General features: G+C 43.4%; 2 protein-coding genes and 2 non-coding genes across 7 annotated transcripts; 3 read left to right on the top strand and 1 right to left on the bottom strand.

Annotated features, from left to right (window-relative positions):
• Positions 1–49,901: 49,901 nt before the first annotated feature.
• On the bottom strand, positions 49,902–535,434 carry LOC126244109 (PH and SEC7 domain-containing protein-like). 3 transcript variants are annotated; one of them, XR_007545375.1, is made up of 2 exons: positions 180,998–181,067; positions 49,902–50,094 (listed from the first exon to the last, which is right to left on the bottom strand). XR_007545375.1 is itself a non-coding variant. In XM_049948211.1 (2 exons), the coding sequence occupies exons 1-2, from the start codon at positions 535,420–535,422 to the stop codon at positions 49,972–49,974; spliced, it is 258 nt and encodes an 85-aa protein (XP_049804168.1). In that variant the 5' UTR covers positions 535,423–535,434; the 3' UTR covers positions 49,902–49,971. The 3 variants fall into 3 exon arrangements, 1 of the variants encoding a protein (XP_049804168.1); XM_049948211.1 differs by lacking the exon at positions 180,998–181,067 and adding an exon at positions 535,288–535,434; XR_007545374.1 differs by lacking the exons at positions 49,902–50,094; positions 180,998–181,067 and adding exons at positions 477,670–477,806; positions 535,288–535,434.
• An 870-nt stretch (positions 535,435–536,304) lies between these two features.
• LOC126244136 (ADP-ribosylation factor-like protein 13B) lies at positions 536,305–761,700 on the top strand. 2 transcript variants are annotated; one of them, XM_049948212.1, is made up of 9 exons: positions 536,305–536,481; positions 602,245–602,315; positions 602,415–602,548; positions 635,590–635,705; positions 663,607–663,783; positions 712,261–712,510; positions 723,343–723,577; positions 740,738–740,911; positions 759,745–761,700. In XM_049948212.1, the coding sequence occupies exons 1-9, from the start codon at positions 536,351–536,353 to the stop codon at positions 759,825–759,827; spliced, it is 1,371 nt and encodes a 456-aa protein (XP_049804169.1). In that variant the 5' UTR covers positions 536,305–536,350; the 3' UTR covers positions 759,828–761,700. The 2 variants fall into 2 exon arrangements, with proteins under 2 accessions (XP_049804169.1, XP_049804170.1); XM_049948213.1 differs by lacking the exon at positions 663,607–663,783.
• Trnat-ugu (transfer RNA threonine (anticodon UGU)) lies at positions 714,431–714,505 on the top strand. The gene has a single exon. It is a non-coding gene; the product is annotated as a tRNA-Thr (tRNA).
• Positions 761,701–959,363: 197,663 nt separating the features above from the next.
• On the top strand, positions 959,364–959,438 carry Trnal-caa (transfer RNA leucine (anticodon CAA)). The gene has a single exon. It is a non-coding gene; the product is annotated as a tRNA-Leu (tRNA).
• Positions 959,439–1,153,433: the final 193,995 nt, after the last annotated feature.

A 1,153,433-nucleotide genomic window follows, 5' to 3' on the forward strand; every position in this document is an offset into this window, starting at 1 on the left:
TACGATACGTGAATGCCATACTCCGACCGATAGTGCAACCATATCGACAACATACTAGCGAGGCATTCGTCTTCATAGACGATGATTCGCGCCCCATCGTGCACGTCTTGTGAATGACTTCCTTCAGCATAACGAAATCGCTTGACTCGAGTGGCCAGCATGTTCTCCAGACATGAAACCTATCGAACATGCCTGGGATGGATTGAAAAGTGCTGTTTATGGACGACGTGACCCACCGACCACTCTGAGGGACCGACGCCGAATCGGCGTTGAGGTGTGGGACAATCAGTGCCTTAATTAACTTGTGGATAATATGCTACGACGAATACAGGCATCCATCAATGCAAAAGGACGTGCTACTGGGTATTAGAGGTACCGGCGTGTACAGCAATCTGGACCAACATATCTGCAGGTCTCGCTGTGTGGTGACACAACATGCAATTTGTGGTTTTCATGAGCAATAACAAGGGCGGAAATGATGTTTATGTTGATCTCTATTCCAATTTTATGTTCAGGTTCCGGAACTCTCGGAACCGAGGTGATGCAAAACTTTTCTTGATGTGTGTACAACGCACAGTGGAAATTGCTCTGGTGTTCCCGAGTTGAACTTTTACGTTACACTTTATCATCCTCACCCCTATGGGACGTAGATGGTTGTTATCTCACAGAGCTTCTTTCCATATAGTAAGTGATTTGTGTACCAAGTTTGCCTGAAACAGATCCAGTGTGTGGAAGGAGATGAGGAACGAACGAACCAACATATCTACAACGATTTTTGCACATACGTGGATAAGATATAGTACGAGATCCTCTGTATTTCTCACACTCGTCGCCACGTACGAAGTAGGTCACGTGGAAAAGATTAGGCAAACTGGTTACCGTTCGACAAAACATTGTTTCATTATTGGGTGTCAAGAATGTAACTCTAATCAACTTCTAAGACCGTCTGGACTATAGGAGCCCATCGGCGTTATCTTCGACATCACAAATGAAATAAGATAGAAAGCGCACGCCCGGCAATCGTAACGTGGACGCCACATTGCTCCTTCAGATGCTGAGCCCTAGCAATTGCGACGTGGAATCGACGAAGTCACTACGGTTCCAGTGGGAATTCGACCACCGCTTTTAATAATCAACTGCCCGCCTCTACGGCAAGCGGTTCCAGAGAAATGGTAACGAAGAGACACACAAAGCGAAAGGACTTGGAGCTAGTAATTTCTCCTTGCGCGAAGAGAATCAACATGTAGTAACAAAAATCATGAGTGATACCTACGTCTTTCTACCATTCGGTCCGTTCACACATGGCGCCACCCAAGGCTAGAAATGCTGGGTGTCTCGTGCGAAGGCGAGGAATCGAGGCGAGCTGTGCGACCTCTGGCTGCAGTTACAACCACGGCGGGCGGCGTGCGCGACTTCTGTGCGGCCAGCCACACGCGATTTCCTACGAGAAACGCTCTCCTTTTCGTCACCTCTCGCAACACACAGCCACTGACGCCGAGGCGAAACTTGTGATCGCGTGAGTCCAAAGACCCACTTCACTACAGCTGCTACGGTTGGTGCGCTAATGTGGATCAAGTTGCTGACAGTGACATCAAAACAACCGTGCTTGTGGAACACACAACTACATACGTAAATTGGTTTCTTTCGTTGATAATCATGTGATAGTTCTAGCTTGTATAAATTTCTCATACATGAGCTACACATTTCATCATTCTTTTTTTTCTATTTTTCTTTAGCGAATAAAATTATGGGTTGTAATTAAATAACTAATCAATCTCCCACAGTATTGCGATCAGGATAGACAACTAGAGACCGAAGTCAAATATTTTCAGAATTCTATCTCTTGAGGGAAAGCGATGTACCAAAAGTGGACAATGCCAATTAGAAAAGACCTTGAGCAACTTAAAGCGAACCGCAACGACACAAGGGAGAAATCAATACAAAATTTTAATCAGAACATCAAATTCTCCCCATTCACTAACAGTAAGTCTCAAGAATGGAAAAAACACCCATTGCCCCATAATAAGAGAAGCCACTAGGCTGAGAAAAAGGTCAACTGGAATAAGAACTGTGTCTCCAGAGCAGACCTGACCTGCATGTAAAACTTAATTACGGAAGATTACGGGTTGCTATTGTTCTCATGATTGTTAATGATCTGAACTGTGGGCAGACTGAAAAACTCAGTTTCTACATCTACATCCGTACACCATAATCTATAACATCATGCATGGTGGAGGGTACATTGTATGACTGCAACTTATTCCCCCCTTTCCTGTTCTACAAGTAAATGGAGCAAAGAAGAAACGAATGTCTATATGCTGAGGGGTATTTTGGTTTGGAACACAGGCACAAGAGATGCTTGAGAATTTTTGAAGAAAGATTTATTGAACGTGGCAAGAAACCTATACATTTCTTTTGCAGACATGGAAAAGGTATTTGATACGTGGCTTGGAGTAAGTTTGCAACTATAATAATGAAAAAGCGAGTGGAATGGAAAACTAGACAACTTATAAATTCGTATTTAAACCAAAAAGCGTCAGTGGAAGTAAGGGGAGAAAGTACTAACTGGACAGAATTAGGAAAAGTAAGACAAGGTTGCTGTTAGTCTCCGCTGTTAGTCTCCTATCCTTTTCAATCTATACTTAGACAATATGATTTCCTACTGCCTACTAGATGACAGGGGGTAAAAACTAGAGGAAGAAGAATGTGGGTTTGGGGTTTGCAGAGAACATAGTTTTTCTAGCAACAGACGAAAAAAAATTACACGATATAATGGATACCATTGAAGCTAAAGAGTTATGGAAAGAAAATCAGTAGAAAGAAAACAAAAGTAAGGACAATAGGAGGAAAGATGTGGGTGAAGATAATGCTGGAAGGAGAAATATTAGGACACGGCGTAAGCATTAAATACCTAGGAAGCAGAACAGAAAATGAGTAGAATAGCAGAACAGAAATTAAAATGAGGACAGCAATGGGGAAAGAGGTACTCTATAAGAAAAGAAGAGTTTTCCATGGTAATATTGACAAAGATTTGAGGAAAAGACTAAAAGATGTTTTGTATGGAAGGTCCTCCTGTATGTTGTTGAAAATTGGGTAACAAGAAATAAAGGTAGAGCAAGGCTGCAGACTTAAGACTGGAGAAAAGAAGCTGGATGGATAGAGTGAAACTTAAGAGATAAATAAGCAGAGTGGAAGAGCAAAAATTGTTACAGAATGCAATAAAAATAATCAAAAGAAACTGGATTTGAGGTATTGAGGAGGAACGACGGGACTAAAAAAATAGTCTTCGAAGAGGATGTCCATTAGCACCATTTTTCGCGCGACAGTCCCGTTTTATTCCAAACTGTCCTTGTGAACCAAACGTTTTTTGGGGATTGCTCAAATGCCCCGCGTTTTTGTGGTTCTGGACGGCTACAGTGTTTTTCGCAACCGAATGTTTGATTTACAATTTACTGCTGAAGCATACAGGATAGGAAACGTCGCTTTTACAACTTGCGTTACAATCTACGATAATTTATTGTTAATGTTTTGCACTGTTAATAGTACCGATTCCTGTTACGCTGTATTTTCTATAGGTTTACGTAGTAAGAATTTGAGTTCCCGTTGTCTTAAGCAGTCTAAAGACATAGCGCATACGTTAAAATTTGAAATTTATGCAACCATTGTTTCCTAATGTCAAAATGAAAATGTAACTTTAACAGCAATATAAAAAATGAGTTTTCTTTTACCACTGATAGTGGAGAAAATTCAGAATGTACGTTGTGCAAATAAAACTTCACTATTGTACACGATGGTAGCTCTTGCATTACGCATCACGTTAAGAGGAAGGGATATCACATGATTCATTTGGTGGAAAATCGTCTGGCAATTCGTGGGTCAGATGGTACTGATCATGTGCTGACTTTCTTCACAAAATCTCAAAAGAAAATACACTTCTTGATAAAATACAAAAAAGTGAAAAGCGCAGTGTTAGTGAGCAGAATAATTGTAAGATGTCATCTGGGATCATGTAAGTCTATGATGCAAAGGCAAATTTCTAAGTCTATTCAATGTTGTCACTGCAACTGGATCCCCTTTTTTTTCCTTAACTGCATCAGGTTTTAATTCCTTAAGTGCATCAGGTTTTTACCTAAATTTTGTAAATGTCCCTTTATTTTAATAAAAATGAAATGGACACCCCATCTTGGAGTGGTGTGCGAAGGAAAGAAACTGCGACAGATTTCAGATCCTGGATGAACTGCTGGACGACAGCTTCTTTGAGAAGGAACTACTGCATCACAGGAAATTGAGACGTAAAGGACATGACACCATCGCAGTAAACTCGTGGTGATGATGTTGATGACGATAAGCTTCCATACGACCCCTCACCTCTCTAATCTTGTCTTCTGGGTCCTCACGCGAGATGTATGTTGATAGCAGTTAAGATCTCTCTGCAGTCTATCGCAAATGCCGGCGGTTCTCTACACTTTCTCAACAGTGTTTCACGAAAAGTATGAATGTATAATATTTGTAAAAGTGATCAAGTAGTAATGTAAACGACAAAAGTCATTACTAAGGCGAAGCACGCACGAGTCGAGCGCGAGAGACGTTCATGCAAGGTACAATGTAAGGGGCGTTGTGGTCGCGCTTGCCATTAACCCTCGTTTAGTACTGTGTGCACAGAAACTGCGAAGGCCCATCTAACTGCTCACTGGTCTGAGTAAAGGATCCAGCCACATGGGCAGCTGCTTGTTTGGATTGCAGCTCCACCACGTTCCGGCAATGCGCCGTCAACGTACGGCTTCCATGACAGGCATCATATTTACACTGTACAACTGACCACTCACTTATAAAGACCTACGATAAAACTGAAATTTGTGGTCAAGTACGACTTACCCATTAAAACAAATAATTCCTTCGTCCTCCGAGCAACCTTAAATTTGCAAACTGCTAGAATACAACACCGGGACTGAAAGCGGTAGATGCGTTGTTCAAAAACAGACATCAAAAGGAGGGGTACCGTGCCAGTTCCGTCCAACTGCCGCGTTAGATGGTCAAAATCCCGAAATGGTTGGAGCGCCCTGCCCATAATGTTCCAAACGTTCTCAAGTGGAGAAAGATCCGGAGACCCTGTTGGCGAAGTAAGGGTTGGTCAAGCACGTAGACGAGCAGTAGAAAATCGAGGAGTGCGGGCGGGTATTATCTTGCTGAAATTAGGTCCAGGATGGCTTGCCGCAAAACGGGGCTTAGAATATCGTCAACGTAACGCCGTGCTGTAAGAGTGCCGCGGATGGTCATCAAATGAGTCCTGTTATGAAATCAAATGGCACCTCAGACCATCACTCCTGGCTGTCGGGCCGTCTCCAGAGGTAGATGGTCACTGTGGCTCAGTTCGACGCGGGGCTCATCAATGCAACCAATTCTACTCCAGTAAAGACATTCCAGGTCGAATGTGCTCGATACCACTGCAAACGAGCTTGTTGGTGTAGCGGTCACTGGTGAGTCGCGCATGCGGCGCCATGAGCTCATCTACCTTTCTGTGAGCTGCTTATTAATGGTCCATGTGGTTACTGAAGCATCAGGTGCACGTCGGATCGCTGATGTAGCTGAATCCGAGGCTGAGTGCCTCTCTGACGATTACTCGGTCCACTCGTTGTGTCGTGTCTCTAGGTCGACCTCTTCTTCTTGACGCTGTGTTGGGCCACGGTTCACCCATTTCTGCCAACGTCGTCGAATAGTGACATCGCTGTCACTCAAATGTAGAGCGATACACGCTGATTATGCGAACTGACTTCTTTGAGTACAACTACAAGTCCTCACTCAAATAATGGTATCTGCGTATATTGTTCACGCGCCTGTTTGCACGGCGTACTTACTGTCCAACTGAGTTCACGGAATTAAATTCCAAAAGACTTTATACCCTGGTATCGACTCGTCCTCTGTTTATGTCTCTGCAGCTGCACGGTGAAATTCCGTTGCAGCGTCACACATTCATCCATTCGCTGCCAAAGTTTACAGTTATACATTTTCCGTCGATACCTGTTTGAATATCAATTTCTGATCAATTTGCGTAACTCCTGCTTGGTGCGTTTTCTTTGCGTTAGAATGTACTTTGTTCCGTATTGCAGACAGGAAGCGCATATGCATTGTCGCTGCACATGTTTAAACACAGTGACTAAACGTACGATGTAATTGTTGTGTGTGATTGGTGTTCATACTACAATTTACCAATGATGAGAAGCTGTGTTCACCCAACTTATTGGGTGAGTGCATGAGCCCGGTGTTTCTAGCGGCGTCAATTCTATTTCTTAGAATTTAAGTTTTAAGTAAATGCGACAGCGTTGTTCGCGTATACTGCGGTGTGCCCTTCGTTTATATTTAAAGTAAGTCAGTATCCAGAGCGATCTTAAGTGGAATGAAAACCTACAACAAATAGTAGAAAAAGGAATTGCCAGGCAGATTCACAGGAAGAGCCTTAAGGAAATGTACCTCATTCACAAAGGAAATAGTTTACAATGCGCTTGTTCGGCCGATTCTTGAGTACTGTTCATCAATCTGGGAGCCTTACCAGTTAGCAGTGATAGACTATATAGAGAACATTCAATGAAGAGTGGCGCGTTTCGATAAGGGATCGTTTAGTCGGCGAGCGTTACTGAGATGTTCCACAAACACAAATGGTAGACATTACAAGAGAGGTGTTGTGCGTCATAGAGAGGTTTACTATTGAAATTTCGAGAGTACTTACGGGGAAGAGTCGGACAACATATTACTCACTCCCAGATACGTCTCGCCAAATGACCACAACGAGAAAATTCGAGAAATTAAAGCTAATACAGAAGCTTAGTGACACTCATTCTTCCCATGCGCCAATCGTGAATGGGAAAAGGAAGGTGGATCAGATGAAGGTATCAGAAGTAACCCCCGCCGCACACCGTTAGGTGGATTGCGGAATAGAGGTATACATCTTTACTACTGAACGTTTTACTTTATTCCATCCGTGCTACCCGATGTATCCTCCACCACACACCACAAGGTGGCTCGAGAGTGCAAAAGTTGATGTAGCCCTACACGTAAACGGTCTACCAGCAAGAACATGACGCAGAACACGTTCCGAAGGGCCACTTACTGAGGGTTAGGCACTGACGATCGTACACCGGACACAGACCTGCAATAGACGCATACAGGACGGAGAGCTCGTGTGAGGCACTGCCTCGAAAGCGGGGCGCCTACTTGAGAACCTGGCACCGCGACGTCGGGAAGAACTACGCGCGCAAACAAGATGCCCCCCCCCCCCACACACACACACACACACACACGCGCGCGCGCGCGCGGGGTGAAGGGGTCGTGCATCTTAAGACGTTCTACCTGCCTCAACGCATTCTTCACAGAATTGTCATCTAATAACTTCAGTAATACAATAACACACTGGTTAAGTAAATAAGTAATCTAAAATTTTTGCTATTAATGTCTCAGTTTTTTTTTATTTATGCGACAGTCATGCATGTGTTTGTTTTTTCTTCACAGAACCAGAGAAGACGAGAATAAATGCATTTCATATGAGGCTTTACAGAAGAACGTTGAAAACTAAATGGATTAACAAGGTTTTCCGTAGAGGTTTTGCCAAGAATCGGCGAGGGAATGCATACGTCGATTACACGTTAACTAGAAGAAGGTGCATATGGTAGGACAACTATTACGACATCAGGTAATAATTTCCATGGTACTAGCGGGAACCGAAGAGTACAACAGGTGTAGGGAATATATCCAAAAGTTAACGGAAGTCGTTGGGCGTAAGTAGTTTTGTCCAAAACATAGAGAAATCGTGACGGGGCACATCGAACCAGAGGAGTGACATAAAAATATGTCACTTGTTATGAGAAATCTTTGTAGCACCTAGCACCAGTGCAGAGGCAAGAGGCGTCCTCTATGTATTGCGAGGGTCCACAGCAGTTGCATTTGACACGACACGTGCACCGACTATGGTGTACTAACAAACGGAGTTTATGTAGAAGACGGACGCTGATTCGCTCGCCAAAAAATGCAAAGATGTTTATAAAATCACTCACAGCTCGTCCACAGCGGGGAAATGTAGCTTCATGCCAAAATAAGGCGACTCCTTATGATATTTATTCACGCTTTTAGTTAAGCGTCAGTATCTGAATCGTCGAATGGTGTCAAATAAAAGCCTGTGTCAGGTTTCCTCGCAGTCATTCATAATTAGTACCTTTTAGGATTTCCAGCCGCACTAAAGATACTGTGTCTGTGACCAGCTTTTAAGACTTCGTCAGCCTCAAACGTATCTCTCCGGTGAAGATCGAGCAGATAAAATCAAAGAACGACTCGCACAGGGCCGTACCAGCAGCCGTTCCTCCTCACGGTGAATGGAACAAGGGGAAAACATAAACGGATATAGCGAGCATTGTAATTAATGTACAGATAAACTACAATACGTGGCGTATTATTTATTTACTAGTCTCGCAAGCATGGGCAGATGTTCTTTGCCCTGCTAGCAACACGTTAGAAATTTAGAAGCACCCCTTGACATCATCGTCAACTCTACATCTACATCTGCATCGACATACATACTCCGCAATCCACCATACGGTGCGTGGCGGAGGGTACCTCGTACCACAACTATCATCTTCTCTCCCTGTTCCATTCCCAAACAGAACGAGGGAAAAATGACTGCCTATATGCCTCTGTACGAACCCTAATCTCTCTTATCTTATCTTTGTGGTCTTTCCGCGAAATGTAAATTGGCGGCAGTAAAATTGTACTGCAGTCAGCCTCAAATTCTGGTTCTCTAAATTTCCTCAGTAACGGTTCACGAAAAGAACGCCTCCTTTCCTCTAGAGACTCCCACCCGAGTTCCTGAAGCATTTCCGTAACATTCGCGTGATGATCAAACCTACCAGTAACAAATCTAACAGCCCGCCTCTGAACTGCTGCTATGTCCTCCCTCAATCCGACCTGATAGGGATCCCAAACGCTCGAGCACTACTCAAGAATAGGTCGTATTAGTGTTCTACAAGCGGTCTCCTTTACAGATGAACCACATCTTCCCAAAATTTTACCAATGAACCGAAGACGACTATCCGCCTTCCCCACAACTGCCATTACATGCTTGTCCCATTTAATATCGCTCTGCAATGTTACGCCCAAATATTTAACCGACGTGACTGTGTAAAGCGCTACATTACTAATGGAGTATTCAAACATTACAGGATTCTTTTTCCTATTCATCTGCATTAATTTACATTTATCTATATTTAGAGTTAGCTGCCATTCTTTACACCAATCACAAATCATGTCCAAGTCATCTTGTATCCTTCTCCATATTCGATTTCTATAAGGAATGTTCACTGTAATCCTACAATTGTGAGCTTAAAATGAACACTAAAGATGCAACTCATACGATTTTCTGTTGAATGTGATGTCCAGTGGTGCATTAAATCTGTACTGGTGTTGCCAGTAGAGCAATGAATGCGAAAGTATGCTGGTGAAAGTAGTACACAGATCAAATAATACGCCACCTGCTGCGGTTTATCTGTACAATAAAAAGTATAGCCTGCCACACACTTCAAACTGATTCGCAGTGTACAGCCGTAGATTTTCAATAACGGCGAATGTGGATAAACAAATGTGCATCGAAGGATGTAGCAGTCTCCGATGGCGGAACAGTAGGCGCTACCGAGAACGCCTCATAGACTGGAAGAAGTGTGGAATGCAGCACGATGGGCACTGGCGCGGAGGTTCCAGGTTCGATGTGTGTGCAGCTCAGCGGCGTCCGCTCGCTATCGTGAGAACGAAAACGAGTAAGCAGTGAAGAGACACGGGTGCCTCCGATCCACACGAGCTGTGAGTAAGCACACGCACAGTGACCTGGTGGGACGCGGCGCCGGTGGTCAGCTGGAGGCAGCGGGCGTGGGTGGAGGCCGGGCGTCGCTGGCGGGCGCGCGTCGGCGCATGCTGGTGTGTGCCGCCTGCCGGTCGCCGCCGCTGCTGCTCGCCCGCTGCCGGCAGACACACTGGCCGCTGCCGCCGCCGCGCTCTACTCTGCTCTGCTCCGCTCCGCCGCCGCCCACGCCGCTATTGATCGCGCAGGCCGGCGCGGCGGTGGCGGCGGCGGTCCCAGCTGGCGAGCCACCCTCTGGCCTACTTCGCGGCCTCGCCCCTACAACTACGCACACGCTTTCTTCCCGGGGGGCGACGTCTCACCCGACCCTACGCTGCCGCCTCTCTTGCACTGTTCGCAATCCCAGTACAATACGGGTCATCCGAATGATACCGTCACCGGCTAAGAAATCACTCACTCACTCACTCAGATACACATCACGCTAATACCGTGTAACTCCGCTCGACAACTGAGTATAGCTCAGTTCCGCGAGAACGGCACACCACAAATTTTTTCAGTTTATTCCACATCCGGCTGTAGCCACTCATTGACCATTAGATCCGCCAGAGCTACCAAACTCCGCATAAGCTGACCGCAACAATTCAGCCGCTGTTTGAAATAATCACTGTCACTTTCTACAGGATTAAACCTACGTTTCTAGCATTTTATAAACTTAGAGAAAGCTTTTGACAATGTTGACTGGAATATTCTCTTTCAAAATCTGAAGGTGGCAGGGGTAAAATACAGACAGCGAAAGGCTATTTACAATTTGTACAGAAACCAGATGGCAGTTACAAGAGTCGACGGACATGAAAGGGAAGCAGTCGTTGGGAAGGGAGCGAGGAGGGTTGTAGCCTATCCCCGATGTTATTCAATCTGAATATTGAGCAAGCAGTAAAGGAAACAAAAGAAAAATTCGGAGTAGGAATTAAAATTTTCGCCGATGACATTGTAATTCTGTCAGAGGCAGCAAAGGACCTGGAAGAGCAGCTGAACGGAATGGACTGTGTCTTGGAAGGAGGATACAAGATTAACATCAACAAAAGCAAAACGAGGATAATGGAATGTAGTCGAATTAAATCGGGTGATGCTGCGGGAATTAGATTAGGAAATGAGACACTTAAAGTAGTAAAGGAGTTTTGCTATTTCGGGAGCAAAATAACTGATGATGGTCGAAGTAGAGAGGATATAAAATGTAGACTGCCAATGGCAAGGAAAGCGTTCCTGAAGAAGAAAAATTTGTTAACATCGAGTATATATTTAAGTGTCAGGAAGTCACTTCTGAAAGTATTTGTATGGAGTGTAGCCATGTATGGAAGTTAAACGTGGACGATAAATAGTTTAGACAAAAAGAGAATAGAAGCTTTCCAAATGTGGTGCTACAGAAGGATGCTGAAGATCAGATGGGTAATCACATAACTAATGAGGAGGTATTGAATAGAATTGAGGAGAAGAGAAATTTGTGGCACAACTTGACTAGAAGAAGGGATCGCCAATTTAGTGTTGGAGGGCAGCGCGGAGGGTAAAAATCGTAGAGGGAGACCAAGAGACGAATACACTAAACAGATTCAGAAGTATGTGGTTTGCAGTAGATATTAGGAGATGAAGAACCTTGCACAGGATAGAGTAGCATGGAGAGCTGCGTCAAACCAGTCTCTGGACTGAGGACCAAAACAACAACAACAACAACAACAACAAGATCGGGTAAGTTAACGAGTCAATTGAAGTTGTATGTAAAATCGCTAAATGGGTCTAGGGCTTCTGACCAATCTGGCGTGGCAGTTGAAGACAGCAAAACGAAAGTAGAAGTTTCAAATTTCGCGTTCAAGAAATGGTTCACGCGGGAGAATCGTACAAACATACCGGCATTTGAATATCGGAGAGACTCCCTTATGGACGACATAGTAATAAGCATCACTGGCATGGGGAAACAACTGAAAAGTTTGAAAGCAAATAAATCAACAGGTCCGGATAGAATCCCAATTGGGTCAGCCCTCTTTCCTCGTGTCTTATCTTCGTCGTCCTTTCGTGCACTATATGTGGGTGGCATCAAAATCGTTGTGCAGTCAGCTTCAAAGGCCGGTTCTCTAAATTTTCTCAGTAGTGTTTCTCAAAAAGCATGTCGCCTTCCCTCCAGGGACCCCCCAATTTGAGTTCCCGAAGCATCTCTGTAACGCTTATGTGTTATCCGAACCTACCGGTAACAAGTCTACCAGAGCGCATGTTTTGGCAATGCGTTTTATGTCATTCCATACATAATTATGTAATATACGAAGTCGCGCGTTTAGTTTTTTTTATGCTCATATACTTTGTTCTTTTCATGGCATTAAAATAGAGTTCACGTCGACACAGAAAAGAATTTTCGACACCTTCTGCTTTTTGCGTTTAATCGAGGTGCAGTAGCCCGAGAAACTGCCAGAGAGTACTGAGAAGAAATTATGCCTCTTAGGGCGGCTCAAAACTGGTTTATGCGATTCAAAGGCGGCAGTTTCGACCTCAAAGACATGCACGATCTATCACGAATTGCTCGATCGGAACCAAACAGTGAACATTTACGTACAACAAATGGAACGACTCAACAACACCATCCAACAAAAGCGACCTGATCGGCGACGTGGCTATCTTCTGCAACTCGAAAACGCCCTCGCATAGCCAAGGAAGCCACTGAAACGCTTGGCTGGGAAGTGCTGTCAGGTCCTCCGCATTTTCCCGACTTGGCGCCTTCGGATTTCCATCTATTCCGATCCCTCTCGAATGCAATGCGTGGCTTTCCTCTCAATAATGACATGAAATCGAAGGCTTGACTGGATGACTTCTTCGCGTGGAAATGATGTATTTCTACCTTAGAGGCATCGAAGAGTTTGTTGAACGTTGGAAAGTAGTTTTGAACAACATATTACTGTGTGGCCGAGCGGCTCTAGGCGCCTCAGTCTGGAACCGCGCGACAGCTACGGTCGCAGGTTCGAATCCTGCCTCGAGCGTGGATGTGTGTGATGTCCTTAGGTTAGTTAGGTTTAAGTAGTTCTAAGTTCTAGGGGACTGATGACCTCAGATGTTAAGTCCCATAGTGCTCAGAGCCATTTGAACCATATATTACTGATTGACTTATTGTTCATTTCTTGTTTATTTTTGTGGAAATCTACACATTAAAAAAACATAGGACCTTATGGGCCAATCTAATACATCTATATATTTACTTTGCAAACAACTCAACGAGAAGAGAGAAGACACTCCCCATTTTACCATTTAGCCTACTAAGATTTCTTACTGTTCCGTATGAGCCTGGAGTTAGGGAAGAATGAGTACTTGAATGTTTATTTACGTGCTGTAATTAATTTAAATCTTGTCTTCAAGATCCCTTTGGGAGCGATACTTAGGATGCTCTAGAATATTTCTAGATTCCTCACTTACTACTTGTTCTTGGAATTTTAGAGGTAGGTTTCTAGGTTTCGCGGTACAGTAGGCGCCTATGCTTCAAGTGCCTGCCAATTCTGATTTTTCAGTCTTTCCGTGACACTATTTCGTGGGTCGAAGGAACCTGAGGCCATTCGTGCTGCCTTGTTCAGTATGTAAGTTCAGTATATTTTCCTCACTTAACAGTTTTGACTGGGAAGCCATTCTCATATGTGCACAGAAGCATAACCCGTCATTATCATGACGTCACATTCATGTAATAATGTAACCGCAGGTGATTCACCGTATTAGTCAAAAGCGTATGTAGTGTAGTAGTTTAATGTTAATTGTAGTATCGTATTACGAACATTTGTCGTCCTGTCTTTGACCTTTAGTTCAATTATGTGGCATATCTAGAACGTGATGCTCGTGGTGTTAGAATAAAATGCTATAAAGTGGAGAAAATGATGAAGACAGACTGGGTTCACTGATAACCAAACAAGTGCGGCATCAAGTAATTTATTTTTCACTTACGCAGAAAGATGGAGTGAAACACAATCAGTAGACAGAGCTGCTTGCATTCCCGATTATACTCTCTGAGTTGCGTAAAACTATCCCGAGGGCTTCGCTGTGGCCGCCGGGTTGAGCACAAAATTAAATCGGTGCAGAAACTCGCTACTACTGATCAGTATGAGGCCGGCTGACAAGATTACGGCAGGGGTCACCTGTCCAGCCACTGCAGCGCTTTCATCCCGATAACGGATTCCGCAAACAGCGTTTCGCTGCCATTAAGGGTATAACCAGCACTAGCTGCTGTCAAAGCGTGCAGCGCGCTGCTCGATACCGTGCGCCATTCATGGCAAGGGGCTGGCACAGAACCAATGAAAATGTTCACTGCTTAATCAAAAGTCTGTTACAAATTAAGGTCTTCCCCCGCCGCTCCCCGCGGTGGCATTTTTCTGCCTGTATGTCAACGCTGATCTCAGGAACTGCTGTAGGGACTTTTATGCGGTCTTCGCTAACAGATTGATTCGTAAATAAGGTTTGTGTATATCATTTACTATCGAAACGTCAGACAATTTGGTTTATTGGGAAGGGTGCTGCTGGGGTAAAGGCCCAAGCAACGTGATCATCAGTCCCTCGATCCAAGAGTGGTGCATCCTGGAGTTGAGACGTCCACCGAGAATGTTTTCTGATCGAGTAGTGAGATTCGTAACAGTAATAGCGAGAATGCTAAATACGAAATGGACATCTTTTGAACTGTCAATAATAGAAACAAGAAGCTGTCCCACTCTGTTCATTCAAGTTAAGAGTGCCCATTATTCAAGAAAGTGCGACACCCAGAACAGAAAATTGGACGCGGCAGAAAAAAAGGTAAAGCCAGAGACGTTGTTCGGTCGTAGATAATTCGTGCTACCCGTGGGAATCCGGAGCGGGGCGCTAGTATCTACACAAAAACTGCAATATACAGCATAACACTGGGGCGCCTAGAGCAGTTTCAACCAAACTTGGTGGAGGATGATGTATAAAACACAACTGTCCAATGCGTAGAGCAATTTAAACCACATCTGGTACGCGTATTACTCACTACATGGGGGTAAGACAATCCTAGCACCCCTCAGTGTGGCGACTGGGAATGTGGTGGCAGATTCCACACGTTTCCTATGTAATGAAAGTTTCCGTTAATATGTAACGGCGGATGGTCAGCTAGTTACTGTAAGTGGGAAGAAGGGGGGCGCCAATATTTCTTTCCGACGGGAGCGGACAACCAAGAAAATGTTTAAGTCATTCAAGGATACAACATACGAACTGGTGACATTTACAAAACCTTAATGGATGTTGCTTGATAATTAGTAACGAAATAACTAGTACCATTTTGAATAATGTGTGACTTACAACAAAACCACAAATTTCTGTTGTAATTAGATTCAGTTATTCAAATAAAATACAGAAATAAACATTGGTGTATCCGATAATAAAAACTAAATCAAATTTCTTGGGTGATTCGGCACCTACAACTGAGCTTTAAAATTCTATACGTAATCAAGTTTTTGCGAATACTGTGATGGAAAATTATAATTATACGAACATACGTGGTACTTATCACTAAACGAAAACTGAACATATCATCGGTTTTCAAAAAACTTATCGACTGGTAACTCATCAAAAATGTCCTCTCTCTCGGTCTCAGTATATTAACCATCGCTCAGCAAAATTAATTTCGCAAACAAACAAATTCATGCGTAATGGGGTTAGAAATACCGAGTGGGTGTTTGTCAAAAATGGCTCTGAGCACTATGGGACTCAACTGCTGCGGTCATTAGTCCCCTAGAACTTAGAACTAGTTAAACCTAACTAACCTAAGGACATCACAAACATCCATGCCCGAGGCAGGATTCGAACCTGCGACCGTAGCGGTCTTGCGGTTCCAGACTGCAGCGCCTTTAACCGCACGGCCACTTCGGCCGGCGGTGTTTGTCAAACAATAACCAGGTGCTTGCTGGACTGTTCTCTATAAATTACAGATATCTGGCAACCAGAGCACATTTCGAACCTGTATCCTGTTTTGCACCTCGTATATTGTCGACTAGTGTCAAATACTTGGCGTCGAAATACGCACAGCTACTTCAAAAGCGAATGTAAATTTAACAACTTTGGTTGTACGTCTGTGCGCTTGTTTGACAAACCCATGGGTAGAAAACAGCCAATTTAACAAACAAGTTTGATCGTTTACAGGGGCCTAAGAGAACTGTAGAGACATATTCCTTGCCAATAAGTGTGATGTGTTAGTCTAACCCTAGGTTAATCTATTCACTGTACATTCGTTGGTATCTTCATATACACCAATGTAATAAATATTATGTTTGCTCGGCAGTGAAATTTAATAACACACTTATTACATGTTGTACATTAACCAAAAAGCAGCACGGAAAGAAGAAAACATCCGTAGTGCTGACAACAGGAAGTTACGAAGCCACGATACCACGTCTGCACGGAGAGCATACAGTTCGAACTTTGCCGAGTGGTCAAGCAGGGTGAATCCAAGATGGAGCGTGGATCAATGAGGAGTGTGTGTGTGTGTGGGGGGGGGGTCATGCTCCACCTTCAAGGAAAATTTTTAGTAGAACCGTTTATATTTTTTCACGTACGACTTTCTGGAAACTGAAGTGTCTCGAAAATGGCAAGAGTTTCTAGTACTTACTACGTTTGACGCATGATACTTTTCAGTTGATTACGTGAGGGCCACCGCACGTGGATAGGCTTGCGATCTCACCGGCAACACTGGACAGGCAAATGCGCCCATTCACAGGCCAATCCACTTGCTCTCACCAAAACAACCGACATGGTTCGTGAGACAATAGGTAGAACAGGCAAAATGTAGGAAGTTGAGGAGGACAGAATAGAATTGAAAAGACTCTCCACTAAGATAAAAAATATGTACTGAGGTCTCTACTGCAGGCGAAAACGATTTAAAGAAACTGCTTTCCATCCATTTACACGATCGTATAGCCACGGTTTGAGGATCAGTGTTGACAATCGTAGTGGCTAGTGAAATACTGACAATTTTAACTGCACACTTATATTTCATATTCTGTAAAATACGACTTTATGAATGTTTTGAGAGTACCTTGCTATTACAGTTATTAAATTAATCGTGGGACCCATCTATTTCTCAGATTTTCGGATGTACGCTTTTCAAAGGCTACATTTTTCTGACTTGCAAATTCTTAGATCTCATGCTAAAGCAAACAAGAGTTATGGTGTTGTCAACAGTGGAATGCGGCAGGCTAGCTAACAGATCTTTTCAACCAGATCATCAGAGAAGGTAGAATACCAACAGACTGGCAACGGAGCATAACTGTACCAAAACAATGGAAGCCCTATTAAGTGTTCCAGTTACTGCCCGATCAGATTACTGACCCACTCGATTAAAGATCCTTGAACGCATTCTGGACAAAAGGATTCGCGAGACAGCTCAAATCACAAGGAACCAAGTCGGATTTGTGAAAAACTGTGGCACAACTGACGCAATCCGTACTGCGCAGCCGCGCGGGGTAGCCGTTCGGTCCGAGGCGCCTTGTCACGGATCACGCGGCTCCCGCATCGGAGATTCGAGTCCTCCCTCGGGCATGGGTGTGTTTGTGATGTCTTTAGTGTAAGTTAGTTTAAGTTAGATTAAGTAGTGTGTAAGCCTAGGGAATGATGACCTTAGCAGTTTGGTCCCACAGAGCTTACCACAAAAAAATGGTTCAAATGGCTCTGAGTACTATGGGACTTAACATCTTAGGTCATCAGTCCCCTAGAACTTAGAACTACTTAAACCTAACTAACCTAAGGACATCACACACATCCATGCCCGAGGCAGGATTCGAACCTGCGACCGTAGCAGTCCCGCTGTTCCGGACTGCAGCGCCTAGAACCGCACGACCACCGCGGCCGGCAGCTTACCACAAATTTCCTATTTCCGTACTGCGCAGCTGCCTGTTAAAAACTATCGCGAAACGAACAAGCTTGCAGCTTGCTTTTCTAGATCTCGAAAACGCTTTTAATCCGGTACCACATGACCTAATCTGGTTAGCGCTTCAAGAACATGGCATCCCAGAGTATCTTATTAACTGGGTACGGTTTCTGTATGTAGAACCGAGGAGCTATGTCCACGCGGCTGCAGGAGCATCGAGTCCATCAAGGCTAGGCCGTATTATCACTGCTCTTTCTTCTTGCGATGGACACTGTCACATTAGCCCTACACATGCCACTGCCATGGACACTACTCCACGCGGATGATGTCACGTTGGCTGCGGGGAACAGGTTTGATCTCCAGCACCAAACACAAGAGTGGACAAGTCGCATCACTCGATTGGGTCACGTTTCGAACAACACTCTCAGGAACCGTTTAGGAGCCGCAGTGATCCAGAAGAAAATACGAGAAAGCCGTCTGCGATGGTGTGGACACGTATTGTGCACAGATGATGATACCGTTGCAAAGGTAGCAACCGCAGTAGAAGTCTTGGGAAAGAGACCCATAGGACGACCTAGACAACGATGGGCCGACACTCCGTACGACGACCTGAAGACTTGGCCACCAGGCGGAAGAAACGCACAGAGTACGAGACAGCGTCTCAGATGGCATTTCTGAAGTCGCTCATTGAAACAGGGCTGTTTGGACGAGCCGCGGTAAGGACTATTGCTTGTTACAGAGTGCTTCAGGCGGCAAAGCGTCACAGATTCCGGTAACATTCCTCCAATATGTGTAATGTTTACAAATAACTTCGCAGGAGCACCGAACGAGGTGGCTCAGTAGTAAGACACAGGACGCGCATTCGGGAGAACAGCGGTTCAAATCCCTGTCTGGGCAACCTGATTTAGATTTTAAATAGCTCAAGACAGACGCCGGTATTATTCCTTTCAAAGGGCATGGCTGAATTCCTTCCCTGTGCTCCATCTGTAATAACGTCATCGACGATATGTTGAGATCTAATCTTCGTTCCCTTTTCCGCGGGAACCTGTTTGGAGCGTGCTCCTTAATACGATGGGACAATCCAACAACATAAAACATCACACCATACGGCAAGCAACGGCCAGCCTTTGTAAGAACTTACAACAATGGCTTGGTAACCAATTTGGCGCAAAACGACTCAAGCCCAGCATTTGCTGGTTGACCTCAGCAGGTGTGGCCGTGCTGAAGATCTTCCACCTGCACTGTGTAGGTGTTGAAAGCTTTTGAGAAGTAGTGGGTCGACATTACTTCAGAGACTGATGCCCCATGGACGAACGATCTTATGACTGCAAGCATGCACATTAAGAAAACACGAGCGTGTTTTTTCAATCGTGGTATTTCTACCAAAAACGATATACGACTTCAGAAGCACTGAAATACAACATGTTGAAACACTAAATTTTGGAAACCACTTGCCTTCTCTCTATCAGAATATACGTAGCCCTGACATGTTTGTTTGTTCCAGTGTAACGGACGTAGTAATACATCAAACGTCAACACAGTACACGCCAATGAAGTCATCGACCTTACCGCGTTATATACTCGTACATAAACGGTTACTCAGGCACGCGTTTTTACTTCACATTATTTATTTATTTGGTGGTGGTGGTGGTGGGGGGGGGGGCGTGTTGTGCCGAAAATAAATTTAAAACAGCTCCATATCTTCAGTACCAACAAAGGTTTTCGGCATGTTTTCCGGACCAGGCAATCACCACCCAAATATTGCCATTGACCTGATCTCCCTTTGTCCCACTTGCAGCTCGCCTGAGGTTTGATTGAAAATGGGTCGGATCTCCTTCGAGATAGAAAATTTAAGTTACTAAAAAAATTAAAAATGTAACAAAGAACTCAACAGTTCCCTCCACAGAGACACAAAATCCACCACAACATACTTTGCTGGCATATTCACGTTGACATATTCTCGCAAATCTGCATTCTATTACGTTTCGAACCACTGGTTTTGTGGTACTACAGAGCACATCCCCTGGTTACTTAAAATGAATTTTTATTCCGGACATCTGCAGTTACTAGTATGTTATCCTTCAGTCAAAAACATCGTCTGCAGTCTGCAGAATCAATATTCTTTGCTATCTGTTATGCTTTAAGTCAACAAATCGTTAGCTAACTTACGTACTAAAATTAGGTGGAGTCATTTAGTTCACCTTCTCGGATGTTTCACATTATATAGGCGAGAAAAAATGCAGAGTATGGGTTGGTTTCGAATCACTGACGATATTTTACTTACATGCAAAAACTAGCACTTGGTGAAAGAGTATGCCTTTTTATGTTTCATCCAGTGTCCCACAATCATCAAATATTAATGTAAAAAAATGCCGTGTGGCTAGGGCCTCCCGTCGGGTAGACCATTCGCCTGGTGCAAGTCTTTCGAGTTGACGCCTACTCGGCGACTTGCGTGTCGATGGGGATGAAATGATGATGATGATAAGGACAATACAACACCCAGTCACGAGCGGAGAAAATCTCCGACCCAGCCGGGAATCGAACCCGAGCTGTTAGGCATGACATGCCGTTGCTCTGTCCACTCAGCTACCAGGGGCGGACATCAAATATTAATAGGTAAGTATAGATACCAAACGCACGAATATGAATGAATGAACGCCCTACCCCTCGAGCGCCCAGAGTACACGCAAACCCGCACAGCAGACGTGGTCTGCGGGCGGCCTGCATCGCGCGCCGATAGTCAGACACCTCCCTCGGTCTGTCTGGAAAACAAGCGGCGGGGGCAGTCGTCCTCAGATGAGGCGAACAGATGTTTCATATAGTGTGTAAAATGCTGGTTGTATACAGCGCCTTGAATGCGTGGAACTTGGCCGTTAACTTAGCGCCACTTATGATGAAATTCCACAAGCAGCATCCACTAGCGATCGAGTTTAGAATTGTTCTGCGCACCTACGTCTCTCTCCGACAGCCTATCAGCATTCAATAGTGTTTTGAGCGCACTGCAGTTAACGTCGCAGCCAGTGCGACATCCAGACATTAGCACAGCGAGTTATGTAGTAAATTTTTATTCCATATGTCACGAGTTGTGATCACTGACGGTGGTGGTAAGCGACAAATTCTACATAAGCATGAGAGAGAGAGAGAGAGAGAAATTTGTAGGATACACGCTTTTTTCAAGGCAAGTCACTTCTATGCACGTACCGCAACTGCCGTTCGGAACCGGCAACAGTGCAGTCCCCGTCCGTGACTCGATCTTCCCGAACGGCCATCGCTCTTGCTCCGGTTTTACGTTCTCTGTTTCACTTCAGCCACTCGGAGAATCACAGTAAGTGAAAACATCAGCAGTAATACCAACTATGAGCGTTGGTGTGTTACCGCTGTGGTAAATAAAACCATCTGCATTATGTTGAAAGGAAACTAACAGTTAAACTAGATGGAAAAAGCATAAAAAACACACAGTTACAAGGTACTTAGGCATACACCTGGACCAGAAACTAAACTTTAATCAAAGTCCCATAACAGATACAGAAAGGGCGTGCAAGATACTGCATCATCTTGCCGGCGTCAACACAGTGAACTACAGATTACCCACGACTATAATACGAACATACCACTGGGAACTCTTCAAGTCAACAACATGTTTTGCTGCCAGCGTGTGGGCACATCGACTCTGCACCGCGGCGGATTCCATGGTAGCGAGGCGCGAGCAGAGAAGTGTGCTACTGCCGCTATCGGCGGCTTTAGGCACCACGTTACTGGAGGCACTGTGCTTGGCGCTAGGGATATAGCCGATAGACGTAATATTAAGTATCGCACGGCAACATATTGGCTGAAACAAGGAAGATCAGCCACAGTCAGAGGCCTCAAAAGAGCTCCAAACCCGCAGAGTAGATTCATGGCATAGAGTGTGGGACACCTCTGAAAAGGCCCGCTGGGGTTTATATGCGTTCTTCCCCAATATGAGGGAGCGACTGAGGATGAAACATGTCAATCCGAGCCGGGACATGGTTCATTCTGTAACTCGCCATAGGCCATATCTCACTCAGTTGTTGCTTGTAATTCTCGGTCTAGAGGCTTTTTGTTATCCTTGGTGCATGAAAGTCGACTAGCGCACTGACACGGTGACATTACACAGTCACTTCAGAGACTGGATTTTGTGGACCGATCTCAGTGACCGTGCACACATAATACGGGCATAATGACTCCACAGACAATTATTAGCGAGACAGATAACGGTAGTAACTGTATCACATAGGATAAGCACTAAATGTATAGTCACCGTGGTGTATCAAAAACTAGTGTTCATAATACATTAATATTAGACTGTAAGAGAAGTGTAGAAATAAGAGGACTGCACACGCTCCTGTGTACAGTAACCCAACGTAGACGTAGAACCGCGCCATCTGTGGGGGAGAGACTTAAATTATGGTTGAGTTACTCGCCCTTGGATGGCGAGTAGTACTAGATCGGGCGGCGAATGCCCGCGACCGAGAGATTCCATGTCTTTCCGAGGCACTCACCCTGGACAGCATCTGTGGTAGCATTCTGTCTATCTAAACTCTTCTGTATCTTCCAAATTCTCTATTTTCTTAATACATAAATTGTTGATTTTAAGTACTTCCGTTTCCTAACTGGTTTTAAGTTTTCAAGTATTTAAAGCTGCAAAACTTTGTTAAAATAAGAAGAGATCAGAAAAAGGCTTCACATTACGTATATGTACAATTTCGTATTGTGAAAACACGACCTATCCTAGAAACTAGATGGCAGTCATTTGTAAAAAGGCAGCAAATCAAATAAAATGAAATAATTACTTCCTTTTCTAAGTTAATGGTATGAAACTATCACCTCCCACTTGCACCTGCAGATAAATCAGTAAAAATGAAACTGCATCTAATCTTCCCGCTAGTGTTACAAACAGCCTGAACAGTTTATAACACCACTTTCAAGTGATTCGATTAAACATCTACATGATGATGCTTCAATTAATAAATTTTAATTTTAAATATCCAAAATGAAACTACTTTTAAACAGTCACAAAAATCAAAGATTTTAAAGACGTCGAGTCTGTCATTTTTCGAGGAAACAAAAAAACTTTATGGTGTTCACATACAGGACGAAAAGGAAGTTTCGCATTCGCAATGAGGATGCTGTCCTGTGTGACTGGTTCAAATGGCTCTGAGCACTATGGGACTTAACATCTGAAATCATCAGTCCCCTAGACTTACAACTACTTAAACCTAACTAACCAACGGACATCACACACATCCATGTCAGAGGCAGGATTCGAACCTGCGACCGTAGCAGCAGCGCGGTTCCGGACTGAAGCCCCTAGAACCGTTCGGCCACAACGGCCGACTCCTGTGTTACTACCACGGGAAGGTAAGTAAAAAGATAAGTAAATGACTACTGCTAGTCTATCAGTGATACGAATATCCTGATTCGTCACCGTAAAGCTGGATGTGTGACACTGAGACATACTTTGTTTCAAACTGTGAACAGGTGTGATGGAGGGTGATGACAAGATCAGCAGCACAGCACAGATTTGACGACCACGTGACTCCAGGTCGCGTATTTGTACAATGGGCGCATCTTGGTACAGCAAGCGAACAGGGGTATTATCTGCGCCAAGCCTAGTTCAAAATCAACCTTACTAGCTAACTTAACAGAGACAAAATCTTGTGCTGTTTCTGTGGGAGGAGCGTGCTTATGACACCAACTAGGCTGACATCCTAGGAGGAGGCAATGCAGTACAGTCTCTGAGGCCACCCTGGAACTAATGTCAAATCACTCGTAGACGTGTGCTGTGGCGACTTCCATGAAGGAAGAGCCTCTGCTTCCTACGGCTGCTCTGCTAGGCACTGAGGTCATTGTCTCCCTAGGAACACGGGGTGTTGCAGAATGAAGGTAAATTCTCCGTGAGTAGCAAAACTCTGACACAGTGGTTCCTCTGTTTTCCCTCATGCTAATCAGATTTCTGTGAGTTTTACCATTACAACTTGTTCAGTGAAATGCATTACCAATACAAGAGGTTCCTGCAAGGGTTCCTGTTTTTGTAAATCATGTGGCGTGCATGGCCAGTTGTTATACCCACCCACCTTGCAGCTCTTGAATCGATTCACGGTCACGATATTGCTGTCCAACCCTGCAAGTAGGAGCGAACCGATGCCTTTTAATCTGCTCTAATCAGACTTGGTATATGAAATACCGACTTTCTACGGACAGCAGCGTCGAAGTGACACACATGCAATCCTTTTACATGACGATAGTATCATTAAAGCGTACTGTTTGCTTACAAACTATACGGAAGAAACAATCTGTACCCGGCTTATCTTAAAACACGTGTTGGACATAAGAATTGTGGCCAATCTACACTGAATCATCAAAGAAACTGGTACATTTCAACGCTGGGCCATCAACAAATCAAAACAACATAGCTACGTTCTAACTAGTGAAACGGAGAAAAGTGTAGTACTTGGCACTGAGCGCTTTCATCTTGACACCGAGACTTTGCTGATATCAGTTCTTTATAGCAAGTATCGTATCGAATGATTCTAGTAATAATTTATTAAATTTTTATATTTACACAAAATTTTGACTCGCTTCAAACAATGTGCGCGAGGACAAGCGCGACTAAGTCAGTGTACGAAAACACTTGCAACGCTTCGACACCTTGCCAACGTTTCGTTTACAGTTCGTTCACTTGTTTTCACGATTCGAACTTTTTCTGTATTATTGCTTAAAACAGTTTAAGCCCAAGAGTTACTGAATCAGCAGACATAATGGCGCCTACCAAAAGTGAAACTCGACAGTATTTTTATGCACTGCGTGAAAATGAAGTAACATGCAAAATGTGTTTCAAAAATTTGAAGCCTTCGTGAAATACTTCAAACGCGAAAGAGAATTTAAGGAAACGCCTCACCACAACAGCAAAGTAATTGACTTGCGTTTTCCTCATCCGTATACGGTAGAAATCCGTAGTGCGTGTAGCTAGTTATTTGTTCGTTCTCTCGTTCGTATTAGTCAACCAGTCAGGCGGCGGCGGCGGCGGCCGGTCGAGACACAAGCAGTAACATGGTAGTACCCGATTTTGTGACATTTTACGAGTTCTTAACCAGGAGCGAATTGTATAGTTTAATCTGTGTGCTTTGGTAGTTTACTTTCTTGTATTTCAGCGTGTTAATTTAATATTTACTAAGCATAGTTATCGCGTTTTCGTTTTTGTCGGAAATAAACTGATTTTGAAACATATTACAAGTTCTTGATCTGGAGCGAGTTATTTAGTCTCATCTGAGTGCTTTGGTAGTTCAGTTTTTGAATTTCTGCGTGTTAATCTCATTTATTAGACACAGTTCTTGAGTTTTCCTCGGTGTCTACAGCAGAGTTCCGTAGCGCTTGTCGGTAGTCCTTGTTTGTCCTTGCAGTCGAGTTTGCCACAGTCTATGGATAGGGGCTGTGATTGCTGTGTGCGGATGCGAATCGAGTTAGTGACACTTCGCTCTGAGTTCCACGCCGTGATGGCTTCGATTACACAGCTTGAAGCTGCAGCGAATGGGCACCACTGTTGTGGGCCGGCCGTGCGGATCCAACGGACGTCCAGCACATACGAGTCTGCCCATCGGTCCGCGCCGGTGGCCAGCCCAGTTACTGCTCGCACTGGCGTTGACCTCTACCCGTGGTCGAGTGGGAGGTTGCCTTGGGACGTAGCAGGCGGCGGAAGACTTCGCAGGGAGCCGCACGTAAGACCATCCTGGTCAGTCTGACAAACAGGTTCCAGGTGCTGTCTGTGGCTGGCACAGTCCCTTTAGCCAGATACAGTCGCCTGTCCTACTTCAATGGAAACCTCTCAGCCTGCTACATCCAGGTAATCACAGAGGGTGGGATTATTAGTAGTTGGGAGCTCCAATAGCAAGCGAGTTATGGGGACCATTAGGGACATGGCAGTCAAGGAGGGAAGAAAGGCAATGTGCATTCCGTGTGCATACCGGGTGGAATCATTCCAGACGTGGAACACGTCCTTCCGGGTGCCATGAAAAGCACAGGGTAAACTGCAGGTGATGGTCCTCGTCGGTACCAATTATGTGTGTCGCTTTGGAGCGGAAGAGATTCTCTTTGGTTACGAGCGGCTAACACAAGTGGTAAAGGCTGCCAGTCTTGCTTGTCAGATGAAAGCAGAGCTCACGATTTGCAACGCAGACGGCAGGTCCGACTGTGAACCTCTGGTAGAGAGCCGAGTGCAGAGTCTAAATCGGAGGCTCAGACGGTTCTGCGACCGCGTAGGCTCCAAATTCCTCGACTTGCGCCATAGAGTGGTTGGGTTTCGAGTTCTGCTAAATAGGTTAGGAGTCCACTACACACAGGAGGCGGCTACATGGGTGGTGGCTACATGGGTAGCACGGGCTGGGTGGCGTGGATTGGGCTGCTTTTTGGGTTAGAAGGTCACAGGGAAATAGAAGAGGGGCTTCAGTCTCAAAGGGTGCAGGTCGAAGAAAAGAAGAACGTAGATCCAGGAACCATCGGTATAACAATTGTAAATTGTCATAGCAGTCTTGGGAAAGAATCAGCGCTCCACGCGCTAATAGAAAGAATGATGCTCAAAGCGTTATAGGCACTGAAAGCTGGCTAAAGCCGGAGATGCGTTCAGCCGAAATTTTTGCGAAGGAACTAATGGCGTTCCGCATGGCTGAACACAGTTGGTTGTAGCGTGTTTGTGGCTGTTAGAAATAGTTTAGCTTGTGGCGAAATTGAAGTACATATTTCCTTTGAGTTAGCAGAGGTCATTGTAGGCAACTGGAATAAAATAATGATTGGATCCTTTTACCGACATCCCAACTCATATAATACAGTTGTTGAATGGGTCAAAGAAAACTTGACTCTAATTTCAAACGCGTACTCGACTCACAAAATTATAGCTGGTGATGACTTCAATTTACCATCCAGATGTTGACTAAAATACGTGTTTAAATCCGGAAGTGCGGATAAAACATCATCCGAAATTATGCTAAACGCCTTCTTTGAAAATTATTTCGAGCAGTTAGTTCATGAGCCCACTCGAAAAGTAAACGGTTGTGAAAACATATTTGACCTCTTAGCAACAAATAATCCTGAGCTCAAAACAGATACAGACATTAGTGAGCACAGGGTTGTCGTAGCAAAACTGAAAATTGTAACTCCCAAATCCTTCAAAAAGCTTTTAAAAATTAACTTGGCACCTTCCTGGGAGGCAACCACCACTCCTTCCAAATTAATAATGTAAGTCAACACCAGATGTGGCTTGAATTCGACGAAATAGTATCAACAGCAAGTGAGAGACTTACGCCAAATAAATGAGCCGGCCGGTGTGGCCGGGCGGTTCTAGGCGCTTCAGTCTGGAACTGCGCGACCGCTAAGGTCACAGGTTCGAATCCTGCCTCGGGCAGGGATGTGTGTGATGTCCTTAGGTTAGTTAGGTTTAAGTAGTTCTAAGTTCTAGGGGACTGATGATCTCAGATGTTAGAAGTCCCACAGAGTTCAGAACCATTTGAACCAAATAAATGACCAACGATGGAGCTGATCCCCCATGGTACGCAACACGGGTCAGAACACTGCTGCAGAAACAACGAAAAAAGAAAGCTAAATTTAAACTTATGTAAAATCTCCAAGATAGATGATCTTTTACAGAAGCTCGAAATTTATGATAACCTCAATGCGAGATGATTTCCACAACAAAACTTTGCCTCGAAACTTGGCAGAAAATCCAAAGATATTATGGTCGTATGTAACGTACGCTACCGGCAAGAAACGATCATTGCCTTCTTCGCGCGGCTGCAATGGAAATACTATTCATGACAGTGCTGCTAAAGCAGAGTTACTAACACAGCCTTCCGAAATTCCTTCAAAAAGAAGACGAAGTAAATACTTCAGAATTCGAATCAAGAACAGCTGCCAAAGCAAGCAACGTAGAAGTGGATATTCTCGGACTAGTGAAGCCTCTAATCTCACTTAATAAAAGCAAGTCATCCGGTCCAGACTGTATACCAATTAGGTTCCCTTCAGAGTATGCTGATGCAATAGCTCCATACTTAACAATCATATACAACAGTCCGCTTCACCAAAGATCTGTATCCAAAGACTGGAAAGATGCACAGGTCACACCAATATTCAAGAAAGGCAATACGAGCAAGCGCTAAATTACAGGCCCATATCATTAAAGTCGATATGTAGCAGGATTTTCGAACGTATGTTGTGTTCGAACATTATAAATTGCCTCGAAGACAACAGTGTATTGACACACAGTCAGCACGGATTTAGAAAACGTCGTTCTTCTGAAACACAACCAGCTATTTATTCACATAAAGTATTGAGTGCTATTGACATGGGATTCGGGTAGTGTTCTGGCCCTCTGCTGTTACTTTTCTACATAAACGATTCAGGAGACAATCTGATCAGCCGTCTTAGGTTGTGTTTGCAGATGATGCTGTCGTTTATCCTCTAGTGAAGTCATCAGAAGATCAAAATCAACTGCAAAACGACTGTGCGAAAATTCGCATCTGACCCTAAATAATGAAAAATATGAGGTCATTCACGTCAGTGCTAAAAGGAATCCGTTAAACTTCGGTTGCACGATAAAGAAGTCAAATCTAAAAGCCGTAAATTCTACAAAATATCTAGGAATTACAATTACGAACAACTTTTACTGGAAACAACAGATATAAAATGTTGTTGGGAAGGCGAACCAAAGACCGATTTATTGGCAGAACAGTTAGCAGATTCAACAGATCTACTAGATTGCCTACACTAGGCTTGTCCGTCCTCTTTTGGAGTACAGTTGCGCGGTGTGGAGTCCATACCAGATAGGATTAACGGAGTACATCGAGCAAGCCAAAAAGAAGAGCGTCACGTTTTGTACTATCGAGAACTAGGGGAGAGAGTGTCACGGAGACACGATACAGGATTTGGGGTAGACATCGTTAAAACGAAGGGTTTTCTCGTTGCAACGGTATCTTCTCACAAAATTTCAATCACCCACTTTCTCCTCTGAATGCGAAAATATTTTCTTGACGCCGACCTACATAGAGAGAAACTATCATCACAATAAAATACGGGAATTCAGAGCCCGCACGGAAAGATACAGGTGTTCGTTTTTTCCGATGATACTAGAGATTGGAATAATACAGAATTATTGTGTACGTGGTTCGACGAACCCTCTGCCAGACACTTCGCAATTCGCAAATCTCCAAGATAGATGATCTTTTACAGAAGCTCCAAATTTATGATAACCTCAATGCGAGATGCTTTCCACAGCAAAACTTTGCCTCGAAACTTATTTGTAGAGTACCCATGTAGATGCAGATGTGCTTAACAAGATAATGAGAGGATGACAGACCTTTAAGTGTTCAAATGATCGAAATGGCTCTGAGCACTATAGGACTTAACATCTGCGATCATCAGTTCCCTAGAACTTAGAACTACTTAAACCTGACTAACCTAAGGACATCACACACATTACGTCCGAGGCAGGATTCGAACCTGCGACCGTAGCGGTCGCGCGGTTCCAGACTGAAGCGCCTAGAACCGCTCGGCCACAACGGCCGGTCTTTAAGTGTTCGTTAATAAGTTATACATACATTGATGAGCCAAAACATTATGACCACGGGTTAATACACTACTGGCCATTAAAATTGCTACACCACGAAGATGACGTGCTATAGACACGAAATTTAACCGACAGGAAGATGATGCTGTGATATGCAAATGATTAGCTTTTCAGAGCATTCACACAAGGTTGGCGCCGGTAGCCGACACCTACAACGTGCTGACATGAGGAAAGTTTCCAACCGATTTCTCATACACAAACAGCAGTTCACCGGCGTTGCCTGGTCAAACGTTGTTGTGATGCCTCGTCTCGGGAGGAGTAATGCGTACCATCACGTATCCGACTTAGATAAACGTCGGATTGTAGCCTATCGCGATTGCGGTTTATCGCATTGCGACATTGCTCCTCGCGTTGGTCGAGATCCAATGACTGTTAGCAGAATATGGAATCGGTGGTTCTGGAGGGTAATACGGAACGCCGTGCTGGATCCCAACGGCCTCGTATCACTAGCACTCGAAATGACAGGCATCTTATCCGCATGGCTATAACGGATCGTGCAGCCACGTCTCGATCCCTGAGTCAACAGATGGGGCCGTTTGCAAGACAACAACCATCTGCACGAACAGTTCGACGACGTTTGCAGCAGCATGGACTATAAGCTCGGAGACCATGACTGCGGTTACCCTTGACGCTGAATCACAGACAGGAGCGCCTGCGATGATGTACTCAACGACGAACCTGGGTGCACGAATTTTTCGGATGAATCCAGGTTCTGTTTACAGCATCACGATGGTCGCATCCGTGTTTGGCGACATCGCGGTGAACGCACATTGGAAGCGTGTATTCGTCATCGCCATACTGGCGTATCACCCGGCATGATGGTATGGGGTGCCATTGGTTACACGTCTCGGTCGTCTCTTGTTCGCATTGACGGCACTTTGAGCAGTGGACGTTACATTTCAGATGTGTTACGACCAGTGGCTCTACCCTTCATTCGATCCCTGCATTTCAGCAGGATAATGCAGAACCGCATGTTGCAGGTCCTGTACGGGCCATTCTGGATACAGAAAATGTTCGACTGCTGCACTGGCCAGTACATTCTCCAGATCTCTCACCAATTGAAAACGTCTGGTCAATGGTGGCCGAGCAACTGGCTCGTCACAATACGCCAGTCACTACTCTTGATGAACCCTGGTATCGTGTTGAAGCTGCATGGGCAGCTGTACCTGTACACGCCATCCAAGCTCTGTTTGACTCAATGCCCAGGCTTGTAAAGGCCGTTTTTACGGCCAGAGGTGGTTGTTCTGGGTACTGATTTCTCAGGATCTATGCACCGAAATTGCGTGAAAACGTAATCAAATGTCAGTTCTAGTATAATATATTTGCACAATGAATACCCGTTTATCATCTGCATTTCTTCTTGGTATAGCAATTTTAATGGCCAGTAGTGTAGCTGGTTTGTTCGCGAGGATTCCGAGAGATTGTTGGTAGGTTTGGGGAGGTATGTGACATTAAATGGGTACACACAGGTCATGTAACTCACGTAAATACCGGGCTGCTGATTTGCTTACGCGATGATGGCACCCGACAGGGACCCAGATGGGTCACATCAGACTAATTTGGTCGCCGAGACATCAACGCGAGTTCATTGTAATGCTCCTCAAACCAGTGTTGCACGGCCCCGGGACACAGACAATTACACTGCTGTAAAATTACACCGCCGTCGAGGACTATATCAAGCATGAAGGGATGCAGGAGGTTTGTAGCTGTCGGCGTGTCTTAGATTACTATCAAAGATCTCATGCAAGCATGATACTGCTCCGACCAGTCTGCATCCGTGGCGTGCTGCACGTTTCGAGCCGCCATTGCCTTCGATACCGACGTTTGTAAAGGCGACCATCGGCCTAGCACGAATGTGATTCACCGGAAGAGCCAATACGTTTCCACTGATCGACGGTCGAATCCCCATGGTCCCGTGCCCACTGCAATCGTAATTGACGATGTCGTTGGGCCTACATGTGAACACGTAGGGGTAGTCTGCTGCAGAGCTCCATGTTCAACAATGCATAATGAACGGCTTGCTCCGAAACACTTGTGCTTGCACCAGCATTGTGCTCTTTCGGCATAGATGCCACAGATCATCATCTACCCTACTTTACCAGTCAGACAAGCCTCCGAACTTGGGGACATCCATCCATTTTGAGCCTAATTGTAGTTTCACTGTATTTCTTCCTCTTTCCGTAGATGATCATGACAATAGCACGGAACATTCGACCAGCTTCACCGTTTTCGAGATACTCGTTCACAGGCTCTGTTTAATAATAATCCGCCCTTTCGCAAAGTCGCTTATGTCGACGGGTTTCTCCATTTGCAGCCCATATCTTAACTAGAGTTATCCCCCATCCGTGTCTGCTCCGTTTACATACTTCTGTGCCCGCAACGCCACCAGACTATATCCATGGTCGCGGTAGGCAGTGGTCATAATGTTTTGGCTTATCAGTGTGCAGGACAACTGGGTGAAAGGCGTATATCAAAAAATGTACTTTTTAGATAGCTGAGTTTCACAAACTACTATATCTAAAGGCTGTATAACGAAGTGCGATATGCCACGATAAGCCCCATTGACCGGGAGAGTTCACATGACCAACTCAGCGACGCTCCTGCCATCCGAGTGTTTATTTTCAAAAGGAAGAACCATGTTCTCGAAGTCAGGTAATGTGCCAGCGAAACGACTGGGTGAGATACTGATTTCGAGTGACTTTGCGAAGAATGAATGTGAAATTTATGTTTAATTTATTTACTTTTGGGTACCACTCAGCTGGTTTCCTGATTATCTGTCAGTCATTTCAAATTCAAATTTTTGAAAATTGTAAGCTGTGATGAAAATAAAAACACCGCCTGTTTGATGGACGCATTATCCTGTTTGAAACTTGTGAAAATAGACTCACTCTCTCTCTCTGTAGCAGTGACATTTGCTGGAAGAGGAAGCCGGCCTAAGTGGCCGAGCGGTTCTAGGCGCTACAGTCTGGAACCGCGCGACTGCTACGGTCGCAGGTTCGAATCCTGCCTCGGGCATGGATGTGTGTGATGTGCTTAGGTTAGTTAGGTTTAAGTAGTTCTAAGTTCTAGGGGACTGATGACCACAGCCGTTAAGTCCCATAGTGCTCAGAGCCATTTGCTGGAAGAGGCAGCACGTCTGCCCCTGTTGTCATTAGCGCCGCGCGCTGTGCGTGTTGTCCCGCTGTGGAGACAGCCGCCTCCCGCCGCTCGTGTGTCCGGCCGGCCTGGTCCCGGCCCGCGCTGCCCGGCTAACATTAGCCTTTTTACGGCGCCCTATTTCAGGAAGTACCGCCGCACCGCCTTAACAATTCACAAGCTCCTCCCAGGGCACATGGTAAGGCGCGCCATGCCACAGCACGACACGACACCAAATACGGCCGTGCAGTTTGCATTACAACGCAATAGGCGAGATACCTTCAAATTATTGGAAGAGACAAATTTGACAGCGTTAATGAGCGTGTCACGAGTACCACAGCTACTTCACGGAGTTTAACTGTAACCACCAACGAGCAGTTTCCTACTCTAATACTTCACCGTTTTACTGTCCCAGTGTACGGTGTATGCCAGACAGGTAACATGAGCCGCTTTACGTCGCGATCCACTTCCTAGAATTACCGCGTGCCACAGTTCCGCCCCCCCCCCCCTTCCACCTCTCCGTGCGAGAAGTATGAGGTTGTATACGGGGTGGTCAGGAGCAGTCTGAAAATCTCGTAAGGATGCTGCAGGGTAGGTTGTGCTGAGATATAACTGTTAAGAAAAACGTTCGATACGTTGCGCCGTTTCCGAGCCAATTGGCACTGAAGCCAATCAGCCCGTTGCACGCAAATTCAGCGTCCCGTCGGAAACAGTGTCATATGTTCTCGTAGCGTAGATGATAGTGCACGAGACTGCCCAGCCTTTGGCTCGGGTTCGACCCTCACTACCGTCCCACGTCCAATTTTTATATTGTTCTCTTCTTCGGTTTTAGGAAACCAAACGAAGAACACGTCTGGCTGCACCGTCTATGGCTGGCCGCTTGAATTTCCGTGCGCAAAGGCCAGATTGGTTAACTTCAGTGCTAATTAACTCGGAAACTGTGCTACGTGCCGAATTTGTTTCTAACAAATTTTTCTCAGCGCAGCGTACCCTCCAACACGCTTACAACCTTTTCAGAGTGTTTCTATCCACCTTGTATACCCCTGTACTACGAATTATTTTATGGGCGCACAGACAGTCGAATTAAATGAGGTAACTTATTCCTAGCTACCTGAGACGATGTGTCAGAGACATCGACACTAAAGTACACTTTCCTAAAATTTCACCATCAGATTTACTTTTTCAACAACAGCAATAAACATTTTTATTTAGAGCCCCATAGTCTTGTTTTCAACTAAATTTTATTGTCCGTCAAGACTAGTGTTATACAGTTGCTTATTCTATTACAAAACCGTATTTGATAGGTCCAATGCAATCCCAGTAACTATGACAAAAAAAAAGCACAACACTTGCTGTGTAAAATGAAGTACTGTCCTTCCTTGACTGGTGTTGTTTTTTATTTGAAATACGTTACGATTGTAACGAACAGATAAGACAATTTTGTAATTAAAAAATCGTATAATCTCATCTGCAGTAATGGCATGTAATACATTTCTGTGATTTCGTTCTTACGAACTAACGAAAATTCCTCATACAGGCAGAAATAAGTGTGACCTGACGAGTGTAGCGAGAACTCGACGGAGACAGAAAAATATTGAAAGCAATAAATGAGGAAACAGATTGATGAGCCTACTATTTACATAGTAGGATACGAGAAAAAAAGAGTCTTCTCAAGATGCAAAGCGGACGCGACAATACATCTCTAGTGTACATCAGCTTAACACCTTTCTTTTCCGTTAACGAGAGAGAGAGAGAGAGAGAGAGAGAGAGAGAGACTTCCTACTTATGACACTGATGATGAATATTTCCTGCAACAGCAACATGTTTTTCTAGGATGCAGTCTCGGGCTCAGAAAAATCTACCGTAATTTCTTCATATCTGAGAAAAGTGAAAGTGTCTTCCGTTCAATATTTCGTAGCAATGAGAAGCGTGTTACTCAGGCTTCTTTCATACTTTAAAACTTTACCAAAGTGTATCATTTTTAAAAGCAGGGAACCATTCAGCCAACTGAAACACTACCGTTTTCACAGTTAAATTCCATCCCGATACAGATTTCTTCTTGGAAGCAGCCTATCACGTCTCCCACATAGGTTGATTGCCACGCTTCTATAGTCTGCTGAGAGAAGCCGCTTCCGGCGGTAGATTCTGTCAGCATCAAACGGCGCTAAGCGCTCCGCGAATCTCGTCTGTTCAGAGATACAAAACCGCAAATATCGATCAACACTACTAATTGGTGAAGTGGTCGCTAGAGCGCACTCACTACTCGGCCGTGCTGCCATCTGCGCAGTGCGACGCTCAACTACGGTTCGAATTCTCGCGCGCAGGAATAGCGCAGTGCTCTCTTAATTGGATTACGACAGCCGGCTCCGAGCGCACGCAGCACATCGCAGTGTTCCAGAATAGCGATAACACAATGGAGCGGCGAACAAAATAATGCAGAGCGGCTGCATGCTACATGCAGTGGCTGCTTGTTTACTGCTAATAGCGCAATCGGGCGCTCAGAGACCACGCAATACAAGCTGAAGGCGCCGGCTGCAAAACACGGCTGTAAAATTAATAATGGCTACCTTCCTTCCTTCCTCCTATAGCTGTTTGTTTCCATTTGATACAACAGGCTAAGCGACAATAAAAGGCAAATTAAATCAATTATATGTGAAAATCACTTTTTATTTACTCCCACGACGCTTTTTGAGGGCTTATAGTCTGATCTTCTGGTGGATCACCGGATTACATTACATTTTGGTTTGCTGAATGCAGCCAGTTGTCCGTTTTTACTTTCATTCCGCTAAAAGTAAGTTATAGTCAGCCCTTTTTAAAGTAGTATAGTCGTAGGATTAGATATTTTAAAGAATAATAGAGAGCCGGCCGTGTGGCCGAGCAGTTCTAGGCGCAACAGTCTGGAACCGCGCGACCGCTACGGTCGCAGGTTCGAATCCTGCCTCTAGCATGGATGTGTGTGACGTCCTTAGGTTAGTTAGGTTTAAATAAGTAGTTCTAAGTTCTAGGGGACTGATGACCTTAGAAGTTAAGTCCCATAGTGCTCAGAGCCATTTGAACAACTGCAAGGAAACTGAAAATTTGAGAATAAAATCTTCACAAGCGACGGACCTTGCTATGGAGGGGGGGGTGGGTCTCAACAATGCCGATAGCCGTACCTTAGGTTCGACCACAACGGAGGGGTATCTGCCAGAAAAACGCATTGGTTCCAGACGAGAGGCAGCTGCTTTTTCATTAGCTGGAGGTGCAGCAGCCTACATGGCCTTGTACCTTGCAACTTACCCAATATGGCCTTGCTGCGCTGGTACAGCGAACGCCTGAAAGTAATGGGAAACTATAACAATCATTTTTCCCCCGTCGGCATGCAGGTCTACTGTATGGCACGCAGAACTGCATCGACACAGTCTTCGGCTAAAGACAGAGACGACCGACGAAGGCGACGACGAACAACAACACAACATCATGAAATTAAGAAAACTTATGAACTTCCTTTCCACACATCAATTCGTTAATTTTTCGGTATGGTGATTTAGGAATTGCTTCATGATTGAGATACACAAAAGCAGATAGTAAAAATGTTACAGTATATCTAGTATGTTTGAGAAGTTCTTAGAGGAGTTCACTGCCATTGTCTCAGCGTTGTCATTGTGTGTGTTCTGCCCATCAGTATATCTAGTATGTTTGAGAAGTTCTTAGAGGAGTTCACTGCCATTGTCTCAGCGTTGTCATTGTGTGTGTTCTGCCCATGTTTTATTTCGTGAACAAAAATTTCGAGTTCTCCTTAGAGGTTCAGTTTGTGACCATTGTTTAGTCTATTGTGTATTATTACACTATTATAGATGTTATCAGAAGCATGTTCTTTGTCCATAATACTTGTACCAATGACAGAGTTATTGGTGGTGGTGTAATTAAACGCATTTACATGTTATTTAAATCTAGTTTGGAAGCTTCTTGCAGTCCGACACACATACTGCAGTGGGCACTCATTGTACTTTACCTTGTAAACGCCAGATTTGGAGAATTTATAAGGGGCATTCAAATGAACCCCGATCACTAGTGTAAAGTAACGGTAACGATTTTACTAACTAAAAAATTTTGTTATACACGTACTCACAAATAGTAGCCACAACTGTAGGCATATTTATCCCATTGCGACACTAACCGGTCAATTCCATCATTGAAGAAGCTAGTAGGCTGCTGTCGTATCCAGGCCTGGACCCAGTCTCACACTTCGTCGTCCGTTGTGAATCGATGTCCGCGAATAGCTTGCTTTAGAGGTCGAAACACATGAAAGTCACACGGTGAAAGGTCGGGACTGTACGGTGGATGTTCCAACGTTTCCCACCGAAACTGCTGCAATGTCGTCTTCACCTTATTAGCCGCGTGTGGGCGGGCATTATCATGCAGGAGGATAACTTCATTGGAAACAAGCCTCGGCGTTTCGACCTGATGACTCGTCTAAGGTTCTGTAAAGCTGCTTGATAACACTGGGTGTTGATGGTGGTTCCCCGTTCCAGGAACTCGACAAGCGGTTGGCTCTTGTGGTCAAAAAACGACATCATGACCTTGCCAGAACTGGTGTGCATAGCCTTTGATTTCTCTAGAGGTGGTGCAGTCGCATGTCTCTACTGCTTGCTCTGACGCTCGCTTTCTGGTTCAAAAGGGTGACACCACGTTTCGTCATCTGTGACAATACGCGACAGAAAGCCGTATTCCTCCTCATGATAACGTTGCAGGTGACTCAAAGACAGCGCCATTCGAGTGTTGCACTGTTCGGCGGTCAGTTGTTGGGAAACCCAATGGCAGAGATTTTTCGAAAGTTCAAGAGTTGATGGATTATTGTGTGGCCGATGCCTACGCTAATACCCAGTAATCCAGGGCTTAACAACTGGCCGGTTTTGAGCGCGAGTACTCGCGTCTACTCAGGCACGTGCTCGCGAGCACGTGCAAGGTCGCGGAGTAGGGAGGCAGGGGAGGGAGGGGAAATGCGCGCACACGTTTGAATAGGGCCGCAGCGTGCCTATTGAATTCGCGCCAGCTGTGTAACGTTTAAAGTGCTACGATCAGCTGTAACAGTCACTTCGCTGGTTAAGAATCATGTCAAGTCGCCGTTGTGTAACCCCAACCATTCTTTCGCAGTTCAACCCCCATTGGGAGGAATTGTATCTGTTTACAGAAAAAGATGGTGTTGCAAAATGTGTAGTATGTCACAAAACGCTGAATTCTTTTAGGAAATTTAATTTGCAGCGACATTATATGTCGTACCACGCGAAAGACTACGGAAGCGGAAAACGTAATGTACCAGATCGTGCACAGGAAGTTATTAAACTTAAAAGGAAGCTATCCGAAGAAGATCTGGACAACGAAGAAAAATCAACTGAGGCAGCTCTCAGAGTGAGTTACAAAATTGCTTTGCTTTTAGCAAAATCCCTACGCCCCTTCACTGATGGCGATTTAATACACGAATATTTGGTAGTTGCTGCGGAACATTTGTGTCCATCTCAAGTTGAACAGTTTCGGATTGTGCCATTATCTAACATGACCATTATACGTCGCGTACAGGACATAGCAGACGACGTCCAGAGCCAGCTTGCAAATATCTGTAAAGATTTTATGGCGTATTCTCTAGCTCTGGACGAAAGTGTTGATATCACTGGAACAGCGCAGCTTGCCATATTTATTAGAGGTGTTATTAGAGATCTTCAGGTGAGGGAGGAACTCCTCGATGTAGGAGCCATGAAGGACACTACACCCGGGTGTGATAATTTAAGTAGTGTTGAAGGAAGTGTTGAAAATATAAGACTGTCGTGGAATTCTTTAGTTTCAGTGTCTACAGACGGTGCACCAGCGATGACGGGGAAAAATCGGGTTTCGTTGCGCTGTTGAAGGAGAAAATGCAAAAAACTGACCTTGCCGAATGAAATAAGGGGCGTTCACTGTGTGATCCACCAGGAAAACTTATGTGCAAAGAGTATCACTCTATAAAATGTGGTGAGTGTTGTTGTTCGTACAATCAATTATACAAGGAAGCATGGACAACAACACAGGCAATTTAAAAGCTTTCTTGAGGATGTAGAAAGCCAGTACGGTAGCCTGCCTTATTACAGTGAGGTCCGCTGGCTTAGTCGTGGCGAATTATTAAATCATTTTTTGCCTATTAGATGAGATAAATATGTTCATGGATATAAATAACATGTGTGTTCCTGAATTGAAAGAGCCTTCATGGAAATGTGATCTCGCGTTCTTAGCAGATTTAATTAGCCATCTGAATGCTTTGAACATTTCACTACTAGGTAAAGATCTGCTAATTACTCATTTCATAGATCGAATACGAGCTTTTAAAATGAAATTGACAATTTGGGTGAGTCAGCTGGAAACAGGAAATCTAGCTCATTTTCCTAAATTATCATCCATGCAAGATGTTCACAAAGACTGTGAACGTTATTCACATAGTTTAGTTGCCCTTAAGGAAGACTTTGGTCAACGCTTTCAAGATCTGACAGCACTAGACATTGATTTTGATCTGTTCTCTCCATATTCAGCGAATATTGAAGAGATTCGTTCTGAGCTGCAACTAGAAATAATTGAGCTGCAGTGTGACAGAGAATACACAGACAAATTTCAGAACAAGAAAAACATTTTGGAATTCTACAGACACTTCCCCCAGGATAGATCTCCTCGTTTGCACAAACTGGCGGCTACAATAATATCAATGTTCGGTTCCACGTATGTTTGTGAACAACTGTTCTCTGCAATGAAACGTAACAAGACGCGCCTGAGAAACGCATAGTCTTATCGAAATTTAAACTGCACGCTGCGCCTACAATGCACAAGAACAATTACTCCGAACATAGACGCAATTGTAAAGGGCAAAAAGTACAAGATAACCGAGAATCCCACACTTCAGGGACACCTTTTATTGTGTAACAGTTCACAAATTAATACGAATGGAGAGGCATACACTAAGCTAATAAAATTATGTGGCACGTGTACACTCTCCTTTGTTTCATTTGTAGCAGTAATAATTCGTGAGTGATATCCCTGCAGGTTGCCGCAGATTTACATTGACTGGCGGCAGCTGTTGTGTGCCCCACGTGACTCTCCCCACTCACCGCTCTGGTCCGGCAGTGGGGGTAGCGTGCTCGCGCTGCTCCGTGCTCGCGCCTTGCTGCTCACAGCTTGCTCCGCGAGCACGTATGTTGTGAAGCCCTGCAGTAATCGATGGATCTCGTCCACGGTGATTCTACCGTTGTCCAAGAGTAAAGCATTAACTTCCGCAACCATTTCCGGTATGGTGACACAATGAGCCTGTCCAGGACGAGAATCGTCTTCCAGTGACTCGCGCCCCCTCAATCGTTTGAGCCATTTCACAACACTTGAACGACTCACATTGTACTTACCGTACACAGCTTTCATCCGTCGATACATTTCACGGTCTCCAACTCCCCCCGCCACCAAAAATCGAATCACTCCTCGTTGTTCCTGCTTACTCGCCTGCCTGTTCGGTAGTGGACGGTAACTCGTGTGACCACCTTCTTTTCGGCGTGAAACCACACTGACGCTATGCAACATCAAACAGTGCGTACGGGTCAGTCTCTCTACCAAAAAATGGCGCCACCATCCTCGCAGTTACGTGGTGCCAATTTACGTGTGAGGCAAAGGCAGACGCAGTGACCAGGTTTCATTTGAATTACCCTCATATTTTTGTCCATTTTTTATGTTGTGCTGCAGTCTACTACAGAATTTATTGCTGGCAGAGAAAACAACTTTTACATTATAAGGTATCAATACATCAGCAATTTCCGTGAAATAGAACGAAAGTAGGGAAAATTACTAAGGTGTTGAGACCATATAATGTAAGCAGTTGCGAAGATGGACAGCCATCAGCTGTATAATGGACTGATGACAATGAAAATTTGTGCAGGACCGAGACTCGAATCCAGATTTCCCTCTTACTGCGAGCGGTCGTCTTACCATTAGGCTATTCTAGCATGCCTCACGGCCAGAACCAAACTTCCAAATGTCTTCAATCACGTGTCTACAAGTTGCACACTTTCAGCTGTGTCGGCGGATGAATACTCTATTGCAGCGCCTGTGCAGTCACAACATTACATCGTACTTCAGAACAACACGGCCACTGCAATATCGTATATGATGTAAGAACTGCTTTCTCCAGCAGCAATAAATTATGTAATATCCTGCCGCACAACGCAAAATACAACAAAAAATTTCTCAAATCAGGTATTTACAATACGAGGTGCAGTGAATGCCCAGTACAGTACGTGGGTCAGACCGTACGAAACTTCCGAACTAGATTTGGAGGACTTATAAATGCATATAGGTACACCACCGCCAATAAATCTGCCAAATCTGCCATTGCTACATACATTAAGAACAATGAACATGCTTGTGACAACATAGGAAACAATAATAGAAGACAGACGAAACAAAGCTCACACACTTAACCTTTACGAAGAACTTGACATTCTTACTCGCTACATAACACATCGACAGAAATGTCGCTTGTTGGTCGCTATCGCTGTGGATAACAAAAAAGAGACAGAGTGTCGTGACTTATGTTAGTGATGTAACCCAGTAACGAATGCTCTTTGACTTATACGGCACTCTATCTCTACAGCTTTACAATTTCTGGATTTTTTATGTTGTTGCGTCGTGTTTGTGTAGTATCTAAAGATGAAAAGGTACTGGGTTTGATAAGGCACAATGAGCCTGTCCACGACGAGAATCGTCTTCCACTGACTCGTCCCCTCTCAGTAGACAGCCAAATAAATGTTCGAATGTGTGTGAATTCCCAAAGGACCAAACTGCTAACGTGTATCATTCATTGCCATTATTAATAGGAACGAAAGGAAAAAAAGAGAGAGAAGGTTTTTTTTCCCAAGAAAGGGCGCGTGTTGCTGACAGCTGCTTATCGTTTACAATACTAACAGTTCTAGTCCTCACTCTCGGTCTCTGCAGACAGAGCATTGAACAGTTAGTTTTGCAGTGGTAAGCCGTTATAAGAAAAACATTGTCCTTAGATCATCGCTTTGTAATTTAAGACATTTTATAATCCGTGTCAAATCTCTGAATGTTACTGAGCTATATTTATTGATAACACAATTATAACTGAATGTGCTGAAAAGCTGGCACGTGTTTCTTGATGGTAAATTTATTCTTAAATGTTACTCCCTTCAGTGAGAAAATAAAAAGAAACGCTTTATTGTCTGATGTTTCTGATGTTCCGACGTGATTACAGTTCACAATTCCGCTCCTTTCTTTATCTACTTTCATATGACTGCACTTCTGTGAAGATGAAATGACATCAATCACGTAAAATGGATTTAATAACAACAAATAGATGCCATCCTTGCAGCTAATCATCTTGATCCAGCAGTATGAGGTAATAACTTGGAGCCTGTCGAAATGCTTGATGCAGTAAGTTTTGTTTGTGACACAGCAAAGAACACTGGACTAATGTTATTCACATTAGAAGGGACTTGGCTGATTAAACGAACAAATAAGGAATTTGGTCCAGACCATTTGCGTGGGAAATAGTGGGTCCTCACCCTCAGGAAAATAGAAATCATCGTGTAAATCCTTTATTGTGGTGGCTAGATTTATGAGGAACTTGTGAATTGGCAGAAGTTGCCGTACAAATTCTGGGCGCACAAGTTGCATCTGCTGCTACAGAGCGTTCATCCAGCACTTTTGGATGGATCCACAGTAAAAAAAATACAACAGAGAGCAGCAAAACTAAGCTACCTCTAATATAACTGAAAGTTGATGAATGGGGCAGAAACACAATACAACCTGTTGACCCGATGGAAAACCCACACTGAAATGTCCAAGCAAAGACAAAATGGAAAGGAAACCAGTAGTCAGCGAGGAATCAGATTCAGGAGAATCTGAGGTAGAGTCGGAACTTCATGGTTCTTCTTCAGCTTATGATGATCAAGAAACTGATTAAGAACACTTTTTTAATTTTTTTACCATAGTACAGTATATGTAAAAATGCTGTCCATAGGCTAGCTACTTAATATAAACTGGGCTATACTTTACTTCAAAAATTACTTTTAAACATAAGTGTTGTTTTCTTTTTTTATTATGCATTACCCCATGAAGTGATCTCGTTAAAGATGTAAAAGGCTACGTTCACAGTGCAATTTATTGTCCCTAAAAACACCCTTAACTCCCAAGCAGCTTTTTCAATTTGGTTACCCAACCACTAAAGAAGCAGTGTTGCAAAACATCTTTCCCAACACAAAATGTCAGCTGAATTTTTTTTTTATAATTCCACTTATAAATCTATAAAATGCATAAATTCCCTGGCATTTATGAATTTTGGGCATTTGCCCCAACTGTCCGCCTGGTTAGCTGAGTGGTAACGTGCTTGCCCATCATGCACCGGGCCCAGGTTCGATTCCCGGTCTGACTGGAGATTTTCTCCGCTCGCGGACTGAGTGTTGCGTTGTCCTCATCATCATTTCATCGTCATCATCGGCACGCAAGTCGCCCAATGTGGCGTTGACTGAAATAAGAATTGCACTGGGCGGCCGAACTTCCCCGGATGGGGCCTCCCGTCCAACAATGCCACACGATTATTTCATTTCATTTGCCGCAACTTACAAATGCCTATACAGTTTACGCCACTAATCCTACATGAACAACTTCTTTTTAGTGTATACGCAGTCCAGGCCGTGCAGTTCCTCCTCCCAGCGGATTACAATACTCGTTATGACTTTGCTTTTGCCATTCCAGCTGAGATTAAGTAGGGTGATGACCATCTGAAACGTGTCCTTTTCTCGGACGAGGCCACATTTCATGTGAACGGTGCTGTCAACAGATACAACGTTAAGATCTGGGGGACCGAGAATCTCCACGCTGTGTCTGAGACCACCAGACAGACCTAAGATGAACGTGTGGTGCGGTCTTACGCACAAAAAAATCATATGACCTTCTTTCTTCAGTGAAACGACAATCACAGTCAACATCTTTCTTGATACGTTGCAGTTATCTGTTGAGCTACTACCGATTCAGGACATTGCGGACTTAATTATTCAACATTCCGGACTTAATTATCCAAAACGATGGTGCGCCACCTCATTGGGGTTAGATTTTCGTGTCTATTTGGATACAACATTTCCGGAACGATGGATCGGTCGTATCACCAGACGTAACACGATGAACCTCCTTTGGGACTGAGTCAAGGGCCAAGTTTACCAAACACAAGTGAACGACACCGCATCATTATGGCGCAGAATTACTGACATCATAACATTCCTCACGAAATGTTTACCAACACCTGGATGGAACTAGAATATCGCCTACATATCCTTCGTGCAACGAAAGCAGCACACGTCGAAATTTATTAACTGAATGTGTGTCCACAAAAACCTGAATATATTACCTGCAATTTGAGATAAAAGATGTGTCATATTTTCTGCCTAATGCACGTTTGTATATTTATGACGTACCTCAGGGTTCTTCTTGCTGAAACATATTGTGAGTAGCTTTATTACTGTTTAAAATTTGTAATCCTAGTGCTGTATTATGTGAACAGGGGCTAATTATATCTCATGTGTAGAGAAATGAAATTCAAAACAGACAACTGGCTACGTCGAGCAAACAAAAACAGGAACCATCTGAAGATCAGGGTATAAGTCCTCGAAAAACGTCGTGGAAAAAAAAACACTGACTGACCTTTCATAAAAACGGTTCAAATGGCTCTGAGCACTATGGGACTTAACATCTGAGGTCATCAGTCCCCTAGAACTTAGAACCATTTAAACCTAACTAACCTAAGGACATCACACACATCCATGCCCGAGGCAGGATTCGAGCCTGCGACCGTGGCGGTCGCGCGCTTCCAGATTCAAGCGCCTCTAACCGCTCAGCCACTCCGGCCAGCTGACCTTTCATAAACAGCCACACTTTTCTAACCGCAGTCCACCTTGGACGACATCTAGCGTAAGCGCTGCCATACACTGCAGTTAGCAGAAATTTGGACAAACTAGACAAATACCTGGAATCTAATGCTTTATCAGAAAGTCTAATATCCAGACTGTTTCGTAAACATGATATTTATAGAGTCCTTGCCTATAGTCTCATTTAAATTAATCGGCTTTACCTCCGTCAGAACCACTCTCCTGCTTTCCGAACTACAAGTGGAATTCAAACTGCGTACGTGAATAGATCAGTTGGCAGAGCATTTGTCCGGAAAAGGCGAAGGTCCAAGCCTCGGCCCAACACACAATTTTAAAGTTTTCAAATTAGTGCACATTCCGCTGCAGAGTGCAAAATTCATTCTGCCAACTGTAATATGTCGCCATATTTGCAAGAGTATTTTTTTGTGCTAATCGCAAGAAAAATATTGTGCGAAGTCAACTAACGGTCAGTAAGCCTGAGCTTCTTTATCGACTACGGCACTTTTCATCGCCGATAGAAGGGAACACTACATAGGCCTAAATACACTCCTGGAAATGGAAAAAAGAACACATTGACACCGGTGTGTCAGACCCACCATACTTGCTCCGGACACTGCGAGAGGGCTGTACAAGCAATGATCACACGCACGGCACAGCGGACACACCAGGAACCGCGGTGTTGGCCGTCGAATGGCGCTAGCTGCGCAGCATTTGTGCACCGCCGCCGTCAGTGTCAGCCAGTTTGCCGTGGCATACGGAGCTCCATCGCACTCTTTAACACTGGTAGCATGCCGCGACAGCGTGGACGTGAACCGTATGTGCCGTTGACGGACTTTGAGCGAGGGCGTATAGTGGGCATGCGGGAGGCCGGGTGGACGTACCGCCGAATTGCTCAACACGTGGGGCGTGAGGTCTCCACAGTACATCGATGTTGTCGCCAGTGGTCGGCGGAAGGTGCACGTGCCCGTCGACCTGGGACCGGACCGCAGCGACGCACGGATGCACGCCAAGACCGTAGGATCCTACGCAGTGCCGTAGGGGACCGCACCGCCACTTCCCAGCAAATTAGGGACACTGTTGCTCCTGGGGTATCGGCGAGGACCATTCGCAACCGTCTCCATGAAGCTGGGCTACGGTCCCGCACACCGTTAGGCCATCTTCCGCTCACGCCCTAACATCGTGCAGCCCGCCTCCAGTGGTGTCGCGACAGGCGTGAATGGAGGGACGAATGGAGACGTGTCGTCTTCAGCGATGAGAGTCGCTTCTGCCTTGGTGCCAATGATGGTCGTATGCGTGTTTGGCGCCGTGCAGGTGAGCGCCACAATCAGGACTGCATACGACCGAGGCACACAGGGCCAACACCCGGCATCATGGTGTGGGGAGCGATCTCCTACACTGGCCGTACACCACTGGTGATCGTCGAGGGGACACTGAATAGTGCACGGTACATCCAAACCGTCATCGAACCCATCGTTCTACCATTCCTAGACCGGCAAGGGATCTTGCTGTTCCAACAGGACAATGCACGTCCGCATGTATCCCGTGCCACCCAACGTGCTCTAGAAGGTGTAAGTCAACTACCCTGGCCAGCAAGATCTCCGGATCTGTCCCCCATTGAGCATGTTTGGGACTGGATGAAGCGTCGTCTCACGCGGTCTGCACGTCCAGCACGAACGCTGGTCCAACTGAGGCGCCAGGTGGAAATGGCATGGCAAGCCGTTCCACAGGACTACATGCAGCATCTCTACGATCGTCTCCATGGGAGAATAGCAGCCTGCATTGCTGCGAAAGGTGGATATACACTGTACTAGTGCCGACATTGTGCATGCTCTGTTGCCTGTGTCTATGTGCCTGTGGTTCTGTCAGTGTGATCATGTGATGTATCTGACCCCAGGAATGTGTCAATAAAGTTTCCCCTTCCTGGGACGATGAATTCACGGTGTTCTTATTTCAATTTCCAGGAGTGTATATCGGTAGGTCGAACACAGTGGTGTCGTTGAGGCTTGGAAGATAGACAAAAAAAGATAATCCTAGCGGATATGCAAAGGGAGAACTATCCTTTAATGCTAGACAACAGTAAATGTGATGCAGAGAGGATTTCGTGATGCGTAAACATTTCTGTGATTCAAGGTTTTGGAGAGTAGAAAGAAATACGAGGGCTATTCGTAAAGTGAAGGCCGATCGGTCGCGAAATGGAAACCACAGTGAAAATCAAAAATGTTTTATTTGCAACAGTTTGCTACACCTGCCAGCTACTTCTCTACAGAGTCGCTGTTCCAACATAGACTTCTGTCGTAGCGTTGTACCAACTTTGTAATACCCGCGTCATAGAAGGCAGCCACCTGTGCTTTCAGACATTTCTCTATGCTGGTCTGCAGTTCGTTGTCTGTGCGAAAATGTTATCTTTATAGTCACCGGTTCATGTGAGCAGAGACGAACATCGGAGAGAACCAACTCCTGGCTGTATGATGGGTGATCAACAGTCCCCATCGAATACTCTGCGGCAGCTTCCTCATTGCTCCTGCAGTGTGTGGTCGAGGAGTGTCATGAAGAAGGAAACACGGACAGATACGTTCTCTGTGGTTGTATGAAATCAGGCGAAATCTCGCAGCGGGAGACATTATTATTCTTGGCATCTTTACGTACTCAGTGTGTGCTCAGAAGTGAACAGAGCGACGTAACGCGATCTATAGGCATACTAGAGACGCTGTTCAACACATCTGTGCAAACCTTCATTGGATTTGCACTGTCGTTTCCACTTCGTGCCCTAACGGACAGTACTTTCCGAATAGCCCTCGCAATATTCTCAGAAGTATTTATGCATCGGGGACTACTGCAATTGACATATAAAATAACAAATCGATTTATTATAATTTCTAAAACCGCACCATTCATTTATAAACACCCTGTACTAGACATATGGCAAAATCAATGATAAAGACTACCAAACAGGTTGAGAAATTGTGAAGTATTTCCTAGCGTGTTAAAGTGACTAAAATTACAATTTTTTTCTGGCCAACACGTGAGACCGTGCATTTACGAGTCATGGGCCTATACCCATCAGATTTATGTAGAACAGGGAGAAGCCATCAAGAGGTAGCGAAAGTTGCCTGAAGGAATACCAGATCATATTACATCCGAGTACTCCGTACATGCTCGGGTGATCACTGATGGAAGGCAGGCACAGATTGGCACAAACATACACTCCTGGAAATTGAAATAAGAACACCGTGAATTCATTGTCCCAGGAAGGGGAAACTTTATTGACACATTCCTGGGGTCAGATACATCACATGATCACACTGACAGAACCACAGGCACATAGACACAGGCAACAGAGCATGCACAATGTCGGCACTAGTACAGTGTATATCCACCTTTCGCAGCAATGCAGGCTGCTATTCTCCCATGGAGACGATCGTAGAGATGCTGGATGTAGTCCTGTGGAACGGCTTGCCATGCCATTTCCACCTGGCGCCTCAGTTGGACCAGCGTTCGTGCTGGACGTGCAGACCGCGTGAGACGACGCTTCATCCAGTCCCTAACATGCTCAATGGGGGACAGATCCGGAGATCTTGCTGGCCAGGGTAGTTGACTTACACCTTCTAGAGCACGTTGGGTGGCACGGGATACATGCGGACGTGCATTGTCCTGTTGGAACAGCAAGTTCCCTTGCCGGTCTAGGAATGGTAGAACGATGGGTTCGATGACGGTTTGGATGTACCGTGCACTATTCAGTGTCCCCTCGACGATCACCAGTGGTGTACGGCCAGTGTAGGAGATCGCTCCCCACACCATGATGCCGGGTGTTGGCCCTGTGTGCCTCGGTCGTATGCAGTCCTGATTGTGGCGCTCCCCTGCACGGCGCCAAACACGCTTACGACCATCATTGGCACCAAGGCAGAAGCGACTCTCATCGCTGAAGACGACACGTCTCCATTCGTCCCTCCATTCACGCCTGTCGCGACACCACTGGAGGCGGGCTGCACGATGTTGGGGCGTGAGCGGAAGACGGCCTAACGGTGTGCGGGACCGTAGCCCAGCTTCATGGAGACGGTTGCGAATGGTCCTCGCCGATACCCCAGGAGCAACAGTGTCCCTAATTTGCTGGGAAGTGGCGGTGCGGTCCCCTACGGCACTGCGTAGGATCCTACGGTCTTGGCGTGCATCCGTGCGTCGCTGCGGTCCGGTCCCAGGTCGACGGGCACGTGCACCTTCCGCCGACCACTGGCGACAACATCGATGTACTGTGGAGACCTCACGCCCCACGTGTTGAGCAATTCGGCGGTACGTCCACCCGGCCTCCCGCATGCCCACTATACGCCCTCGCTCAAAGTCCGTCAACTGCACATACGGTTCACGTCCACGCTGTCGCGGCATGCTACCAGTGTTAAAGACTGCGATGGAGCTCCGTATGCCACGGCAAACTGGCTGACACTGACGGCGGCGGTGCACAAATGCTGCGCAGCTAGCGCCATTCGACGGCCAACACCGCGCTTCCTGGTGTGTCCGCTGTGCCGTGCGTGTGATCATTGCTTGTACAGCCCTCTCGCAGTGTCCGGAGCAAGTATGGTGGGTCTGACACACCGGTGTCAATGTGTTCTTTTTTCCATTTCCAGGAGTGTAAATAGAACGGTCAGAGATAAAGATGGTTGGAGTATACTTCAAAGCATAGTAGAAACCGTGCGTAAGAAAGGTCAGTGACATTCGCAGGAAATGAAACTAAGTGCTGTACTATGAATGACAGATACAAATCTAGCAAGTTTTGCGGTGTCTACTTGCAATCCAATAATCGTACATCGTAAGTCAGTTGAGAGGCACGATTGACAGGATCGTCGATAGACAGCTTGCAACCTCTATGATTTGACCCCTAGCATGCTAAATGCCATTAATGCTGTAATGATGCCAGCAGTGGATGTTTACGCTATATTCTAGCAGTCTGTTTTGAAGTAAATTTGAATTGGTTGTGGTATCGTGTTACATAATGAAGTAGAACAGAAAGTAACGTTTAGTGTTTCTCCGTAACAGGGCTGGAAGTCCACCTACTGTGGGGAAAAGTGGCCTTAATGTAGATAAATTGATAATAAAAAACTATTCATATAAAATAGGAGTACAACGTTATGCAAAATGAATGGTAGTAGTCGCAGTATTTTGTGTGTGTGTGTGTGTGTGTGTGTGTGTGTGTGTGTGTGTGTGTGTGTGTGTGTGTGTGTGTCCTCTGACGATGCTGACCGGTTACAGAGACGTCTGCCGGAGTGGCCGAGCCGCGCTCCTAACTAGCGCCCGCGCCGTAGAGTATTTATGAAGCTCAGCAGGGAGGCAGGACAGGGCGGGCGCCTTTTAGCGACACGCTACGCCTCCCGCTATCAACAGGTCGCCTGTCGCGTGCACGCGTACAATCACGGGCAGGCATCTTCCGCTGCATCTTTTACAGGCCTGTTTGTCCACACCAGCAGTCAATAGGCGTACCCTGCTCCTCCGGAGGGAGGCCGGTTATCGCTTTGTAGTCTCCACAACAAGTCGATTCTGGCAGAGGCAGAATGGCGACTGTACGTTACGCTCCCCTCTTCCAGAGTACCCCTCGGCGTTCCAGCAGAAGGCTGCAGTACTGGAAGGCTGCGCCGCCGCAGCAGCAGCAGCCCGGAACACCAGCGCTGATCCGCCGGCTGATGCTTACCTGGAAACAAGAAAGCCGCCGCCTTAGTACAGGCCAGCCTAACACTTTGCACAGCATTATTGATAAGAAGTTCACATGCCCGTCACAACCAAGCTCAGACATCTGACCTAACCACACCCGTCATTTAACGAAGTGTACAATTTGAATAGGTTCTCGCGCTAAGCAGAATAAAAATATGCGTTAACATAGAGAACCACTTGGATGTTTGTACGAAGGGTGCTCTAAAGCAGAAGGAATAAACCCAAGACAAAAGTGGCCCCAGATATCTTCTAGTAAATAAACACTGATAACAAAACTAAGGTTCCAATTTAGCGATCCAACCTGGTTTCGCATCGGTAGAACTAAGAATCTAAGGCCGGGAGGCTTCTAAATTATATACCCCCGGCAGATATCGTGAATCAGTTTATTTATTAGTGAAACCATACCAAAATCCCTACAGCAGTTCCTGAGACTTGCTTTCACATACACACAGCAAAACGTGGCACAGAAATTGTAAAATGTAGTGAAGAGAAGAATAGTTTCCATTCAATATATCAGTACATTGTTATATACACATCTAAATGTGTATGACATTTCTCTAGGGACTCTCGGTCTAGTTACACTATGTGATCCAAAGTATCCGGACATTCCCAATTTCACAGTCGGTGCATTGTACTCCCATCTACTGCCAGGTACTCCATATCAGCGACCTCAGTAGTCCTTAGACATCGCGAGAGAGCAGAATGGAACGCTCCGCGGAACTCGCGGACTTCGAACGTGGTTAGGTTGTGTCATACGTCTATACGCGAGATTTCCACACTCCTAAACATCCCTAGGTCCACTGTTTTCGATGTGATAGTGAAGTAGAAACGTGAAGGGACACGTACAGCACAAAAGCGTACAGGCCGACCTCGTCTGTTGACTGACAGAGACCGCCGACAGTTGACCAAATGGTCCAAATGGCTCTGAGCACTATGGGACTTAACTGCTGTGGTCATCAGTCACCTAGAACTTAGAACTACTTAAACCTAACTAACCTAAGGACATCACACATATCCATGCCCGAGGCAGGATTCGAACCTGCGACCGTAGCAATCACGCGGTTCCAGACTGTAGCGCCTAGAACCGCACGGCCACTCCAGCCGGCGCCGACAGTTGGAGAGGGTCGTAATGTGTAATAGGTAGACATCTATCCAGACCATCACACAGGAACTCCAAACTTCATCAGGATTCACTACAAGCACTCTGACAGTTAGGCGGGAAGTGATAAACTTTGATTTCATGGTCGAGTTACTGCCCATAAAGCCACACATCACGCCGGTAAACGCCAAACGACGCCTCGCGTGGTGTAATGAGCGTAAACAATGGACGACTGAACAGTGAAAAAACGTTGTGTGGAGTGACGAATCATGGTACACAATGTGGCATACCGATGGCAGGGTGTGGGTATGGCGAATGACCGGTGAACGTCATCTGCCAGCGCATGTAGTGCCAACAGTAAAATTCGGAGGCGGTGGTGTTATGGTGTGGTCGTGTTTTTCATGGAGGGGGCTTGCACCCCTTGTTTTGGGTGGCATTGTTACAGCACAGGCCTACATTGATGTTTTAAGCACCTTCTTGCTTCCCACTGTTGAAGAGCAATTCGGGGATGGCGACTGCATCTTTCAACACGATAGAGCACCTGTTCATAAAGAATGAACTGCCTTCAAGAAGAAACCTTCCAGTACCCGATTGAACGTATGCCTGCGAGAGTGGAAGTTGTCATCAAGGCTGAGGATGGGCCAACACCTTATTGAATTCCAGCATTACCGATGGAGGGCGCCACGAACTTGCGAGTCATTTTCAGCCAGGTGTCCGGATACTTTTGATCACATAGTGTAGTAGCGTTGCTTGTTAATGACGCAAGGATTTCGGGGTGCTTTTCCATCAAATACAACATAGATTTTTTTGTTGTAGATAGATTTGGAATGGTGTCCGTTCAGCCACAAGACTCCTAAGTGCGATTTCTTTACTAGAACAATTAGATGTACTGGCACACAAGCTGCCATTTGTAGGGGAAAATGTGAGGGCTTGCACCAATATAGGAGGCACTCGACTTTTATTTGGTTTCCATTTTTGACATGGCAGTGAGATATGGACTTTTAATGTGAAAACCAACCTAAAAATGAAGGTTCCCGAGCGACCAGCAGCAAAACAAACAGACCAGCGAGAAACTGGTGAGTGTAATGAACGTGGGACAGACATGTAACCAGACGAACGAGTGGTAGGTGGGCCAGTGCAGTGCTGTTTACGGATTCCACGAGACAAGAAAAGACCGAGACGATGCCATTAGTGGAATCTTCGCAGACGACATACGAAAACATTCATGAGTAGCATGGATGTCTCTAGCTCAAGAACGTGACGCATGCAAAGGTCTTAGAGGGGGCTTTATCTACAAGTGGCTGTCAAGTGGAAAATTATGATTATACGCTCCACTACTTGGATGATAGTAACAAAGTCTAGCTGGCGTACTAGCTTCGTTCAGAGCCTCTATCGTTTGCTTAAGTTTTTACAGACCTGAAGCATACATAACAAAGCCATGTGTAAGTCTAAAGTGGTTAATGTAAGCTGTGTTCATGCGTATTCCTTTCTCATCCCAGTTTAACAGTTTTGAAGATCTCTCTAAAATCCGCAGAAAATAGTTTTGGTGAAATGGAGCCCTCTTGCTTCAATTCTGGACTTTCCAGTCTCTTGTTTTCTTCACATTGAAGCTGTAGCAATGTTGTACACATTCGACAAACGTATGTGGATTTTTTTTCCTTCGCTCTCAAGTGCTACCAGTACATATTTCATAGTGACAGGATCAAACGCTGTTACCCAAAACAATGCAGAAGTTGACTTTCGCTGCCCCTTTCTGTACTTCCGTTAGGCTTTACCGTGACTGTTACTGATGTCGAATGAAACAACAAGTCAGAAGTTATTTACTTTCACGACGCATTTCAGAGGTTTAAACTTCCATCATCATGTGAATTGATTTATATGGATTAATACTACACCTGTGTTGTGTCCCCGACTGAGAGATAACCTATAGCACTGTCTAGTAGAAGAAGACAAAAAAAGGAACACTATTTTAGTATGAGACTCAAAGTTTTGTGGAGGTCTTTGTTTGAAAGGATTAGGGAAAATATAATGTCAAAGTAAAAATATCTTCAGTAGACAGAGTCTCGTTTTTCTGTCGTGTTACGTCAATACACCACCAAACTTCGTAAACACTGAAGATCGCGTCTAGAAGACGAACAGAAAAATAAGTTTAAATATCTCCAGTTGTCACAGATTCTTTTGTTCAGGTTTGCATATACTTCGTACACAATATAACGAAAAGGACAGGTTGCTATTCAGCGTAAAGATAACAAGATGAGTTGCAGACAGTCACAACTTAGCTTTCGACCAAAGGCTTCAGTAAAGCAAATATTCATACATTCGTTATCCGAGTTGCCGGACATAGCGATCATATGCGCGTGAGGTGTGCTTGTGTTCGAGCAGGCGTGCGTGTGCGTGCGTCTTTCTGTGTGTGTATATTCAAATGGTTCAATGGTTCAAATGGCTCTGAGCACTATGGGACTTAACATCTGACGTCATCAGTCCCCTAGAACTTAGAACTACTTAAACCTAACTAACCGAAGGACAACACACACATCCATGCCCGAGGCAGAACTCGAACCTGCGACCGTAGCGGTCGCGCGGTTCCAGACTGCAGCGCCTAGAACCGCTCGGCCACAACGGCCGGCTGTGTGTATGTTTTTCCTCCATTTCTGTCCTTTTCTGAAGAACGCTTCGGCCGAAACCTACGTGTGTAATAGTCGTTTTCGTTGTGTCTGTCTGCAGCTCTAAGTGTCGTCCTTACGGTGAATAGCAATCTATTCTTTTCGTTATATTATTGATATTCCAATCTGGAGTTTCCATTGTCAGTTACTTTGTACAGATCCTGATGACTTAAATGTGTACAAAGTACGGCCTACGTTACGTAAAAACGACAAAAAGAGCCTGTGACCACAGGAGACATTTACAAATCCTTTGAGACTTGTTCCACAGTACTTTTTGTTTGCTTATTAAACGTTCTTTGCATATATTAGATTCTTGAGGCCATCAGTGCTACCTTCAGTGTTAAAGTGTGACAGTGTATGGGACACAACACGACTGGCAGTGGAGCCTGTGATCACTGGTTTAATTTTTTACTACTATACTTTCGTTCATCTTTTAGAAGATGACATTTGCTGAAAGAGCGCTTATGTCTTTTAGACAACGCCACAGGCCACCTCAATGAAGTGCACAGAACACAAACTATTGTATTAACCCACACAAATCCACATGACGAGGGAGCTTTAAACCTCTAAACGCTTTATGTAAACTCAGTAGATAAACTGTGAGCGGCAACAGTAAACTTGTTGTTTCATCGATAGCTGTATCCACTTTTAAAACCAGTTCTCTCTTCCTCCAAGATGAATTTGCAACAATTACAGCATTGTTCTAACTATATGATATCGTCATGGTATGCAAACACTCCGCGAGTAACTATGCAAGTTTCGCTTCCACCACCTCTCCGCCTGGTTTTATCATGGCAACTTGTTACTTCCCTGAAGATTTCGTACACAGGTTTGAGCATATCGATGAAAAGTGTTTGATTCCGGATGGGCCGATACCTCTTCACTTCAGGAATGTAGCCAACTAAGCAGAAAATTAGGTCTCGGCTCATCAGGACGGATACTGGCGAGGCGCAGACTGAGGCGTACGTCAGCGCGCTTCGCGTCCCCCACACAGATGGAAGAGAAGCGAGCGGCCAGCAGCAGCGTCCACGCCGAAGATCGACGCTGCTAATGGCGCTTGCAGCTGATTTTGGAAACGCCATCGACCCAGAAGCGTCAGCCGCGCCTCGTTTCCGCTGGTGCGTTCGCAACGATACAGAAGGCTCGTCGGCGAACGTACGGCCTAAGCGCTACTCTCGTGTTCTTCACGCCGCCCGCCTGGTGAAGTTACTTTAGATCTATTGAACTGATGTTTCTGACTGGTTTGGCGCTATCCTCCACGATCTCCTCCCGAGTGTCATTCTCTTCAGTGCTGAAATCCACTTCCACCCAACGTCTTCTTTGAGGTATCCCAATTTCTGTCTTCCCGTACAGTTTTTACCCTCTGGGGCTGCATCTAGTATCATGGAATTTACTCCCAAATGTTGTAACACACTTCGTATCATCTTGATCCTTCCTTTTGAGCTTTCCACATATTCTGTTCCGCGCTGATACTGGCTTATTTTTTGTCGCATTACTCGATTTATATTTTAGCATTTTTCAGCAGCAGTAAGCCTTAAATTCTTAGATCATTTTATAATTTTTTTAGACTCCACGTTTCACTTCCATATAATGCTATGCTACAAACTCAAGTTTTCAGAAATTTCTTTTACAAATTAATGTTTACGTTCGAAACTACGAGACTTCCTTTGGACAAGAATGACCTCTTTATCTACGCTGTCTGCTGCTTATGTCCTCCTTGCTTTCTCCGTCATGTGTGATTTTCTTTCAAGGAAGCCGCATTTATTCACTTGGTCAAGTACGTCAAGCTGAATTTCTATTTCAGTTTATCGCTTATTTCATTTCAGCTGCTCTTCAATACTTTCGTCTTTCCTTCACTTACTCTCAGTCCATATTCTGTGATCAGCATACTGTTGATTCCCTTCAACAGGTTGTGTAAATCTTCCTCATTTTCCCAGAGGACAGCAAAGTCATCAGCTAAGCTGATCATTAAAATCTTCTCATCCTGATTTCATCTTCACTCCTGAACCTTACAACTTGTATAAAATCAGTCATGCGCCTATGCAATTTTCATTTGGATCAGGATCAGGAATAATTCTTACTAAGCGCACAGTACCTCTTGTTTGATAGGCAAATAATTTTTGGAAGTAACGTTAGTAGATCTCTAATGTAGCTGGCTGGAAATAATTTCATTTACAGAGAGATTGTCTTCGAAGAGACTCCCGCAATGCTATGAAATTACAGTTGGTGAATCAACTGTCAAGCGTCGCCAATTACAAGCAAGTGGGACAAACGAAAATTCACGAGCTGTCCACTACATCATGGCGATCAGCGATTAGTGGTTAGTGGTACCGTTCAAATACATCGGCGCGACTGTAGAAATGAACAGATGTTGCGACAGCTACGTTAAATGCAGACGGTAGTTCATTGAGAGGACAGCACACTAAGACAGCCTCGAGATAGCCAGACTAGAGAAACGATTAATTTTGCTGAGGTCGTCGATGCAATCAAGCGGCGTCTTGCATGTGCAATAATACAAAATACCCTTGGAAGCAAATTCAGGAGCATCACTGTAACGACGGATTCTAGTTGTTATGCTAGCTAAAAACTTTCCAACAAGTAATTATCTGACAGGTTTGTTGACTTAGTGACGTTGAGTACTTGCGTACATGTGTAATAGGCTGGGAAAATACCAAACATAATTTTTTATATACTTCACGAGCCCAATTACTGGTCCCACGTAGTAGACAACATGAAGTCTCAGAATGTACGAGGGAAAATATATTTCTAAAATTGTTCTTAAGATATTCGCGAACGGTCAACGAAAAAAAACCATCTGTTACGTAAGGAAAGAATGTAAAGGTTCAGCGTCCCATCGACAAGGGAGTCATTAAAGACAGAGAAGCAGTGCGGGTTGGGGAAGGTTATCGGCCGTGGCTGTTAAAACGAACTGGCCCGCCATTCGCCTTAAGCGACTCAGGAAAACATGTAAAACTCAGTGCCCGCTGGCTGGACGGGAATTCGAACCGCTGTCGCCCCAAATACGAGTCCAGTGTATTACCACTGTACCACCTCGTTCTGACGATCAATTAGGATGTTGGCCGGCCGAAGTGGCCGTGCGGTTAAAGGCGCTGCAGTCTGGAACCGCAAGACCGCTACTGTCGCAGGTTCGAATCCTGCCTCGGGAGTGGATGTTTGTGATGTCCTTAGGTTAGTTAGGTTTAACTAGTTCTAAGTTCTAGGGGACTAATGACCTCAGCAGTTGAGTCCCATAGTGCTCAGAGCCATTTTTGAATTAGGGTGTTGTTAGCAACGAAGCATTTACTGAACGAATTGTGCCGGATGTCATGGTAGAGCTGCGGCAGACAGGTGGCACCTCTTGTGATGCGGTATTTTGTTTCTCCAGACAATAACGACGCACGTAAACATCGGCGCCAGCCACCTGACAGGCGAGACACACACATGAGGTGTGCGGCACAGTGCACAGTTATCGTAATATAAGGTCATGGCGACCACGCGTCAAAAACACACACATTCAGCCATAGAATTACCCAGAGAGGGATGAAGAGACACCGCCAGCCCCTCCGAGCAAAAGCCAGTGCTATGAGAGTTAAGCACGTCCGCCAAGTGACCATAAGATGTGGGAAACAGTAAATTAACAGCGTATTATTTACGAAGCTGGGCCCGTTCTCATCTTCGTAATACCATATTTTGTGGTCTATTGGTGCGAAGTATATAACTGAAAACAGTAACCATCGTAAAACATCCATACGTTGGGATCACAGATCTACTTCAAATTATGTACACCTCCAGAGGCCACTAAAATAACATAACGTGCGAATAGTAAGCAGCACTTCTCCGGCAATTCCGAGAAAATCGCAAAATAAGTTTTACGTGTCTATCATGTAACTGATGTGCCTATGCGTAGGTGCTGGACGTTGAGAGTTCATGGTGGTCTATAGTCCGTCCCCGGTAGCTGAGTGTCAGCGCGACAGAATGTCAATCCTAAGGGCCCGGGTTCGATTCCCAGCTGGGTCGGACATTTTCTCCGCTCAGGGACTGGGTGTTGTGTTGTCCTAATCATCATCATCTGATCCCCATCGATGTGAAAGTGGCCGAAGTGGCATCAAATCAAAAGACTTGCACATGGCGATCGGTCTACCCGACGGGAGGCCTTAGTCACAAGACATTCATTCACTCATTCGAGGAATAAGAATTTCGGTCTCCAGTCTTCACCTTTAAATAGCCGGAAGGGTAGTTCAGCGTGTTCGGTCAGAGGGCTGCTGACCCTCTGTAACAAACAACTGAGTAAAGGAATCAACGATAAACTTGAACGGATGTTTTGTGACGTCCGCCCAGACCAAACGCAACGAACAATACCGAAGAAAGTCAACAAAAAAAAATGTGGTTAGCATTCGAGCTTCATACGACATACGTTTATAAGACGATGGTTTGCCTCCCGCTCAAACTTAATTTTTAACCTATATTGTTTTCATCTCTGGTCATAATTTTCAATTTATATGACTTTTGAGAGGTAACATTTTACAAAAACCCTGTGCATTTGCACGAAGTTTTAGTGATTTTCAGGTTATTTGAGCACTTACTATTTTTAATTAAACTCATTAAAACAAACATATCTATAACCATCGACATGTAAATGAAGAAATGCAGAGAGTTTTCCTGAAAATGCTTGCCTGTCGTTACTTGCGAAATAAGATACCCGGAACTACTTTGCACTTTGTACTAGAGATGGGGGATCCGCTCCTGAACTGATTCATAGAGTTGAATCTTTCAAAGGAGTGAACAATCACTGATTCAGAAAAAAAAACGGTAGCTCCAAACGTTTCCCACAGCAGAGAGAGAGAGAGAGAGAGAGAGAGAGAGAGAGCGCATATCAGTGGGCCTCTGCTGGTCAGAGCACACTACACGCCGCACAACACAGCCAGCGCTGGCCTCTGCCCTGCTTCTACCTTGGCTGCCTGCATTGTGCAGTGCCCCATTGGATTTTGTGTTTCACATATGCCGTGCCGTCTCTGTGCTTCCTCTGCCGCGTGCAGTGTCTGGCGCAGTTTAACTTAGCATCGCACTCCGTCGGCGATCGTTTCAGTCGCACGTCCTGCCCACTGGGCAGTTGATGCGAGCAACAGGACAGGGAGCTTCCTAGCGGAGAACATAGAACTACTTGCAACAACCTGCTCGCAAGAGAACGGACTATTTGTCTCGGAGCGAGTGACTGGTGGCCGTTCACCGCTCCCCCGACCCTCGGAACTCGACCGCTCAACACTCATCCCACCGTTCTCGACTCTAGCCAGAGCGTTGAGCAAAGCAACTCAGGTGTCACTCTGGTCTCTGCGGTCTTAGCTCACGCAGTAATACAGCTCGCGGCTCGACCTGCTTGACTCAGCGCCTCTGCATCAGAGTTCGTCTCTACTGGATATTGTTCTTCGTAGTAATACCGCTATGTATATTACATTATTATGTTATGTATACATCATTTGTTTTTATTTTATTTTTATTTGTTTAAACTGATCAGATTAGGTTCCTGACGACTCCTCTTACTATAGATTTTTATTATGGACACTCGAATTTACGCTTTAATTACGAGCGAACCGATAAACGTATCGCAAAATGTGATACACCAATATTTTCCTTTTTTTATTCTGCGTAAGGCTATATGCAGCACTTCAGTCTTACAGTCAATTTTTTTTTCTTATTCTGGTACGGATTTTGCGATTTTAGGCGTCTTCGGAAGGAAACGTTCACTTTAAAAATATATGGCTTGTGATGTATTTGTACGAGGTTAATGAAATTTTAATACATTATAGCCAAATATATTGTTAATGTAAATCTCAAGTTACAACATTTTCCGATCACCCAAAAAACCACGATAGTGCAAAATAAATCAATAATCAAAAACTTTGTCATATCGTGGAAATTTCAATAAACAACACAAAATTCTTACTCATTATCTGTGTTACTTCAAAATAGGATCAAAAAGATCAAAATACAGGTATAGTACTGGAATAAACCAAGTTTAAAGGGCAGTGTGCCTTCCATTTATTTTCTATTGTGAATGAGTGGTGAGTCATAAAAAAGAGCTAGTTCATTTCAGGGAGTGAACAGTTCTGATCCGATCTCTGAAAAGAACAGTTTTGCCCATCTCTACTTTGTACCTCCACGCTTCCAGCTGCAGACATAAGGGGCAGGCCCCATTTGACAGTTAACCTGCGTAGCGGCCGGCGAGACGTTGCCTAAGTAGCAAGACTGAACAGCATAGGTGCAAATTTTTTTAACACAAAATTTACACTTGTACTGTTGTTGCTGTCATCTTCAGTCCAGAGACTGGTTTGATGCAGCTCTCCATGCTACTCTAGCCTGTGCAAGGTTCTTCATCTCCTAAGATCATCTTCTAAGATAAGTCGTAGGGTCAGTACACCCTCACGTGTCCAACATTTCTATGGAATCCAAACTGGTCTTCCCCAAGGTCGGCTTCTACCAGTTTTTCCATTCGTGTGTATCAGAATTTTGCACCCGTGATTTAGATAGTTCGGTAATTTTCACATCTATCAACACCTGCTTTCTTTGGGATTGGAATTATTATATTCTGCTTGAAGTCCGAGGGTATTTCCCCTGTCTCCTACATCTTGCTCACCAGATGGCAGAGTTTGTCATGGTTGGCTCTCCCAAGGCTATCAGTAGTTCTGATGGAATGTTGTCTACTCCCGTGGCCTTGTTTCGACTTAGGTCTTTCAGTGCTGTGTTATATTCTTCATGCAGTATCATTTCTCTCTTTTCATCTTCATCTACATCCTCTTCTATTTCCATAATATTGCCCTCACGTACATCGCTCTTGTATAGATCCTCTATATACTCCTTCCACCTTTCTGCTTTCCCTTCTGTGCTTAGAACTGGTTTACCATCTGAGCTCTTCATATTCATACAAGTGGTTCTCTTTTCTCCAAAGGTATCTTTAATTTTCCTGTATGCAGTATCTATCTTACTCCTAGTGATATATGCCTCTCAATCTTACATTTGTCCTCTAGCCATCCATGCTTAGCCATTTTGCACTTCCTGTCGATCTCATTTTTGAGACGTTTGTATTCCTTTCTGACTGCTTCATTTACTGCATTTATAGATTTTCTCCTTTCATCAATTAAATTCAGTATCTCTTCTGTTACCCAAGGATTTCTACTAGCCCTCGTCTTTTCACCTACTTGATCCTCTGTTGCCTTCACTACTTCATCTCTCAAATCTACCAATTCTTCTTTCCCCGGTTTTTGTCAGTCGTTTCCTAATGTTCTCTCTGATACTCTCTCTGGTTATTTCAGTTTATCCACGTCACATCTCCATAAATTCCCAACTTTTTTGCAGTGAACACATGGTGTGTCGTGGGCGATCATCATCAGATCTGTGAAGGTATAACGTAACAGGTTTGAGGGAGGGCTTACATGAGTTAACTATATACATTACAATTATTACAGAACCACATACCTGAAACGTGGATTAACATTTATAAAACCATATGGACATCATGGCATATGAGGCAGACCATCATGTAAGCCCTCCCTCAAACCTGTTATGTTATACCTTCACAGATCTGATGATAGCACCTTCAGAGTGTTGAAACCGGTCATCTAATAAACGATTGAAGCGATCGTGGCTTTCAATTATTTTTTGCAGTTTCTTCCGTTTTAATCTACAGTTCATAACCAAGATCAAAATCCACATCTGCCCCTGGAAAGGTCTTACAATTTAAAACCTGTGATTCGTCAATTTCTCCAGGCTTATTTTATGACGAAATAAATCTCGGGTGAACAACCTGGTATGAGAGTGCATAGGACACAGTATTTCGGCAATCGACCGCCGGTCAGTACATCAGCGCACCTGATGATGGCAACGTGGTCGATTGCCGAAATATTGTGTCCTATGCACTCTCATACCAGGCTGTTCACCCGAGATTTATTTCGTGAATTTAAAATCTGGTTCCTAAATCTCTTATTATATAATCTATCTGAAAACTTCCAGTGTCTCCAGGCCTCTTCCACCCCTTCTTTCATGATTCTTGAACCAAGTATTAGCTATGATTAAGTTATGCTCTGTGCAAAATTCTACCAGGCAGCTTCCTCTTTCATTCCTTACCCCCATTCCATATTCACCTACTACTTTTCCTTCTCTTCCTTTTCGTACTATCGAATTCCAGTCCCCCATGACTATTAAATTTTCGTCTACATTCACTATTTGAATAATTTCTTTTATCTCATCATACATTTCTTCAATCCCTTCGTCGTTTGCGGAGCTAGTTGGCATATAAACTTGTACTACTGTGGTAGGCGTGGGCTTCATGTATATCTTGGCTACAATAATGCGTTTACTATGCTGTTCGTAGCAGCGTACCCGCGCTCCTTTTTTTAAACTCATTATTAAACCTACTCCTACTTTTATATTTATAACCCTGTACTCACCTGACCAAAAGTCTTGTTCCTGCTGCCACCGAACTACACTATTTCCGACTGTAACTTTAACCTATCCATTTCCCTTTTTAAATTTTCTAACCTACCTGCGCGATTAAGGGACCTGACATTCCACGCTCCGATCCGTAGAACGCCAGTTTTGTTTCTCCTGATAACGACTTCCTCCTGATTAGTCCCTGCCCGGAGATCCGAATGGGGGACTATTTTACCTCCGGAATATTTTACCCAAGAGGACGCCATCATCATTTAACCGTACAGTAAAGCTGCATGCCCTCGGGAAAAATTACGGCCGTAGGTTCCCCTTGCTTTCAGCCGTTCGCAGTACCAGCACAGCAAGGCCGTTTTGGTTAGTGTTACAAGGCCAGATCAGTCAGTCATCCAGACTGTTGCCCCTGCAACTACTGAAAGGGCTGCTGCCCCTCTTTAGGAACCACACGTTTGTCTGGCCTCTCAACAGATACCCCTCCATTGTGGTTGCACCTACGGTACGGCCATCTGTATCACTGAGGCACGCAAGCCTCTCCACCAACGGCAGGTCCGTGGTTCATGGGTGGGGGGGAGGGGGGGCGGACACTTGTACTACAGAAATCAATGTTTCAGCAGGAGTCACACCGTCGCCACATACACAAGCTTCTTCTTCTTCTTCTTCTTCTTGTTCTGCAGTTGGTCGCAGCGCATATAACATGACACCTGTTCTAGTTGTGAACATTTCACTACGTTATATTTTTTAATTACTATTACAGAGAGATCCAGGCTCTCTCAAAGAACGCGCTGAGCTAGCAAGTGCCGGCTAGCACTTCACCAACGTGAACTCCAATGTCCGGCACCTACGCACTGAGCTGTGCTGGCCCCGGCGTGTACGTTGGTTTAAAACCTTGACCGTTATTCTGCGTTTGGTTTCCCGCGGATATTGCGGTTATGCCGTGCTTCTTCCTCTTTCGTGTGGCAGCAGCGGTGTGTATCGATATTCGCACTTTGTACTATCTTTGGTCTGGTGGTTATAGTTTTCGGCTAGCCGGTGTGCGGACGTCGGTCGATTGGTGTGGATCAGGCCAGGAAATCTCCGCGCGGTACAGTGGGCCACCATCCGGTGAAGTTTATCTGTATTTTGGTTATTTGAAGTTCAAGTGCACCAGCGGAATTTTCTGCCTTGTGGCCGTTAGCGTTCCGATTACCCGCTTCCTCGCCGTGTTCTCGCTGTCCAACACGTGTGTAGTTTTGACAGCTTATGCATACTTGGTTGTGGGCGGCTAAGCCTTTTAAGTTTTGGCTTTGGAGTTCCTTGTGTACTGGTCGGGTGGAAAGCTAGTCGTCTTGTCGATGGGTCCGTTAGCTGTCTCTTGGTTGGGTTGCCGGCGGATCGGATATAGTTGGGCCGACTACTTGTTCCCCTAAGCGAACGTTAATATTTCAAGTGCAGACCGAGCCCCGGAAACTTGTGAGCGCCGCTGGCTGTGCTGTCTTTTATTATTGGTGTTTGATTGTGTATTTTAATGGCTAATGGCCGATGGTTTGAATTTGGATGCTTTTAGTAGGGTTTTAAATGATGGGCCTTCAGCCGCTTTAAAATTGAAAGTTCTTTACTTATAAAGTCTTGCATTGTTTGGGCCTTCAGCCTCATCTAAAAAAATATTTTTTGAATAAAGCTTTGCCGGCCGCGGTGGTCTAGTGGTTCTGGCGCTGCAGTCCGGAACCGCGGGACTGCTACGGTCGCAAGTTCGAATCCTGCCTCGGGCATGGGTGTATGTGATGTCCTTAGGTTAGGTAGGTTTAAGTAGTTCTAAGTTCTAGGGGACTTATGACCTAAGATGTTGAGTCCCATACTGCTCAGAGCCATTTGAACCATTTGAACCAATAAAGCTTTGGGCCTTCTGCCTTTTGAAAATTCATTGTAATTGTGTTTTTCAATCATGGGCTTTCAGTCGTCTTAAAATTAAAATTCCTTATTGTTTGGGCCTTCAGCCTCATTTTTTTTTAATATTTAAGGATAAAGTTTTGGGCCTTCTGCCTTTGAAAATTTATTGCAGTTGTGTTATTAAATAATGGGCCTTCAGCCATTTTAAAATTAAAATTCCTTACTTGTCAAGTCTTAAGATTGTTTGGGCCTTCAGCCTCATTTGAAATATTATTTAAGGATAAAAACTTGCGCATTCTGCCTTTTGAAAATTTATTGTAGTTGTGTTTTAAATCATGGCCTTCAGCCGTTTTAAAAATTAAAGAGGTTGTGCCCTTAAGCCATAAGGTTGTGTGACATATTCAGTCGATAGTTAAGCTTGGAAATTTGTGCTGTAATGTTTGGGCAACTAAATGAAGTTCGAGTGTAGCTGACAGCTGCTCATTTCTGGCCCCTTTCCACAATTCCAACTACCTGTTCTGTCCTGCGGATTTAAGCAGGCGTTTCACGCACAGATACATCAGTTACATTATAGACGCATAAAACTTCTCTTGCAATTTTCTCAGAATTGCCACAGTAGTGCACCGTACACTTGCACATTATGTTATTTTAAAGGCTTACTAAGGGTGTACAAAGTCTGAAATAAATCTGTGATCCCAACGTCGTGGCATCCCCTTGTATGAGTAACCATTCGGAGAGACCTAAAGTTGAATGACAACATACAGCAAACTGTAGGAAAAGATGATGTCAGCTTGAGATTCACTAAAATAATCTCAGGTAAAAGTAATTCGTCTACGATCGATTGTTGAGTGCAGCTCATCAACCTGGGACCTTTACCCTCGCTAGGTTGGACTAGTAGAAGAGACAGATAAAATCCGCCGAATAGTGGCACGTTCCGACGCGGTATCATTTAGTCGGCGCCACAGTATTAAAGAGATGCTCAACAAGCTCCAGGGACTGCTAAGTTTCATGTAGCATCAAATTCCAGCAACCGACACTACAAGAGGCATTGAGTACATCACCGAAATGTCTGTTAGAAAAATTCCGAGACATTCCATTCCGGGAAGTGTTGATGAACTCATTACTTCCTCCCGTACAGATCACGCGGAATGATCACAACTAGAAAGCCCCATAAATTATAGCTAATACGGTGTTTTACCAATAATTGTTCTTTCACCCTCTTTCGTGACTGGTATATGTTCCTCAATCTCCTTGAAGCCTAGAACACTGCAGGGGGAGGGAGTTATGAATGTTACATTGTTACTAAACCATTGTAAATTTTACTACCTCATATTTTATTCAAAATAAGTCACGATTTATGGTTTAGCGCTAGTTAATTACAATAGTGTCTCCATATACAAAAATAAATATAAAAGCTCTGTTCTACACCCTATGCTGACAATAACAGACTGGTGTTAACCGCGTATTTGTACCATCTGTATTCTTAAACTTTACAATGCTTAAGTAATCTGGGGTTAAGTTTGGTACGTTGAGTTTGCAGCTGCGATAAATGGACTGCAGTTAAATTACTTGCGCAAACATATACCCGGCTAGTCACGTCGGATTGATAGCTTGACCTGCTGGCAGGAGCAGCAAGCTGAACGGGTCCCGTGAAGCTTTCCAGGTTTGCGGACACAACTTGGCCTGCTTTAATCTCTTTGCTCCAGTACATACGTACTCTAGTGTCCTGGCTGAGCTGCTTTATTGACTGCGGCGGAGATATGAGCAAACAGACTGGAAGAAGAAGAAGATGTGCACATCTGCCACTGATAGCGACATCGTTGCAGAACTGAGTCAGCACATCCAACTTTAGTGGCAATTATCCGAAAGGACGATCCCTTTTAGCGTTGTGCAGTTGGCTGTAGGAAGCACGAGTGCGGCTCCGTGGCACGGCTGCCCGCTTGCTTCACACGTTTGCACCACACTGAGCCTTCTGGCTGTGAACCTTCTCTATTAAAGGGCAGACACAGAAGGCGCTCTGGTAGCTATGCCATTACTCTATACGTTGGCGGACGACGCTGAAACTATTATCAGTACAACTATTAAGTGCCAAGTGGCATATGCCGTCATCGGGTGAAAATCGACATCGGCTTTCCAAGTGTACTATTTTTTTTTTCTTTTTCGGCAGAGCAGTTGCGCAGTAAACTTCGATAGCATAAAATATTCTAGTCAAGTGGGGTCACAAAAAGTGGGGTATTTCAGCGTCCCCCCCCCCCCCCCCAAAAAAAAAAAACTTTCGTGACAGCAGAACATTTTGGGGAGAAAACAGGACAGACCTGGGAAAAAAGGACTAACGGGCACCGTGTGCTTGGGCGACACGAGAGTGAAGACGGCGCCGTGGCAGAGAGGCGTGGTTGCGCCGCCAGGCCGGCTGGTATCGAGCCGCGGCCGCGGCGAGCCACCTGTGGCGGGGCGGCGGCCGCACGCGTGTCCTGACCGCCACCGCATTGCGTACGCAGGTCGCGCTGTCGCCGTGGCGCGCTGCTCTGCGGTCAAGGGTGTGCGTGCAGCTGCCGCCCGACCCACACCTAGACCTAGGACTGCCGCTGCACGCGACCCGCGGTACGCCGCGCTCTGCACTCCCTTTGTTCCCACTACCGTCTGCGTCCCCAGCACAGGATGACCCCACTCAAGCCACGTACTGAATATTACTTGGAAGCATTTGATCGTCTACTTTTGCTCTGGCAGACTGTACCCACGAAAACGATTCTACCTACTGCACGAGATTTGGTACGTAGGACATCCGCAACTGAGAGGCGCGGTAATTTAGACAGATCCACTTCAGCTGTACTAATTATTTATTCAAATCACGACTGGTTTCGTGCTCTGGCGGCGGACAGTTTCCGCGAACTTGCAGGGTTCGGAGCTCTTGCACTGACTGACCCGACCGCATGTTATGGCTTACCAAATAAAATAATTTCATACACCTGAAGATGGGATTTTAAAATGGCTAAACCGTTTTTGGTTTGAATAAATAATTAGAAGAGGATCGCTCTAAACTATCTACACAAACGAGGATTATAATAATAATAATAATAAGAAGAAGAAGAAGAATAAGAATACCACCTCCATAAGCGAGCTCTTCAACGCACGCCTTTGTGGTGGCGTACTTCTCGGAGCTAAAACAAACACTGTCCGAACAGGCCTCCCAGGCCTATGGGTACCGACCGGCCGCCCTGTCATCCTCACCCCTTAGGCACCACCCGACGCGTATACGGAGGGACATGTGGTCACCACACCACTCTTCTGGCCGTTGTCAGTTTTCGTGACCGGTGTCGCTACTTCTCAATCAAGTAGCTCCTCGACTGGCCTCACAAAGGCCGAGTGCACCCCTGACCCAGCTACAAGCTAGCCGAGCCCGACAGCGCTTAACTTCGGTGATCTGGCCGGAACGGCAAGGCCGTTGGCACTACTCGGAGGCAGGCAGTCCGAATGCTACTGGTGGAAGGGATTTTCACCGCCCATATCTGGCCCACGAAGATAAAAGAGTATGGTCGGCAGAGTCAAAGTTGGCTGTCGAGTGGATAATCAGATTGAAGAGCCGTTGAGTAGGGGACGTGGCCAGGGCGAACGCCAAATGAAACAAAACCAATCGATGCAGTGGCGTCCGAGAGAGTCACAGAGAAACGTCAGGTACCCTCTGGCGAGATGGAGAGGCGAGATCCAACAACATGCGAGAAAAAAACTGCCCAGAAAAGACAGACATCGAAATCTTTAGAAGTGGCCTACGGCCAGGATTGAATATCTAGACTCTAAAGAAAATGTAGAAGAACGCTGTGTGGCTCACCCTCTCCCTTTTATTTTATCATCAAAAACTACAAAAACACAACACTATACTACACACGCACTCATCACAGAACGGCCAAATTTCCGACACAGTTCCCAGATTTCGGAAAGAAAAGAGTGTAAAAGAGAGCCTTTGACATTTAGTGGGCCGGTCTCCTATGGAGCACCCCGCTCAGCAAAGTTATACGATATTTATTTACTCCTCATTACCATCATGTTGTAGTCTTCGTCTCCTTATTAACATGCAAAATACTCATTTCGATATGCCACAATGATAACTAATAATGACAACTCTAACATGCGGACGGGATATGCCTGGCATACGTGACACACGATGTGTTGCAAAGGGTATGCTGAGAATCCGGGCGACGGCCTTTCTTCCGCACTTTGTTACGGACTCGGGCAAACTTTCCAATTCCCCCCCCCCCCCCCGATATAACGTCATTACGACAACTCAAATTACCGTTACTGCACGTCCTACGGAATACTACATCTAAAATAACTTTGCACTAGGACAGGGAAATTGTTTCCTTCTCGCTTCTCCAATGGCACCATTTCTGCAACAAAAAGCACACAGAGGCACAAAATAAACAGGAAAGCACTAGAACTGCAAGCCACAATACGGAAGCACTGCCGTAAAACTGCGGACTACGCAGTAAAAACGATTTTCTCTGGTAATGGAAAACGCGGAAGCACTCTTTTAACCAAACGGTCTGCCAGTAATGTGCTGGCTCCATTACATTTCACTTCGTCTTTGTAACAGGTTTGAAGAAGCAGCGAAGACAAAGGAAATTTCAGGATTATATTTCCATCTCTTCTCGCGACATCGCTTTTAATGTTCAGTCATCACCCAGGTGTATCAACACCACCACAAAACCTGAACCATAAGGAATGCAGTACAAAAATTATATGAAAATCATCTAGCGTACACCTTGAACGGGGAATGGGGGAAAACTGTTATACTTCTAGTGTATGTTAATTATACAAACTTTTGGCGTCGTTAAGTTAATAAATTGCTGTCTCCACTATCATTCAACACTTTAAGAACAACCGCTGAAGGACGAAAAGGCATTGGGCATCAATGCGTGGATAAATACCAGAGCGTCGGAAACTTGGTTGCTTTAAGATAAAAAACCGGCCTGTTTCTGTGGAACGTCGGAACGGGAAATACAAGTACGGAGCCAAAACTTTGCGTGGACAGAGACCAGTGTTGCAGTTGAGGCTCTGTAGCCGATTGGTCACACGTGCGTCTTGCTGAGGCAAAGTTTGCAAAGCCATAGGATTACGGTGCCTGCACAAAAGCGACACGCCACGTCGTGTCGATGGTGGGACAATGAAACTGAATTCCACTAGCCCTCTTCGATACTTGCACACAAGGCCAATCACTCGGGGCCTACAGCTCTGACATGGTACGGTGCCCCTAAATACGTACTTACTTCTTTTTTAACATGTACGTTTTTTTACTTCCACATTACGCGTGAAGATAATATTTAACAAAATTTTATTTCACTGCTTATGCAATGCACTCAGATTTTTGAAACAGACACTAAAGTTACCCGTCACAGTTGACACTAATGCCCTATCACACAGGAAGAGAAATCAATATTTAGACAAGGAAATAGTTTAATGCTACCCCATGTATTGTGTTCCTTCCCCAGTGGCGTTACCTGAGTATCCCTGGCAGAACTGGTACCTTGGCCGCCGTTTGTGTTTGTGACGGGTGGAAAGAAATGAGGAAGAGCAAATGAAAAAGGGCAAGAAGGAGAGCGAAGTAGGAGGGGGTACGGGAAGAAGAAGAAGAAGAAGAAGAAGAAGAAGAAGAAGAAGGTATTGTAGGTCATTAAAATGGGTAGGGGTGGCAGACACTTATGAAAGGATATCGTAAAAAGATTTTCAGATCATATTTATTTTAATAAACCTCTAGCGCCCAATAAAATAAAACTTATTCTCTTTATGAACTATAAATCATTTGGCGATTTCCGTGACGTGATTTTGTCATTTCCGCCGATTTAAATACCATAAGTAACGAGTTTGATGTAACGATAAGCTGCATGATCACAACACACAAACAGTGTTGTTGCTACACTATGAGATCAAAAGTATCCGGACACCCCCAAAAATATACGTTTTTCATCTTAGGTGCATTGTGCTGCTACCTACTGCCAGGTACGTCCTATCAGCGAGCTCAGTAGTCATTATACATGGTGAGAGAGCAGAATGGGGTGCTCCGCGGAACTCACGGACTTCGAATGTGGTGGGGTGACTGGGTGTCACTTGTGTCATACGTCTGTACGCGAGATTTCCACACTCCTAAACATCCCTACGTCCACTGTTTCCGATGTGATAGTGAAGTGGAAACGTGAAGGGACACGTACAGCACAAAAGCGTACAGGTCGACCTCGTCTGTTGACTGACGAGACCGCCGACAGTTGAAGAGGGTCGTGATGTGTAATAGGTGGACATCTATCCAGACCATCACACAGGAATTCCAAACTTCATCAAGATCCACTGCAAATGCTATGACAGTTAGGCGGGAGGTGAGCAAACTTTGATTTCATGGTCGAGCGGCTGGTCATAAGCCATACATCACGCCGGTAAAGGCCAAACGATGCCTCGCTTGGTGTTAGGAGCGTAAGGATAGGACGATTGAACAGTGGAAAAACGTTGTGTGGAGTGACGTATCACGGTACACAATGCGGCGATCCGATGACAGGGTGTGGGTATGGCGAATGCCCAGTGAACGTCATCTGCCAGCGCGTGTAGTATCAACAGCAAAATTCGGAGACGGTGGTGTTATGGTGTGGTCATGTTTTTCATGGAGGGGGCTTGCACCCCTTGTTGTTTTTGGTGGCACTATCACAGCACAGGCTTACATTGATGTTTTAAGCAACTTCTTGCTTCCCACTGTTTAAGAGCAATTTGGGGATAGCGATTGCATCTTTCAACACGATCGAGGAGCCGGCCGGGGTGACAGAGCGTTTCTAGGCGCTACAGACTGGAACCTTGCGACTGCTACGGTCGCAGGTTCAAATCCTGCCTCGGACATGAATGTGTGTGATGTCCTTAGGTTAGTTAGGTTTAAGTAGTTTTAAGTTATAGGGGACTGATGAACTCAGAAGTTAAGTCCCATAGTGCTCAGAGCCATTTGAGCGATCGAGCGCCTGTTTATAATGCACGACCTGTGGCGGAGTGGTTGCAGGACAATAACATTCCGGTAATGGACTGGCCAGCAGAGAGTCCTGACCTGAATCCTATAGAACACCTTTGGGATGTTTTGGAACGCCGACTTCGTGCCAGGCCTCAAAGACCGTCACATCAGTACCTCTCCTCAGTGCAGCATTCCGTGAAGAATGGGCTGCCACTCCCCAAAAATCCTTCCACTCCTGATTGAATGTATGCCCGCGAGAGTGGAAGCTGTCTTCAAGGCTAAGGGTGGGCCAACACCATATTGAATTCCAGCATTACCGATGGAGGGTGCCACGAACTTTCAAGTCATTTTCAGCCAGGTGTCCGGAAAGTTTTGATCACATAGTGTATCTATTTACTCCCGCCACTGAGCTACTATTTGCGCGATCCAGGCCAAAGTGGGCTTCAAGTATTCCCCATGCCACAGGCACCCTCTAGCTACATCCCTAGTGGCCGCAATGTTCTGGCCAGCCAACTTTTATCTTTTAGCTTAAAAGAAAGTCCGTACTTCTAGCGGTGGCGATTTTCAAACCGCACATGTCAACTATATATATGCAAGAGAAGCGGCGAAAATGTAGAAATACTGAAACAAATGCCTTAGAGAAATGGATGTGAACAAAAATATCCGCGCTACAGAAACTATGTTTAATAGATATGGTTGGTGGACCATTACAAACGGAATGACAAATTTTTATAACCTTTTTTTTACGTATACGAATGATTTTCAAAACGGACAATGATATTCGAAAGGATGTACACCTAGCTAGTGTATTGCCAGCATTATTTGGGTTTCTCGCTGAAGTCACGACGACCTAACAAAAATTAGGTAACTGTATTCATATTTCGACGAAAATGTGCAAAGCAAATAAAGTTGTTCGCAGGCGGCAGACAGAACACACCCTAAACACAAACGAAAAGGCAAATGCAACATGTGTTACAATCCATGAAGCCTCAAGACACTAGTGGCCATTGAGAGAACAACCTGTCTGGAGTCTACCAGCCGCGGTGAGTGCCAAGTCACGTATTGCGCGGCACCTCCCACTGGAGGTTCAAGTCCTCCTTCGGACATGGGTTTGTGTGTTTTGTTCTTAGTTAGTTTAAGTAGTATGTAAGTCTAGGGACCGATGACTTCAGCAGTTTGGTCCCTTAAGAATTCACACACATGTGGGACCTACCAACCGTTTTATGACAACACTGCTCTTGTAGAGTGCTAACCAAAGTTCCGGCACACAGGTTTAATCAGTTAGGAAGTTTCAAATCAGCGTACCATCGGTTGTGGAGTGAAGCATCATTTTGAAACAATAGCTAGGCCTATGCTGTGGCTAAGCCACTTCTCCGCAATATTGTTTCTCCCAAGAGCGCTCTTCCTGGAACTGTGAGAATTTCTGTGAGGCTAGGAAAGTAGGAGAGTGGTACTGACGGACGTGAGGCTGTGAGGGCGAGTCGTAAGTCTAGCCTTGACGGCACATTACTCAACAGAACTGCCCGCTTAAAGCAAATCCACGCCTTCTACATAGTCCTACCCCGCCACCAAGTTTCAAAACAACGTGCTCCACACTGAAGACTGTAATGGTACTCGTAATTATTGCAGTAACTTTATACAAGTGGCAGTCAAAGGAAAACGAAACCGATAGAAAAAAAAGTAACTAAACGGTTCACATATGACAAGTATAACGCCAAAACTGTTAACACATTTATCCCACTGTGAGATTAGGTGGTCAGTGCCTTCATGGAAAAATGTATGCGCTTGCCTACCTGTCCGAAGCAAATCTAAGGCCACGTATGTCTTTCGTCATGTCTCCAAAGATAAGAAAATCACATACGGAGAGATCAAGACTCTTTGGGGGATGTGTAAGGGGTTCTCGGCGAAACTACCGCAGCGCAGTCGGAACAACAAGCACACAAGCTCCGGGAAACCCATGATTACCTTTTCCTTGATTGCGAGAACTCGCTTCTCATTTACTTTCTGGAACATGTTGGCAAAATTAACACACAGCGATATGTTGACACTTCAGAAAAACTGAAATGCCCCATTAAGTCGAAACGCCCAAGAATGCTGACGAAAGGCAGCATCCTGTTGCAGGAAAATGCCCGCCGAAGTCGCTGCCAACGTTATTTCACATTTGCTGCAGAAGTCTCGCTGGGAAGCCCTTATACATCCTCCACTAAATAGAAGTGAATTACGTGGGAAGAATCCTTTACTCCGGTGGACGGCGGTTGAAATCCCAGTCTGGCGCTCCAAATTCAGTTCTTCCGTAGTCTTCCTAAATCGCTTAAAGCGAATGCCGGGGTGGTTCCTTTGAAAGGGCATTCCTAGGTTCCTTCCCGATCCTACTCCAGTCCGAGTTTGTGCTCCCACTTCAAAGACCTAGCCGTCGACGTGACGTCTAAACCCGTCCAGGCCATAGCAGCGCCACCTGGCGAGGAATGACTGCTAACCAGACACACGCACGGAGCTTGTAGTATCAGTGACCGTGCTCCCCGTGTGCGGAATGGGGAAGGCGCGCGCGCTCTATCCGAGTGTGATCTAGGACAGCCTGTGATGGCCCAGGGGCTCGGTACGAGCGTTTGGGGAACTGCACGTCTCGCCGAGAGTGCTGTGGTCAGTGTCTTCACCACGTGGCGAAAGGTAAAGTGAAACCACGTTCAGCCGACGTGGGTTTTTTTTGTGTTAGCAGAAGAGCCAACACTGTGTTACGAATGGAGGCCAAAATGCACGCGTTTTAGCTCACGCAGGCTGGCGTGTGGAGGGAAGAACTATACTGACGTGAGGTCTGGAACATTACAAGGAATGAGAATTCAGAAAGCGGACGTAATTAGTTTGATACTTAACTTTAATCCATTAATGATGAACGTCGCTCTTGACGGTACATGATTCACAATATTATCTGTTCAGAATACATTCTTGAAGATAAATATGGCGCCTTGCTAGGTCGTAGCAAATAACGTAGCTGAAGGCTATACTAAACTGTCGTCTCTACAAATGAGAGCGTATGTGTACAGTGAACCATCGCTAGCAAAGTCGGCTGTAGAACTGGGGCGAGTGCTAGGGAGTCTCTCCAGACTAGACCTGCCGTGTGGCGGCGCTCGGTCTGCAATCACTTACAGGGTTATTACAAATGATTGAAGCGATTTCACAGCTCTGCAATAACTTTATTATTTGAGATATTTTCACAATGCTTTGTACACACATACAAAAACTCAAAGTTTTTTTAGGCATTCACAAATGTTCGATATGTGCCCCTTTAGTGATTCGGCAGACATCAAGCCGATAATCAAGTTCCTCCCACACTCGGCGCAGCATGTCCCCATCAATGAGTTCGAAAACATTGTTGATGCGAGCTCGCTGTTCTGGCACGTTTCTTGGTAGAGGAGGTTTAAATACTGAATCTTTCACATCACTATGCGTGAAACTTGCCCGCACGCTTTCAACCGTTTCTTCGCTCACTGCAGGCCGACCCGTTGATTTCCCCTTACAGAGGCATCCAGAAGCTTTAAACTGCGCATACCATCGCCGAATGGAGATAGCAGTTGGTGGATCTTTGTTGAACTTCGTCCTGAAGTGTCGTTGCACTGTTACGACTGACTGATGTGAGTGCATTTCAAGCACGACATACGCTTTCTCGCTCCTGTCGCCATTTTGTCTCACTGCGCTCTCGAGCGCTCTGGCGGCAGAAACCTGAAGTGCGGCTTCAGCCGAACAAAACTCTATGAGTTTTTCTACGTATCTGTAGTGTGTCGTGACCGTATGTCAATGAATGGGGCTACAGTGAATTTATGAAATCGCTTCAATCATTTGTAATAGCCCTGTATATTGGCGACAAGCGGGTCCCACGTATACTAACGGACCGCGGCCGATTTAGAGGCTACCACCTAGCAAGTGTGGTGTCTGGCGGTGACACCACAGGGTTCGGCGGTCACCCCTCATTACCTATGTCGGACGTCGTAGGCCGGGGAGACTGGCAAAACAGGACAGGCGACGAACTGTAGCGGAACTAATATGAGACTTTAATGCTGGGCAGAGTACAGAGTACACATGTGACTCAACACACCGAAAACTCCTAACGATAGGCCTCTGCAGCCGACAACCCATGCATGTGCCAATGATAACACCCCCCACCCCCCCCCCCCACCTAACCCAAAACTACTACTGAAATGGACACGTGACCATCGGCTATGGACGTTGGCGCGGTGGCAAAGCGTTGCATGCCCTTATGAATCCCAACACTCTCTTCATCATGCCAATGGGAGGGCGCGAATCCGTCATCTTCCATCCTTGATGCCTGTACTGCGGGACGGAGACAAGTTGGCGGCGGCTTCATTATGCTCTGGGCAACCTTAACGTGGGCATCCATAGGTCCAGTGCAGCTCGCGGAAGGCACCATGTCGGCCAAGGAGTATCATACACTGGTTCCAGACCACGTACACTCCTGCATAACGTGGTGTTTCCCGATGGCTGTCGCATTTTTCAAGTAAGATAATGCGATATGTCGCAAAGCTAGGCGTGTGATGGAGTGGTTCGACGAACGCAGTGGAAAGCTCCAGTTGATGTGCTGCACACCCAACTCGCCAGATCTGAAACCGGTCGACCACATCTGGGATGTGATTGAACGGGGCGTCAGAGCTCATCGCCGCCCCCCCCCCCCCCCCAATCCCCGGAACTTATGGGAATTAGCTGACTTAAGTGTGCAGATTTGGTGTCAACTCCCTCTAACGACGTAGCAAGGCCTCACTGCTTCCATGACGCGACGCGTCACCGTTGTCATCCGTGCTAAAGATGGACATACCGGCTATTACGTAGGTGGCCATAATGTTCCGAATAATCAGTGTATATGAGAATGCGAGCTTTATCGGCGAATTGGATCAACTAAATCTTTTCAGGCAGGCTAACAGTCAAGTAAGCATAGTTTCGAAGTAAGATTCACGAAGTTTCCTAGTTTAGTTGTAACTGTGAATTATATGTAAACAATAACTGCTGTACACGAACATAATATGCAGTTTTTATTAAAGTCAAACATTCTCATAATGAATGCCTTCAGAGACATAGTGAGGAAATACGCTCAGGTCAAACTAGCTATTTCCGTTATTCGTCATCACCAATTTCGCCTTTCGCTCTTATTTTCCGTCCTTTTGCGAGAATTCCAATGAAGGTGACATTCTCCTGATTTAGTAACACTGCCGTGCAAACACTGGACGGAGTGTCTGTCAGTCGCATGCATTGGTCAGAAACGGATAAGAATCTGTTGTCTTGAGATGAAATACTGCAGCAAGTGACTGTGCGGGCAGCCTACATATAAAGACGATTCTGGAAGCTGGCTGTGTTTCCTCAAGTTCGTGAAACCCACGAACGCAGACGCTCTAGTTTCGAATGTTCTCGGGAACCCGTGAAGGGTATTCGAATAGCAGATTCGATAACAAGGCATCCCGGAATGGGTCGTCTTGCTCGGGACCAGGAGAACTGTTGTCTGCTACGACAGTAAAATTTATCGGATGTACTTTCGACTCCGTTACTGCTGCCCCTTGCTACTGACATTCGGGTAACGACTTTCACACGGATTCGCTTGTAAAAATAACACAGTAACTTGTACCGAAAGAGGCATTTTGAAAGAAAAAATGAAATATCTTGGATACTGTGTATGTGGATAAATACAGTGCCATAGAATTTCACAACGGATTATTCCACATCTGTTACTATAGATGCACTTGAAAATGGAAAGTGTCTGAAACTAGTAATGCAAATAATTTAAAACACAACCTGGTGGAATCACTTCATTTTTCAAATTATTGAGGCTGTGAGGCCAACCCAGAAGAATGTTAAAAATTATTCGATTCATTTTCAAAGTTTATTTACGAGAACGCAAGACAACAAAAATTTTTTTGAAAGCAAGCTCTGATGAAAAGAATAATATTTATTTTCAGCATAATTTGAGTGTTACTTTCTCACCAGTTCTCAGACTCCATGAGCCAATGTGCCATAATTCACGCAGCTCTAACAGTTAAAATACATTCGGTTAAACCTAAACTACTCAATTGTCTTTAACTAGTCAAGTGGAAATAACTGTAGAAAAGTAGCATTTGCATCAGTTGCATGTAATAGCGTTCTCCAGAAAATCTGCTGACGAAAGTAACGCGTAATTTCAACGCAGGAAATTAATTTTAAGAGCGAATGAAAAATGTTTTGAGTTAGTAAACCATACCACTATTCCAGGACTCTCACTCACGGTAATTCGCTGCCGGAAGTGAAACTGGGATTGTACTTATGTAAGTCTTACTGTATGTGCTCCCAGTTCTTTAGGACGAAAAAAATGTTCCTTTTTATGTTGTTGTTGTTCGTGGTGGCGGTGGTCGTCGTCGTCGTCGTCTTCAGTTAGATAACTCATTTGACGCAGCTCTCCAAGCTAGTTCATCCTGTGCAACAACTTTGTCAGTGACTACAGCAACATGCATCCATTTAAACCTGTTTACTATTATCAAGCCCCGCTGAGATGCACCAGCACCGTTTCATTAGCTACGCGATCTATCCATCAGCATTCATCCCTAACACCACATTTAAAAACTCACGTTTCACTTCCATGTAAGGCTACGCTCTGGAAAGACATACTCGTAACATATCACAACTGATATTTACTTCAGACTTCATTTTTCCGGACTTATGTAAAAGAAACAGTCATCGGCATGATACACTCGTCTCGAAATATGAAAGGTTTCACCCAGTTTCTGACACAAGAATGTCCAGTTTCATTTCATTATTCTTGAGCTGCGTGAAACGCAATCTCCCCTGGTGCGGTGCCTCGTACCTGCCCACCAGAAGCATTACGAGAAATTCCTAATCAGGCGCCCAGCCCCAGGCCACCAGAGTAAAGACATGTAGGAAACTGTACCCTAGAGGCACCCAACGCTGCTAACCTCACCCCTAAATGTTCTTGGATGTCTGTTCCATTCCTTTGAGTTAACATGAACGGATTTCTGTATTCTGCCCTTCGTTAGTTGAGCTAGTCGTCTGCCAGGCCTTGCTGGGCTAAAAACTATCCTCCTCATTCACTATTTGTCTGCCATGGGCCTTTTTACGGTAAACGATACAGAAAAGCAAAGTCAGAACTGTCGTAATGCTGGCCCGACAGGCACCTCCTCACTTCAAATCTGACTGCGTTGAGACACGATACGGCGCATTTGAAACGTAACCGCGCGGACGAGGCATGCTTCCATGTCTCCTACCGCCGCCGCCCATCCCCAGTAGCGAGTGTACTCGGCGTACAGAGCACGGAGCATGTCTTGCTGACACTACGTCCAAGACTTATGCAGTTGCGGCCTATAGTTAGCAGTTTGGCTGCTACCAGGAAGAATCACCAGGCAAAAAGGCAGACTGAAGTTAGGCTAATTGCCAGTAAAAATCACTTCGTACGCTCGAAATATGCCTACTAATTCTCTTAAAACATGAATGAATACCATATGAAACGCGTATTTCGATCTTCGTAATAATCCAAGAGACTAATTGGTTTGAAACTAGTCCACAGTGTTAAAATCCAAGTACACACAAGGCTCCTTGCAAAGCTGGCGCCATTACGTAGTGCAGAGAGTTAGCTACCTCTTTAAATTCAGTATATTTCGTGCCGTCGAGGTCTTTCTCTTCCAGAGTAAACCCAACGTCGCTTTGAACGGACAACATATGCGCCTTGTTAATCACTTAAATTTATGACGCAAAAGATTCGAGGGACGTGCTGTGGCAGTGAACACTTTCTCGACAGTTTAATGAGCAGGCCATAACTTTATGGGAGTCCCGAAACTCATATTACTTTACAAAAATTAAAAAAATCACGAAAATTAATTTCCATACCTACAAAAAAGAAGTTTCTCGGTATTCATTCTTGGCAAATAATTGTAAAAGATGTTGTCAGAAGCTTGGCAACAGGTAAGGTGATCAACTTGGACAGTGGACCAGTAAATTTCAGCCAAGCAGTCTCCGTAACTTAACGATCTCCGGTCCATAAAGCCTCCGCCTGAGCTCTTAGGCCACAGGCAAGAGCTGGTAGCGTCACATTATTCCAATACATATTCACAGCGGTTCCATTAGTGATTACAGGCATTATGCCGTTATTGTTGCACACAAGGCCTACGAGTATAGCGGAACCAGGATCTCGGATTTTCGTGGTTCTAAAAAGCGTAGTACGAGAGCAGAAACAATGACTGTTTTAAAAACACTTCATGTCGCATCTGTGAATAACTATTTTATTATTTACTGGCTCGCTTATTTTTACTTGGTACTGATTTTTTTTGGTCTAGTGATGTCCACGAGGAAGTTCAGTCGCTCAGCTTTATTGATCGTTGTTATGTCAGGTCAATTGCAACGACTTGTTCTATCGGTTATTATACTGTGGTTCCAGCACATTCTGATTTTTTCGTTTTCTACAACAGTGACAAACTTGTATCTATGGTATAGAGGAAAGTCTTTCGTTGATTGAGCCTGCTGTATCGACTTCCCGTAAATTACCTTGTGGACCTCGTCATGCCTAATCAGATATTCTCTAGGACCACCTTTTCGCATCACGGTGTAATGTGGGATATGGTGCTTTTCTCATCCACACGTTGTCTGCAGCCGCCATCTAATCCTTGTTCTTTCAGGAATGCTTCCGATCGTCCGCGTTGCTTGACCTCGTATCGCGGCAGTACGTGCCTCAGTTTCTGAGTTATTACTATTATTATTGTGATGCTAGTAGTTAAGTCTAACATAGGAAACTTACACAGAAGGAATTCTCGCTCTACAGTGCTGCGCACGCCTACTTGAAACTTCCTGGCAGGTTAAAAACTACGTGCCAGACCGCAACTCGAACCACGAACCTTTGCCTTTCGTGAACAAATGTTCAACTGACTGAGATATCCAGTTACGCAGTACAACCCGCCTTCACAGATTTACTTCCACCAGTGCCCTCACGTACCTTCCAAATTTCTCAGATAGAATGATTTCGAAACATTCAATCTGGAAATCAACCCTCAGGCTATGGCTCAGTCACTTCTCCGCAATATCCTTCCTTCCACGAGTGCTCGTCCCGCAAGTTACGTAGGAGAACTTCTGTGATAGTAGGAGAGACGTTCTGGCGGAAACAGCGCTGCGACGGCGGATCATGCGTCCTGTCCAATCTGCGAATCTGCCCACAACTTTAAAATTATGAGTATTTTCTTAGATAACAGCTAACTCCTAGGATAATTACTTCTACTATCGTTATCACGGATCCTCACAATACAAGGTCCTAATCCCAACGGATAGCTCTATGTCCGCAATAACAACTTGGAGTCCATTTCAATGTTTTACCGGCTGAAAGCTGATTCCTCGCATTGGATAACCTCTCCTCTTTCCCGCGAAGAACAAGACGCCACAAGCTGGTAGTTGCCCTTGAAGATTTCTAAAGCCAGTCGATGTTGCTTACGTTATTCTGACAAAGGATCAGTTGCAACAGACCTCCCACATGGCGCAATTCCGCTGCGCTTGGCAAGGTCAGGGTGTCACGGATGGAGATGTGTAAGTTTAAGAAAAATGATTGCCTCTAACAAGGACTGATTTACGAAAGACGGCGAGACCCGAGAAGAACAAGACACATGACTGCAGCAGCGCGTCATCGCTTTATTGCGTATGACAGGAAGGACAAGCGACGTGTGTGGGAGAGGTAGCGAAAGTCGCTGAAACTCTTAACTCGGTTTCCACCCTATTCGCACAAGTGGAAATATTCCTTTCACGAACAAAGTGTTTCCTCATAAGTAATCTTGGTGGGACACGGTCCATGGACACGTTAGAGCTGCATCCAATCGACAACTACATAGCGAAAGACTGAGCACAAGCTCGGACTGAACAAGGATGAGGTAGGAATCGTCGCGTCTTTGTTACGTATAACGAATAACTCCGGCATTCACAACAAAAAAGTGAGGGAAATCGCGGAAAATATAAATCAGCGTTGTAACCTTTGCGTCACTTCGCTCGGGCTTCATGGTGACGTATGTCTCAGCTGTAGAGCGTATACACAGCTCACATGCAATTAGTTAAACTGAAGAGGCAACGAGCACTGATCACACGTTACGTCGAGGAATGTGTTTCAGTTTCCGAAGTCGAACTGAAAGCTACATACTAAGGGAAATGACAATTAACATTATTCAGTTTTGTAAAATAGTTTTAGACCAATATTACGAAGATTTAAAAATAGTTTATTCAAATTGTTCAAATGGATCGGAGCACTATGGGACTTAACTTCTGAGGTCATCAGTCCCCTTGAACTTAGAACTACTTAAACCTAACTAACCTAAGGACATCACACACATCCATGCCCGAGGCAGGATTCGAACCTGCGACCGTAGCGGTCGCGCGGCTCCAGACTGTAGCGCCTAGAACCGCTCGGCCAAAAAATAGTATATTCATATATTTATAGGATGTAAAGTAAGCTAATCGGAACAAATATTAGTCACACTCCAAAAGACATCAAGCTAATACCGTGCAACACAGCCTCCTGACTTGAAAATGCCATCAATTACTAACAGGAAATTCATCCCCGCTGAAGTCCTTATTGATGATCAGGCGCCGTACAGCTACCAAAGAGCGGATGCTGACTACTACGTTTCACCCGCTGTTCTACAAATACAACTTTGTGATTTAGCGGGCCAGAGGAGGTGCGATATGGCGCCTAAGAGTGTGCGTCACTCTAAGAACGTACGCGTACGACTGTCGTAAAGCTGCAAGACTCGTACTCGTCATGAAGGTGTAGAAAGAAAAGCAACAGTACGTCACCGGGAATGGTTTATGTTTACAGCGACTTTAAAGATAGGGTCCTAGCCATGGCGCAAAAAACACCCAAAACCTCACGGACCTAGTCCAGCCAGCACTATATCCTGGCCCATTGGACACTCCACGCCTTATAGTACTCTGTGGAGGGGGGAGGGGAGTATCCCAACACGCCAGGCCACACTGCAGATACCCTCCACCTACTGTATTGTTTGAACCGTTGAAGACATGCAGTTGTATGTTCCGCTGCGAGTAACGGCTTTATTCCCGGCACCCAACACCATTACATACTGATAGCTTCGCTCAGAAACTGCTTCAGACGGAACTGCATTCACTGACTACAAAAAATTTCGAAGCTTGTGGTAAGATCTTATGGGACCAAACTGCTCAGGTCATCGGTCCCTATGCGTAACCACTACTTAATCTAACTTAAACTAACTTACGCAAAGGACAACATACACTCCCATGCCCGAGGGAGGACTCGAACCTCCGACGGGGGAGCCACGCGAACCGTGAAACACGCCTTAGACCGCGCGGCTACCCCGCGCTGCTCACTCACAACAACTGTTGTCGGGTCAGAAGCAGATTGTCACTGACAAAAAGTGGCACTCGTCTCCCGTCCCTGTCAGGAAGTTTTTAACATCCCCTTTTTACGCCGTGTTATTTGGCTGCGGGTTGAACAACATTCGTCGTGCCGGCCGGAGTGGCCGAGCGGTTCTAGGCGCTACAGTCTGGAGCCGCGCGCCCTTACGGTCGCAGGTTCGAATCCTGCCTTGGGCATGGATGTGTGTGATGTCCTTAGGTTAGTTAGGTTTAAGTAGTTCTAAGTTCTAGGGGACTAATGACCTCAGAAGCTAAGTCCCATAGTGCTCGGAGCCATTTTTGAACCATTCGTCGTAGGTACACTGAGGAGTCCCCGTTGATACACTAACAAATTGAACAACTTGATTCGCGACGTGATCACGGGCACGTCCTTTCTGCCCTTCTGACATGTCTCCAAGTTCATCCATCTTACAGTGCTGATTAGAAATATCCCACTGCCACATACACTGAGGTGACAAACGTCATGGGATACCTACTAACATCATGTCAGACCACCTTTTGTCCGGTGTAGTGCAGAAACTCGACGTGTCACGGGCACAACAAGTCGTTGGAAGTCCCCTGCAGAAATATTGACCCATGCTGTCTCTATAGACGTCCATAATTGCGGAAGCGTTGTCGATGCACGATTTTGTGACTTCTCGATTATATTCCATACATGTTCGATGGGATTTATATCGGGCAATATGGGTAACCAAATCATTCGCTAGAACTGTCCAGAGTGATCTTCAAACCAATCGAGAGTAACTGTCGCCCGGTGACACGGCACACTGTCATTCATAAAAATTCCATAGTCGTTTGGGAACGTGAAGTCCACGAATAGCTGCAAATGGTCTCCAAGTAGTAGAAAATAATCATTTCCAGTCAATGAGCGGTTCCGTTGGACCAGAGGATCCAGTAAATTCCACGTTAACACAGCCCACACTATTATGAAGCCATCACCAGCTTGACAATTTGGGTCCACGGCTTCGTGAGGTCTGCGCCATACTTGAACCCTATCATCAGCTCTTACCAACTGGAATCGGGACTAATCTGACAAGGTCACGGTTTTTCAGTCGTCTAGGGTCCAACCGTTATTGACACGAGCCCAGGTGAGGCGCTGCAGCCGACGTTGTGCTGTTACCAAAGGCACTCCCACCAGTCGTCTGCTGCCGTATCCCATTAACGTCAAATTTCGCCGCACTGTCCTAACGGACACTTTCGTCGTACGGCCCACATTGATGGTTCAAAAAATGGTTAAAATGGCTCTGAGCACTATGGGACTTAACTTATGAGGTCATCAGTCCCTTAGAACCTAGAACTACTCAAACCTAACTAACCTAAGGACATCACACACATCCATGCCCCAGGCAGGATTCGAACCTGCGACCGTAGCGGTCACGCGCCCACACATTGATTTCTGCGGTTATTTCACGCAGTGTTGCTTGGCTGTTAGCACTGACATCCCTACGCAAAACCCGCTGCTCTCGGTCGTTAAGTGGAGGCCATCGGCCACGGCGTTGTCCGTGGTGAGAGGTAATGTCCGAAGTGTGGTATTCTCGGCACACTCTCGACACAGTAGACCTCGAATACAGAATTTCCGAACTATTTCCGAAATTCAATGTCCCATGCATCTAGGTCCAACTACCAATCCGCGTTCAAAGAGAGAGAATTCCCGCCGTGCGGTCATAATCCCGTAGAAAACCTTTCAGACGACTCACCGAAGTACACCTGACAGCCCTTTTATACTTCGTGTACGCGATACTACCGCCGTCTGTATATTTGATTATCCCTGTTCCATGACTTTTGCCACCTCAATGTACACATCACTTCACTGCCATCACTTAGTCCGCGTTGGTACGTCATATGACCCAGTGTTGCGAGTTGTACATCATTTGATAGAGTTCCAATGTGACCTCGGAGCTCTTAAGAGGGTAGCTAATATTGTCTTCCACTTTCTATAGTACTTCGAATTGTTCTACACGATAGACGAAAAAAGAAATGTATTTTGGATACGGCAAAATTTCCAATCCAGTTTTTCAAAGGAACTAATTTCCCCCCAATGAATACTTGTGTGGAAATACGGCTGTCTGTCTGGGCAGACAATGTTTACGGTAAGTTGATGTTGACAAGTTAGATGATATTTTACATGGTGACAGTTACGTCGCGTTGGTCGCTCTCTATCGCTGACACACACAACTTGCCCGTCGCGCCAGCCCAGTATTGCAATTCTCTGCTTGGCTGCGGCTGTCTGCCCGCCCTGCGCTTCCCCAGAGTTACGGGGCAGATCGGTCACCCGCGCTCCGGGCTGTTTGCCGAACTTTCTGCGTCGCGAAAACTGTGGTATACTCCGCGGAAACTCGGAACGAGCTGCATCCAGAGGGAAAAGAGAAAGAAATACAACGAAAGAAACACCGTAAACTACACTTCTTCGATACTCGTGGTCGTCAAATGAGAGCTGAAACCACGCAGTATTCGCCGACTCGGAACATGGCGTAACCGCGTGCTAGCGGAGCGGCGAATCAAACATCGTATTGAGCAGCAAGCACTATTAACGGAATGGGGGCGGAGCTTGCAAATTTACAAGCATAGCAGTCGCAATGGTATTATTCATATGAGGTTAGAGCGCACGTTCGTTGTCCACATGCTAATTGCTGTTAACGTGACTTTCATGCGAGAGAGTACCTCGTGTACAGGGAAAATAGTTGGTGGTCATACAACCGGTTGGTTTTTACATCTGTGGGGAGGACGGTGGTTTAAATTCTCGTCTGGCAGTCCAGACTTATGTTTCCCATGAGTTCCGTAAATAGCTTACTGTTAATGCGGGGATAGGTCCTTCTGAAAAGCATGGCCGATTTTCTTCCCTACCCTTCCACAATCCCAGCCTGTGTTCCGTCTCTAGTAACTGCGTCGTCGAAGGGATGTTTCACTTGAATCTTAATCCGTTCTTTTCTATTAATGCATACTCAAATCCAAAATGACCATGTCTGTCTAGTACGTGTTCCGCTAATGTCCGATAATTGTGTTTGTACAGTATTTACTTTTTTCAAGTCTAGGCTCTGGCTGCGGAAACCGGAGACGTGAATTGTTCCCAGCCATGCACAACACTTCTGACGTGACAGCCGGTTCGTCTTCTAGACGCCATACAAGTAGGACGCGTTATTTTGTTATTTTAAGAAGCTGTTCACCATATTCTGAACTAGAGGTTAAAGAATAAGTGAATGCGTTCCGAATACAAATACCAACTACCACACTTCTGATTTATATTAATCAAATCCCACATATTATTATTGCAATAGAAACAATCTGCAGCTGAATCTCCAACAGTTTCTTGACGGCTTCGCCATTTTTATGGAGAAAAGAAGATAATCTTGTGACGCTGTTGCAAAGTAAAATCTGAAAGACAAGGAAGGAAGGCACAGGAAAAAAAGCAATAAAGGCAGATAAATAAAAATAGACGTGTTGAACTGGTACGGGGGAAGAAAAGCGATCCGTATTCCTCTGCATCAGCTTAATTTTCTCTTATTTCAGCGTCTTGGTCATTACGCAAGATATATGTCGGACTCGTTTTGGGACGATGACTCACAAGATACTGTGTGTGAGGTTCTCTGCGAGGCACAGCATGTTTCCTGTAACACCACTCGAGTTTGGTTAGTTAAGTCCAATATACTATTCGCAACATGCACTGTATACAACTAGTTAAATGTAATGAAAATAGTGATACAGTAAATGTTGCAAATCGTCTTCGCAGAGTTTAGAGAACGTAACACAGAATCTGCTGATGACAAACTGTGTGATAATACCAGCAATACGGCAGAAGACAGACTGCGAAATGGAAAACAAAGTGCGCTGTTAAGTAGAACAGAGGAAAAGCCATTGATGGTGCCGTTAAATCAACGAAAAACCTACACGTGAAGAAGAAAGGAAACTGTTCTGCTGAAGACAGAATCTTTCCACGCATATTTACAGATGTCATATGTTCACAGAAGGCAGAAGATATCAATCACATGGATTTAACTTCCGTTTATCTTCTACTGACTCTAAATTTTAACGTCATCTTAGGGGCTAATGGTACGACAATCCAACAGTAAGTAATATTTCTTGAGATTACGAGAATAGTGCCCTCAATAAACCAGGGATGTGATGCAACTGCCACGTCTGCTGTCTGGGAATTCTACCTTCCATCGACTCTGGTGCAAAAAATAGTAGGAGAAGAAACTGCAAGGGCTAGTAATCGCATTATCAGGTTCTGTAAAATTAAACAGTCACGCGGCTAAACCCAGGGCACGCAAGCTCCCTTATGGTCCAGCAGCGATAATGGCAGTGTTAGTAGGAGAGAATCCGCAACAAGAATTAGTGCCCTGGCAGCGTAGCACGTCTCTCCGCGCAGATCCGCCTCTAATGAAGCTACCGTTGCCCTGTGTTAGTGATCTTCACTACGGAGACAGGCAGCAGCCGGCCGCGGTGGCCGAGCGGTTCTAGGCGCGTCAGTCCGGAACCGCGCGACTGCGACGGTCACAGGTTCGAATCCTGCCTCGGGCATGGATGTAAGGTTAGTTAGGTTTAAGTAGTTCTAAGTTCTAGGTCCCATAGTGCTCAGAGCCATTTGAACCGTTTGAGCAGGCAGCTGATTCTAACGGTTCATGTGAAGGCAGGTTTGGGGATACACAAAAGCTGGTTGGGATTTATGTAAGAGTTGGAGCTTCCATGCAACTCTTACAACGGGAACCCATTTATTATCCAACGGCAGCAATGGAGATCCTGAGATACTTGATCATAGAAGGGCAGTTCCAATTAATAACTTTCTCTATAGTTTATAAAGTCACAAGTTAGAGGTTCGGACAATAACACACAACCTAGTGTTCAGGAGCTACACGACGTCATCTCAGCAGGCCCATCCCGTTTTAATTGTGGAAACGTAACATTATTACTTGAACAGCATTTAAGTCGAGTCGGTGTCGAACTGCACCACTAAGGCGACGTTCTAACTGGCTATAACAAAAACGACTCACATACAGCCGTGACGTGATAGTACTATCGTCATCGTATAGTTCCTTTTCGCAGGTGCTGTTAAGGAGCCTCTTCCATTTCCTTCTGTCCATGTACAGCCTGCCAGCGAGATCCATAGTCCGACAACCTTGTAGCCGCAAGGTCATCGTTGATCATGTCCATCTTACGAGTCCTGGGTCTTCCTAAAGGACGTTTTCCTTCCATCTCTCTTCCAAATTTATTCAGGCTGTTCTTGTAAGCTCCAACCTAATTACATGCCCGTACCACCTTAACCTGGATGTGATGATTCGGTGTCAAAAAGATGGTTGCTTGATTCCGGCTTTGTTCCTCACCTTTTTCCTTAGCTTATCCATCTTGGTCTTGTGGATGGCAGAGCTAAGAAATTTGATTTCCAGTGTCTGGAGTCTCCATGCAAACGTCACAGTGCTGTGACCTTTTTTATTGCTTTTGATGTCGGAGCATATGGCAAAAATAGTGATGGGTGGGTTTCTTAATTCAAAGAATATTTCATCGAGCTCTATCTCACGCTTATAGTCACGTTCCATATGTTGTTATAACGAGACATTTCCTCTTCAAACCTACATCCTTTCTTTCAGAAGTGCTAGCCCCGCAAGGCACTCATGACAACTTCTTCGAAATTTGGAAGGACGGAAGTAAATATGTGATGCGGGACACGAGTCGTGGAAAGCTCAGTGGGTACAGCACCTGTCTGCGAAAGGCAGAGGTCCCAAGTTCGTGAACCAGTCCGGCAAGCTGTTATAATCTGCCAGGAAGCGTCATACATAAGGAGACCTTATCCAGCGGATAATTTACTTGTCCATGATCAGAAGTGTCTATTGTTTGAGTCGTGCCGTGAGAATGTCAAGAAACACTTTTAGTGTTATGACTCAATAATTCATACTTTACAACACGCGGATTCACGCCTTTCCACGATAAAAAAATTAAAAAAATTTTCCTCACTTTCCTACTGCACAATTTTATTAAAAATCAATAAAGTACGTACACTCACGTTACCCAGCAAATGAATTTCAGGAATTAGGGTCACGCACAACAACATTTACATTTGCAAGGAGGGAACACAATGGCACGTGCATTTCGTGTAACAGAACTATTCACTGTATACTTCAATTCTGAAGCTGGGTCTCAACCTTGGTAATGAAACACGAAGAGGCAAGGAAACATAAGTTTGCAAATCGCTGTAATAAATAATAAGTTCCAAAAAAGGTTTAGATCTTGTTTCATAAGGTGTTATTAACAATGTAATAAATTAAAGCACAAATAAAACGAAATCTGTACCATTTCCCCTGCAGTTTCATTGCAGTTTCATTTTGGACTGTACAGATCATACAACACGATATACTCGTGCACTGACTCAATAAGCAGTTCGTCATTCATATTTTAGATGATAAACGAAATAACAAATTAGAAAACGAAAAATCAGGAAAGAGTGCCCCTTCAAGAACTGACGCTGCTGTTAAGGTACTGTTGGCGCCGGCACGGTCACGCGCCGCCTGAACGCGAACACTTTCCAGCCACATTGAAATAACAATACGTCGGAAGAAGCACGGTCCGGTCACGGCACGGGTTTGTGGCAGTCGACCGTTATTCTTGTCCTTTACACCGCCAACATTTTCATTCAGGCTTTTTGTCAGACAACCGGTGCCTTTCGAGGCTCGAGATTCATGTTTCTGTGGCGACTGGCGCCGAGCGGACGCGTGAATGGGGCAGGATGGGACAATCACGAGAGATCCCCCCCCTCACTGCGACCCTCTACTAAGCCAGCAAGCAGCGGTACCGCGCTCTCCCTCACAATACTCAAGCCCACACTATTTTCGGCATTGATGCGCCTTATTAAAAAAAAAATAGAAATTCGACTATTTTTTCAACTACACAAACGCACTCAAATTACCTCATCCTGCATGCCCCACAGCTGGTCCGGCTAATCACTTTAAGGAGGTTGGCAACAACGCATTGCGACCTATTCCTCTCTGGGTGCAGCGTCGAGCACAGGCTGGAGTATCAGAGCGGCTGTGGTGAACCCTAAGCGCCGTCCAGTTGGCACCATCCCAACTTGTCAGCCCGCCACTTCCTGTCGAAACTAAACTCACAGCGCGGCATCTGCTAGCGATAGTGTCCCCACGTGTCAGTTTTCACATTCCGGGTTCACCCCGGAGACAGACGCCCACCCCGCACAATTCAGGACCACATGTTTCGTGACGTGCTCTGTAGGGCAGCCACCTCCCACTCTGTCAACTTTTGATTGTATTAGGCGCGTGCTGTTTCATCACTCCACGGCTGAAGTAAATGGACGAGGTACGAAAAATGACTGCCGTTCGCGACGCAAACCTTTATCTACATCCATATGCATACATATGGTGTGTGTGACGGAGGTACTTGTGGTACCACTACCTTCTCCCCCTCCTTGTTTCGTTTACTAATCGTACGTTTCAAGATGATAAATCTCGTCCCGTCGAGTCTCTACGATCGCATTTACAAAGCCGCTGCCATAATAAGCCACTCCAACACTGCACACGGAATGATATGACCTCACTCATATTTTCTTATGGTCGTCTTCTGAGAAAAGGCCTTGAGCCTTGTAAGGGGGCTGTGATGTTTTTTTACTTCATTTTGTATACGGGTAAGCAGAACTGTCCGGTTATGGAGGGAGCGAGTTATTAGTTGCCTCTGTAGTAGCCACGTGGAACAGATGTCAAACGGAGTAGCAAGCGTGGGAATCCACGAGAAAGGACGAGACCCAAAGTTAGATCTATCATATGGACTTCAGGAGCTAAACGAGTCGACCGCTTCATAGGAAGTGCGAGAATTACGGAATCATTCCAATTTATAATTAATTTGCAGTGGCACAATGGCATATGCCCTTTCAAGTTATACACAGACAAATCACAAGGCCTTATTCTTTATATCTCTTTCTCTAGTTTCTAAAGCTTAACATGCCGTTTTCCATGGTTGTAAAAGACACCAAAGACACTTGACGCTCTAAGTCAACACATGGTGGTCTTCCAGGAGAGTGATACAAAGGGTAAAAATTTTTCTTCGAATGACCGTTCCAACTGTGTTACAAACAACGTTAGGTAAACAAATGTGATCTACTCATTTCAGTAACACCCAGCGACGTCAAGAACCAAGAAAGTCGGAATATTCCCATATTCAAGAAATGCGCACATGAGAGCAGATGCAGGAATCCTATATTGCGTTTGATGGCAAGGTACAAGGTTGAGGTGGTTTGGCGTTACCTTCCTCCCACTTTTACCGAGCGGAGTGGCGCCTTGGTTAGCACACTGGACTCGCATTCGGGAGGACGACTGTTTAAACCTGTGTCCGCCCATCCAGATTTAGATTTTCCCTGGTTTCCCCAAATCGCTCCAGGCAAATGACGGGATGGTTCCTTTTTATGGCCACGGCCAACTTCCTTCCCCATCCTTGACACAACCCGAGCTTGTGCCCGTCTCTTAATGATTTCGATGTCCACGAGACTTTAAACCCAGTCTGTCTTCCTTCCTTCCTTCCTTCCTTCCTTCCTTCGCTCCCCAAACCAACCACCCAACCAAACTTACTTCCTTCCTCCCACCTGTTATTCAAGTGTCAAGTGTGGATCACTGTGATGAGCGCGTGTACTCGTACGGTGCAGCGTTAGGTTTGTGTTGTTGTGGATGAAGGGAATGGAGAGGATGAACCTCAGCGCCGGCACACAGCAGCGAGGAGGCCGCCGACCTTAGCGTCCCCATCAAACGGACGGATCAGCATCAACAGTGTCACATGCCCTCACTTCTTGATACACTGCGGAGAAGTTTCGAAGTTAACCAAGGACAATGGTGCAAGACTAGTGATCGGAACTTCACCCCACCATGTCCCCTCCCATTGCCGGCCGAATACAGGTAGTGAAAATGTACCACCAGCAGAATTCGAACGGCCTTACCTCCGAGTCTAGCGCCACCGCACAGGCTTGCGTTAACAATGTCGACTACGGATAGGATTACTCCAAGAACAGACACGATCAACTTGCCCCATGTGTTTAAGTTATCAGCACAATTCTTAGCAAGATTTCGTGAAAAATCTTGGTCTTCTATATGCATCTTTATGCATTTACGCTTTACAGACTTACTCTACAGTACTGAAAGAAACGAAGGAACACGTTTCCTCCGAAATTACCAAATACTTTTAGCTAGTTGGGGAAAACACACACACACACACACACACACACACACACACACACACACACGTGATAGAGAACACATCAAATAGTCTGACCACACGATTACTACGCCACAATCGACGGAAGTCTTATCACACACTTTCGTGAAAAGATCATGCAGTATCACCTATAATGAAGGCAAAGTGGAAGTTACGATTGTTCGTAGGATACAGAGAAACTGCAACTTCTCTACGAAGAAGACTGTTTACAAAAAACTTTTATGGCCCATACCAGAGTCCCCATCGGATTCAATCATTCCATTCAACCTAAATGGTTAAGGCACCTGCTCGCAGTAAGACATTTGGGTACGATTTCCAGGCTCTCAAAGTTTCTATCAAGATCGGAATTCGAGCTCGAGTATCCTGCTCACTAGGCAGATGCGCAGACCACTACGCCACCCTGGCACGATAGCTTTGCACAACTACATGGACTACTCTAGCACGCCTCTCCCCTCAATCCAAATTCTCAATCACGCCTCGGCTTACTTCGCATTGCAGTGCCTCTCCAACTGTATTGGAATAGCAGCTCAGCGTCGAACGGAACTGGGGATCCTACCTGAAACAGAGGTATAGGTGCTTTAATCAAATGACACTACGTAATTTCTTAGACTTTCCCAGCGATTGGTGTCATCTCTTGGAATCGGGTGTACTGCCGGTGGTCTGCGTCTTCCCAACACAATATTTCGACGTCGTAACTCGGCGTCTGCATCAGGTGTTTCCTGCGACACTCGATGAAGAAGCCGAGTTACGACGTCGAAATATTGTGTTGGGAAGACGCAGACCACCGGCAGTACACCCGACTCCATGCGATGACAGATGAAACTATCTCGTTCCAAAGACCTTTTCAAGTCTCAAACATCGATGAGGTATACAGGGTGTTACAAAAAGGTAAGGCCAAACTTTCAGGAAACATTCCTCACACACAAATAAAGAAAAGATGTTATGTGGACATGTGTCCGGAAACGCTTAATTTCCATGTTAGAGCTCATTTTAGTTTGTTCTTCCACCTATGCTCAATGGAGCACGTTATCATGATTTCATACGCGATACTCTACCTGTGCTGCTAGAACATGTGCCTTTACAAGTACGACACAACATGTGGTTCATGCACGATGGAGCTCCTGCACATTTCAGTAGAAGTGTTCGTACGCTTCTCAACAACAGATTCGGTGACCGATGGATTGGTAGAGGCGGACCAATTCCATGGCCTCCACGCTCTCCTGACCTCAACCCTCTTGACTTTCATTTATGGGGGCATTTGAAAGCTCTTGTCTACGCAACCCCGGTACCAAATGTAGACTCTTCGTGCTCGTATTGTGGACGGCTGTGATACAATACGCCATCTGCAGGGCTGCATCAGCGCATCAGGGATTCCATGCGACGGAGGGTGGATGCATGTGTCCTCGCTAACGGAGCACATTTTGAAAATTTCCTGTAACAAAGTGTTTGAAGTCACGCTGGTACGTTCTGTTGCTGTGTGTTTCCATTCCATGATTAATGTGATTTGAAGAGAAGTAATAAAATGAGCTCTAACATGGAAAGTAAGCGTTTCCGGACACATGTCCACATAACATCTTTTCTTTATTTGTGTGTGAGGAATGTTTCCTGAAAGTTTGGCCGTACCTTTTTGTAACACCCTGTATACGCAGATTAAAGCCACATCATAGATGTCTGCGACTATAAAAGGTATCTGGAATAATATAGTTTCACTTAAAAAAGTTTCGTTTGTCACGACATAATCCACTGTAACAGCTGATTTTTAATTAAGTTAAGTTTCTAAAACATCCCTAGTCGTGTACTTTAAAGTCATGAAAACGTTAGATGTAAATCTGTTTGTATATTCAGGCAAGCCCTGTGTATTAGAACGCATAGTAACAGGCCAAAATAAATGTAGCAGTTGCAGATTACTTGTCCCGGCTGGAGCAGTGAGATCCGTACTGCAGCAGGGTCTCGGCCCGCCAGGCAGGACTTCCGTGCCGCCTGCGGCGCCGAGGATGACGCAGCCCCGCCGCTGTATTAAGCACAGTAAGCGCGCCGCGGCGCTCATTAAAAACAGCGGACAAGATAAGCGTATTCTGCGAGAACTTTATCGTCGCCGGGTCCAAAGCAGAAACAGTCGAGAACGAGCAGCGTCGCACTGGCCTGGTGGCGTGCGGGCATGCTGCAGGCCGAAGCTGTGAACGGCACAATGCAATACTCGTCGTTATTTCTCTTTCAGGTACGACAACCGACAGTCATGACGGTACCGTTAGACGAAGTACACGACTTAATCCTCATTATCGCGGACGACTGTAAGGCACTTATACTAAACAACAGCGCATCTTTTTTTCTACTGAGATATTATCATCAGATTTGCAACCGGTGAGATCAATTTCACCGTATCCAGAACTAGTAGTCATCAATCCGAACCGCTGATTTTACACGGAACTGTTTTCCTTTATTGTCATATTAAAAAAAATGAGAACAAGCCCTCAATATTTGTCACGGCATAATTAAAAAAAAAAAAAATTGGCTCTGAGCACTATGGGACTTAACATCTATAGTCATCAGTCCCCTAGAACTTAGGACTACTTAAACCTAACTAACCTAAGGACATCACACAACATCCAGTCATCACGAGGCAGAGACAATCCCTGACCCCGCCGGGCGCGGGAAGCGAGAACGCTACCGCACGACCACGAGCTGGGGACGGAGGCATACTTAACTCACGTCTCAATCACTAGTAATAACTGAATATTCATGTCTTAATTTTCTTAAAAAAAAAGAAAAACACACACACACATATATATATACAGGTGGGGGAGAGAGGGGAGAGAAGGGAGGGTGGGGGAGGGGGAGCGGGAGAGAGGGAGGGAGGGGGAGGGGGGGGAGAGAGGGAGAGAGAGAGAGAGAGAGAGAGAGAGAGAGAGAGAGAAGAGGGGGGGGGGGGGGGGGCAGGGGGCTGTAAAAATATAAGAACGGCGCACAATCTAGCAAGGTTCTATAGGATTTCAAACAGGAGTATTTTGAGAAATTTACATATAATGTATAACAGCTGCGGATTTTTCGGACATGTCCGAAAGATGAGATATTATGCATTAATATAACGTAACTGATTATATCTACTGGACGGTTCGCCCCGTTCTGCGGAAGACTATAGTGCGTATTCGGACAATATAAAGACTCGTGAAAGACGCAGGTATGTGTCAGTGGGCTGGAATAACACAAACTTTCTAATCCGCCACATCACTGACTTGAGTTGGTATCTGGGTAATCTTTCACAGGTGCTCACAGTTGCTCACAGTTTTTCCTAAAAAAGCTGCTACTATGTATGTTACCAAAAAGTTATCTGTATCAGTCGCATTTTTATATTTCTACGACGCGTGTAGAGGGTTTTCATTCTCATCTTCAAGGGGATAGAAGTGACTTTCATGTATGTTTCAGCTGAACATAGCCAGTCGTGTGCTTTCGGTTTCTTCCCGCTAGACACTATGTGTATCTAAACGATTTCCACAGAAACTGCACTTGAATAAAACGTACGTACGTACGTACGTGTGTGTGTGTGTGTGTGTGTGTGTGTGTGTGTGTGTGTGTGTGTGTGTGTGTGTGTTTGGTGCTTAAGGACGCTCAACGGCGGGGTGATCAGCGCCCTTACAGACATTAAAAGAAACTAATGTGGAAAAAATTAATAAAATATGATCACACACGCTGAGACAACAGGAAAGGATTGAAAGTGCTATAGCCACGCGGCATTAGCCGAGCGGTCTAAGGCGCTGCAGTCATGGACTGTTCGGCTGGTCCCGGCGGAGGTTCGAGTCCTCCCTCGGGCATGGGGGTGTGTGTGTGTGTGTGTGTGTGTGTGTGTGTGTGTGTGTGTGTGTGTGTTTTTGCTTACGTTAATTTAGGTTAAGTAGTGTGTAAGCTTAGGGACTGATGACCTTAGCAGTTAAGCCCCATAAGATCTCACACACATTTGAGCAAAGTGCTACACAAGAAACGAAAACACAAGTAAAATGAGAAAGGAGCTGAAAGGACGTCACAGGAACGTGTCACTGGCTGGCCACTTACGTAAAATATGGGCGAGCCAGTCTCCCTGTGAACGAATTAAAACCTTTTCCCTAAAACCTTGGTAAAACGCTGGACAATTCACAAAACTTTAAAACTCTAGCCACTTTCAATTATTATCTAAAAGAGATTGCTGATCCGTCAGCAAATCAGCCGCGACTCGCTAGTAGGAAATCAAAACGCAGTCCAATAAAACGTGGCGCACAGTGATCTGTACGCCACAAGCGCCACACATTGGAGGATCCTCTCGCCGGAGCAAGAAGCCCTGCGTCATAGGGCTATGGCCTATGAGAAAACGAGGGAGAAGAACCTCGTCCCGTCTACGTGGCTGGAAGGAAGTACACCACAGCTTTACTAAACAGAGCTTATTGAGAGTCACTTCCACCCACACGTCCTCCGACCGATGCAAGACTCTCGAGCTCAACAGCGAGGTGACAGCATGCAGAGAAAGGCACACTGAAGTACCGGAGGATCAAGACACGCCTCCTTGGCTGCTAGATCTGCCCTTTCGTTCCCCGCAGCTCCGATGTGCCCTGGCACCCAGCAGAAAGACACCTCCTTCCCCAGTCGTTGTAGCTGGAGGAGGGCATCCTGTATAGTCTGGACTACTATATCTGCTGGGTACAAACGTTTCAACGAGTGAAGGGCACTTAGAGAATCGGAACAAACAAGGAATTTAGCACTGGAAGGAGGTCTCATCTGCTCCAGTGTCCGCAAGATCGCATACAATTCTGCATCAAAGACAGTAAACGGTTGAAATAGTCCACCTGTTTCGATCTAACCGTAAAAACGGCTACATAGTTGTCGTGCTCAGATAAAAAGTCAGAAAATACCGCAAGAAAAACGGAAGCAGGAGTACAATCTCCCTCGTCTAAAATCACTCTGAGCCTCTTAAGTAACCAGGGCGGCATGCGGTTAAAACCCTGGATTTGGGGTTCCACTGGCTCCACACCGAGGGACTCCAGCACACGGTGCACGTAGGTCCCAAACGGCAATGTGTGTCGCGGACGGTTGGAAAAACTAGGTTCCAGAGGCAGATGACCTACAGTATGGTGTGCAGGTGAAGTCGGAGCTGTGAGGAACTTACACGCCTGACGCAGCAGGAGGAGCTGCCACAGGATGGTAAGTGAGAGTCCCAGGCCTCAGCAGTGACGCTGGTCTTAAAAGTACTTGTGGCCAGCCAGAGTCCCTCAACCGTGGACAGCGTCAATGATCTGCAAATAAGAAGGTCTCGCAGATCCATACACTGCACACCTGTAGTCCAGCTGCGAACGCACGAAAGCCCTATAAAACTGGAGGAGAGGCGCCCTGTCCGCTCCCCAAGACCTGTGACTTCGGCACTTTAAGATATTCAGTGCTTTCAGGGTTCTGGCTTTCAGGTCTCTCAGGTTTGGCAACCACGACAATTGGGCTTCAAAACGAGGCCCAGAAACCACACCGAATCTCTAAAATTTAGGGTGGTGTCCCTCAAATGCAAGCCGATAAATTAAAAATACGACGAGAACGATTAGAATGAACACACGCGCACTTATCTGCAGAAAACAAACTCGTCATGCAGCCCTGACGGTTCGCTGTTGCAACACTGGAGGAGGAACAGAAAACAGCAAAATCGTCCACAAATAAGGAGTACTGTAAAGGACTCTTTACCATAGACGTGATACTGTTGGTGGCTACGGCAAAGAGAGAGTAACACTTAACTGTCCCGAGGGTCACCATTCGACAGCTCAAAACGATCTGACAGTGAGTCACCAACTCTGGTCCTAAAATACCGCTGAGACAGCAAAGACCAGACGAAGATGAGAAGGTGGCCACGAAAGTCCCAGTGATGCAGTTGAGCTAGAATACAGCGTCGCCAAGTAGTATCGTACGCCTTACTGATGCAGAAGAATAGGCCAAGATGGTGCTCTCTACATGGCTTTAAAATGTGTTTCTTGTAAACACAGGCACGGAGGGCGTGTCTCCCCTAGCAGTTTCACTTCCTCCATATATGTCCTGAACCCATTAATGTTCCACTGTAATATGAGAGCCATTCTATCGTGTGGGTTGCACTTTCACCCAGTCGTTAGGCCAGGGAGAGGAGCCCTTAATGGGCGGGGGCTCAGTCTTGGGGCGAGATGATTACCCAGTCCAACATCAAGCTCCATTAGTTCTACCGACGAGTCAAGAGAGACATCAGAGAGTAGGACGTTGACATCATCGGACTATTAACTTCCAGATTCTGCCGGTGGTGGGCGCTTGGACTTTTGATTTTTTTGCCCTAGGTAGGCTTCGGAGCGAAAACCGCGGCCGTGGTACAAGACCAAAAACCATTGCAGGTGAAGGGAGCTCTACAACGTTAGTGATAACTGACTTGTCTGATGTTTTGGGAGTTGGCTTGAAGGAATTGCAGCGCCCCCAAGTGCACTGGCAAACGCAGGTGCTAGTGCCGACACTAGCAACATCTGTATGGGTAGCAGCATCGGTCTTTTGAACCAGATGTTTAAAGAGCGGACGCAAAGAAGGCAGCGAATGTCGTGGGCTGCATGAGTTTATAGATCTTTTTGGCCTCTCCATATGAGATACGTTTAGTTGTTTTTATTACCTGTATCTTCCTTTCTCCAAGAAAGACACTGCAGTCCCTACTAACATCTTCATGGAGTGCCTTACCACATTTGCCGCAAGTGGCTCCTCCATTACAACCTGAGGTGGTGAGCCCAAAGCGCTGGCATGTAAACCAGCGGGTTAGGAAAATAAGGCTGCTCGCTGAGGTGCAGTAAACCAGCCTTAACATGCTCTGGATTTTGTGCTGCCGAAATTCGGTACAAATTAGTACGATTTCATGAGATCATCATCCACCAGTTTCATTATGTTCTGTACATCAATAATGCATTCCTGGGACCACTCTGCTTTCAATTCTTCTCAGGGAATGTCAACCAGATCCCTGCAAGTCACAGCAGCTATAGTTTAATGTGTTGTGCAGTTCACTTTCTATAGCATACTTCCAGAGGCACTGAGCTTCCTGGATGTTCTTCATTGGTTGGGGTTGGACGTTTCTACCAACAGTGTCCAGTTTCACGAGCGCTTGACAGATTTTAAGCTTCCTGCGATTACCTTTAACCCTTTTTGTACAAGGTGAAACTTTCTCAAAGCTCCCTTCTTTCCGTTTAGTTATAAGAAACACATTCTGGCCAGCAGCATGCATTCCGTTACTCTATACTGACAGAGTCTGTGTAAATCCTAAGTCTGGAGGACTGGCGACACGAGCCCTCTTGTTTGTTTGTTTGGGTGTCTGTCCTACCAGCGGCCCACCCTTTCCGCTAGGAGGAGGAAAAGAAGATTTCGAAGAATCAATGCTGGTTCCACTAGCAGCTACGGACTGTTCCACTTCAACAGGCATGCAGCTCATCAGCATGTAGCACATGTTGAGATTGAAGGTTCTTTTATAGAGGTTTTTACCATCCATAGAGGTTTCTACCATCCTCGCGATCCAGGCGGTCAAACCAAGATCTCCTTTCCCTGTGACACTCAACATTCCACTGCCGCATCATACACTGTTTGTTGAAGCATGCCCAGAGCTTACGGTGATTGGGGACTGGTGGCGCCTACCAGTCCCCAGTTTAGGAACCGGAGGGTCGCCAAGCCCGTACTCAGCAAACGAATGTTGAGCCCCTCAGGGATTGAATAAAACGAAGCAAACAGTTTCAAAAATACGAAGGATCCTTTGCTCGCAGCTCTATCGTGGTTTAAAATTACCATCATTTGGGAAAGATGCAGTCCTGCCTGTTCAGTCAACGAGCTTCTATATATTGTGTTCAAATCATTTGATGACAATTTGCGACGAATTAAAAACCGGTAATATTATTATCTGTGTGATGCGGAGGAGATAAATACACTAAAGGAATTTCGTTGCTTGACCGTCCCAGTGTTCCAATCGTGCCTGGTCTAGGAATTTCGCTTACAGTCTCAGATGGGCAACACCACACTTTTACGATCCCAACAGTGCTTCCCTGATTAGTTGGATGGCTGTTGTCATTTTATCTTAATGAACACTCCAAACAATGCAACAAAACTCTAAAATCGTCCGCGCTAGCGTACTGAATTAGTTTTACTTTACAAATGCATTGCACTTTTCCAGAACCCTTCCAATTGAACTAAGCCTTCTATTCGCCTTTCATACCTAGGAGCCTGCCAGATGCGAATGCGTGGGAATAGGACAGTTGAGGGGATGTGTGGTCCTCTGTGCACCAAGGCGCTAATGACACACCTTTCAATTAACATTTACTACCGAGAATTTTACAATCACTCTGTCTTTTTCCCTGTGCTGTCTACCAGCGGCCGTGCTGAGCCCGCGTTGCACGGAGGCGAAGAATCTGCTGGCGCAGCCCCTGAGGTGGTCTGCGACCCGTCGTGGGAGGGTACAGCGATGACGCGTCTCTGCAGCCTGGTGTGGCTGCTGACGTCTGTCAGAGCCTCAGTGCTGTCGCCGAGTGTAGCTGCGATAGGCTCAACCCCAGAAATATAACGCCCCTGTTGTCGACTGTCATTATGGCGTGCAGGCAGAAGACCCACCAGTGACACAGAGGACAGCCTGATTGATGGTCCCAGCTTACAGCCGGTAAGGCGGTACAGTAATTGTACTGCCTATGAGCAGCGGTACAGGCACCCTGCTCCTGAGTTGAACAGTTCGCAGAAAGCCAGATCGGTTCTTCATTCACGGAAGATCGGTCAGACCCTTATCTTCAGATAGTCACAGGTGTCACCGGCAGGAATACAGCTCGTGGAGCTGAAGTTCCTTCCAGACCTGGACGGCTGCTGACTGGTAGCAGTAGACTCCGAGATGGTGGCATACTTCGTCGTATTCACCGGGTCATCCTGCAACTAGCAGAGCTCGCCTTCCATCGGTATTCGTGATGCCAATTGCAAGGATAGCGAGGGGTTTATAGCAATCGATTACCTTTCTTTGGGCGCAAAAACAACTGAGGTCGTAAGTGCTCATGTCATAACCTTAGAACACGAATAAGTAAAAGAAGCAGAAAGCGACTACACGTTAAGCCCAATCGCCGGAAGGAAAGAGAGCTAAAAACAAGAAATTCCCCTTGGAGAAAGGTGCAGAAAATACACCACAGAAACAGCGGAGGTCCCTATCCAAAGATTAAATGCCCTTCGCCATGTTACTAAGACGGATAAGAGTAAAAAGCGGTCGACAGTCTGCTAAAACGGCCGATAACTCAAGACGGCAAAGATACACTGCAACATATGCAGGAAACAAGGGGCATTCCGTCTGGAAATGGCGAACTGTCAAAGGTTGAAGACAATGGGCACAAAGTGGCGATGGATCATCATTTAACAAATGGCGATAGCTAAAAAGACAGCGCCCTATACGTAATCTACCTAAAATGACGAGAGGACCGAGAGTAGGTCGGCCAAGCCGCTGGGAGAGATTTAATTCCCAGGTGCTTCTTGTTTCCATGAAGAGAGGACCAGGGATGAAGTGGTGATGCCAAAGGGACACCATCTGCCAACGGACGGCAACACAGCAGGCGAAGGTAGGACTGTAGCCTTGGCAGCACCCTCATTTGCCGGTAGACCAACGTGACTAGGAACCCACATGAACATCACAGTAACTTCCTCAACAGCGAACAAGTGGATGCTTTCTTGGACTGTTACACTAAGGGATGGCAGGTAGTGTGAGGTTAAGCTCCCAAGCAGTAGCCAGAGTTCTCAACTCCGAAGAAGGATGTGCCACGTAATGGTGGTCAAGGGAGTCATCGAAAAACAGGGCATAAAAAGCGTAGCCATGCATGGAAGACAAATGGCATGTGTATCTGCTGAGAAGGATATCACACCGGTATGAAAGCAGTAGTTCGGCAGCTTCTGCATAGAGTGTCTTAAGCGGGCAAGTGTAAAAGGCATCAATAGCCAAACATATTCCATAACGGTGGAGTGTGTTAAGATGGCACAAGATGGACAGATATGCAGAGAAATAAACGAAACACCCCAAGTCTAGTTCCGAATGGACAATGGACTGGTGCAGACGGAGGAGGGTAGTCCAATCCGATCGCCTGGAAGTACTGCTTAGGACACACAGGACGATGAGAGACTGGGTACAGCGTGCGGCCAGGTAAGACACGTGGGACGACCAAGAAAGTTTCCCATCAAGTATGAGCCCCACGAATTTCGTAATTCCAGCGAATGGAAGTGTAACAGGCCCACAATGTAAAGGTGGTGGAAGACACCCATTGCGCTGCTAGAAATTCTTACAAACGGTATTGTCAGCGGACAAGCGAAAGACATTGTTGATGCTCCATGAGCAAAGACGATCGAGACATCACTGAAGACGCGGCTCCAGGAGACAAGTCCGTGGAACTGCAATAGACAGCAAAGTCGCCGACGTAAAGGGAGCCAGAGAAACATGGCAGGAGACAGTCCATAAAGGGGTTAATGGTATTAGCAACGAAGACAACGCTCAGAACAGAGCCTTGAGGCATCCCGTCCTCCTGGACGAAAGTGTCTGACAAGACTGAACCCCGAAGTACCTTGAAAACTCCGTCTTTTGAAAATTCCTGACGGAAATGGGACAGGTGGCCTCGGACGTCCCATGTGTATGGAATACACAGGAAACCAGTCCTCCAGCAGGTCTCGTAGGTTTTCTCCAAATCAAAAAAACACGGCGACAGTCTGGGATTTCCGCAGAAAACCGTTCATGAAATAGGTTGACAAAATCACACGTTCCACCACCTTGCAAACACATCTGGTGAGAGAAATGGGGCGGTAGCTAGCAGGAAGGTGATTGTCCTTACCAGGCTTAGGTACGGGTATGACAGTGGTTAGCGTCTGAGAGGCGTTCCGGCTGTCCAAATGCGATTGTGTGTATGAAAGAGAAAGCGCTCGCCCACAAAAGAAAGGTGCTGCAACATCTTAATGTAGACGTCGTCTGGCCCTGGGGTGTATTAGGGGCTAAAGTAAGAGCTCCTTCACAGTAAAGGCGGCATGTAGCATTCACGATTCTGAGAGGAGAAGGATATCGCTCAAGCCGCCTCCACTTGTTTCCGAGGGAGAAATGCGGGGTGATAGCGGGCAGACCTCAAAATCTCCGCGAAATAGCGGCCCAAGGTGTTGGAGATAGCAATAGTGTTCACAAAGACATCATCTGCTATGGTCAGGCCGGAAGTCAGGGAATTGACCTTGGTTCCAGAGAGCCGACAGAGGTTGCCCTCACACGGTGGAAGAGGGAGTGAAACTGTTGAAAAAACTAGTAAATGAAATCCAGCTAGCTTTTTTGCAATCTGAAGAACGCGACGACACTGCATACGCAACTGTTTACAACGCATACAGTTCATAGTTAAAAACTCTGTGAGCACGTTTCCGCGCCCGAATCGCGCCGCAGCATGCCTCAGTCCACCAGGGAACCGGGACATGGCGCAGTAAAGAAGATGTGCGAGGTATGGAACGTTCTGCGGCCGTAAGGATAAAGTTCGTAAGATATTCTACCTGGTCATCACAACTGGGGAAATGTTGTTCATCGAAGGTTACCTGGAGAATGAAAGCCTCAAGTCAGCTTTAGAAACCTGCCAACTGAGTTTACACGCAGATGCGGTAGGAGTCAGCAAACGGATAGCGCACGGGAAATGGTCACTCAGGACGTGGCGGAGAAACTGGATCACACGAGACAAAGGCAAGATGGGCAGTGCAGAATGAGAGGTTCAAATGGGAATAGTTGTTTGTGGAATCTGAAGGAAGCATAGGGTGCTCCAGTGTTACGACAGGTGAGGCTGAGTTGATTGAGAAGACAAGTCAAAGCGAATCTCTTGGACAGATTCTCAAAGAGCCCCAGAGGGCATGTTGTGTTTTCAAGTCACTGAGAAGCAAAAAGGAGTGAGACACCTGACCAATAAGCTGGAGTAAGTCAGCCCTGGTGACAGCAAATGACGAAGGTATGTAGACGTTACAAATAGAAAAGATTAAACGAGGAAGGAAAATGCGGACTGCAACAGCTTGCAGCGGAGTGTTCAACGAGATTTTATGGCTATGAACACCATCCTGGATGAGCAGTAGGACTCGTCCATGAGGAGGAATGCCATCCTCAGGGGAAAGTTCAAAGTGGACTGGAAGCAGTCATGAGGAAACAATTTAGTTTCTTGAAACTAGAAAACAAATGGATGCTGAGATTCCAAGAGCTGCCGTAATTTCTCCTAGTTGGATCTAATGCAATGAACGTTCCATTGGAGAAGAGTCACAACAAGGAATGAGAAGGAGGGAACAAATGAAGAGCAGCCACCTCGGTGGCTGCAGAGTGCCAGACTTCGATAACATACTGATACAGGGCGCATAGGCTAGAGGATCCTGTTCCATGAAATCGACCAAGGTGTCATCATTCTCCCCGAATTGGCCTGCGGATTCAACAGTAGAAAAACGGTAGGCAGTGCGCAGCAACGAAATGGAGTTCAGCCAGGTATGGTATCACGCAGTGAGTCAGGGAAGATTTCTTAGAGCCCTTACGGTTGGCAGACTTAAACGTTTGTTGGCTGAAGGGACGTAAAACTTCTTCGCAGGAGTATTCTTTTTGTCCTTTCAAGCCTGCTGGTTGTGTGGAAGGTGATTTCCCCGCCAGAGGCGAAGATTTGGTGGATTGATGCGCAGTACTGAATCGGAGGTCGCAAGTCTGCGTGACCATGTCCTTCATGGAGCGAGATGTAGCAAGAAAAGTATTATAAATGCCGGATAGTAAAATACAGGGCTCTCGACTACCCAACAACTTGCGAGCGACAGGATACGGTACGTTTTCCTTCATCCAGATCTCTTGGACGGCCCGCTCATTGAGATACATGGAAAAGTCACAGGATGAGGTGGCATCGTCGCCTTTACAGTTGGTACAGCGGAGAGATCTACATCTACATCTATAATCCGCAAGCCACTAACGGTGTGTGGCGGAGGGCAATTTACGTGCCACTGTCATTACTTCCCTTTTCTGTTCCAGTCGCGTATGGTTCGCGGGAAGAACGACTGTCTGAAAGCCTCCGTGAGCGCTCGAATCTCTCTAAGTTTACATTCGTGATCTCCTCGGGAGGTATAAGTAGGGGGAAGCAATATATTCGATACCTCATCCAGAAACGCACCCTCTCGAAACCTGGCGAGCAAGCTACACCGCGATGCAGAGCGCCTCTCTTGCAGAGTCTGCCACTGCTAAACATCTCCGTAACGCTATCACGGTTACCAAATAACCCTGTGACGAAACGCGCCGCTCTTCTTTGGATCTTCTCTATCTCCTCCGTCAACCCGATCTGGTACGGATCCCACAGTGATGAGCAATACTCAAGTATAGGTCGAACGAGTGTTTTGTAAGCCATCTCCTTTGTTGATGGACTACATTTTCTAAGGACTCTCCCAATGAATCTCAACCTGGTACTCGCCTTACCAACAATTAATTTTATATGATCATTCCACTTCAGATCGTTCCGCACGCATACTCCCAGATATTTTACAGAAGTAACTGCTACCAGTGTTTGTTCCGTTATCATATAATCATACAATAAAGGATCCTTCTTTGTATGTATTCGCAATACATTACATTTGTCTATGTTAAGGGTCAGTTGCCACTCCCTGCACCAAGTGCCTATCCGCTGCAGATCTTCCTGCATTTCGCTACAATTTTCTAATGCTGCAACTTCTCTGTATATTACAGCATCATCCGCGAAAAGCCGCATGGAACTTCCGACACTATCTACTAGGTCATTTATATATTGTGAAAAGCAATGGTCCCATAACACTCCCCTGTGGCACGCCAGAGGTTACTTTAACGTCTGTAGACGTCTCTCCATTGATAACAACATGCTGCGTTCTGTTTGCTAAAAACTCTTCAAACCAGCCACACAGCTGGTCTGATATTCCGTAGGCTCTTACTTTGTTTATCAGGCGACAGTGCGGAAATGTATCGAACGCCTTCCGGAAGTCAAGGAAAATGGCATCTACCTGGGACCCTGCATCTAATATTTTCTGGGTCTCATGAACAAATGAAGTGAGTTGGGTCTCACACGATCACTGCTTCCGGAATCCATGTTGATTCCTACAGAGTAGATTCTGAGTTTCCAGAAATGACATGATACGCGAGCAAAAAACATGTTCTAAAATTCTACAACAGATCGACGTCAGAGATCTAGGTCTATAGTTTTGCCCATCTGCTCGACGATCCTTCTTGAAGACTGGGACTACCTGTGCTCTTTTCCAATCATTTGGAACCTTCCGTTTCTCTAGAGACTTGCGGTACACGGTTGTTAGAAGGGGGCAAGTTCTTTCGCGTACTCTGTGTAGAATCGAATTGGTATCCCGTCAGGTCCAGTGGACTTTCCTCTGTTGAGTGATTCCAGTTGCTTTTCTATTCCTTGGACACTTATTTCGATGTCAGCCATTTTTTCGTTTGTGCAAGGATTTAGATAAGGACTGCAGTGCGGTCTTCCTCCGTGAAACAGCTTTGGAAAAAGGTGTTTAGTATTTCAGCTTTACGCGTGTCATCCTCTGTTTGAATGCCATCATCATCCCAGAGTGTCTGGATATGCTGTTTCGAGCCATTTACTGATTTAACGTAAGACCAGAACTTCCTAGGATTTTCTGTCAAGTCGGTACATAGAATTTTACTTTCGAATTCACTGAACGCTTCACGTATAGCCCTCCTTACGCTAACTTTGACATCGTTTAGCTTCTGTTTGTCTGAGAGGTTTTGGTTGCGTTTAAACTTGGAGTGAAGCTCTCTTTGCTTTCGCAGTAGTTTCCTAACTTTGTTGTTGAACCACGGTGGATTTTTCCCGTCCCTCACAGTTTTACTCGGCACGTACCTGTCTAAAACGCATTTTACGATTGCCTTGAACTTTTTCCATAAACACTCAACATTGTCAGTGTCGGAACAGAAAGTTTCGTTTTGATCTGTTAGGTAGTCTGAAATCTGCCTTCTATTACTCTTGCTAAACAGATAAACCTTCCTCCCTTTTTTTATATTCCTATTAACTTCCATATTCAGGGATGCTGCAACGGCCTTATGATCACTGATTCCCTGTTATGCACTTACAGAGTCGAAAAGTTCGGGTCTGTTTGTTATCAGTAGGTCCAAGATGTTATCTCCACGAGTCGGTTCTCTGTTTAATTGCTCGAGGTAATTTTCGGATAGTGCACTCAGTATAATGTCACTCGATGCTCTGTCCCTACACCCATCCTAAACATCTGAGTGTCCCAGTCTCTATCTGGTAAATTGAAATCTCCACCTAAGACTATAACATGCTAAGAAAATTTATGTGAAATGTATCCCAAATTTTCTCTCAGTTGTTCTGCCACTAATGCTGCTGAGTCGGGAGGTCGGTAAAAGGAGCCAACTATTAACCTAGCTCGGTTGTTGAGTGTAACCTCCACCCATAATAATTCACAGGAACTATCCACTTCTACTTCACTACAGGATAAACTACTACTAACAGCGACAAACACGCCACCACCGGTTGTATGCAATCTATCCTTACTAAACACCGTCTGTGCCTTTGTAAAAATTTCGGCAGAATTTATCTCTGGCTTCAGCCAGCTTTCTGTACCTATAACGATTTCAGCTTCGGTGCTTTCTATCACCGCTTGAAGTTCCGGTACTTTACCAATGCAGCTTCGACAGTTTACAATTACAATACCGATTGCTGCTTGGTCCCCGCATGTCCTGACTTTGCCCCGTACCCTTTGATGCTGTTGCCCTTTCTGTACTTGCCCGAGGCCATCTAACCTAAAAAACCGCACAGTCCACGCCACATAACCCCTGCTACCCGTGTAGCCGCTTGCTGCGTGTAGTGGACTCCTGACCTATCCAGCGGAACCCGAAACCCCACCACCCTATGGCGCAATCGCCCTCATGAGCATCTCTTACTACAAGTAACACATTGGGCCGTGTTTTGACAGGATATGCATCGGTAGTCATAACGTTCACACTAGTAGTAATGCTTCGCGTATGTCCAGCCGGCCTTGATCTTCATTGGAAGCACTACTCGATCAAATGTGAGAAAAAGAGTGTCTGTAGGCCTTAAGTTCACATCAACCTTTTTTATTACCCGCTGGACCATAGTGACGCCCTGATCAGAGAGGTAAGATTGGATTTGTCCCTCAGCCAGACCATCAAACAGTCGAACGTTTATGTAACACCAGTTTACGATTGGCCTCAACATAAACAGGATAGCCGTTGTGGAGCGAAGCTGTAAGCAGTTGTTAGGCCTGAAAATCACAATTGATCTTCAGAAGCGGAGTCCCATTACGTAAGCAAGAGCACGATTTCACAGAGCCTGCAACTGCATCAACACCTTTCTGAATAATAAACGGGTTATCCGTAGCAGAGGGCTGACCTACAGTGCTTGACACCCCAAGGAACCGAGGTGCAACTGGGAGAGTCTTTGAATTTTTTTGCCTCATTCCGTTGACATAAAATAGACGTAGAATGAGAAGGTGTTTGGCTCATTGCAAAATTAAACCACATCACTACCACAATCTCTGATAGCGCGCTCCTTCCAATTGGGGGCCCCACAGAGGGCGGCTCACCTGCCCTAGGTGACTGTTCACACCTAAGGTCACATCTCCCAAACTCGTGACAGGGGGACCAATTGGCAATTGGAAAGGTTACAGCCCAAGCAATCACCCCTCTCTGGGCTGGCCTATACCAGGCGGTGAACCCCAGGTGTCGACCCGGGGCTGGGAATTATACGTTACCCAGTCAGCTGCTACGTATCAAACGCATGGGCCAGCCTTCACGAGTGCGTAGGGAGAAAGAAGAAATAGACAGAGACCTCGAACGCTGAAGAAAAGGAAGGAAAGGAGGTGGAGAATGAAGGAAAAAGGAAAAAAACAGACAAGAGGCTGTTCCAAGGCCGAGCTATCGAAATTTCAGAACGCAGTCCGAAAGAATACCAAAGACATGTTCCATAAGGGAGGGAAAAAGAATTACAGAAGGAAAGACATGTCCCACGCAAAGAGAAGAGGTGCTGCAAAGGCTGGAGCCCTCTGATACCCACGCACAAACTCACCAAAGAGTCGTGTGCCTGCTGGGGGTGAGTCTATGACCTGTGGCCCCGTATTGTTGACCGAATGCTAGTCAGCGTCCTTGTCTAGCCTGGGCCTGATGTTTAATTTCAGAGCTTCAGAGAGTTCCTTTATGCACAGTTTGCAGTGTGAATGGTGTTCTTTCGTCGTCTCTAGGTATAGTTACTGCACGCAACCCTGTTACAGAAGGGCACTGTGTCTGTTCTGCAGTGTTGTCTACATGATGAGTGGTTCAAAATTGTTCAAATGGCTCTGAGCACTATGGGACTGAACTGCTGTGGTCATCAGTCCCCTAGAACTTAGAACTACTTAAACCTAACTAACCTAAGGACATCACACACATCCATGCCCGAGGCAGGATTCGAACCTGCGACCGTAGCAGTCGCACGGTTCCTGACTGCGCGCCTAGAACCGCGAGACCACCGCGGCCGGCCATGATGAGTGAGATGTTCTTCAAGTTCTCTCTCGCACAGTCTAAGACAATGAGCTGTCCGCTTGTTTCTACTTCGGCTCTTCCTGAGAACTGACATTGGTTACACCATCGTTGTGTACTCGAAGGAAGTGTCCACTTAGCGTTGTCCCAGTAGGTTTCAACAAAATTTTATCCCTCGTTTAATTACCATTCTGATGTATAACACCTACTGCTGCTTTTGTGTGATCGTTTCATTTCATGCAGCTTCTTGGTATCACCCCTAATACTTATGCAATGTGGAGTGCTTCGGCTATTCTCTACTAATCTCTTAACACGATCTTGTTTTGCGTGTTAACTGGGATTCATTCACGTTTAGAACGAGACATTCACCTCACAAAATGATAATTTGTCCAAGTCGTTCTGCGTCTACTCACGATCGTCCTAGGACGACATTTTTCTATATGCAACAGCATGGTCAACAATCTTATAGAGCTGGTGATACCATATAATACATTGTTCATGTACGCCGACAACCTTAGAGGTCCTATTATGGCTTCTTGACTGCATCAAGCAGAATACTAGTAATACTGTAACCGAAAGTTACAGGTTTGTTCTTCCTAGTTCTCCGCATTAACTTACATTTTTCCATATTTAGAGCTAGCTGCCACTCATCCCATCAACTAGAAATTTTGTCTAAGTCGTCTTGTATCTTCCTACAGTCATACAGCATCGACAGCTTACCATACACCACAGCATCATCAGCAAACAACCGTAAATTGCTGCCCCTGCCGACCAAATCATTTATACAGATAATAGTAGCAGTCGTATCGCAACTTCCCTGGGGCTGCAGAGAAACATTGCGAGAGCCGATATTCTGAGAATTTGAGGCTGAGCTCATTTCGTGCTGGTTAGTTAGCGGATGTTTATATTTCTCCCTTAACGTTTTGACAGTGCTTCCGAAACGTTAAGTCGGATACCCAAACATTTCGGTGAGTCATCAAGGTTCAGCTCCTGACCCTGTCACATCACTTTCAGTTGCCTTATATAGTGTGTGTGTGTGTGTGTGTGTGTTTCTTTCTAAGGTGGAAGGTACACATCTAACTTTTACAGGGATTTGGCCTGAGAAAATTTGGAAATGTGTGGTAAGTTCATGTGGGACCAAACTGCTGAGGTCATCGGTCCCTAAGCTTACACACTACTTAATGTAACGTAAACTAACTACGCTAAGAACAACACACACACCAATGCCCGAAGGAGGAGTCGAATCTCCGACGGGGTGGAGCCGCACGAATCGTGGCAAACCGCCTCAGACCGCGAGGCTACCCCGCGCGACGATTAGTCTTGAGGAAACTCACTCTGCAAGGCAGCAAAGTCTTCGTAGTCCGCGTACGTTTCTCTTCCACTTTCTCACACGATTTTCCTTGTGCAGCCACGGCAGTATCACAAACATATATGAACTGTCTCGTCTCAGCGTTTATAGGCTGGTCGTTTTCATAGAATATAGATATAGATGTTATGTAAAATTGGTTACAGGGCACTGCCTTGGTACAGGCCTTTTTTTTCCCCTGCAGCATCACATAAAAGGGCCTATTTTGAAGCAGACACTCCACTAATTTTGCCGTTCGGAAGTCCTTCGTCACGTTATAAAATTTAAAGGGCAGCTGTTGTTGATTGACAATATTTTACGCACCCGAAAGATCTATAAAAGCGATTCCAGTTATCTGCTTCCCGAGTCGGTTTAATAGATCTCTCGGCTGCTTATGAGAACATCAACCACAACGGCTGCTCGTTAAATTTTGTAACGTGACTAAGGATTTCCGAACGACAAAATGGCCCAATCATCATCATCATCATCATCATCATCATCATGAGGGGATGAATGTGTTTCGGGACCACTATTGTATGTTGATAACAGATTATGCTTGCAAGGGAAAAACTGTTTCAGCGGCATGTTACGCAAAACTCATGGTGATGTTAGGAGAGCTTCCAAAATGAAACGTTGTGGAGAGCTGTCCGAGGGGCAACGGTTCAGCTTATTTTGCACACGACTTAGTGACGCGTTATGCTTCTTTGGCCCATATGATTCTGGATGCCTCCCCCTTACTCTCACGACATGGCACCCTGTGGTTTCTTTCTCTTTACTCGCATGAATGAACGTTTGCCTAGACGACACTGACGGCGAAGTGAATTTCGAAACTGAACGTTTTCTAAACAATCTTAATGCAGACTATTTCAAACATGGTCTCCATCAGTCGTGTCATCCATCGTTGGAGGGAATGTGTCGCAATGGAAGGTGAAGATGTAGCGGAGGACCACCACCACCGAAGTTTCGTAGTCAGCTTGGAATGTCCGCAGCTCGTGGTCGTGCGGTAGCGATCTCGCTTCCCACGCCCGGGTTCCCAGGTTCGATTCCCGGCGGGGTCAGGGATTTTCTCTGCCTCGTGATGACTGGGTGTTGTGTGATGTCAAATGGCTCTGAGCACTATGCGACTTAACTTCTGAGGTCATCAGTCGCCTAGAACTTAGAACTAATTAAACCTAACTAACCTAAGGACATCACACACATCCATGCCCGAGGCAGGATTCGAACCTGCGACCGTAGCGGTCACGCGGTTCCAGACTGAAGCGCCGTTAACCGCACGGCCACACCGGCCGGCCTGTGTGATGTCCTTAGGTTGGTTAGGTTTAAGTAGGTCTAAGTTCTAGGGGACTGATGACCATGGATGTTGAGTCCCATAGTGCTCAGAGCCATTTTGACCCATCAGCTTGGAATTTTAGAAATGACAATTAGAACTTTCTGACTACCTACCGCCGCCTCGTTTTACAATTCTGAGAGCGCTTATCGATATCTCGTAATTGTATCTGCAGTGGTCAAGCATTGGTATAGCAGTATACAAACGTGTGAATACATTTTTAAATATGGAACGTAATACTTCTGCTTTGTGACTATTTAGGGCTGCAAAAGTAACGACTAAACTCTGTACTCTGTGTATTCGTTATTGCTGAGAAACATACCAGATATAAAGTATTAGTTACACGTTACTGAAAGGCACGACGCAAAATTTTTTCATTGTTTGCGTGTCCTGTCTGAGCATAATTGTCTACGAAAATCATATACTCTGTTTTATTTATTCCCTTCTCTTCAAAAAAAAGGTACACCATGCGCTACGCACTGAGTAAAAGGCTTAATTTATCGATTTTGTATGGATCTGATACTCAGGTAACAACCAATGACTAGTCAACGTTTGAAGTCGCTAAGATCTCCTGACCGGCTCTTTCTGCTGCTAATGCCAACACAATACTCCCCACTTCCTTTTATACTGGCGGGTGCGCCTCTGTTGACATTTAGTGGTCAATTCCGCATTACGTAATGGTTTCCGTGTACTTTCTATAAGGTAATGAACTGCCTAGCAGGTCCGGACCGGACACGAAGCTCGTGCCACTAACGAAACAGAACTTCAAATCCCGAGGCGTATTCGTTACACAATTACCAACTCGTGCGATGGTGTACAGTCCTAGTGTGCTGTCGACAGTGCTTATGCGCTGGGTGTAGGATTTCATCCTGAGGGAGGTGCAGCGCCGCGAATCGTCGGAGCGCGCACAGTAAGCTGGGGGCGAGTAGACGGGAGCGCGCCGCCTTTTACGAGGCAGCACGGTTGTGACGCGCCGCGCAGACAGGCAGCTTTACGACCGGCGTCGGACGCCCTCGCTCACCACGAGCCACGCAAAGCGCTGCCCCCCTCCCCGCGCGACCTGTCGACGCTGACGTCTTCACGGCGCTGCGCTGCTAAGCTCGTGTCGTCACTGACGAGCACTTGTCCTCGTGTCGTCACTCGTCTGTGCGGATTCCGCAAACAAAGAAGTCTACTTCACAATTTGTATCGCGTTAGTTCGGACAACAGAAACAACGCACGAAAAAGCGTCATCAGTGCACACAGATCTATCAAAGCCAACCATACAGTACGCACACGCAAAAAGCATACAGACTGCCCAGAAGTCACGGAAGTTAATAGTGAGTCTCTCCTCTGTGAACCCTCGAAACACGTGGAGGTGTGGATTTCAGAGACGTTGGAATTGCACTGGATAGGTACTGATCCATCCATACTGCAGGCTAATCACGATTCTTCTTGTGTAGCTGGTGCTGGTTCATCGAGTGTACACGGATAAATGTTCGTTTGCGTTAAGATCGGGTGGTCAGGAAAGCAAACAGTGGTCGTGAATTCAGTAGAATATTCATCGCACCACCTGCCTGTAACTAAAGAGGGTGACCTGTCGCACTGAGCTGCTGAAACACAACATCCTCGTATGTGTACTCTAATGCCAGAGAGGGACGCAGACGTTCTGCAAGAATGTCCCCATAGCGTGCACACGCAGCCAGACAATGGCGCCACCTCCTGCTTGCACACGACCTTGCTGACACGCAGGACCAGTATCTTCACGAGTCAGGCACCACACGCTCACGCTCTCATCGGCTCGATAAAACAAACCTGGAGTCACAGAACCGTGATACAAACCGCTAATTTTCCACGATCCAGTGACGGCGTTTTACTATTTTAGTAATGAAGAAACTCGACAATGTCTTCAACCCTTCATTCAACTTCTGATAATCGAACTACCTTCAAACACGTTTGTTTACAGTTTGCACAATCTCTCAATGTCATCGTGGTCGTGCTTCCTTCAGCACTGAATTTAGTGAACGTGAAAAAACCCTCGACACTGTTTGTAAAAGCACTGAAGAGGATCTGCACGTGACATGCCATGAGACAGGGGCATCCTTAGGCATATGGCAGTTTCCAACACACTCGACACTGCATCAACAATTAGCTGCCAAGAACATTTATTCCAATGGAATCCACAGAATCAGATCGAAGCTCACTACAAGACTGTGTAAATGGCTGTAAGGAATGCTCAGAAGAAGTCAACTGAGAAAATTCAAAATCCATATACAACGTCGTCGCTTTAAGACATGTCTCTACGAGTCTGAAACTAAGCAGCAATTAACTAGCGATCAGATAGGCGGCGAGTACAAGTCTTGTGTTGAGGGTAGCATACATTAGGAGTCAAGGCAGCGGCGTTACGTCAGTGCTGTACTGGCCCTCTCCTCGAGTACGGCGGTGCTGACTGGGAACGATGGCGCTGCGCTCACTTCCTACTCGTCGACTCGTTTCCTTACTAAAGCGTGAAGGAGTGTGTCATCAGCGGTGAGTTTTGAGTAACAGCTACACTTCTCTCGTTACAATGTTAAATACCCCTGGTACCATTTTGAAGTTTGCGTCTTTTGCCGAAGCTCAGCACAATTTACAAAGATTCATCTCACTAACACACCAATACAGTTGCAATTGTCACGGTATCCTGAAACAGTGTTCAGTAAAACAAGCAGCAGTGCTCATGCCAAGTCAGTAGCTTATGAAACAGCTCACTTATGCTGATGAAAACCCATACTGATTTCCGTTTCATGAGCTATCGATGGACTTTAAAAATTAATAATATTCCATTGAAAAAAAATCTGCATTTACTTGGATATTATTGTTGATAACGAAGTTTTGCATATTAACCATGTGGTAAAACAATCCTATATTTGCGTGCTAATGTTTGCCAGAAACTCATTTCAATATTTTGAACCGTTTATGGCATAAGATGGAAGATATTAAGAGTTATTCCCGCTACATTGTTGCAAACGCCAGGAGGGAGGGAGTGGACAACATACATTCAATTTTCTCGAGATGAGCAATATATATAAGTATATTACTAAGTCTGAAGGAAACTTCAATACGTTAGCTACATTTCGTACCCAGAAAAGTACTACTAAACATGTTGGAACGTGAACTCGTAGCGATTCCTGTTTTTCACTGCAAAAATTTCGTGTGGTTGGTTATTTAATCTCTAATTTCACGATAACTACAACTAGTTCGAAAATATACGCAGATGACATGATACTGACGAACGAGATTATAAGGTATGAAAGAATCAAGCTGTTTGGTGAACAGTTCCTTTCAAATCTTCTGATAAAGACAGCAGAGATTTGGCATGCGCGCACTGTCGTTACGAGTATGGCAAGTCAGCCACCTGTGGGGGGACGGCGGAGATAGTTTTTCGCTCATTTCAGCTGTAATAGCCAGCCGGTGCATGTCCGATACAGGCTGTGCTGCCCCGTTAGACACCGTGGCCGGCCGCGGTGGTCTCGCGGTTCTAGGCACGCAGTCCGGAACCGTGCGACTGCTACGGTCGCAGGTTCGAATCCTGCCTCGGGCATGGATGTGTGTGATGTCCTTAGGTTAGTTAGGTTTAAGTAGTTCTAAGTTCTAGGGGACTGATGACCACAGCAGTTGAGTCCCATAGTGCTCAGAGCCATTTGAACCATTTTTTGAACACCGTGACATAATACGCAAGCTTGTTGCACAATGTTGGAGCTGCAGCGTAGCGCTGAAAGGGAGAAACTAACAGACTCTCGGGATAAGATGGTCTCTAACGGAGGCCTCATACGCTCAATATTTGTTGCATAATAATATTATGTCAATATACTGCGCGGAAGTATGAGGCCAATAATGACACAATATGACTGCGAAACATTTATGACCAACACGCCACAGTTTGAACACTGCCTTCGTTGCGAACACGTCAGCGCTCGACAATGTGGACTCGCAAGTTTCGCGATTCAGTTCCTTGCCTTTCAAAACACACTCAGAAATTATGCAAAACCGACGATATGAGTTTGAAAAGCTTCCAGTGAACATTTCAATGGACAAGAGGCTCATCCGCTGCTGCACAGATTCGTAAACAAAAACAATAGCTAATTATAAATTAAACAAGTGAACAAGTATCTTGTATAAGCTATGTTTTCTTTGTATTTCTGTACTGTAACAACTGCAGCAAACAAAATAAAACAATTATTTACTGATTTCTGTTTAAAAGCTTAGATGATCTTATGTCCGTAGTGTGACAACTGTTCCAAGAAGAAAAAAAAAACCAGCTGATCTTATTTGGCAGTTCTGAAACTACTGCAAGTAAAACATTACTGCATATCTTCATGAGACCATGATTCTCAGATTCATCTGCTACTGAGGACAACGAGGTATCTGGCCTTTCCTAAGCAGTAACTGATTTAATTTTTCAATGAACCCCACAGTGCTTTAATATACACCCTCTAACACACTCCGGTATCTTTTGTGATTTACTTTTTCCAGTTCTTTGCAGAAATTCGTTTGGAACAAACTGAACCTCACTCTGTATCGGCAGGAACTGCCGCTTACTGCGCAGATACTAAGCTTACACGTTACAATACATTGCATAATATACTGAGCGGGCGTCATTATTTTTAAAGCATTGCAGTCACCTTCAATATATTGCGAAAACCGTGATTATAACTCTCAGAAGGTCAATATTATAGCGCAATACTCAGAACTGGACAACAAATATTGAGTGTGTGAGCCGGCCTTTGTGGCCGAGCGGTTCTAGGCGCTTCAGTCCGGAACCGCGCTGCTGCTACGGTCGCAGGTTCGAATCCTGCCTCGGGCATGGATATGTGTGATGTCCTTAGGTTAGTTAGGTTTAAGTAGTTCTAAGTTCTAGGGGACTGATGACCTCAGATGTTATGTCTCATACTGCTTAGAGCCATTTTGAGCGTGTAAGGGCCCTTTAACGAAGCTGTGTGTTGTCAGACTGTGGAGGATGTAAAACGAAAATTCAGTGATGCAGTGTATTCTAGAAGAAGAGAGATTGAAGCCTGGGAAAAGTTCCAGGCTTGCGACACAAAACATACGAACTTTGTCCATCTCCATCATGAGAAACATTCGTACTCTGTCAAACGAAAACAGGACATAGATCAACGCCGTTGTAATGTCCCTGCTACCAAAAAGGGCGCTATTTGTGTTTCAGTGGCACTCATGTGCCGCTGAGATCTTACAAGGAACCCCTTGAATGCAAGGTCGCCAGACGTCATTGGTGTTGACGGCATTCGACGTCCCACATACCGTCTACCATGCAATCGTAATATTGGCTGCTAATGGCAACAGGAGGTGGGACTGGAGGCATCCAACGGCTACGGAGCATAGTTGAACGGCTTAGTCGACGAGTAACTCGCAACAATGCTACAGTGCTAGTAGTGTTGGTATGAAGCAGAGCAATGGCAACGATAAGCAAAGCGTGTTGTACATCAAATAGTGCTACAGAACTGGAACAGGTAAGATAATGAAATTTCAAACAAAACGTCAACACGATGCACAGCAAACTGCGGAATCGGCCCGAAAATTTGTAGATGAGGTAAAGAAACCTATCCCATCGATCAGTAAGGAATTTGTTTTCACCTATAACCAATCGTGATTTGAAGAGGAAATGCGTATTAAACGAATCCTGGAAATTAGAGGTACCAAGAGAGTTGTATCAAGATCAACTAACATCAATGCCTTAAAGGCATTCGTAAACAATTATTCCGACTGTTAATCTGGGTTGTAAATTGGATGGAAACATTTATTGCGCTGCGAGAAGTTGGAGGTGCTCTGCCCCCTACGATTCATTCTCTTGTGCGTGATCTTGCGGGGTCAGTAGGGAATATTTACGTCACAACAAGCAGAAGTGGGAAAATGGGCATAAGAGAACTGCAACTGAGGTATGAACACTGCTTTGGCCAATAGCTGGTCAAAACAACTTTCTTTTGCTTGATTCCTGATTTACGCATGAAAATCTTATTCCTTTAGAGCAAAGAATCCCTACTGAAAAGTGTGTGACATTGCAGTTCACACCACGAGGAACTACTGGACAAATTCAGCCTCTTGATGTTTGTTTTTTACGTGCCTATAAAACATATCGTCGCACTATCTGCAGCTACGCCTTAAAGGATAGACCGTTTCGCATTGGGTTGCATGCCATCACATTCCATCAGTTCTCTACACCCTGTTATGATTCTATACGCATTTTTTAAGACTGGATGCCTATTTCAACGTCTAGCACGGTTTGCAACTCCCAAGGGGTTCACCTTCGATCCTGATGGCGCAAACCTTTGTCATCACTGTGCCGTGTCATTTTTTACTCGGTGTCCTTGGTGCGAATTAACGGTTTGTTTTAATCATTTCTTCAATGTAGACGATGTCCATTTTGTGAAGTCTAATACATACATCCAACAGAAGGTTGATCTCGGCACATCCTGAACACTCATTTTCTGTCGCCATCCTGGTGCACATGGCGAATCATTACCAGCTAATATTTTTCCCTTCATAACTGTCGACACAACACTTTCAAATAAGCCTTACCAAAGATGAACTTTAAACCTCACACTCAAAAGGTTCCTTGTAAGACCATTCAGTATGACTCAAAAAGGGATCCGAAGCACTCATATCGGCAGGAGCTGAAGTTTGATGTGAAGGTATTGTGGAGGCTATACTACCTCTTTCGATAATGGTTAAAAAATGGAGTAATTTCCATCGCAGACGCTATTAAAAAAATTGCTGGTTCCACGAATTACTACTGTTACTAGTGATGAAAGAGCTTCTTTCCAAAATGATACATGGATGGATGATGTGCGCAAAATAACCTATACTACAATGACTATATCCGCTAATAGTGCAACGTGGCGTATGGAGAACACACTACTGTTCATCGCCCCCTTTTCCCGAGGTGGAAAAAAAAACGGTAGATACACTGCAAAACGATTCAGAGAAGAAATCTGAATGGTGCAAAACTAGACAATTGACCCTAAGCAATGGCAAGTATGAGGTCATCCACATGACTGCTACAAGGAATCCGTTAAATTTCGGTTACACCATAAATCAGTCTAATCTAAAGGCGATAAATTCATCTGAATACCTAGGAATTACAATTACGAACATCATAAATTGGAAAGAACACACAGAAAATGTGGGGAAGGCATACCAAAGACTGCGTTTTATTGGCAGAAGACTTAAAACATGCATCAGATCTACTGAAGAGACTGTCTACACTACGCTTGTCCGTCCTCTATTAGAATACTGCTGCGCGGTCTGGGATCCTTACCAGATAGGATTAACGGAGCACACCGAGAAAGTTCAACGAAGAGCAGCACGTTTTGTTCTATCGCGAAATAGGGGCGAGAATGTCACTGACACGATACAGGAATAGGGATGGATACCATTAAAACAAAGGCATTTTTCGTTGCAGCGGGGTCTTCTCACTAAATTTCAGTCACCAACTTTCATCACCTAAAGCGGAAACATTTTTTTCACGCCGACCTACACAGGGAGAAACGATCTTCATAATAAAATACAGGAAATCAGAGCTCGCACGGAAAGTGCGCTCTTCGAGAACGGAATAATAGAGGATTATTGTGAAGCTAGTTTGATGAACCCTCTGCCAGGCACATAAGTGTGATTTGCAGTGTATCCATGTAGATGTAGAAAGTTTTATCGGAGCTTGTTCACCGTTTCGAGTCCTTGCAAATTTCCGAGGTCTCACTGAAGTCAGCACCTTTCATAACAGATAAATGTTCTAACATAAGAGGCAGTTCTTAAACACAATTAGACTTTCTTGCGCCTGTCACTGTCTTAACACTTGGCTCAAACATACTTTTAAGTCTGAGTTTTTAGCATCGCAGCGAGAATAACTCCAGAAGGAGACGCAACCTCGCGTAGAGCACTATTGGTATATTGGTAAGGAGATGCTGGAAAGAAAAAAAGAGTAGAAGAAGAAGAGAGATTTCAGAATATGCGTCAGTAAAAGCTAACCGAGCTTATGCCCCTAAAGCCAGCTGCAGATACTAGTAGTGATCTAGCACGAGAAACTTCATTTGGTAGTTTACCGGTGCTTAAAACTTCTAGAAGACATTTGAGCCCTAATGAATTAGATAGTGATGTCATGGCAAAACTTAAATTAAGATGCACAAGTTACATGGGCGGCCGGCCGAAGTGGCCGAGCGGTTCTAGGCGCTACTGTCTGGAACCCTGCGACAGCTACGGTCGCAGGCTCGAATCCTGCCTCGGGCATGGATGTGTGTGTTGTCCTTAGGTTAGTTAGGTTTAAGTAGTTCTAAGTTCTAGGGGGCTGATGACTTCAGCAGTTAAGTCCCATAGTGCTCAGAGCCATTTGAACCATTTTACATGGGCGGAAGGAATGATGAGGTTAAACTTGTGCCACAGAATCGTAACATTTTTGTGTTGCCCATATCGTGATGATCTAATGCTGAGCACAGACCACTGAGCACAGAGACAATGTTTTCAAAGAGGTTGGTGTTGTGTGTAAACATTTCAGGTGAGCCAAGAACTGTATACGCCTATTATTCTGCTTTTGAAACACGATTGTGAGTAAATATCGCTACAAATTACTGTTCCTTTCTAATTAATTACTCGTCGATCACACGAAAATACATCAGATTAATCGAAACTGTCGAATCCGTAGAAATTCCAGAAATATGCGAGAAGTCTGGACCATTACCTTCTTTGACATGTGTAGCCATGTGCAAACTGTGTGTGTATTCCAGCCTCAAGTGGATCTCGTGAGAGGAACTTCAGTGCTGGAGGTTTGGTTGGCACCGAGCGTCGAAGTCATCTGGAGCGTAATGTTGTGGATGACACTTTATCGGTTCACCGTAACAACAATCCTTTAAATTCTACTGACTTACGTTAACTGATGTCGACACTACTCAGATATTAGCATAAAATTACGATAAAAGGTTATTTAAATTCAATGATCCTTCGCGAAGATCTTCAGAAACCCCTACGTGGAGGACAGTTGTCTCTGAGGTATTTTTTAAGTTCTGATAACGACACAGTTGTAGCGCTACTCGTGAGCGACGTTAAATGACGCCGGGCTGGTTTTTAACTCATGCAGCTACGAACAGGAATTTTACTGCAATCACGATAACTGCGCAAGGTAGAATTCTATGCACAACTTTAATGGAAGGAGAGTAACAACAATATACGAGTATACTACGAAGTCAAGCTCGTCAGTATGTGTACTCATTTTGTCAATGTAACTTGCTTGTACTTAGTAGGACATGTTCTGAGGCATCAAGGGATCACAAATTTAGCATTGGAGGGCAGCGTGGAGAGTAAAAATCGTAGAGGGAGACCAGGAGGTGAATACACTAAGCAGATTCAGAAGGATGTAGGTTGCATTAAGTACCGGGAGATGAAGAAGCTTGCACAGGATAGAGTAGCATGGAGAGCTGCATCAAACCAATCTCAGGACTGAAGACCACAACAACAACTTGCTTGTATAGGCTATAGCGGATTGTGTAGCGCATCCTTCATTTCTGTGATTTTTCGAAGACTGTTGCAATTTTATCTTAATACAATCTAAGGAAAAAAATTCTACACACCACGAAAGAATTATCCGAATGGGGCGGAAATCTGTAGATGCGTTGCACATAAACATACGAACAAATTGCTACAATTTCAGAAAAACTGAAGGACTTCAAGAGAACCAGCTTCGCTAATTGAGCACGTGAATAAAGTGTTGGTCCATCTCTGGCCCTTATGGAAGCAGTTATTCGGCTTGGCATTGATTGACGGAGTTGTTGTATGTCCTCCTGAGGGGTATCACGTAAACGTGTGTCCGACCGGCACGTTAAATCGTCAAAATCCCGAGGTGGTTGGAGTGCCTTGCCGATTACGCTCCAAACGCTCTCTCTTAGGAATGGATCCAGTGATCCCGCCTAGCAAGGCAAGGTACTGTCGACAAGCGCCAAGAAAAGCAGTAGAAATACTCACCGTGTGCGGGCAGATACTGTCTTGCTGAAACGCAAGTCAAGGATGGCTTGCCATCAAGGAAAAAAAAAAAAATGGGGTGCAGAAAATCGTCATAGTACCGCTGTGGTTTTAGGGTGCCGCGGATGAAAACCAAAGGGATCCTTCTATGAAAATAAATGGCATCCCAGGCCAACATTCCTGGTTGTCGGGTCGTATGGCGGGCGACAGTGGAGTTGTCCGGGGCACCTCCAGACACATCTACGCGGTCATCGGGGCTCATTTCGAAGCGGAACCTATTATGAAGACAATTCTACTACAATCAGATTACAGGCCGAAGATGTGTCTGAAGTTGTCCCGGACAGCGGTAGAATACCAACCCGCCTGTCGCCTGCCATACCGCCCGACGAACGGGAATGATGGGCTGGGGTGACACTTATTTTCATGGCAGAATCCCTTTGGTTGTCATCCGCGGCACTCTTACAGCACAGCGCTACGTCGACGATTTGCTACGCCCCCTTTTGTTGCCCATCACGGCAAGACTTCCTGGGCTTACATTTCAACAAGATAATTCCCCACCCGCAAATTGCAAGAGTTTTTACTGCTTGTCTTCGTGCTCGTCAAACCCTACCTCGGCTAGCAACGTCGCCAGATATCTTCCCAACAGTGAACCTCCGGAGCAGAGCCCTCCAACAAGCTCGAGATTTTGAGGAATCACCGCGCCAACTGAATAAAATTTGGCACAACATTCCTCCGGAGGACATCCAGCAACTCTCTCTCTCTCCATGCTGAGCCAAATAATTGCTTCCATAAGAGCCAGAGGAGGACCAGCGCGTTATGGGCTTGCTCAATTTGTGCAGCTCTTCATATTATCTTTACGAAATTGTAATCACTTTTTGTCCCATTCGGATAATTCCTTCGTGGTGTCTCTTATCTTTCGTCGTCGTAAGGTGGATATTTCCCGACCATCCCTGATATTTTGTACCATCACCAGAGAATCATGCTGTGCGATTAAATCTGCGTTTATTGTCCAGAAACATCCACAGTGAATGTGGTAGGGGAGGCGAGGGAGTGGGCGTAACGATGGTGTGGCAGACCGTAACACCTGTTTCCCGACTCCACAAAGGGATGACAGTTTGCTACAAAATAAATTAAGTTGTTGGCGGAAAGATGCAACCATAGAGCATTTTGATACAATTAGCTGGCGTTTAACAGGTTTGTGTTTTGTATTTGGTGTAGAAGTGTTGATGCTATTCACCCACTGTTGAATTCCTTCGAAGGTAGAAATTAAATCTGGGCAATAATCCGACAGAGTGGTAGTTTGGCGTTATAAATCAGCAGTGTATGGATCGTCCCACGCCGGCCGCGGTGGTCTCGCGCTTCTAGGCGCGCAAGTCCGGAACCGTGCGACTGCTACGGTCGCAGGTTCGAATCCTGCCTCGGGCATGGATGTGTGTGATGTCCTTAGGTTAGTTAGGTTTAAGTAGTTCTAAGTTCTAGGGGACTGATGACCACAGCAGTTGAGTCCCATAGTGCTCAGAGCCATTTGAACCATTTTTTGATCGTCCCACCAAGTTCTACAGCAGTCTGCCCGTCTATGCCGTCGCATTGCAACTCCGTAATTCTCATCGGAATACTAAGGTAGCCTTGAGACGTCGTTCATATAAAAACGACAAGGGGTAAATTAATAACAATCTGCACAGACGGTGCATAGAATCTCCGCACCACGCTCAGCTTTGTGAGAACCTGTTGTTATTTACGGGTGTGTCTGTCTTACGCGTACTTCAAGTTGAAAAACTATTCAACATATACTTTTACGCTTTCACTGACAAGGCATCGTAAGTAATAATACTGTAATCATTACAAGAGGATGATTTTTGTCGTCTCTCCAGTATTTATAAGATGAATGACGGTTTTGCATAAGGACGGCTTGACTCTGTAACCGAAGAATTACTTTCTGGATGGCAAGGAATTATCCTGCTAAACTGACTTTATTTTTTGTGTCATTTCATTTGAGTAATCTTTGTCATTCATTTTTTATCAAAACAGATTTTCGTCGTAAGGTTATCACGTAAGTTTGATTTTTATTAGTACAATGCATATTTTAATAGCGATTTCCATTAATTTGTTGAAAATAACAGTAAACATTAATTAGTCATCAACTATATGTTCTCAGGGTCTGACAGTGTTCAGGTAGTTTACCAATCCACACCTGTAGAAACTCACTAGTTCCGAGTTAAAGGGGTCGTCAACCCCGTTTGAAGTGAATTTTCGTACGAAAACGAGTTTTCTTGACTGTTCGACAAGGAGCGAATGATTCGGCGAATGGACTGTTCTGCCCTTTCCCCAAACTTAATCCCATAGCACATTGAATTATACCTCCTGTCTTATACTAGTGAAAGGTACTGGTAGGATCAGCTTCGCCAACTATCTCTTTTCTGATTTGCGAAATCCCAAGAATGACTATGCAAGTAGAGCCTACGTTTGCTTGCTTCGAACAAGCACCAAACACAATATTTCTAATTAGTGGTCCAAATTTATTTTAAGTATTAACAATTTAAACTGATAAAAAGGCGCTACCTCGCCGATCATTTGTTGATTTAATAAAATACCAATCCATATATTGGGTATACAATAATCATAATAAATTTCATTGAAACATCATTAAGGGGAGGTGCAAACTGACTGATTTTAAGGATCTTGACTAGGGGGCGAAACGGCGCTGTGAGACTCTATAGCAACGAATTTAGCGATAGTTAAAATTAATTTCCTCAGTAAAAGTAACCAACACGCAGATGTTAAAACACAGTTACTTGGAATGCTGGCGCGTGTATCTCGACACGTGGAACATTATACTTCGCAACAACTGGACCGACACGTGTGGGGCAAGTCTGCTAAATTACTGGTTACGATTAATTAAGATCTCTCTCTCTCTCTCTCTCTCTCTCTCTCTCTCTCTCTCTCTCTCTCACACACACACACACACACACACACACACACACACACACACACACACCAAGAAAGGTTCCCTACTACACATGTTAGCTCACTGGGTCAGAGCGTGACTCGCTTTAGCAGTCAATTTCAGAGAACAAAGCCCACTTCTGAAATTCCGTACAACTCAGTAATTTTGTAAATAAATTTGCCAAACCTGAGCACATCCACTCCGCGATGAAAGCGAGGTTTCAATTCAAACATGAGAGATGTTTACGTCGAACTGGAGCCTCATGGTTTACAAAGAAACGCACGTGAGGCAGCAGATTACGGGCTACTAATTCCGTGGGAAGGAAACACAAATTGGACAGTAAATTAAATAAAATTTAACACTCGCAATCCACAAAGCACACGATTTGTTCATACATAATACACAAAACTAACTAACTAAAATTGTACATCAAGTGGCGACACCACTCGTCCACGTCATGTTGCAGTTGCACAAAAGGTCTCTATACCGTTCCCTGACTGAAATAATTGGTGCGGCATCATTATCAATGCCACACACCAGAGTGGCTACCGGAAACGCAAACAAACCTAACTCTTACACATTTAAACTTAGCAAGTACAGACACTGCTCAAAGCATCAGTACCAATTGGATCATGTTGTTGTTGTGGTCTTCAGTCCTGAGACTGGTTTGATGCAGCTCTCCATGCTACTCTATCCTGTGCAAGCTTCTTCATCTCCCAGTACCTACTGCAACCTACATCCTTCTGAATCTGCTTAGTGTATTCATCTCTTGGTCTCCCCCTACGATTTTTACCCTCCACGCTGCCCTCCAATATTAAATTGGTGACCCCTTGATGCCTCAGAACATGTCCTACCAAACGATCCCTTCTTCTGGTCAAGTTGTGCCACAAACTCCTCTTCTCCCCAATCCTATTCAGTACCTCCTCATTAGTTATGTGATCTACCCATCTAATCTTCAGCATTCTTCTGTAGCACCACATTTCGAAAGCTTCTATTCTCTTCTTGTCCAAACTATTTACCGTCCATGTTTCACTTCCATACATGGCTACACTCCATACAAATACTTTCAGAAATGACTTCCTGACACTTCAATCTATACTCGATGTTAACAAATTTCTCTTCTTCAGAAACGATTTCCTTGCCATTGCCAGTCTACATTTTATATCCTCTCTACTTCGACCATCATCAGTTATTTTGCTCCCCAAATAGCAAAACTCCTTTACTACTTTAAGTGTCTCATTTCCTAATCTAATTCCCTCAACATCACCAGACTTAATTCGACTACATTCCATTATCCTCGTTTTGCTTTTGTTGCTGTTCATCTTATATCCTCCCTTCAAGACACCATCCATTCCGTTCAACTGCTCTTCCAAGTCCTTTGCTGTCTCTAACAGAATTACACTGTCATCGGCGAACCTCAAAGTTTTTATTTCTTCTCCATGGATTTTAATACCTACTCCGAATTTTTCTTTTGTTTCCTTTACTGCTTGCTCAATATACAGATTGAATAACATCGGGGAGAGGCTACAACCCTGTCTTACTCCCTTCCCAACCACTGCTTCCCTTTCATGTCCCTCGACTCTTATAACTGCCATCTGGTTTCTGTACAAATTGTAAATAGCCTTTCGCTCCCTGTATTTTACCCCTGCCAACTTTAGAATTTGAAAGAGAGTATTCCAGTCAACATTGTCAAAAGCTTTCTCTAAGTCCACAAATGCTAGAAACGTAGGTTTGCGTTTCCTTAATCTTTCTTCTAAGATAAGTCGTAAGGTCAGTATTGCCTCACGTGTTCCAGTACTTCTACGGAATCCAAACTGATCTTCCCCGAGGGCGGCTTCTGTTAGTTTTTCCATTCGTCTGTAAAGAATTCGTGTTAGTATTTTGCAGCTGTGGCTTATTAAACTGATTGTTCGGTAATTCTCACATCTGTCAACACCTGCTTTCTTTGGGATAGGAATTATTATATTCTTCTTGAAGTCCGAGGGTATTTCGCCTGTTTCATGCATCTTGCTCACCAGATGGTAGAGTTTTGTCAGGACTGGCTCTCCCAAGGCTATCAGTAGTTCCAATGGAATGTTGTCTACTCCGGGGGCCTTGTTTCGACTCAGGTCTTTCAGTGCTCTGTCAAACTCTTCACGCAGTATCGTATCTCCCATTTCATCTTCATCTACATCCTCTTCCATTTCCATAATATTGTCCTCAAGTACATCGCCCTTGTATAGACCCTCTATATACTCCTTCCACCTTCCTGCTTTCCCTTCTTTGCTTAGAACTGGGTTTCCATCTGAGCTCTTGATATTCATACAAGTGGTTCTCTTATCTCCAAAGGTCTCTTTAATTTTCCTGTAGGCAGTATCTATCTTACCCCTAGTGAGATAAGCCTCTACATCCTTACATTTGTCCTCTAGCCATCCCTGCTTAGCCATTTTGCACTTCCTGTCGATCTCATTTTTGAGACATTTGTATTCCTTCTTGCCTGCTTCATTTACTGCATTTTTATATTTTCTCCTTTCATCAATTAAATTCAATATTTCTTCTGTTACCCAAGGATTTCTACTAGCCCTCGTCTTTTTACCTACTTGATCCTCTGCTGCCTTCACTACTTCATCCCTCAAAGCTACCCATTCTTCTTCTACTGTATTTCTTTCCCCCATTCCTCTCAATTGTTCCCTTATGCTCTCCCTGAAACTCTGTACAACCTTTGGTTCTTTCAGTTTATCCAGGTCCCATCTCCTTAAATTCCCACCTTTTTGCAGTTTCTTCAGTTTTAATCTACAGGTCATAACCAATAGATTGTGGTCAGAGTCCACATCTGCCCCTGGAAATGTCTTACAATTTAAAACCTGGTTCCTAAATCTCTGTCTTACCATTATATAATCTATCTGATACCTTTTAGTATCTCCAGGGTTCTTCCATGTATACAACCTTCTATCATGATTCTTAAACCAAGTGTTAGCTATGATTAAGTTGTGCTCTGTGCAAAATTCTACCAGGCGGCTTCCTCTTTCATTTCGTAGCCCCAATCCATATTCACCTACTATGTTTCCTTCTCTCCCTTTTCCTACACTCGAATTCCAGTCACCCATGACTATTAAATTTTCGTCTCCCTTCACTACCTGAATAATTTCTTTTATCTCATCATACATTTCTTCAATTTCTTCGTCATCTGCAGAGCTAGTTGGCATATAAACTTGTACTACTGTAGTAGGTGTGGGCTTCGTATCTATCTTGGCCACAATAATGCGTTCACTATGCTGTTTGTAATAGCTTACCCGCATTCCTATTTTCCTATTCATTATTAAACCTACTCCTGCATTACCCCTATTTGACTTTGTGTTTATAACCCTGTAATCACCTGACCTAAAGTCTTGTTCCTCCTGCCACAGAACTTCACTAATTCCCACTATATCTAACTTTAACCTATCCATTTCCCTTTTCAAATTTTCTAACCTATCTGCCCGATTAAGGGATCTGACATTCCACGCTCCGATCCGTAGAACGCCAGTTTTCTTTCTCCTGATAACGACATCCTCTTGAGTAGTCCCCGCCCGGAGATCCGAATGGGGGACTATTTTACCTCCGGAATATTTTACCCAAGAGGACGCCATCATCATTGAATCATACAGTAAAGCTGCATGCCCTCGGGAAAAATTACGGCCGTAGTTTCCCCTTGCTTTCAGCCGTTCGCAGTACCAGCACAGCAAGGCCGTTTTGGTTATTGTTACAAGACCAGATCAGTCAATCATCCAGACTGTTGCCCTTGCAACTACTGAAAAGGCTGCTGCCCCTCTTCAGGAACCACACGTTTGTCTGGCCTCTCAACAGATACCCCTCCGTTGTGGTTGTACTTACGGTACGGCTATCTGTATCGCTGAGGCCCGCAAGCCTCCCCACCAACGGCAAGGTCCATGGTTCATGGGGGGGGGGGGGGGGGGGGGGGAATTGGATCATAGGGACGAGTAATCCTAAGTTCCTAACCTGCCCCGTCGCCGGGGTCCGCACAGTAACCCGGAGGGCTAGCAGTTTCTACCTGTACCAATCCCGCAATGGATACTGCCCAGTGGCCACTAATGCCTCCGCCCAACGTAGCTATATTAAAAGCTCTACACAAAGGTTGGCTAAACTGTACGTAACACTCAAGAAAACCTCCTGACAACTACAGAAACCTGAAATCCCACCTACTGACAAACTGCACATTCATACTAGCAGACGACAGTGGGAACAGGAAATACATGACATTAATAGATGATAATGGATTACACAGATACATACAGAAAATAGTTATGAATTTGAAATTGAAAAATACATTCTTCTTTGGTGTTGAAGCGTCGCTGTAACATCATGCATTCTTGTCCATCTTTCTCTCCGGGCACAGTCATACCAACATCTGAGTCATTAAGGACTGTAGGGAAGCCGAAGGTTCCTTTCCAAGATACATAAAACGGCTCACATGGAGACGTTTTAACATGTGAAATGCAGTGGGGAACCGTACTGCAGCACATCCACACGCACCAGTGATCGTCCAGCAGATGTTAACCGCGCTAGTGGAGAAATGGAGCGCCCTATCACAAGAAGAATGCTTAAGATTGGATGGATAGATCACAAAACTAATGAGGAGGCATTGAATAGAATTGGAGAGAAGAGAAATTTGTGGCACAACTTGACTAGAAAAAGGGATCGGTTGGTAGGGCATAGTCTGAGGCATCAAGGGATCACCAATTTAGTATTGGAGGGCAGCGTGGAGGGAGACCAAGAGATGAATACACTAAACAGATTCAGAAGGATGTAGGTTGCAGTAGGTACTGGGAGATGAAGAACCTTGCACAGGATAGAGTAGCATGGAGAGCTGCATCAAACCAGTCTCTGGACTGAAGACCACAACAACAACAGCACAAGAACTGTTTACCAACATTGAGACCAGCCTGCCTGTGAACATGCTGAAGGGCACGCATTGCAGTCAGTGATAATCACACCCCCTATGAAGAACCATATCCTGCTGTTTGTAACATACAGGGGACCGTCATGAAACGCGGTGACGTCAGCGTAATTATTCTCTTCGAATAACACGTGTCATTTCTGATCGTCTTGTTGCTTATTTCTTTGTCACCTTCTGTGCTTTACTGTAGCAGTTATATTTAGGTTGATCGGTTGGAGGTAAAGGGGACCAGACAGCGAGGTCATCGGTCCCATTGGATTAGGGAAGGATGGGGGAGGAAGTCGGCCGTGCCCTTTCAAGGGAACCATCCCGGCATTTGCCTGAAGCGATTTAGGGAAATCACGGAAAACCTAAACAAGGATGGCCGGACGCGGGTTTGAATCGTCGTCCTCCCGAATGCTAACCACTGCACCACCTCGCTCGGTAGGTATCGTCCAAGTTTCAGTGAGCTATGTTACTTGGCAGTCACACATCATACGAAAGTTTCATTCGTCCGTAAGTTTTGCTTACCAGTGCATTTAAAAATCCATGAATTATGGCTTCATTAAAATAAACTGCGTCATTCTTCAGCTTTTTCCGACGTGCAGTTTGGTTTGTTTATAGCGGTTGCTTAAAGTTTAGCCTTGTGTAAGGTGGTAAGAGCTTCAGTGCATTATTATTCCACTCCCGAAACGATACGTAGACATCATTAAAGCGCAGAACGTTTTTTCTTTATAATGTCACCGGCTTACAAGATGACTGTTGTAGCTTATACTTGCAGCTCTTTTAGAACGTGGTTTGACCAACTGCGGGCTGACATCACACCAGTCTTGACCGTTGATCATCCTATTTCGTAATGATAAATTACGAGGGGCGTTCAATAAATAATGCAATCAATTTTTTTCCAAAAGCACGGTTGTTTTATTTAGGATTCCAATACACCATATTGTTCCCAACTCTTTTGGCACAAAACCCTAGGTTTCAACGTAATCTCCGCTCAATGTGACGGTCTTACGCCACTGGGAGGGGTTGTATGCCCGCTTGGTACCAGTCGACGTCGACGTCGGAGCCAACGTCTTGCTGCATCATTAACCTCCCCATTATCCACGTACTGCATCCTTCATTGGGCCACGCAGATGGAAGTCGGAAGGTGCGAGATCCGTACTGTAGGGTGGATGAGGAAGAATAGTACAATAAAGTTTTGTGAGCTCCTCTCCGGTCCACGGACTTGGGTGAGGCCTTGCGTTCTCTTGGAGAAGGAGAAGTTCGTTTGAATTCTGTCGCGACGAAAACACTGAAGTCGTTTCTTCAATTTGCTGAGGGAACCACAATGTACTGTACAGTTTATCGTTCCATCATTAGCGAGGGCATCAAACAGAATAACCCCTTCAGAGTCCCAGAAACCGTCGCTATTACTTCACCGACAGAGGGTGCAGCTTTTAACTTTGTCTTCGGAGGAGAAGTGTGGCGGTTCAAGGGATGAATCCATGTTTCATCGCCTGTGACAAGTCCGATAAGAAGTTGTCACGATCAGTCTCGAAACTCACAAGCAATTGCACACATATGGTCCTTCGTTGTTGCTTACGGCTTCCATTAGGCGCCGAAGAAACCAGCGGGCGCACGGCTTTGAGTACCCCAACTGATGGACGAGTGTGTCAGCACCACCAACAGAGATGCCCAGTTGTGCAGCGAGGTGTCTGATTGTGGTCCGTCGACCACCTACAGTGTGTCCGCACGTTCCAACACGGCAGAAGTCACAGCTGTGTGCGGCTGGCAGGCACGCGGCGGATCGGACGGGTTTGCGTGACCTTGTTGCGATGATGACAGGCTCCTCGCCCAACGACTCACCGTGCTTTTGTTCACTGCCAGGACTCCGTAGACATTCTGCTATACACTGGTTTTCCGTCTAACGAAACTGAGTGACAGCCGTCTGCTTGGAACGCACCTACGTTACAGACGCACCTATCTATACTTCTTGAAACTATAGGGGCTGAAGTGGGAATACTGCAGGATGTCCCACAACAAATTCCACACGTTTTCAACCGAAACTAGCCGAGAAAAACATGTGTTTCGTTGTTTATTAAACGCCCCTCGTATATGTCATTGGCTTCATCAGTTCTTGATCCGCATAACCTGTGGCCTAAGCCTCCACTGCTTGGCTGTGGGCGGGAGCACCGCGTTACATCTAAAGACGCGACGCCGCGAACGCGAGCCGTCAGCTGCAGGACGCAGCCTTGCGATGTCATCGACCTTGCCCGCTGCTGATAAGAGCCCCCACCACCAGCACTGCTGTCACTGAGAGGCTCGGCCACAAGCGCGCAGTCTCCCGGTGCGGCCTGTCGCTCCCACGCGCGGATTTGCCGTCACTATATCTGATCACTTGTTTCGTCCAGTCTATCGACACAGTTTCCAACTAGGTTTCCTTTCACTACACCTAGCAAGTCCAAGAAAGTCCTCGTTCGTTTTCAAACTGTACACAGCTGTAAGCGGCTCGATCGGTGCGAAACCGAAAGGATCGCGAAACAGAACACTTTACTGAGATTCTGCCAAAGGTGAAGCGCGGAAGCTCGCGACATTAGGCAGGCTCTGCGGCAACTACAGTTGTGTAAGGCAGTACAGATTCAAAAATGGTTCAAATGGCTCTGAGCACTATGCGACTTAACTTCGGAGGTCATCAGTCGCCTAGAACTTAGAACTAATTAAACCTAACTAACCTAAGGACATCACACACATCCATGCCCGAGGCAGGATTCGAAACTGCGACCGTAGCGGTCGCTCGGCTCCAGACTGTAGCGCCTAGAACCGCACGGGCCTACGGCCGGCGTACAGAATAAATACCGTTAGTAGAACGTGCGTAATGAAGATACCTCCATTGCTATATATTCTTTCGCGGCATCTCTGACCGTATGTGGTTCAATGTTAGGATTTTTAGTATTATTTGCTGACGTACACCACTCCGAATATTCACTATTTACCGGGGTAGTCCACAATGCACTTCAATAGTCCCATGCGACTCTTGCGTGGAACTACTGCGGCTTCTGTAGACTTCTCAGTTCAGTGCGGGAGCCACTTCCTCGTCGCTTTTAAACGCCGTTCACAACAGATATTATCTATTATGCATGTTTCATTCAAGTAGTTCCAAAACTGTTACCGTCATCCGTCCAAATGCTAGAACACATCGACCAAATATTTCACATATGAAGACAACTCATGTAGAATGACAGCATTGTGATCCATTTTAATACTGCTCAGTGACATAACTATTCGAAGCCTATGTTGTAGACGTATTGCTAGGAAAAGAAATATCTGTCGCTCAACTTAACCCACAAGTTGTTTTCTCAATTACTGGGTCTAATGGGATAATTTTTCCAAGAAAAAGGAACATATTGCTCTCCACTTGATCAACTTTTTTCTCTTTTTTTTCTTTATTTTCTTTTATTTACAGATATTGTTTAGCATTTATAAACGCTAACGTACCATCAGATGACAGCAGAAAAATTATATTCTGCTTTATCGCGGATTGCGTCTACTTTTGATAAAAATTAAGACCTTTTTCGGAAGGACTTTCACACTAATAGAGCTTTCGCTCATTACAAGTGCCGGAAGAAAGGCCGTGAAAACCTTCTTGGGGCTCATAAGAAAATAAAATATTATTTATGTAAAATGTTTTACTCGCTCAAGAAATATAAGGCGGATTAGTGATTTTAAGGCACTTAAAACTTAAATGTCTTCAAATTACTAAATCGTTTATTTCTCCAGCGAGTAATACATTTCAAATAAAATTCCGTTTCTAAATGAACTTCAAAAAACTTTTCACTACCTCTCTGCTGATATTTGTAACGAGTAAATTCTTTATTATTGTCACGGTCTTTCCGGAAAAAATCTTAATTTGGTATGACAGGTATAAGTTTTTTTTTTTTTTTGTTTTTTTTTTATTCGTGGAAAGACCGTTCGCTCCTGACTGGCGGGAACGGCTGTCCCATTTGACCACCCGTTATAAATGATTCAGCAACTGTAGAGTTGGAGCTACTGGAAATGAAAGAGGACAAACAGCACGGAAACATAAATTTCGCTATCGAATTTTGGAAAAAGCTTTCTAGAAGAAAAATACTCCCTAACGAAAGCCTGAGCTGAACGAAGTACAGTGCCGCAGTTTCAACGAAGATCACGTTGCACAATTGTAAATAAACTGTATCTGCTGAAACAGAGACGCTAACCCTTGTTTTGCAGCCGGCCGCGGTGGTCTCGCGGTTCTAGGCGCGCAGTCCGGAACCGTGCGACTGCTACGGTCGCAGGTTCGAATCCTGCCTCGGGCATGGATGTGTGTGATGTCCTTAGGTTAGTTAGGTTTAAGTAGTTCTAAGTTCTAGGGGACTAATGACCACAGCAGGTGAGTCCCATAGTGCTCAGAGCCATTTTTGAGCCTTGTTTTGCAGTGTTATGACCGTTTAGAGTGACGCACGACTAGTAACGAGCGAGCAGTCGAGCGAACTGCAGGTAGACGCTTAAGGCAACCACAGGAAGTGGCGCCAAGGTAAAGTTGTAGTTAAAATTCACGCCAGATTTCTACCTTCATTCATGTGCAAAATATTATAGACCTGTGAAATCGGATTAATCGTTTTGAAACATACAATATTATAGGGGAATCTACCAGCGGGTTGTACCCAAAGTAGCGCACATGGGAAAGAGATGGAACGGCGTCTCGCACTGGCCTTTTCGCGAACCCTGTTGAGCTGTTGTGGAGTACGGCGCAGTTCACACTGGGGCGATACGCCATGTTGCCATCAAGGTCGCTGGACGCGACGCTTCCATGCGGCACTGGATAAGCGACCCGTTGCACGATGCGACACGCCGTACGAGAAACAGTAAGACAGCGCGAATCGCGATTCTGTTTCTGTTTTCAGTTTCTGTTTCTGAAGAATTTAATGAACAAAGTAAGAGCATATGGACTATCAGACCAATTGTGTGATTGGATTGAAGAGCTCCTAGATAACAGAACGCAGCATGTCATTCTCAATGGATAGAAGTCTTCCGAAGTAAGAGTGATTTCAGGTGAGCAGCAGAGGAGTGTCGTAGGACCGTTGCTATTCACAATATACATAAATGACCTTGTGCATGACATCGGAAGTTCACTGAGGCTTTTTGCGGATGATGCTGTGGTATATCGAGAGGTTGTAACAATGGAAAATTGTACTGAAATGCAGGAGCATCTGCAACGAATTGACGCATGGTGCAATTGAATCTCAATGTAGACAAGTGTAATGTGCTGCGAATACATAGAAAGAAAGATCCCTTATCATTTAGCTACAATATAGCAGGTCAGCAACTGGAAGCGGTTAATTATCTGGGAGTACGCATTAGGAGTGATTTAAAATGGTATAATCATATAAAGTTGATCGTCGGTAAAGCAGATGCCAGACTGAGATTCATTGGAAGAATCCTAAGGAAATGCAATCCGAAAACAAAGGAAGTAGGTTACAGCACGCTTGTTCACCCACTACTTGAATACTGCTCAGCGGTGTGGGATCCGTACCAGATAGTGTTGCTAGAAGAGATAGAGAAGATCCAACGGAGAGCAGCGCGCTTCGTTAAAGGATCATTTAGTAATCGCGAAAGCGTTACGGAGATGATAGATAAACTCCAGTGTAAGACTCTGCAGGAGAGACGCTCAGTAGCTCGGTACGGGCTTTTGTTGAAGTTTCGAGAACATACCTTCACTGAGGAGTCAAGCAGTATATTGCTCCCTCCTATGTATATATCGCGAAGAGACCATGAGGATAAAATCAGAGAAATTAGAGCCCACACAGGGGCATACCGACAATCCTTCTTTCCACGAACAATACGAGACTGGAATAGAAGGGAGAACCGATAGAGGTACTCAAGGTACCCTCCGCCACACACCGTCAGGTGGCTTGCGGAGTATGGACGTAGAGGTAGAGTACGTCATTCTGGCTTACTGTTATTTAAAGCTCAAAAGACTGGACAAGGAATGTAAGTGCTGGGTGTATCCGTACATCGTTGTGAAAATGAAACACTGTGCAGCTGTGGTTTCTCGTGAGCTCTCCCAAGACGAACAGAAATGCCACTAATCCCACAGAATACGTCCACACAGTTTTCGCTATTTTGGAGCATGTAGTATAAGCTACTCTGACAAAGCAGAACACAAATTTTCTACCTGCTATTTCTCTTGCTGAGAAGCTCCACATTACAATAAATAACTTGGTGAAAAGTGTGAGTGACGTTAAAATGCCACCAAGAAAAGTTTATTTTTTGTAAGATCATCTAGTATGGTTCTTTATTCAACGTAGGTACATCAGAAATAATGGCTACAAATTAATAAAGCTAGGATACCATTTCTATAGTTTCGCAGAGTAATATATGATTCGGCTTGGGGAGTATCCAGAAGAAAAGCTGCTGGATTTGGAGACAGATCAGTTACCATCGATGGTACAGCAGTGGGTGGTGAATTCTGCTTACGCGTAGACAATGTGTTGTAATACATGGAAGGAGCCCACGATAAGAAAATCACGACGTGTCCTCCTCGGCTTCATCCGGCTGCTCATTCAGAAGGAACAAGAATTTTGCTTTCTAATCTCTTTTACGCCTGTCACAAAGTTTCCTGAAAGCAGAAAGCACACAGGTAGACCGAAAAAACATCCAGTCTGCATAGTCAGCTGATGAGTCACAGTGTCTTTCCATTTACTATGTTTTTCCATTTGCAGCTTCGGCTGGTATCGGCAGCAAACGAACAAGAGTAACACGAGCCTGCTCCGCATACCGCTACCCGCGACCACAGCGTTTTAGTGGGGCACGTCGTTGCTCGTCGCGGCCAAACGTCAAAATGTGTCACGTATTTACTGCAGACAAATGACGTACGGCTCATTTTCTGGCGTTAAAAACAACTTAGACGTGTTAACCACATTTCTTACACAACAATATATGCCCTAAAACGCACTGAACGTAAACTGGTCAGCGACTACATTTCTACAAAGTTATAAACTTTTCGAAACATGCACTTTGTTTTACTTTACTTCTTATCAAGCCGTGATATCTCTCTAGGAGACTTTTTTCTACCGAATGGTTTCATCAGAATCGAATGAGACAGATTACACGGCGGAGAAAAAGCGCTAATCTAAAAAAGTTCAAATGGCTCTGAGCACTATGGGACTTAACATCTGAGGTTTGCCCGCATCTCGTGGTCGTGCGGTAGCGTTCTAGCTTCCCACGCCCGGGTTCCCGGGTTCGATTCCCGGCGGGGTCAGGGATTTTCTCTGCCTCGTGATGGCTGGGTGTTGTGTGCTGTCCTTAGGTTAGTTAGGTTTAAGTAGTTCTAAGTTCTAGAGGACTTATGACCACAGCAGTTGAGTCCCATAGTGCTCAGAGCCATTTGAATTTGAACCATCTGAGGTCATCATAGACTTAGAACTACTTAAACCTAACTAACCTAAGAACATCACACACATCCATGCCCGAGGCAGGATTCGGACCGGCGACCGTAGCGGTCGCGCGGTTCCGGACTGAAGCGCCTACAACCGCTGTTTTTTAATTTATTTATTCCATAAAAAAGTAACAAAAATGGCTACAATTAAATTACATCGGCCACACCGGCCGGCCTAATCTCAAAACATTTAGTAGCGTATAAGGCGCTTGTTCGCCCGATTCTTGAGTATTGTTCATCTATCTGGGATCCCTATCAGGTAGTGCTGATAGAGGAGATAGAGAAGATCCAACGATGAGAGGAGCGTTTCCAGGCGGGATCGTTTAGCTGGTGAGAGCGCGTTACGGAGATGCTGAACAAACTCCACTGGCAGACGTTACAAGAGATTCGTTGTGCATCATGCTCAGATTTAATAAAGAAACTTCGGGACAGCACTTTTCAGGAGGAGTCAAACAACATATTACTCCCCCCCACATACATCTCGTGTATTGACCACGAGGAGAAAATTTCAGAAATTAGAGCCAACACAGAGGCTTACCGACAATCATTCTTCCCACGCACTATTCGCGAGGGGAACAGGGTCGAGGGATCAGGTAGTGATACCAAAAGTACCCTCCGCCACGCACCATTAGTTGGCTTGCGGAGTATGATGTAGATGAACAGTTCTTTACGCGAAAATTCAAGGTTCTACCGAGAAACTAGCTATATAGGCGAGTGTATAGGCACATCGGATGTCTCGAAATTTCCCTCCCCGTGTATCGTACGACAGCGACCAGCAGTGCACGTTCCGCTGGGCAACACGACAGAGATCGTATCGGTGTGGTTTCGCTGTCGTGTGAACCAGTTAAGTCGCTTCCACTTCGTTTCTGTGCGCTCTGCCTATGCGGTTTGCTTCTGCGTCGTAACGCATGTCGCATCGCATACGGTATCGCCTCAGTGTAACCCACGCCTCAGAGATCGGTTAGAATCTAAAGACGTCCTCGAAGATTTACAATACAGAGGGGCGTCACGAAGATCAGTGTGATTCTGCGTCAGAATCGCTGCAACAGATATGGAGCTTCCCTCTGAAAGAACTACTTCCGAACATCTGGAAGGAACAGCAAAACTTTTTCACATCTGGCGCTGGCAGAAGAGAAGAGACGGTGAGAGATAATGCAGAGGAGGAGGTATGTGGGTATTCAAACAGCGGTTGCGGGCTCGCAGAAGAAAGCGGCGCGCAGCCATACAGGAGCTACCTGTTGGGCCCGGCCCTATTGCGCTCGGTATGGAAAGCCGCCCGCTATAGGCGGATCGCGGGTACAGAAAAGAGCTGCCGCGGAAATTAAACTTCCTCAAGGCGCAGCACGGCTCCTCCCGAGTGGGCAAAGAAGCGCCGCTGCCCGAATTAACTGCAACACGCCGGCAGCCTTGTGGCTCAGGCGAGAGCCAAAGCCATCTCGGCTCCACAGCGCGCCTGCATCAAACAGCGACGGGGATAACACTGAAAGCAATCACTACGCGGCGCTGGAGTAATCTAAACGTCTTCTCTATAGAAGGAAGACTACGGTTTGACGCGTAGTCGACCACGAGACGCAGCACAAGTTCTGATGGGACATAGAAGGGGAAGGAAAATAATCGACCGTGTCCCTTTATGAGGAGCCATCCCGAACTTTACCGTAACAGATGTTTAGTGTCCAAGAAAAACCTAAATCTTTATTTTTCTGAATGAATACACCGCCATCCAACTGTATGTTGTTTATTTAATTAATTACGACCCAGGTTTCGACCTGGGTCGTAATTAAATAAACAACAATACAGTCAAATGGCGGTGTGTTGTTCTTCAAAAATGGTTCAAATGGCTCTGAGCACTATGGGACTTAACATCTGTGGTCACCAGTCCCCTAGAACTTAGAACTACTTAAACCTAACTAACCTAAGGACATCATACACATCCATGCCCGAGGCAGGATTCGAACCTGCGACCGTAGCAGTCGCGCGGTTCCGGACTGAGCGCCTAGAACCGCGGGGCCATCGCGGCCGGCGGTGTGTTGTTCTGAAAATTATTTGTGACTGCTTCTCAGCAACATCAAAAACTGTTTAAAGCTGGATAGTAGCACATAAATTTAAATCTCGCTACACCTTAAAGAGAGTTCACTATTTTGAACACTGCACCACCAAACTCGGTACTTTTTTCACACATAGAGAGAGAGTTGTCGCACAATTGTTACAGAGTTTCATTGTTAGACGCATTGCCGGACAAGGACTTTCCCTAGTTCAACGCGACTTTCATATGTAATTAATAAACTTGAATATAAAAGAAATGTCGAGTTGCGCACTTATTTTCGCAGTTTAAGTAACTGCGATATTTCATATGCGAGGACGGAGTGACGTTACTCGGTGGGCCCGTATTCGGGAAGACACCGGTTCAAATCTCCGCCTGGCCATCCAGATGAAAGTTTTCCGTGATTACATTAAACCATTTGCGGCGAATGACGTGACTGTTCCTTTGAAAGGAAACGGCCGATTTCCAACCCTGTGCTCTAGCTTGCACTCGTGTTTAATGAACTTGCCGTCAACAGTACGGGTATGTAAATCCCAGCCTGTCTTTCGTTTTGGTGTCAAAATTCCAAAGGTGATATATATAACTGTCTTTTGAACTGGGAAAGGTTAACACCACCGTTGCTGTCCTCGACATTTGAAACGGGATATGCATTTTCTACCTTTTTTGTGATAAAGACTACAACAAGGACTTTATGTTTGCATTATTTCGTTTAAAAAATGGAGAGGAGATATTCCACAGAACAGTTGCTCAGCCTTTCAAAAAGCGATAAACGAAGATGGTTTTTAAAAGTTTATTCTAGGGATGCATCGATTAGGAACTACCAAATTTTCATTGATGGCTTCGAAGAAAAAGTAATTTTTCAGTTATTGAGAAATGGAACAACTAGTTAAACATTAGGATAAAACCGTAACATAATAAAAGTATCGGAAGCTCACCAAATGATACTATTATGGTGCCGTTCTTAGTTTCGCACTTCAACGCAATATATTGATACATTACTGCGTCAATAATACTGCGCATCTGCGGGTCGCCTGAGAGTTTTTCTACCGGCCGATTTGTTGCTATACAGAAGATCGTTACGAAACCTTAAGAAGAATTCGAAAGGGATCAAAATGAATAAAGAACTAAGGAAAAAAAGCTGAACTTGGAAAAATAGCGTACCTATACTACGTGAAGGGCGAAAAGTTGGAAATTCTACAGATGGTACTAAGGCGTAGAATTGAAGGCAACCGACGAGCTGGCATATCTTTGACGTCAGGTCTTCGAATGTCATAATTCCTAAGTATACATAACGATTCAGCTACTAGCAAAGGCAAAAGATAGAGCAGCAATAGTCCACAGTATGTGGTGTCATTTTAAAAATGAGATGACCCAGTTACTGTAGGCCACACTGAGCAGGAACTGTGTAACTAGCAAGTTTGAGTGGGGCACAGTTCACAGGTCCACGCGGCAGTGATCAGCAGCTGTGGAGGCCTGCATCGGTCGTTAAACACGGTCCGCACACTACTCTGCCACGTGCTGCGCTGTATCGAAGGTGCCGGGAGGCGGGCGGGCGCGTCTGCTGCGGTGGAACGGGGCAGCTGCTGCGGCTGGCCGCCGGAGAACTTCGCCGCCTCTCGCAGGCGCTGCTCTGTCGACGCCGCTGTCCTGCAGCTGGCTGGCTGGATGTACCATTCACCAGCAAAAAACCACCTCCTGTAGTTACGCCATGGCGCCTACAGTAAGTCCAGAAAGGATGCATCTAGCTGTATATTTATAGTAAAAAAAATGTAGCTTGTGAAAAAGAGGCGAATAAAAAATTTGAAATCCGATAGCGTAGAAAGCACTGCAATAAACCATTTTCATTGAAAAGCTAGGAACACAATACATTCATAGCGATAACAACGTTAAAGAAATACAGGGTGTTACAAAAAGGTACGGCCAAACTTTCAGGAAACATTCCTCACACACAAATAAAGAAAAGATGTTATGTGGACATGTGTCCGGAAACGCTTACTTTCCATGTTAGAACTCATTTTATTACTTCTCTTCAAATCACATTAATCATGGAATGGAAACACACAGCAACAGAACGTACCAGCGTGACTTCAAACACTTTGTTACAGGAAATTTTCAAAATGTGCTCCGTTAGCGAGGACACATGCATCCACCCCCCGTCGCATGGAATCCCTGATGCGCTGATGCAGCCCTGGAGAATGGCGTATTGTATCACAGCCGTACACAATACGAGCACGAAGAGTCTCTACATTTGGTACCGGAGTTGCGTAGACAAGAGCTTTCAAATGCTCCCATAAATGAAAGTCAAGAGCGTTGAGGTCAGGAGAGCGTGGAGGCCATGGAATTGGTCCGCTTCTACCAATCCGTTGGTCACCGAATCTGTTGTTGAGAAGCATACGAACATTTCGACTGAAATGTGCAGGAGCTCCATCGTGCATGAACCACATGTTGTGTCGTACTTGTAAAGGCACATGTTCTAGCAGCACAGGTAGACTATCCAGTACGAAATCATGATAACGTGCTTCATTGAGCGTAGATGGAAGAACAAACTAAAATGAGCTCTAACATGGAAATTAAGCGTTTCCGGACACAGGTCCACATAACATCTTTTCTTTGTTTGTGTGTGAGGAATGTTTCCTGAAAGTTTGGCCGTACCTTTTTGTAACACCCTGTATATTAGACTGGTGTATACGTTCGAAGTGTTTTTCCTTTACATGTTGGTATTCCGGTTGCTATGGACCCGCCAGGACAGCCGAGAACGCTGACGTGCTGCTTCCTGGACTCGGGTAGGCGCGCCGGCCCCGGATCGAATCCGCCCCGCGGATTAACGACGAGGACCGGTGTGCCGGCCTGCCTGGATGTGGTTTTCAGGCGGTTTTCCACATTCCGCTAGGTGAATACTGGGCTTGTACCCACGTTCCGCCTCAGTTACACTACTCGCCGACATCTGAACACGTTTGCACTATTCCATGAATTACATTAGACGCAGACAGCTGGGGTACACTAATTCCGTCCCGAGGGGAGGGGGAGGGGTTACGGGGTGGCGGCAGGAAGGGCATCCGGCCACCCCTTCATCCTAACCTTGCCGAATCCGTTCCTAACAATGCCGACCCTGCGTCAGTGCGGGACATGGCACCAATGAAAGAAAGAAAGAAAGAAAGATTCCGGTTGCTATAGGTTTAGTCATCGACTGTCATTTTTTATTTTTCGACATTTGGAGATGGTGAGTGGAGCTGTAGACACTATAAAATGGAGTGCCACCACGAGAAATCGGAACATTTACGACATATTCTTCTGAGTCAGTTCAATAGAGAGTGACATGGCGTAGGCAGTCAGAAACATTTGCGCCCTTTATGGGGATTATGGCATTGGCCACAGCACGGCAAGAAAACGAGGATCGCTTTAGATATCAGGATATCAGTGACTCTCCACTTTCAGGGAAATCTTCGGGGTTTGATGAAGATCGTTCAAACGTATTAATCCACAATGATCCACGCTATTAACTCGAGAACTGCACGTGTGATGAACTGTGATTATTCCATCCCCCTGTGACATTTGCATGCAATGGGGAAGGTTCGAAAATTGGGTGTATGGGTACGGAATGCTAAAATCACAAAAATCAGCGTGTTGCGAAATGTGCATCACTGCTTGCGCGTCATCAATTGGTTGATGAACAACAACGACCATTCATATCCAGTATCGTTACTGGTGACGAGGAATGGTGTCTTTATGCTGGCATATGGGAAGGAAAGGAATGGTTTAGCCCAAACAAAGCAGCAACTCCCCCAACACAGATCTGCGATCATCCACAAAAGGTAATGTTACGCATCTGGTGGAACAGCGACGGTGTGGTGTATTACGAATTGCTTCACCAAGGTCCATCACTATGACATTTACTGCTAACAACTGAGATGTCTTGCAGATGCAATCTAAGAACAAAAACCAGAAAGCGAGTCCGAAGTAATGCTACTCCACGACAAAGCCCGCTCACATTCTGCTAGACTGACAAAAAATGATACATAGGATTTGGGTAGTGAAGTCATTCCACACCCACATTATTCACCCGACCGCGTGCCCTCAAGTTTTCATCTTTTCCGCTCTCTATCGATCAACCCGCAAGGAATTTTCTTTCCAGAAGAAAATGCGCTTCGAACGTGGCTCAACAAGTTTTTCGCCTCAAAACCACGTGATTTCTACAGTCGCGGAATCGAAAAGTTACCCCAGCGTTGGCAGACTTGTATAAATAGTGAAGGAGAATATATTATTGATGATTAAAGTCACCGTTAAAAAAGTTTCAAATGGCTCCGAGAACTATGGGACTTAACTTACGAGGTCATCAGTCCCTTAGACTTAGAACTACTTAAACCTAACTAACCTAAGGACATCACACACATCCATGCCCGAGGCAGGATTCGAACCTGCGACCATAGCGGCCGCGCGGTTCCGGACTGAAGCGCCTAGAACCGCTCTGCCTCAGCGGCCGGCAAAGTCACTGTTATTCGTATCTGTTGTTTTTATTAACACTTATGGAAAAATACTACGAATTTACGCACCGACCCAATGAAATTTGATACGAAAACTATTACATAAAGTATTCGACAACTCATTTTTCTGTTTTGCTAACATTGTTATCGCTATGAATGTATTGTGTTCCCTGTTTTTTATATAAATGTTTTAATGAGGTGCTTTCCACAGGTACTGGCTCTTCAGATTTTGTATTCTTTTCACGTGCACTCACCTTTTTTTTTAAAAAAAGATAGAGGTAGACGAATACTTTTTGGACTCACTGTAACTAATTTTATGGGCGGTTGTTGTTATATCAGCCCTCATTGTTGTCTCTCTACAAGGAATATGGTGCGACACGTAGAATTAATACATCATCTGCATACGAGCTACCGTAGTTATAAGCTCATCAAACTGAGGCACTTCTTGTATGCGGCGATATCTCTAATAACTACACTCCTGGAAATGGAAAAAAGAACACATTGACACCGGTGTGTCAGACCCACCATACTTGCTCCGGACACTGCGAGAGGGCTGTACAAGCAATGATCACACGCACGGCACAGCGGACACACCAGGAACCGCGGTGTTGGCCGTCGAATGGCGCTAGCTGCGCAGCATTTGTGCAAAATGGCTCTGAGCACTATGGGACTCAACTGCTGAGGTCATTAGTCCCCTAGAACTTAGAACTAGTTAAACCTAACTAACCTAAGGACATCACAAACATCCATGCCCGAGGCAGGATTCGAACCTGCGACCGTAGCGGTCTTGCGGTTCCAGACTGCAGCGCCTTTAACCGCACGGCCACTTCGGCCGGCTAGCATTTGTGCACCGCCGCCGTCAGTGTCAGCCAGTTTGCCGTGGCATACGGAGCTCCATCGCAGTCTTTAACACTGGTAGCATGCCGCGACAGCGTGGACGTGAACCGTATGTGCAGTTGACGGACTTTGAGCGAGGGCGTATAGTGGGCATGCGGGAGGCCGGGTGGACGTACCGCCGAATTGCTCAACACGTGAGGCGTGAGGTCTCCACAGTACATCGATGTTGTCGCCAGTGGTCGGCGGAAGGTGCACGTGCCCGTCGACCTGGGACCGGACCGCAGCGACGCACGGATGCACGCCAAGACCGTAGGATCCTACGCAGTGCCGTAGGGGACCGCACCACCACTTCCCAGCAAATTAGGGACACTGTTGCTCCTGGGGTATCGGCGAGGACCATTCGCAACCGTCTCCATGAAGCTGGGCTACGGTCCCGCACACCGTTAGGCCGTCTTCCGCTCACGCCCCAACATCGTGCAGCCCGCCTCCAGTGGTGTCGCGACAGGCGTGAATGGAGGGACGAATGGAGACGTGTCGTCTTCAGCGATGAGAGTCGCTTCTGCCTTGGTGCCAATGATGGTCGTATGCGTGTTTGGCGCCGTGCAGGTGAGCGCCACAATCAGGACTGCATACGACCGAGGCACACAGGGCCAACACCCGGCATCATGGTGTGGCGAGCGATCTCCTACACTGGCCGTACACCACTGGTGATCGTCGAGGGGACACTGAATAGTGCACGGTACATCCAAACCGTCATCGAACCCATCGTTCTACCATTCCTAGACCGGCAAGGGAACTTGCTGTTCCAACAGGACAATGCACGTCCGCATGTATCCCGTGCCACCCAATGTGCTCTAGAAGGTGTAAGTCAACTACCCTGGCCAGCAAGATCTCCGGATCTGTCCCCCATTGAGCATGTTTGGGACTGGATGAAGCGTCGTCTCACGCGGTCTGCACGTCCAGCACGAACGCTGGTCCAACTGAGGCGCCAGGTGGAAATGGCATGGCAAGCCGTTCCACAGGACTACATCCAGCATCTCTACGATCGTCTCCATGGGAGAATAGCAGCCTGCATTGCTGCGAAAGGTGGATATACACTGTAATAGTGCCGACATTGTGCATGCTCTGTTGCCTGTGTCTATGTGCCTGTGGTTCTGTCAGTGTGATCATGTGATGTATCTGACCCCAGGAATGTGTCAAAGTTTCCCCTTCCTGGGACAATGAATTCACGGTGTTCTTATTTCAATTTCCAGGAGTGTATTTTAAAGTGGCCATTCCGCCTCAAAGAAATTTTGGGTTAGTAACGCTGGTGGGTCGCCTTATAACAACAAATTGTTGGGATATAAACATGTTTTGTGTGGGTAATAGTAAGGAAAAAAGGGAAGATTTTGGTTGAACAGCCCATCGGTGATATCATTATGCATATAGCAGAAGCTATGACAATAGGCGAAAATGGATAGCAGATGGAGGTCTGAATCATAATTGGCTCGGTGAGATAGTTTTCAACTGAGAATAAGCATTGAGTGTAACGACATGGGGGTCTATTATTATTTTATATTCGGTTTACTTTCTATATGCTAGTGGGATTTGCCGGGCGGAGTGGCCGCGCTGTTAGAGGCGCCATGTCACTAATCGTGCGGCCCCTGCCGCCGGAAGTTCGAGTCCTCCCTTCGGCATGGGTGTGAGTGTTGTCCTTAGCGTTAAGTTAGTCTAAGTAGTGTGTAAGTCTAGGGACCGATGACCTCAGCAGTTTGGTCCCTTAGGAATTCACACACATTTGAACATTTTGCTTGTGGGGTTTGGACTGTCCGCGATTTGGTTCTCGGGACCTTGTAGGGTCCGGGATGAGTTTGTTACCAAGACGCGAGGATAAATTTCCCGGTGGTAAGACGTAGCGCGACACCTGAGATCTGGAATTTTCGAACCCTACTTCAACAGGGTGTTTGGAAATGTAAATATTAGAGGCACCGTGAAATTTGAAATGTGGCGTTCAAGTTTTGTTTGTATAAACAGGAATCTATATCAATAGGCTAATTAGGTTTGGTTTTTTATTCTACGATGGAAGAAGTTAATTTCTTAAGTGAAGAGCGAGAAGCAGCGATGAGGAAATTTCAAGCAACAGCAAAAAGTGAAGTGAACAAGTGAAGAAATTCATCTTCATTTCGCCAACATCGCATCATTAAGTAACACTGAGTGGAGTTCTGGTTTATTTACAAAGTAGATAGATAAAAAAATATGGAAACCAATGAAGCAATTCCAACTGTGATGAGTGCAGTGTTTAGCTAAGGTGAACACGGCGTTAACGAGGGTTAGGGTATCGGTTCCCTGATATGTTGTGCTACTGATAAGTGGTTGACGCGCTTAAATGAACGTCTGTCTAATTTTGGTCCATGAATGACTGTGTGGCGATATGACAAGAAATGCAGGATAAAGGGTTTATTACGTCAAGTATAGCACTCACCACTCATTAAGAAAAGTATGTGTTTTAATTATTAACGGTACAGTCGGTGTAGAGCTGGGAATCGCAACTGCCGCGAATCATCCGAGATTTTCGGGCACATCCCACAATGAAGGCAGCGTGAAGGGAAGTGCAGCTAGGCAGAAGGTGGCGACCGGCAGAAGACGGACAGGTGGCGGCGGTTTCGCGCGCTGCCGCGGGCGCGCCCAGCCACCAGCAAGCACATTGCTACATGCAGCAACGCCAGCGCATGCAGATCACCACAGGGGCCGGGCAGCACTGAACTTCTCACGATGCGCTCACCTGCAAGGGGAGGAGTAAGTACACTGACCAGCCCCTACTGCGTCGCAAGCAAACAAACAACCGCCAGTTTCAAGTTGAACGGGACCCTCAATCCTCTGCTACAACATGGGAGCCCCGTTCCTAGTCTCTACAAAAACCGTGAAAAGAAAATAATTTTCTGTGTAAGTCGTTTCACTGTTTCTCAAAATACCTGACTAACATTTCGTAACTCAAGAACAAGCTTCTTTGGGCGATGAAAGTCACTCTTCACACTTTTTTAGGACAGCGAAAACGAGCCAAAGTTGCAATTTTAACTTTTTTTTACTCACTCGATGACTAGTTTCTGATAACGTTATCTGTATGCGCTGTAACTGTTCGTTTGTACATTTATGCATTTTCAAAAATACTATACTATGTTACGATGATCTGAAAACGAGTTCCGGCGCGAAACTAGTCGTCAAATGAATAAAAAACGTGAAATTTTGAAACTTTGGCTGGTTTTTCGTGTATTGATTAACGTAAGTTCCTGACCTACAGCTATTCCAGCATTATAGAGGTTCGTTCATTTATTTCTTTGACATAGGGGAACAAAAGGAAGTCGTTATGTAATAAATGAGGTTTTTCTCTGATAGTCTGTAACGTACCACTTACTGGCCGCCCGTATGTATTAGTCATATTCGCTACTGCAGTCACCTAGTCCAGTTTCCGGCCGCAGATGGGAGGTTTTTTTTTCTGACCTAAAGATAGTGTGCCAGTCTTTCCCTAAGCCTACTGGACGATGGTCGGAGCCGACTAGGTTGATTTTAAGGGCGAGTAGTTCTCTCTTGATGACCTGTGTTCTTCAACATTCGTGACCAAATTCAGAGAGTCGTACCAGGAAGCAGTACCTTATAGAAGTGCTAGAACCGGGAGCAGGAAACAGCCAATGAAAATGCCTACATTCTGCTCCTCATTCGGGTTGGCTGGAAAACGTCAATGTTAAATAAACTGCGTGGAACTGTTTTGAGAACGCGAAGTCAGTCCGCTGGCCTCACGGGCGGAAGCAATGCTCTAAAGTGGTTTTCTGATACTATTTGGGGATCCTGAGTGATCAACCAACCATTTTCCCAGTAGGGAAATTATACAAGAATCAAAAGTGCGTTTCCGCGAGCCGGCTTTGAATTCTTTTACGCACTTTCCTATTTTATGGGCGAGTGCTACTTTGAACAATCCAAGGTAGGTTATCAATGAACCAGTAGGAATTTGCTAAATGTTTTGGCACGTATAAATTTCCAACTGGTGAAGAGAACCCTGCATATGGTTTGCAGGATTGTTATAATTACGAATTGCACCTGTAGGGTGTGCTGTCTTCAAGTTTGTTAACCCTTTGCGCTTTATCAGTGGTTCCCAGCCTGAGATGATAACCTGCTCAAGGGTAAAATGAAATTTGTTCTGCGTTAAAAACCGAATAGGTTCGATTCTGTCTCAGTAATTAAACTATTTTAAAATATAACTTATTATCATCGTAAGTACTGTAAGACACTAATATCGATTGCAAAAGTTCCTTTTGAAGTACTAGCTTTAATACGTGACATGATGCGGTGGAGGTTACAGCTTATGAAACGAATATACGATCATCATCATCTTTCTCACGTATCTACCTCCTAAACACGTACTTTGTGCTTTGTACTGCGTATTTATGAAAATAAAACACGCACTCAATGTACTGAAGAATACTTCATCATTCATTCTAAAAAACACAAGCACAACTGTTTGAAAACAGCACTTGGGAAAGAACAACGTGTATTCATTATTTGTTAATGTGGAAGTAGAGTTTTGACTATGATAGTAATGAAAACCAAATAGAAATGAATGCCCTTGTAGTATAACTTATAATGTGAACTGACTGAGAACAAATATAAAACAGGTTGTTACAAACAAGCAGTAATCAACTGTCTCGCTTACTCACTAGTTCTTGTTTTAATAAAATAGCAACAAAAAATGGATTCATTTGTTTTCCGTCAATATAGAAACCAAAGTTCTGTGGACAAAGAACTTTGGTTTTCATTCTGAAGCTTACGAAAGCGCTAATGCTCGTCATGGTAGAAGGGGATGGAGGCTGCCAGCTAATTTCTGATACCACTCAGGGGTAATGGTCTCTGAAAGGTTCGGAACCACTGCTCGCCCTTGTATAGAATTAGTGCGCGCCTTGGAGATGGGCAACGAACAGATTTACAAAGCGGGCTGCTGCTGTGCCTTCCCTGATGATTCGTGTCACGGAACAGCACGTACGGACTGACATTTGCCGCCTCGCAAACGGTCCCCACATTGAGCGCCGGTAATAAGAGTTACAAACTAAAAGAGATGCTCTATACACTATTGCGCGTCTGTTTTCTTTTTTTTAGTTTCTGTACAGTCGCCTTCTGAAACCGGAAAACGAAACAGTGGGAAATACTTATTTCAAATTGTTACTTCTGACTGCGATAAAAAAGAAGCATAATGAAGGGGGTCACGTGAGTGTGTACGTACCCGATGGTCTGAGGTCTCACACCAGATAACATCACAGAACCGATAGCTAGCTGGATGGTGGTGTTTAAGTGTTCGAGATGGACTTGGCGAGATTTCATAGTAGGTAATAAATTATGCCAGTTTGTGTGAAAATTTGAAAGTGATGTCTCCGTGTGTGTTTTTCCCTTGCTAATATTCAATTTATTTCTGTTATGTGGGGATTATCGACGGACGTTGTTAGAAGCCAAGTGGAGTCTGTGTATTCCAGTTCAGAGCCCAGATCTTGGAATCTTTATCGAATTAGCAAAACTGCGAAAGGATTTGTACGATTGATTTTGGAGTAGCGAAATAACTCCATCTCGTGGGTGAAATCAAATCTGGCGACACTTCTGTTAGGTGCTGTTACATGTGTAACAGCGCAGAGAATTAATCCGTGTCCGGCAATTAATGATCCCGACTAAATCCGCGGAGCAGTATATCGTGTAATTTGTCTCGCGCGCCGCACATCACCAACAATGCATAGATTGCGGCTGCGAGTGTTTTCGTGCGACTTGCACACAAGCTCCACGGCGAGGACGAAAGGCACGTTCAAGTCGTCTGTTTGCCGTGCTGTGAGACAGCTCTCGCATCGTCATCATAAGTTGTCGGTTGTTTTTTTTTCCTGATGTGACTTGGGGCAAACATATTCTTGTATGCCGTCCAGCATTAACTGTTCTTCGATACCCTACAGCAGTGGTGGTCAAACTGCGACCTGTGGCCCGCATACGGGTCGAATTAAATATTCTTTCAGCCCGCGGCCCTCCGCCACATTTTATAATAATATACATCTAGCAACTAACAGCCGAAACCAAAAGAGTCAAATAAAGTTAAGAGGTACTTAAGAGTGTAGCTTCCCACTGCAGTGTCAAACGAAAATACTTACAGAGATAGTAATATTTTAGGACGTACTTAATTTTAGCCGGCCGGCTGGCCGAGCGATTCTAGGCGCTACAGTCTGGAACTGCGCGACCGCTACGGTCGCAAGCTCGAATCCTGCCTCGGGCGTGGGTGTGTGTGATGTCCTTAGGTTAGTTAGGTTTAAGTAGTTCTAAGTTCTAGGCGACTGATGACCTCAGAAGTTAAGTCCCATAGTGCTCAAAGCCATTTTTGAACTTAATTTTGATTCACGTTGCTTAATTTGGTGGCGAGCTAATTAAAGTTGGCCGCTTAGTTCATAGGCAGAGAGGTAAGTGGGCAACCGCTGCGGCGTTAGAGGATGTTTTGTCGTTTGTAGCCCTGCTTTATGTCCTCCATCGCGTAATACAGTACTGCCCCCCCTCCCTCCCCACCCGGCGACCGTGCGCCTGGTGTAAGAAAACACGCCCACCTTAACAAGTAGTCAGTGCCAAATTTCTAGCGCAAAGCGTGGGAAAAATTTCGGTGATGCGATCAATCCGTCCTCGTTTCATTTAGCTGAAAGCATGCGCTTCCTTCCTGAAGTGAGTAAGAGTTCTCAACGTTTCTTAACGAGCAATTGCTGTGTCATTCCAGGCAAAATGCCGACCAACGCCACATACGTCACCTTCTGGCGAAGTGCGTAAGTAGCGGCTTCACTGAAACCACCAGCAACGTCGGCACGCTTGCTCGCTCGAAAACTTGAGAACTTTGCGGGTTACTTTCGCCGTTAATCGCAAAATGCAAGCCTTGTAAATAACACGATATTTATTACGCTTAGTGCCTTCAATTATAAATACACAATATTCAACTGTATACAAAACATTAGGCACCTTTGTTCGAGGGGGGTAGACATCGGAGGCTTCACTTCCAGAACAAGTTCTACTGTATAACGAAACCATCACGATTTAATGCGATGCGACAACGCTAGGTATTGCCAGGAGCCTGTTCTTAAGAAACAACTTCAGAAAAAAGTCTTACAAACAGAAAAAAGTCTACCTTAGACTCACTCCACCTAACCCAATCCAAAAAAGAACGAAAAATCCGTTTACTGCGAAATTGTGCTCAGAATACGGAAAGGGGCTGGCTTTGCGGAGAAGTAAGCAACAATGGGCCTTCCGAGTTAACTGACGCGAGTTTCTGTGCAGTGAGTGTGATCAGATGCTCCCTTTCCTGCTGAGACGAGAGAAAAATCGGTGACTGTATATTTCCGTACAGGCTCATAAACTCATCTTTAATTCCAACTTGGAGGCACTAGGACTGTCTAGAAGCGCTGTTAATTACTTAACCAAAGTTATACGCGAGAAAATTGGAAAATTTCTTCAAACGGTTACCATCTGAAGTATCCAGAAAGCGTCTGACACAGCGCCACACTGCAGACTACTAACAAAGGTCCGAGCATACTAAATAGTTTCTCATATATGTGTTTGGCTCGAAAATGGATGTTTATCAGACAAAAAGGTATGAATGCGCCAGGGAAGCGTGATAGAACCGCTCTCGTTTTATGTATACATAACGATCTGACACGTAGGGTGAGCAACAATCTGCAACTACTTGCTGACGACACTGTAGTGTACGGGAACGTGTCGTCGTTGAGTGAGTACAGAAAGATACAGGGTGAGCTGTTGTAAGTAGCGTGAGTAAAGGGTCGCTATGTGTAAGGTAAATGCTATCTGACATTGAATTCAACGTAAAAGATTGGGTCGCCACCAACTCTAGCCACACGACAAATGAGAGGTTAGGCTGAGTCAGAAATTACTTGTTTTATTCATAAGAAAAACTCATCAAAGAACATTCATTATAAAGTCACTCATGAAGAATGGTATGTAATTACTAATACGATCCCGGCATTGTTAACGTGAATCAAATATTAAAATAAAGCAAAGAGTGCGTGGATACTTTGCATAAGAGCAGCTTGCAGGCCCCCCATGAACCATGGACCTTGCCGTTGCTGGGGAGGCTTGCGTGCCTCAACGTTACAGATGGCCGTACCGTAGGTGCAACCACAACGGAGGGGTATCTGTTGAGAGGCCAGACAAACATGTGGTTCCTGAAGAGGGGCAGCAGCCTTTTCAGTAGTTGCAGGGGCAACAGTCTGGATGATTGACTGATCTGGCCTTGTAACATTAACCAAAACGGCCTTGCTGTGCTGGTACTGCGAACGGCTGAAAGCAAGGGGAAACTACGGCCGTAATTTTTCCCGAGGGCATGCAGCTTTACTGTATGATTAAATGATGATGGCGTCCTCTTGGGTAAAATATTCCGGAGGTAAAATAGTTCCCCATTCGTATCTCCGGGCGGGGACTACTCAAGAGGACGTCGTTATCAGGAGAAAGAAAACTGGCGTTCTACGTATCGGAGCGTGGAATGTCAGATCCCTTAATCGGGCGGTAGGTTAGAAAATTTAAAAAGGGAAATGGATAGGTTAAAGTTAGATATAGTGGGAATTAGCGAAGTTCGGTGGCAGGAGGAACAAGACTTTTGGTCAGTTGAATACAGGGTTATAAATACAAAATCAAATAGGGGTAATGCAGGAGTAGGTTTAATAATGAATAGGAAAATAGGAGTGCGGGTAAGCTACTACAAACAGCATAGTGAACGCATTATTGTGACCAAGGTTGACACGAAGCCCACGCCTACTACAGTAGTGCAAGTTTATATGCCAACTAGCTCTCCAGATGACGAAGAAATTGATGAAATGTATGAAGAGATAAAAGAAATTATTCAGGTAGTGAAGGGAGACGAAAATTTAATAGTCATGGGTGACTGGAATTCAAGAGTAGGAAAAGGGAGAGAAGGAAACATAGTAGGTGAATATGGATTGGGGCTAAGAAATGTAAGAGGAAGGCGCTTGGTAGAATTTTGCACAGAGCATAACTTAATCATAGCTAACACTTGGTTCAAGAATCATAAAAGAAGGTTGTATACATGGAAGAACCCTGGAGATACTAAAAGGTTTTAGATAGATTATATAATGGTAAGACACAGATTTAGGGACAAGGTTTTAAATTGTAAAACAATTCCAGGGGCAGATGTGGACTCTGACCACATTCCACTGGTTATTAACTGTAGATTAAAAATGAAGAAACTGCAAAAAGGTGGGAATTTAAGGAGATGGGACTTGGATAAATTGAAAGAACCAGAGGTTGTACAGAATTTCAGGGAGAGCATAAGGGAACAATTGAGAGGAATGGGGGAAAGAAATACGGTAGAAGAAGAATGGGTAGCTTTGAGGGATGAAATAGTGAAGGCAGCACAGGATCAAGTAGGTAAAAAGACGAGAGCTAGTAGTAGAAACCATTGGGTAACAGAACAAATATCGAATTTAATTGATGAAAGGAGAAAAGACAAAAATGCAGTAAATGAAGCAGGCAAAAAGAAATACAAACGTCTCAAAAATGAGATCGACAGGAAGTGCAAAATGGCTAAGCACAGATGGCTAGGGGACAAATGTAAGGATGTAGAGGCTTATCTCACTAGGAGTAAGATAGATACTGCCTACAGGAAAATTACAGAGACCTTTGGAGAAAACAGAACCACTTGTATGAATATCAAGAGCTCAGATGGAAACCCAGTTCTAAGCAAAGAAGGGAAAGCAGAAAGGTGGAAGGAGTATATAGAGGGTCTATACAAGGGCGATGTACTTGAGGATTATATTATGGAAATAGAAGAGAATGTAGATGAAGATGAAATGGGAGATAGGATACTGCGTGAAGAGTTTGACAGAGCACTGAAAGACCTGAGTCGAAACAAGGCCTCCGGAGTAGACAACATTCCATTATAACTACTGATAGCCTAGGGAGAGCCAGTCCTGACAAAACTCTACCATCTGGTAAGCAAGATGTATGAGACAGGCGAAATTCCCTCAGACTTCAAGAAGAATATAATAATTCCAATCCCAAAGGAACCAGGTGTTGACAGATGTGAAAATTACCGAACTATCAGTTTAATAAGTCACAGCTGCAAAATGCTAACGCGAATTCTTTACAGGTGAATGGAAAAACTGGTAGAAGCCGCCCTCGGGGAAGATCAGTTTGGATTCCGTAGAAATATTGGAACACGTGAGGCAATACTGACCCTAAGACTTTCTAGCCTTTTGTAGACTTAGAGAAAGCTTTTGACAATATTGACTGGAATACTCTCGTTCAAATTCTGAAGGTAGCAGGAGTAAAATACAGGGAGCGAAAGGCTATTTACAATTTATACAGAAACCAGATGGCAGTCGTAAGAGTCGAGGGACATGAAAAGGAAGCAGTGGTTGGGAAGGGAGTGAGACAGGGTTGTAGCCTTTCCTCGATGTTATTCGATCTGTATATTGAGCAAGTACTAAAGGAAACACAAGAAAAGTTCGAAGTAGGTATTAAAATCCATGGAGAAGAAATAAAAACTTTGAGGTTCGCCGATGACAGAGACAGAGACAAAGACAGAGACAGCAAAGGACTTGGAAGAGCAGTTGAACGGAATGGACAGTGTTTTGAAAGGAGGGTATAAGATGAACATTAACAAAAGCAAAACGAGGATAATGGAATGGAGTGATGCCGAGGGAATTAGATTAGGAAATGAGACACTTAAAATAGTAAAAGGAGTTTTACTATTTGGGGAGCAAAATAACTGATGATGGTCGAAGTAGAGAGAATATAAAATGTAGCGTGGCAATGGCAAGGAAAGCGTTTTTGAAGAAGAGAAATTTGTTAACATCGAGTATAGATTAAAGTGCCAGGAAGTCGTTTCTGAAAGTATCTGTATGGAGTGTAGTCATGTATGGAAGTGAAACATGGACGGTAAATAGTTTGGACAAGAAGAGAATAGAAGCTTTCGAAATGTGGTGCTACAGAAGAATGCTGAAGATTAGATGAGTAGATCACATAACTAATGAGGAGGTACTGAATAGGATTAGGGAGAAGAGGAGTTTTTGGCACAACTTGACCAGAAGAAGGGATCGGTTGGTAGGACATGTTCTGAGGCATCAAGGGATCACCAATTTAGTATTGGAGGGCGGCGTGGAGGACAAAAATCGTAGAGGGAGACCAAGAGATGAATACACTAAGCAGATTCAGAAGGATGTAGGCTGCAGTAGGTACTGGGAGATGAAGAAGCTTGCACAGGATAGAGTAGCACGGAGAGCTGCATCAAACCAGTCTCAGGACTGAAGACCACAACAACAACAACAACAACAAAAACAAAAACAACAGCTTGCAGGAACATTCCTGAAAACAAGATCTATTATAAGGCATTTGTTTAAAATAAAAATGGAACAGTAATTATTGGACCTGTGCGCATGGAAACGCTATGGATGGGCTAACAAGAAAAACTACAAGGTAAATGGCGTAGGTAGCGGAGACGTAACATCTGTACACAGGATAAGATTGGAGGCAAAATTATTTATTCCTTAAAACATTGATGTAATGCATCTATAGAACTGCCGTTGCCTGGTAACTAAGTACAATTGCTTGTGAAACGCTATACGTTTCACAACAGACTCATGTGTCCCCGTGGTTCGTACAGACACAATTTCTACGTACCGAGACCAAATTTTAGTAACATCAAACCACGCAGTCGCGAACCATTAACATTTTACGAGGACACATGATAATGGCAGAGGGCCAACAAAATCTAATATTAACCCAGATGGATGGTTTCCACCGGACATAAAGAAATGAGACAAAGAAAATCCAAGAGGCAAAAATTATCAAGGTTAGGAAAAGATTAGAATGTATAAAGGCGCAGTTGCGGGTACACATTCACACTGAACCGAGGGCGCTTCAACATATGCAACACCTTTGTGCTACGTTCTTTTTATGGATCAAAGTCTGCATTATGAATCAAACAAAGTCTGCAAAAGCCTTACATTCCTTGCTGCGACCCAGCAAAACAATCTTTATAAGATGAAACGGGAGGCCAAAACATAACAGCTCCCCTCTTTCTATGACACAATGCGCCACGCGGTTAAGTCAACTCACCCTTCTTTGAAGAGAACTCGGCTGCAGACCCTCGGCGAGCTGGAAGCAGACTGACCGTCTCACACACTCCAACGTCTCCCACGCGACCCCGTGGCCACGAAAACCCAAGGATGAGGCTTCCGCCACCAACCTAACACCGGTAACTTCCACGCAAGGGGAGCAAACCTCTTTGCCTACCTAAAAACTACAATGGTTGGCCATTCTGTATGACTACCCCTGATTCTCTGCAGCAGACTAAACCACCGTATAGCAAAATGAAACACACCCACATTCAGTCACTCACGCATGCCAGACAGTTCTGTATCACTGGAAAGCAAATGAAATGATAATGAAAGGGGACTACAGGACCCTTTCACTGTACAGAATTTCTACCTGGTGTGATGAATGGCAGGTGGAATGTGAAAAAAATGTAACTCAAGGCAGACTAGTAGCAGAAACTAACCCCAAATTATCAAATACAGTATTAGTGGTGTGCAGGCACCCAGATTAAATATCTAGGCTTAGCGTTGCAAGGCGGGGTGAAATGGACCAAGCACGTAAGGTAGGTTGTAGGGAAGGCGAGTGGTCGACTGCGGTTCATTGGGAGAGTTTTACGAAAAAGGTTTAGCTCCTCCACAAAGTTGACCGGGTATAGAATACTTGTGCGATCCACTCGTGAGTACTGCTCAAGTGTTTGGGATTCCTATTAGGTCGGATTAAAGGAAGACATCGATGCAATTCAGCAGCCTGCTGCTAGATTTGTTACCGGTAGGTTCGATTAACACGCGAGTATTACGGAAATGCTCCGTGAACACAAATGGCAATCCCTGGAGGGAAGAAACACAATTGAGAAAGTTTAGAGTACTAGCCTTTGCGATGCCTGCAAAGGATTTACTGCCGCCAACGTAATCTCGCGTAAGGACAGGGAAGAGAAAATACGAGAAATCAGGACTCGTACGGAAGCATATAGACAATAGTTTTTCCCTCGCTCAACACGCACGAGCAATGGAAAGGGCATGTCCGGCAGTGGTACAAGGTACCCTCCTCCAGATATTGTATGGTAGCTTTCGGATTATCTGTATAGCTGTTCAGATCTAAGGTTAAGCGCAAATTGAGACGCGTATAGCACGTGAGACGCGACACGACCCTACAGCGCGACGCGCGCGTTCAGCACATGTCGCGCGGGTCCAGCGCATATTGAGACGCGTACACGTATTTGCACGCGCCGATTAACGACCCCTGCGCAGACAGAAACGAAGCGCGCGCACGCACACTGTAATCTTTCTCAAACCATTTTACAGAAACTATTCAGTGAAAATATTTGATTTTTGCCTTTCTTGTAGCGTTATATGTTAGCTTCTTGGCGAAGTGTCCATCATCTCGCTAATGGTCATACTTACTGTGGTACACACATTTTACGTACGATTCTACGCAAAACTCGAAAAGTTTGCAATTAAAAATACTGGTCGCTATTATTTTGAGTTTGGTGCGCATTACACCATACGTTGCTGCGAATGAAATTTAGCTAACATGTGGAAGTTTTGTTTAGACTTGGGAGAAAGTCTTTATCTGCCTCCGATCTCGAGAAAATGGATCGTATGCAGCGCGCTCACTTCCGATCTCACACCCGCGAGAATGAAATACTCGCGACATCTCTCATATCTCCTAAACCGCTCGAGACATCGAAACGAAAGTTTAGCGAATGACAACACACAAGGTGGAGATTATTTTGCCAATTCGTTAACACACGGAACTTTCTTATCTATGGGGATATATCAGTATTTATACTTTTATTATTTTTCTCTCCAGTGGCTGTGATTTTTTTAAGAGTTATCGACAGCTAGCGAAACAAGAGTTTCTTAGTTTGAACATAAATATGAATTATCTTCCCTTATGTTACTGCAAACCGACGCTATGGGGTTTTTCGTAAGCTATTGAACTCTGTGAAATTACTTTTTAATGAGGCATTCTGTTTCTGGAAATCTGTCGCCAACACGTGAATCCGTTATCTCTTTAACCGGTTACGTCACTTGGAGCAACTACAGGCGGTTCCACTTTTAAATCATCCGCAGCGCAGTACGCAGAGACGTCCAGGAAATGTTAACTTTTCATTAAAAACAGAATGGTAGGTACTGCGTTGTTTCTAGCGTTTTCTACAGTGTATAGCGCAATTATTCCAAAGAAAGTTACATTGTAGTTTATTCAGCCGATAAATAGTTCTCACAACGTCTCATCCATTTTCGCATAAAACATCAGAATCAGTATACGCATTTCTATGTTCCTAGCACTGCACAGCTTAGCTGCTGCGCAAGTGTTTCAAGCTATATTTCTAATAATCGAAAAACTAGAAGCAGAGGCACAGATTTAGTGGTAGAATGCGTTCAGAAGTGTTCTCTCTCACAGTTCCTGGGATCTATTTCTCCAATTTCGAAACGACGCTATGTGTTCCATTAGCGGCAAAGATTTTCCATGAATGAACACGTTCTACTGGAGAAAACACTAATGAACTAATGAAAGCTAGTAACTTAGAATTTAACACAATAAGTGCTCAGCACACACTGCGTAAATCACCACACGCCGCACTACACTGTTAAGAGGGAAGTAAATTGTTAAGTATGCCAGTAAGGTAGTTGTGGCATTCCTCCGGAAAAGCCCACTTTCTCCACCACGAGTGGTGGTTGCTCTTCAAATTACAGACGGTGTTATGTCTATTACAATTATCTCTAGAATGAGATTTTCACTCTGCAGCGGAGTGTGCGCTGATATGAAACTTCCTGGCAGATTAAAACTGTGTGCCCGACCGAGACTCGAACTCGGGACATTTGCTTTTCGCGGGCAAGTGCTCCACCTATCTTCATATCAGCGCACACTCCGCTGCAGAGTGAAAATCTCATTCTGGAAACATCCCCCAGGCTGTGGCTAAGCCATGTCTCCGCAGTATCCTTTCTTTCAGGAGTGCTAGTTCTGCAAGGTTCGCAGGAGAGCTTCTGTAAAGTTTGGAAGGTAGGAGACGAGATACTGGCAGAAGTAAAGCTGTGAGGACCGGGCGTGAGTCGTGCTTCGGTAGCTCAGATGGTAGAGCACTTGCCCGCGAAAGGCAAAGGTCCCGAGTTCGAGTCTCGGTCGGGCACACGGTTTTAACTTGCCAGGAAGTTTCACAATTACCTCTGACGGCACGTTACGTTGGTCCTGAATTTCACTGTTTATTCGGTACCAGGAGCGAATCGAGTGTATTTTTAAAGTCTAGACTCACGGACAACTGAATTTGACACTAGCTGCCATTTTGAACAGAGTACGATCTTCTAGCCCAATCACGCGACTGGCACGTCGTTAGACCTCGTACTACGTGACAGTCGAGCGCAGGATCGATAATAAGTGTGCGATTTCAACGCACCAGGCTGGTTGGTAGTGCGAGATCGTGCTGGCACTATCCATTACGCCAGGAAAGGAAAACAGTTTAAATCGAGACATGATCTTACAAAACATTTCGAAATACCAGGTACTGGATCAACAGGGCTTTCATCAAAATTATATTAATCATTTTCTGTGAGTGTATCGATCACCTAGTGCTAGTGAGAATGAATGAGCAATGTAACGCTAGCTTTTTTCTTTTCTTTTTTTTTTTGCGCATTACGAAATTGCTTCTTTGGCAGAATGTATAAAACTAAACAGTATTGTACATTAGGGACAAATCAAATGAGGCTGTGCTCCTTTAAACAGAATGGCCTTGTGCGAGGGTAAACGGAGGCCATGTTGATATTGGTTTTTCGTTGTTTCCCCAAATTACTCCAGGTAAACGCCGGTATGACTTCTACTACAAGGAAACGATCGTACAGCCCACCCATCCTTGTGAGTATGCACCCGCCTGAATATATGAATTATGTTTCTAGTTCTTAAAACACAATATGATACGTATATCCTCGTAAAAATGGTCCATGGATGAATAAAACTACAATTGCTATTATTAGAAAGTACTGGAACAGCAACTGCACCCGGTCCGAGTATCAGTCTTTGATTAACTGACCGCTTTAAGCCGTGTGAAATAGAGGTGTAGTTGAATGGAATTCCTCTCCGTGTAACCTGAATTACGTTTCCACGAGGATAATGGAATGTAGTCAAATTAAATCGGGTGATGCTGAGGGGATTAGATTAGGAAATGAGACACTGAAAGTAGTAAAGGAGTTTTGCTATTTAGGGAGTAAAATAACTGATGACGGTCGAAGTAGAGAGGATATAAAATGTAGACTGGCAATGGCAAGGAAAGCGTTTCTGAAGAAGAGAAATTTGTTAACATCGAGTATAGATTTAAGTGTCAGGAAGTCGTTTCTGAAAGTATTTGTATGGAGTGTAGCCATGTATGGAAGTGAAACATGGACGATAACCAGTTTGGACAAGAAGAGAATAGAAGCTCCTCGAAATGTGGTGCTACAGAAGAATGCTGAAGATTAGATGGGTAGATCACATATCTAATGAGGAGGTATTGAATAGAATTGGGGAGAAGAGGAGTTTGTGGCACAACTTGACTAGAAGAAGGGATCAGTTGGTAGGACATGTTCTGAGACATCAAGGGATCACCAATATAGTACTGGAGGGCAGCGTGGAGGGTAAAAATCGTAGAGGGAGACCAAGAGATGAATACACTAAGCAGATTCAGAAGGATGTAGGTTGCAGTAGGTACTGGGAGATGAAGAAGCTTGCACAGGATAGAGTAGCATGGAGAGCTGCATCAAACCAGTCTCAGGACTGAAGACCACAACAACAACATATCATTCCTTCCAGTTTTCAGAGACAGCGTTTCTTTTTGGTATTTCTCACGACATACGGTACCATAAGAAGCAAACTTATGTATACAACCACTGTTACAGGGCTGCGCTATTAAGAGTTGTTTCAATCTTTTTCTAGACTACATACTGAGAAAAACGAGCACGGATAATTTATTTTCTTGTGTTGTGGTGTGATGCAATTATACAGTTCAAACAAGTTTCATCGATTCTTTTGTAGTCGTAAAACCTTCTCAAGTTGTCCGTGACAACCGGAATGTGCAAAAGAAGACGGAAAAATTCGTGCAGGATGGAGACGTCTATGGAATGGAAAGGAATGACGCTCGACTAATGATTCTGGACAAACGTCACGACGCCACCTTAAACAAACAGGTTTATCAGGAACGAAATATTACTACACGCATTATGTTCTTAATTTCATCATCGTACAACCGCGATGTTAGTTAAAAAATGTAGGTGCTACATTTTTAATTGTATGAATAATGCATAATGAGCTTCGAAGCAGCAATCTTCTCATGTAAAAATATTATTACTGTGCCAGTAGTCCTCCTGCCAATCTCTATTCTCCATACTTGTGAGATACACTGATGCACCATGAATAACACGTAATCCTCTCAAAATATATCACAGCGAGTGAGACAGAAGTGCATGAATAAAATATCACAGTTACAAAACCCAGTGTCCGCTCTTGTCTAGATTCACTCGTCCGTTCTACACCGAAGGATAAATTCTCTATACTGGACCACACAACTTACACGACAGATGTAACAGGTTTATAATGGCACTCTTTTCGATGGACTGAATTGCAGTAGTTCCGTTGTCGATTATCTATGGCACACAATACTTATTCTTCCTCCAACTGCATATGCACGTGTAAAGTCAAAATTATCCGACCAGATGCTACAAATCGCAAGAGGACGTACAGTCATCCTTTCGAACAAAAGTTTTTAGGTAATACCAGTCCTCTTACAGAAACGGACTTTATCGTTAACAATAATGTTTTCTTCTATATTAAAAAAGAGTAGAAAGTGTGAATATAACACCAAGACTACAAACAGTCTCTAAAAGGGTTTCAACGAACTACCAGAGCATACTGTCATGCAGGTAAAGGGGTGGAGTTCGAATCAGATAAAATGAAGACTTTCTGTTGGGCAGCTTCTAATCCACTGAAGAGCATCTCCAAGGAAACTCTTAAATTTAATGTTTTAGGTTATTTTGTAGTACAACAGCCTTTTGTAACGGTAAATCATTTCAATCTATTGAACTTTAAGCAAAATCTATATCTTTAACCTCCTTCCAATCTCTTTGGGACACACGAAATGTAGCAGATGTAAAAAGGTGACAAGTACAGTGGTGAAACAGGATGTTTCGTCTTTACAGGGTTTCACGATTTGCGACAAACGGTGACTATGTTAATTTAAACAAGCACGATACGCGCCAGACTTGTGCAGTCACTTGCGGAACACGTGGAGCAGGTTTCACAAAATTTTTAAACTGGCTGCTCCGTTACCAGAGAAATTAATATCGAAATGTTCTGTAAAATGGACTGGAACTTTCCCTCCAACAGAGGAAAGAGACAGTCGTTCCACAGATCGAAAACTACGGAACACGTGATGGTTCGCTCTATCTGGAGGAACAAGCAGACGCCAGATGAGCACTGCACTGCACAGCAGACAATGGGCTTTTCTTCTGGTGTTGCGGTATGTGAAACAGAAGCGAAAGTTTGCAGTAAGTCTGTAACTCCACTCGATACGTAACGGGGCCATGCCAGCCGCTTGAGGCACAGCGTGTAGACCAGGCAACACACACACAAGGGGCAGAGAAGCGCGCGACTTGCTGTTACCTCTGAGCCTCTGGCGTGACCAAGGACACCTGCCTGCTTCACTTACACTGTGCCGCAGGTCTTGTCGTGAACAACAGGACAATGGCACACATCAGCTAACGCCAGCCGCCTCACTGTTTAGTGTGGCAAATGGGAAGTGTTGGTAGTTAGGCTGTACGCTGGCGCCAGTTGTCACGCCTACAAGCAATTGCGACTTCTGACTCGCTAATAGTTTGATGGTCGTTAGCCTCTGGGCCGCTGCGCGATAAGTTGAAACTAGTCAACGAGAGCGTTTAATTTTACTGCAAATTTATACACTCACCTTTTCATAACTTACCCAAACATTTATGGTAATCTCTTTGTTCTGAGTGGATTTTAAGCATTAAAACACAGGGCGCATCAACAAAACACCGATAACTTTTTCACGGCCTGTCAGAGGGAAAAGTGACCATATTCAAAATTGGGGTAGCGGGGTCCTCCTTTTCAAACGAACCGTCTAGTCATTACCCTCAAGCGACTAAGGGATACCGGAAAACTATCGGAATGTCCGGACGGGTGTTTTAATCCAACTCTTCCAGTATGTGATTCAATTGGGGTGGCTCTACGACGCATTGGAATTATTCTCGAGATCTACTGATCAAGGATCTTGCAGTGTTACCAACAGCTGTTGTTGTATAGTTGATGTTGGTTTGAGCGCGTAGACAGGAGTATCGGCAGCATCCTTTAAATCCTCGTTTGGTTTTAAAACGGGTTCATGCACGTGGCCACACCATCGTTGGGGATTGACTATGGAGTATATCAGGCCACTTGCGTTCAAAGAGCGGTAAACACATCAATGTAAAGATTATCATAATGTTTGAAACGGGTAACTGAATAAACAAATATTTGCTACCTGAAACTGTGATTATACAACCTCTCCTCAAAAGGGCGGTAATAGTACGTCGCATTGTAATACTGAAATATGGCATATCTACCAGGGTGGGGTACTCATGGATGCTGGTGGTATGTAAAACGTCCACATAAGGTGCACCTGTGATTTGTTCCTTTAACTTACTTGAGACCTTTTGAACATACCCCAGACCTTTGCTGAGCCGTTGTTGACTCGCAGAATCCACAGCTTCATGGACACAATACCATGCTCCCGAGCACGTACTAGCTCGATAGAAGTGAAACCGGGATTCATCGGACCATGGTTGGTTGTTTGGGGAAGGAGACCAGACAGCGTGGTCATCGGTCTCATCGGATTAGGGAAGGATGGGGAAGGAAGTCGGCCGTGCCCTTTCAGAGGAACCATCCCGGCATTTGCCTGGAATGATTTAGGGAAATCACGGAAAACCTAAATCAGGATGGCCGGACGCGGGATTGAACCGTCGTCCTCCCGAATGCGAGTCCAGTGTCTAACCACTGCGCCACCTCGCTCGGTTCATCGGACCATGCTTCAAGGTGCAAATGTTTCTTGGTCCAGTGACAATTTTAGTGGGCAGACGTCAGTCGCTGAGAAGTGTGTCTTTGCTGAAGTCACGCGGTGAATTTGCGCACAATCCCCGTAGAAGTGAGTTCCTGACAACCCACATTCAACTCGGCTGCGACCAGCAGGCCGTAGATTGACCTTTGTGGCTCTGCGGAGGTGGCGTGACGTTTCCGTTCGACACTGGTGGTCGTCTCTTGCGGCGGTCTGCAGGTGTTGAAACATCGTCTCTGCGATGCTGAAGATCGACCCTACACACTCTTGACCTCTGCAAGACGTTTTCTGTTTTATTTCGATGTGCTATCATCCATGCAACACGTACCGATTACCATACCACGTTTCCCAAGTCAGTTAACTTGTGACGTGCTGCCATTTTCACTACACACTTGGTTGCAATAGCGAAAAATCATTAAATGTGATAAAACCTTCCCGTGACTTCTGGGGATGGTTTCAATGAACCACATCTGCCACGGGGCTACCTGTCAGTGTTCAACTCAGTTATCTCTGCTGTCTGGTCTTTACTGTCTTAACACGATTAGAAAGCCTTGGTTACATATCCAGCTCCAACTGGCAGCAACTGAGCTGGAGGTGGTAAATCACGTTGCGTAAATTTAAGATGTAGCTGCTTGTAGGCTCCTGCCGTTGTTGTTTTTTAATGAAATAAATTGGCTAGGAGAGCCATGTACGAATAATTAGTGACCAATCTAACGAAAAGTCCTGCAAAGGACTGCTTGCGAAGTGTTGAGATTGTCACGAAATGTGAGAGAAGGGATTATGTTTCAAATGGCTCTGAGCACTATGGGACTTAACATCTGAGGTCATCAGTTCCCTGGACTTAGAACTACTTAAACCTAACTAACCTAAGGACATCACACACAACCATGCCCGAGGCAGGATTCGAACCTGCGACCGTAGCGATCGCGCGGTTCCACACTGAAGCACCTAGAACCGCTTGGCCACAACAGCCGGCGAGAACGGATTAACAAGTTTTCTATATCAATGTCTTGCAACAGCAAGGGTGGCATTAGCTTTCCCAATCGACTATGAGTGGAGAACCGCGGCTGCAGAAGCCCGTCAGAGAGAGGGCTTCAACCGCGACACAGAAACCACAGCTCAGCTGGCGGCCGGTGCGGAACCTGGAATCCGGCCAGTGCGCGGATGAACGTGACGAGAGGAAACACTAGCGAACTGCGCCAAAGGAAGGCTCAGGTTTACTGCTACTTTTACGCTCTTCCTTACGGGTACAGGAAATATACTGCCTACGCAGCCATACAGGCTTATGCCTGTAGCTCTATGATGCTGTTGCAAACAGTGCAGTTGTATACAAGAACTTGAAATCGGTAGGAAATTGTTACGAAATTCTGAGAGACTTGCAGATGATCAGCGCTTGATGAGCAAACTCTAAGCTGAGAAATGAAAGTATTGTAACGCGCATATTTTGACTAAAAGATCCGATAAATGCGATCGGCGAGCAATCACTGGAATCACTCTAAAAACATCACGTATCAAAGACTTTCTGCTGAAGACATTTACGATCGAACAAACACACAAGCAGATTCCAGTCCCATTTATTGGAATAAATCCAAGAAAGTGTAATTTACGAACGAATTTCGAAATGTGGGTTTCACATAATTATGGTATGACAGTAACTGCTGTTAAATGCAGCACTATACTATTAAGTCACACAGATGCGTGACAATATTTTTCAACCTAATTATCGTGTCTCTGTAACCGACGGTCGGAGCGGTTACCAATCGTTCAGTTCGTCGACGAGAAATCCGTTTTTGGTCACGAGGCTATTCGAGAGCCGCCATGTGAAAGTCCGTATCTTCGGAAAATCTACAACTGCTGCGAATCAATTCCTCAGTTTACGAACTTCCAACACGCTGAGATGCTTAAGGGTCAGCAATACGACAAACAGCCAGAGTAGCAAAACAGCTCTTTCTATTACTTGATTATGACTGGTTTCAGGTTTTTATTCATAACCCACTGTCAAATCATCCATCCAATCAGAATAAATGTTACTCCACATAAAAAAATGGTCACTTGCATTACACTCCTTTGGATAACGACTGTCATGATTTTTGCTGCGTGGAGTCACATTTATTCTGACTGGATGCATTATCTGAAAATACATTATGAAAACAACAGAAACTAGTCATTATCAAGTAATAACAAGAGCTATTTTGGAACTTCGGCTGTTTGTCATATTGAAATATTTCCTCTGTTGGGGTCGATGTCGATAACCTTTCTTCCCGATCAGCACTCCCCCGTGTATGTGACCTTGGTAAAATTGCTGGTACCATTTCACTACAGCTTGACACGATTTGCATTTTGTCCATACGCCGCCAAAATTTTACGGTGAATCTGTGACCAGTTTAGATAGATGCTTTGCCCACAAGAATCGTACTTTGATGTGGTACGGCTAGTAGGTGCATCAATGGCGAGGCAACTGCAAACGTACTCCAGAGTTGCCTCTGCAGGAATCCCATAACACGTACTCTCTTCCGGTAATACACACGTCTTGCTGCACTATAGTCTTAGCGTGGGACGACGACTGTAACTTACTTTTTAATGTCTCCTCGTACCAATGAGAGACATGGCTTAACACTTAGAAACCTCTCGTTCGACCAGTTCTTGAGTACTGCCCATTACTAAGTTGGATTAACGAAAAAGAGAGAAAAGTTTAGGAGACGAGCTTCCGTCACGCATTTTTTCAGTCAGCGTGAAAGAGCCACAGAGACACTCGGCAAACTTCAGTGGCAGACGTGACAAGAATCTTACGTAATGGAAAAAAATATGGGGTCACACAGACTACTTTCAGGAATCTTTCTTTCCATGCACCATTCATAAACGAAATAAAGGGAGGGGGGAGGCGGGCGAAGGGTTTGGTTTACTACATTGTAATATTTATTGGTAATTTTATTGTTCTAGAATGTCAATGTATAAGAGGAAGTGCCGTTGCCTTCGTTGTCGTCCGACCTACCTGCGTTGTGACGAAAAGAAGCAAGCACAAAAAGTGCTGTAAAATGTCTGGATGAAAATAAAACAGTGTCTTGCATAAAGCGAGAATTCCTTTCAGTTTTTTATTGCGAGCACGGAAATTAGAAGACATGCATCATTCACAAGACGATAATCTGTACCACTTTTTCCCCAAGTAAACTTAGAGACGAATGTTGAATACATAACATTGCAAACTAATGTCTTACAATCAATGATGAAATCAGACTGCAAGTTACAGTCCTCTCCATAGAAAATTCTATAGGATACCACACAACAGCGGCCAGTTAAAATGCTAGCCATAGTCTGCAAGAACATACGGAAGTCCTTCAGGTGTACCAGAGCTGTCCTTAGTAAATACACGCCCGTTAGCTTGTGATGCTCTCATACTGTCTACTGAACCACCACACCACGTGATGCGTAAGCGAGGTTCCAACGGACAGTTTCCAGAAATAAGCCTGACTTATGACACTTCCTTCCCTGTGACGGACTGCTAACAGGTTTTTGATGGCTGGACCTTTGGCATTGTCGACGGTAGTTCTCAGTTTACATTGACCCGTGACCTTTTCCCCATACATCGAAGAACACAAAGGTGTGAACATAAAAAAGTGTTAAATTTCTGCAGATGACGTATGTTGGTGACTGACACTCGTTTCTGATTGAGCTCTATGGAAAAGGGAGCTCGTGAGCAGTACGTAGCCACAGGTACTTTTTTTTTTTTTCACCGGTATTAGTGTAAGACAAATTTTTCTAGAGTTACGTAGACGTACTGTATGACGTTTAATGTATAGTTTTGTGTCAGGTGGCGGCATGCGGAATAATTTGTACTAGAAATCGTATAAGGTAAGCTCACTAGACCAAAAATTTGTGACACAGTCCTAATAGCATAGAGTTTCTCGATGACACTGGCAGCAGTTTCGATTCGCAGTTGCTTGAAACGGCTAGATTGTGGATGTACGAGATATCAACGTGCAATTATTTTTATCTTGTACCAGATAATAAAAAATAAAATAAGTACTGCACAAACAATTCTTTTTAGCAGATTTATAAATTTCTTAATCTTATTTCAGTGATAATATATGGTGATCCAGAAAGAACGCCCCTCTTCAACTGTTTACAAAAACTGTATCAACACAGGTATTCATAATTTACAAATTCAGGTGTTAGTGTGTCTTTGGAGTTTGCTGCGGTGTATAGCACTCTCTTCTTTAAGGTCATATAACTCAGACAATTACCGCCTTTATCGGAGCACCAAAGTAGACGAGCTGTGAAGCTCCTACGGAAAGTACTCTCCAGTAGAGGTATACCGGCGACTTCACTGCGCATGTTGCACTCTAGCACCTGGAGGTTAGCAGGGCGATTTTCGAACACTCCGTACTTAAGATACCCTCAGAAGAACAAAACGGGAGCCGTCAGACAGCTTGAACGTGCCGGCCAAACCACATCATGAAATGAAGAGATGAGATGTCCCGGAAACTGCTCGCGTTCGTCCACTGACCGACTGGCGGCACCATGTTGATGCCACGTGATTGAACGGTGACGCTACTGTAGCGCAGGGACGACAAAATTCCGAATCATGGACACACATCGCTCGGAAGCCACAGTACATGTTGCACCATTGTCGCCCCGAAAGAAATATGGACCGACGATCCCAGTTGTTTTGTGAGCCCACACCACGCCGTTAATTCGGGCTTTGTAGTGCCTGTGGACTTGCCTTTGGTTCTCAGTGTCCCAAAAACGGTACTTTTGCTTGTTAACTGCCCTTCACAATAATAAGTGTGCCTCGTCAGTCATCATCAAGCTTGCAACAACTCCCAGATTAGCCGCACACAATTAAAGAAACATATCGCCAAACCGAACACGTGCGATCTTGTCGATGGGCCTTAGGTGTTGCACTACTTGCATCTTGCAGGGCTGTGCATACAAATCTAGTTGTAAAATGCGCCGTACATTGTCATAGCTCATGTTTACAGTCTGAGATCTGGGACGGAACGATCATCCAGAAATTGTTTGAATTAATGGCCGTGCAGGGTCGATGTTGAACCATGTCCGCACACTTCGGGGTAATCCAGGAGAATCGCTATCACACGCTAATCCATTCCTGTGTCACTTACTGTTAGCTATCCAACGCCATATGGTATGGCTGCGATCGTCTAACCTGCGGAAAGCTCGTTGTGGCACTGCTACTGGCATCTCTCCAACGTAAATCTCTACCAGATTGACGGACAGCTCTTGCACACTCCACCTCAAAGTAACTGAATTTCCCACTCCCTTGCATTGCTGATGGCCTTTCACTGACTACTTGCATATGCATCCGCAGTCACAATAGCCAACTGAAAACTGGCATTCTTTCTGATTCAGCCTGTGATAAAAGAAAAAAACAAATTCCACTGAAGATAATTACTGAGATCTTTAAACAATTTTATTGAAAGCAGAAATTGCTAGACCTATAGTATTGTTCTAGCGTAAACAAAAATGCACTTTCTATTAAACTGAGTGGAAAGGATGAATTTTTTTAGATCAATTATGTAACTATTTAATCACATCTAATTTTGTACTGGCGTGCTTAACTGGATAAGTTTCACGTTACATGTCAAAAATAACTTCCCACTAAATACTTAAAATTTCAAAAAATTCGCCATGAAAGTATTTGAAAACTAATAAATGTGATTGAAATTTCTATCCTTGCCACTGAGAAACAAAACACAAATTTGTGTGTGATACGAAAGAGAAATATTGTAATAATAAAGTTGTGTGAGAATGACATGTAATTCTGTATTTATTGTGACGGTAGGCCATGGGTAAAAGTTGAGCCACATCAAAGAGGGCCTTAATCGTAAACTTTACATCAAACATTCCCAATTATCTCGCAAATGCCTTGCCCTGCGGATCTGTTTTAACTACAAGCTTTTGCTTACATTGCCGTATACTTTCACCTATGCGAGTTTTGGCTACTAATTATGACACACTTTGTGCACAATTGTTTCACTTGGTGGCGCAGTGCCTCTAGTAGTCACTTGTGCCTTAATAGGCCGTTCCCCTGTTAGCGTGGAGCAGCGGGCGTGTGGAGACGCATGCGAGTCGCGAGCACGGTGTGCGCGACACGTCACGTGCCGTGACGTCATGAGAGCCGGCGACACTGCGGCCGCGCTGACCTTCTGGCTGCTGCTCTGGCTGTAGCTGACGGTGCGTAATTAGCGTAACGACCCGGTCGCGTGCGGGCGCGTTCCCATCGTACGCCACGCACAAAAACGGTCGTGCGCTTCGTCCGCAAAACCGGGCACTGCGCGCGCGAATGAAACGGGCAGAGATCTTGGGACAGATTTGCGGAATTTATCTCGACGCCCGCCTCTGACATCCGGGCTTACACACCTTAGCTGTGCTAACGCGGCGAGATGTCGAGCTCGATATTTGCAGGACAGCACTTTGACGCCGCCCCACCTTGCTAATTACACTGCAATGTCGCTGTTCGCGTGGTTGACCAAAAGTAAGATAACCAGATGATTTTAATGAAATGTGGGGCATGGAGGTGTAAGCAGCAGAGCATTAAAGCGAAGTGTAGGACATGAAGGTCCGCAATACACTGAGGTGACAACAGACACGGGATACCTTCTAATATCGTGTCGGACCTCCTCCTGCATGACGTAGTGCAGCAACTCGACCTGGCATGGACTCAAAAGTTGTCAGCAGTCCCTTACAGAAATACTGAGCCATGCTGCCTCTATAGACGCACATAAATGCGAAAGTATTGCCAGTGCAGGATTTTGTACACGAACTAACATCTCTATTACGTACCATAAATATTCCATGGGATTCATGTCGGCCGATCTGGGTGGTGAAACCATTCTCTGCAACTATCAGGAATGTTCTTCAAAGCAATCGCGATCAGCTGTGGCTCGATGACATGGAACGTTGTCAACCATAAAAATTCCATCGGTTTCTGGGAACATGAAGTCGACGAATGCCTGCTAATGGGTTCTAAGTAGCCGAAAATAGCCATTTCCAGTCAATGATCGGTTCAGTGGGACCAGAGGACCCAATCCATTCTATGTAAACACAGCCCACAACATGATGCAGCCATTACCAGCTTACACAGTGCGTTGTTGACAACTTGGGTCTATGTCTTCGTGCGGTCTGCGCCATACTCTAAGGCCTACCATCGCCTTATCGGGACTTATCTGACCATGCCAAGGTTTTCCAATCATCTAGAGTCCAACCGATATGGTCAGAATTTCGCCGCACTGTCCTGACAGATACGATCGTCCCACGTCGATTTCTGCGGTTATTTCATGGAGTGTTGCTTGTCTGTTAGCACTGACACCTCTACGCAAACGCCGCTGCTCTCTGTCGTTAAGTGAAAGCCGTCGGCCATTGCGTTGTCCACGGTGAAAGGTAATGTCTGAAATTTGGCATGTTACATCGGGTGGCCCAGTTATTAGTGGCACGAGTCAATTAGCTCCAACTACCATTCCAGCCTGTTAATTCCCGTCGTGCGGCCGTAATCACGTCTGAAACCTTTTCACGTGAACCACCCCGAGAGACAGCTCTACGAATGCACTGCTAGATTTTGAGGTTTCATTATTTTAAGCCTTTTCTTATATCTAGATGCCTGCGGGAATGCTGCTGTCTATGGATAGATACGCATTTATAACTACTAAGCGGATAAAAGCCTGCGCCGATGCGTATGTGCATGGGTATACCATATATGTGAAAGTCCGCAGTAATAATTACTTCGTAGCTACAAGTTAAAGAATAGCGTCAATTTACAATTCTCGTCTACTAATTACATGCGATCTATACCAATAATTATTCTTTTAAGTTATTATTGTTAGCCATTCGTAACGTAGTCAACTTTGGCTTGAATCCGAGTGTCCTGGAGAGAGTAAATGTGCTGCTGACATCCCCAAGGACTAAAGATGGTGGCAAGTCCTTCTTCCTAATGTTCCATCCTTGTCCGGTTTTCGTCATATCCGTGTCGACGTCTACTTGCAGGGAGGAGGACGGGGTCGGGGAAGTCAGGAGTTTTTTATCCCCTCCCCCCCTTCCCACGATTGTTTGGGCTTTTACTAGATGCAATGGAAATTGTCTAGAACCAAAATGTTTTCTTAATATTATTCATTCTTGATTATGACTGAATGTGAAGTGAAAGATGTTTCAGGTGTAAAGAAGTTGATGAAAAACAGCAGAGAAAGATTCACGAAACTATATGAGGCTTCGACTCTTGTAAATCGGAGTAGATGTTATACAGTTTCATAACATTACTAAATATGTATTTGCGCAAAGATTTTGTATGTAGTTGAAAATAGATCACCCAAGGGCAGAATTGAGGTAATTATCTTCCTTTGTCTCGAGTCTCAAAGCCACAATTTGGCATAGAAGGAAAAAATGTAGGAGCAGCGTGGCTTCGTCTGGGCTATTTCGGAACAGAATAGATCAAGAATGAGGTTTTCACTCTGCAGTGGAGTGTGCGCTGATATGAAACTTCCTGGCAGTTAGCTACAGAAAGTAAATTTTCAATTTATTTTGTATAACGCGCGCGCGCGCGCGCACGCGCGCGCGTGTGTGTGTGTGTGTGTGTGTGTGTTATCAATGAAGGCAGTTTGGTAAGCTAGCGCATTCAGTATTTTGTATAATGATCGGTACAAAAACAGTGAATCTGTTAACAAGTATGTAGCACAACACTTACTGTACTGAGAGCTGTAGCACCTTAACATGATTTAACATTTTTGTGAATTAACGTAAATTTGACAGATGAACTACCTGTCTAGCGTGTAACAGTATTCAATATGTAACGACTACTTGTCGCTCGACTTCACCTGACTTCCCAATTTTGCGTAAGTATTCAACAGAAAATTTCATTAAAATCCGTTTAAGTAACTGTTATAAAGTTTTAAATTGCAGGATTTATGAAGAATATGACGGGATAAGTTGTATTAACATGTGACCATCGTTGGTCTCTGCCTTCTTAATCAGTTGATTGAAAGTTATGCTGTCAAGCTTCAGCAGATTCAGGCAGTGTGACAACCTAGCGTCAGAACTTTGGTGTACCGAATGGGTTAAAGTGGTCTACAATATTATAACATACGCGGATGCGAATAAAGGACTTGCACATGTGGATCTCATTTCTGTTATTCCCGCAGACCTCTCTGCTCATATCTTGATACTCTCGTTTGCTGCCAATCAACTCCAAATCATACACTATAGCGAGCTCGGCCTAAACTGAATATTGTAACAGAACAGCGCATTTTTGAAATTTTACACGCAAACCATGCCCGTTTGTGGTCATCAAGATCAGGACAAGGCAACTAAACAGGTCAGTCAATTTACTTTCTTTGGTTGCGCACTCTCACCTTTTGAAGAAAAATTGGAAAAAAATTTAACACATTCAAAAGAACGTGTGGTACGGAAAAAAAGTAACGAAGGAAATAATGCGGCGGTACGAGCCGGTTTATACATGGCTGAAGCGTGGATCATCCCGAAAAAGGACAACAGTGCTGTCCAAGATCCCGAAACGAGATTTCTTCCACCAGTTGTGGGTGGGTAACAATTAGGACAGGAAGAGAGATGACATAAGGGAGTCAATCATAAATTACAGCTTAAATGACAAAATAGAAGAATACCGTTACAACTGCAGCTCTTGTATATGAGGTGAGTCCAGAAAGGAGGTTCTGTTTGGTAATAAAAACAAAACGGGTACAAATACAGGAAAACTACAAATCTTAAACTATCTATCTAGATAGCTCCCACCATTTTGTAGACGCTTGTCATATCGCGGCTTAAGTTGCTGTATACCTCCCTCGTGGAATATTATCATCTGTGTTTTCAACCACGTGGTAACATTTTTTGAAATCATCATCGTCGCTGAATTTTTTACCAGCAAGCGATGTTTCCACGTGCAAACAGAAATCGAACTCGCTAACGGCGAGTCCAGGGCTGCACGGAAGGTGGTCAAAATCGGCTCCAGCCGAAATCCTCCAAGAACTGACGTACTCTGTCCGCAGTGCGAGGTCGGCTGTATTTCATAAGCGTCTAACAGTAAAAATTTGTATTAACAGTTTCATATCGCGGTAAAAAAGAACGCGCTAGTAGAATGTCCTGTCTATCCCGAAACACTGTGCGCATGACTTTTCTAGATGTCATTTGTTTGGCTTTAGTCTTTATTGCTGATGCAACGCGCCTTCATTTCATCGCTTGTCCGTTCGGTTGAGAGGTTTCATACGCGTGCAAAAGTCTCGTCTTCGGCCTTGCTGAGGGAATCACCATCTTTGTTGTAAAATGTCAAAGTAAAATACATTGTTCAGAACCGTTTTTGTGTTGCTCTATAAGAGCTTTTGGCACCCAACGTGAACACCTTTTTCCGAAAACTCGGTTTTTTTCCAAACAATTTCATGAAGAACTGTTTTGAAATTCGTGGAAAGTTCTTAGAACCACAGTATATTGCAAACTTACAGTTTTACTTTACGAGTTCCTCCACTACACGAACCAACACAACATTAACCAAACATAGACAACATTTCGTTCATCATCGTGCACTTCATCACATCCTTCACTGAACCGTCTGACCCCCCTCTTCACCAATGAATCGTTCATCACATTTTCTACGTAAACCTCGCAAATGTATCGATGAACACAGAATGGTTTAGTATTCTTCTAATTCAGAAGAATGTATTACATATTTAATCTCACAAGCAGCGGGATTTTCAATCAACTTCGCCGCTTTAAGGAAGCGCTAACAGCATACGCAACACGCTGTAAACTCAAAATGGTGCCACTCCCTCTTGACTCAAAGCAACAACCGCGCATGCCTCTAACTACGATTCTAGCACAGCCGCACGGTCTAGAGCTATGAGCCTTGACTCCTACGGTGTTCTGTTCTGCAGAGTGGAAACACCAAAGAGAAGATGGCTACATCACCAAGGTCGAAGGCCCTGAAGCATGAAGAAGAATATGAAAGTGATGTATTTTATATAACAGGGGTAGCCACGATGCAGCTCGCGAACCGTATTTGGCTCTTGCCTCGTTCTAGTGCGGGGTTCTTGTAAATTTTGAAATGCTACACGTACGCAAGATTCTTCGCTTTGACTATGCCACAAACGGCAGTTAGCAATCATTTACTCACTTGCGTAGCAAGTAACATATTTGTAGTTTTAGAACCGTGTGAAACTGTCACGTGAGTCCTTTGGGATTCTGTTCAATTCGTGCGTCACATTGGCTGGGATGTCTGTTACGTCGTCAAAGCGTCGACCCTGCATGTGAATTTCTGCACTTTGTCGTTTTGTGGTAGGTTTGTCTTAATAACCTTAAGTCTCGACTTTTCGGGAGAAGACGTGTCCGCGTTTTATATTTCAATCAAGACGCGGCAGGCGTCCACGGGTCGTTTTTGTTCGGGAGTCAAGGTGTGACGGACAAACTTCTTCTAGGGGATGCCTTGAACACTTACTCCATTGTGATCTGTGACAACGACGTTGACACACTACGGACGTATGTCCACTACTTAACACTGTTCAGTCGACTGGATATGCGCGGATTAGCCGAGCGGTCTGAGGCGCAACAGTCATGGACTGTGCGGCTGGTCCCGGCGGAGGTTCGAGTCCTCCCTCGGGCATGGGTGTGTGTGTTTGTCCGTAGGATAATTTAGGCTAAGTAGTGTGTAAGCTTAGGGACTGATGACCTTAGCAGTTAGGTCTCATAAGATTTCACACACATCTGAACATTTTTTCGATTGGATATCCGCTCTTTACAGGTGTTAGTTAAAGCTGCCACCGTAGTTCCCGCGTCGACGTCGCTAACGTGCCACGAATAAAATCAGTCTCCGATCTTTTTGGGCAGACGATGTGCGTCCATGTTAACGCAGAAAACATTTAATAATTTAGGCTGACTTCGTCCGGACTTTAAATGTTACACTACGAAAGAAACGTTACACGGAGGGTGAATTTATAAAGAAGGATATTGCAGAAGATGTGTTTAGATTCTGGAAGAAAACCGCTGACCAAATGTCCGTTGCTAGACCTGTTACTACTGTTCAACTATTAGTCTCCAAACAATGCGTCTCTCTCAGAATCACTTCCGTAAGTTTGCGGTTCGCGAAGTTTAGAGGTCAACTGTTTTCATTAAATGTAAAGGCAAAGTCCGCAGCTCGTGGTTGTGCGGTAGCGTTCTCGCTTCCCGCGCCCGGGTTCCCGGGTTCGATTCCCGGCGGGGTCAGGGATTTTCTCTGCCTCGTGATGACTGGGTGTTGTGTGATATCCTTAGGTTAGTTAGGCTTAAGTAGTTCTAAGTTCTAGGTGACTGATGACCATAGATGTTAAGTCCCATATTGCTCAGAGCCATTTGAACCATTTTGTAAAGGCAAATATCACTAATTTTCTCAGAATTTTGGTCATATTTATGTGACTAATTAACCTCATTCGATACCTCTGCACTTGCTTTTGAACATGATAATAAATTGCTGAGCAAATTACATTCTTAAAATTGAATTCAAGTAACAAATGGTTCAAATGGCTCTGAGCACTATGGGACTTGACTTCTGACGTCATCAGTCCCCTAGAACTTAGAACTACTTAAACCGACATCACACACATCCATGCCCGAGGCAGGATTCGAACCTGCGACCGTAGCGGTCGCGTGATTCCAGACTGTAGCGCCTAGAACCGCTTGGCCACTCCGGCCGGCGAATTCAAGTAACATAATGCCCATCACTAAGCCAATATTTAATATGTTACATTTCATTTGACCGTTGGGTTGCAGTTAGTAAAAGGCACGTCTAAGACATACACCGACAGTCGGTCAAGGAAAACGCGGTTCTGAATTGAAAGCTTTCATGTTTGTTGTAAATGAAATATTTAACCCACTTATCATTACAATTTAAATTTCGAAACGATGATACTTTCTCTTCAAAAACTGATTGAAATTAAGTAATTGGTCTCAATGCTCCTCCTCCTCCTCCTCCTCTCCCCCCCCCCCCACCACCACCACCACCACCACCACCACCACCACCACCACCACCATCAGTTTTCAACCAAAAACTCAATAGAGCTTTATACATCAATCATTTTATACAAATTTGAAAGGTATTCACCAGTCATCAACTAGAAGGATGGTTTCACCACAACATTGCTTTACTATGCACGGTGTAATTTTTGGAGGTGGTATGTAGTCTATAGCCAATTACGGGGGAGGGGGCGAGACAAACACTGTAATGTGGACTCCGAAACTTGGTACAACTACTTGTTTTTCACATTAACTGAGGTGAAATGAAATGTCGTGTGGCGAGGGCCTCCCGGCGAGTAGACCTGATCGCCTGGTGCAAGTCTTTTGAGGTGACGCCACTTCGGTGACTTGCGCGTCGATGAGGATGAAATGACGATGATGGAGACGACACAAAACCCAGTCCCTGAGCACAGAAAATCTCCAACCCCGCCGGGAATCGAACTCGGGTCCCTCGGCATGACAAGCCGGCGCGCTGTCCACTCAGCTACGGTGGTGGACAACAGAGGTGAAAGAAACCTAGGACACGAGACCTTTGGATCTGTAATCTGGCACTTCAAAATCGAGCTACACAGCCACTTCCTGACTAAATATTTACTCACCCACAGAACACTCGAGGTCTCTAAACAGTCCAGACACATGTATCATAGGCTGTTTAACACAATGAGGCGGCGCCGATCGTCGCTAGTGCGATAGTTGTTGGTTGGTTGGTTTGGGGAAGGAGACCAGACAGCGTGGTCATCGGTCTCATCGGATTAGGGAAGGAAGTCGGCCGTGCCCTTTCAGAGGAACCATCCCGGCATTTGCCTGCAGTGATTTAGAGAAATCACGGAAAACCTAAATCAGGATGGCCGGACGCGGGATTGAACCGTCGTCCTCCCGAATGCGAGTCCAGTGTCTGACCACTGCGCCACCTCGCTCGGTTGCGATAGATGTGTAGGAAAGAGTTGCAAACAAGCGTGACCGCAGCATGAAATAGACATTGTAGGGACCCGAGGCAGCTGTCGTTGCTAGAAGCGAGAGGTAAGAGCGTGACGGCGGGTGTTCTTTTTCCACAGCAACGTTTACGTATTTGCCATATAGGTCGTATGTTAGAGATTTGTCACAGATTCCTATTCGTCACCAATTTCTCCACTGCAGCACTCAGACTGCTCCGGTTTTTCGAAAGCAGGGCACGGTGTATCTGTGGCTCGTGGGTCGATCCAGATCACGTTCTTGCAACGATATAAAGTAGCGCCACTTACACGGACCCTGATTCTGATCCTCTTAACTGAGAATAAAGCACACAAGGCAGAGTCTGACGTGTCCCAGATCAATTCTAATTCGAGATTTGTACGTATTAACGTAATGGAGACTTGCACTGAAAAAGTTTGCACTGCTACATCGTGCACAAACTGATGGAAATGCATGCACAAGTAACTAAGGAATATCTCACCAGTGGCCAAATCTAAGTACAGGAAGCACTACCAACACAATGGTCACATATGTACTGCAGTTAGATATTGCTTGTATTTGCTTCATACACTCATCTTCCAGGTCTTTATTACAAGGCACTATTATGCTTTGTCTGATTTTAATATGGACAATTAGCTATCTTTCTCGGCTGAAATGTTTTAAAAAAATTGTTCAAAGATTTAGCTTATTTACTTTCACTGCCTTCATTTCTTAAAAACATAAGTTTTTGACCACGTGACTTTTTCTTTTGTAACACACAGAGTAAGTGTACTTTCATGAGACCGTATCAAAATTGTTTGGAGGCTCTGCCATTATAATTTTTCGTACTTCGTGTAACATAATATGAGTATCAAATGAATTCTACATATACATTACACTGCACAAGCCACGGTATGGTGTATGGTGGAAGGTACAATGTAGAACTACTAGTCATTACGTCTTGTAATCCACTCGCAAATGGATTGAAGGAAAAACGACTGTCTATAGGCGTCTACAAGGGACCTAATTTTTCTTCGGGGTCCTTACGCAAAATGTACGTTTTGCAGTCAACTGCAAATACCCGTTCTCTAAATTTTCTCAAGTGATTCCAACTCAATAACTGCTGTCATTTATAATCATCTTGATATCCTGTTTAACCTCATACTTTCTCAGTTCGATGTTGATAGTTCCTCAGAAGAGCAACAACAAAATTACCCTGAACAGGAAACACTTCAGTTACTTCTGGGTCCCTTACACAGAATTCTGATACAGCATGCGTCGCTGACGAAATTTCGTGACTCTCAATGCCTCTAATTACGACTACTCAGCGACCACTTCAGGATAATATTTGACGAAATTATATACACTTTAAGAGTATACGTTTAACAAAATAAAAACAAAATTAGAACAACATCATTCTTTTCACACAGTTCTCGTAATTCTTTACTTTATTATTCAACATATATTTTAGTAATTGATTATTTCATTAGCTTCTTTTTTCTATCTAGGACATATATAAATTATATTTCATTAGTTTCTTTCGTTATCTAGTAAGAACATACAGTAGCAGAACGACAGTATTGTGTGTTTCAGTAGGCAACATAACAAAAGTAAAGTTCCGCATTCAATAATGATAAACAGAAGCAGTGATGTTCTGGCACAGAGCTGAACAAATAAATGATATTATACATTCAACAGTTATTGCATTTCACCATCCTTTGTCGTAATACAGGGCGCAATTTGAGAACTCGGTTCATTCTAGAGGTAAGTGGGAATATATAGGGATGAAAGTTCCAGGGGAAGATCTGAAAATCGTGGTCGGAACCTGGGAGATTGGAGCTATTTTTAATTTATTTTTGGCACAATGCGTCTTAGTAGATGGAGGCCTTATGAGTGTGCGAGTATCTGAAAGCGTACCTTTATGCAGACATGGTGAAGCCTAACAGCGACTGCGCGAAATTATGGAAAATATGTTTACATGTATGTCCAAAATAGTAGGAGAATGTATATTATTTTTACTCATATTATTTTTTTTTATTTTACAAATTAATGACATTTGAAAACTATTCAAATTCTAGCGACTTCCGCAATTTTTTCTCAAAGTCGTTAATTGTCGCTCACTCACGTACGCGGATAACTCAGTAAGTGATGGGTTGTGGGGGTTTTGTCAAGGCGGGTTTTGGTGTACTACTTTTAAAAATATTGTATTTTCAAATATTGAACTAGTTACTGAAAGGTAATGTTGAAATTGTAAAAAAAAAAATTATCCGTGTGCAGTTAGCGGTTTTTTTTTCTTTAATCAAGTTACTGGTGAAATGATGGAGTATTGCAGCCACTCACACATGGGCGCAGCATCGCTGCTGTCAAAAGACCGGGGAGAGCGCACACGTTTGGTCCAGGGACGCTTACCTGAAAACAAAGAAAGAAAAACATGTCTTCACTTCAGTACACGCAAATACCAGTGTTACATATAACATGACTACCGCTATCGCCTGCACTTACAGAACTCGCAGGCACGACAATACTAGTCAACTAAGCGAAATCCAATTTCCCCTCTTGACATGTACTAACGGCTATGGAAATTAGGAGGCAGGATGGACTACTCGCTTCTAGGCTCTTGTACAGCGTTATCCAATACTGCATCAATAACTGCTACAGAAAATGCCTTCGCGGGGGATATGTAGACGGTTCTAAGCGCTCCAGTCCGGAGCCGCGCTGCTGCTACGGTCGCAGATTTGAATCCTGCCTCGGGCATGGGTGTGTGTGATGTCCTTAGGTTAGTTAGGTTTAAGTAGTTCTAAGTTCTAAGGGACTGATGACCACAGCTATTGAGTCCTATAGTTCTCAGAGCCATTTGAACCATTTTTGATATGTAGACAGGGAGAAACTCTGTTAACACATTTATCTGTAGTTACTTTAGTTAATCTATTGCATTTCGTATGTTAACTATACAGGCAACTTCATGTCGGTTGTTAGTTTATACAGCAGTTTGGGTATGTACTTTCAACGTTTAAAGACTGCGATAGAGGACATTGTCATTTGGTTGTGTATCCAGTGGCGCATTATATCCGCTTCAAAATTTATGACCAGTAGTTTTTTGTAATAATACAATTCCTCTCTGTTATGGTCAGGCACTGCAGTGCAAAATTTCGTTAGAATAAATTTCAGTCTGTGGTTAGAAGAGTGTTTCAATTTTCACAATCACCTCTGGCAACATTTCAGTTTGGGTTACCCATCGCCTTCTTTATCTGCTTCGATACTCGCCCCTCTTGTTTCATACCTTACAATTTTCATTAGTAGCTTATCGTTATTCGTTCTTGTATTGTTCTTTATACACCTTCGGCTGTTTTCCTGAACTTTCCTTTTTAGGCATAGTTGTTATAAATCCTTTTTCATACGAACGTCTTCCTTATCTTCTGTACCCTCTGACTGTTCGAGACTGTAGAGCTGTAGATGCTGTCCTCGTGTTACTTTCCTGCAATAATTGAGTACTGATTGAAGCGAGCATTGCCTCGTCCAGGTTAGGGATCCAGCACCTCAATTGTTGAACTGTACTACAACTTGCCCTGTTTCCCTTAATTTGTGAAAAAATCTCGGAAATATGGCGGGTGTTGAACCTCTTCTATATGGGTACGGGCCGATACAACCTCTCAGCAACAGTGGTTCAAATGGCTCTGAGCTCTTTGGGACTTAACATCTGAGGTCATCAGTCCCCTAGACTTATAACTACTTAAACATAACTAACCTAAAGACATCACACGCATCCATGCCCGAGGCAGGATTCGAACCTGCGACATTGTAGCAGCGTGGTTCCAGACTGAAGCGCCTAGAACCGCTCGTCCACAGCGGCCGGCAACAGAGGGTTCACATTCTTAGTGCTGTGCTAATGAAATTTCAAATGACAGAAGGCAGAAAAACAGCTGAAACTAGAGCGAGAACATGTGTAAAGCAGCATCTGAACACTTTGCCACTGATGACGCGTTTAAAAAAGGCGACACGGTTACGCGTATGTCATGATAAAATTTGTTTGTACACGGACTGACCTGACATAAAACATCAACATATCATCACGCGCAACTGAAGACGGGACGGCAACAAAACTTTATGTTGACATTCTTTCGAAGACATACCCAGCGGGAGAACATCTGGGCGCAGAACTCTAAAATCGTAGGTAAGAGATGACAATGGAACTTTCGTGTTTGAACGTGTCCATGACTACACCGTGTTGGTGTATCAACCAGGGCTGTCCAACGTACACTCTAAGAAAAAAAGCTAAATAAATAAATAAAATAAACGAGGGACTACGAAAATTATCTGAATGGGACGGAAATCGGTATATATGATGTTCATGTAAAGAAAAACAAATGATTATAATTTCAGAAAAACTGGTCAGTTTATTCGAGAGAAAGAGCTGCACAAATTGAGCACGTCAGTAGCGCGATTGTCTACCTCTGGCCCTTATGCAAGCAGATATTCGGCTTGGCACTGACAGAGTAGTTGGATGGCCTCCTGAGGGATAGTGCCAAATTCTGTTCAATTAGTGCGTTAGATCGTCACAAACCAGAGCTGGTTGGATGGCTCTGCCCATTACGCTCCAAACGTTCTCAAATAAGGAGAGACCCGGCCAAGGCACGATGTGGCAAGCATGAAGAAAGCAGTAGAAACTCTCGCCAAGTGCGGAAAAGCATTATCTTGCTGAAGTGTGTGCCCAGGCTGGCTTGTTATGAAGGGCAACATCATCAACGTACCGCTGTGCTGTAATGGTGCCGCAGATAACGAACAGAGAGATCCTGCTATGAAATGAAAAGGCACCCCAGACCACCACACCCGGTTGTCGGGCCGTATGGAGGGCGACAGTCAGGTTGATATCCCACCGCTGTCTCCGCAGCGTCTCCAGACGATCCAATTTTTCTGAAATTGTAATCATCTGTTTGTCTGTACATGACATCACATCTACCGATTTCCGTACCATTCCGATAATGCCTTCGTGTTTTTTTTTTTTTTTTTTTTTTTACTGTTTCTTATAGTCTATTTACGAGAAAAGGTGTACTACGCGCAGCAATGAAAGACGGTTATGACTTTATGAGCAATGGCAGAAAAAAGATCCGAACAGACAGGGACTGTAGTCTAGTGCCACGCCTTATCAACGATATTCAACTAGACAGGAATCGTTGCTGCCGGCGACTGCATGTTCATTGAGCCGTTGTAAAAATTGCTGTTTTGAAGAGCGCGCCGCAGCGCGTAGTGTGAAGCAGAGACACAAGGTGACTTGTCCGTCTTGAGCGTCGGCACATCTGAGGTCTCCACGTGAGTCAAGTGGGCCGCGCCTTATAGCGAGGGGTAGTGGCTTCGCGGTCGACACGAGAACAACAGGAGTCAACCCACGACATCGGTCTGGCCGGTGCGAGCTGCGACGCCGTGAGACGGGAGATCGGCGCGCCTTCCTGCGTCCGTTGAAGCGGCTAGCAGCGAGCGGTTCGGGAGAGCGATTTGGGGGGCTTCGCCAGGTCTTCTCGAGAAATCGCAGTTTATTAGAAGTTAAGTGATTAGTGATACGTTCTGTGATTTATTCTTGTTAAAATCTACTTGTTTTCTTGGTCAGTCTCGTCCCCAGCTTGCTCGTCTGTCTCTCGTCCGCATTTGTTAGGCAGTTAGTGCCTGTCTGTCGTTCGGAGCAGCCTCTGTCATGTTTGTCGGATTTGGTGTGTTAACGAATTTATAACTTCGAGTGTAACGGCCTAATGCCTGAAATTTGTTTTGATCTTGCCTATCATCTTGAGATGCCGTATCTGTGTACTGTAGAGCATGTTAACTTGTTTGGCCAACCTTGTCTAATTTTATATAAGATTGCATTTCATGAGCTTTTATTTAAATTGTAATTTTAGTAGATAAAGTTGCCACGCTTTCACCGAACACTTTTCTTAGAAATTAAAATCAAGTTGCACCTTCGGTGGTAAAGTTAATATTTTAATTTTAGTGTTTTGTACCATTTCCATGCCTCCTACGGGGTGCATAGTTTGTGTGATTGTATGAATTTTTAAAACTTTTAATTTAAAGTAATCTGGTGTGTTGCAGATTTGCACCAGTGTAGTCTTTCAGAGGTTGTTGTGAGGGGTCGTAACTACGTACGTGTCAAAAGGGAGCGGCAAGGTTCTCAGCCCAAAAGCCCATACAGTCAAAAATTTGTTTCTTTCTGCCTCTGAATAAATTGTAACTTGATATTTAGAGGGTGCTTTGTGATTATAATTTTAAATTTGTTTCTTTAAAAAAAATGCTTTAGGCACCATTAAAGTGAATAAATTACCATTTGTTAAAAAGGAATTTGTTTATGATTTCATCAGGTACTCCCTGGCAACTACTTCCATTCTTACATAGTGTGATTAAATGTGTTAATATTCTTGATGAACATTAACAGTAAATAAATTCTTACGAATATTCTTTCAAAATCAATCCACGGTTCATTCATCTCAACCAGTTTCCGAGCGAATACTGCATGTAATGGACATTTTGGATCGGGTATCACGCAAAAGGTTACGGCTCGCAGCGGCACATAAAGCTGCTCTTCTTCAATAGGCCGGACAAAACAGCAGTTGGGCAATAGCTTACTGTGATCCAATGAATCGCAAATTCGACTCTTTTCAGATAATGCAAGACACGGAGTGCACCGACGGTCCAGACAGTCGTTTAATCCGCAGTGTGTAGGGTACAGTTCAGGCCAGAGGTGTATCCGTGACGTTTCGCGAGGAGAAACACTTGTTTGGTAGCGGGGGCCAGAGGACGGTCGCGGGTCGTCCAAACCCGCAGGCGGCCTGTGTGCGATCGCCTCCGCCCCGCGGAGCGTTAAGCGCGCTTCACGGCCGCGCGAGCCGCCAAACAAGGATTTTACGCGCCCTCGCTCCGGCGCACATCCCGATAAACTCGGCCGCCATGGCTCGCGGATTAATTAATTGAGATGCACTTGACGTCAGTGCAGGCTCGTCAGTCCACCTCAGCTGTAGTGGCCCGAGTTCCGAAATCACTGGCGGCCTGCGGGCGACAAACTCTCTCTCTCTCTCTCTCTCTCTCTCTCTCTCTCTCTCTCTCTCTCTCACACACACACACACACACACACACTTAAAAATGTGTCGCACTAAGAAACGGCGACGGGAGTTAAATAACTTGTGTTGAGATGAAGTGACACTGTATCCGCACTGACAGCACAGTCACGCCAGACAAACAATGTTTTGGCAGAATGATCAGTGTGAGAAACCTGCCGCTCCTGTGGTAACACTACGGAGAAATGACTCGCACTTCGACATGTGATTGGACACCGGCGCTCTCTCTCCCTCTCCCTCTGTCTGTTCTGAGGCAAACAGGTGACTTTCTCTGTCCTGGGAGTCACCAAATTCACATCGCAACTCATGTCAGACAATGTGAAAGCACGCTCCAATACTTACTGCTACCCAGTATGACAGTTGCTACTGGTATGTGAACTGCATTTACACATTGAATCTCGCACGTAATTATTACTCACCAAGTTTTGTACCTGTCAACTTCGTCCTCTGGAATCCTCGAAGATTCTTCAACCATTTTGCTGCGTTTACATGTCATCCGACTCCGCAAAATAGAAATGAGCGTACGGCTTGTGGGCCGGGAGTTCCCCATTAGTGGAAGTTCGGCCGCCGAGGGATCAAACTCCGCAAAAAGCGCCAACAAGCCAGTACGTGCCAAGTAGCTATTGTCTTCCTCCAATCACTGTCAATAAAAGCGATCCACCAGAAATGATCCATAGACAAATAAATTACTGAGTATCTACCTTAAATTTCCTGTCAATATTGGCGGTTATGGTAAATCTATGGACCATCGAAGTGCGCATACAGTACGACATGGGAACAGCATCATATATTGATTTTCGGACAAGTTATGTTGTCTGAAGATAATTTCAGTGCATTTTTCACAAGAAATTTATGTACTACTAATGTAAATCCATGTTTACACAGTGTAATTAAATTTTTTGTTTTTGGTCATCAGTCTACTGACTGGTTTGATGCGGCCCGCCACGAATTCCTTTCCTGTGCTAACCTCTTCATCTCAGAGTAGCACTTGCAACCTACGTTCTCAATTATTTGCTTGACGTATTCCAATCTCTGTCTTCCTCTACAGTTTTTGCCCTCTACCGCTCCCTCTAGTACCATGGAAGTCATTCCCTCATGTCTTAGCAGATGTCCTATCATCCTGTCCCTTCTCCTTATCAGTGTTTTCCACATATTCCTTTCCTCTCAGATTCTGCGTAGAACCACCTCATTCCTTACCTTATCAGTCCACCCAATTTTCAACATTCGTCTATAGCACCACATCTCAAATGCTTCGATTCTCTTCTGTTCCGGTTTTCCCACAGTCCATGTTTCACTACCATACAATGCTGTACTCCAGACGTACATCCTCAGAAATTTCTTCCTCAAATTAAGGCCGGCATTTGATATTACTAGACTTCTCTTGGCCAGAAATGCCTTTTTTGCCATAGCGAGTCTGCTTTTGATGTCCTCCTTGCTCCGTCCGTCATTGGTTATTTTACTGCCTAGGTAGCAGAATTCCTTAACTTCATTGACTTCGTGACCATCAATCCTGATGTTAAGTTTCTCGCTGTTCTCACTTCTACTACTTCTCATTACCTTCGTCTTTCTCCGATTTACTCTCAAACCATACTGTGTATTCATTAGACTGTTCATTCCGTTCAGCAGATCATTTAATTCTTCTTCACGTTCACTCAGGATAGCAATGTCATCAGCGAATCGTATCATTGATATCCTTTCACCTTTTATTTTAATTCCACTCCTGAACCTTTCTTTTATTTCCATCATTGCTTCCTCGATGTACAGATTGAAGAGTAGGGGGCGAAAGGCTACAGCCTTGTCTTACACCCTTCTTAATACGAGCACTTCGTTCTTGATCGTCCACTCTTATTATTCCCTCTTGGTTGTTGTACATGTTGTATATGACCCGTCTCTCCCTATAGCTTACCCCTACTTTTTTCAGAATCTCGAACAGCTTGCACCATTTTATATTGTCGAACGCTTTTTCAAGGTCGACAAATCCTATGAAAGTGTCTTGATTTTTCTTTAGCCTTGCTTCCATTATTAGCCGTAACGTCAGAATTGCCTCTCTCGTCCCTTTACTTTTCCTAAAGCCAAACTGATCGTCACCTAGCGCATTCTCAATTTTCTTTTCCACTCTTCTGTATATTGTTCTTGTAAGCAGCTTTGATGCATGAGCTGTTAAGCTGATTGTGCGATAAGTCTCGCACTTGTCAGCTCTTGCCATCTTCGGAATTGTGTGGATGATGCTTTTCCGAAAGTCAGATGGTATGTCGCCAGACTCATATATTCTACACACCAACGTGAATAGTCGTTTTGTTGCCACTTCCCCCAATGATTTTAGAAATTCTGATGGAATGTTATCTATCCCTTCTGCCTTATTTGACCTTAAGTCCTCCAAAGCTCTTTTAAATTCCGATTCTAATACTGGATCCCCTATCTCTTCTAAATCGACTCCCGTTTCTTCTATCACATCAGACAAATCTTCACCCTCATAAAGGCTTTCAATGTATTCTTTCCACCTATCTGCTCTCTCCTCTGCATTTAACAGTGGAATTCCCGTTGCACTCTTAATGGTACCACCGTTGCTTTTAATGTCACCAAAGGTTGTTTTGACTTTCCTGTATGCTGAGTCAGTCCTTCTGACAATCATTTCTTTTTCGATGTCTTCACATTTTTCCTGCAGCCATTTCGTCTTAGCTTCCCTGCACTTCCTATTTATTTCATTCCTCAGCGACTTGTATTTCTGTATTCCTGATTTTCCCGGAACATGTTAGTGCTTCCTCCTTTCATCAATCAACTGAAGTATTTCTTCTGTTACCCATGGTTTCTTCGCAGCTACCTTCTTTGTACCTATGTTTTCCTTCCCAACTTCTGTGATGGCCCTTTTTAGAGATGTCCATTCCTCTTCAACTGTACTGCCTACTGGCCGGCCGCGGTGGTCTCGCGGTTCTAGGCGCGCAGTCCGGAACCGTGCGACTGCTACGGTCGCAGGTTCGAATCCTGCCTCGGGCATGGCTGTGTGTGATGTCCTTAGGTTAGTTAGGTTTAAGTAGTTCTAAGTTCTAGGGGACTGATGACCACAGCAGTTGAGTCCCCTAGTGCTCAGAGCCATTTGAACCATTTTTTGTACTGCCTACTGCGCTATTCCTTATTGCTGTATCTACAGCGTTAGAGAACTTCAAACGTATCTCGTCATTCCTTAGTACTTCCGTATCCCACTTCTTTGCGTATTGATTCTTCCTGACTGATGTCTTGAACTTCAGCCTACTCTTCATCACTATTATATTGTGACCTGAGTCTATATCTGCTCCTGGGTACGCCTTACAATCCAGTATCTGATTTCGGAATCTCTATCTGACCATGATGTAATCTAATTGAAATCTTCCCGTATCTCCCGGCCTTTTCCAAGTATACCTCCTCCTCTTGTGATTCTTGAACAGGGTATTCGCTATTACTAGCTGAAACTTGTTACAGAACTCAATTAGTCTTTCTCCTCTTTCATTCCTTGTCCCAAGCCCATATTCTCCTGTAACCTTTTCTTCTACTCCTTCCCCTACAACTGCATTCCAGTCGCCCATGACTATTAGATTTTCGTCCCCCTTTACATACTGCATTACCCTTTCAATATCCTCATACACTTTCTCTATCTGTTCATCTTCAGCTTGCGACGTCGGCATGTATACCTGAACTATCGTTGTCGGTGTTGGTCTGCTGTCGATTCTGATTAGAACAACCCGGTCACTGAAATGTTCACAGTAACACACCCTCTGCCCTACCTTCCTATTCATAACGAATCCTACACCTGTTATACCATTTTCTGCTGCTGTTGATATTACCCGATACTCATCTGACCAGAAATCCTTGTCTTCCTTCCACTTCACTTCACTGACCCCTACTATATCTAGATTGAGCCTTTGCATTTCCCTTTTCAGATTTTCTAATTTCCCTACCACGCCCAAGCTTCTGACATTCCACGCCCCGACTCGTAGAACGTTATCCTTTCGTTGATTATTCAATCTTTTTCTCATGGTAACCTCCCCCTTGGCAGTACCCTCCCGGAGATCCGAATGGGGGACTATTCCGGAATCTTTTGCCAATGGAGAGATCATCATGACACTTCTTCAGTTACAGGCCACATGTCCTGTGGATACACGTTACGTGTCTTTAATGCAGTGTTTTCCATTGCCTTCTGCATCCTCATGTCGTTGATCATTGCTGATTCTTCCGCCTTTAGGGCCAATTTCCCACCCCTAGGGCAAGAGAGTGCCCTTCGGCCGCCAATGCTGATTATTTATCAAAATTTAGGCAGTGGCGGGGATCGAACCCGGGACCGAAGACGTTTTGATTATGAATCAAAGACGCTACCCCTAGACCACGGGTAATTAATTACAGCTTGAATTGATAATCTAGATTTAGGCTATGCAAACCGAGCGAGGTAGCGCAGTGGTTACCACACTGGACCGACATTTCAGAGGACGACGGATCAAATCCCCGTTCGGCCTTTCAGATTTAAGTTTTGTGTGTTTTCCCTGAATCGTTTACGGCAAATACCGAATAGTTGCTTTGAGAGGGCACTGCCGATTTCCTTCCCCATCCTTCCTTAATCTGAGCGTGTGCTCTGTCTCTAGTGACCTCGGTGTCGACGGGACGTTAAACATTACATTTCCTTTCTTATTTCATGCTATGCAATCTCTAGCACACACGTAATGAAAGAAAAAAATAAAATAAGACGGTCTCGAGATTAAGATAAACAGTAGCGTAGTTTAAGCTCGCGTGGGTACCGTCAAAACATTCTTGCTTGCGAATGGACGATAATTCGAAAAGCCCAGAAGTAGCAAATAATGATCAAAAGATTTATGGCCTGTGACGGAGAACAGTCACAGAGGAACTAGCTACACCAAATGACAGCCAATGTCTCTGTATCTCAATATAGTTTGCTTCCGTAACAAAGCTATTGATTTCACCAGTAACAGATATACCTTACAGGACAAACTGCTAAGTGGAGACCAAGAAACAGACTGCTCTACATTGGGAGTTGTTTTGATGCAGCTCTACGTTCCACACGCTAACCAGTTATCCTCTTCATTTCGACAGAACTGCCACATCCAGCATAATGTCCCGCCTTAAATCCCACCCTTGTGATTCTTTCCTTCTACACTACTGGCCATTGAATTTGCTACACCACGAAGATGACGTGCTACAGACGCGAAATTTAACCGACAGGAACAAGATGCTGTGATATGCAAATCATTAGCTTTTCAGAGCATTCACACAAGGTTGGCGCCGGTGGCGACATCTACAACGTGCTGACTCGAGGAAAGTTTCCAACCGATTTCTCATACACAAACAGCAGTTCACCGGCGTTGCCTGGTGAAACGTTGTTGTGATGCCTCGTGTAAGGAAGATAAATGCGTGCCATCACGTTTACGACTTTGATAAAGGTCGGACTGTAGCCTATCGCGAGTGTGGTTTATCGTATCGCGAGATTGCTGCTCGCGTTGGTCGAGATCCAACGACTGTTAGCAGAATATGGAATCGGTGGGTTCAGGAGGGTAATACGTAACGCCGTGCTGGATCCCAACGGCCTCGTATCACTAGTAATCGAGATTACAGGCATCTTATCCGCATGGCTGTAACAGATTGTGCTGCCACGTCTCGATCCCTGAGTCAACAGATGGGGACGTTTGCAAGACAACAACCTTCTGCACGAACAGTTCGACGACGTTTGCAGCAGCATGGACTATCAGCTCGGAGACCATGGATGCGGTTGCCCTTGACGCTGCATCACAAACAGGAGCGCCTGCGATGGTGTACTTAACGACGAACCTGGGAGAACGAATGGCAAAAGTCATTTTTTCGGATGAATCCAGGTTCTGTTTACAGCATCATGATGGTGGCATCCGTGTTTGGCGACATCGCGGTGAACGCACATTGGAAGCGTGTATTCGTCATCGCCATACTGGCATATCACCTGGCGTGATGGTATGGGGTGTCATTGGTTACACGTATCGGTCACCTCATGTTAGCGTTGACGGGACTTTGAATAGTGGACGTTACATTTCAGATTTGTTACGACCCGTGGCTCTACCCTTCATTCGATTCCTGTGAAACTATACATTTCAGCAGGATAATGCACGACCGCATGTTGCAGGTCGTTTTGGGCCTTTCTGGATGCAGAAAATGTTCGACTGCTGCCCTGGCCAGCACATTCTCCACATCTCTCACCAATTGAAAACGTCTTGTCAATAGCCGGCCGGAGTGGCCGTGCGGTTCTAGGCGCTGCAGTCTGGAGCCGAGCGACCGCTACGGTCGCAGGTTCGAATCCTGCCTCGGTCATGGATGTGTGTGATGTCCTTAGGTTCGTTAGGTTTAATTAGTTCCAAGTTTTGGGCGACTGATCACCTCAGAAGTTAAGTCGCATAGTGCTCAGAACCATTTGAACCATTTTTTCGTCATGTCAATGGTGGCCGAGCAACTGGCTCGTCACAATACGCCAGTCACTACTCTTGATGAACTATGGCATCGTGTTGAAGCTGCATGGGCAGCTGTACCTGTACACGCCATCCAAGCTCTGTTTGACTCAATGCCCAGGCGTATCAAGGCCGTTATTACGGTCAGAGGTGGTTGTTCTGGGTGCTGATTTCTCAGGATCTATGTACCAAAATTGCGTGAAAATGTAATCACATGTCAGTTCTAGTATAATATATTTGTCCAATGAATACCCGTTTATCATCTGCATTTCTTCTTGGTGTAGCAATTTTAATGGCCAGTAGTGTATCATCTCTTCAACTAGTTGTCAGCAATGATTGACGGAATGTGTGTCCAACCATTCCGTCTCCTTTGATTATGTTATTTTTGAAGCACTTTTTCTCGTTGACTCCTTGCACGTCGTCTTCCGTCTTTACTCCGTCAACCCATCTGTGATTTAATAGCATACTGTAGAACCACATATCAGAGATTTCTTATCTTTTCATTTCATTTCCGCTTGCCCCGTTGTCAGTGTTTCCCACCCACAGAGCTTTCCACGGACATACTTCTGACCTCAAGGAGACCCTGTTGCCACCTGCTGGCTCGCTCGGTACGACTTAAACGGCTGCAGTGCTGCCTGATTCGCCCCGCCGCCAGCGCCCAGTGCTTCGCCGGCGCCACGCCGCTGATTGCTTCGCGGAGTCTTATCCCCGCTGCGAGCCGGGGCCGGCCCCTTAATAAGCAGCGCTATCGACCGCGAGTTTACACGAGCAGGCCCGCCGAGATGAAATGCACCCCACCCTCCACCCTTGTCAGCGGAGCGAGAAAAATGGCCGGAGGCGCTGCCAGTCGCGGCGATTTTTCTGCGAGTAAAGTGGAATAAAGAACCGCGCGAGGTGGCCCATTAATCTCGGTTTGCTGGCGCGCCCGGAGAAGAGATGCTTCACCGTTACTGCACCAACAATGGAAATGCAGGTAGCCGCGATAGCGTCTGCTCCACGTAACCTAGATCAACTGGCTAGACTACACATCTAGTCACATTAGTTTGTTTACTGCTTCCTGAAAATCTGAGATCTTCCCCATCTAAAGCATCTGTATTGAATATCCTCTATATCAGCGGTCGTCAAACTTTGTAGCTCAGGAGCCAATACTGGCACTGTAGGGCGACACCTCAGGCCGTATAGGTATGGAAGGAGGGTGGTAAAATGGTCGCTCAACGAGAAATTGGATTTTCACCAAACCATGATTATTGATTGAAGTTTACCACTTCGAATCTACATACCTTATTACAAGGTATTACACCAAATATTTTTAAGTGAAAAAGAAAGTAATGAATAGAAACTACATGCGTTTTGCTAGTGTCTTAAATAGTGACCAATTTTACGGACCTAAGCGTGTACTGTCGCCAGCGCCATCGCAACAGGATCGTATTTTCTTTTCTGATTTCAGACGCATTTTTGTACATCGCCATGCCCTTGTACGAAGGTAATCCCAAAAGTAAGGTCTTCTATTCTTTTATAAGTACATAGACCTGTATATTTCTACAATGGTTTACATCAGTTTACAGCTTGAACATTTAGCTATTTTTCGACATAATCACCATTTCTGTCGACATATTTTTGTAGACGCTGTGGCAGTTTTCATATACTCATGCCATACCAGCTCGCCGCCATGCTGTTCAGAAAGTTATGAATCTCTTCTTTCACCTCATCGTCTGAGCTGAATCGCTGGGACCACAATTAACGCTGAAAGGTACTGTGAGACTCTGAAAAAACTCAAACGGGCAATTCAGAACCGGAGAAGAGGAATCTTGAGCAAGAGCGTACACATTCTCCATGACAACGCTCGCCCACGCATCGCTCGGCAAACCGTTGTTCTCCTGCAACAGTTTCAGTGTACGATAATCACCCACCCACCCTATAGTCCTGACTTGGCGCCCAGTGACTAGCACCTGTTCCCTAAATTAAGAGAACATTTGGCCGGAAAGCGATTCAGCTCCGACGACGAGGTGAAAGAAGAGGTTCATAACATTCTGAACAGCATGGCGGCGAGCTGGTGTGACATGGGTATACAAAAACTTCCACAGCGTCTACAAAGTGCATCGACAGAAATGGTGATTATGTCGAAAAATAGCTAAATGTTCAAGCTGTAAACTGATGTAAACCATTGTAGAATTAAAGAGGTCTATGTACTTATAAAAAAAATAGGAGACCTTACTTTTGGGATTACCCTCGCATCTGAGAGAACACCAAGTACCAGCTGCAGACCGTTTTCAATCGGACTTTTACCTTAGCCCATACATAATAGGACAGAGACGATTTTAACCGATATAACTTTATTAATCCAACATTATCACAAAGGGCTAGAATGGCGGATGACGGCTTTGTTTACAAAAGGGTTTAGAAGTCAGTTTTACCTGTAGTATTACGCGTACTTTTTGAAAATAACTAAATCTTATCGTGGTTAACACTTCGGTCACTTTCCCCGACCGAATGCAATTTTCGGCATTAGTGACGCACAGAAGCAACTTTCAGTCTCAAAGAACTAACAAGGTACTCTATTTTTGACTGAGAAAAGTTGTTTAAACATTGATACAATGAAACTAACAAGAAATCCTGTTGGGGGAACATCCGCAACTGAGCATTATACCAGAGACTGAAAATACCGCTTCAGTTGTAAAGTTCTTTTATTATCACACGACCGGTTTCGGGCTCTTGTAAGCCCATCTTTAGGTGTCGTAACTTGGTGCTGTGGCATCCAGAGAGTCGCGGTGGACGTGTACTAGTGTAATATTTCTGGCTTAGTCAGCCATCTTATTAGGCTCCAAGAAGCTGTTCCCAGAGCAGTGGAGATGCAAGAAGCATATAGATGACGAAATGTGGTGTGAGGTACCTGTGACGTATGTTGGATTCGGCACCATTCCCGTGAGAAAGACCGCCTGCATAATGCTACTGGTCTGTGATTGGCTGCTGTGTTCGGAGCAAGGGCGCCAAAACGTTAAAGTATAGTTATTATTATTAGTCAAACTACTCATTGGAATGACTTCACTTTTTAATATAAATATCTCTCAACAGCTGACTATCAGTCAGTCATTTTAGAATTATTAAAAAAAATTTAAATCAAAAACAAAAGACTGACGAAATTGCAGACGAAGCACTTCGGAAGCGTTCGGGTCACGCCTTTTCTGGTTTGGCCCGCGAAATGTTTCGGGCTGTTCGTCACTCTGGATTAGGCAGTCGAGAAGGACAGAGATGTTGTCTGTCGTAGGGTGTGTTTCCAGTTTTTATTTAAGTTCCTGTTCGTCACTCTGGATTGGGCAGTCGAGATGTACAGTAATGTTGTCTGGGGCAGGATGTGTTTGCCAGTATTCAGTATTAAAAGATTCACTCCGGTAGTCATGAGGCACAGACACGTGCCACAAATAATGTAAAGATACATTTTCGTAAACATTGTGTTTGATCATGTACTTTGCTGTATCAGAAGGTGTTGTATTAAGATCATGTAGTCTTCTCGTGTGGCTATATTAAAATACGCGAGTGGCATCCCAAAGAAGTGATACATTATTTCAGAACAGAACCTCGCTAAAAGTCAGTTCCAGCCTGAAGATACAGAACCTACGACCTGCGTGCTGTTTTCTGCGCTGGGGACATCAACTTGAAGACAGCAGGTTAGTGAACTATAGCAGAACCGTCGCAGTGTACTGCATGCACAGAACAAATGTGCTCAGTGACACGTCATCTGCAGTAATGCAGAGGAGGAGGATCGTTATTAACACCAACAATCAATTCATTCTTCCTTTCTTGCCGTACTAGGCACGGTGTGCTACCTATAGGTACCACCAACTTACGACACTTGAAGATGGGCTTGTAAGAGACCGAAACCGGTCGTGTGATAATAAAAGAACTTTACACCTGGAGCGGTATTTTCAACCTCTGGGCTAACCAGAATAATGTAGGTAATTTACCTTACATCAGATGACTCGAAATCAAAAAAACGGTTTACTAAAAAGTAACAGAACGCGTCTCCTCTGTCAAACTCACTGACAACAATGATGCTATGTACCATCTGATACAATTAATGGGCAACGTACATAAACCAATACACTGCATTAAATAATAACAGAAACTACGTAAGACACCACCACAGATTTCACCGTACGTTGTTAATGTCATTTTTCTTGTAGTCAGTGTGTTGTATCACAGCAGCCTTCCTTTGATTTCTTAATACCTGTTATAAACAGGTACCACATTTCAAGATACCCATCCTTATACCGCGCATTCACGAATCTATGTTTCTTCCGTTCGAAATTTATGCCATAAAGCTGATCGGTAAAGTTGACCACGATCGCGAGGTGTCAGTACTGAGAGACAAACACCCCGCCCACCACCCACCCCTCTTTCAACCCTGCAGTGGCCACGCTAAGCGGCGAAGTTTATCTAGTACACGAGGGAACTCGCCAACGTCAGTTAAAAGTAAAACTTAAAATTTTACTTTAACTGTATTTTTGTTTCTTACTGGGTGAGAAAAGTACACTCTTAAGAAGCTCTTGGCAACGTCCTTGCCGCAGTGGATACACTGGTTCCCGTCAGATCAGCGAAGTTACGCGCTGTCGGGCGTGGCCGACACTTGGATGGGTGACCTTCCAGGTCGCCATCCACTGTTGCCATTTTTCGGGGTGGACTCAGCCTCGTGATGAGAAATTGAGGAGCTACTCGACCGAATAATAGCGGCTCCGGTCAAAGAAAACCATCGCAACGACCGGGAGAGCGGTGTGCTGGCCACACGCCCCTCCTATCCGCAACCTCATCTAAGGATGACACGGCGTTCGGATGGTCCCGATGGGCCACTTGTGGCCTGGAGAGACGGAGTTCTTAAGAAGCTCTTAACATTAGTTGACTGTTTTGGTTTCTGCTGTTAGCTGCTAAAAGCATATTATTGTAAAATACAGCTCAGAACCGTGGGCCGCTCTAATACTTGATTCGGGCCATATTTTGACGACCACTGCTCTATATAATTTTTTTTTTAAATTCATACCTCTGTTAATGCGACACTAAAGATAGTAGTTTATACAGTTTAGAGTGATGATAAATATATAAAAATAATATATAGAAATATACAGAAATCATAGTCAATTTGGGACAAATTAAAAATGAAAATACGGAAGGTGTAATGTAGTATCCTATCCCCCCCTCCACTTACGTAAACTGCAGCTGCAGACAGTCAACACGGGTACGGACAAGGTGGAATGAGCCTTCGTCATGTAGTTGTTTTACGATAACAGCAGCAATAATGCTGCTGCTTTTCGCTAGTGTCGACGCATTAAACGAATACTAACAGCTCCTCTTTCCGCACCAGGGTTGAAGAACACGATTCTGAGGTCCGAATTAACTGGAAGAGGCCGGCGGCTGATTGCGGCACAGATTGGTCAAGTCACAGGTGCGAATGCTGGACGCCATGAGCGATCTCTAAACAGCGCACTAGCTGTACCACAGCAGCTTAACATTCCACGGTCCACCGTTCGAAAAGTACTGCGAACAACTGTGAAGCGGTGTCTGTAGTGCGCTTCCAGGCTGTCATGGATGCAGGTAGCCGTCACATTGAGCAACGTTTTTAACGTCTAACGTAAACATGATACGCCATCCACAAATGTTACCTTCTCATGTGAAATTACAATGTGTGTCTTTTCATGGTTATTCGTTATTTCTCTTCCGCGCGTCCTTAGAAATGTTTTCGCACACTTCCGTTCAAATGGCTCTGAGCACTATGGGACTTAACAGCTATGGTCATCAGTCCACTAGAACTTAGAACTACTTAAACCTAACTAACCTAAGGACAGCACACAACATCCAGTCATCACGAGGCAGAGAAAATCCCTGACCCCGCCGGGAATCGAACCCGGGAACCCGGGCGCGGGAAGCGAGAACGCTACCGCACGACCACGAGCTGCGGACTTTCCCAAACTTTCACTGTCCCACGATTCCTCGCCCTCCCATGCAGCGGAAGTTTAATTGTAAGCACCCTGTACACATACAAGAGTGAGACAGCAGCACGTCTCACCTCCTTTCTTTCAGGGAGGCTGTATCACAAATAGCATATCATGACTACGCAGTTTTCATGTGAGTTTTCACAATAAGCAGTTGACCTCTGTCAGCGTTGGAGGCAACGTCAACGTGTACAATGAAATAAAATGATTCGAGGTAATATTTATTTTTACCAGGCAGTAGCGGTCTTTATTTCACAGCAAACTGTAAGTCATCCTTCTGTACATACTCTCCGAATCGATAAAATTTCTCTTTTTAAATTTATGATTAACCCCATAGCAATTTTCGATAATGGCAGGGGCAATTCTGCTCTCGTTTATGGAAAATTTTCGTAAATTCTCAATAGGCATTAATGCGACCAATGTCACTAAGAGCAGGCAGTGAAGTCTCATGTAGAATCAGCCTCCCATTGTTCATGGCTACTCTTGTGACACTCCGTGCTCTTCGTGTAAGATGGCAAACGTTCCTGAAGAAAGTTTCATTTCATCAGTGGGACACCACAGTTCATATAGTAAAGGCTGGACTAAAAAACATAAAGAAATTAACGCAGTAGTTACAACACTGGACTCGTGTTCGTGATAACACTAACCAGATTTTGCTTTTCGTGGCTTAAATCAGTTAAGGATCACGTCGAAATAGTTTATTTACAAATAACATGACCCACGTCGTACCCATCCTTCCGCAGTTCGAGCTTCCACCCTACGCCCAATGACCTCTCCGTCGACGGTATGGCGAATCTGGAAACACACACACACACAAGCATGCGCGCGCTCGACCAAGAGTCCCACGTACACTGTCGCTGTACGAATCGCGTAGACAGAATTACGATTTGCTCGGAGCCATATAAGCAGCCTGGGTGATCTACAAAGCACTCGTAAAGAGCGCAGCAAAGAGGGGAGCAGCTACTGGGGAGAGAGGGTTCCCGCTATTGTGTCGCCGTGGCTTCTCTCCCCATCCCCGTTGCCGCTGTCCCGCCATAAAGGCGGCGCTAATCCGTGCTGCCTGCTGCCGCGCCGCCGGACTTCCGCTGCCAGCACTTGCTTTCGCCAGCGTCCCCCCCCCCCCCCCCCCGGCCACATCCCGGGCATAACCGCTGTCCGGAGCAAGAGCTTCCTGGCTGCCGCTGCCAACTGTTCATCCTCCCCTGCCGTGTAAGACAGAGAGCACAAAGGTACAGCAGTGTTACGTACGACGTCTACCGTGGTCATAGTGGTCATATTCTATCGCAGCCAGATGTGAAACTGACGAAGATGTCACCAGCGTTCAGTACAATGATTCAGAAGGAAACGTACGGAGCTATTTGAGCACGGACATTAAGTATAAAAGAAAGACAATGATTTAACGTGAACAATGAGCTCGTTAGATACGGTCAGAAACTGGGACTGGAGGAAAAAAATCGCACAGATCCTCCTCACAGGACCAATCCCGTTATTTGCCTTTAGTCAAGTAGAGAAAACAAGGAAAATCCAAATCTGGAAGTCCGTCCGGAGAAATGAACTCTGGTACTCCTGAATACGAGTCTTAATCGTCGGGACACATCGCACGGCATCAAATGGGAAACGGAAGCAAATTTTTAGAGCATATATTATTCTTTTCTCGTCTCCTGCAAAAAAAAAAAAAAAAAAAAAAAAAAAAAAAAAAAAAAAAAAAAACCTAGGCATACAGTATCTGAAGAGTTTTTAAAATCCAACACTACCGTTCCAGGCAAAAAATTCGCTTGGTATATAATGTGCGGCAGATGAACTGTAATGAAAGCATCCTTTTAGTTTCAAAGTTGTTTACCATAGCACACCTTTCAAGAAAGGTTTCATTCTACATTTACCGCCATTAGCTCTTCATTCGGACTCTAGAGAGAACGTGCTCGTTTCGTTTCGATTGAACACCAGCAACTTCCTGGAATTAGCCTCTTTGGAGGGATTCCGTGTTTGGGTGCCTGGACGAGTTTCTAAAATGCGGAAGCAACACCGCTGTTGCACCACCACTGAGAGGTAAAACACCTGCACAGATTGGGAACTCCGCTCGCCGAGCACGTTTTGTACATTTCCCGCCCGTTTTAGCGAGACATGAACAACGGCGATGTAGCTGCACTCTTCATTGCAATGGTTTCCGAAATTCACCAAAACTGTGCCTCGTTTAGTTACAAACTTGAACTTCATTATCTCGGTAGATGAAACGATAGCATAAACTACTTCCTCATTTGGGTATCACTTGCAGAGGAAAAACTTTTGTCAATATACTAAACTGTTCATGAAATATTAACGCTGCTTCCAACTAGAACCCCATGTACGAGGTGCATTCAAGTTCTAAGGCCTCCGATTTTTTTTCTCCGGACTGGAAAGAGATAGAAACAGGTGCATTGTTTTAAAATGAGGCCGCGTTCATTGTCGATACGTCCCAGAGATGGCAGCACCGTACGGCAGATGGAATTTTACCGCCAGCGGCGAGAATGAGAACTGTTTTAAATACTTAAAATGGCGACGTTTTCCTTACTTGAACAGCGTGCAATCATTCGTTTTCTGAATTTGCGTGGTGTGAAACCAATTGAAATTCATCGGCAGTTGAAGGAGACATGTGGTGATGGAGTTATGGATGTGTCGAAAGTGCGTTCGTGGGTACGACAGTTTAATGAACGCAGAACATCGTGTGACAACAAACCGAAACAACCTCGGGCTCGCACAAGCCGGTCTGACGACATGATCGAGAAAGTGGAGATAATTGTTTTGGGGGATCGCCGAATGACTGTTGAACAGATCGCCTCCAGAGTTGGCATTTCTGTGGGTTCTGTGCACAAAATCCTACATGACGACCTGAAAATGCGAAAAGTGTCATCCAGGTGGGTGCCACGAATGCTGACGGACGACCACATGGCTGCCCGTGTGGCATGTTGCCAAGCAATGTTGACGCGCAATGACAGCACGAATGGGACTTTCTTTTCGTCGGTTGTGACAATGGATGAGACGTGGATGCCATTTTTCAATCCAGAAACAAAGCGCCAGTCAGCTCAATGGAAGCGCACAGATTCACCGCCACCAAAACAATTTCGGCTAACCGCCAGTGCTGAAAAAATGGTGTCCACGTTCTGGGACAGCGAGGGCGTAATCCTTACCCACTGCGTTCCAAAGGGCACTACAGTAACAGGTGCATCCTACGAAAATGTTGTGAAGAACAAATTCCTTCCTGCACTGCAACAAAAACGTCCGGGAAGGGCTGCGCATGTGCTGTTTCACCAAGACAACGCACCCGCACATCGAGCTAACGTTACGCAACAGTTTCTTCGTGATAACAACTTTGAAGTGATTCCTCATGCTCCCTACTCACCTGACCTAGCTCCTAGTGACTTTTGGCTTTTTCCAACAATGAAAGACACTCTCCGTGGCCGCACATTCACCAGCCGTGCTGCTATTGCCTCAGCGATTTTCCAGTGGTCAAAACAGACTCCTAAAGAAGCCTTCGCCGCTGCCATGGAATCATGGCGTCAGCGTTGTGAAAAATGTGTACGTCTGCAGGGCGATTACGTCGAGAAGTAACGCCAGTTTCATCGATTTCGGGTGAGTAGTTAATTAGAAAAAAAATCGGAGGCCTTAGAACCTGAATGCACCTCGTACATCACTTGACGTCTTGACCTAACAAACAGCTGTTAATCACTTCACAAGTTCAGTACTGTTATACGGCACCATTGTCAGTGAGCCATCTCAGAACACAACTAGCCCTTCTAGATGAACAGCTTGTATACGCAGAGAACATAGACAGTTCCACGACGGTGTTGTCTTCAGTCCGAAGACACCTTTGCCGTAGCCCTTTATGGTAGCAAATCCTGTGCAAGACTCTTCGCCTCTGCAAAGCTACTGTAATCTGTATTCATTTGAACTTGCATCCTGTAGACAGGCCTATAATCTCCCTCTACAATTGCCCCCTCCCCCAAGATGCGAGCGCGCGCGCACACACACACACACACACACACACACACACACACACACACACACACACACACACACACACACACACAGAAATCACATCTTTTCCTCACGTTGTGCGATAAACCTCCGCAATTCGAGCCAGTAGCTCCACATTATTTATCTAATTTAGACATCTGATCTCAAGCATTCTTCTGTGGTGTCCGCCCCGATAGCTAAGTGGTCAGCGCGACGGACCCGGGTTCGACTCCCGGCTCGGTCGGAGATTTTCTCCGCTCAGCGACTAGATGTTTTGTTGTCCTAATCATCATGATCATCTCACCCCCATCGACACGCATGGCGCCGAAGTCGTATCAACTGAAACGACTTGCACCAGGCAACCGGCCTACCCGACGGGAGACTAGCCACACGGCATCTCATTTCATTTCATTCTTCGGTGGTACCACGTTTCAAAAGCATCTATTCTCTTCTTGTCGTTCAAGTTTCACTTTCGTACGAGGCTACACTCCAGGCAAATACCTTTAGAAAAGCATTCTAACAAATCTAAATCAGATGTTAAAAAAGTTCTCTTCTTCAGAAATATTATTCTTGTTACAAGAAGTCTGCATTTTACACTGGGGTAACGAAAGTCATGGGATACCATTATGCACATTCACAGGACACCGTAGTATCGTGTACACTAGGTATAAAAGGTCAGTGCACTGACGGAGCTTTCATCTGTACTCATGTCATACATGTGAAAAGGTTTCCGACGTGTTCATTGTAGCACGTCGGGTTTAACAGACTCAACGCGGTTTGGTAGTTGGAGCTAGACGCATGGGACACTACATTTCGGACATCGTTAGAGAATACAATATTTCGAGATACACATTGTCAAGAGTGTGCCGAGAATACCAAATTTCAGGCATTACGTCCCACCACGGGTAATGCAGTCGGCGACGCCTTCACTTAACGAACAAGAGCAGCGGCGTTTGCGTAGAGGTATCAGTACTAGCAGATGCGCAACACTGCGTGAAATAACCGCACAAATCAATGAGCGGCGTACGATGAACATATCCATTAGGACAGTGCGGCGAAATTTGGTGTTAATGGCCTTCGGCAACAGTGCCCGTGGCCTTGTCAGATGAGCCCCGATTTCAGTTGGTAAGAGCTGATGGTAGGGTTTCGAGTAAGGCACAGACCTCACGAAGTCATGGACCCAAGTTGTCAACAAGGCACTGTTCAAGCTGGTGGTGGCTCCATAATGGTGCGGACTGTGTTTACATGGAATGTCCTTGTTCCTCTGCTCCAACTAAACCGATCACTGACCGGAAATTGTTATGTTCGGCTACTTGGATACCATTTGCAGCCATTCATGGACTTCATGTTCCCAAATAACGGAGGAATTTTATGGATGACAAAGCGCCATATCACCGGGGCAAAATTGTTCCCACTGGTTTGAGACACATCCCGGACAATTCGAGCGAATGATTTAGCCACCCAGATCGCCCGCCGTGAATCCCTTTGAATATTTGTGGAACGTAATCGAGAGGTCAGTCCGTTCACGAAATCAAGCATCGGCAACACTTTCGCAATTTAGGACCGCTACAGAGATAGCGTGGCTCAATATTTCTGCAGGGCTCTTCCAACGACTTGTTGAGTCCATGCCAGGTCGAGTTGCTGCACTACGCCGGGCAAAACGAGGTCCGACACGACATTAGGAAGTACCCCTTGACTTTTGTCACCCCAATGTATATCCTCTCTACTTCGGCAATAGTCCGTAATTTTTCTGCTCAAATAACAAAACTCACCTACTAGTTTTAGTCTATCATTCCCTAATGCAGTTCCCTTATAAGCGTCTAACTGAAATCGATTACACTCCGTTACCCTCGTTTTACCTGATTCGTGCTTTACAACCACTTCTCGAGACACTGTCCATGCTGTTCGACTTCTCTTGAAAGTTCTTTGTGGTCTGACGTTTGCCGATGACATAATTCTGTCTTAAGATCTTATTTCTTTTCCCTGAACTTAAATCAGCTTCCCAAATTTTTCCTCGGTTCCTCCACAACTAGCTCAAAGTACATCTTGAATAACATCGGCGAGAGACTACAACCGTGTCTCACCCCCTTCTGACATGGGAACTTCCCCATCGCACCCCCCTCAGATTTAGTTATAAGTTGGGACAGTGGATAGGCCTTGAAAAACTGAACACAGATCAATCGAGAAAACAGGAAGAAGTTGTGTGGAACTATGAAAAAAAAAAAGCAAAATATACAAACTGAGTAGTCCATGGGCAACATATGCAACATCAAGGACAGTCTGAGCTCAGGAGCGCCGTGGTCCCGTGGTTAGCGTGAGCAGCTGCGGAACGACAGGTCCTTGGTTCTTCCCAGCCTGTGACCCTCAGCACCGCCACCAGCCACGTCACCACACTCACCACAAGAATAACGTGTGCAGTGATAGTGAACAAGTGCAACAAAAAAGATAAAGTGCTTTCTCTTCTCGCATCAAATAGTGAAGTATAGTAGTATAAAGTGTTTCTTCCTAGTGGAATCAGTGACACAAAGTGCTCCTTAGTGGAAAGTGCCAACTACTCATTATTATTAGATATTTGATTTCCTTTACTTTGTGCCTATAAAATTCTATTGATTAATCACACTATCCCTTCTGCTTCTCTTATGTAATATGACAAAATTTTCTCTCCTCTTCAATTAGGTATATTCTGTAGTATATGTAAAAAAAAAAAAGAAAAAAGTTTCTTCCACTTCTGCTCCACCTATCATGGTGACGTTTCCTTCATACTGTCCCACTAAACAGTGTAACTAGAGGAAAAGATCAAACCAGAATACACAATGTGCCTGTGTCATCACAAGTGCATCACATACAGAAACATAAACTCAAATCAATGCAACGATGCCAAATATAAACTGTTATGCCTGTCCTGCGGTGTCTACACCCCTCAAAAAATAAAAAAAAATAAAAAAAGTAAAAATAAAAAAAAGGGACGACAAATGGCCATGTAAAAGGGTTTAAGGAACAAACAATAAGAGAAAAACGAAAAAGGAAAATATAAAAACGAAAACATATAAAATGACAATAATATTAATCATCACTAGGATAATAGATTAATAGAATAAAATGTCTTTTTTTAAAATGTATCGTTGTTAAAATATTTAAATAAATATTTATGGTTACAAAAAAAAGGTTCAAATCTTCCCTCGAGTGAAAAGTTTAATTTTTTATTTTCAGCCAATTATCAAAGTTCAGGCACTCACACATAATCAACTTCGCTCTCCAAAATTGCAGGACTTCTTCAAATTTCCTTGGACATATGCAGGATTTGACGGTCTACACACGGAAAAATTTGAAAACGTTAAAAGGGAAAACTGTGCGACTGTGAAAGTGTTGCATTCATTTGTTGCAGTTTATGTGACAAACTCTTATGTCTTCATCACTTTTTTGGGAGTGATTATCACATCCACAAGAAAACCTAAATCGGGCAAGGTAGAAGAATCTTTTTACCCATTCGCCAAGTATACAAGTTAGGTGGGTCGACAACATATTCTGTCATGTGACGCACAAGCCGTCACCAGTGTCGTATAGAATATATCAGAAGTGTTTTCCTGTCGAGGAATCGGTTGACCTATGACCTTGCGATCAACCGTTTTCGGTTCCCATTGGAGAGGCGCGTCCTTTCGTCTACTAATCGCACGATTTTGCAGTGCGGTCGCAAAATACAGACACTAAACTTATTACAGTGAACAGAGACGTCAATGAACGAACGGACATCATAACTTTGCGAAAATAAAGAAAGTAAACTTTTCACTCGAAGGATGACTTGAACCAGGAAACTCTCGTTCCAAGCTGCTCACGCTAACCACGGGACCACGGCGCTCCTGAGCTCATACAGTCCTTGATGTTGCCTATCTTGCGCATGGACTACTCAACTTGTATATTTTGCTTATTTTTTTCGTAGTTCCACACAACTTCGTCCTGTTTACTCGATTGATCTGTGTTCAGTTTTTCAAGGTCTATCCACTGTGCCAACTTATAACTAAATCTGAGGGGGTGCGATGGGGAGGTTCCCTTGTGAGTGCTCCCTTTTATGGCCTTACCTTGGGTACGCCTTTGTTAGCTGCTGATTAACAGTGCCGTACAGTTGCCTACATCGCTAGGGATTTCCAGTATCGATACAAACGGATATGTTTCGTATTGTGTCGTCTTTGTAGATCGCCAACACCGTTGGAGGGCAGACCACACCCTTCGCAAACCTAACCCAGGAGGACGCCGTAGTAATTGCAGTATTTAGTGGTACCTTTCACACAAATGACGATTTCTTTCAGAAAGCAGCCCCGCTGACCACATCCACTGATCGTGGCGTCTCTTGACAGTGACGAGCCGCAGCTGCGGTGTTTGGCAACCGCGCGGGCGGCAGTTTGTGCCGGATTTCGCGGTCGGCGCAGTACACAGACCGCGTGTTTGCCCACCACTCAGCCAATGAGCGCTCGCCGACGACCGCCGGCCGCAGCGGTCTCCTGTGCCACACCGAGTTCTGGGCAGTCCCACACTCGGCTGGAGGGCATGCGTGTTCACTTTCTACAAGAGGCTACTCTATACTGCTAGGTGTGCTCCATCTTTAGGCTTACATATTAAGGAGAGAAACCGCTCCAACCTTCTTACCGAGGCAAGCTTCGAACCAAAAGTAGGAGGATGAGCAATAGGTCGTGGCAAAAGTGGGACGCAGACGCCTGGATTCCTCCAGTATATAAGCCCGTAACGCTGCAGGCATATTTAAAGGCTGCATCTTACCACCAGATCAAGTATAAACTGCGAGCTAGAACAGACCGGTGCAAAAATGTGGTACCTGAACGACAGGCCAGCTAATTCACCGAGATGAATTTCCGGAAAATTATTGTGACTGGATAAGAATCAGGCTGAAGGCCTTCAAAATCGAAACAGTCTGTAGCGCCACTGACCGTTTTCCCGCTGGTGAAATACTGAAATGTAGCATTCATTGCTACTGAACATCTGCAGTTTTCTGGTTCCTGAAACGCACAGAACGCAACGTTACGTTACCCACTTCCACCAGACCTCCATGCCAGAGAGATGCTATAAGGGGACAGTAAAATGAAAACGAGCCAGGTGGGAAAAAAGTAAACTATTATCATTTCAAAAGCGATCGCCAGAACTGCAAATACATTGACCGCACTGTGAGACCAGAAAATCCGTAACCTCGCTGAACAATGTTCACGGCCGCTTATGGAACCATGAGTCTACCAAGCCGGGAATCTCTTTGTCCAAAGCAAATCGACAGCCACGAATGTCTTTATTCGGGGCTCCAAAACATTGGAAGTTGCATGGGGAGAGATTGCTACTGTATAGAGGACGTGTACGCGCTTCCCAGCCAAACATCTGCAGCGTAGTCGATACAACCTTGCTAACATGTGGGTGGGGGCCCTGAAGAAAGACATTCGTGGTCGTCAATTTGCTTCGGAACAAGAGGTGCACATCCTGCATCCATACGCAACCGCAAATTTTTTTATGAAAGCACTAAGATTCTTGCCTCACAGTGGTTCGGTTTCATTGACTGCCCGTTATTCTTTACGCTCGTCAAGTATCTCCACCGGAAACTGGTAGCTCTTAGGCATTGCGCTAAATACTGTGGAGAATTTTCTCTGATGAGTAGAATAGATTTATCATATTTATCAAGACAGACTTAAAAGAGGATTTAAAGATAATAGTTTAATTTTACAGTGCCAGAGTGTCCGAAAATGGTAAACTTGTTCAATGCGGTACCTACTAGTGATGGGGAGCTCGTGAATGAGTCGTTCAAATGAACGCTTCACTCCAGTGAAGTGTGAACTAACCACTCAATTTCAATGCACTGGTACTTCAAACTCTTCGCAGATAGCACACTCCACACTTTTTTCTAGTTCACTCACTCTCTTCCCCTCTCCGTCTCCCACTGCATCGGCGCTACGTCACTCATCCTCCCTTCACTTCAGTCCTCCCTCTACTGCCTGTCGACGAATCGCGCGGTGTTTGTTGGGAACGATAGGTTATGAGGGCTTGTGGAAATGAGGGGCGAGGGGAAAGCAGCGTCAGTTGCTTCCTGCAGTGCTGACTTCATTACCCGTGACTATTTGTTCAGTTAAACTTCGCGTCTACGGGTAGCCTACCGTTGGCAGCGCTTGCAGACAAATGAATATTAAAGATACAAACGAGAGGCTGGCTGTGTGAGCACGCACAGACAACATGAAAATAAATGTTTGTTAATAACACTGATAGAGGGATTTTACATGAAATCGTACCAATGACTACAGGTGACAGTTTACGTTTTGAATCTGGAGGGTTATATTCTCAACAAAAATAAAATCTACAGGAAAACTTCTGAATAATTACTTAACGTAGGTATATAGGCTTTGTGACAGTGGTAAACACACTCATTCTATTTTGGATTAAATTTTAAAAGGAACATAAAATTGGACTGCCTTTCGTTGATAGTCCTAGTTTTCAGTCCATGAATACGACAAATAATGTTTCATTTGGCAGATAAAAGCTTTTTGGGCGCTTCATGAGAAAACGTCGAGCAAGATTAAATGTAATGCCTTCTTTATATGTGACAGGCTTCTCTGTTTCTTTCCTTTGTCCCCTTCGACCATGCCCTATTTAACTCAGACGCTATAAGAGCGCAAAACGTTGCGTGCACGTTACCGCATAGTTCGGCAAAATTATGAAGTACTACGAAGCTTTATTGTACGAGCTAGGCGAAGCGAGCGTAGCCGCAGCTGAGCAGCGAACTGGGCAACTTCGCCAGGCTTCCGTACTTCATGAATGAACTACTTCATTTGAACTCTTCACGGCAAAGAGTGAAATGAATGTAGTTCACGGGAATGAACGAGTTCGACCCATCTCTAGTACCTACTTTCTGTATTGTTGGACATACGTAAGCAGTGCAGGTTTGGGGGGAGGGAGGGGGGAGACTAGATACATGATGCTGGTTATGGTCTTTCAGTTCTTCGGTGCAGTGAGCAACATTAAAAAATATGAACGCAGTAACTTTGCACTCCCAAATCTGTACACTACATCATCTCCCAGACAACATGAATTTAAGGCAAGTGAAACGCGAAATTTTTATTCATGTGGCGCTTGCATAGCTAGCCAGCACCAAGAAGCGCTGTAACATTCTCGTCAGAAGGCGTTATTGTAAGCAATTGCACGATAGCAATACATGGATAACGTTTTACAAGATATTTCATAGACAAGTTATGGCTTTACGCTAATTGCAATTTATTATATGTGGCGTAACTGAAATGCCGAGCGGTAGCGTTCTCGCTTCCCACGCCCGGGTTCGATTCCCGGCGGGGTCAGGGATTTTCTCTGCCTCGTGATGACTGGGTGTTGTGTGCTGTCCTTAGGTTAGTTAGGTTTAAGTAGTTCTAAGTTCTAGGGGACTGATGACCATAGATGTTAAGTCCCATAGTGCTCAGAGCCATTTGAAATGCCGACGTATGGTTTAAATATCTTCTATAAAAATGTGGTTACTACGTAAAAGCACACAACCTCTCCTCTGCTCTCCTCTCCCCTCCCCCGCTCACTACCTTCTCCCCGATTCGTTCACATCTGATACGAGATGGAAGCTTTTACACCAAACATTCACTGTCAAAACTGCGCAAATCCAAGACCTCCCTTTCGGTAACTTATTTCGCAAGCTTTTGTCCAATTAAAAGACCGATAACTACTAGAAAATGACTGGAATTCAATCAAATAGTGTAACCCTCTACGCTGTCGAGTTTCTTGGACTAATGACAAACCTTAAGACAGTCATTGCATAGTTTAAGCAGACAACGTACATACTTCCTCTCGTTTCGTTTTACAGAGGTAATATGTCTCACTTATTTGGCCACGCAGCAACACGATACGAAGCTACGGAATGAGCCTGTACGGACCGGAATGACGTGGTAACTTGCAGTTAGTCGACCGCCCACAAGAGCACGGGGCCACTCTACTGCCAGCTGTCTCCGCGGCAGGAGAAGGCGCCACGCCCTCCACTCGACACCTGCGGCAGCCACCTGCAAGAGCAGCAATGGGCGCAAAGCCCAGCAGAGATCGCGTTACGGCGGCGTAACAGCTGCTGCGTTGCACCAACACACTGCGCGAGAGCGTCGCCAGTTGGCGCTGCACTAGTCACGACGTGAGGCAGCGCGACCAATCGCCTCCAGTAGCTCCCCAGCGTCGTGCTGTCCAAACACATCGTGCCCGCTTCGGTGGGAACTGCGACTGTGTTACACGAGGATCATTTAGTGGCATTGTGACACGTTGACTGACTCAGCACGTGACCTGGCAAGCACGCGGGGCAAAACATTAATCACCCATTATGCTAATCCGCGTTAGGACCGCAAACTGCCTCGACAACAGCCTCAATTCGGCAAAGATGAGAATACACAAGTTTCTCTTCTTTATTGCCTGTCCATCCGAAGCCACTCGGCGATGGCTACCTCTCGTAGGGCTACCGAACTGCGGGGACGTTGACTGCTACGTTCCACCTGCTGTGCTAGACATTTTCTTAGAGATTACGATCGGACGATTCCGCGAGCCTCGACATGAGATAGAGCGTTCGTCAGACGAGGAAAGAAGCCTTGCAGCCCTGTGAACACAGCTGTTATAATCCTGGAATCCGAGAGTGCGTAGCATGACACTTCTCGCGTGTTTTTCTTTTGCCTTCGGCTGTGGTGGGCTACAGTGTTAATTTAAAAACCCCCGCTGCTTCTAACTCTTGCGTGTTGGGCAAGCGGGGGTAATGAACGCCCCCTAGCGTTCGCCTGGGGAGCGTCGGCGGCGGCCCGGCGAGCGGCCACTGCTGTGTGCGATGGGCCTTCGACAAGTTGTCTCTGAGAGGTGCTGCGAAGGTGTTTGTTGATGTGTTTTTGGTCGATGTGCTACGAAGAACTGCGATGATAGAGATAGCTGATTACCTCGATTAGCTTGCGGCCGTCGATGTTTGCAAGATGTGTTTCACAGCTAGTGTTACTCTTCTCTGAGAGGAATTCGTTTGACTTTATGCTGTGGTTAGCATAGCTCTAGTTTTTCTTTATTTATGTGGTTGTAAGTGCTGCGCCGATTAGCGTGCTACCTATTATATCTGATGTGCTCATAATAGGTCTCATTTTACTGTGAGCAAGGCTGTCGGTGTTAGTAATAGTCATGAGGAGCGGATTTGATTCCCCCATAAGCATATCCGTGCCCTTGGTTGCAAGTATTTCCTTCAATTGCGTATTAGTAAACAGTAATAGGGTTACGTTGCTCGTGGTTATATGGCAGCGCATCCGCAGTAGAGTGGGCTTATTTCCCTAAACTTTTCCAGTGCGTCGCTAGGTGTTGATGCTCACATTTGTTGTTGTCCCACTAAGTTCGAGTAACTGCTTGTGCTTCAGTGGGTTCCGAGATTGGGTTTACCAGAGGGTCACCGGTTTTTTAAGTTGGGCAGACACTGCGGTGTCCAGCTGGAGATCAAGTCTGTCGTAGTATTAATGTTATTGTGATTGTTTCTCTCTTTTTTACCCTGTCTTTTTTTTCTTTTACATTTCATGTTTAGGGGCCTTAAGACATTTCTAAATTATAGTGGAGCTAATGACAGAAATTATCTTACGTTGGTTAAAGCGGCTCACTTGCTGTATTTAGTAGTTGGTGTCCATGTAAGATGATACTTCAGCATATGAGGCAGACCGAGGTCACATTTAAATACACTGTAAAACACGTATACTGCCATGTCTTGCAGAGCTGTAACTGGTGTGTAGCTTAACTGCTCTAGTTGGTTGATGCTTCTGGTCCCTGACTTTTCGCTAGATAGTGTTTAAAAATCGTATAAGGAATCAATAATAATAATGATGAGCGTATGGCATTGGTGGCCGGGAGACCCCTCGCGGGCCGGTTCGGCCGCCGCTCCACAAGTTCTTTACTGCCACTACGGCGTCTTGCGAGTGAATGAGGATAGAATGATGATGAAAGACACACAACACCCAGTCATCTCCAGGCAGAGAAATATCCTGACCCCGCCGGCGATCGAACCCGAGACCCCGTGCGCGGGAAGCGAGAACGCTACCGCAAGACCACGAATCAATCATACCCCATCACTCAAGAATAGCTCGTGGGACCGAGTAGGGATTTCGGTAAACTTAGCAGTAGAGTCTGCTCTAAATGTTGTGACCCGTAGATGTGCAAGGGGAAGTGCTGTTCTGAACTGTCGTATTTTTTTGTAAACATTAAGTGGAGCCCTTCCACATCAACACTTGAATGGTAAACATTCAAAAAGATCTATCACCTCTGCTTTGGTTAGTAACTACAAAAGAATTCCGCTGAAAATGTAACGATTTATTTTCGCTTGGCTTGTTAATCATTTACAGCTTTCAAAGACGCATTTTAAGCGGCAAATTTAGAATAAAAATTAAATATTTCTCCTGTTACCGTGTTAAAATTTGCTTCTTTTGCCAAAACACAGCGGAGTTTACGCATTCTCACCTCACTAACATGTTGCGCTGACACACTTGCGAGAGAATTCTGAAATAGTGGTTTATTAAGTGAGGAACACATTGTTCGTTCAAAATAAACGTGTAATGTCTTCTTCAGTTATGTTGCTTCCAAATCCATATAATTTCTCGTTTCACCAACTATCTATGACCCTTAAAAATTAAATTCTTTCATTTATAAAGTCTGTAGTTACTGGAGTAACACGGTAGAGTTCTGCATCATAAACATATGGCAAAATACTATCCTCTTTGCACGCCATCATTTGCCAAAATCTCTTTTCAATATCACACATCACCACTTATGAAGTAGGAGGAATGTTGTGGGCATTTCACTCTGGTTTTATCGCTGGCGCGGCGCGATCGCAAATGAGTGTGCTGCAGCACATCAATTTTCTCTAGATTGGCGACTTAGATTGAGACCTCCACCCAAGTCTAAAGCTAAATTTCATACGCAGCAACATATAACGTAATACGCACGAAAAGCAAAATTATAGCTCCCCTATTTTTCACTGCAATCTTTTTCGAATTTCGCGAGTGCCTTTCTTTCACGCACATATCACAATAACTGTGACCATTAACGAAATGGGGGGCATATGTAAAGCTACAAGTAAAACGACAATGAAATTTTTTTACAGTAAAATTTCCGCAAAATCATTTGAGGAAGATTGCAGGATGTGCGCCTCGATTCTGTCATCGCCGACCGGCAGAAAGGTGGCAAATACTGGCAGACTCCCCTAATAAACAAACGAATGAACTCGCCCAGCGCTTTGGACAAAAACTGGTCTCTACGCATCAGCCACCATATCCTGCGCGGACTCTGCGACGTAGAAAAAAGATAACACTGTGTCACACTTTTGATTAGATGTCTGATTTAGCCATCGGCGTACTCGACATCATTTGGAAAAAGAAAAAGATTCCGACTCGTCGGACCACACACTGCTACAGTCCAGTTTTTGTGTTGGTTGGCCATTTAAAGACATGCAGTTGTATGTGGCGCTCGGTTCAGGAGCCTTGTACCAGGTACTCGATTCCAAATGCCCAATTTCTGTCTTATTTGAAACCTATTCTCATTGACACTCGTCTCTAGCACCTGTTCGCCAGGATATTTTACGACCACTGTTCTTTCGCCGTGTTAAGTGACTGCGAGTAGTGTTCATTCGTTGTAGACAGGTTGGGCAGTCCAGTAAATCGGGAGACATATCGTGGACACGTCCAGACACGAAAGCTCATTCTGCCATTCAATCAAGTCTCGAGATCGACTCACATACTAATGGCATATACACAATACTTCATTGCTATGATGCCCATCAGCAATTGTATCCCCTGGTACCAGTTCCACACCATCTACAGTGCTCCAACGCGACCAGTGTCCTCTTTTACTGAGGTGACTAATATTTTATCCCACGGAAAACTCTGGACGCTTTTATCGACGTGCAACAACTATGGATGGTATCCATAGAATACTTCTGACCCGTAGAGGTCGTTGTAGCAAGAATTATTGATCACTGATATCTGCTGCGTCAAAAACGTTCTGTTGTCCTTCAAGGTTGTGCGTATCTTATACGATAGCGGTGGAGCGGGGACTGAATTCCCGTTTGCCCAGCCTGCTTAAACTATCACAGTTAAAAGTGTCATTAGGTAGCCGTTCGTTGACACAACAACCGACTTTTGTTTTACGTATCTAGTTAATAACTTGTGCACAAGGCTCCTTCTGCCATGACGCAACATCCACTCTACTTTCCCAATGAGAATGCCTCGTTATGATACCTACTGCGCAGATCTATCATAATGTACGATCTGGTTGTCCAATGTGGTTGAAGTGTGCCCAGCGGGAAAGCGTAAAATCTGATGACGTGAAGAGAACAATTATTACTGCACTCCCACATCTTATCAGCTCTTCTCATATCACATCGGTTAGAACTTTTTACAAAACTTTAAACATCAGATGCCATAATGTCATGAGTATTAAGATAATTATCTATACGAGTAACTCTAAATAGCAAAATCTCAACTAAAAGTATGACACAAATACAGGTGTTTGACATAGAATGCGGAATGAATATCAAGACGAGCAGTGAAATACGCTTTAACTTTATCATTCGTCTTACTGATAATAGGGTCGCGACATAGATTTTGGGTTACTTGAAAGGATAGCAAAGCTTAATTCATTGTACGTAATATATGACCTTCAGTTACAGTACTGATGAAGTTTTTATTACTATTACTGAAAATATTATTCAACACAAGGTGGTTGCGGCATTTATTGAGTTCACATTTCCAATTGTAGATGCTTACACGCTTTCTTTAATCTCGATATTGTATTTTATCAGCCATATATCGTAATTCACAAATTGACAATTTAAAATCCAATGTCATCTGACGACACTGCCTATGTTTAACCATTCTATGGCTGTAGTTTGGTCCCGTAGCAAAAAGCCCTACTTCTGTTCACATGCATGACTAGAAACCTATTACTTCTAAAGCTAAAAGCACACGATTTTATTGAATACTTCAGTAAACCGGCGGTCCACGCATCTCCTCGCGCCCGCACGCTCGATACGCGACAGCCAACAACACGAGACACTTTGCACTGACTAAACAAAACTGCGAGATGTCGCACAGGTCGATCCCCTATTCAGGAACAAAGTATAATCCACACAAGTACTTTCCAGATGAACAACGATAATAAGCAAGCCAAGCTAACCCGGACAAAGTCGACATTCTCCACATAGTGTCCGCTTGCAGTAGCCATCACTTCGATCCTTCTCAACAGCAAATGAGACGCTGTCTCAACGTTTACAGCCACTGTCAAATTGACACAGTTGTCAGCGGGATTAAGGTCTCCACTGACGTTTCCTTCTCTCACCCTCGTCCAGTTGAGCTACTGTTGTATAGCAAGCGACTTCGCTGACTATGAAACACCAGTTAAACATTTACATACGATTACGATGGACAGGATCGACCCTAAAAATCTTGATTTTCCCCCATATTCAAGAAGAAAGTCATTCCGAACATCCCAGGTCGCCTGCTACTCCATTATTACTACAGCAGAGTTCGCTTTCTGCCTTCATCACTTCACAGCCAGTTGTCAAATTCCAATTAAAGTAATAGAGAGATGGCTTATATGTCAATCCTAGGATGGAATACTACAGTTCTAAACATTCGAGTCTGTTCTATCTTATTACATCAAGACATAGGGAGGAAGTTTTTGCAAGCATCATGTAGTTTCACACAGCGAACATTTTCGGAAAAAGGAAATGTTTCGCAAATTCCCTTCAAGGTAGTCGCATGGAAGATCGCATGTTCCACGTTTGGAATCCGTTTATGCATCACGCTACTGAAGCCGTATCTTATTACGCTCTTCGTGTTAGATACACAAACTCATTCGGCGACTGTCAGAAGAAATAACTTTTTTTTTTCCGGCGGTATCTTCGACGAACAGCAAAATCGCGTATCGCAAACCCTCGGGAAAATAAAATTCTCTTTTATTGTGTAGAGAAAAAAAAAAAGATACTAAAATATACGATGCCATCTTACGATTTTATACGGGCTAGTATAGTGGGTTTATGAAATAACACACACGCTTTTGCTCCCCAAACTCTGCTCACTTTTTGTACTCTGCTTTGTCTTTTGTTGGTGTAATGTAAAGATTCTTTAGCTATATTTGTTGTTCCTATGTGGATACTGTGCGATTTCGCACTTTTAGGAGGGGCGTATCGTGACTAGTGTAATGCGACCCGCTACTATTTCCTTGATCTGACTGACTCGGGCGACAGGAGAGAAGATACACTCATTAAATGAATATTCGCTGCCCAGCTCCGGGCAGAAAATTCGACGCTCGGACGGAGGACAGGTGTCTGCGGCGCCGCAGACAGAGGCCGTGCCAAGTGTTCGGCCGAGTGGACGGCGGAGACGGCCCTCGGGTAATGAGTGCAGTCAGCACAAATCCCTCGTCAGAGAAAAAGTGCAGGGCGGCGAGCGGCAGGTGGCCCTATCGACCAGTTAGCCCGCGGGCCCACTAATTCCTGCTGCCCGACTAATTAGTTTCCAATAATAACTTTCGGCCGCCGAAAAGGTTCCGCACCGGCCCTCGGGGCTTCTGATGGGTTCCGTGGTGAGCGATACCACGCCTCACTGTTCCTGGCTCGCTTACCTATCGCTAATATTGGCAAACTTCGCGTTAACAAGGAACCGGCATTAAGCCCAGCTTCCTTTTTCTTCCCATTGCTGCCAAAGGTGTCATTCTAGTATAGGAAAAAATGGCGGAGAACATAATGTAGCACTAATTCCCTTGACTAAAATACACTACTCGCCATTAAAATTGCTACGCCACGAAGATGACGTGCTACTGACGCGAAAGGAAGAAGATGCTGTTATATGCAAAAGATTAGCTTTTCAGAGCATTCACACAAGGTTGGCGCCTATGGCGACACCTACAACGTGCTGACATGAGGATAGTTTCCAACCGATTTCTCATACACAAACAGCTGTTGACCGGCGTTGCCAGGTGAAACGTCGGTGTGATGCCTCGTTTAAGGAGGAGAAACGCGTACCATCACGTTTCCGACTTTGATAAAGGTCGGATTGTAGCCTATCGCGATTGCGGTTAATCGTATCGCGACATTGTTCCTCGCGTTGGTCGAGATCCAATGACTGTTAGCAGAATATGGAATCGGTGGGTTCAGGAGGGTAATACGGAACGCCGTGCTGGATCCCAACGGCCACGTATCACTAGCACTCGAGATGACAGGCATCTTATCCGCATGGCTGTAACAGATCGTGCTGCCACGTCTCGATCCCTGAGTCAACACATGGGGACGTTTGCAGGACAACAACCATCTGCACAAACAGTTCGACGACGTTTGCAGCAGCATGGACTATCAGCTTGGAGACGATGGCTGCGGTTATCCTTGACGCTGCATCACAGACAGGAGCGCCTGCGATGGTGTGCTTGACGACGAACTTGGGTGCACGAATGGCAAAACGTCATTTTTTTTGGATGAATCCAGGTTCTATTTACAGCATCATGATGGTCGCATCCGTGTTTGGCGACATCGCGGTGAACGCACATTGGAAGCGTGTATTCGTCATCGTCATACTGGCGTATCACCTGGCGTGATGGTATGGGGTGTCATTGGTTACACGTCTCGGTCACCTCATGTTAGCGTTGACGGGACTTTGAACAGTGGACGTTACATTTCAGATCTGTTACGACCCGTGGCTCTACACTTAATTCGATTCCTGTGAAACTATACATTTCAGCAGGATAATGCACGACCGCTTGTTGCAAGTCATGTACAGAAAATGTTCGACTGCTGCCCTGGCCAGCACATTCTCCAGATCTCTCACCAATTGAAAACGTCTGGTCAATGGTGGCCGAGCAACTGGCTCGTCACAATACGCCAGTCACTACTCTTGATGAACTATGGTATCGTGTTGAAGCTGCATGGGTTCAAATGGTTCAAATGGCTCTGAGAACTATGGGACTTAACTTCTGAGGTCATCAGTCCCCTAAAACTTAGAACTACTTAAACCTAACTAACCTAAGGACATCACACACATCCATGCCCGAGGCAGGATTCGAACCTGCGACCGTAGCGGTCGCGCGGCGCCATACTGTAGCGCCTAGAACCGCTCGGCCACTCGGTCCGGCGAAGCTGCATGGGCAACTGTACCTGTACACGCCATCCAAGCTCTGTTTGACTCAATGCCCAGGCGTGTCAAGGCCGTTATTACGGCCAGGGGTGGTTGTTCTGGGTACTATTTCTCAGGATCTATGCACCGAAATTGCGTGAAAATGTAATCACATGTCAGTTCTAGTATATTTGTCCAATGAATACCCTTTTATCATCTGCATTTCTTCTTGGTCTAGCAATTTTAATGGCCAATAGTGTATGTATGCTGATGTGTACTCTTTCGCCTAAACAGACAAGTTAATCTGATTACTAGCTACTGGAATAATGCACTCTGTCGTTCAGATACGCGTTATCTGATCAGCAAACCGATCCTGACGTTTCGTTAAGGAGATGCGAAAATCTTCGGCCGTATCTTAGTTTACAAGGCATCGAATGGTCTTGTCCTTCACTCTCACCAAACTAATGGTGATAGAGCTGGAAAACGACTCTCCGTACGCTTCCGTGTCTGCTCTGCTCTCTCTATCTGAGCATTCAGTGCACTTTACATGTGTACAGAAATTAACAACTTCCACATTCACCTGGATCTGCACGGCTAAACTTCCACCTCTTCACGGTTGGTTTGTCGCCATTCTCGATTTGCCTCCCAATGGAGCCAACGATGTAGAGTGGGAAGCAGCTACGAGTTTCATCAGCAGAATTCATCATAAATACTGCTCCACTTGCATTTTAAGTACTTTCAGTATGTTTAAACCATCTGCTAAGTTATGGCTGCAAATTCTGGGGAGTTAATTCAGTAAATTATCAACACACAACCTTTTGGCCACTTTGCATTCTGGTGCACAAAATCATTACTGCTTTCCGCTGACAAACATCATGCACAGTATAAATTAAAAGTTTTTACGTCGTACTGATTGCAATAATACTTTTATTTACAATTTACTGATTCTAATTTCAGTTACTGCACGGCCATCTTCACATCAAACTCAGTGTCCATGTACATGTAGGCTACAACACCATCGTCTGTACGTGTTCTGGAACAAGCTAAGAGCCAGTCTCTAATACACTGTACGTTATATCAAGAAGATTACTAACTGCCAATCCGAACCAAGAACTTTGTACTTGAATACAGAGTTGGCAAAATCCTCGTTACTAACGAGAACACGGCAGGTGCCATAACCGGATTTCCCAGTGGAAGAGGAACTAAAAATAAGCGAACACGTGTCTCGGCTTATTCGTAGATACTCGACCGTGTGTGAGAAAACAACCGTCAACGTTTTCGAGGTAATCTATAGGCCTTTTAGCACGCAATAAGATCAGCACATCTAGCGGCCTTTCACTTTCGCGTCCCGTGTTCGAAATCCGGTCACTGTTTTCATTTATAGCTCATATCCGTAGGAGGTTACTACACGAATGTTTCTTACCAAGACAAGGGACACACGAGCGTTATATAAACTGTACAATTTTAACTCAGTTTCGCAATAAATGTCATACATTGATTACATATTATACGTGTGTGTATGGTATTTCAGTGTTAAAATCTCTTTTAATTTTATTATTCTTATGTTTCACTCTTAAATTCTTATATTTATTCTTCAGGATGATTTGGTGCATTCATTTGGATAATACCGATCGTAGAAACATCATACACACAGAAATTCCGTGTAGTACGAGTATCGCGCCAAGGCAGGGTAGCCACAGCGACATTTTTTCGTATGAATCTCACATGGGAAAGAAATGTTAATATTGCTGAAGATTTCACGCAGTGGCAATAATTTCGCGGCGAACCACGCACAGCTGACCACATTTCCGAAATTTTTGGCTTGCAATTGATTATGAATCAAGATGCACTAAAGTAATTTCACCAAAAACAATTTCAAACGATTTTCCCATTCATTTACTGTTCTGTTTTTTTAAAATACATTCAGCGGGCATACCATTAGTAGACGAATAAGGCCAACGTTTTTCAACAGACATAGGAAAACATTTGTTTACTTACCTTCTACGGACATGGGTAGATAAAGGAAAACAAAAATAAAAGAAAATACTGTGTTTCGAACGCGGCGCACGAAATTGTGACGCCAGAAAGCTAGCCATTGCGCTACCACATCGGCTGAACTATTTGCTCGGTATAAGGCACAGATTGTAACTCGGAAACTTTAACCGTCTTTTTCTCACAAAGCCCGAATATTTACCGATAAGCCGAGACACGGGTTCGCTTATTCTGGCCCCTCTTCCACTGAGCGAAGTTTCTGAAAAATCGGGTTATGGCACTTGCCGTTTTCTCCTCGTAACACTGGCGAAACGACACTGGGGATTATTGGAGTCTCCACTGAATGCTGCGTCCTTGTGGAGTGCAGATGATTACCATTACAAGGCAGATTTCTCAGTCGTCCACCGAGACAAACAGAAGAATGGGCGCCGCCACTCGGCGCATTAGACAAGTGGTAGCGTGGCGTGGCCGCTTGGCAGAGCTCTCCGCTGGCTCCATTGAGACAGGAGGGCTCGCGTGCTGGTCACTAATTAACGGCGGCCCTCGATGCGACGGGCAGCGAGCGCACTGCTCAGTTAATGACGTCACCGGGCGCGGGACAAGCCGCACACCACCCCAGTAGCAGCGTGCTGACACCGCTCAAACTCCACCCGCCTTACCGCCTTCTATGACTACAACTAACTGTGCACCATAATGGAAAGAGTCGTTATAATTGAACTGACTGTGTTAAGAGTGCTGCAGTGCGGACTGTATACATTGCAGGACGTCAAAACATCGGAGGCATGTTCATTAATCTGTGGGCCCACGCAGTATGCAGAAAAAAGTAATAGTTCCACTTTCAGCCACTAGATGAAAATATGGCGCTATAAGCAACAGAATGAGAAATATTTCCTGTTTTGACGTCAGTATACTGCTTGTCGCTTTACTGCGTATGTTTATTTCTTTTGTGAAGTGACTGTTGGTGTAAACTGTAAGCGGTTGTTTTCCGTACGAAACGCAATGGCTATTGAGAAATAAGACCGTGCAGTGCTGATAAAATTGTTTTATCAGAAAGGCAGCAATAGCAGCGCTACATTGCGCGAATGTCGTCGACACAAACAGCCCCATGTCAATAAATGGGCTAAAGAATATGATCAATAAATCTTAAACATGTGAGTTAGGCGATGCAGCGGGAGAAACTGGTGAATTAGATGGTGCAGCAGGGAGAGGAAGGTGGCCAAACCCCCATGGCAGTTGCGTTCTCGCTTCCCGCGGCTGGGTTCCCGGGTTCGATTCCCGGCGGGGTCAGGGATTTTCTCTGCCTCGTGATGACTGGGTGTTGTGTGATGTCCTTAGGTTAGTTAGGTTTAAGTAGTTCTGGGTTCTATGGGACTGATGACCATAGATGTTAAGTCCCATAGTGCTCAGAGCCATTTTTTGAACCCATGGCAGTTGTTGTTCCTGTAGCTTTAGCCGAGCCTCCCCTGGTCAACAGAAGATTTTACGGTGCAGTTTACATTGGTGTCTCTACAAGATCCAGAATGTGCGCCTAATGAAACCTCATGATACGTTACAACGCTGTGACTTTGTTCGTCGTTTTTTGGCGCGAATGGAAATAGATGGCACGTGACTGGGGAATGTTCTTGGGACGGACGAGGCACATTTTACTTCACACAGTGCCACGAATGACAGAACTGTCGCATATGAGTTCCACCCCACCACATGTTGAACACGACACCCACTGCACTCAGCTGACGTGAATGAGGTGTGGTTTCACAATCTCCTTCGTTCTTGGTCCGCCTTGCTTCGAGAAGATGACGCCTCGCGTGCTTGTTAGGTGTAGGGTGGCATCTGCACGTTATTCGGGCTGTTACTCATCTGAAGGATAGTATAAGACAACCCATATTGGTCTGAGTACATTGGATACGTTGCGAGCAACTGTCGACCATGCCGTGCGAAGGATGCATCATGTTGCCGAGTCGGGAGTCCTTATTAAATCGATGTTGTAACTTGTGACCAAATCCTAATAAATGTGCCAGAACCACTATTATCATGTGTTTCATCTTTCCTCCTCTCTGCCTGTCTACATCACGGGGTCCCGGGTTCGATTCTCGGCCGAGTTGGAATTTTCTCTGCCCGGGGCTGGGTGTTTGTGTTGTCCTCATCATTTCATCATCATCATTCGTGACAGTGGTTAGACTGGATTGTGTAAAAATTGGGACTTTGCACGGGCGCTGATAACCGCGCAGTTGAGAGCCCCCACAAACTAACAACTACCACCACCACCATCCCCCTGTCTGTGCCTGCACCCAAACCACATTCTGGGTATTGGAACTACTACTATTTTTTTTCTTTTTTTCAGCGCACTCTGCAAGCGCACTGATTAACGAACATACCTGCGATGTATACAAGACTAAGGCAGTTGATAAAATAACGGTATCCTTTCATGAAATATCTATATATATTGACGATATTTTTTCAAAGAAAGGTATCGAAAGCCGATATTTTTTATCTTTCTTTTTTTTGCAATTTTCGGTAAATATTTGAAATTGTTCTTTTCAAACAGTATTAGAATATGATCTTAGTTTCAATGTATAAAGGAGTCTTATTACTTTCTGAGCTTTCGTCATGTCCAATCTCTTTGACCGTATGAAGCAAGTATAGAGTATATATGGCACACAGTAGTACTTCGACTGCATGGTGGGGTGGGGGGAGGGGGGTTTGGCAGTATGAACGGAATAACAAGATATGCGATGTGAAGAAATTGCACACCAGTTGTGTCAGAAAACAATTTTTAACGCAGCTTATGTGCTATTTATTCATATCGGCATTCTGCAAAAACGTTTGCTGAAACTGGTGAACTAAATTTTAAATGACAAGATTGGTCTTTGCGGGGGGCAGAGAAGTGTGAGGGGAAATGCTGACCTAATCGGCGCTACCAACAGAAATTGCACCGTTTAACTTCACCGCGCAATTCTGACACCAGGACTGCTAGTTTCCTGGCATTTAAAAAAAAAAAGGGGGGGGGGTAGGGAAGTCGACATGTGACGAAACCGAACGACGAACCCATTGGACACCTTTCATTGTGCCGCTTATATGCAGTTACCAAAGTGGTTATTGCCAAGCACGAACGTGCATCGTTTTCCTTTCAGTTCTTGCTCCCAGAGAGGCTAGCAGGCTGCTAGCTTGTTGATGTACACAATATCTAATAATAAACCAATACTTAAACGTACAGCTCTAAAACTGGCTGTACATTTACAATTTGCAGCCGATTTATTTTTTGGTCTGGCGACATTTCTCTGACGATATCTGGATAGTTTTTTTCCATACCTCGTGGGATGACGATGGTATCTTTTTAAATATCGATTAATAGGATTCCTGATATTTTTAAAAATATATATAGTCCTAATACAGACCGCAATACAGCAACTGGGACACCGTCAGTTTAATTATAACTACCCGGTATAGCAAGTCAGTTAATAAATCTCGGAACTTTGTCCATACATTTTTTCTACGTTTATTTTTTACTTATTTGCACTGTCTCCTACGAAATACTCTCCTCCACAACTGATACAACGCGCCCCGCGCCGTTTGCACTTCCAGAAGCAGTTTTGGTACCCCTCTTGCTGGATCGCACAATGCGCCGTCTGCAAATTTTCGTTTATCTCTTCTATTCTTTCAAATTCAAGCAATGAAAAATTCAGGATGGAACGAAACAATATTACGAAAAGGATAGTTGCTACTCACCATATAGCGGAGATGCTGAGTCGCAGATACGCACAACAAAAAAGACTGTCACAAAATGAACTATCGGCCAACACGGCTTTTGTCGGAAAAAAAACACACACACACACACACACACACACACACACACACACACACACACACACACACGAGCAACTCAGCACACATGACCACAGTGTCTGGCAACTGAAACCAGAATAGCTTCAGCTGCCACAAACTATGGTCACGTGTTACACTTGTTCATGATGAACTAATCCTTCAAAATCTACGAAAACTATCTGCATGGCTTCGACATTTGATCTGACTTGACGAGCTTTTGTTGGCCTTGGAGAACCTTTCCCGATCCACTGTGAAGATTGAACCTTGGTCTCAACATCGTAACCGTAGACCCACGTCCCATCAGCAGTTATTATTCTCTTAAGGAACATCTCGTTCTCATTTGCGCGATCCAAAAGCTCTTCACAGATTGCGAGGCGAAGGTCTTTCTGGCGGAAGCAAGACGCATTCATTCAAAGATGCTGTGTGAGGATTTCATGAGCTGATCCAAGTAAAATGTCTGCAATCTCTCGGACAGTCAGTCTTCCATTAGCACGCAAAATTTCGTTGACGGTCTTGACATGAGCGTCATCGGTAGACGTCGACGGGCGTCCTGAAAGAGGGTCATCTTTAACTTCCGTCCGGCCATTTTCAAACCGAGAGAATCATATCGTAATACCGAGTACGGATTAAGCACTCATAACCGTAGGCTTCCTGCATCATTTGGTGCGTCTCTGAACAGGTTTTCTTCGGTTTCACGCAGAATTTAGTGCATATGCGTTGCTCCTTCAACTCTGCTATCTCGAAATTCGAAAACCGTGCGACACAACGTTCTACTCAATACAGCACTGAACAATAACTACTAACATACATACAACAATGAAACATCCGTCAATTACTCATTAAAAGCAGGCGTGCGCGGGATATAACCGCATTTCGCTCCAACATACCACTGGCGCGAAATTACGAATGTTTCGGAATATTTTGAACAGACTTGGTATTCCCATCTATCGTCGGCCAGCCACTTGCGGTGCGTGGCGAAGGGTAACACTCACCACTCCCCTTTCCTTGTATCTTTAGAGAAAGGAGAATGGAGCGACTGTGGGCATGTCCCTGTATGAAAAATAAGTTCACCTATTTCATTCTCGTGGTCACTTTGCGAGATGTACGTGGAAGGGAATTGAAGGTGACGTGGAAGATCTGATACTGCGAGAATTTGACAAGGTACTGAAAAACCTAAGTCGAAGAAAGGCCCCTAGAGAAGACAGCATTACCTCAGAATTATTATATTTGGGAGCGTTAGCTACGACCGAACTGTTCCAACAGGTATTCAAGATATATAACACAGGCTGACTACCCTCATCAAACTTCAAGAACAATGTAATAATCCACATCCAAAGAAGGCACATGCTCACAGGTGTAACTACTACCGACCCATCATGACACAATTATTTGCAGAAGAATGGAAAACCTACGGGGAGGTTCAGAATGGGTTCCTGACATCTACAGAAAAACGTGAGGTAATACTGACTTTACGACTTATCTTGTAAGATACGTTGAAAAACGGCGCACGTATTTTTACAGCTTTTGCAGATTTAGAGAACGTTTCTGACAATGCTCACAGCAATGTTCTGTTAATTCTCAAAGTAGTAGGGATGACATACAAGCAGCGAAAGGTTATTTACAAAGCAGAAGCTTATTTACAGAACAGAAGCCAGGCTGGAGCTATTCGAGAAAAAAAAAAACCTTGAAATGGAAGCACTACTTGAGAAGGCAATGGGACACGATTGCAGCCTCTACAACCCCCCTCCACCCATATACACACACAAATGTTATTCAATCTGTACATGAGCAAGATATTTGGAAATGGAGTTAAAGTTCAGGGAGAAGAAACAAAATAATTGAGATTTACCGATAACACTTTAACTCTGTCAGAGGCAGCAAAGGCCTTGGAAGTGAACAGAATCTGAAATGTCCAGCAAAGAATGAATATCTATAAAAGTAAAGAAAAGGTAATGGAATACACACTAAATCAGACATTGCTGAGGGTATCAGAATCAATCTGTTTCCAGCAACGTATCGCCAGTAGGAGAATCTAACAGTTAATGAATGTTTTCGCCTATGCATGAAATCACTGAATTATTTTCATTGTGAGCTAATTGCAGACTGGGAGTATTTTTAACACCTTATTACCGGTACTGAATGCCGATTGGTATCGAATCCGCGACCAGAGGCTAAACATAACGACAGGGTCGGATCAGAGTGTCTTCCCTGGAACTACTTCACAGGGATCCCACCGGTATCCAAAGATGCACACAGACGGTCTTCTTTCTCGTCATTACTTCTTTGGTTAAAAGGACGTGCTAAACCTCTAGCGGGGTGGAGGTGGGGGTGAGTTACGCGCGACTGCTGCTAGTTAGTGTGTGTGTCACAAGACGGCATGTGACTTGTTCGACATAACTGTTGTCCAGTCTCTAATGGCACTTATGTCGGCGGGAAATTAAACCACTACGTTCTTGATCAGTCCATATCGTTCTCGTCTGTTACAGACGGCTTAACCATATTTAAGTGCTGTACTCAGCGTGCACTTCGACGATCGCTAGTTCTCAGAAGTGGCAATTATTATGTGCTCTCTATCATGAGACATCCTCCTCTAGCATTACATTTCCTCAACAATAGTTGTCGATATGGTATTATTTTTCGAACTTTGGACAGGTCAAAATTATCGCAATCGCTTTTCGAAAAATTGTCGTGTGATTTTATACACAGTATGTTAAAGGTATGAAAAAGAATTACTCTATACAATTCTGTAGTCTCGATGTTATAATTGATAAGTACTAGTTCAGAATGTACAGTTAAAATTACTTCCTTTTAGAAAAACTTGAAATTACGATTTATTGGCACACTTAAAATTTCTATTGTTAATTATGCAATCACGTACTGTTTACTATGTTTATTTCTGTATTCATTTATGAAATGATAATAGAAATTAATGATGGAACAGAAACTATTAGAAATTCATTTGTCGAGAAAAATTGTAGACCCTTTGGAATTTCCTCAGAATGTGACCGTTGTAAACATGCCTCTGATGTGATCGGACGTATTTTTGTACAAACACTGTAATTTCGACTTTGTTAAAGTGAAAAATCAAAGTACTGTATGATACACTAAAATGTGAGAAAATATATTTACGTAAAAAAATGCTGCAACAACAATCTTCAGATTTCTTTAGTTCAACTTAACCGTGAGGACCTGATGTGACAAACCATTAGACAAGAACAACTGAAGCCAACTCAACATGACAAGCTAAGTAAACTAGAAAATGTATTGTAACCTTAGCTCCTCTCAAACTTTCATAAAAGACATTATGCAATGTGGGCTATAGATGGAAGTAGGAAGGAGGGGGTAGATTACATCTCTCACTGACAATTTTATAAAGTTAATCTGGAAATGTTATGCTGCACCATTTTACAGTTGGGTGCACTGAAGGTAGACGATTCGCGGAGGAAACGTCACCTTTCGAATTACACGCCGCCTTTCCCCCAAAATGCGCATTGGCTTTTGTATTGCTCATACGCTGAATGATGCTTTGTGCGGATCTTCATCATTCGATACTTCTGTGTTTGCCATATAAAGTTGATGGCCCAGTATCGTTAGTCACTATTTTAGTATGCGGTGCGAAAAGTCAGAAAGTTGAAGTGGAAAGGTCGATGCCCTTAGAGATAAACAAGTTCATGTGCATTTCTACGTAATGGTGACACGAAGATAAAAAAAATACCACGTCGAAACAGACACGTGGGAACGAGAGCAGCGAGTTCTTGAGCTTTGGTTGTGCCACAGGCCGCTAGCAGCCGCAGTCCGTAGCAAATCCTGACATCGCGACCTGGCCGGCAGCCAAGTAAACCCATTAGCAGCCGACCGCTGTAAACACGCTCACCCAAACACTCGCAATGTTTCATTAAGAACCGACGAGTTCTACAGACCACATGAAATTCCAATTTTCCAATTCCAGTCTCTCTCTCTCTCTCTCTCTCTCTCTCTCTCTCTCTCTCTCTCTCTCACCCGACGATCAGCGATCAGTCGATCAGTAATGAAATTTTTCCTGGAGTATGCTTCTGCAAACGAAAAGGAACTCCAGAACTGATACAGATCTAAGTACAGATTTTTATTTTCCACAGGCCTCTAGCTGAGAAGGGTGGAAAGGGGAGAAGGGAGAAGCGCGGCCGCGTTAAGGAGAGTTCTCTATTTTAGGAATTAGTAAGAAGGTTATGCTGTTGGAACACAGTTAATTACAAGATAGGGTTGTATGTTCACACACAGATGTATTCTTTTAAGTTGTTTAATGGTTAGTGGGTATCAATACATTACGGTATTCATCACCTGAAAAAAATAAAAACAGAGAGAGAGAGGGGAGGGGGGTGGGGGTGGGAAGCATCATAATGATAGTGTACGTTTGCTGAATCCTGAATTCTTGTTGGTGGAAAATGTATCATTGTATTTTTAAGTTAGCTATGTCCAAGCGGTTCTTTGAATTCTGCAGTATTCACCAACACAGCTGTTACCTAGCTGGAGGATTGCAGTATTTACTCGTACACTGCGGAAAATCAAAATTTTGTGAAGCGTTAATGAATGGCTGTTCCCTTTTTGTGTGTACTGCGCTATCAACTTCACAGCATTCTGTTAGAGGTGACATGTCAGTTACTGTTAGGACGGTATTCTCTTCTGTCCTCGGGTGCAATTCCGAGACTTATGGCAGAGTTTTCTAATCGGAGGGCTTCTATACGTTGCATTTATGTAAGACTAGGTAGACTTGAGTCATGGCGTTTTTTCCGAAAAACTGGTCTGGCGAACGTTTTATATATGGGCTGAGTGATTTTTCCTTGAAATTTCAATTGGATGTGTATCATGAGGTTCCCCCACTTTCTCGATTTGGCTATGACGTTTGAGGTGCGAAGATGACCTTAACGCGTTCAATCGAGTTTGGCTATTTATAGTTAGGTTGGTTGTATGGAAGCCTATAGTTAGTGTGGTTCTTGAATAAGACCATGTGGTTCTTCGAGGGATTAGGCCCAACCAATGATCAGCTCGTCCAGCTTCCTAACAGCGTCAAATAGTCTACTGTGGTTATTTAGCTTACATGTACTCCCGCAGAACTGTAGGCGCTCACGTCTGTATAGCGGGACAATGCTGTCATGTGCAGATTGTATGGCGCTGACGAAAGGACTATTTAACGCATCATATTTGCTATAGGGTAGAAGCCGTCCCTTGATTCTTTATTTATACATTTCAATAAGTAATGCAACACATTCTTCATCTACATGGATACTCTGCAAATCAAATTTAAGTGCCTGGCAGAGAATTCATCGAACCACCTTCACAATTCTCTGTTATTCCAGTCTCGTATAGCGCGCGGAAAGAACGAACACCTATATATTTCCGTGCGAGCTCTGACTCATGGTGATCGTTAATCACTATGTATGTCGGCGTCAACAAAATATTTTCGCACTCGGAGGAGAAAGTTGTTGGCCGGCCGAAGTGGCCGAGCGGTTCTAGGCGCTACAGTCTGGAACCGCGTGTTCGCTACGGTCGCAGGTTCGAATCCTGCCTCGGGCATGGATGTGTGTGATGTCCTTAGGTTAGTTAGGTTTAAGTAGTTCTAAGTTCTAGGGGACTGATGACCTCAGAAGTTAAGTCCCATAGTGCTCAGAGCCATTTGAACAATTTTTTTGGAGAAAGTTGGTGATTGGAATTGCCTGAAAAGATTCCTCCGCAGCGAAAAACGGATTTGTTTTAATGATTTCCAGCCCAAATCCTGTATCATTACAGTGACACTCTCTCCCATATTTCGCAATAACACAAAACGTGCTGCCCTTCTTTGAACTTTTTCTATGTACTCCGTCAATCGTATCTGGTAAGGATCCCACTTCAAGAAGACGGACAAGCGTAGTGTAGTAGGCAGTCTCTTTAGCAGGTCTATTACATCTTCTGAGTACCCCGCCAGGAAAAGTAGGTCTTTTGTTTGCCTTCCCCACAACATTTTCTGTGTGTTCCTTCCAATATAAGCTCTTCGTAATTATAATTCCTAGATATTTAGTTGAATTTACGGCCTTTAGATTTGACTGATTTATCGTGTAACCGAAGTTTAACGGATTCCTTTTAGCCCTCATGTGGATGAACTCATACTTTTCGTTATTAGGCTCATTCGCCAATTTTCGCACCATATAGACATCTTTTCTCAATAGTTTTGCAATTTGTTTTCATCTTCTGATGACTTCAATAGTCGATAACGACAGTCATCTGCAAACAACCTAAAACAGTTGCTCAGATTGTCTCCCAAATCGCTTATATAAAAAAGGAACAGCAAAGGGCCTATTACAATACCTTCTGTTTTACTCGATTACTTTCCATCAATTACTACGAACTGTCACATCTCTGATAGGAAATCACAAATCCAGTCACATAACTGACACGATATTCCATAAGCACGTAATTTCACTATAAGCCGCTTGTGTGGTTCAGTATCAAAAGCCTTCCGGAAATCCAGAGATACGGAACCCAGTTGAAATCCCTTGTCAATAGCACTCAACACTTCGTGCGAGTAAAGAACTAGTTGTGTTTCACAAGAACGATGTTTTATAAATCCGTGTTGAATGTGTGTCAATAGACCGTTTTGTTCGAGATAATTAATAATGTTCAAACGCAATATCAGTTTCAGAATCCTGCTACATATCGACGTTAATGATATGGGCCTGTAACTTAGTGGATTACTCCTACCGCTTTTCTTGAATATTGGTGTGACCTGGGCAACCTTCCAGTCTTTGGGTACGGATGTTTCGTCGAGCGAACGGTTGTACATGATTGTTACGTATGGGGCTAATGCATCAGCATACTCCGAAAGGAACCTAATTGGTATACAGTCTGGACCAGACGACTTGCTTTAATTAAGTGATTTAAGTTACTTCACTATTCGGAGGACATCTACTTCATTGCTACTGATGTTGGCAACTGTTCTTGATTCGAATTTCTGGAATATTGGAAGTAAATATTCGTCGTCTTTGGGGAAGGAATTTCGGAAGGCTCAGAGAAGGCATTGATTGTGTCTTGCCGCTAGCATACTTCACATACGACCAGAATCACTTTGGATTTTCTGCAAGATTTCGAGACAAAGTTTCGTTATGGAATCTATTATAAACATCTCGCATTGAAGTCCGCGCTAAATTTCGAGCTTCTGTAAAAGATCACCAATCTTCGAGATTTTGCATCTATTTAAATTTGGCATGTTTTTTCGTTGTTTCTGAAACAGAGTTTTGACCCGTTTTGTGTACTATGGGGGATCAGCTCCGTCATTTGTTAATTTACTTGGTATAAATCTCTCAATTGCTGCCGATACTATTTCCTTGAATTCAAACCACATCTGGTCTACACTTATACTGTTAATTTGGAATAAGTGGAGATTGTCTCTCACGAAGGCGTCAAGTGAATTTTTATCTGCTTTTATGAATAGGTATATTTTTCGTTTATTTTTGGATGATTTGGGGGTTACAAAATTCACTCTCGTTACGACGACCCTGTGTTCACTAATCCCTGTATCCGTTTTGAGGCTCGTTATTGACTAAGGATTATTTGTTGCTAAGAGGTCAAATGCTCGAAATAATTTTCAGACAATGCATTTAGCACAATTTCGGATGATGTTTTATGGATACCTCCGGAATTAAAAATGTATTTTCGCCAACATATCGAGGGTAAATTGGAGTCACCACTTTCTCTGAAAGCCGGATGGTTTTATTTAGGATTCAAATACACCATATTATTGCCCAGTCTTTTGTGATAAAACCCTATTTTTCAACATAATTTCCGTTCAATGCGACGGCCCTTCGCCACATCACTAGGACGGCCTGTATGCCCGCGTGGTACCACTCTACAGGTAGATGTCGGAGCCATAGTCTTGCTGCATCAATAATTTCCCCATCCTCGACATAGGCCTACTGCTTCCCACAGAATGCACCCTTCATAGGGCCAAACAGATAGAAGTCGGTAGTGGGAGATCTGGACTATAGGGTGGATGAGGAAGAACAGTACAATAAAGTTTTGCGAGCGCCTTTCGTGTGCGCAGACTTGCGTGAGACCTTGCCTTGTCATGGAGAAGTAGAAATTCGTTAGCGTTTTGTCACGACGAAAACGCTGAAGTCGTTTCTTCCGTTTCTTAAGGTTACTATTATACAGTTCATTGCCGATCATTACAGCATTAATGAGGGCATCAAACAGAATAACCCTTTCAGAGTCAGAGACGATCGCCGTAATTTTACCGACTGAGGAAGCGGCTTCGTACTTTCTGCTCGGAGGAAAGTTGATGCGGCACCACTCCATGGATTGCAGTTTGGTTTCCGGCTTCGAAGTGATGAACTCATGTTTCAAGATCATCCTCGTAACGCGCAAGCAATTCCGCACAGATGGTCCTTCGTCTTCTATTAGAGGGCAAAAAACTCAACGGGCACACACCTTCTGTCCAACTGGGCAGCGAGATGTTTGTTTGTGATCCGTCGATCACCTCGGATGAAAATGACCGAACGTTCCGACATTGCTGGAGTGACAGCTGTGTGCGGGAGGATGTACAGGTTTGCGCCACCTTGTTGCCATGATGGCAGACGCCTCGCCCAAAGACACACCGTGCTATTGTTAACTGCCACGTTTTCGTGGACATCCTGCAAGCGTCTATGAATATTTACGATGCTCTGGCTTTCCGCCAGAAGAAACTCGATGACAACTCTTAGCTTAGAACGCAGCTTCATTGCAGACACAGTTTTGAAGGCTACGCAAAAGCGCCGCCACCTACCAGAAGGCCATGAAACAGTAGAGGCTGAAGCGACAATATTGCACGGAGTCCCACAACAAATCTGCATTTTTTTTTCAACCTAAATTGCCCGAGAAAAAAAGGTGTTGTGTTATATATTGATCATTGCGAAATGCGTGACAGTGTGTGTTTTTAATAGTACCGTACAGTAATGTTTCTTCCCATTCAATTCAAGAACGGATGGTAAGAAGAACGCCTCCTAGTGTGCTTTTCTGGCGGCTGTCGTCCGCTTAACTTTATCTGTACAAAATCTAGAACACAGGTAAGCAGCCACGCAAGAATAATCGTAGTATCTGCCCTGGTGAACGCTTCTTGAAGCTTCCTAAGCAGGTGCTCGAGAGAATGCACTGCCTCTTTCACCGAGTGTCTATCAGTGAAGTTTTCTCAACGTGCTTGTATGCTCTGTTACAAGTTGTATAAGCATATCACCATTCAGAAAAAAATTGCATTTTTTACTCTCTATTCATTAGAGAGGAGCGGGGGGGGGGGGGAGGCTGTGTTGTAGAACTTTGGTCTTTCTACACAAATATCCCAGTCAGATGGTAATGGGGCATTAGGGGATTCCAACTGGAAATAACTGACAAGGGAACCTCCCCATCGCACCCCCCTTAGATTTAGTTATAAATTGGCACAGTGGATAGGCCTTGAAAACCTGAACACAGATCAATCGAGAAAACAGGAAGAAGTTGTGTGGAACTATGAAGAAATAAGCAAAATATACAAACTGAGTATTCCATGCGCAAGATAGGCAACATCAAGGAGAACGTGAGCCAAGGAGAGCCGTGGTCCCGTGGTTAGCGTGAGCAGCTACGGAGCGAGAGGTCCTTGGTTCAAGTCTTCCCTCGAGTGAAAAGTTTAATTTTTTATTTTCAGACAATTATCAAAGTTCAGGCACTCACACATAATCAACTTCGCTCTACAAAATTCCAGGACATGTTTAGATTTGCTTGGACATATGCACGATTTGACGGTCTACACACGGAAAAATTTGAAAACGTTAAAAACATATGTTTTGACAGAGCACAGGGAAAACTGTGTGACTGTGAAACTGTTGCATTCATTTGTTGCAGTTTATGTCACAAACTCTTATGTCTTCATCACTTTTTTGGGAGTGATTATCACATCCACAAGAAAACCTAAATCGGGAAAGGTAGAAGAATCTTTTTACCCATTCGTCAAGTGTACAAGTTAGGTGGGTCGACAACATATTCCTGTCATGTGACGCACATGCGGTCACCAGTGTCGTATATAATATTTCAGACGTGTTTTCCTGTGGAGGAATCGGTTGACCTCTGAACTTGCGATCAAATGTTTTCGGATCCCATTGGAGAGGCACGACCTTTCGTCTACTAATCGCACGGTTTTGCGGTGCGGTCGCAAAACACAGTGAACAGAGACGTCAATGAAAAAACGGACAGATCATAACTTTGCGAAAATGAAGATAGTAAAATTTTCACTCGAGGGAAGAATTGAACCAAGGACCTCTCGTTCCTTAGCTGCTCACGCTAACCACGGGACCACGGCGCTGCAGAGCTCATAGCATCCTTGATGTTGCCTATCTTGCTCATGGACTACTCAGTTTGTACATTTTGCTTATTTTTTTCATAGTTCCACAGAACTTCTCCCTGTTTTCTCGATTGATCTGTGTTCAGTTTTTCAAGGTCTATCCACTGTGCCAACTTATAACTAAATCTGAGGAGGGTGCGATGGGGAGGTTCCCTTGTGAGAGGGGATATCCAGTTCCGGTATTCGCCTGGCGGAAAATGGCCAGATAAGAAAACGGCAGGAACGTGATACATACAGCTGAAGACCGTCTCGCAGTGGATGTTATACGGTGGTGGTTGCTGGTGGCGCCGCGGTGAGTGTGTGACGCCAGGCGTTACACGCCAGACATCAGCAGTGCGGCGGCGGTGGCGCGAATGACGGCGGAAGTCACGCGGCTGAGTCACCGGCCGGCGCATTGTGTACACACCTGTGGCGGCCTCACACGACCGGATGTCGCGCCGCTGGCGGGGCTCTGTACGATCTGCGGCAACTACCGACCACTGTCCTCCCTGCAGTGATAAGTAAATAAATCTCTTTCCGCGGAGGCGGAGGATTGGAACTGCACAAGACGCAGTTGAGGATGAATTCACCGTCCAATAACAAAACTCGAGGCGAGGCGGAACACATTTGTGACGGTGACGTAATGGCGCCAGAAGAGGAAAGAACTTAGTACCGAAATACCTAATGAGGTATGAAGCACACGACAGAATGTACGGCGACAATTAAGAGTGGGAGGCACTCGTAGCATTAATAACTTGGGGCGGCGACGGCGTGATCTGCGAGACCTCTACCTCTGTACTCTGCTATGCTGTGCTTTGCTTCTGTGAATCGTTATGGGTTTACAGAAAAAAAATTATCCTGTCGTCATTTCTGTGTCTCGAGTAATTTTCAGATGGTATTCTTGCTGTATAATAAATTAGTGTAAACGATGTAGCATGTTCGCAGTTATATTTGTACCTACTTACTACACAAAACTTTAGCAACGAGACTGAACAACTTTTAGTCATTAGACAGCATCCTACGTAAAATAAAAAGTCGCCGCCGAAATGTGAAATACTTGTGGAATACAGCAAGGCAAAAATGAGCTTATCGTGACACTGCAAGTAAACATTCCTGTAGGCAAGAGGGGCTTCGGTAACACCTCTTCTGTACAACGAGCAAAAAAATTTATATATACGAGCGTAGCTTTCGCTTTCACTTTCACCGTTGGAGTCCTTTCCAACAAAATCTAAGACTCTGACCACATCACACGCGATAGAACTACCAATATTCCGTCAGCCATGATGCATGTTGCCTGCAATAACTGGCGAAACTTAGGTAGTTTCGAGGGATGTGACGCGGAAACTTATCAAGAGGGATTTTAATAATGTAAGACAATATCTACATCTACATTTACACTCCGCAAGCCTCCCAACGGTGTGTGGCGGAGGGCACTTTACGTGCCACTGTCATTACCTCCGTTTTCTGTTCCAGTCGCGTATGGTTCGCGGGAAGAACGACTGTCTGAAAGCCTCCGCGAGTGCTCGAATCTCTCTAATTTTACATTCGTGATCTCCTCGGGAGGTATAAGTACGGGGAAGCAATATATTCGATACCTCATCCAGAAACGCACCCTCTCGAAACCTGGCCAGCAAGCTACACCGCTATGCAGAGCTCCTCTCTTGCAGAGTCTGCCACTTGAGTTTGTTAAACATCTCCGTAACGCTATCACGGTTACCAAATAACCCTGTGACGAAACGCGCCGCTCTTCTTTGGATCTTCTCTATCTCCTCCGTCAACCCGATCTGGTACGGATCCCACACTGATGAGCAATACTCAAGCATAGGTCGAACGAGTGTTTTGTAAGCCACCCCCTTTGTTGGTGGACTACATTTTCTAAGGACTCTCCCAATGAATCTCAACCTGGTACCCGCCTTACCAACAATTAATTTTATATGAACATTCCACTTCAAATCGTTCCGCACGCATACACCCAGATATTTTACAGAAGTAACTGCTACCAGTGTTTGTTCCGCTATCATATAATCATACAATAAAGGATCCTTCTTTCTATGTATTCGCAATACATTACATTTGTCTATGTTAAGGGTCAGTTGCCACTCCCTGCACCAAATGCCCATCCGCTGCAGATATTCCTGCATTTCACTACAATTTTCTAATGCTGCAACTTCTCTGTATACTACAGCATCATCCGCGAAAAGCCGCATGGAACTTCCGACACTATCTACTAGGTCATTTATATATATTGTGAAAAGCAATGGTCCCATAACACTCCCCTGTGGCACGCCAGAGATTACTTTAACGTCTGTAGTCGTCTCTCCATTGATAACAACATGCTGTGTTCTGTTTGCTAAAAACTCTTCAATCCAGCCACACAGCGGGTCTGATATTCCGTAGGCTCTTACTTTGTTTATCAGGCGACAGTGCGGATCTGTATCTAACGCCTTCCGGAAGTCAAGGAGAATAGCATCTACCTGGGAGCCTATTTTCTGGGTCTCATGAACAAATAAAGTGAGTTGGGTCTCACACGATCGCTGTTTCCGGAATCCGTGTTGATTCCTACTGAGTAGATTCTGGGTTTCCAAAAACGACATGACACTCGAGCAAAAAACATGTTCTAAAATTCTACAACAGATCGACGTCTATAGTTTTGCCCATCTGCTCGACGATCCTTCTTGAAGACTGGGACTATCTGTGCTCTTTTCCAATCATTTGGAACCTTCCGTTCCTCTAGAGACTTGCGGTACACGGTTGTTAGAAGGGGGCAAGTTCTTTCGCGTACTCTGTGTAGAATCGAATTGTTATCCCGTCAGGTCCAGTGGACTTTCCTCTGTTGAGTGATTCCAGTTGCTTTTCTATTCCTTGGACACTTGTTTCGATGTCAGCCATTTTTTCGTTTGTGCGAGGATTTAGATAAGTAACTGCAGTGCGGTCTTCCTCCGTGAAACAGCTTTGGAAAAAGGTGTTTAGTATTTCCGCTTTACGCGTGTCATCCTCTGTTTCAATGCCATCATCATCCCGGAGTGTCTGGATATGCTGTTTTGAGCCACTTACTGATTTAACGTAAGACCAGAACTTCCTAGGATTTTCTGTCAAGTCGGTACATAGAATTTTACTTTCGAATTCGCTGAACGCTTCACGCATAGCCCTCTAACTTTGACATCGTTTAGCTTCTGTTTGTCTGAGAGGTTTTGGCTGCGTTTAAACTTGGAGTGAAGCTCTCTTTGCTTTCGCAGTAGTTTCCTAAATTTGTTGTTGAACCACGGTGGATTTTTCCCGTCCCTCACAGTTTTACTCGGCACGTACCTGTCTAAAACGCATTTTACGATTGCCTTGAACTTTTTCCATAAACACTCAACATTGTCAGTGTCGGAACAGAAAGTTTCGTTTTGATCTGTTAGGTAGTCTGAAATCTGCCTTCTATTACTCTTGCTAAACAGATAAATCTTCCTCCCTTTTTTTATATTCCTATTAACTTCCATATTCAGGGATGCTGCAACGGCCTTATGATCACTGATTCCCTGTTATGCACTTACAGAGTCGAAAAGTTCGGGTCTGTTTGTTATCAGTAGGTCCAAGATGTTATCTCCACGAGTCGGTTCTCTGTTTAATTGCTCGAGGTAATTTTCGGATAGTGCACTCAGTATAATGTCACTCGATGCTCTGTCCCTACCACCCGTCCTAAACATCTGAGTGTCCCAGTCTATATCTGGTAAATTGGAATCTCCACCTAAGACTATAACATGCTGAGAAAATTTATGTGAAATGTATTCCAAATTTTCTCTCAGTTGTTCTGCCACTAATGCTGCTGAGTCGGGAGGTCGGTAAAAGGCGCTAACTATTAACCTAGCTCGGTTGTTGAGCGTAACCTCCACCCATAATAATTCACAGGAACTATCCACTTCTACTTCACTACAGGATAAACTACTACTAACAGCGACAAACACGCCACCACCAGTTGTATGCAATCTATCCTTTCTAAACACCGTCTGTGCCTTTGTAAAAATTTCGGCAGAATTTATCTCTGGCTTCAGCCAGCTTTCTGTACCTATAACGATTTCCGCTTCTGTGCTTCCTATCAGCGCTTGAAGTTCTGGTACTTTACCAATGCAGCTTCGACAGTTTACAATTACAATACCGATTGCTGCTTGGTCCCCGCATGTCCTGACTTTGCCCCGTACCCTTTGATGCTGTTGCCCTTTCTGCACTTGCCCGAGGCCATCTAACCTAAAAAACCGCCCAGTCCACGCCACACAACCCCTGCTATCCGTGTAGCCGCTTGCTGCGTATTGTTGACTCCTGACCTATTCAGCGGAACCGGAAACCCCACCACCCTATGGCGCAAGTCGAGGAATCTGCAGCCCACACGGTCGCACAACCGTCTCAGCCTCTGATTCAGACCCTCCACTCGGCTCTGTACCAAAGGTCCGCAGTCAGTCCTGTCGAAGATGGTGCAGATGGTGAGCTCTGCTTTCATTCCGCTTGCAAGACTGGCAGTCTTCACCAAATCAGATAGCCGCCGGAAGCCAGAAAGGATTTCCTCCGATCCACAGCGACACGCATCATTGGTACCGACATGAGCGACCACCTGCAGATGGGTGCCCCCTGTACCCTTCATGGCATCCGGAAGGACCCTTTCCACATCTGGAATGACTCCCCCGGTATGCACACGGAGTGCACATTGGTTTTCTTCCCCTCTCTTGCTGCCATATCCCTAAGGGGCCCCATTACGCGCCTGACGTTGGAGCTCCCAACTACCAGTAAGCCCACCCTCTGCGACCGCCCGGATCTTGCAGACCGAGGGGCAACCTCTGGAACAGGACAAGCAGCCATGTCCGGCCGAAGATCAGTATCAGCCTGAGACAGAGCCTGAAACCGGTTCGTCAGACGAACTGGAGAGGCCTTCCGTTCAGCCCTCCGGAATGTCTTTCGCCCCCTGCCACACCTCGAGACGACCTCCCACTCTACCACAGGTGAGGGATCAGCCTCAATGTGGGCAGTATCCCGGGCAGCCACAGTCGTAGTCCGATCGGGGGATGCATGGGACGAGCTGGCCGTCCCCGACAAACCCCCATCCGGACCCCCACAGTGATGCCCATTGGCAACAGCCTCAAGCTGTGTGACCGAAGCCAACACTGCCTGAAGCTGGGAGCGAAGGGATGCCAACTCATCCTGCGTCCGAACACAGCAGTTGCAGTCCCTACCCAGGCGAAAAACTGTTGTGCAAAGAACGTCTGAACTAATCGACAGAGAGCACAAACAATTCGACACAAAATTTAAACGGTTATTAAAATACAAGAATGCCTAATAGATGCAGTAATGCTGCTACTTGCGCACTGCTGACACACTGCTCGGCGGCGGAAGGAGACTACGCGATTTTACACTATTCAGGTACTAAAACGCGATGCTACAACTCTCAAATACTATAATACGCCCGAAATGTATGAATTAAACAATGCAAGTACCAAGAACACGCAAAGAAATTAAGAATTAAACTATGTAACAAATGAGTGAGCTAGGAGTATACGACTTGCTGCTGCAGCTGCTTATCCAACGGCGGCAGGGAGCAATAGCGTTTCATAATCAAAATTAATGAACTATTACAACGTTTTCTGCAAAAAAAAACGACATAAATCTCAGAAGACTCGAATACTGTAGTTCGTAAATTTATATATGAACCAGGTGGTTACAATTAAACTTTCCCTATTTAACACGTTCCAATACGGAAACTATAAAATTACCAAATATGCAGCAACCAGTCACAAAATAATGTTTTATTTATTCACTTTTGCAAATCGATTCCAACTGATTAACAGCCATCATCGGTGCTTTCAACCAATATGTGCCCTGAGTAGAAACACTGCCTTAAGCAGAGGTCAAACGCCGGCCTGGGTGGCCGAGCGGTTCTAGGCGCTACAGGCTGGAACCGCGCGACCGCTACGGTCGCAGGTTCGAATCCTGCCTCGGTCATGAATGTGTGTGATGTCCTTAGGCTAGTTAGGTTTAAGTAGTTCTAGCAGACTGATGACCTCAGATGTTAAGTCCCATAGTGCTCAGAGCCATTTGAACCAGAGGTCGAACATAAACATGGAGCCCACCATTCAAAATACGGAAACTAGTTACCCTACGAGAACCAAACTTAGTAGCATTAATGTCCACAGTATGGGGTGTACGAAGGGTCTATTACCAAAGCAACAGTAATGATGCAGCAGCACTTCGAGAATATCGTCGGCTGAAAGGATTACGGAAGGGTCCTCTTTCTCCACCTGCTGTGCGGAGCATGAGGAAGTTCGAATCAACTGGAGAATGGAGCGTCGCTCCGGGAAGAGACCGACGACCGGTTACATCACAGGTGGTTGATGAAACCTGCTAGCCAACATCCCAAAGATAATCGGGCACACATGCGGTTCCTCTTCGTCGAAATGTTTTGGCTCAAACTCGTCTAGGGGTTGGACAGCACGTCCTAAATTAGTCACTTGTGACCCTTTGGTTAAATTTTCTAGCTGAGGGCAAGTTTGCGAAATAGAAGTTAACATAACACATAATAACTGTAATAATAATAATATCGGGAACTAAATTAACGACCAATAAATGGTGTGGGCCACAAAGTTGCGATTTTGTTAGAATAATGTTTATTCAGAAAGGAAACTAATACAAAGTGGTCGTATTTAGAGTTACTGTTACACTCGAGCGCATATCCATTTGACACAGTTCGATTATTCACAATCTCATCGCGAATTACTAGTTCGATATTCCACCTCGTTAACTATGCGAAAAGTTAAGAGTTCACACTAGGCGTGCGGCTGCTCACCGCTCAGACTAAGTCCCGCGATACCACATAACGCGACATTTTCTAAGTCGTTTCGCTTCCTAGCTGGCTAAAGACAGACTGTCCGCTTTCGCGTCTCAATCCAAACTGTAGCCTTTGGTGTCTCCAGCCGAACTGTCCGCTTTTGCGTCTGCACCAGCACTGCACCCTTTGGTGTCTAGACAAGAACTGCCCTCCGCCCGTCTTCGACTGCGTATCCCGCGTGCCTAACATCTACGCTCAACTGACTAGCGCAGTTCCGTTTCCTGAAGCCGTCCATCTGATTGGTTACAGCTTATTCTACATTATTTTACATTTTAACATATTTAAATAACCAAAGCTTGAGCACTTTCACGTCCTAAATAAAGTAACAATAATATCCACTGTTAAATTCTTTTACATAAAACCAATACAATTTCCTTCTTAACTTTGAATGTCACGGCCAGTAGCCTTGCACTAATGTGCTTTCTGGTAAATAAATAAAGAACAAAGTAAGTATTATGCACTGAACTTTACAACAAATATTATATTACCTAATGATTGAATAAGGTGTCATGCTGTCATCGTTCACTGTGCTTTGTGTGGAGGAAATGATGATCTGATGCTTAACTGAAAATACTGATAGTTTAAATTTACGATATCTTTTAAACAAATGAAGTTACAGAGTTGATATTTGGAACGTTTGTCATTTTAATGATGCACTTACATACGAAATGTCGATCGTTAAGATCGACCAAAGCTTTCAGATTTTAGCGTTCAAGCCTTTGGTACAAAACTTGTTAATTTCACTTTAACAGTAAGTCCTAAACTATTATAGATATGATCAATATTTCAGTTTTATTGGAATCATCACGATAATTTATGGAGGATGGCAGATTAAAATTACTGTGGCTTCATTCCTTGATTACTACAGAATTAAATAATTCCCATAAATGTTTCCCTTTATCGCCGATCTTAGGTCCGCCATATTTAACACTGCTAAGTCTCCTCGGCCACAAGAGCCTTCTACTGGGTTTCCCTGTGATGTAGGTTCTCGTCTGTCTCACTCGCACACTACAGCGCTTAGGTCTCAATAGACAATAGATGCCTGTGAGTTTCCCCATCTCGTGGTGAATCTGCGCCCTTTGTGTGCATCCGGTCCTGGGCAACAGGGTTCGTTTCACATTTCCTGAAAGCTGACTCTTTCGGCCATATGTTTAAATTAGAGCGCAGTGCTCGTTAACTCACAAATCGCTGTTGCTATGGCAGACAACGCTCCGCGAAATTCCCGACCGTCAGGTAGCGTGCGTAGTGTGTCACGACAGTTTAACATCCCGTGATCCACTGTACGGAAAGTGCTTCAAACCAGTCTCAAATGGTATCCGTACAAGATCCATATCGTACAGCAGCTTGCACCACAGGACGCACAACGAAGTGTTGACTTCTCTCTCCACCTTCTAACAAAGATTGAAGTTGAAGAGGGCTGGCTCTGGACCATCCTATGGACAGATAAAGCCCATTATTCCCTGACGGGTGAGGTGAACACACAGAACTGCCGAGTGTGGGAATCTTCACCTCCAGTCACTTCGCATGAGGTTCCTCTGTATACGTGTCATCGTACGGCTACGTTCTTCATTGGCCCACTCTTTTTTTGAACAGTCTGGCGCTCAAGGACAAAATAAGTGCAGTGTGACTGGCCAGCGTTACTGTGATATGGTTTCGCCAGCGTGTCATATCCGCCCTGCAGGAGAGAGACACACAGAACTCAACAGTTTTCACGCACGATGGGGCCCCACTGCACATCGCTCGTGAAGTTCACCCGCTTCTCCGAAACACATTTGGAAACGATCGCATTATCAGCCGATCGTTTCCAAATACTTGGCCGGCACGATCACCTGATCTCACTCCCACTGATTTCTGGTTGTGGGGCTACGTGAAGGACAGAGTTTACCAGGGGAACATTCACACACGTGCTGATCTGAAGCGCATCATATGAAGAGAAGTAGCCAGCATATCTACGGACATGTTTCCTCCTGCTGTGCAGAATGCAATCCTGCCTTTTCTCGCTTTACTGGGCACTGAGGGGCGCCATATTGAGCCCATTTTGTAGCAGTAATGGTACCGGTATGTAGTGGTATGACGTACCGTAACAGCACATTAAAACCATTTCAATTGGACTGGTTCTACATTACCCTTGGCATTAATACTACGAAGTTTCGCACTCGTACGGTAATTAGTTTCCCTATTACAACGTGTTAAACAGGTATAAAACAATTGTGTTCTCTAACTGTCACAACTAACACAAAAAATTGCCGAACATGGACTGGTGTTAAACTGTGAACGATCATGTACTGTTACAATGGAATTTGCAAACTTATGAATTGTTTCCAACAAAAAGCCAATAAAATGTTATAGTGGACTTATTAGGGACGTGAAACTGGGAGAAGCCTTACTTATCCAGCGATGCTACTGAACTTTCGTTTTCCAGGCACAGAGGAAGAAAACAAGATTGCTGATAAGAAGCCGCATGATTTGGCAGCACGAAACGCACACTTAACCGTAGCATTTTAGCGGCTGGACACCCCTGTAGTGTTTTTTTTTTTTTTAATTTGGCCTTTGAGTGAGTACTCAATGTAGCCATCGGCAACACATAGTAACAATGTACACATAATTGAATAAACAAATACAGAAATGTATATTTACAAGAATAAAAAGCTTAGCTGTTACAGTTTTGTACATAATGTTTCAAAAATTTGAATTGAATTGGAAAGTAATTAAAAGTGTCTTGGCTTACAATTCACACCAATTCTGAAATATCTTCATCAGCAAGACATATTTATAATTTACGTACACCATTAAAACCTACAGATTGTGACCAGTACTCTTGATGAAGTTAACTATCACTTTATATAGACGAACGTCTGTAGTACACAAAAGAGAAGAAGCTGATTGAGGAAGATGGTAGCCCATACTCAGCAATGTCTTCAGAAAGACCAACCGTTCACGGTCAAATTTGGGGCACATAAATAAGATGTGGTTGACATCAGCTTCTGACTCAGGATCACACTCACATGCTGGTGAACTGTAAACGGTGATCCGATGTAGATGTTGTGGGAAAGAGGCATGATTAAAGCGGAGTCTTATGATGGTAGAAATCGTGGATCGGTCCAGATGTGTCCTCATGAACCACGGCTGTGAAGGAATCCGAGGTTGTAGCACTGCGTAATAACTGCCTTTTGTCTGTTGAGAAACGTTCCACATTTCCTGCGATTGTTGTCTTGCGTGATCCTTGACGTAAGTAGTCTGTATAAGGAAGGTGCAGATCCAGGACGATGCCTAAGGCTGCCGCTTCTTTGGCTAATGCGTCAACTTCATCATTATAGAGGATACCAGAGTGGGAAGGTACCCACAACAAATGGATCGTCCGGCCCGTGCGTGTGCTGCGAATATATTCAGATATCACATCCAAGATATAACTGTTGGTTGTTTTGTTCCATCGACTGTACTGAATGTTTTTAAGAACGCTTTGCGAGTCAGATACTATATTGATAGTATCTGACTCGCAAAGCGTTCTTAAAAACATTCAGTACAGTCGATGGAACAAAACAACCAACAGTTATATCTTGGATGTGATATCTGAATATATTTGCAGCACACGCACGGGCCGGACGATCCATTTGTTGTGGGTACCTTCCCACTCTGGTATCCTCTATAATGATGAAGTTGATGCATTAGCCAAAGAAGCGGCAGCCTTGGGGAAGGAAGTGCTAGAGCCAAACTTAAGTGCTTCCAAAACTGCCACTGTCTCCGCCGTAAAAACAGAAGTGCTCGTAGGCAGTTTGAAGGCTTTGCCGATCTGGATCTGAGGGCAGAAAAAAGCGCATCCTGTACACTCTTCTTGCGGAGTTTTGGAGCCATCGGTATATACACAGAGAAAACCCGGCCATTGTGTTTGAACGAGACGATTGAAGCCAACGTTGACATTAGTACTGTCCAGCCAGGTCGTACTTGAATAATGGACTGTGATCTGGGAACAGAGCGTTTGAAGATCATATTCAAAAACAGGTAGATGCGCTGAACGCCGTATAGAATGTATGACAGGTGACCAAGTGTCAAAGCTGGCACAAACGGCTGGCACTTAATTCCTCCTGTGGGATGCAATCCACAGTCGTTAAATGCAGTTTCTACTTTGATAGACAGAACTGTCCATAATGGCCATGCCTTCAATGTAGAATTTGTCCGATAACATTTGGCGCCTAATGCTCAAGGGCATCTCCCCTGCTTCTATTAAAAGGGCGTTGGTGGGCGTCGATCGCATGGCTCCAAGACAGGTACGAATGGCTCTGTATTGAAGAGTATCTAATTTGGGGAGATGAATCTTTGACGCAGTGTGGTAGAATTAGTGCTTGGGAGTGAGAGAGCGGACAGGGCGGGCCAGGCGGGCACCTGCTCCACGCAGTCGCCAGCCCCTTCTATTTTCGTCGCGTCGCCAGACAGGCAGATGTTTTTTCAGCCGGCACATGACGTACGGCTCGGCGCCTACATTACATGCAGACGTCAGCTGGAGATCTCGTCTCTGGTGCAGGATACCGACGTAGGATCCGGGATGGACCAGCTACAGTACCTGTGGTGGCGACATTCGCGGCCAGAGAGGTTTTTTTCGATAAAAATACTACGGTCTGTTAGGACACTTCAGTTAATACGGAAAATTTTCATAAATGTCAACAGAGAGAATACAGAAATTAGTTTAGCACTTTGCATTTTTCTGCATTGTAAATCTTCTTCGCGTTTCAATTCGAGAGTTTTTAAATCGAAAATATGTATTAATTGGAATGATGTACGTCCACTAATCTCTGCAGGAATGTGTGGGTGTACAACATCTGTCCACCGTACTATTTTAAGTACCTATTCCATATCAATACAGCCGGGTCTTCGCTATGTTTAACCCCACATTTTTTTAAACTGGTGGAAACACGTTTATCAACTGCTTCAGAACGCAATTCGCAGTTCAAACAGATAAATCCGTACGTTGCAAATAATGATAGCGTAAAAATCTCCACCCGTGAAAACATTATGATTACTAGACGCACAAAACGTTTCCCATGCAGTCATTAAAAAATCTGGATTCGCTTTCAACAACGTCGACGTAATATTAGAAAGGAAGGAAGGAAGGAAGGAAGAAAGAAAGAAAGAAAGATTACTAACGGTCCTTCAAAGACAAGGTCATTAAAGCACACCATTGCGTTTGACAAGGTTGAAGAAGGAAATCGATGGTGTCATTTTCAACAGAATCATCTCACAATTCAGCTTAATCGATCTTGGGGAAACACAGAAAATTCTAAATCTGGATGGTCGGACGGGAATTTGAATCGCTGTCCTCCTGAATCGAGTGCGGTGTCTTCTAACTGTGACAACTCTTATCAGTTACGTCAGACACTGCATGTATACTCCTTATAGGGACAAACGTAACTATTCATTTACTAGCAGACTTCTTTAAAAACATTCCAGAAAATAGGAGTGCAGCAATTAAGTGATTTACGAACAATAAGTATAGTGCACACATTTTAACTTGGTTGTTTTTAAATGGAGTTGCATAGTACAGGACAAGCAAGTGCCTTAATGGAGAGGAGTAATGCAGGGGAAGTATGTTTCGTAAGAAGTGTTAGCCCTCCCTGTGGATAGATAGCGTTCTTATCGGAGAAGGAGTTGTGGGTAGCACTTGCGATGAACCCAGAATTCCTTCGTCATTCATTCACACACACACACACACACACACACACACACACACACACACACACACACGAAAGGTTGAGAACCACTGCTCTATGGGCTTTTCAGGAAGTAAGTACAATGTACAGTGCACCCATAAGTGTAAACTAAGTAAGCACAAAATCTTTGTTAAATTTTAGGACGCAAATGTAAAATCTTCTGTAAACTACACATAACAAAAAAAATTTATATTTTAATACACAAATGCAAATCTTGCAAGAAGTCAACGCTACCATCAGACAATGAGTTCAGACCGGAAATTCGGAATAGTAAATAAAATCATTTCATCAATACTTGTGACTGATCGCAGTATTTCCAATAGCGTAATTTACGAAAACAGCTGCGGTGTTTTCCTACGAAAATGGATCAAATGACGCACATATTCTTTGTTGCGTCCACGCACGACACGCTCCTAAAACATTTACTGCTGCCATAAACGCTTTCCTGTCTTTTTATGGACCATCAATTTTTTTTCCTGTTTAATACCGCCTCTACAGCAGCCACACCACCTCCAGTTATTATATCGTCTCCACACAGAGACAATGGATATGTCAAGCAAGAATATTAAGAACCGTAAAAGAAGCATAGTACTACAGTGCAATGCAAGAAGCATACAAGACAGACATGTAAAAAAATATACCAAATGAAGAAAGGTAAGAAGGAAGATTAGAGTTTAATGCCCCGTCAACAATGAGGTAATCAGAGATTGAGCATGAGATCGGATTAAAGAAGGAAATCGGGCGTGCCATATCAAATGAACCAACCCGGCATCTGCCTGAAGCGATTTAGGAAAATAACGGAAACTTAATTCGGGATGGAGGAGTCCCGTGTGCTAGCAGATAAGACGGGGGAGGGAGCGAGGGAGAGAAGGAGTAGGGGAAGGGGGGCAACTCACCACCTCGCTATATGGATACACAAGCCACATACACTACTCGATCACAATTATCTCGACACCTTTAATATGTGGCGTGTTCACCCTTCGTGTTTATGACGGCTTAAACATTGTTGGGCACATTTTCAATGAGGTGTCTTAATGCTGGTGGAGGAATGGCGGCACATTCTTCCTCAAGAGCCGAAACGAGAGAAGAAAATAATGTTGGATGCTGGAACCTGGAGCGGACTCGACGTTCTAACTTATCCCACAGGTGTTCCTTTTTGTTCAGATCAGGCCAGTCCATTTCAAGAACGTTACTGTCCACAAACCACTGCCTCACAGAGCGTGCCAAAAATGAGAGGAAGCGTTGTTATTATAATACAGACAATTATCGTCTCCGAACTATGCCTCTACTGTGAGCAGTACTCTAAGCTTCCTTTACATAAGGCAACATACGAGTATTTCAACCGCACTTGGCGGTCATCTTCAGGCCTAATAACACACAAAGAGATATAATCTGAAAAGATCGGTGGTTTAAAATACCATAATAGGCTAAAAATCACACAACGTACCATACAATCGTCAGTTCGCTACATCACAACTTGCCATACTAAATGCCTTGCAAACCTCGCGCACTAACATAGGATCAGGGACCTGCTTGTTGGCGCGCAGGTTTGAGTAGCTTCCACCACTATTACATACATATCCGAGAACTTCCGAATGAGAAAAGCAAAAACAATAATTAATCTAGCAGCTGATTGATTCGCAAAGGGAGGCTCGTTGTATTCAACAATAAAAATATGAACAGTTTAATCTCATGGTGTTGATTTCAGTGAAATCATAAAATAACGCAAGGATCATCAACCATAAACGGTACTGCTACTAAAATAGTAGAGTTCATGAAGAGGTGCAGAAGGTGAGTTAAATAAAACCACAAAGAACAGAAGTCGCACAAAAGTAGTTTTTACAATCGCAGCACTCGACTGCACTCGGCAGATGCCGCCCGTGCTGGTCGATTATGTACTCGGCGACCCTCCGTTGCCAAGATACGGACACTTGCCTCTGACTATCCTTTAGATTTGTACTCGTATAACAGAATTTGAAGGTACGATTTCGCCGTTATTCACTTTCAGTTTCCAGCCAGCTTTCTGTTCCTATTACTTTGTGGGCGCTGATACCTTTATTGAGCAAGACTATTTTTATGACCTTTCCGGTCACGGTGGCCGAGCGGTTCTAGGCGCTTCAGTCCGGAACCGCGCGACTGCTACGGTCGCAGGTTCGAATCCTGCCTCCGGCATGGATATGTGTGATGTCCTTAGGTTAGTTAGGTTTAAGTAGTTCTAAGCTCTAGGCGACTGATGACCTCAGATGTTAAGTCCCATAGTGCTTAGAGCCATTTGAACCATTTTTCTATGACCTTACAGTTCACTACTACCCGGAATTTAAAACACTCAGTAATATTTTCTTTCTGATAGCCAAGACTTAAGTTCTTCTTAGAGAGGAACGTGGATGATCTTTTCTGATTATGGTAGGTAACTCAATACTCACTCTACGGAGGGGTTTCAAAGAATCAAATGGGTCTGAGCACTATGCGACTTAACTTCTGAGGTCATCAGTCGCCTAGAACTTAGGACTAATTGAACCTAACTAACCTAAGGACATCACACGCATCCATGCCCGAGGCAGGATTCGAACCTGCGACCGTAGCGGTCACGCGGTTCCAGACTGAAGCGCATAGAACCGCACGGCCACAACGGCCGGCGGAGGGGTATCACAAAAAGAAAACCCGATGTGTGCGCCACACGCACTCTGCCACCCGTGTAGCTGCCTCCTTTTGTGCTTCCGATTATGCACATACTCTGGTGTCCTAAATTAAAGCAACAAACGGACATGTTGCACGGTTGCTTTTATTTTGCCACAAAAGTGTATAAACAGGTGATAGTAAAGTAGAAACAATGTGAAGAATACAGAACGTGAACAACTGCAACATCCATAACGATAGACAAAAATATTCTTTCTTTTTTCAGCTTAACGGATTTAGACACACATTCCAACAACCGGTTAATATGTTCAGTATGGGATGTGACCTCTTCTAGCAGTAATACAGGCCTGACAATAACGGGGCATGCTACGAATGATGTCATCAGTCTCATGCTGATGCAATAACTCCCATTCTTCCTGCCGAGCAGCGCGCAGTCTTGGAAAGTGGTTGGTGGATGCTGGCGTGATGCAAGCCGTCTCCCTAGAGCATCCCAGGCATGGTATATGGAACCTAAATCGGGAGAGCGAGCAGGCCACGTCATGCGCGCAATATCACCCGTTCCCAAGAAAACATTAACCACCCTGTTCTCTATGAGGTGGAGCTAACGCTCCGCCTCACGGAGAACCGGTGGTTATCGTACATCAATACGAAGTCTGGGTCCACACCACCTCACAACAATCGCAGAAGGTGGTCTCAAGATCTCGTCACGATACCTGACGCAAGTAAAACCTTGCCGATTCACCCGTACAATTTCATAAACAGGGGTTCGAATGGTAAACATAATCCCTGCCCTCACCATTAGAAATCCTCCTCGATATCGGTCTCTTTCCACAATGTTTGCGCCCCTAAATCGTGTTCCACGTTCACTCCAGAAACGAATCCATCGAGAACCACTCTCCAGACTAAATTGTGACTGATCTGTGAAAAGAAAATTGGCCCACTGTTTGAGCATCCAGGTGGAATGTTGACGACTCCACTCTAGACGTTCCCTTCTGGAAGAAGCGTCAGAGATGCACATAAAGTAGGTCTCCCACAATGAAGGCCACTATGTCGAAGCTTTCCATGCACCGTTACCTCGATACAACACGTCCAGTGGGTGCTACGACCTCACACGTCAGTTGCCGAGCAGTACTAAGGCGGTATTGTCGGGCTCTTACAGCTAAATAAAGGTCTTCTGTTCTGAAATCATATATGGTCGGCCTTGCCTTCGTCTTCGAGATACGGTTTCGGTCTCTATAAACTATCGACATACCTGGGAAACAACAAAACGCCGGGCGCGGTGGCCGATCGGTTCTAGGCGCTTCAGTCCGTAACCACGCGGCTGCTACGGTCGCAGGTTCGAATCCTGCCTCGGGCATGGATGTGTGTGATGTCCTCAGGTTAGTTAGGTTTACGTAGTTCTAATTCTACGGGACTGATGAACTCAGATGTTAAGTCCCATAGTCCTTAGAGCTATTTGAACAACAGAACGATTCACATTATGTTATCGGGCCATATCATTCTGTCCTGCTTCCTTTCTGTCTATGGCTTTCCTCCTCAGAGAGTCTTGTAGGTATCTCCTCTGTGCCGTAATGCACCATCTGTGACTAAGTGCACAAAGATTGTGGATGTGGGGCTACCCGGCAAACACTACCTCGTTTCACAGGTGCCCTGACGTCATCGTTGGCATGCTTGTTCGTTGACAGGAATGCCATCTTCCGTGCAGAACACGATCGTACGGACATCTGGTTGACAGTCTGTCTGATTATACCGTAATTAGACACTGGACGGGGAAATGGTTTGTTGCTTTAATTTTCGACACTGGTGTATTTAATGGTTTCGGGTATTTAGCCGAGCTGTTGTTTCCATTTCTACGCACAATACACTGAAGACCGACCCAATCATCGGCTTCAGATGCTGCAACCTCTTATGCGTATTCTTAACTGGATTGCAACCGATATATATGAAACCCGGTCACTAGTGTAAAGTAAAGGTTACGATTTTATTAACTCAAAAATGTAATTATACACAGTACACATACTCAAAAATAGTCACCAAAACTAATCAAAATATCCACGGGTGTGCTGCCGGTCTATAGTGTCCAACGGGCACAATATTTCGGCGATCATACATGTCGCCATCATCAGGTGAACTGACGGACTGAGCTCCTGTGAACGTGCCGGCACGGAGATCCGTACGCTAAGGCTGCTCAGAGGGAACTGGGTTCGGTCGCGGCGGCGGCCTATTTAAATATCCTCCGCCCGCGGCGCGCTCCCTCCGCCGTCCGCGCCCCGCGCCACGGTCGCGCGGTGGAACAGATTGCGACGGCGTCTGAGATGACGTCGGTGTGATGGCTCTGTCCGCCGTGGTCGTCACAACTATACGTTTGCTCGATGTACTCTTGATTAACCCGATCGCTGGTTCCCAAGCCTTGCTAAGATTATAGCCACAGTCGCGGTTTATGAGGTCGTCATTGGTGCGAATTTCGATGGCCTCTCTAACAATGCTGTCCCAGTTTCTCGACGTCTGTACCAGAATCCTCGTGCGGTCATACTCCATGGCGTGATTTTCCGACAAACAATGTTCAGCGACCGCCGACTTGCTCGGATACATCAGTCGAGTGTGCCTCTGGTGTTCACGGCATCGATCCTCGACGGTACGCATCGTCTGACCAATATACGACTTGCCACATTGACACGGAATCTGGTACACGCCGGCCTTCCTCAAACCGAGGTCATCCTTGGCGCTCCCCACCAGTGCACGAGTTTTATTTGGAGGACAAAACACAGTTCCGACCCGGTATTTCTTCAGAATGCGGGCGATTTTCCCCGAGAGTGCGCCTGTGTATGGAATAAATGCAGTGCCTACCTCCTCCCTCGTGACTTCATCCATCTCAACAGGTTGTGCTGCAGTGGTTGGGCGGAGAGCACGTTGAATCTGCCACTCTGAGTACCCATTTTTTCGAAAAACAGTTCTCAGATGTGAGGCATGTCTTGACTTCCACGTATTTTCTTTTTAATGGAGAATACTACAAACAAACGGAGGGAGTCGCCATGGGTAGCCCACTCTCACCGGTGGTAGCGAATTTGTACATGGAGAACTTCGAGGAGGAAGCCCTGTCGTCATCCGTATGGAAACCTACTTGCTTTTTCCGTTACGTGGACGACACGTTCGTCATCTGGCCACATGGTATGGATAAACTCCTTGACTTCCTTACACATCTAAACTCCATACACCCCAACATCAAATTCACTATGGAGACTGAAACGGAGGGTAAATTACCTTTCCTTGACGTCTTGGTCAAGAGAAGGGCTGACGGCACACTAGGTCATGGGGTGTATCGGAAGACTATGCACACTGATCTGTATTTGCCCGCAGACAGCTGCCACCACCCTTCACAGAGGAATGGGGTGCTTAAAACTCTAGTACATAGGGCGCGCACTATCTCTGACGCAGAGAGTCTACCCCAGGAATTAGAACATCTGAGAACTGTTTTTCGAAAAAATGGGTACTCAGAGTGGCAGATTCAACGTGCTCTCCGCCCAACCACTGCAGCACAACCTGTTGAGATGGATGAAGTCACGAGGGAGGAGGTAGGCACTGCATTTATTCCATACACAGGCGCACTCTCGGGGAAAATCGCCCGCATTCTGAAGAAATACCGGGTCGGAACTGTGTTTTGTCCTCCAAATAAAACTCGTGCACTGGTGGGGAGCGCCAAGGATGACCTCGGTTTGAGGAAGGCCGGCGTGTACCAGATTCCGTGTCAATGTGGCAAGTCGTATATTGGTCAGACGATGCGTACCGTCGAGGATCGATGCCGTGAACACCAGAGGCACACTCGACTGATGTATCCGAGCAAGTCGGCGGTCGCTGAACATTGTTTGTCGGAAAATCACGCCATGGAGTATGACCGCACGAGGATTCTGGTACAGACGTCGAGAAACTGGGACAGCGTTGTTAGAGAGGCCATCGAAATTCGCACCAATGACGACCTCATAAACCGCGACTGTGGCTATAATCTTAGCAAGGCTTGGGAACCAGCGATCGGATTAATCAAGAGTACATCGAGCAAACGTATAGTTGTGACGACCACGGCGGACAGAGCCATCACACCGACGTCATCTCAGACGCCGTCGCAATCTGTTCCACCGCGCGACCGTGGCGCGGGGCGCGGACGGCGGAGGGAGCGCGCCGCGGGCGGAGGGTATTTAAATCGGCCGCCGCCGCGACCGAACCCAGTTCCCTCTGAGCAGCCTTAGCGTACGGATCTCCGTGCCGGCACGTTCACAGGAGCTCAGTCCGTCAGTTCACCTGATGATGGCGACACGTATGATCGCCGAAATATTGTGCCCGTTGGACACTATAGACCGGCAGCACACCCGTGGATATTTTGATTATCAAATACGCCGGGAGAAACTCAAGAATCACAGTCACCAAAACTGTTGGCACACTTATCCCATTGCGACACTAGCCGGTCGATCCCATCCCTGAAGACGCTAGTATGTTTCTGTCGGACCCAGGCCTGGACCCAGTCACATACTTCGTCGTCCGTTGTGAATCGATGTCCGCGAATAGCTTGTTTTAGAGATCCAAACACATGAAAGTCATACGGTGAAAGGTCGGGACTGTACGGTGGATGTTCCAGCGTTTCCCACCGAAACTGCTGCAATATCGCCTTCACCGTATTCGCCGTGTGTGGGCGGGCATAATCATGCAGGAGGATAACGCCTTTCGACAATATGCCTCTGCGTTTCGACTTTATGTCTCTTTTAATGTTCTCTAAAGTGGCTTGATAACGCTGTGCGTTGATGGCATTCCCCGTTCCAGGAACTAGACAAGCAGTGGTCCCTTGTGGTAAAAAAAGGACATCACCACCTTACCCGAACTGGTGTGCATGGCCTTTGATTTCTTTGGAGTTGGTGAAGTCGCATGTTTCCACTGCTTGCTCTGACGCTTGTTTTCCGGTTCAAAACGGTGACACCACGTTTCGTCACCTGTGACAATACGCGACAGAAAGTCGTATTCCTCCTTCATGATAACGTTGCAGACGACTCAAAGACAGCGCCATTCGAGTATTGCGTTGTTCGGCGGTCAGTTGGTGTGAACCCACTGCGCACAATTTTTCGAAAGTTCAAGTGTTGATGCATTATGGTGTGGGCGTTGCCCATGCTAATACCCAGTAACCGACGGATCTCGTCCACGGTGATTCTGCTGCTGTCCAAGACTGAAGCATTCACTTCGTCAACCATTTCCGGTGTGATAACACGATGAGCCTATCCAGGACGAGCAGCGTCTTCCAGTAACTTTCGCCCCTCAAGGAATCGTTTGCGCCATTCCACAACACTTTAACGACTCACACTGTATTCACCGTACACAGCCATCACCCATCGATACATTTCACGACCTCCAACTTCCTCCGAGGCCAAAAATCGAATCGCTCCCCGTTGTTTCTGCTTACTCGCCGGCGTGTTCGGTAGTGGACGATAACTTGTGTGACCACTTTCTACTCGGCGTGAAACCAAACTGGCGCTATTCCATATCAAACGGCGTGCGTGTGCACGCGTCAGTCTCTCTACCAATAGATGGCGCCACCATAGTGCAGTTACGTGGTGCCACCTTACGCGTGCAGCAACGGTAGAAGCATTGACCAGGCTTAATTTGAATTTATGTTTTCATTCTTATGGCTATGGCCCCCCGTCGGGCAGACCGTTCGCCGTGTGCCGGTCTTTCAATTTGACGCCACTTCGGCGACCTGTAGTCAATGAGGATGGAAGAAGAAGAATGATGATGATGATGACGATGACAACACAACACCCAGTCTCTGGGCGGAGAAAATTCTCCGACCCAGCCGGGAATCGAACCTGGGCTCAGAGGATTGACAATCCGTCACGCTGACCATTCAGCTACCGGTGGCGGACTTCATTTGAATGAATCTCATACTTCTCATTTTCTAGGTATAGCGGGCTATTAAAGCAACGAGAATCAGTGACTTTTCAGCCAATTACCAAAGAGGCCTGAGGGAGTCCCAATTGGGAGTTCTTGGGAGGGGTTTCTGGTCCCAGGCAAAACCAGCGAAGCCTAGTACACAGAGCAACGTCGATGAATTGCTCGGCACACATACAGTGTTCCCCGTTCGCAGCCGGTGGCGCGAAGCATTTTTGGTGTCGTGTTCGACATTCAGCGCCCAGTACTCCCTTTGATATTCATTTGTTGTTCAGAGCCCGCAGTGTTACTCCATGAAACGCACATTCTCTTGGTGTTTTCCGGTATCGCTGTATGAGATGGCCGGAGAGATCTGAACAAACTAAATTCCGGACAGAAAATCTCGTTAAATTGAAACCTTGTTTTGATAGACTCCTACGATGTCCCAAAAACTTGGGCGTTTGTACCACAATACTGGTCCCATAGTGTTTAATGTTATGATTATATTCGAGACAGTACTCTGCGTTTTGCTGCATTGATTTAGTAGCATCCGGCACCAGAAACACTTGAAAGTTGGTTGCGGTTCAGGCAGCGAGTACGCAAAACGGCCCCTGAAGAAGACGACTGGTTTAGTCCTCTAACTGCTGTTCATAAAAGAGGAACCAATAACTGAGTTGAGCTTCCGGAAGTACACCATTCACCTTTACAAATGATCAACCAGGACAAAAGAACATGAAATCTCACTTGAACTTTTACCAACACCATGTGCCACCTCCATCACCGGAACGGTGTCAGAATGGTTTGAAAATCATTCTACATACATCAGTTTGCTGCCCCTGCGTCTAGTCTCCCTCCATTCTCCCCCCCCCCCTCTCTCTCTCTCTCTCTCTCTCTCTCTCTCTCTCTCTCTCTCTCTCTCTCTCTCCCAACAGTTCAAGTGGCCACAATCCACAGCCATCTAGCGACACACGCTTTCCTTGTACCAAGCTTTCAGCACTCTCCCTGCGCAGCGGTCATGCCATCATGGATGAATGTGGCTAGCAGGAGCTTTCCGATGTCACATTAGGTTCCATCCCCTCTGTCACACGCTACCCGGCGGCAGCTGCTTGTAATTCAGCTGCTCCAATTGTTTATTCTTCAGCGCCTTCGCCCGGGATTCCCCTGTAAGATGCTTTACAACAGGGCGTGTGTTTCGGCGCGGCCTGGAGTCTTCAGGGGTGGCGCCGGCGGCGAGCTGCCGGGCCGCCCTGACAAACGCCCTCTGCGATAAGACGCCTCTGAAATACTGCGAACTTCCGCAGAAAAGCGCCACAACACAGGAACGTGACCGGACTGCCTTGTATTCGCGCTGGAGTACCAAAGCGGCCAGATTCGGTTTCAACAGCACTACGCAGTAGCAGACGTACGAGTTTCGGGGCGGGGAACAACATTAATCTGTACAACTAGTGGCGGAGTGAGAGAGAAAACGAAAACACGGACGGAGGGGATAACATGCAGCGATAAGTGAGCTCTTAGATTAGTCATTCCACACAGCACCCGTACAGGAAGGCTCGCTTACAAGCTTATCTGAGCTGAAACGTTGCACTATGGTAGCTATTTCAACAAGTCACCCAACAATCAACGATCTTGTATCACAAGAGAACAATTCGAACCCAAATAAATTTGGTGCCTCTCTGATACGAAACTGGAAAGACGTCCGATAAAAATGCATTGGTAACATAATGCGTCCAATTAAATTAGTGAACTTTCCGCCAAGCATTTCAGCGCACAGTGCGCTAGGGAGGCGAGCCAGACCCATATCGAATCACCGCACCGGGTCAGCACTACTGAGTCTGCTACATTCGGCAAGCCCGACATTTTTTGCTCTTTCTCAAGCTCATTTGCCATCTACATTTTAACGAAAGTAGTGGTTTATCCCCGCAGAAAACGCTTTCTCGGCTAACGTCACATGATAACACACACACACACACAAACACACACAGAGAGAGAGAGAGAGAGAGAGAGAGAGACGGGACGACGGCACGGGCGCCGGTATCTAATCAGCCAGAGCGGGCCGGTATGCGCTGGCTCACATCGAATGTAGGCGGAACTGGTGTTTTTCGCATTGTACGCCTACTGCGGCAGTGTCGGGGATACTATAAATAGAGTCACATTACTCACTGTCTGCTTCCAACACTTCGTATAAGCAAAGCAATCTACAAGGAAATACTTCTTTTCGAAAATGTATAAAAACGGAGAAATGAGCATGCAGCAGCATCCTGTGAAGTCAGAAGACGTGACGCTTTTTAATAATTCGAGTGCGGAATGAAGAGCAAAGAGGGAATTTCTGAAGGTGTTGCGACGGCTTCAACGTTCGTTCCATGGAGTCCGCTCGTATGGAATTTCGTTTGCCTTCGACTGCCCTCAGTAGCAAGTCGTCTCAGAAGAACTAGATTAGCAGAGCCTACTGCTACGACAATGTTCACAAAATGCACCAAGCTGTGTCATGTGATAGCAAGGACAATCTGTGCCAGACAGGACTACGTGTCTCGACATTAACATAGCTTTTTACACTGACGCCCGGTTGTTGTGGCCGAGCGGTTCTAGGCGCTTCAGTATGTAACCGCGCGACCGCTACGGTCGCAGGTTCGAATCCTGCCTCGGACATGGATGTGTGTGATGTCCTTAGGTTAGTTAGGTTTAGGTAGTTCTAAGTTCTAGGGGACTGATGACCTCAGAAGTTAAGTCCCATAGCGCTCAGAGCCATTTTACACTGACATATTTTGACTTAAATATGTCGTAACAACGTCAGTTTCGCAGGCGGCCGTCTGTATCTCGACATCAAAATACCAGCCGGTAAACTCTTGTTTACCCATATGCGTGTAAAATTGGCTTGCACAATTTGTGTTCAATGTGTGCGCACTTTAATTTGCCCGCTGAATTCCAGTATCGACTGAATGGACAGTCATACAGATGTGTTAAGACTTGAGTGAACTCTGAAATCACTAACAAACTTTGAACAGCAAGAATGACATCTGACTGGATCATATGGAATGAATCTTATTAATAAATATAGCTGAATTAAAAAGTTCTATTTGGCGAAATAGGAAGCAAAAAACTATTCGTTATTTTAGCAACATTGAATGTCGAAGAATTTTCTTAGCAAATGCTACCTCTAATTTAAACAAAGAACATAGTAACCATTTTGGAAGATGTCGTCTGACTAAAGTTGCATAAAGGCACCACAGATTCGCGCCGTCCATCAAGGTGAGTCCACACCAAATGCGCTGCGCTCGCCGCGCATCTTGTGGTTCGATGTGGACTCGCCTTGAGGACTCTGCCCACAGCCCTAGCACTGGAAGTAACACATGTCGCCCGGAATGGAGGGGACCGTGGGGCGGGGGCGGGGGACCCTATTAACACTCTGCCGTCCGGCGACACCACAGTGGCGTCGTCCGTGAAATAGCGGTCAACAGCCGGCGACACCACAGTGGTGTCGTGAGCATAGTGTCGCTCAGTGGCCGGCGACACCACGGTAATGTCGTGAGCATAGTGCACAGTGGCCGGTCACAGCACTTTAGTATCTTTCGCATTCTGTTGTTGTTTTGTTTAGGTGACAATAAGTTACAAACGTCAACAAGTTTTTTGTTTTTATGAGTACTTGTGCCCTTTCATCGTGGCAGACGAAAGAGACGATACGATTATTTACGACGAATGCGTGGAGCAAACCTTTGAGGTTGCTACTACATCGCGTACGTCTCATCATGATCCGGTTGACAGACTTTCCGGTCACATAAAGCAACACCAACTAATAAGCCAACAAATTTCCGCAACTAATAAACGAAAAGGAGGGAACTGCCATGTATGTTCCAAAAACAAAAAAGAGCAACAAAATGTGCAAGTCTTGTGGAAACGCGTTACATCTTGGAGACTGTTTTGCTCCATATCAAATGAAAGAGAAATACTAAGTACGAAAGACAATGCAAATAAACAAATATATGAAACAAACAAATTTTGTATTTATTTACGTATGTGTATCTTCGAAATTTCATGAAAATAGGGGAACAGGGTTGAGAACTCATGAGAACTAACGATGAGATTAGTAAAACGTAACAATTTATAATCTCCCGATAATGTCAAGAACAGCCGGCGACACTCCAAGTAATCCGAATTAGCGCTGTCGGCGCCAAGCGAATAAATTTGTACGAGACGTGCGGACGGCAAAGTGTTAAGCATTCAAATCGCTCAGCCCAGGAGCTGTGCCATCTGCTGATGAAACGCTAGGCGATTAAAAAGCGGCGATGGTTAATACAAATAGAATTACAAAAGGCGAATGACTGCAGTAATTTCTGGAACCCACTATAGTTCCTCTCTAGGCTCGTGTGCTATCACATTCGTAATCCATCAATGGTAACAGAGATAAGCAGGACATCGGAAATATGTTAATCTTCCGTCGGTTCTTGGTAGAACAACATGCTTTTCATTTATTATAAAAAAAGTAATAAATGCAATGTAAAAGAAAGGAAAGCGAGTGCGAAAAAGGAAGTGGTTTTATACTGCTTCTCTCAAACTTGATTGAAACTTGAAGTATACTTTGTGATTTAATGAGCATCGCATCAGAAGATTCTATTACTCGCCCATTTCGCTGCGTACTTCATAGAAAATTGCACTGTTGAACCAAACATGGCGTTTCCGGCACGTGACGCCGTAAGGAAGTACGTAAGCAGAGTAGATAGACACGAATGGGAATCATCAGCGACGGCATGTGCCACAAATGGGCCAAACCACAGACGTACGCGACTTTGACAAAGCGCACGTTGTTATGGCCAGGCGCCAGGGATCGAGCATCTTGGAAATGGCAAACATGGTCGGCTGTTAGCATGCTACTGTTGTGAGTATCGATGGAAAGTGGTTGAAGGACTGTGAAACCACGAGTAGGCGACGACGCGTTGGAAGTCTATGCCTCAATACAGAATGTGGAGGTCGTACGCTTGCCGCTCCGTAAAGAGCGGCAGAGGCAGCGATCTGTGCAGATATGACGACTTATCGCAGTGCTGGTACAGGAACAAGTGTTTAGCAGCAAACCGTTCAACGTGCATTGTTGAACATGAGGCTCAGCAGCAGATGACCTCTACATGTTCCCATGTATATCCAACGACGTCGTCAATTACGATTTTAGTTGGCGCGGGATCACAAACATTGGTCCTTAATCAACTGAAGCGCACCGGTTGGTCGGATGAATCACGTTTCTTGTTACATCAGATCAAAGGCTGCTCGAAACATGTACCGCGCATAAGACGCAGGGTATTATGCTTTCGAGTACATTCACATGTGTTTCCATGGACGTCACCACGACAGCTGCTTGCCATGTGTACATTATTGTGAACTAACCGCATCTCTTCTTGCTTTGCGTCTCCCCCGACGATTACGTGAACTTCCAGCAGGATAGCTGTCTGTGTCACAAGGTCAGAATAATGCTACAATGGTTTGAGAAACAGGACAGTGAACTCACGATGTCTTGGCCACCCAACTCGCCTCATCTGAACCGACGGAACACATGTGGGACGCTGTGTGGCGCCAGTTCCGAGCCCACGAGGCACGGGCCCGTACTTATGGGAAGTGCGTTACCTGTGCGTAGACATCTGGTGCCACCACGTACCTCTGGAAACCTACCACGGAATTGTCTAATCCATGAGACGCACAACTGCATCCGTGATGCGTTCCAAAGGTAGACCAACACGACCTTAAACGTCATGAGTGAAATGCCTCTTTTCTTCTTTGTATCTGGGCAGACGAATATGTGGAAAGTGTTTCGTTTTCATTTAAGCCATATCTTTCGAACGCCTCAATCAGAAATTTACATTCTGTGGCTAACTTGGGAAGAGCATGAATGGGCTTCACATGCGGCTAAATTATGCCAGCTCAGCTTCTGTACCAAAAATTGCAAAGAAAACCGAAGAATGGCTAGTATCTATACAGAAAAAAATATGGAATACAAAAGGGTGAAACGGATATTTTGCGCTTCCCAAAGGGCGTTTTGTAGAAGTTACTGTTAGCTTGGAAGTATCTTTGGAATAAAAGTACTTCAAATTGAAGCTCATTATTGCACAATTTCTTTTCTTTAGACACTTCTGTGTCATCTTTCTGATAAGGCATTTAAAATATTTGATGCAAATACATGATACTGCAACCAGTCCCTTTTTGAAATAGTTATTTATTCGTTCCACGAATCGGTTTTTTGTGTTATTTATCTGCTCATTTGGATCCAAAATTTAGTTTTGTGCTTACTGCGACAGTATGGCCAGGTTTTTTTGTTTTGTTTTTTTGTTTGTTAATATCTATCTGTCTGCTTCCATCGTGATCGCCAGGTGGTATATCACTCACTTTTACAGAATATGTATGCATATACACCGTGATAACGAAACTTTGTCATTGCTTTGTGTGAAGATCTTTATACCAAGTAACAGTTGTATGCCACATGCTGTGTGCTGGCAAAGGCGCACTTTGCTCATAGATATTATTTGTAGACCTACTTAGCTCATAGACAGAATTTGTTTTCATTTTCATGAATTAAAGTCTATGTATCGCAAATACTTTTATAAGAACTGGCGTTAACATCAAAGCCCAAAATTTAATAAATAAAAAATTACTACAAGAACAAACTTAAAATGTTCTCAGATGGATAGATCGCCTACCATATAAGCTGGAGACCCTGGGTTCGAGTCCCGGTCGGGGCACACATTTTCACCTGTCCCCGTTGATAGCTGGGAATACCACTCACGATTCGTCCTCACGGCCTTACTTCCGCCAGTACCTCGTCTCTTACCTTCCAAACCTCCCCAGGCTATGGCTAATCCATGTCTCCGCAATATCCTTTCTACCAGGAGTGCTACTCTTGCAAGTTTCGCAGGAGAGCTTCTGTGAGGTTTTGGTGGTAGGAGACGAGATACTGGCGGAAGTAAAGCTATGAGGACGGTCGTGAGTCGTGCTTGGGTAGCTCAGTCGGTAGAGCACTTGTCCGTGACAGGCAAAGGTGCCGAGTCCGAATCTCGGTCCGGCACACAGTTTTCACGTGCCAGGAAGCTTTAGCCTCACTGCATTCTTAGACTGTTTTTGAACTGTAGGTGTAAGACGGTACAGGCTTTTCTGTGCCAACAGAAAAATCAAAACTCAAGTTTAATAGTGTATGAAAATAAAGTGTGAGCACAACAGAAAGATGGATAAGATAAATGTGAAACCGGTACGGTTGCGCGTCCTCGATACGGTGACACCTTAACATCTGCCGGACAAGGGCGGAGCGGACCTAATATGTTAGTGGTTCAAATGGCTCTGAGCACTATGGGACTCAACTTCTGAGGTCATTAGTCCCCTAGAACTTAGAACTAGTTAAACCTAACTAACCTAAGGACATCACAAACATCCATGCCCGAGGCAGGATTCGAACCTGCGACCGTAGCGGTCTTGCGGTTCCAAACTGCAGCGCCTTTAACCGCACGGCCACTTCGGCCGGCAATATGTTAGTGTTACGTGTATTAGTACGTCATATCACCAACGTATTCTGAATGAAATGAAGTCATCGAAGAATATACGATTTAAGTATAACTCCGTACACATGTGACCAAGAAAATACACGACCTATTGCATGAAAGCCCACGTGGTATACATCAATTTCATCATATTTTTTTACAAGCGACCAATCTATTTTCTGATGAGAAACATACAGTAACTGTCTAGCATGGCTACCGACATCCGTTCTGCAAATGACAACCAGACGGTGGCAGAGCCGCCTTTAGTTCGCAGTTAGTTGCCTCTGTTTCCTCGCTTCCGCCCTTCTTTCAGCACGCTCTTTTGATGACGTCTAAACGATAGAAAGTTCGCTCGCGTGCTGCTTTCGGTAGGCATGTTTACTTAAGATTCTGGACCAAGCCACGATGTCGTGGTCTTCAGTCCGAAGATTGGCTTGATGCCGCTCTCCATGATAGTCTACCCTGCACAAGCGACTCCAACTGCGTGTAGTGTAATTATTGAAACCTTCAACCAACCTTGGCCTTCTTTCACAATGTTTGCCTCACTCCACTTTCCCCCACAATGAAATCGGCATTCCTTGATGCCTTAACTAAATCCCTTCTTTCAATCAAGTTCTTCCAAAGAGCTATTTTTCTCTCCAATTCCATTCAGAGGTCTTCATTAGTTATTCGATCTAATCTTCAGTATTCTTCAGTAGCATCACATTTCAGAAGCTTCTATTCTCTTCTTGTCTTTCCTACCTTTTACCCACATTATACTTCCGAACAACGTTTTTCATTTCAAACAAATACCTTCAGAAAAGTCTTCCTAATACTTTATTCAATTTAGATCTTCATAAGTTCCTCTTTTTCAGAAAGGATTTTATTGCTATTGCCTGTCTGCATTTTATAATTTCCCTACTTCGGTCATCAGTTATTTTGCTGCCCATACAGCAAAACTCACCTACCTCTTTTAATGCCTCACCTTCTTAGCTACTTCCGTCGGCATCCTTTGGTTTAAGGCTGCAGTGCACGACGTTTGTTATAGCTTTGTTGGTGTTCATCTTATAACATCTTCTCAATATACTACTTATTCTGTCAAACTGGTCATCCTGGTCAATTGCCGTCTCTCAAGAATCAGAATGGCTACGGCGAACAATGAAGTTGCTATTTTTTCTCCGTAAGTATCTCCATTTCCAATCTCAACTAATGCTTCCCTTTCATGTCCTTAGACTGCAGTCTGGTTTCTGTACGAGTTGCAAACAATTTCTCGCTCCCTGTCACGACTTATGTATGCAACAATAGCAATACCTTTATTAATACATGCATATTTGCATATTTAGTGTTTTTGGTGACCACACTCTCAATGGAAGCCGAAGAAGTCGTGTTCGGTAGTAATATCTTTGCCCTGCTGCTAATGATGCGGCCACGTAGTTCCATTTCTTTGTTACAGAGTTTCGGGGCAGTCCTTCGGGCTCTCGTTCGCTGCTAAAATTCCGGATAGGACGGTATTTACACCAATCGGTCGACAAACTCTTGGCCTTGTACAGTGTACGAGGACAGGGCTAGGGCGTGGAAAATGGCCACTCAGTTGATTTAAATGTGTAATTCCTCTTGAGTCCATGAAATCGTCAATAACTTTCTAAATGTTTCTTCTGACATTCTAAAAAACTACAATGCTTTGCGTTGGCCTGTCTTAGTTTTCCATCTTTCTGTTGTAACACTTTTAAAGCGTTTCATATGCTTCGGGGAAGCTGCAAAATGAATATTCTAAGCTATTGCCAGTTCGATAGCATTACCGTATAGCCGAACGTAATTCAGTCATACTGGCTAACTATTACCCACGTTATTATCACGTGACTTGAATAATTCATCATTATAAGCAGTTGTTTGTGTACCTGTATAATAGGCGTATCCATGGAATACGTGAACTTCAAATGAACAGATTGATCTTTAAGAATAAAAATACAACAAGAGCCTTTTTTACTGTTTACAGGTACATAAAGCACATAAAATCGTTAGTGATTCATTGTATATGATGACAATGGCTCGCCACAGCCAATATGACTCAGTTAAGTTCGACCAGATGATAATGATAATGCTACAGAAAACAGTCGTTGCGTAAAATAATCTCACTGCAGCTTCTAAGTGGTCGTGCCATTTATTTTTCAAGTTCTTACGATACGTAGTCATATTTGTCTATTACTTGCACAATGCAAACGAAGGTTAATCTTAATCACCGACGACCCCCGCCCTCTAGCTTAACGCGTGCAGCACTACATATCTGGATGACTTCTCTGGCGTAGCGGTAATAAATTGTCTACACAAAGGTTTCTCGTGAATCAAAATCCCCACAGTAGTTCCTGAGATTCGCCCGAAAATACAGACAGTAAGAGCATTGGGCGACTTTAATTTATACATATATAGAAGAAGACACAAAGACAGGTTCACACTCGACACATGGAGATGTGGGTGACTGCCTCATGCATATCATGACTGGTATTTTACTGATAACTGACAGTACTGGAATTTGTTCTGACCGACACGTTACGTACTACGTCTGTTCCAGTAATTGTACATTTAATATTTTTGATATTAATTAATGTTTTGCAGTATGATATGTGTGACAACTCACTTTGAATTTTAATGTTATGTTTTACTATTGAATTTGAGGAACGCAATAACGGAAGAGTGTAATGTTTATATACTGTACTTAGACTTGTCTTGCTTTGATACATACGATACACCTGATAAATTTTTTCATACATGTACTCTTACCTATTAAAACCAAATGTGCTTGAAAATTGGCGTAACGCCCGAAACATGTAGCGCCTCACGGAATATTAAAAGAGCATTAAACGGCGGAGATGGAGTCGTTTACTTCATATGGGAATATAATTTTTAAATAAAAAAGCAAATACTCGCACAGAACACCACACTCAAACAGCCACTGAAACATATGGAATTTATTTGCTTCAGTTACAGACGTTGTACAAAGATATGCAAAAACCGAAAACCCATTACCTTGCCTAATACGCTATAGGAAACTCGTTGGCATTCAAAACAGCTTCCTGTGGTCTCGGAATGGATGAATTCAGGTTCTGTATGGTTTCAAGGAATCTTACAACACTATTGTTGCAAAGTAGTGACAAGGTCAGGTAACGGTTATGGAGCTGGCTAGCGATCACACACTCTTCTCTCTGAAGTAGAGCATAAAAGCTCCATAATACTGAGAACTGGTAACTGGGGTGGCCTGGAGAGACGCGACAATTCATCCTTGCGGTCGCAAAACTAGTCCTGGACGACGCGACGTGAGCTGTGTGAACATGGGCCATGTGGTCTTGGAACACAGCGTAACCACTGGGGAACGAACAGTGCACTATACCATCAGCCAAAATTGACACATAATGCTTGATAGGGATGCGACCTTGCAAATTAACCACAGGGCCAATGGAATATCACGATATGCCCAAATCATTCCGAACCTCCGTCTTGTTTCATTCTTGGGACGTAAAATCGGCTGTTAGAAACAATGTGAAACATGATATATACGACCAAATGACATTCTTCCATTGCTCCACAGTCCAAGCAAGCCCTCGGCACCAAGTTTTCCCGTACGCATCACTTATGAGAGGTTTTAGAATTCAATAACGCCCTGCAATTTCCATCATATGCAGCTCCCGTTGCGTTGTCTGGGCGCTGACAGGGCTCGCTACTACGACATTCATTTCTGCTGTGACTTTTTCAGCTGCCGCCCTCTTTATTTTTCGTCACAATTCTCTTCAATGACCGTCTGTCACAACGGTGCAACCACACTTTAGTCCGCGTTGTGAATTAGCGGATGATGTTTTTCCGCTCTCCCTGAACGGGATATAAACTTTACCGTGCCTCTTGAAACACGAAACACTTCAGCTATCTTGGTTACGGAAGCACCCACCATGCGAGCATCAACAATTTACCCACGTTCTAATTCACTTGTGCACTCACAACTACCCACGACAGACACTTGCAACGTATTGAGGACATTGCACTGATTCCGCTTGCGGTCAAATACAACAGCGTAGCCTGCAGGGTTGGATAGCATCTGCGTTCATGTTCAAGCATGCGTTTCTTGAAGTGTTTCCATGTTTGTATTCAACCTCTGTATATCTCGTTAAGTGTGTGACCTATTCAATCACCAATCTTATTTAGTTATAACTTCCGCGATCCGATGTAACGTCTCTGGCCTGCCGAGCACGTGCTAGTTTACAAAGCTGCAGTACTCGCCTTTAAGTTCTTTACAGGAATTTAGCGCCAGCGGGAGACAATTTTTCTTATTCATGCAAGATTTACGTACTGCACAATTAACCTCGTTGACCGCGAAGGTATAATAAGTTCCGACTTACGAAATGATGAACACAACTTATGACCCATAGGAGCCAAGTCTTCGTCTCTTAAACTCGCTGGGGGCCGTCGACCGATAGCCCGAATTCGCGAGTTCCAAACCACTCCACGAAACGGTCATAACATTCAGGCCTTTCAGCTAACCAAATTCCAAAGCAGAATGTGGAACTTTGACTAGCCTGTTCCCATTCACAAAACTAGTAGCTCTAGAAAGCACTGTTTCCTGTAGTGATCTTTTGAAATTTATTTCCATTCGGTGTGGAAAATATCAGCCATCATGGGGAAATTACTCGCGCCTGAAATCAGCCAAGTATGCCCACTTAGGATGATTAGATAAAGACCGACCTATTACCTCCAGACTGAACACAACCCCTTTCCCGCGGTCACCGGTAACTGACCCCACCTTCCATAATGATGAACATGGAAAGTACACAGGAAATGGTACGTTTAAAATCCGTAAGGGTTTGCCTACAAACTGCTGCAGCCACAGAGATGTGGAGAAGGCGACTGCACGAGGTAGCAGCATTGCCACTAGCGCCACAAACATTTGCGCTAAACTACTGGCGCGGGCGCTCGGCAGACAGACTGAGTCACACGCCCTGCAGAGCAGAGCGGGACTGCTTTATGAGGTCTGGCTGCAACCGAGCAAACAAACAGCTGACCAGGCCACAGCTCTCAGTCTGCTGCTAGCCCGCTTCTCCCACTTCCTGAATCACCGGTCTACTAGTACGGTCAGTCACAAATAACAGCTAAATTTACCTGATGGAATCCATCGTTGGCATTAGCGCTGTAATGTTGGGCATAACATGGAAAAGAGGAAGCGAATAGGTGACTAATCACTGTAAAATACAGTCACAGTTGGCTCACAAACAAGAGTTGCACAATCTGTATAAAAATGGTGAAGATACTCCATGTTATCAACAAACACATACTTCAGAGATGACGAAAGTCAATGCTTTAGACCCCCAATGTCTAATTCCGCTTTGTATTATCGTTGTGAGTAGTTGGTTGGTTGGTTGTTTGAGGTTTAAGGGACCAAACAGCGAGGTCATCAGTCCCTTGTTTCAAATATACTCCATTCTGCTAACGGGACATCTCAGAAAAGTCAGAACAATAAAACGGAAAAAGGGAAAAAACGTAAAGGGCAGTCACGTTGTCATTGGTAAAAACAAATGAGGGAAGTCGGCAAGAGAACGAACCCAACACTATGCTGAAGCAGCATAGGCAAGACCACCTGTGACTTAAAAGGTACAACTGCTAGAATGCAGAAAATACGTATGGGAATAAAAAGACTAACAAAGCCTTAAAAAAGGGTAAAAAGAGTAAAAGGGGAAGAAAAGAGGATTCCGGTCAGGGAGGTGAATCGGGAATCTCTAAACACTGCCTACAGTGGGAGACACCCAAACACTCACCGCCCTGCCCCAACACCAGAGAGATTAAAAACCTTAAAACTGAGAATAAAAACCACTCTCCCGGAGGAAACCGAGAACCAGAGAGACCATCCGGGAATCGTCAGCCAACATCAAAGGTAAAGTGTGGGGGAGTCTGTACTTAGTACGCAGAGCCAAAAGAAGGGGGCATTCAACCAAAATGTGGGCCACTGACTGGAAGGCTCCACAACCACATAGCGGGGGTGGCTCATCACGCAAAAGGAAACCATGGGTCAGCCTGGTATGACCAATGCGGAGACGACACAGTGTGGTCGAGTCCTTTCGGGAGAGGCGAAAGGAAGAACGCCATGGGCCTGGTGTCACCTTAATTGCACGAAGTTTATTAGACAGTGGAGTAGCCTCCCAAGAATTGGCCCATGACTGCGCGAAGTGGGAGTTGATGTGAAGCCGTAAATCCGCTGCAGGAGGGGTTACAGGAAACGGGGGGTAAGTAACTGCTCCCCCAGCCAAACGATCAGCGAGCTCATTTCCCGGGATACCCACATGGCCAGGGACCCAAAGGAAGTCAATGGAACAAGCAGCACGGTGAATATCAGCGAGATGGTCATGGATGGCAGAGACCAAGGGATGGCGCGAAAAACACCGGTCAATAGCAAGAAGGCCACTCATCGAGTCCGTACATAACAAACCGCGGTTGTGTTGGGATTGTTTAATAAAGGTAAGGGCCCGGGAAATTGCCATCAATTCCGCAGTAAACACCCCACATGCAGGTGGCAGCAGATGATTTTCCGTTCCAACAGAGGACGTGAAGGCATACCCAACATGATCAGCAGATTTAGAGCCATCAGTGTAAAAAACAACAGCATCCCGAAACTCCCATAAAATTTTGCGGAAAAAGGAACGAAACACCACCGGGGGGATGGAATCTTTCGGACCGCGGCGGAGATCCATCCGAATTCGAGGCCGAGGAACTAACCAAGGAGGGGTGGAGGGGAGGGAGCGAGGAAGACAGGACAAAGAAGGAAGTTGAAAATCACGGTAAAGAGACGCAAGGCGCAGCCCAACCGGTAAACCCGCCCGAGGGCGGGAGTCGGGTGGGCGACGTCCATGGTCTGGGAACAGGATAGAATAGGAAGGATGAGAGGGAGAAGAACGGATAGTGAGGGCATAAGACACCAGAAGCTGGGACCGCCGAACAGAAAGGGGTGGGATCCCAGCTTCAACCAGGAGACTATCAACAGGGCTAGTAGGGAAGGCACCGGTGGCCAAACGGATACCACGATGGTGGACTGGATCCAGCACGTGCAGTGTGGAAGGAGCAGCTGAACCATAAACTTGACAACCATAGTCCAAACGAGACAGAACTAGAGCACGATAAAGACGGAGGAGGAGAGAACGGTCCGCACCCCAAGAGGAGTGGGCAAGGAAGCGAAGGACATTGAGTTTACGTAAACATCCTACCTTCAGGAGTCTGATATGGGGCAACCAAGTGAGCTTGTTGTCGAAAAGAAGACCCAGGAAACGAAACTGTGAAACCACAGGCAATCGTTGTGCTGCGAGATAGAGCTCTGGATCAGGGTGGACCGTAGTACGGCGACAGAAGTGGACCACCCGCGATTTTAATGGAGAGAATTGAAACCCGTGTGAGAGGGTCCATGCAGAGGCACGCCGTATAGCCACCTGGAGCTGCCGTTCTGCAGATGCCATCGAGGAGGAACTAACCCAAATGCAGAAATCATCCACATACAGGGCAGGGGCGACCAAGGGACCGACAGAGGCCACAAGTCCATTGATAGCAATGAGGAAAAGAAGGACGCTCAAGACAGAACCCTGTGGGATGCCCGTCTCCTGGGTCCGTGGAGAACTAAAAGCAGTACCAACTCTAACTCTGAATGACCGATGGATCAGGAACTGGCGGATAAAATTCGGGAGTGGGCCCCGAAGACCCCACTGATGAAGGGTTAGTAAGATGTGATAGCGCCAGGCCGTGTCATAGGCCTTGCGAAGGTCAAAAAACACTGCAACCAAATGGCGGCGCTGGGAAAAAGCCTGCCGAACTGCGGATTCCAAGCGAAGTAAATGATCGATTGGAGATCGTCCCTCTCGAAAGCCACACTGGTAAGGGGACAATAGACCCCGAGATTCGAGGACCCAAGTGAGCCGACGGGCTACCATCCGTTCAAGTAACTTACAAACAACATTGGTCAAACTAATTGGCCGATAGCTGTCAACAGATAGGGGGTTCTTACCAGGCTTAAGGACAGGAACCACAATGCTATCCCTCCACTGAGAAGGGAAGTCACCCTGGAGCCAGATACGGTTAAACACCCGAAGAAGATGTTGCCGTTGTGGAGCACTGAGATGTTCAAGCAGTTGGTTATGAATGGAATCTGGGCCAGGGGCCGTATCATGAGAAGAAGATAGAGCAGAAAGAAATTCCCATTCAGTAAAAGGTGCGTTATAAGATTCTGACTCACAAGTGGTGAAACATAAGGTGAGAGCTTCAGCCTGCTGTTTGTGATGAAGGAAAGCAGCGGGATAGGAGGCTGACGCCGATGCCACTGCAAAATGGGTCGCAAGATGTTCGGCGATAACTAATGGGTCCGTACAAATGCCATCTGGGAGGTGAAGGCCTGGTAGGGTGGACTGCCGATGGCAACCTTGGAGAGAACGAAGTGTAGCCCATACCCGCGACAGAGGGACAGTGGAACCAAGGGAAGAAACGAATCGTTCCCAACATATCCGCTTGCTCTGTTTGATTAAATAACGGGCTTTAGCGCGAAGGCGTTTAAAAGTATTAAGGCTGGCTACGGATGGGTGCCTCTTGAAGTGTTGCAAAGCTCGACGGCGATCACGGATGGCAATGGCAATGGCCGGACTCCACCACGGGACTTGCCGGTGACGAAATAGTCCAGATGAGCGCGGGACAGCAACGTTAGCAGCGCGAACAATCGCGTCAGACACGTCACGTAGGACGTCATCAATACAACCCGACAAAGAGGGAGAAAACTCGACCTGTGCAGTGTATAGAGGCCAATCGGCGCGGTGGAAAGACCAACGAGGTAACCTGTCCATCGGGGAGCGCGAAGGGAGCGTGAGAATCAACGGGAAATGGTCACTATCACAAAGGTCGTCGTGTGGCGACCAGTGTAATGAAGGGAGGAGAGAGGGAGAAGAAAGAGAAAGATCAATGGCAGAAAAGGTACCATGACCAGCACTGAAATGAGTAGGGGAGCCATCATTAAGAAGGCACAGGTCGTGGTCTGCAATAAATTGGTCTATAAGAAGACCTCGTCTAGATGGAAAGGCACTGCCCCACAAAGGATGATGAGCATTAAAATCCCCAAGGAGGAGGAAGGGAGGAGGAAGTTGCTGAAGAAGGGTGGTTAAGGCAGCAGGTGTAAGAGCCCTGTCAGGAGGGAGATAAAGATTGCAAACGGTGACTGCAGAGTCTAAGTGGACCCTAACAGCAACCGCTTCCAATGTAGTTTGGAGAGGAATCCACGTGCAAGCAATGTCGGTACGGACCAACGTACAAACGCCACCAGAAGCCCGCAAGGGTCCGACCCGATTGCGACAGAAAACACGGAACCCACGGAGGGTCGGTGAGTGAGCATCAGTAAAATGGGATTCCTGGAGAACCACACAAGCTGCAGAGTAGGACGAAAGAAGGGATTTCAATTCCGGAAGGTGTCGATAGTAGCCATTACAATTCCATTGGAGAACCACAGAACGATGGTTTAAATGAGGGCTGAACACGCTAAATCCAGTCATACTGCCGGGTCCCCACCCGTCACAGACAAGGAGGGGGCGACATCCATAAACGACAGGTCAGAATCCGGTTGTGAAGTCGGGGAAGGGACCTCTGGTGACACCAGAGGCTCTTTGTCCCGGGACTTATGTTTCTTCTTCTTTTCAGGCTGAGATCGAGGAGGGCTGTGTGGCATAAAGGAGCCAGCTGCAGCAAGATCAGGAACAGAAAGAGACCGGGCGACCTGGGGGCCGACAGACCGCGGCTCTCGCGGTCGCCGCGCGGCAGCAGACCTTTGACCTGGAAGGTGCCGGGAAGGGGCATCCCGGGAGAGGCGCCCTTGACCGGCAGACGCCGAAGGAGTGGGACACTTCTCCGGCTGGGGAGGGGGAGCAGCACCCAGAGGAGAAGGTGTGGGAGCCGCAGGGGAGGGGGGGAGGAGTGGGGTCCGGGATGGGGGTAAGGAAGGGGGGGGAAGGGGGGAAGATGTAACCAAGGCGTAACTTGATGTCATAGACACAGGGTGCAGTCGTGCATATTTCTTACGGGCCTCTGTGTAGCTTAAACGATCGAGGGACTTATACTCTTGGATCTTTTTTTCTTTCTTATAAACTGGGCAATCTGGTGAACGTGGAGAATGACTACCACGACAATTTACACATACGGGAGGGGGAACACAGGGACTCCCCTCATGGAGTGGACGTCCACAGTCACCACAGAGAGGGTCCTGGGAACAGCGAGAAGACATGTGGCCAAAACGCAAGCACTTAAAACACCGCATAGGAGGTGGGATGTACGGCTTCACATCACAGCGATAGACCATAATCTTAACTTTCTCAGGAAGGGTATCCCCTTCAAAGGCCAGGATAAAGGCACCAGTATCAATACGGTTATCTTTAGGACCCTTCTGAACACGCCGAACAAAGTGAACACCCCGCCGTGCGAGATTGTCCCGAAGTTCCTCATCAGTTTGAAGGATGGTGTCCCTGTGGAAAATCACACCTTGGACCATATTTAGAGACTGGTGAGGGGTAATAGACACAGGAATTGTGCCAAGATGGGTACAGGCACGAAGGGCCGCAGATTGGGCAGCTGAAGTAGTTTTAATCAGCAACGAACCCGACCGCATCTTGCTCAGGGAGTCCACTTCGCCAAACTTGTCTTCAATGTGTTCCACAAAGAATAAAGGCTTGACACTGGTGAAAGTATCTCCATCAGTCCTGGTGCAAACTAGATAACGGGGGAAAGGTTTTGCCCCTAGACGACGGGCCTGACCCTCTTCCCAGGGGGTAGCCATGGAAGGGAAGGCCGAAGGGGCAAGAGAAGCAGCACTTGAGGAATCAGTACCACGCAGAGAGACGGCCGCAGAACGGCCAGAGTTTTGGACCCTTATGCGTTTCATCTGCATAGCGTCCGCCCTGATACCACCCACTCCGATCAGGGGCTCTCCTCACGGGCGCCACCCAGCCACAGCAAGGGCCGTCTGGCACGGCGGCCATTGCCGGGAGTTCCGATGCTCCAGGATGACGAGCAACCACTCCAAGGCATGCATGAGGAGGTCACAGCTCAGGTATCAGAAGTGTGATCCCTGTGTGTTCAGGGGGCTCAACCAAAAGGGTACATAGCGACCCCACCACACGGGCTGGCTACCGTGCTGGCTATGCACCCTAGCATCAGACCACGACGTGAAAGAAAAGGTGGAATGTACTAGGAGGGCGCACGTCGGAGACACTAGGTAAGGTGCTCTTCCCCAAATGGCTCACACTACGGAAGAGAAATTTTTGGAATGGAGGTCAAACCCCAGAGGGGGACCAAGGAATGCCAAAAGGAGGAGACGATGACGCAACAAAGCCGGAGTGTAAAACCAACAGAACCAGGAGGATAGCGGGGCCAACATAAGCAAGGACACCAATAGTGGGAGAGGAGAGGGTGAGGGGAAAGGAGCATGGAGGGGAAAGGAGGGGAAGGGAAAGGAAATGCAGCCCGGGAGAGAAAGAAGGCTGCAATGGCTCGGGGCCCCGTGCTCGCCATGCACGTATCCACAAAAGAGTTGTGGACCCCCTGGGGGGGTTGTGAGTAGTGTAGTCTTTCTTTCTTTCTTTCACTGGTGCCATGTCCCGCACTGACGCAGGGTCGGCATTGTTAGGAAAGGATTTGGCAAGGTTAGTATGAAGGGGTGGCCGAATGCCCTTCCTGCCGCCACCCCGTACCCCCAGGGACGGAATTAGTGTACCGCAGCTGTCTTCGTCTAGTGTAATTCATGGATTAGTGCGAACGTGTTCAGATGTCGGCGAGTCGTGTAACTGAGGCAGAATGTGGGGACCAGCCCGGTATTCACCTAGCGGGATGAGGAAAACCGCCTAAAAACCACATCCAGGCAGGCTGGCTGGCACACCGGCCCTCGTCGTCAATCCGCCGGGCGGATTCGATCCGGGGCCGAGTCCAGGAAGCAGCGCGTTAGCGCTCTCGGCTATCCTGGCGGGTTCGTTGTGAGTAGTGTAGGCTGTTCGTGAAAGAGAGAGACGGGGGGGGGGGGGGGAGAGGAGGAGAGAACCGTAACGCCACAAATACGCCATTAGGATCCTGTTCCCCATATGACACACAACTTCGGCCGCTGTCTGTGTGGAATGTTCCCTGCCCAAAAAAACCCTCACGTTTACAGAATGATTTGAGTCGCATATTTATATGTTTTGTGTCATAGGCACGGCACGCACCACCGCCGGTGTCACAACATAGCGGGCAGTTCCAAGTCATTCAGCGAGAAGATCGCCTTCTACTTGTGTATTTCGCGCCGAATCGTCTGCATCTAGCGAGTCCACACCAGTCCGTCTTCAGTGAACATTCTAGTGGGACAAGAACGGCTTAATATCAAGACTTAGCCTCTGGAATAGCAGTTCAACTTCAGGATCTGCTGCCTGAGCCGATCTGTACAAAGCTGAGCATTCGTCAACAAATGTGTGTGTTCCTGTCACTAATCATTGTCAGTGTTCCAGTGCTTCAGTGTTCTCTTCGTTCTCCTCTAACAGCGTTTCCCTCAGCTTACTATAAACAGTTGAGGGTGCCGAAGAGCAAAATCTCCTCTTGTGGTTATATCAAAAGTACGACAGAACAAGTTGGTACACAGGACTAAAACGATAGACTGATGCGATACTGGGAAACTGCTACTTGTCAACAAAAGATATTTCATAAAGACCACTTGCATGGCCCAAACTTTAATCCCCCGGAAGTGTGTGCGATTCACATCAAGTGGAACCAAGAGGGAGCATCGAGCGTATGTAAAGAAGGGTGGAGCGAATGGCAACTAGTCCGTTAAGTTGGCGACAGATTGATGAAACCCTTTAACTCCTTAACTGACCAACGCTCGTAGAGGACGCCGGACATCTCGCGAAAATCTGCTTACAGGACTTCAAGAATCGCCTTAGGTCAGACACTACTAATAGTCTTCAGCCTCTACGCATCTACGCGCAGAGAAAGTTGGGCAAATAATACCACTAACAAACGTCCGAAAGAAGAGACGCCATATACATACATATATTATTAAGGCGAAGACGGCCAATGATTCCTTCAGTGCAGATGCACACCAGGTTCGAACTTACAGTAATCGGGGAAATGTTGCGAGCAATGAGGATAATGGACAAGGGACATTACATCAGTAAGGTGTGGATAAGTTGAGAATCTGGGTGCGATGGGGGCGTGCTAGGGTAGTCCATGCAGTTGTAATGACCACTGTGTCCGCATGGCTCAGTGGTCAGAGCATCTGTCTTGTAAGCAGGAGACCTGTGTTCAAATCCCGTTCGGCAGAAATTTTCGACTTCCCTCACTGATTTCAATCAATGTTCGATCGCAGCCAATGTCTGTGGTTTTTTGTGTCTAACAAATGTGTACAAGCGATCATTCTTCCCATACTCCACCACTGAATCCAACGGAAACAAATCTTAATATATGATACGATATGAAATTACCCTCTTCTCAGTAGTTGATAGTGATCCGCACAGTTTATATATACACCGTGTGAGGGATATAAGTGCAGATATTTCTGCTGATGACCGAGGACAGTGTACTGAGCAACATTACATCAGGAATACTTCCTTTGCAGACTAATAATTACAGCTATTTGGGGTAGTGTGTTTTTAGGTTGGTTAGAGTACCTCTAAGTACGCGTGGCATAACCAAGTGATAATGTATTTTCTCTCCTGACAGCAGAAGAGTGGACGCAAAACGGGTAGTCTATACCGGCAGCAGTAATCCACCTCACGGCGCAGTTACAACTGCGCAGGAAACATCAAGTAAAAAAACTATGTTTTGTTTTGTTTTAGGGCGCAAAAACAACTAGGGTCATACGTGCCCATGTCAAAACTATATAACACGAAGACAAAGGGAGGAGTTAAAAACGACTACACGTCAATCCCAATCGACGGAAGACAGCTAAAAACAGGAACGTGGAGAAAGGTGTATAAAATACTCCATAGAAAAACGGAGGTCCAGGACTAAAAATTAAATGGCCTTGGACATATTGCTAAGACGGATAAAAAGTAAAACGCGGTTGACAGCCCACACGTCGTTTGCTAAAACGACCGATAACTCAGATGGCAAACACAAACGAGAACGTTAGCGGTTAAAAAAAGGGCATTCCGTCAGGAAATGGCGGACCGTCAAAAGTTGAGCACAAAGTGGTGCGGGAGCACCACTTAATAAATGGCGATGGCTAAAAACACAGTGCCCAATACGCAACCCAGTTAAAACGATCTCCTCGGGGCGAGAGGGCCGAGGACTGTAGCCTTGGCAGCAGAGTCAGCGGCCTCGTTTTCTGCAACACCGGCGTGACCAGGAACCCACACAAAGATCACAGTGGCTCCATCAACAGTGAGCAAGTGACAACTTTCCTGGACCCACTGCACTAAGAGATGGACGGAGTACAGCGCACAACGGCTTTGAAAGGCACAGAGATTCTGAGCAGATGATGCAATTGAAAAGACTCTGTCCCCAGATGTACTGCGTGGCCTGATACAACGCGAAGATTAAATGAAACAACTAGTTCACTGTTACCATTCACCGTTTTATTTATTTACACGACGCGTTTCGAAGGTTTAAACCTCCATCATCGGGTGGATTTACATTAGTTAGTATTACAAGAACACATTGACACCGGTGTGTCAGACCCACCATACTTGCTCCGGACACTGCGAGAGGGCTGTACAAGCAATGATCACACGCACGGCACAGCGGACACACCAGGAACCGCGGTGTTGGCCGTCGAATGGCGCTAGCTGCGCAGCATTTGTGCACCGCCGCCGTCAGTGTCAGCCAGTTTGCCGTGGCATACGGAGCTCCATCGCAGTCTTTAACACTGGTAGCATGCCGTGACAGCGTGGACGTGAACCGTATGTGCAGTTGACGGACTTTGAGCGAGGGCGTATAGTGGGCATGCGGGAGGCCGGGTGGACGTACCGCCGAATTGCTCAACACGTGGGGCGTGAGGTCTCCACAGTACATCGATGTTGTCGCCAGTGGTCGGCGGAAGGTGCACGTGCCCGTCGACCTGGGACCGGACCGCAGCGACGCACGGATGCACGCCAAGACCGTAGGATCCTACGCAGTGCCGTAGGGGACCGCACCGCCACTTCCCAGCAAATTAGGGACACTGTTGCTCCTGGGGTATCGGCGAGGACCATTCGCAACCGTCTCCATGAAACTGGGCTACGGTCCCGCACACCGTTAGGCCGTCTTCCGCTCACGCCCCAACATCGTGCAGCCCGCCTCCAGTGGTGTCGCGACAGGCGTGAATGGAGGGACGAATGGAGACGTGTCGTCTTCAGCGATGAGAGTCGCTTCTGCCTTGGTGCCAATGATGGTCGTATGCGTGTTTGGCGCCGTGCAGGTGAGCGCCACAATCAGGACTGCATACGACCGAGGCACACAGGGCCAACACCCGGCATCATGGTGTGGGGAGCGATCTCCTACACTGGCCGTACACCACTGGTGATCGTCGAGGGGACGCTGAATAGTGCACGGTACATCCAAACCGTCATCGAACCCATCGTTCTACCATTCCTAGACCGGCAAGGGAACTTGCTGTTCCAACAGGACAATGCACGCCCGCATGTATCCCGTGCCACCCAACGTGCTCTAGAAGGTGTAAGTCAACTACCCTGGCCAGCAAGATCTCCGGATCTGTCCCCCATTGAGCATGTTTGGGACTGGATGAAGCGTCGTCTTACGCGGTCTGCACGTCCAGCACGAACGCTGGTCCAACTGAGGCGCCAGGTGGAAATGGCATGGCAAGCCGTTCCACAGGACTACATCCAGCATCTCTACGATCATCTCCATGGGAGAATAGCAGCCTGCATTGCTGCGAAAGGTGGATATACACTGTACTAGTGCCGACATTGTGCATGCTCTGTTGCCTGTGTCTATGTGTCTGTGGTTCTGTCAGTGTGATCATGTGATGTATCTGACCCCAGGAATGTGTCAATAAAGTTTCCCCTTCCTGGGACAATGAATTCACGGTGTTCTTATTTCAATTTCCAGGAGTGTATATATGTGTGTGTGTGTGTGTGTGCACGCGCGCGTGCGCATTTTTAAGAGTGTAGGCAGTTGCTGAAAACAGAGATGATACTATTGTAAATATTGTCATTTTTGTCATTTAAGATGGATTCTGGTTGTTTCACCTGGTGTTTGTATATTTGGAGTGTTTCAAGGATGTCTAGTTTTCTGCCTTTTGGTTGGATGTGTAGGATGCTAATACCTGTGTTGTTAACATGGTGTTTTGTTTCATGCAGGTGGGTAGCTATTGCTGATGCGTGGTATTTTTTGTTTTTTAGTGCTGCCCTGTGTTCCTTGAACCTAATCTCACTCAAATGATCTGCCTGTCTGGCCTATGTAGAAGCAGTCACAGTCCAAACAACGCGAAGAGCTCTGCTGTAATACAGTATGTCACTGTAAGCGCGAAAACTGTTTGTCACAGAGAAAAAACTTACGCACTGCAGTGGGTACATATTTAGATAGCAATTAGCACTATATCTGTACCTATACCCCGACCACCTTGTATATGTATAACATCGTAGAAAGTGGTCAGTGCGGTGGTGGTCGTGTCCTAGTGCGGTGAGACTTTGTCACAACTCTGTCGGTAGCTGGAGGGGACACTTGACGCAGATTCAGAGATGAAGTACAGGGTCACTTGTGCAGTACCTTTCCATGAACAACATCCGCAGTCTTTCATGGTCCGACTATCGATATCTCCGGATCTAAGCCCTACGGGGCATGTCTAGGATGAACAGGAAGAAGAAAAGTAGTCCGTGGGACTCTCCGTGGCCACTAGGCAGCTCCAAATTTGCCTTGTTTCGCACATGATTTTAAAACGCAGTAGCCCCAATGAATGATCGAATGGCGAACTCATCGGGGAGATACGAGAGAGCAGCATACAATCAATATATCCAGCAGGTCCATGCCTTAAGCACTATGATGATCAGTTCAACGTTAGGATTGCTGCCCCCTTCCGTTTATGCGGCAAACCATAGCGTTCACTTCACGGCAACCTCGCATTGCAAAAAATGGTTCAAATGGCTCTGAGCACTATGGGACTCAACTGCTGTGGTCATAAGTCCCCTAGAACTTAGAACTACTTAAACCTAACTAACCTAAGGACAGTACACAACACCCAGCCATCACGAGGCAGAGAAAATCCCTGACCCCGCCGGGAATCGAACCCGGGAACCCGGGCGTGGGAAGCGAGATTGCTACCGCACGACCACGAGATGCGGGCCCTCGCATTGCACGAACTGTGTTAGTCAGGCCATCAATCAAACCGTATCTGTTCCATATCAACGCATTCAGCTCACATAATCAATAGGCGGGGCAGAGCACTAAATAACGGGAATTCGGCAGAGGTCTGGTCAGGCAAACTGTCTGATAATGCCTGCACAAGAAATAAAGAGAGCGCGCGCACACACACACACACACACACACACACACACACACACACACACACACACACACGACGAAAAAAATATTTGAGAAGTCTCATTAAGAACAATGACAGTGCTGGTCCTTCTACGAGCTTTAGAATACAGTAAAACAAGGACATCTTCCATTAAGCCATGCTTCTATGTCTCCACTGATGAAACGCTCCAGCTATTAATCAAGCAACACTTTCTGAGTGGTATCATTTGCAGAAAACACTCATGATATCTTCGAACGCTCGTGAAACATTGGTGACTGGCATGTTATTCGGTAATAAAACCGAAGGCAGGAGGCATAACTCCAGCATTAGAGACAGGAAAACAAACGGAAAACCTATATTCAGATGAACGAACGGGGATTTGAACCCTGCAAACCCCAAACGACAGCTCAGCGTCGTAAACACTGCGCCACATCGGTCGAGGTACCTTACAAAACGCAGTAGTCACGGCTCTCCAGTTCCTGTCTACTGTCATTTAACTCCGAGCGGGTTAACCAAAATAATACGGTACGTGGATTGTATACGCACCAAGTTTAATAGACTCCAGAGATAATACAGTGCTCCCTATATCATCCATGCAATGGTATTTTTAACCCTTGCTGTTGTACTTCCCTATTCCAGCCCAGGTCTCGCAAACCGTTACATTTCAGCGTCCTAGGCTCCATGGCAGATTCCACTAACGTCGTCTGTAACGTACGCTATTTGCAGCAGTGTCCATGAAGAAGAGGTTCATCGTAACGATCGTCTGGGCAGCTCTGCAGTACACACACTAATGTAATCATTTATCGAGTTTAACAGCTCAGCGTTGTTGTCGTTTACCCACATTCAATAGTTGGTTGTGTGCCTCGTTCTTAACTCGGTATTATGCGAAATGGGATGGTTAATGCCCAAAGCCGCAGATTCAGACACCGTTCGCGTTGCCAAGAGCTAGCCATTAACATCTCCGTTCTAGAAGCACATATACATTGCACTAGTTCAATAACACATATATTCAACCATAATAATACATTGTGATACCATCAATTTACTAATACTTCTATGTAACACCACGCCTCTGCGACCAGCAAGTCCTCAATTTACTCTTCAAATTATTTATTTGGGAACTCTGACTGACTTCGTGCGTTGTTCGATGATTATCAACGTTGTGTTCTCGACTGCATGTTGCGCCCAGAAAGATTAAGAAGTGAATGATGAAGTCATAACTAACCCTAAGTGCCGTGTTTATAGTAGCTACTATTTATCGAACTGTTTTGGTCGTAAATACATGGTAATATGTCTTTCAATATGAGTAATTAAAAGTTGTTTCTAAATTTCTGTGTGCATGTACCATGTTACTCCTACCTTACATATTTTTGCAAAATAGTCATAGGGTTTCGTGAGAGAACTGCCTAAAAATTTTCCGTAAAAGATTATGAAATAAATATGTGCGAAGCAGGATAATTCCATTTATCACTATCGGTAAACTACAGTTGCGCCTCAATTTGGTCTGAAAGTCCAACACTGTGATGTTAGTGTATTAACAGCCAAAGCACAGCAGCACCGTTACATATACAGCGTGTGCAAAATTGTTTGTTGTTGTGGTCTTCAGTCCTGAGACTGGTTTGATGCAGCTCTCCATGCTACTCTATCCTGTGCAAGCTTCTTCATCTCCCAGTATCTACTGCAACCTACATCCTTCTGAATCTGCTTAGTGTATTGATCTCTTGGTCTCCCTCTACGATTTTTACCCTCCACGCTGCCCTCCAATGCTAAATTTGTGATCCCTTGATGCCTCAAAACATGTCCTACCAACCGATCCCTTCTTCTAGTCAAGTTGTGCCACAAACTTCTCTTCTCCCCAATCCTATTCAATACCTCCTCATTAGTTACGTGATCTACCCACCTTATCTTCAGCATTCTTCTGTAGCACCACATTTCAAAAGCTTCTATTCTCTTCTTGTCCAAACTGGTTATCGTCCATGTTTCACTTCCATACATGGCTACACTCCATACAAATACTTTCAGAAACGACTTCCTGACACTTAAATCTATACTCGATGTTAACAAATTTCTCTTCTTCAGAAACGATTTCCTTGCCATTGCCAGTCTACTTTTTATATCCTCTCTACTTCGACTATCAATAATCAACAAAATTTGAGGGGCTGTAGAGAGTATCTTGAACAAATTGAGGGCAGCAAACCTTGCACGGAAATGCTGTCCGAAGACGGTACAGAAACAGATTTCTACCTTTTATTGATTGTTGGTAAGCAAAGTAACTACACACAAAAATGAATGTAATATTTCTACACTTCACTTCTGTACAGTATTTCACAGTTTGCATGATACGTGAGTACAGTAGTTGGAGTCACGAACGAACAACACTCTCGGAACTGTAGCGCGCCACAGCCTCCGCAGTACGACTCCGCACCTGGCAGCTCGCCCCCTTAACAGTTAAGCCGTCGGCCCACGGACCTTGCAGTCGAACGTCAACGTTCAACGCGCTGCTGAACGTCCAGAAACGATGTGACTTGCGCATACGGTACGTGGTCCCCAACGTGGTATACGCGATTGCAACGCGCTCCAGCGGTAATTGTCGGCTATATCTTGCTCGTAAATCACAATGTTTACTAAATGGACGGGCTTAAAATTCCTATATTAGCCCTATTAAAATGTAATTTTCTCCCTTGTCCATATGCTAGACAGCAGTTCTATCTGTGGTATTCATAAATAAAAACTTCGATATCCGTGAAAATTTTATATGGCAAAAAGGAAAGTACCATGAGCAGTCAATAAAGACACTGGCTTATAAAATTTCTATTACAAATTGTGCGATACAAATTTACAATATTTCTGCACGCAAGACAAAAATTACTTCACCATTCTCACTTTTTTGTAAAATTGTAAGGTCATTCTTACTTGATCACTGTCCCTACTTAGTAGCAGAATCTCCACAACATTTGAATTACTAAAAAAAGGCAAATTATCTTAGTGCAGGTAGATTACGCCAATGGAACAAACTCACACCTCAAAAGGAGTGCACTTATACTTACATAGCATCGCATATTATACTGTATACTTATATTAAACTAATGAAACAAGCATCAGAACCTATTAAAACGCGAAGGTTAGAAAAAGAAATGTATGCAGGGTGACGCGAACCACAAACACGCAAAGTTATCTAATTACGAATCCGTGATGCTATTCATTGCGCTAAACTGACCATTCATTTTGAGTCCTCACACCTACTTTGTTACTATCTCCTGAAAACTTCAATCGTGCCTATATTACTAACTGAATTTTATTATAACAAATTGTACCAAGAACAATGCGTTTTTAATGGATCGTCAACATGCAGTTGCCCTCAAACGGCATACTCTCATAATACGCAAGTTACTGTAGTTATTTTACTGTGAGCATGACGTTTCTCGTCATTTCATTACAATGAATCATACAATTAACGGCTGTTTTCGAGAGCTCCTTGGACTGCTGGTGCTCAGAAGCGGCATATACACATAGGAGCTTCAACTGAAAGCCAATATGTCGCCTCACAACTCTGCACCGAAGGGAGATGGCGTGTATGTGGCATCTCATTGGTCAACGTTCAAACGCAAGTTCAGAATATCGGACATTCTAGATATTGCTCTGCACGTTCGGAAAGACTCCCCAACGTGCTATTCCACGCTCTGACCTCAGAAACTCGGCACACTCAACGCTCGGATGCACGGTCCGTGTGCCGACGGCTTTACCGAAGAAACGAACATGTTCCCCCCGTGAATAACACCCTGACCCCGTGGAACTATTAGTGAGTGACGGCTGCAGCGCGGACCGGCTGCGATGAAAAGTTCCGAAAGAACGAATACAATAAAGGAACGCAAAACATCTCGATCGCACGTCGCTATCTGCGCGTAGCTGCATATTACAGTGACATGGTGCGAATGGTATTGATTCATTTAAAATTACTGAACTGTTAGCAGCAAGAAGAAAACCACTGTAACACGAACTGAATAGTTTTATCATTGCTACCGGAAAACGATATGAATGGCGAAAACTAGCTTCTCTCTGTTGAATTCTATCCCGTTAAAAATTTAACAGGACCAGCACAAAGTATTATTTTAATAGTTCGTTAACTATGTTGAGCTACTTGCGTTCATATCACTCCTGCACGTTTTCTTAATGACATCTACAACCCAGTTGCACTAGGTTATCATCTCCATCTTTTTCGGGTGGAGAGAGGCGGAGGGGGAGCTCTTTTTGACTGAGGTGAATGAAGTGTTGTTGCAGGACTAACTGACTACAATACCAATATCTTTTTCCTGAAAGCCGAGAATGCTGCTAGGAAGTTTCAGCACAATGGTTGGATCTGGGGTAGTGTTAAGAGTCAGCAGACATCGAATGGGCCGAAAATTGGCTACGTAGGAGGTGTGTGTGTGTGTGTGTGTGTGTGTGTGTGTGTGTGTGTGTGCGCGCGCGCGTGCGTGCGTGCGCGTGCGTGCGTGCGTGCGCGCGCGCGCTATTTGGGACTGGAGGAGGTTGTGTGGATCGTTAAATAAAATTTTTCATTCACTTCACTATTAGTGCGGTATAGCTAAGTCGCTTGGTGAAGTGGACGGTAGTCAGTGTTGCGTTCCATGAGTAATTTGTACGATCAACGGTAATACTGTGGAAAGAGTCACTTTGCAATCATATATAAATATGGCTACATGCTGCCCATTTGCAAGTGCGGATGTGAACTAGTAAATCCTACCAGCACATTTTACATATAATGAAAGAAATTCTTCAACGGAATAAGAGAACTGTCAAGGAGCAACTTTTTTTCAGTTGATTTTCAAATTTATGTTGCCGTCAGACAGATTGTATCATTGGGTAAGACATCCAGAAGCATCCATAATGTGGAAAACTGAATATTATTTTCTTATTATATATATCATTGTTTTGAACTGTAGACGGCTATTTACAACAAATCTCACGAGGGAATTAATATATTGTGTGGCATTAGCCAAAATGCCAAACTTTCGAAACAGACGGCGATCGCTGCTGAGCTTAACATAATGTTCTTACTGCACGTGTTCGAGCAATGAAAATTTTCTTTTCTAAAGATGAGCCACCTATAGAAAATTATCCTATATGACATTATCGAATAAAAATATGCAAAATAAGTTAGCATAATTGATTTTTCTCTCCTCAACATCTGCAATTATTAGAAGTGCAAATGCAGGTGAACGGTGTTGTTTTAGGTGCTCAAAATGTGCTTTTTAAATTTAAAATATCAATATAGGCATCTAAAATTTTTGAAATTTCCACCCTACTTATTATCTCATCCCCATATGTTACATATGACGTTAATGAAATACCCCTAGATGTGCAGAACTGAATATATCGAATGTTTACGAAACTGAGAGTGAGACCATACCATTTGTAGAAAGCAGCTCAATAATACCTGTAAAAACATCATTTACCATTTCTTCTGTTGATGTATGCGTGTTTGGATTGATTACAATACTACTGTCATCTCCAAAAATTCTGCTTGTATACTTGACGGAAGTTCGTTTACATGTAGGAAACAAAAGTTCATGTAAGGTTGAGCCTTGTGGAACCCCATAAGTGATTTCGCCTCAGTCAGAATAATATGCTTTTTGCACTGGCTGAATTTTTATATAAACTTTATGCATGTTTTGATTAGGTATAGCATTATGCATTGGTTGGCTATACCATCAATTCTATAAAACGTCAGTTTATCTAGGAGGGTATTTATTGTAATTCACACAGTCAAATGCCTTAGATCCATCACGGAAAACATTAACTGGTGTTGTTTAGTTATTAGTGGATTTGCTTCGCAGTTTAGCGGACCCGGGAGAAAGAACACCACAAGCATTGTCTCCGGCAAGTGCAGTTATAAAGGTGAGTAGCAGAGAGAGCACGCCGCCGCCCACCAGGCCTCTGGAGCAGGGCTGCTATCGAGTTTCCTCCCCGGGCTTCAGCCAAGTACGGCTGGCGCAACTTGTGACCGCGGCGCCGGGCGGTCGTATTTACACGACCGACAGCGTTATTCACGTCGTTAGCTTGCCATTTTATGGTTTCTCTGGTGTGTGTGTGTGTGTGTGTGTGTGTGTGTGTGTGTGTGTGTGCGCGCCCGCGCTCTCATGTATGTGTGTAGGCGGATACGGGACACCAGATTTCCCAAGGGCGCAGTCACGCGAAAAGAGAACGCCAAGTTTACCGATATGTTGAACAGTCTACGATGCAGATTAACTTATCTGGATCGATAGCAGAAAATTTGTTGTGCAGCATTTCTCTGAACTACCTAAACTGAAAATTTCGAGCTTTCTTTTATTTTCAATTCTTGTTTCTTAAGTTTCTCATTAACTTAATGGAAATCACGAGCGAAAGAATGATACAGATCAAAAACCATTTTATAAGCGGTTGCTATGGAGTAGCAATACCAGATTTTCTACTCAAGAGACAGTATTTCCATCGCTTCTCTGTTAACGTTGTGTGTGTAGGTACGCTGTGCAGTGAGGTTTCCACAGCCTACGCGAAATGCTGCAGAAACACCCTTTTGTAATCGTCAAACGCAACAGAGTGGTATTCAAGTACGGACGGACAAGTGTTTAGTGTGCCGACTATTTTTTAGACAAACTGCAATTTCTTAGCACCCAGTCAATGACTCACAGCCTGACAGTTGGTTTACTTACAACTGGGTCTACGTGGTCGTTGCCAATCATGTCCCTTTTACTTTTACTGATAAATATTTGTGCGGCACGACTGACTACCGGGTTAATGAGTCACAACTGGAATCAAAGGACAGCAAGCTTTTACATGTCATGGAGTGCACAACATATCAAATCTCCAGTTGCCAGTCTTTGCTGCAGGCGAATGACACCGGATTTTACAGCATGCAAATAATACTATTGTAACCATTCCAAAATTGTGGACGAACCATAATATTTATAAGTATGTATATGATAGATTTCTGAAAACAGCAATAAAGATTTTCAACTATCTGAACGCCTTTCTCTCTCCCCCTTTCCCCTACCAAGACACCCAGACTTCAGGCATTCTACTCAGAGTGTTTATTGGGGGCCTGAATACCTGCGACAGAAACTACATACTCGCATTATTCAGGGCGGTGTCGGTAACTGGCCCTAATAATTTTTTTTTAAAGTAAGTTGTGGAAGATGCTTTGTGCCAACCAACACAACGTCGCTAGGGTGAAGTCTGACAGGACATTTAATGAGCCGAATAATTAACAAAAATGACCCTTGGTCACATTTATTGCGCGTTTTATTCTGCTTTACTCTCTGGTTAGTAGCAAATCATCATCCCTAGCAGATATACAACCTGTCATCGTAAGAATTTAATACAGACATGACTAAACCTCATGTTGGCAACCAATGACCTAGTAATGCAACCGCTCCAGTAAAAGGTTCAACAAGTAGTTCCGGGCTCACCCCCCCCCTCTCACCCCCTACCACCGCACCCCCCCCCCCCCCCCCCCACACACACACCGTCGCCTATTCGTTGTCAGTAGTCCTGAGGACAAACAGCGTCTTGAGTGCAAGTGTCATGTTAAGAGTTATTTTATTTCTGAATCTGAAAGATTGTTCCACACTAGATGATAAGATTGTGACGAAAAGGCAATGTTGAGATCTTGCGTGCGCTCCTGCTTCAGCTCAGGTCCTGGGATATCGACGAATACCGCTTCCAAAGTACTGCTGCTACTGTGGCCCGACAAACAGCCTACAGACACAATTCTGGCACCGTGGCTGAATTTTAGTGATGAGATAAAGGACTAGCTTTAACAACCAACTGGTCAGTCGACTGTTATTTTTTTGAGTCTCTTTTTCCAATCGAATGAATGAAACTAGCCTGCTAGTGACGGCAACAAAAGAATTAAAACAATTGACTCATTCGGTTTTAGCTTTACACACGGTTGAGTTATTGATTAATGCTTTTGAATGATAAAAGTCCACGGGGGCAGCCGAATGGAAACAATCGAATCACTCGGTTGTAGATTTACGTATCGGTTGGATTGTTATTCATTCATTCGTTTCGTATGAATCAAGTCTGTCGGAGCAGCTGAATGATAACAGTCGACACAATCTGGTGATGGTGTTTTGCATACTGAGTTATTCATTATTTCTTGTCCGCAGCTCGTGGTCTTGCGGTAGCGTTCTCGCTTTCTGCGCACGGGGTCCCGGGTTCGATTCCCGGCGGGGTCAGGGATTTTCTCTACCTCGTGATGACTGGGTGTTGTGTGTTCTCCATCATAATTTCATCATCATTGACTTGCAAGTCGCCGAAGTGGCGTCAACTAAAAAGGACTTGCAATACGGCGGCCGAACTTCCCCGCATGGGGCCTCCCGGCCAACAATGCCATACGATCATTTCATTTCATTTTTTTCAATTGGAAAGAGTCTTAGGTCGTTCTGTCGGGTGAAGAAGATATTTCATTCAGTCATTCAAGAGAAACCACTGTTTAGTAGTTTTGTTGACCGAGTTATCTACTTATTCTTCTGAGTGAAACCAAATTGAAGTATTTTCATTAGTTGTACTAAAGCAGTGGTATACAATACAAACAGGCGTCCTCTCCCACTGCCCAGTGTACGTGGATACATCTCAACGGGTACACCAAAGTTTGGTCGTGCGGTTCTAGGCGCTGCAGTCCGGAACCGCGGGACTGCTGCGGTCGCAGGTTCGAATCCTGCCTCGGGCATGGATGTGTGTGATGTCCTTAGGTTAGTTAGGTTTAAGTAGTTCTAAGTTCTAGGGGACTGATGACCTAAGATGTTAAGTCCCATAGTGCTCAGAGCCATTTGAACCAAAGTTAAAATAAGCATTATGCATATTCGTTTAATTTTGCACTAAATACACTAATGCTTCCTTTCTTTATTTAAATCTCATGAATACACTGCTACGCCTTATTAAGCTGTTTCAGGTGCAATTAACACGTAACTAATAAAGCTTAGTATCCGCTCATTGGGAGTCCAAAGTTGAGCAAGCATAAAAGTTAGCTTTAGGAATAAGTGAAGACGAAAAAAACACTACTAAATTTTAGCGACTGGATTTGGATTGATTGATTCCGCCGCGTCCCGCACGCTCCACGTCAGCTTCCTGCTGCTGCCGCCAGAGCCAGGGCGACAGCCGACGGTAGGAGGTAGCCAGTCACCGCTAGTGTAGCTCCCGGCAATACTGCGACTGAGCCACCACCTCGCGCGGGCTGTGACCCTGGCAGCAGCAGGAGGAGGCTACGGCGGCAGCGCCACGCGCTTCTTACGGAGACGACCCTGTTATCGCCCCCCGTCGGACAAAGCTGGAAAAACAAGTGAAATCACTCAAACCCAGAGACTCAATGAAAACATTCATTTAACCCACGTTACGTTTCTGTCACTCGTTTGTCTCACAAATTAAATGAAACCACTCAAACGCGGAACGTGAGTGGAAAACGGGGCTATCAACTAGCCAATAGGCTGTTAAAAACAGTTGGTTGTCCCATCACTAGAGTGCAGCGGTTCCCAACTTTTCTTAGACCATTCACTACCCCAGAGTGCAACCGGACATTAGCTAGTACCCTCCCCCACATTATAACCAGCTTTAGCACCTAACGAAACTGTACAATGAAAGAGTTTTCTCAGAACACTTTTATGTTTAAAATAATGAAACATGAATGATATTTAGTATGTGTGTGTGTGTGTGTGTGTGTGTGTGTGTGTGTGTGTGTGTGTGTGAGAGAGAGAGAGAGAGAATGAATGACAGCGTGAGCTGAGCGTGTCAGCAGTGACGATAATGGCGGACCTATCTAGCACGCTAACTCGACTGAGTGAAACGCCAGTCGCTCAAGCCGGCCGATTTGTAATCTTCCTCAAACGATTTTAAAGACAGGACTCAGTAATAAACTCTGATTGTCGCATATTTTACATCTTAATTCGTCAGCTTCATGATGAATTGCTTATCATTTCGTTAACGATCACAGATATTGTGATATTTCGATATTCGGTAAACTACAGCAGGAAATTCTTAAAAATTTTTGCAGTGATAGATAGGGGTCGCTATGCATTTACGTTTGGTGCATGGTAGGTCACATGTTTCTCTGAACTTGGAATGTTATCGCTTTCTGTCTCCGATCTCGGGAAAATGGAATGTATGTAAACTGCTTCACCACAAACGCAAGAGCCAGCAAATTAAATATTCATAAATTCCTCGTATCTCATAAATGGTTTGAGATATCGCATCAAAATTCTGGCAAGTGACAGCACACGAAGAGGAGAGAAATTTGTCATACGATTAATATGCGAAACTTCCATATCGACCACGATATTCAAGCAACTACAGATTTTTTTTCAACTAAATAATGTGATTTCTGAGGACCGTCGCTAGCTGGTGATACGAGAAATGCTATGGTTTTTGCAAAAATGTAACTGAAGTTACACGTCTATTTTTTTCCATGAACTGCTGACCTTTTTTGCCCTCAGTTGCCAGCTTAATCAACATGTTTCAGGATTTTGTCGCAATTTCAACTGCATTAGAATATTAGTGAAATGAATTTGTACTCTGCTGTATTTTGGCAGCTTTTAACACGCCACTAAGAGAAGTTACTTATTACTCAAAATTAATCATAGACCTCCATGATTTCATGTCTCTTTAACTACCTTCTTGGTATGGCTTACAACTCTAGGCGTTCCCTGTGATGTAACTTTGCAATTGCTTCTATTGTGAGCATTGCAACGTCTCAGTCGGATTTAAGCGAGCGCGATACGGAGGAAGCCTGGTTTAAACTATGTCTTTTTAGCGTCAACCAGTTTGTCGACCCGGCAGCGTTAAGTTTTTGGCTTCTACAGCACTACAAGTTCCGTTAGCTTCGACTTATTTATTCATTCTAGGTTCAACCTTATCCCTTTGTATCCATACCAAAAATCCGCTCTCCTGCACTGCACTCTTGTAGCTTTATGCGTCACAACGGCACATTGTCGATTATTATTATCGAGTTCGGAAGAATGTTTTGCAACAGAACATTATCTTCACAGCCGGTGAACGTGTTCTCGGACGACCACTTTTATTGAGAATTTTTTGTTCAGACGTGCTGCACTGTTATTGTTAATGCATCGCAAACACAAAACGCTTGTTCCCAATATCTGATGAATACAGATCACTTCCCGCCAGAAAATACAACTTTACAGAACTGACCAACGTGGACTTACCTGATGCGCGACACCACATGGTAGTGTTACCTCGCAACAGTGTCACTTCCCCTTCCGCTGAGTCACATGTCAAAAGTCGCAGCTAATTATAAACGCACCATTGTCTATTGAGTGGATTAACTTAATGTGAGACAATCGACTGACAAGTCTGTGACAGTTACAGCAATTATATGAATTTTTTCGCTCAGTCTAGAGGTTTGTGAGATTTCATTTACGTATTTTTTCTACTTTTCAACTAATACGTCACCCATGACTGGGGTTGCCACTTTTTTTTTTTTTTTTTTACAGACAAATAACATATCTTATTCCACCGAGAGGTGAATGAAAAGTATATTTCAAATTTATGCACTCATTTAATTAAAAACGAATTTTTCGTACTTTTGGCATCAAATATGGATTTTTGGTTAGTTATAAAAGATTAATAAGTGGTAATACACCATATATTTATGTTTACATAAATAATTACTTTTTATTTAACTTTATTGAAGTTCTGTGTCTTTATCCATCCATAACCGCTAATTCTGTTTCGGTAATGCTGAGACGACATGAACAGAAAGCATCTAAGATACATTTTGTTTTATTTTTTGGTGACTTAATTACTTTTTAAGCATATACTGTCATTTACTTGAATAATTTTTTCCGAAAAAAATCATTCCTTAATTTTATTTGAATTCTTTTAACTAATATCCCACAGCATGAACCACCCATGCATATACCGTATATCGTATTGAATTCATCTTAAGGATCACTTTTTATCCAGTCATATGATTTCCTTCTTTCCCACGACGCCGAGCGTTTCCAGACACAAAGAAGTATCGAAACGGCAACGACAGGCAACAACAGAGTGTAACCAACAGAATCAACAGGAAAGATTGAACAATGGCAAAAGCATCACGTTTCCGCTCTGAACTGAAACCGCTGGACTGGCCGACTGTTTTCACTTGGCTTCACTCGAAAGAAATGGAGGAATAATAAAAGTACGGATACGTATAACCTACAACCGACTCAGTCAACTGTTATCATTCGGTTGTCTCCACAGACTGGTTTCGCTAAAAGAACGAATGAACAGTCCAAGAGATACGTAAAACTATAGCCGAATGCAATAGAATGTTTTCCAACAACTGCCAATTTTTCATATCACTAGGGATGCGATGCTGAGTGCAGTTCTGAAGCGGAGGCCCAGCGTTCACCGGGTTGCAGCACTGGCAGGCGCCAGAGCATCGTCAGACACTGAGCCACAACAGCCGCACCTTGAGCCACAACAGCCGCACCTTAAGGTGAGCTACAGCACTTTCAATGTCCTCGAGTATGTCTGCTACAACGCCGTACATAAGCGTGGCGCTATTATTGGGTGCAAACAGTTTCACACTATGACTAAAATTTTCTTTATACTAGCAATTTCACTAACATTTCATGTTACGCGTGCCTTCCTATGCTCTACGCGAGAGAAAAAGCAACGATTATGAGTGTTACCTGTTGTGCTATATGTAGGCCAGTCCTCTTACTGAGAGGGTACGAAGATGAGAGTTCAACGTCCCGTCAGCAACATGGTAACCAAATACGGAGAGGAAGCTCGGATTAAGGAAGTATGGAAAAGGAAATCGGACATGCCTTGTCAAATGAGCAATCCCGGTACTTGCCTGGAGTGATTTAGATATATCACTCAAAACCTAAATCTGGATGACCGGACGCGGATTTGAACCGTCGTGCCGGCCGGTGTGGCCGTGCGGTTCTAGGCGCGTCAGTCTGGAACCGCGTGAGCGCTACGGTCGCAGGTTCGAATCCTGCCTCGGGCATGGATGTGTGTGATGTCCTTAGGTTAGTTAGGTTTAAGTAGTTCTAAGTTCTAGGGGACTGATGACCTCAGAAGTTAAGTCCCATAGTGCTCAGAGCCATTTGAACCGTCGTCGTCCTGAATGTGACTCCAGTGTACGAATAGCTGCGCCGCCTACCGAAATATTTGGAAACATCAAATAATGGTTGTTAGAAAACTACATTCAAAACTACTTCACAGGCGTATGTCTGTACAACCTTCAATGAATCCATAGACGTTCCAGTCCTTACCCGGTACTCCAACTACTACTGGATGCTCTAATCCGCGCTAGTGAGTGCAGACTTTCTTTGAATGATTCTAAAACTGTCACAGCGGAATCGGGCGGCCTTTAAAAACATCCAGTAATTAAGAGTTCACCTACGTCAGTTACCCGTGTCCAGATAACTTCAAAAACTCAATTCAGATCTCGATACACACAATATTTTTGTCGACTGCAGTGAGCACTCCCTATACTGCGGCGTCTACTCTGTCTCTTCGATATACATTCTGTGTGTCGCTAAATATTTCTGAGCTGCCTACTTCGAATTTCAGCCAGCTTTGGTTCAGAGAATAATTCGAGTGCAACAACTTTCCTGGACAACTAATTCAGGAACTTTGCTACGAATTGTTCGACAATTTAATATTAAAATTTTCACAGCCTCCACCTAATATTACCAAAGAAAAACAATAAAATATAACTAATAATAATAATAGTGTAAGAGAGACAATGGAAAGAAAGCAGATCGGAAAAGATAAGAAAGGGATTCCCCCCCCCCCCCCCCATGAACCATGGACCTTGCCGTTGGTGAGGAGGCTTGCGTGCCTCAGCGATGCAGGACCAGACGGATGGGTAGCTGTTGAGAGGCCAGACAAACGCATGGTTTCTGAAGAGGGGCAGCAGGCATTTCAATAGTTTCAGGGGCAACAGTCTGAATGATTGACAGAACTGACCTTATAACATCAACCAAAACAGCATTGCCGTGCTGGTACTGCGAACAGCTGAAAGCAAGGGGAGACTACAGACATAATTTTTCCCGAGGGCATGCAACTTTACTGTATGGATAAATGACAACGGCCTCCTCATGGGTAAAATATTCCGGGGGTAAAACAAGTCTCCCACTCGGATCTTCGGGCGGGGACTACTCAGGAGGACGTCGTTATCAGGAGAAACAAAACTGACGTTCTACGGATCGGAACGTGGAATGTCAGATCCCTTAATCGGGCAAGTAGGTTAGAAAATTTAAAAAGGGAAATGGACAGGTTAAAGTTAGATATAGTGGGAGTCAGTGAAGTTCGGTGGCAGGAGGAACAAGACTTCTGGTCAGGTGAACAGAAAGTTATAAATACAAAATCAAATAGGGGTTGTGCAGGAGAAGGTTTAACAATGAATAAAAAAATAGCAGCGCGAGGGAACAGCATAGTGAACGCATTATTGCAGCCACGTCCATGCCTACCACAGTTGTACAAGTTTATATGCCAACTAGCTCCGCAAATGATGAAGAGATTGAAGAAATGTATGATGAGACAATAGAAATAATTAAAATAGTTAAAGGAAGCGAAAATTTAATAGTCATGGGGGACTGGAAATCGCTAGAAGGAAAGGAAGAGAGGCAAAAGTAGTAGTTGAATAGGGACTGGGGGAAAGGAATGAAGGAGCGACGTTGTAGAGAGTTTCAGATGGAGTATTAGGGAACGTTCACAAGAACAGGGGAAAGGAATACAGTAGAAGAAGAATGGGTAGCTTTGAGTGATGGAATAGGGAAGGCAGCAGAGGATCAAGTACATATCAAGACGAGGGCTAGTAGAAATTCTTGGGTAACAGTAAAGATATTGAATGTAAATGATGAAAGGAGAAAATATATAAATGCAGTAAATGAAGCAGGCAAAATGGAATACAAACGTCTCAAAAATGATATCGACAGGAAGGGCGAAACGGCTAAGCGGGAATGGCTAGAGGGCAAATGAAAGGTTATAGAAGCATATATCACTAGGGGGAAAGATAGATGCCGCCTACAAAAACATCAAACAGACGTTCAGAGAAAGAGAGCCACCTGTATGAATATTAAGAGCTCAGATGGAAACCCAGTTCTAAGAAAAGAAGGGAAAGCAGAAACGTAGAAGTGGTATACAGAGGGTGATGTACTTGAGGGCAACATTATGGAAATGGAAGAGGACGTAGATGAACATGAGATGGGAGATACGATACTGCGTGAAGAGTTTGACAGAGCACTGAAAGACCTGAGTCGAAACAAGGCCCCGGGAGTAGACAACATTCCATTGGAACTACTGACGGCCTAGGGAGAGCCAGTCATGACAAACCTCTACCATCTGGTGAGCAAGATGTATGAGACAGGTGAAATACCCTCAAACATCAAGAAGAATATAATAATTCCAATCCCAAAGAAAGCAGGTGTTGACAGATGTGAAAATTACCGAACTATCCGTTTAATAAGTCACAGCTGCAAAATACTAACGCGAATTCTATACAGACGAATGGAAAAACTGGTAGCTCGGTGAAGATCAGTTTGGATTCCGCAGAAATGTTGGAACACGTGAGGCAATACTGACCCTACGACTTATCTCAGAAAATAGATTAAGGAAAGGCAAACCTACATTTCTATCATTTGTAGACTTAGAGAAAGCTTTTGACAATGTTGACTGGAATACTCTCTTTCAAATTCTGTAGGTGGCAGGGGTAAAATACAGGGAGCGAAAGGCTATTTACAATTTGTACAGAAACCAGATGGCAGTTATAAGAGTCGAGGGACATGAAAGGGAAGCAGTGGTTGGGAAAGGAGTGAGACAGGGTTGTAGCCTCTCCTCGATGTTATTCGATCTGTGTATTGAGCAAGCAGTAAAGGAAACAAAAGAAAAATTCGGAGTACGTATTAAAGTCCATGGAGAAGAAATAAAAACGTTGAGGTTCGCCGATGACATTGAAATTCCGTCAGAGACAGCAAAGGACTTGGAAGAGCAGTTGAACGGAATGGACAGTGTCTTGAAAGGAGGATATAAGATGAACATCAACAAAAGCAAAACGAGGATAATGGAATGTAGTCGAATTAAGTCGGGTAATGCTGAGGGAATTAAATTAGGAAATGAGACACTTAAGGTAGTAAAGGAGTTTTGCTATTTGGGAAGCAAAATAACTGATGATGGTCGAAGTAGAGAGGATATAAAATGTAGACTGGCAATGGCAAAGGAAAGCGTTTCTGAAGAAGAGAAATTTGTTAACATCCAGTGTAGACTTAAGTGTCAGGAAGTCGTTTCTGAAATTATTTGTATGGAGTGTAGCCATGTATGGAAGTGAAACATGGACGATATCTAGTTTGGACAAGAAGAGAATAGAAGCTTTCGAAATGTGGTGCTACAGAAGAATGCTGAAGATTAGATGGGTAGATCACATAACTAATGAGGAGGTATTGAATAGAATTGGGGAGAAGAGGAGTTTGTAGCACAACTTGACCAGAAGAAGGGATCGGTTGGTAGGGCATGTTCTAAGGCATCAAGGGATCACAAATTTAGCATTGGAGGGCAGCGTGGAGGGTAAAAATCGTAGAGGGAGACGAAGAGATGAATACACTAAGCAGATTCAGAAGGATGTAGGTTGCAGTAAGTACTGGGAGATGAATAAGCTTGCACAGAATAGAGTAGCATGGAGAGCTGCATCAAACCAGTCACAGGACTGAAGACAACAACAACAACAACAATAATCCGGTGAAAAATACTAGTTTTCTAACGACGTTATGCAGTTTGAGTGCCTTACAATCACTGCAGAACCTATACCCGACTGAGGAGATGGTCCAGCTGATACATGGCCAACTGTACTTGCTCCAACAGCGGGGTAAAGAGGTATCCTTCTGCTGGGTGCCTGGTCATGTCGGCATATGGAGCACTGAACAGGCTGATCGGGCTGCCAAGGAGGCCTGCAGAGAGCAGGATGTGGTCCAGTGTCCTATCCCCTTGCAGTCAGTCATCGCTGCACTCCACAGGAAGTGCATGGAGTTGTGGGAGGACGAATGGCTGGCGGTGACGGCCAATAAACTGCGGTTGGTAAAGTCAACCACTCGGCCGTGGCGTTCCTCCTGCCGGTTGCTGAGGCGGGAGGAGGTGGCCCTCACACGTCTTCGGATCGGGCACTGTCCCCTGACGCATAGCTATTTATTACGGCGGGAGGATCCTCCGTTTTGTGATGCCTGTGGTGTGCACATCTCTGTCCGGCACATTTTAACAGACTGCATTTTATACCGTGATGTAAGGGCAGAAGCACAAGTTGATGGGGATCTGCCTTGTGTTTTAGCAAACGATGAGACGTGTGTGTCTAGGGTTTTTAAGTTTTGTGATGTGTCTGGACTCTGGCCTAAACTTTTAGGCTGGAGGTTTTAGTGTATTGCAGAGTGGCTGACTCCTCCCTTTTTTTCCTTGCGGTCAGCCAGCCACTTCCATCTGCTACATTGTTTTAGCTCCCTCTCTCCTTTTCTTCCTGTGTTGTCCATGTTTTACTGCTGACGCCCTGCTTCATCCCACGCTTCGGTGTGGGTGAGCACATATTTTCCAATGATTGTTCCCCGTGTTTTATGTTCCGTTTTATGTAAATGTTCTGAGCCTTTTTTTTTTTCTTGACACCCGTCTCACTAGGATACTGAACGGGCGCTGAAGACCTTGCTGTCGTGCGCCCACAAAACCCCTCTACCACTACTACTACTAGAAGGGCGCCAAGATTCACACTAAAAAAATTGAAAGAAATGTGCACGAAAAAAAAAATTTGAAAGAAATGTGCACGAAAAAAAATAACAGAAAACACACACACAGAGAGAGAGAGAGAGAAAGTTACATCTGAAGGTTAATTTGGAACAATGAAGGCTCTGTCAGCCGCCGTAAACCGGGGCTTCGTTGGTGCTTCACAATTTTCGAAACTTAGACTGTGATAAACTGAGACTAAAGTATTCATTTTTCGCAAGCCAATGTAGAAAGTGCCACAAAAATAAAAAAACCGGCCTCACTCACACGTTTATTTACATACATACACCGACTCCCTAATCTTCCTTTGTGAGAAACCGTGTGTGCCAGACATGTCCGATTCGAAATTCTAGACTCCTAACATTCGCATAATATTCCATTGATTCTGTATTGTGAAAAGTTTTGGATGTTTGAAAACGAATATTTTCAAAAATTTTTTAAGCTGCGACCGTTGTGCACAACCTGTTTCGTAGTAAATCGGCGTTTTAAATTCATAGTTACTGTAAATAACTATCATATCGAGTTACATTCGTTTTCTTTCTTAATAGGAGCGTTTATTGTCCGCGTAAATTAACAATAATGGCAGGTTTGTTAGCGACCATAACCTGGAAAGTTTCAAAGACACAGTAAACTTTCTACCAAGTTTTCCAATTGTAACAGACATCTCGTTTTAGCTGGTAATCACTCCAGTTCTAAAATGCTACTGGAACATTTGTAGGGTATCAGACCCATACATTAAAACACAGGTAACATGCTTAGTTTAAAGTTTATTTGTTTACCGTTGTGTAAGATACTGCATCAGGCTTAATTCACCCCCACTGTGTTGCTGCTCTCACACAGGATTGGTTAATTGCTGTTCGTAAGCGGCTAGAAATCACCTAGACAACTGTTAAGCCGTTGGAAGCAGCTGCGAATGTGTGTGTTGGGAGATACCAGAAATACCGAATGTACCTGAAGTACCATCCTCTCCTACGGATATAATCTTTTCTGCAGAAATTACAGGATCTTTCACAACTAGTCCAATTAACCGTGAGTGGCGTGTCAATAGTACGTGTAGATGTCCTGTATAGGGGAGACACGGATCAGGGAGAATTCAGGATGTCACGCGCATTCCCCTAAACTACTGAGCCGGTGAGACTCACTTCACTAGTTGGAAAACGTGCCTAGTCCCTTATCAATGGGAGGCAAATACAAACGGGTGTACGGGTCTATTAATCGTTGGCAGTAGACGAATAATGGTAACCCTTATGGAAATGGCAGTAAGGGATGGTAAGGAACACCATGTATACAAAATTGTTAAGGCTTTCGTGGCCACTTGTTGACAAACTGCCTATTGGCTTCTGTCTCGGGTTCTTCGGCCGACGTTCATCTAATGATTTTTCTGACGCTTCGCCAGCACGAGTGGCTGGCATTGTCAAAGCTTCACCCTCCATCACCACCGGCAGTGGAGGGTGAAGCTTTGACAATGCCAGCCACTCGTGCTGGCGAAGCGTCAGAAAAATCATTAGATGAACGTCGGCCGAAGAACCCGAGACAGAAGCCAATAGGCAGTTTGTCAACACCATGTATACTCAGTGCGTATGACAGGAGACTTCACTGAACATGTTGGTACTGCAACGGTCGCGGATGGAACAGGGAGTAACCAACTGCAGTATGTGACACTCATTTGGAATAACGGCTGTCGCCTGGGCTGCGAGGTCGTACTTTTAACATTCCAGCGACAGGTAGAGAATGTTCAGAAGACCATCCTTTATCACAGAGTTTCAACGAAGCCCACAATATGCAGCATGGTCTTCGCAAAAGATCGTGGCCCCCAGCTGCTGAGTCGAGAGAAAGACTTGCAAGGTCAGTTGTGCACTACACATCAGAGACTGCTACCTGGGTAGCTCTGTCCGGTGCACAGAAAGTTTCTTTAAATTAGGCGACACACACAAATCTATTTAAATAATTATAGCTGTGGGAGACTCCGGAAGTATCACTGTTAAGATAGAACGAAATGCCCACCTCCCCTCCACCCCTCATCCCCCCACGCGAATATTAAAATCCTAGTGGTTAAGGGCTGAAGTGTTCGCACAAAGTGCCAGAGTCTGAAGCACTCCTAACAAGCAATTAAGCTCACGTAATACAGAAAGCTGGTTAAAACCCGAAGTTGACAGCAGTGAGATTTTGGGATAAAATTTACGCATATATCGAAGGGATAGGCTAATGGGAAATGGTCGCAGAAAACTCAAATCCACCGAGATAGAAATCGAAGCTGCACGCGAAAGTGTCTGGACGAGACTTAGTATCAGAGGTGCCCATAAAATTATAATTTAATTCTTCTATCGAGCATCAGACTTGTCTCGTGATGCAACGAAAAACTATAGAGAAAACCTCAGATCCCTAGAAAATAAGTTTCCCAATCACTGGAAGATTTTAATCGTTCATCAATAATCTGGAATTACTAGAGTTTTGTAAGTTGAGTGACAAGACATGGTGGGAAACATCACTAAATGCCTCCTCTGGAAACTACTTTGGACAAATTGTTGGATCATAGAAATAGGTTGGATCTAATCGCAACAAATAAACCAGGACGCTCTGAGGACTCCTTGTTGACACTGCTATTAGTGACCACGAGGCAGTTGTAACAAAAAATGGCAATTTAAAAAAAGTTGAAATATTTATATGTTCAAAAACCTAAATAAACAGGCAGTAGTATCACATCAACACGAAGAACTTACAGTCAGTCTACTGTATAACACAAAGATAGAGAGATGCTGAATGAAACGAGTTTGGCAGTCGAGAGGGCAAAGCATGAAGGGTTCAATGACTTCAGCAGCATAATAACGTCGAATTATCTCGTACAAAACCCAAAGAAATTCTGATCTTATGCAAAGACTGTTAGTGGCGACACCCAAGTTAGTAACCAGTCACTCACGGACGAGACAGGAAGTTACTGAAGATAACAGCAAAAACAAAAATCTGTAACTCCGTTTTCAAATGTTCCTTTACAAAGAAAACCCGGGAGAACTGTCCCAATTTCATTCTCGTGCCACTGGAAAGATGACTGAAATCAGTACTAGTGTCAATGGTGTTACAGCTGAAATCGTTAAAACTAACAAAGCTCCAGGACCGGATGGAATCCCTATTAGATTTTATACTGAATTTCCCGCTGAGTCGGTCCCTCTTAGCTATAAACTACTGTATATCTCTCGAACGAAAACTCCGCCCATTAGTTAGACGAAAGCAAGTCACACCTCTCTATCAGAGAGACACCAGAAGTGATCCACACAACTACCGTCCAGTATCCCTGAGAACGACTTCTTGTAGGATCTTAGAACATATTCTGAACTAAAACGTAATGACGCAACCCGAACAGAATGACCTCCTCCATGCCAAACAGCATGGGTTACGGAAAAATATATCATGTCAACCCCAATTCGCACTCTTCTCACATGGCGTACTGAAAGCCGTGAGTCAAGGCAGTCGGGTAGATGCTCTATTCCTCGATTTCCGATTTGCATTTTACCCCGTTCAACATCTACGCATATTATCAATAGTACGATCGTATGGGGTATCAAGCGGAATTTGTGACTGGATTTAGGATTTCCTGATAAGGAGGACACACACAGAGTTATCTTTGATGGAAAGTCATCGACAGATGCGGAAGTAACTTCGGATATGCCACAGGGAAGTTATGTTGGGATCCTTCTGTTCATGTTATGTCTTAACAACCAGTATTGATAGTAACCTCATATTATCCGAATACGATGCAGTTATCTATAATGAAGTAATATCTGAAAGAACTGCGCAAAATATGACTACAATATCAGAGAGTCAGAGTTGGAATCGGTCAACTCAAACACATACTTGGATTTAACTATTTTTAGGGATATGAAATGGAAAGATCACATACTCTCAGTCGTAGGTAAGGTAGGTGGCAAACTGCAGTTCATTGGTAGATTGGTTTGGTGATTAAAGGGACGAAACTACGAGGTCATCAGTCCCTCTTACCAAGAACAGGCGAATCAAAAAACCTACACACCAAAGAAGGGCCTAGTGCGCGAAATCCAAGGAAAGAAAACACCAAGGTCTACCGAAGGTCAACGAACCCGACAGAAAGGAACAAGGAAGAAGAGAAGGGGGAAAGGAAGAAAGGCGGGCAAGGTGCCCCGTTCAGGGAGCAGCCAGAGGCCCTCATACGCAGAAAGAGCGAGGGAGGTTCCTTGGTAGAGTAATAGGGGAATGGAGCGAGTTTACAACGGAGACTGTACATAAAACACTCCTGCGACTCGACCTAGAATATTACTCACGTGTGTGGCAACGCTAGCAAAAAGGACTAATGGGGATATTCAATGAGTACAAATAAGAGCAGCGTGAATGGCCATAGGTTAAGTCCGACGCATGGGAGAGAGTCACGCTGACGCGGAAAGAACTGAACTGAACTGGCAGAAACTAGAAGGTAGAGGAAAATTATCTCGTGGAAACCGACTTGCTAGGAATATATTACAAACCCTTACGTATCACTCCCAAAGGGACCGCGAAGATTAGATCAGACTAATTACGCACGCACGCACAGGGATACTAAACTAACGTTTCTTCCCGCAATCCACACTTGAATAGAACGGAAAAAAGCCTAATAACTGGTACAACAGGACGTACCCGTTGCCATGCACTTCACAATGGTTTGCAGAGCATAAATGTAGGTCTATTTACTAATCTCATTAAAACCAAAGTAGTTTACTTATTTACCTATTACATCAGCTTTGCATGTCGTCTGGATAGATTCGTATCGTAAGGAGGAGGTGAGACAATAACAAACGGTAGGGATGCCTTCAGTAGCTGCTGGAATCTGCGAAACGCACAGACGCAGCTCAGAATGACCAGAGCCATTTACCGGATACACAATACGTTATCTGACCCTGCCCACTCCCAGGCCTCTTATCACAGACGCTTCAAATGACAATGTCCCATACTGACGGAGATATATTTCAGCATATATGATACGCTGTATGCATGCAACTACATGCTTGCCAGAAAGCCACAAATCCATACGCTGTGCTAGATACTCAATAGTGTTATGGCTAGCACGCGTGCTTTACACCTTTAGACGAATAAATAATAAATTGGGTAAAAAAAATCTCTGCCAGGCATTTTAGAACTGTAATAGCTAGACACATTTTTAATTACCTAATCTTTGGGATACAGGCTATCTTGTTGAACATTTACAAGTCTGTTTCTGTAACTACAACTTGTTATAATATTGAACAACAAGTAGCACGGGGCACAACGGGTGTTCTTTCAAAATAGCATTAACTGCTTACCATTAATGTAAGCTCAAATTTTAGTAATGTAAACAGGAATATGTGCGCAGGGTCGAATAAACGATTTGATATCAAGGATATCAAAAATTTGAAATCTATTACTCGTATTTTCTAGCATTGCAGCTGGATCAACAACTGACTACCTCACCATGACGGTTTTGTTTATGCAGTTCAAGATGTTCGTAGCCGAATAGGAATGTGTTATTAGCCACGTACACCACATCATCAAAAACCTTCTGGATTCAGAACACCGCTTTATGTAGATACTACAACTGAGATATCGACCGCATGACACACATGCACTGCCCGCCCTAAGTAAAAGAGGATCAAAGGCTTTGCGCCTTCTGATCTTCCAAAATGACAACTACATTCAGTACCAAACATTTATGTGAAAAGTTTCACGAGTCTTAAGCAAGATTAGGCCAGTTTATGAAAATGCAAGGCACAGCCTTCATGTTCATCAGTTGTTAACACGCGTCAAGTTAGTCATACACTTTAAATTAAATTTGGAAATTCGTGGTAAGGTCTCATGGGACCAAACTGCTGAGGTCATCGGTACCTAGGCTTACACACTACTTAATCTAACCTACGCTAAGGAACACACACACACACACACACACACACACACACACACACACACACATGGCCGAGGGAGGACTCGAACCTCCGACGGGGCGAGCCGCGCGAACCGTGGCAAGGCGCCCCAGACAACGCGATTTTGAATTACAGTAGGCTAGTAAATGTTCTAGATGCGTGTGACATCATCTGGGGGGGGGGGGTGAAAGCCTTACGAGAGAATGGCGGGTCAGGAGTCTATTTCTGGCGGCAACAAGTATTGTTTCTAAAATGAGATCAGTGTTAGGTGCAAATTAACCTATTAAGCGAATTATTCATGTATTATTCAAACATGATTGCCAGCTTTCAGACTTAAAATTGAGGTAGAATAGCATACCTTCACTCCAATTTCAAATGTTACAGAACGCGCACACTCCTAAACTGAACATGCCCAACACACTTTTTACACTACTGGCCATTAAAATTGCTACACCAGGAAGATGACGTGCTACAGACGCGACATTTAACCGACAGGAAGAAGATGCTGTGATATGCAAATGATTAGCTTTCCAGAGCATTCACACAAGGTTGGCGCCGGTGGCGACACCTACAACGTGCTGACATGAGGATAGTTTCCAACCGATTTCTCATACACAAACAGCAGTTGACCGGCGTTGCAGGGTGAAACGTTGTTGTGATGCCTCGTGTGAGGAGGAGAAATGCGTACCATCACGTTCCCCACTTTGATAAAAGTCGGATTGTAGCCTATCGCGATTGCGGTTTATCGTATCGTGACATTGCTGCTCGCGTTGCTCGAGATCCAATGACTATTAGCAGAATATGGAATCGGTGGGTTCAGGAGGGTAATACGGAACGCCGTGCTGGATACCAACGGCCTAGTATCACTAGCAGTCGAGATGACAGGCATCTTATCCTCATGGCTGAACCGGATCGTGCAGCCATGTCTCGATCCCTGAGTCAACAGATGGGGACGTTTGCAAGACAACCATCTGCACGAACAGTTCGACGACGTTTTGCAGCAGCATGGACTATCAGCTCGGAGACCACGGTTGCGGTTATCCTTGACGCTGCATCACAGACAGGAGCGCCTGCGATGGTGTACTCAACGACGAACCTGGGTGCACGAATGGCAAAACGTCATTTTTTCGGATAAATCCAGGTTCTGTTCACAGCATCATGATGGTCGCATCCGTGTTTGGCGACATCGCGGTGAACGCACACTGGAAGCGTATATTCGTCATCGCGATACTGGCGTATCACCCGGCGTGATGGTATGGGGTGCCATTGGTTACACGTCTCGGTCACCTCATGTTAGCGTTGACGGCACTTTGAACAGTGGACGTTACATTTCAGATCTGTTACGACCCTAGTCTCTACCCTTCATTCGATCCCTGCGAAACTATACATTTCAGCAGGATAATGCACGACCGCATGTTGCAGGTCCTGTACGTGCCTTTCTGGATACAGAAAATGTTCGACTGCTGCCCTGGCCAGCACATTCTCCAGCTCGCTCACCAACTGGAAACGTCTGGTGAACGGTGCCCGAGCAACTGGCTCGTCACAATACGCCAGTCACTACTCTTAATGAACTGTGGTATCGTGTTGAAGCTGCATGGGCAGCTGTACCTACACGCCATACAAGCTCTGTTGGACTCAATGCCCAGGCGTACCAAGGCCGTTATTACGGCCAGAGGTGGTTGTTCTGGTTACTGATTTCTCAGGATCTATGTACCCAAATTGCGTGATAATGTGATCACATGTCAGTTCTAGTATAATATATTTGTCCAATGAATACCCGTTTGTCATCTGCATTTCTTCTTGGTGTAACAATTTTAATGGCCAGTAATGTAATATTAGTCTAGTTGTAAACCTGAGGCTTTTACTTCGGTGTTTGTCACACATGGGGAGAGCATAGCGTCTCTCTCGTCCAGCCGCTATAAAGAAAGATTACCAAATTATTCAGTTAATATAAAATCAAATCAAAAATCAATACAGGAAGGGAAATTACACATCCGATGTGTCGAAAAACTTAGTAAGCAAATTTCGACTGTAAAATCAATTTTTCTCGGTATTCTGGACCTGCCGATGTGTTGCTAAAGTACAGAACGACTGCACGTCAAGTTTAAAATAACTGTAACACCCACGCGGGACAAATTTAAAAAGTCCCAAGTGGCGTGGATCGTTGAAGAAAAAGAGCAATTCAATTCAAATTGGGTTCGCGGCCGCACCGTCGCGGAGGACGACCATTTTTTTCTCGTGGTGCTACATCTGAACTGCCCGAGCCGCGGAGTCGCCTCTCCCCCACTGCCTAAAAAGCAGTACGATAGGTCAGCGCAGCTTCCTCTGTAAGGTTGGCTGTTGGAGACACACCACCGAGACAATAAAACGGAGACTTGCCCTCAATGGCGTTTGGTTTTTAGATTGCTTCTAAGAATTAGCACAGAAGTTCGCCACAATCTTTGCTTAACATGTACTGGCCCGCGTGATGGCTGAATACGACATGCCCACGTTAGTTGGGTAAGAGCTGCCACACATGCCGCTTCTTCTTCTTCTTCTTCTTCTTCTTCTTCAGTAGCTCTACAGCCCTTGGTGAGCCTTGGCTTCTTCAACCATCTCCCTCCACACTTCTCGGTTATTTGCTGCTCTTTTCCACCCCCGGACTCCCATATTGCTGATATCCATTATTACCTCATCGATCCATCTTCTTCTAGGTCTCCCTGAATGGATCATACCTTTCATCATTTTCTTTGGAATTCTATCCTCTGCCATTCTCTCCAAGTGTCCTAGCCATCGTATTCGCTGTGATTTCACAAATTTTACTATGTCCCTGCCTTGTATTAACTCTTGTAATTCGGCATTGTAGCGTATTCTTCAGCCTTCTTCCTCCCTTATTGGCCCATAGATTTTGCGTAGTATTTTCCGCTCAATGCTTCTTAGAGCGTTTTTATCGTGTTCTGTCAACGTCCATACCTCTGAGCCGTATGTGATAACTGGGCGGACTAGGGAATTATATATTAGTAGTTTAGTTTTTCTTGTAAGAAGGCTATTTTTGAAAAGCTGCATATTTGCAAAGTAAGCTCTGTTTCCTGCTTGTATTCTTTTCCTTATAGCCTTTCCAATACTGTTATCATTCCACACATGCCGCTATTGGTCTTAAAATCTAGTTTTTTCTCACGGTCAACAATATCTCCCATCCTCCTCTCAGGACTCTTTCCCACGAGTTTTGCTATTTAGATCTAACTGGGGGCTTGACGAACCTTTCATTTATCTTTGTTAATTTTCACTTATAAATTGAGTCTTACCGAAAATCCGGCACTATGGAGTGGTGGTGTCCCATTCCGTACAGGATGTCTTGCATTTTATTGTAATTAACGGCTAAATATATTTTACATATATACGGTGTCCGTCATAAAATGTTGTCAAGCACATTGTGTCTGGCGTTTCGGCAAATATCTGTAATTTCAATTTTGGAATGTGTAGCAGGAGTCATCCCAAACAAATACTGCTGATCATATCTTTGTGCTACGCCCAGTATCAATGGAAAGTTTCGTTTATTTCCTGTTACAAACAAAATGATTTTTAAAGCAGAATTTTACGTACCCGTTCGAAAGAGCGGTCTCAGATTAGTCTAGTGGGATATTAGTCGTACAAAAAGATCAACTGGTGCGCTGCCTCCGTTACTTATTTGCAGCTTTCTCCCTGGTCCTTATTTTGCAACTTTTTCTGCCCGGGATTCATGCTGTATGCTCGATCTCCGATGCTACCACGATCAGGGAGATTGGTAGGGGAAGGAGTTGGAGTTAGGGAAGCATGTCTGATAGTCACCATCAATAGTATTCCACTATTTAATCTGGTTACCTCTTTGGCATCATTCTACTGACACAACGTCCCTACCCTTCAATAAATAGTCGTAAGTGTACGTAAATTTAATAACAGCCAAACCAGCAGTAATAGACCTGGCGCTCGCTCTTACGTTTTCCCAGTGTTGTCAATCTACGAAACATATTTTGCCTGCAACTGGAAATAATTGTGTACGTGCCACCCGCGTGGGTGTTACAGTTATTTTAAACTTGACGTGCAGTCGTTCTGTACTTTAGCAACACATCGGCAGGTCCAGAATACCGAGAAAAATTGATTTTACAGTCGAAATTTGCTTACTAAGTTTTTCGACACATCGGATGTGTAATTTCCCTTCCTGTATTGATTTTTGATTGGATTTTATATTAACACATGAGTTCGAGTTAGCGAACATAATTCGTGCTAATATTCCAGAGAACACCAATTCTTTGAAAATGTTGTTTGTAAAGAACTTCGCATTCAGTTAGTTAAATCCTTGGTAGCAGAAAATGATTCCATTCCTGCATATTTAAACTAACAGGTACGCATACAACGTACCTTACTGTATGTTAATGCACTTATTCTAATCCTTCAGGAGAGAGTGTAATGATGTCAGAAGGAAAACGTCCCATATTTCTACAGGTATTGGTTTCCACATACATCATAAAAGGTGATGGTATGAATGAAACGTCTTTAAATATGTATGCCTCAAGTGTCTTACTGCACAGAATAAGTATTCGGCACAGCCGAGGAACCTAGGCAACGTACTGAACTTGGGAAACATTAGACTACGATGGCGATCTAAAGATTTTTCTTTCCTTTTTGATGGATTACCCAAGCTTTGTTAAAATCTGAATCAATATTTGGCCTAAGTGTTTTTGTCTACCACGTACAGTTCCTCTTCATAAACTAGAAAATTAGCACATCAAGTTTAATTTTTCCTTTTGAAAAACTGAATTACCTTTTGTTCCGAAGGTTTTATATAAGAGTAAACACGAAAACACCTCTTTATTGCATAGGAATTGTGTGCGCAATGACATATATGCAGAGTGTCTAAAAATAGTGTCGCCTATTCCTACAGGACGTAGTATTGGTCAACACGAGAAGACAAATTCCTGTAATGAAATGTCTGGAAACAAATACCTGTTGAGGTACGAGCCGTTTTACTTGTGACAAGTAATGTGTAGTACTCCTACGCATAAGAAATGGGCGTAGTAAGTTTCTACAATATTCCCGTGTGGGCCCATGCAACTCATACAGCAATCATGAAGATAATGCAACAGCATCGCTTCAATTTCAGTAGCGCGCGCGCGCACGTGTGTGTGTGTGTGTGTGTGTGTGTGTGTGTGTGTGTGTGTGTGTGTGTGTGAATTGTCGGTAACAGGCTCAAAGGACCACACATTTTACCGAACAGATTAATAGGTGGAAGTGGAATGATCATATAAAATTAATTGTTGGTAAGGCGGGTACCAGGTTGAGATTCATTGGGAGAGTCCTTAGAAAATGTAGTCCATCAACAAAGGAGGTGGCTTACAAAACACTCGTTCGACCTATACTTGAGTATTGCTCATCAGTGTGGGATCCGTACCAGATCGGGTTGACGGAGGAGATAGAGAAGATCCAAAGAAGAGCGGCGCGTTTCGTCACAGGGTTATTTGGTAACCGTGATAGCGTTACGGAGATGTTTAGCAAACTCAAGTGGCAGACTCTGCAAGAGAGGCGCTCTGCATCGCGGTGTAGCTTGCTCGCCAGGTTTCGAGAGGGTGCGTTTCTGGATGAGGTATCGAATATATTGCTTCCCCGTACTTATACCTCCCGAGGAGATCACGAATGTAAACTTAGAGAGATTCGAGCGCTCACGGAGGCTTTCAGACAGTCGTTCTTCCCGCGAACCATACGCGACTGGAACAGAAAAGGGAGGTAATGACAGTGGCACGTAAAGTGCCCTCCGCCACACACCGTTGGGTGGCTTGCGGAGTATAAATGTAGATGTAGGTGTAGATGTAGGTACTGCGAATTACAGATTTTTGCGCGGTGAATTACCAGAGCTATTTGAGAACGTTATCGTTGCTGAAAGACGTCAACTGTGGTATTTGCACGATAGGTCACCACCTCATCTTCTACGGTTCGTGCAACAGTAGCCCACCACAACGTTTCATGGGCGATGGATTGGTCAGATTGAGGTCCGATAGCATGGCTCCCCGATCTTCGGACCTGAATCCGTTGGATTTCTTGCTATAGGGACATTTCAACGCCCTGGCATATGCACGACTTATCGACAATGTGCGGACGTTACAGGAGAGTGTGACCAATGCATGTGACGCAGTCCGAAAGGACACAGGTATATTTCAGAGACTCCGTGATCTATGGTGCCCATAGATTGCGCCATATCTTAATGCTACAAGTATTAGTTCCGGACAGATCATTATAGGAACTTTTCTTCTAGTTTTGAGTAATAATACGTCTTGTACGAACGTGAGACACTCGTTTTAAAACATTCTTTACTTCCTTTCTTTCTTCTCCTTTCGTCTAACATAGCTTTTTCTCTGAAGAACTACTTATTGTACGTTAAGCTGAAGCGACCAACAGTAATCTCCCACCATATTGGTATTCCAGCGGCCCTGACGTCTTTTCATCACTTGATGAAACTGCCCAGCTTATTCCTCACTGACGTTACTCAAATTCTCAAAGAGAAAAATCGGGTAACAATCCCGAAGATTACCAAACAACCTAGCTCCAACTTTTCTAGCGTGCTCAATGCAACAGAAATATAATGTGGGCTATTTTACTGCCTGAGATCTTAGTAACAACATAATTAAATTATACTCAAGTCTGCCTCTCACTCAGTTATTTTTTTACTCAAAGACGGAACTCCACATCTATTGCCACTGTCGGTACCGAAAAACGTGCTTTCTTTCAATTTCGCTTACAGCATGATAAACAAGAAGAATAGCCAAAGACCACGTCATAGCGCTTACGATATATTCTAAGCACTGCTACAGTTTGAATTTCAAACTATTAATTTAGTTAGTGTATGAAATACATGAAATATTTAAGAGCAAAATCACTGACAAGTCCTCATTTTTAGGTACTTGGATATCAATTGAAAAAAAAAAAAAAGCATACGAAAGGTCTTCCTTCATGTCACCATAGCACCATAGGATTCGAGCACATTAAAACCCGCAAGCGAAAGCCACTTTCATTTGAAGAAAAATAGTTTTTCGTCCTTAGTGTGTGATGTTCTCGAGCGAAGTAGCCAAAACAAGTCGAAGGAAACACGTTACTAAAGATGTTGAGGCTAGCTAGAGACTTTTATTGAGCTTGCGAACGCATCAGCAGCGGCGCCTGTGGTCAGAGCACGGAGCCTGATCGATGAGTTCACACACAAAGCTGTTCCACTGACACGCTCTCCCCAGGCCCTGTTCATGCGTTCAAATGCGGCACAGCTGCGCGCCTCGCCGCGCGGGACGGTCGATGCAGACTCGTGTGGGATGACTGGGGGGCGAGCACCTTCTCGAATCTTTCGCCTTGCAATGACACTCCACGTACCAAAGTGTCATCCAGAAACGTCTTACGTCTTTCGCGAATCTCATTTAAAGTAAAACAGACAAGGCACTATCCGTAACGGAAACCACAAATATTTTCGCCTTCTGTTGTTACCTCAATTAAAGTGACCAGATATCACGCTGAGAGACATTTTCGCAGTTCGTTATTTGCCGTAAATTACTTATTGCTGCACTTTTACTCTACGCATGGATGCTAAGGTTCTTTCAGGATTGCTTTTCTTACGGCAATTATACTGTTTTCTCCGAACTATAAAAGCAAAACAAGTAGTAGTAGTAGTAGTAGTAGTAGTAGTAGTAGTAGTAGTATGTGAAATCTTATGGGACTTAACTGCTAAGGTCATTAGTCCCTAACCTAACACACTACTTAACCTAAATTATCCTAAGGACAAACACACACACCCATGTCCGAGGGAGGACTCGAACCTCCGCCGGGACCAGCCGCACAGTCTATGACTGCAGCGCCTTAGACCTCTCGGCTAATCCCTCGCGGCAGCAAAATAAGGTTCACAGATAAAAGTGCACTTATTTACTTCTTCACTCCCCGCAGTTCTTGGCTCAAATGGCTCTGAGCACTATGGGACCTAACATCTGTGGTCATCAGTCCCCTAGAACTTAGATCTACTTAAACCTAACTAACCTAAGGACATCACACACATCCATGCCCGAGGCAGGATTCGAACCTGCGACCGTAGCAGTCGCGCGGTTCCGGACTGAGCGCCTAGAACCGCGAGACCATCGCGGCCGGCCCCGCAGTTCTTCCAGGAGGACATGTATAACGGTTGTTACATACTGTTTAACTCTAGGCTAAAGTCGAACCCGAAATTGTGCAGCGTTCCGACCAGATGATCGCAGATTTCTTCAGATTATTACCACCAGAGATGTTGAAGATTGTCAAGTGTTTTGTTCCAGTATTTTATGAACACTTTCAAATAATTAATACTGGAATGAGATTCTCACTCTGCAGCGGAGTGTGCGTTGATATGGAGCTTCCTGGCAGATTAAAACTGTGTGCCGGACCGAGACTCGAACACAAGTGCTCTACCAGAAGAGCTTCTTGATGACATAGAAGAAATGATCGTCAACGTGCCTATAGCTATTTCGTCGCTACTTCGTGTGACACTCAACTACCAGCGCAGCGTACAGTTTCAAATGATTAGCAAAGAACACAGTAGTTCGTGCGTACAGAAAAGTAGCAGTGTAACATACCGCGTAGGCTACATCGAAAAGGCAAGGCAAATGAACAGCCGAACAAATCTACAGAGAAAGTCTAACGTCCGCCTAAAGCGTCACTGGTGTGTAATACAGCACATGCAGTTCACACAGGATGTCCTGATAATAGCAGATGCAGTTGGTCCGCTTCCTCTCTGATACTGCACTCCACATGAGGACACATGGACATAAAGATACACACGAACAGCATGAGAAACAGCATTTGATAATCGCCTGAATTCTAGTGAGCCCAATATACATACACAGCGGAAGTAACACAAAAGCGAAACCCATTATAAATATATGACGGAAAGAAGACAACACTACAATACACTGATTTATTGGGAAATTACCGGGAGGCGTATCACGTGTCAAAGGACTGCATGCGATACTTTCCGCGTTGTCCCAATTTTTACTTCACCACAAAAATGTGCGCACAGTCTGAAGACAAGCTTCCAACATCGAAACGCATAATTTATAAACAATTAGGGTTCACATAAAAAATGTTGCAAGTATGAGTTGGATGACAATATAATAGCTCTATAGTGGGTTTTGGGACAAAACACAAAAATGTTTATATTTTTTGCATTTTACGATAACTGTGTGCAATTTCATTGTAATACTAAGAATCCTTTGTAACTGTTACGCATCTCAAATCATTCGACAGAGAAAATGTGTGGTTTGTAGAATTACAAAAGCCAACCTTACTTTCGCAACGCGAATTAAAATAAGAGTTTGTATGTTGAGAAGTCTGATTTTCCCAGAAAAGATTGACCAATACTAACGAGTAAACCTACCCAATGGTACACTTCGATTTTGATCAGCTTTGAATATGTTGTGGAGTAGAGCAAAATAATAGACACAGATTTTTTTATACGTGTCCATATGGGATGAAACTCCCTCGAATGAATGCCCTCGAAAAGGTATCAGATATTTAAAAAAAAAAAAAAGCTTCAAACAGAAGTTCTATGGTTTTTAATTTAAGTTGTAGCGGTACATCCAGATGTGTCGATAAAGTCTTTTTTGCATTATCCCTTCTCCTCAGTTATTTTTTCATTTCGACATAGCGAAACGTATAGTATCGTTAACACCAAATTCAATGGAATATGATGAAGTGGTATTCCAAATGCGCGTTTGCCAGAAATATTCTAGAAATTCTTTATATCAAGGTGCATTCAGTATTTTTTGGCGCGAACAGTTCTGTGCCTTTCTCATTGCTGAACAGTTTTACAACAATGTTATAACAATAATGTACAAACTATTTGAAAAATAATTAAATCTGTAAAGGTTGAAACGGAAACAAAAATACGCCAAATGTAAAACACACACACACACACACACAAACCCATGATATTTTATACTCCATAAAATTAAAAGCTAATATACAGAGTGAACCAGTTTCATAATGGGGAATATATCGGGATAAGAGCTGAGATACAGTACAATGTTTTAGACAAAAGTTGTAGGTGGGACAGAGGGTCACGCATTGCGGCTAATGGCCAGGACCTTGAACGTGATTTCCTAGATGATTTTGAGGTTAAAGTGATTTTTTTTTAATGGGAACCCAAATATTGGGTTCAATATTTGAAAATGGCTGCAAGTTTTAGGTCTAAAATGATACTTCATTCAAGATCACGGCAGGGTTCTGTCAGGGTCAAATAAGCACATATCTTTTTCGTTCTAGTACCAACTAACTTGAAATAGGGGAGGGCTACAGCAAAATACGATGTTAGATGCAGGCTGGAAGAGGCATAAGGGGTTATGTATCATTGCCAACAATCATGGTTTTAAAGGTAATTATCGAAAGTCAATCAAAGACTTGAGTTTTGTTTCATGGTAAGCCCTATTTGTAACTTCGGATTTGGAAAGACGAAGCAGAAATTTGAACTTTAAGTTTGCATTACCGTGTATATTGGCAAAAATAAATACATCACAACGCATAAATGTTACTGTGGCATTTGCAAGACAGAAAAAAACATAAATAAAACGTAGATCACTCATTTACAAGTCGGTGAATGAGTCCCATCGCCTCTCAATCCTCGGGATGCCCCTTCCAGTTTATATCTAACATTTTATTTCACTTCATCCCTCCTCTATTTCAAATTAGTCCCTCCTAGAACTAAAAACATGTTTGCTTATTTGACCTCGAAGGAGTTAGCCATGACCTTGAATAATGTATAACTTTATACTTGAAGGTTGCCGCTCTTTTTAAATCTTGAATCAAACATTCGAGTTTCCATTTTTAGAAAATCACCTTAACCTCCAAATCACCTGAAAATCACGTTCAAGGTCATGGCCATTAGTAGCAATGTGTGACCCTCCCTCCCAACTAAAACTGTTATCTAAAACATTTTGCTGTGTCTCATCTCCATTCCGAGTTGGATAAAAAACTGTAGAACTTTTTTTAGAACATATCGGGCGCGTGTACAGCGATAGATATATATTTCTAGCTTTAGCTCTGACAAATGCGTCTTTGGAATACCACTTCATCACACAGGACTGAATTTGTTATTAACGATGCTGTACGTTTTCGTATTAGTGTCGAAATTAAAAAGATAGTGGTTGGGTACGTACTATCATTTCGGCAAGTACAAAAAAAAATGTGTGTCTCTTATTTTGCTGTGCTCTGTAACATATTCAAAGCCGAACAAATCGAAGCGTATCCCTTGGTTTAGCACCCGTGGCCTAGGGGTAACGGCTTCGATTAGTAATCAAAACGTTATCGGTCTCCGGTTCGAAACCCGCCACCGCTTAAATACTGGCAGCCGACGACTTGCGGCATAAGAAGTCACCCTCACTCTCCCAGCGGCCTTCTCGAAGAGGGCGGAGGAGCAGACAGAGGTTCAGAACACTCTTGTCCTCGGGGTGGGAAACTGCCCCTAAAGGCGGAAGAATCAGCAATGATCAACGGCATGAGGATGCAGAAGGCAATGGAAACCACTGCATTAAAGACACATAACTTGTATCCACAGGACATGTGGCCAAAAGTGTCATGATGATCTCGCCATCGGCAAAAGATTCCGGAAATGCCCCCACTCGGATCTCCAGGACGGGATTGCCAAGGGGGAGGTGACTATGAACGAACGAAAGGATAACGTTCTACGAGGCGGGCGTGGAATGTCAGAAGCTTGAAGGTGGTAGGAAAGCTAGAAAATCTGGAAAGGGAAATGGAAAGGCTCACTCTAGATCGAGTACCAGTCAGTGAAGAGAAATGGAAAGAAGACAAGGATTTTTGGTCGGATGCGTATAAGGTAATATCAACAGCAGCATGAAATGGTATAACGGGAGTATAAGCAGCGAGGTAGAGCAAAGAGTATGTTACTGTGAACAGTTCAGTGACAGGGTTGTTCTTATCAGAATCGACAGCAAGCCAGCAGAGACAATCACAGCTCAGGTAAACATGCTGACGTCGTAAGCTGAAGATGAGAGAGAAAGAGAGAGAGAAAGTATAAATGAAAATCTAATAGTCATGGGGCAGTGCAATGCAGCTATAGGGGAAGGGGTAGAACAAAAGGTTACAGGAGAATATGGGCTTTGGACAAGGAATGAGAGATTGGAGAGACTAGTTGGGTTTTGTAATAAAATTCAGCTAGTACAGCGAATATCCTGTTCAAGAACCACAAGAGGATGAGGTATACTTGGAAAAGGGCGGGTGATACAGAAAAATTTCAATTAGACTACATCATGGTCACACAGAGATCCTGAAATCAGATACTGGATTGTAAGGTGTACCAGGAGCAGATATACACTCAGAACACAATGTAGTAGTGATGAAGAGTAGGCTGAAGTTTAAGAGATAAATCAGGAAGAGTCAAGAGATACGCTTGAAGTTCTCTAGGGCTATAGATACAGCAATAAGGAATAGCTCAGCAGGAAGTACAGTTTAAGAGCAATGGACGTCTCTAAGAAGGACAATCATAGAAGTTGGAAAAATAAACAGAGGTATGAAGAAAACATCCGAGAAGAAACCATCGGTAACAGAAGAAATACTTCAGTTGACAGATGAAAGAAGGAAGTGCATAAATGTTCAGGGAAATTCAGGAATACAGAAACAAAAGTAACTTAAGAATGAAATAAATAGGAAATCCAAAGGAATGTGAACAACTCAAAAAAAGATCACTGTCGGAAGTACTGACTCAGCATATAGAAAAGTCAAAACAACTTTCGGTACAATTAAACGTATGGAAACATTAAGAGTGCAATGGGAATTCCACTGTTAAATATAGAGGAGAGAGTGGATAGGTGGAAAGAGTACCTTGAAGGCCTCTATGAGGGGGAAGATTTGTCTAATGTGAGAGAAGAAGACACAGGAGTCGATTTAGAAGAGATAGGTGATGCATTATTGGAATCAGAATTTAAGAGAGCCTTGGAGGACGCAAGAGCAAATAAGGCAGAAGGGATAGATAACATTCCATCAGAACTTCTGAAATCATTCGGGGATGTGGCAACAAAACGACTATTTACATTGGTGTGTAGAATGTATGAGTCTGGCGACGCACCATTTGACTTTCCGAAAAATGCCATCCACACAATTCTGAAGACTGCAAGAGCTGACAAGTGCGAGAATTATCGCACAATCAGCTTGACAGCTCGGGCAACCAAGTTGCTTACAAGCATAATATATAAAAGAATGCAAAAGAAAATTGAGGAAGTGTTAGGTTATGCTCAGTTTGGCTTTAAGAAAGGTAAAGGCACCAGGAAGGCAATTTTGAAATTGCGGTTGATACTGGAAGCAAGACTCAAGAAAAATCAACACATGTTCATAGGATTCGTAGTCCTGGAGAAAGCGTTCCACAATGTCAAGTGAAGCAAGATGTTCGAAACTCTGACACAAATAGGGGTAAGTTATACGGAGAGAATGGTAATATACGATGTGTGCAAGAGCCAAGAGGGAATAATGAGAGTGGACGACCAAGAACGAAGTGCTTGGATTAAAGAGGGTGTAAGACAATGATGTAGTCTTTCACCACTACTGTTCAATCTGGAATGAAATTTTAACTCTGCAGCTGATATGAAACTTCCTGGCAGATTAAAACTGTGTGCCGGACCGAGACTCGTATTCGGGGCCTTTGCCCCTCGCGAGCAAGTGTTCTACCATCTGAGCTGCCCAAGCACGACTCACGAGCTGTCCTCACAGCTTTACTTCCGCCAGTAGAGCACTTGCCCGCGAAAGGCAAAGGTCCTGAGGTTGAGTCTCGGTCCGGCACACAGCTTTAATTTGCCATGAAGTTTCACTGTTCAATCTGTACATCGAAGAAGCAATGCTGGCAATGAAACAAAGATTCAGGAGTGGAATTAAAATTCAAGGTTAAAGCATATCAGTGATACGATACGCTGATGAAATTGCTATCCTGAGTGAAAGTGAAGAAGAATTATATCATCTGCTGAATGGAATGAACAATCTAATGAGTACAGATTATGGACCGAGATTAAATCGAAGAAAGCCTAAAGTAATGAGAAGTTGCAGAAATGAGAACAGTGAGATACTGAACATCAGGACTGATGGTCAAAAGTAGATGAAGCTAAGGAATTCTGCTACCTAGGCAGCAAAATAACCAATAACGGACGGAGCAAGGAGGGCATCGAAAGCAGACTAGCAGTGGCAAAAAGGGCATTCCCGGCCAAGAGAAGTCTACAGGTATCAAATGTAGGCCTTAATTTGAGGAAGAAATTTTTGATAATGTACGCTTGGAGGACAGCATTGTATGGTAGTGAAACATGGACTGTGGGAAAACCGGAACAGAAGAGAATCGAAGCATTTGAGATGTGGTGCTACAGACGAATGTTGAAAATTAGGTGGGCTGATAAGGAATGAGTAAGTTCAGCACTGAATCGGAGAGGAAAGACATAAGTGGAAAACACTGAAAACTAGAAGTGGCAGGATCATGGCAATCTGTTAAGATATTAGCGAATGACTTCCATGGTACTAGAGGGAGCTGTAGAGGGAAAAAGTGCAGAGGGAGACAGAGATTGGAACATATCCTGCAAATAACTGAGTACGTAGGTTGCAAGTGTTACTCTGAGATGAAGAGGTTGGGACAGGAGAGGAATTCGTTGGGGGCCGGATCAAACCAGTCTACATGCTGTATCACAGAAGTACCCGGATCATGCTATATTAGTTGGAGGCGACTTCAACCTACCTAGTATAGACTGGGATGTCTATGGATTCATTACAGGTGGTACAGACAAGCCGTCGTGTGAATTACTTTTGAACACATTATCCGAAAACTGTCTTGAGCAGCTAAATCGACAGCCAACGCGTAATGGAAATATTTTAGATCTGGTAGCCACGAACAGACCAGACCTCATCGACGGTGACAGTGTTGAGACAGGGATTAGTGATCATGATGTTGTCATTACGACTATGGTTACGAAAGTTAAAAAGTCGGTCAAGAAGGCTAGGAGAGTATTCTTACTAGAAAGAGCAGATAAGCAGTTGTTAGCATCCCAATTAGTAAATGAATCGACTTCATTTACTTCCGGTACGATGACGTGGAAAAATTATGGGCAAATTTTAAACACACTGTAAATCACGCAATGGACAAGTATGTGCCGAAAAAGTGGGTTACGGACAGAAAAGACACACCGTGGTTTAACAGAGCAACTCCGAGAATGCTCAGGAAGCAAAGGCAGTTGCACTCGCGGCACAAGAAAGATCCGGAGAATAAGGACAGGCAAAAGTTAGTAGAGATTCGTGCTGCTGTAAAAAGAGCGATCCGCGAAGCATTCAACCACTACCACCGTCATACCTTAGCAAAAGATCTTGCTGAAAAACCCAAGGAAATTCTGGTCTTACGTAAAATCGGTAAGCGGGTCGAAGGCTTCCATCCAGTCACTCACTGATCAGTCTGGCCTGGCAACGGAAGACAGCAAAAGGAAAGCTGACATTTTAAATTTAGCATTTGAGAAATCTTTCACGCAGGAGGATCGTACAAACATGCCGCCGTTTGAGTCTCGTACAGATTCCCGTATGGAGGACATAGTGATGGACACCCCTGGGGTTGTGAAGCAGCTGAATGGGTTGAAAATAAATAAATCGCCAGGTCCCGATGAGATTCCAATTCGGTTTTACAGAGAGTACTCTACTACATTGGCTCCTTAAAAAATGGTTCAAATGGCTCTGAGCACTATGGGACTCAACTGCTGAGGTCATTAGTCCCCTAGAACTTAGAACTAGTTAAACCTAACTAACCTAAGGACATCACAAACATCCATGCCCGAGGCAGGATTCGAACCTGCGAAAATGGCTCCTTACTTAGCTTGCATGTATCGCGAATCTCTTGCCCAACGTAAAGTCCCGAGCGACTGGAAAAAATCGCAGGTGACGCCTGTATATAAGAAGGGTAAAAGGACGGATCCCCAAAATTACAGGCCAATATCCTTAACATCGGTTTGTTGCAGGATTCTCGCACATATTCTCAGTTCGAATATAATGAATTTCCTTGAGACAGAGAAGTTGCTGTCCATGCATCAGCACGGCTTTAGAAAGCATCGCTGCTGCGAAACGCAACTCGCCCTTTTTTTCATATGATATCTTGCGAACCATGGATGAAGGGTATCAGACAGATGCCATATTCCTTGACTTCCGGAAAGCGTTTGACTCGGTGCCCCACTGCAGACTCCTAACTAAGGTACGAGCATATGGGATTGGTTCCCAAGTATGTGAGTGGCTCGAAGACTTCTTAAGTAATAGAACCCAGTACGTTGTCCTCGATGGTGAGTGTTCATCGGAGGTGAGGGTATCGTCTGGAGTGCCCCAGGGAAGTGTGGTAGGTCCGCTGTTGTTTTCTATCTACATAAATGATCTTTTGGATAGGGTGGATAGCAATGTGCGGCTGTTTGCTGATGATGCTGTGGTGTACGGGAAGGTGTCGTCGTTGAGTGACTGTAGGAGGATACAAGATGACTTGGACAGGATTTGTGACTGGTGTAAAGAATGGCAGCTGGCTCTAAATATAGATAAATGTAAATTAATGCAGATGAATAGGAAAAAGAATACCGTAATGTTTGAATACTCAATTAGTAGTGTAGCGCTTGACACAGTCACGTCGATTAAATATTTGGGCGTAACATTGCAGAGCGATATGATGTGGGAGAAGCAGGTAATGGCAGTTGTGGGGAAGGCGGATAGTCGTCTTCGGCTCATTGGTAGAATTTTGGGAAGATGTGGTTCATCTGTGAAGGAGACCGCTTATAAAACACTAATACGACATATTCTTCAGTACTGCTCGAGCGTTTGGGATCCCTATCAGGTCGGATTGAGGGAGGACATAGAAGCAATTCAGAGGCGGCCTGCTAGATTTGTTACTGGTAGGTTTGATCATCACGCGAGTGTTACGGAACTGCTTCTGTAACTCGGTTGGGAGTCTCTAGAGGAAAGGAGGCGTTCTTTTCGTGAATCGCTACTGAGGAAATTTAGAGAACCAGCATTTGAGGCTGACTGCAGTACAATTTTACTGCCGGCAACTTACATTTCGCGGAAAGACCACAAAGATAAGATAAGAGAGATTAGGTCTCGTACAGAGGCATATAGGCAGTCATTTTTCCCTCGTTCTGTTTGGGAGTGGAACAGGGAGAGAAGATGCTAGTAGTGGTACGAGGTACCCTCCGCCACGCACCGTATGGTGGATTGCGGAGTATGTATGTAGATGTAGAAGACTGCTGAAAAAAATTTCCCTGGGTGGGGTGGGGGTGGGGGTGGGGGTGGGGAGGGTAACCTGCACGTTTCAGCGGAACGCAACTGGTATGTAACACAGCACGATAAAAGTAACTTCATTACTGTTCGCAGGATATTTCTCCCTCAATTCTTGATAATAGGCCACCAAATATATGTTTCATTCTTTACTGTATATGTGTTACTGAGCTACATGTCCGCGCATGGCGTTGGCGCCGTCAAGTGCAGGGTTTCGCCGTCCCGTAAGACAAGAGGCGGGGCACCCTGGCGCTCCCGCTCCCGGCCGCCAGTGGCGTAATAACGGGCCTGTCCGCGAGCGGGTAGCGGGTGCGCCAGATTAAGGGCTGGGCTGGGCTGCGGCCTGGTTACAGTTCCAGGACCGGCCTCATATTTCACCGCTCGCAGGAAACGAGCGCCGATCTCGCCCATCGACCGGCCCAGATAGCCGATGGGCTGGATTACTATATTTATCGAGCACTTCATCGGCGCAGTGTGGGTCGCCGTCCCCGAGCATACACTGAGATTCTAACGGGGCAGTAGCGCAACTCCAACACTAAACGGCAAACTGCGCGGCAGCAAAATGATTCAAAAACCGTGTCACTCATTTGTTGCGCAAAAGCAGTGAGCCGTACAATAGTAAATGGCTTATCGCGGACAGTAAGGAGACGTCAGTTTTTACGGTCCACGGTGTTGTCTAAAGAGAGGAGCAGGACACATCAGCTCTACAAGAATCAACATCTTACGAGATTCTGCAGAAGATCACACTGTCTCTTGATTACAATGGCCACTGATTGGTTCCTCTGGTGCGTTATGGCACGTCGACGATATAATGGTATCGTACGGTTGGCTAGGATGTGTTTATTCGAAAGTATTACTTATTTGTGTTATGGATCAGTGTCGATAGGGAGGAGGTAACATCATCAATAGTGGTGGTGGTGGTGGTCGATGAAACAGAAGTAATTCAACCTAAGGCAATAATTTTCTCTCGGCCAATTTTGATTGAAAAAAAAAATGCTGATTTTTTCTATATTTATTTACAATATGCTCCATTAAAATATTTGTAATTTAACATGTACGTATTGTCTGTGTGGAGTGTTGAATAATGTTTGTGTTGCATGATGATGACCACGATCATAGAAGGGAGATGGTGAAACCTGTGCCTGCATATAACCAAGGGGCTGCCAAGCTTAAACTCGCCACCCGATGGAAGGATCAGCATCAACACTGTTACATGCCCTCACTCGTCGGCCAGAGTGGCAAAGCGGTTCTAGGCGCTACAGTCGGGAACCGCACGACAGCCATGGTCGCGGGTACGAATCCTGCCTCGGGCATGGATGTGTGTGATGTCCTTAGGTTAGTTAGGCTTCAGTAGTTCTATGTTCTATGGGACTGATGACCTCAGAAGTTAACTCCCATAGTGCTCAGAGCCATTTGAACCATATTTTGCCCTCACTTCATGAGACGCTGCGAAGAACCTTGGTATTTGAATCAGGACTGAGCCGTAGTAAAGTTAGCTATGAAAAGCGCGCCGCAGCGCGTAGCGTGTAGCAGTTGCCCTCCGTTTTCTGGCGGTGGCGCCTTTGTCGCAGTTGAAGGCTTCGGTGTCTCTCTCTAGCGGGAAGGGGGAAAAGTGAGCTGTTCGCGTGGGTTTAAGAAGTGGCTGTATGGACTCTCGGAGAGAGTTGGCAGTCGGGGCATCAAGGAGTGACTTCTCTGCCGGTGCTACAGGGACAGCACACAGACCGCGGGATCAGCGTAAGCGACGCGAGCAGCGGCTCCGTGGTATGGTTTTTTTTTTTTTTTTTGTGGTTTTAGGGCGCAAAACTGCTATGGTCATTAGCGCCCGGTCCGTGACTGAGGAAATAATAAAAACTGAAAATGGAAAACAGCAAAAATGGGAACGAAACTTAAATAATTGGAGACACTAAAAGCAGAAACAAGGCTTAAAAGTCCACTACAGAGAGGGGTTGATGGTCCCCGATAAAACTTCAAATGACTGACGTCATTTCACTGTCACTAATAAACTGGAGAATGCGGTCGGCTGAGCGCGTGTCATCTGCTAAAATCGACGATAGATCAGGCGATAGCTGGAGACGGGAGCGTAACGGATTAAAATAGGGGCATTCAATTAAAAGGTGTCTTACCGTCCACAGCTGAGAGCAGTGGGGACAGAGTGGGGGAGGATCGCCGCTTAAAAGATGTCGATGGCTAAAAAGACAGTGCCCTATCCGGAGTCTAGCTAAAATCACCTCCTCCCGACGACGCGTTCGGGAGGAAGAGGTCCAAGCGCAAGGAAGGGCTTTCACTTCCCGCAATTTATTTCGGGGAAGTGTTGACCAATGTTCAAGCCATAAGTGAGCAACTTTGCGACATAAACCGCTCTGTAGATCGGTGAAGGGAAGCGACTGAATAGCTGGCCGAGGAAGAGAGACTGCAGCCTTGGCCGCTATATCGGCCGCCTCATTCCCACAGATACCAGCGTGTCCCGGGAGCCAGAGGAACGCCACCGAGACGCCCCCCAGGTGGAGCGAGCGCAGACAGTCCTGAATCCGGTGGACCAGAGGGTGCACAGGATAAAGAGCTTGGAGACTGAGGAGAGAGCTGAGAGAATCCGAGCAGATTACGTACTGTATACACTGATGGCGGCGGATGTAGTGGACAGCCTGGAGAACAGCGAAAAGCTCCGCAGTATAAACCGAACACTGGTCGGGAAGCCGAAAGTGATTTGGGGCGTCGCCAACAATATAGGCACTCCCTACACCCAACGATGTTTTCGAGCCGTCGGTGTAAATAAAGGTGGCGTCCGTCATTTGTGCACATAGAGCAGCAAATGCCCGACGATAAACAAGTGAAGGTGTACCTTCCTTGGGAAATTGACAAAGATCACGGAGCAGACAGATCCGGGGACGGAGCCAAGGCGGTGCTGTACCCCAAGTTGTCAAGAAGGTTTTAGGAAAGTGGAAGGAAAGAATGGAGCAGTTGACGGAAGCGGACTCCCGGGGGTAGTAGGGAGGAGGAGCGGCCTGCATACCCTACATCAAAGGAGGCGTCGAAAAAAAGGTCATGGGCTGGATTAGCAGGCATGGAAGACAGATGGCTAGCGTAACGGCTCAGAAGGACCGCTCGCCGGTTGGACAGCGGAGGTTCAGCAGTCTCAGCATAAAGGCTTTCCACAGGGCTAGTGTAAAAAGCTCCAGACGCTAAACGTAATCCACGGTGGTGGATAGAGTCGAGACGCCGAAGAATAGACGGCCGAGCAGAGGAGTAGACTATGCTTCCATAGTCCAATTTCGAGCGCACTAAGGCGCGATAGAGGCGGAGAAGGACCACTCGGTCCGCTCCCCAGGAGGTACCATTCAGGACACGGAGGGTGTTGAGCGTTCGCAGACAGCGAGCCGAAAGATAGGAAACGTGGGAGGACCAGCACAGTTTTCTGTCAAACATAAGACCCAAGAATTTAGTGACGTCTGAAAACGGAAGGTTGACAGGACCTAGATGTAAGGAGGGCGGAAGAAACTCCTTACGTCGCCAAAAATTAATACAAACGGTCTTACTGGGAGAAAAACGGAAGCCGGTTTCGAGGCTCCAAGAGTGGAGGCGATCGAGACATCCTTGAAGACGGCGTTCAAGAAGGCTGGTCCGTTGAGAGCTGTAGTAGATCGCAAAATCGTCCATAAAGAGGGAGCCCGAGACGTCAGGAAGGAGAAAATCCATAATTGGATTTATAGCGATGGCAAACAGTACAACACTCAGCACGGAGCCCTGGGGTACCCCGTTTTCTTGAGAGAAAGTACGGGAGAGAGTAGTGTTCACCCGCACCCTAAATGTTCGCTCTGCCATAAATTCGCGAAGAAAAAGGGGCAGCCGGCCTCGAAAGCCCCAAGAGAACAGTGTGCGGAGGATGCCTGTCCTCCAACAGGTATCGTATGCTCTCTCCAGATCAAAAAATATTGCTACCGTTTGGCGTTTCCGGAGAAAATTGTTCATGATATAAGTGGAGAGAGCAACAAGATGGTCAACGGCAAAACGATGCTTTCGGAATCCGCATTGGGCAGGTGTTAAAAGATCGCGTGATTCCAGCCACCAAGCTAAACGGTAATTCACCATACGCTCCAAAATCTTACAGACACTACTCGTGAGAGAAATGGGGCGATAGCTAGAGGGGAGATGTTTGTCCTTTCCAGGTTTCGGAATGGGAACGACGATAGCTTCCCGCCATCGTCTGGGAAAGGTACTGTCGGTCCAAATTCGATTATAAAGGCGAAGGAGGTAACGCAGACTATGGGTTGATAAATGCAGCAACATTTGGACATGGATACCATCCGATCCAGGGGCGGAGGAGCGAGAAGAAGAGAGGGCATGTTGGAGTTCCCGCATGGAGAAAACAGTATTGTAGCTTTCGCGATTTTGAGAGGAGAAAGCAAGAGGTCGCACTTCCGCTGCACGTTTCTTCGGGAGAAACGCTGGCGGGTAATGTGAAGAGCTCGAAATCTCAGCAAAGTGCTGACCCAATGAGTTAGAAATTGCGACGGGGTCCACTAAGGTATCATGCGCGACAGTGAGCCCAGAGACCGGGGAGAAACTAGGCGCGCCTGAGAACCGTCGAAGCCGACTCCAAACTTCCGAGGAGGGAGTGAAGGTGTTAAATGAGCTAATAAAGAATTTCCAGCTTGCCTTCTTGCTATCGCGGATGACACGACGGCATCGCGCTCGTAGCTGCTTATAGCGGATACAGTTTGCCAAAGTAGGATGGTGACGGAAAATGCGAAGAGCACGTCGCCGCTCACGGATTGCGTCACGGCATGCCTCGGTCCACCAAGGAACTGGGGGGCGTCGGGGCAATTCGGAGGTGCGTGGTATTGAACGGTCCGCAGCTGTAAGAATAACGTCGGTAAAATGTGTGACCTCATCGTCGACGCTGGGAAAGCGACGGTCATCGAATGTCGCTAGAGACGAAAAAAGTGTCCAATCGGCTTGGGCAAACTTCCAGCGTCGCGGGCGCATATATGGCAGTTGAGGCTGCAGCCTAAGGACACATGGAAAGTGGTCACTCGAGTGTGTATCATCAAGGGCGAACCATTCGAAGCGCCGAGCAAGGGGAACAGTACCGATCGCAAGGTCCAAATGAGATAAATTTGTCGTGGAGGCAGACAAAAACGTGGGGACCCCAGTGTTGAGGCAAACTAGATCCGCTTGGTGGAAGACGTCTAGCAATAGGGAGCCACGTGGACAAGGATGTGGAGATCCCCAAAGCGGGTGGTGGGCATTGAAGTCCCCAACCAGCAAATAGGGGGTTGGAAGCTGACCAAGAAGATGAAGGAGATCAGCTCGTGCCATCGGTGTGGATGATGGAATGTATACAGTACAAAGAGAGAACGTGTATCCAGAAAGGGAAAGACGGACGGCGACAGCTTGGAAGGAACTGTCTAAGGGGATTGGATGATAATGGAGAGTATCATGGAGAAGAATCATGAGTCCTCCATGGGCTGGAGTGCCTTCCACAGAGGGGAGGTCATATCGGACGGACTGAAAATGAGGGAGAACAAAGCGGTCATTAGGACGCAGCTTTGTTTCCTGAAGACAGAAGATGACCGGCGAGTAGGATCGTAAGAGGATCGACAATTCATCCCGATTGGCTCGAATGCCGCGGATATTCCAGTGGATAATGGACATAGGGTGAACAGAAAATGGAGGAATGTGACCAAGGGTGCTGTCAACTCAACGACTGCTCAGAGCTTGCGACCGACAGCATGGAATGGCATTCAGCCGAAGGTAGAAGATCCTGATCCATAGGTTGGTCAGGAGCAGCTCCTGCCACCAGCGATCGGCCGGTTGACCGGCCACCAGCAGTGCGCCTCGGCGACACAGAAGACGGCCGAGGGCGATTTCCGCCAGGTGGCGCTGTGGATGGGGCACGCCTTGGCGGAGAAGGAGAGGAACTGGGTTTCTTTGTAGCCTTCTTGGAAGTATGAGGTTTAGAGGAAGGAGGAACCGATGGTGGTGAAGTTGCCGTACGTAAAAACTCTTCACGAGTATGCTCTTTCTTCGAAGACTTGGTGTCTGACTTTTGGGCTCGAGATTTAGCAGAACCCGACGAAGGGTGAGCCAAAGAGTGGGCAGGCGAAAGTGGTGAAGTTGAACGGGCGATCTTTGCGCTGGCCGATCTGACGACCGTGGCACTAAAGGTGAGGTCGCAAGTCTGCGTGGCCGCCTCCTTTGTTGGCCGAGGAGAAGCAAGGACAGTGCTGTATTTGCCTGTCTGAGGCACGGTGGGCTGTCGACTGGCGAATAATTTCCGAGCAGCAAAGGTCGACACCTTTTCCTTCACTCTTATTTCCTGGATGAGCTTTTCGTCCTTAAAAACTGGGCAATCTCTAGAGGAAGCAGCGTGGTCACCCATACAGTTGATGCAGCGAGGGGATGGAGGTGGACAAGCACCCTCATGGGCATCCCTGCCACACGTAACACATTTGGCCGGATTAGAACAGGACTGGCTGGTGTGATTGAATCGCTGGCACCGATAGCAACGCGTAGGGTTTGGGACGTAAGGACGAACGGAAATTATCTCATAGCCTGCTTTGACTTTCGATGGGAGTTGCACTTTGTCAAATGTCAAAAAGACAGTGCGGGTTGGAATGATGTTCGTGTCAACCCTTTTCATAACCCTATGAACAGCCGTTACGCCCTGGTCTGACAGGTAGTGCTGAATTTCTTCGTCAGACAGTCCATCGAGGGAGCGTGTATAAACGACTCCACGCGAGGAATTTAAGGTACGGTGCGGTTCCACCCGGACAGGGAAAGTGTGTAGGAGTGAGGTACGCAGCAATTTTTGTGCCTGGAGGGCACTGTGTGTTTCTAGCAACAGGGTGCCATTCCGTAATCTGGAACAAGACTTTACAGGACCTGCAATTGCGTCGACACCTTTCTGAATAATGAAAGGGTTGACCGTGGAGAAGTCGTGACCTTCATCAGACCGAGAAACAACAAGGAACTGTGGCAACGATGGAAGAACTGACTGTGGTTGAGACTCAGTGAACTTACGTTTGTGAGCAGACATAGTGGAAGGTGAGGAAACCATTGCGGAAGAATCCCCCATGATTACCGGCGTCTCCGATGGCGCGCTCCTCCCTTGTGGGGGCCCTCTCTGAGGGCACTCCCGCCTTAGGTGATTGTTCACACCTCAGGTCACACCTCCCGACAAACGGACGGAGGGACCAATCGGCACTTTCGGAAGGTATCAGCTCGGATAATCACCCCTCCCTGGGCCTGGCCGTTACCAGGGGGTACGTACGTGTCCTACCTGTCTACCCGGGGCGGGGAATTACGCGTTACCCCGTCACCGGCTACGCATGGAAGTGCGTGGGTCGGCCTTCAGACACGCACAGGGAGGAAGAAAGAGAAAGGGAAAGGAAAAAAGAGGTCTCAAACGCCGCAGCGGAGAAAAGGGTAGAGAGAAGAGGTAAGGAAAAGAGAAGGACAAAGGAAGAACGAAGACTTACAAGTAAGGAAGGCGAAGAATGTGGTACATTTACAAGCGTCCGTCTCCGGACGTAGGCACAAACCATTCCCCCAGAGGGGGAGAAAAGGAAGGAAAGAGCCAGAGGTGAGGGGGGGGGGCGAAGATGGGGGATGGGGAAGGATGCGGAAAGGGAAGGTATGCAGCCCGGAAAGGAAGGAAGGCCACATCAGCTCGGGGTCCCGTGCTCGCTACGCACGTATCCACAAAAGAGTTGTGGATCCCCTGGGGGGGTGGTATGGGGTGTTTAACTGTTCGTCGCGAAACGAATCTTCCTGAGCGTGGGTCCGCAGGGGGCCTGATCTGCAGTTCGGCCGTATGCTGTTGACTGGCGAGGAGGTTCTGAAAATCAGCGCGCCTTCGTCCGTTGAAACGGCTGGCAGCGGGCGGCTCGGCAGAGCATTTGGAGGTGCTGCGTTGGTTCAGTCCTGGGAGTCGTAAGGCAACAGAAGTTGAGTATTGATTATTAACAGGTTTCATGAAGTTTAATTGAATTCAATTTACTTATTCTTGTTAATTGTACCACCCGTATTTTTTGGGGGTTTTCCGCCATTCATTCACGTCTGCCCACCCGCAGGAAGGTGTTAATATTAGAAAGGGTGGTCCGTTTGTCCCTTTTGAGGACGAAAGGGGGAGGGGGGGGGGAGTCAGAGTAAATCTGTGGTTCGGATTGCTTCCATCCCCTCCCAGCTTACCTTCGGGTTTATTCGACTGTTAGCCTCTGCCATGTCTGTGAAAGTCTAAGGCACCAATGACTGTTCTGTTTAAAATACAGGGCACTAAGACCTGATCCATTCTCTCGCCTGCCATTACTAGCATTACTAGACTGACGTATAAAAGGTACTGTAAGGAAGAAGGAAAAAATTCCTTTTGCCTCGTGGTAAGAACTAGTCAATTGCATAACGAATTCCTGCTCGCCTGGAAGCTGTAACTTACGTAAATTTGTGTTTATGTGTATTTGGCTGTAATAAGCAAGGTTGTTAATGTACGCCGTAGTGGATTTTTTTATATTTTTTCTAGTCAGCAAAAACTATTCTGTGTTTTTCCAATTCAATACCTTTTAAAGGTTTTTAATCAACGTGCTTATGTGTTTTATACAGGTAGTTGGTTATTAATGTGTTTTCTTGCCATGCAAAAGTTTGCCATTTCATTACGGGTAGAAATTGTTGCCTTGAAAGGAGAATGTTGTAAAAGTTCGCAAGTCCTACCTGGCGAGCGTGTGTGTTTGCCGTAAGTTAACTGGCAGAAATTTGTAAAATTTGTTTTTATATATTTTGGAAATGTTAATGTTATTAACACTTTCGCTGCGGCATCGGTGCAGGCGCGCAACTCTCCAGTGCGGCCCGGCAATGTGCGAGTGCGGGCCGGTAACACTCTGAAACTGTCATGAAACAGATTCGAAAGCTGTGCTTCCACGCTATCATCACTCTGCAGTTCTTCTGCAGCCTCTAAATGATAATCTCCGTGGTATGACTCGTCCTCACTATACAGAAAATCACTGTCGTCTAGTACAATAAGTAACTGTTCCTCTGTCAATTTAACACATTTCCTGCTCCTTGTCGCATTAGAGGTCCAGGTGTCTGTTCATTAGTCTCCATTACGAACAATATATGTTCGATAACTGACCAAACAAAGGTGTACACGCTTTTATGCTAGCTTAGAAGCTGCAACTAGACTGCGTAATCCGACAGTGAGCGCGGACGCTTATAAGCGTCAGCCGCACTGGCTCGTGGCTTGTTGTGACGCTTATAAGCGTCAGCCGCAGCGAAAGTGTTAACATTACCAAACAGATATTTTTTCGTCACTGTTACTCTTTGATAAATTACATTATCTTCGGCACCTTTCTGGAAAAAAACACAGATTTAAATACCAAAATAGTTAAGACAGTAAAAGGCGCGCCACACTTGTATTATATTTACATATTGTGTAATGGATGGTGTCTTAAAAGACATTATCAGATGAATATCAATAAAAGTAAAACTAGGGTAACAGAATCTACAATTCTATGCCGACGGACTTAAATTAGGAAATGAGGGAGTGAAAGAAGTAGATAATTTTTACTATTTGCGCAGTAAAATAACAAATGATAGACGAAGTTGAGAGGAAATAAAATGCAGATGTAACATCAGGAAAAGCGCGCCTGGAAAAAGAGAAATTTGTTAATATCGACTACTGACTAGCTTTTTCCCCATGGCATTGCTTGCGCTAAGTAGTCGTTCGACGCACACAGCGTGATTCACAAGTCGTGTTCCATAGGACAAATAAGGTGAACCAGAACTCCACCGACAAAACAAAAAAAAAAGCTTAATGAACATGGACTCTAAAACGCACACATTAATAGCTAAGAGCACTTATTCAATAGAGGAGATGAGTTTCACAGTAGCGAAGATGAGGAAGTGCTCAAAGCTCATAAGGTATGACTTCTGAATCACTATGTATATTGCATACATCTCGTCCACCATCTCCCCCCCCCCCCCCCCCCCCCAGGTCTCTTCGTCCACCTCATCCTCACGCTTCTATCTGTCCATATTCTACTCTCCACTCCCTCTGTAGCCGGCCACTGTGGCCGAGCGGTTCTAGGCGCTTCAGTCCGGAACCGCGCTGCTGCTAAGGTCGCAGGTTCGAATCCTGCCTCGGGCATGGATGTGTGAGATGTCCTTAGGTTAGTTAGTTTTAAGTAGCTCTAAGTCTAGGGGACTGATGACCACAGATGTTAAGTCCCATAGTGCTTAGAGCCATTTGAACTTCCCCGTCACTCCATATCCTCGACCCTCTCTTTGACCATCACCTATGCTCCCTCTCTCTCCAACCGTATCTTCCTTCTCCCTCCCTCTGTCCATATCCACCTCCTCCTCTTTCCTATCAATCTCCCGCCAACCAACCTCTCCCCCTCCCCCCTCCCTCTCTCGCCCTCCCATCCGCCCATTTCATTCTCTCTCTCTCTCTCTCTCTCTCTCTCTCTCTCTCTCTACTTCCTGCTACCCACTCTGTCCCCAGCTCCTACTTTCTCCTCTCTCACTACCCATCTCCGACCTCTCTCTGCTCAGCCATGACCATCTGAATACGTAGCCCTTTGAAGCATGCCGAAATTACCCTTACTACACTCTTCCTCCCCTCTCTTTCAGTTCACTACCTGCTCCTCGCCAATTTCTGTGGCCACATCATTTCTCTCTCTCGCGCACTATAAAACCCAGCTCTTCTCTCGGCTGTCATGCACACCCACACTTGTAGCTCCTGTTACAAACAGATTTGAAATGGTGAACGTGCAGCACAGGTACTGATCACATTTGCCCCTTTCCTTCTCTTCGTCTGTTACCTCCACCTCCCTTACTCTTTCCATTTCTTTCTTACCCAATCTCTCTATCCATCTTCTCCTTCCCCATTCTCTTTCCATCTCTGCCCACTCCCTTCTCGTCCTTCAACTCCTCCCTCCACTCTGTCCACCCTCTCCACCCAATCCTCCCACTGCCCTCTGTCCATCTAATGCTGCTGCTGCTGCTCCTCCTCATCATCATCCCTCCCTCTCCGTCCATCTCCTCCTACCCCTATCTACCATCCCGCCCGCCTTTCTCTGTCCATCCACCCCTCTACTCATCGCAACTTTCCCCCTCCCTCTCAGCTGTGCCCATCTGTGTAGGTAGCCTCTGCAAAACAAGTCGATAAAACACGCCGATACTACTACAACAACAAGCAATGACTTTAAAACCATTTTTTGGTCCTTATGTGGAGCCTGTCCTGCAAAGCAGGTCGATAAGGGATGCTGATACTATATCCACACAACACACCTGCTGGGCAGAGCACTCTACACGTCAGGGCTGAAAAAAATTGGTTGAAATTGATCCAGGCATTTGGGAGGAGATCAAGCCCCCCCCCCCCCTCTCTCTCTCTCTCTCTCTCTCTCTCTCTCTCTCTCTCTCTCCACACACACACACACACACACACACACACACACACACACACACACACACACACACACACACACACGCCTTTTCCTTGCAGCTTTTGCTTGCGTGTGTGTTCAGCACATCTATTGCACACGTTTCTTCGTCCCCATCTCTCTGTCCACCACATCCTCCCATCTCTATTTGTTCATCTCCTCCTCCCTCCTCACACTTCACCCATTTCATCCTCCCGCTCTCATTTTTTCACCCGCTCACAACCCCTCAACACCTTCTACCTTCCTACTGCATCTCCTCTTCTCCCTCAGCCCTTCCTCTCTTCTGCCTCTCTGTCCATCTAGTCTTCTCCATTACTGTCCATCTGCTCCCCCTCTCAGTCAAGCACCTTCTTCCCCTCTCCTTGTCCACCTCGTTCTGCCCCATCTCTCCCTGTCCCCCCTCCCATTTTACCGTCCACCTCCTCATCATCATCCTGTCCGCCTCCTCCACCTTCCTACTCTCCTTATTTATTTTCTCCTATACACATCTTCCTGTTCATCTTCTCCTCACCCTCAATCTCTAGCTGTCCCTCCCATTCTCCCTTCACCCAGTCCTGCCCATCCAATCCCTCTCCAAATCCTTGCCTTCCTTTCCCCTTCTCCTTGTCCTTCCCATCCTTCCACCTGTTCCTCACCCCACACACTCCCTATTCATCCCTACTGCCCCCTCTCTTAACATCCCCTCCTCTATTCATATACAGTCCTGCAAAACAGATTGTTGAAGCAAGCCACCACAACATAATGGTCATTTAGGTAGCCTACACATCAGGGGTTTGACGACAGTTTTCTTGCCACTGACCTACACTGAAGCGACAAAAGTCATGGGATAGCGATATACAGATGGCAGTAGTATCACGTATACGAGGTATAAAACAACACTGCATTGGCAGAACCGTCATTTGTACTCAAATGATTCATGTAAAAAGGTTTCCTTGGTGATTGAGGCAGCACGACGCGAATTGGTAGACTTTGAATGGGAAATAGTAACTGGAGTTAGATGCAAAGGACATTCCATTTTGGAAATTGTTACGGGATTCAGTATTCCAAGATCCACAGTGTCAGGAATGTGGCAAGAATACCAAATATCAGGCATTACCTCTCACCACGGACAAGGCAGTGACTGATGGCCTTCATTTACCGATCAACAGTAGTCACTGCTAGCAGACAAGCAAAACAGTGTGAAATAACAGCAGAAATCCATGTGTCACGTACGACTAACGTATCCCTTAGGACAGTGACGCAAATCTGGCGTTAATGGGTTATGACAGCAGATGACCGACGCAATTGCCTTTGCAACAGTACCACGTCGCTTGCAACGCCTCTCCTGGGTTCGTGACCATATCTGTTTGGATCCTAGATGACTGAAAAACCGTGGTCAGGTCAGATGAGTCCCGATTTCAGTTGGTAAGAGCTGACGGTAGGGTTCGAGTGTGGCGCAGATCCCAAGAAGTCATGGACTCAAGCTGTCAACAAGACCCTCTGTAAGCTGGTGATAGCTCCATAATGTTGCGGGCCGTGTTTAAATAGAATGGACTGGGGCCTCTGGTCCAACTGAAACGATCACTGACAGGAAATGGTTATGTTCAGCTACTGGGAGACCACTTGCAGCGATTCATGGACTTGATATTCGAAAACAACGATGTTATGTAACTGGGCCACAATTGTTTGCGATTGGTTTGAGGAATTTTATCGGTAATTCGAGTGAATGATTTGGCCACACCGATTGTCCGATGTGAATCCCATCGAAAATTTATGGGACATAATCGAGAGATCAGCTCATGCACAACATCCTCCACTTGAAATACTTTTGCAACTATGGACGGCTATGGAGGCAGCATGGCTCAATACTTCTGCAGCGGACTTCCAACGAATCGTTCAGTCCATGCCACGTCAAGGTGCTGCACTACACTGGGATGTCTGATAAGATATTAGGAGGTATCCCATGACTTTTGTCACCTCAGTGTATCGGCTGCCATGCAATGCAGGTCGTTAAACCAGGCCGATGATATTCTAACACTATACGTCGTTTTTGCAAGCCAGCCACCAAATCGGGGCTGAAAACTGTTCCGTGCCTGTTTCTCGGCTCCTATTGGAGCCAGGAGGTTGTAAGTCCCGTAATAGTGGTGCTACGGAAGTTTGCTGTTTGTGTTCCAAATTTGGTTGAAATCGATCCAGGTGCTTAGGAGATCCCGAACACACGCACACACACACACAAATTTATATACAGAAATCCAGATGGCTAAGAAGTCTTTGATGATGTGAAGGGTAGCCTTGTAGAGAAATTATGTGTAGGCAATAGTAAACAGTTCGGACAAGGAAAGAATAGGAAGTTTTGGGATGTAGTGGAACAGAAAAACGATGGATAGATCGAATAATTAATGAGGTACTGTACGGATTTAATGAAAAATTGTCGAGAGGGACCATGACTTCGTTACAGTAGGCAGGTGAAGTGGATGGAGGTTGCAGCAATTAACGCAGAGGTGAAGAGGCTTGCACACGACAGATTAGTGTGGAGAGCTGCATTAAAGCGGTCCTTAAGGTGAACGGCACATCAGTACTGACTGTTAACTGTACTCCACTTTCGTATGTGGTAAGACTCATACTTTCCGAGTCTTTGCTGTACTGTCCATACTTTCAGCCGGGTTTTACTAGGAGAAGGAATTTCGTGCCACGTAATACGCCCGTTGCAGAGGGTCGTCTCTTCGCCAATGACGTAACAGTGAATGCATTTTTCGATAGAATGAAATACACAGTGCCCTCAGGCAACGGGCCAACTGGTTCTGGACGAGTCTAATGGTTGTATTGTACTGTATGGAACTGGGGACCCAGAAACGACGGAGAGGCTTCGTCCCCACCGTAGCCCTCAGCGGTTCACAACCCCACAACAGGCTACAGCAGTTCACTCACCCCAACGCCGCCTCACACCGAACCCAGGTTTATTGTGCGGTTCGGCCCCCAGTGGGGGCCTAGGTGTTACCGCCGCCGGATATATATCGATAAGTGAATCTAACGCTTTCATCACAGGTGATGTGTAAGTGTACCTCTTCGCCGCCGACAAGCATCTGTGACCTGTGTGCGCAGTACCGCCGCGCTACGGCATATAAGTCCGCTCTTGGCACCTTGTCATCAATTTTACGCCCCACTCTGAGGATGATCGGAATATACGCGGTCGAAATATCAGTTGAACAAGTAGTATTTGCACGGCTGCATACCCGACATTTAATGGATTATTCACTACGCCGCAAGAAGTTAAAAATGCACGCATTAAGAAGTAGTTGCTCAATTGTAAACCATCCCGGACGTTACTGGAGTCTTAGTGTTCATTCACTTAACAGTAGGGTTGGTACCTTACCTTGTCAGTTACTTCAACTCTATTGACTAGTGCTATTTTAAGGACGGACTTTGATTTCAATACATGTCATCACTGTAATAATGCGGATTTCTTCTTTTACTTTACTAACAGGGAGATGGACCGCGTTTTTACCTTTGATGTAAGTATCTTAATATATATTTACATGTGTGTTTTAGAGGTGCCCGGTGCTTGTGTTACCTGACCTGTGTGGTTCTGAGGCGCGTCGAGACTCTTTTTTTGAAACAGCTGGCCATTCTAATTGTTTTGCCAAACCTGGAGCTTTGTTATCTATTTAGCGCAGCACTGGAGTATAATAAATTGCGTGTTAACGATTGATGTTCAGTTTCCACACTGCTCGGTCCTTCCACTTGCAAAGCAACCATTCAGAGGTGTTCGTGTATAACACAGTATATTACAACTTTGGTTACAGTAACTCCACTTTCAACACTCTTCCCAGACAGAACGTGTACACTGAGTAGTTAACGCACACGGGGCTTCATTTTGTGGAAGGCGCAAATGTGCAACGTACTTAGGTTTTGCGTCCCTGCCGACGCAAAACGTGCGGCGCACAAATTCCTGCTCCGAGGAAAACGCGGCTTCCCCGACAGCCCGGCCTCTCGTGGTCGCGGTGTGGCGTGGCATTTGCCTGCGGCCCCCGTGTTGCGTGCGACGCGCGTCACGACTGCCCTGCCAACCACGAGGCACGCATCGACCCACGGCAAGCCACGCCTAACGCACGCCCCCTCACTGCCTGCCGCGATTGCGTCTGCTCCTTCTCCTCTCGCCTACCCCACGTCTCCTTACATCTCTCCGCATTAATACTCCTAACTGATCCTGAAACACCATGCGTTCCGCCTCGTTTTTCTACGCAGCCTTCTCTCCTCCAAACATATCATTCACCAGATACACAGCTGCTTTTCTAGTTTACGTTCTCTGTGTCTCAGGAAAGTCAAATTAAATGTTGAGCATATCTCGCAAAAAATAATTTGGACTGTTGAGTTGAGACAGGACCTGGGAACAGCTTTAAACGAGGTTAGTATCGCCTGTAAAATAACAAATATTTTGTTATATAAATTTTTTCTTCATTCTTTTTCCGAGAGTCGCAGAATAACGTTTGAGTATACGTTGTCTAATCTTTCAACACTTCAAAACAATCCACTGTAATTAATATACATTAAGTATGCTGCTATAAACAATTTGCGCGTGCTTCTCTCTAACGGCGGGATGGTACTCTTTCTAAAAAAATATTGGACACAAAGTCTTCCTACACGGAAGCGAAAACCGAGTAGGCAGGTATGTACAGGGTGACATAGAAAAACGGGAACATTTCCAAAATCCAATAAAACTAGTAGTGATGAAGGAAAGAAATTGCATTTATGGTAATTGAAACCTACAACTTTGCCATTTTCGAAACATTTATGGTATTTATCATTTTTTTTTAAATTACGTCCTTCAGATGGAGTCCTCGTGTACGACTACATTCGTGAAATCTGCTGTTGAGAATCCTCGTTGAACGCTGCAACATCTCAGCTGGGATACTGTGAATTGCATTCCGAATTCTCTGTTTTGTCTCATCCAGGGTTCTTGGTCGAGTCGTGTAGACTTTGCTCTTGATGTAGCTCCACAAGAAAAAAAATCACGAACGGAAAATCTGGCAATCTAGGGGGGCAGGGAATCGTGAGATCCCACGGTTGCCAAACAATTCTCGCACATATGCCATTGATTGGCGTCCAGTGTGTGATGTCGCTCCGTCCTTATGAAACTAGGCTTCTTGAACGTTTGGAAAGTTGTTCAATGCAGGTTCGTAACATCTTCACGTAACGATCGGCATTGACAGTTATTGTGTTTCCCCGTACATTTGCGAAAAAATACGGTCCGATAATCCCATGTGATGAAACACCACACCATACTGTCACTTTACTGGCTTGTAAAGGGCGCTCATGAATGACATTAGGATTTGTGTGTGCCCAGTTACGGTAGTTCTGTTTATTCACGTAAACGTATGAGATGAAAATGTGCCTCATCTGACATCCACAACTTGTTTAGTAATTCATCGTCATTGCTTATTTTTGTTATCATTTGTTGACAGAATCCTAATCGTAATCGGTAATATTTGTCATTCAATTGTTGCACCATCTGTAGTTTGCACGGATGAAATTTTAAATCGAGATGAAGAATTCTGCGCACACTCTCGCGGGACATTCCGAGCACTGGTGCTTGCTTACGAATTGAACGCCATGGGCTCCGTAAGATAGACAAGAGTACAATATCAATGTTTGCTGGAGAAGACATTTCTTTGTCGTCCTGTTGGTTTCTTCTTGAGGGCAGGTCCGGTCTCTTCAAAGTTATTAACCCAACATTTTATCGCACGTTTCGACGGAACGGCGTCATGACGTACTAAATTATAAAAACGTCGAAACTCCCTCTGCGCCGCTACCAAACTGTCATCGTTTTTATAAAACATTTTTATGAATAACGCACGCTGTTGTCCGTTCCACTGGTCCATGATTACTGAAACGGCGGACTGTTTACTCGCTGTCACGAAGCTGCAGTGCTGCCACCTCCCATAGCTGCCACTACTCATTTCAAACATTCCCGTTATTCTGTGTCACCCTGTATATTTGATTCTTCATCTGTCATTTTGCTTTACATCAGATCGAGGTTATTCATCGAATTACTCCGTTAACATTTTATTAAAAAATTACCACATAATTTCTAACCACGATGGAAAGTGGAAAGCATACGAGATATTACATTATCTCCATTTTCTATGATTACAAAACTGTCTATGAAAATCCTATGCTTCTCGTAAACAAAAAGAACAAAACCGCCCTGTGTTCGGCATACTTTCCAACCTTTGATCGCTTAAGCTGCTGTGACTACACCCACAACCTTCCACTGATCTCCCCGTCCACATCCTATACCTCTGGCAACAGAGTACGCAGAGTAGCAGTGGGCAAGGGGCAACTCATGTTAATTTCGTAGTGAGTGACGAAATGGACTGCTGGAAAAAAAAAAAAGTATTAGCACACCTGGAATCCGACGACGCCATATGCCACCTGAGAGGTAGTATACTCGTTTCAACAGCTCTCACCAACAGATAGCATAATGGCATAGTTAGCAGAGCGCCATGTATGTCTACCCCTTCATAGGGAACGCTCACAGCCACGAGGCTCAGTGTGGTGCAAACGTGGGAAGCAAGCATGCAGCCACGTCACGGAGACGCATCGTGTTTCCTACAGCCAACTGAGCGAGTTTCAATAGGAGCAAATTGTGGCTTCCTCAGTGGCGGGATGCTTCTGTCGGAGAACTGTCACACTAGTTGGACGAGCCGTGTCAGTTGTGCCACGATGATGGTATCAGTGGTCACGTGAACATTTTCACATCCGTAGTCCAGATTGCGGATGGATCGTCACATTGTAAGGACGGCAGTGACTGATCGTACACCTACCACAGCACAGATAAGAGGGCTTGTGAACCCAGACGTGTCAACACAAACTATGTTATCAGTGGGACTGCAGACACGCAAATCTCTAGCCCGTCTTCCACACACGGCGCGTCATCGACGTGGAAGAATCGACTGGTGCCATCAGCCGATCATTTGGAACATGAGACGGTCTTCATCAAAGAAAGCAGATTGTGCCTGCACACAAGTGAAGGTCGTTTGTGCGTACGACGTAGGCTTGGTGTGCGCTGTCTCGTAGACTGTATTCGTCCAAGACACGTTGGTCCCGTCCCATGCCTTATGGTGTGGGGTGCGATAAGCTAAAGCTCTCGTTCACCTTTGGTGTTTATGAAGAGTACGCTAACCAGCGCTCGGTACGTGCAGAATGTTGTTAGACCAGCTCTTTTAACGTGCTTGCAACAGGAAGGTGGTGTGTTGTTACAACAGGATAATGCTCGTCCACATACTGCCCTTGAAACTCAACGTGTTCTACAAGACGTGCAACAACTTCCCTGGCCAGCACCATCTCCGGACTTATCCCACACGTGCTCAACTGGAGATATGATGGGACGAGAAGAGACTCGTCAACCAACAACTCTTACAGAACTACATGAACAGGTCGAGCAGACGTGTCATAATGTATCCCAGAACAGTATTTGTCATCTGTACGATCGACTGGATGCCACAGTCAGCGCCTGCATTGCCTCCCGTGGAGACTTACACCGCATACTAATATGGGCGTTTCAGCATGGGTTGATATCTAGTACCTCAGAACCGCTTCTATTACTGATTTGTAAATATATTTTCATGCATTCCATATGCACTGCTGCAACAATAAATCTTGAGTGAACTGATGACCTCTAAAACGGCGCACTAATTTCTTTTCCGACAGTGTAATTTTGAGACATTTGACCACAAATGGCTCTAGGGAATACCTGCTAGTATTCGATATCCATTAAGTGTTCCGTCTTTTTCAAACTAACGTCTGGCTGTTGTGCCGGGAAGGATACGAGTAGTTCAGATTTCGAAGTCTTTAGAGGGCGACAGTCGCCCTCCCCTGACATCCAATGAGTAGGCCCTCGACAACGTATGCTGTGCAAGCTAGAATACGGCTGGGCTGCGTGATGAGTTCTGTTCAGAGAGAGACGACGCTCCCTAAAAGAATTTATATTCTCGGAAAACTATCGTTGCAGTTTGTTAACGCAATACTTAACACGTCTTCTTTATGCCAACTACAATGAACATTACTGTTACCAACTAACGTCACCAACTACAGACGCAACAAAGTGACGCTATGACTGTGGTGTCATGTTGTGCTGCCCCTTGCTACAGCGCATCGCCCAATCCCCCACTTTTTCACGTGCGCACAATTCTAGTGGCCACCATGCCGCAAAAATGACTTCGTGCAACAAGCAGTGATGTGGTCATAATACACAAAACAAAACTAATGGCATTTTGAGTATTTTTCGTATATGAACTACATTTCAAAACAACAGGTCGGACCAAGAATCGCTAATTCCAACAAGGTCAGCGTTGTTCACAGTGAAGATATGTTTACATTACGTCCACCAACACGAGCACAACGACACGACTATAGAAGTTAGCCCCGCTCAGAATTTGACGTTTGTCATGCAGTATACGTGGTTCTCCATAAAGACACCTAAAGAATTGCCTATTATTTTGGTAGCAGTGTCTACCCACGGTGTCTTTCCAACTGCCCTGCAGCTGTAGAAAATTCTAGTTAGTTTTAATCGTCACTATTTTCATTATATCTGAAAGTTACAATGAACAGTGACTACGTCTGACATATACTGAACAGTCAGAATATAATGACCAACAACATACTATCGATATAAACCCGTCCAGGCTACAGCAGCGCCATCTAACGAGGAATGACTGCTAGTCAGACACGGGCACGGTGCATGTAGTATCAGTGAGTGTGCTTTCCGTGTGTAGAATGGGGAATGCGCGCTACCTATCTCAGTTTAACCGACGGCAGATTGTGATGACCCTGAGGCTCGGCACGACCATTTCCGAAACTGCACGACTAGTCGGATGTTCGGGGACTGCTGTGGTGAGTGTCTTCAACACGTGGCGAAACCAAGGTGAAACCACGTCCAGACGTCGTGGGGTTGCGAGGCCACGACACATGTCGGACGCCGTAGGCTGGGCAGCATCGTAAAGCAGGACAGGCGGCGAACTGTGGCAGAACTAACATCCGAGTTTACTTCTGGGCAGAGTACAAGCATGTCTGAACGCACAGTGCACTGAACACTCCTGACGGTGGGCCTCCGCATCCGACGATCCCCGCAAGTGCCAATGTTAACACCACGACATCGGCAACTACGACTGAAATGGAAACGTGACCAACGGCACTGGACTTGGGCGCAGTGGCACAGCGTTGCATGGTCTGATTAATCCCGATACCTCCATCATCATGCCGATTGGGGAGGAGGAGGGGGCAATCGTCGTCTTCCAAGGGAATGGCTCCTCGACAAGAGGAGATAAGTTGGCGGAGGCTCCATTATGCTTTGAAACATTCATGTGTGCATCCATGGGTTCAGTGCAGCCTCGTGCAAGGCACCTTGGCGGCCAAGAAATATCGTACACTAGTTGCAGACCGCGTAAAACCCTTCACAATGGTCATGTTTCCAGACGGCAGGGGAATTTTTAAACAAGATAATGCGCCATTTGACAAGGCCAGGAGTGTGATGGAATGGAGGAAAATAATGGCGAGTTCCAATTTGTGCTGGTCCCCCAATTCGCCAGATCTAAACCCGATCGAACACATCCGCGATGTGACTGAACGTGGCGTCAGAGCTTATCGGCCCCCTCCCCGGAATTTACGGGACTTGCGTGTTGAACTGTGGCACCTACTCCCTCTAGCGACCTGCCAAGGTCTCATTGCTTCCATGCCACGACGCGTTGCTGCTGTTATCCGTGTCAAAGGTGGACATAGGCCATTAGGTAGGTGGTCATAATGTTCTGGTTCATCAGTGTATGTATGTATGTATGTATACTGTACTTGAACTTACTTTCCTCAAAAGAAATTGTATTTTGAAACACTCGGTATGCTTCTTCACTACATGTTTGATTTTAACTAATTTTTAATCTACGGACCATAACTTTGGCAATGTTTCCCGTGGGTTCTAAAAATGTTGCCGACCTCTGCTCTGTACCATGGGAATAACAGGGTCCTTCATTCCGATTGCTGCGCCGACAAGCAGTCATCGGATCGGATACAGGTATACCACATTAAACGTAGATTTTTATCTGCATTTTTGCCTATATGCAATTTTAATTTTAAGTACAGTGATATCTGTTAACAGTACGCGATAGCAGTAATGCGTTAGCATCTTGTGTCGTGTTTGTCGAGAAGCGAATCGTCAGCTGAGGTCAAAAGAGCTGTGACGTTTCACTTCACAGGAAGTGTGCAACAAGTTCGTATTCATTAGAAACAAACTGAGAAATTCAGATCGCTAAGGGAAAGAAAAGCGTATTGTTGACATTCAGCGTGCTCTGCAAGTTAGTGAAGCCACTGAGAGAACTGTTCGTGACAGTTCGGAATGATTTCGAGAAACTGTTCACTGCTCCACTGACTCAAGCATGTTTAGTGACCAAATCTCGGACGGAGGCGATGGAAAGAAAGGAAAAAAATGCTAAGCCATTGGATTGAGCACCACAACCAACAGCCCATGCCTCTCTCCGGAGCAGCTATTCAAGCTAAAGCCAAGAGCATGTGTGCAGATTTAACCAAAGGGCGATACAGCACATTTCGCGGCGAGCTCATGCTGGTTTGACTGCTTCGAGCAGCGTTTTGGCTTCCAGAAAATTAAAATGACAGGAGAGGCAACAGCGGCATACTAAGTTGGAGCTGAGAAATTTAAACAGAGGTTTAAAGGAATTGTGGCAGAAAAACTATGCTGCGAGGCAGGTTTTCTACTTTGATGAAGTGGGCTATTTCAGAAACGAATGCCTAGCCGTACGTCATCTCTATTCAAGAAAAAATCACCTGGATTTAAGGCTGCCCAGGACCGATGCAACATTCTTTTCCGAGGAAACGCTGCAGCGAACTGCAAAATTAAAACCCCTTATTATCTACCACTATCAGAATCCTACGTCACTAAAGAGTTGGAGATGGAATAACAGCTTCGCTGAATTATTGTATATTTCGGTGCTAAATTTATAAGTGTATAAAAACAGCATTAAAATTAGTTTCGCTAAAATGATAGTTTTTTGGTAAAAATACTAAGAAACACTACTATTTTAAACGTAATGTGTGAGTAAACGAGACCGTTACCCCATATTTTACATATACATTGAAGTTCGATTTAAGCGAATTCGGTATATGCGCGGCGATCCGCAGAACGTAACTATCGCGCATAACGAGCACCCGAATTTCGACTCCAATTAGTCACAGTGATCTAGCCGATCATATCGTTCTCAATTCCTTCAGCTTCCCTTCCCAGCTCCCTTTTCACCACACTTACTTCACCAATCTGCGACCACAAACAGCTCCCTCATCTCCGTTGTAACACCATCTGTATCATTGTTACCACTGTTTCAGACGGAATTTCATCCAATAGAATAAACTTTTACTGAATTTGAAAAAAAGTTACTCCTTTTTTGTTCTAAAATTTTATTTTTATGTTTTATACTGTTACTGCCCCTACCCGACCCCTTCCTCTAAGAAGGTAGAAGGATTTTTTTTTCGAGTAAAACACGTTTTTATCTATCAAGAGCGTTTTGACTTCGTGGGATGCGTATCTTCAGTCCTCTCCCAGAAGCTACAGTCGCGGTCCAGAGGGGCTGACCAAGTAGCTCTCATGTGCGTAGTGGCAATGCGAAGTGGCAAAAAATGTGTTCAAATGTGTGTTAAATCTTATGGTACTTAACTGCTAAGGTCATCAGTCTCTAAGCTTAGACACTACTTAACCTAAATTGTCATAAGGACAAACACACATACCCATGCCCGAGGGAGGACTCGAACCTCCGCCGGGACCAGCCGCACAGTCCATGACTGCAGCGCCGTAGACCGCGAAGTGGCATCCACGAGTTTCGCTGTGAAGCTCTTGCCAATGGAAACAAGGTTTTGATTAAGGGAACGAACCTGTAAGGTGTTGTTAAACAGAGTGAACAATGTTCTTGTAGAAACTGTTGACATTCGAGTGACTGTGGAGTCTCGTCTTTTCACCTATTAACCTGAGACTTTTTCTCCTGGGAGTTTAAGATTGACTAACTGAAACCAGTGGGTAGCCAAGTTGAGACGATAATCGACTTAGCTTCTGGTACAGCGGTCAGAGCGGTTGGTTTTTCTTATGCAACCGAATAGCGACAGGACTGAAATCAATCCAAAGTGCAAGAAGCTAGCGAGTCAAAGTGATCTGGAGATCCTTGATTAAGCAATTTTTATGGAGTCGGATCTGGGTAAGTCAATAAAATGACTTAACTGCGACAGTGTGGGAACTACTTGACGCTTTTGCGTGCGCTGCGTATCATCCGGACCATTAACGACTGCAGCAAGCGTTCTCCCACGACAGCACTTACAACGACCGCGCAACAGACAGTTTAATTTTATGCGGCAAATACTATTTTTCTGTGTCACCTCTTGGCTTACGTATCTCAGATGCTATCTGAGGGACGGGCTCGCAGAGTGCCCGAAGTACGCGAGGAGCTTTAATAAAAACGCTCGTGTCATTGCCAGAAATACTGCAGCAACGCGTCACTCGGTGCCTAGCTTAGCTTCTCACCGAGTGGTCCAGCAGAGTAGGACGAGAGCCCCGCAGATGGCAGGAGGAGAGACGGCTGCGTCACGGGCGCGCTACGGTCGGCCTCTAATAACTCGGCGCCTTGTTTTGTCAGCAACCGCCAGTCAGCCGGCAGGCGCCGCGGCATAGGACGCTGCGCGTACGCTTGCTGGACACACAACACCGGCCTTCTCTGGCAATATTTGAGGGAATTTACACAAGGCGACAGGTGAGGCTGTGTTACTGCTCCGATATATGCGGTTGTAGTTCCCGTTAACAGATCACTGCAACATTCAGAACAATACATTTTGAACTTTTCATGCACATTTCTGTCACAAGTGAAAGTTACGAAACGTGAGAGACAAAAATCATAAAAATCGGCGGCAATTGAAGCGCTGACCTTCGGAATACAAAGCTAGCACGCAACTAAACGGAGAAGTCGTAAACGGAAAAGCAGTACAGAAATCTTTGTAGACTAGCACCGAAGTAACAGCTCGTGCCGCCTCAAAACAGCAGATGCAGCCCCCTACGTGCTCTGGTTTTTCCTACTCCAGCAGATCCACCAAAACTGCCGCACACTGCTCCTATAACTACGAGTATGCCCCTCCATGTCACGTAAAGCAACTGGAGAAATTATATTTGGTAGAATCACTTTTACTTTTGCACCCAGGATCATGTTCACGACAACATCTTTTTTTGTAACCGTTGGGAAAACCACACAAAAGTTACTATTTGTCAAGGATACATTGATTAATTTAGTTACTTATCCTTACTTATTCACGGTCGCTCACCGAGGAAATTAATATGGACCGTATGCTTTTACACCCCAATCACTGAAACAAGTTACAAATAATAGTTTTTACTTTTGAAGTACCCACTGTATTGCCGCGATATTTTTCCCCACCGGTGAACAACCAATCTCATCTGCAATTTCTTTCTTAAGAAATCTATGCCACTTACTTAACTGTTACAAATTTACTACTTTAAACTAACCCCGCTCACTTAAACAATCAATAATCATATGGTAATAAAAATTTTTAGTCCTAATGATAAAAAAGTAACAACTTTAGTAAGTCAGAATCGTCTCTTCTGGGCGTCCGCGAGAAAATGTTCAGCTGCAGCATTTAAGTAGCCAGTTTCCATTCGTTACACAATGCCTCGTAGACATGAGTGCCCTGAAGCCCCTTCTAACACCATGCACTTATAAATCGGACATTATAATAGATCATGGTCAGGTGTACTAACTGTTCCACAAACCGCTTACATAGCATACAATATTTTTCATTCAATACATCCCTTCCGAATCAGAACAGTACCCGATCGTCACGTCGCAAACAATGACGACGATACAAGAACGTGGGCATAGGAGCGGTAATTTTTCGTCCTGTGACCTCACCATCGCGCGAAATATTTTTGGAATTTCATAGCCAGGATTTAAAAGAAATATCTTTCACCGCAGACGAACCTAAGTCGCACTTTATCGTCCACACTCATGTTGTTAGCGATGAAGTAACCAGACGACCAGCCAGATACCAAGGAAAGGATCAACCATGGGTAGGTTCGTGTTATATAATATTTATTCGATTTGACTAATGCAGCGCTATCACTTGGTTTGGGGGCTATTGCTGTGCATCTTGTCTTTAATACAGCCCGACAAAAAGGAGTCGCATGTGTTCAGATCCGGAGAAAATGGCGGCCAATCGAGGGTCATGCCAGGGGTCTCTGGGTACGCCAGAGCCAGAATGTCGTCCCCCAAAGTGATCCTCCAGGACATCAAACACTCTCCTGCTTCGATGGGGTCGAGTTCCGTCTTGCATGAACCACATCTTGTAGAAACCCGGGTCACTTTGGATAATGGGGATGAAATAATCTTCCAAAACCCTTACGAATCTTTCGGGAGTCACCGTGCCATCAAGGAATATAGCACCGATTAGTCCGTGACTGGACACTGCACACCACACTGAGGGTGAAGAGACTTCTCGATCGCGAAACGCTGATTCTCAGTCCCCCAAATGCACCAATTTTGCTTATCGATGATCCCATTCAAATGAAAGTGGGCTTCGTGGCTAAACCAAACCAACAAGCGCATACTAATTTCCAACATTCCCCGCCGACAACCGTTCAGTTTGAACGTCCTAACGCAAACCGTTGAGAAGTTATGACGATTTTTCTTTCATATAGTTCAGTAACTGTCACTCAGTATGTCTCGAGTTTAACTAACTTTGATAATGTGGCAGGCAGTCCAGGCTTTTAATTTAACAACTGACAAAGTTAATATCACAGGCACGTAAAAACAGGAAGAACTATCATAACTGCAAAGTCAGTGAACAATTACGGAAACTCACCCAGTAACTTCGTAAAAAGGCGCCATGAACTCACCTGGAAGAGAGAAATAAATCAAATTAATTCGTGTGTTTTACACAAATATTCTGTTATTTTTGAAGACTTCAAACAAGAAACTTGAAACGTTTCACATGATATGTAAGGCTGGTATCACTCGCACATCACATAGTCACCCGTTGAGGATGAAGAGACTTCTCGATCGCGAAATGAGGATTCTCGGTCCCCCAAATGACCCAGTTTTGCTTACTGAAGAACCTGTCCAAATGGAAGTGCGCTTCATCGCTTAACCATACCAACATGTGCATACTAATTCCCGTCACGGCCCGCGGCCAACCGTGCATTTTGAACGTCCTCACACAAACCATTCAGAAGTTATGACGATTTTATTTCATATAGTTCAATAATTGTCACACTGTATTTCTTCGATTAAAGAGCTACAAGATAATTACCCATTATCGAAACCATTTAGAACTCATATACCGCCGGACATCGACAAGGACAAAATCATCTGCCATGACAGAACTTATGACGAAGGGCTTTTTTCCAAGGATGTGTGTTACAATTGCTCTCAGATTTTTAGCAACATGTCACTTCTCGAAAGTTATATTTGCGACAGCCATTTCCACAACGTCGCTGTATAATAGAACTCCCCAAGTCACACCAGTTACTTTTTGATGTACTACTGATGTACTATGGTCAAAGGCCCTGAAGGTAAACGATAAAAGTATTAGTTATTGTATTAATGCTTTCCATTTTAAGAAATTGTCGAAAATTACATGGACGAAAGTTCGCACAGACATACAAATAATTTTTTTTAGTGATGTCACTTAAAACGAGTGAAAAGACTCGCTACCGTTACTACTCTGCAGTACGGCATTGGTCGTAAAATGTGTTAATGGATATAGGTCGTGACCCTGGAGATGGAGAAGGAGAAAAAGTTGTTGAAGCGACCGGAGCTGGCAACAGCCTGGCTTTAGACATATTATTGTCATTCAATTCGGTATGTGTAGTCAACGTTTTCAGAAAGCCTCGACCGCTATTGATGCACAGTGAATTAAAGCAAGGCGTTGTACCAGGATGCTTTTTTTTACCAACGAAATCACGGTTCGCTTCGAGGAAAACCTGGTTTGTAAAACGCAGTCAATTTATCTTAAGCTTCAGTTTTATATACATATAGGGCGCGTCAAAAAAATGTATACACACTTTGAACTGTTATAGACAATTTATTTCCCGTTCTACAAGGTCAAATATCTGTGAGAAAGTAATGTTATGTTTCTTCAACAGGTGGCAGCAGTGGCAAGGAAGTAACTACAACATGGCGGACGTGCGTTTGAGCTTTGAAGCGCGGAAGCAGATAATTAAATGGTACTGGAAGTTTGAGAATGTAGCTGCGGTTCGAAGACAGTTGAGAAGTCAGTATGGTACAGAACCACCTTCAAAGTTAACAATTACACGTCTACGAGACAAATTCGAAATTCATGGAACAGTGTGTGATGTGCATAAAGGTCGATCAGGGAGACCTCGTACAGCTACAAGTGATGATTCCACAACTGCGGTCTTGGAACTGTTTCAGCGTTCGCCTCAAAAATCTTCAAGGCAAGCGGCACGTGAGAGTAATGTAAGTGCTAGTAGTGTGCTACTCATTCTGAAGAAAGGCAAGTTTCGTGTGTACATTCCAAGGCTGGTCCAGATCGAAGGTTAGAATTTTGTGAATGGGTTCAGGAGATGGTGAGACGTGAACCGGGATTTATGGGTAGCATAATTTGGTCGGATGAAGCCCAATTCAAACTCAATGGAACTGTCAATAGCCACAATTGTGTGTAATGGGCTGAAGATAATCCTCACATTACAGTTGAAAAGGCTGTGAATTTGCCTGGTGTAATAGTGTGGTGTGGTTTGTCTGCAAGGGGACTCATTGGGCCTTTCCGCTTTGAAGGTACTGTTACTGGAGAAACGTACCTAACAATGCTTGCTGACTCCACATTCCCTGCCATTCGTGCATTATTTGGAAATGATGAGTTTTATTTCCAACAAGATGGCGCCCCGCCGCATTATCACAGGGGCGTAAGAGCATACCTGAATCACAATGTGCAAGGCCAGTGGATATGACACAGAGGACCAATCGAGTTTCCTGCACTCTCTCCAGACCTCACGCCGCTAGATTTCTTCTTATGGGGCACAGTAAAAGATAAGGTGTACAAACGTAAACCACGTAACCTGGACACACTTTGGAATGAGATTCAGGCGGTGTGCGCAGAAATCTCATTGGACACTTTTGTACGATGTACGGAATCAGTGGTGACTCGTACTCAGAAATGTATTGATGCTGAAGGCCACTAGTTTGAACGTTGATCACATTTACCAAGTACATTTATTTTTCCAATTGGACTTTAAGCTTTCCATTTCCAGAAATGTAACATTGTAGAACGGAAAATAAATTTTATATTTCCACAAGCACTGTTGGCTCTTTGTACAATATAATTTATAAATTCGCGTACTGTAGGTTACTGATAAGAATCTACGAAAGAGTACACGCGTACTGTAGGCAACTGACAAGAAAAATCTGCGAGGGCGCGCACACGATTATGCGTGAAGCCACAGACCTGTCGTGTGCGCCTAAATGCGCTGGCGGGCAGAGGTACGTGGCGCATCTGCCAGGCGGCTTTACCGCACACCTGCGTTCTTACCGACACTGCATTCACGCCGACATTCTTGCGCGCTCATCTGCGTGGCTGATCTTAAACTGCGTGTTTAGGTGTGTCCGTGTGAGCGCGCCTGTTGCACGGGTGCCGTTCGTAGTCAAATACGAACTGTCCTGCAGGCTTGGTTAGCATCTGCATTTATGTTCAAGCACGCATTTCTCGCGGTGATTCCATATTCCAGCACCCCTCACCCCGTTAATTCTTATTGCGAAGGTGGAGCCGCAAGGCTAGTACTTGTAAAAACCAGGAAATCAATAAGGCTGCTCAAGAGAGTGCAGGAGAGAGGGCGCGCAACGTACGGGAGGTGGGGAGACCCAGCAGTAGCCAGTAGCCGGTCATTACGGGCTGCAGGTGGCCCGGCCGCGCTTTGCTGCGCTTCCTTCTCCTCCCCATCCCTGGCGACTAGGTATTGTGCTCGCAGCCGCCTGCAGACCGCGCCGCTGCTAAATACCGCCCCCAGCCGCCACCTTTCAGCAGCCAGCGCACCGAAACGGCACACCGGTACTTTGTCTCACGGCACTCCGCTGTGCCCTGAAGGCGCCCGAGACCGACGCGCTGAAGTATACACCCATCGCACTCGTGATAATCTTTATAACAGTTGAAGTTTGCATTACGGAAGTACTACCTGAAAAAAGGTTCATTCAAATCTTGATACGGTTTCAAAGTGGAAAGATGGCGACTCACTAGAAGTTTTAGTACTCTAAAACTGTGCACTGGCAGCAGTGTGTAACAACTGGAACCAGCGAACTCTCAAAATTATTACTATTATTATTTTTTCGATGATGCTGAGTCACAAATGTTCAAATGTGTGTGAATTCCTATGGGACAAAACTGCTGAGGTCATCGGTCTCTGGACTTACCCACTACTTCAACTAACTTGTGTTAAGAACAACACACACACACACACACACACACACCTAGGCCAGAGGATGTTGGATAAATTTTGATATCACCTCAAATTCCTTTGTGAGAAAGTTCCTATTTTCTTGGGATTCAAATAGAGTGGACAGTTCATCTCTGGTTAATATTCTGATAACTAATGACATGATATCCGTTCCAATTCCTCCATGGCATCTGTGAGTAGAGTCTGAAGTTTGTTACTATAAGAACATACAGGCAGTGATGTCCGCCCACTGCAGTCAGAGCCAACGTGATTTCTTTCCGTTTATGGCGAAGCGCTTGCTGCAGTGTCCACGCTCAGCCAACTTAAACAAATCGCGGGGGCATTGGGCACTGCTAATCGCTGCACCGGTTGCGAGCCGCGACAACAAGAGCGCATTGTCTCTCCTAAAGATATTATGGAGTTAATACATCTTACTTAACGTAATATGCAGGACGTGGGTTGGGTAAAAATTCAGTTTGTAACTTTCCATCGCATTAAAATACTTTACAGTCCGTTGGTCGCCTCTCTAGTGTTAATAGTATTGATTCGGATTGTGCGTGAACACGAAAACACACACACACACACACACACACACACACACACACACACAGTCACTGATTCCAGTGAGGGTGACGACTGCTGTGTGTTGAACAACACATGCACCAATCAATTCTTCAGTTGGCGTCGAGTGGATGAGATTTTTCAGTTACCTTGCATTGCAAGAATTGTAAGGAAGAGACTGAAAGTAAATGGAACTGTATGCTGAAGAGCTGCGACAAAGCAAAGCTTGACCGATTATCAGATAATTGTCCACATGGGTTTTGTGGACGAGTATACTTTTAGTAACCAATCCACCCACCATCATTACGTAAGATTTCTCGAAGGCGTAGGGGCATTGATTTCATTAAGTCATCGATAGTGTAGCGTGGTGGTTTACTTCCCACCATACGTTTTCCATATTCGTCCAAAGGTCGCTTGCATTTGTAGGTCCACATGGCAATGACCTTGTTACCTCTGCCCACGTATTCAATATCTGGTTGATGTTCGGTGATCGTGGAACAAACGGCAACAGCTTTATTCCTCTCTTGGCCCTGGAACCAATCTTGCACTGCTCTGCGGCCGACGGTTCTAGGCGCTTCGGTCTGGAACCGCGAGACCGCTACGGTCGCAGGTTCGAATCCTGCCTCGGGCATGGATGTGTGATGGCCTTAGGTTAGTTAGGTTTAAGTAGTTCTAGGGGACTGATGACCTCAGATGTTAAGTCCCATAGTGGTCTGAGCCATTTAAACCATTTTGCAATGCTCTGCTCTGATGGACGGAGCTCTGCTCCTGTAAATAAACTTATCTCCTTACTTCACATATTTATATTTAAATAACGTGTTTGTTATAAGAACAATGTATTAGTAATTTCCATAGTGTTTAAGAATTCAGGCCCTGTCGTAGATAAGTGATCTAGATTCAACAGTCCTATTAAGAATGTGGTTTATCCAGTCTACTGTATGATGAGAGCCGTAGTCAGATATCCGCATTAAGCCTGACTGGCTGAATCCGATTAGAACGATCTGGTATCGAAATGAAATTACAGAAATCGGATAATTTGAACATCTGTATTGCAACAATGCTGCGCACGTAAATTCCTTTGAAAGAGTAACAGGTAGCAACTGTCTAAGAAAAAGTGAGGAATGCATCTACTAGCAGCAACGTAACGTAATTATAACCCATATTTATGTTATGGAAATATTGAATCGAACAAATGGTCCAAATGGCTCTGAGCACTATGGGACTTAACTTCTGAGGTCATCAGTCCCCTAGAACTTAGAACTACTTAAACCTAATTAACCTAAGGACATCACACACATCCATGCCCGAGGTAGGATTCGAACCTGCGACCGTAGCGGTCGCGCTGTTCCAGACTATAGCGCCTAGAACCGCTCGGCCACTACGGCCGGCGAATCGAACAACACACATCTATTTCAGTGGTGGGAAGACACACCATATCGGATTTGCTGATGACATGATGATAATAATAATAATAATAATAATAATAATAATAATAATCCCGTGTGGCGGATAGGGTAAAGCCTCCCACATATGGGCGGTACCGAGGAAATCAAATACTTGGAGTGAACCAAATACTAACACAGTCATGAACAGATATTCAACCCGTTGAACGCAAAATCCAGACACGTCTGAGTGAAAATCACCGGTACTCTGGTCACCGTCTGTTAGCTCACTGTGCTCGGCTGAAAATATTTGCTTCCAAAGGCTTCAACACCCTCTGCTCCTGTCCGGTCCTGGTATCACCCGGGCCAAACCAATGAACCACAAGCAAACGAACTGTGCAAGCGAAGTCAACTTTCACCCAGGTGGTACACAACCCGCCCGTCGACAGGCGGCAGCTGGATTTTCGGATTCGGGGGAGTCCAGGCTAGCACGGTAGAGAATATCGATCTCTGGTACATTTTCCTACAAGCAGAAAACATGCATTTGAAAACTAAATATCGATACATTGATCCAAACACGAAAACTAAATAATCTCAAATAAGAAATCGACCGACAAAAAAATCTCATTCTTGCTCTTGAAGAACCACGACTAACTGACAATGACACCTTGCATTACGGAAACTATCGCATCTTCAAGAGCAAAACACAACAAAAGGTAGCGAAAGGCGCACCAATCTTCGGCATGGCATTTCTCGAACACAGATCTATCATCAACTCTGTCAAAGAAATCACACCCATCAACAATCGACTTATGACTATGCTCATTCAGAGCCCCAATAAAAAATTTACTCATCAATGCACATGCACCCAACAACATCGAAAATAAGAAAAACATCAAAAATGTCGAAAAATTCTGGGACACACTCGAAAAAACCATGAGCAAAATTCATCAAGATGACGTGAAAATACTAATGGGAAACATCAACTCTCAATTTGGGACAGAAAAAAACCTACAGATAAATCATTAGTACAAATTCAACACACCGAAACACTTACACCAAAGGCACACGTCTGACTGACATTTGCCAACAATTCAACCTCAAAATGATGTCTACCCACTTTAGGATAAAAAACAAGTTCCCAGGTAACATGCTTGGCTACCAGGTCCAGGCTGCTTTTGTACGCCTTTCGAGGCTCGCTGAAAGTCAGATTTTTAATTCTTTTGTAGCAGAGCTATAAGCAAGCAGATACAAACTCAATAAAAGAATCGTAAGACAACGCTCGAGCAAAATTCGTCTTGCTACTTTTAGTACTGCGTTTTCCATTAGTTTACTGAACGCAACAGTAATCATCAAAGATAAATTAATCAGCAGCAGGATTTTGTTTCACGATATCTAAAACAATCTGACAATGCTAAAATAGTTTACAATTTCTACACCTGTAAAAACCTACTGATTCTAACGATGTCATTAAACCAGTGTAGTTTGAAGAGTATTTTCGTCTAGAAACGAATTGCCTTGACGGTTGATTGATCGAGAGTAGGAAAGGTAAAAATTTGCTAGTATATGATGAGAGAGACAAGTGCCTGAGAGATGACTTTCCTATCAATCTCCTGGATAGTTTTGTTTCTCAGATCAACAGAGTGCCTTATCATGCAGTAGCACACGTGATGTAGTTTTGTCGGTCGATTTTCTTACACTGCGACCGCAAGGTGTCTCAGTTGTTGGTAACAAATTCCAGCTGTGATGCACACACCCTTGGGGGAGAATTCGTAGCGCTAAACACATTTTTGGAGCTATGAGATTTAAAATATTATGTTCACACTATTATTTGCTCGAGTTTACGTCTTTTGGTGGGGCTCAGCCTTTCACTTGTTCTTAGGAAGTTAACGATAAAGGCATCATAACTCGTCACCAGTAACAGTATTGCATAGGAATGCTTAATGAGCGACCTGATGACGTTAAATAATTGTCACTCTGTTGATTTTTGTTGTTTCGAATTAGAGCATGCAGTACTACTACACCAGACTTCTGAACTTTGCCTGTTGAATGCAAATGTCGCATGAAGGTTAAATCAAATTTTTGTTGCCCTTGGAAACCGTTGGATGGGCAACGTGCCTCTAAGACCGGAGCCACGAAGCATGAAGCGGATAGCCGTTTACTCGCACTAATGTAGATGTTAACAGCTCCTGGCATACCTAGCACAGGGCCGCTGCTGTTCACGATAAACGTAAATAACCTGGTACACGTCTGTAGCCGTAGCTGTTTCACAGGCGATGCAGCTGTGGATAGTCACGCGACGTTGTTTAGACACTTGCCACAAAATGCAGAGACACATGCAGATAGTAAGTGCCCAGTGCAGAGATTGGCTACTAATTCAAATTTGTTTATTGTAATGCGTCAAACAGACGAAAGAATCCGACACTGTTTCGCTACTGGATCGGCTATCAGGAACTACCTTTACACTGTCAGCCATAGCCGACTGTTACCAATGAGTTATCTATCCGGAGCGATTTAAGGCGGAGCCCTGAGGCCAAGTAGGAGCTAGGTTTGGACCCTTGAAAGAATCCCCAGAAAGTGTCAATCGCGCATTAACTATTTTCTCCTTCATAGTGTCTTGCGATGCATTCAATGTTAAGAAAGAAATTATTTCAGCAGTTTCAAAAATGTGTAAAATAACCTCAACGGTCAACTCCGTTTCCCTTAGCATGGTAATACGTATACCAATTGATCTGAAATGTCAGAATCACCTTTGGTGAATTGTACTACTTTTTTAAAGGAAGTTTGAGAGTATGGTTTGTTTTAGTGTACTGATGATGCTAAGAGTACTATTCTCTTTTTGGATGACAGTTTGTGAAACATATTCGCTGCGCACTATATTATTCTTTTTTCCCTTCATTTCTTTCATCAAAGCATAGAGTTCTTTATTTATGAATTCCGGACAGACGTCTGATAACACAGGCATGGTGAAGGGAGCGATATCAAATTACAGAAACGTGGTAGTTTCTGGTACTGCTTTGTAAGAATTTATTGAGATAAAATGCGTGGGCTGCAACAGTTACCCTGTGTAAAATTCCAGAGTCAATCGTCAGATATCCAATTTTTGACGCCGTGCAATTACGTTAGAAAAGACAAAACGTGTCGCGATTTACGGCCACATCCCACACACAACGCATCTGCATAAATCTCTTCTATGGAGACTGTTACCACTAGCGCAGTACCTCATTGTTTCTGCTGTTACCGTTGAACACTACTGAAATTTTGCCACTCCACCTCCAAAAAAAAATATAAACGGCGGTCGTTGGGATGTTGATCTTCTGGCTTTATAGCTCGTTAACGCTGCCCGGTTACAAAAGGTATGCAGCGAGGGCCCTAACACCGGAAGCAGAACGAACGGAGGTAACTAGCAGAGCGCGTTATCACATTTGACGCTATCTATGCCTAAGCGTCTACAAGGCGGTGTTCTTAAATGTTCCGGAAGATATTACTTCTTTAACTTTGTAAGACGGACAATGCGTCTATGTCCCTTCTAAAGCCATCAAACGAGCACCATAACTACTCATTAGAGCACCTGAACGGCACACAATTTGTGGAGTATCTCCGTTTATCCATTGTGGATGTGGGACAGCGGCTGGTCAAATATTTAACAGATTCGCCAAACAGCCGTGCAAATTGAGAAGTTATTTTGTTTTCGCTACCAGTTTCGGCTATTCATTATTCCATAATCAGGCCCCATATACACCTCTCAGCAATTACCGACAGTGGCTTACTGGGGCCATCTGTTGCTCGACGTCGTGAATTCTAGAAGCGCCTCCTTCGCGCTCCTTGTGGTTCCGACCGCGGCACATCTGAGTGACGCCGACAGTAGTGAGACATCTCCCAACATTTATAGTCGAAAGGCCTGCTGCTTTGGTAGCCAAAATAAACTACACTTGTGTACAGAAGTTTGCATCTACTGCTAACAAAGTTGTCAACAAGTGAGATATATAATGGTGGACCTTCACTGTATGATAAAGAAAGAAACCTAACCACACTACCAACATTAATAAATATGTCCGCCCCCACATGGTAGTCTGCAAGTGAACTCGGCCTTGGAACGTCTGGCGTTTGATAAGAACCGCTCTACATTAGATATCCCTGGAATCTCCCTGCCACCTCCGTACATGTTTGGGTAGCTTAATGGTGATAGCTGTCCTATAGTCAATCGTTTGTTTTAGCAAACTGCGGCTCGTTGCCTCAGTGAGTGTCAGATTACTGCCTTCAATACTCTGTTGATTCTACAATTTTTTGCTGTCAGTTGTATCTTCTTTAACTCTACAAAATGGATTGTATTCTTGGAAAAAATGCCAGACTGCAGCCCTTTAACTGGCTGCAAAAGTTAGATCACGGACATGAAGGAATGCTTACGCATACCACCTTTGATAAAACCACAGCTAGCGTATGCCGATGCCAGCTCTGCTTTCTTTTACTATTTAACGATTTTCACAAAAAATGACAGCTCTAATTTAAACAAAATTCACGTAAATAATATGTGACCAAGACACTTGACCTTGAGCTATGCCAGGTAGCCAGCAGGTTTTTCGAGTCGTCTCGGGCGAGCGGGTTCGGCCACCTATCGTACCACGCCATGAGAAAGCAGGTCGGCTCATAGCCGAAAGCAACAACAATGAAATGAACTAAGACCAACGTAAAACATTAAATAGAACATTAACGTACACGCTAGTACGCACCCCGAACAGACGTAACGCCAATATCACGACTTAACAACGCCTCCAGCCTTGATAATGCCCTCAATTCGACGACAGAGTTCTTCAGCTATGCCATATCCAGCTGACGCCACACACTGATGGCCACATCCAGTAGAGCTAACACATTGGGGAGATGTGCTCGCTAGGTCTCACCCGCTGTTGCAGATAATCCCAGACCTTTTTTATGGGATTATGATCAGATGATTTCAAGGGTCCGTCTAGATGCTATAAGGCGCCTGAGACTGTTCGTGAAAGCAGAAAGGGATGCGTGAAACTCTTATGGCTGTTGTCATCTTGGATGACAGGCGGTCCACAACATACCTATCGTGAAAATGTAGAAGAAACAGCAGCGGTTGGTCAGCCAGAATACTGAAACAAACATCCTGAGTCATACGAACGGTTACGGTCGCAGGTTCGAATCCTGCCTCGGGCATGGATGTGTTTGATGTCCTTAGGTTAGTTAGGTTTAAGTAGTTCTAAGTTCTAGGGGACTTATGACCTAAGATGTTGAGTCCCATAGTGCTCAGAGCCATACGAACGGTAAACTGAATGCGAGCGCCCAAATCGTGGAATAAAAAACACCCGCAAAATATCGCATAAACCCCTCTGGCCTCCACTACACCCTCCGCACACTGCGAGATATACGTCTCATTGGGCCACTGGTGTACTCGACGCCCCCTACCATTTCAGCAGAGGCAAAATCGCACAGTACACGCATCAAGGCAGCTACTGTCTAGTTTCAGTGTTGTCTGGCGCGCCGTAGACGTGCAGCTTTGTGCGGAGCTGTGAGGTGAAAGACACCAAATGCGTCATACATTCCAATGTTTGCTCGGAAACTGGTTAGGTGGATCTACGTTAACTGGCAGTAACAATCACGGTGCGGTTATGGTCACCGCGACAGCAGATTTCTGCCATTCCGTCAAGTCTTCATGTCCATTCACCTTACTACTCTAATTGCATACAAACGAATGGCACAAAAATATAGGCTTCACTTCACTGTCATTCTTTTTACACCAGCGGCGGAGGGTCATCTGTACACCATTTGCAGCGTTCTAAAGCGGCTCATGACCTGCTTTAAACGTGTGACAAATATTTTGTCTGGTGAGCTAATAAAATAACGTAAACTGAATTAGAACGCCAATGAGGAACCTACTCCCATGCCACAACGATCGTACATACCTCCAATAAACGACTTTGATATCTTCCCCCCCCCCCCCCCCCCACACACACACACATTATATATAGGGTGATAGAAAATTGTGTCACGAAATTTTAACCCTGGATAGCTGATGCCAATAGGAACCAAAATTACTAATGTTGTGTGGGTCGACAACGCACCATTTTTACACAACGGAAACTTGGCGCCACGTGCTCCGATTGGCTGTGGGATTGCCCTGTTGCTGTTCGTCGGTTGAGGGCAGCGCTATGGTTGTCGGTTCACACATAACAACGTCCCTCGCCCCGTCACTGCCCCAACGTGATACGCACACGTGTCTTGCTGCTTGTCTCCACCTCACGTCAGAGGCATTCCACGTAAGCTTTGCTTCGGAGCACACTCACGTCACCTGCGATTTAGTCACACAGTAAGCATGGCGGCACAGTATCCGCTTGAAGAACAACGAGACTACTACAATGGATGTGTTGGGACCCCGGCAGATTCGCCCCCAGACCTCCAGAGTGGAAGGCTGGCGCGCTACCACCGAGCGTGCGAGCCCGCCTTGGATACATCGCGATCTTCGGCAGACAACGCATTCACGATCATGCGTTGTCCAGAGCATCCAGCAACAGGGCAATCCGCCTGCAAATCGGAACGCGTGGCACTAAGTTTCCGTAGTTTAAAAATGGTGCGTTGTCAACCTACACATCATTAGCAATTTTGGTTCCTGCTGGCATCAGCTATCCAGGATTAAAATTTCATGACAATTTTTCTCCGCCCTGTATCGCAAATCTTCATAACGATCGTGGAATTATTTCGTTGGTTGATTTGGAGTGAAAGGGTCAGCTCTACGAGAGGCAAATACTGGAAAGTCTAAGAGCAACTAAGTAAAAAACCCAGAAGAAAGATATCACAAACAAGACGTTAAAAGATCAGTCAAGACGAGGCATTAAAACCAAGAAACGAAAAAGAATAAAGAGAAGAGAATAGAAAGGTGGGGGACGGAGAGTGGTGCCCCACCAACCCCACAGGCAGACAATGATGCCAAAAAGCCCTGCCTAACAGGGATGAAAAGCAACTACCTTCACGGGCAAAACGTAACACCAGGTCAGCCGAGTTGGCTTCGCCTTCTAGCACCAAAGGGAAGATTAAGATGCCATCTCGAGACAGCCAAATTACGGCAGTCTATGAGTAAGTTGACCACCGTCAGGCGGGCTCCGCATCGGCAGTGAGTGGGATTCTCACCTCTCAGAATTTTGCCATGGATCAGCCAAGTGTGGCCAAGATGGAGCCTACGGAGGACGATGGATACCCAGCGAGCAGCACTGCCACATAGTCATGATCTCCGTAATTCTCACCAGTTTGTTTGGGGAGTTCTGGGTCGATCATTCTGTTTCCGACTTCCAGCAATCGATGGTTATAAACGATCGAAGGTCCGGTTCTGGAACCCCCATTTCCAGAGTCGTCGTCCTGATGGCCAGCTTGGCCAACGAGTTAGCTCGTTCATTTACCGAAATCCCAAAATGACAGTGTATCCAAACGGAAACGACTGGCCGCCCTGCTTGCTGGAGTTCTGAGACAAGATCCTGGATAGTCGTAACCAGTGTGAGAGGAGAGTAGCACTGGTCTATAGCCTGAAGGCTGGTAAGGGAGTCACTACAGGGTAGGATACTCTTACCAGTGCAAGAACGAACATCGCTAAGAGTTTATGTAATAGGCATCAAGTCAGCAGTGAAGACATTGCACCCATTGGGTATAGAGTGTTCACTACACAGTGCATGTGTGTATGCAAAGCCTGTTAGTCCGTCAATTGACGAGCTATTGGTGAATACTGCTTCCGAACCCGGATACTTCTCAACGACAGCCAAGAAAAGGCGGCGAAAAATTGAGGGGTCAACGAAATCTTTTGGACAAAAAGGGACTTTGAGGCAAATCCGAGGTCGGGACACAAGCCATGTGGGTACATGCGACGTCTCCCTGACCAGAGTGGTGACAGTGGAGGAAGTTGCAATTCCAAACAGACACTGGAGACGTTCAGCAATTGTCAACCCAGTTCTGAGTCGCCATTCTAGGAGATGGAGCTACCTTTCAGAGAAAAGGTCACAGAAGTTGGGATGCTCAAGGAAAAAAGAACCAGTCTTTTCGGGTTTTATAATCATTTTCTGAAGACACACACTGGCGCACAGTCACCGTTCTTCTAAAAGAGCTTCACCAGCAGCGTGCGAACTTTCGTGGAAATTGTTTTATTGGGCGTCTTGGACCAAGTTGGCCTTCTGCCGCGCGTCTATTGGAGTGCATATTCTGACGCTTCCAGCGCCATCTATTGGTCAAGTTTTAGTTAATTATTTTTTGTTCCACGACGTTTCCCCCTGCGTCAGTAATAAGGTGTTCAACTTCGAAGTCAGTTCTCAGTAGTAGTTCTCTTTCTGCACCATTTTGAAGTTGGATCTTTAATTATAGACACTGCATAAACATTTACCAGTTTGTGACACGTCTTGTAGTAACATTTTTAAGTGAAAATATGTTTCATAATTGTGACCCATTCCACATTCCTTGCGACCAATTCCCTCACGATCTGTGGAAGTGGATTTAGCGAATCTGTAATTTTGTAAATTTAAGTTCTGTATTTTTATTTTAATGAAATTTTCTGAATCCTTGAGAATATCCTCGTTAAGGACTGAAAAGTGTGTGTATCAGTATCCTATATGAAAGAGGTTCTAGGAGTTGCAAATGATGTGCAACACATGGCATAAGAAGCTGGTGCTTTACTGCGCGAGAAGTAGCGGTCCGATTTTTAAGAATTCACGACGGCTCGGCGAAACAGACCAAAATGTGTTATTGTGGAGGAGAACAACGTTTGTGGAACTTTCTGGAGTCGCTTACGAACGACTGCACCGGAATATCTCCCTGAAGACCTCACTCTACTGTGTATGTAGTACGTTCAAACCTAGAATGTTTTTCCTAAGTGCATGCTGTCTCATTTTCTGCAAAGTGCCACGCTGTTTCGCTCTATTTCTTCTGCTTTTTACGTGGTGTATTTCTTTGCTTTTGTGCAGTCCATTTCGAGCTGTGTGTGATGTGTACTGAAACGTTGGTTTAATTGTTCTAGTATTTCATAATGGTACTTCCTAAAACCAAAAAGAATTTTATTCGATTGGTTGGTATACTTTCGAAATTTAATTCTTCTTCTATACTTTGAAGCTAAAATTCAAGTGGCTTGGACTTCGCACTCCACTGGCATATTTACACTATTATCCTTGAGAAACCGTAATTCCACACGCTCACGTAATTGACTCCGTCTCGCTGTTCAGCCGCGGACACTTTTAATAGATGATAAGACATCGAAAACCTGAAGGAGACGACGGAACTGCAGGTAGTGTGTAATACAGTGTCTTACTGAATGACGGGAGAACAGCCGATTTGTATATAAAAATGTCAGCACCACCGTCATGCCGACTCCACTGCCATTGACAGCTGCTTTAGGTTTCTCGGGTGAGGACCCATGGAGCGAGCAGTCTGATCGAGGTGGTCCCACATATTCTCGATTGGGTTTTAACCAGGGAGTACGCTGCGAGCTGTGCGACACGCTGCACTGGCCTGCTGAGAGACGCCCCCCTCCGTACAGTGCACAGCCAGTGAAGCCGCTGCTGCAGAGGCATTTCTGAAATTCTACAATTATCAGCCGTCATTTCCCTAGAGCCTGGCCGTTCAGGTAACCTGATTTTAATCCGTGTGGCTCTTGGCTGTGGGTTTATCTGAAAGATGTCGTGTTCAGTGCTCAATTATGAACGTAGCTGAATTGGAGGAACGCATTGCGCAACAGGTATGGGAAAAGGGACCGAGGGCGACACGAACGAATAACACGGCAACCCAACCATATCCTTTATTTTCTAACTCTACTTAACAGGTCCGCAGCTCGTGGTCTCGCGGTAGCATTCTCGCTTCCCGAGCCTGGAGTCCCGAGTTCGATGCCCAGCGGAGTCAGGGATTTTCACCTGCCCCGAGATGACTGGGTGTTGTCTGTGTCTTTATCATCATCATTTTTCATCCCCATGACGATCGGAGGAAGACAACGGCAAACCACCTCAATTAGGGCCTTGCCTAGTACGGCGGTGCGGGTTTCCCGCATCGTTCCCCTACGATTTGTCAAGGAGCATGGAACTTTACTTCCATTTCCATACTTAATAGAGAAATAGTGTTCAGTTCCCAGCACTGTTGGTCAACGCGAAAAGTTGGGACTTCAATACTTGCAGGAACGGTGACGGAAAATCACAGTTCTTATTAGTACGACCTCATGATAAAACCACCACCCACATACTTATCATAGAAATCCAAAAATGAACAACCCAATTAGAAAAAAAATCGGGCGCATTATTCAGAAATCAGTCTGCCGTCTTAGTTATAATTAACTTCATTGTCAATTCTCCGAGTCACTGCATTTGAAATTAGTTGGTTTTGTTATTTACGTAGTAAATATAAATGTTATTAATTATTATGTTTTTTGTGATTGAATCGTACCACTATGTGTTTCTGGCTTTCTGCCATCAATTTATGCGTTATTATATTGATTATTTACTGTGTAAGATGAAATAAATCCTATCCTAACTTCATTTATTACATGAAAGTGTTTGCTGCTGCCGTGGCCTATCTTTTGTTCAACAGCAGCTGCTGATGAGCTTCAACAACAACACACAAAAATGCTTCTTGAAGTGTCTTCCAAAACTAACGAAAATGTAATGAAATGAAAAGTCTTGTGACGAGGGCCTCCTGTCGCCTGGTGAACGTCTTTTGAGTTGACGCCACGTCGGCGATCTGCTTGTCGATGGGGATGAAATGAAGATGAAGACAACACAACATTCAGTCCCCCCGAGCGGAGAAAAATCTCCGACCCACCCGGGAATCGAACTCGGGCCCGGGTCCCTTGCGTGGCATTCAGCCGGGCTGAGCACTCAGCTATGGAGGCCGAATTCCAAAACTAAATCAACTAAAGCCATAGGCATTAAATACTCCTTCAGAAAATTTACTGTGGTGAGTAGAGATAAAGAACGCAGTCTTGCAATAATTGGAAAACAAATAAGTCCCTTGCTGGGCGACATAACTGGTAGAATAAAAGTTGAAGTTCAAACTAGCCACTCTGTATCACAATCGTCGTGAACGACTCGTCGTGAACGTCAAGTCCGTGCGGAGCAGGAATAATGAAGAAGTTGATGATTCTAGCTACAATGACCGAAACGATGACAAAGTCAAGACACGCCGAGCTGTTACGGCCGCCGGGTGTGCGACGTCTTGCTTGAGAAGCAGCGGTGGGCGGCGGCTCTGATGTTGATCGGTTCCGGGTAGGCGATGTCACTGCCTTCTGCTGCCCCGGCGCCAGATTTAGATCCTCAATGCGCAAGGTACTACGTTCATCGTAAGAAAAAAACCTGATGTAAACAAACACAAAGGCGATGATTGGTCAGCAGTCGTAGCTCTCGTACAAGGGTGTTATTCCGCTCTTATAAGTAGGTCCAACTTATGTATTAGATATCTCATTATTATGTCACTGTAAAAGAAACTGTAAGACATTCTGATGTACTAACAGCCATCAATGTTTTTCTTAATCATATTTTAGCTATGTAATTTTTATTTCAAAACTCGTGTACAGTCACAGTCTCTGTAAACGCTGCTTGTGCTTCGACTGTCTCGCTGTTAACACGTACTATGAGAATGGATGACACTGCTTCCAGTTCCGTAGTCAAACACGCCCGCGGAACACCCTTAATGGCGAAAAACAAGTTGTTCAAAATGGTTCAAATGGCTCTGAGCACTACGGGACTGAACTTCTAAGGTCATCAGTCCCCTAGAACTTAGAACTACTTAAACCTAACTAACCTAAGGACATCACACACATCCATGCCCGAGGCAGGATTCGAACCTGCGGGCGTAGCGGTCACGCGGTTCCAGACTGTAGCCGGCAAAAAGTTGTTCTTAATATTTTACACAAGATTGCAGAGAAATCTAGCTCTGATGCTTTTCGGGAAACACATTACAAATGTGGACATTGGAATTATATGTGTGGCGTAAACGGTAGCGTCGTAAAATTACAGTCGTGTATGCTGGCGGCCGGCGGTTCGAAAGACATTTTGGTCCTTACTTTTTCTTTGTGCGGTCTGAATACCTAAATCATTTAAATATGAAATTCATCAAATATATGTTAATTAACGCATACTTAACCATCACCTTTCAAGACAAATGCACGTCTTCTAGTTTCTAATTACATATCGCCCTGTTTTCATCGCAAATATACATTCTTAATCATCGATGTTTTATAAAAGTTAGGAAAACATTACGCAAGTTTTTTGGAGAAAAATGAAAAATCAAATACTCTTATATTTGAATATGCCCATTGCTTTGTAGGACAGATGTGGTTTCACACGAGCCAGAGTGGTAAGCGTCGTAGAAACGTGGAAAACAGTTTTCGCGCCTTCGAGCACACTGAACAAATGCGACATTTTTATGGTTGTCACCGTAACACTTCAATCTGAACCATACAGAACTGATCTGGCGCCAAGTTAAGGTATTTGTCGCGAGAAGTAACAAGACATTTAAGCTGCCAAACTTGCTGGAACTAATGCACGAAGTGACACGTCAATGCCGAACGCACACCACCACGTCGTAAAAGAAAAGGAGGAAATCTGGTTTTTTTGGTGGCTTTGAATTCTGTTGCTGATCGCCTCGTTATAAACGTAGTATTTCTCAACTACATGGGAAATCAGCCGTGCACTTTTACGCCATACATAGGTCAAGCACAAAAATTACTGTTGTTAAAGTCAGGAATTTTCATCACCCTTGTTTTTCTACATCTACATGACTACTCTGCAATTCACATTTAAGTGCTTGGCAGTGGGTTCGTCGAACCACAATCATACAATCTCTCTACCATTCCACTCCCGAACAGCGTGCGGGAAAAACGAACACCTAAACCTTTCTGTTCGAGCTCTGATTTCTCTTATTTTATTTTGATGATCATTCCTACCTATGTAGGTTGGGCTCAACAAAATATTTTCGCATTCGGAAGAGAAAGTTGGTGACTGAAATTTCGTAAATAGATCTCGCCGCGACGAAAAACGTCTTTGCTTCAATGACTTCCATCCCAATTCGCGTATCATATCTGCCACACTCTCTCCTCTACTACGTGATAATACAAAACGAGCTGCCCTTTTTTGCACCCTTTCGATGTCCTCCGTCAATCCCACCTGGTAAGGATCCCACACCGCGCAGCAATATTCTAACAGAGGACGAACGAGTGTAGTGTAAGCTGTCTCTTTAGTAGACTTGTTGCATCTTCTAAGTGTCCTGCCAATGAAACGCAATCTTTGGCTCGCCTTCCCCACAATATTATCTATGTGGTCTTTCCAACTGAAGTTGTTCGTAATTTTTACACCCAGGTACTTAGTTGTAATTGACAGCCTTGAGAATTGTACTATTTATCGAGTAATCCAATTCCAACGGATTTCTTTTGGAACTCATGTGGATCACCTCACACTTTTCGTTATTTAGCGTCAACTGCCACCTGCCACACCATACAGCAATCTTTTCTAAATCGCTTTGCAACTGATACTGGTCTTCGGATGACCTTACTAGACGGTAAATTACAGCATCATCTGCTAACAACCTAAGAGAACTGCTCAGATTGTCACCCAGGTCATTTATATAGATCAGGAACAGCAGAGGTCCCAGGACGCTTCCCTGGGGAACACCTGATATCAATTCAGTTTTACTCGATGATTTGCCGTATATTACTACGAACTGCGACCTTCCTGGCAGGAAATCATGAATCCAGTCGCACAGCTGAGACGATACCCCATAGGCCCGCAGCTTAGAAGTCGCTTGTGAGGAACGGTGTCAAAAGCTTTCCGGAAATCTAGAAATACGGAATCAACTTGAGATCCCCTGTCGATAGCGGCCATTACTTCGTGCGAATAAAGAGCTAGCTGCGTTGCACAAGAACGATGTTTTCTGAAACCATGCTGATTACGTATCAATAGATCGTTCCCTTCGAGGTGATTCATAATGTTTGAATACAGTATATGCTCCAAAACCCTACTGCAAACGGACGTCAATGATACAGGTCTGTCGTTAGATGGATTACTCCTACTACCCTTCTTAAACACTGGTGCGACATGCGCAATTTTCCAATCTGTAGGTACAGATCTATCGGTGAGCGAGCGGTTGTATATGAGTGCTAAGTAGGGAACTATTGTATCAGCGTAATCTGAAAGGAACCTAATCGGTATACAATCTGGACCTGAAGACTTGCCCGTATCAAGCGATTTGAGTTGCTTCGCAACCCCTAAGGTATCTACTTCTAAGAAACTCATGCTAGCAGCTGTTCGTGTTTCAAATTCTGGAATATTCCATTCGTCTTCCTGGTGAAGGAATTTCGGAAAACTGCATTCAATAACTCTGCTTTAGCGGCACAGTCGTCGGTGACCGTACCATCAGCACTGCGCAGCGAAGGTATTGACTGCGTCTTGCCGCTTGTGTCCTTTACATACGACCAGAATTTCTTCGGATTTTCTACCAAATTTCGAGACAATGTTTCGTTGTGGAACCTATTAAAGGAATCTCGCATTGAAGCCCGTGCCAAATTTCGCGCGTCTGTAAATTTTAGCCAATCTTCGGGATTAAAATACTATGTTAGCTAAGATCGAAAGCATGTCACGTTTTCCGTCCAGTCACCAAAGAAGCATATCGCCCCAGTTTTGCCATGTTTTACTTCCTGAATGACATTCAAAGCTATATTATTTCTCTGCTCTTCTCGTTTTATGTCTTTACTGCAACTGTTTACATCACTGCAGGTTAGTTGGATCACTTGCCTGGCCAGTGCTGTCCAAGTTACATGCGCCGGTAAAGCTGTTGCGCCGTACCATCGCTAGAGTCAATGTCCTGATGGGATTCCAATTCGGTTTTACAGAGAGTACTCTACTGCATTGGCTCCTTACTTAGTAGAGTGCTGCAAAGCTCAATGTTTGACCGGTCACAGCTCGTCTGTTGACGGGGGGACCGAGCCGCTAGTGTCTGGCCCCATACGACTCGGCTCGGTCACGAACTCGCCCCAAGTCTGATGTCCGGATTCCGGACACGCGGATAACCGAGCATGACCGGTCACCGCTGACGTCTCACCTCGCCTCGCCCAGGCTCGCTGCACTGTACTGTACTGTACTGTACTGTACAAATCCAAAGCATCTCTCTCTCTCTCTCTCTCTCTCTCTCTCTCTCTCTCACACACACACACACACAATGTATTTATCTCTGTCTCTCTCTTTTAATACAAAAGTAACGTTTCCAAGAGCGGGTGCGTAACACAGCTAAATTCATAGAGCACTACCTAACGTCCGAGAATTTTGTTGTAAATAAAGCATTGATCACAAGAGACCAATCTGTGTTAATGTAATGTGTTGTAACCGTCAAATAGTGCACCTGATTATGCGAATCAGTCCACATATCAACTGTCGCAGCACATGTTTTATTAATAACTTCTGCAATAACAGAAGGCATTATGCTGTTTCGTATTACATCAGCTTGTTCTTTGATATGTCTGCTTATAGTAGAGGGATGTGGCATTACATCTGCCACGTTAACTTCTCCATAATGCGCACCTAGATGTATTAATGCTTGGCCTAGTTCTCTGAAACCTTCACCGCAAACAGCATTAAAAGGTCTCATATCTTTCGCACACACTGCAACACACTTTGCTGTAATACTGTTTTTTATTACTGCCTGTATCCATGAAGGAGCTGTATCTTTGTGAGGTTTCTTGCAACTGTGTTTCTTTAAATGAGTGCTTCCCGATTGGAAACACAATAATGTGGAGCAGTTTATGCACGATACGTACCCAGCAGACGCACTGTTTTCGTCTACAACCAACAAAAATGTGCTCCATACTTGGCTTTTTAGACCTTCCCGTCTCTTCAATGTATAAACATTGGTTTCAATCTTACGTCTTACTGCACTGGCTTCCTCGCACTGCATGATCACACACAGAGAGAGAGAGAGAGAGAGAGAGAGAGAGAGAGAGAGACCACAAATGAGAAGCCCGTACTGGCTGCAGTCTCACACGGATAATGACACGTGTAATGTGTTTGTAGTTACGTGCTACGTGCTCGGTCACTAGAACTAGTGCGGGCAGCCTATCCAGTTAGGGTGTGCTCGCCCCATCCCGTATTTTGTGCTCGCTTACTCGGTCATGCAGGACTCTATTACTTAGCTTGCATTTATCGCGAATCTCTTGCCCAACGTAAAGTCCCGAGCGACTGGTAAAAAGAGCAGGTGACGCCTGTATATAAGAAGGGTAGAAGGACGGATCCTCAAAATTACAGACCAATATCCTTCACATCGGTTTGTTGCAGGATTCTCGAACATATTCTCAGTTCAAAAATGGTTCAAATGGCTGTGAGCACTATGGGACTCAACTTCTCAGGTCATTAGTCCCCTAGAACTTAGAACTAGTTGAACCTAACTAACCTAAGGACAGCACACACATCCATGCCCGAGGCAGGATTCGAACCTGCGACCGTAGCGGTCTCGCGGTTCCAGACTGCAGCGTCTAGAACCGCACGGCCACGTCGGCCGGCATTTTCAGTTCGAATATAATGAATTTCCTTAACACAGAGAAGTTGCTGTCCATGCATCAGCACGGCTTTAGAAAGCATCGCTCCTGCGAAGCGCAACTCGCCCTCTTTTCACATGATATCTTGCGAACCATGGATGAAGGGTATCAGACGGATACCATATTCCTTGACTTCCGGAGAACGTTTGACTCGGTGCCCCATTGCAGACTCCTAACTAAGGTACGAGCATATGGGATTGGTTCCACAGTATGTGAGTCGCTCGAAGACTTCTTAAGTAATAGAACCCAGTACGTTGTCCTCGGTACGAGCATATGGGATTGGTTCCACAGTATGTGAGTCGCTCGAAGACTTCTTAAGTAATAGAACCCAGTACGTTGTCCTCGATGGTGAGTGTTCATCGGAGGTGAGGGTATCATCAGGAGTGCCCCAGGGATGTGTGGTAGGTCCGCTGTTGTTTTCTCTCTACATAAATGATCTTTTAGATAGGGTGGATAGCAATGTGCGGCTGTTTGCTGATGATGCTGTGGTGTACGGGAAGGCGTCGTCGTTGAGTGACTGTAGGAGGAGACAAGATGACTTGGACAGGATTTGTGAATGGTATAAAGAACGGCAGCTAACTCTAAATATCGATAAATGTAAATTAATGCAGATGAATAGGAAAAAGAATACCGTAATGTTTGAATACTACATTAGTAGTGTAGCGCTTGACACAGTCACGTCGATTAAATATTTGGGCGTAACATTGCAGAGCGATATGATGTGGGAGAAGCAGGTAATGGCAGTTGTGGGGAAGGCGGATAGTCGTCTTCTGTTCATTGTTAGAATTTTGGGAAGATGTGGATCATCTGTAAAGGAGACCGCTTATAAAACACTAATACGACCTATTCTTGAGTACTGCTCGAGCGTTTGGGATCCCTATCAGGTCGGATTGATGGAGGACATAGAAGAAATTCAGAGGCGGCTAGATTTGTTACTGGTAGGTTTGATCATCACGCGAGTGTTACGGAACTGCTTCTGTAACTCGGTTGGGAGTCTCTAGAGGAAAGGAGGCGTTCTTCTCGTGAATCGCCACTGAGGAAATTTAGAGAACCAGCATTTGAGGCTGACTGCAGTACAATTTTACTGCCGGCAACTTACATTTCGCGGAAAGACCACAAAGATAAGAGAAGAGAGATTATGGCTCGTACAGAGGCATATAGGCAGTCATTTTTCCCTCGTTCTGTTTGGGAGTGGAACAAAAAATGGTTCAAATGGCTCTGAGCACTATGGGACTCAACTGCTGTGGTCATAAGTCCCCTAGAACTTAGAACTACTTAAACCTAACTAACCTAAGGACAGCACACAACACCCAGCCATCACGAGGCAGAGAAAATCCCTGACCCCGCCGGGAATCGAACCCGGGAACCCGGGCGTGGGAAGCGAGAACGCTACCGCACGACCACGAGATGCGGGCGGAGTGGAACAGGGAGAGAAGATGCTAGTGGTGGTACGAGGTACCCTCCGCCACGAACCGTATGGTGGATTGCGGAGTATGTATGTAGATGTAGATGTATGCCATAAAACTTATCCTCATTATCTTACTTGACTGTACACGTGACAGCTGACTTCCGCTCCACGTGAAATGAAATCCGACGGCGTTTCAGAAACCGCGGAAGAATACATAGTGTAATGGTTACATGAGATTTATTCTTACGGTGAACAGAATATACATCTCTCTGATTGGCTGCACGGTTGGATCGCGGAAGCGGAACTGAAGACTTCCTCCGTGCACGCAGCTGTGGTCGACGACTGAGATTTTGGCGCAGCCGCCGGCGTCGCTCTCTGATGTTCTACTCGCTGCGGTTCCAGTGGGCCCGGGGCGTGAGAGTTGTGGGATCGCCTGCAATCCGCGGCAGGAGCGCTACAGCACCCGGTGGCCTACTATCTGTCAACAGGACAGGGCTTGTCATCAGGCGGGGCGCACCTATATGAAATGATAGCAATGATGTTTAGGTGCTCCTCGACCAGCATGAAGACCCGGTCTGTCCCCAAGAGAATTTGTGCTGGACCATCGCGGACGGCAACTTCGTCCCAGTACCAATATCGTGGACATAAAGAGTCAACTTACCTCAGCAGAGAATATGTTGGCTCCGCATCTTTAACAACCAAATCAGCGCACCCATCCACGCCCGAAGGGGCGTAATTATTTCATTGTTCGTACAACGATCCTATAACCATTGAATTACACTCATATTATTCCTCACCGTGTCAAGTTTCGTTCCATTTCTTCCTCCACTTCTAGACCCTCAACTTTTATTATTAGTTAATGTGGTATAGACAGATAATGAAACCAATCGTAGCCGTCAAATACCGAGGAATAGTCTGTCCGAAATATGTAAGGTGGAGCGGGTTGGCTAGTGGTGGGGATGACAGACAGTTTCACTGGGTCAAACCTAACGAAGGGTGAAGAGATATCTATTGACAAACTGTTAAATACTGTTCGCAGTCTGAGACCCTTAAGAAGTTGAATAAACAGAAGAGATGGAAAAGATCAAACGAAGAACTGAGAGTCTGTCATAGGTTCGTTTATTTGCGCGAGGGTAACATTGAGAACTACTGTGGGAGACACGCTGCAAGAAAGGTGTTGTGTATCACACTATTACGTGTGCCCACGTTGCAAAAGAAGTCCACAAACATGTTTCTTGCTCCAATATACATTTCGCGTAATGACAAAGATGATAATATTAGAGAAACTGCGGGATGTGGAGAGGGATGCGGAGAATGTTTCTACCCGCGCACCATCCGCGAATGAAACAGATAACGAGGGGAAGGAGGAGAACTATAGCCGGCCGCTGTGACCAAGCGTTTCTAGGCGCTTCCGTCTGGAACCGCGCTGCTGCTACGATCGCAGGTTCGAATCCTGCCTCGGGCATGGATGTGTACGATGTCCTTAGGTTAGTTATGTTTAGGTAGTTCTAAGTCTAGGGGACTGATGGCCTCAGATGTTAAGTCCCATAGTGCTTAGAGCCATTTGAACCATTTAGGAGAAGTATAAATCTGGTACAATGTGAATCTTCTACCACAGACTGAGGGTGGCTAGAAGAGCACAGGAGTAGGTGAAGAACATGGAATTTCGAGGTATACAAAAACAGCAGTACCAACGGTCACAAGCTTGGCTGGCACGTACTGAGATGCCACAAGTTTCTCGAAAGCCTACTTCGGCAAGTTCGATAAATGACTTTCGGGCGCAGAATATCCTAATAGTCTACAGTCCCTAAGTATCGTTCCCGTCTAGAGATTCAAAATAAAATGAGACACGCTGCTGGCTTAGCAGCAAGTAAGAACTGAATGGCTTAAGAATGGCTCTGAGCACTATGGGACTCAACTGCTGTGGTCATCAGTCCCCTAGAACTTAGAACTACTTAAACATAACTAACCTAAGGACATCACACACATCCATGCCCGAGGCAGGATTCGAACCTGCGACCGTAGCAGTCGCACGGTTCCGGACTGCGCGCCTAGAACCGCGAGACCACCGCGGCCGGCCAAGTAAGAACTGAATACACAGGTAAAGATATACACTTTAACTGCCATGTACAATTATTTTCTCCGCCCGTATCTCATAGTGAAGCTAAAAATAAACAATAAATTGGGAGTATAATTCCTTACTATTCCCAAAGAGTACGTTACCTAAAGGGTTAACGCTTTCCCTCTGCTACTTCTGCGTTACTTCCCTGAATGGGCTGGGAAACTTTATACACAATAAGAGAACTCAACCTATGCCACGCGCTTTACTGTTACTCATACATCACCGTAAGACTGCTGGCTGTGTCTTTCCAGGCCTCATCAGGAGATAACAGAGGGCAAGCGAAGAGAAGCAGCACGTCGACAGTCTCAGGCGCACAGCTGAAGCGCGTGAGCAACAGGCGGCGACAACAGAGCAGCAGCGGCCGACAGATAAGACTATCAGCCAGCTGTGTGCAAACACCTCCCGTGCTCCAGCCGATGGCGTTATACACGCTGTTTCCCAATTTCTAGTACAGGTTTCTAGGAATTGTAGAAGGGACTCAATAGATAAAGTTTGGACAAGGAACCTTCGTCCGGAAATGTACCGTTTTGATATAAAATAGGTTTAAGATGGTGTCATTATCAAAATTTCCCGCTTCACGGTATGCACACAGAGGAGAAAACGATGAGGCCCACGAGAAGGACAGGCAGTGCCGCGTACGTCACAGCACGTCACACTGCTGGACTTACGAGTTCCAGCAGCCTCTCCGGCGGGGAGCAAGTAGCTATTTCAGACGAGTTTACTAATAATTAACTGCGCGTTTAAATGCATATAGGTTCTCGACAGAACACAAAAAAACTGACACCTGTAGTTTGTATCTTTCCAATTAAATATTAATTTCCCGTGGACCCTGCACGGAGCCGAGCGTTCGGGAACTGTGGTGGACAAGCCTGATAGTGTGACGTCAGAAGTTCTTTGCAGCATCTGTATATCATGTTGACCTAGGAGAATGAGCTCTGACCTGCGCCCTCTACAGGTGAGCGTCGCACGGGCAATGTTTCGAGCACTCATCGTCGTGTTCCCTTCTACATATCGAAGGACGCCCTCCTCAAAGTCTATGAAGTGCCATGTGTCACTGGACCACCACCACAGTCAACACTCCTAGTTGAGAAAGTAGAAGTTTCTCGAAACCGTAAGTGTGTTGCTGTTGTGGTCTTCAGTCCACAGACTGGTCTGATGCAGCTCTCCATGATACGCTATCCTGTGCAAGCTTCTTCATCTCCCAGTACCTACTGCAACCTACATCCTTCTGAATCTATTTAGTGTATTCATCTCTTGGTCTCCCTCTGCGATTTTTATCCTCCACGCTGCCCTCCAATACTAAATTGGTGATCCCTTGATGCCTCAGAATATGCCCTACCAACCGATCCCTTCTTCTAGTCAAGTTGTGCCACAAATTTCTCTTCTCCCGAATCCTATTCAATACTTCCTCCTTAGTCATGTGATCTGCCCATCTAATCTTCAGCATTCTTCTATAGTACCACATTTCGAAAGTTTCTATTCTCTTCTTGTTCAAACTATTTATCGTCCACGTTTCACTTCCATACATGGCTACACTCCATACAAATACTTTCAGAAACGACTTCCTGACACTTAAATCTATACTCGATGTTAACAAATTTCTCTTTTTCAGAAATGCTTTCCTTGCCATTGCCAGCCTACATTTTATATCCTCTCTACTTCGACCACCATCAGTTATTTTGCTCCCGAAATAGCAAAACTCATTTACTACCTTAAGTGTCTCATTTCCTAATCCAATTCCCTCAGCATCACCTGACTTAATTCGCCTACATTCCACTATCCTCGTTTTACTTTTGTTGATGTTCATCTTATATCCTCCTTTCAAGACACTGTCCATTCCGTTCAACTGCTCTTCCAGGTACTTTGCTGCCTCTGACAGAATTACAATGTCATCGGCGAACCTCAAAGTTTTTATTTCTTCTCCATGGATTTTAATACCTACTCCAAATTTTTCTTTTGTTTCCTTTACTGCTTGCTCAATATACAGATTGAATAACATCGGGGAGAGGCTACAACCCTGTCTCCCTCCTTTCCCAACCACTGCCTACCTTTCATGCCCCTCGACTCTTATAACTGCCATCTGGCTTCTGTACAAATTGTAAATAGCCATTCGCTCCCTGTATTTTACCCCTGCCACCTTCAGAACTTGAAAGAGTATTCCAGTCAACATTGTCAAAAGCTTTCTCTAAGTCTAAAAACGCTAGAAACGTAGGTTTGCCCTTCCTTAATCTATTTTCTAAGATAAGTCGTAGGGTCAGTATTGCCTCACGTGTTCCAACATTTCTACGGAATCCAAACTGATCTTCCCCGAGGTCGGCTTCTACCAGTTTTTCTATTCGCCTGTAAAGAATTCGTGTAAGTATTTTGCAGCTGTGGCTTATTAAACTGATTGTTCAGTAATTTTCACATCTGTCAACACCTGCTTTCTTTGGGATTGGAATTATTATATTCTTCTTGAAGTCTGAGGGTATTTCGCCTGTCTCATATATGTTGCTCACCAGATTGTAGAGTTTTGTCACGACTGGCTCCCCCAAGGCTGTCAGTAGTTCTAATGGAATGTTGTCTACTCCCGGGGCCTTGTTTCGACTCAGGTCTTTCAGTGCTATGTCAAACTCTTCACCCAGTATCGTATCTCCCATTTCATCTTCATCTACATTCTCTTCCATTTGTATAATATTGTCCTTAAGAACATCGCCCTTGTATAGACCCTCTATGTACTCCTTCCATCAGGCCAAAACTGCATTTAATCTTAGAAAGAACTTATTCACCAGCGAGACCATCAGTCTGGAAATAAGGCAACCGATTACGAAACAATTCATTTAGAGGGTTGCCCTATACGGGTGTGAAACTTAGACAGTAGGAAAACAAAGGAAAAGACAGCCCGAATCCCTTGAAATTTGGTGCTACGGAAGGATGATATACAGAGAGAGGTGGCGCAGTGTTTAGCACACTGAACTCGCTTTCGGGAGGACGACGGTTCAAACGAGCGTCCGGCCACCCTATTTTAGGTTTTCCGTGATTTCTCTAAATGGCTTCAGGCAAATACCGGGATGGTTCCTTTGAAAGAGCACGGCGGACTTCCTTCCACGTCCTTCCCTTATCCGATGGGACTGAAGGCCTCGCCGTTTGGTCCCCTCACCCAAATCAATCAACCAATCGAGGATGATCTAAAGCAGCTGGAGAGACAGAGCAACCAAAGAAGAGACAAAGAGTAGCGTACAGGAAACCAGATCTCTGTGGACACACATCCAAGGAAGAAGAGACAAACTCGTAGGACATATTCTAAGATACAATAACATTACTGCAACTTAACAGAAGGAGCTACTGAAGGGAAAGACTCGCCGGGGACGACCAAGAATGTAATACATGAAGCAGTTAATGAATGATGTGGCATCCACTACAAACGCGGAAATGAAGAGGAAGGCATGCAGAAGAGGGGAATGGCGTACTGCTGCAAACCGAGCTCAGGGTTTAACGCACACACGATCGTCTTAACAGTCACGACAGAGTCCCGGTATGAATTCTCCGTCGCCCGTCTGTGACTGTGCGGGGGCGGGCGGCACCGGCGCCCCACCTGCAGACGCGCCGGCATCCCATCATCCCGCCCCGCAGCCTTATCGAATTGCGCAGCAATAACTGGGTTACCGCGCCGGAAGCCCCACAAGTGCATTACTCTCCGCGCCTGGCCTTCTCCACTGTCTCAATTAAACGCACACAGCAAGTGGGTCGCGGGTCCCCGCGTGGCGCACGAGAAATAGAAAATGGGTCGGCAGGAGCCAGACGATTGCGCCCGCTGCAGCCGCGGCTTCAAAAGCTCCGGCCGGCGCTCGTCGCTAGCCAACACAAGCAAACACCTGCCACGGGCCGACGCGATAAGGGAAACATTTGCCGGCTAAATAAGCGCCGCTCCACTACAGCTGCAAACATTAGCTCCCCCCGGCTGCCAACAAAGGCGTCCACTGTCTCCCTCCCGAGTCCCCTGTTCCTAACACGAAAACAACTAAATCGAGACTACACTTCGAATTCGATTCCCACCCGACGTTCACAATAGAACGTCGTCGTTAACAGAGGTGTGTTCACGTTAAGCGCGAAGTCAACACGCCGTTATGTCGCTCACATCGGTGCTCAACGGGAAATGTGAGATTAAGATGGCCCGATCGTCTCATAAAATGTCGAAATACTGTCAGCGTTAACACGTAACTCACGAGGTGGTGGTCTCTGACTCTCCTATGTTTAAACCGAGATTCAAGGCGTAATGCGTATGAAAATTTTAACTTACATCGCATTTATTTTTACATTTATTTAAGCGTTGTTTAAATACTCCTCGCTGATCTGTTGCACTAAACAAAGTCGGCAGTATTTTATTTTTTATCGAACAATCACCAAGTGCGGTTTTTTTAATACTACAAATAAACGTACTGTTAGAGAACTGAATTTTATATTCTGAAAAATCGTCTTATTTCTGTAGTAAGTAAATTTGTAAATACGGAAGCGTCCGATCCCGCCCGTCTGCTTTGACCCATGACGTCACAAATATGGCGGAAACAAAAACAAACACACACACTTTCCACGAGAAGCCTAATGACACTAACGGGACAAGCGCGGGAAATGGGGTGTTTTGGGTGGGGGGCAAACTAAATATAGACAAATTTAGACGCCTTGCGTAGCTACAACGTGTAAATGAAGACAGCCATGCATGAATACCCACCCACCTCCCAAGGGGTCGTAACCCCTGCAACCCATAGAAGATAAAGATGCTTCAGTAGCTTATTAGTGTTTGTCTTTTTTAAAAAAAAATCTCACGGGATAGAACGAACAGATCAGAAAGATAAATATAATAAACTAAAACAGAAATTGGAGGAAACAGATAATTAAAATAAGTAATAAGTGTTTTTAAATTTAAAAAATCTCACGAAATAGAACGAACAGATAAGAAAAGTAAATAAGATAAGATAAAACAGAACTGGAGACAGCCACACTCAAACCAAACTCCGCGCCGTCATGACGTCACACACGACAACACCCTTACGTCACGGGTCAAAGCCGACGCGTGGAATCGGATGCTTCTGTCGACCCGTAAATTTTACATAACACTAAATTTCGAGGTTTAAACTTGCACATAAAAACTGCCCTCGATAGGTACAAAAAGAATGTCTGCAACGTTCACAGTCAATGCTGCAGTGTACATTTTTATCACCACTCAGAACACACTGGATTTTAACTGAGCGCATTTTATTTTAACTACTACTGTAAGTATGGTATCGGAGAAACATAAAGGCCCCGTCACAGTGAGTTCTGAAGCTCTTCCTCTGGATGATCATCCCCTAGCAGAAGTGTGATCACTGACTATGTAAAATAGTTATCCTATTTCTCGATCTATTTCAGAGATGTCTTCCACCATCCACCGACTAACGATTTCATCAAACTTAGAATCGTTGAGACTTACACGTTCCTGGAGAGTTCGAACATTTTCGCGTGGCCTGAGTGACCCCATGTCATGAGCTAAGCGTCAAAGTGCCGAACAGCACTAAAAAACTTACTTTCCAACGATCAACAGTTACCACTAAAATCGTTTTGTGTATTTCAATTTATGGATATTGTAAGCTTTTGCCATGTCCAGGTATTAAGAAAATCCTCCCTGATATTGACTGTCTTTTGCGAGAGAATACTAGAAGCGAAAAGTTTATATCTCCATGCAATCTTCCAAACATGCCACAAAAGCACCATCAATTATAAAACTATGATTAAGAAGACACAAGAACATAAAATGTACCACTATAACATGAGAGGCGCTGTGAGAATAGGTAACTCCCGATGTTAACAGACGACATTAACGAAAAAATTTTTTCCCGAGAATCCTCGACGGAGATTTTTTTTTGTTCCATTAGCTCTTTGTGTAAATGCTGCCATCTTAAAAACTTAAGTGCGGACGTTTCCACGTTTCGTGGCGTCAACTGTGACTCGACCTATACCCCTCACGTATGCAGCTGTAACTAAGCATAAATGTCACTGTAGTATGTTGAATCTACTACAAAGTAAAAATATATTACGAATTTTGTTTCTTCCCTCAATTACGCAACTACACGTGGATCTAAATAACCATGCGATTGTCAGTTGAGAACGGAAGGCAGCTGTGTTGTCGGTTGGCAGTTACAAGCGAGTCAAATCTCTGAAACCCATTTTCCCTGTCTTGCTCTTTTCTTTCACAAATGGCGCCTGCAAACCAACTGTTCCGATATCGTGCTCAAAATGAAGTGAGGGTATCAGTGCTTTCGTTGTATTATTAACGGAAATATAGTATGAATTCCTTGCGGATATCAGTGAGAAGCAGGAGGAGATTATTCAGTAAGTAGTTCACGTACATTGTGGAAAAAAGTGCGATAGGATCACTAGTGGTACATTATTATTGTACAGCATGAATGGCTATGAAAGTTACGAAGAACTATAGACGCACCTCTACTTGCGTGCGAAAAATTACCGAATTTTTTGACACCAACCACTGTTGTGTACGCGAGACATCGCCAGTTATAAGGATAGTAGATATAGCAGTTTAGAAACTGGCCAGCCGTAGTGAATGCAGGGTTGTTCTCCATCAGTTCGAGTTTGCAATTCAAAAAGTACACCAGACTTTAAACATCTCCTTCCATCTTTCAAAGTCAAAATACGCAGCTCTTCGTTTCGATAAGGGGACTGAAAAATTTCCTGGCGAGTCCAGTAGTACTACTCTTTCTTCACTGCTACACAAAATTACTTCGTCACAATAACAAGTATTTTAAGAAGGAAATCGCCAACTGAGAACCCAACCTTGACTCGTACGTGTAAATGGAACTAAAATCGACTATGGGAGCTAAAAATCGGGCAGCCAATCTCTTAGTTCCAATATCAATTTTGGAGGGTTTACGTGACCAACCGGAAGTTATACTGGTAAATTTTTTCACGGAGAACGCAATTTGTGAACCACTGTAGATATAGTAAAACGTTGACGACGTCCCCCTTAACGTACGATACCGAATTCGCAGGTCTTGTGACAGCCAGAGCGAGAGCACCAGCAGCAGCGAGTACTGTTTGTATAAAGCGTTTATTTTGCATTTTGTTTACGACCTTCCACTAAGGAAGGGATTCTATTTGTGTTTATCTGCTCTGCATAGTAGCTAACAGTTCTTGATAAAACTTTACGTAGTTTTCGTGTTAGATTTCTTAGTGTTTTCTTGATCGTTTAGAACAGAAAGCGCCCTAAAACCGTCTTTTGTTTGTTTCGCGGCCGTTAGCCACTAGTCACTTGAATCAGCAGTTGTCCTGTGACAGCCAGAGCGAGAGCACCAGCAGCAGCGAGTACTGTTTGTATAAAGCGTTTTTGTACTTATTTGCTGCGCTTAGCCTTTAAATAGTTTTTCTGGGAAAACCTAGCGTAGTTTTCGCGTCTCGTATTTCAGTGAGTGTTTCTTGATTATCAGAGTAGCTCATCAGAAGATTATCTTGGGAATTTGTCACCGTATAGAGTAGGGTAAACATAGTCATGTGTAGGGACTGTGGTGGTTGTGAGCGGACGCAAGGAGAATTGGCCACTCTTCGGGGGCAGGTGGAGGCTTTGTCTGTTAGGCTCATCGAGCTCGAGGCGCAGGCGTCGGCTCGTAGTGGCGTTGGGGCAACTGTGGTGAGACCCATGCCTACTTCGGTGGTCTTGGAATCACACGGAACCCCTGATGTCGCTGCGTCTTCCGGCAGTGAGCATCTTACCGGTCAGCCATCACTCCAGGGTGAATGGCGGACAGTGGTGGGCTCGCGCGTGCCTGGCCGAAAGGCGAAGGTGGGATCTGGCCGCGTGGCAGCTGCCTTACCCCTTTCCAACAGGTACGGGGTGCTTCCTAGTGGTGATGACATCGTTTCCGAGCCACCACAGGATGCCTCGCCTGTTGGGCCAGTGGCCGATTCTCCGGCAAGGTCCCGACAGTCACAGAGGGCGGGCCTATTAGTTATAGGGAGCTCCAACGTTAGGCGGGTTATGGAGCCCCTCAGGAAAATAGCGGGTAGGTCGGGGAAGAATGCCAGTGTGCACTCGGTGTGCTTGCCGGGGGGTCTCGTCCGTAATGTGGAGGAGGCCCTTCCGGCAGCTATTGAACGCACTGGGTGTGACCGGCTGCAGATAGTAGCACATGTCGGAACGAATGACGCCTGCCGCTTGGGTTCTGAGGCCATCCTTGGTTCCTTCCGGCGGCTGGCTGATTTGGTGAAGACAACCAGCATCGCACGCGGAGTGCAAGCTGAGCTTAATATCTGCAGCATAGTGCCCAGAGTCGATCGCGGTCCTCTGGTTTGGAGCCGTGTGGAGGGTCTAAACCAGAGGCTCAGACGACTCTGCGACTATAATGGTTGCAAATTCATCGACCTCCGTTATTGGGTGGAGAACTGTAGGGCCCCCCTAGACAGGTCAGGCGTGCACTACACACCGGAAGCAGCTACTAGGGTAGCAGAGTACGTGTGGCGTGCACACGGGGGTTTTTTAGGTTAGAGGGACCCCCCTTGGGCGAAACGATAAAATACCTGACGGCTTACCAGAGAGAACATTATCATCGTTGATAAAGAACGTCCGTCCTCAGAGACCAAAAAACAGGAAAAGTTAACGTAATATTGGTAAACTGCAGGAGTATCCAGGGCAAGGTTCCTGAATTAGTATCTCTTATTGAAGGAAATAGTGCGCATATCGTATTAGGAACGGAAAGTTGGTTAAAACCGGAAGTGAACAGTAACGAAATCCTAGACACAGAATGGAATATATACCGCAAGGATAGGATAAACGCCAATGGTGGAGGAGTATTTATAGCAGTAAAGAATTCAATAATATCCAGTGAAGTTATTAGCGAATGCGAATGTGAAATAATCTGGGTTAAGTTAAGTATCAAAGGTGGGTCAGATATGATAGTCGGATGCTTCTATAGACCACCTGCATCAGCAACCGTAGTAGTTGAGCGCCTCAGAGAGAACCTGCAGAACGTCGTGAAGAAGTTTCGTGATCATACTATTGTAATAGGGGGAGACTTCAATCTACCAGGTATAGAATGGGATAGTCACACAATCAGAACTGGAGCCAGGGACAGAGACTCTTGTGACATTATCTTGACTGCCTTGTCCGAGAATTACTTCGAGCAGATAGTTAGAGAACCAACTCGTGAAGCTAACGTTTTAGACCTCATAGCAACAAATAGACCGGAACTTTTCGACTCCGTGAATGTAGAAGAGGGTATCAGTGATCATAAGTCAGTGGTTGCATCAATGACTACAAGTGTAATAAGAAATGCCAAGAAAGGAAGGAAAATATATTTGCTTAACAAGAGTGATAGGGCACAAATCGCAGAATATCTGAGTGACCACCATCAAACGTTCATTTCTGAGGAAGAGGATGTGGAACAAAAATGGAAAAAATTCAGAAACATCGTCCAGTACGCCTTAGATAAGTTCGTACCGACTAAGGTCCAAAGCGAGGGGAAAGATCCACCGTGGTATAACAATCATGTACGAAAGGTACTACGGAAACAAAGAAAGCTTCATCATAGGTTTAAGAGTAGTCGAATCATAGCTGATAAGGAAAAGCTGAACGAAGCGAAAAAGAGCGTAAAGAGAGCAATGAGACAAGCATTCAACGAATTCGAACATAAAACATTGGCAAACAATCTAAACAAGAACCCTAAAAAGTTTTGGTCATATGTAAAATCGGTAAGCGGATCTAAATCCCCTATTCAGTCACTCGTTGACCACGATGGCACCGAAACAGAGGACGACCGAAGAAAGGCAGAAATACTGAATTCAGTGTTCCGAAACTGTTTCACTGCGGAAAATCGTAACACGGTCCCTGACTTCAGCCGTCGCACGGACGCCAAAATGGAAAATATTGAAATAAACGATATCGGAATTGAAAAACAACTGCTATCACTTAGTAGCGGAAAAGCATCCGGACCAGACGAGATACCCTTAAGATTCTACAGCGATTATGCTAAAGAACTTGCCCCCTTTCTATCAGTAATTTATCGTAGATCTCTGGAAGAACGTAAAGTACCTAGCGACTGGAAGAAAGCGCAGGTCGTTCCCATTTTCAAGAAGGGTCATAAATCAGATGCGAATAATTATAGGCCTATTTCGCTTACGTCAATCTGTTGTAGAATAATGGAACATGTTTTATGTTCTCGTATTATGACGTTCTTAGATAATACAAATCTCCTTCATCATAACCAACATGGATTCCGCAAACAGAGATCATGTGAAACTCAGCTCGCCCTATTTGTCCAAGAAATTCACAGTGCCGTAGACACTGGCGAGCAGATTGATGCCGTATTCCTGGACTTCAGGAAGGCATTTGATACGGTTCCGCACTTACGTTTAGTGAAAAAAATACGAGCTTACGGAATATCGGACCAGGTTTGTGATTGGATTCAGGATTTCCTAGAAGAAAGAACACAACATGTCATTCTTAACGGTTCAAAATCTGCAGATGTAGAGGTAATTTCGGGAGTACCGCAAGGAAGCGTGATAGGACCTTTATTGTTTACAATATACATAAATGACTTAGTTGACAACATCGGTAGCTCCGTGAGGCTATTTGCAGATGACACGGTTGTCTACAAGAAAGTAGCAACATCAGAAGACTCGTACGTACTCCAGGAAGACCTGCAGAGGATTAATGAATGGTGCGACAGCTGGCAGCTTTCCCTAAACGTAGATAAATGTAATATAATGCGCATACATAGGGGCAGAAATCCATTCCAGTACGATTATGCCATAGGTGGTAAATCATTGGAAGCGGTAACGACCGTAAAATACTTAGGAGTTACTATCCGGAGCGATCTGAAGTGGAATGATCACATAAAGCAAATAGTGGGAAAAGCAGGCGCCAGGTTGAGATTCATAGGAAGAATTCTAAGAAAATGTGACTCATCGACGAAAGAAGTAGCTTACAAAACGCTTGTTCGTCCGATTCTTGAGTATTGCTCATCAGTATGGGACCCTTACCAGGTTGGATTAATAGAAGAGATAGACATGATCCAGCGAAAAGCAGCGCGATTCGTCATGGGGACATTTAGTCAGCGCGAGAGCGTTACGGAGATGCTGAACAAGCTCCAGTGGCGGACACTTCAAGAAAGGCGTTACGCAATACGGAGAGGTTTATTATCGAAATTACGAGAGAGCACATTCCGGGAAGAGATGGGCAACATATTACTACCGCCCACGTATATCTCGCGTAATGATCACAACGAAAAGATCCGAGAAATTAGAGCAAATACGGAGACTTACAAGCAGTCGTTCTTCCCACGCACAATTCGTGAATGGAACAGGGAAGGGGGGATCAGATAGTGGTACAATAAGTACCCTCCGCCACACACCGTAAGGTGGCTCGCGGAGTATAGATGTAGATGTAACAGAGAGGAATAACAACAGTTAGGCTACCGGCCACAACCGGGACCAGCAGCCGTTGTACGAAACATCCACGGTAAAGCGATGGATTAACCAGGCATGAAACCTCACACAACTCCTTCAAATTACCACGAAAAAATAAAAATGTAAAACTAATTATTTGTTTATAAGTACATGTCTGCAGTCGAGATTCACACTGAATATCCGCGACGCAGTACAGTATCACTCCGCCAGGTGACGTAACACAAAATGGAGCAGCCCACTGATATGGTGGTGTATCTTGAGGTTTTTCGTTTTCGGCAACAGCAGATTCTTGCATCTGTGCAAGTCAGTCTACAAAACTTCTTTAGTCGTCTATATTAATTTGATATAGCTTAGCATTTCCGCTGCTGCTGAAAACCAATTACCGCACGATACTCCATTGTGTCAATGGGCTGCCCCAATTTGTTTTACGTGATCTACCTGAGATTACAATTACGAATAACTTAAACTGGAATGATTACATAGATCATGCTACAGGGAAAGCAACGCAAGAGCTGCAACTTATTGGCAGAACACATAGAAAAAAAGAATGGGTCAAATGGCTCTAACAAGGGAACCTCCCCATCGCACCCCCCTCAGATTTAGTTATAAGTTGACATAGTGGATAGGTCTTGAAAAACTGAACACAGATCAGTCGAGAAAACAGGAAGAAGTTGTGTGGAACTATGAAAAAAAAAGCAAAATATACAAACTGAATAGTCCATGCGCATGATAGGCAACATCAAGGAATATGTGAGCTCAGGAGCGCCGTGGTCCCGTGGTTAGCGTGAACACCTGCGGAACGAGAGGTCCTTGGTTAAAATATTCCCTCAAGTGAAAAGTTTAATTTTTTGTTTTCAGACAATTATCAAAGTTCAGGCACTCACACATAATCAACTTCGCTCTCCAAAATTCCAGGACATGTTCAGATTTGCTTGGACATATGCAGGATTTGACGGTCTACACACGGAATAATTTGAAAACGTTAAAAACATATGTTTTGACAGAGCACAGGGAAAACTGTGCTGCTGTGAAACTGTTGCATTCATTTGTTGCAGTTTATGTGACAAACTCTTATGTCTTCATCACTTTTTTGGGAGTGATTATCACATCCACAAGAAAACCTAAATCGGGCAAGGTAGAAGAATCTTTTTACCCAATCGCCAAGTGTACAAGTTAGGTGGGTCGACAACATATTCCTGTCATGTGACGCACAAGCCGTCACCAGTGTCGTATAGAATATATCAGAAGTGTTTTCCTGTCGAGGAATCGGTTGACCTATGACCTTGCGATCAAATGTTTTCGGTTCCCATTGGAGAGGCACGTCCTTTCGTCTACTAATCGCACGGTTTTGCGGTGCGATCGCAAAACACAGACACTAAACTTATTACAGTGAACAGAGACGTCAATGAATGAACGGACAGATCATAACTTTGCGAAAATAAAGAAATTAAAATTTTCACTTGAGGGAATATTTTAACCAAGGACCTCTCGTTCCGCAGGTGCTCACGCTAACCACGGCGCTCCTGAGCTCACATATTCCTTGATGTTGCCTATCATGCGCATGGACTATTCAGTTTGTATATTTTGCTTTTTTTTCATAGTTCCACACAACTTCTTCCTGTTTTCTCGATTGATCTGTGTTCAGTTTTTCAAGGCCTATCCACTGTGCCAACTTATAACTAAATCTGAGGGGGGGGGGAGGGGTGCGATGGGGAGGTTCCCTTGTAAGCACTACGGGTCATCAGTCACCTAGACTTAGAAACTATTTAAACTTAACTAACCTAAGGACATCACACACATCCATGCCCGAGGCAGGATTCGAATCTGCGACCGTAGCAGGCGCGCGGTTCCGGACTGAAGCGCCTAGAACGGCTGGGCCACCGCGGCCGGCTACAGAAAACAAAGAAAATTTAACAGATTTACTGAGGACACTGCTTACACCACGCTTGTCCACCCTCTTCTGGAGTATTGCTGTGCGATGTGGGATCCGCATCAGACAGGAGTAATGGGGGACATCGAAAAAGTTCAGGACGGGCAGCGCGTTTTGCATTGTCGCGAAATATGAGACTGCCACGTACATAATATACCTTCTCATGAAATTTCATTCACCAACTTCTCAGCGTGTGAAAATATTTTGTTGGCGCCCACATACATAGGGAGAAAGGATCATCATAAAAACAAGAGAAATAAGAGCTCGCACGAAAAAATTTGTGTGTTTGTTTTAACCGCTCGCTGTTCGAGAGTGGAATGGAAAAGAAGTGATCTAAAGGTGGTTCGACGAACCCTCTGCTAGGCTCTTAACTGTGAATTGCACAGTAATCATGTACGTGCAGATGTAGGTGTAGCTGAAGTTGTACTGCGGTACTGATCGCGGAAATTTCAATGTGTACCTCGACTGCAGACATGTACCTGCAAAGAAAAAAAAATCAAAGAAAAAATAATAAATCTACCCCTCGTACGGAGCAGTGTAATGCGGTGCGACGGTGGCTTCCCTCTGGGGAGAAGCTATTATCATTTGACGGGACGATGCCAATAGGTGACCGTTCCAGTCACTTCTGGTGTGCCTCGGCGTCAAGGTGAAGTTAACGCCGGGCTTGAAGTAGTCTGCATTGACGCGGCACTGACGCCAGTCACCAGCAGACTGAGGTCGCGGCCTTGCGTGGAATGCGAGAGCCACGTATAATAGCGCAGGTGTGCAGACAGCTGGGCGCAGTCAACACGCGCACGCAGCGCCACGCCACGAGCTGCACTATGTAAACAAGTCGGCGGCGCCTGTGTCTGAGCTGGGATTTATCTGAGGGGCGGCTAACTACCTGCAACCTGCTTGGCTGGACAAGAAAAAACCATCACCGAGAATGACTCAGTCCATGTCCGATATTCTTCTGGATATTGTAGCTGTTCTTACTTTTTTGCTTGCAAACAAAAATCGGAGAGCGTTAACACTTTATGCAATGTGTGCTATTTTCAGTGGGTTTTTTGTAGTTACATTCTCCACTTTAATTTATGCTCTCAGGTTTTCAGTTATTTTGTGCTGAGAATATTATTACAGTTGTTACCGAAAACCTTTTTTATTTTGTTTTAGCTATGTCAAAATGGAGATCGGATGTGTGTTTACGTTTTGAAAGAACAGAGAACCAAAATCAGTTGCAGCTTTTGTAGACTGCCTCTCTTTAGCGACAATTAAACAACAATTTATTTAAAATTATCTTTACGTTCTTGTGGTAAACCGGAAAAAAATGCGAGGAATTGTGTCTACGGAAAAACGTTTAGCATTTGTTGCACGTCAGTAAGAAATGTCTTAATCCCGTAGTATGCAGTCACATGTTTAGTAAAGAAGCAAACTGTAGAAGGCGTCCTTCGACAGACTACTATGTTGCACTTTGTTAGTAATAGCGCCTAGGATGGATACTTTATTGCAAAGCCATCACGCATAGATTCCACGACCACATTTGTCTTCGCGCAACCGCTCCTTCTGTGGTACGGCTGTGATGGGTCAAACACCGTATCACGCTGCCACGGGAGCAATTTTATTGAGCAAAGCCAAGCCGGAACTCGACATCACCTTCTTCCACCAGCAGCGTGTGCGCAACGGCATACGCACAGTTTAAGAGCCCTTATCGCATCTGGTTCGTACCGGCTTAACTACAGATTAACAAGCACAGCTGAAAGTAATGTCCTTCAAACCAACCAAACGTTTCCTTGGATCACCAGTTCATCTCTGGACCAGTAGCACCGTATCTGAGAGCCAATGCAACATTTATGCTAACCTCTTGTACAACTCATATCAGGAGATATATATGTTCAGCTATACAAAATCGACCGAATGATAAGACCGTGGTCACTGAAAGTCGTCCAAGACGTGCGTGGTTCATTCGTTTGCGTTTCTCAAAATCCCATTTGGACGGCCACTTGGGATACCTTGGTTGGCCTCCTTACCTTGAATCCTCCAGTGACCATTTTTAATAATCTGAACACTCTCATGCAAGCCATTCGTCGCAACAAAAACTATCTGAAAAATACAATGTAACATGTAAATCAACTTCTTTAAGAACTTTTAACATTGCAGCGCGTCAGCAATCGTGAATAATTTAATGATTATAAAGAATCCGCCTCGATTGCAAACAGAAACCGGATGTTGATCTAGGTTTCGGAACGGTTAACCACGCCGTCTTCGGAACACACTAAAACTACAAACTGCCTAAAGAGACATATTCCAACATTAACACAGAAGTACAGCTATTGACATGGTACACACGTACCGTTTATTTTACATTTTATGAGAGTCTTTTGCCCCCATCCCCCCTTTTGGGCGTTCTGTATTATTGTTGGACCATGCCTCTTTAGGCAGTTTGTAGTTTTAGTGTGTACCGAAGAAGGCGTGGCTATCCGCGCCGAAACCTAGGTCAACATCCGGTTTCTATCTGCAATCGAGGAGGATTCTTTATAATCATCAACTTCTTCAAGTTAGGTTCCCGAGCAGCAATGAGCTTGTTAATATCGTTAAATCATGCTTCTGATAGGACTGTCAGCTTTCTTCAGAACTTAGAATTTACTGGTGCCTCACAGCGATCCACTTTCGGGCGCTGGGATCATTTTCAAAATATTCTAAGAAGTAGCCAAATAAATCAGCTTTAATAATATCCGCAGACAGGACACAAAACGTATGTCAAATTCGTGTCCAAACGCGACGGCTGTTATAACTGTGTCTTCAACACCCATCGACATGAAATTGCCCTCTGGGACCGAAATTGACTGGCTGTGTTTTATAACCATGGTGGAACCATGGTCGTCTTTCTTAATAAAATATGAGCTGATTTACACGGTAAACCGGCCTCTAGGACAGGGATGCACAGATCGGGCCTACCACTGACTGATCTGTTCGCAGCCCGCCTCACCGGCCGTTCTCTTACCTACACTATTTGATCGGAAGTATCTGTACTTCTACAAGTAGATAATATTCCACCCTTTGCCTTTTGACAGCTTGAACTCTGCTAGGAAACTTTCAATGAAGTGCCTAATTGTCTATGGCGGAATGGCAGTCCATTCTTCCCCAAGAGCCGAAACCAGAAAACGTAATAACATTAAGACGGTGGGGTCTGGATCGAAGTCGACATTCTATCTCATCCCAAAGATATTCCATCGCGCTCAGAACGGAAGTCTGGGCAGGTCAGTTTATTTTAGGAATGTTACTCATCATCAGTCATTGTCTAACAAATGCTGCTTTATGACAGCCTGCATTGTCATGCTGCTACGATAATCACCTCCGAACTGTTCCTCTACTGTACAAAATGAACATTTTCCTTTAACATTTAATGTTTCCTTGAGCACTGTTAGCAGATAAAGTTCTCCAGGCATGCGCCGACCCCAAACCCTTCCACTGGATTGTCGCAGGGCACCGCGTGGTTCATCACTCCAAACCACTAGTTTCCAGTCACTCACTGCCCAGTAGTGTTGCTGTTTACACCATGCCAAGTCCAGTACACGAATGTACGGCTTATGAGGAGCTGCTTAATCATTGTACACCATTCTTTTTATCTTCCTAAGCACCGTCATTGTGCTATTTTGTCTGCTGGTATCACTTTGTAAGTCCGCGTGATTCCTTCCGCTGATTTCATGCGATTTTTTGCAACCACCTTCCACAATGATCGGCGTTCCATTTCTGTCGGTACATGGCCTTGTTTTAGCTGTGGTTGTTCTTTCGCAATTCCCCTTCAAAGTCACATCATTAACAGTAGACTTGGGCAGCTTTAGATAGAGTTACATGTCCCTGACGGATTTGTTAGTCAAGCGTCATTTAGTCCACGTTCGAAGCCCCTGAGCTCTCTTGACTCTTCTACTGTTACTCCTTCTCTGCTGACAACACAATACTACCCACCTCATTTTACACTGAGGTAACAAAAGTCATGCAACAGCGATATGCACACATATATAGATGGCGGTAGTATCGCGTACACAAGGTAGGGCAGCGCTTCAGCGGGGCCGTCATTTGTTCTCAGGTGATTCACATGAACGGGTGTCCGACGTGAAGATGGCTGCACGACGGGAATTAACACACTAGGAACGCGGAACGTTAGTTGGAATTAGATGTATAGGACATCCCATTTCGGAAATCGGTACGGAATTCAATATTTCGAGATCCACAGTGCCGAGAGTGTGATGAGAATACCAAATTTCAGGCATAACCTCTCACCACGGACAACGCAGTAGCCCACCGCCTTCACTTAACGACCGTCAGCATGGCCATTCGCATGTTGTCACGCTAGCACATAAGAAACACTGCGTGAAGTCGCCGCAGCAATCGATGACGGTCGTACGACGAAAGATTCCTTTAGGAGAGTGCGTCGAAATTTGGCGTCAATAGGCTATGGCAGCAAACGACCATCTATTGCACACTGTAAAACCATGGCCTGGTAAGATGAGTTCCGATTTCAGTTGGTAAGAGCAGATGGTACAGTTCCAGTGAGATGCTGACCACACGAAGCCATGGGCCCAAGTTGTCAACAAGGCAATGTGCAAGCTGGGTGGTGGCTCTATAATACTGTAGGCTGCGTTTACATGGAATAGACTGGATACTCTGTTCAACTGAACCCATCACTGACTGGTAATGGTTCTGTTTGACCACTGAGACTATCAGCAGCTATTCATGGCCTTCATACTCCCACTGCAGCTATACATTACCTTCATGTTCCCAAATAAAGATGGAATGCTAATGGGTGACAATGCGCCAAGTCACCGAGCCACAGTTCTTCGTGATTGGTTTGAAGATCATTCTGGATTATTCCAGTGAATGATCTAGCCACCCAGATCGCCATAAAGGAATCCCACTGAACATTTATGGGACATAATTGTGGGGACAGTTCGTGCACAAAATCATGCACCGGCATCTCTTCCGCAATTATTGACGGCTATAGAGGAAATATGGCTGGAAGTCCCCTGCAGAAATATTCAATGACTTGTTGTGTCCATGCCACGTCGAGATGCTGCACCATGCCAGGCGGAAGGAAATACGAAAAGATATTATGAGGTCTCCATATCTACATCTACTACAGTAGATGTACACCTACTACAGTATTACAAATTTATATGCCAACTAGCTCTGCAGATGACGAAGAAATTGAAGAAATGTATGATGAAATAAAAGAAATTATTCAGATTGTGAAGGGAGACGAAAATTTAATAGTCATGGGTGACTGGAAATCGAGTGTAGGAAAAGGGAGAGAAGGAAACATAGTAGGTGAATATGGATTGGGGCTAAGAAATGAAAGAGGAAGCCGTCTGGTAGAATTTTGCACAGAGCACAACATAATCATAGCTAACACTTGGTTTAAGAATCATGAAAGAAGATTGTATACATGGAAGAACCCTGGAGATACTAAAAGGTATCAGATAGATTATATAATGGTAAGACAGAGATTTAGGAACCAGGTTTTAAATTGTAAGTTATTTCCAGGGGCAGTGTGGACTCTGACCACAATCTATTGGTTATGAACTGTAGATTAAAACTGAAGAAACTGCAAAAAGGTGGGAATTTAAGGAGATGGGACCTGGATAAACTGACTAAACCAGAGGTTGTACAGAGTTTCAGGGAGAGCATAAGGGAACAATTGACAGGAATGGGGGAAAGAAATACAGTAGAAGAAGAATGGGTAGCTTTGAGGGATGAAGTAGCGAAGGCAGCAGAGGATCAAGTAGGTAAAAAGACGAGGACTAGTAGAAATCCTTGGGTAACAGAAGAAATATTGAATTTAATTGATGAAAGGAGAAAATATAAAAATGCAGTAAATGAAGCAGGCAAAAAGGAATACAAACGTCTCAAAAATGAGATCGACAGGAAGTGCAAAATGGCTAAGCAGGGATGGCTAGAGGACAAATGTAAGGATGTAGAGGCCTACCTCACTAGGGGTAAGATAGATACTGCCTACAGGAAAATTAAAGAGACCTTTGGAGATAAGAGAACGACTTGTATGAATATCAAGAGCTCAGATGGATACCCAGTTCTAAGCAAAGAAGGGAAAGCAGAAAGGTGGAAGGAGTATATAGAGGGTCTATACAAGGGCGATGTACTTGAGGACAATTTTATGGAAATGGAAGAGGATGTAGATGAAGATGAAATGGGAGATATGATACTGCGTGAAGAGTTTGACAGAACACTGAAAGACCTGAGTCGAAACAAGGCCCCCGGAGTAGACAACATTCCATTGGAACTACTGACGGCCTTGGGAGAGCCAGTCCTGACAAAACTCTACCATCTGGTGAGCAAGATGTACGAGACAGGCGAAATACCCTCAGACTTTAAGAAGAATATAATAATTCCAATCCCAAAGAAAGCAGGTGTTGACAGATGTGAAAATTACCGAACTATCAGTTTAATAAGTCACAGCTGCAAAATACTAACACGAATTCTTTACAGACGAATGGAAAAACTAGTAGAAGCCAACCTCGGGGAAGATCAGTTTGGATTCGGTAGAAACACTGGAACACGTGAGGCAATACTGATCTTACGACTTATCTTAGAAGAAAGATTAAGGAAAGGCAAACCTACGTTTATAGCATTTGTAGACTTAGAGAAAGCTTTTGACAATGTTGACTGGAATACTCTCTTTCAAATTCTAAAGGTGGCAGGGGTAAAATACAGGGAGCGAAAGGCTATTTACAATTTGTATAGAAACCAGATGGCAGTTATAAGAGTCGAGGGACATGAAAGGGAAGCAGTGGTTGGGAAGGGAGTAAGACAGGGTTGTAGCCTCTCCCCGATGTTATTCAATCTGTATATTGAGCAAGCAGTAAAGGAAACAAAAGAAAAATTCGGAGTAGGTATTAAAATTCATGGAGAAGAAATAAAAACTTTGAGGTTCGCCGATGACATTGTAATTCTGTCAGAGACAGCAAAGGACTTGGAAGAGCAGTTGAATGGAATGGACAGTGTCTTGAAAGGAGGATATAAGATGAACATCAACAAAAGCAAAACAAGGATAATGGAATGTAGTCTAATTAAGTCGGGTGATGCTGAGGGAATTAGATTAGGAAATGAGACACTTAAAGTAGTAAAGGAGTTTTGCTATTTGGGGAGCAAAATAACTGATGATGGTCGAAGTAGAGAGGATATAAAATGTAGACTGGCAATGGCAAGGAAAGCGTTTCTGAAGAAGATAAATTTGTTAACATCGAGTATAGATTTAAGTGTCAGGAAGTCGTTTCTGAAAGTATTTGTATGGAGTGTAGCCATGTATGGAAGTGAAACATGGACGATAACTAGTTTGGACAAGAAGAGAATAGAAGCTTTCGAAATGTGGTGCTACAGAAGAATGCTGAAGATAAGGTGGGCAGATCACATAACTAATGAGGAGGTATTGAATAGAATTGGGGAGAAGAGGAGTTTGTGGGACAACTTGACCACAAGAAGGGATCGGTTGGTAGGACATGTTCTGAGGCATCAAGGGATCACCAATTTAGTATTGGAGGGCAGCGTGGAGGGTAAAAATCGTAGAGGGAGACCAAGAGATGAATACACTAAGCAGATTCAGAAGGATGTAGGTTGCAGTAGGTACTGGGAGATGAAAAAGCTTGCACAGGATAGAGTAGCATGGAGAGCTGCATCAAACCAGTCTCAGGACTGAAGACCACAACAACAACAACATATCTACATCTACACAGCTACTCCGCATGCCACCGTAAGGTGCGTGGCGGAGGGTACCCTGTACGACTACCTGTCATTTCTCCCCCTGTTCCACTCGCAAATAGAGCGAGGGAAAAACGACCGTCTGTAAGCCTCCGTATGGGCCCTAACTTCTCGTATTTATCATCGTGGTCCTTACGCGCAATGTATGCTAGTGGCAGTAGAATCGTTCGGCAGTCAGCCGCAAATGCTCCATCTCCAAATTTTCTTAATAGTGCTTCCCGAAAAGAACGCCGCCTTTCCTCCAGGGATTCCCATTTGAGTTCCCAAAGCATCTCCGTAACACGTTTTGTTCGAACCTGTTGTTGTTGTCTTCAGTCCAGAGAGCAGCTCTCCATGCTACTCTAGCCTGTGCAAACTTCATCTCCCAGTACCTACTGCAACCTACATCCTTCTGAATCTGTTTAGTGTGTTCATCTCTTGGTCTCCCTCTACGATTTTTACCCTCCACGCTGCCCTCCAATACTAAATTGGTGATCCCTTCATGCCTCAGAACATGTCCTACCAACCGAAGTGGAGCCACAAATTTCTCTACTCCCCAGTTCTATTCAGTACCTCCTCATTAGTTACATGATCACCCCATCTAATCTTCAGCATTCTTCTGTAGCACCACATTTCGAAAACTTGTATTCTATTCTTGTCCAAACTATTTATCGTCCACGTTTCATTTCCATACATGGCTACACTCCATACAAATACTTTCAGAAACGACTTCCTGACACTTAAATCTATACTCTATGTTAACAAATTTATCTTCTTCAGAAACGGTTTCCTTGCCATTGCCAGTCTACATTTTATATCCTCTCTACTTCGATCATCATCAGTTATTTTGCTCCCCAAATAGCGAAGTTCCTTTACTACTTTAAGTGTCTCATTTCCTAATCTAATACCCTCAGCTTCACCCGATTTAATTCGACTACATTCCATTCTCCTCGTTTTGCTTTTGTTGATGTTCATTTTATGTCCTTCGTTCAAGACACTGTCCATTCCGTTCAACTGCTCTTCCACGTCCTTTGCTGTCTCTGACAGAATTACAATGTCAGCGGCGACCCTCAAAGTTTTTATTTCTTCTCCATGGATTTTAATAACTACTCCTAATTTTTCTTTTGTTTCCTTTACTGCTTGCTCAATATACAGATTGAATAACATCGGGGAGAGGCTACAACCCTGTCTCCCTCCTTTCCCAACCAGTGCCTACCTTTCATGCCCCTCGACTCTTATAACTGCCATCTGGCTTCTGTACAAATTGTAAATAGCCATTCGCTCCCTGTATTTTACCCCTGCCACCTTCAGAACTTGAAAGAGTATTCCAGTCAACATTGTCAAAAGCTTTCTCTAAGTCTAAAAACGCTAGAAACGTAGGTTTGCCCTTCCTTAATCTATTTTCTAAGATAAGTCGTAGGATCAGTATTGCCCCACGTGTTCCAACATTTCTACGGAATCCAAACTGATCTTCCCCGAGGTCGGCTTCTACCAGTTTTTCTATTCGCCTGTAAAGAATTCGTGTAAGTATTTTGCAGCTGTGGCTTATTAAACTGATTGTTCGGTAATTTTCACATCTGTCAACACCTGCTTTCTTTGGGATTGGAATTATTATATTCTTCTTGAAGTCTGAGGGTATTTCGCCTGTCTCGTACATCTTGCTCACCAGATGGTAGAGTTTTGTCAGGACTGGCTCTCCCAAGGCCGTCAGTAGTTCTAATGGAATGTTGTCTACTCCCGGGGCCTTGTTTCGACTCAGGTCTTTCAGTGCTCTGTCAAACTCTTCACGCAGTATCATATCTCCCATTTCGTCTTCATCTACATCCTCTTCATTTCCATAATATTGTCCTTAAGTACATCGCCCTTGTATCAACCCTCTATATACTCCCTCCACCTTTCTGCTTTCCCCTCTTTGCTTAGAACTGGGTTTCCATCTGAACTCTTGATATTCATACAAGTGGTTCTCTTTTCTCCAAAGGTCTTTTTAATTTTCCTGTAGGCTGTATCTATCTTACCACTAGTGAGATAAGCCTCTACATCCTTACATTTGTCCTCTAGCCATCCCTGCTTAGCCATTTTGCACTTCCTGTCTATCTCATTTTTGAGACGTTTGTATTCCTTTTTGCCTGCTTCATTTACTGCATTTTTATATTTTCTCCTTTCATCAATTAAATTCAATATTTCTTCTGTTACCCAAGGATTTCTACTAGCCCTAGTCTTTTTACCTACTTGATCCTCTGCTGCCTTCACTACTTCATCCCTCAGAGCTACCCATTCGTCTTCTACTGTATTTCTTTCCCCCATTCCTCTCAATTGTTCCCTTATGCTCTCCCTGAAACTCTGTACAACCTCTGGTTTAGTCAGTTTATCCAGGTCCCATCTCCTTAAATTCCCACCTTTGCAGTTTCTTCAGTTTTAACCTACAGGTCATAACCAACAGATTGTGGTCAGAGTCCACATCTGCCCCTGGAAATGTCTTACAATTTAAAACCTGGTTCATAAATCTCTGTCTTACCATTACATAATCTATATGATACCTTTTAGTATCTTCAGGATTCTTCCATGTATACAACCTTCTTTCATGATTCTTGAACCAAGTGTTACCTATGATTAAGTTGTGCTCTGTGCAAAATTCTACCAGACGGCTTCCTCTTTCATTTCTCTCCCCCAATCCATATTCACCTACTACGTTTCCTTCTCTCTCTTTTCCTACTGACGAATTCCAGTCACCCATGACTATTAAATTTTCGTCTCCCTTCACTGTCTGAATAATTTCTTTTATCTCATCATACATTTCTTCAATTTCTTCGTCATCTGCAGAGCTAGTTGGCATCTAAACTTGTACTACTGTACTAGGCATGGGCTTCGTGTCTATCTTGGCCAAAATAATGCGTTCACTATGCTGTTTGTAGTAGCTTACCCGTACTCCTATTTTTTTATTCATTATTAAACATACTCCTGCATTACCCCTATTTGATTTTGTGTTTATAACCCTGTATTCACCTGTCCAGAAGTCTTGTTCCTCCTGCCACCGAACTTCACTAATTCCCACTATATCTAACTTTAACCTATCCATTTCCCTTTTTAAATTTTCTAACCTACCTGCCCGATTAAGGGATCTGACATTCCACGCTCCGATCCGTAGAATGCCAGTTTTCTTTCTCCTGATAACGACGTCCTCTTGAGTAGTCCCCGCCCGGAGATCGGAATGGGGGACTATTTTACCTCCGGAATATTTTACCCAAGAGGACGCCATCGTCATTTAACCATACAGTAAAGCTGCATGCCCTCGGGAAAAATTACGGCTGTAGTTTCCCCTTGCTTTCAGCCGTTCGCAGTATCAGCACAGCAAGGCCGTTTTGGTTAATGTTACAAGGCCAGATCAGTCAATCATCCAGACTGTTGCCCCTGCAACTACTGAAAAGGCTGCTGCCCCTATTCAGGAACCACACGTTTGTCTGGCCTCTCAACAGATACCCCTCCGTTGTGGTTGCACCTACGGTACGGCTATCTGTATCGTTGAGGCACGCAAGCCTCCCCACCAACGGAAAGGTCCATGGTTCATGGCTCAGGGGTATATTTTAGCAAATCCACTGCTCGAGTATTCCTTAAGGTTCTAACTACACTAAACACACAAACACATTTAAGGCCTAAAAATTCACTAACTTTTTCAGTAGACATGAAGTTTTAATTTTTTCAGTGTGTGCCGTGTTAGCTTTTCGCTGAGCACTCCGTCTTCTGAATTTTTATTCGATAGCGATATTATTAAATGGATAATGCTTACAAACCGCACTGCAACCTCGTCGCCTTACAAACCGTACTGCACCAACGATCCGTTTCACAATATTGTTACATTCCATCCTGGATTTTCCATTGTTTGTTTCATTCGATGACAATACGTTAGGGTGTCCAAACGTCCCGGAAAACCGGGATCGTCCCGGTTTTCATCCCTGTGTTCCGGTGTCCCGAAAATTTGTTTCGGGACGCTCAAAAATCCCGGAATTCGGTTTTTAAATACATTTCGTGAAATTTTCTCAAATTTTTGGGATTTCGCTATATTAAAGGAAATACAACACAAGCAAATAATATATTTTAGCTTATTTGTCTAAAATTTCCATTGTCCGATACTAGTAATCACAGTATCAGTACTGATACACTCAGGCAATAATTTACTTTGAGCGGTACTTTGGCCGACAAGTAGTAAGTTGTATTATTGTAACAGAGCTATGAAACCGTCCGATTGTCGCGCCACTTACTCACACACTCATTATCAGAGCAGTGTAGTAGTTGATGTTTTGTCAGACAAACTCCAATAGTTTTTTTCTCATATTAGTGGTATTATTGCTGCAGTACTGTGAAACGCAATGCCGAAACGTACCTGCAAGTTCAGTAACTGTTATTCCAAGGAATGGAATTTCATTAAGGAAGGTCGTTTTGATTACGAAGCAGTGTGTTCCGTATGTAACTGTTTTATTAGTGTAAGTCATGGTGGACGTTCCGACATAGTTGATCACATCAGGTCAAAGAAACACATTAACAGATACAGTGCACCAAGCTGCAGTAAAACTCTACAGAATTATTTTGTGAAACATCAGTCAAGTGAAGAGACAAAAGTTCGAGCAGCCGAGCTTACACTAGCCTACCACACGGTAAAACATCACCAAACTTATAGATCTAGTGATTGTACTAATAAGCTTAACAGCATTATGTTTGATGATTCTTCCATTGCAAAGAAGTTTAGTACAGCAAGAACTACAGCGTCAGCCTTAGTGAAAGGAGTTATTGCTCCCCAGAGTGTAAAAGAAAGCCTTGAATGCATCAAAAATCCTTCTTTCTACCGGATATCCACTGATGCCAGCAATCATAAGGCCACTAAAATATTTCCGTTTGTTGTTCAGTTTTTCGATATTAATCAGGGAATTCAGACCAAACTTTTGAAGGTGAGTTCCCTACCTAATGAAACATCTGACGAAATTTCAAGATTTTGTATGAATACTATCGAAATGTTTGATCTTGAGAAAAATAAATGTGTGGCATTTTGTGGAGACAACACCAACACAAACTTTGGTGATTTAAAAAGACAAGGCAAATGCAACGTATTTACCAAATTAAAGGCAACATTGCATGAAAACATCGAAGGCATAGGGTGCCCTGCACATGTTTTACACAATAGCGTGCAGACATCTGCTGACGGTTTAAGGTGTGATTTTGAAACTATCGTCATGAAGGTATACTCACACTTTTACATATATACTGTTAGAACAGAGAGGCTTAAGGAGTTCTGTGATTATGTGGGAACTGAATATATGAACATAATGTGTCACTCGAAAACTCGCTGGTTATGACTGTTTCCAGCAGTTGGAAGAGTAATCCGCCTGTTTGAACCGTTAAAAGATTCTTTCCTAAATGAAGACAAAGCCCCCAAAATATTGGTTCAGTTTTTCAGTAACCCTTTAAGTGAAGCCTACTTATGGTTCATTCACAGTCAGCTCAGCACTTTGCAGCATGGGATGAAGGCAATTGAGGGAAGCACGAAAAGTGTAATATAGGTAAATGATGTTTTGAAAAATACTCTGGAAACTGTTACTAAAAGGAGAGAACAGCAGTTCATTTCTTTTAATGTTAAATCTGTCCTTAAAAGAGCAGAAGTATCAGAAGCAGCGGAAAGGAGTTTTAGAGAAGAAGTTAACAAGTTTTATGAGACTTGTGTCGAATATCTCAGCAAGTGGAGCGCCTCATATTTACCCTCATCGCCGGTGTTTGATTGGGTATTACTGAAGAGAGTGCCAAAATGAGAAACTGTTGAAGAGACAGTTTCTTATTTGAAGAGTAAAGAGATTGAAATCGATGATTCCATTCTCTTTGATCAGTTCGGCATACTGACAAATTTGTTGACGAAAGTCTTCACAAGTGGAATGATGAAAAAAAAAAACACCATTGGAATGTCATGAGAAGTGGGTGAGTTTTTTTAAAAGCTGTGACTGTCTTCAGCATTACTCTGAGTTGGTAATAATTGCAAGGTATTTATTTGCAATCCCAGCCCATAATGCCAATGTGGAAAGAATATTTTCGTTCATGAATATCCAGTGGACTGATGAAAGAAACAGAATGGAGGTGGACTCTCTTGAAGCAATCCTGCAGATCCTGTACAACTACAAAATGGATTGTGCCGAGTTTTATCACTGTCTCAAAGAACAAAGACATGATCAAGAAGCTGGAGGCAGTGAAAAATACCCTTTTCTCCAAGAACAGTCAATTCCATCTACAAGTGCTCAGTAATATTGAAGCTCATGTTAATATTAATTGATTAAAAGTTGAATGGCTGTAAAATTTTGTAAAATCATAATACATTTCTTTATTACTGTATAGGTTTATAAAATGTCATTAATTATAAAGATAATCTAGATTATATCAATCTTTTGTATGCTCTTATTAGTTATAATAATCGGGTTAACAAAATGTATCAACAAAACATTAATATTTAAAATTAAGAAACCTGGGTACATGTGGAATGAGGTGTCTATTGGCACCCGGGTGAATGTGTCCCGGTTTTCACCGAAAATAACTTTGTCACCCTACAATACGTTCAAATTCTTTCAGAAAATTTATGTTATAACTGCTTTTCAAGACACTATCCATTTCGTTAATTGATCTTCCAAGTCCTTTTCCGTCTCTGACAGAATGACAATGGCACCGGTAAACCTTGAAATATTTATTTCTTTACCTTGAAGTTCATTTTTTCCTGTTCCATATTTCTCCTTGGCCTCTCTGCTCGGTGCTGAGATCGAATAACATAGGAGATATGCTGCAACCCTATCTCACTCGCTTCTCAGTTTCCGCTTCCCTTTCTATGACCTTTAGCACTTTGTAAATCAAATAACACAAACGCAGCACAATCGGGTTACAATAAAATAAATTGCGAAATCTGTGATCAGTTCTAGGTTCCACACTAATGACCGCTCTGCCGCAGCCGATCACAACAAATATAAACACACAATAACTCAAAAATGCCATAAATGAAAGATACCGAGAGCACGGCACAGTTCTCGACACTTAAAATAATCTAAGCATTCTCATCTACGGTAGTTCTTTGTAGTTATCGTTTCCTGTTACTTCCAAAATAAACTAGTCACCATTTCTGCAAACCGTTTTACTAAAGACTTTTTCTCTGCTTTCGTCTTTACAATGGGTATTAAGAACCGAATGAAAGTGCTTGAAAACAGACCGTCCAATATTACCGTGAATGGGTTCAGTTCAAAAAAACGGTTCAAATGGCTCTGAGCACTATGGGACTTAACACCTGTGGTCATCAGTCCCCTAGAACTTAGAACTACTTAAACCTAACTAACCTAAGGACATCACACACATCCATGCCCGAGGCAGGATTCGAACCTGCGACCGTAGCGGTCACGTGGTTCCAGACTGAAGCGCCTAGAACCGCACGGCCACAACGGCCGGCGAATGGGTTAAGTGTGTGTGTGTGTGTGAGAGAGAGAGAGAGAGAGAGAGAGAGAGAGAGAGAGAGAGAGAGATCGTACGTGCGGTTAAACACGTTACCGAGAAGAAATGGTGAGTCGTAACTAACTTGTGAGAGCTGACTGGAACTTTCGAAACACTTCACTGCTTCAGTACCGAACCCAAATACAAAAAGTTGTCTGACCTTTATCAATAAAGATCGCGTGGTTATATTTTCGATTACCGTTTCTTAAAAGCAGGCGTAAATGATTCCATTTTTTCCGCAGTAACACGTTTTCCCTAAGATTTCTTCTAGTTCTGCAACGTTTTTTCCTCGTGTCACCCTGCAGTCTCCCATGAAACGCGGGTGGAGCAGTGCTCCTCTGAACCTTGCGCCGGAGGGCACCGTTAGTGTCGACGGCTTTGTCAACTAAATCCTCCAGTACCTACCTGTCCCGTCCCGTTCGTTTCTCCCTGCGGAGGATTACGGTAACTTGAGGGGACGGGCAAAGTTAACGGGTAGGGTGCCGGAGGATTTGGCAGCGGAAAGCCGCCAGGGAAGAGCCTGTCAAAACAGGATCGGCCTCTGCTACTGCCGTTCCGGCCCGCCAGAGGCACACAGGTGCAAACGCCGGTCCACACGATACGCGATTGACTGCGTACATCCTGTCTGCACCACACACAAATCTTACAAGGAAAACATACAACCAATCTGTTCATCTTTCGCACGACTGTAGCACTCACTCATATGTAACAAACGCTGCTGTACAACGATACACTTCTCAAGCGTTTCCGCGACATCGAGGTTCAAAGTTACCCGAGCCTTTTGAACACCATGAGAGGGTGCCGGCGGTCGAGCGGTGGAGTTGGCGCAGACTGCATTCGTTCCGCGTTCGACTCTTCTTATTTTCAATTGGTAATCTTCCACCAAACACTCGTATCTCTGCAGAAACGAACGAACATTCTTTCGCGGTTACCATCTATTGACTAACAACTCTGTCACTTCTAGTATCGACAGCAGGTAGGAAAGCTGTCAAGTCCGGTCCATTCCAGGAACATAGCTCCTTTTTACAGATGCTCCCAAAGCAATACAGATACAGAGCACATTATTCTAAGCAGCCTGGTATAACTTCACTGCGATATAAGCATGAATGTATCGATAATAAACGTTCATTTCATGACGGTTCCTTATTATAACTCACCACGAGATTACCACAATGAGTATAATTATTATTGCTCTTGTTCCTTTCCCAAGAAACATGATTCGTAACAAAACAAATGTTTGGTGGACGCTTACAAAAAAAGAAAATTATGACTCGAAATCAGTGCGGGCAGACTTGCAAGTCTTCCTTAGCCGACGCTGTTCGACAGCTGGTGCTTCGCATCGTATGACAGGCTACTCAAGCTTCAGACCTCGATTTCTTGGAAACTCTTGAAATGCGCATGTTACAAGAGCAACACTTGTTACGTCTATTTACGTTATACAAACGTGCGGAAGGCGAGCAAAATTGATGACTGTCGGTTGTATGCTTCACTTGTTAGGATGTGGGCCGAGAAGCACCGAAAGTATGACTCGCAAGTTCGTTCAGATTACGTTAACGTAGTAGTTTTGAAGTAAATTAATTTAAGGATGTGTTGTCACATGGTTGTAGATCGGTGGGATCTGATTGAAAGGAAGACTGATGAAGGCTTGAGAAAGAATACTAAAACGGGAGCACGAAAATTCAATACTGTTAACTGATACTGGTGATTGTGTTTCGGAGTCCACTAGCATGTTTCTGGCTCCGAGACACGGACAATTATACTGCTGAAAGATGACATCGTCTTCGGGGAAGACATCAAGCACGAAGGGGTGTAACGTGGTTCGCAGCTGTCAACTTGTATTCGATTACTTCCACGTGTCCAAGGAGGTTGTCGCTCATAATACTCATCCCACCAGCCTGCGTCCATGGCTCGCTGCACATTTTGAGCCGCCGATCACCTCGATGACGGCGTTTGTGGAAACAACCATCGTACTAGTGCAGCAAACATGTGATTCAACCGAAGAGCCGACACGTTCCATTGATCGACGGTCGAATCCTGATGGTCCAGTGCCCACTGTAACTGACGCAGGCGTTGGATCAACATGTGAACAAGCAGGGTTGGTCTGCTGCGGAGTTTTATGTTCAACACTGTACGAGAACGGTGCTCCGAAACAATTGTGCGTGCACCAGCACAGTGCTCCTTCGCTAGAAATGCCACAGCCCACCATCTATCCTACTATACAGAGCAGGCAAGCATCCAAACCCCACGTTCTGTTAAAAGTAGTCGACGTCCAACCTTTTAGCGCGTAGTGGTAGTTTCACTGTCCTACCTCCCTCCGTTGATGCTCACGACAGAAGCATGAGAACATTCGACCAGCTTCACCGTCTGCGAGATACTCGTTCACAGGCTTTGCGAACTCCTTTGACAAAGAAGCTTATCTGAGTGGATTTCCCCACCTGAAGCCCGTATCCTCGTTAGGATGCTATCCCATGCGTCGCTGCTGCGCGTACATACTTTTCATAGCTCGTAACGTCCCCGCAATGTCACCAGGCGGCATCCAACGTTGCGGTGGGCAGTGGTCATAATGTTTTGGCTTATCTGTGTATATACACTACTGGCCATTAAAATTGCTACACCAAGAAGAAATGCAGCTGATAAACGGGTATTCATTGGACAAATATATTATACTAGAACTGACATGTGATTACATTTTCACGCAATTTGGGTGCATAGATCTTGAGAAATCAGTACCCAGAACAGCCACCTCTGACCATAATAACGGCCTTGATACGCCTGGGCGTTGAGTCAAACAGAGCTTGGATGGTGTGCACAGGTACAGCTGCCCATGCAGCTTCAACACGATGCCACAGTTCATCAAGAGTAGTGACTGGCGTATTGTGACGAGCCAGTTGATAGGCCACCATTGACCAGAAGTTTTCAATTGGTGAGAGATCTGGACAATATGCTGGCCAGGGCAGCAGACGAACATTTTCTGCATCCAGAAAGGCCCGTACAGGACCTGCAACATGCCGTCGTGCATTATCCTGCTGAAATGTAGGGTTTCGCAGGGATCCAATGAAGAGCAAAGCCACGGGTCGTAACACATCTGAAATATAACGTCCACTGTTCAAAGTGCCGTCAATGAGAACAAGAGGTGACCGAGAGGTGTAACCAATGGCACCCCATACCATCACGCCGGGTGATACGCCAGTATGGCGATGACGAATACACGCTTCCAATGTGCGTTCACCGCGATGTCGCCAAACACGGATGCGACCATCATGATGCTGTAAACAGAGCCTGAATTCATCCGAAAAAATGACGTTTTGCCATTCGTGCACCCAGGTTCGTCGTTGCGTACACCATCGCAGGCGCTCCTGTCTGTGATGCAGCGTCAAGCGTAACCGCAGCCATGGTCTCCGAGCTGATGGTCCATGCTGCTGCAAACGTCGTCGAACTGTTCGTGCAGATGGTTGTCGTCTTGCAAACGTCCCCATCTGTTGACTCAGGGATCGAGATGTGGCTGCACGATCCGTTACAGCCATGCGGATAAGATGCCTGACATCTCGACTGCTATTGATACGAGGCCGTTGGGATCCAGCATGGGGTTCCGTATTACCCACCTGAACCCACCGATTCCATATTCTGCTAACAGTCATTGGATCTCAACCAACGCGAGCAGGAATGTCGCTATACGATCAACCGCAATCGCGATAGGCTACAATCCGACCTTTATCGAAGTCGGAAACGTGATGGTACCGTATTTCTCCCTTACACGAGGCATCACAACAACGTTTTACCAGGCAACGCCGGTCAACTGGTGTTTGTGTATGAGAAATCGGTTGGAAAGTTTCCTCATGTCAGCACGTTGTAGGTGTCGCCAACGGCGCCAACCTAGTGTGAATGATCTGAAAAGCTAATCATTTGCATATCACAGCATCTTCTTCCTGTCGGTTAAATGTCGCGACTGTAGTACGTCATCTTCCTGGTATAGCAATTTCAATGGCCTGTAGTGTATGTCGTGCCAGTACCTAAATCAGACCAGCAAGCGTTCTCCCAGGGTTATACTTAGAAGCGAAAAAATAACGCGCACTGGTCCCGGCGGAGGTTCGAGTCCTCCCTGCATGGGTGTGTGTGTTTGTCCTTAGGATAATTTAGGTAAGCTTAGGGACTGATGACCTTAGCAGTTAAGTCCCATAAGATTTCACACACATTTTTTGAACATAACGCGCACAAGAATTTCTAGTTAGTTCTAGCTGTCTGGAGTTTTCGCTACTTGTGCCGTGCTGGATCACATCGCAATAGTGGTTGTTCGGCAGAACTAGTGATTGCATATGTTTATATTTCACACGAACGACGTTTCTGCAAGTGTCTAACAGACCAAGTTCTCGACAGGCTAAGTTGTGGAGTACGTTGAAAGAACTCAGGGGGCAGTCACATGAGAAGTCAGCGTTCGTAGAACTGAAGCGGGCATACCGCATGAATCACTGTGTGTAGCGGGCAGTGCCTGCTGACACGCACGATATGACAAACTGGGTAGCATTCCGCGAACACCTCGCGGTAGCGGCAGTATGAGGGCGAACTAGTTGAAATGAACATCCCACGTAGTCTGCACAAGTAACTGTATCTACAGCTGTGTTCTGAACGTCACCGTCAAAAGAGGGGTCATTCACAAGCAAATCTCCCCTACTTTTCTGTTTTGACTTCTGTGTATCCGACCCAGTATATGTTGCTGTAGCACTAATTTCTGAATCTTCCCTTAATGTCCTGTTGCTGTAGCACTAATTTCTGAATCTTCCCTTAACTGCTTCCCTTAACTGCATATGTCTTCGGGAACAGTCAATTTTCGTGGATAGACATTGGTTGTTCGCGCTTGAAAGCTACAGACAAGATATTCAGTAGAGTATAAACGGAAGCACACAGCTACGCCACTTACTATTGCCAGGTAAGGTGAACAATAGCAGGCGTAAACAGCGTAGTTGGGTGTACCAAATACCATGGCTACTGCTTTCAAGCCCGACTGCCAATGAAAATGACTGTAGTTACCACGTTAAAGATTTTAGATGAGAATGGCTACACAGCCGAAACGTAGTCGGCGCAAAATAAAAATAAAATGGAAATAAATAACAGCCGTTGCAGGAAACATTTCTTTCCAGAGGTTCGTCACGGCTGTGGATCCTGTTGCAATTAAATGCTTTCATTCTCTGAGAACGGGCGGTCTCCCTACCATGGCCAAGTGCTGTCGGTCTTATTGTTTTTTTTTTCCTGTCTGATCATTTGTCAAATTATATTTTGCCTTAAAATGTATCTTGTCTTCACTTCAATTTCTTGCTGTGTTGCCCCACTTCTTTAAGGTCTTCTTTCGTTGCTCCGATTTCTTTACTGCCTCAGTTTCTTTGTTTGACTCCATAACTTGTCCCGTTAATCTGGTTGGTTCCCTCCTCCTCTTCCTCCTGCTCCTCCTCCTACGTCCATAGAATTTTAGCATGCGTTTCTTTATATCCTAATAAATGTTGGGATTCTTCAATTTCCTTATTTGCTCTAGTCTGTTAGTTCTTTTTTTTTACCGAATTTTCCCGATTAATTTTCGTTCTTTGTTTTAGATTTATTTAAAGTCTGTACTTCTGCTTAATTGAGAGTTTCAGTGCTGAGGGCCATGTTGTAATGCTCAGTTTTGTGTATGCGGAAATGCGTTTTCTTCTGTAAATTTTTGTTACAAGTGTATGTTTCTTTCCGTTTTGTGACAACGAATTCCATAACCAATTTTTTTAGGCCAGTCATTTGAATGTTTTCGACTAAATAGTTGAAGAAAGAACCTCTATAGAGATTTCAAAATTTAGTTTAGCAATTCTGATGGACAATTACTATTTACAAACTGATTTTTTAAATTTAATTTGCAGACATACTTCTTCTGCTGCTTCTAGAAGAATTTCAATTTGTGTTCTGGCACAGACTCCCCCCGTCTGCGAAAGCTGAAGACATATGCCTTCATTACACGGTAGTTACACTGAAACCTCTACTGCTATTAATTCAAATGCAAGCTCATAAAAACGACTGGTTGCTATTATAAAGGACCAAATACCGTGGATTTAATGTTGTCTTCCACGCAATGACGCTCACAGAGCATTATCTGATACTCATCCGATGCTGCTTTCGATCGTTCTGGTCATATTCATGGTGACAGATACTGGGTAACGAGATAAAACGTTTTCTGTGATTGCGTCTAGGAAAATATTAAGAATACAAAGAGAAGGGACATTACCTTCATGGCAAAGTCATTTTTCCCAAAGTAATTTTCGTAAGTATTCAAACTTTTTGATCTTAAGCGTATGTTCATTTGTTAAACGTGGTTCTTTAAGATAGTCTTTTTTCAGTTCTGTTTTATGTTGCCACATACACTCCTGGAAATGGAAAAAAGAACACATTGACACCGGTGTGTCAGACCCACCATACTTGCTCCGGACACTGCGAGAGGGCTGTACAAGCAATGATCACACGCACGGCACAGCGGACACACCAGGAACCGCGGTGTTGGCCGTCGAATGGCGCTAGCTGCGCAGCATTTGTGCACCGCCGCCGTCAGTGTCAGCCAGTTTGCCGTGGCATACGGAGCTCCATCGCAGTCTTTAACACTGGTAGCATGCCGCGACAGCGTGGACGTGAACCGTATGTGCAGTTGACGGACTTTGAGCGAGGGCGTATAGTGGGCATGCGGGAGGCCGGGTGGACGTACCGCCGAATTGCTCAACACGTGGGGCGTGAGGTCTCCACAGTACATCGATGTTGTCGCCAGTGGTCGGCGGAAGGTGCACGTGCCCGTCGACCTGGGACCGGACCGCAGCGACGCACGGATGCACGCCAAGACCGTAGGATCCTACGCAGTGCCGTAGGGGACCGCACCGCCACTTCCCAGCAAATTAGGGACACTGTTGCTCCTGGGGTATCGGCGAGGACCATTCGCAACCGTCTCCATGAAGCTGGGCTACGGTCCCGCACACCGTTTGGCCGTCTTCCGCTCACGCCCCAACATCGTGCAGCCCGCCTCCAGTGGTGTCGCGACAGGCGTGAATGGAGGGACGAATGGAGACGTGTCGTCTTCAGCGATGAGAGTCGCTTCTGCCTTGGTGCCAATGATGGTCGTATGCGTGTTTGGCGCCGTGCAGGTGAGCGCCACAATCAGGACTGCATACGACCGAGGCACACAGGGCCAACACCCGGCATCATGGTGTGGGGAGCGATCTCCTACACTGGCCGTACACCACTGGTGATCGTCGAGGGGACACTGAATAGTGCACGGTACATCCAAACCGTCATCGAACCCATCGTTCTACCATTCCTAGACCGGCAAGGGAACTTGCTGTTCCAACAGGACAATGCACGTCCGCATGTATCCCGTGCCACCCAACGTGCTCTAGAAGGTGTAAGTCAACTACCCTGGCCAGCAAGATCTCCGGATCTGTCCCCCATTGAGCATGTTTGGGACTGGATGAAGCGTCGTCTCACGCGGTCTGCACGTCCAGCACGAACGCTGGTCCAACTGAGGCGCCAGGTGGAAATGGCATGGCAAGCCGTTCCACAGGACTACATCCAGCATCTCTACGATCGTCTCCATGGGAGAATAGCAGCCTGCATTGCTGCGAAAGGTGGATATACACTGTATTAGTGCCGACATTGTGCATGCTCTGTTGCCTGTGTCTATGTGCCTGTGGTTCTGTCAGTGTGATCATGTGATGTATCTGACCCCAGGAATGTGTCAATAAAGTTTCCCCTTCCTGGGACAATGAATTCACGGTGTTCTTATTTCAATTTCCAGGAGTGTATTTTGTACAGTACTGATAAATACGTGGTGAATGGACATAACCAGCACCACTCATACTTTACAATTAACAGTTACTTGCGATGGGAATTCAAGAACGTTTTGCAGGGGCCTGTCAAGAAACTGGGAATGCTAACAACTGCTTATATTTTCCTTAACTCTACAACACCAAACGGGGGAAATGTTACATTACTACTAAACAATCGTAAAATCTACAACTCTCTATATTAGTCAAAGGAAGTCATAATTTATAGGTTATGTATTAGTTAATTATAATTATTAGATCTCCAATGGTATGTCAAATACCAAATTAAATACAAAATGTCCTGTTTTATATTCAACTGAAACTGTAAATTTTACGAGGGTTTAATAATCCCTGTAACTGAAATTTGTCACAAATGCATCTTTTTCAAAGCAACAGCTCAGTTCGTGGAACCAATACTAGCAGTACGACTAATCTACGCAGAGATCCTTACTTTGGTCCAGATAGATAGCAGTTATACAGGTTTCACATTTAAATAGCCTGCCAACCACCACAAAAATGTTGACCTACTTTAAAAGTACAATTTAACAGAAATCTGAAGGCCAATTCTTTCTATCCCACTGACCTATTAATTAGTAGCATGAACTGATGTATCTACTATTACTAATACGAAACAAAGTGTGTTATAAAGTTCTGTACATCTGAAGTGCAGTCAGTATTACGGTTTGCACCCGCATAAGTAATTGTTGTAAAGTTATCTATCGCACTTCAACGTATATAAAATAACATGTCTGTGCAAAGTTCGGTATACGAAAACATGATTCAGATTTTTTTTACTTATTCCACTTCCATGACGACCCAAGAAGGGAAGGAACATTAGCCTATCTCTTCTGTACAACAGGTAGTTATAAAGTTTTAATTACCACGTCCAAAATATGCAGGCTTTTTTATGTTCGTTTGCAGGTACATCATCCACGTGGTACACACACAGTGGAGTACTTTTTTCAGCAGCAGCAGAAATGTGCATACTTTTCTGACCAATCCAGCTGTCTTTGGCCGTCTGGATTGGCCGCGTTTCCGCTGCTATCGCGAGGTTCTCCACATCACTTTTTCAATGGGATGCGTAATTTCCTCTAGCGGCAGGATATGGTACAGTGGCACTGGGATTGCAGTGCGTATCGGGACTGCATACTAGGAAAAATTTTGTTTCGAGGTGATAATTACAGGCCAATACAGTTACCAAAAACCACGGTAGACGAAACGGATATACACACTGCAATCGATACTTACAGAGAATTTTACTACATAATTTCGAAATTAGACTGCTTCCTGTATCTACATTTTAATTTACGCTTTTTCCTCTTTAGTCTCTGTTAGACTGTCATTGTAGTACGTAACACTCATAACAATTATTGTGAATATACACAAATTATTTTTCCATGAATTCAAAGTTCAATAACAAAGAAAAAATGTATTTGTTTTTACTGCGTGTTCTACATCAATGAAAGATCTCCTCACTGTGGATCTGCGGATGTATCTACCACGCGAATACTGAGCAGTTGTATATGTGACGTAACAAAGTTTGTGGCGTTCAGTTTTACTCCGTAACGCCCCCCACGACATGCCACAGGAGCCCGCGGGTGGCTGTCAGACGGTGGGCGAGCCAATTCATCACTGCGGTCGTTAGGGCAGGGGAAGGCACCCCTCGATAGCGCGGGCACACCAACTGCGTCTCTGGTTCGGCGTCTGGCGCCGGGCTCTCCATCATAATGCGCACAGTGTTCCTCTTAGACGCAGGCCTTTAAAATTAAAGAACGACATTCAGATATCCGAGACTGCTGAGCCACCAACCCGAATACTTCTTAAAGTATTCGTTACTAGTTTCTAATCGCGTCTCGCCGGAAGACATCGCTGTCTTGGATCTTGTTGATGGAGAAACGTTTTTTACAAATCGCTTCGATCTGGCACTACTGAGATGTTGCATTACTATTGTTTTAAAAATTTGTCACTTGTTATTGTCAAAACAGAGACAGTTCAGAAATAGAGCTCTTGAAAAATGCAAATTTCACGAGCCTAGTATAGAGGATATTTCACGGTTTTCATAATGCTGTCAGGGGTACTGCTATCCTTGATGTCATTACAAACAGATATAGATACGGTACTCCTTACTTGTAGCTGGTTTCTGGAACTTTCACAGCCGAGCGCGCCATTCCCCAGAGAAGGCACAATCTCGCTCTACTACTACAACGCCGCAACGCTAGTGGTCACGTACCGTCTTGGTATGGCCAAGAAAGGCAGTCGGTGCTGAGCTGCCGTACGGAGTGGTCGCCCGCTGCCGCGCCGCGGAAAAATGTGTAAAATTTGACAGAAAGTGGGATTTATCGTTCAAAGTGGTACGTCGGTTTGTGTAAGAAAAATATATCAGTAATTCAGTTATTTCGCAGAAAGGCGCACGCCGGTGGCGACACCTACAACGTGCTGACATGAGGAAAGTTTCCAATCGATTTCTGATACACAAACAGCAGTTGACCGGCATTGTCTGGTGAAACGTTGTTGTGATGCCTCGTGTAAGGATAATGGTCGGATTGTAGCCTATCGCGATTGAAGTTTATCGTATCGTGACATTGCTGCTCGCGTTATTCGAGATCCAATGACTGTTAGCAGAATATGGAATCTGTGAGTTCAGGTGGGTAATACGGAACGCCGTGGTGGATCCCAACGGCCTCGTATCACTAGCAGTCGAGATGACAGGCATCTTATCCGCATGGCTGTAACGGATCGTGCAGCCACATCTCGATCCCTGAATCAACAGATGGGGACGTTTTCAAGACAACAACCATCTGCACGAACAGTTCGACGACGTTTACAGCAGCATGGACTATCAGCTCGGAGACCACGGCTGCGGTTGCCCTTGACGCTGCATCACACACAGGAGCGCCTGCGATGTTGTACTCAACGACGAACCTGGGTGCACGAATGGCAAAACGTCATTTTTTCTGGTGAATCCAGGTTCTGTTTACAGCATCACGATGGTTACATCCGTGTTTGGCGACATCGCGGTGAACGCACATTGGAAGCGTGTATTCGTCATCGCCATACTGGCGTATCACCCGGCGTGATGGTATGGGGTGCCATTGGTTACACCTCTCGGTCACCTCTTGTTCTCATTGACGGCACTTTGAACAGTGGACGTTATATTTCAGATGTGTTACGACCCGTGGCTTTGCTCTTCATTGGATCCCTGCGAAACCCTACATTTCAGCAGGATAATGCACGACGGCATGTTGCAGGTCCTGTACGGGCCTTTCTGGATGCAGAAAATGTGTGACTGCTGTCCTGGCCAGCACATTCTCCAGATCTCTCACCAATTGAAAACATCTGGTCAATGGTGGCCGAGCAACTGGCTCGTCACAATACGCCAGTCACTACTCTTGATGAACTGTGGTATCGTGCTGAAGCTGCATGGGCAGCTGTACCTGTGCGCGTCATCCAAGCTCTGTTTGACTCAATGCCCAGGCGTATCAAGGCCGTTTTTACGGCCAGAGGTGGTTGTTCTGGGTACTTCTCAGGATCTATGCACCGAAATTGCGTGAAAATGTAATCAAATGTCAGTTCTAGTATAATATATTTGTCCAATGAATACCCGTTTATCATCTGCATTTCTTCTTGGTATAGCAATTTTAATGGCCAGTAGTGTAGATTTATGGTTGATATAGTGTCGTCTTGAGCATCAGTAGTTGTGGAGAATCATATTTTTAGTAGAACGTAAACTAAAGAGCTTCTCTGATCAGTGATTGCCTGTTTAATTAAAGTAGAAACGCAACGTAGCAATTGTTACTTGTGTCGATGTGAATAGAGACTGGATGGGCGTAGTCATTGCTAGCGAAGTGTATTACGTGCAAAAGGGGCAATAAAAGAAGTAATTTGACTTTAACTGTTATTATCTCAAGGTGACTTTTTCCATTCTTTAACTGAGTAATTTTAAGCCATTCAAATGGTTCAAATGGCTCTGAGCACTATGGTACTTAACTTCTGAGGTCATCAGTCCCCTAGAACTTAGAACTACTTAAACCTAACTAACCTAAGGACATCACACACATCCATGCCCGAGGCAGGATTCGAACCCGCGACCGTAGCGGTCTCGCGGTTGCAGATTGAAGCGCCTAGAACCGCACGGCCACTTCGGCCGGCTTTTAAGCCATTCAAACCCTGTTGTGTGCTACAATTGTGTGCATTTACAGTATCTTAGCTACAACAGAAGTACTTTTTCCAATGGAAACCTCATGTAAACATTTGTGAATGTTCAGCCATTTTATCATGTGCAAGTCCTGCCAATTGTTGGGCATCTCCATGAAAATACGAGCAAGTCAATGTGATGCGCAGCAGCTCGTGACCATCAGAATACAGGGGTGTGAATGATACGCTATATTCTACTGTATAACCTAATATTGTTGTTATTTTGCATGATAATTATTGAATGAGCTTTTTACTATTTATTAAATTAGAGAATATTTCGTAGTTAGTTATTTTATTCCATCAAATTAAGCCATGTGTACAAAGTTTGTTTTGAAAACGGGTACATTTACTTGCATAAGATTTCCATGTGAAATCGTTAGAAAAATCTCCTACGATCATTACCACATAAAGAAAAATTTCCCTTTCTCTGGAAAAAATTCCGGTCTGGAGGGGTTAATATTTGAAAAGTATAAGAGAAACATTTTCGGATTAGGCACATGGTAAGCGAAATGTATTCTTTAAGTAAAGCTCCAACACTTCAGTCCGATGACGAAAAAATAAGACATTTAATATCGAGACGAGGAGCTTTACATCTGTCGCCATGATAGCGACAGTAACTTTACAAGGCCTAACACCATAACAGTTCCTCGAATCGCTTCATTCAACTATTGATAAGCAATCGCCTTGAGAAAAAAACTGTTTACAATTGCTTTGTACAATTTCGTCGTCTTTCTAATTCCGCCAGTCAGTCATGATTATCGTAGTGGCCAACCAAAAATCGATTGTCGTTAGAGAAACCTTGGGTTCTGAGAGGATCATGATCGAGGACGACAGGCATGTGACCCACCGTGAGGTCTAGGCATCTTCAGGTACATCAAACTCTACAGCACATTGGATTCTGTAGTAACTTTGTAATGGTACAGTTACATATTTCATTTTTGTTTCCCTCCAAAATACTAATTTAAAATATGAGCGAGGTAAGACAATTTAAAACTGCTGCAGACTGAGTGGCGAAGGGCGGCAAGTGGAAAAAAAATCTTTTAATTATAATTGTGGAAAAAAGATCTGTTTCACCGTCGTGAAGAGTTTCTGAGCCGCCACCCAGCTTTGATGATGATTGGTTTGTGAGGCGCTAAACTGCGCGGTCATCAGCGTCCGTACGAAGGCCTAATCTGTACACAGTCCAATTTTTTTCACAGTCCAATCTAGCCACTGTCGCGAATGATGATGATGAGAACAACACAAACACCCAGTCCCAGGGCAGAGAAAATTCCCAACCGGCCGGGAATCGAACCCGGGACCCCGTGAGCCAGAGGTAGCAACGCCAGCCACTAGACCGTGAGCTGCGGACCATACCAAGCTTTGAGCTCCGGGGAACGCAGTACGTGGATGAGGATGCGAAAGCCGGGGAGAGTAGGAATAATCACCATACCGGGCACGCGTACTTACGAGGGTTGTTTTTTAAGTAAGGGCCGTTTTTATTTTTAAAAAAGATACAAATACTTTTGTAAAAAAACTTTTATTTTCTGATTCTACACACTTTTACCTATTTTTCTACATAGTTGCCTTGTTTATTTAAGCACTTATCATACAGTACAACTAAGTTTTTAATTCCCTCTTCAAAGAATTCGGCCGCCTGCTCCGACAGCCAAGAGTTCACGGCCGCTTTCACTTCATCGTCGTCATTGAAGCGCTGCCCGCCAATATGGTGTTTCAGGTACCGGAAAAGGTGAAAATCGCTAGGAGCAAGGACGGGGCTGTATGGCGCATGGTCCAAAACTTCCCAGCCAAAAGAATCAATCAAATCCCGAGTCTTCTGAGAGGTGTGAGGCCTAGCGTTATCGTGCAGGAGCAAAACTCCTTTTGTCAGCATGCCGCGCCTTTTGTTTTGAATTGCTCTGCGGAGCTTCTTTAGAGTTGCACAGTAGGCATCTGAGTTGATTGTCGTTCCTCGTGGCATAAAGTCCACTAGCAAAACACCGCGCCGGTCCCAGAACACAGTTGCCATAATCTTGTGCTTTGACAGCGTCTGTTTGGCTTTGACCTTGACGGGTGAGATTGTGTGTCGCCATTCCATCGATTGTCGCTTGCTTTCGGGAGTGATATGGGATACCCATGTTTCATCTCCAGTGACAATTTGACTCAACATGTCATCCCCTTCTTCCTCGTACCGAATTAAGAAGTCCAATGAAGTGGCAAATCTCTTTCCTTTGTGGTCCTCTGTGAGGAGTCTGGGTACCCACCGAGAACACAGTTTCTTAAAGTTTAGGTTTTCAGACACAATTTTGTGCAAAACCGATCTTGAAACTTGTGGAAATTCCAAGGAAAGAGTGGAAATTGTGAATCTTCTGTCCTCACGAATCTTTGTTTCGACTGCAGGCACCAAATCATCAGTGATCACAGAGGGCCGGCCTGAGCGTTCTACGTCATGAACGTTTTGACGGCCATTTTTAAACTCTCTAACCCATTGACGCACTTTACCTTCACTCATTGCATTCAAGCCATAAACTTCTGTTAACTGACGATGAATTTCTGCAGCTGATAGTCTTCTCGCGGCCAAAAAAGGTATCACTGACCGTATCTCACACGCGGCGGGCGATTCAATAATCGTAAACATTACAAAGTAGCACAGCGATGCGTACACGTCAGCTACAGAGCTGCAACTTGCATCAGTGTGAACGGGAACGATGCCGGCAAGTGGCGCGATGGCTTGTTGCGGCGTCCGCGCGAACTACGGGACTATACGCGCGAACGGCCCTTACTTAAAAAAACAACCCTCGTACGTTTGCGCGAAGCTACGACTACTGCGGTTAATATCAGAGGAAATAGTGCAAATATGAGCAATCTCGTATGCTTTTGACTCTGTTTTGCGAACATTCCTGATTTTTTGCCTACACTAACAAATATAATAAGTTTACTAAATGATGGGAGGCGAAACAATAACCAAGGTCAATTGCCTATTCGAAAATGTGTATTCACATAAGCTTGTATATTACCGCTGAAAGGGTCGGGTGCACAGTCAGCTGCGTACTCTAGGGCTCCAGTGACAATTTCTGTGCTGGTTCATTAATATTTTCAGGAACATTTTATGTTATGGCCCGTAGCGGCGGCGAGTTAAACTATATACAACTTCTAGTTACAAACAGGGCTATAAGCCGGCCGGTTCTAGGCGCTTCAGTCCGGAACCGCGTGACCGCTACGGTTGCAGGTTCAATCCTGCATCGGGCATGGATGTGTGTGATGTCCTTAGGTTAGTTAAGTTTAAGTAGTTCTAAGTTCTACGGGACTGATGACCTCAGATGTTAAGTCCCACAGTGCTCAGAGTCATTTGAACCAACTCTGTTCAAAATTTATGCAAAAGGGAGTCGCCAAAACATTTAGCTATGGAAAAGAACTGTTCCAGACAGATTTCGCAGGAAACAGGCTCCTATCAATTTTTGAAAAGAAATGTTCAAACAATTCGACCGAGGAAATGTAAAATCCGTAAACAAACCGCAAATGGAGACTAAACTTTGATATTTTCGTACGTGTCGGAAACTGTGCAACTATCGCTGGTTCTGAGTGTTCTATATTGAATAGAAACCAATGGGAGTGGTTTCTTTGCTTGTTTATTCGCTGACACTCGGCATGTTGCGACTACTGCTTTACAGGATCGGAGACAAATAATTCCAAATTGTGTTGAACAATTTGCCACAACTCACAGATGTAATAAAAAAAGCCGAGAACTTCGCATGACTGTTCATGACAATGAGCTCTGTTACGCAGCAACTCAAACAGATGATTAGTTAGCTGAGATGAACAAACGAAATGAAACTTCCTGGCAGATTAAAACTGTGTGCAGGACCGAGACTCGAACTCGGGACCTTTGCCTTTCGCGGGCAAGTGCTCTACCAGCTGAGCTACCGAAGCACGACTCACGCCCGGTACTCACAGCTTTACTTCTGCCAGTACCTCGTCTCCTACCTTCCAAACTTTACAGAAGCTCTCCTGCGAACCTTGCAGAACTAGCACTCCTGAAAGAAAGGATATTGCGGAGACATGGCTTAGCCACAGCCTGGGGGATGTTTCCAGAATGAGATTTTCACTCTGCAGCGGAGTGTGCGCTGATATGAAACGAGGTACTGGCAGAAGTAAAGCTGTGAGTACCGGGCGTGAGTCGTGCTTCGGTAGCTCAGCTGGTAGAGCACTTGCCCGCGAAAGGCAAAGGTCCCGAGTTCGAGTCTCGGTCGGGCACACAGTTTTAATCTGCCAGGAAGTTTCATATCAGCGCACACTCCGCTGCAGAGTGAAAATCTCATTCTGGAAACGAAATGAAGTCGCAATGCCCGTATTCAACCGATTTATCGCCTTTTCTCTTAACGTCAAACAAAAATGCGTGGACAGCGATTTTCTTTGGCAAAAGAAGCTGAAGAATCCCTCCGAAACCACGTTGGAGGCACCAATATCAAGGAAAACAATGTTTTTTCCGAACTTCTCCTAACACATGCAAATCTGTACAAAAGGATTTGTATCAAACAACGCTTTTCTTTTAGTGTTTCTGTAAAAATCTTAAATGGCGGCTCTATGCAAAAGTACAAATATGTAGCAAAGAACCTAGTAAAGAAGAGCCATCAAGATTCATTCCAAAAAACACACACACACGAGACACTGAATTGCCATATAGACAACAGGAGAACACTGTTAAAGTAAGTGTGACTGACGGGGAATCCTGGCGTTCATACCCAGGAAATCTTTGGTAGAAAGATAAGAACTCTGAGGAGGAGACATACAGATGAACCTCAGCGATTGGACATCATCTATTGTGAGGTGGTTATAGACGAGATCAAAGCCTTTAAAAAAAAAAAAAAAAAAAAACAAGAATAGATGAGATTAATTCTGAGTGCCGGAAATATGGACGAAGATTCTTACATTCATCTGCTGAATAAGTACTGGAGACAAGGCAAAAAATATCTTCGAACTGGCTAAAAGAGAGGATCATTCCGATTTATAAGAAAGATGACATGAATGAATGCGAACAGTATAGGAGTATCAGTTTGCTGGGCAGTGCCAGTAAAATATCCTCCAGAATAATCAATTGTATGCTTCATGGAATAGACACCATCACCACCGAAGAACAGAGTGTAGACGGGGCTTCTCTACGGTTGTTGCCATTTTCGTAGTGAAACAAATGACTGAAAAGAGGGGAATTGAAATGCCTTCATTTCAAAATGCTTTTGATAGCTGAATACAGACGTAAACTGAGGAATTTTGATCCGAAATCGTTTCCCAGATAGTAACAGCCATCGTAAGTCTACATCAAAATACTATCGCGTTTATTGACACAGGTAAGCGACTAACAGTACCAGTAAAAACAAGCTCGCTGTCTCTCTCCAACATTGTTTAATATGTGTGGACGAGGTCACAGTAAAATGGAAACGAATTTTCAAGTTTAATGTAATGTTCAGTATTATTTTACACGCGGGCGATTTTGTTAATGGCAAGAGACAGACAATTTACGAGTACAATGGGAACTATAAGTCTTAGCAAATGTAACAGAACATGTACTGATATCTTCGCATAAATAAAAGTAATGGCATTTCTCACGTGAAATAGCCGGTACAATAAAACGCTTCATTGAAACAAAAACCTGTAAATCTTAACATATACGTGGAACAATTCATATAACTGTGAAATACAAAACCAGGCACGGAACTAAAGCTTTTAAAACTATGATGGTACCTGTGGTACACTGATGTGCGAAACTTAAGGACGAAAGTAATTTTCGCAAGATGCGTCACTGCCAAGTAACACAGCTCGATGATAGTTGAACCATTAAAAGTTGAACATTGAAAGAACTGAACTACTACAGTGTAGCACAGAAGATAATTGAAAGAAATGCGTAATGAGACGAACAAAAATGACATTTTTGTTCCAAGAAGGGAATCACACGGAGGTCACCGCGATTCGTGATGGTCCCTGGACATTACAAAACGCGGGGCACGGTTCTTAATAGACGGCACTGCATGCTCTGCAATGCGCTCCCAAGGTGACAACCAGAGTGGCAAGGAGTTCTTGTGGGAGGACGTTCCAGTCTTCCACAATCGCGGTTAACTGCAAGATGGTCGTTGGGACACGTAGACGTGTTGCAATGCCTGTCAACAGGCGTCCCACACGTCTTCGATGGGACTGAAGTCGGTGAGACGGCCAGGCCAGTCCATTTGCCGAATATCACGTCATTCCACGAGCTGCTCCGCCTGCACTGCTCGATGCGGTCGCGCATTATCATCTATAAAAATTAAGTAAGGGCCTAATGCACCCTTGAAAAGACGCACATAGGGAACGAATTCAGAGACATTGTGCCGTAACAGCTGTAATCGTTTTGGTGATCCACGTGTTGTGGGGGAGAGAATGTCGCATGGGCATACTGACCTAAAAATTTTTGAACATGGAACTATCATCGGTCAACGTTATTGTGACTCTACTCCTTCTCCACGTGTGCCTTTCTTTGGGATGCATTTGATCCTGACTTCATTTTTATGGCTGAAAATGCGCGGCCGCTTTGAACTGCGCTGGTGGAGGACTCTTGGAAAGCGAGTATACTTAGCGAATTGACTGGTCTGTCGACCCTTCCCAGGTTAAATCTCGTCGAACATGTGTGGGACGCGTTGAGAACACACATTGCAACAACTCACCTCCGTGGCCGTGGTCGCTAATGCACGCTTGTGCAGTGGCGTTTGACCTGGTGGTGGAAAAAATTTCCACTGCCAGTATTTGGCTGGCAAGCGGAGGAGAGGTGGTGAAGTTCCTGATCACCATGCTTTGCGCCGGTGTTCCAGTTTAAAAACCAAACCTCTCGGCAGAGCCTCATGAAGTGAGAGCATGTGACACTGTTGATGGTGATCCGTTCGTCGGATGCGGATATTATAATGGTGCATGTCGCAAATAAATAAAAAAAACTTATTGCAACACGTCCAGACGCACGAACGAGCATCCAACTGTTTTCAAACGCGATAGTGGAGGCTACCTACCACAAGAACTCGTCAATCTTGTGGCCGACAAGGGATCACACTGCAGAACATATGCTGGCGACCGTCTTATTCAACCATCATATTAAGGACATTGCCCGCGTTTTGTGATGTCCAGGGGACCATCATAGATTGAAATGGCTTCAGTGTATTTATTGTCCTTGAATAAAAGTGAAATATCTGTTCTCTCACTGCGTATTTTTTCACTTACCTTCTGTACCATACAGTAGCAGTTCTTTCTGTGTATGGTCCAAGCTTTCATTGAGCTATGTTACTTGGGTGACGTATGGCGCGAAAGTTACTTGCCCACTTACGTTTTGCACAGCAGTGTAATATACTTTAGTTAGACGTGCTTACTGTCGACGAAAGACAGAAGGAAATTTCTCAGAGCAGCCAAAGGCTGCACATCAATGGACTTAATAAGGAACATAGAAACAGAAGAAGAGGTACAGATTTTCGATTTGAACATCAAAATTAAAAATTTATAATCAGCTGTTGTAAACATTTAGGGAGAATGCAGCAAGATGGTCTGCCATGAAAAGAAGAAGAATATGCAGTTAGATGTGCACTCGAGAATTAGCAGTACTATCTGAGCTATTTCGCGGAAACCAAATCTTGCGGCTCACAGTCGTGGATGTTGCCACAGACGAGTTAACCATTATGACGCCATCTCTCTCGCTGAGAACGAAAATCAAATGGGCCCCACTTATGGCCGCTTCTTGCAGAGGGCGCTGCTGCAATTCATCGTTCCGCGTGATTGAAACACGTCTAGCAATGTGGAACTGACTAAAGCTCATCTATCACGAGCGGAGGAACACAATAACTGCAGTAGCTCCGATGAATGAATATGAATTCAGACCACAGACACACGTAATTTTATGCATTATGACACCCCGCACCCTGTTGATCAATATTTATGTGCTCTAGTTTGTATAGCATCTACACAGGTCCTTTAATATGATTTATTTAGTCTGATGTTAACAAAAACAAAGAAAGCGTACGAAAATTACAATACAGAACGCTAATGATTTACTGCTTTTCTTTACAGTCCGTGCTTACAAAGAAAAGCTGGAGAGAAATTCCACATGGTTTGTATATTTTGGCTTTATCCATACAGGTTTCTTCATTTTCTGTGCTATCTGTTGTGATACTTTTATGTACACTATCTGAAAATCATTATTATGTGACGGCATTTTGTGGAGGTTGATATAAATTTGGGCTTCATGCTATTTCCATAAAACTAGGCGATAATTTTACACTATTTCACGTATACAGGTTCTTGATATATTTACAGAACACGTTTTATGCTGACCACTTTCGGCTACGCAATGGCCAATTTTAGAAAATACAATGCAGAAAATATCATTAGAATTCTTAAAAAAACGCCACTTCCACTTACAAGTGTCGTAAAGCAAAGTGTATCAGAAAGGACAGTTCTAGAAACATGTCGTAAGATTGTTTTAAATGTCTGGAAAACTTTTTTAGTTTTCTTGTGGGATATGATGACACTATACGAATTGGCATAATCAGCCCCTCTGATGGAGTCGGTGGAGTTTCCGGAGGTAGCGGAAGTGTGAAGACCAGCTTTCTTCTCCGCCTGTTGTCCGTTGCGACTGTGTCAGTCCCCCCACGCCCAATAACCTCTCACCACCCCGTTTTACGAAGTGTCCCGTTCCTTGCGTATCCACCTTTCCTTGGTCTGGTGAATAAAGAAGCTCCCGGGACAACAGTCTATTATCTTCAGGCAGCATTCCGTGCATTGAATTGCGGAGAAATTTTCCCACCCCTGTTCTTTCCTCGTCGGTTGTGGCCAGTGAACAGATCAACGAGAAGAGGAATGATATGTTTCCAAGTGACTCCAGCCAGAGATGACTGATGGAGTGAAGTTAAGTTTCTCGTGGATTACATGCATTTGGCGGACTTCAGTACCCGGTCTGGGATCTAGAAGCAGCTTTTACAGTGCCCGGTACCCCGCAGGTGGCCGCATAGCGGCGCCTCGTTAGCGTAACCGTGGCCGCACCGCTGCTGACAGCCGAGGCAAAAGCACGCAGCTCCAGTCCACTCGGCGCGGCCCCATTAGGCTGTCACTGCCCCGCACAACGAAACGACACAATGTCTGCCTGTGGGTCAAGGTCGTCTAGCCTGCTGGCTTAGGTGTAAGCAACCAGTAGCATGGCGCGTGCTGCGATTTTGTCAACACGCGGTCAGTAGGCCCGCACAACGAGGGATGGATTCATTCTAGAGCCGGTCAAACGGCGAGTAACAGTTTATGACTGTCTTCAAGAGTCGGTATCTTTGTGAGCCACTACCACGGATTGAACAAACCAGTGACCATTAGTGCTGCCCTTCTGTGTATACCTTCAATATATCCTGTTAGTTCTATCTCTTATGGGTTCCACACTCTTTAGCAATATTATAGAACCGGTTACGAGTGATTTTTAAGCAATCTCCTTTGTAAACTGATTTCCCCAGTATTCCAAAAATAAACCAAAGTCTACAACCTGATTTACCCACAGCTGAACATATCTAATCATATGACTTCATATCCCTACAAAGCGTTACACCCAGGTATTTGCACGAGTTGGCCGATTCCAACAGTCACTCACTGAATACTACAGTCATAGGGTACTATGAAGTGCACAGTTTTACAATTCTAAACATTTAAAGCAAGTTTGCACCTCTTTCAAATCTTATCAAGATCTGACTTAATATTTAAGCAGCTTCTTTCTGATAATAATTCATTATAGATAACTGCGTCATCTGCAAAACACCTAATTTTACTATTAATATTGTCTACAAGCTCATTAATATACAATATGAACAACATGGGTCACAACAAATTTCCCTGGGGCACACCCGAAGTTACTTCTACATCTGATGACTCTCCATCCAAGATCACATGCTGTGTGATCTCCTGATCAAAAAGTGTTTGTGCACATAAATTATTTTATTTTACAGACTACTGAGGATGCCTTGTATGAATAGGTGAAACATGTTTGGTTAAAAACGAAATAAACATTCAACTGCAAAAAACGGTTAACATTTTTTCTTGTTTAAATGATAACCATACTATAACATGCTTTCCGTGTCATACAAAGGAAGTACACAGAAATTAGATTTATTTGAGAATAATATTATATTTTCGATAAGAAAATAAATATTTTTTGGTATGCCAAAACGAAGATAGCTTGTGTGGCAATCTTTTGAAACAGCGAGGACAAAAAACCTGGTTTATGTAACTTGCATGGGTGGTCTTTTTGTCAGGGATGGAGAGGAATGTCTGATCTTCACAATCGTTTAAAATGATGCCATAAAGCTATTGCAGAACAAAAAATCTGTGACCTCCATGAGAAAACACGCTAATGGCTTTTAAAATGGCCTCTAGTCTTGGTAATGGCGACCAAAAGAATCCAGATTTTTTTTAGGTATGCGTTGTCCAGCTGAAGCCACTCCGCTGCTGATTAGATCCTGAGTTTGTTTATTGTGATCTTCAGTCCGAAGATGTGTGTGATGTCCTTAGGTTAGTTAGGTTTAAGTAATTATAAGCTCTAGGGGACTGATGACCTCAGATGATAAGTCCCACAGTGCCCATTTCCCTCCAATATTAAATTGGTGAACCCTTGATTACTCAGAATGTGTACTATCAACCGATCCCTTCTTCTATTCAGGTTGTGCCACAATTTCCTTTTCTTTTCTGTTCAGCAACACCTCATTAGTTACATGATTTATACATATTCAGTATTCTCCTGGAGCACCTCATTTCAAAAGCTTCTATTCGCTTCTCATCTAAACTGTTTGTCGTACATGTTTTAGTCACTTCTATAACTGCCTACACTCCATATAAATCCTTTCAGAAAGGACTTCCTGACAAATGTACGAGGTGTGGCTAGAAAAAAACCGGACTAGTACTGGTGAAACAATAAAACGAATGCAATAAGGCTGAAAGTCGCGTGGCCTGTCACGTGACTCTCGCTCCGCCTACTGCTCGAGTTTCATCTGCCTCCTGCACTCAGTCTGCCCGTGGCGTCTGTTTTAAGTAGTTGACGTTTTGTCTGTGCGTCGGAAAATGTTGAGTGTACAGAAAGAACAGCGTGTTAACATCAAATTTCGTTTCAAAATAGGAAAATCTGCAAGTGAAACGTTTGTAATGTTACAACAAGTTTACGGCGATGATTGTTTATCGCGAACACAAGTGTTTGAGTGGTTTAAACGATTTAAAGATGGCCGCGAAGACACCAGTGATGACACTCGCACTGGCAGACCATTGTCAGCAAAAACTGATGCAAACATTGAAAAAATCGGTAAACTTGTTCGACAAGATCGCCGTTTAACAATCAGAGCAGTGTCTGAGTTAACAGGAGTTGACAAGGAAAGTGTCGAACAAGTTTACCGATTTTTTCAATGTTTGCATCAGTTTTTGCTGACAATGGTCTGCCAGTGCGAGTGTCATCACTGGTGTCTTCGCGGCCATCTTTAAATCGTTTAAACCACTCAAACACTTGTGTTCGCGATAAACAATCATCGCCATACACTTGTTGTAACATTACAAACGTTTCACTTGCAGATTTTCCTAGTTTGAAACGAAATTTGATGTTAACACGCTGTTCTTTCTGTACACTCAACATTTTCCAACGCACAGACAAAACGTCAACTACTTAAAACAGACGCCACGGGCAGACTGAGTGCAGGAGGCAGATGAAACTCGAGCTGTAGGCGGAGCGAGAGTCACGTGACAGGCCACGCGACTTTCAGCCTTATTGCATTCGTTTTATTGTTTCACCAGTACTAGTCCGGTTTTTTTCTAGCCACACCTCGTATATTAGCTGTTAATAAATTCCTCTACTTCAGAAATTGCTAGTCTACATTTTATATCCTCTCTATTTCCAGCATCGTCAGTTATTTTGCTGCCGAAATAGCAAAACTCATCTACTACTATAAATGTCTCATTTCCTAATCTAATTCCCTCTGCATCACCTGATTTATGGTTCAAATGGCTCTGAGCACTATGGGACTTAACATCTGAGGTCATCAGTGCCCTAGAACTTAGAACTACTTAAACCTAACTAACGTAAGGACATCACACACACCCATGCCCGAGGCAGGATTCGAACCTGCGACCGTAGCGGTCGCGCGTTTCCAGACTGTAGCACCTAGAACCGCTCGGCCACCCCCGTCCGGCTTCACCTGATTTAATTCGACTACATTCCAGTATCTTGTTTTGCATTTGTTGATGTTCATCTCATAGTCTCCTTTAAGCCACTGTCCATTCCATTCAACTGCTCTTCCACGTCTTTTGCTGTCACTCACAGAATTACAATGTCGTCGGCAAACCTCAAAAGTTTTTATTTCTTCTCCCTGAACTTTAAGTCCTACTCCAAATTTTTCTTTTGTTTCCTTTACTGCTTGCTCAATATACAGATTGAATAACATCGGGGATAGACAATAACCCTGAAGTCTACAAATACTATAATCGCAGGTTTGCCTTTCCTTGGCCTATCTTCTAAGGTTGGTCGCAGGGTCAAGTATTGCTTCGCCCAGCAGTCGGCTTCTACCAGTGTTTTCCATTCTTTAGTAAAGTATTCGTGTTAGTACTTTGCAACCATGACTTATTAAACTGATACTTTGGTAATTTTCACAGCTGTCAGCACCTGCTTTCTTTGGAATTGGAATTATTACAATGTACTTTAAGTGTACTGAAGACGTGTAGCTTTTGTACTGCTGCGAGCAATGGTCATTTGCGAGGTACTCGACTCCAAATACCCAGCGCATGCTAATCCTTTTGCATTGTTTGCATGGAAACTGGTCAATATGGATCTACATTCAGTGACAGTATCGATTCTTTTGGTGCATGAAACTAATCTACATCAATACTCCGCAAATCGCATTTAAGTGCCTGGCAGAGGATTTATCGAACCACATTCCATGACCTCTATTATTCCAATCTTGTACATCGCGCAGAAAAAACGAACATCTATACGTTTCCGTGCGAGCTCCGATTTCCCTTATTTTATTATGATGATCATTTCTCCCTGTGTAGGTCGGCGTCAACAAAATGTTTTCGCACTCTGAAGAGAAAGTTAGTGATCGAAATTTCTTGAAAAGATGCCGCCGCAACGACAAACGCCTTTGTTTTAATGATGTCCACCCCAAATGCTATATCATTTCAGTGACATACTCTCCCATATTTCGCGACAAAACAAAACGTGCTGCGTTTCTTTGAACTTTCTCGATGTACTCCGTCAGTCCTATAAGATAAAGATCCCACCCCGCGCAGCAGTATTATAAAAAGAGGACGGCCAAGCGTAGTGTAGGCAGCCTCCTTTGTAGATCTGTTAAACTTCCAAAGTGTCCCGCCAATAAAAAGCAGTCTTATGTTAGCCTTCCCCACAACATTTGCTGTGTGTTACTACCAATTGTAATTCCTAGGTATGTAGTTGAATTTTCGGCCTTTAGATTTGACTGATTTATCGTGTAATCGAAGTTTAACGGATAGCTTTTAGCACTTACGTGGATGACCTCACTTTTCGTTATTTAGGGTAGATTGCCAATTTTTGCACCACACAATTGTCACTGAGGAGACATAACTCTTGCCTCCTTCCTCGGTAGGTAAGCAGGCTACGTTTTTGTTTTTACGGCCACTATTCTAGCGGCGAGTTACATGGCTGCAAATTTTACACCATTCCTTGCAGACCCATTGGACAGGCTGCGTTAATATAGCAACAAATCAGACAACTTCGTTCATGACGAAGTCCAACACGATATCTCCTTTCGAGCACTGCGTGACGTCTAGTAGTCGATTCAGTTCTATACAACCGGTTGTCACATATACACCACTCCACTGCTACGACCTGCGTTAGCGGTTGATAGCAATATGTCAGCCTGATATTCCTGGTACACCATGTACAACGTGGTCCCTACCGTCCACTAGTGGGTGTTCCAACTTTAATGGTGAGAGGTAGGCGGTAGGCATTTCAAAAAAATTTTGAACACACTTCTATAAAATTTTGAAATAAATATGCTTTAATTTGCTGTATCTCTGCTTTATAAATTTTATAAAGGAAAGTTACTTCCATACTTTACAAACAATCATTACTGTGGAACCAGTGGCGATTAGAAAATTTACTACTACCAGAGATATAAAAGTGGGTGGTAAATAAAAAAGGTTGACTACCCTTCATTTACAGTGCTCGCAAGAGACCAATGTGGGCCCGTAAGGAAGTGGTTAACATTTTGTCTAACGAAGTTGTAGGATGAAGAACTCTAATAAAACAGTGAAGGCTCTGATAATAGACGCTGTGGCATGCGGGAAGCACGAGTCAGCAATGGAGCGTGTGGCACAGGCATTATGAGGAAGGCTGCGTGCGCCAGGCTGTGGCGGTCTTCACCAGGTGGGGCGCGGCCGCATCAAACTTGCAGCGCAATTCTCTGCCGCGCTCTGAAGGATGATAAAATAAGGACTAGGAGGAGGGGAAGGGGGAAGCTAAGAGTAGCGGGAGGCCAAGGGGAGGAGAGAAGAGAAGGAGGCATCTGCTCAGCTCTGCGGGCGGGGGAGCGGGGGGGCGGGGGTTGTCGACAGCCATACCACCACCACCACCACCACCACCACCACCACCACTCCCTCCTCCTCTTAATTATACATCGTCGCTGTCGCTAGGCCTCCAAGGAAAATTTGCAAATGACAGAGAACAAACAAAAGGGAGGGAAAGTCGTAACGGCCTCATCTCCGCTACAAAACGGGGAAATGTTTTCCCGTCACTGTCGGCACACGTGAATGATGGTACAAATTCACAACTAACGGCGTGTAAAGTATCATTTCTGAGGCTGTAGGGACGAATGTTCTGAAGATGAACTTTACGACTCGAATTTTAACTGGGCTCAGACTTCAAGAAGAATATAATAATTCCAATCCCAAAGAAAGCAGGTGTTGACAGATGTGAAAATTACCGAACTATCAGTTTAATAAGTCACAGCTGCAAAATACTAACGCGAATTCTTTACAGAGGAATGGAAAAACTGGTAGAAACGGACGTCGGGGAAGATCAGTTTGGATTCCGTAGAAATGTTGGAACACGTGAGGCAATGCTAACCTTACGACTTATCTTAGAAGAAAGATTAAGGCAAACCTACGTTTCTAGCATTTGTAGACTTAGAGAAAGCTTTTGACAATGTTGACTGGAATACTCTCTTTCAGATTCTGAAGGTGGCAGGGGTAAAATACAGGGAGCGACAGGCTATTTACAATTTGTACAGAAACTAGATGGCAGTTATAAGAGTCGAGAGGTATGAAAGGGAAGCAGTGGTTGGGAAGGGAGTGAGACAGGGTTGTAGCCTCTCCCCGATGTTATTCAATCTGTATATTGAGCAAGCAGTAAAGGAAACAAAAGAAAAATTTGGAGAAGGAATTAAAATCTTCGCTGATGACATTGTAATTCTGTCAGAGGCAGTAAAGGTCCTGGAAGAGCAGTTGAATGGAATGGTCAGTGTCTTGAAAGGAGGATATAAGGTGAACATCAACAAAAGCAAAACGAGGATAATGGAATGTAGTCGAATTAAGTCGGGTGATGTTGAGGGTATTAGATTAGGAAATGAGACACTTAAAGTAGTAAAGGAGTTTTGCTATTTGGGGAGCAAAATACCTGATGATGGTCGGAGTAGAGAGGATATAAAATGTAGACTGGCAATGGCAAGGAAATAGTTTCTGAAGAAGAGAAATCTGTTAACATCGAGTATAGATTTAAGTGTCAGGAAGTCGTTTCTGAAAGTATTTGTATGGAGTGTAGCCATGTATGGAAGTGAAACATGGACGATAACTAGTTTGGACAAGAAGAGAATAGAAGCTTTCGAAATGTGGTGCTACAGAAGAATGCCGAGGATTAGATGAGTAGATCACGTTACTAATGAGGAGGTATTGAATAGGGAGAAGTTTGTGGCACAACTTGACTAGAAGAAGGGATCGGTTGGTAGGACATGTTTTGAGGCATCAAGGGATCACAAATTTAGCATTGGAGGGCAGCGTGTAGGGTAAAAATCGTAGAGGGAGACCAAGAGATGAATACACTAAGCAGATTCAGAAGGATGTAGGTTGCAGTAGGTACTGGGAGATGAAGAAGCTTGCACAGGATAGAGTAGCATGGAGAGCTGCATCAAACCAGTCTCAGGACTGAAGACCACAACAACAACAACATAAATAAGATACACAAAACTGCAACCAGTCACTGTTTTTGGAATAATTATGTTTCTGCAAGGTTCGCAGGAGAGCTTCTGTAAAGTTTGGAAGGTAGGAGACGAGGTACTGGCAGAAGTAAAGCTGTGAGGACGGGGCGTTAGTCGTGCGTGGGTAGCTCAGACGGTAGAGCACTTGCCCGCGAAAGGCAAAGGTCCCGAGTTCGAGTCTCGGTTCGGCACACAATTTTAATCTGCCAGGAAGTTTCATATCAGCGCACACTCCGCTGTAGAGTGAAAATCTCATTCTGGATATTATGTTTTATTCCATGAACCGAATTTCGAACATTTTCAGGTTCATCTTCAGATGGTTTCAGGAAGTTACATCATTATTGCTAGCATAATGCTGGTTCTTTGACAAAAAGATGGAACACAAGTGCTCTACCATCTGAGCTACCCACGCACAACTCACGCCCCGTCCTCACAGTTTTACTTCTGCCAGTACCTCGTCTCCTACCTTCCAAACTTTACAGAAGCTCTCCTGCGAACCTTGCAGAACTAGCACTCATGAAAGAAAGGAGATTGCGGAGACATGACTTAGCCACAGCCTGGGGGATGTTTCCTGAAAAACTTCTGTGGGAGTGTTTCCCTGCTTCCGTCTCATTGGCGTGGCCAGCGATGCTCCGACAGAAAGGAGAAAATGGTTCAAATGGCTCTAAGCACAATGGGGCTTAACATCTGAGGTCATCAGTCCCCTAGACTTAGAACTGCTTAAACCTAACTAACCTAAGGACATCACACACATCCATGGCCGAGGCAGAGGTTGCGAGAAGAAGGGGCAAAAATTTGGATCAAGAGTAGGAAAAAATGAGAGAGAGGGAAACAAAGATTAATGGATTGCAAAACATATAAGACAGGCGGAAACAATGTGACGTAACGCTGACATGGCTGGGCAGGGGCGCAGCAAATACGCCCTGTGATCATCTAGGGCTGCAAACGTGCTACGTCTGTATTACTGGTCTGGCGCTCAACCACGCTAGATGCCGACGTTGCATGCACTGCGTGCAGCAGAGAGAAATAATGCAATAAAGGGTCGGTGCTTGTGGATATTAAATTCCACAGCAATATAGTTTAGGTCGCTCATTCAGATTCCTCCACGCGGATATGTCCTGAATGTAGTATTGAGACACGATGATGTACAAATCAGTTTCCTTCTTTAGTCACAAGCTTTTATACACACTCCCCCCCCCCCCAAACACACACACACACACACACACACACACACACACACACACACACACACACACACACACACAGAGAGAGAGAGAGAGAGAGAGAGAGAGAGAGAGAGAGTAGTGCGCTGCTGCTGTTACTGCTGGGCCGTAGGCACTACGATTCTGGCAGTGAGTGTGTGTGTGTGTGTGTGTGTTTGTGTGTGTGTGTGTGTGTGTGTGTGTGTGTTTTCGCCTCAAAAGCCACAATCGGAAAGCAGCAGATGGACGGAAGTCGTCTATCGTGACCCGCGGAGAAAATAGGCAGGCAGGCCAACATTTAAATTTCCGACCCCGGACAAAGGCTTCGAAAATGCCGGATATTTTGATCAAATCGGATAACTTCCCCGGATATACACAGAGGTGGCACACTGCATACTATCTTCGATGGTCGGCGGTTTCTCACTGTTCTCAATAAAGACATATGGAAAATGTGTGTATAGAGAATGTCCAAGCATGCTTGCCACTGGTTTTTAATACAGGGTGTCCCGAAAGGAATGGCCAACATTCAGGGATATAATAGGAAAGCTCATTTGAATCAGAAAACTTCTCATTGATGTATGCTCTGTTCCGAATGATTTCCGAGATAGAACACAATATACATTTGCCTTTAACTAATACATTTTTGTAATGTTCACTAACTTCTGCGAATGTGTAAACGTGACAACTTACTGAATAATAAACGGTTAAAATCCCCGTCCGACCATCCTGATTAAATTTCCCGTGGTTTCCCTAGACTGCCCCCGGTAGACGCCAGGATGGTTCCTTTGTGTAGGCCACAGCCCACTTCCTTCCCTATCCTTCCATAATCCGAGCTCAGGGATTTTTCCCGTTCAATTCACGTACGGAGCACGGTAAGAATGACTGTCTGAATGTCTCTGTGCATGCTGTAATTATTCTGTAATTCTTTATCGTCACGATCCCTATGTGAGCGATACAGGGGTGTTGTAGTGTATTCCTAATCACTTAAAGCCGGTTCTTCGAACTTTGTTAACAGACTTACTCAGAATAGGGATCTTCAAGAGTCTGCCAGTTCAGTTTCTTCGGCATTACTTAAATCCAACTGGCCAAAGAAATCTAGGACCATTAGTGCTGCCTTACTCTGTACGCGATCAGTATCCCCTATATCCGGAACGGCTCCCACACACTTTAGCAGTATTCTAGAACTAGTCGCACGAATGATTTGTAAGCAATCTCCTTTATAGACTGATTGCATTTCCCAGTATTCTACCAATAAACCGAAGTCTACCACTTGCGTTACCCACGAATGAGCCTTTGTGATCATTCCATTTCATATCCCTACAGAGTGTTACACCCAGGTATTTGTAAGAGTTGGCCGACTGCGACAGTGACTCATTGATAAGACAGTCAAAGGATACTGAGTTTTTTTCGTTTTGTGAAGTGCAAACATTTAACATTTCTGTATATTTAGAGCACGTTGCCAATCTTTGCACCATTTTGAAACCTTACCATGAACTGACTGAATATTTATGCAGCTTCTTTCAGACTACTTCACTACAGATAACCGCATCATCTACAAACTGTCTGAGGTTACTATTAATATTGACTGCAAGGTCAACATGAACAGCAAGGGTCCCATCATAACTTCCATGGAGCACACCCGAAGTTACCTCTACATCTGATGATAATTCTCCATCCAAGATAACACGTCGTGTCCTCACTAACAAAAAGTCCTCATCCAGTCACAAATTTCACTTCGTACCCCATATGATCTAACTTTTGGCAGTAAATGTAGGTGCGATAGTGAATCAAATGCTTTCCGGAAATCAAGGAATGCCGCATCTACCTGACTGCCTTGATCCAAAGCTTTCAGTACGTCATGCGACAAAACTGCGGGTTGGATTTCACATGATCTATGTTTTCAAAATCCATGCTGGTTGGCACTGAGGTGGTCATTTTGCTCAAGACATCTCTTTATGTTTGAGCTCAGAATATGTTACAAGATTCTACAACGAATCGATGTTAAGGATAATGGACAGTACTTTTGTGGATCATTTCTACTACCCTTCTTGTAGACGAGTGTTACTGTGCTACTGGGACGGTTTTTTGTTCGAGGGATTTATGACAGATTACAGCTAGAAGAGGGGCTTATTCAGCCGCATATTCAATATAAAATCTGACAGGGAGTACATCTGTCAAGTACAGGGATTCCCATGAGAAGCGGAAGCGGTGATGCTCGATGACCCGCGTTTTACTGTCGAGGTGATAGAGAAAAAAGTGAGAATCATTTGTACATCAGTTTTCAATATATTGCACGACATTTTGGACATGATGAAGATCGCCACCCGCTGGGTTCTGCTCCACAACAACGCCCCAGCTCATTCTGATCTAGAAATGACGGTTATCGCTGAAGGATGGATGGCTGGATGGATGGATGGATGGATGGATGGATAGGTCTGGATGCGCGCACGACGGCAAGGTCTTCAGCGCCCGCACAAAAAAAGGTTGAGGCGGATGTCAGGAAAATATCCACAACAGGAAGACAAAACAGAACGTAAAACACAAAGGTTGGAAAACTATATGCGTACCCACACCGAAACATGGGAAGAAGCATTGCGTCAGTAGTAAAACATCAATGGCACAGGAACAAAGTTGTAGAAGGACGTAAAGCAATATAGCAGATGGAAGTGGCTGGCTGACCGCAAGGAAAAAAGGGACGAGCCAGCTACTCTGCAACACACTAAATTTTCGGCCTAAAAGTTTAGACCAGAGTCCAGACACAGCGCAAAACTTTAAAACCCGAGTTACACTCGTCTCATCATCAGGGCAGATCCTCACCAATTTTTTATTCTGCCCTTGCATCACGGTATAAAATGCACTCCGTTAAAATGTGGCGGACAGAAATGTGCTCATCCCAAGCATCACAAAACGGGGAATCCTCCCGCCCTAATAGAAAGCTGTGTGTGAGAGGACAGTGCCCAATCCGAAGATTCGTGATTTGTCACTTCATCCCGCCTGAGCAACAGGTAGGAGGAACGCCACGGCTGAGTCATTGACTTCACCCACCCAGCTTATTTGCCGTCACCGTCAGTCATTCTTCCTCCCACAACTGCAAGCAGTGCAGGAACGACAGCCTGCAAGGGAATAGGACTCTGTGCCACATCCTGCTCTCTGCAGGCCTCCTTGGCAGCCCGATCGGCCTGGAGAGTGCCGTTATTCATTACAACAACCATGGGGCACCTACCTCCTCTCCCAAAAATTCGCCTGATGGTCTCCCACACATTGGAACTTTTGGTGGAACGATTAATGGTGTTCAGGAACTGTTGCCACGACCTCTTCTTGCTCTCTCGAATAATTCGGCGACACTTCGCCCTCGCCACCCAAAAGCCTGCAAGATTCTCGGCAGTTGGCCAACGCTGGAAGCTACGCAGAGCCGCACGCCTGGTCCTGATTGCAGAGCGCCATTCGGCACTCCACCTGTCTTTCCAACGGGGTGGGGAGACTGCAGCAGGCGGAGTGGCAGCCGTGGGGGCGAGATGATTACTCCACGCATACCTAGCACTCCATCAGCTCTGGGGAAGGCTTAGATGAAGTACAGGTAAAATCAGCTCGACATGGTCAGACGGTTTACCACTTGATTTTACCAGCCGTTGGTGCTTTATAGTAGGTTTTCCCAGTTTTATGGGCTTTGGTGGAGCCGACGTGGGAGTGGTAATGGTAATGAACAGCCTCAGCTGTTGGAGGCGCCAGGGGCTGGCCCAAGTTGGCCACTGTACCTTTGTCTGCTGTTCGAGTAGAGTCTACAGGCTCCGAAACACTTGCTGCCTTGCACGTGCACTGACATTTACAAGTGTTAGTGCTAATACTCGCCACCTCCATCTGTGTAGAGGCATCTGCTTTTGGATTAGGCTTCTAAGACGCTGACGCAAAAGGTGTAGCAAATGTGGGAGGCTGTATGGACTTTTAGATCTTTTTGGCCTCACCATTGGGGATACGCTTGGTTGTTTTCATTTCCTGTACTTTGCGTTCCTCTAAAAAGATTCGACAGTCCCTACCCAAAACAGGTTTCCAGAGCAACTTATACATTTGGCTGGAGACGAGCAACTAGCTGCCACAAGTCGCTTCGCTTGTGCACCCTAAGGTGGTATGCCCAAAACGCTGGCATTTAAAACAGCGAATTGGAGTCGGGAAATAGGCCTTACACTAAGGTGAACGAAGCCAGCCTTAACATGCTCAGGAAGTTTCGGGCTACTGAAGGTCAGGATAAAGGAGTCAGATTTGATAACATTGCCATCACCCCTCTTCATGATATGTTGCACGTCAACTATACCTTCCAGAGCCCACTCACATTGCAGTTCGTCGCTGGGAACGTCGACTAGACCAAGGGATGTCACTACACCTTTGCTATAATTCAAGGTGCTGTGCAGTTCAGTGACTATTGCATACTCTCCAAGGTATTTAGCATTTTGGAAGTTAGCTGCTTGCTGGTAATTGGAAGTTTCCACTAGCATGGACCCATTGCGCAAGCGTTTCACCGATTTTAAGGAGCCACAAATTCCCTCCAAACCCTTTTGTAACATCAATACAATTTTGGAGGTTGCGAGATGGTTTACAAATAATCAGAAACTTGTCACACGCTCTCGCTAGTTAGGAGTACCGTAGCAGTGCCTAAGTACGTACGTTTATCACACGCTGTCAGATCGACACTTCTCTATCATTAGCTACCTGTCTGATTTACCAGTGTGCGGAATGTGTTTTCTTCGCGGCTGGTGGAGCCATAGGGGGCGGCGACGGGAAGGCGAGAATGTACGTTCACTGCTGACGAACCACGAGGCGCCGCAGCCCTCGTTGCGTGGCTGAGTTCTCGCGGTGTTTAACTAAGCACGTTGCGCAACCGCGCCGCTCACCGCGCGCTGCAGTATTTCTGGCAGCGGCCACAAGACGGTGTTTACTACGCGCGGGTGACGTGCAAACAGCTCTCCTAGTGGCCCGGGATGACTGACAGGCAGCCGCAACGTATCGCCACCGTCTGGTAGCGCCGCGCTTTAGCACAACTTAGCGGCTCGAGCTGTTTACGTCACAGCTCAGGAAACTAGGCCTCGTCAAGAAATCTCGGTTTCTGCTCTAGCTTGTTTCCACCATATCCACGACTTGTCTCGCTGTTACCCTATCGATTTCAGTTATAAGATTAATTCTTAACGAATTCCCGTAAAATATATACGTTTACTTACATTCAGTGAAGCATCAAAACGGTAGGGGGAAACATAATGAAACTTCACATGTCGAAAGTACATTTGATGTTATTTTCGTTACTACAAAATCGAGTCAAATTTACGATGAACACGGCAGTATGAACCCACTTATCAGTACGACGCAGCAGCCCTTCCGGCCTGGATGCATCCACTAATTCGGTTGAGAAGGATTTCAAAGTCGCATCCTCTCCAGAGGTAAGATGGCCCACAAATATCGATACTGGTCATTGATATCCTTTGTAGTCGCACTGGGACAGAGTTGACGTCCGAGCTGGTCCAGCACTTGTTCTATCGGGGATCGATCTGGTGCTCTTGCTGGCCACGGCAGTACATCACCATCACGCAGATAGGTCACAGAGAAGTGCCATGGGTCGGCGATCATTGTCCCGTGAAAAATAACACTACGATAATGTCGCATGAGGTCGTCAGAAGTCAGTGACATACCGTTTGGCTGTCAGAGATCGAAAATCACTAGCAGCCATGACCTGAAGTCATATCCGACGGCTACCCCCAAACCGTGACGCCTGGAGTAACGCCGAAGTGCCACTCCAAAACATTGGAAGATGTTTCTTCTTCCCAAGTTACCGCCATACTCGCCGATGATGATCATTAAGTGTAGTGCAGAACAACGATTTATCGCTGAACACAACGCAACGACACTCATCAGCAGTCTCCGTGCGTCCTGGTCACGGCACCGCTCCAAACGCAGTGTTCGAGTGGGACGCCTGCTGCTAGTCTTCGTCCAATCATGCGGGATGACAGGATCTTGCAGGGAGTCTATTACTTGTTCTTGGACGGCAAGCGTAGATGTAAAGGAGTAAAGGAGTTACGATGTGTTTGATGTGCAATATACGGCGATCCTCCCTTGTGTTGATCAGTAGGCCAAATGGAGACCCACAATGAGGCCCCCTTTTTAAGCTTTGTCCGGGTACGATAACGCTGTCTTACTGAAGTACACGAAATCTCCGTGTCCTTCACAGTGATCATTCAACATCTATCGCTGTACACGTCCCTTATATACCCTGCCATTCCCGGTATCAATATTACACACGAACGACGCTCTACCTGTCACAGACAACTGCAACTCTATTCATTAACACACCCACCATGTCCGCGCTCGTAGCGTAGCGGTAGTGTTACCGCCTACCACGCAGAGGCCCGGGTTCCATTCCCGGCAGGGGACTGGGTTGTGTGTGTCCTTCAAGATCAGTTTCATCACCACTGACTCGCAAGTCGCCGAAGTGGCGTCAACTAAAATGGACTTGCAATATGGCGGCCGAACTCCCCGAATGGGGCCTCCCGCCAACAATGCCATACGATCACTTCATTTCAACACACCCCACCTATGTTGTGTATGTGAACGAAGTTACATTAACATGCGACCATGTCTTCTGAGTGTGTAACCTTTTTTTTATCACGCTGTATAAAATTTTAGACGTTCCGTAGAAGTTGTGATTATGACAATAAAGAAGAAATCAAGATTCGGGTTAAACATTCCTTGTACGTTGAGGTCATCAGAAACAGAGCGTCTGATGGAGAAAGAAAATGGCCATTTACATTTTAGTGCAACACCCTCCGGCATTCGCCTTAGGTGCCTCAACAACGGCGCCGCCTGTAATCTGATTTAAATTACTTGCTGGTTGACACTTCTCGCGTTGGTAATGGTTTCCTTCCATCAGACAGCTTCACGTCACGACCGAACTGTCCGCCGTTACCAAACTGCCACGACTGGCCAGTTCACTTCAGATTCCTTGTCCGGCTTTCTTGGCTGATGTGTTCGGGATTTTGAATCCCGGTTTCTGGGCCTGCACCTTTTATTTCGTATTTCATTAGACACGATAGCACACAACAATGATAACGAAATACATACCTTTGATACACAGCACCAAGCAAACACTACAGAATCCTTCCGCACAAGACGGAACTCGCGTTATGTGTGCAATTACAACCATCACCATCACACAGTACGCACTAGGTAAGCTTCGTGAGGCCGCCTTTTTCGTTTGAAATTTGCATGTCATCTATAACCTGTAACCAGGACTACTCATCGACTGCTAACGCACCAGCTCATGAAGCCCAGAGTGAGGACGGTTTCAGGTAACAATGAGAGCCAGAAATTACAGTCTGCTTTTAGCGTTTAAACCAAATTCTTTCTGTCTTGAGTTTGCTCTTAGAGGTTAGCTTTAATAGACATGAACAAGGCTAACGTGATTAATAGTTCTACCACATATTTGTAACCTTTGTTTTTTTTCTCTTCCCACACAACTTGCACATCACGAGGTTGCGGCTAGGTTAGGACATGAGCCTAGATTCAGGGCTATAAAACACATATTCTTCCGCTGTTTTGTCATTGGTGACTTAAAATCAGTTGTCGGCAGAGAACTGTGCGTTCCCGGAATACCTCACGGCGACCATTTCCAACATTGCTTCACGTTTTACGTTGAGCAACAGCACTTGTGAAGTGGCCGGCCGTGTTTGAGGTCGCTTATAACCGAGCGGAAGTAGACAACCGCTTTGGCAACATTGCAGCGGCAACTGACAGACATCGACCACCATGTAATTTTAATCGGCCTATAGGTCAGTATGCCAATAAACGAAGAACCTGTATCATCAATGATTACTATGCGAGAAAAAAACAAAAGTATGCCATTACCGAAGGCGGTGTGGGAAACGGACGCTAGATTAAGTCAGCAAACTCCTGCGTCTGACGAACGTAATAACTACTTTGAAGAAAACAAATATTAATAGGACTGCCTATGCAACTCCGCAGAGAGAGAGAGAGAGAGAGAGAGAGAGAGAGAGAGAGACTATGGAATCAGAATTAATGACACAGGCCGTGGGAACTTTCTTCGACGGCGCATTTAGTCGCTAACAGCGCTCTTGGGCGTTCCAAGCGAGCGGAACTTCACAAATGAAAATTTAACGAAACCAGCAGGCGCTCCCTCACTTCGAGAAGAGACGGGCACTGAGGAGCCAAGTTTCCTCATGCCATGGCTCAAAATTTTGCTCTTTTTCACCTCGACATCTTGACGTCAATTTTTTTACGGGACTACCCATGAAGGGCGCACTGCTGCAGCGGCTACTGAGATCGACATTATGTTAACAACGAGTCGCTCCTCCCGAGTCCTCAAACAACTTGGGAGCGGGGTAGGCGAAGTCAAGCTCGTGAAATAACTGAAGTGTTTATAAAATCACTTCCGTTCAACCAAAGAGCGCTGACTTGTCTGACTGTCCAGTTGAAATGGGGCAGCTCCAAGAGGGCACCCCAATGCCAGAAAGAGATCCAGATGGCTAGCAAGAATGTCCACATCACTAAGCCACCTCCTACATGGACACAGCCTCGTTGACACGCATGAGTAGGGCAAACGCCACATTTTCATGCACACATCAGCTCGATAGAAATGAAGCCGGGTTTTATCGGACCATGCTACACGACGCCAATGTTCCAGGTCCAATGACCACGTTTACAGGCAAGACGCCAGTCAATGAGCTCTGTGTCGACTTACCAGCTAAGGGACACGAGTCGGTAGTCGAGTGCTGAAGCCTGTGCGGTGCATTTGCCTCCATGATGTCCTGTTAGTAACGGGTTCCTGACACCCTACACTTCAAATCTGCAGCGGCCTGACTCACAGTAAGCCATCAAGCGACCCGTATGACTGCGGAGGCGACATGATGTCTGTTCGTCACAAACCTTTGGTCATACATTGCGATGGTTTACGCGTTTCTAAAATTGTCTCTGCGATAAGGAAGGCGAACCCGAGACACTTTATCACGAAAACACTAATTCTTGTGTAATCTCCGATACAGTACGGCATATGCATCATTCACCGATTCTAATTCTACGTTTCAAATCAGTTAACCTGCGATGTACTGCCACGTCCACTACTCATATGTAAGAGACTGCTAACATACTATGTATACACCCGCGCAATACGCCGCCTCTAGCTGCAACATTTTGACCATTCAGTTTATTTCACGAGCGCCACAACAAACCTTTTTCGCCACACTACAGCCACCAAAAGCACTCCTTTTCCTCGTCGTAAAGCAGGCGAAACAAGTTTTTCATTGTGGTGGTTGTTTCGGAATAAGTGAGTGGAAGTGCTAGGTTGAGGTGGGACTTTTCAGCAAAACACAGTATAATTTTATTTCCCAAATTGCAATTAAAAGAAAATAATGGATTTACTTCATCAGCTTACTCAGAAATTACAAAATGCTAATACAATAATTTGTGAAAGACACGATACTAGAACAACTTCAATAAACAAATATACAAATCCCCAATTATCCATGCATGGAATCATACTGCTGTGGCATGAATGGCATTAAGTCTCAGTAAGTTAAAAAAAAATCATTTTCCTTTACATAAACGATGATCCACTTCTATGAACACAGTCTATAAAATCTGTAATAACCTGTCTTCCAACTGAACTCCGGTTAAATACAGCAACAATCACGCTTTACGACAGCCAACTTTCCTTTGGCCAACAACACTGTTTCCGGAATCGCGACCAGAGCCTTTCTGGATAAACACTTTTGTGCGTACAACGAGGCACACCAGGTGTCATAAACGCGAAACGCTGCAGGTTTCCAACCGGTGGCGGAAGGGAACTCGTGCTGTCACTCCGCGGCGCCACAGCACAGGTGCTCATTGAGTTCAAATGCATCGGAACAGTGACGACTTCCGTGTCGGCACAGTGGTTGGCGCTCATAAACGAGCTGGCACATCACAATGAACATTCTCCTCAATGTGACTGGACACCACACTGCTCTCCAGAGGCAGTTGTCGGCTCTATCTTGCACACAAACCACGAAGTTTGTTTGCTAATATAGACTCGTAGAATACACTCATGTTCATAAATTAAGGATAATGCTGATATATGGTGAAACAATGCTCTGGTGGGCGGTTTGCAGGTTTAAATCACCATGGGGTACGACCATCCGGTGCATTTGACCTGCGGTCGTCGCACAGTGGCGCTGGCAGCAGTCCACATACGCAGATGTGTGTTGGTGCATGTCAGTGTACCGAGCAGCAAGTAAGTGTGCAGACGTTTTCAGACGTGCTAATGGTAACTGTGTGTTCAAAATGGCTCACAGAACACATAATTGCTGACGTTATGAAGGGTAGAATACTAAGGCGACTGGAGGCTGGTCAAACATAGCAGGTCGTAGCCCGGGCCCTAAGTGTGCCACAAAGTGTGATCTCAAGATTATGGCAACGATTCCAGCAGACAGGAATCGTGTCCAGGCGCTACAATACGGGACGTTCACAGTGTACAACACCACAAGAAGACCGATATCTCACCATTAGTACCCGAAGATCGCCACGGAGTACTGCATGTAGCCTTCCTCAGGACATTACTGCAGCCACTAGAACAGTTGTCTCCAGGCACACAGTCTACAGACGACTGAACAGACATAGTTTATTCGCCCGGAGACCTACTAGGTGGTTGGTTGGTTGGTTTGTGGGATTAAAGGGACCAGACTGCAACGGTCATCGGTCCCTTTGTCCAAAAAATTAAAACCACCCAAAGAGAATAAAAACGAACAGCAGGAAAGACGTCAGACGACACGGGACAAGAAATACGCCGACAGAGATCAGACAAAACAAATTAAAATCACACAGAGTGTGACGGTGGTTGGCCGACCATAGAGAAAAAAAAGGAAAAGCCAACCACCGAGAACACATTAAAAACTCAGTTTAAAATCGGAGGCCAAAAGCCAGAATCAACACTAAAAAACAGAAACACTCAGATTAAGTGATAAAAACCCCCTGCCCGAATAAAACGTAAAAGTAAGCCAGCCATAGCAGGGTCATCAGTTAAAAGGGCAGGGAGCGTGTCAGGCAGTGCGAACGTCTGCCTGAGCACAGCTAAAAGCGGACACTCCAAGAAAATGTGGACCACAGATAAAATGGAGCCGCAGCGACATAGAGGTGGGTCCTCACGGCGCAATAAGTGGCCGTAGGTCATCCGTGTGTGCCCAATGCGCAGTCGGCATAGGACCACAGACTCCTTGCGAGAGACGCGCAAGGAGGAGTGCCACACAGTCGTCTCCTTGACGGCACGGAGTTTGTTACGGGTGGTCAGACCGCGCCATTCAGCGTCCCAGAGCGAGATAACTTTGCGGCGTAAGACCGCCCTCAAATCAGTCTCCGGAAGGCCAATGTCTAGGGTGGGTTCACTGGTGGCCTGTTTGGCCAGGCGGTCAACACGTTCATTGCCCGGGATACCGACATGACCGGGGGTCCACACAAAGACGACAGAGCGGCCGCAACGGGCAAGAGTATGCAGGGACTCATGGATAGCCATCACCAGACGAGAACGAGGGAAACACTGGTCGAGAGCTCGTAAACCGCTCACGGAATCGCTACAGATAACGAAGGACTCACCTGAGCAGGAGCGGATATACTCTAGGGCACGAAAGATGGCAACCAGCTCAGCAGTGTAAACGCTGCAGCCATCCTGCAAGGAACGTTGTTCGGAATGGTCCCCTAGAGTTAGCGCATACCCGACACGACCAGCAACCATCGAACCGTCAGTGTAAACAATGCCAGAGCCCTGATACGTGGCCAGGATGGAATAAAAGCGGCGGCGGAAGGCCTCTGGAGGGACGGAGTCCTTCGGGCCCAGTGCCAAGTCGAGCCGAAGGCAAGGGCGAGGAACACACCATGGGGGAGTACGCAAAGTGGCCCGGAAAGGAGGTGGAACAGTGAAAACCCTAAGCCCGGAGAGAAGCTCTTTGACGCGGACCGCGATCGTACAACCAGACCGGGGCCGACGTTCTGGCAGATGGACGACCGATTGCGGGAACAGGAGACGATAGTTTGGATGCCCGGGCAAGCTAAAAACATGGGCAGCATAAGCGGCCAGCAAACGTTGGCGCCGTAACCGCAGGGGAGGGACACCTGCCTCCACTAGTACGCTGTCCACAGGGCTGGTGCGGAAGGCACCAGTGGCAAGTCGTATCCCGCTGTGTAGTATTGGGTCCAGCACCCGCAACGCAGATTGGGAAGCGGAGCCATAAGCCAGGCTCCCATAAGCCAGACGGGATTGGATTAACGCCTGGTAGAGCCGTAACAAGATAGATCGGTCGGCGCCCCAGCTGGTGTGGCTCAAGCATCGCAGAGCATTGAGATGCCGCCAACACGCCTGCTTAAGCTGCCGAATATGAGGCAGCCAAGTCAACCGGGCATCAAAAAGTACACCCAAAAACCTGTGGGTCTCCACCACAGCAAGAAGTTCGCCGTCAAGATAAAGCCGCGGCGCAGGATGGACCGTTCGGCGCCGGCAGAAATGCATAACGCGGGTCTTGGCAGCCGAAAACTGAAAACCACGCGCTACAGCCCAAGACTGCGCCTTGCGGATTGCGCCCTGTAGCTGACGTTCAGCAGCTGCAATGCCAACAGAGCTATAGTAAAGGCAGAAGTCGTCAGCATACAGGGAAGCGGAGACAGAATTGCCCACGGCCGCAGCGAGCCCGTTAATGGCTATTAAAAACAGGCAGACACTTAAAACAGAACCCTGTGGCACACCGTTCTCCTGGACGTGGGAGGAACTATATGAGGCCGCGACTTGCACTCGGAAGGTACGATACGACAGAAAATTGCTGATAAAAAGCGGCAGAGGACCCCGAAGACCCCATCCATGTAGCGTAGAAAGGATGTGATGACGCCATGTCGTATCGTACGCCTTCCGCATGTCGAAAAAGACAGCGACCAGGTGCTGACGGCGGGCAAAGGCAGTACGGATGGCCGACTCCAGGCTCACCAGATTGTCGGTGGCGGAGTGGCCTTTACGGAACCCACCCTGAGACGGAGCCAGAAGGCCCCGAGACTCCAGTACCTAATTCAAGCGCCGGCACACCATCCGTTCAAGCAACTTGCAAAGAACGTTGGTGAGGCTAATGGGACGGTAGCTGTCCACCTCCAGAGGGCTCTTTCCAGGTTTCAAAACGGGGATGACAATGCTTTCCCGCCTTTGCGACGGAAACTCCCCCTCGACCCAAAGACGGTTGTAAAGATCGAGGAGGCGCCGCTGGCAGTCCACTGAAAGGTGGTTTAGCATCTGACAGTGGATGCCTTCTGGCCCAGGAGCGGTATCAGGGCAAGCGGCTAGGGCACTGCGAAATTCATGTAAGATTCTGGGTGGTGGGTGTGAAACGAAAGGCTCCGACGTTCAATCCGGTCTTTAATGGAACGGAAGGCCAGTGGGTAATTAGAAGAAGCGGAACTAAGAGCAAAATGCTCTGCCAAGCTGTTGGCAATTTCGTCGGAGTCTGTACAAACTGCTCCATTCAGTGAGAGCGCAGGGACGCTGACAGGGGTCCGATAGCCATAGAGGCGTCGGATCTTGGCCCAGACCTGCGATGGAGAGACATGGAGGCCAATGGTGGACACATACCGCTCCCAGCACTCCTGCTTGCTTTGGCGGATAAGGCGGCGGGCCCGCGCACGCAGCCGTTTGAAGGTGATGAGGTGTTCAATGCAGGGATGTCGCTTGTGACGCTGTAGCGCCCGCCGGCGATCTTTAATCGCTGCAGCGATCTCAGGCGACCACCAAGGCACAGTCCGCCGCCGAGGGGACCCAGAGGAACGAGGAATGGCAGATTCGGCGGCAGTAACGATGCCGGTGGTGACCGATTGAACCACCGCATCAATGTCATCATTAGAGAGAGGCTCAATAGCGGCAGTGGAGGAGAACAAGTCCCGGTCAGCCGTATTCATAGCCCATCTGCTAGGGCGCCCAGAAGAGTGACGCCGTGGTAGTGACAGAAAGATCGGAAAGTGGTCACTAGCACACAGGTCGTCATGCACACTCCATTGGACAGACGGTAAGAGGCTAGGGCTACAGATTGAAAGGTCAATGGCGGAGTATGTGCCATGCGAGATCGAGCTGCGACAATAAATGCTCAACGGTGGGGCCTTGACCTGTTGCCACTGACCCACCCCACAGAGGGTTATGGGCGTTGAAGTCGCCCAGTAACAAGAAAGGTGGCGGCAATTGGGCTATCAGCGCAACCAGGACATGCTGCGCGACATCACCATCCGGTGGAAGGTAAAGACTGCAGACGGTAACAGCCTGTGGCGTCCACACCCGAACAGCGACAGCCTCTAAAGGTGTTTGGAGAGGGACAGACTCGCTGTGCAGAGTGTGAAGGACATAGAGGCAGACGCCACCAGACACCCTTTCATATGCTGCCCGGTTCTTATAATAACCCCGATAGCCACGGAGGGCGGGGGTTCGCATTGCTGGAAACCAAGTTTCCTGAAGAGCAATGCAGAAGAAAGGGTGAAGGCTGATAAGTTGGCGGAGCTCAGCTAGATGGTGGAAGAAACCGCTGCAGTTCCACTGGAGGATGGTATTGTCCATGGCGGAGAAAGGCGTGACGGGACTGGGAAGGCAGATTACGCCGCTGGGTCACCTGCTGCCTCCGATGGAGCACCCGTGCAAGTGCTATCCATTGCGTCTGAGGGACCGGCGAGATCGAGGTCCTCAACGGACGCAAGGATCTCCACCTCATCCTCAGACGCAGAGCTTTTAGGTAGCGGTGGAGTAGGTGCCACCGCAGGTGTCTTGGTCTTACGGGTCTTCAAAGTCGTTTTTCTCGCTGTTCCTTTGGTTGCCGTTGTTGAGAGGGCTTATTGGAGTCAGTCTCCGAGACCGAAGAGGATCGCGAAGCCCGTCGACCAGCGACCTGTGACTTCTTCAGCCACTGGTTGGTGTCTGCTGTGCCGCTGGTAGGAACCTGGGAAGGGAGTGACCAAAGGGATCCCTTCCGAGCGAGAGAAGCCGAAGAAGACTTACGCTTCTCCGGCTTAGAAGTGGGGACTGGTGTCCCCAGTGGTTTAGTGGGTGCTGCTCCCGAGGTAGATGGTGTGGGAGCAACAGCGAGAGAAGGGGCCCCCATCGTCAAGGGTGCAGGTGAGGTCGTCTGACTGAGAGCTGACTGTATGTCTTGCAGCTGAAGGAGCTGGAGCAGGAGCGACAGTGGAGGCATAAGATGACATCATGCGCACGGGATGTAGTCGTTCAAATTTCCGCTTAGCCTCAGTGTAGGTCAGTCGGTCCAGGGTCTTATAGGCCATGATTTTGCGTTCTTTCTGTAAGATACTGCTGTCCGGCGAGCAAGGGGAATGAGGCTCTCCACAGTTGACACAGACGGGAGGCGGAGCACATGGAGTATCGGGATGAGATGGGCGTCCACAATCTCGACATGTGAGGCTAGAAGTACAGAGAGAGGACATGTGACCGAACTTCCAGCACTTAAAGCACCGCATCGGGGGAGGGATATAGGGTTTGACGTCACATCGGTAGACCATCACCTTGACCTTTTCTGGTAATGTATCACCCTTGAAGGCCAAGATGAAGGCACCGGTAGCTACCTGATTGTCCCTCGGACCCCGATGAACGCGCCGGACGAAATGTACACCTCGGCGCTCTAAACTGGCGCGCAGCTCGTCATCAGACTGCAAAAGTAGGTCCCGATGGAAAATAATACCCTGGAGCATATTTAAACTCTTATGTGGGGTGATGGTAACGTTAACATACCCCAACTTGCACAAGCAAGTAACCTGCGTGACTGGGCAGAGGATGCCGTTTTTATCAAAACTGACCCAGAGCGCATTTTGGACAAGCCCTCCACCTCCCCAAACTTGTCCTCTAAATGCTCTACAAAGAACTGAGGCTTCACGGATAGAAACGAGTCACCATCAGCTCTGGTACAGACGAGATACCTGGGCGAATACACGTCACTGTCATTCATTGCCTTTCGTTCCTCCCATGGTGTGGCCAGGGATGGGAACGATTTGGGGTCATAAACGTTAGCTTTAAATTGAGCCCTCGAACGCTTAGAGACTGCTGGTGGCTGGCCGCCATCGAGAGATGATGTACCACGCTTCATTGCGGGTCATCCGCCCTGATGCCACCTACTCCGACCAAGGGCCCTCCCCACGGGCGCCACCCAGCCGCAGCAATAGCCACCTGGCAGGATGGCCATTGCCGGGAGTCCTGATGCCCCAGGGAGATGGGCATCTACTCCTTGGTATACGTGGGGAGTTAACGGCGCAGGCATCTGTAGAGCGATCCCTGTGTTGTCAGGGGGCTACAACCAACAGGGTACATGGCGGCCCCACCACAACGGACTGGCTACCGTGCTGGATCATAGGTGCAAAAATGTCTAAGGTCGTCGTCGCAGTGAAAAGCAACACTGCAGAGTGCAGCGTGGTAATCGCACCCAGGGACGTATCCTCGCCCAAGAGATGGAAAACGAGCGGGACACCATTGCAACGACGAAAAAGCCGGCTAAAGGTCTCAATGCACGACGGATACAGTGCACCATGTAAGGCGCCCTTCCCCAATTGGCTCGCTCTTCGGAATAATTTAGAAAGATGGAGGTCAAACCCGAGAGGGGACCATCACCTAAGGCCGAAACATTTGAGACTCCTTTTAGTCGCCTCTTACGACAGGCAGGAATACCGCGAGCCTATTCTAACCCCCGAACCCGCAGGGGGGACCTACAAGGTGCATTCCACTGACCCCCGGTCACAGGAGAGCCCATAAAGCCTGGTGTCAAGAACACAGTACATGGTCACTGGAACAGCGGTCCCAGGTTATGTTCACGGACGAGTCCAGGAATAGTGTGAACAATGATTCTCGCCGGGGTTTCATCTGGCGTGAACAAGGAACCCGATACCAACCCCTTAATGTCCTTAAGAGGGACCTGTATGAAGGTCGTGGTTGGATGGTGTGGGGTGGGGTGGGATTATGATTGGTGCACGTACACCCCTGCATGTCTAGGACAGAGGAACTGTAACAGGTCAAGTGTACCAGGACGTTATTATTCACCAGGAATGTCCGACTTTTCAGGGGTGCAGTGGGTCCCACCTTCCTCCTGATGGATGACAACGCACGGCCCCACAGAGCTGCCACCGTGGAGGAGTACCTTGAAACAGAAGATATCAAGGCGACTGGAGTGGCCTGCCTGTTCTCCAGACCTAAACCCCATAGAGCACGTCTGGGATGCTCTCGGTCGAAGTATCGCTGCACATATTCAAACCCCTACTAGACTTCAGGAGCTCCGACAGGCACTGGTTCAAGAATGGGAGGCTTTCCCCCTGCAGCTGCTCGACCATCTGAACTAGAGTATGCCAACCCGTTGTGCGGCCTGTGTACGTGTGCATCGTGATCGTATCCCATATTGATGTCGGGATACATGCGCAGGAAACAGTGGCGTTTTGTAACATTTGTGTTTCGGGACGGTTTTCTCAACTTATCACCAATACCGTGGACTTACAGATCTGTGTCGTGTGTTTTCCCTACGTGCGTATGCTATTAGCGCCAGTTCTGTGTAGTGCCACGTTGTGTGGCACCACATTCTGCAATTGTCATTAATTTATGAGCATGAGTGTAGCTACGTTGGCGCTGTTTACAATAGTCGAGAGATTTGCGCAGAATATTGCGAAGAAATTTGTGACACGTTGATGGACGGAACAACGAAATGTTACGCATATTTAAAAATATGAATCGGAAATCTTTTGGCGTCATTAACAGTTGTCAACCGCATTTTACTTTTTCCAATACGCAGAAAACACTTGGGTACGACATTTATTGTGGCAATTTTCACGTTTAAAATTATACAGACACTGCTTCTCCCCCACCGTGGCTATTAAAACGTACATTTGTTCTCTTGTCCACATGTCAGCTATGTACACCGTACCCAATTGCAAGGGATCAGTGACGTGAGCAGCAGTCTTGCGATTCATGAGACCGCCCCCACTGTCATCTTAACAAAAATCTAACAAGCTCACTCCTGAACGGAGAGCACGTTTATTTATTTACATCAGCGAATATTACAGAACGCACTTCTGTTAAACTGGTAAGTCTCAGCAACTTTTAGAAACACGAAGTAAATATAAAATATTTGCGTAACGCAGGACATAAACCTGAAACCTTTCGAATCGCTATCTGGAGCTCTACCCATTACATTACAGCTGAGAGGTACAGCACTATTGAAGTCTATGTCTGATTTTACCACTCCCTCTCAACGCCTTAAGTACCGACATGTTTTTAATTGACAGTTGTAACAGATCTCGCCAAAAACGAGTTTTTGCTAAATCTTCAGTGCGCCGGTGCCTTGAAACGTCATACTTTCATAGCACTGAGGTTTTAATACAAGAAGTCTTTAACGGCCAGTATGTCGTTCCCGTTATTTTAACATTATATACCGTAGCAAAAATTAACCGTTTTCAGGAGAACTTCAGTGTGGCGGTTCATTGAAATAAAAAAAAATGGTTCAAATGGCTCTGAGCACTATGGGACTCAACTGCTGAGGTCATTAGTCCCCTAGAACTTAGAACTAATTAAACCTAACTAACCTAAGGACATCACAAACATCCATGCCCGAGGCAGGATTCGAACCTGCGACCGTAGCGGTCTTGCGGTTCCAGACTGCAGCGCCTTTAACCGCACAGCCACTTCGGCCGGCTCTTTGAAATAGCATATATTCAAAGCGCGTAAATTATAACATAAAAATCTTCAAACACGGACTTCAACTGCCAACGAAGTAATCCAATATGCTTTCTCGTAAATTCTGTTTGTGTGAGACAAAGCCCTCTTACATTTCACTGGACACGTTCCTCCCCACAAAGCAAGAATGTGACGGTTATTTCTGACCCCGCCCCCGCAACATGAATTTTCACGCTGTGACGTCAGAAATCTCCTATATCCACGTCCATGTTCGGTTTTGCGTCCCGTGTGAGGACTGGCTTAATCTGTGTGCGTCTCACAGCGAGCAGGCCACACAGCGAAGTAACGAAGATTGCCGCACAACACCCCGCCGCCGACAAGGTCACTAGAGACGAGCGAGCCACGAGGTCGGATTGGGTAAGGGCAGGGAAGGAAATCGGCACCGTCCCGGCATTCACATTAAGCTATACAGGCCCGCAGTAAGGCTAAACCTGGATGGGGATTTTAACCACCGCCCTCCTTAATACACGAGTCCAGTGTGTGCACCGTGCCACTGACCTCGGTGAGAGGCGGACCGTTCACAGTTTGTTGAGCATCGGCACGTGCCGGAGCAATAACCCTATCATCGCACCTTTAGCGAATTACGATCGGAATTCCATTTAACGTAACTGCGGCGCTTGCATTTTCCCGCATTTCCGCTACAAGAAAACGTCGATAACTGAGGAAATAAATGGTGGGTCCATCCGACATTAAGGCAACGATGAAGACAACTTAAGTGCTACTACGAGAACGAAGTTTGTTTTAACACAACAGAGTATATTTCTACTCGTAGACATAATTGTATCTAACCGAATACGTTTTTATGTATTTCATTATCTGTCCCACACAGATGCCCGTATTATTTGTTTCTAGAATTTCCAATTTGTTAAAGACAGCGTTTCATGTATCAGAGAGCTAATTGAAAAACAGAGCACGCAGTTTGTCTCGTAAAAGCCACATAATATTACCACGAGGCGACCAAATAAGCAGTTATGTTCTTAGGATCGGCAATAGTTGGAAAATTTCTCTGTATTACTTTCAGCATCTTGTGTAGAAACTGAACGAAAAGCAAACCCTCGCTTTCTTGGCCTATTTTCACTCTTATTATCAACAGTGGGGCACCCGTAAGTTGGTAACGAGTGGAGGGGGGAGGCGAGGGTAGCAGGAGTGCAAGTCATGGTAGACAAATTTTATAATATGATTCATGTAAACGTTGATATGATTGCAACTCGTTCAACTCCACTGTAGTGCAATACACAATTTGATCAATGAGCTATTCTGACGATGCGTTTCACCTTTCTGAAGGCATAAACTGCTCGGTGGTGCGTCGTCATACTCCAGTCAAGATCATAGATCTCAGTTGCAGAAACATTTGTACTGTACAATTAGCCTGCCCGGTTGGCCGTGCGGTCTAACACACGGCTTTCCGGACGGGAAGGAGCGCCTGGTCCTCGGCACGAATCCGCCCGGCGGATTTGTGTCGAGGTCCGGTGAACCGGCCAATCTGTGGATGGTTTTTAGGCGGTTTTCCATCTGCCTCGGCGAATGCGGGCTGGTTCCCATTATTCCGCCTCAGTTACACAATGTCGGCGATTGCTGCGCAAACAAGTTTTACACGTACGCGTACACCACCATTACTATGCCACGCAAAACATAGGGGTTAGACTTGTCTGGTGTGAGACGTTCCCTGGGTGGTCCACCGGGGGCCGAACCGCACAATAACCCTGGGTTCGGTGTGGGGCGGCGGAGGGGTGAAGTGGACTGCGGTAGTCGTCGTGGGGTTGTGGACCACTCCGGCTGCGGCGGGGACGGAGCCTCTCCGTCGTTTCTAGGTCCCCGGTTAACATACAATACTGTGCAATTTGTAGTCAGATGTACATATCAGTTATATTGAACTTATCTCGTCGAGACCGAGACCTCTAACTCTGTATTTGCGATTTCATTATTTGTGGATACGATTGGGAGCGAAATTAATTTTACTGGCACATATTTAGTAACCGCGAACAGAGAGAGCGTACAGGAGATGACTTTGGAAGATTTGCAATTCCTAATTTTCTTAAGAACAAGCGGTATCTTCAGTATTCGTTTTTTGAAAATTACTCGATATGTTGTTGAAATTACCTTTCGCAGTCACAACGCTCCCCAAAATATGATTACATGTTTAATTTTAGCTTGCAGCTTCGAGATCACCAGACAAATCTGACAAGAATATTTAATTAATTCCAAAATGTAGTTTTTGTCAAACGTTTGATACTAAATACCTATGCCAGTTATTAAATTTCTGATGTAGCTGACACGTTACAAAAAATGTTGACAGTTATTTATTTGGTTATTAGAAAGCAATAATCATATTTTTCTGTAAATTTCAGTATTTTGAACACTGAAGCCTTGAAAAAGGTAAGTATTTTTCGCGGACCCCTCCCCCCGTGTAACGTAGTACAATATCTCGGGACAACTGCGCATTCAAGCGTCACTTAATTCAAACTCTTCCATCCCTGTACACACATTCCCTCATGTGATTTTGGCCATTAATAACTCGTTCAGAAACAACATGTATAGCCTTTATTGGTTACAAAGATACACTTCGTAGAAGGTAACACAAATACAACAGAAGGTATTAGGCAGGAGCAGATAATTATGTTTTAAGTTAATTTTCATAAATCCATCTCTTAACTTTAGCGCGCTTTCGATTTCTCTTTACAATGCTACATGTAGCTCTTCTGAGATCGTATTGGCATTTTTTATGAGGGCACCATTATTCATGATCTGAACGATCACTTAGTCTTTTGTGTTTACATTTTCTTTGTAAATTTCGTCTTTCAATCATCCAACAAACAAAAAATTTAAGCGGTAAGGTCCGGGGACCTTGATGGCCCACAAACGTGACCATTTCTTCCGAGCCATTATCTGAGAGTTTTACGTTTAGTTTGTGTGTCACTAGAAGTCTACAATGTGCTGTGGCCTCGTCATGCTAGAAGAACATACATTTCCTCGCAGCCAAAGGAACCTCTTCCAAAAATGCTGCCACCATGTTCTGTAGAAAAATAGATAACGAGATCCTGTAAGCCGATACCGTAACACAACAGGTCCACGAGCTGTCCATGATACCACACCACACCACGTATTTACAGAAAAGCATACTTGAAAATGTTACTCCACAGAGGCGTGTGGCTTAATCAGTAACAAGTATTAATGGGACTAATAGCGATTTGAAATTAGTTAATTACAAAATTCCGATCGTCTACCATCATCTCCTCAAAGTTTTTGAATACGCGCATATGTGTTGTCCGCCGTACTACTGTATGTAGAACACGGGTACACACACAAGTTCTGTGTGTGCTTGTTGAAGGACTATGTTCTACACACACTGAATGTCTTCTTCGTCGTCCACTATCTGTTTATGAGATACGACTGCTGGCTATTGCAGCACTCTCTCACAGTTCACAAGCAGTAGCAGCGTTTCCATTACAAAACCAGTACACAAATACCACATCGCCATACTCAGCTGTGTACATGCATCTGCGATACTCAAACGATACAGGAGGATTACCAGCAAATTACAGGTGGAAAAATTCCAGTTGTGTAAACGCAAGCCCAACTTAACCGCTTTTTTCTTCAAAACAAAAATGACATTTTCGTAATTCCAACATTGTGTTGGTGTCATCATTAGCAGCTCAATACGTTTGTAATTTATTGATTGAGGTTTCCGTCAGAACTGCAAGTAATATTTTTATTACTGACTAGTTTAGAACTTTTAGTTCATTCTCAAACCATTATCTATATTAGAAGATGCAATGGTATTGACAAAACATTGCAAACAACATTTTCAATCGGATTACTGTGGGACAGTGTCTGAGACCTTTACCAATACAGTATCTACGTATTTAGTTGTAACATGAAAATGGAAATGAGCGTTTGGTGTCATTGGCCTGGAGGCCCCTTACGGGGCAGGTCCGGCCGCCTTGGTGCTGGTCTTCATTACATTCGACGCCACATTGGGCGACCTGTGCGCCGGATGGGGATGAAATGATGATGAAAACAACACAACACCCAGTCCCTGGGCGGAGAAAATCCCCGAACCAGCCGGGAATCGAACCCGGGCCCGTAGGACTGCGATCCGTCATGCTGACCACTTTTTTTTTTTTTAATCTCATTTTGTTGTATTTCGTTCGTTGCATCTGCTCAGGCCGGACGTCGTAAGACACCCGTTTAAGTTCGTCGTTGATAGATTAACTCAGTTTTTTTTAAAAAAAAAAACAACAGAGGGCAGCTAACCCTTTGACCGAACACGCTGAGCTACCGTGCCGGCTCGACCAGTCAGCTATCGGAGCGGACAGTTGTGACATGATGATCTCTGTCAGAGCATATGGGCACACAAACAACTAAAGCACCTGTCAAATTTTTATTTCTCAACAACTAAAGACTGCATTCTAATTCTGAATGCATCAACACAACCGTACTACAGTCAGGTAACTTTCGGTTTATTGAGCTGATGTGAAAACAAATGTATTATGTATAATGAAACTTTACAAATGCAGGTATGTCACTGCACACAAAATGTCTGAAAATGTTATATTTCGTGTTTTATTAATTACATTGAATTTCTTAGTATAGGTAATGGTTTGAGAATGAATGAAAAAGTTCTAAATTAGCCACTGATGAAAATATTATTTGCAACTCTGACGGAAATGCTAATTAGTAAATTACAAAAATGGCATTCGATAAAAGACCCATAGCAACAGGAGTACCCATTCGCGACATGAAAACTTATCCTCGTAACCAATAAAAAATGGCCACCTGTTTTATGGAATGGTGTTTTTTCGTTCTTTTTTTCAATTCGTGCTATACTGCCACCTACGAATAATATTTATTATTCTTCCTTAAACATGCTGTGTATTACAAAGTCCATCTGTTAATGTAACGTACACAAACACTGAATGCATTGTGGAATGCAAATACGCTCCTCCACACCCTTTAGCCTGGATTGCGGACGAGAAGGCAGCAGCCGTTAAGAGCGTATTCGGACGGCGGTTCCAGCGTCCGTTCCCGCCAGAAGTACGGACTCCGGCCGTTGGGGAGCCCAACTCAGGCGGCGCCATTTCAAGGTCACCCGCTGACAAACGCACTGGGCTGCAGCTGTTGGTGCCCTGTCGTCTCGCAGACAAACGAGCTGCACTCAGCGCGCTACTCACTGCGGGGGGGGGGGGGGGGGGGGGGCGGAGGTGATGTAATGTTGTGTTTATTTTTTCTCGTGTTTCCCAGAACCATCTGAACCAAATCTACAAATATACCCAGCAAGCTACTGTACAGTACATTTTTTTACCTGTTTCAGTAGCGTTTTGAGCAAGGGAGAAATGAAAATATGGCTCTCATCGGTAGCTAACATTATACCTACACGAGATGCACGACGATAGCAGTAGAATGGTGGCACAGTCTTCGTTTAGTACATGATCTCCAAATTTGCCTACAATATTTAGAGAGGACTGTGGCGTCTTTCTTCTTCCAACAATTCCTATTTAAGTTCGCCGATCATTTGTCTTGCAGTTTAGTATGAGTTACACACAATTCTTGCGATGGTAGCAGAGCGTCACTGAGTTAGTTCCATGCCTGCTGTCATGCCTACTTGATAAGCAGGAACGATTCGTGTGACGTACGGCGAACATACTCGTTAGGACACGGTGGCTACATTTGGCGTTAATGGGCTAAGGCAGCAGACGACTGACGGGATTGCCTTGTTAACAGCACCACATCGCCTGCAACTCGTCTCCTGGGCTTGTAACCATTTCTGTTGGATCAAAGCCAACTGGAAAACCGTAGCCTGGTCAGATGAGTACCGATTTCAGTTGATAAGAGCTAATGGTAGGGCTCGAGTGTGGCGCAGACACTACGGATCCATGGACCCAAGTTTCAACAAGTCACTAAGCAAGATGGTGGTGGTTCCATAATGGAGTTGGCTATGTTTACGTGGAACGTACTGGGTCGTCTTGTTAAACTTAACTGATCATTGACTGGAAATGGTTGAGTTCGGCTACTTGAAGACCATTTGCTGCCATTTGGTGATTTCCCCTACAAAGATGGAATTTTTTAGGATTACAATGCGCCATGTCAATGGGCTACAATTGTTCCCGATTGGTTTGAAAAACATTGTGGACAATTCGAGCGAAAGATGTGATCACCCATCGACCGTTTATGGGACATAATCGACAAGTCAGTTTGTGCACAAAATCATGCACTGTCAACACTTTCGCAATTATGGACGGCTGTAGAGGCAGCGTGGCTCAATATTTCTGCAGGGAACCTTCAACTAGTAGTGCACAGGTTATGCCACGTTCAACTGCTGCTCTAAGCCGGCAAAAGATGGTCCGACACGATATCAGGAGGAATCCAATGACTCGTAACCTCAGTTTAGCTTCTTCATAGTTCCACGCCGCCGCAGGCCACGTGTCTGACACGAGCGACTCCGGCAGAGTGCTCGACGCACATGGCCTCTGTGCAGGCGCGGCGCCTAATGAGCGCAGCACGCGCCTTAAGCTGCGGCCGCCACCGCCGCCCCCGCCGCTCCCGGCCGGCACGCGGGGCGCCGCCCTCTGGTGCCGCTAATCGATAGCCAAGAGCCGCCGGACCAAGAGCGGCGCGCCGCACAGAACAGCGGGCGCAGCGTGTCGCGTAGCGTGTGGCTAGGGGGAGGGAGTGACTCCCACTGCCGCAGCAGCCGCGAGCAACTCGCACGTTCGAATTATAGTCGCCGTTACGAAACCAGCCGCCTCAAGTTGTCACCTGACGTTTCAGGATCGATGCATGCGAGCGAGCAAGAGCCGCGCGTGCTCACAGCTTCCCAAATCATTCCAGTACACACACGGCGACGTCGTAGGGATAATGACAAAGCAGTATCAACTTTAAACAGATGGACACAGGCAGAGAGAAGCAGGACATGTTCGCTCATTTTAAGGCGGGTACACACTAAGCCAACGAACGGCCACCGACGGCTTCGTTGGACGATTTGCGTAAGACGCCGGCACACGGACCGCGCTTTCGAACGTGAACGTTACGCGTGGCGAGTTCAACTTACAGCTGAACGCTCAGAAACGATGCTACTTGTGCATACAATACGTGGGGGCCCAAACGTGGTATATACGATCGCAACCTGCTCCAGCGCCAGTTGTCGGCTGTGTCTGGCGCGTAAATCACATTGTTTACGAAACGTACAGGCGTTAAGTTCCTATAGTAGCTCTGTTAAAACTTACATTCCCCTCCCCCCCCCCCCCCCCCTGTCCATAAGCTAGTCAGGTTGTTCTGTCTGTAGTAACATAAATGAACACTTCAATATCTATATACATGTTATAAGGCAAAAAAGAAAGTATGAGGACTAGTCAATACGGACATCGGCTTACGAAAGTTCCATTACTAATAGTGCGATGCAACTTCACGATAGTTCTCGATATGAGGTAAAAATTATTTCATCGTTCTCACTTTTTAGTAAAACCATAAGGTCATTCTTATTTGTTCACTGTTCCTATTCCGCATCAGAACCTTTACAATATATGAAATACAAAACTTAATACAGCGCAAAATATCTTACTGCAAGTAGTGAAAGCTGACCGGTAGGTTGAGCCAATCGAACGAACGCATGTTTCAAAAAGAGATGACTTATAGTTACATAACGTAGAATATTATGGTGCATACTTTTATCAAACTAATAAAAAAGTATCAGAACCTATTAATAGCGTGAAAGTTACTAAAAAATTTTTGTATGTAGTGACACGCGAACCCCCAACATATCACAGGAACCTGTGACGCTACTCGATGCGCTAAAACGAACACAAGTGTTTAATGGCTATACCCAGCATGTTACATCCTGAAAGCTTTAATCGTAGCTGTTATTAACTGAAATAATTTTGACAAGCTGTACCATGAGGAATGCTTTGTTGATGGACCCTCAATTTACCTTCAAACGGCATTCTCTCAATACGCAAGTTGCAATAATTCTTTAAACACGAATTGATGTTTCTCGTCATTTTATTCCAACGAGTCATACAATTAATGACGAGCTTACTACATATGCTCATTTTCCTGCTGCTCAGAACGGCATATATACATACAGGCTTCAACAAAAGTCAATATCGTCCCTCGTGACTCTGTAATCCAGGGAGTCAACGTGCGTGTTACGTAGGTGCCGTTTTGCCATTTCAGTGGTTAACGTTCAACCGCACGCTCAGAATATCCGACATGCTTGACATGCCCAACCTGCTGCTCCACGCTATAACATCAGAAACTCGGTACGCTTAATGCTCGAAAGCACGGTCCGTGTGCCTACGGCTTGTGTGTCGTCACGGCAAATCGGAGCCAACGAAGCCTTGGTTGTGATTCGGACAGCCGGCGGTAACATGAAAGCGTTGGCAGTGGGTTGGCATTGGGACCTCTATCCTAGTGTGAACGACGCCGGGTCGAGTGTTCGTTGGTTAAGTAGCGATCTGCCTTGTCTGTTACGCGAGTATGGTTCAAATGGCTCTGAACACTATGGGACTTATCATCTGAGGTCATCAGTCCCCTAGAACTTAGAACTACTTGAACCTAACTAACCTAAGGACATCACACACATCCATGCCCGAGGCAGGATTCGAACCTGCGGTCGTAGCAGTCGCGCGGTTCCGGACTGAAGCGCCTAGAACCGCTCGGCCACCGCGGCCGGCACAACAGGATACAATTTGGTATTTGTATCATTGCTTCCATCCGTTGCCAAGGAAAATGACCCGCTTTGAAGGCACTTAACTTCAAATTATGAATTTTTTGTCATTTTCTTTACAATGCATGTCTTTTTCATGCGAGCAAAGCCGTATTTCTTTGCAAGTTCTGTTGTGGGAAACATTTTAAATAAAGCACCAGAATGATCGGCTGCACCCGTGCAAAAGGCAAATTTTTCCCCTACTCTCGATTTTAGTATGCACGGAAAATCAACAGAACATGATTGTTTAAGTGTCTGGAAGTACTGTTTCTTGTTGGATTCATTCATGATTCCCACAATAGGAATATAGCGTATGAAAATGTCCGAGAACAAATGTCTCGATATGTACTAAAATATCGACAGGAACCTGGATCGCTGAATGTCATATGAAATTATAACAAACACTCCAGGCAGTCAAACGCTTCACTGAAATACTCTAAGCCCACAAACTCTTAAAACATTAAATGAACACGACGCCAACCTCGTGAACAAAGAATATGTACATGGTAAAAAACACACATACACATACACGTGGAACGAATGTAATTAGTCCACACGTAGTCAGGTAATATGGGTTAAATGACAACAAACGAACGGAGCGGAATAAAGAATTTGCGGGGCACAGCCTGTCGACACGTAAGATTCACATGGAAGAACTGTTATCCCGGCTTTAAAGTCAATGCCAAAGGTAACACAAACATCACACTGTTAAAAGCACCAATCATACCAAAGAATTAGTTATCGACTACCGTAGACTTGCCTTCGACCCACGCAAACACCGGTTGTGTGGAAGTGGGGTGATTATCGACAGTTAACGTTTCAAATTTTTGTGTCCGCGAAGTCGTAAAATGACACAGTCTATCCATAAAACCGTAAAATGCTGTAATTCCGTAAATTTTAAGGAAAACCGTAAAAGTTGGCACGTTTGCCTTTAGTCTGCTGTAGCCGAACGCCAATGTGTTGACGACGTACGTTTGGCCGAATCCACTGACTATCGTTCGTTGGTCTAGAGCTTACACGCCTTAAACATTAAGAAACGCAAAACGCAACAGCATGTTTTTGGACTGACTGACTGACTCACTCGCTGGTTAGTATGGTTGCTTAAAGGAGCGTCCGTTATATTGCTTATAGATTTCAGATGGAAGTTTAGTTGCGCTGCAAAACCCTGTCGAATTTCACACACGTGAAACCATGCGGTTCTCATTCGTATCTTGGTACTCCTTGCGAGACGTGTCCCTTATTTTGTGTATTTCTTCCCTTGTTCAATAAACGATTCCAAATCCGAGACGTGCATACTACTACTACTACTACTACTTTTACTACTACTACTACAATAGCTTCGAGGCGACGGGCGTGATTGCTGCGAAGGATCAGTGGCTAGCTATGACAAATCTCACCTCTCCCCCCACCTTGCTGAGACTTTTCAGTTCTGCTACCATAGTGTGAGTGGTTCCATTGCTCCACATGAACTGCTAAAACGCGCGAGGTAACGACGCTGCGAGCTCGCGATAGGAAATCGCTCGTGTGCATCGAGCCTAAAGTCCCTTTTACACGAACAGCTTTCTCGTCTCGGTCGACTTCTTGTGGTATGTCTACTGCAGCGCCCCTCGTATTATTCCTGTACTGTCTCGTCTGACGGCAGCGTACAAATTGCGTATGTTATTACAGTTGACTGCTATACAGTTTCGCACATGAACGGGAACATTAGGTAACGAGCGCCGTCCTTTTCGCGAAAAAATCGAAATATGCTAACAAAATTTAGCGACAAGACTAATAACAGAGTTTACTAGCGACAAAAATCCTTGTAACATTCACAATATGTCACGAAAACAAAGCGAACAACAAAATACAGATTAGTGAAGCGGAAAATCCATTACTATGACAGGAGTGAACTCTGTGAGAATAGGTTGTTAACTTCCTACTTCAGCAGACGACGCCACAGTCCCCTGTTCCTGTGCATCCGTAGAATGCAACGTGATCAAGATTTTAGAATTTCTCGCTTGACAGTCAACTGATCACTGAAAGCACTGAAGCGCTCGCGGCGTGGTTGGCGGCTGATTTGCACGCAAGCAAAGCCCGCGATGAGTAGGCTATTTTAGACATAAAGTCTTTTGTGTAAAACGAGCTTAGCGTCCGCAGTTGCAAAAAAATGCGAATACTGACTGCGAGTATCCGCCACAGCACTCTGATGTCAGCATCGACTGAAAATCTCTTTGAAGTCTTTACGTCGTACAAGAAATGAGTCAAATACCTGAAATCTACGTACTGTGAAAATCTTAATACCTTGTCTAAGCACGCCACAAACATGTGATTAATTCAGAGTGCACTTAGGTTGATATCTTGGAAACTGATGATTCTTTCTCGTCTGGGAAACAAATTGAAATTTATCATCCTATACCTTGAAAACTGAAATACAGATGTTCAGATGTGTGTGAAACCTTATGGGACTTAACTGCTAAGGTCATCAGTCCCTAAGCTTACACAATACTTAACCTAAATTACCCTAAGGACAAACACACACACCCATGCCCGAGGGAGGACTCGAACCTCAGCCGGGATCAGCCACACAGTCCATGACTCCAGCGCCTCAGACCGCTCGGCTAAACCAGCGCGGCACTGAAATACAATTTCTTTCCTTGACTAGCAAAGTAACTCTTTCGGCATCGGATATCTCCGAAGTTTTGAAACGAATCTAGTTTCCTACGTACAATCTTCGTAAAATAGCGTTTTTTGACAATTTTGTTACTGATGAAGTTGAAATCTGTATGAAGTTTAAAGGCTCCATTTGCTACAAAAATCACGAAAAAATAAAAAGTTCAGATATGACGTGTACTGAGGTGACAAAAGTAATGGGACGCCTCCTACTATCGTGCCGGACCTCCTCCTGCCCGGCATAGTGCAGCAACTCGACGGGTCATCTACTCAAAAAACTGTTGCAAGTTCCTCGCAGAAATACGAGTGCAGGGACATGCTGCCTCTGTACGAGTTCACAATCGCGAAAGTGTTGCGGGTGTAGGATTTCGTGCACAGACTGACCTCTCGATTATGACCCACATATGTTCGATGGGTGGCCAAATCATTCGCTCGAATTGTCCAGAATGTTCCTCAAACCAATCACGAACCAACTGCGGCCCGGTGACATGGTGAAGTGTCATCCATAAAAATTCCATAGTTGTTTGAGAACATGAAATCCATGGATGGCCTGCAAATGGTCTCCAAGTAGCCGAACATAAACGTTTCCGGTAAATGATCATTTCAGTTGGGTCAGAGGACTCAGTCCGATTCACGTAAACACAGTCCACGCCATTACAGATCCACTACTAGCTTGGGTCCACGGCTTCGCGGGTCTGCGCCCCACACTAACCCTGCCATCAGCTCTTATAAACTGAAATCTGGACTTACCTGACCAGGCCACGGCTTTCCGGTGGTTTAGTGTCCAACCGATAGTCACGGGCCCAGGAGAGGTGCCGCTGACGATGTGATGCTGTTAACAAAGGCTTCAATCGGTCGTCTGCTCCCGTGGCTCATTAACGCCATATTTCGCCGCACTATCATAACGGATACGTTCATCATACGTCCCTCATTGATTTCTGCGGTTAATTCAAGCAATGTTGCTTGTCTGTTAGCACTGACAACTCTACGCAATCGCCGCAACTCTCGGTCGTTAAGGAAAGGCCGTCGGCCACTGTGTTGTCCGTGGTGAGAGGTAATGCCTGAAATTTGGTATTCTCGGCACACTCCTGACGGTGGAGATCTCGGAATATTGAATTCCCTAACGATTTCCGAAACGGAATGTTCCATGCGTCTAGCTCCAATTATCTTTCCGCGTTCAAAATCTATTAATTCCCATCGTGCGACCATAATCACGTCGAAAACCTTTTCACACGGATCACCTAAGTGCAAATGACACCTCCGCCAACGCACTGTCCTTTTATACGTTGTGTACGCAATAGTACCGCCGTCTGTATATGTGCATATCGCCATCCCACGCCTTTTGTCACCTCCGTGTACACATTTTTGCAATGGGGAGCTGCAGTGAGCTCACACTTATAGTGCTAATCAAGGCTTTCATGGTACGCACAAAGTCTGCATATTACACCGTTTTTCACTGTTAGGGTTTCATCCATGTTTGTATATTCCCTTTGTCAGAAAAGTCGCAGGACAGTTTTTTTTAATTACTGTGTTTGTACTACTCAAAAGGAATAGATGTTTTTTTTTTTCATGTTACCTGGTATTTGTGCGTCCTTGAAATGATCTTGACCATGTCTCCACACGGACTCACTATGTGGTAGATCTGTGCTTGGCATATAAGTTACGGTGTTCTTGACATATAAGTTACGGTGACACAATTAATGCTGATTGTGAGCAAAGGGTGAACGAGAAGTTCTGCTTTAAGCTCGGGAAACCCCTAGTGAGATGTGAACAGTGATTAAGTAAGTACATGCAGACGATGCTCTTCTGAGAAGCAGTGTTACGGAGTGGCGTAGAAGGTTTTGTCAAGGCAGAGGTTCAGTGCAAGACGACCGAAGAGCTGTTCGCCCGTCTACAGCACATACCGATGCAAACGTGTAGCGTGTAAAGCCGTCGGCACACGGACCATGCAACCAGACGTTGAGCGCTGAGCGTACCGAGTTTCTGACGTCACGGCGTGGAATAGCATGTTGAGGAGTCTTCTCGGACGTGCAGAGCAATAGCTAGCATGTCAGATATTCTGAATGTGGGTTAGAACGTTGACCATTGAGATGGCACGATGCCATCTACGTCATATGTACGCCACCTCCCTTCAGTACAGAGTCACGAAGTGCCATATTGGGTTTCAGTTGAAACCCGTATGTATATATGCCATTTCTGAGCACCAACAAGCTGAGGATCTCTCGACAACTCGAAGTTAATTGTATGATTCACTGTAATAAAATGACAAGAGAAGATATTCGAGGCTATAGCATTATTGTAACTTATGTATTATGACAGTATGCCGTTTGAAGGAAACGGCACATTCATGATCCACCAAAAACGCATTCCTCTTGGTATAATTTGTCATAAATAAATTCCAGGAGACGGTAAGACGATAGGTACGGACACGAATAGAGCGTGGTCCGTTTAGTGTAATGGGTAGCGTCACAGATTCGTAAGGAACGTAATAAGTATTGGAGATTCGCATCCTTGGTTTTTGGGGCGCTAACTGTGCGGTCATCAGCGCCTGTACAAAGTTCCAACTTTTACACACTCCATTGTCTTTTCACAATTCAATCTAGTCACTCTCGCAAATAATGATGAAATGATGATGACAACACAAACACCGAGTCCACGGGCAAAGAAAATTCCCAACCCCGTCGGGAATCGAACCCGGGACTCCGTGATCCAGAGGCAGCAACGTTAGCCCCTACACCAAGAGCTGCGCACGAAATTTCAATAGTAAATCTCTTCATGATGCACAACGCCTCTCTTGTAACGTCTGCCAGTGGAGTTTATCATCTCCGTAATGCTCTCTCGCCAGCTAAACGATCCCGTGACGAAATGCGCCGCTCTTCGTTGGACCTTCTCTATCTCCTCTATCAGTCCTACCTGATAGAGATCCCAGATAGATGAACAATACTCAAGAATTGGATGAACAAGCGCCTTATAAGCCACTTCTTTCGTGGATCAGTTTCATTTTCGTAAGATTCTTCCGATGAATCTGAGTCTGGTGTCTGCTTCTCCCCCATTTTATACACATTTATTTATGTTCAGGGTCAATTGCCAGAGTCTGCACCATTCATCAATTCTCTGCAGGTATTTTTGCAAATTCTGTCTTCTGGCGTTGCTACATTGGTACAGACAATTGCATCATCTGCGAATAGCTGTAAAGAGCACCCGACGCTTTTTACTAGATCATTTATATATTGTAAACAGTAACGTTCCTATCACACTTCTCTGTGGCACTCCGGATATTACCTTTATATCTGTCGATTTAGTTCCGTTAAGGTCCGCCCCCGGTAGCTGAGTGGTCAGCGTGACAGACTGTCCATCCTCAGGGCCCGGGTTCGATTCCCGGCCGGGTCGGAGATTTTCTCCGCTCAGGGATTGGGTGTTGTGTTGTCCTAATCATCATCATTTCATCCCCATCGACGCGCAGGTCGCCGAAGTGGCGTCAAATCGAAAGACCTGCACCCGGCGAACGGTCTACCCGACGGGAGGCCCTAGCCACACGACATTTCATTTCAGTTCCGTTAAGAGCGCCGTGTTGAGTTCTATCTGCAAGAAAGTCTTGAATCCAATCGCAGGTCTGCTCCGATATTCCGCAAGCTCGTATTTTTTTCATTAAACAGCAATGCGGGACGGTGTCAAATGCCTTACTGAAATCAAGGAACACGGCATCAACCTGAGCGCCGTTGTGCAGTGCGCCGTGGATCTCACGGAGGAACAGAGCAAGCTGTGTTTCGAAGGATCTCTGTTTGCGGTGCCCATGTTTATTTCTATAGAGGAGATGTTCACATTTTCCAAGAACGTCATAATTCTTGAGCATAAAATATGTTCCATAGTTCTACAACAGATTGACGTCAACGATATAGGTCTATAATTATGTGGATCTGTCTCACGGCCTTTCTTAAAAACGGGAATGACTTGCGCTTTCTTCCAGTCGTTAGGTATCTCTCGTTGCTCAAGCGATCTACGATAAATTACTGCTAGAAAGGGGGGAGGGGGCAAGTTGTTTCGCATAATAGTGATAGAACCTTGTAAGTATCTCACCTGGTCCTGAAGCCTTTTCACTACTAAGCAATTGTACCTTCTTTTCAATTCCGCGATCGCTTATCTCAATATCTGCCATTTCGATGTTCGTACGACGACTGAAAGGACAGAGTGTTACGATCTTTCGCGGTGAAACAACTTCGGAAGACCAAATTCAGTATTTCGACTTTCTCTGTGTTATTTTCAGTTTCGGTGCCGGTATGGTCGCTGAGAGAATGAATAGATGATTTTGATCCAATTAATGATTTTACATAAGACCAAAATCTCTTAGTGTTTTTACTCAGGTCGGTTGACAACGTCTTACTTTCAAAATCATTGACAGCTTCTCTCATTGCTCTCCTTACGCGCATTTTCGCTTCGTTCAGCTTTTGTTTGACAGCTAGGTTTTTAGTTCTCTTGAATCTGAGATGGGTGGTCTTTGTTTATGTAGCGCTTTTCTAACACGGCTATTAAACCTTGGTGGATCTTTCCTATTCGTTAAGAACCTTACTCGAAACATACTTGTCTGGGGCATATTGAACGGCGTCTTTGAATTTTTTCCATTTGTTGTCCACATATTAGTCCTCATCGCCGAATATTTGATGCTAACGGCTATTACATCTACTTTTTTTCTGACCTTTGATTTTCAATAGGTTCTGATACTTTCTTATTAGTTTAATAGAAGTATATACTGTAATATTCGATGTTATGTAAATATAAGTGCGCTCTTTTTGAGAAGTGGTTCAAATGGCTCTAAGCACTATGGTACTTAACATCTGAGGTCAATAGTCCCCTAGACTTAGAACTACTTAAACCTAACTAACCTAAGGACATCACACACATCCATGCCCGAGGCAGGATTCGAACCTGCGACCGTACCAGCGGCGTGGTCCCGGACTGAAGCGCCTAGAACCGCTCGGTCACAACGGCCGGCTTTTGAGGAGTGAGTTCGTTCGATTGGCTTAATATGCAGGGCAGCTTGCACTACTAGCAGTAAGATAATACGCCCTTTTTCTTTCAAGTTTTGTAATTCACATGTTGTGATGATTCTGCTCCTGAATAGGAACAGTGATTAAGTAAAAATGACCATAGGGTTTTAATATAGAGTGTGAATTCTGTAATAATTTTTACCTCATTTGGAGAACTATTGTAAAGTTGTATCACACTATTAGTAATGGAACTTTTATAAGCGGATGTCCTTACTGACTCCACATGGTACTTTCCTTTTTGCCTTAAAACACGCCCATAAAATTATGTGCACTACGGACAGAACAACCTATCTAGCATACGGATAAGGGAGAAAATGTGCGTTTTAAGACAGCTAACGCAGAAATTTTACGAGCTCCCACTTCGTAAACGGTGTGATTTTCGAGCTAGACACAGCCGGGGGCGTCGCGATCGCTTATTCCACGATCGGGCCCATGTACCGTATGCACAAGTCGCATCATTTCTGAGAGTTCTGCAGCCCTTTCAAGTCGGCTCGCTCAACGTCGACGTGCAGAAGAACGCCCGAGCGCTGACGGCTTTAGGTAGTTATTGCAAGAAGACCGTCCTGTAACTGGACGTGCGACATCAGAAGAACTTAATTTGAATCGTGATGTGGGTCACGAGATTTTACGCGAAGATTTAAGGAAACGGAAACTTAATGCAAAACTCGTCCCTCACACACTAAGAGACGAACAGAAAGATGGGATCTCCATTTCTGTCAAATATTTCTGGTGGAGATAAATGCTGATGCTACCAGTATAACCCTCGCACGAAGCGTCCTAGATCACCAGCCTTGAAAAACGTCAGACAACCTTTGAGAACAAAGACATTGTTCATCGCATTCTTCGACAGTGCAGGATTAGTTCATCACGAGTACGTTCCTCCAGGTCAAACAGTGAACGAAACTCATTACATCAAAGTCTTGGAACGTTTGTGACAAGCAATTCGACATTGCCGCCCAGATTACTGACATTCTCAGGACTGGTTCTTACTGCATGACAATGCAAGACCCCACATACTGCTTTTTTTGCTACCGAGTATCTGGCCAGACATTCCGTTATTGCCATCCCACACATGCAATTCGCTTGAGCTCTCGCCTTGTGATTTTTTCCTTCTTTCCCCGAGTGAAAACGCGACTGAAACGGAAGCTTCATCAAGATATTGCAGACATCCAATGGACAGCGACTTGCTCTTGGAGAAAGGGCCATAAAATACGTATATAGACAACGGAGGTACTGAATAAAGATTTAATGTCCTTCGCCATTCTGCTGCAACGGATAAAAGTAACAAGTTCGTTTCCAAACAAGGCACCCGGCGCATATCTCGGACATCCATTTTTACGCAGATAGTTTCACTGACAAAGATAAATGGTGGCGCGAAATAAAAGGAAATGCACTTACTTTACTTACTCTGTAACTAACTACTTCAGACGATGTGTTTCTTGTAGATATGGTTCAAACGGCTCTGAGCACTATGGGACTTGACATCTGAGGACATCAGTCCCCTAAAACTAAGAGCTACTTAAACCTAACTAACCAAAGGACATCACACACATCCATGCCCGAGGCAGGATTCGAACCTGCGACAGTAGCAGTCGCGCGGTTCCGGACTAAAGCGCCTAGAACCGCTCGGCCATCGCGGCCGGCCCTTGTACAGATCAGAGACAGTGTGATTACGAGTCTATTGCTCAGGGCTGCAAATCACTGGTGTGCAAAACCAAAGGGCGAAAGTAACTTTCTCATGATGTGTCACTGCCAAAAAACATAGTTCGGTTAAACTTGGACCATGTATAGAAAGAACTGGTACAGTAAAGTACAGAAAGTAACAAAGAAATATGCAATGACACGAACAGAAATGACACTCTTATTCAAAGACAATAATTAATCTGAAGTCAGAGCGAGAGATGATGATCACCTGGACATTACAAACGCAGGGTGTGTGATCACCAAGGAGGGCGATGCATGCTCTTCAACGTGCTCCCATGTGGGCAACAAGGTTGGTAAGGAGTTCTTGTGGTAGGGAATTCCTTTCTTCCACCGGCGCCCTTGGCAACTGCTGTATTGTCCCTGGTGCATGCGGACGTGTTGCAATACGTCTCGCCAACGCAGCCCGCAAGTGCTCGATGGGATTTAAGTCAGGGGAACGGGCAGAGGAGTCCATTCCCCGAATATCCTCACGTGCCGAGAGCTCCTCAACCTGTGCTACTCCACGCGGTCCACACTGTCATCCATAAAAATGAAGTCATGGCCGAACGGACCCCTGCAAAGATGTACATGGGGAAGGCGAACAGTGTCACATTAAAGTTGACCGGTGACTCTACCTTATTCAAAGACTTAGAGGTCAGTACGCCCAGGCAACATATGCTTCCCCACACAGTAAAAGCTGGACCAGCAAAATAAACAGGTTTGGCAATGTTCCTGGATGGATTAGGTATTCTCACCTTTCGCCATATCAGGCTATGTAAAGCACTGTCTAACATGATTGTGGTCCAGGTGTTAATGACTCATCTGAGCAACCGAAACGTGTCCATTGAACCACAGTCCAATCTCGACCACCTCATACTCATTGCAGTCTTATTCCACTATGGAAACACGTAGGGAGTGTCTGCTGCGAAACCCCGTGTCCATTAATGTGCACTGAAATGAAATGGTAGTATGGCATTGTTAGCCGGGAGGCCCCATACGGGGGAGTTCGGCCGCCGTATTGCAGGTCCTTTTTAGTTACGCCACTTCGGCGACTTGTGAGTCAATGATGATGAATGACACACAATATCCAGTCATCTTGTGGCAGAGAAAATCCCTGATCCCGCCGGAAATCGAACCCGGAACCCCGTGCGCGGGAAGCGAGAACGAACCGCAAGACCACGAGCTGCGGACAATGAGCACTGAGCATTGTGCTACGAAACATCTGCGTCGTGCATTGTACTCTGTCGTCAGATCTGCAACAGATCGCCGTCTATCACGCTTTATACAGATGGTAAGCCCCCTACCTACAAGTTCTGTGATGAGGTTTAGATGTCCAGTAGCTTGTAGTCTACTTGTGGTTTCACCGCCCTTCAATTACTTTCCATACAAGCTGGCGACGGTAGAACGCGAACGGACAACAACTTTCGCCAAGAGGCTGGGCCATAATAACCCTCAGTTTGTCAAAGTCGCTTATGTCAGTAGACTTCCACATTTGCGGCATGTATCGTCGCAGGAATGACTCTCCAGCAGCCTCTGCCCTCCTTATATACTCTCAAGTCCCGTGGCACATGCCTGCAACAGGACAGACAGCATTCAGTCTCGTGACGGGCAATGATCGCAATGTTTTGGGTCATAATGTATCTCGACAGAAATTCCCTGGGTATACAGAACCATTCAGAGGTATACAATCAGTCAACATGTATCAGCGACAGAAACCAAGTCCGCCTGCGATGTGTCCTGCCGCAAGGAGACAGAACTAACTTACACTTCGAGCAATGGCGTCGTGAGGCAGATATTACCAGCTGCTTTTGTTTTTGTTGAAGTCTTCAATCCGAAGACTAGCTGGTGCAGCTCTCCAAGCTTTTCTATCTTGCGCAAGCTTCTTCATCTCCGAATAACTACTGCAACTTACATCTTTCTGAAACTGTTAAGTCTACTCATCTCTTCGTTTCCCTCTACAATTTTTACCGGCCACACATCCCTTCAATACTAAACTGGTGATCTCTTGATGTCTCAGATTGTGTACTCAACTGATTCCTTCTTCTAGTCAGGTTGAGTCACAAATTTCTTGTCTCCCAATTCTATTCAGTACCACCTCATTATTTACGTCATTTACCCACCTAATCTTCAGCATTCTTCTGAAGCACCACATTTCAAAATGTACTATTCTCTTCTTGTCTAAACTGCTTATCATCCATGTTTCACTTTCATACGTGGCTACACTCCACACAAATGCTTTCCGAAAAGACGCCGTCATCGAAGTGATTGGTGACTCGAAACATGCAGCGCTCCACGGACACAGGCTGGTGGATGCAGTATTATGCTACGGGGGACATGCTCCTGAGCTTGCATGAGGCCTGCGGTTGTAATCTACGACACGCTGGCAGCTGCGAATCACCAGCATCCCTTCATGCTTGATGTATTAACCGACGGCGATATCATCTTTCAGCAGTATAACTGTCCGTGTCTCGGAGCCAGAACTGCGCTACAGTGGCTTGAGGAGCATTATAGTGAACTCACGTTGATGTCTCGGCGACCACATTCACCTCATGTAAATCCTATGGAACCCGCCTGGGTCGCTATCGGGCGCCTTCACGTGTACGCAAATCAGCGGCACGTTATTTACGAGAATTACATGACCTGTGCGTGGATACCTGAAGCCATATACCTCTATAAACTTGCCAACAAACCGTCGGATCCCTGATACGCAAAGTCAGTGATGTATTTCGTACCGAAGACGGAGAAAACAGCTATTAAGCAGACGGTCATAATGGTTTGTCTCATCAGTGTGCACATAGAACGTAGTGTCCGTTTGTTTGTAATTCACACAAATCTACGGTTTTAATCCGCCCTTGATGAAATGTTGTAACTTTAACATCAAGACAACAGGAAGATCACTTGAAACATGTATGTATGTAATATATACGGGGGAAATCGAGAATTTGACCATTCCCGTTGTAACGTATGACATATACCCCAGAAGATATTTAGTTCGTGTTTCATAGTTGTTTTTATTATTAAAATCTACAGTGATATACAAAACACTAACGAAGGTCAAACAGGTGATTTCCCGAACTGTGACGTAAACTGTTGGAACAGTAAGTCATGCTCAAACACTGCCCTATTTGTCGCTGAGCTGAAACAATAGACGATGGACTTTCCACAAATACAACGAGATACTTATCGCATAACGTAACAACAGATAGGGCAACTAATCATCTTTGAAACCGGTGTGTATTTGCACATGTCAGAACCTGAAACCTAGAAACCGATTTTTATAAATGCTGCGGGTGAAGACGTATTCATTCGCCTCATTTCGTTGACATTAAGTCACATTCAAATACGCCCTCCGATTTAGTGATTGCAGTTTTCCATGCAGCTTGCATTCCCTATGAATATCAACAAAGTACAGAGCCAGTCACTTTCTGTGGAGGATATTAAACATCATGGGGAACGCCAGGCACTGCAGCTAATTCTCAATAAGGAACATATTTGTTCCGAGCTTGTAACCAACGTCTTCCGTGTTACATGCATTGTTTGAATTAAACACCAGACAGCTTCCCCTTTTAATACTTCATATACGACCACAAAAGGTGATGGCGGCTATCAACTCGTGAGTGTGTGAGAGAGAGTGTGTGTGTGTGTGTGGTTTAACCCATTAACCCAATTCCCCTACACACACACACACAGAGAGAGAGAGAGAGAGAGGGAGAGGGAGAGGGAGAGGGAGAGGGAGAGGGAGAGGGAGAGGGAGAGGGAGAGGGAGAGGGAGAGGGAGAGGGAGAGGGAGAGGGAGAGGGAGAGGGAGAGGGAGAGGGAGAGGGAGAGGGAGAGGGGGCGTGGTTGCCATTCCGAGTAATCACTGGGCGTTCGTGTTAAGGCCAATGAGTCTATGTTTGGCGCCAGCGGTCAACGAGGGAAACGAGAGGCGGCCGCGAGTCGTGAATTAGATGAGGTCTGCCCCGGAAGGCGTCTGAGACAACGCATCGCGCCTGCGGCAGCGTGCGCAAGGAAAAAGCAAGCAACACACACACACACACACACACACACACACACACACACACACACACATATATAATCAGCGGAGCTTCGCCACTCTAGTTTCTGCAAACCACCACTACATGGTGACATTTACAATGATTATCCAGAACATTATAATCACCGACTACTATCGATATAAATCCATCAACGCGATAGCAGCATCACTGGTGAGGAATGACTGCTGGTCAGGCACGCGCGCGGTGTACGCAGCATCAGTGAGCGTGCTGTTTGTGTGTAGAATGGGGAAGGCGCGCCATCCATCTGAGTTCGACCGAGGGCAGCTTGTGATGGCCCGGTGGCTCGGCACGACTATTTAGGAAACCGCACGAGTTGTCCGGTATTCGAGGAGTGCTGTGATGATTGTTTTCAACACGCGGCGAAACCAAGGTGAAACCTCGTCCAGAGTCGTCGGGTTGGGCGGTCACCTCATTACAGATATCGGACGTCGTAGGCTGAGCAGACTGATAAAACAGGACAGGCGACGAACTGCGGCGGAAATTACATCAGACTTTAATGCTGGACAGAGTAAAAGTGTGTCTGAATTCACAGTGCACCTTTAACACATCTAAAGTTGGGCCTCCGCAGACGATGTCAGACGTTGAAGCAGTGGCAGAGCGCTGCATGGTCTGATGAGTCCCGATACCTTCATCATCATGCCGATGGGAGGGCGAGAATCTTCCAGGGTAACAGCTCCTCGACACCTGCACCTGTACTGCGAGGCGGAGACAAGCTGGCGGCGGCTCCATCATGATCTGCGGAACATTCACGTGGGCATCCTTGGGTCCAGTGGAGCTCGTGCAAGGCACCATGACGGCCAAGATCAGAGACTGCAGAACATTCAGTTTGGCAATCAAACGTTTGTGTGTTGAATCGAAGCACTTCCAAAAAACAGATAGCTTTTTGCTTTGGTTTCTCTGGAAATGTAGCAACCACTTCTGTTTAGCCGTGTTCACTCCGGCCGTGCCGCGCAAAAGCAAGGGAAGAGGCCCTTTCCCGTTTTCACTTTCACCGGCGTGTGCGCAGACACACAGCCACATTGCTCCGCACCTACGAACACTGTGCTCCATTCTGCGTCAACTGTGGACGCGGCTTTAGAGGACCGAAGAACAACTAATGCTGGGTAGTACACAGTTTATCACAAGTCATGGACGAAATCAGGAATTACAACCGAAATACAAGTATCATTATTGGTCATGGCAAAGGTAGCCGTCACGAAGAATATCAGCAATTGATTATTTGACGGAAGAAAAGAAGGAATTTACGATATTGCAGTGCCCGTACACATGTCCGAAAGAACACTGCATCTTAATTCGGATTAACTCAGTCACTGCACCATCGTATTTATCTGCCGACACTGGGCAAGCCACTTGCCGAATGTTAAACCCAGTTGACTAGTTACAAAGACCTTCCAGACTCAAATTTTTGCTGTGCAGCTATTGCGCCGCTCCTTCACTGCTAGGTACTAAAGATGTTAGATTTTTCTATTTGAAAATAGACTTCTAGCTTCGAACAGTGTTTTATTTCAGTAGAAAAAATGCGACTTAAGACGGAATATTAATACTGGCATAAAACTTAACTCCCTTAAAAGCAATAGCCACGAAAGACCACAGCGAAGATACAGTTGTTTCATCATTCAAAGATACAAGCTGGCAGGCAACACGCTGCTTATAAAAAGTAGTAACACAAATCTTTTCAATTTTATTCACCGCCTCTCTGACAGTTTTTTTCTGACGCCAGACGATATTCTAGTTTTATGCACTCTGTAAGCTACCTGACGACGTGTGGCGATACGTGCTTCGTGTAATACTACAATCCCCCACCCCCCATTTCATTCGTATCTCCGAATTCCTATGGGTCCAATGATATGAACGATTGCCTAGTGCCTTCAAGCTATATTCTAGCTGCGTTTCTTAAGCGGCATACGTCGGCATGATTTGTTCACCTTCGCCACTCTGTCGTTCATTTTTTTCAACATTTAGCTTTACAGTACAGCGTCTGTATCAGATTTTAAAGTTATTTCGCGTAATGGACGTTCCGATAGTATTTTCGATCCTGCTGTTTGCATCGTGCGTGTTCTTCCGTGTACTTAACCGCATACGTTTTCGGCACGTCAACACAGGATTCCATTGTTACTCGTACCTTGGCTTTGGTAGTTAAGCGACACCATACAAGGGGATCATATGCAGCAAAATGTGTTTATGTTACTGATGAAGCAGGTGTGCTCATTCCGTGTGAAACTCCTCACACAATTTACGCAACGCTCGGAGCGGTGCCTACCAATAAATAAAATCAAAAAACAGAGTCACTTTTGACGGAGCCAGTCAAATTTATGTCAGTCAAGTTTCGTGTGCACCAACTGACAGTGAAACTATTAAGAGTGTTTCAGGTAGCATACTGGAAAAGCTCTAATCACTGAGGGCTTTTACAGCTTTTATCTTCAGAACATACAGAACTAAGAATTGGATGTGGCATCTTAGTGACATGTTTTAGCGTGGTTTTACTGTTCTATTGCAATGAAATAATCTACAGATCGCTCTACGCTTGTTGACACCAGTGCCTACCAATTAAAATTGTATATTACAGCACTGAGGATGGTCACTAAGTGACCGAAAATCGATTTTGCGGTTAATAAAACAAAAAAAATACGACCAATGCTGTCTCTCCTTGTAAGTACACTCCTGGAAATTGAAATAAGAACACCGTGAATTCATCGTCCCAGGATGGGGAAACTTTATTGACACATTCCTGGGGTCAGATACATCACATGATCACACTGACAGAACCACAGGCACATAGACACAGGCAACAGAGCATGCACAATGTCGGCACTAGTACAGTGTATATCCACCTTTGGCAGCAATGCAGGCTGCTATTCTCCCATGGAGACGATCGTAGAGATGCTGGATGTAGTCCTGTGGAACGGCTTGCCATGCCATTTCCACCTGGCGCCTCAGTTGGACCAGCGTTCGTGCTGGACGTGCAGACCGCGTGAGACGACGCTTCATCCAGTCCCAAACATGCTCAATGGGGGACAGATCCGGAGATCTTGCTGGCCAGGGTAGTTGACTTACACCTTCTAGAGCACGTTGGGTGGCACGGGATACATGCGGACGTGCATTGTCCTGTTGGAACAGCAAGTTCCCTTGCCGGTCTAGGAATGGTAGAACGATGGGTTCGATGACGGTTTGGATGTAGCGTGCACTATTCAGTGTCCCCTCGACGATCACCAGTGGTGTACGGCCAGTGTAGGAGATCACTCCCCACACCATGATGCCGGGTGTTGGCCCTGTGTGCCTCGGTCGTATGCAGCCCTGATTGTGGCGCTCACCTGCACGGCGCCAAACACGCATACGACCATCATTGGCACCAAGGCAGAAGCGACTCTCATAGCTGAAGACGACACGTCTCCATTCGTCCCTCCATTCACGCCTGTCGCGACACCACTGGAGAGGCGGGCTGCACGATGTTGGGGCGTGAGCGGAAGACGGCCTAACGGTGTGCGGGACCGTAGCCCAGCTTCATGGAGACGGTTGCGAATGGTCCTCGCCGATACCCCAGGAGCAACAGTGTCCCTAATTTGCTGGGAAGTGGCGGTGCGGTCCCCTACGGCACTGCGTAGGATCCTACGGTCTTGGCGTGCATCCGTGCGTCGCTGCGGTCCGGTCCCAGGTCGACGGGCACGTGCACCTTCCGCCGACCACTGGCGACAACATCGATGTACTGTGGAGACCTCACGCCCCACGTGTTGAGCAATTCGGCGGTACGTCCACCCGGCCTCCCGCATGCCCACTGTACGCCCTCGCTCAAAGTCCGTCAACTGCACATACGGTTCACGTCCACGCTGTCGCGGCATGCTACCAGTGTTAAAGACTGCGATGGAGCTCCGTATGCCACGGCAAACTGGCTGACACTGACGGCGGCCGTGCACAAATGCTGCGCAGCTAGCGCCATTCGACGGCCAACACCGCGGGTCCTGGTGTGTCCGCTGTGCCGTGCGTGTGATCATTGCTTGTACAGCCCTCTCGCAGTGTCCGGAGCAAGTATGGTGGGTGTGACACACCGGTGTCAATGTGTTCTTTTTTCCATTTCCAGGAGTGTATTTCCCTAAAATGTTTGTAAAAACATTTGACATGGCACAGAACTTTAAAACTTTAACCACATTCGTCCGAGTGTTGCCTAAAAGAGATGGCAGGTCCGCTGGCAAGTCAGCCGCGGCCCGCTGGTCAGAAAATGAAACGCAATCCAATAAAACGTGGCGCACAGTGACTTGGACGCCGCAAGCACCACACATTGGAGGGTCCTCTCGCCGGAGCAGGAAGCCATGCGTCATAGGGCTGTGGCCTATTCGAAGCCGAGTGAGGAGAACCTCGTCCCGTCGACGGGGCTGAAAGGAAGTACACCACACACGCATTGTGGGCTTGACTATACGGAGCTTATTGTCAGTCACTTCCAGCCACTCATCCTCCCACCGACGCATGACTCGTGAGCTCAACAGCGAGCTGAGTGCGTGCAGGGGGATAGCACACTGAGATACTTGTGGATCGAGACACGCCTCCTTGGCTGCGAGATCTGCCCTTTCATTCCCAGCAATGCCGACATGCCCCGGAACCCAGCAGAAAGCTACAACCTTCCCCAGTCGCTGTAGGCGGAGGAGGGCATCCTGGATGGTCTGGACTATTTTGTCTGCCGGATACAAACGATGCAATGAGTGAAGGGCACTGAGTGAATCGGAACAGACAAGAAACTTAGGAGAGGAGGAAGGTCTCATCTGCTCCAGTGCCCGCAAGATCGCAGACAATTCTGCATCGGCCGGCCGGAGTTGCCGTGCGGTTCTAGGCGCTACAGTCAGGAGCCGAGCGACCGCTACGGTCGCAGGTTCGAATCCTGCCTCGGGCATGGATGTGTGTGATGTCTTTAGGTTAGTTAGGTTTAAGTAGTTCTAAGTTCTAGGCTACTGATGACCTCAGAAGTTAAGTCGCATAGTGCTCAGAGCCATTGCAACCAATTCTGCATCAAAGACAGTAGAAGTCTGAGGCAGTCGGACCTTGAGGACACGATCCGGAAAAACAACTGAGCAACCAACAGAATCCCCTTGTTTCGACCCATCCGTGAAAACAGCTACATAGTCGTGGTGCTCACATAAAATGGCAGAAAATGCTGCATTAAAAACGGTGGCAGAAGTGCAATCTCTCTTGTACTGCAATAAATCTAAAATCACTCCGGGCCTCTTCAGTAACCAAGGTGGCAGTCAGTTAAAACCCTGGATTTGGGGTTGTACAGACTCCACACCGAGCGACTCTAGCAAACTTTGCACACGGATCCCAAATGGCAACGTAGCCCGGGGACGGTGGGAAAAAAGGCGGTCCAGAGGTGGATGGGCAACAAGATGGTGAGCAGGCGAGCTGGGAGCTGAAAGAAACTTACAAGCCTGGCGCACCAGCAGGCGCTGTCGCCGGATGGTAAGTGGCGGTTCGCCAGCCTCAGCACAGAGGCTGGGTACGGGACTGGTCCAATAAGCACCCGTGGCCAGTCGAATCCCAGCATGGTGAACAGCGTCAAGGATCTGCAAATAAGACGGCCTCGCTGACCCATACACTGTGCACCCATAGTCCAGCCGTGAACGCACAAAAGCTCCATAAAACTGAAGGAGACGCGCCCTGTCCGCTCCCCAAGAGCTGTGGTTGAGGCACTTGAGGATGTCCAGTGCCTTCAGGGTTCTGGCTTTCAAGTCACGTAGGTGCGGCAGCCATGACAACCTGGAGTCAAAAATTAGGCCCAGAAACCGAACCGTGTCTCTAAAATGTAGGACAGTATCCCCCATACGCAAGGCAGGCAAAGTAAAAAGACGACGAGAACGATTAAAACGAACACAAACACACTTATCGGCAGAAAACCGAAAACCCGTCTTTGCAGCCCACTCCTCAAACCGCCGCACTGTTAGCTGCAACTGACGGCTCACGGTTGCAACACTGGAGGAGGAACAGAAAACAGCAAAGTCGTCCACAAACAAGGAGCACTGTACTGGACTCCGCAGTGTAGACGTTATACTGTTGATGGCTATGTCAAAGAGGGTAACACTTAAAACACTGCCCTGGGGGACACCGTTCTCTTGCTCAAAGCGATCAGACAGTGTGTTACCAACGCGGGCGCTGCAGTCTGGAACCGCGAGACCGCTACGGTCGCAGGTTCGAATCCTGCCTCGGGCATGGATGTGTGTGATGTCCTTAGGTTAGTTCGGTTTAACTAGTTCTAAGTTCTAGGGGACTAATGACCTCAGCAGTTGAGTCCCATAGTGCTCAGAGCCATTTGAACCATTTTGAAAAAACCGCTGAGACAGGAAAGACTGAATGAAATTGGGAAGGTGGCCACGAAAGCCCCATTGATGCAGTTGTGCAAGAATACAGTGTCTCCGAGTAGTATCATATGCCTTACTGATATCAAAGAAGATACCGATACAGTGGTGCTGACGGAGGAAAACCTGCTGAATAGCCGCCTCTAGGAGGGTCAGGTTGTCGACCGTGGACCGAAATTTTCGGAAGCCACACTGAAAGCGGCTAAGGAGCTGTCTGGTCTCTAACAGCCAGACCAGACGACGGTTAACCATCCGTTCCAGGATCTTGCCGACACAGCTTGTCAAGGCGATACTACGATAACTACTGGGACATGTACGGTCCTTTCCTGGTTTGAGGAGAGGGATGAGGATTGCCTCCCTCCAAGAGGGAACACTCCTGTCTGCCATATGAGATTAAAACATTCGAGGAGGATTTCCTTTGACGCCGCTGGCAGATGTCTAAGCATGGAGTACCGGATGCGGTCGTAACCTGGTGCAGTGTCAGAAGTCTCAGTAAGTGCCGATTCAAGTTCCCACATGGAGAAAGGGGAGTTGTAGGCCTCAGAACTGTTCGACCGGAAGTCCAAGTTCGCTCTTTCGACAGTCGCACGGTAGCGACGAAACGCTGGATCCTGTGTTGCAGCGGCAGTACTTTGTGCAAAATGCTCTGCCAGCGTCTGAGCAATGGCTTTGGGTGTCGTTTGGAGGCATCCCTGGTTCAGGACTGCAGCTATTGGTAAACGGCTGCGTTCACCTGAAATCCTCCGGATGGCTTCCCATACTTTTGTGGAACAAGTGGAACGGTTGATGGAGTCCAGGAACTCCTGCCATGACCTTTTCTTGCTCTCTTTAATGACACGGCGTGCCCTGGCTCTCGCGATTCGAAAGGAGGTAAGATTGACCGCTGTTGGGAGGCATTTAAATCGGCGAAGAGCCGCACGCCTGTCCCGGATGGCTGAACGGCACTCTTCTGTCCACCAAGGCACAAGGCGCCGCTTAAAAGGGCCAGAAGACTGTGGTATGGACAGGTCAGCAGCATGATGGATCACAAGTGTGATGTGATCCACCCATTCCAGTACGCTGGTGTGGCGTTCAAAGACAGCCAACCGAGTGAACAGTGGCCAGTTAGCCCTGCCCATCATCCACGATGGCGACCTCTGCTCCAGCAATACACCATCCAGGAGATGAATGCGGATGGGGAAGTGATCGCTGGAATGAAGGTCGTCAATGACCTCCCAGTGAACAGAGTCGGTGAGGGTTGGAGAGCAGAAAGATAGGTCAATGGCTGAGAATGAGCCAGTAGCAGTAGAGAAATGAGTTTGAGTACCTGTGTTGAGGATGCACAACACTTGAGATGTTAGGAGGCTCTCCAAAATTCGACCTCGAGTGCAGAGAGAAGTGGAGCCCCACAGGACATGATGGGCATTGAAGTCTCCCAGGAGGAGAAATGGGCGGGAAAGTTGGTCGATAAAATCTGTGAGAGCGTCTGAGGTCATTGCATCCAGAGGGGGTAAATAAAGGGAGCAAACGATAAGGCTCCGACGTGAATGAATTTCAACTGCAACTGCTTGCAGGTCAGTATCCATGAGGAGAGCAGAGGAGTGGTGGTCATTATTGACAAACACGGCGACTCCGCCTTTGGCCCTTTCTCCAGTCAGGTCATCTTTGCGATACAACGTATAGCCCCTTAGTACAGGAGCATCAGATGGTTTTAAATGCGTTTCCTGTAAACACAAGCACAGGGGGCGTTGCCGTGCTAGGAGGTTCAGTTCCTCCACATGTGCCCGGAATCCATTCATGTTCCACTGTATAATGGGAGCCATCTATCAGGGTGGGAGTACCTTCATTCTCACTTTCTGTCGGGGAGGAAAGCCCACAACAGGTGGAGGCTCAGTTTTGGGGCGAGATGATTGCCCCAGTCTGACATCAACCTCCATCGCCTCTGAAGAGGAGTCGAGAGACACGTCAGAGAGAATGACATCAACATCAGCGGACTGTATAACTTCAGTCTCCTTTAGCGGGCGAGTCTTTACCTTTGGCTTAGATTTTTTGGCCTGAGGTGGCATAGGAGCCAAAACAGAAGCAGTAGGGGGTGTAGCAGCGCTGGGCAGTGCACAAGACTGGACCCGGGAAGTGGCAGGAAGTTCCATGATGTCAGCTACCACGGCCTGGTCAGAAGGCCGAGGGGGGGGGGGGGGGGGGACCAGCAGGCTTCACAGGAACGGCAGCAGCACACGTACATTGACAAACGCAGGTACTAGTGCTGACAGTAGCAACCTCCGTTTGTGTAGCGGCATCGGTTTTCAAGACTGGCTGTTTCAGAACGGAAGAAAAGGAAGCAGCGAACGTGGGCGGCTGCATGGGCTTGTAATTTTTTTTTGCCTCACCATACGGGATGCGTTTGGTGGTTTTAAGTTCCTGGATCTTCCGTTCCTCAAGGAAAACTCGACATTCCCTACTCCTCACAGGGTGATCCCCAGAGCGGTTGACACACTTGGGAGGAGAGGAGCAACCAACTCCCTCATGGGCGGCTTTACCACATTTCCCGCAAGTGGCTTCCCCTTTACAGCCGAGAGTAGTGTGTCCAAAGTGTTGGCATTTAAAACACCGCATGGGGTTGGGGTAATAAGGCCGTACACTGAGACGTAGGAAACCTGCCTTCACATGCTCTGGCAATGTGGTGCTGTTAAACGTAAGGATAGACGAGTCAGATTTCATGAGATCACCATCCACCCGTTTCATAACGTGTTGCACGTCTACAATTCCTTCCCGGGACCATTCAGCCTTCAGTTCGTCTTGGGGAATGTCAACGAGATCTCTGCAAGTCACAACACCCTTGCTGTAGTTCAAGGTGTAGTGAAATTCAGTCTCTATCGCAAACTCGCCAAGCAATTGTGCCTTCTGAAGGTTCTGGACTTGCTGGAAGCTAGATGTTTCAACCAACAAGGTGTCATTTCGCAAGCGCTTTACAGATTTTAATGTGCCAGCAAAACCTTCTAAGCCCTTCTGGATATAAAATGGTAAAACTTTTTCGAAACTCCCATCTTTTCTTTTAATTATAAGAAACACATTCTGCGAAGCAGCATGCGTTCTGTTACTACTACCTGAATCAGGACTGGCTACACGAGCCCTCTTGTTAGATTGGGTGTTAGAACCTACCAGCGGCCCACCCAGAACGCTTGACCTAAAACACTGTGAAGTTTTGCTTTGGGGGTAGATTCAGAAGCGTGTTTACGTACCCACATTGCCAAGAACAACGGAACCGCTCAAAGAAGGCACAATGTTACTACCATCACTACTGAGTGGTTGTTGCTACGTAAGATATGGAACAAACTTTCCTACAGCTTCGACGGACGTGAGTGGTGTGACCAGATGGGCAGTCATAGAACATTTAGTGCAAAATGCAAATTTTATGAGTTTACGGTTCTATTCGTGCCTCGTTTATATTTGCGCATGTAATTCCTAGGAAAATATAGAGTTTCGAAAATGAATGAATCATTTATAGTAGTCCCGTACAAAAGGAACATGTGCACGCTTATGCTAGAATCGGCGATTCTGGCGGTCGCTGGCAGCACTCGTCATACAGTACATGAACCACAGCTTGGCGCACTGTCAAGTGGGGAAAATTTGCGATAACAATTATTATAATGTCTTTTACTGCGGTCTATCGTCGAGCGATAGTAGACTGTAATGAAACAATGATAGAACAAAAACTATACTCCCCACTGGAATCCAGATCGAATAATTATTCCACCGATAACGAATTCCTACTCACGTGGAGAAAATAATGTTACAGCCATTCCTAAACTCGGTGTTGGAGGAAATTTTGACAGGCAATAGGCTACCATAAAATTAATCAACTCTCCCCACCCACAGATGCTTCGGGACGGAGGTAGACGACGTGACAGCAGCAGGCTTCATTCGTGTAATGTGCAGGTTGGTTGGTTGGTTTGTGGGATTAAAGGGACCAGACTGCAACGGTCACCGGTCCCTTTGTCCAAAAAATTAAAACCACCCAAAGAGAATAAAAACGAACAGCAGGAAAGACGTCAGACGACACGGGACAAGAAATACGCCGACAGAGATCAGACAAAACAAATTAAAATCACACAGAGTGTGACGGTGGTTGGCCGACCATAGAGAAAAAAAAGGAAAAGCCAACCACCGAGAACACATTAAAAACTCAGTTTAAAATCGGAGGCCAAAAGCCAGAATCAACACTAAAAAACAGAAACACTCAGATTAAGTGATAAAAACCCCCCGCCCGAATAAAACGTAAAACTAAGCCAGCCATAGCAGGGTCATCAGTTAAAAGGGCAGGGAGCGTGTCAGGCAGTGCGAACGTCTGCCTGAGCACAGCTAAAAGCGGACACTCCAAGACAATGTAGACCACAGATATAATGGAGCCGCAGCGACATAGAGGTGGGTCCTCACGGCGCAATAAGTGGCCGTAGGTCATCCGTGTGTGCCCAATGCGCAGTCGGCATAGGACCACAGACTCCTTACGAGAGACGCGCAAGGAGGAGTGCCACACAGTCTTCGTCTCCTTGACGGCACGGAGTTTGTTACGGGTGGTCAGACCGCGCCATTCAGCGTCCCAGAGCGAGATAACTTTGCGGCGTAAGACCTCCCTCAAATCAGTCTCCGGAAGGCCAATGTCTAGAGTGGGTTCACTGGTGGCCTGTTTGGCCAGGCGGTCAACACGTTCATTGCCCGGGATACCGACATGACCGGGGGTCCACACAAAGACCACAGAGCGGCCCCAACGGGCAAGAGTATGCAGGGACTCATGGATAGCCATCACCAGACGAGAACGAGGGAAACACTGGTCGAGAGCTCGTAAACCGCTCACGGAATCGCTACAGATAACGAAGGACTCACCTGAGCAGGAGCGGATATACTCTAGGGCGCGAAATATGGCAACCAGCTCAGCAGTGTAAACGCTGCAGCCATCCTGCAAGGAACGTTGTTCGGAATGGTCCCCTAGAGTTAGCGCATACCCGACACGACCAGCAACCATCGAACCGTCAGTGTAAACAATGCCAGAGCCCTGATACGTGGCCAGGATGGAATAAAAGCGGCGGCGGAAGGCCTCTGGAGGGACGGAGTCCTTCGGGCCCAGTGCCAAGTCGAGCCGAAGGCAAGGGCGGGGAACACACCATGGGAGAGTACGCAAAGTGGCCCGGAAAGGAGGTGGAACAGTGAAAACCCTAAGCCCGGAGAGAAGCTCTTTGACGCGGACCGCCATCGTACAACCAGACCGGGGCCGACGTTCTGGCAGATGGACGACCGATTGCGGGAACAGGAGACGATAGTTTGGATGCCCGGGCAAGCTAAAAACATGGGCAGCATAAGCGGCCAGCAAACGTTGGCGCCGTAACCGCAGGGGAGGGACACCTGACTCCACTAGTACGCTGTCCACAGGGCTGGTGCGGAAGGCACCAGTGGCAAGTCGTATCCCTCTGTGTAGTATTGGGTCCAGTACCCGCAACGCAGATGGGGAAGCGGAGCCATAAGCCAGGCTCCCATAATCCAGACGGGACTGGATTAACGCCTGGTAGAGCCGTAACAAGGTAGATCGGTCGGCGCCCCAGCTGGTGTGGCTCAAGCATCGCAGAGCATTGAGATGCCGCCAACACGCCTGTTTAAGCTGCCGAATATGAGGCAGCCAAGTCAACCGGGCATCAAGAAGTACACCCAAAAACCTGTGGGTCTCCACCACAGCAAGAAGTTCGCCGTCAAGATAAAGCCGCGGCGCAGGATGGACCGTTCGGCGCCGGCAGAAATGCATAACGCGGGTCTTGGCAGCCGAAAACTGAAAACCACGCGCTACAGCCCAAGACTGCGCCTTGCGGATTGCGCCCTGTAGCTGACGTTCAGCAGCTGCAATGCCAATAGAGCTATAGTAAAGGTAGAAGTCGTCAGCATACAGGGAAGCGGAGACAGAATTCCCCACGGCCGCAGCGAGCCCGTTAATGGCTTTTAAAAACAGGCAGACACTTAAAACAGAACCCTGTGGCACACCGTTCTCCTGGAAGTGGGAGGAACTATATGAGGCCGCGACTTGCACGCGGAAGGTACGATACGACAGAAAATTGCGGATAAAAAGCGGCAGAGGACACCGAAGACCCCATCCACGTAGCGTAGAAAGGACGTGATGACGCCATGTCGTATCGTACGCCTTCCGCATGTCGAAAAAGACAGCGACCAGGTGCTGACGGCGGGCAAAGGCAGTACGGATGGCAGACTCCAGGCTCACCAGATTGTCGGTGGCGGAGCGGCCTTTACGGAACCCACCCTGAGACGGAGCCAGAAGGCCCCGAGACTCCAGTACCTAATTCAAGCGCCGGCTCACCATCCGTTCAAGCAACTTGCAAAGAACGTTGGTGAGGCTAATGGGACGGTAGCTGTCCACCTCCAGAGGGCTCTTTCCAGGTTTCAAAACGGGGATGACAATGCTTTCCCGCCTTTGCGACGGCAACTCCCATCGACCAAAAGACGGTTGTAAAGATCGAGGAGGCGCCGCTGGCAGTCCACTGAAAGGTGTTTCAGCATCTGACAGTGGATGCCATCTGGCCCAGAAGCGGTATCAGGGCAAGCGGCTACGGCACTGCGAAATTCCCACTCACTGAATGGAGCATTGTAAGATTCTGGGTGGTGGGTGCGAAACGAAAGGCTCCGACCTTCAATCCGCTCTTTAATGGAGCGGGTAATTAGAAGAAGAGGAACTAAGAGCAAAATGCTCTGCCAAGCTGTTGGCAATTTCGTCGGAGTCTGTACAAACTGCTCCTTTCAGTGAGAGCGCAGGGACGCTGACAGGGGTCCGATAGCCATAGAGGCGTCGGATCTTGGCCCAGACCTGCGATGGAGAGACATGGAGGCCAATGGTGGACACATACCGCTCCCAGCACTCCTGCTTGCTTTGGCGGATAAGGCGGCGGGCCCGCGCACGCAGCCGTTTGAAGGTGATGAGGTGTTCAATGCAGGGATGTCGCTTGTGACGCTGTAGCGCCCGCCGGCGATCTTTAATCGCTGCAGCGATCTCAGGCGACCACCAAGGCACAGTCCGCCGCCGAGGGGACCCAGAGGAACGGGGAATGGCAGATTCGGCGGCAGTAACGATGCCGGTGGTGACCGATTGAACCACCGCATCAATGTCATCATTAGAGAGAGGCTCAATAGCGGCAGTGGAGGAGACCAAGTCCCAGTCAGCCTTATTCATAGCCCATCTGCTAGGGCGCCCAGAAGAGTGACGCTGTGGTAGTGACAGAAAGATCGGAAAGTGGTCACTACCACACAGGTCGTCATGCACACTCCATTGGACAGACGGTAAGAGGCTACAGCTACAGATTGAAAGGTCAATGGCGGAGTATGTGCCATGCGAGATCGAGCTGCGACAATAAATACTCAACGGTGGCGCCTTGACCTGTTGCCACTGACCCACCCCACAGAGGGTTATGGGTGTTGAAGTCGCCCAGTAACAAGAAAGGTGGCGGCAATTGGGCTATCAGCGCAGCCAGGACATGCTGCGCGACATCACCATCCGGTGGAAGGTAAAGACTGCAGACGGTAACAGCCTGTGGCGTCCACACCCGAACAGCGACAGCCTCTAAAGGTGTTTGGAGAGGGACAGACTCGCTGTGCAGAGTGTGAAGGACATAGAGGCAGACGCCACCAGACACCCTTTCATATGCTGCCCGGTTCTTATAATAACCCCGATAGCCACGGAGGGCGGGGGTTCGCATTGCTGGAAACCAAGTTTCCTGAAGAGCAATGCAGAAGAAAGGGTGAAGGCTGATAAGTTGGCGGAGCTCAGCTAGGTGGTGGAAGAAACCGCTGCAGTTCCACTGGAGGATGGTATTGTCCATGGCGGAGAAAGGCGTGACGGGACTGGGAAGGCAGATTACGCCGCTGGGTCACCTGCTGCCTCCGATGGAGCACCCGTGCAAGTGCTATCCATTGCGTCTGAGGGACCGGCAAGATCGTGGTCCTCAACGGACGCAAGGATCTCCACCTCATCCTCAGACGCAGAGCTTTTAGGTAGCGGTGGAGTAGGTGCCACCGCAGGTGTCTAGGTCTTACGGGTCTTCAAAGTCGTTTTTCTCGCTGTTCCTTTGGTTGCCGTTGTTGAAGGGCTTATTGGAGTCAGTCCCCGAGACTGAAGAGGATCGCGAAGCCCGTCGACCAGCGACCTGTGGCTTCGTCAGCCACTGGTTGGTGTCTGCTGTGCCGCTGGTAGGAGCCTGGGAAGGGAGTGACCAAAGGGATCCCTTCCGAGCGAGAGAAGCCGAAGAAGACTTACGCTTCTCCGGCTTAGAAGTGGGGACTGGTGTCCCCAGTGGTTTAGTGGGTGCTGCTCCCGAGGTAGATGGTGTGGGAGCAACAGCGAGAGAAGGGGCCCCCATCGTCAAGGGGGCAGGTGAGGTCCTCTGACTGAGAGCTGACTGTATGTCTTGCAGCTGAAGGAGCTGGAGCAGGAGTGACAGTGGAGGCATAAGATGACATCATGCGCACGGGATGTAGCCGTTCAAATTTCCGCTTAGCCTCAGTGTACGTCAGTCGGTCCAGGGTCTTATATTCCATGATTTTGCGTTCTTTCTGTAAGATACTGCAGTCCGGCGAGCAAGGGGAATGAGGCTCTCCACAGTTGACACAGACGGGAGGCGGAGCACATGGAGTATCGGGATGAGATGGGCGTCCACAATCTCGACATGTGAGGCTAGAAGTACAGCGAGAGGACATGTGACCGAATTTCCAGCACTTAAAGCACCGCATCGGGGGAGGGATATACGGTTTGACGTGACATCGGTAGACCATCACCTTGACCTTCTCTGGTAATGTATCACCTTCGAAGGCCAAGATGAAGGCACCGGTAGCTACCTGATTGTCCCTCGGACCCCGATGAACGCGCCGGACGAAATGTACACCTCGGCGCTCTAAATTGGCGCGCAGCTCGTCATCAGACTGCAAAAGTAGGTCTCGATGGAAAATAATACCCTGGAGCATATTTGAACTCTTATGTGGGGTGATGGTAATGTTAACATCCCCCAACTTGTCACAAGCAAGTAACCTGCATGACTGGGCAGAGGATGCCTTTTTATCAAAACTGACCCAGAGCGCATTTTGGACAAGCCCTCCACCTCCCCAAACTTGTCCTCTAAATGCTCTACAAAGAACTGAGGCTTCACGGATAGAAACGAGTCACCATCAGCTCTGGTACAGACGAGATACCTGGGCGAATACACGTTACTGTCATTCATTGCCTTTCGTTCCTCCCATGGTGTGGCCAGGGATGGGAACGATTTGGGGTCATGAACGTTAGCTTTAAAATGAGCCCTCGAACGCTTAGAGACTGCTGGTGGCTGGCCGCCAGCGAGAAATGATGTACCACGCTTCATTGCGGGTCATCCGCCCTGATGCCACCTACTCCGACCAAGGGCCCTCCCCACGGGCGCCACCCAGCCGCAGCAATAGCCACCTGGCAGGATGGCCATTGCCGGGAGTCCTGATGCCCCAGGGAGATGGGCATCTACTCCTTGGCATACGTGGGGAGTTAACGGCGCAGGCATCAGTAGAGCGATCCCTGTGTTGTCAGGGGGCTACAACCAACACGGTACATGGCGGCCCCACCACAACGGACTGGCTACCGTGCTGGATCTTAGGTGCAAAAATGTCCAAGGTCGTCGTCGCAGTTAAAAGCAACAACGCAGAGTGCAGCGTGGTAATCGCACCCAGGGACGTATCCTCGCCCAAGAGATGGAAAACGAGCGGGACACCATTGCAACGACGAAAAAGCCGGCTAAAGGTCTCAATGCACGACGGATACAGTGCACCATGTAAGGCGCCCTTCCCCAATTGGCTCGCTCTTCGGAATAATTTAGAAAGATGGAGGTCAAACCCGAGAGGGGACCATCACATAAGGCCGAAACATTTGAGACTCCTTTTAGTCGCCTCTTACGACAGGCAGGAATACCGCGGGCCTATTCTAACCCCCGAACCCGCAGGGGGGGGGGGGGGGGGGCGTGTAATGTGCAGGCCACCTCATCGTGGTTTGAAGCGGAGGGTACTTGATTATTCCCCTCTTTCTATTGCTATTCATGAGTGACGTACGGGGGAAAAAATGTTGTCGGTAAGCCAGAATTTCTGAGACTTTACCTTCATAATCGTTACGTGAAAATTAAGAGAGAGAAAATACGTTGCTTGACTTCCCTTGGTCAGTACCCTCTCGAATTTCCAACAGTATATATCCCTGATGCAGAAAGCTCTTTTTTAGCGTCAGCCAGTGCAGTTTGGTAGTGTTCGTGACGATTGCGCGCTTACTAAGCGAAGCCGTGACAAAACGTGGCGCTCCGCTTTGCTTCTCCTATTAATCTTACCTGCTAAGACTTCGACAAACCGCCGAGCAATCTTCATGACTAGGCGTTTTGTAAAACTATATTTAATTTGGGCTCTTCTACCGCATCCCAGTTTCATCTTCCCTTCCACCTGCGGAGGGATGGAGGGAGGGAGGGAGGGAGGGGGAGGGAGAGAGAGAGAGAGAGGGGGGGGGGGTTGCGGCGGCAAGATACTAAAGGAGACAACACGAATAATCTTGGACTCGTTCCAAATGTTACTACTACCAATGACTAATTGCGAATCATGTAATTACACTATCGGTCTTTCCGCCTTGACGCAATAGCTTAATTAGGAGGATCAGCAGTCAGTCTCCGCGTCAAGCGTCGACCTACGCAGTACTTTCTGCATTTCACTGCAATTTTCTGGGATCGCGACTTCTCTATTTTCAAATTTCGGGGAACAAATTTATGCAACTTTCTATTTCCGTAATTGTTACGAAATTCACTGCAGTGAAGAACTGATTTTGGTCCCTATCTCGATATTCCGTAATGTCTCATCACAAAGGTTCGAACGAAGGTCTAGACGGTCTCGCTGCTTACATGCCAGATGACGAAGCAATGACGACGTAGTCGAGAGTTGAACTAGCACCACCGCTCGCTCCGGGAAAGTGCAGAGCAAAAAGCAGGCACGTAGCCTCTTTGCTTTATCTGCAATTTTCATTACACGGCTGTGCTGTGTAGGGCAAGCTGGCGCCTAGTGATAAGCTCACGCGATAATTCCGGAAACGACACCATAACAGGCGTATCTCTGGCAGGCGGCGCGTCCGCCGAGATCAATATCACAGGCAAAATGAGATGGTCACTGTCACCGCAACGTGTGTACGCTCTAAAATTAACAATCGCTAGTGTGTCGTCGTAGCGAGATCGCTACCCAGGTGTGTTGCCGCTACGTATGCTATTATGTACGGCAGTGGGAGACTTTTGTTCTCTCTCTACAGCTTTGGCACAATTACCGTACTTTTGTTTGGCAACGGCCCGTCAAGAATGTCTGCTGACCTTGAAGCTACGCGAGAACGGATGTCATGAATCGCGCAACAGCTGTTCCAGCAGACTGCATCCTGGTAGTCACTTCTCTTTCTGTGGAGTTCCTACGACTGTCGCCGCATCCCACATATACTGATCAGCTAAAACATTATGATGACCTACCTAATAACCGGTTATGTCCACTTTTTGCACGGATAACAGTGGCGACGCGTCGTGGCATGGAAGCAATGAGGACTTGGTAGGTCGCTCGAGGGAGTTGGCACACTTGCACCCAATTGAGGGGAGTGGAGCGTTGAGCAGTGACGCCACGTTCGATCGCACCCCGGATGTGTTCCATAGGGTTCAGATTTGGCGACCTGCGGGAGGGGGGGGGGGGGGTTGCAGCACAGTAATGTGAACTCGCCACTGTGTTCCTCGAACCACTCCATCACACTCCCGGCCTTGTGACACGGCGCATTATGTTGCCGAAAAATGCCACTTCCGTCGGAAAATATGATCGTCATGAAGTGGTGTACGTTTTCTGCAACCAGTGTACGATACTCCTTGGCCTTCACGGTGCCTTGAACGAGCTCCACTGGATCCATGGATGCATACACATCCCTGTTCAGTTCCTACCTACTGCACAAGTCTAAGGCAGTCTGAATACATGTTTTAATGCAAGAGACAAGCAGTATCCCTGCTTCAATCATATTGTAATTTTCAGAGGCTGCGACAAAATTTTTTTCACACTTTAATTTCACAGGCTGCAAACTTGTCTAGGTTGCATATACTTCTAATGCATGTCTTTTCAAGCGCACTCACTCTCAGTTTCTTCGGTGGTACTGTGTCATGTTCCTTTTCGAGATCTATGACAAGTCACTTACTTTAACACCACCACCTCCTTTCCAGTGTAAAATTTCCTCTCAACGATTGCCAATACCGATAAACAGGGTGATTCTACGATGATACTACAAACTTTGAGGGACGATGGGAAAGGTAAATGTATGAATTTGAAATAAGGGATCCTGGTTCGGAAATGACCGAGTCTAAAGTTACAAGCAAAAATCGTTCTTATACCTCTGACAGTGGACCTCTTCTACTACAGGCGCTCTGCCTTCCGTATTTTGAGATGCAGTAGTGTGAATCAAACCAAGAAAAAAAGTCTAGTAAACAAGGCCTCTAAAATGCACGCCTTAATAGCTATGACCATTACTACGTCTTCGCAGCTGTGAAATATTTCTACTGAACAAGTGCTCCTTACTCTTAAGGTATGCATTTTAGAGCCCATGTTGAATGAACTTTTTTTCTTTTTTTGGTCCATATTACCTCTTCCCAATATATGGAAAGCAAAGAGGTTGCAGTATAAAAGGCCCATTGCCAGAGGTATCAAACAGATTTTCGCTTATAACTTTCGACTCCGTCGTTTCCAGGCTAGGGTCCCTTACATCAAATTTATACATTTATCCTTTCCCATCCTTCCTGAAACTTATCACCGCCACAGACTCCCCTTATATATAGCATTGCCCAATAATGAAAAACCACAAGCAGCACTATAGCTAGATTGGCTTCCGCGGCCAAAGTCGGATGACACAAAAGTTTTCTGGGTTCGGTACCGCGTCATAATATAAGAAACAATTTTTTGTGAAACCAATGTTTCTGCCACGGTTACAGTACACTCACAAGAAGACCACTGTAATCGTGGCCGAACCGTTGGTTTCACAGATAGTCCAGAATGAGTTTTTTTCACTCTGCAATGGAGTATACGCTGATATGCAACATCCTTGCAGATTATGACTGTGTGCCAGGCCGATACTCGAACTCGAGACTTAGACTATCGCGGACAAGTGTTTTACCGAGTGAGCTACCCCAGTACGACTCACGCTCTGTCGTCACAACTTACCTTCCGCCAGTACCCCATCTCCTACCTTCCGGAATTCACGGACGCTCTCTTGAGAAACTTGCGGAACTAACACTCCTGAAAGACAGGATACAACGGAGACATGATTTAGCCACAGACCTGGGGGTTGTTTCCAGTATAAGACTTTCACTCTGCAGTGGAGTTCACAGAGTGCTAGTCTTGCAAGATTAGCAAGAGAGCTTCTGTGAATTTTGGAAGGTAGGACACGAGGCACTGCGAAAAGTATAGCTCTGAGGACAGAGCGTGAGTTGTGCTCAGTTGGTAGAGCACTCGGCCGCGAAAGGCAAAGGTCCCGAGTTTGAGTCTCGGTCCGGCACACAGTTTTAATCTGCCAAGAAGCTTCACGAGTAATAGTTTGTTAGAATGTGACGTGGTACCATACCCAGAAAAGATTTCGTGTTACAAGTAGTGCTCTCCGTTGCTGGAGAAACTAACGTTTCATGTACATCAAAGTAACCAAAAATTGAGCATTACAGTTAGACAATACTAGCAATGGAAATATGGAATTCTCTAGTTTACTTGCTTCTTTTAATTCAAAATATCAATTTTTACATTTCAAGAAATGATATATCATGATATATGTGTCGCACAGTTATTCTACAGCCTTTGCATTAAAAAAGTTAGTACGTGAGACTTGTTTCGGTTACAAGAGAAAATATCTTAGCTGAGTATTATTTTAAGATTTACATATACGATAATTATGATATTTGCTTAACAGCTTGAAGATTCTCCAATGTACTGCCTGAAATTAGCTGCTTTAATCACATATATTGACTGAAATCTATTGTTAAAATCAAGACCAAGCTCTCTCTCTCTCTCTCTCTCTCTCTCTCTTTCTCAAGGTTACTCGATCGACTTTTAGGAAACGACAAATGGCAAACTTTATAGTTTTACTTTATATAGTCTCATAATAACTGATTCAAATTATCTTTTCATTATTCGCTATATATTTAAGACTGAGCAGTTGCAAAAGACTTGTGATTTTGCGTCGTTTGCCATCCTGCGTCAACACTTTACATTTGACGCATTTTATGAAATACATTGCTGTGTATGAAATGTAGCTAACATATTTCAATTACTTTTCAGCTCGGACAAAAAGTTGCATTCCCCACCGTTCACGACTAATATGGTTTGTTAACACGTGATACTCCTTGCACGACGGAACAATCGTACGCCATGTTGAATTACATTACTGTGCGTTGCGAATCATCAGAGCAAACAGGATTCCAGATAACGCACTTTCGTTTTAAAAGGGCAGCAAACTTATGGGGTTACTGCTTCATTAAAAAATTCTGTAGGTCCCCTATGGGAATTTATTCGAATATACAGTTGCTTCGGTACAAGACAGTAATGTATGGGAAAACTACGCCCTGCCAGTGCACTATAATCAAAGTATCTTGAGATTTCTTGTGTTACCTTGTTAAATGTTTGCTTGCACCCACAAAAGGAGGCAGAGGGCACACGTTATTGCGTTTTACTTATTGGTCTTACCTGACAAGGAAAGCGCGCACCCAGGGGTTAACAGTTTGATTGTAGTAGGTTCTTATATGCAACGAATGCTGCTTCTAATGCATTTTCGAAAAAAATGCGAGTACAAAGTTACACAAGCGTGATGAAATATACGAAAGTTAGCCAAGCAGCAGCGTCAGCTGAACTGTCAGAGCTGGCTAATTGCAAGTACGCCCGTAACGCGTTAGAGCCACGTAGTTCATTTTTCCTAATCTTCCAGCAAACATTTCTATCGTTACAAATAATCACGTGCTTTGGAAAGGTACAACAACCACAATAATAATAATAAACACGGTGGAGGACCTGAAAAAGAATAGGCCTCCGGTATGTTCTGCCAGTCGTAAAAGGCGACGAAAAGAACAAACCACTAATAGGGCTAACCCCCCTTTTAGTGTAATTAGTTGGTTCATGACAGAACTAAAGACGCCTCGGACAAGCGCCTTCATGGTCGGGGACGACGCTTGAACCCTATGCCCGCCCACAATGGTAACAACACTGCTAGCCAACTGGAAAATGATTTAAATCCAAATAGAGGTGTTTTGCAGGATATGCTTCCTGCAACATCCCTAGAAGGAAAACAAAGACAGAGGATGAGATGGTCAGATGAAGTTAATCGACACCTCATGTTCTGTTATTACCAAGCAACAAACCTAGGAACCAACACAACTGGATACAGATCACAAGTATACACAACATTTATTACCAGATACACAGAATTAAAATTTTTAACAGAACAACGACTAGCTGATCAGATTCATATAATAATCAAAAATAACAGGATACCCCAGTCAGAATTAGAAAACATCAAACAACAAGTACAACAAATACTGGAACAAAATAATGTGCAATCAGAAGAAGAAGAAAATACAGTAATGGACTCAAACATCCCAGAGTAAACAAACAAAGAACAACACGCATCAATTAAACAATCAGAGGAAAACGAAATCTTAAGACAGCCACCAGAACAAGCACAAATAGAACACGAAGTGACACACATGTTAGATACAGAAGAAAAATTTCAGCTGACATATATAGAATACAAAGACACAAATACAGACATTAGACCATTCTTGCATAGACTGCCAAATAACCCACAAGTCGAAACAACAATAAAAACTATGAACACAATCATACACAACAAAATAAATGAAAACAACTATGGAAGAGTTACAACTACTGGTTTATATAGGAGCACTCACTACACTAAATATACACACTAGGCAGAGATCAGAACCAACCAACACACAGAAGAAACAAACAAAACCAGCATGGCAACACAGGCTACAGATCAGAATAGAAAAACTGAGAAAAGACATCGGACAGCTAACACAATTTATAAGAAATGAAATGTCAGAAAAGAAACGAAAAAGGTTAGGTAAAATCTCACAACAAGAAGCGATAGAGCAATTAGATGAAAAGAAGCAGAATTACAAGCATTGGCCAAACTTAGAAGATACAAAAAAAGTGAAAATAGAAGGAAACAAAACCAAACATTCAAGAAATTTTATCAGACAATAGATAACACACACACACATTAAAATAGACAATCCACCAAACATAACAGACATGGAACACTTCTGGAGCAACATATGGTCAAACCCGGTACAACATAACAGGCATGCACGGTGGATACAAGCAGAAGCAGACACATACAAGATGATACCACAATTGCCTGAAGTGATAATTTTGCAACATGAAGTCACCCAATCAATTAATTCTACTCACAATTGGAAAGCCCCTGGAAAAGATAAAATAGCAAATTTCTGGCTAAAGAAGTTCACCTCAACACATTCACATCTAACTAAATTATTTAACCGTTACATTGCAGACCCATACTCATTCCCTGATACCCTTACACATGGAATAACTTATCTGAAACCTAAAGATCAAGCAGACACAGCAAACCCAGCTAAATATCGCCCCATAACATGCCTACCAACAATATACAAAATATTAACTTCAGTCATTACACAGAAATTAATGACACATACAACACAGAACAAAATTATAAATTAAGGACAAAAAGTCTGTTGCAAAGGAGCACGAGGATGTAAAGAGCAACTGATAATAGATGCAGAGGTGACATATTAAGCTAAAACTAAACAAAGGTCGCTACACTATGCATACATTGATTACCAAAAAGCTTTTGATAGCATACCCCACTCATGGTTACTACAAATAAGGAAATATACAAAGTAGATCCTAAAGTGATACAGTTCGTAAACATAGTAATGAAAAATTGGAAAAACCACACTTAATATCCAAACAAATTCAAATAATATCACATCACAGCCAATACAGATTAAGCGTGGAATATACCAAGGAGACTCATCTTTCTGGTTCTGCCTTGCTCTGAACACACTATCCAACATGCTAAATAATACAAATTATGGATACAATATTACTGGAACATACCCACACACAAAATCACACATTTGCTATACATGGATGATCTAAAACTACTGGCAGCAACAAATCAACAACTCAACCAATTACTAAATATAACAGAAGTATTCAGCAATGATATAAATATGGCTTTTGGAACAGACAAATGTAAGAAAAATAGCATAGTCAAGGGAAAACACACTAAACAAGAAGATTACATATTGGATAACCACAGCGACTGCATAGAAGCGATGGAAAAAATAGATGCCTATAAATATATAGGATACAGATAAAAAATAGGAATAGATAATACAAATATTGAAGAAGAACTAAAAGAAAAATATAGACAAAGACTAACAAAAACACTGAAAACAGAATTGACAGCAAGAAATAAGACAAAAGCTATAAATACTTATGCTATACCAATACTGACCTACTCATTTGGAGTAGTGAAATGGAGTAACACAGACCTAGAAGCACTCAATACACTTACACGATCACGATGCCACAAATATAGAATACATCACATACATTCAGAAACAGAAAGATTAACATTAAGCAGAAAGGAAGGAGGAAGTGGATTTATCGACATAAAAAACCTACATTATGGACAGGTAGACAATTTAAGAAAATTCTTTATAGAACGAGCAGAAACTAGCAAAATACACAAAGCAATCACTCATATAAATACATCGGCTACACCACTGCAATTTCATAACCACCTCTACAACCCTTTAGATCACATAACATCAACAGATACGAAGAAAGTAAATTGGAAAAAGAAAACACTACATGGCAAGCACCCGTATCATCTAACACAGCCACATATTGATCAAGACACATGGCTAAGAAAAGGCAATATATACAGTGAGACGGAAGGATTCATGATTGCAATACAGGATCAAACAATAAACACTAGATATTACAGCAAGTATATTATTAAAGATCCCAATACCACAACAGATAAAAGCAGACTTTGCAAACAACAAATAGAAACAGTAGATGACATCACAAGCGGATGTACAATACTAGCAAATCCAGAATACCCCAGAAGACATGACAATGTAGCAAAAATAATAAATCAACAGCTTGCCTTACAACATAAACTTATAAAACAACACGTTCCCACATACAAGTATGCACAACAAAATGTACTGGAGAATGATGAATACAAATTATACTGGAACAGAGCCATTATAACAGATAAAACAACACCACATAACAAACCTGACCTCATACTCACCAATAAAAAGAAGAAATTATCACAACTAATCGAAATATCCATACCCAATACAACAAATATACAAAAGAAAACAGGAGAAAAAATTGAAAAATACATCCAACTGGCTGAGGAAGTCAAGGACATGTGGCATCAGGATAAAGTTGACATACCAATTATACTATCAACTACAGGAGTCATACCACACAATATCCACCAGTACATCAATGCAATACAGCTACATCCAAACTTATATATACAACTACAGAAATCCGTAATTATTGATACATGTTCAATTACCCGAAAGTTCCTAAATGCAATATAACATATACCGTACAGTTAAAAGGAAGTCACGCTTGATCAAGGTCCGCGTCACTTTCCATTTTTTTGACCAGACATAACGTCTGAGAAAAGAAAGAAATAATAATAATAATAATAATAATAATTATTATTATTATTATTATAGTGCTGTATTCGAGCAGAGGTATAACAAGGGTTTTTCTTGGGTATTTGCTTCTCTTGCGAGGGTTATGTAATATCTCTTTATATTCGATGAATTATTCTCGTATAATTCTACCATTGAATGACGTTTACTAATTTTCGATCTTCATACTCGCATAATCCATGCGCAAAGTAGTTTCATACAATAGCTATGCCATGAGCGCATAATTATTCTTTGTAGTACTCTCTCTGGTAGTAGTTGGTGAAAAATGGCTTCAGAGATTGTCTTCTTGCTGATTAGCCTGAGCATTGTTTGAAGAATTTTAATCTGAATATTGAGATTTATGACAAATGATAACTGATACGAAATTGTACGATTAAAAGGGAAATATATATATTGCTCCTTCATACAAACGGTGTGTAACAATTTACATTACGTGACATTTGAAAATTAATTATATTCATCGATATATTGCGTAGTTGTTAATCAGAAGGGAACTTCCGAAGGACTGGATACGAACCTGCATTTAATAATCCAAGAGCTCCATTACTTCTTCGGAAGGTTAAAACTTCATCAAAGCCAAATATCCGCTTGATCTGAGGTTTCCCGACATTATATATGACGCTCCCAAAAATACGAGGCATTTTATTTGTACAGATTAGCAGACTGCCGCAAAGCAAGAGCGTGCAGACAAGAAGAATCATCGCCTGATTTCATTCTAACAAGTAAAATTTCTGAATCATTTTGAGTGACTGAGTTATGACTAAGTTTCCTATTATGAATGATTGATTGCTCGAACGAACTGAGAACTACATAACTACATAATTACATAGATAGGAGGAAAAATTACAGTTAATTACAGCTTTTCTCATAGTAGTACGCTGTTCTGCATACTGAATACATCGTTCAAAGTGGGTTCCGAATATCCGGTAACACTGCGCAACAGGATTAAAGGATCCTTTTTCGAAACCCCTTAACTGCTTCCCATTGCGATGCATAAGTTTGAAATTTGGCTCACATCTGCCCTACATAATTCCTCTGTAATGGTGGAAAAGCGTGGCATCCTACGACGTCATCCTCGGGTTCGGTGACGCGTCAATGAAGCTACCCCCCTTCCCTCGGGCGTTGAAAGCCACACATTTCGTGGTCAAAAACGATGTTCCTGACAACCATTGACACTGCTGACACTCACTGACGTTTCATCCACTCTCCAAGGACACTGTGAGGCTGCATTCTCATTGAAAGTGATAGCACCCCTTTGGAGAGTAGAGCGATCGCAATGTTTGCTCTCCTGTGCAAGTTGGAACCAGCAGAAACCATTCGATGTAATCTGAACGTGATCTCAAGCAGCAAAGAATACGTATGCTTTTTCATCCCTCCTGTGGCGTGATCACGAGGGAGTGCAACATTAACATGTGCGTGAATAAAACGGCAGAGGGCCCCTCTCAGTTTGCAAAACCCTCGGTGCAACCCAGGCATCTTCGTTGAGCACGTTACAAATGTAGCATCACAAATTTCGACACCAAATCAGCCTGGCGGCTGCTTTAGCGCCTGTGGGAAAGCAATTTCTTCGACAGCCTTCGCGTGGGGTTTGCGTATCCTTAGGCGCTACGGCAGCCGCCCGGCTTAATTGGTGTCAAAGTTTCTGACTGGCACATTTGTAAAGTGTGCAACAAAGTTGCGCGGGTGGTACCGTGGCTGTTGCCAAACTGGAGGGTCTTAAGAGTGACCCTCTGCCGTTTCATTCATGCACATATTAATGTTGCACTTTCGCGCGATTACAGCACAGAAAGGCGAGAAACAAGACGGCTGAAAAAAGAGATGTACCATTTGTTACGAGGGTCGTTCAATACGTAATGCCCTGCATTTTTTTTTAAACAAGCAATTAATATACATAGAGAAACGTCTCTGTTGATGCTTCACATTTCATGTTTGTTCTGTGCGCCGGTGAAGTTTCGAACCGTTCTGGCAGATGGCAGAGCGGTGTTACAGCGTATGGTATCTGCATACGACTCACATTACAAGCAGCGTGCTGTTATTGAATTCTTGTGTACAGAAAAACAAACCGAGGTGAACATCCATAGACGTCTGTGTGCAGTGAACGGCGATGCTGCAGTTGATAGTAGTACATTTGGGCGGTGGGTAAAGAAAGTTACAGCCTCACGAAATGCAGAAACAGAGCTTCATGATCAGCCACGCTCGGGACGTTCTGTCACATCCTGCGGATGCCACTATTCGTGCCGATCGGCGCATTACAACTCGACAATTGGCTCTACAGTTGCGGTCAGCATTGGAAGTGCGTCTGCAACGATCGAGACTCTCGGATATTCAAAGAGATGCTCACGATGAGTTCCACGAAAGCTCACAGCGGTCTACAAGATTCAAAAAAAGGCCATTTCATCTTAATTGTTGGAGCGTTTTGAGACCGACGGAGAAGCCTTTCTGTCACGGATCTGGGTGCACCACTTTGCGCCGGAAACAAAAAAGCAGCCCATGGAGTGACATCATCCTCATTCACCGCAAAAGAAAAAATTCAGGACAACCCCCTCTGCTGGAAAAGTTATGATGACAGTCTCCTGAGATTGTGATGGCGTCATTCTCGTGGATGTGATGCCTAGAGGGTCAACCATCAATTCAGAGCCATACGTGAAGACTCTGAATAAATTCAAGAACCGTTTCTGACGTGTGCGATCGGACAAGAATCCAGAAGAAATCTTGCTCCAACACGACAATGCACGCCCACACACAAGTCTGAGAACCCGGGAACCCATCGCCAAATTGAGTAGGCCATCACTGCCTCATCCACCTACAGTCCAGACCTGGCACCCTCGGAGTTCCATCTCTTTGGGCCGCTTAAATATTCTCTACGCGAAACACACTTTGAAGAGGACGAGAATGTCAGACATGCAGTGAAAACATAGCTACGCGTACAGGGCAAGAGCTTTGACCAGCAGGGAATACATGCCCTTCCACAACGTTGGCGTACGGCCATAGAATGTGATGGGGACTACGTAGAAAAATAGGACATGAACAAGACATGTCGATGCATATTGTCATCAAATTCTGACTCTTAACAAATAAATGTGTCCCGAGAAAAAAAATGTGGGGCGTTATTTATTGAACGACCCTCGTGCTTCGGATCAAATGCGAATTTCGCTGAAAGGTTTCGAACGGTCCCTAGAGATTCCAAGCTGCACACGAGAACAATAGTTGAGGTCGCTCTGCACTCCAGAGGGGTGTTGTCACGTTCAATGTGGATGCAGCCCCACAACGTCTTTAGTGCAGCGTGAAACGTCAGAGGGTGCCAGCTGTGTCGAAGTTTGGCAAGAAATCTTCCTGTTGCTAATCGCACTGCGAAAGCCGCTTTCGAGCGTGACGTGCGTGGGAGTATCGGCCCTGGGAAAGGAGTCATTTCATTGACACCCTTTATGCCACCTCCCCTTTTATGCCATCTCCTGACGCCTTTTCGTGTCTATTATGAGCGGCGGTGTGTCTGAAACTTTTTCATCGGCCACCCACAAGAAAAGTGCATGATTGCAATGCTAGTGTCACGTTTGTGGCCTCCGTCGCATAGACGTCAAAAGATGGAATGAAATGTGGCCAAGAGGCGCTGTGATGACCTCTTCGTCCACGGTGGTGAGGTTCGGGGCCAATGGGGCATCATTAATCCACCTTAGAGCTCACATGAACTTCTGATCTATGGCCTTTTTTTTCACATGTGTTAACACCTTGCTGTCTGAAGCGTCACCCAGCACTTACTGCTCAAGGTTGCAGGCACCTTTGAGCCTCATTTGGAACCTATGCTGTCAATGGGAGTGAATTACGGCGTTTCGAAAAAGCGATTCTTTAATTTTGTTGCTCAGTGTTGTTGACCTTTAATGTGAATCGTCTAACAGGTCTCGATAAAGAAAATGAATCTCTCCCAACCACTTTCAGTTGGTCCGTTTCCGACACAGACACACGACGTACTGGAGAGCGCCCGCAGCTGGTAAGCCTGGTGTTGATGGGAAGTCGCCCAACCGTGTCGAAGCCCGTGTTGGGGTGGTAAGTAGTAGTTGTAGTTGCAGTGTGAAAGCAGCCTCAATAAGGCAGCCAACTGATTCATTAATCGTGTGTTAGTACAGAATGCGCAACGCAACGAACGAAGTAAGTCTGTCAGCAACGGCTGTGACGCGAGCACTCTTCCATAATATTGTTTGATAGGGGGCGACTGCCGAATAAGCTAGCTGCGTGCCGTTTTCAAAAATAAGGCGGTTCAGGTTGTACGAACGACACGACACGGCACCGTAAAGGGTTCTGGCGTGACGGCACTGGCATTCTACTGGAGTGGACTCACTCTCGACGGAACGGTCACGCCCTAATAATAGATACGGCAGACGTGTGCTGTGCCGGAAAAAGATGCTGCGCCACTGGAAGGGGCAGAGAGGACAGTGGGGCGGATCCTGGACAGCCACAGCAACGGGACACCTCCCTTATGGTAGCTGATTTAAATTACTTGGTACCTCATGTTTCAACTCCAACCTTCCCTCTGTGCTCAGCCGTCCGCGGCGACAGAAAATCTCTTTACAGTCCATGTGCAACAAAATCATGTCGACAATCTTAAGTAGGCTAGATGTATGATATAAATCTCCCAGCTGAATGTTCCACCTAACGTCCTGTACACCTCCTACGAAATACAACGAATATTTTAGAGCATACCATAGAGAGCAGACTATTCATGGTTGTCAATAGTACTAAGACTCAGTGTGATTTCATGAAAGGTTGTATGAACACCGATGCTATCCACGCAACTTACAGAGAAACTATGTGAGGGATCTAATCTACGCATTTGCACTTCGCTCATCTGGATCTAGAAAAGACTTTTGGACGGGTACCATATGATCACATTTGATTTCTCCTCTGATATCATGAAGTAACTGAAAACTAATCGAACTGTGCAGCCACTGTATCACAATCCTCAAACTCTAGTACTATATGCTGCTGGGTATCAAGTGATTTCACTGTTTCCTTGGTTGTCCATCAGATATCTGCTCTTTCATCCCTCCCCTTCATAATAATAATGGACATGATCGAGAGGGATCTTCATAAATTAGCACCTTGGACACCGCTGCCGATGTTGTTCTGGCTGCTGAAGACAGTAACGACTTTGAAAGACAAGTCCAAGCATGAAAGAACAGCTTCGAACATTCAGAACTATTCCTCAATATAAAGAAGACAAACTTAATACCTATCAACAGATTCAATTAATACAGATTCCATCACGATCGACGGTACGTATCTGCCAAAGACAAATCAAGAAGTAACTTGGCTCAAAAATCGATGGCGACCGCTTACTCGTTCCCGAAATCAAACACTGAGTTAGCAGCGTATGGTTTAAATGGCCGATAATGGCTTGTGTGCTCTGTGGTAAGAAGATCCCGGACCGACTCAAGTCGCGAATGTCCCGCTCTGCAATCAGCGTTGTACTGTGTAAAAGAAACGAAGCACAGCAACGACTTACTGTAATCGAAACCAAAATGTTTCGGTGGACACCAGATCTGACACACCGCTACCGTGTGACCAACGATGAAATTCGCTGGGGATTTGGCAACAATCGTTGAGAAGATAAAGGAAAGTCGCCTAAGGTGGTATAGACATGTACTTCGAATAGATCAAGAAACAGTAGCAAAACGATGGTTTTCGTTGAAAATCGATGGTAAAAGGATTATTGGGCCCAAGGCAACGTTGGCTAGATACCCTCCATATAGACTTAAAGCTATGGAGCCTACACCCTGCCCAAGTACAAGATCACATCAAATGGAGACAGTGTCAAAAGTGCAGACGCCGTTTCATTGTGGGACACTAAGGAAGAAAAGTAGTATACATATCTGTACTCTCTTCTGGTATTTTGTTTCTTTACCGATTTGCGCACTGAAGTCAGCCAGCAGAATCTTCGCACCTCTGGAAATTTTTTCCAAAACTTCCTCGAGTTTGGCCCAATAGTTTTCGTTTATCTTGTGGGTCCTTTCTGTTCTCTAGGTTAGTGGGCGCACATACAATGATCAGTGTCATGAGGCCGTTGTTTATGGGAGATATTTCTCTGACCGAGTTGATTACATTTCTGTGTATCAAAAAGGCCATGCCCGGAAGCGGAGCGGCGTTAGCGACTCTTGTTCCTGTTTTGCACCTGAAGGTTCGAAATGGCTCTAAGCACTATGAGACTTAACATCCCCCTAGACTTAGAACTACTTAAACCTAACTAACCTAAGGACATCACACACATCCATGCCCGAGGCAGGATTTGAACCTGCGACCGTAGCAGCAGCGCGGTTCCGGACCGAAGCGCCTAGAAGCGCTCGGTCACCGCGGCCGGCTGCACCTGAAGTTCCAATAGTTACTGTAGTCTGTAGTGTCCTCATCGCTGAATCGTGTATATATACACGACTCACCGATGAAGACAAGACTGTGTGTGTGTGTGTGTGTGTGTGTGTGTGTGTGTGTGTGTGTGTGTGTGTGTCATTCATAATGCATAAAATATGCTACCAAACAAAAACAGACGGAACATACACACACACACACACACACACACACACACACACACACACACACACACACACACACACACACACGTAATATTTATTACCTTCTTTTACAAGCCTCTTTCTGGTGTTACGCCATCGTCACGCGAAAAGCTAAATATGCGCGTCTGTCAAATTTGCGTAGGATCAGCGATTCTGAATTAGTGTGTCCGTAGGATATCTCGGTTGGTTCCCGAAAGTGACAACTGTTAATGTGTGTTTTAGCACTAAAACGAGAGTAATATTTAAGTGAAAGTACGATGTTAATGTATTTAAGTCAGGTAAAATAGGTCAGACATTAAATAATGAACTGAATAACAAATTATAACAATTGTTATGAGAAGAAAATAAACTGAACAATAAACTTTGGTGATATGTTAAGAGGGGTTATCTGAACAAGACATCTTTTCTTTAACAGGTCCAATACTACAAACAGGTAAGATTTTACATATTAGATTAAGCAGGTAAGTGAAGCAATTGTGGCTGTACAAAGCAATAACATTGGTGTTTGCGACATCAATCCCTCCTTCCACAGAGTGCCATTAAAACCCACAAAAAGTGCATCTGATTTGAGACCTCACTGAAATCCAGCTTCTACTAGAGTTGTCAATGCTAGGACCCGAGCGCAGGTGCTCCGATGTTTCCTGATGCCACCTAGTTCGACAGGAATAATTTTTATCAATGGCCTCTCTCGAGCTATTTGGAATAAGGATTTATACTAGCTTACAGGTCATACCGAGTAGCGATAATGGTTGACAGTGAGATGAATCAGTTCCGTCTTTGCCTCGTTCTATTATGGTTGTTATCTTAGCAAAGCTTTGGTAATTTTCCAGTTCTCGCTATCTCATTGCAAAATTCAATGAGCCATAATTTTGTTTTTGGTCCAATGGCTACAATGAACTCTCGAATACGTCATCAAAGCCAACAGTTTTATTTATCTTTCTGTGGAAGTCACGTTAATAGTCCAGATGCGGTTTTACATGGAACCTATTTACGTGCAATCCATTTTTCACGGTTCACGAGTGTATCTTGTCTACTTTAGTTTTCGATACAACAGCAGCGGCATTCACCTTCATACTAACGACAAACCGCGTCGAGTTTTCAAAACATTCAGTATCATGTATTTTACTGTGGAAACAAATTTGTCCTATTAAATGACTTATGTTGTGCAGTGACTTTACAAGCACTCTCAACAAACTTTCAATAAAAATTGATCAGCTTTCCAAATACTACACCTTTTCTATAAGAAATGCACAAGTACTGCCAGAACAAATCATTTTAATGATATATTAGTCATTTAATAATTTTTAGCAACTAGCTACACCAGAAATGATTATAAGAACAGCTGCACATGCCTCTTATGTAATCTAAATAAACAATTGCATCAGAGCTGCCAAATAAAAAGGAAAGTATGGCTAATGGAACTCTATAACATATACACGGATCATTCAACTTCTTACATGACTATATAGGGAAGTACAATACTGGGACGAATATGTAAACTATTGAACAAAACAAAAAATATAAATGTATACTTCAAAAGGATTGTCACTTAAGAATTAATAATGAACACAACCATGGAACAAAGCTGCAACTATATGACATCACGCCTCTGCGCGGGAGTACACGGAGACAGAATTTTACTTCCATCAGGTAGCGACACACGGTGTGCATCGAACATTCGAAAAAGCTATAGTCCCCCTTCAAACTGTCCCCTGTATATGGGATGGAGTTCATCCGACCACAGCATAATAAATAGGAATAATGTTAATAAGGGTGTTTAACAGTCATGATACCACTTCTATAATACAGTGTTCCTTACTGAGAGAGTAAAGTTTGTATGAGATTGGTATATGTTATTTCGCTGTCACGCAGGAAACGTTCAGACATATGCGAATACTTTCTACGTCCACAATTACATAGTTTTTTGTAATTGACCGATAACGAGAAAAAAACGTCGTAAACTGAAGGACCAACACTACTGGAAGCGTTTATCATCTAGAGCTATCTGGCATTTTCACTTGCGCGGAGAATATTGGCTAAATAGTGTTGAGGTTACACGACAAACACCATCGAGTGCACTTGCTAATTGTCAATATCAATAACATGTCCTGGCTTTATAAAACTTACTGTGAAGTGGTGTGGCGAGGGAGGATACTAGTTATGACTGCGAAATTAATTTGTTTTCTGGGGGGAGGGGTATGATCGGCAGCTGCCCTCGCCTCTGCCACGGGCCTTAACGCACTTTGCAGAATATGGTCAAATGACAGCAGGGACCTAGCATATTACAGAGAGTACAATACTGCTCATCGTAGAGCGCACTTAAAACTGTGAGTGCAATTGAGGAAGGTACGCCCTGTTGACACTCAGCAAAAGCGCAAACCCTCTAAAAACAAAAAAGAAAATCAACTCCGCCTCATTTCTACGGTTTCAGACGTGGAAAAGACACTACGTCGTTAGATGGAGTCAACGGTGGAACAACAACAAGAAGTATCTGAATTACTATTTCTTTAATTTCCTGTATTATTAGTTTTGTTTGCATCTGAGTTAAGAACACATTTGTTCATTTCCAAGCCATTGCCTTCGTTAAAAGCACGTCGTTAGCCAAATTATAAAATATAAAATATGAAAGAATATAAATAGTTTCCCAGCACTCAGTTTGTACACATCACAGTTGTTATAATATACTGGAGACATTCTCATGTAAACAAAATAATTTCATAGTACAAAACTTATTAATTTCGAACAGTTCTCAACAGTTCACACTTTCACAGTCCGTGTTATTGATGCTACTAACTACTTTAGTTTAAATTCTTGAACGGTGTCGCCATGGCACAACACTAGTATGTATTTGCTAATTTTTCGTAGTACCTGTATGTGCGTGCGTATCTTCCGATATTTGACAATAACATTTGTATAGATATATTTTACTTAGTATTTTTTATTCTTACATAGGATTCCATCAATCAGTGTATAGTACGACAGTAGATAAAATATTTTGCCCAGCATCCATTACGTTCCTTTAAATACTCTAAAAACTACCTGAAATTTATTGTAACAATTTTCATTTGGTTTAAAAAACTTATTAAATTACTTTCACAAACGCTACTTCATACTGACTACAGCCACACGCACTGTCGTAGTTGTTTACGGCCCGTGGAGCTATGCGTATTGCTACAGTAGCTTGGATCATGTTGTTTCTTTAAATAGAGCAAAAAACCTACATTTAAATTCTGAATGTCCATTCATTAATTTGTCCGGCTCCTTCGTATTCCTATTCCGCTAGTAAGTCCAGTTTAGGTTCCTTACGTATTATGTGTAGAATTTACATAGTATTTCCCGTACTACCTGCTACATGTTTTGTACTTCGTAAATGATGACCAAAAAACAGGCTCGTTGTTCAGACTAATATTTTCTTAAATGTGTTAAAATTACGACCAGCCTCGCCTATACAAAAACGATCACATGATCCACATTGTAAAATGTGCCGGTCAGACGCTTCATACTTTCCACCACTTGAGCTTTTAAAATTAGATCATGGGCCAGGTTTCGGAAATGACGGAGGACAGCAATCATGACGTATGAGCGAGCGCTGTGCGACTTTCGACTGAAGAGTTGGCGCAGCGAACAGAGCGATTAGTTACCGACCACGACGTCATGAGTCAAATTCACGCACTTTACATTTATTTTTTTCTCGTTGATAATTACAAGTGTTTAATGAAACTCAAGATTGCTTTGTGCAATAATTACAGGATACTATAATAATACAGCTGAAAATAACATACTATGTGGTTCTATATAACCACAGCGCGTATCGTTTCGTATCACTTGTTGAAGGACATCTAACCCGTAACTCACGAGGTGTGCTCTCTCAGGCCGCGCGAAAATTTTCGAACTAGCTCCCAAGGCCTGTTGTGGTGGAATGCTTCTGTACTCCCCCTACCCTCCTTAAATTGCCATGCCTACGATGTTTTGTTGTCGGTCGCGTTATCGCCTTCTGTGTTTATTTTGCTGACACATGTTACTGATAGCTGATGGAGTCTCCTAGACCGCGCCTCGTGAACTACGTACTTGTTTTCTTCACTACGGTACTCTATTGCTCAAAATGTGTTGACACGAATGTGCCATTTTTAACTTTCCCGAGTTTGATGAAATTGTTAGGTGTAAATGATATAGATCAAGAGATAAACGAAACGAACGACGACTTTACGTTGTATGTTAACCGGGGATCTAGAAACGACGGAGAGGTTCCGTCCCCGCCGCAGTAGTCCACAACCCCACGACGACTACAGCAGTCCACTTCACCCCTCCGCCGCCCCACATCGAACCGAGGGTTATCGTGCGGTTCGCTCCCCCCCCCTCCCCCCAGGGAACGTCTCACACCAGACGAGTGTAACCCCCATGTTTGTGAGGTAGAGTAATGTCACACCAGACGAGTGTAACCCCCATGTTTGTGTGGTAGAGTAATGGTGGTGTACGCGTACGTGTAGAACTTGCTTGCGCAGCAATCGCCGACATAGTGTAGCTACGGCGGAATAAGGGAAACCAGCCCGCATTCGCCGAGGCAGATGAAAAACCGCCTAAAAACCATCCACAGACTGGCCGGCTCACCGGACCTCGACACAAGTCCGGGCGGATTCGTGCCGGGGGCCAGGCGCTCCTTCCCGCTCCGAAAAGCCGTGCGTTAGACCGCTCGGCTAACCGGGCTGGCTTACAACTTTACGTTAGCCAGTGATCACAGTTCTGCTATCGAGAAAAAGTATCATTCCGAGGAAGAACTTCAGGAAAGTTGTGATGGGATCTGTCTGTTTCTTCAATGAAATACTTAAAGTGTCTGTTAAAATCGAATGTGTTTTGAGTGGTGATAGAACTGTAGTTCCCAGAAATGAGTGTCAATTTGACAGACTTTCTTTTCGTACCCATCGGGTGGATTTTTTATCGCAAGACGCAAAATTAAACCCTAGAATTTAGTTTTATTTGGGAATTTATTTGCTACAGAGATTGTATAATTTTTCAAAATGTAAAATTCAGTACGCTAACAGTCTATTTATGTGTACTATTTAAAAGAACAACACAAAATTATGTGATTTTTTTGATGAATACCAAAATGCTGCAGGCTTTGTTTAGTGCAATAAAATAAACTAGAAGCATTTAAACAACACTTAAATAATCGTAAAAATAAATGTTATGTAAGATAAATTAAAAATTTCAAATGATTTTGCCTTACATCTCGGTTTAAACATAGGGGGCCGAGAGACCCCACCTCGTGGTGTATGTTACAGGAAAGTCACCTCGCGAGTTAAGGGTTAAACACCATGAGCTGAGCTGCACTTATAATTGTTAAATAGCCAAGCCTGTTTTGGGTGTATAGCCCATGGTCATGGCATACTCGTTTTATGTACCTCTATATCAGTGACACGCGTGTCTGTTATCAATTCTTTGTGATGTTCAACTTGATGTTCATCTCTGAGTACACAGGTCACGCATTACTGCAGTCAATTTTTGGTAATGACATTGGCCTATCTTTTAATTCTTTGTTTGCATTATATGACTGTTACGTCACATGTGACTAAGACATGTCACTGTGTACTAAGTGACAACAGTAACATACACGACAACCAGTGTACTGTGAAGCGAACATCAAGTTGAACATACAAAGAATTTATAATTGACACGTTGTAACCTCCCCACGGAAAATTTAAAAGGACAATATTTAATAGAAATTGAGCCAAGCGTAACCTTCCCGCAAAAATATTTAAATGACAAAGACAATTAAATAATAATTAGCAATCTGACCTACAGTGTTAATCAAAACTCAATTTAACCGAAATGTCGGTCTTTGCCCTGTGCGAATTCAGAATAAATTTCTTACCTTATTAAAACTGCATGTCAAAATTCTGCTCTTATTGTTGGCTGCGGCTTGGAGGAAAAACATTGCAATTGCCTTTTTTTTTTTTTTTTTTTTTTTTTTTAAAAAAAATTTTGTTAAAGGGAAATGGAAGGAAATTTGAATGATTGTCTCTAAAAATGCTTTTAAATCAAAATTATTATTGGGGGCGATTTATGAAAGTTAAATTACAATGACTGTTCGTTACATTATCTGATGAGCGCAAAGCTGCATGATTATTTATTTAAATAAATTATACCTCGTCCTGAATCTCGACCATTGCGATGCCGGCGCCCGCCGACTGCTCTCCGCTACTGCTAGCAACCGACTCCAAGCACTACTGAGGACTGACTACTGCAGACTGACTGACTGACTGCTACTGCGAGTCGAGCGCAACAGCTCTGGTCAGAGATTCTACAATGTCTCAGCATCGCTGCCGCACAACATACGTGTTTCATAACCCTCCACTGGGGGGGCAAAAATTTGGCAGCGATGGTGAGTCATTTGGACTTGCCATCGTAACAAATTTTTCCTTTAATTAACAAAATATTTAGATGTATCACATGAATTAAATGTTGTGCGCATGCACCGATTACAAAACATTACAGACAAGACAAAACATAAGTACAAAACAAATCAGGAAAGATGTATATACAAATTATTTGACAGATAAGAAAGTATACACACACTGAAAAATTCTTTAGCAGTTTCATCATGTTGACAAGTGTCATGAGTGCACATGCACTGCAGTGGAGAACATATCAGTAAAAGACGAAATGGATATACAATGAGTAACAAATGACATAAATCATAAAAAGTATACAGAATGAACACAAATCATATCGAAAATTGAGAAGAGTGCACAGGCACTGTAGTTCAGTTGAAAACATATTCACATAAGTGCACATGCACTGAAAACTTTTGAACATTTTTATAACAAATAAACGCAAGAGTAGAAAAAAAATCATCAAATCACAAAAAGTATATACAATATAGATGACAAGAGTGCACACATACTGCACTTCAAAACAAATCGAAAATGTCTTTAGTATTTTGACAACAAATGGCAAAAATCATGTCGACAAGTGACACAAGCGTACTCGCACTAGAGTTCAACAAATCGAGAAAAAATGTATAGGCCATTAACATAAATGGTGTTAGTAAAAATTGATTTTCACTATTAGGATAGGAAAAGAAAGGATTGCATCATGGTTGTAGCACTTTAGTTTGCACATAGCTGCACTGAAAGTCCATATCTTTCCACAGAATCACAACTAAGTGATACAATCTGCAGTTCCGTTCCCAGAAGTATTTATCAGCGTATCAAGACAGTGAAACGTCGTAGTATCATTCCATGCTATCATTTGGCAGTACATCAGGTACACCAAACAGTGGGACCAGAATAACGTCTTCATCGGTTACGGTGGTGGACAGCATGTCGTGTCAACACCACGCTCTTAAGAGGCGGCACACAGTGCTCCATAACAAAGTCTTGATTAGTGATTACATAAGTAGTTTCTTCGCCTACAGTGGTGGATAGCATGTCGTGTCAACACCACGCTTTTAAGAGGCGGCACACCAACGTAGAATTAGTGCAAAAACCAAATATAGTGCTCCATGATAATGAGGATGGACAAGACAAATGGATGTTACAATAATTTCAGGTAGTTAGGTCAGAAGGTGAAGGACATTAACTAACACACAAGTCTTGATTAGTGATTACATAAGTAGTTTGCGGTATCCATACTCTAGTCATTGAACATTTCTGTACCATGAATGTAGTATTACAGAAAAATGTTCATTAATTAATTTAAAGACAAGAGTGGTAATCAATCGCCATCAAGTATTGAGTATTACAAAACATTTTTCCTCATTCAAATGACATATTTACAAGTAACTATTAACATTCAGTGGCCTAGCAACTTTCGATTAGTACAAAATATTTATCATCATTCAGTATTAATATGGGAAATCATCATTGAAAACACTAACAAAACGTTAAGTTACATTAATTATTGGCACTCAGTGGCCAGCAAGTATTGAATAGTATAAAACATTATTCATCATTCAGTATTCTTCATATCATTAAGAAATCATTATTAGAAAAATCAGTTAATTGCAGTCATAGCATTAATAAGCATGGGCATTATAAGTAATTACATTAATTATGGGCACTCAGTGGCCAGCAAGTATTGAATAGTACAAAACATTAGTAGCATTAATAAGCATGGGCATTATAAGTTACATTAATTATGGGCACTCAGTGGCCAGCAAGTATTGAATAGTACAAAACATTAGTAGCATTAATAAGCATGGGCATTATAAGTTACATTAATTATGGGCACTCAGTGGCCAGCAAGTATTGAATAGTACAAAACATTAGTAGCATTAATAAGCATGGGCATAATAAGTTACATTAATTATGGGCACTCAGTGGCCAGCAAGTACTGAATAGTACAAAACATTAGTAGCATTAATAAGCATGGGCATTATAAGTTACATTAATTATGGGCACTCAGTGGCCAGCAAGTATTGAATAGTACAAAACATTAGTAGCATTAATAAGCATGGGCATTATAAGTTACATTAATTATGGGCACTCAGTGGCCAGCAAGTACTGAATAGTACAAAACATTAATAGCATTAATAAGCATGGGCATAATAAGTACTCTCATTACAATAGATAGTGGCAATTATGTTTTGGTATCATTAAGAAGTTATTATTCAAGTGACATACTATTCAGAGCTGATCAGTGTTATTCAGAATTATCATAAACTAGTGACATTATCTGGGACTGTTAATACATTTTGTTTTTTTTTTTTTTTTTTTTTTTTTTTTTTTTTTTTTTTTTGCTAGCAATGCATTGCTTTGGGTAATTAGAAGGGAAAGCAAGAAGAAATAAGAGAAAAAATTGCTTCTAGGTTGTTCCTATAAATGAAAAGATTGTGTAACGTCATTCGTCATGAGTCAGCTGTAGCAAGGTTATCACATTTATAAATGATAGACACAAATGGGTAAAAAAAAAAAATGCAAGTACTAGAACAGGTATAATAAGTAACAAGTTTAGTAAGTATCATAAAAAGCTTCTCCTGAAAGAAAAATACAAAATGGATTATTGAGCTGAAAGAAGAAACGCAGACTATGCTGAAAAGTAGTGAACTTCGAATTAACAGGTAGTGAAATGTGTATAAAAAATGTGTTCCATAGCTGTCCTTTCCAAAACCTTCAGTCATCCTACTACGCAATATAACACCTGCTGTCAAAATAAACTGCAACAAATACTTAAATAACTACATAGCATAAATACATAACTTCAACATTATCCTCATCTGTAAAGAAAAACTTCATTATTCATATCATCATAACTCCATCATTATCATCACCTGTAAACAAAAACTTCATTATTCATAGTACCATATTCTTCATCATTGTTCATTATCAGCATTCATTATCATCTGCAAAAATCATTTCATTATTCATCACACAACTATTCCTAATCCCTAGCATATTTCATCACTTAAAACTAAAATGTGTAGTTCTGTCTGACAGCTTGCATCAATCGCTTTGTATTCTGAAAGAAAAAATTAGTTAAGACTGCTATTCTGTGATGTGTATAATATATTCTGGTTAATGCTTGTTAATTCTGATCCATTTACTCGTCCTCATTAGCTTATTGCATCTTCTTTCGTTTATTCCATAGGTGAAATTCCCACTTCTGTTTAATTCATTTCCTGTACGCATCATTTATTTCTGAAATTGATGAACAAAGATTAATATCTTGCATTTAAATCATATACCCATTAAATAGTGACTGGTTAATGGTGACTCAATTAAGCATACAACATAACATGACAGAAAACGTAATATCTCAAAGCACAGACAGTGTTTAAAGGCAAAAAGTGTACAGAGAATATCGTAATGCAGCAGCAAAAAAGGAAAATGTAAAACAGTCACGATGTTGAGATATCACAAGGCAAAATGTCAAAGTCAAATGGTGTGTGTTATACCTTAACTAGTTCACAGTGCATACAAACAGAACATGAAAACAATCGTACATACATAAGAAAGACAAAATGTGACATTCGTTGTGTTCAGCTTATATGTAGTGTAGTTAATAGATGCGATAATTAAAGACTTCAATGGAGAGAGAATTTGATAAAATTAATGCGTCATTATAGAGAATTGCATAATTATTCATAAAATGCGTAAGTTCATCTGAAAAAAATGCACGGTCTAGTGTGTAACGACAAGAAGAGCGACCTGCTAACCTTACCTTGCCGGGCACTTGCCAAGAAAAAATACGATAATCATCAATAGGTAGTCACATAAATGTAATTGCATAAGTGGTCACAAAATGTGTAAGTTCATCTGGAAAATATGCACGGTCTGATGTGTAACGACAAGAAAAGCGACCTGCTAACCTTACCTTGCCGGGCACTTGCCAAGAAAAAATACGATAATCATCAGTAATTAGTCATGTGAATATAATTGCATAAGTGGTCATAAAATGTGTAAACGGCCTCATAGCATGTTACATCGTAAAGTGGTTTCATTCGATAAAGGGTTTAATGTTTGACACATGATGGTTGCCTTTCGATTTTCTGGTTCTCAGAGTTTCGACGTGTACAACATTGGGGTGAGGAATGCTGCGAATCCGATATGGACCTGCGTATAGAAGTTCAAATTTACTGCACTTACCTTTTAATTTGCTGGATAAATAATGTGTACGTACTAGTATCTTCTGTCCAATGTGAAAGTCTCGACGTCTACAAACCTGTTTTTGCTGTCTTCTCCGGCGCTCTGCGGCACGTTTGATGTTGTTCAGCGCAATGTCAATTATTTCGTGGTGTCGTAATCGACGAGATGTAGGAAATGTTACTAACTCTTTGATTTTGTTGGGTGGTTCAACGTTTTTCAGTATAACAGACGGAGGTAGCATAGTGGATTCATTTGGAATGGAATTAATTACATCTTGGAATGAGTGTACGTGTGTGTCCCAATTAACATGTCTTTTGTGGCAGTATATTCTACACAGTTTACCAATTTCTTTCATTAATCGTTCACAAGGGTTCGAAGAGGCGTGGTACTTGGATATATAAATCGGAGAAATGTTTCTAGCTCGTAACATGCGTGTCCATATAACAGAACGAAATTGTGATCCATTGTCAGAAATTACTTTCATCACATGCCCTACATGAAATAAGAAATGCTTTACAAATGCTTTCGAAACAGTTTTAGCAGTAGCTTTGCGTAACGGAGTGAAGGTAACAAATTTTGAAGTGAGTTCAACAGCGACAAAGATGTAGCAAAAACCTCTATTAGTTCTCGGAATTGGACCAAAAATGTCTACTGCGGCCATATGTCTTAATTTAACAGGTACAATGGGATATAATGGAGGAATGTGTGAAGTGGTGTCTGATTTAGCTTTCTGGCAAATTTTACATGACGCTAAAACTCGTCGTATACGTTTTTCCATGTTTGAAAAATAACAGTTCTGTCTCAATATAAGAAAACATTTTCTTGCTCCATAATGTGCGTAGCTTAAATGCGTGTACCAAATTAATTTGTTAACCAGTTCGTCAGGAATGCATAATAACCAATTGTTACTGTCTGGATGAGAGCGGCGAAACAGAATGTCATTGCGTACAGTGTAGTGGTTTCTAATCGTAACATTATTCTTATCTTGCCAAAGGTGTTTAATTTCTTTCCACACATTGTCTTTGCTTTGCTCTTTTGCTATGTCCTGTAATGACGATGAAATAAAATTTTCAAATGCAACTTGTTGAATGTACATGACGCTGAAATTTGCTCTGCAGAAGTTGGTTGCTACGTCTTGCTGATTGTTGCTGAGAGAACGAGAAAGTGCGTCTGCTATAACATTTCGTGTACCGGGAATGTGAACAATCGTAAAATTAAATTCCTGTAAATACAGTTTCCATCTGCTTAATCTGTCGTGAGTAAATTTAGCTGAAAGTAAAAATTGTATAGCTCTGTGATCCGTGTAAACAGTCGTATGTCTGCCATAAAGAAAGTGTCTAAATCTCGTAAAAGCCCATACAACACACAACGTTTCCAATTCTGTGACGGAATAATTTCGTTCAGCAGGTGTCAAAATGCGGCTTGCAAATGCGATGTTTTTAATTACTATTGAGCCATCTTCTTCAATTTCCTGAAAAATGTGTACGCCTAAAGCTGTGTTGGAACTGTCGGTGGCAATAGAAAAATTTCTAGTAAGGTCTGGGTGCGATAAAAGTGGTGCATTCAACAAAGCATATTTCAAATAACATTCTCGTGAACAAAATTCTGCGTGTCAATAAGTATTGCTTACGTTACTGGAATAGGCTACCTGTACTGTGTCTGGTCAAATTCTGTCGTACGTGCTGTTATTTACGGGACGATGCTGTGGTATTTTGACTATTTAAACTGTACTATTATTTCTTCCTGACATCTTACGCTATGGATGACACCTATTGTCTGTTTCATTCGTTATAATATGTTGTTGCTGATGTTCTTGCTGCTGAAAGGATCGACTGTTATTAAATGTACGCTGAAAATTGAGCTCATTATTTTTACGTTTGTCATGATAGTCACTTCTATACGGTGCATTTGCGATAGGAATTGAAATAGTGTGTTTCTATACGTAGTTGTTTCTTTGCTGCCGTGCGTTACCATTTGTTGTATCAGGGACTATACGTGCACGCGGCGAAACATTAAAGCCTGGTAGACCTTGTGCATTCCATTGTTGGTTAGGTATTCTAACCGGTTGACTTTCATGCCGTTGTGGTGGAAATCGTCTATTGTTACCAAAAAAATGCGTTTGCTGTCAATGAAAATTTTGTACGTACTGATGATTAAAATTTTATCTGATATTAAAATTACGCTGGTAGTTCTGGAGTGCCTAATGAAAATTGTCACATTCGGTATAAATTTTGTCTTATCGGGTTCTCATTACTCATTTCTTAATTCTAACTAGAGCAAAAGTTAAAGAGCTGTTTTGATAGATATAAAGGATAGTAGAAGAGAAGGCAGCAGTGCAGAAAACTAAAGATGAAACAGCACTACAGCAGCTCGGGGCCCTATGCTCGCTACGGCACATATTCATTAAAGCGTAATGAATCCCCTGAGGTCCATTACGCACTGCAAATAAATTTTAGCTTTAGCGTTACAGGCAATAGCGGTAAAAATCCAATAGCAAATTGCTGTATCCATGCTAATTGCAGTTTTTGTAAAATAGGCAATGTTGATGAAAATACAAAAATAAATTGTCGTATACGGTGCAAAACGTGTATCTGTGCTCTGTCATTATTATGTTCCTTAGATTTTCTTACAAATAAAAATTGCTCGTAATGTACGTTCTCGTCACTGAATTTAAGAAAACGTTCAGGTTTGTGTGAGAATCTGTTTGTCTGTGTCATTTCTGAATCTAAGTCCCGTACTCTCTGTTGATTACCCAAATTATGCGCGCTGCGCGAGTCTGACAAATGTTCGAAAAGCGGGGTCTGCTGTGATGTGTTATTAACCGAAATATTTTTTATCTCTGCTACTTCTTGCTGTAAACTTGACAGTTTTCGACGCAATGTGTTATTAGACGAATCGATCTCATTAATCGTCTGCTGTAGATTTTGAAATTCCGGTGTTTGATTAAATGAAACCGGTGAAGTATCGTCTGATTTATTGTCATTAGTGGTTTCAATAGCATCAATACGACTGGCCAATTCATCATATTTTTCAGTCAGTATTTTTGCCTGATCATCGGTTTTAGAATCGGTGGAATTAATCTGTTTTTCCAACTTGCGTGTAGTTTCGTTCAGTTTTCTAACGTCAGCCTTGACAACATCAGAATCCTGTGTTAGTTCTAATTGTTCAAATCTATCTGTCACTGTTTGAATATCTACTGCGTGTGTATCTGTTTTTGATTTAAGATCAGAAATTTCATCGCGTAATTCCGCGTTCAACTGTTCCATGGTATTAATTTTATCGGACATTGTAGCAATATTGTTGTCTACGTATGTTTTGGCTTTCGCAAACATTTTACGTTTGTCTTCCTGTCTCTGAGCAGTGATTGTTTCCATTACTTGACGTTTTACTTTATTTTGATCATCAATAAATTTGCGGAAACGCGTATCATTGTTTTCTATATGAAGACTAAGACGTTCGTTAATTTGAGTGTTCTGTTGTTCGAATTTTGCGTCAATCTTTTCATCCACTGTGCGCGAAAGTTCTGCTGTCATTGCTTTAAACTCGTCGCGTAATTGTGTAGCCTTTTCAGAGCATTGTTTAGCGACTCCGCTAATTTCGTCTCTGAGTGTTTCTGTTGCAGCTGTTTGCAATTCCCTTAATTCCTGAGCAACAGCCTCAATTTCTTCGCGTAACTGTTCCTTAGTGTCGTGACACTGCGCGGCAACGGCTTTAATTTGTTCACTAAGCTGTCTCGAATTGTTGTCTAATTTTTCATTTAGCTGTTTGTTCTGTTCATTAAGTTGTCTGAAATCTTCTCTCTGTTGTCTGGCCTGTTCACTAAGCTGTTTGAAGTTTTCATTAAATTGTTTATTATCTTCACTCTGTTGTCTGACCTGTTCACTAAGTTTGTCTTGTTTTTCATTCTGTTGCTGGACCTGCTCACTAAGTTTGTCTTGTTTTTCGTTAAACTGTTTATTCATTTGTAGCAAAAATGCCATAATTGGATTCGACTCAAAGTCAGCATTTCTATTCTCTGTGCTGTTTAATGGTCGATCTGGAATTGTCTCGCTTTCTGTAACCAATTGGTTATTCTGAGATTTACAAAAAGGTTTATCAGTCGGATGTACACTGTCAGACACTATTTCGGAATTAAATAAATCCGGCGTACTTTGTGTATCCTGCTCATTTTCATTAGAGAAATTTGTCTGTACGTTATTTGAATTTTCCAAACCGGGTGTGTTAAGCTGGGCAGCGCTCATTACAATAGAGCGTCCCGCGTCATTGATTGTCGTCAAATCAACAGAGGACATAACCGAGTTCGTTTGTTCATCATTGAGACAAAAGTCATCATTAGTGATTGGAACGCACTGACTGTTAGTGAACGCAGGATTGTCATCATTACACTGCGTGTCACTTGTCCTATCGGTAGAGTTGTTCGAATCGGTAATTTCATTCACAATACCTCGCGATACACTATTCACAGTCTTTCGCGGCATTTTTACAACAGACAAAATATTCACAAAAGAAATAATCACAATGCAAAAACAACACACAAATTCAACAGAGCAACGAATTGCCGTTGACCTGTAGAAAGAAAGTCACAAGATTAGTAAAAGCGTTGCGCCAAATCCTAATTATATCTAAGAAATAAGAGCAGATATCTGACTGTTTTTCAAAAGATTCTCACGAAATACGATCCTGGACCGGGTGTCGCCAAGTGTAACCTCCCCACGGAAAATTTAAAAATAATATATATTTATTAGTAATGGAGCCACAGCTAAGTGTGACCTTCCCACAAGAATATTAATGGCAAAGACAATTAAATGAAAGCTCGCTATCTGACTCAAGTACAAGTTCCCATTAAATAATGAACGCTAATCCCATGATAATGAAACTGTAATGATAACCTAAACTCAATTCAACCGAAAAGTCGGTGTTTGCCCTGTGCGAAACGAGAATAAATTTCTTACCTTAGTGAAACTGCATGTCAAAATTCTGCTCTTATTATTCTCTGGGGCTTGCACGAAAAGCATTGGAAGTACCTTTTGAAAATCTTTGTTAAAAGGAAATGGAAGGAAATTTCAATGATTGTCTCTAAAATTGCTTTTAAATCAAAATTATTATTGGGGGCGATTTTTTGAAAGTTAAATTACAATGAGTGTTCGTTACATTATCTGATGAGCGCAAAGCTGCATGATTATTTATTTAAATAAATTATACCTCGTCCTGAATCTCGACCATTGCGATGCCGACGCCCGCCGACTGCTCTCCACTACTGCTAGCAACCGACTCCAAGTACTACTTAGGACTGACTACTACAGACTGACTGACTGCTCGCTACTGCGAGTCGAGCGCAACTGCTCTGGTCAGAGATTCTACAATGTCTCAGCATCGCTGCCGCACAACATACGTGTTTCAACGTATCTGATTGATAGAGATATATAATATGCCAATGACGATCGATTATATACCTAGTTTAGCTATTAAAAATTTAAATTGCAGTTGCCGGCCGCGGTGGCCGAGCGGTTCTAGGCATTTCAGTCCGGAACCGCGCGACTGATACGGTCGCACGTTCGAATCCTGCCTCGGGCATGGATATGTGTGATGTCCTTAGGTTAGTCAGGTTCAAGTAGTTCTAAGTTCTAGGGGACTGATGACCTCCGATGTTAAGTCCCATAGTGCTCAGAGCCATTTGAACCATTTTAAATCGCAGTTCGTGATATTTAGAAGATATCCTTTAATAAAAATTAACAAGCTGCGGAGCACTAAGCATTCAAGATCTGATAGTTTCATCATTCCGACATTCTCTTACCATTAATTAATTAAGCACTGACGCATCGTCATGAATGTAATCTGTTTCTTTACGGGGAATATATGGCAAAACAAATAAGAATCCGTTGGTATTCTTTAGACAAGTACATATACATCCCGCAGAGACCATGCAGATAAAATTTGGCGAATAACGGTTCACATGGCAGTCATTCTTCGAATGCATCGTCCGTGAATGGACCGGGAAAAAGCCTACCAAATTAACATGTACCCTCTGCCATCCACTTCACAGTTATTTGCTCTCTTGATGCGACACGCTAGTTCTAACTGAAATGGACAATAAGCACGCCAGTTTATCCCGAGCTTCTGAAATTCGGAAGTAAGCCAACTGTTACAACAGAACGCAACAAAGACAGACAATAAACGGTGCGTCGGTCTCGGCCGTTAACGCCAAACGCCTTTTACGCTCCATACAATAACTCGTAAACACAATAGACGCTGACAATAGCTCTCTACGTTACAACAGCGTCCTTCCGCAGCGAAAGCGTCAGTTGCTAACGGAAACAAGCTATTGCAAAAGATCGCTAACCTCTGAGGATATTAGCCAGTCGCCAGCGAAACGTCAGGTGAATCTTGTCATTTACCATGTTGTTTGTGCAAAGGATCGAAATTGTTTTTTCCTTTACAGCTTCGCAATATATCGTTACGCAGCTGGAAGCCTTGTGTACGGGCAGAGGGGAAAACAAAAATAAGATTTAGTTCTGTTTACTATACTTAGACGAACTCTTTTCTTCCTGTATAAAGACAAATAATTCATCCCGACGCTTCAAGACTTCAAGTTGCTATCTCTGTATGTTCTACGTCGTAAGCTTCATTTTTTTTCCCCTACTCTGGGCCAACCTTGGATTGCCATCACTCAAATGCATGACACCGTACACAGATTTCGCAAACCGCGGACATCTCTGCGTCAAATCAGATTACTTTCCCGGACACAGTCTGTCGACGATAAGTTGGTCAATGACAAGTTAAAAAATCTTAACGAATATCAACAATGCGAACTTACTACGTCAGCATACCGCAGTATCGAGATATTACGTTTGCGGTTCGGGCATGTGGAGTGAAACGTTCACTTGGACAGTGGGTTTGCATGCGATCATCGATTGTTGGCGGCACCTCACTGGTCTCAACAAAGTAGTATGTAAAATGGGTGTATACGATAAGGTCTAAGCGTGCTTGCCGCAGGTTTTTTTAATATAAAACAAAACTTCTTACACTCCAGTCGTCACTTGTTAATCTTAAATCTGTGGGGTGGTTATAATTAAACTTTTGCTACTTGAGAGTGTCTTCGTGAAAAATGAGTGACTGTAGAATAATCCAAATTTGTGGAAACGTTTGTAAGGACATGTGGCTGAGAAATAACGAATAAACCATTGAAGGAAACATTTTAATTTCCACATGAGAGGGTAACGTTTGTTAACTCCATCCCATGTTTACGTTCCAGGCCACAAACGTTACTCTTTGTGACGTCCATCTGCATCCACGACAGTCTGGTACCCCATTAGAAATTTCTCTTCTGCTGCCCCAATTTTCGAACGATGCACCATGAAATATTCAACTGTCGTAACACAGTTCGTGCACTGCTTGACGGTTGCACATTGTGTCTAACTTTCTCAGCCATACCAACAGTAACTTCTTCAGATATGTGTCGCGCAATTGGCCGTCGGCCTCTCTCAGAAGCAGTTCCCAAATCGCCTGTTAATTCGAATTTTCGGATCACGTTCTTCAAGCTCTGTGCGGAAAGTGGACCTCTCCGTATTCCTTTAATGTGTCGGTACTCGCGAAGAGCAGCAGCATTATTGCTGTTTGGATACAACAGCTTACGAGTAAAGCCCTGCCCGCCGTGTCCAGATGCATGTTGACTGTCTGTAACTCCGATGCACAGTGATGTTCGTATTTCACCCTGCATCGTCTTACAAGCACTGGTGCCGAACTGTTAAGTCAAGGAACTAGCACTAATAACCACGCAAACCTGCAGGTACACACAGCCTGAACATCAATCCTATAAAGTTGGGTACCCATTAGGCAAATAGTATTCCGTCTACATTGGCTCAAGTAGTGAAAGTTTAATTATAACCACCCTGTATTTATTTCCAATCAGCCGAATTTCTCCAGGCACAAAAAAATGTCCGGTGTTACCGCGGACTGTCCGCCCCTGGTAACTGAGTGGACAGAGCGACGGAATTTCATACCAAACGGCCAGGGTTCGATCCCCGGCTGGGTCCGAGATTTTTCTCCTCTCAGGGACTGGGTGTTTTGTTGTCCTTATCATCATCACTTCATTCCCATCGACACGCAAGTCGCCGAAGTGGCGTCAACTCTTAAGACCAGGCAAATGGTCTACCCGACGGGAGGCCCTAGCCACACGCCATTTCCATTTACTCCAGACAATTCTTCAAATACCCCCCCCCCCCCCCCCCCCACACACACACACCCGATTAGGACGCCCTCAAAACTACTACATTTCCGGGGAAATACGGACTTATGGCAGCCCTAAGCAAGCACGTACCCCCCTCCTCCCTCTCCCTTTCTAGTGATCAACACTAACGGAACAAAATAACACTATCACTCTTGCTGTTCGTTCAACTCTTGGCTTCTTTCCCTTTGATCACCCAGCACACTACCGCTCCAACTGGAGTTCTCTTGGATGACGATGATGGTGATGGTGGTGGTTGTTATGAAGTAGCGCTCAACAGCTCGTCTATCAGCGCCCCTGATGAACAAGACTAAATGTGAACGTTCTAGGTTTAGGTTAGGTTTGACTTTGGCCGTGATGATTATCAATTGAAAATACAATTTACTTTTACCAACCACATCTATTATTCTTCAGTAATGCGTTTCGGAGGATCAGAAGTGAAATGAATGGTCTTCATCAGAAAGTATATAACAGATGTTACACGAACACGCGGCAGCCCTTCCAGACCAAATCCGGCAGAGGGCAGGGGGCGAGAGAGAGAGAGAGAGAGAGAGAGAGAGAGAGAGAGAGAGAGAGAGGGGGGGGGCGGGGAAATCTGTTCCCCTCCTCTAGCCCCGCTTCTCAAACACCCTCTCAACCTTCTCAATTTTACTCAGCAACGGAAAGTCCCCAACACGGTGAGGGGCGAGTGACAGATATAATCATGATAAATTCAGATAGTTCCAATATGAAATAATTTTAACACGTCGCCGGCCGATGCGGCTGAGCGGTTCTAGGCGCTCCAGTCTGGAATGGCGCGACCGCTACGGCCGCAGGTTCGAATCCTGCCTCTGGCATGGATGTGTGTGATGCCCTTAGGTTAGTTAGGTTTAAGTAGTTCTAAGTCTAGGGGACTGATGACCTCAGATGTCAAGTCCCATGTGCTCAGAGCCATTTGATCCATTTTTTTTTAACACGTCAACAGTTTCCCGACAATATGTGACGAAATGAAGTGTTCTGGAGGGCGAGGAATGCCGCTCCTCAATGTCAAACTTCTATGCCCAACCTACTGTCTTGAAACGAAGCGGACGCAAATGGATTGTGTTTTGGGCATAGGAAGTGCTGTTTAATCATCTGAAGATTTCTCATTTAAGTACCAATAGATCTACATCTACATGTATACTCCATGAGCCAATGCACACTGAATGGCAGGGACTGCGTATCATTATCAGTGTATTTCTGTTCTATCTCATTCGCGTATTGCGCAAGGGGCAAAATGACTGCCTGAATAACACTGTACGCGCCATAACCTCTCTTACCTTGTATATATTAAAAACGCTAAAGAGACAGTGTGTGTTTCACTCCTCCAAGTCGAGAGGGCTGGACGGATTTAGTTGAAATTTGGAATGACGGTAGCTTTTTTGCCACGAGGCACGAATACCCATATTTTACTCATCCAGCGTTTGAGAGTGACTTGCAACACATTTTACACATAATATCAAACCTTTACCACACTAGACCTCGCTGACAACCCCTCAAAATAATGAAGGGAAAGAAGTTGACCAATTACTTCATTTTCGCCGTTCATGCAGTAAAACTGCCGCACGAAGCATGACGTTTTATTTATTACTTCTTTACTCTTACCTCCGTTCGATACACATTTTGCAGACATTGTCCACACACGTTGCTGAATGTAACTACAAAAATGTATCATTGTACGACACGTAGTTCAGGAGGTATCATCTATAATACTGACTTGTGTGAAAAAATATGCAGCATCATGCATGCCGTTTTAATTTATTACTTCTTTATTACTAACTCTATTCACAACACATTTCGTTTGCAGTAGCCGCAATACCACTGGAAGTAACTGCAAATGGTTCAAATGGCTCTGAGCACTATGGGACTTAATATCTGAGGTCATTAGTCCCCTAGAACTTAGAACTACTTAAACCTAACTAACCTAAGGACATCACACACATCCATGCCCGAGGCACGTTTCGAACCTGCGACCGTAGCGGTCGCGCGGTTCCAGACTGTAGCGCCTAGAACCGCTCGGCCACCCTGGCCGGCAAGTAACTACACAATTATATAATTGTAAGACACACAGTTCAGGAGATACGAAGCCATAAATATCGAAATGCGTGAAAATGAAACTGCAGGGCGAAATTCGCTAGAGATGTTCATGAAATACGTATCCGCCAGGCGTGCTGGCCCCGGATAGAATCCGCCCGGCGGCTTAACGACGGAGGCCGGTGTACTGGCCAGCCTGGATGTGGTTTTAGGCAGTTTTCCACATCCCACTAGGTGAATAACGGGCTGGTCCCCACGTCCCGCCTCAGTTACACGGCTTGCAGTCATATAAACACTTTCGCACTATTCCATGGATTACACAAGACATCTGGGGTACACTAATTCCGTCCCAGAGAGTACGGGGTGGCAGCAGGAAGGGCATCCGGCCACCCCCTTAAATTAACCTTGCCAAATCCTATTAACCATGCCGACCCTGCGTCATTGCGGGAAAAAGGCACAAGCGAAAGAAAGAAAGAATATTCATGAAATACGTACACAAACACCTATGAAATATGATAAATAGATGTGAAATATATATCTGACATATGCGTACGTGGGCAAGGCCATAGGTAAAAAGCTCAATCTAAACCCCTGGAGTGATTTCAACCAAGTTACGATCTGGAAAGAAATACTGTGGGGATAAGAACCACCAGCCCTCTATTGGGGTTGTGATAATAACGTGGATTCTCGACCATGGTTAGATCAACTGTTAATACGGAAACCGCGCATTGATCGGAAGCTGTCGATACCAGAGTACATTCTGTGAAACAAAACACCATCTGCATATAGCGGTTGGACAATAATATGGGAATAAAGTGATAAACGCATGCTTGAACACAAATGCAGATGCTGGCCAAGCCGGTACGTTGCATATTGTATTTGACCATGAACGGGACTGGTGCAATGTCGTCAACACGTTGCAAGTATCAGTCATGGTCAGAACAGTGTTAGCCGGCCGCTGTGGCCGAGCGGTTCTAGGCGCTTCAATCTGGAACCGCGCGACCGCTACGGTCGCAGGTTCGAATCCTGCCTCGGGCATGGGTGTTTGTGATGTCCTTCCGTCAGTTAGGTTTAAGTAGTTCTAAGTTCTAGGGGACTGATGACCTCAGATGTTAAGTCCCATAGTGCTCAGAGCCATTTAGAACAGTGTTATGTGTAGTTGTGAGTGCCATCATGTCGGAATTAAGTGAATTCGAAAATGGGAAAATTGTTGGCGCTCGTATGTCGAGTAACCAAAAGAGCAGAAGTATTCGGAGTTTCATGAGGCACCATATCTAAGATTTATACCACTTACTGGGAAAGCGGAAAAGCACCATCCGCCAAGTCAAAGAGCGGACGAAATGTGTGTCGAGTTTTCGTGACAGGTGGTCACTGACGAGGATTGTGACGAAAAATAAGATGATGACGGTTGCAAAGGTCACTGAAGAACTGAATGTTGCATTCGTGTACCCTATTAGCATCAAAACCACTCTAAGTGAGCCCCGTATGAGAAAACTGCAAGGCGAGTTGAAATTCCAAAACCACGCACCAGTGACGCGAATACCTGTAACAGGAAAACGTGGTGCCGAGCCCATAAAACCTCTCGTTTCACACTGTTTCCATTTTTTGGCAGAGTTCACGTCCAACCTTTAAATTTTCTAATGTTCCTCGAAAGGACGTCGCCTTCCCTCCAGACGTTCCTATTTGAGTGCCCGAAGCATCTTCGTAATACCTATATGTTGTTCGAATCTACCCGTAACAAATCTGGCAGCCCAGCTCTGAATGGTTTCCATGTCTTACTTTAATCTGAGCCGGCGGGGATCCCAAATACTCGGGCAGTATTCAAGAATGGGCCGCACTCGTGTTCTATATGCGGTCTTCTTTACAGATTAAACACACTTTCCTAAAATTCTCCCAATAAACCCTGCTACAATCTTTACACGTTCGTTATACCTCAAATCGCTGCGCAACGTTCCACGCAGATATTTAATCGACGTATGTCAAGCAGCGCATCACTAATATTGTATCTGAACATTAAGGGGTTGCATGTCTCACTCATCTGCATTGACTTACATTTCCCACATTTAGAACAAGCTGTCATTCATCACATCAACTAGAAATTTTGTCTAAGTCATCTTATATCCCCCAAGTCAGTGAACGACGACTCCTTCCCGCACATCACAGCATCATCAACAAACAGCCTCAGATTGCTATTCACCCTATCCGTCAGATAGTTTCTGCATACAGAGAGTAAGAGTGTCCTATCACACTTCCCTGGGGCACTCCTAAGGACACACTTGTCTCTGATGAACTCTCGCCGTCGAGGACATTGTACTGGGTTTTGTCACTTAAAGAGGTTTTCGAGCCACTCACATATCTGGGACCTTACTGTGTAAGCTCGTACCTTCGTTGACGGTCTGCAACGAGGAACCATGTCAAATGCTGTTTGGAAATTTGGGAATATGGTTACTACATGTTGCCCTTCATCCATACACAGTTTACAGAGTATCACGTAAGAAATGGGCAAGCTAAGATTCGGACGAGCGATGCTTTCTAAAACCGTTCTTAGTTGTGCACCGGAGCTTTCCTGTTTCAAGGAAATTTATTGTAGTCGAGCTGAGAATATGTTGAATTCTGCAACGTGGGCTCCATGGATTCTCTGCAAGATCGCATTACTGCTAAGGATCATGTAACCATTTTGGCTGATCCGTTCTATCCCACGGTACAATGTTTCTTCCCAAATATCTCTGTTCACACAGCTCGCATAGTTGACAACTGGTTTTTTGACTACGTGGGTGAAGTGTTGCGTCTTCCCTGGGTATCACAGTCACCAGATCTCAGTATCATGGAGTCTTTGCGGTCTACTCTGGAGAGAATGGCGCGTGGTCGCTACCCACCTCCATCGTCGTTACGTGAACTTGAGGCTATTTTGCAGGAAAAGTGGTATAAGATTTCATTGAAAACCATACAGGATCCGTATTTATCCATTCCGAAACGACTAAACGGTGTTTTGAATACCAATGGTTTTCGTACACCTTGTTAGGCATGATAATATGTTGTACTCTTTGTGTTTCCTGCGGCAACGGCCTTGGATACACCGTCAGTGGATACACCGGTTCCCGTGAAATCACCGAAGTTAAGCACTGTTGGGCGTGGCCGGCACTTGGATGGGTGACCATCCAGCCGCCATGCGCTGTTGCCATTTTTCGGGATGCACTTAGCCTCGTGATGACAATTGAGGAGCTACTCGACCGAATAGTATCGGCTTCGGTCAAGAATACCACCATAACGACCGGGAGAGCGGTGTGCTGATCCCACGCCCCTCCTATCCGCATTCTCCTCAGAGGATGACACGGCGGTCGGATGGTCCCGGTAGGCCACTCGTGGCCTGAAGACGGAGCACTCTTTGTATTTCGATTATCTTTGTCCATCTCTGTGTGAACAAACGTGAGTAGCGCTGCAATACGCGTGCATTAATCTCTCTCTAAAACGACTGCAACACCTCATAGTGTCCATGCCTTGACGCGTTACTGCTGCTTTGAGTGCTCGTGCAGAACAAACACAGTCCCTTCCCACGACTGTGGGTCACTCGGTGTATTTCTCTCTGTCCTAGTGAGGCCATGCAGGAGCCATTTACTCGTATCTTTCAAACTATATAATGCTTAGCAGAATAAAGGAAAGAAGATTAGGGTTTAATGTACCGTCGATAACGATGTCATTTGCGACCATGGGCACCGATGGATTGGGTAAGGAAATCGCCTATGTCCTTTGCATTTATTCAAACATTCCAGCTTCAACCGATATACGGAAAACACGGTAAATGTACCTCTAGATGGCCGTAGAAGTGTCTGATCTGCTGTGCTCCCGAATGCGACTCCAGTTTCCACAGAGCCCCTTGGTTCCTTCACTGCACAATACGTTTAACGAGTGGTACTAGGTAAGTGTGTCGGATGGCCTATGGCGTTGGCCGAATGCCAGTACGAGAGGGAAAACAAAAACCCCCGGACAGCCCTCATTGCGGCCGGTACAGCAGGAAAGCATACATTCCCAATAAGGCGTAGCGGCCAGCCAGGGCAGACAGGCATCCTGCTCGCAACTGGGTTGTGGCGAGGTCGCCTCCTGATCCCGGTGGCCTGCTTCTGCTTCTGGCTCCCGGTCGCGAAATACAGCCCGGCGTTCAAACACGGATGCTCTGCTTCGTCCGTAACGGCCGACGAATCACATCAGAAATGGGAGTGACGTACTACATCCCGAGCACAACGCTTTAATGTCACTGATCTCTCGGTGAACCAACTGATTGAAACGCATGTCTTCAAAAACATTGCTAAGCTGATACGATGCTAATTGCATCCGTATAATGGAATAGTCGATGAATTTGCGAAGAGCGTCGCTTAAAACTGCTGATTTAAAAACATTCTATAAGCGCCGTCATACCTGACGGCTACATTACATACAGGGGGTTCGGAAATTCCTGTTACAAACTTCTAGGGCTTGTAGAGGGGACTCAGTAGACAATATTTTAAGCTGGAACCCATGTTCGTTGAAAACATGTTTGCTAGGCAGGTAGTCAACAGGCTAGTTATGGTGGGGTGCGATTACGTCGGATCGGCTGATGTAGCTTGACGTCTACCCTACCTCTGTTCTGGTTCAAGCTTCATTCACGTGCCTGTGGGTGTTAGAGCAACATCGTTCAGTACAAGTCTGCAAAATACAACGACGTGATCCTTCTGTATGGCGAACCTCACGGCTGCTTGTCGACTTTATCAAGATCGTTCTCCATAACGTCCGACTCTATCGCGCCCCAATTGCGCAACGGCTACGAGAAAGGATTAAACTTCGCCGTCAGCAGGCGAATATGGTGATCCAAGGAGACGCCGCACACTCAAATTACCAGAGGCCGTACTGTAAACAACAGTGTTGGCGAAAATATTGTGGATAAATAAAAATATTAGATACAATTATGGCAAATAAAAAATTTATAAGTCGCATGAGATTTAATAAAAAAATGGCTCTGACCACTATGGGACTCAACTGCTGAGGTCATTAGTCCCCTAGAACTTAGAACTAGTTAAACCTAACTAACCTAAGGACATCACACACATCCATGCCCGAGGCGGGATTCGAACCTGCGACCGTAGCGGTCTCGCGGTTCCAGACTGCAGTGCCTAGAACCGCATGGCCACTTCGGCCGGCGAGATTTAATCATCGATCATTTGCCAACCATCTACATCGAGTACACTTTCAAGATAATCTTTACTGCGAATGTGATGGAATAATAGCAGGATATGAGTGTTTTCTCACGAAAGAAACATCAGATATCAATCAATTTTTTTCCGAATGTAAACTGTATGCAAACCAATAAACTGATTTCATACAACAGTGAATTATCTCACCGATCCTTACCAACTAATATAGTAGCTCTCCTTCGCAAAAATAATACTTTCTTTTTACAACTATTTATGAAGTTTTTTAAATAAAAATCCCTAAAACAATGACAGATGGCTGCATGGTCCTCACGGCAAACGCCACCAATAAGAAGTTGCATCCCTTATTTTCCGCAGTACACTAGTCACTTCAGAACCACGCTCATACCAAGCCCAGAAGGAAAAATGTCAAATTCAAATTACTGTCGACGCGTAGGTCGCTATGTACCATGCATAGCCTCAGGCTTGGGAAGGATGAGAAACGATATCAACCGTGTTAGGTCTAAGGAACCATCCTGGCATTCTATTTCCACCGACAATGGGATACCACGAAATCCGCGGATCTGGATGGCCAGATGGGGATTTGTGCTCCACGCTTTGCATATGGGAGTCCTACGTGCTAACCACTGCCTTACGTCACAAGCTACGCCCGTAGTACGAGAATACATATTCAACGTAACGGCATCCATACTCTGCAAACCACTACGAAGTGCACGACAGAGGATACTTCCAGATATTACGGCGTTTCTTAAACGCCTCTGTGCACTCTGTAACTGCTCTAAGCTCATCTTCGCGGTCCCTATGAGGAGACTGCACTATAAGATTTTCCACTTAACATTAGTTCTTAAAACTTCATAAACAGGCTTTTGCAGGATCGTGGCGTCTATATTCATGTATCTGCCGATTCAGAGTTTTTCCCTCAGCATATAGGCAGCTCCTTTCTGGGAATCAAATCCGTGACCATTCGTATTGTCCTTCCTCATATACACCTTCAACACCGCCAGTAAGTGAAAATGATCGTGCCTCGTTGAATGAACAGGTTCTCGTCAGATCAACGAAATTAAGCAACGTCGGGCATGCCAGTACTATAGTACTAGGATGGGTAAATGCCTGGGTACGCCACTTGCTGTCGATTGCTTTCCCTTTGCCTTTCGGCAAATGAGAGGAGAGGTGGTGGCGTAATGTTTTTGATAACCAGACTTTGCGCCAATGTCCTGGATTAAATTCCATACATCTCATGACATGGGACACTGCTGATGGTGACGCGTCCGTCAGATGCAGACATAAACCTCGTCGGCCCCTTGATGCTACGCGAGAGGAGTAGACTGTGTGCCGCCACCGGGTTTCATCCTTTCATTTCAATTGTCGTCGTCGTCATCCTCCAACAAAAACATAACACCACACTAAATACATCCATTAGTCACCTACACTGGTCAGACACACTACAACACACAACTTTCACACTTCGCGAAGGAAAGATACCATGGTAGGCGAAGGACACAAAAACCTTTCAAATTAGGCGGCTGAACCTGTCCTTCGGGGTCTAGCAGCCAATAGTTCACTGTTTTACCTCTAGTAGATCTTATTTGGTGTGGGTCCAACACGCTTCAGCAATACTCTACGATAGGTCGCACGAATTTTCAGTAAGCAGCTGCCTTAGCAGATTGCATCTTCCCCTGTCTACCACGTGCTTTAGCTAAGACACAAGCTCTGATCATTTCATTTCATATCCCTTCAAACTGTTACATCCAGGTATTTGTATGGGGTTACTGATTCCAACTATGACTCACTGATATTGTAATCATCGGATACTACTTTTTATATCAGAGATCGTGACCAATTCCACTCATTACATGCAATCTTCAGACCTAAAAAACATTTTTAATTAACATTGATGAAATTCGAAATAAGATCGGAATAAATTCGCCGACTTCGAATAACTTAGTGTCAGGTATATTTGGTACACATGTTCTACCAGTTAGTGACATATTAAAGTTTGTGCCGGACCAGGACTCGAAACCAGGTCCAGCACAAATTTTCATGTCATCAAGACGTGTAACATCAGTACGCCAGGTTATTCTCATTCAGCGAATTTATTTCGAGATTCATAGAGTCTCACCTGCCCTTGTCAGTCTGACACCTATATAGCAATATTCATGAAAACGTCCTTGCCCAATATTTTAATGGAGACGCAGCAGAACCACACTGATTTGTCAAGTAATATTTCGTTTGAATTAAAGGTTTACACGTATTTGAAATTGGTGAAACAAGAGGCTGCAACGCAAACATGTCAGCTGTGATAAAGTTAGCGCTGTGAAATAAAAGATTCAATATCATGCACCTTAACCTACTTAGATTATATAAATCCTAACACATGAACGACTTGGGGCACTGAAAACCATACCACCAGTCTCATAGGTGCGACTTGATTTTTAACCATGTCTCAACATACCACACTTCCTTTTAAAAAGTTATACACCCACTTTATGCCATGGAATTTTAATTAAAATTTAGGCTTATTTTTACCATTAATGTTAATTCACATTTAAATATATAGGCTAGTGACAATAGTACCTTTTTGACAGTTGAAAAATCTGTAATTAATGTGAAATTATAACACACACACACACACACACACACACACACACACAGTTATATACGGTTCCAACATTTCATAGTCCTTGATATAATTTTCATGGTCCTTGTTATTTTCATTATGCACGTTCTGTGGCTTGGTACTGCCAATCCAAGTCCACCTCTAGGTGGTAATCCTAGATAACACCACAGCAACGAAACTATGCTTTGTGCTGAGACAACTGATTGATATATACCATGTGGTCCTACAGCACGGATAACGCTGGTTCACCGTAAGATTAATGGACGTAAAGAGCATGCATGAGTGCTACAATTTCAAAGTATGCGACGGTGTGTTTTTGGCCCTTACGGTTCCAAGCGCTTCAAATACTGACGCTGCACAATAGTTTCTGCATTTACTCGACTATTTTTTTCCTTAAGTCTGGGAGTTTCGTGAACACCCACGAGTGTAAAATTAGATCTTTATGTAACGATCAGTGGAAATGGATACTGCAACAGACTTTGCGAGACAACAGTTCGTCCAGGGACCGCTCTCAACTACACGACGGAAAATTATCGTTGCTGGATAGATGGTGTATTATCAAAATTTTGTTCACTAGTTTGGCAGCAAGTGGCATGGTTTCTGTAATTTCTACCTGTTGATCGAGAGCCTGCGTCGACAGAGCGACGCATATAAGCGCAGACAGATTTGCGCAGCGCTCAGCGCTGTAGCCTACTCTGATATCACATGGGCTGTGCTGTGCCGGTGCACCGACGCAGTCTGCGCACGCAACAAACCGGTTACAGCCCGACGCGCCGCGCCAAGCTGCTGCGATGCTGCCGCCGTTGTTTTATTTCCCCCTCTCTATCTCCTCCTTTTCTTCTTCGTTTCCATCTGTGGCACGAGATGTTGGAAGCAAGGTGTTCCCTTCCCGCCGAAATTCCGCAGACTTCTGTAGCCAAACCATGCGCGAAAAGCACCCTTCATCGCCAGCTTCGTGGTTGCCTTTGATCAAGGCACTAGAGCAACACGAGTTTGAACATGAATACCGATAATCTCGTTATGGTAACCTCTACACATAATTGTATTAGATACGCTGTCACAATCGATGGAGAAATTTGTAGAGAAACGTTAAAAGCACATCGATAAACAATTGTTCTACAGCATTCAACTGGGTCATATTTCATCAATCTGTCTGCACCTCTCAACAAAACACACACACACACACACACACACACACACACACACACACAGAGAGAGAGAGAGAGAACGCTGCTATTAGTACAAAGAGCAAACACTCATCTACTTTTATTTTACACGCGAATTACGATATTGGGGGCAAATTCTATAGAAGCTAGTAAAAGACAATTGAGGGACTCTTAACCACACAGAACGAGGTTGCGCATATTGTTTTGCGCTAACACGTTTCGCCGGGGTCAGATGCATTGCTGGATTAGAACTAATGAAGAAATAGTCGAATACGAGCATATATTTACTGTTGCTGCCTCAAAATATTTAAAAATCAGCTTATAAAGCATCAGTGTTACTGACACTATAACCTGGATAGCTAAAATTAGCCCATCGTCACTGAAAAGGCCAGACCCAAAACCGTATGCGAGCGCCACTCCCACCCGGCTCGGCACATGCACAATAATACCTGCCTATTCGGTATGTAAATATCACTCACGAAAAACAAAACTGGGATTAACATGTCCCACACACTGTTTCAAACTTTCATTGGAGTATCAATAAAACATTTTTGCGATGTTACGCTACCTGCAAAAAAAGACATACGCAATATCGTGGTTAAAATTTTTATGGAAACACGTCGCAAGTATTTACGGTTCTTTACGATATTGTAAATATAACTTACAATTACACGACGGTTCGAAACTATAACAACGCTCTATCTTATATGCTTTTTTGCTTCTGAAAAAACGTCCACATAATGTCAACAACATACACTGCATCACATTTTAAACCAGTAATTAAACAGCTGCCATAGTCAGCAAGGGATGTTGCCTATAACACCCTTATAACAACCCGTATGTTGCAAACACATTTAATAACCTGGTACTAAATCATACGAGAAGTACAGGTGAATTTATATATCAAATTAGGCTTGTTATCTACTGTTAAATTACGTTCTATTCCCTAGCGTTACAAACAATCTGATCTTCACTGTCAGTGTTAAAAAAATTAACATAAATTATTCAATCTAATACTGAAAGTTAGATATTTGTTTCATCATTCTAATTTCGTTTTAAATTCATAAAATGTCAAGAAAGTAAGTCTACATACATGATTACAAACAAGAGACTTTCATAGAACAAATAATAGATCTGAAACAGTCAGCGATAAAACAAGTTCCCTGTATTGCTCGGTATCAAATGATTTACTTTTCCGTACAATATAATAGCTATACAGCATACTTCACTGTTACAGTAGTGTAACGGTTATATTTCACAATTCTGAATGAACATTCCAGTAGAGTATGTTACAAGACGCAGCGGCTCACTCTGAACAACAGACATCGACTCATTATCATACGAAATAATGCTTAGCAGTTCCCTGTATTTACATTTTGGCAAGACCTGTCAATGCGGTAATTCCAATCCAAAACACAAATGTCAAGCATAGGCTGTTATGAACGCCACCACATGCACACAAGTTTATTTACTGAGTGAAATTAGTTGTAGAGCATACCTCACCACTCTCTGCAGCGGGGGAGTTTTCAATGATGTCATAAATTATAGGTGGTAATCCAGCTGTGCCTAAAAGTGAAAAACCTAAACCACAAGAATCACTCCTCCGTAGCACTACCATCAACTCCTCAGCCATGTTTAGCTGACTGCCTACATTGATTTACGAGTCCGTAGACATTCAAGCCATCTGTGCCCTACTGCGCAACTTGGTTCTGATAATGACCGTAAGATGTCACTACTTTCGCGGAACGACCGCAAGAGCGCGGAAGATCTGCACTGAAATTAATCTGGGTTAGACGGTAGATCAGTGTACGGGGTGATTGAGAGGAAAGCTCAGTCAAGTCGTTTAGCGGGCGTAATGTATGACCATGGTTTCCTGCGTAATTATATAAACGCTTAACAGTCACCTCAATATTGAGATAAGTTGCTTTCCAAAACTAAAATACAAGCCAAAAAGAAGAATAAGTTATAAGTGTTGGAGAAAAAGTGGCTTTCTCCAAGAAGGCCTGGTGACTCAGCAAATAATGTAATCTTTTTGAGTTGAGGCTGCAATCTTCTTACGAAACAATTTTGTGCTAACGACATAATCGAGTAAAACATTTTTAGGACTGGTTCTGCGTATAAGCTATCGGAAATTATCAGTCGCTCTTCTGGTAATGATTTCCGACCCAATGAAAATGAAATTACTTTACAGGAGAATAGTAAATGTTGGAAGTGTGTTATAGCAAGCTTTTCAGAAACTTGTAACGCGTCACAGATAGTAAAACAAAATTTATGATTGTGGACTGGATTTGCTTTACGATCGAATTTTTTTACATTACAGAAGTGTTTGAAGGACTGCATGTATTTAGTAAAGAGTCTGCGATCTTTTCTAAATCGCCATTTCATTTTTCCTTTTCATGCAATACAGGTAGTTACCATTCCGAAAATTCTTCTGTTTCGTTTTTGGCACTGCAAAACACGTGTGAGTATGCTGCGATAGCGATACATGCAATATAGTAGGCGGTGACATTGTTTATGTTATGGCGGACGAAGAGCTGTTGAATGTGTTGTGAGACGTGTGTATGTGGTTCATATTCTTGTTTTTATGGTTTAAAGTTAACCCAGATGCGTCCTCACGCTCGCCGTATAACATGGGAAACTGTTCATGCTGTCGGAGGAGCAATAAAGTTGGGCCTTCAAGCGAGAGTCACAAGTAATTGAAACAGATGTAATCCCTTGCCTGTCATGACAGACGAAAATGCACGTCTTTACATTGTTTTTCTGCAATGAATCATAATTTTGCGTTACATATTTCGACCGGCACAAATGTCTCGTTGATAATTGTGTACAAATCCTTTCATTAACGAATATACGTTCATTTCTTGAATAAGTGCACGCACTGTTTTCATCCTGATATCTGCACCGCCACTGCTTTCCTATATTAGGAGCAACATAGCATATTTTCTGATTCACATTTGATGCAATATATTGTGCGTCCTCATATACCTAAGGACGCTCTAATTTTTGTTTCTTCTCTTCATTGTGCCAAATGTTTAGATGCCTGATACACAGATTTATCAATCCAATTTGCTGTTTTCTAATTTAATTTTACGAAAAGACTTAGGAGTAAAAAAGTTTTATTGATTTCTCATGAAGAGACGCTCTTAAACAAATTTAGAATAATTTAAGGCCTCTCAATTGCCGTTTCCCAAGGAAACAGATGCTTATATTTAGCCTATGTCAAACAGTGATATATATATATATATATATATATATATATATATATATATATATATATATATGTGTGTGTGTGTGTGTGTCGCTTTAGATGCAAGTTTCTCCTCGATTAGTATGTTTTCATATTAATGCCTTACTATTTAATAACTTCTTATATGGCTTTATGATTGGAGCACTACATTTCTCCAAACTATTACTGTTACACTGCCAATTACAGGGCACATCATTGTTCCCGAATTCACAGATTCCGAACAAATGGTGACGACCATGGGATTTGGCAGGGGGGGGGGGGGTATTACTGTGTGTATAAATTAGTAGAGCGACCTATTAAGATCACTGCAACTCTGTGATAGGTCGAGGAGGAAATTCTACTACCCTAATGTAAACGCTTGCTGTCTAAACAGGAAGCACCTTCTGCCAATGAACCTTTCATGCCAGCCCATTACATAATGGTGATGAAGATAACAGCCATGTTTTTGTCCTTCACTCATGTGAAAGGAATGAAAGTACATACAGTTTCTTTACAATTAAAATAAACAAAGTAATAGGAGGAAATATTTGCTGTATCTTAAGAAAAAGGAACAGATGGCAATGGTGAGACTGGTGCTATGGTGGAGCTGAAAATGCTGTTTCTGGCAAGTCCATTGATGTAAGCTCCCAATAAGTGCAGTGAGGTTAGTGGAGGAGGACAGGAGAGTGAAGGACAAGAACGATGGAACAGTGTGTCGGAGTGAGCTGTTGGGGGGGGGGGGGGGGGGGAAGGAGGGAATAATGGTGGGCTAAGAAGTGTAATTGATAAGTGGGGTCTGCCAAAGGAAGGATAAAGGTTGGATTTATAGTGATCAGAAGGCTAGAAAGGCTATGGAAGACTCTAAGGAAAGGATTTGGGTATTAAGGATATTGTAGGTATGTCGGGTACATGTGAGTGCACACTCCTAGTTGGAAAGCAGAGCCCATTTGAAGATGGGATTGGATATTGTGTGGAGCTGGAAAGAGGAATGATGTATTGGCAGTGGCCTGTAATTGGGAGATGACAAGTTTTGATCTTTGGATTTATGATGAAATATTTAAACTCCTTATCAACTAGATAGAATGTCATTTGCCACCATCATGTGCCATTTTTTGGGTGTGGATGGGATTTCTGTGCACGCTAATCAAATGTGAAACCTACTGTGATTAATATAAAGATTGTATAACATCAAAAAACTATCTTGACAAATTAAATGTTTGTTTTATGGCTGCTTACTATTTCCTATACAGGATGATTCCATGATAATACTAACTTTCACTTATAGTGGACAAGCATAAATGCATAACTTTGAGGTAAGGGACTCTGGTCCAGAATGACCAAATCAAAAGTTATAAGCAAAAATTGTTCTGATACCTCTTACTGTGGAATACTTGTACTGGTACTTCTGTGGCTAATATTGTAGAGTAGCCAACTGTCAAAGGTGATAATATTGACCAAAACAAGAGAAAAAAAAAAAAATTGTAGTAAACAGGGGTCTAAAATGCGCAGCTTAAGAGCTGTGTGTTGTTGTTCAGTAGAAGAGATGTGTTTCACAATATCGAAGATGAACAAGTGCTCATAGCTCTTACGATACACATTTTAAACCCCACGTTAAATAGACTTTTTTCATGTTTCCTCTTAAAATTGCCTAGCCTGCAGTCTTAGCAACAACAGTACTTGTACATGTATTCCACTGTCAGAGGTTTCTGAATGGTTTTTGTTTAAAACTTTTGACTTGGTTGTTTCCAGGCCTAGGTCCCTTATCTCAAATTGATGTATTTACCCTTGTCCACCATCCCTGAAAGTTTGTAACTTCATCACAGAATCATCTATGCACCTAGGAAGTTCAGTAAGTCATTTGGTAAAACAAAGAAAACAGAGTACCTGACTTTATCTTCAAAGTAAACTTTTGTTTATGTTAATAAATCTGCTAGAAACTGTCAGCAAAGGCTTCTTTTGAATTCAGTTTATATAATTCAAGTCTTTATGCTCCATCACTACACCAGATATTGGTAGTACCAGGAATCATTCCTGCAGTGATTTGGAGAAAAGATGCATTGTGCTTGCACCTCTCAATGAAGTCTCCAGCAGTTTTCAGCCAAATTGACGTCTTGTGGTGTAAATCGAGAACGAATTACACTGACAAGCCAAAAACGTCAAGACCACAGCTCACCGTGATGTTGGATGCACTCTGGTGGCGTTGTGGGCATGTGATGCAGTAACAGAAGAAAGTTAGTGGAGCAGACATGGATGGGGGATCACCCTGGTGAAGATGCGGGATGCAAATGGAGAAATCCATTAAGTTATTTTGTCAGAAGGTGGATTATTATTACACAGAGTCTGTGAACAAGTATCTTAAAAAGAGATGTTCACGTGCTACTGTCTTGGGCATCTATGGAAAGAGGTAGAATGACAGTGAAACTACCACTAGGTGCTCAAAGGTGGGATTCCACAACTCTTCACAGAATGGGGGGTTTGGGTGCTTGGCTGCTCTGTAAAGTAGGATAGATGGTGATCCGTGGCATCTCTGCCAGAAGAGCACAATGCTGTTGGATGCATGAATTTTCTGGAGCGCACCATTGTTTTAACATGGAGCTCCGCAGCAGACGTGTTGACCCAACATCATCATCATCAGTTATGATTGCAGTAAAGACCATCGGAATTTCACTGTCAATCAATGGAAATATGTTGGCACTTTGGGTGAATCACATTTTTGCCACACTGGGTCGATGGTCGTAACCACAAACACTATTATCGAAGTGAACGGCAGCTTGAAACATGTGGCACGCCACGGACGCAGGCTGTTGAGAGCAGTATTATGCTACAGGAGACATTCTCTTCTGCTTGTATGGGGCATGTGGTAGTAATGGAAGACAAATTGACAGCTGCGAACCACCTGCCTCCCTTCATGTTTGATGTATTCCCCAATGGCAGTGTCATCTTTCAGCGGTATAACTGTCAGTGTCTCAGAGTGAGAACAGTGCTACAGTGGTTTGGGGAGCATTATAGTGAACTTAAGTTGATGTCTCGGCGACACCAAATTCGCCTGATCTAAATCCTATGGAACCCATTTGGGTCACTATCGAGCACTGTCACTGCATACACAAATCAATGGTCCATTATTTACATGAATTACATGTCCTGTGCATAGACATCTGATGCCACATACCTTCACAAACCTACCAACAAACTGTCGGATCCCTGATATGCAGAATCCATGATGTATTTTGTTCAAAAGATGGACAAATAAGATATAACACAAGTGGTCATAATGTTTTGGCTTATCAGTGTATCTCTGCACTCAGAAATATTGTGACATTTTCTTACTCACCTATAATTTATCCAGGAGCACTATCAAAGACAGTTAACAGTTTTGTGTAATAATGTGTCTTATGTATTCGGTGTTGTCAATTGTCATGCTTGTTTGTGGTTGATCCATTTCCGTTTTCATTCGAGCAGCATTTGAACCAGTCGTAAACATGTTTACTAATCATGGCTTCTATTCCATACATTTGGACCATCATAATATCGCTATTATTTGCAATTAAAGATGATATGTTTTATCTATTGCACCACTGCACTTAACTCAAAGTGGATAAATTAAGGCATATGATGCTGCCAGTCATCTTTGACCAGTGATGTCATACCACACCCCAAAATGCAACACATACCAGATTTCAAAATTGTGATGAATACTCATAACCATTTCCTTGATACCAAAATATGATCATGAAGTACAATAATGCACCCAAGGCAAATGGTGGTTTTGGGCAGTGAGCAAAAAATCATGCAAATAGTCAAATACAAAGCGCAAAAAAGACAAAAACAAGATATAGTGAAAAATCACGAAAAAGTGATGAAACACCACATCTACAACCTGAGTTGTGCCGTGTAACACAACTTAAAACACTGACAATATAGGTAAAAAAAACCTGATTAAATTCCACATGAAGAAAAGATAGAACCTCACAAATATGTACAGCACAAACACAAGGAACAAACAGTGAACAATACCAAAATAACACATTTGACAAACCAATTTAGAAACACCCAGACAATAAGAAGACGCATCACAATCAACAGAACACACTGTTATATATGAAACAACCCCCATCCCAACCTCCCATCCCTGTCCTAAGCTTCCAAGAAAAACTTCATTGCATTACAACCCTACCAACCCACCCCACCCCACTAGCCAGAAAGAAATAAATCCGGCCACCCACTCCCATTTCACTAACAATCCAGAGCACTTACATTTTTCCCAGCTACATAAAATATGAAAAATACTTTACCCCTGTTGTTGTTGTTGTCTCCAGTTCAGAGACTGGTTTGATGCAGCTCTCCATGCTACTCTACAGAACACTTTTCATACTTTTTCACCAACAGTACTCATTGACGTAGCCTGTAGAATAGGATAATGCCTTTCTCCTCTCTCCCCCCCCCCCCCCCCCCCTCTGATCTTCCATATATCCCTCAGCAGTATTTTAGTATTTATACAGGCCCCAGTCTCATAGTCTTTCAATTCAGTGTTATCATCCACAACCAATTGATTATATCTGCTACTACCCAACCCCCTGATATGAAGCATACATGTCAGGCTTAATGGTACCCCCTCTGCTACATACACCATTAAAAAATTCAAAACCCTCTTGCTATCATTTTCAACCACCCAGAAAACTAAATTATCAGAATACTCCACCAGAAACAACTGCCCCAAAAACCCAAAGACCAACTACTTTGTGCCCCCAATCAATCTTCCTCATCCAAAATGTCCACTCATCTACTTGAACTATTACCCCCAGCCCCCTGATTATCAAGTATACCGTATAAATTCCCCACACTCACCTCTATAGAATGAAAATGCATCAACTACTGTCCTTTCACAAACCCCATATTCATGCTTGGTATGCTTAACAGATTACTCATAACAAAAATAGTGCGTCAACAACATAATAGTAACTTATGGACTGAGTCTCAATATCTCAAACCACGATCCACATCTGATGGACTACTACATGTAGCTATTGGAAGATTGTTGAGAGGACACCTAGTCAGTTTCATATCATTACCACATATGTGGCATTTACAGTGCCCCAGTAACAGCCACTTTTGCAGAAACTTAGTAGTGGATTCAAGGTCCTGCAACCAGCTCCCCAACATTAGACTGTTGAAAATGACTTTTCTAATCTTTGATACACAAGGAAAAACAGCTCAATCAAAATCAAACAACCATCTAATCAACCTTATACTACAGACAACATAAAAGAGTGGATACATGTTTAGTTTGGTTAAGTTTGTTGGCATATTGATTAGCATATTGATATAGGAGTAGTCATAACACCGTACAGCATGTGCACAGAACAGTTCTACACAGTAATACATATAAAATTAACATATAATGAATTTAAAATTAAAATTTACAACGTATTAAGAAATTTCACAATGAACTAATGCATTGGCCTCATACATGCTCTCTGATGATTTTGACATATGTGCAGTACACGTTGAGGAACACATTTATCACATCTACAGTTAAAAGAATATACAAACAAGATATTAAATTTTCGATGACAGCATGACTGAATGACAATGAAGAATACAAGTGTCTGTTAGTAATTCGAGGAACACATTTATCACATCTACAGTTAAAAGAATATACAAACAAGATATTAAATTTTCGATAACAGCATGACTGAATGACAATGAAGAATACAAGTGTCTGTTAGTAATTCAGGGATTCAAAATATTCATCTTTTTTATAAAAATCTTTATTTAACAGGTAATTTTTTGATTCTGACTTAAATTTTCTCTCAACTTCAATTCCCTTGATACAAATTGGCAGAGCATTATACAGCTTTTTTTCAATAATGGCTCATATGTTTATGAGTTCATGTTTCTCTAGCTCTTTCTACATGCATATATGTGTATTGTAATTACATAAATCTGAATTCATACATAAACTACTAAATGTGTTCTTGTATACAGTAAACTTTTGGATAGGGTTGGTTGATTTGGGGGAGGGGACCAAGCAGCAAGGTCAATGGTCCTTTTGAATATATAAAAACATGATACTGTAAGTATTTTTAACTGTGTGAATAAGAGCTTGCAGCGTGTTTGTGGAAAGCTGCGTGTAATAATTCTAATGACTATTTTCCATAATTTAAAAATGTCTGTCTAGTGAGATTTTGTTATACCTCAGAACATTATTCTATAAGATACAATAGAATGGAAATAAGGAAATTACACTAATCTTGCATATTCTGTGATGAAAACTCCAGAAATTATCACCGAGCGAGGTGGCGCAGTGGTTAGCACACTGGACTCGCATTCGGGAGGACGACGGTTCAATCCCGTCTCCGGCCATCCTGATTTAGGTTTTCCGTGATTTCCTTAAATCGTTTCAGGCAAATGCCGGGATGGTTCCTTTGAAAGGGCACGGCCGATTTCCTTCCCCATCCTTCCCTAAACAGAGCTTGCACTCCGTCTCTAATGACCTCGTTGTCGACGGGACGTTAAACACTACTAACCTAACCTAACCCAGAAATTATTCTTAGTGCAAAATATGCAGTGTTGAGTTTTTTTGGGTATGTATATGACACAGTCTTTCCAGCTCAAGTCATGATCAATGTGTGTGAACAAAAATTTTGTAGACAGTGCTTTCTCTAGATCATGGTCACTCAATAATAAATGAAGATCATCATCCTCATTTGCTTTACTGTACTGTATGTAATTTGTTTTATTTGAATTCAGTGTGCACTTACTAGCATGAAACCATTGCTACACACACTTCAGAGCTTCTCATCTGTAGTGGATAAGGATTCTCTGTCCTCGCTTATAATTATGGTTATATCATCTGCAAATAACATAATTTTGGATGAACTGTTGGGGCTTTTAATGTCATTTATATAGACAAAATGATTAATGGAAAATCTCATATAAAGATGTGAAACAAATACTAACAAAGAGATAGAGGGGCTGGCCAGTACTTACCTCAGCTCAGTACAGTCAATAGAAACAAAAAACAGAACAGAAGATTTACATTCCTAGCTGTCGGAACTTTGTTCCTTCATTTGGGGGAGGGGGGGGGGGGGAGAAGGGAAGAAGGGAAGGTGGAAAGTGGATTCAGTTACTCACAACCCAGGTTATGAAGCAACAGGGAAAGGTAAACAGGGAGGGAAGCAAGGATGACAGAGGGAAGCCCTCTGACAACCATGCCTCCATCCTTGCTTCCCTCCATTTACCTTTCCCTGTTGCTTCATAACCTGGGTTGTGAGTAACTATATCCACTTTCCCTTCTTCCCTTTTTTGCTCTCTCTCCCCCCTGATGAAGGAACAAAGTTCCGAAAGCTAGGAATGTAAATTTTCTCCCCCCAGGGGCTCAGCATTCATTTGCTGGGTACGGGCTTGGCGACCCCGGGGTTCCTGAGCTGGGGACTGGTAAGCGCCGCCAGTCCCCTGTCACCGTAAGCTCTGAGCATACTTCAGCGACCACCGTGTGGCGCGGCGGTGGAACGTTGTGTGTCTCAGGGAATGGGGATCTTGGCTTGACCGCCCGGATCGCGAGGACGGAATAAACCTCTCTAAAAAACCCCTCAATCTCAAGGTGTGCTGCGCGCCGATGAGATGCATGGCTGTTGAGGTGGAACAGTCGTTAGCGGGCAACCTCTGGGGAGCCTGCCGCACCTCAGTTGTATAAGGCTTACCTAGGCACGCGGGGCTCTGTCTAGGTGGACTCCTAGTTCCCTAGCTGCTCGTGGGACCGAGATGGAACCCTCGAAGTTTTCTTCTTCTCCTCCCAGCGGAAAGGGTGGGCCGCTGGTAGGTTCTAACACCCAATCTCACAAGAGGGCTCGTGTAGCCAGTCCTCCTGATTCAGGTAGTAACAGAATGCATGCTGCTTCGCAGAATGTGTTTCTTATAATTAAAAGAAAAGATGGGAGTTTCGAAAAAGTTTCGCCATTTTACATCCAGAAAGGCTTAGAAGGTATTGCTGGTACATTAAAATCTGTAAAGCGCTTGCGAAATGGCACCTTGTTGGTTGAAACATCTAGCTTCCAGCAAGTCCAGAACCTTCAGAAGGCACAATTTCTTGGGGAGTTTGCGATTGAGACTGAATTTCACAACACCTTGAACTACAGCAAGGGTGTTGTGACTTGCAGAGATCTCGTTGATATTCCCCTAGACGAACTGAAGGCTGAATGGTCCCGGGAAGGAATTGTCGACGTGCAACACGTTATGAAACGGGTGGATGGTGCTCTCCTGAAATCTGACTCGTTCATCCTTACGTTTAACAGCACCAAATTGCCCGAGCATGTGAAGGCAGGTTTCCTGCGTCTCAGTGTACGGCCTTATTACCCCAACCCCATGCGGTGTTTTAAATGCCAACGCTTTGGACACACTACTCTCGGCTGTAAAGGGGAAGCCACTTGTGGGAACTGTGGTAAAGCTGCCCATGAGGGAGTTGGTTGCTCCTCTCCTCCCAAGTGTGTCAACTGCTCTGGGGATCACCCTGTGTGGAGTAGGGAATGTAGAGTTTTCCTTGAGGAACGGAAGATCCAGGAACTTAAAACCACCAAACGCATCCCGTACGGTGAGGCAAAGAAAATTTACAAGTCCCTGCAGCCGCCCACGTTCGCTGCTTCCTTTTCTTCCGTTCTGAAACAGCCAGTCTTGAAAACTGATGCCGCTACACAAACGGAGGTTGCTACTGTCAGCACTAGCACCTGCGTTTGTCAATGTACGTGTGCTGCTGCTGTTCCTGTGAAGCCTGCTGCTCCTCCCCGGCCTTCTGACCAGGCCGTGGTAGGTGACGTCGTGGAACTTCCTGCCCCTTCCCAGGTCCAATCTTGTGCAATGCCCAGCGCTGCTACACCCCCTACTGCTTCTGAGGTTTTGGCTCCACTGCCACCTCAGGCCCGAAAATCGAAGCCCAAACCAAAGGTGAAGACTCGACCGCTCAAGGAGACTGAAGTTCTACAGTCTGCTGATGTTGACGTCATTCTTTCTGACGTCTCTCTCGACTCCTCTTCAGAGGCGATGGAGGTTGATGTCAGACTGGGGCAATCATCTCGCCCCAAACCTGAGCCTCCACCTGTTGTGGGCTCTCCTCCCCGACAGAAAGTGAGAATGAAGGTACTCCCACCCTGATCAATGGCTCCCATTATACAGTGGAACATGAATGGATTCCGGGCACATGTGGAGGAACTGCACCTCCTAGCACGGCAACGCCCCCTGTGCTTGTGTTTACAGGAAACACATCTAAAACAATCTGATGCTCCTGTACTCAGGGGCTATACGTTGTATCGTAAAGATGACCTGACTGGAGACAGAGCCAAAGGCGGAGTCGCCGTGTTTGTCAATAATGACCACCACTCCTCTGCTCTCCCCCTGGATACTGACCTGCAAGCAGTTGCAGTTGAAATTCATTCCCGTCGAAGGCTTACTGTTTGCTCCCTTTATTTACCCCCTCTGGATGCAATGACCTTAGACGCTCTCACAGGTCTTATCGAACAACTCCCCCGCCCCTTTCTCCTCCTGGGAGACTTCAATGCCCATCATGTGCTGTGGGGCTCCACTTCTCTTTGCACTCGAGGTCGAATTTTGGAGAGCCTCCTAACATCTCAAGTGTTGTGCATCCTCAACACAGGTACTCCAACTCATTTCTCTGCTGCTACTGGGTCATTCTCAGCCATTGACCTATCTTTCTGCTCTCCCGCCCTCACCGACTCTGTTCACTGGGAGGTCATTGACGACCTTCATTCCAGCGATCACTTCCCCATCCGCATTCATCTCCTGGATGGTGTATTGCTGGAGCAGAGGCCGCCATCGTGGATGATTGGCAGGGCTAACTGGCCTCTGTTCACTCGATTGGCTGTCTTTGAACGCCACAACAGCGTACAGGAATGGGTGGATCACATCACACTTGTGATCCATCATGCTGCTGACCTGTCCATACCACAGTCTTCTGGCCCTCCTAAGCGGCGCCTTGTGCCTTGGTGGACGGAAGAGTGCCGTTCAGCCATCCGGGACAGGCGTGCGGCTCTTCGCCGATTTAAATGCCGCCCAACAGCAGTCAATCTTACCGCCTTTCGCATCGCGAGAGCCAGGGCGCGCCGTGTCATTAAAGAGAGCAAGAAAAGGTCATGGCAGGAGTTCCTGGACTCCATAAACCGTTCCACTTGTTCCACAAAAGTATGGGAAGCCATCCGGAGGATTTCCGGTAAACGCAGCCGTCTACCAATAGCTGCAGTCCTGAACCAGGGATGCCTCCAAACAACACCCAGCGCCATTGCTCAGACGCTGGCAGAGCATTTTGCACAAAGTACTGCCACTGCAACCCAGGATCCAGCATTTCGTCGCTACCGTGCGACTGTCGAACGAGCGAAGTTGGACTTTCGGTCGAACAGTTCTGAGGCCTACAACTCCCCTTTCTCCATGTGGGAACTTGAATCGGCACTTACTGCGACTTCTGACACTGCCCCAGGTTACGACCGCATCCGGTACTCCATGCTTCGCCATCTGCCAGCGGTGTCAAAGGAAATCCTCCTCGAATGTTTTAATCTCATATGGCAGACAGGAGTGTTCCCCACCTCGTGGAGGGAGGCAATCCTCATCCCTCTCCTCAAACCAGGAAAGGACCGCACATGTCCCAGTAGTTATCGTAGTATCGCCTTGACAAGCTGTGTCGGAAAGACCCTGGAACGGATGGTTAACCGTCGTCTGGTCTGGCTGCTAGAGACCAGGCAGCTCCTTAGCCGCTTTCAGTGTGGATTCCGAAAATTTCGGTCCACAGTCGACAACCTGACACTCCTCGAGGCGGCTATTCAGCAGGCTTTCCTCCGTCAGCATCACTGTATCGGTATCTTCTTTGATATCAGTAAGGCATATGATACTGCTTGGAGACACTGTATTCTTGCACAACTGCATCAATGGGGCTTTCGTGGCCGCCTCCCCATTTTCATTCGGTCTTTCCTGTCTCAGCGGTTTTTTCGGACCCGCGTTGGTAACACGCTGTCTGATCGCTTTGAGCAAGAGAACGGTGTCCCCCAGGGCAGTGTTTTAAGCGTTACCCTCTTTGCCATAGCCATCAACAGTATAACGTCTACAGTGAGGAGTCCGGTACAGTGCTCCTTGTTTGTGGACGACTTTGCTGTTTTCTGTTCCTCCTCCAGTGTTGCAACCGTGAGCCGTCAGTTGCAGCTAACAGTGCGGCGGTTAGAGGAGTGGGCTGCAAAGACAGGTTTTCGGTTTTCTGCCGATAAGTGTGTTGGTGTTCATTTTAATCGTTCTCGTCGTCTTTTTACTTTGCCTGCCTTGCATTTGGGGGATGCTGTCCTACATTTTAGAGACGCAGTGCGGTTTCTGGGCCTAATTTTTGACTCCAGGTTGTCATGGCTGCCACACCTACGTGACTTGAAAGCCAGATCCCTGAAGGCACTGAACATCCTCAAGTGCCTCAGCCACAGGTCTTGGGGAGCGGACAGGGCGCGTCTCCTTCAGTTTTATCGGGCTTTCGTGCGTTCACGGCTGGACTATGGGTGCACAGTATATGGGTCAGCGAGGCAGTCTTATTTGCGGATCCTTGACGCTGTCCACCATGCTGGGATTCGACTGGCCACGGGTGCTTATCGGACCAGTCCCATACCCAGTCTCTGTGCTGAGGCTGGCGAGCCGCCACTTACCATCCGGCGGCTGCTCCTTCTGGTGCGCCAGGCTTGTAAGTTTCTTGCGGTTCCCAGCTCGCCTGCTCACCGCCTTGTTGCCCATCCACCTCTGGACCGCCTTTTTTCCCACCGTCCCCGGGCTACGTTGCCATTTGGGATCCGTGTGCAACGTGTTCTAGAGTCGCTCGGTGTGGAGTCTGTACAACCCCAAATCCAGGGTTTTAACCGCCTGCCACCCTGGTTACTGAAGAGGCCCAGAGTGATTTTAGATTTATTGCAGTACAAGAGAGGTTGCACTCCTGCCATCGTTTTTCATGCAGCATTTTCTGCTGTTTTATCTGAGCACCACGACTATGTAGCGGTTTTTACGGATGGGTCGAAACAAGGGGATTCCGTTGGTTGCTCAGTTGTTTTTCCGGATCGTGTCCTTAAGGTCCGACTGCCTCAGACTTTTACGGTCTTTGATGCAGAATTGTCTGCGATCTTGCGGGCGCTGGAGCAGATGAGACGTTCTTCCTCTCCTAAATTTCTTGTCTGTTCCGATTCCCTCAGTGCCCTTCAATCATTGCACCATTTGTATCCGGCAGATAAAGTAGTCCAAACCATCCAGGATGCCCTCCTCCGACTACAGCGACTGGGGAAGGTTGTAGCTTTCTGCTGGGTTCCGGGGCATGTTGGCATTGCTGGGAATGAAAGGGCAGATCTCGCAGCCAAGGCGGCGTGTCTTGATCCACACGTATCACAATGTGCTATCCCCGTGCACGCACTCACCTCGCTGTTGAGCTCCCGAGTCATGTGTCGGTGGGAGGACGAGTGGCTGGAAGTGACTGACAATAAGCTCCGTCTAGTCAAGCCCACAACGCGTGTGTGGTGTACTTCCTTTCAGCCCCATCGACGGGACGAGGTTCTCCTCACTCGGCTTCGAATAGGCCACAGCCCTATGACGCATGGCTTCCTGCTCCGGCGAGAAGACCCTCCATTGTGTGGTGCTTGCGGCGTCCAGGTCACTGTGCGCCACGTTTTACTGGATTGCGTTTTATTTTCTGACCAGCGGGCCGCGGCTGACTTGCCAGCGGACCTGCCAACTCTTTTAGGCAACACTCGGACGAATGTGGATAAAGTTTTAAAGTTCTGTGCCATGTCAACCGTTTTTACAAAGATTTTAGGGAGAGGATTTTAATTTGCTCACTGTGTGACAAGCTCGCCCATATTTTATGTAAGTGGCCAGCCAATGACAATTTCCTGTGTCATTCTTGTTGCTATATTTTCCCTTTCCTTAGGTTTTACATTCTTCTGTAGTATTTTCCCTCTTTTTCTGCTTTCCTTGAGTGTGTTTTTTCAGTTTTATTAGGTCTCTCCACATTCGTTCCTTTTCATGTGTGTCAGGGCGCTGATGACCTCGATGTTGAGCGCCCATAAACCCCAACACACACACACACTGTAAATTTTCTGTTCTGTTTTGTGTATCTATCAGCTGTACTGAGCTGAGGTAAGTACTGGCCAGCCCCTCTATCTCTTTGTTAGTATTTATATAGATCGAGAATAATAGGGGACCAAGAACACTGCCCTGTAGGACTCCTTTTTCCACTCTCTTAGCATCTGATACCCACTTCATTTTTTGCCTGTTTTGAGATAAGATTAGTTCCAGCAGAGGCCTTGGAAAGATATAGGCCTGTATATACCTAACACAAGGAATTACTACACTGAACAAAATTTAAATTACTGAAACAACAAATTGTTTACTTACAGTTAAAAATAACAATCAATTACAGAAATAATAAACACTTAATGTAAATAGGGACCTCAGCTAATGCCAGGTACTAAGGCAACCATAGATAAAGTTTAATCTCTGGATGCTTACATGGTTCACATTGTATACGCGTGACGTCACAGCTCGGAGCAGAGGAATGGTATTGTGTGCTTGAGTTGAACCCTCAAAATCTAAATACTTGATACATTCAAGTGACTAAAACAGAAAAAACTGCCTCAGCATATAATATTTGAAGCTACATGATGCATCTCAACATTTCTTTCTGCACTCATTTCTAAAATACATTGTTTTACGGACATTATTCTTGTCACACAACGAAGTTAGTGTCCTGAAGACATTTTTTTTGTAATTTTTTCAGTCTGCCTCTTAGCTATGTGGTTTTCCATTTTTCTGTCTTCTCTTTATTTTTACTAATTTTTCTTTTCATCCCCTCTCTTTCTTCTGTACGCTATATGTTACAGAACTAATACGTACTCTCAGGAATGTGAAGTGAGCCAAATCTTTCATTTTTGTTTTTTCCTCTCATATTGGTTTGTTCTTAATTTCTATTTGATGTGTCATTGTTATCTTTCAACTATGATTATTATCTTTTCCACCATCCACCCTGCTATTATGTCTGTGTTCAATACAGATCTCTGCTGGATGTTATACTTCACTGCTTTCTGATATTCACTTTGAGTGTTGCTTCATTTTCTTATATTCATTATCTGTGCTTTTTATTTTGAACAAATGAATGAATTAATTAATTTATCAGAAATCAAGCTCTTTGTAATCCTGATCTTGCAGTTGCTGTTACATCACTAGTTTTCATCAGATCATTTGTTTACTGTATGTTCATTGCTTCCACATCTTTGTAATATGTGCTCTGCCCCCTTACTTTTATGCAGCTATATTTTTCTTTGCTTTTCTTAGCAGTTATGTTTTTTGAGGTGCTAAATATTGTTTTTAAATTTGTCTGTGGTCAAATAAATTAATTTGTATTTTCCATTGTGTGTAACTGACAAAAAGAAAATATGACTTTAAATGAAGATCTAGTAGTAGTAGTAGTAGTAGTTTTATTCTTAAGTTCAATGTAAATAACAGTTTCATTCAATTTTGTTCAACATTGTGGGACTTTCAGGCAACCTACATTTCCATCAAATAACTTGATTACACTAGGATGTTTAGTCACCTGTGCTTAAAAACTATTTTTAAGGAGATGCAGCTGTGTTCATGATCTTGGAGATAGAACCCTTTCTTGAGTCAGACAGCACCAGTAGCATAATTTATATCTTAATATGGGCAAGTCAAGTGGTGTTCCGGAATAAAGACTCTTCAACTATTACAATTTTATCAGTAAACTGTCAAAGTACTCATAATCAAGCTCCCAGATTTACAGCCCTCCAGGAAAGCTCTCACGCTCAAATTTTTCTTGGGACCGAGAGCTGGCTGAAACCCATAGTGGAATGCTCTGACATTTTTAGCAGGTTATAGAACGTGTAAGGAAAGACAGATTAGAAGCCATAGGAGGGAGAGTGTTTATTGCAGTTGACAAAAATATTGTCTCTAGTGAGGTTGAGGTTGAGTGTGACAGTGAAGTTGTCTAGTTGCGTATAACAGTTGTAAGTGAAACCAAGTTAATTGTTGGATATTTTTACCGTCTACTCGATTCTGCTGTAACAATTCTAGAGTCATTCAAAGACAGTTTAGGGGCAATAATGGGTAAATACCTAGATCATGCAGTACTAATTGGAGGTGACTTTTTAACCTATTGAGTTTTTTTAACCTATTGAGTATAGATAGGGAAGTCTATGGATTCATGGTCGGGGGTGGGGGACAGTCATGCAAAATACTTTTGAACATGTTTTCTGAAAACTGTCTTGAGCAGCTAGCTCAGCAGCCCACAGGCAATGGAAATATCTAAGGCATTTTGGCTACAAATTGGCCAGACCTTACTGAAAATGTCAGTATAGAAATCGGGATTAGTGATCATGATATCACTATAGCAATGATGACGACAAAAGTTAACAAATCAGTTAGAAGGCTGGGATAGTGTTTCTGCTAGATAGAACAGATGATCAGTTATTAGCATCTCACTGAACTGAACTGGCACCACATAGTTTCAGTCAGATGGAGGTAGAGGAATTATGGGCAAAGTTTAAGCAGATTGTGAATCATGGTGTGGAGAGTTCAGTGGATAAATAGATTTAAGTGGATAAAGGATGGAAAAGACCCACCATGGCTTAACAATGAGATTTGGAGGATACTGAGGAAGCAGAGGCTGTTGCAGTTTGGTTCAAAAGGGAAGGCACAAATGACGGCATGCGAAGGTTAGAAGAGATTCAGGCGTCTGTGAAAAGATGTATGCATGAGGCATACAACAACTTCCACCATCACACCCTAGGAAAAGACCTGGCAGAGAACCCGAGGAAATTCTGATTTTATTTGAAATTGCTAAGTGGATCTAAGGCTTCCATTCAGTCCCTTGTTGACCAATGTGGTGTGGAGCTGAAGATAGCAAAACAAAACCTGAAGTTATAAATTTCACATTCCAAAAATCATTCACAATGGAGAATCGTACGAACATACCATTATTTGACCATTGGACAGATCCCTTATGGACAACATAGTAATAAGCATCCTTGGCATAGAGAAACAACTGAAAGAGTTGAAAGAAATAAATCACTAGGTCTGGATGGAATCCTAGTTCGATTTTACAAAGAGTACTCTATGGCACTGGCTCCTTACCTAGATTGCATTTATTGTGAATCTGTTCTCCATCACAAAGCGCCAAGTGACTGGAAAAAGGCACAGGTGACTCCAGTATATAAGAAGGATAAAAGAACGGATCTGCAAAATTACAGACCAGTATCTGTCACTTTGATTTGCTGCAGAATCCTTGAACGTATTCTTCCTTGAGACTGAGTAGCTTATGAGCACGAATCAGCATGGTTTTAGAAAGCATTGCTCATGCGAAATTTGACTTACCCTTTTCTCTTATGATATACTGAGAACTATGGATGAAGGGCAATAGGCAGAGTGCATATTTCTGTATTTCTGGAAAGCATTTGACATGGTGCCCCATTGCAGGCTGTTAACGAAGGTACGAACATATGAAATAAGTTCACAGATATGTTAGTGTCTCAGAGATTTCTTAAATAATAGAACACGTTGTCAAGTTCTCCACAGCAAGTGTTCATCAGAGACAAGAGTATCATCAGGAGTGCCCAAGGGAAATGTGATAGGACCGCTGTTGTTCCCTACATACATAAACGATTTGGTGGACAGGGTGGGCAGCAGTCTGCATTTGTTTGCTGATAATGCCATGGTGTACGGTAAGGTGTCAAAGATGAATGACTGCAGAAAGATACAAGGTGACTTACAAGGAGACGGCACGACCGTGGGGTCCGGGATTTGTCCGAAATTTTGTGTGGTGAAAGAGGACCCCTAACACCTCACACAGTTAAAATATTAGGACTCACTACTCGGAAAATCCTAAGAAAAATCGATCCAAAGTTTCTTAGTGCGTTATGAGTATAAAATGTTAGTCCATTGCCGAGCCACCGTCTGGCCTAGATGTTTAGGGCTTGGACTCTTATGCCAGAGGTCTTGGGTTTGATTCCTCCTCCGGCACTTTCTTTTTTTTCTTCTGTTGCTTGCAAAATTGCAGTGCATTGTTACAGGAGAATCGTGAAATTAATTCCCGGGAAGAATGTATAAAAATTCATTCTATAATTCACCATCAGTTATCGTCGCCAATATTCCGGGGCATGATTAAATATGCCTGGTTTGCCTCAAAATTATCAGAAACTCAAAACATTTTCTTAAATGTTAATGGGGCATATTTTTGCACAGATTTATTGCAAACGCCCTGTGATTGTAAAAAATCCGCTTTTATATGTTGCGCAAGATGTCGCAAAAATTATTGCTTTGTTTGTTTTTACGATAATTACCACTGCGGTTCTTGTTCATAATTATTATAAGTATAAAAACTGAATGTTTCCCAGTCGAATTTGTTATTCTGATTAAAAACCCAACGATTTTCCTCATATACTTTACAATGAAAAATGGAAAACCCACCGCCATGAATTGTGTTGTTGGACAAAAAGAAAATAATTTTTATTCAATAATGTAACTAATTTGTTAAAGATAATGTAGGTTTGGGAAACTTTCTGAATACTTGGTGGAATAACAAAAGAAAATGAAAAAGAAGAAAAAAAAAGCGCCAGAGGAGGAATAGAACCTGAGACCTCTGGCATAACAGTCCGAGCCCTAAACATCTAGGCCAGACGGTGGCTCAGCAATGGACTAACATTTTACACTCATAAGGCACCTAAGAAACTTTGGATCGATTTTTCCCAGTATTTTCCGGGTAGTGCATCCTAATATTTTAACCACGTGAGGTGTTAGGGGTCCTCTTTCACCACACAAAATTTCGGAAAAATCCCCGACCCCACGCTTGTGCCGTCTCCTTGTTAGACAAAATTTCCAGTTGGTGTGATGAATGGTAGATAGTGCTAAATGTGGAAAAATGTAAGTTAATGTGGATGAGTAGGAAGATCAAATCTGTAAAGTTCAGATAGAATATTGCTGGTTCCTTACTTGACACCATCAAATCATTCAAATATCTGGACATAACATTGCAAAGCGATATGAGATGGAACGAGCAGGTGAGAACTGTGGTAGGGAACTCAGGTGGTCGGCTTTGTTTTATTGGGAGAATTTTAGGAAAGAGTGGTTCACCTGTAAAAGAAACCGACCTGTTTTTGAGTACTGCTTGAGTGTTTTGGATCCATACCAGGTTGGACTGAAGGAAGACATCGAAGCAATTCAGAGGCGGGAAGCTACATTTGTTTCCGGTAGGTTTGAACAACATGTAAGTGTTATGGAGTTGCTTCAGAAACTCAAGTGGGAATCCCTCGAGGGAAGGCAACTATGTTTTTTTTTTAGAAACACTGCTGAGAAAATTTAGGGAACCAGCATTTGAAGATGATTGCTGAACGATTATACTGCTTCCAACATACATTGCGTGTAAGGACCACAAAGATAAGATACAAGAAATTAAGGCTCGTATGGAGGCATACAGCCAGTCATTTTTCCCTCGCTGTATTTGCGAATGGAACAGGAAAGGGAATGACTAGTAGTGGTACAGGATACTCTCCACCACACATCATACAGTGGCTTGCGGAGTATTGATGTAGATGTAGATTCTATTCAAAATTCTGATGTTATGTAATACTTTACTTTTATTTTATACTTATCCTGGCAGTGCTTAGACACTACTTCACCAACTTGCATCACAGCTGTGTCCTTATTTTATCCCGAAGAACAATGTTGTGGCATTGTATCCGACAAACAGTTGTCCGTTATGTATAGATTTCACGTAATCAAAGCAGTGCTGATGGTCAGCATGTTATAGTTTTATGCAGGTCTGTTGGTGACCAATACACTCAGTGACACACTCAATGTAATGTCATTTGCTCTGCTTTCCCAATTAATGTTTTTTTGTAATTTTTTCCTGTGTGTAATGTTTACTCAATTTATGGAACCATCATAGTTTGGTGCTACATGTTCACTGCTTAAAAAAATGTGTGTAGTTGTGTGTGTGTATCCACTCCAGTTTAAAAATAACTCTGATACAACACTAGAAGGAGAAATGATTTTTCAGAACTTGTGCTGAATTTGCTTTATCTCAAAAAGGACTGAGGTGTCCAGCCAACCATTATTTCCATAATCTGGTTAGGGAAAGACAAATAACTTTGTAGCATGATTAAAATGTTCTTGATAGCTCTTACTTTAGGTATACTGTGCACAAGTAGACAAGCAAATATATATGGGCACATAGGTACCACAAAATCTGTGTGACTTGAAGCTTCACATGTATCTTGATTGTGTATGTGGAAGGTACAACCAACTAATAAAGGCTGGAATTTATTAGTTGAAAGACAATGGCTGCACAAATAAAGACAGATTCTGACATTCTAGATAGGCCTACTGATGAATGGCAGCTGGTTATGCACGAGCCACACTTACATACTATAAATTTAACAATGCTATATACTTATGATTATGAATTGTGTATAACATCTCAGCAAAGAACAGTCTGTTTCGATGATGTACAGAATATTCCAAAAGTTATGCACCTGTACAGTTAAATGTCTTTAAGTTACAAAAGTTGTAAAATTTGTTGGCAACCCGTTGTTCAGTTCCTTGGTACAATTCAGAAATAGTGTGGGAGTCAGTTTTGTAAGAAAATCTTTAAGATATTCCTACAACAAAGACTCAGGTGGGGGAAAATCATAGACCGTGGGTCCACAACCCCTTCAAAATAATTCATTGGTAAAAACCCTGATCCAGGAAACGTGGTGTTGATGACTGTATGAACCACAGCATTGTCAGACTGAAACCATGTGTACTGTAGGTGGTCTTCAGGTGTAGTGTTTACATATTGTTGCAACATCTACAATAGTAACCCACAAATTGCAGCACCTACCGTAGTAATCTGCACATTACTACACCTCCCCCACCACTAACATGGCACATGTCACACATTTGAGTAGTGCACCATTCGGCTACTTCAGGCCGCCACCAGAGGCCACTGACGGTGAATGTTGCCTCAGTCACCTGTAGCTGATAGCTAGTGGCCACTGCAAGCAAATGCTCTTTATATTGCTGTGCACTGGCTCTGACCAGCAGTCTTGCACTTGTCAGTAAAATGTATTGTACTGCTTATGCTTGTGCTGTCATGCCATTATCTAATAAACTGTGGATTGCTTATAACCGTGTCTTTTATTGTGTCTGGAGTTGGAACACAAGTGACGACATGTAGACCTTTTGCATGCTCAACTTCAATGGCTGCTTTTTTTCGTGTAACTTCTCCGTGAAGGCGGTGCTTCAATCACTTCTCCACCAGCAGCAACTTACTGTGACCACCTTGGAAAAAGGCATGGCTATGTTGGTGGTTCTGGCTCCACCATCTCAGATGCGCTTGCCACCGTTCCTACCAAATGACGATTCTGCTGAAGATAAGAAGGCTTGTCAAAATGGCTTCTCCAGCACTACATTGCATTTAAGGTGATTGATGCAGACACTTTTGAGGCTTTGTTTGTGTCCACCTTGCATGTACCAGATATTGTGTAAGTTAGCCTCTTTGCATGAACTGGCCCTGTACTCTTTTGATGTCACGTGTAGTTTGTTGTCTTATTATCATCACAAGCGCATACACATCGTTGCCACACTTGTAGAATTCTACTAGCGTTGCAAGCAGCCACATCAGTCTTATTGGTATTAGGTGGTAGAGCTACAGGTTTTGAGGCATAAGTGTTGCTTTATTACTAAAACCTCCAAGGAATTATATGCTGGCTTCATGGTTGGGGATGCAGTCATTCGCATAGCACCTCTTACGGAAGTTCATCAGAAAGCCCATCAGTGTGAGGATCCGTTCTTGGAAGGAATTTTAAGTCTTGCCCAGTCCTTTGAAGTTTTCTGTGCTGCGGTCCACCAAATTGAAGCATGGAGAATGTCGCTGTTATTGATAGTGAACCACATTGACACATAGTGACAGGCTCATCAAAAGAAAAGGAAGTTGATGGCATTCTAACCAGGAAACCTAGCTGCTGTGGAGAACCACATAGCCAGGGGCGCTGTGTGGCATTTGCGTCATGGCCCTCTTGCTTTGGGCAACGTGAAAGAGGCAGTGGGCATCATGCCATGAGTGTCACAAGAAAGGCCACATTGCATTAGTTTTTTGTTTTTTGCCTTCCTCAGAACAATTGGACATTGGCATTCACTCTGTTTCATCATTGTCTGCAGGTCAGAATAAACTTTTTTTTGTAATGTCTGTGCTGAACAAACCATTGTTGCTGCAAGCGGACACGGGAGTGGCTGTTTCACTCCTCAACTTGCAAATGTACTCATGTCTGGACTCCTCACATTTGGCTCCCATCGGACAGTGATAAGCTACAATAAACAGCATATGAGGGGGTTAAAAAAACCACGGAATAACATTTCCGTGGGTGGAGGTTGTGTAGTACGCATTTCTGGCGCTAGGCGTGTAATAACGCAACTCATTGCCAGTGCCGCCTGTGTTGTCGGCTTGGCTTGTTCTGTTTATCTGCAATGATTGTTTTTGCTAATGCTGTTTTGTTCTTGTATCATTTCTTATGGTGGCAAGTTTGAAATTTGGTTTTATACTTGGTAAAAAATCTGAAACTGTTTTAATGTTAAAAACAGTGTAAGAAGATGATGCTATGGGAAAAACTGAAGCATACAAGTGGTTTGCTCGATTTAAAAATGGCTTGTTGATGATTACAAACCTCATTCTGGACGTCCATCAACTGCCCGAATCAACACAAGTATTGAAAAAATTTGAGAGCTTATGCTCACAGACCCTCGACGGACAATTGATCAACTGTCAAAGAATTGGGGGCTATTTTGGTGCTCAGTTCAGCGGATTTTAACAGAAGATTTGGGAATGAAAAGAGTTGTTGCCAAGTTCGTTCCTCGGATTCTGACTAACAATCAAAAGGAACGTCGAGTTAAAACGTTGTACTTTGAAACAACAGCTTAATCAAGATTTTCTGCCAAAGGTCATTACTGGTGATGAGTCACGGCACTAGGTTATGACCCAGAAACAAAGCAACAGTAAAGCCAAGGGAAGACATCATCGTTACCCCATCCAGTTATATCAAACATCAAAACAATACTGATTTGCTTTTTTGGTGCCAAGGGTATAGTTCATTCAGAGTTTGCTCCCCCAAGCCAGACCATCAATCAAACCTTTTATTTGAAAGTTTTAAGAAGATTGCGCAGCAGTGTTCATAAAAAAAGACAAGATTTGTGGCAGACAGGAGTTCCACCATGACAATGCACCTGCACACACAGCTGTCTGTTGGACAGTTTTTGGCAAAAAATGGCGTGACTCTGATGCCCCACACACCTTACTTGCCTGTCCTGGCTCTGTGCATCTTTTTCTTATTCCCACGCATGAAATAGGTATGAAAGGACTCTGAGTTGACAACTTTGAAGAAGTCAAGAAAAAAATGAGGAGGAGCTGTCAGCCATTTCTAAAGATGACTACAAAAAATGTTTAGAACAGTGGAAGTACTGGTGGGACAAATGTGTTAGTTATAGTGGTGAGTATTTTGAAGGGGATAAGGTTTTGGAAACAATTTGAAAATATATAGCTTTTAAAAAATAATTATTTTTTTGTAGCCCCTCGTATTACTGTTCTTGGCCAATTTACAGCTGCCATGGCTTACAAATATGTGGTCCATCCTCTCACTTACTTGGTTGTTAATGACCCCCAAAGAGAGAATTTGTTTGTGTTAGTTGCTTTGATTTTGAATTTTATATTGCTGAGACTGTATATTTTGTATTGGATGAGGTTCCTTATCAAGATATTGTGCTCTGAATTTTTGGAATTGTTTCCTGAGGGATTAGGCTGCATGAACAACTTCACAGTATGTATCACACTTAAACCTTTGACGCAGCCACATTTTTTTCTGGGCACAGCCTGTGCCTGTGTCCTTACGTGAACAAGTTAAGCTGGAATTGGATCACTTAATGCCCCTAGGCATTGTTTGACTGATTTACATAAGTGAGTGGGTTACACCATTGGCAACTGTCAAAAAATTATCAGACCTGCTCCAACTTGGTGTAGACTTTAAAGTTACTATCAGTATACAATCTCTTATTGACACATATTGTCTCCTTGGAACTGATGAATTACTTGAAAAATTGGCTGGGGGCCAATTCTTTCCCAAAACTGACTAAGATGAGGGTTACCTGCAGGATATGTTACATGAAAAATCCAAACAGTTGCTGTTATGAACAGGCCCTTTGGTCTTTACTAATATTGATGTTTAATATTGGGTGTGGACTAGTGCTGCATCCATTTTCCAACGCTTTTTGCAGCAATTCACGCAGAGGTTCCTTGCTGCATCGACTATCGAGATGATACTGTAGTAATGGGCGCTATGGCGGAGAACACTTCTCTAACTCTGTTCTCTCTTTATGGTTTTGCAAACTGCTGGCTTTAAGTGTAATCTTATTAAGTCACAACTTTTTCACGCTCTGTTGTGTATCTAGGTCATGAACTTTCCCTGGAACAGCAGATCGTCACTATTACGTCTTTGTTTGATCTGACCAGTTTCTGGGAAGCACAGGTATTCCTTAATAAAATGCATATTATCACAGATTTCTTGCTGCTGCAGCCACTCTGGCTCTCCCTCTGCACCAGCTGCTTCATAAAAATGTACCTTCACATAGTCACAGCCTATGGGCATGCATGTGTGTGCCTTAAAAACAATGTACAGACTGTGCCTTGTCTTGCAGTCTTCCAGCATGCTAAACATTTAGTCTTGGCCACAGATGCATCCCAGCATTGAGTGGGGGTGGTTCCAGCCCATTGTAATGAAGGCAGTGGCTCTGAGTGACCTATCCCTTGTGCATTCAAAATGCTCAATGCAGCTCAGCAGCACTATCCACGAGTCGAAAAAGGAGACCCTGAGATTGTTTGTACTTTAAAATAATTTTATGTATTATTATACGGTAGGAAATTCCACTTACAGATCCTAAACTTCTGGTTTTATTGTTTCGCCATTCAGCTGAATTAGCTGACAAAGCCTTCAGTGTTGGGCCTTATTTTTGTCGAGATATAATTGTGAGATCCATATCTGCCCATGGGGTCCATTTGGGTGTTTGATCAGAAAGAACTGTTGTGTTTTCAGTTTCACAGAAGTAAGACAGACTATTACTGGCTTCCCCATTACCATCTCTGGGAGCATCAGCAGTGGTTGCAAACCCAGTGCTGAAAGTTGCGTGCATGATGACGTGTGTAGCCTGACTGTAGACTGGGCCGGGCGTCTGATGCATTGTGGGACTTCAATGCTTTCCATCATCATCTTTCCCTGTGAGGTGGTGTCATTCTCTTGTCGACAGAAGGGGGTACTCCCAGTGTTGTAATTCTAGCAACACTGCATTGCGAGGCTCTCAACTTGTTAGGTCAAAGTCATTGGGGATCCTCCAACACTAAACAATCGGCATTTCAACACATGATCTGGCCTGGTATTGATTGCAAGTTGGAGCACCGGCTCATGACCTGCCACAAGTGTTCAAATCAACAGGTGGCACCGCACACTGTTTTTTCCCCCTTGGCCAGTGCCTACACAACCTTGGGAAAGAATCCATATTGATTATGTAAACTGAGGGTGGATGGGAGGGGGGGGGGGGGGGAAGGAGCTATTGACATCAGCTGCATCATGAATTTATGTGGAATCAGCGGCAATAATTGAAAATGTGCTGGACCAGATTTTGAGTCTGGGATCACATGCTTACTAGGCAGCTGCATTTAATATAAGTATGAATAATATCACCAAAGGGCATATTCAAATTCTTCCAACCGTATAACTTCATGCACACGTGTATTGCACCCATCAAAACCGAACTCTGAACAAAACTGCATGAAAATGTCTTGGTGCCTTCCAACTACTTTTTCTATTAAGGTGCTCTTCTCAATATGTGTGTCTCCAAATAAAAGTAACTTTTGCTTACATACCTTCTTGGGTTAATGCAACTGCATAGTGAACAGAGATCCCGGGTTTGAATCCTGGTCCGGCACACATTTTCAATTGCTGCTGCTGATTCTATGTAAAGTCCTGATGCAGCTGACATCAGTAGCTACTTCAATTTCCTCTCCTTTCCATTGATTTCCTCTCCATTCCTTTCTCCCCCCCCTCCACCCCTAATGTATATGATATGTATCACAGCACCAGATTCCACATCATATCTGTTCATTCGGATGTGTCCAAAAGAACAGGCACCACACATTCATATAAATGATTTACCTTGATGGAAATCAACCATCAGTGCAGTTGCAGAACAAAGTTTGACCTCTGGTAGGAATTTAAAATTCGTAAGCATGGAGGACAGGATGGGGACTGTGGATAGGTGGTGCTAGGTGGGAATGTGGGTCGGCCGAGGAGCGTGCCAAGATAGTCCATGAAAATAAGATAAACGTTAAGTCTGTGTGGTGCAATTGCCTATTAAGCAGGAGATCCCGGGTTCGAATCTCGTTCTGGTACACGTTTCCACTTGTCGCCACTGATTCTGTATGAAGCCCGATGCAGCTGACATCAGTAGTTCCTTCCTGTCCCTACCCCTTCCTTCAATTTCTTTTCTACCTCCTTCACCCTCAATTTACATAATATGTATCACAGCTGCAGATTCCATGTGGTGTCTGTTCTTTCGGACTTGTCGGAAAGAAAAGGCACCACGCATTCATGTAATCCATATTGGTTTGCTGGACTTTCTTTAGACATTTTTGGCTGCTGATGACTTGTCCAGGTTTCCTATTGTTGTTCATTGACAATCTTCCACAGCAGAAGTGCCGACCAAGGCACTGTCAAAATTTTTTCTCTTCAAGGTGTACGTTGCTTGGTGGTCTCAGACAATGGCCCTCAGCTTTTGGCTCGATCCTGTAAAGATTTCTGCTCATGCAGTGATGTCTGCCACATCATGGTGCCACCCTTTCATCCACAATCCATCAGCGAGGCAAAATATCTCATGCAGATTTTCAAAATGCAAATGTGCAAATATGTCATGGAATTTCCAGTGGAAGAGGCCCTTACATTTTTCTCAGTTCTCACATAATGACTCCAATTCATTGTCAACATGGCCTTTGTGTGTGGAGTGTTGGGTTTGTCCACCTGCTCTCCTGGAGGGGGAGAATGCTGCACATGCCCATGCTTGTGCCACTTGTGCCTCTACTCCCTGCATCACACAGACCGCAAACTGTTCATGCCCAGAACACCTGCTTCAGACACTGTGGATGTGTCAATCATATGAGCATCGGGGAGAAGCCAGCATCTGGTCTCCTGCTCCCCCCCCCCTCTCCCCCCCCACCACCCCTCCTGCCCCCCAAGTAAGGAGGGATGTAATAACATGCACATTACTACACCTCCACCATCACTACCGTGGTGCACATAATGCATTTGACTCACACCTGTTCGCCTGCTCCAGGCCCCCACCAGAGGTTGCTGACTAATCGGCACCTCATTTGCCTGTGGTTGATAGCCCCTGGTGGGCAAATGCTCTTTATACTGCCATGCACTGGCTCTGGCTGGCAGTCTTGTATGTGTCACTAAACTGTATTATATTACTTATGCTTATACTGCACATCATGCCCTAATAAATAGTTAATTTCTTATAACTTTGTCTTTTATTGCATTCAGAGTTAGAATACCTACATGTAGCATTTATTGTTCCCTGGGCCACTTTTTGTGTGTGCGCAATATTCCTGCACAGCTTAAGTGGATTTTCTATAGTTCAAATGCATTAATTTACGTATCCATCAAGGTGATTTGCGTGATACCCTCAGTTGTTACATACAACATGAAAAACTGACAGAAAGCTTCTCATTTTCTAGTGTCTTCTGGTAACAATTCATGAAAGACGTGAACCCATAAAGATGCATGATCAGTCACTTGTGCTGAACCATATGGGCACAACCAACAGGCAGACCAGACTGGCAAGACAGGCATCACACAGGCTTCATGGGACACAAAGGATATGGAGCTTGAGCCATCAATCATCTTTTGTGGTGGTATCGATTTTGGTCAACCACTTCACCTGCATCTGCACCTACACCGACTTTTACATGGTTACTGTGCAATTCATAATTAAGTGCCTGGCAGAGTTTTTATTGTATCACCTTTAAGCTACTACTCTACCATTGCACTCTCGAACAGTGTGTGGGGAAAATGAACACTTAAATCTTTCCTTGCAAGGTCTTACTTATTTTATAATGATTATCATTTCTCTGTATGAACATGGACACCAACAAAATATTTTCACCCTCTGAGGAGAAAGTTGATGATTGAAATTTCATGAGAAGATCCTGCTACGGCGAAAACGTCTTTGTTTTGATGTTTGACACCATAAATTGTGTATCATATCCAAGGAACTGTCTTCCTTATTTTAAAATAATGCAAAACAAGCTGCTGTTCCTGTTCCTCCTATCTTATGTGGATCCACACTGCACAGCAGTTCTCCAGAAGAGGACCAAGTGCAATATAGGCAGTATCTGTAGTACATTTTCTCCATGTTCTGCCAGTAAATGTAATCTTTGGTTTGCTTCACCCATAACATTATCTATGTGATTGTTCCAAGATAAATTATTTGTAATTGTAATCCTTAATTATTTAGTTGAATTTACACCGTTTAGATTAGTGTGATTTATCTTGTAACTGACATTTAGCTGATTCTTTTTAGTGCTCATTTCGATGACTTCACACTTTTCATGATTTAGAGTCAATTGTCACTTTTTGTAACCTACAGATATATAGTATAATTAATTTTGCAATTCATTTTGTCATCTGGTGATTTTACATGATGGTAAATGACAGTATTATCTGTAAACGGTCTAAGAGTGCTGCTCAGATTGTCTCCTAAATTGTTTGTGTAGATCAAGAACAACAGAGGGCCTATAACATCTCCTTAGGGAACTCCAGATATTAATTCTGTTTCACTCGATGACCTTCTGCCAGTTGTTAATAACTGTGACCTTTCTGACAGAAAATCATGAATCCAGTCACACAAATGAGATGATACTCTACAGTCAAGCAATTTAATTAGAAGTCACTTGTGAAGAACAGTGTCGAAAGTCTTCTGGAAATCTAAAGATATGGAATCAATTGATGTCCTCTGTCAACAGAACTCATTATTTCATGAGCACAAAGAGCTAGTTGTGTTTTCCAAGAATGATTAATAATATTCGAGCACAGTATATGTTCCAAAATCCTACTGCAAATCGATGTTAGTGATATGGGTCTGTAATTCAGCAGATTACTCCTATTTCCTTTCTTGGGTATTGGTCTGACTTGTGCTCTTCCCAGTAGCTAGGTACAGATCTTCCTATGAGCGAGCAGTTGTATATGATTGTATGTATGGCATTATTGTATCAGCATACTCTGGAAGGAATCTGACTGGTATACAATCTGGATCACAATCCTTGCCTTTCATAAGTGTTTTAAGTTGCTTCGCTACACCGAGCATATGTGCTTCTAAGTTACTTGTGCTGCCAGTTGTTCTTGATTTGAATTTTGGAGTACTTACTTTGTCTTCTTTTGTGAAGAAATTTCAGAAAACTGTGTTTAGCAACTGTGCTAAAGTTGACATTGTTGCCAATAACATCACCATTGTTATTGTGCAGTGAAGGTACTGACTGCATTTTGCCACTGGTATAGTTTATATACTACCAGAATCTCTTTGGGTTTTCTGCCAGATTTCAAGACAGAGTACATTGTGGAAACTATTAAAAGCATCTCCCATTGAAGTTGGCGCTAAATTTCAAGCTTCTGTGAAACTTCTTGACGATTTTGCATTCTTTTAAATATGGCATGTTTTTTTGTTGCTTAACAATAGTGTTGTGACCTGTTGTGTGTACCATGGGAGGACCAGTACCATCTCTTATTAACTTATTTCATATATATCTCCAGTTGCCATCAATACTATTTCTTCGAATCTAAACCACATCTGATCTGAACTTACATAGTCAGATTGGAAGGTGTGGAGACTTTCTATTTGGAAGGTGTCAAGCAAATTTTTATCTGCATTTATTTTTGATAGGTTTGGATGTTACGGTATTCAGTATAGCTACAACAATCTCATGGTCACTAATCCCTGTATCTATCATGATGCTACCTATTTGGTCAGTATTATCTGTTGCTAAGAGATCAAGTACATTTTCGAAACCATTTACACTTCAGGTGGGCTCCTGAACTAGCTGTTCAAAATAATTTTCTGAGAAGGCATTCAGTATGATTTCGAATGATGTTTTATGCCTGCCACTGATGATAAACATGTATTTTTGCTGTTCAGCAACTTTATCTTTTGAATTGGGGGTGGGTCGGGTTCGGTAAAAGGAACCAATTATTAATTTGCTCCAGTTGTCAAGTATGATGTCTGCCCAGACTAACTAACAGGAACTATCTGCTTCAATTTCACTACTAGGTAAACTACTTCTGACAGTGTTAAACAGTCCACAATGAACTGAATTTAAGCTGTCCTTCCTGATCACAGTTAGGTCCTTTTTAAAACTTTTGGCTGAACTTACTTCTGACTTTACCAACTTTCCATACCTATAATGATTTGAAATTCAATGCTTTCTATTAGCACTTGGAGGTCTGGTCTTTTTCCAACACAGCTGAGACACTTTTCAACTGTAATATTGATTGTTCCTATGTCTACTCGCTTCCTGTGTTCATCCTGCATCTTGTCAAATGAAGCCCTTTTGCACTTTCCTGAGACCCTCAAACTAAAAAACTGCCCATTCACCTCCACACAGCCCATGCTATCCCTATAGCTGCTTCCTGCACGGAGTGGACTTTTGACCCATTTAGTAGAACATGGAAACCCATCACCCTATGCTGCAAGTCTAGGAATCGGCAACACAGACATTCGCAGAACCATCTGAGCCTCTGATTCAGACCCTCCACTCAGTTCTGTACCAAAGGACCACAGTCGGTTCTGTCAGTGATACTATGTGGATGGTGGACTCTGGCTTCATATTGCAAGCAATACTGGCAGTCTTTACTGCTTCAGTTAGCTGCCTGAAACCAGAGAGAATCTCTTCCGTGGCATTCTGAAGCACTGTTCCACATCTGGAATGACTCCTTCTAGTATGCACTCAGATTGCACACTGGATTGTTTCCCTTGCAGCCATATCCCTAAGGGGCCCCATTACACACCTAACATTGGAGCTCCCAAGTACCAATAATCACACCCTCCATGAATGCCTAGACCTTGCAGGCCAAGAGGATTCCTCTGAAACATAGTGAGTGACTTCATCTGGCTCAGGGACTTTGTCAGGCACAGGTAGTGTGTTCGCCAGATAAACCAGGGACACATGTTGATCAGTCTCTCAAAAAGTCTTTCACTCCCGACCACACCTTAGAATGACCTCCTACTCGACCACGGGTGACGGATCAACCTCAATGCAGGTGGTATCAGGCGTCGCCACAATAGTGGACCGATCAGGGAACACGTGGGTCATGCTGGACGACCCTCAGATTGCCCGTCTGGCCTCCTACAGTGATGCCCATTGGCAACAGCCTCAAGCTGTGTGACTGAGGCCAACAGTGCATGTATCTGCCATATTTCTGGCCTTCTGAACTTCTGCAGCTGCTTGACAGTGTGTTTGCTTGTGGCGTGGTTACCATATTTTTCTGTGAAGGCATTTGGAGTCTCAAAATAACTAGTATGTCGGATGCTTTGGGTGATGATAAATACTCTGCTGTAACGCATAACCTATTTCTTCCTCAGTTAGAGAAGGACTATACCTTCAACAAAAAATGAACATTCTTCCACAACACTGAGGCATGTGTTTGAACACTATGTATGTAATACTAATGCATTCAACATTTTGTTTGCGAATAAGATAGCTGGATAAGAAATGGAACACCCACAGTAAGTGTCTTGATGGATGTAGTAATCTGAAGTGCAGTGGTATAATGTGTGTTGCATCTCATGTTTCTGTAAGAAACAGATTCAAGGAAAGCATCAGATAACCCAATGACAACATTTAGAAAGCTGAGCTGACAAATGGGCACCAAAATTTTGCAGCAAATGGAAAATAAGTTTCTAGGAATGAGGTAAGTGGAGTAAATCACAATGGAAGTTGGAGCAGGCAAGGAGACAATATATATGGTAGATTGGAGGCAGAGCCAAACAGGAATGAGCAGATACAGCTGTCTTACCATATGATGATCAAAAAATTGTTCCTGTTGTTGGAAATTACATGTTCTAATCTGTTGGATTGATGCTGTTTATGGCACGGGAAAGAAATGATTTTGAAAAGCTCATATGGGATAGCATTTTATGTACTGGGATTGGCAGAATGAACAAAGCTACCTATCTTTAGAGAAAAGTCAAAGCACATGTACATTAAAAGTAAATAGCAACAATGAAATATTGTTTGAGAAGTAGGAATATTAAAGGATTGATAAATAAATGGTAGAAGAAGGTGGTTTCATTGGGGTAGTCTGTCAGTAAATGCTAGAGGTTGTTTAAGGATAAGAGAGTGGTTTAGACAATTGCAGAGAATTGTAACAGTATATGCAGGGTTGGGTCCTGCACATTTGCCACCACGTGTGAGGATATGCTTCAAGGGCCAAGCATGACTCCTGCAAGTTGTTTGTCAACAGAAGAGTTGTTGAGCTCTTTACTGCCAAGCATGTCCTGCAGCCGCCACACTGTCTGGGGGGCACAATGCTACACATTGTTACAGAAGTACATTTCAATTGTAATCATGTTTGGACCTTTGTCCACCAAGCAGTGCTGATTAGTCATAGTCATACATGGCTTGCAGTTCACAATAAACAGCACTGCAGTAGCAGACATCTGATTGCATCTGTACAGTCATGTGTCCACGTGATGATGCTGTACCGGTATTCCTCCACTGACAGGTACGTAGGTTATGGCTCAGTCTCATGATATCCAGTTCAGGTCCAGGCTCTAGACTGACCACCAGCCATCCATGATCCTGTACTTCAGACTACAATGCCTGCCACTGCGTGTCAGACATGCTGTCTTGTGTCTTTGCCAGTGTTACAGTTACTGTCCATATGTTAGCCGCTGTGGAAGACCCCACTGCACTGAAACTGTGCCCTTCGCCAAGATCATAGCCACTCCAGAAAGCTGCTTCTTCAGAAAGGCCTCTGCTACACATTGTTACAGAAGTACATTTCAGTTGTAATCATGTCTGGGCCTTTGTCCACCAAGCTGTACTGATTAGTAATAGTCATTAAACAAACAGTTATTCCGATATGTGCTTATCAATCACACCCTTGGCACATCACTCAGCCAAGGGTTACCATAGCTGGCAGCAAGGATGATTGATTCTGTGATCCAGTGCTCTCCTCTTGTCTGCAATATACTTCAGTTGCCGAATGTGCATAATGTTTTTGTTATATTTGTGACACTCGTAGCTCATGTGGTTTCTCAGTGCAGCACTTGCTCAGGATTCACACATTCAAGCACCTGCTCATGGTTTGCTGACTGATGCACCAGCTCCTTGTCTCGTCCGTCACGTGGCCGCCACCTGCCCACCACGTGGAGGCCAAAGCTGCCAAGTCGTGTCACAGATGAAGCAGCCATGGCCAGCGCTCTTCCCATGGATGGCAGTGCTTGAACAGGATAAAACCAGTGTTTTTTTTAACCATATCTCAACACATGTGAGCAGCCATAGTGGCTTGTCTTTTATGTATTCTGTTTTATAAATTTTGTGACTATAGCTTTATCGCTTGATTTTTAGTTTAACACATCACATGTAAATACTGTTTCTTCTTTGTACTACTTGCCAGTACTTACACTCAAAAATTTTTCTTTACTGTAATTTTGTAATTATGTTACAAGCCAAATTGAGAGTTTTATTTCCAATGAAGGCACTCATAGCAGTGCTGAAACCTAGGTCAAAAGACTCCTTTTTTGCGACCGAGGGCTGCTTTTTCTGTTAATTTTAAAATCAATGAGACTGCATCTTCACAAGTGTTTCAGTGTTTCTTCATATCTATCTATCTATCTATCTATCTATCTACAAGGATACTCTGCAAATCACATTTAAGTGTCTGGCATATGTTTCATCGCACCATATTCACAATAATTTTCTGTTATTCCACTCTTATACAGCTTGCAGAAAAAACAAACACCTATATCTTTCCTTGCAAGCTCTGATTTCCCTCATTTTACTATGATGATCTGATGTACCTTCACCCATGACGTATGTGATCTCAGAGATCGTGTGCTCATACAGTTCACAGGCCTGCTTATAGAGGTCCCTGGTGTGCCCCAGTGAACTGCCAAGGAAACAGTATTATTTAAGCGATCGCAAACAAGTGCTTGGCCCAGTCTGTACCATGTATTATAATATGTTCAGTCGATGTGTTCTGTGCTACGCACAACCTGTATTTTGTGTGTTACTCTATAAAGTACTTTGTTCCATAAATTGTGTTTGTTCTTGCTATAGAATGGTCATTTTTCCCTTTGTTGGCAGCGTCAAGAAAATATTTTCACATTGGGAGGGGAAAGTTGGTAATTAAAATTTTGTTAGAAGATCCCACTGTAACAAGAAATGCATTTGTTTAATTTTATGTCCACACCAAATCCTGTATTATATCCATGACACTCTCTCCCCTATTTCTCAGTGATACAAAACATGCTGCTCTTCTTTGAACTTTCTTGATGTACTCCTATCTGGTTGGTTGGTTTGGGGAGTAAGGGGACTAATCTACAGGGTCATCAGTCCCTAATCCTATCTGGTTAGAATCTCACACCATGCAGCAGTACTCCAAAAGAGGATGAAAAAGCATAGTGTAGGCAGTCTCTTTAATAGATCTGTTGCATATGCTAACCGTTTTGCCTGTAAAACACAATATTTGATTCCCCTTCCCCACAACATTTTCTATATGATCCTTTAAGTTGTTTGTAATTGTAATTACTAGGCATTCAGTTGAATTTATCGTCTTTAGATTTGACTGATTTATTGTGTAACCAATGTTGAACGGATTTGTTTTTGCACTTGTGTGGATGACCCCACACTGTTCATTATTTAGAGTCAGCTGCCATTTGCACCATACAGACATCTTTTCTATATCATTTTTCAATTTGTTTTCATCTGCAAATAACCTAAGACAGTTGCTCTGATTGTCTACTAAATCGTTTATACAGGTAAGGAACAGCAGAGGGCCTGTAACACTACCTTGGTTGACCGGGAATCACGAATCAAGTTGCATAACTGAGAACATATTCCATAAGCATGCAGTTTGATTGCAAGCCACTTGTGAGGCATGGTGTCTCTTCATTTGTTTTGCTGGAGCTGGGTTTCATCCTTCTCAGTTGTTCGATGTGTTTCAACCACACTGATCTTGTTTGTGTGCTAGTCGTCTTGATGGGGCAGCTTACTCAAGTTCTTGCGTTGTGCCACTATGTATTCACATTGCGCTATAGTGCGTGTGTCCAACCATACCTGACCAGGACTGATCATGCATTACTACAGTATGTTTCCACCATGTCCTGGGTGTGCATTGTTCACTTCTTGGATTATGTACTTGTATTCAGTTATTTGCTTTCTCAATTGTGGAAGGGTTTCCTTTGCAGTTCGTGTTCATTTTTCTCATCAGATGCTTGTTCTTGGCGATGTTCTCTCTTGTGTGTAGTTCAGGTAGTCTGTTGCTGCATTGTTCCTCAGTGCATTTTTCTACTTATTTCTTGTGTTTCTGTGTATGCTCAGGTTACTGTTCCCTTGCTGTGTATTCTCAATCACCAGAGATCTTGTTGCCTCTAGCCCATCACTCAGCGGTGGGGCAGCTCAGGGCCTACTGCAGAGCATCTTTCGGCTCACCCACATTCCTGTTTTTTTCCCGCAGCATTTGAACAGAGCATCCAGAATGTGCGGCAAGGTGTTTTACATGCCGTCACGTTTGTTGCATGGTTCTTGTGTCATGTGGCATTCCATTCTTGTTCACAGTGTTATATGCTGGACATCCTTATGGTACTGTGCCAGCCTTTGCACATGACCCTGTCAGATGATGATCCTTACATTACTGGCCCTGTCGCGGAAGACCCTCCTATCATTGCCGGCTCTGGCGAGGCCAGCCTTTCTGTCCTTGCCAGCCCTGTCGAAGCTGATATGCTCATTCTCACACTGGCCCAGTCATGGTGAGCTCTACAGCCATCAGCAAACTTATCATGGCCAGTCTCCTCATGGCATTGTATCCAGCCATCACTGCTGTCATGGTCACCTCTGCAGCTGACTGTGTAGCCATCTGCAAAGTCAACATTGGCTCTGTTTCAGCTGGCCTTTGTGATACCGTTTCCGACAGCCTCTGTGACCACACCTGCCTCCGCCTCCTTCACGGCCATCCCTGCATCCAGCCATTTGTCTCCACTGGCATTGTTGATCCCATAATGTGTTCTTGTGGTCCTGGATTGCACCTTTTTGGACTATTAACTGTTAGCCCCACCTCCACCCAACCATTCCTTGTCACCACATAGTTCCCCCATGTGGCTATGCCACACTAATTTCATTCTTGTTGTCTTGTTCCAGCCCACTCTCATGGCTGCCCAGTGCCTCTCCTGTCCCCCTCCGCCTCCCCTGGTTGATGCACTTTTCTGAGATGGTTGCACCACCTACCTCAAGGAGGGAGGAGTGTAATTTATGCAGAGCTCAACCTCTGCATATTTGGTCCCTACAATTACGTGTTTGCTTCATGTGCCAGGCATGGTCTCCACAAGCTTTTTGTCAACAGAAGAGTTGCTGAAGCATTTACTGCCAAGTGTGCTGCATTCTCACCGGTGTCTTGGGGTGCAGGTCACGCCGATATGTAGCATGTAGGTCACAGTAAACAGTGGTGCAGTCGCTGGCACGTAATGCGATTTTGTTGTGGGGTAGTGGGGAGGAAAAATCTGCAACTGAGTGTTTGCTAATATTTTTTTCCAAACTGTGCTGTTACAATATATAAATAACTTGCTTCATTAATCATATTAAATAAATATCAAAGTTCTGGGCAGATATCATAATCATTTCTCTAATAAATTAGAAGAAAAAGTAGCTCTCTGTAAACTCTGAATTAAAGATGGTCATGATATGTTTCTCTGGTATGGAAAGCTTTTAATCATCAGCTTTATTGTAAGTGACAATTTGGCAAACCAGCTTTCATTTGAGTCTTCTGAAATGATTTTGGAGCCGAATATATCAAGCTGATGTTTCTGTTTAGCAATGAGTTAGTGGTTCTAATTTACTCAATAAACCCAAGTTAATTCTCAATTGTCTTTCTTATATGCATAATTCTGTGTTGATACTCATTCCCCAACCTGAATTTGCGGTTGAAATAATTTTTATGTGATTCTGTTGAAGACATTTAAGAGATTATATTGTAATCTTGTGTTATAAAGAGGTTATTATGAGCATTGTTACTCTGTATCACTCTTTGTACAATTACAAGATAATGTACTTTCAATCAAATAAAGTGATGCTGAAGCCTGTTGTTTTAAGTTTATTATGCACCCTGCAAACTTTTGTATAACTTTCTCATTCTGTTTGTGAGAAGCAAATTTAAGTTGGTGCAACTGATAAGTATTTAATGAAAATTATTAATAAAAATAATTTTGTATTACTGATCTGAACACTATTCATAACCATAATTACCAGAACTTTTACTAATTTAAACGAACATTTTTTTCACACAAGTGATTTATCGTTTGGTGCTCCCCCCGCTCCGCCCTACCTACCCACCCTCCCTCCCACCTTTTCCTTGTAATCTTTGCTACTAATTGTGATATGCACTGTACAGAAAACTCTTGCAGTTGTGGTGCCTCTGTTGCTCCCCTCAGCTTGGTGCCCCAAGTTGCAGCTTGTGTCCTTTTGGTCCTAAATTGGTTCTGTAAACATCGACTCTAAAATCTGTACCTTAAGAGCAGTGAGCACTTCATCTTTGATTGTGAAACAAATCTCTTCTACTGCAAGTTCTTTACTTCTCATATTTTGCGAGATATGCACCGAAACAAGGAAAAAAGACCATTAACTATCAGCTTTAAAGAGCATATCTGAAGAGCTGTGAGCACATGTTCATCTACGCTGCTGTGAAACACGTCCCGTACTGAACAAGCACTCATAGCTCTTAAGGTATGCATTTTAGATCCCATGTTTGCTGGATTTTTTTGTTTTTTGTGCATAGAACCACTTTCAAAAATATGGAAATCAAAGAACTTGGAGTGGAAGAGATGTGTTTCGCAGCATCAAAGATGAACAAGTACTCAAAGCTCTAAAGATATGGATTTTAGAGCCCATGTTTGCTAGACTTTGTTACTTTGAATTATCATTCCTGTCATATCCCTGGATATTGACCTTTCCTCCTGGGATACCCTGTATATACTACTAAAGGATAATTATCTCTTAAGCTGTCAACAAGTAGTTGGATAATTAAGTCTGCCCAGGAAAGACAAGTGATTTGACTGACTGCAGTGCATGTAACAAGATGTGTGTTAGAGCTTATGATACTGAAGGTAAACAATATGAGAAAGGATAGTTGAAGTGAGACTATTTGCCAGCAAAAAGTTAAAAAGGAGTCGTGAGTGAGTGAGTGAGTGAGTGAGTGAGTGAGCGAGCGAGCGAGCGAGCGAGAGAGAGAGAGACTGACTGACCCTTCTGTAGTGAGGACAAGGGCAGAAATAGATGAAAAGGTTAGGAAGGACTGTACAAAAGAAGGTGGAAAATAATATAACGAAGAAACCCAGGTACAAACCAGTGGTATTGGGCTGGTACATAAATTTGCAGCATTTTTTCATAAGTTTAATAAACACATCAGATAAACATAACAGAGAATTTACGCATCAACTATACATTCTCCTTGACTATTTACAACAGTCTGCCAATGCTGGGTAACTTTTAGATTCCATAACTGTAGAAATCATGTGATTTTGAGGCTAAGAACTCATCAAGCCATGTTCAGAGCACATTTTCATTCGGTAAGGAAGTTCTTTGAAGGTTGTTCGATAATGTGTGGGAAAGGTGAAAATCTGTCTGCGCTGTTGACAATAGATGTCAGCAGTGGTGGTTACACCTCGGGGAAGCAATTTGTAGTACACCACATCATCGCTGTCCCAGCAGATGCACAACATTATCATTTGTGGATGCACGCACGTGTTTGTATGGGGAGTTGTAGCTTTGCTTGTGCTGAACTACTCTTTTATTTAACTTATGTTAGCATAAGACGCCATTTCTGATCACCAGTAATGATAGATGATCAGAGTGGACGGTGTTGTTCCCAAGCCAATTGATGACAAGCAAACAGAGATGCACATATGGCCACCTGCTGTTTTTTTGTGATTTTAGCTTAGAGCATACAGTACCTGTACACTTGATGTTTGAACCTTCTCTATTGCACAAAAATGTCACATGATGGTGGAATGATCATAATTTGTCACATTTGCCAGTGCTCAAGTATACTGATGTGAATCACTGTGGACTATGCATTTAAACGATCTTCATCAAACCCCGAAGGTCTTCCTGAAAGCGGAGAGTCACTAAAGTCAAAACAAACCTCCGTAAAATGAGAAAACCATTTCCTTGCTGTGCTGTATCCACTGGCTTTATCCCCATACACTGCACAAATGTTTGCCAACACTGCTGTCTACTCTCTACTGAACTCAAACAGAATAATATGTTGGAAATCTTCTGATTTCTCCACTTGGCACACCATTTTCTAGCATACACAGCTCCACTCACTATCTCCAAGTGACAAGATGACTGTGTGTAAACTCAAATAGCGACAGTGAATTACAAATAAAAAATGACAATCAACAAATAAACCCACAGCAGCAGGAATACCAACATGAGAAACAAAAATGCTATGGACCATCATATTAATAAGTAAACCAGTGCTCACAGGGACCGATGACCATAGCAGTCTGGTCCCTTTAATCCCCCAAACCAACCAACCAGTGCTCACAATATATCACAGTAAGTAGCACTGAACACAGTGAGCAGCTTTCTTAAATGGTGAAACTGAAATAAAATCTTGTTCAGAAACTCTTAAAGTGCCATAAAGTCAAGTGCACGTTAAGTGGGAAAATGTCATCACCTGGAAATGTCTGCTACAGGCCGGGGACTACTCAGGAGGACATCGTTATCAGGAGAAAGAAAACTGGTGTTCTACGGATCGGAGCGTGGAATGTCAGATCCCTTAATCGGGCAGGTAGGGTAGAAAATTTAAAAAGGGAAATGGGTAGGTTAAAGTTAGATATAGTGGGAATTAGTGAAGTTCGGTGGCAGGAGGAACAAGACTTTTGGTCAGGTGAATACAGGGTTATAAATACAAAATCAAATAGGGGTAATGCAGGAGTAGGAGTGCGGGTTAGCTACTACAAACAGCATAATGAACGCATTATTATGGCCAAGATGGACACACAGCCCACGCCTACTACAGTAGTACAAGTTTATATGCCAACTGGCTCTGCAGATGAAGAAATTGATGAAATGTATGATGAGATAAATGAAATTATTCAGGTAGTGAAGGGGACGAAAATTTAATAGTCATGGGTGACTGGAATTTGAGTAGGAAAAGGGAGAGAAGGAAACATAGTAGGTGAATATGGATTGGGGGTAAGAAATGAAAGAGGAAGCTGTCTGGTAGAATTTTGCACAGAGCATAACTTAATCATAGCTAACACTTGGTTCAAGAATCATGAAAGAAGGTTGTATACACGGAAGAACCCTGGGGATACTAGAAGGTATCAGATAGATTATGTAATGGTAAGACAGAGATTTAGGAACCAGGTTTTAAATTGTAAGACATTTCCAGGGGCAGATGTGGACTCTGACCACAATCTATTGGTTATGAACTGTAGATTAAAACTGAAGAAACTGCAAAAAGGTGGGAATTTTAGGAGATGGGACCTGGACAAACTGACTAAACCAGAGGTTGTAGAGAGTTTCAGGGAGAGCATAAGGGAACAATTGACAGGAATGGGGGAAAGAAATACAGTAGAAGAAGAATGGGTAGCTTTGAGGAATGAAACAGTGAAGGCGGCAGAGGATCAAGTAGGTAAAAAGACAAGGGCTAGTATAAATCCTTGGGTAACAGAAGGAATATTGAATTTAATTGATGAAAGGAGAAAATAAAAAAAATGCAGTAAATGAAGCAGGAAAAAAAGGAATACAAACGTCTCAAAAATGAGATGTAGATGTAGAGGCTTATCTCACTAGGGGTAAGATACACTCCTGGAAATGGAAAAAAGAACACATTGACACCGGTGTGCCAGACCCACCATACTTGCTCCGGACACTGCGAGAGGGCTGTACAAGCAATGATCACACACACGGCACAGCGGACACACCAGGAACCGCGGTGTTGGCCGTCGAATGGCGCTAGCTGCGCAGCATTTGTGCACCGCCGCCGTCAGTGTCAGCCAGTTTGCCGTGGCATACAGAGCTCCATTGCAGTTTTTAACACTGGTAGCATTCCGCGACAGCGTGGACGTGAACCGTATGTGCAGTTGACGGACTTTGAGCGAGGGCGTATAGTGGGCATGCGGGAGGCCGGGTGGACGTACCGCCGAATTGCTCAACACGTGGGGCGTGAGGTCTCCACAGTACATCGATGTTGTCGCCAGTGGTCGGCGGAAGGTGCACGTGCCCGTCGACCTGGGACCGGACCGCAGCGACGCACGGATGCACGCCAAGACCGTAGGATCCTACGCAGTGCCGTAGGGGACCGCACCGCCACTTCCCAGCAAATTAGGGACACTGTTGCTCCTGGGGTATCGGCGAGGACCATTCGCAACCGTCTCCATGAATCTGGGCTACGGTCCCGCACACCGTTGGGCCGTCTTCCGCTCACACCCCAACATCGTGCAGCCCGCCTCCAGTGGTGTCGCGACAGGCGTGAATGGAGGGACGAATGGAGACGTGTCGTCTTCAGCGATGAGAGTCGCTTCTGTCTTCATGCCAATGATGGTCGTATGCGTGTTAGGCACCGTGCAGGTGAGCGCCACAATCAGGACTGCATACGACCGAGGCACACAGGGCCAACACCCAGCATCATGGTGTGGGGAGCGATCTCCTACACTGGCCGTACACCACTGGTGATCGTCGAGGGGACACTGAATAGTGCACGGTACATCCAAACCGTCATCGAACCCATCGTTCTACCATTCCTAGACCGGCAAGGGAACTTGCTGTTCCAACAGGACAATGCACGTCCGCATGTATCCCGTGCCACCCAGCGTGCTCTAGAAGGTGTAAGTCAACTACCCTGGCCAGCAAGATCTCCGGATCTGTCCCCCATTGAGCATGTTTGGGACTGGATGAAGCGTCGTCTCACGCGGTCTGCACGTCCAGCACGAACGCTGGTCCAACTGAGGCGCCAGGTGGAAATGGCATGGCAAGCCGTTCCACAGGACTACATCCAGCATCTCTACGATCATCTCCATGGGAGAATAGCAGCCTGCATTGCTGCGAAAGGTGGATATACACTGTACTAGTGCCGACATTGTGCATGCTCTGTTGCCTGTGTCTATGTGCCTGTGGTTCTGTCAGTGTGATCATGTGATGTATCTGACCCCAGGAATGTGTCAATAAAGTTTCCCCTTCCTGGGACAATGAATTCACGGTGTTCTTATTTCAATTTCCAGGAGTGTAGATACTGCCTACAGGAAAATTAAAAAGACCTTTGCAGAAAAGAGAACCACTTGTATGAATATCAAGAGCTCAGATGGAAACCCAGTTCTAAGCAAAGAAGGGAAAGCAGAAAGGTGGATGGAGTATATAGAGGGTCTATACAAGGGCGATGTACTTGAGGACAATATTATGGAAATGGGAGAGGATGTAGATGAAGATGAAATAGGAGTTACGATACTGCGAGAAGAGTTTGACAGAACACTGAAAGACCTGAGTCGAAACAAGGCCCCAGGAGTAGACAACATTCCATTAGAACTACTGACGGCCTTGGGAGAGCCAGTCATGACAAAACTCTGCCATCTGTTGAACAAGATGTATGAGACAGGTGAAATTCCCTCAGACTTCAAGAAGAATATAATAATTACAATCCCAAAGAAAGCAGGTGTCGACAGATGTGAAAATTACCAAACTATTAGTTTAATAAGTCACAGCTGCAAAATACTAATGCGAATTCTTTACAGACGAGTGGAAAAACTGGTAGAAGCTGACCTCTGAGAAGATCAGTTTGGATTCCGTAGAAATGTTGGCACACGTGAGGCAATACTGACCTTACGCCTTATCGTAGAAGGAAGTTTAAGGAAAGGCAAACCTACGTTTCTAGCATGCTAAATTTGTGATCCCTCGATGCCTCAGAACATGTCCTACCAACCGGTCCCTTCTTCTTGTCAAGTTGTGCCACAAACTCCTCTTCTCCCCATTTCTATTCAATACCTCATTAGTTACGTGATCTACCCATCTAATCGTCAGCATTCTTCTGTAGCACCACATTTCAAAAGCTTCTATTCTCTTCTTGTCCAAACTATTTATCGTCCATGTTTCACTTCCATACATGGCTACACTCCACACAAATACTTTCAGAAACGACTTCCTGACTATTAAATTTATACTCTATGTTAACAAATTTCTCTTCAGAAACGCTTTCCTTGCCATTGCCAGTCTACATTTTATATCCTGTCAACTTCGACCATCATCAGTTATTTTGCTCCCCAAATAGCAAAACTCCTTTACTACTTTAAGTGTCTCATTTCCTAATCTACGCTAATTCCTTTAGCATCACCCGACTTAATTCCACTACATTCCATTATCCTCGTTTTGCTTTTGTTGATGTTCATCGTATATCCTTCTTTCAAGACACTGTCCATTCCGTTCAACTGCTCTTCCAAGTCCTTTGCTGTCTCTGACAGAATTACGATGTCATCGGCGAACCTCAACATTTTTATTTCTTCTCCATGGATTTTAATACCTACTCCGAATTTTTCTTTTGTTTCCTTTACTGCTTGCTCAATATAGAGATTGAATAACATCGGGGAGAGGCTACAACCCTGCCTCACTCCCTTCCCAACTGCTGCTTCCCTTTCATGCCCCTCGACTCTTATAACTGCCATCTGGTTTCTGTACAAATTGTAAATAGCCTTTAGCTCCCTGTATTTTACCCCTGCCATCTTTAGAATTTGAAAGAGAGTATTCCAGTCAACATTGTCAAAAGCTTTCTGTAAGTCTATAAATGCTAGAGACATAGGTTTGCCTTTCCTTAATCTATTTTCTAAGATAAGTCGTAGGGTCAGTATTGCCTCACGTGTTCCAACATTTCTATGGAATCCAAACTGATCATACCCGAGGTCGGCTTCTACCAGTTTTTCCATTCGTCTGTAAATAATTCGCATTAGTATTTTGCAGCAGTGACTTATTAAACTGATAGTTCGGTAATTTTCACATTTGTCAACACCTGGTTTCTTTGGGATTGGAATTATTATATTCTTCTTGATATCTGAGGGTATTTCACCTGTCTCATACATCTTGCTCACCAGATGGTAGAGGTTTGTCATGACTGGGTCTCCCTAGGCCGTCAGTAGTTCCAATGGAATGTTGTCTACTCCCGGGGCCTTGTTTCGACTCAGGTCTTTCAGTGCTCTGTCAAACTCTTCAAGCAGTATCGTGTCTCCCATTGCATCTTCATCTACATCCTCTTCAATTTCCATAATATTGTCCTCAAGTACATCGCCCTTGTATAGACCCTCTATATACTCCTTCCACCTTTCTGCTTTCCCTTCTTTGCTTAGAACTGGATTTCCATCTGAGCTATTGATATTCATACAAGTGGCTCTCTTTTCTCCAAAGGTATCTTTAATTTTCCTGTAGGCAGTATCTATCTTACCCCTAGTGAGATAAGCCTGTACATCCGTACATTTGTCGTCAAGCCATCCCTGCTTAGCCATTTTGCATTTCCTGTCAATCTCGTTTTTGAGACGTTTGTATTCCTTTTGGCCTGGTTCATTTACTGCATTTTTTTTATTTTCTCCTTTCATCAATTAAATTCAATATTTCTTCTGTTACCCAAGGATTTATACTAGCCCTTGTCTTTTTACCTACTTGATCCTCTGCCGCCTTCACTACTTCATCCCTCAGAGCTACCCATTCTTCTTCTACTGTATTTCTTTCCCCCATTCCTGTCAATTGTTCCCTTATGCTCTCCCTGAAACTCTGTACAACCTCTGGTTTAGTCAGTTTATCCAGGTCCCATCTCCTTAAATTCCCACCTTTTTGCAGTTTCTTCAGTTTTAATCTACAGTTCATAACCAATTGATTGTGGTCAGAGTCCACATCTGCCCCTGGAAATGTCTTACAATTTAAAACCTGGTTCCTAAATCTCTGTCTTACCAGTATATAATCTATCTGATACCTTCTAGTATCTCCAGGATTCTTTCATGTATACAACCTTCTTTTATGATTTTTGAACCAAGTGTTAGCTATGATTAAGTTATGCTCTGTGCAAAATTCTACCAGACAGCTTCCTCTTTCATTTCTCTCCCCCAATCCATATTCACCACTATGTTTCCTTCTCTCCCTTTTCCTACTCTTGAATTCCAGTTATAAATTGTCATAAATGATGCTGATATCTCACAGAATACCCAGCGCCTCAAGATGTCAACAAATTGCTGGGAAAGTCTGTACTAGAAATGCAGCTTTTTTATTAATTTATTTATTTCTTTTTTTTGTATCAGGCCTGCTGCAACATTATTTTTGGAGGCAATAACATCTGATTATTTCATTAATTTTTTCACTTTCATTAAACAGTTTCAACATGTCCTTTAAACCATTGGAAACAACCTGTGGGAGCAGTTAAAGCTTCTACCTCCATCTTACAATTCCTAGATAATTTACTTGAATTGCTGGCTCATTAGGAGAAATTGGAACAGCAATATCTTGATGTATCTGCTGATATAAAATGTCCCAGCTCAGCATGCTGCCCAGGTTTTCATTTTTTCCCAGTGTTGCTACTTCAGGAGCAGTATCTTCAAGATCATTTCATTTGCTAAGAATCCCTTGCCACATCACATATAGGCACTATCTTTTTTTCAACATACTTCCATACATTTTGCAGTTTCTCCACTCCTGAAAGGTTTTCTTCCTCATTTGCCACCCATCTTTGCGAATCTCAAAAGTACTTAACTGTATGGAAATGAAAATGTCACGTGCACATCATTCTTACTACTGTACTGGTGTAGGGAATGTGATTGACTTGTAGAAGTCTGGAATGCAGCTGGGAGAGCGTTTGCTAACACTTGGTTCTTAACAACAGCCATCACTGTCCCTGGTGCTAACTGGGAATCCAGCTATAATGTGCTGACAGCTTGTGTGTATTTCCAGAGCTTCTCAAAGATGTGGAGTGGAAGTAAATCTTGTGAATGAAAGGAACACATAGAATGCAAAACACACACTGTATATAAGATCTTACAGAAGTTTTTGAAATACTGAAATGAAAATGCATTTTACCCAGGAAGTATTTCACACTTGAATGTCTTTCCCAGGTTACCAGATATCTTACACTAAATGGACAGGAAAATACTCATATGCTTTCCTTACAAAAAAACTGCAGTGAAAATGTGGAGGATAAGTGGCACTAGTTATGAAAGTCAGTTTTTCAGTACTATGTATAATGTTCAAAAATATTCTTGTGGCTTACAGAACAGGTCACATTGTAAAGGTAACAAAACGTTTTGGCCACTGTTGCAAGCACCCATCAAGCTATCTCAGTATATGCAGAACTTCACCGACAAACTTTCAGAGGTGGCAGTATCGACCAAAACAAGAAAAAAAGATTGGGTAAACATGGGCTATAAATGCATACCATAAGATCTATTAAACACTTGTTCATTTTCGCTACTGTTAGACCCACTTCTACTGAAAGCCCTTTGCTGTCCATAGTTAGGACAAAACAAGGAAAAAAAGTCTAGTAAACATGGGCTCTAAAGTGCAAACATAAGAGCTACGGGCATCTGTTCATCTTCGCTACTGTGAAAGGTATCTTTTCTACGATACAAGAACTCATAACTCTGAAGGTATTAATTTTAGAGTGATGTTTACTACACTTTTTTTCTCATTTTGCTCCATACTACCATCTCTGAAAGTTTGTCAGTGAATTTTTGGTTCGCCCTATATATACCATGATAAGAACTATTTGCAATAATAGCTAAAACATTGGTTCACTTTATGATATGATGGTTTACAACTGAAAGAATGTTATAGAAATCTTATGCAATACAATTTGATTTAAGTTTATTAATTATTGTGTCCTTTTTGTTATTTATTCCTTTGGTTACTGGTGAGAGAGAAAGGGAGAGACAGAGGGGGGGGGGGGGGGGGTCGGCTCTTGAGAGGTGTACTACGTAGAGGAGAAACAAAAATTATAAGGAAACTAGTGACTTCTGATCTCTGTGCATTCCACCCACATTTTTATGTAATAAATTTTATTATTTATACTGCCATTGAACTATTAAAATAGTGTAATGTTCCTTGTTTCATCCTGACTTGATCCAATACTTGATGTATATTCCTTCACAGTTACATGTGAGTGTACTCCTTGCTTCTAATAAAAGCCTAACAAGGCAAGTTCCAAGACTCCGGCACAAGGTTTCAAGTTTGAGACTTATGGTTAGGAAATGGATTTTATGATCTAATTTTTTTTAAAAAAATTAATTTTGTATTTAGGAAAAATATAAAAATATGTTAAAAATATTGTGTTTCAATATTATAAAAATTCTAAATGCCTGTGTTAAAAAAATCACTCACTAATCATGCTGACATACTGGTGGATTGAAACAACTTGCTGTCGCACTGAAGCATGAAAACTTTCTTCAAGTTTTCCATCACAGGTTGATGTTGGTTGTATCAAAACAATGCATGATACTACATAACGGACCTTTCAGCATCACATGATGAAGAGTCTTGCATATTTCGTCAGAGGAATGTTACTGGCTAACACATTTTTAATTTCACTAATGTCTACTTCTCCTTCCAAAATATTGGCAGTTTTACACGTAGTATGAAATCCACCATTTTCTTTGGATACACTTCTAAATTTCTGTTTAATGACTCCTACTGTTGGACCTTTGGGTGAATTAATTTTTTTTTCAGTATCACACAATTCATTAGCTGCCTGGTAAACAAGCTGGTTGATGTTTCTAATTTTTTTATATAGTGAAACAAAGAACTCATATTTGCAGATGTGTAAGACAATTAATTTCTTTATTGTGCTGATGATGAGTAAGTTCTGAAAAGTTCAACTGAAGAAGTGTAATTCTCATTTAGTTCATCAATCATTGATTTAAAATTTTCTGTATTGTTTGCACAATACACTGCTGCTTCCAACCTTGTCCCCCAACAAATAGCTATGGATTTACATGTAATTGCAAGATCTGGATTTTTGGCTTTGAACAAATCAATTATTGTTGGCACTTTCACAAACACCTTTTTGCCATATGAGATCAATTTGTCTACTGTATGATACTGTATGTATCTGCTATCATACTCTGTGTAATCCACGTTCTATACAAATTTCATATATCATGTGTGGGTATCTTTCAGAAAGGCTTTTGGTTGCCCTCTATATATATGAAGCAGCATCCTTAAGTACAAATTTTACCCCATTCAGGCATAATAGCTGAGAGATTCATTGAATAAGTGAGCCATTATTACATAATTTCTTTACTTATTAATCAAATAAACCAGTTGGTAACTATTTCATCATTTCCTAGCACACCTACCACATTTCCCCTTTTCCTGCTGCTAGAGTCTGGTAATTCATCAATGCTTACACAGTTTTTTATTTTTTACTTTGACATTCTGCTCTGATCTTTCTTTAATTTCCTTGTAACAATTGCCCCTTCAATTTTCTTAATGTTGACTTCTGGTTTTTCAAAATTTTTGCATTTCATAAGAAAATTTCTGAGCACTGGACTTCTCAATTTATATAAAGGAGTGACACACAAAATAAAAGTATTACATAAAACTACCTGATATTCAGAACTTTTTGAAACTACGATATGTGAAGAAGAAGCCGCTTCATCTAAAAGAACTTGTTTATTTATTTATTTTTTATTTATTTACATTTTCTTTGCATGGAGCCATCATAATGATGGCTTTTGCAAATGTAAGACTTAATACTATAGTTATATTTACGCTTATAAAATACACTATATTCTGTAGCTGTTGCTTCTTATGTCTATTCATTACATTTATCTCATTACAACTGATATGCTAATGCCTCATGTTACAATCACTATCTTAAAATTCATTGAAAGAATATAAACATTTTTCTATCAGAAAAGATTTTAATTTTGTTTTAAAAACATTTCCCATGTACGTTCTTAGAGCGTTTGGTAGCTTGTTATATCAAATCAAACCACTGATATACGGACTTCTATCAGTCATTTTTAACATTGTTCTGTTATGGAAATAGTTACACTTTGTTCTAGTGTTGTGATCATGTACATCACTGCCCTTGATAGCTTCTGTTGGTTGACTCATAAAAAATACAACTATTTTGAAGATGTACCGAGAATGTATTGTCAGATATTTGTGCTGCACAAACACTTCACGACATGAATCTCTATGTACCATCCCATGTATATGTCTTATTGCTCTTTTCTGTAGCAGTAGTATTCTTTTTAAATGTACGTCAGCTGCAGAGCCACATAGTTCAATTCCGTAATTGAGAAAGGGGTAAAGTGTTCCATAATATACTAGTTTCAGTGCTTGGCTGGGAACTATCTTTGCGAGCTGGCTGAGGAGATATATGGCACTACTGACTTTTCCACACACGAAATTAATGTGGTATGTCCATCACAAATTTTCATCAACATACACACCTAGGAATTTACAGTTACCATTTTCTGTTTCAGAGATACTACACACACTATTCATATTGTTGTGGTGAGAACTGCCTGTTTTAAATGTCAGTAGTTGAGATTTGGTGACATTCACCTTGAGTCCCTGATCATTGAAGTATTTTGTTACTTCTGTTACACCACTAGTAGCAAGAGATTCTAGCTCATTAGATTCACTCCCATAGAATAAGATTGACATGTCATCTGCATAGCTTACAACATGGGAGCTAATGGGTTGTGCAATGTCATATAAAATAGAGGGAAACATTCCACTTAGGAAAAATATATCTAAAAACAAAGATGATGTGACTTGCCAAATGAAAGTGCTGGCAGGTCGACAGACACACAAACAAACACAAACATAAACACAAAATTCTAGCTTTCGCAACCAACGGTTGCTTCGTCAGGAAAGAGGGAAGGAGAGGGAAAGATGAAAGGATGTGGGTTTTAAGGGAGAGGGTAAGGAGTCATTCCAATCCCGGGAGCGGAAAGACTTACCTTGGGGGAAAAAAGGACAGGTATACACTCGGACGTGTGAAGCTGGCCATTGGCCAGATGGAGGTCAACGTCCACATCAAACCCACCATTAAGCAACAGTACCTCCATTATGACAGCTGCCACCCATTCCACATCAAACGGTCCCTTCCCTACAGCCTAGGTCTTCGTGGCAAACGAATCTGCTCCAGTCCCGAATCCCTGAACCATTACACCAACAACCTGAAAACAGCTTTCGCATCCCGCAACTACCCTCCCGACCTGGTACAGAAGCAAATAACCAGAGCCACTTCCTCATCCCCTCAAACCCAGAACCTCCCACAGAAGAACCACAAAAGTGCCCCACTTGTGACAGGATACTTTACGGGACTGGATCAGACTCTGAATGTGGCTCTCCAGCAGGGATACGACTTCCTCAAATCCTGCCCTGAAATGAGATCCATCCTTCATGAAATCGTCCCCACTCCACCAAGAGTGTCTTTCCGCCGTCCACCTAACCTTCGTAACCTGTTAGTTCATCCCTATGAAATCCCCAAACCACTTTCCCTACCCTCTGGCTCCTACCCTTGTAACCGCCCCCGGTGTAAAACCTGTCCCATGCACCCTCTCACCACCACCTACTCCAGTCCTGTTACCCAGAAGGTGTACACGATCAAAGGCAGAGCCACGTGTGAAAGCACCCACGTGATTTACCAACTGACCTGCCTACACTGTGACGCATTCTATGTGGGAATGATCAGCAACAAACTGTCCATTCGCATGAATGGACACAGGCAGACAGTGTTTGTTGGTAATGAGGATCACCCTGTGGCTAAACATGCCTTGGTGCACGGCCAGCACATCTTGGCACAGTGTTACACCGTCTGGGTTATCTGGATACTTCCCACTAACAGCAACCTATCCGAACTCCGGAGATGGGAACTTGCTCTTCAATATATCCTCTCTTCCCGTCACCCACCAGGCCTCAATCTCCGCTAATTTCAAGTTGCCGCCACTCATACCTCACCTGTCATTCAACATCATCTTTGCCTCTTCACTTCCGCCTCGACTGACATCTCTGCCCAAACTTTAAATATGTCTGCTTGTGTCTGTATATGTGTGGATGGATATGTGTGTGTGTGCGAGTGTATACCTGTCCTTTTTTCGCCCTAAGGTAAGTCTTTCCGCTCCCGGGATTGGAATGACTCCTTACCCTCTCCCTTAAAACCCACATCCTTTCGTCTTTCCCTCTCCTTCCCTCTTTCCTGATGAGGCAACAGTTTGTTGCGAAAGCTTGAATTTTGTGTGTATGTTTGTGTTCGTTTGTGTGTCTGTTGACCTGCCAGCACTTTCATTTGGTAAGTCACATCATCTTATATATATATATATATATATATATATATATATATATATAAAGAAAGATGATGAGACTTACCAAACAAAAGCGCTGGCAGGTCGATAGACACACAAACAAACACAAATATACACACAAAATTCAAGCTTTCGCAACAAACTGTTGCCTCATCAGGAAAGAGGGAAGGAGAGGGAAAGACGAAAGGATGTGGGTTTTAAGGGAGAGGGTAAGGAGTCATTCCAATCCCGGGAGCGGAAAGCATGTCTGCTTGTGTCTGTATGTGTGGATGGATGTGTGTGTGTGTGCGAGTGTATACCTGTCCTTTTTTCCCCCTAAGGTAAGTCTTTCCACTCCCGGGATTGGAATGACTCCTTACCCTCTCCCTTAAAACCCACATCCTTTCGTCTTTCCCTCTCCTTCCCTCTTTCCTGATGAGGCAACAGTTTGTTGCGAAAGCTTGAATTTTTTGTGTATATTTGTGTTTGTTTGTGTGTCTATCGACCTGCCAGCGCTTTTGTTTGGTAAGTCTCATCATCTTTCTTTTTAGATATATTTTTTCCACGTGGAATGTTTCCCTCTGTTATATATATATATATATATATATATATATATATATATATATATATATATATATATATATATATATATATATATTAAAAACAAAGATTCCACGACTTACCAAATGGGAAAGCGCTGGTAGATAGGCACAATAAAAAAACACACAAACACACACACAAAATTTCAAGCTTTCGCAACCCACGGTTGCTTCGTCAGGAAAGAGGGAAGGAGAGGGAAAGATGAAAGGATGTGGGTTTTAAGGGAGAGGATAAGGAGTCATTCCAATCCCGGGAGCGGGAAGACTTACCTTAGGGGGAAAAAAGGACAGGTATACACTCGCACACACACACACACACACATATTCATCCACACGTATACTTGCCTTTAAATATGTCTGCTTGTGTCTGTATATGTGTGGATGGATATATGTGTGTGTGTGTGTGTGTGTGTGTGTGTGTATGCGCGAGTGTATACCTGTCCTTTTTTCCGTCTAAGGTAAGTCTTTCCGCTCCCGGGATTGGAATGACTCCTTACCCTCTCCCTTAAAACCCACATCCTTTCATCTTTCCCTCTCCTTCCCTCTTTCCTGACAAAGCAACCGCGGGTTGCGAAAGCTTGAAATTTTGTGTGTGTGCTTTTTTATTGTGCCTATCTACCAGCGCTTTCCCATTTGGTAAGGAACCTCGGGGAAGATCAGTTTGGATTCCGTAGAAATACTGGAACACGTGAGGCAATACTGACCTTACGACTTATCTTAGAAGAAAGATTAAGGAAAGGCAAACCTACGTTTCTAGCATTTGTAGACTTAGAGAAAGCTTTTGACAATGTTGACTGGAATACTCTCTTTCAAATTCTGAAGGTGGCAGGGGTAAAATACAGGGAGCGAAAGGCTATTTACAATTTGTACAGAAACCAGATGGCAGTTATAAGAGTCGAGGGACATGAAAGGGAAGCAGTGGTTGGGAAGGGAGTAAGACAGGGTTGTAGCCTCTCCCCGATGTTATTCAATCTGTATATTGAGCAAGCAGTAAAGGAAAGAAAAGAAAAATTCGGAATAGGTATTAAAATCCATGGAGAAGAAATAAAAATTTTGAGGTTCGCCGATGACAGTGTAATTCTATCAGAGACAGCAAAGGACTTGGAAGAGCAGTTGAACGGAATGGATGGTGTCTTAAAGGGAGGATATAAGATGAACATCAACAAAAGCAAAACGAGGATAATGGAATGTAGTCGAATTATGTCAGGTGATGTTGAGGGTATTAGGTTAGGAAATGAGACTCTTAAAGTAGTAAAGGAGTTTTGCTATTTGGGGAGCAAAATAACTGATGATGGTCGAAGTAGAGAGGATATAAAATGTAGACTGGCAATATCAAGGAAAGCGTTTCTGAAGAAGAGAAATCTGTTAACATCAAGTATAGATTTAAGTGTCAGGAAGTCATTTCTGAAAGTATTTGTATGGAGTGTAGCCATGTATGGAAGTGAAACGTGGACGGTAAATAGTTTGGAAAAGAAGAGAATAGAAGCTTTCGAAATGTGGTGCTACAGAAGAATGCTGAAGATTAGACGGGTAGATCACATAACTAATGAGGAGGTACTGAGTAGGATTGGGGAGAAGAGGAGTTTGTGGCACAACTTGACCAGAAGAAGGGATCGGTTGGTAGGACATGTTCTGAGGCATCAAGGGATCACCAATTTAGTATTGGAGGGCAGCGTGGAGGGTAAAAATCGTAGGGGAAGACCAAGAGATGAATACACTAAGCAGATTCAGAAGGATGTAGGTTGCAGTAGGTACTGGGAGATGAAGAAGCTTGCGCAGGATAGAGTAGCATGGAGAGCTGCATCAAACCAGTCTCAGGACTGAAGACCACAACAACAACAAACAACAAGGAAGAGAAAGGATCCAAGGATGGAGCCCTGTGGTACACCTTGTAATACAGGTTCACTGGTGGACTGGGAGTTCATGGTTTTATTATATAGTTTGTATGACAGTTTAGTGCTTTGCTTACAATTCAGCAGGTATGCGGTTAGAAGATTCATGGCTTGATCCCCAATACTAAAAGATTTTAGCTTTTTAAGAAGTACGCTATGGTTTACCGTATCAAATGCTCATGTCAGGTCCAAAAATATACCTGAAATCTGCATCTTCTGGTCCAACAGACAGTTAACTTCATGGATGAACTGTGTAACTGCTGTGATTGTACTTAGCTCTTTTCTGAAGCCATGCTGCGAACCTACAAGCAGTTTATCTTTTGTGAAAAAGGCACTTAGCTGAGAAAGGATAATGCTTTTGAATATCTTACTGAAAGTGGGAATTAATGATATTGGTCTATAGTTGGAGACATCTTCCTTACTTTCCTTTTTATACATTGGTTTCACTACACTCATTTTTAGAACTGTTGGATACATGTTTTCTCTAATGCTGCAATTAATGAGGTGAGTAAGAGGTTTAGAGATTTCTTTTAAGCACGGTTTTGTAATAGCTCTGGATATGGCATCCCATCCAGATGAAAATTTTTTCTTTAGCGTGTATCTTGCCCTGTGAACCTCCTGCTCATTCACTTCCACAAATTCAAATTAGGTCCACTGGGTGAGATGGAATTGGGTCTCTACCTGTGAATCTATAATACGGGTTGATTGTTCACCAGAAATGTAGTAGTTATTAAAAATATTATATATAGTATCTGAGTTTTTTTGTAATGTTTCCATCATGTCTTATGCTGAGTGGTTCCACGTTCATCTTGTTGGGACCTTTTCGGTATTTGTCAATGAGCTTCCAATATGCTTTGCTTATGCTGTCAGACTGTTCTATTGTTTTTCTATTAATCTGCTTCCTTAGGTTAACAATATCAGTTTTAAAAGATTGCTTGGCCCTATTGTATTTTTCCTTGTCTAGAAGTTGTATATGAAATGCCCATTCTGTGTTTACTATGTGCTAAATGTTGCAAGACACATTTTTGACAGTATGGAATTCTTTCACCAATTGTAAAGAATTCACTAAATTCAGCGACATGTTGCAAAGAAGAGTGAAAATTTGACTTTACTTTTGGGATTATATCGCCAGTCACTTTATTTAAGATACCATGGCGTATAATCACTGTGCATTAAACAAGACAAGGGCAATGGCTGAAGACTGTTGTGTACATTGTGTCAGCCGTCCGCATCATAAATAAGTGATTCCCTTTTCAGGTAACAAGGCTGCACATGTAATGGAAGTCACTCTCTACTCAGTACATTTATCAGAGCACTTCATTCAAACTTCTTTATCGTAAAATGACAATACATGAGACTTTTTAAAACATTATAACACAGCAAAATGACAAATTATGTATTTTTATGTGAAATAGAATTTTGTACACGATCAAAGTGTGCTGTTTTGGGAATTCCTTAAAGTTTTTTTACCTGTGAGCAAAAAAAAAAATAAAAAAAAAATAAAAAAAATATGTACATAAAAGTCTGTTCCCTAGTCATGATCAACATAATATTGCATCCTCATAATTCAGTGTTTGCTTCTTTCTTATATTTAACCTGCTTAAGACATTTTCATATAGCATAGTTCTTGGATGAGAAAGGTATGTAATTGATTGATGATGTAGACATGTCATATCCAACACAGCTGACATAATAGTTGAACAGCAGGAAAAATCTGTCAAGAAATCAGTACTTACCTTCAGGAGAGAAAATTCTAAGAAAAACCTGTAACGGTTGGACAGGTTTTGTAACTGTTTCTGTGTATTCTTTTCATCCCAGCCATAATGACCTAAATTGCTGCTTCTATGTAACAGTGCAGGCAGGCTCCTGATGTCTATGACATGCTTGTAATCCACCACCCATCTGTGTCTTCCCTTTGATCTCTCTTCAGTTGTTGCATACTTCAGCTTCACTCCTTCCTCAATCTCAATCAGTTCTCCCAATGCTGGTCACTCTTTACCTCTCCTTATTTTTAAATGTAATTGTCCTCCCATTTGGTTTTTTTGTTATATCTTCACCAGTATCCAGCACAGCATTCCTGTTTAATACTTGTCAAATTCAATTTAGTAATGCCTTGTCTTTTCTGTTATTCTGAATCAAAGAAGCCAAAACTCTGCAATTTGTCAAATCCACCAGCTGTTAGACATATCTGTCAGGCTTCTTGTGTGTGGAAAGAGGAAATTTTGCTGCCTTTATTTTGCTGTAGTTTCATTTGAGACAATTTTCTCTTTTATATGATGTATAATATCCCTTATAAGTTATAAAAGTAAGTCAGGAGCAAGGATACTCCTTGACATTGTGCCATATTTGATGTTCTTCCTCTCTGAGTTTAGTATTATTTTCCTGGTGCAGTTTTAATCTTGAAAAAATCTGTGCACTTAATGTTGGTTCATGTTTCATTGCTTTGCACTCTATGGCCACAGAAATAGTTTTTCTGCCTTTTATCTGTATCCATGATCACAGCTGTTGCAAATAGGGACACCATAAAAACACAAGACAAAAGTCAGATGACAGCCTTTGAGAACAAAGACAATGTTGATCGCATTCTTCGATAGTATAGGATTAATTCATGATGAGTATGTTCCTCCAGGTCAAATAGTGAACCAAACTCATTACATCAAAGTCTTGAAATGTTTGTGACAAGCAATTTGACATTGCTGCACTGATCTGTGGCATTCTCAGGGCTGGTTCGTAATGGATGACACTGCAAGACCCCATACTGCTTTATCTGTTACAAAGTATCTGACAAGACATTCTGTTATTGCCATCGCACATCCACCATATTTGTCCATCCTGTGCCCTTGCGACTTCTTCTTTTTTCCATGAGTGAAGAGGCGACTGAAAGGAAAGCCTCATCAAGATATCGCAAACATCCAACGGGCTGCGACAAATCTCTGGATGCTCTTTGCCACAGAACCATGCCTGTCTTGCTGACAAATTAGCAGTTGTAGTCATACAGTAAAGCTAACTACACCACATTTCTGCCTTCAGTGGTGAATTTGCCTCACACTCATACCGCTAGACCTAAACCACAGTAGTTCGTGTTCTTCCATTTCCCTATGTCTTTGGTTACTCTCTTTGCAGTACTTCCTTGACTTGTTTGTTTCTCATGCCACCTCCACCTGTCTGGTGACATACTGAGCCATGTGGCACAGGTAGTAGGTCACCAGACAGGTGTAGCAGAAGTAGTTGTGTTCATTGTATGCCAAGAGAACCACCATGACATTGCCTCAGAGGTGTGACATAATGGCACCTTTCTGATTCATAGTCATCTAAGTGCACATCCACTTGTGATAAACTGGATTGAGCATGTGACAAGGAATAGCTATACTGTGCAGTATTAATGATTCCTTGTGATTCTAATAACTATTGATTTACCTCTGACTCTCACCCTTACGTATCTAGAGAATGCATGTAAGATAAAAAATGCTTTTGTAGTTATAATTTTACTTACACTATGAATGATAACATCATGGGTCAAACTAGATAATTATAACATTTTAGCAACTTTTAGTGTATTATATGATGTTCCCCTTGTTTGATAGTAACCTGATTTCATGTTCTGCCTGTATAGCCTATTGGGCATAAAATTGTTTTCATTTCATCTCAATGTACCTGTCAAATTAATGTTCTCTTATGTTCAGTATAGAGGTTGGTATCAATGCTGTAAATGGTTTTGCTCGTGGAGAGTGGTATACCCTCCCACTGTAACTAGATTCAGTTCAGTTGGAAACTGATTAACAATGTGTAATGACATTAGCACTTAAAGATAAAAAATATTATCGATTTAATAGTTTGTGTTCATTATGATTAATTATGAGTCCTGTGTATCATGACTTGAGCACAAGAACTCTGACTTAACATTAAGACCAATAGACTGGATACCTAAAATGTGTACGGTATGAGTAGTACTAATCAGTCAATGGAAAATCCAGGATGAAATAGTGACAATATTATAAAAAGGATAGTTTGCTACTCACCATATAGCTGAGATGTTGAATCACAGACAGGCACAACAAAAAGATTACTAAACACATAAGCTTTTGACCAGAAGAGCTCCTCTGAAATAGACAATGTAAGCACACACATACTTACAAATGCAGCTCACACACACATGACCACTGTCTCTGGCTGCCAAGACCAGACTGTGAGCAACAGCGTGTGATGAGAGAAGCAATCTGGGTGGTGGGGGTCAGAAGTAGGCTGGGGCAGGGAGAGCACAGTAAGGGTCGGGGATGGTGAAGTGCAGTTCGTGGGAGCATACAGGATGAGGTAGGGAGAGGGTAGGGCAACTAGGTGCAGTTGTGAGGTTAGATGGAGGGGGGAGGGGGGGGCGGAGAAAGAGAGAAGTAAAAACACTGTGGGTGCACTTGTGGAATAGGAGACTGTGAAGTGGAAACAGGGAAGGGGATAGGTGGGTGAAAGACAATTACTAATGAAGATTGATGCCAGGAGAGTTACAGGAATGTAAAATGTATTACAGGGAGAGTTCCCCACTGTGCAATTCAGAAAAGCTGGTGTTGATAGGAAGAATCCAGATGGCACAGGCTTTGGAGCAGTTATTAAAGTGAAGAGCATGGTGTTGGGTTATGGGCTCAACAACTGGGTGGTCCAGCTGTTTCTTGACCACAGTTTGTCAGTGGCCATTCATGCGGACAGGCAGCTTGATGGCTGCCTTGCCCTTTTAGAATGAAGCACAGTAGTTGCAGCTTAGCTTGTAGTTCACATGACTGGTTTCACAGGTAGCCCTGCCTTTGGTGGATAGGTGATGCTTGCGAATTTACTGGAGTTGGCTGTGGTGGGAGGTCGTATGGCACAGGTCTTGCATCTAGGGATATGAGCAACGAGGCAAGGGGTTGTGAACAGGGATTGTGCAAGAATGACGAGGACATTGTGTAGGTTCAGTGGGCAGCAGAATGCCACTGTGGGAGGTGTGGGGAGGATTGTGGGTAGGACATTCCTCATTTCGGGGAACAATGAGAGGTAATTGAAACCCTGGCAAGGAATATGATTCAGTTGCTCCAGAACTGGGTGGTACTGAGTCATGAGGGGAATGCTCCTCTGTGGCTGGACAGTGGGACTTTGGGAGGTGGTGAGTGACTGGAGAGATAAAGCACAGGAGATCTGTTCCTGTACAAGGTTGGCAAGGCAATTATGGTCTTTGAAAGCCTCAGTGAGACGGTTGGTATATTTTGAGAAGGACTGCTTCTCACTATAGATGCAACAGCCACGGGTGGCTGGACTATATGGAAAGGACTTCTTTGCATAAAATGGGTGGCAGCTGTTGAAGTGGAGGTACTGCTGGTGAGATTTGATATGGATAGAGGTACTGATGTAGCCATCTCTGAGATGGATGTAAGCATTGAGGAAGGTGGCTTGTTGAGTTGAGGATGCCCAGGTGAAGTGAATGAGTGAGAAGGTGTTGAGGTTCTGGAGGAATGTAGTTAGGGTGCACTCATCCTCAATCCAGATCATGATGTCATCAGTGAATCTGGACCAGGTGTGGGGTTTGCGGTTCTGGGTGTTTAGGAAGGATTCCTATAGATGGCCCATGAATAGGTTGGCATAGGATGCTGCTTGCCATGCTTGTGCTTACTGCCATAACCCTGGTTTGTTTGTAGGTAATGTCCAGAGGAGAAGTAATTGTGGGTGGGTATGTAGTTGGTCACGGTAACCAGGGAGGAAGCTGTGGGTCTAGATTCCATCAAGCATTGAGAAAGTTAATGTTCAATAGTGGCTAAGCCATGAGCATTAGAGATCTTAGTTTAAAGGGAGGTGGAAACAGTAGTGATGAGCTGGGCATTTTGTGGTAAAGCAATAGTAGCTTTGGAGAGTCGGTGGAGGAAATGGTTGCTATCATTTATATAGGAGGGTAGGTTGTGGGTGATAGGCTGAAGGTGTTGGTCTCCAAGAGCAGTGGGACCACAGTAACCGGCCACAATGGGGCGTCCTGGGTCACTAGGTTTATGGATTTTGGGAAGCATGTAGAAGATAGAAGTGTGGTGAGTGATAGGGATGGGGAGAGAGACAGACTCTGCGGAGTTCTGGGATGGGCCTAAGGATTTGAGGAGAGGCTGGAGTTCCTACTGGATTTCTGGAATGGAGTCACTGTGAGAGGGTTTGTAGGCAGATGAATCTGACAGCTGGCAGAGTCCTTCTGCCAGATAATCCTTGCAGTTAGCTGGTAGAATAATAAGGTTGGGACCAGATTTTAGGTGGTGGATTGCAGTTCTTTCTGTGGGTGTAAGTTTAGCTTGCATGTTGATTGATTTGCTGAATGATGGTGAGGTAAGATTTGAGGTTAAGAAATTCTGGAAAGTTAACAGGGGGTGATTTGGGGACAGTGGGAGTGGATCACAGTTGTAAGTAGGAGTGAACTGAGTCAGTCAACATTCAACATTGGTATTAGATTGAGTCTGATTGGTAGGGTTGGTGGCGAAAAATGTTTCCACTGTAGAGACTGGGAGAAGGAGAGAAGGTCTTTAATAAGTCCACTATCTTCCCAAACCCTACCTCAGTGGTATTCTGCCACCCATTGGACCTACACAATTTTCTTGTCCATACAACCCCTGCTCCCAACTTCATGCTTCATTGCCCATATCCCTGTAATAGACCTAGATGCAAGACCTGTCCCATACATCCTCCCTTCTCCACCTACTCCAATACGGACACAAGTATAATCTATCTCATCAGCGGCAGGACTACCTGTGAAACCAGTCATGTGATCTGCAATCTAAGCTGCAACCACTGTGCTTCATTCTACGTGGGCAGGACGACCAACAAATTGCTTTCCCATGAATGGCCACCAACAAACTGGCCAAGAAACAGATGGACCACTCGGTTGCTGAGCATGCTGCCCAACACAAGATTCTTCTCTTTAATGAATGCTTCACAGCCTGTGCCATCTAGATCCTTCCTATCAACACCAACTTTTCTCAACTGCACAGGTGGGAACTCTCCCTGTAACATATCCTACATTCCCGTAACCCTCCTGGTCTCAACCTTCATTAGTCATTGTCGTTCACCCATCTATCCCCTTCTCTCTTCTCACTCCACAGCATCCTATTCCACAAATGCATGGACCCAAAGTGTTTTAAATTCCCACCTTTTGCTGCATTGATGTACATGCTTGACAACAGTACTGAAACACCCAGATTTCATGGTTGGATGCCAATGCAGCTTCATACATGTACAGACTATACAGACTATTGATGTGTTGTTCATGTTTATTGTGGTTACATGGCTTGATATGGTTTATAAGGCGCACGAAGAGTCACAGACGTTGAGTGATAACTGTGAAGGACATGGAGATGGTGTCTACTCGTGTGAGACTGTGCTATCAGCACCTGGCTTGATAGGGTTTATAAGGAGCATGAACAGTCACAGATGTTGCATGAGAACTGTAAAGGACTTGGAGATGGTGGCTACTCATGTGAGACAGTGCTATCAGCACCTGACAGCTTGAAAGCGGCCTCATTGTGGTTCTCCATTTGGCCAACTGATCGAATTGTACAATAACCTGATTTGTCAGGAATTTGGATATGAAAGTGTACCCATGTCAAACAGCATGGGAGCATGAGGGCAGGCATATTCATAATCGTTGTTCCAGTCAACTACATCTGACCACCACAAAGTAGTTTATCCTGTAGTGAAGTAGAAGTGGATAGTTCCCGTGAATTATTATGGGTGGAGGTTACACTCAACAATCGAGCTAGGTTAATAATTGGCTCCTTTTACCGACCTCCCGACTCAGCAGCATTAGTGGCAGAACAACTGAGAGAAAATCTGGAATACATTTCACATAAATTTTCTCAGCATGTTATAGTCTTTGGTGGAGATTTCAATTTACCAGATATAGACTAGGACACTCAGATGTTTAGGATGGGTGTAGGGACAGAGCATTGAGTGACATTATACTGAATGCACTATCTGAAAATTACCTCGAGCAATTAAACAGAGAACTGACTCGTGGAGATAACATCTTGGACCTACTGATAACAAACAGACCCGAACTTTTCGACTGTACGCGCAGAACAGGGAATCAGTGATCATAAGGCCATTGCTGCATCCCTGAATATGGAAGTAAATAGGAATATAAAAAAAGGGAGGAAGGTTTATCTGTTTAGCAAGAGTAATAGAAGGCAGATTTCAGACTACCTAACAGATCTGTTCCAACACTGACAGTATTGAGTGTTTATGGAAAAAGTTCAAGGCAATCGTAAAATGCGTTTTAGACAGATACGTGCCAAGTAAAACTGTGAGGGACGGGAAACACCCACTGTGGTTCAACAACAAAGTTAGGAAACTACTGCGAAAGCAAAGAGAGCTTCACTGCAAGTTTAAACACAGCCAAAACCTCTCAGACAAACAGAAGCTAAACGATGTCAAAGTTGCGTAAGGAGGGCTATGCGTGAAGCATTCAGTGAATTCGAAAGTAAAATTCTATGTACCGACTTGACAAAAAATCCTAGGAAGTTCTGGTCTTACGTTAAATCAGTAAATGGCTCGAAACAGCATATCCAGACACTCTGGGATGATGATGGCACTGAAACAGAGGATGACATGCGTAAAGCTGAAATACTAAACACCTTTTTCCAAAGCTGTTTCACGGAGGAAGACCGCACTGCAGTTCCTTATCTAAATCCTCGTACAAACGAAAAAATGGCTGACATCGAAATAAGTGTCCAAGGAATAGAAAAGCAACTGGAATCACTCAACAGAGGAAAGTCCACTGGACCTGACGGGATACCAATTCGATTCTACACAGAGTACGTGAAAGAACTTGCCCCCCTTCTAACAGCCGTGTACCACAAGTCCCTAGAGGAACGGAAGGTTCCAAATGATTGGAAAAGAACACAGGTAGTCCTAGTCTTCAAGAAGGATCGTCGAGCAGATGCGCAAAACTATAGACCTATATCTCTGACGTCGATCTGTTGTAGAATTTTAGAACATGTTTTTTGCTCGCGTATCATGTTGTTTCTGGAAACCCAGAATCTACTCTGTAGGAATCAACATGGATTCCGGAAGCAGTGATTGTGTGAGACCCAACTCACTTTATTTGTTCATGAGACCCAGAAAATATTAGATACAGGCTCCCAGGTAGATGCTATTCTCCTTGACTTCCAGAAGGCGTTCGATACAGTTCCGCACTGTCGCCTGATAAACAAAGTAAGAACCTACGGAATATCAGACCGGCTGTGTGGCTGGATTGAAGAGTTTTTAGAAAACAGAACACAGCATGTTGTTCTCAAATGGTTCAAATGGCTCTGAGCGCTATGGGACTCAACTGCTGAGGTCATTAGTCCCCTAGAACTTAGAACTAGTTAAACCTAACTAACCTAAGGACATCTCAAACATCCATGCCCGAGGCAGGATTCGAACCTGCGACCGTAGCGGTCTTGCGGTTCCAGACTGCAACGCCTTTAACCGCACGGCCACTTCGGCCGGCTGTTGTTCTCAATGGAGAGACGTCTACAGACGTTAAAGTAACCTCTGGTGTGCCACAGGGGAGTGCTATGGGACCATTGCTTTTCACAATATATATAAATGACCTAGTAGATAGTGTCGGAAGTTCATGCGGCTTTTCGCAGATGATGCTGTAGTACACAGAGAAGTTGCAGCATTAGAAAATTGCAGCGAAATGCAGGAAGATCTGCAGTGGATAGGCACTTGGTGCAGGGAGTGGCAACTGACCCTTAACATAGACAAATGTAATGTATTGCGAATACATAGAAAGAAGGATCCTTTATTGTATGATTATATGATAGCGGAACAAACACTGGTAGCAGTTACTTCTGTAAAATATCTGGGAGTATGCGTGTGGAACGATTTGAAGTGGAATGATCACATAAAATTAATTGTTGGTAAGGTGGGTACCATGTTGAGATTCATTGGGAGAGTCCTTAGAAAATGTAGTCCATCAACAAAGGAGGTGGCTTACAAAACACTCGTTTGACCTATACTTGAGTATTGCTCATAGTGTGGGATCCATACCAGATCGAGTTGACAGAGGAGATAGAGAAGATCCAAAGAAGAGCGGCGCTTTTCGTCACAGGGTTATTTGGTAAGCATGATAGCGTTACGGAGATGTTTAGCAAACTCAAGTGGCAGACTCTGCAAGAGAGGCGCTCTGCATCACAGTGTAGCTTGCTGTCCAGGTTTCGAGATGGTGCGTTTCTGGATGAGGTATTGAATATATTGCTTCCCCCTACTTATACCCCCCGAGGAGGTCACGAATGTAAAATTAGAGAGATTTGAGCGCACACTGAGGCTTTCTGGCAGTCGCTCTTCCCGGGAACCATACGTGACTGGAACAGGAAAGAGAGGTAATGACAGTGGCACGTAAAGTGCCCTCCGCCACACATCGTTGGGTGGCTTGTGGAGTATAAATGTAGATATAGATGAAAGAGGATGATCATGTCATTGTGCACTTAGTGCATCACAACCCTGTGCCTCCCACCTGAAAAAAAATTAATGGTCTCCTCATAACATTCTGTGTCATACTGTAGCATGTAGCATTGGTCATAGAGTAGCAACTGTTGGATTAGGGAATTACTGTCACATGCATAAGCTGCCATTAACACCACAATACATACAGCTGCTTTTGGAATGGTACTCTGACCGGGAATTGCCGATGAATATTCTTGTATTGTGTTCAGTGATTAATTTTGTTCTGAACTATTTCAGATGACCATCGTTGCTGAGTATGTTTGTGACTTCTGGAGCGGTCCCATTCTTCCAGTGTTTTGGATATGCCCAGTGGTGTTACTTCTGGCATCACGGTGTGGCGAGCCATCGAGTATGTCATCAGGTCACAGCTGGTAGTGACTGAGAAAACTGTGATAGCAGAACCGCACGTCATGGGCATCCTGTTCCCTCATGTGTTACCTCTCATGCTGTCATATCGTGGTACCATTTTTCAATAGAATCATGCACATGTCTCTGTCAACCATATGTGTGATGTTGAGGTACTTCTGTGGGCAGAAAGAGCCCCAGATCTGTCCCCGATAGAATGTATGGAACCAACTCAGCTGTCAACTTTGCCTCATTTCCAGTATGTAGGATATCAAAGATCAGTTACAACAGTTGTGAGCCAATTTTCCTTGGTAGTGGATGCACTGTCTTTATGGCACCCTTCCCCGCTGAATAAATGCATCCATCCTGACCAGAAGGGTGCAACATCAAACTGATAAGTGGACTCATACTGCAAGTTCTTTGTAAGTTTGAATTGGTCTTGTAATCACTCTATCTACATCACATACTCTCTCAACCCCTGAAGTTTCAAATGTTTTTCTGCCCCCTCTGGGCACTTTACTTTTTTTGTCAGGCAGTGTACAATACTTCTCATACATGCCACATCTGTCAAATATGTTCTGGTACCTAAAGTTGGCAGCTTAGTACTAATGAACTATTGTATAAGCTCTAGAACACCATCAGACAGAATGCCAAAAACCAGTGATGTATATAAGGCAAAAAAATTTGTATCAGAATCTTCAAGTCTGAACTGAATAACTCTATTATTGTTTTTGTCTTTCGGTAAACATTTTTAGTAGCTTCTGCAGCTGGACCTTGATATCCTTTGCACTGTCTTATGAACTGAAGCATAACATATTCCCAAGAGTTATTCATATATTGATTATTTCAGTAAATTTTTAATCTTTAAATAACATCTGACCAATAACAGTTATGTGTCTTCCTGTCCCTCTGTCATTTCACTTTCATCCTCATTCACAACAGTGGTATAAAATCTTCAGCATTCTATTGTTTTCATAGGGACATAATACACAGACCTACATAGCAAGTGAAGCAAGTATATTTGTGATTCAGACAAAAATGCACAATGTTTTGGTGTTGAAGCTATTAGTATTAATAATTAGAGCATCATAAACAGTCTGTTAAAGGTTTCTGTTAAGTTCTGAGTGTGTCTCAGAACTTACTTATGTTTTTATTTTATTTGTTCTGCCATGTGTATATACATTTAAATATACTCAGACTATAAACTTGATTTTATTATTCTTTTGTTTACAGTCTACTACATTTACAGCTTCTATTTTCTTTTACAGGAAAATTGTTTTAATTCTTGTTGGACTTGACAATGCAGGGAAAACTACAGTTGTCAAAAGACTTACAGGAGGTAAGAATTTTGAGAACAATACTTTTATCACTTGTTGCTTTTTTCTGTTACAACACCAGTGGTGTTTGAGAATAAGATAATATTGTTATTTTGTTCCAGAACCAGTGAAAACGGTCTTACCTACAGTTGGATTCTCCTCTGCTTCTCTGAAGTACAAAGGCTATAATGTCAAAATTTATGATTTGGGAGGAGGTCGACAAATAAGAGGGATATGGCCGAAATATTTCATGGATGTAAGTGAGATATGTGCATACATTTCAGGTAGTAAGGAAAATATGCTGAAATGTAGCTGATTACAGAATATTTGTTAACATCACAAAATATGTGATACCGAATATTAGAACCTTGTTGTTGCTAGTGATTCAAGTTTCATCATCATCAGGGGATTTGCCAATATCAGTTCTTCACATTCTATTCATTTCACTTCAATATTCCTTCATCCTTTCACTGAGTTTCTTTCTCCTTTTCTTAGACCACTTAAAGCCAGTGTTCTTTTATTTCTGCCTTAATGTACTTTCATTTGAAAGACTTTTGTTCTTAAATTATCTTTATGTATTGGTTCAGCTTCTCTTATGTTCTTTCTTTGTAAATCTTTCTCTGTCTCTTGACCTAGCTTGATGTTTGCTAATACACTGACAAAAAAATTGCAACACCAAAACAAAATTAATGTAGAGTAATGAAATTTTGGAAATATGTTTGTCTATGTAACATATTAGGTGATTAACATCGCAAGATTACAGATTAATGTAAGTGTGTGAGATAAACCATTGCAAATATGAAATTCTGGTACATTAATAACTAGTGTAACCACCAGAATGTTGAATGCAGGAATGCAAGCATGCATTGTGTTGCATAGGTGCCAGATATCAGTTTGTGGGTTGGAGTTCCATGCCTGTTGCACTTGGTCAGTCAATACAGGGACAGTTAATGCAGTTTGTGGATGATGCTGGAATTGTTGTCAGCAACAAACCATACAAATGCGGGCTTGGTTCCTGCTTTCATACAGTATGATTGGCTCCAATTGAATGGCTCTGTCAGGAGGGTCAATATGGAGCTAGATCAGCTGCTTCGGGCAGCTACCTTGTCAGGCATAGGTTTGGCTCCTGTTGATGGTGTTAGTAGGTGGGACTTCACAAGACATGCCCTGCATCTCGATAGGAAAGGGAATGGTTAACTGGCTGGAATGATAGCAGAATCTTTGGGGGGGGCACTGAAACTCATGAGAGTACTTTTTTAGTCTAAGATTAGTGTCCAATCATCTTACATTGATTGAAATTAAGCTTAATGAGAAGTTCAGACAGGCAAGTACTAGAGACATTAAAATATCACAAAATTCTCATAACAGTACAGTGAAAAATAATGTTAGTAGTCATAAGATTCACATAAAAGAATAGTGAAAAATAATGTTAATATATTGCATCAGAACATCAGGGGATTAAAAAACGAAGTAGATGAGCGTCTTGTTTGTTAGGAAGATTTAAAAACTGAGGGTGGAATAGATGGACTATGCCTGTCTGAACATCATATAGTCACAGGTATGGAAACGGTAATTGTAGTTGGATATAAGCTTTCAGCACATTTAAGTAGAAACACTGTGGAGAGAGGAGGAGTTGCCATATATGTTAAAATCTGTCATAGTATGAAAAATTTGGAAATTAAAAAAAATTTGCATAGAGCAACATATAGAAGCATGTGCATGTGAGCTTAAACTAAACAATGGCACTTTTATAATTGTAGCTATGTATAGGTCCCTACTGGGAAATTTGCAACTCTTTTTGAAGAACTTGGATTCTTTGTTGTGCTATCTGTCAGACAGAGGAAAGCAGCTTATTGTTTCCAGGGATTTCAATGTAGATTTTCTGAAAGAATGCGATAGAAAGCTTGACCTTGAGTATTACTTGGTTTTGGCATCAGTTATTGATTTTCCTACTCAGGTGGTACAGGAAAGCAGCATACTGATAGATAATATTTTCATAGGCCAAGATAAATTTAATCAAATAAAAACTTTTCTTGTTAAGAATGGTCTGTCTGATCATGATGCACAGCTAGTTAAAGTATATGATATAGATACATACAGTAATGCAAAACAGTTCTCCAAAGTAGTGTGTTCAATTAACAATTTAACAATGCGTAATTTTAGGGAAAGCTTGAAACAGTTAGACTGGGATGAGGTGTACAGGGTACATGATGCTAATTTAAAATTTAACCTATTTCATGATACCTTTGTGAGTATATTTGAAAACAATTTCTCTAAGAAAACAGTGAAATATAATTGTAAGAAACCATGTAAAAAACCATGGCTTACTAAAGGGATAAAAATATCTTGTAAACAGAAAAGTAATGATCCCAAAACAGCGAAACATTATAAAAACTAGAATGAAATTTTCACTCTGCAGTGGAGTGTGCGCTGATATGAAACTTCCTGGCAGATTAAAACTGTGTGCAGGACCGAGACTCAAACTCAGGACCTTTGCCTCTCGCAGGCAAGTGCTCTACCAACTGAGCTACCCAAGCATGACTCACGCCCCATCCTCACATCTTCACTTCTGCCAGTACCTTGTCTCCTACCTTCCAAACTTTACAGAAGCTCTCCTGCGAACCTTGTTGAACTAGCACTCCTGAAAGAAAGGATATTGCGGAGACATGGCTTAGCCACAGCCTGGGGGATCTTTCCAGAATGAGATTTTCACTCAACAGCGGAGTGTGCACTGATATAAAACTTCCTGGCAGATTAAAACTGTATGCTGGACTGAGACTCGAACTCGGGACCTTTGCCTTTCACGGGCAAGTGCTCTACCAACTGAGCTACCCACCCCATCCTCACGGCTTTACTTCTGCCAGTACCTCTTCTCCTACCTTCCAAACTTTACAGAAGCTCTCCTGCAAACCATTCTGAAAACATCCTCCAGGCTGTTGCTAAGCCATGTCTCCGCAATATCCTTTCTTTCAGGAATGCTAGTTCTGCAAGGTTCGCAGGAGAGCTTCTGTAAAGTTTGGAAGGTAGGAGATGAGGTACTGGCAGAAGTAAAGCTTTAAGGATGGGGCATGAGTTGTGCTTGGGTAGCTCAGTTGGTAGAGCACTTGCCCGTGAAAGGCGAAGGTCCCGAGTTCGAGTCTCGGTCCTGCACACAGTTTTAATCTGCCAGGAAGTTTCATTATTAAAACTACTGCAGTGTATTAAGAAAAGTTATTAAAAGTCCAGAAGTATGTGTATTGCATCTGAGATTAGCACATCTGATAATAAAATTAAAACAATTTGAAATATTGTTAAAAGGGAAACAGAGCAACCGAGAGCACAGGAAAAGACAGTATTTCCGTCAGACACAATGAAAAGTTTCTTAACAAGAAGTCAGAAGTAAAAAGCATTTTTAATAATCATTTTTTGAGTGTTGTAGAGAAAATAGGATCCAGCTATTCATTAGAAAATGCAAGGCAGTATGTTGAAGAGGCAGTACCTATGCAATTTGATAAAATTGAAATTCAACCCACCTCTCCTACTGAAATTAGGAAAATAATAAATTCACTCAAAAGTAAAAGCTCACATGGAATTGATAGCATTTCCAACAGAGTACTAAAAGCTTGTTCCCAAGAAATAAGTGGGATTCTGCATAAAAAAGGGGATAGGTCTGATGCTAACAACTACCATCCAATCCCACTTCTGACAGATTTATCCAAAATTCTTGAAAATGTAATGTATTCAAGAGTAGCATCACATATTTGTAAAAATGAAGTTCTAATAAAATGTCAATTTGGTTTTTAGAAAGGCTTTTCAACAGAATATGCTATATATGCTTTCACTCATCAAATATTAAATGCATTGAATAACCGAACATCACCTATTGGGATATTTTGTGATCTCGCAAAGGCTTTTGCGGCAAGTCCGGTTGTTATAACAGGAGACATGGGCACTGTGTCCGCATCCGTAGGAGAAGGAGGCGAGTAGTGTTGCTCCGACAGATGATGGTCATCTGGTTCCTGCATGGGCACGTCTCCTGGTGGCGTGAGTGCTTGTGTTGGCACCGATATGATGGTGAGAGGACTGCCTTGTGAGTAATGAGAGATCCCAGTATCCCGAGTGTCCGGTAGAGTCGAAGGTGGTGTAGCAGCATCCGGAACAGGTGTTGCCGACACACGATGCCGAAGCTGGTCCGAATGACACACTGCAACACCTGTGTCCATCTGGATTTCATACAGGGATCGGCCACGGTGTCGTAAGATGTGGCCAGGACTCCATTTTGGCCGCCTGCCATATCCCCGTACCCAGACAAGGTCGCTGGCGGTGAACCGGCCAAGCGAAGCCACCTGTGGCGATGAGGTGGAAGGCCGCAGAAGATGTAGTAGAGTGCGGGGCTGTCGGCCATGTAAGAGCTCAGCCGGGCTGTGGTCGCCCATAGAGGTGAAACAGTAAGAAGCCAGAAATTGGAGAAGTGCATCATCAGCAGCAGAAGAAGTCAGGAGTTTCCTCATCTGAGCCTTAAATGTGCAGACCAGTCATTCAGTCTCACCGTTTGACTGTGGATGGAATGGAGGGGCCGTGACATGCATGACGCCGTGACAGGCACAAAAATCCGCAAAATCGAAGGGGCAAATTGTGGACCATTATCAGCAACGAGAGTAGAGGGAAGGCCTTCCAAAGAGAAAATTTGAGCTAGAGCATTGGTGGTTGCCGCGGTGGTAGGCGACGTGCAACGGACAATGAAAGGAAAGTTAGAGTAGGCGTCAATAACGAGAAGCCAATAAGTACCTTAAAAACGTCCCGCGAAGTCAGCATGAATACGCTCCCAGGGCTTCTCAGGTGAAGGCCACAGTGACAAAGATGACTTCGGGGGGACAGCCTGTGACGCACAAGGGCCGCAGGCAGCGAACATGTGTGCGGTTTCAGAGTCGATGCCGGGCCAGTAGACATGACTGCGCGCCAGAGATTTTGTGCGAGAGACACCCCAGTGCCCTTGGTGAGGGAGGTGCAAGACCGAAGCACGTGAAGACGCAGGTACCACAACACGCAGTGAATCATTTTCGGTGGAAAGGAGGATAACACCATCCCTAGCCATGAGGCGGTAACACAAAGTGTAGTAGTTCCGCAACGGATCAGAAGTCTTAGCGGACGGACGATCTGGCCAACCCTTCTGAATACAGTGTAAAACCCGGGAGAGGGTAGGGTCAGAACCTGTAGCAGCCACCAGCCGGTCCCCGGTGATGGAGAACCAGTCCACAACCCGTTGTTCGGCAACATCCAGGTGGAAACACAAAAGTTCGTCCCTATCAAATGCCAGATCAGGACCCATGGGAAGGCGAGACAGTGCATCAGCATGTTGAGCTGTCGGCCGGAAATGAATCTCATAATTGAAACGAGACAAGTAAACAGCCCAACACTGGAGGCGGTGTGTAGCCTTGTCGGGAAGTGACTTGGATGGATGAAACAAGGAAAGAAGTGGTGTGTGATCCGTAACAAGATGAATTTGGATCCATAGAGAAAAACACCAAACCTATGAAGAGCATAAATAATGGCCAAAGTTTCTTTTTCAATTTGAGAATACTTTTGTTGGGCATCCGTGAGCGTTTTGGAGGCATAAGCAATGGGTTGTTCAGAACCATCAGAAAAATGGTGCCTAAGGACTGCACCAACCCCGTATTGAGAGGCGTCCGTGGCAAGAACAAGGTGGTGGCCAGGTCGATAAGTAGCCAGGCACGGGGCCTGTTTCAGCATAGTCTTCAATTTCTGGAAAGCCGCATCGCATGACGCGGACCAGTGAAACAGCATGTTTTTATGCAACAGGCGATGCAACGGCTGAGCCACCGAAGCAGCAGATGGTAAAAACCTGTGATAGTATGCTATTTTCCCCAAGAAGGCCTGCAGTTCCTTAACAGATGTAGGGCGAAGAAGGGCATCGATCGCAGCGACAGTTTGCTGAAGCGGACGAATACCATCCCGAGAGAGTTGAAACCCCAAGTATGTGATAGATGCCTGAAAAAATTTTGATTTCTGAAGATTACACTTAAGACTGGCAGTCTGTAAGACATGAAAAAGTGCGCAGAGATTCTGCAGATGTTCTTCAGTGGTGGAGCCAGTGACAACAATGTTGTCCATGTAATTTATACACCCTGGGACAGTGAGCAATAATTGTTCCAATAATCGCTGAAAGAGAGCTGGGGCGCTGGCAACCCCGAATGGCAATCGTTGGTATTGATAGAGGCCGAAAGGCGTGTTAAGGACCAGAAACTGCTGGGAAGCAGCGTTGAGAGGAAGTTGATGATAAGCTCCTGACAGGTCAAGTTCAGAAAATTACTGGCCTCCAGCAAGTTTAGTGAACAATTCTTCAGGTTGAGGCATAGGGTAAGTGTCGATAAGGTATTGAGCATTTACAGTGGCTTTGAAATCGCCACAGAGACGAATATCACCATTTGGCTTAGCAATGACAACGACAGGAGAGGACTGCTCACTGGAAGTGACAGCAAGCAAGACCCCTGAAGCAGTGAGACGATCCAGCTCCCATTTTACCTGATCACAAAGGGCCACAGGAATGGGCTGAGCCCGAAAAAACTTAGGCCGAGCAGTGGGTTTGAGAGTGATATGAGCTTCAAAGTCGTTTGCACGGCCTAACCCAGGAGAAAAAAAGGGACGAAAATAATGTCAACAAGGAATCTGATTGAGCATAAGGAATAGCATCACAGATGATATTGACAGAGTCATCTATGGAGAACCCAAAAACGCGAAAGGCATCGAAACCAAAAAGATTCTCCGCATTACTATGGTCGACCACAAATATGGGAACAGTGCGAATGACAGATTTCTAAGATACCTCATCATCAAATTGTCTTAAGAGAGAAATCTTCTGTTTATTGTAAGTCCGTAATTGCTTAGTGACAGGTGACAGGATTGGAGAACCCAACTGAAGATACGTCTGAGAATTGATGATAGTGGCAGCAGAACCAGTATCCACCTGCATGCGAACATCTCGACCAAGTATTTGGACAGTTCGGAATAACTTCCCTGAAAGGGAAGAAGTACAATTTACAGACAACACAGAATCAGAATCAGCGCCATGTTCATGAACATCATGTATGTGGTCGGATTTGCAAACAGATGACACATGACTCTTTTTTTTTTGCATTTGTGACACACGGCCCAATGTTGTGGACAATCCTCTTGTGAATGTTTTGTAAAACACCGCGGACATGAAGGAAGTTGCCGTGGGTTTTGCTGCAGTTTCTTAGAGGTTTGTTTACAGTTGGCCGAGGCTGCGCTTGGGAGCGTACTGTGGCTGTGTCGGCCGGCGGGGATATGCCACATGCTTCGTCAACAGTGGAGGAGAGAGGAGGAGAGTAGTGTTTAATGTCCTGTCGACAACGAGGTCATGAGAGACGGAGCACAAGCTCGGATTATGGAAGGATGGGGAAGGAAATTGGCCGTGCCCTTACAAAGGTACCATCCCAGCATTTGCCTGAAGTGATCTAGGGAAATCACGGAAAACCTAAATCAGGATGGCCGGACGCGGGATTGAACCGTCGTACTCCCAAATGCGAGTCCAGTGTGCTAACCACTGCGCCACCTCGCTCGGTCGTCAACAGTGCAGAGAGGTTATTTCCCCGACATCACCCCATGCCTCAATTTGCGCTCCAACAGCACAAGAAATTTCAAAAGACTGAGCGATGGATAGGACTTCATCTAGAGTCGGATTTGCCAACTGAAGGGCACGTTTCCTAACTTCTTTGTTGGGAGCCGACCGGATAATAGCATCCCGTACCATGGAATCAGCGTAGGATTCTTGGTGAACTTCAGTAGCAAATTGACACTTTCTACTCAGGCCGTGAAGTTCAGCAGCCCAAGTGCGATATGATTGATTCGGTTGTTTTTGACAACGATGAAAGGCAACACGAGAGGCTACCACATGCATATGCTTTTGAAAATAGGTGGACAGAAGTGAGCATATTTCAGCAAAGGACAAAGACGCAGGATCTTTCAAAGGAGCCAATTGCAACAACAACCGATAAATTTGAAGTGAAATCCATGAAAGGAACAGAGACTTACATGTTTGGTCGTCCACGACATGAAAGGCCAAGAAGTGCTGTCGAAGACGTTTTTCGTAATCAGACCAGTCTTCCGCCGTCTTGTCGTAAGGAGGAAAAGGAGGTAGAGACAACGGCGAGAGACGCCCCACATTGGATGCCGCGACGAAATCACGAATCGCATTTGTGTGAAGCGTTTGCTGTTCTATGAGACCTTGCAATAGTTGCTCTAAAGTAGCCATGAAAACACGTGGGTCAACGATGAAAAAGAAAAATCCACTACCTCTTCGCCAATTGTTATAACTTCAAGTTGAACAAATATATTTCAAGGACGACGCAATACATGAAAGTCACAGATGAAGTAAACAAAGTAAGACGTGTGTACACTTTAACAGTCAAATCATAACTGAGTCTGAGTCTAGTGGCCACTGGCTGCTTAGGTGGCGCTGCTGCTGCATGGCTGGCAGACAGCGCCGCATGTAGAGGACACACGTAACTGTGCGGCGGCACTTTGAAAGATCGGCGAGTCATAACACCTCTAACTGGGGAGGTACCCAGAATGGTGTCCCACAGGGTTCAGTATTGGGTCCCTTATTATTCTTAATATACAGGGTGGACCATTGATAGTGACTGGGCCAAATATCTCATGAAATAAGAATCAAACAAAAAAACTACAAAGATCAAAACTCGTCTAGTTTTAAGGGGGAAACCAGATGGCGCTGTGGTTGGCCCACTAGATGGCGCTGGCATAGGTCAAACGGATATCGACTATGTTTTTTAAGTAGAAACCCCCATTTTTATTGCATATTCGTGTAGTACATAAAGAAATATGAATGTTTTAGTTGGAGCACTTTTTTCGCTTTGTGATAGATGGCGCTGTAATAGTCACAAATGTATAAGTATGTGGTATCATGTAACATTCCGCCAGTGCGGACGGTATTTGCTTCATGATACATTACCCATCAGGTATCAGATAGATTATATAATGGTAAGACAGAGATTTAGGAACCAGGTTTTAAATTGTAAGACATTTCCAGGGGCAGATGTGGACTCTGACCACAATCAATTGGTTATGAACTGTAGATTAAAACTGAAGAAACTGCAAAAAGGTGGGAATTTAAGGAGATGGGACCTGGATAAACTGACTAAACCAGAGGTTGTACAGAGTTTCAGGGAGAGCATAAGGGAACAATTGACAGGAATGGGGGAAAGAAATACAGTAGAAGAAGAATGGGTAGCTCTGAGGGATGAAGTAGTGAAGGCGGCAGAGGATCAAGTAGGTAAAAAGCCAAGGGCTAGTATAAATCCTTGGGTAACAGAAGAAATATTGAATTTAATTGATGAAAGGAGAAAATAAAAAAATGCAGTAAATAAACCAGGCAAAAAGGAATACAAACGTCTCAAAAACGAGATTGACAGGAAATGCAAAATGGCTAAGCACGGATGGCTTGACGACAAATGTAAGGATGTACAGGCTTATCTCACTAGGGGTAAGATAGATACTGCCTACAGGAAAATTAAAGAGACCTTTGGAGATAAGAGAACCACTTGTATGAACATCAAGAGCTCAGATGGAAACCCAGTTCTAAGCAAAGAAGGGAAAGCAGAAAGGTGGAAGGAGTATATAGAGGGTCTATACAAGGGCGATGTACTTGAGGACAATATTATGGAAATGGAAGAGGATGTAGATGAAGATGAAATGGGAGATACGATACTGCGTGAAGAGTTTGACAGAACACTGAAAGACCTGAGTCGAAACAAGGCCCCCGGAGTAGACAACATTCCATTGGAACTACTGACGGCCTTGGGAGAGCCAGTCCTGACAAAACTCTACCATCTGGTGAGCAAGATGTATGAAACAGGTGAAATACCCTCAGACTTCAAGAAGAATATAATAATTCCAATCCCAAAGAAAGCAGGTGTTGACAGATGTGAAAATTACCGGACAATCAGTTTAATAAGCCACAGCTGCAAAATACTAACACGAATTCTTTACAGACGAATGGAAAAACTAGTAGAAGCCGGCCTTGGGGAAGATCAGTTTGGATTCCGTAGAAATACTGGAACACGTGAGGCAATACTGACCTTATGACTTACCTTAGAAGAATGATTAAGGAAAGGCAAACCTATGTTTCTAGCATTTGTAGACTTAGAGAAAGCTTTTGACAATGTTGACTGGAATACTCTCTTTCAAATTCTAAAGGTGGCAGGGGTAAAATACAGGGAGCGAAAGGCTATTTACAATTTGTACAGAAACCAGATGGCAGTTATAAGAGTCGAGGGACATGAAAGGGAAGCATTTGTTGGGAAGGGAGTAAGACAGGGTTGTAGCCTCTCCCCGATGTTATTCAATCTGTATATTGAGCAAGCAGTAAAGGAAACAAAAGAAAAATTCGGAGTAGGTATTAAAATCCATGGAGAAGAAATAAAAACTTTGAGGACGCCGATGACATTGTAATTCTGTCAGAGACAGCAAAGGACTTGGAAGAGCAGTTGAACGGAATGGATGGTGTCTTGAAGGGAGGATATAAGATGAACATCAACAAAAGCAAAACGAGGATAATGGAATGTAGTCGAATTAAGTCGGGTGATGTTGAGGGTATTAGATTAGGAAATGAGACACTTAAAGTAGTAAAGGAGTTTTGCTATTTGGGGAGCAAAATAACCGATGATGGTCGAAGTAGAGAGGATATAAAATGTAGACTGGCAATGGCAAGGAAAGCGTTTCTGAAGAAGAGAAATTTGTTAACATTGAGTATAGATTTAAGTGTCAGGAAGTCATTTCTGAAAGTATTTGTATGGAGTGTAGCCATGTATGGAAGTGAAACATGGACGATAAATAGTTTGGACAGGAAGAGAATAGAAGCTTTCGAAATGTGGTGCTACAGAAGAATGCTGAAGATTAGATGGGTAGATCACATAACTAATGAGGAGGTACTGAATAGGATTGGGGAGAAGAGGAGTTTGTGGCACAACTTGACCAGAAGAAGGGATCGGTTGGTAGGACATGTTCTGAGGCATCAGGGGATCACCAATTTAGTATTGGAGGGCAGCGTGGAGGGTAAAAATAGTAGGGGGAGACCAAGAGATGAATACACTAAGCAGATTCAGAAGGATGTAGGTTGCAGTAGGTACTGGGAGATGAAGAAGCTTGCACAGGATAGAGTAGCATGGAGAGCTGCATCAAACCAGTCTCAGGACTGAAGACCACAACAACAGGACAGTTGCAAAGTCTAAGAGAAAGAAGAAGGTTCTGCTGTTAGGTAGTTCTCATGGTAGAGGTGTAGGCCAGCAGTTGCAGGAAGTTTTGGGGAGTGAGTACCAGGTCACCAGCATTGTGAAGCCTAATGCAGGATTGGCTCAGGTGACTTTTAACATAGGGGGGTTATGTAGGGATTTTACTAAAGAGGATCAGGTAGTGATTGTGGGTGGGGCTGGTAATAGTATTGATAGGGATGGGGAGTATGACATAGATGGTGACCTGGAAAAGATAGCCACTCAGACTGGCAACACGAATGTGCATTTCGTGGAACTGTTTCAGCGTCACGATCGGCCTCATCTTAATACAGCCGTCAGGCGTAATAACATGAGACTTGGGGGTGCGCTGATGACAGAAGGCATGAGTCACATTTCAGTGGTGTCGGTGGAGTCTATCGGCAGGACGGGTTTCACTAGACATGGCCTACACCTCAACAGGTATGGGAAGGGGAGGTTGGCAAAACTTATAGGTGACAGCATAGGTGGGGGTGGTGGGATCACTCATGGGAAAATTCCGGTAGTTGTGGGTGTTAGAGCTGTACCTTTTTTAGATTGAAGTCAGCTGATAGGTATTCCTGCTTAAGGGAAGTCTCTCTAACAAAGAAACCACTTTCTACAAAGCTTGGGTATCCGATTAATGAGGGAATTAGTATATTTCATCAAAATATACAAGGTATTAGAGATAAAGTTAGTGAACTGCTTATAGATGTTGACTCTGAAATTATTGGTATATCTGAACACTTCTTAAATAAGGAGATAATTCAGAGGTTTCCCTTACAAGGATACAGGTTGGCTGGCAGCTTTTCTAGGAGCTCTTTGCGGTGTGGGGGAGTAGCCATGTATGTGAAAAACGGTATCCCATTTGAGTCAATTGATGTTTCAAAGTACTGCACTGAAAAGGTGTTTGAATGTTGTGCAGGTGTGGTTAAATTTAGTGGAGCTAAACTTCTTACTGTTGTTATTTATAGATCCCCAGACTCCGATTTCACAACATTTTTGCTAAAGCTAGAGGAGGTTCTTGGTTCACTTTATAGGAAATACAAAAAGTTAGTTATATGTGGTGAATTCAATATTAATTGTATAAGTGATTGTGCAAGGAAAAGGATGCTGGTAGACCTCCTTAATTCATATAATCTTATGCAAACCGTATTCTTTCCAACGGGAGTGCAAGGGAACAGTAGAACAACCATAGACAATATTTTTGTTCATTCGTCATTATTAGAAGGGCATTCTGTTAGCAAAAAGGTGAATGGCCTTTCAGATCATGATGCACAAATTTTAAGTCTAAAAGATTTTTGTGCTGCAACACATGTTAAATATAGTTACCAACTTTTTAGGAAAGCTGATCCAGTTGCTGTACAGACTTTTGTAAACCTTATCAAGGAACAAGAGTGGCAAGATGTTTATAGTGCTGATACAGTAGACGATAAATATAATGCTTTCCTCAAGACTTTTCTCGTGCTCTTTGAAAGTTGCTTTCCGTTAGAACGTTCAAAACAGGGTACTAGCACAAACAGGCAGCCTGGGTGGCTGACTAAAGGGATAAGAATATCTTGTAGAACAAAGTGGCAATTATATCAAAACGTAAGAAACAGTCACAATCTAAATGCAGCAGCCCATTACAAACAGTATTGTAAGGTGCTTAAAAAAGTTATTAGGAAGGCAAAAAGTATGTGGTATGCAGATAGAATAGCTAAGTCTCAGGATAAAATTAAAACCATATGGTCAGTCGTAAAGGAAGTGGCTGGTCTGCAGAGACAGGTCGAGAATATAGAATCAGTGCGTAGTGGGGATGTCCGTGTTACTGATAAGTCGCATATATGTACAGTACTTAATAATCACTTTCTGAATATAGCAGGTGAACTAAATAGAAACCTAGTCCCAACAGGGAATCATATAGCGCTCTTAGAAAAAAGTGTTCCGAGACTGTTACCTGAAATGCTCCTCCATGATACTGACAAGAGGGAGATTGAGTTAATAATTAAATCACTAAAGACCAAGAACTCTCATGGATATGACGGGGTATCTAGCAGAATACTGAAGTATTGTTCCACGTATGTTAGCTCAGTACTTAGCCATATCTGTAACTTTTCCTTTAGGAGTGGTCGGTTTCCTGACCGATTAAAGTACTCGGTAGTGAAGCCACTTTATAAAAAGGGAGACAGGGATAATGTTGACAACTATAGACCTATTTCTATGCCATCGGTGTTTGCTAAAGTTATCGAGAAGGTTGTATATACAAGGTTACTGCAGCATTTAAATTCACATAATTTGCTGTCAAATGTACAGTTTGGTTTTAGAAATGGCTTAACAACTGAAAATGCTATAGTCTCTTTTCTCTGTGAGGTTTTGGACGGATTAAATAAAAGGTTGCGAACGTTAGGTGTTTTCTTTGATTTAACGAAGGCTTTTGACTGTGTTGACCACAAAATATTACTGCAGAAGTTGGAACATTATGGAGTAAGGGGAGTAGCTTACAATTGGTTCGCCTCCTACTTTAAGAACAGAAAGCAGAAGGTAATCCTCCGCAATATTGAGAGTGGTAATGATGTTCAGTCCCAATGGGGCACTGTTAAATGGGGCGTTCCCCAAGGGTCGGTGCTGGGGCCACTGCTGTTTCTTATTTATATAAATGATATGCCTTCTAGTATTACAGGTGATTCAAAAATATTTCTGTTTGCTGATGACACCACCTTGGTAGTGAAGAATCTTGTGTGTAATATTGAAACATTATCAAATAATGTAGTTCATGATATAAGTTCGTGGCTTGTGGAAAATAATTTGATGCTAAATCACAGTAAGACTCAGTTTTTACAGTTTCTAACTCACAATTCAACAAGAACTGACATTTTAATCAGACAGAATGGGCATGTTATAAGCGAGACGGAACAGTTCAAGTTCCTAGGCGTATGGATAGATAGTAAGTTGTTGTGGAAAGCCCATGTTCAGGATCTTGTTCAGAAACTAAATGCCGCTTTATTTACCATTAGAACGGTATCTGAAATAAGTGACATTTCAACACGAAAAGTAGTATACTTCGCGTATTTTCATACGCTTATGTCATATGGTATTATTTTTTGGGGTAATTCTTCTGATTCAAAAAGGGTATTTTTGGCTCAAAAACGGGCTGTTCGAGCTATTTATGGTGTAAGTTCGAAAACCTCTTGTCGACCCCTATTCAATAGTCTGGGAATTTTGACATTGCCCTCACAGTATGTATTTTCTTTAATGTCGTTTGTTGTTAGCAATATTAGCTTATTCCCAAGAGTTAGCAGCTTTCACTCAGTTAATACTAGGCAGAAATCAAATCTGCATGTGGAATGCACTACCTTGACTCTTGTGCAGAAAGGAGTGCAGTATTCTGCTGCATCCATTTTCAATAAGCTACCACAAGAACTCAAAAACCTTACCAGTAGCCCAAACACTTTTAAGTCTAAACTGAAGAGTTTCCTCATGGCTCACTCCTTCTATTCTGTCGAGGAGCTCCTGGAAGAGCTAAAAAATTAAGCAAATTCCAGTGTTACATTCTTGATTTTCTTTATTTAAACTAACGACTTGTCGCCTGAATATGTTTCTTATATTTCATTTCATTCTGTTTCTACAATCGTGTTATAATTTCATGTATTGACTCGTTCCATGACCATGGAGACTTCTCCTAAATGTGGTCCCACGGAACAATAAATAAATAAATAAAAAAAAATAAACAACAACATTACCCACGTTAAAATGGACTGTTTACCAATTGTGGAAAAGGTCAATATCGTGTTGATGTGTGGCTATTGTGATCAAAATGCCCAACAGGCGTGTGCTATGTCTGCTGCTCGGTATCCTGGACGACATCATTGAAGTGTCCGGACTGTTCTCCGGATAGTTACGTTATTTAAGGAAACAGGAATTGTTCAGCCACATGTGAAATGTCAACCCTGACCTGCAACAAATGATGATGCCCAAGTAGGTGTTTTAGCTGCTGTCACGGCTAATCCGCACGTCAGTAGCAGACAAATTGCACAAGAATCGGGAATCTCAAAAACGTCGTTGTTGAGAATGTTAAATCAACATCGATTGCACCCGTACCATATTCCTATGCACCAGGAATTGCATGGCGACGACTTTGAATGTTGCGTACAGTTCTGCCACTGGACACAAGAGAAATTATGGGACAATGACAGATTTTTTGCACGTGTTCTATTTAGCGACAAAGCGTCATTCACCAACAGCGGTAACGCAAACCGGCATAATATGCACCACTGGGCAACAGAAAATCCATGAGGGCTGCGACAAGTGGAACATAAGCGACCTTGGCGGGTTAAGGTATGGTGCTGCATTTCGGGAGGAAGGATAATTGGCCTCCATTTTATCGATGGCAATCTAAATGGTACAGTGTATACTGATTTCCTACGTAATGTTGTACTGATTTTACTACAAGATGTTTCACTGCATGACAGAATGGCGATGTACTTCCAACATGATGGATGTCTGGCATATAGCTCACATGTGGTTGAAGCAGTATGGAATAGCATATTTCATGACAGGTGGATCGGTCGTCGAAGCAACATTTTATCAGAAAACACAACAGACCTCCACCCTGCCCTCCAGTGAGATCTTGCTTGACACCACTGAAGTTGCAAACTGCAGTGGTTTGGGGTCAGTGGAATGAACGCTACAGGGCACCTGTCTCGGAGCTGTCCTTGAAGTAATCGATTTTTAACAGTTCGTTTTTCACTGTGGTGCCAACTGCCACTCAGATTGCTGCTGCAGGTGCTGTACACTGCACCAGAGCCATATGCTGAACACGATAGTCTTATATGCCATCCAGGTTCTGGCCTTTTTAAGACTATACATTATTTTGACCACTGCTGGCAGCAATCATGCACAGTAGCTACATTCCTGCCAAGTCTTTCTGCAATATCACAGAAAGAACATCCAGCTTCTCATAGCCCAATTAGATGACCTCTGTCAAACTCAGTGAAATGTTGATCATGACGTCTTCATTGCCTTAAATGCGTTTTTGACTAATGACGACTCACCGTGTCCACTATCAAAGGTAGCTTAATGCTCATGACCATTACAGCATGTAGTTAAAGTAAACCTAATTTGCATCCTCATAGTGGCACGACTAGTTATGGCACTGGCATAAGATCTGAAGAGACATCATCTTTCAGATGTTAAAACATGCCTATCAACATTCGTTTATGTTGCACAACTCCTTCGTGTTGTTGTGATTTTTTCTTCTGTTAATGTATTTCAGTATTACTTCTCAATTTCCAAAAGTCTGGCACTTTTAATAGGCCAAGTCTTTTCATTACATTTCTTATTTCTAATATTTGTATTTTATGTAACATAGTTTTTGCATGTATACTCTGTCAGTGCTTAACAGAGCATGACAATATTATTGTAATAATGAAAGTGGTTCATTTTTTATATATCTTATAGTTCATTATTAGGCATTCACTTGCATGTAGGCATTCTGGTTTCACTGTTGTGTTTATTTCAAGGCTCATAGATAAGCATTTTTCCTAGAATGAATATTTCACTCTGCAGTGTGCACTATTTTCAACTTCCTGGCTGATTGAAACTGTGTGCTTTGGGGACACATTATGAATCATGCCTGGAGAGCTTATTTTTAGGAAGATTGCCTTTGAAAGGCAAGATTCTGGGTTTGAGTCCCTATTTGGCATATTGTTTTAAACTGCCAAGAAGCTTATCTGTCATGATAGCAGACAATTTTTACCAGACCAGGATTTGAATCTGGATGTCTTTCTCATCATTAGCAATCATCTCATCAAACCAGGCCATGCCTTTTTGGAAGACTTAATCATCTTCTTTGTCTGTTAAAGCTACTTAGTCACGAAATCCGTTATTGCAGTTTTGGCTGTTTAAGCATTTCCAAGTGGAATATAGCAAAAATTTTGTTCTAGCGCATTTCAAAATTTTAAAGTATTTAATGCATATACACTCCTGGAAATTGAAATAAGAACACCGTGAATTCATTGTCCCAGGAAGGGGAAACTTTATTGACACATTCCTGGGGTCAGATACATCACATGATCACATTGACAGAACCACAGGCACATAGACACAGGCAACAGAGCATGCACAATGTCGGCACTAGTACAGTGTATATCCACCTTTCGCAGCAATGCAGGCTGCTATTCTCCCATGGAGACGATCGTAGAGATGCTGGATGTAGTCCTGTGGAACGGCTTGCCATGCCATTTCCACCTGGCGCCTCAGTTGGACCAGCGTTTGTGCTGGACGTGCAGACCGCGTGAGACGACGCTTCATCCAGTCCCAAACATGCTCAATGGGGGACAGATCCGGAGATCTTGCTGGCCAGGGTAGTTGACTTACACCTTCTAGAGCACGTTGGGTGGCACGGGATACATGCGGACGTGCATTGTCCTGTTGGAACAGCAAGTTCCCTCGCCGGTCTAGGAACGGTAGAACGATGGGTTCGATGACGGTTTGGATGTACCGTGCACTATTCAGTGTCCCCTCGACGATCACCAGTGGTGTACGGCCAGTGTAGGAGATCGCTCCCCACACCATGATGCCGGGTGTTGGCCCTGTGTGCCTCGGTCGTATGCAGTCCTGATTGTGGCGCTCACCTGCACGGCGCCAAACATGCATACGACCATCATTGGCACCAAGGCAGAAGCGACTCTCATCGCTGAAGACGACACGTCTCCATTCGTCCCTCCATTCACGCCTGTCGCGACACCACTGGAGGCGGGCTGCACGATGTTGGGGCGTGAGCGGAAGACGGCCTATCGGTGTGCGGGACCGTAGCCCAGCTTCATGGAGACGGTTGCGAATGGTCCTCGCCGATACCCCAGGAGCAACAGTGTCCCTAATTTGCTGGGAAGTGGTGGTGTGGTCCCCTACGGCACTGCGTAGGATCCTACGGTCTTGGCGTGCATCCGTGCGTCGCTGCGGTCCGGTCCCAGGTCGACGGGCACGTGCACCTTCCGCCGACCACTGGCGACAACATCGATGTACTGTGGAGACCTCACGCCCCACGTGTTGAGCAATTCGGCGGTACGTCCACCCGGCCTCCCGCATGCCCACTATACGCCCTCGCTCAAAGTCCGTCAGCTGCACATACGGTTCACGTCCACGCTGTCGCGGCATGCTACCAGTGTTAAAGACTGCGATGGAGCTCCGTATGCCACGGCAAACTGGCTGACACTGACGGCGGCAGTGCACAATTGCTGCGCAGCTAGCGCCATTCGACGGCCAACACCGCGGTTCCTGGTGTGTCCGCTATGCCGTGCGTGTTATCATTGCTTGTACAGCCCTCTCGCAGTGTCCGGAGCAAGTATGGTGGGTCTGACACACCGGTGTCAATGTGTTCTTTTTTCCATTTCCAGGAGTGTATATGTCATCATCACATACATAGTATAAGGATTTTAATGTTACTGTTGTTGGGATCTTTTTTTATAAATAAAATGAAATCATCCCAGAATACCCTCCTTGTGACTTAGTACCATCCAAGACTGAAGCAACAGAATCACATTCTTCTGCCCATGTTTCCACTCCCTCTCATCTAGCCCTGAAATAAGGATAGTCTCCCAACTGTCCTTCTTGCCCCTCACACAGTGGTATTTTATCACCCTCTAAACCTTCACAATATTCTTGTCTGTCGCTATTCCACCTCTGGTACCAGCTCCGTGCTTCATACCTCATATCCGTGCAGTAGATGAGATGCGAGATCTTTTCCATACATCCTTCCACTACTTACTAGTCCAATCGTATCACAGCCATCTCGTATTCCATCAAAGGCAGGTGCCACCTTTGAAAGTGATCAAGTGATCTATAAAATTAACTGTAATCACTGTGCAGTCTAAGAAGTTGTCCCTTTCATTTCCATAGCAATCCAAATGTTTTCTGCAGATGTCCAAGCACATTTGTTTATGCAACTGTGTGAGTTGTTTTGGGACCCATCTTGCACAAACTTTATGAAACCCAAGTCTTTTGTGGATTATTTTGTAGGCAGAACCATGACTAATTTTCAGATGATGTGCCACTTTACCAATAGTTAATTGTCTGTCCAAGAGAATCATTTCACGTAAATGCTCAATGGTTACTTCATTTGTGGTGGTAAATGGTCCTCCAGCTCCTTCATTGTGCGTAACACTTGTTCGACGATTTCGGAATTTTTCAATCCATTCGTAGAGACTCCGTTGGGGCAAAACACTGTTCCTGTACTGTACTGAAAGTCTTTGATGTATTTTGGCCCCTGACACACCTTCTGACCACAAAAAAACAGATCACTGAGCATTGCTCTTCTTTGGTGCAAATAGACAGCAGAGCAGCCATGATTATCAGTATGGCAGCAATAACGGAACTAAACTAGCAGCTTGAAAATTTGCAAAGATATAACAACAAAAAAACAAAGCATCATCAAAGTAAAATGACAGTACTACCAAAATAAACAAAAATATAACTAAATTGCGGATAATAATTGACTTACCCTCGTATATTGTGCAAGTCACAGCTTGGGTTTCTTAAAGTTCTGATATAGAGAAAGCTATTTACACTTACAGTGAGAATGTACATAATTCATTAGATATAAATTAGAGGGTACTGGCATTTTCTGTGAGCTGTCAAAAGCCTTTGATTGTATGAACCACAACATTCTGATAAGTAAAATAGAATGTTATGGTGTTCTTGTCGCGAAATGGTTTGGGTCTTATCTAACTAACAGGAAACAAAGGATGTTGCTGTGAAATACCTGTGCAGTAAACAGTCAGTCTTCATCTGATTAAGAATTAACTACATGTGCTGTTCCTTTTGCAGATGATACAAACACAATAAGTAGCAAGTCAAGTATAGATTTAGAAATAGCTGCTAATCAAATTTTTACTGACATTAATAAATGGTTTAAAACTAATTCATTGTCATTAAACTTTGAAAATGCCCATTATATGCAGTTCAGAATCTGTAAGAGATTTCCTTCCAGCATCTTTATAACATATGAAGACATGCAGATCGAAGAAGTAGAGAGTGTTAACATTTGTGCTATTACAACTTGATAATAAATTCAGTTGGTAAGGGCATACCACAGAATTGCTGAAGCAGCTAAACATGTCTGTATTTGCAGTGAGAATGATATCAGATGTAGAACACGTAAATATATATATAAAAAAATTGCATACTTTGCTTACTTTCATTGTATTGTGTCATGTTGTTGTTGTGGTCTTCAGTCCTGAGACTGGTTTGATGCAGCTCTCCATGCTACTCTATCCTGTGCAAGCTTCTTCATCTCCCAGTACCTACTGCAACCTACATCCTTCTGAATCTGCTTAGTGTATTCATCTCTTGGTCTCCCTCTATGATTTTTACCCTCCACGCTGCCCTCCAATACTAAATTGGTGATCCCTTGATGCCTCAGAACATGTCCTACCAACCGGTCCCTTCTTCTGGTCAAGTTGTGCTACAAACTTCTCTTCTCCCTAATCCTATTCAATACTTCCTCATTAGTTATGTGATCTACCCATCTAATCTTCAGCATTCTTCTGTAGCACCACATTTCGAAAGCTTCTATTCTCTTCTTGTCCAAACTATTTATCGTCCATGTTTCACTTCCATACATGGCTACACTCCATACAAATACTTTCAGAAAAGACTTCCTGACACTTAAATCTATGCTCGATGTTAACAAATTTCTCTTCTTCAGAAACGCTTTCCTTGCCATTGCCAGTCTACATTTTATATCCTCTCTACTTCGACCATCATCAGTTATTTTGCTCCCCAAATAGCAAAACTCCTTTACTACTTTAAGTGTCTCATTTCCTAATCTAATTCCCTCAGCATCACCCGACTTAATTCGACTACATTCCATTATCCTTGTTTTGCTTTTGTTGATGTTCATCTTATATCCTCCTTTCAAGACGCTATCCATTCCGTTCAACTGCTCTTCCAAGTCCTTTGCTGTCTCTGACAGAATTACAATGTCATCGGCGAACCTCAAAGTTTTTATTTCTTCTCCATGGATTTTAATACCTACTCCGAATTTTTCTTTTGTTTCCTTTACTGCTTGCTCAATATACAGATTGAATAACGTCGGGGAGAGGCTACAACCCTGTCTTACTCCCTTCCCAACAACTGCTTCCCTTTCATGTCCCTTGACTCTTATAACTGCCATCTGGTTTCTGTACAAATTGTAAATAGCCTGTCGCTCCCTGTATTTTACCCCTGCCACCTTCATAATCTGAAAGAGAGTATTCCAGTCAACATTGTCAAAAGCTTTCTCTAAGTCTACAAATGCTAGAAACGTAGGTTTGCCTTCCCTTAATCTTTCTTCTAAGATAAGTCGTAAGGTCAGTATTGCCTCACGTGTTCCAGTATTTCTACGGAATCCAAACTGATCTTCCCCGAGGTCGGCTTCTACTAGTTTTTCCATTCGTCTGTAAAGAATTCATGTTAGTATTTTGCAGCTGTGGCTTATTAAACTGACTGTTCGGTAATTTTCACATCTGTCAACACCTGCTTTCTTTGGGATTGGAATTATTATATTCTTCTTGATGTCTGAGGGTATTTCACCTGTCTCATACATCTTGCTCACCAGATGGTAGAGGTTTGTCATGACTGGCTCTCCCAAGGCCGTCAGTAGTTCCAATGGAATGTTGTCTACTCCGGGGGCCTTGTTTCGACTCAGGTCTTTCAGTGCTCTGTCAAACTCTTCACGCAGTATCGTATCTCCCATTTCATCTTCATCTACATCCTCTTCCATTTCCATAATATTGTCCTCAAGTACATCGCCCTTGTATAGACCCTCTATATACTCCTTCCACCTTCCTGCTTTCCCTTCTTTGCTTAGAACTGGGTTTCCATCTGAGCTCTTGATGTTCATACAAGTGGTTCTCTTATCTCCAAAGGTCTCTTTAATTTTCCTGTAGGTAGTATCTACCTTACCCGTAGTGAGATAAGACTCTACATCCTTACATTTGTCCTCTAGCCATCCCTGCTTAGCCATTTTGCACTTCCTGTCGATCTGATTTTTGAGACATTTGTATTCCTTTTTGCCTGCTTCATTTACTGCATTTTTATATTTTCTCCTTTCATCAATTAAATTCAATATTTCTTCTGTTACCCAAGGATTTCTACTAGCCCTTGTCTTTTTACCTACTTGATCCTCTGCTGCCTTCACTACTTCATCCCTCAAAGCTACCCATTCTTCTTCTACTGTATTTCTTTCCCCCATTCCTGTCAATTGTTCCCTTATGCTCTCCCTGAAACTCTGTACAACCTCTGGTTCTTTCAGTTTATCCAGGTCCCATCTCCTTAGCTTCCCACCTTTTGCAGTGTCTTCAGTTTTAATCTACAGGTCATAACCAATAGATTGTGGTCAGAGTCCACATCTGCCCCTGGAAATGTCTTACAATTTAAAACCTGGTTCCTAAATCTCTGTCTTACCATTATATAATCTATCTGATACCTTTTAGTATCTCCAGGGTTCTTCCATGTATACAACCTTCTTTCATGATTCTTAAACCAAGTGTTAGCTATGATTAAATTATGCTCTGTGCAAAATTCTACCAGACAGCTCCCTCTTTCATTTCTCTTCCCCAATCCATATTCACCCACTACTATTCATCATATTCTGTGGTAACTCATCAAACAGAGCAGAAGTTTATGCAAAAGCATGTAATGAGAATCATTTGTGTTGTAAATTAGAGAACATCATGTAGAAACCTATTCAAGGAACTTTGTATTCTAACCACTGCTCCTCACTGGTTCAATACATAGTATCAATACTAGAAATAAGAACAATGTACATAAAGACCTAAAATGACTTATCTTGGGCCAAAAAGGGGTCCAATATTCAGGAACACACATTTTCATTAAATTGCCGGCAACCATTAAAAACTTGGTTTCTTAGAAAGCACGGTTTAAACATAGTTCAAAAGACTTTTTGATAGACAAGTCCACCTACTCTATAGATGAATATCTAACAGGGACTGTTAGACCAACTTTAGCAAAAATGTCAACAGAACTTGGTAAGGACAGCCAAGATTAGGTATTTTGTGTATTATAAATGTATTAAAAGTGCGTATCATTGTTTCATTCTGTAAATATTAGCAGTTCCAGTCCATTAAATTTCAGGCATGCAGCTGTGTAAATAAAATTTTTTCCTCTGATATTTCAGCTGCTTATCATCCGGCTATCCTCAGGGTGAGTCGCAAGACATGTGACTCACTCTGAGGATGGCCGGATGATACAAAGTCGAAAAATCAGTGGAGGACATTTTATTAGCGTGGCTGCATGCCCAAAATTTAATGTGCTATTCATTACGCCATGAAAAGTTGAAACTGCACATTAGCAGTTCCAGTTTACTGTAATGTATTCACCTGTTTTGACAATCTCCTGGCAAATGATCAGGGTATTGTATTTAAATGTTTTATGATTTTTATATTATTCCCTCTGACATGTTCCACACCTACGAGAATCATCTCATTTTTGCGTCTATGGAACAAAAACTGCATCCAATCTAAGAAAACACACACGCTCATCTGCGCTTGCATGTACAAACACACACACACACACACACACACACACACACACACACAAAGAGACAGTGGTCATGTGTGTGAGCTGCATGACTGTGTGTTGCTTATGTGTGTGTGTGTGTGTTTTCTAATTCAGAAGAAGGCTGTTTGGCCAAAAGCTTACTTGTTTAGCAGTCTTTTTGTTGCACCTGTCTTCGACTCAACGTTTCCATTATACGGTGAGAAACAATCTATTCTTTTCATGATACTGTTAAGAAGTTTCAATTGCTGAGAAACATGAACATGTATGTCAACAGAATGCTTACCAGAATTGAGACAAACAAACAATTGAACACCGGTACAGAATCCAAGAATTGAATAGTTGATGTCTTGTACTTGGTGTATACACACACACACACACACACACACACACACACACACACTGTAGTAAGGCATGAACAGACCTGTTCCATCACATAGTTGGACATACGCACACTGTAATAGGATTTGAATATAGACTGGCACCGTACAAGGACATGAGTATGCTGCCACATTGAAACGATTAGCACACAAATGAGAGTGATGTTGTTGAAAAACATATGAACAGTTGAGAAGGGTGATACATGACTGCAATGAAATAAATGAGAATGCTTCAAGAAAAACTGAAACACATTTGAAGACCCAGCCTCATCATTGTTAACATGTCCACACCCTGCCAACCATGGGAAGAGGACCCACCATGGCTGCCTTGTCTGGACAAAATGCGACATGGCATGGAAGCATAGGGCTCAGCATGGTGGAGGGGAGGCAGGTGGGTGATGGACGAGACCAGGAGCTGGCGCAGTAGCTAGTGAACTGTGAGCAGGCACTGAAGTGGGCAAATCTTGAGCAAGCACTGCACTGAAAAACCACACAGACTATAATTGTCACATATATTATGAAACCATGATCATCACCACCAACTATAGTATATGGCAGATATAGGAAAAGCCCTGAACATGAAATCATTATCCTCGCTGCCAGTTGCAGCAAAGCTTGGCGACATGCTGTGCCCCAGTTTTGACTGAAATTCATGTGTTGGAGTGATAACTGTTTGTTTATTGACCAAGAATTAAACTCAGTACAGATTTGTAGGACAAGGATCCACACACGAGTACAACTGAAATGTCCTTCTGTAACATTGTGTAGCAGAGACCACTACGACAGAGCCACGATTGTCGGTAGTGGCGATGACCTGAGAAGTGGGCCTTCTAGAGCAGCTGTTGCATGGCAATAGCTGTGATCCTGGTGAAGGCTGCAGATCCAGTGTAGTGGGGCCTTCCAGAACATGTGACGTATGGCCAGCAGCTGTGATCCTAGTGAAGGTGCGAGATGACACGACTGCTGGTTAGCAGCAGTAGCAGGCTTTGTGGTCCGAAGTGTAGTCTCGAGGGTGGTTGGCAGGTGGTTTGGCGACATAAATACTCATCAGCAGAGGAATACAGTTGCAGTGGCTTGTGGACACGGTGATTGCACGGATGCGAATAGGGACTCGTGACTGCAGCACTGTTCACTGCGACCTGCATACATCGTATCAACACTGCTTGCACATCCAGATGCTGTGGTAGCTGCCAAAGGCTTGCGGTTAAACAGCTCAGTGACTCTTCTGTCAGTGACAGCTTTCGGGGGCTGTGCCTGGCTCACAAAGCATATGCATGAGTGTGGTGGCTGCATATGCAGGGGCTCAGCCCAGCATATAATACAGTGAGTTTTGCAAAGCCTTGCTTATTGACCTATAAGCATAAGTATCCTGAGAGATTTGAAAAAGACCCTTGTAGGATATTCTTTGAGTTACCCCACATATTAATGTCATTGCGCATATCTGGAGTTTATAAACTTTCTCAACCACTGCAACATTTCCCCACAGGAGATCATACTGTGAAAAATTGCAAAATGTTACAGTAGCATTATTTCTCTGTCAGAATGAGAAATTGTTCTTAGTGCAAAGGATGCTGAACCCAGGTTCTGGAGGAGCTGTACAATTTGCTCATTCTATCTTAAGTGATTGTCCATCTGGATACCTAGGAATTTTTTACGTGGTGTTTCACTAATTTTGTGACTGTTTGTGTCCATTTGAGGAACAAGGTTGTTTTCTGTGAACCATTTGTATATTTCGTTAGTGACTGTGTGAGCTGTACTCTGTATTGTGCAATTCGGCCCTTTGATCAGAATAATTGTATCAGCAAATATCATTATTTTTGCCCATTATTAATTTTAAGGTCATTAATGTAAAACTTGAAAACCCATAGTCCAATGTTTGATGCCATAGTGTGGAGTCAAATACCATAGCAATGTCACAAAAGTTCACCTTGATAACTTCTGAAATTTAGTTCACCTAGAATTTAATTTGTTAGAGCTGGACTAAATATGATCTCTCCATGGAGTGCCCTTTACTAAAGTCAAACTATGAAGGCATTAATGGTACATTTCATGTGGTGTGGCTATAAATACAACCTTTACACTATTCTCTCAAATATCTTTGAGAATAATAATAGCAGAGAGATAGGGCGATCATGTGTCCACTTTTCTGGATTGGCATCACTACTACATGTTTTAATCATCATCATCATCATCATCATCATCATCATCATTTAAGACTGATTATGCCTTTCAGCGTTCAGTCTGGAGCATAGCCCCCTTATACAATTCCTCCATGATCCCCTATTCAGTGCTAACATTGGTGCCTCTTCTGATGTTAAACCTATTACTTCAAAATCATTCTTAACCGAATCCAGGTACCTTCTCCTTGGTCCGCCCCGACTCCTCCTACCCTCTACTGCTGAACCCATGAGTCTCTTGGGTAACCTTGCTTCTCCCATGCGTGTAACATGACCCCACCATCTAAGCCTGTTCGCCCTGACCTGCCATTGTTCCCATCTACTAGTACCTGCAATCATCCTAGCTACTTTCATATCCGTAAACTCAACCTTGTTGATAAGGTAACCTGAATCCACCCAGCTTTCGCTCCCATACAACGAAGTTGGTCGAAAGATTGAATGGTGCACAGATAACTTAGTCTTGGTACTGACTTCCTTCTTGCAGAAGAGAGTAGATCGTAGCTGAGCGCTCACTGCATTAGCTTTGCTACACCTTGCTTCCAGTTCTTTCACTATGTTGCCATCCTGTGAGAATATGCATCCTAAGTACTTGAAACCATCCACCTGTTCTAACTTTGTTCCTCCTAATTGGCACTCAATCCGTTTATATTTCTTTCCCACTGACATTACTTTCGTTTTGGAGATGCTAATCTTCATACCATAGTCCTTATATTTCTGATGTAGCTCTGAAATATTACTTTGCAAACTTTCAATCGAATCTGCCATCACAACTAAGTCATCCGCATATGCAAGACTGCTTATTTTGTGTTCACATATCTTAATCTCACCCAGCCAGTCTATTGTTTACAGCATATGATCCATAAATACACTCCTGGAAATTGAAATAAGAACACCGTGAATTCATTGTCCCAGGAAGGGGAAACTTTATTGACACATTCCTGGGGTCAGATACATCACATGATCACACTGACAGAACCACAGGCACATAGACACAGGCAACAGAGCATGCACAATGTCGGCACTAGTACAGTGTATATCCACCTTTCGCAGCAATGCAGGCTGCTATTCTCCCATGGAGACGATCGTAGAGATGCTGGATGTAGTCCTGTGGAACGGCTTGCCATGCCATTTCCACCTGGTGTCTCAGTTGGACCAGCGTTCGTGCTGGACGTGCAGACCACGTAAGACGACGCTTCATCCAGTCCCAAACATGCTCAATGGGGGACAGATCCGGAGATCTTGCTGGCCAGGGTAGTTGACTTACACCTTCTAGAGCACGTTGGGTGGCACGGGATACATGCGGACGTGCATTGTCCTGTTGGAACAGCAAGTTCCCTTGCCGGTCTAGGAATGGTAGAACGATGGGTTCGATGACGGTTTGGATGTACCGTGCACTATTCAGTGTCCCCTCGACGATCACCAGTGGTGTACGGCCAGTGTAGGAGATCGCTCCCCACACCATGATGCCGGGTGTTGGCCCTGTGTGCCTCGGTCGTATGCAGTCCTGATTGTGGCGCTCACCTGCACGGCGCCAAACACGCATACGACCATCATTGGCACCAAGGCAGAAGCGACTCTCATCGCTGAAGACGACACGTCTCCATTCGTCCCTCCATTCACGCCTGTCGCGACACCACTGGAGGCGGGCTGCACGATGTTGGGGCGTGAGCGGAAGATGGCCTAACGGTGTGCGGGACCGTAGCCCAGCTTCATGGAGACGGTTGCGAATGGTCCTCGCCGATACCCCAGGAGCAACAGTGTCCCTAATTTGCTGGGAAGTGGCGGTGCGGTCCCCTACGGCACTGCGTAGGATCCTACGGTCTTGGCGTGCATCCGTGCGTCGCTGCGGTCCGGTCCCAGGTCAACGGGCACGTGCACCTTCCGCCGACCACTGGCGACAACATCGATGTACTGTGGAGACCTCACACCCCACGTGTTGAGCAATTCGGCGGTACGTCCACCCGGCCTCCCGCATGCCCACTATACGCCCTCGCTCAAAGTCCGTCAACTGCACATACGGTTCACGTCCACGCTGTCGCGGCATGCTACCAGTGTTAAAGACTGCGATGGAGCTCCGTATGCCACGGCAAACTGGCTGACACTGACGGCGGCGGTGCACAAATGCTGCACAGCTAGCGCCATTCGACGGCCAACACCGCGGTTCCTGGTGTGTCCGCTGTGCCATGCGTGTGATCATTGCTTGTACAGCCCTCTCGCAGTGTCCGGAGCAAGTATGGTGGGTCTGACACACCGGTGTCAATGTGTTCTTTTTTCCATTTCCAGGAGTGTAATATGAACAACAGTGGCGACAGGTTGCATCCTTGTCTTATCCCTGAAACTACTCTGAACCATGAACTCAATTTACCGTCAACTCTAACTGCTGCCTGACTATCCATGTAAAGACCTTTAATTGATGCAAAAGTTTGCCTCCTATTCCATAATCTCGTAGAACAGACAATAACTTCCTCCTAAGTACCCAGTCATATGCCTTTTCTAGATCTATAAAGCATAGATACAATTCCCTGTTCCACTCATAACACTTCTCCATTATTTGCCGTAAGCTAAAGATCTGGTCCTGACAACCTCTTAAGAGGCCTAAACCCACACTGATTTTCATCCAATTGGTCCTCAACTAATACTCGCACTTTCCTTTCAACAATACCTGAGAAGATTTTACCCACAACACTGATTAAAGAGATACCTCTGTAGTTGTTACAATATTTTCTGTTTCCATGTTTAAAGATTGGTGTGACTACTGCTTTTGCCCAGTCTAATGGAACCTGTCCCGACTCCCAGGCCATTTCAATTATCCTGTGTAGCCATTTAAGACCTGACATTCCACTGTATTTGATGAGTTCCGACTTAATTTCATCCACCCCAGCTGCTTTATTGCACTGCAATCTATTGACCATTTTCTCCACTTCCTCAAATGTGATCCTATTTCCATCATCATTCCTATCCCATTGTACATCCAAATCTGAAACATTACTGATCGTATTTTCACCTACATTGAGCAACTCTTCAAAATATTCCCTCCATCTGCCCAAGGCACCCACAGGATTCACCAGCAGTTTTCCTGACCTTTCCAAAATACTTGTCATTTCCTTCTTACCTCCCTTTCGAAGACTGCTAATTACACTCCAGAATGGTTTTCCAGCAGCTTGACCCATAGTCTCCAACTTGTTTCCAAAGTCTTCCCAAGATTTCTTCTTGGATGCTGCAATTATCTGTTTGGCTTTGTTTCTTTCTTCAACATAACTTTCTCTGTCTACCTGAGTTCTAGTATGTAGCCATTTTTGATACGACTTCTTTTTCCTTTTACAGGCTGCCTTGACTGTGTCATTCTACCAAGCTGTTTGCTTCATCCTACTTTTACACACTACTGTTCCAAGACGTTCTTTAGCCACTTCTAGTACTGTGTCCCTGTACCTTGTCCATTCCTTTTCCAATGACTGTAATTGACTACATTCAACTAACTGGTACCTTTCTGAGATCGCTGTTATGTTCTTGTGCCTGATTTCCTTATCCTGAAGTTTCTCCACTCTTATCCTCCTACATATGGACCTGACCTCTGGCACTTTCGGCCTCACAATCCCAATTTGACTGCAGATTAAATAATGATCAATGTCATCAAAGAATCCCCTGAATACACGTGTGTCCCTCACAGCCTTCCTGAATTCCTGATCTGTTATTATATAGTCAATGACAGATCTGGTTCCCCTGCCTTCCCAAGTATACCGGTGAATGTTCTTATGTTTAAAAAAGGAGTTTGTGATTACTAAGCCCATACTGGCACAGAAATCCAAGAGTTGTTTCCCATTCCTGTTGGCCTCCATATCCTCTCCAAATTTACCCATAACCTTTTCATACCCTTCTGTTCAATTTCCAATCCTGGCATTAAAATCCCCCATGAGCAGAACACTGTCCTTGTCCTTTACTCTAACAACCACATCACTGAGTGCCTCATAAAAACTATCCATCTTATCTTGATCTGTCCCTTCACAATGCGAATATACTGACACAATCCTAATTTTCTTGCTAGACACTGTCAAATCTATCCACATCAGTCGTTCGTTTACATACCTTATTGCAACTACGCTGGGTTCCATTTTTTTCCTGATGTAAAGCCCTACACCCCATTCCTGCTTTGACTCCTGACAGGTAGACCTTGTATTCTCCCACTTCCTCTTCTTTCTCACCCCTTACCCGAATGTCACTAACAGCTAAAACGTCCAGCCCCATCTTACTAGCAGCCTCTGCCAGCTCTACCTTCTTCCCAGAGTAGCCCCCATTGATATTAATAGCTTGCCATCTCATTACCATTTGTTTGCCAAGTCGTATCTTAGGAGTCCCTGGTTTGTCAGTTAGAGGTGGGACTCCGTCACCTCCAAAGGTCCGAGGCATTTTGATCTGATTGTTGCCAGCATCATATTTAAAGTACCAGGGAAGCAGGTTTCTAGCCTTACTTGCCCCGAGTCCCATTGGGTTTTACCCCTAATGGTTGAGGGACTAACCGGTCGATTTGGTAGTCTTTGCTGTATGAGCACAAAGGTGACCATGACTCAGAATATGTCCGAGATGCCCAGCCTTCTTCCAAAGTAACTGGTATCCCGACTGTCGGGACCACTTACTTGGCCACTCATACGTTGCCCGTGGTTCATGAACTAGGACATGACTACAGGAACCCACACCATGAACCACATGTTTTAATGTATCCGAAAATACCCCTGTCTTTATTGACTGGTTATACAGATAGCACACCAAGCCTGCACTTCATTTTAAAATCTTACTTCACACACCATCATGTTCTGAAGACTGTGTATTTTTAAATAATTTTATGATTTTCAAATTTTCTGTAGGACTCGTGCTATTGAAGGGAAGTGCATTTTGGGTGTAGTTTGCATTTGATTAAGCAATTCTGTGTCTTTCGTGAGAGACTAATGTGGTTTCAAAGAGAAAGATATCTGTGCCATTACAAGATACCCATGATATCTGTAGTGGTCCTGATATTGTGTTCCTATTTGTCTCATTTATTTGGTGTTGCATATGGTTTTTACCTTTCTGTTTCATTTGCAATTTTTTGTATATAATAGATTTTGGCCTTAGTGAGTCATCGTAATGTAAAGATTTTATAATATTTCTTGTAATCTAACTTCAATGATAGATCCATACTAGCACTCTGTTCTGTTTACAGAGCCCTGTTTTTAAAAATGTGATCGTACCGGTTAAGCACTCTGTCCTTCCACTTAAGGTTGATTTGATTTTTATCTGTGTTTAGGGGAAGCAGGCTTCACAGTATATGAGAGAAGAATTTCTTGTTCTCATTGTGTCTGGCTCATATATTTCCTCCCATTGTTGCTCTTGGGAACCATTTATAAACATGCTAGTGGATTCAGTATTTATTATTCTAACAAATTTAACTTGATATTAACATACTTCTTTTTAGGTATATCATTTCCATCATGATCAAATAGGCCATTTAGTACAGCCTGGATTTTTGTTTCACTTGTGGGGTTCAGGAATAGATTATCAGTAGTGTTCTTGTTGGCTCCAACTTCTTGAGAATGAGACCATGGGGAGTAAATTGAAAGTGGATAATCCAGTAGTTTCTGGTTGTCATTACATTAAAGAAAATTAATGTTAAAATCTCCATGTACTAGGCTGGATCCAGATATGAGTCTTGGTCTGACACAGGGTTTTGATCTTTTCAGGAAGTTTCATAACTGTGTAGACACTGCTGATGTAAAAACAAAAATTCTGGATTATTCTCATTACTTTTCTGGTATTGGCACACCATTTTCTGTTGTTATTGGACAAAGATATTGTTTATAAATTGAGTGTTTTCATTTTGCGGTGGTGTGCTTGTGCGCCTGTTGCGTTTGCAGTGGATAAGTGCCATAACAACAATGTAATAAACTATTGTAGAGTAAATACCTTAATTTTCCTATTGCAGTAATAAGAATATGTAAAGTGGATTGTGAGAATTGAATATGTTTCAGTTGTTTGTTAGTACAATTTTGTAATCTTTAGTATTCTTAAAGATGACTCACTAAAGTAGTTAATTTTAAATATGAAAAGAGAATTATTTATGGTTTGTTACAAGGTTCCAATGTGAAAGCTATCTAATGGCTGCAGCACACTATACTAAGGTTTATTTGCAATAATACCTGTCAGTTGTATCTTGTATACCATTTAAAGTGGATTCGCACTGTTTAGAATATGTCCAGCATGTGGGAACAGTTGTGCTATTGTGTGCCGTGTTTATATGAAGCAACAAGCAACAGTGAGCCATATGTATATGGATACAGCCAGTTGCACAAGGTTCTTTATGTTTTTAAATATTTTAACGATGACAAACCTTTTGTAATGTGCGAGGTCAGCATAAAATGAACGTGGTTTACAACAAAAGATTTTAAGGTATGTAAATGTACAGGTCCACTTCCAGTTTTTATAATACCAATGTAAAACTCTAATATCAACAGCTACACCTTTACTTATGAGTCATATTCCATGTGTATGGACTTCCTTACAGACCTGAAGATGACATCATAGATTGTTGAAACCAGGTGTCTTAAATTAAAAAAAATTTTTATGCAATCTTGGGTGTTGAATAGTGTTTATAAATCATTGGAGCTATTTATACACAAAACATTTTTTCTTGTATTGTAAATATTGCAGTTATTTTACGGGACCTGTTCTAATACAGTTGTTTTCAGGGAACTGGATAAAATGAATGAATGAGTTAAAAGAAGTAATTTTTGAGATTATATTCAAAGAAAATATCACCAGTTATTATATTTAAAAATGAACTTTCATGAAGATGTGTTAATCCTTTGGTGAAATTACATATTTAACATTTTCACAACTTTTTATATTCTGTAAATGTGTATATTTCAATTAAACAGTTGTTTACATTTACAGGCTCATGGTGTGATATTTGTTGTTGATGCAAGTGATATCGCAAGACTTGAAGAATGTAAATTAGCATTTGAAGGTCTCCTTTCCCATGAAAAGTTGACGGGGAAACCTGTTTTACTGTAAGTGTTACACATTAACGAAAACATATTTTTTTCAGGTCATTAGTTTAGTTTAGTTTTGTTAACTGCGTGTTCCATGGATCATAAACGTGACTTCTTGGTATGATGTGAAATGAGTCAATTTTATAATTGTATTACACCTTCTCAGTGAGAAATGTGGCAACATTATTGTCTTAAGCTAGTTTTCTTCAGTGATTTATACTTAACTAATTCAGTCTCTCTCTCTCTACAACACACACACACACACACACACACACTACTTTTATGGATGAATGCCTCTCTTGCCACACAAAGGCCGAATGATGTGTAGGGTAAGTCATTTCCCCTTCTAGTGTCATATTCATGAATGTTATTGTTGTTTTTGAAGTGTGGTTGATTGTTGACAACAGCCTTCATAAGGGAGTAGAAGTAACATGAGGCTCTTGTCCGCATGCCCAGATGTTTAAAGAGTTGTCTACATTGTCTACAAGAGGCTTTAGAAAAGTCATCACATTTTTATTCTTATTCACATGTCTGTGTGATGAACATTTTTTTCCCTTGATGTGTGATTTTGATCTTCCTTGTTGTGCGATTATTTTGAAATTCAGCCAGGTGGCATCATCCAAATGCTGTTACATTTTGGTAAACTCACTTGTCGGTGTCTTCAGATAGTCCTGTTGGGCACCATCTTACATACCCCCTCCTGTCCCTCCTTCTGTTAATCGTGAGGCCTTGGTACCTGGGTGCAGGTCCACTGCCGATGTGGTGGGGATAGGGCCCTAGTGGGACCCAAGCTGCAGCCCTTAGTCTAGGTGCTGATGCCACAGAGCTCACATTACTGTTGGAGTGTAAGCTCTTCTATGTGGTGTGATCTCAGCTCTTCAGTTGGCATGGCAAGAATGGGTCTTCCCACGGACTGCCATTGTGCTTTGAGCATGCTGAAGGCTGGCTCCCAGGCCATGCTTAGTTGGGAACCCTGTCTTTATGTATTAGTTATTGTGTTATCAGATCTCTGTAAGTGCAGTCTCAGAATCTGTTTGCCTGTTTTAAAAACTTAGAACAATCATATTCACACATTTTTTGATACAGCACTGTGTGACAGATAAGTGACTTGGTTGATCTTTTTCTATCTGGTGTCTGTAATCTATGCATCTTTTCTCCATGGTCCAGAATGTCTGGCATGTATACTTTTTGTTGCATAGGCATGGGATGTGGCAGACTCCTAATTTTCGGAGTTATAAGTTGACCTTAACAGACCTCAACAAATGGTGAACGAAATACACACTTCAAATTATATTTCTGGATCCTCTCAATTTTTACTGATGTGTCACTCACACCTGGGATAAACAGACATTGTCACAGCAGGTTTCTCTTCCTCCTGGAGCTGGTGTTGGCTGTAACCATTCTTCCAGAAACTGCACAGTTGCACTGCATTTCTGCAGCAAAACTGTCTTGCTCAGAAATTCCATGAGCTTTTTGACTAGTGTACTGCGGATGCCTTCTCATAAGGCAGCATGGCAGCTGGTGGCATAGAAGTATAAATTTGTTTGTGTTAATTTTCTGCACACACTGTATCTTCGCGTGCATCTGGTCTTTGCTTGACTGACACATCCAGGAACATAAGTTGATTGTTTTCTTCAGTCTCCATCATGAATATGATATTTTGGCTCAGTGAATTCACATGATTCAAAAAGTCTTGTAGGTGCTGTTGTATTCGTGTCAAGATGATGAACGTATCATCCCCCTTTCTGAAGAATCAGGATGGTTCATGGAGTGCTGAGTTAAGGGCTTTTTCTTCAAAACATATTGGCTATGATTGGTAATAGTGGGCAACCCATTGCCACTATGTTGGTTTGTTCATAGTAATTACTGTCAGACAGGAATGAGGTAGACACGAGAATGAATTCGAAAAAGTTTTTGTCATTGACAATCTCAAGTTCTCTCCTACAAGGTTAAGTCAGTGTTAATCAAACAATGGAAAATCCTGCATGGAATTTAACAATATTATGAGAAGCAAAGTTGCTACTCACCATATATTGTAGATGCTGAGTCGCAGATAGGCACAACAAAAAGACTCTCACAATTAAAGGTTTCGGCCATTGGCCTTCATCAGCAATACACACACACACACACACACACACACTCGTGCAATTGGAATAATTAATGTCAGTTTTTCTTCTGGTATTGTAATTATGTACATTACCGTTCTTTTTTACAGTAGGTAGTTATTGATGGTGTATTAGGGTATTTTTAATTTTTTAATTTTTGATAGGATTTATTTTCTGTACCATTAGCTAGTTTTCAAACATTTGCAGGCTCATCATCAGGTAAAGTTATAACAGGAACATTACCTGGACTACGTGCAGGTCATGGTGCTGGCAGAAATAACAGAAATTTAGTTATTGGTAATGAAAAGTTTATGAAATGAAAGAGTTGTGATAATGAAAAGTTTATGAAATGAAGGAGTTGTTATAACAACTTGTGACGCAGCAAGCTGCATTATTTTTACTTCCCCTCTTGTTTTGCCATCTGCCTCCTCAAAATTCATTTTGTTCTTAACTAATTACCATTAACATATGTGAATATAATCTACATTTTCATAAAAGAGAAAGGTTGGCCCTCAGTTTTAAAGAATTTAGCACCAGATCTAATTTTGTGCTTAGTTTTAGGTATGTAATTCATTTTCTAATTTATTTTGACAGTTCATAATTAGTATCTTTCAATATAGGGTAAAATCAGTAATTGTTTCATAAATTGAATTCTATTGTTGACTTTTTAACAAATATAAGTTCTGTACTAATTATAAACACCTGGAAGATGAAATACTAACAATCTTAAAGGATCTATTTGGCTCTATTCGAAAACATGTTTGCAAAGCCAGCCCTTAATTAATTCCAAAGTAATTAACAGTTTTGTCAAAAGTATTGTTTGCATAACTATGTATGTTAATTTCATCATTTAAACAAATAATTTGGCCTAAACCTTACAGTAGAAGAAACGGTTAAAAAGACAGAAGTTTCCGGTGTATTCAGTTAATTTAATGAGTTAAGTTTTAATTGTAATTTCTGTAAATTTAACTTCAAACAATGTGTAGTTTCAGCACCTTTTATTGTGAGGATATGTAAGTGCCTGGTTTTTGGTCACGAGACAGTCAGTCCACAGCCGAGCTTCTGATGAGAAACCTGTGTTGGTTAGAACAACAACAATGCTTCGACTTAACTGTGAGATAAGTGTTACACAATTAGACCATGTGTTAAAATGACAGTGTCTGCTCCATACATACCTTTCTGTTCTTCAAGAACTGTGAGCCTTGTGGTTAGGTTTTTACTGCTCGTAGATGTTCAATAGTAAACTATTGTAGCAGTACGTGGAGGTTTGCCTGGAAACTATTAATGAGGCTTATCGAAAGTTAAACAACAGTGCACTGGCCATAAAATTGGGGGGTTGTGAACAGTGAAAGTAAAAGACAGTGAAATGCAACTGTGCATTTGTCAGCTTCATTATTTAAAGTAGTTTGTGTTGTACTTCTACAACCCATTTTTCAGCCAGTATGTCGACACTAAGGGCAACAAATGAAGAAACAAAGTAGGCAAACTGCTAAAAACTCTTTCGTTTCATGCACTTTTCTTTACCACTTTTCCATTATCACAACTCCTGTTTTATAAACTTTTCATTACAGTAACTAAATTTCCGATATGCCCACCACCTCCATGGCCACAGTGTCTACCTGCATATGATCCAAATAATGTTCTTGTAAAACTATCCATCTGATGATAAGCATGCAGTGGTTTGAAAACTAGTTAATGGTACAGAAAATAAATGACATCAAAAATTTTAAAAAGTGACAGGTCGCACATTATATCCGAATAAACTTCTAGCTTAAATAACAGTTGCAGTTCACCAAATGCAGTGGATATAGTGAAATTTAATGGGTTATTAACAACTAACTTCATGAGGGAATAGATATGCTGTGAAGCAGTGGTCAAAATGCCTAACTCTTTAAACATAACAATTAAATGATCAATTATTGACAAAATTATTTAATTAGACAGATAAAAAATCTACTCACCAAGCAGCAGCGGAGCACACACATAAAAGACGGTTGTAATTGGCAAGCTTTCGGAGCCGTGTGTTCTGCCACCACTTGGTGAGTAGATTTTTTATCTATCTAATTAAGTAACTCCTTAAACAGATTTCTACAAGATGAATTATGGATGAGCACCACATATTTTTCTTACAGAATATTTTTGAGCAGTGAAAGCTTTTTAAAGTTGAGCTACTCTAGAATATTATTCCATATGACAGTATTGAATGAAAATACCCAGAAGTGATATGTGATTTATTCATCTCATTTATGTACAGTTTCCCCCCATGAACCATGGACCTTGCTGTTGGTGGGGAGGCTTGCGTGCCTCAACGATACAGATAGCCGTACCGTAGGTGCAACCACAACGGAGGGGTATCTGTTGAGAGGCCAGACAAACATGTGGTTCCTGAAGAGGGGCAGCAGCCTTTTCAGTAGTTGCAGGGGCAACAGACTGGATGACTGACTGATTTGGCCTTGTAACATTAACCATAATGGCCTTGCTGTTCTGGTACTGCGAACGGCTGAAAGCAAGGGGAAACTACAGCCGTAATTTTTCCCGAGGGCATGCAGGTTTACTGTATGATTAAATGATGATGGCGTCCTCTTGGGTAAAATATTCCGGAGGTAAAATAGTCCCCCATTCGGATCTCCGGGCGGGGACTATTCAAGAGGACGTTGTTATCAGGAGAAAGAAAACTGGCGTTCTACGGATCGGAGCATGGAATGTCAGATCCCTTAATCGGGCAGGTAGGTTAGAAAATTTGAAAAGGGAAATGGATAGGTTAAAGTTAGATACAGTGGGAATTAGTGAAGTTCGGTCGCAGGAGGAACAAGACTTCTGGTCAGGTGAATACAGGGTTATAAATACAAAATCAAATAGGGGTAATGCAGGAGTGGGTTTAATAATGAATAAAAAAATAGGTGTACAGGTAAGCTACTACAAACAGCTTAGTGAACGCATTTTTGTGGCCAAGATAGACACGAAGCCCACACGTACTACAGTAGTACAAGTTTAGATGCCAACTAGCTCTGCAGATGACGAAGAAATTGAGGAAATGTATGATGAGATAAAAGAAATTATTCAGGTAGTGAAGGGAGACGAAAATTTAATAGTCATGGGTGACTGGAATTCATCAGTAGGAAAAGGGAGAGAAGGAAACATAGTAGGTGAATATGGATTGGGGCTAAGAAATGAAAGAGGAAGCCGCCTGGTAGAATTTTGCGCAGAGCATAACTTAATCATAGCTAATACTTGGTTTAAGAATCATAAAAGAAGGCTGTATACATGGAAGAACCCTGGAGATACTAAAAGGTTTCAGATAGATTATATAATGGTAAGACAGAGATTTAGGAACCAGGTTTTAAATTGTAAGACATTTCCAGGGGCAGATGTGGACTCTGACCACAATCTATTGGTTATGAACTGTAGATTAAAACTGAAGAAACTGCAAAAAGGTGGGAATTTAAGGAGATGGGACCTGGATAAACTGAAAGAACCAGAGATTGTAGAGAGTTTCAGGGAGAGCATAAGGGAACAATTGACAGGAATGGGGGAAAGAAATACAGTAGAAGAAGAATGGGTAGCTTTGAGGGATGAAATAGTGAAGGCAGCAGAGGATCAAATAGGTAAAAAGACGAGGGCTAGTAGAAACCCTTGGGTAATAGAAGAAATATTGAATTCAATTGATGAAAGGAGAAAATATAAAAATGCAGTAAATGAAGCAGGCAAAAAGGAATACAAACGTCTCAAAAATGATATCGACAGGAAGTGCAAAATGGCTAAGCAGGGATGGCTAGAGGACAAATGTAAGGATGTTCAGGCTTATCTCACTAGGGGTAAGATAGATACTGCCTACAGGAAAATTAAAGAGACCTTTGGAGAAAGGAGAACCACTTGCATGAATATCAAGAGCTCAGATGGAAACCCAGTTCTAAGCAAAGAAGGGAAAGCAGAAATGTGGAAGGAGTATATAGAGGGTCTATACAAGGGCGATGTACTTGAGGACAATATTATGGAAATGGAAGAGGATGTAGATGAAGATGAAATGGGAGATATGATATTGCGTGAAGAGTTTGACAGAACACTGAAAGACCTGAGTCGAAACAAGGCCCTGGGAGTAGACAACATTCCATTAGAACTACTGACACCCTTGGGAGAGCCAGTCCTGACAAAACTCTACCATCTGGTGAGCAAGATGTATGAGACAGGGGAAATACCCTCAGACTTCAATCACAATCCCAAAGAAAGCAGGTGTTGGCAGATGTGAAAATTACCGAACTATCAGTTTAATAAGTCACAGCTGCAAAATACTAACGCGAATTCTTTACAGACAAATGGAACAACTGATAGAAGCCGACCTCGGGGAAGATCAGTTTGGATTCCGTAGAAATGTTGGCACACGTGAGGCAATACTGACCCTACGACTTATCTTAGAAGAAAGATTTAGGAAAGGCAAACCTACGTTTCTAGCATTTGTAGACTTAGAGAAAGCTTTTGACAATGTTGATTGGAATACTCTCTTTCAAATTCTGAAGGTGGCAGGGGTAAAATACAGAGTGCGAAAGGCTATTTACAATTTGTACAGAAAGCAGATGGCAAGAGTCGAGGGGTATGAAAGAGAAGCAGTGGTTGGGAAGGGAGTGAGACAGGGTTGTAGCGTATCCCCAATGTTATTCAATCTGTATATTGAGCAAGCAATAAAGGAAACAAAAGGAAAGTTCAGAGTAGGTATTAAAATCCATGGAGAAGAAATAAAAACTTTGAGGTTCGCCGATGACATTGTAATTCTGTCAGAGACAGCAAAGGACTTTTGAAGAGCAGTTGAACGGAATGGACAGTGTCTTGAAAGGAGGGTATAAGATGAACATCAACAAAAGCAAAATGAGGATAATGGAATGTAGTCGAATTAAGTCGGGTGATGCTGAGGGAATTAGATTAGGAAATGAGACACTTAAAGTAGTAAAGGAGTTTTGCTATTTGGGGAGCATGATAACTGATGATGGTCGAAGTAGAGAGGATATAAAATGTAGACTGGCAATGGCAAAGAAATCGTTTCTGAAGAAGAGAAATTTGTTAACATCGAGTATAGATTTAAGTGTCAGGAAGTCGTTTCTGAAAGTATTTGTATGGAGTGTAGCCATGTATGGAAGTGAAACGTGGATGATAAATAGCTTAGACAAGAAGAGAATAGAAGCTTTCGAAATGTGGTGCTACAGAAGAATGCTGAAGATTAGATGGGTTGATCACATAACTAATGATGAGGTATTGAATAGAATTGGGGAGAAGAGGAGCTTGTGGCACAACTTGACTAGAAGAAGGGATCGGTTGGTAGGACATGTTCTGAGACATCGAGGGATCACCAATTTAGTATTGGAGGGCAGTGTGGAGGGTAAAAATCGTACAGGGAGATGAATACACTAAACTGATTCAGAAGGATGTAGGTTGCAGTAGGTACTGGGTGATGAAGAAGCTTGCACAGGATAGAGCAGCATGGAGAGCTGCATCAAACCAGTCTCAGGACTGAAGACCACAACAACAACAGCATGTACAGTTTTGAAATCATTTGATTTGATGTACAGGAGACATGTCAAGGTTTACAAAAAAACCTTTTTCACTTTTTAAAGAGAAATACAAAAGATTACATTATATTTTACATTTCTAAGTTACAGCTACACATGTACATAAAATAATACATGTAATACAATCCCTGTGTTCAGACTGTGAAGCTGTCCTCAATGAATTCATCGACAGAATAATAACACTTTTCCACCAGAAGAGTAAAGAGCAGTCTTTTCAGTGAACCAAGCTCCATCTTAAATATATTACTGCCTTTTATTTTATTGAAAATTTTTAACCCCCTATACTCTGGCGTTTGGGCATAAGGTTTTAAACCATGTGTTGGAAGTTTGAAGTTATCTCTGTGGCGAGTGCTGTAGTTGTGGTCAAAACGGAAAGTGTCTAGTGTATGTTGATTTTTATATAGGAACACCACTATCTCATATATGTAAAGTGAGGGGATATATAGTATTTTTAAATTTTTTAACAAATATGTTTCTAATTACTTTCTTTTGTAATACTAGGAGCCTAGTGACGTTTGCTGTATTTCCCCAGAAGATTATGCCATAATGAATAACTGACTCAAAGTAGCAGTGATAAACTATCTTTCTGGTATCCGTGTTTGTGGCACCTGACAAAATACTAAGTTGTTCAATTCATTTGCTAAGTAATCTATGTGTACCTTCCAATGTAAATTTTTGTCAAGATTTAGGCCTAAGAACTTCACGTGGTTTGCTTCTGTGATATCCTGATCATTGCAAGTTATCTTTATTTCTGTTCTTTCTACTGATTTAGCTTCAAATTGCATCATTTTGGTTTTAGTTACATTTAGTTTTAGTCCATTTTGATAGAACCAAGATTCGAGTTTTTCTAAAGTATTTTTGGCTTTTTCTGGAATATTTTCAGATACCTCATTTTCAATTAGAACTGATGTATCATCAGCAAATAATACTGAATGAACGTCAATAGCAAGTGGTAGGTCATTTACATAAAAAAGAAATAGATAGGGACCCAATATCGAAACTTGTGGGACTCCTAGGAGAACTGTTTTCCTGCCTGAGGAATAATTGGTTGCATTTGAAGTTAAAATTACTCTCTGTTTCCTACCTGACAGGTAAGAGCTAAATAAAGCAGTGTCCCTGATACCATACATCTGTAATTTGTGGAATAGTAATGCATAGATCACTGAATCGAAAGCTTTAGTTAGATCACAGAATATTCCTGTGACCTTTCTACCTTTATCTAACGTGGAGCATATTTTGTGGATAAACTCATTTATAGCATTCACAGTGCTTTTACCCTGTTGGAATCCGAACTGGTTTTTAAAAATTATATCATTTACAGTAAGAAATTTATTAATGTGTTTTGCTGCAATCTTTTCAAACACTTTAGAGAAGACCAGCAAGAGAGAGATAGGGCGGTAATTCCGCATATCTTCAGTCGATCCTTTCTTGAATAGAGGTTTGATCTCAGCATATTTCAATACATTTGGAAAGCATCCCTGTTCAAAAGACTGATTTATAATAATTGACAGTGGTTGAGAAATAATATCGTACACACACTTGATTACAGATGATATTATTTGACCCCACCCATGTGAGGTTTTATTTTTTAGAGACAATATTTCCTTTTTCACATCCCTTTGGGTGATTTTTTCAAATTGTTTAAGGGGGGCAAGACATCAAACGGATCGACTTGGAGCAGGAGAGGCACCACAGGACATTTTAATTTCCACTGTGTATACTTTCACAAATAAATTCTTAGAACTATGTCAGCATGACCAGGAAGGATTCAAGATTCACATTCATAGCAATGAAAGTTCAAAAACATAACCAAATAAATTTTTTTTACAAGCGAAATTTCATAATTGTTTCACTTGCTATTGGCTGCATTTGTTGCTTTAGGTACACTTTTCTTCATAAGTAAGAGAGATTCTTCGATGAATTTTGCACAGCATACAAACCATACTTACAGGTGCATGAAACTCTAGAATTTATTTAATTTATGGAAATATGAATGAGCTGTTTTCATGTTTAGAAGAAATTCAAATTTTATAATTATTTATCTCATCTTTTACCACAGATTTTAATAGATTTGGAAAATTCTAGTTTTGCATTAACAAGCAGTGCAAAATTCATGTAAGAATCTCTCTTACTTATGAAGAAAAGTGTACCTATAGCAACAAATGAAGCCAATAGTAAGTGAAAAATTATGAAATTTCACATGTAAAAAAAATTAATTTGGTTATGTTTTTGAACTTTCATTGCTATGAATGTGAATCTTGAATCCTCCCTGGTCATGCTGACATAGTTGTAAGAATTTATTTGTGAAAGTATACACAGTGGAAATTAAAATGTCCTGTGGTGCCTCTCCTGCTCCAAGTCGACCCGTTTGATATCCTAACCCCCTTAAAAGATGTGTTCTGGCTATTTTCCAAATTTGTGATGCCCTGATAGAATGTCATATCCACATCTGCTCTTACTACATTGAGGAAGAATTCATTGAAACAACTTGACATCTGAACAGGGTTTACTATAATTTCATTTTCATGTCTAATTTTCAAAATCTCATGAATTTTTACTTTGACCCCTAATTCAGACTGAACAAATGACCACACTGCTTTTGTCTTATTTCTGTGTTCTCATATGAATTTATTATTTGCCATTTTTTTAGCTGCCACTACAACTTTTGTAAAAACAGCTTTATACTGTTTGACATAAGTAACAAAATCTGGATTTCTGTTTGATTTTAACGCATTGTGGAGCTCTCTCTTTCTGTCACTAGAAACTTTTATTCCTGTTGTAATCCATTTGAGTTTACCATTTACTTTCTTTTGCTTATATCTATGAGGAAATGATTCATTAAATACCTCTAAGAAACAATTTAAGAATTTGTCATAGTTTATCGAGCTTGAACTATTGTGGTCTACTGGCCAGCTTATTACACTTAATTTACTGCAGAATAAATCCATTTTATTTTTACTGAGATCCCTTTTTATATACACTTCTGGAGGCTGTAGGTTATTTGCTTTTCGGAGCTCAATAAACAGAGCTGAGTGATCTGAAATACCCAAGTCTAAGCAGTATTTCAGCTTATTTCCACTGTCAAATTTGTAGTTAGTAATAATATTATCATTGCAGGTCACTGATCTGCTGTTTTCCCTAGTGCCTTCAGAAAAATTTAGCTTGAAACCAGATTTCTGAATTAAGTCATGAAATTTTGTGGAATCATTGCTTTCAGATAAGACATGTAAGTTGAAGTCTGCTGCTATAACAACTTTTTTCTTACTTTCTTTCTGGAGTTTTTCTAGGAGGCATTCAAATTTGGCTAAAAACAGTTTTGTTACCGCACCTCCAGGAATTCTGTAGATTGCTATAACCAGTGTGTTCAGATCACTTAGTTCTACAGAGCAACTTTTAAACACGCTCTCTTCATTTAAATAATTAAAACTATCTCTTACTGTATGACTTATAGAAGAATTGACAAGAATGCAGGAGCCTCCACGAGATTTACTTATTCTACAAAAATTATTAATACTATTTAATACTTTTATACTATCTAGTGTTAACCAGTGTTCGTTTAGGCAGATTATTTTGATATTTACCGAGTCTGAAAACAGAATTTTTAGTTTGTCGATTTTTGAGTATTTACAATTTGGTAGTTTGCCCCTAAGACATTTATATTCCAATGCATCAACAGATCATTTTTGCTTTCGGTTATTTCATGTGCATCCTTTGTTTGGTACCTAAACTTTTTATTTTCAGTTTCAGTTTTTTCTTTGTCACCCCTTTCAGAATGAATTAGTTTCCCTTGCTTCTTTGGATTGGACACACGTCTATGAACATTTTACTAAGGCTCGCAGAGCCTAATCTATTTAAATGCAGGCCATCTTTGCCCAGACACTGATAGTTTAAGAACTTGTTTGGGTCAATGAATACTGCACCGAGTCTGTTGCACTGTTCCCTAATGCTGGTATTTATCCTGTTGATGTAAGTATCACTTACCAATCTTCGGTGAATAATTCCACTAATTACCAGCCTAGATGTTGGGTATACAGTTTTTGATGATCTAATCAGATTCCGTGTTTCATTCACAATTTCTTCCTCACTGTTTCTGCTGATGGAGTTTGTGCCCACGTGGATTAAGACACCTCTGTAATCGTCAGTACTTAAAGTTTTGTTACCAGTTTCGCCTGTGTTTCTTTTCGTATACAATACATTCTTAAAATGTTTGTTGAGTTGATGCGATCGAATTCCAGGTCGAACATCGATCTTGCAGTCCGGCACAATAACATTTTTTACTATAGAATCACCAATTAACAGAAAATCGTTTTTGTCAGCTTCTTTGTTCGTTGCACTTTTACGGTTGTCCTTATTATAGGAAACTGTTTTCCATTTATACTTATCACATGTTTCACTGACGGAGTTCTCTGTGGTATTATTCGCCATAAGTTCTTAACTTACTGAGTTGTATCATCGCCAGTTACTTGAATGTAACTGAAACAAGGAAAAGGACTGAGACTTAGACTTAGTTCCTCCAATACTAGGTAGCATATCAGGTAACAAGTTGCATCCAGTGAACTCTATCACCTGCCATGTTTACAGCTTCCTGCCAGATTATGTCTACGCACTGAAGACCCTTTGTGAATGTTCATTTCCAGCAGTTATAATGTCTTCTTGTACTTATTTATCCATCTGTTGGTTTCCTCAACAGTGCTGATTTTTGGGTTCTTCCATCTTTCATCTTATAACATCCCTCACAAGCTTCAGTCTTCTTTCAACAACAATTTTGTGCAGGCTGCATAGACTTCTTCTTCTCAGTGCTTCATCATTTGAAATGTGGTCACAATAGGTGATCTTCAAAATTCACCTCAAGCATCACTGAGGAAAAACATTGAGCATGTGTGCTGATCTTTGTGACATTTTCCAGGTCTCACATGTCTATGTGGCCATTGCTAGTATGGTAGAGGAGTACAGCCAAAGCTTTGTGGACATATTTACAGAATCAAATTGCCACATGGAGCACATTCGTTGGAAGACTGCAGAAGCTTACCCAGTTCTGCTGGTGTCTGCATTTCCATCCCTGCTATTATAGATAAGGCTGCCAAGACATGGAAATTGGTCAACATCTTTTAGTATCTTCTGTTGCGTTACAGTTTGAGTAGACACATTTCAACTTTTTCTGCACATTGTTTTTGTTTTATCACTATTTATTTTTAGCCCTACAGAACTGGCCATTCCATCCAGCTTGGTTATAGTTAGTTGTAAACGCTGTGGGGTTTCTGCAAAGAGGAAGGAATGGCAACAAAATCAATCTCATACAGATGAACCAAAATGCCAGTGACAAAATTTTAGAGGTTTTTCATTTATTTATTTATTATTATTTTTTTTTTTAATGTACGAGGGACGTTTGAAAAGTCTGTGCAAAAATAAAAACTACTTACGTGTTTGGGGTAAACCTTTTTTATTTTTTAATATAGTCTCCTTTTAGACTTATACACTTCATCCAACGCTGTTCTAATTTGTTTATCCCTTCGGAATAATAGGACTTGTCCGAGTCTGCAAAATAGCAATTAGTTGCTGCAATCACATCCTCGTTTGAATAAAATCTTGTCCTGCCAGCCATTTCTTCAAATTGGGGAACAAATAGTAGTCCAAGAGGCAAGTCTGGAGAGTAGGGGGGATGTTAAGCGAGTTGGAATCCTATTTCCGTTAATTTTGCGACCACAACTGCTGAGGTGTGTGCTGGTGCATTGTCGTGATGGAAGAGGACTTTGTTGCGGTCCAATCGCTGGTGTTTTTCTTGCAGCTCGGTTTTCAAACAGTCCAATAATGATGAATAATATGCACCTGTAATAGTTTTACCCTTTTCCAGATGGTCGATGAGGATTATACCTTGCGAATCCCAAAAGACAGTCGCCATAACCTTTCCGGCCAAAGGAATGGTCTTTGCCTTTTTTGGTGCAGATTCTCCCTTGGTAACCCATTGTTTTGATCGTTCTGTGGTCTCAGGAGTATAGTAATGTATCCATGTTTCATTCACAGTGACGAAACGATGCTTGAAGTTGTGCAGATTCTTCCTGAACAGCTGCAAACCATCCTTGCAACACTTCAACGATTCTGATTTTTGTCAAGCGCGAGTAATCACGGAACCCATCTTGTGGATAGCTTTCTCATGTCCAAATGTTTATGCAAAATATTATGTACCCATTCATTCGAGATGCCCACAGCACTAGGAATCTCACACACCTTAACTCTTCTGTCATGCATCACCATATCATGGATTTTATCAATGTTTTCTGGAGTTGTAACTTCCACAAGGTGTCCAGAATGTTCAGCATCACTTGTGCCCATTGGCCACTCCGAAAATTTTGAAACCATTTATAAACTGTTCTAATCGAAGGTGCAGAGTCACCGTATTGTTTATCAAGCTTCTCTTTAGTCTCCTGAGATGTTTTGCCTTTCATAAAGTAATGTTTAATCACCACACGAAATTCTTTTTTGTTCATTTTTTGACAATAACTCGAGTTCCTTGATTCAGATGAATGCCAAATACAAAGAAATAGACCAATATGGCTGAAACTTGGTGTATGTTCTTTCCAAAGATGCTACTAACTAAAATTGACCTCGATATGCGCCGGTGGTGCCATCTCTCGGGCTTTGCATGGACTTCTCAAATGCCCCTCATATTGTGGTACAAGCAATCTGTTGTGTCTGGTCAGTCATTACAGAGTAATTGCATTTTGTTTGATTCCTTACCCATTTATTTTTGTATCTGATGTGCAGATGTCAATATCATATGCTGGGTTGTTTGGTAGTTGTTCCATTCAGTCTTATGGCACTAGCTGTTGATAACAGTAATGCCCACTTTATTCTTTGCCCTCAGTCTTGCATTCAAAAGTGTTTAGTCCCGTCTTGGGCTTGTTTTTGTAGTAAGTGTTAGCTTTGTGTTAACAGTGATGTGTGTCATTATGGATAGGTTTACTGATGAAGAGTGAACTGAAATGCACTTAGTATATTGGTTGAAAGTATGCTATGGAAGAAAGGCACAATAACACTATGTTGGGATGTTTTGGTGTTCTGGAGGTATTTTTCTAGAAATAAGATAATTGGGCTATCAAACCAAATAAATCATAATTGTATTGTTAATTCGTAAATAGACACAACAAAAAGACTTTCAAACAAGTAAGCTTTCGGCCAAAAAAGTCTTCTTCCAAATTAAACAAACGCGTGTGCACACACGCAAAAAAAAACACACACACACACACATATACGCATGACCTCTGACGTTGGTGACTGAGACAGTGGTCATGTGTGTATGACTTCTCTCTCTCTGTGTGTGTGTGTGTGTGTGTGTGTGCGTGTGTGTTGTCTTACTCAGCATAAGGCCTTTTTGGCCAGAGGCATATGTGTTTGACAGTCTTTTTGTTGTGCCTATCTGTGACGCAATATCTCTGCTGTAAGGTGAGTAGCAGTGTATCCTTTTCATAATATTGCCATTATTCCATCCTGGATTTTCCATTGTTCATTAATTGTATTGTTACTTAGTAATGAGCCACCAGAGAGCACAGGTCTTTTATACAACTATACTCAGAAAGTATACCTGAACAAACTCCAAAATTTTGTTGTTAAATTCAGGTGCTCACTGTACAGCACATGTTTCTTTAATGAAAACAGTCACAGTACTACTATGAGGTACAATATCATCTGGAATTTAAATCTGTGGCACTATCACATGTAGGAGTTTTTTAAATGACAATTATTTCCTTCTGTCAGGCTATGCACCTATGTTGATAATCTGTGATGATACATAAATTTTGACAGGGTATTAAGTATTAGCGTGTATCATAAACTTTTTCTATTCATGTTTGGAACACAAAAATGTAACTGTCTTTCATCTCCATGATAGTATTTTAAGTTTATTGCTGTGCACACCATGTACTGCCTGTCCTGTGCATACCAATAGATGTGTGCACTTAGTAGTGTTGTGGGAACACAGGAGTAGCCAGTGATGCATGCTTCATTTACTCCATGCAAGTGCAGCGGATGTTCGATATAAGTTTTTACTCTTTGACTGTTAGTTCAATTAGTTTTTCTTTTAAAAGTTGGAGAAATAAAGTATTTTGTGCAAAGCTGTATGTGGGTTTAATTTGTTGCCTACATAATTCGTGCATAATTCGTGACCTCGGGAAAAATAAGGAAAGCTCTCGCAACTTAATTCTGTGCAGCACTTTCACTAAAGATGTGCCATGGTTGCAGTCAAGAGTGCCTCCATTCTGCCTTGCAACCAGATGTGCGGTTTGTGATAATAGAGAATATCTTCGAGCAGCAATGCATAACTGAAGACCATGAAAAATTCACTCTCACAGTTAGCAACCTGAATCAGAGGGCAACAGTGATAGTGTGTGATATGATCATACATCTGCTGCTCCAGTTGTCATACAACACACTTAAAATGACAGTGATTACTCGCTGCAAGAAATTATCTGAACAGCGACTTTCCCAGGTGATGTATCAGGAGGAATGCTGGGACAGAAGTCCATCTGAATTTTGGAGATACGAGGGCTATCCACAAAGTACATTACGTTTTGGAATTAAAAATAAATAAAGTATTGGAAATTTTTTTTATTATATACAGATGAAAGCCACACTTAAATACTACTTTTCTTCATAGTTGCCATTTAAAGTAAGGCACTTATCGTAACGATGGACGAGCTTGGAAATTCCTTCGTCGTAAAATTCGGCCGCCTGCGCCTTCAACCATGTGGCGACTGTCTTTTGGGACAGAAAAGGTGTGATTTTTGTGGATTTCCTGGAAAGAGGCACTACAATAAACTCTCAAAGGTATTGCCAAACTCTGCACAACCTCAGAAGAGCAATACAAAACAAGTGTAGGGGAAAGTTGGGCTCAAAGATCTTGCTGATTCACGACAACGCCCAGGCCCACACGCCAAATGCCACTCGTGAAGTTCTCGAATCTTTTAAGTGGGAGTTGTTTCCTCATCCGCCGTACAGTCCCGACCTGGCACCGAGCGACTTCCACTTATTCCCAGCAATGAAGAAGTGGTTGGCTATGCAGCGTTTTGATGACGACGCACAGCTTCAAGAAGAGGTAACCACGTGGTTGAAGGCGCTGGCGGCCGAATTTGACGACGAAGGAATTTCCAAGCTCATCCATCGCTACGATAAGTGCCTTAATTTAAATGGCAACTATGTAGAAAAGTAGTATTGAAGTGTGGCTTTCATCTGTATATAATAAAAAAAATTTCCAATACTTTATTTGTTTTTAATTCCAAAACGTAATGTACTTTGTGGATAGCCCTCGTATTTACGCACTATAGTCGACGCTAGCATGATATCCATTGAATCGCTTCCTCATCAAGTTCATCTGACATTGGTTGCATATGAATGACAGTCTTTCAACAAGTAACTGCAAATTGCTCACAGAGCTTTCGCTACTCTACAGTCGATGCTCATAGTGTCTGCAGCAACGTCAACTGCCCCCTCTGCAACGGAAGCCGATGATGACTCATCGGAATGATTAAAAGAATCGAAGTTAAGCTGTGCAGCCGCAGGTTACAGACAAAAACCAGGCATTGCTCAGGGGATCAGGAAACTGCAAGACAAAATGGAAGATATGGCTATTTGGCTACATAACTTAGAGCTCCAGACGTTCACCAGGTCCACCAGTAACAAGAAGAAGTTACACTCCAAACAGGATCAAGCTCACACCGACAATTTTTACTGGTATCACAGATGATTCGGGCCACAAGCTGTGAGATGCACAGAACCTTGTGAATACAAAAATGGTGAGGTCAGCCCACTCTAGGTGCCACGGGCTGTGGCACTCACGAACAGCACCATAAACGAACGAGGAACCAGGTGACTGTTGCAGGCAGCAACATGCACAGTCAAGGTAAGGCACTTGAAGGCTTCCTGTATACTATACCTTAATGCCACTTTGCGTCACCCTACGAGTATAAGCTAACATTGCACAGATTGTAAGTGGTTGATAAACTCTCAGGCCTCAACTTCCTGATAGACATCGGCTCGGAAGTGAGTACCTTGCCAGCCCTGAGTTTTTTTGAAAAGGACTTGTGGGAGCCTTTAAAATTGATAGCAGTTAACAATCCAAGTATACACACATACGGTTATAAAGAGCTCATGATTGATGTTGGTTTATCTACCTGTTAAAAGAGGAATTGTATAATGGCAAATATTTTACAGCAGATCTTAGGTGCAGATTTCTTGTCTCATTTTGCAATCACCATGGACTTGGCAAATAACTCTCTTACTACCGGATCAAATAGAAGCACGGTAAAAGGTTTTTGGTGCAGTGTGGCAAAGGCTGTTTTAGGAGTAGTCAGTAGCTCAGCTATACACTTTCCCCAAAAAGAAGCCATAAAGACTCCAGTAGTTAAACATAATATAGTGCAATATATACGCACCACCCCAGGTCCGCCAGTATCAAGACGCATTCGCAGATTAGCCCCAGACTGAATAGTGGAGACAAAAGCATTATTTGTGGAGATACTCCAGGCTGGAGTAATAAAAAGGTCTGACAGTTCTTGGGTGTCCCCTCTCCACCTAGTACGCAAGAAAGACAGCACATGGTGTCCCTGTGGTGACTACCACTAATTGAACATGAGAAAAATCCTGGACAAGTATCCCATACCGAACATTCAAGAGTTTACCTACACTCTAGCAGGCGCGAAAGTATTCTCAGTACTGGATTGTTGTAAGGCATACAGTCAGATTCCTGTGGCTCTGGCTAACGTGGCAAAGATGGTGGTGGTCACACCCTTTGTGCTATTTGAATTTCTGTTCATGCCATTCAGACTCAAAAATGTGACCCAATCCTGGCAAAGATTCATTAATGAAGGCTCCAGGGGTTACCTCTCTGTTATGCATATCTGGATATTTTGGTATTCTCAGAGGGTATGCAATCACATGATAGACATATTCAGGAGGTACGACAGAGGCTCGTATATATGGAGTAGTGTTAAATAAACACTAATGCGTCATGGGCAAGAGTAAAGTAACTTTTCTCAGCTGACGGTATACAGCCAGTACCAGAGAAGATCAACGTGTTGCGCAACCTACACAAACCTGCAGACTGCAAGCAACTTAGGCATTATCTCAGTAAATTTTTACTGGCGTCATTTATCAATTATTGCTGAATCAGGCAAGGCATAAAAATGCATGGGCTGGCAAGAATACTACAGGAAAGTGAAAGCTACAATGGACACCAGAAATGACCAAAGCTTTTGGCGACTTACAAAGAAGCTTAGAGGAAGCAGTGTTACTCGTGCACCCCATACCTGCATCACCATTGAGTATTGTAGTAGACACCAGCCAGGTCGCAGTTGGTGCAGCCTTGAAACAACAGTTTGCTGGACATTGGGAACCTCTTAGTTTCTTCTCAAAGAAGCTGCAACTCCAACAGACAAAATGGAGTGCATATGACAGAGAGTTGTTGGCAATATATGAAAGTGTCAAACATTTCTGCCCGTATATTGAAACCAGGCCAGTAACAATTTTCACTGATTGTAAACCTATAGTGTCAGCTTTCAGCAACATCAGTGATAAGTGCTCGTCAAGGCAGTTCCAGCACATAGAGTTTATCAGTCAATTCACCACGGATATAAGGCACATCAGAGGTGCGGATAATCTGGTTGCAGATTACTTTTCTCGTTTTTGCGGTGTGACCAGCACAATAAACTACGAAGGACTTGTGGCATCGCAGGAAGCAGATCTGGATCTATAGATGTTATTGACAGAGCACACAACACTTACAGCCGATACTTACACCAGGAAGAAGGCTTTAGTTATGGTGCGATGTATCATGGCCAAAGCTGTGTCCATACATTCCACAACAATTTTGTAAGGCGGCGTTTGACAGTGTTCATGGCCTGGCACACCCATCGGCAAATGCCATGATCAAGTTACTGACAGCACATTTCATCTGGCCACCAATTAAAAAGGATGCCTACAATGTCAGTCTGCAAAGTAGAACGACACTTTCATGCGGAAATTGGGAATTTCACAGGATCACCAGCAAGATTTGTACATGTCCATCTGGACTTAGTGGGCCACTCCCAGTTTCAGATGGCTATAAATACCTTTTAACAGTGGTAGACAGATGCACGAGATGGGCGGAGGCCATTCCGATCACTGACATAGCGGCAGAAGTTGTTGAAAGGCGTTTGTCTCTTAGTGGCTAGTTCACTTTGGCTGCCCCCTTCATATCACAACAGATCAAGGCTGCCAGTTTGAGTCTAGTCTGTTCAACAAGTTAGCTAATTTATGTGGTTTCCAGCACCACCATACAACAAGCTACCATCCAGCGAGCAATGGTATGATGAAGAGGTGGCACATCTACATCTATATGGATACTCTGCAAATCACATTTAAGTGCCTGGCAGAGGGTTCATTGAACCACCTTCACAATTCTCTATTATTCCAATCTCATATAGCGCACGAAGAGAACGAACACCTATATCTTTCCGTTCGAACTCTGATTTCCCTTATTTTATTGTGGTGATCATTTCTCCTTATGTAGGTTGATGTCAACAAATTATTTTCGTATTTGGAGGAGAAAGTTGGTTATTGGAATTTTGTGAGAAGATTCCGTCACAACGAAAAATGCCTTTCTTTTAATGATGTCCAGCCCAAATCCTGTATTATTTTAGTGACACTCTTTCGCAATAATACAAAACGTGCTGCCCTTCTTTGAACTTTTTCGACGTACTCTGCCAATCCTATCTGGTAAGGATCCCACACCACACAGCAGTATTCTAAAATAGGACGGACAAGCGTAGCGTAGGCAGTCTCCTTAGTATATCTGTTACGTTACCTAAGTGTCCTGCCAATAAAATGCAGTCTTTGGTTAGCCTTCCCAACAACATTTTCTATGTGTTCCTTCCAATTTAAGTTGTTCGTAATTGAAATACATAGGTATTTAGTTGAATTTACACCATTTAAATTAGAATGATTTATCATGTAACCAAAGTTTAACGAATTCCTTTTAGCATTCATGTGGATGACCTCACAATTTTCATTATTTAGGGTCAACTGCCAATTTTCGCACCATTCAGATGTCTTTTCTAAATCATTTTGCAATTTGTTTTGATCTTCTGATGACTTTATTAGTTGATAAAGGACAGCGTCATCTGCAAACAACCTAAGACGGCTGCTCAGATTGTCTCCCAAATCGTTTATATGGATTAGGAACAGCAAAGGGCCTATAACACTACCTTGAAATCACTTCTGTTTTACTCAATAACTTTCCATCAGTTACTATGAACTGTGACCTCTCTGACAGGAAGTCACAAATCCAGTCACATAACTGAGATGATATTTCATAAGCACGCAATTTCACTACAAGCCACTTGTATGGTACAATGTCAAAGGCCTTCCGGAAATCCAGAAATACGGAATCAATCTGAAATCTCATGTCAATAGTAATCAGTACTTCATGTTTCACAGGAACGATGTTATCTAAACCCATGTTGACTGTGTTTCAATAGACAGTTTTCTTCAAGGTTTGAACACGATATATGTTCCAAAATCCGGCTGCATATCAACATTAACGATATGGGCCTGTAATTTAGTGGATTACTCCTATTGCCTTCCTTGAATATTGGAGTGACCTGTGCAACTTTCCTGTCTTTGGGTACAGATCTTTCATCGAGCGAATGGTTGTATATGATTGTTAAGTATGGAGCTAATGCATCAGCATACTTCGAAAGGAAACTAATTGGTATACATTCTGGACCAGAAGACTTGCTTTTATTAAGTGATTTAACTTACTTCACTACTCTGAGGATATTTACTTCTACGTTACTCATGTTGGCAACTGTTCTCGATTCAGATTCTGGAATATTTACTTCGTCTTCTTTTGTGAAGGCATTTTGGAAGGCTGTGTTTAGTAACTCTGCTTTGGCAGCACTGTCTTCGATAGTATCTCCATTGCTATCACGTAGAGAAGGCATTGAGTGTTTCTTGCCACTAACATACTGTACATATGACCAAAATCTCTGTGGATTTTCTGCCAGGTTTCAAGACAAAATTTCATTGTGGAAACTGTTATAAGCATCTTGCCTGGAAGTCCGCGCTAAATTTCGAGCTTCTGTAAAAGATCGCCTATCTTGGGGACTTTGCATCTGTTTAAATTTGGCATGTGTGTTTCATTCTTTCTGCAACAGTGTTATAACCCATTTTGTGTACCAAGGAGAATCAGCTCCGTCATTTGTTAATTTATTTGGTATAAATCTCTCAATTGCTGCCGATACCATTTCTCTGAATTCAAGCCACATCTGGTCTATGTTGAAGGCAGTTCTTGTGAGTCATCAGAGAAACTGGACAGAAGCGTTACCATTGGTTCTTCATGGATTACAGACCGCATACAAGATGGACATCAGTGTCTCAGTGGCAGAATCGGTGTACAGGGAACCATTGAGAATCCCAGCGGATTACCTTACTGCCGCCGCATCACCAATGCCAATAAACCTCTCATCACTGATATGTGAAGTCAATGAGCATGTGGATACAATGAGAAGGCCTGCGGTATCTAGACTTGTTGAGTGACCAGTTTTCACGCATAAGGCGTCGGCTGACTGTACACATGTCATGCTCCGCACGGATTCAGTCAGAGTGCCACTACAACCTCCATATACTGGACCTTATCTAATAGAACACGACGCAACACCGATACTAAGGACATCTCACAGAATGACAAAACTATTAGAGTGCCCATAGACAGGGTAAAACCAGCATGAATCTTACCAGAACTGGAGTATGATGCCACTCAACAGGATGAGAAGGACCAAAATTTGGAACTCACTATGCGTGATATGGCAGAAGAGCCAATGGTAAGAGGATGTGGAATCATGATGCAACAGCCCACACCAGCTCCCTCATCCTCATCCTCGCAGCAACAAGTCGTCCACATGAGAGCAGGGAGACAAGTCCAGTTTAAGTATCCATTTACCTTGGGTGCTCCACACTTTAAGGTGGGGGCTGTGTGGGAATGTGGGAGTAGCCAGTGATGCGTGCTTCATTTACTCCATGCAAATGTAGCGGATGTTAGATATAAGTTTTTACTCTTTGACTGTTAGTTCAGTTAGTTTTTCTTTTCTGAGTTGGAGAAATAAAGTATTTTGTGCAAAGCTGTATGTGGGTTTAGTTTGTTGCCTACAGTGTAATTTAGTACAATAACTTTACCAATTAATGGAAAACACAGTTTCATTCTTACAGGAATCTAATTCCATTGCATATCTGTGAGAGATTTTTATCCTGATTAAACAGTTCCATCATAAACCACATTGCTCATTTGTACATTTTCTTAGCCTGTTAAACTGCTATGATTCCAGAAAACTTCGTCAATTAAAAATGTAAATAAATCTATTGCACAAGAGTTTTACTCGTGTTTTTCTCATTCGCAAATCATATTTCAGGGTCTCTTAATAAATCACATTGTAGTTCACTTTTGTCTAACAAAACCAGCACTTGATTTTTAATAAAACACTTCACACAGTTTCTCCATCCAGAATAGGTGATTTATTACTGCATTTTAGCCAAATTATTTCAAGGTATAGGAGTCAGATGTAAGTACGTAAGTGATAGATAGTTTTTTAGTTCCGTAATAGTTTCTGCTGGTAATTCTCAGATGATCAGTGATGATATCTGTAAAGGTTCTAAAAATATTGTAAAAATTCTCTGGTAACATGATAAATATCTGTTCAGGTCTGCAGATTTCAATGACGTATTGAGGTTTGTGACTTATTTTTAGAGGGTATATTATATTTGTTAAACTCCACACGCTACTACAGCAGATACATTATTATACCAGAACAATATCAGAAATTCAGAATTGTCGTTAGCTGTTTCTTGATACAAGAAAGATAATTTTTCTATTGCTATGTGTAGTAGAACAGTTTGTGATGGGATGGACCCTCCATGATATACAGTGACTGTAAAGGAATTTTTAAAGTAACAGAGACCACAGCAGAAAAGGTATAAAATGAAACATAATGCTGTAGAGAAACAGAAGAACACACACCATTCATACATACAAGAAAGCACACCTCACACACACATGACTGCCAACTGCAGCAGCTCAGGCCAGAAATGTATTCTTGCCTGAGCTGCATGAGTTGGCAGTCATGTATGCATGAGGTGTGCTTGATTGTGTGCATGAATGGCGTGTGTTTCTGTTTTGCTGATGAAGGATGTGGCTGAAAGCTTTGTGTAAGTGTCTTTTAGTTGTGCTTATCTGCAACTTAACATGTCTTCTCTGTGGTAAGTAGCGATCTATCTCTTCCTACATTGTTGATATTCCTACATGGAGTTTTCATTGTTTAGCAGTTATCTATAGATAGAGAGATGCAGAATGGAACGTGTTTGGCTGTCAAGAGGATAATGTTTTAAGCCTTCCGTGATTACCGTAGCAAAATATTACAACAGATCTATCACAGAAAAATTTGTAACATTATTATGATAAGTATAATTGTTACTCATCATGTAGCAGAGAAACTGAGTCGCAGATAGGCACAACAAAAAGACTGTCAGAAAGTGAGCTTTCAGCCAACAAGGCTGTCATCGAGAACAGACAACACAGCCGCACACTCATGCAAATACATATCACTCCAGCATGACCACAGCTAGCCGGAGACTGTGGTCATGTTTATGTGAGTTGCATTTGTGTGCGTATGTGTGTGTGTGGTGTGTGTGTGTGTGTGTGTGTGTGTGTGTGTGGAGGAAAATTTGGAATATTGCCCCAATTTAATTCTTGTACCATTGCAAAAATGAGTGTCAGTGGTGTTGACAAACAGCTGAATACTACATCTGACCAAAACTCCAAGGTCCACAGTTTCTTAACTGAAACTGTGGTTGAGTTAGCCACTCTTTTAATCATAATATATGGTAGATCTCTCAGAATAAAAACTGTGCCCAGTGGTTGGAAGAAGGCATGTGTCACACCTGTCTACAAAAAGGGTAGCAGCAGTATCCATGAAATTACTGTCCAGTAGCCTTGACACATTTGTTGGCACCTTAGAACATATTCAACCTTAAATGTAATGGGATATATTGAATAGAATGACCTCCACCTTGCCAGCCATTATTAATTCCAAAAACATTGATCCTGTGAAACCCAACTTAAGTTTCTCACTTGTGGCATTCTGAAAGCTGTGGATCAAGGTAGTCACACAGATGGAATAGTTTTTGACTTCCATGAATCTCTTGACACAGAGCTGCACATGTGATTGTTATTGAAAGTATGGTTGTATGATGTATCAAGCAAAATTTATGACTGAATTGAGAATTTCTTGGTAGGGAGGATGCAACGTATTATCTTAGATGGAGAGTCATTGACAGATGAAGAAATAACATCAGGTGTGCCCCAGGAAAGTGATAGGATCCTTCCTCTTCATGTTGTATATTAAAGATCTTGTAGACAATATAAATAATAACTCAGACTGTTCACAACTGGTGTGGTTATCTGTAATGAAGGACTGTAAGATAAAGCTGTACAGCTATTGTCTATTTATTTATTTATTGTCCTCTGAATCAATACTGTACATGACATGCACATGGTGATGCACAAACATACATTTGATGTTGGACATTATGATAATTTGCTGGCATGAAGTAATATGCCGAAAGTTTACACAAACATGAGTTTACATAAATATTTTCTGAGAAGTTATGAACACACAAATTACATACTCATTTATACATTTGTATTTTAGTGCTGTATTCCTCTCACACATATACATAACAGTACCTGGTTGGATATTCTTTCTGCACTTAATTTGCTTAGTAGCAGATGATATAGGTGCAAGATTTTTGCACATACTTGCATTAATGTTTTACTCTTTACAAAATTCTTTGCTGCATTTTTTTTTTTTTTTTCATGTTTCATTCCACCCATGTGGAGCAGAACTTTACTTGCACTGTAGAAACAATGATCAAGTAGGAATGATTTTAATTTTTTATTAAATACAGTCAGGGACTTACTGTTTTTTTTATTTCTGATGGCAGGCTGTTGTGTATTTTAATGCCTTTCTTGGAGGGAGTTTCATTTTCTGCCTAGTACCATAGTTAGCCATGGACTTTTACATTTTTATTAAATTTTGTAATATTACTTTTTACAAATTTGCATAGTTCTAGTATATACAGGCTGCCAAGGAGTAGGATGAGCAACTTTTGGAAGAGAAGTCTGCAGCTATCAGTCGGCTTTGCCTTATTCATTATTCTTATAGCTCTCTTTTGGGTGAGTAGAATGTTTCGGCTAAGTGTAGAGTCTCCCCAGAATATGATACCATACTGCATTACACTGTGGAATTGTGCATAGTAGGCTGTGTGAACAGTTTCTGGGCTTGTGCAGTATGTGAAGATTCATAGGGCACAGCACACTTTGTTTAGCTTATTATTAGTTTTATTAATGTGTGTTTGCCATTTTAGGTTACCCTGGATCCATAGGCCTAGAAATGTTGTTTTTGTATTTGGGGATATTTGGGAACTGTGTAATTTCATATCAGGCATAATTTTATTTGTTCTTAGGTGGAAGTTTAGGTAAGTGGATTTCTTTGTGTTAACTATGGGCTTGTTTTTCTCAAACCCATCACCAAGTTCATCTGTATTTTCATGTATGGCCTCTTGGTGTTCATGTTCTTTTTTGCTTGTTATGAGGATCCCATCTGCAAAGAGTGTACTGGTGCTGGCATTGATGTTTGATGGTAGGTCGTTTATGTACACAAGGAAGAGCACTGGTCCAAGTATTGAGCCTTGGGGCACATCTTGTGTAATATTGCAATAGTCAGAATAGTGTGTTTCGATATGTCCTTGATTGTTATGTTTTATTGACACTTTTTGTTTCCTATTTGTCAGGCATGATCTGAACCAGTTTAGTGAGGTGCCTCTGATGCCATATGAATCCAGTTTGTTGAGAAGAATCTTGTGGTCTATGACATCAAATACCTTGGACAAATCTAGGAAGATCCCACCTGCTTTTTGTTTTTTGTCTAGAGCATCTAGGGTGGAGTGCAAATACTCATATATGGTGGTTGTTATGGATTTGTTTTTTCTGGAAGCGTGCTGGGCATCAGATAGTATCTATTTCTTATCAAGAAAATTTATTAGTCTTTGGTGAACTAATCTCTCCAAAAGTTTACCAAACATAGGTAACAGCAATATGGGTCTGTAATTTTCTGCATTGAGTTTTTCACCTTTCTTAAAAATTGGGATGACTTTAGCCACTTTCATGCAGTTTGAAAATGTACCTGCCATCAGTGATAAGTTTTACACATTTGAGAATGGGAGAGCTATTTTGTTTATGCAGTTCTTGATGATAAAATCTGGGATATCATCAATTCCAGATGAGAATTTATTCTTGAGGCACTATGCACTTAGGACAATTTCTTCAGCAGTAGTTTCCCAGAAGAATATAGATTCTACAGGAGTTGTAATTTTGTTTTGTCTGTTGGGTGTACGTTTGTTGTTGCTCGGTAACAGATTTTTAACAAAGTTTTCATAGTAATTGTTGAAAATATTTGCAATTTCTTATGGATTAGTAACTCTGGTGTTGTGGATCAGAATAGTGTTTTCATGTTTATATGGCTGTTGATTTGTTTTGTTCCTTATGATGTTCCACACTGCCTTGGTTTTGTTTGAGGATGTTGCCACATAGTTAGTCTAATTACAGCAGACACAGATGTGTTTAAGCAATCATTTCCATGCTCCATACATAAATGGAATTGGAAGAAACCCAAATAATTAATGCAAGAGGGAGGGAGTACTGCCGAGTTTGGATGTAGCTGTAAATGAAGAAGAGGTTTACACTGTTTACTATCACAAGTAGACTGACTTGTTGTCATGTGTATTTTTATGATACAGCTCTTAAGGCACTTCTCCTCTTAGGTGCAAGGGTGTAACTCAACTAATTAATTCCCAGTGAACAGAAATGACACCCCACTTCATGTCCAACAGAATATGCGCATGGTTGTCTCTAAGCTTTCCCTAAAGCATATTTCTGCTTTGATTTTGAATCTAAAAATCAGCTATGACTTTTGGCTACAGCTCTTAGTCAGTACTGAAAGATTATTTTTGTTCTTATGCTAATGTTTCTCAAGGGATGTTAGTGCTATGCTGACAAAGCTCTTCATTTCATATCCTAGCCATTTGCTGTGTTGCATAATAATGAATCCCTTAGAGCTTTTTTCTTTTTGCTATTGTTTACAGAAAAATAATATTACTAAATTATTAATTCTTCTCCAGCTTAGCTAATAAACAAGACTGTATTGGTGCTCTGGATGAACTGGATATTGTTGAGCGACTAAATGTGGAAAGTGTTGTAAATGATCAGCGTTGCCCCACACTTGTGGAAACCTGTTCAGCAGCTATGGAAAGGAGTTCTAAACAGAAAATAGACCCAGCCATACAGAGTGGTTACAGGTATGCTCAAACATGATAATTATGTCTGCTATCTTGGCTTTGAAACTGTTCTTCAAATGCCTTACATGAAATTGGGACAGCTGTATGTGCTGAGTGTGACAGTAACAGACAAGCATACATTTTCATGTTATGTGCTGTATTTTCAGATGTCTTATAAGTGATTTATAGTACTAGACTATGTGGTGCTTTGGAAAACTTGACATAAACATCTCGCTATGGATAGGATTTTTCCTGCTTTAAGTCACCAGTACATTGCCTTAGCCTTTCTTTTGATCTGATGTTTCATCAGTTACAAACATCTTTGTGGAAAAAGAGAGTATTATAGCTGTAACTCAATTAGATATTTAGTTCCGCTGTGGACCAGCAAACTTGTGGAGACACAAAACAGGGTGAACTGGACGATGACCGAAGTATTAAAGGTAAAATGCAGCCTCACTATGAATGCTGTTCTTCGGCATTGAATGAGTTATTTGCTGGATTAGATAGTGACCAAAGTATTAAAGGAAAACTGCAGCCACACTGTGAATACTGTTCTTGGACACAGAATGAGTTAGTTGCTGTTTGTAAGCAGCTGGAAATCACCCAGACTGTTGTCAAGTGATTGAAAGCTGCTGTGTATGGGTGTCAGTGTTGGGAGGGCTACTGACAGGGAACCCCTTGAGTGTGAGGTTGCAAGATCAGTCCTTAGTAAGTGTCTGGGAGGTGCAGAGACCAACCTTCTGTGGTCTGTATGGATGACACTTCGCAAAGTGGACGTTGTAAACATTAAAGAAAAAGTTCAAAATAAGCCATTAATTTGCACCGTGAACACCAAATGAAAAATGACATGCCATACTGATCACAAAGGTTTGCACCACTGAGATCGAAGGCGAACCCCTGGGAGTTACAATCTGTGCAGGACATTCAACTAGGTATCCTCACTTAAAGAATTCATATAGAATCATATTGATGTAATGGAGTGATGAGCACTGATGGAATGTGATGATATGCAACTGAATGCGAAACAGTCTGTCATGGAGCTTATTGTGAAACTGGCTATCCTTTAAGATGTTGCTGCAGATAGTGCGATAATATGTTTTATAGGCACCGCAAAACAAACATCCAGAGACTGAATTTGTCCAATGGTTCAAATGGCTCTGAGCACTATGGGACTCAACATCTTAGGTCATAAGTCCCCTAGAACTTAGAACTACTTAAACCTAACTAACCTAAGGACATCACACACACCCATGCCCGAGGCAGGATTCGAACCTGCGACCGTAGCAGTCCCGCGGTTCCCGACTGCAGTGCCAGAACCGCTAGACCACCGCGGCCGGCCGAATTTGTCCAATGCTTCCAGATGATATGAAATGTGATGTCACACACTTCTGTGATAGTTTGCTCTAAAGGAGTATTATTTTTATACGCAGAACAGGAATCAAGCAAAAGCAAGTTATTTTGAACATCTATTGACCAGAAGCAGTGCTCACACCATAGATGTAGTTCTCTTACCCCCATTTTCCCACTTTTGCTTGCTGTGACATAAATATTCCCTACTGCCTTTGCAAGATCATGCACACGAGAAGGAATCATAGGGGGTAGAGCACCCCCAACTTCTCATAGCACAATAAATAACTTTCCAGGAAATTTACCATCCAGATTAACAGTCAGCACAATTGTATACAAATGCATTAAGGCATTGATGTTAGTTGATCTAGATACAACTCTGTGGGTACCTCTAATTTCTAGGATTCCTTTCATATGCATTTTCTCTTCAGATCCTGATTGATCAAAGATGAAAATAAAGTCCTTACTGAATGGTGGAATCAGTTAGTGTATTTCTTCAGATTTTCAGGCAAATTTCGCAGTTTGTTGTGCATCATCAAGTTGACACTTCATTTGAAATTTACTTACCTTATGTCTTCCAATTCTGTTGCACTGTTTGAAGTTCTGCAACCATTCACTACATCCCTTGAAACCTCTATAATCTGTGTCACACGCAACTTGATGTGTGTAATGTAGTAGGTCACTATCGTGCACATCCTCAAAATGCGCAAACAGCAGTTTTTGTAACAAGTGCACCTTGTCCTCCCTTGAACATCAGTAACTTTTCTTGGTGCAATACATGGCCACATTTGCTGTGGACTTATTCAAAATCTGTTCATTACTGGTTTTTTCTGTGCAGTGGATGATCTTCCATGTATATAATTGTGTTTGGTACCCACTTCTTGGATAGCGGTTGTACTTTTATTTGTTCTACTGGAGACAGGGTTTGTAGTTCCCTATCAGATAAGGATGTTGAACTACATTGCTCAACAACTGTTTCAGTTTCGCTTTCACTTGTTAAGCACGTATCATCATCATTATACTTGTCCTGTACATTGTTCCCACAGTCAAGCATATATGACACCACACATTCCACTGTCTCATCTTGCAGAAATGCCAATATTTCATCTGCCACTTCTTTCTCAGTCTGCAAAACTCTTTGCATTTCTTTCTGATGAAATGTCAACTTTGGTAACTGTTGTAGATATAATACAACACTAGCACTGTAGCACTGTTGTGAGTTACTCATTGAGTTAGCAGTTCAACTTCGCTACATAGCCTCAGGCTGTGCTCACCATTGGATACCTCCAGTCCCACCCCCTGTTACCATTAGCAACCAATATTGTGGTAGACAGTGTGTGGGCATCAAATGCCGTAAACATCATTGGCCTTTGGCAACCTTGCACTTGAGATGTTACTTATGAGAGAAAGTATCTTATTTGGACAATGTCTTGTCTACATGAAATACAGGATCTATAACTACTAGTCCACTTAGCTGTGCATGGTGTGCCAGTAGTAGGTCTAATTGTCCTATACAGTGGCACCAGGCACTAGGCAGAACTCAGTGTGTTACACCCTTACCCCAAACCAACAGTTCTGATGTGCTATCTTCCACTTATACTGAAACTGGGCCAGTGAGACTCACACCATCTGTTGGAAAACCGTCTGTGTCAGAGTGAGGCAAACACGGAAGGATAGGGATCTATTAGTCAGTGACACTTAAAACATGTGGCGATTATTGGTACCCCTTAGGAATGTAGCAGCAAGGGGTGGGAAGGCATACCAGATGCACTCAGTGTGGATGCGTGGGAGTCTTGTTCAACATCTTGAAGAGGATATACAAGCAGCCATTGAAGGAACAAAGTTCAACGAACTATAAATTGTTATGCATGTTGAAGAAACAGTGCCTGTCATCTGGGCTCCAAGATCATCTATGAATTATTCCAGTGATTGGCAGAGAAGGTTGTGCAGATCAGTCTTGCCCATTGGGTTTCAATGAAGCTCACAATTTGCAGCATTGTCCCCAGAACAGATGATGGTCCCCTGGTTCTGAGTTGAGTAGAGGGGTCCAGCTGCAGTCTCTGAAGGTTATGTTACAAGCTAAAATGAAACTTCCTAGAATTGCACCACAGGTTTGGCTATTGTAGGACTTTCCTCAATGGCTCAGTTGTGCACTAATAATCAGAGGCTGCAACCTAAGTAAAGTTGCATCCAAGGGATTTTTAGGTGACTCTCCATCCAGTTCACATAATAATAGCTGAAAAGACCCTGAAGTATAAGCGTAAAATACGAAGAAATTCCCTCCACAGGTGAGAATATTAAAGTCCTTGTGATTATCTGCCAGAGTATTCACAACAAAGACCCTGAGTTTGAAACATTTCTAAAAAGCAGGGAAGCACACGTAATGAAGAGAAGCCTGCTTAAAACCCAAAATTGATAGTAGTGAGATGTTTTGGGGAAATTTAAGTGTATGTCAAAAGGATAGGCTATTGGGAAATGGAAGTGGTGTATTTCACCATATAGAGGAGGCACTGAGTTGCAGACAGGCACAATAGAAAAGACTGCTGACATATCAAAGTTTTTGGACAACGTTCTTCTTCTGCAGTAGAAAACACACACAACATTACAAAAAGCATAGATTGCTGCTCACTGTAAAGGTGACACACTGAGCTGCAGATAGGCCAATGAAAAAACTGTTACACATTTAGCTTTCATCCAGAGCCTTCTTCAGAAAGGAAAGAAAACATGCACAAATTCACACAAGCAAGCAAACCTCACACACATGTAACCACTAGCTCTGGCCATTCTGGTCAGATACACACACACACACACACACACACACACGCACACACACATTCGTTGGAAGTCGGGCTCTAGCACACTAGACTGTGGCCATGTGTGTGTGAGTTGTGTTTGTGTGAATGTGTGTGTGTTTTCTACTCTAGAAGAAGAACTTTTTCCAAAAGCTTTAATATTTTACCAATCTTTCTCATTATGCCTGCCTGCTGCTGAATGCCTCCTTAATTTGGTGAATAGCATATTGTTGTTTGAAGTGCTGTATTTGTCATAGTATACAATGAACTCAGATCCACCAAAACTGAAATTGAAGCTTGCAAGATTATTTGGGGAAGCTTCAGTATCAATGATGGACATAAACTTATATGGATCTTTCTGTCAACCACCAGACTCACTATCAGATGGAACTGAAAGTTTGAGAGGTAAACCACAGGTTGCTAGATCACATGTTCTCCAGTCATTCTGTTATAATTGGAATGAACTTCAATCACCCAATGTAGTTAAAGTTTTGTGAGAGCCGGGCATGACAACATAACCTTTTTTTAAAAAAATCAAAAAAAAAAATCTGACATACCTCCCCTTCCATAGTATAATATGTTGTTGAACAATGCTGTTAATTAAAAAAATACACAGGATGGTCAGAAACAGTCAGCAAAGCTTGTAAGGATAGGTTGTGCTGAGAAACTAATTGTTAAGAAAAAAAATTAGTATGTTGTGCCATTTCCGAGTTAATTAACATTGAAGTTGGCCAGTCAGGCAATTGTGGACACACATTCAAATGGCCCACCAGATGCAATTAGTGTAAGTTTTCTCATAGCGTAGATGATGGTGCACAAGACTGCTCAGCCATTGGCTCTGGTTTGACCCTTACTACCATCCCATGTCCAATTTTTGTATCGCTCTCTTGTTCAGTTTTAGAAGAACATGTTTGGTGACACTGTTTGTAGTGGGCTGCTTGAATTTGCAGGCACATCCTGATTGGCTAAATTCAATGCTTATTAACTCGGAAACAGCACAGCTTACTGAATTTTTTTTCTTAACAATTATTTCTCAGCACAAGCTACACTGCAAACACCTGTGTCAGCTTTCCAGACTGTTTCTGACTACCCTGTATACCAGCACTTCATGTTATAACAAGAGTGGTATGTAAAATTTTTAAATACTTTGTTGTCATATTTTGGTGACACCTATACAAAGTGCAGAATAAAACACTGATTTTTGTGTCAGTTTATCGTATTTATATTCTCAGTGTAGACTGACATGAACCATGCCTTAAAAACATCATGGACAACTATAATTTTTGTGTGAACTGCATTATCCCTGCAGTAATTGGATAACAGTTAAAATTACGTCGTACCTTACTGCCATCAGTGCCATTACAAATGCAGAATGGAAAATTACCTATTCTCATAATTCTTGATATATTAACATGTTCTGTGTAAAAAAAAAGATCTGAGATAATATTTGTTGTTAGATATTACCTATTTCCACTTAAGAATTTGTAAAATTTCGTTTATAAACAATAAAATGTGAAATACTAGTTTTACAACGAAATATGTACAGATTCCAGTTGCCTTAATTTATAGATAATTCAAGACTAATGCACTATTAATGCATAAGCATAATCGTTTTTAAAGTTGTGTTTAATGTCATTAGTACTGTAGATGTTTCCATACTGGATGAACAGTTGTATTGTTTTTCATTATTTTCTAGTATATTCCATGATACAAATTTACAAATCTTAGCAAAACATGTTTATTCAAAGTTTTGATCCCTACATTTTAGTGATTTACTAAATGGAATGAGATGTTGAATGTTACTGTCTTTATGTTATTAAATTACTTTAAGTCATTTGAAATAATATTTAACACATATTTTAAAGTACAAAACATTTTTAAAAAATGCAGGTAAATATAATAAAAGTATGATGCATTGAATATTCATGTAGCTTTAGATATCTAGTAGTACAATTGAAAAGTGTATTGCCTACTCCCATATAGAGCTGGTATTCTTACATTATGTAGATCTTCTAACTTGGTAGTTACATCTTAAACATTACTAAATGCCTTCTCTGAAAACTTATCTAGAACATTTAGTTTGGAAGCTCACTCATGACAGAGATGTATTGAATCTAATGGCAGCAAACAGAAATGACATCTTTGAGGGTACCTGCATTGAAGGTGGTAGCAGTGACTATGAGGCAATTGTAGCAACAGTGGTTACCAAAGTAAAAAGGGGAAGTAAAACAAGTAGAAGGAAATGTATGTTCAGCAAACTAGATAAAGAGGTAGTTGTGTCATAGCTCAATGAGGAACATGAAACATTTAGCTCTAGGCAGGAACATATAAAGAACTGTGGCTTGAGTTGAAATGATTAATGGTTGATGCACTGAATAAATATGTACCAAGTAGAACAGTTCATGATGAGAGGGCCCTCTATAATATACAGTACTATAAAGAAACGTGTGAAGAAATAGAGACTACTGCATAGTAGGTGTAAAACAAAGCATAGGGCTATAACAGAGAGATGCTAAATGCAGTATGTTTAGCTGTCAAGAGGGAAATTCATGAAGCCTTCAACGACCACCGTCCCACAATATTATCGAATGATCCCTCACAAAACACGAAGAAGTTCTGGTCATATGTAAAGTCTGTTAGTAGCAGCAAAGCCAGTGTCCAGACACCCATAGATGAGACAGGAAACCAGAACTGCTGAACTCTATTTTGAAATGCCCCTTTACAAAGGAAAATACAGGATTGGTGTATTGATTTAGTACTCACACCACTACACATCTGACTGAAATAGATAGTAGTGTTAGTGGTTTGAGAAACAACTGATACCATTGGGTTGGCACCTCTTTTAACTATAATGTACTGTAGATCTCTTGAACAAAAAATCTTGCTCTGTAGTTGTAGAAAGCACAGGTGACACCCGTCTATTAGAAAGGTAGCAGACGTGATTGACAAAACTACAGTCCAGCAGCCTTGACATTCATTTGTTGTAGTACCTTAGAACATATTCAACCTCACATGTGATGAATAGAATGACCTCCTCCATGTCAACCTGCATAAATTCCAAAAACATTGAGCCTGTGAAATCCAACTGGAGTTTTTCTCACATGACATTCTGAAAGCCGCGTATCAAGGCAGTCATATAGATGCAGCAGTTTTGGACTTCCAAAAATCACTTGACATCTTGCCACACCTGTGATGATTATTGAAAATATGATTGTATGGATTATCAAGTAAACTTTATGACTGAATTGAAGATTTCTTGGTAGGGTGGATGCAACATGTTATCTTAGATGAAGAGTCATTGACAGATGTAGAAACAACTTCAGGTGTGCCCTGGGGAGGTGTTAGGAAACTTTCTCTTCATGTTGTATATTAATGACCTTGCAGACAGTATTAATAGTAGTCTCAGACTGTTCACAGCTCATGCGGTTATCTACAATGAAGGACTGCAAGATAAAGCTGCACAAATATTGTTAGGTCTTGACAAGATTTCAAAGTGGCACAGATTAGAAACTTGCTTTAAATGTTCAGATATATAAAACTTTGCAATTTTCAAAATGAGAAAAAAATAATAAAATAGTACCTTATGATGAGAATAACACTTAATGATGACTGGATTTGGTCAGGACATACAGATAACTGGGTGTAACAATTTCTAAGCGTATGAAATCAAACAACCCTCCCAGTGGACACCATCTTATCGTAGGCACGTTCAGTGCTGGGTAGGAGGGTTTGCGTGCTCCGATGAAGCCGAGAGCTGTGCTGGTGGTAGCGTAGCTACTGGCAGGGTCACCCAAGCCGGATTGGTCTCAATGGAGGAGACAGATGAAGTGTGTCCTGCAACATAGGGCAGGGGGGCTCTATGGGCGTAGGGAAGCCAACCATCCTAGGGGAGTGAACCCTAAAAAAATCCAGGTCCTCCAAGATAGGGGTTGGGTGTGAGGCTAACAACCTCTCCCTGGAAAAAAGAGCTTGTTACGGAACCAAAGGACAAAGAAAGCCAGATGGATGTAATGGATAAATGGCCTTGGCAATGGAAACGGCACACGAATTGGTATTTAACAACATGGAATGTGAGAACACTGAACAAGCCTGGAGGGCTACAGCATCTGAAAAAGGAAATGAAGAAATATAATGTGACTATGGCAACAGTACAAGAAGTGAAAAGGAAAGGAAGTGGAATATTAGCATCTGGGACACACACAATGTTTTACAGCTGTGGAAGCAGAGGATATGGAGGCACAGGTTTTCTGGTTGATAATGCTCAAAAGGCTGGTGCATTGAACTTTAAGCCTGTTAGCAAAAGAATCCGCATATTATGAATGAAAGCCTGTTTCTTCAATATATTCTTCATATGTACATATGCACCAACAGAAGGTGCAGAGTCGATGGAAACAGATGTGTTCTATGAGCAACTGGAGCAGGAAATAGCAAGGGTGGCGAAGCATGATGTTAAGGTGGTTATGGGGGACCTCAGTGCTCAAGTAGGAAAAGAAATCACATACAGGAAAACAGCTGGTAAGGAGAGTCTGCTTGAGGTTTCTAATGATAATGGTATCAGACTAACTGATTGCCACGAGCAATAACATGATTATTAAAAGCACATGGATGCAAAGGAAGGATATAAGGAAAGTTACATGGAGCTCCCCTGATGGGATCACAAAAAAAATCAGATTGATCACATAGATAGATGACATGCTTCAGATATATTAGAGGTGGATAGCTGTCATGGTGCAGATGGATATAGTGATCGTTATTTGGTAAGAATCAGATACAGAGGATAGCCAATTGTAGACAGACCAAGAAAGCTATGATGATAACAAGTTAAAAAATGATGAAAATAGTACTACAGTATAAAACTATCTTGACAAATAGACTTAATGAAGCCAAAGAGTGGTCAGGAGAGGATATTGAAGAGGATAGTGAAGAAAGATGGGAAACAGTTAAAGGAATAATACATGAGACAGCTGAAACTGTACTGGGCAGAAAGAAGCAATCGAGAACCCGGAGCTGGTTTGCTACAGACCTGCTTTTCACTATCAGACAGATCCTTGAAAAATGTTATGAGTACAACATCGATGTCCACCAGCTGTTCATTGACTTCAAACAAGCTTATGATAGTATCAAAAGGGATCAACTGTGGAAGGCAATGTAAGAGGCAGGAATCCCTAACAATCTGATAAGATTGGTTCATATAACTTTGAGAAGAACAGTGTGCAAAGTAAAGATCGAGGGCACTTTATCAAAGGCATTTGAAGTTAACCAAGGACTGCAGCAGAGTGATGAGCTCTCCACTATTCTGTTTAATGTTGCCTTGGAGGCTGTAATGCAAAAGACACAAAGCAACAACCCTGGGGGAACTCTGTTTAATAGAATGACTCAGGAGCATGCATATGCAGATGATCTTGATTTGTTATCCAGGAGGAAACGGGACCTGGAAGAAAAGCTTGAAAAAGTATAAATATATGGTGTGGAGATGGGGCTGACCATTAATCAGTCAAAGACCAAGTACATGTTAACATCTAGGAAAAGATACAGTGAAGGAGAAAGAAGCAGGACTTGGAATGGAAAAGAATATGAACGTTATGAAAGCTTTAAATAACTTTGGTCACTGATAACTGGGAATAATGATATGAGAGAAGAAATACATGCAAGGATTGCAGCTGGTAACAGGAGCTACTTAGCAGTGGTTAAAGTGTTTAAAGCAAGGAGCCCTAGTAGGAATATGAACCTGACTGTGTATTGCGCAGTAGTTAGACCTGTGGTGATATATGGTTCGAAGACCTGGACTATGACACAAAACGATGAAGAGTTATTGCTGAGATGGGAAAGGAAGATACTTAGGAAAATCTACTGGCCTGTGAATGATAGGGGTTTTTGGAGAATCAGAAATAATAAGGAGATCAGAGAGTTGTACAACAAATCACATATCATGACTGAAATAAAGAGTTATAGACTACGTTGGTTGGGACATGTAGAAAGAATGGTGGAGAACAGCACAGTCAAGAAAGTTTTCAAAGGAAAACCCGATGGGCGTCATATAAGGGGCAGACCAAGGACCAGATGGCTAGACAATGAGGAGGAGGACTTGGGAAGAAGGGGTGTGAGAAGATGGAGAGCCAAGGCAGCCACCAGAGAAGAGTGGGCAGAGGTTGTCCGTTGTCCGGGAGGCCAAGACCCTACAAGGGCTGTAGTGCCAGGGATTATTATTATTATTATTATTATTATTATTATTATTAGTAGTAGTAGTAGTAGTAGTATGAAATTAAACAAGCAGATAAGCTCAGTCATAGGTAAAACATGTGGTTGACTTTGGTTCATTGGTAGAATATTATTCTGTCTATTATCGAATGCAATCAGTCTACAAAGGATATTTCTTATGAAACAGTTGTGTGACTCATCCTTGAATATTGCTCCTCTTGTGTGGGACCCTAACCAAATAGAACTAACAGGATACATTGAATCTATTCAAATAAGAGCAGTACAAATAGTTATAGGTTTGTTTGACTTATGGGAATGTGTCATGGAGGGGCTGAAATAACTGTATTGGCAGATGCTTGAAGATAGACAAACTATCCCATGAAAGCCTACTTATAGAGTTTGAAGAACCAACTTTAAGTGATGTAGCTAGGAATATATTACAGCCTGCTATATATCACTGCCAAAGCAGTTGCCAATATGAGATTAGACGAATTACACCATGCACAGAGACATTTAAGCAGTCATTTGTCATGTTTACCATAAGTGAACTGAATGGGAAGAAGCCCTAATAAATGTTACAGTGGGAATCTCTCTGTCATGCTCTTTGTAGTGGCTTACTGATGGTGACTGTAGCTGCCTATATGTTTACTGATGTCACAATTTTTCGCTTTGATTCTAACAATCAGTGTTCCTGTCAGTGTGATGAACTGAAATGACTGTATGGCATTATTGACCAGAGGACTCCATCTGGGGTTGTTTGGCTCCCAAGTGCAAGTATTTTTATTTTATGCAACTTAGTGACTTGCATCTGAATGAAGATAAGATGAAATGACTAGACAACACAAATGCCCAGCCTCCAAGCAATGAAAATTTCTGACCTGACTGGGAATCAGATGCACAACCCTGCGATCTTGAGGCAGTGATGCTGGCCACTAGATCACACACTTGCATACTGTCAATGTGATGACTAAGTATCTTGCTGTCCAGTGCTTTGCTCCAACATCATCTGGTTAGCACCTTGGCTGCTAAACCCTTGAAGTCAGTGAGTTCCGTTGGGGAAATCACTCTGTCTGCATCAGTAAACTTAGTTTTTTATGCCTGTATTATGAAAAGGATAGATTGCTACTCACCATATAGTGGAGATGTTAAATCGCAGACAGGCACAACAAAAAGACTGCCAAACAGGTAAGCTTGTGGCCAAAAAGATTTTCTTTCGAATTAGACAACTGACACACACACTCACACAAACACAGCTCACACACACATGACCACTGTCTCTGGCTGCCGAGTCTGACATTGAGTGAGGTGGTGCAGTGGCTAGCACACTGGACTCGCATTCGGGAGGACGATGGTTCAATCCCGTGTCCAGCCATTCTGATTTAGGTTTTCCGTGATTTCCCTAAATCGTTCTAGGCGAATTCCACGATGGTTCCTTTGAAAGGGCACGGCTGACTTCCTTCCCCTTCCTTCCCTAATCCGATTAGACCGATGACCTCGCTGTCTGGTCTCCTTCCCTAAAACAACCCAACCCGAGTCTGACAGTCTACTGAGAATCAGATCACCATTAACTTGAAGGTAGGACACCAGCAAACTGTTTCTGCCAGGACTATATGGAGACATATGCACCATATAGGCTTCAGCTGTTGGTAATTGACATCACAGCCAGTGAGTTTTCATAACTTTATACCAGTCACTGTGTATGTGTGTATACAATGTCCAAGGGACCCATTTTGAATGTGTTATTTCAATATAACAGTGAATAATGTCATTCTTTCCATTGTGTAGTTTGTTTTGTGTCAGAAATCAGTATCATTAGTAGCAAAATTGGGTGGCTTTATTAGCCAGATGTCAGATGCACATTTCAAATATCTTATGTTTCTTTCTTGATCAATTAAAGGAGTTTTATTTTGTGAGAGTCTGACTTATACTTGAGACAGAGCTTTGTTCATGAGGGAATTCCAAGGAACACTAAATTTCAGATTCTTGTAGCGTTCAAATCAGTCTTTAAGGCCTCTTCTGGCTCATTTGCAGAATAGCGGCATTCTTCTACAAAATTATGAGAAAGCTGTGAAGCCCTATTCTGCTCATCTACAGTTTCCTCAAAACTTACGTTTCCACATAATATGAGCAGTGACTGTGGTAGGACGCCAAAAGTCTTAAACAACTGGCTTTGCCCTATAACTCTTCTGCTGTGGATTACAGCTTAGCCAGTCACTATTTATGTCGTATCACTACAAGCTGCTACATAAGAAGTGCTTCAAAATCAGTGCATGAATATGACATCACAAGCATTTAAAAGAAAAAAAATCTAATACCTTTTCAAACTACAGTAGTAAAATAAAACTGATATCAAAAGTTAGATGGTAAAACTTGTTCTGAAAGTCAAGCATTCAGAAACCACTGTCCTTTGTTGTGGAACTGAAATGATATAGGGAAGAAGGACACCGAGAATTGCTAAACTTTAGAAAATTATGGAGCTGGGAAAATGAAAATAAATGTAAAGTGAGTAGCCAAAGGTCATGGGAATAGTCGTCCCTTTTGAAGATGTACCGTGTATGAATGTTGTGACCTTATGCGGTGTTTTGGATGATTACAGACACGATATTTACACAGTCTATTCAATACACAACTGTGTATTAAATATGGCAGCATGTCTCCAATTAACTTACTTTGAATTGAGGATGATAATTGGTTTAAAATGCATGGGTCATAACATATTGGAGATTACATTAGAATTTGTGTTTCCAATGTGAGCAGTGTCTAGGGTGGATCTTCAATGCCATAAAGATAATGTTTCCATGTGCATGAGCTACCAGACAGGATGATGACAGGAGATGGCAAATGGTGTTAAGTAGCTTCTAAAGAGCAGTAGGAGATGACTGACAGTCTACTGGGAATCAGATCACCACTGACTTGAAGGTGGGACACCAGCAAACTGTTTCTGCCAGGACTATATGCAGACACATTCGCCATATAGGCTTTGGCTGCTGATAACTGACACCACAGCCAGTGAGTTTTCATAACTTTATATCAGTCACTGTATACATATGTAAACAATGTCCAAATAAGGGCTCTGTTTTTAATGTGTTATTTCAATATAAGAGTGAACAATGTCATTTTTGAAGGTCAGCTCACCATATTTAATTGAAGGCAACAAAAGTCCAGTGCAATTGAAATGAGTTCTGTTTGTTGTGCAGGAAATATTCATTGTGCATCCTATATATCTCCCTCTTTTCATTTGCATTCCAAATATGGTCTTTTAACATGACTTACTAAACTGAAATTTGCGTCATCTGAATAAACTGTTTTCTGTAAAATGGTGCATTGTTACCAGCAATTTGTAGAATATTATAAATATAATTAATCGAAGAACAAAGGTAGCTACTCAATGTATAGTTAAGGCACTGAACAATTTAGAAGCAAGACAGAAAACATTGCTGACATTTTGGGCAAAGTTTTTCTTTAGAAGCAAGACAGAAAACATTTCTGATGTTTTAGGAAAAGTTTTTCTTTAGAAGCATTGGCAGAGAGTTTGCACAGTGAGGGTAGGCGACATGAGCTGGGAGGAGGTGATAGGAGAGGGGTCAGAAAGTGTTGTGTGGAGGGTGTGGTGACAGTAGATTACCATAGGCTGAGGCTGGTTTAATTGTGGGAGTGGAGAATGTGTTTTAAGGATAACTCTTGCTCTGTTCAGAAAAGGTGGTGATGGAGGGGAGGAGCCAGATGGCACAGGCTGTGAAGCAGCCATTGAATCAAGCATGTTCTGTTCAGCTGTATGTTGTGCCACAGGCTGGTTCACTTTGCTCTTGGCCACAATTTGGTGGTGACCATTCATCCTGGTTGACAGCTGATTGGTAACTGTACCACAAACAAGAGTTTCACTATGTAGATTAATAATTAGGTACAACATTTATTTTGAACATCATAATACATTTCTTTCGGCAACAGCTTGTTTCATTCATCACCCATTCGTAACAATACTTGCAACTGATCTCCACTTGAAACTTACTCCCACGAAATGCGCTTCACTTCCTTACAAAAATGTGTGTTTGCCAAAGATGGAACAGTAAACACTGCTGATACATTATGGCAAATAAATACTAAAAGTTTTTGACTTTTACCTCCACTTCTGCTTAAAAGGAATATTGTTAAATATTTATCCCCAACGCAATTGATTTACAAAATTAAGTTTTGAGTTTTAATGCAGTTACAATAAATGTCCCCCATAAAATACACAATGTTACAAATTTAAAATCTTTTAATTATAAAAATCCTACATTATTACAAAAATATGTAGATTGTCCCAAAGGTGACTTAGATGTGATGGAGCCACACACATTTGTTAACCGTATAAAATTTGTCTCTATAAAATCTGCAGAGTGTTTTTGCTAAATAGGGACAAACTACAGGAAATTACCTCTGAGTGGATAAGGAGGAAACAAGGTCATATGGACATATAGCCAGAAATGCATTCCAAGAGAGATACACACACTTATGGGTCCAAGGCCCAAAGGTGTGGTATTAAGTCAGATGTTATATTTATTCATCATACAACATGCCATAAAATAGTTTTTAACTCATAGCTGTACATTCAGGAGTCATGCTCTTTTCATCTTTCATATTAAAATCATGAATCAGAAGTCCTTGCGTTCATGTGATGATGTGGACTTTGTGTTGACTATACAAACAATTGGACTACAAATCAGCTGATGTAACAAGAATTGGATGACATTGGAGACAGTGCTGAAGTAAAGAAGGCACTCTAGTGATTGACTGGTAGTGTAATGAGACATAAGAGAGACAATAGCTGGAAGATAAGGACCTTTTATCCTAAGGACTTTATTTTATTACTGCTACTTAGCTTATTCAAGTACTTTCTCTGGGTGATGGAAATATAGACAGCCATATAATGGTAGCATGACTCTCAGAATCCAGAGCTGAGTGTTAACATTGCTTTATTATTTGTTGTATGGTGAATAAATGTAATTAGTTCCAACATAGTTGCTACATAACTTTACTGCTTTCACAGGTGTCTCTGCCTCTGATAGGGTAGGATATGTGTGAGAGGGGACAGGAATAGGTTTTGCTGGGAGCAGGGCTGGCGCAAGGCACGTGCGAAACGTGCGGCCGCACGGGGCAGCACTTTCCGAGGGGCGGCAAATCTGCTGGCCCCCCCCCCTTTTTTTTTTTTTTACAAACTCAACATTCATGCGGCATTGGGAACTGTGGCATAGCGCCTTGACTACCTGCCGGCAGCCCTGTTGAACAAGGGGAGGTTCAAATGGCTCTGAGCACTATGGGACTTAACTTCTGAGGTCATCAGTCCCCTGGAACTTAGAACTACTTAAACCTAACTAACCTAAGGACATCACACACACCCTTGCCCGAGGCAGGATTCGAACCTGCGACAGTAGCGGTCGCGCGGTTCCAGACTGTAACGCCTAGAACAAGGGGAGGGAGGAGGACTAATTTCTTCCTCGCCATTGTGGCAGGACCGTTGTGTTTACGCCAGAGGAACAGAGATTGGGAAGCAGTCTGGCATACACGCCAGTATTCTTATGAGTGGAGCGTTGCAAGCTTGTTACACGCCGTGCATTGACTCACAACTAATTTTGCAGAAGATGAAATCTAATTTCGAAATTCGACTGCAATGTTTGATACTGCAGTTACATGTTAAGCCTGAAGCAGTTTTGCTAAGCCCTTCAATGGCAGTTTCCGAGTGATTTATTCTTTCCGCATTATGGAAAAAAATGGTTGAACATTACTGCAGTCAAACATGTCCAACACCTACAATGGCCATAGGTATTCCGAATGGGTAAATAGGCTGTGAGTAATTACAAGGGATAAAGACATTGCTAATAAGTGTGGCATAAGTTGGGTTTCGTAGTATTTTTGAAAATTTTTGCTATCCGTTTCTGAGTGATAGTCGGACGTTTTGGTTTTTGAGCCATGAAACACCTGTCTCTGCGTGCATGAACAACAATTAAACTCTGACCGACACTTTTGTTTGACAATACTACTCGCACACTATCATTTGCCAACATTTATTTACTGTATAATGCGTGTGAATCCATGTTTCATCTTAGTGAAGTACTGGTTGCTTTGATTCTGACGAAAACCTGAGAAAGTATGGTCTTTTAGCAACAATGCCCTCTCTTTCGCACAAAACAAAACATTAATTTTGCCACCTTCTAAAACGAAAATTCATAGACAGAACATTGCTTCTAAGGGTTACCGTGCTAGAAAAATACTGTCTGGCAGTGAATATAGGAAAAGACGAGCTCTGAATGAAGATGACGATAAGAAGCAAAAGGATGCACTACAACGATATTTCAGGCCAAAGAGAGAATGACCTAGCAGCGGCAAGGGTGGAAAAATAGATCTTAAAAGTACAGCAGGTAGGGGAGGTACTGCAGCTGCTACATCTTTATCTTCAGGATATGACCAGAAAGTTGACGAAAACAGTACTGCGACCACCGCATACAGTAGCAATGCTAATGGTCGGCCATCCACAACATGTTCAACAGACCTCGTCTGGACTCAAGAACTGCTTTGTGACGAAAGCTCCGAGATTGAAACATCAGGCAGAACTGAAATTAGGCGACCCGATTTGGAAAATACATGAGGAACATCAGCCGAGGTACTCACCACCGGAGAAGGGATTGAAGGCGAGCCTAAACTGGAAGACACAATTAACTGAGATCCCATAAGATGGCCAGAAATTATTACCAACTGCATTTGAATGACTTTGGTCATGCGAGGTCCTCCCGAGCGCATTAAGGAAGCTGAAGAATGTCCTAAAAACACGGACAACCGGCATTTCAGCCCTGTGCACTACAACTATTCTTTGAAGAATTTAGAAGAAGCAGATTGACATTGGTTGGTGTACTCAAAGAGCAAGGATCCTGTGTTCTGCTTTTGTTGCAAACTTTTTTGTCATCTACAGTAAAAATTGCAAAGAACGGTATAAGCGACTGGCGGCACCTTGCTTCGTATCTCGAAAGTCATGGGAAGTATACCGAGCATTTGAATTCACATAAAAAGTGGATCGTGTTTCCTGAGGGACTGGAAAAGTCATGAACTGTCGACGCCCATCATCAAAGGCTTCTGAATACTGAAAGCGAACATTGGAAAAATGTTCTTGAGTGCTTAATAGCAATAATTCATTTCCTGGGTCGGTAATGTCTGCCTTTGACAGGAAGTACAGATACACTCTTTCAGCCTGACAATGGAAACTTCTTGAAACTCGTTGAATTATTCGGAAAATTTGACACTGTGATGATGGAACACCTGCACAGAACAAAGCAAGGTGAGAACTAGGGTCATCATTATCTTGGAAAAGAAACACAGAATGAAATAATTCATCTTATTTGATCATCTATAAGCAACAACATTCTATTAATGATGAAACCTACAAATCATTACAGTATAATTCTGGACTGCACGCCAGATATTTCAAAAGTTGAGCACATGGCAGTTGTGGTACGTTTCATCCAGGAGACAAGACTTGACGGGGTATACGATGTCCGAATTTGGGAGCATTTCCTGCAATTTCTTCCAGTGCCCGATTATTCAAGCTGCACTTAGACACAGGTTGTACTCAAGTTCTTGAAGACAAAAAAATCCTATTGTGTAATATGAGAGGGCAAGGATATGACAATGGAGCAAACATGAAAGGAAAGAAGTCTGGTCTCCAGAAAAGAATTTCACATATGCACAAGAGAGCATTTTATATACCATGTAGCAGTCACTCATTGAATCTTATTGCAAACAATGCCGCTATGTCTTCTAAATATGCAGTTTCCATGTTTTCGACAGTGAAAAGCTTATATGACTTCTTATCGTCCTCTGTTCGACATTGGGATGTCTTGAAGAAGTATCTGCCTAACCTGTCGCAGAAGCCACTGAGTGATACTAGGTGGGAAAGTCGCATCGACGCACTTACTCCCCTGAGGTTTCAAATTGGAGGCGTTTATGATGCACTCATTCAGATATGAGAAGAATTCGATGCCATGACCGCTCACGAAGCAACGTCATTTGCGAATCAAATAAAAAATTAGACCTTTCTCACTTCTCTGGTAACCTGGTACGACGTTCTGCTTCACATCAGTGTAGTCAGTAAGACACTCCAGACCATTGACATAAATGTTTCTGAGGCCGTGGAAATGCTTGAAAAAACGGAAGCATATTTTGAGACCCGCAGAACAGAAGAAAAGTTTGTGTCTTTCCTGACATTTCCAAAGAATTGGCTACAGAATTAGAGCTAGAAGATCTAACGTTACCACGCATAAGTGTTTCCAGGTGATGGAGTAAGAAGCCAATACACTTTACCTATGAAGGAAGGGATGAGACAATTGATGACCCAACAAAACGTTACAAGATTGAATTCTACTATTATCTTTTAGATATAGTAACCACATCTTTGGATGAGAGATTCAGTCAACTGAAATCTCATTGTGATTATTTTTATTTTCTCTACGACATCGGCGAGCTGAAGAATGCACCTTCTGACAGCCTGGACACAAAGTGTAGAAACCTCGGAGCGATTTTGCAAGATCATGAGTCAAGTGACATTGATGCACTGGAGTTGAAGGAAGAACTCAAAGTGTTTTCAACACTGTTGAAACCTGGAATAAGTCCAAAAGAGAATCTGGAGTTTATAGGAAGAAATAATTTTTGCCTTAATGTTAACATTGCTCTGAGAATTCTCCTAACACTCCCAGTGACAGTTGCGAGTGGAGAGAGGAGTTTCTCAAAACTGAAATTGATAATAACATACCTCCTTTCAGTGATGAGCCAAACTTGTTTCCATGATCTTGCAACAATATCGATTGAGCACGAGCTTGCTGAAGACTTAAATTACACAGATCATGTGAAAGAGTTTGCACAAGCAAAAGCTAGGAAGGTTCGATTTGTCTGGTATTTTTTTTTAAATTTTTATATTATGATCAGTGTCTTGGTTATTTACTGTGTTGTTTCTTATTTTGTTCAACTTTTTAATAGTTATTGTAAATATTATTTTTCAAACCAAATTATTGTTAAATTGTAAATATATTTTGTTTTCCTGTGAATACATTATCTGTTCACAACCATTGAATAATGTCCATTTACGTTAACTGTAAGTTCATGCCGCACGGGATTAGCCGAGCAGTCTAAGGCGCTGCAGTCATGGACTGTGCGGCTGGTCCCGGTGGAGGTTCGAGTCCTCCCTCGGGCATGGGTGTGTGTGTTTGTCCTTAGGATAATTTAGGTTAAGTAGTGTTAAGCTTAGGGACTGATGACCTTAGCAGTTAAGTCCCATTAGATTGCACACACATTTGAACATTTTTGTAAATTCACAAGGCTTATTAAAATTAGCTAGATTTCTTCAATCAAGTTTGACTCCATTTTTGAGGTGGTTTTGTACAAATCTGTAGAGAATGTCACCAATCAGTTGCAATTTTTGTTTTTATTTTCCAGATCTACATAGGTTTCGGTCACAGTGTGGCTATTCTCAATGCTTTGTGTTTACATCTATACCGTCATGCTGAACATAATTGTCAATATGATGGTTTGGATGTAAGCACATATTAAAAGCTTTGAGACTGGCCACTCAGTGGCCGAAACCTAGGTAGATCTGAAAAGTAAAAACAAAAATTGCGATTGACTGCTGACATTCCCTACAGATTTGTTTAACTGAAATTCCACAAATGTTTTGTAAAAAAAAAGGGAAAAAAAGAAAGAAATGGGGGGAGGGGGCAATTTAGCAGCTCACATGGGACGGCACTTGGGCTTGCGCCGGCCCTGGCTGGACGTTGCATAGGACAAGTGTTGCACCTGGGTCTTCCACAGGAGTTTGATCCATGTGGTAATTCATTGAGAGTAGGTGTCATGTAAGGAGATACCAGTATAATTCAAAGATTGGATGGATGGCAGATTACCACTTTGGGAGAGATGGGTAATATTGATGGAACATTTTCACTCTTATGTGCTTGCTGATCTCTCAACATCTCAACGGTATGTTGAGTGGTTACCTTTACTTCTTTCATTATTTGTACTCTACATAGAACTCCAGTATCATGTTAATGTCAATTGTAAGTCATTTTGAGTGGTCATTTCAAATCTGAATCGTATACAGTGTTAACTGTCCATCAACAATGCTGCACAGCAATACGGATAGGTTTGCTGATGCAGAGTTGAAAAGCTGTTGATTCAAAAGTATTGTGATGTGACTGTTGTCGCTGCAGCCACAGCAGAGTACAGCATCATTGTGCCGCTTTTCAGTTCCATTAAGTGAACCCACACACAAGATGCAAATTGACCAACACTACATTAATAAATCTATCCATACTGCTGTGAATCACTGTTACTGTACAACTAATGCTGCCAGTAATGCAAACCCAAGACAGAACTAAGTAGTATTGGAGAAAAGCTTGAAGGTGAAGAGTAAGGTGGCCATTATTGTTATCCAGCAAGTGAATAAGACGCATAACACATGCCATCGACATTTACATTGTTGTTGAGATACATTTATTGCAGTAAAGATATGAAGATAAAAGGGAGTAAGGAATGAAATGAAATACAATTACTCTGTAACAACCTACCAGAAGCAATAGGTCTCTTGTATCGAGATACTCAAAAAATATCACTGAACAACCTCTAATATTTTGCTGATGAATTTTGGGTTCAGCCTGTACAACTACTCATATATAGCTACTCATAACTACACGTGCCATATTGCCTTCTGTGGACTCCATGTTAAACAGCCTCTTATTGAGTCAACATTAACATTTTGTTACCACAATCTGTGTTGATGAAACCAATTGGTTTGGACAGTGAAGATGTTATGTGATGGAATTATGGACAAACACGTGATGAAAGTTTTACTGTGTCTGAATATCACTTTCGATCAGAATCCTGTCATGTGCGTCCATGGCACTTTTTTTGCCATCATAAAGTTTTGTATTTTGGAGCATACAGCATTCATAAATTACAAGTTTTGTCCTGTTTTACAAAACTGCCAGTCATTTCTCACTTCAGGGAAGATGTTGGTAACCCTATAGCAAAACATACTGTTTACAGGTGATCTCATAATTTCAGAGTGGACTCTGTTTGCATTAAAAAGAGCCAAAATTAACAAGCTATATTGTGAATAATATTTATTTTACTGTCAGACTAGTCTAAATTTACACACAACATACTCAGAAGCTTGTTTTTGTATAGACTCTATCTTCAAGTAATCATCACCATTCTGTACCATTTTTGTGATATTTTGTGCATTCATAAGCTAGGCCAAACAACTGAATGGAAACACTGACCACTCTCCACTTTGTGGAGGTAGTGCGTGTTTGATAGTGATATAAAAAAAGATCTGTAACTCATCTTATGAACTTTATTGTTCCTCAGACACATAGACACAGTTTTATGTACACAGCTCTGCAGCTTGAAATGCCAGGTGTTCCACTTTTGTCTGTGTAGTGCATGATATCTTGCTTTGCAGTAAACTGGCAAACCCTGCAATGCTTCACAGTTACTAAATATATACTGAATATATATCTCTCTGTCCATCTCCACCTCCTCCCCCCTCTCTGTGTCCATTATCTCCTCCCCATTCTCTCTGTCCATCTCCTCCTCATCCCCATCTCTCTCTCCATCTCCTTCTCCCCCTCACTCTCACTCTCTGTCTAATGGTTGAAATGGTCTGTTATTGTAGTTGAAACTGATTGTGAGAAAGAAACCACACATTTTCACAGCACAGCACAACACTGCATTTTCTTTCTTGCAGCTGGTTTGAACAGAAAACCAATATATTATTGTGACAAATAAATAAAAACACCTGCAGCCGTCCTTATGATTTTTTTTTTATTTTGTTGCTACCATTTTCAACACTGCAATGTGTCATCATCAGGCTGTTTTTGATGTGATACAGGCTTGAGTTGGCAGTTGATGGTTGGAGTGCTGACACATTATCTGCATATCCAGTAATGCTGGCAACTGATGTGTTATGCATGGGGATCATATCAACCTGTATCACATCAAAAACAGCCTGAAGATGATGCACTGAAGTGTTGAAGCTGGTAGGGACAAAATAAAATCAAATCATAAGGATGGCTGTAGGAGTTTTTATTTATTTGTCATGATAGTAAACGGACATCGTCCCAGAGACCTCCTGCTAAAAGGATGGACATACAAAAGCTCAATAAATTGTTGTCTGTCTGAATGATAATTAGAGCATTGTATAAAAATTTGAAGTTAATCAATCAAAACCTTTTTGAGTTTTTTTCTATCAATGTTTCCACTTTGCACATTGTGTGTGTATTTATATATCACAAAATATATGCAGCCTCTGTCTGTCTGAATGTTTAATTAAGTATTGTGCAAAAATTTGAAGTCCATCACTCAAGAACTTCTCAAGATTTTTGGTAATAATGTTAAACAATGTCTTCTCTCATGTAGTAGTGTAGATACCTGTATAGATGATAAAACCTTGTACAGTTACTTCAATCTGTGAAATCATTGTAGATGACCTTGAAAATTCTGTAAACGAATCTGAGTTTATTGTGTCACATTGATTCAAGCAGTAGCATGCTTCTGGGTAATCTTTTCCTGGGCATGTATAAGTATCAATATTCTGTAGACTGGATCTTGCTCGTGATCCAAAGAAATAAATTCAGGTCTCATCCCTTGATACAGTTCAGTGCTATCTTCTCACAATCTACCTTTATGTGGTACACATGATTAGCTGCTGTGTCTTTCTTCGAACATTTATTAACTTGAAAATTTGTGCACACATCATCCTCAAACATTTGAATATCTCTGGCATTCAATAATTTGTGCCAAATTTCCTTTAACAATGGAAAGTAATCACCTTAGTCCATATGTTGTTAACATATAATTATCGTCAATAATGACATTGTCGTGCATTTGAGAGTTACTGCACTGTGTGAGAGTCACTGCACAGTGTGAGCAGCTGCACCATCTTGCTATTTAAAAAAAAACTGTTATTATTGCTCTCCAGATTCATTATACAACATAGAACTGCACCCAGCCATACACAGCACTCATGTCCTCTGTTGTGTACATGTAAACATTTTGCAAATCTCTGTGAAAACAATTGGGCATCATGTCCTTTGAAATTAAGAATTCTGTTTATGACATACCATATTGTTTTAATAGCTCACCAGAATCAGTTACATTGCAAAAGATAATAATAACAAAAGTAATAACAACTAACAAAATGTATAAGAATTTAGCTCAGAATTCAGACAGCCAGCAGAATTTAACTCTCTCTTGTACAAGGCCCTTTTTAAGCTCCTGTACGGAAGTTAGAAAGCCATCTGACAGCTAAGAGAATAATTCAAAATACATGCACTTTGGCTTCCAGGAGCATACAGCTTGACAGCTAACTCAGTGCAGATTTCATTGTAAATCAATAAACTGGTGAGAGTAATGCGCTATCACTGCTACAGAAAGCAGAACTTAATTATACTAAGATTGGACAAACAAAAATATCTGTATGTACAGCTGAATGTATGAAGCATCAGCAAATAACCATGGAGGCCCAAACCTCTTGACATTTCACTCACACTCCCAGTGAACATCACTGTTCCAATAGCAACCAGGAACACACATGCTGATGGGGGGAGGTGGGGGGGGGGTGGCAACGTCCAGCTGACGAATATTGCCAGACCCCGTAATGCTGCACATTGTTCACATATGAAACAAGCAACTCTGGCCTAATCTATAACTATGTGACATTACAGAAACCCTCACAAGGAGCCCAAACAGGCTCCGAAAGCATGATACATAATTGACCAGGAACAGCTACACAAACACTAAATCTGCTGTGAAACCACACAGGTATCATCATGCCGGGGACTACAAGGCAAACCTATTCCAGCTGGTAGAAAGTAGAAACTCTAACCGATGCTCAGTCAGCTCGCCACTTAGTAACTGAACAAGCAAAATGCAGAGGAAAATATACAAACCAGTTTGGCTTTTAAAAGAACACCATATAGCATGCACCTGGACTGTGCTGTCTATAATGGTGTGATCATAAACCTGTCACAACAGCTTCTGCATGCATGACATTACAAGGAAAACTCATGCAGCTTCCTGAGGCAGCCTGTACTGCTTTTCTAGTTCCACACTGCCCGTTGCCATGTGAGAGAAGACAGTGTCTCTGGCTGCTTTAAGCCACAGGTCAGGCAAACAGTTGCCAGGGAGCATGACTTTGACATAATATGCTGCCACAGTAGGCACTGGATTTAAAACTCATCAGTGCGGCAGGACCGCTTGGCACAAAATTGATTTATTTTTCATGATAGATTACTTTATGGCTATTCTTTCAAATTCTGGACTGACACAAAACTTTGGGGATGGGAAGCTCTGACTGAAAGAGCAATGATTTTTCAAGTATTTTACGACTTTCATTTTCTGATGTGATGTGCAGTCACAGTCACTTTCATAGTTATTGAATAAGAGCCGGCCGCGGTGGTCTTGCGGTTCTAGGCGCTGCAGTCCGGAACCGTGAGACTGCTACGGTCACAGGTTCGAATCCTGCCTCGGGCATGGATGTGTGTGATGTCCTTAGGTTAGTTAGGTTTAAGTAGTTCTAAGTTCTAGGGGACTGATGACCTAAGATGTTAAGTCCCATAGTGCTCAGAGCCATTTGAACCATTTTATTGAATAAGAATAACTGCATTAGACAAGAGGAGCACCAATAAAAAATTCATTAAACAGAAACATTTGGAACAAGGTTGATATACACTCAACTAAAATAAAAAATAATTAAACAGAAATATCTGGTGCAAGGTTGATATAAACTCAAGTAAAACAATGACAAAAGAAAAGCTGCAACAGAGAAGAAAAACCTAGGAAAGAAATAGAAATTAACAATTTAGCACACAGCAGAGATTTAAATTCTAAAATATGAATAAGTACTGTCACCTGTACTTATACTGATAAGCAGAATACAAAATGTGAATAACAAAGAAGAAGGTAGATGCCTTTGGCATAGAACGTAGATCCAAAGGTGAATGAAACTATTGTGGTAGCAGGGAATATGAGCCATGAGCTATAGAAACATGTATAGAGGCACCCTAGGGCCTAACAAGTATGTTATGAAGATTGGATCAGCTGTAAAATTCAGCTCTGGAAAGTTTTTGGATACTACTGATTTTATTTGAGAACACAGCTAGAAGATGAAAACCTTACCGTTGGTGTAGCAGCTGATTAAAAGATTATCATACAGATGGCATTAAAAAGTAGGATATTATTTGACCTGGAATGAGTTACAGTTGCCTAAGACACTGTTTACACTTGAGGTTACTTGGATATAAGTTGATCAATATGTTTATAAGGCATTATGAATAGTCTAAACATACCTACTCCTCATGTACGTTACCTGTATGAACAGCTGTCTGCAGCCATGTATTAGAATGTACTTGATCCCAAACACAGGGGGAACATACTTAAGCAAGAACAGAGGAAACCATTAACTATTTTCCAGTATTTTTTATTCCCAAGGCAAACATCACATGTTCAGAATGAATGGTCACAAATAAATTATCTGTCCCAGCAAAATTCAGTATGCTGTTGCTTAGCACACTGAAATGTAACAACAGGAATCTCCGTACTTGTTCCATGTTTTGGGTCTATCTAATATTATTTTATCGCCTTCATTGGGTTGCCTTAATCGATTTTATAAAGAAGGGTTTTCAGTTTGCTGTTGACCCAATAATTCTTCATCCTCTCAGATCCCATTTTTCTTTCTTTATCTGAAATCACCCTTCCTGTTGCCAGTTTGTTTATCTCGGCTTTTAGTCTGATTTGTTTTTATATGAGTTCCTTAATTTTGTCTGTTTTGTTTTTTAAGTCTTCTGTTGTAATTTTAATTTCCTCATAGCTTCCTCAATTTCTGTAATACATACAATGTTGCCCTCAGCATTCCATGATGTATTCTTAGTTAAAGTTAACTGCATCAAAAGGAAACCCCAGTTGAGGAAACTTTTAACTTACAAGGAAACAGAATGTCTGTCAGCACTTACTTTCATGAAGCAAAATTCAGATTACTGCCACTTAAAAGTAGGAGAAAAAGGAAAAAAAAAAGCTTTCTAGCTTTCAAAATTTATGTGTTCCGTTATTTTGGAGGAAAGAGGGATTAGTTGTGGAAGGATGTAAAAAGGAGCTGGTTTCTCTGAGCCATGGTTGTTTTCTACTTTTAAGTGTTTCCATTAGTGATACTTGGAATTTTGCCTGCTGAAGATAAACAGGCACTGGCCAGTCTCTCCTTTTGTAATTGAAGTTATATACATATATGCAAAATCCAGTATGGAATGTAATTTACACTTGAGAATGAATCAGTACTCATAAAATAAGGCTGCTGTTGAGCAGCACTAACAATTGCACAGAAATAAATCAAACAATGGAAAATCCAGGATGGAATGTAACAATTTTATGAAAAGGGTAGTTGCTACTCACCATGTAGTGAAGATGCTGAGTCGCAGAGAGGTGCAACAAAAAGACTGTCACAAAATAAGCTTTCGGCCAAGTTACACACACACACACACACACACACACACACACACACACATATATATGCAGGAGTGTGGCTTCAGCTGTCAGAGACTGCAGTCATGTGTGTGTGAGTTGCATTGAGTGTGTGTGTGTGTGTGTGTGTGTGTGTGTGTGTGTGTCATCTATTTTTGACAAAGGTCTTCTTGGCCGAAAGCTTATTTTGTGATAGTCTTTTTGTTGTGCCCATCTGCGACTTAGCATCTCTGCTATATGGTGTATTGCGCAGGCATAGCTAGAGTTGTCTCCTGGCTCTGTAGTTAGAGGCTATGCAAGGTAATATGGAAGATTGTTGCTACCAGGATGGAGAAAATTGACACTCACAAGGGAACCTCCCCATCGCACCCCCCTCAGATTTAGTTACAGGTTGGCACAGTGGATAGGGCTTGAAAAACTGAATACAGATCACTCGAGAAAACAGGCAGAAGTTGTGTGGAACTATGATAAAAAATAAGCAAAATATACAAACTGAGTAGTCCATGTGTGAGATAGGCAACATCAAGGAGAGTGTGAGCACAGGAGCGCCGTGGTCCCGTGGTTAGCGTGAGCAGCTGCAGAACGAGAGGTCCTTGGTTCAAGTCTTCCCTCGAGTGAAAAGTTTAATTTTTTGTTTCCAGACGAGTAGTATTGTTTACGTGATTGTGTGTCAATTATCAAAGTTCAGGCACTCACACATAATCAACCTCGCTCTCCAAAATTCCAGGGCATGTTCAGATTTGCTTGGACATATGCGGGATTTGTCCGTCTACACATGGAAAAAATTGAAAACGTTAAAAACATATGTTTTGACAGAGCACAGGGGAAACTGTGCGACTGTGAAACTGTTGCATTCATTTGTTGCAATTTATGTGACAAACTCTTATGTTTTCATCACTTTTTTGGGAGTGTTTATCACATCCACAAGAAAACCTAAATCGGGCAAGGTACAAGAATCTTTTTACTCATTCACCAAGTGTACAAGTTAGGTGGGTCGACAACATATTCCTGTCATGTGACGCACATGCCGTCACCAGTGTCGTATTGGAATATATCAGGCATGTTTTCCTGTGGAGGAATCGTTTGACCTATGACCTTGCGATCAAATGTTTTCGGTTCCCATTCGAGAGGCACATCCTTTCGTCTACTAATCGCACGGTTTTGCGGTGTGGTCGCAAAAGACAAACACTAGACTTGTTACAGTGAACAGAGACGTCAATGAACGAACGGACAGATCATAACTTTGCGAAAATAAAGAAAGTACACTTTTCACCCACGGGAAGATTTGAACCAAGGATCTCTCGTTCCGCAGCTGCTCACGCTAACCACGGGACCACGGCGCTCCTGAGCTCACACCATCCTTGATGTTGCCTATCTTTCGCATGGACTACTCAGTTTGTATATTTTGCTTATTTTTTTCATAGTTCCACACAACTTCTTCCTGTTTCCTCGATTGATCTGTATTCAGTTTTTCAAGGCCTATCCACTGTGCCAACTTATAACTAAATCTGAGGGGGGTGCGATGGGGAGGTTCCCTTGTCAGTGTGTGCTACATGGCTGAATCACATAAGATTTCTGTTGTTCGTTGGCTGTGATGACCTTTTTGTACTGTATATGTTGGAAACTGCTCTGAGCAATAATACAACAGGTATTGGTGACAGTGTGGTTAACACTTGGCCAACACAAATACTAGAAGACAACAGGAGATCAGGTAGATGAAGTACATGCAGATAAGATCTGCATAAATCCTCATGGCAACACTCTGATCCACAAATATTTGGTTAACAGCAATTAAACCTAGTGAGTACAGTTAACCTGACTTATGGTTGCCACTTTAAAAGAGCTGTTTGTGACAACTGTTATAAAAATGTAGTCTAAAGGAGCAATACATCTTAGGTGAAAAGAAAACAATGATATCTTCATTGAGTCACAACAGTCTTGAAGTTGAATAGTTTTCATTTAAAATGGAAATTAGTTTTTTTTCCCAAAGGAATGTAATTGTAAATCAGCTCTACCAAATTTTACTTAGTGTAACATTGTACCGTTCCTTTACTGTTTTGCAGTTTCATTAACCAGATGAGAAAGTATAATGTTGCTTATAACAGGCAGATTTTATGTAGAGCCAATACTGAAGAAATGCTGGTCAATTTTAAGGAAGTATGCTAAAGGATTGATTTTAATAGGAATGCTTTTGAAGCTCCCAGCTGATTACTATCATGGATCACTTATATAATTTCATTGCTTCTTGATGTGATACGTAATGACACTCTGTCTGTTAAATCATGATCTGACTTCTTCTGGACATTTACACTTGAGAAGTCAGTGTTATATATCATCAATGTCTAGTTATCTGTTTCTCTGAGAGACTAGTATATTTTAGATGATTTATAATACAAAATTAAATATACTGCACGTAAGTCTCTCTCTCTCTCTCTCTCTCTCTCTCTCTCTCTCTCTCTCTCTCTCTCTCTCTCTGTGTGTGTGTGTTTGTAACAAATTTGAAACCTTAGTCCACCATTTCCTCATTAGAATGCATTTGTTTTCCTGTCAATCAGAATTTCGCAAGGTAAAGCACATGAGCAATTGAATTAGATATAACTGCTGTGTTGGTTTTTACACTTCAACATGCTATCAGAAAATTTAATCACAGGCAGATCATGTGGAGCCTACCACATGGTCACTCCATCTTCAATGGCAAGCAAGCAGTGGGCTTTTCATATGCTACTGTGTCAAGGATATACTATCAGTACCTTGTTTTAGGGGCAACCACCACTATGGGAGTAATCAACCACAGTCAATAAGATGCTAACAACACATGTCACCATTGACTGTCACATACTCTTAACACTGGAAAGTCCAGGTTGGAGTATCAACAATATTATGAAAAGGATGTATTGCTACTCACTGTAATGATGACACATTGAGTTGCAGACAGACACAACATAAAAATACTGTTGCACATTGAGCCTTTACCCAAAGTCTTCTTTAGGAAGGAAAAAAAAACACATACTCACATTCACACAAGCAAGCATGCCTCATGCACTTGATTGGTACCTCTGGTCGCTCTGACCAGGCAATAAAATGGGTTCCTTGATACATCTGCCATTGACTCTAGCAGTGACTGGTACAGGAACATCTAGCAGTGACTGGTACAGGAACATATTGTCTGATCATTTCAATGCATTTTTTCACTTATGGCACACCACGGTTGAGATGTACCATCAGCATGAGAATACATCATCCCATTACTCCCAAATTGTGTCAGAACTTTTTGTGAAGTACTGCGCAGGACATAAGCATGCTGAAGTGAATATTCCCTCCCCCCACCACCACACCCCCACCATATCAGCTGACCGCAATTTTTACTGAATACAACTGGGATGCCATAGAATGATATGTTTGCACCTAATTCTGACCAATCTTCTTGAGTTGTAGCTGGTGGCTGAGCAGTCATGGATTATTGTGGGAGGTGCTGTGATGCACACCACGAGGCAGATGTCTAATTCAGTTGCTCAGTACTGTAGTATCTATTGACACACTGGACTTAGTAGTCCTAATTAACTGTTTATACACATAGTATTCTTTTTCAGGCTGCAGATCCTATCGTTATCAAGAACGGAAAATCAGGAATTATTCAAGATCTTCATTCTTATGTGCTCAAAATATTTACAGGTGCAGTTATTGTGGAACTTTTTACACCATTTTCAAATGTTCTTTGTGGCATGAATGCATCCACAAAGCTCTAAAAGCAAAACAAGGTTCATTTAGCTTTCTTTGCTAATTAAATCTTCAATATCAGGAGAGGGTGCTGTTTCTTTCTTGTGCACAACCAAGCCTGGTTCCATTTTCCTTGTTCTCCAACCCATATCATTTGCTCAGTATTAGTTTTCCTGATCATAATAGTTTCTTAATTTTTATCAGAAATAGTTCTTCAGAGGCCTAAAATTATTTTTGAAGTTATTTGTTTATTTACTTTATTGTTTGCATTTTTAACATAGGTATTGGGATGATTCTAACCCCCTGCCAGACCTTAAAAAATGAAATTAAATAATGCTGAAGACAGTAACAAAATGTTATTGATGTAACTGCATTCTTACTTTGACTTACCGATTTAATGTGGTAATTAAACTGGTCTAGTGCATGGTCTTTACTAGAATATTAGAATTTTTTGACATAAATGTTACAACGTAAAGTTAATAGCAGAAATAGAAGAAATAATATTGAGTTTTTGTTTTTTAAATGTTTCTTTGTAAAATTGTTGCTTGCCATTCAAGCAGAAGACTAGAAAAACCAAGGCAGGAAACATAAGAGTAGATGAAAGGACAGTTTACTGAAAGACAAAGGAATGAAGAAAATGGAAATTGTCTTTTACATTGTGGACAGGGCCAGTTTAAGGCCCAAGCAACACAAGCGGCTGCTAGGGGCACGAAGCTGCAAGGGGTGCTGAAGGTGTCCAAGTTGCAAAATTTGTATACAAGATGTGTTATAATTAGTAGTAAAAACTGGTATGGCTGAAAGTATGTGGCAATACAAGCAAAAAACATTCGAGTAAACGTGGATCTGCAAATGAGATGATTGAGAGATAATCACAAATTTGAGGTAATGAACTGCCACTGGCTTCAGACAGCATATTGTCCTGAAACTTCCTGGCAGATTAAAATTGTGTGCCGGACTGAGACTCGAACTCGGGACCTTTGCCTTTCGCGGGCAAATGCTCTACCAACTGAGCTACCCAAGCACGACTCATGCCCTGTCCTCACACTTCTACTTCTGCCAGTACCTCGTCTCCTACCTTCCAAACTTTACAGAAGCTCTCCTGCTAACCTTGCAGAACTAGCACTCCTAAAAGAAAGGATATGTGGAGACATGACTTAGCCACAGCCTGGGGGATGTTTCCAGAATGAGATTTTCACTCTGCAGCGGAGTGTGCGCTGATATAAAACTTCCTGGCAGATTAAAACTGTGTGCCAGACCAAGACTTGCCTGCGAAAGGCAAAGGTCCCGAGTTCGAGTCTCGGTCCGGCACACAGTTTTAATCTGCCAGGAAGTTTTATATCAGCGCACATTCCGCTGCAGAGTGAAAATCTCATTCTGGAAGCATCCTCCAGGCTGTGGCTAAGCCATGTCTCTGCAGTATCCTTTCTTTCAGGAGTGCTAGCTCTGCAAAGTTAGCAGGAGAGCTTCTGTAAAGTTTGGAAGGTAGGAGACGAGGTACTGGCAGAAGTAGAGCTGTGAGGACGGGGCGTGAGTCGTGCTTGGGTAGCTCAGTTGGTAGAGCACTTGCCCGCGAAAGGCAAAGGTCCCGAGTTCGAGTCTCGGTCTGGCACACAGTTTTAATCTGCCAGGAAGTTTCATATCAGCACACACTCCGCTGCAGAGCAAAAATCTCATTCTGGAAGCATATTGTCCTAATTATAATAATGTAAACTTTTGTTTAAGTCCCCATCTAATTAGGTTCAAATTTCAGGCAAGGCCTACCTTAATAAGAAATACAATACTACTTGAGAACATTACATTTTACAATTTACTGGCGAGTTTACTTCACACATAACATTCAATTTATGCAGTTGTAGAGTGTGTGGGTATTCTTGCTTTACACCTAGTGGAGAGTAGAATGATTCCACATTTATGATTGAAGTACAGTTTTATTACACATAATTCGAAACAGAATAACTGGAAGCACATAAGCAATATTGCCACTGACTAAGATAAGAGTCGAAGTAGCTAGCTTGAAGAATGATGGTGTTGCTGTTACTAGTCACCACAAGCCCCCTCCCCTGTGGCAATGCGGAGAGCACAGGGGAGAATGACAAGTGGAGACATGTTGTGCAATCGTAGGAGATAGGAGACAGCAGTCAGTTGAAAGTCAGTACAGTGATGTGAGCAGTCATGCCATTGCTGGTCCCGAGGGGAGGCGTGGCTGGACCATGCCGGCAGAGGAGACAGTATAATCCTGTAGCCAGCATGGCGAGTGAAGTGGGCGACCCACATGGGACAAAGAAATCATCTGATCCCGATCCGGAAAGGGTTATGAGTTGAGACGAACGGAGACCGTAAGACAGCCATGGGCATCAATGGGCATGGAGATGTTGTTATCGGCACCAGTGGGAAGCTGGTAGGAACAGAGTAGGATGCGCTGCAGGTGGTCAGGTTTTCAAGGGAGATTGGGGATGTGTAAACCACAAAGAGTGTGCCATTGTGCAGCTGGAGTAAGAGATCCTCAATGTACTAGGGCAAAATGTCGATACAGAAAGTGATGATGCTGGAAGGGGTGGGGAGAGGCAACTGAGTAGAAAGTACCAGAATATGAAGCACTTCACTCTTGGCACTTGTAGTAGAGGGCACACACAGAGCAGAGGTTGTAGAAACCTTGGCATTTGGAGGTGACAGTAAGAGAGCATTGGGGGGGGGGGGGGCACATAACACACAGCATTTGAGTTTGAGGAAGGCTGCAGATCTAGGCATTCAGAGAAGAAGTCGCCACTTGTGGGAAGCTCATCTAGGGTGGGGATGTGAGAAAGGATCCTTGCTTGTTCAGTGTCCATCCCAGAGTAACCCAGTTAAGTGAAACAGCTTGGTGTTTGCCTTACAGGTAACGTCCGTAGTACTGTTAGTCCAGCAGAGTACCCTGTGTGTCCTGAGTAAATGGACTGCAAAGCCATGCAAACAGACTCATTGTGGAGCATAACAAACTCGTGCTGGTTGAGGTCACTGTGTAAGAATACATGAGACATGGAGTGGGGAGGAGTAGAGACTCAAACTGTCTCCCCTTATCAGTGTGCAGGAGGGACAGCTGAAATGAGTCAGACTGGTATTGTTGGAGGCTTGCACAACTGAATCAGCTGAAATGTTCATAAGAGATACAGCTTCCACACATTTGCTGGTGCAGACGATCATGAAGAGGATGTACTTAAATCCATCCGAGGGGGGCAGAGGACTGATTGATGTGGTGAAACCTGCCTTTTGGGATCTCGAAACGCCTTAGAGGAGGTTGGACATGATGGCAAACTTGACCGCATTGGCAGGGTAAACACATGCAAGCCCAAGTATGACAGTCTCTTTGAATTCCAGCCCAGACAAAATGCTTGGTTACCAGGCAAGCTGTAGCCATGATACTGGGGTACGCCAGCTCATGTACGGTCAAAAAAAGCTTAAGTCGAAGAGGTGCGGGGACCAGCGGACAGGTTGTACCTGTAGATGTGTAACACAGCCAGTAAAGTAGAACAAAGGAGATGACACGATTCAGACATGATTCAATGGTCAAAGAGGAAGAGGTATTCAAGTCTTGAATGTCTGGGTCCTGCACTTGCATGTGATCCACTTAATTTAAGTCGAGTGGGGAGCAGTACACATGCTACACATAGTCAGCCATGACATTGTTGGCACCTCTCATGTAGAAGACAGTGGTGGTATATTGACAGATAACATCCGTGTGACAATGTCCTCTCACCCCTTTATGTCCTCACGGAAGTAATGGACAGCCTCGTAGATTGCTAACAGTTCTCTATCAAAGGTAAGCCATTTGCGTTACAAGGAAGAAAGTCTTGTGGGAAAGAAATGGAGTGGCTATGAGGTGTCAACACATGTTGTTGCAGAACACTGCCAACTGGAGATTTTCTCATGTCCATAGTGAAGGAGATGTGAGTGTCCACGGGTGCACGAGAGTGACAGCATTAGTAATAGTTGTCTTGGGGTCATTGAACATGCATGCAAGTCATGCTATCGGACCATTGTACCTTGCATGTGCCAGAGGTATCTTTACCAACAAGGGCATCAGTCAGGGGATCCTGAAGAAGCAACACGAGACATGTGAATTTGGAAAAAGTTCACCATATTAAGAAACTGCCTGAGATCACAATGCATTTTGGGTAGTTCATTAATAAAAGCCACAGTGTCTGACATGGGAGGGACTTTGTCAGGGATGACAGTATTGCTGAGGAAGATAACGCTGTGCCGCTGAAGTTGTGACTTGTCACAGTTAATCTCTACACTGTTACTTGAAAGAACTTTGAACACATGGAATAAGCATTGCTCATGCTCCTCGGCGGAGGTGGAAGGATGATATTATCATCTAAGTACGCATAGCAAAATAATAATGAAAACATGATGAACTGTTGCCATGTTTGGACCAGGTTCTTCAGGACATATGGCATAAAGCAATACTCAGACAGTCTGAATGGTGTGAGAATTGCAGTCTGTAAGATATTGTCTTTGTGAATCGGAGTCTGATGGTAAGCCTTGCGACAGTCAGTAACACTGAACTGAACCATTAGAACTACATGCCATGGAGCTGATGCACAAAGTCTTGAGTGTGAGGTATTGGATAACTGTCCATAACAGCAAGTGCGTTGACTTTATGAGAGTCTCCACATAATCAAAAGTACTGTCTTTCTTAGCGACCAAGCTGATTGCGGATGACCAGTTGCTATCAGACAGGTGTATGATACCAGCATCTAAACGTTCTTGCACAGCGGACTTCGCATGGAATAGTTTCTTAGCAGTAAGGTGTCTAGCTTTATAACAGATAGGAGGGCTTTACACAGTAGTCAACCTGGGGCAGACCCATTAGATATTGCAACAACATTTGTTTCATATGTGCCTGATGGGGTGGGGTGGGGTGGGGTTGGGGTGGGGGGGGAGGGGGGGGGGGAAGAGAAATTTCACACTGAACACTGGGGAAATGAGACTCGCTGACCTTGCATGTTTGCAGTGTGGCTGGTGAAGGAGATGCGGCAGGATAGTTGGCAGGACTCTCGTTGGAAGGCAACTACAAAGCAGTGAGGTTGTCAACCATGCAGAGATTACATACCAAGTTGTCTGATGTGTTGGTGATCAGCTGATGGAGGATGATGCTGTTGGCACTTAATGGATCTATGACTTGGTGTTGAGTTAAGAGGTTGTGGAGAGAGCTGACATGAGAAGCCATCAGGTGAGTGCACTTGGAGGAAACTTGGATGAGAAGGTCACAGTGAGCCACACGTGAGGTAGGGATAGAGGCGAAGCAACCAGGAAGGTGTGGTGAAGTAAGGCAGCTGCATGAAGGTGTGGTGAGAGACCAAAATGTCTAAGGAAATCAATCCTGAGGATCAGGCCATCAATGTTGGCAATGAGGAAAGTCCAAAAGAATGGATGCTTGGGCCTAAGCTAGAGCCAAAAGTCAGCGGTGCCATGGATGGTGATAAACTGTCGGTTGCTCATAGAACTGTAAATGACATTAGAAGGCTCAGAAGGGCGATGGAGGGAGCGGTGATACTTGAATTGGCATCCATGTCTACAGGGAACAGTGTATTACTAGCTCGATTGAGCACATGAAGTCTGCCGAAGAGTGAAGATGCAGGGAATGACGACTGATCTTGTTGGTGGTTTCCTGTTGCAGCAACGTGGAATGAGGCACTGAGACCAGTCCACTTGGCTTGTTTAGCTGCCATGCACAAGGAAGTTGACAGTTCCTCGCAGCAATGCTAAATGTCACGTGGAACCAGCATAGTGGGTAGATTGGGTGTGGAGCATGATGAGTGTTGCTCGTGCCATCTGCTGTGCTGTGCTGGCTGCTAACAGTTTATTGCATACCGGTAGGAGTGGGATGGGGGCCCAGAGCCAATTGAACTAATGGCTTTTTCCCAGGTGGCAGCACAGTGCTGTCTAGTATCGTGCATAATCTCTTATTCCCCCTGTCATATGGACGAGAGGAGGAGGGGATTGGTGAAGCACTGTTGTCAACTATGTTTGACATGGGGTGATTTGCAGAGGGCAGGAGCTGGTGATGACATACTATGTGGTACTCTCAGGTGGTGAGGTGAAGTTTGGTGTCTGATAACACTTGTAGTTGCAGGTCCTAAGGTAACTGCACCAACCACAATGTCCACAAGGACACGTCTGGAGACACTTCAGGGTCGACAAGAGTGTGCAATATGTAGCAGAAATGTGATGGTGATTTGTTGCCCGGCTGCCCTTCATGTGTGATTTGATGAAGTGCATCCTCTGGCAAGTGAGACAGGCACTCAATAATAACGTCCTGTGTGCTGACATATTTAGGTGAGGCAGATGGCAAGAGTATAAGGTCAGTGTTTTCTTGCAAATGACTGATGAGGCACACAAATTTATCATAATTTTTGTGAATGCAGTGGATGCCCAATATGTTGTTGACCAGGAAAAAACAAGTCTTTGGGCTTTCACCAAGTAATTATGGTATTTCTGACATGCTCAGGTCACACCACGGAGCCATGTAGCAGAGGCACGGAAGCACTTTGTTGCGGCGAAGTGCAGTGAGCAGAGTGCAGCTGGAGTGGTGTCCGAGGTGCGGCATTGCCCGAGATCTCAGAGATGATGCAGGAGGGGCAGAATGGGGGTTTGTCCATATGACATGGCAGGTGTGGAAGGAGGGGGGAGGGCAAAGGGATGACAGGTGTAGCTGCAATGGCTGTAGCCATTTGAAAACATAACTGTGAATGGACTGATCACTCAACAGAATGACAAAGTTCTTGCATGAAAAGCTGATGACATACTGGTTGGAATGTTGGAAGTGAGTGATGTTCATGTTTGATTGGTGCAAGTCCTTGCGACGAACTGAATGTGGGGCCATAGGAGCTGGGGAAAGTGGCATCCAGAATCAGCAGCATGGCATGGTGTTCCCACCGTGGTGGTATTATCTCACAAGGGTTAAGTTCATGAATTGATGTGTTCAGCAGCATCACAAAATGATTTTGTGGCTGCAATTGCACAGATGGACATGGTCGTGTCACACACACTCTACCTGGCATGAACGGTGTTGATGGAACATTGGTATTAAACTGGTCCATTGTTTGTAACTGTTTATGCCAATGACTCTCAAAGATAAATGGTGTAGAGTGGTGAAATAACACAATCAATGGAAAAATGGGGTCACCAATGTGGGTATAAATGCACTACGCCCGACGTTGAATAGAATGAATCCACTCTTATGATTGAAGTACACTTTTATTAGATGTAACACAGAAAAATTGTAGACTTAAAGAATTACCAACAATATTACGAAAAGGATAGATTGCTGCTCACTGTAAAGATAACACATTAAGTTGCACACTGGCACAATGAAAAGACTGTTACACAGTGAGCTTTCAGCCAGAACCTTCTCGAGAAAGGAAAATACACACACACATTCTCACAAGCAAGCCAGAATCTGGCTGGAGGGGCCGGAGATATCGGTCATGTGTGTGTGTGTGTGTGTGTGTGTGTGTGTGTGTGTGTGTGGTGTTCTTGCTTGTTTGAATGTGTGTGTTTTTCTTTTCCTTCCTGAAGAAGGCTTTGGCTGAAAGCTCAATGTGTAACAGTCCATTTGTTGTGCCTGTTTGCAACTCAATGTCATCTTTACGGTGAGTAGCAGTCTATACTTTTCATAATATTGTTGATATTCCAACATAAACTTTCCACTGTTATACTTAAAGAACGCCATTACTAAACTAAAGATAGAACAGAAATTTTATATTTTCATTCCTTTCACTCAGTTCAATAGCTACTGTATTTTTTCAAAGCTAGGACAATACTAAGTGTCTGGTTCTTTCTGCTTTCACTAACGGGTTTTGAAAATCAAAGGAATTACCTTAAACGGAGATGAATTTTTTCTTCTTTCAATATTTAACATTGGAATAAGATTTAGAAATTTATTTCTACTACAGAGGAATGCCTGCTGATTTCTGCAATCTCTAGATTTTTATTTAAGTCCAAGGAAAGGCAGCTAATGTCTGAGGGATGGGAGGAGCAGGTGTACCAGATGTACCAAATGCAGCTTGTGTGGAAAAATGTTCTTGAACCAGCATTGCTGTGACTTAAAGGAATTATACAGAGAGATATTAATAAGAGATACATATTTATAAACAGTGAGTTCATAGTTGGTACACGAATTGCTTTTTTGTCAACTTTAATTGTACATTTTGATTTGATAAATCAGGATATTAGTTCTTTGTTAGAACAGTTGTAATAATAATTGATTTCTGTAGCTGGTGGCAGTGTTTCTGTGGCTAGATACCATCATGGTTCTGCATTAAAACATCATATAAATTGGCTTGGAAAACTGCTAAAAAATTATATTCACATTGTCATGTGTACCAAATCAGCGGTTACTACTCTGTTGCGAGGGTCACATATTCATCTACTACCCATCCCCAAACAAGCTGTTAGCGCCCTCCATTGCCTAAGCACACCGAAAGTGAAATGTAGTGTATTTTAATTAATTCTAATTTTGAGCACAACTTTTGAGGGAAAAATTAAGTGCATAGTAAAAGTCCACAGTGCAATGAAGGCCATGAATGTTTGTATCTAATACTTATACCATAATGTCACACAAATAGAAATAGAGTCGATTTATTTTAGAAGACCCTGCAGGGGTAAACTATCAATGTGATGTGAAGCAGAAAGAGTTAATTTCTGCAGTGCAATCAATGGGATGGAAAAACCATTTACCAGGTCAAGCAAGCTATTTGGGAAACAGGGGACTATAACAACTGTAAATTTGAATGGAGATAAAACATATATCCACAAACTTGAGGGACACCTTTTCTGATTGTTCATCGGTTGTGTGAAGTGACAATTACTATTTTTCTCTTGTTACAGATGCAAAAAATTAGCCACTACAGAGAGCTGTCTTTAATTCCACATTTACATAGTTTGTGTACAGCAAGGTATGATTTAATGAACTCATGTATTTGGTATGGTCATAGAGGATTCCTTCAACTGTGTTGTTCTTTTCTTGTGATGTGCTGATCTTATCAAAATTATTTACAACATCTACAGTATTTTTTTCTGCTGGAAATCAAATTGATCATTTGAAATTTTGTATGGGGATATCAACAACTTTCTCAAATACCTCTGATAAGACTGCCTGAAGAGAGATATGGGAATACTTTCCCATATCTTTTCTTGATTTATAGCTGCTGGAGCAAGACTAAGTCCTATGTCATAAAGTTAGTGTCAAGAGGATTCAATTCAGTAACAGATGTCACAACGGACCTTACACAACAGTCGCTGATTTAATAACAGACTCATTTATGTGTGAGGCAATCCTCCAATTATTATTATTATTATTTTTTACAAATGAATTGACCAACTAGGATCACGTTAACAACTTCAGTTCCTCTTCTCTTCCTTTGTTGTTGTTTCCTATTTTTCCAGTATTCCCTCATTTTCTCCCCATGAAGTCTCTTCCTTTCTTCTGTCCATGTTATTCCCGATTTTTTATTTCTTCTGCTTTGAAATCCTTCCAAATTTAGTATTTGTTTTTAAAACGGTTTCTTTCTGCTATTTCTGATTCTTTGATGTTGTTTCTTTCAAGCTCTTTTTTTCACTTCTGTAATCCATGCTATTGTCGATTTCTTCTTCCAGAAATATAGGAGTATTTGTTTTGTTAGTCTATTTCCATCCATTCGGTAGATATGTCCAAAAAAGGTTAATCTTCGTTTGGCCATTACTTCAGATATTTTCTCTATATTTTTGTAGATCTCCTCATTACGTCTTATTTTCCAACCATCTGCAGTTTTCATTGCACGCATTATTTTTCTAATAATTCTTCTTTCCAGTACCTCTAGTTTGTCCATCTTATAGTTCATTGTTAGGCATTCAGATCCATATAAACATTCTGGTCATACCACTGTGGTGTAGTGTTTTAGTTTTGTTTTTCTAGATATACATTTCTTGTTGTAAATATTTTTGGTCAAACCATATGCTCTTTCCATTTTGTTAATTCTTACATCTATTGCAGATTTTTCTAGTCCATTCTGTTGTATAGTTTCTCCAAGATATTTAAATTTATTTACTCACTCTATTTTACCTATTTGTGTTTCTATGTATTTTGGTGCATTTTTTTTATATTTGTCATGAATTTTGTTTTTTCAGCTGAAATTTTGAGACCAGTTCTGTTTGCTAATTTTTCCAGAATGTTTATTTGAGTAACTGCTTCTGTCAGGTTTTCTGAAAGTATTGCAAAATCATCCGCAAAAGCCAAGCAGTTTACCTTAATTCCATTTGTTTTCCTTGCCAGAGTTATTGGTTCAATTTGTGATTTTTTAGCTCCGAATTCCAGATCATTACAGTTTTTTCTAGAACACAGTTAAACAGTAAAGGTGATAAACCATCACCTTGTCTAACACCAGTTTTTATTTCAAAAGGCTGAGATACTTCTCCCATAAATTTGACTTTAGATACTGTACCTGTTAGTGTTTCATGAATTATATTTGCTAGTTTCGATTTAAAACCAAATTCTCTAATGACCTTATCTATCATTTCTCTGTCTATACAATCAAATGCTTTCTTGAAATCTATAAATGACACTAGTATTGGTTTGCTGGTTAACATTCTATGGCGAATTATTGACTTTAAGTTAAAAATTTGTTTGGCACAGGATCTTCCCTTTCGAAAACCACCCTGATATTCTCCTAGTTGTTTGTCTAAAGTATCTACCACTCTGTTGAGGAGAATTTTTGATAACATTTTGTATGCCACTGGCAGAAGTGACACTCCTCTGTAATTACTGACATTTTGTTCATCTCCCTTTTTATGTAGTGGGTGGATTAATGCTGTTTTCCATTCAACTGGAATCTTTTCAGTCTTCCAAATGTTTCAAAAAGCAGCTGTAGATCCTTTATGATTTTTGGTTCTGACGACTTCAATAATTCTGCTGTAATGGAGTCTTCACCACTTGCTTTATTGTTTTTGAGTGTTTTGATGGCTTCATGAATTTCTAGCTCTGTTGGTGGGAAATCTTCCTCTAGATTTTGAAGTGACACTGGAAATTCTAATTTATCTATTGTAATTGGATGGTTTAACAACTTTTCAAAAAAATTTGTTAAAATTTCACAATTTTATTTATTATTTAATCCTATTTTGCCATTTTCATCTTTGAAACAAATACTTGGTGCCTCATATCCTTTAAGTATGTGTTTAAAGGTTTGGTAAAAATTTCTAGAATTATTTTTGGTGAAATTTTCTTCTATTTCAATAAGCTGAAAATTTTCAAAGTTCCTTTTGATTTTCCGGATTATTTTTGACGTTTCTTTTCTTTGTTGTCTGAATTGTTCAAGGTCTTCCTCTTTTTTCGAACATCTCCATTTTCTCCATTTTTGAGCTCTGCTTCTTCACACTCTTCATTTCACCATGTCTTCTTTTTATTCTTGGCTAATCCTAAAGTTTTCTCTGCTGCTTGAGTTATTTTCATCTGGAGGTCACGCCAATCACCTTCTTTACTTGTCTCAGTTTCTTCTCTAAATTTTTCTATATTATCTTTAGTAATATTAGCTGTAGTGGTGTTGTATCTGATCACTTTCTTGGTTGCCTTTTTTAGTTTAGATCGGAGAAATTTTATTTTAATCTTAGAGAGATAATGATCTGAATCGAATTCCCCATTTCTGACTATTTTAACATTCATAATTTCCGTGATATACCTTTTAGATATGGCTATGTGATCCAGTTGAAATTCACCTAGGTTTGGATTTGGATGTCTCCAGGTTTTGGCTTTTCTTGGCAGTTTGCAGAAATGTGTGGACATTTGTTTTAACTGGAACATTTTACACATGTTGATCAGTCTTTCACCATTTCTGTTTGTTCTTGAGTGTGCTGGATATTCACCTACAATATTTCTAAATTTCTTTTCCCTCCCAATGTGCGCATTGAAGTCACCAAGAAGTATTTTAACGTTCTTTTTAGGTATGATAGAAATTTCAGATTCTAAAAGGTTCCAGAATTTATTTACTTTCTCCAGATTTCTTCTGTTGTCAGCATTTATAACTGCATGACAGTTTATGAGGGTGTAACTTTTATTCTTGCACTTCATTGTTAACATGGATATCCTTTCTGAATTTGAGCTAAATTCTATTACACTATCTACATCTTTTTGTTTACATAAAATGCTGTTCCAAACATTGGCATATTTTCAATTATTCTCACTGGTGGTTTCCCTTTATAAATTCTATAATGTTGTGTATCAACTACATCCTCATCTAAGAATCGTGTTTCCTGAACTGCTATAATCTGTATATCGTTCTTCTGCAGAAATAATTCTAATTTCTTCTGTTTCCCAGTTTTCAGAAGAGAATTTACATTTAAGGTTCCAAAGTAGTACTTTTTCTTGAACTGAAACTTGGAAGGCTTTTCTATATATTTCATCTTTTCTTCACCGCAAATGTTGGGACTCCCCAGAATCCTAAGTCCCATTGCATTACATGATGTAATGGTGGATTCCTCATCAGAGTTACCACCTGGGGTAGAGCATCCATTGTGCGAACTTTCCATATTGCGACTTGAACCTGTAAATTGTAAAGAGTAGGGAATCCAAGGTCATCCCTGAATTCCCGAAGTAACACCAGGTTGTTAGCCTGGAATATTATTTACTCAGCTGCCACTAACAAGTGGAGCAGATGCTGTCAGGGTGCCGCCAATAACATGTGGAACCGTCGTGCCCTCTGTCCATTTTGGCCTTGGACAAGAGGCTGCCTCTTCCACCATCTCCACCGTACCGAAGTCCATCTTCTCCGCCTTCGCTGCCGTATCCCTGGCAAGGGGCCCTCACGAGGTACTATCACCCGGGCCTGGTGAACCAAGGTTTTTTTTTAACGAGGTGTTACTCCTCCCCCTCCTCCTTTCTCAACCGGGCTTGGGACTGGCTATGGCTTGGATGGTAGAGCTTGGCTCCACAATCAACATATCACAGTTTGACACACAGTTCTAAGTTATAACTCCCATTTAAGTTAAAACTATTTTTACTGGTATTTGCCCTCATCAAATGCCACAGTATATCAACAGATGACATTCAATCTCCACTTTCCTATTTTTCATAACATACATTGCTCCTTCTCCTTCCTCTAATGTGTGTTGTATCACTTGTAATACTCTTTCTATTTTTTAGTGTGTAAAGTATCAAGTAACCGGCAGATTAAATCACCATGCCCACTTAACACACATTGTCCTAAGTTTGTCAGCATATTTCCTCCTTCCATTTTCTCTAGTATCAGCCTCTGATATCTTTATAGCTCATGCTTGCTGTCAAAACACTGCTGCTCCTCTACAGCTCTCAACACTAAATAAAAGCAGTATTCCTTTTACTGGGGCCTCCTAGACTTTTACACTCATGTGCCATTTTTAACTCTGAGCAACTCTTATTGTGCAGCCCTTTGCATTCTATTCTACTTAATGGTTTACAGGAAATACAGGAACATTCACATCAATAGCACATCACAAAATGAAACACACAACCTACCTTTGGAACTAATAGTTTATTGGGAAGGAGAGAAGTATAGGTTGGGGAGGGTTACAGAGGACGGGCAGGTCACTCATTTGAAGAGACAATTACTTTTGTCTTCTATTACATAGTTATGAAGTAAGTCACTGTAAGATTCCTGCCTCTATTACCACATTTACTGTATTTGTGGATTAGCAGGGTAAGGGTTACTGAGTCTTTGTGATGGCACAGAGAGCTGCAATATCACGTCACCATAAGTACCCAGAAATAAATACAGGATGTTTAGATATATATCTAAAAACAAAGATGATGTGACTTACCAACCGCAGCGCTGGCACGTCAATAGACACACAAACAAACACAAACATACACACAAAATTCAAGCTTTTGCAACAAACTGTTGCCTCATCAGGAAAGAGGGAAGGAGAGGGAAAGACGAAAGGATGTGGATTTTAAGGGGGAGGGTAAGGAGTCATTCCAATCCCGGGAGCGGAAAGACTTACCTTAGGGGGAAAAAAGGACGGGTATACACTCGCACACACACACATATCCATCCACACATATACAGACACAAGCAGACATATTTAAAGACAAAGAGTTTGGGCAGAGATGTCAGTCGAGGCAGAAGTGCAGAGGCAAAGATGTTGTTGAATGACAGGTGAGGTATGAGTGGCGGCAACTTGAAATTAGTGCAGATTGAGGCCTGGTGGATAACGGGAAGAGAGGATATATTGAAGAGCAAGTTCCCATCTCCGGAGTTTGGATAGGTTGGTGTTAGTGGGAAGTATCCAGATAACCCGGACGGTGTAACACTGCGCCAAGATGTGCTGGCCGTGCACCAAGGCATGTTTAGCCACAGGGTGATCCTCATTACCAACAAACACTGTCTGCCTGTGTCCATTCATGCGAATGGACAGTTTGTTGCTGGTCATTCCCACATAGAATGCATCACAGTGTAGGCAGGTCAGTTGGTAGATCACGTGGGTGCTTTCACACGTGGCTCTGCCTTTGATCGTGTACACCTTCCGGGTTACAGGACTGGAGTAGGTGGTGGTGGGAGGGTGCATGGGACAGGTTTTACACCGGGGGCAGTTACAAGGGTAGGAGCAGATTCATTCGCCATGAAGACCTAGGCTGTAGGGAAGGGACCGTTTGATGTGGAATGGGTGGCAGCTGTCGTAATGGAGGTACTGCTGCTTGTTGGTGGGTTTGATGTGGACGGACGTGTGAAGCTGGCCATTGGACAGGTGGAGGTCAACATCAAGGAAAGTGGCATGGGACAGCCTAGGTCTTCATGGCAAACGAATCTGCTCCAGTCCGGAATCCCTGAAGCATTACACCAACAACCTGACAACAGCTTTCGCATCCCGCAACTACCCTCCCGACCTGGTACAGAAGCAAATAACCAGAGCCACTTCCTCATCCTCTCAAACCCAGAACCTCCCACAGAAGAACCACAAAAGTTCCCCACTTGTGACAGGATACTTTCCGGGACTGGATCAGATTCTGAATGTGGCTCTCCAGCAGGGATACGACTTCCTCAAATCCTGCCCTGAAATGAGATCCATCCTTCATGAAATCCTCCCCACTCCACCAAGAGTGTCTTTCCGCCGTCCACCTAACCTTCGTAACCTCTTAGTTCATCCCTATGAAATCCCCAAACCACCTTCCCTACCCTCTGGATCCTACCCTTGTAACCGCCCCCGGTGTAAAACCTGTCCCATGCACCCTCCCACCACCACCTACTCCAGTCCTGTAACCCGGAAGGTGTACACGATCAAAGGCAGAGCCACGTGTGAAAGCACCCACGTGATCTACCAACTGACCTGCCTACACTGTGATGCATTCTATGTGGGAATGACCAGCAACAAACTGTCCATTCGCATGAATGGACACAGGCAGACAGTGTTTGTTGGTAATGAGGATCACCCTGTGGCTAAACATGCCTTGGTGCACGGCCAGCACATTTGGCGCAGTGTTACACCGTCCGGGTTATCTGGATACTTCCCACTAACACCAACCTATCCGAACTCCGGAGATGGGAACTTGCTCTTCAATATATCCTCTCTTCCCGTTATCCACCAGGCCTCAATCTGCGCTAATTTCAAGTTGCCGCCACTCATACCTCACCTGTCATTCAACAACATCTTTGCCTCTGCACTTCTGCCTCGACTGACATCTCTGCCCAAACTCTTTGTCTTTAAATATGTCTGCTTGTGTTTGTATATGTGTGGATGGATATGTGTGTGTGTGCGAGTGTATACCCGTCCTTTTTTCCCCCTAAGGTAAGTCTTTCCGCTCCCGGGATTGGAATGACTCCTTACCCTCCCCCTTAAAACCCACATCCTTTCGTCTTTCCCTCTCCTTCCCTCTTTCCTGATGAGGCAACAGTTTGTTGCAAAAGCTTGAATTTTGTGTGTATGTTTGTGTTTGTTTGTGTGTCTATTGACGTGCCAGCGCTTTCGTTTGGTAAATCACATCATCTTTGTTTTTAGATATATTTTTCCCACGTGGAATGTTTCCCTCTATTAATTTATATCATTAATTTGGATGTTTAGATATGATAGATATGATAGTTTTAATAATCAACTTTCTAAGAAATGCTGAATGTAAAAGTGGAAAAAACCATCCTAGCTTTCAGAACAGACTGTTCCATCTGCAGGGTAAAAGGAGGATAGTTTAGGGAAGATCAGTGTTGAGAGGGATTCACTTGTTGTGGTATCAAGGAAATAACAAATAGTTCTGTTTACGATAGTTCTTCCTTCCTTTATATGTGTTTATTGACATTACTTAAGAGTAAGTACTGGCAAGCCATTCTGCCTTCTTGTAATTTTATAATTTTCTCATGTGACTTTTCCTTTTGATAATATTAATAATAGTGTTGATGATTCCCATGAGTGAACTGCTCATATCAGTGTAGGCCATATTGGCATCTTAATTTGTATGTAAAGCATTATGTCTACCACATCTAATTTACTTCCTGATTTGCTTTGTCTTTCCTGTCACTAGCCATGGGAAGCCATGGGAACCTTCTGTTCTTAATTCTTAAACAATTCTGTTTCCTTCAACCTTTTTCTCTACTTTTCTTGCTTCATTGCATTCCTTGTACCTTTATTTTGCAATAATTTCATTTTGGTGTTCTTTTATGTATTTGTTATCCAAGAAGGATATAAAATATATAATTGCTGCAAAATGTCTAGCAGCAGTTCTCCGAAAGCCACCACTAATGGTCAGCAAGTATCACTCAAATTTTCTTTTATTTTAGTAGCACTCAGTCTATACATTGAAATGCAACAGTTCTCACCTTTAACAACTAAGCTCACATACAGAAGCCTGAGGCATAAAATATGGTGAAGAAGCTAAGCAGGGAATGAAAATTTTGTGGTCATGAAACAGTAGAGAACACTTCTATATGGAGGACATAAACAGGACACATTTGCTTTCAAAGGGTGCAACTTCAGCTGTCGTAATAGTGTGTGAGAGACAGGATGTCACACGTGATCCCTGTGCAACTTTTGCAGTTAAATGTGCAAAACATATTTTATTTTGAGTCCTTTTTCTGATATTCTCTTATATGTGGTGCACATTTTATGTTGTAAAAAGAATATACCTATAGCTGTTAGAAGTAACACACATGTTAAAGTCACTAGTTTTGTCTGATTTCATCATTATTGGCACTTCTCCCCAAAAGCAGATTATTTGTCAAATACTCTTTATGTACTTGAGGATTCTCCTCCAACTATTCACAAGAATGACTGCACACAGACTAGGCATTCTGTTGTAGGGGAACATGGTGATATATTGTAAATGATTTTTTGTTGTGTATTTCATCCTCAGGTCATCCAACAGGTATCTGTACAAGTTTCATCTTCTTTGCTAGTCACCGTCAGATAACTTGAATGTTACATAGTAATGGATCAAAGTACAACGGAACAGGTCAGGAGAAATGTTCACACTGTCCATTACATCATGACTGACTCTGTATTCTGTTCATTTGTACTTTGATGACTTGCTAAGTAGTTGAAATGGCTAATGATACCATTTGTGTAACGTGAGACTGAATTTAAAGTAAAAAGAATTATTAATCACCCCACTTCTCTGTTGTTAAAATATGTTCCTTATGCCTCAATTTTTTTATTAGTTCTCAGGAATACCAAGTCTAGTGACAACATAAAATTACTTAGAAAATTACTTGAAAGTAGCACTAAGGAGCGTGTGAGTTAGTCAGACATGTTTATTTCCTTTCATTTATATATAAATTTAAGTATTCATAATTTGATAATCACTGTATGTCTTCTTTTACCAGTAGAGCATGCTGTGAACTGATTTCATTCCATTTCAAGTTTTTAGCAAAACAGCACTCTTCTTGAATTCATTATTGCCAGCCAATAAACAGGCCATAAATACATGGAACTTTTGTGATTGCAGATGGCTTATGAACTGTATAATAAGTAACTATCAAAACCTAAATGCTCGTGTTGAGAGAGATGTCACAGAACAAAAAATGCTAGATGATGAAGCAAAGAAAGAAAGGCTGGAAAGAGTACAGAAACTAAGACAAGAAAGAGGAGAAATAGCAAATGACAATGGAGGACTTGATGTAAATCATCAGGAGCATCAGTCCAGTGATGGTGATGTGGCCATAGAAAATCCATTCCGTCCAATCTCTCAAGTTGTGGTGAGTTGGCCTTCGTGTTCCATTAAGCCTCTTCGGATCATGTTATGTATTATTAACTCAGTTGCTTTGCTCACTGCATGAACAGTTTCCTGATCATTATTTCATTACTAACTTTCCATTGTGTTTCTAGGTCCTAATTTTACTATGAAGTTTCTGTTGTTTTTATAAATCCTTATTTTATAACTAATTTTCTAAAAAACTGGCAGAAGTAAAGCTGTGAGGACCAGGCGGAGTCGTGCTTCGGTAGCTCAGATGGTAGAGCACTTGCCCACGAAAGGCAAAGGTCCCGAGTTCTAGTCTCGGTCGAGCACACAGTTTTAATCTGCCAGGAAGTTTCATATCAGCGCACACTCCGCTGCAGAGTGAAAATCTCATTCTGGAACTAATTTTCTATTGTGGACAATGTCCTCATTATTTCAGATGTTTTCTTGTGGCAAATACTTGTGTCTACTCTGTAATAGGTGATGAAATAAAGAATATATGGTGCACATTTCTTTGTATAGCTAATAATTTTACTCTTTTGTAAATATGATGTTTCCTTTGACAAAAATGTGTGATTTTTTAAATACTGGATACACATTACATTTCTTTCACCAGTTTTTCTACTCATTTTAAGTTTTGACTGTTTCCCATGTTTTCATTGCTAACATATTGTCTCTTTATTGTATACAATATACATTTTTTGAATAGCAATATTACTATATAAAATTTTGTACTGTTTCAGTGTGGCTAACAACAAAGTACACTATACCAATACTTTAATATTAATTGCAAAAGTATGTGCATTTCAGTTTTTAGAATTGTTCTGGGAAAAGCCTATTCAGAACTGAAATGATAATTAAATGGACACCCTAGCTGCAAACAGGCGTTGATGTACTTCATTGGGGACATGTTGAAAATGTGTGCCCCGACCTGGACTCGAACCCGGGATCTCCTGCTTACATGGCAGACGCTCTATCCAACTGAGCCACCGCGGGCACAGAGGATAGTGCGTCTGCAGGGACTTATCCGTTGCACGCTTCCCGTGAGATCCACATTCCCAACATGTCCACACCACTACATTCGTAGTGCACCTAATCGATGTTTGCCCATCATACTCAGTACTCGTGGCAGATTAATCTACCAAGTCCCGTACGAGTTCGGGCATAGCGTGTGCGTTCGCACAAGAAGGTCAATGGCCGGGAAGTCATATTTTTTAACTATATTTGACGGTAGTATCTGTTCCAGAACGAACAGTTACGGTGGATGACCATGCGGCTTTGCTAGAAATGAAATGGTAATTAAATGGACACCCTAGCTGCAAACAGGCGTTGATGTACTTCATTGGGGACATGTTGAAAATGTGTGTCCCGACCGGGACTCGAACCCGGGATCTCCTGCTTACATGGTAGATGCTCTATCCAACTGAGCCACCGCGGGCACAGAGGATAGTGCGTCTGCAGGGACTTATCCCTTGCACGCTCCCCGTGAGATCCACATTCCCAACATGTCCACACCACTACATTCGTAGTGCACCTAATCGATGTTTGCCCATCATACTCAGTACTCGTGGCAGATTAATCTACCAAGTCCCGTACGAGTTCGGGCATAGCGTGTGCGTTCGCACAAGAAGGTCAATGGCCGGGAAGCCATATTTTTTAACTATATATGACAGTAGTATCTGTTCCAGAACGAACAGTTACCGTGGATGACCGTGCAGCTTTGCTAGAAATGAAATGATTTTTTGACCTTCTTGTGCGAACGCACACGCTATGCCCGAACTCGTACGGGACTTGGTAGATTAATCTGCCACGAGTACTGAGTATGATGGGCAAACATCGATTAGGTGCACTACGAATGTAGTGGTGTGGACATGTTGGGAATGTGGATCTCACGGGGAGCGTGCAAGGGATAAGTCCCTGCAGACGCGCTATCCTCTGTGCCCGCGGTGGCTCAGTTGGATAGAGCGTCTGCCATGTAAGCAGGAGATCCCGGGTTTGAGTCCCGGTCGGGGCACACATTTTCAACATGTCCCCAATGAAGTACATCAACGCCTGTTTGCAGCTAGGGTGTCCATTTAATTATCATTTCATTTCTAGCAAAGCTGGATGGTCATCCATGGTAACTGTTCGTTCTGGAACAGATACTACCGTCATATATAGCTATTCAGAACTGCTGGACTTTGTGGTAAATTCAGATTCTCTTCATCACAAGTCCTGATATTTGTACTACCATATTTCTTTTGTTGAATTACTTAAAAGATGTGGAGTATTTCTATGAAGAACCAGTTAGCGGTTATATGTTTTACTTGCAAGACTTGTGATATAGCAACTTTTGTGTATTGCTAGTAGTATAAAGATTAATTAATTAATTGCCATTCTGTCATAAGAATATAAAGATTCTTACAACAATTGTCAGCAGTTACATTGATTGATAGAATGCTCACCATTTTACTTCTTGTCCTTCTTTCAGTTGTGTTCCAAATATGACACATTTTAAAACTTATTTATAGGCCATCTGGGGGAATCCTTCGTATCCATTCAACATCTAAAACCTCTTGTCTAGTTCACATTCATCGATGACATTTTCATGGTCTGGACTCACAGCAAGGACAACATTTGCTCTTTCCTCCATAGACTCAATACCTACTCCCAAATCCACTCCACCTGATTGTTCTCAATTCATCAAGCCATATTCATAGCTGTTGCTTTCCACCTCTCAGATGGCTCCATAAATATTTCTGATCATATCAAGTGTGCCAACCACCTATAGTGCCTCCACTTCGACAGCTGTCATCTGTTCCACGTCAAAAAATCTCTTCCTTACAGCTTCACCGTCTGTGGACACCACATCTGCATTGGAAATCAGGAGCTCTCCAGTACCACCATGTCCTCAACAGGACTACACCTACCTCATGTCATGCCCTGAGTTGATGGATATCCTATCCAAAATCCTACCCACATCCCCTGAAGTAGTGTTCCGTCACCAACTAAACCTTCAGAATGTTCTTGTCCAGCCCTATTCCAATCCTACTTCCAATCCTGCACCCCATGGGTCATTCCCTTGTGATCAGCCCAGTTGCAAGACCTATCCCATATACAACCCACCACCTCCCACTGCAGTCCATCCACAGATATTTCTTACCCAGTAAAAGGCAGGGCCACATGTGAAACCAGCCATGGTCAGTTATGCTGCAGTTACTGTACAGCATTCTATGTGGGCATGAATGGTCATCACCAAATTGTGGCAAACTGCTGACTTGACCATTCTGTTGCCAAATATGAGTACTAAAAGAAATCTACTAAGTTACAGTTACACAATAAATCACACACATCTAAAGGCTGTAAAAACAAAATATTGGGTTGGTGTATAAGTTTTTAGTGTTTTTCCATTAGTTTAATAAACACAACACATACCTATAACAGAGATTTTAGTCATCAATAATATATTCTCCTTCACTATTTGCAACAGTCGCCCAATGCTGGAGTAACTTTTCAAAAAAATGGTTCAAATGGCTCTGAGCACTATGGGACTTAACTACTGGGGTCATCAGTCCCCTAGAATTTAGAACTACTTAAAGCTAACTAACCTATAGACATCACATACATCTATGCCCGAGGCAGGATTCGAACCTGCAACCGTAGCGGTCGTGCAGTTCCAGACTGTAGCGCCTAGAACCGCTCGGCCACCCCGGCCGGCAGTAACTTTTCAATTCACGACTGTAGAAATGACATGGTTAGGCAAAGAATTTGTTGAGCAACGTTCAGAATGCATTTTCATCTGGAAAGAAAGTTCTCTGAAGGATTTTTGATTGAGAGCAGAAAAGGTGAAAATCTGAGGGCACGCGATAAGGTGAATAAGGTGGACGCAGAATGACTTCCCAACTTGAGTCCTGTATAGTGAGTTTTGTCAGTCTAGCAGAATGTGGGCAGACATTGTCGTGGAGTAGCATCACTTCACGCACTCTTCCTGGCCATTGTTCTTGGATGACATCTGCAAGACATCTCAGTCATTAACAATATATGTCAGCAGTGATGGTTACAGCTTGGGGAAGCAATTAGTAGTACACCACACCATTGCTTTCCCACCAGACAAATAATATTATGTTTTGTGGATATGTGCATGTCTTTGTATGAGGAGTTGCTGCTTTGTTTGGGTTCAACCAGCCCTTTCTTTTCCTTATGTTAGCATAAAGACACCATTTCTTATCACCAGTTATGACACAGGGTAGGAATTGTTGGTGTTCACAAGCCAATTGATGACGACCAAGCAGAGATGTACTTATGGCCACCCGCTGATTTTTGTGATTGTGGCTTAGAGCATGGGTAATCCATTCACTTGATATTTGGACCTTCCCCATTGCATGCAAATGTTACACAATGGTGTAATGATCACAGTTCATCACATTTGCCAGTTTTCAAGTAGGATATCAAAAAAGTTGAAAGAAGGGCAGCTCATTTTGCATTATTGTGGACAGGGGGTAGAGTGCCATGGGCATAATATGTGAACTGGGGGGGGGGGGGGGGGGGGAGACCAATAAAACAGACATTTTTCATTGCAACAGGGTCTTCTTGTGGAATTTTAGTCACCAGGTTTCTTCTCCAATGCAAAAATATTGTAGACATGCCCTCTTACATAGAGAGAAATTATCCTCATAATAAAATAAGAGAAATCAGAGCTCACACAGAAAGATTGAAGTGTTTGTTTGTCCTGCACACTATTTGAGAGTGGAATGGTAGAGAAATAGCTTGAAGGTGATTTGATGAACCCTCTGCCAGGCACTTAATTGTGAATTGCAGAGTTATAATGTAGATGTTGATATAGATGCCACACACCACAACACAAATTATTTTAACAGCTGCTTCACAATGTGGGCTGTTTGGATACTACTTTCCTGCACAAATTTCTCTAACTAAGAAGACGGGCACTGTCACTCCGACATATCTACATCTACATCTGCACTCTGCAAACCACTGTGGGGTGCATGGCAGAGGGTTCATCCCATTGTACCAGTTCTTAGGGTTTCTTTCTGTTCTGTTCATGTATGGAGCATGGGAAGAATGATTGTTTGAATGCCTCTGTGTGTGCAGTAATTATTCCAGTTTTATTCTAATGACCCCTACGTGAGTGAGACATAGGGGGGTTGCAGCGTACTCCTAGAGTCATCATTTAAAGCTGGTTCGTCCAACTTTGTTAACAGACTTTCTCTGGATAGTATATGTAGATCTTCAAGTTCCTTCAGTATCTCTGTGACACTCTTTCACGGATCAAACAAACCTGTGACCATTCGTGCTGCCCTTCTGTGCATACATTCAATATCTCCTGTTAGTCCTATCTAGTATTGGTCCCACACACTTGAGCAGTATTCTAGAACCGGTCACACAAGTGATATGTAAACAATTTTCTTTGTAGATTGATTGCACTTCCCTGTATTTTATCAATAAACTAAAGTTTACCACCTGTTTTACCCAAGAATGAACCTACTTGATCGTTCCATTTTATTTCCCTACAAAGTGTTACACCCAGTTATTTGTGTGAGTGGGCCGATTCCAACAGTGACTCATTGATATTATAGTCACAGGATATATGTTTTTTTTTTTTTTCATTTTGTGGAGTGCAAAATTTTACATCTCTGAACATATAAGCAAGTTGCCAATCTCTGCACCACTTTGGAATCTCATCAAGATCTGGCTGAATATTTATGCAGCTTTTTTCAGACAGTTTTTCATTATAGATAGCTGTATCATCTGCTAAAAGCCTGATTTTACTATTAATATTGTCCGCAAGGTCATTAATAAACAACATAAACAACAAGTTTCCCAACACACTTCACTGGCACACTTGAAGTTACTTCTACATCTGATGATGACTCGCCATACAAGATAACATGCTGCCCCCTCTCTACCAAAAAGTCCTCAGTCCAGTCACAAATTTCACTTGATATCCCATATGATTGTACTTTTGACAATAAGAGTAGGTGTGGTACTGAGTTAAATGAAGAAATGCAGTATCTACCTGACTACTTTGATCCAAAGCTTTCAGTGTATCATGTGAGAAAAGCGCAAGTTGGGTTTCACATGATCGACGTTTTCGAAATCCGTGCTGGTTGGCATCTTGCGCTTTTGTAATCTCCCTGGCCTAAACCTCCACTAACTTTTTCCCGTTGCCTTACTTTGCCTTTTCCCTTCTCTCTTTTGTCCATACCACTCCATCCAGATCATACACTGCCTTCGCCCACTACTCCTCCCCTCCCCACTCGCCCAAGTGGGCATTCTCACTCTCCCTCTTCCTATCTTCCTCTGTTTTCTCACTCTCCTCTCTCCCTTATTCATCCCTTCTCTCTTTCCCTCTTCATCTTCACCTTTCTCTCCTCCCCCCCCCTCACAGTTCCCTTCCTCTCCCACTTCTCCCACTTCCTACATCCTCTTTTCTCATCTTGTCGTGTGACTGTCCAAAGATCTGCCTCTTTCCTGCTACTCCCTCCTTGTGACCTTATTTCCTACCCCGTCCATGCATCCTCCCCCCCTCCCCTTCCACTTCCATAAGCTCAGGCAACTGTTTTTACTAATGAAGTATCAATAATTAGTCTTGCCATGGGCACTGGAGTATGAGTTTCAGGGTCTGTGTGGTTTTGTGTTTGAGTATGAATGTATTGCTGGAAAAAGAGCTAGTGCTTGAAAACTAGTGTGAATGCTGTTTTTTGTTGTGTGTTACTGTACCCCATGCCTCGATTTGCTGTAGATGAGTGGTTGTCTTTCCTTTATTTTACTTATTTTGAAACTCCTTAAATTCAACTATTTTTATTCTTCATTTAATAAAAGTACGGAACTTGCAATTAAATTACAGTTGGCATTGCTTAATATCAAGAACCAGATAATAGATTGGCACAGTTCAACAAAACTGATTTGCATAGTCACTGTCACTTGTACTCCATGTAACAAGTAACACAGCTCATATCCATAATGAAAAACTAGTTGGAATTTACATCTCACATGCAACTTAAATTTAGTAATGTAATTTCTGGCAGAATGTAAATAATTTAGGACTAAAGGATTCCACACACTGAATAGCTATTTGGTGAGTACACTCCTTTAGTACTAATCATTTATAGACAGCATAAATTGCTGTTTTTTTTTTAATTGAAAAAAAAGTGGAAAAAGGAAATAATGTAAAATTTGCTATGAACACAATGTGGGAAGCAGCACAGTGCTTCAAGGTGACCAACTATGAAGTGGTGAAGTGAAAGTCTGAGGTTTGACACTGACTAGCTTAAGATCATATATAAATCTACTAACTATAAACAAATGTGGCATTTCCATGCCTATAATTACTCTGACTAAACTAGAGGTTGGAGTCCTTCACTCTCTTCAATGTCATCTCTACTGTTCTTGCAAATTTTTAAATGTGTACCTTAGATCTTTGCTCAGAAATCTCTCTGCTCTTGTTTCCTTTCTCCCTCTCTCTCATTATTCATAATGGTTTCAGCTTGTTATGTTTTTATTTCACTCCTTGCATACATCTTTCCTGGAACTTTAATAATACTGCAGATTATTTTTGTGTTTTCTTTTGTATGTAATTCAGCTTGCAAGATTTTTTTTATTTTAGTATTAGGTATTTGTCCTTTTTCTGTAGTTATATGTTTCCCTCTTAAGCCCCCATTAAGTTCATGGTCATTCTGTACTCCAGGTTAGTGATCAAGAATTGATGCTTTGCATTTAGTGTGCTCAATTGTTTCACTGCCAAATGAAGTGAAGCTTGTGAATAGTGTGCCCAGTTTGTGCTACATGGAGTCCCTAATCCAAATCAACAACTCACAATGCATAGAAAGAATAGTCAAAGTATAATCTCACCTAAATCAAGTACCAATGGCAAAACCAATTTCCCCATTTTTATTGTTTATTTAACATAATATGGTCAGAGATGGATAGTGAAATTAGCGGTCATGCTATTCAAAAAGATTTGTAAAATGAGTTCTACATCTAAACTACACCTGTGTGGCTACTCAGCAAATCACACTTAAATGCCTGGCAGAGGTTTCATCGAACCACCTTCACAATAATTCTCTGTTATTCTGCTCTTGAACAGTGCATGGAAAAAACAAACAACTGCATCTTTCAGTGAGAGCTCTGATTTCCTTTATTTTATTATGATGATATTTTCTCCCTTAGTAGGCTGGTGATTGAAATTTTGTGAGAAGATCCCACTGCAATAGGAAATGCCTTTGTTTTTATAAAGTCCACTCCAAGTACTGTATCATGTCTGTGACCCCCCACCCCCCATTTCTCAATAATACAAAATGAACTGCCCTTTTTGAACATTCTTGATGTATTCTGTTAATCCTATCTGGTAAGGATCCCACACTGTGCAGCAGTAGTCTGTAAGAGGATGGACAAGCGTAATGTAGGCAGTCTCTTTAGTAGATCTGTTGCATCTTTTAAGTGCTCTGCCAGTAAAACACTTTCTCCAGAACATTTTTTATGTGTTCTTTCCTATTTAAGTTGTTTGTAATTGTAATTCCAAGTTATTTAGCTGAATTTACAGTCTTTGAATTTGATTGATTTATCATGTAACCAAAGTTTAACGCATTCCTTTTAGCACTCGTGTGGAGGATGACCTCACAATTGTCATTATTTAGGGTCAATTGCCAATTTTTACACCCTACAGGTATCTTATCTAAATTGTTTTGCAGTTTATTTTGGTCTTATGAGACTTTATTTTATGATAAATGACAGGATCATCTGCAAACATCCAAAGACAGCTGCTCAGATTGTCTCCTAAATTGTTTATATAGATCAGGAACAACAGAGGGCCTATAACACTATCTTGGAGAATGACAAAAATCACTTCTGTTTTACCCAATGACTTTCTGTCAGGTATTATGAACTGTGAGCTCTCCAACAGGAAATCGCAAATCTAATCACATAACTGGGACGATGTTCAACAAGCACACAATTTGATTACAAGCTGCTTGTGAGATATGGTGTCAAAAGCTTTGTCAAAATGTAGAAATACAGAATCAATTTGGAATCCCTTGTCAATAGCACTCAACACTTTGTGTGAGTGAAGAGCTAGTTGTGTCTCACAAGAATGATGTTTTCTAAATCAGTGTTGACTGAGTGTTTGTAGACCATTCCCTTTAAGGTAATTCATAATGTTTGAACACAATATATGTTCCAAAATCCTGCTGCATATCAATGTTAATGATATGGGCCTGTAATGTAGTGGATTACTTCTAATGCTTTTCTTGAATATTGGTGCGACGTGTGCATCTTTCCAGTCATTGGGTATGGATCTTTCGTCAAGCGAATGGCTGTATATGATTGTTAACTATGAAGCTATTGCATCAGCATACTCTGAAAGGAACATAATGGGTGTACATTCTGGACTGGAAGACTTGCTTTATTATGTAATGTAAACTGCTTCTCTATTCTGATGATGTCTTCTTCTAAGTTATTCATGTAGGCAGTTGCTCTTCATTTTAATTCAGGAATATTTGCTTCATCTTCTTTAGTGAAGGAATTTTGGAAGGCTGTGTTTAGTAACTCTGTTTAGCAGCACTATCATAATAGAATTTCCATTGCTGTTGTGCAGAGAAGACAAAGATTGTGTCTTGCCGCTAGTATACTTTACATACGACCAGAACCTCCTAGCAGTGGTAGCATTATCAAAGGTGAAAAATAATAAGCAGCAGGATTTAACTGTTCTAAGTGATTGTTCTCAGTTTTAATATCTAAACTCATAGATTTTACTTTACTACCCTGAAAAACAAAACTATAATGTAATTAAAATTATCTGTTAGCTGACATGTCACACCTCAGAACTTAATTTCTCCAGTCAGGACTCCCAGCATCATACACAAACTGTCTGCCATTGCCAGTATGCCATAGTCTATTAGTCTTCACTGAGGTGCACCTGGCAGCCAGTGTAACATTGCTGTAGTGCATAATAAACATAATAAAACTAGTACTTTCAGTGAGAGAGTAAAAAGAGATTATTTTCCTGCTACCAGAGTTTTGCAATATTTAAATGTGAATCTTTCAGTTTGATGCTTTCTTCATCTCTTCCTATCCCTGTGCTAATCTCTGTCTATAAACTGGTTTGAATGTTCTATGCTTTGTCTGTACTAAAATTTTCACATCACAGCCCAGAGGCTGTCCCACTAACCTGTCTCTCTAACCTGTGTTTTACATAGATTCTTGCCCACTCATCCATTTTGGTGCATCTTAATTTCTTACCTGACCGGTATACTTACTTTTTAATGTTTAACATTCTTCAGTAGCACCATATTTCAGACACTTACATTCTCTTTGTCTCTAAATTTTCCAGTGCACATGTCTTACTTCCATACAATGATATGTTCCAGACATGCACTTTAAGGGACTTCTTCATTAATTCCATATCAGTTTTTACTAACAGAGGACCTCATTTATCAAATATAGCTGTCTTTGCTTGCACATGTGTATTTCTCATACCCTTTCCCCCCCCCCAGCCATCCTGTGTTATCTTACTTTGTAGATAGCAGAATTCTTTAGCCTTGTACTACTGTGTTGTTCTAAATTTTTGTATTAAACTAGTCACTGTTCTTTCTTCATCACCTTCATCTAGACTTTGATTCCATTAAACCCTGTTCTTAGCTAAATACATAGCCAATTTTGCTCAACAGATCGTCTATGTCTATCTTACTTTTGACCAGAAAAGCAGAATGGCTGTCCTGTCTGTTAAGATTAGAAATTGAATCTGTTTACTATCACATTTGATGACAGTTCTAATGGTAAAAGGCTAAAACAGTTTCTCTTTGCCAATAGGTTTATGTAGTTGTTAGAATAAAGTAAATTATTGATTTTATTTTCCAGGCCATTGATGCAGAGGATGCAGCAAAGAGAGATACTCTAGAGTTGGTTCATGACACAGGATATCCTAATGTGCTGCCTGAGACTGGCAACACAAAAAGATTTGTAAAACGAGTTAGCAATGGTAGCATTAGTTTTGCAGAAGATAACTCACTGTTTAGCAAAATACGCACTTCTTTAGATACCACAGTCCACAAGGCAGTTAAAACAACAGCCTCGGCTTCAGAAACTGTTGGAGGTAAGTTACCAATAAATATTCTAACAATTTACAGGAATTCAACAGAATAGTTTCTTTGACAACTGTCAGTATTTTGATGGGCACACAGCCCATCATTTTTTTTTTTTTTTTTTTTTTTTGGAACAAATGCAATGAGAGAATGCTCTGCAGGAAAATTTAAAATCTCATTTTGCCCCCCCTCCCCCACACCATAAGCAAGTAGTACCACCACACAACCAAAGATGATCAGTATCAGAAGTTATCAATAGTGACTATTAGTTATCAACAGGTGAGCAGCTAGCATTAACCCTGTATCACTGTTATTTGACCAGTGAGAAAGCAGGATTCCAAGCAGAAATTAAGGGAGAAGCAAGGGAGAAGCTCCATCTCTATTTATAAGGCAGTTTGCTAATTAAATCGCAATTGCTTCCTTAATAACAGTATCCCAATAACTAGAAGCGCATGCCAGAAGTTCTGAGTTGGTATATTCTATAGGCAGTGTTTTGTAACAGTAGATCTCCTCAGACATTGTAAGTGTGTGTGACACTTATGCTCAATACACTGGTTGTCCACAGGCCTGATAATCTGACCAATGTATGACACGCCCAACTGCAAGACATACATTAGAGACCTGACATATGTAAACTGAGGACATCCTTTGCAGTCCATAAAAGGGTTCTAATCTCAAAAAATACACTTCACACCATGCTTTTGCAGATTATGACCAATCTTGTTGGAAATGCTAACTGTGTAAGGCAAAAAGGCTGTAGACTTAGGTGCCACATTGTTGCTTTAATCACTCTCCTGATTCATGGTTAGTCATTAGTGTAATGTGCATCTGATCTGTCTTTCATTATAACCCTTCTGGTAAAGGTGATTTTGAAACGAGTCAGCTCAGCTAACAAACTTTCACGATCTGAGGTGGCGTGATACGTATGAACCAAGTATGAAGTATTCCTTCACACTGTGCTGGAGGGCGACAACTACTAGTCTGAAGTTACAAATAGATGTGCATTGGCTACCTGTAAATGGCATGTCCTACTGTACCATCTTCCTTCTTCTTGACGAACACATCAAGGAAGGGAAGGCAGCCATCATTTTCTGTGGGCTTTATGAAGCAGATATTTGGGTGAATTTAATTCAGATGTTTCAAAAATCTGTTTAAATTCTCACTTCCACAAGACCAAACAACAAAAGTATGATCAGCACATCTGAAAAAAGCACACAGGTGTCAGTGGCAAGTACAAGGCAGCAAGCATAAAAGTAAATTGTGTATTGCCATGGAAAAAGGTAAAAATAAAACATGTGTAAATTGTAAGGACAACATTTCACAGCTAAATGAACATATTTCCAGTTTTCAACATATAATTGGCACTCTAAAACTGGACATAAAGAAACATTATTCTGGAAAACGTGAGTCACAGATGAACCAAGAAGATTCAGCCTCAGCAGGCAAGTGGAAAACAGAAGAAAACTGTATCCAGGGAGTACAATTTCAAAATATCATTGAAACTTCCGTGTGTAAAAACGGTCCAACTTTAGCGCATATACAGTCAATGTCGAGTGCATAAAAACTTATTGTGTTCGCTACTGAAGATTCAATGACCATGCCAACCGAAGCCAAAAAGTTGGGAAATGAATTGTAAAAAGTAAACAGACAATTACTAGTTGATATTCCAAGAGTGAAAATTGCAAAATATGAAAAAATCTGTGTGTTAGCTGATAGTCGCAGCCAGTGAATTTCTGCAGTGTTAACGGAAAAATACATCATCAAGGCATCTGAATTTGTGAAGCCTGGTGCTCCATTATGTGAACTAACAAACCTAACAAAATTAAGTGAAGTAACTAGTTTGACTAAGGATGATTTTGTTGTATTGCTTGGAGGACCCAACAATGTTTATAGAAATGAGACATACAAGGCTAACACAGAACTGAAAAAATGTGTAAATAATTTAACTCATATAAATGTACTCATTGTGAATGTCCCACAGCATCATGATTTACCGAGTTGGTCATCAGTGAACCACAAAATTTGTTTTGTAAGCAACTGTTTCATGGAAATATGCTCATTTCTGGAATGCCGATGTTATAGACATAAATATTTTGTAACACAGGTTCATGGTGTGGGTTCCTGTTGTCACGTCCTAGTTCATGAACCACGGGCAACGTATGGGGGCTACTCTGGGAAGAAGGTAGAGCTGGCAGAGGCTGCAAGTAAGATGGGGTTGGACATTTTAGCTGTTAGTGACATTCGGGTAAGGGGTGAGAAAGAAGAGGAAGTGGGAGAATACAAGGTCTACCTGTCAGGAGTCAAAGCAGGAATAGCACAATGGGGTGTACGGATTTACATCAGGAAAGAAATGGAACCCAGCGTAGTTGCAATAAGGAATGTAAACGAACGACTGATGTGGATAGATTTGACAGTATCTAGCAAGAAAATTAGGATTGTGTCAGTATATTCACATTGTGAAGGGACAGATCAAGATAAAATGGATAGTTTTTATGACGCACTTAGTGATGTAGTTGTTAGAGTAAAGGACAAAGACAGTGTTCTGCTCATGGATGATTTTAATGCCAGGATTGGAAATCGAACAGAAGGGTATGAAAAGGTTATGGGTAAATTTGGAGAGGATATGGAGGCCAACAGGAACGGGAAACAACTCTTGGATTTCTGTGCCAGTATGGGCTTAGTAATCACAAACTCCTTTTTTAAACATAAGAACATTCACCGATATACGTGGGAAGGCAGGGGAACCAGATCTGTCATTGACCGTATAATAACAGATCAGGAATTCAGGAAAGCTGTGAGGGACGCACATGTATTCAGGGGATTCTTTGATGACACTGATCACTATTTAATCTGCAGTGAAATTGGTATTGTGAGGCCTAAAGTGCAGGGGGTCAGGTCCATATGTAGGAGGATAAGAGTGGAGAAACTACAGGATAAGGAAATCAGGCACAAGTACATAACAGTGATCTCAGAAAGGTACCAGTTAGTTGAATGTAGTCAATTACAGTCATTGGAAAAGGAATGGACAAGGTACAGGGACACAGTACTAGAAGTGGCTAAAGAATGTCTTGGAGCAGTAGTGTGTAAAGGTAGGATGAAGCAAACAACTTGGTGGAATGACACAGTCAAGGCAGCCTGTAAAAGGAAAAAGAAGGTGTATCAAAAATGGCTACATACTAGAACTCAGGTAGACAGAGAAAATTATGTTGAAGAAAGAAACAAAGCCAAAGAGATAGTTGCAGCATCCAAGAATAAATCACGGGAAGACTTTGGAAACAGGTTGGAGACTTTGGCTCAAGCTGCTGGAAAACCATTCTGGAGTGTAATTAGCAGTCTTCGAAAGGGAGGTAAGAAGGAAATGACAAGTATTTTGGACAGGTCAGGAAAACTGCTGGTGAATCCTGTTGATGCCTTGGGCAGATGGAGGGAATATTTTGAAGAGTTGCTCTATGTAGGTGAAAATACGATCAGTAATGTTTCAGATTTTGATGTACAATGGGATAGGAATGATGATGGAAATAGGATCACATTTGAGGAAGTGGAGAAAATGTTCAATAGATTGCAGTGCAATAAAGCGGCTGGGGTGGATGAAATTAAGTCGGAACACATCAAATACAGTGGAATGTCAGGCCTTAAATGGCTACACAGGATAATTGAAATGGTGTGGGAGTAAGGACAGGTTCCATCAGACTGAATGAAAGCAGTAATCATACCAATCTTTAAACATGGAAACAGAAACGATTGTAACAACTACAGAGGTATCTCTTTAATCAGCGTTGTGGGTAAAATCTTCTCAGGTATTGTTGAAAGGAAAGTGCGAGTATTAGTTGAGGACCAATTGGATGAAAATCAGTGTGGGTTTAGGCCTCTTAGAGGTTGTCAGGACCAGATCTTTAGCCTACAGCAAATAATGGAGAAGTGTTACGAGTGGAACAGGGAATTGTATCTATGCTTTATAGATCTAGATAAGGCATATGACCAGGTTCCTAGGAGGAAGTTATTGTCTGTTCTATGAGATTATGGAATAGGAGGCAAACTTTTGCAAGCAATTAAAGGTCTTTACATAGATAGTCAGGCAGCAGTTATAGTTGATAGTAAATTGAGTTCATGGTTCAGAGTAGTTTCGAGTAGTTTCAGGGGTAAGACAAGGCTGCAACCTGTCTCCACTGTTGTTCATATTATTTATGGATCATATGTTGAAAACAATAGACTGGCTGGGTGAGATTAAGATATGTGAACACAAAATAAGCAGTCTTGCATATGCGGATGACTTAGTTGTGATGGCAGATTCGATTGAAAGTTTGCGAAGTAATATTTCAGAGCTAGATCAGAAATATAAGGACTATGGTATGAAGATTAGCATCTCCAAAACGAAAGTAATGTCAGTTGGAAAGAGGTATAAATGGATTGAGTGCCAAATAGGAGGAACAAAGTTAGAACAGGTGGACAGTTTCAAGTACTTAGGATGCATATTCTCACAGGATGGCACCATAGTGAAAGAACTGGAAGCGAGGTATAGCAAAGCTAATGCAGTGAGCACTCAGCTACGATCTATTCTCTTCTGCAAGAAGGAAGTCAGTACCAAGACTAAGTTATCTGTGCACCGTTCAGTCTTTCGACCAACTTTGTTGTATGGGAGCGAAAGCTGGGTGGATTCAGGTTACCTTATGAATAAGGTTGAGGTTATGAATATGAAAGTAGCTAGGATGATTGCAGGTACTAGTAGATGGGAACAATGGCAGGAGGGTGTCCACAATGAGGAAATCAAAGAAAAACTGGGAATGAACACAATAGATGTAGCAGTCAGGGCGAACAGGCTTAGATGGTGAGGTCATGTTACAAGCGTGGGAGAAGCAAGGTTACCCTAGAGACTCATGGGTTCAGCAGTAGAGGGTAGGAGGAGTCGGGGTAGACCAAGGAGAAGGTACCTGGATTCGGTTAAGAATGATTTTGAAGTAATGGGCTTAGCATCAGAAGAGGCACCAATGTTAGTACTGAATAGGGGATCATGGAGGAATTATATAAGGGGACTATGCTCCAGACTGAACGCTGAAAGGCATAATCAGTCTTAAATCATGATGATGATGATGATGATGATGACACAGGCTCTATACACCTCATGGTCTTCACTTAAATGCATCAGGAAAGGAGTTACTTGCTGATAAAATATTTACTTGTATTTCACAGGACATTGAAGAAACTAGGACAAGTGCCAATTGAATGCTAATCACAGAGCATTTTTGGTGAGCAGCAGACAGTAAAGCCATCAATCAGTTCCAAATTATGAACTGTAACAATCAAATATTAAAACAGAAAGTAACAATCAAATATTAAAATAGATGTAAATTACACAATGGTTCAAGCCAATAAGGACGGAGGTGAATGAAACAAATTTTGCAAGCTCCAAAAATAACTTTACCACTTGATCACCACGAGGAAGCGGAAGCCATGTTCAACAAATACACAAAGAATTTTTTAGGCATAACATCACCTGCAGAAGAAGAAGAAGAAGAAGAAGAACAAGAAGTACCAGCAGCAACAGAAGTAAACACAACAGCCAAACAGACTGCACAAGGAGCAGCAAGCAGATGGAAAGTAGTGCACATATCTAGTCGGAAAGTATTTTTAACTACAGATACAGAGAGCAAGAAGCACCCAAGATAAGTGACACCTTTACAAATGAGTCTAACCTGTCCATCTTTCATCAAAACATTAGGGGACTTAGCAGCAAAGTAGGTCAGCTATCAGTTAATATAAATGACAGAATTTGTATAAACAATGCTCATCATGTCACAAATGGCATTAACTTATTACATTTAGAATCTAACTACAACATTGCAAGCTAATACTCTAGGGACAACAAGGAAAGAGGTGGTGCAGCTATTTTTGTTAAAAATAATGTCATATTTAGAGCTGTACATGTAAGGAAATACTGGTTAGAGCAACTGTTTGAAGCACTGCAATACAAGTTACAGTATATAGCTCCCAAGTAATAGTAGTGGCTATTTACAGGGTAACTGGAACTAACTGGTCTTGGTAAAGTTCTATGTACTGACTTGGCAGAAAATCCTAAGAAATTTTGGTCTTATGTCAAAGTGGTAGGTGGATCAAACAAAATGTCCAGACACTCTGTGACAAAAATGGTTTTGGAACAGAGGATGACAGACCAAAGGCTGAAATACTAAATGTCTTTTCCCAAAGCTGTTTCATAGAGGAAGACTGCACTGTAGTTCCTTCTCTAGATTGTCACACAGATGACAAAATGGTAGATATCGAAATAGACAACAGAGGGATAGAGAAACCATTAAAATTGGTCAAAAGAGGAAAGGCCGCTGGACCTGATGGGATACCAGTTCGATTTTACACAGAGTATGTGAAGGAACTTGCCCCCCTTCTTGCTGCAGTGTACCGTAGGTCTCTAGAAGAGCATAGCATTCCCAAGGACTGGAAAAGGGCACAGGTCATCACCGTTTTCAAGAAGGGACATCGAACAGATGTGCAGAACTATAGACATATATCTCTAACATTGATCAGTTGTAGAATTTTGGAACACATATTATGTTCGAGTATAATGACTTTTCTTGAGACTAGAAATCTACTCTGTAGGAATCAGCATGGGTTTCGAAAAAGACGATCGTGTGAAACCCAGCTCGCGCTATTCGTCCACGAGACTCAGAGGACCATAGACACGGGTTCCCAGGTAGCTGCCGTGTTTCTTGACTTCCACAAGGCATTTGATACAGTTCCCCACAGTCGTTTAATGGACAAAGTAAGAGCATATGGACTATCAGACCAATTGTGTGATTGGATTGAACGGTTCCTAGATAACAGAACGCAGCATGTCATTCTCAATGGAGAGAAGTCTTCCGAAGTAAGAGTAATTTCAGGTGTGCCGTAGGGGAGTGTCGTAGGACCATTGCTATTCACAATATACATAAATGACCTTGTGGATAACATCAGAAGTTCATTGAGGCTTTTTGCGGATGACGCTGTGGTATATCGAGAGGTTGTAACAATGGAAAATTGTACTGAAATGCAGGAGGATCCGCAAGAAATTGATGCATGGTGCAGGGAATGGGAATTTAATCTCAATGTAGACAAGTGTAATGTGCTGCGAATACATAGAAAGAAAGATCCTTTATCATTTAGCTACAATATAGCAGGTCAGCAACTGGAAGCAGTTGATTCCATAAATTATCTGGGAGTAGGCATTAGGAGTGATTTAAAATGGAATGATCATATAAAGTTGATCGTCGGTCAGACTGAGATTCATTGGAACAACCCTAAGGAAATTTAATCTGAAAACAAAGGAAGTAGGTTACAGTACACTTGTTCGCCCACTGCTTGAATATTGCCCACCAGTGTGGGATCCGTACCAGATAGGGTTGATAGAAGAGATAGAGAAGATCCAACGGAGAGCAGCGCAATTCGTTACAGGATCATTTAGTAATCACAAAAGCGTTACGGAGATAAACTCCAGTGGAAGACTCTGCAGGCGAGTCACTCAGTAGCTCAGTTCGGGCTTTTGTTGAAGTTTCGAGAACATACCTTCACCGAGGAGTCAAGCAGTATATTGCTCCCTCCTACGTATATCTCGCGAAGAGACCATGAAGATAAAATCAGAGAGATTAGAAACCACAAAGAGGCATACCGTCATTCTTTCTTTCCACGAACAATACGAGACTGGAATAGAAGGGAGAAGCGATAGAGGTACTCAAAGTACCCTCCACCACACACCGTCAGGTGGCTTGCAGAGTATGGATGTAGATGTAGAGCTTCTGGGTCTTTTTGGTTCAAATATAATTATTGTTACCTGCTTTATTTTCTAAAAATAATGAAATTATCATTCTGGGGATTTTAATGTAGACTTTTTAATTGAAAACAACAACAAAGTGGAGCTCCAACATCTGATGAGTTCATATAATCTTATTCCTATAGTTGACTTTCCCACTAGGATTAGCCTGAGAGTCAGACTTTCGTAGAAAATATATTTATAGATTTAAGTACATACCGTGGCTTTACTGTCACCCCTGCCTTGAATGGACTATCTGACCATGATGGACTACTCCTCACTCTGCATGACAGTACACCCCTCTAGAAATTAATACCCTCCTGGAAATCTGTAGGGTCAATGACTAGTGATGCACTGGAAGTTTTAAAGACAAACTGCAACAGATTGACTGGATCCCAATATACAGGGTGGATGAGGTTAGAGCAAAATTTAATATATTCATAAATGAGTTGTCAGCCATCTTTGAAGAGGTCTTCCAAAAAAAGTTTGTTAGAAGCAATACTGATACATCATCAAACAAACACTGAATCACAAAGGGAATTAAACAATCATGTAAAACAAAGAGGGAACTTTACATTGCAGTTAGAGTGTCTAAGGATACAACGAAAACTGGCCATTATAAAATGTACTGGAAGACACTAAAGAAGGTAATACAAAAGTCAAAAGCATTGTATTATGAGCAAGAAAATGATAACTCTCATAACAGAATGAAGACTATTTGGAATATTGTTAGAAGGGAGACAGGGAAAACCATAAGAACTTTTGAAGAACTCAAAAATATTCATGAAGGAAACCTAGTACATGATCCTGAAAACATAGCCAATATTTTCAACAACCACTTCTTGTCAGTTCCAGAACAAACAGGCTGCAAGGGCTCTGTTAATGAAGTTCTGAGTCATATGCAAAAGATTATATCCAAAAATACAGGTAATATTCATATCAGACCTGTCACAGCATCTGAAATTAAAAGAACAATTATATCTCTCAAGAATAAATATTCCACTGGGGTAGACAATATCTCTAACAATTTACTAAAACAGAGCTGTGCTTCTGTTAATGATGCACTTAGCCACATTTTCAATGCGTCCTTACAACAAGGAACTGTGCCTGGCAGACTCAGATAAGCTGCTGTAAAACCCTTTTCAAGAAAGGTGACAAAACCAAAGTCAGAAATTATAGATCAGTTTCCTCTCTAACAGCTTTTTCAAAGATTCTGGAAAAGCTTATGTATATGAGAACTTTTGAACATCTAGATAAATATAACATTCCTCAGCAAAAGTCAGTTTGGTTTCCAAAAGGGTCTGTCAACTGAACAAACAATCTATGCTTTCACAAATAAAGTTCTGGATTCAATTAATGACAAAAAATGGTAACAATAGGGTTATTTTGTGACTTGTCAAAAGCTGTTGACACTGTGAACCACCAAATCCTATTAGAGAAAGCAGACCTATTAGGAATAAGTGGTGTAGCAAATAAGGGATCAGAATAATATCTGAAAGATAGAAAGTAGTAGTAAATGGTACTGATGACATCTGTAGTGGCCTGGTTTCATCTGAGTCCAGAACCATTAAATGTGGAGTGCCTCAAGGATCGATTCTTGGTCCTTTACTGTTCCACATATTTATAAATGACCTACCTCAATTATGATTGATGGTCATACATATGAAGATCTTCAAGGATCTGTTAAGAATATTCTTATTGATTTAATTAAATGGTTTAGCATCAGTGGACTCTCACTGAACTTTAATAAGGCTAACTATATTCAGTTCACTGCAACTACTAAAACTGAGGATGAGTTGACTGTGAAGTGTGGCACAGAGTCAATTGAAAGAGTTGAAACAATGAAGTTTTTAGATTTTCTAATTGACTACAGAGTAAACTGGTCTCATCGTATAATAAATCTTAAGAAGAGAGACAGCTCATTGATTTTTGCACTACACTTTTTCTCCAAGTTGCCCTACACTTTTTCTCCAAGAGCAGAAATATAGACATAATGAAAGTAGCATACTATGGATATTTTCATTCTCTTGTAACATATAGTGGTATATTTTGGGAAAATCAATCACTTGCAAATGAAATAGTCTTGGCCCAAAAGTGTGTTGTAAGAATAATGAGCAGCACAGACTCCAGTTGTAGTTGTAGAAACCTTTTCCGGGAAATAAAAGTTCTTACTGTTACTTCCCAGTACATATTTTCTCTTATGTGTTTCATCAGCAAAAATACTGGGTTTTGTAAAAGAAATAGTGAATACCATGGATATGATACTAGGAGAAAGCACGATTTCCACAGTGATTGTAAAAACCTGACTGTGGCGCAAAAGATGTTCAATTCTCTGGTGCAAAAATTTTAATGCTCTCCCCCCAGTTATTACAAGCAAATTTGATAACCATTCCTCTTTTAGGGAGCATCTGAAGCAATTTGTACTGGAGATGTCATTTTACAGCTTGGAAGAGTTTTTTTTGGCTACAATGATAAAACCTAATAGATCTGGACGGAAAATTTTGAGTATGGTATACTGTAGTGTAAGTTGAGCAGTGATGGAGATACCATACAAATTCAATATTCATAGTTATTTTCACTGGTTTTGCATTTGTTTTTCACTTTCTGTGTCTAATGTTTGCTGTAATCTGTCATTCTTACCACATATGTGTAATCCAAGCATGGAGTATTATTTCTGTATGATTGACTGCTTTAATACTACCTGTGTATGGAGTGTTTTCTGACACACTTTGTATCCTTGTGAGTTATCACAGTTGGATCAATGGAGTAAGAAATAAATAAATGAACTACACAGTACGTGTCTCAAAATCTTCCATAAACAGATTGCCAATAAAAGGTGACGAAGAGCTACCCATCACAATTCCATCTGTCTGTTCATGTACCTGATCACTGAATAAAACTAAGTGGAGGCCAACACATGTCAAAATAGGTTCCTGTGGTGCTATGCAGACAAACAGCCGTCTATCTACCCTGAATTAACCTTAACTAATCATACAGAGGAATGGAAATGAAGGGAGAGACCACATTAAAACTTACTCAATGTCAGAATAATTCAAATGCAAACCCCACTAATAAACATATGAAATCTGCTGAGCTTTTAATATGGTGTACTCACCGCCTACTAGGGGGCTCGACAGAGTTACAAGATGTTTCATTAAACAGTGTGCTGGAGCACTAATGTTACAGTCAGTATGCCTAAGAGGAACCCCATGCTTGTGGATCTTCAGAATGCCATATAATCTAGTGGGAAGAGTACAGTAAGAGTGGCAACTCTTGATAGTCTTTTCCAACAAGGTTCTTTTCTTCAGGAGATTGTTTGTCTCTTTCTCAACCCTTTTTGTCAGGTCAGCAGTGAGACTATGGTACATTGGATCAGACTGTAAACAATACAGCTTTTTAATGCACTCCCTGCTTGTGCAACATAAATGTGGTATTGCCCTTGCCTCCAGGTAAGGTAATAATGTATGGATTCAACTGAGTGAACACAAAGCAGCACTCTCAGCTGCTGTAATATTAACCTTGGGTGATTGTGTCCCAGTCAGCATGCAGAGTGCTTCTCTCCTAACCTCCTTGGCAGTATCAGGAGGTAGTTTAACACTTCAGGAACCGAACCTGAGCATAGCTCAGGCTGCAGCTTCGTGTTAAAAAAGATCGTGCCCAAGTATAGTTCAGGCTGCAATTTTCTCAAAGTGTGAGCCACTTGTCGCTAGAAAACTGGACTCATTTCATATGAGAACAATATACAGACATCTTGTGATCCACTGCTTCATTGGTGCTGCCTTCTGTTGTCAATTTCTAAAATTATTTCAAAAGAAACATTAGTGAACGTAACAGCTGCTATTGTGAATGGCTGAACCAGTATGACCACACTGACACAATTTCATGTGTGTATTCATTAGGTTTTATAGTTTGCTGTAATTCTGTTACAAATACATCTTGTTTCTTGATTGAGCAAGAAATTTTGGAGGCCCAAGAGGAAGAAATTGCACAATAACTCAACTCGAACTTTTTTCTTTGGAGGATAATTATACTTCCTGTCCTCATTATTTCAAAATTTGTTATCTATCAAAGAATTAAAGTGCATACGAAAAATAAATCATGAATCTTAGGCCTTCTTTAGTGTGTATTACACTTGAAGACACAGGAATTACATATATGCCAGTAATACTTTAAAAGATGGCATAAATGGCCGGTTTCCTTGGCCCAGTATTCTTCTAAGTGGCCAGTCTCCAAAGTGTTAAAAAACAGCCTCTTCCACAGAACTTATAAAATCAACAACAGTTAATGTTAAACACTTCACAGCTGGCACAAAGTCTAAACCCTTCCCTAGCTCATACAAATCTGCATAGTCCGTAGCTTTCTCTGTGAGATGGATCACAAAACATTGAGATGTAATGTTAGACTCTGAGCCATGGAAAGGTTCAAACGTATGTGAATGCTAGGAAGTTTTAGAATGAAATTCCAAGTCAGACTGTGACAAGGAGTACCCTTCAGCTATTTGAAGCAATCACCAGATGAAGCCAAATTAATTCTGTGGAAACAAAACCCAACTGTCAGGAGGCATAATGGATCCTTTTGTGAACAAGAGCAAAACCATTGCAATCTTGCAATTAGTGGCAGGAGAATTCATATGTCGCTCAACTTTGGCAAGCATGGAAACAATATTATGGTCTTGACTGCAAATCAAAGACGAAAGTGAACATTACAGTCACACTCTTGTACTCTGAAGTTTATGTAATTTCTGCAAACAATGTTACATTTCCTCCCCTTATAAGTAAACAACATAGAACTTGAGTTTCTTCCAGCATCTAAAATATTCAAACAAATTTTAGGAATGCAGTTAAGTGACATCTTTAACAACAGCTAACATTTAGACAGATGCACACCCCGTCATTTTCGAAAGAGATCGCAATGAGAGATCACTGTGCAGGTTAAATTTACAATCTTGATATGTGGGGCATATGTAAAAAGACAACACACACACACACACACACACACACACACACACACACTGTAAACAACTGTCACCACCACACAACCACAGATGACCAACATCAGAAGATATTGATAGTGAATAATAATTACCAATGGACAGAAAAGTAGCTTTAACCATGTCCCTCTATTGTTTGACTTGGGAGAGAGTGGGATTCCAAGCAGAAACCTTTGTATCTATTTATTGGATGGGAAGTCTCCCCTAACCCATGGTTCTTGGTGACTTTTCTGAATTCTACCCGTTCACCTGAACCTCACCAGTCCCTTTCCTTCACCCCTCTTCCTTCCCATTTAACCCTTCTGCCAGAAGAAGGAGCCATTGGCTCCGAAAGCTGGCATACATAATATCTGTTTTATGTGTGTTATCCTGCTGCCACTTGGTGAGTAATTTTTTATCTATTTTTTTATCTATCTGATTTGTATCTATTCTGCCAGTTTCATCCCTTACTTCACCATTCAGTTTTATGCATTTGCTTGAGATACTTTCTGTCTCCAACTTCAACTTGTTTTCAGAGGCAGTTTTCCCTCGCACAAAATATTTCCAATTGACTGTGTAACCTCCCTCTTACTAATCGGCCTATCCTGCTTGTGATATAAAATATGACCGTGGATAATGTGTATGCATAATTGAGTTTTTTTAATTGTATAAGGCTATCTTTCCTGAAAAAGTGATACTGATAAGTAGGAGGAAAGTGTACAACTGACCCTTCCGATGGAAAGTCTACTAAAAATAAAAGTAATTAAACCGAACAGGGCTATAATTTGGAAAATGAAAGTTATTTTGTGCATTCACTCATGAACAACACTGGACAGAAAGGGATAACACTGATCAAGGATCCAAAGTTACACTAATGAACGAAAAGGAAGTAATTAACGGTTATGTAATTAAACTGTATGTTAGTACTGAACTTCGTTATGTGAACAATGACTTTCAATGACCTCAGCATAACGTCATCAAAGAAATTTAGAAAATAAAGCAACCACTTTTTACTTTGCCATTGCTTATTTTGCAAATTGGATTTCATATTATTGTCTGAACAACTGAGCCTTTTTTACTGACTTAAACAGAATTAAATACTACAATATGTACCAAACCAAACAGCCATGAGCTCCGAGCTATATGTAAAATAAATAATATTCCGCACTCTTAATTTGTGCATTTCTTTAGATTTGAATCTTTTCCAGTGATTGATTCTCAAACTTGAAAAATGAAATTGCTTTACTTTAGTCATATACTGAAGCCTCTGTTGTACAACAGTTAATTGAAAGTAGACTGAGGCTAAAATTCTTAAAAGAGAAATTATTCATTAATAAACTGGCTGTAACTATTCAATTTGTTTCTTATGACACTCAGTTAGCATATTAGAAAAAAAATGAACAAGGATCCTGCTTGGTAACAATGTCTAGGGGCAATGAGCACACAATCGCCCTGAGTTTAACTGATTATTATTGAAATAAATCTTATCAATCAAATCACATTCAGTTGTGTTGCTCGGTTAGCCATTAATATGAAACTTCCTGGCAGATTAAAACTGTGTGCCCGACCGAGACTCGAACTCGGGACCTTTGCCTTTCGCGGGCAAGTGCTCTACCAACTGAGCTACCGAAGCACGACTCACGCCCGGCCCTCACAGCTTTACTTCTGCCAGTAGCTCAGTTGGTAGAGCACTTGCCCGCGAAAGGCAAAGGTCCCGAGTTCGAGTCTCGGTCGGGCACACAGTTTTAATCTGCCAGGAAGTTTCATATCAGCGCACACTCCGCTGCAGAGTGAAAATCTCATTCTAGCCATTAATACTTTCTACCAATGAACAGTCTTACTTCAGTGCTGTGCATATGACGAAACTCAGAACCGACGACGAAACTGTGTTGCTGGAACTGTTGCTGTTGTTGAAGATGGTAGCATATTGTGGAGCCACGGCTAATTATAGGAACAGGCAGTCGTAATTAATACAGCCTCTTCTGCCCGTTCACTGTCCGTACTACTGCTCCAGACATCTGGCCGGCATGCGTAGATGATGCCGCCGAAAATGGTGCTTTCTACTGTGAGAGCATTAACACCACACTTCTGCACACTACAAGCACTGGAACCATCTCTCGCTCTCTCCGCGCGCTGTGCGGCAACAACTCCCTACCCAAAGATTTTACAACACACAAGCACTGCTATTATCGTTGCTAGTCGATGCAAATAACAATTCCTCTGGCTTTTTTCCAGAGCTTATAAGTTTCACAGTAAAACACAGATAAATACAATGAAACGGCAACAGACTTCTACCTAAATGTACACATACAGTGACGCAATGCCCTTACTTATTAAAAGAAAGCATTTAAATTACAAATATTTACATAAAATTCCAAAAAAAAAAAGTTATATATTGGTAGCAGGTGCCATGCATCCTGCATTTTTTGTGTTACAACTGGATGCTTTTCTTAGCCAGTTCCTTGATCTTTAGTTACTCTGTTTAATTTCACTAACTGGGCAGTCATTTTCATAGCCAAAAGAGTGTGCATTTAGGTGTTTCTGTGATTTTCTGTGGGTGTATGTAATTTTGTTAGAAAAAGTGCCAGAGCTCGAAAGCTAGTAAACACTGTTTTCTGATATATGTGTGTGTGCAACACGTTACTCTGATACAGTTGAGTGGTTATCTTTACATCCAGCAATTTCCATTGTTGTTATGCATATTTGAATATTTGTCACGATAGGTTGAAAGAGAGTTCCACTGATATACCTTCTGTTTCTGTTTGAGCAATTGCTTATTATGTGAGAGTGTCTCATGAGTATTTTACTGGAAAAATTGTTGACAGCATGTAAGCTTTTTTTTTCTTTTCTTTCTTTTTTTCTTTTTCTTTGTGAGCAGTCAAACTTTAAATTTAATACATATCTGGGAAACTACACACATCAAAAAAAGTTTTGCATCACCTCGGTTCCGAGAGTTCCGGAACCTGTACAGAAAATTGGAATAGAGATCAACATAAACATCATTTCTGCCCTTTTTATTGCTCATGAAAACCACACATTCCTTGTTGTACCACCATACAGCGAGACCTTCAGTGGTGGTGGTCCAGATTGCTGTACATACCGGTACCTCTAATACCCAGTAGCATGCCCTCTTGCATTGATGCATGCCTGTATTCATCATGTTCATCATGGCATACTATCCACAAGTTCATCAAGGCACTGTTGGTCCAGATTGTCCCATTCCTCAATGGCGATTCAGCAGCATAGATCCCTCAGAGTGGTTGGTGGGTCATGTCGTCTATAAACAGCCCTTTTTCATCCATCCCAGGCATGTTCGATAGGGTTCATGTCTGGAGAACATGCTGGTCACTCTAGTCATGTAATGTTCTTATCCTGAAGGAAGTCATTCACAAGATGTGCATGATGGGGGTGTGAATTGTTGTCCATGAAGACAAATGCCACGCCAGTATGCTGCCGATATGGTTGCACTATCGGTCAGAGGATGGCATTCACGTATTGTACAGCCATTACGGCGCCTTCCATGACCACCAGCAGCATATGTCGGCTACCCTAAAACATCAGGGAACCTCCACATTGCTGCACTCGCTGGACAGTGTGTCTGAGGCATTCTGCCTGACCAGGTTGCCTCCAAACACATCTCTGACAATTGTCTGGTTGAAGGCATATGCAACACTGATCAGTGAAGAGAACATGATGCCAATCCTGAGCAGTCCATTCAGCATGTTGTTGGGCCCATGTGTACCACGCAGGTTGCAAAGATGGACCTCGCCATGGACGTTGGGAGTGAAGTTGCACATCATACATCCTACTGCGCACAGTTTGAGTCGCAACACAACATCCTGTGGCTGCACGAAAAGCATTATTCAACATGGTGGCATTGCTCTCAGGGTTCCTCCAAGCCATAATCCATAGGTAGTGGTCATCCACTGCAGTAGTAGCCCTTGGGCGGATTGAGCGAGGCATGTCATCGACTGTTCCTGTTTCTCTGTATCTCCTCCACGTCTGAACAACATCGCTGTGGTTCACTCCCAGACGCCAGGACACTTCCCTTCTTGAGAGCCATTCCTGGCACAAAGTAACATTGCGGATGCAATCGAACTGCGGCATTGACTGTCTAGGCATGGTTGAACTACAGATAACATGAGCTGTGTACCCACTTCCTGGTGGAATGACTGGAACTGATCGGCTGTCGGACCCCCTCCATCTAATAGGCGTGGGGTGATGCAAAACTTTTTTTGATGTGTGTAGTATTTAATATGTTGCCCTATTTTTTTATGAGCTGTACTACATTTTACATTTCCATTTGCCTTTACACTGATATTATCTTCTTCTGTAGCTCTTAATATAGAAACAAAATGAGGATGATTGTCATATAGCTTTAGTCTCTGATTTATTAAATTTTTACTGTAGATCAGCAAAACAGTGAGAGACGTGGGAGTGCAAAGGCATCTCCCAGCACAAGTCTGGGTCCAGTGACTGCTTCAGGTGGAGATAAAATACTCCAGTTACCACCACTCCGTTTGCCTGGCCGGCACGCAACAGAGCCATGGGCAAAGCCACCTATGCTGCGTCCTCCTAGCAGAGGTAATACCCTAATTCTATGATTGTTAATGGTAATTATTTGAGAAGAATGTTTGGGGGAGGGGGCAGGAGGTATTTGATCACAAGCGTTTAAATAGGAGCAACTTCAACAGAGCTGTGAAGTACAAATTAGAATAAGTAAAAATAAATAAACTTGACTCAAGAAACAAGAAAGAGATGTGGTAATTATTCATCTGTGAATATGTTACTTCCACTTCTTTTGCTACAACATGCATTTCTCCTGAGCCACAGCTTCCAATAATGTCTGCTGCTTGTCAGCGCCATAACACGAATGATACGAACCCTCATACCAAAGTAAGGCCTCCAAAGCAGTGGGGCCGCAGGGAAACTGTTTGCATGATGGTTGCCCACATTGTTTTTTTCGTTGCTCCGTCCACGCTCTACAGAAACCACCGCACATCCTCTGGAGCTTTCATTCTTGGCTTGGCAGCTAGTTGTAATGGAGCTCACATTAGCCACTACCACCAGCTGCAAAGTTCGCACAATTTTTAGGTTTTTGTGTGCAAAAGGTGTTAAATGAATCAACATTCATCAACATTTGATGGAAATGAATGGAGTGTCATATACAGATGTCAGAAATGTTTGCAAGAGGTGTAGAAAGTTTGCAGGTGGTCGTGCTGAAATTCAAGACTAGGAAAGAAGCGGGAGACCATCAGTTCCCAAAGAGACACTCACAAAGGTTGAACAAATTGTGCTTCGAGATTGGCTGGTCACTCTCAATGAGCACTGCAATGTTCTTCCTGAGGTTTCTCGAAGCACCAGACTTCGATTGAAGTGCTGAAATTTCAGAAGATGTGTGCAAGATGGGTCCCAAAAACACTGACTGAAGATCACAAAGGCCAATGCATTGGAACTTCCTGCCAATTTCTTCGATGCTATGCAGGTGAAAAGGACAACCTTTTGGATTCAATAGTCATGGGTGATGAAACCTGGGCTTTCCACTTTATACCTGAGACCATACAACAATAACACATGTGGCAGCATGCCAATTCACCCAAGCCAAGAAAGTTAAAAAAAACACAATCTCATGGTAAAGTCATGGCAGCAATGTTTTGGGATCAAAATAGGATATTGTTGGTCATCTTCATAGTTCCTGAGACAAGAATAAATGCTGACAGGTGTTGCCAGACATAAGGGTGATTCAGAAATGAAGAAGAGGAATACTGAGCAAAGATGTAAGCCTTCTCACGACAGTGCTCATCCCCAACATTGCTCGTCCAACTGTGTATCTTCTGCCACACCCATCGGCCGTATTGTCTGGACTTAGCACCCAGTGACTACTACCAATTTCCCAAGCTGAAAGAACACTTGGCTGGAAGGTGCTTTAGTGACAATGGCGAGGTGAAAGATGAGGTGTAGCAGGCTAGGATGACATGGGCATACAAAATCTGCTACAGCATTTACAAAAATGCATTGACCAAAATGGTGATTATGTGGAAAAATAGAAAAAAAAATGTTCAAGCTTCACACCTATGTACAATTTATTGTAAATAAAAGTTTCTTTATTATTATTATTATTTTAAATTGGAGGCCTTACTTTTGAGGTGACCCTTGTATATTAAAATTGTTTACCCCATGAGTCCAGAAAGTTTTAAGAAAGTTAAGATCATGGTTTTGATGTTTCAGGTGTTCTATGACATCTCCTGCCAACCTCCCCCCTCCCCCTTCCTTGAGTACACACACAGAATGCTCATACAACCACATGAAACTATCAGAAAAGTTTCAGTGTCCGTTATGTCATCAAACCTTGCCCCATTATGCGAATTTTTGCAGTTTGTCATCTTGCGGTAAGTTTGTATAGATAACACCCTGTCTCATCACCCGTGATGATTTTTTCCAGAATTGTCACCCATGATGCCATGATAAAGAAATGTAAATGTCGTGTGACTAGGGCCTCCTGTCGGGTAGACCATTCGTCGGGTGCAAGTCTTTCGATTTGACACCGCTTCAGCGACTTGTGAGTCGATGGGGATAAAATGATGATGATTAGGACAACACAACACCCTGTCCCTGAACAGAGAAAATCTCTGATCCAGCCAGGAGTCAAACCCGGGCCCTTAGGATTGACATTCTGTCACGCTGACCACTCAGCTACCGGGGGCGGACATGATGCTATGATGATTTTTTCCAAAAAAGAAGTGTCCACATTTTGCATGTCAACCAAGCCGTGGAAGGCATCCACACATCATTGCTTTTTTGGAAGTCACGGTGTGTGGTACAAACCTTCCCAGGTGTTTCTGTTCTTCAGAACATTCTGGAGAATCTCTTGAATATTTGTTTTAGAGATGTTGCTCCATTGTGATTTGTGACACAACATTGACACCCTGAAGACACACATCCAGCATTTAATGCTGCCTGCTCACAACCGACTGGTCAAATGCACTTATATTGTTTACAGTTGTTAATTGAAGCAGCCACTGTAGTTACTGCATTGACTTCACTTATATGCCAGAAATGACTTCACTTATATGCCAGAAATAAAATCAGTCTCAAAACTTTTTGGACAGAGGTTGTAAGTCAGGCCTGGCCAACATTTGCACTTCTGGAGCATGCTCACGGTCCAGGAATGCAGTCGAGTCTGCTCAGTGTTTCAATTTCCCCCAATACTGCACTTTTGCGAGAAGCTGTGAGTTAGATGGCTATATGTTGAAGGCAACTTGTGTGGGAAAATATTGCAGCATCCTTTACAAGCAGGTGTTTATCATGTGTGCCTATTTTCAGCTTTCTATTTTTTTACCAATGCAATTACTTTTATTACTTGATTAAATAAATACATTATATAGTGCTAATACAGTGAGCAGAACTACAGATTATAATTTGTTAAACCCAAGCATTGGCAGCACTTCATCAATTTCATAAGAGAAGAAAAAATGGTGTTCAGCCAAATATTGAAATAACTGTAGCAGTTTATCTGTGCAATCAGGGATATAGCTCTTGAGGTAACATTTTACAAAAGTCTTTAAAATTCGTGGATTGTACAAACAAGTTGTTGAGCTGGGTGCTCCAATGTACGTGTATCACCTCAAGTTAGGAATAATGAAGTACATGAGAAGCATAAAGCAAAGGTGGTATGACAAATAAATAGAAATCTATCTTCAGTCGTACACTGTCTTGCAATTTCTATGAGAACTCCTGATGAAATATTTCAATTACTGAAATGTATTCAGTTGTATCTTGTCCAGAAATGACTGCCTTGAGTTACAGGAAAATTTTCATCGTCAACTCGAAACTGATTTCTACACAGGATTAATTTTTATTTGATAGCATCAGTCATGTACCACCACATGTGTGACCAAATAATTCTCCACTTGCATTAAGACACTTAATGAATTCAAATAATTTTCAATGTCTACAATAAAAGATTTATCACAACTCTACTTACTGTGAACTCACTCTTATTCTCTAATGGCCGCCTTCAGTTCAGCCAGCATTCACTGTTGTTCATCAGGAAACAAGTACATCATATCATCTTTGTGGCTGGTGTTGTAATGACAGTCCAGTAAATGTTCTTCCAGCTCATAATAGTGCGATGGCATATTACTCCGTTTGCTTGGCCTTTAAACAATACGAAAAGTAAGGCAATTCCCATTTGCTTTGAATGAATGGCTTCTCCACTTTTCCTTTTTTGGACAACCGCTTGGCATCTGACAAGGCTACTGTCCAGCTCTAGTGATGTCTGGCTGTGGACTTCCTCTTCATCCTCACCCCTTAGCCCCAATTGCTGCTGCGATCGGAGCACAAGGCAGGAGCACTGTCGGAGTGCTTGCGCTCATGGAGCACTGTTTGACCAGGTCTGGTGTAAATGGTTTTACTCTCTTAATGTTCATTACTTTTCTTATGTTTGAAGATTGCAGTTAGTCATTTCTCCAAATGTAGAGCTTCTGCAACTAATCTAAATGTTCTACCAGAGACAACCTGACTGTAGTGAAAACTTAATCTTATTTACTGTCCACTAAGTATGACTAGATAAATGAATGAAAGAATGTAACAGTTACCACCAGCCATGATATTATTTTCTTGATACTTTTTGTCCAGTAATATTGTGGCTCCTGTGGCCCCCCCTCTACATCTCCATCTACCCCTACACTCTGCAAATCACTGTGAAGTGTAAGTCCCATGTATTAAGATTTCTTCTCCTCCCATTCACAGATGAATTGTGGGAAAATTACTGTTTCTGTGCCTTTATATGAGATGCTACTTGTCTGGTGTTATATGCACAATTTCCTTGTGATAGACAAGTATAGCACTGAGGAATATTTACAGTTTCTGACATGAAATATTGTTCTTTAAACTTTCTGAGCAGGTTCTTATGAGATATGCAGCACTGTTCTTCAAATGTCTACAAGTTAAGATTTTCCAATGATCCATTTACACTCTCTTGTCAGTCAAACAAGCTTATGACCATTCACACAGCCCTTTTTTTTGTATACACACTATGCCTCCTGTTTGACCGACATGATATGAGTCTAATATACAGGAGTATTTAGATATGGGCTGCACAAGTATTTGGTACATAATCTCTTTTTTTTGTAAACTGCAGTTTTCCTGTAATCCTACCAATGAATTGTAGTCTGGCACATGCTATTCTCACAAACTGAGTCTATGTGGTCAATCCATTTCTTATTTATACACATTGTTACTCCTAAATATTTGTTCAATGTGACTGATTGTTGTCAATCCTGTAGTCAAAGGAAACTACACCATAAGTGTACCTAGGATCCGAGATAAGGACTCGCAACTCATATTATTTTTATGAAAAAGAGAGAGATGAGGGAAGTGAAACACAGATACTTACAATATAAAACTCAAAACTACAGAAAACTATTTTATTCATTACCAGGCATACCAATTATACTGCTTTATAATACATCTCTATTTCTTGCAGTGCACTTTACTGCAAGTGTATATTTTTGTACATATTATTTTGTTATTAGACAGGTAACATTCAGATACATATGTCCGCAGCTCGTGGTCTAGTGGCCTAGCATTGCTACCTGTGGATCACGGGATCACGGGTTCGGTCCCCGGCCAGGTTGGGGATATTCTCTGCCTGGGGACTGGTTGTTTGTGTTGTTCTCATCATTTCATCATCCTCATCATCATTCGTGAAAGTGGATAAATTGGACTGTGTAAAGATTGGGACTTTGTACGGGCACTGATGACCGCGCAGTTGATTGCCCCACAAACCAATCATCATCTTCATCAGATATATGTGTGTAGTTTCCATATTCACATTTAGTAGTGTTTGTCATTGGCTGGTAACATGAGATATTGAAGGTAAAATGCTACTGAAAGCTTTTAATACACAGAGCCATCTGGCACCTTCAGTTGTAAATGATGAAATAGTTTTGAGATTTTGTGGCAAATGGTCCTGGGTGCTCTGGCTACTAATCAGTGCCCATTTCATGTTCTGCTGTTCTTCAAACTGATGCTGAATTGATAGATCTTTCTGTTTGGCGGGACAGTATGTGAGGCTGATTTGCAGAAACCATAATTAAGATTCCAAGGAAAGGGGGTGGTGGGTGGAGGGGTGGGAGGCAGGGGAGTTGCAGATTGTTAAGATCTGTGCGGGTGATGCACACTGCAGTGAATGATGATTCCCAGGTTGAACTATAGAATACTTTTATTCATGGCATAAGTCCACAGTGAGTTTGGTTCGACTGACAACTGAAAGATCATTTGTGATCACATAAGAGTAACAGAAACAAAGTTCACTGGTGTAATACTGGTTCAGTACAGAAGTGTCATCTTGAATGACTGTAGGAGCAATGTCTGTAGACTGTTGCACTGCGTGGCATACGTGTCAGTGGGTGGAGACGGTGCAGTGTAGATCGGAGCATCCAGGCTGGTCTCGGCAAGTTCCGATTGATGGGCTACAAGGTGTAGTTGGCTTCTGGCCTGGAACTGAGAGAGCAATTGAGTGCTGCTGGTGGAAGCTTAAATATCCAGCAGGCAGAAGTATGTCTGCAATCATGTAACCTGCAGCCGGAATTTGTTATCTCAGCAGCAGCACTGTCAGCTTCCCGATGTGTGTGCTGTTCAGAAGCATGGGCTTGTGCCCCCCGATGGCACCTGTAATAATCGGTGTATCAACAGACTGTTTGTAAACAGTACCATGTCCTTTGGACAAGAAGAGAATAGAAGCTTTCGAAATGTGGTGCTACAGAAGAATGCTGAAGATTAGATGGGTAGATCACATAACTAATGAGGAGGTATTGAATATAATTGGGGAGAAGAGGAGTTTGTGCCACAACTTGACAAGAAGAAGACACCGGTTGGTAGGACATGTTCTGAGGCATCAAGGGATCACCAATTTAGTATTGGAGGGCAGCGTGGAGGGTAAAAATCGTAGAGGGAGGCCAGGAGATGAATACACTAAGCAGATTCAGAAGGATGTAGGTTGCAGTAGGTACTGGGAGATGAAGAACCTTGCACAGGATAGAGTAGCATGGAGAGCTGCATCAAACCAGTCTCAGGACTGAAGACCACAACAACAACAACAACAACAACCATGTCCTTAACAGGTGACACTCTTATGATATTTGTAAATAGTCTCCAGAGAGGAGAGATGCCTACAGGTCAAGTGTAGGCAAACCCTTAGGGTCGAGATGTTGTGCTGGAAGAGTAATGTAGTCAGCCTATGACCGATATACAACACCTCTTCCCCCTACAGAAGGTAGCAAAGAAAACTTGAGGAAAGCCACAGATCCTGCATCTGAGCTTTGCTCGGGTGACATGAAGGTCCAATGAGACAGGGAATCCAGAATAGCTGCAACCTAATCCCAAGAATCCAAGACCGGAGGTTGAGAAGCATTGGTGGCTACAGGGTGGTGGTGATGGTGGCAGAGGCTCTGGAGGCACTGGGAAACTGGGCGCTACACATGTGATGCCAATAGCTCGGTGATATCGATATCAGAAGTGTTTTAAGTGGGCACTGATCAACCTGTGGATAGTGGTCAGTGGATGTGAGAGGAATGGAGAGGGGTGAGAGTGGTAAGCACAATACGCCATTAAGGAGCACTATAGGTGCGCATAGGGAGTGTGTGAGGTGCACATGAGGAGTGCATTGGTGCACATGACCAGCACATTTGTGTGCAAGAGGAGCACTTATGTGCATTTGAGGAGCACATTGGTGTGCATCAGGAGCATAGTTATGTGGCATGGAGCCTGGAGGTAGAGAGACCAGAAGCTGGCTGGAGAGAGGCCAGGGGGAAGTGGATAGGTTGTCACTGTGATAGGTACAGGAGCACAGGATGAATGTGAGCCACAGGGTGGTCCAGAGTGGCAGGAAAATTGTGGCCACAGTATGCACTGGAGCATGGGAACAGCTGAACAGAGGGAGACCAGAGGGTGGTGGAAAAAGTGGCACAGCAGCATGTGCAGGGGCACAGAGAGAAACCAGAAGGTGGTGGAAAGGCATTGCACAGGGGCACAGAAGGAATCTACACCACAGAGAAGGATGTGTGTTACGTAGAAGCAGAGGCACATAGTGCTGTACTGTCCTTGAGAGAAAGGAGCCAACCACGACTGCACCAGCTGGAAGTGGTGGTGCTTATGTGTGTGCAATGTTGGGCTCTACCACGGGAGAGAAGTATCAGGTTTTGGTTTAGTGGAACCAGTTGACAACAGTGCGACAGCAGACTGCACACTCAGCATCAGTGAGGGAGTATTGCCAATCTGGAAAGGATGGCCAGCCGTGGTGGCACCAAGGCAAAGGAGCAGGGAGTGAGCAGCATTGGGTGCACCTGTGCGAGGACAGAAATTGGGCCGCAGTCTAGTGGTGGTTCTGTCTGCACGTGGCCAGCCACGACTGTGGTGTTGTGGGCAAAACTTCGGGGCTGCCAGGATGGAAAGTAAGCAAGGATCTCGGTACGGAAAGAAATGGCATGCCACCATTGTGAGGAAAGTGGCCACAGCTGCATCCTCGTGGCAAAGGCGCAGGAGAACAGAAGCAGTGATGGGCTTGCTGCCAGAGGGGGTAGTGAGTGGATGGCAGGAGGGGTCAGGTGCAGCAAGAATGGATTGGTGTGGAGGATCAGGATGATGCATCCTGGGCTGTTCCACCATCCTGAGGAAGACTAGCTGTGGCTTCATCTTGAAGATGAAGGCAGAAATTGGCAAGTCACTGTTGGGTGCAGCCTAAGAGAGGTGGCGTGGTAGGTGGGCAGGACAACGGCTGATGACACCGGGAGCTTCAAAGTGTGGATTCGCACCTCATCACCGACGAATGTCCGTGCTTGCCAACCTCAAGAGAGGATCTGACTGTGCTGCATTTTGTAGAGCAGCTTCAGGCACAGGTGGAGGCGAGCGGCAGATGAGATGAGGCACAGCATGTATGAACAGCAGCCTTGTCGTTCCATCATCTTTCGGGCGTGCACTCGGGACAGCAGACAATTCTTCTTGCGATATTTCGGCTAGAAACATCCCAGCCATCTTCAAGGCGAGTCGGAGACTGAGTTCATAGCATTTGCGCGTGCTTATTTATACGGAGAGTCACATGATAGAATCACATAGCAGCCTTGTCGTCTGCTTCAGACTGCGTAGTACCACCTTCAAGAGGAGTGCCAGCTCTGATTGCAGGAGCATCAGGCAGAGCAGAAGAAGGATGGGGACTGGGTGATGGACAAGACCAGGAGCTGGTGCTGGAGCTAGTGAAGGCATTGGAGCCAGAGGAGGCACTGGAACCAAGTCTGAGGTTGGATCAGCCCTGACACATTTTCAAGCTATACAAGCTACCTTTGACAACCATCCCTCATGACTTTCTTTCACTACAGACAGCTATACCAGTGATGAAACATCCCATGTGACACTGTCTGACAACTGGCTGTGACCTCCAGAAACATACTAGGAATAGTGAACAAACACTAGGTAATCCATGTCCAAAAGTACAAAAAAGGTACTTGCAGCTTGAAGGTGCCGATCACATGAAACAGTATCAAACGTGAGCAATAAAGCAGTGCCTCCTATGAGACAAGAGTGTAGCAGGTAACACACTGTCACCACTGTCAGGCCCCTGTGAGGGATGCACGCTTTAGTGAATGATGATTCCCAGATTCATCTTAAGAATACTTTGTTTGTGCCACAAGTTCACAATAAATTTGGTTCAACTAACTACTGAAAGCAGTACTTGTTCACATAAAAGTAACAGAAATAAAGTCTACTGGCGTAATACCAATTCTATCGAGCAGCCTCATCCCGTGTGGCTCTAGGAGATAAGGGTGTAGTGCCATGTGGTATCCCGTTAAGCTGCGCAGAGATGGACCAGTGTAGTTTTCTCGATAGCAGCACTGCTGGTTTCCTGATGCAAGCGTCTCGGAAGTGAGACTGGTGGCGCCTGTAACAATCAGTGTATCAGCAGACTGTTTGTAAAAGGTGTCATGTCAACGACACGCAGTGCCTGTGGGGGCAAGGGTAGGGCAAACCCGCAGGGTGAAGATGTGCTGGGTACATAACACAGTCGACCCACAACTGATGTACAACAGAGATGCCTTGCTCTTCATTTTGCTGGTATACCATCGTATTACACTTTTATATTCTGTGAAATGAACAGCTTTATATTTTTCTACATTAATTGTTGACTGTTTGTACAGGACACCTGGTTCCACTGTGACAGTTCTAGAGTCATTCAAAGGAAGTTTACAGCAAATACCACATAAATACCCAGATCATGTAGTACTAGTTGGAGGTGACTTTAAGCTGCTGAGTATAGACGGGGGTGTCTATGATCCATTGTGGAAGGTTCGGACAGACAGTCATGCGAAACACTTTTGAACATGTTTTCTGAAAACTGATGTCATTATAGCAACTATGATTACAACAGTTAATAAATGAGTCAAGAAGGCTATGAGAGTGTTTCTGTAGATAGAGCAGATAAGCAATTATTAACATCTTACTTAGACAGTGAATTGGCATACTTAGTTCCAGTAAGATGGATGTAGAGGAATTATGGGTAAAGTTTACAGAGACTGTAAATCATGGCCTGGAGAGGTATGTCCATGTGCAAAGCATACAACAACTACCAAGAAAATTCTGGTTGTATGTAAGGCTTCCACTCAGTTCTTTGTTGACCAGTCTGGTGTGGCAGTTGAAGATAGGAAAGCGAAAGCCAAAGTTTTAAATTTCACATTCAAGAAATTGTTCACATTGGACAATCGTACAAACATACAATTATTCGATGATTGGACAGACTCCTCTATGGATGATATAGTAATGAGCATATCTGGCATAGGGAAACAACTGAAAAATTTGAAAGCAAATAAATCGCCAGGTCTGGAAGGAATCCCAGTTCGATTTCACAAAGATTACTCTATGGCATTGGCCCATTACACAGCTTGCATTTATTGTGAATATCTCATGCAGCACGAAGTCTCAAGCAAATGGAAAAAAGTGCAGGTGACTCCAGTATATAAGAAGATAAAAGAATAGACATGCAGAATTACAGAACAATATCCCTAACTTCTGTTTGCTGCAGAATCCTTGAACATATTCTCAGTTCAAATGTGATAAACTTTCTTAAAACTGAGAAGCTTATGTCCACAAATCAACATGGTTTTAGAAAGTATCACCTGTGCAAAACTCAGCTTGCCCTTTTCTAACATGATATACTGAGAACTATGGATAAGGGGCCTTCCCCAGGAACCATGGACCTTGCCATTGATGGGGAGGCTTGCGTGCCTCAGCAATACAGATGGCCATACCGTAGGTGCAACCACAACGGAGGGGTATATGTTGAGAGGCCAGACAAACGTGTGGTTCCTGAAGAGGGGCAGCAGCCTTTTCAGTAGTTGCAGGGGCAACAGTCTGGATGATTGACTGACCAGGCCTTGCAACATTAACCAAAACGGCCTTGCTGTGCTGGTACTGCGAACGGCTGAAAGCAAGGGGAAACTACAGCCGTAATTTTTCCCGAGGGCATGCAGCTTTACTGTATGGATAAATGATGATGGCGTCCTCTTGGGTAAAATATTCCGGAGGTAAAATAGTCCCCCATTCAGATCTCTGGGCGGGGACTACTCAAGAGGACGTCATTATCACAAAAAAGAAAACTGGCGTTCTACGGATCGGAGCGTGGAATGTCAGATCCCTTAACCGGGCAGGTAGATTAGAAAATTTAAAAAGGGAAATGGATACGTTAAAGTTAGATATAGTGGGAATTAGTGAAGTTCGGTGGCAGGAGGAACAAGACTTTTGGTCGGGTGAATACAGGGTTATAAACACAAAATCAAATAGGGGTAATGCAGGAGTAGGTTTAATAATGAATAAAAATATAGGAGTGTGGGTAAGCTACTACAAACAGCATAGTGAATGCATTATTTTGGCCAAGATAGACACGAAGCCCATGCCTACTACAGTAGTACAAGTTTATATGCCAACTAGCTCAGCAGATGATGAAGAAATTGAAGAAGTGTATGATGAGATAAAAGAAATTATTCAGGTAGTTAAGGGACACGAAAATTTAATAGTCATGGGTGACTGGAATTTGAGGGTAGGAAAAGGGAGAGAAGGAAACATAGTAGGTGAATATGGATTGGGGGAAAGAAATGAAAGAGGAAGCCGCCTGGTAGAGTTTTGCACAGAGCATAACTTAATCATAGCTAACACTTGGTTCAAGAATCATAAAAGAAGGTTGTATACATGGAAGAATCCTGGAGATACTAGAAGGTATCAGATAGATTATATAATGGTAAGACAGAGATTTAGGAACCAGGTTTTAAATTGTAAGACATTTCCAGGGGCAGATGTGGACTCTGACCACAATCTATTGGTTATGAACTGTAGATTAAAACTGAAGAAACTGCAAAAAAGTGGGAATTTAAGAAGATGGGACCTGGATAAACTGAAAGAACCAGAGGTTGTACAGAGTTTCAGGGAGAGCATAAGGGAACAATTGACTGGAACTGGGGAAAGAAATACAGTAGAAGAAGAATGGGTAGCATTGAGGGATGAAATAGTGAAGGCAGCAGACGATCAAGTAGGTAAAAAGACGAGGGCTAGTAGAACTCCTTGGGTAACAGAAGAAATATTGAACTTAATTGACGAAAGGAGAAAATATAAAAATGCAGTAAATGAAGCAGGCAAAAAGGAATACAGACGTCTCAAAAATGAGATCGACAGGAAGTGCAAAATGGCTAAGCAGGGATGGCTAGAGGACAAATGTAAGAATGTAGAAGCTTATCTCACTAGGGGTAAGATAGATACTGCCTACAGGAAAATTAAAGAGACCTTTGGAGAAAAGAGAGCCACTTGTATGAATATCAAGAGCTCAGATGGAAACCCAGTTCTAAGCAAAGAAGGGAAAGCAGAAAGGTGGAAGGAGTATATAGAGGGTCTATACAAGGGCGATGTACTTGAGGACAATATTATGGAAATGGAAGAGGATGTAGATGAAGATGAAATGGGAGACACGATACTGCGTGAAGAGTTTGACAGAGCACTGAAAGACCTGAGTCGAAACAAGGCCCCGGGAGTAGACAACATTCCATTAGAACTACTGATGGCCTTGGGAGAGCCAGTCCTGACAAAACTCTACCATCTGGTGAGCAAGATGTATGAGACAGGCGAAATACCCTCAGACTTCAAGGAGAATATAATAATTCCAATCCCAAAGAAAGCAGGTGTTGGCAGATGTGAAAATTACCGAACTATCAGTTTAATAAGTCACAGCTGCAAAATACTAACGCGAATTCTTTACAGATGAATGGAAAAACTGGTAGAAGCCGACCTCGGGTATGATCAGTTTGGATTCCATAGAAATATTGGAACACGTGAGGCAATACTGACCTTATGACTTACCTTAGAAGAAAGATTAAGGAAAGGCAAACCTACGTTTCTAGCATTTGTAGACTTAGAGAAAGCTTTTGACAATGCTGACTGGAATACTCTCTTTCAAATTCTGAAGGTGGCAGGGGTAAAATACAGGGAGTGAAAGGCTATTTACAATTTGTACAGAAACCAGATGGCAGTTATAAGAGTGGAGGGGCATGAAAGGGAAGCAGTGGTTGGGAAGGGAGTGAGACAGGGTTGTAGCCTCTCCCCGATGTTATTAAATCTGTATATTGAGCAAGCAATAAAGGAAACAAAAGAATAATTCGGAGTAGGTATTAAAATCCATGGAGAAGAAATAAAAATGTTGAGGTTCGCCGATGACATTGTAATTCTATCAGAGACAGCAAAGGACTTGGAAGAGCAGTTGAACAGAATGGACAGTGTCTTGAAAGGAGGATATAAGATGAACATCAACAAAAGCAAAACGAGGATAATGGAATGTAGTCGAATTAAGTCGGGTGATGCTGAGGGAATTAGATTAGTAAAGGAGTTTTGCTATTTGGGGAGCAAAATAACTGATGATGGTCGAAGTAGAGAAGATATAAAATGTAGACTGGCAATGGCAAGGAAAGCGTTTGTGAAGAAGAGAAATTTGTTAACATCAAGTATAGATTTAAGTGTCAGGAAGTCATTTCTGAAAGTATGTGTATGGAGTGTAGCCATGTATGGAAGTGAAACATGGACGATAAATAGTTTGGACAAGAAGAGAATAGAAGCTTTCGAAATGTGGTGCTACAGAAGAATGCTGAAGATTAGATGGGTAGATCACATAACTAATGATGAAGTATTGAATAGAATTGGGGAGAAGAGGAGTATGTGGCACAACTTGACAAAAAGAAGGGACCGGTTGGTAGGACATGTTCTGAGGCATCAAGGTATCACAAATTTAGCATTGGAGGGCAGCGTGGAGGGTAAAAATCGTAGAGGGAGACCAAGAGATGAAGGAAGGATGTGGGTTGCAGTAAGTACTGGGAGATGAAGAAGCTTGCACAGGATAGGGTAGCATGGAGAGCTGCATCAAACCAGTCTCAGGACTGAAGACCACAACAACAACAACAATGGATAAGGGCAACAAGCAGATTGCATATTTCTAGATTTCCGGAAATTTGACAGTGTCCCATTGCAGGCTGTTAATGAAGGTACAAGTATATGGAATATGTTCACAGATACGTGAGTGGCTCAAATACTTTTTAAGTAATAGAACCCAGTATGTTGTCCTCGTTGGCGAGTGTTCATTAAAGACAAGGGTATGTCAGGAGTGCCCCAGGAAAGTGTGATAGGACCACAGTTGTTCTCTGTACACACAAAAGATTTGGCAGACAGGGTGGGCATCTATCTTCAGTTGTTTGCTGATGATGCTGTGGTGTATGGTAAGGTGTTGAAGTTGACCGACTGTAGGAAGGTACAAGATGAATTAGACAAAATTCCCAGTTGGTGTGATGAATGGCAGCTAGCCCTAAATGTGGAAAAATGTAATTTATTGCAGGTGAGTAGCAAGGTCAAACCTGTAATGTATGGATAGAGTATTACTAGTGTCCACCTTGACACAATCTAGTCATTTAAATGTCTGGGCATAATGCTGCAAAGTGATATGAGGTGGAACAGGCATGTGAGAACTGTGGTAGTGAAGACTAATGGTTGACTTCAGGTTATTGGGAGAATTTTAGGAAAAAGGGGTTCACTTGTAAAGGAGGCCACATATAGGATGCTCGTGTCACCTATTCTTGAGTACTACTTGAGTGTTTGGGATCCATGCCACGACAGATTGAAGAAAGACATCAAAGCAGTCCTGAGGTGGGCTGCTAGATTTATTACTGGTAAATTAAAACAACATGTAAGTGTTATGGAACTCAAATGGGAATCCCTGGAAGGAAGGAGACATATTTAAATGTCTGCTTGTGTCTGTATATGTGTGGATGGATATGTGTGTGTGTGCGAGTGTATACCCGTCCTTTTTTCCCCCTAAGGTAAGTCTTTCCGCTCCCGGGATTGGAATGACTCCTTACCCACTCCCTTAAAACCCACATCCTTTCGTCTTTCCCTCTCCTTCCCTCTTTCCTGATGAGGCAACAGTTTGTTGTGAAAGCTTGAATTCTGTGTGTGTGTTTGTGTTTGTTTGTGTGTCTGTCGACCTGCCAGCACTTTCATTTGGTAAGTCACATCATCTTTGTTTTTAGATATATTTTTCCTACGTGGAATGTTTCCCTCTATTATAACCAATCACAAACTTGGTTAGATACACAATAGCAACATGTTTTCTTTAGAAGGTGTTGGTATGGTACTGCATCAAAATATTTTCAAGAGTGTATCTGTAGCACTGAGGGTATCATGTGAGAAGACCAGTAGTTGACTTTCAAATGTTCAATGATGAAATGAAATTTCCTGGCAGATTAAAACTGTGCCAGACCGGGACCCAGTAGTGTAAGTTAGCTGGAGAATGTCAGTTAAGTTTGTGAGGTAAGTGATGAGGTACTTGTGGGAGTAACACTGTGCCAGGTTCGATTACTAGTCTGGCACAAAGTTTTAATCTACCAGAAAGTTTCATATCAGCATCCACTTTGCTGCAGAGTGAAAATTTGTTCTAGAATCAATGATGACAATTTCTGTGGGGAAGGTTGTTTTGTTCTAGGTGGATCATAACGTTTGAACTCAAAATTATTTCTAATATTCTGGCTCAGACAGATTATTCAGGCAGAGGTGAGTGAAACAGTATACTAATTCTGCATATCATTTCTCCTTTTTTATTTATAAATATGACCTGTGCTCATTTCCAGTCATAGGGACCATTTCTGTGCTTAAGGGATCTTCCATAAATTATAGTGAAGAGAGATGCTTAATCTGTTCCAAATTCTGTGTAGAATCTTACAGGATCTTGGGGTTTTATTGATCTTTAGCTATTCAGATGGAAAAGACTCACCGTCATTCCAGATGTGTCAGAAAGTTACTATGAAAGCAAAGAGAGCTTCATCTCAGATTTAAGTGAACTGAAAGCTTGTTAGACAAGCAGAAGCTGACTGAAGACAAAATGAGAATGAGTTGACGGCTGCAAAAAGCATTTAATTAGTTCCAAAGTCAAAATTTTACCAAACAATCTAACAATAAATTCTTAAGACTTTTGATCTTACATTAAGTTAGAGAGTGGATTGAAATCATCTGTTCAATCCTCAGTGTTGAGACAAAGTTGATAGAGGAGAATGACAAAATACTGAATTTGTTCTTCCGATATTGTTCTACTGTGGAAGGTCGTAATACAGTTCCTCCTTTTAATCGCTACACAAGTGCTGAAATGTCAGATACTGGGATAAGTAATCATGAATAGATAATCATCCAAACCTGCTCAGCAGTGGAAAAGCAAATCAACCATATGAGATACCTGTGAGGCTCTACAAAAAGGAACTTGATCCTCTTCTGCAGTACTTTATTGTCAGTCACTGGAGCAGTGAAGGGTACCTAGTGATTTTAAAAAAGCACATGTCATATATGCTTTCAAGAAAAGTCATCAAAAACTGTACATAATTATAGGTTTATTTTGCTGATGTTGATGTAGAAAATGTTTTATTTTCATGCATTGTGATGTTCGTGGAGAATGAAAATCTCCCCTATAAAAATAAACATGAATTCTGCAAATATCGATTTTGCAAAACATAGCTTGCTCTAGAATGAGATTTTCACTCTGCAGCAGCATGTGCGCTGGTATGAAACTTCCTGGCAGATTAAAACCTTGTGCTTGACCGAGACTCGAACTCGGGACCTTTGCGTTTGTGGGCAAGTGCTCTACCATCTGAGCTACCCAAGCACAACTCACGCCCCGTCCTCACAGCTTTACTTCTGCCAATACCTCATCTCCTACCTTCCAAACTTCACAGAATGTCTCCTGCGAACCTGGCAGAACTAGCACTCCTGGAAGAAAGGATATTGCAAAGACATGGCTTAACCACAGCCTGGAGGATGCTTCCAAAATGAGATTTTCACTCTGCAGTGGAGTGTGCGCTGATATGAAACTTCATGGCAGATTAAAACTGGAGAGCTTCTGTGAAGTTTGGAAGGTAGAAGACCAGGTACTGGCAGAAGTATAGCTGTGAAGACAGGGAGTGAGTCGTGCTAGGGTAGCTTAGATGGTAGAGCACTTGCCCACAAAAGGCAAAGGTCTTGAGTTCGAGTCTCGGTACGGCACACAGTTTTAATCTGCCAGGAAGTTTTATAACTTGCTCCGTTCATCCATGAGGTCCGTGGTTGGCACTGTAAAGAAAGGTACTCAGGTTGATGCCATGTTCCTTTACTTCCTGTAAAGCATTCATTATATTTTTGCACTGTTGTTTATTGAACAAAATACAGGCTTATGGATTACTGGTCCAGACTGGTGATTGGATACAGGACTTGCTTGCAGACAGAACCCAACGTATCATTTTCAATAGAACAAACTCCACAAAGATAATTTCAGGAGTACCTCAAGGAAAAGTTATGGGACTGCTTCTATTTATATATTAATGAGTGCAAAATAATGGAAGCTCAAAGAGGCATTCTGCAGATGATACTGTTGTTTATGGAATGAGACTGTATTGAAATGCAGGTAGATCTTCGGAGGATTGATGATTGATGCAGGGACTGGCATATGACCCTGAATGTAAATAAATGTAACATATTGCACATGAATAGACAAAGAGATTCACTTCAGTATGATTACACTATTACTGACAAATCACAGGAAATAATAATTACCCCAAAGTACCTATGCATAACCCTCTGGAATGACCTACAGTGGAATGACCACATAAAACAGATTATAAGGAAATCAGATGTCACATTGAGAGTCATTGGGAGAATTATTAGAAAACATAATGCATTCACGAAGGAAGTGTCTGACAAAACACTCTTTCAGTTGATTCTTGAGCACTGTTCATCAGTTTGGGACCTTTGCCAAGTTCGATCAAAAGAAGAAGAGGTCCAACTCAAAGTGGCTTGTTTCATGATGGGATCATTTACTCAGCATGAGAGCATTATGGAAATGCTCACCAAACTCTGATGGCAGATGCTACAAGAGAGATTTTATGTATCAAGGAGAGATTCATTGTTGAAATTTCGAGAGCACGTGTTCCAGGGTGAGTCGGGCAACATATTTCTTTCTCCTACATACATCTCACAAAATTATCATGATGAGAAAATTATAGTTCATGCACAGTTTTACCAACAGTCATTCTTCCCGAGCACCATTCATGAATGGACAGGATAGAGGGTTGATAATTGTAGTGGAATTACTCTTTAGCAAACACCATAAAGTGACAGGCAGAATATAGATGTAGACATAGATGTAGATGCATGCAATTGTCAGTAAAAGAAGAGTGTTTCATGCCTATGTACTGCATCATGCAGTGTCAGCTTGTTGTTTCAGTGTACCTCATTATCAACACAAGTACACTATACAGTCCGTACAGGACAAGCACACATCAAGCCAGAAGGCTGTCATTGGCAGTGTTGAACCTGTTGTAACAATCTGAAATGTGAATGGATACATTCTCTCCATCCTTTCTTGTATTTTTCTACCTGTACCACTAATTCTCTCTCATTCTAATTCAGTTCACTTCTCTCTCATATTCTGCCACCTAACTTTCATGATTTTTATCACTACAAATCCACAGCTTTGCCTTCACCATTGAGAGCTACTTGTCTAACTCGCTTATCTTCCAACACATTCTCCCGTTCCCTATCCCCCTCTGTGTTACCCTACTTCTGTCATCCCCCCCCTCCCCCCTCTCCCCGTTCGTCTCCTAGGATTATTACTCAGCAAGGGTTAGGGTTGCCAGGGATCTGTATCCAGTTGTATACAAGTGTGTGTGTGTGTATGCAGAACTAGAAGAAGTGTGAAACGTCAAACTCTACAAGTTATCATCTAATCTTTCTGTAGACCTATGCACCACCTACAGTTTGTGTGCAGGTAAGAGGTTGAAGGTTTTTAGATTTTAATCTCTACAGTGTAGATTTTTATCTTTCAGATTCTGCATGGGATCTGGATAAATCCTTGGAAGTTGTCCCAGCACCGGAAGGAACTGCTGCTCAGAAGGAAGAAAAGAGTTAGCTGAAGAAACATGAATGAAGTATATCATTCAAAAAGAAAAATATGGCCTAGCCATGAGTTGAGAGACACATGTTCATACTTATTTTTACATATATTTATAAGCAGTGACTCTAGTCATAATATTTAAGAGTATTTGGAGTGAAGTTCTTTTAAAAAAATGTTTACTCTTGTGAAAATTTTAACAAACATTTGCATCTATTTTTGTACTGCACAAAAGTTTCTGTAAGTAAGTAAGGGAAGTTTAATACTCATAATATTTTCAGAACATTGGACACTGTTATTGTAAATTTCACAGGCCTTACAGGTTACGAGGTTGAACAAAGCTCTAAATAATATTTGCTTTCATTTTATTATTATTATTATTATTATGTGAAAGTTGGATCCTGTTTCAAAAGTGGATTCACCCGTGAATTTCATTTCCTACCGTATAATGTAGTGGAAGTAAAAACTAACTTCAGATTTTACATGTACTCCAAGGGATAAGACATATAACTGCTTCTTTATGTGAAACATGTTCATAATTCTTAACTGAATGTCTTTTGTAAGATGTTTAATGCATTTTATTGTAATTTGAAAAATTTGTTACAATTTTTGGAAAACATTTGTTACCCATGTTCAGTATAGTGTTACAAAATGGTTTCTGTCCATTGAAACAGGTTATGAAAACAAGTTATTGTTTTATATTTGAAAAGCGTTGGTGGGCAAAAAACTCAACACACGAAGTAAATACTGAATCTGAAATGTATGGGACAGGTGGAAAACAAAGAAAGAAAACTTCTTTATTGCATTTTGGGGCAGGATAATAAGTTACATAGTTAACTAGTGAGAGATACCAATGGAAGGGAGACAGAATGAAAAGAGCAATGTATAATTAGACACCAAACAACAATCTGTTGCTAAAAGTTTCTTGTAACTGTAATGTAAGACACCTGTCCAGTCAATAGACTTCATTCATATTCACTACAATCTGCTGCTGTGCCTGTGTGTCCACCTATTTTGCCCATACAGAAAACTATTATCATACTAAGTGTAACCATCTATTTTCTTGTCATTTTTCCTTTTCATTTCATGTACCTGTTGTGTCATTGGCAGTTCACAGATCTCATAATGACCTTCATGCATCATGTTACCTACTCATTATTTATAACTAACCAAGTCTGCAACTGGTTACTGTGTCAGGTGATCACAACATACATTCCAAAAAAGTTAAGTCAAGGCTTCTCACATCAAACAGTTCCAAATGTTACCACCATTAAAAGTAGAGAATTCTCAAGCACATTGCATGTGTATTTGGCAAAGATATCTATACATTCCTTGTGAATAAACAGTGGAAAGAAATTATTTATTGCGCCATCTTCTCAGATTAACAACAATATGTCAAATGCAATGTAATTTTCTTTATGTATGGTGGTTTAATCCCATGGGGTTTACTGGATCGTAATCTTTTATAACTGGACCATTTTGTTGCCCCTGCCTCTTTACATTAATTGGTACATCACACTGGTTGCATAGTACCATCACCTTTCTTAAATCTAGAAATAAAACTTCTTCATCCTTGGGAGTCTTTCTTGTTAACAAGTCAGGAGATTGATTCTTTCTAACATTTTGCACTATATAAGTTATTAACTGGAGTACAGTATTGAATTTGGTCCTTCACCACTTTGTTGTTGTTATATAAGATTTCATGTGTACCATGCCAATTTTATGTTTACGTCATTTGAAACTATGCCTTTCAACAATTCATACACACACCCTCACCCTCTCCTCCTCCTCCTCCCCCCCCCCCCACACACACACACAGCTTTCCTATTTTCTCATGATCGTGTGTGTGTGTGTGTGTGTGTGTGTGTGTGTGTGTGTGTGTGTGTGTGTGGACAGATGTTAAATCACCATCTATACCAAATTCATTGTAAAATTTCTGGATGAAATCAAAAGCCACATTTTGTAGAAATATGGATAACAGGCAAATATGGTATAATAAAATTAGGGTAAAAGTAAAAAGTGTTAACAAAAAATATAACCAGACCATTAGTTGAGCATGTATCTACATAGAAAAACACAGACCAGTCTTAAAATGTTTCAGTTTCAGTACAGATTGAGCAGCAGGTGGAATCTTTTGCCATATCATTTTCTTCCAGATAAATTAAATGTGTTTCAAAAAGATGGAATTTTCATATTTTATAGTATTCTGGTTGAATTTTCTACCATAAAGTGAACAAATTCAGATTTTCCAGAAGTATTGAAACATCAAAGCTATGATGTTTGTCACTGAATGTGGATACTATTTAAGTTGTTATAAAACCAAAGATTTTTTTTGTTTTATTGTGTATTTTTTAGGTATGTAAGATTACTGCCATTGGTATTGATACCAAGTTATAAGAGTTTAAATTTTGTTAGTATTTCTGTTTTGTTGCAAGTATTTGTTTCTGGGTATGTCTACATCGCATAGCTCTCACCTTTTTATTGTAAAAAGAACAATTTCTAAAAATCTCTGTGATTCAGTAACAATTGGAATACTTGTAACAGAGAATCATGAATTATATTTTCTTCCACATTCTGTGGACAACTATACAGATTTTGAAAATAAAATCATTTGTCTTTTGTCTATGTGCAATATTTATATCAATAAACATGTTTTGCTTTTCACCATTTCCTCATATTAAAGAAACTTTATTTATTACTGATAGAACAATTACTGGTTGTCTGTCTTCTTATTTCTAATGTATTTTTTTTATTTTCAGTAATACTGTTCTCATTTTTATCCTACTTTCGGAGTAAAGGAGACCACTCACCAACAAACAAAAGTGTTGAGATGCCGACAAGCACACATCAAAAAGAAAGAAAACTTGCTAGCTTGCAGAGTAATACTTTCTTGAAATAGAGCCTGTACCCACACACACTCACACTTGCCTGTGCCCATGCATAATGTGGGCTGTATGCACAGTGCTAGGATTGCAGCTTGGCTGGTGTGTTAGAATGGGGTGGGAAGAGGGAAAGAGGTGGGAGGCAGAAAATAGCAGGTGCAGGGGCCACATATCTGGTGTAGGGGCGTCAGAGCCAGCAGGGAACAGCATGCAATAAAAATGATTTGGAGACATGAATTGGGCGGGGGTAATAGGACAGAGGAAGGGTAAACTGTTGGGTGAGGAATGTGGGTATAGTGGGTTAACGGAGATGGAGGCCAGGAGGGTTACAATAATGAAGGATGTGATAACTTCCATCTGCGTAATTCAGAAAAGTTGGTGATGTATGGAAGGATCCAGGTGGCCAGAGATGTGAAGCAGCCACTTAAATTGAGCTTGTTGTGCTCAACTGCATTCTGTGCCACTGGGCTGGCAGTGGGCATTCATTCTGGTGGACAGCTGATAGGTTGTTATACTGACAAAAAAGGCTATGCCATGATCCTCCTCCTCCTACCTCCTCCCCCCCCCCCCCTCCCTCTGTTACCACCTAACCACTCTGTGGTCAACATTCAGGAATTCCTTACCTGCAGCTTGGCATCACCATCCTTCCTCAAATCAATTCCCAAGAACTGTAACCTTTCAACAGAGCAGCCATAAATAGTTTCAAAACAGATCCTGATATAATCATACTCCCAGCAGATGAAGGCTCCACCATGCTGTGATGAGTCACAGTGACTACTTGACAGAAGGCCACCTCCCTCTCACTGCAACAACACCTTAAAATCTATAATCCCAACAATCTACACCTCCAACAAACTGCCTAAAACCTAGTCTCTCACATCAAAGATACCAAGCACTTCCTTCACCAACTCTCCACTATTCCTACCCTTTTACCTCCTGGATCCCTATTTATCACAGTTGATGTCGCCTTCCTATACATCAACATTTCTTATGCTCTTACCCTTGTCACTATTGGACACTGCATCTCCCAGTGTCCTTCAGTTGCCAGAACCACTACTTCATTTCTCATACACCTTACTACTATATCCTGATGCACAACTACTTCTCATTTGAGGAGGAGAAGATAAGTGTTTAATGACCCGTTGACAACAAGGTCATTATAGATGGAGCACAAGCTCAGATTAGGGAGGACTGGGAATGAAATCGGCCATTCCCTTTCAAAGGAACCATCCCGACATTTCAGGGGAAATCATGGAAAACCTAAATCAGGATGGCCTCCCGAATGCGAGTCCAGTGTGCTAACCACTGCACCACCCCACTCGGTTTCTCATTTGGGGTGAAGGTATCTGCGGAAGAGTCATGGGTACTCGCATAGCTCCCTCTTGTGCCAATCTTTTTATGGGTCATTTAGAGAAAACATTCCTAATCTCCCAAACCCCATAACCCCTTGTCTGGTACAGAATCATTGAAGATATTCATGATCTGGACTCAAGGGCAAGACACCCTATCCTCACAACCTCAACATCTTTTCCACTATCTGCTTCAGCTGATCCTCCACAGCCGAACATGCCACCTTCCCAGGTGTTGACTTCCACCTCTCTGATGGTTTTGACCACACCTTTGTCCATATTAAATCCACTAACCACCAACAGTGCCTGCATATAGATATCTGTCATCTGTTCCACACCAAAAAATCCGTCCTGTACAGCTTGGCCACCCTTTGACGGGATTTCTGCAGTTCCAAAAACTCCCTTACCCAGTATTCTTAAGATCTCATGAGGGCCTTCACAAACATTAACCCCAAAACCTATTCCACAAAGAGATTTCCCAAGTCATATCCTCACACGCCCCTGACCCTCTACCACCCCAAGAATCAGCTCCAAAGGAGGCCCCCCTCGTCATCCAGTATTTCTCTGGGCTGGAACAACTGAACCACATCTTTTGATTATCTATCATCATGCCCTGAAATGCGAGACATCCTATTCACAATCCTTCCCAACCCTCCCTAAATGGTGTTCCATCACCCAACCAACCTCCACAGTATCCTAGTCCATCCCTATGCCACTCCCAATCCCAACCCCTTGCCATAGTGGTCATATACCTATAGCAGACAGAGGTGCAAGATCCGCCCAATCCACCCATCCAGCACTTCCTGTTCCAGTCCTGGCACAGACTTATCTTACCCAATCAAAGGCCAGGCCACCTGTGAAAGCAGCCATGTTGTATATCAGTTCTGCTGCAGCCATTGCACAGCTTTTAATATTGGTGTGGCTACCAACGAGCTGTCCACCAGAATGAATGGCCACTGCCAAACAGTGGCCAGGAGCAAAGTACGCCACCCTGAGGCATAAAATGCAGCTGAACAAAACATGCTTGGTTTCAATGGCTGCTTCACAACCCGAGCCACCTGGATCCTTCCCTCTACCACCAGCTTTCCTGAACTGTACAGATTGGAGCTCTCCTTACAACATATTCCCTGCTGTTGAAATCCCAATCTCAACCTACAGTCCTCACACCCTCCACCCAGCAGTGTACACCCCCTTGTCCTGTCACCTCCACCCTTTTAACATTCCCTCACCCTCTTTATGTGTCACCCTCTGCCAATGTACCTGCCCATCTATGCAACTTTCCGGCTTCTCTCCGTTCTGCTCCTCTCCTCGCCCACTCTCTGATGTACAGGATGGGCGGATGGGACGGCGGTGGGCGTTTTGGAAAGAGCAGGACAAAGTTTCTTTTGTAAGGCCATTTATTGGCAAAAGCTATGCTTTAGGGAATATATTGTCAGGCCAAGGGATGTGAGGGTGAGACAGAAGGTAAAGTATGGTGAAGGTTGGTGTCTGCGAAAACTAAGTCCACAGTGCCGCAGCACCGGGAGAAGCGGAAGATGTTCACTGCTACAGGGCGCCTTCCTCCTCCCTGATTGGTCAGCACTGATAAACCCACAGGGGCAGCAATCAGCAATGATGGAACTTTCCAGAGCTTGGCTTGGTCAGCGATGCCTGGGATGGCGTTACTTCGTCAGCTCACAAGAGAGGCATGTGATCGACATGCCCTTCCTTGGTGCTGACTTCCTGTTACTAGACCATGGAACGAAAGAATTTATAGGCAGCTGACACTGCCGGCTGTGGGTTAGCCGTAACGGAAAAATGAAGTTACCTCTGGGAGCTAATATAATAAAGTAAAATTTTCCTACGGACTGGTTCATCCTTTACACTCCTCCCCCTTCCATGGGAGTGGAGAACATAAGTGAATTCGCTAAAAAAGTGAGTTATTTAGATGTAGATCATTTTAGGTTGCAAAACAACGTAAACATTACTTGGATATGAAAGGCCCTCATGGAAGATGGATATGAAAGGCCCTCATGGAAGATGGCAGGGGTCTTAACCTATGGGAGGGTGTAGAGACTCTAAAGACCTCCTAGGGGTCACAAAGGGACTTACACACGTCAACAATATTATGTGTATACAAGAATCATCATACAACATCAAAGCAAAATTACATTAATGAAACACATTAGAACAAAACACGATAGCTTGAATGAGGCAAACATGCCAAGTGTTCTTGTTGCTAGGCTGAAGTTAAAGTGTCTTTTTTGTTTAAATAAGTTGAAAATGTGAATACATCACCAGTGATGTCACATGCAAGGGTGAGTGGCACGAGGCAGGGTGTTGTGTTGTCGTCAGCGGGCAATGTGCAGGCTGCTGGCGGGAAGGGGGTGTGGCTGTGGCCAGGTCCGTTCACTGGGACTCAGCGCAGTGGGGTATAAGGGGAGGTTCACATGTTTCAAAAACATTTAAAAACGGAGTTGTCACTAAGACACTATGCCACACTAGTTTTTCCACATTAGTTGATATCACAATTACACTCTTAAAACTAAGGAAGGGCACATGCCTGATAGGTTTTCTGCTTAGTTGCTTACTTTAGTTTTTTTAAAAGTTATGGGCGATATTTGCCCTGAGGCTGAGGTTCTGGAACCATGGTGGCGTGGCCGTAACCATCTGCAGAATCGTTTTTTGTACAAAGTCCATATTAGTACAATAATAAGAATGGCAGTGGCTGGAGTTATCGTAGCACAGGGTATAATGGTGGTATGTAGTTTGGTGGCTTTTTGCCATTCATTTAAGTGTGCTAACAAGCGATCATACGAAATTTGTCCTTTTTCACGTTTTAAGAGGCCATAAATTGATGCTATGAGGTTATCAGTTCATACATTAGACAAAACTGGCATGTTAGCTGACAAGGGAATCATGAATGACCTTCCAGGTACAAAAAAAATGTAAGTAAACAGGCTCAAATACTAAGTGAGTAAGCCATAGTGACATGAAAGGTTATTAATGGCGTAATAACATTACAATAACAACTGCTTGTAACAAGGTAAGGCTAGTGTGTAATGTCATGGTAGCATTAATAAGGCGGGCGTCATCGTGGCGGCTGCAATAGAGCAGCACGCTATAGGTGACTTCAAGGCTACACTAAGACAGGGTGGCAGCCGACTACAAGGCCGAATCTCGCATTAAGGCAGAATGACGCATGGTAGATAACTTCCAAGGCCAGCGCAGATGCTATGTCAGAGCTGCACACGGCAGCTGAGGAGCGATGCCGATTGTCAAATGTGGAGCGCAAGCAGTGTGTATCTGTGCTGTGTGAGGAACACAACACAAGGCTGCGCAAAACTTCTGGATTTGATTAGAGGTTTATGTGATTCAGAATGTGCAGTGATGAATATAAATGTTACAAAAAGATGTGTAATATTACTGAAGGATAGATGAGCGGAATCAACATGGTTTATTCAACAATGACTAAGAAAACAATAATTATGGTGCTACGTCAGAGTGGCACACGTCAGAAGTGGGATTACGTGTGACATCACGCTAGATGCGTTGGTACAGTCAGTTCTGTTTAAAATTACATTATGCATTAGTATATTTGCTTTGCTGAACACCATAAAGTGAAAATGACAAAGAAAAGTGACACCAGTTTGGTGCAGATGGGGCATCTCGTTGCCTGGGACTATGAAAGTTGGTTTCCTATTTTTGGATACCAAGACCGTGTCATTGGATGTCAATGCTGTTGGTAATTAGAGGAGAAAAACAAAACTCAATGAGAATCTAGAGACTTACATAGTGGAAACAGAAAGCGTAAGGAATTGAATTAGAAACTACTAAATTGAGCGTAATTTCTGAAGGATTTCTCCTTTATGAAGGTAGAGTGCACGGCACACCATTGACACGATGGTATCGCCTGCTTAACTGTGTATACGACAATGCTCTGATTCCAAGATAGCTGCTATGTACTTCATCATAACCCGACATCATCCTCTATCCTTTGATATACCGTAGTGTCCTGAGACACGTCATACAGTTAAGTAATACTACTTCAGTATTCAGTATTCCTTCAGAAAATACAATGGAAAAACAGAGTCAAAGAAGGCTCAAGTTTTGAATGGAGATTTCCACTTACTGGCGGTTTAGCTGCAGGCTAGATGTGGTTCGCATCTGATGGTGCCTGATCAACTGTCGTCAGAGAGCAGGAACACTGTTCTCGTGAACTCTTCTTCAACATCAAAGATTAAAGTCTAACTGTGTTAGTCCACACGAACTGAATAGTTTTGTTGATAGCTGACAGATGAATGTGGTTAGGAAGGCCTAGGCCACGAAACCGAAATGTGAAGGAACGACTTTAGACAGCTAAGGGACCGCGCAATTGCCAGTCGCATCATGCCAGTTGCGTGCCCTTGTGGGTGTTGTGCTTGACTTTTCATGCATTGTACTGTGAGAGTTATTTATTCTGTTTACATCTTCTACAGTGGAAAGGCATATGGCATGTCCCTCTGGATAAACTTTCAAATACAAATGAAAATAAAACAAGGTTACATCCTAAACTATCCCTCCAAAATAGTTTCTTACCTAAAACATCATTAATAACATTAAAATGGTGGGCAGTACTCGGGAATGTTTGCTAGCTTATGTGAAACCTCATAAACTGAATAGCTTTCCTCATAATTCTTGCCACAAAGTAACATTTGGAAACATTAGATTCATGGACACATATACTAAGGTACTGGTGCTGGCAAACTCTAGCTAAAACTCTCTAAACATTTGATAATAACACATAGACAAAATAAATAATGGCAAAAATAATATATAGTCAAAATGAATAATTGAACTAATACAGAGACGTAAGTAATTGGCAACTCATCATAGTGATACAAGCGGTGGCAAAACCGCAACAAGAGCAAAAGTTCAAAATATTAGTTCCTTTATACAAAATTTCCCTATTCTCCAGTTATGTTTTGTAGCAAAATAAGTGTAAGGATTCTCTGTTATTCCTTTGTGTTCTTGTTTATATTTCCATACATATTGACACGGCTTTGGTATGTCTACTTACTGGAAAGCTGTTGTCGAGTTACGTCAGTGTTATGAGTAATGCTGTGGAAGAATGCAGTGTTTTTAATACTCTCTTCAGTGAAGTTTAATTTAAAGTAGCTTTATGTCTCCTTCATTTATCAGACCAATAGTTATTAAACATTTTGTATGATATTTCCTGTGTTGATTGGTACTCCTTGTCTCCTAATTGCAAATATTGGTGGTTATCAGTCTCCCAATCAATTGTTCAAGGGTATGGTTGTTGTTCCCTTTGTTAACTCTCTCACCTACCTACTTCCATGTGATCATTATTGGCGACTCGACGAAGCTAGTTGAATCTCAAAGATGTAAATATGAATTACCTGTTGGTACTTTTGTTTTTAATAAAATTAGAGTTATTTTCCATATATAAAGTGTGTAGGAAGGAAATTAAGTTCCTTAGTATTGGAAATGTGCATAAAGTTATTCAAAGGGTTTGTTATATAATGGTTAAGAATTCTGTGTTGAGATCCAGCGCTGCTTGGAGTGGTAAGAGGCGACGGGCGTCTCACTCGTGAGATTGTAAGTTGCGGACAGTACAGCTGTGAATGGTTTCAACTGGCTCGGCAGCAGTACTGGTGTTCACACTGGGTCCGTCCTCTTGCTGTGTGTTGAGTTTAGTTCCTCGGGATGGTCACAAAATTTCCTTCCAGAGTTAGGTTATGTGGTTCATGACAGTTATTCATGGAAGACGTTTTCAAGGAACCAGATAACTCAATCGTTAAAGTTCACGAAACTATCATGATGCATTTATTCACTTAGAACCTCTGTTCTTCTAAAATTTGGATAACTGGTAGGTTTTATGCTTCTAAATAAACTGTATTTTGCAATGGCATTCCAAACCCAACTCCTTGGCTAACGCATTTCCCACACAGTGCTCGTTTACAGAATAAATATCACAGCAAGGACCGGCTTCCTTGACGCCATATAGATCCATTTATTAACCACAAGAGTGGTAATACAACATTGCTGGAGATCGATCTGAAATTCCAACGTTTTCTAATCCTGATGGTTTAGACAATGCGTACAAGGAAAAACTTCTCTCTCACGATTTTTGTTCCTCACTGAAAACTCAAATAGATGACACAAATAGATTCCCATCTTCAGATAAAACTAGTAAAATCTGTAGGGCAATATTAAGCTGGTGAATTTATTTCTATAACTATCCCTTTAGGTTTGCTGGTCACACTGCAATGTACGAATATATGAAGGTGTAGCATGGAGCTGGATTAGCGTAACGGGGCACGGGGCGGGCACAGCAAAGTGAGGTGGCAGTGAGGGGCGAGGGGAGAGGTAGGTTAGTGGAAATGTCTCGGCGTGGGAGAAGCGTAAGCAGTCAGCTGTACGGCTGGGGCGGAGTGGTGGGGAGAGTACCCAACACTACCTGCGCTACGGCAGAAGCATGGAGCTGGGGAAGGGGAGAGGTGCAGATGCTGCCCGCATGAGAGGCTGAGGCGGCGGACTGGGGAAGGGGGAACTGCAATGGCCACTTACTCGGCAGGCAGGAGGAAGGGAAGGGAAGGGGGCCGCGTCGCCAGCTGACGGGGAGGGGCGGAACTCACCGCAGGTGAACAGCTGTAGACAACAGCAGTGGTATTTACGCGACTCCTTCCGTGGCATTTAATATGCAGTAACATGTATTATCATAAAAACTTACCTTGTTGACTCTCCATCATCGTCTTATGAAAACATTAAAATAGCACTTAAGGAAGATTCCTTTCACTTTTAGAGTAACATATGTGCTGTTTACTTGGACGTACCTATTCTTGTTATTATAGTTGTGTGATCATACTCTTGTTATTATCGTTGTGTGATCATTTAGCAAAAACATACATGTAATAGGGCATATTTCAAATGTCAGGTAGATGACAGTATGTAGTCAGAGTTCTACTGGCAGTTACAAACGCGTATTCCTATCATATTTTTAGGGTAAAGCTTTAACAGCTATGTTGTTCAGTATTCACTAAATCAACAGATGAAGTGTGAATTCATTTAACATGTTGTTCTTGTGGTCTTCAGTCCATAGACTGGTTTGATGCAGCTCTCCAAGCTACTCTATCCTGTGCAAGCTTCTTCATCTCCCAGTACCTACATATACCTACATGTACAAGATTAACTGATCCTTAGCTTAGTGTGTCCTATTGGCTAGGACAATTTTCCCCTTAATTCCATTACCAATAAGTATTTGTGTTTTCAATTCTCTAATGATATGATAACATTACTGGAAACGTTAAATGACACAAGACAAAATGATTACAAAACTTCAATCACTTCCATTAACATGTGACATCATCAATTGTATTACAAATGGTTGCCAATTCTTATGTCTACTAACAACTAACATGCACAACTTAAATAAATGTATAGTAACGATGGTGTTTTCCGTCAATTAATTCTCTTGCTGCATGCAGGACTTTTCCAACTGTTTACATGCCATCTTAGATCTAACTCCTGAATCATAAATCATAGGGGTGCTTTGATTTTAGACCATATCTATGTAGCAGTCTGGGGTGGCTCGGGTCCTTTATACAGTTTCAATCTGTCAAAATGAATGATCACTGTGCATTCTGCTAACTGAATTTCCACATTTACTGGTGAAGTAAGCCGGATGATACGGTATGGTCCTTCATAAGTAGGTGTAAACTTCTTGGTTCTTCCCTTTTTTACTACTGGATTGCTCAACATAACTAACTAGGTCTCCTACCTTGTACTCCAGGCGACCGTTCACTTTTGGGTGGAATGGTGTCACTCGCCACTTTTTAATTCACAACAACTGACAAACTTCTGTAAACAATGCAGACATGAAATTCGTGCCTTGACTTCAGGGCTTCCGTATGGTAACACCAAATGGATGACAAATGCACGAGCTACTGTTTCAGCGGACATATTCGGTATACGAACGAGAATCAAGAACCTAGAAAAATGATCTATAAGGGACAAAATATACTGATTATTTTGGGGGCTTACAGGAAAAGGACCGACAATATCTGCTGCTACTACGGCCCAGGGATAAGTGGCTTCTGGTACCTGCTGTAAAGGCACTTTCGTTCGAGGTGGCAATGACCTCTTAATGCAAGGTAAATAATTTTGAATATATTTTTGCATGTCTCTGCTTCTTGGTTCTTCCCTTTTTTACTGCTGGATTGCTCAACATAACTAGGTCTCCTACCTTGTACTCAGGCATTTTTGCTTTTTGATTACTTCTCTTTAACTGTTTGGCGGTGGCTTGGGCGTTGTTCCCTCTTACTTTTTTCCAAGTTGCTTTTAGACGCATGCTAAACCTTTCACATCTTTGGATTTAATTCCATGAAGGCATATTCATAGGGTGCCCATGTAACGGTCTGTAAGGTGAGTATCCTGTAGCTTCATGAATGTAATGTGTTGGATGTGCCTGTCCCAGTCAGAGTGTTGTTTATTAACATAGTAAGACAGCATGCGCATAACGGTGCGATGGACTCGCTCCAGGCGGCCGTTCACTTTTGGGTGGACTGGTGTCATTCGCCACTTTTTAATTCACAACAACCGACAAACTTCTGTAAACAATGCAGACATGAAATTCGTACCTTGATCTGCGAGTACAGCTTCAGGACTTTTGTATGGTAACACCAAATGGGTGACAAATGCACAAGCTACTGTTTCAGCGGACATATTCGGTATACGAACGAGAATCAAGAACCTAGAAAAATGATCCATAAGGGACAAAATATACTGATTATTTTGGGGGCTCACAGGGAAAGGACCGACAATATCTGCTGCTACTACGGCCCAGGGATAAGTGGCTTCTGGTACCTGCTGTAAAGGCACTTTTGTTCGAGGTGGCAATGACCTCTTAATGCAAGGTAAACAATTTTGAATATATTTTTGCATGTCTCTATGTCTTCCTTCCCAGAAATAACGGGCAGCTATTTGGCAATTTGTGGTGTGAAGGCCGTTATGACATGCTTGCAGGCTGTCGTGACATTGTGTGATAATCTTGGAAATTAATTCTTTAGGGATTACTACTTGTTTACCAAGTGGGGTTTTTCGATATAAAATTCCATCTTCAACAAAAAATTCAGGCAAAGCCCCATATTTCTGCCATTCAACGTCTCATTGCTGAGCTTCCCTCAATTTTTCAATAGAAACATCATTAGTGACAATCATTCTGACTTTCCGGCTTAATGCGGCGGTGTTTTGATGTAACTTGCCTGGTTTGTGTTTTACCTCATACTAAAATTCGCTAAATTTTAAAGCCCAACGAGTTGACCTGCTGCTAGGGTCTTTTAAGCTTAGCATCCACTGTAACGCAGCATGATCAGTGATGACAGTAAATTTTCTCCCATACAAATAACATCCGAAATAAGTTACACCAAACATGAGTGCTAAAAGTTCCTTCTCAGTTGCGCTGTAATTTGACTCTGCTTTATTAAGCTGTCAAGAATCATAGCCAACTGGGCATTCTTTGCCACCTATCTCTTGTGATAGAATGGCTCCTACAGCATTACCTGAGGCATCTACTGACAGTATGAATGGTTTTTCAAAATCTAGTACAGGGGCTCTAGTCAAAACATGTTCAATTTGTTGCATAGCTTCATCACATTCTTTGGTCCAAATAAAACTAACTCCTTTTTTCAATAATTTAGTCAGGGGCTTAGCAATGGTAGCATAATTATTCACAAAACGTCTGTAGTAGTTTTCGAGGCCTAAAAATGACTGTAGTTCTTAGACATTTGTTGGTGTTGGAAATTCCCTTACTGCTGTGGTCAAACAGGGGTCCAGTTTGACACCTTCCTCCACTTATTATATGACCTAAATATTGTACTTGTGATTGAGCGAAAGCAGACTTTTCTAATTTTACACTCAAATGAGCTCCTTTCAACCTTTCCAAAGCATCCCTCAGTCTTTCTGCATGTTCTTTTACCATTTTAGAAAAAAATAATAATGTCATCTAAATACAGCAAGCACGTTGTAGGTTTCAACCAACGCAAAAGCAAATCTACAAATCTCTGAAAAGTTGTGGGGGCGTTTCTCAAACCAAGTGGCATTCTTACAAATTCATACAATCCTGTAGGTACAATAAAAGTAGTTTTATGGCGGTCCTGGGGTGCAACAGGGATCCGATGGTATCCAGAATGCAAATCATGGGTAGTAAAATACTTACAGTTGCCCAAACGGTCTAATGTCTCATCAGTTCTCAGTAAGGGGTACGAATCTGGAACTGTCACCCAGTTTACTGCTCACATGTCGACACATAGGCGATAGGCTTTCTCCCCATATACTGATTTCTTTGGTACAACGACCACAGGAGATGCCCACACACTCGAGGAGGGCTGTATGATTCCTGCAGCTAATTGCTGTTGAATCGTATCTTCAACTACAGACTGCAAATGGTATGGTATACAGTAAGGTTTTTGAACAATTGGCCAAGCTTCTCCGGTCAGAATTTCGTGCTGAACCAGATCCGTGGCCGATAAGAATTGCCTCTCTTCACACAACCAATAAAATTCCTCTAACACTGGCTGCAATATCTTCTTCTCCTCAATATTTAAATGACTTAATTTCTCTGGAAACTGACTCCTTAATGATGACGCGACATAGCACACTTCTCTAACCGAACACTTCTTTCTCCTCCGTCCCTTCTCATCTTTACCTCACTGCCTCTCAACTCCTCCTATTTCCTTAAAAATTTCCTGTCCACTGGCTACAATAGTAACCTTTGGTAGTACAGCATCTTTTACATCAAAATTATCTTTACTTACTGGTATCGCAAAACCCTTCTGTCTCCTTTCTGGTCGGCAGATTCTTCTCTTTATATGTACTGACTGCTGATCTAAAACATCATTCTGGGTGAGTAGATCAACCAGAATCTCTGTCTTAGGTTGTTTTTGATTTTTCACATATATCCAGAAAATCTTTCCATTTCCACCTTTTATCCTCACAGGGTCAGTGGCTTTTATCGCCCACCTCCGAGGTTTTATGGGAGACTGTGAACGATGCCTTTCAATCTCCCTTGCATATGACAGGGCTGCGCATTGCCAAATCGGTGAATTGCTTCACCGAACTGTACAGTGTGTACAGTCTGACAGATGGTGCAGGAACCGGTATTGGGTCCGGTGGATGCGGTGCAGCAGTGCAGAAGCACGATACATCTTCGCATACTATTGCCAAACGAACAGCTTCAAACAGTGGGGTAGGGGATGATGATTTAACTTCTCCTCCGATGTGGGGATCAATACCACGAAATGGCTTTGTTCTGGATGTCTTGTCAGAAAATTATCTTGAGCAGATAGAGAAAAAAGTTGTGAGGGTAATGACTTAGGCCTCCTGACAACAAACAGACCTGGACTAATCGATTCAGTTAATGTAGAGGAAGGTATCAGTGGTCATGAGGCTGTGACAACATTTATGACAGTGGGTCCTACAAGGAATGTTAAGAAAAGTAGGAAGATATATTTGATCAGGAGGGGTAACAGGGTACAAATTTCAGAATATCTCAGCAGTCAGCATCAAATATCCAGTGATGGAGACGAAGATGTAGAGAACAAACGGAAAAAATTCAAATTTGCTCTAGACAAGTACGTTCTGAGTACGGTTTTAAGGGATGGCAAAGTCCAACATGGTTTAATAGCCGTGTTATAAAAGTGCTACGAAAACAGAGCACTTCATCTCAGATTCAAGAGAAGTATAAACCTAGCTGACAAACAAAAGCTGAATGAAGTGAACGTGAGAGTAAGGGGAGTAATGAGAGAAGTGTTCAATGATTTTGAAAGTAAGAAGGTACCAGAGAGAAGGGCGAAATACTGAATTCTGTCTTTGGAAGTTGTTTCACCGCGGAGGATCATAACACTATCCCTCCTATCCATCATCGTATGAATGTTGAAATGGCAGATATGGAGATAACCGATCATGGAATTGAAAAGCAGCTACAATCGTTTACTAGTGGAAAGGCATCAGGACCAGATGAAATACCTATAATATTCTATAAAGAATATGCGAAAGAACTTGCTCCCCTTCTAGCAGTAATTTATGATAGATCGCTTGAGCAAAGAAAGGTACCTAACAACTGGAAAAAAGTGCAGGTCATTCCCATTTTTAAGAAAGGCTGTAAGACAGATCCACACAATTACAGACCTATATTGTTGATGTCAATCTGTTGTAGAATTATGGAAAATGTTTTATGCTCAAGAATTATGATGTCATTGGAAAATGAACATCTCCTCTATAAGAATCACCATGGATTGCCTCCATCAGATCCACAGCACAGTGGACAATGGTGCTCAGGTTGATGCCATGTTCCTTCATTTCAGTAAATCATTTGACACCATCCCGCATTGAAGTTTAATGAAAAAAATATGAGCTTATGGAGTATCAGAGCAGACTTGCAATTGGATTCAAGACTTTCTTCCAGACAGAACTCAACATGTCACACTTACCGGAATTAAATCGACAGATGTAAAGGTAATGTCTGGAGTACCACAGGGAAGTGTGATACGACCGTTGCTGTTTACAATATATATAAATGAGCTAGTAGAAAGTGTTGGATGCTCTTTAAGGCTATTCACAGATGGTGCAGTTGTCTATACAAAAGTAGCAACACCAGAAGATAGTAAGAATTTGCAGAATAACCTGCAGAGAATTGATGAATGGTGCAGGCTCTGGCAGTTGACCCTGAACATAAATAAATGCAACATATTGCACATACATAGGAAAAGAGATCCACAACTGTACACTACACTATTGATGACAAACAGCTGGAGACAGAGTCTGCCATAAAATATCAAGGCATAACTATCTAGAGTGACCTTAAGTGGAATGACCACATAAAACAAATAGTGGGAAAAGCAGATACCAGAATTCATCGGAAGGATCTTAAGGAAATGTAACTCATCCATGTAACAAGGGGCTTATAAGGCACTTGTTCGCCCGATTCTTGAGTATTGTTCATCTATGTGGGATCCCTATCAGGTAGGACTGATAGAGGAGATAGAGAAGCACCAATGAAGAGCACTGCGTTTCATCATGCGATCGTTAAGTGGCGAGAGAACGTTATGGAGATGCTAAACAAACTCCACTTGCAGACGTTACAAGAGAGGCATTGTGCATCACAGAGAGATTTACTATTGAACTTTTGGGACAACACTTTTTAGGAGGAGTCGGACAACATATCACTACCACTTCCAGAACTTTAATTGACAATATCTTTTGAGATATGAGAAGAGCTAATTGTACCACAATAGAAAAAGTCATAAATGGTCTCTTTAATTATGATGGGCAAATATTCACAGATAATGACTTTGATGCACATCAGAGTAACGTTGATGCTCTATGGAAAACCATTAGAAACATGAATGAGGAAAATATTCAAGAGTTCAAATTATGCCTTCAGGAGACTGCAGGTTGTTTATCTTGCAGGTGGTGCTAATAAAAAATATAATGTATTTACTGATGAAGTATAGGTTGGTTGGTTTGTGGGATTGAAGGGACCAGACTGCTACAGTCATCGGTCCCTTATCAGGTATATTTGAAAGTGTTTTTCCAAAAAAGATCTGTAGACTACAGGACAGGCGATCAGGCAGAAAATCATGGCTCACCAAGGGCATAAAAATATCATGCCAGTGAAAAAGAGAACTGTATACAATATCCAGAAAATCTAATAATTCTCTCCACCTTAACTATTATAGGACAATTGTAAAATTTTAACAAAAGTAATTAGTAAATCAAATAGTCCACGCATAACTTCTGAGATTAGCTGTTCAAATAATAAAATCAGAACGATTTGTAATATAATAAAGAGGGAAACAGGAACTTCACCATCCGACAATGTAAGAGCTGCTGTCCTAAAAATTAACAATTCAAAAATAGTTGATAGTAAACAGATAGCAGACACATTTAACAATCATTTTTTAACTGTCACTTCTCAAATAGATTGCAGTGGTGGCCTAAGTAAAGCTGCGTATGATCTGAAACTTAACCTCCCCGAAATTCCTAATGACATAAATGTATCACCCATAACTATCAATGAAGTCAAAAAAAAAAAAATTCACTCATTAACAAGTAAAAGATCTCCAGGTATAGATAACATCTCTAGCAAGCTGTTAAAAGCCTGCAGTAATGAAGTAAGTGTAGTATTTTCTCACATTTGCAACACATCTCTTTCTGAAGGAGTTGTTCCAGAGAGGACGAAATATGCCATTGTGAGGCCTCTTTACAAGTCCAGTGATGCTACAGATGTCATGAATTATCGTCCTGTCAACAACATTTTCACAGGTTCTTGAAAAAAGCAGTGTATAACAGGACTGTGGCCCACCTACATAACCACAATATTTTTAACCACAGACAGTTTGCTTTTCAAAAAGGGGTTTCGACAGAGTGAGCCATATACTCACTTACAAATGATATCTTGGAGTCCATTAACAGTAAGAAGCCACCAGTTGGTGACCTTTCCAAGGCTTTTGATTGTGTAAACCACAAGATACTCTTAGAGAAGGCCTATAATTATGGAATCAAAGGGCCTATAGTTAATTGGTTAAAATCACACCTCGAAGAAAGAAAACAAAAGGTGGTCCTACATGACAATGGATTTCTTAATACTGTGGCTTCTGAATGAGGTAAAATACAGCATGGGGTTCCCCAGGGATCTGTCCTTGGGCCCTTGCTGTTTTTAATATATCTCAATGATCTATACCAGTTCATTAGTAAAAAATGTGAATTCACAATGTTTACTGATAATACAAGCGTTCTGATAGATAGTACGTTCCCTATTGATCTAGAGCCTGATGTTAATGACATACTCAGAGAAGTTATGGCTTGGTTTACAAGTAATCCACTTTCAGTTAATATTTAAAAGAACTAATTTTATTCAGTTCCATATTAAAAATAAAAATCCAGAAAACATAGCCCTTGCACACAACAACCAGGTACTAAATTCCTAGGGGTTCATACTGACAGTAGGCTCAACTGGGAACATAATGTGTCCCTGACTAAAAAGGCTGGCATCAGCAACTTTTGCTTTAAGAATCATTGCTCATTTTGCGGACATCACCATTTTAAAATCAGCTTATTTTGGGTACTTTCACTCATTAATGAGTTACGGCATAATTGTCTGGGATCATTCAAAAATCAGTTCCATATTAAAAATAAAAATCCAGAAAACATAGTCCTTGCACACGACAACCAGGTACTAAATTCCTAGGGGTTCATATTGACAGTAGGCTCAACTGGGAACATAATGTGTCCCTGACTCTAAAAAGGCTGGCATCAGCAACTTTTGCTTTAAGAATCATTGCTCATTTTGGCGACATCACCATTTTAAAATCAGCTAATTTTGGGTACTTTCACTCATTAATGATTTATAGCATAATTGTCTGGGGTAACCCACCAGTCTCAAAAAAAAAAAATCCTAATGGCTCAGAAGAGAGCAGCAGAATTATGTTTGGGGTTTCTCCATGAACCTAATGTAGAAAACTCTTCACACAATCAGGAATACTGACAACAAAAAATCAGTACATATACTCTCTGATGAATTTTGTCCTTAAAAACTATGTTCAGTATGAAACAAATTGTTCGTACCACAACTATAACACTCGAGGTAAAGACGATCTCCATTTTGAACTAAAAAAATTTGTTACTTGTACAGAAGGGTGGAAAGTATGCTGCTATTAAAACTTTTAATGTGCTGCCTGATTATATTAAATGTACAAGAGAAAATGAAATGCTATTTAGATGTACAGTAAAGAAATACCTGGTTGATCATCTGCTGTACTCCTTGGATGAATTCTTTTCCAGAAATAGTTAAAAGTCCCCATGTAGTCTTTTAATGCACTTCTTGAATAAAAAGATATATCTTGTTATTTAGTTATTAGATGAAAGATACAATTCTATGTTAATGTTAGACAGTGAATTACAATACTAGATAAATGTTAGCTAGTAAATAAGAAAAATTGATACTTACTATTATTTATATTATTTTACTACATTATTATTATTATGTAGTATTAATTGTATTTGTATAACTGCATTGACACGTTCCACATCCAAGTGAATTATTCACATGTATGGATCCATGGAATACACATACCAAATAAAATAAATAAAAAAATAAAACATGTTCCCCATTCTGAGGTTAATTTTATGCCTGTGACACAGTCTGTTAATGGGACCCTTTGCTTTTTCACTATGGAAAAAAGCCTCCATCCATGCGAGAGGGTGATGCAACAATATGTTTCTGATCCACAAAGTCAAAGGTTACAAGACACACCCACTAGATAATTTTCTTGTTAGGCTCTACTAGCGGTCATTTGTGAGGCCTTGTATTGCTTTCTTTGTGGAGAATCTTTTAGAGAAGTCATGCTGTGAAGCAGTTAACAAGTTCAACTCAGCTAAATATGTCCGTATTCTATCATAGACCAGTTTCTCAAACATTTTGGAAAAAGATTGGTAGGAGTAATACGGGTGTGGAGTTAGAAGTGGTGACCTTATCTCAAGTTCCGTGGATGGGTATTGCTACAGCACATTTATATCTGCAAGGAAATATGTTCCAAGTCACTGATTAATTTCAAAGATAGATTAAGGACAATCCTGTCAAGTCAGCAGAAGATTTTAATACTCTGCCAGAATCACCACCACTGCCAGCAGAATTACTAGTTTTTAGTAATCCAATGAATTCTGTAATCATCTTAAGTGTTTCATTTTTTGAAACTAATGTCTGCTGGTGGTGCTGCATTCAGTGTCTGTTCAAGTAAATCTAACAAACCTATATTTGGTTGTTTACTACTGGGTGCAGAATTTACTACCACTGTAAGGAAATAAGAATTGAATTTGGTGGCCCATTTCTTGAAATTTTTACTGCCACTGTAAGGAATAAACATTAAATTTGATAGTCCACTTCTGTCAATCTTCATGTTTTCGTGGCGTAAAGACTGTTCCATAAAATTTCGGGCGTGCAGCTGCATACATTCAGTTTCTTCTTCTAATATTTTGGCTGAATACTGTCAAGCCACCTTCAGAGTGAGCTGAGGTGACTAAAGCTTCAGCACTTGCTCCATCCTTCTAAACTCGAGGACTGAACCACTGCGTATGCGGCCAAAGATACACAAGGCACCAGACACATTGATAGGTGGCAAAGAGGTGTAACATTTGCACTGCCTTGAATAAGATTTTAAGGAAAGCTGGTGCTGCTATTGTTAAGGAGAGAATCCATTTTACCTGCTGAAAATTGGACCTGGTTTCAGAACAACTTTATCACCCGCATCTAAAGATATCTGTGGAGTTACCCTACAATTCATGGAACTGGGTTGATGGTATAACGTGGGCCAAGTCAGACTGGGTTTGTGAGGTAGCCACATCAAGACAGATGGCAAAGTTTGGCCAGTTTGAGACATCTTCACAGCAAGAAACTGTTATTCGACGCTCTGTTATTAATATTATGGATAAAGATTTGGACAACACTACGATGACGGTCTTAAGTAAAGGACTGAACTTTGCACCCACACCAAAGGTTTTACCAATACCAGCTTTCATCAGTGCCGTTGAAGAAGCTGTTCGTCCTCTTTCTGCGGAATCAGCAGAAGAACTAAGATGCGAAACTTGTTGAGCAGTTATGGAAGCTCGCCCACAAAGGAGTAGCATATCTGTGGCAGAGAGTGCTGCACTATGTAAGCTTAGCCAGGATTCTGAGATGGTGTTTCTTCCAGCTGATAAAGGTAATGCCACTGTCTTAATGTCTCGTGATGACTATCACGAAAAAATGAACAGTTTACTGAGTGACAGCACATACTTGTAGAGCAGTAAAAACCCCACCAACCAGGTGGTAAGGAAGACTGCTTCACTTCTGAATGCCTACCCCCTTCCATCAGAAGTTGTGCAAAGATTGAAACCAAGTGGTGCTGTTCCTCCAAGGCTTTATGGACTTCCAAACATCCACAAGAATGGTGTTCCTCTACGTCCGATAGTGAGTAACATCGGCTCTCCAGCCTATGATTGTGCCAAACACATAGTGCCCTTATTAAGTCCTCTGGTGGGAAAATGCACTCATCACATACATAACTCTGTGGACTTCATTCACAAACTGAAATCACTCAAACTGAAAAATTCTGATATTTTAGGCAGTTTCGATGTAGTGTCGTTGTTCACAAAGGTTCCTCTTTCAGAATCATTGTCTCTCATTGGAAAGACTTTCAATAAAAAAATTTCAGCTTTATTTGAACATGTTTTGACCTCAACATATTTTTTTATTCAATAATAAATTTTATGAACATACTGACGGTGTCGCCATGGGTAGTCCTTTGTCGCCCTTGGTGGCCAACTTTTTTACAGAGGACTTCAAGGAGAAAGTGCTGGAATCTGCTAGCTTGAAACCACAGTGTTTTGGAGGTATGTTGACCACACGTTTATGGTGTGGTCCTAGGGTGAAGACAAGTTAAAAGAAGTTTTAAAACATCTGAATTCTATCCACAGACAAATTCAGTTCACGATGGAAATAAAAAACGATGGATGCCTTCCATTTTTGGATGTGTTTGTATGGCACAAAGATTATGGCACTTTGGGACACGTAGTGTGTCGAAAACCAACCCATATGGATTTATATTTACATGCAAATAGCTGCCACCATCCTTCACAGACGATGAGTGTACTCAGAACTCTAGTACACAGAGTACATGTCATTGCTGACGAGAGCAGTCTGGAGGACAAGCTTCTACACCTGAGAAGAGTTTTTGAAGCCAACGGGTACTCTCCACAGCAAGTACATAAGGCACTACAAATGAAATCAACAGTGGGCACAAGAAAAGCGGAAGAAGACACAGAAAATTTTAAATCCATGGCTTCCCTGACATATGTGGCAAGCCTTTCATCAAAAATAGGACAGATCCTCAGGAAACACAAAGTGAAAGTGATTTTTTGCCCTCAACCAAAGACTGCAGCACTCCTGGGTTCCATTAAAGATGATTTGGTGCTTTGGAAGCCTAGAGTTTAAAAGATCCCCTGTGAGTGCGGTCGTTCAGACATCAGACAGATGACACATACAGTACAGGAGAGATGCACAGAGCACCACAGGTACACTCGTCTCTTATAACCTAATAAATCTGTGGTGGCAGCGCACTGTATTGACAATGGGCAATCTATGGTGTACGATAATGTCGAAATTTTATCCTCGACTTCATCCTTCTGGGACTCAGAAGTGAAAGAAGCAATTGAAATTTGGTTGGAGATGAATTTAATTAATAGAGATAGTGGCTTCAGCTTGGACAAATCATGGAATCTGACAATTTCTGTAATTAAATCACAAAGACATCGCAACAGTACAGCTGTACGTAACACATTGATATCACTGTGTGGATTGACTGGGCAGTCATAGATTTAATTTCCATGCATATGTTATATCTCTTTGCCACCTATCAACATCTCTGGCACATTGTGTATCCTTGGCCACACAAGCAGTGGTTCGGTCCTCGAGTTTAAAAGGACAGAGCAAGTGCTGGAATGTTAGTCACCTCGGCTCACTCTGAAGATGGCTGGATGGTATTTAGCCAAAATATTAGAAGAAGAAAGTGAATTTATGTGGCTGCAAGCCTGAAATTTTGTGGGACACTTCTGTCAAAGTTATTTTCTGGCAGCTCAATATCAGTTGGGTCACTACTGTTGTTTGTTTCATGTTTAACCCATAAGTGATCAGAACTTTTGTTTTAACATGGAGTTATATGATTTTCACGTATGTCATCTATTACTGACCCCAGACAACAAGTGCAACAGTAATTTGTAGTCGTCAGTTCTGAAAAGAGGTTTTTTCAGAGGTCCTCACTGACCTCATGGGCACATAAGGTCGTACACTACTGTTATTACCACAAGTTATGTATTATTCAGTAATGATATTTGATGTGTAAGAAACATAACAATAACATCATTATGCATAACCTCTGTAAATCATTTGTCATGCAACTTTTCATTACACTTGTGGTACATTTTGACACTTATTTTCACAAAGTGCACATCTTCAGATCCGGCCAGTGAGAATAATAAGTTGACTTTGTCGGTACACAGCAGGTTCGTTATCAAACCTCTGGGCATATATTGGTTAACAAAGTTCCAACAATATTTGCCTATTTTTGAGTGTTTTTGTTTTTGAACATAGTACATGAGTTCTGCTTTCTTAATGACAAACTGGAAAATTTTACAATACTGGTGGCTATGGAGTTTCAAAACTTATCAAGCTTATTCTCTGAATTACGTAGAGCATTTATCTGTTTTAGAGGAAAACAAAGACCCAAAATGGTGCCACAGTATAGTTAAGAAAGAACAAAATATTCCATGAAAATTATATTCTTTATAAATTTCGCCCCTGCTTTCTTCAATTAGTTTGTCTCTAAACACTGTGATCAGATCATGATTTTTAACTCTGTGAAACAATAGTTTCCTTCTGTGACCTGTGTCTAACTGTTCACTATATTTTATTGTTATCTTTTGATCACCATGGTCAGATAAACTGTTCACTATTAATTTTACAGCTAAGCTACCACAGGTTGTTGGATCTAAAAACAAATTGTCAACAGCTCTTGCACCACGTCCTTCAATTATCAGGCAAATTTTACTAAAGGAGTATAATCCAAAGCTGGACAACAACAACTCCAGGTGCCCTTGGTCAGCACTGACAGAAAATTGACATTAAAGTCTTCACAAACACTGATGCCCCAGTTAAATCTGCATAACCTTATTGCTAGGCTTACCACAAGTCTCTGATTAGCCCAGATGGTACTGTTTGTTTAGTGCTGTCTTGGGTCAAGTCTGGGGTAGCAAAAACGTGTAGGGACTGAGAATTTTATGGCTAGAGAGGATTTTTTTTTTTTTTAATTGTAGACCTATAAGGGGTGTTCTAAAAGAAAAGAGCTGGAGGTATAATTACAGAAACCAGTACCTGAATGTTAGAAGTACTGATCCTGGCTGTTGAGACACTTGCCCCACTGTGACACAAGGCAGTGAATGGCTGTCTCATAAAATTGCCAGGGCTGCGATGTTAACCAGTTGCGCATGTACAGCTGGAAGTCATCGTCCAAGGTGAATCATTTGCCGCTCAGAGCCATTTTAAGGGGACCAGAAATGGCGTAATCACAGGGACACAGGGAGAGAGGTCCGGACTGTATGGAGGGTGGCCGAGAACCTCCCATTTGAATTTCTGGAGTGCCGTGACTCTGTTGGCCGTATGAGGCTTTGCATTGTGTGGAGCAGAATGACCCCACAGGTGAGATTGCCTCGTCATTTTGATTTGATTGCTTGGCAAAGGGTGGTCATGGTTTGCAAGTAATGCTGGACATTCACTGTTGTCCCATGCTGCAAGAAGTCAATCAGAAGGGGGCCATCTTGGTTGAAGAAGAATGTCAGCATAACCTTTACTGCACTCGTATGTATGACCTTGGCTTTTTTTGGTGGTGGTGACTCTGGATGCTTCCACTGGAGACTTTGTCATTTCGATTATGGTTTGAAATGATGATACCATGACTTATCTCCAGCCACCAATTGTGCCAGGAACAAATTCCCTTCCTGAGCATAGCGTTGCAGATGAGCAAGACAGTGGGCTATTCTACATGTGGTTGAAGACTGGGGGGCACCCAATGGGCACACACTTTGTGCATGTGCAGTCATTCCTTCATGATGGTGTGAACACTTCCGACACTCGATCCAACCACGGCGGCTAAGGCTTTCACTGCCACTCAGCTGTCCTGGGTAATGAGTGCATCCACCAGCTGGATGATGTCATCAGTAATGCAGTGTGGTGCTCCAGACTGTGCATCATCGGCTAATGACATGAAGCACTTGTGCCACACCTTGATCCTTGCAAGGGACATGCAGTGTTCACCGTACACTTGTGACAGTCAGTGACATATGTCCATTCCTCCTACTCCTTCCACTGTCAGAAAATGAATAACATCTCTATGCTCTTCCGTTGATGCCTCCATGTCACTGTTTGCAATGCGGCTTGCAGCATTGGACAGTTAAGGCATGCTGCGCACGCATGCCCTCTAACGGCGGGCTGTGAACTTCCATGCTCTGGTTGGAACCACACCTCATTACACATGCCGGGATATTACCCATCTGTCATCAGTATGTGCATTCCACACTCTGGCTTGTTTCTTTTTGAATGCTCCTTATATATGTTCAACATAATATTCTTAAACATCCTCTTACAGCCGTGCCTCTCTCAGCCGTCTTTGGAGCAAGTCAAAGGGGAGGTGTGGCCAGTTCCGCCACAACTTTTCACTTAGTCATTTGGAAACATAACAGGACCAATGTGTGTTTTGCTGCTGTGTGTGAAATAACTCATCTACGCAATCTTTTTTATCATTTTATCTCTATTTCTTTTTTGTCTCTTTGTGCAGCATTGGAAAAAAGAAAGAGTGTGACCAATGTTAACCCTCAACAGGACTAATCAATCTTTGAAATTGTGTAATGACTATAAAAAAAGACTGCATTTATACAATCTTGTGCCAAAGAACTGCAATGCACTCTGAAAAAAAGACTAAAATGGTGCTGAAAAAACAAAAAGTTTTAATCCTAAATTAGAAATTGTGGGGAAATGATTATAAACTCTAGACATATATATAAAGAATGCAACAACAATGTACAAAAGGCAGATTGCTACTTACTGTAAAGAAGACACGCTAAGTTGCAGACAGACACAATTGAAAGACATTCACATATAGCTTTTGGCCACAGGCTTCATAAGTAAAGACACACACACACACACACACACACACACACAAAACATTCTCACACAAGCACACATCGCGCACACACACACACAACTGCCAACTCCAGCATATGGGACCGGCCCAAGATGCTGACGAAGGCTGTGGCCGAAAGCTATAAGTGAGTCTCTTCTAATCATGCTTGTCTGCAACTTGGCATGTCTTCTTTATGGTATCTTTTCCTACATTGTTGGAGTTTCCATTTTTTGAAGAATTCAACAGGTATTTTATAGCTTCAAACAAAACTGATGATTTCCCTCCTCCACACATAAATCCCAATATATAGCGACTCAGATCAGGAGAATTCAAATTTACAGTTGTATGCTGCTATGAAGCAGCTAACATTATAAAATCCCTAGAGAAAATCTTAACTCTGTGGGCTGGGATTAAATTCCAACAAAAATAATAAAAGCAGGCAGTGATAATATTGCATCCCAACTCTGTCACACAATAAATGGTTGGTTGGTTGGTTTTGGGGAAAGAGACCAAACAGCGAGGTCATCGGTCTCATCGAATTAGGGAAGGACAGGGAAGGAAGTCGGCCGTGCCCTTTCAGAGGAACCATCCCGGCAATTGCCTGGAGCGATTTAGGGAAATCACGGAAAACCTAAATCAGGATGGCCGGACGCAGGATTGAACCGTCATCCTCCCGAATGCGAGTCCAGTGTGCTAACCACTGCGCCACCTCGCTCGGTGTCACACAATAAATCAATTGTTTGATGAGGGCTGCTTTCTGGACAGTTTAATACGTGGAAATTTGACCTGTGCACAAAAAGGGCAGACGATGAAATAGAAAATTTTCATCCAGTATCAATACTACCAATTTTTTCCAAAATATTTGAAAGAATAGTGTATAACCAATTAGAAAAATATAACAAAAAACATAACATTATTCTTAATAATTCAATGTGGACCTAGGAAAGGGCAAAGCACTGTACATGCTATTAATGAACTAATTACTAAAATAAGCAAATGCCTCGATAACAAGGCGTGTGTATCCGGTATTTTCTGTGAAACCTCTAAAGCATTTGATAGGGTATATCATAAGCAGCTGTATCATAGAGAGAGACCAAGAGAAAAACACGCTAAGCAGGTTCAGAAGGATGTAGAATGCAGTAGTTGCTCAGTGATGAAGAAGCTTGCAGAAGTTGGATCTCATCCTATCTCAAAAATAGAAAACAGAGGATAGATATACAACATACAGATGAGAAATCCTGCTCTAGTTGTAAGGAAATACAGGCAGGCATATCCCAGGGGTCTATTCTAGATCTGTTATTGTTTCTGTATTATACAAATGACATGTCAGGTAAGAATCAAGCAATGGAAAATGCAAGTTAATGTAACAATATTGAGTGCGTATGTGTGTCTATTGTTGATAAAGGCCAATGGCTGAAAGCTTTAATTGTAAAAGTCTTTTCATTGTGCTTATCTGCGACTCAGCATCTCTACTATATGGTGAGTAGCAACTTTCCTTCTCATAATATTGTTATATGTCAGGTAAGCTAATTTCAGATACAATTCTGTATGCAGACAACTCAACAGCATTAGTCTGATGTAAAAACATGGAAGAGTTAGCTCAGGAAACAAAACAAACTCTTCAAGAACTAGAAGACTGGATAAATAATAATGTTGTGAAAGTAAAACTAAGAAAAACACACATTGTACTCTTCAGGACTAAACAAACTGCTGAATATATAATGCAGTTAAGTTATGAAGACAGAGAACTGATTACTGCAGAATCTATTAAATTTCTTGGAGTGACTCTAAACAAAATCTTGTCATGGACTGATCATGAGGACCGCTTACTGATGTGGTTAAATAGCTTTGTCTATACAGTGAGTGTTCTAAATAAAGTAACTGACTTAGCAGTTACGAAGATCATTGTGTACCATGCATATTTTATATTAGTTGTAAAATAAGGCATAATCTTTTGTGGGGTTGAAAAAGGAAACCTCATCAGAATGTGGCAAGTTACAGAAAAAATTATCATTGTTTTGACTGGAACAAACAATAGACAATCATGCAAACCTTTATTTGCAAGCCTTGACTTATTGATAGTTCCTTTTGTGTTTATAGATGAAACACTTCTCTTTGAAATAAAAAACCCCACATCTTTTTGAAGGAAATTCGTTTTCACATCCTTACAAAACAAGGCATAAACGAGATTACATGTTACCTTGCCATAGACTGATTGTATCTGAAAAAGCTCCATATTACATGGTTTTGAAGCTTGGCAATAAAATACAGTCAAAGCTCAAGGACTGCAAGCTAGAATTCACAGGAGCAAACACTGAAAAATAAGACAGAACACGATGGAGAGGCTTGTGTTCCCGACAGACCCAGCCAGTGGCTGGAAACTGTCCAAGATGATGATGATGATGAAATGTTGCTATAGTGTAGATGATTTTTTAAATGAAGAAGACAAGTAGGAGATATTAAAATTGGTTTGTTTTTCTGTTTTTTCTACTTTATGTTCTGTGTGTATGCAAACATTCTCTTTTAATGAAAGTATATGTTCTTTTTATCTGTGTCCATACTTATAAAATATGTATGTATGTAAAATATGTATCTAAGTGTCTACATGTATAGACAGCTTCCCTTTTTATGGAGGTGTGTGTTATTTTTGTGTATGTGTTATTTGTGTATGTGTACAACAGAAACAAACATGAAAAATACTTTTAAAAAATTTAAAGCATTGTGGAAAATTTTAAGAAACAGGAATAAATGTAACATGTATTACATTTTTATTTTGTAATATGCTTATGGTTTTTTTTTATGAATTTGGCCAGCTATGGACCGCATACAACTTAAGACTTATGGTGTTTCTTTTTCTTCCGTTCTTCCCAGTACTTCTTCATTTTCTCGCCAACTGCTCGTCTCTGCTCATCTGTCCACACTCTCTTGGGTCGAGGTTTTGGTGCATCTTCTTCATAGTTTGCGTTTTCTGTAAGTAGCCTAAAGTTATTCCTGTCATGTATTATTTCTTCTGTAACACCTATTTTGTTGGCGTCTTTCTTTACTGCTCCTATCCATCCTACAGTTTTTTTCAGCTTACTAACGTAATTAAAAATTTTCTTTGTAATCCGTGTTTCTTCCATTCTTTTTAAATGTCCATAAAATTTTAGCCGTCTCTTCCTCATTGTATCTGTGATCTTTTCTGTATTTTTGTGTAGGTCTTCATTTCTCCTTTTAATCCACCTATTTTCCTTGTTTTTCTCAGGACCTAGAATTTTTCTTAATATTTTTCTCTCTCTTTTTTTCTAGTTCTCTTAATTCGCCTTTCTTATTCAATGTTAGGCACTCTGATCCATATGTTGCTTGTGTCCTAATAACTGAATTATAATGTTTAATCTTTGCTTGTATGGATATTGATTTCTTATTGTAGTAGTTTTGTGTTAATTTATATGCAAATTCCAACTTTTTTATTCTTTCTTTATTTGTTGTGTTATCCAGTCCATTGGCTTGGATCCACTCCCCCAGGTATTTGAATCTATCAACTCTTTTAATTTTTCCATACTTTGTTTTCATAAACTTTTCTGTATTATGTTTGTGTTCTATATACTCGGTTTTTTCATAGGATATTTCTATAAGTAGCCTAAAGTTATTCCTGCGGGTTGTGCTTGTTTGTGTGCACGGATGGTAAGTGTTTCGCTTTTGGTGATGAAAGCTGTGGCCAAAAACTTTATGTAAACATCTCTTAATTGTGCTGTCTGCAACTTGATGTGTCTTCTTTATGGTAATTAGCAAACAGTCTTTTCCTAGACTGTTACTATTCCCACCTGGAGTTTCCATTATCTGAAATGGTTGAGTTTGCTACGTCTTCACCTGGGAGATCTGCTCCAGTTGAGACAGTTATTTCAGTTATGGGGAACATCTGGTCTGGAGAAAGGGGTAGACTTTCTATATTTAGTTAAACATCTGCTAAATGTTAAAATTACTTTAGAATTTTCTTGTTGTGAATTTTGTGAGGTAATAAAGACAAACAAACTGTTTTTTTTAAAAAGTAATGTCTAGTGAAATGTATAACTGAATAAATAAAGGTTAATGTTTCAGTAAACTGTTCAGATTATCAAGTAATGTCAAAAATGTATCCCGGGTTGGACCCCCAAAAACTGTAGTAATATGTCCTGGGTTGGACCCAACAAAATGTAGTTAGACTACTTATTGCAACTGTCTTTAGCTACTGGTACTTTATGAAACTTAAAATATTTCCTTCTAATGGGATGTAAATTGTCAATAGTACAAGCTGAGCCACTATTGTGGCACAGTGTTCAAAATCTATTTAAAACAACACTCATTAACCTCAAGGGCTTGGGATTTAATTTTTTTTTTTTTTTTTTTTTTTTTGTATATATATCCATATCACGTTTCTTCTTGTTGGTTCTTGGGAAGTATAATATTATCTTGCATTCACCACGATGAAGCTGTTCAGCTTCAGTGATTTCCTTCCAATATTCTACTATGCACAACAAGTCTGCAGAAATTCCATCTATCCTTTCATTTTCAAAATGATTAAAAGTTTCTCCTTTATATTTACAATGCTTTTGATTTGATCAGGACTCAAGAATCTCTACTGGCCACTGATTATATGAGATGACAAAGGTATTTTCTGTGGTACATATAGCAATTCCCTCAAGATGGCGGACAGTGCAGTATATCGTATTGAGAACGCTCTTGTGATGATCGGAAAAGTGGCAGAAGAAGGAGGATATATGAAGAAGGAAATGAAGAACGACTTACTAGAGGCGGTGAGTGAAATAAGAAAATGTTTACAATCTTTGAAAAACGAAACAAAAGCAAATAAGGTGGAGAATAGGAATCCTATAAGAGAGGTTAGGAACATCCAACAAGAGACGAGCGCAGGAGAAGACAGCTGCACTGGTGGACAACTAGCGACATCTATTGGAGAAACTCAGGAAACAGCACATAGCGGACAGTGGCCTGCTGGGCACTTAGCGACATCTATTGGCGAAACACAGGAAACAGCACATAGCGGACAGTGGACTGCTAGTCACGTGGCGACATCTATTGGTGAAACGCAGGAAACAGCACATAGCAGACAGAGACAGACGGAAGAGACACCTACAGGATCTGAGAAGAACTTCAACGGAGACATCGGTGTGGGTAGCTTTCTGGAAAAAGCAAAAAAAGACGGAAATAAGACGGAAATGGGAGAACTGAGGCATAAAGTGGAGGAGATAACTGATTTCCTAAAAAACCAACTAGGGATATTAATACAAGAGCAAATAAAGAAAACTCTAGAAAAGGAAAGCCACCTAGACGCAGAGAAAACCAAAACTGATGGAAACAACATACAAACTAAATACAACAACAAAGTTAAACCAGAGGGAACGACAATATACAGAAATCCTCTGCTCCAGCAACAAAATCAGCTACAAGTCCAAGTGAATGCAGATGAGCTACATAATAAAACCCGAAATCAGGTTAATGAACTAGAGGAACCGACTTGGAGTACTGTGTCAGGGAGGAGCTGGTACAGAAGAAGCCAGAGTAATTATAAAACCATAATGGGTACCAAAAAAGACGAAGAAATGCAAGCAGCAGAAACAACAGCATGGCTATACATCGGTAACTTAAAGAGAACCACCACAACTGCTACAGTAGTGAAATATCTTAACAAGAACGGAATACTGGGACAACTAGAATGTGAAGAACTGCGCACACTGGGCGACAAAAAAGCCTTCAAAGTAGGCATTCCGTTTGAAAAGCTACAAGTCACACAAGAACCAGAATTCTGGCCAGAAAACATAAAAGTACGTCGATTTCGTTTCCCAAGACGATCAATGGAAGAGGCAGCAGAGCTCAACTAAACTAAGAAGAAAACCAGAAGAGCAAGAAATAAAAGCAGTCTTGTGGAATACAGAGGGAGTAAAAAGTGCTCTTAACCTAACACCAACAGACATTCTGCAAAACTCGGACCTTGCAATTCTAACAGAAACCTTCCTGATAGACAGCTGGCAACATAAAGATTTCTATAATTATCACCTAATGGCAAAGAAGGGAGAAAGAGGACGACCCATGGGAGGAATATCTATCCTACTGAAACCCTGGATGACGCCCACCAAAAAAATCATAAAACAAGAAAATAGTATGCTAATAGAAGCGGCAAACATAAATATAATTGCAGCCTATTTTCAACCGCTCACAAATGCTGTAGAAATAATTGACGAAATAGTCACACTCATCAAACAATGCAACAGCAAACCCACCATTATTGCAGGCGATCTCAACTGCAGAATAGACACAGAAAACTATAAAACAAAACTAGTTGTTGAAACCCTAGAAGAAGATGGTTTCACCCTACTTAACGATAGACAGATACCTACATACATATGCCACAATGGAAAGAGCACCATTGATATCGCATTAACAAGAGGAGACATAGAAGGAAGTATTCAACCAATATGGCATGACTCCATTACTCCTATACGAAAGCACATTCCAATGAAGATAAAAATAAATATCGTCACGTCACCGCCAGCAAGAAAGACCCACCAAATCACACAAAGAAAAATTGATATAGAAAAATTAACAAACCAGCAAGAACAATTAACACAAATAGAAACTTTCATAGAGGAAGGAGACCTTGAAAAAGCAACAGACCAAATAGAAGACCTCCTAAAAAATTCAGTGATACAAACAATCCCCAAAACAAGGACGGCCAAAAGATGGTTCGATGCTGAATGCTACAGCAAAAGGAACACTGTTCTAAGAACCCTCTACAGACTAAGAAACCAGCATGACGAGGAAACACACAAACTGTACGCAGAAGAGAGAAGAATCTACAAAAAACTAATAGAAGAGAAGAAAAAAGAATACATAGAAAGAGAGGCAAAAAGAGAAGCGGATGAAGCAGAGAAAGACCCATACATAGCAGTAAGACCAAGAAAAATGGCTCATACACCAAATATAGACCTGAAGGAATGGGAAGACCACTTCAGTAAGATACTGAACAAACGAGGACTCAAAACACCCCCAAAGAAAGAGAAACAACATCAAACTAAGGAAAAAGACAATACATGGGAACCCCTAAATGAAGATGACGTGAAAGAAGCAATAAAAGCACTGAAGAACAAGAAAGCAGCAGGACCTGATAATATATATAATGAACATATAAAAGATGCAAAAGAGGCCCTCCAACACATATGGACCAAACTGTTTAACAAATGCCTGGAACTTGGAAGAATTCCGACACAATGGAGACACTCGACAATAAAAGTTCTCTACAAAGGTAGAGGAGACCCAATGGACCCAAACAAGTACAGAGGTATAGCCCTGGAAAATACTCAATTCAAGACTTTTCAAAGATAATAACACAAAAAATCCAAGCCTCTGTGGACAGTCATCTCCCAGAACGACAAATGGGTTTCAGATCTGGAAGATCAACACTTACGGCAGTCAGGCTTCTTCTAAACAACATCCATGATGCGCTACAAAAGAAACAAATGTTCTACACAGTGTTCATAGACTTTACCAAAGCCTTTGACCTATTGGAAAGAGAGCTCATAGTCCGAAAACTGGAAAACACAATGGGAGAAGATAGCGTATGGGCAAGAATAGTCAAGTCAATCCTCGAATACAACTTAATTACAATATCAGATAACCTCTCTTTTTCGAACCCCATTCTGCAATCGAATGGAGTCTTACAGGGTGACCCAATGAGCCCTTTGCTGTACATTCTTGCCACTGAAGAAGTACTCCGAATTGGAGAAAATGAAGAAGATGTGTATGTATATGCATACGCTGACGACATAGCCGTAGGATCAACAGATATACAGAAGCTACAGAGAATCATTGAGAAAATAGACAGATGGTGCAGTGAACACAAACTACACATAAACATAACAAAGACAGAAATGGTAATTTTCAGAAAAGGAGGCAAAACACCCAAGAATGCGGAAATCAGTATCAGAGGACAAAAAATAAAAATCTCATCAGACTTTAAATACCTAGGAGTGACATTGCAACCAACAGCCAAATGCTTCACAAAACATACAACAGAACGCGCAGCCCAAGCAATAATAGCAATACAGGACATCAAAAACATCCGCCTACTCAGTCTAGAAACAGCCATGAAATTATTCAACACAAAAATCTTGCCAATCCTGGCCTATGGGATGGAGGTTATATGGGACCACCTGACAGAAAAAAATCTAGAAACACTAGAAAAGGTAAAATCGACCTATCTAAAAAGAGCACTAGGTCTCTCAAAGACAACAAGATCTAGACTAGTGTACCTGCTAGCGAGAGAGACATCCTTAATTGAAGACATCAGACTTCGATATATGATGCCACACACCAGGGCTTCCAGAAAGCAACTGAAGATCATGGAGGACAAACGAGAAAAAATATGGCCAGAGTTTTATGGCACCGAAGCAATGACGAACCGCTCATGGACAGCACCAAACTTTGAACAGCGACATGTCGTAACTAGACTTTCTATTCACGGCTTTCATCATCTAATCTGCAATAACAAAACTTATCACGATCCAACCGCAACATGTGTATGTGAACTGTGTAACGAAGCCTGTGAACGATATCACATAGAACTGTGCAGTAAAAGAGTGAAATCGATAAATGAATATGCAAAAATGTAAAATGTAAATGTAAAATGTTAAGCAAAGTAACTGTATATGGCTATTTGGCTGCAATTTTATTAAATAAAAAAATATAGCAATAAAAAATTCTGACATTACACACACTGAATAGATAGAGTTAATATAGAAGCAAGTGAATGTAGACAGTGAATGCAGATCGTGAATGTAGTGTTCAGTACACATTTCAGTTATTAACTTGGTGAACACAGTTAACACACAAAACTACTAAATACAAAATATATGAAGACTACACAGGAAGGAAGGACTAAGTCCATTTCATAGATTTTTCAGGAGAGCAGTTTTCATGTTTGAAACATTATAGTTTCAGTGTTTATTGGAATACACTTTTGTAATTTATGTAGCACACTGAAATGCCATTCTTTAGTATTCTTTAAAAGTATTAATTTTTTTTTTAAGAAACTGGGCCCTACATTTCTATTTGTCTGAATGTCTGCTCCTCAGTTTCTTAGTATGACTCTCAAATCAGATTGCAAAAGTCAGAATCAAATGTGATATTGGGACAATATCTCGCTATTTAATTTCCATGCAAATTCCATGACAAAATTTTATACATCAGGTTACCTTCCATTCAGAAAGTGGATGCATTCAGCGACTGTATGTGACTTATAAATTACAGAGTAGAGCAATCAGTCGCCCTTTTTAGATTTTATTATGCAAATCCAGATTTCAGCTAGTAGCTAGCCATTCTCAATGTGCTACGTTTTATTCTCAATGCCTGTAAGTCCCTGTTGTTCGGGCATCAGTCACAGTTCTTTGAATACTACTGTATACAGAAGGTAGGCTGTGTGGAGAATACTAGGCAAAATCTGGATTTGCATGATAGAATTTTATTCACCAATGAAATAGTCATCCATCATATTGGGTGTTCATGGCTAATTGGGTTTTAGGAATAATATTGTTTACTAATTTTCTGTTTTGATTTTGAATGAACTTGAGTAAATTATAACAAATAATAAGTCACTGTGATACTCTAGTGTCCCAACTTTTGCTTCCTTATTAAACCACCTTGCATAAAACTCCCAACAATCATTCAGTCAACCATTCAATCAGTCTTTGTCACTTTCCAGATATGAAATTCCTCTAACTGGAAATATCTCATGTATTGATTCAAACCACTTTTCATGATGGACAAGATAGTGGATGAAAAGTGTGTGATTTGTAGTTTCAACCCCAAAATGAGTCACATTAAGAGCCCACATTTTTAATAATTCTGGATTCAGAGTCATAGTGCCATTATGATGCCGGAAACACTACTTCATTTCTTCACTATTGTTTCAGGATGAACATAAAAATACTGCATTACTGTCTGAGGGTTAATATATGTTAAGTAGATATAGAGGAAGCTAGTGTTTATAACTGACAATATTAATGCTTATGTTTGGACATGGAAGATTCCGTTGAAAATCTATACATATCTACTCTGTGCTTGTAAACATTCTGCTTCTCTGTCAAGATTGTCTTTTACACTGACATAATGCATGAGATATTGGACAGTGCAGCTCATATTCAATCTTCTCTCTCTTAATACTATTTTGAGTGTCTAATCTTTCCTTCTGATCTGTTGCATGTGTGAGTTGTGCCTCTAGAGCTTTGAAAATTACAGAAAACTTATCACAAGTACTGCATATATCACTTCAAGGGAAACTGAATGAGATATTAAATTTTGCATTAAACATTGTGCAATAGGTCTCATATGATTCTGAACAGGTTTTATGTGTCTCCTGAAACATCTTTTGATGGTTAGTTCTTCAGGCAAATACAGTTTCTCTGTTATATTTATGCTGTAATGACTGGATCTCCCTTTAAATGACATGATATGAGTGCAGATATTTTGCTCTCTTACTGCTAAAAGTTTATGAGCTGGATTTCTGTGTTTCCCTCATTTCTAAATTTCATTTTTTAAAGAATTGCAAATATTTTTTAACCTTTTCTTTCAAATATCATGGAGTGATATGAATGCCTTTTGACAAAAAGTCAATTCTGTCATAGTATTATCTTTCATTAATCTTACCTTATAATAGAACATATAATAATGCAAAGTAGCTACTGTCTCATCTCTGTGAGGCCTTTGGCATTGAATATTATCAATAGATAAAAGTCCTGTCAGATGACAATTTTGCTCATTCCAGTCCTTCAGCTAAATGAAATTAAACATGAGTTTAGACTTTTCTGTGCCAATTAGCGTATCAGTAAAATCCTTCTTAGATTAGATGATTAGATTAGTTTTTCGTTCCATAGATCCGTGTTGAGGAGATCCTGTGGATGTGGAACATGTCAATTTTTGTAAAAAAAAAAAAAAAAAAAAAAAAAAAAAAAGCTGAAATAACAATACTAATAGTATGAATATACACAATACATCATTTGTTTCTATCAAAAAATTCATCAATGGAGTAGAAGGAGTTGGTCACTAGTAAGTCTTTCAGGCTCCTTTTAAACTGATCTTTATTTGTAACTAAATTTTTTATGTTTGCTGTCAAATTATTGAAGATGAGTTTTCCTGAGTAGTGGACCCCTTTTTGAACTAAAGTAAGTGCTTTTAAGTCCTTGTGCAGATCATTTTTGTTCCTGGTATTGTATGTATGAACTGGGCTGTTTGTTGGAAAAAAGAGATATATTATTTAGGACAAATTTCATTAATGAGTAAGTATACTGAGAGGCAGTAGTTAGTATACCCAGTTCTTTGAAGAGGTTTCTACAGGACGTCTATGAATTTACTCCACAAATAGTACGTATTACACGCTTCTGGACTCCGTAAACTTTTGTTTGACTTGAAGAGTTACCCCAAAATATTATACCATATGATATTATGGAATGAAAGTAGGCAAAGTATGCAAGCTTTTTCATTTTTATGTCGCCTATGTCTGCTAACACTCAAATTGGAAATACAGATTTGTTAAGGTGTTTCTGCAGTTCTGTGGTGTGCTCCTCCCAACTGAATTTATTATCAAGTTGTAATCCCAGGAATTTAAGACTGTCAACCTCTTCTATCTGCTCTTCTTCATACTTTATGCCTATGCTGGATGGAAACCTCTTACAAGTTCTGAATTGCATATTGTGAGTCTTTTCGATGTTTAATGTCAGTGAGTTTGCTTTAAACCATTTATTAATATCCATGAAAATATCATTAGCAGATCTTTCTAGAACTACACTCGACATACTATTTATTGCAATACTTGTGTCATCTGCAAACAAAACGAACTCTGCTTGTGGCTGTGTAACTGATGAGAGATCATTAATGTACACAAGAAAAAGCAATGGCCCTAAGATGGATCCTTGTGGGACACCACATGTAATTTCTTCCCATTCTGATGATGACTGATGACTTAATTAACTAGTCCCTTGCACTGACACCCTTTGTTTCCTGTTAGCGAGGTATGACTTGAACCATTTTGCAGCACTGCCTGTGACACCACAGAATTCTAATTTATTTCAAAGGGTGTTGTGGTTCACACAATCAAATGCCTTTGACAAATCACAGAAAATACCTGCTGCTTGTAACTTGTTATTTAATGAATTAAGTACATTTTCACTGTAGGTGTAAATAGCCTTCTAGATATCAGAACCCTTCAGAAACCCAAACTGTGTTCTTGATAATATGTTATTTGTGGTCAGATGGTTGAGAAGCTGCCTGTACATTACTTTTTCTAAAATTTTTGAGAATGCTGGCAAAAGTGAAATTGGTCTGTAGTTTGATTGTATCTCTTTATCCCCTTTCTTGAATAGAGGCTTAACATCTGCATATTTTAGCCAGCCAGGAAATGTCCCAGTTATAATTGGCTGGTTACAGAAGTAACTTAGAATTGTACCAAACTCACTAGAATATACCTTAATTAACTTTGTTGATATTTCATCGTAACCACTAGAATGCTTTGTTTTTAAAGATTTTATTATGGAAGTTATTTCTTTTGGTGAAGTGAGCGATATATTCATGTACCTGAAGCTATTTGTAAAGGCTAGTTTCAGATATTCAGGGGCATTATTTACTGATCCTGACAATCCCATTCTATCAGCAACGGATGTAAAGTACTTGTTAAATAGATTTTCCACACTATGTCCATTGGCTACTAATGTGTCATCTACCCTTAGAGCTATTTGCTCATGTTCCTTTCCGGTTCTACCAGTCTCCTCTTTCAATATATCCCATATTGTTTTTATTTTGTTCCCTGACATTGCTATCTTCTTCTTTTAGTGCATTTGTTTAGATGTCTGAATTACTTTATTCAATATTTTACAGTATTCCTTGTATTTAGCTAAACCATCAGCATTGGAGCTATTCTTGGTCGACAGATACATTTTCCTTTTTGTCTTACGGGAAATCTTTATTCCTTATGTAATCCATAGTTTTGTTATAGACTTCTGTTTAATTTGAGTAACTTTTAGAGGAAAACAGTTTTCAAACATGGTACTGACATTGTTCATGAATGTGTTATATTTTTCATTCATGTCATGAGCACTATAAACATCTTTCCAGTTCATATCTTTGAGCAGTTTTCTAAAACACTCAATTTTTGGTTGATTGACTACTCTCCTGCAGCTGCTATGATTTCCTGTTTCATAAGACATAGCTCTTAATTTTTTAGATACATCAGATTGTCTACCCCAGCTCTGTCTGTTTCTAGACTCACCACTGATGCTTTATTCTGGACATCCCATTATTAATTAAAACACAGGCTGAAGCTGGATATTACACATAATTTAATTCCTCCACATACACTGCAAAGAAGCTAATCTCAAGTCTTCTCTATCTAAGCAAAAATCTCAAACTTTGTCAATACAGAAGAAAAATCAACAATGGCACTGGATTTAACAACTCCAACAATGAAACTTTCATAAAACCAGTCAAAAAAATCAGTACAGCTCATAAACCCAGACTTGCAGGACTTCAATCTTTCTGCCCATGGTGTCAACAGACTTGACCCATTTTCTCAGTGTATGCCAAGAAATTTGGACTTAATCCCTTTTCTCCATGTAGTCTTCATATTGAAACAGTAAATACAGTGATTATGTTACTAACTTGGTAAACACAGTTAATATACAAAGGTAATAAATACAAAATATATTGAAACAGAAACTACAGTGATTAAAAAATAAATTAATATAAATGATGCATGACAACATTCTTTAGATAGTGAATACAGTTATTATCTTACATACTAATAACCATTTATTTGTTAATAACTGATAGGCCTATGTGAGCAGAATATTGTTGCTTCTACTAATTGATATCATCACAACTCAAATCATAAAACTCTTTCATACAGTAAAATGGTTGTCCGATAACTGACTGTACAATCTCTCCTTAAGAATTTTTAAATGGATGGCCTGAGCAGTTTGTGATATTTATTGAAGATCTTCAAAGTATTCACTTCATGTGAGTTACCAGCTTTTGTTAGCCTGTACCTTGGTATGTCATAAACTGCCTTCTTTCTAGAGTTGTAGTCATGAATTTTTTTCCTTGACAACACCTTCCATAATGGAAGACACTAAACATTTTTTGATCAATATCCGTGGCCTTGTCTAATCTGCAGTATTTTGTTGTGCTAGTAGGCCTAGGTGTTTCAACTGCAACCACATTTATTCTGCAGCTCTGTCATTTTGGATGAATTTACCCTAATGAAGGTGCAGATACCATATTGAAAATCAGTAGTATGACAGTCCAACTACTTTAATTAAACTGGGTGCTTCTGGCAATAGGCCTTGCAAGTATTCTCTTACCAGAAGAATTCAGATGTGGACTGTGGTGTTTACAACATAATCGAGTGAGGGGTGATTCATCAGTGTCACCCATGTAAAGGATTCTCCATAGAGAAAGTAATACAAGATCTCTCAAATAAAGTACTGGTAATTCTAAACAAGAAAAATTATTCTGTTGGTATATTGTCTGATCTCTGGGTGAGGACAATTCAGGAAGATGCCATTATCAGGAGAAACAAAACTGGTGTTCTATGGATTGGAGTGTGGAATATCAGATCCCTTAATTGGGCAGGTAGGTTAGTGTTATATCTTCAAGTTGAACAAATATATTTCAAGGACGACACAATACATGTAAGTCACAGATCAAGTAAACAAAGTAAGACGTGTGTACACTTTAACAGTCAAATCAGAACTGAGTCCGAGTCTAGCGGCCGCTGGTTGGCTGGCTGGCTGGCTGGCTGGCCGCTACGGTGGCGCTGCTGCTGCATGGCTGGCAGACAGCGCCGCATGTAGAGGACGCGCGTAACTGCGCGGCAGCACTTTGAAAGATCGGCAAGTCACAACAGTTAGAAAATTTAAAAAGATAAATGGATAGCTTAAAGTTAGATGTAGTGGTAGTTTGTGACATTCAGTGGCAGAAGGAACAGGGCTTCTGGCCAGGTGAATACATGGTTGTATATACAAAATCAAATAGGGGTAATGCAGGAGTAAGTTTACAAATGAATAAGAAAGTAGGAATGCAGACAAACTATTATGAACAGCATAGTGAACACAAAATTGTAACCAAGATAGACACAAAGCGCACACACACCACAGTAGTACAAGTTTACACACCAGCTAGCTCCACAGACGATGAAGAGATTGAAGAAATGAATGGTGAGATAAAAGAAATTATTCGGATAGTTAAGGGGTACAAAAATTTAATAGTCATGGGAGACTGGAATTAGACAGTAGGAAAAGGAAGGGAACAAAAATTATTGATGAATATAGACGGGGGAAAGGAATGAAGGAGGAAGCTGCCTGGTACAATTTTGTGCAGAACATAATTTAATTATAGGTAATACTTGGTTTCAGAATCATGAAGAAAGGTTGTATAAGTAGGTAAAAGGGTGAGGGCTAATAGGAATCCTTGGGTAATACAAGACATACTGAATTTAATTGATGAAAGGAAAAAAATATAAAAATGCAGTAAGTGAAGCTGGCGAGAGGGAATATGAATGTCTAAAAAATGAGATTGACAGGAAGTGCAAACTGACTGAGCAGCAATGGCTAGAGGACAAATGTTATGATTTAGAAGCATGTACAGGAAAATTAAAGAGACCTTTGGAGAAAAGGTGTAGTGTATGAATATCAAGAGCTCAGATGGAAAACCAGTCTTAAGCAAAGAAGAGAAAGCTGACAAGTGGAAGGAATACATCTAGGGTCTATACAAGGGAGATGAACTTGAAGATAATGTTACAGAAATGGAAGAAGACATAGATGAATATGAGATGGGAGACATGATATTGCAAGAAGAATTTGACAGAACACTGAATGGCCTAAGAAGAAACAAGGCTCCTGTAATAGACAATATTCTGTCAGGACCACTGACAGCCTCAGAACTCTTCCATCTAGTGCACGAGATGTATGAGACAGGCAAAATACCCTCAGACTTCACGAAGAATGTAATAATCCCAATTCTAAATAAAGTAGGTATTGACAGATGTGAAAATTACCAAACTATTAATTTAATAAGTCACAGTTGCAAAATACTAACAAGAATTCTTTACAGAAAATGAAACAACTTGTAGAAGCCAACATCAGGGAAGGGCTATTTGGATTTTGGAGAAATTTAGGAACATGCAAGGCAGTGCTGATCCTATCACTTACCTTAGAAGACAGGTTAAGGAAAGGCAGACCTATTTATGTAAGTGAAATGTGGATGACAATAATCTTAGACAAAAGGAGAATAGCAGCTTTTGAAATGAGGTGCTACAGAAGAATGCTGAAGATTAGATAGGTAGATCATACAAGTAATGATGAGGTACTGAATACAATTGGGGAGAAAAGAAATTTGTGGCACAACCTGACTAGAAGAAGGGATCAGTTGGTTGGACACATTCTGAGACATCAAGGGATCACCAACATGGTACTGGAGGGTAGAGTGGAGGAGTAAAACTCGTAGAGGGAGACCAAGAAATGAATACAGTATGCAGATTCAGAAGGGTACAAGTTGCAGTAGTTACTCAAAGATGAAGCAGCTTGCGCAGGATAGAGTAGCATGGACAGCTGTATCAAACTAGTCTTTGGACTAAAGAGCACAACAACAACATTGTTTGACTTTGCCTAATCTGCAGATTATGTGGATCACAAAATTCTGAAGTTTTATGGTATTAAAGGCACTGCTCTCACACTGATGAAATCCTACTTTCATGACAGAAACTATAGTGTCTCACTGATACAACTAACTTCAAAATGTGGGAACACTGCATGGGTGAACTCACAAGAATTTGCACTGGGACCCATTCTTTCTAACCTAAATAAATGATCTTCCAGTGACTTCAACGAACAGATCAAAACCTCTAATATTTTCTGCTAACATAAGCATACTTACCAAGCAATCAAACTCATCATTACCAGACATGATTTGACCACATCTGAACAGGCCTACAAGTCATTCACAGCTTACTGTTTGGGTCTTAATCTCACAAAGACTTAGACTAAATGATTTCAAATGAGTAAATATCTCCTGCTAGCACTAAGTGTAGACTTTAATGGCCATACACTCAAAAAAACATACTGACTGAAATTCCTTTCAGTCTAGTTGCATAAGAAGTTTGAATCGGGTCAACATATATGTAATGTACAATAATCAGGAAGCTCGGTTCAGCATGTTTTTTTCCTTAGAAGCATCTGACAAAATCTTAAACTACAACAGTGTTGGCATATTCTGCATATTTTCACTCCTTGATGGCACACAGAATTATTTACTGAGGTAGTATGCCTAAAGCCAATAATTTGTATCTGGGATCAGCGGGCAGTAAGAATATTGAATGAAGTAGATAGCCATACGTTTTAAAAACTTTGGAATTTTTACACACACTTCCTAATTCATTTATATCTTAATGGCCATTGTTTCATAAGAAGTTTGAATCAAGTCAACACACATGTAAAGTACAACAAGCTCAGTTCTGCCTGTTTTTACCCTTAGAAGCATCTGTCATTATTTTAACTGCAAGTGTGTTGGCTTATTATGCATATTTTCACTTCTTGATGTCTCACAGACTTATTTACTAGGATAGTATACCTAAAGTAAATAACGTGTGTATCTGGCATCAGCACACATTAAGAATACTGAATGAAGTAGATAACCATACATTTTAACAACTTTGGAATTTTTACACTCACTTCCCAGTTCTTTTATCTCTTAATGGTCACAGTTGCTGACAACAACAAAACTATTTTAGATAAATCAGACAATGGAAAATCCAGGATGGAATGGAACAATATTATGAAAAGGAAATTTGCTACTCACAGTCACAGATAGGCACAACAAAAAGACCGTCAGAAATTAGCTTTTGGCCAGTAAGGCCTTTGTCAAAACTAGACACACACACACACACACACACAAACAAACACACACACACACACACAAATAAACACACACACACACATACACACACACGACTGCAGTTTCTGGCAACTGAAGCCACACAGTGAGCAGCAGCACCAGTGCACGATTGTAGTGGTGACTGTGTGGGGGTAAGGAGGAGGCTGGGGCGGGGAGGAGAGGGATAGTAGGGTAGGGTGGGGGGACAGTGAAGTGCTGCTGGGGAGCAAGCAGGGACGTGGTGGAGAGAGGGCAGGACAGCAATGTGCAGTTGAGAGGTTAGACGAGGGGGGGGGGGGGGGCAGTGGGGGGTTGCAGAAAAGGGGAGAGACAAAAAGACTGGGTGAAATTGTGGAATGAGAGCCGTGTAGTCCTGGAATGAAAACAGGGAAGGGCTGGAAGGTTGAGGACAATGACTCATGATGGTTAGGACCAGAGGGTTATTGGAACATATGATATATTGCAGGGTAAGTTCCCACCTGCACAAGTCAGAAAAGCTGGTATTGCTGGGAAGGATCCACATAGCACAGGCTCTGAAGCAGCCATTGAAATGAAGGATGTTGTGTTGGACAGCATGCTCAGCAACAGGGAGGTCCACTTGTTCCTTGGCCACAGTTTCTCGGTGGCCTTTCATGAGGACAGACAGTTTGTTGGTTGTGATGCCCACAAATAATGTAGCACAGTGGTTGCAGCTTAGCTTGTAGATCACATGACTGGTTACACAGGTAGTCCTGCCTCTGATGAGATAGGTGATGTTTGTGACTGGACTGGAGTACGTGGTGGTGGAAGGATGTATGGGACAGGTCTTGTATCTAGGTCTATTACAGGGATATGAGCCCTGGAGTAACGGGTTGGGAGCAGCGGTTGTGTAGGGATGGACAAGTGTATTGTGTAGGTTCAGTGGATGGTAAAATACTGTGTGGGAGGGATGGGAAGGATAATGGGCAGGACATTTCTCATTTCATGACATGATGAGAGGTAGTCGAAACCCTGGAGTAGAATGTAATTCAGTTGCTCCAGTCCTGGGTGGTACTGAGTTACAAGGGGAATGCTCCTCTGTGGCTGGATGGTGAGACTTTGAACACTACTTTTCCCAAAACCTGACATATTCCAAACCACAACCTCCTTCCTAGTCACCATGACCAACTATATCCTCACCAACAATTACTTCTCCTTTGAAGGCATTACTTACAAACAAATCTGAGGTATGGCTATGGGCATCCCCAAGTCACCATCCTATGCCAACCTATGCAAGGCCATCTAGAAAAATCCTTCCTGAACACCCAGAATCCTAAACCCCTCAACTGGTTCAGATTCACTGATGACATCTTTGCAATCTGCATCAATGGTGAGGACACCTTATCCACATGTCTCCAGAATATCAACAGCTTCTTTCCCATTTGCTTCACCTGGTCCTACTCAACCCAACAAGACACCTTCCTAGATGTTGGCCTCCACCTCAATGATGGCTACATCAGTACCTCTCTCCATATCAAATCTATTAACCACCAGCAATACCTCAACTTCGACAGCTGCCACCCATTCCATACCAAGAAGTCCCTTCCACACAGTCTAGCCATCTGTTGTCATCGCATCTGCAGTGATGAGTGGTCCCTCTCAAAATATACTGAGAGTCTCACTGAAGCCTTCACAGACCGTAATTATCCTCCCAACCTTGCGCAAAAACAAATCTCCCATGCCTTATCTTTGCAGTATCCCACCACCTCCCAAAGTACTACTGTCCAGCCACAGAGGAGCATTCCCCTCATAACTCAGTACCACCCAGGACTGGAGCAACTGAATTACAGTCTCCCCTGAGTTTCAAATACCTCTCATCAAGCCTTGAAATGAGAAATGTCCAGCTCATTATCCTACCCACTTCTCCCACGTCGTATTCCACCATCCACTGAACCTACACAATACACTCATCCATCCCTACATAACCCCTGCACCCAACTCCTTACCTCATGGCTCACATCCCTGTTATAGACTTAGATTCAAGACCTGTCCCATACATCCTCCCACCACTTCCAATCACAAACATCACTGTGAAACCAGTCATGTAATCTACAAACTAAGCTCCAACGCCTGTGCTGCATTCTATGTGGGCATGACAAACAACAAGCTGTCTGTCTGCATGAATGGCCACCAACAAACTGTGGCCAAGAAACAAGTGAACCACCCTGTTGCTGAGCATGCTGCCCAACACAACATCCTTCATTTCAAGGATTGCTTCAGAGCCTGTGCCATATGGATCTTCCCCACCAACATCAGCTTTTCTGAACTGTGCAGGTGGGATCGTTCCCTGCATTATATCCTTATGTTCCTATAAACCTCCTGGCCTCAACCTTCGTGAGTCCTTGTCCTCACCCATCCAGCCCCTTCCCTGTTCACATTCCACCACTACACAGCCCTCATTCCACCATTACACCCAGTCTTTCTACCTCTCTCCTTTTCTGCAAGGTGCTCCCCCCCCCCCCCCAAATCTCTCCCCTGCCCTCGTCTAACTTCCCAACTGCACCTAGCTGCCCTACCCTCTCTCCACCTCGTCCCTGTGCACTCCCCAGCAGCACTTCATTGTCCCCCACTCCTACCCTACTATCCCTCCCCCTCTCCATCCCAGCTTCCTCCTTAGCCCCACCCAGTTACCACTCCCATCATGCACTGGTGCTGCTGCTCTCAGTGTGGCTTCACTTGCCAGAGACTGCAGTCACTTTGTGTGAGTTTCATTTGTGTGTGTGTGTGTGTGTGTGTGTGTGTGTGTGTGTGTGTGTGTGTGTGTGTGTCAGTCATGCACTCTGATGCAAAGATATTCAACAAGCTATCATCTAACAGACAGCAAGAAACTGGGAACCTCACAAGTCCAAAGGAGAATTAAAACATGCCTCATTATCAAAGTGATGTTAGATAAATAGCAAATAGCAGTGAAGCTACGTGTCAAGTAGTAATGTACTGTAAATGGGAATCTGTATTTACAGAAACAGGTAATTATTTTCTTGAGAAATATCAAGTAAATATTAAGCTACCAATAGCACTTACATACCCCCATGAACCATGGACCTTGCTGCCGATGGGATGGTCAGCATGCCTCAGTGAGACAGTTAGCTGTACAGTAGGTGCAACCACAATAGAAGGATATCTTTTGAGAGACCAGACATTGAAATGTAACAGTATAATTGAAACGTATTTAAACACGTAAATTTCAATCATAAACAGTAATTTCTGACATAGGTTTGTATGGAAATATGTACTTGTGAAAAAGTTACGAAGAAAACAATTACGGAATCTTAATTACACTAATGTGTAGAAGTCTGTTAATTGGTAGGAACATTTTATATGATATGAACCTTCTGTAATTAGTAAATATAACAAGTGTATTGTTAACATTTGATACCTAAGCATTTATACATACTTCAATTTATATAAAGACTAAAATTCACTCATGTGTTTAATACATAAGAGTCAAGGTAATCATTGAAATATATCATTTGTTTTAGGATGAGAGTTTTAATTGTTAATTAATCAAAATATGTTTCTAAACAATGCCGAGGATTGTTCGGGATTGTTAAGAAAGTATAAATAGTTACAGCCATATTGGCAAAGTCGGTCAGTACTTTGTGTGATGTCAGACAGAAAGCATGTGAAACTTCCTGGCAGATTAAAACTGTGTGTCCGACCGAGACTCGAACTCGGGACCTTTGCCTTTTGCGGGCAAGTGTATAAACATTCTTGTACACTGGTAATCTGCTCCTTCTTGCATATCTTCTCCTCCCGAACGGCATGGCTGTCTGTACTGTGCGGCTGCCTCGAATGGAATGAGCGTGCAGCTGCCTCAGTAGCAGTGACGTAGTAACTGATAAGAATGGGCGCGGCAGGAAGTACCACCCTGATAAACCGCAATGGCGGCGCCGGAAGTCGAGCAATTCTGCGGATCACGCTTAGTTAGAACTATAGCGCGATCCCAAGCGCCCTGGCGGCGGCCGAGCGAAATTCATACATTCAATCTAACACCGAAGAATACTGCTCAGCAACAGTTATTAGGAGGACTGATTGTTTTTGTAGGATGCAAGATTAATTTTTCATGTACAACTACAGAAATTGTATCTGGTAACTGTTGGTTAACTGTTGCAATAATTAGAGGAGGTGATTCACCTCTTGGAGGATTGGTAGAGCACTTGCAAGAGCAATTCCAGAAAGCATGTAGCTTGTTGATTTATTTCATTATTGTAAGTATGTTACAACTTACTTCAGATTTGTCAAGATGCCTTTAATTAATTTGAGATTATAATAAATGTTCAGTGGAAACAAAAAACAGGATTAATTATTTAAAAATTAACTTTATAGTTTTTTTTTCTTTTTGCAGTGACTGAGAATCTAGGATCTAGGACTTCTGCTGTGACATGACAGATTGCGAGCTACGATGAGTACAAACAACCCTTACAATGTTTTAACATACATGTGGTTCCTGAAGAGGGGCAGCAATATTTTCAGCAGTTGTAGGAGAAACAGTCTGGATGACTACTGATCTGGGCTTGTAACACCAATTACACTGGTACTGCAAACAAATGAAAGCAAGGGGAAAGTATAACAGTAATTTTTCCCCAAAGTACACAGCTCTACTGTAAGGTTAAATACCGAGCGAGATGGCACAGCAGTTACCGCACTGTACTCGTATTCAGGAGGATGATGATTCAAATGTGTCCAGCAGTCCTTATTTTGGTTTTCAGTGATTTCCCCAAATCTCTTCAGGAAAATGCTGGAATGGTTCCTTTGAAAGGGCATGGCTGATTTCCTTCCCCATCTGAGCTTGTGCTCCATCTCTAATGACCCCATTGTCGATGTGACATAAGAAACTAATCTCCTCTTCTTCCTCCCCCTGTATGGTTAAATGATGGCATCCTCTTGGGTAAAATATTCCAGAAATAGAATAGTCCTCAACCAGAAGTAGAATAGTCCTCAATTTGGATCTCCAGGTGGGGCAGCTCAGGAAGATGTCATCATCAAGAGAAACAAAATTGGCATTCTATGGATCAGAGTGTGGTATGTTAGATCTCTGAATCAGGAAGATAGATTAGAAAATTTACAAAAGGGAAATTGACAGTTTCCCTTCTAGGGGACACTGCCTTATAGTAGGCACCTTCAGTGCCAGGCGGGAGGGTTTGCACACTTCATTGAAGATGAGAGCTGTGCCAGCAGCAGCGTAGCTACTGGCCACCCAAGCCAGATTTGTCTCAACTGAGGAGCCAGACAAAGTGTGTCCCTCTACAGGCATAGTGAAGCCAGCTTCCCTAGAGGAGTAAACCTAATGCAAATCCTGGTCTTCCAGGTTGGGGGTTGGGCTTGGGGCTAATACCCTCGTACTGTAACAAAAAAGAATATTACAGGAAATCAACAGAAGCCTCGGAACCTGGATGGAAAACATGTATCATGTGACTGACAAAGGAAATGGATAAAGGATCTGACTGTAGCATCATGGAATGTGAGGACAATGCTTCAGCCTGGAAAAATGAAAGAAACAGCCAATGAAATTTTAAAATTTAAATATGACATTATAGGACTACAGGAAATAAGATGGCAAGGAAATGGTCAGATAGACAAACTTAAGTACTCATTGGTATATAGTGGACCAGAAGAAAGGACAGGCAAACTTGGAACAGGGTTTATAATGACAAGGGAAGTTAGAAAAAGCCTATTCGAATTTGAAATGAAAGAATGTGCAGACTCAGACTAAGAGGGAAATTTAGGAATATATCAATAGTGAATGCACTTGCACCAACAGAGGAAAAGAGGATACAATTAAAGAAAAGTTCTATGAAGACTTGGAATGCTGTGCAGTACCTAAATATGACCTGATGCTAGTAATAGGAGATTTTAATGCAAAAATAAGGAGCAATGAACATTCATATGGAGTTTCTGGAAAATATTCACTAGATGAAGAAAACAATGAGAATGGAGACTTACTATGGCAATTTGCAGCAACGAATAATATGATTATTAAAAGTATCTGCTTCCCACACAAAAGGATCCATCTGGGTACTTGCATGTCTGCAGTCAATGGAGCAGTCAATCAAATTGACCATATTTTAGTGATTGCATTGCCACTCCACATCCGTTACGGATGCACAGAGCTGCAGAGGACCAAACTGTGACTCAGAGCACTTTGTGATGAAGTCAGTCTTGAGAGAGAAACTGTCACTAACAAATGGCAACAGAACAGGAAAAATGATGAAATGGAATACTGACAAACTAAAAATACCTGATGAAGTAATAAAGTACCAAATAACACTAAGCAGAAAGTTGAGCAATGAAGAGACCACAGTAGGAGTAGAAGAAAGGTGGAGCAGGGTTGAAAAAGCCATTAAAGATGCTGCAGAAGAAATAATAGGCACAAGAAGGAACAGAAGAACCAAGGATGGTATGATGAAGATTGCAGGTCAGCAACAGATGAAAGAACTGGGCAAGAATGAAAGTACTGCCAAGAGAAACCACAAATAATGTGAAACAATACAGAGAATTAAGGAGAAGAGCTAACAGACTGTGCAAGAGAAAGAAAAGAGAGTGGACTAACAACTAGAAGAGTTAGAGGAACAGAGTGAAATAAGAAAGTTCTATCACGCTGCAGGCAAAATAAAGAAAAGATTCCAGCCAAAAATAAGGTCATGTTCCAGTAAAGATGGGAAAGTGATAAGGGAGGAAGAACAGATCATGGGAAGATGGACAGAGTATTTCAAAGATATGCTAAGCACCACCCTAGAAGATGAAGAGACAGCTGCACAGGAGGAAAGAGTGGAGCTCAAAGTAGACAATGATGCCAATGAGGCACGAAAGCCAACACTACAAGAGGTCTTCCAGGCTGTGCACAAGTCTAAAAACGATCAAGCACCTGGGGAAGACAGCATAATCTGTGAATTAATAAACACACACATTAACATCAGATATATGGGAAACAGAAACTATGCCAGATAATTGAATAACTGGAATAATAATCGCCATTTATAAGAAAGGAGACAGAACAGCATGTGAAAACTATAGAGGTATAACAGTCATAAGCACAGATCATAAGACCTTCACAAGTATATTAAACAAAAGGATACAGGAGTGCACTGAAGACATACTAAGGGAATGTCAGTGTGGCTTTCGACCAGAAAGGGCAACAACTGATCAAATATTTGTGATAAGACAAATGATGGAAAAGTTCTATGAACATGACATAGATTTGCATTGCCTATTCATCGACTTCAAACATACTTTTGACAGCATAAACTGGCAAGAACTATACTGAGTACCGGAAGAAGTTGGCATGTGTGCTAAACTTACAAGACTAATCAGAATGACAACGACAGAGACAAGAGAAAAAGTAAAGGTCCTTAGCAGAACAAGTGAAAGCTTTGACTTTAATAAAGGCATGAAGCAAGGTGATAGTCTCTCTATGGTCCAATTCAACATAGCCCTTCATAATGTCATGAATAAAATCAACATAAGAGGCACCATATTTATGATAACTAGCCAGATATGTGCATATATGCTGATGATATTGCTATAGAAGGAAGAAATATCAATACAATGCAATGGAAACATTAAACAACTGAGAAAGGTGCAAGAAGGTTGTTGAAGAAGCCACAAGGCTCAACAAGGCATGGACAGGTTGAAGTTAGATGTAGTGGGAATGAGTGAAGTAGTACAAATTTATATACCAACTAACTCCACAGATGATGAAGAGATTGAAGGAATATTTGATGAGATGAAAGAAATTATTCACGTAGTTAAGGTAAACAGGAAATTGGTAGTAGGAAAAGAAAAATAGTAGGTATATATGGACTCAGGGCAAAGAATGAAAGAGGAAGCCGCCTGGTCAGATACTACACAGAACATAGTTTAATAATTGCTAACACTTTGTTTAGGAACTATGAAAGAAGGTTGTATATGGGGAAGATTCCTGGAGACACCGGAAGGTTTCAGACTTATTATATAATGGCAAGACAGAGATTTCAGAACCAGTTTTTAATTTGTAAAACATTTTCAGGGACAGATGTGGACTCTGACCACAATTTATTGTTTATGAACTGTAGATTTAAACTGAAGAAATTGGAAAAAGATAGGAAATTAAGGAGATGAGACCTGGGTAAGTTGAAAGAATCAGAGAATGCTGAGAGTTTCAGAGGAAGCTTATGGAAATAGCCACCTATAACAGGAGAAAGGATTGCAGTAGGAGACGAACAGGTAACTTTAAGAAACAAAATAGTGAAGCCAGCAGAGGGACAAACAGATAAAAGTCCTAGTAGAAATCCTTGGATGAATTTGTGAAAGAAGAAAATATATAAATGCACCAAATGAAGCAGGTGAAATAGAATACAAATGTTTAAAAAAATCAGGTTGACAGGAAGCGCAAAATGACAAAGCAGGAACGGCTAGAGGACAAATGTAAGGATTTAGAATCATATTTGACTAAGGGAAAGATACATGCTGCCTACAGGAGAATTAAAAAGGCCTTTGGGGAAAAGAGAAGCCACTGTAAAATGAATATTGAGAGCTCAGATGAAAAACCAGTCCTACACAAAGAATGGAAAGCTGAAAGGTGGAAGGAGTATATAAAGGATCTCCACAGGGGAGATGAACTTGAAGGCAATATTATAGAAAGGGAAGTGGATATAGATGGTGATGAGGTGGGATAAATGATACTGTGAGAAAAATTTGACAGAGGTTTTAAAGACCTATGTCAAAACCAGGAGCAGGAGTAGATGATATACTGTAAGAACTACTGATAGCCTTGGGGAGCCAGCAATGTCTAAACTCCTGCAACTGGTGTGCAAGATGACTAAGAGAGGTGAAATACCCTCACACTTCAAGAAGCATGTAATAATTCCAATTCCAAAGAAAACAGTTGCTGAGAGGTGTGAAAATTACTGATCTATCAGTTTAATAGGTCACAGTTGCACAATATTAACATGAATTGTTTACAGAAGAGTGAAAAAGCTGGTAGAAGCCAACCCCAGATCTGTTTGGGTTTTGGAGAAATTTAAGAACAGACAAGGCAGTACTGACCCTACGACTTATCTTAGAAGATAGGTTAAGGAAAGGCAAACCTATGTTTATATCATTTGGATACTTGGACAAAGCATTTAGCAATATTGACCGGAAGACTCTCTTTGAAATTCTGAAGCTAACATCGTAGCCTATCTGCAGTGCTGTTTGCTGATGATGTAATTCTGCCATAAAGAACAAAGCTCTGGGCAGAGCAGTTGAATGAAATGGACAGTGTTGTGAAAGGAGGATATAAGATGATCATCATCAAAAGCAAAACAAAGATAATGGAATGTAGTCAAATCAAATCAGGTGATACTCAGGAAAGTAGAGTAGGAAATGAGACATTTAAAATAGTAGATAGGTTTTGCTATTTGGGCAGCAAAATAACTGATGATGCCTGAAGTAAAGAGGATATCTAATGCAGAGTGGCAATGAGAAAGAAAAGCATATCTGAAGAAGAGGAATTCATTAACACTGAATATAGATCTAACGTAGGAAGCCCTTTCTGAAGGTATCTGCCTGTAGCCATGTATGGCAGTGAAAAATGGACAATAAACAGCTTAGACAAAAAGAGAATAGAATTTTTTGAAATGTGGTGCTACAGAAGAATGCTGAATATTAAATGGGTAGATCACATAACTAACGAGTAGGTACTGAATAGTAATGGGAGACAAGAAATCTGTGGTACAATTTGAGTAAAAGAAGGGTTTGTTTGATAGGACACATTCTGAGATATCAAGGGATCACCAACTTAGTATTGGAGAGAAGTGTGGTGGGTAAAAATTCTAGATGGAGACCAAGAGATGAATACAGTAAGAATGATGTAGGTTGCAGTACTTATTCGGAGATGAGGTTTGCACAGGATAGAGTAGCACGGAGAGATGCACCAAGCTAGCCTTTGGACTGAAGAACACAATAGTAACAGCAGCAGCAACAGGTAAGTAGTAGCTGTTTAGTAAAATTGAGGAAGCAGCAACTATTTTCAAAGTATTGTACACTAAATACTGAATGGGGTGGCATCGTTTTAACCAGACTGGCCTTGTATTCGGGAGGGTGGAGACCCTAGTTTTCAACTAGTCATGCTGATTTGGGTTTTCTATGGTGTTCCTAACTTACTTCAGGCAAATGCTGGTACGGTTTCTACTGTAAGGCCACAGCTGACCACCTGTCCCAGCCTTGTCAAGCAGGTCCTGGAGCTATGTAAATGCCTGTAGATATGAATTACACTGTTTTTGTTGTTCTTAAATTGTAATACCAAGACAAGTGCAGTATCCTTGTAAAAGTGATCTATGAATGATTATAACTACTGGCACTACTACTGTTACTATTAGGTACTATTACTAATACAAAGTAATAGTTCTCCAACAGTCTTTCTAATTTACTTCAATACATTTAGCTAGCTTAACCGTGACTAACATTAAGCAATATAGTGACAGTTTATTGTTAATACAGTATATGCATTACATTTTAGTGATTTACTTGTGTACTGTTAACATATGTGTTAGGTACTCGTCTCACGTCCATGAAGGTTCTTCTTCTAGGTAGAATATATAGGATATTATCAGTCAATGAATGAGCACAGTTTGTTACACCTGAGCTCTTTCAAGCCAATCGTGTCATCAGTGGCATGAGCAAAATGAAGAAATTCATCATTTAGAGCACCAGTTACTCAGTTGTTGATCAGATTTAAGTTTTTAATCCAATTGTCACATTACCATGGTTCATCAGTCTGGAAAATGGGCTGCCACATTGCTCTTCATCATGCACATTTGTGTTACCCTTTACTATAGTTGCTTAAACTAAGTAGGCTACAACTCCAGATGAATTGGAGCAGCTGTAGGTCCTTTTGCACACAATAACTGAGTTACTGTGTGATGTTCACAACTGGTGGCTGTAACAAATTTGAAAACCATTGTTGTTTGCTTTCACTCACATCAAAATGACTACAAAATCAAAGCAAATACTTCTGTAGCTTCATATACAATCAACAGATGGCACTGTATTTGTGCAGCTTTATTCTGGGTTGACAAAATCCTCTTGAATATAAATCCAGTCTGTTTAAAATGTAGAAAGTTAGTTCCACACTATCAGTTCATATGTGAACACCTGTAACAGCAAACACTATCCACGCCATACAAGGACTACACTTTAATCACTTTTTTCATCTAAGAACTCCCTAAGTATTATGTTTACACACGTTTCACTCCACAGCTCTTCAGTAAGTGTCAATTGGTGGCTGTTCTGTACTGTGAACGATTTTTTATATATTTATAATAACATTCTGTGCTGAAAAATACTCAAAACAAGAGAGAGATGCACTTTTCACAAAAAAATCTGAAATCCTCCTTTAAATCTGTTCTATAAAAAGATATCAGCAGTTTAGACACTTTTGTCAGACTTAAATTCCAGAAAAAGTTTTGATTTGCGAACTTGTAAAATTGCACTGTTGCTGTCAGTGATGAATGACAGTGTAGTATTATACTGGATAAATTTAACACTTTGAATTTGATCATACCTGATAATGGCTCTGGCCATTAGCTCTATGGTTTATCTTATACCTTTTCATACACTCTTAGATAAACATCTCTTCCATACCTCTATGAAGTGTACAATCAGCAAATTTATTTTATTGGCATTTGTTTTGCTTATTTGTAGATATCTTCTGTCAATCTTCCATTATGTCAAACTGCATTTCATTTGTGGTTGTGAATAACTTCATTAATCTAAAATTCATTTCATATATCCACATATGTGGTACAGTTACTAAAACATGTTTTTTTTTTTTTTTCGCAATAGCTACATATATCTCAAAGCACCTGCAATCTCTAACACCTTATTGTCCCTTCTCATTACTTACAATGTCCTTCTTTTATTGCCTATTGGATAACTACCTTTTTTTTTAAGTGTTGGATCAATATCTCATTGCTGTGAGGCAGAAGTAATTGATAGTAAACACTGATTATACTTTTTGTTTCAGTCAGATGATAATTATACTTTTAGAGCCGGTATTTAATTTCCTCAACCTAAAACTATACATTTTATTTCTATTGCTCGCAAACTTCACTGCTTAATCTAGCTACGTAGATTATGCCCCATTTGGTCTTATTATAATTGGTATGTGAACTCTCTCCTCACACTTACTCAACCAAATACTTTTGTTTGTCTGCAGTCAAAATACACACAAAAAAAATTTGCAGACAAGATGTATTGATCTGCATTCGTCCATGTATGGTTGGTGATTTCAGAACCTCTTTCAGGGTTGTAGAAAACAGTTCTTAAGAGAAAAAAAAAAAAACAGACTCATCTTGGATCACTCTTTAAGTTATGGAATTTCTCCGCTTTTGATATAAGATAGCTGAAGCTGAAGTTTGATTATAGATGTTCAAAAATAAACTAATATTTGCAGATTTGCTTCTTACCGCTGGATTTCCGCCAGTTTTGACTTAACCAAATGTATTTTATATGTATAAATTTCAAAGTGGTATTGCATACCCTTATTTACAATTTGCAGGTTGTCCATGATGCCTTCTCCGCAATCATACAGGAAGATAAACTGTTTATTACCATTTACCATGTACCATTCTATGTGCAACATTCGCAGCGTTTAAACTTCGCGCTAGCGCGCCTTCTTGATGTCGCTATGCGCGCAAAAATTATCCTGCCTAAATACAATGTGTCTCTTTAATCGAAACTTCAGAAATTAAACCCATGGTGTGATACTCAAGACGTAATTTCTAACCTTTTTCAGATAACATTATCTAGAGAACATAAGCATCAAGCTCTCGAAAACCAAAGATAGCGCTTGGAAATGTGTGCTATCTTGTTGAACTCTTTGTCCCACTTATTTTGACACAGTCTCGGGAATGGCGTCGTCGAGATAGGATGTGACACTAGGTTCTGTGAAAATCTGTGACCATGACTGCCACCGGTATACTTCCAACCTATCAGAGATTTGTAAACGGCGTTCCTGTACCATCGTTTTCTAGACGGTCGTTTAGACCGAGAGAAAAGTATTTAATTCTCTTAGTGTTTATGACATTTGGTGTTGTGTGTTTCGGTACGTTCTTTTACCTGCCAGAATTTAGCCGTGCGTCGGGTACAGTGAACAGTGTTTACAAACATATGCAAAAAGCAGGACCGGAGCTTCTGATACCTGCTCCGCCTCATGCTGATGATGTTAGCGAATTGCCAGGAGGTGGCAAGATTATTAGACATGGTGACTTGGGCCAACAAGACCCTCATAGAAGTGAAGATAGGGCCAAACTTCAGGCAAAAATTGAAGAAGCTGAAGAACAAGACAAGATGAGGAACCAGAAAGTGTTGGAGAGACCAGACATCTTCGTAGAACCAGTTGTAAGTGTAAGTGCTGCGCTAAAAACAAACAAACCGGTTGAAAATGTCATTGAGGAAAATGCAGCACAAAAAGAGCAGAAGATTGTGACCATTCCACCAGCACCTAGTGATCGTTATCCAGCTACTTTTGGCGGTGAAGATGCTGATCCTATTGCACGAGAGAGAAGGAATAAAGTGAAAGAGGTATGTCGGCGTTGTTCTGTTGACATTTGATATTTTTCCATCCCATACAAATATGTGTTGGGAAATAAATCTACCGTTGCCAGGTTCATACGAACCCCCGGGTATACATTTGTAATTTCATTATGTGTGTGTGAATGTATGTGATAAGCTCATGAATTAGTGACGCGTGTTTAACCGCAGATATTAACTTAAATATTTCCCAGAAGAACGAACTGATTTCGCAGATACTCGTATTAGCTGACAACGAATTCATGTCACTCTGTCAACTAACGTAGACCTTGATGCATTTACTTTGGTTACCTGAACATTCGACTCTTACTCTCATAAACATGGCCTGTGATTTGGCAGCTGTTTTCGAAATTGCTGCCGAAATTGTGTGGTGTCATTCGCCAGTACATTACCGGTCATCGTGCAACCCTAGATTCTTCCCTTGCGCAAGTGGTAATCCAAGAATGATATCAGGTCGTTAGCTCTGAATAAATTAGTATGTCCAATAACTGTTACACCGTGGAATGTACCGCAAAATTGTAGTTCCACAGATAAAGTATCATTGTTCTGCACGGTGCGTGGCCATTGCTAGATATTCTTGTCTTTGGTTGTCAGACATTTGTTCTGAGCGTAGCATATTTTCAGCTATTTCAGAAAAAAAAGTGTGAAAGTATTGTACACTGTTATGGCATACGTCATTCAGATTCTCCATAAAAAGCGAAAGGACAAGCACATTGTAAAGACAATTCTGAAGTGACAGTATGTCAGAGGTGCAATTGGTAAATTGCAGTTCAGCAATTGTTCAAAATGGAAATAGTGGTGGTCAAATTTATGGCTCACTAACTGCAGAACAATTTCATAATTTTCATAATTTTGTCTGTCGTGTTAGATTCATAACATGCCCGATCGTACGTTGACGTTTATAGAACAATAATGATTACCTTTTCGTTGAGGTCAAATGTTGACGTTGAAGTAACATCAGTTTATTTATGCGTACAATACGTTCTTAAACAGCGTTTGTTGTGCTGTTTATCTTCGTCTGATTCTAATGCTTCTCAATAAAGATGGGATAGCGTTGAAAATGAAAACGTGTTGCACCTTTAAAAATTTCAACAGGTCATCGTTACTTATAGTAGACGCCTTAATCACAGAGGTAAATCAATCTGTATCATTCATGGAAACAAATGCTCTATAACCTTATCAGGATTCATCCACGATTCATACTGCAAAACTCTAGTTTATTTCGATATGTCGTTTCCTTGTTTTCCCGCATTGCCTTTAAAGATGAAAGACACACGCACCAATTTATCGGCTAAGCAACCAACGTTGTGGCAGCCTATACACGACTCCTTGTAGTGATTTGTTTATCTTAGGTTTATTGTATGTATGTTGTAGGAGATCCCGCTTGAGTTTACACAGAAGAAGAAAAAACGAGATTTTACCATGGCTGTTGGAATCCGATGATTTCCGTAAATATCTCAGAATGGATGAATCATGGATCATGAGACTATTGTGAACGAAAAAGAATACAGTAATGATAGCGGCTGTTAGCTGCATTAAAATTTCTAGCTACTGGCAGAAGTTAAGAGGATCTCCACTGTGATTAACTAAAATTATTCCTGGAGAAATAAAACAAAAATTAATGTAAATGTTTAAGAAACTCATTCCAAATTTGAAGAAGAAAGACTACATACGGTGGTGCTGCGCATCATCAATTACAACAACAATAGGTACATAAGAAATGAAGCATTTAGCAGACGTGAGACATGTAAAAAAAAATATATATATATATATCCCACACTGCTCTTCATAACCGAGAGCTTGGTTATAGGCTGGAGCTTTTTTAACACAAGGATGAAGCAAGTGTATTTTATGAATTAGCGTCCATTGATTGTCGATATTTCGGTTGTAGATTTCATTTCCCGGATATACTGAAGGTCGACAGGCATTTATTCTCACACTTAGCCATTATGAATTAGATAAAAAAACTAAAAAGTGCGTAATTCCTGGCATCTATGTTGCTATACTTCTCGCACAGCGTGTTCCACAAAACATCTGCAGTCTTAAAATTTATCTAGAAAGTTTCGTCCGCCTCCATTCAGTCATGCATATTAGGACAGCCTTTAGTCCGCGCGTGCAGTGAGTTACGACAGACTTGAGTGGGGAGGTTGGCACAACAGCGCCACACGCGGCCCAATTTGTTGTGTGCCGTGGTGGGCGGTGATTGTGTGTATGGTACTACCCGCCCGACAAGGAATGTTTTTTGGTCAGTCAAAATGCCTACACACGTCCCATTTTGTCGGTCAGTTGGTTGGTGCATGTTTAGGGCACTTTAGTGGTGATTTTCTTCGATTATTTAAAATTCTTATGGAAATTTGACGGGAACTGAAATCTCTGAATCGAAGACAGTTTATTTTGTATATCCATAAAACCTGCAGTCTGTATTTTCACAGTCGGAAAATTTACGATTTATTCCAGGGGTCGTTTTTGTGTTCGCCTCGCACACGGCATTTGTAAAATAGTTGTGACGAGATGCTGTCATTATTGAAATTCGATGAAACAAATGCGAAACTTAGTTTGACTTGAGACCATGTTTAAGACTATCCCTCTTCCGATGAGTGATTCTGTGGAGTATTGTGGTTTGAAGCATCATGAGATGTAGAAGGTAATTAAATGTATTTTATTTACTGATGTTGGGCTCTTTTACAGTAGTAGCATATGCGCACGCTACCTTAAGACAATCGAGATTATTTTACCATATGTTATGGAAAGGGCAGAAACTTAAAACTGCCACAGTGCGACATACCTTCTGTCATGCGCTTCCCAGTGGTTTGCAGAGCGCGGATGTATATGGGCTCTTTTTATTAAGGTATTTTTAAACTAGGTCGTATTGTCAGAGGCGTGAACTGCTTTGTATTGATTATTATATCAGTGATTAATATGCTCATGCTCTATTTATTTAGCCACCCGTGGACATATTAAAATGAATGGATGTTGTCATATATTTATACAGTTTGCTGTTACATGTAGTTAGGCCTAAACATTGTGACACGTAAGTTCTGTTTGCATATTGAAAATTTTCTCTTTTGCCTAATGAAGTTCGGTTTATGTTTTGTTGACATGTGAAGCTTGAGCTTCTCAAGGGAATGCAGCCGGGTAACAACTGTGGATAGTTTGACAGGTTAAGGGTACGGCATACTTTTCTGGCTCAATATAATGGAAAAAATCAACACCTATTTCTTTCAGGCACTTTTTATGTTTTACGGATTTTTTTGTTGATATCTGGTAACGCAGCACAGTTTCCAAACAAATTAGAAGTATTTTGAACCTGCTTAGCGTTGTTAAAAAATTACAAAGATATTGATGCAACTTTTTCCAAAATTCTTCCTCTAATAGGGGTATTATTTAATACAATGTTATACATTAGAAGGAGACCAAATTTTTACCAGATATCAGGCACTAGACCTATTTAATTCCACCTATTATGTATATCGCAAGGGTAAAAAAATCACATCTTACATTTTAATTTTTATAAATTTTTTTCCTAATAAGAATGCTATTTTTTCTACAATTTCGTTGATTCTGCAATAAAGCTTAGGTCTGCTACATAAGTATAGACTATTGCACGTTACAGAAAAAATTAGAGCTATGCTTTGTAAACATTAGGAAATATTTGTATCTGAATTGTGAAAAGTGCAACTTGTGGGAAATTGCAAATGAAGATGTGAGTCCAATTAAACTGTGCCTCAGAACATTCCTGAAGCATAGTCTTCATCCTGCCGCATTTCTTCATGTTCAAGCTTCCTCTTGGCATTCCTTTTAGCATTTCTTGCTTGTTTGGTGTCTTGAAGGGTGAATCTTTCAGCTTAATGCACCTGTTGTTTGTCACATGCAAGCAATTGATCTTCCATATTAGAGCCACATTTCATGCCTAAATTTTTCAGGACTTCCAACCTATCACTCCATCATTGAAACATATTACTGCATCTAGTACTCCAACTTTAATGTATTTAGTCCCACAAAAACATTCTTGGGTAATCTTTCCCATATGCAATGGTTGAAACTTTCATTTGTCTTCTGAGTGTCCCCGTGAAGACATTTACTAAGCAAAACAAGGTCACTCGCGTCTCGTAAAATTGGTTTTATTTCACTCATAACGGGAAGAGAATGCTTATGTTGGTATATTTGACCACTTTCTTTTGCTTTTTCGTAACCATACCAAGAATCTGTTCATTTGCCCTAGAGTTCGTGAATAGGGTGGTCATCTGTGGACAAGTTACTAAAGCGGGTGGCCCATACAGCTTTTCTCTTTGCTGTAACATCATTCAGAGGTGCAGTGCATCTAATTGCCAGTCCATAATAACTCTGAAGGAGGTCTATTTCAGTTTCTGCCAATCTGCCTTGTCCAGGCAGAGCTTTCCCATCAGACAGCAACTTCCCTTTCATTTCTCTTCAAATTTTACTCAATCTAGTACCCATGCTCTTTAGCACATGTCCACTAGTCTCCAGTTGTTACCAAGGTATCACCATAAACATTGCACTTATTTATTTTATTGAAAGCTTTAGACTCCCCATCGCCTAGGTACTTCGTATATATAGAGCTCCATCACACTCCATACCTCCTCCACTGTAACCATCATAATTCTTAGAACACTGATGTTCAATATGTCCTTCAGTGTTACCATGGCAGGTGTGGCAGTACTTAGATAAGCACTCAACATCAACAACCTTTCCATTCTCCAGTGAAGTAGCACGTACAACACCATTCAAGGAATAATGTCCTCTATGTTGCGATGTCCCGTCAAGTGCAACAGCACTGCCCCTGGTTCCGCTAATATTTACAGTTTCATCTACTGTACGTTTCATAGATGCTTTAGACACAACTGGCAAGACACTTAAAACATTTTTACGTACTTGCTGAACGTACTGCGAGGAGGAGGAAGGTCCATCAAACCACAAAATGTTTGAGCAGCCTTCTCTCCTTTTCGTATTGCAGGCATGACATACACTAACTTCAAATTCACATCATACGAATTATGCACAATGTTCGAAGTTATTTTCCAGGTAGATTTATTGCAGGACCTACACAGAGCAACTAATTTTGATGCTAAACCCGTCCTGCTACTTTGTTGTTCAGTTATTTCCAGACAGCCTACACCATCACGTTGTTTACATTTCGCCACTTCCTCTATCAAAGAAGATAAGATGCCCACATCAACAACAAATCCACTACAAACAGCGTCATTGTTAGCACTAAAATTTGAATCACCAGAGGGCATGCCATGTGGGAGTTTCTTCCCTGAAGAACAGATAAATAGGTTACTTTCAACAGTGTGACTTGCTTTGTTTGTGAACTGGTTACCACAGACTTTTCTTTTATTGAATTTGTTGATGTGTGGCATAGTTCGCATTTATTCACACTAAAGGATATGTACTTCCACAAATATATGTAGCACTTGAGCAGCAAACATTCAGTAACACATGAACAAACTGCTTCAGCGAAACAAAAGTAAATACTAGCAAAGATAATCATTTACAGGCACTAGAAACCTGTACTGTTACCAACATATACAATGTATCTTACGTATAATCGCTGGAAACAGAAAGTTCACAGTTCTTTTCAAAATAACACTGGTTTCTGTAACAGAAATAAAGGGGGCGTGGCGGCATACATGATCGTAACTTTAAAATTAGGTATATATAGGTCATTTTTCATTTGAAACCCTATAAGGTGTATATCAATGTAATTTAATAAAGTCATAAAAAATTTCGATTTTTCCACCATTTATAAGTACCCTGTATCCATAACACACTCTCATTTTTCTGCTCAGCTGCATTAGTTTCGACGTGATCAAATCTTAGTGTGTACCTTCACGAAAACCTAGAATATTAGAAAATGTAGTCGCTCTTTCATCTGCAATTGAAAGGGAACCACCGGTTATTGTTACATTCTATGTGACTGCTATTTTGAGAAGAAATGGGAAAAAAGAATACGTCGATCAGGAAAACAACCCATGGTCGAATGACGATAATGTAGTCACTTAAATGAATGCAACTTTCATGTAATAGTGCCATCATTCAATAAATAATATCCGACCTGAGTATGACTGAGTTGGTTGATTTGGGGGAGGGGACCAAACACCTAGGTCATCGGTCCCATCAGATTAGAGGAAGATGGAGAAGTAAGTCGGCCGTGCCCTTTCAAAGGAACCATCGCAGCATTTGCCTGAAGCGATTTAGGGACGTTACGGAAAACCTAAATCAGGATGGTCGGACGCGGTTTTGAATGTCGTCCTCCCGAATGCGAGTCATGTGTGCTAACCAATGCGCCACTTCGCTTGGTGGTGTGGCTGCGTTTGAACATTCTCGGTATTAACTAGTATGGATTCCTAAAACCGCCTATTATGCAACACCCATCTCGCTGACTTAATCCATTGTAATTCTGAGAGCAGTTGCTAACAGCAACTGGATTTACACTGAGGTGACAAAAAGTCATGGGATACTTCTTAATATCCTGTCTAATCTCCTTTTTCCCAGCATACTACAGCATCTCGATGTGGCATGGGCTCAAGAAGTCCCTCTGTAGCCGTTCATAATTGCAAAAATGTTTGGCTGTCTAGGATTTTCTGCACGAACTGACTTTTCAATTATGGCCCTTAAATGTTCAGTGGGATTCATGTTGGACGATCTGGGTCGCCAGATCATTCGCTTGAATTGTCCAGAATGTTGTTCAAACCAGTCGTGAACAGTTGTTGCCAAATGACATGGCGCATTGTCAATAAAAATTCCTTCGTTGTTTGGGAACGTGAGATTCATGAATGACTGCAAATGGTCCCCAGGTAGCTGAACATAACCATTTCCAATCAATGATCGGTTCCGTTGGACTAGAGGACCCATTCCATTTCATATACACACAGTCCACGCCATTATGGAGCCACCACCAGCTTGCACAGTGCCTTGTTGACAACTTGGGTCCATGGCTTAACTTTACCATCAGCTCTTGATCAGTTGGAATCGGGACTCATTTGACCAGGCCAGGTCACGAGTACAAGAGAAGCGCTGCGGGCGATGTGCTGTTAGCAAAGGCACTCGTGTCAGTCGTCTGCTGCCATAGCCCATTACCGCCAAATTTCGTCGCATGTCCTGTGAGATACGTTCGTCGCACGTCCCAAATTGATTTCTGCAGGTATTTCAGGCATTGTTGCCTGTCTGTTAACACTGGCAATTCTACACGCAAACGCCGCTGCTCTCGGTCGTTAAGTGAAGGCCGTCGTCCACTGCGTTGTCTGTGGGAAGAGGTAATGCTAGAAATTTGGTATTCTCGGCACACTCTTAACACTGCGGATCTCGGAATAATGAAGTCCCCCACTATTTCCGAAATAGAATCCCCCATGCGTCTATAGCTTCAACTACCATACCGCGTTCAAAGTCTGTTAATTCCCGTCGTGCAAAGATAATCACGTGGGAAACCTTTTCACATGAATCACCTGAGTACAAATAACAACTTCACCAATGTGCGGACCTTTTATACCTTGTCTCCGCGATAATATCACCATCTGAATATTTGCTTATCGCTGTCCCATGACTTCTGTCACCTCAGTGTATATTGCCTCCGAAACCTTTTGTTGCATCATTTGTGCTGTATAAAGAAGATAAAGTAATCTTGGATATCTAACCAGACTCGCGACTAAGAGTCCTTAATGAGAGTGGACCCTGGATATGGAAAACATTTTGGGCTGCACTTGAGAAATATGACGGGGCTGCTACTGCTAATTTCATACATTAACGAAGTAATACTTATTTTCAAATTCAGTCGGTTCGCGATTAGCTGTGACGAAGCATTATTCGAAAAGATAGAGCAAATATCCAGTCAGATATTCCATGATGTTTCGGGGTTACAGCTGGATGACGTCCACATCTTGCCACGAAATTTCAGCTGACAATCACTCGGTCATCTTCGGGTGAGTGTAAAACAGGATTGTCATCCGAAGTGTGGCTAGATGTCGACGTCTTCCGGCTGCAGTTCCTATAGCTCACGGAATATTCTTTACGCCTTGAAAACTTAAAACATCCCGTCTAATACTGAGAAGAAAAACTAGTGCAGTAGTTAGCAACTGTTTACTGTAGATAAATTTAGTGCTGAATGCATTAAATTCATAAAATTGTGGCCCGCATCTCGTGGTCGTGCGGTAGCGTTCTCGCTTCCCACGCCCGAGTTCCCGGGTTCGATTCCCGGCGGGGTCAGGGATTTTCTCTGCCTCGTGATGGCTGGGTGTTGTGTGCTGTCCTTAGGTTAGTTAGGTTTAAGTTGTTCTAAGTTCTAGGGGACTTATGACCACAGCAGTTGAGTCCCATAGTGCTCAGAGCCATTTGAACCATACAATTGTGGTTGATTTTGAGTACTGGATTTATAAATCACAACTGAAATCGGTCACAATAGTTAATTGTATATTCGTCACTAGATCAGTTTTACGATGTCGTTGGGCACTTCAGTTTTACACGAAAATAAAAGTACTTGAAAAGTTAAGTAATTGGCTCTCCAATGCTCAGTTGTATATAAATTCTCGAAATCAAGGTAGCTAACAAAGTCAAAGCTGTGACTTTAGTGCCATGACGATATACCTGCCTTCCATTACATTTGTTCTTTCACCTATTCTACGACCTGGTATGATGGAAGTTCGTTCCAGTTGTAAATATCAGCCGGTCATCGTGCTATGGGACTTCTGCGGCTTTCCAAAATAATGGAAAGTCTTCATGTTTCTTACCATCTGATACCTTAATCTGTTACATTACAACTGTGCTAATTGCTGGATGTTAGCTGTTTGCTGTCGTGAGTTATTTATATACTGTGACAAACTTTTTTGTGAAATTTTCCACTATACATGTCAGTGCTCGAGGCGAAACGTGTAATACGGAATGCATTTATGCTATCTATACAGAAAAGTTAAAGAGCTACATGGTCGCAGAATTTCTTTTATTAATGCATTCTCAGAATCACTTGAGGATGACGCTGGAGAGATTACTTCGACATGTGGCCAGTTGCCTTCCTCCAACCACTTTAGTGTTCAGTGATTGGTGTTCAATTTCTATGTGCTTCAGTGTAGACAACCGTTAAAAGTTTCTCCCTTCCTGTCAATGCCCTTCCAGCTATATATAGAAGATCCTCTTTGTAACTTATGACCTGCCTCGTACAATGATGAATAGACGGTATCCTTCGTCCAACTTATTGATAATCAACTATGCGAATCGCCGTGAAGGACAAGGCTGATATTTTGCCGAGATCTAATTGGATTATACCATTATTATGTGCAGGATTAATTTATATGAAGATCAATTAATAGCATTATCCTGTAACCAATCATCATCTGCCAAGTACCCTCTCTTCAGATCATCATCTTTGTGTACACAGATATGCTCCATTAATTCCATCTTTCAGGGAATATCTTGGTCTGCCGTGTCTCCATCTGCCAGGTTGTTTCCATTCAAAAATTTTCTTTGGTAACCGATGATCTGGAATTCTCAACAAAAATCCGTAACATTTTAATGATATTCTTTCACAACCCATCCCTGCATCATTTGTCTTCATTGTAGCTCATACTCCACCATTGGCTTATTATTACTATTATTATTATTATTATTATTATTCTGACGCTTGACAATTACCGCCCCGCCATTCGTCTCTTAAAACAGCGGGTGGAACGACGACACCTACCCTTTGCTCCACGCCACCCTGAGTCGTATGATGCTCCATTTAGTGAGTGGGAATTTCTCAGTGCCCTCGCTGATTGTCGTGACACATCCCCTGGGCCAGACCGCATCTATCACCCAATGATTAAACATCTGTCAGCGGATTACCAGCGCCATCTCCTTGCCGTCCCCAACTGCACCTGGAGTGATGGAGAATTCCCGTTGCATTACCGAGAAAGTATCATCGTTCCAGTACCATAACCTGGTAAGAACCCGCGAGATGTGGATGTCTATCGTCCTATCAGCCTCACCAATGTTCGGTGATAGCTACTCGAACGTATGGTGAGCCGGCGGTTGTGTTGGCTCCTTGAGTCTCGCTCGGGTCCTTCAGGCTCCGTCCCAGGGCGATTTTCGGCGAGGTAGCACCACCATTGACAACTTGGTACTCCAGGCGTCTGCCATCCGAACGTCCTTTTGTGCCGCCAACGTCTTATTACCGTCTTTTTTGACCTGACGAAAGCATAGGACACCACTTGGCGACACCACATCCTCCCTACTCTGCAGAGTGGAGTCTCCGGGGCCCAGCCCCGATTTTCGTGCAGATCTTCTTGTCGCTCCGCACTTTCAGAGTCCGAGGCGGCGGTTCGCCCCATGTCTAGGAGAAAGGGATCACACAGGGCTCTGTACTGAGCATACCACTCTTTTTAGTGGCCATTATTGGTCTCACAGCAGCATTGGAGTCCTCGGTATCCCTCTTCTTATATGCTGACGATTTTTGTATTTCCTTCTGCTCCTCTTCTAATGGTGTGGTGGAAAGTCGACTGCAGGGAGCCATGCGAAAGGCACAGTCATGGACCCCCATTCACCACTTTCAGTTTTCAGCTGCCAAGACTTGTGTCCTGCAGTTCTGTCGTCGTCGTACTGTCCAACCACATCCAGCAATCCACCTCAATGACCAGCTACTGAACCTTGTGGAGACTTACCGCTTTTTAGGACTAGTTTTCGCCGCACACTTAACTTGGCTTCCCCATCTTCGTCAGCTTACGGAAAAGTGCTGGTGGCATCTTCATATTCTTAGATACCTGAGCCACACTGGGGTACAAGTCGCCTTACACTGTTGCAGCTGTACAAAGTCGTTGTGCAGTCACGTCTTGACTACGGGAGCCTGGTGTATGGTTCAGCATCGCCCTCAGCGTTGCTGCTGCTGGACCCTATACACCACTGTTTGAGTTCGAGTTGTGACGGGAGCTTTCCGAACGAACCCATTCAACAGCCTTGTCGTGGAAGCTGGGGTTCCTCCATTGCGGATCAGGTAACAACTGCTTGCGAATTATATCCCAATTACCGTCTCCTTTTCCCTAACACGGCGATCCATGTACCGCAACGGCAGCCCAGATCAGGGATTCCCATTGCAGTCTGTGTCCGGTCTCTTCTCACTGAACTCGAGTCTTTCACTCTGCCACTCTTCCTCTGGGTCCAGTCAAGAACACGTCCACGGTCCATGCCTCGGCTGCAGTTTCGTCTGGACTTAAAGCAAACCCTAAAAGACTCAGTTCCTCTTGAGGCACTCCACCACAAATTTTTCTCTACTCTCGACGTATTCCAGAGCTCAGAAATAGCCTACACTGATAGTCGATGTTCACTTTGGTCTTGCTTACGCTCGTGCTGGACATACTGAACAGTGCTCCTTGCTGGATGGATGCAGTATTTTCGCTGCAGAGTTGGTAGCCATCTCTCGCGCTCCTGAGCATATCCGCCCCTGCCAAGGTGAGTCCTTTGTCATCTATAGTGACTCCTTCAGCAGCCTACTAGATCTCGACCAGTGCTTTCCTCTCCATCCCATGGTAATGGCTATCCAAGAGTCTCTTTACGCCCTCGAAAACAGTGGACACTCAGTGTCCTTCATGTGGACCCGAGGACATGTCGGGATCCTAGGCAGTGAACTAGCTAACAGGCTAGCCAAACAGGCTACCGGTAAACAGACCCTAGAGATTGGCACACCAGAGATTGATCTAAAAAAAATGGTTCAAATGGCTCTGAGCACTATGGGACTTAACATCTCAGGTCATCAGTCTCCTAGAACTTAGAACTACTTAAACCTAACTAACCTAAGGACATCACACACATCCATGCCCAAGGCAGGATTCGAACCTGCGACTGTAGCAGCAACGCGGTTCCGGACGGAAGCGCCACAGCGGCCGGCCTCAAAGAAGGAACTGTTATGAGGCACGATAGAAAAATTTCAGTATCTACGGCTTATATAGACGAAAGTGGATTAGGTACTACAGAAAAAAGGTAATGCAGAAAGCAGAAAAATGAGTGTATGAACTCTTTTTGATGGGGCAACATCATTTCCACCAACAATAAGAAGTGAGTGGATGCGCTAACGGTTGCATGTTTCCTGTGATACAGAGCTGAACTATTGTTTTTGAATGCTGACCTCAAAAGAAGATTAAAAGCTGTGGAGATGAATTATTTACGGAGGAACGTCAGATTGGTTGTTCGGTATTGACAGTAAAGAGACCAACCTACATGGTCATCAGTCCCTTTTTCCTCCTGCAAACAGTTCTCATGTTAAAATCTTTCCCGAAACGAGTCGGGGAAAGGGAAAAGGCGTAAAACTTAATGGGAATCACGCTGAAAGAGAGAACGAAAGAAGCAAACTAAAAGGGGAAACGTGCACTAAAGGAAAAAAAAGCGGTGGAAGATATTAAAATAATATAGAACATGACTTGGGCTGGCTGATCGCAAGAATAAAAAGGATGAGCCTGCCATTCTGCAACATACTAAAATCTCCAGCCGAAAAACGCAAGTCTAGAGAGACACAAAAGGGAAAAGACGAACACCAAGGCGTACAAACACCAAAGAAAGAGCCCCCAGGGGCTCAGCATTCATTTGCTGAGTACGGACTTGGCGACCCCGGGGTCCTGAGCTGGGGTCTGGTCAGCGCCGCCAGTCTCCTGTCACCGTAACCCCCGGACATGCTTCAGCGACCACCGTATGGCGCGGCGGTGGAATGTTGTGTGCTGCGGGGAATGGTTGTCTTGGCTTGACCGCCTGGATTGCGAGGACGGTAAACCTCTATAAAAACCCCTCAATCTTACGGTGTGCTGCGCGCCTATAAGATGCATGACTGTTGGGGTGGAACAGTCGCAAGTGAGCAACCTCTGGGGCACCTGCCGCACCCCAGTTGTATAAGGCTTACCTAGGCACGCGGGGCTCTGTCTAGGTGGAATTCTAGTTCCCTAGCAGCTCGTGGGACCGAGATGGATCCTTCGAATTCCTCTTTTCCTCCTCCCAGCGGAAAGGGTGGGCCGCTGGAAGGTTCCAACACTCAGTCTCTGAAGAGGGCTCGTGCAGTCAGTCCCCCTGACTGCAGCACATCTTTGACAAGTCAAGTCTTTAGTAACACAATGCATTCTGGTAATCAGAATGTGTTTCTCATTGTAAAACGGAAGGAGGGTAGTTTTGAGAAGGTTTTGCCCTTCTATATACAAAAGGGTCTGGAGGGCATCTGTGGCTCCTTAAAATCAGTGCCTTGGGGAGTATGCCATAGACACTGAACTGCACAGCACCTTGAATTATAGCAAAGGTGTTGTGACATGCCGGGATCTAGTCGAAATTCCCAAAGACGAACTGCAACGTGAGTGGGCTCCGGAAGGTATCGTTGATGTTCAACATATCATGAAGAGGGTTGATGGCAATCTTGTGAAATCCGACTCTTTTATTCTGACCTTCAGTAGCACGAAACTTCCAGACTATATTAAAGCTGGCTTCCTTCGCTTTAGTGTGCGGCCTTATTTCCCGTCTCCAATGCGCTGTTTTAAATGCCAGCGTTTTGGGCATACCACCTTCGGGTGTAAAGGCGACGCGACTTGTGGCAACTGTGGTAAGGCTGCTCATGAAGGAGTTGGTTGCTCGTCTCCACCTAGATGTATCAATTGCTCTGGCAACCACCCTGCGTGGAGTAGGGACTGCCGAATATTTTTAGAGGAACGCAAAGTCCAGGAAATAAAAACAACCAAGCGTATCCCCTATGGTGAGGCCAAGAAGATCTATAAGTCGATGCAACCTCCCACATTTGTTACATCTTTTGCATCCCTGGTTCAGAAGCCTACTCCAAAAGTCGATGCCTCGACGCAGACCGAGCTGGTGAGTGTTGGCACTAACACCTGCAGCTGTCAGTGCACTTGCAACGCAGCCAGTGTTTCAGAGCCAGTAGCCCCTACTCGACTGGCAGACACAGGTACAGTGGCGAACTTGGGCCAGCCCCTGGCGCCTCCAACAGCTGCGGCTGTTCCCAAGCCAGTGCGCCGATTACCACTCCCACATCCGCTCCCCCAAAGCCCACCAAACCACAGAAAGCTCCTGTACAGCAGCCACAGCGGGTCAAATCCCGTGGTAAACCATCTGACCATGCGGATGTTGTTTTACGAGAGGCTTCCTCTGACTCTTCCCCGGAGTTGATGGAATACGATGTATGTGTGGGGCAATCATCTCGCCCCATGCCTGCTCCTCCACCTGCTTCGGTCTCGCCGCCTCGTCGGAGAGACAGGATGAAGGTGCTACCCCCATCCTAGATGGCTCCCATACTTCAGTGGAACTTGCAAGGGTTCAGGACGCATGTGGAAGAACTTCGTCTACTATCTCAGGATAGACCACTGTGTCTATGTCTCCAGGAGACTTATTTCCATCCATCATACTCCCCTGAGATACGAGGCTATACACTCCACAAAAAGGACGACCTGCGTGGAGAGAGAGCTAGAGGAGGCGTAGGTATTTTCGTCAGGACGGACTACCACTCCTCGCCTCTCTCACTTACGACGACTTTACAGGCCGTCGCTGTGTCCGTGCACGTGCGTCATCCATTGACTGTATGTTCACTTTACTTGCCCCCCCACATGATGCTCTTGATGAAGCGGCCCTCACCGACCTTCTTACACAGCTCCCCCAGCCATTCATTATTTGTGGTGATTTTAATGCCCACAATGTGGTTTGGGGCTCTGCAATTACCTGCCCCAGGGGGAGAGCAATTCAGAGGATTCTGCTGTCATCCTGTGCCTACTTGCTCAATGGAGGACAGAGTACTCATTTCTGCACGGCGACTGGGTTGTTCTCTGCCATTGATCTCTCGCTTTGCTCTCCAGCTCTTGCCGCCAGTGCTCACTGGGAAGTGGTTGCTGACTTGCACGGCAGTGATCATTTCCCAATCTGGATTCACCTGCCAGATGGCGTGGGGCCCGAAAGGAGACCACCACGATGGGTGCTCAGTGGAGCTGACTGGACACTTTATAGCCAGTTGGCCCAATTCAAACACTGTGCGAATGTTGAGGTGTGGGTGGATCATATTACCAAAACGGTCCACCACGCCGCTGCATCATCCATTCCACAGGCCACCGGGAGAGGCCACCTGTGCATTGGTGAAGTGCCGAATGCCGCTCTGCAATCAGGACCAGGCGTGCGGCTCTGCGTCGGTTCAAGTGTCGGCCGACTGCTGAGAATCTTGCAGCCTTTCGGGTGGCGAGGGCAAGATGTCGCCGCATTATTCGTGAGAGCAAGAAGAGGACATGGCAAACGTTCCTGAACACCATTAATCGTTCCACCAAAAGTTCCATTGTGTGGGAGACCATCAGGAGAATTTCTGGCAGAGGAGGGAGGTGCCCCATAGCTGCTGTAATGACTAACGGTACTCTCCACACGGATCCGCGGGACATTGCCCAGACTATGGCAGCGTATTTTGCCACGGTTACTGCAACAACCAGTCAGGATCCAGGTTTCCAGCGCCATAGAGCGGTTGCTGAGAGATGTAGTCTGAACTTCCAGTCCACCTCTCATGAAGTTTACAACTGCCCATTTTCTATGTGGGAGCTGGATTCTGCATTATCTGGAGCTCGTGACACATCCCCTGGTCACGACAGGATCCATTACAGTATGCTATGGAACCTCACAATGCGCAACAGAGAAATACTCCTCGCACTTTTTAATGCCATTTGGGCGTCGGGTCACTTTCCTGACGCGTGGCGTGAGGCAGTTTTAATCCCTTTTTTAAAACCTGGGAAAGACCGCACGAGCCCAAGTAGCTACCGTAGTATTGCCCTCACTAGTTGCATAGGGAAGACCTTGGAGCGGATGGTCAACCGCCGCCTTGTCTGGATGTTAGAATCCCGGCAACTCCTTAGTCGCTTTCAGTGTGGGTTCAGGTGGTTTCGTTCCACCTTCGATAACCTTGCCCTCCTGGAGGCGGCTATACAACAAGCTTTCCTACGCCGTCATCACCTTCTAGGTGTATTTTTCGACATCGAGAAGGCCTACGATACCACTTGGAGGCGTCTCATCCTGGAGCAGCTTCACGAATGGGGTTTTCGTGGTTGTCTTCCTCTTTTTATTCAGTCTGTCCTCTCGCCACGATATTTTAGATACCGAATTGGTGATGTCCTGTCTGATCGCTTTGCGCAGGAGAACGGTGTCCCTCAGGGTAGCGTTTTAAGTGTGACTCTCTTTGCCATCGCTATTAGTAGCATTACGTCCATAGTGAAAAGTCCTGCCCAGTGTTCTTTGTTTGTGGATGATTTCTCTTTGTTCTGCTCTTCTTCAAGCCTTGCAACGACAACTCGTCAGTTGCAACTTACGATTAGGCGTTTGGATGACTGGGCGCAGAAGAGTGGTTTTAAGTTTTCCACCGAGAAGTCTGTATGTGTTCTTTTTAACCGTTCTCGTTCGATTTTCACCTTTCCTGAGTTGGGCTTGAGGGACACTATTCTGTCTTTTAAAGACACGGTGAGATTTCTGGGGCTCATTTTTGACTCGAAGCTCACGTGGTTACCTCATCTTAAAGACCTGAAACGGCGGTCACTTAAGGCTTTAAGTATTTTAAAATGTCTTAGCCACAGTACATGGGGAGCTGACAGGACTTGTCTGCTCCAGTTTTACAGGGCGTTTGTGCGATCTCGGCTCGATTATGAGTGCACGGTGTATGGGTCTGCGAGGCCTTCTTACTTAAAGATGTTGGACGTTGTGCACCATGAAGGGCTTCGGTTGGCCACTGGGGCGTTCCGAACTAGCCCCATACCAAGCCTCTGTGCAGAGGCTGGTGAACCGCCACTTCATATGCGGCGACGGCTACTTACAGTGCGCCAGGCGTATAAAACTTTGTCCACACCATACACCCCTGCATACCATACCGTTGCTCAGCCTCCTCTGGCACGATTGTTTCATAACCGGCAACGTGCGACGCAGCCCTATGGGATTCGCGCACAGGATTGCCTCGGTGCGATGTCTATGGCTGGTCTTCGTGTTTTACGTCGCGGTTGGAGCAGATCTCCACCTTGGCTCCTCCGGAGACCCAAACTTATTTTAGATTTGACTAATTTTAAGAAAGATGGCGCACCTGATTTTACGTTTCAATCTGTTTTTTAACATTTTAGATGTGCATCACGGTTTCACTGTCGTTTACACTGATGGCTCCAAACAGGAGACTTTCCTTGGCTGTTCTGTGGTGTTCCCTGATCATGTTACCCGGATTCGCCTCCCTGCTGAATATACCGTTTTCGCAGCGGAGCTCCACGCGATCCTGAAGGCACTGGAGCAGATGAATCGTGTTCGGGGCGATCGATTTCTTCTCTGCTCCGATTCTCTTAGTGCCTTACAATCACTGCAGAACCTATACCCGACTGAGGAGATGGTCCAGCTGATACATGACCAACTGTACTTGCTCCAACAGCGGGGTAAAGAGGTATCCTTCTGCTGGGTGCCTGGTCATGTCGGCATATGGGGCAATGAACAGGCTGATCGGGCTGCCAAGGAGGCCTGCAGAGAGCAGGATGTGGTCCAGTGTCCTATCCCCTTGCGGTCAGTCATCGCTGCACTCCACAGGAAGTGCATGGATTTGTGGGAGGACGAATGGCTGGCGGTGACGGCCAATAAACTGCGGTCGGTAAAGTCAACCACTCGGCCGTGGCGTTCCTCCTGCCGGTTGCTCAGGCGGGAAGAGGTGGCCCTCACACGTCTTCGGATCGGGCACTGTCCTCTGACGCATACCTATTTATTACGGCGGGAGGATCCTCCGTTTTGTGCTGCTTGTGGTGTGCACATCTCTGTCCAGCACATTTTAACAGACTGCATTTTATACCGTGCTGCAAGGGCAGAAGCACAAGTTGATGGGGATCTGCCTTGTGTTTTAGCTAACGATGACACGTGTGTGTCTAGGGTTTTTAAGTTTTGTGATGTCTGGACTCTGGCCTAAACTTTTAGGCTGGAGGTTTTAGTGTATTGCAGAGTGGCTGACTCCTCCCTTTTTTCCTTGCGGTCAGCCAGCCACTTCAATCTGCTACATTGTTTTAGCTCCCTCTCCCGTTTTCTTCCTGTGTTGTCCATGTTTTACTGCTGACGCCCTGCTTCATCCCACGCTTCGGTGTGGGTGAGCACCTATTTTTCAATGATTGTTCCCCGTGTTTTATGTTCCGTTTTATGTCAATGTTCTGAGGTTTTTTTTTTTTACACCCGTCTCACTATGATACTGAATGGGCGCTGAAGACCTTGCTGTCGTGCGCCCACCAAACCCTTCTACTACTACCAAAGAAAGAGTGAGGAAGGATTAAGAGGGACGGAGGTTGAAGGCCTGGGAGAGAAGGCCCAACCTTAGATTGAGTAATATACACCTCCCTCTCGAAGAAAACGTAAAACTAGATTAGCGGTTGAGACATTGTGTCCTAACATCGTTGGCAGTGTGGCGGGAAGGTTGAATGTCCGCCTCAGTGCGGCTAAAAGTGGGTAGTCCAACAAGATGTGAACCACAGCGACACTGAGGTGGGCCCTCGCGATGTAGGTGGTGACGGAGTCAGCCAAGTGTGGCCTGTGCTGAGCCGGCTAACTACAACTGAGTCCCTGTGAGTGGCTCGCATGGATGACGTCCACACATTCGTTGTTTCCTTGATAACACGAAGTTTATTTGGTATACTGAGGGTGCGCCATACAGTAGCCCAGATCCGAAAAACTTTACGGCGTTAAGACCGATCTGAGATCAATCTGCCGGCCGCTGGTGGCCGAGCGCTTCTAGGCGCTTCAGTCTGGAACCGCGCGAGCGCTACGGTCGCAGGTTCGAATCCTTCTTTGAGATGTATTTCGAATCTATCACTACCCACTAAAAGACGTTCGGTTTTTGTTTACTCTTCTTTAGTTATCATTTGTCATATTCCTGGTGTAAACGTCATATCACATATTCAAGACCATATTCATCTTGGGCTAGACTGGCTTCATCAACAAAACTACCATTTTTCTAAGACAGAGTTTAATCGTAGATAACTTCATCTCTGTAAAGTCTGCAGCTAATTGTATCCTTTCAGCCATTAAAGTATAACGTGAACATTTACGGTTCTGTCACGGTCTCTTGGGGGCGCACCATGTATTACTTCAAAGTCTTCTGATGACTCTCCATACAAAATATTGTAGAGGATGGGCGGACGCTAAGGTTTGGCAATTTTTTAGCTCAGTTTCAATCGATTTAGGAACTCCGAAGTCGCAGGGTGTAACAGTCGACTGTCCTACTTGCCCGAATTTTTTTTTTCCATTTTCGTTGGAGAAAAAGAAGACACCTAAATAAGCAATAATCTGAAAAGTATCCAAGCGACCTTTTTGCCCAAGGGGGCAGGGCATAGTGACCACATAGCCAAAAAGGACTAAACAAACTGAGAAAACAGATTTTAACTTTCGGGGAAAAAAAACGGAGAATTGCGAGTAGGTCTCACGCTTTGAGGTTTCCGTACTAACTTAATGATATCATTATAGTCTGCTTTCTGTTACGTTAGCAGATCCTTTGCGTCTCCATTTCCTGCGATCCTTTGCTGCGTTCGTGATGCTGCTGTATGTGCTGCCGTCCATCACATCACCCAGGATCTGAAAGCTCCCCTTTCCTTCCACATACCCTTATAATATTGTTTTCATTAACCCCTCCTTTCTTAACGTATGTCTAATCCAGTTTCTTTTCCTCATTATTACATCCATGTGATTGTCTTCGCTCTCCCACTCTTCTCAGTACCTCTTCATTTTTCACTCTATCCATTCAACTCACTCTTTCCATCCTCCATGTCCATATTTAAGAAGCCTCCAGCCTTGCTCTATCTATCTTCCTCAGTGGCCACGTTTCAGCACTATACAGGATGGCACTCCACACAAAACATTTTAATACACTTTTCCATAAATCTGTGTTCATATTGCTGCCGGCCGAAGTGGCCGTGCGGTTAAAGGCGCTGCAGTCTGGAACCGCAAGACCGCTACGGTCGCGGGTTCGAATCCTGTCTCGGGCATGGATGTTTGTGATGTCCTTAGGTTAGTTAGGTTTAACTAGTTCTAAGTTCTAGGGGACTAATGACCTCAGCAGTTGAGTCCCATAGTGCTCAGAGCCATTTGAACCATTTTTGTTCATATTGCTGCAGGAAATTTTCCGTTTCTCATAAAATGCCTCTTTCGTCATTGCTGTTCTGGTTTTAATTTCTGTGCTGATCTCCCAGTCGGTTTCTATCCTGGTTCCGAGGTATTTAAAACTTTGTGCATGATCTAATATTTCTCCATACAGCATTATCTTTAGCTTTTCATTTTCTCCTTGTCCATTATTATTGATTTTCAACCCACGAATCTGCCCTTTAGCTACAGTGCTTCAGTGGTATCCGCTATGTCCTGTGATTCTTTTTCTTATGTTGCTAGGAGGACCATGTCGTTTGCAAACCTCAAACACCATTTTCTTCTTTCTCCACTTTTTTACTCCGTTGTCATAGAGTGGTCAGTTGTCAATCATATGCTCTAAGAATAGTTTTAATTCAGAGCTTCAGAGACATACAGTACAATAGGATGGAGCAGCACCAGTACTATTTCGCAAAACTCCCTGACATGCACCTTGCGTTGGGGAGTACGTTGCCATGAGCCGTTTGACAACTGGCTGGCCGTTGTGCCCTCCTAGACGCCATTCCACAAAAGTTGTTTGTAGTTGGTAACGGCCCCCGATGAAGCAGTTGTGATCATCGGAATTTGTCGGTAAGTAACCACTCTTTCAAGTTAGAAAAACTTATTTTTTTTATATGTAAGACTTACACAAATTCAAATGACCAGTATGCCCACACTGGCCATTATTCCCGCCCTTCCCCTACTACGTCTATAGATAAATTTTCTAACCAGTGGTAAAGCAGAACGTATTTTCTTTACAAAAACAGCCCGACTTTCCTGCCTTTTTTCCGTTTTTGTATGTTTCGAAGGTCGATACTTCCGCCCAAGATAAGCGTGCACTCAATGGTTCTTTTAGCTTATCTCGATACCACCTAGGTGTGTAGTGCTTTGGAGAAAGTGATTACTGAAGAGATGTTGTTTCTCGTCGCCTTCTCCTGCCGCCCCAGCGTACATCAGTGCCACGGGTTGAGAGTTTCGTGCTTTCAAGCGCCGTGTAGTAGTGGAGTTTCGTCAGGACAACTGCGCGGCTAACTCGATAGGATAGCCAGACAAAGGCTGCCAGTCCGACAAGGGCAGGCTTGGGTTAAATTGTCCAACTTTCTAACGGAAATAGTGCAGTGCTGCGCGAAACTACACACGCTCGAAGGAACACGAACATGATACACATTCGGTTAGTAATGGAGAGCTAAGCTTTGAGTGACGTGCAAAGTATTTGACATATCCGCCTGTATGTATCGGTAAATAAATGTTCATTTCATTACGATTCATTATTAAACCTCGCCACAGATGTGTTACTATTTTTATTTCCGAATAAACATGATTCATTGTAACGATACAGTTGTTTGGTAGCAGATTAGAAAAGAAAATGACGAGACTCGAACACACTTTGGGCAGATTTGCATTTAATCGCCTTAATCCCGATTCAGACAGGCGATGTCACAGTCTAAATGCTGCGTTGGCATTTACGGTACGACAGTACGAATTTTGCGTCACCGGTCTGATGTGCATTGACACGGTGTGCAGGGCACGACTAGGACTTGAACATACGCTACTAGGAATTTGCAGCTTTCGATCGTCTGTGAGAAAGAGTGTCTGAAAATTTTAGGCATCCTTCTGTATTTTGTATGATCACTATTACTCAAGGAGTCCGCTGCCGAACGAGTAAGCGCGTAGTTTCGTTAAGTGCGAGATCTCTGGTTAAAATCTCACTACCGGTTCTTCTTTTTTTTCACGTAATTTGACAATAGATTTATTACAACTGTGCTTATCATCAATATTTAACGATTCCTGTATCATTTTCATAATCTTTAACCTAAAAAAGGAGAAAATTTTTTTTTCGTAAGGAGATTGGATATAAAAACTTTTAATAAAATCAGTACAGCCGTTTTATTTACATTATTGTATCTACATTTGTGAAGAGTATAATTTGCACCCATCGAGCACTTCACGAATCAGGAAATATCGATTACAGAAATATGAAAAACAATAATTATTGCGATATATAGCACATGTAATGAAAGTTAAGTTTTGCACGTGCGTGGTTTTTTTCAGTATGTGTATTGAAAAACAAACTTGGCTTACATTCATAAACGGTTCTTGGTCATCACACAGTTTCGTCGCGTACCACGCATAACGCATATCTGTTGCTAGAATTACGGGAAACAAAAAAAGGTACCGTATTAGAGATTCGATCCGTAGACTTTGCGATTGTGAAACTATGCGCTTACTTACTCCGCTGAGGATCCCTTGAATACCAGCGACCATACAAAATGTTTAAACACGCCTAAACTTTTCAAACTAGGTTTTCCGAAAACTGTTGAGAGTTTAATCTCTCTGTTTACATGTGCTGAAATCTTTGCCCTGCCTTTCACACTCTTATCAGTATGAATCAAATCAGTTGGGAGAAGTTTATAAGGTCCCCTTCTTAGCCCAATACCGAACTGTGGAAGTGAGCTTACGAAGTGCCATCTGTGATACAAGAAGTCGGAATTAGTATCAGAGCTAAGGTACCAGCAGTGAGAACATTTATCAATGTCTAAAGCATGATTGATGTTCTTGGCAATGTCTGACTGATGTATCTATAGAAAATGTGTTGTCCAAACATTTCAAAACATCGACATTTATTTGCTAGAGAAAAAATATATTAACAAACACATCAAACGTTTTCTAGAAGGCAATACGTATGGCCTTTTTATCTTTTCTATGTAACATACAAGGTCAAAGACAACTGTTTTCCTCCTCCAATAGTGCTGCCGTTATCACTGTTACAAGAAGATTATTCAGTGAAAATGGTTTCATCAATCTGTGTTGTTTTTCACGCGCAGTGTAGGTGTTTTCTGTGTCTGTAAAACCTAAATGATTTTTCATTTTCATATAACTCTGCTCTTTAGTGAAGAAGACTCAAAGGAAAAGTATCAAAATCATCGTGGAAACTTTGCAAGATGTCACGAAAGTCTAGAAAGCAATAAAATAAAAACTAAGAAGACCACATGTGCAGAATACACAACTACAACTTGCGTCAGCTCGGCGAGATTAGGTTAACTTCCGCCAGAGTCTGCCTCCCAACGTCAGTGTCAAAACTTTCTCGCTGAGAAGCCTTGACGTTGACGGTCTGTGTGAACGCAGTCATTTGAAATGCATTTTGGAATGTTTTGGCGCTACGTTTCGTCAAGAGTGAATCGACTATAGTCGGTTAGCGCTCTCGTGTAGCACTCAAGAGGTTTGTATAACTTTGAATCTCGATTTCTGATAACGCTTGAGAAGCCCTTCGTACTGGAATAGCATTTTTTACATATGATTGTATACTACAATAAGCGAAAGATAGGCAAAATCGATGACCTGTTGAACCTGTGCATCCCTTACCAGGCTAATCGCACTTTTTTCCATCGTTGAGTGAACTATTTAGTCATCAAAACTTAAATAGTTGCACTGTTTAGCCATCTACAATTACAAAAAAACTGATTTAAAATATAAATGTAAAATGTGGTAGTGTAAAATAAGTAAACAATAATTCTTCAGCTGTAGCAGAAAACTACTTAATTTCTAATTACAGAAGTGATAATTAAGTTTCTCTTTACAAAAAAAGTTTGTAAACAGATTTGTAAAGTCACTACTCTCTGAAATATAAAGTTTTTTAATTAATCATTAAAATTATCAGAATGAGATTTTCACTCTGCAGCGGAGTGTGCGCTGATATGAAACTTCCTGGCAGATTAAAACTGTGTGCCCGACCGAGACTCGAACTCGGGACCTTTGTGTTTCGCGGGCAAGTGCTCTACCATCTGAGCTACCGAAGCACGACTCACGCCCGGTACTCACAGATTTACTTCTGCCAGTATCTCGTCTCCTACCTTCCAAACTTTACAGAAGCTCTCCTGCGAACCATGCAGAACTAGCACTCCTGAAAGAAAGGATATAGCGGAGACATGGCTTAGCCACAGCCTGGGGGATGTTTCCAGAATGAGATTTTCACTCTGCAGCGGAGTGTGCGCTGATATGAAACTTCCTGGTCTGAACCCAATGGAACAAATGTGAGACGCTCTCCGGCGCTAGCTCCATGCCCAAAAACTACCCATCCATAATTTACAGGAACTGTCTCATCTCCGCGTAGACATTTGTTGCCTCATATATCATATACTCTGAATTTCAGCCCACTCCGGAAACTTTCTTTTGTGCGTGGTGAGCAGTACGAATGAAAGAATGAATTATAACTTTTTATTTCTTCAAAATTGTGATTATATGTTCGATTCTCTATAAGCCCTGCCTCTTTTTCACTGCAGTGGGGTGAGCAGGATCCGGCTTCTCTCGCACAATCCACCCACAGTACTCGTGGATGCCTTCCCACGCACAGTAATGCTGAGGTTGGGACGCCATCCATGGTACTGCTGATTGAGGTGCGCTTAACGTAATGCTACCAATCTGCCAAAGGGAGGACTGGATGCGGGTCACGTGCGGTACGCCTGGTGTGTCGGTGAAGAAGCGCCGCTAGGGACAACTCGCTCTGTTGTCTACCAACTCCGCTATATTCGGGACATGTCTTCCAGCCCCTCATTCTGAAGGCGAGATGCCTCTCACTCCGGTTCCGCCGCCTCCTGTCGCTGTAGAAGTGATCGAAAGATTTGTGGCCCTTAGGAGTAGGTGATGGGAAATACACCTCCCTGGTTCTTAATTTACATGTTTTTACTCACCCAGAAGCTAGAGAACCCTCCCCGGACGTTGTGGCCGAGCGGTTCTAGGCGCTACAGTCTGGAACCGCTCGACCGCAACGGTCGCAAGTTCGAATCCTGCCTCGGGCATAGATGTGTGTGATGTCTTTAGGTTAGTTAGGTTTAAGTAGTTCTTAGTTCTGGGGGACTGATGACCTCAGAAGGTAGGAGACGAGATACTGGCAGAAGTAAATCTGTGAGTACCGGGCGTGAGTCGTGCTTCGGTGGCTCAGATGGTAGAGCACTTGCCCGCGAAAGGCAAAGGTCCCTAGTTCGAGTCTCGGTCGGGCACACAGTTTTAATCTGCCAGGAAGTTTCATTAAAATTATGATTGCACTTACTTTATAGGTATATTGCTAGATTTTAAAATTACTAAAATAAATCTTGTGAGACAGAGAGTAACTGCCTTATCTTTAGTAAAAGAGCAATAATGCTTCTAGCAAATTCTACTCCAAACCTTTTCAGATTGTGAATAATTGTTGTCTGGACTGCTGGAACTCGGAACAAGCGAAAATTAAATGTTTTCTCCAACGTCTGAATTACTGCAATCACACCTGCCTGAATTTGTTAGTTGTAAGCGTTACAAATGAGAAGGTAGGCTGCAGTGATTGTATCTCATCGGAATGTTTATAGAGAAATCTCTAAGGTGTGCTGACATGTAATGAAATCAGTGTAAGCGAGATACGTGGGGTTGAGCCCAAACATAATATTTTTCATTTATTTGTGTTTAATGTTCCCCAAGCCTCTTCCCATTGGGGCCTGACTTTTGCTTTACCTGATGTAAGAATTCGGCGAATGATAACTAGATGTCACGGTAACGGGTGTAGCGGCTTTCTTGGCCATCTGGTCTACTGTTTCTTCATACAAAATGCCTGCGTGAGCTTTTATGCGAAGCTTGGAAGTAAGTTTATCTCTCTGAGAGCATTCCACTACTCCGTGGGGTATGTCGGCAACAAGTTTATTTCTGTGTTTTCCTCCCGTTCCCGCTCTTCATGACTGCCAACAGGAACAGTCAAAATCTTTTCGTCGTCTCAGAATACTTGATGGCCTCATGATAGCCGCTGCTTCCGTTGTGTGGGAAGAGGTTGGTGACGGAAGCTTACACTGTTCGTCGTGACCAGTTCTTGGGCACCTGAAAGCACATACCCGCATTACCTTCTAACGCGATGTAAGTTCGTAGCGTTTTTGTTTTCCATTTTGGTATTCCGGTTGCTTTGGGTTTACTTACCGATTGTCATTTTTTATTTGTAGTTGCTATTTAAATTTATATATTATAATTGTACTATTTGGAGCCAGTGGAGTGGAGCTGTAGACGCTAGAAAATGGAGTGCCAAGTGGAAAAATCGGAACATTTCTGACATATTCTTCTGTAGAGGGGTGACATCAGCGGAGACAGAAATATTTACGCCGCGAATGGGGATAATGCTATTTGACACAGCACGGCAATAAAATGGTTTTCTCCTTTTAGGGAGTATCTTTTTGATGTTAGTGACTCTCCAAGTTCAGGGAGATCTTCAGGGTTTGACGGAGGTCGTTTAAACGCTTTAATCCACAGTGATCTACGTCGTTGTACTCGAGACCTGGCACATGTGATGAACTGTGATCATTCCACCATCGTGCGACATTTGCATGCAATGGGGAAAGTTCAAAAATCGGATGTATGGGTACCACATGCTCTGATCTGAAGTCACAAAAATCAGCGCGTGGCCATATGTGCGTCTCTGCTTGGTTTGCCATCGATTGGCTCGAGAACAACACTATTTCTATCCTGTATCGTAACTGGTGACGAGAAATGGTGTCTTTATGGCAACATGAGGAAAAGAGAAGAATAGTTAAATCCAAATAAAGCAGCAACTCTTCGTACAAAGATCTGCGCGCATCCACAAAAGATAATGTTACGCATCTGGTAAAACAGCGATGGCGTGGTTTAGTACGAATTGCTTCTCCGACGTGTAACCATCATTGCTGGCATTTGTTGTAAACGTCTGAGGCGTCTAGCAGACGCCGTCCGAGAACAACGGCCAGGAAGACTGTGTGAACTGACGCTACTCCACGATAACACCCGCCCGCATTCTGCTAGACTGACAAAAATCATTATACAGAAGCTGGATTGGGAAGTCATTCCGCACCCACCTTATCCACCTCATCTTGCGCCCTCAGATTTTCACCTTTTCCGCTCTTTATCGAACAACGTTCAAGGAAATTTCTTTCCGGATGAAAATGCGCTGCGAACATGGCTAGACGAGTTCTTCGCCTCAAAACCACGTGATTTCTACAGCCGTGGACTCGAAAAGTTACTCCAGCGTTGGCAGACTCTTCTAAATAGTAAAGGAGAATATATTATCGGTGACTGAATTCTCTGGTACGAGTATCTGTTGTGTTTATTAAACTTATGGGAAACCACTACGGCCGGCCTGAGTGGCCGAGCGGTTCTAGGCGCTACAGTCTGGAACCACGCGACCACTACGGTCGCAGGTTCGAATCCTGCCTCGGGCATGGATGTGTGTGATGTCGTTAGGCTAGTTAGGTTTCAGTAGTTCTAAGCTCTAGGGGACTGATGACCTCAGCAGTTAAGTTCCATAGTGCTCGGAGCCATTTTGCAAACGCTACGACCTTATGCCCCAACATATTTTTGTAAAGGGACAGAATGTCACACCCCCGGACGGAACTGTGTTAGCTACCACGACCTTTAAGAAGGCCAAACTGGGATCGAGATAGTGAGTCATTGGTTCCCAGCCATAGCTCAAAACGATTTTTGACAAGTCTGTCAAGTGTTTCCCCACACAAGGGAACTGAAAATAGCGCGGGGCTGGCGAGTGGCGCGCAGTGTCCGGTCGGGCGGACAGTTGGAAGCCAGTAGCAGCGGCAAGTTGTCGGCCACGGGCTGACCTTGGCCAGTTCTCCATGTATCTACATAATAACGAGCCCGCCCCCAGCTGTGCAGGCCATTCAGAGGCGCCCGCGTGCGTCATCTGGCCGCCACGTACACGCGACCGAAGCGCCGTCCGCTTCAGACGGCGGCGAACGACACCGTACCAGGAGGGAATACGTCGCTAGTTACATAATCGTGAAACAACATGTTTTCGTGTTATTACATGCGAGAAATGAAGGCTTTGAAAACGAAATTGTTTGTGACAGAGGTATAGTGTATGCGCTTGTAAGCACTAGAACTGCCATGGGACCACGTTACGCAACACGAGCGCGTGTTCTCTCTTGTCCTCTTCTTCTGTACATTGCTGCACGTCCACAGTCTCTTTTTTAATCTTCATCGCCGTCTCCCAGACTCCCAAGTACGAGTCGCCGTAAACGCAGATAACGACCACGTGTCGTCCCAACAGAAACGTAAGCTTTCTGAAGTGGGCTAGCAGGTTGAACTGGCCGACATAAATGATTTAACAACAGCTGATGGCCCGGCGTTGCCATGTTGCTTATTCACCGCAGTGTTGTATTAGATTTGAAAAATATGAAACAATTTTCAGTTCATACTGGAGTTTTGAGCTCAGTTGCCGTGCTTGCAGAAAAAATAATAATGAATTAAGGATGGGTCCGCCATTTTGCAAGTACACAAGTTTTTTTTATCACCCAAACACGTTTCACCACAGCTGTGGCATCCTCAGTTGGTTTATTATTATTTTCCTGAAATACATACGTACAGCTTATTTTTAGGTTAAGGAGAATGATACATCAGATTTTGTTGACATTTAGATTGTATGTGCACTTCACATATTATTTTACATTGTGTGTTCTGTGCCTGCCAATCAAAATAAGCCACAGGTCTAAATTAGTATACCAGGTCATTTGCGAACTTGAACGATTTGTTTATTGTCTGATCTACAAAATGTACTTTCTGGAAAAATTAGTTTCCTATGTGCGGTTTTTTTCCCCTTACCATTGTAGTATTTTGCTAGTCCTTACGTATGACAAGTTTGTTTTTATGTACCAGACGTGTCTGGTTTTGTTAACATGGAGTGTGGATTTAAGTGTCAGGAAGTCGTTTCTAAAAGTATTTGTATAGCGTGTAGCCATGAATGGAAGTGAAACATGGACGATAAATAGTATAGACAAGAATAGAATAGAAGCTTTCGGAATGTGGTGCTACAGAAAAATGCTGAAGATTAGATGGGTAGATCACATAACTTATGAGGAGGTACTGAATAGAATTGGGGTGAAGAGAAGTTTGTGGCACAATTTGACTAGAAAAAGGGATCGGTTGGTAGGACATGTTCTGAGGCATCAAGGGATCACCATTTTAGCATTGGAGGGCAGCGTGGAGGGTAAAAATCGTAGAGGGAGACCAAAAGATGAATACACTAAGCAGATTACTGGGAGATGAAGAAGCTTGCACAGGATAGAGCTGCATGGAGAACTGCATCAAACCAGTCTCAGGACTGAAGATAACAACAACAACGTGTTTTGTGTACTTGAGCTGAACCTTTGGACATCGATAAACGTTTTGTGAAGCTTAGGTATGGCGAACTATTTCTTATCCTTTGTTATTGACGGAATACCTTTCATATTTTGACAGTGAATAAGTTTTATCCTGTTAGTTTGTAAATACTGCGTCCTGTTATGTTGCTGTGGCTTAGACACAGTTTTCACTGCACATATTTGTGTCTCGGGTTGCAATATTTTTTTTTTCTTTTTTACCCGCGGGCTTTGAATATGTCCCGTACGTTTCCATTGTGTGTGTGTGTGTGTGTGTGTGTGTGTGTGTGTGTGTGTGTTTGGGTAATTCGTTTAGAGTGTTGAACAGTATTTGTTACGTAGTACTGTTCCGTCATTGATAATTTCTTTGTCCTGTGTGGTAGCTTTCTGGATGTGCCACTGGGTGGTGGTTGTCTCTTATGCGGTCAACAAATGTGGTTTAACGCAAAGATAACTTGTATGAATGTATAATAGTAGAAAATCCTCTGTGACGCCACAACTGTAGTGAAACACGTTTGAGCAATGAAACAAGACAACAATTTGTGTACTTGCAAAAAGACAGACTCATCCTTAATTCATTATTAAATGTCAGTTATTTCCGATTATTACTACCCCTTCTAGTGCTGCCGAGACTGCCACCCATCCGCCCAGCAACTCAGAAAACTACAGACTTCAACATAGAAGGTACATACGCTGATGAGGCGAAACATTATGACCACCTGCTTAATAGCATGTTTACTCGTCTTTGGAACGAAATACATCAATGATACTGCGTATCAGTTGGCAGTTCGTTGGTGGTTTTGTGGAGGTATGTGGCATTAGATGTCTACGCACAGATCATGTAATTCGCGTAAATAACGGGCCGCTGATTTGCGTACACGGTGAAGACGCCTGGTAGTGAACCAGATGGATTCCATAGCCGAATTTGGTCGGCGGGACATAAACATGCGTTCACTATAACGCTCCTCAAACCAGTGTAGCGCGGTTCTGGGTCCGAGGCACGGACAATCATACTGCTTGAAAGATGTCTTCGCCGTCGGGGAAGACATCAAGCATGAAGGGATGCAGGTGGTTCGCAGCTGTCAGCGTGTTTTCTATTACTACCACAGGTCCCTTGGAAGCGCAGGAGATTGTCTCCCATAGCATAATACTGCTCCCACCAGCCTGCGTCCGAGGCGGCTGCACATTTGGAGCTGCCGTTTACCTCGGTGACGGCGTATGTGGAAACTACCATCGACCCAGTGGAGCAAAAATGTGATTCACCCGGAGAGCCGACACGTTTCCGTTGATCGAATCCGATGGTCCCGTGCCGACTGCAGTCGTAATTGACGATGTCTTCGGACCAACATGTGAACGCTGAGGGGTGGTCTGGTGCGGAGCTCCTCCTTCAATAGTTTAAAACGAACGGCGTGCTCCGAAACACTCCTGTGTGGACCAGCATTGTGCTCTTTCGGTAGAGGTGCTACAGATCACCATCTACCCTACTTCGCAGAGCAGACAGGCCTCCGAACCCCACGTTCTGCGAAGAGCCGTGGACGCCCAACCGTATAGCACCTAATTGGACTGTGTAAAAATTGGGACTTGGTACAGGCGCTGATGACCGCGCAGTCCATTTTCTACGAGCTTTACATGAAGCATAAAATATAAAGATTTTAAAAAGTGGTAATATTTTTAATTTAAACAGTCTTTGTTAACAATCTTAGAAGTTTGGTTACTAAGAATTTATATTTACAATAAAAACTGCAATTTTTGTTCAATATGTACGAGGGGGCGTTCAATGAATAATGCAACACTTTTTTCGACCAGTTTCTGTTGAAAAAATGCGGAATTTGTTATGAGACATGTGGAATATTCCCGCTTCAGCCCGTGTAGTTTCGTGAAGTTCCGATATGTGCGGCGCCATACGTAACCTTCAAAATGGCGTCTGTAACTGAGGTGCGTTCCAAGCAGAGAGCTGTCACTGAGTTTCTTCTGACAGAAAACCAGTAAACAAAATCACGGTGAGTCGTTGGTCGAAGCGTCTGTCATCTCAACCGAGCGCAGCTTGCAAAACTTCAATGGACTCTTCTTCCTCATCCTACGGCCCGGATCTCACATCTTCCGACTTCCGTCTGTTTGATCCAATGAAGAATGCACTCTGCGGGAAGCAGTATGTGGATGATGGGGATGTTACTGCTGCAGCAAGACGTTGGCTCTGACGTCGACCAGTAGAGAGGTACCGTGAGGAGATACTGGCCCGCCCAGTAAGGCGGTGTAAGGCCGTCGCATTGAACGGAGATTCTGTTTAAAAATAGGGTGTTGTAGCTAAAAGAGTGGGTAGCAATATGGCGTATTATAATCCTGAATAAACATGCTTTCAGAAAAACGTTGCCTTACTAATTGGTTACCCCCTCGTAATTATATCTAAGAAGACGTGCATTTTTTCATAAAAATTAGAAATATAACTTGCTCATTTACATGCATTTGATGAATTTTATATTTAAATTAATTACGTATAGCAAAAGAAGAATTGAAATAATGACGACAATGAGACTTGAAGCAGCGATCCAGTCTCGAGCGCTAATTTTTTTTTTTTTTTATGATTCATGGTAAAGCTCATTAGAATAAGCACCTTTGCTTAAAAGTTTGTGTAGGCGGGATTCTAACACAAGCATCCCACGTGGCAAGGGAACATTCTACCAGCGAGCCTCATGACCCGTCATAAAGCCGTTCTTGTTTTAGTGACTTTAAGGTGCTCGGAAAAGTTCGCAGTCAGTCTTCTCGAGAATTTTTGAGAGTTGCATGGAACTGCTTCGGCCGATCGCTGTTGGGGTTCTGAACTTCACGTGCCATAAATATAAAAAAAATTAGAATAATTCCCATAAATACAAAAAATTAGAAAAACGTATTGCCATGTGGTCTTGCTGTGAGCGAAGTGGTCTGATTTCAGTTCATTCAGTAATATTTCTTGATAACCTAAATAAGTACGTCTGTGTGGCCAGTTCTTTACCCAAACATTTGTTTTTTTCATCACGATTTTTCTTCAATAATAATAATAATAATAATAACAGTAATTGAATAACTGTGGCGGCTGTTCTGGTTTTGTAAGCGCAACACTGTAAACTTTCACGCGCCTATCTGACGACACGACTCTAGTAGAAACACTTCCGCCAGTACTTACAGCAAGTTTCCGAAATTAACTTGCGCAGGCGACTTAGAGAAGTAAACTCAAGAACGTTTTTGTTCTAATGTAAACACGTCAGCAGAGTGCTTGCACATGATACTTTCTAGTGGACGCACGCCTTTATGGAGTCACCGCTCCAGCCAGTTGCCTGTGCTGCAACACGATTGGCGTCTGGCTTCAAACTCGTGTAAGTTAGCGAGAGAAAATGAGTTTAACTTGTGTACTAACTGATACACTATTAGTCAGTGGATTCATACACTACGATTGTCAGTGATTCCAGCTTAATAGAATGCAATGCCTCTAATTCCCTCAGTGTGTACTTGATTTGTACTATTCGTAAATTAAGAATCTATTTGTAGATATTCTGTTACTATTATTGATGTCACATACACTCTTCTGACCATAAAAGAAATACCTGCGTGAATGCTGTAAGTGGTTGGGGGTAAAATGAACATATAAACTGGTACTATAGTGAAGTACGAAAACTAAATTGGAATTGCAGCCCATTCAGATCTACATATTTGATCTAAGTTACAGCAAAGGAGGGAAAATACACAATTTGCGGTCGGAGGTAGAACGTACCGCAGCAGAGGCGACGGGGCTGGCCTGACGGGTAACCAGGGGCAGCGACGGACCGGCGAGGTGCGCTCAGCAGGCGGCAAGACACGAGCTGAAACCAGCACCGTGCTTGTATTAAAACGCAGTCCACTCCTCTCAGCCTCTTTAAGCGGAAATGGGATCTACGAAATGCTAGAAAACACTAAGTTTATCCGCACAATCGATGTATCAGGAATTTTAAATGCATGTAGGATGATGTAACTAAGACAGACCACCCAAAATATATCCTGAACCAATAAATATATCCAGATGCCATTATAGCATCAATGTGGTGAATTTCCTGACGTACGCAGATGTTTTTAGGTTCCATACCTCAATCGATAAAAATGGAAGCCTTATAGGATCACTTCCTTGTCCGGCTATCTGCCTATCTGTTAGACTGTTAAAAACCCCCTAATATCATGAACGGGTGGATGTTGAGTTGAAATTTATGTCACACGCTAAGGCCTACGGTACCTTGGCGGTGAAAAAAAAAATGAACCTTCCCCAAGTCAGTGGAGTCGAAAGATACGGGCATTTATGTCACACATTTTGATACACGCAGACTCACTCATCAAAACGTGTACGGCATTTCCCGTTGACCTAGAATCATGAAATGTGGCAAGAAGCAAGAGAAGTAAAGAAAAAAATCCGAAAGTTGTTAATTTGTAATGATGTCACACGAAAAATATTTCTTTCGTTATTTGTGATCCGACGTCAAACTGAAATTGAAACATTCTCGAAAATCTTGAAATTCCTGAGACCAATATCTTGCCAGTATCAACGTCGACAACTGACAAAAACTTTCAAGATTCTCGAGTCCTAGACTGGATAAACCGTCTATTTACATAGTTAAGTTTGTACGGAATCCTCAGTGCGCGAGTCCTAGTCGTACTTGACCAATTTTTTTAACGTTTGAAGCTACCCAACTATGATACCAATTTTCTAACAGAACGATACCCTTTTCCTAAAAATTTGGAAGCTTCACCATAAACGAAAATAGTATGCCCTTTTTCACGACGACGACGACGACGACGACGACGACGACGACGACGATGATGATGAATACACACTAAAGAATTTCTAACGCGTTTATATAAGATCTTAAGTTCCTCTTTTTCATAAATGCTTTTCTTGCTATTGGTTGTCTGCACTTTATATCTTCCCTACTTCGGCTGTCATTGTTTCTGCCCAGAATTGGAAAATTCGTCTTCTACTTTTAGTGTGTCATCTAATTCTTTTCAGCATCGCCCTCATTCAATAAGAATACATTTTATTACCTTTTTCTAGCCCACCTGGTTAGCCGTACGCTCTAAAGCACTGCTTTCCGGGCGGGAAGGCGTGCCGGTGCCCGGAACGAATCCTCCCGGCGGATTAGCGTCGAGGTCCGATGTGCCGACCAGTGTGTGGACGGTTTTTAAGGCGGTTTTCCATCTGCCTCGGCGACTGCGGGCTGGTTCCCCTTGTTCCGCCTCAGTTGCACAATGTCGGCGATTGCTGCGCAAACACTTTCTCTACGTACGCGTACACCATAATTACTTTACCACGCAAACATTGGGGGTTACACTCGCCTGGTCTGAGACGTTCCCGGAGGTGGTCCACTGGGGGCCGAACCGCACAATAACCCGGAGTTCGTTGTGGGGCGGCGGTGGGGTGAGTGTATTGCTGTAGCCTGTTGCGGGGTTGTGAACCACTGAGGGCTGCGGCAGGGACGAAGCCTCTCCGTCGTTTCTAGGTCCCCAGTTCCATAAAATACAGTACCTTTTTTTGCATTTATTGATGTTCATCTTAAATTTTTTCAAAACACTATCCATTTCCTTCAACGATACCTTCAAGTCTTCAGCCGCTTCTGACTGAATGACAATGTTATTGGCAAACCACAAAGTTTTTATTTCTTTTTCTTGAACCGTAATCCCCTTTCCAAATTTAACCGTGGTTTATTTAACAACTTGCTCACTGTGCAGATAGAGTAATTTCGGGAATAGCCTACATCCCTTTCTCACTCCCTTCTCAACTACAGCTTCCTTTTCATGTTCTTCATTCTTGCCATTGGACTCTGGTTTCTGTACAAGTTACAAAACCTTATGCGCCCTGTATTTTATCCCTGCTTCCCTCGAATTTTGAAAGAGTATACATTGGAACTCTCTGAATAGCTTCATGGACAAGTTTTGTGATAGCTGCAAAGCAGAGCATAAAGCGCTCAAGTAAACTCACGGGCCGCACCTGAGTTACGTGTTTGCATATGTTGGGCACAAACGAGCAGACTTGTATGGAATCGCTCCTCCTGAAGGCGGGATACTGGCTTGTGGCGCTCTTATCGTGTTACTATTTGTCGTGCTACAGTAAAACACAGTCAACGGAAAACCACACTATATAACGAGCATTTCGCGGACGTCGGTAACACAAGTAGGTCTGTGTATAGAAGTACCCTCTATTGGTAATCTGGAAGAAACAGCGCGACTTTTCACCACTATGTTACTTGCCTGTTACACGTGTTCGACGTGAGGTCAGCATCATGTGTGCGTCCGGCTTCACTATGGAGGACGGGAAAGAGGAAAACCAAGGTGTAGCGCGATTTTTGCCCGCAGAAGGAATGCCAGGAAGTGAAAATTCACGCCAGAATGTTCGCTCTGAATGGCACACACAGTACGTCACGTGCGCGTTTATTTTGCGTGGAGTAAACAATGTAGAGAAGGTCGGGTATCAGACAGCAATCGGCGAGGACAGACATATCCTATCAGTACCCCATCGTTCATTGCTGCAGTGGGTGCTGCCGCCAGAAATGACCGACAGCGAACGACATTCTGCTAATGTCGGTCAACTGTCACCATACCGCTCACGCTAACGTGACACAACATCTCAAGTTCCGGAAAATCCGCGCGCAGTAGGCTCTCCACAGCTTGGCGGACGAGCAGAATCTGAACAGAATGTCGACATCACTGCACACCTGAAACGATATCACGATGAAGAGTATCGTTCCGTGCCCCGTATTGTCGCGAGAGATGAAACATTATTTCGTCATTTTAAGCCGGAGAGGAAGCGTCAGAGCCACCAAAGGAAGCTCGTGGATTCATTCCCATGCACGAAAGCTCCGAAAAATTCGTGGTGCCTTTATTCGTTCTCTGCAAGAGCCTGATGTTCACTGACTTACGGAACACGGCGCCACAATCAACGCACAGCAGTACTCGGACACTTCGCAAAAATTGAAGCGCGCCATAAAGTCCAAACGCCGCCACAGGGGGCTCGCCATTCTTTGGTGGGTTCGTGCTTGGCTACAACAGTGCCCCATCCATGCTGCATGTCTATCCTCTTGCTATTCCTTTCCCCCTCCCTTCGGGAACATGTCTGGGGTGTTACTGAGAATGTTCCGCGTTGTCTATCGCTGACATAAGAACAGTCTGACCACTGTTTTTCGCTCCATTTTCCTTTCTTTGTTTCCTTTCTCCTCTCGTTCATATGCTTCGGCGTTTGAGGTTCCTCTTTTTCTTCCTCCTCCCTGTGCGCTCCTGAAGGCCGGCCCACGCGTCTAACGCTTAACAGATGACTGGGTAAAGCGTAATTCCTACCCCCGGGTCGACAGGTAGTGTTCATACGTACCCCCGGTACAGGCCAGGCCTGCGGAGGGTTGATTGCCTGAGCTGCTATCTTCCCTAACTGCCGATTGGTCCCACTGTCAGGTGTTCAGGAGATGTGACCTGAGGTGTGAACAATATAACCTAAGGTGGGTGCGCCCCCTTGCGAAGGTAGAAGGAACGCGCTACCAGAGACTCTGGTAGTCATGAAGGATTTTCTCTCAATGAGCCAATCATCTTCACAATTAATGTCTACAAAACGTAAGCGGAGTGAGGCTAACGATTCAAAGACCCTTCCAACAGCACCACGGTTCTTTGTGGTCTCACGTACTGAAGACTGTCATTCCTTCGCCACGGTCAGTCCGTTTATTATTCACACACACCCCTGCGGGTTTCTGGGGTTAGAATAGGCCCGCGGTATTCCTGCCTGTCGTAAGAGGCGACTAAAAGGAGTCTCAAACGTTTCGGCCTTACGTGATGGTCCCCTGTCGGGGTTTGACCGCCATAACTCAAAATTTTTCCGAAGAGCGAGCCGATTGGGGAAGGGCGCCTTACTTGGTGCATTGTGTCCATCTTGCGTTGAGAACTTTCGCCAGCTTATTCGTCGTTGCGTTGCAGTTCTGCCCGCTCTACATCTCTTGGGCATGGATACGCTCCTGCGTGCCCTTTCTGCCAAGCAATGTGCAGGGCCACTTTCTGCACTGACGGCGACCATGGACCACATGTCACCTAACATCCAGCACGGTAGCCAGTCCGTTGTGGTGGGGCCGCCATGTACCCTCTTGGTTGTAGCCCCCTGACAACACAGGGATCGCTCTACTCATGCCTGCGCCGTTAACTCCCCACGTATGCCAAGGAGTAGATGCCTATCCTCCTGGGGTATCGGGACTCCCGGCAATGGCCATCCTGCCAGGTGGCCTTTGCTGTGGCTGGGTGGCGCCCGTGGGGAGGGCCCTTGGTCGGAGTCGGTGGCATCAGGGCGGATGACCCGCAATGAAGCGTGGTACATCGTCTCTCGCTGGTGGCCAGCCGCCAGCAGTCTCTAAGCGTTCTCGGGCTCAATTTAACGCTCAGAAGTACGATCCGAAAACGTTCCCCTCCCTGGCCTCACCGTGGGAGGAACGTAAATCTCAGGATGGCAGTAGCAGTTATTCGCCCGGATTCTTAGTTTGTACGAGAGCTGATGGGGAGACTTTTCTCTCCACAAAGCCTCAGTTCTTCGTCGAGCATTTAGAGGACAAGTTTCGGGAGGTGGAGGGCTTGTCAAAAATGCGCTCTGGATCAGTCCTGATACAAACGGCATCCTCTGCCCAGTCACGACGGTTACTTGCTTGTGACGAGTTGGGGGATGTTGCTGTTACGATCACACCGCATAAGAGTTTAAATATGGTCCAGGGAGTTATTTACCATAAGGACCTTCTTTTGCAGTCTGATGACGAGCTGCGCGCCAACTTAGAGCGCAGAGGTGTACATTTCGTCCGGCGCGTTCATCGGGGTCCGAAGGAAAATTAGATAGCTACCGGTGCCTTCATCTTGGCCTTCGAGGGTGATACATTACCGGAAAAGGTCAAGGTGATGGTCTACCGATGTGACGTCAGGCCCTATATTCCTCCCCCGATGCGGTGCTTCAAGTGCTGGAAGTTCGGCCATATGTCTTCCCGCTGCACTTCCAGCCTCACATGTCGAGATTGCGGACGCCCGTCTCATCCCAATACTCCATGTGCCCCGCCTCCCATCTGTGTCAACTGCGGGGAGCACCATTCACCTTGCTCGCCAGACTGCAGAATCTTCCAGAAAGAACGCAAAATCATGGAATATAAGACCCTGGACCGACTGACTTATACTGAGGCCAAAAGGAAATACGACCGATTACATCCCGGGAGAATGACATCATCCTACGCCGCTGCTACAACACCTGTGCTCGCCCCCTCAGTTTCGCGACTTCCGGCCGGATCGCTGAGTGGTACAGCTCCTCCTGCCCCCTTGCCAGTGGGGGGGCTCTACCCACCGGGTTGCTCCTGCGCCTCCTACCTCAGGGGCAACACCATCCCCCCATCAGGGACGTCCGTCCCTGCTTCTAAGCCGGAGAAGTGTCCAACTTCTTCGGCTTCTCACGCTCGCAAGGGGTCCCTTGGGCCCCTCCCTTCCCAGGTTTCCACCAGTGGGAAGGCTGACGACCGACAGTGGCGTAAGTGCCCGCAACCATTTGGTCGAAGGGCTTCACGATCCTCCTCAGTCCCAGAGACTGAATCGGTGAAGCCCTCCCAGCCAGTTAAACCCAAGGAGCAGCGTGAGAAATCCAAGAAGAAGAGCTCTAAGCCCAAGGAATTCGCGGTGGCAGCCACCCCACCGCCACCTTCCAGCTCTGCGTCTGAGGCCGAGGTGGAGATTCTGGCGTCCGCTGAGGACCTCGATCTCGCCGGTCCCTCGGACGCAATGGATAGCATTTGCACGGGTGCTCCATCGGAGGCAGCAGGTGACCCAGCGGCGTAATCTGCCTTCCCAGTCCCGTGACGCCTTTCCCAGCCATGGAGAACACCATCCTCCAGTGGAACTGCAGCGGTTTCTTCCACCATCTAGCTGAGCTCCGCCAACTTATCAGCCTTCACCCTTTCTTCTGCATTGCTCTCCAGGAAACTTGGTTTCCAGCAATGCGAACCCCCGCCCTCCGTGGCTATCGGGGTTATTATAAGAACCGAGCAGCTTATGAAAGGGTGTCTGGTGGCGTCTGCATATATGTCCTTCACACTCTGCAAAGCGAGTCTGTCCCTCTCCAGACGCCTTTAGAGGCTGTCGCTGTACGGGTGTGGACGCCACAGGCTGTTACCGTCTGCAGTCTTTACCTTCCACCGGATGGTGATGTCTCGCAGCATGTCCTGGCTGCGCTGATAGCCCAATTGCCGCCACCTTTCTTGCTATTGGGCGACTTAACGCCCATAACCCTCTGTGGGGTGGGTCAGTGGCAACGGGTCGAGGCGCCATCGTTGAGCATTTATTGTCGCAGCTCGATCTCTCGCTGTTAAATGATGGTGCCTTCACACACTTCAGTGTGGCGCATGGCATTGACCTTTCAATCTGTAGCCCTAGCCTCTTACCGTCTGTCCAATGGAGTGTGCATGACGACCTGTGTGGTAGTGACCACTTTCCGATCTTTCTGTCACTACCACAGCGTCACTCTTCTGGGCGCCCTAGCAGATGGGCTATGAATAAGGCTGACTGGGCCTTGTTCTCCTCCACTGCCGCTCTTGAGCCTCTCTCTAATGATGACATTGATGCGGTGGTTCAATCGGTCACCACCGGCATCGTTGCTGCCGCCGAATCTGCCATTCCCCGTTCTTCTGGGTCCCCTCGGCGGAGGGCTGTGCCTTGGTGGTCGCCTGAGATCGCTGAAGCGATTAAAGATCGCCGGCGGGCGCTCCAGCGTCACAAGCGACATCCCTCCATAGACCACCTTATCGCCTTCAAGCGGCTGCGTGCGCAGGCCCGCCTCCTTATCCGCCAAGGCAAGGAGTGCTGGGAGCGGTATGTGTCCACCATTGGCCTCCATGTCACTCCATCGCAGGTCTGGGCCAAGATTCGACGCGTCTACGGCTATCGGACCCCTGTCGGCGTCCCTGCGCTCTCACTGAATGGCGCAGTTTGTACTGACTCCGACGTCATTGCAAACCGCTTGGCAGAGCATTTTGCTATGAGTTCCGCTTCTGCGAATTACCCCCAGGCCTTCCGCTCCATTAAAGAGCGGATGGAACGTCGGAGCCTTTCTTTTCGCACAAACACTTCTGAATCCTACAATGCTCCAGTCAGTGAGTGGGAATTTCACAGTGCCCTTGCTGCTTGCCCTGATACCGCACCCGGGCCCGATCGCATCCACTGTCAGATGCTGAAACACCTTTCAGTGGACTGCAAGCGACGTCTCCTCGACCTTTACAACCGTCTCTGGGTCGAGGGTGAGTTTCCGTCGCAATGGCGGGAGGGCATTGTCATCCCCGTTTTGCAACCAGGCAAGAGCCCTTTGGAGGTGGACAGCTACCGCCCCATTAGCCTCACCAACGTTCTTTGCAAGCTTCTCGAACGGATGGTGAGCCGGCGCTTGAATTGGGTACTGGAGTCTCGGGGCCTTCTGGCTCCGTCTCAGGGTGGGTTCCGTAAAGGCCGGTCCGCCGCCGACAATCTGGTGAGCCTAGAGTCGGCCATCCGTACTGCCTTTTCCCGCCGTCAGCACCTGGTCGCTGTCTTTTTCGACATGCGGAAGGCGTACGATACGACATGGCGTCATCACATCCTTTCTACGCTTCATGGATGGGGTCTTCGGGTCCCTCTGCCGATTTTTATCCGCAATTTCCTGTCGTATCGTACCTTCCGCGTGCAAGTCGCAGCCTCCTATAGTTCCTCCCACGTCCAGGAGAACGGCGTGCCACAGGGTTCTGTTTTAAGTGTCTGCCTGTTTTTAATAGCCATTAACGGGCTCGCTGCGGCCGTGGGGAATTCTGTCTCCGCTTCCCTGTATGCTGACGACTTCTGCCTTTACTACAGCTCTACTGGCATTGCAGCTGTTGAACGTCAGCTACAGGGCGCTATCCGCAAGGCGCAGTGTTGGGCTGTAGCTCATGGGTTCCAGTTTTCGGCAGCCAAGACCTGCGTTATGCATTTCTGCCGGCGACGCACTGTCCACCCGGAGCCGCAGTTTTCTCTTAACGGCGAACGTCTTTCAGTGGTGGAATCACACAGGTTTTTGGGGGTGGTTTTCGATGCCCGGTTGACTTGGCTGCCTCATATCCGGCAGCTCAAACAGGCGTGTTGGCGGCATCTCAATGCTCTGCGATGTTTGAGCCACACCCGCTGGGGCGCCGACCGATCTACCCTGTTCCGGCTCTACCAGGCGTTAATTCAGTCTCGTCTGGATTATGGTAGCCTGGCTTTTGGCTCAGCTTCCCCATCTGCGTTGCGGGTGCTGGACCCAATCCTCCATAGCGGGATACGCCTTGCCACTGGTGCTTTCCGCACCAGCCCTGTGAACAGCATACTAGTGGAGGCAGGTGTCCCTCCACTGTGGATAAGACGCCAACAATTACTGGCTGCTTATGCGGCCCATGTTTTTAGCTTGCCCGGGCATCCAAATTACCGTGTCCTGTTCCCGCAGTCAGTCGTTCATCTGCCAGACCATCGGCCCCGATCGGGTTGTCCGATCACCGTACGTGTCAAGGAGCTTCTCTCTGGGCTTGGGTTTTTCCCTGTTCCACCTCCTTTCCGGGCACCTCTGCGTACACCCCTATGGTGTGTTCCTCGCCCTCGCCTTCGGTTCGACTTGGCACAGGGCTCGAAGGACTCAGTCCCTCCAGAGGCCTTCCGCCGCCGCTTTTATTCCATCCTGGCCACGTATCAGGGCTCTGGAATTGTTTACACTGACGGTTCGATGGTTGCTGGTCGTGTCGTGTATGCGCTAACTCTAGGGGACTATTCCGAACAACGTTCCTTGCCGGATGGCTGCAGCGTTTACACTGCTGAGCTGGTTGCCATCTTTCGTGCCCTAGAGTCTATCCGCTCCTGCTCAGGTGAGTCCTTCGTTATCTGTAGCGATTCCCTGAGCGGTTTACGAGCTCTCGACCAGTGTTTTCCTCGTTCTCGTCTGGTGATGGCTATCCATGAGTCCCTGCATACTCTTGCGCGTTGCGGCCGCTCTGTGGTCTTCGTGTGGACCCCAGGCCACGTTGGGATACCTGGCAATGAGAATGTTGACCGCCTGGCGAAAGAGGCCACTAGTAAATTATCTCTGGGGATTGGCCTCCCAGGGACTGATTTGCGGGCAGTCTTACGCCGTGAAGTTCTTTCGGTTTGGGACGCTGAATGGCGCAATCTGCCCACGCCCAACAAACTCCGTCCAATCAAGGTGACGACGACTGTGTGGCGGTCGTCCTTGCCGGTCTCTCGCAAGGAGTCTGTTGTGCTCTGCCGGCTGCGCATTGGGCACACTCGGCTTACGCACGGCCACTTATTGCGTCGTGAGCACGCGCCTCTATGTCGCTGCGGCTCCGTTTTATCAGTGGTTCATATTTTATTGGAGTGTCCGTTTTTAGCTGCGCTCAAGCAGTCGTTTGCACTGCCTGACACGCTCCCTGCCCTTTTAACAGATGACTCTGCTACGGCTGACTTAGTTTTACGTTTTATTCGGGCAGGGGGTTTTTATCATTTAATCTAAGTGTTTCTGTTTTATCTTATTGTTTTGTGTTGATTCTGGCCTTTGGCCTCCGGTTTTAAACTGATTTTTTTAATGTGTTTCAAGTGGTTGGCTTTCCCTTTTTTATTTCTATGGTCGGCCAACCACCGTCACACTCTGTGTGATTTTAGTTCGTTTTGTCTGGTCTTTGTCTGAGTTTCTCTTGTTCTGTGTCGTCTGTGCTCTATTCTGTTACTCGTTTTTATTCTCTGTGGGTGTTTTTAGTACTTGGAACAAGGGGCCGATGACCGTAGCAGTCTGGTCCCTTTAATCCCACAAACCAACCAACCTATTATTCACACAGGTGTTGATGCAATTGCTGGCCCTGTGAAATCCTGCTGTCGTTCACGGAATGAGACGTTGCTTTTGGAGACTACTTCTGATTCTCAAGCACAACTACTGCTTGCCGCCTCACTTCTCCACAGCTACCCTATTCGCGTCGAGGCCCATAGAACTCTGAATTCTTCCTGTGGTGTAATTTACACCAGGCTGCTCGACCGTCTAACCGAGGCCGAAATCCATTCTTGGCTCTCCGATCAGGGTATCATTGCCGTTCATCGGCTAATGTATAAAGGTAGATTCGTCCTTAGTGCCCACCAACACTCTTTTTCTCACCTTTGATAGAGTGGTGCTTCCATCCGAGATGAACTTATCACAGTCCGAACATACATTCCGAACCCGATGCTCTGCTACCATCCAGCCAAATGTGTAACCTGCGGTAGGGATGCACACGACGACGATTGTCGCCTCATTCTCCCCGCTGTATCAACTGCAATGGCGGCCATGCCGCCGCGTCTAGAGATTGTTCCCTGTATCTTGATGACCGGTCTGTCAAGGAGATCCGAGTAAAGGAAAAGTGTCTTACTTGGTCGCTCATAAGTTATTGGCTAGTCACACTCCCTGCATTCTCCCGTCTGGCACCTATAATTCTGTTCTTGTTACCTCTCACTCCATGAAGTACATGGCCATGCAGACATGCAACCTCAAACTAGGCTCCGAGGTTGTGAAATCGCCCAGTGTCAAGGTGGCATCGCCATCCTCCCGTCCAACTGTGCAACAAGCCATCAAACTCTCGCCTCAAGGGGCTAAGCCACCAGCAACACAACCGGTAGGCCAGAAAGGACAGTAGTAGTACTCCCGTGAAGACTTCCTACGTCCCTCCAGCCACAGAACGCCCATGTCTTCCTCTTCTAACTGGGAAGGTTCGTAGAAGTTCTGGCCTCCGTGTCGCCCGTGTGCACCACCAACCGTTTTTCTGTGTTGGACTCCACAGACTGACAGCACAAGCAAGCCAGTGTTTCTGTGGACCTCATGGAGCAGGATCCTCCTGCTTCTGTGCCCTGTAGCAGCGACTCTTCGCATGCTGTCACTCTTCAGCCGCCAAGGTGACACTGCCTTCATCTCTTTGTCATCATGACTCTCCTCCAATGGAACGTTCGCGGCCTTCGGTCCCACAAACAGGATTCGTGGCTGCTTTTAGCATCGCAGCGTCCCTTTGTACTCCGCCGTCAGCAAAAAAAATTGCATACTGGGTGATGCGCATTAAAGTCACCAAGTAGCAGAAATAGGGGAGGTAGCTGCCCAATAAGCTGAAGGAAGTATGCCCTGGTGACGTCGAATGGCGGAGGAACATAAATGGTACAGAAGGAAAAGTCGGGTGAAGAAGGAAAAGGCGAACTGCAACAGCTTGAAGATGGGTGGTCAGGGAGATCGGTTGACCATGAACGTCATCCCATATTAGCAGCAGACGCTCCAGTGAGATGGAATGCCGACCTCAGGGGGAAGGTCAAAATCAACCAGGAAGACATGTGAAATTTCAAAGTGGTCACTATGGGGTTCTCCCAGAATCTGTCAGTGTGTGCCCTCATGGCTGATTTTCTTAATCAACTCAACCTTCACTTTAAATCTAGAGCACCCACATTCCTTTCCAACTCCTCGCACACCTATTCCCATTTGAACCTACTCTTCTGCACTGCCCAGCTTTCTCATCGTATTGAGTGGTGCGTTCTTTCTGACACCTACTCCAGCGACCATTTGCCATGTGTTATCCGTTTTCTGACTCCTACCCCAGCTGCACGCACACCCAAATGGCAGCATACTAAGGCTGACTGGCGACCTTTGAAGAATAGAATATCCTCAGTTGTGATGACCAGGTGGAATACCTCACAAACATTACCCTTATTGCTGCAGAATGTTCCATTCCTCGGACTTTCTCTTTACCACGCCGCGTACCAGTCCCTTGGTGGACTGAGGCATGCCGCGACGCAGTTTTGCGCACGGAGATGTGCTCTCCGCGTTTTTAACTGTCATACTGCGAAGGAAATCTGCATTCGTTATAAACAGATACGTGCAAAGTGTCTTCTTGTTCTTCAGGATAGCAAAAAAGCTAGCTGTATTTCCTTCACTGATTTTTTTAACAGTTCCACCCCTTCCTCTGTCGTGTGAGCCAACTTCCGACTGCTCTCTGGGACCAACATCCATTCGCATATTTCCGGCCTGACAGCAGACGATGTTATCGTGGATCCTGTTGCTATCTCCAACACCTTGGGCCGCCATTTTGCGGAAATTTCGAGCTCTTCCCACAACCACGCTGCCTTCCTCCATCGGAAACGATACCCGTCTCTCCCCAGAATTGTGCTACAATGCCGCGTTTACAATGAGGGAGCTAGACCATGCTCTCAGTTCATCCCGATACTCCACATCAGGACCAGATGCTGTCCACATTCAGATGTTGCAGCACCTTTCTCTTATTGGGAAGCACTTTCTGCTTATCACGTACAAGCGCATCTGGGTAGAGGGCACATTTCCCGGACACTGGTGTGAAGCCACCAACATACCCATACCTAAACGCGGTAAGGATAAAAACCTTCCTTCTAGCTACCGCCTCATCTCTCTCTCACCAGCTGCGTTTGCAAGGTGATGGAACGTATGATTCATGCTCGGCTGGTATGATGGCTCGAGTCTCGCAATTTACTAACGACTGCACAGTTTGGCTTTCGAACGCGGCGTTCTGCAGTTGTCCATCTCGTTACTTTGTCCACCAATGTCACGAACGGTTTTCTGCGGAAATGCCAGACTGTGGCCGTGTTTTTCGATTTGGAGAACGCGTACGACACCTGCTGGAGAACTGGTACCCTCCATACTCGTTACACGTGGGGCTTCCGTGGCCGCCTGCCCTGTTTCCTTCAGGAATTTTTAAAAGAGCGTGGCTTTAAGGTGCATGTGGGTTCTGCCTTCTCAGATACCATTATCCAGGGAAACTGTGTGCTTCACGGTTCCGTCCTGAGCGGCGTCCTCTTTGCTGTCGGTTTTAACCCTGTAATTGCCTGTCTCCCGCCATCTATTGCAGTTCTCCATTGACCTTATGACACCTCTCTGCTTCCCGGGATTTGCGAAATTACTAGTTGACAATGACCGTGAATTATGAATTTTGACCCGCGTCGGGATAAGGCATCCGAATCCGAAGTAAATAATTATTATTCCCCGGGAAACAGGAGACGTTCTAACTTGATCGTTATTGAATGAGTAATTTCATTCAATAACGATCGGTAAATGAAATAATGGAAATAATTTGGAAATTTTGCCAGTGGAAATTTTGCCGAAAGAAATGATTAAGTTGTAAAAGCAATTAAAAAATCGGCCGCCAGCTCAACTAAAGAGCGACAGTACTGTTAAGTACGTGAATAATTGTGTCAAAAATAAAGTTTGTGTTTGTAGCGCAGCAGGTGGAACGGGAACTTTTACGTAAGTGCTGTGTCAGGCTCAGTAGTCATATAAAACAATGTCATAACAATCTAACTACACTTAAACATTAATGGTTAACTTTCAATAAGTATTTTGATAATTCTTTTGTTCATAATTTCTCAGCTAAGTGCAATGCTGAGAACACAGATAATTATCTATCGAGATTTTGAGTAACGGACTGTCATTCTGTCTTTAAAATTAGGTACTTTGCACAGTTTAATCTACTGATAATGAAATATATTGCCAATAATTGATTAACTATGTTTTGGATGATAATAATTCATTAATTTGGGGATTGTCAGGTGGAATGAGCTTTATAGTTTCATGAAATATCCTTGAACTAACTTCAGTTGAATATGCATTGAAATAAATCTTAATAATCAAATTTATTACTTCAGTCTGTTAGTAAGTTACTACGGTTGGCGTAAGCTTAAGTGCAACAATTAACTATGATAACCATAATTAACATATTTTCTCTTGATAATGGCGTGACACACTCGGTTCAATAAGGTAAGGATCGGAAGGAACCTACTTGGTGTTATTGTCGGGCGGAATGTAACTGCAACACTTCGATTATAAAGCGCTTGTTATTAATTGTTCAACTTCAGAGAAAAGTACAGTCACTGGCAAGCCTTCTACAATTTTATCCTACGAAAATTACGTAGTTCGTACTTACCTCGTTGTCGGTGGATCGACGGAAGTCCACGGCAGCGACACAATGTAGCAACGGGCTTTTACTGTTGCGACTTGGGCCCACAGTGCGCTTCACATTTAAGTGCTCGTTTCTTCAGCACTGTGCCCATTAATCCATAATGCCGACCATTACTTTCCCGTCGTACTTAGATCCACACACTAGCCGTTAGATGTAACACAGGACTAGCAGCACTCGACCTTCCGTCTTACTCCGAGTACGGCGTCACTGCTACTACTGCCCGCTGGCGCGCTCCCGCGCCCATCGGCACGACAAAACAATCTCTCTGGCTTCAACGTTAACTAAATATGCCCTGACTTGCCAGTGTTAAATATTACATAATTTACACATAGTATTTATAATGCATATTTACACTAGACAATACATCGTATACAAACAGTTTCATGTGTTAAGTAAGCGAAAAAATTCATAGCAAGGACTGCGTTGTAGCGTCACAACCTGTCTCACTGAGCGGCGACTTCAGCGATGTCTTTACTCCTAGATCACAGACAATGGCTTTCGTTTTTCCACTGACAAAACCGTCTGTATGAATTTCTGGTGGCACTAATGGTTTCTCCCACCATCTTTACATCTTGGGCCTGTTGCTCTTCCGTTCGTCGAAACTATGAAATTCCTGGGCTCATGCTCGATAGGGAACTCTGTTGGTGCTTCCATGTATCTTACCTGGCGCCCTCAGTGTCCTACGTGTCCTCAATGGTACTTTCTGGGGTGCCGATTGAACCACCCTCCCCCGTTTGCACCGGCCCCTTGTCCGTTCGAAACTCGACTATGGGTGCTTTGTTAATTCGTCTGCCTGTCCATCCCTCTTATGCCGTCTCAACATTATCCACCATAGTCGCATCCGTTTGGCCAATGGCGCCTTTTACACTAGCCCGGTTGAATGTCTGTATGCTGAAGCTGCTGAACTACTACTGTCCTACCGCCGTCTTTATCCTCAGCAGGTGTGTATGCCGTTTGTCTGCCATGCGTGACCACCCATCCTATGCCCCCTTCTTCAATGATTCCTTTGATCGCCAGTATGGGGCGCGTCCCTCTTCTCTGTTACTTCCTGGAGTTTGCTTTTGGCGCTTGCTCCGGCTGCTTGAACTTCACACTACGTGCAACTTTCCCAGTGGGTATGAGCCCTTCGCCACCTTGACTTGGTGAAGTGGCCCGTGTTAACCTTGGCCTTCATTCGCTTTCTAAGGACACTACTCCAACCTCGCTCTGTCGCCTTCAGTTTCACGACCTTCGCATGGAATTTCGCGATAGTACCTTTGTGTACACTGATGGCTCTCGGACTAACCGTCTTTTCGGGTGTGCCTTTTCCATTGGCGCCCACGTCTTTAGATAGCGGCTTCCGGCAGACTGCTCAGTATTTACAGCCGAGCTCTTCGCCCTGTATCAGGCCACGGAGTACATCTGGCGACACAGACTTTTCAATTATGCCTTCTCCTCAGACACTCTCAGCGTCCTGTACACCGCCCATTCCCGCCGGCCGCAGGTGGCCGAGCGGTTCTAGGCGCTTCAGTCTAGAACCGCGCGACCGCTCCGGTCGCAGGTTCGAATCCTGCCTCGGGCATGGATGTGTGTGATGTCCTTAGGTTAGTTAGGTTTAAGTAGTTCTAAGTTCTAGGGGACTGATGACCTCAGATGTTAAGTCCCATAGTGCTCAGAGCCATTTTTGAACCGCCCATCCCTTAGTGCAACGGGTCCAGGAAAACTGTCGCTTGCTCGCTGTTGGTGGAGTCAGTGTGATGTTTCTGTGGGTTCCTGGTCATGTCGGTCTGCCAGGAAACGAGGCTGCTGATACTGCTGCCAAGGCTGTAGTCCTCGCACCTCAACCCACTAGTTCCTATATTCCCTCCAGTGATCTCTATATTGGCGTCTGTCAGCAGGTGGTGTTCCTTTGACATCGCCATTGGTCTTCCCTTCTTCGGAAATAAGCTCCGGCTTATTAAGCCTCTCCCAGCGGCTTGAACTACCTCCTCTCGGTCATTTTTACTAGGTTGCATATTGGGCACTGCCTTTTCAGCCATCGTCATTTGATAAGTGGCACTCCTCCACCACTTCGTACATATTGCGCCGAAGTTTTAACTGACCGCCACTTCCTGACTGAATATCCAATTTTTAACCGTTTACGTTCCCACTTGGGTTTACCGTCGGAGTTATCAGCCGTTTTAGCAAATGCTGCGCGAGGTGTCGACCGCGTTTTACTTTTTATCCGTCAAAGCAGTATGGCGAAGGCCATTTGATTTTTAGTTTTGGACCGCAGTTTCCATATGGTGGCTTTTGTAGCCCTTTCTCCACGTCCATGTTTTTAACTGTCTTCTCTTATGTCTAGCCGGCCGCGGTGGTCTCGCGGTTCTAGGCGCGCAGTCCGGAACCGTGCGACTGCTACGGTCGCAGGTTCGAATCCTGCCTCGGGCATGGATGTGTGTGATGTCCTTAGGTTAGTTAGGTTTAAGTAGTTCTAAGTTCTAGGGGACTTATGACCACAGCAGTTGAGTCCCATAGTGCTCAGAGCCATTCTTATGTCTACTGGGATTGACGTTCAGTAGTTTTCCAACTCCTCTATTTTCGTGTTCTATAGTTTCGACGTGGGCGTGTATGACCCCAGTTGTTTTTGCGCCCTAGAACAAAATAAAACAAACAAGCCCAAACGTCCAGGAATGTTGATGGACGGCATCATACTGTTGCAGGATACTGCCCCCCTACATGTTGCCAAGTTTGTTTAGACTACGCTGCAAAAGTTCCGCTGGGAAGGCCTTACACATCCTCTATACAGTCCCGATCTCTCCCCATGGGATTTCCATATTTTTGGAGCCCTTAAGAGAGGCATTAGTGGCCGCCGAGTTGCTTCGGACGATGAGTTGCACGCCTGGGTGCAATTATGGTTCCGTAGGCAACCTCAAACATTTTTCTATGAAGTTATTGACCGTTTTATCTCACAGTGGGATAAATGTATTAACAATCATAGCGGTTATTTTTGGAATAATAAAGGTTTACATACTATTATCTCATCTGTCTCATTTTCATTTGACTGCGCCTTACAGCTCTGGAAAAAAAAAACAACTTAGGTGATAATTTGGCAGCTGCAAACGTTAAATATTACTTTTGTATGTCAGAAAAAATTCGCCACATTGTCTGCTACATCTTAATGAAACCTCACCCCCAATTTTTTTATTTTTCCAGGATTTGTTTGGGGTAGTGTGTCCTAAGTTTTACATTCTGTATATAGTTTAAATTCCTGATGAAATTACTTCGTAGGTAAATTGTCTGCCAGCATTTCGTAGGAGCTATTTTTCCTTATATAGGGTGTAACAAAAATGTACCGATAAACTTTGAGCGATTGAGAATACTGCTTTGAGGAACAGATTGAGGATAGGAACAAATCTCCGGGAAATTCATCCAACAACGTTGCTGAGCATGGAAGTTAACAGCAAACGCTCGCGGACCGCAAGCTGAGCTGCAAGGAATAGGCTTGACAGCATTTAGAGAACTTAGGTGTCGGCGAATGCGTCCACGCCTATGTGAAGACTGTAGACCAAGCAGGGGGTATTGAGGAGTCCTGCCGAAGGGATCGCCTAGCGGCGGGTGTTGGGTCCTGTAATTTATAACTGGAACACACTGTAACGTCATTGGACTACGTTTCCGGATCTGGATCCGCATCGCCAATTTGGCTCTTAGAACAGCCTCTACAACTCGTGGAAGTTTATCGCTTATTTTTGTTACGTCCTGTAGATATGGAAAGTGATGTGTTCCCTCTTATAGAAGACTAAGGCGTCTAACTAACATAAGTTTTACGGGGAAACGAGGACTAGACCTGCCCTTTGCCCCCCCCCCCCCAATTCTTTAAAAGAATCGAACTCCTATGTATAAAACTTCATAACTCATCAACTACGTGTCGTAAAGTGACGTAATTTTGGGGTCACATTCAGCTGTATATGTGGATACTGTCTGCGAAATGCGTTACGAACAGAGTTAGTAGTAAAGAAATAATAAATTAAAATGTTATTCCTGATGCTGAAGTTTTGATGCATAAACAGCGAAAATCTTATAAACCGAACGTCTTTTTCCTTCCATTAATTTTTGGGGAGCCATCAGCGAGAAAGAGTTTCGCAAAGGCTTGAAATTACGTGTGAAGTTCGTTAGAAGTCGCTGAGTGTTCTCATTCTCAGAGACTGTATGAATATAGTCTGGATTAATAGCGCGATTTACACTGCCTCAAGACACGTACACCGTTTCTAACTCGTACTTTACTTACTGTGTTAAACCTTCAGCGTGAGATTATACTTCTTAATGAGTAGATCATGACAGTATTTTAAATTTTTAAATTCGATCAGCAATTACATGAAATACTGAAAATAAAATTTTTGTTTCCCCTGGAAGCCGTTTATAGGCAACCAGCAACTGAGATTTTGTGGCCGTTTTAGCCGTTTAGCAATAGTATAGAGAATTAGTTTCTGTCACGTGTCCTGTTATCGCTTATCAGTGTGGTGGGAAAAGTGTGTGCGTTATTTGGGAAGTGAGCCTCGCAGATTATGGCTGTGGACCCCTGGCTGTCTGTATCAGAACAGTATGGAGAGTGTTGACGGTATCCCGGTCCGGGTGTGCAGCCGCTGGCAGCGGCAGGGCTGCTGGCGCCAGGTAAACACGTACGGCGCTCGATACGGTCCGGCCCGGACTGTAGCAGCCAGCAGCTGTCACATACAGCGGTGAGAGAGGGGGAGAGGCAGAGAGAGAACGCTGGCCACGGAGCAGTATTTTCGTAGGTGTTGTGGGAAAAGGGGGGGGGGGGGGGCGGCCGCGGCTTTCATGCCATTTCAGTCGCAGTCTCCTTTTGAATATGGAGCCATGGAATTGTGCTATGGGGTCCCTGATCCCGGGGAAACCTCGCTTCCTCGAATTCCTCATACAAGATGAAGCATCTGTATCACTTCAAATATCTGTCGATAGGATAAATATATGGAGAATCTATTTTTATTTTATATGAAGATGCTATCTGTTCTTTCGGACATGTCCGAAAGAACAGATACCATCTTTACATGTATATAGTTAAGGCTCACCGGCCATTTGACCATCTTCTTCTGTGCGGATGCACAAACAGTGTCCGAACTCTTACGGGAATCGGCAGTAAAGCTGCGAATAATGAGTATAATGGGCAGAGGCACTATGAATATAGCGCGGGACAATAAGTTACGAATGTGGGTCTCACGGGAGGCGTCCCAGAGATAAATCCGTGCAGTCGCACTATTCCTCTGTGTCCTCGGTGGCTCAGATGGATAGAGCGTCTGCCATGCAAGCAGGAGATCCTGGCCGGGGCACACATTTTCAACTGTCCCCGTTGACTAATACCAACGCTTGTATGCAGCTAGGGATATTCATTTCATTGTTATTTTTATTTTGTCTAATAGTCGCTGTGCTCTGATGAAATAGCGAACATAAAGCTTTCTTAACCCTATTGAACATGTAAATGCAGGTACCGATTTTTTTTTTACTTTTTCAAATGAAAATATGTGGATTTTGATTGCAGAATAATTATTTTACGCTTCTCTGTGCACTCTTTGTAAATAAAAAAACTCAAAAAAATCGTCATTAATACAAATTTTTGTAGGTTTATTAAAACATTTACAAGTTAATAGTACTACGACACTAAATATTCGAGTAGCATAAAGCAAATGAAAAACGACCTATGTCCTTATACGCCAGATCTACACAGATTGGAATCCACTGTACTGCATTTAGTTCCTCAGAAGGGCAGTACAGCGTAATCCAGTTTATTCTAACTCAGCGAATTGTGAAACTTCCTGGCAGATTAAAACTGTGTGCCCGACCGAGACTCGAACTCGGGACCTTTGCCTTTCGCGGGCAAGTGCTCTACCATCTGAGCTACCCAAGCACGACTCACGCCCGGCCCTTACAGCTTTGCTTATGCCAGTATCTCGTCTCCTACCTTCCAAACTTTACAGAAGTCTCGGTCGGCCACACAGTTTTAATCTGCCAGGAAGTTTCATATCAGCGCACACTCCGCTGCAGAGTGAAAATCTCATTCTGGGATCAGCGAATTGTGTTACTGTTCTGAGAACCATAAAATTCTGGCGTATTCAACACAACAGCATCAAAAACACGTAATCCATTAAGCGGCAATCCCGGAATCCAGTACCAGTTGCAGGTTGTCTATCTAAAGATATCCAGGGGCAACAAAAATTTGATTTTCAACACTTCGCAGAATTATTGATCGAATTTACCAATCCGAGGTGCTGTCATAACTACTCGTTAAGAGAGATAATCTTATGTTAAAAGTGTACATAATAAGACATGTATTACCGTTAGAAACTGTTCTCCAGTATTAGTGAATGAGAGAGTGTTTCGTGGGTTCCAACAAACTTACGCATAATTTCACACACACACACACACACAAAATTATGAAAAAATGCATCGCTTACATTTTCGCTGTTCGTGCAGCATAACTTCAGCATCAGACATGTTTTAATTGTGTACTTGTTCACTACCAACCCTCTTCGCAACACAGTTCGCAGTCAGTCTCTTCATATAATTCTTAATGTACCTGCAGAATTATATCTTTGTGCGTGAAAAACTTGCTTTTGCTTAAACTGGAGCGCCAATTAACCACATTATATTCATCCAGTTTTTCGTAAAGAGAGCACTTTGCGACTTCCAATAACCTTTGCATATAATTTCAAACCTTTTCTAAATTTTCTTTATCGCTTTTATGCTTAACGCCAAATATTCAATATATTAACTCATTTGTAAATTAATCAGACGTTCGAAGCTGTTTTATACATCGGATTTCGATTCTTTAAACACCCGAGGGTTTACCGGTAAGAGGATATATGCGGCTCATAGACGTTTTCGGTTCGATACTTTTACATTTAATTACATTCAGAAATTTTCGTGCAAATGTTTTCCTTTTCATACTTCAAGTCTTCATTTTTTTCCGCTCGGCGTTATAATAATTTTTGTGCTATCGTTGTATATAACTGTCTAGATTAGACGTTCCTCCATCTGTGGCACAAACAAGCATATATAAGGGCCCCAACATTATGACCCTTTCCTGCCGCGAGAGTGAATACTGCATGATGGCGCTGCAGGCACGTGACGCAGTAAGGTAATTATATAAGCGGAGCAGGCACGATACGGAACGCAAATGGGGAAGTCCATTGACTTCAGCGACTTTGACACAGGACAGATTATGATCCGGCGACTAGGGATGAGCATCTAGAAAATGGCAAAATTGGTTGGATGTTCTTGTGCTAGAGTAGTGAGCATCTATGGAAAATTATGGAACGGCAGTAGAGTCGCAAGTAGATAAAAGGTGTTGGACGCCTCTGCCTCAAAACAGAAAGTAGAGGTCGGTGGTTTAACCACTCTGTAAAGCAGGATAGGCGTCGATCTGTGACAGATTTGACGGCAGCGTACACTTCCGATGGAGGCACAAGTATTTCGAAGAACACGGTTCAGCGTAGTGTTGAACATACGGCTCTGCAGCATATGACCCAATGTGTTTCCATGTTGGCAAAGTGACATTGTCAGTTACGATTGCAGTGGGCACGGTGTCGTCCAGATTGGACCGGGGAGCATTGGACTCGTGTTGTAGCCTGATCGGATGAATCGCTATTTCTTGTTACACCAGTACGATGGCCTTGTCAACCAGGGGAACTGTTGACACCACGACGTGGACACTGGCCGATGGGGACAGCATTATGCTAGAGGACATTCACCTGAGTTTCCATGTGATCTGTAGTAGTAATTAAAGGCACCAGTGACAGCTGTGAACTACGCGAACATTATTGAGCACCCTTCCATGCAAGTCGCCTCCCCAGTGGCGATGGCATCTCCCAGCAAGTAACTGTCCAGTCACAAAGCCAGACTCGTGCTACAGTGAGGAATTTGATAGTGATCTCGCATTGATGTCTTGGCCACCAAATTCGCTTGATCTGAAATCGATAAAATACATCTGGTACACTGTGGGACATCAGCATAGCGCTTAGAAATCACCAACCCGTAATTTACGGGAATTGCGTGATCTGTGGTTGACTTCTGGTGTCACATACCTTCGGGAACCAACCCGGTAATAGCCAACTCCTCTAAAATGGCACCAAGAGGGCTGCCTAGCTTAACACCCCTGTCCGACGGACGGATAGTCAACAGTATTCACATACATTCATTCCATGGTGCACTGCGGAGTTTAGTCATCATCTCCTCTCCCCTTGCTGTCTAAGTAATAGTGATGCTAATTTCTTCCACAACGAGGATTCGAACTGTCTACCTCCGCCGTGCGGTTCTAGGCACTTTAGTCTGGAACCGCGTGACCGCTACGGTCGCAGGTTAGAATCCTGCCTCGGGCATTGATGTTTTTGATGTCCTTAGGTTAGTTAGGTTTAAGTAGTTCTAAGTTCTGGGGGACTGATGACCACAGATGTTAAGTACCATAGTGCTCAGAGCCATTTTGTCTAACTCCAGATCAAGCGCCATCACACAGTCGTGCGCTAGCAGCTTCGGCTACGGAGGCGGGTAAACAAAAGGTTAACAAAATAGTCGTAAATGAATAATACGAAATGTGTATTTTCTATACCACAACATCTACACTCTGCTTTAGTCAGTTATAAGTTCGACGTTGAAAAGAAGCATATATAAACTTCGAGCTTTCGATGGCTTTCTTCCCTGTCATCAGGAGGGAAACTATAAACTACCTGGCTGGCATGGTGTTCTGCTTGCATAGTTGAGGTAGCAGCATTAGAACATTCCAGAGCCTCGTCATTAAATAGTCTTATTCGAAATACACGTCTGATACTTCGTAAACAAAAGCTCTCATTACATTTCCGGGTAGATTAAACCGTGTGCCAGACTGGGACTACGAACCAAGAGCACTGCTTTTCGCTGGTAGTACCTCTCTCCTACTTCCAGGAGTGCCGAATCCCTTGAGGAATGCAGGGGAGCTTCGGTGAAGTCTGGATGACTAGGGGTAAATGAAAGTAAAACTGAAGCGGGTCGTGCTTCGGTACTTAAGCAATAAGAGTATTGCTGCTGGTAAACCTTTAGGGGTATAAGGTAGTGGTTCACAGAACTCTTCTGTTCCTAACATTTCGTCCAGAACCGCGCTGGACATCTTCAGAACGTTGCTTCTCCGTTGAGTCTTCAGTCGACAAGACCCAACGGTGGAGCATCGCTTCTGAAGATGTCCAGCGCAGTTTTGGACGAAACGTTAGGAACAGAAGAGTTTCGTGGACCGCGACCTTATACCCCGAAAGGTTTAATAGCAGCAAATCATCCGATCATGAAAGCCTTCATTCTATCAATAGGATCTTTCCCCATAATAGGCGAGGGTCGAGTTTGAGTAGCAGTCCGGCACGCTGTTCTAACTTTCTTGAAAGTCTTAAAACAGCGCCCAGTTCTCTGTCGAGTCGAATACTCCTTGCAACAACAAAGCAAAGTCCTCAGCAAGTTAGTGTACTCAGAGATATCTATATCTCCGCATGGTTGAACGCGTCCGTGCCCTACTATGATTCTTACCGAGTTCGTGTTGTGTCGATTTTACCCAGAGGCTGCATTCCGACATCCATTCCTCGTCTAGCTTTACCTGTTGCGATGTTTAATCCAAGCGGCAACCAAAACATACATGGAAGCGATTATGTGAAGTTCGATCGAATTTAAATAATAATTATGGTAACCTCCATGTGCAAAACCATTATCAACTCGCGGATGGATGGATCTGATCAGTCATTAACCTTGTTGTACAAGGCTACGGTTTGGTTTTGATGACACGTGCTGCGTTTCGTCCTTCACGGCAGCGGACATACAGAGTGTCGCTCAGTTCTTTAAGAGAGTTCAGGGGATTGGGGGCGCAGAAAGAAACCAGAATTCCTTCCTTCGGGCAGATGGGTGTTTGTACGGGTTTTCATAAGTGCTTCTACGCCGCTGTTTTCAGACAGGTGACCATGCAGAATCGTCAGTTAAGACGGAGAGTGATAGAAAAACCATTACTTTGATGCAGTTCGTTCTATCTTTTCCTCAGAAATACACACCTTTAAAATCTGAATAATTTCTAGAAACAATTCTTTCAGTGTGATGTCTGTATCTCGAAACTTGGTTTTGGAAGGCTTAAACAATGTCGTGAGATGACGAAATCACTGCACACCATAAAAATTAATGAAATGAAAGAAGTTTATCGCTTACACGTTTCCGCTGTTTTCGCAGTAAAATTTCGGATTCAGGCTAGAGTTTCAATTTATTACTTCTTTATTACTAACTCTATTTGCAAAAAAAAATCTATATATACCACTGAATGCATCTGCAAAATCATATCATTGTACGACACAAAGTTCAGGAGACCTAACCTTATAGACATTGAGAAGCGTGAAAAACTAGCTCTTCTTAAATCATACTACAAGGGGTGCTGTCTGCGAGATTAAATCTTTGAAGAATGGGGGGGGGGGGGGGGCGGAGGGAGGGGGGGGGGTTTGCGGGTATCGCACTTGTAGTTCAACTGCTGATCACGAAATTTTTTTATCAATACATCCGGTGCACATAGTAGCTAATAGTAATATGTAAGGAACAGAAATCTATGAATACTTTTTACTGGTAAATGGATAGTTGTGACACATTTTCTTCGTCTCTTTCACAAAGTTACATGCACTACGCCATAAATTTACATGAAAAAATATCTCCTGATTTTCATTAATAAATAAATACACACACACACACACACACACACAAAGGCGATTCTCTTTTGGGTATCCTTTGGATATGACTGATGATTTTTCCTTGATAGGAATGCTTTCATAACGTCGACTTCAGATATTATTGTGGTCTTCAGTCTGAAGATTATTTTTATCTAGATTTCATCGCTTGTTCATCCTGTGCAAGCCTCTTCATCTCTGCATAACTACAGCAACCAGCATCCATTTCAACGTGCGTACCGTAGTCAAGCTTTGGCCTCCCTCCATTACCAAATTGACGATTTGTTGATGCCTTGCCTGCCGCTGTGGCCGAGAGGTTCTAGGCGCTTCAGTCCGGAACCGCGCTGCTGCTTCAGTCGCAGGTTCGAATCCTACCTCGGGCATGATATGTGTGATGTCCTTAAGGTAGTTAGGTTTAAGTAGTTTTTAAGTCTAGGGGACTGATGACCTCAGATGTCAAGTCCCATAGTGCTTAGAGCCATTTGAACCATTTTTGTTGATGCCTTAGGATGTCTCCTATCAACCGATTCTTTTTTTAGCCAAGTAATGCCATACATTTATTTTCTCCCAAAGTCGATTCAGAATCTCCTCATTAATTATTCGATCTATACTCTGATATTCAGCAATCTTTTGTGACATCACATTTCTCACAACCTGCGACGTATGGCGGCCACCATTCTTCTGTGACATCACATGTCTCACAACCTGCGACGTATGACGACGGCGGTCAAACAGGTAATTGATCAACTCTCCGCCAAGTGTTATGTCGTCGAAACGAAGGGATGTGGTTTAGGGTGGTAATAGTTAATGTGAAAAGTAACGAGGAAGTAACATCCAACTAACAATATGTAGCAGTTATAGCTAGAATGAAAATTATCCCAGATTACAGCGGGCAAAGACGTCGTTCTCAGCAGTATCAGCAACATATACAGGTGGTCCACTGATAGTGCGAGCCAAATATCTCACGAAATTAGCATCAAACAAAAAAAAATAAGAACGACAAATCTGTTCGAGCGTGACGGGGGAAAACAGATGGTGCTGTGGTTTATAGATTGCGCTGCCATAGGTCAAATTGATAGAAAGTGCGTTTTTAAAAATAGGTACCCCCATTTTATTACATATTCGTATAGTGCGTAAATAAGTATGAATGTTGGATTTCTAACATTTGTTTCGCTTTGTGATGGATGGCGCTGTAATATTCCAACACTTACAATATGCCTCACCCATTTAGATGGACAGTTCGTAACGATGTGGTTTTTTAAATTAAAGCACAAAAGTAGCTACATTTGGACTTTATTTCTGTTGTTCCAGTGTGATACATTTACTTTTGTGACATTATTAGAAATTATGGGAAGGCATACTGTTACTGCGTGAGCAACCGCAATAAGCTCATTAATATAATAAATGCTCAAAATGATGTCCTTCAACTTCAGTGCATTTGGCAATACGCGTAACGAAATTCCTCTCAACAGCACGTAGATTGCCTTCAGTAATTGTCGCACGTGCATTGACAGTGTTCAAAATGTTCAAATGTGTGTGAAATCTTATGGGACTTAACTGCTAAGGTCATCAGTCCCTAAGCTTACACACACACACACGCACACGCACGCACACACCCGAGGGAGGACTCGAACCTCCGCCGGGACCAGCCGCACAGTCCATGACTGGAGCGCCCGAGACCGCTCGGCTAATCCCGCGCGGCCACATTGACAATGCGCTGACGCAGATTTTCAGGCGTTGTCGGTGGATCGCGTTAGCAAATATATTTCAATTTTCCGCAAAGAAAGACGTCCAGGGTTGTAAGATGCGTTGAACGTGCAGGCTTCTACGACCAATCCACCTGTCATTAAATATTCTATTTAATACCGCTTCAACTGCATGCGTGCTATGTGCCGGACGTCCATCATTCTGAAAGTGCATCGCCATTCTGTCATGAAATGAAATGTTTTGTTGTAGAATCGGTAAAACTTTATAAAATCGGCGTCATTGCGCCATTTAGATTTTCATCGATAAAATAAATGCCAATTAGATTTCCACACCATATATTAACCTGCCAGGGTCGCTGATGTTCCACTTGTCGCTGCCATCATGGATTTTCCGTTGCCTAGTAGTGCATATTATGCCTGTTTACGTCACCTCCGTTATGTGAATGGCACCTGTCACTAAATAGAACTCTCAGAAAAATCCTGTTATCGTCTCGTAATTTACTTTGTACCCAGTGGCAAAAATTGACACGACGTTCAAAATCATCGCCATGCAATTGTTGGTGCTTAGAAATCTGGTAAGCGTGGAACGTATGATGATGTAGAATTGCTCAAAACCGGCGTTTTTGTAATGCCCGATTCCCGCTCAGTTTGTCTGCTACTGTCGTGTGGATTAGCCTCAACTGCAGCTAAAACACTTATTTGGACATCTTCATTTGTTGCTGTTCTTGGTTGCGTCTTCTTCTTTGGCTGAACACTTCCGGTTTCTTTAAATACATTAACTATCCGACGATCTGCCCGAACACTTGGATGCTGTCTGTCAGGATAACGATCAACGTACGTAGCACAAGCATTATGACCACAATACCCATAAATAAACACTATATCTACCTTTTCTGCGATTGTTAAACGTTCCATTCTAACAATATTATGTCTTCCGCTTAATTATTATGACTGGACAGGCATATTATCATACCTAGTTTAAGTAACGAATTGCATACAATGCTATGGGGTGCGTTGCTGCATTTGTGAGAATATTACAGCTCCATCCATGACAAAGCGGAACAAATGTTCCAAATCAAACATTCATGTTTGTTTACGTACTATTCGAACATGTAATAACCATCTCTTTTCTTCCATCACGCTCGAACAGATTCGTTGTTCTTATTTTTTCGTTTGATGCTAATTTCGTGAGGTATTTTGACTGGTCACTATCAATGGACCATCCTGTATATCTACATGCTGCAATCGCAGACGATCATTTATGTAACAGTGTCTGGAAAATTATGTATGTAATCAGTCGGTCTTTTAGTATATCCTGTGGTACGTAAATAAACCGAAATGAGTTACTCACAACTCTCAGAAAAGAACATAGAGAACAACGTCATGGAAAAAGTTTAGTTTTATGTAAATTTCATCATGTGTTGATTCACTTCGATTTCAAATAAACTGTGTGTTGTATGCTTCAAGCCTGGATTCAGAAAAACAAGAAGTAATCGTAATTTTAATAATTCCGTAAGCACAAGTTATGCGCCGGACCCATGGCAGACACAATTCCGAAAATAATTTCACCATTTGTATACCTGTTTTAAACTAATCAGGAACTCTCGCTTTCAAATCAACTACAGAACGAAAGCTAAAATATGGCCTGTAATAAAGGTGTGCAACAATACAGTCGTAAACGACGAACACTCACATACACAACAAATGTACATCTAATTTTAATTATAATCTGGCGCGTTAAAAGCAAAAAGTTCAAATCCCTGTCAGATAAATAGTGGACTTGTAAGCCTCTCCGGTTTATTCCCAATTGGGAACCCCTCCTGTCCACTTCCAGCTTGTCTGGTGTTTCGCTGAAACGAATCGTCATTCTGTAAGTGGGCCGGATCTAAAACAGCCCACTCCACTTCTTGCAGCGGAGAATTCAGAAAAAAATCGTGGTATTGCACCAAAGAGCATGTTAAATACCCTAGCTGATTCTCTCTCTCTCCCTCCCTCCCTCCCTCCCTCTCTCCCTCTCCCTCTCTCCCCTCCCCCTCTCCCTCCCAAGGTCCAACGTACGGTCGTTGTGGTGCAGCGACCATGATAGGCTAAACACGAGAGCACTGGCGGAAGCCGCGGCCAGATAAGTCTGCAAGACGTGTCGCTGGCGGAAATGCGTCGCCGAGCAACTAGACCGCCTGTTCATTTCCGCGACCGCACTTTGCTGTCTTCCACTGTCTTGTTCTGTCTCGTGTTGCGATTCCCCGTGGTGTTTTCCTCGACGTGTTGTACGAATCCAGTATAGTACCACAGTTCATAGATCACAATATTCATCGCTGTATGTTCTATTCGGTCAGCTACGTCTACGCTACCTTTAGTCCGATACATACAGGGTGGCGCACGAAATGTTACCATTTTGGTTTTGAATTTAAACTTTACTGTCAATACAATCTGAAAGGAACATATACTACAATGAAGAGCCGTCCATGGAGATTTGTTCTAACTCAGCACATGCTCAATATGTCTACCATTTCGTTTCCCAACTTCCTTCAAACGAACACTGAAGTTAGCGATTACCCTACGGCACAAGTCTTCCGTAATTTCACTGCAAGCTTGAAGAATAAGTCTTCTGAGCTCCATTAAATCACGTGGACGTTTCGGGAAAATTTTTCCCTTTAGGTACCCCCAAAGAAAAAAGTCACATGGATTGAGGTCTCGACTACTGGGGGCCAATTTTGTCCGTCACTGAAGCGACCTGGAAACCTGAGTGAAATGATCTGCATGTCGAAATGCTCGTGTAAAAACTCCAACACAGTGTTTGCAGTATGTGGTCTTGCTCCAGCTTGCATGAACCACAGCGTGTTGAAGGGCAAGGCAGTAGCAAGAAGCTATGGAATGAGGCTACTGCGAAGCATACTCAGATAACGCTCGCTTTTCACAGTTTCTTCAAAGAAAAAGGGTCCAATAAGTCCGTGACTGGAAATTGCTGCCCACGCTGTAATCCTCGGAGCATAATGTTGTCGTTCATGAAGCACTTGTGTGTTTCCAGTGGCCCAAAAGCGTACATTTTGTTTGTTAACCACACCGTCTAAATGAAAATGTGCCTCGTCTGAAAACCAAACGTTGTTGAGAGTTTCTTCCATATCCTCCGCCCACTGAGCAAACAGTAGTCTCTGCTGCTTGTGTTCTTCAGTGAGCTTCTGTGCACAGGTCATCTTGTATGGGTACATATGGAGGTCACTTTTAAGAATGCGTTGAACGGAGCGTCTGGATATTGCCAGTTGCACTGCTGCCTTTCTACACGATTTCCCGGGACTTCTCTGTGCAGCAACTCGTACCGCTTCAATATTCTCCGGCGAACAAATGGGCTTAGGCCGAGGTCGCTTCGCTTCCAATACTGTTCCTTCCTGTACAAATTTATCGTACAACCTGAGGGTGGTCTTCTTGCAAGGGACCGATCATGTGTTAAACTGTTGTCGAAAACGCCTCTGAGTCACAACAACAATGCTTTTCGTTTCATGAAAAAGTAACACAATTGCCGATCGTTGCTGTGTCGTCAGTCTTCCATTGTCAGCCATTGCTGCTTACTAGTCTCCTAGCGGCAGTAGCGTGAATTACACGTCATTTCGTAACTCATTTGTTTTTCCAAGCTCTGCTGGTACTGCTGTAGAGATCCCAGCGGGATATCTAATGTGCGTCGTAAATTGTGAAAGAAACCATTGGTAACACAATTTCGTGCGCCACCCTGTACATACGACTCGAAGGACGGCGAGGAGTTCGGCTATGCATTTACCACTAAAATGTTTGAGTAGCATACCCCATTTTAGAATGAACTCGCAAATTGCGATTAGGGTTCCGCGTTATTTGGAGAATATGTCAGAGCAATTGAAAATTGTTGTTGGACCGGGACTCTAACCGGATTTCCCGCTTGTCGCGAGCGGTCACCTCAACCACTTCAGCTGTCCGAGCAGCACCCAAGTCTCCATTTAGGAAATCCGGATTCGAGTCCCGGTCCAGACCAATTTTCATTTGTTGTGAAATATTCTATAGCTGACGTTGAACCATAATCGCAGTTTGCGAGTTGATTTGTAATTGAAAGCGGCTGGTGATTGTCAACACTATGTGCCTCAGGCAAAGCACTGCATTATCTCACGCCATAGTAAGGCAATGGCGACAGAAAGTGTGTCTCCCATCCTGGGCGGAAATCACGGCAACATAGTGCGAGCGCAACGGAGAGTAGACGCCAGGCGATGTACGGGCACCTGCGCAGATCTGCATCCTCACTTGCTGATTACCTCAGTTCACAGTTGTCCATAAAGTCACTTCTTGTGACAGCGCCACAGCTCGTCGATTATAAGGATAACTGAAGTAATGACCACGTTGTTGAGTCGCTTGGAAATCCCCAATCAACGTCATCACCGTATGGCAGTTACATTAGTGGCTTGAGACGTGGTAAACAGACACTGGAATATGGCAATGGAGGCTTTGTCGGCGAATTTCATTGACGAGATCTTATCGGGTTACCAGCCGAGCCTCTGCTGATAACAAAGGTTACATCAAGGCACGCCAATGTTTTAACTTGCTGCTACCTACCTAGATACGGGTACCTCATGATCTTCGTAACCCTTGTTAAAAAGTTTTCATGGTCACAGCCGCGTAAAGATTGGTGCGAGGTACTCTAGTAATTTTGTCCAATGCACTAAACGCTGTTTAAACGGGAGGGATTCAAACACTGCATCAAAAACTACCACAACGCGCATGTTGGTACTAAACGTGTAACGGACTTCCCAGCGTTTCAAATCGTAACTGTCAGATTTGAATTATATTCACAAAAATTATAGGAATGTAAATACTGAGGACGGTGTCACTTAAAGGAAAGGGCGTGCCATGCACTCAGAAATGCTGATACGAGATTCTGCATTGAGACCAATTTTTCACAAATGTTCCATTCTGAGGGCCACACTCTTGCTTGAGACTTGGCTTAGTCCACTGCAGAAATGAATTTGAGGAAAATAGGTGTTTTGCTGCGGGAAGGATGGTGGAATATGGGAAAACTTTGGCTGGTTCTGTAGAAGCTGAGGGTAGCGATGACGGTAAGCGAACTGCCGTCGGTCGGCGTTGAGAGCCTCCAGTGTGTCAGCGGTGCTGCCGGCTGCTACAGAGATCTCCAGAAGCAGAAGTGGGGGCGTACATGCCGGATCTCTGGCAGCCAGGCGGTGTGGGCCTGTGCTGTCTTGCTCCCGTTACGTTACGTCCCGTTTCTATGCCCACTGCACTGGGTACCCGGCGCGCAGCCTATACTGCTCTCTCCATCGGTATGCATACGACAGCATGCGCACCTAATATGTTCCAAAACACCGGGCGTAAAATATGGTTTTTCCGGTGCTCATACTTTCGGTTCTTTTGGTGATGAAAAAGGTAGATCAAGTACTATAATAGCCGTTTAAGTATTGTCATAGTGTCGCTGTCTTACAGTACAGGACCAAAGTATGAATGTTAAACACTTCCTCTTAGTTAGGCAAATGGAACAAATAGGTTGGTTCCTTTTACATTTGATGTGCCCTACTGTGGGCTTGATGGGACTTATGGAGGCTCCATTACCTTATGGGCAGTTCCCTAGAAATCCCAAAAAGGGATTTTTTACTACATTTTATCGTCACGAGCGGTCCAAATCCCAGCCGAGGATTCCAAGGCAACTATGCGCATCAAATGCTGAAATTTTTACGATATCTTCCTGAGATCCCGATCTCGAACAACCTTGAACATTTTCTTGATATCTGTGTCTATTTACAAAATACAGAGGTTCAAAATTCCTCTACGTGAACACGTAAAATAGGCATATAAAATTCGGTATAGGGCGAAAAAGTAGCTTATAAACTGACGCAGCGCGGAGAAATATGCTGTAAATTGCCTCCGTTATCATCTGGGAACCCCATGTTGTGATACTGAAGCACATGGAATTTTTTCCCCCCACGTAAAATGCTGTGTAAGGTGTAAAATTGGTTTTGCGGTATTTTAATTTCACTTAAGAAAACAATCGAAATTTTACTGACCAATATATTTCTTTTCATATGAGTTACGTACCCTGCTGCAGCAGGGAAAAGAAGGGAACCAGCGGAAAAATCCTCGTATCTGAGCACAAAAAATGCGAATATATTCCTGTTTATTTAAAAGACTGTGACTGAAAAGTCACATACCAACTGCCTAATTCTACCTTCCTCAGTAGCTTTAAAAATTTTGGCATTCGTACGTATTCACGAGTTTTTATGCTGAAAGAGAGGAAGACAGTGGCAGTAGCAGAGAAACCGAAAAGGAGAGAGAGAGAGAGAGAGAGAGAGAGAGAGAGAGAGCATCAATTGGAAGGAAGGAATGTAAGCGTATTAGCAGTAAGAGAGAGCAAGGAGGAGACAATGACAGTGAGAGGAGACACTAATAGTAGGACAGAACGAAGGGGACTGTGCATATGACACAGGAGGCAACGATAGAGACACAAAGAGATAATGACAATGCGTTGAGGTAAAGGAGTGAGAAAGGGCAATTGAGAGCAGATAGGTATGAGCAACACAGCGATGGACTAGTGTGTGGAGTGAGTTACAGTTAGGGAAGCCTGTGCGAGTCTGAGGTGAGTTGCATGTTAAAAAAAGCTCTAATATTTTTGCGTGGCATAATTTTTAAGAAAATTTTTAAATTACTGAGGAAGGTACAATGAGACAGCTGGTACCCCATTTTTCAGTCAGAGGCTTTTAAATAAACAGGAACATATGAAAAGATGTTCACGCGATAAGCTAGTCGTTGGACTAAAGTCTTTTACAAAAAATAAAATAAAATTGTAGTTAATGTGTCCACCTCACGCAAAAAAAAATTGGATGCTCCGCTCAGAGTTTGATATTTCAGTCTTTTTAAATGAATGTTTGTTAAACCCTCACTACGTGTCACATTTTAGTAATTACTGTTTTACTGCCATCGTTTTATGATGTGTAGACACTTTTTCAGCATGTGCTTCACTTCTCAATGGTTACCGTATAACAAATGGACGTTGTATGAATAGTATTGAAGCATTTTCCATGGTTTCTTTTCCTACTGAATTTGTAATGGTTGAACTTCAGAATTGCTGTAGCAAACTCGACGATTACGTGCCGCCATTTGTCGAATGTACTCACAGATTGCGTTAGATGACACATATCATGCGACGATGAATCTAATATAAAGCGGAAATATTTTGTATCCTTATTTAAACTTCAGGTAAATTCATACACATGAACTTACTTTTTGTACGGTCTCCAGAATGAAAAAAAAAATTTGCAAAGCGGCAGTTTCTTGACCTCGATTTCGTAAAATGGACATGGCTGTGGCAGCAGCTAGTTGCACACAGACACTTCGACAGCGCCATCGTCGTCAGATCTGTGCTCAGACTGCTTCCTTTAGCGGTTCAGATAATAGAAATAGCAGGGCGATAAGCATGGAAGTGAAAAAAGAAGTGAAGCGGTGCTGTAGACTTCCGCTGTACGTTGTATTGAAGCCGGAGTGGGCGGAGCCTGTCGCCCAAACATTGACTGCTGTTTACGATTGCTTCTTGTTCATTATTTCTGTCGTGTGCACGTGACAGCTGTTTTTAAATACCAAAATTACAGTGCTTGCATGAATAACATAGTGCAAAGAGGGCAATTTCGAACGTTTTTCTGTTCTTGAAAGCGTATTTCTTCTAGTGATACGACACATTTGGCCTCGTTGATGTAAAAAGTTTCGAATAACCATGACGAGAAGGATGTGATAACAATGCTTTCGTGATGCATTTAATTCCACTTTTACTTTCTATCGATAGGAAATGAAGTTGTAACTCCAAAACCAATAGCTGTCTGCTCACTGGTACTGCTTCTTGTTCACCATATTTTCAGCTTTCAGCTCGTATGCACAACATTTTTAATGTTCACGTTTGCATTTACCTTTCCTAAGTGTTCTTTAAATGTGGTGCTACAGAAGAATGCTGAAGATTAGATGGGTATATCACGTAACTAATTAGGAGGTATTGAATAGAATAGGGGAGAAGAGGAGTTTGTGGCACAACTTGACAAGAAGAAGGGACCGGTTGGTAGGGCATGGTCTGAGGCATCAAGGGATCACAAATTTAGCATTGGAGGGCAGCGTGGAGGGTAAAAATCGTATAGGGAAACCAAGAGATGAATACATTAAGCAGATTCAGAAGGATGTAGGTTGCAGTAAGTACTGGGAGATGAAGAAGCTTGCACAGGATAGAGTAGCATGGAGAGCTGTATCAAACCAGTCTCAGGACTGAAGACAACAACAACAAGTGTTCTTTGTTAGCTCATAAACGTATACATTGAGGAAAGAAGCAAGGCATGCTATCGTATGGTTCAAATGGCTCTGAGCACTATGGGACTTAACATCTGAGGTCATCAGTGCCCTAGAACTTAGAACCGCACGGCCACTCCGGCCGGCTGCTATCGTATGTTTTTCATGTCAGCAAAGTGAGTGACTATTGAAATGTCGAAGAAACAGAACTACCTAGAGGTGTACCTCCATGCAGAATGGAGTTCTTGTTTTATTAGTTTGTCGCTGCATTCGTCTCACTGTAGTGTACACATCTTCTCAATCTGAAATCTTATTATAATGCGCCATTCAGAGCGTGGTGAACAGGATGAAGAATGACAATTTTTTAAATATGTTCCTTCATTGTGCAAGGATATAAATCAAGGGAACGGTCTCAAATACTGAAGTCCCCTAAAATGTATGTATTACCTTAACAAGTATGCAACTTTCTTTTTTGCCTAACGTGTGTAACATAGAGGCCGATCTTTCCAACAGTAGCCTATTTGCTTATTTTCCCGGAATATTTACCGCCCGTATTTCTGTCAGTTTTTCAGAAATAACCAAACATATCACAATTGGAATGTACAACTACTTAATCATCTGCTTGATTTTACTTTTGAGTTTAATATTGAGGTTTTCAAAGTATATATGCCTACATCATGATTAATGATATACCAATAGTTAGTTTCATGTTACATGTGTCATTTGCACGGTAAATCGTGATGATGTGAAACGAATCATTTTATAGTAACATCAATTATTTTTTGGAAATATTCGTTGATGCTGAATATTCATTAGTTTTTTATTTAAAAATACACAGATGTAAGTAATTCCTACCCTTCACCGTTTACACGTTGCGGTAATAGATGGTCTTCTGTGGAATAGGGGGAGTTCTCAAAGAGGAACGTTTCCAGTTTAGTGTCAAATTCTACTTTGCTGTCTGTCAGACATTTTATATCAATGGGTAAGTGGTCAGAAGTTTTGGTTGCAGAATTGTGAACCCCTGTTTGTGCTACAGACAACCTTAACATGATGTAACGAATGTAATTTTTTTTCTTCTGACACTGTACATCAACAATGACAAATAATCGGTGGGAGGAATTTAATTTAGAGCATGAGGTGCTCGACCAACAATCAGCGAGCTTACGTAGCTGTGTTGTGTGCGGGGACGAGGCCGTTCATACAGTGTGGCTCGGCGGATACCGGAGCGTTCGCGGTTTGGAAGGCAATGAAAAGCACAAGAAACAAGAGAAACATCGGACACTCAGTAAAGGAAATCGAAAGTCAAATGACAGAAATCAAACCACTACAATAAAAGTAAACAGCGTAATCATAATTCTTGTATATGAAAGAAAATACTGCTTGAACGGCTCCACTTACGAATGAAAAGTGATTGCTTTAATCTTTAGATTAAGATCGGATCGATTAGTAACAGCCGTAATCGACGCAAGTTGGCATTTTTGATGAAACAACTACGTGTCCACACAAACGAAGCACCCATCACGGACGAAACTGGGCACGAGCACGTCAGAGTGCGTCACGGGGAATATCACCACGGTGAACCATTAAGTATAAATGCGGTGAACCTAATGTTTTGAGCTATGTAAGATGGCGGTCGCCGGCTTCAAGTTTGTGACGTAATTGTATGGACTATGTTCTAGTGTGGTCCAGAAATGTTCTTGAATTTTTGTTGAGTTGGGGCAGCTGTGTGGGGTCGAGTGTTGTCATGAAGAACGATCACAACCAGGAATGGTGCACGTTTTCTTTGATCCAAAAGTGTGCACAAGCAATCAGCCTTAACAGTACGACGTTCGTGGAGGAAATCGATGTGAACAACTCCTTTCAAATCAAATAAGACTGTTGCAAGAACTTTTCGCGCGGAGAGACGGGTTTTAGCTTTGACGGGTGCAGAATCGTCCGTTTTGCGTCAATCAGTGCTGCTGCTTTTTCTCCCAGGGTGTAATGGCGCACCCGTGTTTTACCACTAGTCACTATCCAGTGCAAAAAACGTTCCGCCTCAGTTTGGTAGCGTGTCAGTAGTCGTTTGTATACCTCGAGTCGTTGAAATTTGAGCTATGTGGTGAGAGGATGAGGCACCCGCCGTGTGGGTGCTTACCGTAGTACCTTATGACATCAGTTCTCCTCAGTTGTGCTGGTCCTCGTAAAAACTGTGCCATACGTGCACTTGAGACTTTTTACCAATCTTTTCCCCGAACTGTACCACAAGTCTTTTAAAAATTTTGGACGATTTTACGCCCTCTGTTGTGAGAAACAGTTTCGTAACAACTGACACTGCCTCTTGCTCCGACATTGCGAGTTTGACGATTGAAGCGGTACGACGTCATTCTAGCTGCGGAGAACAATCACTGGAAACGAAATCAACATTAAACAGAGATCGCGCCGCTCTCAGTTTACAAAAAGGCTCGTAAAAAAAATTCTGTTTATATTTTGATTCAAATTGTTCACTTGGGCCACAGTACCTGTTACTGTGGTGCTAACGCACCTTAGCGTAGTGAATGTGTTCTTAATCGGTAATGGATCCTAAAGTGAGCGCTCTGCTCGTGATAACATACATTAGCAAAGAGGCTGCTGCATGTTTTGTGACCATTGGTCATTGACGGCAGCTACGAGTAATATTGTTTGTGTGTTTCCCACTGTGTAGTCGTGATACTTCGTGTTCAGTATTTTATCCATCATGGCAGCAGAACGCAATCACTGTCTAGAAAACACATTGATGAGAAAGAAACGCCTGGGCCACCCACATCTCTGTCTTTCCCTTGCAAATTAGTGTTTTCCTTTGCAGCCACCAGTTTGTCATTGAGATGCGTTTCAGGAAGCGGTATAAATTTCTTGTGTACATTACATTGGCGGTAGTAAAGCAGTATTATGATGACGATGATGACGACGACACGAATGGATATTTACTTACGTAAAAAAATTAGGAATGCATATTGAAATTCTTTACAGACGAATGGAAGGACTAGTAGAGGCCGACCTCGGGGAAGATCAGTTTGGATTCCGTAGAAACAGCGGAACACGTGAGGCAATACTGACCTTGAGACTTATCTCAGAGGAAAGATTAAGGAAGGGCAAACCTACGTTTCTAGCATTTGTAGACTTAGAGAAAGCTTTTGACAATGTTGACTGGAATACTCTCTTTCAAATTCTAAAGGTGGCAGGGGTAAAATATAGGGAGCGAAAGGCTATTTACAATTTGTACAGAAAGCAGATGGCAGTTACAAGAGTCGAGGGGCATGAAAGGGTAGCAGTGGTTGGGAAGGGAGTGAGACAGGGTTGTAGCCTCTCCCCAATGTTATTCAATCTGTATATTGAGCAAGCAGTAAAGGAAACAAAAGAAAAATTCGGAGTAGGTATTAAAATTCATGGAGAAGAAGTAAAAACTTTGAGGTTCGTCGATGACATTGTAATTCTGTCAGAGACAGCAAAGGACTTGGAAGAGCAGTTGAATGGAATGGATAGCGTCTTGAAAGGAGGGTATAAGATGAACATCAACAAAAGCAAAACGAGGATAATGGAATGTAGTCGAATTAAGTCGGGTGATGCTGAGGGAATTAGATTAGGAAATGAGACACTTAAAGTAGTAAAGGAGTTTTGCTATTTAGGGAGCAAAATAACTGATGATGGTAGAAGTAGAGAGGATATAAAATGTAGACTGGCAATGGCAAGAAAAGCGTTTCTGAAGAAGAGAAATTTGTTAACATCGAGTATAGATTTGTCAGGAAGTCGTTTCTGAGAGTATTAGTATGAAGTGTAGCCATGTATGGAAGTGAAACATGGACGATAAATAGTTTGGACAAGAAGAGAATAGAAGCTTTCGAAATGTGGTGCTACAGAAGAATGCTGAAGATTAGATAGGTAGATCACATAACTAATGATGAAGTGTTGAATAGGATTGGGGAGAAGAGAAGTTTGTGGCACAACTTGACTAGAAGAAGGGACCGGTTGGTAGGACATGTTCTGAGGCATCAAGGGATCACCAATTTAGTATTGGAGGGCAGCGTGGAGGGTAAAAATCGTAGAGGGAGACCAAGAGATGAATACACTAAGCAGATTGAGAAGGATGTAGGTTGCGGTAGGTACTGGGAGATGAAGAAGCTTGCACAGGATAGAATAGCATGGAGAGCTGCATCAAACCAGTCTCAGGACTGAAGACCACAACAACAACATTGAAGTTCAGCGTAAGTAGGTATCGAACTGATTAAGACAGCTGGAGCAAAAGTCCGCTGTAGGCAAGGGTTTGGCAGTTAACGCTTCCTAGTGTCATCCAGTCACAATCAGCATCACTGTGAGTGCGCTCGTTGCTATGTAGAATAAAATGGTTCGCACAGTGTTAAGCGACACATCATGTGACCAGTACAGTGACACCAACTTACAGCATATATGCATATGCTTGGTTACGTATGCTGGTCTTCACTATTCGAAGGTTTTGTTCTTTGAGGCGGATCACACTGTAAGGAACGACCTGTTTGTGAGAAGCGAGCGACCTTTAGATAACCTCCACGCAGTCGTATCAGAGCTTCAGAGCTGCTCCAGCGCCGTGCTGACAGAAAGAACAGAACACACCAAGACGTCTCCACAACTAACAAAGGATGGGCTTTGTCTCATTGATGCTTTTCCCGAGTACATGGCTATTCCACCTAGTATTCGAGATATGGGCCTAGCGATATCTTCAGACTTCGAGAAGGCAGGTGCTATCAATATTGTGAATATTATCGAGGCTCAGTTTAATAAGCTGTGATCGCGAAATGCTAACGCACGTTATTAAAGAATGATGGAAAAACAAGTAGATGCCGACCTCGGTTAAGAAGAGTTTGGGTTCCGCAGAAATCTAGGAAAATGTGAGGCAATAGTGGGCCCACGACCTATGTTTGTCTCGTACGACTAAGAGAACCACGGAAAACCCAAATGTGGATCGCTGGACGTGAATTAGAGCCGCGTTCCTCTCTCGCATGCTAGTCCAGTGCCTGAACCACTGCGTCATCTTGCTCGGTTACACAGTTCGGAGCCAGTAAGCTAACCATATTGTAAGTAGGTTCTGCTGCCAGCAGATAGTAACTGAAAATACTTCATTTCTTCTTTTCATACTATACAAGTAGTAAAGCTTGCGGTTTTTTAATTGACATTTTATGTACATACCATGGAGCCAGAACATTATGGGTGGTATGTATATGATTAAAATAAATTTAAGTATATACAGAACATATGGTAGCCGATAACTGACTATAGACAGACATCAAAATAATCGGTAAAATATAAATGTTTTAGTTTATTCAGGAAAAAAGCATATACACTAATTAATTCTGAATTTATAATGTGAATTAACGTCTGGTTATGCAATGGCTTCCAAAAAGTAATGTTGAAACAATATGCAAATATTTTGCCTGACAAAGAATAGAATCTACAGTACAGAATCTCACAGCAGGACAAGACAATTTGTATATGTAGCTTAAAAAAGCAATGATTCAGGTTCTAGATCATGTAAGCCTACTTTCTGATGCGAATTTAGTGGTGATATTAGTGAGACTTTAGTGTTTCAATTTGTTTAGCGTCTTGTACGTAGTTGCTTACTGATCGCGGCAAAAATGTATGTGTAGAGGGTCTGAGATTACATATCGATACAAGCTCAGTAATTTATAAGGGCTTCATTATCTGATTTGATAATGTGGTAATTGGCTAATAAAAGAATGAAAATGAAGTTATTTGCAACAAGTATTGCACTGAAATTTAAAAGTTAAGGTCAATCTTCCATTCCCCAATAACATTTTGAGGGTATAAATTAAAGCGTTAGTGATATATTACACCATTATCGCACCCCATTTTTATTATTTTTTTTTATTAATGAATGCCGCTTCTGTGGAAGTGTTTATCGCGTCCCGGTGTAAATCTTCCATCACTCCAAGCAAAATCCGGTAGCACATTTTTATGTTCATTATCTTCATTTCATAGTTTTCTACTGAATATGCTGTCAAAAGGCTTCGAGTGACTACAGGGGTTTTTAGAAAAAGAGTCAAGACTTTAGGACGGAGATAGATCGGGTCTAGATGATCATTTTAAGTAAATGGACGTGGGTTCTACGAATCTTAGCTAAGGTACTACGTGATGCGTAAGCGTATTCTTCGGTCTGGAGGAAACGCTTGTGTTAATTATTTATTAAACTAATTGCTTTGTATGGGCTACAGTGACTTGGGTTTTACTTTCTTTAACTAATTGAATAGATAGCAGAACTGACGCTGTCGAACAAAGGACTACTGGACGTTGGTATCCTTTTCCATGGGCTTGACCTTGGATGCCCCACTAGTATCAGTGGTTAGAGATAACATTTCCTCCGCGCTGTCAATAGGGCTCTGATAAACATGAGCGCTGCTGCGGCGCAGAGGTAAAAATAAAGTGGCAAAGAGATTAATGACAGTTGTCACACCCACTTTGGCCAGTTCAACCTCCAGGGAATCCTCTCCTGCGTGTGTGAAATGAGCGGCTGCTCTTCCTACTGGAACCCCACACTCTAGTCTTGATGTGAAACGGCACGTCTTAAAAGAAGACGTGGAAGTACAGGGTGGTTGTAACTAAACTTTAGCTACTTGAGGTGGCCCCCATGACAGAACAATAAAAATTTTAGAAAGCATTCTTGATTGGAGAACAACGTTCGGTATAAACTGTTACAAATCAATAAAAACAGTTTCTTTCACGTTTTCAGATTTTTTTTATTTATTAGCAACCGGTTTCAGCCCTTTCCGTAGATCATGTTCAGGCTTATCACCGCCATTGTGGCTGTTGGTGGCGGCAGACGGAGCGAGATCCGTAAAAGTACGGTTGTCACTGCTCAGGGAAATGAAATTTTGTGGCAATGCGCGTAAGAGAAATAACGAATAAACTACTGAAGCAGATCATTTTAATTTCCACGTGAGACCGTAACATTTGTGAAGTGCGAACCACGTATACTTTCCAGGTTAAAAACGTTGCTCGGTTAGACAGACCAACTCCATCCACGACAGCGTGGAACCGCACTACATATTGCTCTACAGTTACCCGAAACAGCGGTGGACCATGGAATGTTCTGCTGTCGTGTCACAGCTCGTGCACTGCTTGAGGATCGCATACTGTGTCCAACATTCTCACGCTAAGCAACGGCATCTTGTTCAATTTATGGCGCAGTTGGCCGTTGGGCTCTCCGAGCAGCAGTTACCAAATCGCTAGTTAATTTGATCTTCAGAATCGTGTTCAAAACCGGTGCAGAAAGCGGACCTCTCCGTATCGGTAGGCATGCAGCGACCATGTTCCAAAACGCAGCGCATAAAAACGTGATTTTTCCGGGCCTCATACCTCGTGTTCTGTGTGTGGTAGAAAGATGAGTCAAGTGTTCTGGATAGCCTTCGGGCTAGGGACCATTTGTACATGCAACAGAGGAATAGTCTTACTATAACTATTCAACAGTATAGGGTCAAAATTTGAGTATTACACACTTCCTCCAGCTTAAGGAAATGAAGCAATGGGTTGGTTCTTGTTGCATTAGATGTGGTCTACAGTGAGTCTTAAGGGGCTTATTGAGGCACTATTCAATTCATGGGCGGTTCCTGAAAAAACCGAAAAAGGGTTTTTCACCATTTTTTTCGCCGTCAGCAGCGGATATTGAAATAACTGACTGCAATAATGCTCGAATTTTGACTGTATATTGTCGAGGCGTTTGCTATTCTGTCGAAAACTGACACTTCGAGACTGTGGCTGTGTGCAAAATAGCGTATAGGTTGATTCTTTCAAAGACGACGACGGCAACCAGCCGCTATTGATAATGCTATTTATTTGTACAAATAGCGCCTTTCCCGTTTTCAAAAATCGTTATCCGTTATCGAGATAAACCCCAAAAACATGGATTTCGGGTACCAAAACCGAGGCGCGGATTCAAAGACGGCTATGCACTACACACGGCTGTAACTTTTACGATATATTCCTAAGTTCTCCATCTCGAATACTTTGAAAATTTTCTTTATATCCTTATCCGTTTCGAGAATCAGAAGTTCAGAGGTACTTAGCGCCGAGAAATATGCTGTAAAGTGCCATCGTTATTCTCAACAGGGTTCTGGGAACCAAGTATTGTTGCACTGAAGCACTTGCTAAATTTTTGTGTGCGTAAAATCTTGTCTGAGGAGTAAAATTAGTTTTACGTTATTTCAGTTTCGCATGAGTAAACTATCAAAATTTTTATGTCCCATAAAATTGTAGTCGTTGAGTGACATGCCCTGCTGTTGTTCCTATCGGAGCACATAAAAGGCGAATATGCTGCTGCGTAAAAGATTCTGACCGAAAAGTGGGGTGCTAATTGCCTCATTGTACATCCATCACCATCTTTAAAATCTTCCCAAAAATTTTGCAATGCGAACATAATCGCGCGTTTTTATGGTTAGCGAGGAGGAAATACTCGCAGTGGCAGAGAGACTGAAAAGTAAATATTGCATTAGATTAGATTCGATTCAGTTTTCGTTCCTTAGACCCAAAAAATGAAATGCTTCCTGTGGGTGTGGATCATGTCAGAAAGTATAACATAAAACGTTTGAATATAATACTACCGTGATCATTTGTCAGGAGATTGTCAAAATAGGTTAATACAATGCAGTAAACTGGAACAGCTAATATTTATAGAATTAACACGCTGTCAGAATCCAGCACGGTTGTCCATTATTCGTAAATTTATCATATAGAAAATACCTAATCTTGACTGTTGTGACCAAGTGCTGTCAAAACTTAAATCTAACAGATATTTTTGCCTAAGCTGGCTGAACAATCTCTGTTAAGATATTCATCTATGGAGTAGAAGGAGTTGCCTATCAAAAAGTCTTTCAAACTATGTTTAAACCATGCTTTATCTGAAACCAAGGTTTTAATAGTTGCTGGTAATTTATTGAATGTGTGTGTTCCTGAATATTGGACACCTTTTTGGACCAAGGTAAGTGATTTTAGGTCTTTATGTAGATTGTTCTTATTCCTAGTATTGATACTATGTATTGAGCTATTGGTTGAAAATAGAGATGCATTACTTGCAACAATTTCATTAAGGAATAAATATACTGAGACGCAGTGGTTAGAATACAAAGTTCCTTGAACAGGTTTCTACAAGATGTTCTTGAATTTACACCACACCCTTTTGCATCCTAAAAACTTTTGCTCGGTTTGACGAGTTGCCCCAGTATGTGATCCTGTATGACATAATAGAATAAAAGTAAGCAAAGTATGCAAGGTTTTTTTATATTTATATCTCCTACGTCTTACATCATTCTCATGGCAAATACAGATTTGTTTAGGCGCTTAAGCAATTCTGTGGTGTGCCATTCCCAACTGAATTTATTATCGAGTTGTAATCCCAGAAATTTAACACCTCTTCGGTCTGCATGTCCTCATATGTTATACTCATGTTGGAAGGAAATCTCTTACAGGTTCTGAACTGCATATATTGTGTCTTCTCAAAGTTTAATGACAGTGAATTAACTTGAAACCACTTATTAATGTCAGTGAAAATTTGATTAGCAGCTATTTCTAAATCTATACTTGACTTACTAGTGCAATATTTGTATCATCTGCAAACAAAACAAGCTTAGCATCTGGCAATGTAACAGATGAGAGGTCAGTAATGTACATAAGGAAAAGCAAAAGTAGACAGCGGTTGTGTTGTAGAAAGAGCCAAGGAGACAAAAGGAAGAATGAGAGAGGCTGGGGAGAGACAGTTGTAGAACATACGAGGGCCTGTTCAAAAAACTCGGAAACTCTGACCATAAAATTTTTCTACTCTTAGCTTTTACTTATTGTGCATGGTCTGCTTCGAAACACTCTCCTCCACAATTGGTACGCCTTTCCCACTTCCGGATGTAGTCATGGTATTCCTCTTTCTGCAAACGCTAACACCGTGTAACACGACTTGTAGAATTGATAATGGCCTCAATTCGTCAAGGAAGAGAGAGCCCAAGTTTCTTCAGATATGTCATACCCAGCTGCAGCCACTAATTGACAGATAGATAACATAGAGCTAGCAGATTCTGGCAGTGATGATTCCTACGTTTCACCTGCTGTTCCAAACAGTCCTGGACGATCTTGCGATTTAGCAAACAAGTCAAGGTGCGATAGTGTAAGTGAGTATGCTTAAGCCCGCTACTTACGGGTGCAGCCCTGTAAAACGGCTGTTGTCATATCACACACACACACACACACACACACACACACACACACACACACACAGAGAGAGAGAGAGAGAGAGAGAGAGAGAGAGAGAGAGAGAGACCACCTCTGGCCTGAACTACTTCCTATGCACACTCCGGGTTAAAATCTTCACTGTGTTGTTGGTGAACTCTAAGCCTTGCTTCCTTTAAAACGAGGCAAATGTTACGATCAGTCGGACCATACAATACACCTCCAGTACGTGTTGTCTGTCCCTTTGATTAGTGACTCCAAATGTCCGTTGCAAGCAGTTGGCGCTTCACAACGTCGATCGGAAACTGGTCGAAATGAACTTGCTTTCAGTGACAATAGAATTTCCTGTCGGGGTTGAAACCGATTGTGATTGACAAGGCGTCACACTGGTTTCCAGTCCCTGTCGGTTTGGATCTTCTTATGACCGCTGTTCTTACGCCGCATTATGTGGCTGCGAAAGTCACACCGGTCTTTATACTCGCATTGGACAGTTCGCATTGATACACAAACGTTGCGGCGACTTCATTCACGATGCGTTCGTGGGGACGTCTGTACACAATATCTTCTTTCACGTCTCTGCATCTCCGTACAGTTCATAGGCACATACGAGGGGTATTCAATAAGTAATGTAATACATTTTTTTCTCGACTACTTTCAGCTGAAAAATGCGGAATTTGTTGTGGATTGTCGTGGAATATTCGCGCCAAAGCCCCCTAAAGATTCATGACGTTCCGATAGTTGGCGGCACTGTACGTAACCTTCAAAATGGCGTCTGTAACGGAGGTTCGATGCAAGCATAGAGCTGCAATTTAGTTTCTTTTGGTGGAAACTATAACATCGCAGATATAGGAAATTGCTGAATGCCTACGGAGACCTGGCAGTGAACAGAAGCATGGTAAATCATTGGGCGAGGCGTCTGTCACGCCGCAACAAGGTCGCGCAAACCAGTTCGATCTCCTGCGTGCCAGCCGCCCAATGAAGGCTGCACTTCGCGGGAAGCAGTATGTGGATGATTAGGAAGTTCCTAGTGCAGCAATACGTTGGCTCCTGCGCCGACCAGTAGAGTGCTACCATGCGGGCATACAAACCATCTCGAGTAAGGTGGCGTAAGGCCGTGCCATTGAACGTAGATCGTGGTGAAAAGTAGTTTGTAGCCAAAAGAGTGGGGGATAATATTGTGAATTGGAATCCCGAATAAAACTGCTTTGAGGAAAAAACGTATTGCATTACTTATTGGACGCCCGTCGTACATACACACAGCTTCACTTGCTGCAGCGCTCCACATCGTCCACTGTACACGTTTGAGGAGCTATCTATTATTTTGTACGCCAACGCCCTTGCCGCAGTGGTAACACCGGTTCCCGTCGGATCACGAAGCCAAGCCCTGTCGCCCTTAGCTAGCACTTGAATGGGTGACTGTCCGTGTCTGCAGAGCGCTGTTGGCAAGCGGGGTGCACTCGAGCCCTTGTGTGGCCAATTGAGTTATCTGATTGAGAAGTAGCGACTTCGGCCACGAAAACTGACCACGGCCGGGAGGGTGGTGTGCTGACCACGTGCCCGTTCATATCGTGATTTCCCTAAATCGCTCCAGGCAAATGGCGGGATGGTTCGTTTGGAAGGGCACGGCCGACTTCCTTCCCCGCCCTTCCCTAATCCGATGAGACTGATGACCTCGCTGTCTGGTCTCCTTTCCCAAATAACCCAACCCCTCCCCCCCTCTTTCATGTCCGCAATCAGCGACGACTGAGGATGACACGGCGGTCGGTCCTTACCGTGGGCATTCCGAGGCCTGTTCTGACGGAGTATTGTTTTATTTTGTCCATGCATCATCTGGTGAATTGATGGATGCAGTCAAATTACTACCTTACGGAAATAAGAAATTTCCCACAATGCCCGTAATGCCCCATTATAAAAACCGTATTAGAGTGTGGGTTCTGTTGTGGGAAACACTAAACGTTTTATAGCTCCAGATGGAGAGGAGGGATTCGGAACTTGAAGAATGCAGATTTCTTCTTCTACTGCTTGTGGATCAGAGTGGGCGGAAGTAGGGCAGAGTCGTTAAGGGAGGACAGGGCTACTAACGACCCGGCGGAAATTCTGTACAGCGTAATGACGTGGCGTGGCCGGATATTAAACAAGAGGCAGAAGCCCGCCAAGTGCATCGGCGGATCTCCGCCTGCTGCCGCCCGAAAACGAAAAAACGCAGATTCTTTCAGAGGGGCTCGAAATAAGTTGTGGTGTGGTTTTAATAGCAAAGCACATTATATGTAACCCGCTTATGACTATACCGGCAAAAGCATTCACCACTGTCATTTCATCTTCGGAGGGAGGAGAGGTCAAACTACGGTTTTCAACATCTACAAAACCATAATGAGGGATACCAATGGTAAGCTCAAATTTCTACTTCGATCAGCTTTTACTTTTTTTATGAGGGAAGGTGATGCACAACGTAGTAACCATAAAAATGTGAAATTCTGCATTAATGACGTGGAATGTTAACTACTATAAGCTACAACTTATGCAATGCGGCTTCAACGAATTGTTAATGACGCGTGTTCGCCATTGATAGTTCTTTTCTAAAGTCTCTAAATAAACATACAACTGTTTATCTCACTCACGAGATGGATTATACGTTATTACTTCGATATTATTCGTTTTCGTACAACAAATAACTAATATCGATTGCCGGCTGTTGACAATTAGTGACTGTTGTCTACACGTTAATTGCTATTGATTCTTAGCGGTAGTTACTACTGGCTTGTTTAAATAAAGCGTTATTCATTGTTCTCGCAGTTTTTAGACTTCAGTATTTGTTGCGTAAATACACATATTGCAATAAGTTACTTTCACAATTGACTGAAGCTACAGTTTAGATAGGGGAAATACAAACTGAAATGCACTGTCAAATAATAAATAAGTGATGTACCGTACCGTGATTTCGCATAACCTGATAAAAGAAAAATTTGTACTTAAATATCGTGATCAACATCTTACAGGATTAACGTTGATGAAATTTTATAAATGAGTTCCACGTATAAGATAAATGAACGGGGAAACATTAAATAACGAATTTTAGCGTCCCATACAAACGAGGGTCCACGCTTTTTGTTCCTCTGAGGTACGGGAAATGTCTTATAATACGGGACGGTTGGAAACTCTAGCTGAAACCTCCATCCTAGCCATCCAGATTTAAATTTTCGGTGCAATCGCTAAATTGATTAAAGCGGAGAGTGGTTCTCTTGAAATGGGCGCAAACCATTTTGTTCTCCATCATCAGCCCGTCAGATTGTGTTCAGGCTCTTAGGACCAAGCCGTCGGTGGGGCGTTAAATCCTAACCTTCCTTCCAAGCCTTCGTTCTGTGCAATGTAGCAGATTCAAATGTGCCGGGACGGTGATAGTGTGTTGTTTGGTTCAAACTACTCGAAGGTGATAAAGGTATCAAAATTTCAGTTGTGACTGATGTGGGGGAGGGGACCACACAGCGACGTCATCGGGCCCATCGGATTAGGGAAGGATGGGAAAGAAAATCGGCTGTGCCCTTTCAATGGAACCATCCCTTATTTGCCCAAGCGATTTAGGGAAGTCACGGAAAACCTAAATCACGCTCTCTCTCTCTCTCTCTCTCTCTCTCTCTCTCTCTCTCTCTCACACACACACACACACACACACACACACACACACACACACACACACACACACACACAAAACACACACTGGTTTTATTATACACATTCGGTTGTCCACAAAACAATTTACCACCGCGCAACACGTGTTTTGACTCATCTGTATCATGTTTAAACAAAACTCTCAATAATTTCAAGGTGTATTAGTGTCAAAGGGCATGGATGTGTGTGATGTCTTTAGGTTAGTGAGGTTTAAGTAGTTCTAAGGTCTAGGGGACTGGTGACCTAGATGTTAAGTCCCATAGTGCTCAGAGCCATTTGAGCTTTTTTTTTTAAAAAAAAGAAGCCATTTAAACACCTCATCTGCTATTGTGAACAGTGCTGACAGAAGCACATTAATATTTATTAATATTTAGTGCCATGAAGCTTATTGACTATCGTATAAGGGGGCGATCAAAAAGTTTCCGTTCGAAGGCATGGTAGTCTAGAATCAGTATGCCAATCAGGCAAAATCGCCGTGAGGCAATCATCCGACCGATGCACCCGTTTGGTAACACACCGTGTCCTTCTGTGTGAAGTAGTCCGTAACTGCCTGCAGCACATCCTCGTTCGACATGAATCGTCCACCCATCAAGGCCTTTTTTAAGGCCCGAAGGCTTGAAAATGGCATGGGGAGAGAGATCAGGACTATGGGGCGGATCTCCCACTATAGTTGGTGTAACTTCTGCATTACATTTAAGATATGGGGATTTGACGTTATCATGAAGGAGCAGTACCCCTTGGCGCTCCACTCCACAACGGTGTATTTCGATAGACATGCTGCCACATACACAAATTCTTCTTTCTCCGATGGGTGTCTGCCGATGTTTGTCCTTCGGCAGCCAAGAAAAGAACTGCAGAACTTTGAGCGCATTTCATAAGAAAGTCGCCATATTTCACGTTTCCCCATTTGCCGGACGTACGTCGGAAAGAAACCAGTGTCACCCTAATCACTTGGCTACATGTTGGTGCTTATATACCCGCATCGGAGTCTCGCTGCGCTGCATATACACACATCAAAAAAAGTTTTGCCTCACCTCACCTCCGAGAGTTCCGGAACCTGTACAGAAAATTGGAATAGAGATCAACATAAACATCATTTCCGCCCTTTTTATTGCTCATGCAAACCACACATTGCATGTTGTATCGCCATATAGGGAGACCTTCAGAGATGGTGGTCCGGGTTGCTGTACACGCCGGTACCTCTAATATCCAGTATCACGTCCTCTAGCATTGATGCATGCCTGTATTCGTCGTGGCATACTATTCACAAGTTCATCGAGGCACTCTTACTCCAGATTGTCCCACTCCTCAACGGCGATATGGCGTAGATCCCTCGGAGTGGTTGGTGGGTCACGTCGTCCATAAACAGCCCTTTTCAATCTATCCCAGGCATGTTTGATAGTGTTCATGTCTGGAGAACGTGGTGGCCACTCTAGTCGAGCGATGCCGTTATCCTGAAGGAAGTCACTCACAAAATGTGCACGATGTGGGCGCGAATTGTCGTCCATGAAAACGAATGTCTCGCCAATATGCTGCCGATATGGTTGCACTATCGGTCGGAGGATGGCATTCACGTATCGTACAGCCGTTACGGCTCCTTCGATGACCACCAGCGGTGTACGTCGCCCCACATAATGCCACCCCAAAACAGCAGGGGACCTCCACCTTACTGCACTCGCTGGAGTGTGTGTCTAAGGCGTCCAGCCTGACCGAGTTGCCTCCACACACGTCTCCGACGATTGTCTGGTTCAAGGCATATGCGTCATTCGAAGAGAACGCGATGGCAATCCTGAGCGGTCCATTCGGCATGTTGTTGGGCCCATCTGTGCCGCGCTGCATGGTGTCATGGTTGCAAAGATGGATCCTCGCCATGAACGTCATCATGCAGCCTGTTGCGCAAAGTTGTAACACGACGTCATGTGGCTGCACGAAAAGCATTATTCAACATGGTGGCGTTTCTGTCAGGGTTCTTCCGAGCCATAATCCGTAGCTAGCGGACATCCACCGCAGTAGTAGCTCTTGGACGAGGCGTGTCATCGACAGTTCCTGTCTCTCTGTATCTCCTCCATGTCTGAACAACATCGCTTTGGTTCACTCCGAGAGGCCTGGACACTTCCCTTTTTGATAGCCCTTCCTGGCACAAAGTAACAATGGGAACGCGTTCGAACCGCGGTATTGACCGTCTAGACATGGTTGAGCTACAGACAACACGAGCCGTGTACCTCCTTCCTTGTGGAATGACTGGAACTGGTCGGTTGTTGGACCCCCTCCGTCTAATAGGCACTGCTCATGCATGGTTGTTTACATTATTGCGCATGTTTAGTGACATCTCTGAACAGTCAAAGGGACTGTGTCTGTGATACAATATCCACTGTCAACGTCTATCTTCAGGAGTTCTGGTAACTGGGGTGATGCAAAACTTTTTTTGATTTGTGTAAGTTGTTGCAACGCCCTCAGATGGGGACTTTCTGCTCGCGTCTCATAGATACTACAGTATTGTAAGGTTTATTGCTTGATCTGAAAATTGCTGGAGAAATTTTGTTGGTTTGCAGTGTACTTCGTGAAAGTGTCTGTGTGTTACAGTACTTCAACTGCTTGAGTATCGCAGTATTCTCTGAGGCGGAATTTGGGAACTGGCTCAGAATTTACCTAAACGAGCGCGAGAAACCGCTAAGAAGAAAAAAAAAACTCAGGCTGTTCGGATAAACCAACCCACCCATACATACATACATATGTATCCAGCGGTCACAGGCCCTGCAGACCACGCGCTGCTTCCACAACCTGTTTTCATTCCTTTGTGTTTTGTGCTCGGTTCCTACAGGTGTCTTCACTCCCGGGCTCCCAGGTCCTACGCCAGGTCATCCTACCTTGGTCGTATTGTGGGGCGTCTCGTGTTTGGTTTTGCCTCATATGCTTTCTTCGACTGTCATTCTTTTGGAATACAGACTAATGGCCCGGCCACGGTATTGTTTTGCTCTTCGACTTCTGTGGTACTGTTAGTTTGCATTAAGAGGCAAATTGGTCCCCATATCTTCATCACTTTTCTTTCAAATATTTATAGTTTCTTTTCGAATTTTGCCATACTACAAGTTTGGGAACTATATATCACTGCTGGACACTGGGCATATCACTGTTACAGATTCTCATCGTAGTATTCGCTGATATTGTCTTTGAAATGTGCGTCTCCCTGAGCGAATACATGCATTTCATTCCCATTGCTATTCTTTCGTTGATGTCCATTTCTGTGATGACGTCGCTGGTAACCCAAGATCCTGAGTATTTGAACTGGTGAACTCTCGTGAACCTTATGCCATCTACCTCAAGAAATTCTTGGTGCTCTTGTATTCTTGCATAAACTCTGTTTTGTCTTAATTCACCATTAGTCCAACCTTCTGCGCGTATTTGTCAGTTTTATGGTATATTTTTTTCAACTCAGGGATTGATTCACGTAACGGTACTATATTACCTGAAAGTGCCATCCATTTGTACCCCTGCCCATTCCGGTTGTCTACCTTCCCTTGTTACATTCTCTTACTTGGCGTTGAAGAGAGAACATGAGAGAGCATCCCCTTACCTGAGACATGTTTCATCCTCGAACATTTCTGACGTGACTCCTCAGAAACACACTACTGCTCTTGATCCGTTCATTCAATTTTGCACAATTCTCGCGCTTCTCGGGGTTTCTGAAGTCGCGCAGTGCGTTGTATAGGCTATTCAGGTGGATGCTGTCGCATGCTCGTTGAAAATCTACGAACAAGCTATAGACATTTTTATCATATTCCCAGTGTTTTTCAAACAGTTGTCTTAGGGTGAAAATGTGATCGATGATCGATCGGTTTGGTGGAAAGCTAGCTTGGTGCTCCTGTACGTTTTTCTCTATGAAGGATTGTAATTTTCTAAGGATAGTGATTGACAGTACCTTGCAGGCTACATTCGGCAAGCTGATACCTGTGTAGTTACCACATTCCGTCATCCTTCTCACCTTGCGTATCGGGCATATTATGGTCACCTGCGATTCTTCGGGCAATGTCTCATTCTTCCATATCGATTGGATCAGTTTACAAGTGCAAGCTCTCACCTCGCTCTTTAATTAATTCTCCTGTTATCTGTCCTCCATTGGGACCTTACTGTTTCTGAGCATTTTGATTGCAATCTTCACATCTTCTTCGTCTGTCCTTACCTTCGTGACGTCTGCAGATAGCATCTCATCTAAGACTGGACGATTCAAGAGTTTTGAGAAATATTCTCTCCATGTTTCTACAATTCTTTCCTCGTCATTTAACAAGCTGCCATTCTTATCGCTAATGAAACGGGTTAGGCTTTAAAATCCACGTTTGGGATTTCTGATGCATAGGAAAAATTGTCTTGAATTCTTGTTGTGGCGCACTGCTTCAACATCTTTAATGAACGTGTTAGATATATCCTCTTCTGTTTTCAGAATTCGCTTTGTCTTCCTTCTGATGTTAAGAAAGTGTTCCCGTTTTTGCTCATTCTCCCTGTGAGCCAGCCACTTCTCCCCCATGTTCCTTCTCTTATGTGCAGCCTTCTAGCATGTCTCGTAAACCATCCTCTCTTCTATAGTCCCTTCTTTCTTCCCAACATATCCTCCGTTACACGAAGTACCGTGGTCCTTATTTCTTCTCTCTTTTCCTGTACGTTCTCTCTTGGTTCTAGGTTTTCTAGGGCCTCAAAAACGGATTTTAGTTTCTATAGCATATAGTTGTTTATTTGCACTTTCACGCATTTTTCCAACTTTCAGAGCAGGTTCTAATGTGTCCTACTTCCTATACTTGTCGGTGAACATCAGTTTGTGTACACATAACGACGAAGTGAACTGATGCGCAGTCGGCTCCTCTGTACGATCTGATGTCCCACGGTTTTATTTAATCTGGGTCTGGTTCAGCTCCACGTCTCGCAAGCTAGGGCGCTGCGCGTTACGCTGTACAAGTGGGTACATAAAGTTGGCAACAACACAACATTAAGTGGAAAATGTTTTCACAGCTTTTGGGGATGGTCAGTGTAGTCATCCACAAAGTTCACCTGTCTTGTGGCAGCATTACAGGATATTGCTGGTTCCTCTTTAAGATCTTTTTCTTCTTTCACGGAGAAGAAGCAGAGATGATGCCACAAAGAAAATTTTATGTATAAGGGAAATCCACTTTAGTGTCTGAAGCGTAATTCTGTTACACAAAGGCGCATGCGATTGAGGACGGGGAGCGTGTGGAGCGCGTCCATTGAAAAGGAAAACGAATATCTGAGAACAAGAGGCGGAAGTGCTTGACACGAGAGCTTTGGGCCAGGCGTATCTGCACGTCAAAGGCGGTTGTTTTGAGGCGGGAATATGGCATGCTTTAAGGAGACCTGCATACATGTTTCATCCGTCTAACACCAAACATGAGGTTGGACGCCGTTTTAAAGAAAAATTCTGTACTTTATTAGCAACGCACTCACTCTAGGTCAGATACCAAATAAATACCCGTTCCCCTCCTACACCCACCAGCTATACGCTTTAAACAAAAAATTACTCTTATTTTTTAAAGTAAGAACGTAACAATTACTTAACAAACGAGGATCGTCCCGAAACTGGTGCTTTCTATTTTTTGTGTGACCTTTAAGTGAACTGGCCAGATTATCTTGGTATGGTGCTAACTTTTGATTCTACTTGTTATTATCCTGTTGGTTTCGCTACCCTACAACAGATAGCAGCAGCAGCAGGAGGTAAATGTTCAAAAATTGCGTGTGATATTGAAGTGCGTATAAATCAGAAACGTATCTCTGAATTCTTCAGCGCTGAACAAATTGCACCGAATGAATTCCATCGACACTCGCTAAGGTATATGGACACGATGCAGCAGACTGTCGAGTGATAGTGAGAGTCAGTCATCGAAGAGGATTTTGACGTAAAATAATGGGTCGACAGCTGCAAAAGTCACTGCAGAGCAGAATGTCGCACTCGCAAACTCTGTCAGCACAAAATCATGAAGGGATCTCCCATAAATGGCAGAAACTCGACGCGGAATAACCTCCCGCTTTATGTTAGAGAATAACATTTCGAGCTTCAAAAGACAGTTAATGACATGCCTACAAAGCATTAATGATGACTGCCATTGTTCCTATATGCATACTTTACCCCTGTACATTCTACTTTCATCTTTTTTTTCCAGTATTCTTAGCTGGTGGAGTCGTCTTAAATTTCCTTTCCCCAGAACTCGTAGTATCAGAAAACATCTATTTTGTACAACTATAATAATAATAATAATAATAATAATAATAATAATAATAGGGAAAAGAATAGGCCTCCGGTATGTTCTGCCAGTCGTAAAAGGCGACGAAAAGAACAAACCACTAATAGGGCTAACCCCCCTTTAGTGTGATTAGTTGGTTCAGGACAGAACTAAAGAAGCCTCGGACAAGCGCCGTCATGGTCGGGGACGACGCTTGAACCCTATGCCCGCCCACAATGGTAACGACACTGCTAGCCAACTGGAAAATGATTTAAATCCAAATAGAGGTGTTTTGCAGGATATGCTTCCTGCAACCACCCTAGAAGGAAAACAAAGACAGAGGATGAGATGGTCAGATGAAGTTAATCGACACCTCATGTTCTGTTATTACCAAGCAACTAACCTAGGAACCAACACAACTGGATACAGATCACAAGTATACACAACATTTATTACCAGATACCCAGAATTAAAATTTTTAACAGAACAACGACTAGCTGATCAGATCCGTGTAATAATCAAAAATAACAGGATACCCCAGTCAGAATTAGAAAACATCAAACAACAAGTACAACAAATACTGGAACAAAATAATGTGCAATCAGAAGAAGAAGAAAATACAGTAATGGACTCAAACATCCCAGAACAAACAAACAAAGAACAACACGCACCAATTAAACAATCCGAGGAAATCGAAATCTTGCGACAGCCACCAGAACAAGCACAAATAGAACACGAAGTGACACACATGTTAGATATAGAAGAAAAATTTCAGCTGACATATATAGAATACAAAGACACAAATACAGACATAAGACCATTCTTGCATAGACCACCAAATAACCCACAAGTCGAAACAACAATAAAAACTATCAACACAATCATACACAACAAAATAAATGAAAACACAACTATGGAAGAGTTACAACTACTGGTTTATATAGGAGCACTCACTACACTAAATATACACACTAGACAGAGATCAGAACCAACCAACACACAGAAGAAACCCACAAAACCAGCATGGCAACACAGGCTACAGATCAGAATAGAAAAACTGAGAAAAGAAATCGGACAGCTAACACAATTTATAAGAAATGAAATCTCGGAAAAAAAACGTAAAAGGTTAGGTAAAATCTCACAACAAGAAGCGACAGAGCAATTAGACGAAAAGAAGCAGAAATTACAAGCATTAGCCAAACGACTCAGAAGATACAAAAAAAGTGAAAATAGAAGGAAACAAAACCAAACATTCAACACAAACCAAAAGAAATTTTACCAGACAATAGATAACACACACATTAAAATAAACAATCCACCAAACATAACAGACATGGAACACTTCTGGAGCAACATATGGTCAAACCCGGTACAACATAACAGGCATGCACGGTGGATACAAGCAGAAACAGACACATACAAGATGATACCACAAATGCCTGAAGTGATAATTTTGCAACATGAAGTCACCCAAGCAATTAATTCTACTCACAATTGGAAAGCCCCTGGAAATGATAAAATAGCAAATTTCTGGTTAAAGAAGTTCACCTCAGCACATTCACATCTAACTAAATTATTTAACAGTTACATTGCAGACCCATACACATTCCCCGATACACTTACACATGGAATAACTTATCTGAAACCTAAAGATCAAGCAGACACAGCGAACCCAGCTAAATATCGCCCCATAACATGCCTACCAACAATATACAAAATATTGACTTCAATCATTAAACAGAAATTAATGACACATACAACACAGAACAAAATTATAAATGAAGAACAAAAAGGCTGTTGCAAAGGAGCACGAGGATGTAAAGAGCAACTGATAATAGATGCAGAGGTGACTTATCAAGCTAAAACTAAACAAAGGTCGCTACACTACGCATACATTGATTACCAAAAAGCTTTTGATAGTGTACCCCACTCATGGTTACTACAAATATTGGAAATATACAAAGTAGATCCTAAATTGATACAGTTCCTAAACATAGTAATGAAAAACTGGAAAACCACACTTAATATCCAAACAAATTCAGATAATATCACATCACAGCCAATACAGATTAAGCGTGGAATATACCAAGGAGACTCATTAAGTCCTTTCTGGTTCTTCCTTGCTCTGAACCCACTATCCAACATGCTAAATAATACAAATTATGGATACAATATTACTGGAACATACCCACACAAAATCACACATTTGCTATACATGGATGATCTAAAACTACTGGCAGCAACAAATCAACAACTCAACCAATTACTAAAGATAACAGAAGTATTCAGCAATGATATAAGTATGGCTTTTGGAACAGACAAATGTAAGAAAAATAGCATAGTCAAGGGAAAACACACTAAACAAGAAGATTACATGTTGGATAACCACAGCGACTGCATAGAAGCGATGGAAAAAACGGATGCCTATAAATATCTAGGATACAGACAAAAAATAGGAATAGATAATACAAATATTAAAGAAGAACTAAAAGAAAAATATAGACAAAGACTAACAAAAATACTGAAAACAGAATTGACAGCAAGAAACAAGACCAAAGCTATAAATACTTATGCCATACCAATACTGACCTACTCATTTGGAGTAGTGAAATGGAGTAACACAGACCTAGAAGCACTCAATACACTTACACGATCACAATGCCACAAATATAGAATACATCACATACATTCAGCAACAGAAAGATTCACATTAAGCAGAAAGGAAGGAGGAAGGGGACTTATCGACATAAAAAACCTACATTATGGACAGGTAGACAATTTAAGAAAATTCTTTCTAGAACGAGCAGAAACTAGCAAAATACACAAGGCAATCACTCATATAAATACATTGGCTACACCACTGCAATTTCATAACCACTTCTACAACCCTTTAGATCACATAACATCAACAGATACGAAGAAAGTAAATTGGAAAAAGAAAACACTTCATGGCAAGCACCCGTATCATCTAACACAGCCACACATCGATCAAGACGCATCCAACACATGGCTAAGAAAAGGCAATATATACAGTGAGACAGAAGGATTCATGATTGCAATACAGGATCAAACAATAAACACCAGATATTACAGCAAGCATATTATTAAAGATCCCAATACCACAACAGATAAATGCAGACTTTGTAAACAACAAATAGAAACAGTAGATCACATCACAAGCGGATGTACAATACTAGCAAATACAGAATACCCCAGAAGACATGACAATGTCGCAAAAATAATACATCAACAGCTTGCCTTACAACATAAACTCTTAAAACAACAAGTCCCTACATACAAGTATGCACCACAAAATGTTCTGGAGAATGATGAATACAAATTATACTGGAACAGAACCATTATAACAGATAAAACAACGCCACATAACAAACCTGACATCATACTCACCAATAAAAAGAAGAAATTGACACAACTAATCGAAATATCCATACCCAATACAACAAATATACAAAAGAAAACAGGAGAAAAAATTGAAAAATACATCCAACTGGCTGAGGAAGTCAAAGACATGTGGCATCAGGATAAAGTTGACATCATACCAATTATAGTATCAACTACAGGAGTCATACCACACAATATCCACCAGTACATCAATGCAATACAGCTACATCCAAACACATATATACAACTACAGAAATCCGTAATTATTGATACATGTTCAATTACCCGAAAGTTCCTAAATGCAATATAACACATACCGTACAGTTAATAGGAAGTGACGCTTGATCAAGGTCCGCGTCATATTCCATTCTCAACCAGACTTAACGTCTGAGAAAGTAAAGAAATAATAATAATAAAAAATCCCGTGGAGGCCCGGGAAAAGAATACGCCTCCGGTATGTTCTGCCAGTCGTAAAAGGCGACGAAAAGAACAAACCACTAATAGGGCTAACCCCCCTTTTAGTGTAATTAGTTGGTTCAGGACAGAACTAAAGAAGCCTCGGACAAGCGCCGTCTTGGTCGGGGACGACGCTTGAACCGTATGCCCGCCCACAATGGTAACGACACTGCTAGCCAAATGGAAAATGATTCAACTCCAAATAGAGGTGTTTTGCAGGATATGCTTCCTGCAACCACCCTAGAAGGAAAACAAAGACAGAGGATGAGATGGTCAGATGAAGTTAATCGACACCTCATGTTCTGTTATTACCAAGCAACAAACCTAGGAACCAACACAACTGGATACAGATCACAAGTATACACAAAATTTATTACCAGATACCCAGAATTAAAATTTTTATCAGAACGACTAGCTGATCAGATCCGTGTAATAATCAAAAATAACAGGATACCCCAGTCAGAATTAGAAAACATCAAACAACAAATACTGGAACAAAATAATGTGCAATCAGAAGAAGAAAATACAGTAATGGACTCAAACATCCCAGAGCGAACAAACAAAGAACAACACGCATCAATTAAACAGTCAGAGGAAAACGAAATCTTAAGACAGCCACCAGAACAAGCACAAATAGAACACGAAGTGACACACATGTTAGATGTAGAAGAAAAATTTCAGCTGACATATATAGAATACAAAGACACATATACAGACATTAGACCGTTCTTGCATAGACCGCCAAATAACCCACAAGTCGAAACAACAATAAAACCTATCAACACAATCATACACAACAAAATAAATGAAAACACAACTATGGAAGAGTTACAACTACTGCTTTGTATAGGAGCACTCACTACACTAAATATACACACTAGGCAGAGATCAGAACCAACCAACACACAGAAGAAACCCACAAAACCAGCATGGCAACACAGGCTACAGATCAGAATAGAAAAACTGAGAAAAGAAATCGGACAGCTAACACAATTTATAAGAAATGAAATGTCAGAAAAGAAACGAAAAAGGTTAGGTAAAATCTCACAACAAGAAGCGATAGAGCAATTAGATGAAAAGAAGCAGAAATTACAAGCATTGGCCAAACGACTTAGAAGATACAAAAAAAGTGAAAATAGAAGGAAACAAAACCAAACATTCAACACAAACCAAAAGAAATTTTACCAGACAATAGATAACACACACATAAAAATAGACAATCCACCAAACATAACAGACATGGAACACTTCTGGAGCAACATATGGTCAAACCCGGTACAACATAACAGGCATGCACGGTGGATACAAGCAGAAACAGACACATACAAGATGATACCACAAATGCCTGAAGTGATAATTTTGCAACATGAAGTCACCCAAGCAATTAATTCTACTCACAATTGGAAAGCCCCTGGAAAAGATAAAATAGCAAATTTCTGGCTAAAGAAGTTCACCTCAACACATTCACATCTAACTAAATTATTTAACCGTTACATTGCAGACCCATACTCATTCCCTGATACCCTTACACATGGAATAACTTATCTGAAACCTAAAGATCAAGCAGACACAGCAAACCCAGCTAAATATCGCCCCATAACATGCCTACCAACAATATACAAAATATTAACTTCAGTCATTACACAGAAATTAATGACACATACAACACAGAACAAAATTATAAATGAAGAACAAAACAGCTATTGCAAAGGAGCACGAGGATGTAAAGAGCAACTGATAATAGATACAGAGGTGACATATCAAGCTAAAACTAAACAAAGGTAGCTGCACTATGCATACATTGATTACCAAAAAGCTTTTGATAGTGTACCCCACTCATGGTTACTACAAATATTGGAAATATACAAAGTAGATCCTAAATTGATACAGTTCTTAAACATAGTAATGAAAAATTGGAAAACCACACTTAATATCCAAACAAACTCTAATAATATCACATCACAGCCAATACAGATTAAGCGTGGAATATACCAAGGAGACTCATTAAGTCCTTTCTGGTTCTGCCTTGCTCTGAACCCACTATCCAACATGCTAAATAATACAAATTATGGATACAATATTACTGGAACATACCCACACAAAATCACACATTTGCTGTACATGGATGATCTAAAACTACTGGCAGCAACAAATCAACAACTCAACCAATTACTAAAGATAACATAAGTATTCAGCAATGATATAAATATTGCTTTTGGAACAGACAAATGTAAGAAAAATAGCATAGTCAAGGGAAAACACACTAAACAAGAAGATTACATATTGGATAACCACAGCGACTGCATAGAAGCGGTGGAAAAAACAGATGCCTATAAATATCTAGGATACAGACAAAAAATAGGAATAGATAATACAAATATTAAAGAAGAACTAAAAGAAAAATATAGACAAAGACTAACAAAAATACTGAAAACAGAATTGACAGCAAGAAACAAGACAAAAGCTATAAATACTTACGCTATACCAATATTGATCTACTCATTTGGAGTAGTGAAATGGAGTAAAACCCTGCGGGTTCGGGGGTTAGAATAGGCCCGCGGTATTCCTGCCTGTCGTAAGAGGCGACTAAAAGGAGTCTCAAATGTTTCGTCCTTATGTGATGGTCCCCTCTCGGGTTTGACCTCCATCTTTCTAAATTATTCCGAAGAGCGAGCCAATTGGGGAAGGGCGCCTTACATGGTGCACTGTATCCGTCGTGCATTGAGACCTTTAGCCGGCTTTTTCGTCGTTGCAATGGTGTCCCGCTCGTTTTCCATCTCTTGGGCGAGGATACGTCCCTGGGTGCGCTTACCACGCTGCACTCTGCAGTGTTGCTTTTAACTGCGACGACGACCTTGGACATTTTTGCACCTAAGATCCTGCACGGTAGCCAGTCCGTTGTGGTGGGGCCGCCATGTACCCTGTTGGTTGTAGCCCCCTGACAACACAGGGATCGCTCTACTGATGCCTGCGCCGTTAACTCCCCACGTATGCCAAGGAGTAGATACCCATCTCCCTGGGGCATCAGGACTCCCGGCAATGGCCATCCTGCCAGGTGGCTATTGCTGCGGCTGGGTGGCGCCCGTGGGGAGGGCCCTTGGTCGGAGTAGGTGGCATCAGGGCGGATCACCCGCAATGAAGCGTGGTACATCATTTCTCGCTGGCGGCCAGCCACCAGCAGTCTCTAAGCGTTCGAGGGCTCAATTTAAAGCTAACGTTTATGACCCCAAATCGTTCCCATCCCTGGCGACACCATGGGAGGAACGAAAGGCAATGAATGACAGTGACGTGTATTCGCCCAGGTATCTCGTCTGTACCAGAGCTGATGGTGACTCGTTTCTATCCGTGAAGCCTCAGTTCTTTGTAGAGCATTTAGAGGACAAGTTTGGGGAGGTGGAGGGCTTGTCCAAAATGCGCTCTGGGTCAGTTTTGATAAAAACGGCATCCTCTGCCCAGTCACGCAGGTTACTTGCTTGTGACAAGTTGGGGGATGTTAACGTTACCATCACCCCACATAAGAGTTTAAATATGGTCCAGGGTGTTATTTTCCATAGGGACCTCCTTTTGCAGTCTGATGACGAGCTGCGCGCCAATTTAGAGCGCCGAGGTGTACATCTCGTCCGGCGTGTTCATCGGGGTCCGAGGGACAATCAGGTAGCTACCGGTGCCTTCATCTTGGCCTTCGAGGGTGATACCTTACCAGAGAAGGTCAAGGTGATGGTCTACCGGTGTGACGTCAAACCCTATATCCCTCCCCCGATGCGGTGCTTTAAGTGCTGGAAGTTCGGTCACATGTCCTCTCGCTGTACTTCTAGCCTCACATGTCGAGATTGTGGACGCCCATCTCATCCCGATACTCCATGTGCTCCGCCTCCCGTCTGTGTCAACTGTGGAGAGCCTCATTCCCCTTGCTCGCCGGACTGCAGTATCTTACAGAAAGAACGCAAAATCATGGAATATAAGACCCTGGACCGACTGACTTACACTGAGGCTAAGCAGAAATTTGAACGGCTACATCCTGTGCGCATGATGTCATCTTATGCCTCCACTGTCACTCCTGCTCCAGCTCCTTCAGCTGCAAGATATGCAGTCAGCTCTCAGAGTCAGAGGACCTCACCTGCCCCCTTGACGATGGGGGCCCCTTCTCTCGCTGTTGCTCCCACACCATCTACCTCGGGAGCAGCACCCACTAAACCACCGGGGACACCAGTCCCCACTTCTAAGCCGGAGAAGCGTAAGTCTTCTTCGGCTTCTCTCGCTCGGAAGGGATCCCTTGGGTCACTCCCTCCCCAGGTTCCTACCAGCGGCACAGCAGACACCAACCAGTGGCTGAAGAAGCCACAGGTCGCTGGTCGACGGGCTTCGCGATCCTCTTCGGTCCCGGAGACTGACTCCAATAAGCCCTCTCAACAACGGCAACCAAAGGAACAGCGAGAGAAAACGACTTTGAAGACCCGTAAGTCCAAGACACCTGCGGTGGCACCTACTCCACCGCTACCTAAAAGCTCTGCGTCTGAGGATGAGGTGGAGATCCTTGCGCCCGCTGAGGACCTCGATCTCGCCGATCCCTCAGACGCAATGGATAGCACTTGCACGGGTGCTCCATCGGAGGCAGCAGGTGACCCAGCGGCGTAATCTGCCTTCCCAGTCCCTTCACGCCTTTCTCCGCAATGGACAATACCATCCTCCAGTGGAACTGCAGCGGTTTCTTCCACCATCTAGCTGAGCTCCGCCAACTTATCAGCCTTCACCCTTTCTTCTGCATTGCTCTTCAGGAAACTTGGTTTCCAGCAATGCGAACCCCCACCCTCCGTGGCTATCGGGGTTATTATAAGAACCGGGCAGCATATGAAAGGGTGTCTGGTGGCGTCTGCATATGTCCTTCACACTCTGCACAGCGAGTCTGTCCCTCTCCAAACACCTTTAGAGGCTGTCACTGTTCGGGTGTGGACGCCACAGGCTGTTACCGTCTGCAGTCTTTACCTTCCACCGGATGGTGATGTCTCGCAGCATGTCCTGGCTGCGCTGATAGCCCAATTGCCGCCACCTTTCTTGTTACTGGGCGACTTCAACGCCCATAACCCTCTGTGGGGTGGGTCAGTGGCAACAGGTCAAGGCGCCACCGTTGAGCATTTATTGTCGCAGCTCGATCTCGCATGGCACATACTCCGCCATTGACCTTTCAATCTGTAGCCCTAGCCTCTTACCGTCTGTCCAATGGAGTGTGCATGACGACCTGTGTGGTAGTGACCACTCCCCGATCTTTCTGTCACTACCACGGCGTCACTCTTTTGGGCGCCCTAGCAGATGGGCTATGAATAAGGCTGACTGGGACTTGTTCTCCTCCACTGCCGCTATTGAGGCTCTCTCTAATGATGACATTGATGCGGTGGTTCAATCGGTCACCACCGGCATCGTTACTGCCGCCGAATCTGCCATTCCCCGTTCCTCTGGGTCCCCTCGGCGGCGGACTGTGCCTTGGTGGTCGCCTGAGATCGCTGCAGCGATTAAAGATCGCTGGCGGGCGCTACAGCGTCACAAGCGACATCCCTGCATTGAACACCTCATCACCTTCAAACGGCTGCGTGCGCGGGCCCGCCGCCTTATCCGCCAAAGCAAGCAGGAGTGCTGGGAGCGGTATGTGTCCACCATTGGCCTCCATGTCTCTCCATCGCAGGTCTGGGCCAAGATCCGAAGCCTCTATGGCTATCGGACCCCTGTCAGCGTCCCTGCGCTCTCACTGAATGGAGCAGTTTGTACAGACTCCGGCGAAATTGCCAACAGCTTGGCAGAGCATTTTGCTCTTAGTTCCGCTTCTTCCAATTACCCACTGGCCTTCCGCTCCATTAAAGAGCGGATGGAACGTCGGAGCCTTTCGTTTTGCACCCACCACCCAGAATCTTACAATGCTCCACTCAGTGAGTGGGAATTTCGCAGTGCCCTAGCCGCTTGCCCTGATACCGCTCCTGGGCCAGATGGCATCCACTGTCAGATGCTGAAACACCTTTCAGTGGACTGCCAGCGGCGCCTCCTCGATCTTTACAACCGTATTTGGGTCGAGGGGGAGCTTCCGTCGCAATTGCGGGAAAGCATTGTCATCCCCGTTTTGAAACCTGGAAAGAACCCTCTGGAGGTGGACAGCTACCGTCCCATTAGCCTCACCAACGTTCTTTGCAAGTTGCATTTCCCCTAGCCACCACAGTCGCCAGAACTCGATATTATTGAGCCTTTGTGATCCACTTAGGTGAGCAGGGTGCGAGATCGCTGTCCACATCTTCATCGTTATCGGAAGCTACCACTATTTTCCGGAAGAACGGTATAAGATTCCCTTGAAAACCATACAGGACGTATATTGATCCATTGCTGGACGACTGGAAGGTGTTTTGAATGTCAACGGTTTTTCCTAAACCGTATTAGGCATGGTAATACGTTGTATTTTGGTGTTCCCATATTTTTGTTCACTCCCCTGCATGTATAGGTGGTATATGGACTAAATTAATAAGTGGAGTAGTTGAGTTATTTATTTTGCGCGCTTTTCAGTAAATCGTGCAGTACACGGTCAGCTTCTACCGCTCTTGCTCAACAGTAGCGTACAACTTGAGCCTCGCCTGTTTAACTGAAGAGCGTCTTCATTCCGCACTGTTTCATCACTCATCGTTGTTTACCATGGATCAGCAGTATGACACGCGCGACAGTTAAATCTATTACTGGTCATGTGCTAATGCTCAGTAGTAGGTATGTATTTGACGTCGATCTCTTGTTGAATTATAGCCCATGATGTATGCTGACGCGTTATGACGTTTTTGGAGATGGAGTCTTTCTAAAATTCAACATGCATTCTGTACTCAGAAATCTTCGGACACTCATCGGACTCTATTCGTCCATCAAACCCAATACACCATAGACAACGACTGACAGGTACATGCCGTGTTCCTTAACTTCAGGAAGACTTCGATACAATTTACCATTGTTGTTTAGTGAACAAAATACGAGCTTACCTAGTATAAGACCAGATTTGTGATTGGATTTAGACTTCATTGTAGTCAGAACTCAAACGACATTTCACCGGAACATAACTGACTGTTGGAAAAGTAACTTCGGGAGAAAGTACCCCAAGGGAGTGCTGTAGAACAGTTGCTGTGATGTCAATGGGGCTGCTCATAGACGATTCTGATATCTTTAGGAAGTTTGCTACTCCAAAAGACAGTAGCGAAACGCAGGAAGACCTAAGGATTGACGACGGATTCAGAGACGGGCAGTTGATCTTCAACGTAAATAAGTGCAACGTAATGCGCATAATTAGAGGAAGACGCCAGTTACTGTTAGAGTACACTATTGGCGACAAATAATTAGAAACAGTAACTGCCGTGAAATACCTAAGAGTAATTATATGGAGCGATATAAAGTGGAATGCCCACAAGAAACAAATGCCTATAGGAAGGGAAAACTGAACAATGAAGGCCAGCAGAGGTTATCGAACGCTCCTTCGATGTCCACCATCTTTCCCAGGGCATACGCATCTGCTGTACCTTCTACAGTGATTAATGCTTGATTAATGGCATCATTGGTTTTCCATAATCCCTAAATCCATAGTGGTTTTCAGTGAGTCCTCTCAGTTCTGCCGGGTCTGTTGGTCTTTTGGTGAGCTACCTCACTTGCACTTCCAAGGTATTTAATAGCCATATAGGCCGACAAGACGTCGCTCATTTTGGGACCTTGTCATCTTGTTGCGTGAGGATGACCAGCTATACTAATGTCCATGAATTTGGGAGTCTCTCTTCCAACGTACATTCGTTTAACAGACTTGTCAAATAAGGCAACGTCTTCATCGACTGCTTGAACCATCTGGCCGGGAGACGTACTTTGCTTTAAACCATTACTTGCCAAAACTTTTTCATTTTTTCAAAATTTTTCACATTAATGTGATACCCTGTTTTGAAAAAATTCAGTATATTAGTACAAAAGTTACGGACCATCCCATATTTGGGGCATTAACAAAATTTTCTGTCAAAATGCACAGTATTAATATCAATGCAGGAACATCGTGAACAAAATAAAAACACTGTGATATTACTGAGTGTGTTCGGTATGAAATGAAACAAGAACAATTGTCGTTTTTTCTTGCAGTATGCACACTCCTCTTCTAGTTTACTTGACACAATAAAGTGGTTTCCTGTATCTAGTCAAACATCCTTGCTCACACGTCCTCCCGTCACTTTGGTTCCTTGTGGTCTTTTGTATTTCGGTACGGATTCTCTTTTCTTTGAAAGGTATGTCACTGTTCTCTCCTTCGTACATCCAAAAGTGAGAGCTTCTCATCTGGGTTAGCAATTTGAGACGCGCGCCAAGTATTTATTACGCACATATCAGTCATGTGGATGTATAATGGCCGCCATTACTCCTTTGATCTTGTCCTCGTCCTATAAAGCGATATCTGCTTGTACCACAAGATAAACGTCTGTGCCCAGTAAATACTCTCATGGGGAATCTTATGATACCCACTCAGAAGTAATACACCTACAAAGGATTTTAGCGCTTCTTTGGCTAGAAAAAAATTATGTTGCTCTGTTGGCAATCATAGATTTTGCTTTATTCTGTAATAGTATTCACTAGTTCCGCAGGAAAAAATTCCTCAAACACCTGACGCACTGTCGTATTTGCCAACCATTCCGCAACATAATTTTCATTGCTCTTACGTGGTTAATTAGTGTTTGTTCACGTTGGTTCACATTTGACTTATGAAATAGGTAGTGCACTGACAAAGCAAGTTTAACATTTAATGATGCCTGGGGCCGCATACGTGCCAGCGAGTGCTGTGATGGTCGACAAAGCTCGCTCCGCGCGTGCGTAAAAGGCTTCAGCGCATCTACCGCCGTGAGCCAGCGCAGAAACGACCCCCGTTTTGTTGCGAAACAGTCGATCAGAGAAGCCGCATTCTCCGGCACTAAACTGTGTATGCGTTCTCACTTAGAAACCGCAAAGGCTGCTTGGGAATACGACCTGAAGTAAAAGAACACATTTTTTTCACACGAAAAAAATAGTGATGAATTTGATTTTTACACTTTTATTCAATAATTTTACTCATTATTTTGCACGATTTGGTGAAGGGTGGCCCCGGACCCCCTAGTAAGAGCCGGCGGACCCCTAAGGGGTCCGCGGACCACACGTTGGGAAGCTCTGTTCTAATGCTTTTCTTCGCTTAGCTTCTGGCGGAAAATCGGTAACATTAGCTTCATCCCTTACTATTAAGTTCTGAACTACCTGCTACACCATGTACAATATAAGTCATTGTTCAGTGCATTTTCTTCAATATCTTCATCTGTTTCGTATATTGTGTGGAATCGTCATGAGTCTTAAGTCATCAGCATCGTCTTCGCTTATTTCATAGCTCTCCAGATATACTACAACTTTTTCAGTTGCAAGTCCATGTGGCATGTTTGGAACCGTAATATGTGAAACAGAATATCGCATTCTGCTAACCCTAGAGAAAATGTCACACAACGTAAATAAAGCGGATCTCAATAATGTAAATAGTAAGTTTTATATATAAGATGGGTACAAACAGGCGCATCTACAAATGTAGCATGTCATTTTCCCATAATTGTGATACAGAAAATAAATTGCTGTTGCTCTTCGGGAAATCGAGAATATATTGAATGTTAACATGGACATCATAACAAACACACCCAGATAACTAAATCACAATTTATTGTTGTGAGGAAACTACCATCAGGTTTACAGCACAGCCAAATGCGAAGACAGAAAATTGGCATATTAGTTCCTTTCCTAAAATTATCTAATTAGAGAAAAATTATTTCTTTTGCATTTGTAGGCATTACAGCAGTCATTTCAATCTTTAGGTACAACAATCGAAGCTATAAGTTTCATTGCGTATGTAGATATAAAAAAGGGGCAGTGGTAAATAATGGGTTAATAGGCATATAGACAGTTTTACTTACTCCTCTGCAAAGGACACTGCTGCAGTACGTGTGACATAATCAGCGTACATTTCTTATCGCAATGTGCTCCGATTTTCATCATACTACTCTGTATCAACTGGTAGCTGCACCTGCGTAAGTAGCCCGTTCGACTCTTCTCAGTATTTCATTAGCTGACCATCTTAAGTTCTCAAAGATGAAAAGAGTGTAGATACTCTTGTTTTGGTGCCCATTAATTTGAAAGGTGTTCCTCCGGGAATTTAGGCTCCGTTCACTTTAAACGTAATCCATACACCAATCATTACAAACTTCATTTTTTTCCTTCTGTTTCTGTGGCTTTGCTGTATCAATTATAACTTCTCTCCCCCTCCCTCCATTCCTCCCTCCCCCAGCCCCACCCCTTATGCTCGCTATACATCTTGCGACACAAGACGGTCTTCCTTCGTAAGTTTACTAATTTTGAAGTTCATGCCATCCTCCACTGTAGGCTACTATGGCTCTAATTTCGAGACAGAGACCATCCTATAACTCTTCTGGAAAGTTAAAACTTCCTCTTGAAAGTGACAAGTAAACGTGTTGGATTTTGTACTGACGAATCCCATACGCCTGAGCGCCTACGTTTTGTTTTATGTTCCGCGACTATGGATATTGTGCTGTGATCGCTTGTAGTTGTTTCACCATCTGGCCATCACTCTATGATATACGCTTGTCTTCAGTCAGGTGTTTCGCCAATATCGGATCTAGCTCCTGTTCTATTCTGGTACGTTAGTGTGTTGTTGGGCATGTTCACGATCGTTAAAACGAGTTCAGTGGGTGCGTCCACTATGTCTGTTCCCTTAGTGTCAGTGCAGTTACTATTCTGCAATATAGAGCGCACACTGGCGGCTATAGTCACGATATGTTTATCTGCCTGACACCGTAATTGAACTCTACATAGCCATAATTCTTGTTACACAATTATGTCAGCCGTGGAATACTGACTTTGCAGTAGAGCTATTGCTTTATTTAGTGGATTTACGATTTTGCCTTTTCTGTTATATGGCTCCTGCGTGAGTACAAAATCATTCCGCTTCTCTTCTTCTAGGTTGAGTGGTTCATTCACAACCGTAGCGCTTCTTATGGCTTTCTGCAGATCTATATGCAACAGCTGATTTTGGACTGGTAGCCAGCTTTTGGATGCGAAGATGCACTTTCGTTGGTAGTCGGCTGAGAGATGCCACATATTAAACGTCAGTGAGCTTGAACAAAATCTCCGTATACCCCATCCAGATCGCCTGTAGCAGTTCGCGTTTTTAATGTTGTACGCATAAAGATCAAGAACCGCTTTCACATCCTGAGGTAGGTTTTTACTGCTCATACGAACCAGGTCTGCTGCCTCTGACACCGAAAACGTAGCAGACTTGTTTGAGAACGACCTAATCTCAACACATATCACAATGCAACAAGGACAATATCCGGTTCCTCTGTACTTGTTAACCTCATAGCGTCCTCAGTGTGATTGTAAAACTCCTTTGGATCCGCATATTCTTACAAAATTCCGCGAACATCGGCTTCAGAGCAATCATTGTTTACCTTCGGGAGAAACTCTGAGACACCTAATTTTACTTAACTCTACGAATTGGATAAACCCTCTGTAGTTGCTTACCAAATTCACTGTCGCTAAGTTGTACTGTTATCCGTCTTTATATATCCAAACAATAATCAGTGGTTACTGTCTTACCCGTAATCTGTTCGTAATATTTCTGTATTTAATAGTGTGTGCTGGTTATTACAATATTTCCCATGTTTTCCACATTTATTGAGCATTAATTTGCGAGGAATACAAAATGCGGGATCTGTTGTTTTTTGCAGCCCTTCTTCGTATGATCCTTCTCCCCATAGTGTGAGCACGCCTTTTCTGTAGCCGTCCAGAATTAGTTCTAATAGGATAAACGTTGTAATAGATATATTGTTTACACTGATGTGTATCTTAACGAACGAGTGGTCGACTTGGTTTTCTTGTTTGGTAGAAGTACTGTATCACTCGACAGACATCAGAGATAAAACCCTTTCTTGTCGAAATGTAGTTACTACATCAACCAAAAACAATTTGTAATCAGTGACTGGGTCGTGATGCAGAGCACAAAGCCATTTCTGTTCACTTAGACGTGTGAGCTACGAGCGTGAGTGATAAATCAGGATTACTCAACTTCTGGAGAGGCGTTGCTGTTGACATCGTGCTGCGTGGCAGAAACATGATTCACAGGAACGTGTGGCGTGTTGAGCCACTGGCAAGACAGCTACTGCTTAGATAGACCGTGACGAAGCATATCCCGTCCCTGAGTGCCTCAAAGCCGAAGTTACACTAGTGTGCACTTGCTTACAAGCAGTTGGAGACACAGTAAAACGTCGATAATCGTAAGTAATTGGGGACATTGGTGTTCCGAAAACTGGTTAATTCGGATTATCGAGCTGTATACTTTTATCAAAGTACCGATGAAAAGTACGTAAACATGAATCTCTCTTACAAAGGCAAGTACAGTAGGAACGTATGTAGTACAGCATAGTAAACAAAAAATATGTAATACGCATTTTGCGTATGTAGTACATCAATGCATAGAATTAACGCTTTAAAAAATATTTAATTTTGTGGTTTCTAAGCAAGTTTACCTGTTTACGAGCTACTAAGGCATGCACTTGTTTCAGGACAGGTATCTGATACAGGTCTCTTCAATCTTGAACCTCAAAACAATTGCTAGGCTGTATCTCAACAATAAATGTTTCAGAAGCAGCTGATGTATTTTCATCTTCATTTTGTGAACCACTAGTTGATGAGATGCTGGCGCCGCCAGCTTTATCATTGACGAGGTTTACGATTTCGCTGTCTTGGATGATTTGTTTCCCTGGACCAGTATGTCCACACTCACCCATTCTTGAACGTCTTCTTCATAACGTTTATGGCAGTTGAGTTCCAATTGAGTTCTTTTAGCACATGATGTATTTTGGACTTAGCATTCTGTTCGTCATTGTCAATTAAACATTGACAACTTTCCGCCATACTTAAAATTTTATTTTAGGTGTTTCTCAAATTATATTCGTTTCCATTATCACATTGCTGCTCCGATCATGCTGCACGCATCTTCAAAATCAATATTTTTATGGTTTCTTGGCAGATTTTTCTGTAGTACCGTTTCAGAGTCTCAATAACGTCTTGATCCATGGTCTTAATAATGAGATCACGTTAGGTGGAAGAAACATCACTTTCGTGAACTACTTCTTTTCGTTAAAGATAACACGTGATGTATGAATTGTTGTGTTGTCAAGGAGCAGTAATGTTTTCCCCTTTTCCCAATCTTTAATTGATGGGTGCTCGTATGTCAGGTGCAAACAATAGGTGTCGCAGAGATATTAACATTTTTTAAGCACCACAGTTTCTTACTTTTACCAGTGAAAAAGCATAGACAATTGGTGGCTATAGTCCATGCAGGATACCGTGGCAGATGTGCAGTAACCAGTTCTCGGTCAAAGTGGTGGAAGAGTTGATTCGTTTGTTTGAAAGAGGAGGCAAACAAGTGTTTGTCACCTTTCGGCCAGTGGCGGATGACAGAATCCAGGCGCATGCCCTGCAGTCTTTCTCAGGCGATTTTACAGGAACAATTCGGTAAAAAAAGAATCATTTTTACGCTACTTACAGCTTTATATGCCAGGTTCTTGATGATATGCACATCATTTCGTTAATGGTCATAGTTATTGTCATTTTTACGTAGAAGTAACACACTGTGTGAAATTCGAAAAGGTTAGCAATGAAAAATAGGGGTCGCTATGAGTTTGCATTTGGTGCATGTTACATAATATGTTGTTGCGTATGAAATTTAGCTAACATATCGAATTTTTCTTTAAACTTGGATGGAGGTCTCAGTCTGTTACCAGCCGGCCGCTGTGGCTGAGCGGTTCTAGGCACTTCAGTGCGGAACCGCGCTGCTGCTACGGTAGCAGGTTCGAATCCTGCCTCCAGCATGGATGTGTGTGATGTCCTCAGGTTAGTTAGGTTTAAGTAGTTCTAAGTCTAGGGGACTGATGACCTCAGCTGTTGAGTCCCATAGTGCTTAGAGCCATTTGAACCAATCTGTTACCAATCTCGAGAAAATTGATCTGACGTAGCATAGTCGTTTGGGATCTCGCCATGCCAGTGATAAACCCAGGGTGAAATTCCACAGTGTTCCTCATGTTCCATAAACTATTTGAGATATCTAAATGAGAATTTGGCAAATGATAGCATGCAAAGAGGTGAGTATTTTGTCATATGGTTATTATGCAAAGCTTCATTTTCTAGGGTGTTTTTCCACTAACTACAGACTTTCTCGACGAAATAATATAATTTTTAACGGCCATCGATAGCAGGTGAAACGAGAAACACTTTGGGTTTTGGAACAACATAAGTGAAGGCATTACACGTTTATTTTGTGCTGAGGATGTAATTTTTCATAAGATACCAACCCTACTTTTCCTCACTTTCTCACTTAAACCATTATTTCAGAATTCTCTCACAATTGCATGTACACATGGTAGTGTGGTGAGGCTGTAAACTCCGCTGTGTTTTGGCAAAAGAAGCAGATTTTAACATGGCAGCAAAAGAAATATGTAGATTTTACTCAAAATTCGCCACTATTGACACTCGTCTGAAACTTACAAATCGTTAACAAGCCGGGCGAAAATAAATCGCTGCATTTTCAGCGAAATTCTTTTTAGATACTAACCAAAGCGGATGTGACTGATCTTTTTGAATGCAAGTGTGGGCATGGAGGGGTTCCGCTTAATATTTACAAAAAAAGAGTGTAGGCTTCAGTTCAGAAAGGCACTTTCCCCTCCAGCGCTCGGCATTTCCCCTATAGCGCTTGCCCGCAGCCCCCACCACCAGCGCGCTCCCCACGCGTGCCCTGCCTATCTGCATCTACCGACCACGGCATCCTGCGCGAACTATACCAGTAGCATTACCGCAAGCTAAAGCAGTAATACAATGTTTGCTTTTCTTAGGACTAGGTGCTGCTCACTCATGACATGAAGCATGAGTTTTTCTTGGCGGGGCTTTCCAATTGAGCCCAGTTTCGTCAGCATTATAAACGCGTCTGAGAACATAATCTTCTTCGATCAATAAGTCCCTTACTATGAGTTTGAAAGAATCAGTACACAGTTCTTCTCCATGCATTTGAAGCTCGTGAATGCTGTGTCTTGACTTAGTGTTATCACCAACCCATGCTTGGTTTAAAATTCGGCAGTCCTCCAAGATTTTCATTAAAATAAATTACCTTTTCCCATCGAATAGGACCAGAGATAGGGTCTCCTTGTGATCTTTCTTCTTTCTTTTCTTTATATAAACAACTTCTGAACAGCATAATTTACACCCGTGTTCGTGGCGAGCTTCATAGTTTAATGACTTGCTGACCCACCGGTAGAATCACAATGGATACAAAATTTGTGATAATTGTCCGCTTAAAAACCTTGTACTCATTACATAGCTTGGTTGCAGTTTCACTTTTCTCTAATCTTTTATTAATCTAGTGTTTGTATCTCATAGGGAGGAGAACAAGTTTACGTTTAGGTGTTTTATGTCACAAGTTTTCTTTACATGACAAAGTTGACACAACTGATTGTAACAAAGCACAAACAGTTACTATTGGCGGCAATTCGGTGTTGGTGCTTGGTGCGGGAAGGGTGATTTGGGTGGGGAGGGGTGCGGCAAGACCGTAGCGGGGAGGAAGATGGCACGCACTAGCGAGTAACAGTTGGGTTAAGCTGTCGTTTGGTTGATCTTCGGATAATAGACGCTCTGCTGTTTTTGGGAAAACAGCATAGCCACACGCAATGCAGCCTGAAACGATAAGCTCACCACATAGTATTTTAGGGACCCCTTTAAAAGAACGCACTTGTCTCTTTGGAACGTTGTAGACGGTGCAGAAATGGTACCAGATGGTCACATGGCCCTCCATCACAGACGTTAGTCATGGCAGTGAATTAATTTGAATGACTAAGTTTACATGCGACACATCTTCCGAAAGACGAAAACCGAATTTGGAAAATCGTTTCTCGCTGACACGTTTACGCTGAAGCGGATTTGATAGCCTATTTAAATATGGCGTCTGGAAAACAGGTAACCCGGTTTCTGATTCAGTCAACACAGTCGCTATTTCTCTCACTTAAATATTACAGGTAGACAGACAGCTTCATGCTCTGTCAAATATTTCTGCTTCTCCTTTACTGCACAATAAGTCCATATTAACTGAACATTCTGAAAACAAGACTTGACAAACCAAGCGAGTTTCAAAACAGGTTGCGTTTACATGGGAGCGGAATTCGATTGAGGAATTGGAAAACCGGCAACTAGAATCGAATTTCCAGAATCAATTTTTAAGTGACGCGACCACCCAGAAAGGGTATGTGAAAACCGGTTTACGAAACGGGGTGATTGCGACACTTACTGTAGACGCTATCACTTGTGACTTCACCGTGAATAAAGTTGCCCCATTTGTTGCTGTATCAACGTGGACTATCTAAAAGATCTAAAAGGAATGGAGTATTACTCGCCGCCATGTCACACGATAAGAATAGTGTTCGCGAAAAGGTCGAAACCAGCAGGTAACAGAGACGAGGATGAAGCCTTACTAATGAAATTGGTTTCAAACCCGGTCGAAATTGCTGCTGTCAGTGAATAGGGGTCCATTGTAACCAGGTACGGAGCGAACGGTGTGAAGTGGGCCGCTTCCTATGGACAAGTGGGGTCGTTTACATCGCGAAAGGCCATTGCTCACAGTGGCGCATAACGTTGCTCGCCACCAGTGGACCAAACAACACAAAAACTGGACACTAGCAGACTGGAGGGGTGTAATGACTGCCACGATTCACCAACTTACCATTTTTCAAATGACGCAAGGTGTCTAATGCACAGACGGGCCTGTGAGGCATTTCACCCAGAGAGAGAGAGAGAGAGAGAGAGAGAGAGAGAGAGAGAGAGAGTGAGTGAGTGTGTGTGTGTGTGTGTGTGTGTGTGTGTGTGTGTGTGTTTTTACGATGAGTTGCTCCCCCTCTTTCATGTTTCTGCGAACTTGAACCAGGATATTCACCTCAGCATTCACTGGAACAAAGTTTCGCCCTTTGATGTGTGTAATGTAGCCTTCCAGTGTGACAGCCGCTTTGTTCATTGGACCGCACGGCTTACGTTCCGAGTTTGATGAAAACTCAGTCACTCATCGCAGCTTTTAGTGATCAAACTTTCACAAAATCCAAAGAAATTCTGGTCACATGCAATGGCTATTAATGTCACCAGAGTTAGTGTCCAAGCAGAAATGCTTAATTCATTTTTCAAATGTTACTTTACAAAGGACAACCTAGGAGTATTACTCCAACGCAATTCTTGTACGACTGAAAAGACAAGTGAAATAGAATAGTTCAAATGGCTCTGAGCACTATGGGACTTAACATCTGAGGTCATCAGTCCCTAGAATTAGAACTACTTAAACCTAACTAACCTAAGGACATCACACACATCCATGCCCAAGGCAGGATTCGAACCTGCGACCTTAGCGGTCGCGCGGTTCCAGACTGTAGCACCTAGAACCGCTCGGCCACCACGGCCGGCACGAGTGAAATACATATTGGTCTCAGTGACGTTGAGAAACAACTGAAATCATTAAAATTGAACAAAGCCGTAGGATCGCATAGAATTGCTATCAGAGTCTATACCCAATTCGCGACTGAGTTAGCACCTCTGTTAACTATAATCCATCGAACAAGAAACCTGTGCCCAGTAGTTGGAAGAAAACACAGCCCACACATACATACCGTCCAGTATCTTTGACACACGTTTGTTGTAGAGTCTTAGAACACATCCTGAGCTCAATCACAATGAGGTACCTCAAACAGAACGACCTCCTCCATGCCAACGAGCATGTATTTCGAAAACATAAATCATCTGAAATCTAACACGTACTTTTCTCACGTGATATACATCTACATCTACGTGATTACTCTGCAATTCACAATAAAATGCCTGGCAGAGGGTTCAATGAACCACCTTCAAGCTGTCTCTCTACCGTTCCACTCTCGAACAGCACGCGGGAAAGCTTTGCATCTAGGCAGTCAGGGACATACACCGTTTCTTGATTTCCGAAAAGCACTTGACTCAGTACCACATTTACTCTTATTTTCAAAAGTACGATCGTGTTGGATATCAAACGAAATTTGTGGCTAGACGGAGGATTTTTTCGTAGGGAGGACGCAGCATGTTGTCTTGGGCGGAGAGTCTTCAACAGACGTGGAAGTAACTTCGGGTGTGCCCCAGGCAAGTGCTTAGGGTCTCTTGCTGTTCATTTTATATGTTAATGATCTCTAGGACAATATTGAAAGTAACTTCAGGTTTTTCGCAGATGATGCGGTTATCTACAACGTAGTACAGTCTGGACAAAGCTGTGCAAATATTCATCTAGACCTTGATAAGATTTCAAAATGTTGCAATGATTGGCAGTGTGCTATAAATGTTCATAAATAAAGGTGCACTTCACAGAAAGAAAAAAGGGAAAAAAAACATAGTGTCCTATGACTATAATATTAGTGAGTCGCAGTTGGGATCAGTAAACTTATACAGATACTTAGGTGTTACAGTAGGAACACGAAGTGGAACGATCACGTAATCTTAGTCGTGGGTAAAGCAGGTAATAGACTTCGATTTATGGAAGTATATGAGGGGAATTGCAGCCAGTGTACAAAGGAAACTGCTTACAAATCACTCATGCGACCCATCCTGTAATGTTGCCCAAGTGTGTGGGACGTACCAAATGAGACTACAAGGAGATGCTCAATATATACAGAGAAGGGCAGCACGAATGGTCACAGGTTTGTTTGGCCTTCGGGACAGTGTCACTGAGATGTCGAAAGAACTGAACTGACAGAGTCTTGAAGATAGACGGATCATCCCGAGAAAATCTGCTAACGAAGTTTCAAGAGCCGGATATAAATGACGACTCCAGTAGTAAACTACAGCCTCTTAAATATCTGTCCCATAGAGGTCGTGAGGAGATTATATTGATTATAGCAAACACAGAGGCATTCAAACAACCATTTTTCCCCGCACATCATACGTGCGTGGGACGGAAAAAAGCCCTAATATCTAACGCAGTGGGACGTACCCTCTGCCACGCACTTCAGTGGTTCGCAAAGTATGTGTGTAGATGTAGGTGTAAACCTCGACGGCCTTGATGAATCAGCCGATCTTAATCCCATGGAAAATGCCTCAGACTATTTGGAACAGTACTTGATACGTAGCAATCAAAATCCGCTCAGTGTTGTAGCTGTTTTTTTATCTAATCAACGACGAGTGGCTTCAGCTGTATATAGCATATCTGAAGAAATTTGTAGATTTTCATCCTGATAGCATTGAGACCGTTATCAAGGACTGAAGAGGTGATACACGGCATTAGCGTGGAGTCTCCGTGTCTCCGGATAACTACCTTTTTTCCAGTGCGCTTAGCTACATCTACATCCTTACTCCGCAAGCCCCCTGACGGTGTGTGGCGGAGGGTACTTTGAGTACCTCTGTCGGTTCTCCCTTCTATTCCAGTCTCGTATTGTTCGTGGAAAGAAGGATTGTCGGTATGCTTCTGTGTGGGCTCTAATCTCTCTGAATTTATCCTCATGGTCTCTTCGCGTGATATACGTAGGAGGGAGCAATATGCTGCTCGACTCCTCGGTGAAGGTATGTTCTTGAAACTTAAACAAAAGCCCGTACCGAGCTACTGGGCGTCTCTCTTGCAGTCTTCCACTGGAGTTTATCCATCATCTCTGTAACGCTTTCGTGATTACTAAATGATCCTGTAACGAAGCGCGCTGCTCTCCGTTGGATCCCTTCTGTCGACCCTATGTGGTACGGATCCCACACCGGTGAGCAGTATTCAAGCAGTGAGCGAACAAGTATACTGTAACCTACTTCCTTTGTTTTCGAACCTCATTTCCCTAGTATTCATTCAATGAATCTCAATCTGACACCTGCTTTACCGACGATTAATTTTATATGGTCATTCCATTTTAGATCACTCCTAATGCCTACTCTCAGATAATTTATGGAATTAACTGCTTTCAGTTCCATTTTAGATCACTCCTAATATCCACACTCAGATAATTTATGGAATTAACTGCTTCCTGTTGCTGATCTGTTATATTGTAGCTAAATGATAATGAATCTTTCTTTCTATGTATTCGCAGCACATTACACTTGTCTACATTGAGATTCAGTTGCCATTCCCTGCACCATGCGTCAATTCGTTGCAGATCCTCCTGCATTTCAGTACAATTTTCCATTGTTACAACCTCTCGATATACTACAGCATCATCCGCAAAAATCCTCAGTGAACTTCCGATGTCATCCCCAACGTCATTTATGTATATTGTGAATAGCAACGGTCCTACGACACTCCCCTGTGGCACGCCTGAAATCACTCTTACTTCAGAAGACTTCTCTCCATTGAGAATGACATGCTGCGTTCTGTTATCTAGGAGCTCTTCAGTCCAATCACACAATTGGTCTGATAGTCAATACGCCCTTACTTCGTTCATTAAACTACTGTGGGGAGCTGCATCAAACGCCTTGCGGAAGAAACACGGCATCTACCTGGAAACCCGTGTCTATGGCCCTCTGAGTCTCTTGGACGAATAGCGCGAGCTGGGTTTCACAGGATCATCTTTTTCGAAACCCATGCTGATTCCAACAGAGTAGATTTCTAGTCTCCAGAAAAGTCATTATACTCGAACATAATAAGTGTTCCAAAATTCTACAACTGATCGACGTTAGAGATATAGGTCTATAGTTCTGCAAAAAAATGGTTCAAATGGCTCTGAGCACTATGGGACTTAACTTCTGAGGTCATCAGTCCCCCAGAACTTAGAACTACTTAAACCTAACTAACCTAAGGACATCACACACATCCATGCCCGAGGCAGGATTCGAACCTGCGACCGTAGCGGCCACGCGGTTCCAGACTGTAGCGCCTTTAACCGCTTGGCCACACCGGCCGGCTATAGTTCTGCACATCTGTTCGACGTCTCTTCTTAAAAACGGGGATGACCTGTGTCCTTTTCCGATCTTTCGGAACGCTACACTATTCTAGAGACCTACGGTACACCGCTGCAAGAAGGGGGCAAGTTCCTTCGCTCTTGTTCACAGCCCATAATGGAGCTGCCAAATTTGTTGTTGCCCATGATGTGACATGTCGATTCTGGCAGCGGCCGCATTTCGATCTGAAGAGATAGCGTGGAACGCGAAAAAAAACCACATAGTTGTGCGGCAAAAAAAGAAACTAAAATAACAAAAATAAAAACCATTACACCAGTGGTGGGCTGGCTGTGTGAAAAATCTCATGCGAGGGTGTCAGTCGTGTTCCGTAATCACCCGTTCTCTACAGATGATTATCTTGCTAAACATGTCTGCAACTGTGTTGCTTGATCGGTACCTCCCCTGATTGCTTTTGAGATATGACGGAAGATCAGGATCAGGTTTCTTGACTATAAAGACCAAACACTGCCTTTGGTAGGAAATGTTTTCGAAGAAAACCAGCGACTCTTTCGATCTCCATAGCTGGAGTTTACCTTCCAGTGCGGAACTCGTTGTCAGTCGTATCAACTGCGTGGCTCCCAGGCGCAGAAGAATAGCTGGCCTCTCACAAGCGAGTTGTGGCGACGGGCCTCGAATATTTGCGACGGATTCTTCCACACCTGCAGTTCCCCACCTGCGTGTTAGTGGAGTTACGACCTTCACATCGTTACCCGTAGTTCTCGGAAGCGGCGATCCAGCCTCATCAGCTGGGCAAACACGTGCGGATTTCTGCGACGTGCCTTTTTCAGGAAGTTCCTGAGTTAACCTGTGATTTTTAGGTGACAGCAAGTTTTACTTCCTGCAAGTATACTGAAGGGGTGGACCAATGACCAGATCAAGAAACTTAAACAATTGTTCTGTGAAATACCTTTTTTTGCGAAAGTTGACAAACGAACGTTACATAAAAAAGAATGTAAAAAAAGTACAAAGAGATGGTTAAAACGGTATTATAGAGGGTGACAATTGAAGGGATACCTCAAGAACGTGCAGGTAAACGGCATTTTCTGACGTGAGCGAAAATCGGACATAGAATATCGGTAAGCAATATCAACGTCTTCTGTAAAGCATTTTTTTATATCCAGAAAGCAAGCCAAATTGTAAATGTTTTTCGTTACAGACCACTAGCGCTTTGTTCCACTGAAACGAAACGCGTTGCGGGGGAAAAAATGCAATTTCTTCTAGTTGCAACGTTGGAATTAAAATATCTTCCATAATATCAAAAAAGAGCTCAGAATAGAGTTGGCTTTCGTGGAAGAAGTGTAATAATCGGGTGGGGGGAAGGAGGGAAGGGGGAATAAATCGTATAAATCTATGCTATGGTGAGTGCCAATAAGATGTTTGTACTACTATATGTTCGTTATTGTATTATCCATACTGTGTTATCTCCATTATTTTACGGATATTACGAATTGCTGTACTTCACAACGGAACAAGAACGCCCATTTCTAAGTGCAACGAACCAACACTGTTCTCATAGGAGTACTGAATGAGATCTGTATCTCTGGAATGTTGCCTTTTGGGGCGATCCGTCTTTTTTTTGTGCTATTTTTCTTTCGAGAAATATCGTACAAATTGTGGGAGCTGCCACAATTTTCTTCCTGCTATCGTCCGTGATAACTTCTTCTCGACATTATAAAAGAGTTATAGAATCCGAAAATGTACTACTACCAAACGTGTATTAAAACGCCGTACTGTACAACGTACTTCCGCGAGGCGTTGTCGGATCACATGAAGTCCGTCGCCAGTAGTCTGTCGAGCATACAACGTAATCCTGGGTCCGCGGATAAAACGCGATAATCCGGCCACTTTACACCACACTCGAAGGGACCGGGTTTCGAGGCAGATCTGAAAGACTAGATCCGGCGGTGCCTGCATGTTAGTCGGAAACGACGTGCCTGAGATCGGCGGGCCGGATCTGTCAAAAATATCTGCAGAGCCAGAGCGCCTTTCTGACCCGTCACAGAAATCTGCTAGTCTGTGGCCCGCCAGGCCAGACGACTTGACTGGCGTTGCGTATTAATTATTCAGACGTAAAGTAAAGTAACTGAAAGTAAAGTACGTGAATACCATCACTTTCATACAACTTACGCGATGTAAACAGCGCACGACGGGAAAGTTGTCCGGAGGGATGAATTTTGTGTGTCCCCTATATAATTAGCGAACGTCTCATGGTAATGATAGGAACACATCGTGATGTAAGTAATATATTTACAGCCATTGTAAGTATTGTATACGAAACGCGCGCGCGTACACATTGTGATACATTGTTGGGACTCGCTATCGGAATTTTTTGTCGGGGAATCCTTTTTGCAGACTTTTTCACCGTGCCAAGCAAAGAATCGTGTCCACATCTAGGTTTGATTCAACGAAAACTGAAAGTTGAATCATCTCCCACGCTACTTCAAGAACGTAGTGCATGTAAGCGAAGCAAAGCTACTGAAGCAGTTCTGCGGAAAAAGTTTTACTTTCGGCATAATAAATAACAAACAACATATTTTGGATTCGTATGTTTTTTTCCCCCTACGCAGTTGTCCTCAAATGCTTAAAGGGAATCTATTGGTTAAAAGTATTCGATTATTGTATTTGTAAGTCTCACATCACAAGATGAGGTGTTTGTTTTCGTTATTGGTCATATTTATTAGAGTACGTACTTGAAAGTTGAGTAAGTCACTGCACTTTGTTCGAAGGATTTTCAGTGAATTAAGAATACAAATTGGCATTTTTTATGTGAGGGAAGCCGAAATTGGCTAGCTAAAATTGTCGTAGTTTTCCGAAAAGCGTCGCCAGTGGAATTCATTTAGCAGTCTTCTGCACAATTCGTGTGTGTGTAAATAAATAAACAAATATGAAAAGCGTGATGCAAAGAACCATGTTTGCATCTATGTTCGAGTCAAGGAAAGCAGAAAGCTTAACGCTGCGTCATATGCTGCGCTGCTGTAAAACGCTCTTGATATAAACGAAGCAAAGTTGTATTTTACGTTATGTATAAAGGATTGAAAACCGCAGGTTTTGGATGCGCATGTTATTTTCGCTATGCAGTTGTTCCGAAACTATTGTAATAAGTTGAATGACATGTGACTTGCATGTCCCAAACGGTCGGTCAACTGGGAAAAGGGGACTACAGCGTAACGTGGATTCCGAGCCACGTTTCGTACCTGGCGAATCTCAGCACAGTTGAGAGGTGAATGCTTGGTTCAAAGGCAAAGTAAAAAAAGTGACCCAGCTGGGATTCGATCCTACAGCCTTCTGGTTTCTAGGCAAATGCTTTACTGCAAACCACCATACCAAATGCAAATTCTGTCAGGCTTTCCGCTGTCTCAAGTAACTGCTCCGTTCTGGAATAATAACAGCTGCTAGTTAAGGTGGCAATGGCTTCGCTTTCACAACTAAAATTTAACTCATTATAATACAGAGAATTTTTATGACATATGTATAAATTATATACAGAAACCTTCCTCGTGAATCAGTGTATCCATCAGTCAAAACCCTACACCAGTTCCTGAGATTAGCCTGCGCATACAGACGGATAAAAAAGAGGACACTTCAGTTTGGTATATGTAGAGGTGCCCACATAGTCTTTCATGACACTCATTCTACTACTGGATTCTGCCTGTTTGTGAGCTATTCGAGTCGTGCAAAGTGTGTCCTCATTTCTTTAGCCATACTGACGATACGTCCACTGCCTGTCTCTCCAGCCAATGCTGCTTTTTTTCGCCGATAGTGCCCTCGCATACTGGTGTTGATAATCTTGCTGTACCGTTGTACACATTTGGATTTTGCATACCAGATGATAAATCGCGGTTTCTGGTCTGTTACTTTCACGCACTCCAAGTTAAATCTGCAACAAAGGACAAAGGGAGAAAACTGAGAGCTGCTAAACGTTTCACAACAAACCACGATTCTCTATCTCTAATATTATTTGCGTTAATATTTTGTTAAATGATAGCATGACTTTCTGGACATCCTGATAGACCGCGACTAGTAACACGGGTAACCAGTGCCATTTGACGTGAAATATCTTTCATATTCACCGCTAAACTAATACGAGCCCCACCCCAGCTTTTGATCCTAGATACAGTCTTTAGAGGACATCAGTTTGAATGGACATGCAGGACATTATCGTTTCCGGAGTCGTAATCTTATTTCGGCTCCTCAGCACAGTGACTACTTTAAAGACAACACTAAAAGCAGATAAAAGACGACCCGTGTTTCTGACATTAGTGTTCCATAGCCTGTTCAACGACTTATGAACCAGTTATCCAGGAGATCTAAAGTTTTGCAAGTATTGGATTGGAAGAGGGGGAGGAGGAGTGGAAGTGTGTGTTCCCTTCTTCGTCGTCCGCCTGAAGATTGGGTGTTTCCGAGCATACCGATGTTATATGGCATATTATCTAGAAAATACCACAAAAGTTGAAAATCATTTACCTGCAGTCCTCGTTCTTTTTCTCAGCTCAGTGACACACTTAATAACGCGTTATAGTGCTATAAAAATGCACAATCAAAGGTATATGATTTTTTTTAAATGCCCAAAATAAGGTGCATTAAGGTGGTACCTTCCTTTGAACGCATTGAAAATAAGTAATTTTCGTGTTTTTGTTTTTTTGTTTTTTTGCAAGTAAAATAAAATTAATGCTAAATCTGATGAAATAGTTATATTCCTTACAACTTTTGCCTTTAAGAAATAATTTTTGTATCCACATCAAATGCTGCCTGTAACCGCTGCACCAGTTGGAAGGACCCCTTGCAGCCGAAACGTTATCGGCGTTAATTCCCGAAACCCTCGTATCGAATCTGTAACAAAATAATTTTATGTAAGTGACGGTTAATATATTTTCAGTCGCAGTTCATAGTGTAATTGAAGAATAGTAAATTGTAACAAAATGGTGGACTGTTGAAACAAATGTCATTTTCTTCACCCACAAAAGCGTGCACCGAAAACAGACTCGTAAAGATATCGCAAAACGGTTACGTACGCTGATATATTTCGTCTTAGAATTCCGGCATCGAATTCCGATCAAAACGTATGAACCGTTCTCAAGTTATTTTTTCGCGCCAATTTGAAAAGTTTGGTTTAGAGAAAAATGTGAAGTTTTGGGTTACATTTTTTGCAGTTAGTTAAACATACCTCTAGTTAGAGATGCTCGGACCATACAGAAATCCTTCCAGATTCAATAGAGAGAGAGAGAGAGAGAGAGAGAGAGAGAGAGAGAGAGAGAGAGAGAGAGAGGGGGGGGGGGGCGGCATGGTGGTCATACAGGCCTTTTTGACAGCTTTTGTCACCCACTGCTCTACTCGCTTGATACGCTTTTCGTCCGCTTTTGTGCGGAAGTGATAACAGACTAGTCCGATCTCGAATTCGAGCACGTCATAGATTCCATAATGCCTGTTAGGCCGTGGTTGAAATTACAAGTCAAGTATTATCTTACCGCTGTGAATAATTTTTCGGAGACACTTTTTCACAAATTGCTTTGTAACTCGGTATCGGAGTTTGTTGCGAACTTGGGCTTTACGCTACAATAAAATAGATATCCCAGACGACATTTTAAGGAAAAAGTCTTATTTTTTTAATTTTCTAGGAGACTACCCCCCCCCCCTTTCAAAGGATACATTTCTCAGCATAAATTTGTTCACAGGTGTTGTCGGTTGACCACTGCACTCATGAATCTGTTTGTGGTTCAAAATGGTTCAAATGGCTCTGAGCACTGTGGGACTTAACTTCTGAGGTCATCAGTCCCATAGAACTTAGAACTACTTAAACCTAACTAACCTAAGGACATCACACACATCCATGCCCGAGGCAGGATTCGAAGCTGCGACCGTAGCGGTCACGCGGTTCCAGACTGACGCACCTAGAACCGCACGGCCACACCGGCCGGAAATCTGTTTGTGCCACTTACAAATAACTGTCCCACAACAAAGCGCGGTTCAGATGTATTTGTCGCTGAAAATCTTCTTCAGAGTAAAATAATTCAAACTGTACCTATTGTAACCCCGCCACCTTTCATATATCTTCACCGCTCTCTCTCTCTCTCTCTCTCTCTTTCTTTGTTTGGATCCGAAAGCTTGTAAGTACATAGTTCGGCTTTCGCCCCTTAGGCGGGATTAATTAGAAGCTTGAAGAATAATAAAAAAAGGCCGGGGACTTCTGCACTCCACAAGTGACCTGCGACGCTAATGAGGGGTCGTAATCCAGTTTTTGCCAAGTAAAAAAAAATTATGCTTTTGATACTACGGCCCTTACTCAATTTCATTAGATCGTTAATTAATGAGATTTGAGCGATACAATTTGTTACCGGTGTGTGCGAACGTAGTCGAGCTGAATTAACAGTGGAGGAAACGGGGTAAAGGGATAGAGTCGCAGAACGGACTGAATGGTGAACTGGTTTAGGTGCTATAAAATTTTTCACTCTGTTGGACTCCCATTCAGGGAATATCGTCTACGGAAAGCAGACACCATCTCAAGAGGGGGCTCATGTGGAAAGTCCGTTGGCTGACAGCTCGCAGTTTGTACTTCTTGTTATTTTAGACTCAGTCAGTCATATGCGTTTTCGTCCATATATTGGCCATCTTCAGATTTTACAGTAGGAAAGAAAGGAAAATCTTTGCGTCATAGCCAGCATATTGGGAATGGAGCGTTCAGGACATGCGGTTTTTTTTTTCCCTAGACAGACAGTTTATCTGTTCATCAAGTTTTATTGTCCGTCAAGCTTACCTAAACTATTAACGTCGAGAGTCGCGCTCATGTAAGCATTACAGTTTTTCAGGTGTCATTGTACTCGACAGACTTCGTAAGACCGTACGACTCGGAGAACTGCGTATATTACGAGATAAAATTTTCCAGATGCGATGGAAGCAGCCTCCAATTTGTCAACATGTGCATTACAGAGAGACGTCTTGTACTGACTATTTCCTTGTCCACTTGCCGCTTTAATCTTTTCTGTCGTGGCTTTTTTACGAGACTGTCATGGCTCGGCCTCGCCACGCAACCCCCCCCCCCCCCCCCCTTTCTCTCTCTCTCTCTCTCTCTCTCTCTCTCTCTCTCTCTCTCTCTCACACGTACGCACGACACCCACATTGTAGTTACGCTGTTCCCCTATGAAATCAATGCGGTAGTAGCAGCACCAACGTATGTTTTACTTTCTCGAATGTACGTATTTTATTATCAGATAATACTCATTAGTCACCCAGATGTTCAATGAGCTACTAAAACGAGTCGTCCCTGTATTACAAACTTATGGGTTGCTTGTATACACTCTTGTCAAAGTTACGAATTCGTTTTCTATTGTGACCCTGTCCTCTGTTTCAGTGAGCCGTTATCTAATGCAATTTTTGAAACTCACAGTAACTATTGTTGTTTCAAATTATCCAGGTCCCACTCACTTTTCTGCAATTTGGTAATAAATTTTGATCAGAGACGACTTCTGCCCCAGGAATTGCCTTGGTATCTTTCTTAGCAGTACACAATCTATGTGAAACCTTCCAATGTTGTCTCCTGGTATTTTCCATATAGACAACCTTCTTTTATCATTGTTAAACCAAGTATTACCGACGATTATAAACGTGTACTTCTTTGATGGGTGTTTGGCTATGGTAACACGTTCACTCTGTTGTCCATAGTCGTTTACCCGCATTCCTATTTTCTTATTTATTATTAACCGTGTTCCTCCACTACTTGTATTTGATTTTGTATTTGTAGTTCTGTACTCACCGGACGAGAAGTCCTGTTCTTCATGCCACCGCTCTTCACTAATTTCCACTATATCTAACTTCAACATATTGGTTTACCTTATTAAATTTCCTAATCTGCCTACACGATTGCGGGATTCCGTGCCCCCACCCTACAAGTTTCGTTTTTTCTGATGACAGTGACGTGTTGAGTAGTCTCCGCCGGGAGATACGAATTGAGAACTATTCTATGTAGCGCATAGAGAGGTAAAAGTTTTAGGCCTGATTTTTATACCAAGAATTACGAGGGTCATTCGGAAAGTAAAGAACATTTTGACGCGTGACCGCCGCGCGGTCTAAGGCGCTGCAGTCATGGACTGTGCGGCTGGTCCCGGCGGAGGTTAGAGTCCTACCTCTGGTATGGCTGTGTGTGTTTGTCCTTAGGATAATTTAGGTTAAGTAGTGTGTAAGCTTAGGGACTGATGACCTTAGCAGTCAAGTCCCATAATATTTCACACACATTTGAACATTTTTTTGACACGTGACCACTTCTCCCCACCACCACCGACGACCGAACACTGACCTTGGTACTCATCCGCTTCACTCTGGCGACAGCGACGATCGAATACCGTTGCTTACTGCATAGCTATGCGACTTTAAAACGTGTGACAAAAATTAAGAGCCCGCCAAGTGTGAGACGCGCAACGTTATCCGCTTATTAAACGCGCAAAAGGTCCGACCCATCGATGTTTCTAGACAGATAACTGAGGTTTACGGTAGTGTAATGAACGAAACGTGAGTTTGGGTGTGGTGCATCATGTTTAATGGAGGACGGAAGAATGTTCACGAAGGAGATGGCTCGAACTGCCCCTCAGTGGTGAGTGAGGGACTTAAAGCAAGGATGGAAACAGAAATCCAAGAAGATAGGTGTTTCAGAATTAGTGTACTGCATGCAGTCTTTCCAGACATTTCAAGAACTGTGTTGTACAAGATTGTCAGTTCAGATGTGGACTGTAAAAAGTGGTGCTTGTGGGTACCTCGAATTTTGTCAGACGAACACAAAACCAAACGAATGGCAGCTGCATTGAAATTTCTCAGTTGCTATGAAAGGGATAGTAATAAATTTTTGAACCCCAATGTCACTGGTGATGTGACTTGGATATCACATTTCTCACCAGAAACAAAGCGCTAGTCAGTGGAATGGTGGCATTCGCAATCCCCACGAAACCGAAAAACAAAACATTTTGAGCTCCAGAAAAGTTGTGGCTGCGGTGTTTTGGGATCTTAAGGCTGCCCTGCTCATCGACTATGAGGCCATAACTGCAGCGGCCTCTAGTCAGACGGCTCAACGACTTCGTCGCTCCACTGAAAACGATCGGCGCGGAATGCTAACCTTTGGAGTCATCCTACTTGAGGATAATGCACGTCCACATGCAGCGGAGTTCACAGAACTTGGTTCAGCGGTTTGAATGGGTAATGTTTAAACATCCGCCATACAGTCTGCACTTACCCCGAGAGATTAACACTTTTTTGAGTGGACAACGCTACGGAAGTAATGATGAACTTAAATAAGCCGTTAATTAGTGGTTCAACAACATGGTGGCAACTGAACATGCGGAATGAATAGAAAAACTGGTGGAACGGTTCGACAAGTGCCTAAATTTGAACGGGGACTACATAGGAAAGTAGCTTTGGTATCAAATTGTATGTAAAATACAATTTCGTGTAATTATATCAAATTTCTCTAGAAAGAAAGTTTCTTTACTTTCCGAATGACCTTCGTATTACTCAAAACGTGTTTGAATTTTACACGTTGAATCAAAGTTTACACTGATGACGGCACAAATGTGTCAAGTTTGGATATTAAAACGCTTTTTACGGAATAGGCGGACCTGAAGCCCAGAAATGCTTTCAGTTATTAGTAATCTTTCTTTTTTTTAATTGTTTGGTCGCCTGCCTGGTGAATGGCAAAGAGATGGTGAGTTCTATGGCAGAGCGCAAAATAATAAAATGCACACGTAAGAGTTTCATCAATTTCTTTTACTTAACTTGTATTCCAAGTGCCAGTCCAGAGTGACATTCAGTACAAGCCCGTGAGCTAGGGTGAGTCCGTATATCCACAGCAGTAACAGAGACTGAGTGGCAACACACGGATAGATGGAACTGAACTGACACACAGCCTAGTAACGGTCAACGTCCTTTTTCAGTCGTCTCCGTGGCGGGCTGAGAAGGTTGTCTCTTGGAGCCAGCCATAGATTGGCGATTAAGTCACATACTTATTGCCACATCTAAACGTGGACTGGCGTAGCGTGGCATCGATAGCGCACGATGAAAAAATGAGGTCCCATGCTTCTTTACAGAGCGTAGGGGAACGATGCGGGAGACCCTCACCGCCTTACTAGGCAAGGTCCTAATGGAGGTGGTTTGCCATTGCCTTCCTCCGACCGTAATGGGGATGAATGATGATGATGAAGACGACACAACAACACCCAGTCATCTCGAGGCAGGAAAAATCCGTGACCCCGCCGGGAATCGAACCCGGGACCCCGTGCTCGGGAAGCGAGAACGCTACCGCGAGACCACGAGGGGCGGACATAGCGCACGATACCACAGTGGTTATCTTAAGTGTATATAACGTCGTGCGTCCATGTAAATAAATTTCAGATACGAATGCCCGTCACCTCAACAGCCCTTAAGGAAAAAAAGTACGAAATGGGCAGCAGCCTTGCAAATTTTAATAAAGCTGTTGTAAGAAAAGAGTAAGTCCTAAGTGATTTCACAACCATCTGTAATGTAGCTGTCCTCTGCTCTGAAGAAACGGATGGCAGATAATAAGAAATCATCCATTCACACACACACACACACACACACACACACACACACACACACACACACACACACTTTTTTCTCAAGTAACATCCTGAAAGCCATGAATCAAGACAGTTATGTAATGCAGTATTTCTTGACTTAGCATCACATAAACTCATTGTAGATAATGCACACAATGCACTCATCTATAATGAAGCATTGTCTGAAAATAGTTGCACAGTTATTCAGTCAGATCTTGGTAAGGTTTCAAAGTGGTATAAACTGTCGCAACTTGATTAAATGTTCATAAATATAAAATTGAAATGATCGTATGGCATTGTTGCCCGGGAGGCCCCCGTTCGGGAGAGTTCGGCCGCCGTAGTCAATGATGATAAAAATGACGATGGACACACAACACCCGGGTCCCCTGCGTGGTACGAGATAACGCTACCGCTACGCTACAGAGGCGGACAGGAATATAATATGATGTATTTAACAAAACGCAAGAACATAGTATTGTGTGACTGAAAAAATCAGTGAGTTGCAGCTGGGATCAGTCAACTCGTATAGCTGCAACAGTTTCGAAAGATGTGAAACGAAGTAATCACATAGGCTCAGTCCAGGCAGTGAATCCACAATCAACAAAACAACAGCGTAACTCGTAGCACCCGAAGAAGACGACCGTAATCAGTCATGTAGAGAAAACCTGAGAGAGCACAAGATCGGGTAATCGGAGCGCACACAGAAGCATTAAGCAGTCGTTCTTGTCGCAGTCGATACGTGAATAGAATGAGAAGAATCCCTAATATGCAGTGTAGTGGGAATCACTGCTGGCAAGCACTTAAGTGATACACAGATTATAGATGTTGATTTATAGAATTTGTAGGTTGAAGATCGCCAAAAAAAGTGAAAGAGGGGCATTATTACCGGGTAATATGTATTTCATTTTGGTCACAAAAAGCTATTTATTTTATACTAGCCGTCACCCATGGCTGCACTAGCATATCAGTAGCTTTTTATAATCAAAAGTGGTAAGTGAGTAAGCAAACTATTGCACCCCCCCCCCCCCCCCCCCCCCCCCGCACGTACGCAATGTCCAGAGGGGCGTGGGCAGGAGCGCTCATCTATACATCATGCTGTTGATGCAGCTGTACATCATAAAATGCGTACATGCAGCAACTTTAGTATTTTTTAACATGGCTTATGTTCACAGATGTAAATGAAGATGTTCCACTACGTACTTCATCCTCTTAGGGGTAGATTTTTTACTTTCTACAGCAGCCTATGTACATTACATTCAAGCTACCTCCTTACTAAATTTTTGTCTAAATCGGTTCATTGGTTTAGCCATTGAAACGTAACAGTTACTTGCGCACTTAAAATTATGTAGTATGCAAGTACGGATTAAACACGTTGAGGATTGTGTATTCATTATGTTCTACCGTATTGCGTAGAACATATTAGCCGGCCACTGTGGCCGAGCGGTTCTAAGCGCTTCAGTCCGGAAGTGCGCTGCTGGTACGGTCGCAGGTTTCGAATCCTGCCTCGGACATGGATGTGTGTAATGTCCTCAGGTTAGTTAGGTTTAAGTAGTTCTAAGTCTAGGGGACTGATGACCTCAGATGTGCTTAGTGCCATTTGAAGAACATATTAACCAATAAAAGCAGTCTCACAAGTACGATAAAGTTCGAAAGTCAAAGGGTAGATAGCTTTTCAAAGAGGAAATATCTATATTAAGAAGAGACTATCCTAGAACCCAGCACAAGTTGCAGACTGACTAACGGCTTCCCCACGCAGCAAAAATTTAATTTTCAGTATTTCGCGTAATTATTTGCCGGATTTAAAAATTCAAAGTGCTGTCGAAAAGATTAAAATATTAACAAATGAGATACATGTAGATACTGTCTGTCTGTCTTGAGGCAGCATAAACCAGATTTCATTCATCCAATATTTCAGAATGACAGCACTTAGCGACTTCCAACAAACTTACAACACACTTTCTTAATTTTTCTCTCTCTCGACGATGAAAGAAAAAATGTTTCTCTCTTGCATTTTTACTGTTTATGCTGTAAAACGGCAGCATCGGCATGAAGTTTTAATTTATCACTTCTTTACTAGTAACTCTATTCGAAACACATATTGCAGGCAGTATCTACGAAACCCACTGAATGTACTTGCATGTCTCACGACATATGACGTCATAAACATTGAGACCAGTGAAAAACTTGCTTGTCCTTAAAATAGAGCGCAAACTCAGCAGAATATATTCATTCAGTGTTTCATAATGAGAGCAGTTAGCGACCTCCAAAAAACTTTTCGCCTAATTTTAACCTTTCCTGAACTTTTTCTCGTTGTTATAAACACACACAACGGTTCGCTCAACGAAATATCCGTACCCAAAGACCGGAAAGTTGCACAGGTCACACCAATATTCAAGAAAGGTAGTAGGAGTAATCCACTAACTTACAGGCCCATATCATTTAACGTCGATATGCAGCAGGATTTCGGAACATATATTGTCTTCAAACATTATGAATTGCCTCGAAGAGAATGGTCTACTGACACATAGTCAACACGGATTTAGAAAATAAAAATATCGTTCTTGTGAAACACAACTAGCTCTTTACTTGCACGAAGCGTTGAGTGCTATTGAGAATCGGTTTCAAATGGATTCCGTATTTCGGGATTTCCGGAAGGCTTTTGACACTGTACCACACAAGTGGCTTGTAGTGAAATTGCGTGATTATGGAATATGGCCTCAGTTATGTCTGGGTTCATGATTTACTGTAAGAGGGCTCACAGTTTCTAGTAATTGACGGAAGGTTATCGAATAAGTGATTTCTGGTGTTCCACAATGCTGTTGTAGGCCCTTTGCTGTTCCTTATCTACACACATCAAAAAGTTTTACATCACCTCGGTTCCGAGAGTTCCGGAACCTGTACAGAAAACTGGAATAGAGATCAACATAAACATCATTTCTGCCCTTTTTATTGCTCATGAAAACTACACATTGCATGTTGTACCACCATACAACGAGACCTTCAGAGGCGGTGGTCGAGATTGCTGTACACACCGGTGCCTCTAATATCCAGTAACACGTCTTCTTGCATTGATGCATGCCGGTATTAGTCGTGGCATAGTATCCACAAGTTCATCAAGGCAGTGTTGGGCTATAATGTCCCACTCCTCAACGGCGATTCGGCGTAGGTCCCTCGGAGTGGTTGGTGCGTCACGTCGTCCATAAACAGCCCTTTCCAATCAATCCCAGGCATGTTCGATAGGGTTCATGTCTGGAGAACATAATGGCCACTCTAGTTGAGCGATGTCATTGTCCTTAAGGAAGTCATTAACAAGATGTGCACGATGGGGGGCGCGAATTGTCGTCCACGAAGACGAATGCTTCGCCAATATGTTACCGATATGGTTGCACTATCGGTAGGAGGATCGCACAGTCGTTACGGCGCCTTCGATGACCACCAGCGGCGCACGTCGGCCCCACATAATGCCACACAAAAAATCAGAGACTCTCCACCTTGCTGCACTCGCTGGACAGTGTGTCTAAGGCGTTCATCCTGACCGGGTTGCCTCCCGACACGTCTTCGACAATCATCTGGTTGAAGGCATATGCGACACTCATCGGTAAAGAGAACGTGATGACAATCCTGAGCGATCCATTCGGCATGTTGCTGGGCCAATCTTTAACGCTCTGCATGGCGTTGTGGTTGCAAAGATAGACCTCGCCATGGACGTCGGAAGTGAAGTTGTGCATCATGCAGCCTATTGCGCACAGTTTGAGTCGTTACACGACGTCCCGTGGTGCACGAAAAGCATTATTGAACATGGTGGCGTCGCTTTCAGGGTTCTTCCGAGCCATAATCCGTAGGTAGTGGTCATCCATTGCAGTAGTAGCTCTAGGGCGGCCTGAGCGAGGCATGTCATCGACAGTTCCTCTCTCTCAGTATCTCCTCATGTCCGAACAACATCGCTTTGGTTCACTCCGAGACGCCTGGACACTTCTCTTCTTGAGAGCCCTTCCTGGCACAAAGTAACAATGCGGACCCGATCGAACAGCGGTATTGACCGGCTAGGTATGTTTGAACTACAGACAACACGAGCCGTGTACCTCCTTCCTGGTGGTATGACTGTATCTGATCAGCTGTCGGACCCCCTCCATCTAACAGGCGCTGCTCATGCATGGTTGTTTACATCTTTGGGTGGGTTTAGTGACATCTCTGAACAGTCAAAGGGACTGTGTCTGGATACAATATCCACAGTCAACATGTATCTGCAAGAGTTCTGGGAACCAGGGTGATACAAAACTTTTTTTGATGTTTGTATATAAACGATTTAGGAGACAATCTGAGCAGCCGTCTTAGGTTGTTTGCAGATGATTCTGTCGTCTGTCGATTAGTAAAGTCATCAGAAGATTAAAACAAATTGCAAAACGATTTAGAAAAGATATCCGTACAGTGCAAAAATTGGCATTTGACACTGAATAACGAAAAGTGAAGGGTCATCCACATGAGTACTGAAAGGAATCCGTTAAACTTCGGTTACACGATAAATCAGTAAAATCTAAAGCCCGTAAATTCAACTAAATACCTTGGAATTACAAATACGAACAACTTAAATAGAAAGGAACACACGGAAAATCTAGTGGGGAAGACGAACCAAAGACAGCATTTTATTGGCAGGACACTTAGAAAATGTAACAGACATACTAAAAAGACTGCCTACACTACACTTGTCGGTCCTCTTTTAGAATACTGCTGCGCGGTGTGAGATCCTTACCAGGTAGAACTGACGGAGTACATCGAAGAAGTTAAAAAAAGGGCAGCACGTCTTGTATTATCGCGAAATATGGGAGAGAGTGTCACTGAAATGATACAGGATTAGGGGTGGACATCATTTTAAAAAAAGGCATTTTTCGTTGGGCGAAATCTTCTCACGAAATTTCGAACACCAGCTTTCTCCTCCGAATGCGAAAATATTTTGTTGACGCCGACTTACATGGGGAGAAACGACCATCATAATAAAATAAGGGAAACCAGAGCTCGCACACTGTACGAGGTTTGAATAAGTTATTTTGAAGGTGGTTCGATGAACCCTCTGCCAGGCACTTCAATGTGATTAAAGAGCATCCAGGTAGATGTAGATGTCATTCTTAACGTCAAATATTTAACATATTAACTCATTTGTAACCAGACGTTTGAAGCTGTTTTATACATGGGAGTTTAGTTCCTTCAAAGTATGGAAGTTTATTGGTTTGTCCCTGATTCGCGTAATATGCTTCGAATCAATAAATACCTTGTACTGCAAATTACGTAAAGTATCCTGTGTTATTCCTCAAGATTCAAGCTACACTATCTGATCAAAAGTATCCGGACATCTGGCTGAAAAAGACGTACAAGTTCCATCGGTAATGCTGGAATTCAGTATGGTGTTGGCCCACCCTTAGTCTTGAAGACAGCTGCCACTCTCACAGACATACGTTCAATCAGGTGCTGGAAGGTTTCTTCGGGAACTGCAGCCCATTCCTCACGGGAGTGCTACACTGAGGAGAGATGTCGATGTCGGTCGGTAGGGCGTGGCATGAAGTTGAAGTTGGCGTTCCAAATCATCCCAAAGGTGGTCTGTGAGATTCAGGTCAGAACTCTGTGCAGCCCAGTCCATTACGGGGATGTTATTGTCGTGTAACCATTCCGCCATAGGCCGTGAGTTATGAACAAGTGCACGGTCGTGTTGAAAGTTGCAATCGCCATCCCGTAATTGCTCTTCAACAGTGGGAAGCAAGAATGTGCTTAAAATATCAATGTAGACCTGTGCTACGATAGTGCCACGCAAAACAACAAGGGGTGGAAGCCCCCTCCATGAAAAACACGACCACACCATAGCACCACCTCCTCCGAATTTTACTGTTGGGACTACACACGCTGGCAGATAACGTTCACCGGGCTTTCACCATACCCACACCCTGCCATCGGATAGCCACATTGTGTACTGTGATTCGTCTTTCCACTGGTAAGTCGTCCAATGTTGACGCTCCTTACACCAGGAGAGGCGTCGTTTGGCATTTACCGGCGTGATGTGTCGCTTACGAGCAGCCACTCGACCATGAAATCCAAGTTTTCTCACCTCCCGCCTAACTGTCATAGTACTTGCAGTGGATCCTGATGCAGTTTGGAATTCCTGTGTGATGGTCGGGGTAGACGTCTGCCTATTACACATTACGACCCTCTTCAATTGTCGACGGTCTCGGTCAGTCAACAGACGAGGTCGGCCTGTGCACTTTTGTGTTTTGCTTCACGTTTCCAGTTCACTATAACATCGGAAATAGTGGACCTAGGGATGTTTAGGAGTGTGGAAATCTCGTGTACAGACCTATGACACAAGTGACACCCAATCATCTGACCACGTTCGAAGTCCGTGAGTTCCGCGGAGCGCCCCGTTCTACTCTCCCGCGATGTCTAAATGACTCCTGAGGTCGCTGATGTGGAGTACCTGGCAGTAGGTGGTAGCACAATGCATCTAATATGAAGAACGTATGGCTTTGGGGGGTGTCGGGATACCTTTGATCACATAGTGTATCAAAATCGGTTCAGCAGTTCGGTCGTAAAAAGGTAACATACAATGACACTTTCGAATTTATAATATTAAGTTCGGAAAGACCTGAAACATTTTGTCCTCGTTAAAAGAACCTGGAGGTTAGGTTAATCTGCAGAGAAAGCGGAGCAATTAAATTCTGGACTGTGAATATTTAGTGACTGCAATAGGTATTGATTATCCGGTATTCGTTACTACTACATGGTGCATCTCGTTTCCGTTAACTACACAAACATTATCGTTGAACCATACGTTTGCCTCACCGGTTCGCAGCTGAGCTCTCAAAACACACAGGAGTAGCAGCTTGGGCTACGATAAACCAATATTTGGAGACTGTCTTCTGATTTGTCACTCACAATAGAGGCTTTGTTTCCACTCTGAATCGGTTAATGTGCAGCTGTCGCAGACTGGCTTCTTTGCGGCAGTATTGGCGTTCTTCTGTTGTGACGCAGTTGCGATCTCTTCGGCAAACAGACTGCCTACGGCAATTAGCGGTGGTGCGCCGTGTTTGCCCGTGCCGTTGTCTCGTCACCTGCTGCTGCTGGCTTATTCAGTAATTTCCCACCCGACTGCAGTTGGGAGCGCCAATTTACCGGCGGAGCGTCTGGTACAACTCCTGCCGCTGCTCTGTTGCGGGCATCCTCGTTTTATCAAAGCGTGCTTCTGCTTGAATGTCGCTGTAGCTGGGGGGACTTTACACAGAGGCGACGCTTACACATTCTACATCCGCACCAAGCAAATCACATTACATTGTGTGGAGGAGGGTTCGTTGCGTACTTCTGTCCCCTTCTTCCGGTTCCAGTCGTTAAGGATGCGTGGAGAAATGTAGCAGGGGCGTTCAGTAAGTAATGCAATACCAGTTTCCTTTGCAAAAATGCGGAATTTGTTGTGGAACACCTTGAAAATCCCCAAGTCAGCTCATATAGTTTCATGAAGTTCCGATAGATGGCTGCGCTATACGTAGCCTTCAAAATGGCGTCTGTAACAGAGGTGCGTTCCAAGCAGAGAGCTGTCATTGGGTTTCTTTTAGCGGAAAACCAGAGCACAGCAGATATTCATAGGCGGTCTCAGAATGTCTGCGACCTGGCAGTGACAAAAGCACAGTGAGTCGTTGGGCGAGTCGTCTGTTACCATAGCGCAATATTTAAAAATCTCAGTATACTGCCTCTTCCTTGCTTATATATGTATGAAATATTAAATTTCACAAAAGGAAGTATTTTAAAAGATGGAAATATCTTCAAGTATAACTGTGATTACCACCCTCATGATACTAGGCAGAAACATTACTTGCATGTCAATACAGTGAGTACAAACATTTGTAAGAGAGGAGTGTATCATACTGGCATAATGCTGTACAATCACATGCCATCCTATTTGAAACATATGCAAAATTTACAAAAGTTTAAAGTGAAACTGAAAGAGTGCTTGCTTAACCACTGCTTCTATTCTGTTTCCGAATTTTTAGAGTACCAGAAAAGTGTAGTGTAATTGCTCAAATAAGTCCATTTTATTTTATTATATTAAATTTGTCATCAATATTCAACATGTATTGAATAATTTTTAATTATTTATCCTTTCAAAATAACAATGTGTGTGATGATGTATATACTGTACCAACCTGACTTGTCCTACATCGTCTGTGCAAAACACGATTTACAGGACCAATAAAGAAAGACGATACAAATACAAACCTGTCCGATCTCTCGCGTACCGGCCGGACGCACACAGCAGTGACTCCTGCGATGTTCGTATATGCCAACACACTCTTTCGAGGTGATCGACGGGTCCCAAACACCTCGCTGCTCAACTGACACACTAGTCCGCCAGCTGGAGTACTCAGGATGCATTCCGCAGGAAGCAGTAGGTGTACGATGGTGCAGCAAGACGTTGGCTCCGACGTTGACCAGTAGCGTGGTACCACGGAGGCATACAGGCCCTCCCAGTAATGTGGCGTAAGGCCGCCGCATTGAACGGAGATTATGTTGAAAAATATGGTTTTCTAGCCGAAGGAATGAGGAATAATATGGTGTGTTGGAATTCTGAAAAAAAAACTAACCTGCTTTCAGAAAAAGAACTTGTATTATTTATCGAATGACACTTGTATGACATTCTTAATCATATTTCTTAGTAAATTTCGTTTAATAGTGCACAGTAAGCTATTTCTTTGACCACATTGCCTCTTTTTTTCTCTTTCGGGGCTCAGAATGTTGAAACAGTTAATTTCGTCCACGGTCGACGTCTGAGAACAAGAAGCTCTTAAATCTACATCTACATGGTTACTCTGCAATTCACACTTCAGTGCCTGGCAGAGGGTTCATCGAACCATTTTCATACTACTTCTCTACCATTCCACTCTCGAATGGCGCGTGGGAAAAAGGAACACCTAGATCTTTCCGTTCGAGCTCTGATTTCTCTTATTTTACTATGATGATCATTTCTCCCTAGGTAGGTGGGTGTCAACAAAATATTTTCGCATTCGGAAGAGAAAGTTGGTGATTGAAATTTCGTAAATAGATCTCGCCCCCAAAGAAAACAGCCTTTGTTTCAGTTACTGCAACCCCAACTCGCGTATCATATCAGTGACACTCTCATCCCTATTGCGCGATAACACGAAACGGGCTGCCCTGCTTTGCATTTTTTCGATATCATCCGTCAATCCTACCTGGTAGGAATCCCACACCGCGCAGCAGTATTCCAGCAGAAGACGGACAAGTGTAATGTAGGCTGTCTCTTTAGTGGGTTTGTCGCATCTTCTAAGTGTCCTGCTAACAAAGCGCAGTCTTTGTTTCGCCTTCCCCACAATATTATCTATGTGGTCTTTCCAGTTTAAGTTGCTTGTAGTTGTAATTCCTAGGTATTTAGTCGAATTGACAGCCCTTAGATTCGTGCGATTTATCGTATACCTAAAATTTATCGGATTTCTTTTAGTACCCATGTGGATGACCTCGCACTTTCCTTTGTTTAGTGTCAGTTGCCACTTTTCGCACCATACAGAAATTCCCTCTAGATCATTTTGTAATTGAAATTTATCGTCTGATGATTTTACTAGACGGTAAATTACAGCGTCATCTGCAAACAATCTAAGGGGGCTGCTCAGATTATCACCTCGGTCATTTATGTAAATCAGGAACAGCAGAGGGCCTATGACACTACTTTGCGGAACGCCAGATATCACTTCTGTTCTACTCGATGATTTACCGTCTATCACTACGAACTGCGACCTCTCTGAGAGGAAATCACGAATCTAGTCATACAACTGAGACGATACTCCATATGCACGCAATTTGATTAATAGTCGCTTGTGAGGAACGGTATCAAAAGACTTCTGGAAATCTAGGAATACGGAATCGATCAGAGATCGATTGTCGACAGCACTCATTACTTCTTGGGAATAAAGAGCCGGCCGAAGTGGCCGTGCGGTTAAAGGCGCTGCAGCCTGGAACCGCGAGACCGCTACGGTCGCAGGTTCGAATCCTGCCTCGGGCATGGATGTTTGTGATGTCATTAGGTTAGTTAGGTTTAACTAGTTCTAAGTTCTAGGGGACTAATGACCTCAGCAGTTGAGTCCCATAGTGCTCAGAACCATTTGAACCATTTTTGGGAATAAAGAGCTAGCTGTGTTGCGCAAGCTATATGCTCCAAAATCCTACTGCATATGGAGGTCAGTGATATGGGTCTGTAGTTCAATGGGTTACTCCTATTTCCTCTCTTGAATATTGGTGTGACCTGTGCTACTTTCCAGTCCTCAGGAACAGACCTTTCGTCAAGTGAGCGGTTGTATATGATTGCTAAGTTCAAATGGTTCAAATGGCTCTGAGCACTATGGGGCTTAGCATCTGTCATCAGTCCCCTACACTTAGAACTACTTAAACCTAACTAACCTAAGGACATCAAACACATCCATGCCCCAGGCAGGATTCGAACCTGCGACCGTAGCGGTCTCGCGGTTCCAGACTGACGCGCCTAGAACCGCACGGCCACAACGGCCGGCTTATGATTGCTAAGAAAGGCGCTATTGTGTCTGCATACTCTGAAAGGAACCTGATTGGTATACCATCTGGACCGGTAGATTTGCCTTTTTTAAGTGCTTTGTTTCGAAACACCTAAGATATCTACTTTTACGTCACTCATGCTAACAGTGTTCTGGTTTGAGAATTCTGGAATATTTACTTCATCTTCTTTCGTGACGGAATTACGGAAAACTGTATTTAGTACCTCCGCTTTAGTGGCACCATCATCGGTAACATTTCCATCGCTGTCGCGCAGTGGCGGTATTAACTGTTTTTTGCCACTGATGTACTTTACATACGACCAGAATCTCTTTGGGTTTTCTACCATATTTTGAGACAATGTTTCATTGTGGAAACTATTAAAAGCATCTCGCATTGACGTCCGCACTAAATTTCGAGCTTCCGTGAAACTTAGCCAGTCTTGGGGATTTTGCGTTCTTCTGAATTTGGCATGCTTTTTTCGTTGCTTCTGCAACAGTGTTCTGACGTGTTTTGTGTACCATGGTGGATCAGTCCCGTCTCTTATTAACTTATGCGGTATGAAACTGTCTATTGCTGTCGATACCGTATCTTTGAATTTGAGCCATATCTGGTCTGCACTTACATAATTAGCTTGGAAGGAATAGAGACTCTCTTAGGAAGGCATCAAGCGAATTTTTATCTGCTGTTTTAAATAGATATATTTTGCGTTTATTTTTAGTGGTTTTGGTTGATAAGGTTTTGAGCCTCGCTACAATGACCTTGTGTTCACTAATCCCTGTATCCGTCAGGACGCTCTCTATTGGATCAGGATTATTTGTGGCTAAGAGGTCAAGTGTGTTTTCTCAACCATTTCCAATTCGTGTGGGCCCATGAACTAATTGTTCAAAGTAATTCTCAGAGAAAACATTTACTACAATTTCGGAAGATGTTTTCTGTCTACCACCGGCTTTGAACATGTATTTTCGCCAACAAATCGAGGGTAGATTGAAGTCTCCACCAATTATAACTGTATGAGTAGGGTCTTATATGTAATGAGATTCAAGTTTTCTTTGAACCGTTCACCTATTATATCATCTGAGCCGGGGTGTCAGTAGAAGGAGCCAATTATTATTACACAGCAAGAGCAGGCATTACCTCCGCGGGAAACAGCAATTGTTTAAATTAAGTTTGTAGGGTAGCTACAAGTCGCAATCAGCGCCAGTGTTATCAGCCAACTACTTCGAACTGTAAATTCCACAGTTTTTTAAGATGCCTTTGTTAAATGTAGCGCAACAGGTAAAAAAGTATACTTTGATTGCGACTTGTGACTGTGCTACAAACTTCAAAATCTCCCATTTTTCCTAATAAAATTCACAAGCCTTCGAAAACAGTATCATACTTACATTTGATTAATTTCAGTAACATAATTTTCCGTTGGTATTTGACGGAACATGATAATACTATTAGAAAGAAAAACACTTCCTAATGCTCTGCAAAATTATAATTATGTAATCACAAAGCCGTCTTCCGCTTAACAGACCCGAGCGAGGTGGCGCAGTGGTTAACACACTGGATTCGGGAGGACGACGTCAATCCCGCGTCCGGCCTTCTTGATTTATGTTTTCCTTGATTTCCCTAAATCGCTTCAGGCAAATGCTGGGATGGTTCCTTTGAAAGGGCTTTGCCGAATTCCATCCGCATCCTTCCCAAATCCAATGAGAGCGATGACTTCGCTGTTTGGTCTCTTCCCCCGAATCAACCCAACTCGGCTTCTCAGGTGACAACAGAATGTGGCAAACAGAGACAAATATGACACGCGACTTATACAAATGTTATTCCAACGGTAGTTCCAATACTGACAAAGTGTTTTACATAGGAAAAATCACAATAATTGCATTAACTAAGAAAGGGGGCAAGTAAAGTTTTTACGTGGTGACACATTTAACAAATGAGAAATATGATGAATTTACATTGTGAATCTAATATTTGTAACGATAATACCACCAACATACCAAAACTTTTATTCAGTAGTAAAGACAAATTGTGACCTGTGGCACAGAGTGGTGTGTGTATAGTCACTTGCTAGCAGTGTGGAAAAGTGAGTATTGGTCAGTATTGCAGAGCTGTGGTAGTCAGGCTACGTCAACCTGAGGGAAGCAGGCAATTAAGGAATAAAGATTCGACCTTTGCTTATCATTGTAGAGCACAAAACAGATAATCCTACTGGAAATAATGGACATCAACAAACATATGACACAGAATGCCAGCCTAGTATTAAATGATCAGACTCGGGTTAAGTTTTCTCCTTTGTTAAACCAAATTTTCGCTACAAATACTACATTCAAACTGAAAACGTATCTGTGGCGACGTCATTTATCCACTGCGCCAAAAACAGCGGGTGAAAGCTGCAGCTGATAGATATTTATCTTTGCCGTAGTCGGCTTGGTTACGAGTTGTTTATTCTTGTTATTTTATTTTCCAAGCACAGATCAAAAACTGTTTTCTCATCTCATGAAAAAGCTGTTACTTCATAAAATATAAAGGCTCCCATAGTGGTGACCCCGAAAAATCGTAGCAGAAGCATAAAGAAAATATATATACCGACGAGAATAATGAATTCAGAGACAAAAGCATGGGGCAGTGGAATCAAGATTGAAGACTACAGCCTGTTCGACCAAGGATCGCGGTCCACGCCCTTTGATTCGCCGCAAAACGGAACGACAGATGTTAACGCAAAAGGTGGGAGTACCTACGCGCGACACGGAAATGTTAAGCTTTCCGCGTTCTGGCCGACGCGCCCCCAGCTTTGGTTTACGCAGGCTGAATGCATTTTTCGGCAGCGTGGGGTGTCTAACAACATTGACAAATTTAATATAGTGCACTACATAACCTATCACATCCAGGAGTACGAGCTACAGCCAAGTTAGTTTCCTCCAAAGTAGTGTGGCCGGGAATACAAAAAGATTGTCGTGCATGGGCGCATGCATGCCTAACATGCCAGCGTAATAAAATCAGCAGACATGTCTTTGCACCTATTGCTGACTACCCGACGCCATCTGAAGATTTTCACATGTACACGTGGACATTGTGGCCCCGCTATCATGCTCTTCAGAACAACGCTATTTGCTCACAATCATTGATCGTTTTACCAGGTGGCCAGAAGTAGTTGTAATACAAGACATTTCTGCGGAGTCGGTTGCAAAAGCACTGTTGCATTCATGGTTCTCCAGGTTTGGCGTTCCGCAAAACATAACAACAGATCGCGGAAGGCAGTTTGAAAGCCAACTTTTCAATTAACTTTTACTACTATGCGGGTGCAACCACCTACGCACCACAAACTAACATCCATCTAGTAATGGAATGGTGGAACGACTACACCGCACGCTCAAAGCTGCATTAATGTGTAGTTCCACTTCATGGCCTGAAGCACTACCGCTGGTCCTACTCGGATTGAGAACGGCCGTGAAGGAGGACTTACAATGCTCTTCCGCAGAATTGGTTTATGGCGAGCAATTGTGGGTTCCTGGAGAATTTATCGTTCCAGCATCTACACAGCCGTTCGCCCCTGAGCTATGCACGCAATTCGCGAGACAACTCAGCGTTAGAATGAGAAACATCAAACCCACTAACCCTGTCAGGCATGGAGACCGGAGAGTGTTTGTACATAAAGACCTGCAAGCAACGTCCCACGTGTGGCTTAGGGATGATACGGTGCGCCCGCCGCTTGTTTCGTCTTACTCTGGACCATACAGGGTAATCACAAGAGGAAGCCACAGCTTCAAAAGCGATAAGGATGGTAAAGAAGAGACAGTCTCAATTGAGCGGCTTAAACCTGCTTACACCGAAGAGGGTACACTCCTTCCTCGGTCTGCAAAATCACCCTCAAACGTGGAGGCCAAAGAAACAGAAGAGAGTCTCGCCGAGCCCTCGGTTTCAGAAGAGGACAACGAAGCAGCAAGTGCAGAACAGGAGCAGCCATTGCCTGCACCAGATGTTTTCACGAGAGCTGGTAGAAAAATCAAGTGCAAGTTTCCCTACATACCTGGTGCACCCGGTTTCAAGAGGGGGGCTGATGTGGCGACGTCATTTATCCTCTGCGCCAAAAACAGCGGGTGAAAGCTGCAGCTGATAGATATTTATCTTTGCCGTAGTCGGCTTGGTTACGAGTTGTTTATTCTTGTTAGTTTTTGATCTGTGCTTGGAAAATAAAATGTTTTCTCATCTCATGAAAAAGCTGTTACTTCATAAAATATAAAGGCTCCCATATATCTAATTTCTCTTTTATTAAATATATCACCACATAAAAACTTCGTTTACCCCCAATTTTAGTCAATGCAATTATTGTGCTGTTTTCCTATATAAACACTATGTAATTTTTGTATTTACTGTACAAATAATATCTATGTAAGTCGCACATTATGTTTATCTGTGTTTTCCACAGTCAGTTGTCAGCTGACGATGGCCTGAGAAGCCGAATAAATAAAATTTAACAGAACATTAGGAAGTGTTTTCCTTTTTAATATTATTTTGATTAATTTAATAAATATTTTGTTTGTCTCCAATATACTGGTAAGCGGAAAGAGGCAAACATAGGAAGGTATAGATTATTAATAATTATCATCTGTGGTCGACGTAATTATAGGTTGAAGCTAGTCATTCATATTCTCTTTAATATATATTGCTAAATTACCTGTCTAATTCCTAGGTACGATGGAGGGGGAAATAAATATTACAGACGATTGTTGGTAAGCGTCCGTGTCTCCGTCTACTTACACAGGGTAAACCTGAACTTCGACAAAATTTTGTAGGTATTTCCAAAGTAAAAGGGTCCCGTACTTTCCTGTTTGCGTTACAGAGTATTTGTGTCTAGTTTTATCTGATATTCTCATTTACCTTTGCATTTCAGTGAAATTATCTGGACAGCAGTGAAAATGACGACGGCATGTGTTGTGTGTTTTGTTTGGAAACAAAGCTGTTCCTGTTGCCAGGAGTAACGCCAGCTTTACTGCGTTAAGCACTGCTTGCTTCTGTCTCGGGTTTATTGTTCCTGCAGTGTTGTTCGTCAACAGTGATACACGGCAGTGTGGAGTTGCCGCTATGCACCTAGTGTGTGGGTTCACTGAATGCAATGGGAGAGCGGCACTAGGACGTGTGTTATTGCAACCACAGCAGTTTTCGACTTTAGTGTTATTTGCATTACTGTCTTTGTTGTGTTGTATGTTTTCGTGATTTCATATTACAAGAGTCTCCGCAATTGTTAAGGTTTTTCCTTTTTATAGAAACTAAGGTAAAAAAAAACCGAATAAAACGTAGTTAAATTATTACTCGGTAACGAGTAAAAAATCTTAGAAAATAACTTTCAACGTCTTCAGAAATTGCGTCTGTGGAATTTTTAGCTTTGTTCTTCCTTAAGGTTAAGAAGAGGTTTTCTCTTAAACGATTGTCTGAATATAATATATCACACCTTCCCCTATCTGCTACGTAACTTCTGCCATTTAGTTGCGTGATCTTCTTATGTAGCTTATTTTTCTCGTCAAAATCCTTTACTATTGATTAGGGGCTTGCTTGAGCAATTTTACGTCTGCTGTTGTCGTATTCTCAGCAGCCTTGAAATAAATTAAAAACATGGGAGAGGCAGGCCTAATTTGTCGTCAGGAGGAGGTCGAACTGAGCGGACGCGAAGAGTGGCTCGGTCACGTTATTGTAACAGATCAGCTGAATACATTGTGAGTGTGGAAAGATGTTGGCGTCGAATACATTAATTATTCACTTTTCTAATTTTTATTTCATCCTCGTAGAACGACCCTTAAAGAACGCATGTCCAACAAAGCAACGAAGGGATTCCTTCCACCAGTTCCATTGAAGATGGAACGAGAGTCACCATTAAAAATTTGTGCCCAGATGTGCTTATCGAGAGAAGTTGTCTCAACCACCTTGACACGCGTCTTGATCTGACTCACTTCAAATACCACACACGTTTTCTTCAATCATCTCGTAACACTACAGCCATAGGGTCTCGAAAGGGGTATTTGGAAGTAGCACGGTTTTGATGGAGCACCGTGACCCTCGTTCGAATACCGATACACGTAAATTCAAGTAAATTCGCAGCTTTGGCACAGATTTTAAATTGTCTATGCATATTCATTACATTGCTGTTCAAACACATCTGTGGTGGTGGTGGTGGTGGTGGTGGTGGTGGTGGTGGTGGTGGTGGTGTCCCCCATGGAAAAATTCCTGTAGTAGTTGGTGTTAGAGCGGCACCTTTTTTTAGATTGAAGTCAGCTCATAGGTATACCTGCTTAAAGGAAGTCCCTCTAACTAAGGGCTCACCTTACGAGGGTGTAATGTTTCCAAGTAGAGAAGGAATTAGCATATTTCATCAAAATATAAGAAGTATTAGAGATATAGTGAACTGCTTATAGATGTCGACTCTGAAATTATTGGTATATCAGAGCACCAGTTTGACAATTCAGAGGCTTCCTTTACCAGGTTACAGATTAGCTGGCTGTTTTTCAAGGAGTTCCTTGCGGGGTGGGGGAGTGGCTATGTAAAAAAAACAGTATTCCATTTGAGTCCTTCGACGTATCACAACACTGCACTGAACAGATATTTGAATGGTGTGCAGCGGTAGTTGAATTTAGTGAAACTAAACTTCTAATTGTTGTTGTTTATAGGTCCCCTAACTCCGACAACAGAGCATTTCTGCTCAAGATAGAGAGGGTTCTTGATTCATTTTGTAGGAAATACCAGAAACTAGTTACATGTGGTGAGTTCAATATATTTTTATTCATTCTTCATTACTAGATGGGAACTCTGTTAGTAAAAGCGTGAATGGCCTTGCAGACCATGATGCACAAATTTTAACACTAAAAGGCTTTTGTACTCATACCAATGTCATATTTAATTACAATCTATGTAGGAAAGTTAATCCAACAGCAATAGAGAGTTTTTAAACCTTGTCAAGGAACAAGAGTGGCAGGATGTTTATAGTGTCGATAACATAGATGGTAAATACAATGATTTCCTTAACACATTTATCATAGGAGACGAGGTACTGGCAGAAGTAAAGCTGTGAGGACGGGTCGTGAGTCGTGCTTGGGTAGCTCAGTTGGTAGAGCACTTGCCCGCAAAAGGCAAAGGTCCCGAGTTCGAGCCTCGGTCCGGCACACAGTTTTAATCTGCCAGGAAGTTTCACATTTATCATGCTCTTTGCGAGTTGCTTTCCATTACAATATTCTAAACGGCGTACTAGCAGTAATGGGCAGCCTGGGTGGCTAGTGGGATAAGGATATCATGTAGAACAAAGCGGGAATTATATCAAAATGTTAGAAGTAGTCACAATCAGGCTACAGTAGCCCATTACAAACAGTATTGTAAGGTGCTTAAAATGTTATTAAAAAGGCAAAGAGTATGTGGTATGCAAATAGAATAGCTAATTCGCAGGATAAAATTAAAACCATATGATCAGTTGTGAAGGAAGTGTCTGGTCAACAGCACTAGATCGACGAAATAGTCAGTTCGCAGTAAAAATATTTCCGTTACTGATAAATCAGATATATGTTCAGTATTTAACAGTCATTTTCTGAGCATTGCTGGTGAATTAAATAAAAATTTATTTTCTACAGGAAATCATATAACTTTCTTGGCAAATGCCTTTCCGAGATTGATGTCTGAAACACTCATCTGTGATACAGACAAAAGGGAGACTGAGTCAATAATTAAATCAATGAAGACTAAGGACTCTCATGGTTATGATGGAGTGTCTAGCAGAATATTAAAGTACTGTGCTGTATATGTTAGCCCTGTATTAAGCCATATTTGTAATTTTTCCTTTAGGAATGGTCAGTTTCCGGAGACATTAAATGACTCAGTAGTAAAACCGCTTTATAAAAAAGGGAGAAAGGGATAATGTAGATAATTTTAGACCTATTTCTGTGCCATCAGTGCTTGCAAAAGTTATTGAAAAATCTGTGTATGTAAGGATAATTGATCCTTTTATAGCACACGATTTGCTGTCAAATGTACATTTCGGCTTTGGAAGTCGTTTAACTACTGAAAATGCTATATTCTCTTTTCTCTGTAAGGTACTGGATGGGCTGAACAAAAGGTTTCTAACGCTTGGCATATTTTTTTGATTTGACTAAGGCTTTTGATTGTGTTGGTCAGAAAATATTGCTCCAGAAGTTGGATCATTACGGAATACGGGGAGTAGCTCACAACTGGTTCACCTCTTACTTTAGCAACAGGCAGCAAAATTTCGTCATTCACAATGTTGATAATGCCTGTGATGTGGGATCTGAGTGGGGTACTGTCAAGTGGGGGATGCCCCAGGGATCAGTGTTTGGGCCGCTCCTGTTCCTTATTTATATAAATGTTATGCCCTCTAGTATTACAGGTAACTCTAAAATATTTCTGTTTGCTGATGACACTAGCTTGGTAGTAAAGGATGTTGTGTGCAACATTGGCTCGGTTACAAATAGTGCAGTACATGACCTGAGCTCATGGCTTGTAGAAAATAAACTAACGCTAAATCACAGTAAGACTCGGTTTTTACAATTTCTGACACAATTCAACAAAACCTGACGTTTTAATTTCACAGAACCGGCATATGATTAGTGAAACTGAACAGTTCAAATTTCTAGGTGTTCAGATAGATAGTAATCTGTCGTGGAAAGCCCACGTTCAGGATCTTCTTCAAAGAATTAATACTGCCATTTTTACTATTCGAATGGTATCAGAAGTGAGTGATCGTTCGACAAGAAAATTAGTCTACTTTGATTATTTTCATTCGCTTATGTCGTATGGTATTATATTTTGGGGTAACTGTACCCATTGTAAAAGGATATTTTTGACGGTTCGGGCAATAAGTGGTGTGAGTTCACGAACCTCTTGTCGACCTCTGTTCACGAGTCTGGGTATTTTGACATTGGCCTCTCAATATGTAATACTCCTTATTGTCGTTTCTTGTTACCAATATTAGTTTATTCCCAAGAATAAACAGCTTTCACTCGGTTAATACTCGGCAGAAATCAAACCTGCATTTGGATCGGACTTACTTAACTCTTGCGCAAAAAAGGTGTGCAGTACACTGCTGCATGCATTTTTAATAAGCTGCCAGTCGAATTCAAAAATCTTAGCAGTAATCCATGCGCTTTCAAGTCGGAACTGAAGAGTTTCCTCATAGGTCACTCCTGTTCTGTCGAGGAGTTCCTTGAAAAATTAAGCTGATTCTTATTGTATTGCTGATAGCGTTTACTTAAACTTATGGACTGACTCTTTTTCAGGTTCAAGAACATTTATTTTTATCTGTTATTACTTTTATGTTGTAATTTCATGTATTGACACGTTTCATGATCTTGGAGATTTGCTCCTCAATTTGGTCCTACGGAACTTGACGTGTAAATAAATAAATAAACCTCGCGGACATCCTCCGTCCTCATGTATTACCTCTCTGCGACAGTATCGTAGTCCCAGTTTTCCAACTGGACAATGTTCGGCCATACTTTGTACGTTTCTCTATGAACTGTCTGCGTGATGTTAAGGTAATGATGTGGCCAGCAAGATACCCAGATGTTTGTGGGACCACCTCGGACGTAAAGTCTGTCCCAGTGCCAGTCTACACGATATTAAGGAGCAGGTACAACAGTTGCGGGTCAGCTAGCCTCAGGAGAGAATACGACAGCTTTGTGACGACCTCCTCATCTAATCAGTGCAAAGCATCTAGAGTAGAGGGGGTACAACATGTTGATAAGTGGCCCCATACTGAAAAGTTCTTTGTAAATTTGACTCGCTTTTTCATCACTGAAATAACCACACAGACCCTCTCAACCCATGTTAAGTTTCAATGTGTTTCCTCCTTTCCTCGTGAGTGCTTAACATTTTTTGTCAGGGAGTCTATGTCCTTTGTTGGAAGTAGGCCATCGTCCTGCACAGACACTCGTTTCCACAATAGTAGTTTTCCCACATAATGCATGGAAGAATTCTGATAGTAGTTTTCGGAATTCGAATGGAAATATCATTGCCAATGAAAATTTGGCGCCTGGATAACCTAGTGTTTAGGCAACAGCTCGCGATAAGCAGGAAAGCCATGTTCGAGTGCTTTATGACACAAATTTTCAATTGTTACTTCATGGCCATAAAAAGATTCTAGTGGAGGACCGGTGTGTAAGAATCAGGGAGAGCTGAGTGGGTACGCGATGTGCCCTGGAAGCTGGATCAGACGGGTCGAAGGCCGGCGTCCGTGGGAACGCAGCCCGCCGTCTGTGGAGTCTGTCGTGACCGTCTTGCCGGCTAACGGTCTGGGAAGCAGGGTCTCACAACACCGCCACAATCCTCCGGCTGGCGGCTAGTGTGGGAAGGGCTTCTGCAACTGACAGCAAAGATCCTGCTTTGTTTGTACGTTTCAGAAGCAATACCATCTCATCATCTAAGTACATTTCACTTCTACGCGTTGGTAATTATAAATTAAAAACGGGGTGACACAGGGGCGCCGGCCGGGGTGACCGTGCGCTTCTAGGCGCTACAGTATGGAGCCGAGCGACCGCTACGGTCGCATGTTCGAATCCTGCCTCGGGCAGGGATGTGTGTGATGTCCTTAGGTTAGTTAGGTTTAAGTAGTTCTAAGTTCTAGGCGACTGATGATGACCTCAGAAGTTAAGTCGCATAGTGCTCAGAGCCATTTGAACCATTTTTTGACACAGGGGCATTTGAGAAAACTGTATTCCGGAGAAGTGGCAGTGGGATTGCCAACAGCTATAGTAATAATCATACTATTATTCTTATTATTTCTTTCCTTCTCAGACGTTACGTCTGGTTAAAAATGGAAAGTGAAGCGGACCTTGATCAAGCGTGACTTCCTTTTAACTGTACGGTATATGTTACATTGCATTTAGGAACTTTCGGGTAATTGAACAAGTGTCAATAATTACAGATTTCTGTAGTTGTATATATAAGTTTGGATGTAGCTGTATTGCATTGATGTACTGGTGGATATTGTGTGGTATGACTCATGTAGTTGGTAGTGTAATTGGTATGTCAACTTTATCCTGATGCCACATGTACTTGACTCCCTCAGCCAGTTGGACGTATTTTTCAATTTTTTCTCCTGTTATCTTCTGTATGTTTGTTGTATTGGGTATGGATATTTCGATTAGTTGTGTTAATTTCTTCTTTTTATTGGTGAGTATGTCAGGTTTATGTGGTGGTGTTTTAGCTGTTATAATGGTTCTGTTCCAGTATAATTTGTATTCATCATTGTCCAGTACATTTTGTGGTGCATACTTGTATGTGGGAACGCGTTGTTCTATTAGTTAATGTTGTATGGCAAGTTGTTGATGTATTATTTTTGCTACATTGTCGTGTCTTCTGGTGTATTCTGTATTTGCATTGTACATCCGCTTGTGATGTGATCTACTGTTTCTATTTGTTGTTTGCAAAGTCTGCATTTATCTGTTGTGGTATTGGGATCTTTAATAATATGCTTGCTGTAATATCTGGTGTTTATTGTTTGATCCTGTATTGCAATCATGAATCCTTCCGTCTCACTGTATATATTGCCTTTTCTTAGCCATGTGTTGGATGCGTCTTGATCGATGTGTGGCTGTGTTAGATGATACGGGTGCATGCCATGTAGTGTTTTCTTTTTCCAATTTACTTCTTTGTATCTGTTGATGTTATGTGATCCAAAGGGTTGTAGAAGTGGTTATGAAATTGCAGTGGTGTAGCCGATGTATTTATATGAGTGATTGCTTTGTGTATTTTGCTAGTTCCTGCTCGTTCGATAAAGAATTTTCTTAAATTGTCTACCTGTCCATAATGTAAGTTTTTTATGTCGATAAATCCCCTTCCTCCTTCCTTTCTGCTTAATGTGAATCTTTCTGTTGCTGAATGTATGTGATGTATTATTATTATTATTATTATTATTATTATTATTATTATTATTATTATTATTATTATTATTATTATTACTAGCGGAGAAGCTGACATTGTCCAGGTATTTATTTATAGCTATGCGTCCACGCCCGTACCGCGTAGCAACTGGCCTTGTGTTTAATGTTTATGGCATCATATCTCCTAAACTATATGTCGTGCAATGATATTTTGTAGGTGTATTAAGGGGCACATATGGATACTGTCTGCAAAACTTGTGCTTGGAGGTAGTAGCAACGAAGTAATAAAGTGAAAAGTAATGCAGGATGCAGTAGCTTTTCACATCTCTCATTGTTTTTGACGTTCTATCTCTGCAACTACGTGTCATGTAATGATATAATTTTGCACTTACATTCAGTGGTATATGTGCATACTGTTTGTAAAATGTGTCGTGAACACAGCAGTAAAGAAGAAATATACTATAACGTCATGCCTCGTACGGTATAACGTCATGCCTTGTACGGTACTTTTACGGCGTGAACAACGAAAATATAATAAAAGATGATTTTGTTTCCTTTCATCATTTCGTGTAGTGTGTCAGTGAGAAAGTCTCGCAAAGGTTTGAAATCACGTGTGAAGTTTGTTACAAGGCGCTAAGTGCTGTCACTCTCAAATACGGGTTGAATAAAATCTGGGAGTTTACGTTTTACCGGGTACGCTTCTTTGTCACCCCCACTCCTTTGCTAGATCGTTAGTTCTTACCTCCACGGCGACTTTGGTTGAAATAGGTGCAGTAGTTTTGAGACGTTAGTACAGTAAAATGATCCGCAAATACCATGCAGTTCACTTCAGTACATTGTTTTATCTAGCACTCTTTAAATGTTTCTGTATTTTATTTTATTGCTTCCTCTAACTGGCGTTTTTCAGTGTGTTCCGTCACTAATGCTCTATTCGTAAGTCGTTGAACTCTGGAAAAAATGTGTAAATCCTTGTGACTTATCATAAGACCGTCCTAATCGCAGTGTACACTGGTGTGCATAAGTTACGGACAAAAGTAAGGTTGGCCTGATGGGTTGGACGTACCCTCACATGGCGAGAGCTGCGAACACACAATGCACGCAGGCACACTGTCGAACATGATCGTTTTGTAGACCTGGTGTTGTCTGCAAAGCTTTGAACACGGTAAACTCACCGGTCAACGTTATTGTGACACTTTACTCCTTCCCCATGTCTGTCTTTTCACGGGTGCATTCGGCCCTGAGTTCATTTTTATGGATGACAACCTCGCGAAATTATAGAACTGCGCAGTTGGAGGAGCTCTCGGAACGAGAGGATATTTGCCGAATTGACCGGCTTGCCCGTTTCCCCGATTTAAATCCCTTCGTGCACGTTTGGGATGCATTGGGGAGACGCACTGCAGCACATCCGTATGCTCATCCAGCAGTTAAGATCCCGCCCTACCACAAAACACTTAGCAGCCTTGTGGCCAGCATGGAAACACGTTGCAGAGCGTGCATTACTGTCCGTGGTGATCACACAATCTATTAAGAGCCATGTCACGCCTTTTGTAACGTCCAGGGGTCCGAGAAAAGTCGCCATGGCGTCAGTGTAATTATTGTCCTTGAAAAAGTGTCATTTCTGTTGTGTCATTGCGTAGTTACTTCAGATACTTACTGTACTGTAGCACCTCTATGCTCCTAGTTCCAATATTATGAAAAGGAAGGTTGGTACTCACCATATAGCGGAGATGCTGAGTCTCAGGTAGGCACAGTAAAAAGACTGTCACAAATAAATAAAGCTTTCGGCCATTAAGGCCTTCGTCCACAAAACACCCCTTCCCCCCCTCCACACACACACACACACACACACACACACACACACACACACGAGACTGCAGTCTCAAGCAACTGATTTTATGTTCCTAGTTCTATCGAATTATGTTATTTACATGTGACACATCAGACGAAAGCTACTTTTGTGCTTTAATTTAGCCGGCCGGTGTGACCGTGCGGTTCTAAGCGCTTCAGTTTGGAACCGCGTGACCGCTACGGTCGCAGGTTCGAATCCTGCCTCGGGCATGGCTGTGTGTGATGTCCTTAGGTTAGTTAGGTTTAAGTAGTTCTAAGTTCTAGGGGACTGATGACAATAGAAGTTAAATCCCATTGTGCTCATAGCCATTTGAACCATTTTTGCTTTAATTTTGCACACCTACACCTACATGATTACTCTTCATTTCACAATTACTCGTGTCTGGCAGTGTGTTCATCAATCCACCTTTAAGCTGCTTGTCTGCCATTCCGCTCTCGAACAGTGCACGGGCAAAACGAACCCTTGAAATCTTTCCGTACGAGCTCTGGGATGTGATTTCTCTTATTTTACTACGATGATCGTTTCTCCCTATGTAGGTGGGTGCCAGCAAAATATTTTCGCACTCTGAGGAGAAAATTAGTGAAGCCGTATGACTGCCACCCCAATTCGTGTATCATATCCGTGGCACTCTCTCCCCTGTTTCTCAATAACACAAAACGAACTGCCCTTCTTTGAACTTAATCGATGTCCTTCGTCAATCCTATTTGATGCGGATCCCACTTTGCACCGCAAAACTGCAGAAGAGGGCGGACAAGCGTAGTGTACACAGTCTCTCTATTAAACCTGTTACATTCTTTAAGTGATCTGCCAGTAAATGTCAGTCGTTGGTGTACTTGCCCCGCGACATCATCATTGTGATCGTCCCAATTTAAGTTATTCGCAATTGTAATACCTAATTATTTAGTTCAGTTTATAGCCTTTAGATCTTGTGATTTACCGTCTAACTGACATTTAGCGGATTCTTTTTATCATTTTTTTTACCATGCAGATATCTTGTCTAAATACAAAAGTTACCATTATACAACCCTCTACAGACTAATTTAATTTCCTTGGTGGACGGATAGAATCGACGATGTAATACCTCAAGATATTATTCACTTGTAGATAGGCAACATCGCGTCTCGTGCTTGCATGGACATCATCATCATCACATGATGTTGCCTCTGCACAAGTGATTGATACCTAATAGGTATTAGGTACAACGTCGATGCTGTGGCCTCACCATCGAAATTACTCTGAAGATGGTTGTAAAACCATAACCGGTTATCAGATGAAATAAATTGCGATTAGAACTGTCTTAAGTTTCAACAATCGATTGCTGTGTTCCTAAGACTGTTTAAAATTGTTTTAATGCATATAATTAGAGAAATGATCAAGGTATGGAGGGAAGTAGATGGGAAGCTGGTGTTGCGTAGTTTGGCCCTTAACTTGTAGTCTCATACGCCAGCTTGTTTTACCGCGGGCTTGGATGTGTGTGGCACGCACCATCCGTAGTGTACGCTCCTAATTGCTCCCGGAGCGGCAGTCCGGTAGCTGCTGCTGCTTCTATGCTACGCACGGCGCTGTCTGACCTTACGTTTTCACGGACGTCAGCGCCCCTCCCCCCGCCCCCTCCCCTCGTCACAGGTCTCGCGCAACGCCGTCTCGGTCATTTTCCCCGGCTTCCTGGTTGTCGTTCTTTTTCCTCCGCCTGCCCTCGCCTAACTGCTAAGTTTTATTCGCGACACAAAAGCGGCGTAAAGTCGGTCTGCAAGGGCGGGCTTTCAACGATATTGTGCCGATATCGCAATTACTGCCACTCTTTACCCGCGGGCTCAGCAATAAAGCTAATGCACGTGCCCGGCAGACGAGCAACTCAGAGCTGCGGACGGAGAGTGTAGATACAGCATTCCGAAGCATTTACTCGTACACCATTCAACACAGTGTGTAGGCGAGAGGGGCTGCTTATGGCGCGATGGTAGGATGAGAGCGTGAGACGCTTAGGGTAAAGTAGCCGAAAATGACATAGTAGGCCGAAACAACGTAATGACTGTTTCTTCAGTGTGTCAGGCGACACGATGGTAATCTTAGGTTTGCTTGAATACTTCTGATGGATAAACTTCACTTGGCTGCCGTGTAACGTTCCCTGGTTCCATTCCAATATTCGTGTCCAGGAAAAAAATTTGAAATAGTTCTACGTTAATTATAACAAGTTTGTTTGTGTGGCCTTCCTCCGCAGCAAGCATATAAATACTTGTTTTGCAAATCAAACTGCTTTTTCCTGCTGCTAGTTATTTTATTTATCCCATACGCGTTTCGCCTTCTCCTGTTCTAAGGTATAATCAGTGGGATCTATAATGATACAGTTTTGTTGGTTGTAGACTATCAAACAGTTCACTTCGCTATTTTTTGTAAAAATGTAATTACTTAAGATTTGCTGATCTGCGTTTCCTCACATCTGGTCTGGAGGTCGCACTACCACTTTTATCACTGTTCTATATTTGTGGTTTCGCCATCCACACACTGTTCACCATGTTTCTCACTCTGGTTTTTACTGCTGTGATTTGGTCACATGATTAGAAGGAAGGGAAGTGGGTTTGGAATGCATGAGCAATTCAGAATAGAGCAGTCTGCTCCGTACTTCACTGTTGGCACAACACATGAAAGTTGGGAATGTCCTCCGCATTCGCCCAAATCTTTCCGTCGGATTGCCACAGACTAGACAGTCCACTGTCCAGTGGCGTCGCTCTTGACACCACCTCAAGCGTCGCTTAGCACAGGCTACAGAAATGTGTGGCTGATGTGAAGCTGTACCCCATTCTTCTTAGCTCCCTGCGCGCAGCCGTTGTGCTAGCCCGACTGCTCGTAGCGCTTTGTATCTCAGAAGTGATTCCTTCCGCTGATTTCATGCAATTTTTCATAACCACCGTACGCTTTGGTTGACGGACTCTGTCCGTCAGTTCTTGAAGATGTGCGTGGTCTTGTTTGAGATGTGGTTGTTCATTCGCGTTTTCACTTCAGTCACATCGCCAATATTCGACTAGGTCAGCTTTAGAAGGGTTGAAGTATCCCTCTTGGATTTGTTACTCACAAGGGAACCTACCCATCTCACCCCCCCCCCCCCCTCAGATTTAGTTATAAGTTGGCACAGTGGATAGGCCTTGAAAAACTGAACACAGATCAATCGAGAAAACAGGAAGAAGTTGTGTGGAACTATGAAAAAAATAAGCAAAATATACAAACTGAGTAGTCCATGCGCAAGATAGGCAACATCAAGGATAGTGTGAGCTCAGGAGCGCCGTGGTCCCGTGGTTACCGTGAGCAGCTGTGGAACGAGAGGTCCTTAGTTCAAGTCTTCCCTCGAGTGAAAAGTTTTATTTTTTATTTTCAGACAATTATCAAAGTTCAGGCACTCACACATAATCACCTTCGCCCTCCAAAATTCCAGCACATGTTCAGATTTGCTTGGACATATGCAGGATTTGACGGTCTACACACGGGAAAATTTGAAAACGTCAAAAACATATGTTCTGACAGAGCACAGGGAAAACTGTGCGACTCTGAAACTGTTGCATTCATTTGTTGCAGTTTATGTGACAAACATCCCCAAGAAAACCTAAATCGGGCAAGGTAGAAGAATCTTTTTACCCATTCGCCAAGTGTACAAGTTAGGTGGGTCGACAACATATTCCTGTCATGTGACGCACATGCCGTCACCAGTGTCGTATAGAATATATCAGACGTGTTTTCCTGTGGAGGAATCGGTTGACCTATGACCTTGCGATCAAATGGTTTCGGTTCCCATTGGAGAGGCACATCCTTTCGTCTGCTAATCGCACGGTTTTGCGGTGCGGTCGCAAAACACAGACACTAAAGTTATTACAGTGAACAGAGACGTCAATGAACGAACGGACAGATCATAACTTTCCGAAAATAAAGAAAGTAAACTTTTCAGTCGAGGGAAGACTTGAACCAAGGACCTCTCGTTCCGCAGCTGCTCACGGTAACCACGGGACCACGGCGCTCCTGAGCTCACGCTATCCTTGATGTTGCCTATCTTGAACTTCTTCCTGTTTTCTCGATTGATCTGTGTTCAGTTTTTCAAGGCCTATCCACTGTGCCAACTTATAACTAAATCTGAGGGGGGTGCGAAGGGGAGGTTCCCTTGTCAGGTGACTTCCAATGACTAATCTACATTCGAAGTCACTGAGCTTCCGTGACGGAGCTATTATGCTGTTACTGCTTCTCTTCCATACTGGCGATACGCCACTCGTGACAGTTAGTGGTCAATTTCGGATTACAAAGGGGTGTCCGGATACTTTTGATCGGATGGGTTTTCCCGTTTCCCCTAACTGGTAGCCCACAATGATGATGATGACATTTTCGATATCTTGGGGAAACTATTTTTTGTTAAATTCTTTATGGGGCTGGCACTCTTGCAACTTCGGCATTTTAATGTAAAACCGCGTTTTCACAATTATAACTAACCCAGGTCTGTTGCGAAATACAAACGGAATTTTATTGTGTCGTTGTGGGTTACATTCCTCGAAGCAGCACATCACAACAGATCGTTTAATTTTCTTTAAGCCCATGGAGGAAGTATTCGTGCCAGTAGCGAATTTCATCCTTCAGTACTGGCATTAAGTTTTCATTCTGAAAGCTGTTATGTGAATCTTTCGTAATTATTCTTATTTCGTTTGGCCCTGTAAGGAGAACTTAAGACCACTAGTTAGCTTCCTTGACTTCTTATCTTCCGAAAACTTCCTCATCGTATGGGTCTGTAGTCGTTCTAGTGCCCATTCATTTTTCCTATACTCGGACAGAGGAAGTAAATCGGCTGTATCCTTTCAAAGTAAACCTCTTCAGTAAGTGTTTTGGGAAACCACGGAAAACTTAAATGTGGATGACACGCTCTCCACGGAATACGAGTGCTGCGACCAGTCACCGGGCCACCTCGCTCGGGAGGGCAGACATGTGCCCGGTGTGAACGCCAACGCCTGCCCTGTCAGGGTCTTAACCGAGCTCCTGGCCACGTACCTTTTCCTGTGCATCACTCTAGAACAACGTAGTAGTTTCTGAGAGCACGTAACGTCCACAACATACGTGACTCTTTTCTGATATTCAACGTCTTATTTGGATAAGCAGCGAATCTACTGATCTAGCAACCATGGTATTTTTTTTGAAGTCCCGCCACGACATTATCGTTTTTTTTTTTGCTCTAAATTATCATAAAGCATTACCTAGTGTCTAGTGTTCTATAATAGTACGTCGTGTTTACACATTCATTCATGTTAATAGAAACCACGGTAGTACTAAGAAACAAAGGAAAATATTTCTTTTGCCACTGTTAATACTGCCACCACTGCCATCACTGTTACCACTATTTCTACTACTGTCACTACCAGCTGTCTTGTCACTACTCCGTTAAAAAGATCACTGTTAGTTATTTAAAAGTTTATTTGCATCAGATATTCCTCAGAGTCACTCACTATCGTAAATCGGTAGAGGAACGAAGTGTTTCTAGTCATTGCAAAAAAATCTCAAGCTATTCCATTTCAAAAATGGTCGTTTAACAGACACACAGTATTATGGGCCTGTATCTCTGACGTCGGTCTATTTTAGAATTTTGGAACATGTTTTATGCTCGTGTATTAGGACATTTCTGGAGACCGGAACATCTCCTCTCTAGGTTCAACATAGGTTTCGAAAATGACTTGGGCTGCGAAAACTTAGATCGCCTTGTTTGTCCACGAGGCCCGAACAGCGGTACATACCGTCGCCAGATTGATGCCGCGTTCGTTGACTTCGGAGGCGTTAGATACACTTCCGCACTGCCGCCTGATTAACAAAATACGAGCGTACGGATTATGAGAGCAGTAGCGTGAGTGGATTGAAGAGTTTCTAGCAGGCGGATCACAACATGTTATTCCGAACGGAGAGAAATATTCAACGTGAAAGTAACTTAGGACGTATCGCAGCAGACTGTTATGTGACCTAGCCGGTAGTTTCGTGAGGCTTTCCACGTGTAATGGTGCCGTAGTACGAGGACGCGCTGAAAAGTGATGCCTCTGAATGTTTTTATAGTGTTTTCAGTATCGGTTGAGGTATTTATGTCACGCATATTACGCGGTCGCTGACGCAAGTTAACCTTCTGCCGCTGTTGGGCTCCGAACTGTAGTGTAACATGGCTGTGTATAATAAAAACTACGTCAGTGCTTGAGAAAAAGCGTTAAGCGTGTTGTGATCGAGTTTACAATTCGAAGAATTCGTCCACACATGGGGCACCCTCTCCTTCAGCAAGACAGTGCAGGTCACACACGAGCGGCGCGACATCTGCAACAATACAAGCTTTGCGTTCACTACCATCGATCATAGTCAGAGTCTGTATAGTCCCGCCTTGGTCCCATCCGATTTTCATCTGTTTCCAAAATTCCCGAGGACTTCATTATAATGGTGATGGAACGGAGCAAGTAGAGGTGAGGTCATGGCTCTGTCAACAAAGTCAAACATTCTACACTGACGATAACAACAAACTGGTCTCTCGTTGGGAGAAATGAGTTCGTCGCCAAAGTGACTATGCTGGGAAATAAATATTTAGGATGAAGAATAAGTGTATAAAATGTTAACGAGGTTCGTGTAATATAAAAAATTGTAAGAGTTTACAAAAAAAATTAAGAGGCATTACTTCCATTACGCAGAGAAGTCGCAATACCAGAAGGTAGTGGCGCAACGCAGGAAGACACTTTCCGTAAGGGTTGGCAGTCTACCCTCAACGTGAACACATGTAATGTATTGAGCATAAACGGGCAGAAGACCACATGAAACGCAGGTAAGGCAGATGCCAGACTAAGGTTCTCTGGAAGACTCCTCAAGAAGTCCACGCGCGAAGGAGGTAGCTTACAGAACTCTCGTTCGACCGATACTTCAATGTTGGTCATTGTTGTAGGATGCGCACCCGATGGGATTGATAGAGGAAACACAGAAGATCGAAAGAACATCACGTTTCGTTACAGGTTCATTTAGTAAGCGCGAAAGCGTCACGGTGATAAAAGTAAACCTACCCAAGGCATACACTTCGATTTTGATCGTCTTTGAATATGTTGTAGTGTAGAGCAAAATAAGAGAGACAGATGTTTTGTACATGCCCACACGACCGTTAAGGGGATGAAACACCCCCTTAAAAAAGGATTTTAATATTTCCGAGTGAATACTGTTAAAGCGGTTACACATGTGAAAAGAAAGTTTCAAGTGAAAGTTCTATAGTTCTTAACGCAATTATTGTGTTTCATCCAGATTTGTCGAAAACTTTATTTTTTTTTTTCGGAACTTCTCCCCGGTTATTTTGTTTTTCATTTCGACATTTGACTAACAGCAAAACGCATAGCATCGTTAATACCAATTTTAATCATAAATGATGAAGTGGTATTCCAAAGACGCATTTGTCAGAAACAAGCTAGAAATTCCCTATATAAAAGTTCATTCAGCATTTTATTTATCGGAACAATTCTGCAGCTTTTACATTGTTGTACACATTTTCAAACATTTACGAACAATTTCAAATACAGTATAATATAATTAAATCTGAAAAGGTTGCAACTTAAAAAATACACCAAATGTAAAATAGAAAACACAGTTCAATTACATCACGAGATACTTTATATTTCATAAAATTAAAAGAAAATATATACGTAGAATATATTTATCTGTAGAAAACTTATTACACAACCAGCACGACAATTGGCATCGAAGTGAACAGGTATCGGGCGGGCGTATACACCGATACAAAGATATTTCTAGCTTATGAGCTTATTCCTGAAAAATGCGTCTTCGAAATACCACCTCATCATATATGATTGAATAATACGTTTTACTACTTGTCAAATCTCGAAATGAAAAAAAAATCGGGGGAGGGGATCTAGGAAAAAGACTTTTTCGACAAATTTGTGTGTCCTAGCAAACGGCCTTGCCGCAGTTATAACACTGCTTCCGTCATGTCATCGAAGTTAAGCGCTGTCGGGTTTGGCTGGCACTTAGATGGGTGACCGTCCGGTCTGCCGAGCGCTGTTGGCAAGCGGGGTGCACTCAGCACTTCTGAGATCCGCATCCAGTGACGCCTATGGTCTGAGGATGACACGGCGGTCGCTCAGTACCATTGGGCCTTCAAAGACTGTTCGGACGCAGTTTTTTTAGCGTACGTTAAAACCGTACAACTTTTATTTGAAGTTTTTTTTGTCAGTTGGTTTCGAGGGTATTCGTTCAGAAAAATTAAACTCCGTATTTTTCAAGGGGATGTTTCACCGCATTAACGGCTATATGGGCATGTCTCGTATTTCCCTCTACACTACAACATATTCCAAGCCAATCAAAATCGAAGTGTATCCCTTGATTAAGTTTACTTGTCAGCAAGTCCAGTGACAGACTCTGCAAGAGAGGCGTTCTGCAGTTCTCTGTGGTTTACTCGCATAAAAACCGTGAAGGTAGAATTGGAGAGATACGAGTTAATGCGGAATGACTTTTCCCGCGCACGGTCACACCAACTGGAATAGGAAAGGGTGGGGGCGAGAGAGACAGAGTATCGTCCGCCACAGACAATACGGTGACTTGCGCAGTGTATATATCGTAATTGGTATTATTATTGTTATTATTATTAATCATCTCTCTATTGTACTAGGCCATGCGATTTGCCACCAAGCGCTTTCAAGCTTTTGTTTCAGCGTGACTTCTTGTCTCCATATTACTTTCCGTCTCTGAGAAGTTGCTGTCTTCATGGATGTTCCTGCCTTATCAGCTCTCTTATCATAAATTTTGTTGGCTAATTTTTTGTGTCTTATATTTCCTGTTGTCCTACCAGTGCTTCTTTCAGGTCTTCCTTTTTCACTGCAATTCTTTCTTTTTCAGTTTTAGATTTACTGCGAATTTCATAGAATCCCAAAACTTGGCTAGTTAACCCGGACGGTTTTATTCTTTTAATATACGCATAAAATTTTGGGCTATCTTCTGTCGCGTCCGAATATATGTCGGTATGCTTTTGAATATCCTTATTTACTCGGAGTCTGTATGTTCATTTTTAAGCGCATATTTGACCTAAAAGTTTCTTGATTATTTTTCATTCTTTGTTTTGAAATTATTCAGAAGGTTTCAACCCTATAATATGACTCTGGTTTGATTGCTGTGTTATAGTGTTCCGGTTTTGTGTTTCTCGAGATACATTTTTGAAAAAGTCACGTGTAAGTATGAAGGCTGTTTCCATTTCTTATCAACCAAAATAATATGACAGAAATTAACTAATAATTAGTATAAGAACATTATTTCCAAAGCATATAATACATTAATTGCAGTTGTCTTTGTCTCATTAAAATGGAAAATTAAAGAAAAATTTTCTGTTTCAGGTACGTTACGACGTGTATCAAGCTCACGCTAATTTTCTGGGAGAGCTGTCAGGTGAAGTAGCATGTAGAAGTTAGTTGCAGATACAAAGCTTTAGCAGTATGTCAAGTGTTCACTTTAAGTGTTCGTAGTAGAGTGTGTGTGTGTGTGTGTGTGTGTGTTGGGGGGTCAGCGGTATTTTTTTTTGCCTAATCAAGTATAATTTCTGTTCAAAAAATAAATGTATATTGTCTCCTACACACTTACTTAGACGATATTCCGCAAACGTTCCATTTGTACGATTTCGTTGTCTAAAAATGTTTTTCAAATCACAGAAACATGAGATGGAAGATAGACTTACGTCTGGTAATAAAGGATAAATTTAACATAGACTTATGCCTGGTAGTAAAGAATAAATTAGCCTGAATATTACGTGTTGTGTGCAGGATTTCACAGATGCAAGTGACACAAGAGTGTGTCCTGCTTCTTCTTAATGAAACATCAAAATAGTGTTTCTTGATAATCGGTTCATTGCACGTAACTGTTGAGTTACGACTACAGTCTGGGAACTAGGACGAAATTATATGTTATTGGTATCGGAATTTAGTGTTGCTAAAGCCACTGCAATGCAATCTCGTTGAGAGATGGTGCTTTAGATTAGCAGTGAAAGAAGGAGATGGGATGCTCAGTGGGGAGTTCAAGTTAAGAAAGAACGATATTGAAATAGCAAGCTTGCTGGAAGCAGCACAAATATTTTCCACTCAAAATAAGTAAATGATCTTGAAGATTTAATAACTTCACGCATTCGATCGCTTGGAAGGGAAATCTCTGAACGATGTCGAAACTAGAGATATAAAAAGCCAATGTCGGATTGAGCGAGGAGACAGAACAGAGAAATAGTTGCTTGGGAAGAGTTAGAAATTCAGTCTTTGGAAAATATACAGGGTGTTACAAAAAGGTACGACCAAACTTTCAGGAAACATTCCTCACACACAAAGAAAGAAAATATGTGGACATGTGTCCGGAAACGTCTACTTTCCATGTTAGAGCTCATTTTATTACTTCTCTTCAAATCACATTAATCATGGAATGGAAACACACAGCAACAGAACGTACCAGCGTGACTTCAAACACTTTGTTACAGGAAATGTTCAAAATGTCCTCCGTTAGCGAGGATACATGCATCCACCCTCCGTCGCATGGAATCCCTGATGCGCTGATGCAGCCCTGGAGAATGGCGTATTGTATCACAGCCGTCCACAATACGAGCACGAAGAGTCTCTACATTTGGTACCGGGGTTGCGTAGACAAGAGCTTTCAAATGCCCCCATAAATGAAAGTCAAGAGGGTTGAGGTCAGGAGAGCGTGGAGGCCATGGAATTGGTCCGCCTCTACCAATCCATCGGTCACCAAATCTGTTGTTGAGAAGCGTACGAACACTTCGACTGAAATGTGCAGGAGCTCCATCGTGCATGAACCACATGTTGTGTAGTACTTTTAAAGGCACATGTTCTAGCAGCACAGGTAGAGTATCCCGTATGAAATCAACGTGCTCCATTGAGCGTAGGTGGAAGAACATGGGGCCCAATCAAGACATCACCAACAATGCCTGCCCAAACGTTCACAGAAAATCTATGTTGACGTGATTGCACAATTGCGTGCGGCTTCTCGTCAGCCCACACATGTTGATTGTGAAAATTTACAATTTGATCACGTTGGAATGAAGCCTCATCCGTAAAGAGAACATTTGCACTGAAATGAGGATTGACACATTGTTGGATGAACCATTCGCAGAAGTGTACCCGTGGAGGCCAATCAGCTGCTGATAGTGCCTGCACACGCTGTACATGGTACGGAAACAACTGGTTCTCCCGTAGCACTCTCCATACAGTGACGTGGTCAACGTTACCTTGTACAGCAGCAACTTCTCTGACGCTGACATTACGGTTATCGTCAACTGCACGAAGAATTGCCTCGTCCATTGCAGGTGTCCTCGTCGTTCTAGGTCTTCCCCAGTCGCGAGTCATAGACTGGAATGTTCCGTGCTCCTTAAGACGCCGATAAATTGCTTCGAACGTCTTCCTGTTGGGACACCTTCGCTCTGGAAATCTGTCTCGATACAAACGTACCACGCCACGGCTATTGACCCGTGCTAATCCATACATCAAATGGGCATCTGCCAACTCCGCATTTGTAAAAATTGCACTGACTGCAAAACCACGTTCGTGATGAACACTAACCTGTTGATGCTACGTACTGATGTGTTTGATGCTAGTACTGTAGAGCAATGAGTCGCATGTCAACACAAGCACCGAAGTCAACATTACCTTCCTTCAATTGGGCCAACTGGCGGTGAATCGAGGAAGTACAGTACATACTGACGAAACTAAAATGAGCTCTAACATGGAAATTAAGCGTTTCTGGACACATGTCCACATAACATCTTTTCTTTGTGTGTGAGGAATGTTTCCTGAAAGTTTCGCCGTACCTTTTTGTAACACCCTGTAGTTGTAATAAAAGTAAAAAGCAAATACAGTAGAGTTCAATTATCTGGGTTAGTGAGGACTCGGGACTGCACACGTAACTGAAAATACGGATAATCGAAAATAAACATTTTTTTATCGGAAGCTGTTATATACTGTTTTCAAAAAATGCTAAAAGTCACAATTGAAAACCCATTGCATTGTTAATGCGTTATTCGTCGGAAGCAACGGGTTGGAAACAGCTAACCCCTAGAGATTAGTCCAGGGTCCGGCAAGTAAATTTTACTGGAATGCGTATGCTTTTGTAAAATTTTATGAAGGTCCAGTGAAAACATAAAAATTCAAATCGAGGTGAATTTTCGTTTTTCAGGAAGGCTTCGAATTATTTACTGAAACTCATTTTATTGTTATAGACAGTTCATTAATTTTTATTTCTACTCTTAAAAATAAGGCATAAGGGGCCGTCAAATGAAAACATGACAGATGGAAAAATGAAAGTAAACTGTCTATTACTTAAAAAGCAGTCGCAACAGCTGTTAATACATTAATCTCATTGCGAGGCAAGACGGTCAGTGCCTTCCTGGAAAAGTAATAGCGGTTGCCTGTGGAGCCATGATTGTACATAGGCGTGCACCTGTTCTTCCGAAGCAAATCAGAGCTCCAAAAATATGGAAATCGCGTGGAAGAGATTGGGACTGTATGGAGGAAGTGTACAGCCTTCACGGTGAAACTTCTGTAGCGCAATCCGAACAACCACCGTCAAAATGCCCGCCACGTTGCCAAGGTTGTTTAGGATACCCTACACAAGTTTCGCTGGGAACCCCTTCCTCACACTCCGTACAGTCCCTCGCTTTGAACCCTGAAGAAAGGCATTCGTGTCCGTTGATTTGGTTTGGACGATGAAGTGCCTGTTTAGGTACAATCACAGTTCCGTAGGTAACCGCAGACATTATTTCGTGAAGGCATTGACTGTGTCGTCTCACAATGGGATAATTGTTACGGCGATTACTTTTGAAATAATGAATAGTTTACTTACTTTTTACCATGCCCCGTATAATGTAGACAGATTTAGAAATTAATGCGAGAAATTGCATTTGCCGTCTTGACACTTTTTTATTGTTCGGTTCTCGCGGGGAATATTCGAGATCACACGGAGGATTACGAATAATCGTTCTTCCCGCGAACCGTTGGCGACTGGAACACAAGAGGGAGGGAAGGGGGAGGGGGGGGGAGATAGAATGGTAGTGATTGATACACAAAATACTCCCCTGCACACACCGTAAGCTGGTTTGCGGAGTATAGATGTATTACGTCAGAACGTGCCAACTTTTGTCAGTGCTGGATTCCACTTTTTTTTTAAAAAGCTTAAAAATATCATGACAGTTACTTTAATCACTCGACACAGGCATTTCAACGGATTCTGTGAAAATCGATTCACTGAAGAATGATACAGGTTTTGATATATGGACGTTTTCGTAGTCCGTCACATTGCCAGCCTGATTTCAGCGCGTTGCCACGGCAGATTTATCGTGCCTTAGGTTTAGTGTCATAGTTCCACGCAACGTTCTTGAACTGTAAAATAGTGCATTCAGTTTATGCGACCTATTACAGAATGTTCTTTTCGGGCGATAGGAAGGCCAAAGATTTGAACCTTTTCAGCTTCTTGATGTTGACACCAATCTTCAGTTTGAATTGCAGAGCCTTTCGGATCTTCGCATGCCGTAGGGGATAGCTATGAACTTGTAAAATTTTTGAGGTGATACGGTTCTTCCTGTAGATGTTCCTTGTCATATGTGCACTGCGTACAAGTTTACTGAAGACGCCATGGGTCAACGCCGGATAATAGCAGCTGCCCGCTCGCAGGGACATATAGGTTGTTACTGTCGGCTTGCAAAAGACATTGCGTCTTCAGTTTCCTGGTGAATGAAAACGCCGAAGAAAAGGAGGCATCCGTCCTTTTGCAACTGGGTGTTACTACCCAGTTGCAAAAGGACGGATGCCTCCTTTTCTTCGGCGTTTTCATGTTCCCATGAATATAATTAAGATGGTCTGAGAGTTGTAGGTTTCCCCTTGCCATGAGCCCCCACTGCAAAAATGTGTCAACCACGCAACTCCAAAATATGACAGGCTTAAAATTTGCCGAGTCCAACGCCTTCTCCTAAGAATCTTCCATAAACTAGTAAAACACCGTAGGAGACAATGGACTTCTCATGGCAAGCACTTCAATTAGTTTATAAAATATTGGGTTGCTGCATAAACGCGTAGCTTTTTTCCGTTAAGTTTAGCACAACAGATACACATAACAGACTTCAGTCATCAGTCATGTATTCTCCTTCACTATTTACAGACTTCCAACGCTGGGATAAATTTTCCATTCCGTGACTGTATAAATCCCGTGGTTTTCAGGCGAAAAACTTGTCGAATCATATTCGGAGCTAATTTTCATTTGGAAAGCAAGTTCCTTGAAAGTTACTCGATAGAGACCAGAAAGGGCGAAAATCTGAGGGCGCAAGTTGGGGTGAGTTAAGTGAGTGCGTAATGACTTCCCAACCTAACCCCTGTAGGCCGTAGTGCTTTTTGCGTAATGACTTCCCAACCTAACCCCTGTAGGCCGTAGTGCTTTTTGTCAGTCTCGCAGAATGCGGGCGGGCGTTATCTTGGAGTAGCCTCACTTCGCGCAGTCTCCCTGGACGTTGTTCTTGGACTGCGTCTGTAAGACGTCTCAGTTGTTGACAGTAGTTATCAGCACTGATGGTTACACCTTGGGGGAGCGGTTCGTAGTACACCTCACCGTCGCTGTTCCACAAGATGCATAACATGATCTCCTGTGGATGTGAGCAGGTCTGTGTACAGAGAGCTGCTGCTTCGTTTGGGCTCAACCATTCATTTCATTTTTTTGTGTTAGCGCAAAGACTTCATTTCTGGTCACCAATAAATATACGGAACAGAAATGTTCGGTGTTGTTCACGAGCCAGTTGACAGAAATGCAAGTATGGCCACCAGATTTTTGTGTTCTGGCTTAGAGCATGAGGTACCCATACACCCCATTTTTGAAACTTCCCCATTGCATGCAAATGTCGCGTAATGGTGGAATGACGGCAATTCATCACATTTGCCAGTTCTCGTGTACACTGACGTGGATCACTGTGGATTAATGTGTTTAAACTATCTTCATCAAACCCCGAAGGTTTCCCTGAGCGTGGAGAGTCACTAACGTCAAAACGAGAAAACCATTTTCTTGCTGTGCTCTGTCCACTGGCATTACACCTTGTATGGCGTAAATATTTGTGGCTGCCTCCGTTGCTGTCACCCCTCTACTGAACACAAACCGAAGAAAATGCCGGAAATGTTCCGATTTCTCCACTTGGCAATCCATTTTTTTTTTTCTTAAGTCCACAGCTCCACTCGCATTTATGTATTTGCAACGACAAAGCAAAAACACCCTCAATAAATATAACTTGAGTGGTCTTTTTAAAATAGCACCAAGAAATGATGATCCAATGAGACTCTTGATATTGCCAATTTATATCTTACTTTATATACATAGCTTTGAGGTCAGTCGATATATATCGTATGTAATATTTCATTGTTCAGTCGGTTCCTTGATTTTGCTTTAATTAGCAATATAGATTAAAATCTACTTTCGCACTTGCTAGGTACAGTGAATAGTGCAGGCATTCGTAAGGCTTTTTTGCGTAAATAATGGACACTGTATCTCCAAACGACCAAATGACAAGATGTAAACTCAAATAGCAACTGTGAACAATAAATAAAAAATGACAGCTTATACATAAACACATTGCAACCAGAATACCAACATGCAAAGCAAAACTTCCACGGACTTGGGAACCACGTGATACATTACGAGATAAAAATATAAGTTGAGGAGAGCACATATTGCTACAAGATTATAATTTGTTAAAATGTTTTGTAATAAAGAGTTAGTGCTCTGCGAACGTATCTGTGAAAAATATTGCATCGGCTATGTCGCCTAGGATGTGCCAGGTTGGCTCCTACGGAGGGAGTACTGCTGACAGTATATCGCAGACAAGTACGTCGGACATCGCGTGTCGCGAGATAAGCGCGCCTCCAGCACGTGGTCGCTTAGAGGCCACGTCGCCCAGAGTTTTGTAGTCGTGTGTTCGCGATAGGCATACGCCTTTATCTGCTGGCAGCCGCCGTATTATGCCTGGACTGGGCTGCCGTTTAGCCGGCAGATAACCCCGCATTATCTGCTCCCACTTGTCTCTCGGCGGCCGCGTCCGAATCCAGCTGCTTAGTGACTGGACTCCGCGTCTAATGTTAATAAGACTTCGCCAAAAGCCGTTGATAGATCCTGGACCCCAATTGTAGGTTTGCTGCAAAACGAAATTGTTTTCTTTTGGAGACAGTAGAAAATTACTTCAGGTTATTTCGATAAGCACGAATGTGTTGCTAAGATGAGACGGTAGTTTCTTAAGACTTACTGCAGTTTATAGATACTTCTATGTGACAAAATATTTTGCCATGTGCCCGGAATCGGCACGAATGGAGGTTTAAATCGTAGCTTTTTGTTAGTTCTGGAACATGCAGGGTGAAAAGTATTTAAACCGACAAACTCTGGGAGGTTGTGGGGGTTATCAAAGCAAATATTTTTCCCTAATGTAATTTTTTCCTACGAGGAGTTTTTAAACCGGTAGAGGAAGATTTCTCTGGCGGGAAATTAACTAAACCAACAAACACTTTTCCATTTTTTTATGATCAAGAGACAACACATTAACACAACCCAATTTCAGTTACTGTAGATTTCCAAAAATGCCTACATTGACATGTAAACAAAGGCTACATCGTCGGGACATGTTCTGTCTGACACGGGCAAAAACCCCAGGAGAATCCTGAATTGTTCCTGCTGCTGCCACTATCCGGGCAACCAGATCCTCCTCTGATGCAACAGGAGTAGCGTAAACAAGGTTGCGCGTCTCTATCCACACAAAAAAGTCCAGAGGGGATATATCTGGGGATCCAGCAGGCCATGGTACAGGACCACTTCTCCCAATCCACGTTTCTGCAAACCGTTGGTCCAAGAATCGATGCACACGACGACTGAAATGTGCCGGCGCCCCATCATGTTGGAACCACATGTGTTGTCTTGTAGGGAGCGAGACGTCTTCCAGCAATTCTGGCAATGCTCTGGCGAGAAAATTTTAATAGTGCCTGCCATTTAATGGCCCCGGTAGCAGATACGGCCCAATTAAACATTCCCCAACAACACCGACCCACACATTAGCGAAGAACCGCACTTGATGAGCGCTAGTAACTGTGGCATGTGGGTTATCCTAAGTCCAAACATGCGAATTGTGCATGTTGAAGTCTCCATCAAGCCCGAACGTTGCTTCATCGGTAAACAACACTGAGGATGGAAATGTAGGATGCATTTCACACTGTTTCAGGTACCACTGCGAAAACTGTGCACTAGGTGGATAATCAACTGGTTCCTGGTTGTGGACACGCTGTAAGTGAATTGGACGTAACAATTGCTTTCGAAGGACTGTTCTTGCATTCGTCTGATTCGTCCCCGTGTTACGTGCAATTGGACGAGTGCTGATTGAAGCATCCAGCTCCACATGCTGCAAGACAGCTTCCTCAAATTGCAGCGTTCTTACCGTGCGCCGGCGTCCCTATCCAGGTAATCTGCTAAATGACCCGGTCTCACGCAGACGTTGGTACACAGCAACAAAGGTCATATGATGCGGGATACGGCGATTAGGATATTGTTGTTGATAAACCCGCTGTACACCTCGTCCGTTGTGGAGCGCTATGTAGTACGCACCAACCATATCAGTGTACTCACTCCAGGTGTATCGCTCCATTAGTAAACGGAGAAAATGCACTACTACAGTGGTGGACAGCAGTTGCATAATACGCCCTCTAACAACAGAAGATCGTAAAACGACCTCTAACAACTCAAGATGTAACCTCCCCCTCACTTATCGACCTTAATGACAGTGAAAAATTAAACCGCGTGTACCTAATGGAAATTTGGGAAAGCAATCGTCACCGAAGTTAATCTGTCGGTAAAGAGGGAGGAAAGGGTTACATCTAAATGAAAGGAAAAATGCAAATGAATCTGGTGGAAATTAATTTTGAAAAGGGGTAAAGTTAATAAAGAAAGTAAATGTGCGGCCGTTACATTAACAATTAACTAGCGGTAATTAGATATTTGAGATTTGGGGGAAATCACGGTCGCCAGTCCTAAGGACAATTACTAAAGTAACTGAAAAAGACAGGTTATTACACATATAATTAGCACTAGAAGCGTGGCAACTGAAGGTTGACACGTGTAGTGTGAAAACTGAAAGTTTGTCAGAAGTAATAAATTTCGCTACACTCTGACTTAATTTAGCAAAAGAATTAATAAAACCGGAAAATCGAAAGTTAATTTAGTGACTGAAGTTAATAGTGAGCTTTCTTTCTGAAGCACATCGAAATCCAGTAAACTACGGTTAGTCTTGGACTACCTCAACAATCATTTCAAAAGCAACTTGACTCTACGCAATTTAGAAACAAGAGATTTAACTTTGAACTTGAATTAAATGATTCTGAACAATTAACAATAGTAAAATTTAGTACGTACCAAGCTGAGCTGCAGTCACAGGAAGGCTAAAATATGCTAACAAAACTCGCACTCTTAATTTGTGCTAGTGTAATCTAAATATTGTAGCCAGCTATGAATACTTTAACTGAACTTTGAAATTAAAGCAGTGAAATCTAATTATATTATTTTAATGCTGGCGTTTGAATTTCAACGACACTCGGGTTCATTTCGGAAAAGGAAGGGACCCTGCTTGGCAATGCAATTGGGACAATGAGCAACAAAGGTTCATGCTAAGTTGCTGTAATTTTGCGAGGCAAATGGAACAATTTGAAAAGCTGAGGTCTGCCATACAGTTCTAAAACTTTACGTGCTTTTAGTCTTCCTTGTTGGTTGATTGAAGGTTTGAAGCCGTCGATCGAGGAGGTGGCGACAGTCACTCATTGTCGGCCGTCGCTGTTGCAGAAGCTGGATGTTGGCGCGCCTTCTTCTCGACACGGTCACCAGGCGAAACGGGTTCTTGATGTGCGCCAGCTAATGCTTCCCGTCCGCGACACCATGTCAGAAACTATCATCGCAAGTCGAGCGCAATTACATGCTGCTGAACCCCGAAAGCGCGGCAACTCGCGGGAGCGTCACACAACACACCTGCTCCACTCGCTACTCCCGCCAGACTCTCTCTCTGCCCGCGCTCCACGCGGCAGAGTTCACACTACCAAAGATCCTACACACTTTGATTCTTCACACGACCTATCGATGTAATCGTTCGATAGCAGTTTTCGCTAGGCAAGACCCAGCGTAAAAATACAAATAATATTTCCGAAACAAATACATCGACATAAATGCATATATATATATATATATATATATATATATATATACAAATAGTAAAACAATTACAATATATAAAGGCACAGAAATGTCATATATTCAGGTAACAAAATAAGGAAAAAACTTACAGTACAATAGATGGAAATAGGAGGATATGCATTTCCGGTGTTACAAAGAGCGTAATACGGCCTCCACCTGTTTAAATAATCCTCATAGGAAAAAATGACATTATGGAAAAATATTTGTTTTGATGTCCCCTACAACCTCCCAGAGTTCGTCGGTTTAAATACTTTTCACCCTGTATATACAAACAAAACAAAAGTATTTAATAGAACGTTCAATAAAAGTTATAGTAAGAAGAATTAGGTATTGAGTTTTATCTTTTCATCTTTAGATCCCTTGATGAATTTATAAATCTTTATGTAGAAGCTGCTAACCATGTCGGTTTTACAGTCCAATATGCTGAGGTGACAAAAGTCATTGGATACCTCCTAATATCGTGTCGGACCTCCTGTTGCCCGGCGTAGTGCAGCAACTCTGCGTAGCATGGACTCAACAAGTCGTTGGAAGTCCCTGCGGAAATATTAGGCCATGCTGCCTCTATAGCCGTCCATAATTGCGAAAGTGTTGCCGGTGCGGCTTTTTGTGCACAAATTGACCTCTCAGTTACGTCCCACAAATATTCGACGGGATCCGTGTCGGGCGATCTGGGTGGCCATATCGTTCGCTCGAATTGTCCAGCATGTTCTTCAAACCAATCGCGAACAGTTGTGGACCGCCATCGTTGCTTGGGAACATGAAGCCGAACATGACCATTTCCAGTCAGTGATCGGTTCAGCTGAGCCACAGTTCCCAGTTCATTTCATGTAAACACAGCCCGCTCCCTTCAGTCTGGAACCGTGCGACAGCTACGAATCCTGCCTCGCGCATGGGTGTGTGTGATGTCCTTAGGTTAGTTAGGTTTAAGTAGTTCTAAGTTCTAGGGGACTGATGACCTCAGATGTTAAGTCCCATGGTGCTCAGAGCCATTTGAACATTTTTGAACAGCCCGCTCCATTATGGAGCCACCACCATCTTGCGCAGCGGCTTGTTAACAACTTGGGTTCGTGGCTTCGTGAAGTCTGCGCCACACTCGAGCCCTACCATCACCTCTTACCAACAGAAATCTGGACTCATATGACCAGACCGAGGTTTTCCAGTCGTCTAGGGTCCCCGCTCGGTCGCCTGTTGCCATAGCCATAATGCCACATTCCGGCGCAATGTCCGAACAGATCCTTTCTTCATACGTCGCACACTGATTTCTGCAGTTACTTCACGCAGTGTTGCTTGTCTGTTCGTACTGACAATGCTAGGCAAACGCCGCTGCTCTCGGTCGTCAAGGGAAGGGCGACGGCCACTGCGTTGTCCGTGATGAGAAGTAATGCCTGAAATTTGGTGTTCTCGCCACGCTCTTGCCACTGTGGAACTCGGTATATTGAATTACATTACGATTTCCGGAATGGGTTGCCCCACTAGTCCAGCTGCAACTACCAGTCCGCGTCCAAATTCTGTTGATTCCCGTGGTGCGGCCATAATCACATTGGAAACCGTTTCACATGGATCACCTGAGTACGAGGTGTGGCTAGAAAAAAACCGGACTAGTACTGGTGAAACAATAAAAGGAATGCAATAAGGCTGAAAGTCGCGTGGCCTGTCACGTGACTCTCGCTCCGCCTACTGCTCGAGTTTCATCTGCCTCCTGCACTCAGTCTGCCCGTGGCGTCTGTTTTAAGTAGTTGACGTTTTGTCTGTGCGTCGGAAAATGTTGAGTGTACAGAAAGAACAGAGTGTTAACATCAAATTTTGTTTCAAACTAGGAAAATCTGCAAGTGAAACATTTGTAATGTTACAACAAGTGTACGGCGATGATTGTTTATCACGAACACAAGTGTTTGAGTGGTTTAAACGATTTAAAGATGGCCGCGAAGACACCAGTGATGACACTCGCACTGGCAGACCATTGTCAGCAAAAACTGATGCAAACATTGAAAAAATCGGTAAACTTGTTCGACAAGATCGCCGTTTAACAATCAGAGCAGTGTCTGAGTTAACAGGAGTTGACAAGGAAAGTTGCTAGTGATATCGGTATATCCTTTGGCTCATGCCAAGCATTTTTTTTTTTTTATGTTGGGGCATGACACGTGTAGCAGCAAAGTTTTTTTCCGAAATTGTAGAATTCCGACCAACACCGACGTCGCGAAGACATCGCTGAAGAATTGTTGAATGAAGTCGACAACGATGTTGAACTCATAAAGAAGGTTATAGCAAGTGACGAAACATGGACACACAGGTACGACATCGAAACCGAGGCCCAATCGCCCCAAAGAATATTACCCGAAGAGGCAAGAACGAAAACAAATGGATAGGTTCGATCACATTTTGAAGTTCTTCTCACTGTTTTCTTCGATTACAGAGCCACTGTGCATCATGAGTTCCTACCTTATGGTCGTACGGTCAGTAAGGAGTAGTGCCTGGAAGATATGCGCCGTTTCCGTGAAGCAATCCGAAGAAAACCAGAATTGCGGCCAAACCACTCCTGAAAACTGCATCACGATAATGCTCCCGCTCATACCTCAATGCTTGGAAAAAAACAAAACCCTGTTGTTGCTTAGCCACGGTATTCGTCAGACACGGAGCCCTGCGACTTCTTTCTATTCCCGAGGCTGAAGAAAACCATGAAAGGACGCCGTTTTACCACCGTTGATGAAATGAAACCGGAATAGCTGAAGGAATTGAACACCATAACGATTAGTGAGTTCCAGAAGTGCTTTCAAGATTGAAAAAAGCGTTGGCAAAAGCTTGTTATATATAAGGGGGATTACTTTGAAGGGAACAAAGTTGTTGTTGAATAAATAAAGACTGTTTAAGAAAAACAAAAATTCCCGTTACTTTTTGATCACACCTCGCACATTAGTTTTTCTATTACACATTCTTGTCAAGTGCAAAAGAAGTTTTTGTTAGATGTGTCAGTCAGGGCGTGTTCCGAAATATTTGTGCACTTGTCCATAACGATTAATAACTTCTGTTACTGTGCACCTTTCAGTATCTGGTATTGTTCAAGTGGTGCCAAAGACATTTCTACTTGCAGCTAGTGGGAACATATTATCTGAAAAAAAACAAAAGAAACTTGACTGAAACTGGAAAAAATGTTACTTTGTAAATTTCCTAATAGCGTCACAGGCCTCAACCAAACCAATTCCTTGTAACATGGACAAATTTAAAGGTGTCCATATTGTAAACTGTGAGGGTACAGATATCAATACCGCTCCGATGTATCGAATTTTATCTCCGATGACCAAAGATCGCAGATGACGCGGGGATGCGTAGTCAGCGAGGTAGCTGGGTGAGCATTTTGCGCCTGCAGAAACGGCAAGTAGGCCGTTAGTTTACGGGGTCGTCTGATGGAGGGAACATGTACGAGATGAGGAAGCGGAATACTGGCGCCAAGTGGGGTAGCGGAGTATTTATTCTAAGATGCGTATTGTGCAATATGGAACAAACTTAAACGGAATCAAAAAGGCCAATGGATAAGCCAACTGTAAAGTGGATGGTGTGAGTGTTGATTGCATGGACTTCGAATCCTTTCGTAAACCCAAAACACAATAAACTCGGTGTTTAATTTCAAGATCCCTTTTCGTCATAGTATGTTTATTGAACTGATCATATTGAAGAGTTTCTGTAGCAAATTGAGAGGAATCGTGTCACATTCGCACAAGCCTATTTAATTTACTACACAAAAGTGAAGGGATAGCAATATGCACATTACAGATGGCGGTAGTATCGCGCACACTAGGTGTAAAAGGGTAGTGCATTGGCGGTGTCGTCCTGTATACTTAGGTGATTCATGTGCAGCGATTACCGACGTGATTGTGGCCGCACGACGGGAATTAAGTGTTTGAACGCGGGATGGTAGTTGGAGCTAGACGCATTGCACATTTCTTTTCGGATATCGTTGGGGAATTCAGTATTAGGAGATCCACAGTGTCAAGACTGTGTCGGGAATACCGTATTCGAGGAATTACCTCTCACCACGGACAACGCAGTGGCCGGCGGCCTTCACTTAACGACTGAAAGCAGCGGCCTTTGCGTAAAGTTATCAGTGCGAACAAACAAGCAACACTGCATGGTATATCCGCAGAAATCAATGCGGGACGTGAGACGAACGTATCCGTTAGGACACTGCGGCGACATGTGGCGTTAATGAGCTATGGGAGCAGATGACCGACATGTTTGCCTTTTCTAACAGTATAACATCGCCAGCAGCGTCTCTCCTAGGCTCGTGACCATACGGGTTGTCCCCAGACGACTGGAAAACCGTGGCCTGGTTAGATAAGTCCGGATTTCAGCTAGTAAGAGCTGATGGTTTAGACCAAACGAAGCCATGGACCGAAGTTGTCAATAAGGCGCCATACAAAGCTGGTGGTGACTCCATAAGGGTGTGGGTTGTATTAACGTGGAATGGACTGGGTCCAGTGGTCCAACTGAACCGATTGTTGACTCGAAATTATGTTCGGCTACTTGGAGACCATTTTCAACCATTCATGTTCCTGTGACATTGCGCCATGTCACCGTGTCACAGTGGTTTCAAGGACATTGTATCTAGATCGGCCGACGTGAATCCCATCGATCATTTATGGGATATAATCGAGAGGTCAGTTCGTGCAGAAAATCCTGCATCGGGAATACTTTCGCAGTTATGGACTGCTATAGAGGCAACATGGCTGAATATTTCTGCAAGGGACTTACAGGTCCATGCCGCGTCCAGTTGTTGCACTACGCCAGGCAAAAGCAGGTCCGACACGATATTAGGAGGTATCCCATGACTTTCGTCACCTAAGTGTACAGTGATAAGTGTACCTCTGTGGTAAGTTGGCTGTGTCAGTACGACACCAAGCAGATGAATAGTCATACCGAGCCATTGAGCAGTTTATAAAACCGTCAAACGACCGGTTAATTTACGGAGTGACTGTTTAACATCACAGCTAGAGATTGCAATTATTGTGAATGGAACATGCAAATGACAGGCGACCAAATTGTGAAGAGTACGAAGTTGTAAATAGTAGACGAACCGTGCAGGAGAGGTTGCAGGCAGGCCGGAGGGTGACGGCCACATTGATGCGGCAGTGCTGTGGGGAAGCCAGCAGAACGGCCCTGGCACGGTGCCCGCGGCTCGTTAACACGGCGCGCCCGCTGCGCGCAAATCGCTCACATCAGCCGGCTGCTACTGCCGTCCAGGCATCCAGCGGGCTAACCATCGACTGGCCTTCATTCGGGGCAGGCTGTGTGTGTGTGTGTGTGTGTGTGTGTGTGTGTGTGTGTGTGTCAGTCATCGTCTGGGAGGTGGCTCATATTTCTGTCCATGCGCGTTTCCTAACTAATCTCTCCAAACTCAAAAACGTCTCAGTCAACCACTTACGGAGTCTGCACGTTTTCCAATATTCCTATTCGGCAGTAATATGGGATTCTGGATCCGCCTCGATGCAGAACACTATTGTTTTTATTTATTTTATTTTGGTTCTCAAACTGTTTTCAGTGACAATGTCGCCACCACCATCAACGTGTTTTCTCTTTATTCTACAACATGCAAAAGTAGCACCATTATAAATATTATTACTTGCGTACTGTTTGGTTCCAGATATTGTATTCTGTGAATAGTTTCGTAGTACCTTATATACTTTGACACCATGGTTTTTACGTTTGTTGTTATTTTCGGCAGTTTTTCTGTGTCTTTGTTGTCGTTCCTTCGACATACAGCATGTCATCTGCAACTGCATGAGTGGGTATTATTAAGAAATGTGCAAAAGTGATCTTAGGTATACTTCAGCGTTGTACTATTGGAATTGGTGTAGCGTTGTGGATAGTGTGTTCACTATGTTGTTGCTTCATTTGCCACCTATTCACGTTCGTTCCTCACCTTACAGTTGCATTTGTCACACACACACACACACACACACACACACACACAGACAGACATAAATAACGAAAAGAAGTGCCGCTACAATTTTCAAAACCTTCTCGCAGTATGCGATACGTCCTCGCGATACAGATGTTTTGAGTTACGACCAAGGCGCAAAAGTTAGGTTTTCTGTGTTCAGAAGCAACTGCAAGCCGACCAACGAACGTGAGTAGATGACAAATTTCGTAACAACCTAGTGCACACCAAAACGCGCCGGTGTGTGTGTGTGTGGGGGGGGGGGGGGGGGGGGTGCAAACAAACAAATATTACCAGCGGAAAAAGGTGAAGACTCTGACGGAGTCCTTATTCTGTCTTCTTCAACAAAATTTTGGCTTACATACTTTTACACGTATAGACAACAAATAAGTACGAATAGTGTAAGGTTGAGACAAAATCGTTTCTCTACATTTTTTCTCGATACTTTAACGAGCGCAGATCATAGCAAACGACCTGCTTATGCTTTGTTTCTTAAGAGTAAAAAATGTTGTTAGAAATATTTGTGTGTCTGCCTCGTTATGACTGGGTGTTGTGTGATGTCCTTAGGGTAGTTAGGTTTAAGTAGTTCTAAGTTCTAGGGGACTGATGACCATAGATGTTAAGTCCCATAGTGCTCAGAGCCATTTGAACCAAATATTTGTGTGAAATTGCTTTCTTTCCAATGTAACATAATTTTTGACAGTCATTTCAATTTCTTTTCAGGCTTGTTAAGCCCCTTTTCAGCCCTTATTTGTCATTGCAATACCACTTTGAATACGCGTGAAATGTCCATTATACAGAGAGACCGCGTCATAGAATGTTATTAGTGAAACAAAGTTGACAAAAGGCATAGTCTAGTAACCTCAGAACCCTCGCCATCTGTTCACTGCGACAGTTAAAACTACATCTCCGCCTCAGACCGGATATTACATGCGTAAGTGTCGCAACTTTGAACCGCTAGAACTTGATAACGGATAATGATATCGAAAAATGTTCCAAAATATCCAGAGAATATCATCTTAAGAACATCTGCCATGAACTGAAATTATAGAATTGAGCATATGCACAATTAGTACTGTTCGTACTCAAAAATCATGGTTTTTCGGGCCTTTCACAGGTACCGCCGATGAACAAATTGTGCTTTTATAAGCCGCCTAAGGTCTACCCTAGACCAGACACAGTACAAAAGAACGTGCCGATTTGTTCAATTTGACTGTGGTGGAGGAATTGTGTAACGTTTAAATATTGACCCTGCAGGATATTGGTCTGCAGGATAGCTACAGCATACCCTTTCTTCTGAAATGTATGCAAACGATCGTTATGTCGAGGGCTAGCCAAAACACCTGATCTGATTTTTGTGATGAGCAGAACCCGAGGTATGACCCCCTCAAAAATCACATTTTCGGATGCGGGTTTTTGGAAAATATTGGTATCGTACATTGTTACATTGTCGTGCACAAACCGACACGCTTAAGATTTTTCTATCAATATCTGCATATGTTTTGTCAGAAAGAGCTGGCTGTATAGTGTAAGCTAAAGGCCAGTAAATTAAATTAAAAAATAAAGTAGTGAACTACCTGCAACTTTCTTTGTCAACCCACACCGTCGTAAACCAGCAGCAGTCGTGCGAAGGAATTACCATACCATGCGGGTTTTGCTTTTTCTTCAGGCTAAGTAGGTTATGTTGAAAAGTAGATTGAGCTTGATACTTACGTGCAAAAAATTGTTGCAATATTGTTTTTGTTTTTTATTTTAAAACGTTACTTACATTAAAAACGCGCCTCGTATCATTCCCAACCGTGCCGTGAAGTCTTCTACTTAGCTTTTGGGGACGCCAGAGTCAGTATGTGATTTCCAGTGGAAGGGGTTTTTGCCCGGCCTGGAACTGATGGATTCACCTCCTAGTAATTCATATAAAGTGCTTTGTGTATTCTGACTTAAGGACAAGTGACTAAACCGTGAAGGCCAGATGTTTCGCAGCACCTGTTGGAAATAAACTTTTGAACTCTCCTGACAAGAAGCAGCAGGTAGCGAGAGCTGAAAGTGAGCCTGTATTCTGCCCTGAAGATTCATTGGCGGAAAGGCTTGGATCTTAAAATAATTTCGTGCAGTTGCTTGCAGCTGGCGAAATCGATAAGTCCTCCGGCAGCCCTTCTTTGTGTAGGAGGCTAGTCGTGAGGCCTCCGCGTTAGATGAATTGTTCAAAAATATTTAACAATTCCGAAGTTGGGAGTTGTTGAAACTTCGTGATCCACCAAATTATTTTTCTCGGTATCGAAAACATAAAAGGACTCAAGTGCGTGCCCGACTGCGAGCACAGAATTCAGGATAGCGATTTTCCAGGCGGCTGTTGCAGTTCAGTGAGCGAGCTCGCTCTCCATAGCAAGAGACCTCACAGCAGGGCGTGGGGCCATAAATTAGCGGGAGCTCGCGTTCAATGAACATGTGTGCAAATGAAGCCAATACATTATATTTGTTACTTTTATATATCTTTTTACAGTTTTGACTTTCTGGTTTTATGGCAATTTCCGACGAGCGCTCATAGGGACCAGTTGGAGTCCGTGTATTCACTGTCGGCAGCGTACGTTTTTCATTCCACTGGTCTTTTCTCGAAAAGTTGCTGGATGCATTTACGTAGTTACAGAGAATTAATTAATGATTTTGGAGTAGAGACAGTTATTTTGTGCTGTGTATAGTGGGGCTGGCGACTCTTGCCTTGACAGGTTTTAATAGCGTAATAGTTCAGAGAACGCGATATTGTAGTGCCTGTGTTGCTCAGAATTACGATGCAATGTTCCTTCGGACATGCATTCAGTTAAAATTTCCTCCTTGTGTACAGGAATGTACACAATATCTGTAAGAGTGCAGGTTGTTGACATATGGAGGCTTGGGTCTGACCGTGAGTCGTGGTCGGCTAGCCTGACGGTAAGGTGACTTCTCGCGATAAGTCGCAAATCCGGTTTCGAGTTCCGATCTGCCTCAAATTTTCAATGTCGTCATTCTGTTACACAGCTGGTGGTCATCCACATTCGCAACTGCGAATAGATTTCATGTCGTTCAGAAAATGAATCCATGTCCGCCAAGAAACTTGCTAGTCAATCTTCAGAGAAATACGTCCCAAAATTGGTTTCACACAACTCTCGAAGCTAGTCTATCCTATGCAAGCATGTTCATCTGTATGTAACTTTTGCAACCTTCACACTTTGAACCTGTTTACTGTAGACATGCCTTGGTGATCCGCTACAATTTTTTCCTCTCCTACCTTTGCCTCTATTACTATATTCGCAATTCCCTGATACCTCAGGACGCGTGCTATCAACCGATTCCTTCTTTTGTCAGGTTGTGCCATAAATTTATTTTCTAGGCAATTCGATGCTGTGACTCTTCATTAGATATCCGATCTACCCACTGAATCTTCAACATTCTCGTGAAGCACCGTGTTTTTGCGTGAAGTTTTTATCATCTAAGTTTCACTTCAGTATGAGACTACGCCGGAGGCAAATGTTTTAAAAAAAACTTCCAAACACGTAAATTTCTTCTTTACAGAAACGCTTCTCTTACTTTTATATCCATACCACTTCGTCTATCGTCAGCTGTTTTGCTGTCTAAATACCAAAACTAGCCTGCTACCTAGTGTCTCATTTCATAATGTAAATATATCAGCATTGCCTGATTTAACCTTTTTAAGAAACCGTGTATTCCATTCAGCTGCTCTCGTAAGCTCTTTCTCAATATCTCCTTAATTCCTTTCACAGCTTGCTCATTTTGTAGAATGAATAACATCTGGGTTAAACTACATCCGTACTGCTTCCCTTTCATTACTATCGACTCGTGCAATTGCAGTCTGGTATCTGTTGAAGTTGAAGATAAAATTTTAAAGAGTGCATTCCAGTATACTTTGTCAAAAGCTTTTCCTACGTGTAAAATTTCTATAAACGTAAGTTCGCGTATTTTCACTGTGTCTTCTAGGATTTGTCTGGCGTTTGTGTTGACTGGAGTGTTCCCACTTTTCTCTAAAACCCAAACCGATCCTTTCTGTGATTGGCTAGTGACACAATGAAATACGTTTCAGCCGCCCATATTCTGAGGCTTAAAGTTTATCATACAAACGGCATCACCATCTTTTTTAACAGTAACTTGTTGCTTAACGGTTTTCTCATTTCTCCGAAATTTTCCATTTCGCCCTCTGTACTGCTCATCGACTTCTCCATGGATGATTTTTTCTCATTTTCTTTGCCTGACTGTTTCGTCATTATTGATTTAAGACTTTCACACTTCTTTGTAAGCCGCGCGATCTAGGGCGTCTTGTCACTGTCCGCGCGGCTCTCCCCTTCCGAGGTTCGAGTCCTCCCTCGGGCATGGGTGTGTGTGTTGTCCATAGCATAAGTTAGTTTGAGTTAGATTAATTAGCGTGTGAGCTTAGGGATCGATGACCTAAGCAGTTTGGTCCCATAAGATCTTACCACAAATTTACTCGTGCTCCGTCTCTAATGACCTCGATGTCTACAGAACGTTAAACCATAATCTTCTTGACTTCCTTCCTTCGGTTCTTATATGATGGCATACGGTCTTTATTTACAGTCTATCGGACGGTGTATTAAGCTCAGTGATGCCCTTTCCGGTTCGAGGGAAGGAGGCTATCTGCCGGCACCATCAACAGAACAGACATAACGCTGCCATCACTACGTACTCATTGCTGTTGGAGGAAGTGTATGGTTCAAATGGCTCTGAGCACTATAGGACTCAACTGCTTAGGTCATTAGTCCCCTAGAACTTAGAACTAGTTAAACCTAACTAACCTAAGGACATCACAAACATCCATGCCCGAGGCAGGATTCGAACCTGCGACCGTAGCGGTCTTGCGGTTCCAGACTGCAGCGCCTTTAACCGCACGGCCACTTCGGCCGGCTAGGAAGTGTATGTCATGGATGAATCCCACAAAACATTTTTTTGTAGAAAAAGGGCTTGATGGTCTCTCTCTCTCTCTCTCTAGAGCCTTGCTCGTCGTTGTCATGAAATCTCTTCCTGCGTCGCCATGTAACTCAAGTAATCTGTCATTAGTATCGACAATTCCTTCTCTGTAATCACACATGCAGAACAGACTTGTCTGTAGGCAGGTCGTCATAAACAGCCTAGTGGGACAAATGTCTTGGTAGACAGTATTCTGCACTACTTCACTGAGACGTTTATCGCCGCCGTGGTGCACATCTAGCTTTCATTACAGTGTTGGCGTTACTGTGTTCTGGTCACGTTCATTGCAGGACACAGTACATAAATGCACAACTGATAATCCTCTCTTATGCTGTTATGAATATTTCGTACATACAACTTCACTGTAGTTCACTATTTCTGACGGCCTCTGTTTTCCTGGATATCCTATGTGGTCACTCAAGAGACCAGTATTTGTGACCGCCTTACTGATGTGCGACGATATATGACAATGACATTCACGAAACAGTAAAGATTAACATACTTCACTGAAATGTTTCCGCTCATGACTCTTCGTAACAGGCAGTTCCTTTGCAATGTGTGTCCCAGCCAGGATTGCTTGCTCATTCGTATCGTTTCCCCTAGTCGTCTTTCACATACGATTTTTAAAAGCAGTCATTCATTCGTCAGTCTTTCAGTCCAATTCACTTTCAGAATTTTTCTTCATTACTACATGTTGCCATATTGCGGAATGTGAATATGTGTTAATGCTAAAGTTTTCTTGACTGTGGGTATAGTGACTAAGTATTGGTACCATGGCAGTTATAAATAAGTTGTTCATTATGTACTTCCTCTAGTCGCAAGATTTATTTTTTAATACATTTTTACGCGTTTAGGCTTTTTTCTTCGTCACCAGGCGTCATTTTATTGCATTCACATGAAAACAAAAATTACTGAAATAACCTAAAACTAGCTGTTATTTGCAGCTGCGCTTGCATGTCGGCAGTTGTGTTATGAGTGACGCAATAACGTCGGCTGCCCTGACGTGTTTGTCTGTCGGGTAAGCCTAGCTCGTGAGTGTGCCCCACTCCCCACCCTCCCAAGCTGTCCCAACGCTCGATGCGTCTGCATGCGCAGTGTCAAATTCAAATGGCTCTGAGCACTTTGGGACTTAACATCTATGGTCATCAGTCCCCTAGAACTTAGAACTACTTAAACCTAACTAACCTAAGGACATCATACAACACCCAGTCATCACGAGGCAGAGAAAATCCCTGACCCCGCCGGGAATCGAACCCGGGAACCAGGGCGTGGGAAGCGAGACCGCTACCGCACGACCACGAGCTGCGGACTGCGCAGTGTCACTGGCGGGCAGTGCGTAGAGAGGGGGGGGGGGGCAGGTGCGCGCATCTGTGCATCGTGCTATTCGAGTAGCTGTACCTTATACAACGTGTACATTGGTCAATAAATAGCATGGAAGTATGGATTAAGCACAGAGAAGACTGAATAAGCGTTGTATTCATTACTTTACATCGTATCATGTAAAACACATACATTATGTGATAAAAAGTAGCCGGACAACTGGCTAAAAATGACTTAAAAGTTCGTGGCGCCCTCCATCGGTAATGCTGGAATTCAGTATGGTGTTGGCCCACCCTTAGCCTTGATGACAGCTTCCACTCTCGCAGGCATACATTCAATTAGACGCTGGAGGGTTTCTTGGAGAATGACAGCCCATTCTTCACGGAGTCGTGCACTGAGGAGAGGTATCGATGTCGGTCGGTGAGGCCTGGCACGAAGTCGGCGTTCCAAAACACCCCAAAGGTGTTCTATAGGATTCAGGTCAGGACTCTGTGCAGACCAGTCCATTACAGGGATGTTATTGTTGTGTAACCACTCCGCTACAGGCCGTGCATTATGAACAGGTGCTCGATCCTGTTGAAAGATGCAATCGCCATCCCCGAATTGCTCTTAAACAGTGAGAAGCAAGAAGGTGCTTAAAACATCAATGTAGGCCTGTGCTGTGATAGTGCCACGCAAAACAACAAGGGGTGCAAGCCCCCTCCATGAAAAACACGACCACTCCATACCACCACCGCGTCCGAATTTTACTGTTGGCACTGCAAACGCTGGCAGATAAAGTTCACCAGGCATTCGCCGTACCCACACCCTGCCATCGGATCGCCACATTGTGTACCGTGATTCGTCACCCCACACAACGTTTTTCTATTGTTAAATCGTCCAATGTTTGCACTCCTTACACCAAGCAAGGCGTCGTTTGGCATTTACTGGTGTGATATGTGGCTTATGAGCAGCCGCTCGACAATGAAATCCGTTTTCTCACCTCCCGCCTAACTGTCATAGTACTTGCAGTGGATCCTGACGCAGTTTGGAATTCCTATGTGATGGTCTGGATAGATGTCTGCCTATTACACATTACGATCCTATTCAACTGTCGGTGGTCTCTGACAGTCAACAGTCGAGGTCGGCCTGTACGCTTTTGTGTTGTACGTGTCTCTTCACGTTTCCACTTCACTATCACATCGGAAACAGTGGACGTAGGCATGTTTAGGATTGTGGAAATCTCGCGTACAGACGTATGACGCAAGTGACACCCAATCACCTGACGGCGTTCGAAGTCCGTGAGTACCGCGGAGCGCCCCATTCTGCTCTCTCACGATATCTAATGACTACTGAGGTCGCTGATATGGAGTAGCTGGCAGCACAATGCACCTAATATGAAAAACTTATCTTTTTTGGGGTGTCCGGATACTTATGATCACATAGTGTAAGTCAATGAAAGCATTTTGAGAAATACGATGAAGATAAAAAGTCAGAGAGCAGATAGTTTTTTCAAAGAGAAAGCATTTTTGCCTGATTCGCGTAATATTCGTCAAATCAATAAGTATCTTGTACTACACTCCTTCTAAACGAGCGTACGTTCTTACTCAGGGTTCCAGCTGTCTCCATACCAAATTTCGTCATAATCGATTCAGCAGGTTAGTCGTGAAAACGTGACAGACAGAATTACTTTCGCATGCACAATATTAGTTTGGATAAATCTTTAATTACGATATATTTTTCCGTGACCCGATTTTGATGAAATAACACCTATACGGTGCTCCAAGCTATGCTAAAGTTACCTACGAAAACCACATGAAAATTTGTTTATTAGTTTTGGAGAAGCATGCTCACACACACACGACAGTTTTACAGATTTATTATTACCACAGAAGATGAGCTGTTTGATAATTACCGAACTGTGTCTAACGTCATCTTGGCGCAGTCGCTTCCTGTAGGAAATGAAGGCAGCGAGGGAGCGAGAAGGCGATGTCTACTGTTGTTGTTGTTGTTGTTGTTGTTCTGATGATGTTAGATGGCGTCTTGTAGATTGGGGAATTGCCTGAACTGAATGCATGACGATATTTTCGCGTCAGTCCAAAGATTGCGTGGAAACCTCTGGAAACCAAAACAGTCTTTGATCGCAAATTGACTTTATTCAGTTCAGTAACCGTTTTGGATCGTTATAATTGTCAGATTGACCTGAAAAATCACGTGCATCTTTATCCGTAAGAGCATAATGATAAGATACAATAATATAAATAGTAGTGTTGAGTCGCATTATCTGAGAACATTTGACAAATAATGTACCTGTCTCCTTAAACTTAGTAAAAGAAGCAAATAAAATGTATTGGCATCGTCACATAATATAAAAATGTGATAAAACTGTGATGAAAAAACACACAGCCTGTGATTTCCACGTGTTTTCAAACATTGGATCGCTGCTACTTACGAGGTGACTTTGTCACCACTCTTCAACTCGTAGATTATTTCAGTAACTTTTGTTTTCATGTGCGTGTAATAACACCACCTCATGATGAGCAAAGCACACTCGAAACCCGTGGCAATATATTAACTAAATAAATAATATGACAGGTAGGTACAGCTTCCTGTGGACGTTATCAAGGCAGAGAGAAATTTAGAAATAAAAGACGACTCAGGCAGCGAGGGACCCCGTCATCAGAGCTATTTTGAGGAGTGCCCAGAGAAGTCTCCAGATTCCTAAACTGGAGAAACGAACAAGGAACACTTGTCGATATAACTTACCAAACCACCTACCTTTTGCAGATGACAATTTGCTTTGTCCCTAATTAAGATACATGACCCCTGGTGGAGAGAATGCGTATGATGTACTGCAGATGCGCTCTGGTAAGTCGCTTGTCGGTGGTGCGTTAGTCACCAGTCGCAGATTCTGCCATCTTATCATTGGTCGACCAAACTATCATACACCTTTGAGGTGGAAGTGTGTCGTGGATTTTGGGATCCTCTTTGAGCTCACTCGTTGTAGATGTTTCCTCCAGTTGGTTTGGCAGCTCTGAATTTGATGTGTGATAGGTTGCATTTTAAATTCCTTCAATACATCTCATTCCTTTTGTGATCCCACTTGATGTAACCAGCTGTTCCTACCCGCTGGGCTAGCTGCGCGTCTCTTCCGGGACGGGCAGGTACGCTGGCCCCGGATCCAATCCGTCCGGCGGGCTAACGACGAGGAGTTGGAGTGCCGGCCAGCCTGGATGTGGAGTTTAGGTGGTCCCCACACTTCACTGCGTCAGTACCGAGCTGCTTCCCACGTTCCGCCTCAGGTATAGGCTATGTAAACTTTTAGAACACTTTCTCGCATTTGCAGACAAAATTTTCTCTGTACGGAGACGTTTTGGGTACACTACTTCTGTCCTGAGGGTTGAATAGAAGACTGATAACTTAGCTATTTGGTCTCCTGAAACATTTAACTACCACAGCCAGCTGTTCGTCTCAAGCATTTTATTTCACAGGCTGTAACTCTTTCAACATTTTATGCTTTTGTTGGTTCTAGGCGCTACAGTCTGGAGCCGAGCGACCGCTACGGTCGCAGGTTCGAATCCTGCCTCGGGCATGGATGTGTGTGATGTCCTTAGGCTAGTTAGGTTTAATTAGTTCTAAGTTCTAGGCGACTGGTGACCTCAGAAGTTAAGTCGCATAGTGCTCAGAGCCATTCGAACCATTTTTTTGCTTTTGTTGGTCCAGCCTTAACTGCCATAGCGCAGCACAGGTTTTACTAAGTTCTTATAAAGCCATATTCTGGTGTGCTTCTTGACTAGAGAAGATTTAATTACGTTATTAATTACTCCCATTGTTTTATATAGCTAGTGGCTTTTTCAGCCAGCCCTGTTTCTTTCGGAAAGAATAGTTTATAAGTTTATAACCAAAATACGTGTTTTGTTTTTCGAGAACAACTTATTTCGTAACGGATATTTTTCGCAGAAGGCCATAGTATTCGCTCTTTCGATGTTGATGTGTAAGTAATTGTGTTGCTATATTGAATTTTCTATGGATTTGTGTTATGTTTAAATGACAAATAGCCATCATTGAGTTTTATGTAGTGAATCAGAACATGCGGTAATGCAAATCGACGTTGTTTGAGATTTCAGAAACTGTGTAGTGAACAACAGACATATCCATCCCATTAACTGTAATGCACTGAGATGACACTCGTGAGATACCTCCTAATATCGTGTCGGATCTCGTTTAGCATGGCGTAGTGCAGCAACTCGATGAGGCGTCCCCTGCAGAAATATTGAGCCATGCTACCTCTATAGACGCCCATAATTGCAAAAATATTGCGTGTGCAGGATTTTGTGCACGAATTGACCTCTCGATTATGTCCCATAAATGTTCGATGGGATTCATGACGGACGTTCTGGGTGGCCAAATCATTCGATCGAATTGCCCTAAATATTCTTTAAACAAATCGCGAAGAGCTGTGTCATGGTGACGTGGTGTATTGTCATTCATAAAAATTCCATCTCTGTTTGGGAACATGAAGTAGCCGAACATAGCCAGAGGACCCAGTCCATTCCATGTGGACACAGGCCACACAATTACGGAGCCACCACTGTGCCTTCGTGATAACTGTGGTCCACGGCTTCATGGGGTCTACGCCGAACTCGAACCCTACCATCAGCTCTTACCAACGGGAATTGGGACTCATCTGACGAGGCCACGGTTTTCCAGTCGTAAACCTGCCAGCTTTTACGGTTTATCCGTAAAATTTACAGAAATTGCAGCGTTTTACGGTTTTACAGATAGACATGTGTCCTTTTACGACTTCACGGAAAAAATTTGAAACGATAACATGAACTGTTTGACTGCCTTAAGTGTTTATGTTATAATTTTATGAGACTTTCAGTGATCTGTGTTCCTTTATATTTCAGCAAATAACGAGACATTTCTTCTCGGACATTTCCATACGCTGTATTTCTATTGTAGGATTCATGAATAAATCCAACAAGAAACAATACTTCCAGACATTTGCCGAATCGTATTCTGTTGATTTTTCCTTGCATACTAAAATCAAGACAGGGAGAGAAATTTGCCTCTTTCACGGTATGTAGACATGATCTTAAATTGCACATGGTGGAAGAAACGATTTAAGTAATCATGTTTAATGCGGTAAACACTTACGTTATGTTAAATCGAAGGAAGATGATAAGAAAATTAACACCTTTTTTGCCCAGTCTAAAAATGTTGACAGTGTAATAAGGGGCGAGTGTCTGTTTACTTCCTTTTTGGTGGAACACAGTGTGCTCTTTAGTGCGGCCGATTATGCGGGCCAAAAGTTGTAAAGAAACATAGCTGTGGTCGCACGAAAACTACTTTCATTGTAAATAAAATGGTAAAAAATGCATGATATGAAATTAAGTGCCCTCAAAACGGACCATTTTCCTTGGCAACGGGTGGAAGTAATGATACGAATGCCAAGTTGTATCCTATTGTTGTTACGATATTCCACGGGAAAAAGTAGTGAGCACTGTGCTATCCAAACCAGCGTTAGACGGGGGCTCAACAGGGCAAACCACGGCACCCTATTATCATCACAACTGAATTATCATGACATAACAACTGAAAATTGTGTGGCTTTGTGCTCCGACAGTGCTCCTGTTATGGCAGGACACAGAAATGGGGTTTCAGCGGTTCTGAAGGAAGTTCAACCAGATATTGCCATCATAGGTTGCATCTGCCACTTAATTAATCTAGTAGCTGAAAAAGGTGCTGGAAGATTACCACTTAAAGTGGATGAGATCCTTGTTGATATTATTTCTTAGAGTATCAAAAGAAAAGAACGCTTTCAGAAATTTCAGAACTTGCTCAATAAAGAGGCAAAGAACATTCTGGAGCATGTATGTACTAGGTGGTTATCTTTAGGCAGATGTTTGGATAGACTACTGGACCAGTGGAATCCGCTTCTTTCTTTATTCAAGGAGGAAGTAATATTACATACCCAAAACATTTCCACAAGCATCACATCTTTCAGAATATCTAGAGATGAACAAAGTGCATCTAAATAGTATCAGAAGAAGAGAATTCTTGATTCTGCTACTACACATGCCCCTAAAAGAATAGCATATTTTCCAAACGTGACAAACCCTTCCTAAAAAGTAAAACTTCTGCCACAACAGGTGAGGAAAAATAGTTTATATTCCTGTCCTCAAACTTGAACAAGGCCTTTCGCACTTTCCTTCATGTGACTATTCATATGCTTCACAAATTGAATGTTGCCCTTCAGCCTTCCGCAAAAGTTAACTTTTTCATAGAACTTCTAATGGATTTGTTGAAGCAGTTGTTCACCAAGTCTGTTAAGCCCAAAATTGTCAAAAGCTCCTCATTGCTTGAAGTTGAGTACAACCTGATTCAAAATCAAAGGAGATATGATGAGTTATTGACATTCAGACTACGAACTTAGTGAATGATCTCCAGGATACAAACAAATCCCTTTTCTTTTCATCAGTGAGAAACTGCTTTTGTACTGAAACTTCCTGGTAGATTAAAACTGTGTGCCCGACCGAGACTCGAACTCGGGACCTTTGCCTTTCGCGGGCAAGTGCTCTACCAACTGAGCTACCGAAGCACGACTCACGCCCGGTACTCACAGCTTTACTTCTGCCAGTATCTCGTCTCCCACCTTCCAAACTTTACAGAAGCTCTCCTGCGAACCTTGCAGAACTAGCACTCCTGAAAGAAAGGATATTGCGAAGACATGGCTTAGCCACAGCCTGGGGGATGTTTCCAGAATGAGATTTTCACTCTGCAGCGGAGTGTGCGCTGATGTGAAACTTCCTGGCAGATTAAAACTGTGTGCCCGACCGAGACTCGAACTCGGGACCTTTGCCATTCGCGAGCAAGTGCTCTACCAACTGAGCTACCGAAGCACGATTCACGCCCCGTCCTCACAGCTCTACTTTTGCCAGTACCTCGTCTCCTACCTTCCAAACTTTACAGTTACTTTGCACACTCCGGTGCACAGTGAAAATCTCATTCTGGAAACATCCCCCGGCTGTGGCTAAGCCATGTCTCCGCAGTATCCTTTCTTTCAGGAGTGCTAGTTCTGCAGGTTCGCAGGAGAGCTTCTGTAAAGTTTGGAAGGTAGTAGACGGGATACTGGCAGAAGTAAAGCTGTGAGACCGGGCGTGAGTCGTGCTTCGGTAGCTCAGTTGGTAGAGCACTTGCCCGCGAAAGGCAAAGGTCCCGAGTTCGAGTCTCGGTCGGGCACACAGTTTCAATCTGCCAGGAAGTTTCATATCAGCGCACACTCCGCTGCAGAGTGAAAATCTCATTCTGCTTTTTCAAGAATGATGTGTTAAAGCGTGCTCAATTTGCTAGGTTAGACAAAATTGAAGATGCACAGTTTTTTTCCATTCGTTTTTTCTTGGAAATTTTCCTACCATGTTATGCAAGGAAGAGAATGAAACTGCAGTTCAGGTGGTGAATGAGCTTCAATTGAGGTAGATAACACTTTGGCTGCAAATCAAGATGCTGGAAGTGATTCCAGTTGGGCACAAATGTCAAGAATTCGTGGAGCCGATGGACTTCTTAAGTATAAATGAATTTCTAGAGCAATAGTGTCTATTCTTACCGTACCTCATTGCAATGAGAATGTGGACGCGTTTTCAGCTTCGTGAAGAAAAGTAGAACAGAATTCAGAGCATCCATGTTGCTGCGCCGTGGAGTGACAGCGCAGATAACCAAACGCCACCGTAAATGTCTGCAGATAGTGTTCTTTAGGCTGCATTATCTTTTTACCGCTACGTACGCTGAAAGCGAGATCTGGTGTATCGCGATTATTCAAATCCCTGTTCAGTCGTGATGGTTCAGGTTTCGCACGGCTTTCCCAGATTTAAGGCGAATACTGGGATGACCTCTTGAGCAGAGCCATGTTTCACTCAGTCTCTATCCTGTTCAACCCTAGGTAGCACCCCGACTGTAGTGATTGAGATGTATGACGGCGTTGATATGGTAACCTTCGTTTCACTCCTCCCTCGACTGCGAAGACGACCGCTAGAAACGAATTCCAGATTTTTAGTCTTTGTAGCATGCGTTGCTGATGCACGCTTGCCATAATACGTCACCCAGAGACCAATAATTTACTGTCGAAAATCATGTTGTGCCACCTTAGCAGCTATGAGAAAGTTTAGTTTGTTACTAATGAGGTTCGAGACTTTTACAATTATTGTACATGATCTGTTTGGATACTTTCTTGGTGTCCCATTCCTCACGAAATAACGCCAAAAATACGAATTGAACAACAGAACGCAATACATAGAGTTTAAACATTATTAGTTTGTGTGGTCGTAGTGTCCGCAGTTGCTTTAGAGTTATGGAAGGTACTGTATATGAAATTTGCCCTTGCAAGTCTTGTCAAATAAGTATTTATGTTTTTGTATAAAACATCGTCTTTGGAGTCAGTTTTCCCTGATTTCCACACAGATCTGAAAGTATCGTCTGCTTGCACATTTCCCAAGTATTCCTGTAATGTAAATCATTCAATAACTTTTTGAGTACTGTTTCCGAGTACAGCGCCTTTTTGGCAGCCAAGTTTTCAGCTCTATGTGTAGGCCAAGAACGGTTTCTGTCCTCGGGGAGAGGATTTCGTGTTCCTGCTGCCAGACACGGCAGGGAGTCCTGCTGCAGCAGCGCGTGAAGGAGGCCGTCGTGTTTCCTAGCGTAGCTTCCGGTGCGATAAAACATTGCGAGGTGCGCGTCCCGTCTCTTCTGGCGCTGTGATTGTCTGCAGCCCTCGACCACGTAAAAATCTTTATCTTATCAGGCTGGCATCTGTCCTTCATTTTCTTTTCGAGAAGTCTCAGTGGCAACAGCAAATGTACTTCTACATATACATTCCGTAAACCACCTTATGGAGTACACCGGAGGGTACTTGTATACTCACTCCCGTCCCCCACCCCTCCTCCGTTCCTATGCCAGCGAATGGTTTGCAGGAAGAACGATTATTGGGAACCCTCGATGTGAACGTGAATCTCCCCGATTAGACGTTCATGGTCTACTCGCGAGATATACGTAGGAGGAAGTAAATATATTGGTTGACTCATCCAGGAGCTTACGCTCTCGTAACTTTCAACAGTAAAGCACATGGGCTATAGAACGCATCTCTTGTAAGACCTGCCGTTGAAATAGGCTGAGCATCTCGGTGAAGCTTACGCTCTTACTAAATGAACCTGTAACGGAACACGCTGCTCTTCTCTGGATGTTTTCAATTTCCTCTATGAATCCTGCCTGGTGCTCGATCCAGACTGGCGAGCAAAATTCAAGTTTTGGTCGAACGACGAGAGGTTTGTAAGCTACTTCCTTTGTGGATGGAATACCCTTCCTGAGGATTTTTCCATTGTGTCTCAGTGCTTCACCCGCCTTAGCTGTGATACGTTTTATGTGGTCGTTCCACTGTACGCTCCGTGCGCATAATCAGCAGAGAAGGTATGTTGAATCCGTTCTATGAGTCGGCGCACAAGATTTGGAGTCGTCAGACTAGCATGGAGAGTATTTACGCGTTTTCCAAATTGTTGCGCTAGTACTGGGTTCTCAGTGATAAAGGCGGCAGGCGGGAATACTTTGCCGAGTCAGCAGCTCATGATATAATGGATAGCGTTGATGCCTCTGGATCACGGGGTCACGAGTTCGATTCCCGGCCGGGTTGGGATTTTCTCTTCCCGGGGACTGGGTGTTTGTGGTGTCCTCATCATTTCATCATCATCATCATCATCATCATCATCATTCGTGACAGTGGCTACATTGGGCTGTGTAAAAAAAACTGGACTGTGAAAAAATTGGGACTTCGTACGGGCGCTGATGACCGCGCAGCTGAGCGCCCCACAAACCGCACATCAACATCGTAGGCCGAGCGAGATGGCGCAAAGATAGGACAGAGGACACAGGCCCAATGACCTGTCGTCGATAGGCCTTAAACACGAACGTCGCTTTCTTCCTCCTTTTAGGAGGACGCACGCATTAGAACGTTGAACGTTCAGCTTGCCGTGTTCCTGACGTCATAGCATGGAAAAAGAAAGTTTGGAAGTCTTTGAGATCGTGCAGGATAAATCTGGCACGTCGAATATTCTGAACGTGCGTTTAAACGGAGACCAATGAGATGAGATGTAAGAGCGCTACCGACGTCAGGTGACGCCATGCCACTTGAGTACAGAGTCGTGAGACACAATTTTCGCTTTTAGTTGAAGTACATATGTATATATTTCGTTCCTGAGCGCTCGAAAACCCATCGTTAATGGTACGATTCGCTGTAATAAAATGACGGGAAAAGTCAGATTGGTGGTTAAAGAATTATTGTAACCTGTACAAGTATTTTATAAGTTATGCCGTTCCAAGGCTACGATTATTGAGGATCCATCAGAGATGCATTCCTCTTGGTTCAGTTTGTTATACATTGTCAGTCAGTCACATACCCACGATTAAAGCTTTCAGGAGAGGGCAGGATCCGTAGTATGATCGTAAATTTCATATGGTCAGTGTAGCGTAATGCATAGCGACGCAGATCAAGAATGTAATACATGGTGTGTTGCTGGTTCGTGTCCCACTGTATCTAAATATTTTTTGCTAACTTTCGCATTTTCTAATAGATTCTGATACTTTATTAGTTTAGTAGAAGAATATTCTGTAATATTCGGTGTTAAATATGAATAAGTGCACTCTTTCTGAGGAATGAGTGTTCGATTGGCTTTATCTACAAGATAACTTGCGCTACTTGCAGTAAGATATTTTGCACGCTCTGATTTCATGGTTTCTGTTTCACATGTTGCAAAGATTCTGCTACTGAATAGGAACAATGATCAACCAATAATGACTTCAGGATTTTACTAAAAAGACAGAATGATGAAATAATTTTATCTACGAAAATTTGCGTCGCACTGTTTCTAACGGAACTTTTATAAGCCGCTGTCCTTATTGACGGGTTTCCTTTTTGCCTTATACCATGTTTATGAAGATTGAAATGTTTATTTATGTGTACCACAGATAGAACAACATGACGCATATGGACACGAGAAGAAATGTACGTTTTAATAGAACTAACGTTGGAATTTTACGCCCGTCCATTTCGTAAACAGTGTGATTTGCGAACCAGCTACAGCCTTCAACTGCCAGTGGAGCGCGCAGCGATCGCGTATACCACGTTGAGCCACGCGTACCGTACGCACAAGTCGCACCATGGTTTCTGAGCGTTCAGCAACACGTTGACCTCGGCACGGCCAACGCCAACATTAGAGAGCACGGTCCGTGTGCCGGCGGCATAAGATTTGTCTCGGCCAATTCCTTCACTTCGTCCTACCACTACTGAGAAACTGCTCGGTCGATAGATATACTGATTCTAATATTATAAGCTCTTACCTTGGAAGACAGCGAAATACAGAAAGCAGACGTGATGTCTTCCAGTACGACTAAGCTCAACGGACAGTATTTTTGCCACCGCATTAAAAGTGCACACTGTTCACTTTGCGAAGCTGTAGATCAGGGGTTATGTTATGTTAACCGGGGACCTAGAAACGACAGAGAGGCTCCGTCCCCGTCGCAGCCGCAGCAGTCCACATCCCCACGACGACTACCGCAGTCCACTTCACCCTTCCGCCGCCCCACACCGAACTCAGGGTTATTGTGCGGTTCGGCCCCCGGTGGACCCCCCAGGGAACGTCTCACACCAGACGAGTGTAACCCCTATGTTTGCGTGGTAGACTATTGATGGTGTACGCGTACGTGGAGAACTTGTTTGCGCAGCAATCGCGGACATAGTGTAGCTGAGGCGGAATAAGAGGAACCAGCCCGCATTTGCCGAGGCAGATGGAAAACCGCCTAAAAACCATCCACAGACTGGCCGGCTCACCGGACCTCGACACAAATCCGCCGGGCGGATTCGTGCCGGGGACCGGCGCTCCTTCCCACCCAGAAAGCCGTGCGTTAGACCGCACGGCCAACCCGGCGGGCTAGATCAGGGGTAGTCAACCTCTTTTACCTACTGCGAACTGCTGTGTCGATGTTAGTAGTAAAATTTACTAACCGCTCACCTGTTCCCCAGTGATGACGATTTATGAAGTAGGGAAGTATGTTTATTCCTAAAATTTACAAAACAGAATTACAGCAAATTAAAGCATGTAATAATAATACTTACCAAATACTTTAAATCAAAATTCTATGAAAACCTAATGAAAATATTTCTGAAACCCCTACCGCCTACCAATCACCATGAAAGTTGGAACAACCACTAGTGGGCGGTAGGGACTAGGTTGACTACCGCTGCTGGAAGATAGAGAACTGTCATCAGGCAGCCATGTAGAGTCCACGCAGGATGCGGTGGCCGATGCAATGCGCGTTCGAAGCGCTGGGCGAGTTTACTCGTTTGCCTGTGCAGCCTACATCCTTCTGAATCTGTTTAGTGTATTCATCTCTTGGTCTCCCTCTACGATTTTTACCCTCCGTGCTGCCCTCCAATACTAAATTGGTGATCCCTTGATGCCTCAGAATATGTCCTACCAACCGATCCCTTCTTCTAGTTAAGATGTGCCACAAATTTCTCTTCTCCCCAATTCTATTCAATATCTCCTCATTAGTTATGTGATCTACCCATCTAATCTTCAACATTCTTCTGTAGCACCACATTTCGAAAGCTTCTATTCTCTTCTTGTCTAAACTATTTATCGTCCATGTTTCACTTTCATACATGGCTACACTCCATACAAATACTTTCAGAAACGACTTCCTGACACTTAAATTTATACTCGATGTTAACAAATTTCTCTTCTTCAGAAACGCTTTCCTTGCCATTGCCAGTCTACACTTTATATCCTCTCTACTTCGACCATCATCAGTTATTTTGCTCCCCAAATAACAAAACTCATTCACTACTTTAAGTGTCTCATTTCCTAATCTAATTCCCTCAGCATCACCCGACTTAATTCGACTACATTCCATTATCCTCGTTTTGCTTGTGTTGTTGTTCATCTTATATCCTCCTTTCAAGACACTGTCCATTCCAACAGCCGCTCTTCCAGGTCCTTTGCCGTCTCTGACAGAATTACAATGTCATCGGCGAACCTCAAAGTTTTTATTTCTTCTCCATGGATTTTAATTCCTACTCCGAATTTTTCTTTTGTTTCCTTTACTGCTTGCTCATTGCGTTACTTACAGCTTTATATGTCAGCTTTATGATGATGTCGTGCCCATCATTTCGGTAATGGTCATAGTTATGGTGATATTTACACTTAAGGACGATACTGCGTGAAATTCGAAAAAGTTTACAATGAAAAATAGGGTTATTATGATTTTGCATTTGGTGTATATTACATATGATGTTGCTGTGTATGAAATTTAGTTAAAATATTGAATTTTTCTTTAGAGTGGATGCAGATCTGTGTCTGCGACCAGTCTCAAGAAAATTAATCTTATGTAGCACACCCACTTGTGATAGCGGGCGTCAGCGATAAAGGCAGAATGAAATATCCACAACATTCATCAGACTTTACAAACGGTTTGAGATATAGCAACGAGATTGTGGGAACCCATAGCGCGCAAAGAGGAGTGTACTCTGCCATCTGGTTATTACGCAAAACTTTATCTCCCGTGTTATTCCATTAACTACAGACTTTTTCGATAAAAGAATGTAATGTTTAAGGGCCATAGATAACTGGTTAAACGATAAATGCTGTGGGGTTTGAAATAGCGTAAGTGAAGAAATTACATGTTTATTTTTGTACCGAGGATGTTTGAACTTACTTTTCCTCCAGAATGAGATTTTCACTCTGCAGCGGAGTGTGCGCTGATATGAAACATCCTGGCAGATTAAAACTGTGTGCCGGACCGAGACTATAACTCGGAACCTTTCAGAATTCTGTCGCAATTCCATATGCACGTGTTAGTGAGAGGACATTGTGTGAACTCCACTGTGTTTTGACAAAAAGCAGATTTTAACATGGTAACAAGGGAAATACAGGTTTTGCTCAAAATTCGACACACGTGACGCTTCTGTGAAAGTTACAAATGATTAACAAGCCAGGCGAAAATAGAGCACTGCATTTTCAGCGGAATTCTTTTTAGACACTAACCAAGGCAGAAGTGACAGTACATCTTTTTGAATAGTCACCATGCAAGTGTGAGTGTGGATGGGCTTCACTTAATATTTACAAAAAAAGATGAGTGTAGGCTTCAGTTTAGGGTGGGACCTCCTCTCCAACTCTCAACACTCTCCCCTACAGTGCCTGCGGGCAACCACTCCCCCCCCCCCCCCTCCCCACTACCGCTCTCCCCACACGTCTCCTGCCACCTGCGCATCTATCGGCCACGCTATTCTGCGCGCATTCTGCCTTTCAACGCTGACGTAAGTCAGTGTCACTCGATTGTATGGAGTTATTTGTAGGATGGGTTCACGTGGAGATGTGACAGAATGGCAAAAGGAAATATCTCGATGTGTTTAATTGTGTATTTCCAGTGAACATCCGAATTGTTGTTTTCCTTTTTGAAATACGGAAATAACATCTCGACTCTTCGCCCGGAAGTACACCATTAAATGAAGGAGCGTGGATTGTTAGTGAATCAGTGTCACTACCCAATGTGTCTACAAAGCAAGCTGCACCACCTGCAGTCGTTTGTTAGGTTTGTATCTTAAGTTCATAGCGTTCTTCCATAATTTCAATAAACACAACAGATGCACGTAGCAGAGACTTTAGTGATCAATAATATATTCCCCTTCACTATTTACAATATTCTGCCAACGCTGTGGTAACTTTTCGATTCTGCTACTGTAGAAATCACGTAGTGTTAGAAGCGAAGAACTCGTAGAGCCATGTTCGGAGCGCATTTTTATCCGGAAAAAAGTTCCTTGGAGATTGTTCGATAGTGTAGAAAAGGAGAAAATCTGAAGGCGCAAGATCAGGTCAAGAAGGTGGGTACGGAATGAGTTCACAAGCCAACTCCTGTTTAATGCTTTTTGTCAGTGTGGGAGAATGCGGGCGGGTGTTGTGGAGTAGCACCACTTCAAGCAGTCTTCATGGTAGTTGTTATTTAATTGCGTCTGTAAGACGTCTCCGTTGCTGACAAACGTTATACCTCGGAAAATCAATTCATAATACACCATACCGTTATTATTCCACCAAATGCATAATATTACCTTATGTGGTTGCACGCAGGTCTTTGTGCAGGGAGTTGTTGCTTTGTTTGGCCTCAGCCATTCCTTTCTTTTCGTTGTATTAGCATAAAGACACAATTTCTCGTCACCAGTAAGGACGGAGGACAGAAATGGTCAGTGTCGTTCAAGAGCCAATTGATGACGAGCAAGCAAAGATGCACATATGGCGACCCGCTGATTTTTGTGATTTTAGCTTAGAGCATGCCGTACCCATACATTCCATTTTTTAACCTTCTCCATTGCGTACAAATGTCACACGTTGGTGAAATGATCACGTTTGCGAGTTTTCGAGTACACTCACGTGGATCATTGTGAATTAATGCGTTTAAACGATCTTCGTCTGACCGCGAAGGCCTTCCTGAACGTGAAGAGTCGCTAACGTCAAAACGATCCTCCTCAAAAGGAGAAAACCATTTTCTTGGCGTGCTCTGTCCAGTGGCATTATCCCCATATAAGGCGCAAATTTTTCTGGTTGCTTCTGCTGCTGTCACCTCTCTACTGAATTCAAACAGAAGAATATGTCGGTGATGTTCCGATTTCTACACTTGGCACTCCATTTTCTAGCGTCCACAGCTCCACTCACCATGACAAAACGACGACGTGTAAACTCAAGTAGCAACAATGAGCTACAAATAAAACATGATAATTTAGAAATAAATTCATAGTAACTGGGAACCAGCATGCAAAACAAAAACAGTACGAACTTATGTACCAACTTCAGAACACGGCATAAGAACAGTGACAGTAAAAAGATCCTAACTGACAGCGACTGGAGACCACTGTCACTCCTTTTCAGTGACAGTCTGTTTCGTACACAACAGAAATTAACTGCTGTTGGTGAAGGCAGGTATTTCTCAACCAGGAAGCGAACCGCATGCAGAGGACTTTTGGAATCGGACACCTAGCTTAAAGCTGTTGCTCACAGCGCCAGATAATACTGCACGTCTTCAGTAATTCAAACAAAACAGAAACTTGTCATTCTCTGGCTAGCGGTGTGCAGTGTGACCTGATAAATCGTGGTTTTTGCCTATTTCCAGATGAGACAAGGCTTCGGGTGTACTGACGGTCCAGTATGCGGGGAGAACCAGAACTCAACCGACAAGCTTTCAGAAGTGGTAGTATGGAAAAAGAAGAATGTAATAAACGTGGGCTCAAAAATGCATACGTGATGAGCTACGAGCAAAAAAATGGTTAAAATGGCTCTGAGCACTATGGGACTTAACTTCTAAGGCCATCGGTCCCCTAGAACTTAGAACTACTTAAACCTAACTAACCTAAGGACATCACACACATCCATGCCCGAGGCAGGATTCGAACCTGCGACCGTAGCGGTCGCGCGGTTCCAGACTGTAGCGCCTAGAACCGGTCGGCTACTCTGGCCGGCAGCTACGAGCACTTGTTCATCTTCGCTACTACGAAACGCATCTCTCTTGAAGAATTGCCCATGTGTCTTAAGGCATACATTTTAGAGCCCATGTTTACTGGACATATTTTTCTTGTTTTGGTCCAAACTACCACTTCTGAAAGTTTGTCGTTGGAGCTTTGGTGCGCGCTGTGGCCCTGACCAGAGTCGGTACTGTGTTTTCCATATCATCAGTCGCGACGCGTTCGCGTGGTGGGCCAGGCTGCTTCCCGTCAAAGGCGGCAGCCGTGCCTTATCTCGCTTGCTTGCTGCCACTTGTTTGCAGAGATGCCACGCAAGTCCGCGTTCAACACGCCTTGCCTCCTGCCGAACTTAGGACTTAGTATTAGCAGCCTCTGCGAACATGACGTGTATTGTGCGATCGATGGTGGCGAATATGGCAGGGCAGGACGATAACAAACAGCATTAAAGCAGTCTTCAGACTTGGCATTAATGCGAAACGCGGAAGTGATTTCTCACGTTGTGAGTGCTCAGAAACGGCGAAACGGAACATTTACGCAGCACATTTCTGAGGGAGCTGCTGGATAAATCGGGCGTGCCAGCAATACATAGTTGGTTTCCGGGAAAGACACCTGTGGAATAACAGGTGTAACATTATTAGCGATTACTGAAGATGAGAGGAGAATATCGCAAGAACACAGTGATGACGTCAGTGGATTTAGGTGCGCTTAACCTTAAAAAGAGTTTTAAATAATTCATCCCCCTCTGGACAAAATATCGCTAACAACAAATTTTTGGAACCAGATAACGTTTCGAACATTTGTGAGAAGCTAAAATTTTATATTATCCAGAATAGGTCGTTAAAATTCAAAAGCAGAACGCTGCCACCTTTGCTACAGGTCCTTGTCTGTTTGATGTCCACAATGTCCTTCTATCAAAATTCTCACTTCTACAAAACTTGTGACGATGCGCACAGTTTGGGCAAAATGCGTCGAGAATTTTGTGTTCCCGTAGTACTTTTAACCACCTGCCATTTACTTACATTTTCTTATGACAAGCCGTAATAAAAAACGCAGTTTTGTAGATCTTCTGTGCATCGGTATCCTGAAAGAGCCTAATTTTATATTAAGCAAGTTCTAACGTAATGACCACCAGACCAGATATTAGCCTAACATTGATCGACGGGGACATCGAGAAAAGTTCAAAGAAGAACTATGCAATTCACAATGGGATTATTTCAGTGTTGGAGAAGAATTACTGAGATGCAGAACAATAAAGGAGTACTGTGAAGGACAGGCGTTGTGCCGAGTATGTAAGATTGATCTTCCATGTTCAAGAATCAATCTTGTAGTACAACCTCTTAAAAAAAAAAAAAAAAAAAAAAAAAAAAAAAAAAAAAACGTTGTGTGCGCGTAGCGACCGTGAAATCTACCTATAATTTGTCAGACGAATGATTGATACGGATAAGTATCCAGTGGCAATTTTTCCGAACGTTGTGAGCCCCTCGCCATTGTGTGCGACTTTCATGCTACAGCGGCAAAATAAACAACCAGGTCGTAACTGTGTGCATAAATTTATGTACAGTGTCGAGTTGTGATAAATAATCTCGGAAACCTGCGAAGTATTATTCAGCACCTAGTGTACTAAAAGTCTTTAAAATTTCTACTAAAAGTCTTTAAAATTCATAGTTACAATTTCACAGCAGAAATGCTAACTGTTATGATACTATTGTAGCTTAATCGCAATTTTTATATTAAGTTTTAAATATTTCCATTACTTTCCGCTGCAGTGGGCGTGTATATGCGTCCTTCTACGCCGTTCCTCGGGTGTTGTGGTGCGCCGCTTGGATTTTCCCACAAGTGCTGCTTGGATTTTCCCACAGTGCTGTGGACATTTGAATGCGTTCTAAGCAGCCTATCTCTCACTGCTGCGAGCGATTTACTTCCACATGTGGTTGAGTAAAAATGTTTCGAGTGTTTTTCATACAATATACAGTATGTGCGTCCTAGGGTGCTGTCGTTTCCATATCTTGACTCGTAATGAGATACGACAATTATTTTGACCACGTGATTCGTGACCCGTAAGGGCGTGAAAGGGTGTGTTGCGCGCGACCGTCTCTCGGATATAAAACTCAGTAACTCGAGAACGAAGTGAGATATTCTTCTGCTCTCAATTTTAAATGAAATTTGGAGGTCGTATCTACATTTAATTCACTGCAGTGTATGAGCTGAAATCGGTCATACGCAAAGTTTACTCAACGCCCAGTAACTATGGCATATAAGGGGAAAAGAAATTCAGTACTTTATCGGGCGAAGGTATTAGACTGTTAAGATGTACAAAAACTTTTTTTTTTCGCCTCATATTTTTCGAAAAATCGTATCGTAGCACAGGCACCTGCATTTGGCGAGCAGGACAGCCATAACAAAAGCGGCCTCCGCACGGAATGCAACGACCACGTCTGTAGTAGCAACTACCTACAGCCGCGTCCACGCCGGACTCGCCTCGCCACGCACAAATGCGCGGCGCAGATCAGCGCAGGATCGAGCAGAGTATGCGTATATGTGTAGCAATGTTCCGTTGTGTGTGTGTGTGTGTGTGTGTGTGTGTGTGTGTGTGTGTGTGTGTGTGCGTGCGTGCGTCAGTAAAAAAATGGAAAACGATAAACGACGCCCAAACTAACGATGCACGAACGAACCATTTTTTTTAGTTGTACCGACACTTTGCGGAACTTCCTCGTAATCAGAGCGGCGCAGTTTGATGCCAACACCGGACGTGTCCCGCTGCGCGATTCTCTTCCCTCGGCGCAGCGAGGCGCGAAGGCGGCTTACGAGCAACAGAAGAATCTGGTCAGCATATCACCAGTTATAATGTGACAGAAGTGCTGACACTGCGGTGGCGCGTCATTGACACAGTCTCCTTTTAAACACTCTGCCATCCGGCATCACCACAGCGGTGTCGTGCGCGAAATAGCTGTCAACGGCCGGCGACACCACAGTGGTGTCGTGTGCATGGTATCGCTCAGTGGCCGGCGACACCACAGTGATGTGAGCATAGTATCGCGCACTGGCCGGCGACAGCACTTTAGTATATTTTGCATTCTGTTGGTGTTTTGTTTAGAGGTAACAATAAATTACACACGACAACAAAGTTTTTGTTTTTATAAGTACTTGTGCCCTTTCATCATGGCAGACGAAAAAGACGATATGATTATTTACGATGAATGCGCGGACGTCTTGTGTGGTGTTCCGGACGACTTGACCGATTGAGGAGAAGACATTGGATATCGAAAAAATGAAAGTGAAGCAGAATCGTCGGAAGATAGTGAAATACGTCCAAGAAGAACTCTTCGAACGCTACGGTTGCCAACTGATTCGGATGAATCAGACGAAGCCGACACAGTATGATTTACTGGGGACCAATAATAAATTTGAAGGCTCTCCGGGTCCAAACATATTTCCCATAGATACACAGAGCGTCGAGGATATCGTCGAATTATATATTGGGAACGATCTATTTGGATATATTAGCAACAAAACCAATAAGCACTTACGTCAAAATTGCAATAGCAGAAATCTGGATAAAAAATTCCAAATTTGTCGACGACACGGGACCCGAACTTAGAAATTGGTTTGGGCTTGCTATCCTTATGGGAACTGTAAAAAAAACGAGGATCGATGATTACTGGTCAACGAATCCGTTGATAGACACACCGATATCTCGCAAAACGATGTCCCGCAATCGATTGAGACAAATATTATCATTTTTATATTTTTCCGACAACAATAAACCGGATAATGCCGAACGGCTTTTCAAAGTGCAATTCGTAATTGATTATTTTTACAAAATGTTTAAATAAACAAATATTTCAAACGAAAAAGTTTTGTATTTATTTACGTTTGTATAGCTTGGAAATTTCATGAAAGTAGGGGATTAGGGTTGACAACTTACTAGAACCAACGATGAGATTAGTAACACTCAACAATGTATAATCTCCCGATAATGTCAAGAACGGCCGGCAACAAGCCAAGTAATCCGAATTAGCGCTGCCGACGCCGAGCGAATCAATTTGTACGAGACGTGCGGACGGCAACGTGTTAAAATCATGATCGCGTTTCTTTTATGGCAATAGAAAAACTCTATTCACGACGCGGTCAGCATCTCATTCACAATGGCCTTCTTCTGCACTGTTTGAACCGTCACTGCTCCCTCTCTGCTCTTTCTGAAGCGAGACGAATAGTTCAGATAGTGTGGACTGTTCCTTTATCTCGCAATCGCTCCGTTCCACTTCGTGCTGACCTGCCCCCACACGCCGCACTGGCCCTAGTTCGAGATGGAACAACAGAGTAAACACTAAAAACATCCAACACGTTACAGCTACGATCTAGATTTCAATGTCAACCACTTGAACGGAAGAAACTCGTGTTACTTTTGAAACACTCATGCGTTTGTTTCGGATCGCGGCAACATGGCTTCTGCTACCTGCTTAAATGCCGTTTGCGATTGGCAAGTATCAGTGGTCGCTAGGTAACGAAAAGATGCTACTGAGCTGTCAGTATCAAAGACTAGGCTCCCAGACTCTGAGGTACACCGGTTCGATTCCTTATGGTGGAAAATTATCTTTGCCAATATTTGCGCTGCAAGGGGAGGAGAGGTGTGGCGTAAAGTTCTGATCACCGGTCTTTGCGCGTATCTCCTTTGGAGGCATGCGACGCTGTTGAAGGTGATTCGTCCGTCGGATGGGCACGTTAAGCTCGGCAGACCCCTTGGTGCTGCTCGAGAGTAGGCTTTGTGCTGGCACCGGGTTTCACCCTCTCACTTCCCGTCGTCCATAACAACAAAAACCCGACACTTCACTGTACAAATAGAAGTACTCATCACAGTCATTCACACGTCACAGATACGCACTTGACAAACGTATGGTTCCTGAAGAGGTGCAGCAGCCTTTTCAGTAGTTGCAGATTGACCGATCTGGCCTTGTAACATCAGTCTAAACGGCCTTGCTGTGCTGATACTGCGAACGGCTGAAAGCAAGGGGAAATTACAGCCGTAATTTTTCCCGAGGGCATGCAGCTTTACTGTATGGTTAAATGATGATGTGGTCCTCTTGGGTAAAATATTCCGGAAGTAAAATAGTCCCCCATTCGGATCTCCGGGCGGGGACTACTCAGGAGGACGTCGTTATCAGGAGAAAGAAAGCTGGCGTTCCACGGATCAGAGCCTGGAATGTCAGATCCCTTAATGGGACAGATAGATTAGAAAATTTAAAAAGGGAAATGGATAGGTTAGATATAGTGGGAATTAGTGAAGTTCAGTGGCAGGAGGAACAAGACATCTGGTCAGGTGAATACAGGATTATAAATACAAAATGAAATAGTGGTAATACAGGAGTAGGTTTAATAATGAATAAAAAATAGGAATGCGGGTAACCTGCTACAAACAGCATAGTGAATGCATTAGTGTGGCCAAGATAGATACGAAGCCTACGCCTACCACAGTAGTAAAAGTTTATATGCCAACTAGCTCCGCAGATGACGAAGAAATTCATGAAATGTATGATGAGATAAAAGAAATTGTTCAGATAGTGAAGGGATACGAAAATTTAATAGTCATGGGTGACTGGAATTCGATAGTAGGAAAAGGAAGAGAAGGTAACGGAGTAAGTGAATATGGAACGGGGGTAAGGAATGAAAGAGGAAGCCGCCTGGTAGAATTTTGCACAGAGCATAACTTAATCATAGCTAAAACTTGGTTCAAGAATCATAAAAGAAGTCTATATACATGGAAGAACCCTGGAGATACTGGAAGGTTTCACATAGATTATATAATGGTAAGACACAGATTTAAGAACCAGGTTTTAAATTGCAAGACATTTCCAGGGGCAGAAACGGACTCTGTCCACAATTTATTGCTTATGAATTGTAGATTAAAACTGAAGAAACGGAAAAAGGTGAGAATTTAAGGGGATGGGACCTGGATAAACTGAAAAAACCAGAGGTTGTAGAGGATTTCAGAGAGAGCGTTAGGGACAATTGACAAGAACAGAGGAAAGAAATACAGTGGAAAAAGAATTGGTAGCTTTGAGAGATGAAATAGTGAAGGCAGCAGAGGATCAAGTAGGTAAAAAGACCAGGGTTACTAGAAATCGGTGGGTAATAGAAGAGATATTTAATTTAATTCATGAAACGAGAAATTATAAAAATGCAGTAAATGAAGCAAGCAAAAAGGAATACAAACGTCTCGAAATGAGATCGACAGGAAGTACAAAATGGCTAAGCAGTAATGGGTCAGGAACAAATGTAAGGATGTAGAGACATATATCACTAGGGGGTAAGATAGATACTGCCTACAGGAAAATTAGAGAGACCTTTGGAGATAAGAGAACGACTTGCATGAACATCAAGAGCTCAGATGGAAACCCAGTTCTAAGCAAAGAAGGGAAAGCAGAAAGGTGGAAGGAGTATGTAGAGGGTCTATACAAGGGCGATATACTCGAGGACAGTATTATGGAAATGGAAGAGGATGAAGATGAAATGGGAGATACGATACTGCGTGAAGAGTTTGACAGAGCACTGAAAGACCTGAGTCGAAACAAGGCCCCCGGAGTAGACAACATTCCGTTAGAACTACTTACAGCCTTGGGAGAGCCAGTCCTGACAAAACTCTACCACCTGGTTAGCAATATGTATGAGACAGGTGAAATACCCTCAGACTTCAAGAAGAATATAATAATTCCGTTCCCAACGAAAGCACGTGTTGACAGATGTGAAAATTACCGAACTATCAGTTTAATAAGTCACAGCTGCAAAATACTAACGCGAATTCTTTACAGACGAATGAAAAAACTAGAAGCCGACCTCGGGGAAGATCAGTTTGGATTCCGTAGAAATGTTGGAACACGTGAGGCAATACTGACCCTACGACTTATCTTAAAAGCTAGATTAAGGAAGGGCAAACCTACGTTTCTGGCATTTGTAGACTTAGAGAAAGCTTTTGATAATGTTGACTGGAATACTGTTTCAAATTCTGAAGGTGGCAGGGGTAAAATACAGGGAGCGAAAGGCTATTTACAATTTGTACAGAAACCAGATGGCAGTTATAAGAGTCGAGGGGCATGAAAGGGAAGCAGTGGTTGGGAAGGGAGTGAGACAGGGTTGTAGCCTATTTCCGATCTCTTTATTGAGCACGCAGTAAAGGAAACAAAAGAAAAATTCGGAGTAGGAATTAAAATCCACGGAGAAGAAATAAAAACTTTGAGGTTCGTCGATGACATTGTAATTGTCAGAGACAGCAAAGGACCTTGAAGAGCAGTTGAACGGAATGGACAGTGTCTTGAAAGGAGGATATAAGATGAACATCAACAAAAGTAAATTGAGGATAATGGAATGTAGTCGAATTAAATTAGGTGATGCTGTGGGAATTAGATTTGGAAATGAGGCACCTAAAGTAGTAGATGAGTTTTGCTATTTAGGGAGCAAAATAACTGATGGTCGAAGCAGAGAGGATATAAAATGTAGACTGGCAATGACAATGAAAGCATTTGTGAAGAAGAGAAATTTGCTAACATCGAGTATAGATTTAAGAGTCAGGAAGTCTTTTCTGAAAGTATTTGTGTTGAGTGTAGCCATATGTGGAAGTGAAACATGGACGAAAAATGGCTTAGACGGGAAGAGAATAAAAACTTTTGAAATGTGCTACAGAAGAATGCTGAAGATTAGATGAGTAGATCATGTAATTAATGATGAGGTGCTGAGTAGAACTGTGGAAGAGGACTTTGTGGCACATCCTGACTGAAAAAAGGGATCGGTTGGTAGGACATGTTCTGAGGCATCAAGGGATCACCAATTTAGTATTGGAGGGAAGCGTGGAGGGCAAAAATCGTAGATTGAGACCAAGAGATGAATACACTAAGCAAATTCAGAAGGATGTGGGTTGCAGTAGTTACTTGCAGATGAAGAGGCTTGCACAGGATAGGGTAGCATGGAGAGCTGCATCTAACCAGTCTCTCGACTGAAGACCACAACAGCAACAACAACAGTTAGAGCAGAACGCATTTTCAAGGAAACTGTCAGGAAGTAAGTGATGGCGAGTACTCGTATTCGCAGAATTAGTTCTTCAGAGCTGTCCACCAAACAACGTTTCACGTCAATGTGAATAAGAGGTGATTGTGACTTCTAATATATTTTAGTAATGCTGGACATAATGTCTCAGTGGAAAACTAAATGCGAAAACTTGAATGACACGTAGAAAGCTGATAAAATATATCATGAAAATAGACGGATATTTTCAATTAATTTTAAGTTATAGCCAAAAATGTCTGTCCTGTTACAGGAGATCCAGACTGTAATATACGAACATTTAGGTTTTTATAAACAAATTGCCTTCCGGCTGAAGCAATCGATTAGATACAGTTCGAGTGGTTGCAGTCGATCTTTGATTTACAAAGAAAGCTGAGAATTCAATAGAATCATATCACCATCGTACCGAATTAAGGATGAGCACTAGGGCACAACATTAACAAACTATGTAACAATCGTAATGTTACAGTTTGATTCGTGATGTTTGCTGTCGTAGAGTATTCCAGAGGCGATATTGCGCGAGGAACTCAAATGGCGATCGTCTTGTAGTTCTGTTTGCTGGTTAACTAAAATAATAAAAGCAGTGATCAACCATTTTGCATTATCATTCTGTTTCTGTTCTCGACTGAGAATTCGTAGTTCGAAAATATAAATGTTGATATTTATAATGTGTGATTCACGGCAAGCCGCCAGCTAGGAGAATCAGACATACCATAGCTAATTTGTGCTTGCAGATACACGACACATTATAACAGCCGTTCTTTCAGCTCAGTTCCCATGACTTCATATTCTGGAGGAAGGTGGCCACCATGCCAACACCTCTCAGGGACGGCGCGACACTATCGAATGCGGACTCTAGGAATGCTTGTGATGTTTATGCCCAGTACATACTTCTCACGACCTGCTCGTACAGCTTTTAAATCGTAGAGCGGGAGCTGCACTAGACCCAGATCGAATCGGCGCGGCCGGTTTGACCACTACCGTTGGTCTGGTACGCAGAACCCACTGATTCTGGCTTTCAGAATATTTGCACGCTCGTATCGGCAAATGCTGCACTGCTCGCCAGTATCTGCCTCAGGAAATACGACATACAGTTAACATACGATGATACACCGATAGAATTAACGCGATTCACAGAGGTCGCCCACGCATTCTCTCCCTTGCATTAATTGCCGTCGGAGCCACGGGGAAGAACATCTGGCTATAACGTTAAAATTAAGGAAATTGGTGAGATCAGGGAAACTGCCGAAGCCGAACGACAAAATAAACGCTAGGAAGATACTTCTAACTGTACCTTCGTTCGATTGTGGAAGACCACTATAGAGCTGCTCTTTATTTTTCGCTTCTGGAAGCGCACTTATTTGAAAGTGCATATTCTTCTAGTACCCATTGTGCAGTTTACCGCTTTAAGATACCTGTCACAGTTAATCTTATATAGCGAGGTTATATATATATTAAAGAAAGAGGACTGCAAAAGGAAGAAAGTGAATCCAGGAAGGAAAGGAATGACAATGTCGAAGGATGAAGTAAGTCTTGTAGCAACGAAAATGAAATACAAAATCGTACCCTCCATAAGGAATCTTCGAATAAATAAATAAATAAATGCAAAGCTTGCGTTGACGCCACACAACAAAGAGGTGAGTTCACATTCCCCATACGTTCTCAGAGAAGGGTTGAATCGTTCGGGTGGTGTCAGCAGTGGCAAAATTTCTCAAGATCCCCCGACCTATTGTACATCAAACAGCAATTGTCGTTTTCGGGCGCGAAATGTGTGAAAATGAACTCCTCCAAACGGTTGGGATGGTTTCATTTTGCCCTTTATGACACCTCTGAGCGTTGGTGTGTTAAAAAAAAAAAGTTCAAATGTGTGTGAAATCTTATGGGACTTACTTACTAAGGTCATCAGTCCATAAGCTTACACACTACTTAATCTAAATTATCCTAAGGACACACAGGACACACAGGACACACACACACACACACACACACACACACACACACACACACACACACATGCCCGAGGGAGGACTCGAACCTCCGCCATGCCCGAGGGAGGACTCGAACCTCCGCCGGGATCAGCCGCACAGTCGATGACTACAGGGCAAGACCGCTCGGCTAATCCCGCGCGGCTGGGTGTGTTCGGCCACCCGTAACAAACCGCATCATTTCAACGCTAGGGATCGCGTTCTGATCTCCATCGCATTGATGCCGAAAGAAGGGGTGCAACGGGGAAGACCGGCTGTGGCGGCCTTCCCATCGTCTGACACTTTAACAGTGGCGTTGGGCGACATTGTAGTAAAATATGGTGCCAATGTCATTTCATTAACCCACCTTAGAGCTCACATTAACTTCTCAGCTGTGACCTTTTTTCGTGCGTGTCGACACCTTGGACGAAGGTGACGGCGCAGAGGGCGCCATGCTTTTGCACAATTACATAACGCTTGTCTCAAGTTCAAGAGCCTGTCACAAACGCACAAATCGGCGAGAGACGTCATTCAGATGGAGAAGATAAGTAACTGAATGGCCTAATCGACTGAATCCCCATTATCCGGTAAATACTTCATATCACAGATTCATGACCTGCCAGTAGCTGACACCATCATTCCGGTTACTTCAGCAAACGGAATCGTAGCTATCTTAACAGACTGACTGCCAGGCCAGGCACACGGTGTTAAGTGTCAAGCTCTTCTGTGGCCGCTACTGGCAGTCAGTGTGTTAAAGTCAAGCCTATTAATAGAACACGGTAACACGAAAAAATGGTTCAAATGGCTCTGAGCACTATGGGACTCAACTGCTGTGGTCATAACTCCCCTAGAACTTAGAACTACTTAAACCTAACTAACCTAAGGACAGCACACAACACCCAGCCATCACGAGGCAGAGAAAATCCCTGACCCCGCCGGGAATCGAACCCGGGAACCCGGGCGTGGGAAGCGAGAACGCTACCGCACGACCACGAGATGCGGGCCACGGTAACACGATTTGAACTGTTAGCGACCTGACAGAAGATAGTTTCGCGCGCGCGCGCGCGCGTGTGTGTGTGTGTGTGTGTGTGTGTGTGTGTGTGTGTGTGTGTGTGAACGATGACGCTTCGAATCTTAATCCCTGTGAAAAGCAAAACTATCTTCTGTCAGGTCGCTAACAGTCCAAATTGTGTTAACGTGTCCTATTAATACGCCTGTCCGTCCCCGGTAGCTAAGGGGTCAGCGCGACGGAATGTCAATCCGAAGGGCCCGGGTTCGATTCCCGGCTGGGTCGGAGATTTTCTCCGTTCAGGGACTGGGTGTTGAGTTTTCCTAATCATCATCATTTCATGCCCATCGAAGCCGAGGTGGCGTCAAATCGAAAGACTTGCACCCAGCGAACGGCCTACCCGACGGGTCACACGACATCGTATCAGATTAATAGGCCTGACTTTAAAACAGACTGCCACGCGCCCAGTGTCGGCCACAGAAGAGCTTGACACTTAACACTGTGTGCCTGGGATGGCAGTCAGCGCGTTAAGATAGCTAAGATTCCGTTTGCTGAAGTTACCAGAATGACCGGTGTCAGCTACTGGCAGTAAGATAAATGACGATACTTAACTTTGAGAATTTATATTGGTGCGTCGCAAGCAATGGGCGACAGTCAAAATAAGCAAAAGCTCTTCAGTATACACAACTCTTAATACGAGTGAAACAATACAGTTCGTAAGTCGCTGCTGTAGAGCTCGTAGAACGGCTAGTGTACAACCGAGCCGCGCCCAGGCAGCATGGCGCTTACGTTCTGGCCGCTGCTGTCTCGGTGTCGTCCTAGAGAGGGCTCGGTCAGCGTGTTATTGGCTGACGTCTTCTTCACAGCCCCCTCTGCTCTGCCGTGCCGGCGCTTCACTTTTACGCCGGGACAGCTTCTGTAAAAAGTATTCTGTTATCCGTGATGTCCATTCTAATTCCTGTGTTTTTCATATCTTTGTCAGTTTCGGTGAACCTTGTGTTTTCAGATTTGTAGCTGTTTAGTAAACTGAAGATCTGCTCGGTTAGTTTGTTATTATGCGTTCGGTATATGACCCCATAAAACTGTAGCCTTCTTTTCCATAAAACATCAGTTAGCTTTTCCATTTTCAAATAGAGCTCTCTGTTTCATCTCAATTTGTATTCAACATTACTATTACTTCCAGGCCCCAGTATTTTATTTAGAAATCTTCTCAACTTTTTTAAGTTTTTCAAGATCCCCAGATCTTGTTCGTTTAAGTGTTTCTTCTGCATACAATGTTTCAGATCTTACCACAGTTTGATAGTGTCCTAGTTTTGTGTTCCAGGACAAAGTTTTTTGTTATGTACGTTTTTGTCATTTAGAGTGCCCTTTTCATTTTACGTACTATGTTTTTTGTGCCGATCTTTTCTTCTGTGTTGCTTGTTGCCCATTCTCCTAGGTTACAGTATGTTTAAGACATTGGGTTGTTACCAGTTTTAAGATATGGTGGGCCATCATTGATATTTGTCATGAAATGTATTTTTTCAAATGATATTTTTAGTCCTGTTTTGTTCTGCTTGTAACTGTAGTTTTGTGATTTATTCTTTGGCAATATCTACATCTACATTTATACTCCGCAAGCCACCCAACGGTGTGTGGCGGAGGGCACTTTACGTGCCACTGTCATTACCTCCCTTTCCTGTTCCAGTCGCGTATGGTTCGCGGGAAGAACGACTGTCTGAAAGCCTCCGTGCGCGCTCTAATCTCTCTAATTTTACATTCGTGATCTCCTCGGGAGGTATAAGTAGGGGGAAGCAATATATTCGATACCTCATCCAGAAACGCACCCTCTCGAAACCTGGCGAGCAAGCTACACCGCGATGCAGAGCGCCTCTCTTGCAGAGTCTGCCACTTGAGTTTGCTAAACATCTCCGTAACGCTATCACGGTTACCAAATAACCCTGTGACGAAACGCGCCGCTCTTCTTTGGATCTTCTCTATCTCCTCCGTCAACCCGACCTGGTACGGATCCCACACTGATGAGCAATACTCGAGTATAGGTCGAACGAGTGTTCTGTAAGCCACCTCCTTTGTTGATGGACTACATTTTCTAAGCACTCTCCCAATGAATCTCAACCTGGCACCCGCCTTACCAACAATTAATTTTATATGATCATTCCACTTCAAATCGTTCCGCACGCATACTCCCAGATATTTTACAGAAGTAACTGCTACCAGTGTTTGTTCCGCTATCATATAATCATACAATAAAGGATCCTTCTCTCTATGTATTCGCAATACATTACATTTGTCTATGTTAAGGGACAGTTGCCATTCTCTGCACCCAGTACCTAACCGCTGCAGATCTTCCTGCATTTCGCTACAATTTTCTAATGCTGCAACTTCTCTGTGTATTACAGCATCATCCGCGAAAAGCCGCATGGAACTTCCGACACTATCTACTAGGTCATTTATATATATTGTGAAACGCAATGGTCCCATAACACTCCCCTGTGGCACGCCAGAGGTTACTTTAACGTCTGTAGACGTCTCTCCATTGATAACAACATGCTGTGTTCTGTTTGCTAAAAACTCTTCAATCCAGCCACACAGCTGGTCTGATATTCCGTAGGTTCTTACTTTATCAGGCGACAGTGCGGAACTGTATCGAACGCCTTCCGGAAGTCAAGAAAAATAGCATCTACCTGGGAGCCTGTATCTAATATTTTCTGGGTCTCATGAACAAATAAAGCGAGTTGGTTCTCACACGATCGCTGTTTCCGGAATCCATGTTGATTCCTACATAGTAGATTCTGGGTTTCCAAAAACGACATGATACTCGAGCAAAAAACATGTTCTAAAATTCTACAACAGATCGACGTCAGAGATATAGGTCTATAGTTTTGCGCATCTGCTCGACGACCCTTCTTGAAGACTGTGACTACCTGTGCTCTTTTCCAATCATCTGGAACCTTCTGTTTCTCTAGAGACTTGCGGTACACGGCTGTTAGAAGGGGGGCAAGTTATTTCGCGTACTCTGTGTAGAAACGAATTGGTATCCCGTCAGGTCCAGTGGACTTTCCTCTGTTGAGTGATTCCAGTTGCTTTTCTATTCCTTCGACACTTATTTCGATGTCAGCCATTTTTTCGTTTGTGCGATGATTTAGAGAAGGAACTGCAGTGCGGTCTTCCTCTGTGAAACAGCTTTGAAAAAAGGTGTTTAGTATTTCAGCTTTACGCGTGTCATCCTCTGTTTCAATGCCATCATCATCCCGGAGTGTCTGGATATGCTGTTTCGAGCCACTTACTGATTTAACGTAAGACCAGAACTTCCTAGGATTTTCTGTCAAGTCGGTACATAGAATTTTACTTTCGAATTCACTGAACGCTTCACGCATAGCCCTCCTTACGCTAACTTGGACATCGTTTAGCTTATGTTTGTCTGAGAGGTTTTGGCTGCGTTTAAACTTGGAGTGAAGCTCTCTTTGCTTTCGCAGTAGTTTCCTAACTTTGTTGTTGTACCACGGTGGGTTTTTCCCGTCCCTCACAGCTTTACTCGGCACGTACCTGTCTAAAACGCATTTTACGATTGCCTTGAACTTTTTCCATAAACACTCAATACTGTCAGTGTTGGAACAGATCTGTTAGGTAGTCTGAAATCTGCCTTCTGTTACTCTTGCTAAACAGATAAACCTTCCTCCCTTTTTTTATATTCCTATTAACTTCCATATTCAGGGATGTTGCGACGGCCTTATGATCACTGATTCCCTGTTCTGCACATACAGAGTCGAAAAGTTCGGGTCTTTTTGTTATCAGTAGGTCCAAGATGTTATCTCCACGAGTCGGTTTTCTGTTTAATTGCTCGAGGTAATTTTCGGATAGTGCACTCAATATAATGTCACTCGATGCTCTGTCCCTACCACCCGTCCTCAACATCTGAGTGTCCCAGTCTATATCTGGTAAATTGAAATCTCCACCGAAGACTCTAACATGCTGAGAAAATTTATGTGAAATGTATTCCAAATTTTCTCTCAGTTGTTCTGCCACTAATGCTGCTGAGTCGGGAGGTCGGTAAAAGGAGCCAATTATTAACATAGCTCGGTTGTTGAGTGTAAACTCCACCCATAATAATTCACACTACGGTCGCAGGTTCGAATCCTGCCTCGGGCATGGATGTAAGTGATGTCCTTAGATTAGTTAGGTTTAATTAGTTCTAAGTTCTAGGCGACTGATGACCTCAGAAGTTAAGTCGCATAGTGCTCAGAGCCATTTGAACCATAATAATTCACAGGAACTATCCACTTCTACTTCACTACAGGATAAACTACTACTAACAGCGACGAACACTCCACCACCGGTTGCATGCAATCTATCCTTTCTAAACACCGTCTGTACCTTTGTAAAAATTTCGGCAGAATTTATCTCTGGCTTCAGCCAGCTTTCTGTACCTATAACGATTTCAGCTTCGGTGCTTTCTATCAGCGCTTGAAGTTCCGGTACTTTACCAACGCAACTTCGACAGTTGACAATTACAGTACCGATTGCTGCTTGGTCCCCGCATGTCCTGACTTTGCCCCGCACCCGTTGAGGCTGTTGCCCTTTCTGTACTTCCCCAAGGCCATCTAACCTAAAAAAAAAAAAAAAACCGCCCAGCCCACGCCACACAACCCCTGCTACCCGTGTAGCCGCTTGTTGCGTGTAGTGGACTCCTGACCTATCCAGCGGAACCCGAAACCCCACCACTTTATGGCGCAAGTCGAGGAATCTGCAGCCCACACGGTCGCAGAACCGTCTCAGCCTCTGATTCAGACCCTCCACTCGGCTCTGTACCAAAGGTCCGCAGTCAGTCCTGTCGACGATGCTGCAGATGGTGAGCTCTGCTTTCATCCCGCTAGCGAGACTGGCAGTCTTCACCAAATCAGATAGCCGCCGGAAGCCAGAGAGAATTTCCTCCGATCCATAGCGACAAACATCATTGGTGCCGACATGAGCGACCACCTGCAGATGGGTGCACCCTGTACACTTCATGGCATCCGGAAGGACCCTTTCCACATCTGGAATGACTCCCCCCGGTATGCACACGGAGTGCACATTGGTTTTCTTCCCCTCTCTTGTCTCTTGCTGCCATTTCCCTAAGGGGCCCCATTACGTGCCTGACGTTGGAGCTCCCAACTACCAGTAAGCCCACCCTCTGCGACTGCCCGGATCTTGCAGACTGAGGGGCAACCTGTGGAACAGGACAAGCAGCCATGTCAGGCCGAAGATCAGTATCAGCCTGAGACAGAGCCTGAAACCGGTTCGTCAGACAAACTGGAGAGGCCTTCCGTTAAGCCCTCCGGAATGTCTTTCGCCCCCTGCCACACCTTGAGACGACCTCCCACTCTACCACAGGTGAGGGATCAGCCTCAATGCGGGCAGTATCCCGGGCAACCACAGTCGTAGTCCGATCGGGGGATGCGTGGGACTAGCTGGCCGTCCCCGACAAACCCCCATCCAGACCCCCACAGTGATGCCCATTGGCAACAGCCTCAAGCTGTGTGACCGAAGCCAACACTGCCTGAAGCTGGGAGCGAAGGGATGCCAACTCAGCCTGCATCCGAACACAGCAGTTGCAGTCCCTATCCACGCTAAAAACTGTTGTGCAAAGAACGTCTGAACTAATCTACAGAGAGCGCAAACAAATCGACACAAAATTTAAACGGTTATTAAAATACAAGATTGCCTAGTAAATGCAGTAATGCTGCTACTTGCGCACTGCTGACACACTGCTCGGCGGCGGAAGGAGACTACGCGATTTTACACTATTCAGGTACTAAAACGCGATGCTACAACTCTCAAATACTATAATACGCCCGAAATTTATGAATTAAACAATGCAAGTACCAAGAACACGCAAAGAAATTAAGAATTAAACTATGTAACAAATGAGTGAGCTAGGAGTATACGACTTGCTGCTGCAGCTGTTTATCCAACGGCGGCAGGGAGCACCAGTGAGTCAGTAATTTAGCCATATCATCTTCAAAAGCTGGGCAATATAGGTGATTTGATTTGGGTTTCTTCCTACTTGAATACCCTTAGTATTGATGGATTTTCTCCGGTTTCTCACTACCTTCTCTAATGCGCAGTTAAAAAAGTAGTGGTGATAAACCGTCTCCCTGTATTACTCCAGATTTTATTTCAAAATGTTTTGACAGTTGCCCCATAAATTTTACTTTTGTTTGTTAAAGTTCCTTTAATTATTCTGTTGTTTTATTGTCGAGACTGAATTGCTTTAAATTTGATTTAGTGCGTTGCTATGAATTGAGTGATATGTCTTTTTAAAATCTATAAAAGTTATCACGTATTTCAGGTTTCTGATTTTCCTCATTTCTGTTTTGTTCTTTAGATTTAGTATTCACTTTGCACAACACCTTCCCTTCCTAAATCCTGCTTGATACTATCCTAGTTGTGGGTCGAGGATTCCTTTAGCTGTATTTGAAAGTACCATGGACAAGATCTTACATGTCACTAATAAGAGGATCAGCTTACTTTCCTTTTTCATGTAGTGGATGTATTAATGCCGTTGTCCATTCTGATGGTAAACTGTTGTCCAAATTAAATTAATGATTTCTCTTAGACAAAAAATAATGTTGTCACTAGAGGGTTTCCATAATTTAGTAACTGTATTGTCTTCTTCTGATACTTTGTTTCTTTTAAGTTGTTTTATGATTTTTCTGATTTCCTCTGTTGGCGATGGCTTTGAGTGTGATCGTATTTGGATTACATAATCAAAATGAAATTCTTCTTTCGGTGGACAGCAGTTGCAGTCTTTTGTGTTTTTTGGTCTATAAAGTGTAAACTTAAAGATGTGCACTTCTTTAAACTATTTTTGAATGTTTTATAAAAGTTCCTCGTGTTCTGCTTAGCATGTGACTCACTTCACATTACTTGATCTTCTGTATGTTGTATTATGATCTTTTTGAGACCGTTGATGCGTTCCTTGCTTTTACAAAGTTTTTCGTGTTCTTATCATTTTTGATTGTGTTCCACATATTCCAAGGTCGTTGTCTCTTTATAATTACCTCATCACAATCATCATTCCACCAAGCATGGTTGCATTTCCTTTCACAGGGATAGTTTCTTCTACAATCTCAGTAATGTCTTTCTGAAGTTGTTCCCAGCATTTAGGTATTCTTCTTTCCAATTGCATTATGTGATCGTTTTCTCCAGATAACTTCTGTACATCAAACTTTCTGCGTTGGTACGTGTTATTTTTTCCAAATATTGGTCTTACCCTGAACTTCATGATAGGTTGTGGTCTGAATCTAAACTGGCGCTCTTGGCAACTTTCACGTTGAGTACTTCCATCGCAGAATGTCTGTTTATAGCAATGTGATAGAGTTGTTTTTCACCACAAATCTGATTTGGAGGTACTCATGTAGTATATTTTCTAGGAAGTTTGTTGGAGAATGCAGATTTTAGCATAGGCTTCAGAGTTTTTCTCTGTTTGCTTGGTTCTTTTACGGGCAAAGAATTTTTCTGTTACTGATCTTTGCTCACGGTCTTTGCCAATTTGTGCATTAGAGTCTCCAGGCAGTAATACTGTGTTTTTCGGTGGCATGTGATCTAGGCTGTTTCACACAGTTTGCTAAATATGTTCTGTTTGCTCTTTCTGTGTTCTGTTTGTATCGTTCGTTGGTGCATGAGTATTTAAAATAGTGTAAACTTTGTTTGATGATTTATATGTTAGTGTGGAAAGAGTTCACTAATTGAGTTAAATTCCGTTATTTAATTTAATTTGCTTTTGTTTACAAAGAAATCTCTTCCAAATTGGGGTACGTTTTTCGTAACTTTTTCCGCTGGTTTTCCCTTAAATATCGTGAATCCTACTGAATCTAAAGGGTATTCATCAGTAAATCTTTTTTCCTGCAGCATTGTTATCATTATATTTTTTTCCTTTAGGAAGTTTATTTAAGTTTTAAGTTTTCCTGTTTTTAAGAGTGAATTTACATTAAAAGTGCCAGGTAATTTATGTTTTTGTGTTTGATTTTATAGGTTTGTTGGTTAAAGCAGATATCAGGATGCTCCGACTCATTCTTTGCACGATGTCGTAGACTCCCAAAATCCGAATCCCACTTTTTATTTCTTGGAAACGGGAAACTGAGTGCTACCTGGGATAAAATCTCTTACAGATTGCATCTTCATTATTGATTGCTTTGAGTTACGGGAACAAGTTTCCTAAAGATACTGCTCAGGGTTATTAGCTGCGAGGAATAAGTTTCCAAAAAAATGGTTCAAATGGCTCTGAGCACTATGGGACTCAACATCTGTGGTCATAAGTCCCCTAGAACTTAGAACTACTTAAACCTAACGACATCACACACATCCATGCCCGAGGCAGGATTCGAACCTGCGACCGTAGCGGTCACGCGGTTCCAGACTGAAGCGCCTTTAACCGCACAGCCACGCCGGCCGGCAATACGTTTCCAACCGCACCTCTGGTGAACAGTTGCCGACCACTTTGCCGCTTGTTGCAAGTCAAACGCATTGTGTAATTTTTTGCTTGTGTTGCTTCTTCTTAGTTCCGCTCTTGTAAGAGCCATTCTTTATGCCTTCCCTGCCGTAGAAGTCTTTACTGTCACCCTAGCATGGAGCCCTCACAGGGTGCTATCACCCGGGCCAGGTGAGCCCTAGCTTTTTTTACGAAGTTGTTACTCCTCCCCCTCCCCCCTCCTGCTTCATCACTTGAACGATGAGGCCCCAGGCTTGGGACCGGTAAAGCGGAGTTTTGGTTAGGGACGGCGCAAAGCCAATCAACAAAATCTGGACTTGATCCGAAACAGAAACAGATGTTTCCGTATTTTCTTCCCTCCTCTAAAAAAGTCAACATAGAATTCATAAGCAAAGATCTAGCGGAACACAGCATGCTATTTTCGTCCATGAAATGCGTATTGTCGTAGACAAAGGCGCCGAGGGACCGATGACCTCGTAGTTTGGTCCCTTCTCCCGCTTCTAAACCAACCAACCAAAGGCGCCGAGGTTGATGTGTTCCTTAACTTCAGGAAGGCATCTGATACTTTTCTGCACCGTCATTTAGTGAACAAATTTCGAGTTACCGAGTATCGGACCAGATTTGTGGCTGGAGTCGGGACTTTCTTGCAGATAGAACTCAGCACCTCCCTCTTAACGTTACAAAATCGGCAGGTGTCTAGGTAATTATGGAAGTACGTTGAAGTATGATGGAGCATTACTGATTGCGGTATGTATAAGTGATCTAGTGGATAACATCGGAAGCTCCAAAACCTGTTCGCAGACGATGCAGTTCTCTGTAAGAAGGCAGCAGCCGCAGAAATCTGCGGCGGGACGAGCGATAGGCGCAGGCACTGGCATTGGCCCTAAACGTAAATAAATGTTACGTATTGCGCGTAAATAGGCGAAGAGATACAGTTCTGTTAACTTCCTAGACCGGAAGATCGCTAAAGAAAATAATTAACACACCTTCAATGTTCACAGAAAAACAACAATAGGCAGCTAATCCTGCCAGCCCATGGCACACAGACGTGCTACATATAACAAGCCAATAATATACTAATAGATAAATATGAGAAGCACAATGAACTCAGCATAAACAAACAAATAGTTGCAGTAAGTGGCCATGACGACACACTAACTCACATCCTCACACGGAAATACATATATAAACTAATACACAGAAAATAAGAAACCAACGCTTGAAAGGCAAACTCTCCTAAAGAATTGCAAACATATTCAGACTGCACAAAATTAACATTGCTTTCACACAACAAACACCCACAGTCAGGCATTCACAAAATAGTATGTAGTGCATACAAAGCCCTCTGTGTTGGTCAAATTGGGAGAGACCTCTAAAAATATAGAATAAACAGATAAATGACTACCACACAAACAGTTATACTAAATCAGCAGTGGCCACCCACATAAAGGACGCTGGCCGCCCATTGCATGATATCACGAATTATTACGTAAAGTGCACAAGAAACACTATCTGCACTTGTATGAAGAATTAGAAACTTTCATTCATCGCACAGAATGTTGTAACAGGCTGCTAAGCTAAATGATAAGCTAGGAAGCAACAATAAAAAATATTTACGAAAATTTCTCGGCTATCGAATGATTATTTTATTAAAAATATTGTCTTCTTCAAATAATTATATCATTCAATAACTGCCATCACATAAATACAATCTACACAGAAAAGGTTTCACTTCCATTGTATATACTACCGTAGCAATTGAAAGCATTTTACCTTAAAAGAGTTTCTGGAATGATCTCAACAACTGAATGGGAATGTTTTTAGTTGTGCTGTTATTGTTACTGTTCTCTGTGTGGAAGACGACAAAATTTCCAGCAAATATGCAAGTAAATACACAAATAATAAGGCTTAAAACATACGAAAATAAATATATATTTGTGTACTGAATTATGTTTTGATGCATAACCCAATGGTACACCAGCAAATTATCATCACCACAATTCAGATAAGTATAATGCACCTGTGGGCGGCAGCATGCTGCGAAATGCGTCGTGCTGATTAAATGTGAATGAAGAGTTACTGAAGCAGTAGAATTTTTGTTTCATAAATTTGCAATACAGTCGCATAGCTCAAACATTTCTGTAGTGGTAGGAGCAGGGTGGAAGCGGTAAGGTGCTGGACCGAATTTACATTACACGTTTTGCTTAAAATAATGTATTACGTAGAAATTCGAACTTCATTATTAAAAACCAGAAAATTTTGTTTTAACTTTCACATGGTGATAACACAAGCTATGTACTTTATATTACAATTTAGGATGACATCGTACAACAAGAAATAACAGTTTAAAAGTCTGGCGCTCGTCCACATAAAGCAAGCTGACACCACAGATTTTGCACACTACTTATATCTCAGGAAAAGAAGGCGTAAAAACTAACATATGTTTCCTAGAATTTAGGCAACAACTATACAAGTTAAGCCCCCCCCCCATCCCTGTCAAATGGCTGCTTCCTGATTTTTTTAACCAAACATTAGTCATCAATGTGGCCTTTACAATGCGTTAACAAAGAACAACATGTGGGTAGAATTAACTGAAACATAGATTTGATTCAATAAGCAACCAACATAAAGGCTGGCACTTTGTACGCGCAGTAGCTGTTTATTAGAATGTTAACAAAACACGACGAATTTCAGGTCACAGCACTGTTTAAACGTTGACATTAGGTTAAACATAACTCAGCTTTCTGATGTAACCAGATCTCGGGAGCTAATAGTACCAAAATTGTCGCCGCTTTCTGGATGACTCGATAGAAGGAAACCCTTGCCACATAGCTTAGTTTCCTGGATCAGCTAGAATTAAGACGGTGACGACAGGATACCAGAGAAAGAATAATTGACAAGACCCCGCAATAGTCTGCCACCAATACATTGCAGACTCCCCAAGAGTCCGTTCCACGGAATTCCAAAATAGTACACAGCTTCCTGATCTGCTCTTCAGGATGCTAATACAGCCCTTCGAGACACACGTGCCTCTAGCAGTGGCAAGCCGGACCACGCCACTGCACAAGCAACAGCCACCTTAGATTCACTACTGTCGGCTGTGCCGTCACAGTCTGAGTCACTCGCGGCTCGCGGCCACCATACGACCCACGGTGTAACTCTCGAAGAGAACCCCACGGCAGCGGGCACGTGCCCAAATAGCCTCGCGGTCGCTGCGCTAAGAACCCTCTGACGGGAAAACTTTGATAGAACAATCAAATTATCCAAGACGTTAGAAAGCACAGCAATACCACCACAAAAGAATTTGATAAAAGCAAGCCGGAACGATATAACATCGATAAATTTGTCTCTGGGCATGCTGTAATTGATTAGTCTTGTCCTACAGGAGTGATACGTAGCCAGTTGTTAATTTCTGGAAAAGCAGAAGCCAGGCTGAGAGTCAGTGGATGAATCTTCAGGAAATGTAAGTAATCCAACGTAGAACTGTCTTTCAAAACACTTGATCAAACGATTCATGAGTATCTACGAAAATCCGAGAAAAAATTAGTTATTGATTTGAGGGAAAATTGAAATATTTCACGGACAGCTGCTGCTGGTACTGATCGCCTGGTAATGTCACAAAGTAGAATTAACAGTGAGGTACAGAAGATCTAACGAAGTGGGCCTGTTTCGTCAGGGGATCGTTTACTCGGGCGCGAGAGCGTCGCGTAAGATATGGATATGGAATTCTAAGTGCATTTAATTCCAATATGACAATATTACACACCTTCTTTAGAATAAATGAGGACAAACAGCAAAACTAAATTTTCACATAACTGGTTCGTCTTGTTGACGGCGATAGTTTGTTGTTTTCAGTACGTCACGCTGACTCCATATTTCAGATTTAAATGATGATCAGTTTCTGCTTGAATTCTCAGCAAATGAAACGTTCATTCTTGTTATTAAAATGCATTTCTATGAACCACAAACCCATCTTCCCCCAGCTGCTACCCAATCTACTACACTACTCGTAATGTACAACAGACACGCGACCACCAAAGACGGCGTAAAGACCATATATATGATAAAACAATTACCTATCATCATTTACACAGTTTATATTGAAAAGCATATTGGATTTTAATATAATTATTGTAAATATTTCCATTAAATATTTTGTGTTGCACATTTAACATAATTACTGGTCAAATGTTTGAGCGCATGGATTTTTGTCAAAATTTTTATAGCCAAACGAGGAGTGGAAAATGAACTAATGAAATGTCAAATTGAGCAGCGTGAGGTCTAGTTTCGCTTAGAAAAATTTAATTGATTGCGGGTAATCTGGGTATAAGTAACGGAGAAAAAAGTAGTTATTTATTTGAGGGAAAATGAAATATTTCACGGACAGCTGCTGCTAGCTATGCCAGTGAGATGGCAGAAAGTTCACCTCTTATTTGCGCACAAAGAGTTCCATTGGTGCGATATTCAACTGTAAAAAGTTTGAAAATAAAAAAATTGAAAAAAAAACGGTCCAATGTTTTGCGATACTGCCTGAAACTAGGTAATAAAATAAGTTAGAGAAACATTTGAAACTTCCTTGAATGATGCTCTAAATCTTGTACAACAAATGAGGTGCCGATTGAGACTTCAAGGTTCAATTTAGAAGGTAACGATTTTAAAGAATACTGGAGGATATTGGTTTTCTACGAGGGTAATCCCAAAAGTAAGGTCTCCTATTTTTTTATAAGTACATAGAACTGTTTATTTCTATAATGTTTTACCTCAGTTTACAGCTTGAACATTTAGCTATTTTTCGACATAATCACCATTTCTGTCGATGCCTTTTTGTAGACGCTGTGGCAGTTTTTGTATGCCCATGTCATACCAGCTCGCCGCCAAGCTGTTCAGAAAGTTACGAACCTCTTCTTTCACCTCGTCGTCGGGGCTGAATCGCTTTACATCCAAATATTCTGTTAACCTAGGGAACAGGTGATAGTCACTGGGCGCCAAGTCAGGACAGAGTGGGTGATTATGTTCCACTGAAACTGTTGCAGGAGGGCAACGGTATGCCGAGCGGTGTGTGGGCGAGCGTTGTCATGGAGAATGTGTACGCTCTTGCTCAATATTCCTCTTCTCCGGTTCTGAATTGGCCATTTTGAGTTTTTTCAGAGTCTCACAGTACCTGTCAGCGTTCATTGTGGTCCCAGTGGGCATGAAGTCGACCAACAATACCCCTTTCCGATCCCCAAAAACGGTTGTCATGACCTAACCGGCAGACTGTGTTTGTTTGAATTTCCGCGGCTTTGGCGAAGGAGGATGCCGCCGCTGGCGTGATTGTTGCTTGGTCTCAGGTGTAAAGTGGTATGCCCATGTTTTGTCACCCGTGACAATTGAGTCCAGAAAGTTGTCCTGTTCGGCTGCAAGGCGATGAAGAAAGGCGCGGGAAGCATCAACTCTTTGCCGCATGTGGTCCTCAGTCAGCATGCGTGGCACCCACCTTGCGCACACCTTCCGGTAGTTCAATGTTTCCGTTCAAATTCTGTGAGCGGTGCTTCGGGAAACGCTTCGGGAAACGTATGGAACCAACGTGCAGAGATCATCCAGGGTGACCCGCCGATCTTCACGCATGCTTTGCTCAACCTTCAACACTGTCTTCTCAGAAATTGGCTATCTCCCGCTCCTTTGTTCGTCGTGAATTTCGGTCCGACCACCTGCAAACTCTCTACATCACTTACGAACATGTTTGACATTCATGCACAACTCACCACACACTTCCGTCAATTGGCGACGGATTTCAATCGGCGCAGTGCCCTTTGCGTTCAAAAACTGAATAACTGCGCGCAATTCGCACTTGGCGGTGACATCCAAAAGTGAGCTCCATTCTCAACGGCTGCCAAGCCAAGACTGAGCGCCTCAGCGCGGCATGCGCATGTTTGCACACAGCGCGTGAAGCACTTTCATAACAGTGTGACCAACTGCCACACACAGTTCTTTACTTATAAAAAAATAGGAGACCTTACTTTTGGGATTACCCTCGTATATTATGTAGCTCTCTAGTACTCATGAATTAAAATTCTAAGTTAAATAATAGATAATAATAATATTAATAATAATAATAATAATAATAATAATAATAATAATAATAATAATAATAATAATAAACCACGTGGAGGCCCGGGAAAAGAATAGGCCTCCGGTATGTTCTGCCAGTCGTAAAAGGCGACGAAAAGAACAAACCAGTAATAGGGCTAACCCCCCTTTTAGTGTGATTAGTTGGTTCAGGACAGAACTAAAGAAGCCTCGGACAAGTGCCGTCATGGTCGGGGACGACGCTTGAACCCTATGCCTGCCCACAATGGTAACGACACTGCTAGCCAACTGGAAAATGATTTAACTCCAAATAGAGGTGTTTTGCAGGATATGCTTCCTGCAACCACCCTAGAAGGAAAACAAAGGCAGAGGATGAGATGGTCAGATGAAAGTAATCTACACCTCATGTTCTGTTATTACCAAGCAACAAACCTAGGAACCAACACAACTGGATACAGATCACAAGTATACACAACAGTTATTACCAGATACCCAGAATTAAAATTTTTAACAGAACAACGACTAGCTGATCAGATCCGTGTAATAATCAAAAATAACAGGATACCCCAGTCAGAATTAGAAAACATCAAACAACAAGTACAACAAATACTGGAACAAAATAATGTGCAATCAGGAGAAGAAGAAAACACAGTAATGGACTCAAACATCCCAGAGCAAACATACAAAGAACAACACGCATCAATTAAACAATCAGAGGAAAACGAAATCTTGCGACAGCCACCAGAACAAGCACAAATAGAACACGAAGTGACACACATGGTAGATATAGAAGAAAAATTTCAGCTGACATGTATAGAATACAAAGACACAAATACAGACATTAGACCTTTCTTGCATAGACCGCCAAATAACCCACAAGTCGAAACAACAATAAAAACTATCAACACAATAATGCACAACAAAATAAATGAAAACACAACTATGGAAGAGTTAAAACTACTGGTTTATATAGGAGCACTCACTACACTAAATATACACACTACGCAGAGATCAGAACCAACCAGCACACAGAAGAAACCCACAAAACCAGCATGGCAACACAGGCTACAGATCAGAATAGAAAAACTGAGAAAAGAAATCGGACAGCTAACACAATTTATAAGAAATGAAATGTCAGAAAAGAAACGAAAAAGGTTAGGTAAAATCTCACAACAAGAAGCGATAGAGCAATTAGATGAAAAGAAGCAGAAATTACAAGCATTGGCCAAACGACTTAGAAGATACAAAAAAAGTGAAAATAGAAGGAAACAAAACCAAACATTCAACACAAACCAAAAGAAATTTTACCAGGCAATAGATAACACACACATTAAAATAGACAATCCACCAAACATAACAGACATGGAACACTTTTGGAGCAACGTATGGTCAAACCCAGTACAACATAACAGGCATGGCATGCACGGTGGATACAAGCATAAACAGACACATACAAGATAATACCACAAATGCCTGAAGTGATAATTTTGCAACATGAAGTCACCCAAGCAATTAATTCTACTCACAATTGGAAAGCCCCTGGAAAAGATAAAATAGCAAATTTCTGGCTAAAGAAGTTCACCTCAACACATTCACATCTAACTAAATTATTTAACAGTTACATTGCAGACCCATACACATTTCCTGATACACTTACACGAGGAATAACTTACCTGAAACCTAAAGATCAAGCAGACACAGCAAACCCAGCTAAATATCGCCTCATAACATGCCTACCAACAATATACAAAATATTAACTTCAGTCATTACACAGAAATTAATGACACATACAACACAGAACAAAATTATAAATGAAGAACAAAAAGGCTGTTGCAAAGGAGCACGAGGATGTAAAGAGCAACTGATAATAGATGCAGAGGTGACATATTAAGCTAAAACTAAACAAAGGTCGCTACACTACGCATACATTGATTACCAAAAAGCTTTTGATAGTGTACCCCACTCATGGTTACTACAAATATTGGAAATATACGAAGTAGATCCTAAATTGATACAGTTCCTAAACATAGTAATGAAAAATTGGAAAACCACACTTAATATCCAAACAAATTCAAATAATATCACAGTCAATACAGATTAAGTGTGGAATATACCAAGGAGACTCACCAAGTCCTTTCTGGTTCTGCCTTGCTCTGAACCCACTATCCAACATGCTAAATAATACAAATTATGGATATAATATTACTGGAACATACCCACACAAAATCACACGTTTGCTATACATGGATGATCTAAAACTACTGGCAGCAACAAATCAACAACTCAACCAATTACTAAATATAACAGAAGTATTCAGCAATGATATAAATATGGCTTTTGGAACAGAAAAATGTAAGAAAAATAGCATAGTCAAGGGAAAACACACTAAACAGGAAGATTACATATTGGATAACCACAGCGACTGCATAGAAGCGATGGAAAAAACAGATGCCTATAAATATCTAGGATACAGACAAAAAATAGGAATAGATAATACAAATATTAAAGAAGAACTAAAAGAAAAATATACTCAAAGATTAACAAAAATACTGAAAACAGAATTGACAGCAAGAAATAAGACAAAAGCTATAAATACTTATGCTATACCAATATTGACCTACTCATTTGGAGTAGTGAAATTGAGTAACACAGACCTAGAAGCACTCAATACACTTACACGATCACAATGCCACAAATATAGAATAAATCACATGCATTCAGCAACAGAAAGATTTACATTAAGCAGAAAGGAAGGAGGAAGGGGATTTATCGACATAAAAAACCTACATTATGGACAGGTAGACAATTTAAGAAAATTCATTATAGAACGAGCAGAAACTAGCAAAATACACAAAGCAATCACTCATATAAATACATCGGCTACACCACTGCAATTTCATAACCACTTCTACAACCCTTTGGATCCATAATATCTACAGATACGAAGAAAGTAAATTGGAAAAAGAAAACACTACATGGCAAGCACCCGTATCATCTAACACAGCCACACATCGATCAAGACACATCCAACACATGGCTAAGAAAAGGCAATATATACAGTGAGACGGAAGGATTCATGATTGCAATACAGGATCAAACAATAAACACCGGATATTACAGCAAGCATATTATTAAAGATCCCAATACCACAACGGATAAATGCAGACTTTGCAAACAACAAATAGAAACAGTAGATCACATCACAAGCGGATGTACAATACTAGCATATACAGAATACCCCAGAAGACTTGACAATGTAGCAAAAATAATACATCAACAGCTTGCCTTACAACATAAACTTATAAAACAACACGTTCCTACATACAAGTATGCACCACAGAATGTACTGGAGAATGATGAATATAAATTATACTGGAACAGAACCATTATAACAGATAAAACAACACCACATAACAAACCTGACATCATACTCACCAATAAAAAGAAGGAATTAACACAACTAATCGAAATCTCCATACCCAATAAACAAATATACAAAAGAAAACAGGAGAAAAAATTGAAAAATACATCCAACTGGCTGAGGAAGTCAAGGACATGTGGCATCAGGATAAAGTTGACATTATACCAATTATACTATCAACTACAGGAGTCATACCACACAATATCCACCCGTACATCAACGCAATACAGCTACATCCAAACTTATATATAAAACTTCAGAAATCCGTAATTATTGATACACGTTCAATTACCCGAAAGTTCCTAAATGCGATATAACATATACCGTACAGTTAAAAGGAAGTGACGCTTGATCAATGTCCGCGTCCCTTCCCATTTTTGACCAGACATAACGTCTGAGAAAAGAGAGAAAATAATAATAATTATAGAACTTGAAATTCTCAGTCGGCACTTCATTTGCTGTACATGACTTCGAACATTATTCTACTTCTCTAGTACATTTTATTTTTTGCTTTCAGAGAAATCATTTCGCAACAGTTTTGGTTTTTTTACATATGATTTTAGTATGTGTAAGTGTCGAAAATATAGACAGCACAAAGAAAATAACTTGGATGCGACTGAACCGCACACATCTGTAATTTCTATAAAACTTGCGTCGTGAAAATATATGTGAACAAACCGAAAGTGTACGACTCAAGAATGACAAAATGACTATCTATATCGCATCGCGAAAATAAGTGAATCGACGGATACCTTCGGAAACTATACCCATACCCTTGAAAATATTACGTTACGTTGTGCGGTCGTCGCCTTTGCTGTTGTTAAAACGGTGGCAGCTGAGCAAGTGGCGTAGTGGTTTGTTTAAGTGAGCGTTTAAAGTGCCAGTGTTGTCCTTTGACAATTTGGAAATTTGCATGAATTTTGAAGGCGAATATGTTGATTACCAGTAACACGATTCATACAAAAAACGTTTATTTCTTTGCTCGCTACCATCATTACCTACGTATTTTACTTCTTATTTATAATTATCTATTACATTGTAGCCTATTATCTGTAATTTAAACACAGTAATTTGAGTAATAATGAATACAGCCTCCCAACAGTTAACTGTTTTCCTTACCATACCTGGCAATGAGTTAACTATTTCAGAAGCAGGTACACACAACATTTCAGACACTGTCACTACTTTCGCATCCGGCCTGATGACGGTGTTAGCAACGACGAGAAGGGAGTTAATGTTAGTCGATTCATTCGATTACTATCGATTCGCCCACTCGCGGAAAGAGAGAGCGCGAGTTGTATTGGACAGAGCAAAGCGAAGCGAGTGACGGTGAGAACTGGTGGCAGATATCGGTGACCACTTGTTGCGGCCGGAACAAAGCTGACAGCAGGCAGGAGGGGCCGGCCTGGGAACTGCCGAGTGCTGAGGCGTCAGCAGACCGGCGCGTGTTCCTGCGTGACGGAGTGTGAGAGGAAAGCGGGCAGAGTGCTGCGTGTTCGCCTCAGCCCACTCCACTGGCCTTCGCACCGTTGTCTCTACCGCTGCACATATGCATTAGTCGCCCTTCTGATTACTGCCATCATTGCTTACCTCTTACGTCTGCGTCTGTACTCTGCAATCCGCAGTGAAGTGCGTGACGTACGGAACTGTCTGTTTTACCACGTAATCACCTTGTTCCATTCAAGTATGGTACGTGAAGTAGCTACAGAAATCCACTCGGGTGACAAAAGTCATGGGAAACGTAATATCGTGTCGGACCTCGTTTTGCCCAGCTTAGTACAGCTGCTCGACGTGGTATGGACTCAAGTCACTGGAAGTCCCTTGCAGAAATACTGAGTCATGCTGCTTCTATAGCCGTCCATATTGCAAAAATGTTGCCGGTACAGGGTTCCATGCACTAACTGACCTCTTGATTATGTCCCAGAAATCTCCGATGGCATACATGTCTGTCGACCTGGGTGGCCAAATCATTCGCTCGAATTGTCCACAATGTTCTTCAAACAAATCACGAACATTTTTTCGCTCGGTGACAATGCGCATTGTCATCCGTACAAATTTCAACGTCGTTTGCGAACATGACATCCATGAATGGCAGCCGGAGTGGCCGAGCGGTTAAAGGCGCTACAGTCTGGAACCGCACGACCGCTACGGTCGCAGGTTCGAATCCTGCCTCGGGCATGGATGTGTGTGATGTCCTTAGGTTAGTTAGGTTTAAGTAGTTCTAAGTTCTAGGGGACTTATGACCACAGCAGTTGAGTCCCATAGTGCTCAGAGCCAACCATGAATGGCTGCAAATAGTCTCTAGGTAGCTGAACTTCCAGAGGACCCAGTCCATTCCATGTAAACACAGCATCATCATCATGGAGCCACGACCAGCTTGCGCTGTGTCGTTTTGACGCCTGGTCTCCATGGCTTCGTGGGATTTGCGCCACACTCGAACCCTGCTGTCAGCTCTTACCAACTGAAATCGGCTCTCGTCTGACCGGGCCACGGTTTTCCAGTCGTCTAGGGTCCAGTCGATACGGTCACTAGCCCAGGAGAGGCGCTGCGGTCAATGTTGTGCTGTTAACAAAGGCAATCGCGTCGGTCGTCCGCTGTCGTAGCCCATCAACGGCAGATTTCGCCACACTGTCCTGACGGATACGTTCGTCACACGTCCCACATTGACTTCTACGGTTATTTCACGCAGTGTTACTTGTCTGTTAGTACTGACTACTCTACGCAAACGCCGCTGCCTTCGATCTTTAAGTGAAGGCCGTCGGCTACCGTCTTGTCCCTTACCAGAAGTAATGCCTGAAATGTGGTGTTCTCGGCACACTCTTGTCACTCTGGATCTCCGAATACTGAATTACCGAACGGTTTCTGGAACTGACTGTCCCACTTACGTAGCTGCAACCACCATTCCGCGTTCAGAGTTTGATTCCCGTCGTGCGGCCATAGCCACATCGGAAACCTTTTCACATGAGTCGCCCGAGTACAAGTGACAGCTCTGCAAATACACCGCCCTTTTATACCTTGTGTACGCGATACTGCCGCCATCTCTTTATGTACATATCGCTATTCCATGACTTTTGACTCCTCGGTGCAGGCAGTGATTGGTACGAAGGAAGTGATTGAGACCCCTGCTGTTGATGTCGTTTGGCCTGTATTCATGACTCGGCATACGGTGTCAATAGTAACCTAACACTCTTCACATATTATCCAGTTATCTATAATGAAGTACCCACAAATATTCAATGAGGTCTTAGTGAGATTTCAAAGTGGTGCAAAGATTGGTAACTTGCTTTAAGTGTTCACAAATGTAAGACTGCTTATTTCATTCAATTTGTGGGAAAATTTGGAACTATCACATGGTTGATGAACACGTGCATGTGGAAATGTTGAACTGCTGAATGATACTATCGACTCTCAGCTATCGAGAACAGAAATGATAGAACTATCAGTTCAGTATGTCATGGATGCAAAATAATTACACGAATTCTTTACAGAAGAAAGGAAAAATCGGTAGAAGCCGACTTCGAGGAAGATCAGTTTGCATTCCGGAGAAACGTAGGAACATGTCAAGGAAACGCAACCCTATATTTATTACATTTGTAGACTTATAAAAGCTTTTGGCAGTGTTGACTGAAATACTCTTAGAAATTCTGAAGGTAACAGGTGTAAAAGATAGGGAGCGGAAGGCTATTTACAAATTTTACAGTAACTAGACGGCAGTAGGGAGAGTGCAGAGGCATGAAAGGGACACAGTGATCGAGAAGGAAGTGAGACAGGGTTCTAGCGTATACCAAATGTTATTCAATCTGTACATTGAGGAAGCAGTAAAGGAAACAAAAGAAAAATTTAGAGAAAGTATTAACGTATACCTTGAAGTATACCGATGACACTGTAATTCTTCCATAGACAGCAAAGAATTTGGAAGAGCAGTTAGACGGAATGGACAGTGTCGTGACATGAACAAAAGCAAAACAAGGATAATGGAATGTAGTCGAATTAAATAAAGTGATTGTAAGGGAATTAAATTAGAAAACGAGACACTTAAAGTAGTAGGCGAGTCTTGCTATTTGGACAGCAAAATAACTGATGATGGTCGAACCAGTGAGGATATAAAATGTAGACTCACAATGTAGACTTAGAATGGCAAGAAAAATGTACTGAATAGAATTGAGGAAACAAGAGCTGCGGGCCCTTGCAGTCAAAGAAGGAGGTCATCGTGACTTTCCCGGAGCCGTCGTACCTGTTGTTTCGACCACGCTGCACAAGTTTCGCTGGGATGCACTTACGCATTCTCCATGCAGTCCCGATCTCTCCCCATTTCCGTAGTTCGGGAGTCCTGAAGAAAGACGTTCGTGGCCGTCGATTTGCTTCAGACGAAGAGGTGCACGCCTGGGTACTATCATGATTCCGCAGACCACCGCAAACAATTTCCCATGAAGGCATTGTCCTTCTTATTGTGTCAGTCAGAATGGTTCATGTTTTAATAATATTTGTTTTAACGGGAGCTAGCGGGTGTTGGGCCAAGTTTTTGTTTCCTTTTTATGAACATGTTTCGGTGAGAGACGTAGCAGTCTTCTTCATATACTGCGAGCCGTGTCGTTATGCGTTCTCGCTGACTGAACTGACTGAGAGGTTAGAGGGTCTCAAGAAACCACAGAAAGGGCGTCCGTCTAAAAGGGGGCAGGTAAAACACAGTAAGGTAGTTGTAAAAACGATTGGTATTGTGGTTGTAAATTGTCGTAGCTGTGTTGGGGAAGCACCAGAGCTCCCAGCCCCAATAGAAAGCACTGAAGCTCAAATAGTTATAGGTACAGGAAGCTGGCTAAAGCCGGAAATACGTTTAGCTGAAATTTTTTCAGACGATCTAACAGTGTTCGGAAAGGATAGATTAAATACAGTTGGTGGTGGGGTATTTATTGCTGTCAGAGGTAGTTTGCCTTGTAGTGAAATTGAAGTAGATAGTTCCTGCGAAATAGTATGGGTAGAGTTTATACCCGGCAATCGGACTGAACTATTAATTGGGTCGTTTTACCGACCCCGGACTCAGAAGATAGCTTCTGACCATTTCAAAGAAAACTTGAGTCTCATTTCAAATAGGTACCCCAGCCATACAATTATAGTCGGTGGCGATTTAAATCTACCCTCGATATGCTGGAAAAATTATATATTTAAAGCCGAAATTGTACTGAATGTTTTCTTAGGAACTTATTTTGAACAATTAGTTCACGAGCCCACTCTAAACGTAAATGTTTGCGAAAGCACAGTTGACCTCTTAGCAACAAACAATCCTGGACAAATACGGAGTATCGTGACGAATACGGGGATCAGCGTCCACAAGGCAGTTGCTGCTAGGCTGAACACCGCAACACCTACAACCATAAAAAAGAAACGAAAAGTGTATCTATTTAAAAAAAACTGATAAAAATGCTCTTAAAGCATTTTTAAGAGACAGTCTTTACTACTCCTGATCTGATCATGTAAGCGTGGAAAAGCTGTGGAATGATTTCAAAGAGATAGTATCGACGGCAATTGAGAGATATATACCACATAAATCTCTAAGTGATGGTAATGATCCCCCATGGTACACAAAACGGGTCAGATCGCTGTTGCAGAAGCAACGAAAAAAGCTTGCAAAATCCCCAAGATTGGCAAAGTTTTGCAGAAGTTCGAAATACAGCGCGTACTTCGATGCGAGATGCTTGTAACAGTTTCCACAACGAAACTTTGTCTCAAAACCTGGCAGAAAATCCAGAGAGAGTCTGGGCGTATGTAAAGTATGTTAGCGGCAAGACACAACAAATGCCTTCTCTGCGCGATACCAATGGAGATACTATCGAAGACAGTGCTGGCAAAGCAGAGTTACTGAACACGGCCTTCCGAAATGACTTCACAAAAGCAGACGAAGTAAATACTCCAGAATTCGAATCGAGAACAGCTGCCAACATGAGTAACGTAGAAGTAAATATCTTCGGAGTAGTGTACCAACTTAAATCAGTTAATAAAAGCAAGTCTTCTGGTCCAGACTGTGTACCAAATAGGTTCCATTCAGAGTATGCTGATGCATTAGCTCCGTACTTATATACAACCGGTCGTTTGACTAAAGATCCGTACCCAAAGACTGGACAGTCTGGAATCGCAAGACCGCTACGGTCGCAGGTTCGAATCCTGCCTCGGGCATGGATGTTTGTGATGTCCTTAGGTTAGTTAGGTTTAACTAGTTCTAAGTTCTAGGGGACTAATGACCTCAGCAGTTGAGTCCCATAGTGCTCAGAGCCATTTTGAACCAAAGACTGGAGAGTTGCACAGGTCACACCAATATTCATGAAAGGTAGTAGGAGTAAACCACTTAATTACAGTCCCATATCGTTAACGTCGATATGCAGCAGGATTTTGAATCATATATTGTGTTCAAACATTATGAATTACCTCGAAGAAAACGGTCTACTGACACACAGTCAACATGGATTTAGGAAACATCGTTCCTGTGAAACACAACTAGCTCTTTACTCACGTGAAGTATTGAATGCTATTGACAAGAGATTTCAGATCGATTCCGTGTTGCTGGATTTCCGGAAGGCTTTTGACATTGTACCGCACAAGCGGCTTGTAGTAAAGTCGCGTGCTTATGGTTCAAATGGTTCAAATGGCTCTGAGCACTATGGGACTTAACATCTGTGGTCATCAGTCCCCTAGAACTTAGAACTACTTAAACCTAACTAACCTAAGGACATCACACACATCCATGCCCGAGGCAGGATTCGAACCTGCGACCGTGCTTATGGAACTTCGTCTCAGTTGGAAATTCATCGATTAAAACAGAAGTGATTTCTGGCGTTTCCCAAGGTAGTGTTATAGGCCCTTTGCTGTACCTAATCTCTGTAAACTATTTGGGAGGCGATCTGAGCAGCCGTCTTAGGTTGTTTGCAAATGACGCTGTCGTTTATCGACTAATAAAGTCATCAAAAGATCAAAACAATTTGCAAAACGATTTAGAAAAGATATTTGAATGGTATGAAAATTGTCCATTGACCCTAAATAACGAAAACTGTCAGGTGATCCACATGAGTGCTAAAAGGAATTCGTTAAACTTCGGTTACACGGTAAATCAATCAAATCTAAAGGCCATAAATTTAAATACCTCGGAATTACAATTACGAACAACTTAAATTGGAAGGAACACACAGAAAATGTTGTGGGGAAGGTTAACCAAAGGCTGCGTTTTATTGGCAGGACACTTGGAAAATGTAACAGATCTACGAAGACTGCGTGCACTACGCTTCTGCGTCCTTTTTTAGAACACTGCTGCGTGGTGTGGGATCCTTACCAGGTAGAACTGACGGAGTACATCGAAAAAGTTGAAGGGCAGCACGTTTTGTATTATCGCCAAATATGGGAGTGTGTGTCATTGAAATGATACAAGATTTGGGCTGGAAATCACTAAAGGTGTTTTTCGTTGCGGCGGAATCTTTTCACAAAATACGAATTACCAATTTTCTCCTCCTAGTGCGAAAATATTTTGTTGACACCGACCTACATAAGGAGAAACGATCACCACGATAAAACAAAGGAAATCAAAGGTCGTACGGAAAGACGTAGGTGTTAGTTCTTTCCGCGCGCTATACGAGATTGGAATAATAGAGAATTGTGAAGGTGGTTTGATGAACTCTCTGCCAGGCACTTAAATGTGATTCGCAGAGTATCCATATAGGTGTAGATACATAAAGCATACCAGTGGCAAGACTCAATCAATACCCTCACTGCACGATAACAACGGTGAAGTCATTGATGACAGTGCCACTAAAGCAGAGTTATTAGACGCGGTTTTACGAAACTCCTTCACCAAAGAAGACGAAGTATATATTCCAGAATTCCAATCAAGAACAACTGCCAAGATGAGAAACACAGAAGTAGATATCCTCGGTGTAGCAAAGCAGCTGAAATCAATAAAGGCAAGGACTCCGGTCCAGATTATATACCAGTCAGGTTCCTTTCAGAGTATGCTGATACAAATAACCCTGGGTTCCGTGTGGGGCGGCGGTGGGGTGAGTGGACTGCTGTAGCCTATTGTGGGGTTTAGAACCTCTGAAGGCTACGGCCGGGACGAACCCTTTCCGTCGTTTCTAGGTCCCCAGTTCCATACAATACAATACAATAAAATGCTGATACAATAGCTCCGTATTTATCAAGTATATACAACCGCTCGCTCACAGTAAGATCCGTACCTAAAGACTGGAAAATTGCTGAAGTCACACCAATACCCAAAAAGGGAAATACGAGTAATCCGCTGAATTACAGGCCCATATCACTAACGTCGATTTGCAGTAGGGTTTTACTGCAAATACTGTATTCGAACATTATGAAGTACCTCGAAGAAAACGATGTATAGTCAGCACGGTTTCAGAAAATATCGTTCTTGCGGGACACAACTAGCTCTTTATACTCATGAAGTAATGAGTGCTATCGACAGGGAATATCAAATTGATTTCATATTTTTAGATTTTCAGGAGGCTTTCGACACACAAGCCTCTTCTAACCAAACTGCATGCCTATAGACTATGCCTCAGTTGAGGTGGGTTACAATAGATTTTTGTTTATAACGGATTTGGTGGTGAAATACTGTTAATGAAGGTGGATTTGATAGTAATTTGATTTATTTAATTTAACTGATATTGGCTCTAAGGTGTGTACACATCGCCCGTCGCTCTCATTATTGATTATTCTATTTTGATTATTTTAAAGTAGCTTCAATTTAGATAAGTCGTAACATCGACTGGATTCGTGATTTCCTGTCAGAAACGCCACAGTTCGCAGTAATAGACGGAAAGTCATAAAGTAAAACAGAAGTAATATCCGGTTTCCCAAAGGAAGTGTTACAGGCCCTCTATTGTTCCTGATCTATATTAACGACAATCTGAGTAGACGTCTTAAATTGTCTGCAGATGATGGTGTCATTTACCGTCTTGCGAAGTCATCTGATGACCAAAACGAACTGCAAAATGATATAGATAACTGTATGGTGCAAAAATTGGCAATTGACCTTAAATAAAGAAAAGTGTGAAGTTATTCACATGAGTACCAAAAGAAATCCGCTAAATCTCGATTACGCGATAAGTCACACAAATCTGAAGCCTGTAAATGCAATGCAATTAAATACTTAGGGATTACAATTACAAATAACCTAAATTGGAACGATCACATAGATAATGTTGTGGGTAGAGCAAACCAAAGACTGCTATTCATTGGCAGAACACTTGTAAGGTGCAACATGTCTACTAAAGAGACTGCTTAGGCCACGCTTGTCCGCTCTGTTCAGGAGTACTGCTGTGCCGTGTGGTATCCGCATCAGGGTGGAGTTGACGGATGACTTCGACAAAGTACAAAGAAGGGCAGCTCGTTTTGTAGTATCGCGAAATGATCAGTGTCAAAACATTCAGGTGAAAAATACTCGCTACATAGCATTGTGTAGCCATTTGAATTAAAACACTTTTTGGAAGCAAGAGTGCAAACATTCTTCGTACTTCATCAGTGGAAAGACTATAACCAGTTTTGAGATTAGGCAAACGAGTGATGAAGTTACACACACACACACACACACACACACACACACACACACACACACACACGCTCCTTAGTTCCAGCCTATAAATTCACTGATTGATCTTGCAAAATGTACTCGCTTTTAGGGTCCGTACGTTAGTTTGTAGAAATGGAACCATTATAGGATGTCTTTGTTGTCCGTCTGTGTTTGTCCGACTATTAAAAACCCTTTTACTCTGGAACGGATTGCCGTGTCACGTTGCAATTAATGTCACATATCAAGGTCTACTATCTATTGATAATGTAAAAAATTTAAGCTTCTAAGTGAATGCAATCAAAAGATACATATTTTGACACTCACAAACTCACTAATGAAAGCGTATAGGGTACTTGACATAGAATTATGGAATTTCGGAAGAAGCAGCTGTTGACATTGCAAGTAAATTTTAAAAAAATCCGAAAATTCTTAATTTGTAGTTACAACACACGAGTTTTTTTTGTGATCTGTTTTCCGACTGTCTTTCTCTGTCCTGTTAAGACCCCTATCTCTCAGAAATGCCTAGACGTTATGTTGCCTGCGTCTTTGGAATCCTTGATCCCTCAATGGCTGAACTATACACGTAATTAAGTTTGTACGGAATCCCTCGGTGTGTGAGTGTTACTCCGCTTATCCGAATTTTTAAATTTTTAAAACAATTTAAGCTGTGGAGTGAAATATTAGTTCCTTTCTCGTATGTCTTAGTGCAACCAAACGATGTCTTCATCGTTGTAGTCAAGAAACTTTCACGGAAAATACTATAGCTAAGATAGATTGAACAGTATTCGAGGGGTCGCTTGCAAATGGATGTCGTCAGTTGTCAGCTGATCGGTGTGTTCGTTGCAGTGTAGTGGTTTCTTGCGCTGCCTGTACCGTACGTGCTCCAAGAGCGAAATGTAGGGCAGAGCGTCCGGCGACCAGTTGGCACGCGAGGCTAGGAGAGCGGGTCACACCGCGAGCCGACCAAGCAGGCTGAAGGAGCGGCCGCGAGCAGTGCTGTCCTCCCCCCTCCCCCCTCCTTTCCCCTGCTCAACCGCACGCCGCGGCGCGGTGAAAGGCGGTGGCAGACTACTGAATGGGCTCAGCTGCTAGCCTCTCACTAGCGAAGCCACTTTCCTCCTGAGTATTTTTCCATTCGCTAACAATACTGGACGGGCTGTGTAATGCGCTCCATTTTGTTAAGAGCGCCTTAGGAAGCTAATTAAGTGCTGATGCATGTTGTCACGCTACGTTACGTAGCGTTAAACCTCTTTTTCCAAAACTTTCACTGATGAAAGTCGTACTGCCGTACCACACTTAAATCGTCGCACGAATATCAGAATGACACACATCGAAATAACTGACTCTGGGATAGAAATTCAACTGAAGTCGCACAGTAGAGGAAAGTCCACTGGGATTAACCGGATGCCAGTCTTTTCTATAGAGAGTATGCCACAGAACTCTCATTCTTTCTCTTGCAGCAGTGTACCGTAGGTCGTTGGGGAAGCGACGCGTTCCTAACGATCGAAAAAAGAGCAGGTCATTTCCGTTTTCAAGAAGGGATGTTGAAAAGACACAAAACAATAAACCTTCATCTCTGATGTCGATATGTTCTAGAATATGTTTTATGCTCGCATATTATGCCGTTTATGGAGGCGGAAAATCTCTGTGGAAACCAACATGGGTTCCGGAAAAAAAAAAACAAAAAAAGACTATAAAGTGAAACGTAGCTCGCTGTGTTCCTCCACAAGACCCAGAAAGCAGATGCCCTGGTTGGTGCCGTATTGCTTGGGTTCCGGAAGACGTTGGTTACAGTTCCACATTGTCGCCTAATGAACGAAATACGAACGCACGGAACATCAGACAAGCTGTGTGATTAGATTGAAGAATTTGTAGCAAATAGAACACACCAGCTCACTCACAACTGAAAGAAATCATCAGACATGAAAGCAACTTCGGGCATAACCCGAGGGAGTGCTGCATGACCATTACTTTAACAATATCTGTAAACGACCAAGTGGATAATGTCGGCATTTCCACGAACCTGCTCGCGGATGATACAGGGAAATTGCAACTCTCTAAAATTGTACGGATATTCGGGAAGACCCACAGATGATTGAAACTTCTTGCAAAAAAATGGTTCAAATGGTTCTGAGCACTATGGGACTTAACTTCTGAGGTCATCAGTCCCCTAGAACTTAGAACTACTGAAACCTAACTAACCTAAGGACATCACACACATCCATGCCCGAGGCAGGATTCGAACCTGCGACCGTAGCGGTCGCTCTGCTCCAGACTGTAGCGCCTAGAACCGCACGGCCACTCCGGCCGGCCAAACTTCTTGCAGGGATTGACAGTTGACCCTCAGGATAAACAAATGTAACGTATTGCTTGTAATACACTATGTGATCAAAAGTATTCGGACCCCCCCCCCCCCAAAACATACGTTTTTCGTATGAGGTGTATTCTGCTGCCACCTGCTGTCAGTTACTCCATATCAGCGACTTCAGTAGTCAGTAGACATCGAGAGAGAGCAGAATGGGGCGCTCCGCGGAACTCACGGACTTCGAATGAGGTCAGGTGATTGGGTGTCACTTGTGTCATACGTCTGTACGCGAGATTTCCACACTCTAGGTCCACTGTTTGCGATGTGATAGTGAAGTGGAAACGTGAAGGGACACGTACAGCACAAAAGCATACAGGCCGACCTCGTCTGTTGACTGACACAGACCGACGACAGTTAAAGAGGTTCATAATATGTAATAGGCAGACATCTATCCAGACCATCACATACGAATTCCAGACCGCATCAGGATCCACTGCGGTTAGGCGGGAGGTGAGAAAACTTGGATTTCATGGTCGAGCGGCTGCTCGTAAGCCACACATCACGCCGGTAAATGGCAAACGACGCCTCGCCTGGTGTAAGGAGCGTAAACATTGGACGATTGAACAGTGGAAAAACGTTGTGTGGAGTGACGAATCACGTTGCAAAATGTGGCGATCCGATGGCGAGGTGTGGGTATGGCGAATGCCCAGTGAACGTCATCTGCCAGCGTGTGTAGTGCCAACAGTAAAAGTTGGAGGAGGTGGTAGTATTTTTCATGGAGAGGGCTTGCGGCCCTTGTTGTTTGCGTGGCACTATGACAGCACAGGCCTACATTGATGTTTTAAGCACCTTCTTGCTTCCCACTGTTGAAGAGCAATTCGGGGATGGCATATTTCAACATGATCGAGCAACTGTTCATAATGCACGGCTTGTGGCGGAGTGGTTACACGACAATTACGTCAAGGTAATGGACTGCCCTTAACAGAGTCCTTATCTGAATCCTATAGAACACCTTTGGGATGTTCTGGAACGCCGACATCGATACCTCTCCTGAGTGCAGCACTCAGTGAAAAATAAGCAACCTTTCAGCACCTGATTGAACGTATGCCTGCGAGAGTGGAAGCTCTCATCAAGGCTAAGGGTGAGCCAACACCATATTGAATTCCAGCGTTACCGATGGAGGGCGCCACGAACTTGTAAGTCATTTTCAGCCAGGTGTCTTGGTGTAGGCAGAAGACCCATTATTGAATGATTACACGATTGCAAAACAATCACTGGAAGCTGTTACTTACATAAATATCTAGGAACAGAGTGATTTGAAGTGGAACGACCACATAAAATTGCGAGTAACTCGGATGCCAGACAGAGATTCGTTGGAAGACTGCTCCGGAAATGTAATCCATCAACAAACGATGTAGCTTATTAAACGTTCTGTCGACCAATAGTTGATTATCGCTCGTCAGTCTGGGATCCGTACCGAATAAGATGGACAGAGGAAATAGAGAAGACGAAAAGAAGAGCATGTTCATTTAATCATTTTAGTAAACGCGAAAGCGTCACGGAGATATACTGCTAACTCCAATGGAGTAGCTACAAGAGAGGCGTTTTGCATCACGGTGTAGTTTACTGTTGAATTGCCGAAAGCGTACGCTTCAGAAAGAGAGAATTAATAAATTGCTTCCTCCTACGTGTATCTCGCGAAGGCACAATGATGGTAAAATTAGATAGACTGGAGCCCACACGGAGGCTTACCAACAATCCTTCTTTCTGCACACAGCGAATGGAACACGAAAATGGGGAAGGACAGTGATGCTCAAAGTACCCTCCGCCGTATACAGTAACGTGGCTTGCGTAGTGTAGGTGTAGATGTAGGTGAGTGGTTATTCACATCTTGATCCTACTGGACCGTACCATTTACCACAAGCCATTTTTTGCAGGCCTTTGTTCTAGCTTAACTTTGTACTCTTATTACTTTCATCTTCTTAGAATGGGCAGGTTTTTCCTATCCACAGACAAAGTAGTTCCTGTTTTCAGCGATTTCTCTGCCTATCCAACTATAGTGTATGAATTTTTTTGCCTAAGTTTTTTTCTGTCTTAAATTTCATGTTTCTTTATCCGTGCTTCTTTCAGGACTTCTTCTATGGTGCGATCCTTCTCTTTTTGTCTCAGTTTTAAAGTTACGGTCCATTTAATAGAATTTCACATTTTGACTAGTTAATCTGGAGGTTTTTTTATTTTAATGAGCGCATAAAATTTTAGTGTATGAATGTTGCTATACATTTCAGTTTTCCTGTTTACTCGCCGCCTTTGTGCTCATTCTCGAGTGTATTTGACGAAAAGTTTTCCTGATTATTTTTAGTTCTCTGTTTTGGATTTATTTAGAGTATTTTTTACCATAAAAAGGCTCTGGCAGATGACTCTGTATCAGTTTCGTGGATTTTGAGACGCATTTTTGCAGCACTGTTTCGTTACTCTTCAGGCCGTTTTCATTTTCTGTCAATGAAAATTACACACACACACACTACCAGATCAAAAGTATCTGTATACCAGTTAGTGGATATTAATATGGGGCATCTACTTCCTTCGCCTTTATAACGGCTTGAACTCTGCTGGGGCACTTTCAGGGAAGTGAATGTCTATGGAGGAATGGCACCTAACTCTTTCTGAACACCGCTTCCCGCCCCCTTTACCTCCACCCCCCCTCCCCCCCACTTCCCGTGGGTGCGGGGGGGGGGGGTGGAGGGGGGCGGCTCACGGTTCTTCCGTGAGTTCCTGCACACGGGGCCCCGCGCTATTGCAACCCATTCTTCCTTCCGGCGCTGCACTTCCTTCCTCGTGGCCCTCCCTCTCCGTCCTAGTTCCTTCGCCGCTGCCCCCAACTCCCCCTCTCACGGTATTCTTACTTACGTCGATCTGGCTATCCACTTGCTTTCCTGTATTCTTTGCGGCTGTGGCTAAGCCATGTCTCCGCAATATCCTTTCTTTCAGGAGTGCTAGTTCTGCAAGGTTCGCAGTAGAGCTTCTGTAAAGTTTGGAAGGTAGGAGACGAGGAACTGGCAGAAGTGCTAGGCGCAGATTGAGACGCGTATAGCACGTGTGACGTGTCCCAACACTACAGCGCGACAAAGGCTGCGTTCACACTGCCGACCGGGCCGGGCCGGGATGACGCGTACTGGCTCGGCTCGTGCCTAGCCAGCTCTGGTCGACGTGTAGTGCATTCACATTGCGCGCCGCGCCGAGCCGGGACGGCGAAATGGGTGAAAATACACTTCTCCGATTTTCATGTTTTAAAAATTCTTTGCGGTATATAAGACTTCGCCACATCGTTTTATGAACTTAATTTTTCCTTGAAACCGTTACTTACGTCGTGAAAAAAGAAAAAGTCTACTTTTCGTTTCGCGTGATTTCTTAGTTTCGTAACGCTTCCCAACCGATTTTGAAGAAGGTATGCGGCTAAAAAATCTGATTTTTGTACACGTGGTAGTGTAACATCTTAGCTTCGTATTGAATCATTTATCTTTCCATATTTCTTAACAGTCATTGTGCAATGATGCTATTTGTCAACGCTGTGCACTTGATTTACAAATCTTGTAGTGAAAAGTTCTGTAGCGGGTAGCGTACTGTTAGATCCGTTTTAGACCATACATTGTTGGGAATGGAATGTAGCTAAAAGTACGAAAAAGTTTTTGAAATAATTATACTGATATCTGTCTCTGGTCACAAGTAATGCGAGCTATTCAGTGCCGCGTCCGCAAGCCACGGAGTTCGCGCGGTTACAGTTTGATTTAGTGTAGTCATATAATGCAGGACAGAAAAAAAAAAAAACTAATGACTAGTGATCAGCGCAGACCTAGCGTCAGTCCGTCGTATTATTTTAATGGTCTCATTGTCTAGATAAATCCAAATGTATAAGAATTTTTCCCTCAGTATGGTCTTTTTTCCCCGATGTATGGTCTAAAACGGATCTAACAGTAAGCTACCCGCTACATAACTTTTTCACTACAAGATTTGTAAATCAAGTGTACAATGTTGACAAATAGCATCATTTCACAATGACTGTTAAGAAATATGGAAAGATAAATGATTCAATACGAAGCTAAGATGTTACACTACCACGTGTACAAAAATCAGATTTTTTAGCCGCATACTTTCTTCAAAATCGGTTGGGAAGCGTTACGAACTAAGAAATCACGCGAAACGAAAAGTAGACTTTTTCTTTTTTCACGACGTAAGTAACGGTTTCAAGGAAAAATTAAGTTCATAAAACGATGTGGCGAAGTCGTACTGCTAAGAATTTTTAAAAGACGAAAATCGGAGAAGTGGATTGCTGTGAGGGCGGAGCGTGAGTCTTGCTTGGGTAGCTCAGTTGGTAGAGCACTTAAGCGCGAAAGGCAAGGGTCCCGAGTTCGAGTCTCGGTCCGGCACACAGTTTTAATCCACCAGGAAGTTTCTCCTCCAGGTATTTAACCATATTTGACTCCAAGGCATTTTACCCTCTCAATGCAGAGACAGTGTTATGGTTCCTATCCTAAAGCCTAGCAAGGACCCATCGTCCCTTGTTAGTTACTGGTCCATCAGCCTGACAAATGTCCACTGATGGTTCATTGACTCAATTGAGTCCTTGAATCTAGGGGTCTTTTATCTCCTTACCAGTGTGACTTTTGCGAGAGACAGTCTCCAATCTATCATCTGCTTCAGTTGGAAACCGCAGTTCAGCAAGCCTTTTCTCAGCACTGCCATCTAGTCACAGTTTCCTTCGATCTTCGTAAGGCCACCAACACACCCTTGAGCCCCACCCGATGTTTAGCCAGCAGTCCATGTCCCACCGGTCGTTCAGAGTCCGTATTGGCACTGCTCTCAGCTCTCCACGGACCCTGGAGAATGGTGTTCCACAGGGTTCCTTACTAAGTCTACTTCTTTTTCTAATCGCTATTAATGGACTTGTGGCTTCTGCCGGGCCATTAGTACTCCTGGTCTGTATGTGGACGATTTCCGTATTTGGAGTAGCTCCCACTCAGCAGCCTCTGTTGAAGACAGCTCCAGGGTGCCATCGGTCCATTATAGGATTCTTACTGTCCACAAACCATTGTCTCTCAGATGCTGCGTTATGAAAGAGTGTATTGCCATGCTAATGCAAATAACCATCGGCTTCGAACTGTTACTCTACTGTAAGCAGTACACACTGCTGTGAAATGTATTCATATCCTTCCTAATTCAGCGTTTTCGTGAGCGATATAAAGAGACCAAACCCCAACCACGAAAAACATCCCCATACAATAACACCACGTCCTCCGTACTTCACTGTTTGCATTACGCGTGATGGCAGGTGACGTTCTGCAATCATTCGCTGAACCCAAACCCTTCATCCAAATTACTACAGAGTAAAGCGTGATTCATCACGCCAAATCACTCGTTTCCAGTCGTGCACTATCCAATGGCGTCGCTCTTTACGTCACCTCAAGCGTCACGTACCATTGATGGAACAGCTCCTCATAAGCCAAATATTTCTGTAATCATTGCACCCCACCCTTTTTAAATCGTTATGCACAGGCATTATGATAGCTGGACTGCTGGCAAGGACGTTGAACTCACCAGTCATTCTTCCGCTGATTTCATACGATTTTTTACAACCACACTCCACAACGCCCGACGGTCCGTGCCCGTCAGTATATGAGGTCTGTCTGGTCGTGGTGTAGCTTTCGTTGTTCTTCTATGTTTTCACTCCACAATTACATGACCGACAGTTGACTTGGGCCTGATGGATTTGTTACTCAGGTGACATCCAGTGACTAGTTCACCATCGAAACCACTGAGCCCTCCTGACGGCCCACTGTGATTTTACTCTGCCGACAACTCAATATTCCCTGGCTCCTTTTATACTGGTGGGTGCGCCATCTATGACGTGTAGTGGCCAATTCCACATCATATTCCCCCCGAAACGACGTAGATGACGCCGAGACAAATTATTTAATGTTAGACAAATTGGGTTTCAACTTTCTGGAAATACCTCAAAAGTGAATGATAATTGTTGAACATGTAGTGTCATGAGATGACGTATCCTGTCGCACGTGCAGTGGTTGTGCCTGTAAATCCTACCTCGCCGGCAGGCGGCAGCGCTGTATATCGCTCTGCTAGGTTTTTGTTTTGGGGTCATTTGAAAGAGTTAGTTTACAGCACCCCATTAGAGTTCAAAATGGACCTCTCAGCTCGCATAGCCGTTGTCGCTGCTGAGGTCCAAAATACGGAGGCTATTTTGGAGCACGTGCATGAAAGGATGATTGAGCAACGCAATACTTGAATTCAAGCAAACAGTGCAAATTTCGAAAACCTTTTTTAAATTTGATCTGTTGTAAATGTAGAAGTTACAAAATTATTGTCCTCACTTTAACCAAGCAGAAGCTGTTCTTATTTTGTGTTTCTTTCCTTTCTCTCTTGTTTTTGCCTACATACTTACGTAACAAAGTGAGGTCATTTATTGGTAGCGAAGCAATTCGGAAGCTTATACTCACTTACTCTACTGGCCATTAAAATTGCTACACCACGAAGATGACGTGCTACAGACGCGAAATGTAACCGACAGGAAGAAGATGCTGTAATATGCAAATGATTAGCTTTTCAGAGCATTCACACGCGGTTTGCGCCGGTGACGACACCTACAACGTGCTGACATGAGGAAAGTTTCCAACTGATTTCTCATACACAAACAGCAGTTGACCGGCGTTGCCTGGTGAAACGTTATTGTGATGTCTCGTGTAAGGAGGAGAAATGCGTACCACCACGTTTCCGACTTTGATAAAGGACGGATTGTAGCCTATCGCGATTGCGGTTTATCGTATCGCGACATTGCTGCTCGTGTTGGTCGAGATCCAATGACTCTTAGCAGAATATGGAATCGGTAGGTTCAGGAGGATAAAACGGAACGCCGTGCTTGATCCCAACGGCCTCGTATCACTAGCAGTCGAGATGACAGGCATCTTATCCGCATGGCTTTAACGGATCGTGCAGCCACGTCTCGATCCCTGAGTCAGCAGATGGGGACGTTTGCAAGACAACAACCATCTGCACGAACACTTCGACGTCGTTTGCAGCAGCATGGACTATCAGCTCGGAGACCATGGCTGCGGTTACCCTTGACGCTGCATCACAAACAGGAGTGCCTGCGATGGTGTACTCAACGACGAACCTGGGTGCACAAATGGAAAACGTCATTTTTTCGGATGAATCCAGGTTCTGTTTACAGCATCATGATGGTCGCATCCGTGTTTGGCGACATCGCGGTGAACGCACATTGGAAGCGTGTATTCGTCATCGCCATACTGGCGTATCATCTGGCGTGATGGTATGGGGTGCCATTAGTTACACGTCTCGGTCACCTCTTGTTCGCATTGACGGCACTTTGAACAGTGGACGTTACATTTCAGATGTGTTACGACCCGTGGCTCTACCCTTCATTCGATCCTTGCGAAACCCTACATTTCAGCAGTAAAATGCACGACTGCATGTTGCAGGTCCTGTACGGGCCCTTCTGGATACAGAAAATGTTCGACTGCTGCCCTGGCAAGCACATTCTCCTGACCTCTCACCAACTGAAAACGTCTGGTCAATGGTGGCCGAGCAACTGGCTCGTCACAATACGCCAGTCCCTACTCTTGATGAACTGTGGTACGTGTTGAAGATGCATGGGCAGCTGTACCTGTAGACGCTATCCAAGCTCTGTTTGACTCAATACCCAGGCGCATCAAGGCCATTATTACGGCCAGAGGTAGTTGTTCTGGGTACTGATTTCTCAGGATCTATGCACCCAAATTGCGTGAAAATGTAATCACATGTCAGTCCAGTATAATATATTTGTTCAATGAATCACCGTTTATCATCTGCATTTCTTCTTGGTGTAGCAATTTTAATGGCCAGTAGTGTGTTTGTGACGAATGCAGTAGGTTTCTGTTGTATTGTACTTTGCAGTAAACCAGCGGAGACCACGAAATCAGTAAGTAAAAGAATAAATCTTACGTGAATTTAAACAGACAGTGTGTAACGCAGTGACGTAGAGGTAGGCTCGGACCACACTAACTTGATACTTGATTTGGGTTGAGATGATCCGGTGCACTTGCGGCCGAGGTACGTCATCTTGACAACACACGTTCAGCATTTGTAATCCACTTTTGGGTTATGTGCCGACATTTGCGGCCCCCTGTGTCTGATATTAAATTACTTGTCTCATTGTCTTCTACACCGATTGGGAGGCTTTTAAACGTTAATAAGAATCAACGTGTAAAGTAGTAGAAAATAGCTAATAATTATTTTAAGAACATTATTTTCATTGCCTATAAATACAATTTCAGTAGTCTTTGTTTGTGTAATTAAGACGCAATTTACAGTAAAATTTTCTGTTTCAGGTACGTTACGACGTGCAGCAAACGCTAGCCAGTTTTCTTGGAGTACCGTCAGGTGAAGTTGCTAGCATGTAGAAATTAGTTACGGACACTAAGATTTCTGCAATACATCAACAAGAATCACTTTCTGTGGTCGTAGTGACGATGCGCGCTCGCGCGCCTATGTGTGTGTACGCGCACGCGTGCACGCCCTTTTTTCCGGCAAATAAAGAAAAACTTCTGTTGAATGAATCTTGCCTGTCACACACTTCATTTTAAGCTACATTCCACGATCATTTCGTTTTTGTTTGCAGGTAGCTTCCTAAAAAGGAAAACGTGCCCGGGAACACAAAATTACGCGTGGCAATACAGAATACGTTACCCTGAATATTGCGTATTTACCTGTTCGAATTCACAGTTGCAAGAGAGGCAAGAATGTGTCCTATTTTTTCTTAATACTTAAAACTAGTGTATTAGTTTAGAGTGCAACTGTTGGGTTACAACGTCATTGAGGAAACTAGGACGAAACTGTTTATTGCTGGGAACGCAATTTAATGTGGCCCAAGAGAGTGCAGTACTATCACCTTAAGAGATATTACTTTCCATTAGCAGCGAATGAAGTAACTTGGATGTTCAGTGACGATTTCGTGTTAAGAAATAACGAAATTGAAATACTAGGTTTGCTGCGAACAGCACAAATATTTTGCACTTAAGTTAACTAAATAATCGTAAATATTTAATAAGTACATGCATTCGGGCGCTTGGAAAGGAAACTTCGGAATGGAGTCGAAACTGGAGATATAAAAAGCAGACAGTCGGATTGAGGATTCTTTTGTCAGGAACATTCATCGTTAGTTTAGAAGAAAGCTTTAGTAAATTTCAAACTGTCTTCCCCAGTTGACTTTCCGAACTAGTGCCAGGTTTCTGGATGGTCCCAATAGCTCCCTTTCTTACTTTACACGATGCATTCTGGGAATTCTCGCAATTTGGCGTATTTGTGACGAAATCTAAACCTTTATCTTTCAGATCTTAAAATTAGTCTTCAACAAATTTGGAAAACAGGTGCTGTCTTTTATTCGCGGACTCTTTCCTACACTCAAGCATTCGTTTCTTAATTTACACATCTGCTTCGTCAGATAGGCAAGAATATTACTCTTCAGCCATGATTTTGCTATGTGCAATTTTTAAACGGCCTCGGCAACTACTCCGTTCGGAATTGACGCACGACCTGTCTGTATTATGTACTTACCACATTTCTTGTGCACCCATGAGCAATGACCATTCTCGTGAAGACGCGACTTCCCTTTCCTTACTGTAAATATTTCCGTTACCCACTGTCTGTAGAATTCAAGTAGCTTAGGACTACATAAATATACATAAACGAAGGCTGGCGGCGAGGCGACTGTCTGACTGGCGGTGACAACACATCCGCTGCTGATAAATGACTTGCCTACAAAACCAGCAGTGGGGGGAAGCTCTGGTTGCAAAACCCGCAGTCCGGAACTGGTTGGCCGCAAGTCTGACGGTACCTGTGGCACCTACTAAAGTGTTAGTAACACGACGGACGGAAAGGCCACGAGACCGTTTTTTTAAAACGCTAGTTGTCAGCGGGTAGTGGAGGTACTGTCCTTGGGCGACCTCTGGTAAACGACGCAGTGTCAGTCGCTATGGACCGTTGAGCATCGCGTGTGTGCAGTTTTTTTGGAAACAGTCGTTCTCTGGTCACGGTTCAGTCTTTTCCGACGAAATTTTAATGTCTAACGTCGCGGTGCAGTCCTACATCGAAACAGTTTACTCAGATGGATTGAGGCGTTTAGAAGTACGGGATCGTGATGAAGAAAAGAATCACGTGGTTTTTCTCCGAAAACGAGAGAAAGGGAGATGGCAGTTTTTGCTACTAGTAAACGATTCGCTAGGCGAAAGTCTGTAGCGCTGGGTATGTCACGTAGTTCGCGTCATCGCATCTCACATGATCATCTGAAATTTCGCCTATACAGAAGAATGATGGTCCAACAGCTAAGTAAGGGGATTTTGTGCAACGCTAAGAATTTGTGGCATAATGGGGACGCCATTCTGAGGGAAGAAGCTGACGTCCTAATAATGGGCGACCAATCCTTTTCCATAGGGATGGATGGCTGTGTTAATGTGTAGAACTATCGGATGTGGGCTTGGGGGAACTCAAGTGAAATACATCAAAAACCTATTCACAGCTCAAAAGTAACGATGTGCTGTGGTGCGTCCAAGAAAGGGATTTTTCATCCTTGTGTATTGTGCCGGGGACCTAGAAACGACGGAGAGGTTCCGTCCCGCCGTAGCCCTCGGCGGTTCACAACCCCACAACAGGCCACAGCAGTCCACCCACCTCACACCCGCCCCACACCGAACCCAGGGTTATTGTGCGGTTCGGCCCCCAGTATTCCCCCCCGCCCCCCCCCCCCCCCCCCCCCGCACACACACACAGACGAGTGTAACCCCAATGTTTGCGTGGTATAATAATTATGGTGTACGCGTACGTGGGGACTGTGTTTGCGCAGCAATCGCCGACATAGTGTAACTGAGGCGGAATAAGGGGAACCAGCCCTTATTCGCCGAGGCAGATGGAAAACCGCCTTAAAAACCATCCACAGGGTGGCCGACACACCGGACCACCACGCCTTCCCGCTCGGGAAGCACGGCTAGCCGGGCGGGTTTTTTCATCCTTACTTTTTTTTAAGACGGGGCCAACAGCAGTTACTGGCACATCGGCGTGCTACATCGGAATGTTAAACAAGATCCTGTGTCCAGAAGTGGAAAGGAGAGAAATGTGGGTCCAACAGGTCGGTGCTTTCAGTTCACACGGCGAGAGCACCCATGGAAGCGATTCGACGAGTGTTCGCTGGACACGTCATTTCACGATCGGCGATGTTTCTTGGCGCAATCGCTCTCCCGATCTATCGATTTTTAACATCTTTTTATAAGTCCACCTGAAATCAAGAGCGTAAGTGAACAAGCCCTGCACGATATATGACCTGAAAATTTCAGTTCGTCAAGAAATTCAGGCTCCGAATTTGAGTCCGAGAAGGAGGACGCCATGTTAATGACGTTATTTTCCCAACTTTCATATTGTATGTAGATTTTTAAAAAAGCAATAAAATATCATTTAAAGTAAAACTTTTTTCTATAAATAAAACAATGGAAGTTTCTCAGTAATGAAAAGCATGCGTTTCTTCTACTCCTTCCTGTACGGTTCATAGAATAAAGATGCATCATGTGGTCGCCAATATCCGTTAATGGATAGTAAGAAAAAGAAGTAGAAGAAGAACAAACAACAGGAACGCATGAGATCGCAACAACGAATGCCGGCCCGCTTTCTCTCGCATAGCATCACACACTTAGGTGACTAATGACTTGAACATCTGCATCTACATCTATATAACTACTCTGCAATTCATACTCAAGTGTCTGGCAGTGGGTTTATCGAACTACTTTCAGACTATTTCCCTATCGTGCCACTCTCGAACAGTGCGTGGGAAAAATGAACACACAAATCCTTCCGTACGATCTCAGATTTATTTTATTACGATGATAATTTCTCCCTATGTAGGTTGGCATCAGTAAAATATTTTCGCATTAAGAGGAGAATGCGTACCTGCGGAGAGAAGAGCAGCGTGGTCCGCACTGTCAAATTTCCAACATTGCTGACGTACAGCGGATGCTCGAGCACGAACGCGCGCACATTTAGAACTTATCTATTTTTTACTTTATTTCAAAGTCAGCAGTGTTGAAATTTATTTGCGTACGCTCGGGCATCCGAACGAGGAATCTGCAAGAGCGTGGTCTGCTCTGCTCTTCGCCAGATGTACGTCGGCCCTAGGCCAACATGCGGCTCACTAGTTGCTGGACGGGCGCCTGGCAGTGTTGCTGACTGAGGTTAGCCATAATTTCGCCATGCTGGTGTAGGACAGAATTAGAAGTCAACGGCAAAAGGGCTTGCACCTCTAGTTCTATCTTGCTATTACAATTATGCAAAGACTTAATGGCATACACAAAGTAGGTCAGCTGTCTATCAAATTTAAATTGAATGAGGAATTACACTTTAATTTTTTTTTTTTGGGCGGTCTAGTTTTCAACATTCTGCCAGTTGGAGGCCATCGGACTAGGCAAGCGCTTAGACAGGAAACCGGCCACAAACATGTCACAAGCGAGGAGTACTTCAATTTACTTGCAAGGTGGAATGGGAACCAACGGAAAAATATTTCAGGTGTGACCGACGGTGGGATGGCCCGCATCGTCTCCTGGCGGCAAAACAGAAGTGCATACCACCGTCTTGGAAACGAAAATATTCGTTTTAGTAACAGCAGAATACTTTAGGCTTCGTATTTTACGTTATAAAAAAAATCGCCGAAGTACGCACGGATTATGCGCAAACCTGATATTCGCACCCGGATATTCGGAGCTTGCTGTAGTCGGATTAGTGGAAATGAAGACGATGTGGAAGAATAGGCCAGTTCCGACTAGGACTCGCGCCGTGAGGGTTCCGTACAAACTTAATTACGTATGTAGACAGTTCATCCATTCCTGGAACCGAGGAACTCGACGATTTTTCCTGTTACACTGGCAAGATACGGGTCCCAGGGATTCCAAAACTTTCGAGAATATTTTAATTTCAAGTTTGAAGTCTGATAACGAATAACAAAAGAATTTTTTTGCGTATGATATAATTACAAATTAAGTTTTCTGATTTTTTTTTTCCCTTACTTGTACTGTGAAACTTTTGTTCTCGCCGAAGTTCATGATTCTACGCCAGGGGGAAGAACCATCTAGGTTTTAATGAGTGAGTATGCGAGTATCAAGATATGTGACATAACTGGCCGTATCTTTTGGCTGCATTGACTAAGAAGCTTACCATTTTCACACTGCCAGAGGGCTAAAGACCTACGTATATGCCATAAATTTAAACTTAGTGCACATACCCGTTCCTGAGAAAGAGCGAACAGAACGAGGGACAGACAGACGGTCAGATAACAAATGACGAAAAAGTTTTTCGTGTGATATAATTACAAATTAACAGTTTTCGAATTTTTTCCTTTGGCTGTAGCGTAAAACTTTGCTTCTTGGCAAATTTAATGAATCTAGGTCAACGGGAAGACCATGTTGGTTTTGATGAGTGAGTCTGCTAGTGTCAAAATATTTGACATAAATGGCCATATGTTTTGGTTGCTTTGACTTAAGACGCTTCACTTTCCTGGATCGCCAAGTAATCGTAGACATTAACACGTGACATAAATTTGAAATTGACACATCAAGCCGTTCCTGAGAAAAATTCGGACAGAGACAGACAGAGACGGACGCACTATAAAGTGATCGTACGAGGGTTCCGTTTTTACCGATTTAGATACGGAACAGTAGGAATGTAAAATTTTAAAAAGTTACTTCTTGATCCCTTGACGATAGGTAAGGCGCTATGGTGGAAATCTTATCAATCACTCGAGGTCTGTCTGTGGATGAAACAACACATTCACAATCTGTGGTTATAGTTGTAGTAGCCATTAACAGATTTCTTATGATCGACAAGGAGGAGGAAAATATATGTCATTCAAAAGCTGATAAACACTTTTTCGTAAAATATTGCGTACCGTGGTAGCTTTCATGGGAACCACAGAACTTGATAAAAAAAAGTGACTCATTTTCCGCGCGGTTTGGAAATACTGCGCGAGCGGAGAAGGGTGCATCCCATCTGAGGCGCTTATTCATCCGGAAAATTGCACAGCGTCAATTTTTATGCGCCTCGCCCCTTTAAGCGAGACTCCTCGCTACGCAATATTACGGCTTACCGCGTTCCAGGTCGTCCTACGAACGTGTATTAACTTCCGAAATCAGGAGGTAACGCTGTAGTGGTGGCTCGTTTTGGCGAGCGGACTGGCTGTTTCCCAGTCGCTACCTGAAAACACGGGCAGTCCGTGTAGCACTACACGTAAGTTGATCCTGAGTTCAGATAAGAGGGAAATCTGTAATCTGGCCACTCGAGCAATCCACCAATTACCGAAAATTGGTGCCTGAAGGAGGCCGCTTAAGCTGTTTGTGAAATCGCCTCTTCGCCTGCTCCCAAATACCCTGATCTTCGCGCGTTATTTGTAAAAGACATGAAAGAGCGCATCATACATGTACAAACAGTCAGGAGAGACTAGGCAGCGCGATATTTCGTAGACTGACATACGAAGAAGGCTAGGCTGTGTACAGAAAATAAATTTCGCACTGCAGTGGCTGCAACCATCAACCGTCACGTAACGTTTAAAAACCACTTTGGAATCAGTGTTCGCAACTTGCGTGAATTTCAGTAGCATAATTTCAGTGAACATTTCTCTGATGCGTTAGCAGCTCTATTGTTCGATCGGTTCGGCGCTTATCCCATCACCATTGGGCGAAAAACCTGCTACCTATCCGGTATGGATTTTCTTTCTACAACTGAACCGACGGGATTCTTACACTTGTAAACGATATGTGTTACAATACTGTCATTGATTATTCTTTAGGCACTGTTGGCAATAGTCTTTGAAGTCAGTTGAGTGATTACGTATGTAATGCACAGAAAAATGCTTGAGATCAGTAGAGAGAGCTGTTTTAATAAAGCATTATAGAATCACTGTAAAATGTTAAGAAAGTTTATTTTTGAAAATAACTGATGTGGAAGGGTTGTAAATGCCTGAAATTCAATATTCGGTCACGTAAGTGCATGCCTTAAGTTCTCTTGCATAAAAGCTCGTTATACGTGATGTGATACGGCCTGCTCCTCCCTGTTCGCTCAGTTGTTACTTTACCGTCCACTCTTGTGGTCTAAAGGTCTCACGGCGACGCAATGGAATTTAAAGCAACTTTCGAACAGCTAATAGAGCGAGGTGGCTCAGCAGTTCAAGCTCTGGACTGGTATTCCGGAGGAGCAGGTTTCAAATCCGTGTCCGACCATAGAGGTTTGTGATGTGCTGAGTTCTCTTACAATGGCACTCGTCAAAAGCAACGGCCGATTTCTTTCCTCAGTCTGATCCTGTGCTCCGTTTCTAACGGTCTCGTCGCCGACGGGACTCCAAACCCCATTGTTTTTTTTTTTTCTTTTTATATCCAGTACGCGGCCTTGCCCCGTACAGAATTTAGGAGTAAAATTATTGTGTAAATAAATGTAGGGAAACTAACTTGAATTTTGCATCATCAAACTAAATTATGTTACTAACATTTTGCTATTCAGGAAGTTGTGCTCGAACACTGTAAAGTCGGTCTTTGGTTTTATTATTATTTTCATTTATGCAATTTGAAATAAAGACGATAGATCATTAACTATCACATAGTGCACAGTGGAGAGCTAAGATCTAGTAAAATAGGTTTTCACATGTTTTGCTCACTTTTTTTTTATTTCTCTATATGAACCTAAATTTTGTTTCTCCAGTCAACGTCTTCAGCGAAGCGCATTTTTATCGGAATGGTATCATTTCGACTTTTCACGTTTCTTCTGCGAGGCCGGCATTTGTAATGTGGGTTGTGGCTAATGCCCTTCGTAACTGCAACCTCCGCCCCCTTCCACTCTCCCCTCGGATGATATCTGTGTACCCCATCTTTTCTGCGTCTGAAGTAAGTCACCTGTGCGAGAGTGAGAATGTTTGTTAAATGTTTGCAGAGGGTCTATCAGGAGGGACGTCGGTACCAGCTAGGATTTACCTAGTTACAAATAACTGTCGTGAAAGGAAACGGGATGGCAAAGAGATAGGAAGGAAATAGTGACTTCCAGCCGCACAGTGCATTGCGGCAAGGCAACGGCGAGAGATGAAAATTTTTGCAGCTGCGGGTCTCGAACTCCGATGCTCCGCTTCTCTAGAACGGTTACCGCAACCGCCTCGGCCATCAAGCCACGCTTTCCGTCAGATCCAAATTCCCAACATACCGCTCGCCGCAGCGCAACGACCCCCGTCATTAATGTCCTTCTCGCAGATTTATGAATCCCGTAGGAGTTCTGACGTTGGTGTTGTATCCGCAGTGAAACTTTTTCATCAAAAGGCCAGAAAATTATAGATGTGAGTGACGTCTATTTTGTCGGACATGTAACGTCATTGTGAGGGATTTGGGAGCGGCGTCTGTAATGTGTGTGTTTAGTTGGGTACTGTCTTTGAAATATTTAACAGCGTATTGCTTCTGAATCTACAGTGTTATCCTCCAACGACATGTTGTAGGAAATCATGCATTCAACTCGTTGCATGTTTAAAAATAATTAATCCATGTACCTCAGTGCTATCTCCACCCGTTTTCCCATGTCGTTAAGACTTTTATTCTCAGGACAACTGTCTCGCATTTTGTTGGCGTTTCACTTTAGCCTGTAGACACCGAACAGTTGGTTCAATATACTTGCTCTTCTATCGGTGAAAAGCAACGGTGCACCATTTCCAGTGCAGTAGTGCTTACAAAGGAACCTCCCCATCGCACCCCCCTCAGATTTAGTTATATGGCTCTGAGCACTATGGGACTTAACATCTGTGCTCATCAGTCCCCTAGAACTTAGAACTACTTAAACCTAACTAAACTAAGGACACCACACACATCCATGCCCGAGGCAGGATTCGAACCTGCGACCGTAGCAGTCGCGCGGGTCCGGACTGAGCGCCTAGAACCGCTAGACCACCGCGGCCGGCATTGAGTTATAAGTTGGCACAGTGGATAGGCCTTGAAAAAACTGAACACAGATCAATCGAGAAAACAGGAAGAAGTTGTGTGGAACTATGAAAAAAATAAGCAAAATACACAAACTGAGTAGTCCATGCGCAAGATAGGCAACATCAAGGATCGTGTGAGCTCAGGAGCGCCGTGGTCCCGTGTTAGCGTGAGCAGCTGCGGAACGAGAGGTCATTGGTTCAAGTCTTCCCTACAGTGAAAAGTTTACTTTCTTTTTTTCGCAAAGCTATGATCTCTCCGTTCGTTCATTGACGTCTCTGTTCAGTGTAATAAGTTTAGTGTCTGTGTTTTGCGACCGCACTGCAAAACCGTGCGATTAGTAAGCGAAAGGACGTGCAAGTTATCATCACCACACGTACTGTTTATCAACAAATGTAGGAAATAATCGTACAAATGTTCGACAGTCGTTCGATCCCCTAAGGAACTTTCCGATGCCTTACAGTTAGGAAAATATTCATTGACCTTGTTATTGAAGTCACGAGCTGTATTTGCTGGATTCATATTGCACACGGAATACATCTCACGTATTTGTCAGCTGCCAGTTAGGGAACCTCGTTAGCAGGAATACTCGCTCTTCTGTGCGCTGTAGTCGACTGACGTCGTGTGTTTCGATGTCTGTTTATATGGAGCGTCCCCATACTACGGCGCAGTTACCTCGCATCGGACGGACGGACAGATAATAATTGTCTGAAAATAAAAAATTAAACTTTTCACTCGAGGGAAGACTTGAACCGTGGACCTCTCGTTATGTAGCTGCTCACGCTAACCACGGGACCACGGCGCTCCCGAGCTCATACTCTACTTGATGTTGCCGATCTTGCGCATGGACTACTCAGTTCGTATATTTTGCTTCTTTTTTTCATAGTTCCACACAACTTCTTCCTGTTTTCTCGAGTGATCTGTGTTCAGTTTTTCAAGGCCTATCCACTGTGCCAACTTACAACTAAATCTGAGGGGGGTGCGATTGGGAGGTTCCCTTGTTAGTAGAAATACGTGGTGCTGAAACTCTTGCTGGCTGCTGTAAATATTTTAACCCACTTTAGAGGTAATCTTGACGAAGGATTTTGCAAGTGATGTGTGGAAGAAGCGAGGTCTACAGACAATAAGGAAAGCGGAGCTACGGGAACGTGAACCAGAGCGGCGTATTATTAATGGAGGGTGATTGCCCAGCAGACCGGTAAATATGGCGGCGAGCGTCTGGGACGTGCAGCGGCCGTTCTGGGTGGCTGAGCAGCGCGCCGCGGTCGGCCGCGACATCGGGCGGTCACGACGCGATAACCGCCCGCCTCTACCCTGTCACGTGGTCTTGTAATTTTTTAGTGGCTTTGACGATGAGAGACTGCAGACCAACGATTTAAAGGTTCCAAGTTCGATGCCCCCTCGAGATTCTCCGTTTTTACCTCGTGGTTGTTAAAACTGCGCCCACCAGTTAGTACTCTATACATGAGAAAAATACCAGGCTGTGCTTCTAGCGCGTTTCTCTATGCAAGTGAATAACAGTTCGCATTTCAATTAGAACCACGCACAATAAAACACGTTTTCGTGTTCCATTACATCTCCATTTATATACACCAAAACGCCGCGAGGGGGTGGGGAAGTTGCACGTAATGTATTAGGAACCCCGCCGCCCTTCCACGCCAACGCCCCTGCCCCACGACTCTTGTAACATTCCATGCTTAGACGGTTCGAGGGGTTTTTTACAACTATTTCGAAAATGAAAATTATTCACAGATGCTGTATGAAATACTTGTTCCAGAGATGCGTTTAGGTACACCAAATTGCTTCTACGGGAAAGGAAAAGATACAAATCACGTCCTGTCTTGGTGTAAAAAAAATGGTCAACCGAAATCACTGAATTCTTAAAAATCCTGAGGAGGATACTATTGATTTGAAAACTTCAAAGTTCACATAACAACGTATACCCTGCACAGACATTGAAGCGGCATTAAAATTATTGTATTTATAATTCTCTCTCTCTCTCTCTCTCTCTCTCTCTCTCTCTCTCTCTCTCTCTCTCTCTCTGTGTGTGTGTGTGTGTGTGTGTGTGTGTGTGTGTGTGTGTGTGTGTGTGTGTGTCTACATCTACATTTATGCTCCGCAAGCCACCCAACGGTGTGTGGCGGAGGGCACTTTACGTGCCACTGTCATTATCTCCCTTTCCTGTTCCAGTCGCGTATGGTTCGCGGGAAGAACGACTGTCTGAAAGCCTCCGTGCGCGCTCTGATCTCTCTGATTTTACATTCGTGATCTCCTCGGGAGGTATAAGTAGGGGGAAGCAATATATTCGATACCTCATCCAGAAACGCAACCTCTCGAAACCTGGCGAGCAAGCTACACCGCGATGCAGAGCGCCTCTCTTGCAGAGTCTGCCACTTGAGTTTGCTAAACATCTCCGTAACGCTATCACGGTTACCAAATAACCCTGTGACGAAACGCGCCGCTCTTCTTTGGATCTTCTCTATCTCCTCCGTCAACCCGACCTGGTACGGATCCCACACTGATGAGCAATACTCAAGTATAGGTCGAACGAGTGTTTTGTAAGCCAGCTCCTTTGTTGATGGACTACATTTTCTAAGCACTCTCCCAATGAATCTCAACCTGGTACCCGCCTTACCAACAATTAATTTTATATGATCATTCCACTTCAAATCGTTCTGCACGCATACTCCCAGATATTTTACGGAAGTAACTGCTACCAGTGTTTGTTCCGCTATCATATAATCATACAATAAAGGATCCTTCTTTCTATGTATTCGCAATACATTACATTTGTCTATGTTAAGGGACAGTTGCCACTCCCTGCACCAAGTGCCTATCCGCTGCAGATCTTCCTGCATTTCGCTACAATTTTCTAATGCAGCAACTTCTCTGTATACTACAGCATCATCCGCGAAAAGCCGCATGGAACTTCCGACACTATCTACTAGGTCATTTATATATATTGTGAAAAGCAATGGTCCCGTAACACTCCACTGTGGCACGCCAGAGGTTACTTTAACGTCTGTAGACGTCTCTCCATTGATAACAACATGCTGTGTTCTGTTTGCTAAAAACTCTTCAATCCAGCCACACAGCTGGTCTGATATTCCGTAGGCTCTTACTTTGTTTATCAGGCGACAGTGCGGAACTGTATCGAACGCCTTCCGGAAGTCAAGAAAAATAGCATCTACCTGGGAGCCTGTATGTAATATTTTCTGGGTCTCATGAACAAATAAAGCGAATTGGGTCTCACACGATCGCTGTTTCCGGAATCCATGTTGATTGCTACATAGTAGATTCTGGGTTTCCAAAAACGACATGATACTCGAGCAAAAAACATGTTCTAAAATTCTACAACAGATCGACGTCAGAGATATAGGTCTATAGTTTTGCGCATCTGCTCGACGACCCTTCTTGAAGACTGCGACTACCTGTGCTCTTTTCCAATCATTTGGAACCCTCCGTTCCTCTAGACGTGGGGTACACGGCTGTTAGAAGGGGGGCAAGTTATTTCGCGTACTCTGTGTAGAATCGAATTGGTATCCCGTCAGGTCCAGTGGACTTTCCTCTGTTGAGTGATTCCAGTTGCTTTTCTATTCCTTGTGTGTGTGTGTGTGTGTGTGTGTGTGTGTGTGTGTGTGTGTGTGTGTATGTATTTTCTGTCCTAGCTGTGGAGCATCTGTAGATGTTCCAACCATACGTAGTACATGCACTACTTTGTATCTGATTTACAAGTATTCTATATGTAATATAGTCACCTACAAGAAATACTGTGAAGGAAATATACGTACCTACCACGCTTATGGGTAACGATGATTTTTAGAATTTAAGCGCTGCAACAATTTTAACCAAACCGAGTGCAAATAACATTTACTTAATGGAATTAAATGTAGTAAGGATCGGTTGGTAGGACATGTTCTGAGGCATCAAGGGATCACCAATTTAGTATTGGAGGACAGCGTGAAGGGTAAAAATCGTAGAGGAAGACCAAGAGATGAATACACTAAGCAGATTCGGAAGGATGTACGTTGCAGTAGTTACTGGGAGATGAAGCTTGCACAGGATAGAGTAGCATGGAGAGCTGCATCAAACCAGTCTCAGGAACTGAAGACCACAACAACAACAAGGTTAATCGATACATAGCACCCCTGAAGGTGAGAATGTGCGCATAGCGACTGATACCAATGTCGAATGAATAATTTTTGGGGTCACTGGACTGTTTTGTTGCAGTCTCGATACCTTTCAAGTATAATTTTAAGTCGACTAGAAGTGTTTAGAATCTTAGAACATTTTTAGAGACAAATACAAATTTGTGGAAAATGTCTTGTGGTATCATAGATTGGTACCTCCATCACCGGCGTCTCACAGTTGGCAGCGGATACGCCCGTTTCCGACGGACGCCGGTAGCAGTCGCGCGCGGACCCTGCAGATCCAAAATGACGCGCACTTTCTGGCCACGCCTGCAGTGGCTCCGACTACGAGCATCCTCTGCCGCCGCGATATAAGATGGCCGGCGGCAGCTATACGGCCCACTCGCAGCCTTCGACAGTTCGCTTTAGTAACTAAAGCCTCACGCTGCACGACACTCTCTTCGCTTCTTGTAGTGGCTGACTTTGTTTCTTTTTGTTCTTTTGTAAAGTTTATTCGCAACACTTGGAGAAAGCTTTAAGTAAAACTTCTGTTCACGCGTTCGCTAATCATTTCTGCTCCCGTCCAGCTACCCTACGATAGCAGCTGTTGCACCAGTCTGTAGCCCACCTCTCCTTACCGTACACAGTATGCTTAACGGTATAACACGAAATAATACGCGGGTCGTTCCGAAATTAATGCCTCCTGTTGTTTTTATATCCGCAGCAGATGTCGTTGGTGTATCGCTAATGCTTGAACCTTCGTCCTTCATTTGCAGGTGGTTTCGTTGGCCTGTGGTAGCCGGCGCCAGCAGAGGAGTGTTCCAAAATGGAATCCGATATGGACGCGCGTATAAAACAGCGATGTGTGATTGAATTCTACATCTAAATTTATACTCCGCAAGTCACCCAACGGTGCGTGGCGGAGGGCACTTTATGTGCCACTGTCATTACCTCCCTTTCCTGTTCCAGTCGCTTATGGTTCGCGGGAAGAATGACTGCCGGAAAGCCTCCGTGCGCGCTCGAATCTCTAATTTTACATTCGTGATCTCCTCTGGAGGTATAAGTAGGGGAAAGCAATATATTCGATACCCCATCCAGAAACGCACCCTCTCGAAACCTGGCGAGCAAGCTACACCGCGATGCAGAGCGCCTTTCTTGCAGAGTCTGCCACTTGAGTTTGCTAAACATCTCCGTAACACTATCACGCTTACCAAATAACCGTGTGACGAAACGCTGCCGGCCGCGGTGGCCGTGCGGTTCTAGGCGCTTCAGTCCGGAACCGCGGGACTGCTACGGTCGCAGTTTCGAATCCTGCCTCGTCTCAGCCTCTGATTCAGACCCTCCACTCGGCTCTGTACCAAAGGTCCGCAGTCAGTCCTGTCGACGATGCGGCAGACGGTGAGCTCTCTTTCATCCCGCTAGCGAGACTGGCAGTCTTCACCAAATCAGATAGCCGCCGGAAGCCAGAGAGGATTTCCTCCGATCCATAGTGACACATATCATTGGTGCCGACATGAGCGACCACCTGCAGATGGGTGCACCCTGTACCCTTCATGGCATCCGGAAGGACCTTTTCCACATCTGGAATGACTGCCCCCCGTATGCACACGGAGTGCACATTGGTTTTCTTCCCCTCTCTTGCTGTCATATCCCTAAGGGGCCCCATTACGCGCCTGACGTTGGAGCTCCCAACTACCAGTAAGTCCAACTATGTGACAAATAAGTGAGCTAGGAGTATAAAACTTGCTGCTGGCAGCTGCTTATCCAACGGCGGCAGGGAGCACACTGGCTGTAACCAACCGACACTGGCTCACTGCTGAAGAAATTGTGCCGACTGCAATCCATTAACGCTTGCTAAAGGTGTATGGAGACGATGCAACGACGTGAGAAACGTGAGGCCATGGGTACGGCATTTTGAAGGTGGTGTAAAGGGTGTGCCACGGCCCGGTCGATCCTGCACAGCTATCATTCCTTGCAGTGAACAGCGTCTTGATCAACTCATCCGTGCTGATCGGCGGATAGCGACCAGAGAATTCTGTGCAAAGCTCAGTGTCGTCTACAATGCCTTGGAAACAGGTGCTGCCTGTTCGTTTGGCGGCACCGGAATCCTGGAAAGTGATAATTAAGCCAAGTGGCCATTGCTCTGGCTGAGTGGGAACAGCCCTCATTCGGAGTGGACGACTTCATGGCGGATATCTCGTGCAGTGAAACGACTGAAGTTATGAGCCAGTAGCCGTAAAATTCCAGCAGTCTCGTCAGACTCGAGGTACTGAATCGAGTCGGAGGGGAAAATAAATTTTTGGCACAGCTCGATTAAAAGAAAGGGTTGGATGATGGGAATCGTCATTTTGGGTACGGAGGGAAATGAGCGCGGGAGGGGGGGCGGGGGAGATAAAAGTTATTTAGGAAGACTAAGACTCAATACGGCTAGCAGGTTCAAATGAATATAGGTTGCAGCAGCTCTGCAGCGATGAAGATGCTTGCAGAGGATAGACTAGCATCAAACCGGGCTTGGTACTGAAGACAACAGTTCCAGATGTTAGTGCCCAATTGCGACCTCCGAACGTTATTAGCTCAAGTGACCCAGCGACACCTGACAGATTCTTGAACTTAAATGTGTATGCTCTTCTGCTGGCTCTCTTTCAATTCAATGTTAGTGCGCACACCAAATGGATGGCGATTGAATATCAATGTAGACAAGTGTAATATCCTGCGATACGCATTAGGAGTGATTTAAAATGGAGTGATCATATAAAGTTGATCGTCGGTAAAGCAGATGCCAGACTGAGATTCATTGGAAGAATCCTAAGGAAATGCAATCCGAAAACAAAGGAAGTAGGTAGGTTACAGTACGCTTGTTCGCCCACTGCTTGAATACTGCTCAGCAGTGTGGGATCCGTACCAGATAGGGTTGATAGAAGAGAGAGAGAAGATCCAACGGAGAGCAGCGCGCTTCGTTACAGCATCATTTAGTAATCGCGAAAGCGTTACAGAGATGATAGATAAACACTCCAGTGGAAGACTCTGCAGGAGAGACGCTCAGTAGCTCGGTATGGGCTTTCGCTGAAGTTTCAAGAACATACCTTCACCGAGGAGTCAAGCAGTATATTGCTCCCTCCTACGTATATCTCGCGAAGAGACCATGAGGATAAAATCAGAGAGATTAGAGCCCACACAGAGGTATACTGACAATCTTTCTCCCCTGAACCATACGAGACTGGAATAGAAGGGAGAACCGATAGAGGTACTCAAGGTACCCTCCGCCACACACCGTCAGGTGGCTTGCGGAGTATGGATGTAGATGTAGATGGCGCCGTAGGCTGTTAATCTTTCGAGTCGGATTACGTTTTGTTTTTACGATTAAGAAAGCCTCCAGCTTTTATCTTATTTTTTTTGGGCCGAATAGCAGATCTTACACGAAGCCTCCACTGCACCATGATCCTTCCAACTCACCATGATTGTTTCTGTGAGTCGTTGTTCAGCTAGTTTCAAGAGTGGTGATATTCTCGTGTAACGACCACTTAAACTCAGTTTCAACTAAGTAATAAGGCGCGCATTGATTCATGCAGTCTGTTTATGACGCCGTTTTGTACAAAACGATAGGAGGTCAATTACCGAAATACTACTCAGATGTGTGGGATGCACATGAAGTAGGACTAACATGAGAGTCGGAGGATGCGCAGAAGAAAGGCAAGTCATTTCATCGCATGCTTGGTCTCTCGTTGGGTGGTATTGCAGAAATGCTAAGATGACTCTCCAGATAGAAGCCGAGCGAGGTGGCGAAGTGATAAGACGCTTGATTCGCATTAGGGAGGAAGGGAGCTAAAATCCCTGTCCAGATCTCTACTTTCAGGTGTTTCTCTTAAGGCAAATGCTTGGCCGGTTTCCTTTTCCATCCTTCCCAACCAGAGTTCGTGTTCCGTCTTTAATGATGTCGTCGTCGACAGGGTGTTGAACTCTAACCTTCCTTTCTTTTTCATCTGACAGGCGCTCGTATTATTATACGCATTATTCCGGGAACATCTACTGAGGGGAATTTTAGGAAGGCATCAACGAATATTGTTCAGTTGGCTATATACCGTTCTTGTAGAGGCTGTGAAGAATAACTTAGATACATAGTTCACGCAGAGCACATTTGTTTTCTCGCATCATCTGTGAATGAATCGGGAGAGAATATGGATCAGTAGGCAGTAATCTCCGCCATGTGCTCGATGATGGGTGTATAATATGAATCGGAAAGTAGCAAAGAATGGTAGGCAGTTGAATCAGTGGGTTGAGAAGAATTTGAAACACAGAAATGATTCAGTGGACTGGGTAAACCGAGGGACCTGAAATCACGGGCGGTCGCTAGGTTTACAAGGCAGGCTGAAAGGCATTTCGCGAGAATGCGGCGTCGACGAACAGAAGGTCGCAGGCGCTGAAGGTTTGCCTTTCCCCTCACTCTGCGCTCACGACCCATCTAAGCGACTTTCACTTCCTGGAAGCATGCAGAAGATCTGCTTATTTCTCAGAGACTGTAGACAAACCCCTCACGCGTTTGTTATTCCGACAAATCTGTTGTTACTAGATATCTTCGTTAACCCGCAAGCCTTTATGTATATCACTTGAAAGTTTGGAGTTTTTTAAGGATAGCCACACACACACACACACACACACACACACACACCTATACTCAACATGTGCTTTCGTTCCTCATGTTACATTTGTCTTGTAGTATCTATACATAGGCTTTTCTGATTTTGCCTTTGTGATTTTGGCCACAGTTACCTGATAATGATTACTCAAAACGCGTCGTAAACAAAGTATTTTGCGATCGAGACGTTTCCAAGGAATTACTACATGCCAAGTCTGATACACAAGTTTTTTTCTAATTTTTCCTTTTTATTAATTTTGGCCACATTTATCTAATAATGATTCCTGGAAACGCGTCATAAATAAATTACTTAACGATCAAGATGTTTCCAAGGAAATATTAGAAGCCAAATCGAATGTCTGGTCGTACACCTTAAAAATGGATGACTTCATCAGTCAAATGGATGAAATGAACGGTGCCAGAATTTGATGAACAGAACTCAAGAACGATAAGGGGCACTGACTGTAGTATCACTCGAATACACTCCTGGAAATTGAAATAAGAACACCGTGAATTCATTGTCCCAGGAAGGGGAAACTTTATTGACACATTCCTGGGGTCAGATACATCACATGATCACACTGACAGAACCACAGGCACATAGACACAGGCAACAGAGCATGCACAATGTCGGCACTAGTACAGTGTATATCCACCTTTCGCAGCAATGCAGGCTGCTATTCTCCCATGGAGACGATCGTAGAGATGCTGGATGTAGTCCTGTGGAACGGCTTGCCATGCCATTTCCACCTGGCGCCTCAGTTGGACCAGCGTTCGTGCTGGACGTGCAGACCGCGTGAGACGACGCTTCATCCAGTCCCAAACATGCTCCATGGGGGACAGATCCGGAGATCTTGCTGGCCAGGGTAGTTGACTTACACCTTCTAGAGCACGTTGAGTGGCACGGGATACACGCGGACGTGCATTGTCCTGTTGGAACAGCAAGTTCCCTTGCCGGTCTAGGAATGGTAGAACGATGGGTTCGATGACGGTTTGGATGTACCGTGCACTATTCAGTGTCCCCTCGACGATCACCAGTGGTGTACGGCCAGTGTAGGAGATCGCTCCCCACACCATGATGCCGGGTGTTGGCCCTGTGTGCCTCGGTCGTATGCAGTCCTGATTGTGGCGCTCACCTGCACGGCGCCAAACACGCATACGACCATCATTGGCACCAAGGCAGAAGCGACTCTCATCGCTGAAGACGACACGTCTCCATTCGTCCCTCCATTCACGCCTGTCGCGACACCACTGGAGGCGGGCTGCACGGTGTTGGGGCGTGAGCGGAAGACGGCCTAACGGTGTGCGGGACCGTAGCCCAGCTTCATGGAGACGGTTGCGAATGGTCCTCGCCGATACCCCAGGAGCAACAGTGTCCCTAATTTGCTGGGAAGTGGCGGTGCGGTCCCCTACGGCACTGCGTAGTATCCTACGGTCTTGGCGTGCATCCGTGCGTCGCTGCGGTCCGGTCCCAGGTCGACGGGCACGTGCACCTTCCGCCGACCACTGGCAACAACATCGATGTACTGGGGAGACCTCACGCCCCACGTGTTGGGCAATTCGGCGGTACGTCCACCCGGCCTCCCGCATGCCCACTATACGCCCTCGCTCCAAGTCCGTCAACTGCACATACGGTTCACGTCCACGCTGTCGCGGCATGCTACCAGTGTTAAAGACTGCGATGGAGCTCCGTATGCCACGGCAAACTGGCTGACACTGACGGCGGCGGTGCACAAATGCTGCGCAGCTAGCGCCATTCGACGGCCAACACCGCGGTTCCTGGTGTGTCCGCTGTGCCGTGCGTGTGATCATTGCTTGTACAGCCCTCTCGCAGTGTCCGGAGCAAGTATGGTGGGTCTGACACGCCGGTGTCAATGTGTTCTTTTTTCCATTTCCAGGAGTGTATAGCCGGCCGAAGTGGCCGTGCGGTTAAAGGCGCTGCAGTCTGGAACCGCAAGACCGCTACGGTCGCGGGTTCGAATCCTGCCTCGGGCATGGATGTTTGTGATGTCCTTAGGTTTAACTAGTTCTAAGTTCTAGGGGACTAATGACCTCAGAAGTTGAGTCCCATAGTGCTCAGAGCCATTTGAGCCAGGAGTGTATATCTACGAAAAACAAATAAACTCACACTTTGTCCAGTATGCTGTTGATGACGAACTACAGAATGTAAACGTAGTTCCTGTATCCAGAATGAGATTTTCACTCTGCAGCGGAGTGTGCGCTGATATGACACTTCCTGGCAGATTAAAACTGTGTGCCCGACCGAGACTTGAACTCGGGACCTTTGCCTTTCGCGGGCAAGTGCTCTACCATCTGAGCTACCGAAGCACGACTCACGCCCGGTCCTCACAGCTTTACTTCTGCCAGTATATCGTCTCCTACCTTCCAAACTTTACAGAAGCTCTCCTGCGAACCTTGCAGAACTAGCTCTCCTGAAAGAAAGGATACTGCGGAGACATGACTTTGCCCGGGAAAGGCAAAGGTCCCGAGTTCGAGTCTCGGTCGGGCACACAGTTTTAATCTGCCAGGAAGTTTCATAGTTCCTGTAGTTTCACCCATTTTGTGCCTTGCGCCAATGATAAGCGAGCAGTTTTACTTCTATTGGTCGGAGCCCAGAAACTAACGGCAGATGCGATACACCACGCACACCACATACAACACTTAAATACGTAAAATTATCATACATAATCATTGGGCGCGCGCACGCACGCGCACACACACACACACACACACACACACACACACACACACACACACACACACACACGATGAAGTACATCCCCAAAATATACAAAGATATACAAGCCATAACTACCAAAATAAGCAGAGAGAAACGGAATCAGCAAGCGATTGTGATAGAAAAATAATAATAAGGCGAACAGTGTCAACACAAGAATTTGAATCCACTCACACTGAAAATACGTTTATTCAAGGAAAATTTTTTTAGCAAAGCTTCTCACAAAAGAAAATAATTTGAAAGTGTTCAAAATTCTTTCTGAGTTTTTATAGAGAGAGTTTTGCAACGAGGTTTATCTGTGCGTGGGCAGCTCGTCGGTTGTGCTGTTCAGATTAGAGTCCGTAAGTGCACGCCAGTAACTTCACTGTCACACTCGCACTACTGTTAACATTATTTCGCAGCTTCGACTGAATCTAAAATCCACTTTCACTCGCTGTTCGTTGAAGTTCGTTTGTCCGCTTTTAGCATGCGTATCACCTTCACGAATTTACAATTTGGGGAATCTGTTTTCACATGCAGTAAATAGTTTCTGTTTCTGTAACGACGGTTAACGATTTAATGAACGCGGAAGTTAATTATGTTTCAAAGAGAATAAGAGTCTGAAAGTACATTAATTTCTTAAACTAGCTTCGTTGCAGACACTTGGTTTTAATAACGATAGTGAATGTCCTCGCGAGTGCATTGACGCAGTTGTTTATAAAACTCCACAAAGCTCGCATTATTCTAACGGTCTAACATTTTTCTTTCAAAACGATGTAAATATCTAGTCAATGACGTGCCCAAAACATAAGAGCTCGGCTGTTTGTTTTGTAACGGATGCGGTACCAACACGTTACACACAGCGCACCCGCGCGAACTCGCCATTACACATTCGTTGAGTGTTCGACTGCAACTATCGATGTCGCTCTCGGTTGACATTTCTACGCATTACGTACATGCAGCGTCACATGTTGCGTATAACAAAATTATTACAAATAAGACAAAAAATTGAAATTATTTGCGTAGTCAAGAACAAGAATAAACATGTTAATAAGAGATTCGTGCTGTAATAGAAAGTAAAACAGTTACATGTCATACTATTGGACAAAACAAAACAATAGTGTGTCCCCATCAAAGATGTATGCAAGGATGAACAGAAGCAAAGGAAAAAAGTTAATGACTCGCAATTAGGACTGTCTTCACAAAGTCGGTGCTCTGTAATATTCTTCTCGCTATCTCTCATCCCTCATCTTTGTTTACTTCCTCTTCCCTTTCTACCATACTCTGAAAGTTCATTTACCTTATATAAACACTTTATACATTTTCTTCTCTGTTTCAGCTTCTCCTTCTCTTCTTAATAACGGCTGGCCATCTGAGCTCTTGATCTTCATACAACTGCTTCCCTTTTCTCCAAAGATTTCTTTAATTTTTCTGTGGGCAGCGTGTACCTTTCCCCTAATTATACATGCTTCTACATCCTTGCATTTCTTGGCGAGCTATTCCTGCTTAACCGTTTTGCATTTCCTGTTAATTTCATATTTTAGACGATATTCCCCTTTGCCTGCTTCATTTGCAGCATTTTTTGTATTTTCTCCTTTCGTTGGATAGGTTAAAAACGTCTTGTATTATTCAGGGATTTCTACTAGATTTTCTTCGTGTGTTGAAAAAAATTGCCACTGGAAGTCACTGAATTTAAAAAAAGTTAATGAGCTTGAATTATGAAATACAAGCATTTTTGAGGACGCAGTTGATTTCCACAAAGTAAAAGTTTACATAATACGTAGCCACGAATATCTTGTATAATATCTAAAGTAACGTTGGCCTTAAAGTACGCTCACGCGCACTCGTTTGTGTGTGTGTGTGTGTGTGTGTGTGTGTGTGTGTGTGCGTGCGTGCGTGCGTGCGCACGAGCGCGCGCGCGCGTTCACACACTATTACTTAGAAAAAGGGCCGGCCACACTTAGGATGGGTAGGGAGGCGTGAGGTGACGGGGCTATCTGTCTGCTGCTCGTATGAACCGCTGTTGATATGCTAATGCGGCGCCGCACGAGGTACCACGGTTCCGACTTTCAGGCGGAAAGTGGTTTAAAAACTCGCGCCATTTCCCCGATAAGATCGGAGCGTGCCGTGGCGGGGCGCACGCGACCTCTGAGCCGCAGCGCCGCTCTCTGCCTGTTACAGCAGCTTGTGCCGGCTACGCTGCTTACAAATACAGGGTGAAAAGTATTTAAACCTACAAACTCTGGGAGGTTGTAGGGGACATCAAAACAAATATTTTTCCCTAAAGTCATTTTTTCCTGTGAGTATTTAAACCGGTAGAGGAAGATTTCTCTGGCGGCAAATTAATTAAACCAACAAACAATTTTCCATTTTTTTTATGACCAAGAGGCAACAACTAGGTGGCAGATACGAGCCCAGTTAAACAGTCCCCAACAACACCGACCCACACATTAACGAAGAACCGCACTTGATGAGCGCTAGTAACTGTGGCATGTGGGTTATACTCACTCCAAACATGCGAATTGTGCATGTTGAAGACTCCATCACCCCCGAACGTTTCTTCATCGATAAAAAACACAGAGGATGGAAATGTAGGATGCATTTCACACAGTTCCAGGTACCACTGCGAAAACTGTGCTCTGGGTGGAAAATCAACTGGTTCCACGTTGTGAACACGCTGTAAGTGAAATGGAATAAACAATTGCTCTCGAAGGACTGTTCTTATATTCGTCTGATTCTTCCCCATGTTACGAGCAATTTCACGAGTGCTGACTGAAGGATCCCGCTCCACATGCTGCAAAACAGCTTCCTCAACTTGCAGCGTTCTTACCGTGCGACGGTGTCCCTGTCCAGGTAATCTGCTAAATGACCCGGTCTCACGCAGATGTTGGCACACAGCAGCAAAGGTCGTATGATGCGGGATACGGCGGTTAGGATGTAGTTGCCGATAAACCCGCTGTGCAGCTCGTCCGTTGTGGTGCGCTACGTAGTACGCACCAACCATATCAGTGTACTCACTCCAGGTGCGTCGCTACATTAGTAAACAGGGACAGTGCACTACTGCACTGGTGGACAGTAGTTGCCTACAACTGAAGAGCGTAAAACGGCTTCTAACAACTGAAGAGCGTAATACGGCCTCGACCGGTTTAAATATTCCTCAGAGGAAAAAATGACATTAGGGAAAAATATTTGTTTTGATGTCCCCTACAACCTCCCAGAGTTTGTCGGTTTAAATATTTTTCACTCTGTATAGCGCACGCGTTTGTAATTTCAAAAAGACAATTTTTAACCACACCGGACCGAATCTCACTCTTCTTCTTCTTCCTCTCCCTCTTCTTCCTCTGTCTCTAGATATCCCCTACTGGACATCAGTATGGATCCAGTTTTTCTCGCATGTCATTGAATGTCATCTCGCCTTCTGGCGGCGCCCGACACGTGTCTTTGTCTCCCTCGAATGCCACTGTTTAAGTGTTTTGGTCCGTTTGAAGTTGTTCCGTGCCACGTGTCGGGACCGATGCCACTTCAGTCGCGCTATCCGCATGGCAACGTCATAGACACCCGTGATTCTCATTGCCCCTTCATTCTTGCTCTTTGACAGGTCGGGGGACGATTTGCGCTGCTTGTTGTATGAGTAAGTGTAATTATTTCAAGCCAGTATGTTGTTTTTCTGAATGCCATCCAGTTGGGGCCAATTCGCCAGGTGTTCTCTGCTGTCTGGTTAGTTTTTCCAAGTTGGATTTTATGTCCTAGATAAATGTTTTTATGTGCTACTTACAGAGCGTGGTTTCCGATGGGGACCATAATACTGACAAGCCTCATGACTTTCGTCTTTGGAGGTTGAATTTGAGACATACAGCTTGGGAAGCGTCTTTGTGCTCTCGGATCATTGTTGGCGGTTCGTTTGTGTCTTTGCTGAAGATGACATCACATGCAAAGCGGATATGGTTGAGACTGTCTATGTTGATACCTTTCTGTCCCCAAGATAGACTAACACATCCTCCAGAGCCAAAGTGAATAACTTTGGTGAGACTGTGTCCTGTTCTCTGGCGCTGCTTCTCACGGTAACCTTTCCAGTGATTCAGTTGTCCTTCAATTTTCACTTGTAGAGTGACATTCTCGTAAATGTAGCAGATAAAATTGGTTTATGTAGCCATTGCGGCTCTGTTCACCCTCCTCAGATCTGCCAGGTTTCGTAAGTGTCGAATACCTTCTGTTAGTTTGTGAAAGCCATATGCTCCGTGCATTTCTCTGTAAGTGTGCTTACTTGTTGGCTATGGTCAGTTGTACTGAATCCTTTTCTGAACCCCTTCTTTTTGATTGGCTGGTAAAAGTCAAATTTCTGACTCAAGCGCTTCACAATAGTTATTGTTAGCAGCTTGTAAAATATAAACGACTAATAGCCTTGTAATCTCCGATGTTCGTGTTGTCACCTTTTTTGAAGAGGAAAACGACTTTCCATTTTCCCATGTATCTGGAGTCTTCTCTTCCCCTTAGATGTACATTACGCACATCCCTATGACACTGGTCGCCTAACACTAAGGAGACAAAAGTCGTGCGATACTTTCTAATATTGTGTCGGGCCAGCAGCAGCTCGACGTGACATGGACTCAACAGGTGTTGGAAGTCCCTTGCAGAAATACTGAGCCATGCTGCCTCAAGAGCTTCGGTAATTGGGCAAGTGTTGCCAGTGCAGGATTTCGTGCACGAACTAACCTCTCGATTACGTCCCATAAATATTTTGTGGATTTATGTTGGGCGATCTGGGTGCCCAAATAGTTCGCTTGAATTGTCTAGAATGTTCTTCAAACCAATCTCAGACATCAGTGGACTAGTGACATGGCGCATTGTCATCGATAAAAACTCTATCGGTGTTTGCAAACACGAAGTCCATTAATGGCTGCAAGTGTCCTCAGAGTAGCCCAACATAACCATTTCCAGTCAGTGATCGGTTCAGTTGGACCAGTGGACCCAGTCTATTCCATGTCAACACACACCACACCGTCATAGAGCCACCACCAGCTTTCACTGCCTTGTTGCCAACTAAGATCCATGATTTCGTGGGATATGCTCCATACTTGAACCTTACCACCAGGTCTTACGAACCGAAATCCGGACTCGTCTGAGAGGCCAGTGTTTTCCAGTCGTTTAGGGTCTAAACGACATGGTCACGAGCCCAGAAGAGGGGCTGCAGGCAATGTCGTGCTGTTAGCAAAGGCACTCGCGTCGATCGTCTGCTGCCACAGCACATTAACGCCAGATTTCGCCATAGTGTCCTAACGGATACATCCGTAGTACGTCCCACAGGGGGTTTCTGCGGTTATTTCACTCAGCATTGCTTGTTTGCTAGTACTGGCAACTCTACGGAAACGCCGCTACTCTTGTTCGTTAGGTGAAAGCCGTCGGCTACTGCGTTGCCTTTGGTGAGAGGTAGTTTCTGAAATGTAATCTCGACACGCGCATGACATCGTGGATCTCGGAAGTAACCAATTTCCTAACGATTTCCGAGATGTAATGTCTCACTTGCCTAGTTCCAACTACCATTCTGCGTTCAAAGTCTGTTAATTCCCGACGCGCGACCATAATCACGTTGGAAACATTTTAACATGAATTATCTGAGTGCAAATGACAGCTCCGCCAATGCATGGCCATTTTGTACTTTGTGTAGGCGATACCACTGCCATCTGTATATGTGTATGTCGCCATGCCATGAGGTTTATCACCTGGGTGTAGAGTCCTTTAGATGATGATGAAAAGGTATCATGGCGTCATGTGTCCCTCAACAGCTTTCGTAAACTTTGGCAGTGAAGTGCTTGAATGTGTTAGTCATTGTCTGGAATGAAAGAAGTGAGATAAGCCGGCGTGAAGACGTGGCAGGATGGCAGAAAGAAGCTGTCATGTTTGGATATGACAGTGACTGCATCGTGAATGAAGATGCCGATTTCTTGGTGTCTCAACGAAACTGTTCGACGGCTCTGCAGGGAAGGGTGTATTACTCTGCTACTTAACACGGCGTAAGGATAGTGGTGGTAAAAAGATCCTAACCGACAAGGAATGGAGATGAGTGTCACGCAGTTTCGACGATGATCTGTTTCAAACGTGACAGGAATTGCTGCTGTCAGTGGATGCACGGTATCTCAGCGACTTCTCAGAGCGAACATTCCTCAGGGAACTGCATGCCGTGGGCATTTAAGAGTCGAATACCTCGCAAAAGGCCGTGCGCACAGCGGCGTATAAAACTGCACTTCTTCAATGGGCCAAACAACCTACGAACTGGACAGTAGCTAACTTGGAGGCGTATTTTGTGGTCCGAAGAATCGTGATGCTGTCGCTTTTCAAACCAAACAAGGCGTCGAGGACATAGATGACGCAATAATACGTTCAGTCTGCTGTCTGTGGAAGACGTAATTCAGGCCAGAGACCATTTTGTGATGTGTCTCTCGTACTATGACGTGAGTCCACCCTATCCAGGTTACCTTGGACATAATCCATGGTAACACTGCACAACACCATTAAAGGGCCCACATCATGGAAACCTTGTAATTTCTCCCATTGCGACACAGAAGTTTGAAATTTGGTTCAAGGCTGTCTACAACCTTGTTCCGTAATAGTGGAAAGGCGTGGCGCTCTGCGACGCCACCCTTAGGCTCGGAGATACGTCAAACAGCCAAGTGTCGACACGTGCGAAAAACAGGCCAGAGCCACCCACGCACGTTTGTTGAGCACTTTAAAAATATACCTGTACGGATACTTCGACATCCATTCAGCTGAGTGACGCTCCACTCTGCTCTAGCACCTGTTTGCGGGCATTCGGAATCTAAGGAGTTGCTTTCCAGCAGGCGCCTAGGATTCCGTCGAGAGTTGTCTCTGTACAGGTACATTTTTAAAGTGCTCAGCGACGCTGCAGGGATAACATCGGGGCTGTTCCTGAATTGGGAGGTGTTAGAGGGACACTTCGTTGTTTTATTCGAGAATTCCCACGCGATCACGCGATGCAGGAGGCCTGAAAATGTAGAAATACCCTTTGCTGTTTCGGATCACGTTTAAATTTCGTCGAATGGTTTTGAACGGTCTCTTGTGGTTCTACCATGTACACCAGAGCAAAAATTGCGGTCACACTACACACCGAAGGGGTCAGATCACGTTCAGTGGAGTTGCAGACCCACAATGTTTGTAGAGAATGATTGAACTGTCAGGAGGGTGTCAGCAGTGTCAAAGGCCGTCGAGAATGTCGTTATGTTGCACATCGGAAACTGTCGTTTTCGACCGCCAAATGTTTAGGAATCAACGTCTGAAGGAAAGAGAGTATTTCAGTGACGCCCTTTATGTCACCTCCAGCGGCCTTTCCGTGTTGATTGTGAGAGGTAGTGTGTTTGAAACGTTTTCCTCGGCCACCCGTACGAGAACTGCGTGCTTTCAACATTCGTTGTCTCGATTGTGACCTGCGTCGTAGAGGCGTCCAAAGAAGAGGCGAAATGTGTATAAGAGAAACTGTAACGACCCATCGTGTGTCACGTCCAGGGTGATGTTGGGAAGAACTGGGAGACCGAGCGAGGTGGCGTAGTAGTTAGCACACTGGACTCGCATTCGGGAGGACGATGGTTCAAACCCGCGTCCGGCCATTCTGATTCAGGTTTTCTGTGATTTCCAAAAATCGCCGGGATGGGTCGTTTGAAAGTGCACGGTCGGCTTTCTTCCCCATCCGTCCCTAATCCGACGGGACCGATGACTTCGCTATTTGGTCCCTTCCCTCAAATCTACCAACCACAACTGTGGTGATGTTTGCTGCGACTGTGACATCATAATCCACCTTACACGAACTTCTGAGTTCTGGCCCCCTTTTTTTTTTTCCCACATGTGTCGACACCCAACTGGGCGTTGTCGCAGGACGCCGCGCTTTTGCACCATTACGGAGGAAGACTGTGTGCACGTTTGAACCAACTGACAAACGTCTTCGTCACAATGGGAGACATTATGGGATTTCAAAAAAGTTACCGTTCAGCTGCGTTGCGCGGTGTATTTAAACATTCTGGGTGGCCATGTGTCGCCTTCTCTTCTACATCTCCATGATGATGAGTATGTTGTAGATACTTCCGTCTCCCAAGATGACGAGAACCATGTCCAAAGGGCTGCACACATACTCGTTTCTGGCTTGAGGAACACTCAGCAATCATGTCACACTTCGACTGGCCAGCTAAATCACCCATTCTTTATCCCATAGAAAATATTTAGGTTTAAATGATAATTAATTGAAACCCTCAGCTGCCGACAGGTGTTGATATACCTCGATGGGGGCAACTGAAAATGCGAGCCCCGACCGGGACTCGAACCCGGGATCTCCTGCTTACATGGCAGACGCTCTATTCGTCGAAGCCACCGAGGACACAGATGAATAGCGCGACTGCAGAGACTTATCCCTTGCACGCTTCCCGTGAGACCCACATTCCCAAATGTCCACAATCTCCATACGTAATTTACCTAATAGATATTTGCCCATCCACTCATTACTCGCGCACACTAAGGTGACGATTCCCGTAAGAGTTAGGACAACCTGTGCGCATTCACACAGACGAAGGTCAATGGCTGGGTACCCTTTTACTATATATATTAAGATAGTAATTGTTCTCGAAAGAACAGATACCACTGATGACCGCGCAGATTCTCTAGAATAAATAATTTATCATTTATTCTAGAGAGTGACTCATCTGCGCGTCCTTAAGTGATCAGTCAACTTCTAACGCTCTTCTCGCCCTTTGTGTACCCTAACAACCTGGTAACTATGTTAAATGCGAACAGTAGTTCAGTCTGGTGGCCGTCACAGAGAACTGCATCTCTCGTCATCTACATACCCGCTTTTTGTACGTGTACCAAGTTACAGTTTTCCGGTCATATGTTCTGGGTGCTTAACTTTCATTTATTTATTTATTTATTTCAAGCAGTGTGCATTGACCTCACAGATTCACGGCAAACTGCTTAATATCATTGTGAGACGGTGTGTCTAGAACTAAAAATATGCCGCACGTAAGCATGTTTAGACAATGTTCCCACACACACAATACATTAAAACAGGTCAGCGTATGTGTTGAATATTATTTATATTGTCTTTACGAATTGATTTTTTTCACCTGCTGTGTGGATCATGGAATGGTAACAAATAAAATCAGATATTTTTTTTCTTTATAATTCCCACTGGAGAGAAATTCGCTGGTCTCCAATGAAAGAAAGCGTTTTGTACTAAATAAGAAACTCTTTCCTGATATTGAGCAAAATGTTATATACTGGATCACGAGCCGGCTTTTATGCTCTTAGGCCATCCTTAGGTGGCTAGTGGTAATCCCTCAAGCTATACGGGAGAACATCCGCGAAGTTTGGAAAGTAGGAGAGAGAGGTACTGACGGAAGTACAACTGTGAAAGCGTGTCGCAAGTCGTGCCTAGGTAGCTCAGTCGCTAATAACATAACCCGCGAAAGACGAGGTTCTGGGTTCGTGTATCGGTCCGACACACCGGGTTAATCTGCCAGGACGTTTCTAAACAGCACACACTCCGCTGCAGAGATGCGCTTCATTCATACGCAACTGATAACAAATTCAGTTTCAACTGCATTACGTCGTTCTCTTCCGCTCACGGGTAGTGTATCTTACCTCTACCACTTACTTCGCTTTTCAGACTGATTAAATGTGTATTTGTAGAGGAATAAAAGGATACGTGCGTCTTAACGCAGCTTCCTGTAGTCGAGATGGACGAATGCAAGGTCACCCGAGCGGCTTCTTGCAAGCGACTCTAGACCCGTTCGAGAGCGGAGCGGCGGTCGATACAACACACACACACACACACACACACACACACACACAGAGAGCTGCAGACAGGCAGAATGCCCAAATGCTAAAGTGATGGGGACGTGGTGCGAGCGGCCGTCGTTGCGCGCTGAGTTATTTCTGGTATTTGCTGGAACGCGGAGCCGCCACACATGCCAGAAGCCGCCTGTCCGCCCTCACTTTAAGCTGTGCACACGCTGGTGTTTCGGACGCGTTCTTGTGTAGTGTGGCTCTAGGTTCAATCCTCAGTCGGTTCTAGGATTTTTTTCTGTCGTCACCTGTCAGTGTGATGTACATGTGAGAATATGAGAAATGTCGAGTCGCCTAGCAGTCACGCCAGCCGGTGCCGAATTGCGCTAACGTTGTATTCTTGCGGAGGCGTACCACATCGAATAAGAAGCTCAAGTGCCTAGAGATGCAGCCTTAAAGCTTTGAAATCCATCGCAAATAGACATAAAAACGATAAACATTGCTGATGGGAAACAAAATTATCAAAGACTGTGATGTGGTTTTGAAGCAAAGGAAGCTTGCCTGACAGGATTGGATCTCACGGAAGAACTGAGATGACTGGACGAAATTGCTGGACACGAGAAAATTCACTGCAAAAATTCAAGCAAGTTCAGCATGCTGAATTGTTTATATTTCCTCGGATACACTCTCTCTGTAGCCACCACAATTCCACGCGGCCTTTCCTGTTTGCCAAGCTGTCATTTGTAAAGTGCTTCAAAGCCCCTGAGCATTTCTCAACATAATCAGGGACGTTAGTATCAATGATTTCGAAACCAAGCCGTTTCGCCGCTGATTACACGGGATGAAATCTGGAGAGTAGGCTAGCTGGGACATGATTATTAAAATTTGCTTATTTACAAAGCTGAATGGGCGGCGTGTTCCTATAGTCATGGCAGAAATCTATCCAGCATGCTCCGTGAGAAAAATCGCGACATAGCTGTGACTAGTGTATTGAAACCGGGAGCGGGATGTAAAAATGTTGTAGACATTAACTCTCAGACGAAATTAATGCAAAATAATGACTTTATCGTCTGTATAATGGGTTCAAACGATGTGGCAAAAAATGAAGCAGAGGTTTGCGTGAAAACGCTGCAGAATTTTTTACAAGCTAATAAATGCAGAAACACAGTAGTTGCCACACTTCCTCATAGGCATGATCTGATTTATAGTTCGTGTGTAAACAAAGAAATTCGGAAAACAAACATTAAAATAAGGAAACTGGGTTTCTCAATACGCTAAGTGCGATGTACTGTACATAAGCAAGCTGCATCGAAATCTGCACACGAAGCATGGAATGCATTTGAACTATGAAGGGAAAAGGTTTGTCTGTGATCGTGTTAGTCAAATAATTAAAGACATACCTGTAAGGGATAGAACAATCTATCAGCTTCCTGAACATCCTTCCAACAACAGCGAGGAAAACAAAATAAACAAGAAAGAAGAACGAAAATACAACACTGCTGACGTTCTAATTTAAACTAGAGGTATGTGATGCTGTAAATATGATTCCCAATTACCAAATCGTGAATACGCTCGAACTAAAAATTTATCACCATAATGTGCAATCCGTGCGTAATAAGATCGATGAAATTAACGTACTACACTCTTGGAAATGGAAAAAAGAACACATTGACACCGGTGTGTCAGACCCACCATACTTGCTCCGGGCACTGCGAGAGGGCTGTACAAGCAATGATCACACGCACGGCACAGCGGACACACCAGGAACCGCGGTGTTGGCCGTCGAATGGCGCTAGCTGCGCAGCATTTGTGCACCGCCGCCGTCAGTGTCAGCCAGTTTGCCGTGGCATACGGAGCTCCATCGCAGTCTTTAACACTGGTAGCATGCCGCGACAGCGTGGACGTGAACCGTATGTGCAGTTGACGGACTTTGAGCGAGGGCGTATAGTGGGCATGCGGGAGGCCGCGTGGACGTACCGCCGAATTGCTCAACACGTGGGGCGTGAGGTCTCCACAGTACATCGATGTTGTCGCCAGTGGTCGGCGGAAGGTGCACGTGCCCGTCGACCTGGGACCGGACCGCAGCGACGCACGGATGCACGCCAAGACCGTAGGATCCTACGCAGTGCCGTAGGGGACCGCACCGCCACTTCCCAGCAAATTAGGGACACTGTTGCTCCTGGGGTATCGGCGAGGACCATTCGCAACCGTCTCCATGAAGCTGGGCTACGGTCCCGCACACCGTTAGGCCGTCTTCCGCTGACGCCCCAGCATCGTGCAGCCCGCCTCCAGTGGTGTCGCGACAGGCGTGAATGGAGGGACGAATGGAGACGTGTCGTCTTCAGCGATGAGAGTCGCTTCTGCCTTGGTGCCAATGATGGTCGTATGCGTGTTTGGCGCCGTGCAGGTGAGCGCCACAATCAGGACTGCATACGACCGAGGCACACAGGGCCAACACCCGGCATCATGGTGTGGGGAGCGATCTCCTACACTGGCCGTACACCACTGGTGATCGTCGAGGGGACACTGAATAGTGCACGGTACATCCAAACCGTCATCCAACCCATCGTTCTACCATTCCTAGACCGGCAAGGGAACTTGCTGTTCCAACAGGACAATGCACGTCCGCATGTATCCCGTGCCACCCAACGTGCTCTAGAAGGTGTAAGTCAACTACCCTGGCCAGCAAGATCTCCGGATCTGTCCCCCATTGAGCATGTTTGGGACTGGATGAAGCGTCGTCTCACGCGGTCTGCACGTCCAGCACGAACGCTGGTCCAACTGAGGCGCCAGGTGGAAATGGCATGGCAAGCCGTTCCACAGGACTACATCCAGCATCTCTACGATCATCTCCATGGGAGAATAGCAGCCTGCATTGCTGCGAAAGGTGGATATACACTGTACTAGTGCCGACATTGTGCATGCTCTGTTGCCTGTGTCTATGTGCCTGTGGTTCTGTCAGTGTGACCATGTGATGTATCTGACCCCAGGAATGTGTCAATAAAGTTTCCCCTTCCTGGGACAATGAATTCACGGTGTTCTTATTTCAATTTCCAGGAGTGTATTAACACATGAACTTCATGATATCTCAGTGTTATGCATTTCTGAGCACTGGCTTAACCCAGAATTAATCCAGACTACGAAAATAAACAAATTTGTCTTGGCTGCTTACTACTGCAGGAAAAACAGCAAGCAGGGTGAAGTAGCAATCTACACAAAGGATAATGTAGATTTTATTACACTACCTGACTTAACTAGGGCAAATGTCGAAAAGGATTATGAAATTGCAGCTATAAAAATTACTCAGTTCAACCTGGTTATTGCTACAGTTTACCGATCACCATCCGGGAATTTTGAACTTTTCTTAAACAAAATGGAGTCATTGCTAAATAAAGTAAATAAAATGGATTGTGAATTGATAATCTGTGGTGACTTCGATGTTGACTTCCTCACGAATAGTGGAAATAGGGAGACCATTTTGAACCTTGCAACGTCCTACAACTTAAAAGCTGAAGTAAAAGCTGCTACCCGAGTATCAGAAACTTGCCAAACGGCTCTTGACCAGTTTCTAGTCAAGAAGAGTTTACACAACACCTCACTAAAAATTTTCAATGCAGGTTTTAGTGATCATCTTGCTCAAACATTAAGCATAAAAGTAAAAGGCAGTATTATTAACAACATGTCTTTCAGAGCAGCATATCGAAGTTATAATCAGCATAATGTAAACTACTTCAACAACTTATTACAGAAAGAAAAATGGCTAGGAGTGTACAAAATGAACGATATAAATGAAAAATTCAACAGTTTCATAGATACATTAACCCATTTCTTTGAACTTGCATTCCAACTGAAAACATTAACCATACGGGGGAACTCTAGAACAAACAGCTGGATCACAAAGGGAATAAGGGTTTCATGCCAGAAGAAAAGACTACTTCATGAAATATGTAACTCGAAAAATTCCTCACCTGCAGTACGCGCATACTATAAAAAATACTCAAAAATATTAAGAAAAGTAATAAAAGCAGCAAAAATAATGCATCATGATGAAATCATATATAATTCAGCTAATAAATTAAAGGCTATGTGGAGTGTTATAAAAAAAGAATGTGGAGAATACAGACAACCTTGCAAAAATATAACACTATCACATAAAAATAAAAAAGTAACAAACCCCTTAGAAGTAGCCAACACATTTAACAACCTTTTCACAGGTGTTGCTGATAATATGTTACAATCAAACTTTAAAGAGTACCCAGGCAAATGAGTATAAAATAAGTGCATGTAGAGGATCAATGTACATCAGTTCTGTTTCACAAGATGAAGTAGCTAAAGCAATAAAAGGACTAAAAAATTCCAAATCGGCAGGTATTGATGGTATACCTGCAACAATGTTAAAGAAGAGCGCATCAAACCTAATTGAAGTACTCACACACTTATGCGACTGCTCACTTCAGGCAGGCACTTTCCCCGATGTGTTGAAAACATCCTGTATATAAAAAAAGGGGATAAAGACAATGTAAATAACTACAGACCCATCACAATTTCCTCCTGCATCTCTAAAGTACTGGAAAAAGTTATGTATGAGAAACTTACGAAATTTATAAATAAAAACAGCATCCTATGTAATGAACAACATGGATTCAGAAACAAGAGGTCAACGACAACTGCTATCTATGAGTGCATCAATTCCATCCTAAACCTGATGGACAAAAAACAGGAAACAATAGGAGTCTTTATTGACTTGTCAAAAGCTTTTGACATGGTGGACCATAAAATTCTGCTATCAAAGCTAGAAAGACATTGTATTCGAGGTCTGTCCAACAAGTGGATCAGTTCCTTCCTGACTAATCGTATGCAGGCAGTGTGTATCAAGCACACAAATATTGAACTAAAAACTGTATCTAATCACTTATCTGACTATAAACAAATTAAATGTGGTGTACCCCAAGGATCAGTATTGGGACCCCTTCTGTTTCTTCTGTACATAAATGATCTAAGCTTAAATCTTGATGCACACAAATCAATCATATTTGCAGATGACACCACGATTCTACTAAAAGGAGACGACAATGAACAGTTACAGCAGACAGTAAATACGGTCACGAAACAACTTAGCAGCTGGGCACAGAGTAATCAGCTTGTAATAAACAGTAAGAAAACCATTGCTCTAAAATTCCGCAATGTTCCTAACAAGGACATGTTTATCCCATCAGTCTCTATCAATGACGAACCAGTTGGTAACAATACTGAAACCAAATTTTTAGGACTTTGGCTGCAGAGTAACATCAGATGGAATAAGCATATTGAATATCTCAATGCAGAACTGAGCAAAACATGTTACCTTCTTTGTTCATTAAAATCATGCTGTAGTGAGAAAACGGTATTGAATGCATATCATGCGTACTTTCATTCTCGTCTTAGATATGGGGTCACCTTCTGGGGAAATTCTAAAACAGCTAATAGCACTTTTAAACTACAAAAAAGGGCCATTAGAATCTTGTTTGAGTGCAAGCCTAGAGACTCTTGTAAACACCTGTTTAAGAAATGTGGTATTCCTCCATTACCATGTGTATACATTATGGAAACCCTTTTGTTCTTTAAATTAAATTTAATAGGCAAGGACCGGAGACTGCAAAAAAACTGTGATACACATGAGCACTTTACCAGACAAAACAGAAACTTACATATGACTCAAATCAGCACAGCACTGTACCAGAAAGGTACTTTTCACATGGGAGTTAAGCTTTATAACAAACTTCCTGAAAACATAAAAGCTATCACTGAGGTCAATACATTTGGAAAATCTCTTAAGTCATATATACAGCATCACTGCTTTTACTCCATTGAACAATATTTAAATTTATGAAATGTGTTATATAAATACTTACGTGTAAAGTGTATTATTGTAACCTTAAATATGTATGCCTTGTAATGACTTTCAGCCTGTATATTTATAACTTGACTTGTCTAATGTCTTATGCATAAGCTGCTATGTAGACAACAGGACCAATAAAAAATACAATACAATACAACCATTATTCGTCTTACCACGACTCTAATCCATTTGTGCGAATTTCCTTTTGGCTGCCTTTCGAAGCGCGTGGATAGTAACGATGGTGAAAGGTCTAATCCAGAGGGAAACCTCAGAAATACTCAACTCGAGCATCATCGAAAATAATCGTGGGCATCTCTTTGATATAGCACCAAGATTTTTTTTACTTACTGCCTGCCTGGGCCTTTTTATCGATGTGGGTACCGTGTACACATCACACGTTTGCTGAGATAAATCCTGTGCTTGATGTTTAGTCAACTAGTTGCAGTTCCATGGAAACGCTCGGTCACCGTTCCTTCTGCTCTACGATTTTGGAACGACGAACAAAAACCTCTTGCAACTCGATGTTTGTTCAAATTTCGTTTAAAGTTTGATCGAACTATTTAAGATCCTATCCTGTAGTAAAAGTTCTCTGACAAATGTCGATTTGCGCGCTCACAAATTGAGGTCGAAGGTTTTCCTTCTCGAAGAGTCACCTCCAATGGGTTTACGGCGAATTACAAGCTAGAAGTACCCTTTGTAACACCGTATTTGACCTACAGTATTATCTCTGCATTCTTCAGTAGTCAAATTTTCCCATAACGTTTTTCCCAACACGTCAAGTTTCACGTTGGATCGTTGGTACCGTAAATCAGACCTAGCAGAAGTCGTCACGAATTGTCTATCACCTTTCACTTGACAATGGATATGGAACTGAACTAACAATAATAATAATAATAATAATAGTTATTTCCTGTGGCCCAGTGGTCGGGTGTAATTCTTTCAAACTGGCCGCCATTTCGACGACTTGTGTATCCCTAATCAATCTCGTTTATCTATCTGGGGAAACGGGATGTACATTTTAACGTGGAATCGGAAACACGCGTCGTTCCCGGCGACTCCTCACATCATTGAGGGGTGAAGACTGGATTGAGGTCAGACTAAACATTTCCGTGGTCCGACTGAAATTCGATCCAGCAACCTCTTGTTTACCAGGCACGTGTTTTACTACTAAATCCTAGACCTCAGCCCAACAGGGAGCTAAGTTGTCAAGGGGCTGCGGTGGATAATGTTGGCAATGACACTTCGTAGGGTACTTAAACGACACTTCAATTTTTTAATGGTCCTCGCATAGTGCCGTATAATAATGCTCAGTGCTATACTCTGGTTAAAGTTACTTTGAACTGACGTTTCAGTGAGCCTAGTGATATGCCCAGCCGCCATCCAAACGTAGAGCTCTCTGTGTTGGATGTTTTACGTATGACTTGTGACGGTCGGCGCTACCGCGCGCGCGCGCGCGCGCGCGTGTGTGTGTGTGTGTGTGTGTGTGTGTGTGTGTGTGTGTTTCTCGTGGTTAGGGTGTGGACCGCTAGTTGTGCTTAAGAAAGTTAAGAAGCGCGAATAGTGAAGGATTTTTTTACAGCATTGTGTACTCCGCTCAGTAGAAGAACAGATAATTGTATCAGCAGGACAATACACCCTGTGGTAAACCAGCATCTGCGAGGCAATGGTTTGTGGACAGTAACACTCCTGACATGGACTGGACTGCCCAGAGGACCAACCTGAACGCAGTGGAGCGCGCATTGGACGAGTTAGGACGACCTCGCTCCAGACTGCAGCATCCGACATCACTACCTCCCCTAATTTCGGCTCCTGAGCAAGAATGGATTGCCATTTCTCCGTTGACATTCAGACAACTATCAGAAAGTTCCGCAGCAAAGTTGAAGCTGTCATAAAGGCGAACGGTGGACACACACCATACTAATTTCCACTAACAGGCGTCCGGGTTTGTGATGGGATAATGTACAGGGTGTATCAAAAAGAATCACCCTATTTGGGCACGTGTATATTTCTGAAATTAATAAACAATGGATTTTGTTTTTTTACTAACGGGAAACTCAAAAATTTTTTCATACCTTTTAATAGGTGTTCAATAAGCCCCCCTTGAGGTGCACGATATATGTCAATGCGGTATGCAAATTGTTCCCACACTGCAGTGAGCATGTCTTGAGTTACAGCTTCCACAGCTGTTGCTGTGCGATGTGTCAGTTCATTCATAGTCGTTGGTGACGGAGGTACATAAGCAGAGTCTTTTATTAACCACCACAAGAAATAATCCCAGTGTGACCGATACATCTTTTAGTGCTCCTTTGAAAATTTCTCGCACTTGCAGATGCGAGTGTAGCAGTGTCCCATCCTATTGGTAAATGAAGTCGTTCGAATCAGTCTCCAACTGTGGGAAAAGAACGTTCTCCAGCACATCGAGATAAGTACTTCCTGTAACAGTGTTCTCGGCAAAGAAATATGGACCTCCCGTGAAACTGCACAAAACACATCAACTTTTGCAAAGTTATGTAGTACAACTTCATGTGGTTGTTCTATACCGCATATTCTCACATCATTACGGTTCACCTTTCCATTTAAATGCCTCATCACTATTCACTAAGCGTAGAAAAAAACTGTCATCCTCTATCTTGGCAAGAACGAAATTACAGAACTCCACACGTTGTTTGCCACCTTCACGAAGAGCTTGCAGTAGCTGAATTTTGTATGGTCCCTTGTGAAGCGTCGACGCGACACACGCCAGTCGGACATCGGGGGCATCCTGAGCTGTCGAGCTGCACGGTGAGCGGATTTCTGCGGACTCCTTGTGGAACTAAGGCGGATGCGTGCGACGTCTGTGTCACACACACCGGGACGGGCGGGCGATATGCCTTTACACAAACAACATGTTTCTCGGAATTGTTCGTGCCACCGTTTAATGCTCTGTGCTGTAGGAGGATGCACAGCATACCTGGTACGAAACTCATGCTGAACGGTTATTACTGACTGGCACTGTGCAAAAAGTTCAACACAAAACGTTTTCTGTTGTCCCGAAGCCATTTTCACAAGAACTGAAGTGTGCGCACACTACTGCTACGTAGCGGGAACTCGAGTTTGCTCTGTCCGACAGTAAGTTGTTCACGCACATACCTCAAATAACATAACACATACTTTTTTTTTAATCGGATGATTCTTTTTGATACACGCTGCACTCTCCACCTTTGGCGGGCAACAGCAGCAATTCCTCCGTCATACCTCAACCACTACCTTCAACAGGCTGCACCATCAGCGGGCGTACCGTAATATTGTCATGTTTTCCAGACAAGCGCAGCAACGGTGACGGCAACACATTGACTAACATATGGCCCCTGTAAACGCATCTTGAGACGAAGGTTTCGTAATGGTGCACAGAGGAATTACAGAGGTCCCCCTTTAGGTTACAGACTTCGTGAGAGGCTTGCCTTATAAATCCCTGGAGGCGTCTGAGGAGGGGCAGAGTAACGACCGCACGCGGCTGCCGCGCCGCTGCCTCTGCACAGTACACTACAGTAGAGCGGAGATCCGTGCCTCGCGGCCGGTATGCGGGTGGCTGCGGACGCGTGGGCGGCGCGGGTCACGCTGTCCGCCCGCCACAGATCAGCACAGTGCGGCTGCGTGGGCGGCGGCGGCCCTGTCCAGGTCATCCGCACTCTGGTATCCTTCCAGTGTTCTACACCGCCCTCCGCAGGCAGCAAGGAATAGGCGCAGACCTGGCAGTGATGATTTGCCTCGCAGAATTTAGTAGACGAAAACTGTTTTTATTACCGTATATAATTTCAGTTACAGTAATGTGGATAGTAGTAAATGTGGGTGTAGTCCAGTAATAATATGTTGTTCTTGTGGTCTTCAGTCCAGAGACTGGTTTGATGCAGCTCTCGATGCAAGCTTCATCATCTCCCAGTACTTACTGCAACCTACATCCTTCTGAATCTGCTTAGTGTATTCATCTCTTGGTCTCCTTCTACGATTTTTACCCTCCACGCTGCCCTCCAATACTAAATTGGTGATCCCTTGATGCCTCAGAACATGTCCTACCAACCGATCCCTTCTTCTAGTCAAGTTGTGCCACAAACTTCTCTTCTCCCCAATTCTATTCAATACCTCCTCATTAGTTATATGATCTACCCATCTAATCTTCAGCATTCTTCTGTAGCACCACATTTCGAAAGCTTCTATTCTCTTCTTGTCCAAACTATTTATCGTCCACGTTTCACTTCCATACATGGCTACACTCCATACAAATACTTTCAGAAACGACTTCCTGACACTTAAATCTATACTCGATGTTAACAAATTTCTCTTCTTCAGAAACGATTTCCTTGCCATTGCCAGTCTACATTTTATATCCTCTCTACTTCGACCATCATCAGTTATTTTGCTCCCCAAATAGTAAAACTCATTTCCTAATCTAATTCCCTCAGCATCACCCGAATTAATTCGGCTACATTCCATTATCCTCGTCTTGCTTTTGTTGATGTTCATCTTATATCCTCCTTTCAAGACACTGTCCATTCCGTTCAACTGCTCTTCCAAGTCCTTTGCTGTCTCTGACAGAATTACAATGTCATCGGCGAACCTCAAAGTTTTTACTTCTTCTCCATGAATTTTAATACCTACTCCGAATTTTTCTTTTGTTACCTTTACTGCTTGCTCAATATACAGATTGAATAACATCGGGGAGAGGCTACAACCCTGTCTCACTCCTTTCCCAACCACTGCTTCCCTTTCGTGCCCCTCAACTCTTATAACTGTCATCTGGTTTCTGTACAAAGTAATAATATAATCCGATTAAAATTACTTCGCAGTTGACATTCGTCACTTGCCGCTGCAGCGCTTGCCACGGCAGCTGCCGGATACCGCACGATTGTAGCCGACACACAGACATAGCAGGCCCCGTCACAAATGCTGTTAAATGTGTAACTCGGAGCAATGTTGGAAGCTGCCCCCACGAGGTATGACGGAAGTGCGAGGTGCTCTGTCTACAGTTGATTTTAGGTGACCGTTGACTAAACTGCGGCAGACGACGCGTTTTGTAACCCAGAATTTCAACTCGTGTCCTCAACTAACTACAATATCATAATGTGCAGATCCGAGAAAACGGCGCTCAGCAATCTGCGATAGAACTGAAATTACGATTGCTTTGTTCACGGCGATTAAAGCTAACGTCAGCGAGCAAACTCGACACAGAAAAATTTCATTTTCAGTGCTAAAAGCAAACTGTAATTTCTCACTAACATTAGTTACCTAGAACTACACTCGCATTGGCTACACGAGCTGCCGCGTTGCTAACCGATGAGCAGTCCTCTTTGGCACGTGGTTGCAGATAATAGGCGACACTGGCAAATTCCAAACGAAAAAAGAATGCTAGAAAAATAAGAGCAAGTAAAAAAGTCAGTACGGTGATGAAAGTAACGCGGCAAAGTATTATAAATTTTGTAAAAATTACACTTAAACAAATTAATTGAATAAAAATAATAATCGAAGTCTTTAGATTATATTTAGAAATTAACAAGAAAACATCGCTGCATTTAACGAGATTCGAACCTACGACGTTCTACACGCAACGCTTATATGTTAGCCACTGCGCTACCGCAGTGTTCTCCGTCACGTTGTTAAATTTATGACTCTGACGACTCAGTCCCAACGATGAATTGCAATCTTCCAAAATTCTGCTTTATGTAATGTCGTCCGAAGCTGATCTAATGTAAGCCAATTTCTGTGATTATATTAACTGTACATGTGACGCTGAATCCCTTCGAGTGCGAAAGCATCCAGCACTGTTCGATTAGTACTATGTACGAAACGTGTGTAATTTGTTAGGATCATTTGGTGTGTGTGTGTGTGTGTGTGTGTGTGTGTGTGTGTGTGTGTGTGTGTGTGTGTGTGTGTGTGTTTGAAGTCATGTGTGGTAAAATACGAAATAAAACGGCCAAACCCAGCATTCGGGATCTATAAACACACAAGAAAGAAAGCCTAACAAGAAATTGGAAGTGAATCGACGAATTGTTGTGGCAGTTTGGCAACGGGAAACGATTCGGTCATGATGTTGAGAGCTCTGGTTGTTGTGTATGTCGGCCAACTTTCATTTGCATGTACTATTTTTGTACATAGTCTCTGTCACGTGTATGACCCTACGCCAGCATGTTGTATGAGCATCCATTCCCTGTTGCTAAAAGTTCTTTCCGTGTGTTCGTAACCACGTTTTTACTGCGTTAATTACGCTCTCATCCTTTGCAATTCCTATGTGGACCAAGCAGATGGATTTTTGAGGCCGCCAGGTCTGGGCTATAGGGTGGATGAGGCAAACATTCCCAACGAAATTTGGTGATGTGTTCCCGGGTTCTGAGATTTGTGTGTGGCAGTGCATAACCGTGTCGGAGCAAGGTATCTTTTGGATTCTTGTCAGAGCGAAAACGTCGGAACGTTCTTGACTTTGTTCAGTCTTCACATTTAACTCTGAATTAACGGTTGACCCTTTTGACAACGCGTCCACGAGAGCGACACAACCTCTACTCAAGAAGACAGTCATCATGACTTGGCCAATAGAAAGAAGCACCTTCGATTCCTTATTTTTTTCATGATTGCGAGTGGTGCCATTCCAGTGACTGCCTTTTTGTTTCCGGCTCAAAATGATGCTACCAGGTTTCGTCACCTTGTAACGATCCATAACAGAAAGGTCTCTCCATTACACTACTTCTACAGTTCAAATGAAATGGTTTTTCTCCGAATCTTCTGGTCTGTTGTGAAACGATTTGGAATATCCAAGAGTCTCACTCATGAGACGCGCACTTCCAATGCTAACCGATAACTGTTGAGCCAATTGTCGAGTTGTGTTGCGCCGGTCTGTATAAATAATAGCATCTACGCGTTTCGCCATCGCAAGAGGAGTGGCTGTGACAGGACGTCACGAACATGACCGGTCATGGAGCTCAGTTTCTGTACTTTCTGATACTTTTGCTCTATTTGCCCATCGCCTAACAGTACTGCTGTCAACTGCTTCATTATCATACACTGTAAACAAAGGTTCGTGGATGTGCACTACGGCTTCTTTTTCCGTAACCAAGGATTCAGTTACAGGACGTTGACTGAAATGAGTGTCTTGCGTGGACGCCATTTTCGTGGTGTTCACTACGACTCGGGCACTTGTCGTGCAGAAAAAACGTCAAATTTTTAGCAACTGCAAGGATATTTTCGTCTATATACAGACGAGGTATTCCTCTATATACAGAGTGTTAGTGGTATAAGTACCCGATGTTTTGTACTCGGTCGTAATTGCACCACTAAATGGATTATGCCAGTCAGTATAGACTAACCGTCTTGCGTCTTCGCGTCGACACTTCAGCGCCTGATCTGCTGCCCAGAAGAAAACGAGCGTTAATGGCTTGCTCTTGCCACATGTATTTGCAGGTACTAAACAACCTAAAAACATGTTACTCCTAATAGATACAATTATTGGTCTGCAAACGAAGTAAATACTGATGTAATGTTGTTCGGTACACTGTCCTCAGTCAGCAAATAAAAAAATCTGCACTTGTTTGCCTATCACCCTGTATTAACGGCTGTTAAATATAAACTTGGGGCATTATTTTTTAAGACCCTCAAGGATAGTTGCCCCTCCTCAGAAGATAGCATTCGACAAACGACAGTTATCACGAAGTGTACCACATGCTTAGATATGCAACTGACTAGCATTCCAATGCAACCGCACGAAGCATATTGGAGTAACGCGGTGTATACGCTGCGGGTTTCTGTGTCAGAGATCGCTTTAGGCTGATAGTTGTGGGAAGATAGTGTTATAGCTCGTGTAGGAAGGAGAAATATGTACCAGCAAGCAGGATCGTGGCCTATCGAGACAGCGGCTTGTCGTTATGCCATTTTACTGCTCGCGTTGGTCGGGATTCTACGATTGTCATTCAGATATGCAATGATGGTTTCAGTCGGGTCATTATCAAGGCCATGCAGGTTCTCAGTGACCCCGTACGTCTAACACTCGAGGTAACAGACTTGTTCATCCAGGAAATGGGCTTGTTTGCACAAGACAGGTATCCCCTTGGGACAGTACGACGACGTCTGGGGCGCCACGAGCTGTCGGCCCGACCGCCATCGTTGCGACTTCCTTTGAATGCGGCGGCAGGGAGGGGCAGCTACTGCAACCATGGAACTAGTGTCAAAATGTCGTCTTTTCAGGCGAGTCTCGGTTCTGCGCGCAGCGTCACGATGGATATCCGTGTGTTGAGACTCCGAGGAGAACGGACGTTACCAGATTGCATTCGACACTGTAATACCGGCGCAGCAGCCGTTACGTTTATGACGGATTAAGCCCGCTGGTTGTGTGCTATTCTCGAGGTCTCCGTGATGTTATCTTTCATCAAGATAAGCCAAAGCGCATGTTATCCGTGCTGTCCCGGCCTGCCTCGACACAGAGGATGTTTTACAGTTGGCCCAGCCAACACGCTCTCCACGTATGTCGTTCATATAGAACATGTAGTCATGATTTGCTCATCAGACACTACAATTGTTGAACTCTGTGCCAGAGTTGAAGCAGCATGATATTGTGTACCAATGCCTGTATCCGTCATCCAACCTCAGTTGGACTTGATGCACAGTCGAGATGGAGACATTGTTACTGGCAGTGGTAGTAGCTGGGTGTGCTAAATTTCGCATCCTCTATAACCCGCAATCACCTACAAATTTAACCGTGTGGTCTTCCTCCAAGATACAGTCACATTAATGTGACCACCACCTGTGTACGACGTCAACCTTTAATAAGTACTCACATAATGAAAAAAATACGAGCTTACGGAGTGTCGGAGCAGATCTGCGATTGGATTCAAGATTTTCTTGCAGATAGAACTCAACACGTCGCGCTTAACGGAACTAAATCGACGGATGTAGAGCTAATATCCGGATTACCACAGGGAAGTGTGATACGACCGTTCCTGTTTCCAATGTAGATAAATGATCTAGTAGAATGCGTCGGATGCTCTTTAAGGCTATTCGCAGATGATACAATTGTCCATACCAAAGTAGCAACGCCAGAAGATAGTAAGAATTTGGAGAACTACCTGCAGAGAATTGATGAATGGTGTAGGCTCTGGCAGTTGACCCGGAACGTAAATAAATATAACATATTGCGCATACATAGGAAAAGAAATCCACTACTGTACAGCTACTCTGTTGATGACAAACAGCTGGAGACAGTGTCTGTCGTAAAATATCAAGGCGTGACTATCCAGAGAGCGACCTCAAGTGGAATCACCATATAGAACAGATAGTCGGAAAAGCAGGCACCAGACTCAGACTCATTGAAAGAATCTTAAGGAAATGTAACTCAGCCACGAAAGAAGTGGCTTATAAGGCGCTTGTTTGCCCGATTCTTGAGTATTGTTCGTCGTTCTGGGATCGTTATCAGGGAGGACTAATAGAGGAGATGGAGAAGATCCAACGAAGAGCAGCGCGTTTCGTCCCGGGATCGTTTAGCTGGCGAGAGAGCGTTACGGAGATGTTGAGCAAACTCCACTGGCAGACGTTGTGCATCACGGAGAGATTTACTATTGAAATTTCGGGACAGCACTTTTTAGGAGGAGTCGGGCAACATATTAGTCCCCCCCCCCTCCCCAAACATCTCGCTTAATGACTATGAGGATAAAATATGAGAAATTACACCCAATACTGATGGTTACCGACAATCATTCTTCCCACGCACTATTCGCGAATGGAGCAAGGTTGGAGGGATCAGATAATGATACCGAAAGCCACATATCATTAGGTGACTTGCGGAGTATGATGTAGATACGGCAGGTGGCAGCACTATCAGTGGAGGGTATGTAAAGCGTGTCCGAGGGGAGGGGGGGGGGGGGGGACATAGAAAACAGCGCGGCCGTTGCCACCTAATGCAGAAGAGGAGTGATTTATGTGACGTCCGAAAAGCCATGATCATTGGCTTTCGGGCCAAGGGTGAAAGTATTTTCGAAACGGCTACTAAGTTGGAGAAGCGGTTGCGTGCCGCTGTGGTTAAAGTATACCGTGCACGGCAAAACCGCACTGTTCACAACCGCTGCCGATGCAACCTTGGTGTACCACCGGCCATAGATGACAGGGGTGAACGACGGAAGCAGAGATGTTCACGGGCGAATATACATGCAACTGTTGATAAACTGACTGCCGAGATGAATAAAGGGGCTACCAACAGCGTCTCCTCAACGACCGTTCAGCGAACGCTGCAGCGTATGAGCCTCCACAGCATTTGCCTGGTTCATGCATCCTAGCTGACTGTTGTTCATCGGCGACGAAGCCTGGAATTTGCACGCCAATACCGAACTGGACGACCACTGATTGATGACAGGTGACCACTAGAGATGCATTACGTTTTATGCTCCCTCGGACAGCTGGTCACTGGCGCGTACAGGGTGAAACGTTTGTAAGTGAACACGCTGCAACAATCGTCGGAAGCGTCCAGGTCTGGGGGAATTCCCTAGGTGAACTCGTCGTTCTGGAAGGCACAATGGCTCAGTGCAGGTATCCATATATCTTGTGGGAGTTTGTTTTTCCTCCGCACGATGACACCTACCAACAGAACACTGCAACGTGTCACACTGCTCGCTGTGTACGTCCTTGGTTTGAAGAGAACCACGATAGGTTTACTGTACTCCCCTGGCCACCACACTCTCTGGATTTAAACCCAATCGAGAATCTGCGGAACCACCTTGATGGGGCTGTTCGCGTCATGAATCCTCCTCAACAGATTACCCTCGCGCAGATGGTCGTGGCACTGGAGTCACCCTTCCGGATCCTCATTGACACTCTTCCTGCTCGTCCGCGCTGCAAAAAGTGGTTATTTAGGCTCTCGACAGGTGGTCACATTAATGTGAATGGTACGTCTAGTATACAGGGTGGTCCACTGATCGTGAACCGGCCAAATATCTCACGAAATAAGCGTCAAACGAAAAAACAACAAAGAACGAAACTTGTCTAGCTTGAAGGGGGAAAACAATGGCGCTATGGTTGGCCCGCTAGATGGCGCTGCCATAGGTCAAACGGATATCAACAACGTTTTTTAAAATAGGAACCCCCATTTTTTTGTTACATATTCGTGTAGTAGGTAAAGAAATATGAATGTTTTAGTTGGACCACTTTTTTCGCTTTGTGATAGATGGCGCTGTAATGGTCACAAACATATGGCTCACAATTTTAGACGAACAGTTGGTAACAGGTAGGTTTTTTAAATTAAAATGCAGAACGTAGGTACATTTGAACATTTTATTTCGGTTGATCCAATGTGATACATGTACCTTTGTGAACTTATCATTTCTGAGAACGCATGCTGTTACAGCGTGATTACCTGTAAATACCACATTAATGCAATAAATGCTCAAAATGATGTCCGTCAACCTCAATGCATTTGGCAATACGTGTAACGATATTCCTCTCAACAGCGAGTAGTTTGCCTGCCATAATGTTCGCACATGCATTGACAATGCGCTGACGCATATTGTCAGGCGTTGTCAAAATGGCTCTGGGCACTATGGGACTTAACATCTATGGTCATCAGTCCCCTAGAACTTACAACTACTTAAACCTAACTAACCTAAGGACATCACACAACACCCAGTCATCACGAGGCAGAGAAAATCCCTGACCCCGCCGGGAATCGAACACGGGCGTGGGAAGCGAGAACGCTACCGCACGACCTCAGACGTTGTCGGTGGATCACGGCAGCAAATATCCTTCAACTTTCCCCACAGAAAGAAATCCGGGGACGTCAGATCCGGTGAACGTGCGGGACATGGTATGGTGCTTCGACGACCAATCCACGTGTCATGAAATATGCTATTCAGTACCGCTTCAACCGCACGCGAGCTATGTGCCGGAAATCCATCATGTTGGAAGTACATCGCCATTCTGTCATGCAGTGAAACATCTTGTAGTAACATCGGCAGCACATTACGTAGGATATCAACATACATTGCACCATTTACATTGCCATCGATAAAATGGGGGCCAATTACCCTTCCTCCCATAATGCCGCACCATACATTAACCCGCCAAGGTGGCTGATGTTCCACTTGTCGCAGCCATCGTGGATTTTCCGTTGCCCAATAGTGCATATTATGCCGGTTTACGTTACCGCTGTTGGTAAATGACGCTCCGTTGCTAAATAGAACGCGGGCAAAAAATCCGCCATCGTCCCGTAATTTCTCTTGTGCCCAGTGGCAGAACTGTACACGACGTTCAAAGTCGTCGCCATGCAGTTCCTGGTGCATAGAAATGTGGTACGGGTGCAATCCGTGTTGAGTAGCATTCTCAACACCGTCGTTTTTGAGATTCCCGATTCTCGCGCAATTTGTCTGCTACTGATGTGCGGATTAGCCGCGACAGCAGCTAAAACACCTACATGGGATCATCATTTGTTGCAGGTCGTGGTTGACGTTTCACATGTGGCTGAACACTTCCTGTTTCCTTAAATAACTGAACTATCAGGCGAATGGTCCGGACACTTGGATGATGTCGTCCAGAATACGGAGCAGCATACATAGCACACGCCCATTGGGCATTTTGACCACAATAGCCAAACATCAACACGATATCGACCTTTTCCGCAATTGGTAAACGGTCCATTTTAAGACGGGTAATGTATTACGAAGCAAATACCGTCCGCACTGGCGGAATGTTACGTGATACCACGTACTTCATGCGTTTGTGACTATTACAGCGCCATCTATCACAAAGCGAAAAAAGTGGTTCAACTAAAACATTCATATTTCTTTACGTACTACACGAATATGTAATTAAAATGAGGGTTCCTATTTAAAAAAAAAACAAAAAACGCAGTTGATATCCGTTTGAACTATGGCAGCGCCATCTAGCGGGTCAACCATAGCGCCATCTGGTTTCCCCCTTCAATCTAGATGAGTTTCGTTCTTTGTAGTTTTTTCGTTTGATGCTTATTTCTTGAGATATTTCGCCCGGTCACTATCAATGGACCACCCTGTAGTGCATATCCACTATAAGTAATATTTCGTTGTTTACTGTCCTTCCTGGTGTTGCAGTTTCAACGACCAGCATGTAATTTCAATAGTTGCAGTGTATGGGAAACAAAATTAAGTAAGGAATATGAAGCCTTGAAAGGCGCTGCCACCAGAGATTATTGTTCCCTCTTGGCTTTTCTGTTAAATAAATCGTGGCCCATCCGTCTATTAAACCATGTATCCACCAGATGGTGCGACAATTTGTGGTCAGTCTATCTCACCACAGAATACGTTCCTGAAATCCAGACTTCTCAACCTCTGCACCTACCAGAACTATTTTCTTGTGTATTGTAGTGCAATTTTTAAAAAACGGGTGACGATTTTTACTGCAGAAAGTTTTTGATTGAGGTAATTTTGAATTTTTGTCAAATATGTGGACTGTATAATTACTGTTCGACTGGTGAAATTACACTACAATGGTCGGATGTGGGTTAGCCGTTGATAACGCATAATAAATGGAAGAAAGAAAGTAAAATTTCACTAACATCATTCATTAACTTAACAAATATTTGCAATTTCTTTGCAGAGCAAGCCGTTTACGTTTTTTACATTATTAGAGTCGCCCGGTTTTTTAATTTTTTTTTAGTAAATCACTTGATAATAAGTGTGCATTAGCTTTATATTTTCAGTCAGTAGTTACACTTGCATTCCATCAAAAAAGTATCCTGTCGGAAAGAAGAAAAAACAAAGACACACTTTTGTCTGATCTAAGAAATTTGAAAGCGCTCTTTTCCGATGATTTCTCCAAAGAGAGCCTCGTCAACATGTAGCAGGGCACATGTACGTGTACTGATACCAGTGCCACTGTGTTTGCTCTGAAATAACCTTACAGTGACGAAGAAAAAAATTAATAAAAAAAGATTCAGATGAAAATGTACTAGAAATTTCTTATACTCTCTTGCTCCATACTTATTTGCTGTACTACAGTAGCGAAATGATGGTCGACGACAAACGATGATTTTTGAAAGTCACAAGTTACGATCCTTAACTAATAGCACATTGATTGGATTGGACCTGAATGGTGTGTACAGTGGCATAGAAGCAGTGAGGAAAAATGCCTAATTCACTACCAAATACTTTGTTTAAATATAATTACTATAATGATTCCCTTTGAATCAGAGGCATTCAGTGAGACGCCACTTCGGTGACTTCCGTGTCCTTAACCTACCGCTGCCGTACCGGGGAAATGGCTCTGAGCACTACGGGACTTAACATCTGTGGTCATCAGTCCCCTAGAACTTAGAACTACTTAAACCTAACTAACCTAAGGACATCACACACATCCATGCCCGAGGCAGGATTCGAACCTGCGACCGTAGCAGTCGCGCGGTTTCGGATTGAGCGCCTAGAACCGCGAGACCACCACGGCCGGCGTACCGGGGAAAGGGGACCGATAGTTTAACGTGGAATCCGATCCTCGTTTCGTTCCTAGCAAATCTTCACATCACTGAGAGGTGAAGGCTGTGTTCAAGGGGGAATGAAAAGTCTTTTCGCCCGAACAGCATGCGATGCCCTGACCTTTCGAGTTCCAGGCACACGCTCTACCATTAAGCCACCAGGCCCGACTATTTGGATAAATAAAATAGTTACGTAAATGTGTACACCACCGAAATCAAAATTCTGAACCCTTACGAGTTCATGATCTTGGGTAGAATTCCGTTGAAGTCTTCACTTAACTCCACACAGGTGAATAATTTTTACAAGTTAGCTCGGTCCCCGTGACAAATTTCTAACATTTAGTTGCTGGCAGAGCTAAAATTCATAGTTCATAACGGTTCTGCCCCATAAAATCTACCCGTAGCAGTTCTTACTCGGTTATTTCGACCGGCACTACTGTACAATGAAATATGTTGAGTTTGGAAGCGATGTTAGCCGCAAATGTGAGTTCCACCGCCCTTATGGCCCCCACACAATTCTATGTCAAAAAATTATCACACAGACGCATTCTCCCAAACCATTTCATGTTCCACCCTGTTTAGCGTCCAGATACGAACTGCTTTACCTGCCTGCGATATTTTCTTGGCGGGAAATCCTCTTCTCCCGTTCTTCGGTGAAGACTCCGGCCTCCGATTTGTTCCTTCAGGCGTTCGTGCTTCCAATACGAGTGTATTTTCTTCTCGATTGTGCTTCGTAGAGTCGATCTAAAACATACGAAGAAAAGTTCGATTACTTTGTTGTAAGCAATATGGTATTCTGGTAACAAGTGCTTATAAAACTGACACAGCCTCACCCCTTTCCCCCTCAGGTCTTAAACATGTTGGCGCCAACACGCCTGACGAAATGGAAATTAAATTTGTCTGTCAGATTCATCCCAATATTGGGTGGTGGTGAAACACTTTTTGAGCCTGAATATCTCACAATTTTCTGTGAGACACTAAGAAAGGGTGAGGGTAGATAAGGGCTTAACGTCCCGTCGACGGGCCGTGCGGTTCTAGGCGCTTCAGTCTGTAACCTTGTGACCGCTACGGTCGCAGGTTCGAATCCTGCCTCGGGCATGGATGTGTGTGATGTTCTTAGGTTTAAGTAGTTCTAAGGGGACTGATGACCTCAGATGTTATGTCCCATAGTGCTCAGAGCCATTTGAACCATTTTCGTCCCGTCGACGACGTGGTTCGTAGGGACGAAGCCGAAGCTCGAACTGGGGAAGCGTGAGGAAGGAAATTGCCTGGGCCCTTCCAAAGAAACCATCCCGTCGGTCGCCATAAGTGGTTTAGTGTAATTGCGGGAAATATGAATGTGGATAGGCCTGTCTGGAATATGATACGCCGTCGGTTCGGATAAAAATCCAGTGCTTTACCACGGCTTCACCTCTCGCAAATTGGGTATGCGAGAGCTGTGTATTCAAAGTGAGCGGTAGATTGATTTTATTCTATTATCTCTGTATGCGAATTTTCTTGTACTATGTGTAATTCTGCCGCGAACTGTCCATTTCCTCTACTGGCTCTCTTTCCTTGTTCGGCTTTTCTCGTATTGTGTTCGGACGCATGTTAATTTCAGAAATGTCATTTCATTCGTCTTAATTACAGCTTGTTCTCCCGCTTTTCTTATCCATATTCCATATGTATATAACAGTATAGATATTGCCGTAAGTGTATAAAATTTAATTTGTTTTGTTTTTCGTAGTGTGGTGCCAAGGCTGTTGGGATTGTTTCGGACATGCATGGAAACTTGGCTTTTCTGTTTTCAGTATTCCTACTGTAACTGTAACGTCGCAACCAAGATATTTAAAACAGGTTATTTTACTGTAACATTATCTAAATATATTTTTGATCCTGTAATTCGTTTCGAATGGGACGTATTCGATCTGGTTTTCATTTTTATTTTTTCACATTTGGAGTGTTTGGAAATATTACTGAGGTGGTGAACATACTTTCGTTTTATTTTTTCAGCAGGTTATTATGAGGCTAGTAATCTCCTTTCTGTGTTATTTTTTACAGCAGACATATAAGACGCTTATGATACCTCTAAAGCAGAGCGAATCTTGTCAAGTTGCACTGCTGTTGGGGCTCGAGTTGGAGAGAGACAGGGTTATTTTTTCAAATTTCGTGTAAAGTAAAAGTTTCGTCGTGTTAAAATTATCCTTAGGTCAGTGAGTACTCCACTTTCTATTCTGCTGTAATGCCTACTCCACGGTACGTTACGTTACTCCCTGTAAAGACGGCACTATCCTCCAAGTGTAACCTCGATGAGGCAACTTGGCACCCACGCTCGATCCTCCCATCTCCTGCTTGTTAATGAGAGACGTCTCCGTCTGCACTTGCCCTTCACGGTCTCGCGGATTCTGCCTACGTAATGTTGTAGAAAGTAGATGCCGAGGCAAGACTAAAATAAGAAATAATTAAAATGATAATAATAACGTGTGAGTCTGCTGTGTGACGTTTTATTCGGGTAGCGTTGCACGTTGAAACGTTTGAGAATAAATAGATTAGATAACATTGGTAAAGACGCGGATGCAGTCTCGTATGAAGGTCGCAGCAGGTAGAAGACGCAGACAGGCCCTAGCCCGGAGCTGACCTCTCCACGCATGCGCAGGTGATGCTGCGTGCTTATTGGCCAGTTTACGCGCCAGGTGTACAGGCCGGTTCCCACGAGAGCGCGGCGTGCGGCAACGGCAGCGGCAAGCGTTTTCCGCGTTGACGCGGCGGCTCGCGGAATTGGCGTTCCCACCTGGAAGCGGCAGACGCTAGCGGTAGCCAATGACGGGCAGCCACTGAGGTACGGGGTGGGACCCACCGAAATGACCGGTGTGTTTGAATAACTATATCTTACACCTACATGAAGGAAAGACGAAGTTTGGTGAAGACATACCAATTTTTCATTTTCTGTAAAATGTACTCTTTCACGTATTTCATTATTCATGTTTTCTCATTTCAACATAAACAGATTTCATGACTACCGTTCATGATTGTTCTCTATCCCCTAACACATTGAAACAATGTACGATAAAAGAGATTATTCAGATAGTTAAGCGATACAAAAATTTAAAATGTGATACGGTAGCATGTACACGAAAACAGTAAGAACACAAAGGCTAGGTGGAAGGGATGAAAGTGGAAGCCACCTGATAGAATTTCGCACAGAGCATAATGTAATCATCGCCAGCACCTTGCTTAAGAATCATGAAAGAATAATAGATATTTGGAACAAAGTTTTCGAAACCAGATTTTAAATTATAAGACATTTCCTGGTGCAGATGCAAACCTACAATAAATTATTGATTACGAGCTGCGGTTTACAACTAAAGAGACAGTAAACGGTAGCAAATTAAGGAAATGCAACTTGAATAAGTCAAGACCCACAGTTTTTCGATAATCTTAAAGTTACCGTAATGCAACGACTGACTGAAACAGAGGAAAGAATCCGCTAGAATACGAATGCATATCTTTGAGAGAAGAAGTGGTCAGTGCAGCAGAGTATGTGAACGGGAAGAAGGTACAGTAGAAATCGTTAGATAAAACGTGATACATTAAATTTGATACGAGGGAAAAATATAAAAATGCAGCAAATAAAGTAGGCCATCGGAAATAGAAATGTCTAAACATGACGTTGATAGAAAGTCCAAAATTGCAACGCGATTTTGCACCTGGAAAACATAAGGGAATGAAAATGAGAAAGAACAAAGAAAACTTTGGTCAAAGGAGAAGCAACTGTCAAGAACTCATTTGGCAAGTCAGAACTAAGCAAATAAGAGAAGGCTAGAAAGTGAAAGGAATATGTAGAGAGGAGAGGGGGAAGGGTTGTACAAACTAACATAAGCACGATGTTAGATTCCTGTGAGATGTCTGAACATGCAAGGCAATACTGATCCTACCACTTAGCTAAGTAGACACACTGAAGAACTGCGAAACTGTGTTTATAGCATTTGCATGTTAAGAGAGAGATTTTGACAATCTTCATTAAAACATTCTTTGAAGCTCTGGTGATGTCATCGATAAAACACAGGGCCACAAGATTATCTACAACTTGTACCGAAACCAAACTGCATTTCTAAGACTTCAATGACTTGAAAGGGAAGCAGTAATTGAGAAGGCAGAAGTAGAGAGGATATAAAATGAAGTCAGTGAATAGCAAGAAAAGCGTTCTGAAAAAGAAAATTTGTTCACATCGAATATAAATTCTAATGATTGGGTACTATTTTACAAAGGTATTTGTGTGGAATGCAGCCTTGTATGTAAGTGAAATGTGGACGATGAACAGTTCTGTTAAGAAGACAATGGACACTTTCAAAACGTGGTGATCAATAAGAATGCTGAAGATTAGATACGAGGATCGTGTAACTAAAGTAGAGGAACGGAATTAAATAGAGCAGGAAAAGGAAGAGGAAATTACGGCACAACCTTGACAACAATAGGGGTTAGTTGACAGGACGTATTATGGGGCGTCAAAGAGTGAGGACAAAGGGGTTGGGTCATAGTATTCTGATAATAATCATCTGTTGAAATGCTATTCTACTATTTTATCTATTACTGTAAGCAGTGAATTTACTCTTCCATGCACTCCTCCACAAAACATTTAAACCAAAACTGAAATCAGCTGAACACCAAATCTTTCAACCACTGTCTGACAACTACTGCATTCACTTTCAACTTTCTATAACTATCACTGGCTAGCCACACACACATACAGATATAAGGAGAACAGAAATAAACAAACATTAGTTTTCAGCATATAATTCTGCAGATTGGCAACATGTACATAAACAAACCAGACAGGAAGGGACATAAGGTGAACACACTAGTTACGACTTCAATTCAGTGTTTTCGGTAAAATGTCTACAGATAGTGACAGAAGAAAAAAGAGCGAACATGAAAATGTGCTTATGTTCCATAATCTAAGTTTTAGTTCAACCTCCAGCATGTGACCAGGTGAGGAGAAACGCAGATATCCACCAAAAACTCGATTCACTGTAAGTAATCAATTATTCACGTAAAAAAAAATGTGAACTGTTTTATAATCTGCAAGCATCACACATCAAAACAAAACTGAATCATTCTAGATTCCACCGAAGATACCTTAAAGTAAAAGGCAAAACGCGTCTTGAACCAATAAAGTACACTGGATATAGAAAAAAAAGTTTGCTACTTCCAAAGGAAATAATCAATAGCTGTGGATACTTAGCAAATTACATCTTATGACATACCAGCAAATTAGTCTCTGTTTAACTTCTCATTCCACATGCTATTAAATACCGTTTAAAAAAATTCATCTATCCCTTCTGAAAAACTGTAGTTACTTTCATATCTCGGTAGATAAACAGATTTAGGATATTTATCATGCGACGAAATACATGACTTTTCACAAGTTATCGTTTGCAAAAAAAACACTTCAGCATGGAAGTCAGCAACTCTGCCAGTGACAGTAGCAACACACACAGGATGCACGGAGGAGGAATATACGGAGTTCGTGCCCAAATTAACGCCTACTGTTCTTGTGTTGACTTCGATGCTCAGAACTCTGAGTTCTCGTACATATTCACTGCTTTTGAGATCGAGCAGCGAATAGCGCACCGTGCATCACAGGGACTTTAGTTTGGTCCCCTTTATTCCTGTTACTTGGGTAATGTTGCAATCTAGTTTTTACTTTCACACAACAATAATGATCCCACAATTCCTTTACATTCCTGCGTCGCTCCTCATATGAAAGATCAAATGTGTAAACTCTGAGACTTGCTTAATTATCTTGACATCAGTGACAATTTTTGCTATGATAGGATTATGGTCGTTGTTTTGGTTTTCCCTGTGAAAGTCTCTGTATTATATTCGCTGACAACATGGGTTTAGTTTGTACAAAGCCTCTTGTCCTTCATCTTCTGAACTACCTACGGTTAGCCGATAATCTGCAAATAATACTTTTGTAAAGTTACTGTTACATAGTGTAGAAAGTTCGGAAAGCAGCTAGAAAGTCAGATGGGCAGCGAATACGAAGCAGGAATTGGCAGAGGAAGGTCATGCACCAAACAAATGTAGAACCTGAAGTCTGTCATGAAAATCACTAAGTTAGGAAAAAAACAAACGATCTTTATGTTTGTGGATTTTAAGAAAGCGTGCAGCTCAATAGACAATAGCTGTTTGTCATGTTACTGGAATTCCGCATAGACCAGACGACTGGTCAACGAGACATTTACTAACACCAAGTATGAAGACGTTCGAGGGAGAAATATCGGAACCACTTAAGATCAAGACAGGCGTGAGATAGTGCAACAGACTTCCGCCAGTTGCATTTGACTTAGATTTGAGGGAAAAAATAGGGGAACTAAGAGGAAAATTCCAAGAAGAAGGCGCAACAACTATATACAAGGCTGGGTCACAACGACAGTCTGAACATACACTGCTAGTCCTTCGAGTCCGACATAATCATCCTAATTGAAATACACGCTAGGAGAAGTAGATGCTGCAGAAGCAACTCGAAGTAGCCCAAAAAACTGGCCTAAAAATGTCACGTGAAAAGACGTAAATGATGAACGTGACTGGAGAATAGCGCACGGATTTATCAAGAAGGTTCACAAATTCAAATTTCTTTTGAAATTGGATACAACCAAATGGGTACGGCAAAAGAAACTGGTAAAAATAGGATTAAGAAAATTAGAATTTGCTTACAAGCTAACGCAACACATTAACTACAGGAAATCCGTTAACATCAGAACTAACTGAGGCACAGCAAAGCAGTGGTAACGGCAGAATCACTGCGTGCCCCCGAATGTATAACCCACAACAGGAGTACAGAAACCGAAAAGAGGAGGGAAATACAGAGGCAAGTTTGAACCTGGAAAGGAAGGCGACATCCACAAGAAGAGGGATCAAGAGTTGTACATACATGCCGGTGAACTGACTGATGAAATGAAGTTTGCCCGGCGTATCCATAAACTGAGCGACAGCAGATACCCATGTAGATCTGAGAATAAACCAAGAAATGAAAGACCACCACTACACGGATAAAACAGAGGAACCAGGCCAAACCACAGAAGACATGATGGACAGGGATACGTACAGAGAAGTTACAGACACGAGCAAAGAGTACAGACATTCTGTAAACATCAGAGGACCCTGTGTGGATGACCGAGAGGGAGGCTAGATGTCAGGACGTGGAGAGGGTTCCACCTTGCATCGACGTTGTCAATGTACAGGGTGTATGGTAATAGCAAAATTGACGCGGGTGAAAATAGAAGGAAATGCAAATGCGTTTTAACGAGCAGTCACTGACATTAGTACAAAACATTGTTTCAGTTACTACAAATGTTTTTGAAATATAAACTTTTCTATTACGTTCCTATGTAAGTGGGCTCAGATTTCAACTATGGGCAACGTTAGGGAATGTGGTAGATATACCGTGGGGCACCAGCACATTTTGCTGTTGATGTAAGACAACATACGGGGGTGAGGGGCAAAAATGTAGAAACACCCAAAGCACAACACATTACCATGCCTTATACGGCGTAGCCAAACACGTGCCATTCAAAAGAGCTTCCAGTTGCCTCGAACTGGGAAAATACATGTCCTGTATGGTTTTCGAGGGAATCTTAGAACATAATTCCTGGAAAATAGTGGCAAGTTCAGACGACTTGATGATGGAGGTAGGTAGCGATCATGCACCCTTCTCTTCAAGGTTTCTCCAAGTTTCAGTAAAACTGAGACCTGGTGACCGTGGTGGCCGGGGGAGATGCGACGATTCATCAGCGTGCCCAAAAAACCAGTCCTTGACGATGCGAACTGTATAAACAAGGATCCTGTCGTCGTAGAACTATGCATCACCATTGGGGAACAAATATCGTACTATGGGATGGATCTCATAATACAAAATGGTAACTTAATCCATGGCGAGAGATCATCCTCGTGCTCACAAAACCGATCCCTGGAGAGTAACCGTGGGACCCATGAAATACCACGAAATGCCGGCTCGAATCGTCACCGAACTCCCGCCGTGTTTCATTCATGGGACGTAAACTCGGACAGAAGTTGGAAACACTGTTAAACAATACTCATCCGGCGAAATGACTTTCTTCCATTGAGCCATAGTCCGGGTTTTATGGTTTCGGCACTAAGTTTTCCTGCTTCGGGTATTTGCATCACTGTTACGTGGTTCTGGAATTCCAGCTCGCTCTGCAATTCCCTGCTTATGCAGCTCTCTTAGTGTTTTTTGATACTGACGGGTTCGCGAGTACTACATTCGGTTCTGCTGTGCCTTTTGCAGTTGCCGCCCTCTTATTTTTCGTCACATTCCTCTTCAGTGACCGTTTGCCGTGATCACTCAACACACACTTCGTCCGCGTTATGTCTTAACGGATGATGTTTTCGAATTTCCCTGTATGCAGTATAAATCTTCGATGCCGTGCCTCTTAAAATACCAAACACTTCGGCTATCTTGGTTACGGAAGCGTCCACCATACATGCACCAACAATTTGCTCACGTTTGGATTCACTTAGCTCCGACGTTATGCGCTCACAACTACACTGGTCACTGTTGTGACCACGACCGGCGCTTGCAACGTGTTAAGGACACTGCACAGGTGCCGTTCGTGGTGAAATACAACAGCGCAACCTGCAGGCGTGGCCGGCATCTGAATTTATGTTCAAGCACGAGTTCTCTTGGTGTTTCCATATTTTTGTCCAGCCAGGCCGGCCGGTGTGGCCGAGCGGTTCTAGGCGCTTCAGTCTGGACCCGCGCGACCGCTACGGTCGCGGGTTCGATTCCTGCCTCGGGCATGGGTGTGTGTGATGTCCTTAGGTTAGTTAGGTTTAAGTAGTTCTAAGTTCTAGGGGACTGATGACCTCAGATGTTAAGTCCCATAGTGCTCAGAGCCATTTGAACCATTTGTCCAGCCAGTGTATAACAGGCCAACGAGGGCCAAGATTAACAGGTCCAGCAACGCCAGTACCCTGACCTCAATCCTCCAGATTTTTCTTTTTGGGGTCACAGTACTCTCTTTGACATGGTTGAAGAACTGGAGCAGTGAATTGTCCAGTCTTGTCAAAAAATACGAGGTGATACGGGAATTTTTAAAAGAGTTCATAATTCATTACAGAGACGAGTGTAGTATTTCATTCAAATATGAGAAGCCGGCCGAAGTGGCCGTGCGGTTAAAGGCGCTGCAGTCTGGAACCGCAAGACCGCTACGGTCGTAGGTTCGAATCCTGCCTCGGGCATGGATGTTTGTGATGTCCTTAGGTTAATTAGGTTTAACTAGTTCTAAGTTCTAGGGGACTAATGACCTCAGCAGTTGAGTCCCATAGTGCTCAGAGCCATTTTTCAAATATGAGAAATACATGTGAAACACCTCTTTTAGCAGGAATACGTACACAGTAAATTGTGGCTTGTTATTCACTGAAACGGTATTGTATTTTCTTCACAAGGTAAGCCATTAGTAAAAGAAATAGTTCAAATGGCTCTAAGCACTATGGGACTTAACATATGAGGTCATCATTCCCCTAGACTTAGAACTACTTAAACCTAACTAACCTAAGGACATTACACACATCCATGCCCGAGACAGGATTCGAACCTGCGACCGTAACAGCCGCGTGGTTCCGGACTGAAGCGCCTAGAACCGCTCTGTCACAGCGGCCGGCGCCATTGGTAAAACTTGAGCGCTATTACATGGGGATTAATAGACATGTTTGTATCCGAAACACATTTGTTCTACATATTGAAAGGAACACCCAAACAAATTAAAATGTATTGGGGTGATGAAATGCTGGTATAATTGATTATAGTCCAATTTGCCGCGTTAGCTGTTACATCGTAGTCGGTTAGAGGCTGGGACAACGGATTTCGTAATACGCCAGTGCATCCGCAGGTGTATTTTTATGTAAAATTTCTATACAAAACGTTGTAAGAGCCTTGCAACTGATTTACTAAGTTAAAAATTCTTAATATTAAAAAATGGCACGCGAGTTAATAAAAAAATCATGAGCCGCTATCATAAAATTACGTACAATGTCTAATATAACATGTTATCTATATGGCTTAATACGTGTACCAAGATGCAATGAGGTGCAACCACTAACGGTAGACAAACTTAATAAAGGCATTTATCATTGATAGTTTACGTACGGAGAGCGCCACACGTCCATAAAAAAATTGTCGCAAAAGAAATGGTGAGGAAGGTCCAACAGTGACTTCAAGTAGATCCCCATGAAAGCGTGGTTAAAAGTGTCGAACTAACATGTGGTAACGAGCAACCGTGTAGACCAGGGGTCAGCAAGTAATTTTAGATGGGGTCGGATACTTTCGAAAATTTTTATCGAGTTCCAGAGAAAAACCTCATATTCCTCACTATTTTTTGTTTTAATTTTCACTCACAAAATACACTGAAGAGCCATAGAAACTGGTGCACCTGCGCAGTACCTTGCAGGACCCCCGCAAGCATGCAGAAGCGCCACAACACGACGTGGGATGGACTCGACTAATGCCTGGAGTAGTGCTGGAGGGAACTGACACCATTAATTCTGCAGGGCTTGTCCATAAATGCGTAAAGAGTACGATGGGGTGGAAATCACTTCTGAACAGCACGCTGCAAGGCATCCCAGATTTGCTCAATAATGTTCATGTCTGGGCAGTTGGTAGCTAGAGGAAGCGTTTAAATTCAGAAGAGTGTTTCTGGAGCCACTCTGTAGCAATGATGAACTTGTGGGGTGTCGCATTGTCCTGCTGGAATTGCCCAAGTCCTTTGGAATGCACAATGGACATCAGTGGGTGCAGGTGATCAGACAGGATGCCTACATACGTTTCACCTGTCACCTGTCAGAGTGGTATCTAGACGTATCAGGGGTCCAACATCACTCCAACTGCACGCGCCCCACACCATTACAGAGCGTCCACCAGCTTGAACAGCCCCTGGTGGTATGCAGGGTCCATGTATTCAGAAGGTTGTCTCCATACCCTTATACGTCCATCCGCTCGATGCAATTTGAAACAACACTCGTCCGACTGGGCAACATGTTTCCAATCATCAACAGCCCAATGTCGGTGTTTTGAAAGGCCCAGGCGAGGCGTAAAGCCTTGTGTCGTGCAGTCATCAAGGGTGCACGAGTGGGCCTTCGGCTCTGAAAGCCCGTATCGATGATGTTTCGTTGAGTGGTTCGCTCGCTGACACCTGTTCATGATCAAGTATTGAAATCGGCTATGTCTGGAGTAGTGCTGGAGGGAATTGACACCATGAATCCTGCAGGGCTGTCCATAAATCCGTTCAGAATACGACGGCGTGGAAATAACTTAGGTACAGCAAGCTGCAAGACCTCACAGATTTGCTCAATCTGCAGAAGGGTTACACTTCTGTCATGTTGAACTATTCTCTTCAGTCGTCGTTGGTCCCGTTTTTGCAGGATCTTTTTCCAGCCGCAGCGGCGTCGGAGATTTGATGTTTCACTGGATTCCTGATATTCACGGTACACTCGTAGAATGGTCGTTCGAGAAAGTCCCCACTTCATCGCTGCCTCGGAGGTGCTGTGTCCCATCGCTAGTGCGCCGACTATAACAGCACATTCAAACTCACTTAAATCTTGATAACCTGTCATTGTAACAGCAGTAACCGATCTAACAATTTCGTCAGACACTTGTCTTATACAGGCGTTGCCGACCGCAGCGTCATATTCTGCCTCTTTACGTATATATGTTTTTGAATACGCACGCCTATACCAGTTTCTTTGGCACTTCAGTGTAATATGAAATACAATAGACAGGCATATTTGTGTTCAAAAATCCAGGCAATAACTCTTACTCCTTACTAATTTTTTGTATTGAAAAATCCAGAAGAAACGATATTCAGTACTCATTTTTGTTTATATTTTCCCTCACAAAATATGAAATACAGTAGATATTGACTTCTCCGATTTAAGAGGGAGTGAAATCGATTCATAATATTTCATTTCATAATATTGTGTTCAGTAAATACAGTTCTTTGTTGCATTCGCGTGTACAGAAATGTTAAGTTGATCGACATAACATGCTGCGCTGGCCGGCCAGCTTGTGCTGCCTTCTGCGCACTCTCCTGCGGTGCACAGCATAGCAACTGTGTGTTCAGTCTACCTATAACTAAGCATTAAGAATTCTAACTATTCAGCAGTTAATAGTACATTACTAGAAAAAATATTATAATGTGGCGCTCAAATTGTTGTGTACAGAAAAATATATTTCTAAATGATTTAGGTACATAATTTATACTTTCAAAATATTTTTGGCAGGCCAGTTTTTGACCTTCAGCGGCCCGGACCTGGACAGCCGTCCGCCAGTTGCCGACCGCTGGTCTACATTGTTGAGCATCTGAATTTCGAGATAACAGTCGAGAATACAACTGTCTCTCCCGCTCCCATTTTGACCACACACATACATCACCAAAGCTGATATCCGTATTCCTGAAAAGAAAGTCTATGTGAGGCGAAATTTCTCACTGCCTTAAATAACATGAAGGAAGCAGAACCTGAGGGCGGCACTTACCAGAAAGTGATGACTAATAGTGGTGCAGGGTACTCTCCGCCACGCACCGTGCAGTGACTTGCGCAGTATTTGTGTGGATCTAGGAGCGATGCATGTGCATATAAATGAATTCTTTGCAACATTTGTATTAACTATAACAACATTTCATACTGAAATCGAACCGCACGTTCCGAATTACTTCGCAAACGGGCCGTTAGCAAATCCACGTTGACTGTAACGTTTTTGTTTCTATTATCGCATATTTTCAGCCGTGTCAGTTTTCGCTGTGAAATATGATACACCTTCGTATATCTGTTAAATAATGTCGGTGACCTTGATTACTCCCCGAATTACATTAGCAGAAAATTACGAGCAGAAAGTTCGTTACAGTACATTCTGTCAAAAGGTAGCTAAAATACTACATAAATTTAGGTTATGGGCCAAATATATATAATCTACAGGAGCTAGTCAGTTAACGACTTTGTTCATGCAGTCTTAACAGTTATGCGTGAAAGCCGGTAGATAACTAAAACTGTTTGACAGGCTCATGGATTTACAGCTGAAGTATGGCGCACGCGGTAGCGATAATCGGAAGGAACTGCGTTGATGGAATGTCGCGTGCAGATAACCCTATCTTTGGGACACGTGTAGCTACCTGTTTGGACGCCACTTCAGTCTAAGCCACCAGTGATACAGCAGCTGATCTGCAGTCTGACACGGCTGCGTAACGCTCCACTTGAATATGTGATAACTGATTCGAACACGAATTCCCTGTTCGTCTCGAGTTGTCGCCTAGGCTGTCTGCTAGCGGCCAGGCCTAACTCAGACTTCCATTGTGACTGATATTTCAATCGATGATACAGAATTTGCTTCTGGATATGTGGGCATTCAGTGCCGTCAATGGCAGTAGAAATCTGAGTCAGTCTTGGAGGTCAAATAGACTGATGAAAATGCTGTCTGGCAAGTGCAAGAAAAGCTTTAAGGGAAAAGAGAAATATTTAAACATCTGCTGTAAATTTAAGTGCAGGGAGAATTTTATGAAGAAAGTTTGTATCTGCAGTGTAGCCTGGTACAGTATAAAAGTGAAACGTGGTCGACTACTCTTAGCGGCTTCAAGAAGATGAAGGATGCGAAAAGTTGTGCAGAGGTAAGGACAGATGGGCTTACTGAGCTGCAGCAAGCCAGTTCCCTAAAGACCACAACACGCATTGCGTTCCTAGAGCGCTATTCTCTCTTTTGCCATCGACAGTTATTTTTTAGAGAAAGTAGTAAAATTCATCTACTTTTACTGTCTGAGTTCCTATTCCAGTTCCCTCAGCACCGCCTTATTGAATTCTATTGCACACCGTCACCTTTAATATGTTTGTTTAGACGGCCATCTTCTGCAGTAACTTTAATATGTCAGTTATTTGTTTTTGTGTCGTGTCTTGTCGATACAGAAAAACAAATAATTATTGATCCATTCTTCTTCTGTTACTTCAGTTGATATGCATCGTCTGATCTCTTTTCAAGAGATTAACTATTCCATTCAACTGATCCTCCAGTTTCTGTGCCATTCTGACAGACTTGCAATTCCGTCGACAAATCTCTCCCTGAAAATTAATTCTCTTTCCAAATTTTTCCTTGGTTCCTCCCCGTCTCTCTCTCTTCTTAACCACTGTCTACCTTTCATGTTCATCGGTTCTCATAACTGTTGTCTCGTTTGTGTAGAAACTGTAGATAACCTTGCGCTTCCCGTGTCTTATCCCTCCTACCTTCAGAATTTCGAAGATCGTCTTCCACCCAGAATTGTCAAAATATTATTTTAAATCTACAAATGATACAAACGTAAGTTTTCATTTCTCCAGTCTATCTTCTAAGATAAGGCGATAAGATGCAGTACCAGATTTTTCTTTGGTGTTTCTGCATTTCTCCGGAACCCATACTTAGCTTCCACTAGGCCAGCTTCTTCTTCCATCCTTCAGTAGGCTATTCGTGCCAATATTTCGCAGCCATGATATACTGAACTGGTGGGTCGTAATATTCTTCCTTCTCAGTGCCATTTTTCTTTGGAACTGAAATTATTACATTGTTCTCGAAGTCTGTGAGAGTATTTTGTCAATCTCGTATCCCTTGCGTACCAGGTGGTCGTCATGGCTGGTTCTCCCAAGGTTCTCAGTAATTATGAGGGAATGTCATCTACTCCAGGTGCCTTACTTCCACTTCGGTCTTTCAGTACTATATCAATTTTTGCTCCTAATATCGTACCTCCCATCTCATCTTCATCCAATAACATTACACTTTGCATAATGTTGTTTTCGCGTTCATTTCGCTTATATAGCCCTTCCTATACAGCCTTTTCCTTCCGACTTTCGGTCTTTTTTTCTTGCCATCAGAGTTCATTTTCATACGACTGTGAATCCGTATTTTGTCACGCATCAGAGTAGATTTCAGAGGCGCCGGACTCTCTCGCGCTTCAGCGATTGTTAAGTACGTTGATACAGTAGATAGCTGTCTCTACCTCCACTTCCGATTTGGTTGCTAACGTTATACATACGGGAGCGTTCCTTAGGTAATAGCCGACCCGAGATGGCCGAGCGGTTCTAGGCGCTTCAGCCCGGAACCGCGCGACTGCAACGGTCGCAGGTTCGAATCCTGCCTCGGGCATGGATGTGTGTGATGTCCTTAGGTTAGTTAGGTTTAAGTAGTTCTTAGTTCTAGGGGACTGATGACCTCAGATATTTAGTCCCATAGTGCTCAGAGCCATTTGAACCATTTTCGTTAGGTAATGCAACTTGTTTTTCTCGACCAGTTTTGGTTGAAAAATGCGGAATGTGCTGTGGAACATCATGAAATATTACCATTCAAGCGCTATAGTTTCATGAAGTTTCAGTAGGTGGCGGCGCTATACTTATCCTATTAAATAGCGTCTGTAACGGACGTGCGTTCCAAGCAGAGAGCTGTCACTGAATTTCTTTTGGCGGAAAACCAGAGCATCGCAGATATTCATAGGCACTTTCAGAAAGTGTACGGAGACCCTTCAGTGAACAAAAGCTCAGTGAGTCGTTTGGAAAGCGTCCGTCATTATTGCAACAAGGTCGCGTGTCGGCCGGCCGCACACAGCCGTGACTCCTGTAACGTGGAACGTGCGGACACTCATTCGAGCTGATCGACGGATCACAAACACAATCAGCTAATTACAGTGATTTTCAGTGCATTCTAACGGACCAGAACTCCAAAATTCGATATAGAATAAATACAATATTTCGTAGAATTTTGGGTGCAACAAAACTGGACGCCTGTGTTGGTAGATGATTATCAACAAAAGCGAAACAAGAATAATGGAATGTAGTCGAATTAAATCGGGTGATGCTGCGGGAATTAGATTAGGAAATGGGACGCTTAAAGTAGTAAATGAGTTTTGATATTTGGGAAGCAAAATAACTGATGATGGTCGTAGTAGAGAGGATATAAAATGTAGACTGGCAATGGCAAGGAAAGCGTTTCTGAAGAAGAGAGATTTGTTAACATCGAGTATAGATTTAAGTGTCAGGAAGTCGTTTCTGAAAGTATTTGTATGGAGTGTAGCCATGTACGGAAGTGAAACATGGACGATAAATAGTTTAGACAAGAAGAGGATAGAAGCTTTCGAAATGTGGTGCTACAGAAGAATGCTGAAGATAAGGTGGGTAGATCACATAACTAATGAGGAGGTATTGAATAGAATGGGGAGAAGAGAAATTTATGGTACAACTTGACTAGAAGAAGGGATCGGTTAGTAGGGCATATTCTGAGGCATCAAGGGATCACCAATTTAGTACTGGAGGGCAGCGTGGAAGGCAAAACATCGCAGAGGGAGACCAAGAGATGAATACACTAACCAGATTCAGGACGATGTAGGTTGCAGTAGGTACTGGGAGATGAAGAAGCTTGCACAGGATAGAGTAGCATGGAGAGCTGCATCAAACCAGTCTCCGGACTGAAGACAACAACAACAACAACCAACAACAACAATGTTGATAGTGCTGACACATTCGTCCACCGTTTGGGGTACGCAGCGTTGTGTGCCCTCTGGGTTCCTCGCCGCCTAACAGAAGACCATAAAGAGCAACGAAGGACCAACTGCGCGGAATTGCAATTCCCCACTGAAGGATGCACTCCGCAGGAAGCAGTACGTGGATGATAGTAACGTTATTGATGCAGCGAGACGTTGGCTGCGACATCGACCAGTAGAGTGGTGCCATGCGGACATGAGGGCCCTCCCAGCAAGGTGGCGTAAGGCCGTCGCATAGGATGGAAATTAAGTTGAAAAATAGGTTTTGTAGCCAAATAGTAAGGAATAATACGGCGTATTGGAATCCTGAACAAAACCAACTCGGCTTCGGAAAGAAATATGTTGCATTAGTTATTGAACGCCCTTCGTACTTGCAATTCATCGGTGGTAGCAGATTGTTGAGCTTCGTAACGTACATTTTGTTGACGTGATTAGTTTCAGTTCTGCTGCGCTGGACCCACTCCCGCTCGAACGGAAGCACCAGATAAAGGGTAACACGGGTTTTCCCTGCTTTCTGCCATTAATACGCTGGTTTTTGGTCGCGTCTATTGCAGATTTCGTAGTCAATGCCCTCAGAGGAAGAACTGCAGAATTCTAGTTTTTGTTTATTATATTGGTTTTTATTTATTTCATTGTTTCTTTCTGAAAACGAACAAATGAAGGCCATACTCCAGGCCGGCCGGTGTGGCCGAGTGGTTCTAGGCGCATCAGTCTGGAACCGCGGGGCCGCTAAGGTCGCAGGTTCGAATCCTGCCTCGGACCTGGATGTGTGTGATGTCCTTAGGTTAGTTAGGTTTCAGTAGTTCTAAGTTCTAGGGGACTGATAACCACAGATGTTAAGTCCCATAGTGCTCAGAGCAATTTGAACCAACCATACTCCACTTTTCTTTTTTGGTTATTTTTTAATAATTCTATACTGTTGTCGTTTAAACACTGCGCAAAGTTCAAACAATTTACTGACGAGGTAAAACAAACGTCTTCCTGTGGTGACGACGTCAGCAATGGCCGACGAATGACGTAACCGCGAACTTTTGTTCCTGTTGTAATGTCCCGTTGATGGCTCGTCGTGAAGCGCTGTTGGTCGAGTAATGGATACAGTTCTACTTGAGTACGCTGAGTTTATGGCTGTTTCAGCTATTATCGGTACGCATCAAGCACCTTGGCCGTGTTTGGTGCCATATTACGAATGTTATGAGGACATGCATCAGTAAGCAGTGGCTGGTACGTGCCGTAATGCAGAAGCAGTAATCACCACGCGTTATATGGGTCCATTGATAACGGCGCCATGACAAAGATCTCTTCACACATTACGTCAGAAAGGCGTAGCCTAGGGCGTCCTTACATTGTCGGTCGTTCAGAATATTTGGTACGTCACTTGACATTATTTAATGTCATATTAAGTATCAGAACGTCTTTAGTGATGAAGTACTGAAAAACGCGTGCTTACCTTAATGTAAGTACGTATTCGAAATGCAACATATTGTAAGAAATTAAAGATTTTGTTAGTTTTAGAAAGTTCGATTTTAGTTACTTGAATTTTGAAGCGTAAGTCGACAACTTCAATCCACACTATCGTTTCCTTGCATTGTTCTCCGAAAATGTAATTAAATTGCCCAGCTGATAGCAACACATGCAGTGCAACATTGTATGCGTGTCAACTCTAGGCCGATAATTTTGTGTCTCGCTGCAGATTTTATTTTTCTAAACACCACCATTATTGTAACATATCGATTTTGTGACACAGCTTGGCCAAAAGAAGGTATCAGTTCATAAGACACATTTAGAGACCTCAAGGCATTACCAGTTTAGTATTGGAGGGAAGTGTGGGGAGTAAAAATCGTAAAGGTAGGCCAAGTGATAATAAGGTAAGCAGATTCAGAAGGACGTAGGTTGCAGTAGGTTTTCGGAGATGAAGAGCCTCGCACAGGATAGAATAGCTTGGAGAGCTGCATCAAAAGTCTTCAGACTGAAGACTACAGCACCATCACCAACAACAACAACAACAACAACCATTCTGTGATCGGCCGAATGAAAAATCTTTCACTCGTGCCCAGCCCCAGTGTGTGGCCCCGCCTGCTAGTAGCTGACGTGGGCGCACCACGCCACATAACGTGAGCTGAAGTGAGATGCCGGGGTCAGCACTCAGCGGCGTGACGTCATGGGCCAAGACAAGCCAGCGGGCGATCGCCTGTTACACGAGCAATCAACTACTTCCAGCAAGAGAGTCTGCTGCAGCGCTCCTGGCATGTTGTTCCTGCACTGGCAAGAGGACCATACGGCAATTAAATTTATAGAATTTTTCATGTTTGTGCTACGTGAACTTCAGAACTCATATATACCTCTCCCAAAGCAGTCCGATACAAGGCCGAAAAATATTCGAGAGAACGCACATTGAAATTTTCCGACTATTGCTAACATACTGAAATAAGGCGGTGTTCTTTCGACAAGCAGTGTGGCTGTGCGCTACAGTACTCGCCTGACGCGGGAGGAAATCAAAATTCCATGACCATTTAGGTGAAGCGTAGAATACAAAAAGATAGAAAAAATTAGTTTGTAATTTTTTAATTATACAATCTTGATTAACAGTCTTTTATAAAACGTAATTGAGAATTTTCGTTTGCAATGAAAACTGGATTGTTGTGTGCAGTATAGGCTGGTCAGAAACAGTCTGAAGAGCTTGTAAAGGTGTTGCAGGAGAAGTTGTGCTGAGGAATAACTGTTCAGATAAAAATTCGATACATTGCGCCGTTACCTAGTTCTTTAGCATTGAAGTTAGTCGATCAGGTCGTAGCTCGCGCGGATCCAAGCACTTGCACGCGCTAAAATGCAGCAAATGCACAGACATCTGTAAGGTCTGTGATTACACTTGTTGAAATGCTCATTACCAGTTAAAATGTGCCTTTTCCGTAAATTATAAATTTGTGCTAAGTGAGCAAAAGCTACGTTTGTTTGGTTCAGGAAGCCAAACGAAGAACATATCTGTTCTTTCGGACATGTCCGATAATAAAATCAATAATGAAATCAGTACCATAAGCTGCCGACAGGCGTTGATGTACATCAACGGGGACAGTTGAAAATGTGTGCCCCGACCGGGACTCGAACTCGGGATCTCCTGCTTACACGGCAGACGCTCTGTCCACTTTTTTTTTTTCCGTTGTTGATCGTAGTGTTTGGTCGTTGCGGACGTCACATGACATCCGGTCAAGTTCGTTTGTTGATCCTTCCACTCTGTTCTTTTTTTATTACAGAGGCCATTTAGCTCTCTGACCGAACGGTCTGAGCTACCGTGCCGGCATAAGCCACTGAGGGCACAGGTGACTAGCGCAACTGCAGGGACTTATCTCTTGCATGCTCCCCGTGAGACCCACATTCTCAACTTAATGTTCACACACTGCACTCGTAATGCCCCTGCCCACTACACTCATAACTAGCGGCAGACAATCTTACCGAGTCCCGTAAGTGTTCGGGCAATGCGTGTGCATCCGCACAGGAGGAGGATGTCAATGGGCCGTTTAGCCTTAACTATATGGAGATGGTATCTGTTTTTTCGGACACGTCACCTGGCGAGGAATGTCTCCTAATCAGACATACGCACAGTACATGGAGTATAAGTGAGCGTGTCGTCCGTGTGTCGAATGAGGAGGGCGCAAGCTATCTGAGTTTGACCAAGGATAGATTATGATGGGCCGGACGCTCGGCACGAGCATTTCGGAAATTGCACGGCTTGTCTTGAGTTCAGGAGTGCTGTGGCGAGTGTCTTCAACACTTGGCGAAACCAAGGTGAAACCGCGTCCAGACATCGTGGGGTTGGGCGGCCACCGCTCATTACAGTTGTCGGACGTCATAGGCCGAGCAGACTGGTAAAACAGGACAGGCGGCAAACTGTGCCGGAGCTGACATCAGACTTTAACGCTGGACAGAGTACAAGTGTGTCTCAACACACAGTGCACCGAAGACTCCTAACGAGAGCTTCTGCGGCCGACCACCCATGCATGTGCCAATGTTAACACCACGACATCGGCAACTATGACTGAAATGGACGTTGGCGCAGTGGCAGAGCGTTGCACCTTCATCATGCCGATGGGAGGCCGCGAATCCGTCGTCTTCCAGGGAAACAGCTCCTTGTTGCCTGTACTGGCCGGAGACAAGCTGGCGGAGATTCCATTATGCTCTGGGGAATATTCATGTGGGCATCCATGGGTTCACTGGGCCTCGTGCAAGACACCATGACACCCAAGGATCAACGTACACTGCTTGCAGGCCGCGTACGCCCCTTCATGACGATCATGTTTCCTGAAGGCAGTGACATACCCAGGTGGACAAATTGAACGCCGCCCTGACAACTAAAAGAACGGCTCTTCCACCTTTCCTCCTTCACAAAGAAGACAGCGATTGTTGCACAGCCATCGTCGTACGTTTCTACGAGGGACGTGCAGTGTGTAATGCAACACCTATTTTTCTCGGCCAGTTTAGATTTAAAAAGGCGGAATTTGTTGCGGGACTTCGTGGAATATTCCAGCTTCAGCCCCTGTAGTTTCATGTAGTTCCGATAGGTGGCGGCGCTGTACGCAGCCTTCAAAATGGCGTCTGTAAGGGAGGTGCGTTCCAAGCAGAGAGCTGTCATTGAGTTTCTTTTGGCGGAGCATCGCAGATGGTCATAGGCGCTTGCAGAACGTCCACGGAGACCTGGCAGTAAATAAAAGCACGGCGAGTCGTTGAGCGAGGCGTTTGTCATCGCAACAAGGTCGCACAGAACTATGCGGTGTCTCCTGTGGCGGTCGGCCGCACACACACTACGGAAATTGAAGAAAGACTTCATCGTTTTCGTCGCCACAAAAATGCAAACTAATTTTTTGTAAAATTCATTTTAACGATCAGCCGTTTATTTGTCCCATTAGTCATCTACGGTTTCAGTTATTAACAATCATCCACGATATAGGATGCAACAGGTTACTTAAAAGCAACCCGTATTCCTTAGAAGCTGAACAATATCGTAACTCTCCAGTGCAGTTGTACAAACAATTGTTCTTAGAATACTGTCACATCTTATGTCAAGCAGAGACATCACAGGAGAAACGAGACGAACAGTTACTAGAAGACAGTAATTGTGTTCCAGTAATTGTTTGTCTTGTCTGTCTTATGATGTCTGTCTGCTAGACATGACGGTCAATATTCTAAGACAAATTGTTCGTATAATTGCACTGGATAATTTCGACATTGTTCAGCTTCAAAGGAGTATGGCCTGCTTTTAACTAGTCTCTTGTACCCTTCATCCTGGGTGATGGTTAATAATCGAAACCGATAGATGACTAATGAGACAAATAAACAGCTGATGGTTAAAATGTATTTTATAAGATACTTCACGGGTGTTGAACTTCACCTTATAGAAACATTGCAAACAAATTTCTCCTTCTCCATGACAACACGAGGCCTCACGCATGTCTGCGCATCCGAAAACAGCTCACAAAACTTGATTGTGCTGCCCCTTCTCGTCTCCCAACAGCCCGTATCTCGCACCTTCCGACTCCCATGTGTGTGGTCCAATGAAGGATGCGCTCCGCGGGAAGGAGTACATGGACGATGGGGAGGATACTCGTGTAGCGAGACGTCAACTCCGACGTCGACCAGTGGAGTGCTACCACACGGGCATACAGGCCGTCTCATTGAACGGAGATCATGTGGAAAAATAGGATTTTATAATATAACCAACCTGCTTTCAGAAAAAATGTGTTGCATTACTTATTGAGCGCCCGTCTTATATCTTGAGCATAACGCAATAGGAACTAGGGCAAGTACAGGTAGTTTGGAATACAATAGGAAATCAATAAATCTGCTACGCCAAGTGGCTTGCGGACTATATCTGTAAATGTTTCCTCTGTCCAGTCTTTTGAAGTAAAACGAGTAGAGTATTTTCCCCAGTTTTAATGAATTGTGCTCCTCCGTGGACATTGTGCAAATTATTTTGCAAGTCCGTTACACGTTTTTTTTCAGCATTAGCATTGCCATTGAAACACCAGCATATCCCTGCGACTTTTCCTTCATCGCCTAATTCACGATATAGATTTACTTTTTCCACCTCTTTGAGCATACCCGTACGACGTGTGTATTGTTTTAGAGTTGTTGCCGTATGTTAATATGAAGCCGTCTGCGGACGAAATCCGTCTCTGTAATTAGTGATTGTTTCGTTTCAAACAGCGAATGTGAAATGGTGTTTAATCCTGGCAAGTAACTCCGCACAGATGCACCGAACAAACAAAACGAGCAAATGATTAATGAGTAGTATCTTGTCCCACGAATGTAGCTGTCACGGACTTATTAGTCGAATCTGTCCGCTGTGAGGGATTTCCCTCGGAAAACTTGATGGGCGCTACAAAATGCAGCGCAGAGTAGCCTGTGACGGATTAATGCTGCTACTATCGCGAGGCTAATTTTTTGTATCTGTAATGGGTAATAGCATTAGCGTTTACAGCGTTGACGGCACGTAATGTTTTCTGGGGAATTCTGCTGATATACGCAGAGGTGCCGCTGCGACTCAAACGATACAACTTGGCGTAACTTTCATCCTTCAGAAAATACGTCCGTGCGAACAGTTAATGCAGTTTATTTTGACGGGTAGATCAACTATCCTTGCGATGAAGTATTTCATTTCGGAAATTGACACGAGAGTCTGGTATTTTATGACTCTCGTGATACAGGGTGTGTAATTTCATTGTAAAAAACGGTATACACTTCCACGCTTTCCTAATATGAGCCGTTATATAATATTAAAAGCGACGTAAGTGCGCGCGCTTGTCTGTCTGTCTGTGTGTGTCGTGGGGGTGGGGGGTGGGGAGGTAGCTGTTGATCATATATTACCATGTACTTTATTTTGATATATAAACGGCTGGATGTGTGGATGACATCCGATGACTGTAAATAAAAATGTCTGTTCCTTAATTGCTCTCTCTTAAGTCGTCCAGGTTGCGTAGTACGACTTTCATTGTTACGGCTAGTAAAATGAGAAAGTTAAGGGGACCACACCCTGCCTATCTAACCCATGTTAATTTAGGCAAGTATTTGACCAATTTCCGAAAAAAAACTATTTGATGCAGGACCTTAATATTTTTTCTGTATGTTACATGATGCTAATAGCGTCAACTGTACTAAAATCTACTTTATACATTTTATAGTTTTTAAGAAATACTTTTTTAAACTTATTAACAAAAAATATTAAGTTTTTTTCTGCAGTAATTTGTTTTGTGAGCTTCCTAATGGGGGAATATTAATGACTGTAGTACCAGAGGTGGTTTTTTTATGTTATGCAGAGACTCTGAAAATTTCATTCGTTTATCTACGATAGTTTGCGGGAAATCGACTTTAAAGAAAAAACTTTTGAAATTTATTACTTACAGTTAATTAAAACTGGCCTGCTGCATATGATGGCCCTTCTTTGGCCTCTAGCAGGTCTTCCAGCTTCTTTTTCACCCTCCTGGATGTTTGTCTTGCTTTCTTGGACATAGCCGATGCAGACAGGTCTGCATCTAATATCCTCATTTTATCGCATTGTTGTAGCCCCATATTCTCACCAGGATTAATTCCCAGCTTTTTCAGTACCCAACAATTTCTAATATTACCACAATTGAATGTAATAACAGCATCATGAACTCCTAGTTTCATTGTATGCATGCCTATAAATACATTTTCAGGAAGGCGGTTCCAAATTATGCTGTTGAAACATTAATTTGGGTTCTGTGTCTGCCCATGCAGACATTTCCTTAGAAGGTTAGGATGAGCCAAGTCTCTGAAAATAGGTTTAATTGCTGTAATAACAGCAGCAGGAAGAGGATGCTGGTCAGAATAAGATTCTCCAGTTGCCTGAGCCCTATTGTATTTGCACCACGAATTTTCTCCTGATGGACACAATCCATGACATGGTTTATCATCAGTAGGGGACTTGCGTAAGAATATGGCCCAAACATCTATCTTCATTGCCTCCAGATTTTTTTTATTTCTCCTAATTGCCTGCCCGCAGTATATCTGTAAGTTTTCTATTTCAGTTTTAGTTAACCGACCCTGTCCGGTCAACAATTTTCCATCTTCTAATTTTTTTTCCTCTCATATCAACAGTTCCATGCCCAAGGCAGGATTCGAACCTGCGACCGTAGCGGTCTCGCGGTTGCAGACTGTAGCGCCTAGAACCGCTCGGCCACTCCGGCCGGCCGAAGGCATCAGTCATAAAATACAGGAGACTAAAGGTTATCTACAAGTCGTACAGAAACCAGACTGCCGTCGCAATAATAGGACGACATGAAAGGGACAGAAATACTGACTTTGAGCAAGAACACAAATATTTTAAAAAATGGAGGAAAAGTAGTCTCAAATAAAATACACAGGCAACATGTTCATGCTAAGAAGCAACCAAGAACTTAAAACGGCACGCAAATATTCACACTGCCATTAGAAAAAGCAGATTACAGTTTTATGGTCGAATCAATCTAAGGAAAGCAGACTGACTTAAGAATCAGGTAGTTGAATTTTATGAAAGCAGAAGTAAAGCCAAAAGTGATATCATGAAATTGATCGCGGGAAATTGATCTAACATTGGCTGGGGTCACAGAAGAATATGTCCAAAAAGGGAAAATTTTTCCACCTGAAGGTCAACAATGACAAGTTGACAACGAAGAAAAATTGAGGAAGAAGACCGGGGAAGTTGGTGTAAAGCGAAGAAACGAGCTATTAGCAAAAGAATGAAAGAAATGTGCGCGCAGAGTCAGGCCAACCAACTTGTAAGTGCTTTGCTGGGTCCTGCTTTGGCACATTCGTATTTGAGAAGTATATGATGCAGGATGTCCATAGAATACATACTCCGTCTGTCCAAAATGTTCCGAGGCTGAGTTTATTCCTGGCGTGAAAGCGACATCATCGCAGTGACTACGGTAGCAGCGTAACTAACAACTGTAAACAACAGATGTGCATTCGACCACTCGGTTGTGAGCTGGCAGTGTTACGTAGTGGATGTGCGGCCATAGTGTGTCAATGTTGGTCGCAATGGAGCAACACTTCTAAATTAAGTATTCAGTGCATTCTCCAGAATGTTTTGGAGAAATGCACGTACAAAGAATCTCCCGCACACATTAACTGCCGAATTAAAAGGATGATGCGTGGATGTCTGTTGCGACTTGATTAAAATGCGAAACACGGACAGTTATTTTCTGGAAAAAATAATCACGAGTGACGAGACTTGGTATTATCAATACGAACCTACCACAAAACGACAAAGTGCACAAATTTATATGAAGCGTCAGCGCTCTGACTACATAATCGACATTCAAGTAATGAAACGCTCTAGTTGAAAAGTAGCCCAAAGAAAGAGGTTTGCGACACTTTCACGTCACAAAGTTCTCTCAAAAGTTACCATTTTAACGTCTCATTTGTATAATTTCCTCTTAATTTTGTAATAAATTAAGCTCGATATTGAGAGTACAGAAACAGCTACTTGTTGACACGCTATGATAAATTTGTGTTATGTCTTGTATGTCACCAACTTCCTTTCGACAGACAAGTGTATAGTCCTTCGGTTGTTCAGCGTGCTATTTGGGGTCGCTGAGTTTGCCAGCGACACGACACTTTCACGTTGAGTGAGTTAACCTCTCACATACGCAGACGCTGAAATTTGCGCTGCGGGCCTGAAATGAAATATTTACACAGCCGTGACTCGTGAAATGCATGCTCTCTCTCCGTTTCAGATTAAAATGTATGGCGTCAGAAATTTGTGTGATTCCAGTACAGTGACACGCGACTTTTAGCTTCAACATTTTCATATTAAATTGAGGTTTGTCCACTGACACAATCAGTGAAATGCTGTTTAGTATTGCTGTAGCGATAAAGCGTCGTGGTGTGGAAGTAACACGCAAAAATTTAATGTAAACAGGTAGTAACTGAAAAGAAAATAAGAAACAAGTGAGAAGCTGTTTGCTACCGGTGAGCTGTAGACGAAGAATTTGCTGAGTTTTGTACTGTACAGGGAACGCTATCGCCAGTTACGGCTGTTCATGCAGCTTTTTTTTTCCCCCGGCGCATTTCTGAAATGCTTGTGTAAGAGCGAGAGCAAGAGATGATTGTTAAATTTCATAAACCATTTGACATGAGCTTCGTGGGCCGCGTGAAATAAACGACTGGTCCTCCCTTAGGCGTTTCCGCTACAGCAACTGTATTCTGTCCAAAGGGTTACGGGGCCGATCCTATGCTGGACATGTACGTCCTTCAACTACATGATGACTGTCGCTCCCTGACAAGGGGAGTGCGTGACCTTTGTCGTCACAGAAGCGCACATGCAGATCTTGCGGAGGCCGATGATTTGGTCAGCGCATGCATAAGCACTACCTCGAAACAAAAGAACCGATACTACTTGCATTACAGCTGGGCTGTGTTGTGGCATATTAGAGGTCGGTGCTTTTCGACCCTGAACTGTGTCCTTATGTTGTGACACGTTTCAGCGAAATCATTCAACTTCGGGGACGAGCAGCACACCAAAGAGGGGTATGATTCGGCAGTAACGAGACTGATGCAAATATGTTCATTTAGCTGTGGTAGCCTCCAAAATAGGTATCATTTGAGTCCACATATAACACTACCGCGTATTAATGATTACCAAATTTGGTTTAAACTTGCAGTAAATGTTACCCTCTGAGAGGATTTTTAAAAGTCTGACCGTGTGTTACCTAACAGACAGAGGGAATCGAACATGACGTTCGTAATAGTAGCAGTTGGTAGACAACAGGAAGACTGAAATTTTGTAAGAAATTACAGTAACAATGTTTCTGCAAATGAAATATTAAACGGTCGCCAGCCTAATTAGTCATAATAATGTGGAAACATTTTTAATGTATCTATTTTACTCTTGCAAAAGTAACTTTCATAAATCATTTCTTAATCAAGTGCAATGAACACCTACAATAACCAGACGAACTACACAGTGGGTAGCAGTGGTTATCAACAGCATAGTTAAGCAATCACATGAATGGAAAAGAGACTTTATCCATGTTAACCATAATCTTCACTTCTACCTTTCACTAATTTGGCACGTGAATTGTTCCCTAGGGCATACGCAAGACTAAGTAACATCTGCTAAGAGAAAATGTTCAAATGTGTGTGAAATCTTATGGGACTTAACTGCTAAGGTCATAAGTCCCTAAGCTTACACGCTACTTAACCTAAATTATCCTAAGGAGAAACACACACACCCATGCCCGAGGGAGGACTCGAACCTCCCGCAGGGACCAGCCGCACAGTCCAATCTGGTAAGAATTAATGTTTGACTAACACATATATACACATCACAAATGCAGTAAGATAACACTGTACACACACACACACACACACACATATATATATATATATATATATATATATATATATATATATATATATATATATATATATAAGAGAATTAAATCCCTTCTTCATATAAGCAAACTATACACACTTTTCGGATATATTTCGAATTATGAAAAAGGCTGAATTACTGCCCCAATTAAGATCATTTATCTTGCAAAGTTTTAGCATTATCTGCACGGACAATACTCTCTACAACTTCAGAAATTACTTCAAGTAAAAGTTCAACTTCAAATAGCATCAAAACCAAATGCTTTATAACACCACTTTGGAGGCAAGTGATTTTCGCTGACAACTTTTATACCACTGAACATTAAAACACTGATATTTGTAAGATAGAAGCAAATAAAACACATTGGAGATTTTTATAAATTCATCAGTGTCGCCCTTGATTTCAATGAAACCATTAATCTGACTGTCCACATTTATATATTTTTGCATTCTGAAATTAGGCATAAGCAAATAACACAGATCATTATCAGTTTTAACACACAGGATACTCGGTGTTTAGTAATTTTGAGGAGAGGACCCAGTTAGGTACCATGAGAGGAGTAAATTCATGGTTCGAACACAAAGTTCAGCAATATTAGAATTATTATTGCAAGTTAAATCACACAAACACTCTGGGTCATACTGTTATACAGTTCTAACCTCTCGAATCTGATGAAGTGGTGGCGCCATAGTGGTGGCGATTACGTGACAGCTACCTGGCCTCTCGTTTGGCAGTAATATGCTCTATTTAGTTCGTCTTGGCGAAGTGACTATCATTTTTAGAGCCATTTCCAATGCGAGAGTACCATTTTACAGCCACAATTACTCCCGAGGCCATTCCATCTCAGATTAGATACTGGATGCTTCGCTCGGCACTTGCGATGTTGACTGGTCGGCTGCTGGCTACTGACTGCCTACTATGCTCTCTCGCTTGCCTCCCAGATTGTGCGCCAATTCCACCTTTTAGCTCGCTCCACACCACTTCCGTAGCGGAGGGGGATCACTATGTCTTTTATATTATACAATACGAAATCCCTAAGTATGAACCAGTTTTTTACATTGCAGTTTTTCATTCATAAATATATTTAATAAAATTTCATTATTTAAGGACACCGTTATAATTCTACAAAACATATTTTGGTAAACTCCACTTCCTTACAGTAATGCAAAGACATTAAGCAGTAAACACTTCATACTTCACATAATAAATTACACTGTATAAACTACTCACTATCGATTATGGTGTTACACACACATGACTGCATTCCTTCCCCACAGTGCTGAAAACATTTCCGCATATTGTTCTCCCTAAGGCAGCTCAGAAGACCATTTATAGCGTTTTCTTGGCTTCAGTTGTCTTTCTCTGAAAGGTGGTTGAGAGAGAGGGGGGGGGAGGGGGGGGAGACTGTGGACTAGCATTGGATGTTTACCTGAGTAGGAAATCCATCAGGGACATTTCAACGCTTCTAAAGTTGCTGATGCCGACTGTTGATTATGATATGGGAACGCGGAGTAACAACCGCAGCTAAAGCAAGACCAGGCAGACCTGGTGTACTGACGAACAGGGACCGCCAAGCAATGCGGAGGGTGGTTATTGTGGCGCAGGCTTTCAGGGGGAATGGAGATATGACGGGGTTCGTGCAGGAGTGGACTGTTAACCATCTGTAATTTTATTAACAGTATCAACCATACAGTTACCATAGCGCATGCATGAGACTAAAAAACAAGAAGTTAATACTCAATTTTCCAAATGATTTAACACCAGATACAGGAACATGAAACACAAGGACAATAAGCTGTCGCCCCACAATCCAATAGAAATACTTAGCTCCAATAAGATAAACTTAACAAAGGGAGCTCTCTTTATAACCTACAATAACACTTAGCAAAAGGGGCACTCGTGTTCCAACACCACACACTAATCAACAGGGTAGCACTACGACACGACACGACAGCTAACATATTAAACAAACATGGACAGACAACATGCTCAACATACACAATCTACACTGACACGATAAACAAACATAGAAAGGCAACTTGAATCTTTAAAAACTTGCCAGTAAAATACAATTCCTCAGATAATTCATTGCCGTCCAATATTCGGGCACCACACGGCCCCACCATATTTCATCAAAATACGTCAGACTTACACAAGGCACTGTTTCCTCAAATTACTGGCCCAATAGTGGCCCGCCGTTTCATCAATTCGGAGCCGTGGCATTACACCAGTGCCACGACACACTCAAAGGTCAGCCCAACAAAATGACAGAAGTTGCTCTTATGTAAACCTTCCACTCGTCGTAGCCGAAATCATTTTTTCACAAACACTTCCTGGCTCCCAACTGCCATATTCACTTGACGTACAGAGGCAAACACCGTCTACTGCTCCAGCGACACCCAGTGTTGACGTTCTGTAACCGCACTGCCATCCGCTTCGACTCTAGGCTGCGGCACTGTCGGGCTTCCTGCAGGATGTGTCTGCTTTCGCCGTCGGACTGCAACGGCCAACTTCCGCTGTCTCACCTCCTGTCGCCGCGGCACTCTCCACACGCAGCTGCCGCAGAATCAAATCGAACACGCCCCGCCAGTGGTCGGAAGACAAATGTGCCTCAATACAGGGCGCAGTGTATCAAATCGCCTGAAATCGACGGAGAACTCCTGTGAATTCAAAAGCGCTACCAGCAGTTCACCAAGCACAATAACTTTGTGTAAGGTGTTGGGGTGCAGTGGTCGAGCAGTTCCTCACGATCCACACATTTCTGTAGTCAGTGCTAAGCGACACTTCAGGTGCTCTAAAGAACGACGCCACCGGACGGTGGATGACTGGAAATGAGTGATTCGGTGTTTATGAATCGTACCTTGCCCAGTGGCAGTCCGTTGTGAAAGAGTTTGGATTTCGCAAACGTCTGGAGAACGTTACTCGTCATGTGTAGTGCCGGAGGAAAGTATGAAACAGGAGGTGTTATCCGCTGGTGGGGTGTTTTCCACATTTAGCGTGTGGTCCCCTTGTTGCACTTAAGGAAATACCAGATGTGGAAGTATATGAACGAATTTCACAGCATTTTGTATTGGGTGCATTAGGGAAACAGTTCGGAGCGGTTGGGTATGTATTGGTACGTCGTTGAACCCTTTCGTAAGGTAACGTCTGTGAGGCAACGGTTTGTGGACATTTACATTCCTGAAATGGACTGTCGTGCTGGGCGTTTCGACCTGTGCCCAATGGAACACATTTGTGACGAGTTAGAACGTCGACTTCACTTCGGAGGCCAGGGTCCAACAGCACTAGTTCATTTGGTTTCGGCTCTTGAGGAAAAATGGTCGCCTCTCCTCCGATTTCTGTTCAGAGCGCTGTGTGCACTTTCGCCGTCCTTTCTTGCCGGCTAATTGCCACTGTATGGGTACTTACTTCGTCTAAGGCTCTTCATTTTCTCCGTTGCAGTATTAACTTTCCCAGGAGCTGTGCTATCCTACAAGTAAACTATGAAGTCCAATACTCGTAGTAAGAAGGAAGCTCGGAAGAAAAGGGTGTAACTTCCCGTCGACGAGGTGGTGATTAGAGCCGGAGCACGTACTCCGATTCGGGAAGGCAATCGGCCGTGTGCTTTTCGAAGGCACCGTCTCTGCATTTGTCTCAAGCGGTGTAGGCGAAACTGAACACGGATCGTCGTCGTCGTTGTCCGACCCTCGCGTCCAGTAATCTAACCAGTCCGCCGACTCACTCGGAAGTGTTCGTTGTAGACTGCATAACATTATCGCCAACTTCACAAGTAACCGTAGAATGGGGAAAACACTGCTAACTGCTATCGCAAGGAGGCCGTAGAGGCCAAACAGTTCGGATAAGGATAGAGGATAAAATGACTGCGTCGCTGTCGTGGCTGCGAGCAGCTGAGTAAAGCTGAAACCGATGAAAACGTCAGTTCCTATTTTTGGATTACAACTATCTGAATACACTAAGCAGATTCAGAAGGATGTAGGTTGCAGTAAGTACTGGGAGATGAAGAAGCTTGCACAGGATAGGGTAGCATGGAGAGCTGCATCAAACCAGTCTCACGACTGAAGACCACAACAACAACAACAACAACTACTGTCTGACAAACCCAGCATTGACCGGGCATTCATTTTGCCAATTTTTCAAAAGTAACTGTGTTTTTAGTGAAGCATATAAAAAAATTCATTCCCATGTGTACGTGAAAACAGCTTTGAAATTATGAAATAGTCGTCCAAAGAAACATGTACAATGCACAAATGTATAAGTACAGTATCCAAATTACGACATATAATCCCGGAGAGTCTCTGTACGCTGGGCGCAGCTGCTTTTGCGTGTCTGCAACGCGATTATGGCGACGCCTCTTCATGCCGTCATATTTGCGAATAGAGTTAGTAAGTAGCTAAGAAGTAATAAAATGAAACGTCTAGCATGATGCAGCAGTTTTTCACGCATCTCAGTGTTTATGACGTCATATCTCCTGAACTATGCTAGGTAGGCGGTTCTAATCCCACAGCGAGCGTTGCCGGATTGTAAGGGATAGAAGTACAACGTTTGGTTGAAAATCGGTCCAGTGGTTTAGGAGAAAATGTGGAAAACACACATACATTTTTATAACACATATGGATATAGATGACGTTCTTTTGCTCAGTACATACTTCGTCATACACAGGAACAACGAGACAAGATTGGAGGATGGATTACTTGTACTACATTACCACAAAGTACGGAATATCCAATTTATCTCAACAACCCCAAATAAAACCTTTCGTCCAGAAGCAAAATAAGAAAAATGTATCAAGTAAATGTTTAGTTACCAATGGGACATGGGCGAACATGATTGCCTTTCATGTAACTTTGTTGGTTACGTAGATCTGAACAGTACTACGTCTTTTTTTAATGGCATCGTATGTTTACGTGAATAGAACAGTGTGGCATGTTTTTTGAACTAGTCTTGAAAGTGAATTACCGAATAAAAAAACACGGTGCTATTTAAAGAAGGCTACTGCCGTTGATATCTTCGTAACGAAAAATGTTACAAGGAAGGCAATCGTGCTGGTTAAAGTCCCTGAAGTAGCTAATCAACATTCACTTGATACACTTTTTTATTTTGCTTTTGGACGAAAGGTTATTTGGGGTGGTGCAGATAGGTGGAACGCACACACAACACTCTTGTAAAGAATCATAAATACAATTAAAACTTCGTAAGCGTCTTTATAGTAATTGTATCGCATCGCATTAAGTTACCACATTGTAAACAAATGCAGCACAAAATGGAAAAGTACAGACACAGCCGATGAGACGATGCTACATATAAACACGTAGATACTGCAAACTAATCATGTTTTTAGTCTCCTATGCGAAAGGAGCCAAACCAGCTGCGTAACAAGCAGACGGCGAACATCCACAATTTCTTTACTGAAGGTTCAAGAGTTACGGTGTACACAGTTATTAATAACTTCAGTTTTGTATTACTGTGCCACAGCTGTATGAAATGCTACAACTTTCTCGAATAAAGTTTGTGTAAAAACAGGATAAATGCTATACTATGACACAAAGGTCCGGGGTTCGATCCTCAGTCAGTCCTGATTTTCTCCTGTCATCTGTCGCTGGCAATAACTTTTATATAGGACAATGCCGAGCTGCACCGTAGTTCGGAACCTTGTAGGTCCCTCAATAACTCGCTGGGTCGGAGGATATCCTCTTCGAAATGTGATTAGCCATCAACTGTTAAAATGCCTGCAAATGGCGTTTAGTGCTTAAATCAAAGACGTCACGGCGGAGGCTCTAGTGTCTGATCATTATGCTACATTGGTTACTAGTAAATATTCTATTTCTCATATACTAATTAAAAGTATTTGTTTTTAATCATTATTTATTTAGCAAGGCAGTTATAGTCTGACATCGTTCCTTCTCTTTATTATACCAGCTCTGTGAATTAGTTGTATAAATGGAAAGCTTAGTGTATACTGACATTAGACAATAGACATTGATACTGTTCTTTCTACTTTCTTGCTGTTGTGTACCTTTTATTTGACGATCAACTAGACTGTAACATGTACATCATCCATACATTTTCGTACTGTATTTATTATCTTATTTAGTCAGGATACTAAATACGTTCATGTAGATTAGTTACTTCTAGTTTTGTAGAGCATTAATAAGTTGTGAAAAAGATCCAACACAGGTAAGTCAGTACGTTCTCTGTAAGATTTTACGTGTCGTCTTCATAGCTATGAAGACACCACATACCAAGGTGCACTTTCCCGCTTTTGCGATTACCCGGCTGTTAATATGTTTCACAGATTTTTATTTGCTTGTTTATCTATTTGTTATTTATATTGTCGCTAGTAGCTGGCAGCAATCTTACAAGCCGCTCCTTGCCGTTTAAACAAAATAATTAGAAAATATATGGAATATAGTTACGACAATGAAAGCGATTATCTTTGTGAACCTGGTGATGTGTGTGGTTTCGAAAACAATTGTACTGTCGGCGCCCGGTAACAGGTGGGACCGGAGAGTAAATATATGAGAGAATGGATCTCTGGTGATTGTTGGGAAGAATCAAGAGACGCTATGGAGGTGACTGGAGATGGGCATGATTATAGTTTTGCAGGTAATGGGCTGTAGCCTTCATTTGGAAACGTAAGAGGTAGGTCAAATACAGTTGGTAGGATGAGTAAATCTCAAAAATGATGTCATGTTCTGGGAGGGACAGCCTTAGAAATTACTCTGGGAAACGACTGGAGGTGTAAGGAGGATGGAATATGGTGATAGAGGCGCGGCACCTGACCATGGTTCTCATGGATGGGGAATACAGCGGGCTATTTGGATTCGATTTTGAGAGAGGCTTAATACTGGCGAAGGTATTCAAGGTATTTGAGATGGTGTGGGAACTTTATCGGTTGGTCACTTTATCGGTTGGTCAAGGCAGAGCAGTACTGAGGTGATCCTGCACTCCCCCACGAGCATGCAGAAGTGCCGCAACACGACGTGGCATGGACTCAACTAATGTCTGAAGTAGCGCCGGATGGAATTGACACCATGAATCCTGCAGAGCTGTCCATAAATTCGTAAAAGTTCGTGGGGGTGAAACTATCTTCTGAAGAGCACGTTGCAAGGCATCCCAGATACGCTCAATAATGATCATGTCTGGGGAGTTTGGTGGCCAGCGGAAGTGTTCAAAATCAGAAGAGTGTTCCTGGAGCCACTTTGTAGCAATTCTGGACGTTTGGGGTGTCGCATTGTCCTGCTGGAATGCACAATGGACATAAATGGATGTAGGTGATCAAACAGAGTTCTTACGTATGTGTCACTTGTCAGAGTCGTATCTAGACGTATCAAGGGTCCCGTATCACTCAAATTGCACACGCCCCACACCATTACAGAGCCTCCACCAGGCTGAACAGGTCCCTGCTGACATGCAGGGTCCATGGATTCACGAGGTTGTCTCCATACGCGTACGCGTCCATACGCTCGATATAATTTGAAACGAGACTCGTCCGGGGGCAACATGGTTCCAGTCATCAACAATCCAATGTCGGTATTGACGGGCGTAAAGCTTTGTGTCCTGCGTCATCAAGGCTACACGAGAGGGCCTTCGGCTTCGAAAGCCCATATCGATGATGTTTCGTTGAGTGGTTCGCACGCTGACACTTGTCGATGGTCCAGCATTGAAACCTGAAGCAGTTTGCGGAAGGGTTGCGCTTCTTTCAAGTTGGTCCCGTTCTTGCAGGGTCTTTTTCCGGCCGCAGCGATGTCGGAGATTTAATGTTTTACCGATGCCTGATATTCACGGTGCATTCGTGAATTGGTCGTAATGAAAAATCCCCACTTATAACACCACGTTCAGACTCACCTAAATCTTGATAACCTGCCATCGTAGTAGCAGTAACCGATCTAACAACCGCGCCACACACCTGTTTTATATAGGCGTTGCCGACCGCAGCGCCGTATTCTGCCTGGTTACGTATCTGTGTATTTGAATACAAATGCCTGTACCTGTTTCTTTGGCTCTTCAGTGTAGTATTAGACCAAAGAATTTCAGTGATTTATACGGTGGGAGGCCGTTGGTAAGCCTGCTCCAGATGTCTGCCTAACATTTCCCACGGTTGCCCGCTACTTGTAAACAAGACAAGAGTGAGACAGCAGCGGCCATTGTGGCGTATCGGCGCACCGTTGCCAGGCTGAAAACAGGACGATAATACTGAAATGAAGGGATTACCAGCCTTGTTAGAGTGAAATTGGTTTTTCGAATCACATACACTGTTCGAAAATTCACGTTATGGCTTCACGATGCTTCAGAAAGTTGACTCCTGAAGTTGCTTTGAAGGGACGCTAACAAAAAGAACACCAGTGTCGCGGACAGTGGCATTAATAGTATCGATCTAGTAATTTGACATGGTGACTGCTAAAGGCGTGTTTATCAACAGCGATAGCCATTTCTCCCTCCCTTCCTCTCCCCCCTCCCTCCCCTTATTATGAGCATGATAATGGCTATAACTATTTTTCTTTTTTTTTCAGGTAAGTGAGCAGTAAGTGCCACAGGTCGTCTTTGCCGCCCACATGTAAAGTAAGTAGCGCCTGGTGCATTAGAATGAAACCCTTATGTTTACCGCCGGCCGGAGTGGTCGAGCGGTTCTAGGCGCTACAGTCTACAACCGCGCGACCGCTACGGTCGCAGGTTCGAATCCTGCCTCGGGCATGGATGTGTGTGATGTCCTTAGGTTAGTTAGGTTTAAGTAGTTCTAAGTTCTAGGGGACTGATGACCACAGATGTTAAGTCCCATAGTGCTCAGAGCCATTTTTTGAACCATCATAGTAACTAGCACCAAATGAAAGTCTTTAGATTGTTGTTGGACAGAAGCTAAATAATATTACAAATATATTAATTTATTTCAAAATGAAATTTATACATTATCATCTGATTATAAGAGAGTCTTAATTTGATTGACATTTCCAAGAATGTATAGGGTGGTTGTAATTAAACTTTCGCTACTAAAGCCATTGTAAGCGGGAATATATATTTAACGTATGGGTGCCCAACTTCAGATAAAGATTTACAGGAGTATGTTCAGTCTGTGCGCTGCCGGATTTGCGTTCTGCCGGTATGCGCAGGTACTGGTACGGAGTCACAGGGTTGAAACCCAAGCATGAGAGTGCAATACAGTAGCAGGCAGTATATGGGTGTGAATAAGGTGGACAGAGCTTTACTCGTAAAGCAATACTGCTGCTGTTCTTCGCGATAATAGACACATTAAAGGAATACGGAGAGGTTCTTTTTCAGTCCCAGAGTTCAAGTACATAATTCGGAAATTCGAATTAACTGGGGATTTAGGAATTGCTCCTGGGAGAGGCCGACTGCCAATTGCGCCACAAATAGTTGAAAAATTTATTTTGTTACTGTTACCATGACAGAGAATGCTGAATGCAGCGCCAGAGAACCAAATCTCACAAACTGGGAATCTGGTCGCCCGCTCGCGTGCTACTGTCATGAGCTTGTGCGGGAAGTGGTTGAAGAACGGTGAAATCGCGAGTAGGTGACAAAGTGTTTGACGGCCATGCCTCATCACAGAAAGTGGAGGTCGGGAGCTTATCGACCTGTAGAACAGGACAGGTGGCGATTTGTGGCACATTTCATGACAGAGTAGTCTAAAGTGCTGGTACAGTTACAAGTCTTCCAGAGCACACCGTTCAGCGCACATTATTGAATATGACAGTGTTAATACTACCCGGGACTACCGGGAGATCGGGGAAAAACCCGGGAATTTTTTCATCTGGGAGAAAACCGGGAAAATCCGGGAATTGTTTAGAATCCCGGGAATTTTTCATTGTTTTAGTTTTCCGTTAAATTTTTGTGATTTTGACTGGTAAGAACCAATACTCTAACAAAGGATATTACTGTATCCCGTAACTGCTGAATAATACTGCAGCAACAGAACATGAACGAGACAAAAAAAAAAAGAAAAAAACTAAAGTTGCAAAGCAAATGCGCCGTATACAACAAAAAAACAGTGCTCATACAAGCGTCTGCCAGCAGCAAAGTGTGTCAAAGGCTTTAGGAAGACTGTGCAATGCTTTATAACAACAAATTGCCTCCGATGAGCGTGACGTGACAACTGTTTAAATTAGATTCGCTTGAGCAGTTGTGGGCGGGCTCTTGCGCATGCGCAGTTGAGTCGCGTATGCGTAGTACCTTCTCCCGCTTCTGGTTACAGAAGTGTGGCTGGGCGCCACTACTTAGTATTGCCCCGATTCGGAAATAGAAATATAGTAAATCTGGGGCTGATGCACAGAGCAGTGTGAGTTGTGGTGGGGAGGTGGATGTCTCCACGTGACCTGTGTTTACGTTCAGTGATTTTGTTGTTTTCTCTTCGTTTACTGCTCTCACGTTAAATGATAACAAAACGGATTTTTGTGGCCGGGAGCTATCAAATGAATTAAAATACGTTCGTATAATTACGGAAGTCTAAAATATGTTATTAGTTTCAGATTTTATTTCCACCTTTCTGAAGTCAAGCATTAATCGCCTTACAGAACAATGAAGTTATTTTTGCCGGTTTGCTAAAGAGATTTGGCTTTTATTAATCTTTACTGCTGAGGCAGTAAATTTATTTGAAACGAAGTGTTTAATTTCACACTATTCGTTATTTTCACTGTTCGCTGCATTTCAAGTGCACGTATGGCATTATGCCATAATAAAGAAGCAAACATGAGATAATACAGTATTGGTAAGCCAAGAAAATTTACATACAAGTGTGCTTTTTAAGCCGAATTATGCATTTTAGTATGATTCACGAAATTCCGACGCTCCTGAAGTATCCTCTCATGCCTTGTTTCTTTTATGGCATATTGTAAGATCTTTTAATGTTTTACACATACGGACATAATGGGCCTCCTGCGCCATCGTAGCTGCGCAAATTGCGAATGGTGGTTTGAAAAGCGTTACATTCGAAATAGATTTCCTTTTAACGCAAGATGAACTGTGTACGAGAATGTACGGTGAATTTATTAAATCACAAAGCGTTTGACTCTCATTTAAAAATCAACTCTCTGAGGATGACCATTTAGAAGAATTTCGAGCCCAGAAGATCAGATGTGTACGTCGTTATTAAAAATTCTACTGACACATTTGTGTGATGTATCTTAAAGTGTAACACGCGGAAAAAAGATCAACATTATATGTAAAAGCTTAGCTTCTCTTCCAGCTTATTAATCTTCTTTCATATTTGTATGTCCCCGCTACTAAAGAGTGATATTGCTATAGGCTGACTACATCACGTGCCCTATGCTGTCGTCAACTGGCGAGATCACGTGACATGAGCTATGACCGGCTTACAAAAGCGAATCGCAATCTCGATTTCAATGCTTCAGAAAGTGACATGCAGTGTTTGGTGGAATTCAAATTTATACCTTCGTAATACGGAAATATGCAGCGTACATGTTGCTGCACATCAAAGGTCTTTCAAAACTTTTTCTCCCCCCCCCCCCCCCCCCAAGTTTCGTTTTCTAAACTGCCGGGAAATTCTACGTCAGTATATAAAACTATAAACATTCAAAGGATTGATGAGTTTTACAGTGCCGAGGAAGAGTATATTGTCACTTAACGCTGAAAAAGTGTATTTTCACCCGGGAGAAAGTGTTCTTTTTTTAACCGGGAAATCCGGGAATTCTTTTTTTCCTTGTCCACGTATACACCCTGTATGAGGCTGCCTAGGAGAAGACCTTCACGTGTACCCATACTGGTCCAACACCTTCGTCAATCACTTGCCGTGGGCACAAGGTCATCGAGATTGGATGATGAATCAATGAAAACGTGTTGCTTGGTGAACTTGTTACACTACGTCGGTGGCCGTGTCCGATAATGCTGTCACCCAGGCGATCGGCTGGTCGAAATATCTTCGCCCCACGAACACAAATCGGTGGAGGTAGTATTACACTATGAGGGACATTAATGTGGGACGTCATGGGACCATTGGTGGTAAACGAACAGAGCGTGACATCTGTGAACTACGTGAG

Source organism: Schistocerca nitens, chromosome 1, assembly GCF_023898315.1.
Source record: "Schistocerca nitens isolate TAMUIC-IGC-003100 chromosome 1, iqSchNite1.1, whole genome shotgun sequence".
NCBI classification, from domain to species: Eukaryota; Metazoa; Arthropoda; class Insecta; order Orthoptera; family Acrididae; genus Schistocerca; species Schistocerca nitens.

Excerpts from the sequence above, each read along its gene's own strand:
- LOC126244109 (XM_049948211.1), bottom strand. The coding sequence starts at position 535,422 with ATGGCTGAGGAGTTGATGGTAGTGCTACGGAGGAGTGATTCTTGTGGT. Across the intron at positions 50,095-535,287 it reads CCGCTGCAGAGAGTGGTGAG|GTAAGCATCAGCCGGCGGAT; the intron begins GTATGCTCTACA and ends TCTTGTTTCCAG.
- LOC126244136 (XM_049948212.1), top strand. The coding sequence starts at position 536,351 with ATGTGGTTCATATTCTTGTTTTTATGGTTTAAAGTTAACCCAGATGCG. Across the intron at positions 663,784-712,260 it reads GCCATACAGAGTGGTTACAG|ATGGCTTATGAACTGTATAA; the intron begins GTATGCTCAAAC and ends TTGTGATTGCAG. Across the intron at positions 712,511-723,342 it reads GTCCAATCTCTCAAGTTGTG|GCCATTGATGCAGAGGATGC; the intron begins GTGAGTTGGCCT and ends TTTATTTTCCAG.